This window comes from Schistocerca nitens, chromosome 4 (assembly GCF_023898315.1).
Source record: "Schistocerca nitens isolate TAMUIC-IGC-003100 chromosome 4, iqSchNite1.1, whole genome shotgun sequence".
In the NCBI taxonomy this organism is placed as follows: Eukaryota; Metazoa; Arthropoda; class Insecta; order Orthoptera; family Acrididae; genus Schistocerca; species Schistocerca nitens.
The window spans coordinates 672,763,260-673,916,692 of NC_064617.1; the positions used below are offsets into that span (position 1 = coordinate 672,763,260).

Below are 1,153,433 nucleotides of genomic sequence, written 5' to 3' on the forward strand. Positions count from 1 at the left end.
GTTGCAGACGCTCCAAGAGTCGCATTGTCCATCTCGGAAAGAAGTTAGTTGATGAAACTCGGAGGGTTTATGCTCTAAGTTGTGTCAGGAATTATTAAGCAGTCCAGTCACATTGTGACCAAAATCAAAAGCCTGAAAAACCACACCATTTGCAGCGTGGACTGCTGCGAGACTTGCAGGAAGTGAATGTTGAATCTGTGAGGTTCTGGAAGGTGCCGACAGGTATGTGAAGCCATGCTGACTTCTCTGCTGTGCCAGCTGAGTTAGGTTTCTTAGTTGAGGGTTCATGACTCGAAAGTCCCGATCGAGATGGTATCAAACATTGTCCATAGCGTTTAAATCCGGGCACTTTGGTGGTCAGTGGAGTACGGTAAATTCAACTTGGTGCTCCTCGAACTACATACGCAAACTGTGAGCTGTGTGACACGTCGCATTGTCCTGCTGGTAGAGGCCATCGTATCGAGGAAAAACAAACTGAGTGTAAAGGTGGATATTGTCTCCGAGGATAGATGCATACTTATATTGATCCACTGTTTATTTCAGAATCGTCGAAGGAAGCCCACTGAAACATTCACCAGACCACGACACTCCCTCCTCGGGCATGGACTCTTCTGACTATTGTTGCACGGTGTTTGCTCTAAGGCGTTTCAAGCCGTACACGCCAACGGTCATCTGTCGGATGGAGCCTAAAACGCGATTCATCTGAAAATGCCATTCGTCGCTACTCATTGGACGTCCAGCTCGGTACTGCAGTGCAAATTCCAGCATTCGTCGCCGATGAACAGCAGTCAGCATGGGTGCATAAACCAGGCGCCTGCTGCGCAGGCCCATATACAGCAACGTTCGCTGAAATGTCCACGAGGAGACAGTGTTGGTGGCCCCTTGGTTCAATTGAGCGGTCAGTTGCTCAACAGTTACACGTCTATTCGCCCCTACGCATGTCTGCAGCCGTCGTTCACCCCTGTCATCTATCACCCGTGGTACACCACTGTTGCCTCGGGGCAGGGTTTGGATTGCGCCATTTTACTATGCACGGTGTACTTTACCTACAGCGGCATGCGAACAATTTACGAACTTTGTCGTTTTGGAAATACTTCCGTCCTTTGCCCCGAAAGCCAGTGATGTTGCCCTTTTGGACGTCAAATAAATCAATTCGTTTCCACATTACAAGGAAATTGCACTGTCAAAAATGGTTCAAATGGCTCTGAGCACTATGGGACTTAGCATCTGTGGTCATCAGTCCCCTAGAACTTAGAACTACTTAAACGTAATTAACCTAAGGACAGCACACACGGCCCTGCCCGAGGCAGGATTCGAACCTGCGACCGTAGCTGTTACGCGGTTCCAGACTGTAGCGCCTAGAACCGCACGGCCACATCGGCCGGCAAGAGCATTGTCTCCGCGTCCCCCCGACATGGCCTTATAACCTCCACTGCTAGTGCTGCACCTGTCGTCTGCGATTGCTTATAGCACATTGATGTCGAGCATAGGCTGTAGTCACATTAATACGACTGGACTATGTATTACTTCCTTATTCGTAAATCTAGCGAAACGACCATTACTTGAAACTCACAGAATTTCGAATTCGTGCTGAGTCTCACTGGCAGTCGCTCTTCCCGCGAATAACTCGCGATTGGAACAGGAAATGTGGTAAATCATACTGGCGCCAGAAGTACCCTTCGCCATTCACCGAAAGGTGCCTTGCGAAATATAGATGCAGGTAGAATGTTTGTCGTTGAAGCTTCTGGTGATAAAATGTTTATCGAACGGGAACTTTAGACATAAAACTAAATTTGCACGTTATGTGGAAATAGGCCTACGTGTTAGCGACTCACAAACGTACTGCTATTTAATATACATCGTAATCCAGGCATCTGCATACTCTCGTCATAGCATGCACCGTAGCTTATGCATAATACAGTGCTTGCATGTAATGAACTAGCTTGTCGAAATAATTAGTTCACTGTCGATAGCAAATGTGGTAAAAGACCCTTGGTTACATGAACGTCAAACGATACTTAAGTAATAAGCTATGCGGTTCACATGCCTCACTCAGGATTTCTTCATCTCCATAGTTTCCTCCTTTGATGTTCAGTACAGTACTTAACCGCGGCACCATGTGAACTCGTTATTGACGATACATGTTACACAAATTGAAATAGGACCTTAAAGGACTTTCAAAGTTCATTTCTTGCTTTTATTTCACAATACTGGTATTCGAAGATGGTTTCGTCGTCTGGAGCAAAAAAATTTGTACAATTTTCAGAGCAAACGAAAACCATTTTTCGTTCCCAATCGGTCACAAAAATGCGATTGTAACGTAAGTCGCGTATCTTTTCTGTAGCACGTTAATCCCTTCTCTTTCATGTGCAGAATATTTATCCATTCGTTTCCTAGTAAATGCAGTTTCATATCGCAGTTTTGTTTGTGTGTTCTATATTGTAAGATCATACTGGGGAAAGAGATGGTCTGACATCGCATAAGACAGCCACCCGGTGTACTGACGGTGGTGCAATCTGCTGAACATAACGTTTCTTCTGTCTGTCTTGTAAAATATAGCCCCAATGTTATTTCCTTCTCACTCAAATCTCCTCACAGGTCCTCGATCCTCTCTGTCAGAAGGCTTGGCAAAGTGGAGAAACCTATGTACGAAACAAGTCCTAGTTTGAGATCTTGATGCGCAGTTTTGCCACAGCAGTATTCATTAGTACGCGTACACCGGTGTAGCGTAAATGCTCGTTGTTTTAACTTTACTGAAATACGTACATCTCCTGACAAGAAAAGTGAAAGACACAGAAGCGGATAAGAAAACAAAATGAAACGTCACTGGTTGAGAGGGTATGTACACTACTGGCCATTAAAATTGCCACACCAAGAAGAAATGCAGATGATAAACGGGTATTCATTGGACAAATATATTATGCTAGAACTGACATATGATTACATTTTCACGCAATTTGGGTGCATACATCCTGAGAAATCAGTACCCAGAACAACCACCTCTGGCCGTAATAACGGCCTTGATACGTCTGGGCATTGCGTCAAACAGAGCTTGGATGGCGTGTACAGGTACAGCTGCCCATGCAGCTTCAACACGATACCACAGTTCATCAAGAGCTGTGACTGGCGTATTGTGACGAGCCAGTTGCTCGGCCACCATCGACCAGACGTTTTCAATTGGTGAGAGATCTGGAGAATGTGCTGGCCAGGGCAGCAGTCGAACATTTTCTGTATCCAGAAACGCCCGTACAGGACCAACATACGGTCGTGCATTATCCTGCTGAAATGTAGGGTTTCACAGGGATCGAATGAATGGTAGAGCCACGGTCGTAACACATCTGAAACGTAACGTCCACTGTCCAAAGTGCCGTCAATGCGAACAAGAGGTGACCGAGACGTGTAACCAATGGCACCCCATACCGTCACATCAGGTGGTACGCCAGTTGGCGATGACGAATACACGCTTCCTATGTGCGTTCAACGCTATGTCGCCCAACACGGATCCGACCATCACGATGCTGTAAACAGAACCTGGATTCATCCGAAAAAATGACGTTTTGCCATTCGTGCACCCAGGTTCGTCGTTTTATACGCCATCGCAGGCGCTCCTGTCTGTGATGCAGCGTCAAGGGTAATCGCAGCCATGGTCTCCGAGCTGATAGTCCATGCTTCTGCAAACGTCGTAGAACTGTTCGTGCAGATTGTGGTTGTCTTGCAAACGTCCTCATTTGTTGACTCAGGGATCGAGACGTGGCTGCACGATCCGTTACAGCCATGCGGATAAGATGTCTGTCATCTCGACTGCTAGTGATACGAGGCCGTTGGGATCCAGCACGGCGTTCCGTATTACCCTCCTTTACCCACAGATTCCATATTCTGCTAACTGTCATTGGATCTCGACCAACGCGAGCAGCAATGTCGCGATACGATAATCCGCAATCGCGATAGGCTACAATCCGACTTTTATCAATGTCGGAAACGTGATGGTACGTATTTCTCCTCCTTACACGAGGCATGACAACAACGTTTCACCAGGCAACGTCAGTCAACTGCTGTTTGTGTATGAGAAATCGGTTGGAAACTTTCCTCATGTCAGCACGTTGTAGGTGTCGCCACCGGCGCCAACCTTGTGTGAATGCTCTGAAAAGCTAACCATTTGCATATCACAGCATCTTCTTCCTGTCGGTTAAATTTCGCGACTGTAGCACGTCATCTTCGTGGTGCAGTAATTTTAATGGACAGTAGTGTAATTTTATTTCAGTGAATTATACAAAGGATTTGTTAGTAAGACGTTGCGCTCACTGTGACCTAGATGCACGCACAGATTCGTTCGGGAATGGTACAAAAAAGTTGTGTATCCTCTTTGAGAAAAGTTGGCCCTTAACAGTTATAATGGGTCCTTGATATCCTGAATACTGGCACCGGGACGCTCTTGACGTTCGAGCTGTGCCAACACATGTCCTTTCGGGGACAGATCTTGGGATCTTGCTGGCCAAGGGTGTGCCTCAACATGGAGAAGACTGTTCATAGACATATGTGCCAAGTGTGGACGTGCACTGTTATGAAAAATGACACCGCGATACTGTCGCATCAGAGGTAACACATGAGAACACAGGATGTCGGCGACGTTCCACTGGGCCACCAGAGTTCCCTCGGTCACTACTAACCGTGACACGAAGTTCAGATGTTCCAATGTGTGTGAATTCCTAAGGGACCAAACTGCTGAGGTCATCGGTCCCTAGACTTACACACTACTTAAACTAACTTAACGCTAAGAACAACACTCACACCCATGCCCGAGGGAGGACTCGAACCTCCAGCGCGAGAGGCCGGACGATTAATGACATGGCGCCTCTGATCGACCTGAAGTCACACCCGATGGCTCCACATACCATGACGCCAGGAGTAGCACCGCTGTGCCGCTCCAAAACATTGGACGGATGAGACATCTCTCCAGACCGCCCCCATACGCACTGACGATGGTCATCCTGGATTCTGCGATTCATTTCTTGACACAGTGTTTTGTCATTTATCAAAGTCCGGGCCACCGAGGTATGCGGGCCCTGCAACGAACTTTTGACGTCGCTCTAGTCGGCTTGTCCGCCACATTTCGCAAACGCTCGGCTCCGTGCAGGGACCACGAGAAATCAATATGTAATTGAAAATATATCCACTAAAGGTCTCAATTCTGCCGTGTAATATCGAGAACTTGCATGTATTTAAATACGCAGTCGAGAATTATTAAACTCGTGTGAAACAGTTACTCGCTCCCCGCCGGAGACGGCTAGTGTCCACGTTCTTCTGACTACTTCTAGTTGATGAATGTAACATTTACCCGAAGGAATTTGCTACATTTGCTATGGACGGGAAAAGGTAAAGAGCTTCTTGTTTTTATTTAGGGCTTCTTTTGTGGCTTTAAAACTCACTTCTGTTGATGCATATTTGATTTTGTTTGTTTTTACCTGTTTAGCATTGCGACAGGTCTTTATATATAGGTCTCTCTCATCTGTGGGAGCTCCAATATATCTGATGAGGGGATTGGTTGAGGTGGTCGCCCGCCGCTATAATTTTCTTGCGATATCTTGAAATTTTGCGAGGACTTCTAGTTCTTGAGCGGCTTCGTGCAGGTACTTCGCTGGAAGCTGCAGGTGCACATAAAAAATTCTTCTGAGGGCCTTATTTTGTGCCGGTTGTTGTGGCCGAGCGGTTCTAGGCGCTTCAGTCTGGAACCGCGCTGCTGCTACGGTCGAAGGTACGAATCCTGCCGCGGGCATGGATGTGTGTGATGTCCTTAGGTTAGTTAGGTTTAAGAAATTCTAAGTCCAGGGGACTGGTGACCTCAGATGTTAAGTCCCATAGTGCTTCGAGCCATTTGAACCTTATTTTGTTGCGCCTGCAGTCGATGTAAATGTCTATTGGCTATTCTAGAGTACTGATCGAGCGTTTGGGATCCCTATCAGGTCGGATTGAGGGAGGTGGGCTGCTAGATTTGTTACTGGTAGGTTTGATCATCACGCGAGTGTTACGGAAATGCTTCAGAAACTAGGGTGGGAGTCTCTAGAGGAAAGGAGGCGTTCTTTTCGTGAATCGCTACTGAGGAAATTTAGAGAACCAGCATTTGAGGCTGACTGCAGTACAATTTTACTGCCGCCAACTTACATTTCGCGAAAAGACCACAAAGATAAGATAAGAGAGATTAGGGCTCGTACAGAGGCACATAGGCAGTCATTTTTCCCTCGTTCTGTTTGGGAGTGGAACAGGGAGAGAAGATGCTAGTTGTGGTACGAGGTACCCTCCACCACGCACAGTATGGTGGATTGCGGAGTATGTACGTAGATGTAGATGTAGATTTCCCCATGCAACGCAAGCGTAATCCATCACAGGCCTGATGTTCACTGACAGCGCTGAGTGTTCGTTGGGAGGGGTACAGCGCTCCTAGTCGCTGATCGACTTTGCGGCGAACTTCTGTGACTTTCTGGTACCATGTCAGCTGTCGATGCATCACCACTCCTAGGTAGGTTACAGTTGTTTTCCAGGCGATGACTTCTTCGAAGACGCGTAGCTACTGGTTTTGGGGCTGTGTCCTCTTCCTGATGAACGTCAAGGCTTGGCTCTTTTGAGCGTTAAAACGATCTCTCCAGAGTCGAGCCCATGCTTCAGTATTCTTACTGGCGTCTTCAAGGCGTCGGTGCATTGCTTCCGGCCACTTGATTCATGCAAAGATCGCCGTGTCGTCTGCGTAGATCGCGCGTTCCACTCGAGGTGACTTCGGCAGATCGGACGTGTACGAAGAGTAAAGAATCGGTCCTAACACCGATCCTTGTGGTACTCTGGCTTCTATGGGTCGGGGTCGTCGATTGTGAGTCACCTATTCGCAGTACAAAGGTCCTCCCTCGCAGGTAGGAGCTGATGAGATGTACAACAGGTTTCGAAAAACCTTGTGTGCGCATCTTCCAGAGTATTTCCGAGAACCAAACGCTGTCAAAGACCTTCGAAACATTTAAGAAGATGTCTCCACAGTGTTCCTTGTCGTTAAAAACCGTTGTTATCTCTTCAACAACGCTAATCAGCTGCTGCGTGGTGGAGTGGTCGCTCCTCAATCCAAATTGTTCTGCAGGGAGTAGGTGCAGGCGGTCAGTGGTCGTCCTCAGGAGATGAAGGAGGATCCTGTCGATTCGGAGACGGCTGCTGGACTCGTAAGACCTGCATCGTCACGTACTGTGACGTACGCGCCACAGCCTGTTTTTCTGTGGGCCTCGTCCGAAGTCCATGTTTCTGGTCATGAACCACTCCAAACGCAGCTGTTCACTGTTCATGTTGTGTCAACGGCGCCTTCCCAAGAGGTGGTACTTTTTTCGTCCAGCTGCTCCAGCTGCTACTACTTTCCGACCAATGGCGTGAGATGACCCTTAACGTTGCTGGGAGTTATAAATTGTTCAGTGATGACAGAAGCACATGCGCACAACGTCTCTAATTGCAGCGTCTGCCACTGGAATTTGATGTGGTTCTCTGGTGGTGAGCCGCGTGGGATTAGCCGAGCGGTCTAGGGCGCTGCAGTCATGGACTGTGTGGCTGGTCCCGGCAGAGGTTCGAGTCCTCCCTCGGGCATGGGTGTGTGTGTTTGTCCTTAGGATAATTTAGGCTAAGTAGTTTGTAAGCTTAGGGACTGATGACCTTAGCAGTTAAGTCCCATAACATTTCACACACTTTTGAACATTTTTTTCTGATGGTGAAACGGACCACCCTTTTTTTGTATCTTCCCTATCTATATGGTAAGAATCATAGGACTTATAAGTAATGCGCAAGAATAAGTGGATTCCTTATACTTTCTCGTAAATAAATTTCATTTGCTTGTAATATTTCTAATTAATCTGGTCTGGTTCCGTTTATCCTACAACTAGTTTTATGTGAGCATTCTACTTCGTATGGTTACTCCCAGATGTTTAACACCTGTGTTTGTTACAGAAATTTATTGCAGGTCTTGCAGTTTAACGGTAATAGATTTATGAACGTTACGTTACATTTATTGTTGACACTCCTTGTAACAAATGTCTATCCTCTGTTGATCTTCCTATATTTCCCTGTACTTTCCTTATACAGAACGGAATCATCCGCTTACAGCCTCACAGAGCTACTACTGTTATTCACCAGTTTATTTATTTCCTGAGGCGTCTGTTTAAAAAAAGCGAGGCAGCTGTTTCTTATGTTTTCACTCATATTGCTGACGTTTAGTCCCTGCCTGCTTCTAAGTACTTCTTTTGTATTGCTACTGTCTTCAGTGCGCAGATCTTCATTTACCTCAGTTAAGGAAATAAAAATTTTAACAGCGTGTATAATGGATACCACCGTCACTTTCAGGAGATCTGTTCAGGATTTGATCGGAATTTTGGATCTGGCACTCGGAAAGGTAGCAGTATGATAAGCTAGTGAAGAAGAGAATCTGGTGTCACAATCGAATATTTTGGTGCTTAGCATCGGTTATTAACACATTGGTAACTTTATTTTGGCACGGGAAGCAGATAAAGTGCTATTAAGAAAATCGTTATAATAATAACACCAATTTCACCTTGAAATCTCACACGATAGAACATGTAAAGCAGGATTAGTTGCGGCTGGGGTGGCCGGGGAGTTCTAGGAGCTACAGTCTGGAACCGCGCGACCGCTACGGTCGCAGGTTCGAATCCTGCCTCGGGCATGGATGTGTGATGACCTTAGGTTAGTCAGGTTTAAGTAGTTCTATGTTCTAGGGGACTGATGACCTCAGAAGTTAAGTCCCATAGTGCTCAGAGCCATTTGAACCAGTGCTAGTTATGAAACTTATGCAAATGATCTGTGACAGTGACTGAAAGACTTTAGGGTATAGGAAATATCATTAAACGGTCTAGAGACTGAAGAAAACACCGCACTGGGCCCAAAGGAGCGGCGAGAGCCAAGTGCACTACCATAGAACGTGTTGTAACCACGAGAAAGCAGCTGCGTGTTGTTGGGATTCTGAGAGCGTGGTGTACCTCGCTATCAAAACTTCACGCGTCTTCCACTTTATGTCGGGTGGAAATTTTTCACAGTTTGTTATCCTTTCCATACCACAATCACCTGTTCACCATACTGCTCCTCACCCACCTATGCAGCAAATTTTTACTAGCCTTTTGGGAACAACAGACCATTTGGGAACAGCTCTAAAGGCTGTCTTTTAGAAACTGGTGTGGCAAATATTACGTTTTACGCCAAGGTTGTATCAGTTCACCACATATGGTCCTCAGGAGGCCTTCAGATCTTTTCAGTATGATGGCATAAAAAAAACAGGCGCCCCTAGTACTGTTGTTAAATGTTATCCGCTCAGTATGTTTCACAAGCATCAAAAGTTTATTCCAGTGTACGCCCATGGGTCTAAGCAGGAGAATTCCCTTGAGTGCTCAAAAGATTTTTCTGTAACGTCTTAAGGATTCGTATGCCAAACGAATGTACTGTCTAGACTACTCAACTGTATGCGGTACTGAAGACATAGTAGCATATGAGGGGCGATAGAGGGCAGAATTTCTCATCTGGTCCTATTCCCTGCCAGCAATTTCACAGATATCCTGAGTAGATAAAATGGTTCAGGACTTATGCATCTCCAAGATCATAGAAATGAAATAGTTTCCTGCTGGTCACGGGGGCATGTCGAAAACCAGAGTAAATGGGGAAGCCGACATTACAGCCAACGAACCATGTCAGAGACACAGAGGAGAAAAATGTACTGAACCCTTGAGACCATTTACTCATTGTTGGGACGGAAATTCATACACCATCGGGAGTCAAAGTGGCTGTAAGTATGGGAAAACGAGCTGTAGTCTATGAAACAACCGTGGCGATCCTTTTACGGCCGGTCATGGGGACGGCGTAGTGACACTCATGCTGTTCCTTGTTGGTCTTTATCCTCCGAGTCATGGCTTTTAGCTCCGGCGGAAGGACATTCCAGTTTATGTAGCTTGAGGAGTACGTATTTCAGTATATCACATGTTAACTAACTATATTTTAAATACTACATAGATACTTGGGGTCCTGCGCTCTATTTTGGTTTGTGACGAAACGAACGTGGTATTCGTTTTAAAATGTTGTGAATTTTCGAGTCTCCAGCGGAAGCTATTTTATTGGAGATTTAAGTTTGTTGCAGATTGCCGCATTAGTTTCTAACTTTGCGATCTGACAGATACAAGTATCTTCTGTAGTTTCTTTGGTCTTTTATTTCTTTCTTTCGGATGACATGTAATAACTTCCACATGACAAGCGTGTGTGTGTGTGTGTGTGTGTGTGTGTGTGTGTGTGTGTGTGTGTGTGTGCGCGTGCGTCCGTGCCAACGAAGTTGTAGGAAATATTGTATTTTTTATTCTAATTTCAATGTGTATACTATAGATCTCGATGTTGTGCACATAAATTAATCTGCCATCATCTTCATGATAGGTCCCCGCGAACCCTGTGACTTATTTCCACCTGAAAACGTTTAAGTTACATATCCCGGTACAATGAGTCTGCGAATGAAAATAGCATTTTGAATTTCGCCATCTTAACTAAATATCTAGCGCTTAAAGTAGAATAATTAACGAAAGTATGAATGTGTTGGAGACTTTCCTAGCTCTGTTCGAAATAATGACGCTGTTCACTCTTATCACTACGTAACCCGCAATCTTCCAAAATGTGCAGGAGAAAGTCGATTAGGAATATTGTTTGACATTTTGCTCTACATATCCACGTGTCTCATCTTTACCAAACAGTTCTGGAGAGCTACTTGTAGAATATTCATTAGTACCTTTGAGGAATTCTCTTTAATGTCATCGATGATGTAGAAGGTCTCCTCTCTGAACCGTCAAGACAACTGACACTTCTTATGGAAGTTCCAAGAAGTACAACGGCTGGGGGAGAACATTTATCTGAGTTCTGTCACAAAATTCGCAAATTGACAAATGTTAATGGACAGCAGTATTATCATGGCGAAGAAACCAAGAACTGTTATTCCATAACTATTGATACGGGGGTAAGCTTGAAGAGTGGCCTATAAGGGGAGGAGGAAATCTTTTGTCTGCCATAGATGTCTTATTCATCCACTACAAGTGGTCCATCAAGTGGTACTTTTTCTGACGAAAACAGCTAACGAACAGTGATTGCTAAGATGCATTGTAGAAAAGAACAGGAGCTGGTGAGATAATATGGAGGGATAGAAGCTATTTCACCTGGCACCACTTGTCATCGTTGCAGCAAACTGTATTGTATACCTCTTGCATGGGACTGTACGGTCACAGATACCGGTAACGGGAAGACAAACCTATTGGACTCTGAGTGTTTGTTATGAAAATGATGACGATATTTTCAGATAACTGACGGAATACTGCTACGTGGATGAGTTTGAGGTGGCCATACCTTTTTCTGACAAGTGCAAATACCTGAGACGTCGTTGTTCTGACAATTGGGACTAATTGGTTGGTTGATTGATTTGGGGGAGGGAACCAGACGGTGAGGTCATGGATCTCAAGGGATTAGGGAAGGATGGGGAAGGAAGTCGGCCGTGCCCTTTCAAAGAAACCATTCCGGCATTTGCCTGAAGCGATTTAGGGAAATCACGGAAAACGTAATCAGGATGGCCGGACGCAGGTTTGAACCGTCGTCCTCCCGGTTACGAGCCCAATGTGCTAACGACTGCGCCACCTCGCTCGGTGGAGACTAATTGAATGACGGAGCTAAGGCAATGTCTTCATGTTATGAGGTATACCAAAATACTTTTCTATGCAAACCTTGGCTAAATAGGTCATAACATGGGTCTTAGAGATCCAACAGTTTCTAATACTTCCTGTTTAATGACAATAAAAGAACCATAAGATCCAAAGTTGGATTAGTTAAATTAGGAAAAGTGTTAACTAACATTGAATGAGATGTAATTGGGTTTTGGGGTTATCAGAAGCCTGACAGAAAACGAAGATTAAACAGAATATAAACAAAAATGGTTTAAATGGCTCTAAGCACTATAGGACTTAACATCTGAGGTCATCAGTCCCCGAGACTTAGAACTGCCTAAACGTAACTAACCCAAGGACATCACACACATCCTGCCCGAGACAGGATTCGAACGTGCGACCGTAGCAGCAGCGCGGCTCCGGACTGAAGCGCCTAGAACCGCTCGGCCACAGCGGCCGGCGAATATAAAAAGGACATATGTTTTACTACAAAGGAACAGAGCAAGGAGGACTTTCAAGTGTAGTCTTAATGTAAACAAGTAGATTAAGCTGTAGGCAGAAGGAACATAATTGATTATAGTAATGACGTTAGCAGGACCACACCATGTCAAATGTAACCAGCAGTAAATAAGTGTTGAAATAGACCAAAATGCAAACGTAAAAATTTGATTTAATTGGCTGATTGACGTTTATATAAGGCGATTCGGAGCACTGTCTCCACTATAAAGGAGGACAAACGTTTAATTCCCGCCAAAAAAAAAAACTGGAAATGTGGGACATCAAAGTTAAGAACCGAAAACTGGAGTATATGGCGTAGACACAACCACAAAAAAGAAAGGGGCGTTATGGCCATGCGAACAGCGTATAAGCTCTTAATAGGTGACGCATTAAGTCTGCTCGACACGTTGACTCCTTTCGGTACCTATATCTTTGCCAGGAAGGGAGTCAGGTCTCTAGATTTGTATAACTGTTCATTGCACTCCTCTTACTACATTTTGTCCTTACTCTTAACACTAGCAAAGAAGACCTCTGAGAAGGGGTTGCTTTTACCACCCATAGTAACGACAAATATTAAATATGTTTCCTAAGCTATATGACTTTGTAAGTAGACCTTTTCAAGTGTAACCAGCCATTAAAAGTGGTGTAGTATACCAACACTGATATATTTAGGTACCTCATGTTAAGATAACGCGATTACGGGGCACTGCCTCCACTAGAAAGAAAGTCGAACTTTTACTACCCACCAAACAGTCGATGCATTTAGAGCTTTAAAAAAATGGCGAGGTGAGATAAAAATGGTTCAAATGCCTCTGAGCACTATGGGACTTTACATCTGAGGTCATCAGTTCCCTAGAACTTAGAATTACTTAAACCTAACTAACGTAAGGACATCACACACATCCATGCTCGAGGCAGGATTCGAACCTGCGACCGTAGCAGTCGCGCGGTTCCGGACTGACGCGCCTAGAACCGTTCGGCCACCGTGGCCGGCTGAGGTGAAATACTTTGACGCTGTAGTGAAATGACGGTAAATATTAACGTAAGATACTTTGATCCATTAAGCACGGAAAATGTGTTTTGTATACGGAAAAAGTTTAGTTGTCTCTAGGTACCTTTACGATCTCCAGCTTGTCGGGAGGAACATTTCGTCTACTGGCGTATGTAAACCAGAGCCATCCTGCTTCTCGCCTCAGTTGAGTGATAACAGACCCCTGCACATATGATTTAAATGATAGTCAGCCCACTGCTGTAGGTAAATTGTGTGTGACTGCTTGTTAATGATCGTCAATATTAGTGTAATTAATGGCTTTCGTATCTAGCAGCAAAGTATTTCGCCTTTTCTATAAGCACATCGCAAAAATCGAGATTGTAGAACAAATAAACTATCGCTACGTGTCCCCAGTTGTGTAAAATAGTGGGAAAGCCTCTTGAAAAATATGCACACTTGTAACATATTGAACAGCTACCGTCCCAACAGCGGAGCCCGCAGGCTTGGCTAGCATGATTTTCTCGCGGTGCCTTCACTTGATTATTACTCACTTCTCTAACCTTATATCCAAGTCAATAGCAAACTGGCAGCGGTTGCGGCAAGTTTTCAGATCCAGATCTCATACCACTTAGGTTTCTTTCAAGATAAGCTTCTGAAGTACGTTCATATTTAATAAATACACGATATACGTATACAACCACTCGCTCTGTGGAAGATATGTAACTAAGGACTGCAGAGTTGTTCAGTACACACGGAAGTATAACTGAATCAGATTTGAAGTAGTAATTTAGAACTTATACCGTGTTCGAACATTAGAAAATATCTCAAAGAAAGTGACACACAGTCGGAACATGATTTAAAGGGCTGCTGCCGCAAGTACTGTGCTTTTTCTTTTCTGACGACGGAAAAGTTCACATTATACATCAATTGCAGGAATAGATGGTAGGATGCTGTTTTGAAACTAACCTCTTTTAAAAACTTCGCATGTCTGTCCAATAGTTTACACGCCGCCTATACTGCCTCTCGTGGTTTAACGTAGGCTTTAAGATGTGCGGACTGTATTTGTATCTGAAAAGAACATTACTAACCATACGGATTTGAAGCATCATCCTCCCAAATGCTAATCAAGGGTCATAACCACTACACGAACTGCATTGTCAGAGACGTGAAATCTGTGTGTGCACCTCGAGTAACAATCGTCAGTCTATGGAGTGAATCTTCGCTAGATATTTACCTCGAAGAAGCATATGCTAACTAGCGCTTAGGAGAGGAAAGATGCTGTACTGGCCGGCCTGTGTGGCCGAGTGGTTCTAGGCGCTTCAGTCTGGAACCGCGTGACCGCTACGGTCGCAGGTTGAATCCTGCCTCGGGCATGTATGTGTGTGATGTCCGTATGTTAGTTAGATTTAAGTAGTTCTAAGTTCTAGGGGACTGATGACCTCAGATGTTAAGTCCCATAGTGCTCAGAGCCATTTGAACATGCTTCCAATTATTGGCTGAGGTACAAAATCAAATACAGACCATGAGGTATTTTGAGTCCACACATTGTCACAAATAAATTTGTAGAACTCTGCTACAGCAGTGAATAAGCAAGTTAGACTGGCCATATGTGATAAACATCAGACTCTAACTACCAACCAATCAGATTTTTTAAATGTTTGCATCTCTATCAAATCTTGCTTGTAAGCTCCTGTTATCATCGATGTGTACTCAAGTCTAGATTTTAAGTCACGCTGCAGATACAGATTATCAGCGACATAGAACCTCAGTTATTGAATACAGTGTATGAGTGATGAGATGAAGCGGAAGAGGGGTGCCCTGCACTAAAGTACTCCTTAGCTAGAAGACTATATCCATTACAGAATCATCTTTTCATACGATTTTGCTATAAAATTTGACGTGTTGTAAACGCCACATGCATTACAGAGTACACCAATGAATCCATAAATTTAGTTTGTATTACATAGAGCCCGACAGCGGTGTACACATATATTGGAATACCGCTCATGAACTCACCGTCTACGGACTTGATAGATTCGATATTTACACACTTCGATACAGGAAGGACAGCTCCACTTGATCCATATTTACGCTGTTGTTGTGCAAATACTCAACAAATTAAAAGTGTGGTATTATTACTGCCTACACCATGGTGTTGGCCGCCACACGACTGCAGGTCACACGTCAGACAGCTCTCGGCCAGCCGTTCTCAGCGCAGGCTCAGTGCTGGCGCAGGTGTGGCCCATGCTCATCGCTGCCTCCACTGTAACGTAGCAATGCCCGGCCGGCGTACCCAAGCCAAATAGCCACACGACTGTAACGCGTTAGTTACGCTATGCCACGTCGCAGTGGGCTCATCGACGGCGGCCTTATTCTGACGCTGCCCGAGGCTTTACAAACACATGCAGCTCCTGACTTCAGCAGTCTCGTCATGGACCTCGCTACTACTAATACCACGACGCCACACCATTCGGACCGCCATCATCAAGAATTCAACCTCACTCTGTGAACCGTGGATTTATTTTCAAAGAATATACTTAAGAATTTATTTTATTTACTAGCGATTCATCAAGAACATTAACACTTTTAATCACACTATGTAAGCGTGGAAGCAGTTGCCAGGGAGTAACTGATGAAATCATAATCAAATCCCTTTTAATAAATGGGAATTTTATTCACTTTGATAGTGCCTAAAAGCATTTTTTAAAAGAAACAGATTTAAAATTATTATCAGAAAGCTCCCTCTAAATATCAAGTTACAATTTATTCAGAGGCAGAAAGAAACAAGTTTTGACTGTATGAGCTTTCGGGCAGAGAACCTTGCCGCTCCCTTTTGACACGGCCGTAGTTACGACCGCTCACAACAGCCTCTGAAAGACTACACTGGTGCAAATCTGCAACACACCAGATTACTTTAAACTAAGAGTTTTAACAATTTACACAAGCACACAAACTATACACCCCCGTAGGAGGGATGGAAATGGTACAAAACACTAACAATTAAAATATTAATTTTGCCACCGAAGGTGCAACTTGATTTTAACTTCTAAGAAAAGGCTTACGGTGAATGGGTGGCAACTTTATATACTAAAATGATCATTTAAATAAAAGCCCATGAAATGCAATCTTATATAAAATTCTACAAGGTTGGCCAAACAAGTTAAGATGCTCTACAGTACACAGATACCGCCTCTCAAGATCATAGGCAAGATCAAAACATATTTCAGGTATTGGGCCGTTGCACTACAAGCAATAAATTCGTTAACACACCAAATCCGACAAACATGACAGAGGCAGCTCCGAACGACCGACAGACACTAACTGCCTAACAAATGCGGACGAGAGACAGACGAACAAGCTGGGGACGAGAGACTGACCAAGAAACCAAGTAGAATTTAACAAGAGTAAATCACACAACATATCACCAATCACTAAACTTCTAATAAACTGCGATTTCTCGAGAAGACCTGGCGCAGCACCCCCAAATCGCTCTCACGAAGCGTCCGCTGCCAGCCGCTTCAACGGACGCAGGAAGGCGCGCCGATCTCCCGTCTCACGGCGTCGCAGCTCGCACCGGCCACACTGATGTCGTGGGTTGACTCCTGTTACTCTCGTGTCGACCGCGAAGTCACTACCCCTCGCTATAAGCCGCGGCCCACCGGACTCACGTGGCGGCCTCACATGCACCGACGCTCAAGACAGACAAGTCATCTCGTGTCTCAGTGCGCGACCAACCATCCGATCGATCCAACTGCCAGTGACCATTGCCTGAGGAAACTCGAGCAGACTGGCGGCCTAACGCGCAGACTCAGATGCAGGAACTAAGCCCCGACCGGGCGACCACTCGCTGAGTTCTCTTACTGGCGGAGTGGAAAGACTCATTCTGCCGGTTTTAAAGGTTGATCCGAACGACAGACATACTAGCACTCCGAACGACCGACAGACACTAACTACCTAACAAATGCGGACGAGATACAGACTAGCAAGCTGGGGACGAGAGACTGACCCAGACTGACCGACTGGCGATTTTTTTTTTCCTTTATTGTTATTTTCAAACCCGTACAAACAGGCAGGCTGTCAGCAGCATGGTACGCCGCTCTTTAGCCGTAGAGGAGATAAAGAAAGAACAGAAAGAATACACAAATGTGACATAACGGTGGGTAATAAAACAGTAGACACAGAAAGACAAACACGGAGCCGTTCACACTCGACGATAATTCACTACAAACTGTTGTCACGACGCACTAACACTGAAGATGGCGATGGCACAGGTGAACGATGGAGTATGACGGGAACACTGAACACTAAAACACGACGGCACTCACGAGACACTGAAGGCGATGATCTCCGGCGCGCGAATGTCCACTCAGCGTGTATGAGTCCGGGGACCTGCCAAGAGAGGAGGTGGAGGAGGAGGAGGAAGGGGAAATGGGAGAGCGGAGAGCAGAGATGCCATGGGCAAAGGAGAGAGGGGGAGGGAGGAAGGGGGAGGGAAGCCCGGAGGAGAGGGTAGGAGGGAGGGGGGGGAAGGAAAGAGAGGGGAAGGGAAAGGGGGGAGGGAGGGTGCCTGAAGGAAAGGACACAGGAGGTGGGGGGGAGGATCAAAGTTGATAGGAGGGGTAGATGCAGGGGAGGAGGACATCATCAGGGAGGGGGAGCTGGCGGAAGCCACCTTGGGAGAGGGTAAGGAGGGTGGAGAGATGGAGACCGGGTGGGACGTGGGAATACAGGCGCGGCAGCGGGCGGGGGTGGGAGAGGATCGGGGACACGAGCGGGTGAGGAGGATCAAGTTTACGGGAGGTGTACAGGATCCGTATCCTTTCAAGGAAAAGGAGGAGGTGGGGGAAGGGGATGAGATCATACAGGATCCGCGTGGGGGAGGGGAGACGGATGCGATAGGCAAGGCGGAGAGCATGGCGTTCAAGGATTTGGAGGGATTTATAGAAGGTAAGGGGGGCGGAGATCCAGGCTGGATGGGCGTAACAAAGGATAGGGCGGATGAGGGATTTATAGGTTGTGAGGATTGTGGAGGGGTCCAGACCCCACGTGCGGCCGGAAAGGAGCTTGAGGAGACGGAGTCGGGAACGTGCCTTGGCTTGGATCGTCTGGAGATGGGGAGTCCAGGAGAGGCGACGGTCGAGGGTGACGCCAAGGTACTTAAGGGTGGGAGTGAGGGCGATAGGACGGCCATAGACGGTGAGATAAAAATCAAGGAGGCTGAAGGAAGGGGTGGTTTTGCCTACAATGATCGCCTGGGTTTTGGTGGGATTGACCTTGAGCAACCACTGGTTGCACCAAGCGGTGAACCGGTCAAGATGGGATTGGAGAAGGCGTTGGGAGCGTTGCAGGGTGGGGGCAAGGGCGAGGAAGGCGGTGTCATCGGCAAACTGGAGGAGGTGGACGGGGGGCGACGGCGGCGGCATATCCGCCGTGTACAAAAGGTACAGAAGGGGGGAGAGGACGGAGCCTTGGGGCACACCGGCGGAGGGGAAAAAGGTGTAGGAATCTGTGTTATGGATGGTGACATAGGAAGGACGGCGGGAGAGAAAGGAACCGATCAGACGGACGTAGTTAATGGGAAGGGCAAAGGTTTGGAGCTTGAAGAGGAGACCGGAATGCCAGACGCGGTCATAAGCGCGTTCGAGGTCAAGGGAGAGGAAGATTGCGGAGCGACGGGAATTAAGCTGTTCGGAAAGGAGATGAGTGAGGTGAAGGAGAAGATCGTCGGAAGAGAAGGATGGCCGAAAGCCACACTGGGTGACGGGAAGGAGGCGGTGCTGGCGGAGATGCTGGTGGATGCGGCGGGTGAGGATAGATTCCAGGACCTTGCTGAAGACCGAGGTAAGGCTGATGGGACGGTAGGAGGAGACGGCGGACGGCGGTTTGCCAGGTTTAAGGAACATGAGGATACGGGAGGTTTTCCACAGGTCGGGGTAGTAACCGGTGGACAGGACTACATTGTAGAGCCTGGCCAGGGTGGAGAGGAAAGAGACAGGAGCTTCACGAAGGTGACGGTAGGTGGCACGATCGTGACCAGGAGCGGTGTTGTGTTTTGTGCGGAGTGTATCAATGAGATCCTGTGTAGTGATAGGGGCATTGAGTTCCGTGTGTGTAATGTTGTCCAAGTACTGGAAACCAGGAGCGAGGGGAGGGACAGAGGTGTCAGTTCGATCGCGGATATCCGGGAAGAGGGAGTAATCGAACTGGGGATCGTCGGGGATGGAGAAAACATCGGAGAGGTAGGAGGCAAAGTGATTGGCCTTACTAAGGGTGTCAGGGAAGGGGTGATCGTCGTGGAGAAGAGGATAGTAGGGGGAGGGTTTAGCTCCGGTAAGGCGACGGAAGGCCGACCAGAACTTGGACGAGTTGATTGGGAGGGTAGCATTTAAACGGGTGCATGTCTGTCGCCAGTCCCGGCGTTTCTTAGCCGCGAGCAAATTACGAACGTGTCGCTGGAGTTGCCGGTGGCGTCGTAGTGTGTCCGGGTCACGCGTGCGGAGGAAGGCACGGTAGAGACGACGGGATTCACGGAGGAGGAGAACGGCCTGCGGGGGTAAGGTAGGACGGTGGGGGTGGATGGCGACCGACTGGCGAGCTCATCGCGCCCTTTAAATGCACGCGAACAGGCAACGTTTCCCCTTTCCCACCAGAGGGAGACACCAAAGCTGCGATTGCCACAGCGGCGCCACCACCAGAAACGGAGGGCGACTGCTTCACACTACGCGCTGCGGCGCGCTCTTCAAAACAGTAATTTTTACCACGGCTCACTCTGGAATGGAATTCCCAAGGGATTCTGCTTCACAGCACTCCGACCTCGGTGTCTGCTGATAGCCGTCCTCCATCGAAAACCACACATCAATAGTATCTTCCATTTCCGCCACATTTGCGGTGCAAGTTTTTATATGATTCAGCCTGTATATGTTGGCGAAAAGCAGCACTTCCGCGGGGCTTGCCTGCAGCTCGAGTTCCGGCTGCGGCTGTGACACTGAATGGTCGAACTTCGGCAAGGAGATATTCTGTGGACAGTAACTGCTGCTGCTGTTGTAGCTGTGCTACGACATAGTCGAAAGATAATAGGTGCTAAAGATCGGGAAGACAGCCTATGGACAGTGTTTGCTGCTGCCCTTCAGGTGGAACATCTGTGTGTGTCGTCTGCAACAACAACAACGACAACGAAACTAAGTATAAACGTTATTATTGATTTATGACAATAGGTCAGAGTGTCTGTAAAACACACCTGAATGGAAGCAGCCCAACCTTAGCGCCACGTTCGAGTGCTGTGGTACATGTACGCGAAATTTATGGGTTTCTGTTAACAATAACCATGTTGTTATAGCAAAAAAGGAAATTGACATGTACTTACCCCCTTCTTCTTCTCGGCTGATAACTGCTGCTGCTGGCGGTGCTTGATACTGTACGGGTGTACATACAGCGACGAGGTGAAGGTGCTCGTGCAACCTAACTATAAAAATTAAATTTGCTTGAAGTGTGTGTGTGTGTGTGTGTGTGTGTGTGTGTGTGTGTGCGTGTGTGTGTGTGTGTGTGCGCGCGCGCGCGCGTGCGTGGGGGTAGGTGGGAGGCTTAGCTTATAGGCCATTGGTTACTCCGCATATTTGCAAAGTGCGTAACATCACAGGCTACAGGTGTAAGGGGGTTGGTAATGTGGGGAATTCTGGGATTCATGTCATTGCCTGTGGGTTAGAAGCTGGCCTCAGCGAATCTGGGAAAAGAGCTGATACTGATGTCAGTAATTACAGGAATGTTGATGCTGATGTCAGGTACTTTTGCCCAGAAGTGGCAGTGATCCTCTACTCTTTATGTTTCAAATTAAGTTTCGTGTAAATTTATGTTGATGACTGATTATCATCATCAAGATATTTGACCTTTTGCTTCAATTGACACATCAATTAATCCAAGAAGATTTTCTTTTTTAAAAAAATATCACAATTAAGATTGCATCGTCCTTATTTCAGGCTTTGCACAATTAGTTGACAGGACCACCCCAACATGTCACAGTGAATAAGAGATGGTCCTGACTTCCAATATACGTTATTAAAGCTAGAAATAATTTCTAAAAGACAAACCAAATACGAGAAGTTCATCCACACGAAGAAATATGACAAAGGAAATATATATAAAGTGATCGATGTGGGAAGGGGGTGGATAATTTTAAGCAGTTTTAAATTATGGGGAAAAGTATGTTACATTGCATCACTGCTGCATTTTATTACACAGAATTTAGTTTGTGTTGAATAAAGCATTCTTCAAGTGAAGCAGTCACTTTGAATTTTATTGATTAATCGCACTCTATCTTGGGTTTATGAAAACAGCAGCGAGCACAAGTGCCGTGTTATGTATCTTCATACTGCACTGTGGTGCATTAAGTAGTACAGTCTTATTAAGTGTCACTCTGACTACCGAGATGTTGGAGGCAGTTAAGTCAGAGGAGACATCTTCACGCTTAGTCGCCTACAGAAGAAATAGAAGTATGAAAGAGAAAATCATGGCACAGTCATTGTGTTTTAAAATAATCGCACGTGATTATTAGGTTATCGACTAACGTTCTCATCTATTCTGTCGTCAAACTGCCTTGCAGAGGTGTGTTTGCCTATAATTGTCAAACCACCTCAAATGAAGACGTGGTCTCGCGGTCGTGTTCTCGCTACCCGGTCACGGGGTCCCGGGTTCGATTCCCGGCGGCGTCAGGCATTTTCACCTGCCTCAAGATGACTGGGTGTATGTGTTGTCCTCATCATATCATCACCATTCATGAAAGTGGCGAGATTAGGCTGAGCAAAGGTTGGAAATTTTTGCAGGCGCTGATAACCGCGCAGTTGAGCTCCCCACAAAGCTCACATCATCATCAAATGAAGACTCTGATGTCTTCTCCTCACGTAAGGAATATTTTTCCTTCAAATCTCTACAGGGAAGGTCTTTCAAGCTAGAGCTACAATCAAATAATAAAAGAGTCACTTATCGCCGGCCGGTGTGGCCGAGCGGTTCTAGGCGCTTCAGTCTGGATCCGCGCGACCGTTACGGTCGCAGGTTCGAATCCTGCCTCGGGCATGGATGTGTGTGATGTCCTTAGGTTAGTTAGGTTTAAGTAGTTCTGAGTTCTCGGGGACTGATGACTTCAGATGTTGAGTCTCATAGTGCTCAGAGCCACTTGAACCAAGTTACTAATCAACATTTAGTTAATCTTAAGTCAAATATCTGTATGGTCAAAGGTTGTTCTAAAGTGTATTAAACATTTACTTAGACTATCTGGGACGGTTCGTAGCAATTTGCTCTCCCCTGAAGGCCACACCTCGATATCTTTGTTCTCTTTGTTCTTTTCATAGTCTTATGAAACAGTGTTTACGAAACACTGAAACAATGTGGATCTGGAATATACACCACACGGACCTAGAAAGAATAGACATATATCTTAAGCAGTGTATATTTCACCTCGATTGTACAGGCATCCTTGGTGATGCAAGATTTTTACAGAAGCACTTGAGCTAGTTATAAATCTCATTTGCCTACCTACTGTTTACAGACGTCACCACGGATGTTTCAGAGATCTGTGAATACGCTTAGATACGTCAGATACTGTTTCTTTACACAAGTAATTGCAGCCTTTCTGTAACTTATGCCCTTGTACAGTGAGGTAATAACGTTGTCTGCAGATGCTATTTCATAGACGTGCTGAAATTAATCAATTTTTTGTTTTCTTTTTGTTTTTCCGAACTGTATTTCAGCTCTCTTTCCTTAGTTTATCTTCTCGAAAGGCTTATTGACATATATTATTGAACAGAATTTACATATTTTGACGCCCGCAGAATTGTTAATTATTACAGTCAAACATGACAACGGCGAATTACTACGCTACCCCGAACGCGCAGGTCATAAAGAAACCTGTTTGTGTTTTGTCCTAGTACTCACATCTGACGGGAATTTGTACTCCGAACTAATTTCGTTTGTCTGCTGTTGTGAACTGGTGTTTAACTTGGGAAAGTTAAGGTTTATTGAGAATTCATACTAGTCGTGCTGATTTCGTAAGTTAGGTTAATACTCGTCATAAGCTCATTCACATCAAATCTAGAGGTTACACTGAACTTCTAAATACACTAGGCATGTAGTGTGGCATTATATTTTCGCATAGAAAGGAATCTCCTCTATATCTCTTTTTTTACGCAATAACTTTCTCCTCTCTATCTCTTTTACAATAACCTATGAAACCTTCCCTTAGGATTTCTACCTCTTGCTTAATAATAACAAATGAAATCTTCCCTTTGAAATTAATTCTCCTTCTCAATCTTCGCATACAAATTTAAATGCTGCTTATTAAAAGTTATTTTCTGATTATTTCGACGAAACATAGAATGTGTCGTCGTCGTGGCCCTCAGTCGTTACCTGCAATAATCCAAAACTGTTCCTTACCTTTTTTACTGGATCGCCATCTGACTGCTACATCGAACTGCGACATGAATATACTTACTCTGTTTTACTATACTCTATTAGCTACTGGTGGGCTGTCATAATAAGTGGCTGTATTTATTACCAAAGCTGACGTTATTCTTTAATAGCAAAGCTGACGTTATTCTTTAATTAATTTGACTGAAGTTACGTAATTCGTAGTTAAACTTTTTCTTGACAACAATAAAATTTTGCAAAGTTCTACGTTGATGGTTTTTGAGATGGATTATAATCAGTAATGCAATATTGCTGGCAAAAATTAATTATATTCTGAATGAAATGATTTTACAAACGTTCAAATGGGACTTACTTTTTACAATAATCTTACAACTAGTAATGCGCAAACATACCTTCAGTAGTCTTGAGTTTCTCAAAAAATTAATTCAATAATATTAGTTCCTCTTATGATAATAGTTAGCTGATGTCTCTGTACATCCGTTTATAATCTCTTGTAAATCATAGCTAGTGGCTGGCAGGCACACCGCTCCTCTCAACCTCTCGCTTCAGACCTGCTACCGACTCGCTTCACATCTCGCTTACTACTGACTTCCTACGAACGCTAAAGTGCTCTCTCTGCTGCCAACAATGCTTTTGGTGCAGACAGTCCCTGCTACCATTACAAAATGTATCAATGCGCGGTCTTTCCCGCTCTTTTCTTAAAATGTATCCATACGCTGTCTCTCCCACCCTTTTTAAAATTATATCAGTGTGCGGTCTCTCTTGCCAACAATACTTTGGTGCAGACATTCCCTGCTACCACAGTTATTTCCAGCATGACAAATATTAATTATTCCTACTTAATCCTATTAATAAAATATAAACATCTTTCATAAATTGTGGTTTGACAATAGAAATATACACGTCTTACACCGTTTCGGAAATCATTAGGGAATTCAATATAATGAATCCACAGTGTCAAAGAGTGTGCCGAGAATACCACATTTCAGGCGTTACCTCTCACCGCGGACAACACAGTGGCCGGCGGCCTTCACTTAACGACCGAGAGCAGTGGCGCTTGTGCAGAGTAGTCAGTGCTAACAGACAAGGAACACTGCGTGAAATAACCGTAGAAATCAATGTGGGACGTACGACGAACGTATTCGTTAGGACATTGCGACGGAATATGGCATTAATGGGCTATGGCATCAGACGACAGACGCGAGTGCCTTTGCTAACAGCATAACATCGCCAGCATCGCCTCTCCAAATTTCGTGACTACATAGATTGGATCGTTGACGACTGGTCAGGTGAGTCCCGACTTCAGGTGGTAAAAACTGATGGTAGGATTCGCTGTGGCCCAGATCCAACGAAGCCATGACCCCAACTTGTCAACAAGGCTCTGTGCAAGCTGGTGGAAGCTCCATATTGGTGTGGGCTGTGTTTACGTGGAATGGACTAGGTTCTCTTGTCCAACGGAACCGATGATTGACTGGAAATTGTTACGTTCGGCTACTTCCTATAAGCGATATTTGTCTTTCCTTGGTGACACATATTTCTATAGAGTTACATTTGCCCTTTAATTATTTCACGTAAGCATTTTCCACTTTCTGGTATTCACACTTGTTTAGACGTATGTATTCCCCTTCACGTATTTCATTTGCTGCATTTTTACACTTTCTGCTTCCTTTAGTTAAGTTCAGTAGCTCCTGTGATATCCAAGGATTTCTATTAGGCCTTCGTCTTTTTACCTGTTTGAACCTGTGCTGCTCCTGCCTTCACTATATCATCTGTCAAAGCTACCCATTTGTCTTCTATTGTATTCCTTTCCTGCTTTTCAGTCAATCGTTGCTTAATGCCACCTTTTAGACTCTTAACAGCCTCTGGCTCTTTCAACTTACCCGGATCCCATCTCCTTAATTGCCTACCTTTTCGCAATTTCTTCAGTGCTAATCTACAATTCACAACCACCAAATTACGGTAATAGTCCACAACTTCGCCTGGAAATACATTACAATTTAAAATTTGGTTCTGAAGTCTCTGTCTTACCAATAGATAATCTGTCTGGATCCTTCGAATATCTCCTGGTCTCTGCCACATGTGCGATGTTTTTTCATGACTGTTAAACCAAGTATCAGCGCCGATTAAATTACGCTCTGCACAGAATTCTACCAGGCGGCCGCTTCTTTTCCCCCTGCCCCCCCCCCCTTCCCCAGTACATACTCTACTACTATTTTCCCCTTCTCCTATTCCTGCTAACTAATTTCAGTCCCCCATCACAATTAAATTTTTATCTCCTTTAACAATCTATAGTACATTATTATCTCATCATACATTCTTTCAGACTCTTCATCTTCTGTGGATCTAGTTGGCGTATAAACTTGTACTGCTTCGGTGAGCGTTGGCTTCGTGTCTTATCTTGGTTGCCATAATGCGTTCACTATGCTGTTCACAGTAGCTCACCCGCATTCACATTTTTTTCTCATTCGGTATTAGACCTACTCCTTCATTACTCTTATCCGATTTTGTATTTACAACCCTATCCTGACCTCACCACAAGTCCTGTTCATCCTGCCACCTAACATAACCAGTTCTCACTGTATCTGTCTTAGAGCTATCCCTTTCCCTTTTTAAATTTTCTAGCCTACCTACCCAATTAAGGGATCTAGCAATCCGTGCTCCGATTCGTAGAATTCCAGTTTTGTTTCTTATGAGAACGACATACTGTTACGGTACAGAATAGTAAGGGGTTGAAAATTACAAAATTTTATTACAACTCATTTGCCAATGGGTCAGACCTCAGCACGTTAGAACACCGCGCCGAGAGGGAGAGAGAGAGAGAGAGAGAGAGAGAGAGAGAGAGAGAGAGAGAGACGAGCTCAGTAGAAAATATAGCAGGGGACAGAAAAACAACGGAAACGGGACACGCATATTCGTTCGAGATGTCGAAAGAAACTGTACCTATTTCATAAAAGCCAGTATAAGAGGACATACACAGCAGTTAAGAGCCTTTGAGCCTTTTAAGTGAATATACCAGAATAAGAGGGACACATGCTGTCATTATGAACTGAGCATCGCATCATAGCCTCGTATAAGCCCCCTTTAAATACTCGAGCTCTCCAGATGGCGTTTACAGTAATAACACTCGATTCCATCTGTGAACAGTCTACAAATCAGCCGAGAATGTACCTGAGATGAAGGCGTTCGCCTAATGAACTTCATTCTATTCGCCGCCTACATTGCTGCTGGAGAAGTTGTCTGTCTTCTGATAACACTACATCTCGGAGTGCTGACAGCGTCAAACTTCGCGAAAGCCGGCAGCAGAGCCCCGTGGGATCCACGTTCCTGTTCAACACTTAAGCATGTCCGGGTGCTGAAACAGATCTGGCCGATAGGAAGGAGATCGACCAACCACACGACTTCTGACAACACCACATCGCAGATGCGATATCAAGCATCAACATAATATTCGGCAGCTAGTACGAGGCCCTTCGTGCCTGACCAAAGCCGCGGCGGCAGCGCGCCGCGCCGCGGGGTCACTCGCTTTTTGCCTGGGCCTGCAAGCGGGTAGCTGACTCGGCAGCCGTCAGCGGGAATGCAACGCACAGAGGAATCAAGCATCGGATACAAAGCCGGTGTGGAACAAGACGACTGAAAACATGATTAATAAATAATTTAACTCTGACAACGTTTTACTACCGTCAGAGGCACTTCATAGGTACCTAACTTCATGCAGAGGAACCTCCGCTCGATCCCTCTGTAATACTCCTGAGTAGTAACCATTCGGAGATCCGAATGGAGGACTATTTTATCTTCGGAATATTTTACCGAAGAGAACTCCATCGTCGTTAACCGGTGCATAGAGCTGCATGCCCTCAGGGAAAGATGTTGCCGCTGTAACTGCTGAAAAGACAGCTGCTGCTCTTCAGGAAGCACGGGCTAGTACAACCTCCCTACAGATACCCATCTGTTGTGGTTACACCTACGGTACGCTATTTGTATCGACGAACCACGAAAGCGTCCCCACCTCAGCATGGTTCATTAGGGGGGGGGGGGGGGGAGGAAAGAATCGGTAGTGTCTTGAAAAGAAGTTGCTTAACAAACATCAACAAAAGTATAACAAGGGTGTCGGAATGTTGTCCAATTTAGTCAACTGATGCTGAGCTAATTAGATTAAAAATGAGCTAAGTAGATTAAAAAAGGAGACACTGAATTAGTAGACGAGTTGTGCTATTTCTACAGTAAAAGAACCGACGATGGCAGAGGTAAAGAGGATATAAAATGCAGACTGCCAATAGGAGAAAAACTTTTCTGAAAGTGTCTGTGACGAATATAGCTTTGTATTTATGTGGAATATGAATGATAAACAGTACAGAGAAGAATAGAAGGGACTCTTTTGAAATTTGGTGCTGCAGTAGAGCACTTACGATTAGAAAGATAGAGTGGATAACTAATGAAAAGGTAATGTAGAATTGGGGAGAAGAAATGTTATGACACAACTTGGGCAAATGAGAGGGGCGTGGTATTGTCAGGCTACGACACAAAACATCTGTCCATTATGTAATTAATATATTTGGTACAATAAGGAAGCCCAGTTCTTTAAATTGCTCTTTACAATGAGTCCGACTACCAGTTACTGTTCTTATGGCCCTTTTGTGCAGTTTACAAACCGCGTCCACGTTTTCCGATCTCCAGGAAAGGTACTTCCGAAGTTGCACCACAGCGGATGGTAGAAATACAGCGGATGTTAAAACTAGAGTAGTCCAGACCAAAGAATAGCTTGTATTATAAAGGAACGCTACCGACATCAAATAGTTTCTGTTCGATTATTAGGAAACGATTTTGTTGCAGGATAATGCCCGCCCACATGTTGACGAGGTTGTTTCGACTACGCTGCAGAAGTTTAGCTGCGAAGACATTACACATCCCCCATGCGATTTTCATATATTTGTAACCATGAAGAAAGACATTTGTGGCCGTCGATTTTCTTCCGATGAAGAGGTGCATGTCTCAGTGTACAGTCCGTAGGCAACTGCAAACATTTTTCCATGAAGGCCTTGACCATCACGTCTCACAATGGGATACATGTATTAACAGTTATGGTAATTAGTTTTGAAATAATAAACAGTTACTTTTTTTCATCTGTCTCGTTTTCATTTCACTGCCCCCTACACATTATTGGACACTTGGTTGCCACATCGTTAGCCATGAGAGACGATGACAGACGTTATGAAGGGGACGAATTTTTCCTACGTAAACTTGCCCACACGAGAACATCGCCACAACCCGCCTGGACGGTGCTCTCTTGACAAGTTGGAAGCGTCATCGCACGCATTTTTCTATGTATTTGTGTCCTAACATCTTGTGCCAACAAGTACTGCGGCTCATCACTACAGTAACTTAACTTCTCTGTGCTTCGATCCTCCAATAGAGGTCTTCCTGCGCTATGGCTACTTTGTATTTCAGGAGACACGCTGTGAACACAGGTTAGGCCGTGGCTTCTGTAACCATGCTCACGAGGAGGTTGTTTTGGCTGGTCGGCAAGTAATGTTGTAGAGCACTGAACTGGAGAGTCAGTTCACGCACTGTGGCAAACTACGTCGTCTCCGGCAATTTCTACATTTTTTGCTTCCAACTTAACTAATCCTATGGCATTTAAGACTTATTACACTAAGCAGCTTCTTCTGAAAGCTTTGGTTTTCCAGTGTGTCATGTACTCTTTTCGTAATCAATATAAGTAAGCTTACTTTATAGTTTGTATTATATCCTATGTAGGTGATTTGCCAAAAACAAAAATACACCGACAGGAAAACATTTCTTCTATAGAAAAAGATTCTCTTTATGTGGTACTGACGCACTTCTTCTATAGGCGTTAATGTCAGCTTACTTCCTAAACAGCTAAATTTTCGTTTTGCTTTTAGTGATTCTTTTCCATTTTCAATGTTTAATGTTCAGAACATCTTTCTTGTAAAACTTCTCCCACTCAGTCAGGCTGGCTAGTACAATATCTGTACAAAGATTGTTTTGCGGAAAAACCCGTCTTGGTTGTGAACATTATTGTTCAACGACGAGTTTGACCATTTTGGGACAAAATCAGATTTTCTGCAAAAAAGAAAGGCAAACATAAATAGCCAGAGGTATTGTTTTGTCTTGCACAGCTCGAAATAAAATATCGAAATAGCATCTATGTACCATTAGAAAGAAAAGATCATGCTAAACAGGACGTGTTCAAAATGGTTCAAATGGCTCTGAGCACTATGGGACTTAACTTCTGAGGTCATCAGTCCCCTAGAACTTAGAACTACTTAAACCTAACTAACCTAAGGATATTACACACATCCATGCCCGAGGCAGGATTCGAACCTGCGACCGTAGCAGTCGCGCGGTTCCGGACTGAGCGCCTAGAACCGCTAGACCACCGCGACCAGGACGTGTCCCTATATAATAAATATGAAGTGATGACAAATCTTTAAAAAAAGAAAACTCTATCAGAGGAAAAGATGAAAAGTGCAAACATTACCTTCGATACATACATAACGGCAAGATGCGGCAGTCAAGCAATAAGGCTATCCTTTTAGAATTGCTGACATGTGGCGTCATTTAATTTTTTTTTTTTAGTTTTAATTGTTGCTCTTGCACTTTAAGTGTTCTACAAACTTCATCATCGCTGGTATTGCGTGAACACTAAGTTCTTACTGCTGATTTTTCAAAAGATGGGTATAAAGTATCTCTTCCCCCCCTCCCCTGGTACTGCGAGGGTTCAACGAAGCCACATGTCTGCAATCCTTTAAGGGTGGCCCTATTGCTTTACCGCCGCGCCTTGCCGTTATGTTTGCTCTTTTCAGTTTTGCCTCTGCTACAGTACTTCTTTTCCGTTTTTAAAAATTTTCTTGTTACTTTATTCTTATTGTATAGGTACACGCCTTGTACAGCGTGTGAGGTTTGCTTATTTCACAACATAACAGTAAACGTAAGTTTTCGTTCCAATGATTCGTAGATGCTTCTTTGATATTTTTATTTCGAGCTGTGCATGATAGGACTTTACTTCTAGCTATTTATATTTTCCTTTCTTCTTTTTTGTAGAAAATTTAATGATGTCCTAAAGTGACGAAACGCGTCATTAAACAATATTTTTACAATTAAGACCGGTTTTCTTCAGAAATAAAATATTCTTTATTGCAGCACTGTGTTCCGTTTAAGCCTCTGTTGTTTATACTTCTAGCAACTACGCAACCGGTCTACTTTACTATAGGGTGTGTTAGCCCCTTACCCCGTTAAGCTGGGTATCATAAATCCCGTTTGTTAGAAGGTAAGTGCTGAGTAGCGATGAATAGCGTGTAATGGACCTGGCCGTCTCGGCTCTCCTTTGACTGCACTCATCAAGCACTCTGCAGTTTGAAGGGGTTGGGCAGAGGCGGTTTCTGCTGGTTACCTCTCTGGAACGACTTCCTCCCCAGTAAATCAACCTCCCCCTGTGTCCCTGCCGTCTCGCTTCTCAGGTTTCAGTGCCACATCGCCAAGCGACGTCTGACAGATCACCTACATTACTGAGTTATTTGACTCGATCGCACGACCACAGTAACTAGGAATAAACGTATCCACTGACGCTGTGGAATCTTTCCTTATAGTCGCGTACTGTTATTCCACAAACAAAGCGGTCTGTGTGCTAAGAAATTGAGGGAACATTCTCTGTCAAACTGTACGACCTAGCTTTGTGGCGTTACCCATGCTTTGGGCTGATAAAAATAAATAGCATGTCATAAATCCAGCTTGTGGATTTCATCAATGTAATGTGACGAATTTAATGGCTGCAGATGATTCTTTGTTTCTGGTCCAGAAGTTTATTTGTGCCGTCAGGTTTTTTATAAACTGTGTGTCACATAAATCTTGATAAATCATTACATGTCTTCATAGCTCACTTTTTATTTCTTAAACAACTCGCAAAACACTCTCACAACAGGCCTACGTTTGATTGGCGAACACAACTCACTCTCAAGTGACTAGTTCAAGGTGTGAGATGTCACAAAACGAACGTAAAAATGTATTTAATAACAAAATTAACGTGCCTGAAAGGTAGCTTTAGAGATGTTAATTACGCTGATGCGTTTTGATTACAGTCTGCTGAAAAAAATGTTAGTTTTAAAAACAGTCTTCAAGCTGAATTTGAATCTTACGCAATAGCTTCTTTTGTGAATACGTGATTCAATTTTGTTATTAGTCAAATGACATGGTTTTCCATGAAACTTGTTATTCTATTAAGGTCTTTAGTTGCTGCAGTTCCCCAGTTCGTGATAGCAAAATATGGGACACGTATTAAAGAGGGTGCAATATTCGAAATGTGGATTTCTTACAGAAATCCTGAACTAAAATTTCGGAAGGATTCCATCTTATCAGTGGGATCAGCAGGCAATTGCAGTGTTGTGCTGATGTGATGAATATGTCATACACTGATGGTAAAAAATCGCAACACCAAAAAATAATTAATGTAGAGTTATGAAATTTTGGAAACACATTTTTCTAAGTCACATATTTTAGTGATTAATATTACAAAATCGCAGTCTAACGGAAGCGCGAGATGAGATAAGCCATTGCAAATATGAAATGCTGGTACATTAATAACCGGTATATCCGCCATCCAGTTGAATGCAAGCATGCAAAGATGCGTGCATTGTGTTGTACAGGCGCTGGATGTCATTTTGTGGATGGAGTTCCTCAATAGAGGGACGGTTAGTCCTGTTTGTTGATGACGCTGGAGTTGATCGATGATGTCCCATATGCTCTCGATTGAAGACAGATATGGTGGTCGAACAGACCAAGGCAACATGTCGACACTCTGTAGAGCACGTTAGGTTACAACGGCTGTATGTGGGCGAGCGTTATCCTGTTGGAAAACAACCCCTGGAATTGTGTTAATGAGTGGCAACACGGCAGGTCGAATCACCAGACTGATGTACAAATTTACATTCAGGGTGCATGGGATAACCACGAGAGTGCTCCTGCTGACATACAAAATCGCACCCCAGAGCATAACTCCAGGTGAAATTCCAGTGTGTCGAGCACCCAGATAAGTTGGTTGCATGCGCTCAGTTGGCCTCCCTGTAAACCAACACACGGCCATCATTGGCACCGAGGCAGAACAAGCTTTCATCAGAAAACACAACAGACCTCCACCGTGCCCTCCAATGAGCTCTCACTTGACACCACTGAAGTCACAAATGGCAGTGGTGTGGATTCGGTAGAATGCACGCTACAGGGCATCTGGGTGGGAGCTGTCCTTGAAGTAACCGATTTGTAACAGTGTGTTGTGTCACTGTGGTGCCAACTGCTGCTCGGCTTGCTGGTGCAGATGTAGAGCCGTACGCAGAACACAATGCTCTTTCCTCTTGGTAGTGCCACGTGGTCATCCGCGGTCTTCTTACGACCGTACATTCTTGTGACCACCGCTGCCAGCAGTTATGTACAGTGGCATCATTCCTGCCAAGTATTTCTGCTGTATCGCAGAAGGAACATCCAGCTTCTCGTAGTAATAGTACACGACATCTTTCGAGTTTACTGAGGTGTTGATAACGGTGTCTTTCTCGCCTTAAAGGCATTCTTGACTGACATAAACACAACATGTCAAAACTCAAAGGTAACTAACACTCGCGACCGTTACAGCATGTATTTAAAGCAAACATGGTTTGCATTTTCTTAGTGGTCACTAGCGCCACTTTTATGCGAATGGCGCGAAATTTCAACAGACGTCATCTTTCACTTGCAGAAACACTCCTGGCAACCTTTGTTTATGTCGCACAACTACTTGGTGTTACGATTTTTTTCGTCAGTGTATTATTTTATTCGTAAATGCAATAATTTGTTATAGCGTTATTGAAATTAGCCGGACAATGTGCAAAGAATAATTACTGAAAAAGGAGGTGTTCAGAGACAATTATATTACATGTAACTAAAGAAAACAAGTGAGGATGAAAGTAAATCAGTTACGAAATCAGTGAAGAACTGAATTTAGTACCCTCAACATCATGGTCATCAGCAATTAATATAGATCTTATCTGACATGATGAAGAATCAAATAGGATTATGAAAAAAACTGCAACATTATATTTACTGCTGTGCAGTGTGTCCTTCAGTTGTGTTCGGTTTCTAGACTAGTAAAAATACCCGTTAGTAAAACCACTTTGTGAAAAGGCAAAAGAGATAATGTAGATAACTACAGCCCAATTTCCTTGCTACCGGAGGTATTGCAAGTTTCTAAAAGACACTGTGTAAGAGATTAGCAATATATATCAGTGCACATACCTTGCTTTCAGACTCACAGAATACTAGGATCAACAAAAAATGCAACTGTGTGCATTCAGGAAAAAACTATTCTTAGCCGAGGAACAGATGAACAAATAGATGTCCGCAGACTTTGTGCGGACCGTTAAGCAAACATCTCGGAGTAGTAAGCCGGCCATTCCTTTAGATACAGGATCAGGAGGTATCTGTGGTTAATAATATGGACTCATTCGAAAAGAACTGCAGCATTCACTCAGTGAACGCTGAACAGAAATACGATATGTACGTGGATAACACTTCTTTAAGAAATGCGTTATTCTACTACTGTCTTTTTTCAGTAGGCGTCCAGAAGAATCACAGATTGGACTGATAGACGCCATATTATCAAATTCAAATTGAAATGTTTCCTTCTTTTATTTAGTGATGTTCCTGGTCGTAATTTAGAGCCTTTCGCTGAAATGTGTTATTTATTTCTATATACTAACGCAAATATTTTGTTAATTGAATATTGTTAGTTTACTTCAAACAACAATAAAGCGAGTGTAATGTTTTGCAAATCAAACTGCCTTTCCTGCTGCTAGTTATTTTATTTATTCCATACGCGTTTCGCCTTCTTCTGTTCTAAGGCATCATCAGTGGGATCTATAACGATACAGTTTTGTTAGTTATAGATTATCAAACAGTTCACTTCGCGGTTTTTTGTAAAAATGTAATTACTTACGATTTGCTGACCTGCGTTTCCTCACATCTGGTCTGGAGGTCGCACATGACATCCTTTGCTTAATAGATGAACCAGAAACAAAAATTGAAAAACTACATACGGACATCAACAAGATACATAAAAATATAAAATTCACAATTGAAAGAGAACAGGATAACCAAATTAATTTTCTGTATATAACAATCAAAAAAGAAAACAATAAGCATATGTTTTAGAGATGGGCAAACTGAAACACGTAACTGTTTCGAAACATGTGAAACAGTACAATGTAATGTTTCGATACGCTGTTTCGAAATAGTGAAACAGTTTGTGTTTTGTTATCTAATAAACCTACACATTTTGTCATCTTGAATGTCTACTGTATAAGTATGTCCATATAAACACAAATGAGGTGCGAGAGCGCTAATCATATCGCAGAAAGTATGAAACTATCACTTAGGCGTCTTGGCAGTTTCGTATTTCCTGCAGCAAATGTGCTGCTTTCGTGTCGTGTGACTTTCATACTTTTCAATTGGCTGAGGACAGCCATAGCCTAAGACAGAAGAACCACCACGAACGGAACTGGAGGTGGGAGCAAACTGCAGAAACAACGGATATACTACTGGGATTCCCACATTCCGTTAGTATGGGTAATATACCCATCCTGTTAATTTCCATGCACACAAAGGGAATCATTGTGGATAATAGGCACAGTGACTATAGTCTCACAAATAATGCCAAATAATTCGAATAAGTAACAAAATATAACAGAAAAAAATTTTGCCTTTCAAGGTGTTTCGAACCGTTACTATGAATTCACCATGCTTGCCAGCCCTTCCCGTTCACCATTACACTATCAGTGATATGTCAAACAGATTGCTTGCAATTATACCTACATCAAATTTGTGTATATGTCTAATAACTGTCACTCTACGTCTTTTTTTATTCGAAATGTTGTAGGCTTACTTGCGTTTCTTAATATGATTACTGTACATGAACAGAGAAGCGTATGTTACAAAAAAAGTGTAATTTAACTGAATGATTTTCACATATTTATTATTTTGAATGTGAATAGTATGCGTTGCTTTCTTGTTTGGTTAGTGTTTATAAAGCAGATGTTACGTCATTTCGGAATAGGACAGTCAGCTAGTAACGAAGCATTATTTTCGGATATCTTAAGCTTCATGCTATTGCTTGTCAAAAAGATTTAGACAAGTGTTTCACGAAGTGGTATGTTGTGTTTCAGTACCTGTGCCGAGCCCGAATCTCGTCCGACACAGAGCGGAATGAAACATCACTGTTACGATACAATTAGCCCGTTCCAAGCACAGGTGGACTGAAACAGTCTTATTTTGAAACAACGATACAGTTTATGTGCCTGGCTCGAGATCGAATCTGGTCCGGTTATCCGAGACAGGGGCGGAATGAAACACCACTGTTTCGAAACAGTGAACCACAGCCGTTCCGAAACACTGAAACAGTTCCACATATCGATACACTGTATAGAAACATAGAAACAGTGGCCAAGTCTAATATGTTTGAAATTTACCGTAAACCCACAGCAACGGACATTATCATTCCCCAATCCTCGAACCACTCACACGCACAAAAGCAAGCAGCACTACGACACATGCTCCATTCACTCAACACAGTACCATTCACCAAAGAAAGCTACCAAAAAGAACCAAATATCACAAAATAATGGTTACAATAATAACACAGTCACAAAGCTAAACAACAAAATTTAAAGTAAAATAAAAGCAGAAAGCTCCAAACCACAGATAAGAACGCAAGAGAACCAAACACAAACACGCAGTCCCATAACAACTACACAGGATAATCAGAAAAAGAGAAAGAAAACACAAGATGGTACACAATACATACAAACACAAACTCACCCATAAACTCACCAACATTTTCAAAAGACAGGGAATAAACATAGCATACGCAATAGACAATTCTATACAAAAATACACCCCAAAGCTGACAAAAAACAGAGACATATTCCAGAAAGCAGGTATATACCAGTTACAGTGTAACACTTGTGAAGGCACATACATAGGGAAAACAGGGAGAACATTTGATGTCAGATACAAGGAACTCATGAGAGCATGGAAATATGGGACAAAACACTCCACATTTTGCAGAACACCTAAGTGAAAATGACCACAAACCAACCACTAGAGAAGATGACATGAGAATATAATTAGAATCAACAATGAAAAGCACCTTCTCACCATTCAAGATAATTTCCACATACATAAAACCAAAGCAGAGAGGAAAATCCTGTTGAATGACCAAGTACACATGCCAACCAATTCATCATTTACACTAATAGATAAAATAATAGAATAATGTTCGCAAAAAGGATAAATATAATAATACTGTCCAATGTAATAATAATAGAACCCAACATCTTTACACTCACTCATCCAGGACCCCTCCCCAGAATATTGAAACGAAAAGTCAAAACAGCTGTCACCAAAGTTTTCAGCCACTCGCTAACAGCTAGTACAACCGCCAACCCCCCCCCCCCCCCGCCCCAAAAAAAAAAATCTACCCTATCCCCCCCCCCCCCCTCTCTCACTCACTCATACGCACACACACACGGTATAAACATCATAAACGGAAGTTAGTAACGAACATACACTTCGTTAGGTTGACAACAAATAGGTAAACATACCAAAGACGATGAATTACGTAATGGAGTCGCAATATTTACGGTGTGAAAAGAAGTGTACGACGAAATAGTTGTATCGAGTGACAGAAGAGCGATAGTCCACCACAAAAAAGAGTGAGAAACATGGTGAAGAGTGTGTGGATGGCGAAAACACAAAGATGTGAATGTAGAACAGTGATAAAAGTGGTTGTGCGACCTCCAGAACAGATGTGAGGAAACGCAGATCAGCAAATCGTAAGTAATTACATTTGTACAAAAAACCGCGAAGTGAACTGTTTGATAATCTATAACTAACAAAACTGTATCGTTATAGAGCCCACTGATGATGCCTTAGAACAGAAGAAGGCGAAACGCGTATGGGATAAATAAAATAACTAGCAGCAGGAAAGGCAGTTTGATTTGCAAAGCAAGTATTTATATGCTTGCTGCGGAGGATGGCCACACAAACAAACTTGTTGAAATGTAATGTGTTTAATGCTGATGTCTGTGAGCTTCATATGAAGTATCATCGTACTTGTTGAGGTGCTGTCAGCCAAGAGGAGATTGGAAAGGATGTATGCAACAGTAAGACGTCCCCAGAGAACATCCCAAATATAGCCTGTTAAGGCCAGATTGGGTGCTCGTATAAGCTTTTTTTTTTTTTTTTATTATTACTACTGAAGGTATACAGTCTCAAGAGGGACCATACTTTAATAGTCACAGTTCCACTTTTGAAGGGACAGTGGCATCTGCCCCGCACAAACACAGTCTGTTTTGAAGGAATATGTTTGTAGAGATAGTTGACCGATGCAACTAGTTCTGATTTCTCGCTATATCGAAACAATTCACAGCTACACCGGGACTCTTAGCTGAAAGGAACGTCCTTCTGTTGATCTGCGGTGTAGCGCACATATTCGCTTGTAAACTGGAAATGCTTCCATCTGTGATGATCAGTGAGAAGCAAACTCGTGGCTTATAGACTATTAGCTTTACATACATGTCGATTTGAAGAGTTCCTTATGCACTAGTCGATGATGTAACCATTCCCGCGTTGAAGAAAGGGTAGAGCGTAGGCAAGACGGAATCGCAGTCATATTCCTTCGAACATATAAAATAGATCAGTCATGAGGCAGAATTGTAGCCTTGGGTCGTTCTCAGCCGAAACCTTCAGAGATATTTATTGCGAAGCAGCAACGCCATACAGAGATGCTAAGTTCACTGTCCTGAGCAAGAGCAAAGGTATTATTTTTTACCACCACCAAACTGTAAGTCGTTTGGAGCTAGGAGCTGGATGAATGCTAAGTAGGATAAGTGGCAGCAAGAGACATCCATGAAACCACAATAAAATAGGAGCCAATTGCTTTTCTCATTTCATTGACATTTTCACTGTTTCTCCTTATGGCTAGACCATAATTTTATGTGTGGTTTCCTATTTCTGATTTGGCCAGTTTGTGTTGTCCACCAAATATGTTGTCATCAGTTTTTTCCTGACATGTTCTTGCAGATTTTCCATAGTCTTGCCCCCATTCTCTTCTGCACATTTTTATACATTCCGTTTTTTAAATTTCAGTTCCGCCATATAGTTTAGCAGCCACAACTCTATTGAAGCCTTCAGAGTCGCTATTACGTAGGTAATGAGTATATTGCACACCACGTCTAGCAGTTGACCTACTAAAAATGGAGACTGCCTCTTTGCTTTCCATACAACGATTGAAATCTTCGAAGTTTTTAACCTTGCCTGTGTTTTGTCAGGAATTCATAGTCCAGCATCTTGCCTGTATCTACAGAGGTAACTGCGACATCTCCACTCAGTAATGTATGGCTTCTCTTCTATCAGGAACCGCCCAATGCAGCAGACTGACAAATATCTACAGCTTCTTTCTTTCCTCTGAATAGGTGCTTCACTCACTTCTGTCACGGCGGTTATAGAAACCTCTCAGATTTGACAGGCGGTAGTGGGAGATCCATCATACCATAAAATGTCTGGGCTGTTTTTCTTCCTTTTACAATGCACCTCATGGCATAAGCACTTCACTGTATTTTGTGCAAGTTACGGGCGATGCCATTGTATATTTCATTACTTTACACATTTTATATTCCGCTACAGTTTTGCTGGATACGCTTCTTATTTTCTTCTGTCCTCACAAACGTAAGGGATTTTTCACTACTACAGTATTTACATGTAGCAAAAGACAGAAGAAATTCTAAAAGCTAGCACTTACTAATTAAAATGTAACCATTATTTTCACTATTTACAACACCAACATCTTGTTCATTTAGGCAATATGTTCAAGCTTGCGTTTCGAAGCACTGCCTGGCGGACTTTTAGGTCTAACATCAATTCACTGCGACGTAAAAATTTCTTCATTTTTAAGATTTGCAGCAACTCGCTTGTGTTGATTACTACAGAATTTACGACCGCAGTTATTCGTCTTGGTTTTTGCATTTTACAATGTAAAATGGTTGAAATACTCAGTTACAACAACATGTTTACAACACAAAAGCACGGAAAAACCTAAGTAAACTCGTGTGATCTACTTCTACCGACAGAAAAATCGATTGCAATAAATCCCTGCTCATAGTACATTCGATATATTCTTCTAGAATATTACACAAACGAGTTACTAAGGAAATAGCGGCGCCAAAATTAAATAACGAGACATTGTAGGTAAGGTTTTGTTTTGACAGTAGTGTGACAGCTAAGCGCTCATGCGCTGCATCTGATTTACAAGGACATTTAAACACAAAAAGATGAGGTAAGGAACATAAAATTATATTTTTAGGATCATACGAATCACATAATTTTATTAAATAAAGAAAAAATTCGTTTTTTTTGCCGTCGTGATGACGCTGTCCTATTAATCACCAATAGGAAGTTCTATTTTAACTAGTAAACGTTAAAGAATCGAATTCTTTGTACAAAACAGCTTCAAACTTATTGTTAATTTATGTATGAATCAACGTATTAAATATTTGACGTTAAGAATGTAAGCGAGAAAAAGTTCAGAATAGTATTATTGCGTAGGCTCCCGCGTCCGCGTCCAGAGTCAGTTGACATTAAAGTTTTTGAGTATCTTACCGCGTCATAAAGTAAAAAATTATACTGGAGAAACCATCACACAGATAGCACGATTCAGGGAGCTTAAAATTTTCCATTCTTGAATTACTGTTAGCGTTATCAGTACATTAGCAAGACTGTTTATATTTCGTTCATTTTCATTGCGATATCGTTTGGCTTAATCTTGGTTCTGATTCTACACAATTTCCTTTTATAAGCCTGGTATCTACATATATACACGAGAGGACTGCAATAACTTTCTAATTGTAAAGTTGTTACGCTCAAAAACTACTTACCGACACCTAGGACGTATAACATAAACTGTAGAAGAGTATAGCAGTGTAATATTCAATGACGCAAGTGTCCACAGGTGAATCAAATGAAATAACTAAATTAGATTTTTAGACCGTATGAAATTTTATCGTCACATGTCTAGAAACTTACACTTGAAATACAATATTTCTGTTTATATCAAACATTCTGCATCAGTTTTACATTCACTTTTTGTCTTGAGAAGCACGGTCACACCGGTATTTGAGGAAATGAAAAAGTTAATTAAATAATTCTCTCATTTAGTGGTGGTTATTAGATATGAGAATTTCCATTTACTAGCATTGAGTTGATCCTCTCACCAGATCATCCGTTAACTAGCTCTTTTTTGCTCCATGGGTGCCTATCGTCTGAAGATGTGCGTAAAGAAAGCTGATGGCAAAGACCTAGCGACTTTCGCGGAAATCCATTTTGTTTCCGTAATTGCTTCCCGTCTCACTCTACTGCTGTACAAGTATATTAATTCACTGAATGGCCGACACAAGAAAAGCGCTTCACCCTTCTTGAAGTCACTGGTTTAATGAATAACGGCAATTTTAATCAAAACTTCCTGATCGGAAATTCAACCGGTTCATCTAATGAAGTCAAAGCAGAACTTTGCCGATTCCAGGGTCACAATAGTGACCTTATTATCACGTTCTTGGCCGTCTACTCGACTCAAGTTATTGCAGCAAACCTAGACAGAGTTAGACCTCTGGTTTATTGCTCTGGGGTGTGTGAGAAGGGTGAGGATAGTGGCTGATGCTTTCTGTAACCTAGCGCAGTCCATATCACGATGTTCAGCGAGTTTCATTTATACCTATAATCAGTGCTGTTTTTCTGGGGGAACGCTGGGGGATGCGTACCCCCAAACTTTTTCGTCGACAAAGTAATTTTTTTACGATGTTGAGAACTTGGAAGAGTGCCAAGATTTATTTCACAGACGTAAATTTTTTATTTCATTTTTTCGTGTTGGTAATTGCAGCACGAACGGTACCAGTGAAGTTTTTTGTGGGAAAAGCGATGTCATTGACTGTTTCCAGCACTTCGAAGCTGCGGCAACCGTTCTCGACAACTGAATCGCCGGCAGCCAGTTCGACAAGCATCTAGTGACCTCGCCCGCTAATAGTGGGCGATAGATGTCTCTACAGTCCCGCTACCATGATCCTTCGCGATTCATTGCCATCTTTGTTTTGTTGTTCTTTATTCGTTTGCGTTTGCTGTTCCGTTCTTGTCGGTTATGCGAAGTTTTGCAGTGTGTCCTGTCTTTCGTTGCAACTTGCAATTAAAGTTGGAGGTGAGATATGAGCAGAAAACTAACAAACTATTTCACGTGTTGTCCTGCATCTAAAAAACCAAGAACTGTCAATAATTCGTGTGCGAGTGTAAAGCCAGGAAGTTCAACATCAGTGGATGACGAAAGTGACGATGTCATTGCTTCAGTTATTAGTAATTTTCGCTGCAAAAAATGGTTCAAATGGCTCTGAGCACTATGGGACTCAACATCTTAGGTCATAAGTCCCCTAGAACTTAGAACTACTTAAACCTAACTAACCTAAGGACATCACACACACCCATGCCCGAGGCAGGATTCGAACCTGCGACCGTAGCAGTTCCGCGGTTCCTTCGCTGCATTATATCCAATGTCGGAGTACTCTTAAACTCTTTTTTAGAAAAAAAAGCACTGCCTATACTAATAATAAAACTGTAAAACTTCGTGTCTGTTTGACCACGCTAATCTCCAAAACTACTCAACGAATTTTCATGGGGTTTTCAGAGGTAACTTGAGCGTAGCTTGGAGCTACATAAAAGCTTCAGTTAATAAAAATTGGATCACCCCAAAAAATATCTTAGCCAATTTAAAGTTTTATCCATGTTAATATTATAAATACGAACTCATTTCATGACTAACCTACGGAACCGATTTCGATTAAATTTGGTGTAGAGAGAGCTTGGGCGGCTAGGAAAGATGTAGGCTACTTTGCAATGTTTAAAAAAAGAGATTGCTAAGAGGGAGAAGTACTGAATGGAACATTTTTTTTACAACGGTGGACATAAAGCATGTTAAAAGATTACTGATTGTTGCATAATGTACTCATTACATAATGTATAGCTACTTAAATAGCATGATGCAAGGATACGTACTCCTGACGATGCTCCTCTGTACACACTCTTTGGCAGCGACTCTACACATGCCACCGCATCATGTGTTGGGACAGCTGGGAAGGATTGGGTGGGGCATACGTCACGAGCTATGCTTACCCAAATAGGCACATGATGTTACTGCACACAGTAACTTACCCACCGTTACAGATTTCTTGACGTCAGTCGATTTTACTGATATAATAGTAAAATCATACTGCATTTTACACAGATTTGTACTTTGTAAAGATGGCATTCGGTTTAATGACACTGATTATCACTGCCCACTACAAAGTATTTCAACAAGCTCTTCGGCCATGTTCCCAATCTCACTACTTAAAACGTTATATACAAAGAAGCATAACAAGTAAAAAATAAATACCACTCTTAAAAAGTCTAGGGCATAACTATAAATAAATACCTGGGCAATGAGAGATTTCTCAGCTAGTCCCACTAAGAATAGCCATTTTCACTGTAAATCTGACGTAAGCAACACCTCACATGACTGTGTAATAAAAAGAATTCGTAGAGTGGAAACACAATGATGCTTTGTGCGACGTTCACTATATAAATAAAATGCAATTTAGTTCTATCCTCTCACCATATTACACATGTCACCCTACACAACTCATTTTTCTCAGCTTTTTTGGTTCAAATGGCTCTGAGCACTATGTGACTCAACATCTTAGGTCATAAGTCCCCTAGAACTTAGAACTACTTAAACCTAACTAACCTAAGGACATCACACACACCCATGCCCGAGGCAGGATTCGAACCTGCGACCGTAGCAGTCCCGCGGTTCCGGACTGCAGCGCCAGAACCGCTAGACCACCGCGGCCGGCTCAGCTTTTTTCTTGTCGAGTGAAAGTCAAGAGTCGCAGTGAAGAAAGTTATTTACTGACGAGAAGTTATTGTTCTGTTTTTCATAATTACGTTTGTTTTCCTGTGCAGGTTACAATTTTTAAGAACCCCCCAAGATTGGGACTAATACTGCAGGAACTTCGTGTATGCACTTCTCATACATGAAAACTGCCATAGAACTCGTAGGTGGTATTGGATATTTACAAAGAAGAGGACCAGGAATGATCGCAGCTTTGTTTGACTCTCAGTAGAGCGTCATGGGAATAGTGAAAAACCTGAGTGGCAGACGCTTGAAGATACAACTCAGATATCATGCGAAAGCCTGTTTACAAAGCTTTAAGAGCCGGTATTAACTGAGCGATGGAGGAAAGTGCGGAAGCCCCTTACGTATAGTTCCTCTAGCGATCGTGAAAACAATAACAGACTAATAAAATTTTCTTGAGATTCTAGCCGTGTCAAGTGGCCAAATGTCCTCTTGCTTCCGAATAGGTAAAGGGTATCCATAAAAGAGTTTCCCAGTTATAAATTTTAGTATTATCAATTGTAAGCGTTGTAGAGTTTTGATTCAAGGTCACAATTGACGAGTAACTCAAACAGTTTTAGATAATTGCATGTGAGAGTACTGCTTTGTTGTTTCGCGACTTGCAGCACCACATACGAATGGCGACTATTGAGAGTAAAGCGTTCCATGTTCTGCAATTCACTAAATGTAGATCTGTAATTTCAATTCAATGTGCGTTTCGTTTAAAGTTGAACTGTGGGCTCCCATGTGGTAAAAAAACCGCCGTTCGTGTAGTGAGTTTGAAACGACCGGATGTGTTTGTGAAGGGATAAACACTGCATGACAGAAAGTGTCGTCAGAGATTACTGACCGTGTCAGAGCATCTTACCTTCGTAGTCCTAAGAAGTCTGTTCGGAAAGCGATGCCAAAGACGACGGTGTGGAAGGTTTTAAGAAAACTTTTGCACATACTAACCATACTAGTTACAGTTGGTACATGGTTTACAGCCAGACAACAATGTACTTTATAACATTGCAAGTGAAGTGTTGCAGCGAAAGATGACTTTCTCGGCCATGTGGTGTTCAGTGGTGAGACAGCTGTTCATCTAAGTGAGAAGATAAATACCCAGAATGAGCGTATCTGGGGGACAGAACATCCTCAAGAAGATTATTAAATATTTTCTGTACTGTGTTCCAACACCAAGTGTACCAACCATTTCCTTCGTTAAAGCTACCGTAATAGGAGTGGCTTACCTGGATGTGTTCCCCAATTAAAAGGAGAATTTTAAAACTGTATTTAGCAACAAGCTGCAGCACCTCCTCATTGGCATCTCTTTATACGAGAGTGGTTGAATGTAGAAGTCTCTGACCGCTGGATTGGTCGTAATGGTGAATACGACAGAGCTCTTTTCCGCTGTCCTCGACTTTCACCTAATCTCACGCTATGCTATTTTTTTCTTTGGAGCTTTATAAACGATAGTATCTACTGTCTTCCGCTACCTATTGATTTTCCAGAGCTGAGACACAGAATTGAAGAGGTTATTGCTTTATTGCTGCCGTTACCCCGGAATTGTTAACCAAAGTGAGGAAAGCATTATATTTTATGTAGGATATATACTGGATGTGTGCCGTATAACTAAAGGTGCACATGACGGACGTTTGCACGGAAAACTAGCTTATTTCACCTTCAATTTGACGTATGATTTTTTTTTCTAAATAGACTAAATTAAACTGTTGTAATTACACCACTGAAATTACTCGGCCATTGTCAAGTAGTGACCTCTTCCATCATTCTAGAAGCTTTATATTCAGCCGACAATTACGTATCTGGTGCTCACTCACAGTCGATAGCGCGACAATATAAGGACGGAAGCACCAACCACTCAAGAGTCATCGCTTTACAATGGCCGAGGGGCATGCGTCCAAAGCCGAAATGATATCTGACTACTTGATGTTGCTGGAAACTCGAGGGAATTTTAATAGTGTATATTGTCCGTGAAACCATGCGTTCGTAGAAGATTAGACTAATTACAGCGCGCACAGAGGCATTTAAGCAGTCACGGAAGAAGCTTTAATATGTAGTTCTCTGCCATGCGCTTCACAGTGGTTTGCCGGGTATGCATGTAGACGTAATTGTAGACAACTGCAAGGCACTTTGCAATCATTCTTACGCGCAGGCCACGCGCACTGGCCTCATAGATATCTAATGGTCGGCATACTAACACTTTGGAAAGTCTCTGTAGAGAACTCTTTTGACAAACTCACCGGTCACAAAATTAGTTACCAACAGAGAAATCATTAGAAGCGTCATTTAATATCCCACAGATTTTCTATGTGGTTTAAATCAGGTGATTCTGCAGGCCAGTCGGGATGTAGTGGGGTGTGGGAGTGTTCAGAAAACCAGGCACCTATTCTTCCAGCCCGATGAACTTACCTGTTGTTGTCTTTATGTGCTTGTGCGAGCATTGGCCACAGGCCGCTGTGGCCGAGCGGTTCTAGGCGCTTCAGTCCGGAACCGCGCTGCTGCTACGGTCGCAGGTTCGATTCCTGCCTCGGGCATGGATGTGTGTGATGTCCTTAGGTTAGTTAGGTGTAAGTAGTTCTAAGACTAGGGGACTGATGATCTCAGCTTAGAGCCATTTGAACCATTTTTATGAGCAATGGCCTCTTGCGAGGTGACCTACTCCAAATGTTTATTGCATGCAGTTCCCGTCGCACTGTTCTCTTGCTAAAAGATTGGGATGGACCTTCATTCACTGCCCGCAGCAGCTCTTGTTGGGTTTGAAAACGTTTTTGATTGAAAAGCTGTGAATCGCGTTTATGGTCCCTCTCAATCAGGATCTTTCTCCGGCGACAATTCTGACGTCGTGTTTCGAAGTCAGAAGTGTGTTACTCCACTGCTTGTGGGCACTTTGATTAGTCCGCTGCGAAAACTCGACAAATCCAGTAAACTGGCACACCTTATGGCCATGGGTACGGTCAAACACGATTACCCATTTTTGCCACTCTGTCACGTCCTTGCATTTACCTATGTTGACGTACAATATCCGCTTGAAACATAAATGTCTCTCTGACTGCTGGTGCCTTATTCTCACATAGAAGCAGTGCGCGCGTCGTCCAACGCAGTAGTATCTGTAAAGGCGTAACGATTCATATGTTCGTGTGTCCTGCGATGACTAACTTTTTTTCTCCTGTGAGCTTAAGTAATGCTTCTTAGAATGTTGCATCTTTATAATGCGATAGCTCATGTTTATTGAATATGGCATTTGGTAAATCCACAGAGTTAAATATCCGATTACTATAGGTAAAATATTTTTGTTACAAGTAGGTTATTTGAGACTCCTCGATACACTTAACGGCATCGGTTAACACCTCTCTAATAATCGGTACGTAAACTCTGCATATTTGAGTGAGTCCTTAAATGCGATGGCTTCTGCGTATTAGGTTGTCACTCCTAAAATGCGACGATTTCTGTGTATTAGGTGATGCCTTCTTATGTAGTGAATGCTGATTCTGAAAATATTCGTTTCCTTGTATAAAACTGACTCACGGTACGGGTGCTGCTCAAGGGCGCCCGTACTCGGAGAAAGGAAAAAAAGAGATGTAGCCAGGAGTTTTCCTTTCAAGAAAATGATTTAAAAGTGGGTATGGTGTATGTTTCTAATAGGTTCAGAACCGGAACTTTTTTATAGCTGCTTTCAAATCGTCATTCAGGCTCCAAAATATTCATAATACTCCATACCATCAGCTCTTGCCCACCTCCCTGCAAACTATCGTATGAGCGCCATTGGTTCCACTATACGCTGATGACGTAACATCAGTGGCTCAGCAACTCTGCGTCACAAGTGGTTCACGGATGGTCCCTAACGCTCTCTATTGTTACTGTTAGAGTCAGGCGGACGTAGCTGGCCAGCACGTTTTATAAACACCACACACATTCTCAAGATCAGCAGACACGTTTAAGTTTATGATCTCGACGCGCTTGTAGCCGAGATAAACCGAGGGGCGTTTACCTCCAGAGTAAACGTCCATATTACTTTCCTTCCAAGCTATTCGAGGTAAAATGAGTAGAAAATGAAATTCAATTAGTCGACTTCCATTATCACTGTGCAGCTTGTGAGTAACAGCGTCGCTTTAGTCAAATTTTGTTGAACGTCTGGCTGAATCTCGTGCACTGCAAAACAATGTGTTCTCCACGCTCATCACCGAAGGTGTAGTCACGATGGAGCCAGTTAGTCAGACTGTTGATAGTTAACTAGTACAGTATTTTTTTCTTATTCTTACTGGACGAGGGCGTAAGTAGTGCCATTGTTATGGTAATCAGTTTACTCTAAATTATATAAGAAAAATAGGAAAAATTCTGATTTCATTCTTTCATATCTCTTTTGGTTGCTGAGATACAACACATAATTTAGAGGCACCAAAGGGAAACTCTGGACTAGAAAGGTTCTCAAAGGCACAGAGCAATAAACACAAACGATTCTTAAATTTCCCGACCAGCTACTGGACCAAATTGAGGAGCAAATCTCCAAAGTCATGGAACGAGTCTACATGAAATTACAACATAAAAGTAATAACAGATTAAAATAATGTTTATGAACCCAAAAAAAGTAAGTAAACGTAATCAACAATACAACAAGAATCAGCTTATTTTTTCAAGGAACTCCTCGATAGAATAGAAGGAGTGACCAATGAGGAAGCTCTTCAGTGTCGATTTGAAAGCGCGTGGATTACTGCTAAGATTTTTGAATTCGACTGATAACAGCAGTACACTGCACACCTTTCTGCACAAGACTTACGGAAGTCCGATCCAAATGCAGATTTGATTTCTGCCGACTATTAACTGGGAATAAGCTAATATGGTTAACAAGAAATGACAGTAATGAATATATATATTTTGAGAGGCCAGTGTCAAAATACCCAGACTAGTGAACTGGGATCGACAAGAGTTTCGTGAACTTAAGCACTTTTTGCCTGAACCGCCCGTTTCTGAGACAAAAATATCCTATACCCCAAAATGTAATACCATACGACGTAAGCGAATGAAAACAAGCAAAGTAGACTAATTTTCGTGTCGAACGATCACTCACTTCTGATACCGTTCGAATAGTAAAAATGGCAGCATTAAGTCTTTGAACAAGATCCTGAACGTGAGCTTTCCACGACAGCTTACTATCTATCTGAACACCTAGAAATTTGAACTGTTCAGTTTCTCTAATCATATGCCCATTCTGTGAAATTAAAACGGCTGGTTCTGTTGAATTTTGTGTTAGAAACTGTAAAAACTGAGTGTTTGTGTGGTTTAGCGTTAGTTTGTTTTCTACAAGCCATGAACTAAAATTATCTACATGATCCCTTTCTCTTTTTTTATAAATCGGCTTACTACTGAGTACTTTAATCGTTCAGGAAACTGACCATTCCTAAAGGAAAAATTAGAAATATGGCTAAATAGAGGGCTAACATGTGCAGCACAGTACTTTAATATTCTGTTAGGCATTCCATCATAACCATGAGAATCCTTAGTCTTCAGTGATTTAATTATTAACTCAATCTCCCTCCTGTCTGTATCACAGAGGAATATTTCAGACATCAATCTCGGAAAGGCATTTGCCTAGAAAGGTATATGATTCCCTATAGAAACTAAATTTTTATTTAATTCACCAGCAATGCTCAGAAAATGATTGTTAAATACTACACATATATCTGATTTATCAGTAACAGAAATATTTTTACTGCGAACTGACTTTATATCGCCAACCTTGTGCTGCTGACCAGACACTTCCTTCACAACTACCACATGGTTTTAATTTGATCCTGTGAATTAGCTATTCTGTTTGCATACCACATACTCTTTGCCATCCTAATAATATTGTAAGTATCTTACAGTACTATTTGTAATGGGCTACTGTAGCTTGATTGTGACTACTTCAAACATTTTGGTATAATTCCCGCTTTGTTCTACATGATATCCTTATCCCACTAGTCAGCCATCGGGGCTGCCTATTACTGCTAGTACCCCGTTTAGAACGTTCTAATGGAAAGCAACTTTCAAAGAGCAAGAGAAGTGTGTTAAGGAAAGCATTATGTTTATCATCTACAATATGTAGCATCCTGCTACTCTTCTTCCTTGACAAAGTTTACAAAACTCTTTATTACTGTTGGATTAACTTTCCTACATGGTTTGTAATTAAATGTGACTACACAATGTATCCCATGTACCGTTCAAGTTTCTGTTCCACGAACATGTGGTGGCTCACTTTACATAGCTCAGAGTCCACCTTTAACTTAAAAACTTTACGTGACAAATTTCTTCGTCCACTACTTCAGTGTTCACGACTACCAACCTGACATTTTTCTCTGATATTAACGTTATAATATTCCTCGTTTGTTCACTCTCATGCAAAGATCCAGTCTACTGGGATTTGTGTTGCTGGTGAATCAGTTTGCTGGCCAGCTCTCCGCCTCAAATAAATTAAGGCCGTGCACTGCAGAGTAGGAGCCGCTACGGCTGTAGGTATCACGATGCACAAGGTCTGTGTACCGGCAGACGACGAGCCAAGCGGACGCTCCAGATTTTTCTTTCCTTTTTTTTAAATCGCGCTTCTGCAACGAAGTGAACTATACCTGTGTATTTTACTGTTTAGACTAGTATTTAGCTAATTAACTACACAAGTTTTTGTTTTGGCGTAAATCTTGGTGCATATCCTTGTGTAAGGCGGCTTCCTAGTGTAATTTTCCCGCCGACAGAAGCTCCGCGTCACGCCACTAAGTTTAAATCTCGTTGTGGTACACAGCGTATAGTTTATATCAGTGCATTCCAAACTTCATAGTTATCTCGTGCAGTGGCTTTTGGGTAAGCAGAGTTTCTAGTAACAGGTAGCTGTAGACACATTCACTTCGGCAGAGAAATTTATCCTGTTTAAGAGCTTGCTGTCTCAGAGTATAGTGATAAATCTGCAGAGCAGATTTTAGCGTTTCTTTAGTCTCCTCAATATATTTTGCGTACATTCCATATCCAGTATCTCCATTTCATTTCTTATATCTGTTTTTTACGCAATACGGAATGGCTAATGGGTGTGCTTGTTGTGAGCGTGTAACCTCCCCCTTACTAATCGGCCTATCCTGCTTGCGATATAAAATATGACCGTGGATCGCGTGTATGCCTAATGGATTTTTACTAATTGGATAAGGCTATCTGTCCCGAAGAAGTAATACCTATAAGTAGGAGGAAAGTGCACAAGCTACTCTTCTGATGGAAAAGTCTACTAAAACAAATTAAAGGAATTGAACCGAACAGGGCTATAATTTGGAAAAAATGAAAGTTATTTTGTGCATTCACTCATGAACAACTCTGGACAGAAAATGGGTACCATGGTCATGAATCCAAAAGTTACACTAACGAACGAAAAGGAAATAATTAACGGTCGCCAGCCCACTAGGGCGAATTACATCCATATTCCTGTACAAGATGATGGGAAAGAAAAGACATGTATTATTAAACACTGACTTGGCAACTGAAGGTTGTCACTTTTTTTTTACACTAATTTTGAGTATGTAATGATAAAGAAAACTGAGAAGCCACTCTTACGTTATTATGTTTGGCATTAAATTTTGAAAAAGGCAATCGAGTAATGATTTGAAAATATGCACTTAAACTGTATGTTAGTATTGAACTTAGTTACATGAACAATGACTTTCAGTGGCCTCAAATAACGTCATCAACGAAATTTATAAAAAGAGGCAAGCACTTTTTACTTTGCAGTTACTTATTTTGCAAATTAGATTCCATATTATTGTCGGAACAACTGAGCCTTTTTTTATTGACTTTAACAAAAAAATGGCTCTAAGCACTATGGGACTTAACTTCTGTGGTCACCAGTCCCCTAGAACTTAGAACTATTTAAACCTAACTAACCTAAGGACATCACACACATCCATGCCCGAGGCAAGATTCGAACCTGCGACCGTAGCGGTCGCGCGGTTCCAAACTGTAGCGCCTAGAACCGCTCGGCCACTTCGGCCGGCTGACTTTAACAGAATTAAATACTAGAATACATACCAAACCAAACAGCCATGTGCTCCAAGCTATATGTAAAATAAATAAAACTTCTGCACTCTTAATTTGTGCATTTTTTTAGATTTGGATTTTTTCCATTGATTGATTCTCAAACTTTAAAAATGAATTTGCTTTACTTTAGTCATATACTGAAGCCTCTGTTGTACAACAGTTTAATTGAAAGTAGACTGAGGCTATAATTCTTAAAAAAAAAAAGGAACAAGGACCCTACATGGTAACAATGTCTGGGGGCAGTGAGGACACAATAGCCCTCAGTTTAACTGATTATTATTTAAATAAATTTTATCAATCAGATCACATTCAGTTGTGCTGCTGGGTTAGCCGTTAATACTTACCACCAATGAACAGTCTTACTTCAGTGCTATGCATACGACGAAACAGTGTTGCTGGAACTGCTGCTGTTGTTGAAGACGGTAGCATCTTGTGGAGCCACGGCTAGTTACAGAAACGGGCAATCGAAATTAATACAGCCTCTTCCGCCCGTCCCCTGTCCGTACTCCTGCTACTAGACATCTGGCTGGCACGCGTACATGATGCGGCCAAAAATGGTACTCTCTACTGCGAGAGCGTTAACATCACATTTACGCACACTACAAGCGCTGGAACTCGTCTCTCTCTCTCTCTCTCTCTCTCTCTCCGCGCAACAACTCCCTACTCAAAGATTTTACAACGCACAAGCACTGCTGTTATCGTGGCTAGTCGATGCAAATAACAATTCCTATGGCTTTTTCCCAGAGCCTATAAGTTTCACAGTAAGACACGGATAAATACAATGAAATGTCAACAGACTTCTACCTAAACTTACACATAGAGCGAAGCAATGTCCTTAGTTATTAAAAGAAAGCATTTAAATTACCAATATTTACATATACTTCAGCAAAAATATTTATATATCGGTAGCAGGCGCTATGCATCCTGCATTTTCCGTGTTCCAAGCGAACCCAAGGAGAATTGGCTGATCTCCGTAAACAGCTGGAAGCTGCGTTGGGTACTATCTGCATGCTTCTGGCTAACGCCCAAAGTTGCGTCGACATGGGGGCGCTGATGATGAAACCTGCGACACCTTTGGTGCCGTTGGAATCTCAGGAGATCCCGGTGTCGTTGCATTTTCTGATACGCAACATCTGACAGGTCCGTCCTCATTCGAGAGAGTGTAACAGACAGTGGTGGGTTCGCGTCTCCCGGCGGAAGGCGAAAGAGGGAGCAAGTCGAGCGGCTGGCTCCCTACGCCTTAGCAGTAGGTGCGAGTTGCTACTTAGCGTTGATGATAACTCTGAGCCAGCACGGGATGTCCTTCCTGTTGGGCCAGCGAACAATTTTCCAGCCCAGTCCGGACAAATGCAGAGGGCGGGTATGCTTGTCATTGAAAGCTCCAATGTTAGGCGTGTGATGGAGCCCCTCGGGGAAATAGCAGTTAAGGCGGGAAAAAATGGCATCGTGCACTCGGTATATTTGCCGAGGGTGTCGTGCGTGATGTGGAGGAGATCCTACCGGTGCTATCGAGCGAACTGGGTGCAACCGGTTGCATTTAGTGGCACATGTCGGCGCGAATGACTCCTGCCGCTTGGGTTCTGAGGTCATCCACGGCTGCTTTGATGAAGGCAACTAGCATCGCACGCTGGATGCAGGCTAAACTATCTAATTGAACATCGTACCCAGGGTTGATCACTTTCCTCTGGTTTGCAGCAGAGTGGAAGATTTAAACCAGAGGCTCAGACGTCTCTATAACAGTATCGGATGCGAATTTCTCGACCTCCGCTATCGTGTGCAGAATTGTAGGGTTCCCCTTAATAGGTCAGGCGCGCACTGCACGCAGGAAGTGGCTACTAGTGTAACGGAGTACGTGTGGCGTGCCACATGGGCCTTTTTTAGGTTAGAGGAACCCTCTCTTGGTATCAAAGACGATTTGCCTGATAAATTAGCCACAATGTTGTCAGAGAATGTTCGTCGGCGCAGATCAGAGATAGAAAAGGTTAATATGATTTTAGTAAACTGCAGGAACTTCCAAGGAAAGGTTCCAGAATTAGTATCTCTTACTGAAGGTTGTAATGCACAGATAGTATTAGGGACAGCAAGTTGGTTAAAACCGGACGTTAATGACAACAAAATCCTAAGTTCAGATTGGAATATTTATAGTAAGGATATGGTAGTCGCCACTGGTGGTGGCATGTTTATTGCAGTAAAGAATTCGATAAAAATCTAACGAGGTTATCACGGATTGCGATTCTGAATTAATCTGGGTGAAATGAAGTATCAAGGCTGGCCAGAAATTATAATCGGGTGCTTTTATAGACCGTCTGGGTCCGGAGTTCTAGTAGTAGAGAGCTTCAGACAGAACTTGAAGAATATCGTTAATGATGCCGTTGTAATAGGGGGGGGGGGGGGGGGGGCTGACTTCAACTTGCCAGGTATAGATTGGGAGTGCCATGCTATCAACACTGGTGCCAGAGACAGGGATTCGTCTGATATTGTTCTGGGTGCCTTGTCCGAAAATTACTTTGAGCAGATACATAGAGAACCAACACGTGAGTGTAACGTCTTAGACCTCCTGGCAACAAAGAGACCTGAACTCACCAAATCAGTTAACGTAGAGAAAGCTATCAGTGATCTTAAGGCGTGATAGCATGTAAGACAAAGGGTTTTATAAAGAATGTTACGAAAAGTAGGAAGATATTTTTGCTTAGCAAGAGGGGCGGGATACAAATTTCAGAGTATCTGAGCAGTCAGCATCGATTATTCGGCAATGTGGATGAACATGAGGAGTAAAATGGAAAAAATTCAAAGACATCGTGCAATATGTTCCGAGTAAGGTCTTAAGGGATGGGAAAGACCCACCATGTTTTGATAGACGTGTTAGAAAACCACGTAAGCAAAGAGCACTTCATCTCAGACATAAGAGAAGTAAAAACTATCTGACAAATAAAAGCTAAACCAGAGCGAAAATGAGCCTAAGGAGAGCAATGGGAGAAGCTTTCACTGACTCTGAAAGAAAAACTTTGTCAGCCGATCTGAGTAAAAGCCTTAAGAGGTTTTGGTCGTATGTAAAATTAATAAGTAGGTCAAAATAATCTATTTATTCATTCAGTGAGCGTACTGGTACCAAAACTGAAGATAACCGAAGGTCGAAGTACTGAATTAGGTCTTCCGAAATTGTTTCAGGTGGAAGATCGTAGCACTGTCCCTCCTTTCAATCGTCGTACGAACGTCTAAATGGTAGATATTGAGATAACCGATCGCGGAATAGAAAAACAGCTACAATCGCTTCGTTGTGGAAAGGCGTTGGCACCAGATGAGATACCTATAAGATTCTACAAAGATTATGCAATAGAACTTACTCGCCTTTTAGTAGGTATTTACCGCAGACCGGTCGAGCAACGAAGGGTACCTGGCGGCTGGAAAAAAGCGCAGGTCATTTCCCTTTTTAAGAAGGGCCGTAGGACAGGTGCACACAATTGTATATCATTGACTTAAATCTGCTGTAGAATTATGGATCACGCTTTATGCTCAAAACTTATGACGTGTTTTGAGAATGAAAATCTCCTCTATGAAAATAAACATGGATTCCGCAAACAGAGATCCTGCGGAATTCGGCTCATTCTGTTCCTCTGTGAGAGCCACAGCACCGTAGACAACGGCGCTCAGGTTGATGCCGTGTTCCTTGACTTCCGGAAGGTATTTGACACTGTCCCGCACTGTCGTTTGATGAAAAAATGCAAGCTTATAGAGTATCGGAGCAGATTTGCAACTTGATTCAAGACCTCCTCGCAGACAGAACTCAACACGTCGCTCTAAATGGAACAAAATCGGCAGATGTGAAGGTGATTTCCGGAATACCCCAGGATGTGTGAAAGGACCATTACTGTTGACAGTATATATAAACGATCCAGTAGAAAGCGTCGGATGCTCTTTAAGGCTGATCGCAGATGATGCGGTTGTCTATTACAAGTAACAACGCCAGAAGATAGTAACGATTTGCAGCATGACCCCCAGAGAATTGATGAATGTCGCATGCTCTGGCTGTTGATCCTGAACGTAAACAAATGTAACATATTGCGCATATATAGGATAAGAAATCCGCTACTGTACAACTACACTATTGATGACAAACCTCTGGAAACAGTATCTACCATACAATATCTAAGAGTAACTATCCAGAGCAACCTTAAGTCGAATGACCTCATAAAAGCGGGAAAAGAAGATGCCAGACTCAGATTCATAGCAAGAATCTTAAGAAAATGTAATTCATCCTCGAAGGAAGTGGCTTACAAGGCACTTGTTCGACCGATTCTGGAGTACTGTCCATATATCTGGGATCACTACTAGGTAGGACTGATAGAAGAGATAGAGAAGATCCAACGAACAGCGGCGCGTTTCGTCACGGGATCGTTTAGCCGGTGCGAGAGCGTTACAGAGATGCTCGACAAACTCCACTGCCAGGCGTTACAAGAGAGGCATCGTGCGTCACAGAGAGTTGTACTATTGAAATTTCGAGAGAGCACTTTCCGGGAAGAGTCTGACAACATATTACTTCCCCCCACATACGTCTTGCGTAATAACCACGAGGAGAAAATTCGAGAAATTAGATCCAATACAGAGGCTTACTGAGAACAATTCTTCCCACACGCTATTTGCGAGTGGAACAGGGTTGGAGGGCTCGGTTAGTGGTACAAAAGGTTCAAGTGGCTCTGAGCATTATGGGACTTAACTTCTGAGGTTATCAGTCCCCTAGAACTTAGAACTACTTAAACCTAACTAACCTAAGGACATCACACACATCCATGCCCGAGGCAGGATTCGAACCTGCGACCGGAGCGGTCGCGCGGTTCCAGACTGTAGCGCCTAGAACCGCTCGGCCACCTCGGCCGGCTCGGTTAGTGTTACAAACAGTACCCTCCGCAACACACCATTAGGTGGCTTGCGGAGTATGACGTATATGTAGATGTTATGTGTGTTATTGTGTGTGTGAAATCTTATGGGACTTAACTGCTAAGGTCATCAGTCCCTAAGCTTACACACTGCTTAACCTAAATTATCCTAAGGACAAACACACACACCCATGCCCGAGGGAGGACTCGAACTCCGCTGGGACCAGCCGCACAGTCCATGACTGCAGCGCCTCAGACCGCTCGGCTAATCCGGCGCGGCGGTAGATGTTACTCGACGTTGCCCATCCTGATATTGTTTAACAATTGCGTCAATTGTTCTGCAGAAATATGTCCCTCCTTTGCGGCTATTAAACTGGTTCATGAAATGGATCAGTTCTGGTTTTAATATCTGGTTCAAAAAGGTTAGATTCTGCTTTGGGAGTATTTCTAGTGGTTCATCTGGCCACTACAGCTGCGGATACGGTATGTTCAATTGGGTAATAATTCCTGACACTGTGGCTGGTAGATGGGAGGCTGGTTCTGTTCTGTCAATACCGTCCCATTAATCAAAAACCCACTATCTCTCACAAGGGAACCTCCCCATCGCAGCCCCCTCAGATTTAGTTATAAGTTGGCACAGGGATAGGCCATGAAAAACTGAACACAGATCAATCGAGAAAACAGGAAGAAGCTGTATGGAACTATGAAAAAAATAAGCAAAATATACAAACTGAGTAGTCCGTGTGTAAGATATGTCACATTAAGGTACCTGTTCACTGAGGAGCACCGTGGTCCCGTGGTTACCGTGAGCAGCTACGGAACGGAAGCTCCCTGGTTCAACCCTCCCTCGAGCGAAAAGTTTTAATTTTTTATTTTCAATTATCAAAGTTCATGCACTCAGACATGATCAACTTTGCTCTCCAAAATTCCAGGACATGTTCAGATTTGCTTGGACACATGCAGGATTTGACGGTCTACACACGGAAAAACTTGAAAACGTTAAAAACGTTTGTTTTGACAGAGCACAGGGAAAACTGTGCGACTGTGAAACTGTTGCACTCATTTGTTGCCGTTTATGCAACAAACTCAATGTTTTCATCACTTTTTTGGGAGTGATTATCACATCCACAAGAAAACCTAAATCGGGCAAGGTAGAAGAATCTTTTTACCCATTCGCCAAGTGTGCAAGTTAGGTGGGTCGACAACATATTCCTGTAATGTGACGCACATGCCGTCACCAGTGTCGTATAGAATATTTCAGGCGTGTTTTCCTGTGGAGGAATCGGTTGACCTATGAATTTGCGATCAAATGTTTTCGGTTCCTATTGGTGAGGCACGTCCTTTCGGCTACTAATCGCACGGGTTTGTGGTGCGGTCGCAAAACACAGACACTAAACTTATTACAGTGAACAGAGACGTCAATGAATGAACGGTCAGATCGTAACTTTTGCGAAAATAAAGTAAGTAAAATTTTTGCTCGAGGGAGGACTCGAACCAAGGACCTCTCGTTTCGCAGTTGTTCACTCTATCCACGGGACCACGGCGCTCTTCGCGTTATATAGTCCTAGATGTTGGATATGTTACACTTGGACTACTCAGTTTGTATATTTTGTTTATTTTTTCATAGTTCCACACAACTTCTTCCTGTTTTCTCGATTGATCTGTGTTCAGTTTTTCAAGGCCTATCCACTGTGTCAATTTATAACTAAATCTGAGGGGGGTGCGATGGGGAGGTTCCCTTGTCAGTAAGGTTTAGGTTCCACAATAATCCTCCGCCAATCCTGTCCCCTGTCCTTCTCATGAACAGCTGCACCGTACGTGATTTTCCACCAGTTTGAATCACCAAGCGAGGTTAGCACACTGGATTCGCATTCGGGAGGACGACGGTTCAGATACGCGTCTCGCCATCCTGATGTAGGTTTTCCGTGTTCTCCCTAAATCGCTTCAGTCTGGGATAGTTCCTTTGAAAGGACACGGCTGTCTTCCTTACCCAGCCCTCTCTAATCCGATGGGACCGACGACCTCGCTGTTTGGTACCTTCCCCCGAATCAACCAATTAAACAAACAACCAGTTTGAATCACTCTAACTGAATACGCTGTAGTCCTCTCCCTCCAACTCCGTTGTAACTCCTCTTCTGTCATCACCACATGGCCGCCCCCCTCCCTCCCCCCTTGCCCTCTTCAGAAATCAGTAGCATGTCTCCTGTCCTCGCCTGCTTAAATTTCCAGTTTCACCAGGTAGGTGTGAATGGCTAAGACCCAGAATGTGCATGCCTGCCTTGTTACCGGAATCCTAACCCGTACATACATTTGTGCCTGGTCCACCCTCACTTCTGCCAGTGCATTATGATAATAAAAAGGCAAACTCTGCCGACAGGACTCCGCTACCAATCTCAGTTCTGGCAGTAGCCCCACCTACCCCCCCCCCCCCCCCCCCCCTCAACTCCAACAGATACTTGTCTAACGACAAGATGAGACTGAATTTCTCATGCAATGCATGATAATTAGCCTCTCCTAAGCTTGTCTTTTCCGCTCTCGTGTCTGAAACACTTCCTGCTGGTGATTACAGCAGTCTTGCCATTGTGACTCTTGCATCCAGTACGTCTACCAATGCCTGTATGATCCCCAGGTCTCCGTCCACCATGCCCTCTGATGCCTTTGCATACTCCATCACGTCATTTGTCAGCTTCCGGATCATATCGTATTGTTTAATACTCCGCTCTCCAAGCTCGTTGTCTGTGTGGTGTATCACATCACCACTGACTTATTATCCTGTGCCAACTCCTTCACTACCCTCGTTGTCCCGTTCAGTTCTCTTACATCGCTGGCAACCACTGGTCCAAACCCAGTTTTAAAAATCCTTTCTTCATCGTCTATCCAACCTCTCTTTTGGCGCCATAGCGGGCACGGCACCACCTACACTGCTAGCTGCATCTTTTCTCGTAATTGGGCATGGGACTCAGGTAACTTCTCACACTCTGCCAAAACTCCCCCAAGTACTACACTGCTCTAGGCTAAACGCTAGAAACCAGAGAGCACCTCCTGTCTGCTTGCTTCATTTCGGAATTTCCATGCATTAGAAACTAGAGTCAGAATCCATTGATGGCTGATAATCACCACATCTTCTTGTGTAGCAAACAGAACTCGCCTCGAGATGTTGGATTTCCGTTCCACCAGGCGAGGAGATACACCACCGCCACGACTAGCGTCCTTCCCATCCTAGCCCTCGTTATACAGCAATCCTGGAACAAACTCTATCATCATCCTTCCTCCCCCTCAGAAAGCTGCCATTGCCGGTCAGCACTTCACATAAAAATAAAACTAAAGCAACCTTTGTTCTAACACAGAACTTATTCGTTCACCCTTAACACATTACAACTCAATACAGCGCACAAAATACCCTATATAATCACCAACAAACATAGTACAAAAATACCCCTATTACTTCGTCGATCTTAAAGGATATGGTACTTATTGAATAGGTTCATCTATACTTTCACGTGTACTCTTCTACTTGTTCCTTTTTACCTCTTTCTCTTCACTTACACTACACGTGGCATTGTCCCCAGAGTGCCTGTGAATGGCTGCTGGCGCCCAGTATGCACTATTGTGGACCACACTGCAACTTGAGTCTAACATTGTCTGGTGATGTAGTCTCTATCACTTGACAGGGTCCTTGGTATCTCGTCACAAATTTCTTTGTCATACCCTTCAGTGTGTAAGTGCTCCATAACATCATTCACTATCCTTCTCTACAATGTATAAACTCCCTGTGCATTTCATAGGTTCCTCCTGTTTCTCTAGTGCCTTCGTGTTTGCCTTCTGGATCTGCTTCTATGCCTCCTACTGTTCTCGCGAGATCATGGACTGACTCTCTATACTTCCTTCTTTTCGCCTTAATAATATCAAATAGATCAAATAGTGGCGGTATTTTTCTTCCATACATCACATCATTCAGAGGCTACCCTGCACTGTTGTGGATCTTTCAATTGTAAACAGCCATGACAAACGGAAGATATGTATCCCAATCATTATGGTGTGAGATCACACAGTACCTTAAACATCCTTCCGATCGTCTGAGGCACCATTTCCTTCCTACCATTCGTCTGTGAGTGGAGTGGACTACTACTTAATTTGTTCACTTATGTAACATGCGACATAATTCCTTCACAAATCTGGCATAAAATTTGTTCCTTGATGAATAATCATCGTGTCCAGTACCCCAAACTCAAGTATCCACCCGTTGACCGTCACTTGTAAGACTGCCTATTCGTTGGTTTATCATAGGAATTACCTCTGTATACCGAGAGAAGGGATCTGTTATCATCTGCGCAAAACGATTCCCCACTGGAGTCAAATTAAACCATCCTAACATATACACCCCCAATCATTTCAAACAGCTTTGACGCTTCTGGTAGTCTCTGTAATGCTGTTTGCTTGCGACTCACGTCTGCAAGCTGTGCACACAGCTTCTTATAAATTTATCCACATCTCCCTTGCTCGCCTTTCACCAGGTTCTCTCAGCCACCCTTACATTTGTTTCTCTGCATCCTGCATGACCAGACAGCAAATGATCATGTGTGTTTTTTCGGACTTCTTTCTTCAACTTATCCAGCATCACCACCCAAGCTCTTAACCTAGTTACTGTACATAACAGATCATCATATTTACTGAAGTGTACATTTTGTGTCTTACATAGCTCGCAGTCGCTGTTAGCACAGTTGCGCTGCCTGCCATTCAGAAAGACCCTGACGTAATGCTAAACCACCTTTCTGCTTAATGCATCTGCATTTCCATGTTTCTTTCCTGGCTTGTGAACCACTTCGTAGTAAAGCTGAGGTTCAATATCCACCAAGTTAGTCTATTGAACAGGTCTTTCAGCCCTAATAACCATTTGAGACCAGCTTGAGCGGCCACTACTTTAAATTTCTTCCTGTAAAGGTACCATCGAGAATATGTCGCTACATATATGAGGCTAAGCATTTCTTTATCTGACCTCAAATAGTTTTTCTCTGCTCTGTTGTCTCTAAGCAAAAGCCACAGGGTGTTCCTCACCATCTGTAGAGTCTTGACCACAAGGAGGCAACGAAGAAGATGTTGTTGTGGGTGGCCGGTATCCTCATTCTACAAGACAAATGCACACGTGGATTAATAGAGTTCTTTATTTACTTGAACTGGAAATTTTACTTAACTTGAATAGAGTCCATGTTTTGTGGTAAAAGCTCCTCAGTAACAGGTCTGCAATACGGTAGTCACTAATCTGGTCGCTATGTACTGCTGTAGCCTGTGATGAACTAAACCCACTCTGTGAATAAACTAATAGATGCCAAGCTGGATGATGGTGTGAGCGTGTGAGTGAGGCCCTCCGGTCAGTGGCGGCTGTCTAAATACTTGCTGTCGAGAGGGCGTTGGCGGCATGTTGCTTGTGTGCGTGTCTCTGGCCTTTCTCATGATAGGCACACTTGATCCAGCGCCTACTAATCGATCTCTGCACGTCATCTTTACCAACCGGTGTGCTGGCTACAGATTACACCAGCACACTGTCAACATCTTGACCTAGGATACACCCTAAAGCATGATCAAATGCATTACAAGACAATATAAACTCCTGAAAATCCAGGAAAATTAAAACTGGACGTTGCTTCAAAACTCTCTTCAGCCTTTCGAATGTTTCCTGGCATAGCATGAGTGGTGTGCTATATCAGTGAATGCCGCCATGAATTTCCTATAATAGTTTGAGAATACCAAGAATGATTGCAGTTCTTTAGCTTCTTTGGCACTGGAAAGTCTCATTCCATCTGCACCAATCTCGGATCCGTTCTCATCCCTTATGGCCCATGAAAATCATAGAGGCTGTGCTCTCCACAAGGGACAACCCTGCCAAATTATTGATTACTTAGGTACTCCTTACTGGATAACGGAAATAATCTAGCACAGGGGAGGAGCTGAGTGCCAGCTTACAGAAAGTCCAAAATGTGGAGCCAATGGATTGGCTAGAGAGACAACTCTATAGTAGAGAGGGGATATCAGGAAGACTTGTGCAGAACTGAGTTCTTCCGTAGATTAACATTGCAAACTCGGAAACAGTTGATTTCTTTACGAACGAGTCATTGGGTAGAGTCTTTTAAACTCGTCTCATTGGTGCACAGAAAGGCATATAGTTGCAGAAGTGAGAGTTAGCCTGGAGAACGAACAGAAGAAAGTTCTCTACCAAGGGATGACCAGAACACTTATTCACCGAGAGGCTACAAAAGCTGACTTCCTCTCCACCAGCAACACCTACCAGCATTTCGTGGCTTCTCCTCAATAATGTGCAGAGTCTGGTAAGATGATGCGAACATAGGCAAATGGGCGAATGACTCGGAAGTTACTGGTAAGTGCGATTTTAAGATTGAGCAACAGTTTCAGATTCTGTTATTTCTTGGAGAGTTTGGGGCACAATCAGTTTAATTCTTGATGTAGTATGCTTGTTTTACATAACCGTCCTTTCGGCGTTGTCACGCAATCATTGAGCAAGCACCATGATTTCGTATTTTAACAGAAGATGTATGAGATGATAATCACACGCATTCCCCTTATATTACAGTCTTCGACAAGGCTTTAGTATCATTCATGTTCAACAAATATGGAGCTTGTTTACTTCTCATTTCTGATTCTTAATCAGATTGTGTGAGTAAATTCATGTTAATGTATTCTAACTGCAATTTTCAATAAATAATTTTTGTATCCTGTTTCATTAAATAGTTGGATGCCCTCCTTCGCACTAATGAAATACGATTACTAAATGGTCAATCTTAGTTTCATGTTTCGTTATGGTAATCATGTTTAGATAAATTTATTCACTGCACACGTTTCAGTTTAATTCACAACACAACAGACCACTGTCTCTTGAGACTACAGTTATATCGCCTAGGTAAAATAGACACTAGCGAAACCTCAACTCCCTTAGTACTTTGTCCAACAAATGCTGAAACCTTACAGGAGCATTCTTCAGGCCGAACGGCATCCTCCGATACTATTAATGGCCCCAGAGCAATGAAAATCTGTCTTTGGTTGGTCTTCCAGAACCATTATCAACTGATGGTATCCACTTCTTATAGCCATGGCAGGGAAATAGCGACACTGCTCCAGGCTGTTATGGTCTTACTATTAAGGTGACGGTAATCATCTTAAAACCATCTGCAGACTTCTTTGGCACAATCACAATTTCTGGCCCCCATCTACTATTATTCCCTTCAGTTTTCCCATTAGCCTACCACTGGTCGATCAATTACTCCAGAACTGGCACCAAATATCAAAAAATTCTGTACAGTTTGCGGTACACCCGTGCTTCACTTCCTGACGAAATTTGTGCTGCATAACGGGCGTCACTTTCAATGGACCATGAAGAAAAAGTAAATCCTGTAATTCCAGCAACAGTTCCTCCATTCACATACTGTATACTCCCTTCAGCTGTTCCATCTTTCTTTGTAATGCTGTCTGAGTGGCGTCCTGTAGATGGCCATGGCTTACACCTTCACTGCATCAACCATCCCCCTGTATGTCGAAATTCACTATTAACAACCCATTCGTCAACCTCACCTCTTCAGCGCCAAAATTGTTGAGATTAATGTGTACTACCTTCCAACCATCTTTCTCCCATACGCATACGATACTACTTTTAACTAAACAACTCGCGAAATCCAACTTACCATTCCCTTCCAGCAACTCTATTGTAACAAGCCTAGCTCCACACTCACTCCGAATGACTTCCTAGTAGCATCTGGCACATAATTACTCGAATCAAGCTTCAGAATATTTGTATGTGGTTTAGCCAGATTGCCCACTACGACACTGGCGATAGCTTCTGCTAGCTGGAACGTCTTCCCACTAAGTTCCATCACACGACACTGAAAGTCAATATTGGTATGATATTAATTCAAGAAGTCCAACCCCATGATCAGGCCGTGACCTTCGCTTACTGGCGCTAGTTCCACACACTGCTTAAACCCAGCTGCCCCCACATGAAAATCCATTTCTACTGACCCCAGTTGCCTTATCATTATCTCCCACCCGATGCAACCTACAGCGAGGAGGGTTCCATCATCCCTGACGCACTGTGTCCTCTAACAGCGCATACTGTTGCGCATTCTGCATCTGCATACATACTTGTTGCATCTCATTTTAACGGGAACGCCTTACGGTGGACTTCAGTCTCCCTCTTGGGTTTAACGGCTGCTTCTTTCCCCCCGTCCACCCCTATTACCATTACTAAAACGCTGTTGCTGATTCATATCCTCATTACTCCACCGAGGGTGGCGACACTGTCTATGCACATGCCGTGTACGCCACAAACGTAACACCTCACATTGGCAGAGCATACGCCACGCTTATAACACACATCCATTGACACATAAATCTCTTCACGTTCCATCGCCAAACTAATAGCAGAAAGGATCTCTAGGCGCTACTGTGCACATCCTTCGTGACATAGCTCGTGGTCAGCCTCTCGGGAAGCATTAAGCGCCCTTTGTTAGTCCTCCTAAAGCAAAACTGCATTTGCGTCATCACTCTGACCAGCTCATTCGTATTTACGTTCACTTTACTTATTCTATTAGCAACATCCTCTACGGCTTCACCGTGCCTCTTGGCAATAGCACTCGACCGTTCTCAAAGAACCTCGCACTTTTATGTTTCTTGAATCTTTGCAGAGTCCCTTGTATCAACTGCTAAAATGTCTTACTCAGTGCTTTTGCGCATCTCACAAAAGTTTTTGCCTCTGTTGCTGGAGGTAATTTTGCTATTGATACAAATAACTACCGAACCAACCATCAATACTCGCCGATGTTGCCAGGTTCTCCACGAATCACATTACATCCTCGGGCGATCTTTCTGCTAAAGGACTGCCTAGCATAGCAAAAATGGCTCTGAGCACTATGGGACTTAACATCTGAGACCATCAGTCCCCTAGAACTTAGAACTACTTAAACCTAACTAACCTAAGGACATCACACACATTCATGCCCGAGGCAGGATTCGAACCTGCGACCGTAGCGGTCGCTCGGTTCCAGACTGCAGCGCCTAGAACCGCTCGACCACCACGTCGGCGACTAGCTTAGCAACAGCTGGATATATTAAAAGGTTTGGTGCCTGGAGCAACTCTGTTTCCTCATCCTTCGCTGCAAGCTTGTTGCGCAGTCCGTATTACCTGCTCCCCATTGCGTTAATGCATTAAGCAACGCTTAAACAGTTCCATAAAATTTCTGGCGTGCGGGCGCATAAACTTCACTTCTTGAGAGTGAGCCGGGTGACTGACGCTCCAACACTTGCTCCATCCTTTTAAACCTACGGAACGCGCTACTGCGCATGCGGCAACAGATACCCAAGACGCTACGGACGTTGATCTGCAGCAAGGAGGTAAAACATATGCATGAATTTAGATATATGGCTGCACGGTCGATCCTTACGGGGATATCAGTGTATCACTGCGATCTGCACCTTTGCAACGCCTTTGTGAGTTTAATACAGATAGTGCTGGATTCCATGATTAGTCTAAGCTGCAGCCGCTATCTCTATTAATTAAATTCGTCGTATCAAACGAATTTCAATTTCTTCTTCCATACTGAGTAAAAAGATGAAGTCGATGCTAAAATTTCGACTTTGTCGTACACTATAGAATTCCCAGTGTCAATACAGTGCTCTGCCACCATCGATTTATTAGACTGTAAGAGCCGAGTGTAACTGCGGTGCTCTGTGCATCTCTCACGGACTGTGGATGTCGTCTATCGGATGTGTGAAAGGCCATACTCACAGCAGATGTTGTAAGCCCACGGCTTCCGAGCACCAAATCATCTTTAAAGGAACCGAGAAGTGCTGCTGTCTTTGGCGCATGGCGAGAAATCATTTTCACTTTGTGTTTGCTGACGATCCGACCTATTTTTTGATGATACGCTTGCCACGTATGGCAGAAAAGCCATGGATTTAAAACTCACCGAATCTTCTTCTGCATTTTTTACGTGCTCTGGTAGCTGAGTGGTCAGCGCGACGGAATGTCATACCTAAAGGCCCGGGTTCGATTCTCGGCTGGGTCGGAGATTGTTCTCCGCTAAGGGACTAGTTGGTGTGTTGTCCTCATCATCATCATTTCATCCCCATCGACAGGCAAGTCGCCGAAGTGGCGTCAACTCGAAAGACTTGCACCAGGCGAACGGCCTACTCGACGGGAGGCCAGCCACACGGCATTTCCATTTTACGTCCTCTGTTTGTTTCATTCGTAGTGCCTTACATATCTGCTGCGGAGAATACCCGTTGGCTTCCAAAACTCTTTCAAGTATAGAAGCTCGTCCTCCAGACTGCTCTCATCAGCCTACCAGTGTGCTGAGAACAGTCGTCGTCTGCGAAGGATCATGGCAGCTGTTATCACGTAAGTATAAAGACGTATGCGTTGGTTTCCGAAATACTGAATGTCCCAAAGTGCTATCATTTGTGTGTCGTACCGAAACGTCGAAAAATTGAAGGCATCCATTTTTTTTTCTATTTCCATTGTTCGATCTCTTTTCACGGATTCAGCAGAAGAAATAAGACACGAAATTCGTCGAGCAGCTATGAAGTCTCGCCCACAAAGGAGTAATCTTTCTGTGGCAGAGAGGGCTGCACTACGTAAGCTTCGTCAGGATACCAAGACGGTGGTTCTTCCAGCTGATAAAGGTAATGCCACTGTCTTAATATCTTCTGATGACTATCACGATACTGAGTGATAGCACACACAAAAATCAAGACACGTTCATAGGATTTGTCGACTTGGAGAAAGTGTTCAACAGTGTAAAACGGTGCAATATGTTCGAAATTCTGAAAAAAATAGTGGTAGGATATAGGGAGGGACGGCAGTGTACAATATATACAAGAGACAAGAGAGGGCGACCAAGAACGAAGTGCTCGGATTAAAAAGGGTGTAAGACATGGAAGTAGCCTTTCGCCTCTACTGCTCAATCTGTAGATCGAAGAAGCAATGATGGAAATAAAAGAAAGATTCAGGAGTGGAACTAAAATTCAAGATGAAAGAATAAGAATATTCGCTGATGACACTGCTACCCTGAGTGAAAGTGAAGAAGAATTTCGTGATTTACTGAATGGAATGCGTTGTCAAATGAGTACAAAATATGGACTGAGAGTAAATGAAAGAAAGACGAAAGTAATGAAAAGTAGCAGAAATGAGAACAGTGAGAAACTTATCATCAGGATTGATGGTCATGACGTAGATGAAGTTAAGGAATTCTGCTACCTAGCCAGTAAAATACCTAATAACGGGCGAGCAAGGAAGACGTCAAAAGCAGCACTGGCAAAGAGGGCATTCGTGGCCAAGAGAATCTACTAGTAACAAAAATATGCCTTAATTTGAAGAAGAAATTTCTGAGAATGTACCTTTGGAGCAATTGATGTATGGTAGTGGAACATGGACTGTGGGAAAACCGGAGCAGAAGAGAATCGAAGCATGTGAGATGTGGTGCTACAGATGAATGTTGAAAATCAGGTGGACTGATAAGATAAGGTAAGAGGAGGTTTTGCGCAGAGAGGAAAACAAGATGTGGAAAACACTGATAAGAAGGGACAGGATGATAGTACGTCCGTTGAGGCATCAGGGAATAGCTTCCCTGGTACTAGAGGGAGGTGTAAAGAGCAAAAACTGTAGAGGTAGACAGAAGTTGGAAGATATCAGCAAATTAAATGAAGAGGAGAGGAATTCGTGGCGGACCGCATCAAACCAGTCAGAAGACTGACGACTGAAAAAAAAAAAAACGTTGTGCGGTTCCTCCGAGGCTTCATGAATTCCCAAAGATCTATAAGAAAGAGGTTCTTCTGCGTCCGATAGTGAGTAACATTGGCTCTCTAACCTATGACTGTGCCAAACATTTAGCGTCGTTATTAAGGCCTCTTGAGGGAAAATGCGCTCGTCATATACGTAGCTCCGAGGACTTCACTAGCAAACTACAATCACTCAAACTAAACAGTTATTGTATATTAGTCAGTTTCGGTGTAGTGCGTTTTCGGCAAAGGTTCCTCTTTCAGAATCATTATTTCTCATTGACAAAACCTTTGATAAACAGATCTCAACTTGGTTTAAGCATGTCTTGACCTCGACATGTTCTTCATTCAATAACGAATTTTGTGAACAGATTGAGGGACTCGCTATGGGTAATCCCGTGTCGCAGGGTCGAAGCCACCAGTATTTTGGAGGTATGTTGACGACACGTTTGAAGTGGAAATGGAAATGAGCGTTTGGCGTCATTGGCCGGGAGGCCCCTTGCGGGGCAGGTCCGGCCGCCTTGGTGCAGGTCTTATTACATTCGACGCCACATTGGGCGACCTGTGCGTCGGATGGGGATGAAATGATGATGAAGATAACACAACACCCAGTCCCTGAGCGGAGAAAATCTCCGACCCAGCCGGGAATCGAACCCGGGCACGTAGGACGGCAATCCGTCACGCTGACCACTCAACTATCGGGGCGGATGCACGTTTGAAGTTTTGGTACGACGCAAGGGTGACTTCACTTTGGGATATGCAGTATATAGGAAACCTACGCATAAGGTTTTATATTTACTTGAAAATAGCTGCCACCATCCTTCGCAGACGATGGGTGTTCTCAGAACTCTGGTACGCAGAGCAAACATCATTGCTGACGAGAGCAGTCCGGAGGACGAGCTTCTATACTTGAAAGAGTTTTTGAAGCCAACGGGTATTTTCCACAGGGGATAGGACGAATGAAAACAACAAAGGGCGTAAGGAATGCAGCCGAAGACGCGGAGAGTTTTAAATCCATGGCTTTTCTGCCATACATGGGATTCGTATCATCAAAAATAGGACTAATCGTCAACAAATACAAAGTTAAAGTGATGTTTCGCCCTCCATCAAATACAGCAGCACTTCTCGGTTCCGTTAAAGATGATCTGGTGCTCGGAAGCATTGGGTTTACGACGTCCACTGTGAGTATGGCATTTCATACATCCGCCAGACGACATCCATAGTCCGAGAGAGATGCGCAGAGCACCGTAGGTACAGCCGGCTCTTACAGTCTAATAAATCGATGGTGACAGTGCACTATATTGGCACTGGGAACTCTATGGTGTACGATAAAGTCGAAATTTCAGCCTTAACTTCATCTTTCTAGGACTCGGTAGTGGAAGAAGCAATTGAAATTCGTTTGACGACGACTTTAATTAATAGAGATAGCGGCTGCACCTTAATCATGGAATCGAGCACTTCCTCTAATAAACGTCCGCAGCTCGTGGTCGTGCGGTAGCGTTCTCGCTTCCCGCGCCTGGGTTCCCGGGTTCGATTCCCGGCGGGGTCAGGGATTTTCTCTGCCTCGTGATGACTGGGTGTTGTGTGACGTCCTTAGGTTAGTTAGGTTTAAGTAGTTCTACGCTCTAGGGGACTGATGACCAAAGATGTTGAATCCCATAGTGCTCAGAGACAGAGAGCCTCTAATAAACTCACAGAGACATCGCAACGGTGCAGCTCGCAGTGATACATCGATATCACAGTGTGGATCGACCGTGCAGCCATAGATCTAATTTCATGCACATGTTGTACCTCTTTGCCGCAGATCAACGGCTCTGGCGCATTGTGTATCTATGGCCGCAAGGGCAGTGGCGCGGTCCGCGGGTTTAAAAGGACGGAGCAAGTGTTGGAGCTCGCTCTGAAGATGGCTGGATGGTATAAAGTCGAAATATCGGAAGAAGAAGTGAAATTTATGCGGCTGTACGCCGGAAATTTTATGGAACAATCATTGTCCGACAAAAATATTAAGATTCGCAACGCTTGAACTGCCCCCAACCATTAACACCCTGCGTCTTTTACTCTGCGGCATTGCAACAGCTTTACAGTTCCTTAATACGCAATATAAATACGCAACAGTTACCTAACTGAAAAACGAATAACAAACTATACTTTACACCTAATCATCGTCCAACTACACTCCTGGAAATTGAAATAAGAACACCGTGAATTCATTGTCCCAGGAAGGGGAAACTTTATTGACACATTCCTGGGGTCAGATACATCACATGATCACACTGACAGAACCACAGGCACATAGACACAGGCAACAGAGCATGCACAATGTCGGCACTAGTACAGTGTATATCCACCTTTCGCAGCAATGCAGGCTGCTATTCTCCCATGGAGACGATCGTAGAGATGCTGGATATAGTCCTGTGGAACGGCTTGCCATGCCATTTCCACCTGGCGCCTCAGTTGGACCAGCGTTCGTGCTGGACGTGCAGACCGCGTGAGACGACGCTTCATCCAGTCCCAAACATGCTCAATGGGGGACAGATCCGGAGATCTTGCTGGCCAGGGTAGTTGACTTACACCTTCTAGAGCACGTTGGGTGGCACGGGATACATGCGGACGTGCATTGTCCTGTTGGAACAGCAAGTTCCCTTGCCGGTCTAGGAATGGTAGAACGATGGGTTCGATGACGGTTTGGATGTACCGTGCACTATTCAGTGTCCCCTCGACGATCACCAGTGGTGTACGGCCAGTGTAGGAGATCGCTCCCCACACCATGATGCCGGGTGTTGGCCCTGTGTGCCTCGGTCGTATGCAGTCCTGATTGTGGCGCTCACCTGCACGGCGCCAAACACGCATACGACCATCATTGGCACCAAGGCAGAAGCGACTCTCATCTCTGAAGACGACACGTCTCCATTCGTCCCTCCATTCACGCCTGTCGCGACACCACTGGAGGCGGGCTGCACGATGTTGGGGCGTGAGCGGAAGACGGCCTAACGGTGTGCGGGACCGTAGCCCAGCTTCATGGAGACGGTTGCGAATGGTCCTCGCCGATACCCCAGGAGCAACAGTGTCCCTAATTTGCTGGGAAGTGGCGGTGCGGTCCCCTACGGCACTGCGTAGGATCCTACGGTCTTGGCGTGCATCCGTGCGTCGCTGCGGTCCGGTCCCAGGTCGACGGGCACGTGCACCTTCCGCCGACCACTGGCGACAACATCGATGTACTGTGGAGACCTCACGCCCCACGTGTTGAGCAATTCGGCGGTACGTCCACCCGGCCTCCCGCATGCCCACTATACGCCCTCGCTCAAAGTCCGTCAGCTGCACATACGGTTCACGTCAACGCTGTCGCGGCATGCTACCAGTGTTAAAGACTGCGATGGAGCTCCGTATGCCACGGCAAGCTGGCTGACACTGATGGCGGCGGTGCACAAATGCTGCGCAGCTAGCGCCATTCGACGGCCAACACCGCGGTTCCTGGTGTGTCCGCTGTGCCGTGCGTGTGATCATTGCTTGTACAGCCCTCTCGCAGTGTCCGGAGCAAGTATGGTGGGTCTGACACACCGGTGTCAATGTGTTCTTTTTTCCATTTCCAGGAGTGTAGATTCCCTACACTGTTTCAATATGACCAAAATGGTGGCACATAAAAGAAGTTACAGATAGTGATTCAGTGCACGGTACGGAATGCCGAAGCAGGTTACACTGTGAACATAGAATGCGCCTTACTGTTACCCCGAAGCTCGGGCAATCAGCCAGTAACCCTCACCTTTTGGTCACCTTCCACCTAGAACCTATATCTACCAGTTTATAGCTGACCCCAGAGATGTGAGGTGCCTACAATGTCAGTCGAATGGCTGGGGTTGAGGCGAGGTGGCACGCCGATGAAGACTTAGAGGGAAACGGCTCTCAAAATCAATAATTCATTTTCTACACGAATATCAGCCCTGCACCGACACTGGGAGGAGACCACGTCCCCACCCGAAGGAAATAGGTCTGGTAGCCAGCCAGGCATCTGTTAGTGACCGTCTAGCTGGGTGCAAACATTTGACTGTGACACGCTTTGCCGATGCCTGCACTTGGTGCTTGGCATACGAGCCTGTTGTGCGAGCCACAGAATTGACGTCAGTGGCGCCTGTTGACAGACAGGAATCTTTCAGTGATAGCCAACTTTGCAATGAATGACGGCTCACAGGTGGCTCAAGCATGCAGCAAGGAGGTATGCCCACCGCATTGTGAGAAGCGGCTGTTATGCCCAGGCTGCGACCCACTGCCCCTGGGCAGGACTCACTGCTGCTGGAGTTAGCCGGGAAAGGCTGCGGCCCAAAGTCCGGAGTGCAGGGAAGCTGGTACCGCCGTAGAGACTCGATCCAGTGCCTGCTTCTGGTGGCTCCATATCGCGTCCTCGTGTGGTGTAGCCTCTTTGTCCTGTTTGTCTGCTGGGCTGCGAGTGAAATTTGTTGCAAAACCAATAGCTTTCCTTTTCCGGAGAGGTGCGAATTCGCCGCTGCTGGTCATGTACTCGGTCACACCACTGAAATCCCCGTGATGCAGAAATCCCCTTGCCTGTGCCATACATTACCACTGTGCTGGCAGTCTACACCGAGTGAGCCTAGGCCATCTCGAAATAATTCAACATCGTAATCGCCTTAGCCCAAACGAAGACACGCCGTGCTCACCATCTACCGGCGAGTAATGCAGTATTCCACTGCACCTTGTCACAGATTGTAAAATCGAAACGATAGCGGCTCTACACTCCAACTTTTGTTGCAATTCAGCAATGGTTCTTGCAGGCTCTGGAGAACGAGTAAGTTGCCGCGTCTCCATACCCTATACATGTTCGAATGGCCAGAGATCTGCTTATCTTGGGCGAGAGATCTGCTTATCTTGCTGGCCAGGGCAGTTACTGTACACCGCAAAGAATACGTTGCTTTGCAGCAGCTGTATGTGTACGTCCATTGCCCTGCTGAAAAAGTACATCACTTTCCTGTCGAAGAAGTGACAGTAGCAGCACTGTGAAAAATGAATTTGCATTTCGCTAAAAACTTTATTCTTCCCGACCTTTTGCCGATCGAAGAAGGTTATTATTTGGCTTCGCAATCAGTGAACAGTAACTGACATTAAATGAAATAACAAGTTTACTGTTACCAGTCACCGTTTTAGTTATTTCCACGACGCGTTTCGAAGGTTCAAATCTCCATCATCGGGTGGATTTACATTAGTTAGTATTGCATTTGTGTGTGTGTGTTGTGTTACGATTTTTGGAGGAACTTGTGGCACTGCCTCCAGTGGTCACAGGTTCAAAAAAATGGTTCAAATGGCTCTGAGCACTATGGGACTTAACATCTATGGTCATCAGTCCCCTAGAACTTAGAACTACTTAAACCTAACTAACCTAAGGACATCACACAACACCCAGCCATCACGAGGCAGAGAAAATCCCTGACCCCGCCGGGAATCGAACCCGGGAACCCGGGCGTGGGAAGCGAGAACGCTACCGCACGACCACGAGATGCGGGCTATCACAGGTTCCTTTTGCTGTCGTAACACATCACATGTATACTGCCACACACACAAATGCAATACTAACTAATGTAAATCCACCCGATGATGGAGGTTTAAACCTTCGAAACGCGTCGTGGAAATAAATAAAACGATGACTGGTAACAGTAAACTTGTTGTTTCATTTAATGTCAGTAACAGTCACGGTAAAGCCTAACCTAAAAATGTTCGCATTTAAAGAACAGTAACTGCTCTTATTTCTTTTTGATCATCATATTTTTGGTTTCTTGTAAACAAGTTTTCTGTGTACGTTACATTAATCAACACCAGACACTAAAGATAACACCTTATTGATGCAGACATCCTTCTCCTTCCCTTGCCGTCTTTAGCATTTGGTTGTAGTCCCTCAGTTTACTCCACTGATAATACTTCGTAATATGGATGATCTGGGCCAGCTTCTTTGTTTTTTCAAGAATTTTTCCTTCTGAGTTATTTTTTATGAAGCTGTTATGTCGAATTGTATGACCAGTTAATTTACTTTTACTTCTCACTATCATGTTAATGAATCTGATGACCTCAGATGTTAAGCCCCATAGTGCTTAGAAGCATTTGAACCATCTTACGTTGCGAAGCGACAAACAAAACGGTCGCGGTTAGTCGATTTTGACGGATTAGTGAGGTTATTCGCCAGTTTGCTGTCCTGAGCGACACCTTCCATTGCGCGTTCGCTTCCGCCGTCGCCTACTCATTTTACGACGCCGTTCCGTGATGAAGCCATAGTCTTAACGGAACTCTTGACGCTTTTATGGCTGTTGGCTGTTGACGTCCGCAAGCATAAAGCCGCTACAGCATCCCGGATAAAGGTTCACCTGCAAAGCGGCAATGCGTACGTCTAGCCAACACATCTCACTCTGAGTTTGATGCACTTTTCACCATAAAAATAATAGCTGTAATTAAATATGCTTCTTCGTTGTAATTTTATTCTGAAAATGGTGTGTCTACACTCGTCATAACTTGTGTGTCAAACTTTGGTGGTCGGGGAATCCCTGGTTCTTTATTGAGTTGATTTGTCGTTACCAAGTTCTGGCCTGATGAAATCTCAAGCATGTACGTTTATCATAAGGCTGACTCTGTCATTACAATGGTCTGACCTGTTTAGAAATATCAAAAATATATTAGCCGACCTCAGTGTTACTGCACCTGGGAGAGAGGGCGCTTCGGTCAGCTTATAGCGAGTTTGGTTTGTGTTGTTTCACGAGGACACGTTGAAATATTTGATGGTTTGCGCACAGTGTCTTGAAATTATTCACGGCGCGATGCATTTTCCCTAGTCACAACTGTATTGTATATTATTGTATGTTAACCGGGGACCTAGAAACGACGGAGAAGCTCCGTTACCCGCCGCAGCCGCAGTGGTCCACAACCTCACGACGACTACCGCAGTCCACTTCACCCCTCCGTCGCCCCACACCGAACCCAGGGTTATTGTGCGGTTAGGCCCCCGATGGACCCCCTTCCCCGGGGAACGTTTCACACCAGACGACTGTAACCCCCTATGTTTCTGTGTTTGCATGGTAGAGTAATGGTGGTGTACGCGTACGTGGAGATTGCGCAGCAATCGCCGACATACTGTAACTGAGGCGGAATAAGGGGAACCAGCCCGTATTCGCCGAGGCAGATGGAAAACCGCCTAAAAACCATCCAAAGACTGGCCGGTTCACCGGACCTCGACACAAATCCGCCGGGCGGATTCGTGCCGTGGACCAGGCGCTCTTTCCCACCCGGAAAGCCGTGCGTTAGACCGCACGGACAACCGGGCGGGCCAGTCACAACTGTAATTGTTTTATGTCGCAACGTGTTTCTAGTAACGGCCACCCAAGGCTAACTACAGTAGTATCGTGGTCAGGTAGTACTCTTGTCATGAGATTAAATGTGACGAGTCTTCAGCACCGAACTGTTTGTATTGTTATGGAAGAAATGAGGAACAGCAGGAGGTTGAAGTTCAATGCCGGCATGTAGCTTATTTTCTCGATCAGTGATCCCAGCAACCTCATCCGATAGATCACATGTGGTCACCGTACCGTACTCCCCGTCGCGAAATCACGAAGAGTTTTGACATTTAACCCAAGACAGTTGCGGACAGTGTGAGCAGTAAACTCAACCTCAGTTCCATCAGCAGGATTCAAACTAGAGCTGATCAAAAAGACTGTACAGTCCAGAAGCGAAATGAAATCAAACAAGCAAAATCGCCGTCAGCATTGAGGTAATCATCCCACGGATGCACCAGGTTGAAGGAGTCTGTTTCGTAAAAGAATGAATGAGTTCGTAACTGCCTGCTTCACATCCTCGTCCGAAAGGAATCGTCGACTCTTCAAGGTCTTTCTAAGGGTCCGAAGGCGCGGCAACCGCTGGGGAGACGTCAGGAGTATTGGGTGGGTGGTCGAGTTGTCCCACCTGAGTTAACGCAACTTCTGCGTTACGTCATTTGCGATGTGGGGACGTGCGTTATCACGAATCAGCAACACCCCTTATCGCGCACCATTCCACAACGGTGGTTTTCGGCAGACATGCTGCCCCACACACATATTTAGTTCTTCGATGGGCGTCCACTAGTGTTTGTCCTTCGGCAGCCAAGAAAAGAATAACAGCACGCTGGTCCCATTTGGATGCATTTGGTAAAATAGTCGCCATAGTTCACGTTTCCACGTACACAGCATGCACGTGGGAAAGTCACGAATGCCACACTAATCCATTGCCTACGTGTCGGTGTTTATAATGGAGCGCATTACGTGGCATGTACGCTGCAGCAATCTCTTCAGACAGAAACTCTTTGATTGTCCCTTGAATGTCCGAGTCGAGCGAGCGCCGTGCTTCAGCAACCTCTGCTATGGAGATAGGTTTAAATATGCGTACATGGTGAAAGTACAGCTGAGTGCAAGAAGACTTTTACCGCCATTGCAGAACTGTAATATTTATGTTTCCTGAGCCTACTTCCAACTTTTTTTCCGTTTTCCGCTAAGGCATGACTCGAGGAATGAATTAGTACTTTCTGGAACCATTGCTTTTTTTCCTTTTCGACCGATGGCATCACTGAAGTATCAGTCATTGCTAAGAAGTTGCTACGCACTTATTTCAAATTTTTTCAGAGCTATCCGTGATTTAGAGGTTTTGCTACGAACAGTAACATTTGTCTTGCTATCTGTATGGATTTTCACCAGGAATTATCTTCTACAAGCAAATTTAACACTGCGAACGATATATGTAAGTCATCATTTATAACAATGAGAGAGTTTCCTAGGCGTTAGTGTCTCGTTGGCTTCAGCTTTTGATGATCTTCAAAAGTCAAGTAGACTGTGACGCACTTAATTTATTATCGCTTCGTTAGTGGTATTTTGTTGAAGTCATAGGCATGCAGTGGACTATCAGAAAAAGTTCCTTTCTGTCTTACCTGCTACTGGAACGGACTCTCTTTGGTTTACAACCAAAGCATTATTGGCGCTACTATGGAAAATAAATTGATCGTCGTATAATAAGAATGTGTTTTATGTAACACATCGGAGCGCATCACAGAGCCCTATCGAGCTAGAAAAATGTTCTGTTACGGGAACAACAAAAGAATTTCCAACATAACTTAATGTTTAACATAGTACCTTTCCCATTGAAAGCCAGGACATTGACCAGTCAGCTGTAAAGACGTGTAGATCTTGTTTTACCACGTTTCGTCTTTACGTTCTCTATGGCTCATCCCATAGCTGGTATTCCAATATTTCTTGTATCCTTATCACTATATTATATTCCAAAATATGATCATAGCATCTTTAGTGAACTTATTATCGCCGTGTCTTGTATTGCTTCGTGGCTCCTTGACTTGCGAACATTAGTGTATGAAGAGAATAGAATATTACATCACAAAGTTCGAAACGGTTGCATCGAACACTAAAAGCTATCACTCAAGCTGCTGTTGCGAGACTTGGTCAAGATAATTCCAATAAATTGCTGTAAACTCAAGGAACTCCTTTGTGACGGCTTAAGCAATTGCCAAGGTACTTGTCGGGCAAGGGAACACAATACGATCAACAGCAAGTGTTAATGTTCTTACAGTCATATGCAACCGCGTAACTCCCGTATCGTTAAACCGTGTGCTTGATTGTTCACGTTTGTTTGCCACAAAGTGCAAAGACTGTATTAACGATCAGTAAAAGTGGCAATAAAAACTCCATTGTGACCTTGAATGGTTTGCAAAATAATCACGAACCACTTGATATTCTAGGATCTAGTAGACGTAATTGTGTTTAAATTATTACTGCAGATCACGTAACACATTTGGAATTTTTTTTTTTTTTTCGAAAAGTTCATTGTTTATTTCACCACGAGATTAACACTAAAAAGATTGCTGACATTTACGGAGCACGGTAGTGCTATGTTTAAAGTATTTACCTCGGAATGAAATCCCCCCTGGCCACCCACAACTAGGTTTTCCAAAGTGGATTAAGACGAATGCCAGGATGTCTCCTTATAACAATAAGCTATCCGGATAAAAAATAATAGTCACCCCTAAATAAATAATTACAGGTATCACTTAATATCAGGTAATACCGCTCCTGTACATCGTAATCGCCTAGATTCGGTTTGGAGGTGAGTCCACGAAGATGTGAAAGCATGTCACTCCAGGTTAAGCCACCCGCTGAGAATTTGATCGTGCAGTTCCATCAAGTTGCAGGGATGTGTTTTACACGGTGTTACAACGTGTTCCACAGTTTTTCTATTTGGCGTAACTCAAGCGATTTTGCAGGCCAGTCGGGATGTAATAGGGTAGGGGAGTGTTCACAAAAACCAGTCACCCTTTCTTGCAATCCAATGAACTTTGCTGCTGTCGTCTTTATGTGGCCGTGTGTGCAATGGCCTCTACTAGATGGCCGACGCCAAATGTTCCATGCAGTTCCCGTCGCTATGTTCTCCCGGTATCAGGTTGGGATGAATCTTCATTCATCGCTTAGACCAGGGGCGGGCAGGAATTCTGCACGCGTGCGGTGCACATGCACGTGTGCAGTTAACAGGTGTTCTGCGTGCACACAGGGGCAAGCTGGCCACCCGCTTCTCACCCCTCCCCACCTTACCGTCTCTCCGCTTCTTCCCCTGTAATGCGTTTTGTTCCCTGGCCTGCTTTATTGAATGAAGGAATAAGGTTATTAGGAGTGCTTGAAAGTAATCATGGTTTGAAAGAGTACCTATTAGCTACGATACGTTTTATTTAACTATCACAGGTGGAGTTTACAATACGTTTAATGTCTGGAACAAAATTTCTACATACAGACAAACGCAAACAGTTACGTAAATTTTCATTACTGATGTTTGCTCTTAACCGAGACTTATTAATTTACATAACAGAAAAAAATCTCTCACAAAAGTATGTCGAGCCCAACATTGACTATCTTCATGGCTTCACGATGGAGACGAGGAAACTCTTGCTGTGGAAAGTCGTGATAAAAATCTATTACACGTCTTGCCAAAAGGAACTTGTCTCTCAGACGAGAATTACACTGTAGATCTATTAATTCCATTTGCAAACTGAGCTGAATATCATCTACAGAAACCAGATTCTCTCGAGAACTATTCAAAACCTCGGGATAAGTAAGATATATCCCCAAATCGCTTGAGAAATTCCTCTTTTATTGCACTAAGAACGGCAACATACTGAAATTTATTATAATGGCGTTCAATATTAAACTTCCGCTCACCAGCGAGAATACTGTCACATATTATACATTTCCAATTTTCACGTTTTTCCACAGAGAACAAATGATTCTCCCATTCCTTTTTAAAAGATAGCAGATCCCCAATTCTCCGTTTCCTTGATTCACTCTGCATTTTCCGGTTCTTGAAATACAACGTTCACTACGTAGTGGTCGTTTGGCTTCAACGTCCGCAGCTTAGCCTGGTACTACACTGCCGCAACCTGCCGGCTGTCGTCAATGTCCCGTTTGACGATTGCACGCGAGCAGCACACGTGTAGCGCTGTGTGCTCATGAGCCGCGTGCAACGTTTCCCGCCCCTGGCTTAGACCAATTCCTATCGGGTTTGGAAACGATTTTCTTTCACAAGCCGTGGATCGCGTCTCCGGTGCCTCTCAGTCAAGATTTTTTTCCTACACATTTTTGACGTCGTGTTTCACACCTTTGCTTGTAAGAGTGTTGAACAGTCCGCCGCGAAACACTAACAAATTCAGCAACTTTAACACATTATGGGCATGGGGTATGGCCAAATACGATTGCCACTTTTTGCCACTCTGTCACATGCGTTCGTTAACCCATATTTACGCACCGTATCCACTGGTAGCTACTGTCTTATGCTCACGTATAGGTAGTGTGTGCGCTGGGTAACGTGTGACTCGACCACTGTGCCAACAGAAAAGGTTTAACAATTCATCTCTGCGTGCGTACTGGGATGACTAATTTTTTTGTCCGGTGAGCTTACGTGACGTATCTGCTTCTATTTCTTGTCAAATCCGAATTTGTTCACCGCCTCTAATGACAGCGTCATCTACGGGAGTTCATTCCTAACCATCCTTCTTTTTTATAGATTCACTGAAGAGTAGGTTTAGGCTACAATTCAATAAAGCTCATACTACCGTCGCTATAATAATAATAATAATAATAATAATAATAACAGTAATGGACTCAAACATCCCAGAGCAAACAAACAAAGAACAACACGCACCAATTAAACAATCAGAGGAAAACGAAATCTTAAGACAGCCACCAGAACAAGCACAAATAGAACACGAAGTGACACAGATGTTAGATATAGAAGAAAAATTTCAGCTAACATATATAGAATACAAAGACACAAATACAGACATTAGACCATTCTTGCATAGACCACCAAATAACCCACAAGTCGAAACAACAATAAAAACTATCAACACAATCATACATAACAAAATAAATGAAAACACAACTATGGAAGAGTTACAACTACTGGTTTATATAGGAGCACTCACTACACTAAATATACACACTAGACAGAGATCAGAACCAACCAACACACAGAAGAAACCCACAAAACCAGCATGGCAACACAGGCTACAGATCAGAATAGAAAAACTGAGAAAAGACATCGGACAGCTAACACAATTTATAAGAAATGAAATCTCGGAAAAAAAACGAAAAAGGTTAGGTAAAATCTCACAACAAGAAGCGACAGAGCAATTAGACGAAAAGAAGCAGAAATTACAAGCATTAGCCAAACGACTCAGAAGATACAAAAAAAGTGAAAATAGAAGGAAACAAAACCAAACATTCAACACAAACCAAAAGAAATTTTACCAGACAATAGATAACACACACATTAAAATAAACAATCCACCAAACATAACAGACATGGAACACTTCTGGAGCAACATATGGTCAAACCCGGTACAACATAACAGGCATGCACGGTGGATACAAACAGAAACAGACACATACAAGATGATACCACAAATGCCTGAAGTGATAATTTTGCAACATGAAGTCACCCAAGCAATTAATTCTACTCACAATTGGAAAGCCCCTGGAAATGATAAAATAGCAAATTTCTGGTTAAAGAAGTTCACCTCAACACATTCACATCTAACTAAATTATTTAACAGTTACATTGCAGACCCATACACATTCCCTGATACACTTACACATGGAATAACTTATCTGAAACCTAAAGATCAAGCAGACACAGCGAACCCAGCTAAATATCGCCCCATAACATGCCTACCAACAATATACAAAATATTAACTTCAATCATTAAACAGAAATTAATGACACATACAACACAGAACAAAATTATAAATGAAGAACAAAAAGGCTGTTGCAAAGGAGCACGAGGATGTAAAGAGCAACTGATAATAGATGCAGAGGTGACATATCAAGCTAAAACTAAACAAAGGTCGCTACACTACGCATACATTGATTACCAAAAAGCTTTTGATAGTGTACCCCACTCATGGTTACTACAAATATTGGAAATATACAAAATAGATCCTAAATTGATACAGTTCCTAAACATAGTAATGAAAAATTGGAAAACCACACTTAATATCCAAACAAATTCAAATAATATCACATCACAGCCAATACAGATTAAGTGTGGAATATACCAAGGAGACTCATTAAGTCCTTTCTGGTTCTGCCTTGCTCTGAACCCACTATCCAACATGCTAAATAATACAAATTATGGATACAATATTACTGGAACATACCCACACAAAATCACACATTTGCTATACATGGATGATCTAAAACTACTGGCAGCAACAAATCAACAACTCAACCAATTACTAAAGATAACAGAAGTATTCAGCAATGATATAAGTATGGCTTTTGGAACAGACAAATGTAAGAAAAATAGCATAGTCAAGGGAAAACATACTAAACAAGAAGATTACATATTGGATAACCACAGCGACTGCATAGAAGCGATGGAAAAAACGGATGCCTATAAATATCTAGGATACAGACAAAAAATAGGAATAGATAATACAAATATTAAAGAAGAACTAAAAGAAAAATATAGACAAAGACTAACAAAAATACTGAAAACAGAATTGACAGCAAGAAACAAGACAAAAGCTATAAATACTTATGCCATACCAATATTGACCTACTCATTTGGAGTAGTGAAATGGAGTAACACAGACCTAGAAGCACTCAATACACTTACACGCTCACAATGCCACAAATATAGAATACATCACATACATTCAGCAACAGAAAGATTCACATTAAGCAGAAAGGAAGGAGGAAGGGGATTTATCGATATAAAAAACCTACATTATGGACAGGTAGACAATTTAAGAAAATTCTTTCTAGAACGAGCAGAAACTAGCAAAATACACAAAGCAATCACTCATATAAATACATCGGCTACACCACTACAATTTCATAACCACCTCTACAACCCTTTAGACCACATAACATCAACAGATACGAAGAAAGTAAATTGGAAAAAGAAAACACTTCATGGCAAACACCCGTATCATCTAACACAGCCACACATCGATCAAGACGCATCCAACACATGGCTAAGAAAAGGCAATATATACAGTGAGACAGAAGGATTCATGATTGCAATACAGGATCAAACAATAAACACCAGGTATTACAGCAAGCATATTATTAAAGATCCCAATACCACAACAGATAAATGCAGACTTTGTAAACAACAAATAGAAACAGTAGATCACATCACAAGCGGATGTACAATACTAGCAAATACAGAATACCCCAGAAGACATGACAATGTCGCAAAAATAATACATCAAGAGCTTGCCTTACAACATAAACTTTTAAAACAACAAGTTCCTACATACAAGTATGCACCACAAAATGTACTGGAGAATGATGAATACAAATTATACTGGAACAGAACCATTATAACAGATAAAACAACGCCACATAACAAACCTGACATCATACTCACCAATAAAAAGATGAAATTAACACAACTAATCGAAATATCCATACCCAATACAACAAATATACAAAAGAAAACAGGAGAAAAAATTGAAAAATACATCCAACTGGCTGAGGAAGTCAAAGACATGTGGCATCAGGATAAAGTTGACATCATACCAATTATACTATCAACTACAGGAGTCATACCACACAATATCCACCAGTACATCAATGCAATACAGCTACATCCAAACATATATATACAACTACAGAAATCCGTAATTATTGATACATGTTCAATTACCCGAAAGTTCCTAAATGCAATATAACACATACCGTACAGTTAATAGGAAGTGACGCTTGATCAAGGTCCGCGTCACTTTCCATTCTCAACCAGACTTAACGTCTGAGAAAGTAAAGAAATAATAATAACAATAATCATTACGCAAACGGTCTACCTTAAGCGCTACTCTAAAGACCACAATTTCTACGAGAACCTTTTGTAGAAAAAATTTAGAAAAAAGCAGAGATTAGATTAGATTAATTATTCTTTCCATAGACCCATAAAAGAGGGAATCCTCGTGGGTGTGGAACGCGTCAGATAAACACATTACAAAAATGTAAATAGAAAAACTTGAGTTTCATTAATTTTAATGATCCTCCGTCAATAAACAGTAAAATTATGTACACGAATTAAATTTAAACTTCTAATATTTACAGGTTTAATACTTATATCTGCTTTCATTAAATCCAACATTCAGACATTTGCTAGTTTCTTGGCTATTACAACCAAGTATTGTCAAAAATTAAAGTATAATAAATTTTCATTAAAATGGTCAACTGCAATTGTTGAGAAACTCATGGATGGAATAGAAGGAGCTTGGCCACCAAAAATTCTTTTAAATTATGTTTAAATTGTGCCTTGTCTGAAACTAAACTCTTAATGGTTGCTGGTAACTTATTGAAAATATGCGTTGCTGACTACTGGACTTCTTTCTGAGCAAGAGTAAGTGATTTCAAATCTTTATGTATATTGTTCTTATTCCTAGTATTGATACTGTGTACTAAGCAGTTAGTTGGAAAAAGATGTATTATTTACAACAAACTTCATTTAGGAATAAATATACTGAGAAGTTGTGTTTAATATGCCCAATTCTGTGAATAGGTTTCGACATGATGTTCTTGGATTTACACTACTCATTACTCTTATTAAACGCTTCTGTACTCTAAAAAAAATTTTCTCTGTTTGTTTAGTTAGCCCAAAACATGATACCATATGACATAATGGAGTGAAAAAAAGCAAAATATACCAGTTTTTTTATATTTATATCTCCTATGTCTGAAATCATTCGCATTGCAAACACAGACTTGTTTAGGCGCCTTAGCAGTTCGTTATTATGTTGTTCCCAACTGAATTTATTATCAAGTTGTAATCCCAAGAATTTTACACTCTCAACTTCTTCTATTTCCATGTCATCATATTTTATACGCACACCAGAAGGAAATTCTGAACTGCATGTAGTGGTTCTTTTCAAAGTTTAATGACAGTGAATTGGCTATGAACCACTTATTAATATCAGTAAAAATTTGATTAGCTGCCCTTTCTAAATTTATATTTGATTTACTATTTATTGCAATGTTTGTATCATCTGCAATTAAGACAAACTTGGCATCTGGTAATGTAACAGATAACAGGTCATTAATATACACAAGAGACAGTAGTGGACCTAGTATGGAACCTTGCGGAACACCACATGTAATTTCTTCCCAGTCAGATGATGTCTGATTGCCTACTGCTGAAGTGTTACGTAACAACACCCTTTGTTTTCTATTAGTAAGATATGACTGAAACCACTTTGCACCACTACCAGTGACGCCATAATATTTCAATTTACTAAAAGGAATGCTGAGATTCACACAGTCAAACGCCTTTGACAGGTAGCAGAATATGCCTGTTGCCTCTAATTTGTTGTCCAATGAATTAAGGACATTTTCGCCGTAAGTGTAAATAGCTTTCTCAATATCAGAACCCTTAAGAAACCCAAACTGTGACTTTGACAGTATGTTATTTTCACTAAGGTGTTTAAGTATACACTTGAACATAACCTTTTCAAAGATTTTTGAAAAATCTGGCAAAAGTGAGATCGGTCGGTAATTTGACAGCATTTCTTTGCCCCCTTTCTTGTAGAGAGGTATAACTTCAGCATATTTAAGCCAGTCTGGGGATGTTCGTGTGACAAGTGATGGTTACACAAATAACTTAAGATATGACTAAGCTCACATGAACAATCTTTTATTAATTTTGTTGATATGTTATCATAACCACTAGAATGCTTTGATTTCAAGGGCTGTATGATGGATTCTATTTCTTTGGGTGAAGTGTCAATTCCATTTTACTAAAAATGGTTCAAATGGCTCTGAGCACTATGGGACTTAACATCTCAGGTCATCAGTCCCCTAGAACTTAGAACTACTTAAACCTAACTAACCTAAGGACATCACACACACCCATGCCCGAGGCAGGATTCGAACCTGCGACCGTAGCGGTCGCGCGGTTCCAGACTGAAGCGCCTAGAACCGCTCGGCCACACTGGCCGGCCTCCATTTTACTGAGATTGTTTTTGTGCACTGGTCTCAGATATTCATTTGCATTATTAACTGAACCTGACAACCCCATGCTATCAGTAACAGAGACAAAATACTTTTTGAAATGGTTTGCAACACAATTTGCATTTGTTACCAGGGTTTCATTTATTTTTAGAGCTATTTGTTCTTCCTCATTTGTGGTCCTAGCTGTCTCTGACTTAACTATATCCCATATTGTTTTTATTTTATTGCTGGATGTATTTATCTTCTTCTCATAATACAAGTGTTTAGATTTCTGCATAACCTTCTTCAATATTTTGCAGTAATTTTAGTAATGAGCTATAATGCTAGTATCAAAGGTGTCCCTACGTATCAGATAGAGGTTCCTTTTTGTCTCACATGATATCTTTATCCCTTGTGTGATCCATGGTTTCTTATTAGACTTCTGCTTAATTTGTGTTACCTTCAGGGGAAAACAATTTTCAAATAAGGTGCTAACTTTATTAATCAATGGTTTATATTTTCCATTTGTGTCTTGGATTCTGTAAACATCCATCCAATTAATTTCTTTGAGCAATCTCCTAAATTTCTCAGTTTTTGACCGTTTTATTGGCCCTCTGTACTCAGTTCTGATAGATGTTTTTCCCTGACAATTTTCAAAATTTAAAGGTAGGTGTTGCATGTCATGGTCAGATAGCACATTTACTACTGGTTTTGTAATGTGGCTTAGTTGCCAAGAATTATATATATATATATATATATATATATATATATATATATATATATATATATATATATATATATATATTATCAATGGCAGTCTTAGAACATTTGTATACCCTAGTTGGGAAATTTACAGTAGAAATTAAATTGAGTGACAATGTAACTGATTTCAGTAACTGTTCACTGACAGTGTTTTTCAAGACACCTATATTAAAATCACCAGCAACCACTAGTTATTTGTTTTTTAATTTTAGACGGGATAATACACTCCTGGAAATTGAAATAAGAACACCGTGAATTCATTGTCCCAGGAAGGGGAAACTTTATTGACACATTCCTGGGGTCAGATACATCACATGATCACACTGACAGAACCACAGGCACATAGACACAGGCAACAGAGCATGCACAATGTCGGCACTAGTACAGTGTATATCCACCTTTCGCAGCAATGCAGGCTGCTATTCTCCCATGGAGACGATCGTACAGATGCTGGATGTAGTCCTGTGGAACGGCTTGCCATGCCATTTCCACCTGGCGCCTCAGTTGGACCAGCGTTCGTGCTGGACGTGCAGACCGCGTGAGACGACGCTTCATCCAGTCCCAAACATGCTCAATGGGGGACAGATCCGGAGATCTTGCTGGCCAGGGTAGTTGACTTACACCTTCTAGAGCACGTTGGGTGGCACGGGATACATGCGGACGTGCATTGTCCTGTTGGAACAGCAAGTTCCCTTGCCGGTCTAGGAATGGTAGAACGATGGGTTCGATGACGGTTTGGATGTACCGTGCACTATTCAGTGTCCCCTCGACGATCACCAGTGGTGTACGGCCAGTGTAGGAGATCGCTCCCCACACCATGATGCCGGGTGTTGGCCCTGTGTGCCTCGGTCGTATGCAGTCCTGACTGTGGCGCTCACCTGCACGGCGCCAAACACACATACGACCATCATTGGCACCAAGGCAGAAGCGACTCTCATCGCTGAAGACGACACGTCTCCATTCGTCCCTCCATTCACGCCTGTCGCGACACCACTGGAGGCGGGCTGCACGATGTTGGGGCGTGAGCGGAAGACGGCCTAACGGTGTGCGGGACCGTAGCCCCAGCTTCATGGAGACGGTTGCGAATGGTCCTCGCCGATACCCCAGGAACAACAGTGTCCCTAATTTGCTGGGAAGTGGCGGTGCGGTCCCCTACGGTACTGCGTAGGATCCTACGGTCTTGGCGTGCATCCGTGCGTCGCTGCGGTCCGGTCCCAGGTCGACGGGCACGTGCACCTTCCGCCGACCACTGGCGACAACATCGATGTACTGTGGAGACCTCACGCCCCACGTGTTGAGCAATTCGGCGGTACGTCCAGCCGGCCTCCCGCATGCCCACTATACGCCCTCGCTCAAAGTCCGTCAACTGCACATACGGTTCACGTCCACGCTGTCGCGGCATGCTACCAGTGTTAAAGACTGCGATGGAGCTCCGTATGCCACGGCAAACTGGCTGACACTGACGGCGGCGGTGCACAAATGCTGCGCAGCTAGCGCCATTCGACGGCCAACACCGCGGTTCCCGGTGTGTCCGCTGTGCCGTGCGTGTGATCATTGCTTGTACAGCCCTCTCGCAGTGTCCGGAGCAAGTATGGTGGGTCTGACACACCGGTGTCAATGTGTTCTTTTTTCCATTTCCAGGAGTGTATATCTTCAAGACCGTTTATAAACAGGTTGAAATTTCCTGAAGGTACTCTGTATATGGCTACTATTATAATGGACCTATTATGAAATTCTAACTGTGTTGCACATGCTTCTAAGTGCTGCTCTAAGCAAAATTTATCAATGCCAATATCCTTAAATTTAATACTGTTTTTAACAAATGTGGCAACTCCTCCTTTCTCTATCTTTTGTCTACAGAAGTAGGAGGCTAACTTAAATTCTGTAAAGTTTAACATATCTATACCAGTGGTCACATGATGTTCAGAGAGGCAGATTATATCAACTGGGTTCGATGACTCTAGTTCATCAATGCCCATATGTAGTTCATTAATTTTACTTCTAAGCCCTCGAATATTTTGATGCACTAAAGATAGTTGGCATTTCACATTTACCGAGATGAAGTCAGGTGGAAATAAAAATTCTGCTGATTGCTGTAAATTTTTAACCAACAGCTGTGTTTGCTGAACCAATGTGCCAGGAGTATGCTGTTTGATTTCTTTATCAAGCTGAAGGTTTGTTTCAATCTTTACTTCTCTCAGAACTTGACTTCGTTCTGTCCTACCTATCCTAAAAAATATGCTGCTGCAACACCTATGACCACTGGTATATTACCACTCATGGCAGTGCCTCCCCTCCCCTTACATTTCCTGCTATTAGCCCAGCCTTCCCTTTCCTGTTGAGGTGTAGGCCATGTCTAGTACAATCCCACCTATTGAGAGAATCAACAGGAACCAAACCAACATGCGACCCCGCACCCGACCAAAGCAGCCGTTCCAACTCCAAATTAACTCTCCCGACAGAAGAGTTTAAATGAGGTCGGTCATGGCGTCTCAGAACAGACACAAAGTCAACACCGGTATGTCTCGAAGTTTAAGTTATCTGTCAGAGTCACCTGTGTTGTGCTTTACATATTCTTACTCTTCTCCAGATTCAGTGGTAACTACTTCCTGTACCTTGTTCCTTGTTGTAATTATCTTATCTTATAAGGGGCATTCAAAAAGAAACGAGCCGAAATCTGGAATGCGCTAACCGGTGACAAGAGGGTTAATATCGTGGCGTTTATAACAAGGTTTGGTTCCGGCCAGAACGTGGACGTTCACAGCCCGTCGCTAGAGGGCACACGTGCACGTCACGTGACTATACAGACCCAGCAACAGAATGCATCAATCGTCCAACGCTGCCAGTCGCATTGCAAACAGTGACATGGAGACGTCAACAGAAGAGCGAAGAGGTGTTGTTCGTTTTCTGACAGCGGAAGGAGTAGGAGGAACGGACATTCATCGACGAATGTCACAAGTATACGGCGAACACTGCATGTCCCTTGCAAGGATCAAGGCGTGGCACAAGCGCTTCAGGGAAAGACGAGTTTAGTTAGCCGACGATGCACAGTCTGGATCACCACACTGCATACTGATGACGTCGTCCAGCTGGTGGATGCACTCATTACCTGGACCGCCGAGTGTCAGTGAAAGCCATAGCCGCCATGGTCGGATTGGGCGTCTGAAGTGTTGACACCATCATGAAGAAAAGGTTGCACATGCACAAAGTGTGTGCCCAGTGGTTGCCCCACAGTCATCAAGCACACCAGGAAGCATGTCGAATGGCCCACTGTCTTGCGATGTCATCACTTTGATCCGGAATCAAAAGGACAAAATTTCAAGTGAAAGCATCCAGAGTTACCATCACCAAAAAAATCCAAGGCCATCCACACGAGTGCAGGAAAGGGTATGCTGATGTTCTTCTTTGACCAAGATGGCCTCCTTCTGATTCACTTCCTGCAGCACGGGACAACAGTGAATGCTCAGCGTTACTCGCAAACCACCCTTCGCCAAGTGATCATTCGATCAGGCAATCTCACCTGTGGGGTCATTCTGCTCCACGACAATGCAAAGCCTCATACGGCCAACACAGTCGCGGCACTCCTGCAGAAATTCACATGAGGGGTTCACGGCCACCCTCCCTCTCTGATCTCTCCCTCTGATCCCGCCATTTTGGTCCCCTTAAAAAGGCTCTGAGGCGCAAACGCTTCACCTCGGACTACGACGTCCAGCTGTATGTGTGGAACTCGTTAACATCGCAGCCCCGTGAATATTATGATACAGTCATTCACCGCCTTGTGTCACAGTGGGACATGTGCCTCAACTGCCAGGATCAATACTTCAAAACATACAGGTACTGGTTTCTGTAATTATGCCTCCGGCTCGTTTCTTTGTGAACACCCTTTATACTTCTCATTATATACGTTCAGTTTTTTATACCGACTTTTTTTGACGCTCTTACTTACTGTACTGTTTGCTCCCGGACCGTTAATGAATGTGTTTGTGGGTAAACAAATCACTGTCGAACTCATGACTGTTCTTGCAGACATTTAGTCGAACTTATCATAGAAAAGTTTTAACTTTTACATGAAGTAGAGGATTGGGAAAGGAAAGCATAGGATGGGTGGGAAACTCGTGAGTGCCAGCAGCACAGCACATTGTGGTAATGCAAGACGAAAGTTGAAAATTTATGCCAGACCGAGACACGAACCCGGATTATTGTTCGTTCTGTTCGTTAAGGGTGGACGTCCTATGACGCTCGTTTAAGTTCATCATTGATCTATTTACTCAGTTTTTTTTATTACAGAGGGCAGCTAATCCTCTGACCGAACACGCTGAGCTACCGTGGCGGCACCGCTTCGGCAACCCGGACACGGTCCCTGACCGACTGAAATTTCCCAACTTATCGCACACTACAGTACAGCGTCCCTTAAATCCTCTACTCGCAAATGATCGATTCTCGGAGCAGTTTGGAAGATACTTGTGAATCCGCACTGAAACAAGAGTGAAGGAGCCGTCGGGCTCTTACGGAAATGTATATATCTGAGTAGCGTCTGTTCTGTTGGACATGTCCGACAGAACAGACGTGGCTGTTTCTTGTCGATGTTTTCCACATGTTTCTCTCCTCGACGATTCTGCGGAGAACCTCCTCATTTCTTATTTTTTCAGTCCACCTTAATTTCATCGTCCTTCCATAGGACTACATCTCTATCGCTTTGTTCAAAATGTTCAAATGTGTGTGAAATCTTATGGGACTTAACTGCTAAGGTCATCAGTCCCTACGTTTATACACTACTTAACCTAAATTATCCTAAGGGCAAACACACACACCCATGCCCGAGGGAGGACTCGAACGTCCGCCGGGACCAGCCACAGCTCATGACTGCAGCGCCTTAGACCGCTCGGCTAATCTAACGCTTTGATTATCTTTTTTCGGTTTTCCAACAGTCCGTAATGCAATTTCAAACAGTGCTATGCTCCATTCGTACATTCTCTGAAATTTCTTGCTCAAATTAAGGACTATATTTGATATTAGTAGATTTCTTTTGGCCAGGAATGCCCTCTTCGTCTATGCTAGTCTACTTTTTATATCATTCTTGCTCCGTTCGTCATGAGTTAGTTTGCTTCCAAGGTAACACAATTCGTATCACTGATCTCCTTTCACCCTGAATTTTATTCCAGTTCCTGAACCTTTATTTAATTTCCGTCACTGATTGAATATTAAGGTCGGTAGACTATATCGCTGTCTTATCCCCTTTCTAATCAGAGCACTTCGCTCTTGATATTCCGTTCTTATTTTGACCTCTTGGTTCCTAATTTCGAACGCCTAGCAGCATTTTACATTGTCGAACGCTTTTTCTAGGTCGACAAATCTTATGAAGTAGCCTTCATTTTTTAATATCTTGTTTCCAGTATGGGGCTCAGCCTCTGTTGCGTTTACCTTTTGTAAAGCCAAACTGATCGTCATTCAGCAGATCCTCTGTTTTATTTTCCATTCTTCTGTATATTTTTACTGTCAGGAACTTGGATTCACGAAATGTTAAGCTAATAGTGCTGTGGTTCTCCCACTTATGTGACCTTGTTATCTTCGAGATTGTGTTGAAGATATTTCAACGGAAGTCTGATATTTTATTTACAGACTCATAGATTTTATAAACCAACTGAACAGTCGTGTGGCTGCCACGTCCCTCAATGATTTTAGAAATTCCAAAGGATTGTTTGTATGCCTCCAGTCTCATTTGCTCGCAAGACTTACAACGCTGAATTAGGCTCTGACTGTATTACAGGATCCCCTATGCATTCCATGTCGACACCCATTTCCTGATATGTCGCGTCCTCAAACTGTTCCTCCCCGTCATAGAGATCTTCAGTGTAGTCTTTTCGCCTATGTTTGCGGTTTAGAATGGATTTCCTCTTCCACACTTAACATGTATTTGTTTGTAATTTTAGCAAAAGTTTTTTGAATCTTCTATATGCTGAATCAGTATTCTCAACGACCAATTCTTTTTGTATTTCATTGCATTTTTCAGCCTTTTCCCCTTTGATTCCCAGCACTTCGTATTTATTTTACTCCTAAGTGAGTTATATTGCTGTATTCTTGTCTTTTCCCGAACATCTTTGTACTCCCTTCTCTCGTCGACGGACTGAAGTACAAGGAGCGGGCAGAAACATGTTAAAAATGTTCGAATGTTTGTGAATTCCTAAGGGACCAAACTCCTGAGGTCATCGGTCCCTAGATGCCCGAGGGAGCACTCGAACCTTAGCGGGAGGCGGCGCGCAATCCGTCACATGGTGCCTCAAACCGCGCGGCCACTCCGCGCGGAAGAAACAAGGAAACACCCAAAACACAACACATTACCATACTTAATACGGTGCAGGTAAATCGTTGACGTTCAAAAGAGCTCCTAGTAGTCTCGTAATGGGTAAATAAAGGTGTCCGAGCGAAAAATGGTTCAAATGGCTCTGAGCACTATGGGACTTAACATCTATGGTCATCAGTCCCCTAGAACTTAGAACTACTTAAACCTAACTAACCTAAGGACAGCACACAACACCCAGCCATCACGAGGCAGAGAAAATCCCTGACCCCGCCGGGAATCGAACCCGGGAACCCGGGCGTGGGAAGCGAGAACGCTACCGCACGACCACGAGATGCGGGCGGTGTCCGAGCGGTTCTAGGCGCTACAGTCTGGAATCGCGCGACTGCTACGGTCGGAGGTTTGAATCCTGCCTCGGGCATGGATGTGTGTGATGTCCTTAGGTTAGTTAGATTTATGTAGTTCTAAGTTCTAGGGGACTGATGACCTCAGATGATGAGTCCCATAGTGCTCAGAGCCATTTGAACCTAAGGTCCTGTATGGTTTTCAAGGGAATCTTATAATATTCTTCCTGCAAAACGGTGGCAAGTTTAGGTAACGAAGTTGACGACAGAGGATCAATAAAACTGAGATTTGGTTCTTTGATGAGCATAGGAGATGCGACTGTTGATCCTCGTGCTTATGAAAGCAGTCCTGGATGATGGGAGTTGTTAATACAGAAGCCGTGTCGTCTTCGAAAACAGCATCACTATTGGGGAACAAACATTGTACCGCGGGAGGGTCCTGATCTGCCAAAGTGGTCACACAATCCTTGGCAGCAATGCGATCTTGCAGAATAATGATGGAGCCCATGAAATACAAAAATACAGCTGCTCAAATCACCACCAAATCTCCGCTAAGTTGCACCCTTCGGACGTAAACTCCACCGGAAGTTGAAAAAGTGTTAAACACTTCGGCTAGCTCAGTTACCTACAGAAGCATGCACCATACGAGCACCGAAAATCTGGCCACGTTCGAATCCGCTTAGCTGCGACGTAATGCACTCACGACATATGCACTCACAACCACACAGAACCCTGTTCTGACCACCACTGACACTTGAAACGTATTGAGGACGTTGCACATATAGCGTTCGTGAGCAAATACAACAGCAGAACCTGCAGGCTCGGTTAGATCTGCATTTATATTCAAGCATGCATTTCTCACGGTGTTTCCATGTTTTTGTCCAACCCCTGTATTTATTGTGTCACCGAAGGCTATTTCACAGTTACGTCCTTTTACCTATATTTGTCTGACCAACTTCTTGTCCTTTCTAAAGATATACATTCCGTTTCAACTGAGTTGCCTAGTATGGTATTTATTATCGCAGTATCTCTAGCTTCTGAGGACTTCAGTACACCTCATCGTCCTCAATACTTCACCATCCTTTCACAACAACGTCTTTATTATTATTATTATTACGTGCGTATGGATCCCGTCGGATCACGCATTACATTTATTATTCGCCCTGATCTTTTAGGGACTTCATTCTCTGGCTTTACTACCCATCTATTTATCTTCTGACAGTAAAGTTTCCTGTCTAGTATGTCCGATGTTCCTATCTGCGACTTTTCCAAGTCATATTTGACTTCTTCCATCCATGGAATGTTCTTCAGTTTTGCAGTGTATGTCAAAATCTTGTGAGTTAGCCTTGAAGATGGAAGTCTATGAATGTGTCCATAGAATTTCAGCCTTCGTTTTCTGATATCTACGGTTAGGTTGGACAGTTCTTCTGTAGCTTTGCGCGATTTGAGCCTATACCCCTCTTCTGTTTTGGTCCCAGCATTTTCCTCGTGATCTTTCTTTCCTCCTTCAAGATGTTCTCCAGATCGCCTTTTCTATTAAGTACCAAGGTTTCGCTCGCGTACAGTACCGTACTTCAGGTTTAATCACTGTATTATAATGTTTGATCTTTGTATGAATGCACATACATTTCTTGCTTTAGATTTAACACGTTCTCCCATATGCTCGTTTGACCTTTTATAACCAAACTTTCTGTGCTTCCTTTTCCAACCTTGTTGGTTCTACGATCCCACCGAGATATTTGATGTGTGGAATTCGTTTGATCTGTCCGTATTTTGTGTTCAGTTCCTGACTGTCGAATTTAGTGCAAATGAAATTGGTTTTATCGAATGAAATTTGTGGTCCAGTTTTCTCAGCGCATTTCTTGAGGACTTCAATATGTTTGATCGCTGTATTTTCGTAGGCTGCTAGTATCGCTAGGTCATCTCCGAAAGCTAAACAACTGACCTTGATGTCATCATTCTTTCGTCCGAGTTCAATGAGTTACCAGTGGTCCTTTGTTTTCAGTTCTTTCTCCCATTCTCGGATGACTTCATCCAGAACAAGGTTGAAGAGCAGTGGTGACAATCCCATCATCTTGTCGCACAACGGTCTTTACTTCAAAGGGCTGTGACAATTCTGCTATGAATTGGTTCAAATGGTTCAAATAGCTGTGAGCACTATGGGACTTACCATCTGAGGTCATCAGTCCCCTAGAACTTAGAACTACTTAAACCTAACTAACCTAAGGACATCACACACACCCATGCCCGAGGCAGGATTCGAACCTGCGGCCGTAGCGGACGCGCTGTTCCAGACTGAGGCGCCTAGAACCGCCGGCCACACTGGCCGGCCATGAATTATTATTATTGTAAACATTATCTCATTACCTGTCTTCGCCCGATTAGTTATTTTCACAGAACAAAAAAAGCGCGGGAAAAAGTTTTCTTGTGCGTTTATTTCGTCTAAAAATATTCCAGCGTGATGTTTGTCTCAGACGGTTCTAATAAGTTGTATTCGATTCAACCAGGACTTATATGTCATCAAGTCTGCCACCCTAGAACGCCCGACAAATATGAATTAGACATTAACATCGATCGCATTTGAATAATTTTCTAACTCCCCATTCTAACGGCAAATCACGCCCCTAGGAAGCCTCTGTCTGTCTGACAACCACACTATTTCTTTTTCCCAATTAATGAGTCAAATACATGCCATCACTGGTTGACATTGCTTCAAGAAGTCCATGATTATGCTTGTTTTTTATATGTAATCCCCTCTTTCTAACCCCCCGCCACTTCTATAACCGTTCCAGATAGTAAGTCATATGTGATATGAACCAATTTGTTCTTACACGTCATCTCATGCATATATTATTTCCGATAATAACCTTTTGCTTCTCTAGTGAAGTAAATGTGAAAGCAGAACCGAAAACTAATTACAAGGTACTAAAATAATGTATAATAAAGACATAGAGAAGAAAACGGTAAAAATTAACAGTAATGTCATGCAGGGAGTTGACGAGTTTATACATTTCGAATAGTTGAAGGCCACAAATACATGTTAAGGAAACGAAATAAATACAAAACTAGAAATGGTGTAATGTACTTTATGGCCAAACGAATATTGTTTTAAAAACGAAGCCTTCGATGTCCCTCGAAGTGAAAGTTTACCGTAAGTATGTATGAGCTGCTTTACCTGTGGCAGTGGGACACCGTCTGTATATACAGAAACCCTTCAGAACATTGTGATTGCTTAGCGAACAGTAGATGTATGTGTAACAGTAGATGTATGCGTAATGGACACTAAAACGAACTAATTAACTTCGTAACCAACTAGAGTGGGAGATCTAATTATGACTTTAATTGTAATGAAATTTTCGTGGTAGCAACTCTTCCGAATGGGTGCACGTTGTGACAAGGAAGTAGGCCTACATCGCTAGATCCCAAGAGATAAGAAGAGGCCCAGAACACGAGTCAGTAACATAAGAGAATTGTGGTAGGAACACATGTAACAGTAACTGTTTATAGACGAAGATCGTAACGCATAAAAAGATGTGGAGGGGGTCTTTACCCAGCAGCGGACGCCAAATGGATGATGATGAACATTACTTATTTTTAGTCCTACTTTTAAATGTGCTGGAAGTGTTAAGTTCCTCTACACATTGCTGAAGTACATAATTATGCACTAAAGAGAAACTAAAATGTCAGTAGCAAAGTATTTTCATGAAATCGTATCTCTCATCGTTTTTCCAGTTTAAGGTCATGAAACTTGCTCAAGGAGGGCTGAGAATATTTTTAATAATTTGTAATCACAGTTATTGGCCCGTCTTTCCATTATAATATCCTAATGAAGTGTAACTTAAGTTGTAACATTGATATATGAGGGCTATTCGGACGTGAAATGAAGCTTTGCACAGGTGTGTTGGGCAGTGTGTATAGTGTGCCTGTCAGTGGCATCATGTCGCTCTTTTCAGTTCTGAGTACACAGCGAGCACGTATAGAAAATAGTGTGTCCCGCCACGTATGAGGGCCCATTGAGAGATTTCGCCTGATCTCATGCAGCCCACATAACATAAATGTCATGCTTTCCTTCTTCATACCAATTCTCGGTCACACTCTGTGGGGGCAGTGAAGATGCTCCTGCAGCGTTTTCTGGAGGAAGTGTTTGATCACCCACCATACAGCCCAAAACTGACTCCCTCTGATAATCGTCAGCGCTCACATGAACTACTGGCTGTGAAGACTACATTTTGGCACAGACAACGAGCTGCAGAACAGCGAAGAGAATTTGCGGAATGCACAGGCGGCTGCCTTCTATGACGAGAGTATTGGAAACTTGATACAACGTTACGACAAATGACTAAGTTGGAGCAGCAACTATAAAGAGAAGTAGGTGAAAAGTGCAGGAAACTATTGCAAATAAAAAAAGTTTGATTTCCACTGTGGTTTACTTTTCGCGACCGATCGGATCTTACTTTCCTCGTATATATTGTTCACTGTTTTAAATTAGAAGGATTCAGATCGTTGTTAACGGAGTGAGATGGCTGAACAGTAATGCACTGAACACATATGTTACAAGATGGCGATTCAAATCACCGCCCAGTCATCTAGATTTAGGTGTTTGTGATGTCTCTAAATAGATTCAGGCGAATTCCTTTTCTATCGCCCAACCTCATCGTCGACGGAACATTAATCCCTTATCTACATTCCTTTTTTGTTTCTCAAAGGACATCAATACAATTTCTGTTGAAACTGAGTCCAAACCTTTCTCAGAGTCAAAATCGCGTACAAAGTGGTTCAAATGGCTTTGAACACTATGGGACTTAACATCTGAGGTCATCAGCCCCGCAGAAGTTAGAACTACTTAAACCTAACCAACCTAAGGACATGACACACATCCATGCCCGAGGCAGGATTCGAACCTGCGACCGTAGCGGTCGCGCGGTTCCAAACTGAAGCGCCTAGAACCCCACGGCCACACCGGCCGGCTTACAAGTGGTAATTAACGTTTTTTCTCCATTCTATAATTCTGTCTACGAATTTCAAGTGATACTTTCTACTGTAGCTAGTTATGGTCAGCTTTTTCCTTTAAATTGTTGTTTTTACTGAAGTAGAATAACCGCAGCATGCTTCCAGTTTTGGTGAAACGGCTCCCATTCTGTAATTAATTTTACAAGCTCCATTTTTATTATTTTTACGGCTTTAACTGCCCTTCTCGAAGGACAAACATCTGCCGGCCCCTTTCCTTTTTTCCTGCTTCGGTGGCTTTATACTTCTCTTCTGGTATTATCTATGGAATATGGCTACTTGAAAAAATTATTTTTTGTTCAATTTTCTCTCTGTCACTAATTACCAAGCCATCTGCATCTAACCCAGGCATGACAAAGCGTGGCTCGCAAGCCATTTCCCATCAGTGGGTGCTTCTCCCTCCAACCCCATCCGCACGGCGGCGCCGTAACTGCCTCACCGCAGCCTGTGGTTTGCCTGTACCCTGCTACATGATGAGTTACTCATTTTACTCCCTTTGCTCCGAGCAACAGATTTGGATACTTTTAGTACCTTTAAAAAGGATGTTGACAACACTGATGGTATTAAAAAAGGCTCAGTAATTTGTGGCGATAGTCGGCAGCCAAAGTGCCTTTGTTGGTCAGTTAAGGAAAAATAAATAAATTTTTGAACTTTTCGTTGCATTATTTGGCAGGAAGCTGTGAAAAGCGTATGAAAAGTGACAGAATGCTGTCCACAATCAAATTCATAACGAAAGTTTTGAACATAATACGTGGAGAAGATCGATCACTTTTTCATCCAAAATTTTAGCAACTTTTGGAAGTTGACACGGAGGATGAAGATATACTTTTTCATACCGAAATTCGTTGTCTTAGTTCAGGATGATATTTAACTCCTTATTCTTAGAAAAGCCTTTTTTAAGTTTTTGAATAAAGATAAAAAATCAGACACTACAGAATTTGAAAATAAACTGAAGGATTCATTTTTTACCAGGATTAGCATTTCTAACAGATTTTACATATCTCTTAAATAATATGAATTTACGTTTTCAAGGAAAGGTTCATGCTGTTTATGATACTGCTTCAAATCTAAAGTTACGTTGTTTAAACGGAAACTAAACATGGCAAATTTTTCTAATTTCCGCAGCTACTATGAACTGAAACGAGAATACGAGGAAGTAAACAAGATTTTCATCTTTTATTGATGAAGGCTCGGAGAGTTTCACAGTCGTCTTAAAGATTTTAAATCTCTGCAGCCGTATGTAATTTTCTTTAACAAGTCAAAGAAAATTATTCTTCTACGTGCTGGAAGGGATCTTCAAGAAGAAGCGTGCAGTTTACAAAATGATGTTTTCATTCTATCCGAACAGAAAGAGATGCTGCAAAAAAAGTTCCTGTTTAGTTTTCTTCACATTCATATTGTTTACTTGTTTACCTTATCAAATTTTGAGTTTTTCTTATATTTTGTTGTCTTCATAGCTGCCACATCCTTTTCAGTTTATTTAAGTGGCTCTGTTAATTAAATGTATCCTTTGTCTATGTCTGTATAATTTTCATTTTTTGCTGTACTCAACACAGTGTGTAATTTAACCTGGTGTACCAGCGTACTTGTAAATTAAATTTTAATATAAATCCTAAGCATGCTGTTGTAGGAGACTGTACCAAAAAGACTGAAAGTATCACAAAGCGAAATTTACTGGATAAATTAAATTTTTGCGCAAATCATAAGATTTATGTTCAATCGAAACTGTACGAAAAACGATTGAAAGTATCATAAAGCGAGATTTACTTCATGGAGGAACGACTGAACAGGCATTCGCTGTTCATGGCTGTTAGGATGTAAAGTAGTCACGGAGCAGTGATCTACAGAAAAAATTGTAAGCGTATTTATCAGCTAGATGTCACATATAGCACGTATCTACGAATCCAGGATACTTTTCACGTGTCACGTAAGACCGGAATAATATGAGACAGGGAAAAGGACTATGACATGTAGTAAGGCGGGGGAATAGGAAATAAATGCTCTAAGAATAGGCAAAAAATAGGTAAGTAAAAGGAATCGCTCACTAAGTAGAACTATTTTAAAATTCAACTGAGGCTTCCTTTTAAATTTTCCCACATAATCATAGGCAATGAAGTGTATTTTTCAGTAGCATGAATACACGTCTCTATATCGAAACAAAAGCTATTTTTCCATCGTCTCTTTTAAGACGGTTTTTAACTCTTCCAATCCGTATTGGCCCAATCGAATTACTTATTCAGAGCCGTCTACAAATAAAAAGTATCCTACCAGTCACTATTGCTGGCGAAACGCTACAGAACTTCTTAAGAATGTCAGTGACTACCTGCTTTTTATTCCGTCCATTCGTACCTTATTTAGAGAGTATGAGCTTTCAAGGTAGTAACAATTATTATACCACGGCGATTTAATTTGTTAGCAGTTTATACTTTCTCCTAGGGCAGCTACAATTATTGAAGATCATCGCAAACGTCAGTTTGGTTGAAGATTCACATCTCTCATGAGTAGTTAAGAGACTTTTCGTTGTCTAGTGTGAAGTATGAAGTTTGGTGGTGCGGACAGTTATCTCGCAGAAACCCCCTACGCTCGATACTGGAACCATTGGGACTATGTACCCATCCATTCTCCGCCCTCGCGTCGTTGCTCGTTCGATATTCATTCTCAACAGCGACGTATTTACCTGTGCTGCGATGCGTGCTGAAGTTCTCGGGAACTTGATGTATTTCCAAATGTACATTATGTTATATGCCTCTTGCTAAATACCTTCCAGATAAATAGTAATATCGGGTTAAAACCAGCATTCGTTTCTAGTGCGTATATCTGAAGTCATTCGAAAGCAGCCGTAAGAAATTGTCTTGGCTAGTCGATGAACGCAGCGAAATTGTTGATTTCGTTTCGTGTTCAAGCCAATTTACCATACCCATAATTTTGTAAATCACCTGTGGCGAAAGCCAAGGTGCCTCCATTTCCTTTGATAACATACAGCAAATTTCTTTCACTATCATGCTTCCACCATAGATTGATGTATGAGGTTCGATCAAAAACTTTTTGTCTGAAGACAGTACAGTCCATAATCAATATTCTAGTCAGACAAAATAGTCGTGAGCATTGAGGCAATCATCCAACCGACGAAGATACCCGTTTAGAAAAAGACAGTGCTCTGCTGCTTAAAGAAGTCCGTAGCCGTCTACTGCACATCCTAGTCCGACAGAATCGGCGACTCGCGGAATTTTTGCGTTACGAGATTTGGGATATGGGGACTTGCGTTATTATGAAGCAGACACATCGGAATTTGGTGCACCATTCCACAACAGCGGTTTTCGACAGACATGCTGCCCCATACACATTCTTTATTCTCTGAACGATATATAGCAGTGTTTGTCCTTCGGCAGCCAGGAAAAAATTAACAGCACGTTGGTCTTCTTTGGATGCATTTGGTAATAATATCGCCATAGTTTACGTTTCCGCATTTGCCCCACACACTTCGGAATGACGCGAATGCCACACCACTCCCTTGCCTATGTGTCGGTGCTTATATACCTGCATCGGAGTCGCCCTACATTGCGTATACGCTGCGGCAACGCCCTCAGACAGAAACTTTGTGATAACCCCTATTATATTGTAAAACCAAACTTGAGACAGATTAACCCTAGATATCTAAACCTTCATAAAATTTACGATTGCAGTAGAGTATAAAACATGATCCTTTGAACTTTATCTGGTGTGAAACATACCATTGGAGATCTGATAACGTTAATTACCTAATGCATACTATATAAATTATGACTTCCTTTGAATAAAATGTGAAGTAGTAAACGATGGTTTAGTACAGGGATGTCCAATCTTTTAACTTACTTGGGCCACGTTGCAGGAAGACGAGAGAGAGAGAGAACGTATGGAAATGTAGTGAGGTCTAAAGTTGCTATTACGAGTAGTGCGCTTGACAGACAGTCCAGCTGCTTCTCAAATGTCGGTTCGGCTGGGCTATAAGAATCTTCGCTGACCTTAAATGTGAGAGACCAGGTTTTCAGAGCTCAGTGATGGAGATCTTAGATACAAATAAACGTAATAAAAATCTAGGTCTATACAGAGTAAAGAATACAGCGTATAGGAAGTTTTATTTATAGAGCAGGAGTATTCGCCACACAGTGACATGGTGCAGTGTGTAGTAGATTGGACTTACTTTCGGAAAAAATGGACATCAAATCCCCTTACCGCCATACTGATTTATAATTTCCTGATTCTCCCACATGACATGAAGCCACGATGGTTTATTAGGTAGGGCCACTGTAGTTTCCATCGCCATCCTTCTTTACTTCAAGTACGTGTTTCATCTCAGATGATCTAGAAATTTGTGGGACGTTGAAACCCAATCTTCTGTTTCGCAATTTTCCCGTAGACCTGAATTCTGCATTTCCTACAGCGTTGTTAGAAACTTTTGTACTTTGTAGCCCCTGTCTGTAATAATTCTTCCCGTGATCCCAGAGTCCACATTTCTAAGAGAGATGTTATTCATCCGGAAAGGAGAACAGTGAATCGAATACATTAACTATTTACTGCGTGCTTAGGAACAACAGGTTAAAGAAGTCTCGCAATTTAAAATGTAAGTAATCTGGGTAAATATTTCAAGGCCAGTCGTCCTACCTGAAATGAAATCTACTTGGTGGAGAATAATTACTTGCACAAGAACAGCTAAAGAGATGGTCAATGGCATCAAATCAACCAAATAACGTAATATGAGTGTGATCCCTATGGAGGGAGAGTCGCATCAAATTACATAGGAAGCGCATGTAGCGTCTGGGAGACTGCAGTACAAGTGTTCAGTCAGAATTGTACCGAACAGATATCCATGCTTGAAAGTGTAAAGACAACGTGGATGCCTCACATGACTGTCTTAAAACGAGTAAGTTAAGGTTTGTGTTGTTAAATGTACTGCTACTACAACTGTTGCTACCATTACCTTCTTTAACTATCACGGTTATCGTCATCTTTTTGACACTCATCGTTTACCCTTTGCCTGGCATGTCTGTTCGTGAAGAATAATATATGTGGTTTTTCTGGCGTTTGGTGTTGAGATCTCTGCAGTTCGATTATTTGCAGCTACGCTGTTCTCTCTACCTTTATGTGGGAACGCTTTTAGTGTCCATTTCACCTTCTGTGCTTCGTTACATAGACAACGGTGAAGAGAAATACAGCGAAGTCGTTCACCACTGGTGCACTTACGCTTATTATTCTATATTATACCCGTTATAGTGGTTACCGATTTGTCATGGACCATAGTAAAAGACCTCATGTCTTGAGCCTATCATTATCATTATCATCATCTCAGCCTTTTCTCACGTCATGTGGGGTCGGCGTTGCTTTGCTGGATCCTTCTCTTCCACAAATGCCTTTCCAGTGCTTCTTCTCTGAGCCATCCTTTCTCCCGTAGGTCCCCTGCTACCTTGTCTTTCCATCTCAGTTTCGATCTTCGTCTTCTCCTTGATCCTTCAATTTCTAAGTCTTCAACTCTTCTCCCCACGTAGTAATCCCCTCTTCTACGCACATGTCCATACCATCTTAGCCTACTTTCTTGGATCTTCTTCCCTATGGGCCCCACTTTCACTGTTCCCCTGATGTACTCATTCCTTAGTCTATCCTTTCGTGTCACCCCACTCATCCACCTTAACATTCCCATTTCTGCCACTTCCATCTTTTTCTCTTGGGCTTTTGTTATTGACCAAGAGGTAGTCCGAAACTGAAATGGAAAGACAAGGTAGCAGGGGACCTACGGAAGAAAAAGGATGGCTCAGAGAAGAATCACTATACTACCTAGATGTTTCTGTATCTGCCACTCGTTGATACATCTTCGGCATAGCAGTCATAGTCAGTCCTTTCAACGAAAGTGGTGCTGCGCAGCGGTTGTTGAGTATTTGTTACGATACTTTTTATCTTTTTCTGGCTGTGCACGCGCCTTTCCTGTTTGATACGCAACACTGCCTCCAGGCCTCAGAGTCGCGGTTACATCCCGCACTGACTTTCTCCATAACTTCCTTCTGCCAATACAGCAGTACAGCAATGTCTGTATCGTCATCTTCCTCCCCTCAGTTCTGATCATTAAGAGTTGAGCCACGAAGATAATCCTGTATGTATTTTCTTCATTTCCTTACTTCATCACGGCGTTCCATATTTTTTTGTCATTTCACTAGTGAGAGCTAGTCTACAAGCCTTGTGTAATGTAGACTTTCGTGCAGATGTATATGAGACAAAAAGCACACTATATGACTTTTACTGAGGACGGGTTATTGGTATCTAAAGCTAACAACATATAAATATGAAACGAAAAATTGCACGCAAGGTGACAGACGACTCGTCGTAAGTCATCACCGGAGAAGATGAATAGTGCACGAAAACTAAGACACAGCGATATGGATTCTCCAGCAGCGAAGCAAGTTCTCACAATGATCCGTAGAAGTAAAACGTCCCTAGTGATGGCAGAAGTCAGTCATATCTAACAACGTGTTTCCCCCATCTCGGTGGTATCCGAACAACTGATTTTATATTCCTGAAGCAGCATCAAGAACGATTCAACACAATGCAATGGACGCAGAGGATGAACAATGATTGAAAGAGAATATTGTGATTAGAAGCATTATTCTTATTGTTACTGTTATTATTGATTCAACTACAGACTTGGTCCATGTACTGCAGTAGCTTAGGCTGCATGGTAGTGTAATTGCTATCGGTAAACTTGAAAGTAGGTAGCAGTCTTCGGGAATTGAGTTTGTTCAATATTTAACCTACAACGGCGAGTTAGGACAAAGGTTTTTTTCGATGTCTCAAGTTACGAAGAGAAACCGGCAAGTCTCAGTTACCACTGGTATACGAAGGTGGTTTGATAAGTCTGAGAAAAGCAAGAATAATTGTTTGAAAACAATTCGCCTTATTTCTCGCCATAGTCTCCTTTCAGGGATATGCACTTTGTCCAGCGACCCTACAGCTTTTTCATCGCACCGAAAAAACAGGTTCTGACAAACTCTGCAAAATACTGGTGATTGAAACTCACGTCCTCATTTGATGGACATTTCTTGCCTTTAAGCAAAAGTTGCAAGTTAATGAAAAGGAAGAAATCTCTTGGGGCTAAGTCTGGTGAAAAGGATAGATCAGTTCAGAGCCCAGTTCACGCACTGTCACCATTGTTAGAGCTGATGTGTGGAATGTTGCATTGCCCTGGTGAAAGAACATGTTTTTGGGTGCCAACCTCGGCCTTTTTTCAGCCAACATAAGTTTCAGACGATCCAGTAATGAAACATAAAAGGGTCGAGTTACAGTTCAGCCTTTTTCCAAGTAATCCGAGAAGATTATTCCTTGTGAATCCCAAAAAACAGTGGCCGTCACCTTATCAGCTGACAAAATAGTCGTTGCCATCTTCAGTGCACTCTCTCCAGCCTTTGTGCCGTTTTGACTGTGGCGTGTAATGATTGATCCAAGTTTCATCAACAGCCACACATCGTCGCAAAAAGTCTAGGGGATTGCAATCAAACTTCGCCAGACATTGTGTTGAAATGTTGTGCCGGATGCGCTTTTGGTTGACTGTGAGTAGTCGCGGCACCCACCTTGCACACAGCTTCTTCATAGCCAGTTCTCCGTGTATGATATTATGCAGTCGCTCAGTTGAGATCTGTACTGTCTCAGCAATCTCACAAATTTTTATTCGGCGGTCTTGCTAATGGTTTTGTCAGTGGTTTCCTGTGTGGTGGTGTCATTTGGACGACCGGAGCGCGCTTCGTCTTCGGTGATTATCCGACCGTCTTTATTAAATTCATTAATCGAAAAATAAATGGTCTTCAGTTATGGTGCGGAAGTCCAACCCTACAAATGAAAATGTTTAGTGACAGCATTCAAAACGGTTTTCTCCATTTCCAGTTTCAGTCGACATACTGACCAATTCAGATGGTTGTTAACAATGAACTGTACTCTGTACTTTGTTGAAATTCTTTATACGATTCGTCGTATAATCAAGCTTACCAACCATGAAGGCGAACGAAAATGTTCCATTCTTTCATGGAAATTTAGCAGACTTATCGAACTGCACAGTTCGCTGAACACGCGTAATGGATTTCAGCAACTTTCTGGCTCATCCTGTTAACCGATTTTAACATTGTCTCCTGTTATTAGTGCAGAGGATTTGATGCGAATTTCACCTTCATAATAGATATCAAGATTATATCTTCTTCACTTGGTGTAGCCAGAAGAGAATGGAATCTGTCTCTCCCTATCTAAAATCATTAACAGAAGTTGGAATCGAAACCACACTATAGATATATGAGCCTATCATCAGTTCAACAGACCACCAAACACTCTTGTCTATCGCTCATTTTTTTATCGTAACGCCGTTGCGTGACACTGGTTGAGAATTCTGACACACAGGCTCCCTGTAGTAATTTGTGGCATCTTCAGTAAATTCATTTACTTGATTGACCGAATCACCATGAACTAGCTGCCTCGGCCACCCAGTGCATACATTCGACTCTATTTTGTAATCACCGAAATAAAATCACGTAACTGCCACCTACCCAGAACTGCCAACAGCGTAGGATGCAGAAATTTAAATTGGAAGTGTTCCTTTCCACTTGAGCTACTCTATTGCGCTATTTGTTTGTTGAAAACGTCCTGCAGTGCAAAAGAAAAGGTATAACTGTTTGTCTCTCATAAGTATAGACCCGGCCATACGCAATATCTCACAGCGCTGTGGAATGCAGAAGTTCTCGAGGAATTGTTTTTGAGTTCTGGAGTTCTAGTAGCTATGTGCCAGCTAGTAGCGTAATGGTAAGTGTCGTGACCCGTAGATAAGATGTCGCGGGTTCGAGTACATTCATTGCTACATTTTTTAAAAAGCAATTCTGTCTGCTGAAGTTATCAACGTAATGGAACATAACTCCCTTCACTTCGCAACCCAAAATAGTCGCATGTGGAAAAAGGGCTAACTTCAGCGACATTTTGTTCTTTTCAGATTTAATAGACAACCAGGCAGCAGATGCATATCGAAACTTTGGTATTATGTATGGGGAGAGCGCATCGTGCCAAAATACGTCGGAAAAGTATTTTCTACATTAGCTGTCGTCTGGTAGTGGCTTTTTATTCTTCTTCAAACCTTGTTCGACAGCTTTAACGCAGAACAAGTTTTCGACATGCATGTAATCAACAAACTGCATGTGCATTGTCAGACCGTTATAGGTTACATCAGAGAATTCGCATATATCGTTGATGATTAATTTCTCTCTCATGTTTACTATTGTTTTAACAACACTAAAGGAAACCTTACGAAAATTGTGAACTGTATTATCAGAAATGAAATAAAACAACCCACGATAACCTTATGACGAAAGTCTGTTTTAATAAAACTGAGTATCTGTACACAAGCGTGCCTCTATCGTCACGAATTAGTAAAATGCTACTCAAATTTTGACTGGGTCTGTGTTTAATTGGTATGCTGTGCCATACTCAAGAGGTATGCAAATGTGGCATTTCATAAATAAAGTTATGTATTCCTAGAAACCCAAAATTTGCTTGTCAGCAGCGGAAAGAGGCGTTACCTATTGTGCAGCATTGTAAGTTTTTCACCATTGCACTATGAGCCGAAGGTATTTTCTTGCGATTTCCTTATCGATGTTTGACATGGCTGCTTGTAGCTCTTTCACCGAAGGGATAAAAACGCTACAGTCAGTGAGACTGGAACTGCGAACCATAATACACGCTTTTCCACAGGTCAGCACGTTACCACAGAGCTGGAGAAGATGTATGTGTCTTACCTTCCTCTTACGAGATCAGTAGCGGCTATAACTCGTAAACCGCTATTTAAAGGACGAGATTAGTTGCGATTTCCACGTGCAACGACTTTCCTGGGCTGAAAACTGAAAATTTACAATCTTTTGTTACACCTCAAGCGATAATAACTTGGATTATTCAATGGAAATGACAGGTAAAATCAAGTGAACTTTGAGGCTTAATTCCACGCGCACCAGGAAGTAACTCGTCGATCACAGAGTTGCCAAACATACGTTGCCTTGTTGCCAAATCTCAGTTACAGTACCAGCAGGAAGAAGACGAACCGATGTGATCCTACAGCGGGCTGGGGAGTGACCATAGCTGGTGTCTCCAAGACGCGGCTGCTACGACCTGGAATACATAATGCGTCTGATTCGCATTTCTGTAACTAGCTTTAGGGACTGGAGCGTAGTTACTAATAATACTCAGAACTGACTGCAAACTAAGCATCATAAATCAGTAACTCTTATAGTTGTTTTTATATTTCTTTCGTAAGTGTACTCAAAACTAAGAAACTCATTCGCTGACGTTTCGGTGCCTCGCCGATAGTCGAGCACAACAAACAAATAAAAGTAAAAAAAGAATATGTGTGTGTGTGTGTGTGTGTGTGTGTGTGAGAGAGAGAGAGAGAGAGAGAGAGAGAGAGAGAGTAAAAAATTGTTGTAAGGAAATTGAGTCATGGTATGTAAAGAAATATTTCATTAAAATGACACGTTCCACATCATTACGTAATATCGTATTTATGATCTATGAAATGATATAATGTAATCTAATCTACTCTAATCATATCATATTGATGACTAGCCAGAGTCATGAATTACCGAAATTTTTGCAATACCAGTAACCAAATCTAAACCTGAAAATAAAAGACGACAATTTTTGTAATAAACCGGAACTTATATCAAGACCCTTTTGTCCCTGTTAACTAACCACGAAAGATGTCTGATATACCTCAATTCTGAAGTAACAAAGTGTGCATGCATTTAAAGATAAAGTGCATGATGTGACGTTCTGTGACGGAGATACGAACCCAACACGTAATCGGATTGTTAACTAAGCAAAATCAAATGTTACGTTTCGGTTTTTCTTATCAGCTGCTAGGTGTGTGAATCAAAAATAAGGATACAAACTTTTGTGACTAAGCGACAATCGAACTGCACACCTACGGTGCATCCACGAATATAGCTTAAGTATCAGTTGCTTACTCACCAACCATTAGATAGATGTGTGCGTGTTTGACCAGAAATAACGACACCTGTTGCGGTTGTTGGCAACACATGAACAGACATTAAAAATGCACGTCAATTTTCACTAGCAGGCCAGTGTGCACGTGATAGGGCTTGAAATGAAATTGTGAATATTTTTGTACTGGATCAGGATTCGGACCCACATACTTACCTTTGGAGGAGACCTAGAGAAGATTGCAGTCTTGGGAAAAGGAACGAAATGATTGAACTATACTGTTCCGAGAGATTCAGATCCTCGAAAGAGGAGATACGAATTCGAATCACAGTCCAGCACCAAATTTTTCAACGTCTCTAGTTCAATAAGTACAAGTAAAATAAGAGCCCTGTTCCTTTAAATGGCTATCGTTTCATTAAATAAAATAAACTTTTCTAGTGTAAGTAAGTTTACTGGCGGCTGTATTTCTGTTTACCATGACTTCCGCTATGTCATTTCCCAACGTAAACCGGCTCTGCCCAGTTGGTAATGAAGGAACGTGATGTTTAATGCGGATTCTGGATTATAACGTCTTTCTCTTGAGCTTACCAGAGGTAAAGTAAATCTGCTTGTGCCTCTTAAAAGTAAATGCCTGAACCCACGCATTGCACCTGTGATAGTTCGTTCCACCAGACCATTGTGGCCACATTTCCCAGCCCCAGGAATGTGCTGTAACGGATGATGTGCTTAGCTTACAAAATTAGTCACGGTGGAAAAAACGCGAGCCTATTAAATGGTTAAGTAGAAGCAGGCTTCTGACGCGGAGATTATGCTATTCTCATGTCAGCAGGATGTAAGGACTCTTCTAGTCATCATAGGCTCGATGTGAAGCCATTTTGGAATTTTCGCAAATTCAGCAAATTTCTTAGTTCGAGAAAATCCACTGGGAAGTGTGAAGTTACCGGTCAATTCGATTATTACCGTCATTATTACCATCATTTTCTTCATACCGCTGCTGGAACACTGTACTTGAAGATCATTTGATGGCTTTTGGTCACCATAGAAGTAGTTTCCCAAGAACAGGTTCTTTCCCTGTCTACGGAATCTTTTTCATGTTAATATAAAACATCAGGAATTACTCGTAGATTACATTAAAACTAAAGTAATTGATGAAGACGTTACTTGATAACAAAAACGCGCTGCCTTTCTTCATTTACTTGAGCCTAGAAATGGCTATCGAGTACTGCCAAACCAAAAGGCAAGAGATCTTACTGCCTTCCGGTATACGTCGCTGTCAGTTCTTCCATATGATTTGGTCGACATGACCTGTTTCAAGTTGTGTATGACAGACAATGTTTTAGATAATCAATTGTTTTCCTTTGCAATAAACAGAAAGATTTTCATTCTAAGCTATCCAAGTACAAAATTTTCGCAATATTAGTTCAAATTTAATATTCGCTTCTATAATCTAGGAAAGTATTTCACAGTTGAAAAACCCGCATCCGACTCATTGTACTTACACTTAGCCGCTGACCATAAATTCTAGCTCAGTGTGACACCAGATTAAGTAACCTAATTTAGCGAAGACTGTTTGCCAGTGCTCTTTCTCACCGGAAAATTCGCAATTCACTCATTTGGCTCCATAAGTACACTGTAACAGTAATTTCTGTGTGTATTCAATGCATACGGATTGTAGAATTTAGTGGTGCTCTCTCTTTCACTTCTGTGTACAATATGCCTGACCTAAACGGGCCCCTTTATCATTACAGGCCCTGGGCAGTGCAACATCATACTGACAACAGTAATGTGCTTATACTGACAAACTGACTGTTCGTTTTACCTGATGTTGTAATCATTTAAATAAAACAACAAGACCTTCCAGTGGGAGACATTTCGTCCCCCTTTTCCTTCTGTGAAATTTGTCAGTAAGCTTTTTGCCTTCCAACCAGCGAAATGTGGCAGAGTACGGCCGGTAAACGATTCACAAACCACGATTTTGTGCCGTTAAGACGATTTATTTAAACATCACAAGACTGCACATAGATGTAATCGGTTTCGAGGTGCAAAGTGTTTCTTATGTTACTTTTGTGACAGGTGGGCATAAGTGATTTCCAAAGACTTTCTATGGTACTGAAATAATCTTTTGTCACAAAGTAACAAGGTGTTTTATTCATATATATTTTGTAGGAAACTGTAATCGTGATGGAAGATTTTACACCTGAATGTTTGACACAGGTAGTAGGAGAAAACGTTGCATATTAACCAAACCCTTCTTCTCCTCTCCATATCCTCCTATGACATGAGCACGGGATTCTCCTCGCGTACCTCTACAGAGCTGTTCCTAGCACAGCTGAGAATTGGCAACATCGTCACAAACATTACGCAACACTGTGGCACCGCAATCACTTCCGCGTATGGTACTCAATTGACTCGCTAAATTCACTTGATATTTCCTTTCCATTTGAATGACTCGTGCTATACAGGGTGCTACAAAAAGGTACGGCCAAACTTTCGGGAAACATTCCTCACACACAAATAAAGAAAAAATTTTATGTGGACATGAGTCCGGAAACGCTTAATTTCCATGTTAGAGCTCATTTTAATTTCGTCAGTATGTACTGTACTTCCTCGATTCACCGCCAGTTGGCCCAATTGAAGGAAGGTAATGTTGACTTCGGTGCTTGTGTTGACATGCGACTCATTGCTCTACAGTACTAGCATCAAGCACATCAGTACGTAGCATCAACAGGTTAGTGTTCATCACGAACGTGGTTTTGCAGTCAGTGCAATGTTTACAAATGCGGAGTAGGCAGATGCCCATTTGATGTATGGATTAGCACGGGGCAATAGCCGTGGCGCGGTACGTTTGTATCGAGACAGATTTCCAGAACGAAGGTGTCCAGACAGGAAGACGTTCGAAGCAATTGATCGGCGTCTTAGGGAGCACGGAACATTCCAGCCTATGACTCGCGACTGGGGAAGACCTAGAACGACGAGGACACCTGCAATGGACGAGGCAATTCTTCGTGCAGTTGACGATAACCCTAATGTCAGCGTCAGAGAAGTTGCCGCTGTACAAGGTAACGTTGACCACGTCACTGTATGGAGAGTGCTACGGGAGAACCAGTTGTTTCCGTACCATGTACAGCGCGTGCAGGCACTATCAGCAGCTGATTGGCCTCCACGGGTACACTTCTGCGAATGGTTCATCCAACAATGTGTCAATCCTCATTTCAGTGCAAATGTGCTCTTTACGAATGAGGCTTCATTCCAACGTGATCAAATTGTAAATTTTCACGATCAGCATGTGTGGGCTGACGAGAATCCGCACGCAATTGTGCAATCACGTCATCGACACAGATTTTCTGTGAAAGTTTGGGCAGGCATTGTTGTTGATGTCTTGATTGGGTTCCATGTTCTTCCACCTACGCTCAATGGAGCACGTTATCATGATTTCATGCAGGATACTCTACCTGTGCTGCTAGAACATGTGCCTTTACAAGTACGACACAACATGTGGTTCATGCAAGATGGAGCTCCTGCACATTTCAGTCGAAGTGTTCGTACGCTTCTCAACAACAGATTCGGTGACCGATGGATTGGTAGAGGCGGACCAATTCCATGGCTTCCACGCTCCTGACCTCAACCCTCTTGACTTTTATATATGGGGGCATTTGAAAGCTCTTGTCTACGCAACCCCGGTACCAATTGTAGAGACTCTTCGTGCTCGTACTGTGGACGGCTGTGATACAATACGCCATGCTCCAGGGCTGCATCAGCGCATCAGGGATTCCATGCGACGGAGGGTGGATGCATGTATCCTCGCTAATGGAGAACATTTTGAACATTTCCTGTAACAAAGTGTTTGAAGTCACGCTGGTACGATCTGTTGCTGTGAGTTTCCATTCCAGGATTAATGCGATTTGAAGAGAAGGAATAAAATGAGCCTAACATGGAAAGTAAGCGTTTCCGGACACATGTCCACATAACATATTTTCTTTCTTTGTGTGTGAGGAATGTTTCCTGAAAGTTGTTCCACATAAGTGACAACTTTTGTTATCTTTCACGATGCGTTATGAGGCTGATGAGAGTGGCGCACAGGCAGCAGTGGGCGAGCTTTTTTTTTCTGATATATTTTTATGGAGCTTTGAATTTCCAGAAAAAATTCTGTTTCGAAATCGCAAGAAAACCTTTACACATTAAATCTTCTCGGTAACTCGATTCAGTAAGTTGTGTTAACGGTCATAGATCTTGGCTTTCTGACTGCCAAGCTGCTTCACAATACCAGCGTGTCTGAAGAAATTCGAATCAATCATCAGCGATACGATTTTCAATATTGTTCTTCATTAAGACTCACATGCCAGGGCGATAAGTATGAAGGGAATGAACCTCTTGATTACTATAGGGCCTCTATGCTAAATTTCCACAGTAGCAATTAGGAACTCCATGCAGACATTTGCTAAGAGTGGCTCTAGCAACTTACTTTTTCTCTGGGTAGCTTCAAATATGGGCAATTTTGCCGCCTTAAATCCAACTGAATATTTTAAATATCACATGTGAACAGCGTTCACTTCTCCATTAATTAATGTATCGACCTCAAAACAAGCAATTTGCCTGAGTAGCTATAGAGCAGGTTCTGATAGGTATTGACACAATCTTTTGCATCTATTTACCATAGAGAATCAAAGAAAGAAATCAAACACATTACATTTCATTTACACTCTGTGCCTTGACTAACACATATGAATCCATGAGACAAATAAATTATTTGAAGAATCTCCTGTGAAAGGAAAAAGAACAGAATGTGATGTTTTAATTATAGAGCACTGGATCAGAAACAATGACATTAATTCTGTGCCACATTGATGTATTGCATTCTAGTGTAATAAAATAATCATCAAATAAAAACCGTTTTGTGCCTCGTTTGCTATCAAGAGTGAAACACAAATTGTAGACAGATTTTATGGGTCACCACTCAACAACATTAAAGCAGTTTACATGGTCGAGATGCGGAGTGGAGCAGACGTTGTCGGCAGAAGGCGAGACAAGGCAGTGCCTCAACCCCCGCCGGTAGGCAGTCAACGAGTCCCAAAGGACTCAGACACATGCGGTGTTCAGAGGCAGATGGTCGACAAAGAAATCTTTCGCTAAAACATTGTTGAACCAAACTATTATTACCAGTGTGGCAGAAGGCGAAATATATTGTAGATTCACTTGAATTACACTCATAGCTTCAGCACCGAGAGGAAAGGGGCGATAATAATTTTGGCGATGTGTGCTTTCGATCGCCAGACGCCATATTACCTAGTCTCGCGTTTTACCTCAAGACTACAGTCGTAGTCAAGAATAATGTACTAAGACTGAAGTCAAGACTTCCTCTGGAAAGTGCCGCAGTCTACAAAGTTGCCAGGTCGAGCATATAGCCGGACATAGGATTCTGAGAGGAGCACGACTGTATTGTCCACCATACGTGAACGACGAGGCCGTTAAATTTTGCTCTAAGACTGTATCTACAACACATATTGCACGCTGAAGAGGCAGAAGAATTAAAAAAAAGTAGTTAATGACAGCAAGGTTAACTATAGCGTTCGAAGTATTCATAGTATTGTATACGTGTGTGTAAACGCCTTCCAATGCCCACTGAAGGAAGACAAGGATACACAGTCTAGCTTCAATATTATAAATTCGCCTCAGTTTGCGGATGAACTCAGACTTAGGTTGATAATCATTTTGAATATTTAGCAGTACAGTACCCATTGGTGTTAAACTCGATTACAACCAATGATTCCCAGAGCTACAGGAACACTACTTGTGATACCTCTTAGATAAAATACTTATGCAGCGCTATCAGACGAAAAGATCAACCTGACACAAGGGGTGTGAACTTTGTTTTACAACCTTTGTACCTGGATAAAGAGATTTTTCTATTTGAGATATCTGTGAACGTTGCTTGAGACGATTTAAGACGAAACTAAATTCCTTCAGCTACGACAATGTTTAAAGAAATCGTCTTAACGGCACTACATCGTCGTTTGTGAATCGTTTACCGGCCGTACTCTGCCACATTTCGCTGGTTGGAAGTCAAAAAGTTTACTGACAAATTTCACAGAAGTCAGGTTGTCAGTATAAGCACATTACTGTTGTCAGTATGATGTTGCACTGCCCAGGGCCTGTAATGATAAAGGGCCCGTTTAGGTCAGGCATATTGTACACAGAAGTGAAAGAGAGAGCACCACTAAATTCTACAATCCGTATGCATTGAATACACACAGAAATTACTGTTACAGTGTACTTATGGAGCCAAATGAGTGAATTGCGAATTTTCCGGTGAGAAAGAGCACTGGCAAACAGTCTTCGCTAAATTAGGTTACTTAATCTGGTGTCACACTGAGCTAGAATTTATGGTCAGCGGCTAAGTGTAAGTACAATGAGTCGGATGCGGGTTTTTCAACTGTGAAATACTTTCCTAGATTATAGAAGCGAATATTAAATTTGAACTAATATTGCGAAAATTTTGTACTTGGATAGCTTAGAATGAAAATCTTTCTGTTTATTGCAAAGGAAAACAATTGATTATCTAAAACATTGTCTGTCATACACAACTTGAAACAGGTCATGTCGACCAAATCATGTGGCAGAACTGACAGCAACGTATACCGGAAGGCAGTAAGATCTCTTGCCTTTTGGTTTGTCAGTACTCGATAGCCATTTCTAGGCGAAAGTAAATGAAGAAAGGCAGCGCGTTTTTGTTATCAAGTAACGTCTTCATCAATTACTTTAGTTTTAATGTAATCTACGAGTAATTCCTGATGTTTTATATTAACATGAAAAAGATTCCGTAGACAGGGAAAGAACCTGTTCTTGGGAAACTACTTCTATGGTGACCAAAAGCCATCAAATGATCTTCAAGTACAGTGTTCCAGCAGCGGTATGAAGAAAATGATGGTAATAATGACGGTAATAATCGAATTGACCGGTAACTTCACACTTCCCAGTGGATTTTCTCGAACTAAGAAATTTGCTGAATTTGCGAAAATTCCAAAATGGCTTCACATCGAGCCTATGATGGCTAGAAGAGTCCTTACATCCTGCTGACATGAGAATAGCATAATCTCCGCGTCAGAAGCCTGCTTCTACTTAACCATTTAATAGGCTCGCGTTTTTTCCACCGTGACTAATTTTGTAAGCTAAGCACATCATCCGTTACAGCACATTCCTGGGGCTGGGAAATGTGGCCACAATGGTCTGGTGGAACGAACTATCACAGGTGCAATGCGTGGGTTCAGGCATTTACTTTTAAGAGGCACAAGCAGATTTACTTTACCTCTGGTAAGCTCAAGAGAAAGACGTTATAATCCAGAATCCGCATTAAACATCACGTTCCTTCATTACCAACTGGGCAGAGCCGGTTTACGTTGGGAAATGACATAGCGGAAGTCATGGTAAACAGAAATACAGCCGCCAGTAAACTTACTTACACTAGAAAAGTTTATTTTATTTAATGAAACGATAGCCATTTAAAGGAACAGGGCTCTTATTTTACTTGTACTTATTGAACTAGAGACGTTGAAAAATTTGGTGCTGGACTGTGATTCGAATTCGTATCTCCTCTTTCGAGGATCTGAATCTCTCGGAACAGTATAGTTCAATCATTTCGTTCCTTTTCCCAAGACTGCAATCTTCTCTAGGTCTCCTCCAAAGGTAAGTATGTGGGTCCGAATCCTGATCCAGTACAAAAATATTCACAATTTCATTTCAAGCCCTATCACGTGCACACTGGCCTGCTAGTGAAAATTGACGTGCATTTTTAATGTCTGTTCATGTGTTGCCAACAACCGCAACAGGTGTCGTTATTTCTGGTCAAACACGCACACATCTATCTAATGGTTGGTGAGTAAGCAACTGATACTTAAGCTATATTCGTGGATGCACCGTAGGTGTGCAGTTCGATTGTCGCTTAGTCACAAAAGTTTGTATCCTTATTTTTGATTCACACACCTAGCAGCTGATAAGAAAAACCGAAACGTAACATTTGATTTTGCTTAGTTAACAATCCGATTACGTGTTGGGTTCGTATCTCCGTCACAGAACGTCACATCATGCACTTTATCTTTAAATGCATGCACACTTTGTTACTTCAGAATTGAGGTATATCAGACATCTTTCGTGGTTAGTTAACAGGGACAAAAGGGTCTTGATATAAGTTCCGGTTTATTACAAAAATTGTCGTCTTTTATTTTCAGGTTTAGATTTGGTTACTGGTATTGCAAAAATTTCGGTAATTCATGACTCTGGCTAGTCATCAATATGATATGATTAGAGTAGATTAGATTACATTATATCATTTCATAGATCATAAATACGATATTACGTAATGATGTGGAACGTGTCATTTTAATGAAATATTTCTTTACATACCATGACTCAATTTCCTTACAACAATTTTTTACTCTCTCTCTCTCTCTCTCTCTCTCTCTCTCTCTCTCTCTCTCTCACACACACACACACACACACACACATATTCTTTTTTTACTTTTATTTGTTTGTTGTGCTCGACTATCGGCGAGGCACCGAAACGTCAGCGAATGAGTTTCTTAGTTTTGAGTACACTTACGAAAGAAATATAAAAACAACTATGAGAGTTACTGATTTATGATGCTTAGTTTGCAGTCAGTTCTGAGTATTATTAGTAACTACGCTCCAGTCCCTAAAGCTAGTTACAGAAATGCGAATCAGACGCATTATGTATTCCAGGTCGTAGCAGCCGCGTCTTGGAGACACCAGCTATGGTCACTCCCCAGCCCGCTGTAGGATCACATCGGTTCGTCTTCTTCCTGCTGGTACTGTAACTGAGATTTGGCAACAAGGCAACGTATGTTTGGCAACTCTGTGATCGACGAGTTACTTCCTGGTGCGCGTGGAATTAAGCCTCAAAGTTCACTTGATTTTACCTGTCATTTCCATTGAATAATCCAAGTTATTATCGCTTGAGGTGTAACAAAAGATTGTAAATTTTCAGTTTTCAGCCCAGGAAAGTCGTTGCACGTGGAAATCGCAACTAATCTCGTCCTTTAAATAGCGGTTTACGAGTTATAGCCGCTACTGATCTCGTAAGAGGAAGGTAAGACACATACATCTTCTCCAGCTCTGTGGTAACGTGCTGACCTGTGGAAAAGCGTGTATTATGGTTCGCAGTTCCAGTCTCACTGACTGTAGCGTTTTTATCCCTTCGGTGAAAGAGCTACAAGCAGCCATGTCAAACATCGATAAGGAAATCGCAAGAAAATACCTTCGGCTCATAGTGCAATGGTGAAAAACTTACAATGCTGCACAATAGGTAACGCCTCTTTCCGCTGCTGACAAGCAAATTTTGGGTTTCTAGGAATACATAACTTTATTTATGAAATGCCACATTTGCATACCTCTTGAGTATGGCACAGCATACCAATTAAACACAGACCCAGTCAAAATTTGAGTAGCATTTTACTAATTCGTGACGATAGAGGCACGCTTGTGTACAGATACTCAGTTTTATTAAAACAGACTTTCGTCATAAGGTTATCGTGGGTTGTTTTATTTCATTTCTGATAATACAGTTCACAATTTTCGTAAGGTTTCCTTTAGTGTTGTTAAAACAATAGTAAACATGAGAGAGAAATTAATCATCAACGATATATGCGAATTCTCTGATGTAACCTATAACGGTCTGACAATGCACATGCAGTTTGTTGATTACATGCATGTCGAAAACTTGTTCTGCGTTAAAGCTGTCGAACAAGGTTTGAAGAAGAATAAAAAGCCACTACCAGACGACAGCTAATGTAGAAAATACTTTTCCGACGTATTTTGGCACGATGCGCTCTCCCCATACATAATACCAAAGTTTCGATATGCATCTGCTGCCTGGTTGTCTATTAAATCTGAAAAGAACAAAATGTCGCTGAAGTTAGCCCTTTTTCCACATGCGACTATTTTGGGTTGCGAAGTGAAGGGAGTTATGTTCCATTACGTTGATAACTTCAGCAGACAGAATTGCTTTTTAAAAAATGTAGCAATGAATGTACTCGAACCCGCGACATCTTATCTACGGGTCACGACACTTACCATTACGCTACTAGCTGGCACATAGCTACTAGAACTCCAGAACTCAAAAACAATTCCTCGAGAACTTCTGCATTCCACAGCGCTGTGAGATATTGCGTATGGCCGGGTCTATACTTATGAGAGACAAACAGTTATACCTTTTCTTTTGCACTGCAGGACGTTTTCAACAAACAAATAGCGCAATAGAGTAGCTCAAGTGGAAAGGAACACTTCCAATTTAAATTTCTGCATCCTACGCTGTTGGCAGTTCTGGGTAGGTGGCAGTTACGTGATTTTATTTCGGTGATTACAAAATAGAGTCGAATGTATGCACTGGGTGGCCGAGGCAGCTAGTTCATGGTGATTCGGTCAATCAAGTAAATGAATTTACTGAAGATGCCACAAATTACTACAGGGAGCCTGTGTGTCAGAATTCTCAACCAGTGTCACGCAACGGCGTTACGATAAAAAAATGAGCGATAGACAAGAGTGTTTGGTGGTCTGTTGAACTGATGATAGGCTCATATATCTATAGTGTGGTTTCGATTCCAACTTCTGTTAATGATTTTAGATAGGGAGAGACAGATTCCATTCTCTTCTGGCTACACCAAGTGAAGAAGATATAATGGCATTGTGGTCTGAAATTCACATTAAAAATGATATTCGTTCTCCAACACGTAGACGTTAGGTTGAACCAGAATAAAGTCTGGAGTGGCGACACGTAGAAACTCTTATCACCAGTAACCTTTCTTATACTAGTTATTTATTTCTAGTGACGAAACAAACGCTATGTAGGCTCACAGGACACTTTCCATCTTTTATCTGAGCTTCTGTATGTCGATAAAATTAGTTCTGAACTGGGAATGCAACTCAGACCGCCCTTAACGCGGAAATTGATCCCTTCGTGACAATACATCTCAGCTACAATTTGTTTGTTCAAAACTGCAGATTCCTCAACATCTCCACATATTGCGCGTGAATGAGTTCGAATCCTGGCCCGGCACTAAAGATTTCATTATGTATTATCAAGATCTGGCATGAGAACACCTATCTGCTGGTGGATAATAATTTTGATTTTTAATGAATTTTCATTCGTTGTCAACACTTTCGATATGTGACGTTTTGGACTCCCAGTGTGACACAGAACTATTTGCGAGATCAGTGGAAGTCCAAGATGTTATTCCGAGCTGCTGGTGGAGAAAACTTCGGTAGCTGACGTCTCTTTGTGTGGGCCTCTATTCCCAGTCAGCACTGAACTCTTTGTCGTATTATTTCTAGTTCAAACATGCTCGCATGTCGCTGCTGGTCCAACAAACCCATATTTAACGTTCGTTTTCTCTAGAATATAACAGCGATAGGTGCCGGGTTGGAGTCCTGGGAAGGAAAAACTTAATGTTTCGTCTCGTCATTTCAATTAAAACATCTAGCTAGTGCCGAGAAAATCCGATATGTCACAGTTGATTGTGCTTCTATATCAATCCGATTAGGTTCTGGGCTCGAATCCCTGTCCAACACAAAGCTTTACCTCACGGCATTTCAAGTAAGTTAGTTGTGAAGAAGCAATATTTAACATCTCTCGTAGTTCGTTAACAGGGACAATAGATGCTGGGTAGGAATTCGCGTCCGTTAACAATGTTTGCTTTATGTAATTTAAAGTTGATATTTGCTAACTTACACTGTCTAAAATCGAGGTGTATCACTCTCTGTATGCCTAATCAGGAATGACTGTTAGTTTCCGTAGTCACGAAATCCTTGCTTAGTCTGCATGACCTGGGTTTGTATCCATATGCAGAACGAGACGGTCCGTCGTGTCACTTGAATTTCATACATATTCTCAACTAGCTGCTCGTGAATAACTTAAATTTTTAATGTCATTTTGTGTTAAATAATAAGTTCGGTTTGTTACATTGAAGAGGAAATCATGAATATGACGAACGTACTACGTGCATTACCTATCTGACGTAATAATGTGCGTGGTAACATTTCAGGTATGTCATTTATTGTAATAAATGTGAGCTTACAAGCCTTAAGGACAGTCTTATCTGCGATAAGGTGTTTCCTGATATTTGTAGTATCGTGGTATTACTTATATCTTGAGTTATTGCGATACAGAGCAGAGGTTTCTAGTGGTGACTTGTTGGACCCATTTTCAATAGTCAAACGACTGTACCAAGGAGCGATTAGAGGATCTGCTAGACAGCTGCGTTATGCGGGTTGCACGCGAATCAGGCGAAATGCAATTCAGGTCGTTCGGATACTTTTGATCACGACTGTACACAGTCACCTGATGTTACATGATGAGTCTCCCACACACCACTAGTTACAGCTCTCACACAGCAACGGAATCAGAAGTAGTAGTTTCTGAATCCAACAAAGCTAAATCAGTGAGAAAAACGTTATGGCCCTTTGGCTTCATGTAGGCCAATAGCCCAATGTTATTTATATACAGTTCCGTTTTGCGATATAATATCTTCATCTAAGGGAAGGGGAAGGGTATTAGGGGATCCTCCAAAGCAGAAATTTTTGATAGGATTTGAAATACAAGGTAAGTCTTCAAACGTATCTTGCATACCACGACAAAAGAATAAATACGAAAATGATAGATGAATTCCGTATATGTACTGAGGTATGAAGAAAGGAAAGGCGCATAGAGACGATGTTGTACCAGTTGAATTAAGCTAGAGGAAATGTAGTACAGACGAAACTTTAAGACCTAGTTGCATGATGTCCAAAGAGGTCGAAAATTCCCAAAATCTAGGATAATGTTCTAATTGTTATACTTAACGTGAACGGAAACAGACAAGACATAAAAAACTATATAGCTAACAGTATTTCTTAGGAACGTACAATATATTCTCTAAATTTCTCACCAACTGAAAAAAAAAAACCGTTGGATTTTATCCACGCAAGGGAATAAGGTAGATTTAGAAGTGATGGAGCAAGTGGGTAAAGCACTTGAAAGTCTTGAACGAAATACTAGAATTGAGTATGAGTGCGAGCTACGATTTCTTTGGGATTAATAGATTTCCGCGAAAGTTTAGCAATTTCAATAATCACCTTTGTTCATAACTATTGAGAAACAGAATAAATATAATGCCAAAGCTTCCATTTGACTTCATCAAGGTAGTGAGAAGTTTATAATTGTAATAGGAAACAAAGGCGGTTTCTGATTACTAGAGTCAACTGAGCATCCTTTGAGGCTGTTTTCATATTCATAAACTAGGAAAAAGAAGAACGGATGCTGGTTAATGCAATTTATCGGGTGTTTCAAAAAGAGTGACTTGATTTCAGAACTCCATATTTATTGATAAAAACGTACTACAAACGGGATAAATTGCAAAACACTCACGAAATTTTAAAGCTGTAGCTTGACATTACAAATGCTCTGCGTTTGCTCCGGCAACAGGACGAACAACATCTAGACGATGGCTAAATTCGCCATAACCTTTAGCCTATGTATCTGCTTTTGCAGAAGTTATGGCGGCTGTTATTCTGTTATTCATATCTTCTGTGTCACAATGTAAAGGAGAGGTGAACACACTTCCCTTCACATATTACCGCAAGAAAAAACCGCTTGCAGTCATGTTTGGTTATCTTGGAGGCCAAAAATGCAGGGCACTGTCTCGGAGTCCCGTGTTGCCTGTCCAGCGGTGAGGCAGAGTGTCGTTGAGAAGCCGACGTACATTGTTGTGCCAGTATGGTGGAAAATGAAGTCATGGGAGTCGCAGCGAGCAGACTTTCGTGGACTCCACTCAAATGTTTTCCGAATTCTTTCCACCATCTCATCAGAAGAGCGAGGTCGACCTTTCCGATACCAACGGCGAATGTTTTTCAGTGCAGGCGGATCAGTGCTAAAACACTGACGAAAAGCACGCTGGACTAAAATCATTGCCTCACCTATTTGCAAACTACAGCAAACAAAACGCCTTCTGTTGAGCGGATGCCATCTTACTTCTGACTGACTGCAAACTGAGAAGACGTTTTGAGTGACATTTAACGGCGATATTCTGAAATTTTGTGCCTCGCCCCATCAAACAACGCACATTTCCTTGCCGGCATGTCCGATGTTTCGTAGTTACTACCGTCCAAAATGAGGTCATTCTTTTTAAAACACGCTGTACATCGAACTATATACGTTTCGGATGCGATTGTACTGATTGCCTATGGTGCAAAATCAAATGGCTCCAAGCACTATGGGACTTAACATCTGAGGTCATTAGTCCCCTAGACTTAGAACTACTTAAACCTAACTAACCTAAGGACATCACACACATCCATGCCCGAGGCTGGATTCGAACCTGCGACCGTAGCAGGCGCGCGGTTCCGGACTGAAGCGCCTAGAACCGCTCGTCCACCGCGGCCGGCGCCTATGGTGCAGATTGACTTCAACATGTAATAGAAAAGCTTAGTAGAGTGCTTAGTAGAGCATGTTTGAAAGTGCGCCTGTAAATTAATTACGAGAATAGTAAAATAATATATAACAATCAGTACATCTAAAGGAAAAATTTAAAAATTAACAGTGAAGTTATAGAAGCAACTGATAAGTTTTTGTACTAAGGACAGCACAAGACAACGACTGTATTGGCAATATGAAAATAAACAGATGAGTAAAAAGACATGGAGCGATTTTGGCAAATTAAAAAGAGTATTTTTAAAACGTATTTTGAAAACTAATGTTCACTATCTACGTTTATTAATCAGTTCCAACTTTTTGCTGTGAAAATGGATATTAATCGAAAATAGTGTAAACTAGTATCAATAGAGAGACGCTTCTTGAGAATTATTATACGAGAGAGGAAATCAGCAAATGGATCAGGGAACTGGAGTGGACAGGGATAATTTTGACAGTAATGAAAATAAAATGAAGCTGAGAAGAATATATTGGTAAGTAAATGGTTTATGGACGGTCCAGTGCAGTGCTTTACTGAATTGCAACATCCAGGAAAAAAGTCGAGGCGTCGTCTTAACATAAGGTTGGCAGATGACATTACGAATTATGCAGGAGCAACAGCGATGCGAATTTCTTGCGGCTATAAACCATGGAAAAATTTGGAGAAGATATTGATTGTAGGGCTGGAAAATATGTTGCAGGGTCCTGTTCCCATACTATAAGGCCTCAAATGATACAAGTAGCGATGAGACGCATCGGCACATGATACGGCCCCGTAACGTGACTGGCCTTTCCGCTTGCTTGGATTGTGGGAGCACTTGTCTGAGACTTACATTGGTACCTGGTCACCTCCACATTCCTACACGACGATTGTCACACGTCAGATATGTTCTGCACTCGTCTGTGAAGAGAGTTCGACGCCATTCCAGATGTTTCCTTCCCCATTCTTCACGCACCATTCGAACGTGGACAGGTGACGGGGAGTAACTTGTGTCATACGTCTGTACGCGAGGTTTCCACACTCCTAAACATCCTTAGGTCCACAGTTTCCGATGTGATAGTGAAGTGGAAACGTGAAGGGACACGTACAGCACAAAAGCGTACAGGCTGATTTGTCTTTTCGTTGACTGACGGAGACCGCCGACAGTTGAAGAGGGTCGTAATGTGTAATAGGCAGACATCTATCCAGACCATCACACAGGAATTCCATACTGCATCAGGATCCACTGCCAGTAATATGACAGTTAGGCGGGAGGTGAGGAAATTTGGATTTCGTGGTCGAGCGGCTGCTCATAAGCCACACCTCACGCCGGTAAATGCCAAACGACGCCTCGCTTGGTGTAAGGAGTGTAAACATTGGACGATTTAACAGTGGGAAAACATTGTATGGAATGACGTATCATGGTACACAATGTGGCGATCCGATGGCAGGGTGTGGGTATGGCGAATGCCCGGTGAACTTCATCTTCTAGCTTGTGTAGTGCCAACAATAAAATTCGGAGGCTGTGGTGTTATGGTGTGGTCGCGTTTTTCGTGGAGGGGGCTTGCACCCCTTGTTGTTTTGCGTGGCACTATCACAGCACAGGCCTACATTGATGTTTTAAGCACCTTCTTGCTTCCCACTGTTGAAGAGCAGTTCGGGGATGGCGATTTCATCTTTCAACACGATCGAGCACGTGTTCATAATACACGGCCTGCGGCGGAGTGGTTACATGACAGTAACATCTCTGTAATGGACTGGCCTGCATAGAGTCCTGACCTGAATTCCATAGAACACCTTTGGGATGTTTTGGAACGCGGGCTTCGTGCCAGGCCTCACCGACCGAAATCAATACCTCTCTTCAGTGCACCAGTCCGTGAAGAATGGACGCTTCCCCAAGAAACCTTCCAACATCTGATCGAACGTATGCCTGCGAGAGTGGAAGCTGTCATCAAGGCCAACAGCATATTGAATTCCAGCATTGAATTCTGATGTAGGGCGCCACGAACTTGTAAGTTATTTTCATCCAGGTGTCCGGATATTTTTGATCACATGGGGTAGACAGAAGTGTACAAAATTTCATAATTGTAGCCTTCGTAAGTTCAGAGAAAAATGTACATAAACTTTAAAAAATATTATTTTCAGGAAATACAATTTAAAGTTCAGCATAAGGTTTTCTCTTGTCCCCTTGAAACGTCCCCTTTGAAAAATTATACAAGATTGTGCTTATGCTGACACACAATATTTTTTTAGCGCAACGCAATCTGACTTTCAATAATCCCTACAACAGAATGGCCCAGACTAACATTAACCTATACCTTTCACAAATCACTTACCTCACAAAATTCTTCGTTACTCGAACTACTGCAATACAGCGAGCGCCACTACTGCCAGCTAAATAAAAGATTCAAACTACGGAAGGCACTAACTACTGATATACATAGTTAGCAAATGAAAGATTTTAATAGAGAACAAACAATGTATTTACCTTAATAGTGTTGAAAAATCATAATATACATAGCAGTTCATGACATCCAGTCTTATAAATTTCCAAACTCCGCCATTTCGCTCCCCACATCCACCACTGCTGGCGGCTCACCTCCAACTGCACAACGCTACGCGCTGTTCACATCCAGCTGCCGCTGCCCCATACTACAATGGCAGACAACAATGCAAACTAGCCACAGACTGCACACAGCACAGCCAGTGATTTTCATACAGAGCGCTACGTAACGTTGCCAGTAAGAAAACATAAACAGCCTACTTACACCCTCTTCAGAAGGGTTTTCTCTTGTCATCTCTTCAGAAGGCCCCGGTCTTGTACTCAGGTTCCTCATTCCCTTCTAGGCTTCTCTTCTTATTTCTTGTTTTCTGCCTTCTTTCAATTGCCAGGTTTTCAAATGACTTTTCAGCTGCAGAGAGGCGCTGTAAATGTAATTTTCTCATGATGTGAGTCAAATTTCCTGCCTTAAAGCCCATTCCTCCAAGCAACTCCATGCTCCCTACGTTCCTATTATTACAAAACCGTGATGTTACTGAAGGACTTGCGTAAATATCCGTCAGTATACAAGGCAAATCAAGAATGATTTGTTATTGTTTCTAAGTTACGGAACAGTCACAGATGATCTATAAAAGCAGAGAGTATATATCATAACTTTTTAGATACATAATGTGCAAGTTTGCTTGAAAGTAATCCCGGGAATCGTTGTTCTCCGAGCAAGTACTGAAGTGTTGCATCAAAAAGTGGGCGTGGCAGGAAGGTTGTGTCACATATTTAACGTGGACGCAATTCCATCATGAAACTGGCGTCTTATTGTCCATGAGTTCTACTAGTAAATAAAAAATAAATTGAAAATTGACATTTTAGTTCAATTATTTATTTATTTATTTATTTATTGTTCCGTGGGACCACATTAAGGAGAAGTCATCATGGTCATGGAACGAGTCAATACATGAAATTATAACACGATTGTAGAAACTGATAAAATGAAATATAAGAAACATTCAGTTGTAGATTGTAGAAACAGATAAAATTAAATATAAGAAACATATTCAGGCGACACGTCGTTAGTTTAAATAAAGAAAATCAAGAATGTAACACTGGAATTTGCTTAATTTTTAGCTCTTCCAGGAGCTCCTCGACAGAATAGGAGTGAGCCATGAGGAAACTCTTCAGTTTAGACTTAAAAGCGTTTGGGCTACTGCTAAGATTTTTGAGTTCTTGTGGTAGCTTATTGAAAATGGATGCAGCAGAATACTGCACTCCTTTCTGCACAAGAGTCAAGGAAGTGCATTCCACATGCAGATTTGATTTCTGCCTAGTATTAACTGAGTGAAATCTGCTAACTCTTGGGAATAAGCTAATATTGCTAACAACAAACTACATTAAAGAAAATATATATTGTGAGGGCAATGTCAAAATTCCCAGACTATTGAATAGGGGTCGACAAGAGGTTTTCGAACTTACACCACACATAGCTCGAACAGTCCGTTTTTGAGCCAAAAATACCCTTTTTGAATCAGAAGAATTACCCCAAAAAATAATACCATATGACATAAGCGTATGAAAATATGCGAAGTAGACTACTTTTCGTGTTGAAATGTCACTTATTTCAGATACTGTTCTAATGGTAAATAAAGCGGCATTTAGTTTCTGAACAAGATCCTGAACATGGGCTTTCCACAACAGCTTACTATCTATCCGTACGCCTAGGAACTTGAACTGTTCCGTCTCGCTTATAACATGCCCATTCTGTCTGATTAAAATATCAGTTCTTGTTGAATTGTGAGTTAGAAACTGTAAAAACTGAGTCTTACTGTGATTTAGCATCAAATTATTTTCCACAAGCCACGAACTTATTTCATGAACTACATTATTTGATAATGTTTCAATATTACACACAAGATCCTTCACTACCAAGCTGGTGTCATCAGCAATCAGAAATATTTTTGAATCACCTGTAATACTAGAAGGCATATCATTTATATAAATAATTTCATGTACGTCCTCACTTAATGGTTTAGCGGAGCGCGGTCGGCGTGGACACGTATTAGAAGTGACAACGTGCTTACGGTCTAAACTCAAACTGACCGTTCGTTGCACGTTGACAGACTGAGTGGTGTCCATGAGCCGCACTGTTCCGCTCACGCTACTGAACTGCATTGTGACTGCCGGTTTACTTTCACGTCCATTACACGGGTGGCTATAAGCAGTGACTTCCTGTCATCAAAAGTCTATTCAGAGGTTTCCCAAAAAAGAAGACAACTTGTGTATGGTGCAAAACCGTTTCCGAGAAGTTTGTATCTGTGTAATCAGTTTTGTATGCTCAATTTAGTACTTAGCCTATTTAAACTGCTATACCTCACTGTTCTTAAATAAAATCTCACTATGTACATTTTTTATTTGATTTCTGATGAGTTTGTTTCCTTTCAGCTTCGAGTACATTTTTACTCTCGTTCTTACAAGTTTACTATCATTTAAAATTCTGAAGTTACTTAAGGTCACAAGTCCCGTATTATTTCCTTGCTTGAAAATGTGTACACAATTTAACCTTCTAGTTAGTCCTTCCCAAGTTCATTTTCTGTTGGCTTTTGTATGAAATTGTAAATCAAGGACAAATATGTTGCTTATCTCGGTAAAATGTAATGATTTTAGTCCTATCATTTTTAGTATCATAGCTAAACTGTCCAACTGAAATTTCCCGTTACCACCTTCTACTAAGAATTGCTTTCATTTATCAGTTCATGTGACTCTTCGTATTCATCTGGACACGGAACACATTGGTGCATTGACTTGAGTAGTTTAAATACATGACCTGCTCCCTATTCGAGATTTCTTCAGGATCTCCAAGAAATGTTCAAATTTGTGTGAAATCTTATGGGACTTAACTGCTAAGGTCATCAGTTCCTAAGCTTACACACTACTTAACCTAAATTATCCTAAGGACGAACACACACACCGATGCCCGAGGGAGGACTCGAACCTCCGCCGGGACCAGCCGCACAGTCCATGTCAGGATCCCCAAATTCGTTTTTCGTCTTGTTTACAATAAAACATATATTATGTAATTTTTTCCCTCCTCTTTTTCTCTTTCAAAAATATATCACCTGATTGTTAGTCAGATTGATCCTCATGTTTTTGCTGCATGTCTCATAATTTTAGTATAGCTTGTTTGATCTTATTTTACTCCTGTTCACCATTCTACTCTACTAACCTATCTTCAGGTCACAGAGTACTGCAGCTTATCGTCCCTAAAGAAAAATTTACGTAAGCTGTAGAGTTTCCAATATCTATGTAATCGTTTATAGAGCGAATTTCGGGCAGACGGCAGAGAGCACAGCAGCAGTTGGGCTTGCCCCACAGCCTACAACGTTTGTTTAAGTTCCTTCAGTGCACTAGTCCTAATTTTCTTTCACTTGTGTACGAATACGGTCGTCCCAAGTACTTCACGTGGCTGTAGGGCTTCTGACCCGTTGATTCACAAGCCTGCTGGATTAGATTAGTCGGGGGGATCAGGTGAACATAATTAAACCTCTGCAGAGTTAAGCTCACAGTAGCCTTCGTCCAGACCTGAGTGCCTCTGAATCTCATAGCCTAGGACCATAATGCCCATTTCAAATGCGGATCACATGGAAGCAGAGCCAGGCCGTATCGTCATTTAGCAGTCAGTCCGATCTCATTTGAAGCCTTATGTAGTCTAGTACGGTCTAGAGTGGGGTTAGTCGACCTTTTTTACCTATCGCCCACTTTTGTACCTCTGAGACTAGTAAAATTTTCTAACCATCCACCGGTTCCATAAAATTGTGACTTATGAAGTGGAACCAAGCATTATGAAATTTATAAAACAAAGTTACTGCAAGTTAAAACATATGTCGATAATTACGTACCAAATACTTTATGTCAATATTCAGTGAAAACTAATGAAAATGTTTTTAAAACCTATATCACCTATCGCCCAGCATAAAATCTGGAATGCCCAGTTGTGGGCGCTAGGTACCAGGTTGATTACGACTGGTCTAGAGGGTTTCAAACATTGGCTCACAACAATGTCTGCAGTACAGTTTGGTAAAGACTGCATCCACAATTCTACCCTCATAAAGCGATGTATTAAGGCTATTACCGTATAGGTACTGACAACTGCGCGGCATGAATGTCTGGATAAGACAATGTTATCTACCCACCTTGGTTCTAGCATATAATGAGGAATATTAATACGAAAGTAGCATAAAAATTAACACAGGTTTATCATTAGGAACCTTGAAGTATGGTAGGAAAAATAACTAGAGGTCATAAAGTTAGTAGAGAAAAAGTAGTTTACAAGAAAACAAAACTTTTATGCTTAATACATTCTTCCAGAAGAAAACAAGCAGAAAATAAGTCTGTGAAATACCAAATGGAGTTAAAAAACTGTAACTGACAATATTTTTCTGACATTGTAGAAATAAAGGATTTGACGGCGATAAACGACTTTAGAAATTCAGGTTACCATGTACTAGTAAGACACGTAATGAAAATAGATACAAAACTAGAAAGACACAGTCATCAGGAAAGTTACTTCTGTAAAATATCTGGGAGTAAGCGTGCGGAACGATTTGAAGTGGAATGATCATATAAAATTAATTGTTGGTAAGGCGGGTACCAGGTTGAGATTCATTGGGAGAGTGCTTAGAAAATGTAGTCCAGCAACAAAGGAGGTGGCTTACAAAACACTCGTTCGACCTATACTTGAGTATTGCTCATCAGTGTGGGATCCGTACCAGATCGGGTTGACGGAGGAGATAGAGAAGATCCAAAGAAGAGCGGCGCGTTTCGTCACAGGGTTATTTGGTAACTGTGATAGCGTTACGGAGATGTTTAATAAACTCAAGTGGCAGACTCTGCAAGAGAGGCGCTCTGCATCGCGGTGTAGCTTGCTCGCCAGGTTTCGAGAGGGTGCGTTTCTGGATGAGGTATCGAGTATATTGCTTCCCCCTACTTATACCTCCCGAGGAGATCACGAATGTAAAATTAGAGAGATTAGAGCGCGCACGGAGGCTTTCAGACAGTCGTTCTTCCCGCGAACCATACGCGACTGGAACAGGAATGGGAGTTAATGACAGTGGCACGTAAGGTGCCCTCCGCCACACACCGTTGGGTGGCTTGCGGAGTATGAATGTAGATGTAGATGTAGAACTCAGGAAATATGTGTAAAAAGTCGGGAGGTACAACAGATTAAATTAAGCACCAAGTTTAGCACTGAAGAGGAAGAAAGTTAATCAGATATAGAGGAAAGGGAGAGTTTTTTTTAATAACTCTTCAGCAAAACAACAAAAGATGTTGCAAGTACAAAGAAGGGATACTGGCACAGAAGAGCAACATGAGCTGTCACAAGTTTATTTGACCCACAGGTGAGAGTAATTGAAAACCTGCACTGGCTGGCTCTTAAAAATAGACGCCATTTATATCGCGAAAGCCTTCTTACAAAGTTCCAAGAACTGGGATTAAACGAGTAATCTAGAAATATATTACTGTTCTCTACGTATTATTCCAGGTGGTACCACAAACACAAGATTAGACTAATAACAGCGCACACAGACTATCAAGCAGTCACTCTACCCCGCTCCTTGTATGAATGGAACGGGAAGAAACCTTAATATTTGGTAAAATGAAAACTACCTTTTGCCATGCACTTCACAACTCTTTGAAGAGTGTGGATGTTGATTTTTATGTAAGAACAAGATAACCGCGAAAGAGAAAGCTACTATTTCAACTAAGCGATAACAGCAAATTGTTGCATTATGCTCAACTGAACATTTATCTGTTTAGAAATACACTCCTGGAAATTGAAATAAGAACACCGTGAATTCATTGTCCCAGGAAGGGGAAACTTTATTGACACATTCCTGGGGTCAGATACATCACATGATCACACTGACAGAACCACAGGCACATAGACACAGGCAACAGAGCATGCACAATGTCGGCACTAGTACAGTGTATATCCACCTTTCGCAGCAATGCAGACTGCTATTCTCCCATGGAGACGATCGTAGAGATGCTGGATGTAGTCCTGTGGAACGGCTTGCCATGCCATTTCCACCTGGCGCCTCAGTTGGACCAGCGTTCGTGCTGGACGTGCAGACCGCGTGAGACGACGCTTCATCCAGTCCCAAACATGCTCAATGGGGGACAGATCCGGAGATCTTGCTGGCCAGGGTAGTTGACTTACACCTTCTAGAGCACGTTGGGTGGCACGGGATACATGCGGACGTGCATTGACCTGTTGGAACAGCAAGTTCCCTTGCCGGCCTAGGAATGGTAGAACGATGGGTTCGATGACGGTTTGGATGTACCGTGCACTATTCAGTGTCCCCTCGACGATCACCAGTGGTGTACGGCCAGTGTAGGAGATCGCTCCCCACACCATGATGCCGGGTGTTGGCCCTGTGTGCCTCGGTCGTATGCAGTCCTGATTGTGGCGCTCACCTGCACGGCGCCAAACACGCATACGACCATCATTGGCACCAAGGCAGAAGCGACTCTCATCGCTGAAGACGACTCGTCTCCATTCGTCCCTCCATTCACGCCTGTCGCGACACCACTGGTGGCGGGCTGCACGATGTTGGGGCGTGAGCGGAAGACGGCCTAACGGTGTGCGGGACCGTAGCCCAGCTTCATGGAGACGGTTGCGAATGATCCTCGCCGATACCCCAGGAGCAACAGTGTCCCTAATTTGCTGGGAAGTGGCGGTGCGGTCCCCTACGGCACTGCGTAGGATCCTACGGTCTTGGCGTGCATCCGTGCGTCGCTGCGGTCCGGTCCCAGGTCGACGGGCACGTGCACCTTCCGCCGACCACTGGCGACAACATCCATGTACTGTGGAGACCTCACGCCCCACGTGTTGAGCAATTCGGCGGTACGTCCACCCGGCCTCCCGCATGCCCACTATACGCCCTCGCTCAAAGTCCGTCAACTGCACATACGGTTCACGTCCACGCTGTCGCGGCATGCTACCAGTGTTAAAGACTGCGATGGAGCTCCGTATGCCACGGCAAACTGGCTGACACTGACGGCGGCGGTGCACAAATGCTGCGCAGCTAGCGCCATTCGACGGCCAACACCGCGGTTCCTGGTGTGTCCGCTGTGCCGTGCGTGTGATCATTGCTTGTACAGCCCTCTCGCAGTGTCCGGAGCAAGTATGGTGGGTCTGACACACCGGTGTCAATGTGTTCTTTTTTCCATTTCCAGGAGTGTATCTTTGAAGCAAGGTGGAGAAAGCATGCATCGACAACGATCTAACTGAAGGTGAAGCTTTAGGTCTGATTTGTCTGGGAGAATGAAGGGTATTGGCCGACTCGTTTAACATGGACTTGGCCGACATTCGCTGAAATAATTTATTAATAGCTAAATCGGGATAGCGTGACGTAGATTTGAACCTCGCTCTTTTCAAATGCGAGTCGTGTACCTTATCCAACGGGCTGCCGCACTCGGTAATGGCGGTGCTTCTATACCCGCTGCTCTTGATTCGTGTCTTTTGTTTCCGATGTATCGACAGCCGTGGCAGTCGGACATTTGATACAGTACTGATTAAAAGCAAACGGACCTATGTAATAGGAATATAATTAAAAATAGCAGTTAATTACAGAGGTTGATCAGGAGCGAGACCGTGTGTCAGGCACAGTCTACCAGTTGCATTCTGCGGGAGGAGAGAGGTTGTTAATATTTTCTTACTTTCTGCCGCCGCACTGTCACCAGCCCCCTTTAAGGTACCACACTACTTAGAAATTAATAATAATAATAATAATACATCTAAAATGTTTTAATATTTCTTCGTTTATATTAGTGATTAGTACAACGCTTTAGCATAACCTATGAGAATAGTAATTTACACGTTATAAAATCGAAGTTATCAGTATTTCGTTTTTCGCATTGTTGTTTTGATCCATAATTTATGATCATAAGATTAAATTTACGGCAATGCGAGATTGCTGTCTCGACTATAGTTTTTCGATTTAATCATTGGGACATAACGGTATTTTACAGTGATCAAAACAATCAAGGCGTCTGCTTTGACTAGGATTAAAGATCAATAAATAACGTCACACCTTTTCCCTACCATACAGCGAAACAGCCACTCACCTGCTGGTCTACTACCCACTGACCCCGTTGTTTGTCGAGTTCGTCTCCTTCTGGCAGGTGCTGGCGTTGTCTAGATATTGAATGGAATTAATAGAAATTGGGCAGCGGAAAACTCTTGGACTTCAATTCCAAAATAAATTGCTGTCAAAGAAAACACTATTTGAGGTAGGCAGAAACATAAATTTATGGCAGTATGTAAAGCTCCGTTAATGTCTTGCCAGTTTATTTTAATTTTAATTTTTGCTACTACTGGATTCCAATATCGGAGCTTTACTTGGAGAACGTGTTTCGTTACGTAATAAATTTGGCCATGTGCCTAATGCAAATTCGGGTCCCTTATATTACTTGAGTGGTCAGCCTGGCTGACTGCCAAGCAGCGACCATCGGTTCAATACCTGGACGGGTCGAAGATTATCTCCGTTCGGGGACTTGGTGTTTTGTTGTCCTCATCATCATCTCATCCTCGTCGACATGCAAACTGCTCAGTGTGGCGTCAACTGAAAAGACTTGCAACTCGGCGTTCGAACTGAGGCGTTGTCATTAAACAGCAAGACATGTTCCCTCGGAGAAAAGGGGCGCTCGGCTTCAAACGTTTCCTATGCAACGATAGGTAAGGAGAAAAATATCGATGAATTACAGCATCAAAGATAGCAGCACTCCTTACATTCCCTCGGTAGAATTTTTTGAAAAACGGGAGAAAAAAGTTGTTTGAAAGCCCACAAAGAAAAGAATATAGAAACCCCACAGAAATTTTGACCCAACAGCAAGGTCCCACAGAAGCAAATAATCGATGAACAGTCCAACTATGGTTCCCTCCTGAGTGTTTATACTGTAATACCGCTTCACACTCTCGTCCCTACACTGAAAATTACAATCTGGCCGTGAACATACATAGAAATCAAGTTTGTCATATAACTAGATTAACTATCAGCAAAAATATCAAAATTCCCTTGCACAGCCATATTTGAAAATAGTGCAAAAAGTACTAATGCATTCCATTTATATGAATGCAGGATACTAAACATCCTAATCATTAACTTTTCCCATGAGAAGGATCACGTTTTACTGTTGTTAACGCATCTTAGTATAAATCTGCAGAAGTCATGCGCACAGGTTGCACAGAAAGAACAATATCGTTACCAAATTATCACCCCTTAAAAAAAAGTAAACTCTGTAAAGGTGCTTTTTTTTTTAAGTTCAGCTTCACTGAAAATACCTTTTGATGTAATGATGTATGACTTTTTACCTCCTTCAAACATATTTCCCTAAGCTCATCAATTAAGACACATTAACTGTTCTTTGTATCCAAACTATGATCAGAATATACAAAAGGAATATTATTGTACGCGTAACTGCTGCTCAGGAAAAATTTTAATTTTCATTTAACTAGAGTCTAATCAGTTATCAACTTGTTACCTAACATGGTATAGCATTTTACAACTGTACATCAAACAGAGCGTTATTACTAATAAGATAATTAAATACAAAAAAGGAAAAAAAACAGAATTTATGTATCGACAGAAAACAACTTGACCTCATATCAAGCACAAAAACTGTTATGACATAAATAATTAGATAAAGCATTGTTCCTGTCTGGGTAATATAAGACAAGCAAAGAATCTGGTATTTAAATTTGATGATCAGTCATGTGAGACAAAACACCTGAAAACACACTCATAACTGACGTTATAACTTTCTGCACAACACTTTTAGCAACATACACACTCCATGGCAGGTGGACATAGCAGCTGATTTTGACGTTTCTGCTGCTTTTGAGGCCCCCACGTGGGCACGACGGGCGTCCTTTGTTGCTTAGCAGCAGGTGGCGTGGCAGAGGGTCGGTGGCGGTGTAGGGAGCAGGTCGATGCCGGCCGTCTGGGACGGCAGGCAGCGTAAAATGGAGGGGACAGCGGGACAGCTCTACTACATCTTTGACTGACGGTGATGGCAGCAGGAATGGAGGTGGAGCTGGGCACTGAACCCGGGCTCTCCTCTGTGGCCAGTCACGCATCGAGCGCGTAAATTGTAAACATATAGTGTGGTTCAACATCTGTATGCTCGACAAGAAATCAAAGGACAAACAGCGCTTGGCACTCCTAATCCTCCATTCCCTACTCATAATTGTTGCAATTACGGAATTCCAAAGAGAATGTTCACTACAACGACAGTCTACATTCTTGCAAGCCAAACGCGTATACAGTATTTTAACGCCAACAACACGTAATTATCACACAAATCACTGTTAATAAAAAGTTGACTTCTTTTATTTGTAAGTATCACTACGTCTTCTTGCGGCCGTACAACATGCACAACGCATAGCTGCTGATCTCTCTCTTCTTTCTTCTCCTCCTCCACTTTGTAAGTCCTTGTAAACATTCAAATGACAATAAGCTGCTTGAGCTGTGCCTCTTATGTTTCGTGCCAGTTCGCTCATTCCTTTCTCACTCCGCTTCTTCCTGTGTTTCTATACCTGCGTCGGCGAGCCGTAATTATCTGACATCTTCGCTGTGGTAATCGCGTCTCCGTTTGTTCCCTTCGCTTGCTTTTCCTCTTGATTCATCATCGGATCATCGTCGCTTCCGTTCTACAGTTTTCATGACTGGGTCAGTTTGATGACCACAAACTTCGCACGTTAGCCATTGCGTCGCCCTGTGTACAGTATTACTGTCTTTACACCATACTTCAGAATACTCATTTCTACCTAATTCCTTTACCAAAAACTCAGAGTACATTTTGTCATACCTCTGGAAGTATCGATCGTTGCAAATAAAATTTAAACTCTCACTTTTCCTGCTTTTAGGCCGCTGTTCCTCCAAGAACATCTCAATCACTTCGTATAACAAACTTTCTTCTCCTTGTTTCACAAACAAAATATCTTCAAGCACTATCTAACTACACTTCTGGAAATGGAAAAAAGAACACATTGACACCGGTGTGTCAGACCCACCATACTTGCTCCGGACACTGCGAGAGGGCTGTACAAGCAATGATCACACGCACGGCACAGCGGACACACCAGGAACAGCGGTGTTGGCCGTCGAATGGCGCTAGCTGCGCAGCATTTGTGCACCGCCGCCGTCAGTGTCAGCCAGTTTGCCGTGGCATACGGAGCTCCATCGCAGTCTTTAACACTGGTAGCATGCCGCGACAGCGTGGACGTGAACCGTATGTGCAGTTGACGGACTTTGAGCGAGGGCGTATAGTGGGCATGCGGGAGGCCGGGTGGACGTACCGCCGAATTGCTCAACACGTGGGGCGTGAGGTCTCCACAGTACATCGATGTTGTCGCCAGTGGTCGGCGGAAGGTGCACGTGCCCGTCGACCTGGGACCGGACCGCAGCGACACACGGATGCACGCCAAGACCGTAGGATCCTACGCAGTGCCGTAGGGGACCGCACCGCCACTTCCCAGCAAATTAGGGACACTGTTGCTCCTGGGGTATCGGCGAGGACCATTCGCAACCGTCTCCATGAAGCTGGGCTACGGTCCCGCACACCGTTAGGCCGTCTTCCGCTCACGCCCCAACATCGTGCAGCCCGCCTCCAGTGGTGTCGCGACAGGCGTGAATGGAGGGACGAATGGAGACGTGTCGTCTTCAGCGATGAGAGTCGCTTCTGCCTTGGTGCCAATGATGGTCGTATGCGTGTTTGGCGCCGTGCAGGTGAGCGCCACAATCAGGACTGCATACGACCGAGGCACACAGGGCCAACACCCGGCATCATGGTGTGGGGAGCGATCTCCTACACTGGCCGTACACCACTGGTGATCGTCGAGGGGACACTGAATAGTGCACGGTACATCCAAACCGTCATCGAACCCATCGTTCTACCATTCCTAGACCGGCAAGGGAACTTGCTGTTCCAACAGGACAATGCACGTCCGCATGTATCCCGTGCCACCCAATGTGCTCTAGAAGGTGTAAGTCAACTACCCTGGCCAGCAAGATCTCCGGATCTGTCCCCCATTGAGCATGTTTGGGACTGGATGAAGCGTCGTCTCACGCGGTCTGCACGTCCAGCACGAACGCTGGTCCAACTGAGGCGCCAGGTGGAAATGGCATGGCAAGCCGTTCCACAGGACTACATCCAGCATCTCTACGATCGTCTCCATGGGAGAATAGCAGCCTGCATTGCTGCGAAAGGTGGATATACACTGTACTAGTGCCGACATTGTGCATGCTCTGTTGCGTGTGTCTATGTGCCTGTGGTTCTGTCAGTGTGATCATGTGATGTATCTGACCCCAGGAATGTGTCAATAAAGTTTCCCCTTCCTGGGACAATGAATTCACGGTGTTCTTATTTCAATTTCCAGGAGTGTACTTTTGACATTCACCTCCTATATCTTGTTTTTGTTTCGCGACAGGCCGCTCCACTTCCTCCGTGACGATAATCATCGTATCCTCTGCTCGAATATTCCGTTTCAAAGTGCTCACCTCATCCACTGATAATGCGTCTGAGTCAATCACGAGAATGTGTGCATCCTATAGTGTAATATCACCTTCCGCGCATTTTTTAATTTTTTTTGTTTCAACTTACTAGGTCTACAACTTTGCTTCCGCCGTTTTTTTCTCGAAGTTCGGGGCTTTATTGTGAAAAACGTACAAAAAATTATGATTTATTGCCCATCGCTGGCCACTACATTCTCCCATCTTTCGGATAGCATACGAATTCTGTGGCGGAAGAACTGGGCGTCTTTTGTGGGGATCCAAGAATCGATTCAATTTTGCACTTGTTCATATGATGGGAAGTGCTGGATAGCCAGACTTTGCCACTGATCGAAAAAGGTGGTAGTCAGAGAGAACAACGTATGGAGAATACGGCTGAAGGGATAGGACTTGTCTTATCAACGTTTCCATGTATATTTTGACGGGTTTTGCGACATGGGGTCGAGCACTGACCTGCTGCAAAATTACCTTTACCTGTGTATCGCTGTATTGTGGCCGTTTTTGTTTCAGTGCCTGGCTCGAACGCATCAATTGCTTTCGATAATGATGTCCTGTGACTGTCTTCGTCTGTTTCAGTAGCTACGAAAACGTTCTTTCTTCCCCCGCCATTCTGGTCTTCGACATCAAAATCATCGTTCTTAAGGTGTTGAAAACATTCTCTGCACGTTCTTCCACTAATAGTTCCCTGCCATTGGTCTTATCCTGCATTTTAAGAGCCACAGCCGAAGATTTCTTCATGTTAAAGCAGAAAATGAAAACTTCCCACAAATGGTGAGAAATGGGTACGTAAGTTGACGTACTTAATCGAGAATTATGATTACAGATGCCTAAGCTTGTTGTATTACACCTATGACCATCCACCTGAACCCCACTTACCTCTACTGACGTCTATTGCAAAACGGCGGAAGAAAAGTTGTAGACGTAATACATTCTTCATCCACTGACACCACATCTACATCCGTACCAAAAATGTTAACATCCGATTGAGTACTCTCACCACCTGTTCATGTACTAGTCGTTTCGTTACGCAGGAGTGCAGTATCTGCCATTATGTACAACAAGCTAAGGTCAGCACAAAGCGTCTCGATTAACAAGCACGTGTCCAAGGTTGCTTGTAATTGTCATTCCGCAGGTGACAACCATTCTGTAAGAATAAATGTATTTTGAATTTCATTACATCTTCTGTTTGTTTCTCTTAGTGTCTGTGTTCAGGTATCCTCGTTTTTTCCTCGACACTCCGTAAATTCCTTCACAATTTTCTCATCATGTTTCTCAAACGCTGATTCTATTTCTTGTATCCATTCTTGCGAGATTTTTTTTTTCGGCCTTGCCTTCTTACACTGAGTAGTATTCGTATTTCGTCTTCGATAAGCTGAGCTCCCACAACGACATCTACTAGTGTCTGCAGTTTTACTGGCGATGTTTTCACACTTGAAAGTGGAAAGTACAAAACACAAGCCTAACTAAATTCCTCCGCGCATGATTTGTATCACACTCCAAATACACTGAGGTGACAGAAGCCAAGGGATACCTCCTAATACCGTGTCGGACCTCCTTTTGCTCAGGTAGTGCTGCAGCTCGACGTGTCTTTGGCTCAACAAGTCGTCTTGGGCTCAGCAAGTCGTTGGAAGTAACCTGCAGAAATATTGAGTCATACAGCCTTTATAGCAGTCGATAATAGTGGAAGAGTTGCCAGTGCAGGATGAAGTGCATGAACTGACCTCTCGATTTAGTCACATAGATTTTCGATGGGATTCATGTAGGGCGATCTGTGTGGCCAAATCATTCGCTCGAATTCTCCAGAATGTTCTTCAAAACCAATTGCGAACAATTTTGGCCCAGAGACATGGCGTATCATTGTTTGGAACATGAAGTCCATGAATGGCTGCAAATGTCTCCAGGTAGCCAAAGATAACCATTTCCAGTAAGTGATCGGTTCATTTGGACCAGACGACCCTGTCCATTCCATGGAAACACAGCCCGCACCACTAAGGAGCCACCACCAGCTTGCACAGTGCATTGTTGACGGGCCCAGGGGTTCTTGGTGCCTGTGCTACTCTCGAACCTTACCATAAGCTGATACCAACTGAAATGGGGACTCATCTGACCAGACAACGGTTTTGCATTCATCTAGGGTCCGACCGATATGGTCACGAGCCCAGCAGAGGCGCTACAGGCGATGTCGTACTGTTAGCAAAGGCATTCATGTCGGTCGTGTGCTGCTATAGCCCATTAACGCCAAATTTCGCCGCACTGCCCTAACAGACACATTCGCCGTACGTCCCACATTAATATCTGAGGTTATTTTACGCAGTACTGCTTGCCTGTCAGCACTGAAAACACTACGTAAAGGTCACTGCTCTCGGTCATTAAGTGAAGGTCGTCGCCCACTGCGTTGCCTGTGGTGAGAGGTAATGCCTGAAATTTGGTATCCCCGGTACAGTCGTTACACTGTGGTTCTCGGAAGAATTGAGTTCCCTGACGATTTCCAACACGGAATGTCCCATGTTTGTAGCTCCAACTAGCATTCCGCGTTCTAAGTCTGTTAAATTCCCGTCGTGCGGCCATAATCACGTCGGAAATCTTTTCACATGAATCACCTGAGTACAAAGGATAGTGAGAATGTACTTAATTCATTACATGATAAATTACAGGCTACTGGCATTTTCTGTGACCTGTCAAATGCCCTTGACTTCGTGAACCACAAAGTATTATGGTGTCACCGGCAATGCTGCGAAATGTTTTGAGTCTTATCTATCTAACAGGAAACAAAGGGTGCCGTTGCAAAATACCTGTGCAGTAAGCAGTCAGTCATCTGACTGGGAATTAATTACATGTGGTGTTCGCAGGCCGTTGTGGCCGTGCTGTTCTCGGCGCTTCAGTCTGGAACCGCGTGACCGCTACGGTCACAGGTTCGAATCCTGCCTCGGGCATGGATATGTGTGATGTCCTTAGGTTAGTTAGGTTTAGGTAGTTCTAAGTTCTAGGGGACTGATGACCACAGATGTTAAGTCCCATAGTGCTCAGAGCCATTTGAACCATTTGAACCATGTGGTGTTCCTCAAGGTTCTGTTTTGGGTCCATTGCTTTTTCTTGTGTATATTAATAACCTGTTACATTGCCAGATGCTAAGTTTGTTTTGTTTGCAGATGATACAAACATTGCAATAATTAGCAAGTCAAGTAGAGATTTAGAAATAGCTGCTAATCAAATTTTCATGGACATTAATAAGTGGTTTAAAGCTAATTCTTTGTCATTAAACTTTGAAAAGACCCACTATATGCAGTTCAGGACCTGTAATGAGAAGACCCACTATATGCAGTTCAGAACCTGTAAGAGATTTCCTTCCAGCATAAGTATAACGTATGAAAACATGCAGATCGAAGAGGTTGACAATGTTAAATTTCTGGGATTACAACTCGATAATAAATTCAGTTGGGAAGGGCATACCACAGAATTGCTTAAGCGCCTAAACAAGTCTGTATTTGCCGTGAGAATGACGTCAGATGTGCGAGATATAAATGTAAAAAAACTTGCATACTTTGCTTACTTTCATTCTATTATGTCGTATGGGATCATATTCTGGGGCAACTCATCAAACCGAGCAAAAGTTTTTAGGGTGCAAAAGCGTGTGATAAGAATCATTTGTGGTGTAAATTCAAGAATATCTTGTAGAAACCTGTTCAAGGAACTTTGTATTCTAACCACTGCTTCTCACTATATTTATTCCTTAAAGAAATTTGTTGCAAGTAATGCATCTACTTCCAACCAATAGCTCAGTACCCAGCATCAATACTAGGAATAAGAAGAATCTACATAAAGGCCTAAAATCACTTACCTTGGTCCAAAAAGGGGTCCAATGTTCAGGAACACACGTTTTTAATAAATTGCCAGCAAACATTAAAAACTTGGTTTCAGATAAAGCACGGTTTAAACAGAGTTTGAAAGATTTCTTGATAGGCAACTCCTACTCCATAGATGAATATCTTAACAGAGACTGTTAAGTCAGCTTAAGTAGAAATATATGTTAGATTTCAGTTTTGACAACGTTTGGTCACAACAGTCAAGATTCGGTATTTTGCGTATGATAAATTTATTAATAGTGGATAACAGTGTTTCATTCTGACAGTGTGTTAATTCTGTAAATATTAACTGTCCCAGTTTACTGCATTGTGTTGACTTATTTTCAACTGTCTCCTGACAAATGATCAGGTTAGTAAGTATTATATTCAAATGTTTATGTTTTTATGTCATACTTTCTGACATGTTCCACACCCACGAGAATCATGTCATTTTTTGGGTCCATGGAACGAAAACTGAATCTAATATAATCTAATCTCTAGCTCCGCCAAGGCACCGCCCTTTCATACCCTGTGTACGCAAGACGAGCGCCACCTGTATATGTACATATCGCTATCCCATGTCTTTTGTCATCTCAGTGTACTTAAAAAGTTTCGCCTATAGTTTGAAACCACGTGTAATTGGCGTTATTGCAACACACGTTTATCACCGCGACTGCTGGTTGCTGTGTTGTGGTGTGATGCTGAAAGCTGAGTCTTCGTATCGCTGTGATCGTCGTCTTGAACCGCTGCAGCCCAAGATGATAACAGAAATTTTTTCTTGTCTCGAACCATTACAGTCCAAGAAACTGTAGATTTCCGCTTCACACACGATTCTATTGATGATGGCACACTCTTTATCACTTTCTCTGCATGGAGACTCGTAGCTCAATTGTCCACAATTAATTCTCATTATTGCGTTTAGAGTCACTGCGTAAGAGCAGTGGTCCTTTTCGCGTCGCTAGATATAAAGGTCCGTTAATGTCTTTACATTTTATTTTTATATTAATTTTTGCAGCTATCAGATTCAGGTATGGGAGCTTTACATGCAAAACATACGAAATATACCTGACCATTTGCCTAATACGAATATGTGTCTCTTATACTTTTCGAGTATTAAAGTTTTGCAGTTGAAAATGGGTAATGGTGTTTTGAAATAATAGCAGCAAAAGTGAAATTAATTAGTTTTATTGTCCCCCTAGCACGCAACACACTTCCCTAGTAATGCTGAATTTCATACAGTCTCATGTTACCGGTTATGTTAATTTCACATTCATTCTGAATTACCCATTGCTGCATTGCATTTCCACATTAATTAAGCAGATAACCACCGATCACGGAAGCCTTTTCAATTACGTTCTACCATCAATATGTTTCTCCAGGACATTTACTGATTCACAAACATGACAATGTTTAAACCATGAATCTCATAATTAATCCCTCGCGACTTCCCGCGAAATAACTGAATGTTTCAGACACTTTTCTTCTACGATGCGATATAACACTTGCAACTCTTAACTATCTTTCTACCACATTCTTCGTGGTGTGTACCTGCGACGCCGTTGCTCGCACTACTTTACACACTACTTTATACAACACGGCGGCGCGTGACCACTAGCGCTGGGGCATTCTTCTCATTACAAAGCAAGACAATTCGCCCTCAGAAAAAACGCGTTCGGCTTCGAAAGTTCCACAAGCCAGCTATAATTAAGGAGTACAATACCGATACTTACAACGGCAAATATACCAGTATCTCTTTAAACTCTCATCACCAATGTTGGCGTAAACGATGAGCTTTCATCCTGTTGTAGGACAGGATACATAGGTGCTTAACACACGTTAAGTTCAAGGAACCAGTAAAATTGTGAAGTAATCGCTAGAGAGAAAGAGGGGAAGAATGGTTTTCAGAATTCTATCTCGGTCATAGTAAAAAGAAACCACGGGAGTCGAGGTGCTAAAGCTGAAACAGAGTCGGTTCCATGTGACCTACGACGTTACTTCTGGAGGAGCCACGGTGCTAGATGCGAGCGTCGTACCTCGTACAACTGCGCGTGAGTAACAGCCGGAGTTGCTGCAAGACCGCGATCCGTATTCGTGTGATGAAAAGACAGCCATTTCCGCATTGCTGCTGCAAAGCGCCACGTCTTCCACTTTTGAACAACTGCAAACGATTCAGGCTGAGAGTGGTGTCTGAAGACTTTTGCTACCACGAGCCCACAGGACAGTTCCGCGATGCCCGAAAATGTGTCAGATGCTAACGTAACTGGAGGGGGTGCAGGCAACGGTTTCTGTGGAGACGTGGTTCGGAGTTTGAAGATTAGGTTGCCGAACCCGTTTGGGCGCTAAACCTCGGAAACTCGCGGCGAATTTGTGTCCCTGCACATACTTGAACGTAATGGCTACTAATTTTGAGACAGGCGACTACTTGAGGGATTTTAATAAAATTAACCAGCATGCAGGAAAAATCGTTAGTTCTCTCCCCCAGATAGTCCACTTCGACGTTTTGACGGTCGGAGAAAATTAACTTTAATGGTCAAATCGAATTATTTAATTGAGAAACTTGTAAATTAATCAGCTGATAGGTCCGTGTTTAGCATCAATCGACTCGGTATCACCCCACTAATGTAAATTAGTAGTAGATTATTATCGGAATTAATTCTGTATCATTTGTATCACTCTCTCTCTGTTTCTGGCACTGGGAAGGGCAGACATTGTGGCCATGTCGCGTGCTGTACCTGCCCACGAAAAGTCCATGGGCGACCATGTGAATCAGGGGAATACCTTTTCTTTCAGTCGTTTTATATTACATCTCGGAAAGTGTGTGTTTTTCTTTTACTTTGTTGCTCGTAGAGTTTCTTTCCCTTTCTGTCTTCTGCTATGAAACTTCGCGAGGTTTGTCGGTGTCACCTGAGAAACCAAGAATCATGTCCGATTTCTTGTTGGTGGTAGGTATGACCAGGCACTGAATTGGCGCTTTGAGCTACTAGTGACTAACAATCGGAAGTGCGTCTGTCATTCGGCTGAAATCAGAAAGCGGTCTCGTGACGTCCCTTGTTCGTGTGGTGCGATCTGTGTCTCGGCTCTGAGCACTATGGGACTTAACATCTGAGGTCATCAGTCCCCTAGACTTAGAACTATGTAAACCTAACTAACTTAAGGACCTCACACACATCCATGCGCGAGGCAGGATTCGAACCTGCGACCGTAGCAGCAGTGCGGATCCAGACTGAAGCGCCTGGAACCGATCTGTGTCTTCACCGACAAATTCACGAAAGCATTTTTAAGGATTCGATCGCAACTAAATATCTGTGGCAAGCAGGACTATAAATATGATTGCTTCTCGTTTCATTCGCTGCAATTTAGATTGTGCTCGCAGGCATCTACCTAACCACATCCTCGAAAATCTCGACATATTCCGAATAGTCAGCAAAATGCTCATGACAAACAAGACTATAAACATGATTCCCTCGTTTTACGCTTAGAGTCCATATCCTCGCATATCGCGTCAAATTCGGAAAAGACGATAAAATATTTGCGACAAGAAGGAATATAAATATCATTGCAGGTTGTTTCAGTCGCCAATCTCATCTTTCGTTCTTTAATCATATTGAGGTCATAAGACGGAAGGAACTCATTACTGAGAGAGCACACTCGTATATATAAGTAACATCGAATACTGCAGGACATCCTTCTGGATACATGGATAAGAAACTCCCAGAATGTATTACAAAAGCGAAGATGAGGCAAAAATATTAGCATTTACCTAGCTACAAACCTACTACCTCTACAGTGCCACGTCGCTAACCACAGGGTCACAGAATTTTCTTAGATTTTTTGCAACTACATGTAGTTAACTTACAATTACTTAGCACATAGAGTGACAATCCTTCATTGCGCCTATGCTTTGAAACATCATACTGTCATAACACGCATGTTATGTTATGGAAACAACAGAAATAAGATGAATCAAATACGGCGCCTCATATGTAGAGGGGCAGAGACGTCACGTGACCGCTTTCTGATTTTAGCTGAATGGGAGACGCACCTCGGATTTTTAGTCATTCGACCTTTACCTGCCGAGCAGTTGAAAAGTGTCCTGTGTTGAACATAGTTTGTAATTTTCCACAATTCTTTTGCCGTTTTTAGACTCCTTTATCGTATTTTATATTCCAAAAAATATCTAAGTCTTTGGAAATCGATATACGTAAAAATATAAGCGCTTTTACTGAAATGCTCTTTGGACTTCGGAGGGGGGAGGGGAATGCATGACCCCGCCCCCGTTTTTCCCACCTCCTCGCATCCGAAACTGCTTAATATGACAATTTTAAAGCAAGTGATGAATCTAATATTCAGAGAAAGGACGGTCAGCGCGGCAGTCGGTGGTACATAAAGCACTAGACATAGACAAGCTAAGTTAAAAGTGGATAAAACAAAAGGAAAATAAAATTCCTGAACGTATTGCATTGGACTCTGAGCACTATGGGACTCAACTTCTGAGGTCATTAGTCCCCTAGAACTTAGAACTAGTTAAACCTAACTAACCTAAGGACATCACAAACATCCATGCCCGAGGCAGGATTCGAACCTGCGACCGAAGCGGTCTTGCGGTTCCAGACTGCAGCGCCTTTAACCGCACGGCCACTTCGGCCGGCGTATTGCATTGGATATTAAGAGCAGTTCCGAGAAGTAGTTTGTAAAATCATTCATAATTTTTCCATCTTCTGGAAAAGAAAAAAATGTTCAAATGTGTGTGAAATCTTATGGGACTTAACTGCTAAGGTCATCAGTCCCTAAGCTTACACACTACTTAACTTAAATTATCCTAAGGACAAACACACACACACACCCATGCCCGAGGGAGGACTCGAACCTCCGCTGGGACCAGCCGCACAGTCCATGACTGCAGCGCCTTAGACCGTTCTGGAAGAGAGATAAAAAAGATATGTAATAAAGTAGAAGTAAAATCATATGTGACAAGAGATGGAACTCTTCGGTGGCTATTTTGTGTATCACAGCTATTATAAAAATCTTTTAAACGAGTACGTAATTTTCAAATACTGTCATGGTGGTTCGGCAACTTGTTGCAGCGTAACTAAGAGTGAACTTCGGTGAAGACGGAATGAGGGAGAGTAGGTACCCCTCAAAAGAATCAGGTCGATATACTTTTAAAGAGCGGATTGTAATGGGGATGCGGAAGCAGAGTGCTTCCTGTCTGTGATCACTCGGCACCTTCCAGTCTTCCCAGCTTCTTCGACAGTCAGAAATGAGTTGCGCAGTTTGGTGCTGCTGACACTGCACACATTCGTAATTTTTTTTAGGTTTAGTAATTTAACTCGTCGACATCATCTATATATTTTGAATGGTGTTTTTAAGATGAGTGAAGACTCTTAAAATATTTGGACCTGCTGAATATGAAGTACATAACACTTGGGCTCGTAGCAGTAACGGGCAAGTAAATGAGGCATGATTATATCTGTCTTGTAGATAAGAAAAATTCCTTATTTTTCAGTGATGGAATTAAACATATGCGTGGAAAAGACGCTACGTTTTATGCATATGTTCCATTTAATTTTGTCTGCATAGCTTCACTGTACCCAAACCAGGAAATATTGTTCTCTTTTCTGTTTGCTATTCATGTTTTCGAATCTGTATGGCACCTTCTGCTGTAGATGTCGCTTTATTTCTGTACCAAAACAATATAGATTTAAATTATTCATAATATTACTTTTTTAGACCGAAACTACTGCATGAACGCCTGTTTTTCTTGTGACTGCGTACCTTAACGTGTAATATTCATGGATCTAATTTGTGAGGATGGCAGTCTTTCGCAGAGGTTCTGGGCTGGTAGTATGTAAGTGCACGAAGTTTTCTTCGCTCGTTTCTTAGTGTATACATGAAAGCATGTGAAAACATGTGAAAAATACGTAATTAAACATGGCGTGACACCAATGAAAAATAAGAAGGCAGAAAATCTAAGTACGGCACTGCCACCATCAATGATTCTGCGAAAGTTTCTGCAGCGCTTTTAATTTAATTTAATTATATATATTTTTGTATCAAAAGCGAACTAATTGACCGTTTCTTTGCCAATTACAAGTTATTGGTCCATAAAATCTACTAACAAATGCCTTCTGATAAATTTCACACGAAAATTATGGGCTTTAAAGCCAAGAATTACAAAAACAATACGTGCGTATCTGGTAGCCGAGACCAAAAGCAATAATTTTGGAAACCTTATCAGTGATGTTTAGCTATTTCAGCAGCTGTTACAGTGTACACTTATTTACCTAGGTTAAACAAAAACTGCATTTTTACAGGAGATCGGTAATAGGTACCAAACTATTATAGACAATCAAAAGGTAGAGGGAACAAGAAACATAAATGAACGAAGAGGTTGACTCTGAGATGATGCCCCGGTCCAGGAAAAACATTTGTGTTTGAGCCGATAACAAATCGAGAAATATATTTAAAAAACATTTTTTACAGCTTGTGGACCACTCCTATTAGAAAATTTGATGAACTTTTAAATTAATAGCCACACAGGTTTAAACGCTTCTGAAAATCACATGTAAATAAATGTAGCCGGCAGTCAAAGATATTTTTCTAAATAAAAATAAAAAAAAATTACCTCAGCCCCTCGTTGTTGCAAATTAAACTAACCATTTTAATGTTGATTAGTTCTGAATATGATATCCATACCGAAATTAGACAATTTCAAAGATTCTGAGAATACTTAAGATTAGAAAATACTGTTTTTTGTAAATGTTACGGCTATTTTTAAAAGTGAATGGCTAATTCTGTGTTTAGGGTAACACGAAAGTAATGCAGTCAGCTTTCAGATATAACAGGCAGCATGTTATTTGAATACAGAACTAGCATTTTCCAGTAAATACTTGTGTATTTTGCGTCACTCGTGTTCTTCGTTAATTCATGCAGTCTCGGGCTCCATATTGATCTGGATAGTAAGGTGCAATAAAATGTGATTGGGAATTTATAAACTACTTATATTTAGGATTTCTACGTTTATTTAGACATAACAGATAATAATAATGGCGTGTGACGAGGGCCTCCCGTCGGGTAGACCGCTCGCCTGGTGCAAGTCTTTCGATATGACGCCACTTCGGCGACTTGCGCGTCGATGGGGATCAAATGATGGTCATTAGGACAACACAACACCCAGTCCCTGAGCGGAGAAAATCTCCGACCCAGCCGAGAATCGAACCCGAGCCCTTTGGATTGACAGTCCGTCACGCTGACCACGCAGCTACCGGGGGCGGACACATAACAGATGAAAAATAGTCATTAAAAGAAATACAGCGTCAGATATATGTGCCCTGTTTCATAGCGTAAGTGTACATATTCACAAAGAATTTCCAAAAAGTTAGTTCCGATCGGTCACGAAATGTAACCCGCAATGAAAATCCGATGAAGCTTTTCACAGATGCTCTGGACAGTGTCTCTAGTACGCCCTTCGATCGCATCACGTTGCGCTTTACAGCTCTGAGCGCAGAGTGAGCACGTGAAGATGCCCAGAAAATAGTGCCCCAACAAGTATGGATTCCTGCCGAAAGACTTTGCCTGATTTCATGCAAGTCCACGTAACGTAACCTGATTTTCACCTCTTCTCACATTTCAGCGAGCTGCAGACCAGCGTAGGGAATTGGCAGAAAGCACAAGCGGCTGCGTTCTATGACGAGGGAATTCGAAAGTTAGTACAACGCTACGACAGTTTCTGTTTTTTCACTGTTGTTTCCATTTAGTGGCAGACCGGAACTTACTTTCTAGACAACCATCGTATTTAAGTACCAATATACCCCAGAAATGATTATTACAGACAATTGTGAGTACTTAAGGTGAATAATCACTCGAATAATGTGAAGCACTTGCACTGATAAAATTTAATAAATACCAAGAAAAAAATTAATAAATTAAATGAAACTGAAGAATTATTTTTTTAGTTCATTATAGAAACTATCAGATGTATTCAAACAATACAAAAATTTACAAACAAAATGTGACGTTACATATAACATTCAGAATTATTAACACGTTTATCATGATAAAATTTCACCCCTTACATTTTGATGCATTTTTGATTAAACTATAAATCGTTTGCACGTTTCCGCTTGGCTTATCACTTATAAGTTAGATTTGGATTCCTCATAACGATGCATCAGTAGTAGTCTGTGAAAATAGCAGGGATCCATTCCCTACATATCTCTTCTCTATGACTCCAATATCCTAGCATCACTCGCCATGTTCATCAGGAACTTCCCCGCAATTTTTATGGGAAGACGTCTAGTTGAGCATGAAGGAATTGTATTTCAGGAAAGCTTTTCGTAACATGACGACAGTTCACCCAAAGGCTCGTTATATTTTCTTCTGCCAATAAATTGTAACAAAAACATTTTAAAGAATGAAATTTTCACTCTACAGCGGAGTGTGCGTTGATATGAAACCTCCTGGCAGACTAAAACTGTGTGCCGGACCGAGACTCGACTTCGGGACCTTTGCCTTTGGCGGGCAAGAGTACTTGCCCACGAAAGGCAAAGGTCCCGAGGTCGAGTCTCGGTCCGGCACACAGTTTTAATCTGCCAGGAAGTTTAAAAAACATTTTAACACTTTCTCGGGCATCGTTCTCACCGCTGTGTAACATTTCATGTAACTGATCGTATGTGAAAAGCTCTCGAATCTATGGGCTAACGGAGATAATCTCTTTGACTTTTGATTCTCTCAGTCGTCGGAGTTTTCCCTCAAGTGCTTACAGGCCTCATCCTCGTGATAATTTCCTTTCAGGAATTTTTCGTGAGGTGTGTACCTACATCTACGTCATACCTAACTGTATGTGGCGGAGGCAGGAGGGTAATTCTACTACCACTAACTGATCACTCCCCCCCCCCCCCCCCCCTCTTCCCTGCTCCACCCGCGTATGCCACGTGGGAAGAATGATTGACGGTAGGCCTCTGTATGAGATCTTTAATTTCTCGAATGTTCTCGTCGTGGTCATTTCATGAGCTGCATGTGGGAGGAAGTAATATGCTGTCCGACTCTTCCCGGAAAGTGTTCACTCGAAATTTCAATTGTGAACCTCTCCGTGATGCTCAATACCTTTCTTGTAACGTTTGCCATTGGTGTTAGTGGAGCATATCTGTAACGCTCTCGCGCCAACTAAACGATTCCGCCACTCTTAGTTGGATCTTCTCAATCTCTTCAATCAACCCTCTCTGGTAAGGTTCACATATTGATTAACAATACTCTTATAACCAGTAGAACAAGCGCCTTTCATGTCACTTCTTTAGTAGATTAATTACATTTCCTTAAGATTCTTCCTATGAAATTCACAAGGGGAGGCCACAACGTTTGGAACGCGGATTTACTTCCAACTTCGTACACTCGTAGTACTCCATGAGGACAACAAAATGTGTAAGCAGTAGCGCGTACTTCTCAAGTGCTACTGAGAAAATCGCAAGATAATTTCGGTCGTCGAATATAATGTATCTGTGCGTGGCCATTTTTACCATGAAGCGGCTGCAGCCGCTTGGTCCCGGTACGGTAGCTCAGCATGTGTTCGGTCAGAGAGCTGCTTGACCTCTGTAATAAAAAAAACTGAGGGGAAGGATCAACAAACGAGCTTGCCGGATGTCATGTGACGTCCGCAACGACCAAACACAAGGATTAACAACGAACAAAATGCAGAAAAAAAAGCGTGTTCGGTCAGAGCGTTAGCTACCCTTTCTAATAAAGAAACTGAGCGAACGGATCAACGAACAAACTGAACTGAACGGGTGCCATCGGACGTCCGCCCTGAACAAATTCAAAGAACAACAAACAACATAGAACAAAATTTTTTTTTTTTTTTTTTTAATTTCAAAAAGGTGGTTGGCGTTCAAGCCGCTGGATCGAGTTCCGTTCGTCAGTTTCTTTTTATTTTCAACACAGTCATTTTGTTTACTATTTATGTTACAATTGATATAATGGGAAAAATACGTGTAATCGGATGGACTTTTATTAAATTTACAATGTTATTTGGCAGACTCTAATTTTTATTATCACAAATAATATAATATTCATAACTATCGACTGGTAAATGACCAAACGCATAAAGTGATAGTGAAAATGTATGTTTGTCCGTATCTTCAAAACCATTCGTATTTAATCGGAAGAGAACGAGAAATTGCTTCTCGGAAGACGCTGTTAAAATACACTCGATACTGCATAACCAATTATCAGCGCCGATTTTTAAGGAAATACTGCGTTATGCATGATTTGCTTCCAAATTATCGTCTGAAAGAGAGGTTTTTGAAAATGTCAACGAGGTTTGTTTTTCCACGGAAAACGTCAAAATACCTTGCGTATGCGGAAACATAGCATTTATTCAATGCAGCTGGTGCCGCTTAACTTTATGTTTTCCATGTTTTTACGAAAAATACCATCGTGCAACTTGTACTCGTAATGTCGAAAGCGACGATTAATTGTACATCTTTCAAAAGCCGTCTGTACCGGTCAAAACTTGGAGGTAACAAGTCGTTTCGGGCTCCTTGCAGGTATAAAGGATTTCTCAAATCACGGACAAGCATACATTTACAGTATCACTTTATGCGTTTGGTCGTTTACTAGTCGATAGTTATGAATATTACATTATTTGTGATAATAAAAATTAGATTTTTGCATATTCACACTTCATGTAAACGCGGAATTCTATCTCGTTGTCCGACCCAAGTGTGTGGATGACATAACTAACATATTTTCCCAGTAACCAGCTAATGGCGTTGGTTTTTAATTTCGGAAAGTATGTCATGTCTGGTCTCAGGAGGAGCGATGGCGTTATATATTCCGTAGAGGATCTGGTGAGAAAAGCGATTTGTTGCCTGATCCAATTCCAGTTATGCACATTGCCACCACAGGTGAATCTGTGGCTGAGTGTATCCACCAGATTGCATTTTCCACAAAGGTGTGTCTGGTTTAAACCGATCCCATATAGTCTCTCGTTAGTGCTGATGACATTATTAACTGTTTTGTACCATGCGGAAATAGCGTCTGTAGATAGCCCGGCATAGTTGATGTTCCGCCATACAGCTTTCCAGTCACAATTTGGGAATTTCGTTTCAATTTTGTTTCTACCCTCATTTAACTTCCTTTCAAGTATGATGTCGCGCGCTGTGATACGTGTGTTGCTTCTGATTTCGTCACTAAGATAACTTGCTTCGAGGAAAAAGTTCCTCACATACTGCAGACGGGCATTAATTCGGGCATTAATTCTTCGCACATCAATCGGTGCTTGCAGGCTATGGGGTGTCACAGCCTCAAAGAGCTTTGCGGTAATACATTGTGGAATTTCTCTGAGTATATGGAAAGTCCGTTTGAGAAACAGAGCAGACGCTTTATTGCGAATATCCACCAAACCGAGGCCCCCGTTTCTGACATCCAGTATAACGGTAGTCGCACCAACCCTGAATATGTCTCCTCTCCATAAATAATTGATAACAGTGGACATGATCCCTTTCGCTACTAGTTTAGGGATTGGAAATACCTGCGCAGTGAAATACGCTTTAGACAAAACGCAGGAGTTGATGAATCTGACTTTTTGCACCAGGTCCATAGTTCGATGGATGTTCTCCATTACAGCACCATGAACTTTCCTCCTAGTTTCCGTCCAGTTAAAAGCAGCCATCCTCATCGGACATGCCATTAAGGTTATTCCCAAAGTTTTATGTTTGTTGTCTTGTTTTGCCCATGCCAGTCGAAGATGATTTAGGCCCCGTAGATTCAATATTTGACTTTTGTTTTCATTTGCTGTCGCTCCCGACGCTAGACAATACCTTTGGATTTCTCTTTCCAGTGTAACTGTCTCCTCCTTATTTCTTATTACAACGCCCACGTCATCAGCATAAGCTCGTATGACAGTTTTCTCTCCACTCAATGTTATGCCTGTTAATCTTGCGTGGACAGTGCGGAGGAAGGGCTCTAAAGATACAGAAAATAAAAACATAGATAAGGGACTGCCCTGTGTAACCCCTCGCCTTATCTGTATGGGTTTAGATGTTTGGCCATTGATTGCTATTTTCGCATTTATTCCTGTTGCAATATTCCTTAGCATGTTCACAATCTGGATGTGGAAAGCCATTTTTGACAGCGTCGCAAAGAGGTATCTATGACTAACGCGGTCGAAAGCTTTGTTGAAATCTATAAAGATTAACGCACATTTTATACTTGTCACTGAGGTAATTGCAATGACGTCTCTGTATGCAGATAGACTTTCGAATATCGTTCTGGTCGGAGAACAAGATTGATGATGACTCAATATTTTGTTGGAAAAGGCAGGGAGTCTTTTGTTGATAATACGCGAAATTAGTTTGTAATCAGAATTTAGTAGCGAAAGAGGCCGAAAATTGTTTAAGTTGGTTTTGCCTTTACTCTTAGGAATCAGTACTATTTTACTTTCCTTAAACTCTGCGGGGACCGGTTTTCCGTTCAGGACCTCATTTGCCATGGAAGTGATCTTGTCCCCAATTATAGACCAGTAGCGGGCATAAAACTCCACAGGGAGGCCATCAAGTCCCGGAGATTTTTTGAGAGGTGAGTTACGCACTGCCTCATGCACTTCATCTTTAGTAATAGGTGACAGGATGTCAGCGTTGTCTGTTCCCGACAACTGTGGACCTAAAATAGTGAGAAAGTCCTCGAGAGCTGCATCTTCCACTGTGGTAGGGGCATATAAGGTTTCATAGTACCTGTGGACTTCGTCCAGTATTTGTTTCTGGCATGTGAGCCTCGTACCAGTATGAGTCTGGACTTCATCAATTAAAGTTTGACGTCTGTTTTTAGCATGCCGCACCAAGTGATACAGAGAAGCTGTTTCATCTGCTACGACTGATGTGGCTTTCGATTTAATTTTGAGTCCCTCCATCTGTTGCCGTTTAATGCTTAATAACTTGGCTTTTATTTTTTTGATATCATTCAGACGAATTACGTCATCATGGGCCTGTTGATATAAGTCTCTTAAAATTTTATAGTAAAACTCCATTATATTCCTCAACTCCCTGTGCCTCGCTGCACTATACTGCATGACAAATTTCCGCAGCCTTGGTTTAGCCCTCCTAGTCCACCAGTCAATGACTGTTGGGTGCTTGTCTACTGTGCGGAGGCACACAGTCCACGCTACTCTTATTTCCTGTTCTAGTTCTTCGTCAGTTAAAACAGAGATATTTAAATTCCATTGGCCTCTGAATCGACGGGTTGGCTGTACACTTAAATTAAAGCAAGTTAAAAGTGTACTGTGATCGCTAAAATACACGGGAATAGTTTCAACGTTTAATAAATAATTTTGCAAATTTGGTGACACGTAAATTCTATCTAGTCTGCTGCGGGAGTGGCTGGTTATATACGTGAACCCGACTGACGTCGGGTGCTGAAGTTCCCACACATCCTTAAGGTGTAGATCACTTACTAACTTTTTTAACTGTGGCGAGTAGTTGAAGTTGGGTTGTTGGTCTTTCTGGTTTAAAACACAGTTAAAATCTCCACCTAGTATAAGAGAACACGGATTTTTCCTCAATAAATAAATCAGTTCATCTTGAAAAAACTTCGCACGATCCAGTTTGTGGGAATTTCCTGATGGGGCGTAAAGGTTAAGCACTGTTACATCGAATATTTTTATAAAGCACTGCAGCTTGAAATGCGAAGCCCACCTTTCGTTGACTATTTGCCTGACAACCCCATATTTTGAAAGGACATCTTGAATTTTCGAGTTGTCTACTTCTATGGGAATATTCAAAACCCTAACATTCCTAATTACAGACTCGGAATTCCGGAGTTTTACAGTACTTTTAGTACCATCACGGTGTATAAATTCCATTTCATAACCCAATTTTGCCAGAAAGCGGTCTACACTCGCGGAATCGTTGAACTTTACATAAATGCAGTATTCATCAGAGTCTAGCTGCATGGTATGAACAGATTCAGAATGAAGGCCAATTACCTCGGTAATCCAGTCGTGTATTTCAAGTGCAGAGGGCTGTACTCGACGGGTGTACTTGTCGAAGGTGAAAATCACGGTGTTTTTTCTCACGGAGTTTGCCATGGTGTTCTGCAGCGAAGAAATCTCGGACAACGCCGAAATCCCAACAGCACTACGTAGAAAGATGACACGACGAAGACAAAATGCTCAATTGATAACGCTTAATTCACGTGCAAAACGTCAATAAACGAGCACGAAACTCGAAGACACTGGCGTAAACACTGAACGTTCACGGAGCAAACTTGAGGAGCGTGCGACCGCTGCGACAGCTAAAGCCAGACTGTGCTGAGCTACCGTGCCGGCACCACTCGGTCGCAGCCGCTTCATGGTTAAAATGGCCACGCACAAATATATATGCCGGCTGAAGTGGCCGAGCGGTTCTAGGCGCTCAGTCTGGAACTGCGCGACCGCTACGGTCGCAGGTTCGAATCCTGCCTCGGGCATGGATGTGTGTGATGTCCTTAGGTTAGGTAGGTTTAAGTAGTTCTAAGTTCTAGGGGACTGATGACCACAGCAATTAAGTCCCATAGTGCTCAGAGCCATTTTGAACAGATATATATATTCGACGACCGAAATTATCTTGCGATTTTCTCAATAACGCCTGGGAAGTACGCGCTACTGCTTACACATTTTGTTGTCCTCGTGGAGTACTACGAGTGTACGAAGTTTGCAGTAAATCGGCGTTCCAAACGCCGTGGCCTCCCCTTGTCTGTCTGGCAACTGATTTTCCTTTTATTTGTTTTATGTGGTCGTTCTACTTAAGGCGGTTCTGGATAGTTACTTAAAGATATTTTACGGATGTTACTGTTTTCAGCAATTTGTCATCAATAATGTAGTTGTATAGTTGAGGATTTCTTTACCTTTGTACAGCGTGTGACGGTTATAAGTGCAGATATTTCTGTTGGTGACTGCGGATGGTGTTTTGATCAACATTAAATCAGTATTTACTTCATTTGCAGACTAATAATTATAGCTATTAGGAGGAGTATGTTCTTAGGATGGTTATTACGTCCAAGTTCATGTGGCAAGAACGAGCCATTAATGCCTTTTTTTCCCTGGACAGCAGGTCAGATGTTGAAATGTGGACGCGTGGGTATAAAAATACCAGCACCTATACCCGTTACATTTCTATGCACTATACGTTACAATTATTTACGTTTGGGGTAAACTGCCTGAGCGTGCACCATTCATCAATCCTCTGCAGGTCATTCTGCAAATCTGTACTGACTTCTGACGTTGCCACTTTCTTATAGACAATCACATTATGTGCAAATAGTCTTTAAGAGTCTCTGACGCTTTCTACTAGATCATTTTTATAAACTGTAAACAGTAGCGGTTCTATCACACTTCCTTGGGGTACACAAGAAATTACATCTGTCAATTTATGTACAAAATCAATCAACGACAAATCACAATTCCCATCGCCTACAATACTAACTGAAGTAAGGTACTAAACCAGTATGACATTGCTGTTGTTGGGGTCTTCAGTCCGAAGACTGGTTTGATGCAGCTCTCCATGCTACTCTATTCTGTGCAGGCCTCTTCACGTACGAATAACTAATGCAACTTACATCCTTCTGAATCTGCTTATTGCAGTCATCTCTTGAACTATCTCCACGATTGTTACCCACCACACTTCCATCAAATACTAATGTCGTGGTCCCTTGATGTCTCAGAATATGTACTTCAATCTCTTCTTCTAGTCAGGTTATACCACAATTTTCTTTTCTCCTCAGTTCTGTTTAGTACCTCATCATTAGTTGCGTGATCTACCCATCTAATCTTCAGCATTCTTCTGTAGCACCATGTTTCAAAAGCTTCTAATCTCCTCTTGTCTAAACTGGTTATCCACCATGTTTCACTTCCAAAGAAAATTACACTACAGACAAATGCCTTCAGAAAAGGCATCCTAAAACATAAATTTACATTTGATGTTATCAAATTTCTCTTCTTAAGAAACACTTTTCTTGCCATTGCCGATCTACTTTTTGTATCCTCTCTACTTCGGCCATTGTAAGTTATTTTACAGCCCAAACAGCAATACTCATCTACTACGTTTCGTGTCTCATTTCCCAGTCGAATTCCCTCAGTATAGCTTAATTTAATTCGAATACATTCCACTACCCTTGTTTTGCTTAACCTATCTGCTGACGTAAGATGTATTCATAAGAATAAAAAACTACTTAAGCTAGTTGTTGTATTATAAGCTCTTCTGTAATGGCCCACGTTAGCCTCACTGCTGGTGAAGTACAAGTCCCGCTTTGTGCACTACTCTGGTCGCTAGGTTCTGACTCACTCTGAGCTACAGGCTAAGCTGCCACTGCGACTCCCACTGGACTCCGACTGATGACTCGACTTGTTGACTCACTGGATGACTGACTGTGCTCGGTGACAGACTGGGCCCTCTGGTCCGCGACGGTGATCTACATAGGCGTTGTTGGCGCGTTTCTTGCGCGTCTGTCTTTGGCCTCGATCGATCTTGTCACAACTTCTCTGCCGCCCGGCGTGCTCGCAACAGCTTACGCCAGCACATTCTTCCTCCCCGGAATGCCGCACCGTTGCCGTGAGGCTACGAACGGCAACAGGGGGCGAGGCAGGGCGCTGGTTCAAATGGTTCAAATGGCTCTGAGCACTATGGGACTCAACTGCTGAGGTCATTAGTCCCCTAGAACTTAGAACTAGTTAAACCTAATTAACCTAAGGACATCACAAACATCCATGCCCGAGGCAGGATTCGAACCTGCGACCGTAGCGGTCTTGCGGTTCCAGACTGCAGCGCCTTTAACCGCACGGCCACTTCGGCCGGCCAGGGCGCTGGATGTAGAGATGAGTCGGGAGGCGTAGCTGTGGATGACGGCGCACTCGCGACCGTACCCCACCATTTGACTTGCGAGGCAACAGGAGCATCGTCCAGAAAACTGCTGCCGGGGCACACGTCCAGGCCTGAGGCCGTATCCTGGCGCGATGACGGCGACGGCGATGGCAGGTAGGTCCATTGGGTCGGCGAGCGGGGATGGCGTGGCCGAGGGCGCATCGTCCCTGCGCTCTTCCTGGGGTGCCCTGGTGGCACCAGCGGGCGGCTGTGAAGGCCTAGCGGTCCCCTCAGGTCGTGAATCTGGGGGAAGAAAAGCAGCAGAATCAGGCGGCAAATGACATGTGTGAAGTTGGTTCTGGTGGCGGCACTGCAAACAATCGGGACCTGCAATCAAATAATAGAAGAGCAAATGCGTTCCTGGATCACGCCTCTTTCCCAGCGCCCATGGTCGCCATAAACCTTCAAAAGAACCAGATCGCGCGGCGCAAAGCGATACTTGCGGACCACTGGCGCCCCAGATTCTGCGTTGAGTGTAGCAAGTGTAGCAGCGTCCGATAGCGGCGGCCATGCAGTAGTTCAGCCGGTGATCGTCCATCTAGTGGGTAGGAGCGATAGGAGGCGTGAAAGAGTTGCATCGCCTCTTCCCATGTGTGAGTGGTGCGAAGCTTGGCCATCTGTTGTTTGAAAGTGCGTACGAAGCGTTCTGCTTCTCCGTTGGTCTGTGGGTGAAACGGAGCACTTATTAGATGACGAAAGCCGTTGCATTCACAAAACTGTTCGAAATCACTTGAGGTAAACTGTGGTCCGTTGTCCGACACAAGGCCTTCTGGCAAACTTTCTACGCAAAATATGGAGGACAACGCTTGAATGGTGCAACGTGATGTGGTAGAAGCCATATGCGCCACAAATGAAAACTTGTTAAAAGAGTTAACCACTATGAGCCAAAGAGTGTTCCAAAATGGCCCTGCAAAGTCAATGTGCACTCGTTACCATGGAAACTGAGTCTTAGGCCAAGTTGCGAATCTCTGTGGTTGAGCAAATTGGTACTCCGGGCATGCGTCGCACTGTGATGTCATCTGTTCAATGTGGGCTTCCATGCCTTACCAAGTACAGTGCCGGCGCACTGACTGTTTAGTGCAAACAATTCGCCAATGTCCTTGGTGGAGCATTTGCAACACATCCTTTTGCAACACACTAGGAAAAAGCACATGCGATTGCCCACTGTCATTTTGAACTAGAATCACACCCTGTTGAACTGAAAGTTTATGCCGACTAACAAAATATCGGCGCATGAGTTCTCGATACTGTTCAATGAACGAGGCTAAGACGTGCGAATGCAATGCAACAAAATCTTCAGGTGGCCTCTGCAGTTTCTCTATGTTGTTGTTGTGGTCTTCAGTCCTGAGACTGGTTTGATGCAGCTCTCCATGCTACCCTATCCTGTGCAAGTTTCTTCATCTCCCAGTACCTACTGCAACCTGCATCCTTCTGAATCTGCTTAGTGTATTCATCCCTCTACGATTTTTACCCTCCACGCTGCCCTCCAATGCTAAATTTGTGATTCCTTGATGCCTCAGAACATGTCCTACCAACCGGTCCCTTCTTCTCGTCAAGTTGTGCCACAAACTCCTCCACTCCCCAATTCTATTCAATACCTCCTCATTAGTTATGTGATCTACCCATCTAATCTTCAGCATTCTTCTGTAGCACCACATTTCAAAAGCTTCTATTCTCTCCCTGTCCAAACTATTTATTGTCCATGTTTCACTTCCATAGATGGCTACACTCCATACAAATACTTTCAGAAACGACTTCCTGACACTTAAATCTATACTCGATGTTAACAAATTTCTCTTCTTCAGAAACTCTTTCCTTGCCATTGCCAATCTACATTTTATATCCTTTCTACTTCGACCGTCATCAGTTATTTTACTCCCTAAATAGCAAAACTCCTTTACTACTTTAAGTGTCTCATTTCCTAATCTAATTCCCTCAGCAACACCCGACTTAATTCGACTACATTCCGTTATCCTCGTTTTGCTTTTGTTGATGCTCATCTTATATCCTCCTTTCAAGACACTGTCCATTCCGTTCAAGTGCTCTTCAAAGTCCTTTGCTGTCTCTGACAGAATTACAATGTCATCGGTGAACCTCGAAGTTTTTATTTCTTCTCCATGGATTTTAATACCTACTGAGAATTTTTTCTTTTGTTTCCTTTACTGCTTGCTCAATATACAGATTGAATAACATTGGGGAGAGGCCACAACCATGTCTCACACCCTTCCCAACCACTGCTTCCCTTTCATGCCCCTCGACTCTTATAACTGCCATCTGGTTTCTGTACAAATTGTAAATAGTCTTTCGCTCCCTGTATTTTACCCCTGCCACCTATAGAATTTGAAAGAGATTATTCCAGTCAACATTGTCAAAAGCTTTCTCTAAGTCTACAAATGCTAGAAACGTAGGTTTGCCTTCCCTTAATCTTTCTTCTAAGATAAGTCGTAGGGTCAGTATTGCCTCACGTGTTCCAATATTTCTACGGAATCCAAACTGATCTTCCCCGAGGTCGGCTTCTACCAGTTTTTCCATTCGTCTGTAAAGAATTCGCGTTAGTATTTTGCAGCTGTGACTTATTAAACCGATAGTTCGGTAATTTTCACATCTGTCAACACCTGATTTCTTTGGGGGTACTTCGCCTGTCTCTTACATCTTGCTCACCAGATGGTAGAGTTTTGTCAGGACTGGCTCTCCCAAGGCCGTCAGTAGTTATATGGAATGTTGTCTACTCCCGGGGCCTTGTTTCGGCTCAGGTCTTTCAGTGCTCTGTCAAACTCTTCACGCAGTATCGTATCTCCCATTTCATCTTCATCTACATTCTCTTCTATTTCTATAATATTGTCCTCAAGTACATCGCCCTTATAGACCCTTTATATACTCCTTCCACCTTTCTGCTTTCCGTTCTTTGATTAGGACTGGGTTTCCATCTGAGCTCTTGATATTCATACAAGTGGTTCTCTTTTCTCCAAAGGTCTCTTTAATTTTCCTGTAGGCAGTATCTATCTTACCCCTAGTGAGATAAGCCTCTACATCCTTACATTTGTCGTCTAGCCATCCCTGCTTAGCCATTTTACACTTCCTGTCGATCTCATTTTTGAGACGTTTGTATTCCTTTTTGCCTGCTTCATTTACTGCGTTTTTATGTTTCCTCCTTTCATCAGTTAAATTCAATATTTCTTTTGTTACCCAAGGATTTCTACTAGCCCTCGTCTTTTTACCTACTTGATCCTCTGCTGCCTTCACTACTTCATCCCTCAGAGCTACCCATTCTTCTTCTACTGTACATCTTTCCCCCAGTTTCCCTATAGCGCAAGGGAAATGATTCCAGCATTTCAGAGTCCTGCGCATCGATTTGGCAACAAGATGCGGCAGATGCATTGCTTTGCCGTACGTCTGCACACAATTTGACACTGATATAGCGAAAGCAACACAGCCCATCGCTGCAATTTTTGAGCGGTGCGTGTAAGAACCAGCTTTGACGAATGAAACTAGGACTGCAAAGGCTAATGATCTGTCACTTAATAGAACTTGCGACCATACAAATAGTGATGGAATTTGGCCACACCATAAGCAATAGCGAGAGCTTTATCTTCAATTTAAGTATAATTGCCCTGAGTTTGAGTTAACAATTTGAGGCAAAAGCAATAGGTCTGTCATGCGTACCAATTCTGTGCGAAAGCACGGCGCCGATTCCTTAGGAAGGAGCGTCGACTTGCAAAACTACCGGCATGAGAGTGTAAAAATGTACTAAACGTATGTCACTAAGCAAAGCATTTTTGAGGTTCTGAAATGCCTCTTGACAGTCTTTAGTCCACACAAAAGGTTCACTTTTGCGACGCAAGCGATGCAATGGAGCTGCGATCGGAGCGGCATTCGGTATTGCTCTGAGTACTATGATACTTAACTTCTGAGGTCATCAGTCCCCTAGAACTTAGAACTACTTAAACCTAACTAACCTAAGGACATCACACATCCATGCCCGACGCAGGATTCGAACCTGCGACCGTAACGGTCGCGCGGTTCCAGACTGTAGCGCCTAGAAACGCTCGGCCACGCCGGCCGGCCATTCGATGTGAACCGAATGTAGTATGTCATCTTGCCTACTACTGACTGCAGTTCAGACACATTGCGAGGAACAGCCAGGTCACGGATTGCAAGCAAATGTGACTGGAGGGAGTGCACACCCTGACTGTTTATCACATGGCCCAAGTACTGTAGTTCAGTTTCAAAAAAGGCGCACTTTTCGAGACGCCACTTGAGTCGTACTTTTGACGACACTCGCAAAGAGGAACGCAAATTAGCGATGTGTTCCTGTGGTATACGACTTGAGACGACAATATCGTCAAGGTAGCTTCAACAGAATGGCACGTTGGAGTCAGCTGTTCCAAGAAACCTTGAAACATGGTGGGTGCGGAAGCACTGCCGAAAGTCAAACGCAAATACTTGACAGTCCTCAGTGTATATTTACAACAAATACTTTTTGTGATTCTTCATCCAATGGAATTTGCAAGTAGCCATGTCGCAAATATATCTTCGAAAAGCAGCGTCCTGCACCAAGCCTGTCTACGAGTTCCTCATGGCGAGATAATGGATAAGTGTCAGCGACTCTCTGTGGTTTGACTGTAGCCTTGAAATCTACAGAAATGCGAATGCGACCAGAAGGCTTAGGCACCAAAGCTAGTGAACTTGCCCACTGACTAGCCGGAATAGGAGCAAACACACCATTATCTTGAAATTCTTTCAATTCATTGGCCACTTTGTCTCTTAAAGCAATTGGGACGGGACGGGCCCGAAAAAACTTACGCTGTGCATTGTCTTTCAGTGTAACATGCGTTTCTGAAAATAGTTGAGGAAATTCTTTAAGCAAGTTAGCGACACTGTCTTTTGGTGCAAATGTAGAAGCTGACAGTACATTGTCGTGGATGCTAAGGCCAAACAAATCAAAGACATCTAAACCGAAAATGTTCTCACTTTCTCTGGATTGCAACACAGTAAAATTCACTGTCCTAGTGTGAGATTTGTAAGTGGCAGGAAAACTACACTGTCCAAGCACTGGAATTTCGTGTCCGTTGTAAGCAGTTGCTAGATTTAGAAAGGTGTGGTGAGCCTAACTATTCGTACATGACACGATTAAGCAAAGTTACTGAAGTACCTGTGTCTACTGAAAGTTCACACCACGGCCAGCAATTCTTAATGAGACAAATAGTTTGTTAGAACATCGTTGCACAGCGCTAGGGTGAGAAAGAGGCACAACTTAAATCTTACATTTGTCAGAACCTGTTGTAGATTTGGCAAACGCAACGTTCACTGCATGTGCACGAGCCCATTTTTTCTGAGAGCTCGTAAAATTGGCGTTTTTGTGCCGTCGCAAACAAACTGCTTGGATAAGGCCTTTTTCCACACGTGTAACTCGTTACATTACGTGATGGGCAGTTATGTCTTTTATAGCGAGCAAAACATGTAGGGCAAGGTTTCACTAAGTTCACAGGTCTGTTTACCTCTCTACGTGGCTGTCCGCGCGGCCCTGTACGCGCTCGTTGTTATGGCTGCTTGGGGCGGTCGCGAGCAAGGGGAGACTAGACCCGACAAATCGGGCCTTGGTCAAACTTATTGGCCGCTAAGGCACCCGAATCGTATTCCTCTAAGATTTGCAGTACTTGAGGTAGTGATGGATCTGCGTGCTTTAAGATCTGTACCCGTAGTCTACTATCTGGGACACTGAATGTTATTGCATCCTTAATCATTAAGTCACTAAAAAGTTGCCGCAACTACACTTAAAATTACACTTCCCAGTGAAGCCCGTTAGTTCTGTGTATCACTGACGGTACGTCTGTTACGGCTTTTTCTGCAAGCGAAAGAACTGATACCTGGCTGTAGCTATTTGGACTTGCTGGTCATAGTACTGAGTTAATGCGGCGATTAAAAAATGGTTCAAATGGCTCTGAGCACTATGGGACTTAACATCTATGGTCATCAGTCCCCTAGAACTTAGAACTACTTAAACCTAACTAACCTAAGGACATCACACACAACACCCAGCCATCACGAGGCAGAGAAAATCCCTGACCCCGCCGGGAATCGAACCCGGGCGTGGGAAGCGAGAACGCTACCGCACGACCACGAGATGCGGGCAATGCGGCGATTACTTCGTCACTGTGGCCGAGCGGTTCTAGGCGCTACAGTCTGGAGCCGCGCGACCGCTGCGGTCGCAGGTTCAAATCCTGCCTCGGTCTTGGATGTGTGTGCTGTCCTTATGTTAGTTAGGTTTAAGTACACTGCTGGCCACCGTAAATACAACACAAAGAAAGACAAGAGGTAGCACAACAAAATTTATTTTGTAGATAACATGTTGACCAAGTATCAAATGATTACGTTTACAGACGTCTGTGACATGTGGTTCCTGCCAGAATCAGTAGCCAGAGTAGCCGCCATTGTTGGAGATCACCGCTGCCACACGTCTCGGCACTGAGTCAAAGAGACGTTGGATGTGTTCCTGGGGTACAGCAGCCCAAGCAGCTTCCACACGTTGCCAAATATCATCTTGTGTGGCAGCTGGGGATGTAATCTGGGTCACTCGTTGAGCAACCATGGACCACATGTTTTCTATCGGCGAAAGATCCGGAGAGCGAGCCGGCCAGGGAAGCACTTCAATCTGGTTATTGACGAAGAACCTTTGGACAATGCGTGCCACGTGTGGTCGCGCATTATCCTCTTGAAATATGGCTGTGGCCGAGCCCTGAAGGTAAGGAAGGACAACTGGCTCCAGCACCTCGGATATGTAGCGCCGGCTATTTAAAGTACCGGCAATGCGTACTAGAGGCGTGCGAGAGTAATATCCAATACCGCCCCATACCATAATACCCGGTGCAAGACTAGTGTGGCGGTGCATAATGCAGCTGTTCAGCATCCTCTCTCCACGGTGTCTCCACACTCGAATCCGACCATCGTGGTGCTGCAGACAGAAGCGTGCCTCGTCAGTAAAGACAACGTCATTCCATTCTGCCGTCCACATCCGTCTATCATCACACCATTGGCGACGGAGACGTCTGTGGTTCTGCGTCAATGGTAGACGAAGCAATGGACGTCTTGCGGACAGACCACTCTGCTGTAAACGGCGTCGAATGGTACGCGCAGACACTGGATGATGCGTTACAGACGCAATGTGCTGTGCTATGGTTCGGGATGTCACTGAGCGATCCGTCACTGCCATGCGCACAATTTGCCTATCAGCACGTGCAGTGGTGCACCGAGGTGAATGCGGTCGACCACGTCGGTCCGTCGTACCCTCCTGCATCCAACGGTCGCATATCCGCATTACAGTTGTTTGGTTTCGTCCAACACGACTAGCGATTTCTCTGTATGATAATCCACAATCTCGGTAAGCCACTATCCTTCCTCTGTCGAGCTCGGATACTTCATCAAACGATGTTCGCTGTTGTCTACGAGGCATAACTGATCGTCTTGTGAAACAACCACAGCCGGCCGCGGTGGCCGTGCGGTTCTGGCGCTGCAGTCCGGAACCGCGGGACTGCTACGGTCGCAGGTTCGAATCCTGCCTCGGGCATGGGTATGTGTGATGTCCTTAGCTTAGTTATGTTTAAGTAGTTCTATGTTCTAGGGGACTTATGACCTAAGATGTTGAGTCCCATAGTGCTCAGAGCCATTTGAACCATTTTTTTGAAACAACCACAAGGTAAACACACGTGCCGAACGTACACTCGTCGAAATCGCCAGGCCTTAAATGGCGCTATGAGGTGGCGCCACAGGCGCGCGTGATGTGCGTCTGCGCTGAAATTCTAGTCAGTTGCATATCTCATCGCTGCAAACCCATGGTGTAAATTTCACTTGATTCGGATGCTTCCTTCAGGGTGTTGCATTTACGGTGGCCAGCAGTGTAGTTCTAAGTTCTAGGGGACTGATGACCTTAGAGGTTAAGTCCCATAGTGCTCAGAGCCATTTGAACCATTTTTGAACTTGGTCACTGCTGTGTGGAGTGACCGCGCGGTTAGAGGCGCCACGTCACGGATTGCGCGGCCCCTCTCACTGGAGATTCGAGTCCGCTCTCGGGCATGGGTGTATATGTTGCTCTTAGCACAAGATAGTCTAAGTAGTGTGTAAGTCTAGGGACTGATGACCTCAGCTGTTTGGTCCCTTAGGAATTCACAAACATTTGAACTTCGTCGCAGCTGAGTTCTTTGGCAGATGCAGTTGGAAATAGTTTTTGTATTAACGTGAACACTGGGGGGCCCAGCAATCAAAAGAAAGTATTGTAGCTTTACAGTACCTTGAACTCGGTGAACTTCATAACGTGATGGGAACTGTGCTGAATTCGAGCCATTCCTCTTCGGTGTCGTTTAATTACCGGAACTTTGGTATGCCTGTCGGCGGCACTTTGTTGGGCTCGGTTTGTCTGTTGTGCGGCGGACGCAACTTGTGCGTTACTAGGGCAGCAAGTTGTTGGTTCTGAAAGTGAAAAATCTGTGTTAGATCAATCACATTGCCCGTCTGCGGCTGATGCGTGGGGGCAGGGGATGGAAGGGACGGGGTAGACATGGTTTACACAAATATGTTATAGCAAAAAAGCAAGCAAAGCTTCTGAAAGATAGCCGGCCGGAGTGGCCGTGCAGTTCTAGACGCTACAGTCTGGAACCGCGCGATCGTTACGGTTGCAGGTTCGAATCCTGCCTCGGGCATGGATGTGTGTGATGTCCTTAGGTTAGTTAGGTTTAAGTAGTTCTAAGTCTAGGGGACTGATGACCTCAGATGTTAAGTCCCATAGTGCTCAGAGCCATTTTTGAACCTCTGAAAGATAGATTAGTTCTGCGGCCCTCCTCCTGGAATACAAGCAAGAACACAACAAATTAGCAACACCTGAATACGGGCAACCCTGCAAGCTAAAACAAAAGAGAAGCAAGTAAAATATGCACTGAATCCCATCATCGTCGCCAGTTTTTGTGTCGTATCGTTACTGTAGGCTTGTATCATGGGAAACAAGGACAGGACGTTGTTTAGTGGCCGGAATCCTCTTTCTATAACACGGCTCTTTATTCATAAAAATGAGAAAGCTACTTCACTTAAGCTAGTTGTTGTGGTAGAAGCTCTTCCGTAATAGCCCATGTTAGTGTCGCTGCAGGTGAAGTACAAGTCCCGCTTTGTACACTACTCCGGTCGCTAGGTACTGACTGACTCTGAGCTAGAGGCTAAGCTAACTCTGACTGCGACTCCCCCTGGACTGCAACTGATGACTCGGCTTGTTGACTCCCTGAATGACTGCGCTCCGCGGTCCGCGCTCCGCGGTCCGCGGAGGCGATCTAAATAGGCGTTGTTGGCGTGTTTCTTGCGTGTCTGTCTTTGGCCTCTATCGATCTTCTCGCAACCTCTTTGCCGCCCAGTGTGCTGTCCTCTTTGCCGCCCAGTGTGTTGGCGACAGCTTACGCCAGCACAATACTGTTCCATTCTTGTGGTATGTAGCAATTACACAATCGATGGCAATAAATTTCTTCTGTTTTCTTTTATAGAGGAAAGCATTTGTAGAACAAAAACAAGGGCTAATTTTCATTTGTTCTTGGGATCTTCGTTATTGGCTCTATGCCATTGATAAGAGATAGCTAGTTTCATGGAATTAACATTTTCACTGTTGCTGTTGTGCAGTATAATGACTGTGTAAGTAATTTTCAGATCCAGTGCCTGCATACTTACTTTTATGCTACTATCAGCCCCTAATAGATTAATAAAATGTTCCAAGCTATTATGATGTGGTCGAATGGATTTCACATTTTGGCCAAACGTTTCGCTCTCATCTGCAGAGGATATTGTCAAGAGCGGTCGTAGCTTCTTTGATTATCCGGTTCACACTCTGGTTCACTACTGACTGCAGCAAAATTACCGTCGTCCGTTGGTGCTATCACCCCATGCTGGAAGACTGGTACACATCGTCTTCAGCACTGGACTCCAGACGTCATTCAGTTTGAAACGTCCCCTTTGAAAAATTATGAATGACTCTGCTACTAAACTTCTACGTTATTTAATACAAAGACAGATGAGTAAAACTGAACGTACTGAGACAGTTCTGTCTTTACTTATTCTGATCATCACTAAACTGACACATAATATTTTTTAGCGCAACGCAATCTGACTTTCAAAAATCCCTATAAAAGAATGGCCCTGACTAACAATAACCTATACCTTTAATGAATCACTTACCTCACAAAAATTTTCGTTACTCAAACTCCTGCAATATAGCGAGAGCCAATACTGCCAGCTAAATAAAATACTCTAACTACTGAAGGCACTAACTACTGATAGGCACAGTTAGCGAATGAAAGATTTTGATAGAGAACAAACAATGTATTTACCTAACAACGTTCAAAAGTCATCATATATATCTATCAATTCATGACAACCATCTATACAAATTTCCTTTTTCGGGCGGACACACGTCCAGATCGTCCGCTTATAGTAACCTTTCAAAACTCTGCCATCTCTCTCCCCACATCCACCACTGCTGGCGGCTCACCTCCAACTGCGCAACGCTACACGCTGTTCACATCCAGCTGCCCAACACTACACAAGCGAATATTCCAACAATGCCAGCCAGCCACAGACTGCACACAGCACAGTCAGTGATTTTCATACAGAGCGCTACGTGGCGTTACCAACATAAAAACCTAAACAGCCTACTTACAAATTAACGTCCTCCTCCTTCCTACTGAAATGTCTCGGGTGTTTTACAATCTCTGTGACCTTCCTGAATAGCCTTTCTTGATATCCACTTTTGGCTGTCAGTACTTGAGTCCTATGAAAATGAACGTGGTGGTCTCCTGGCTGCAATGCATGTTGCGCAACAGCTGATATGTCAGTCTCCTCCCTTATCCAATTACTCTAGTGCTCCAGTGGTCGGTTTTTGACCATTCTTTTTATAGTACCCACGTGCACCTCCACACAACTACATGTAATCCATGAGCCAAATATCGTGTAGGGCGCCCACGAGCACGCAGAAGTGCCGCAACATGACGTGGCATGGACTCGACTAATGTCTGAAGTAGTGCTGGAGGAAATTGGCGCCGTGAATCCTGCAGAGCTGTCCATAAATCCTTAAGTGTACGAGGGGGTAGGGATCTCTTCTGAACAGCACGTTGCTAGGCATCCCAGATATTCTCAATAATGCTCATGTCTGGGGGGTTTGGTGTCCAGCGGAAGTGTTTAAACTCAGAGGAGTGTTCCTGGAGCCACTCTGTAGCAATTCTGGACGTGTGGGGTGTCGCATTGCCCTGCTAGAATTGCCCAAGTCTGTATAAATGCAAAATCGACATGAACGAATACAGGTGATCCGACAGGAAGCCTGCGTGCGTGTCACCTCTCAGAGTCGTATCTAGACGTATCAGGGTTCCCGTACCACTCAAACTGCACACGTTCCACGCCATTACAGAGCCTCCACCAGCTTGAACAGTCTCTTGGTGACATGCAGGGTCCATGGATTCGTGAGGTTGTCTCCATGCCCGTACACGTCCATCCGCTCGATACAGCTGAAACGAGATTCGTCCGACCAGACAGTATGTTTCCAGTCATCAGCAATCCAATGTCGGTGCTGACGGACACAGGCGAGGCGTAAAACTTTCTGTCGTGCATCAAGGGTAGACGAGTGGCACCGGAAAACCATATAGAAGATGTTTCGTTGAATGGTTCGCATGCTGAGAGTTGTTGATGGCCCAGCACTGAAATCTGCAGAAATTTGCGGACGTGTTTAACTTTTGTCACGATGAGCAATTATCTTCAGTCGTCGTTGGTCCCGTTCTTGCAGGATCTTTTTCCGGACGCAGCGATGTCGGAGATTTGATGTTTTACCGGATTCCTGATATTCACGGTACACTCGCGAAATGATCGTATGGGAAAATACCCCCTTCATCGCTACCCCGGAGATGCTGTGTCCCGTCGCTCATGCGCCGCATATACCACCACGTTCATACTCACTTAAATCTTAATAACCTGCCATTGTAGCAGCAGTAACCGATCTAACAACTGCGCCAGACACTTGTTTTATTATACAGGCGTTGCCGACCGCAGCGGCGTATTCCACCAGTTTACAAATCTCTCTATTTGAATACGCATGCCTGTACCAGTTTATTTGCCGCTTGAGTGTATAAATTCCTGCTTTTTGCGGCGGTTTGTGAGCATCTTGTCCAGTTTTAAGTGATCTTATGTTTCCTAAGTGGATTTGTAGATTACCGCGATGTTCCGGTTTTTCAACATTTTTGCTATGCGGTCAGTAATGTCCTTAATGAAAGATAGGAAAACTTTCGATTTCATAGGTGGTTGAGTATCGTTATGATATCCGCGCCATAGTCTTAACGCTCTTTTTAACTCAGCGGACGAATATCCATTCTTGAGCAATGCGTCTGTGTGATGTTTTAATCCCATGTCAAGCAGTTCTGGTTCGCTGATATTCCTTGCTCTACCCGCCAACGTTCACTACTGGCCATTAAAATTGCTACACCACGAAGATGACGTGCTACAGGCGCGAAATTTAACCGACAGGAAGAAGACGCTGTGATATGCAAATGATTAGCATTTCAGAGCATTCACACAAGGTTGGCGCAGGTGGCGACACCTACAACGTGCTGACATGAGCAAAGTTTCCTACCGATTTCTCATACACAAACAGCAGTTGACAGTTAACCGGCGTTGCCTGGTGAAACGTTCTTGTGATGCCTCGCGTAAGGAGGAGAAATGTGTACCATCACGTTTCTGACTTTGATAAAGGTCGGATTATAGCCTATCGCGATTGCGGTTTATCGTATCGCAACACTGCTGCTCGCGTTGGTCGAGATCCAATGACTGTTAGCAGAATATGGAATCGGTGGGGTCAGGAGGGTAATACGGAACTCCGTGCTGGATCAACGGCCTCATATCACTATCAGTCGAGATGACAGGCATCTTATCCGCATGGCTCTAACGGATCGTGCAGCTACATGTCGATCCCTGAGTCAACAGATGGGGACGTTTGCAAGACAACAACCATCTGGACTATCAGCTCGGGGACCATGGCTGCGGTTACCCTTGACGCTGCATCACAGACAGGAGCGCCTGTGATGGTGTACTCAACGACGAACCTGGGTGCACGAATGGCAAAACGTCTCTTTCTTTTCGGATGAATCCAGGTTCTGTTTACAGCATCATGATGGTCGCATCCGTGTTTGGCGACATCGTGGTGAACGCACATTGGAAGCGTGTATTCGTCATCGCCATACTGGCGTATCACCCAGCGTGATGGTACGGGGTGCCATTGGTTACACGTCTCGGTCTTGTTCGCATTGACGGTACTTTGAACAGTGGACGTTACATTTCAGATGTGTTACGACCTGTGGCTCTACCCTTCATTCGGTCCCTGCGAAACCCTACATTTCAGCAGGATAATGCACGATCGCATGTTGCAGGTCCTGTACGGGCCTTTCTGGATACAGAAAATGTTCGACTGCTGCCCTGGCCAGCACATTCTGCAGATCTCTCACCAATTGAAAACGTCTGGTCAATTGTGGCCGAGCAACTGGCCCGTCACAATACGCCAGTCACTACTCTTGATGAACTGTGGTATCGTGTTGAAGCTGCATGGGCAGCTGTACCTGAACACGCCATCCAAGCTCTGTTTGACTCAATGCCCAGGCGTATCAAGGCCGTTATTACGGCCAGAGTTGGTTGTTCCGGGTACTGATTTCTCAGGACCTGTGTACCCAAATTGCGTGAAAATGTATTCACATATCAGTTCTGGTATAATGTATTTGTCCAATGAATACCCGTTTATCATCTGCACTTCTTCTTGTTGTAGCAATTTTAATGGCCAGTAGTGTACCATCCTCTTTCTTGAGAACCAGCAGTTCAAGAAAATGTAATACTCTGCTTGCTTCCTCTTTGGTAAACTGAAAGTATCAGCCTTACCTTATACTGGAGCATTCGGATTAAGAAATCTTGAAGAGAGCGAGGAAAAGCGATTTGGTGGCAGGGGACTGTTTTTCCAGCGGCGGGAAGCACCTGCCCCGGCGCCGGCCGCCACCGGCTCGGTGCGCATGCGCGCCCGCTCCGCCTCGGACTGCGCTCCCTGAGCGGCGGCGGCGGCCTCCCTCAGTCGCAGCCATGGCCGTGCGGCGCGCGGTCGCTCCCCAGCGCATGCTGCTGCTGCTGCTGGCCGCCGCGGCGGGGGCCGTCGCCGCCCTGCCCGACGCCGCCACCTGGTCGGTGCGCCCCGTCGCCCAGCAGCAGGCCGACGCCTCGAGCGCGCCGCCTCCGCAGCCGCTGCTCAACCTGCCCACCACCTCCACAGATGGGCCGGCGGAGACGACCAGCGCCGTGTCCCTTCAGGACGCCAACCCCACGCCGGCCGAGGAGCAGCACGACGTCAAGCGCTATGCCGTCTCGACGGTGGAGTTCGAGCGAGTGCAGACTCCGTTCATCATTGGCCTGTGGATATTCAGCGCCAGTGTCGCTAAAATAGGTGAGTACTGAATTCACATTGCCTCTATTGCTTCTTTTCTAGCACTCGTCCAAGTTTAAAGTTCGTCTTCTCTTTCACGCTAACGCACTAATACGCTGTACTGTTGTTATCCTCACATGTCACCAACGCCGTCCAGTCAGAAGCAGAAAAATAACTCGATAGTTCAACACGGAAACACCAAATTCCTGACAATTCATTGAACATGATGCTATCATTTGAACGGTTATCGCTACATACTTACGAATTACTGCGTTTTTCAAATAGTTGAGGCGCTTAAAATTACGAACTGTGGTGCGAAATCGACATTATAATAAGGACAGGCGAGGTTGAAACAGGTGCTGTCTTTCCTTTGTTTCTTATTTATTTACTTGTCCGTAACAACCCTCCTCGCCACACATTTTAAACCCGTAGTGCTGAGAAGAAACGTCTACCAGACAGCGACTGAATATCATATACGGCCGGTGTCATATTCCCAGTAAATTTACGGGGGTGTCCTAAGCGATTGGGGAAGATAAACTTCTTTGGCAAGGGTTAGAGAAGATAAACTTCTTTGGCATGAATTGACAGGTACATAACAGACATTGGCCTGTCGAAATTAAAACAACTATATACACAGTTATTCACCAGATACAGCTGTGTTATGCCAGTCGCAACGTAGCACATCATTACAGCCACAGCGCCGCTAGATGTCCTAAAGAGATTAACCATGTCCACGATTGACATCCGCTTCATGCTTACCGACAAATAATCTGTTGTCTCCTGAGCGAGTAATTATTTCCCCTCGTGACTTTGTGTTAAAGTATTGCAGAAACGGTCCCAAAATTTGTGGGTGGACGCATGAATCGTTACTAATCAGCGGTATGACGTTTCTGGCGGTGTGTCAATTGCTCTGGTTACCCCATATATCGAAAGTTTTCAAGCATCCTAAAACACTAAGTTGGTTAAATTTGCTAGCTGGAGAGGTCGCGGTTGGTTATTCCTGAGGAATACCTCCGAATCGGCAGCAACTGAAGAATTATACGTGGGGCGTCCTTTAAAGCCAACTGTTACGTCTTAGGAAAAATATTTTTGCCGCGTTTGAAAATCAACCGGTTATATTATCGACGTGTTGTTCCTTAGTGGTGAATTTTTAATTGGGAAGCACAAGGAATGCATTTAAAACAGGAATTTGTTTGCGTTTTGGGCACAGTAATGCAACCACCCGCCAGGAATATGATGTTCATTGTCAGACATTTCATAATTTTAGATGTGCACATAACAACTTCAACTTTTCCGAGTTGTCTCAGCACGTTCTCCGCTAGCATTAATACTACTCAGGAAACAATATTTAATATGTACTAATTGTTTCGCGGCATGGAAGCATGATAACCAAATATAATTTATGAGCAATAGGTTTGATTGTGTGTGTGTGTGTGTGTGTGTGTGTGTGTGTACTTCTGGCACACAAAATTCTTAAATCTGAAGATGTTGGCCTTCCAAATGAACATAGTTTCACTGATACATTGACTCATGTTCCAGAATTCTTATTACAACTGCAGATGTTTATGAAATACTCGTTGGAAACATTCTGAGCTTACTGTTCTCAAGAGGAGTATCCAGAGAAAAGACGCTATGTGCAGCCTCACTGTCTGCGGTTGTCCTAATAGTTTAGATAACATTAACGGTGACGATACCATTGACGACGCTTTCATAACAGTCATCATGAAGCGAAAGGGTATTTGCAGATAGTATATTAATCGGCCTTCGGCTGGCTGCAAAATGTGAAGTAGGTTGAACAAGACGACGCTTTATGACGCAAAGCTATCGTGAAGGTCTTCAATTTTGTGAACAGCGTGGCTAGCTTCTTTCGTATACACACGGGTAACTATCACTCGTCTTTTGAAGCAGAATTTTATTTTGTTTGGCACGAAAAGCGCGCGATCCCATCAGTTGCATGATTTTCCTTGTGTACTGAAAATTTAGAAAAAGCTAACAATGAGGCTGACGTCAGTAAAAATCTCGGAACACAGTGCTCCCGACCATTTAATGTACAGGAACGATTGTATCTACCAGAAAGAACGGTCCAAGCGAATCCAAACTCGAAGAGTTATTACAGTGTAGCAGAAAGAAACGATTAAGACTACAGAGGGATAGTGTTCATGTAGGTCTAGCAGTGTTCTCTTACGTGTGGCCAGAAATCTCACATTTGCATTAAATTCAGTCACTGTAGCGCCATCAACAGAAGTGGAGATATGAAAGGAAACGCCAGTGGGTCTGTGCCTCGACGACGCCTCGTCACCCTCTCTTGAGTAAGTTGACAAGATATCCTCAATTTTAGTGGAGGGCCTGAGACACCACTGGCATTGTGTCATCGCGACGAACGATGTACAGATGTTTCGCTGGACGGAAAACTGCTGAATTAGGGACGCCGCAAAAACTAGATTAAATGTTTTAAACTATTTTCGAAGCCAGTCATAATAAATGCTACTATATTCGTCGTAATTCTGCCCAACACTCTTTCTTAATGGATTCTACAAATTTATTTCTATTTCAAAACTTTTCACGAACTAATTATGCTTCCCTCCATTATTATAAACAAGGTTACATGCTGCTTTACGGTTAATTCATCTGTAGGAAGATCATTACCAAAAGGACATCAAAACATTAAGAGGGAATGAGTGAGAGCGCTGTTCGAAGTGAAGAAGCTAATCTTCAGCACTGAATATCTTCCGCAGTGTAACGATTGTATTGAACATTGTTACATTTAGTATAGCCTAGTATGTTAAAATGGTTCAAATGGCTCTGAGCACTATGGGACTTAACATCTATGGTCATCAGTCCCCTAGAACTTAGAACTACTTAAACCTAACTAACCTAAGGACAGCACACAACACCCAGCCATCACGAGGCAGAGAAAATCCCTGACCCCGCCGGGAATCGAACCCGGGAACCCGGGCGTGGGAAGCGAGAACGCTACCGCACGACCACGAGATGCGGGCCTAGTATGTTAAGCGCAACACAAACATTTTATTCTATGTAGACTAGTGAACGCGTCAGAATTATTATCTGTTTTCTACGAATGCTTATCGCGGTCCTCACGGGTGTAGGTGTTCCCTGATTTGAATCCAAGAGATGAAATTATAAGCGATGCTGCGGAAGAAAGGCTCACGATGATCACTAAGAGCAGTTTACGGTGATGTATCTCTTAATCAGGACAGAGCTTTCGTTTGCCACTTATGGATTTACTGCCTGACAATAAAGTGGAGCACCCAAAAGACATAGTCAAATATCACCGTAAATTTATACACGTACACATCATTAGTGGCTGTGTTGCAGTTCTCTGTGACAGGTAGAACGGCCACCAGAATGCTTTAGTGTTCATCGCGTTTCGTATTGTCACCAGGCCTTCTATGGTGTGCAAGGGGCGTGAAGAGCGTCAGGTGTCGAGTGATCACTGTGAAGGGCACGGAAATGCGTTTTCGGTACCTGACAGAGTTTTAAAGAGGCCATAGTGTTGGTCACCATTTGACTGGCTGGTCGAATTGTGTAATTTACAGATTTGTGGAACATTCAGATGTGACAGTTGGCTGACGTTGGACTGCATGGGAACGTGACAAAAGAATACTCGTTGTCGAGCTTCCGGTCGACCACTCGTGACCACCAAAAGAGAGGATCGGCGTAATGTGCAAGGAGCACGTCGTAATCCATTCGCATCTGCACCGACCGTCGGAGAGCAAGTAATAGACTCCGTGCAACATGCTTTATCATCTCGCACCATTGATTGGAGACTGGCAGCAGCTGGACAGGGAAATTACCGCCGTATACGTAGGCTGCCGGTAACACCTCAGCACAAGCGTCTGCGTCTAGAGGGCCTTTGAATGGCGTCCCATTGTGTTGAGCGATAGCTCGCGGTTCTGCACTACCCATAATTTCCACCATCGACTAGAATAGCGCGACTTGGGGAGAGATCCTATTCGTTAAATGTAGTCCTTGGTACGGGGATGCATCAGGTACACTACTGCCCATTAAAATTGCTACACCAAGAAGAAATGCAGATGATAAACGGGTATTCATTGGACAAATATATTGTACTAGAACTGACATGTGATTACATTTTCACGCAATTTGGGTGCGTAAATCCTGAGAAATCAGTACCCAGAACAACCACCTCTGGCCGTAATAACGGCCTTGATATGCCTGAGCATTGAGTCAAACACAGCTTGGATGGCGTGTACAGGTACAGTTGCCCATGCAGCTTCAACACGATACCACAGTTCATCAAGAGTAGTGACTGGAGTATTCTGACGAGCCAGTTGCTCGGCCACCATTGACCAGACGTTTTCAGTTGGTGAGAGATCTGGAGAATGTGCTGGTCAGGGCAGCAGTCGAACATTTTCTGTATCCAGAAAGGCCCGTACAGGACTTGCGACATGCGGTCGTGCATTATCCTGCTGAAATGTAGGGTCGCAGGGATCGAATGAAAGGTAGAGCCACGAGTCGTAACACATCTGAAATGTAACGTCCACTGTTCAAAGTTCCGTCAATGTGAACTAGATGTGAGCGAGAAGTGTAACCAATGGCACCCCATACCATCACGCCAGGTGATACGGCAGTATGGGGATGACGAATACACACTTCCAATGTGCGTTCACGGCGATGTCGCCAAACACGGATGCGACCATCATGATGCTGTAAACAGAACCTGGATTCATCCGAAAAAAAAGAGACGTTTTGCCATTCGTGCACCCAGGTTCGTCGATAAGTACACCATCGCAGGCGCTCCTCTCTGTGATGCAGCGTCAAGGGTAACCGCAGCAATCTGATAGTCCATGCTACTGCAAACGTCGTCGAACTGTTCGTGCAGATGGTTGTTGTCTTGCAAACGTCTCCATCTGTTGGCTCAGGGGTCGAGACGTGGCTGCACGATCCGTTACAGCCATGCGGATAAGATGCCTATCATCTCGACTGCTAGTGATACGAGGCCGTTGGGGCATATTCTGGTAACAAGTCATTGGATCTCGACCAACGCGAGCAGCAATGTCGCGATACGATAAACCGCAATCGCGATAGGCTACAATCCGACCTTTATCAAAGTCGGAAACGTGATGGTACGCATTTCTCCTCCTTACACGAGGCATCACAACAACGTTTCACCAGGCAACGCCGGTTAACTGTCAACTGCTGTTTGTGTATGAGAAATCGGTTGGAAACGTTCCTTGTGTCAGCACGTTGTATGTGTCGCCACCGGCGCCAACCTTGTGTGAATGCTCTGAAAAGGTAATCATTTGCATATCACAGCATCCTCTTCCTGTCGGTTAAATTTCTCGTCTGTAGCACGTCATCTTCGTGGTGTAGCAATTTTATTGGCCAGTGGTGTATGAGTTCAGGTCCCAAATGGTAGTGAACTGTGAGTGGCGGAGCTCTGACGACACAATAGTAAGTCGAGAACTTCCTTCGTTCTCATTTTTTACCCAGTATATGACAAAATCGTGGTGCCATTTTTCAGTAGGGCAATGCTCGCTGACAGTTCACTCGTGTGGCTGTGAACTGTTTGCATAACTTTGAGGTACACCCGTGGCCTGCAAGATGCCCAAATCTGTCACCAGTGTAAGATTTTTGGGACCATCTCGGACTTCTGTTACGTCGCGGTGCCAGCATCCAGAAATTCAGGGACCAGTTACTGCAGTTGTGGGCCAGCTTGCTCAGGAGAGGACACAACGGCTTTGTGACATTACTTCAAAAGCGAATCAGTGCATGCGTACAGGCCAGATGGGCTGCAATTTCATACTGTTAAGTGGGCTCGTATTGCCAGTTTTTTGTAAATTTGAATCGATATTGTTATCACTAGTGTAACATCCCATACCCTCTTAATCCGTGAATTTTTTAGTTCGTTTCCTCCTCCCCGTCAGGGTGCTTCAGTTTTTCCTCAAGCATTGTATCATTACATTCTTTGCTTGGCAGTCCATGCGTTTAGAGCAATTGTTTGCAGTCTGAAAATAAAGGTGTTGATGTGACCTTAGTTCATTTGCATGAAGTAAACAGGTTTTAAGATGTTTTGATCACAAGGAATGTTCTCACATATACAGCAAGGACAGCATTTAGGTACCCTGCAGATTGTGCTCTCATTGCAGAAACAGGTAATGTTTTGAACCTGTTTACGTGGCAGTATTGTGTACTACCGCTAGGATTAAGCCTGAGGGCTGCATATAACAGTACTGTTTTAACGAAAAACAGCTGCAAACGACAACGTTGGAATGTCAAGGTCATGTAAGACACCTTGACATTCGTATTTTCGAAAACCGAAAGAAGCTGATACAATTGTCATCAACTGGAAATTGTACTTGTGGAATACAGAGTCTGTTAATATTGTCAACTTTTGAGAACCACTACATCAATTCAAAAAGTCAAGGTCGTCCCATACTCAGGGAATGAGTTTAGAAGAACAGATGCAGTAATCCTGCACCGGCGCTCATGGCTAGGTCCTAGTGGATATGGTTTCAATTGCCTTCCTCCAACTTGCTTTGGTGTGTAAGGTCTGTATCAATGTCGTGTGGAGGAGTGTGACGATTACTTGTACAGAGTAGTGTTGGGTTTGCTGTGGGTGAACGGAAAGGAGAGGATGAAACCCCCTGCCAACACATAGCCTGTTCCTATCAAATAGCACCAAGGGTGTCGCTGAGCCGTCCCCATCCGACAGACGGATCACCATCAACAGTGTCACATGTCCTCACTCCATGAGACACTGCGGAGAGGTTTGGAATTTAAACCAGGACAATGGCGCAAAGACTGGTGATTAGGAAATTTACGCCACCATATTTTTCTCCCCTGCCGACCGAATACTGGCAGTGAAAATTTCATTCACCACCAGGGTTCGAACCGGTTTAGCTACGAGTCGAGCGCCATCGCAGAAGCTAGCGTAAGCGACCCCGGGGACAATTACTCTGATGGAATGTCTATCACGATTTTTATACATATTTGGTGTAGCAACTTGGCTAGAAAACGTGAAAATTGAGAATTCTCGGGGGAATTGAATTTACCAGAAAAATCATGTAAATCTCAGGGAATTCCCAAAGATTCAGGAAATACTGAGAGACTGTAGCGAGAGTTGAACTGTTCGTAGACGGGAAAGAAGTGCTGGTTCATTTTGTTACAAGTCATTCCGAGATTCTGCTTCGGAAACAATCTGTTGTGGAGTCGAGTAAAGAAAGATGAAGAAATGCGTTGAATTGTTATAATGCTTGTTGCTCTACCGCAAGAATGTCTGGCGCTCTCGAGAACCTCCGTTAGTGTCCGTGGACTTCCAGGCTCCAGGCCTGTTTCCCATTGCGTGACTGTGAACGCAACGGAGCGTAGCATGCACGTCATCCTTTGTATTCACGTAACTGTGAATTTTGTCAATCGCACTAACCCAGAGATCGTCTTTTTAATTAAAAAAAATATATATAAATACTGATCCGTATTTGAAAAAGAATGCTTTCTAGGCAGTACTGAATACTTAGGCTTCAATTCTTTTTTACTAATTTCAATGCAAAGCAGTGTCATGCTTCACGTGGAACTGAGCAAGAGTATGAGGATGTGTCTTTTCTGCAAAAGTCTATTGATATTACATTCCTCTGACAACAGTTTGCAGCGTGTTCCTTACGAGTATATACTTGAGGTTATCGTGCAGTGAAACAGAGTGGTACGGAATGGTAAAAGACGACGGTAACGATAGAATATCCAGAGGCGGCAGAGCTCACAACTTACAGAATTGTTGATAGAACTGTAAATCCTAGTTGGGCTTGTAACAATCACCAAGAAGTGACCTGGGAACTCAAAATCCTTCATTTGCGACTGTGAGTACTGTGAAGTAAAACTTGGCCTAGCATACAATAAATTGGTTCAGAGAAAAGTGAGATTTGAATCTGGTGAAATCAGGAAATCTCAGGAAAGCATTTGATGAAACAAGATCACTACCCTGTCATCACTAGAAGCACTATCTAACAGGAGAGGAACTTTGACTCTTTATGCAGCCACAAAGTAGAATGATATACCAAATTAGACATTATGCAGAAATCTCAAGAGACGGATAAGAAGTTCTGTTAAGAACCTATTATCAATGCAAATCCAAAGAAAAAATACTGAACAATCAAGCAGTTTAATACGACGTGAAAGAGGATTGATTCGTCAATAACTTAGTGGAAGGCATTGAAGAATAACCACGTGGATATGATGGAATTTACGTAGCTTCTGCAGAAATGTGTGCAAGGAAATGGAGTTTCGTAAAATTTTCATCTAAAACGTACAGAACTTTATGTTGAGCGGATATTAAGCTGTCACTAAAAGGTTACTATAACCGCGAAATCTGCAGGAACATTTAAATTTTTTCTTCATCTCGCTCATTTACATTAAAGTTATAATACTGAGCAGGAAGATACGAGGAAGTGTTTGTCTTATGTATAAACTGGAAGACATGAGGGAATGATTTTCCTTTTACTATTCACAGTGTACAGTAATCGGGGAATATTGAGTTAATATCAGTATAAAGTAGCATAAAATTCATTTTCAAAAGTCTGTCCTTGTACGTTTTGCTGTTAATAATTCTGCATCTTATTATCTTTTAATAATTTTTCATTACTAAAGGACTAATGATGATATCAGGGAGACTCAGGAACTACACTACTGGCCATTAAAATTGCTACACGAAGAAGAAATGCAGATGATAAACAGGTATTCATTGGACAAATATATTACACTAGAACTGACATGTGATAACATTTTGACGCAATTCTGTTGCATAGTTCCTGAGAAATCAGTACCAAGAACAACCACCTCTGGCTGTAATAACGGCATTGATACGCCTGGGCATTGAGTGAAACACAGCTTGGATGGCGTGTACAGGTACAGCTGCCCATGCAGCTTCAACACGATACCACAGTTCATCAAGAGTAGTGACTGACGTATTGTGACGAGCCAGTTGCTCGGCCACCATTGACCAGACGTTTTCAATTGGTGAGAGATCTGGAGAATGTGCTGGCCAAGGCAGCAGGCGAACATTTTCTGTATCTGGAAAGGCTCGTACAGGACCTGCAACATTAGGTAGTGCATTATCCTGCTGAAATGTAGGGTTTCGCAGGGATCGAATGAAGGGTAGAGCCACGGGTCGTAACACATCAGAAATGTAACTTCCACTGTTGAAAGTGCCGTCAATGCGGACAAGAGGTGACTCATACCATCCCTCCGAGTGATACGCCAGTATGGCGATGACGAATATACGCTTCCAATGTGCGTTCACCGCGATGTCGCCCAACACGGATGCGACCATCATGATGCTGTAAACAGAACCTGGATTCATCCGAAAAACTGACGTTTTGCCATTCGTGCACCCAAGTTCGTCGTTGATACACCATCGCAGGCGCTCCTGTCTGTGATGCAGCGTCAAGATAACCGTAGCCATGATCTCCGAGCTGATAGTCCATGCTGCTGCAAACGTCGTCGAACTGTTCGTGCAGATGGTTGTTGTCTTGCAAACGTTCCCATCTGTTGACTCAGGGATCGAGACGTGGCTGCACGATGCATTACAGCCATGCCGTTGGGATCCAGCACGGCGTTCCATATTACCCCCCTGAACCCACCGATTCCATATTATGCTAACAGTCATTGGTTCTCGACCAACGCGAGCAGCAGTGTCGCGATACGATAAACCGCAATCGCGATAGGCTACAATCCGACCTTTATCAAAGTCGGAAACGTGATGTTGCGTATTTCTCCTCCTTACACGAGGCATCACAACAACGTTTCACCAGACAACGCCGCTCAAGTGCTGTTTGTGTATGAGATGTCGGTTGGAAACTTCCCTCATGTCGGCACGTTGTAGGTCTCGCCACCGGCGCCAACCTTGTGTGAATGCTCTGAAAAGCTAATCATTTGCATATCACAGCATCTTTTTCCTTGTCGGTTAAAGTTCGCGTCTGTAGCACGTCATCTTCGTGGTGTAGCAATTTTAATGGCCAGTAGTGTAGAGCAGTCGCTTTCGTATGATGAGAATTCGCTACGCACGATATTAAGGAATGAAAAGCGTCTCGGCTCGTGAGTCAGGATGTGAAGACTGGACGCCACGCGCTCGCCGTTGAGAGCGTTCCTTGTAATCGGGCAGATAAGCGCAGCGGGCAGAGCAGGTTGCGGACTGCTGGCTGGCTCCCCGGCGCGCTGCCGGAGTCGATAGCGGGGAGCGTGTGGCGGTGCAGCCGTTAGGCGCGCCGCAGTGGGCAAGGGCAGGGCCGCGCCGCGCTCTGCTACACGTGGCACGTCCCGCCGCTTCCGTCTCGCGCACCAGCCGGCGCCGCGTGCCACTCCTTTTTCAGGCTCTCTGACAGTCGCCACCGCTGCATTTCTCGCAGCTCCTCAGTCCTGCCTCGTTTCTCTTTCCGTGACGCCACCAACGTCAGAGGCGGCTAATTCATGGATTACATGCTACTGGGTCAGCAACCGCACTGTTTTTAGGTGGGAAATACCGGATGGTTATAATTAAACGCTGCAGTGCGGGCTGTATGCATGGCAAGCTGCTGATATATGGTAGGTGTGTTCATTAATCGGTGCGCTTGCGGAGTATACTCCACTCATCAAAAGCAGGTGAAAATATGGTGCTGTAAACAGTCAGAATGTGAAATGTTTCCTGTTTCGACGTCAGTATGCTGTTTGTCACTTGGCGACGCGTGTTGATTTATATTGTGAGGTTCAAATGGTTCAAATGGCTCTGAGCACTATGGGACTTAACTTCTGAGGTCATCAGTCCCCTAGAACTTAGAACTACTTAAACCTAACTAACCTAAGGACATTACACACATCCATGCCCGAGGCATGATTCTAACCTGCGACCGTAGCGGTTGCGCGGTTCCAGACTGTAGCGCCTAGAACCGCTCGGCCACTCCGGCCGGCTGTTGTGAGGTGACTGTTGGTGTAAATGCTTCAGAAGGTTGAAGCTTTTCTATATAAAACGAAGTAGACCGCTAGATACAGCTTTGAAAAAGGGGCTGGGTTGCAAAAGATGGAGTAATTTTGATTTTGAGGTCTGTTGTATGTATTACCCGTCTAATTAGAAATCCAAGTTTTAGACCTTCTCCTTCTTGTGCATTGTCCGGCATCTTGAAATGCCGCTAAGAAATATCACTTTTTCAGTTTGCCCTCAATAAACAGCTTCCAGCGCATTTTAGGCAAAAATATGCCATATTATCAATTTTAAAGAGCGTAAACTGTCGTGCAAGTTTCATACATCCTAAGCTGGAATATTCATACTAGCTACTCAGATACGAAACTGCGAAAATGTGTGAAAATGTCTAGCAATCACGAAAGTTAGATATGTCAGTGGTTTCTCATGAACTAGGTATATGTAGATATTGCATACATAATGGCTTAAAGATGATGTTACGTTCAGGAATACTATTTTTTACAGAGGGTGGCATTACCAGTTTCGAGGCCACTTTCATTCTTAATTGCTAAAGCAACATTTTTTGGCGTGTTTAGTGAATAACTGCAAATATTTTGTATGAATGCTGAAGGGAACTGAACCAAATGAAAAACGGTTCAAGTGGCTCTGAGCACTATGGAACTTAACTTTTGAGATCATCATTCCCCTAGAACTTAGAACTACTTAAACCTAACTAACCTAAGGACATCACACACATCCATGCCCGAGGCAGGATTCGAACCTGCGACCGGAGCGGTCACGCGGTTCCAGACTGAAGCGCCTATAACCGCACGGCCACACCGACCGGCTACAGAACTGAATCCTCTACAATACTGGTTAGTATGCTTTCTACACAAAACTGCACTTACAAAGAGTTAGTAAAGCGAAACCACTAACATATCTAATGTTTCGCAGTTTCTACACCTTTTAACAGATTTTCACAGCCTCGTACCTCAGTAGTTGTTCCCAATTTTCCAACATGTTATGTATGAAACTTGGTAAATTTAACGCTGTTTAAAACTGCTAATGGCATATTTTTGCCTAAAACGCACTGGGGGGAGTTACTGGGGAAAACTGAAAAAAGTGACATTTCTTAGCGTTTTTTACAAGATGGCGGATAACGCACAAGGGGGGAAAAGGTCTAAAACTTGTGTTTTTCACGAGAGGGGGAGTAGATACACTATACCTGAAAATCAAAATTACTCCTTCTTTTCTAATCCAACAATGCTATTACTACTGGGTTACAACTGCTATTGAGAAGAAAGACCGTGACGCTGGTAAAGTTGTTGTATCAGAACGTCAGCAATAGCAGCGCTGCATTACGGGAATATCGCCGACAGAAGCTGTGGGAAGACGCTCCATGTCAATAGATGGGCTAAGAAAATGATCAAGAATTTTAAAGAAACAGATGAATTAGGTGGTGCCGCAGGGAGAGGAGGCGTCCCATTCCCATTACGGTTGTTCACGAAGTTGCTGTTGCTATAGCCGAATGTGCAGCGCATGCCTCAAATTTAGCCGATAGCGCAGCATCTGCCTCAAATTCTGCAGCCAGTGATCGAGCTTCGTCATACGATTTCTCTCCCCCGGTCAACAGTTCAGAAGAGTTCTCGGCGTATTTTACACTGGTTTCCCAATTATATGGAGAATGTGCACCAAATGAAGCCCCGACATAGGCTACAACACTCTTTGTCCTTCGTTTTTTGGCACGCATGGAAATGATGACATGCGTATGGGGTATATTGTTTGGACGCACGAGGCACATTTTAGTCTTCACGGCGCTGTGAATGCAAAGAGCTATCCCAAATGGGTTCAGCTCCGCCAAGTGTTGTGAGGGAGCATCTACTGCACTCAGCTTGTGTGACTCTCTGATATAGCGTCACCAGCTCCTTCATTCTCGGTACGTTTTCCGTCCAGGAGCTGACATCTTGCGGACCTATTAGGTGTATTGTGACATCTGCACATATAAGGATCTCCTTGTGCATCACATGATTCCAGCTTTGAAAGAATGCAACTGTGTCCACAGCATTATTTTCATGCAAGGTAGGGCATATCACATGTCGCTTGCCAGGTGAAAGATTTGCTTCGAGAAACATTCAGTGACGACCGCATCATCTCTAGGCAATTTCAAGATATGCGGCCTTCCAGATTCCTCTACCTCAATCCATGTGACTTATCGTTGTGGGATATCTAAAAGATCGTATCTTAACACCCGGAATGCATGCGGACTCTTTCTGATCTGAAGGATAGCACATCGCTCTGATTTCATCGGATATGCTGCGAGCAACTATCAACCATGCCGTGTTACGGATGTTGCATGTTACTGAGTCGGGAGACCATACTGAACACAGGTTGAAACTTGTGACCGTCTATTAATAAACGTATCAGAACCACTTCATGTGTGTTTGATCGTACCTCCCCTTTCTCTGCACCCGAACCATATTCTGACTGTTTACAGCACAATATTTTCACCTGGTGGCAGTGAGTGGAACTGTTGTTTTCTCAGCATATTCCGCGAGCACATCGATTAATGAACATACCTGCGGCTTGTCAGCGTCATGCGATGTACGCAGCCTGCACTACAGCACTCGGAACACTGTCAGTTTAATTACAACTATTCCCTACATTATGACCACTTGCATCGTTGCGTTTCTGACTACATTTGGAATTCAAACAGCAGCGATACTGTGAGGCACGGATTCGACAAGCCCTTTATAGGTTTTTCGAGTTACGTGGTATAAGAGGGCTACAAGGTCGCACAATTCCCATAACTTACCATAACTTATGGACCGGCGGTTTATGGTCGCCCAGTAGCTTCCCAGATGTGTTCCAGTGAGTTAATGTCAGGCGATTATCGTGGCAAAGACATCGCTACATTGCTCCTGAAATCACTGTAGTAAGATTCTCACATTCTGACACGGACAGACGTCCTGCTGGAAAATGCTGTCTCCGTCGCGGAATACGTCAACTATGAAGGGATGCAGGTGGTCGGTAATATTGTTCAGATGTTTAGGACGGGTGGTAGGGAGAGCATCGAGTGACATTATACTGAGTGCACTATCCGAAAATTACCTCGGACAATTAAACAGAGAACCGACTCGTGGAGATAACATCTTGGACCTACTGATAACAAACAGACCCGAACTTTTTGACTCTGTAAGCGCAGAACAGGGAATCAGTGATCATAAGGCCGTTGCAGCATCCCTGAATATGGAAGTAAATAGGAATATAAAAAAAGGGAGGAAGGTTTATCTGTTTAGCAAGACTAATAGGAAGCAGTTTTCAGACTACCTAACAGATCAAAACGAAAATTTATGTTCAGACACTGACAATGTTGAGTGTTTATGGAAAAAGTTGAAGGCAATCGTAAAATGCGTTTTAGACAGGTACGTGCCGAGTAAAACAGTGAGGAACGGGAAAAACCCACCGTGGTTCAACAACAAAGTTAGGAAACTACTGCAAAAGCAAAGAGAGCTTCACTGCAAATTTAAACGCAGCCAAAACCTCGCAGACAAACAGAAGCCAAACGATGTCATAGTTAGCTTAAGGAGGGCTATGCGTGAAGCGTTCAGTAAATTCGAAAGTGAAATTCTATGTACCGACTTGGCAGAAAATCCTAGGAAGCTCTGGTCAGTAAGTGGATCGAAACAGCATATCCAGACACTCTGGGATGATAATGGCATTGAAACAGAGGATGACATGCGTAAAGCTGAAATACTAAACACCTATTTCCAAAGCTGTTTCACAGAGGAAGACCGCACTGCAGTTCCTTCTCTAAATCCTCGCACGAACGAAAAAATGGCTGACATCGAAATAAGTGTCCAAGGAATAGAAAAGCAACTGAAATCACTCAACAGAGGAAAGTCCACTGCACCTGACGGGATACCAATTCGATTCTACACAGAGTACGCGAAAGAACTTGCCCCCCTTCTAACAGCCGTGTACCGCAAGTCTCTAGAGGAACGGAGGGTTCCAAATGATTGGAAAAGAGCACAGGTGGTCCCAGTCTTCAAGAAGGGTCGTCGAGCAGATGCGCAAAACTATAGACCTATATCTCTGACATCGATCTGTTGTAGAATTTTAGAACATGTTTTTTGTTCGCGTATCATGTCATTTCTGAAAACCCAGAATCTACTCTGTAGGAATCAACAAGGATTCCGGAAACAGCGATCGTGTGAGATACAACTCACTTTATTTGTTCATGAGACCCAGAAAATATTAGATACAGGCTCCCAGGTAGATGCCATTTTCCTTGACTTCCGGAAGGCGTTCGATACAGTTTCGCACTGTCGCCTGATAAACCAAGTAAGAGCATATGGAATATCAGACCAGCTGTATGGCTGGATTGAAGAGTCTTTAGCAAACAGAACCCAGCATGTTGTTCTCAAAAGAGGGACGTGTACAGATGTTAAAGTAACTTCTGGCGTGCCACAGGGGAGTGTTGTGGGACCATTGCTTTTCACAAAATATATAAATCACCTAGTAGATAGTGAGTCTGGAACCGCAAGACCGCTGCGGTCGCAGGTTCGAATCCTGCCTCGGGCATGGATGTTTGTGATGTCCTTAGGTTAGTTAGGTTTAACTAGTTCTAAGTTCTAGGGGACTAATGACCTCAGCAGTTGAGTCCCATGGTGCTCAGAGCCATTTGAACCAAGTAGATAGTGTCGGAAGTTCCATGCGGCTTTTCGCGGATGATGCTGTAGTATACAGAGAAGTTGCAGCATTAGAAAATTGCAGCGAAATGCAGGAAGATCTGCAGCGGATAGGCACTTGGTGCATGGAGTGGCAACTGACCCTTAACATAGACAAACGTAATGTATTGCGAATACATAGAAAGAAGTATCCTTTATTGTGTGATTATATGATAGCGGAACAAATATTGGTAGCTGTTACTTCTGTAAAATATGTGGTAGTATGCGTACGGAACGATTTGAAGTGGAATGATCATTAAAAATTAATTATTAGTAAGGCGGGTGCCAGGTTGAGATTCATTGGGAGAGTCCTTAGAAAATGTAGTCCATCAACAAAGGAGGTGGCTTACAAAACACTCGTTCGATCTATACTTGAGTATTGCTCATCAGTGTGGGATCCATACCAGGTCGGGTTGACGGAAGAGATAGAGAAGATCCAAAGAAGACCGGCGCGTTTCGTCACAGGGTTATTTGGTAAGTGTGATACCGTTACGGAGATGTTTTGCAAACTCAAGTGGCAGACTCTGCAGGAGAGGCACTCTGCATCGAGGTGTAGCTTGCTGTCCAGGTTTCGAGAGGGTGCGTTTCTGGATGAGGTATCTAATATATTGCTTCTCCCTATTTATACCTCCCGTGGAGATCACGAATGTAAAATTAGAGAGATTCGAGCGCGCACGGAGGCTTTCCGTCAGTTGTTCTTCCCGCGAACCGTATGCGAGTGGAACAGGAAAGGGAGGTAATGACAGTGGCACGTAAAGTTCCCTCCGCAACACACCGTTGGGTGGCTTGCGGAGTATAAATGTACATGTAGATGTAGGTCCCACCTGCCATGGTGCATTCTGTTACTGCCACAAGTCCCATGGAAGCCCAGATGAAGGTCTCTCATAACATAATACTGCCCCCACCAGTGTGTGTTGGTGGCGCGGTGCGTGTTTCGAGCAGATGTTCGCCTGGAGGAAGGCGACATGGTGGAATAAGAAACATGATTCATCACACCAGGCGACATGTTTCATCTGACGCGCAGTCCAGTCTCTATGATCCCGCTCTTCCTTAAGACAAATGGGAATACATATGGGTGGTCTGCTGCGGAGCCCCATGATCAGCAGTATGCGCTGAACGTTGTTCGCCGACACACTTGCGCCTGCACTAGCAATATTCTCTCCTGTCACGTCTGCCATAGATGGGCGGTACCTTTTCTGCCTTACTGACCAGGCAAACCTCCGATTTCTGCGTGCTGTGATGGGGTGTGGACGTTCAACACCTTGTCACCTATTCGTAGCTTCACCGTATTTAAGCCTCCGCCCACGAATGCTCACGATAATTGTTGTACCAGACGAAATAACACTCTTCTGTGGAGTGATGAGTTCTTAGCTGTACTTCTGGAGGAGGTCGAGATGATACTGCAAGATGTAAAATAAAATATCAGATCACTTTATTGCAACGTGAGCAAGATGAAATATTTAACTTTGTAAGAATCCATATCCACAGGAATGTCAAAAGAATATCTAGTACTGACTGTCAATATTCACGTATCACTTGGTACAGAACAAGATACTACTTTCTTCTTCAAGGGCACAACTGGCGATACATACACTCCTGGAAATTGAAATAAGAACACCGTGAATTCATTGTCCCAGGAAGGGGGAACTTTATTGACACATTCCTGGGGTCAGATACATCACATGATCACACTGACAGAACCACAGGCACATAGACACACGCAACAGAGCATGCACAATGTCGGCACTAGTACAGTGTATATCCACCTTTCGCAGCAATGCAGGCTGCTATTCTCCCATGGAGACGATCGTAGAGATGCTGGATGTAGTCCTGTGGAACGGCTTGCCATGCCATTTCCACCTGGCGCCTCAGTTGGACCAGCGTTCGTGCTGGACGTGCAGACCGCGTGAGACGACGCTTCATCCAGTCCCAAACATGCTCAATGGGGGACAGATCCGGAGATCTTGCTGGCCAGGGTAGTTGACTTACACCTTCTAGAGCACGTTGGGTGGCACGGGATACATGCGGACGTGCATTGTCCTGTTGGAACAGCAAGTTCCCTTGCCGGTCTAGGAATGGTAGAACGATGGGTTCGATGACGGTTTGGATGTACCGTGCACTATTCAGTGTCCCCTCGACGATCACCAGTGGTGTACGGCCAGTGTAGGAGATCGCTCCCCACACCATGATGCCGGGTGTTGGCCCTGTGTGCCTCGGTCGTATGCAGTCCTGATTGTGGCGCTCACCTGCACGGCGCCAAACACGCATACGACCATCATTGGCACCAAGGCAGAAGCGACTCTCATCGCTGCAGACGACACGTCTCCATTCGTCCCTCCATTCACGCCTGTCGCGACACCACTGGAGGCGGGCTGCACGATGTTGGCGTGAGCGGAAGACGGCCTAACGGTGTGCGGGACCGTAGCCCAGCTTCATGGAGACGGTTGCGAATGGTCCTCGCCGATACCCCAGGAGCAACAGTGTCCCTAATTTGCTGGGAAGTGGCGGTGCGGTCCCCTACGGCACTGCGTAGGATCCTACGGTCTTGGCGTGCATCCGTGCGTCGCTGCGGTCCGGTCCCAGGTCGACGGGCACGTGCACCTTCCGCCGACCACTGGCGACAACATCGATGTACTGTGGAGACCTCACGCCCCACGTGTTGAGCAATTCGGCGGTACGTCCACCCGGCCTCCCGCATGCCCACTATACGCCCTCGCTCAAAGTCCGTCAACTGCACATACGGTTCACGTCCACGCTGTCGCGGCATGCTACCAGTGTTAAAGACTGCGATGGAGCTCCGTATGCCACGGCAAACTGGCTGACACTGACGGCGGCGGTGCACAAATGCTGCGCAGCTAGCGCCATTCGACGGCCAACACCGCGGTTCCTGGTGTGTCCGCTGTGCCGTGCGTGTGATCATTGCTTGTACAGCCCTCTCGCAGTGTCCGGAGCAAGTATGGTGGGTCTGACACACCGGTGTCAATGTGTTCTTTTTTCCATTTCCAGGAGTGTATTTATGCAGATTTCTGTCTAACACATTTTGCCGCAGTGCTGGCCCGGTGATGATTGCTGACTGTGCTAAGCGGCACACTGCGCCCAGTCGTAAGTAAGCGAGCTGATGTGGTGGCGTATTGAAACTTTACTTGGTTCGTCTACGCCACCGTCTCTCATTCGTCATTGGCTCTGGCAGCGACTGCGTTTACTTGTGGTTCCATCGCGTGTTACCAACCCTGACTTATCACCTCGCTCTTCGGACGACACAACAATAGTACCGGGTGATCAAAAAGTCAGTATAAATTTTAAAACTGAATAAATCACGGAATAATGTAGATAGAGAGGTACAAATTGACACACATGCTTGGAATGACATGGGGTTTTATTAGAGCCAAAAAGATACAAAAGTTCAAAAAATGTCCGACAGTTGGCACTTCATCTGATCATAATAGCAATAATTAGCATAACTAAGAAAGACAAAGCAAAGATAATGTTCTTTACAGGAAATGCTCAATATGTCCACCATCATTCCTCAACAATAACTGTAGTCGAGGAATAATGTTGTGAACAGCACTGTAAAGCATGTCCGGAGTTATGGTGAGGCATTGGCGTCGGATGTTGTCTTTGAGCATCCCTAGAGATGTCGGTCGATCACGATACACTTGCGACGTCAGGTAACCCCAAAGCCAATAATCGCACGGACTGAGGTCTGGGGACCTGGGAGACCAAGCATGACGAAAGTGGCGGCTGAGCAGACGATCATCACCAAACGACGCGCGCAAGAGATCTTTCACGCGTCTAGCAATATGGGGTGGAGCGCCATCCTGCATAAACATCGTACTTTCCAGCAGGTGTTTATCAGCCAGGCTGGGGATGATGCGATTCTGTAACACATCGGCGTACCTCTAACCGTCACGGTAGCAGTTACAAAACCAGAATCACGCATTTCCTCGAAGAAAAACGGCCCGATAACGGTAGATGTGGTAAATCCAACCCATACCGTGACTTTCTCGTCGTGCATTGGAGTTTCCACGACAGTTCTAGGATTTTCGGTAGCCCAAATTCTGCAGTTGTGGGCGCTGACAGACCCTCGGAGCGTGAAATGAGCTTCGTCGGTCCACAACACGTTACTCAACCAATCGTCATCTTCCGCCATCTTTTGAAACGCCCACACCGCAAATGCCTTCCGCTTCACTAAATCGCCAGGTAACAGTTCATGATGCCGATGGATTTTGTGCGGATAGCATGCTATCGGAGGGTACGCCTAAGTGCCAATCAAACAGTGCTGTATGGAATGCCGGTGCGACGTGCGACTGCACGAGCGCTCACTTACCCGTGCATAGACGAACCCGCTACAGTCTCCATTTCTTCCTGAGCTGTCTCAGCAGCATTACGCCTTGTGCTCGGTCGGCCACTACGGTGTCTATCGTCTAAACAACCCGTTACTTCGAACTTCGAAATCATTCTCGCCACAGCTGCATTTGTCAATGGACCTTTACCTATTCGAATCCCCTTCCTATGGCGAAAGGATCGTAACGCTGAACTAGCACATTCCCCATTCTGATAATACAGTTTCACTATTAGCGCCTTTTCAGGTAACGTAAACATGCTGCGACTGCTGGCTCATCTGATTCTCCGTCTTATTACAGCTCCTTTTATATACGATTGTCATGCGCAGTCACTGACGTTTTGCTGTCCAGCGCCATCTGTCGGATTGGGAACTTTTTTTGTTCTAATAAAACCCCATGTCAATTCAAGCATGTGTGTCGATTTTTACCTCTCTATCTACATTATTCCGGGGGTTATTAAGTTTTCAAATTTAGACTGACTTTTTATCACCCGGTAGTACTCTAACTGTCGACATATTCGCTGTTCCCTAGACGCCGAGCCGGAACTATCTGCCCTTTGTGAAAATCGCTTGTGTCAATGCGTCTCCCCACGTGAGGCCCGTATCGCTAGACTTATTCCCTTTTGTAAGTGCTCTGCTTTAATACTTTCCTTGTGGAGTCTAGTGCCCACAATGCTACCAAGCGGCATTCAACCTCACCGTGGGCAGCGCTCATAAATGTTACGCCTTATCCGTTTGAACCTTGTTTTCTTTATCCTGTCTCACGTTACTTTCACAAATTTCAAGTTCAGCAAGCACGCACTTACAGTAGGCTCGCATATCATGTTTCAATGCATTTCTGTAAAACCTACATGCGTACTTTATTGTTCAACCGTTCAGATGCTCCACTGCGCTAATCCTCTATCGTCAAAAGCCGCAGTGTTACGTTTCCAACCCCCACCACGAAGCACAACATAAATCGTGTTCTACCAACCGGTGTTTCGCAGCGTTTTGCTGTTTGGAATACTCCTGCGGAGTGTGTGGCGAAATTTTGTTCTACCCAGAGATCTAGACCATATAACACGATGCATGTCAATTTCGTGACTGTCTGTATAAGTCGGCCCTAAATCAGTAAACAACAGTCAGAAGTTTTGTCGTGTTCTTCGTTTGGTTCACAGCCTGACTTTATTTTAAGACACCATTCGATGAAATTCAGTCTTTTCTTATGACGGCGTTCATTTACTGAGCATCGGCGTCAAAACTTTCCAGTGATCGCTCAATGTCTTCCTTCAGACATAAGCATTAACATTAGCTTTAGCGACCCCATCATATCAGACTTTTCCTTTACATTCGTGCGCTGATCTCTTACAATTAAGATCGAATTAAACCCTTTATATCTTCCGATTGTAGTGGGCCGAGTATTTCTCATAAGAGAGATGGGTGATCGTCATGCTAATTGCAAGAGATTCAAAGCGACATCAGATTATTCACTTTAGTGCAAAACCTTCAATGAGACATTAAACAAGTACTTCTTGACAGAAAAATCTATGACGCTACATTCGTAATTCTGTTGGAAACTATAGGAAGAGGATGAAGTGAAAGAGAAAAATAGCGTTTAACATAAATAGCTGAATTCTGGAAACATCTTATGAGATTTTCGCGGAACAGATACAGCCATCGGTTCAGTCATGGCACGCCGGAAATCGTTATTCTTCTGCAAGTCAGCTGTTTATTTATCTGGTCAGGCATTGGCATACATCAGCGATCAACAGCAGAGGACATCTACTTGATCTCGTGCATTATTTATCTTCTGTTCCATTCACTACTTACGATTCCAGAGATCGCATTAATTCAGAAATCACCAGTGTCGAACAAAACTGTATAATGTGATAAAGAAACAGGGTATAAAAAATGGTAGTCAGTGCATTTGAGACAGCTGAAAAGTAATGGTTAAGAGCTTTGTTACAGACGAGAACTAGTCCATTGTTTTTATTTTGGATGCAAAAACTGGCCGCATAGACCTAAATGTATTTCATTCACTGCAGGACTGTTTGATTATAATCCAGCGTTAGGAAAAATCCACAATTATTCATAGTATTCTGATTTTTAAAACGCTCTTTGTTTACTTCTCCATTAATAACCACCTGTTCTTTGGTATGTGAAATTTTGGTGGTGGGTCGCCTTCTAGACAGCTCTATGGTGCTGTAATTTATGTTTCAGCAATTTGTATGGGATCCGTGAAAAAGCGTTTGACTCAGTTTATTGAAACTTGTGCTGTCAGCCCTTGAGGAACAAAGTATTGGTCAGTGTTCAGAAGAACAAATGCGTGTATAGCACAGCACTCCACTTCATTTGAGCACGTTTGTGCGAAATTTCTGAATTGCAACACAAGTCATGTAATGAGACTCCTGATACCCAAAACAGTTCTCAGCAGCGTTAGAGAAAGTTTTCGCATACTTAGGCAAGTGAAACAAGGAAGAAACACGGGTGAGTGGAAAATACGTGCAATGCCTTAGGTTTGTCGATGACATTGTACTGTTTGCTTGTGGTTCAGATAAAATCCAGCAATGAATGGAAGAATTTGATGGATCAAGGTCGTAACTAGGTCTTAAGGTCGTAACTAGGTCTTAAAATGAATAAAATAATGTACAATGAACTTGTACAAATTAACAATGAAGCCATAGAAGAAATATTTGTGGGATAAGAAAGTTAGCAAGAAGTTGGATCCACGAAGTAAAAAAGGATATAGAAAAAACATATCAAAATTGAAGAAGAAACAACTAACAGAAACGTGTTTAGGCATAAAGTATTGAATGTGGAAGGATTTCAGACTAGGTGAGTGAAAGAAGTGGTCCGAAGAGGTCAGAAGACAGTAAAAAACATAGTGAACAGATGAAAGACTACTGAAAGGAAAGAAAAGAACTACGAATAAGGAACTGAAATTGGTACGCAGTTCTTAACTGAACCATCCGAGATGAAGAATAATTCGTAAAACCACCTCAGTTTTTCTACGCCGGGCAATTGGGGACGACGACTAGCTGGACAGCAAACACAACAGTAGAAATTTCCTAGCGTGCTATTGTCAACTAAATAGATACAAAAGCGAGGCTTCATATGCGTCTGCAACGCTTAGTTTAAAATCAGTACATTGCCAGTTTTGTCTTATGGGGTCGAGATAAGGGCCTTTAACACAAAAACCATTCAAGAACTGAATGCCTTCGAGCGAGCTATTGTGACATCACTTTGGGAATTACTAAGGGGAAGCAAGAAAACAAGTAACTGGATCAGGGGACATAGTGGAGTGAACGTCTAAAAGTGACGTAACGGAAAGTAGAGGAAGATGGGCGGATATATGTAACTTGGTGAATGGATGGTAGATACACATAGCCCGACAGGACGACCTTATGGAAGGTGGTTGAATGGCATTCGACAACACGCAGTAGCAACTTAAATGCTTATAGCTTAAGTCCGTATTGTGTACAAAGGCCTAGCGAAGATGTTAATCCAGCACTGGATATTAAGTGCACTGATATGAATGGAAAGTACACTGTCCAGTCATATTAATGTGTCCACCTGTCAGACGCCGGAATAACCACCTTTTGTAGCGCGGGCAGCTATGAGACGTACAAGAAGAGAGTCAGTGAGGTTCTGGAAAGTATTGACAGAGATGTGGAGCCATGACGCGTATCAGCAAAATGGCAAGCTTCACAAGGTTTCTCAATTGAGGATCGACGGTGCGAACAGCCCGATAGAGGTGGTCCCACAAATTCTCCACTGGGTGTCAATCCGGGGAGATTGACGGCCAGGAGAGTAAAGTAAAGTCACCTTGGTGCTCTTCGAACCACGCACGTACACTACGAGCTGTGTGACACGCTGCATTGGCATCCTGGTAGATGCCATCGTGTCGAGAAAAAAATGCATGTGGGGGTGGGCATGGTCCCCATGGATAGATCAATACTTGTGATGATCCATTGTGCCTTCCAGAATTACAAGACTACCCAGGGAATGTCACGAAAACGAGATTCCTCAGACCATAACGCCCGCTGCTCCGGCCTGGAGCCTTCGACAGTTGTTGCAATGTGTTTGCTTTCACATGTTTCATCTTACACACTCCACCGACCAACTGTCCGATGGAGCATTAAACGTGATTTCTCTGAAAAGATTCCCTGTCGCCAATTAGTGGACGTCCATTTGCGGTATTGGCTTCCATATTCCATCCTTCGAAGCCTATGAAGAGCAGTCAGTATGGGTGCATGAACACGGCGCCTGCTGCAGAGGCTCTCTCGGAGCACTATGGGACTTATCATCTGACGTCATCAGTCCCCTAGAACTTACAACTACTTAAACCTAACTAACCTAAGGACATCACACACATCCATGCCCGAGGCAGGACTCGAACCTGCGACCGTAGCAGTTGCGCAGTTCCGGACTGAAGCGCCTAGTACCGCTCGGCCACCGCGCCAGGCTGCTGCAGAGGCCCATACGCTGCAAAATTCACTGAATGATGGTAGAGGAGACCCTGTTGGTAGCTCCTTGGTTTCGTGATGCACCACAGTTGCCTCGGAGCTTGTTTTGGATAGCGCTATTTTTCTATGTACGGTATACTTTAACCACGGGGTACGCGAAAAGTTTATAAACTTAGACGTTCCCGAAATGTTTCCACCCTTGGCTCGAAAGCCAATGATTTTGCCTTTTTGGACATCAGATGAGTTGCTCCTTCTCTGTTTCCCGTGTCCTCCCCAACACGCTTGAAATACCATTCGCTACCAGTGCTGTCACCACTCGACATGGTAGCCGAGAGCTCTAATGCGTTGCTTCCTGGACTCGGGTAGGCGCGCCGGCCAATCGAATCCGCCCAGCGGATTAACGACGAGGGTCGGTGTGCCGGCCGGCCTGGATGTGGTTTCTAGGCGGTTTTCCACATCCCGTTAGGTGAATACTGGGCTGGTCCCTAAGTTCCGCCTCAGTTAACACGTGTCGCAGACATTTGAAACACGTTCGCATTATTTCACGATTTACAATAGATGCAGGCAGCTGGGGTACACTGATTCCATCGCTGGGGGCTACGGGGTGACGGCAGGAATGGCATCTGGTCACCCCTAAAACTAACCTTACCAAGTCCGTTCTAACCACGCCGACCCTGCGATCGCTGCGGGACTATGGTGTAAGGAAAAGAAAGAAAAGAAAGACTACCAGTGCTGTCACCCACCGTCTGTGAGTGGTTGTTGAACGTTGACACTGAACATAGTTGTACGTCATATTAATGGTACTGACCGTGTGTTACCCAGTGAACACTTTGACAGAACGCTGCTAAGCTGATACGCCAATATTTCCTTGTCTTTGGGAAATATTGATAAATTTTCATTTTTTTGTAAACTTATTTTCAGTACGGATAGAGACTACAGGCAGACTGTCACCAGGAACTGTCTGGAACAGATTACTAGGAGCTGAGTTGAGTTTTCATGTTGCCATTTGCCGTTTACTTGCGACACCGTTACACAGACAATAGGGACTTGCATGGTGCAGAGCCAAAGTCAACTAGGGCATTAAGTGGCTTTCGGTTGTGTTTATCGAAGAGTCTCGTTTGTCTGTGTAGGTCAAATCGACGCTAGCGCGTCCATAAACGACACGGAGAAAGGTCAGACTCGTACATCTCCAGCCACTCGAATTGCAGTGTGTGAGCATTTGTTGTGTATGACAACAGAAATGAACGGTTAGTGAATGACCTCCAGTGCAGGAATGGTAAAAACTCTCGTCATACCCTTCACGACCAGAGCACCAAATTGCGTATTCCAGCACGATAATGCAAGAAATCACACTATAGTTCACACTAAAAACGCCTTGAGGAATGTACGGATCCATGATTGGCCCGCCCAACCCCCTGAATTATCACCCATAGACCATTTCCGCGTTGCGGTGGTAAGTCCTATAATTCCACACTAGTCTCCATCCAATAATCTTCGTGAACTGATATAGCATGTGTGTCAAGCGTGGCGAGAAATCTCTCAAGATAACATTAACGCTGTTGCTTCCGAGCCACAAGGAATACAATATTGTATTCGTGCCCCTGGTGGTAAGACCTCTTAATGGTAATGATGGACATACGCCGAGCTGACTTAAGTCATGGGATACCTCCTAATATCGTGTCGGACCTCCATTTTCCCGGCGTAGTACAGCAGCTCGACGTGGCGTGGGTTTGAAACCCTGCAGAAATATTGATCCAACCTGACTCTCTATCCATCCATAATTGCGAAAGTGTTTCCGCTTCAGGGTTTTGTGCACGAACTGACCTCACGATTATGTGACATAAATTATCATCCATAAATATCCCATCGCTGTTTGGGAACGTGAAGTCCATCAATGATTCAAATGGCTCTGAGAACTATGGGACTTAACATCTGAGGTCATCAGTCCCCTAGAAGTTAGAACTACTTAAACCTAACTAACCTAAGGACATCACACACATCCATGGCCGAGGCAGGATTCGAACCTGCGACCGTAGCGGTCGCGCGGTTCCAGACTGAAGCGCCTAGAACCGCTCGGTCCCACCGGCTGGCGTCCATGAATGGCTGCAAGTAGCCGAACATACCCATTTCCAGTTAATTTTCGATTCAGCTGGTCCATAGGGCCCAGTCCATTCCATGTAAACACAGTCCACACCATTATAAAGCCACCATCAGCTCGGACAGTACCTTGTTGACAACTTGCGTCCATGGGTTCGTGGGGTTTCGCGTCACACTTGAACCCTACAATCAGATCTTACCAACTGAAATCGCGACTCATCTGACCAGGCAACGATTTTCCAGTCGTCTTGAGTCCAACCGATGTGGCCATGGGCCCAGGTGACGCGACGTTATGGTGTTAGCGAAATCACTCGAATAGGTCTTCTGCTGCCATATCCCATTAACGCCAAATTTCGCCGCACTGTCCGAACGGATACGTTCGTCGTACGTCCCACATTGACTTATGAAGTTATTTCACGCCATATTGCTTGTCTGTTCTACTGACAATGCCGCTGACAGCGCTTCTGCTATTGGTCGTTAAGTGAAGGCCGTCAGCCACTGCGTCGTCCTTGGTGAGGTAATGCTTGACGTGGATCTCGGAATATTGAATTCCATATCTATTGCCAAAACGGAATGTCCCATGCGTCTAGGTGCAACTACCATTCCGCTTTCAAAGTCTGTTAATTCCATTCCCGACGTGCAGCCATAATCATGACGGAAACCTTTTCACATGTATCACCTGAGTACAAATGACGTGTCATCCAATGCACTGCCCTTTTATATCGTGTGTGTGCGATACTACCACCATCTGTATGTGTGCACATCGCTATCCCATGGCTTTTATCACCTCGGCGTAGATTCTCAATGCAATGAAAGTTTAATCACTTATTAGTTGAAAATATCCTCAAATTTATGTAAATATCGGCGCAATAGCCCACTGCGCTTCTGCCGCACCGCCACGTTCGTCGACCGCTAGACTTTGTACGAGTGCTCCGCCATGGTCGCGCACTGCGCTCGTCGTACTACGCTCTATTTAAGGAACGCTCTTGCGGGAAGTGCGGCACGCAGGCATCCGCCCTGCCAACCGCGGCCGCTTACACACTCGGTCCCGCTACCGCTTTCCGCGGTTACGTCGCCGAACTCCCTTCGACTACAGTAACGTACAGAAAGATATTCCATCCCTCATTATTGGTCTCTACATCTATACCTTGCTTGTAAGAGCTGCTTTCTTCATTATTCAAATGTACATTAAATCCAGACGAAATGAGTACGTGGAGTTTACCGACTGTCAACTCTTCCCGTCAGAACGCTCCAGCCCTTCTTCATGTTTTATAAAGAGTTCGAAACGTCATTTCCGTTTAGGAAACGCACGAAGATTATTTAAGCCGACCAACGCAGGGAGGTTACACGGGACTCTGAAACAAATATTTGCCTGTAAAGTCATATTTTAGTATGAGTATTTCTGAAGCCGATAGAGGTAGTTTTCTCTGGATAAAAATTAATTAAAGTAACAAACTCTGGGGCCGGCCGCTGTGACCGAGCGGTTCTAAGCGCTTCAGTCTGGAACCGCGCGACCGCTACGATCGCAGGTTCGAATCTTGCCTCGGGGCGTGGATGTGTGTGATGTTCTTAGGTTAGTTAGGTTTAAGTAGTTCTAAGGGAGTGACGACCTGAGATGTTAAGGCCCATAGTGCGGTGAAAGACTGTAGAAGTGTCCTTAATTCCTGCTGTTGCTGCTATCCGGGCAAACAGATCGTCTCCTGATTTAACGGGGGGTTTGTAAACAAGGTTGCACATGTCTCGTCACACAAAAAAGTCCAGGGCAGTCAACTCAGGGGATCGAGTAGGCCATAGTATAGGACTACCACTGCCAGTCCACTCTTCCGGCAACTGTCGGTACAAGAATCGGACTGAAACGTGCCGAAACCACACGGGCTGCCTTGTACCGAGTACCACGTTATCCAGCAGCTGTGACAATGCTCTGGCGAGGGAACTGTAATAATGACCGTCATTTAATAGCCTAGGTAGTCACCAACAACACCTGCCCCCACATTCACGTAAATCCACAATTGATGACCGCTAGTAAATGTGTTATGTGATCTAAACACACTCACAACATGGAATTGTGGATGTTGAAGACCCCGTCACGACCGAACGTCGCTCCATCTGTAAACAACACAGAGGACTGAAATGTAGGCTGCATCTGGAACCATTTCAGGTACCACTGCGAAAACTGTGCTCTGGTTGGATAATAATCTGGGTCCAGGTTGTGCACACGCTGTAACTGAAATGGATTAATAATTGGTCATGAAGAACGTTTCTTACATTCGTCTGATTAGTCCCCATGTAATGCTCAATTGCACGAGTTCTGAGAGCGATTACGCTTTCTACCGGATTGAAAATACTCACAGGTAATTACGGCATTAGAAAGAGATGTTTGCTTAAGTGTACAACCTTCCAGAATTTGTTAATTTCAATCATTTTCACCCTGTAGATCGTTACTTTTCATCAACATCTTGTGAAAGTAAATCTCGTAGGTTTAAGGAATGTTCATAATGTCACAAAATATTAAACACCCTCTCAAAAGAGCGCACTGGTGCTTTGTGAAGCTGTATTTAGTGTAGAACTGGTAGCAGGTAGTCACGTGACCGTAGCAGTCAAGTGGTGTCTATGTGTCTGTCGATTGTATGGAATCAGCGCAGTAAGATAGATTGACGAGGAGACAAAAAGGCAGAAAGTAGTTATCGTGTCTGGATGTGTCGCTGATCACACCGTCAACGAAGCTGCCCAGTTTGTTCGGTGTATCACCTCGGACTGTCTTACGTGTCTACAAGGTATGGTGCACATACCACGGTGTAAGAACGAAGTCGTAAAACGATCCTAAACGACGGGGGCAGGAGATGACTGTCGCTCCTTATCAGTAACAGTCGTTCTAAACCCAATAGGAATTGCTGTTGCCATTGAACGTAGGTCCGTTTCTACCAGTTTCAGGTCGAACATAGCGTAGAGAACTGCATTGCAATGGGCACTTAGAGTCGGTTACCTCGAAAAAGCTCATTGTTCTGATCAGGTTATAAAGCTGCACGTTCTCAACACAGAAAGTGGACGTTATCTGACTGGAGACATGTAGTATGAGACTCGACGAGACGCGAATGTGCTTCTGTGGAAATGAAGCAAAACGCTGGGTGCACCTACGGCCAATTGTAACGTGCGTAGTTCGGGCCGGAGGGGCTCATTGATATTTTGGGGATGTTTCTTGCACCGTGACCTGGGCCCACTTATTCAGGATACCTACAAGCTTCGCTACCGTACAGTTTCAATTTAAAAATATATATAATCTACATTTACGTCTACTTACATACTGCGCAAGCCGCCGTATGATGCATAGCACACCGTACAGTGTACCACTACCAGTCATTTCCTTTCCTGTTCCACTCGCAGATAGACCAAGTGAAAACCGATGTCTATTTACCTCCGAAAGAGCAACAGTTTCTCTTGTCTTATCTCCTTGTACCTTACTCAAAAGGTACTTTGGCGGTAGTGTAATCAAAAATGGTTCAAATGGCTCTGAGCACTATGGGACTCAACTGCTGTGGTCATAAGTCCCCTAGAACTTAGAACTACTTAAACCTAACTAACCTAAGGACAGCACACAACACCCAGCCATCACGAGGCAGAGAAAATCCCTGACCCCGCCGGGAATCGAACCCGGGAACCCGGGGGTAGTGTAATCGTTCTGCAGTCACCTTCAAATGCGTGTTCCCTAAATTTTCGTAATAGTGTTTCGCGAGAAGAACGTCCTCACTTGAGTTAACGAATCATATCTGTAATACTTGCTTGTTGATAGAAACTACCGGTAACAAATCTAGCAGCCCGCCTCTGAACTGCTACGTTGTCTTCCTGTAATCAGATCTGGTGGGGATCCCAAACATTCGAACGGTACTCAGGAATATTTGGCACGCGTGTTCTGTACGCGGTCTCCTTCACAGAGGAACCACATTTTTCTAAAATTCGCCAAATAAACCGAAGTCGACCATTCGCCATCCCTATACTGCAGCCCTCACGTGCTCGTTCCATTTCATATCGCTTTGTAATGTTATGCCCACACATTTAATCGATTTGACTGTTCAAGAAGCAGAGCACTACTGTGTTCGAACATTACGAGGCTGTTTTTCCTACTCACCTGCATTAACTACCACTTCTATACATTTAGGGTAAGCTGACATTCATGACACCAATTAAAAGTTTTATCGAAGCAATCTCATATCGTCCTACAGTCACTTAACGACGACACCTTTCCGTACACCGCAGCATCGTCAACAAAGAGCCGCGGATTGCTGCTCATCCTGTCCGTTGGATGATTTTTATATAGAGAGAATAAGAGCAGTCTTGTCACACTTCTCTGGAATACTCCTGATGATGATATCCTTGCCTCTGATGAACATTTGCCTTCCAATACAACATACTGTGTCCCATTACTTAAAAAGTCTTCGAGCCACTTACATATCTGAGAACGTATTTCGTATACAAGTACTTTCGTTAACAGCCTGCAGTGGTGCACCATATCGAATGCTTTCCGGAAATCTAGGTATATGGCGTCTTCCTGTTGTCCTTCGTCCATAGTTCGCAGTATATCAAGTGAAAAAAGGGCAAGCAAGAATAAACTTATCATGCAGAAGTGACAAGAAAGGACTGTTAACTTGTGCGCTTCAGCGGAGTTAAACGGTAACGTTTGCCACTGAGTGTTGTTCTGTTGATGAGATATTCCCAAAGTCTGCGTCAAGCAAGCTAGTTGCCGGAAACTAGTGTCCGATACCGACACAAATGGAAGATGAGTACTCTGCTTTACGCACAAAATCAGATAACTGTCGCTGTGTTGCTAGAAGGTGACAAGTGAGTTTTAAGTTGAATGATATCTGAGTGACATGATGTGTTTCTAGAAATAATGACGAACAACCGCCATAAGCGTTTCGTCTTTATTCTTTGTCAGCACGTCTTCAGTGGCTTGCAGTACTCGCATATATGTATTTTTGTTTATACTATTTAATTTACGTTTACGACGTTGTGTATGTTGGTTATAAACAGTTCTGGTACTTTTTGTTTTTTATGATGTAATAATTTAAAGTTCTACTCACAGATTCCTTGGACATTAATTTACATGCTGTGTTTTTGTTCTTTTGTCATAGCTATTCTTCTTGTGATAATTGTCAATTTTTTTTTTCACTTCGCAGCACAGGTTTTGATTTTATGTTTTGGATGGCATTGCCAACTGTTGATTGCTATTGGCAACAGTGTGCTGTTGGTTATAATATGTTTACACATTCAGTGCCGCCCGGTGTGGCCGAGCGGATCTAGGCGCTTCAGTCTGGAACCGCGCTATCGCTACGGTCGCAGGTTTGAATCCTGTCTCGGGCATGGACGTGTGTGATGTCTTCAGGTTAGTTAGGTTTAAGTAGTTCTAAGTTCTAGGGGACTGATGACCTCAGATTTTAAGTCCCATAGTGCTCAAAGCCATTTGAACCATTTGAACACATTCAGTAGGTGGCTGTAACATTCAAGAGTTGACAACACAGTCCAAAACATAACACCAAAACATATGTTCAGTTCCTAATGGTGTGAAGTGCAAAAAACAAAATTTCATGTGTCAGCTATAACAAAGGAAGAAGAATACAGCATGTAGATCAACAACCACAAAGTCTGTGAGCAGAACTTGAAATTATTACTACATCACGGAAAAACAAAAAGTACCAGAACTGTTCGTAACCAGTATATATACAAAGTCTTAAACGTAAACTAAGTGGTATAAACAAAAATATATACATGTTCCAGGCCACTGAAGGTGTTTTGCAAAGAATAAAGCCCAAACGCGTATGGCGCAAAACTGTGTTTTGTTCAGTTATGATTAGACGGTCCCAAAGTAATAATCATCAAGAAATCGCAGAACTGCTGAGCTTCCGCGTTTCACCTGTGCGGAATAGTCGCGCCGGGGTGAATCTAGGTCAGGTATAGAACAGTTAGAAGCGGCGGCGGTAGCAGGGACTGGGTGAGGCTATCAGCTGACTATACAAGAGAGGCGCTTTGCAGCGGACGCGTGAGGGGGGGGGGGGCGGAGTATCAGCTGTGGCCGCCGGTCGATAGTCGTCGCTCATCTCCCTGCGAGCGCGGCCTGCCGGCCCTCGCTGTCAGAAGGGGTCGCCTGACGCAGTTTTTGTACTGGGCGTCGCGTTCTGCTCGTCCGTTCTCGAACATAAATTCGCGATACATTCTCTCTCTCCTGCTTTTCCATGCACGAGTTGGTATCCTAAGTTCACGGAATATGAAGTCTGATCAAAAAGTACAGTGAATGAATTTTCTTAGCAGCAGCTGCTTGACGCTATAACCATTTGATGTAACTTGTCCTATAGCCTGATCCGTTGAGACATGCAGCGTCAAGCTGGAACACCGTCTGACTTTTCAGCTTCCAGAGACGCTAGGCAGAGAGTGTGTTCACCGTACGTGTTATCGATCATGGATTTCGAACAACGCGTGAACATTAAGTTCTGTTTCATGTTGTAAAAAAAGTGCCAGACGAACTCATGAAACGTTGAAATTGCTGTATGATGATAACCTTCTAACTGCGAAGACTGTTTAGAATTGGTGCGAGCTATTTACAAGCGGAAATGAATCGGTAGAAGATGAGCAACGTTCCGGACTTGCATTAACCTCAAAAACAGAAGAAAACGTGCAAAAAGTGGCGAAAATTGTTTACTGAGACAGGCGAATAGCTATTCGAGAGCTTACCGACGAACTTAGCATCTCTCTCTGTTCCGTGCAAAGCATTTTAACCGGTAATTTGCAAATTAGGCGAGTGAGTGCAAAAATTGTTCCCAACCTTTTGTGCGATGAAAAGAAGGAAAATCGATTGTTAGTTTGCACGGAGTTGAAGGATCGTCTTCATTCAGATCCGGACTTTATGTCAAAAATTGTAGCTGGAGATGAAACTTGGGACTATGGGTATGATGATGATGATTAGGTCCCATACTCCGAGGAGCGTAGGGGATAATGCGGGAGACCCCCACCGCCGTACTAGGCAAGGTCCTAGCGGAGGTGGTTTGCCATTGCCTTCCTCCGACCGTAATGGGGATGAATGATGATAAAGACGACACAACACCCAGTCATCTCGAGGCAGGAAAAATCCCTTACCGCGCGGGAATCGAACCCGGTACCCCGTGCGCGGGAAGCGAGAACGCTACCGCAAGACCACGAGCTGCGGGCTACTGAGACGAAAATTCAGAGTTCCCAATAAAAAAACCTGTGAATCTCCTCGCCGTGAAAAGGCACGTCAGTCAAAGTAGAATATCAAAGTCATACTCACTGTTTTCTTCGATATTGAGGGATAGTGCGATCAGAGTTCGTTTGGGGGGGAACAGCTGTAAACGCCGAATTTTACAAGTGTGTACTACAACGTTTTCGAAACGATGTACGAAGAAAGAGACTATAAAAGTGGACCAATGGCTTCCTGCTTCATCAGACAACGCGCCGTGCCACACGTCGCATTTGATTCACGCACTTTTGGCGGAAAAAACTGTTCCTGTACTTCCACAGCCGCTATACTCACCGACTTTTGGCTCTAATCAAAAATTAAAACCGTGCTCAAAGAAAAACGTTTTGACACCATTCCTGCCACTGAGAGGATCACGTCAGCACATGAACACCCTTCCAAAAGAAGTATTGCGGAAATGCTTGCAGTCATGGAGTCAACGCTGGGTTAAGTACATTGTTAGCCAAGCACAATACTTTGAAGGAAATTAAATCAAATTCCACGTGAGCTTATTACTTTCTTTCTAACAAAACTCTTCACCGTATTTTTGATTACACCTCGTAAACTAACTGAAATTATTTCGTCTTACCGGTATTTAATTCTGCGCAATAACCTTCAGCATAGTTCCGTGGGAGCGAATACAGTGATGCTAACGTTTTTACCAATACTTTCGGAATGCATCCTGGATATTTTTTTTTGTTAAGGTGTTTAGTACCCTCTGCCATTCCGCTTAATTCACACCCACTGTATCAATTCCAAGGCCCTTCAACTTGGTTTCCTTGTTGAGGAAGAAGGCAAACGGAGCAACGTCTTGTGAGTACAACGGATGTGGAACAACTATCATTTTGGTTTTAGTGAAAAATTCTTGAATAATGTATGCTATATTCATCATTTATTGTTATGGCGGGGTAACCAATAATTCATAAATTTCTTTTGTGGATGTTCTCTCGCCACGACCTCCCTCAAACTTTTTAGAATATCACGATGGAACTCCTTATGCACCCTCCGTCTCGGAGATCGAACTTTTTACGAACAGTCCTGCTAGTTTAAAATAAACCATAGTTACTTTTGACTTTAGCTTTTTGGCCGAGGTCAGGAAGTATTGTTCCACACTGCGTAGTTTTAGGGCCATATTCATGTAAATAACTTTCGTCACCAGAGGCAACTTTTGACATAAAGTCTGGATCGTCTCGAAGCGGCTCCTCAGACTCCATGTGATGTTGCTTCTGATCGTCTTGAAGCAGTAGTTAGATAAACTTCGCGACAGTCCTCCTCATGTTCAATTCTTCTGACAGATTGTATATGTACCATATATTTTCCCGAAGTACTGCGTAAGTCTTGAATGATCTGTTCAAATCTTGCAGAACCAGATCCCGCTCTTTCTGGTGTGATGAAAGTGTCGTCATTATCAGCTGATGCTTTCTGTTTTTTTTTAAATTATTTTTTATTTATTTATTTTTTTTAATACTTATACAATTCGTCAATCTCTGTCACATCTAAAGTGTGGTTTCCAAAGCTTTCTTGAACATTTAGTGCGTTTCTCCAGCGGTTTTTCAAAGTGTAGAAGAGAACATTAACCAGACACATTGCTCTTTCAGGCCATCCTGTGCATAACCGCAAGCTCTCGGAAACATAACTCAAATATGCTCACTGACAACTACCTAGGCAGCTCACAGTCACTTGCTGCACTAATTCAAGAAGAAAATACGAGAAAACCCATGGCGGTGTTTCGGTATACTCCTGTGTAACCAGATTTCGTGAAATTTTGGATGCCACCATGTGTTTACTTTAATAACTGATGAATATTCTGATACTTTCTCACTAACGTAAGCTGTTAGCTCACCTTATGGATACCTCTAGTATAGCATCTACAGTAAGTAGCATGTGATTACATCACGTAATGTACACTAGTGAACTTGGTATGTACTTGAGCTGACTCACCAGTTGTGTATATTTCTCTCACTGATGGGTGGACCACGTAAACGATTTATCCAAGTTGCAAACAGTGCTGATCGTTGGAATGCAACTCAAGGGGAGAATATCTGTTAAACGGAGAGGCTTGTGAACTGTTACTGTGTCCATACAGTGAAAATATGTGAATGGATTAATGAAATCTTTATGGATAACTGTCGTGCGACCTCCGAAGTACTACGTACTACTGATCTTTGAGTAATTTTTGAAGGTCGCGGATATGTGTAGGTCAACCGACAGTCCACAGCACAATAGCTGACTTTCCACACTAGCCAGGGGAAGAACTCCGAAACAAAGGGACGAAATCTTCATCCATACTAACGACTATGTATTTATGGAAAAGCCAAGGAGTGCCACAAATATTTATCCAGCACTACAGCTGACTGGAAAAAAGAGACTCACCTGACGGGATACGTTTTCTTATTCGTCGAACGGATGGGCCCTGCTCATTATTCTATAGCTATGTACCTTCTGTATAATCTAATTTCTAAGTGACCTGTACTGTTCTTGATTATTTCAACGTTTTTACTCTTTCTGCGGTTCTTTATTGTCCAGTTATCCATGGTTGCCTCATTTCTGTCTTTTTCATCCCAGTACATTTTCTGCTGCGTTGATTTCTCAGTAACTCATTGAGCTCCATTATTTCAGATACATAAGGAATACGAAAAAAATAGATTATAACAAGGACTGTTCAAGTCAAAAGGACTTCTGCATACAGATCACGCTGCCAACAAAAAACCACAAACTCCCAGAAAATTTTTTTTTCTAAAAAAGAAAACAACATTCGAAGCACAGTTCTTCATGGTGATACATAAAGGGCGATAAAAAATTTCCCGTTTGAAGGCGTTGCTGCAGCGGATATGCAACGCAGCGCGGCTCCGATGTGGGCGCGTAAGCACCGACAGGTAGGCAAGGGTTTAATGTGGTACTCGTGTCTTTCCGACGTGCCTGTGGTATATGTGGACTACGGCAACGTTATCACCAACTGCGTCCACACAGGACCAACGTGTTGTTATTCTTCTCTTGGCTGACGAAGGACAAACATCGGTAGACATCCATCGGAGAATGAAGAATGTATGTCCGTCGAAAACCACCGTACTCCAAGTTCCGTGGTGGCCGCGATTCGACGCAAGATTCCGGTTAATGTGAGAGGCCAGCCTCATCCATTACGGACAATAAGGCAGTGGGAGACGTGTTGTAGTTCTTATCTTTCCTGTGCAATTATTACACTTTCGGTTCTTTGAAAAAATATTGAAGGGTTGAGGATTCCTGTCGGGCGAGGATGTGCAGCGGGCAGTTACGGATTCTTCACGCAGCAGGACAGGGTGTTTTATGAAACGGTATCTTCAGTCAGATGCGTCGGTGGGATGATTTTCTTGGTGCTCACCAAGATTTTGCTTGATTGAGATACCTACTCTGGAGTGTTGGGCCTTCGAACGGAAACTTTTTGATTGTCCCTTATACAGGGTGTTACAAAAAGGTACGGCCAAACTTTCAGGAAACATTCCTCACACACAAATAAAGAAAAGATGTTATGTGGACATGTGTCCGGCAACGCTTAATTTCCATGTTAGAGCTCATTTTAGTTTCGTCAGTATGTACTGTACTTTCTCGATTCACCGCCAGTTGGTCCAGTTGAAGGAAGGTAATGTTGACTTCGGTGCTTGTGTTGACATGCGACTCATTGCTGGTTCAAATGGTTCAAATGGCTCTGAGCACTATGGGACTTAACATCTATGGTCATCAGTCCCCTAGAACTTAGAACTACTTAAACCTAACTAACCTAAGGACAGCACACAACACCCAGCCATCACGAGGCAGAGAAAATCCCTGACCCCGCCGGGAATCGAACCCGGGAACCCGGGCGTGGGAAGCGAGAACGCTACCGCACGACCACGAGATGCGGGCACTCATTGCTCTACAGTACTAGCATCAAGCACATCAGTACGTAGCACAACAGGCTAGTGTTCATCACGAACGTGGTTTTGCAGTCAGTGCAATGTTTACAAATTCGGAGTTGGCAGATGCCCATTTGATGTATGGATTTGCACGGGGCAATAGCCGTGGCGCGGTACGTTTGTATCGAGAGAGATTTCCAGAACGAAGGTGTCCCGACAGGAAGACGTTCGAAGCAATTGATCGGCGTCTTAGGGAGCACGGAACATTCCAGCCTATGACTCGCGACTGGGGAAGACCTAGAACGACGAGGACACCTGCAATGGACGAGGCAATTCTTCGTGCAGTTGACGATAACCCTAATGTCAGCGTCAGAGAAGTTGCTGCTGTACAAGGTAACGTTGACCACGTCACTGTATGGAGAGTGCTACGGGAGAACTAGTTGTTTCCGTACCATGCACAGCGTGTGCAGGCACTATCAGCAGCTGATTGGCCTCCACGGGTACACTTCTGCGAATGGTTCATCCAACAATGTGTCAATCCTCATTTCAGTGCAAAAGTTCTCTTTACGGATGAGGCTTCATTCCAACGTGATCAAATTGTAAATTTTCACAATCAACATGTGTGGGTTGACGAGAATCCGCACGCAATTGTGCAATCACGTCATCAACACAGATTTTCTGTGAACGTTTGGGCAGGCATTGTTGGTGATGTCTTGATTGGGCTCCATGTTCTTCCGCCTACGCTCAATGGAGCACGTTATCATGATTTCATACGGGACACTCTGCCTGTGCTGCTAGAACATGTGCCTTTACAAGTACGACACAACATGTGGTTCATGCAAGATGGAGCTCCTGCACATTTCAGTCGAAGTGTCCGTGCGCTTCTCAACAACAAATTGGGTGACCGATGGATTGGTAGAGGCGGACCAATTCCATGGCCTCCACGCTCTCCTGACCTCAACCCTATTGACTTTTATTTATGGGGGCATTTGAAAGCTCTTGTGTACGCATCCCCGGTACCAAATGTAGAGACTCTTCGTGCTCGTATTGTGGACGGCTGTGACACAATACGCCATTCTCCAGGGCTGCATCAGCGCATCAGGGATTCCATGCGACGGAGGGTGGATGCATGTGTCCTCGCTAACGGAGGACATTTTGAACATTTCCTGTAACAAAGTGTTTGAAGTCACGCTGGTACGTTCTGTTGCTGTTTGTATCCATTCCATGATTAATGTGATTTGAAGAGAAGTAATAAAATGAGCTCTAACATGGAAAGTAAGCGTTTCCGGACACATGTCCACATAACATATTTTCTTTCTTTGTGTGTGAGGAATGTTTCCTGAAAGTTTGGCCGTACCTTTTTGTAACACCCTGTATATGAACGGTGAGGAAGGCAAAAAGGAAACTATCAGATGCCTTTGAAATGTAGTGCTTTCGGAGACTGTTGAAGGCTAGATGAATCTTAGCTAGGAAGGAAGACATCCTGGTACGAATCAACGGAAAAAAAATGCTTTATAAAAATCATAATAAATCGAAGAGATCGAATCTTTGGATATGTATAAAGACATGAATCGTCGCTGAAAATCTTAGTTAAAGAGATAGTGGAACAAAATAATCACAGATGAAGGCTAAAATAGAGCTTGATGGTACGGCCTAATCCGCTTATGCTGAAATGGGGAGAACAGTTGGCAAGCAACAGGCATGGCGAGGCGTATCAAACCAACCTTCCAAATAACAATGGAAATGGATGTATGTCTGCTAGAAACGTCGGGTAAGAATCACTCTGTATTTATTGTATCCAGGAACTTGTGGTCAGATAACGTATTTCTCCTTGACAGTTGCCTGCAAGTGGCTCTTAATGGCAACTGAATATCAGTGGAACTTCCTGTATCGTCTTCTTCGTTTTGTTGACCCTCCGCCACTTAAGTCTTAGTTGCTGTTGGGAGATGTTCGATCGATATTGCCTCAGATAGACCTGGTGCCAAATTAGCGTATGGCTAAGTCTGTTACACTCGTGTGGATGATGAGTTTGCTGAAAATTTTGGTTGCTCAGGAGGCTAGCAGGTGGCCATAATAACGTGAGCTGATAGTACCATGTGGGACGCGGAAGAAGCCGGTAGATAAATGACATTCCGTGTCATCTGCAGGGTTCCATAGCCATCCAGTTTGGATCGACCGATTGTCCACCTACCACTGTGTCTTGGTAGTTACGGCACTGCATTGACACCGTGTGCTTCTGTACCCAATACAAGATTTAAAACGCAGGGAGAAATCAAAAATAATAAAGAATCTGGAACTGGATGACGAATAGTCGATTGATAATATTTGGTTCATTTGGACATAAACATTTAAGCGTATAAATTTCAGAAGATACAAGAATTTCAGCTTCATTGTTTAAGTTGGCTGATACAAATCTGGCAGACTACTAGCCCTAATGCCAGTAGCAGCAGTAGCTGTTGAGGGTGTACGATGCGTGTCGACTGGGCTCGGAAAACGTGCAGGGGTTGTCGTAATGCGGAAATGCAGCGATTTATTTAACGTCCAAAAGGGCTGTGAACTGCTCGCGCATGGCAAAGTGGCGCGATTCAAAGCCGGTGCCGAGACAACTGCGGTGCACCACAACAGCTGTTGAGATGTGTACGGGCGAATATACTTGAAACTATTGAGCAACTGACAACCCAGGTGAACCAAAGGAATCTCAACAGTGTCTCCTCAACGACCGATCAGCGAACGTCTGGTTCTTGCACCCATGCTGACTGCTGTTCACAGGCGCCGAAGGCTGGAATTTCCACGCCAATTCGTGACTGGATGCCCAGTGAATGGCATAGGTGTCCTTCTTAGATGAATCCCGTTTTACGCGTCATCGGACAGATGACCGTTGGCGTGAAACGTCTGAAAACAAGCACCGTGCAACCAGGAGGGATCGTGATGTCTGGTTCAAATGGCTCTGAGCACTATGGGATTCAACTGCTGTGGTCATCAGTCCCCTAGAACTTAGAACTACTTAAACCTAACTAACCTAAGGACATCACACACATCCATGCCCGAGGGTGATGTCTGGGAATGTATCCTTGACATTCCCTGGGAACTCTCGTCATTTTGGAAGGCACAATGTGTAACCTTCCCCTCACTTATCGACCTTAGTGACAGTGAAAAATTAAACCGCGTGCACCTAATGGAAATTTGGGCAAAGCAATCGACACCGAAGTTAATTTGTCGGTAAAGAGGGAGGAAAGGGTTACATCTAAATGAAAGGAAAAATGCAAACGAAATTGGTGGAAATTAATTTTGAAAAGAGATAAAGTTAATAAAGAAAGTAAATGTGCGTTCGTTACGTTAACAATTAATTGGCGTTAATTAGATATTTGAGATTTCGGGAAAATTACAGTCGCCAGTCCCATGGACAACTACTATAATAACTGAAGATGAAAGATTAATGCACATATATTTAGCACTAAAAGCGTGGCAACTGAAGGTTGACACGTGTTGTGTGACAACTGAATGTTTGTCAGAAGTAATAAATTTCGCTACACTCTGACTTAATTTAGCAAAAGAATTAATAAAACCGGAAAATTGAAAGTTAATTTAGTGACTGAAATTCAGTAAAATAAGGTTAGTGTTGGGCTACCTCAACAATCATTTCAAAAGCTACTTGAATCTACGCAATTTAGGACTTGAATTAAATGATTCTGAACAATTAACAATAGTAAAATTTAGTGCGTACCAAGCTGACCTGCAGTCACAGGTAAGCTAAAATATGGTAACAAAACTCGCACTCTTAATTTGTGCTTGTGTAATCTAAATATTGTAGCCAGCTATGAATACCTTAACTGAACTTTAAAATTAAAGCAGTGAAATCGAATGATATTACTTTAATGCTGGCGTTTGAATTTCAACGACACTCAGTTCATTTCGGAGAAGGAAGGGACCCTGCTTGGTAATGCAATTGGGACAATGAGCAACAAAGGTTCATGCTACGTTGCTGTAATTTAAAGGGGCAAATGGAACAATTTTAAAAGCTGAGGTCTGCCATACAGTTATAAAACTTTACGTGCTTCCAGTCTTCCTTGCTGGTTGACTGAAGGTTTGAAGTCGTCGATCGAGGAGGTGACGACAGTCACTCATTGTCGGCTGTCGCTGTTGCAGAAGCTGGATATTGGCGTGCCTGCTTCTCGACATGGTCACCAGGCGAAACGGGCTCTTGATGTGCGCCAGCGAATGCTTCCCGTCCGCGACACCGTGTCAGAAACTATCATAGAAAGTCAAGCGCAATTAAATGCTGCCAAACCCTGAAAGCGCGGCAACTCGCGGAAGAGTCACACAGCACTCCTGCTCCACTGCCCTAGTTGAGCCAAACTCCCTTTGCCTGCGCTCCAGTCGATAGCATAGTTTTCCCTAGGCAAGACCCAGTGTAAAAATACAAATAATATTTACAAACAAACCAATTATACATCGACATAAATGCATATATATATATATATATATATATATATATATATATATATATATATATATATATATATAGTAAAACAATTACAATATATAAAGACACAGAAATGTCATACCTTCCTGTAACAAAATAAGGAATAAATTTATAGTACAATAGATGGAAATAGGAGGATATGCATTTCTGGCGTTACAAATGGATCAACACAAGTACATCGTATCTATCCTTGTAGACCAGTCCAAGTCTACATGGAGTTTGTTTTTCCTCGGCACGATGGCATTTACGAGCAAGACAATTAAACGTGTCACACCACTCTCAGTGTACGCGAGTGGTTAGAGGAGGAGCAGGGTGAGTTTAGCGTACTCCCTTGGACACCAAACTCGTCGAATTAAATCCCAGTAAGGAATGTGTGGGACTATCTCGACAGGGCTGTTCCTCAACAGAAAAAGAGTGAGGAGCTGGCCACAGTATTGGAGTCGATCACGTCTCGCAGCCATCCGCGTTGTTAAAGGTTATTATTCAGGCTTTCGACAGATTGTAGGGAAGCAGCATACTCACGCCGTATAAAATTCACATCAGTCTTTCCATTGTGTGCCAGCCTAGTCCGCTGTAACTAGCTCTGACGTCAGAAATATTGCGCAATACTTTAAATTAAGTAAATAACCTGAAACGTTTCTAGCATGTCAGGAGTAATACAAAATCAATATGTGTTGGATATCAATTCAATAACTTTAACCATTTTCGAAATTTTAATGTTTTTCTGTAAAAATCATTGGCGCAACAGAAAAGAGACTTAAAAATTTATATTTAGATTCCTTTTGCATAATAATTTAGTAGAAACAGTATTCTGGATCTCACAAATTAAAATTTTAGTTGAAATTAATGATTTTCTGGTTTTTGTCTTAGAAATTAAGGAAGCAAGATAGATTAAGTAGGCGAATAAATAAAGCTAGGATGTTTAAATTTAAGTAGAAGGGAGATCCGCTATAATCATAAAGATGTGAGAAGTTTCAACAGAATAACTATAAAACTATAGCTATAGCGTATTTCCAAAGAGCAAGTTCAGAGCTTGTCTACTGTGTGTAGTGTAATTAAATTAATTCTCTCGCCCAAAATATTTGATTTAGCCACGTCCGACTTTTATTATGAGTACTTGCTTGTGTGCTGATTGCACAATTAAATAGAAAGCCTCATCGGCCATCAGCAAAGGAAGCAATGATTTATTCGATAACTTAAAGTGGTGCATTACTAGCCCAGCGGCTAGTCGGGAGAGCAGATTTGATCAGGCGTTCCCTTAGCCGTCCGCACCGCGGCTTTATATGTAAGAACGCTGCGTGAGAAGAGGAATGCCCCAGTATTTCCAGACGCTGATTAGCGCACCACCTGTGCCGGGAGTCGCGTCGCGTCAGTATCGTTGATATAAACAGCCTCGGATTCAGTAATAAGTTACTCGGGATACGCGTAACCATGAAATCGTTTTCGAGTGAAGTGTTAATTTTGGGATGACGTTAATGATCTATCTTTAGTTTGCGTATGTCGTATTTTCACGTGCCGCCGCAGGACAGACATTCTACAATTATTAGTGTGGCGTTTGATGAACATTATCATCAAATTATGGCGAGCATTAACTTAAACATTTAATTTGAACAGTTATGGTTGCATCAGCGCATTATACTCTGAACTGCTCTGGTAGTTGGATTGTGTGGATTCTTTTTGGTCTGTGACTTTCAGAATATAGTGAACATTTTAGAGAGAATGGTTTTTGATTATGAATCCCAGACAATCTCCTAATTCCTCAGAGCTATAAGCTGTAGCTATAAATGTATTTCTCAGATGAAGTGGGCACTAGGAATTCTAATTACAGTCTTCACATTTTGCTAATCACTTTCTGGTTGCCAATATTGTAGTTAGAGAGCCAGTGTTGAGAACGGCAAACAACAGCATAAATACAAAACATTTATTCAATTATTCCACCCGCCGCCCCACAAGATGGTCACGTTAATGTAACTGGACACTGTGGGAATGCAATTATTTACGAAGAAGCGTACTATTAAAAAGATTCCGGCGATGTCAAGTCGCCTTTGAATAAGTTTCTGAAAATTCTGAAATAAATTTTTATACTGTCAACGTTAATTACCTGAACGTCTAAGCTAGTATCATGTGTTATTGCGTATTGGGTGTTCAGCAGGCCAAAGCTTCTTTGAAAGAATTCACCGAAAGGAAATTAAATTTTCTCTATATATCTAACGAACTCGTTGAATATTTCTGTGCAGGCTTTTCATACGTAAATCAGTTGACAAAAGCATAAAACCATAAGCAAACTGAAAGGGTATTCCCTACTCGTAAAAAACAATTCTTGAGGATGTGACACTCAAAATACTGCATTTTCCTCTCTCTGCAGTTGTTTGACATGCGTGATGAGAAGATCAGTTCTCTGAGAAAACTTATTATTGGTTTTCATGATTCCAGAAATCGCTTGGTTACAACGTCTTCTACTTTGTTGGAGCGTCTGACCTGTAAGAAAGTTTCACGATGTGTTTACCATTTAAACGGGGTTTCGAATTTATAGCACAGATGATTAAAAATTCTGACTGGCAAGCTTTAAATAACGTTGGTAACGACTTACTGTATGCGTTCTTATATAACATTGGCCTGACGACATTCAATGGAAACGAGGAACAGAGACTAATGAAAGTCACTGGACGAGCCCGCTGTACGCATGTTTCGCTGTTTGCCAGTATCAGCGTAACCGTATTTACGCAGTTTATGCAGTATCATGAATTCTTATAGGCAATTGTTTGGGGCCTCTAGCGCGGGATTATCGTCGTTGTTGAGTCAGGGTAGCATTTAAAGTCGATTTTGTTAGGAATCCGAGACTGTGACGCTGCTTGATGTTGAATTAATTCAGTCCATGCTAGCTGAAGTAACCGTGACCGTGGGTTGTAGTTTCACAGTCAGTTCCAACATTCCTAGTGCTCCGATCCCCATAACTGACCGTTATTTATACCCTAACGTTTATTTCCTTCTGATTTAAGATCTTTTTACGGACTTCGAAAATGTTCTCAGTAAATTTCCGTAGCAACTAATTTCCCAGTGGGTGGCGTTTCTAGGGTAATTTACTTCGTACAGATATCGCGATGGACAGAAACTCGGTAATGCGTATACAAATTAAGATGGGAGCATACTATGGGCTCCAAGGTAGCGCTCCGGTAGAGACCAAGAAGAAGAGATTAGACTAATGAAGTAATGCACAAGGGCATTTAAGGATTTTTCCCGCGCAGTACAGCCGAAAGGAACGGCTACAAGTCTCAGTATGTGGTACAGTTGCTCCTCGCAACGCTTTGCAAAGTACTGACATAGATTTGGATGTGGATCGCTTTCTGCGATTAACGGTGTTGTGCTTGCCGAAACACTTGAACACAAATGGTGGGAGTCGGTAACGTGGTTTTCAGGCATATGGTGTGTCGGTGAAGACACTGAGACTGATGAATGGGTAACCGTCCGCAGATCCTAAACGGCGCTAAAAATATTCAGGGGCACTAGTCACGACAGTGCGGCCGCGTGGCGTGTCGGCCTAAATCATAGTGACTACGGAAATAGTTCCTTGGCGAAGTTACAGCGGCGGCGCGAAAGCGTGTAGAGTAGGTCAATAGCCCGCGAATTATTACTGATGAACGCCGCTGCGCAGGAGCTTCTCGTGCACTTCTGTTTATTTGTCTGTCAGCGCAATTTCACATGTGTTCTCACCAATGGCAACACTTTCGGATTTAGCTATTTCTTTTGCTATCAAAATCTCGTTTTACTTTAGCAACCACTCTCTCTAAACAGAGTGTCTCATAATTAGAGAAAATTTACATGGGTGAAAATATACGACAGTAGAAGGAAAACGTCCCAACAAACTTTGATCCGCATCCGAGTCCTTTCCGAGATTACTGTGAATGTGTAGTTACTAGCCGCCACTGATTTCAGTATGAAATATTGTCCAAGTTAGTCAAATAATACACTATCCAGTCACGTTAATGTGATCACCTGTCAGAATCGTGAATAACCACCTTTTGCAGCGCGGGCCGTTGCGAGACTTTCAGGGAGAGAGTCAGTGAAGTTCTGGAAGGTACCGACAGGCATGTGGAGCCATGTCAACTCCAGTGCCGTGGCCAGCGGTCCTAGGTTTCTGCCGGCCGCTGTGACCGAGCGGTTCTGGGCGCTTCAGTCCGGAACCGCGCTGCTGCTATGGGCGCAGGCTCGAATCCTGCCTCGCGCATGGACGTGTGTGATGTCCTTAGGTTAGTTAGGTTTAAGTAGTTCTAAGTCTGGGGGACTGATGACCTCAAATGTTAAGTCCCATAGGGCTTAGAACCATTTGAACCATTTTTTTCTAGGTTTCTCGGTTGAGGCTCCATGGCCCTAACAGTCAGCTCGAGGTTACCCCGCAGATTCTCGACTGCGTTTAAGCCCGGGGAGTTTGGCGGCGGGGAGAATACAGCAAAATCTTCTTGATGCTCTTCGAACGACACTGTGTGACACATTGTATTGTCCTCCTGGTACATGACATCGTGTCGAGAAAAAGAAAAAATGAAATGGTTCTGAGCACTATGGGACTTAACATCTGTGGTCATCAGTCCCCTAGAACTTAGAACTACTTAAACCTAACTAACCTAAGGACATCACACACATCCATGCCCGAGGCAGGATTCGAACCTGCGACCGTAGTAGTCGCGCGGTTCCGGACTGAGCGCCTAGAACCGCTAGACCACCGCGGCCGGCGAGAAAAAGAAGTGCATGTGGTGGTGGACATGGTCCGCAGGGATAGATGAATATTTACATTGATCGATTGCGCCTTCCATAATGACGACATCACACAGGGAATGACACGAAAACATTGGTCAGACCCTGATGCTTCCTCCTCCGGCATGGCCCTTCGTGCGGTAGCGTTCTCGCTTCCCGCCCCCGGGTTCGATTCCCGGCGGGGTCATGGATTTTCTCTGCCTCGTGATGACTGTGTGTTGTGTGCTGTCCTTAGATTAGTTAGGTTTAAGTAGTTCTAAGTTCTAGGGGACTGATGACCATGGATGTTAAGTCCCATAGTGCTCAGAGCCATTTGAACCATTTGAACCTGGCCCTTCGGACGATTGTTGAAGTGCCGTAAACCCCAACCGCCATTTATCCGATGGAGCATAAAACGTGATTCATCTGAAAAGGCCAGCTGTCGATACTCAATGGATGTCCAGTTGCGATAATAGCGAGCTAATTCCGGCCTTTGGCGCCGATGAACAGCGGTCAGCATGGCTGCACGGACCAGGCGCGTGCTGTGAGGCCCATATGAAGCAACGTTCCGTGAACGGTAGAGGATACATTGTTGGTAGCCCACTAGTTCGTCTGGGCTATCAGTTGCTCAACAGTTGCACGGTTTTTTTCCTTCCACATCTCCGCAGCTGTCGTTCACTATGGCTTGTGCACCGCAGTTGCTTCGACGGTGGTTTTGGATAGCAAAATTCAAATGGTTCAAATGGCTCTGAGCACTATGAGATTTAACATCTGAGGTCACCAGTCCCCTAGACTTAACTAACCTAAGGACATCACACACATCAGTGCCCGAGGCAAGATTCAAACCTGCGACCGCAGCAGCAGCGCAGCTCCGGACTGAAGCGCCTAGAACTGCTCGGCCACAGCGGCTGGCTTTTGGATAGCACCATATTGTCATGCGAGGTGTACTTTAACAACAGTGGCACGTGAACAGTTCATTAACTGTACTGTTTCGGAAAGTCAATGATGATGCCCATTTGGACGTCAGATAAACCGCTCCGTTCCTGCATTCCTACAACGACTGCTGGTTTTCTGCCTCCCGCGGATACGTGTTATGTACCCTCCACTGCTAGTTCTCCACCTGCCGTCTGTGAGTAGTTAATACAAGTTGACGTCGAATATAGACTGTGGTCACATTAATGCGACTGGACCATGTATATTCACAACTCTCTTGCAAACGGCTCGAGTGGGGTCCCATGTTAACTGCAATGTTTTTACTTCAATTATCGTACATTTTCAACCATGCCAGTTTTCAGTATTAATTATGATACACCGTGTATAGTCGTACCAAAAATTAACATGTTCTTCATTTTTTCGTTACAAGACCCATAGTGAAAAACAAACCTTCGTCTATTTTAGAACTGAAACTTAATTTTCAGCAATTGTTTTAATGATAAGCATGTCTTTTGGGTTTCTGTCCTTGCTGCAGCAACCATTATACCAGAATCAGCACTGTTCATAGTGTGAGCACTGGCAAACTATGTTAGCTGGCATTCAAGGCAAATTGTTGTCCTCACAATGGAGTCTTATTCGAGAGGAGTGAGGTTCAAATTATCGTCTGAGCTTTCTGGTGTATGTACTCCACGGTTTTCTTGTACTACTTCAGTATGATTTTGGGATGACTCTTTCAATAAGGCCACTAAATATTCCAACAAGGCTACGATCGATTTTGTTCCCCTGGCATCCCAACAGAGCACGTGCTTCGCCTTTCATAACTTCGATCTCGACGGGGCGTTTTCTGCAACCATTTCGATCCGACGTCCTTCATGATGTAGATGTTCTTCTCGTTTGTAATACACAGTTATCGACCAAAGTAAGTCTAACGTACGGATTTGTCTTGCATGCCGTATGTTAACGTCGCAGAAACAGATTGACTAATTTGCGGTTATTTGTTGATTCCGATTTTCTCTGTTTTTTTTTCAGCAATCAGACGAAACTTCATTACAAAACACACTAAAAATTTTGAATTTAAAACCAATTTACCTAACACAAACCTACTGCTATTATAACGAAAACAGTGCGTGCTGTTAAGCGGTACCCATCGATTAAAAACACCTTGTATAAGAAAGCTCTAAACGGAGACATACCAACCAAGGTAAACGGAGATAACAGCTAACGCGACGACAACTATTGTTTTTACTGTTGTTTTCAGTGCTGCTGTCGTTATCTTTCCACGCGTTTTTTCAAGTTGCATCAACCGTGTATGAAGGGCACTTGACTATACTGGCTTTAGCACATACATTGATGAGAGCAAAACATTAGGACGGGCTGGGTAACAGTGTGTTGGTCCTTAGAAACCACTACAGCACGGATTCATAGTGGCATGGATACGACTAGTCTTTGGTAAGTTAGCAGAGGTGTGTGGAACCGTATGATTACTCACAAATCATGCAATTCTTGTAAATCACGGGTCGGTCGTATGTGACTTCGGAGCTGGCGCCCAGTAACGTCCAGATGTGTTCCACCGTGTTCAGGTTGGACGAATTTGGTTGCCAAGACCTCATCTTCAGTTCGATAACATGCTCCTCTAATCACTGTAGCATGATTCTGGCCTCGGGGCACGATAAGTTATTCTGCTGGAAGATTCCATCGCCGTTGGGCAAGACATCAATCATGAAGGAATGCAGCTGGTCCGTGATAATGTTATCGTAGTCCACAGCTATCTGGTGCCTTTGATTACCATCACAGGTCTCATGGAAGCCCCGGTGAATGTACCACATAGCATAATCCTGCCCAGACCAGCCTGCGCGTGTGTCTTGGCATATGTTTCAAGCAGCCGCTCACCTTGATGATGCTGTATCTGCAGATGACCATCGACCTGGTGTAGCAAGAAACATGATTAAGACCATCGACGTTGTGTAGCAAGAAATGTGATTAATCCGACCATACTATACGTTTCTATTGATTCACAGTCTAGTCTCGATGATCATGTGCCCATTACAATCGAATTTAACGATGTCATTAGATAAACATGGAACCACATGGTGGTTGTCTGCTGCGGAGCCCTACTTTCAACAATGTGCACTGAACGATATGCTCCTGAACACTTGTCCCTGCACCATTATTATACTCTACATCTACATTTATACTCCGCAAGCCACCCAACGGTGTGTGGCGGAGGGCACTTTACGTGACACTGTCATTACCTCCCTTTCCTGTTCGAGTCGCGTATGGTTCGCGGGAAGAACGACTGTCTGAAAGCCTCCGTGCGCGCTCTAATCTCTCTAATTTTACATTCGTGATCTCCTCGGGAGGTATAAGTAGGGGGAAGCAATATATTCGATACCTCATCCAGAAACGCACCCTCTCGAAACCTGGACAGCAAGCTACACCGCGATGCACAGCGCCTCTCTTGTAGAGTCTGCCACTTGAGTTTGCTAAACATCTCCGTAACGCTATCACGGTTACCAAATAACCCTGTGACGAAACGCGCCGGTCTTCTTTGGATCTTCTCTACCTCCTCTGTCAACCCGACCTGGTACGGATCCCACACTGATGAGCAATACTCAAGTATAGGTCGAACGAGTGTTTTGTAAGCCACCTCCTTTGTTGATGGACTACATTTTCTAAGGACTCTCCCAATGAATCTCAACCTGGCAGCCGCCTTACCAACAATTAATTTTATATGATCATTATACTTCAAATCGTTCCGCACGCATACTTCCAGATATTTTACAGAAGTAACTGCTACCAGTGTTTGCTCCGCTATCATATAATTATACAATAAAGGATCCTTCTTTCTATGTATTCGCAATACATTACATTTGTCTATGTTAAGGGTTAGTTGCCCCTCCCTGCTCCAAGTGCCTATCCGCTGCAGATCTTCCTGCATTTCGCTGCAATTTTCTAATGCTGCAACTTCTCTGTATACTACAGCATCATTCGCGAAAAGCCGAATGGAACTTCCGACACTATCTACTAGGTGATTTATATATATTGTGAAAAGCAATGGTCCCATAACACTCCCCTGGGGCACGCCAGAGCTTACTTTAACATCTGTAGACGTCTCTCCATTGAGAACAACATGCTGTGTTCTGTTTGCTAAAAACTGGTCTGATATTCCATATGTTCTTACTTTGTTTATCAGACGATAGTGCGGAACTGTATTGAACGCCTTCCGGAAGTCAAGGAAAATGGCCTGTATCTAATATTTTCTGGGTCTCATGAACAAATAAAGCGAGTTGGGTCTCACACGATCGCTGTTTCCGGAATCCATGTTGATTCCTACAGAGTAGATTTTGGGTTTCCAGAAATGACATGATAAGAGAGCAAAAAACATGTTCTAAAATTCTACAACAGATCAATGTCAGAGCTAAAGTCTATAGTTTTGCGCATCTGCTCGACGACCCTTCTTGAAGACTGGGACTACCTGTGCTCTTTTCCAATCGTCTGGAACCTTACGTTCCTCTAGAGACTTGCAGTACACGGCTGTTGTCAGATCTGTGATGTCGTCCGCTATCACATACATCATGCCAAGCAGCCCACTCTGAGATTCGACAGTCTGCACTAGCGAGTGCCCTACAAATCACCGGAGGCCAGCCGAGTGGCGCACACCAGCTTGTAATGGAAAAACCAAGGAGAGGGCAGCGCCTCCATGAAACGCGCACAGTGGCTCCTCCGCGTCGCTATTTACAGCGCCGAGAGTATGACCTCAGTCTTGTGTTAGCTCTTGAGCTATCTTCAACGAGTTCGCGCGCTACTCAATTGCTGTGTTCTAGTAAACAGACGTCCGCAACAGACTGTCACGTAGCCTAATTTACAGATCGCGCCTATCCAACTTTACAGAGCAGGCAGGTATCCGACGCGCGGGTTATGTAATGAAGCGAGAACATCTAACGTTTTATATATAGTCTTCTCGTGGCTTCACCATCCTTCAGCCACTTTCCATAGATGTTCACGACAGCAGTAAACGAACAGCCCACAAATTCGCCGTCTCCAAGATGTTTGTTCCTATTTTCTGGGCCATAACAATCTGTCCTTTGCTAAAATCGCTTATGTCAGTAGAGTTCCTAAATTGTGACACCTGGAAATTGTGGAAATGGTGGTCTAATGAGTGGAGCGGTAGACTACAGCACCGGAGGTTCAAGGTTCAGTCCCATATGGGGTAGGGATTTTCCATCATTCTAGTCCCGGCAGGGCAGAGTCATGCCCACGTAGCCTATCATATTAATAACGGGAATATTTCCCGGGGGTAAAAGGCAGCTGGGTCAATGGGCCCGACGCCCTCCCCCAGCTAGTTCCATGGTGAAGAAAGGCTGCGTTCCACCACATAGCCCAACTATAGACTGCACCTTTACCTTTTATCGTCACTAGAATAATTCCTCTTTATTCTCTTCTCTTCTTACATTCTTTCCTTATCACACCACATTCCCACAACAGCATCAGGCAGCATTCAGTCTTTTGGTGGGCTGTGGTGATATGGTTTTGGCTCATCAGTGAATGTGGTCGTATAAATGGTTCAAATGGCTCTGAGCACTATGGGACTTAACTGCTGTGGTCATCAGTCCCCTAGAACTTAGAACTACTTAAAGCTAACTAACCTAAGGACATCACACACATCCATGTCCGAGGCAGGATTCGAACCTGCGACCGTAGCGGTCGCGCGGTTCCAGACTGTAGCGCCTAGAACCACTCGGCCACTACGGCCGGCGTGGTCGTATATCGTACCTGTCAGAACTTCATAATACATTATACACAGCCGGCCGCGGTGACTGAGCGGTTCTAGGCGTTTCAGTTCGGAACCACGCGACTGCTACGGTCACAGGTTCGAATCCTGCCTCAGGCATGGATGTGTGTGGATGTCCTTAGGTTAGTTAGCTTTAAGTAGTTCTTAGTTATAGGGGACTAATGCCCTCAGATGTTAAGTCCCATAGTGCTCAGAGCCATTTGAACCATTTTTGAACATTATACACACAAAGCAGACTATGTATGTATGTCCAGGACCTCCTTTCAGTCTCAAACCCGTGGATCGATTCAACCTAACTTGGTAGAGAAACAGCAGTCCTCATGAATATCAGCACTGTTGGGTTTACAGTCTCCTAGCTCCAACAGGAGCGGAAATATGGACTAAAACATGTTTTTTTCCAGCTCCTAGATTATAGACTACCCTGCACAATAGGTATGTTGTTTGGAAACAGTATTGTCCTGCCAAATCAAGAGCAGCCTACATGTCAGGAGCTAGAAACCGTTTTTCAGGCCCCAACATACATTCTGCCCTGCAGGTGTGTTGTGTTTGAGCAGTATGGGCCTGTTTTGCACGATGGCTTGTGTGTCAGGGGCTGATAGATTTTCAAACCCCTGACGTGTAGCCTGCTATGTATGACAGGTATGTTGTGGAAAAGAGAGAAGGGAGGATACTGTGTGTGGTCAGAGAGAGGGGATGGAGGAAATGGACAAAGAGAGGGGGAGGAGGGGTTGAAGAGACAGAGAGAGTGGGGATGAGGAGATAGACAGATAGAGGTGAGGGTGTGTTGGACACAAAGTGGGAGGAAGTTGTGGGTGGACACATGGAGAAGGAAGAGTTGTGTTCAATATATACACTCCTGGAAATGGAAAAAAGAACACATTGACACCGGTGTGTCAGACCCACCATACTTGCTCCGGACACTGCGAGAGGGCTGTACAAGCAATGATCACACGCACGGCACAGCGGACACACCAGGAACCGCGGTGTTGGCCGTCGAATGGCGCTGGCTGCGCAGCATTTGTGCACCGCCGCCGTCAGTGTCAGCCAGTTTGCCGTGGCATACGGAGCTTCATCGTAGTCTTTAACACTGGTAGCATGCCGCGACAGCGTGGACGTGAACCGTATGTGCAGTTGACGGACTTTGAGCGAGGGCGTATAGTGGGCATGCGGGAGGCCGGGTGGACGTACCGCCGAATTGCTCAACACGTGGGGCGTGAGGTCTCCACAGTACATCGATGTTGTCGCCAGTGGTCGGCGGAAGGTGCACGTGCCCGTCGATCTGGGACCGGACCGCAGCGACGCACGGATGCACGCCAAGACCGTAGGATCCTACGCAGTGCCGTAGGGGACCGCACCGCCACTTCCCAGCAAATTAGGGACACTGTTGCTCCTGGGGTATCGGCGAGGACCATTCGCAACCGTCTCCATGAAGCTGGGCTACGGTCCCGCACACCGTTAGGCCGTCTTCCGCTCACGCCCCAACATCGTGCAGCCCGCCTCCAGTGGTGTCGCGACAGGCGTGAATGGAGGGACGAATGGAGACGTGTCGTCTTCAGCGATGAGAGTCGCTTCTGCCTTGGTGCCAATGATGGTCGTATGCGTGTTTGGCGCCGTGCAGGTGAGCGCCACAATCAGGACTGCATACGACCGAGGCACACAGGGCCAACACCCGGCATCATGGTGTGGGGAGCGATCTCCTACACTGGCCGTACACCACTGGTGATCGTCGAGGGGACATTGAATAGTGCACGGTACATCCAAAACGTCATCGAACCCATCGTTCTACCATTCCTAGACCGGCAAGGGAACTTGCTGTTCCAACAGGACAATGCACGTCCGCATGTACCCCGTGCCACCCAACGTGCTCTAGAAGGTGTAAGTCAACTACCCTGGCCAGCAAGATCTCCGGATCTGTCCCCCATTGAGCATGTTTGGGACTGGATGAAGCGTCGTCTCACGCGGTCTGCACGTCCAGCACGAACGCTGGTCCAACTGAGGCGCCAGGTGGAAATGGCATGGCAAGCCGTTCCACAGGACTACATCCAGCATCTCTACGATCGTCTCCATGGGAGAATAGCAGCCTGCATTGCTGCGAAAGGTGGATATACACTGTACTAGTGCCGACATTGTGCATGCTCTGTTGCCTGTGTCTATGTGCCTGTGGTACTGTCAGTGTGATCATGTGATGTATCTGACCCCAGGAATGTGTCAATAAAGTTCCCCCTTCCTGGGACAATGAATTCACGGTGTTCTTATTTCAATTTCCAGGAGTGTATATCGAATCCATACACAGGTGAAGCTCCAGGTAAAGGCAATCTAATGTAAAAATAAATGTTCAGTGATGTACGTGACCTATCTCTAATCGTACAATCTTTATTCTTCGTTTTATACGTGTTACAATTGCTTTGTTTATATGTTATTTTGCTACAAATGGTTCAAATGGCTCTGAGCACTATGGGACTTAACATCTGAGGTCATCAGTCCCCTATAACTTAGAACTACTTAAACCTAACTAACCTAAGGACATCACACACATCCATGCCTGAGGCAGGATTCGAACCTGCGACCGCAGCGGTCGCGCGGTTCCAGACTGTAGCGCCTAGAACCGCTCGGCCACTCTGGCCGGCCATTTTTGCTACAGCAGGTATGGGAATCTGCCTAAATAATGTGCCTGAATTGCCTTTGTGTAGAGATCGAGGTCGTTAATGCACACCATCTAACTTCTATATCTCTCAAACCAGTGGCTGTAGGCATTAAGCTGAAGTTTTGTTCTATTGAAAACAAAAATTCAGTGGCGTTGTTAATAGTGGTAAATGAGACTTCCCAGTTTTAAAGGTCCCAGAAAACTGTAAATATCTTAGATTTATCAAAAGCGTTTATAGCTTACGTTTCCTGACACAATTTTTGCAGCATCAAAATTACTGCATAGTTTGCGTATTTCCTACGTGAATTAAGCGTCTTGACTCAGTGGCTCTTTCCGTATTTTTTTGCATCCTGCCTCTCTTAAAACCCTATGGTCTACAAGAGTTGAAAGGCGTAGCCTTGAAAGGGGGAACAACAGCTCGTGCGCCAGAGCTATAAAAGCAGCTCCTATGCTGGAGTGGGCGTGAAATGCCTTGACGTTTATTCCACAGAAGCTGCGACACACCGATACACCGAATCACCACGCCGACAGTAGTTAATTTACAAGCCTTTCGCTTAGGTAAGGCTTTTGCACAAAGAAAAAGAAATATTGCCTAGTCGTGATAGCGCATCTGTTGCGTTGTCGCCTCTGCTGCAACGACAGACGCCAGTGTCTCTTCTTCAGAGAGTTGGCTGAATTACCTGTACACGGAAGAACATATTTACGTCTCAGCTGCTGTCAGGTGAATTTTCAAACCATGCAGCTACAGTGGAATAAGACACAGACACGCAGAGGAGAATTTACCATTCTCACTGTCATCAAGAAGTATTAATATTCGCTTTATCAGCTTCCCGTATAACAATTCGAACTGTGTATCTTACGTGGTGTGAGACGGCAGAAAAAAATTCGCTGAGTCCATGAGTGATTCCTGACGTTCTTTTAATGATCTAATAAGGAGTGCAAAGGCAGTCGGCAAACGGCCCCTTCAGCGACGCAGATTTTCAGATCTTTTCATGCTACAATACGTCTCCTCCCCGTGAAAGTATGTGATGCAATTCTCCAGCGTCTCCTGACGTAATTGTTGACGAAATAGCTCACGGGTGGACGGCTGGATGTCAGTGCCCAGAGGGCACAATATTTTGGAAAGCAACCACGTTGCCATCATCAGGCGCGCAGATGAAGCGACAGCTCATAGTCAGATGCGGCCCTTTCAACTCTTTCCCCACTCCCTCCGACCTGCCACTGTGTCTGTTGTCCATGATCATCACTCCGTTGTTACGGAAAATTAATTATATATTCCATGTGAAAAATAGTAACATGCACTATTTTACAAGTGACAACTTAACAATAAAAGTAAGTGCGAACTTCTAACTTAGCCGGTGTAGGTCAAAGCCCGGATTCAAGACAAGGATGTGAAATACACTGTAACCGGTATGGTGGGTGACAGTCGGGTTGATATCCCACCGCTGTCCGGGTTGTCTCCAGAAAGGTCTTTGCTGGTCATCGGGGCTTAATTCGAATCGGGACTCACCACTTCAATTCTTCCAGGCCGAAAACGGCAGGAGACGCCCCGGTCAGCGGTAGGATACCAGACTGACTGTTGCCCGCCCTACGATCCGACAAGCAGGAGTGTTGGTTCAGGGTGCCATTTCTTGTCGTAGGAGAACCCCTTTGGTTGTCACTCGCGGCCGCCTTACAGCACAGCGGTATATCGACGACATTCTAATCCTCACTTTGCTGCCCTTCATGGCTAATAATCATGGGCTTACATTTCAGCAAGATAATACCCGCCCTCATATGATGAGAGTTTCTACTGTTTGTCTTCGTGCTTGCCATAAGGGTGGTCCATTGATAATTACCGGGCCAAATATCTCACGAAATAAGCATCAAACGAAAAAACTACAAAGAACGAAACTCGTCTAGTTTGAAGGGGGAAACCAGATGGCGCCATGGTTGGCTCGAAAGATGGAGCTGCCATAGGTCAAACGGATATCAACTGCGTTTTTTAAATAGGGACCCCATTTTTATTACATATTCGTGTAGTACGTAAAGAAATATGAATGTTTTAGTTGGACCACTTTTTTCACTTTGTGGTAGATGGCGCTGTAATAGTCGCAAATGTATAAGTCGTATAAGCACGTGGTATTACATGACATTCCGCCAGTGCGGACGGTATTTGCTTCGTGATACATTATCCGTGTTAAAATGGACCAATTGCGGAAAAGGTTGATATCGTGTTGATGTATGGCTATTGTGCGGGCGTGTGCTATGTATGCTGCTCGGTATCCTGGACGACATCATCCAAGTGCCCGGACCGTTTGCAGGATAGTTACGTTATTTAAGGAAACAGGAAGTGTTCAGCCACATGTGAAACGTCAACGACGACCTGCAACAAATGATGATGCCCAAGTAGGTGTTTTAGCTGCTGTCGCGGCTAATCCGCACATCAGTAGCAGAAAAATTGCGCGAGAATTGGGAATCTCAAAAACATCGGTGTTGAGAGTGCTACATAAACATCCATTGCACACGTACCATATTTCTATGCACCAGGAATTGCATGGCGACGACTCTGAACGTCGTGTGTAGTTCTGTCACTGGGCACAAGAGAAATTACGGAACGATGACAGATTTTTGTACGCGTTCTATTTACCGACGTTCACCGGGTCTGACGTCCCCGGTTTTCTTTTTGTGGGGAAAGTTGAACGATATTTGCCATCGTGATCCACCGACAACGCCTGACAACATGCGTCAGCGCATTGTGAATGCATGTGCGAACATTACGGAATGCGAACTACTCGCTGTTGAGAGGAATGTCGTTACACATATTGCCAAATGCATTGAGGTTGACGGACATCATTTTGAGCATTTATTGCATTAATGTGGTATTTACAGGTAGTCACGCTGTAACAGTATGTATTCTCAGAAATGATAAGTTCTCAAAGGTACATGTATCACATTGGAACAACCCAAATAAAATGTTCAAACGTACCTCCGTACTGTATTTTAATTTAAAAAAATTACAGCGCCATCTATCACAAAGCGAAAAAAGTGGTCCAACTAAAACATTCATATTTCTTTACGTACTACACGAATTTGTAATAAAAATGGGGGTTCCTATTTAAAAAAACGCAGTTGATATCCGTTTGACCTATGGCAGCGCCATCTAGCAGGCCAACCATAGCGCCGTCTGGTTCCCTTCAAGCTAGACCAGTTTCGTACTTTGTAGTTTTTTCGTTTGACGCTTATTTCGTGAGATATTTGGCCCGGTCACGATCAGTGGACCACCCTGTATACTACCTCGGCCAGCAAAGTCGCCGGATCTCTCCACAATTGAGAACGTTTCGAGCATTACGGGCAGGGTCCTCCAACTATCTCGGTATTTTGAAGATTTAATGCGCCAGTTGCACAGAGTTTGGCACGATATCCCTCAGGAGGACGTCCTACAACTCTGTCAATCACTCCCTAGCCGAATAAGTGCTTGCATAAGGGCCAGAGATGGACCAACGCGTTATGACTCATTAAATTTGCGGAGCTGTTTCTCTTGAATAAATATCCAATTTTTCTGAAATTGTAATCGTTTGTTTGTCTGCATATGGGCATCCCATCTAACGATTCCCTCCAATTCTGATAACATCTTCGTGACTGAGTTGTATTTTTTATTATTTTATTTATTTATTTATTTTTAATCTTAGAGTGTATTTACTTCACTTCATCGCGTCTAGTCTCGTGTCATCCGATCATTGACATATTATTTCCGGATCCCGCTCGCGAGGTCGATTCAGTACCTCGTGGGACCACACGGTACCGCTCTTGTCAGCGTTAAAGAATTAAACCGCTGCTTCTCACAGTCGGCCATTGCGGATCACATGACAGCAGCAACACGAATTAGGACTGGCGGTACACACACAAAATTACTTGGAATCACCAGAAACAGTTTTCTAGGAGCGGCGTTGTTACCAAGGGTGCCGCTGGACAAGCATTTTCTCTCATACATCGTCGATGTGCAGCGTATAACATAAGACGCCACTGCGTGGAAGAATAGCACAAAGTTGTGTTTGGCGATGATAGTTGACTCTCTCTTTGCATCAGTAATGATCGTTTGCAAGAGCAGCACCGAGTAGGAGAGGAGTCCTATGTGAGTGTAAGTCCTATAGTCTATTTTAAAAAAGTATCCCTTGTTCAAATGGTTCAAATGGCTCTGAGCACTATGGGACTCAACTGCTGAGGTCATTAGTCCCCTAGAACTTAGAACTAGTTAAACCTAACTAACCTAAGGACATCACAAACATCCATGCCCGAGGCAGGATTCGAACCTGCGACCGTAGCGGTCTTGCGGTTCCAGACTGCAGCGCCTTTAACCGCACGGCCACTTCGGCCGGCTATATCCCTTGTCCTTACAGGAAATATTACTAGTCAAAACTAGGAAAAAGTCTTATAACCAAAGGTTCGGGAGCAAATATGGGCCATACTGTTCTGTTGTAGTGTAGCCATGTGTGCGATGGCACTATAGTAAGCGCCTAGTCCAGTTACCATTCATTTGTACGCTGCAGCCCATCTTCTCAAGATATCACGAATTCGTGCGAACACATCTGGCTGCCCTATCATTTGGTCCCACCCCTGTGGTATACAGCCTTCTGCAATGTGTGCACGTTTTTGAAGTGTGAGTATTACAGCAAAATCTTCAAATGTTTCCAAGTGCCATAAATGATTAAGCTATTCGCACCCGTGTTCTAGGAGTAATGTCTTTGATTAGTAATCAAAACGTTATCGGTCTCGGATTGGAAACCCCCCATCCCTTAAATTTGATCAATAATGAGTATTGGCGGCCAAAGGCTTTCGGCATTAGACGTCACCCTCATGCTGTCAACGGGATTGTCAAAGAGGGTGGAGGAGCGGACAGAGGTTCAGGGCACTCTCTTGTCCTTAGAGTGGGAAACTGCCCCTAAAGGCGGAAGAATCAGCAATGGTCAACGGCAAGACGATGCAGAAGGAAACCACTGCATTAAAGGCAAGAACATGTATCCACAGGACATGCGGCCTGCAATTGATAAAGAGTCATGATGATCTCTTGATTGGCACAAGATTCCGAAATAGTCCCACATTAGGATCATCAGAAGAGGTTACCAAAGGGGGAGGCGTCCATGAGAAAAAGACTGAATAACCAACGAAAGGATAACGTTCTACGAGTCGGGGCGTGCAATGTCAGAACTTAAACATGGTAGGGAAGCTAGATAAACTGAAAAGGGAAATGCAAAGGCTCAGTATAAACATAGAAGTGATGAGTGAAGTGAAATGGAAAAAAGACTAAGGATTTCTGGTTCAAATGGTTCAAATGGCTCTGAGCACTATAGGACTTAACATCAATGGTCATCAGTCCCCTAGAACTTAGAACTACTTAAACCTAACTAACCTAAGGACATCACACAACACCCAGTCATCACTAAGGATTTCTGGTCAGATGAGTATAGGGCAATAACAACTGCAGCAGAAAATGGTACAACAGGAGCAGGTTACGTTATGAAAAGGAACGTAGGACAGGGAGTGTGTTACTGTGAGCAGTTCAGTGATAGGGTTGTTTTTATCAGGAACAACAGCAAACCAACAACAACAACGATAGTTCAGGTATACATGACGACGACGCAAGCTGAAGATGAAGAGAGAGAGAAGTTAAATGAGGTTATTGAAAGGGTAACACAGTACGTAAAGGAAGATGAAAATCTAATAGTCATGGGGGACTGAAATGCAGTTATAGGTGAAGGATCAGAAGAAATATTACAGGAGAATATGGACTTGGGACAAGGAATGAGGAAGGAGAAAAACTACTTGACTTCTGTAATAAATTTCAGCTAATAATGACAAATAATCCGTTCAGGAATCACAAGAGGAGGAATCACAAAAGGCCGTGTGATACGGGAAGATTTCAGTTTGATTACATCATCGTCAGACAGAGATTCCGAAATTAGATACTGGATTGTAAGGCGTAACCATGAGCAGTTATAGACTCAGATCACAATGTAGTAATAATGAAGAGTAAACTGAAGTTTAAGACATTAGTCAGAAAGAATCAGTACAGTACAAAATGGTTCAAATGGCTCTGAGCACTATGGTACTCAACTGCTGTGGTCATAAGTCCCCTAGAACTTAGAACTACTTAAACCTAACTATAAGGACATCGCACACATCCATGCCCGAGGCAGGATTCGAACCTGCGACCGTAGCGGTCGCACGGTTCCGGACTGCGCGCCTAGAGGTACAGTACAGTTGAAGAGGAGTGGACATCTCTAAAAATGGAAATCACAGAGGTTGGAAAGAAAAACATAGGCTGAAGGAAGATAACTGCGAAGAAACATGGGTACCAGGAGAAGAACTTCAGTTCATCTATGAAAGAAGGAAGGATAAAAATGTTCCGAGAAATTTAGGAATTCAGAAATACAAGTCGCTAAGGAATGGAATAAATAGGGGGTGCAGGGAAGCTAAGACGAAATGGCTGCATGAAAAATATGACGAAATCGAAAAAGAAATGATTGTCGGAAGGACTGACTCAGCATATAGGAAAGTCTAAACAATGTTCTTTGAAATTAAAAGCAAGGATGGTAACATTAAGAGTGCAACGGGAATTCCACTGTTAAATACAGAGGAGAGAGCGGATAGGTAGAAAGAATACATTGAAGGCCTCTTTGAGGGGAAGATTTGTCTGATGTGATAGAAGAAGAAGCAGGAGTCGATTTAGAAGAGATAGGGGATCCAGTATTAGAATCAGAATTTAAAAGAAGTTTGGAGGACTTAAGATCAAAAAAGGCAGAAGCGATAGATAACATTCCATCAGAATTTCTAAAATCATTGATGGAAGTGGCAACAAAACGACTATTCACATTGGTGTGTAGGATGTACGAGTCTGGCGACATACCATCTGAGTTTCGGAAAAATATCATCCACACAATTCCGAAGACTGCAAGAGCTGACAAGTGCGAGAATTATCGCCCAATCAGCTTAACAGCTCATTCATCCAAGTTGCTGACATGAACAATACGAGGGCTGGAACTTAAATAGTGGCAACTATTTATTCACAACCGATACAAAAGAGTTACATGTTTGCACCTGTTAACTGTGCTTCAAAGTAGTCACCAGCGTTGTGTAGACCCCGTTGCCAGCGATGTGGAAGGCGTAGTATACCGTTAGCAGAGCCTGTTCTTTTGATGGTGTGAATGGAGCGGTCTACTACCTGTCGAATCTCTGGGACAGTTCTAAAGCGAATGCCACGAAGTGGTTTCTGCATCTTCGGAATCAAATCAAATTCACGAGGACTTAAATCCGAGGAGTATAGTGGATGGTACAGTACTTTCCAGTCCTATCGACCGCACAGAGCAGTCACAGCTTGCGCTGTATGCGCCCGCGCATTGTCGTGCAAAATGACGGGTGCGTTGCGCAGAAATTGTCGCCACTTCTTTCGGAAAGCTGGTCGCAGGTGATGCTCCAAACACGAACAGTAATTATGTGCATTGACAGTCTGCCGTGGAGGAACGTAATGCGTTAGGATAACACCATCACAGTCGTACACGAGAATCACCAAAACATTCACCATACTGATACCCCGCGCGCCTCTTGAAGACCGTGATGACACTGTCGTGCTGTACGACCTCTGGCACATTCAATCGTGATCCAACTCCGTTGTTCCTGTTTCGAAAACATAGTGACACCGTTACGTTAGACCGCTCGCTCACAAGTGACTCTGTTTCACTCGATTGTGCGCACGCCGGTGACTTGGGACAGGCGAGTCCATTTGCTCGGAGGTAAGGTAGGTATGTCAACAACGTGTGCTATCAGCGAAACTAGTAGATTCCATTGCATAGTGTCTCCATAACAGTATTGCCACTATTTAAGTTCCAACCTACGTATACAGAAAAATGGATAAGAAAATTGAGGATGTGGTAGATTACGATCAGTTTGGCTTTAGGAAAGGCAAAGGTACCAGAGAGGCAATTCCGACGTTGTGGTTGATAATGGAAGAAAAATCAAGACACGCTCATAGGATTGTCCACCTGGAAAAAGTGTTCGACAATGTAAAATGGTGCAAGATGTTCAAAATTCTGTAAAAAATAGGGGTAAGCTACAGGGAGAGAAGAGTAATATAGAATATGAACAAGAGCCAAGATGGAATAATAAGGCGCTCGTATTAAAAAGGCTGTAAGACAGTGATGTAGTCTTTCGCTCCTACTGTTCAATCTGTACATCGAAGAAGCAATGATGGACATAAAAGAAGGGTTCAGGAGTGGGATTAAAATTCAAGGTGAAAGGATACCAGTGATACGATTCGCTAATGACATTGCTATCCTGAGTGAAAGTGAAGAGCCGGCCGAAGTGTCCGTGCGGTTAAAGGCGCTGCAGTCTGGAACCGCAAGACCGCTACGGTCGCAGGTTCGAATCCTGCCTCGGGCATGGATGTTTGTGATGTCCTTAGGTTAGTTAGTTTTAACTAGTTCTAAGTTCTAGGGGACTAATGACCTCAGCAGTTGAGTCCCATAGTGCTCAGAGCCATTTTGAAAGTGAAGAGGAGTTAACATGATCTGCTGAATGGAATGAACATTCTAAAGAGTACAGAATATGGACTGAAGTCTGCTTGTATCAAACATAGGCCTTAATTCGAGGAAGAAATTTCAGAGAATGTACGTCTGGAGCACCGCAGTGTTTGGTACTGAAACATGGACTTTGGGAAAACCGAACCAGAAGAGAATTGAAGCATTTGAGATGTGGTGCTACAGACGAATGTTAAAATTAGGTGGACTGACAAGATAAAGAATGATGAGGGTCGCCGCAGAATCGGAGAGGAAATGAATATATGAGAAACATTGACAAGGAGAAAGGACAGGATGATAGGACGTCTATTAAGACATCAGGGAATGAGTTCCACGGTACTAGAGAGAGATGTAGAGGACAAAACCTATAGAGGAAGACAGAGCCGGCCGAAGTGGCCGTGCGGTTAAAGGCGCTGCAGTCTGGAACCGCAAGACCGCTACGGTCGCAGGTTCGAATCCTGCCTCGGGCATGGATGTTTGTGATGTCCTTAGGTTAGTTGGGTTTAACTAGTTCTAAGTTCTAGGGGACTAATGACCTCAGCAGTTGAGTCCCATAGTGCTCAGAGCCATTTTTAGAGGAAGACAGAGATTGGAATATATCAAGCAAATAATTGAGGACGTAGGTTGCAAGTACAACTCTGAGATGAAGAGGTTTGCTCAGGAAAGGAATTCGTAGCGGGCCGCATCAAACCAATTAGAAAACTAATAAAATAAAATAAAATAAAATAAAATAATGGTGAACAGCAAGCGCATGCTATTGGACCTACTGGGCCAATTCATCACTCATTAAACTTGTATATTACGTATTGCGTCCATTTTCTTACTGCAGGGGCAACGTCCTTCAATAACGACGGTACTTTTTCGCATAAAGTTTTAAAAAAAATGGTATACGTAATTTTGTCTGTTAAAGTGAACAAACCCTATGAGCCTGTCGCCTATAAATCCTGTCCACACAGAGGTATTGAGCGTACCTAATACCTGGCTTCCATGATCGCTCGGGACTTTGCATCTGCCCAGCTGGGTGAATCTTCTCTCAGCTCTAAGATAAATGCAAGTTGCGGGTCTTCAGGACTCCGTCTTAGAAACGGTCGGCATAGCTGTAAACTGACAGAGTGGGCAAATTCTCGGGCGATAAGACCACAAGGATACACTAAAACAGGATACACTAACTGCCTCTGCAAGAAAGTGATTTTTACATTCTGCAGTTCCGATTCTTCCAATATTTAAATTCTTCACTAGTGAGGCCACATTGTCCGTTTTGCTGTATAATTATTGAAAGTGTTCTAAATCCGTCTTGGAACTACAAGAAAACGATTATTATCGTTACCAATCACGTTTGATTTTATTGATATATAACATCAGTGGGCTGTAATGAAACATTTACAATATAACTTGCTTTCTAAATCTAAGACCAGTTCGTTACGAAAGATGTTGATTTTACATACCGTATTTTCTGTTAGATTTTCGCTTATATCAGCAGACAACCTTAAAGAGGAATATCTTGGTTAAACACAATACAAAAAGATACGTGCGTCATAAAAATTAGTAAAAACAGACACCTCCTCACTTTTGAAGACAGCTACCGCATACACAGAGCACACACAATAATGAGCAGATAAATATTAGAAACCAGACATTATACAAAATCATTGAAACAATCACATAATAATAATAATAATAATAATGATAATAATTTTCCTTTCCTTTTCCAAGGGAAAAATCTCATTATTTTGGACGCACTGGACCAGTATTTCCTCAGTGTAGTTCACTGCATTGTACGACTCTCCCCACAATAATACCTCGATTTGCACATGTGTGTCGCTTCCATTTACAGGGTGTTTTTACTTGTATCGAGAACGTTTAGCAATGAGTGGTGTCGGCTCTCTCTTACTGTGACGTTCACTACTTATTACTCGTTGTTTATGTTTGCCTCTGCACTTATTCCTCTGACTGTGAAATGTTGTCACACATTGCATTTACAACTGTCTCCTTTATCAGCCATTTCATATGTATAGTTTTGGGATTCTGTTACTATCACAACAAGCTCAGTGGTCCGGTGGAGCTTGAACAACGTAAACAGTGAAACGGAGTCTTAGTATACCATCTGGGGAATGGGAGATAGGGTAAACTGCTATGGTTCAGCCAAGAGAGTCAATCGACAGACACTGGTGTGTACGTCGAGCGACGTCCTCCACGCCACATTCCATTTTAAACGTGTTCAGCAGGTAATTTCCACCGACTTCTAGACACAAGATCAATAGCAAAAAGGACATTGGATCGCTGTAGGACGTTGCACAATTCGCACGCTGATTATACAGGCGTGAGTGTTGCGACCAACTAATACTATCCTGAAAAAAGTGTGTGATGTTACTGAAGACATTTAAGTCCGCCTGTGCAACTACATGATGCAACAGTGCGTATTTTTGTCAATGAACGCTTTTCGTTTTGTTGTTGTAAAACATTATCGGTGGTCCGTAATGAAACATATTTACAATTTTGTCTGCTTCCTAGATCTACAACCAGTTCGTTACAAAAGTTTGACTTCATTTACGGTATTTATATCAAATTTTCCCTCACATTAAGAAGTGTTGTCTGCCTGCATCTTTCTTAGGTATTCCTTCGTTTGACACTGCTGTTTGTCTTAATCTCACATTGCTTTACAGCGTTACACAATTCTTTTATATGAAACATTACAAGGTACCACCATTATTGTTCGTTTGCATGCGAAACGTATCTCTTTTGTGTTTGTGAGAGTAGTGTTACTAACTTCACAGTTTTGGTTTTCCGATCCTTTGTGGATCGTTATGCGTGTGTGTTATGTCATTTAATCATGTTGTAATTATTTAATATGTGAGTGAAATGAAGGATTAGTGATGGAGTTGAAGATCTAAATGATGAGCAGTTGGGGCGAAGAATGGACGGAGGCAAAGATGAATGAACAGTGGCTGTAAAGATGGGAGACAGCGCATTGATAATGGGATGGAGAGAAAGGGGGAAGAGGTAGAGGTGAAATCGAGGGGAGAGTGGGAGAGAGATGATGATGATGATGATGATGGTGTTTGGTTTGCGGGGCGCTCAACTGCGCGGTCATCAGCGCCCGGACAAAGCCCCAATTGTTACTCAGTCCAGTTTTTTCTCAGTCCACTCTAGCCAGTGCCACGAATGATAATGATGATGAGGACAACACAAATACCCAGTCCCCAGGCACAGAAAATCCCCAACCTGGCCGGGAAGTGAACCAGAGGAAGCAGAGGAAGCAATGCTAGCCACTAGACCGCGAGCTGCGGACGGAGAGAGGGGCGGGGGGGGGGGGAGTGTGTGTGTGTGTGTGTGTTGGTGTGTGTGTTGGTGTGTGTGATGGGAGTCGGAGACTGCAATGAACTACACTGAGAAAATAATGAACCAATGAGTCCAAGGTATGATGCAGCTGTTTCCCTTGCTAATTCTACAACGCCAAGCAGATGTGTCCTTTAAGATCAGTTCCCATGTATAGACGCTTTGATTTTCCCAACACTCTCTCTAACAACGCGCCCGTATCCTACTGAGCATGAATGGCGGCGTCTGCAGCAGTCTCCGTTACCATTACAGCTCGTGAATCAGTTACTGCAGAGAGATGTGACTTGGAACACCATAGCCAAAGCTGAACTCATTTATTATCTTTGTACGTGATCTGGGGACTGCGACGTAGCGAGAGGACCGTACCCGAGTTACTGAAACGCAGCCTGTCCTTTGGTGTCTGACAGTGATTACAGTCGTATGTCACGGACTGTGCGGCTGGTCCCTCCCTCGGGCATGGGTGTGTGTGTTCGTCTTTAGGATAATTTAGGTTAAGTAGTGTGTAAGCTTTGAGACTGATGACCTAAGCAGTTAAGTCCCATAAGATTTCACACACATTTGAACTTCTGAACAGTCGTATGCAGTGTAAATTCTGTGCACTACAGAAATAAACCTCCATTAACGTGAAACAATTGCGTCTAAAGTGTTAAGGATTGTTTTACACTCGTGCATTATTTAGACGGAGAAAATACTTAACGATACGATTCAGGACATACACTTAACGAGTTTTCAGGAAAGCTAACGGTGTATCCCTTTTTATTGATTGCATAGGATGGGCGGAAGGTAACTCACTATTTTTAATACTTACTTTGCTCCTTCTTCAAATAATTTAGGTGTAAGCTCAATTTTTTGTACACATATAATTTATTATATACCATTACCTTCCCGAGGTTTACAATTCAATGTCTGCTCCAGTGGTTTCTAGACACTATTCTAACCGAACAGGCACGTTTGCTACGACCTTCCTCAAGAGCTCAGCAGGAACACCACCTATGACTTCAAGAATCTCACGCTGTGGTGACAGAAGTCGTGGGATGCCACCTAACATCGTGTCACACCTCCTCTTGCCCGGCGTAGTGCAGCAACTGGATGTTGGAAGTCCCGTGCAGGAATATTGAGCCACGCTGCCTCTACAGCCGCCCATAAATGTTCCATGGGATTTCATGTCGAAAACAATCGCTAACAATTGTGGCCCGGGCACAGGGCGCACTGTCATCCATAATAATTACATCGTTGTTCGAGAACATGAAGTCGATGAATGGCTGTAAATAGTCTCCAAGTAGTATAACATAATCATTTTCAATCAATGATCCATTGACTTGGACCACTCCAACACACGTAAACAGATCCCACTCCCTGGCAGATTAAAACTGTGTGCTGGACCGAGACTCGAACTCAGGACCTTTGCCTTTCGCGGGAGAGCTTCTGTGAAGTTTGGAAGGTAGGAGACGAGGTAGTGGCGGAATTAAAGCTGTGAGGGCGGGGCGTGAGGCGTGCTGGGGTAGCTCAGGTGGCAGAGCGCTTGCCCGCGAAAGGCAAAGGTCCCGAGTTCGAGTCTCGGTCCGGCACACAGTTTTAATTTGCCAGGAAGTTTTATATCAGCGCACACTCCGCTGCAGGGTGAAAATTTCATTCTAGATCCCACTCCGTTACGGAGTCACCGCCAGCTTGTACAGTGTCTCGTTGATAGCTTGGGTCAGTGGCCTCGTGGAGTTTGCGTCACACTCTAACCCAACCATCAGCTCATACCAGCTGAAATCGGGACTCACCTGACAGGCTACGGTTTTCCAGTCGCCTAGGATCCAAGTGAAATGATGATGATCCCAGGAGAGGTGCTGCAGGGTGTCGTGGTGTTAGCGAAGGCACTCGTGTCGATCTTCTGCTGCCACAGCAATTGACCCCCCAGATTTCTCCGCTCTGTCCTAACGGATACATTCGTCGTACGTCACACATTCGTTTCTGCAGTTATTTCAAGCTGTGTTGTTTGTCTACTTGCACTGACAATTGTACACAAACGCCGCTGCTCTCGGTCATAAAGTGAAGGCCGTCGGCCGCTGCGTTGTCCGTCGTGAAAGGTGATGCCTGAAATTTGGGATTCTGGGCACACTCTTGACACTGTGTATCTCAGAATATTGAATTTCATAACGATTACCGAAATGGAATGACCCATGCGTCCAGCTCCAGCTACCATTCCGCATTGAACTCTGATAATTCCCGTCGTGCGGCGATAACCACGTCAGAAAACTTTTCGCATGAATCATCTGAGTGCAAACGACAGCTCCGCTAATGCTCTGCCCTTTTACTACCTTGTGTACGCGATACTACCGCCATCTGTATATATGCTTATCGCTATCCCATGACTTTTGTCACCTCAGCGTATTGTCAAGATCGTCAAGACATTGTGTTTTGCTGCGATACACTTCAAAAGGTGTGTTTATCTTCATGCCATGCGAGGACCACTTCACAAAGTTCACCACTCCTGTGGCAATCAGGCAATCATCTGGATACAACGCCTGGACGTTATGAGGCTTCTACGGTCTGTAATGTCACTGTTTGTGGAGAACTGGACGCACAGCATAGTGTGTAATGCCACTCTCTCTTGCAACGTGCCTTGTTGCTTTTGAAGGGCTTCGCTCAAGCAACCCCCTGACTGCGGACACCTTTTACTCTGATGTCGAAGTCGAGGGCCTACCAGACTCTTAATGTTCAGGACGCTTCCTGTGGTCATTAATTTTCTATGGAAATTTTAATTGTTTTTGCATCAAGAATGTGTTGTCTTCCCTGCACCACTGCTGGCCATGAATTATGGACAGCCACACCTCAAGTCTTGCTCCAATTTTTGCTCTCTCCTCAATGCTTAAAAGTCGTGTCTCGACAGGGACATCAAAGCCTTCGCAGGATATAGAAAAAATATGAAAAGAAATGAAACACATTAACCTATAAAACAAGATGAATTTCGTTGCTATCGACAAAAAATATCAATAGAAATTCAAAATAAGGAGATACTTTTAGCATATACTTTGGTGCGATATCTTCCCACACAGGTTACAACTGATCTTATGAAATTTTTAGTCTCTAATGCTTTGAAGGCAGCCTTTACCACCTATTCTTGTACATTTGGTTACTGCATCATTCATATGTCTGAAATCAGTAATTTCCATACATCTGACTCTGTAACCTAAAAGTTAAGTACTTTCATTTTCTCTCTTGTACGTCAAACAAATGTCACTTCACAAATGACGCCTGAGGTAGGCTGCTTTATTAAATATTATAGTTATCATGATTATTACTTCTTCTACTACTACTACCACTACCACTACCACCAGCGCCACCACTATTACTTCCACTGCGCGACCCACTTTTTAGTGTTACAGGTGGAAATTATTCGTATCTGCTCGCCGTCCGAACAAAGCGATGATTCCGTTTCTCGTATGAGTGACACACGAATGATATCACACCAAGCAAATTTTGTTATTCTTACAAAAGTCGTTACTGTGAAGATGAACAAAGAAGAAAACAGAACTAGCTTTAGCGAAAGGATAGCTTGACAACCACTCCAGTTTTTCTAAATTTGTTGCAGTAGCGATGACAAGGATTGATACTATATTTCTGTACCTTGGCTAAGACGAAGGAATCATAGTGAAAGTGCAATGAAAATATATGAGAATGTAAAAAAAATAGAAGGGTAATTTTGATTTATAAGTGCAGCATAATTAAGGTTACTTGTTCTAATTTTCGAAGAGCTTTATTTTGATTTTTAGTATTGCTAATCTGTCAGCGACTTTTTCAAGGCTTTCAATGGAACTTTCCGTTGTCGAAAGCGTAATTTCTGAAAGTTGTAGTAAGAGCATCCATTAGTAAATGGTCAGCAATTGCCGGATAATTCTTCGAATGGTTCCAGCGTAACACAAGGAAACCTTGATCACGCGAACTGTAATCTTTTAAGTCCGTTAGGCTGTCGGCTTCGGTTCCACTCCCACTGGTCACGAACATGCACCCTTGTGTTATCTCGGACTTGACACAAATAAAATCGTTACATCGTCAGTTTACTTAACGAATATGCTCGTTACGATTGAGAAGTGCAAATAGAAAAACAGACGTTTCTGTAGCTTGCTGGTGAAATATTTAATCCTCAACCAAGAAACCGTATCGACCAACATTGTCTAGCGGTAGATGTCGGGGTTGAATCCATGATAAATATCAGAAGAATCGTAGATGCGTAGGCTAGAATTAATGTAGTACCATTTGGAAATTTTTAGTCATATAATTTACAAGTGCTATGGTTTGATTTTTGTTTATCACCATATTTTGTAGAATATCTTGCGTTGTTGTCAATTTTTATTTCGTTTCCTCTTTTCGAAATCGTCTCCAATAGGTTTATTATGATCTAGCATGTTTCTCGCCGTAGACAAAACTGTGTAAATTGTACTTTATTTCTAGGGAAAATGTGGGAAGTCTTTGAAAGTATGACGACCGCGATAAGTATGACGACTGCGATAAGTATGACGACTGCGATAAGTATGACGACTGCGATAAGTATGACGACTGCGATGGTTTCTTGGACATTTATTCCAGAACAATAAATTAGAATTTAGTAGAAGCTCACCTTGTTATGCATCACGGTTTTAATTCATATTGAGAATTAGTATATCCAGATCAAATGTAGTGACTGTCGGAAAAAGTAATATTCTTATACCGTAGACTATTTTCATGATCTTGATACTATTATTTAAAATTGTACCTCCAGACGGAAATTACACAGTGTTATTTGTGCGTGCAACTTCCTGTCCAGTAATAAGTTAATTTCCTTTAACCTGGTTTAACATCGTTACGCAGACTTAAGAAGTGTTTTGTAGATGACGCAATACGCCTTTCCATGTCTCCAAATTCTTTTCAAAATGTACACTGTAACGTGACCGGGCTATCGGGCTGACTATGGGAAGAGTGCAGCTTTCCTCCGCCGCGGCATTGGGTGTGTGGGTGTGTGTGGCGGGGGAGGGGGGGGGTGCCTATCACCCAGGCGCCTTATCCCCGGGGAAGATGCTCGGCACTGGTTTGATAACAGGGTGAGTGGATCTAGAGCCGTCCTGGGGGACTGGAACGAGAAAAAATTTTCGCACCTTTCCGGTATTGATGGTTCAAATGGCTGTCAGCACTATGGGACTTAACTTCTGAGGTCATCAGTCGCCTAGAACTTAGAACTACTTAAACCTAACTAACCTAAGGGCATCACACACATCCGTGCCCGAGGCAGGATTCGAACCTGCGACCGTAGCAGCCGCGTGACGTGGTTCCGGACTGAAGCGCCTAGAATCGCTGACCACAGCGGCCGGCTCCGGTATTGAACCCAGGACCTCCAAAATTAGAGTTTAGTGCTCTACCAGATAGATTACCACAGCCTTGAACAATGTAACACAGGGTAGAAACTTACTGAACAATTTCAAATCTAATAACTGTCTGCTCCAGCAATAAATCGACTTTTAAAAATCCGGTTCAGATCACCACATGACAGAAGCCTTTATCATTTTCAGAAGTCCGCCCCTGGTAGCTGAGCGGTCAGCGCGACAGAATGTCATGCCTAACGGCCCGGGTTCGATTCCCGGCTGGGTCGGAGATTTTCTCCGCTCAGGGACTGGGTATTGTGTTGTCCTTATCATCATCATTTCATCCCCATCGCCACGCAAGTCGTCGACGTGGCGTCAGCTCGAAAGATTTGCGCCAGGCGAACGGTCTACCCGACGGGAGGCCCTAGGCACACGGCATTTCCATTTCCATTTGCAGAATATAAGGAAAAACAGAAAAAAAGATGGACAAGGAATGTCGAAATTGTTTGGTCAGGTGCGTGTCTTATAAGGTAGCAGTGTTTCGCTGTTTGATAATTCTTTGTGTTGTTGGTAGTCCGTAATAAATTGAAAATATTGTTAGGCACTGAAACGCATTAGTTGACATGTTAGGATGGATGTTACTCGACACAATTTTTAGATGCCGAGCAACTTTAACACAGCGCAATGTGGATTTCAATTCACTTCCTGACAACTCGATTATACTTTGTTATCTGTATTTAAATTTGCTCTGCATAACATTGCAATCCATATTCTCCATTACGTTTATATAAGAGTCATAAATATCTCCGTCCCTGATGACATTCATGTCTATAAAGATGCAAATGAAGTGTTAACAGTGCTTGTTCCCCAACAGACAGTTGTATATTTATTTACAAATATCCTCACCCATGCGTTATAGTGTTCACGCACTTGTGCGATATTTGATGCCATCGATTGAGTTTTTTAAAACATTTTATGACCCGATTAAAAGGTTTTGGTACGAATGTGGGAACTGATTGACATGTATATGCAGAGTTGCATAAGCACACAAAGTAATGATATGCGAAGTACTTCAGTTTGACAGGTGGTCAGACGTAACGCAGTTCAAAAATGTTCAAATGTGTGTGAAATCCTATGAGACTCAACTGCTAAGGTCATCAGTCCCTAAGCTTACACACTACTTAACCTTAATTATCCGGATAAACACACACCCCCATGTCCGAGGGATTACTCGAACCTCCGCCGGGACCAGCCGCACAGTCCATGACTGTAGCGCCTTAGACCGTAACGCAGTTATTGTAGCTCGTACAACATCGGTTAAACTCGTATACAGGATATTTCAAAGTCTTTGAGATTAACATCTAGGAGTCATAGAACATGTGGTAGGGAACAATTTTTGTTACAAACAAAATGTTCGCTGATACTTCCAGCCGACACCGCACATCATTTTAAGACTGCTTATGCTCCTGAGAGGTGGCGGAGTGCAGGCACCATACGGCGTTTGTAAGCAATTTGAGTTGCCTGTCATCCAGTCATCTGCTCTGCGTGAAAGGCAGCGTTGTTGTCGTGGTCTTCAATCCGAAGGCTGGTTTGCTACTGCTCTCCACAGTACTCCGTCCTCTGCAAGCCGCTTCGTCTCCGAATAACTACTGCAGCCTACATCCTTCTGAATTTGCTTGCTGTACTCGTCTCTTGGTTTCCCTCCACAATTTTTACTCCCCGCACTTCGATACAATACTAAACAGCAATTCCTTGAAGTCTTAGAATGTATCCTGTCAACAATTCCCTTCTTTTAGTCAAGTATTGACACAAGTTCATTTTCTCTCTAGTTATATGCAGTATCTTCTCATTAGGTACGTGATCTAGACATGTAACCTACAGCATTCTTCTGTAGAACCATATTTCGAAAGCTTCTATTATCTTCTTGTCTAAACTGTTTACCGTCCATGTTTCACTTCCACATATGTCTGCACTCCATACAAATGGTATCAGAAAAGGCTTCCTGATACTTAAATGTATGCTCGATGTCAACAAATTTCTCTTCTTCACAAACACGTATTTTTGCCATTGCTAGTCTGTTTTTTATATCCTCTCTACTTCGCCATCGTAAGTTATTTTACAGCCCAAATAACATCTACTACTTTTAGTAGTAGTTTCCCAATCGAGTTTCCTCAGCATAGTTTGATTTAATTCGACTACATTCCATTAAACCTGTTTTGCTTTTGATATGTTATCTTATATCCTCCTTTCAAGACACTGCCCAGTCCGTTCAACTGCACTTCCTAGTCCTTTGCTCTCTTTGCCAAAATTACAATGTCATCGGTAGCCCTAAAAGTTTTATTTCTTCCCACTGAACTCTTAATTCCGTGTCAAAATTTCTCGTTCCTTTACCTTCACTGCTTGCTCAACGTATAGACTGAATGACATTGAGCATAGTCTGCAACCCTGTCTCACTGACTTCTCAACCACTGCTTCCCTTTCATGTCCTTCGACTCTTACAACTGCCGTCTAGTTTCTGTACAAGCTTTAGGTAATCTTTGGCTTCCTGTATTTGAAATCTGCTACATTCACAGATTTAGAGAGTGTGTTCAAGTCATCATTGTCAAAAGCTTTCTCCAAATCTACAAATTCTATAAACGTAGGTTCACCTTTCCTTAACGTGCCTTCTAACGTATGTCGCAAGGTTAGTATTACTTCGCGTGTTCCAACATTTCTCAGAAAGCCAAACTGATCTCCCCCGAAATCGGTTTCTACGAGTTTTTCCATTCTTTTGTAAATAATTAATGTCAGTATTTTCCAAGCACGGCGTATTCCACTGATAGTTCGGTGGTATTCACACCTGTCGTGACATGTTTTCTTTGAAATTTGAATTATTATATTCTTAATGGAAAAATTTCCGCTTCAGTTTCTTATTTATTGCACGACCGATTTCGAAGCCTAACGCTTCATCTACAGGTGCCACCAAATAATTATGGAAACGTGAATGTGTGGCGGTCTGGTCAGTCGGTCATAGGGGGTCACACCCACATCAGACAAACGCATTTGCTCGACAACCTCGGCGACACCTCGAAAGCACTGCACGAAAAACGTCAGTTTACGTGAATAGTCGTCGTCGTCGTCCCCGTCCCCGTCCCTAGTAACAAATGAAAATACTTACAGAGACAATAATATTTTAAGACATGGTTAATTGTAATTGACGTTGGTGAATTGGGCTTTGAGCTAAGTAAAGTTGGGCCGCTTTCCCCAGCGGCAGAGGCGTAAGTGCCGCGGCCACTATGGGGTTTAGAGGGTATGAGAGGGGGAACGTTCAATTGTTTATCTTCCAGTACTGACAACTTAACAGTCGTTCGCGACTCGTACGGATTAGTTGCTACGGTATAAGTTTCAAACCAAAGTAACATGGATTCATGAATGCGCGTTGTAGAGACAGTCATCTTTAAATGCGGTGCATATTTGAAGCAAGGAACATGAAAATTAATTACGGCTCTTGCAATAAAAAGCAATGAGTAGAAGAAAAGCGTCATTAAAAACATTTAGTAAACATTTGTGATCGTGTCTCATATTGCATAAAGCACTTAACTGTAACTACAATTTGTTACTCTTATTAAACAATTAATCATCCAGTCACACAGACAACAGTAAAGTACTTTATCAGGCAATTACAGCGCCACAATTTTGGCTCGCTGACGGTGGCAGCAATCTGAAACAGAGAACAGGCGACATGAAGTGTTCGAAGTGTTCTGAACGGTACCGAGTGTTAACGATCCGTCGTTGGTTGGAAAGGGGGTGGGGTGGGGGTTGGGGGGCAACTTACCGCGCCCCTACGATAGCTAGTCTGTTTGGGCTCACAACATACTAATTTATGTACGTTAGCAATTATTAATTGCATCAGCGCGTACGCTACCCGAGCTTCCACGCCACAATGTTATATTGCCTCTTGAGAAAAATAGTTTGACGACCACTGAGCCAGACCGCTGCCCCTGCGACAACTGAATTGGCTGCTACCTCTCATCAGCAACAAACACCCTTCCGTTGTGGCACCTACGGACGGCCATCTTATCGCTGAGGTGCGAAAGCCACTCCACCCTGGCAGTCTGTGATTCCCGGGCAGCAGTCCCAGCAAAATGTAAGTTCCTGGTTCGTTTATGAAATATCTTCCTCCGCTTAGAGTCACTAATTCTTAGGGTTTTCTGGTTGAAAATAACTCTATCAATTTACCAGGGTAGATTGGATGTTGGACACCTGTGTGTGATGTCCTTAGGTTAGTTAGGTTTAAGTAGTTCTAAGTCTAGGGGACTGATGACCTTCCATAGTGTCATTTTTTTGAACCGGAGAGCTTCAGCGAGCATTTTATGTCTAACTAAAGTTGTTCCCCATGACGAGATCTATCACCCCTATACGTTTGTCGCGAAGACGTTGAAATACTTTATACATACTAAATCGTTCTCCTTAAAGTTATTTACCTCTTGGAACTCTCATTCGTTAAGGTAATTATGCATCTTAAATCTTTTATACAATATGATGTATGTTCCTTAAACACGTAATTTGCCAGTAATCTGCAATATTAATCAACAGTCAAAGCAGAATAAATTAGGAAAGAGGGAGAGCTAAGTAGCAATTCCTTTTATTTAAACTTTGGTCTTTGTATTTAAGTATTTAACCAAATTCTAACACGTCGAGTACAGATGGAATGTATTTCGTGATCTGTACATAGAAAGTGCATCTTCCATTATTTTGCACTCTGCACGCAGACAGTAACTGCACATTTTATACGTACACTCATGCCCGAGACGAAACTCAAACATTCGACCATAACGGTACGTGGTGTAGATATTATACAGAATCTGCATAAGCCGGCTTTTAAGTACTTCGAAGCAAGACAAGTAAACTGTATCTCACCGACACAATTTGTTTGTGTTCAACAAACACGGTGAAAGCATAGACACATTTGTATTGGTTCCGCAAAATCGAACCGCGATGTCAAGTTAAAGGATGTTTTCCGTCCATTTCTCTGCAGTTTTCCCATCGCTGAGCCCGCTGCACCGATTTAATATCCGACGCTTTCGCCGCAGAGATTACAGTTTTCTAAGATCCTAAAATGTGGACCGTAATGAACTACGCTGGTAAAGGAGTATTGTGAAGACGGTGCCTTCTGGAACAGTTCCTTTGTCAGCGGAGCGTGCAATCCTTCGACATTGTATGTGGATTTACAAGTGGTGCGAATGAGGAAGTGAGACGAAATTCTTAAAGTAATTATTGGAATTTACAATGCAGGCTTTCATGGGCGGTGTTTGCTATGTTTCTGATGTTTGATTTAAGAGCATAAGGCATAATTCTCAGCCTAACGTTTCGTTTTCCATTCCTAAAGGCTGTTGTTGAACGACCGACTCGTCTTCCAAGTACTAAGTTCACAGATTCTCTTAGACCGGTCTAATAATACTTTGATCACTCTTCTTTTATGTTTGGGATGGTGGTCAGATACCTTCACAAAAATTCCAATCGCCATCCCAAGTAGAAAAGAGGAGTGATCAAATCATTAACAGACAGGCCTAAAAGAAACTGTGAGCCACAGTTCTTCGAGGACGAGCTCCGTCGTTCAAGAACCGCCTTCCGAAGAAAGGGCTACTTTGACCAAGAGATAAATAGGGCATTGCAGCCTAAAAGATCTAGAGATTCTAATGGAGTAGAATCAACAAAAGGGAAAAATTACTTTCAATTTGCAAAAACCGTTACAGATCGCATCAGTGAAGTACTCTGAAAGACACAGTATTGATTCATTATTGAACCAATAAGAAAAGTGCGCGAATATATTTTGGAACATTCCAAAGAATCTACTCCTGTCACGTGTGCACAGGAACTATAAAAGAAGTATTAATACTCGCTTCAAGGAGCGTAAGAGCAATTGTCGTCTGAACAAGACGGATGAATCGGCTGTGACAGATCACACAGCCGGCCGGTGTGGCCGAGCGGTTCTAAGCGCTTCAGTCTGGAACCGCGCGACCGCTACGGTCGCAGGTTCGGATCCTGCCTCGGGCATGGATGTGAGTGATGTCCTTGGGTTTATGTAGTTCTAAGTTCTAGTGGACTGATGACCTCAGAAGTTAAGTTCCATAGTGCTCAGAGCCATTTGAACCACAGATCACGCACAAGGTCCGGGAAACCCCAAATTAGTTTCTCTGACACTTTGGTTTCATAAAGATCTAATAATAACGACGCTAGGATGTACAGAGATGCCTTAGAAATTTAGAAACACAAGAAAAATTTTAACAGAAAAGAAGAAGGACTGAAATGATACAAGTTGTGTGCTGTTCCCTAGTGTTAAATAAAACTAACAGCGTCAATTCTTCTCCGCTACAAGCTCCACAGCACATGTCGGCTCGACTCTGCGATCTCAGGCAGCTGCTTTATCACGTCACGGACCGACCGTTGCGTGGATACATATAAACAGTGCGGCTTTTTGTGCTTGTTTGAGCCTGTAACAGCATTCTAAGTCGTTAAATCCTCTGATTAAGTCTCCAGCAGTGGGAAACGAAACGTTAGGTAGAGAATTATTCGTTAGACCACAGCCTTTTGCCCATAAATCAAATATCAGCAGTATTATAGTGTTGCTTTACCGATTATTGTTTATACAAACGACAGAAATCTTATAATTTGTGGAAATGCGACCTTCCACGTCCCAACCCAATTCGTGTAGGCTCCCTGAGACGCAAGATCTGTAAGTTGCTGTGCCATGGAGGCATTGACATATATCTAGGGTATTATTTTCTCAGTTAGCTGCCTCCGACCCGTGCGAGACCATTGTAGGCAGATTCCTATATTCCATACGTTTCTAGGCAGCGACATGTTAATTCAGCAGGTAAGTCTGAAAATATGTGACACAGAATTATTGAGACAAAACGTGTGGTTTGAAACATACATATTTGATTTAATGGTCAGTTTTCATGTAGTTTCGTTGTTCACCCCTCAGCCGAAAAAGAATTCAATAGAACTGATCAGAGAAAAGATCGACGATAGGCGACGTACCTGTTCATGCAATTGTTAACATCCAGATACTTCTTGAACAAGTAACAATATCGGTACAATGCGACGCCTTGCGCTACGTAATATGTTCCAGAACGCAGTGCATAAAAACGGAACTCTTACTGGGTTCATACCCCGGGTTCTATTCATGATAGAGAGGTAGGGTCAAGTGCTTTGAATTGCTGTTGGGCTAGGGACCATTTGTATACGCAATAGAAGGACTATTGTTGTGTCTCTGTCCCACATTAAAGGGTCTAAACATGAATATAACATACAATTTTTACCATTTTTTCGTACGATAACCGAGCCATCGATGCCAAGAGAACTATGCACAGCAAATGGCTGAATTTCTTAGGATATATTCATAAGAATCTGATCTCGAACAATCCTGAAAATTTTATTGATATCTGTATCCGTTTCCGAGATACAGAGATTTAAAGTTACCATACATGTACACAAAATATGCACGTAAAATCCGATATAAGGCAACAGTGTAGTTTATAAAGTTACGTAACACGGAGAAATGTGCTGTAAAGTGTCTCCATTATCATCAGAAGGGTTCTGGGAACCGCGTAGAACTGAAACACACGCAAAATTTTTGTGCAGATAAAACGAGAGCTGAGCTAAAAAATAAATTTGGATCATTTCAGTTTCACGTAAGCAGACTATCAAAATTTTACTGATCCCAAAAAGTTTTTTTAACGTTTGTCACATGCTCTGCTATGGCATAGAAAAGAAGCAAACTAGTGGAAAAATTCTCCTATCGGAGCACAAAAAAGGCGAATATGCTCCTGTTTATAAGAATCTGACTGAAACGAGGTACCATCTACTACATTCTACCTTCCTCAGCAAATTTAAAAAATTTTCACATAAGAGCATATTTTCGGATTTTTATTCTGTTGGAATAGGAGACCGTGGCAGTGGGAAAGAGGTGGAAAAGTTATAAATACTGGAGGTCAGTATACGGTGGTCGTGGTATAGAAAGACAGAACGAAACAATAGCAGTGTGATGGACACAGTGGCAGTGAAACATAGTTGACAGGGACAGAACTGTGTTAGGAAGAGTGTGAAGGAGACAGTGCCGGTAGGGATGAATAAAGTGACGGAGAAAGTGGAACTGGGAGAGAGCCAGTGATAATGAGAAACAGAGTCTATGATAGTGACATCGAAGAAGAGACAAATAGTGACAGTAAGAATAGGTAGCGGCAGTGGTATGGAATAAATGAGACAGTAGCAGTAAGAGAGAGAGCAAGAGGGAGACATTGACAGTGAGAGAAGACAGTAGTAGTAGGAGAGAACGATGGAGACTGTGGCTGTGAGACAGCGGCCAGTCACTGTTAGAGAGACAGGAAGAGGCAATGACAGTGACTTGGGTTGAATGAGTGAATCAGAATGGGCACGTGGGTGTGGATAGGTTTGAGCGACGTGCAGCGATGGACTAGTGAGTGTGAGCGAGTTACAGTTAGGGGAGCTTGTGGGAGTGAAAAGTGTCAAAAATGGTTCAAATGTCTCTGAGCACTATGGGACTTAACATCTATGGTTCAGTCCCCTAGAACTTAGAACTACTTAAACCTAACTAACCTAAAGACATCACACATATCCATGCCCGAGGCAGGATTCGAACCTGCGACCGTAGCAGTCGCGCGGCTCCGGACTGAGCGCCTAGAACCGCTAGACCACCGCGGCCGGCAAGTGTCAAAAAGAGCGCGAATTTGTTCGCGAGCCAAAATTGTTGGGAGCTTTTTAAAGTTTCTGAGGAAGATACAATGAGGCAATTGGTACCCCACAATTCAGTCAGAATCTTTCAAACAAGAGCATATTCGCCTTCTTTGTGCTCCGATAGGACCATTTGTCCGCTTGTTATGAACATACAAATATTGTAGCCATGGAAAGCCCATTACCCACAACGGTGAAGAATCTGTTTATGGAACACTTTGAAGTAACAGATTTGAACTCACCCATACCAACCTCCATATTTCGGTACCTGAGTGGCACGTTTGTGATATATTCCCATGTAATGGAGATGCTCATTGAGTTCCTTCCATGTCTGAACACGCGGCATCTTAACATCAGATTCATGATAGAACTGTAGAAAGACCGACAGGTGCCGTTTTTGGATGTTACAATGAGGTGGAAGGCAAATGAGTCACTTAAGTGCAGTGCCTACCGATAGCTGACCCACACTGTCCAACACCTCCAGGCTTAGAGCTGCTGCCATTCTCCTCAGAAGAATGGCGCCTTGAAGACGTTTGTCCACAGGGTACGTACCTTATCAGGCGGAAAGATCTTGGTCTCTGAACTTCAGCATCTACCAGAGATCTTCCACAAGTATGGCAACTCTACGATCGAAATCGAACTTTCACTTCTTCTATGCACTTCCAAGTAAAAAGGAGAAAATAGAAGAGGACAAACAAAAGACAGTAGCGTATACGATTATACCATATGCAGGGGATCTCTCTACGAAGATCAGCACAGCCCAAAATAAATTTGCCCTCGAATGTGTAGCATGTTCAGTCATGAAGACAAGCCGCCTAGTTGACAAAGCAAGTGACATCTTAGGCTTACGAAAGCCAGACATATACAACATTACTTGAGTGTGGCATGTTGAACAAATAATCAGAACAGTGGAAGCTCGATGTGTGCAACACCAACGACTCGTTAGGCTGCGACGACCTAGTAAATGTGCAGTTCCTGAACATTGTCTAGAATACAAGTACCCCACGGAGTATGACGGGACGAAAATCGTGGTGCTCACTACTATATTCTGGATTAAGAAAGAGATTCAAATAAATCTGGGGGCAAATTGACCAATAGGTACCCAGGCTACTAACTGAGTAAGGTATGTGATCCCACGTTAAAAGGGGTATCAACTCTCGCAATATGTCAATGCATCAGGAGCACATCATATTATTGGCGAGGTACGTCGGCGACATATTGTGCCAGTAAGACATGGTCATCCGGCTGAATACCGGGAAAGACACATCATCATTATGTAACAGAATTTAGAAACTCCGCCGGATTTTGAATATATCAGACAAGCAGGAAAATGATACCAACAAGGTGTAATATGTACCAAGTGCGGTTCAAATTCTTCCCACTTACTCCAGCTAGCCATCAAGGATGATCCTTTTTGCTATTGTAAGAAGGAAGAAGGAGGTGTAAAGTACTTGCTCGAAGCACAGAAAAACCTAATGAAAATGAGTGTGGCCTTTGCAACAAGTGCACAAGTTTTATTGTCATAAAGATGACGGAAACATACAAAACCGTTTTTTTATTCCGTACGAGATAGTAACCCGTTGGTACAATATCAACTGTTACATTAACATTTTAATCTCCAGGTGGATAATCCCCAATCTCTGTTTAGTTCTTTTTTTATACTCCAGCTTGCCTCCAGTTTGTGCCATGTCTTTATTTCTTTAGTAATATGTATTGCACCATTATGAATACTGTAAAAGAGTCATAAATCGTTGTTCATACTCTTTATGTTGTGATTTCCGTGTAAAAATATTTTTGATTGTGTACTAAGCTGTTGGAAATACACTGAGGTTATAAACGTCGTGGGATACCTCCTAATAGTGTCGGACCTCCTTTGCCCGGCGTAGTGCAGCAGCTTGACGTGGCAGGGACTCAAAAAGTCGTTGGAAGCCCTATACACGGCATTACTCGCTGCAGACAACCTGACCGAGTCCCGTAAGAGTTTGGGCAATGCGTGTGCATATACATAGTTCAGACTAACCGGCCATGACCTTCTTCTGTACGGATGCACACGCATTGCCCGAACTCTTACGGGACTCGCAGATTGTCTGCCGCGAGTAGTGAGTGTAGTGGGCAGGGGCACTAAGAATGTAGTGTGTGGACATTAAGTTGGGAATGTGGGTCTCACGGGGAGCGTGCAAGGGATGAATCCCTGCAGTCACACTATCCTCTGTGCTGTGCCTGTGGCTCAGATGGATAGAGCGTGCCCGCATCTCGTGGTCGTGCGGTAGCGTTCTCGCTTCCCACGCCCGGGTTCGATTCCCGGCGGGGTCAGGGATTTTCTATGCCTCGTGATGGCTGGGTGTTGTGTGCTGTCCTTAGGTTAGTTAGGTTTAAGTAGTTCTAAGTTCTAGGGGACTTATGACCACAGCAGTTGAGTCCCATTGTGCTCAGAGCCATTTGAACCTTTTTTTTTTTATTTTTTTTTTTTATTATAGAGCGTCTGCCATGTAAGCAGGAGATCCCGCGTTCGAGTCCCGGTCGGGGCACACATTTCAGCTGTCCCCGTTGATGTATATCAACGCCTATCGACAACGTAGGGTCTTGATTTAATTATCATTTCTTTGTAGAGCGCTGCATGGTCACCGATAGTATCTGTTCTTTCGGACATGTCCTAAAGAACAGATACCATCTCCATATATTTCCGCAATGGGTTGTCCGATGCGTTTAGCTCTAAGTACCATTCCGCGCTGAGAGTGTGTTAATTCCCGTCGTGCGGCCATAACCACATCGGAAAGATTTTCACATGAATCACCTGAGTGAAAGTAACAGCTCCGCTAGTGGGTTGGGATTGGGTTGTTTGGGGAAGGAGACCAGACAGCGAAGGCTCCGCTAGTGCACTGCTGTTTTATGACTTGTGTATGCGATGCCATAGCCTTCCGTATCGCTACCCAATGACTTTTGTCACTTCAGTATGTGACCTAATAAAGTCAAGGCACGTCAGTCTCACTTAGCGAGAATGTTCCGTTGTTTGGACACCGGACTCGCATTTGGAATGAGGAAGGCTCAAACTCCATCTGAACAGTGTGAGTTAGATTTTCCATGATTTCCATAAGTGTTGAACGCTTGGACCGTTCGTAGTCAACGTCATGGCTGAGTTCCTGCCATTTGCGAAATCAAATTAGCGAGTTATTCGTCGCTAATGACATCAGTATAAGCTAGAAAACGCGAACCTTTTTTTTGCTGGTCTATTCCGTCAATAGGTAGGAACGAACTTTGGCTTGCGTTCACTGTCGTGGTGTGTGGTAAGTCTCATTTATGTCATGGAAAGTTTAGAACTCAAGAAACTGGAAATCTCAACAACTCATCAGAAAATTAAAAAGATATATTGTTACCCACTCTTTCAAACTACTTCAATAGTTACATTCTGTTAATTAGGTGGCAAGTAGCAGAAATTATTGTAAAGCTGCCGAAAGCACTGAAGTGTTGTAAACAGCACACTGTATTTCCAGATATAAGTTACTAATTTATTAATATTTTATTTGAAAACCACTAATGCAATTTATTAAATATTAAGCTTCCACTAGGAGACAAACAGCAGCTATTTAATATAGCTGAGGAAGCAGTGGCGTTTTTTTTCCGGAGTAGCCGCTTTTACTTGGTTAAATTTAGCAGACATTTAGCGCCAACAGGATTAGGCAGCGTAATGATAGCTTATTATTGATACAGCGTGGAGGTGAAGTCTCTATGATTTGTTCGTGTTTTTTAATGTGTATCTTGACTTCTTCCACGTCCCTCAAGGCTCTGCTTCTTGACGAAATCTACAAAAAACGATGAACGAATGAATTTCAGATTTCACTGAATCCATAAATTCATAGTCCCAGCAGAGAAGACCATTTACTGGTGCCCTTCGGAAACTTTATAGGGAATTACAAATTTTTACTGCACGGTATAATATTGCTTTTCTTTTTAAATTTTTATGTAAGCTCTCAGTACAGTGTTGTGACGAGAAATATGCTTTTATTGAACGGAGAAACACGGTGTCAACACATATCGGATTTGGATTCCAGTATATTTTATCCAGATGCCGTAAAACACAAGCATGAACAGTGGGCACCTTACTTCAAGTTGCCGTATTTTTTTTAAAGAAAGTTGTGTAATCAAATTAATGTCCTAATATGTTTTACTCTCTTCAAACGCTTTTGTCTCTTTCCACGAGCATCGTTTGAATTGTTGCATTGCTATTCTTCGATCGTGTAATTGTGGCTACATGAAGCTTTGAATTATAAACACTATGAAAATATAATTAACAGAATTAAAGCTCTCTTGAAAGCTTGTTACAGTGTATAATAAATAGCAACTCTATATAATGTAACCCCAGTATCAAGATAAAGAAGAAAACTTAGTGAGACAGATATTATTCCTTCTCATGGAAGGTAATAAAAGAATGTTAAACGCCCGTGCAGAAATATTCAGTGCGTAGGCTGTTTGCAGCGACATACAGCAGCTGTTGCAACGCCTACGGGAGACGGTTTCGTTGGCAAGCCTACTGATCCGTCGCTGATGGGCTTGATGTTACGTGGGCACAAGCGCCACACATGCGACGACCGACTACTCATCTACGAACAACACACACGAAACTTTGCGTACTCTGGACAGTTGAGCTGCATTTAATCAGTCCTTCCATAGTTACTAAGGCACTTCCCGTCTATCCTTGTTCGCATGAAAATGTTTCTGGATTTTGAAAACTAATAACCCGTTTCTACATAGAGCCATCTCACATTTGGTAGAGGATGAAGGCAGAGCTCATAGGACAAACATATGTTAGTTCCAGAAATTAATTTTTGTTGTTTACTCCATTTAGATAAAAGCGACTACTTAGAAGAAGTAAGAATTAATGCAGTTTTTCGAGGTATAATACGTACATAAATTCAGTAACAGCAGAGTAATGCTTCTCTTTTACTTTTTAGAGCGTCGTAAATAGCGACTGTTTCGGGGTACAAAGTTTTACTCTCATCTTAGTATATTAGAAATCTTCGACAAATTAATACACTGCCACATCGGGGCCTTAAGCTGAATATTTCTCCTACAGAAACAGAACTTTCTTATAACACTGCTTCAACGTACCACTACCTTCAGATTTCTTTCAGAAATGTCTTTGAACCCTGCGAAGTTAGCACCTTTACAGCATCTCTGCTATTGTGATCGATGATGTCAGTTTGAAAAATAAGCTGCATGGCTGACTTAGGAACGCTGGAGGCAGGATTACAAAGATGCCGATTATTGGCGGTCTATTTGTAACAGTTTTCCCCGATTTGACGTAACTCGTTCACTTATACCTGCAAGCAGTTGCAGAATTGGCGACCAGTCCAATAAACTCATTGGACTATTGCATTTATAGCTGTCTACACTGCAACGTCTTCTCACATGGCAGATATTTATATTGAGTGCTAAAAGTCAGAGGAAACATTGCCCCATTTGAAGGTGTGCCGCGTGTATCGCCAGAATGTTGCGGCTAGATGCGGCGCGAGTGTAGGCAGGAATCTACGTAATCCGTTTCTGATGGATGTGTCGCGAACATGACATAACGTCTCGAGTTCACAAGTTTTGAACGTGAGATGATAAGCGGTGCAAGATGGATGTGTCGTAGTATGGAGACGATTACACAAGAATTCGGTTTTTCGAGGTCAGCAATGTCTGTGATGCATCTTCAGTATCGAAGAGACAATGTTACCACGCGCATGTTGTTGTTGTGGTCTTCAGTCCTGAGACTGGTTTGATGCAGCTCTCCATGCTACTCTATCCTGTGCAAGCTTCTTCATCTCCCAGTACCTACTGCTACCTACATCCTTCTGAATCTGCTTAGTGTATTGATCTCTTGGTCTCCCTCTACGATTTTTACCCTCCACGCTGCCCTCCAATGCTAAATTTGTGATCCCTTGATGCCTCAAAACATGTCCTACCAACCGATCCCTTCTTCTAGTCAAGTTGTGCCACAAACTTCTCTTCTCCCCAATCCTATTCAATACCTCCTCATTAGTTACGTGATCTACCCACCTTATCTTCAGCATTCTTCTGTAGCACCACATTTCGAAAGCTTCTATTCTATTCTTGTCCAAACTGGTTATCGTCCATGTTTCACTTCCATACATGGCTACACTCCATACAAATACTTTCAGAAACGACTTCCTGACACTTAAATCTATACTCGATGTTAACAAATTTCTCTTCTTCAGAAACGATTTCCTTGCCATTGCCAGTCTACATTTTATATCCTCTCTACTTCGACCATCATCAGTTATTTTGCTCCCCAAATAGCAAAACTCCTTTACTACTTTAAGTGTCTCATTTCCTAATGTAATCCCCTCAGCATCACCCGATTTAATTTGACTACATTATCCTCGTTTTGCTTTTGTTGATGTTCATCTTATATCCTCCTTTCAAGACACTGTCCATTCCGTTCAACTGCTCTTCCAAGTCTTTTGCTGTCTCTGACAGAATTGCAATGTCATCGGCGAACCTCAAAGTTTTTACTTCTTCTCCATGACTTTTAATACCTACTCCGAATTTTTCTTTTGTTTCCTTTACTGCTTGCTCAATATACAGATTGAACAACATCGGGGAGAGGCTACAACCCTGTCTCACTCCTTTCCCAACCACTGCTTCCCTTTCATGCCCCTCGACTCTTATAACTGCCATCTGGTTTCTGTACAAATTGTAAATAGCCTTTCGCTCCCTGTATTTTACCCCTGCCACCTTCAGAATTTGAAAGAGAGTATTCCAGTTAACGTTGTCAAAAGCTTTCTCTAAGTCTACAAATGCTAGAAACGTAGGTTTGCCTTCTCTTAATCTTTCTTCTAAGATAAGTCGTAAGGTTAGTATTGCCTCACGTGTTCCAACATTTCTACGGAATCCAAACTGATCTTCCCCGAGGTCCGCTTCTACCAGTTTTTCCATTCGTCTGTAAAGAATTCGCCTTAGTATTTTGCAGCTGTGACTTATTAAACTGATAGTTCGGTAATTTTCACATCTGTCAACACCTGCTTTCTTTGGGATTGGAATTATTATATTCTTCTTGAAGTCTGTGGGTATTTCGCCTGTCTCATACATCTTACTCACCAGATGGTAGAGTTTTGTCATGACTGGCTCTCCCAAGGCCATCAGTAGTTCTAATGGAATGTTGTCTACTCCCGGGGCCTTGTTTCGACTCAGGTCTTTCAGTGCTCTGTCAAACTCTTCACGCAGTATCGTATCTCCCATTTCATCTTCATTTACATCCTCTTCCATTTCCATAATATTGTCCTCAAGTACATCGCCCTTGTATAAACCCTCTATATACTCCTTCCACCTTTCTGCCTTCCCTTCTTTGCTTAGAACTGGGTTGCCATCTGAGTTCTTGATATTCATACAAGTGGTTCTCTTCTCTCCAAAGGTCTCTTTAATTTTCCTGTAGGCAGTATCTATCTTACCCCTAGTGAGAGAAGCCTCTACATCCTTACATTTGTCCTCTAGCCATGCCTGCTTAGCCATTTTGCACTTCCTGTCGATCTCATTTTTGAGACGTTTGTATTCCTTTCTACCTGCTTCATTTACTGCATTTTTATATTTTCTCCTTTCATCAGTTAAATTCAATATTTCTTCTGTTACCCAAGGATTTCTATTAGCCCTCGTCTTTTTACCTACTTGATCCTCTGCTGCCTTCACTACTTCATCCCTCAGAGCTACCCATTCTTCTTCTACTGTATTTCTTTCCCCCATTCCTGTCAATTTTTTCCTTATGCTCTCCTTGTAACTCTCTACAACCTCTGGTTCTTTCAGTTTATCCAGGTCGCATCTCCTTAAATTCCGACCTTTCTGCAGTTTCTTCAGTTTCGATCTGCAGTTCATAACCAATAGATTGTGGTCAGAATCCACATCTGCCCCTGGAAATGTCTTACAATTTAAAACCTGGTTCCTAAATCTCTGTCTTACCATTATATAATGTATCTGATACCTTTTAGTATCTCCAGGATTCTTCCAGGTATACAACCTTCTTTTATGATTCTTGAACCAAGTGTTAGCTATGATTAAGTTATGCTCTGTGCAAAATTCTACAAGGCGGCTTCCTCTTTCATTTCTTCCCCCCAATCCATATTCACCTACTATGTTTCCTTCTCTCCCTTTTCCTACTGACGAATTCCAGTCACCCATGACTATTAAATTTTCGTCTCCCTTCACTACCTGAATAATTTCTTTTATCTCGTCATACATTTCATCAATTTCTTCATCATATGCAGAGCTAGTTGGCATATAAACTTGTACTACTGTAGTAGGCATGGGCTTTGTGTCTATCTTGGCCACAATAATGCGTTCACTATGCTGTTTGTAGTAGCTAACCCACACTCCTATTTGTTTATTCATTATTAAACCTACTCCTGCATTACCCCTATTTGATTTTGTATTTATTACCCTGTAATCACCTGACCAAAAGTCTTGTTCCTCCTGCCACCGAACTTCACAATTCCCACTATATCTAACTTTAACCTATCCATTTCCCTTTTTAAATTTTCTAACCTACCTGCCCGATTAAGGGATCTGACATTCCACGCTCCGATCCGTAGAATGCCAGTTTTCTTTCTCCTGATAACGACGTCCTCTTGAGTAGTCCCCGCCTGTAGATACGAATGGGGGACTATTTTACCTCCGGAATATTTTACCCAAGAGGACGCCATCATCATTTAATCATAGAGTAAAGCTGCATGTCCTCGGGAAAAATTACGTCTGTAGTTTCCCCTTGCTTTCAGCCGTTCGCAGTACCAACACAGCAAGGCCGTTTTGGTTAATGTTACAAGGCCAGATCAGTCAATCATCCAGGCTGTTGCCCCCTGCAACTACTGAAAAGGCTGCTGCCCCTCTTCAGGAACCACATGTTTGTCTGGCCTCTCAACAGATACCCCTCCGTTGTGGTTTCACCTACGGTACGGCCATCTGTATCGCTGAGGCACGCAAGCCTCCCCACCAACGGCAAGGTCCATGGTTCATGGAAAGTTCTGCCACAATTATATAGCGAACGTACGTCACGCTACTTTCACAGAGATATAAGGGGCAATCGGCGGTCTTTTGTGAGTCAGATAGCCACCAGTTTGGACTTTAGGTGTTAAAAACAAATTAGTAACAGGAGTGTACGGAGACAAATGCATCGCGTAGATTTCAACAACAGACGACCGATTCCTGTCCGTTTGGATGCACTCCCAGTGCCACCGATATGGCTGGATTCCGCCGAGGGATCGATCGAAAAATCCAATCAGTAAGCCACTACGTGCACGATCACGATGCAGCCGATCTCATAGCCGAACGTACAGATTCTGATCGACAATCGGTGGAATTCAAATCAGATTGTTTTCCTCGGTAAAATCGGCCGACATTCTCGCACACGAAATATGGACTGCAAGGAACTGATAAGTTTAGTCCAAGGAAGAAGAATTCTGTGTCTGAGGACGAGAAATATCATTTTCGGGATATAACTCGGAATCTATGGACTGAAATCGCTGTAGTGGTAAACAGAAATATGCAAAATCATTGTTGGAAACATTAGGCGTAAATTGTAACCTCAAAAACTAATTGTTCAGGCGAGAAGGGCGGCGTATCTCGTGCTTAAAGTTACTGTAGAGGATCTTTTTCGGTTGTAGTAGGTGAGCATTAGCTGTCTGCAAATTGTTATTGCCGCATACTGGCTTGCAGATGTGGTATACGTGATCCCGCTTTTCAGTTCTTTAGGTATTCAGAGTATCTTATTCTGAAATTCGTATTTGTCTTTCACAAGGTTGACTGACATATGTTTGTTTTGTTGAATTCATTCGATGTTGTTCAGAGAGTTTGTAATCTGGCCTTTCAATGTCACCACGAATCATCTTGAGTATCTAATAGATCGTTTCTCTCTTCATCTCATATATTCGTAAAACTTAGTTGTTATTCCAAAAGCTGAGGAACTTGTGTAGCTCATTCACTTCCATGTAGCAAAAATAGCAATTCAGCACTCGTCTCCAAGCGCAGAGGCATTGCCATCCATCCCGTCCAGTGAAGTACATTCTAACCTCCTTGATAGAACAGATTCTAACCTATCTAATGTGACGAAGGAAATCGGACACACTGTGGCCAAGCTGTCGGCTGACGTTACAGTGCGTCCTCCGGCGATTGCGTCTGCCATTCGTTGTCGGTGCCACTCAGAACGCAGCCTTTGCTGAAACGTCGACACAGAGCTCAGCTACTGGTTTGGACGCGCGAATGTCATAGGGTCGTCCGAGGAATCCAGGTTTCAGTTGTATAGATGTGATGGGCGCTTCAGTGTGTGGTGTATACCAAATTAATCTATATATCCTGCATGTGAACTAGGTTCAGGCAGAAGGTGACTTCGTTATGGTGAGGGCAGTGTTCACAGGGTAGCAGTCAGTTTCTATAGCCCGCCTGCAGCAACCAGTAACGGGTAGAAGTTCTGTGGACATGACTGCAGACCATCAGCTTTCCTTCATGGATTCAGAATATGCTAATGGAGACGCCATATTTCAACCGAAAATTCGTCACGTCATCAAACTTTGCTCCAACGGAGGTGACTTGTTGAACACACTAGAACATGCACGACCGTGGTTTGCCCGTTCCAGATCACCCGATCTGAACCAATCGAGTATTTATGGGATACTGTGGATGTTTTTGTTGTGGTCTTCAGTCCAGAGACTGGTTTGGTGCAGCTCTCCATGCTACTCTATCCTGTGCGAGCTACTTCATCTCCCAGTACCTACTGCAACCTACATCCTTCTGAATCTGTTTAGTGTGTTCATCTCTTGGTCTCCCTCTACAGTTTTGACCCTCCACGCTGCCCTCCCATACTAAATTGGTGATCCCTTGATGCCTCAGAATATGCCCTACCAACTGATCCCTTCTTCTAGTCAAGTTATGCCACATATTTCTCTTCTCTCCAATTCTATTCAATACCTCCCCATTAGTTATGTGACCTACCCATCTAATCTTCAGCATTCTTCTGTAGCACTACATTTCGAAAGCTTCTATTCTCTTCTTGTCTAAACTATTTATCGTCACGTTTCACTTCCATACATGGCTAGACTCCATACAAATACTTTCAGAAACGACTTCCTGACACTTAAATCTATACTCGATGTTAACAAATTTCTCTTCTTCAGAAACGCTTAGCTTGCCATTGCCAGTCTACATTTTATATCCTCTCTACTTCGACCATCATCAGTTATTTTGCTCCCCAAATAGCAAAACTCATTTACTACTTCAAGCGTCTCATTTCCTAATCTAATTCCCGCAGCATCACCCGATTTAATTCGACTACATTCCATTAGCCTCGTTCTTCTTTTGTTGGTGTTCATCTTATATCCTCCTTTCAAGACACTGACTATTCCGTTCAGCTGCTCTTCCAGGTCCTTTGCTGTCTCTGACAGAATTACAATGTCATCGGCGAACCTCAAAGTTTTTATTTCTTCTCCATGGATTTTAATTCCTACTCCGAACTTTTCTTTTGTTTCCTTTACTGCTTGCTCAATATACAGATTGAATAACATCGTGGATAGGTTACAACCCTGTCTCACTCCCTTCCCAACCACTGCTTCCATTTCATGCCCCTCGACTCTTCATCACACTTTGGTCCCACGCAGGTGGCTTGTTGAACACACTACGACCGTGGTTTGCCCGTGCCAGATCACCCGATCTGAACCAATCTAGCATTTATGGGACACTGTGGATACCCTGGAGAAAACTGGTACCAACAACACAAGAAAAACTGAAGGGGTCGGCAGAAGAAAGTGTTAACCTTCAGACCAGTTATGATAAGTCTGGTCGTGTTATCTGCTGTATATTGGAGTGAATCAAATACAGGTAACAAGTAATTCCACTTTCAGCGACAGAAGCTGTGGTAGATTCTTGTGCTTTGTCCATATCTTCGAATTTGAATTTAACCAAGCAAACAATATCTGATCCAATACCCTTCTTCTTTATGACTGCTTGAACTCGGCTGGGAATTTTCAATGATGTGCCTGAATGTCTGTTTAGGATTGGCAGCCCATTCTTCCTCAACTTTACAAACCAGAAAGGATAGCGATGTTGGACGCAAGGGTCCGGGGCGGAGAGGAAGTTCGAACTCATCCCAAATGTGTTCCACGGACTTCAGGTCGGGACTCTGGAGAGGCCAGTCTATTTTAGGAATGTTTCTGTCCACAACTAATTCTTTCACAAATGCTACTTTATGACAGAATGCATTGTTATTTTGATACAAAGAGTCGTCCTCCCCGAGCTGTTCCTCTACTCCCACAGTATACAAAGCTGTAAAAGGGGTCCACATTTAGCGTTGTGTTAAGCCCAATAAGGGAACCATACCGTACCACGAAAAACACCACCATACCGCAACTCCACCTCCTCCCAACTTCAGTGTTAGCATTATACCTGGCGGCAGCTAATGTTCTCCAGACATTCGCAAAACCGAAACCTTTCAATCGGATTGCGACGAGGTATTGTGTGATTTATCACTTCAAATCACTCATTTCTAGTCATCCACTGCCCGGTAGCATCGCTCTGTACACCACCTCAAGCGTTTCTTAGCGTTGACTGCAGAAATGTGTGGCTTATAAGAAGCTGCTCGATCATTGTACCCCACTCTTTTTAACTCCCTACGCACTTTTAGCGTGTTAGCTGGACTGCCGGTTACACTTTGGAACTCACGAGTGATTTCTTCCACCAGTATCGTCAGAGTTTTGACAAGCTTTTATCCGGAATGCTCGACGGTTACTGTCCGACAGTACATGAGGTGTACCTGGTCCTGGTTTAGCTATGGTTGTTCTTGCGCTGTTCCGTTTCAAAATCGCAGCTGCAATAGTCGAGGTAGGCTGCTTTAGAAGGGTTGAAATGTCCTTGATGGATTTGTTACTCAGGCGATACCCAGTGATCAATCCACGTTTGAAGTAACTGAGTTCTCCTGGCCGACCCATTCTATTGGTACTGGTTCCATACTGGCAACCGAATACTGCCCGTTTCCTTTTGCAGGGTCCTCTAAAATTCCGGTTTCAAAGTTCTATGGCTTTAAGAGGGGACTGAGTGCACAATATTTTGAATTTCAGCCCATGTCGGGAAACGTTGTCTAACGACGGTACACAGCGTCAAAGTTATAGGCACCAGCGCCTCTCAAATGTTCAAATGTGTGTGAATTCCTATGGGAGCAAACTGCTGAGGTCATCGGTCCCTAAGCTTACACACTACTTAATCTAAATTAAACTAACTTACTCTAAATGCAAGACACACACCCCATGCCCGAGGGAGGACTCGAACCTCCGACGGGGGGAGCCGCACTAACCGCGACACGGCGCCTGAGACCACGTGGCTACCACGCGCGGCCAGCGCCTCTAAATGTTTGCATGTACAGGGTGACTCCGCTGGGGTGTTGCGAACTCTTTAGCACGATGGAGAATGATAATTGCATTAATTTGAGTTGAGGTTCCCTGTACCAGAAACGAACGTGTCGAAAGTTATAAGCGAAAACCGTTCTGATGCTTCTGACAGGAATACATGCAGCGGTACTGTTGTTGTTAAGTCAGACGGTGTGGCCGAGCGTTTCTAGGCGCTTCAGTATGGAACCGCGCGACCGCTAAAGTCGCAGGTTCGAATCCTACCTCGGGCATGGATGTGTGTGATGTCCTTAGGTTAGTTTTGTTTAAGTAGTTCTGAGTTCTAGGGGACTGGTGACCGCAGATGTTAAGTCCCATAGTGCTCAGAGTCATTTAGTTGTTGCTAAGATTGTAGGTAGGAAACTTCCAGAGGAGGTAGTATGGCCCAAAACAAGAAAATATGTCAAGTAAACGTTGGCTCTGAAATGCATATCTTTTGAGCTATGATTCCTTGTTCAGTAGAGGAGATGCGTTTCACAGTAGCGAAGATGAAAAACTGATCATAGCGCCTCGAGTCTGTAATCTTTTAATTTATTGTATTTTGGCAATTACAATCAAGCTACCAAATTAGAATCAGTATTGTCCAACCACATTAGAAGAAAGTGAAGTCAAATTGTTGAAATCTTCAAAGCAGTGTATAGTCTCTCCATATCAGAGTAATCTGACAGTTATAAACTTTACGAGAAGGCAGTGCATAGCTGTGCGATAAACTCTACCAAGGAAAAAAATAAATGACAAAATCATTCGTGGCAAATTAAGTGTGTGTGCCGAGTCATATCTCAAGGCAGGATAACAATAATTTATATACACTACTGGTCATTAAAATTGCTACACCAAGAAGAAATGCAGATGATAAACGGGTATTCATTGGACAAATATATTATACTAGAACTGACATGTGATTACATTTTCACGCAATTTGGGCGCATAGATCCTGAGAAATCATTACCCAGAACAACTATCTCTAGCAGTAATAACGGCCTTGATACGCCTGGACATTGAGTCAAACAGAGCTTGGATGGCGTGTACAGGTACAGCTGCCGATGCAGCTTCAACACGATACCAGACTTCATCAGGAGTAGTGACTGGCTTATTGTGACGAGCCAGTTGCTCGGCCACCATTGACCAAACGTTTTCAATTGCTGAGAGATCTGGAGAATGTTGCTGGTCAGGGCAGCAGTCAAACATTTTCCGTATCCAGAAAGGCCCGTTCAGGACCTGCAACATGCAGTCGTGCATTATCTTTCTGAAATGTAGGTTTTCACAGGGATCGAATGAAGGGTCGAGCCACGGGTCGTAACACATCTGAAATATAACGTCCACTGTTCAAAGTGCCGTCAATGCGAACAAGAGGTGACCGGGACGTGTAACCAATGGTACCCCGTACCATCACGCCGGGTGATACGCCAGTATGGCGATGAATACACGCTTCCAATGTGCGTTCACCGCGATGTCGCCAAACATGGATGCGACCATCATGATGCTGTAAACAGAACATGGATTCATCCGAAAAAATGACGTTTTGCCATTCGTGCACCCAGGTTCGCATCAACACAGATTTTCTGTGAACGTTTGGGCAGGCATTGTTGGTGATGTCTTGATTGGGCCCCATGTTCTTCCGCCTACGCTCAATGGAGCACGTTATCATGATTTCATACGGGATACTCTACCTGTGCTGCTAGAACATGTGCCTTTACAAGTACGACACAACATGTGGTTCATGCACGATGGAGCTCCTGCACATTTCAGTCGAAGTGTTCGTACGCTTCTCAACAACTGATTCGGTGACCGATGGATTGGTAGAGGCGGACCAATTCCATGGCCTCCACGCTCTCCTGACCTCAACCCTCTTGACTTTCATTTATGGGGGCATTTGAAAGGTCTTGTCTACGCAACCCCGGTACCAAATGTAGAGACTCTTCGTGCTCGTATTGTGTATCAGCGCATAAGGGATTCCATGCGACGGAGGGTGGATGCATGTACCCTCGCTAACGGAGGACATTTTGGACATTTCCTGTAACAAATTGTTTGAAGTCACGCTGGTACGTTCTGTTGCTGTGTGTTTCCATTCCATGATTAATGTGATTTGAAGAGAAGTAATAAAATGAGCTCTAACATGGAAAGTAAGCGTTTCCGGACACACGTCCACGTAACATATTTTCTTTCTTTGTGTGGGAGGAATGTTTCCTGAAAGTTTGGCCGTACCTTTTTGTAACACCCTGTATATATATCGGAAACATATCCGGCAAAAGAAAGTTACTAACGAGGAAACAGAAATTGGTACTCTTGCCACTGTGGTTCGAGATCCTTGTGTTAGTTCGCGTCAAACCGCAAGGGAATCTGGCATGAGCCAGAGTAGTGTTGTTCGTGTTCTGCAACTTCATAAATGTTATCCTTACCATATCTGTCCCCACCAAGAATTAGCTGGTATGGATTCTATGCGTCGCATTGAATTCTGCCGTTGAGCTCAACTTCAGATTCAGAGGGATTACACATTTATTAATTTGATTTTATTTACTGACGAGGCTACATTCATGAACCATGGAAATGTTAATATGCATAACACGCATTATTAGGCAACTGAAAATCCATGCCGGCCGAAGTGGCCGAGTGGCTCTAGGCGCTTCAGGCTGGGACCACGCGACCGCTACGGTCGCAAGTTCGAATCCTGCCTCGGGCATGGATGTGTGTGATGTCCTTAGGTTAGTTAGGTTTAAGTAGTTGTAAGTTCTAGGGGACTGATGACCACAGCAGTTAAGTCCCATAGTGCTCAGAACCATTTGAACCATTTTTTGATGAAGCTTACACAACGCATTTGTCTCTCTACAGTCCTAGTGTAAATTGGTTAGGGCGCCCCATATTCCAATCGCCGGCGGTCCGGCCCACAGTTGATCATCGGTCACACGGTACTGCTCTGCGGAGGCAAACTGACGTATGGTCGTCAAACACTAGTGGTCATCCTTCAAGGTTGACGAGGATGGAAACAATGACGATCCACTATAGACACTGTTGACCACGGAAACCCGTATTCTTAAGTAATATTCGACATATTATGACCCACGCGTCTTGCACCGCTTATCATTCAACATTCAGAGTCTGTTAACTCGTGACGTGCCGCAAGTTCACTACACTCTGCCTGTCACAAATTGCTCAATTGCACTCGTGCCGTATGCTACATGTAGTCCCAATATTAGGTCGTCATACACGACACACCATCAAATGGGACAATCTTTCCCCTTACTTCTGACTACTCTGTTTAGTGCAGAGTTAAGGCTGTGCCGGATGAAAATCTGCAGTTTCACAGTACAGGAATTTCGTCTATTTCCGAATAGTTTTTCTCGCTTATATCCGTTTCTTTCAAAAATCCGTTTTATGGAAACAGCAAGAACTGTAAAAACTTATGAACCATCATGAACAACAAACTTTGTGAAATACAAGAAATTACTTGGGTAGTGTGTTAACCGTGAATTACATCTTTCGGGTCAAAAATCACTCTATACCTGTAAGTGGCGAAAAAAAGAAAAACTATCGCATAATCGTATGTGGAGTGATGTATTGTATGTTAACCGGGAACCCAGAAACGACGGAGAGGCTCCGTCCCAGCCGTAGCCGCAGTGGTCCACAACCCCACGACGACTGGGGCAGCCTACTTCACCCCTCCGCCGCCCCACACCGAACCCAGGGTTATTTTGCGGTTCGGCCCCCAGTGGACCCACCAGGGAACGTCTCACGCTAGACGAGTTGTAACCACTATGTTTGCGTGGTGTACGCGTACGTGGAGAACTCGTTTGCGCAGAAATCGCCGACATAGTGTAACTGAGGCGGAATAAGGGGAACCAGCCCGCATTCGCCGAGGCAGATGGAAAACCGCGTAAAAACCATCCACAGACTGGCCAGTTCACCGGACCTCGATACAAATCCGCCGGGCGGATTCGTGCTGGGCGCTCCTTCCCGCCCGGAAAGCCGTGCGTTAGACCGCACGGCCAACCGGGCGGGCCTGGAGTGATGTAACAGGTCTCATTGTAAAATAAGTACTCATGAACACTTGTGCCAATAATATAGCGAAAAATTTGATTGTAGGTGATGGAGTGACAGTGTTTTTCCGAATACGGTAGAAATTTTATGTAATGACTATTGATGAAAGTTAGAGCATACGTTAACAGTACCTTAGATACGAACAGTAGAAGCGTAAGGGAAAGTAACGATAGTCCACAGTATTTATACAGAGACCGACACCGAAGCCTGCATGGCGGGTACCTAATGAAAGTGGTTTTTAATTTGTCAATGTGCTCTATCTTGGCGCTTTTTGACATAGCGGATACGTTTTCAACTTGACATATGACACGGATACGTGTTCGGTCGATCACGTCCTCTCGTCAGTGACCGATTTGCTCTTGGTCATTTACGTCAGTTCCAAACTGAGCCAATATGCCCCAGAGCCACGGTGCCGTTGGATTTCAACTACCTCATCTTGAAGCTGAGGACTACTAATTGCCTCTTTCGCAGATTGGGTTCCGAAAAAATTTACTTGTAGTTAAGAATCCACTAAAATTTGTAGTTTGTCTATTCTGATCTCTGCTACCATTTTGAAGCTTTGTGGAGACTACTAATTGGATCTGTGAATCGAGAATCTTTACCCAGACTTTCAGTTCACATCATTCCACCATCACCCACTCCGAATAATTCGCGCTTATCCCCTACTGATTTCTTCGACACATTTCTAGATCACCCCGTCCAAGAACTCTTTCCGTGATAATTTTACGAGTGTATGTAGAATCTTCGTTCCAGTACTAAGCAGTTAGTGGAAAAAGGTTGCTCTTTGAAGAACCTTCGAGGATCTAAAGGAGTACCATTATCACGATCCGATAATGGTGAATTCCATTCGTTAGTGCCCTAATAATCTACACTGACGGAGAATCGTAATACCAAGAAAGAGTCGTGCGATATAAACTAAAGTTGGTAGGCGTGTTTGTACGTATGGAAGATGATGACTGTTAAAATTTCGCCCCAGTCGCATAAGAATGAAGAATGGCCCTAGTAGCCACTGTGCACTGTACATGACTACTGACAGCGGTGGTCACGATAATGTAAATGTACAGTTGCAAGGAGAACGGGCTCCGGACGGCCACGTGGGACTACCGCGAGGAAAGGTCATCGTGTTTGGCGTATTGCTCTGGAGCGTCGTACTGCACCTGCAACAGCAATCTGAGCAGCAGTTGGCACCGCAATGACACAAGGAACTATAGCAAATCGTTTACTTCAAGGACAGCTCCAAGCTAGACGCCCTGTAGCGTGCGTGGAATCCACTGACACCAAACAGCCGCCATCTGTCACCTCAGTGGTGTCAAGCGAGAGCTCGTTGGATAGCAGGGTGGAAATCCGTTGTGTTTTCTGAAGAGAACTGGTTCTGCCTGGGTACCAGTGATGGCCATGTGTTGATTAGAAGAAGACCAGTTCAGGACCCGCAACCAGCAGTGTGCGGGCTAGGCACACTGGACGTACACTTGGAGTTAACGTCTGGGTTGCGATTTCGTATGATTGCAGGAGCACTCTCGTGGTTATCCCATACACTCTGGCTGCAAATTTGAACGTCAGTCTCGTGATACGACATGCTGTATCTTCATTCATGAACATTTCAGAGGGTGTTTTCTAACGGGATAACGCTCGACCACATACTGCTGTTGTAACCCAACATGTTCTACAGAGTGCTGACATGTTGCCTTGGCCAGCTTGATCATCAGATCTGTCTCCAACCGAGCACATACGGGACATCATCGGACGACAACTCCAGCGTCATCCACAACCAGCAGTAACCATCCCTGTACTGACGGGCCAAGTGCAACAGATGTGGAATTCCATCCCACAAACTAACATCCGGCACCTGGACAATACAATGCATTTTGGCGGTTACATGGGTTATTAGTGTATCAACATTTCACTTTAGCAATGGCTTTTCTCCCGCTTACATTAACTTGTGATCTTGCAGTGTTAATCATTTAAATATGTCGCCTAGACAAATGTATGCCTGAAGTTTCATTACTCTACATTAATTATTTTTTAGTGCTGGCCCCTCCCGTCGGAGGTTCGAGTCCTCCCACGGGCATTGGTGTGTGTGTGTGTGTGTGTGTGTGTGTGTGTGTGTGTGTGTGTGTGTGTGTGTGTTGTTCTTAGCATAAGTTAGTTTAAGTAGTAAGTAAGCCTAGGAACTGATGACGTAAGCAGTTTGGTCCCTTAGGAATTCACACACAGTTTTTTAGTGGTGGTGTTTTTTTTTTTGTCAGTGTATTTCAGTAACTTTTAGCTAAAACTCTGGACTCGTGTTCTGCAGCTGTTCAAAATCCAAGTTCGACATTACTGATTTGACTTTTCTTTGGTGTTTCTTAAATAATTTTAGGTGAACGACCGATTTTGTACAGCGTCGTTGCTCAGGTTATTAATAATCCTTTCATGTTAGCCATATTGTGAAAGTGACATTACAGTAGCCACTTACTTAATTTGATTTATTATTATATGCCCGCTCAATTCCAAAATGAATAGCTTAAGGGGTAGTTTAACTAACCAGAAAGTATAAACCTAATGACCTGTTCCCTTGACTCTCTCTCTCTCTCTCTCTCTCTCTCTCTCTCTCTCTCTCTCGTTACGACGATATAGTCTCAAGGAAATGGATGCGAGTAAATTTTTGGAAATTTGTGGGAAGATCTTACGGGACGAAACTGATGAGGTCATCGGTCCCTAAGCTTACACACTACTTAATGGAACTTAAACTAACTTACGCTAAGGACAATACACACGTACACCCATGCCCGAGGGAGGACTCTAACCTCCGACGGGGGGACCTGCGCGAACCATGACAAGACGCCCAGACGTCGCGGCTACCCCGCGCGGCTGATGCGAGTAAAAGGCGCAGGTAAACAAAAAAAAAAAAAAAAAATGGTTCAAATGGCTCTGAGCACTATGGGACTTCACATCTGAGGTCATCAGTCCCCTAGAACTTAAAACTACTTAAACCTAACTAACCGCCGGCCGGAGTGGCCGTGCGGTTCTAGGCTCTAACCTCCGACGGGGGGACCTGCGCGAACCATGACAAGACGCCCAGACGTCGCGGCTACCCCGCGCGGCTGATGCGAGTAAAAGGCGCAGGTAAACAAAACAAAAAAAATGGTTCAAATGGCTCTGAGCACTATGGGACTTCACATCTGAGGTCATCAGTCCCCTAGAACTTAAAACTACTTAAACCTAACTAACCGCCGGCCGGAGTGGCCGTGCGGTTCTAGGCGCTACAGTCTGAAGCAGAGCGACCGCTCCGGACGCAGGTTCGAATCCTGACTCGGGCATGGATGTGTGTGATGTCCTTACGTTAGTTAGGTTTAATTAGTTCTAAGTTCTAGGCGACTGATGACCTCAGAAGTTAAGTCGCATAGTGCTCAGAGCCATTTGAACCTAACTAACCTAAGGACATCACACACATTCCTGCCCGAGACAGGATTCGGACCTGCGACCGTAGCGATCGCGTGGTTCCAGACTGAAGCGCCTAGAACCGCTCGGCCACTCCGGCCGGCCGCAGGTAAACACAGGTGAATTATTTATCAAATGTTTTTGCTGTCTACCCGATTCTGCAGTGACAGTTTTAGTCTTTCAAACGAAGTCTACGCTTAGTGACGCGGAAATACCCAGATCATGAAACGTTAGTTGGAGGCGACATTAAACCACCTAATGTATACTGGATTCATTGCAGATGGTACGGACAGACTGTCTTATGGAGTAGTTTTGAACACGTTTTCCGAAAACTGTCTTTAGCAGTTAGTTCTACAGCCCACAAGCAGTTGAAATATTATAGATGTTGTAGCTACAAACAGGCCTGGCCTTACCGACAGTTTTAGTCCAGAGATAGGGATTAGTGATCATAACTTCATAACAGCGACGATGGTCACTGAAGTTAATAAATCCATCAACACGACTAAGAGGCTGTTTTCACTAGGAAGACCAGATAAGCATGCCACTTACACAACGAAAGCGGATCATGTAGTTACCATACGAAGGACGTAGAGGAATTATGGATGAAACTTAAACTGACTGTTAATCGCTCTCTGGAGAAGTATGTGCCTAGTAAGTGCATTAAGTACAGAATAACACACCCAAATTTAATAACGAAATTCGGAAAACGCTGAGGAAACAGGAAATGTTGTACTCTCAGATTAAAACAGAACGCGCAAATGACAACAGGCAAATGTAAGAAGTGATTCGTGTGGATGTTAAAACATCTGCGTGGGGGACGTCCACCTAGGCTTTCATGGGACCTATGGTAGTAATCGAAGGTACTCTGATAACAGTGGCACACGTTAACATTATTGCGGACCAACTGCATCCGTACATTCTTGATCTCTTCTTCGACGGCGCGCCGTCTCCTAGCGGGATAACTGTCCGTGTCACAAGACTAGAAACGCGTTATAGTGATTTGAGGAGCACGACAATGATCACACTTTGATGTCTTGGGCACTAAATTTGCCTGATGTAAACCCTATAGAACACATCTGGTACGTTACCGGACGCCAGCTCCGTGCATACAAATCGCCCTCCCTTCTTTTGCGGGAATTGCCCGACTTCTGCGTGGACATCTGGTGTCACATTCCTCCGAAGTCTTACCAAAAATTCATATGACGCAGATTCGTTGCTGAAATCTCGAAGGTGGAACGATACTTCTGAAATCTCGGGCACCATACTATTTTTCAGTCTACATGTATGTCTCTAAAATAAAAGAAGACCGTCACATAGGATGTACATTACTGTTCTCGATAATCTCATTATGAAAATGAGGGTCTTCTCTATATATGGCTAAAAGAGTCGTGACAATAGAGACTCTGAAGTTTTTCAAGACATTGACTTCCAGGAAAAGTTTGACTTTGATTATCTTAATTCCCGTAGTAAAGTAATGGAAGTTAGGATCTTGTGCTGGAATGAGATAATAGCTTCATCCTTAAAAAAGAGGTAATGAACTAAGTGGCGAAAGGTCATATATGCCATGTTATTAGCGAGCCGCTCTTCGCTAGCCCTCAAAACTACAGCATCGTGTCGAGGTATGGACTCTGCAAGATGTTGATCTGACACGAAATGCACCGTCAATAGCCTCATATGACTCTGCGGAGGCGACCTGACGTCCGTTCGTGAAAGACTGGTCAGCCTGTGCGGTGGTTTGCGCGTATGGAAACACTATTTCTGCAATGGACAGATCCACCCTAGACTTGCTGACCTCGGAAACCGGCATGCGTCTTTCACCATGTTCAAGGTCGGTTAATTCGTCATACCATGTTCACTTATACAGCTGTCTGTAATGGACTGCGCAAATATCACACATCCACTCTGTACTCCGCATCTTACCAAAATTCTAACCTCAGCATTCGGTTTTCATACGTGGTGTATCTAAAGACGGGCTTTCCTCCCTTGGATTTTGAGCCCTCAGTTTGAAATGTCGTAAGGTCATCAGGATAAAAGAATTTATTTGGTTTAGAAGCAGCTGCCATATGGCTGACAATGAGAAAGTAGAAATGGAATTTAATTAGAACTGCGATAATCTTTCTTGTAAACAATTTGACAGCCACCTAACTGAAAAAAAACAGGGTGTATGCTGACCCACGATAATGTACGGCTGCATGTTGCAGATTTTGTTAATGAATATGTTGCAAAAATCAAGGTGATGTGCATCTCTCACCATTCCTGTAGTACGGGTTTAGCGCGGTGTTACTTTTTTCTATTCTCTAACCTGAAGAACTTCTTCTAGGTAGGCACTGTCGATCATCACAAGTAGTAGTGAAGGGTGCAGAGTTGATAATGAAAGACATTTTCAAAAATGGTTTCTAGCATGTGTTTTCAGAATGGCAGAAACGTTAGGATAAGAGCGTCGCATACAAAGGAGACTATTTTGGGAAGGGCCGTCAAGATTATGAGGATGAGTAGAAGAATGTAGTAACAAAAAATTATGATTTTTCTGTTGAACAGCCCTCCTAAAATGCTGCACAAGGAAGAGGCTGTTTTGTTAATTCGTTGATAAGAGATTGTTGGTTAGTTATTCGAATGTTATGCTTATGTGTACAGTTATTACTGTAAGGTCTACCTAAACCAAATATGAATAAAAAAAGTATCTCAGCAACTGATAATGGATAAAATCGCACTGAACCTACGCATCGGTGTAATACTTCACGTCCAGGAGGTAAGGTCGATCAGTTGACTAGTGCCAGTTACTGGACTTCTTTGAAGTGGAGGGACTCGTACACTGGCGCTTCGGAGCTATTCGTGGCAGACTGCGACACACTCGGTCGCCGCTATGATTAGACAGTGCGCTTGTCGCTCACGAATCTCAAGGCCTGCGCCCTTGGCAGGCATCCGTTCCTCAGCGACGCGGCGTCGTCGGCTACACACCTGACGGGCTCCGGGCCGGTCGTTGGCAGACGAGTAGCTGCAGCAGTGCGAGGGCCCGCTTACCTCGAGCATTTAAACAGAGAACCGACTCGTGGATATAACATTTTGGACCTACTGATAACAAACAGACCCGAACTTTTCGACTCTGTATGTGCAGAACAGGGAATCAGTGATCATAAGGCCGTCGCAGCATCCCTGAATATGGAAGTTAATAGGAATATAAAAAAAAGGGAGGAAGGTTTATCTGTTTAGAAAGAGTAATAGAAGGCAGATTTCAGACTACCTAACAGATCAAAACGAAAATTTCTGTTCCGACACTGACAATGTTGAGTGTTTATGGAAAAAGTTCAAGGCAATCGTAAAATGCGTTTTAGACAGGTACGTGCCGAGTAAAACTGTGAGGAACGGGAAAAACCAACCGTGGTTCAACAACAAAGTTAGGAAACTACTGCGAAAGCAAAGAGAGCTTCACTGCAAGTTTAAACGCAGCCAAAACCTCTCAGACAAACAGAAGCTAAACGATGTGAAAGTTAGCGTAAGGAGGGCTATGCGTGAAGCGTTCAGTGAATTCGAAAGTAAAATTCTACGTACCGAATTGACAGAAAATCCTAGGAAGTTCTGGTCTTACGTTAAATCAGTAAGTGGCTCGAAACAGCATATCCAGACACTCCGGGATGATGATGGCATTGAAACAGAGGATGACACGCGTAAAGCTGAAATACTAAACACCTTTTTCCAAAGCTGTTTCACAGAGGAAGACCGCACTGCAGTTCCTTCTCTAAATCCTCGCACAAACGAAAAAATGGCTGACATCGAAATAAGTGTCCAAGGAATAGAAAAGCAACTGGAATCACTCAACAGAGGAAAGTCCACTGCACCTGACGGTATACCAATTCGATTCTACACAGAGTACGCGAAAGAACTTGCCCCCCTTCTAACAGCCGTGTACCGCAAGTCTCTAGAGGAACGGAGGGTTCCAAATGATTGGAAAAGAGCACAGGTAGTCCCAGTCTTCAAGAAGGGTCGTCGAGCAGATGGGCAAAACTGTAGACCTATATCTCTGACGTCGATCTGTTGTAGAATTTTAGAACATGTTTTTTGCTCGAGTATCATGTCGTTTTTGGAAACCCAGAATCTACTATGTAGGAATCGACATGGATTCCGGAAACAGCGATCGTGTGAGACCCAACTCGCTTTATTTGTTCATGAGACCCAGAAAATATTAGATACAGGCTCCCAGGTAGATGCTATTTTTCTTGACTTCCGGAAGGCGTTCGATACAGTTCCGCACTGTCGCCTGATAAACAAAGTAAGAGCCTACGGAATATCAGACCAGCTGTGTGGCTGGATTGAAGAGTTTTTAGCAAACAGAACACAGCATGTTGTTATCAATGGAGAGACGTCTACAGACGTTAAAGTAACCTCTGTCGTGCCACAGGGGAGTGTTATGGGACCATTGCTTTTCACAATATATATAAATGACCTAGTAGATAGTGTCGGAACTTCCATGCGGCTTTTCGCGGATGATGCTGTAGTATACAGAGAAGTTGCAGCATTGGAAAATTGTAGCGAAATGCAGGAAGATCTGCAGCGGATAGGCACTTGGTGCAGGGAGTGGCAACTGTCCCTTAACATAGACAAATGTAATGTATTGCGAATACATAGAAAGAAGGATCCTTTATTGTATGATTATATGATAGCGGAACAAACACTGGTAGCAGTTACTTATGTAAAATATCTGGGAGTATGCGTGCGGAACGATTTGAAGTGGAATGATCATATAAAATTAGTTGTTGGTAAGGCGGGTACCAGATTGAGATTCATTGGGAGAGTGCTTAGAAAATGTAGTGCATCAACAAAGGAGGTGGCTTACAAAACACTCGTTCGACCTATACTTGAGTATTGCTCATCAGTGTGGGATCCGTACCAGATAGGGTTGACGGAGGAGATAGAGAAGATCCAAAGAAGAGCGGCGCGTTTCGTCACAGGGTTATTTGGTAACCGTGATAGCGTTACGGAGATGTTTAATAAACTCAAGTGGCAGACATTGCAAGAGAGGCGCTCTGCATCGCGGTGTAGCTTGCTGTCCAGGTTTCGAGAGGGTGCGTTTCTGGATGAGGTATCGAATATATTGCTTCCCCCTACTTATACCTCCCGAGGAGATCACGAATGTAAAATTAGAGAGATTAGAGCGCGCACGGAGGCTTTCAGACAGTCGTTCTTCCCGCGAACCATACGCGACTGGAACAGGAAAGGGAGGTAATGACAGTGGCACGTAAAGTGCCCTCCGCCACACACCTTTGGGTGGCTTGCGGAGTATAAATGTAGATGTAGATGTAGATCTGCGGCCTCGAGCGTCGACTCCTGAAGAACGTATTTGAACAGTACTGCAAGGGGACGTTTCGGATGGCTCTCTCCTATTTTGTTTATACTTATTGAATTAACCCATTTTACTACCATCGGGACGTGTGTGTCCCACGATAGATTATCAGAGAACCAATTGAAATTTGTTGCATGTTTAGATATGTATCAGTGTCCTACTGGTAAAGGGAAGCCCACTAATTGTTCGAAGATTTCTTATGATTACAGGTTGTATCTGTAGGTTGTGCTTTCTAAAGTTTCATTGTTAACCCTCGTCTCCGCATTGTCGCATCGAATTGGATAGGCAACCCAGTTACCAAATTCACCAAGCGGGCTACTTTCATCCTTCCTGGACACATCGCGTCAACGACTTGCACCCTGGAATTGACGCTTGAACATCACAAACGGAGTCCATATTGATTACCTGTAGCGTCAATTTCAAATTTGGAGAGATGTTCTGTTGTCCACTGATGTGTGTTCTATTTTCAATATGTCTTGTAGTTTTAGCTCAGTCGTCTTCTGAAACCCTGGAGGTACTTACGAATAATCCGGTATGTCCTACCCTCCTCCCTCAACCCCCTTCGAAAACGAAACGGCGGGAAACATTCTTTTCATATTGTTACATCTGACTAAGATACTAATTAAAATAACAATACATTTATGTTTTTGAAACATAGTTAAAGGGTTAACAAAATCCGAAAAAAATCACCTTTGAAAATTAATTTATCCGAGCGTTTCAAACATTTGGAGAGAAGCGATTTCATGGTCAGCGCAGCGCGTAGCATAACCATATAGTTATCGATAAGTCGCTAATTCGAATTTCGGTAGGCGCATTTTTTTTACTTTTTTAAATTCAATGTTTATCAACAAATGGAAATGCTAACTAAAATATGGAAACATAATTTTAGTTAAAATAACATGTCTTAGCTGTAATTATTATTTTAATGAAAATGCGTATATTCAGAATAAATTAAAATTTGATGCAAAAAAGCGAAAATTAAGTAGAAAAATCTAATACATTTTTATGAAAATACGTGTTCCACACAATAAATTAAAATTTGATACAAAAAAGCGAAATTCCTAATAGAAAATCTAGTACATCTTTATTTCCAGAGACTGATTGTACACTGCTGGCCACCGTAAATGCAACACCCTGAAGGAAACATCCGAATCAAGTGAAATTTACACCATGGGTTTGCAGCGATGAGATATGCCACCGATTAGAATTTCAGCGCAGACGCACATCACGCGCGCCTGTGGCGCCACCTCATAGCGCCATTTAAGGCCTGGCGATTTCGACGAGTGTACGTTCGGCACGTGTGTTTACCTTGTGGTTGTTTCACAAGACGATCAGTTATGCCTCGTAGACAACAGCGAACATCTTTTGATCAAGTATCCGAGTTCGACAGAGGAAGGATAGTGGCTTACCGAGATTGTGGATTATCATACAGAGAAATCGCTAGTCGTGTTGGACGAAACCAAACAACTGTAATGCGGATATGTGACCGTTGGATGCAGGAGGGTACGACGGACCGACGTGGTCGATCGCATTCACCTCGGTGCACCACTGCACGTGCTGATAGGCAAATTGTGCGCATGGCAGTGACGGATCGCTCAGTGACATCCCGAACCATAGCACAGCACATTGCGTCTGTAACGCATCATCCAGTGTCTGCGCGTACCATTCGACGCCGTTTACAGCAGAGTGGTCTGTCCGCAAGACGTCCATTGCTTCGTCTACCATTGACGCAGAACCACAGACGTCTCCGTTGCCAATAGTGTGATGACAGACGGATGTGGACGGCAGAATGGAATGACGTTGTCTTTACTGACGAGGCACGATTCTGTCTGCAGCACCACGATGCTCGGATTCGAGTGTGGAGACACCGTGGAGAGAGGATTCTGGACAGCTGCATTATGCACCGCCACACTGGTCTTGCACCGGGTATTATGGTATGGGGCGGTATTGGATATTACTCTCGCACGCCCCTAGTACGCATTGCCGGTACTTTAAATAGCCGGCGCTACATATACGAGGTGCAGGAGCCAGTTGTCCTTCCTTACCTTCAGGGCTCGGCCACAGCCATATTTCAACAGGATAATGCGCGACCACACGTGGCACGCATTGTCCAAAGGTTCTTCGTCAATAACCAGATTGAATTGCTTCCCTGGCCGGCTCGCTCTCCGGATCTTTCGCCGATAGAAAACATGTGGTCCATGGTTGCTCAACGAGTGACCCAGATTACATCCCCAGCTGCCACACCAGATGAACTTTGGCAACGTGTGGAAGCTGCTTGGGCTGCTGTACCCCAGGAACACATCCAACGTCTCTTTGACTCAATGCCGAGACGTGTGGCAGCGGTGATCTCCAACAATGGCGGCTACTCTGGCTACTGATTCTGGCAGGAACCACATGTCACAGACGTCTGTAAACGTAATCATTTGATACTTGGTCAACATGTTATCTACAAAATAAATCTTGTTGTGCTACCTCTTGTCTTTCTTGGTGTTGCTTTTACGGTGGCCAGCAGTGTAGATAAATCATCCGCTCTGTATTGTCGCATCGGACAAGTTCGCGCCTGCAGATAGGCCTTCCAATAAACAGGTTTCCAAACCGGACTGGTGTCGCGCCTTCACAGGCGTTTCGTGTCAACGACTGCAGTGAATTATGAAAAGGTTTTACACAGACCGTTAACAGTCAAAAAATAGTCTTAACTTACTTAAATTATTTAATGAAGCAAAATGATTCGCGTTACAAGCCTCACCTTCTAGCTGCAATGGCAGTACAAAAAAAATTAACAAAATTGCACACGGATATTAAAATTGTTCTTCACAGCGTTGGCATGTGCTGTGGTTATCTTACGGAGAAGGGAAAGGATACTTAATACGAGAGAATATTCACCAACGGCTGCAAGTGAGAAAACTCGCCTTTCTTCGCCATCTTCAATTCAGTACTGTTAAAACTGAAAATACCTAACGATTGAGAATATGTGTGAATCTGTGTTCCAATAGCAATATCTTTACAGTTCCTTAAAACAAACTTTTAATCTTATTATTAATATCAAATTGTCCCGCTCCCTGTTATTATATATTTCGTCAGTCAAATCAGGGATGTGTCAGCAAGATGTGTTCAAGACTTTGCATTTGACATAACACTATGAGCGGCACATCGATAGTTATATCGAAACATATTTTCTTTTAGCCGCCATCTTGTTTCTACTACAGTGGAGAGCTGATTGTCATGAGGTGTTTTAAGTGTCCTTTGCAGTTTTAGAAACAGTGGTTAACATGAGCCAACTAGCCATTGCAGCTGAGTTAACCGAACACACTACGAGAAAAACATATGAACGAAATGAGTGGATTATATTAAAATTTCTGTATGTGAACAGCGACCAATGAATGAAGTAAATACCCTTCCGTATTAGTTTACCCGTCTCTTTCTCCACGGCCTCCGCTCGGCAAGACTATGAAGAACACCTCTGATACATATGTGTACTTTTGTAATGCCATTGTTGCCTGGCTATGAGGTTTGCATCTCGAAACAAATTGCTTTATTAAACTAAGTGAGACAATAAAAAGTTTTGACTCGTAGCGGTGTCAGAAAAACCATTTCATATTTTTGAAACGGTCGCGATGGATTATGAGCCAATATAGCATTAATTTTTTCAATGAATTACACGCATATATGGACGTTTGCTCTTCACTAACGGTGCTCATGCTGAGGATCTGTAACCTGAGTTAAAAACTTCAAGCGATGCTCTATCCACACTGTCGAGGTACTTATTAGTAACCCTGTATCTTGCATAAATCAGATCTGAAAGCTACAAAAAGAATTAATCGAATTACATGAAACCAAAATTAAAAACTGAATGAAAGTACATCTGTGTAGGGATAGAGAAGAATATTATGCCTTATACCGAGGCCTTTAGTCGGTGCAATACTTGCTACTAAGTCACGATCGCCGGCCGCTGTGGTCGAGCGGTTCTAGGCACTTCAGTCTGGAACAGCCCCACCGCTACGGTCGCAGGTTCGATTCCTGCTTCTGGCATGGATGTGTGTGATGTCCTTAGGTTAGTTAGGTTTAAGTAGTTTTAAGTTCTAGGGGACTGATGACCTCAGATGTTAAGTCCCATAGTGCTCAGAGCCATTTGAACCAAGCGTCGCTGTTTATACCCCTGAAGCTTACCTTTCAGAAACTGCTGCCGGTGTATTGAATAAGGCCGCTGGGGTACTTCAGTTAGGAAGGCTGATGTGAAGACCGCCAACATTTTCTGACATCGCAGTTGCGGCAGTGACGGAATTTTATTGTCTTAGAACACTACGCTCCCTATGGGGATACTGAAAAACATTAGGAGGATGTGAGCTCGTTTCATAGAGAGTCCCTGATTTAAGAAAGCACGCAACCAAAAATTACATTCACTTGCCTTTCAGAATTGCGACGCTGCTGGATAAACTACAAGCGAATATGAGATCTGACGGGCTTTAAAAGACACTTTTGGAGTAACTGCAAAGTTTGAATTTCTCCTAAATACCTCCTCCTCCCCCGTCTTCCTTCCTCTACTTCTCCTATTTCTCGCCGTCGTAATTTTCGTGCTCTTCTTGGCTATTATCACTGTTTGATTTCAGTTCTCGACAAGATGATTCGATACTGCTATCTTAACTCCTGCTCTTCCCATTTTTCTTGGTCTGGTTTGGTAATCCGTATATTCACAGAAGCAATTATTACGATCGTATAATTTCTGAGTCCAGTATCAGTCACACAGTTACAGCGTAATGTGAAACAAAGTCCGTCGTTGTTCGAGTAACACACGTTTATCAAGCAGCGAGCTGTTGGTAAAATAGTGAATACGGGTTCAACATCGAGTATACCCATAGTTATTAAGGTTTTGTAGTAACTAGCTAATGTCTGTAAATCAGGTTAACCATCTGCGGTAAAATAGCATGTTATGTGGAGACGATTGTTTCGGATTCTTCGGCCGACAGCTGTTTGATAATTTGCGCGTGAAGTCAGAGAGGAAAATTATTTTACGTAACTCTCCATTATGAAAAATTTCATCAGCAATAAAATATTTAGAGTTCTTCACTGTACTTTTTTAATGTCTATGTCTGCCAGGATCATCATGCGTAATCGTTCTGTTACTAGAAAAACGTTTATATTGCAGAAGAGGATCTGGCGTCTAATGAAAATAATGGGATTGTGCACGGATGTTTGTTGAGGAGCAGTACAGGCGACGTTCGATTACTAGAAAAAAATTTGTGTTGTAGATTTGGATAAGATGAGGAGAAAAGGAAATAATATGATTGTATATTGAAAAACGCTGGAATCGAATATGATGTGGACCTTACTTTGGGTAACGGTAAGGTGACGAAATACTCAAAGAAAATAAATATGAACTTCTTTGCAATATAAAGAGACCCAATTAAAGCACACAACTGGTAGCTGCTAATGTAATGTAGCTCCAACAGTTATCTGGAAGCATTTATACTCTTCGCGTGTCTCTAGGTTGATTCTATTCACGATAGAAACGGCCAGGTAAGGCATTAGTTCGCAGTCTTCAAAGGGCACAGGGAGTCCAGAGATTACTTCATAGTTGCAGATCGGTTACAGTGTCATATTAAACGGCAATTGGAGACAAGAGAACGAGCAAATTTATTTATTTATCCTCACACTATGTCACAGTTCCGAGGATGCAGCCTCGTGCAATCGAATTAGTTGTCGTTTTCGAAGAATTTACGCAATGAACAAAATCATCTATTATCCAATCGCTCTGTCTAGGGATCTTGCAGCTATCTGATGGTCCAGATACGAAATTACACATTCCCCCTCCCCCTCCACCCCACTCTGCAGTGGCAGCACATACGATTGTGAGACGAGCACATATGACCGTCAGACTCGAAAAATACTGAAAAACTGTCATCTCACGACTTAGTACTGTAGGTTCTTTTCAGTTGTCTCACCAAAAACTGCAGCTTATCCATCACAGCAGCTCTGCAATACAAATTCATACTAGGAAGGCAAGTACAAGTTTTTTTTAGTATCTGCTAAATGGTTTTTAGCACAATTTCTTAATAAAAATGATTATGTTCTTCAAACAATTGTTTCAAATTTAGGACGTCAAAGTCCTCTACACTCTCTGCTTGTGTTACCACTGATGTAACACACAGCTTTTATTCCCTAACAGTGGACATTTAGAGCTCGCAAACGTCACAGTTTATGTAATACGGAAAAGTTACTTCGGAAATTGCTGTCGGTAAAGTTCTGTTATTAAGTTTGTTTGCTCGCCTTGAAGTGGGTAAAATGAGCCAACTGCAGCTGTCTAAATAAGTTCATCACACACAAAACAATTTACCACGGACGGCATAATAGAAGATAGCTAATAAGAAGTTCACAGTGACTCACCACACTGCTACAACATAGTTCTAGAACGAAAGTCCCTAGATCTTAGTAAAGATTTACCACAATCTACTCAGAACATGGACAGACATGGAGACTGTGTCGAGTGACGTAGCCTGACTCCTTCTCTGGTGATCCACAGGAGCAGACTTCGTTCACTGTGGAGGCCATAGGGCTTTGAACAGCTCGTGCCCGCAGCTGTCTTTAGTAACCATACCCCTTCTGATCATTGTAAATGATCGTTGCTTTTCCATTTGAGAGGTTTTTTTTTTACTGAAAGGGAGGCATCTTTTCTTGAGTGGAGCCCGTAAAACGTTTCACCCACTCTATCAAGATAGAACAAAGAGAATGTTTTTTAAGATACGGCGTGAATGCTTACCTGCTCTGAGAAGTTTCTTCCTATACGAATTTTGGCTAAATTGCTAATGTTGAATTGAGAAAACTCACAACATCGTTGATTTCTTCACTCTACAACATTTTCAGATCTCAAAATTATAAATAAAATTGACAGTACTCATGTATCTTCATTTATAAAAATCTGCTTCTGAACCGCCATCATCAGATCCTTGATGAAACAAGATATTCGTATCACCTGTCTGACAATGTCGACAGTTAACCGAGTCACATTTGTGAAGAAACTAAGTCTAAAGTCTAATGCCAAACGCAATAGGAAAGGTTAGATTTAGTAAGCTATAATGTGGTTTGTATAAAAGGAGAAGAAAAAAAAGGGGAAACGAATAAGATTTAGTCATACAAAACAATATAAATCCACCAGGGCCTTCTGAATCGTCACCGGTGTGATATAAAGCAGTTCTCCTGAGGATATTTTTCTATTCAGTTGAGAGATGTGCAAAAGCATAAGAAACTTTTAACATTGTTCTGTACAAAACCACAGTCCTCGGTATTTTACGAATTGGCTATTATGAAGGCTAAGCAACATTTGTTACTTCCTACTCGTGCCCATAAAATCAATCTTATAGCTGTAGAGCGGTTTCAGTGAGGGCTTATTATTTTGAAATAATGCTTACACTTTACAACGACCGTGGTCCTCTAAAATGGTTTCATAGATCTGACTGGTTAATATTTTTTCCTCTTTTTTCCAGTGTGACCATAGAACACAAGGAAAACCACGACATGAGGGCCTCTACCTTCAGTGCCAGTCCCTCGTGCCGTCTGATGCAGGTTTAATTGTACACTTCCCAAACTCTTCTTGCGGTAAAGGCAATGTAAACGTAAGCACGTCAGGCCACATTATGTGCCTACACGCCTCAATATTGTGCTCTCTGTACCGCTGAAGAACCTCCTTGCATGCACTTGGTGTACAAATGGTTTGCCACTTGTTACTCTACCAACAAAGTTAAGTTTATGCAGTTCCAATCGTACTATTTTTGTTCGTGTACTTCATCTATATTCATCTTGTTCTCTTTAATACACCTTGTCTCTAATTTTGCATTTGAGTCTGCTTCGTGGATTTACTATTATTATCACGGACAATTCCCTGAGGTCTGATTTGACGGCTTTCATTTATATAAAAAAAGCACTCCGTCTTCAGGCCACAAATGGCCCATCTGGACCATCCGACCGCCGTGTCAGCCTCAGAAGAGGATTCGGATAGGAGGGGCTGTGGTCAGCACACCGCTCTCCCGGTCGTTATGATGGTTTTCTTTGACCGGAGCCGCTACTATTCGGTCGAGTAGCTCCTCAATTGGCATCACGAGGCTGAGTGCACCCCGAAAAATGGCAACAGCGCATGGTGGCTGGATGGTCACCCATCCAAGCGCCGGCCACGCCCAACAGTGCTTAACTTCGGTGATCTCACGGGAACCGGTGTATCCACTACGGCAAGGCCGTTGCTTTTAATTTATAATATGTATAGATAACAGACGTGTTAGCTACTGGTAGCACCTCTTTGAATGTGAACTTCACAAGGAGAAAAGTAAAGACAATGCCGGCGCAGGTGCTTCAGAAAAAAATGTTTGGAAATGAGATAAATGTAACGTATCGTTCGTATTATTTTCTCCAATTCCTGTACATACAGTTAAACGGATGTTTAAAAAATCATCAAAACAGCTGTAGTTATTCAAACGAAAGAACTCTGGGCATGGAGCTATTTGTATGAAGGAATTTCCCACGGATGACGAACATATGCTGCGTCAGATGCAGGCAGGTTAGCATAGAAGACTGTATGCTGTGCGTCATTCCCGCTTACTGAAACGTTAACGGCGAAGAACAGCGCGGACGCCTTGTGTATCAACAAATACGTATTTGTACGTACAGTGCGCAAACGGAGCGTCATAATGGGAACACCTTATTTGGATCGGCTACTAGAATGTCCTGTGTAAAAATTAATATTAAAATCTATACTGCCAGCCGGTGTGGCCGTGCGGTTCTAGGCGCTTCAGTCTGGAACCGCGTGACCGCTACGGTCGCAGATTCGAATCCTGCCTCGGGCATGGATGTGTGTGATGTCCTTAGATTAGTTAGGTTTAAGTAGTTCTAAGTTCTAGGGGACTGATGACCACAGATGTTAAGTCCCATAGTGCTCAGAGCCATTTGAACCATTTGAACCAGCCAAAATCTATACTGTAAACCAAAGACTAATAATAAAACAGTTGAATAATGGCAAGGCAGGTGCGTCGAAGTAAGCTGCCTATCATTAGCGAAGGCAGCCTGTAATGTACCGGTTAGTGTTTTGTGCAGTCTTGCTAACGCACACAAAGGCGTATTAGGAGTGTTTATTTATCTCAGGTGTAGACCAAATAAAGCGTAACAGTTCATCGTATTTGCGACTGGTCGTGACTTAGTAGCAAGTATTATACCGAACTCTGATTTTTTTTTCTTAATATGTTGCTATGACTTACTGTAGAATGATTGACAAACTGTAACAGTTCCAAGCTGACGCGTATTTGAGGGAGAAAAGCTCGGAAACAACATAATGCGGGCGCTCAGCTTTCTTAAAAATGAATCCTGGTAGAAATTCCCTTAAGCTCTTAGCTGGCAGAGAGGTTGCTGGCTCGAAGGCACCGTCCTCATTTCGTAGTGACAGTCGTTTCCTTGGAGCTAAGACACGTTTTCTATAATTAGGTTAAAACAAAGGACTCACAACAAGGCCACGGAATTCAACTGTAAACAAAAAAGAACGATAAGAATCCTTTTGGACCTTATTTAAATATATGTTTCCTGTAAAGCAGGTTAGAGCTAGATGAACATCATTGACTTAACCTCAAAAGAAAGCTCTTACGAGAAACGCAAATATCCTCGGTATCTAAAAGTAGTTCCTGACAAAAAATTCAAGTTTGTGTGTATGTATGTGGGTATAAATGAGAGAGAGAGACTCTTCAGTGGGTCGTGGTAATTAAGTACATTTTAATAATAAAGTCTTCCCGTAGCTCAAGAGCACTTAGCAGCGGTATGTAATATTTCATCGAGCTGTCTAACATCAGAATTGACCAATTGTTCACTGAAGTGAACGTGCAGCAAGATGGCAGCTACCACGAGTTTCATTTGCAGCGGACCAACCCCGACAAGAAAAGCCACATAAATGCTCAAAAGTGTGTGTTCTAGAAAGTTGGACTTACTGGGTTCACTTCCTTACCTTCTCAAGAAACGTTAGACAGGCAAGCTAGGCACCATATTTTACCGCCAATCCAACTGTACTAAGAATGCGGATAGAAATTGTTTTCTTCGGTGGAGAACAGATTGTGCGTTTCACTTATGCAGTGAAATTCTCAGTAAGTAAAAGTGACGGAGAATTCTCCAACTAGTAAACTCTCTCTCTCTCTCTCTCTCTCTCACACACACACACACACATTTCTTCTTCTTCAGTTTTGTGCATCGTTGTCCTGTTTCGTTTTTTAAGGGCTTTCTGGCTCTAAGGTGAAATTAACCGATCGTTATAGTAGTGTGTATTACATACAAATGATAGAGATAGAAATGTAGATTTTAATAAAGTACTTGAGTCCTTAGTTAATGGTTTTAGGCTGCAAGTTACGTAACCCCTCTGACACTGCGGTATATTCCGAGCTCATCCTCGTGTTCAGAAGTAGGATCAACAGAATATAGGAACTCACTTGTTTGTTACACCACGCTCGAGTAGCAGAGTTTTGTCCAGTAGCCGTTTTCTGATGAATCCGCATAGCATGTCAAGCTAATACGTATCCATCAACGTGCATACAGCGACAAAGGACCGTGAAAATTAAACTGACGTTTATTACAATATTAATATTATTTAATACCAAAGAATCAAAGTAAATAGCAATGTAAGTGTAAATAAATACGTAGTAATTAAGAGCTTTTGCAATCGTAAGGAAATATGTGATATATACCAGATTATGACGAGTAGTGGTCGGCAGAGACCGGTAGGAATTGGATCCGTCCGGTATCAGATTGGATACGCCTGCGCCGTGACGCAGTACAGTCCCTTGTACGCCCAAACAGCCGGCGGCGTCGGTTAAAGGGAATGCCTGGCGGATAAACGTCGCATGCGAATGAGGAATCCAGGTACGTGGGTAACGATCTCGGCGCCGGTGGCCCGTGACCGTGACTTTTAAGTATTCGTGCCAAACGGTGCGCCGGCGCGGGTTGAGAGTTGGCTGCCGTTTCGCGTGCGCCCGCTCGGTAGACAACACGCGACGCGCTTGGAAACAACGGGCTCTTGGCGTCGAGCCAGCGGGGAGGACTTCAGCTCTGATTCACAGGGTCAAGTCTGTTTACTGCGCTACCAGCTGAGTAATCGTGGCGCAGGGTCCACACGAGGGCGGTGTCTGGGGGCGATTCGAGTTATGGTGAGACACAAAAAAATTGAAGGGCTATTCAGTTTTGGGGCAGGAAATGAGCTGTGTAGCAAATCTCGCTCATACGTGTCAGCTGACCTACATTTGCAATAAAAATGTAGTTTCTTACACACGACTGTTTTGCACTGAGGTCTCGCTCTCCTCGTATTCTAGTTGAAAATAAAAGATTTGTAGCTGTATTCATCTGCCTAGACGATTACAACATTGTTCGTAGTAAGCATCCGCAATGCACTGAAAATAGTCTGCTTTTTATATTTCCTTCCTTCCGAGTTACGGGGGCTATTCGGAAAATAAGGAACGATAGGTCGCGAAATGGAAACCACAGTGAAAATGAAAACTGTTTTATTTGCAACGGTTAGCCATACCTTCCAGCTATTTCTCTACACTGTCGACGCTCAGACTTAGACATCTGTCCTAGCGTTGTACCAACTTTTCAATTCCCTCGTTATAGAAGCCAGCCGCCAGTGCTTTTCAACAATTTTCTACTCTGGACTGCAGCTCGCTGCCTGTGTCAAAATATTGTCTTCATAGTCAGCGGTTCATTTGAGCAGAGAAGAACCTCAGGGGTAGCCAATTACGGGCAGTATTGTTGGTGATCAAACACTTCCCATCGAAAACGCTGCACGAGCATCTTCATTGCCCCTGCAGAGTGCGGCCGAGAATTGTCGTGTTATGTGGATTGCATAGCTTCAGGCAAAATCTTTTGCCAGGCCCTCATATTTGGCGGGAAACGCTAATTTCTAGCCATCTTTACGTTCTCACCGTGAGCTCAGAACTGAAAAGAGCGACATGATGCGATCGACGGGCGTACTAGACACAGTGCCCAATGCATCTGTGCAACGCTTCATCAGATTGTCACTGTATTTTCCATTTCGCGACCGATCGTTCCTTACTTTCCGAATAACCGTCGTATATGACGTAATATTTCCGGCCAGTTCAGTTCAAGCATAAATAAAAAATTTAGTTCAAAAGCTTTTTGCTGTGTTAATTCACGACCCTCATGTTGGTTCCTATTTAAAAAATTGAAGATTATTTGACATCGGAGCAAATCTTGTCTCAGGTGTAATTTATAGTTCACAACGTGTTGAGTTGGAATAGCAGCATCCATCTAGTGATCACAAGACACAGGGACTATATCTATTTGTTGTCACTTCCTCAAGTTCTGTTCGAAAGAATGGTCAACACTCAGAAATACACGTCATCATCAGGCTTTCAGAAGGTGTCAGTAGCGATCTGCAGGTTTTCAATCCAAAACTGAAGAATTTTCTCCTGGAAAACTTTTTCCATACCCTACAGAATTACTTGAAATGCACTTACTAGTGCTATCGCAGTTGTACGACGATAAAATGGGTCGAAAAGTAGAATTCCGACTTATATATTTGGTCCTGTATTCCCAATGTATATTTGCCAGTATTTTTAGAAATGATTCCAGAGGATTTCCGGGATCGACATCTTTCCCATTCATTAAGAATTATTAAGTGTTGTGAAATGAATTCTTGTGCTGAATGCTTATTATTATTATTCTTGTTATTATTACCAGTATTGTTATTATTACTTTTCTTTCGACATTGTATAATAATTGAAAGTAACGATTCTGGTATGTTCTTTAAAAAAAAAAAGCTCTTAATTCCTAATGGCATATTATACGATTTTTTTCTAAACCTGTCGCTTATTTTCGTTTCATTTTCAACGGAATTCGCAATGCAATTATGTGTAACCTACATACGAGGAATCCAACTAATATCACCACGTTATTAAACTAGCTATATTCGCAATAATCAAATTAAATAATCTGTAGGATCTCCTTGACGGCGGTACATGGTTCTTTTTTCTATCTCGATCTTTCGTCATAAAAACTCCAACGCATCTTCTCCGGCCGACGCAAAATACGAATATTCTCCTGTTCTTGCCTGCCCAGAAACGTATAGGTCGCGAAAGAGAGTTATGTTATTGGCAAGTAACTGCGGCACCATCTTGCTGCACCTTACAGTAGCATGAGAGGTTTGCCTTTAAATGATCATTTACGCTCTTGTACGTTCTGGCTGTACACTGAGGGATACACTAAAAACCTTTCTAACAAATCGAAACGTTCATTTACACTAAGCCCCCATTTCACGTAAAATGAATGTAAGCAATTTGGTCAACTTACCTGCGTGAATGTATAATGCCCTAAAGAAAGACTACTACTTTTCGATGAAATTTTGAGGCAGTTATTTCAGTGGGAGTCTAGCTTTCAGAAATAAATATTTTCTACTGCAAAAAATTAATTTAACAGTCCTGCATTTCGTAGAGAGAGGCTTAAAAGCTGCAGACCCATCAAATAGACAGTAGTCAGCAGTTAAAAATATATAAATTTTGGTTGTAGATTTAAGAAGAACCACTTCTAAAAACGTATCGAATCATTATAATAAGGTGTCTGAGGGTATCATATAAATAAATTTTCTTCAGTTATTATTCTGAACATATGCCAGCACGACTCGATTACTCGAGCTGGGATTACGTTCTCAATGTTTTTGTTTTGGGAGAATTGTTAATTTTTACGCTCGTAGAAGGTCTAAAGCGATTTGGCGGGTTGTTATGTGAATTATATGGTGCTCGTCATGTGGTGGTTGTTTCCCGAGGTAGATGAGTTATTTATGGGGGCGTGTTGATGTTCGTAACAGTGCGTTGTGCCCTCTGCGCAAATCCCATCCCCCTGGTGCCGGTGCTGCTAGGTGAGCGCTGGCTGAAGCCGGTATCGGCCGGGGACAGGCAGCTCGCGCATGCGCACCTTCACACGCCTCTTCGGCGTCTGCGCACTTCCTGTCAGACTCTCCGAATAGGCTGGGAGCTAGTTCCGCACTGGAAACCGCCGGTTGCAGGGGGTCAGCCGGCGAGATACGCAAGAACAGTACTGAATGGAAATTCCATTCAGTTGTTAAGAAACGCTATCTCAGGTTACGTTTTCTTACTTACGTACGATACAATCTTAAACTAGCGCTGAACATAATTCCCTGCGACATTTAGATACTTACCGTAGCGATGCGCGAGTTTCTTTGTGCATGCATGGGAGAACTATACCGCCGATGACATTAACATAATTCGATGGCATTTTGAAACTCTTTTTCGTTCGAGAAGTGTCTGACAAGAACGTTTGGGAAATGATTACGATCCAATTCAGGGATTTATGCAACATTGTCGAACAACTATTTGAAACATGTAAAATTTTATCGAATTAACTTTGCGTTATAAGAGAGATCTTGTCGTCCAAAGAAAGTATGCCAGGGCTCAGCTTTCCACTTCGGTTGTTCTGATTTTTTTTTTTCACTTTTCGCTGGGCGTATTGAGTTATTTGTGCCTCTTCCCATAAACAGAACCGGTAGCACTCTTAGCCTGCCCCAAAAGGCAGTGGTCACAACCTTCTTTGGAGTAAACGTCTGGCAGCATCTAACATTTCGTTGGGAACTGGTGTGATGGCACTCCACAGAGTACTATTTTCTCACGGTCCACACACACATACAAATTTCATTTCATAACCTGCAACAATGTGAGCGAGGAAACGATCGTCCTCGGTCTCCAACCGGTAGATCCGTTAGACAGAAATCTGGGCACCGAACTTGTGGAAACATGCTTCAGCTGACCGGTATTTATGTCACAGAATTCTATTTGTAAGCCTTGAGAAATATGGCGCGGCAATTCTATAATCCTGAATCAATGATTATTCTTAAGTGTTTATCCACTTTTCGCGCAGTTTCTCTGGTGAATGCAGACAGTTGTCACATCCTTTTTTTGATCTTGCGCATCACTTCACCAGTCTCGATACGAGAGCTGCCTTTGTCTCTCAGTATTATTACTCTTGCACTTGTTTCCATAAACACACAAATTTCATGGAGAATGACCGTGGAACCCTCGTTTCTTCTTTTTTTTCCCGCTCTCAGAAGACCGATCACTGGGCGTATTTCACGGTCGGGGTTTTTGGTGTTGTGGCAGGCTTACCAAACTTTTGTGATAAGAAGGAACAATCCCGTAGCGTTCCTCTCTGTGGAATTAGAATGTGTAGCATCGTACTCTAGAGAGAGATGTAGAGTGCGTAAAACGAACTTATACCCCAAAGGTGTAGGTTATAATAATTTTTGCACTGATTCAGGTCAGGACTCTGTGCAGGCCAGTCCATTACAGAGATGTTATTGTCATGTAACCACTCCGCCACAGGCAATGCATTATGAACAGGTGATCGATCGTGTTGAAAGATGCAATCGCCATCCTCGAATTGCTCTTCAACAGTGGGGAGCACGACGATGCTTAAAACATTAATGTAGGCGTGTGCTGTGATAGTGCCACACAACACAACAAGGGTTGCAAGCCCCCTCCTTGAAAAACACGACCACACCATAACACCACCACCTCCGAATTTTACTGTTGGCACTACACACACCGGCAGATGATGTTCACTGGGCATTCGCCATACCCACACCCTGCCATCGGATAGCCACATTGTGTACCGTGATTCGTCACTCCACACATCGTTTTTCCACTGTTCAGTCGTCCAATGTTAAAGCTCCTTACACCAACCGAGACGTCATTTGGCATTTACCGGTGTGATGTGTGACGTACGAGCAGCCGCTCGACCATGAAATCGCAAGTTTCTCACCTCCCGCCTAACTTTCGTAGTACTTGCAGTGGATCCTGACGCAGTTTGGAATTCCTGTGTGATGGTCTGGAGAGATGTCTGCCTATTACACATTACGACCCTCTTCAACTGTCGGCGGTCTCTGTCAGTCAACAGACGACGTCGGCCTGTACGCTTTTGTGCTGCACGTGTCCCTTCACGTTTCCGCTTCACTATCACATCGGAAACAGTGGCCCTAGGGATGTTTAGGAATGTGAAAATCTCGCGTACAAACGTATGACACAAATGACACCCAATCACCTGACCACGTTCGAAGTCCGTGAGGTTCGCGGACCGCCCCATTCTGCTCTCTCACTATGTCTAATGACAACTCAGGTCGCTGATGTGGAGTACATCTACATGATTACTCTGCAGTTCACATTTAGGTGCTTGGCAGAGGGTTCATCGAACCACAATCATACTATCTCTCTACCATTCCTCTCCCGAACAGCGCGCGGGAAAAACGAACACCTAAACCTTTCTGTTCGAGCTCTGATTTCTCTTATTTTATTTTGATGATCATTCCTACCTATGTAGGTTGGGCTCAACAAAATATTTTCGCTTTCGAAAGAGAAAGTTGGTGACTGAAATTTCGTAAATAGATCTCGCCGCGACGAAAAACGTCTTTGCTTTAATGAGTTCCATCCAAACTCGCGTATCATATGTACCACACTCACTCCCCTATTACGTGATAATACAAAAAGAGCTGCCCTTTTTTGCACTCTTTCGGTGTCCTCCGTCAATCCCACCTGATAAGGATCCCACACCGCGCAGAAATATTCTAACAGAGGACGAACGAGTGTAGTGTAAGCTGTCTCTTTAGTGGACTTGTTGCATCTTCTAAGTGTCCTGCCAATGAAACGCAACCTTTGTCTCGCCTTCCGCACAATATTATCCATGTGGTCTTTCCAACTGAAGTTGTTCGTAATTTTTACACCCAGGTACTTAGCTGAATTGACAGCCTTGAGAATTGTACTATTTATCGAGTAATCGAATTCTAACGGATTTCTTTTGAAACTCATGTGGATCACCTCACACTTTTCGTTATTTAGCGTCAACTGCCACCTGCCACACCATATAGCAATCTTTTCTAAATCGCTTTGCAACTGATACTGGTCTTCGGATGACCTTACTAGACGGTAAATTACAGCATCATCTGCGAACAACCTAAGAGAACTGCTCAGATTGTCACCCAGGATCACTTCAGTTTTACTCGATGATTTGCCATCTATTACTACGAACTGCGACGTTCCTCACAGGAAATAACGAATCCAGTCGCACAGCTGAGACGATACCCCATATGCCCGCAGCTTGATTAGAAGTCGCTTGTGAGGAACGGTGTCAAAAGCTTTCCGGAAATCTAGAAATACGGAATCAACTTGAGATCCCCTGTCGATAGCGGCCATTACTTCGTGCGAATAAAGAGCTAGCTGCGTTGCACAAGAACGATGTTTTCTGAACCCATGCTGATTACATATCAATAGATCGTTCCCTTCGAGGTGATTCATAATGTTTGAATACAGTATATGCTCCAAAACCCTACTGCAAACCGATAACAATGATATAGGTCTGTAGTTCTATGGATTACTCCTACTACCCTTCTTAAACACTGGTGCGACCTGCGCAATTCTCCAATCTGGCAGTATGAAAAACGCATGTTTTTGGGGGTGTCCGGATACTTTCGATCACATAGTGTAGCACACGTACAGACGATAACACCTGCAACTGACAGGCGAGTGTTGGCGAAAGCAGGAGAGAACGCGCGAACACGATGCAGTTCCAACCTCATATACCGAGCTCGATATTGTGTAGCTTCGCGTATAAATTACCAATTTATTTCATGCACACATTCAGGACAAAGTACACCCAAGTTACTTAGCTTCTTCGTCTCTACGAGTGTCTGTTGGGATTTTACTTATAATAAAGCGTCAAGCCAGTCAGACATTCGGCTTAGCATTACATATGAACTTATTTTCTTTAATAAATGTTACTGCAGTACTGACCTGCATCATTCATCTCCTTGTAATTTTGCATAATTACGTCAGTGATGATGTAACCAATGTGACTTATTACCTGTTGTGTGACCTAACTAAAAGCTGTCAGTTTGTTTTGACCCCTCCGTCTCTCGCACTTTCTTCCATCTCTTTTTTCTTCCACCAGTGTTGTTAGTATTCTTGTGCGTACTGCTTACAGTTTCTCGTACGTAACAGAATGACAACTCTGAAAACAGAATAAACTAGATATAATCTTAATTCTATGTTATTTCAGAAGACTTGAGTACGTGCTTGTCGAATGACAGTTGGTATTCTTCCAGTAACGACCACAAGATGTGCGGAACTCAAGCAAATATACCAACAACCTGTGTAAAGATTTGTCTTTTAGCTTCAACGGCCCCGAAGTAACTTGCCGTAAGTTTGTCATCAGAAATGAGAACAGGTCGTCGTTGTGGACGTTGCAACCTCCTAAAATAACCGACAGAGACTGGGTGCTTACTGTGAGTTGCAGAGTTGACGTGCAGTTATTTTGGCACCCCGACCCCGTGGCTGGTCGGCCCAGAGCGGTTGAACGCGGTTTCTCCTGGAAGGGACCCACAAACAACCAACCCGGCGCTGCGGTTCCTGCCAACTACGGCACCTGCGAATATTACTCTCGCAGAAATGAATACTGCTTAGGCCTCGCTAGAAGCTAATCGATACTTCGTCACTATAATACTGACTGTGCGAGATACTGTCGATATAGAGAACATTTTAAATCGGACAGACGCTTGAGTGTTTGTCTATCACGGACAAATAAACCAGCACCCAGTACTAAGACAGATTTGTCAACGCAGACGCAAACTTTGCCAAAGAGTTTAATTTCTGATTATAATATTTTACAAAGACTGCATTTTCTTTTCAAATTACTAAAAAAACTTGCCTCGAGCGTGGATGTGTGTGATGTCCTTAAGTTATTTAGGTTTAAGTAGTTGTAAGTTCTAGGGGACTGTTGACCTCAGATATTAAGTCCCATAGTGCTCAGAGCCATTTGAACCAAAAAACTTGAGTGTTGTTGGTTCTTTATTTCAATTTTTGTTTATTTATTATTGGCTTCTTGCATATATACTTTTTAGACACCACAAAATAAAATGATTTACAGATTCATAAAGTAAGATTTGATCATCTTCGTACATATATTTTAGAGCATAAATTCTTAAATTTGTCGCCAGGTCGGAATTGTTAAAATGTACAGTTGTACTAAGAACTATATGGAGATATCAAACACCTGTTTCTGAGCTTCGAGATTTCTTGCGGTTAACAACGTCTGTATAATAGCTTGCTGCTACGATAAATAGTAGCATACTTAGTTTCTTCCGTGATCAAGCAGTGCCAGTTCATTGTGCTACCACATACGGGAATTAGGAATCCGTTAAGGGGCATGCGACCTGACACATCATTTCTGATAATTAGTTTTGCTGATTATATTTCTTTTCGGAAATCGTAATTGACGGACTACTAACTATTAGGATGCATTTCTGTATTAACATGTTATTAAAACAGTTTTGGATTCTCCTACATGGAAATTTGTTGAGATATAACGTCTTTGCTTTCATGCTTATCCCCAATGATCTGAAAAGAAATTCCATTCCATGAAGCCCCTAGAGTGTTCTGCATTTCACTAATTGTTTTGTGCTGTACTGCCAACCTATCAACATGAACAACTAAGCTGTAATCATACGAACATAAAGTGCACTGACGCATATACTGTCGTCCAATCACGTCGAAGTCTCCAGTTAACAAACTTCACCTGACACATCACTAAATCTGGTGGTTTCCATTTTCGCCAGTTGCATTCATATGCCTCTAAATTTTATAATTTCCGTTTTCTTATAGGTTGCTTTGCGATTGCTGTGACCTGTCGAGGATTGTGACAAATTTTTTGCTTACAATTTTTGACAGGGTCGTTTATGAACCGTGATTTCTCTTCTTATTCCGCAGATTCTGTGATTCTTCCTCACTCGTGTGGTATTTTGCACCTAGTAAATTGTAATAACTGGTAAAACATATGTTGGTATTATTTCGGTGTCGAATTAGATGTAATATCGGGATCATTTGAGTCTGGATTACTGTTCCATGTTATATTGTTTAGATCATATGGTTGTGTATCTGTCTTCAGAAAAAAAATTTTGACTGTAGGTATCTTTAATATGGTTAGCAAAATTTCTCCATAAATTTAGTTCCCTTAATAGGATTCACTTGGAAGAAAAATACGGGTCAGGGACGTATAGATACGCAAACAATTTGAAATTCAACAACCGCTGCGCAGTTAAAATTTTATGGAGGATAACTTTACGACGGATACGTGAGAACGACTTACTGCTTATTTTCTCGAAAGGTGAGAAAGCCACCAACGTCAGCTGGACGGAGGTACGAGGGGTGTCTGAAAAGCCCGTGCAAGGTCCGAGAGATGGCACCACCGGCGCGTATCGAAGTCATGTTTAGTTAGTAGCATCTTTGGAAAGAACGCACACCAAGTTTCAGCCATATTTGTCTATTTCTTTGTGTTTGGCATTCGTGTGAATTAAGGAAGTCGAGTGATTGTCAAAAAATGGACGAAGAAAAATTTCGTGTGGTGATTAAACATTACTTTATGGAAGGCAAAATGCCTCAGGAGACTAAAACGAAGCTTGATAAACATTACAGTGACTCTGCGCCTTCGATTAGAACAGTTTATAAGTGGTTTCAAAATTTTCGGAGTGGCCATATGGGCACAAGTGATGCTGAACGTTCTGGACGCCCTGTGGAGGATACGACTCCAGAAACCATTGATAAAATCCGTGATATGGTTATGGATGAGAGAAGAGTTAAGGTGCGTGAGATTGCTAGTACTGTGGGCATCTCGAATGAACGGGTACATAATATTTTGCATAAACAATTGGACATGAGAAAGCTATCCGCAAGATGGGTTAAGCGATTGCTCACGCTTGACCAAAAACGGAATCATGTGAAGTGTTGCAAGGAAGAATCTGCAGCACTTTAAGCGTCATTTCGAAAATGTGGATGAAACATGGATACATTACTATACTCGTGAGACCAAACAAGTATCTAAACAATGGGTTACCAAGGGAGAATCTGAACCAAAAAAGGCGAAGACCAATCCTTTGACCAGAAAGGTTATAGTTACTGTCGTTTGGGATTCGCAAGGGATAATCCTCATCGACTAACTGGAAAAGGGTAAAACTATTACAGGTGCATATTATGCATCGTTATTGGACCGTTTGAAAACCGAGCTGCAAGGAAAACGCCGGCGATTGGGCCGCAAAAACGTCCTTTTCCATCACGACAATGCACCAGCACACACCTCAGCAGTTGTGGTCGCAAAATTAATGGACATAGGATTCCAACTCGTTTCACATCCCCCCTGCTATCCAGACGTTACTCCCTCGGACTACTATTTGTTCCCCAATTTGAAGAAATGGCTGGCAGTACAAAGATTTTATTCAAACAAGGAGGTGAATGCAGCAACTAATAGCTATTTTGCAGACTTGGACAATTCGTATTATTCGGAAGGGATCAACTAACTAGAACAGCGTTGGACGAAGTGTTTAAGTCTAAAAGGAGACTGTGGGAAAAATAAATAAGGTTTTCCCCAAACACGTAAGTAGGTTTTATTTTTGCATGGATTTTTCAAACGCCCCTAGTATATACTAACATCTCCTGCGCCAGACATATTGTCTATTTATCGTTACATAAAATAATACGATACACTACTTTTCTGTTTCTATTTTTTTTCACTATTGCGGACATTAAACTTAAGACATCAAACAGTCTCCACAGATAGTAGTACATAAAGAATGAAACACGAGCTTCTTGTTTCAGAAGTTGTGGTTCTTAGTTGGTCTCTTCAGAATTCCAGCCTTTATCGGGGTATACTCCTATAGAAACGTCATGTTGCATTAATTTCACTTTAAGTGGAACGCCGTTTGTAACAGAGCTCGCATGTTGGTTAATTTAGTTGCCAACGAATTCTCCCCCACGTGTATAGTAAATATTTATGTTTTGGAGGGTTTTTTAATTCAAAGAATGTTTCAAACAAACATTGACGAAATGTTTTCTGATGGGTATACGAGTTGACGATTCCATTGAACAGCTATACTCCAAACGAAGACTTATCGCACTCTCAAGATACCCAGAATTTTGGACCGTTTTTTATTACATTTTTCTAGGTACTGAAGGTCTAATGAATTTATGTAAAAAATACTGATCCCAGTAGAACATATGTCGTCCAGTAACAGACTGATTTCGAAACGAAATCGTTTCCCTTTTGAAATAAGTACCTACCGCACAATGAAAATGAAGTATGTGTATATTGCTTACCATTGGTGTGGAACGACGACTTAAATGATGTGCAAAAGTCTTTCAAGCTATGTTCCATTGCTACGAAACACCATTCTGAAAGAAACTCTGTAACAGATGGAAAACAACGTTCACAGTACTTTCAGTTGGTAAATAACTACGTTATAGTAAGTGAGCACTGCACTTAAGTCGCCTTTTCAGGACGACTGCTATCAATATAAACTGATGAGGGCACACATAATCGCCAGCTGCTTAACAGCGTACTGCAAGGCAGTACATCAGTGATTCTGCGTGGCACAGATTCGCGAAGTCCTTGGTAGGTTTCGGGAATACGTGGAACCATATATACAATATGCGCAAGTCATCAAATTTCTGTATATTACTGGCCCGTGGTTTGTGGTGCGGAGCAGGCACCCCAAACCGTCCCAGATGTATGCGTTCTAGATCAGATCAAGCTAATTGACGGCCAAGATATCAGCCTGAGTTCGCTACCATGCATATCTAACCACTGTATCATGGTTCTTGCCCTGTGACACGGTAAGATATCTTGCTGGAAGATACCATCGCCGTTGGAAAAGACATAAGGCATCAAGGGATGCAGATGGCTCGCCGTAATGTTCACATACTTAACAGTGCCTTCGATTACTACCACGATTCGCATAGGAATCCAGGTTGATGTCCTCCACAGCATAATACTGTCCAAATTGAACTGCGTCCATAACATGGTGCATTTTCGAGCAACTGTTTGCTTGGATAACCGCGTATTCGGACACTGTCATTGACCTGTTGTAGCAACAAACATGATTAACCCTAACGCGCTACACGTTTCCATTGATCCAAGGTCCATTTTATAAGCTCGCGCGCTCACTCCCAATTGTAATAGGGAACTGTTGCATCCATATGTTACATAGTCTAAATAAGACACGTAAAACCTGAACAGACCAGTGTACAACTGCACTATTCAGTCAGCGATAAAGACCTTCCAGACTGCAGGTTACAAAATTAATCATATATAGTGTGATAAACATGACTTTGCTATTCTACATGTTTTTCACACACCATTCAGGCTGAAACTACGACGAGTTATGCCAAAACTTTTACTACTTTACGCAATGCTGCCACCGGGTTACCTTTGTCACCTGTGTCACTTTTTTTTCAGTTACCTTTTCCTGCTAGAAGGTATTTGAGGCAAAAATACCAGTGATCATGGGGTGCTTTTTGCCGTGTGCTATGCTGCGTTAAATATGGAAAAGGAAGGCTTTCACGTTCAGCAGTGCAGTAACATCAAGACATAAACATTTATTTTGTACAAAATACCACCACAACATCTTCGTCTTACGCCGGCATCGTACAGTTCGGGATATTTTTTGAACAGCAGCAGTTCATCACTATCTGTTCAAACAGCAAAATGGTTCAAATGGCTCTGAGCACTATGGGACTTAACATCTACGGTCATCAGTCCCCTAGAACTTAGAACTACTTAAACCTAACTAACCTAAGGACATCACACACATCCATGCCCGAGGCAGGATTCGAACCTGCGACCGTAGCAGTAGCGCGGCAAACAGCAAACTTACATAATGTCAAGGACATTACCAGTACTGCTGAGGTAGAACTGGGTTTTTCTGCATCACGAAAATATCTCTCAAAGAACTGGACATCACTCTCAGAAAAAAAATTGTCCATCCAGATATGACAGCAAAAGCTACAATCAAATCACATGACAACAAACCAGCAGTTATGACAAAAGGGCTGCTTTCATTGCTTCTCTGTTCACGCAAGAAACACCGGAACTGCCTAGAAGAATAGAGACGAAAGAAAAGGAAAAACAGAAAAATGAAGAGGAAAAAAGAGCAGCTCGGGGAGAAGAAAGTGAACAAAACTTCCAGTGGAGAAAAAAGTAGATTTCATCAGGCGAAAAAATACTTAAGCAGAAAAGACAGCAAGAACAAGGAAAACTAATGGCAGCTAGTAAGCTGAGCTCTGAAGCTAAGTCAGCTAATGAAATGGAATTAGTGAGATAACAGCAGGAATTAGTGGGTTTTGGGCGAGGTTAAACTGGAAAAAATAATAATAATGAAGCTAAGATCATTCCAAAGCAACAAAAAAAATAAAAAAATAACGCACACGAATTCCTCTAGCCGAGTAAACGGAACGAGAAAATAGAAAAAAATACAAGATTGGAATCGAATAATTCGGTTGACGAACATAGTTCAAACATAAACAGCTACACGAGACCCCCAATAACAAGAAATTAAAAAAACACACACAACTGGAATCGAATATTTCGCTTGACCTACCTAGCTCAAACGAAGATAGCGATACCAGACTCCCAAAAGAAAATGTAAAAAATACACAAGTGGAATCGCGGCGTACGCTGGACCTGAATAGCTCAAACGAAGACAGGGATGCCAGACACACACCCAACTGCAAAACAGATCGAAAGATTACACTCTCACATTCCTCCACAATAACCCGAAAGAAAAAGAAAAAAAAATGGAATCGTACTACAAACGAAAAATAACAGGTCACGTACCGAAAACAAATAAATAACCAGTAAACAGAGAGACGGGATCCCATGCAATTGAACCGTTCATATAAACCACGTCACAAAAACATCTTCCACAAGAGAGGAGTAACATCAGCACGATCCCTATAAGAACAATCCATTTCATATACGCAGTGCCTCCACGTCGTCACATTCGAAAAAAAGAAAAAGAAAAACCAGACAAATATTTGTAGCCGGCCGAAGTGGCCGTGCGGTTAAAGGCGCTGCAGTCTGGAACCGCAAGACCGCTACGGTCGCAGGTTCGAATCCTGCCTCGGGCATGGTTGTTTGTGATGTCCTTAGGTTAGTTAGGTTTAACTAGTTCTAAGTTCTAGGGGACTAATGACCTCCGCAGTTGAGTCCCATAGTGCTCAGAGCCATTTGAACCATTTGAAATATTTGTAAAAACCAAAATTATGAATAACTTCATACTCATTTCACTCATGACAATTTGAGCTGTGCACTTACATTCCTTCTCGACCTCACGCTCAACAAACCTGCCAGATTATCGGAAATCGTACCAAATAGAAAAAGAAACAGGCGAATATTTGTGAGGAAAAAACAATATAAATGTAGTCGTACTAGTTTCTCTATCAATAGTATAAGCTGTGCTATCAGTTTCCGGCCTAACGGTACCTTTGTACATCACGACATATTTGGAATAAACAGCATAGTTTATAAATATCATATAGTACACGGGTTATTAAGACAACCACGAATAAGATTTTGCTGTCTGCTTGACCCGACATTACAAAATAGGTTAAATAAATGATTTCTTCTTATTTGTAAACAGTCAAGTACGATCTTAACTGGCCTTTTTGGTAGGGCTTTTTTCTCTTCAAATCAATAATGCTATTTTTAAAATACTTGTTGTCTCATCTTAACTAAAGTTAGCCTTTTTTGTCAGTTTTTGCCAAATTTTCTCACTTTTATCGCCTTTTTCACATCCAAAAATTGTTGGCAGACCCACTTTACGTCGCCCTCAGTATCTGACTAGTCGTTCATTATTGCAGATAGAATGATCGATAAGTATGTAAAGTCACTATGGTCATACTGAACCGAATATTGCACGTTCCACTAAACCATGCTTACGAATGACTTTGAAACAAAGACGAAGACTGAACATAATAAAGACAACTTCATGTAGCGCTATGACTCCCATATGTCCTAATAACGCATAATAAATAACGGCGGTAGGAAAGTGTTTAGTTTATGTTCCGTCTATAGCACTGTATTAACTCGAGTAAAGTAGGGAACTGGGCGTAGCCAAGGAAATGGTGCCAGCTGTTGGGAAATGATCATTTATGGTCTCACCTGAGGGGGCCTGTTGATCATAATTATTTCAATAGCTGTGACCCTCGATATAGAGAAATTTCTGCTGCATGACATTATTTACTTCGTCTACATGTAGGCATTCTAGAAGTTACGAATTTATAAATATGAATGTTAACACATTTCTAAAGGATTTGGGGGAAAACTGTGAACGTACCTGACGGCCCTGGGATAGGTTATGGAATGACAGACAATATAATTTCTAGCGACATAGCAAGCATGACGTTTGGCGACCGTATTTCTTCGGTGAGGGAATTGCATTCGAATATGAGTTGACAGCGTTTTCTTTCAACTTTGGTAGCAAATTAAAGGCACATTTATTTGGATGGCGTTTTTCGTCGTTTGGACCTGTTAAACGCACAACGTGCTAGTGGGAAGGGGAGTTAGCCAGACCTGGATCAAATCCGCGTGGTGCACTGATGGACTCGGTCTAGAAAACCTGCCAGCCTGAATGCAGTGGTTAGATTGTTTACCACGCTTGTGTAGGCAAACACTAGTTTGGTCCCCAATCTTCGCTTTCGAACAAACAAGTTAAAATTTATAACACACACAGCATGATAAGACAAAAAAAATGGTTCAAATGGCTCTGAGCACTATGGGACTCAACTGCTGAGGTCATTAGTCCCCTAGAACTTAGAACTAGTTAAACCTAACTAACCTAAGGACATCACAAACATCCATGCCAGAGGCAGGATTCGAACCTGCGACCGTAGCGGTCTTGCGGTTCCAGACTGCAGCGCCTTTAACCGCACGGCCACTTCGGCCGGCCAATACAAGACACCTCACCGTTATCTTAACTGACGACTTTGGTGACAGATTAAAAAATAAGATAATTTTATCAAATCATGAAAAAAAGCGAATCCCGTCCGACAGGACAAACGTTGGGAAAGCGATAGTTTGCGAAGTACTCGACGGTTGTTTGATAAGTCTGGTACATATCCATGAAAGAATGGATCATTTTTGTTGATCGTTCATGATTGGTAAGCTTGATTATTCCAAGAATCGTATTAAGAATTTCAACAATGTATAGCGCACATCCTTGACAGCCGTCTGAATTGATCAGTGTGTCGACTACGATTGAAACTGGAGAGAATCATTTCCGTGCAATTAGTAAAGATTTTAGTTTGAAGGAGCGGTCTGCTGCACAAATCAGAACAGAACTGGACGAAGATCACACGGACTCTGCAGCATCGTTGAAGACCATTTAGTTTTGGGTTCAGGAACTAAAACGTGGTCAGACAAGCAGCGAAGACGAAGCGCGCTCCAGATTCCAAGTGAGATCACCACGAAAGATCCCATTGACAAAATCCATGATATGGTAATGCAAGACCACCCAATAAAAATTTGTGAGATTGCTGAGACTGTAGGCATCTCAACTGAGCGAGTGCATAATATTCTGCACGGAGAATTGGGTATGACGAAGCTGTGTGCGAGGTGGGTGACGCAATTGGTCACAGTCGACCATAAGCTCATTCAGCGCAACGTGTCATCACACCTGTATCCGTCACTACACTCCAGAGTCCAAATGCCAGTCAAAACAATGGACAGATGCTGGTGACCGAAGAAGACAAAGACCATTTTGTCAGATGGTACGATGATAGCTATTTTTTTGTAATTCCCAAGAAATAATCCCCATGATTACTAGGAACGATAACTAGACCCTATTATGCTCCATTGTTGGATCGTTGAAATTTGTGTTGGCTGCAAAAAGACCAAGGGTGGTACGCAAAAAAGTGTAGTTTCATCAGAATAATGCAACATCCCGCACCTCAGCGATACCAATAGCGAAAGTGCATGAATTGGGCTTGGAACTGGTTCTTCATCCACCTTATTATCCAGACGTAGCTCCAGGTGACTTCTTCCTGGTCCCTTCGTCGAAACTTCTGCTTGCTGGGAAAAAATTTTCATCAAATGAGGAAGTGATAGTTGGAGTCAACAAGTATTTCGCAGTTTGACAGAACCTGTTTCTCCGCTGGAATGAAAAAAATTGGAGGATCGCTGGGCCAAGTGCATATCCCTCAAGGGAAACTATGCCGAGAATTAAGGTGAGTTGTGTACGAAACAAACTTTTTTTCTTTCAGAAGCACAGAATACTGGGCGTCTGTGCAGTGGACGTGGCTTGTGATAGTAGACAGTCGTAACCGTAGCTGTGTGTGTATCGATGTACCCCTGGAACGTGTAGCCGAACTTCTTGGTTACCAGCAGTGGAGGTCGGACACGGCGGACAGGATCAGCTGGGGAGCTACCTCTCTCCCGTCGTTCTCGACTATCGATTCGGCCCAGTTGCGACCGCCGTGCCGCTTCGTCCCGGCATGCCCTCGCCACAATCGATATACATACATCCCTCTCTGTCGCACGACCCCAGTCTCCTATGCCCCTCTTCCGCCCCTCAGCTGGCTGTGGCGGGCCAAACAAGTTTGTGTGGCCGTCGCTGAGTGGCGAGCGTCTCTCCAACAGTGTTTGGCGTGAGGGGTGCGCAGGGTGGTTCGGGAAACCGCACCCTCGTCTGTTGGAGTTGCCTTTGCTCTCCTGCTCTGCCTTGTTCTTTGTCTGGGACTGTCACCAAGTCTTCAGTTATTCATCCCCTTCCTCTCTTGGCCTGTTTGGCGTCATATTTACATGAACATTTAATAAGCCATTTATCAGTTTCAGTAGGTGAAAACTCAATTTCTTTGACTGTCATTTCGGCCAAATACCTATCCGCTATATTACGAGTGAGCTGGTTGACTGGAGCTTCAGTAATTGCATTCATTATTTTAAATACGAGTGATGTGTCGCTGTATACATATTGTCCATGAGAGATGTACGAAATGGCGAAGGTACATACGGTTGTTACAGCCGGTTGAACAGGCTGCGGCACTGTCCACTCTATCCTGTATATGACAATGTCGAAGCTCTAGCAATGTCGACTTCATCATTCTGGGACATGGTTAAGGAACAAATAGTAGTAAGTCATTTAGCGAAGGATGTAACATAAGGTCGATTGTAGGGAAGACTAATGGCCGACTTCGGTTTATAGGGAAAATTCCAAGAAAGTGCAGCTCATCTGCAAAGAAGACTTACGCACTCATTCTTGAGTACTGATCGGGCATTTGAGATCCCCACCTCGTCGGATTAAAGAAAGACGTCGAGAAAATTCAGAGTCGAGTTATTAGATTTGTTACCGGTAGGTTCGATCAACACGCAAATATAACGTAAATGTTCCATGAACTCAATTGGGTATCCGTGGAGGGAAAAAGACGCTCTGGGAAAGTTGAGTGAACTGGCATTTGCAAGAGACCGGAGAAAGTTCCTACTGCCACCAACATCTCACGCGTGGACCGCGAAGACAAAACAGGAGAAATCAAGCTGGTAGAGAATCGTTTTTTCCTCGCTTCATTTGCAAGTGGACCAAGAAATGGAGTGACTAGCTGTGGTACAAGGTACAATCTGCCCGCGGACTGTATGCTGGCTTACTGAGTACGTGTGTAGATACAGCGGTTTCAGTCTGAACAAATGGAATCCGGCACTTTTGCGACCGAATAACATCTCTGACCCTTTTGTGCTCTGTGGCGGCTAGGGCAGTGACAAGTTGTCGTGTTTAAAATAATGAATGCGAGTACCATAACTTCAGTATGTCAGTTCACCCGGAAGAATACTCTCACTCGACACCACGTGCGCGTTCATTTAAAGTTAACTTTTCAGTAACTTCATAGTGTTTTTCTTTCGCAGTGGGCTGGTCAAAACGAAGGAGACTGTTAAACAGTGATTGTCACATTTGTACTAACGAGATTTTACTTGAGACGCAATGGATGCCATCAAAAATCTTCGAACTCACATTAGTTGGGAAAAAAAACTTAAACGCCCATACATCTTCCAATAACTTCCTAACATTATCGTCTATACTGCGAGATAAAAACTAGTCTTTACTGGTCTTTTGGTATTTGAAGAAATTTCCATATCCAGGTTAGAAACGCTAAAATTAATTTAATGTCGATGTACTTCAGGCAATAGCCACCAAGTCTCTAACAAATGCTGCTTCTTTGGATACAGCAAAAATAAATGTAATAAACACCATGAAGGAATAATCAGAACAACATAGATTTTTGTCACAATATCCTAGTATGATAGAGAACGATATCTCTTGCTCCGTCTTGTTTATACCCTGCGACGAACATTGTAACAAGTTCAAACTGTGTGCTGGACTGTGATTCGAATCCGATCTCTTGCTGCTACGTACAGTGCCCCATTCGTGCCCGCCTCATGGAATGACAAACTCAGTCTCCGCTAAATCAATTTTCACGGAATGCTAGTAGTATTCCTTTGCAGTGTTTGGAATTTGGACAGTCCTATGAAACGTCGAAAAATGAAAACTATTCGCGAATGACGAAATTAGTAGCGTGCTGTTAGTGAAAGGCAGGGACCCGAGTATGAGACGCAGCCCAGCATTCAGGTTTAACTTCTCGAGTTTAATTAACTATTACAAAGAATTTAAGTAAGCAATTTTTGACCCCATCTTGAAGTACAAAAAAACCTTCCTTAGCGCGAGAGATTAAATCAGAAGGGCGCTCGGTAAGTCCCAACAGTATTAGCTGCCATATTGTTACGGCTCAAGCCTACATTTCACATGTAATGACTTTTACAGACAATTTGCAACGGGACATCTGCAGTTCGTTTGGGGATGGCGACTGTTTCTAATTTGTACCGAACCGATTGCAGAGCGGCTCGTTCACGATTCATGATCATACGCTTTGGAGCGTTTACATGACTGGCAACGGACAGACATCGACTTTTACTTGTGTAAAGGATTGCAAGTACTCTCAGTACGAAACGGTACGTCAGTGAAGTTTCTTCAGAAAAAATCGTACTTTACATTCTAGCAAGACAACGCTCAGACGCAAGATGCAGAACATTACTAAAATCTTCGCTGAACGGGACGCTGCCGACTGGATATGTTTGTGTGACTCGGTGAACAGAACGCCAATAGTAATACCCACGAAACGTGCTCTCGCTTGGAAGCTAGTGGGAATCAGTACCTCAGAAACACACAATACGTGACTTTGATTTGATCTTGTGATGTACTGAAGCTTGTAACTTATCGAAGTTTTCAGTTCAGCCCTCTAGAGCTTCCGATTGTCTCTGAGCCGTAACTTTTTGAAACTTTTAAACACTTACTAATGCCAGTATTTGTATGAATTACTGTTTAACCTGCAAAATATTCGTCATCTGCCTCATTTACAGAATTCCAACAGATTTTGTTTCATGTTTACTTCGTAAGGAGTAAGCAATTCGCAATACGTCGCATGTTACAGCTTGCAGATGTTCACTCAGTGGTGTGATGAATGCTTAATGTTAAATTAAGGAAATGCGTTCTCGGGTATTTTCCTGTTTGTGCAACTTAACATAATTGTCCTCATTCAAGAGAAATGACGACGCCTGTCTATGTTTCAGAGGAACTGGCTGCGTGGAACTTTCCTTCATCGGATAGCTCGGTCTGATTCGACGATTGGTATGCGTATGGCAGTGAATAATGTTATATGATGTTGAAACGTCCGCTTTGAAAATTAAGAATGATAGTGCTGGAAAAAAAACTTACATTATTTGATACAGAAACAACTGAGCAAAACTCAACGTACTCGGACAGTTTTCTCTCTACTTCTTCTGATCATCAGTAAACTGACACACAATATTTTTAGCGCAACGCAATTTGACTTTCAATAATCCCTACAAAAGAATGGCCCTGACTAACAATAACCTATACCTTTCATCAATCACTTAGCTCACAAAAATCTTCGTTACTCGAAACTATTGCAATACAGCGAGCGTCAATACTGCCAGATGAATAAAAGATTCTAACTACTGAAGACACTAACTACTGATAGGCATAGTTAACAAATGAAAGATTTTGATAGAGAACAACAATATATTTACCAATTCATGACCTCCATCTTTACAAATTTCCTTTTTCTGGCAGACACACGTCCAGATCGTGCGCTTATAGTAACCTCTCAAAACTGGCATTTCTCTCTACATCCACCACTGCTGGCGGCTCACTTCCAACTGCACAACGCTTACTAGCAGTTCACATCCAACTGCCCAACACTACACAAGCGAATATTCCAACAATGAGTCCAACCAGCCACTGACTGCACACAGCGCAGTCAGCGATTTTCATACAGAGCACTACGTGGCATTACCAACATAAAAACCTAAACAGCCTACTTACAATGTAAAGAACACATCGCCTTCTCTGTTTCCGATATATCTTGCGACATTACTCATCATTTAACGTTTGTGACTCCGTTGGAACAATACCTGCCTTTGTGATAGTACAGTGGTTATGCATGCATAAACTACAGTTTGTTAGACGAGGATGTGATTTAGTTCGTCAACAACAGTGTTGACAACAGGCAGTGCTGCACTCGCACTGAAGGACATCGACCCTCTGGGCAACCTCCAGTGCTCTGTGGTAACTCCCCGACATCTGTATAGATGCAATGGCTATGCTCCCATAGTCGAAAATCTGAACATTTTATTCATTCACCGTTAGACTTCTAAGCCTTTGTTCTCCCTCTCATCTCCCACCATGTGTATATTTACACTTTTATGCGAAGGCAAACAGGCATTTCATAGAGACGTGTGGGCTCCATCGTTTTCGCGTTGAAAGATTGTACCACGATACTGTTTACTGAGAGGTAAAACATGAGAATGCGGGCAGTCTCTGCCTTACACTCGTGTCGAAGTTCTCTGAACCATTATCAGAGGTGACCTGCAGTCATACTCCATGGCTCCCCGCGCACACCAGTGTGTCTCTCCAGGTCAGTGACAGAATGTGTCGTCTCAGCGCTGCCATACTCACAGACGATAGCCATATGAGGAATTGCAGTATCCAGATATATCGCTGAAAATGATGCGACACCACACGTCAGCAGTCCGTGCTTCCCAGGTACGGCACCACAAGGCAGCCGTGGCTTAACAGCAACCTACTCAATGGATGAAGACTCAATGGTCTTGGCTTGTGGTAGTCCCTAACCACTCATGCGGGATAACACGATTTCATAATTTAGTGAATCTGTTACTTGTTCCCGGATGGCAGGTGGAGATATGAAGGAATTACAGTATCCTTTATGCTCAGTAGGCCAATCCTCCATTGTTTGTTATCAGACTTGGTCGATCAGAACCTTGACAACGTGTATGTCTTCACCTATATTCCCATTCAGTCCAGCCTCAGAGAATAGGGCATCTAAATGCTCCTCTTGCATGAATATTGAACGAATTCGACCAGAGGGCCACATGGAGAGACACAACAATGCCACTTTCAGCATCTCTCAAGGGCTGGTGGTATGTCATGCGAGCACACAGCATTCTCCGTGGTCCTTCAAAATGCTCGCTAATCATCTGACACTATGCTCGCCCTTTGTATATTCTATCACACCTGATAACATGGTGATGATGCTAATGCTCCACGATGGCCATTCTAGCCGATTGCAACTCTAATGCGGAAGCACTATCTGACACTATCTGGTCAAAAGTATCTGGACTCCTATCAGTTGATATTAATGGAGTGTGTCCGCACTTCGCCATTACATCGGCTTGAACTCTATTGGAGACACTTTCAGTTAGGTGTCTGAATTTCTGCGGAAGAATGGCAGCTCATTTTTCCTCAACTGTCGAAACCAGAGAAAGTAGTGAGCAATATTAGATGCTGGGGTGTTGACATTCTAACTGATCACAAAGGTATTCCATTGGTTCCCGGTCGAGGCAGTGGGCAGTCTACTTTAAGAATTTTATTGTCCATAACTACTGCCTCATAGATACTGCTTTATGGTAGGTTGCATTGTAATCCAGGTACAGTCATCGTCTTAGAACTGCTCCCCGACCATACGCGGTACATTATGCTGTAAAATGTGATCATATGCTTCCGCATTTAGCTTTTCTTGACAGGAATAAGGAGGTCACAACACAACCACGAAGAACACCTCGATACCGTAACACGACCTCCTCCTAACCTCTGTGTGGGAACTAAGCATGATGGCAGGTAACTTCCTGCAGGCATTTGCCAAACTGAAACCCTTTCATCAAATTGCCACAGGGTTTAGTGTGATTCATCGCTGTATATCACTCGTTTCCAGTCATCCACTGTGCACCCAATCTCAAGCGTCGGTTAGCACTGACTACAGAAATATGTAGCTTACAAGTGGCTGCTGGAAGTTATACCCTATTCGGCTTAACACCCACCCCCTACGTGCTGTTTTTGTGGTAGCAGGGCTGCTGGTAGCACTGTGGAACTACGGAGTGTTTCTTTCCGCTGATATCATACGATTTTTTACAAACGCCCTCTGCAATGCTCCACGGTTCCCGCCCGTCAGCACATGAGATCTGCCTGGTCTTGTTTTAACTGTGCTTTTTTCTTCGCGTTTCTACTTGACATTCACGTCACCAACAGTCGACCCGGCTAGCTTTAGTAAAGTTGAAATGTTCCTGATGTATTTGTCACTCAGGTAACATCCAAAGACTAGTTCACGTTCGAAGTCAATCAACTCTTCTGATTGACACATTCTGCTGTTCTGCTTTTGTGCTTACAACACAGTACACCTCCACCCCACCCCCCACCCCCCCCCCCCGCCTTCTGTTATACTACAAGGTCTTATTTTTCTAGTCAGTGGGTAAAGAGATACACTCCTGGAAATTGAAATAAGAACACCGTGAATTCATTGTCCCAGGAAGGGGAAACTTTATTGACACATTCCTGGGGTCAGATACATCACATGATCACACTGACAGAACCACAGGCACATAGACACAGGCAACAGAGCATGCACAATGTCGGCACTAGTACAGTGTATATCCACCTTTCGCAGCAATGCAGGCTGCTATTCTCCCATGGAGACGATCGTAGAGATGCTGGATGTAGTCCTGTGGAACGGCTTGCCATGCCATTTCCACCTGGCGCCTCAGTTGGACCAGCGTTCGTGCTGGACGTGCAGACCGCGTGAGACGACGCTTCATCCAGTCCCAAACATGCTCAATGGGGGACAGATCCGGAGATCTTGCTGGCCAGGGTAGTTGACTTACACCTTCTAGAGCACGTTGGGTGGCACGGGATACATGCGGACGTGCATTGTCCTGTTGGAACAGCAAGTTCCCTTGCCGGTCTAGGAATGGTAGAACGATGGGTTCGATGACGGTTTGGATGTACCGTGCACTATTCAGTGTCCCCTCGACGATCACCAGTGGTGTACGGCCAGTGTAGGAGATCGCTCCCCACACCATGATGCCGGGTGTTGGCCCTGTGTGCCTCGGTCGTATGCAGTCCTGATTGTGGCGCTCACCTGCACGGCGCCAAACACGCATACGACCATCATTGGCACCAAGGCAGAAGCGACTCTCATCGCTGCAGACGACACGTCTCCATTCGTCCCTCCATTCACGCCTGTCGCGACACCACTGGAGGCGGGCTGCACGATGTTGGGGCGTGAGCGGAAGACGGCCTAACGGTGTGCGGGACCGTAGCCCAGCTTCATGGAGACGGTTGCGAATGGTCCTCGCCGATACCCCAGGAGCAACAGTGTCCCTAATTTGCTGGGAAGTGGCGGTGCGGTCCCCTACGGCACTGCGTAGGATCCTACGGTCTTGGCGTGCATCCGTGCGTCGCTGCGGTCCGGTCCCAGGTCGACAGGCACGTGCACCTTCCGCCGACCACTGGCGACAACATCGATGTACTGTGGAGACCTCACGCCCCACGTGTTGAGCAATTCGGCGGTACGTCCACCCGGCCTCCCGCATGCCCACTATACGCCCTCGCTCAAAGTCCGTCAACTGCACATACGGTTCACGTCCACGCTGTCGCGGCATGCTACCAGTGTTAAAGACTGCGATGGAGCTCCGTATGCCACGGCAAACTGGCTGACACTGACGGCGGCGGTGCACAAATGCTGCGCAGCTAGCGCCATTCGACGGCCAACACCGCGGTTCCTGGTGTGTCCGCTGTGCCGTGCGTGTGATCATTGCTTGTACAGCCCTCTCGCAGTGTCCGGAGCAAGTATGGTGGGTCTGACACACCGGTGTCAATGTGTTCTTTTTTCCATTTCCAGGAGTGTAGAATAGGGCTTCTACCTCTGACAGTCTCGGAAAGGGTGCTACGCACATTAAAAGATGTCGTTCCTTTCATTGATTCTTCACTTCGGCTACTGTACCACATGCTTTGACAAAATAGACCTGCGGTGCTGGCATGAACTAAATTTGTATTCCGCGTAAGAAACGCTTTATTGTTTATTAATTCAACTCTGCCAAGGGAAGCACCTTTTTTCTTTTCAAATATTTACAGCTAAATAAGGGATCTAAATGAAATGAGAGGACCGAGTGGAATATATGAAATTTGACGTCAGTGAGGGACAGCGAGTGAGGTGGATCTGCATAATCTAAGCTTGTGGTGACCTTGTGCGCTTCTTTTCCGTAATGTTAATTGTTTTTATCAACCGTAATTTACTTTCAACTAGAGTATGCTGATGCATTAGGGACACTGTAAAGAACCATTGATAACCCTGGACCCGGGGACTGACGGAAGTAAATGTATCAGCAGAAGTCGAACGGCCTCGGTCGGTACCGATTAAATACGAGGGCAAGTCAAAAATTATCGACACTTCTCATTCTACCGTTTATTAACATGAAGCTATGGGTATACTATGCACATCAGTTTTCTATATAATCTCCCTCCTTCTCAGTGCACTTGGCCCAACGGTCAACGAGTTTACGTATTCCTTCCAAACGAAAGGTTTTCGGTTGGTCGTGAAGCCACTTTTGCACCGCATTTCGCACGTCCACATCTGAGACAAATCGGCGACCACGCAAAGCATCCTTGAGTGGGCCAAACAAGTGAAAGTCACTTGGAGCAAGGTCTGGGCTGTAGGGAGGGTGTTCCAGTACCTCAAATTTCATTTTGTTGATGGTTTCAATAGTGTGACGGGCCGTGTGTGGCTGTGCATTGTTGTGCAACAACACCTTCTTCGACAGCAAACCTCGGCGTTTGGTGCGAATTGCTGGCTTCAGTTTCTTTTCCAACAATTCACCATACCCCGCACTGTTGATAGTCGTTTCCTTTTCCATGAACTCTGCCAGTATGGGTCCCTGTGAGTCCCAAAACGCGGTTAACGTAAACTTTCCTGCGTATGACCCCGTCTTGAATTTTTTCCTCTTCGGCAATCCAGGATGTTTACACTGCATACTCTTGCGCTTTGACTCAGGCTCGTAGTGATGGACCCATCTTTCATCTGCGGTGACAATTCTACTCAAAAATGCATCACCTTCGTTGTTTAAGCGAGTGAGTAAGCGTAGACAGACCCTAACACGGGTGAGCTTATGATCGTCGGTAAACGTTCTTGCTACCCACCGTGCACAGACCTTATGGAAACCGAGCTCGTCGTGGATGATGTGTTAGGCGGAGCCATGACTGATGTTCAAAGCGGATGCTACCTCACCGATAGTGATTCGCCTATTCGCCAGAACCACCTCTCCAGCTTGCTGAGTGTTGTCACCTGTAGTGGAGGTTGATGGCCGTCCCGCTCCCTCTTCATGCGTTACACTTGTCCGACCACTTTTAAACTTCTCGATCCACAAAAACACACTTTTACATGATAGTGCACTTAACCCATATTGCGATGATAGTCTGCGATGAACGTCTGCCCCTTTGACACCCTCCGACCAGAGGAATTGGATCACCGGCCGGTGTTCCTCTTTGGTGCCCACTTCTAATGGAGCTGCCATGCTATATCTGCAACAGGAGGAAGAACAAGGTGGAAATAAGATCAAACTGTCACAGCATTACCACAACAGCAGTATAGCAATGACATGAGCGAGGACAGAAGACAAGGTGCGCAATATAACAAACGTTATGGCAAAAGTGTAGATAATTTTTCACTTGCCCTCGTATATTGATTGGATATAAATATAGATAACTGCTACCATAACTTACGAAATGTTTCATTGTTTCCGTGAACTAGTTTTGGAGCCTTTTCCGTTTCATCTTGGGATCAAGCATTCGTAAGTTCACGTTTTCATGTTTTTAGCGCGATGCTGAGTACTGGAGGTTGCTCCTCTTTGATAAAAGGATAGGAAACACTTCCAGTTTCATTGCCTGTCGGACACGGAATTAAGTACTACCCTCTGTAAACACAGAGTGCCACTGGAAAACTACCAAAATCCAGCATGTCTTGTACAACTGATATACACTACAAAGACCTTCGCTCAAAGCTGTAACATTTTACACTGAAAACACTTATTTGTTTTTTGAGTACATATCGTATAAAATAATTGTTACTGGATAAATGTTTTGAACTAAAATAGTTTTGCTCTGGTATTTGAAAAATAACGATAGAGCAAAGTAATTCTTAAGAACGTTTCACGGTTTCATTCGTTTCCCCTTACGGTAAAGGCGTCTCAGTGGTTGTTTGGTACATTTTGCACGCCCTATCGATTTATGAATTACTTTTAATGTGGATAGGTCGAGAAATACAACTTCTGTGCAGAAACCTTGGCGCATAGTCAAGTCAGAATATTTGTTTTCACACTTCATTTGCCGTATGCTATACGATATGAAAGACTGGTAATCTGGCAATTATTTCATGATGATAAACAAGAAATGGACGATCAGTCTAAACGGATTCACTGATCTGGGCCACGGGCCGGGGAAAACCGTGTTCTCTATCAAGAAGGACCTGCGCACCACAGTGAGACGCGGGTACTGTCTTGATACGGATGAGTGGAAATCGACGTGAACAGAACGTATTAAATTATTGTTCGCGACCTTCGAAACAACGCTTATGTCATTGGGTATATCTCGCTAGCGTGTCCCTTAAGAATATACAGGCATTTGCGAAATAGAACCCTTGCTTTGGTTTCACACAGACCGTATTTCATTCTCTATTTGAACGTTAATGTATCCGGAAAGAGGAACAGATTTTTGAAGGACAAGACCCCCAGTAATAATGACGAGTTCTGGGTAACAGGTTACCGTGGGAAGAGAGTCGACTTAGTTCTGAGGTAAGCAAATTTTCAGTGCTGTGATTTGACAGGATGAATTACAGCGTTCAGAGTACGTGGCCTTGGTATTAGGCTACAGGAAGTTTGAAACATTTAGTGTCGTCTGGTTTTCCGTAGGTCACGCAAAGGACTGTTGGGCAGAATAATGTGTTACGTAACAAAGCGCCCAACCTCCGTGACTTACTGCGAAGGACTGGCGTTTTTAAATGTCGGCTGTTCTTGTGGCAGGATTAGATCCCGTTCACTTTAAGGAGGAGCTGTTCTGCTATCAACTTCGAGAGCGATACAGGAATCAGAAGTGAGTGTAAACTGTTCAAGTGTGACATACATCACCATATCAGAAGCTACACATTGCTTTGGAGTGCCACTTAGATCATCGAGTGTGTAACAGTCGTTGTCAGGCCAGGTTGTATACAGGTGTTTCTGAATTTTTGATATTCTGGAGCCGGCTGCTGTGGCCGAGCGGTTCTAGGCGCATCAGTCCGGAACCACGCTGCTTCTGCTGTCGCAGGTTTGAATCCTGTCTCGGGCATGGATGTGTGTGATGTCCTTAGGTTAGTTAGTTTTAAGTAGTTCTAAGTCTAGGGGACTGATGACCTCAGATGTTAAGTCTCATATTGCTTAGAGCCATTTGAACCATTTGATATTCTGGAATCTTCCATGACAAGCTGAAGTTTCACTTGTAGTGAAACTTCCAATTATATTCATTTAGTCGTACTCTGTAGTATGTTATTATTCTTGAACTCATTCATTACAAAAAAGGATCAACTGCCATTGACACTGAGATTATGTGAGATGAATCTTTAGCTACAACGGGCAACAACAGGAAAGGACTCAGCCATGACCATGATGAGGGATAAGAGCCAAGGAAAACCAAAATAATCGAGATTAGATCTACATCTATATTTACATACATACATCACAAGCCAACGTACGGTGCTGGGCGGAGAGTGCATTGTACCATTGCTCGTCATTTCCCTTCCTGTTCCACTCGCAAATAGAGCAAAGAGAAAAGGATTGCCTCTGTGGATGCGTGCGAGCACTAATTACAGTTATCTTACGTTCTTGGTCCTTACGCGAAATGTACTCGTATGTTGGTGGCGATAGGATCATTCTGCAATCAGCTGCAAATCCTGTTTCTGTAAATTTTTCACAGTAGCGTTCCTCGAAAAGAACGTCGCCTCCCCACCAGGGAGTCCCATTTGAATTCCCGAAGCCTCTACGTAATAATTGTGTGCTGACCGAATGTATCGGTAACAAGTCCAGCAGCCACTTCTCAATTTCTTCGATTTATTCTTTCAATCCGAGATGGTGTGGATCCCAGACTCTTGAGTAGTACACAAGAATGGGTCCCAATAGTGTTCTATACGTGGCCTCCTTTATCGATGAGCTACACTTCCATAAAATTCTCCCAATAAGCCAAACTCGACGAGTCACCTTCCCTGCTACCACTCTTCCGTCCTCATCCCATTTTGTGTCAGTTTGAAACGTTACACCTGACTGTGTAAAATAGCACACTACTAATGCAGTGTTCGAAAATTACAGATTTATTTTTCCTGCAAAGTTACATTTTTCTACTTTTAGAGCTAGCTGGCATTCATCGCATGTACAAGAAATGTTGTCTACGCCATCTTGAACGTCCTACAGTCACTGAGCGACGACACCTTCCCGTACACAATACCAGATTGCTGCCCATCCGGTCCGTCAGATCATTTACTTATACAGAGAATAGTAGCAGGCCTATCACACTTCCCGGGTATACTCCTGACGAAACCCTTGTCTCTGATGAGAACAATGTACTGAGTCCTAATATTTAAGAAGTATTCAAGCCACTCACATATCTGGGAACCTGAAACCTCCTGGCAGATTAAAACTGTGTGCCGGACCGAAACTCGAACTCGGGACCTTTGACTTTCGCGGGCAAGTGCTCAACCAACTGAGCTACCCAAGCACGTCTCACGACCCGTCCCCACAGCTTTAATTCCGCCAGTACCTCGTCTCTTGGTAGAGCACTTGCCCGCGAAAGGCAAAGGTCCCGAGTTCGAGTCTCGGTCCGGCACACAGTTTTAATCTGCCAGGATGTTTAATATCAGCGTACACTCCGCTGCAGAGTGAAAATTTCATTCTGGATCTGGGAACCTATTCCATGTATCCAAACCTTCCTAAACAATCTGCAGTGGGCACCGCGTCAAACGCTTTCCGAAACTCTAGGAATATAGTATCTGCCTCTTGCCCCTCGTCCATATCTCACAGGTTACAATGTGGGAAAACGGCAATCTGAGCGATGCTTTCTCAAACCGTGCTGATTTGCGGACAGATGTTTTGCGTTTCAAGAAAATTTATTATGTTCAGGCAGATATTATTTTCAAGAATTTGCAGCTGCCTGATGTTGAGGATATTGGCCTGTAATTTTTCCCCCTTCTTATTTATAGAAGTCACCTGCGCTTATTCCAGTCCCTAGGGACTTGGGTGCACTGGGCGAGATATTCGTGATAAATGCTACAGAGTACTCTTTGTAAGACCGAATTGGGATTCCATCCGGACCTATTTTCAACTCTTGTCAGTTACTTCTGTACGCCTGGGATGTCTATTATTATATCCTCCATATATGGGAGTCTGTGCGATGCTCAAACAACGGTATGTTTGTATGATCCTCCTGCGTGAAATTTAAAACTTTAGCTTTCCTTTTGTTATCTTCTGTTACCACACCAGACTGGTCAACTTGTAATTGAACAGAAGCCTGAAGTAGAGCCAGAATTTTGTTGGGTTCTCGACTACGTCCTTTGCTAAGTACGGTATGGCGGTGGTAGTTGTTATATGATTTGCACGTCAATCTTTTTACAGACGCACGAACTTCTAGTAACTTTTGCCTGTAGTCATTTGTACGTTCTCTTGTGAAGCGAGAGTGTGAGTCTTTGCTACCTCAGCATTTTCCAAAATTGGTTAGTAAACCGTGGTGGGTCTTTTCAGTCCTTAATCCATTTACTCGGCACATACTTCTCCAGAGCGCGATTTACAGTCCATGTAAACTTTGCCCATAATTCCTCTGCTTCCATCGTACTGGAACTAAATGATGTCCATTAATTGATTTTGTTAACTTCAGTAACATCAAGATCACTAATCCCTGTCTCTCTCTGTCATCATCGATAAGGTGAGGCCTGTTTGTATCTGCAAGGTCTGAAGTATTCCATAGCGTGGGGGCTGTCGAACTAGCTGCTCAAGAAAGTTTTCTGGAAAGCACTTACCAAGATTTCCCGTCCGTAACCACTGCAATGAGTCCATAGATGTCCCAATCCGTACTCGGTAGGTTAAAGTCACCTCCAATTAATATTTCATGATCTAGCTATTTCCGCGCCACTGAGCGTAGACTTCCTTTGAATGACTCTAAAACTATCACGGCGGAATCGAGTGGCCGGGAAAAAATGTGCAAAAATCAACTTGATTGCACATAGACCTGTTATACACGTCCAGGTAACTTCACAGTCACACTCAAAATCGACCTCACAAGAGTCAATACTTTTTTGTCGACTGCAATGAACACTCCCCATCCTATGGCGTCTAATCAGTCTTTGCAATATACGTTTTATGATTCACTAAATACATTACCAGCCAAAAATCAGTGAAGCGTTTTAGAAGTTTCAAATTCACTCAAGATTTATTGTTGCAGCAGTGCATTTGGGATTCATGAAACGAGAGCAGAAGCGGTTCTGAGGTACCAAGTATGGACCCATGCTGAAACATCCCTATTACTACGTGGTGTAGCCTCCATGGACGGCAGTGCAGACGCTGATTCTCGCACCCAGTCGATCGTACACATAACGAATACTGTCCTGGGATACGTCATGCCCCCTCTGCTCGTCCTGTTCACGTAGTTCTGTAAGAGTTGTTGGTTGATGAGTAGCACGAGTCACTTCTCGGCCCATCCTATCCCACATATGCTCGATTCGAAACAAAACAAAAAAAAAAAACATATTAGATGCTTTTGAAATAAGTAGCTACAGAATAACGAGTAAGAATAGATGGGTAGCTCGGATAATGAATGAAAAGGTACCGAATCGAAATGGGGAGAAAAAGAAAAGGAACTTGCGGCACGATTTGACTAAAACGAGGGGTCGGTTGGTAGGGCACATTCTGTGTCATCAAGGATTCGTCAAAATGGAAGGGGGATTGTAGATGGAGACCAAGTCTTGATTACAACAAGTAGCTTCAACTGGACATACACTGAGGTGGCAGAAGTCATGGGACAGCGATATGCACATGTACAGATGGTGGTAGTATCGCGTACATTAAGTATAAAAGGGCGGTGCATTGGCAGAGCTGTCATATTTGTACTCAGTTGATTCGTGTGCAAAATGTTTCTGACGTCATTATGGCCGCCCGACGGGAGTTTAAGACGTTAAATGCGTAATGGTATTTGGAGCTAGACCCATGGAGCTGTCTGTTTCAGAAATTGTTTGGGAATTAAGTATTCCGAGATTCACTGTCTCAAGAGTGTGCTGAGAATGCCAAATTTCAGGTTTGATCTCTCACCATGGAAACCGCAATTGCCGACGACCTTCACTTAATGATCGAGAGCAGCGGCTTCTGCCTAGAATTGTCAGTGCTAACAGACAAGCAGCACTGCGTGAAATGAACGCACAAACCAGTGTGAGACGAACGACGAACTTGTCCGTTACGCCAGTGCGGTGGAATTTGGCGTTAAACGGCTATGGCAGCAGATGACCGACGGAGTGCCTGAGCTTCACCTGCTGCGCCTCTCCTGGGTCGTGCCGATACCGGTTGGGCGCTGATGGTGGCTCTGTAATGGTGTGGGCTGTGTTTGCACGGACTGGACTAAGTCCTATGGTCCAGCTGAACCGATCATTGACTGGAGGAGACCATTTGCAGCCATTCATGGAGATCATGTTCCCAAACATCGATGGAAATTTTATGGACGGCAATGCGCCAGGTCACCGGGTAACAATTTTCTGCAAAGAACATTCTTGACAGTTCGAGTGAATGATTTTGCCACCCAAATCTCTCGACGTGAATCCCATCGAACATTTATGAGACATAACTGAGAGGCTGCGCGTGCACAAAATTCTGCACCGGCAATACTTCCGCAATTATGGGCGGCTTTAGAGACTTTTCTGCAGGTGACTTCCAACGATTTGTCGAGTCCTTGCCACGTCCAGTTGCTGCACTATTCCGGGCAAAATGATGTCCGACACGATAGTAACAGGTATCCCATGACTTTTGTCGCCTCAGCATAGACTACAATAATCATTCAGGGATGAGGACTCTTGCACAGTATAGACTAGCCCGGAGTAATGCATCAAACTGATCTTCGGACTGAAAACAACAGTAATACCAGTATTACTTCCTCCAACATACATGACGCGAAATGACCACATCGGGAAAGATCCGAGAAATAAGAGCTAATACGAAGATTTTCCGTTAGTCAGTTTTGCTACGCGCCTTTCACGACTGTAAAGGGGAAAGGGGGATTAGATATTGGTGCCACAAGTGCACATTGCTGCACACTTAAGGTGACTTGCAGAGTACATGCACAGTGTTTCAAAATCTCCGCGACAGAGTCTCGTATTTCAGATGCCCACAGCTTTTAGATCACGTCATGCGGAACAACTTTTGTTTGAGACAAAATGTTCACTGATACTTCCTGGTGACACTACACTTCGTCTGAGACTGACTGGTTGCGCCACAGAGAGGTGGCAGGGCGTAGGTAGGCACTTTGCAGCATTCATGTGCAATGTGTGTTGGCTGCCAGCCAGTCATCTGATCCACATGAAAGGCGGTAGACCGAGCTTCCATGAAGTTCCTGATTAGCTTCTACAATATAATTCTCTGCTTAGAGGTACTCATTCTTATGGTTTTCTTTTTTTGAAATCCACCTATCAATTTACTTGGGCAGGCAGTATGTTGCACACTTCGTTAGTAGGCCTTACTAGTTCGGTGAAATGTCGTCGGATCGACGAATACGAAGGACACCTAACATCGGTAGGAACTCTCGGCTAACGCTTTGTCTCTAATAAAGATTGTTCTCCATGATGTGATCTATCCGCTCTATCTCTGACAGCTTGCGATTATCAGGTTCAGTAAAGAGTGCACTGTAATATCTGAGACCAGTCTCTACAAATAACGTCAGTAAAATGTAAATGACACTCACTTCTCCCAAAGCAGTAGCATCCCTCATAAAATCCATAAAATCGAAGTATCCTAATGGTTATGATAACATACCACGAAAGCTAGTCAAAGAGTGTTCATGGGACTTGAGTTATGTCTTAAGTTATTTGCGTCATCAATTTCTTATAAGCGGAACATTTCCAGACTGGCTAAATTATACTGACGTTTAGCCTCTTTATAAGAAGGGGGGTAAAGAGATATTGTAAAACTATAGAACAATTTCACGTTTACCGAATTTTTCAAAAATATGTGTTCAAGCGTCTTCTTAAGCATCTGACTATAAATGATATAGGGTGCAAGTCCAGTTTGAGTTCCTTAAGGTTTCCGATATAGAGAATATTCTTTAAGCATACAATGAGAATGTACTTAATTCATTAAATAACAAGTTAGCGGCAACTGGCATTTTCTGTGACTTGTCAAAAGACTTTGAATGTGTGAATCACAGCATTCTCTTAAGTATATTACAGTAGTAGTGGGTCACTGGCACTGCTGAAAAATGGTTTGAGTTTCACCTAATTAACAGGAAATAAAGGATGTCGTTGTGAAATGCGTAGGAGTAAGTAATCAGTCTTCATCTGATTGGGAATTACTTACATGTGGTGTTCCTCAAGGTTCCATCTTGGGTCTGTTGCTTTTTCTTGTGTACATTAATGACCTCTCGTCTATTACATTTCCATATATTAAGTTTGTTTTTAATTGCAGATGATATAAGCATTGCAATAAATAGCAAGTCAAGTGCAGATTTAAAAATGACTGCGAATATAACTTTCGCTGGCATTAATAAATGGTTTAAAGCTAATTCACTGTCAGTAAACTTTCAAAATACCCACTAAATGCAGTTCAGAACCTGTAAGAAATTTCTTTCCAGGTCATGTATAACATATGAAGACATTTTGATACAAGAGATTGACACTTAAATTTCTGGGATTACAACTCGATAATAAATTCAGTTGGAGAGAATTGCTGAAGCGCCTAAACAAGTCTGTATTTGTAATGCGATTGATGTCAGGTGTCAGAATAGTCTTTTAAAAAGACCTAAATCACTTACGTTGGCCCAGAAAGGTGTTCAATATTCAGGAACACACATTTTCAATAAATTACCAGCAACCATAAAACACTTAGTTTCAGATGAAGCACAGTTTAAACACAGTTTGAAAGACTTTTTGATAGGCAACTACTTCTACTCTATAGACGATAGTCTTAGCAGGGGATGGTAGACCATCTTAAATAAAAATGTGTGTAAGATTTCAGTTTTGACAAAACTTGGTCACAACATTCAATATTGGGTATTTTGTGTATGATAAATGTATTAAAAGTGCGTAACTATCTTTCATTCTTACAGAGTATTAATTCTGCAAAGATTAGCAGTTCCAGTTTACTATTATGTATTCACCTATTTTGACAATCTCCTGGTAAATGATCAGGGTAGTGAGTGTTATATTCAGATGTTTATGTATTTAATATTACACTTTCCGATATGTTTAACAGCCAGGAGAATCGTGGGCTTTTGGGTCTATCGAACGAAAACTGAATATAATCTATTCTAATCTCATCTAATATATAATACTAAACAAAGTCCAGCTTAACCGAGAGTATAAAAGTATTGTTATCTATTATGGTAAACGACCATTCCAGATCGTAAGTTGAAATGTGTTTTTTTGTTCCTTTTCAAATCAGGAGTTTTCTTCAGACATTAGTTTCCATAGCTTCCTCTTGTAAGATACACCCCTAGATGGTGTCATGAAAGATTGCTATGTGCGAGGTAGAGCAGCGCGCATGAGTAGTAAAGAGGAGGTTTGTCTAGGGTTCTACAGGGGATCTCGCTTGCCCCCAGTGACCACACCGCCGGTTTTCTCCGCCTGGAAAGGCGAGTGCGGCCCCGATTCTATTCTGGAGCGGCCAGCGGGCGTTCTCTCGTTCTAACCGGCGCCAGCGAGATCCTGCAGGTGGAGAGCGGAAGCCGACCCTCAAGAGGCGCGCTAGCGTAACGCCATCAGCCCGAAAACCTAATTTCGCTACATGCGATGCGGTCGTTCGCGAATTTTTGAGGCTACCGGGAAGCGAGCGCCAACTGCAGCTAGACAGGCAGGTGTTCGCAACCGGTCCCCCAGCCGCGTCACAGTTGACGGACTCTGCTCGGACGGCGGAACTGACCGAGGTAGCGAGCCAGGAGGCGTTGCAACATACATTGTGTTCCCAGGGAAGACATACCCACATTTTGGCCACACAGTAAGATGACCCATATGGCGTAACCTCACTAATTTTTCATATAAGCTTCAAGCTATTGGTTAGAAGGTTATCGGCAAGTGCTAGTGCACAAAAGGACGAGAATTTTACTGCATGATCAATGGTGACTGTCTTATTTACTGAAGCACTGAAGCATTTTTGATTCTTTCGTGTTGAACTACGGATGGTGGTTTGCAAGAAACAAGAAATAAAAACAATAAGAAAGAGAGAGTATGTTTCCTGAATACGACGTCCGAAGATTTATAAAACGTGATAAAGCTAAATCACCAGAGTTTTGACATACAGCAGTATACAATAGACTTAATAAAAATTTGTCTGTACAAAAAGATGTGCAATTAATAACAGTAATAAAAGCGGAAAATTTCTCCCACAACAAACCACTGAAAGTGGCTTGTACCCTGAAGCCTAGGACGTGTGAAATAAAGTATTATTTTCTAACGCACGGGCAAAACGTGCGTTTCCTTAATTACTTACATAAGGACTCAAAGAATTTTTTCCAGTATGGTTTTGTCTCGTCAGCGAGGCTACTTCGCATTACGACGTGTTCCATGTCAAGGGAAGTAATTATCCAGCATGTTGTTCACGTAAAAGGTGAGGATTTCAGTCAACATGATTTAAGAAACGGCCGAAAATCTACGTTATGAACTCATACTATCAAAGGGATCGACTTCATCGTTAATATTGGAGATACTGAAATTTCTGAAATTTCAGTTTCTGAATCACGTTGAGGTATGCAGCTGCTATGCGGCGACGTAAGTTGCCGTGAAGGAGGAAGATGCCTCTGCGCAGAATTCTTCTGTGACAGCTTAGCTGGCATTATTTCCTTCATCGTTAAGGGTGTGGAAACATGTAGGGAAAAACCACAAATACAACACGTTAGCACGCCTAATACAATGTAGGGAAACTGTTGGCGTTGAAAACAGCTTCCAGTCGTCTCCGAATGGATATATACAGGTCTTGTATGGTTTTCAAGGGAATTCTATACCACTGTTCTGCAAAATAGTTGCAAATTCGGGTAACGATGACGGAGGTGGATAGCGATCAGACGCCCTTCTCTCCTAAGTAGGCCACAAAGACTCAATAATAATGAGATGTGGTGAGCGAAGGGAGCTTCTGTCGTCCTGGAACACGGCATCACCATTCGGGACAAACATTGTACCATGGGATGGACTTGATCGGTAATGCGATCATGCAGAGAACCTTGGAGCCCAGGGAATGTCACGATATTGCTGCCCAAATCGTCACCTATCTCCGCCGTGTTTCACTCTTGGAGAGTAAACTCGACCAGAAGTTGGAAACAGTGACTCATCCAACCAAAAGACTTTCTCCCATTGCTCCATAGACCAGGTTTTATGATTTCGGCACCACGTTTTCCTGTTACAGCCATTTGCGTCATTGACGAGTGGTTTTGGGATTCCATTTCGCCCTGTTTTTAGAGCTCATTTCGAGTTGTTTTCGTATTGATAGGGCTCGCGAGTGTGACGTTCAGTTCTGCAATGAGTTTTGCAGCTGTCGTCCTCTTATTTTTCGTCACGATCTGTCAATACACACTTTCGTCCGTGCTTGTGATTTAGCGAATGATATTTTTACAATTCCCTGTATGCGAGATTAATCTTTGATACGGTTCTTTTTGAAACACCAAACACTTTGGAAACCTTGGTTATGGAAGCACCCACCGTAACATACCAACAATTTGCCCACGTCCGAATTCACTCAGCTGTGACCTAACGCACTTACAACCACACAGAACACGGTTCTGGCCACGAACACTTACAGCGTATTGAGGACGTTGCACAGATGCCGTACGTGGTGAAATACGGGGTGTTCAAAAAGTCTCTCCGCAGTGCCGTATGATAGCCGCGCGTGCCGTATGAGTGTTCGCCTGCCTGGGTTACTTCCCTTCTAATGGACTCTCACAACATTCCACTGTTTTATTTATTTCAGCCAGCAACAGGAGTATTGTTGGTGTGTGTCGTTACGTGTTGACGTAAAATTTTTAAGTTTAGTTCCTTTGTTCGTTTCGTTTTTGTCACTGTTAAAATGCTAACCATTGAAAAACGTATGTTTTTAGTCGAACAAGTGATTAAAGCTGGCGGTAAATACACAGTTTCAGTTCGTCAAACTTTTAATTCAGTTTTCCCGGAGACAACACTCCCACATCGCGATACTGTGCGAGATCTGATTAACAAATTTCGAAGTACGGGTTCAGTGACAGATGCACCGAGACGTGGCCGGCCTAGTGTTTTGTCTGAGGATAAACTACTCGATATTTCCGATAAAATGTCCACGAGTATGAACAAGTCAGTATGAAAACTCGCCCAGAAAATCGATGTTAGTGTCGGAACGGCCCACACAGCTGTAAGGAAAAAATCAGAACTTTTCCCATACAAAGTGACAGTCGTGCAAGAACTGAAAAATACTGATCATGATGGTAAGAGACTACATTATTGTCAATGGTTCAAAAATTTTATTCAACAAAATGTAAGGGATATTCTTAATGAAACGTTTGTCACTGATGAGGCGTAGTTTCATTTATCCGGGTACCTGAACTCGCAATATTCTTGTATGTGGGAGTACTGCAAATCCATTGTGTATTCATGAGGAACCACTTCATTCTGTGAAAATAGGAGTTGGGATTGCAATATCTAGACGGCGGATTGTGGGTTCCATATTTTTCAACGAAATAATAAACGCACAACGATACTGCAGTATTATTCTGTACCCATTCATAGGAGAATTTGTGTTAAGTGAAATACCGAATGGTTATTTTCAACAAGATGGAGCATACAGATCGCGTTTCAGTGTGACTTCTTTTTGGTGATCGCATAATTTCACAGGGGCTTTGGCCTCCACGATCGCCTGACCTAACACCACCTGACTTTTTCTTCTGCGGTGCAGCGATAGTAGCTGTCTATAAAAACCGTCCAAAATTCATCGATGAATTGAAAACTGCAAATATCCACTTACCTGCTTCTGTTACAGAAGAAATGTTACAGCTTGTGTTTGGAAACATGATTAGACGAATTGAATTGTGTATTCAACAACAGGGGGGACACTTTCAACATTTAATGTGAAAATTTGTAAGTAAAAATGAATATTAAATAAATTAATAACTTTTATTTCACTGAGTTTCATTTCGGTATGTTCACTGCGGCATACGGCACTCGCGGCTAACAATCATACGGCACTGCGGAGAGACTTTTTGAACACCCCGTACAACAGCGCAACCTTCAGGATTGGCTAGCGTCTACATTTATGTTCGAGCATGCATTTCTCGTGGTGTTTTCATATTTTTGTCCAACCCCTGTACTATTCATGCATCTTCCTCATAGTAGGGACCACAGCCAAAAATTAAATAAATAAAAGTCCGCCGGCCGCTGGTGGCCGAGCGGTTCTGGCGCTACAGTCTGGAACCGCGCGACCGCTACGGTCGCAGGTTCGAATCCTGTCTCGGGCATGGATGTGTGTGTTGTCCTTAGGTTAGTTAGGTTTAAGTAGTTCTAAGTTCTAGGGGACTTATGACCTCAGCAGTTGAGTCCCATAGTGCTCAGAGCCATTTTTGAAATTAAAGTCCATTTTTCCAGTTAGGCTGTATTTATATAGAGCTCTACTTCGTTTCACAACTAGTTCCTGCTTTTATTGGTCATTATCGAGTGTTTAGCGGAAAGTGTTAAAGATCACTCGATTCATATCCCAGAAAATAACGAAAAGGTCTTTACAGGCTGAGGGTTGAGACTTTAATTTCTTCTTGGCAGTACGAAACGTGGGCTCCCTTTTGGAGAAAGCCTTTATGCGTTATGGCTTAAAATGATGCACCTACGTCTTTGCTATTAACACTGTGTGCAAGAGAGCCGTCTCCGTCAACATCATATCACACCAAAATCTACGTGGAATCTTCATCTTATTGTTCATCACTGGAGCACTCAATGCGCACTGTGCAGTATTTCAAAGTGATTCTCAATTCCCAGGACAAAACTAATTGAGAAATATACTCTTCCCCACGTAACATGGCACCAGAACATTTCAAACCCTCATCGGAAAGAACCACGCTAGGATAACCGAAGCATGGCTCATCAATAATAATTACTCGTCCACTGTTAAACGCACGAACACTGGGACCCTACTCACTCATCTCATATAGGGTGCCTAGGAAGCTGTTTTCTCGGATATCTAGTCAACAATTCAAGCAAATCTTATTAATGAAGCTTTTTACGGTAAATTAAATTGACAATACTTACCTTTACCTTTTTACAAAGAGGTGTCGCAAACTATTGGCGACATGCAAATAATCCATGCCCTTCGATGAATAAAATTTCCATGCAAGCAATTAATAAGGGTCACAACTGGCTAAACCGTTTGGATCACGACTCGTCTTCTGGTGCGGCTCTTCTAGTGCGGCCGAAGCTAGCTGGAGCGGCGCTTACGTTCTCTTCGTATAGGTGTCGCTCCTGTCGTGGTTTCGTTCTAGGCAGCGTTCTATTAGCTGACGTTGTCTCACAGCCTTCTCTGCTGTATAGTTCCAAGCTGACGTGCGGGCGCTTGATGTTACGCCGCCGGCCGATGTGGCCGAGCGGTTGTAGGCGCTTCAGTCTGGTACCGCGAGACCGCTACGGTCGCAGTTTCGAATCCTGCCTCGGGCATGGATGTCCTTAGGTTAGTTAGGTTTAAGTAGTTCTAAGTTCTAGGGGACTGATGACCTCAGAAGTTACGTCCCATAGTGCTCAGAGCCATTTGAATCACTTTTTGATGTTACGCCGGAACATACACCTACTCCACTTATACTTTTTTTCGTTTATGTATCTATTGCCGTATTTTTCCATAATCCTTCCATGAATTTCTCGAGATTTCACGCTCTGAATACAATAATCGTACAACTGGCCACTGTGTTACATTAGCACCTTCTCAAACTACTTTCAGTCGCAGAAGTTTGAATACTTGGAATGTAATATTTTTAATTTTTTGTTAGCATTTAAAATTCTTCAGATCAGTAACAGTATAATAATTATTAGCTGTGGTGTAGGAATTGACGTATCTGAGAAAGAAGCATGAATGCTGGAGCAAATGAGTAGGAAACCACTTACTGACAATGAACTAGGAGAGGTTTAGGCGTTGCAGCTGTGTGTTCTTCTTCCGAGTCGGTTCTCATTTCAGTATGGCGATGGAACTAGTGCACCAAACCGCACTCCCAGTAATAACGATGCAGACCCAGTAGCGAAACCTGCTGTCTCTAAAGGTTTTAATAACAGGTCTCGCGGAGAGTGCCACCGCAGTCGGAAAAGGCCTGACTTTTTCAATCTGTCGACGGCAAAGCTGTCAGGAAGGAATATTTCTTAGAAGGTATTAAAAACGCGCAGGCAGTGACTGCAGTGAGGGGAAGAAAAAAATCCATTCGCTGTGAACTTGACTTTCTAAGGCACCTGAGAAGACTTGCAACTTACGCCTATTCGCTGGAACACGATTTGTACTCTCCTTCGGTTCCTGGATCCTTAATAAACGCCACCCCTCTCCTCCTCGCCCTCCTGGACTTGTTACTTGTGGCCACGGTCTTGCCGAAGTTGATCGCGCTTTAATATGATGATGCCGCATGCTGCATTATAATCACTCCCAACGACATAGAAAAGAAGAACAAAGACAGGATTTGCGATCCACTCTGAAAGCCTCACAGATATTCCCGAATAGAGTCGAGCTACGCTTTGGCAGCGTATTCGCCCTGACACTGAACTGCGCACCACGAAGGAATTATCTGAATGGGATGGAAAGTGGTAGATGCGTAATTCGTAATGTTTAAGTTACAAGGGTTCAAGTTTTGGCCTGATATAAACCTGAGTATTTTAAACGATGGTATCCTTGTCGAATAGAATTAGTGCTCCGCTTCTAATGAGCCCTATGGGACGCTGAAGTCTAACCGTTTTCCCCTACTATGACAGTGAAGAAAATAGTACAGCTTTTATTGGTCGACTGTTTTCATTCAGCTCGACTGTAGTAAAGATTCCACTCGTTTTGCAGTTTATTGTGATTCAGTGATGAAGCTGTTTCACGATCTGGAGCATGTGTAGTATTGCTTGTTTAAAGTATATTATTATTATGTGTTAGTTTGTGCACATCCCGAATTCTTAAGACGTTCTACAGTATGGTCTCGAGTGGCGCAGAATGATTCTTTTGCCAGCAGGTTTTATTTGCTTTGGTTATTTGTCCCAGCTAAGGACTGAATGAGGGTTGTTAAAATCTGATAATAGTTCTTCAGAGATGCTTAATTAGGTGCAGTAAACTGCGAAAGTTCCTGGATGAAGGTAGACGAAGTTGTAAACAACTGTAAAATCGTCAGCTTTCAGCGTTTATTATTTGTTTTTATAGTTCCTTCTGAGAACAGATAAAAGGCACACTGCAGCGTTCAAGCATTAGTCGCATTTTACCGACTTGCGTAAGTTTCGTTTAAAACTTTCTTTTCTCTCTTTGATGGGCCGTACTGCAGCTAGATGAAGTTCGTAACTTTCTCACTATCAGTGACTTGCCTAGAATGTCCAGAGGAGATGAAGAGGGTCGCACAGGATAGACTGGCATTGGGAGCTGCATCAAACCGGTCTCCGGACCGAAGATTGCAATAACAACATATCGGTTTACCTGGTAACAGAAAACGCTTTAATTTCCGTACTTTCGTTGTATTTATAGTATTTTAATGGTTCTAGACACAGAAAAGAAACGTCTACTAGCTAATGATCGGTTATACACAGGATACGTCAATGTGGCGGGCATTGCACTCAACATCCCAGAATCAGAATCATACTGAATGTAGCGATCTTCATGGTACTACACTTTCACGATACATAGAAAACGGTTGAATTGATTCTATATATGATCTGACACTGGACTGTTATTGAGTCATGTTATTGTACTGTACTGCGTCAGATTCTCCATAAAGCAACATTACGTTCAAGAGATAATGAAAATAATTTTATTGAAGAAACTACTTCTGAAATAGAAATTTCTCAGAGATTCATAATAGTTGTTGTACTTTCCCTTCGAGTTGTTGCAAAGATCGACAGCTCTAGCAGATCACGGATACTAATGTGGTGTTAAAAGTGCGCTTTGAGTTTGCAGTGATGTGCATGAATTCATCATTAAGATTCGACGTGTTCGCGATTGCAGTGAAACCTCCTACTATGTATATTGTAGTAGTTGTCAACAGTGTTCTTTATTCCACTGTTGCCAACTATTCAGGACATTGTAACAACTAAAAAGATTTACGTGTTTCAGAAGGAAGCAAGGTCTCCAAATCGCAGTACATAGTAGTCGTAACAATCGTTTAGCAAATCATGTCTCGACATAGGGTACTTTGATTTTCTTGCTGCTCTTAAAAATTGGAATCTTCTTCCGCTGATGAAATGGTCCGATTGCAGTGGAAAAGCTGTCAGCTGAAGTTAAGGAATTAGTCTGACACTAGGTTGCTATGATTCGTGTAGTGTGGATCGCTAGATTGTTCATCTCTACGCATTAGCACAAGACTGACGAAGCCTCTGTGATTCTCGTTGATCGTTTTATGGACTGCTCGATGCCCGTCCTCTTCTCTAAGACCTTCCACGTTACCATTCTGTTATTACTTGTTTTGTACCTCGTTAGGTACCTTGGTTCTCATTCTTTTACATTTATTCTCACAACTTAGTTGCTTTGTATGTTTCTGTGTTTTTTTTTTTCTCTCTCCATACCTTGACCGCGTCTTTAGATTTTGTCCCCGCCCCTTTATTCCCTGTTTTTGTATACAGAGATATGTTTCAGGCACATTTCACCAGAGTTTCTTCTTCTTTATTCACTGTTTTTGCATACAGAGATATGTTGCAGGCAAATTTTACCGAAATTTCGTCTTTACATTCCCATTTCAGCGTCGTTTGAGAGCGGTAATAATATGTCTTCGGGAAAACATTTTACGCCTGTTTTCCGAATGGTTTATTTCATTCACAGGCTCACCATACGTTATTCCCAATTTTAAGGGAGGTAAAACCCCAGTGCCTGTGTTTTGCAGGTGGATATAATCTTTCTCTGCCTCCGTAAGTCGTGGGTGGATGACTCAGGATACAACTCCTGGCCAAGCCGCCGATGGGGATTCGACCTACAGTTTTGATTATTATCTGAAGCTGTCAATCGCCTTTCTGTTAAAGGAGCTATGGTAGATGCTTCTGTTGTAGAAGCTGGCAATGCTCTCCAGAGATTTCATATATAAAGGAGATCCTGTCTTTTATGATCGAAACCATAATTTCAGCTTCAGATCAAGTCTATTATTGTACGCTCTCGTGAAAACTGCTGTTAAAATTGCGTGTTTCATTTTTGTACATGTTTCTACCGTCCTCCAGCATCAAAAGCTACTGTTTTATTGAGTAGGAGCTGACATAAAATTCTGTAGCTCATGATGAATTAGATTTTTGTGGTTCCTCTGAATCACTTCAGGCGTACTAATTCAAGATCTACTTGTTTCTCCCATAAATATCCAGTCGACCAACAACTAGTCAGAGTCGATCTCCAACCTTCTTTCTAGGTCGACTTTGTTTGCCCCGGGGTGACAATCGAAGACTAATATATATTGTAAACATACTGAGATGTGGTTTAGTAATCTGAACATGAGGACTACAACAAATTGCATTTTAAAGCTGGTGTGAGAGTCGTGTTCTACGTATCCATGCGCGGAGCTATCATTTCCATTTCACAGTGTATGTGCATTTCTTTTGTATTTGTGCGGGCCGGCCGCGGTGGCCGAGCTGTTCTAGGTGCCTCAGTCCAGAACCGCGCGACTGCTACGGTCACAGGTTCGAATCCTGCCTCGGGCATGGTTGTGTGTGATGTCCTTAGGTTAGTTACGTTTAAGTATTTCTAAGTTCTAGGGGACTGATGACCTCTTTTTTTTTTGTGCGGAGGAGTTATGTCTCGTGTGTTGTGTCCACAGTGTAGCGGATTCACACCGCAAACATGGAACAGTTGGCAGTAGCTTTAGCCCAGGGTAATGTCCTATGCCGTGTTTATTGCGGTGCTAAATTACTCGGACTAGTATCTCCTACAACGCGTAGCGGGTGGGAGCACCTCAACATCTGTAGAATAGTCGTCAGTAACGATACACTGACAAACTCGAGGGCGTGCTGAAAAGTAATGCCTCCGAATTTATTATTCTGTTCTCAATATTGGTTGAGGTATTACATGTCACGAATATTGCTCGGTCGGCCATCTCGTTCCACTGACGCAAGTTACAGCCCTCTCCCGCTGGAGAGCTCCGGATTGTAGAGTGTAACATGGTGCTATGTACCGCACCTGTGTCGGCGAGTGAGAAAACTGGAAACATGAACTCGAAAAGTCTGTTCACACACAGAGCATCCTCTCCTTCAGAATGACAATGCCAGACCACGCACGAGCGTTGCGACATTGTTGCAGTCCGACGCATTGGCTTCACCTTCATCGATCGTCATCCATACAGTCTCGACTTGGCCTCATTTCTTTCCAGAACTTAATGAACACTTTCGAGGACTTCACTTTGGTAGTGACGAAGCAATGCAAGCAGAGGTGACGTTGTGCCTCCGTCAGGTCAAAAATTCTGTGACGGTATCAACAAACTAGCGTCTCGATGAGATAGATGTGTTCGCCGCCAGGGTAACTGTGTTAAAAAATAAGTAGACATGAAGAATAAAGATTTAGAATATTAATAACGTTTGTTTTATTCAAAATGATTTAAGGGTTTTCACACAAAAAATTCGGAGACACTAGTCGGTAGCATGCTCTCGTACTTTGGGCGCAAAGTAAAAAGTGAACTGACTGCCTGTTTATAGAATGGCGATTAGAGTTCAACAGAAATCTTCAGTTAACAGAGGTTTCCGGACCGCATGTAACAATACAGGCAGTAAGAATACGCGAGTCTGTGATATTCCGTGTCGTTCGTATTCCCGTTGTCGGCTGTTTGTTCAGTGTACCAGAAGCCAGCTGGTGCGAATATAACGTATCAGCGCCAGCTGCCTCCACAGTAGGGACGATAAAGCCTCCCACGCTGTGTCACTCAACCAGCGTTTTGTCAGATCGAATGCGACTGTAAACCTCAAGCAGAGGAATTTATGGTTGCTGCACTGCCTAAACGACAGCATGAGCGGAGGGTCGTGTGGTGTCCTGCCCACTTGTCTCTTATAGAGTGCCGAAAGGATGCTGTCTTTTGGATAGCTATACAACAATATGACCTTACGACTTATCTTAGAAGAAAGATTACGGAAAGGCAAACCTACGTTTCTAGCATTTGTAGACTTAGAGAAAGCTTTTGACAATGTTGACTGGAATACTTTCTTTCAAATTCTAAAGGTGGCAGGGGTAAAACACAGGGAGCGAAAGACTATTTACAATTTGTACAGAAAGCAGATGGCAGTTATAAGAGTCGAGGGACATGAAAGGGAAGCAGTGGTTGGGAAAGGAGTGAGACAGGGTTGTAGCCTCTCCCCGATGCTATTCAATCTGTATATTGAGCAAGCAGTAAGGAAACAAAAGAAAGGTTCGGAGTAGGTATTAAAATCCATGGAGAAGAAATAAAAACTTTGAGGTTCGCCGATGACATTGTAATTCTGTCAGAGACAGCAAAGGACTTTGAAGAGCAGTTGAACGGAATGGGCAGTGCCTTGAAAGGAGGGTATAAGATGAACATCAACAAAAGCAAAGCGAGGATAATGGAATGTAGTCGAATTAAATCGGGTGATGCTGCGGGAATTAGATTAGGAAATGAGACACTAAAAGTAGTAAAGGAGTTTTGCTATTTGAGGAGCAAAATAACTGATGATGGTCGAAGTAGAGATGATATAAAATGTAGACTGGCAATGGCAAGGAAAACGTTTCTGAAGAAGAGAAATTTGTTAACATCGAGTATAGATTTAAGTGTCAGGAAGTCGTTTCTGAAAGTATTTGTATGGAGTGTAGCCATGTATGGAAGTGAAACCTGGACGATAAATGGTTTAGATAAGAAGAGAATAGAAGCTTTTGAAATGTGGTGGTACAGAAGAATGCTGAAGATTAGATGGGTAGATCACATAACTAATGAGGAGGTATTGAATAGAATTGGAGAGAAGAGAAATTTGTGGCACAACTTGACTAGAAGAAGGGATCGGTTGGTAGGGCATATTCTGAGGCATCAAGGGGTCACCAGTTTAGTACTGGAGGGCAGCATGGAGGGTAAAAATCGTAGAGAGAGAGCAAGAAATGAATACACTAAGCAGATTCAGAAGGATGTAGGATGCAGTAGGTACTGGGAGATGAAGAAGCTTGCACAGGATAGAGTAGCATGGAGAGCTGCATCAAACCAGTCTCAGGACTGAAGACCACAACAACAACAACATACATCAATTCAAGCAAATCACATTATTGGTTTTTATTACAATAAAGTAGGTTGACAATACTTAACTTTGATTTACAATGTCGTGTCGTAATTAATTGGCGACATGCAAATAATCAATGTCTTTCGCTATATACAATGTCCATGCAACTAACGGATATGGGTCACAAATCACGGCTCTTCTAGTCCTCTCTTCTAGTGCGCTTCTTCTATTGTCCGGGATACTAGTGTCCGTCATCTACTGTCCCGCCGAGGCGCTTTTTTTTCATGTTGTGTCCAAACAGTGATCGCCTTTGGCGATTTTTTCTTCTGGAGTGATAAGGTGTGAGAAATAGTTTCACTTTATTGTGTAGGCCGAGGCTGGCAGGAGCGGCGCTTATATTCTCTTCATATAGAGGTCGCTCCTTTCGTGGTGCGGTCCTAGTCAGCCAACTATTGGCTGACGACGTCTCATAGGTTTCTCTGCTCTTGCGATTTACATCTTAGTGCCAGCGGTTGTTGTTAACCCGGAACAGATCACAACATGCAGGTAGACCAATAAGCGCAGCGGCAATCGTGTGGTGATAGTTACATATTTGCGTTACTTATAGTAAATAAATTGATTTATTATCTGTTGATGTTTGTATGAACTGAATTCTACGAATCAGTATTATACCTATATCAAGTAAATGCCACTTTTATAAAACCATGGTTCCGCTTCGACCAGGCAAAGTGTAAGTCTACTTAACTGAGGAAGCAGTTTCAGTGACATGAAAGATTTCGAATGGATGAAACTCCGTACACACCGAGGTGATAAAAGTCGTGGAACAGCTACTTACATCGTGTCGGATCTTCTTTTACCTGGAAGCAACTCGAAGTGGCACGGACTCAACAAGTCGTTGGATGTCCCCTGCAGAAATGTTGAGCCATGCTGCCTCTATAGTATACACTGGAGTGACGAAAGACATAGAATAGCTCCTAATATCTTGTCGGATCTCGTTTTAGCCGGCGTAGTGCTGCATCTCGACGTGGCATGGACTCAGCAAGTCTTTGGATGTCCTCTGGAGAAATACTGAACCACACTGCCTCTATAGTCACCCTAACTGCGAAAGTGTTGCTGGTGCACGATTTTTTGCACGGACTGACTTCTCGTTTATGTCCCATAGACGTTCCACGGGATTCATGTTGAGCGATCAGGGAGGCCAGATCACTCGCTCGAACTGTCCAGAATGTTATTCAGACTTCTCGCGAACAATGGCGGCTCGGTGACATGGCGAACCGTCGTTCATAAAAATTCCATCGTTGTTTGGGAACATGAAGTCCAAGCATGGCTGCAAGTGATCTCCACGTAGCCAAAAATAACAATTTCCAGTCAATGATCGGTCCAGTTGGATCAGAGGAATCAGTCCATTTCATAGAGAGACAGCCTACACCATTATGGAGCCACCATCAGCTTGCAGAGTGCCTTGTTGATAACTTGGGTCCATGACTTCTTGGGGCCTGTGCCACCCTCGAACCCTATCATCAGTACTAGCCAACCGAAGACGGGACTGATCTGACCAAGCCACCACTTTCGAGTCGTCTAGGATCCAACCGATATGCTTACGAGGCCAGGGAAGAGCTGCTGCCGATGTGCTGTTAGCCAAAACACTCGCGTCGGTCGTCGGTCGCCGTAATACATTAACGTCATATTTCGCTGCACTTTCGTAACGGATACGTACGTCGCACGTTCCATATCGATTTATGCGGTCATTTCACGTAGTGTTGCTTGTCTTTTGGCACTGACAACTCAATGCGAACGCCGCTGCTCTCGGTCGTTAAGTAATGGCCGTCGCCCAGTGCGCTGTCCGTGGTGAGAGGTAATACCTGAAATTCGCTATTCCCGGCACACCCTTGACGCTGTGTATCTCGGAATATTGAATTCCGCAACGATTTCCCAAGTGTAATTCTCCGTGCGTCTAGCTCCAATTCCGGCGTCAGAGTCTGTTAATTCCCGTAGTGCGACTGTAATCACGTCGGTAATCGTTTCACGTGAAACACCGGAGTAAAAATGACAGCTCCGCCAATGCACCGCCCTTTTATTCTTTGCGATACTACCGCTATTTGTACATGCGGATATCGCTATGCCATGGCTTTTGTCACCTCAGTGTAGTTATGACAGATAATAACTGAAAAAAAATTGTTTCATAAGTGTATTTATCTGTAGGATCACAATAGATAAAACAAGGAAAAGAATCATAATCAAAGGAAAGCTGCTGTCTGGTTGTTTGAACTGGGTTACAAGTTGTTATTAATAATGTTACAGGTTTTTCCTTTGAGAGTATTTACATATACGTCCGAAATCATCTTACATTACTTTTTTTGCGTAGAGCCGTTGGATTTTCCAGAACTTCCAGTATATTTATTATTATTATTAAGCGCCAAAATCATACAGAATAGTCTACATGATAATAACTTTCGGTATTTGACCGTTATTTCCTCCCCTCTGAATACGGTACGTTATTGAAAATTCTGTTTGTAGTCATTTTAAAGTGATTCACTTATTTTCATCGTGGATTAATTTGAGTCGTACGTGCACGATATTTCGATCGCGTAACTCACAATCTTCATCGAAATATTGTGCAAGTACGATGCGGATTAAAGCAGAAAACCGGAGTTTCCAAGATGACATTATTTGACGTAAATTTCGTTTTTTGGCTTTTAGAACAGCCAAAACTATCGAGTCAATTGTACTCGCACACATAACTGAAGAACTACTGGTTGTTTTATGACATGTGTTAGAAATTGTGTAAATGATAATCGTTTGTTATTCGACTTCCACTTTTTCCTTGAGAATAAACTATTGCAACTTCAGCTGTGCCACCATAGACAAGTGGCACATCTCGCGATATAGTTTCGACATGGACTACAACATCAGATGTAAAGGATTTCCAAAGTTCAGTAATGCATCACTCGAATACGACTGCAAAACTAAAATTGAAATAATTTATGAAGTAATGTGAGCAGTCTTGGTTGCAGTGTTAAATTGTTCTTGTTATTTCCCGATATCGCGTTTCGCTTGTATTTAGGCGTCTTCGAATTGTGGATTGATTGATGTTTAGTAGCAATGGTACAAGGGATACCGCGCATAAAATATCCCAGCCGGTAAATGCCCCTTGTCAGAACTTTAAAAACATGTGCGGTGTCCTTGCAGTAGCTGAAAGTCATTCCTTTGCTCCATCAGCCTTTCTGAATTACGTCGCTAGTCTCGTTAGATCACGCAAATGGTAGCCAAGGAGAGACATAAATTTCTCGTGAGTCATTTGATAATAACGTAAAACATTTATGTTGTATTCCATCAAATCCGTATGTAGAGCATAAAATTCTCCATCACTATATCTTTTGTTGTATGTGTTGTGCGCCCAAAATTTTTCAAGTCGTCTTTTCATATTCTTTTCATTTTCATCAAACAAAATTAAATAGAATCCATGTCACTCATTTATTCACCATAATTTATTTCTCCAATGTCACCGAGCGAAATATTGTAATGGTAAGACACTGTGCAATGTTACGAGCCCCTTCACGGAAAACATTCTTTATAGCAAGAATGTCATTGATGTATTTAATTTTGCTTAATAAAATGAAAAGAACAAGAAAAAACGACTTAAAAAATTTTGGTTGCACAGCATATACAACAAAAGATATCATGGAGAGTTTTATACTCTATATCCGATTTGACGGAATATGACATCTCTCCTTGGGTAGAATTTGCATGATCTAACGAGACTAGAGACGTAATTCAGAAACGCTGATGGAGCAAACGGAATGACCTTCAGTAACTTCAAGGACACTGCACAGTGTTCTTAAAGTTTTGACGAAGTGCAATTATCTGCTGGGATATTTCAAGCGCGGTATCCCATGTACCCATCGTTACCAAATACCAGCCAATCCGAATGTGCCTTAATAGCCAGCCATTGTGACCTAGCGGTTCTAGGCGCTATAGTCTGGAACCGCGTGACCGCTGGGATATTTCAAGCGCGGTATCCCATGTACCCATAGTTACCAAATACCAGCCAATCCGAATGTGCCTTAATAGCCAGCCATTGTGACCTAGCGGTTCTAGGCGCTATAGTCTGGAACCGCGCGACCGCTACGATCGCAGGTTCGAATCCTGCCTCGGGCATGGATGTGTGTGATGTCCTTAGGTTAGTTAGGTTTCAGTAGTTCTAAGTTCTGGGGGACTGATGACCTCAGATGTTAAGTCCCATAGTGCTCAGAGCCATTTTAACCATTTTGTGCCTAAATAAAGGTGAAGAGGATCATTGGGAAATAATTTTTAAAAATTAACAGTGTAACGAAGTTTGCTTGTTTCTTCATACGATGCCTACTGGTTGTTGTACCAACCCCGTTAGGAAATGGAAAAAGTTTTTGAAATCATTTATCCAGAAGGAAATAAAATAACAGTCAAGTGGAGAAACATCATCGTTTTGGACAACTTCCACTACATCTAAAATCAACTACTAGTTCTTTGGTTTTGGGCTTAATTAATCTCTTTCTTTTCCGCTGTTCTGAAAACCAGTATAACGAAATTAATGGTCAGATATTTAAAATACCTAAAATGACAGAAAGATCATGTGACTCTTAACGATTAATAATTAAAAAATTACGCTTCCAACAGCATTTAAGACTACCTACATATGGATGTGTGTGATGTCCTTAGGTTAGTTAGGTTTAAGTAGTTCTAAGTTCTGGGGGACTGATGACCTCAGCAGTTAAGTCCCATAGTGCTCAGAGCCATTTGAACTACCTACATCCAAACTCCATTGTATGAATATATCGATAAATTCATCGTGTGCTGATGTAAACTGCACTAAGAATAAAGCTTACAGTTCGTATACTTACACTGCCCTTGGGTACACTGTAATATTTTGTATGCGTGGTAGTTGGTCAGGTGAGACAGACTCCATGCCGAGCCGCCAGCGTCCTGCGCGCTGCCACAACCGTACCGCAGCCAGCCCCATGGCTCCCACACTCCCGGCAGTGTAAAGTTCTCGTAATCCGCAAATAGTTGCCCGGCTGGGTGTCCTTCGGCGTAGCCTGCGTGCCTTCTCCAGCGATAGCCGCTGGCACGACTCCAGGAAGAGGCGTTCACGTCACAGACCGACGCGCCGGTGTTGTGACGTCGTGTGCATCTCTGCCCCATGCGTCACTAGGAGTCTCCTGTCTACCACTCTTCGTTCCACTCCTGTATCAGTGGAAATGGTGCATTGCCATTGCACCAAACTCTCGTTCAGGTCGCCACTTTGATTCCTGAGCGAGTCTACGAGTATCAACTTACGCGCTACCCTCCATAATAGCTAACCATGACTCCGAGAGAATGTCGTCGTTTGGTAATCTGGGTCAGTACGTGTATAGCTGGATTTCAAAATCTTCGTACTAAGTACTGAGATCTTTCCTTGTTTCTGCGTCACTGAAACAATATTTAAACCTAAACAACATTAATGAGTGCTCTTGGGGATTCGGCTGAGCTGTTGACACCATTTACGAGGTGCACCCAGAAAGTAAGTTTCATTTGGCAATAAAAAGAAAACTAGAACAGATAGAGAAAAAGTATTTACCAAATAAACTACAAAAACCTTACACTATATTTCTACATAGCTCACACCATTTTGTAGTCTGTGAACCATGTAGTATCATGTTCCTTGAGGTCGTCATCGTTGCATTTGAGCACCAAGAAACGTTTTCATGTGCAAAAAGAGATGGAAGTCGCTATGGGCGAGGTCAGAGCTGTACAGAGGGTCGTCAAACTATTTCCAGCCAAAGTCCAGTAAGAGTTGGTGTGACTTATTCGCATAGTAAAGCTTATGCAAGTGAAATACGGCTTGTTTCGTGCTTTGCCTAGCGGTACAGACGTTTCACCACAACTTTTAACTAGCCTAAAATTATCTGTTTTCCGGTCTCGGAAACTGTCATACGGCCGGGAGAGCGGTGTGCTGACCACATGCCCCTCCATATTCGCATCCAGTGACGCCTGTTGTCTGAGGATGACACGGCGGCGGGCGGTACCGTTGGGCCTTCATGGCCTGTTCGAGAGGAGTTGAGTTTTTTTAAAAAATAATCTGTTTTAACGTCATTTTAGGATAATTCAGTATCTTAAACTTGGCAACGGCCTTCCGCAGTGGAAACACAGGTTCCCGTCAGATCACCGAAGTTAAGAGCTGTCGGGCGTGGCCGGCACTTGGATGGGTGACCACCCGGGCCGCCATGTTCTGTTGCCATTTTTTGGGGTGCACTCAGCCTCGTGATGCCAATTGAGGAGCTACTCGAGGGAATAGTAGCGGCTCCGGTCAAAGAAAATCATCGTAACTACCGGGAGAGCGGTGTGCTGACCACACGCCCCTCCTATCCGCATCCTCAGCTGAGGATGACACGGCGGTCGGATGGTCCCGATGGGCCACTTGTGGCCTGAAGACGGAGTGCTTGCTTGCTTATCTTAAACTTGTAATAACAAATTTGAAAGACGAAACGTTTCTTCCCAAACATACCCCAGGGGTCTCTTCTCAAATTTTCATTTTGCTCGCAGATAGCGCCAGATATGTTCTTCAAGTGTGCATTTCACTGAAAAGACGTTTACTGTAAGCCGAACTACGACCTTATAAATTTCGAACTCAGAAATCGACGTAATATATTTACATATTGCACGAAATTCAATGTAAATGTAGCTAACCCATTTTTATCCCCTTCCAAGTATTTTACCCCTATTTCCTCAAAACCACAAACTTATCGCTACAGACCGATTTCCCTCTGTCCAAAACTGAATTTTTGTTAGCATTTATGTTTCAAATGGACAGTTGACTTGTCTTTTATCTTCAACAGAATACTGCCAGTAGCAAGAAATTTACCTACGACGAGAAATGATAATCGACCCCTCTCTTCTTTTACTTACAGTAATCTTTCATATGGTTCACCAGCGCGGCACTGACTTGCAATTGGCTACGTCATAATAGTTCGTAGGACAAACTCGTCCGCATAAATTTAACTTATGAAAGTTATGGTTACCGGAACTGAATTGAAGACAGAACATGATAAGAGAAGAGATGAGAACTTCAACGAAGCTTTTATCTAACAATTTTGATTATTAAATTTCGGTTCAGTTCCTCAGCGAAACTCCTCTCGTAGGAAGGTAATGGGGTCACTTTAATGCGTTATTGCTATTCTCCCACTTCAGGCCGAAATGAAACACGAATTTCATAGTACCACGATAAGCAACGACATTATTGACACGGGAAAATGATTGCGCTCATGGTATGGAGTCTGCCAGGAGGCTGAATTTTGCATAAGGCCTTCGGGCGCATCCGCGTTTTGGCTTCGGCACTCGGCTGGAGAAAGACGTCATTGCATAAGACAATGATTCACGAGCGAGAAGAAGATATCTTATTCAACCCACTGGAGCTACTTATGGGTTGAATGAATGTAAATGAGCACGTCATCTCATGATGAAGGGAACATGCAAATATCTTTAAAAGCAATAAAAATTTGTTTACACTCTTAAAATCAAACTGAATAAATCGAAGGTTCGCATGGTGACTTAAGTCTAAAACACAGTAGATGAAAAGCTTTCGGGTTTCCAGTTGGGTAGAAATGTTGAGATACCACAATGTCTCGACCAGCGTCATACTCATCATTTTGTAGCGAAACTTTACAATATCTCAACCCTCCCACTCTGCTGTAAATTCAAGAGTTGTTCATCAGTAGTATACGCCGGGAAAGTCTACATTCACACACAAAATGCTATACTCGACTGTGTTCGAGGAATGGAAGACTGCACACTTTAGGCTATTTGAAAAATAAGTGACAAATTTCATATAGACTTTTTAATTATTATCAGCGTTAATCTTGAAATCTATAGCTGATATCCAATCAATTGACTTTTTGGTTGACATGTAGGAGATTTCTGCCTTTTGGTATTTTGTGTCAAAGGACAATAACCATTATTACGAATTCTTTATCTCTATTCAAGACCTAATCTCTCCTTCGCATTGCCCAATCTCTCTGTCATACTGCCTTTTTACTACTCCGTGACCGTCGTAATAAAATAAGAGAAATCAGAGTTCTACGGAAAGATTTATGTTTTCATATTTCACAAATGTCCTGCTCACCCGCTAGCAAACACGTATGTGTCAACTGCAGAGTAATGATGTAGATGTAGATGGAGAAACATCTAAAGTAAGCAACTATGGCTGTGTCATAGCTCTCTACAATATGATTTATTCTGCTAATCATTTTGAGAAGATTTTTTAAATTTTATTTTTATTTATTTATTTATTTTTTACTGTCTGTCAGGCACCCATCGCACCTACATTAGGTTGATTCTTAACACATATTCTGTTGTACATTTCATTAGTTACTCCACTTCAGTGGTAACAGAATGTGAAGGGAAACTGGGGGAGTGAAATCATGGAATATCTCATCTGGCATGCCTGTCGAGATTTGAACCCCAGAACTTCCGAATACTGGTCTCTTTCTTATCTATTACATATAGAATCTCTTTATTTTCTGCTTATATAGCCTTCTTTTAATTTTTTCGGAAGAAATACGTTTAATGTTTCCCAAGTTCCATTTGTGATTTCTCGACGTGTCACTAGTTTAGACACCTAACCCCACTACTTGCAGTCGCCCTAGCATTAGCCTTTAGGAAGATATGGGTGGAAAACTCGCGCGCCGCAAGACTGATAAGCGTCGTTCTGAGCTAGGTAACTGCGCAGACCAAGTGACAGAAACGGCGCGAGCGGTCAGCGCCTCTTGCGTCAAAATGTCGCTTGGGTTAAGGTCGCAGCGCAGCGAAGCAGAGTTAAAACTGCTCACAAACCAACTGCGTGACGTCTCCGGTGTCTCAAAAAAGCTACCGACAGCAACCTGCATTAGTCATGTGTGTCGCGTAGGCAGATAACTCGACTTATGGTCCCTGTAAACGAGAGTGTACTTTACATTCCGTTATCACAGCCAGCAATCATAAACTGTTCGGCATTAAAACTGCTAGACGACAAAGGCGGCATTCAACAAACGAAACTGGAATGCAGTGCATTACACGCCTGGATATCCATTTGGTTTGGCCTCTGAACGCATCCACACGAAGTACTCTACTGGCCATTAAAATTGCTACACCACGAAGATGACGTGCTACAGACGCGAAATTTAACCGACAGGAAGAAGATGCTGTGATATGCAAATGATTAGCTTTTCAGAGCATTCACACAAGGTTGACACCGGTGGCGACACCTACAACGTGCTGACATGAGGAAAGTTTCCAACCGATTTCTCATACACCAACAGCAATTGACCGTCGTTGCCTGGTGAAACGTTGTTGTGATGCCTCGTGTAAGGAGGAGAAATGCGTACCATTACGTTTCCGACTTTGATAAAGGTCGGATTGCAGCCTATCGCGATTGCGGTTTATCGTATCGCGACATTGCTGCTCGCGTTGGTCGAGATCCAATGACTGTTAGCAGAATATGGAATCGGTGGGTTCAGGGGGGTAATAGGGAACGCCGTGCTGGATCCCAACGGCCTCGTATCACTAGCAGTCGAGATGACAGGCATCTTATCCGCATGGCTGTAACGGATCGTGCAGCCACGTCTCGATCCCTGAGTCAGCAGATGGGGACGTTTACAAGACAACAACCATCTGCACGAACAGTTCGACGACGTTTGCAGCGGCATGGACTATCAGCTCGGAGACCATTGCTGCGGTTACCCTTGACGCTGCATCACAGACAGGAGCGCCTGCGATGGTGTACTCAACAACGAACCTAGGTGCACGAATGGCAAAACGTCATTTTTTCGGATGAATCCAGGTTCTATTTACAGCATCATGATGGTCGCATCCGTGTTTGGCGACATCGCGGTAAACGCACATAGGAAGCGTGTATTCGTCATCGCCATACTGGCGTATCACCTGGCGTGATGGTATGGGGTACCATTGGTTTCACGTCTCGATCACCTCTTGTTCGCATTGACGGCATTTTGAACAGTGGACGTTACATTTCAGATGTGTTACGACCCGTCTCTCTACCCTCCATTCGATCCCTGCGAAACGCTACATTTCAGCAGGATAATTCACCACCGCCTGTTGCAGGTCCTGTACGGGCCTTTCTGGATACAGAAAATGTTCGACTGCTGTCCTGGCCAGCACATTCTCCAGATGTCTCACCAATTGAAAACGTCTGGTCAATGGTGGTCGAGCAACTGGCTCGTCACAATACGCCAATCACTACTCTTGATGAACTGTGGTATCTTGTTGAAGCTGCATGGGCAGCTGTACCTGTACACGCCATCCAAGCTCTGTTTGACTCAATGCCGAGGCGTATAAAGGCCGTTATTACGGCCAGAGGTGGTTGTTCTGGGTACTGATTTCTCAGGATCTATGCACCGAAATTGCGTAAACATGTAATCACATGTCAGTTATAGTATAATATATTTGTCCAATGAATACCCGTATATCATCTGCATTTCTTCTTGGTGTAGCAATTGTAATGGCCAGTAGTGTACATAGCAGTAACAACACCCACATTCTATACGAGGGGCGTTCAGTGTGTAATTCAAATACGTTTTTTCCAGAAAGCAGGTTGGTTTTAGGCAGGATTTCAGTACACCATATTATTCCCCACTCTTTTATCTAAAAATCCTGTTTTCACCATAATATCCGTTCAATGCGATAGCCTTACGTCACCTTACTGGGAGGGCCTGTATGACCCTATTTTTCCACCTTATTGGTCGCTGCCGGAGCTAACGTCTTATTGCACGAATAACCCTCCCGCGTACTGTTTCCCGCAGAGTGCATCCTTCGCTGGGCCAAACAATTGGGAGTCGGAAGATGCAGATTCTGGAAGTAGGTGGATGAGCATAAAAATCCAGAATATTTGTGAGTTTCTCTCGGCTGCGCGTACTTATGTAAGGTCTTGCGAATTATTGGTAAGGAGAAGTTCGTTTGCATATTTGTGGCGACGAATACGCTGAAGTCGTTTCTTCAGTTTCCTGAGGGTAGCAAAATACATTTCAGAGTTGATCGTTGCGCCATGAGAGAGGACATCATAGACAATAAACCCATCAGATCCCCAGAAGACGGTCGCCATGACTCTACCTGCTGAGGATGCAGCTTTGAAGCTTTTCTTCGGTGGAGAACTGATATGGCGTTTCCCAATGGATTGCTGTCGAAGTTGTGAACCCATGTTTCATAGCCTGTGACGATGTTCGACGGCAATTCCGCACAGATGTTCCTTCGTCCTCTTTATGGTCTTCTGTTATGCAGCGTGAAACCCAGCGGGCAGACCCTTTGAGTACCCCAACTGGTGGACAAGTGTTTCAGCATTACCAACAGAGACGTCCAGCTGTGCAGCGTGGTGTTTGATTGTGATCCGTCGATTACCTCGAATGAGAGTGCCCGTACATCTCAACATTCGCAGGAGACACAGTTGTGTGCTTCTTGTGCAATAATTTACCAACAGCCGTCGTCCCACGATCCATAATGGATCAACGAAGACAGTTGTGTGCGGTCGGCCGGCTGCCGGAGGCGGGACAAGTTCGCGCAACCTTGTTTCGATGATGACAGGCGCCTAGCCCAACGACCCACAGTGCTTTTGTTAACCGCCAGGTCTCCGTAACTATTCTGCAAGCATCTATGACTATCTGAAACACTCCAGTTTTCCTCCTAAACAAACTCAGTGACAGCTCTCTGCTTGCGATGCACCTCCGTTACAGACGCCATTTTGTAGGCTACATGTACCGCCACTACCCATCGGTATTTCATGAAAATCTAGGGGCTGAAGCGAGAATATTCACTATATCCCACAATAAATTCAGCATTTTTTCAACGGCAATCAGTCCAGAAAAAAAATCTGGATTCTCGTTCAGAAATCACATTTACACATTGTTTGTTCGTGTGAAGATCATGTTACGGCTCATTTAAGAAGGCGAAACATACACCAGTACATATAGGAATTCGTCAGCGGCAGGAACGTGTTGTATAGAGACTATAGTTTATCGTTCAGCGATGTTGCTACTCGGACGGTCTGAATACCACGGCAGTCTTTCGAATGCGGAATCTATGGATTTAGGAGGGCCAGACTCAACGCCATGTAGGGTGTCAGCGGCCCCACGAGATAGCGCATGACACAGCGATATTGTTTGCTTTGCCTTTCAGGGTAGTGGAGCCACGTCTCGCAATTTGTAGAATGAAATGGGCTTATTTCAGCAAGACCAGTGTCCACAGGAACAGCCGGCCGCGGTGGCCGTGCGGTTCTGGCGCTGCAGTCTGGAACCGCGGGACTGCTACGGTCGCAGGTTCGAATCCTGCCTCGGGCGTGGATGTGTGTGATGTCCTTAGGTTAGTTAGGTTTAAGTAGTCCTAAGTTCTAGGGGACTGATGACCTAAGATGTTAAGTTACATAGTGCTCAGAGCCATTTGAACCATTCCACAGGATCAGTGCAACGACGCCTGCACCACGGGCTGTCAGCACGGCGACCACTAATGAGACTTCCCCTTCACGCGGCTAACGATGGTGCACCAGTGACAACATTGGCTACATAAGTGACAACACGCCGTCTTTTTAGACGATTCCTTTTTTTGCGCACATTATCACATGGGAAGTATCACTGGCTGCGGTGAGAAAAGGTTTCAGTCATTATATATATCGTATCGGGGGTACGCTGTGCAACCGTTGTCGTTACACAGAAACGCAGAGATTTATGTGACGGTCAAAAGGGCTTGATCATTGGCTATCGGACCAAGGTTGGAAACATTCCCAAAACGGCTAAGTCTGTAAACAGTTCGCGTGCCGCCGTGGTTAAAGTACACCTTGCATGGCAAAATAGCGCTATTCAAATTCGGCTCCGAGGCAGCTGTGATGCACCATAGGCCACAGGTGACAGTGGTGAAGGGCGGCTGCAGATATGTGCACTGGCGAATAGACGTGCAAATGTTGAGCGACTGACTGCCCAGATGAAACAAGATGCTACCAACAGTGTCTCATGAGCGACCGTTTCAGCTAACGTTACTGTTTGTGGGCCTCCGCATCAGGCACCAGTATCATGCACGCGTGCTGACTGGCGTTCATCAGCGACGAAGGCTGGAATTTGCACGCCAATATCGCAACTGGACGTCCACTGTGTGGCGAGAAGTGGCCTTTTCAGATGAATCAATGTTTTGCGCTCCACGGAACAGATGCCTGTTGGCGTGTGCGGCGTGAAAAGTCTGATAGCAAACACTCTGCAATAATCCTCGGAAGAGTCCAACTGCATGAGGGAGATTTATTGCCTGGGGAATGTCTTCGTGGCCTTACCTGCGTGACCTCGTTATTCTGGAAGGCACAAATAAGCATCTATCCTTGGGGATCATGCTCACTCCTACATGCAAGTTGTTTTTTCCTCGGCACGACGGCATCCACCAGCAGGGTAATCTAACGTGTCACACAGCTCGCACTTTACGTGCGTGGTTCGAATAGGATGAGTTTACCATACCTCCCTGATCACCAAACGCCCCGGATTTACACTATCGAGAGTGTATGGGACCACATCGATCGGGCTGTTCGAGCCATGGATCCTCAACCCCGAAACCTAGCGCAGCTGGCTACGCCACTGGAGTCATAATGGCTCCACACATCTTTCGGTATCTTCGAGTATCTCATTAACTCTCTTCCTGCACATCTCGCAGCGATCCTCGCTGAAAAACGTGTTATTCGTGTTTTTACAGGTGGCCACATTAATGTGACTGGACGGTGTAGTTTGGAGTGCCATAGGGTACACAACACGATAATCTTCGGTTCGCATAGCTGGTTCTTTGGACAGCAGGCATTACATGTTGAGGCCAGAATCTCCCTGTGCCCCATTTTGAACATTCTGTGATGTTACCTGTCAGCAGGGTAACGAAAGGTGGCACGTGGTTTGCTTTCCTGAACTATTCACAGTGTGATCGTCTCATGCCCTGGCCATCACATTCTCCAGATCTCTCACCCAATGAATCATCTGGTCATGAGTTGAAGAAAGAGACTGGCACACCACCACTCGCCAACCACCGTGATTGATAAACTACGGCACAGGTCTGAAGCAGCATCGAACGACAGTCTCAGATCTATGAAGCAAGCTCATTTCAGCCATTTTTCCTACGCCCTGTAAACCATCAGGTTTTCAATCATGTATTCTTCCTAATGCTAATGGTCTTGCTGCAGTGGTGACACTGGTTCCTGCCATGTCATTGAAGTTAAGGGCTGTCTGACTGGACTAACACTTGAATAGGTGACCGCCCTGGTCTGCTGAGCGCTGCTGGCAAGTGGAGCGAACTCAGCCCTGGTTAGGCTAATTGATTGCGAAGTAGCTGCTCGGGAGAGCGGTATGCTGACCACATGCCCCTCCATACCCGCATCCAGTGGAGCCTATAGTCTGAGGATGACAAGGCGGTCGGTCGTTACTGCTGGGCCTTCCGAGGCCTGTTCGGACAAATATATTCTTCCTACTATACTATATAACCACCCCAAGTAAAATTCTGTTAGGTACTATACTTCCCGGTGTTGCAAATTATACGATTAGGAGTGTAGATGTCTCTCAATTAGAGGCACGTTCATAATCCTTTCAGTTACATTCTACTCTGCAGATAGATGAGGTTCATCTGACACTGAAAATGTAATAAAACAGTCTAGACCGTTTAAAATGTTTTATGTTAAAAATGGTGTCCGGTTTCAATGAATATCTGATCATCCTCAGACTTATACAGACTCTTCTTCAGAAGTCACATTATACAGACTCCTTGCTGACTGCTGGAGCTGGTGTCACGAAGCACTAACTGTTCCTGGCAGGTGCAGTTGCAGTTGCTCATCGCACCAGCCAAGAGCAGTTGGTGTTCCATGTGACCAGCTTCAGTACTCAGCAAGAAGTCTATAACGGTCTGAGGATGATCAGATATTCGTCGAAACCGGTCACCATTTACGCAGTCTAGAGTGTCTTTATTAAATTTTTAATAACATTTCATGACCGCTGACATTTCCTAAAAGAGTGTTTCAAAAAATTTGCCTGATGCTGCTAAAAAAATCTTAACGTTATTATTGCCTTCATTTAAACTGTTTTGCCTCAAACTTGAAATATCATATGCAATAGGCACTCGGAAAGTATTTCGCATGAATCGGCTGTGGTTGGCTATACAGACGCGCAAGCAAACGCGCGCGCGCCCACACGCATATATATATATATATATATATATGGGACGGGAAGAAAGGAGCGTCAGTATAGGGGCAGTTGGAGGAAGATCTTTGTGTGCCGTACCATCAGACAGAGGACACTTGGGGACTGCCTTTCTCTTCAGTTCACGCCATTCCATTAAAGAGTGGAAGCTTTATTTTTTAAGAAAGAATTACGGTGTATATCGTATCTTGTGTTTACTATGTAAATGTCATTGTTAGTGGGGGCGATACTTGGTACTTCATTTACAAAAATGTCCTAGTCATAATACTAAAAAAGGGGAAGAGTGTGGGAAAAAGGGGAAACTTATGGCACTTATAAAACCCTTGTCTGTCAGGAAAAGGAAATGTTTGTTTTTTCATCACTAGAAGAGTTTCACCTAATGGCTAGAATGAACAGTGTCCATCTCAAGTCGTAGTGGTTAGTGAAACTGCTGTGTTGGCTACTATGAGAGTCAGCAGTGACACGAACAAGGAAGGAGAGAAGTTACGATGGCCGATGGCAGAAATCCAAAATTATCTGTACAGAATTGCAGATTTATAGAATACTTTATTTCTAAGAGGAAAGATACAGAACTTCTCGTTATGAAGTGGCCTGCTACTTGCAATTACGTTTACTCTCTACTACTATTCGCAGAACGCAGGCTGAGTATCATCCTCCTATGATGCTCTCGAAGTCTGAGACGGAACTGGGGCCGACCAGCAATGGGCGGCCCGTTAATTCAGCGTTGTCAAGGGACTCTGATCTCTGTCGTCCTGGAGGTGTGGCGCTGCCCGCTCTTTCCATTGGCACGCAAGTCAGCTCCTTCTTGACGCCGTTTCGCGGCGCTGCGCTGGTCGGCGAGCAGTCGATACGTTCCGACTGCACAGAAACCAGCAAACGAAACTTCAGACCCTGTAGTTGGTTAAATAAAACGCTGTTTGCCTGCTATGTACACTATATGACCAAAAGTGTCCGGAAACCTATTACCAAACATTAATATGAGGTGTGTCCACTTTCGCCTTTATGACGGCTTGAACTAGAAGTCAGATAATTTAGTAATGTTGGACGATGGGGTCTATAGCGAAATCTACGTTTCAACTCATCCCAAGCGTCCATTAGGTTAAGGAGGGGACTATGGGCAGGCCAGTCTATTTTAGGAATGCTATAGTCCACAAACCACTGTCTCACAGTTGCTGTTTGTGACATGATGTATTAATGATACTGATACAAACAATCGTCGCCTCTGAACTGTCCCCATATTGTACACAGCAATCAAAGCTGTAAAATGTATTCATATGCTTTCACATTTAGCGTTGTCTTAAGTACAATAAGTGCCTAGCCCTTGCCTATGTCCCTGCGTCTGCTCGTAATATTTCAAGAACTATTTTTCTTCCTCCAAGCAGTCATATTCTATAGAGATGGTACTGATGAAAAGTTTTAATGATTATTACGAAAGTTTTGCATATCTGTTATCCACCCCGAAGGTACTAAAAGTCAAGTCGGAAAGAAGTAGCTTAGAAAATCTTCGTTCTAACTGTTTATGAGTACCGCTTATCACTCTGGCCGGTCTAGAGTTTACGTCACAGTTTCGTTTCGTAACTACGAGAGCACCATGCTGGTCTTATCAAACTTCTGTAGCAGGCACTACAAGATCCGTTGACGGTCACGGAGGGTTTATTGTTAAAATTCAGGAAGAGGGAGGCAACGTATTCCTTTCTCTCTTATACACCTTCCGAAATTATCTTCATAGGAGAATAGGGAATTTCTAGCTTGAGGTACTCTTACTGAGAGTCGTTCTTCCCGCCCGTCATTTGCAAGCTGTGCAGCATCTTTCTTCGATGGTTTACCATTTTAGGTTTTTCACGATTTCTGTTGTTCTTTCCTGTCATTAAAGCCGTGACCATTCTCACCGCTCTTCCATGGATGCCCCTCTTAAGCCCTACTTTGTACAGTATTGAAGAGTGGGTCGTATAAGTGTTTTGTAGGCAATCCCGTTTACAGAAAACTTGCAGTTTGCCAATATCCTGCCAATGGATAGTAGCCTGCAGTTTGCCTTACCTATAATTGAGACTTTACTGTTGTTTACCTGTTACCCTCAAATATTTTTATGACATGACTGACGAATTGTGACTCATAAATTCAATGGTCAACGGGTACCATACTTATTAAACTCTGGCACTCTTTGCGATTAATTCTACAATTTATCACTAAAATCTTGATTTCATCATCTGTCTAGGCCATTTGTTGAGGTCTGATGTGAGTAATTTTGAGCCATCTGCAGCAACGTTTACCCTGGCTGATTGCAGACTCAACATTTTAGGCATCACACAAACAGTTGTCTCATTAAGCACTTGTGAATCAGTCTGGCAGAGACGAACAGTGATTAGCAATCTGAAGGGCTTATAAAACTCGTTGCGTTGTGACTCGGTGTAGTGCCGAAAGGAAAAGATTACATTGGCCGTAAGCGGCAAGCGGACTTCTTAAAAGACTGTCTAATTAATGTTTGTAGATATCTGCGCACAGTCATCCGTCATTTTGACGGTAATCATAGTTCCATGCAAATACTGGTGTTGGTAGTTTCAAAAACTGATTTCAGCTGGATGGATTACTGTATACACGTTTCAAGATGTATCGCGCACACTAACGCAAACATTTAGCAAGCGTTCTCAGACTTGAACTTGTGATTCACTCTAGACGGATACAGATGGGGTACACCAATTTCGTCCTTCGTTTCCGTCCCCGGGTGCAGTGCGGGTGGGGGGGGGGGGGGCGGGCAGAAACGGCATTCGGCCACTCACTGTCACTGAACAATGCCGACCCCGGTTTCCGGATTAACACTTTCGTACTGGAACATCAGATATCAGATACACGAAAACACAGAACGTCTGCGCTAATGCAATTCAGGTTAACTCCACAATCTAGTCACACTAATGTGACCGTCGCCTATGTTCGACGTCACCGTTCAATTACCACTCACAGATTTGTTTTAAAGTTAGTTATTTAGCGTTTAACGGTTTCACATAATAATATCACGTAACAGAAAGCAAATTCATTTTAAAAATAATTATATACGCTACAACACATTCACATTTGAGTCTTTAGCACGGATATCTGCAAGGAATTGTCCATTGATTTATTTCTTTCGTAGCACTTTTGTATAATTCACATTATACTTCCTTTTTTACGTAAGGTTTTATGTCAGAATATTATCTTAAGCTTTACATATTGCAATCTTGATCAAATTTGCGTACTTAGTCCTGTGTTTAGAATGACGAGTTACTTTCTCATGTTCGTCCCATAAGTATGCCATAAGTCGTCCGTTAATTTAAGTCCAAAAATTGTATAAATTGCCACAGGTTTATATGGATGAAAATTTAATCAACACATTGCATAGACACGGAAATACTGGGGTATCAGTTTAGTAGCGTTCTGTCAAGGTGTTCATTCTATAACACTCGGCCCAGTTATAGTTACGTGACCACCGCCCATGTTCAACGTCAACAAGCGTTAACGATTCACTGACGGCAAGTGGCAGCACTAGCAGTGGAGGGTATATAAAACGTGGGGGGAGGGGGATGTGGAAAACAGCGCAGTTGTTGCTGTAATGCGGAAATTCAGAAAGTAGTCTGATGTCCAGAAGGGCATGATCATTGGGTTTCAGGCAAAGGGTGGAAGCATCTCCATACGGCCAAGTTTGTAAACTGTTCGTGTGCCACCGTGGTTAAAGTGTACCGTGCATGGCAAAATGGCACTAAACAAAACTTGCACGGAGGCAGCTGTTGTGCATCACGGCCCACAGATGCCAGGGTGTATGTGTATACAGATGCGAAACTGTTGGTCAACTGACCGCCCAAATGAAACAAGACGCTACCAACAGGGTCTCCCCAACGACCGTTCAACGAACGTTGCTGCGTACGATCCTCCGCAGCAGGCGCCTGGCTCATGTGCCCATGATGACTGCTGCTCATTGTCGACGAAGACTGGAATTTGCACGCCAATACCGCAGCTGCACGTCCACTGAGCCGGCCGTTGTGGCCGTGCGGTTCTAGGCGCTTCAGTCTGGAACAGCGAGACCGCTACGGTCGCAGGTTCGAATCCTGCCTCGGTCATGGATGTGTGTGATGTCCTTAGGTTAGTTAGGTTTAAGTAGTTCTAAGTTCTAGGGGACTGATGACCTCAGATGTTAAGTCCCATAGTGCTCAGAGCCATTTGAACCATTTTTCGTCCACTGAGTAGATGCTCAATCGGAGAGGTGGCCGTTGGCGTGTACGGCGTGAAACCTCTGAAAGCAAATACCCTGCAAAGATATCGTCGGAAGAGTCCAGGCCGGAGGAGGGAACGTTATGGTGTCTTTTCTAGGTGATTTCGTCATTATGGACGGCACAATGAATAATAAGCTGTTTGCATCTATCCTTGTTTTTCCTTGGCATGATGTCGCCTTTCAGCAGGGCAATGCAAAGTGTCACACAGCTCGCAGTGTGCGTGCGTGGTTTGAAGAGCAACAGGATGAGTTTACCTTACTCCCCCAGCCACCAAACTCCCCGAATTTAAACCCAAACTAGAATCTATGGGACCACCTCGATCTGGCTGTACGCGCCACGAATCCTCAACTAAGCAACCTAGCGTAATGGGCCATTTCTCTGGAGTCGGTGTGACTTCACATTCCCGTCATTACCTTCCAGAACTGCACTGACACTCTTCCTGCACGTCTCACAGCAGTCCACACTGTAAAAGGTGGTTATCGGCTTCTGACAGGTGGAAATGTCGTATGACTAGGGCCTCCCGTCGGGTAGACAGTTCGCCGGGTGCAAGTCTTTCGATTTCACGCCACTTCGGCGACTTGCGCGTCGATGAGGATGAAATGATGATGATTAGGACAACACAACACCCAGTCTCTGAGCGGAGAAAAGCTCCGACCCAGCCGGGAATCGAACCCGGGCCCTTAGGATTGACATTCTGTCACGCTGACCTTTTTTTTGTTGTTGTTGATTGTTGTGTTTGGTCGTTGCGGACGTCACATGACATCCGGTGAAGTTCGTTTGTTGATCCTTCCACTCAATTTTTTATTACAGAGGCCAACAAGCTCTCTAACCGAACACGCTGAGCTACCGTGCCGGCAGACCACTCAGCTACAGGGGGCGGACATCTGACAGGTGGTCACATAATGGTGACTGGTCAGTGTATAAGCACGCAGTGGAAAGCGAACAGGTATTCGACAACTTCAATGACGAGAAGAATTTTGAACAGGCTGCATCGTTGGACTCGTAGACAGTTTGGCAGTTCTGACTACTGTGAGCGGTTCTGACTGTAGCGTACCGTGGAACTGAAGACTGAAGAAAGTCTGAAAAACTTTATGATTACTGCACGAAACTGTCCGATTACGTAGCTGACATTTGACAGCGAGCTGGCTGGTGTGCCCCCGTTAGCATTACACCAATATTGTGTTAATAGTCGCCATAGCGCCATGTCAGACTTTACACCCGTCCACCGACAGCAGTTTTCGATGCTCTCTTTGTGATCGCTGACATAACAACAATCGCAGATTTATTGGGGGAATCTAGACCTTCAGTTTCAAGTCTTATGACAGAATGCAGAGTTCACGAGGAATGTAAATGTGTCATGTTACTCGATGTGACCACCACACTCTGTTCCCTGCTGCACTAGGTATTTACGTGATTCAAATGGCTCTGAGCACTATGGGACTTAACATCTGAGGTCATCAGTCCTCTAGAATTAGAACTACTTAAGCCTAACTAACCCATCACCGAGGCAGGATTCGAACCTACGACCGCAGCGGCAGCGCGGTTCCGGTCTGAAGCGCCTAGAACCGCTCGGCCACAGCGGCCGACAGGTATTTACTTATAGACTATGTCAGAGAAACGTAGGAAAGCCCCGGCCGGTGTGGCCGAGCGGTTCTAGGCGCTTCAGTCTGGAACCGCGCGACCGCTACGGTCGCAGGTTCGAATCCTGCCTTGAGCATGGATGTGTGTGATGTACTTAGGTTAGTTAGGTTTAAGTAGTTGTAAGTTCCAGGGGAATGATGACCTCAGATGTGAAGTCCCATAGTGCTCAGAGCCATTTGAACCGTAGGAAAGCGTCATTCTCCAACAGTGAAGCAGATTGAATGTTTGGTAATCATGCCGTGCCGCTGTAAAGACACAAAAACCACATGGTAAGGACTAAGTAATCGTTTTAGGCAGAGTGTTAGGTGCTCTCCAAACACAAGGAAACTATCATGTAGAAAATCTTTCACTCCCCTTTTGAAAATATATGAGAATACTCATTTCTTTGCTGTAGCGCAGAACGATAACTGCCTCGTTCTACAGAAATGAAATCAAAGCAATTGCACCTGCTCAAATTTAGCAAAATTGGAAAGATGTTAAAGTGTTGGTGGTTCCTATAGAATGATATCCCGACAGTTGCTGTCGTGGGAAATGAGGAACTTATCTACGAAAATATCTGAATGTCACCATTCATGAATAAAGTTCACATGTGATATCTTCAGTGATGTTCTGCAAGTGGCAGAAACACGATTGGGTGCCTGGCTAACATGCAACCTTAAATGTATCAGGTACCTGAATCTTACTGAGCTCCACGCTGTCTGGTCTTCCCCAAACCAACCAACCAACTTACTGAGCTCGTAGTGTCCGGTAAGCTGCACGTAGCACTGATTTACCCTTGCATTGCTAAGCTCTACTCATTCCCTGATTGATTGCTCCGCACCCACAGAACACTGTATGGCAATTGATACAATCGTTTTTGTTCGTTATACACAAAATAGTTTCAACGTTATTTGGCGATAATCTGTCCACTTTTATTCTGAAAAGAACGGTGTTGTAGTACAGTGGCCACCTTAGGTTTTATTTTGCAAAGATGTCCATTGTCTAGGGAAACGGCAAGTGTGTATCCATTATAGTTCACAGAAACACATGCACGTTTCATAATATAAGCCTGGTGACGTTGGCGAAGTATCGGGCGAAATAGTTTCCATCAAAGCAGACCCACAATCGTGTTCTGATTAACCATTCATTTCAGCAACCATTGCGTGTGTACCTGTCTGTGCGCACGTGGATTGGTGTTCGTGTTTTATATTGTTCTTCTGTTTGCCCATTTAGTATACGACGCGAAAAACTGATCTTCTTTTCCTCCAGCGTGTGTCCCGTCTGCGACAGACTAATAATCACTGGCGATTGCCCACCCAGTATTTGGTTATAGCTATTATTATTATGATTTGTTTTAAAGTCAGCAACCGCTGGCCAAATACGTCATGTACTTTCTTCGTTTCTTATGTTGGAACGTTAATTTCTTGCAAATACCACTTAAAAATAAAATTTGTCATAGTAAATGGTGACCACTGGCTAGTCGTTGAAAGCGGTCGTGATATACACCAGTGTGTAACTGGAAATGTTGTTTAATTACTATGAATATGCTTTCGTTAGCGCATGTTATCTTACGAGACATGGAGTTCAGCCGGACCCGGAAAGAATCCACGCAGCGGATCAAAGATCGCAAGTTAGTACACCAGCCAGCCTGAGTGTGGTTCTTCGGCGGTTTCCCACAGTAACTTAGGCAAATGTTGGGCTGGTTCCCAAGTTCTTCCTCATAGAATGCGATACTCATACAGTTTAACTCCGATAAAACAGAAAATGTTAACGCTTTTCACAGGCAGATGGTGCACACGAGTTCCTTCCCTTAGTTTAAGTTGGCGACTGTAGCGCCAGGAAGGGCTTCTGACCAAAACGGTTAGTAAAAAAATTGGCCAAACCCTGACAAAGTGGAACCCATACTAGGCGAGATAAACGCTACGTGAAAGCAGGAAAAGGAAGAAAGATTCTTTTGCTGGCTCAAAGCTCCACTGAAAAAATTTGAGGCGCAAGATCTACTTGATTGCTTAGAAATTTAATATGATTAACAAACCAATGTAATTTAATACGATTAATAAACCCCTTTCTGTAAAACTAATTAAGGGGCAATTTTATTCATCTGGGCGTGTAGTATTAGCTATTGATTATTGTACTTATAAGATTATGCAGTATGTCCGAAAAGTTCCCGTGCCCCTGTATCAAAACAGCGAATTGTACACTTTCCACACACATTTAAGTAACCACCTGTAAAATACTTGAATAATCGACTTTTTCAGCGTGGACTACTGCAAGATGTGCAGAAAGAGAGACGTTGAGGTCCTCGAAGGAACCGACAGGGATTTTGAGTTACGCCGACTCCAGCGCCGTGACCAGCTGCGCTGTTTCTCGGTTGAGGACCCACGGCGCGTACAGTCCGATCGCGGCCGTCTCGCAGATTCTAGTTTGGCTTTAAATTCGGGGAATTTACTGGCCGGAAGAAAATGGTAAACTCATCCTGGTGCTTTCGAACTACACACTTACACTGCCAGCTCTGTGACACGGTGCATTGCGCTGCTGATAGACGCCATAGTGCTGAGGAAAAGCAATCTACTAGACATAGCCCCAAGGATAGATGTATAATATTGTTGATCCAATATGCCTTCCAGAATGACGAGATCACATAGAGAATGCTACGAAAATATTCCACAAACCATCACGCTCCCTCCTCCGACATGGATCCTTTACGTTAAGACGTTCCACGCCCTACACGCCAACGTCCATCCATCCAACGGAGCGTAAAACGTGATTCATCTGGAAAGACCTCCTGTAGCCACTCAGTGGACGCCCAATGTCGTGTTACCGTGCAAAATTTCCAACCTTCGTCACCGATGAACAGCAATCAGCTTGGGTGGGTGCATGAACAAGGCGCTGGCTGCGGAGGCTCATTCATAGCAACATTCTCAGAACGGTCGTTGAGGAGACACTGCTGGTAGCTCCTTGATTCATCTGGGTGGTCAGTTGCGCAACAGTTGCACAACTATTCGCCCGTGGTCCGGAATACTTTCCTCGGTAACGGTTTTGGATAGCGCCATTTTGCCGTTCACGGTGACTTTAACCACAGTGATGCACGAACAATTTACAAACTTAGCCGTTTCGGAAATGCTTCTACCCTTGGCCCGAAAGCCAATGATCATCCCCTTTTGGACGTCAGATAAATGGCTCCATTTCCACATTACGACAACGATGCACTGTTTTTCGCGTCGCCTGTCACGCTGTATACAGGGTGAGTCGCGTAAGACGTAACACCCCCATTATTCCGGGGGCGATTGCACGTATCGGCACGCGGTTTTCGGCGAATCATAGCGGACTATGGGGCACATACGTTAGTACATGCACAATAATCACAACGTTTATATTGACCGAGATAATGAGGGAAGTACATGTTTTATAAATGGGACGCTATACTTTTTTTACCATCATTCGAACGCTCTGGAAAAAACGCGTATAGTGATGTAACGCATGTTGCTATTGTGATTCAAACTTTGCTTAAAAGAGGGCGGATGAGGATTTACCTACGTAGCGTAGGCCGTGCATGCTGCGTAGAGCACGGCAACTTGGCCTGCGGGTTGCGCGAGGCGTGTTTACGGTCTGCAGCCGCTTCCGACCGCCTCGACCTTCAATCGTACAATATTTCCCAGCGTCTTTTAAGCGAAGTTTGAATCACAATAGCAACATGCGTTACATCACTATACGCGTCTTTTCCAGAGAGTTCGAATGATGGTAAAAAAAAGTATAGCGTCTCATTTAAAAAACATGTACTTGCCTCATTATCTCGGTCAATATCAACGTTGTGATTATTGTGCATGTACCAAAGTATGTGCCCCATAGTCGGCTATGATTCGCCGAACACCGTTTGCCAATACGTGCAATCGCCAACGGAATAATGGGGGTGTTACGTCTTACGCTGTAAGTAGGCTGTTTAGGTTTTTTTATTGGTAACGCCACGTAGCGCTCTGTATGAAAATCACGGCTGTGCTGTGTGCAGTCTGTGGCTGGTTTGCATTGTTGTTTGCTATTGTAGTTTTGGGCAGCTGGATGTTAACAGCGCGTAGCGTTGCGCAGTTGGAGGTGAGCCGCCAACAGTGGTGGATGTGGGGAGAGAGATGGCGGAGTTTTGAGAGCGGATGATCTGGACGTGTGTCCATCAGAGAAGGTAAATTTGTAAGACTGGATGTCATGAACTACTATATATATTATGACTTTTGAACACTTTTAAGGTAAATACATTGTTTGTTCTCTATCAAAATCTTTCATTTGCTAACTATGCCCATCAGTAGTTAGTGCCTTCAGTAGTTTGAATCTTTTATTTAGCTGGCAGTAGTGGCGCTCGCTGTATTGCAGTAGTTCGAGTAACGAAGATTTTTGTGAGGTAAGTGATTCATGAAAGGTATAGGTTATTGTTATTCAGGGCCATTCGTTTGTAGGGGTTTTTGAAAGTCAGATTGCGTTGCGCTAAAAATATTGTGTGTCAGTTTAGTGTTGATCAGAATAGGTAAAGAGCGAAATGTCTGAGTACGTTCAGTTCTGCTCAGCTGTTTGAAAAACAAATAACGCAAGGGGTTTATCAGCACAGTAATTCATTAATTTTTCTAAGGGGACGATTCTACCCGACTCACCCTGTATACTGACCACTACTAGTACTGCCACCTACCGTCTGTGAGTATTTATTGCACGTTGACGCCGAAGACAGGCTTGGGTCCAATTAATGTGACTAGGCCGTGTATGTAAGAGTATTTATAAGAGCTATATATCCAGCGAATCTTTATATGTACCATCGTGCCTTACGCAGAGATCTAAGCGTCTACACATTGTTTTTGACATCATTCGGAGCGTCTTCAGAGTTGTGTTTCGAAAGGATTTTTCATTGTCTATGCACATTTCCTCATTATTCTTGCACTGAAGCTGAGACTCGCGAAATAGATTATCCCCGTAATAATTTGTCTGGCCTGGTAAGGTCCGGGCTTCATGGTGTCCATTTCAGTGAGGCTAAAGATATTGCTGAACCACGCTCAATGCAGCGGCCTTGAAACTGTCTCTCAAGAAACGCACGCACTAGAGTAGCAAAGTCTGTCCTTATGTAACCACACATGATCCATAGTTCGCTAGTCTTCGAACTGCACGTTTGCAACATTTCCAAATAAGAATTTCCACTGGCATACCCTTCTAAAAACTATGGTTCCAACAGGTGTCGTGGTGGCTTGGTTCAAATGGCTCTGAGCACTATGGGACTTAACATCTGTGGTCATCAGCCCCCTAGAACTTAGAACTACTTAAACCTAACTAACCTAAGGACATCACACACATCCATGCCCGAGGTAGGATTCGAACCTGCGACCGTAGCGGTCACGCGGTTCCAGACTGAAGCGCCTAGAACCGCTCGGCCACAACGGCCGGCCGTCGTGGTGGCATCCCAGTCCATATCATAGTAGGAGGCGGGTTGCTTTCCAGCTGTTACACACAATGGAGATTTTCCACAGACCAGAAAAACCACATTCCTCCTATTTGAACTTAAATATATCGCCCATTCATCGTGTACGAAACAAGGTATTTGCAGATTGTCCAACAAAACAGACAGGCTGCGACTTACCACTTCGTGTCGTTGTCAGATAATTCGTTCAAAAATTCGATTTAAATTTTATTATTTTCAATTTTTTTGTTTTGTTCACGAATTGTTGACCGCTGTTCTTGAGGTCCAGCTGCTTTTTTGCGAATATATTTCATTGTTAACTATTCAGTTGATTGAGCGACAGCGGCAAAGATTTCCTCTCGCATTTTCTTATGTCCGTCACTCGGCCTTTCTTCGGCACTGCCTTCGAGACGGCATGAGAGCGTACGTAAATCATACAGAAACTGTAAACTTTATCGAGGCCATATTGCTTCAGACCGGTAGTTTGATAAACTGGGGCGCTTCCGTGGTGCCGTAGAGAGTAAGTTGAAGTCGACTGTATAGCGCAGTATCAGAACCCTCTTCCCCTCATATTTTTGCTTCACTGGGGAAACCGCTGTTGCCTAATTACCCAACGCGTCAATCCTTAGACTACTCAGTGATTAGAACCATTTAAATATATGTCCCTTTCACTTCTAAATAGGTACGTAATATGCACAGTGCCAAGAAGCTTGGAAGTAGATTTGCAATTCGTTATAACAGTACAATGGAGACAGCTCCGAATACGACACATGGAGAAATATACGCGTCCAATATTCTTTCACACGTCTCGAATGATAAATGAATTTATGAAACGTTACCAAATGTAAAGGAATTCCGGAGAATACTGTAATAAGTTTATTTGTTTCTTCTTCTTTCGTTTCCTCCAGAAGTAGAGCACTTTATTTTAACCGTGTCTCAACCTTGAGATTTAACTTGCATCCACTAATTTCCTTTATTTCCACAGTTCATTTCTTACAACTTTCCAACTTGAAAAAATTCACTTTGCCTGTCTGTTTTGGATCATTCGTTTGTGTCTATAGAAAGAAATCCTTCCTTTTCGCATGATGTTTTGACACCATTTCCACATGCAAATACAGTTCATTGTTATGGCGTCTTCCGTACCCTCTTACATGACCTAAGATCTTCTTCGACACTTACCTTTCTTTTGCGTTTACCCACTGTCAGAGCTCGTCATTGAACGACACAGTTCATTTGTTGGTAACATCAGTAGATCGTCTTGTTACTGTCTAATCTTAAATTTTATCGTTTTGATGTGTGTGTGTGTGTGTGTGTGTGTGTGTGTGTGTGTGTGTATGCGCAGAGAGAGAGAGAGAGAGAGAGAGAGAGAGAGAGAGAGAGAGCACGCACGCTCTCGTCTGTCTGTTGGTCACAACACTCAGGAATAAGACAGACGTTTTGAGGTACGTATGTAGCGGTGTTAAGGAGTACGGGAATTTCTTCGCGTCATTAGCGGCGTTAGTGCACACTAGACTAGCCATTGTAGTGCGGGAGGCTCACCGAGGAAAGAGCAGTATCTGCATAAAATTAGGCACTTTTATCGAACTATCCATTACGCGAAGGGGATTCTAGTGGTTTATGATACGTGAAGCTATCTGCTTTGATCCTAAAAATATGCGGGCATTAACCTCAATTCTCGTTAAAAGCCTTCTCTGTCCTCATTTAGGTGCTGCTGCGACTTAGAAGAAGCGGAAGTCAACTAGTTTTAATTCTCTTCAGCGGCATAATACAGAAACTGGATGCTAAGAGAATGACTTCTCGAGTAGAATTAATGTAGTTCAGCGTCGTGTGTTTTCACACTCATTTCACTGATAGAAATGTGTGGCAGTAAGTGAATTTGTCTCGTTCGTTCCTGAGCAGACTATAAATCGCTTAGCAGTAACTTTTTAGATTCCTTCTCTTTACTTTTGACGTCAGCGTTTCACACGCTTCTCACTCAACTTTTTAGAATGCGTATTGTATCAAAAGAAGGCTAATAGTATGCTCTAGTAAAGCTACGATGTACGGAAACTTATTTTTAAAGCAATTTTAAACCAATCTGTACACCTGTAGATTGCACACCACATCACTCGTGAAAAGAATACAAAGGGTCCACCGCAAGACCGCTACGGTCGCAGGTTCGAATCCTGCCTCGGGCATGGATGTTTGTGATGTCCTTAGGTTAGTTAGGTTTAACTAGTTCTAAGTTCTAGGGGACTAATGACCTCAGCAGTTGAGTCCCATAGTGCTCAGAGCCATTTGAGCCAATACAAAGGGTCCATTTGCTTGAATTGCAGCGCTTTCGAAGTAAAGTGTACTTTAATCGTCATTTGTCTCCACAATTGGTAAGCAAAGCTGGTGTAGAAGCACCGCCTTTTAACCACGTTGTCAGTTTGCTTTTCTGTGATGTGTCTTCAAATCGTCGTTATTCAGCATAAAAATACAGTCTTAGCCTTCATGCGGTCCGTTGAATAGCTGTTTTCTAATCAAGTGGACGTTATCTCATTTTTCCTGTTGCTCATCGTAAGTGTGTTTAACAATCACAAAACAACACAGGTAATTTTTGCAATTATGATGAATTAGAATGCTGTCGGAGTCAGAGAAAATGAGAAAGGAAATACCCGTGTTTGTAGCCCTTTATTTTAATCTTATTTTACTGGTATATATATTTGGCAACTTTGCGTCACTGAGTACAAAATATAAACGACTTCATTCTTCTTTCTCTATAAACTTTCCGTGGACCATCGGCCAAATTAAGTTTACTATTTTTGTTGTTGTTTCTGTATTCTTTTCCAGTATTTACTTAGACATTTTACTAAGTGTCAGATTACTGTACATTTTCTACCGACTTCTTCCTTAACTATTTGGAGGACAAACACAGTTCTGTTTTTTCGACACATGAATAACGATTTTAGGTATTATACGCGAGTGTTAAGGTGTATTGGCTCCTGCCTACTGTCTCGTTTAATATGGAATTATTATAGAAAGCAACATCCAAAAATATGAATCACAATCATAACTGAAAGAGGATTTAATAATTTATTCATACTTATGGTTGACCGCCTGGGCACACTAGTTGCTGGCGCAAATCGCCAAAGTGGCACCTAATTTAATTGAGATTTTCACCAGACTGGTGAGCCACATGACGTTATTACGCCCTAAATTGTCAAGACTCTTCTCTGCAGTGGCACGAGTACTGGGTGTAGCTCTGAAATGGGGGTGATGTCGTAAAGAAAATGGTTCAAATGGCTCTAAGCACTATGGGACTTAACAACTGAGGTCATCAGTCCCCTAGACTGAGAAACTACTTAAACCTAACTAACCTAAGGACATCACACACATACAGGCCCGAGGCAGGATTCGAACCTGCGCCTAGAACTGCTCGGCCACAGCGGCCGGCGATGTCGTAAAGAGTTTGAACGGAACTTTAGTACTGCTGTATTTGACACAGTGAACGTGAAATCACAGCGAGTATAGGTGTTTTATAGCAACTATAAATTTATTATACCAAGCCCTAAGAATAGAAGGATTAGTCAAATATTGTATCCAAGAGTGAGACGGTGAAAACATCTGCAGACATAAATGCTTCGATTGTGATACACGAAGCAACAAAGCCTGGAGTTCGTTGAAATTATTGTGAAAAGGAAGGAAGTTTCAGAGGCTAAACAGCACTTCAAAATCGGTATAAGTTTACTGCACGTTTTAAATCCAGACAGTCCACATTTTTCCCATTTCACAATCCCAAAGGATTTACGGCGGTAAACGCATCAAACAAGTGACGTCATTAAAGTTGTTGTCATTTTGATGTAGGAAAATATTACGTACCCTGTTTCTAGGAGTCATTCATTGAGTTACGATTTTTCAAAAAGGACATAACAGCGACAAGAGGCACATAACAAGCGGTGCTTTTGAAACATGACAGTCAAACGTGTATTTCAACGCGGACCAATTTATTGTTTGTGCCTAACGTATTAAACATATATAAGTTTTAAAGTGTTATTATTTTCTTCCAACGGAAGAACAATCTGAGGAAACATATCCGGCAAAAGAAAGTTACTAACGAGGAAACGGAAATTGGTACTCTTGCCACTGTGGTTCGTGATCCTTGTGTTAGTTCGCGTCAAATCGGATTACACATTTATTAATTTGATTTTATTTACTGACGACGCTACATTCATGAACCATGGAATGTTAATATGCATAAGCTGCATTATTGGGCAACTGAAAATCCATGCCGGCCGAAGTGACCGTACGGTTCTAGGCACTTCAGGCTGGAACCGCGCGACCGCTACGGTCGCAGGTTCGAATCCTGCCTCGGGCATGGATGTATGTGATGTCCTTAGGTTAGTTAGGTTTAAGTAGTTCTAAGTTCTAGGGGACTGATGACCTCCGATGTTAAGTCCCATAGTGCTTAGAGCCCTTTTGTTTCTTGTTGTTAGGTGGGGTCGCGCCAGAGGTATGAAGGTTAACTTTGTTTTTTAAGTGGGATGCTATAGTATGGTACTTATTTTCTAATAGCGGTTGTCGAGACGTAAGATCTTTGAAGGTCATCGAAGGTCAAAAGGTGGCATGAACGTCCATTTACAGAAGGTGTTCGAAGTAATGACCGTTGGTATCAATGAAGTGCTGGAATCTTCTTATCATGGATTGAATGGTATTCCTTATCACTTCGGCACTTATCGAAGCACATGCTCTGACAAGTCTCCCTCGCATATCTTCAGGTGTAGTTGGAAGCTTTCCTTCTCCCAACATTAAAAACACTCTGAAAACCCAAAGAAACTGGTACATCTGTCTAATATCGTGGAGGGCCCCCACGAGCACGCAGCAGTGCCGCAACACGACGTGGCATTGATTCGACTAATTTCTGAAGTAGTTCTGGAGGGAACTGACACCATGAACCCTGCAGGGCTTTCCAAAAATCCGTGAGAATACGAGGGGGTGGAGAACCCTTGAGAATAGCACGTTGCAAGGCATCCCAGACATGCTCAACAATGTTCCTGTCTTGGGAGTTTGGCTGCCAGTGGAGTCACTCTGTAGCAGTTCTGGGCGTGTGGGGTGTCGCATTGTCCTGCTGTTATTGCCCAAGTCCGTCAGAATTCACAATGGACATGAATGGATACAGGTGATCAGACAGGATGTTTACGTGCGTGTCACCTGTCAGAGTCGTATCTAGACGTATCAGGGATCCCATAGCATTCCAACTGCGCACGCCCCATACCAGTACATAGCCTCCACCATTTTGAACAATCCCCCGCTGACATCCAGGGTCCACGGATTCATGAGGTTGTCTCCATACCCGTACTCGTCCCACCACTCACTAAGTTTCCAATCATCAACAGTCCAATATTGGTATTGACGGGCCCAGGCGAGGCGTAAAGCTTTGTATCGTGCAGTCATCAAGGGTAGACGAGTGGTTCGCACGCTGACACTTGTTGGCGGCCCAGCAGTGAAATCTGCAGCAATTTGCGGAGGGGTTGCACTTCCGTCACGTTGTACGATTCTCGTCAGTCGTTGGTCCCGTTTTTGCAGGATCTTTTTCCGGCCAAAGCGATGTCGGAGATTTGATGTTTTCCGGATTGCTGATGTTTACGGCACAATCGTGAAATGGTCGTATGGGAAAATACCCACTTCATCGTTGCCTCGGAGATGCTGTGTCCTATCGCTGGTTGTTGTTGTTGTGGTCGTCGGTCCTGAGACTGGTTTGATGCAGCTCTCCATGCTACTCTATCCTGTGCAAGCTTCTTCATCTCCCAGTACCTACTGCAACCTACATCCTTCTGAATCTGCTTGGTGTATTCATCTCTTGGTCTCCCTCTACGATTTTTACCCTTCACGCTGCCCTCCAATACTAAATTGGTGATTTCTTGATGCCTCAGAACATGTCCTACCAACCGATCCCTTCTTCTAGTCAAGTTGCGCCACAAACTTCTCTTCTCCCCAATCCTATTCAGTACCTCCTCATTAGTTATTTGATCTACCCATCTAATCTTCAGCATTCTTCTGTAGCACCACATTTCGAAAGCTTCTATTCTCTTCTTATCTAAACTATTTATCGTCCATGTTGCACTTCCATACATGGCTACACTCCATACAAATACTTTCAGAAACGACTTCCTGACACTTAAATCTATACTCGATGTTAACAAATTTCTCTTCTTCAGAAACGTTTTCCTTGCCATTGCCAGTCTACATTTTATATCCTCTCTACTTCGACCATCATCAGTTATTTTGCTCCCCAAATAGCAAAACTCCTTTACTACTTTAGGTGTCTCATTTCCTAATCTAATACCCTCAACATCACCCGACTTAATTCGACTACATTCCATTATCCTCGTTTTGCTTTTGTTGATTTTCATCTTATATCTTCTATCGCTGGTGTGCCAGCTATAACATCACGTTCAGACTCACTTCAATCTTGATAACTGCCACTGTAACAACAGTAACCGACCTAACAACTGCGCCTGACTCTTGTTGTATAAAGGCGTTACTGACCGTAGCGCCGTATTGCACCTGTTTACATGTCTCTCTAATTGAATACGCATATACGCTTACCAATTTCTTTGTCGCTTATATATAAACGCTGAGCGTTGTAAGAAAGGAAAAACACTTTAAAACTCATATCAGTTTAATACGTTCGGCACAAACACAATGATTTGTACTTGCGTCCACGATTGACTATCAGGTTGGATAAAGGACCTTTTGTGATGTGCCTCGTCTCGCTGTTATGTCCCTTTGGAAAAGTCGCGCACACGCACGCACACCAACACCCACCCACTCACCCACCCACCCACACACACACACACACACACACACACACACACACACACACACACCTTCACGTTGTATGTCGGAAGTTACTTGTCCCACTATTATTTTTTCTCATTGCTTTCTCTATTCGAGATTAGTACGACGGCAGAACAAACTTCGGTAAGCCTCCGAATGAGTTGTTATTTCTTTGATTTTCCCACTATACTCATTTCGCGAATGTACATGGCCGGACGTTATTCGTGGTCTGGCTTTTCTTGATACGTACCCTCTCGGGTTTTAATAATAAACCTATCCGTGATACACAACGTTTCTCTTGTAGCGACTACCGCTCGAGTTCTGTAACTCCCACTTATTAAACGAACCTCTGACGGAACACGCCGGCAGTGTTTTCTGTATTCTCTGTGTGCTCTGTCAGCAGGTCGCAGTCTTTTTGTTAACTTTCCTGACCCTCGGTCACGGGGCCCCGCTTCGATTCCCATCCGGGTCAGGGACTTTCGCCGCTCGTGTGTGTGTGTGTGTGTGTGTGTGTGTGTGTGTGTGTGTGTGTGTGTTGTCCTCATCATGATTTCATCATCGACGCGCAAGTAGTCAAAGTGACGCCAGATAGAGAGACTTGCACCAGATGACGGGCGAACGACTGTTAGGAAATCCACTTTCGTGCTTGGATTAATTTTGCTTAAGACTATGCCAGTGAATCTTCACATGGCATCTAATTTTCCTACGACAGGTTTTATGTGATGATTTCAATTAATATTTCTCCAGTCGGTTACTCCCATACATTTTAGGATTATTACTGTACGAAAAAAATATAGTTTCCTTTACATAACATTGAAGAGAGAATGCAGGGACCACAAATCTGGGGTTACACAGAACCAACAACAACAAATGACATAATACAGTCCACATTAAACCATCGTCAAAGCCATAAATGGCAACTCTATAACACCCAATACACATACTGAATAACAAACGGTACTACGAAAGTCATAAATACCCAAGAAATTGCTCTAAGGCCCATGCAGCACGGAAACTCAATAATAGGTTCAATATACAACAGAGAAAAACGGTATGGGCAGATGATAACAGGGCCATACAAACACGTACACTGCAGCTCACACGAGCATATAAAACGGAAACACCAATGACATGACCAACAAAAATAAATTATACACAGTAACAGTAAATGATACATACACAATAACGTATTATACAGGAACAAATGAATACATCGAATGCCAATTATGTTAAAACAACAAGGCTTGTAGGTAGTATACAAAACAAGAAACACATCATAATGAACCAACGCTCAGCAACAGCAAACCACACGAATGCCAAGGTACAGGTATGTACAAGTTGGAGTGTCAAGACAGCGGATCGACGTAACCGTCAATAATAGGCAGAAATATAAAAACACAGTACAAGAGTGCCGAAAACTCTGAAGAGAGACTAAATATTCTACCTCTGCAGGATGTCTAAAAAAAGCCTGCCCTTGTGGCATTAAAAATGGAACAAGATATGAATGTCGTAAAAATGAACGAACGTAATAAAAAGCTTCAAGTGCTATTTGAAAATTTCCGTACAGAATAAGCCCACGCTGTGAATAGCAAATGGATGAATCACTAAATTAATAGGCGTAGTTAGACTCTGAAATAATAACAAACTAAAAGCTGAGCAGATAGAAAACCATCCAGATTTCCTTTTCATACTCATACAAAGATAAACAGACATAGAAAAAACTAAGAAGTCAGCTTCTTTTAATAAATTTAATGCTTTGTTGTACACTATGGAGAACAGCCAAATTTACAAATTTCGTAAGTGAATAAATATACTGTGAGGTTGTAACAATATTCTCAGTTGTTTAGACACGTGTGCAAGATATACATGCGCAAACTGTCCGTATATTGCTAATTAGGTTCCTGTGTTCAGTGAATACTTTTTGCCTAAGTGAAGAGTTACGAGTTACCCTAAACTAATATCCCGTAAGACAACAATGAATGAAAATACGTGAAAAAAATCATAACTTGCTGATTTCGTTTCTTCAAAGTTGGCCAATATTCTTATGGCAAAAACAGCTGAACCTAAATTTTTGCAGGGTTGTGGATGGGGGAAAGAGGACGAGACCACAATAGAACTTCAAAATTGATATGAACTATCTCATTACATTCCTACATCCCTCTTCTCTTCCCATGGCCTTCCCGCACCACACACTGATGTAGCACACACCCAACAAACAAAGCAAAACTCAGCAGTGCTTATCCACTAGTACGGTAACAAAAGACGACAGAGGGCTGGTTCAAATGGCTCCGAGCACTATGGGACTTAACTTCTGAGGTCATCAGTCCCCTAGAACTTAGAACTACTTAAACCTAACTAACCTAAGGACATTACACACATCCATGCCCGAGGCAGGATTCGAACCTGCGACCGTAGCGGTCGCGCGGTTCCATACTGTAGCGCCTAGAACCGCTCGGCCACTCCGGCCGGCCATCGCGGCATAGTCATGAAAATGAAATCAGAAAAATGTTGGCAAGTAGAGCGAACACGCATTAATTATGGGATCAACATGTGCAACCTAAGTTGTTTCCAAACAACAGTGTAGGCTACTTTTGAAAATTCCGACGTAGGAAACTGTTTAAGTTATATTTTCGTGTATAACGTATATAGATTAAGAAAGAAAAATGTGTCTTGCAAGCCACCGTTGATGCTTAATAAATAAAGGATGCGGGACGCTTTTTATTTAGTTGCAGACGCGGACTTCGTGCGTGTGTTACAAAAGAAATGACTTGATTTAAAAATTTATATTATTGAAAAAAGCCTACTACAAACATGGGATTGACTGAAAAATACAAAATCTTAAAGTTTTAACAACGCTAGTACATTCTCTGTGTGTCTACCAGCAGCAGGAAGCACGAACAACATGTAGACTATCTAAATTCGTCATGTTCAAATGTGTGTGAAATCTTATGGGACTTAACTGCTAAGGTCATCAGTCCTTAAGCTTACACACTACTTGACCTAAATTATCCTAAGGACAAACACACACACCCATGCCCCAGGGAAGACTCGAACCCCCGCCGGGACCAGCCGTCTAAATTCGTCATAAACTCTAAACAACTTATCTGCTTTTACAGAAGTTATGGCGGTTATTATTCTGTTCTTCACGTCTTCTATCTCACGACGTAAAGGGTAGGTGAACACACTTTTCTTCATTTACCTCCTCAAGCAATAATCACGGAGGATCATGTTTGGCAATCTTGGAGGCCAAGAATGCAGGACAGACGGCGTCTCGGGGTTCCGTGCACCATTTCCGGCGTTGAGGCAGAGTGTCTTTGAGAAACTGACGTACATTGTTATGGCAGTGTGGTGGAGCTCCGTCCTGGCGGAAAATGAAGTCGTCAGATCCTCCTGTAGTTGTGGAAAAAGCCAATTCTGCAAGATTTGAAGACAGTTGAACGCTGTGTAGGGCGCATTGGACCCCAAGACACTGCCCTGCATTCTCGGTGTCCAATATCGCCGGACATGACGCCACGCGGTTTTATGCTGTGGCAATATGCGGAGGAACGTGTACTCGTCTCCCCTTTATTTCGTAGCATAGAAGAAGTGAAGAACAGAGTAACAGCCTCCATAACTTCTGTAGAAGAAGATACACTACTGGCCATTAAAATTGCTACACCACGAAGATGTGTTATAGACGCGAAATTTAACCGACGGGAATAAGATGCTGTGATATACAAATGATTAGCTTTCCAGAGCATTCACACAAGGTTGGCGCCGGTGGCGACACCTACAACGTGCTGACATGGGGAAAGTTTCCAGCCGATTTCTCATACAACAAACAGCAGTTGACCGGCGTTGCCTGGTGAAACGTTGTTGTGATGCCTCGTGTAAGGAGGAGAAAAGCGTACCATCACGTTTCCGGCTTTGATAAAGGTCGGATTGTAGCCTATCGCGATTGCGGTTTATCGTATCGCGACATTGCTGCTCGCGTTGGTCGAGATCCAATGACTGTTAGCAGAATATGGAATCGGTGGGTTCAGGAGGGTAATAGGGAACGCCGTGCTGGATCCCAACGGCCTCGTATCACTAGCAGTTGAGATGACAGGCATCTTATCCGCATGGCTGTAACGGATCGTGCAGCCACGTCTCAATCCCAGAGTCAGCAGATGGGTACGTTTGCAAGACAACCATCTGCATGAACAGTTCGACGACGTTTGCAGCAGCATGGACTATCAGCTCGGAGATCATGGCTGCGGTTACCCTTGACGTTGCATCAAAGGCAGGAGCGCCTGCGATGGTGTTCTCAACGACGAACCTGGGTGCACGAATGGCAAAACGTCATTTTTTCGGATGAATCCAGGTTCTATTTACAGCATCATGATGGTGGCATCCATGTTTGGCGACATTGCAGTGAACGCACATTGGAAGCGTGTATTCGTCATCGCCATACTGGCGTATCACCCAGCGTGATGGTATGGGGTACCATTGGTTACACGTCTCGGTCACCTCTGTTCGCATTGACGGAACTTAGAACAGTGGACGTTACATTTCAGATGTGTTACGACCCGTGGCTCTACCCTTCATTCGATCCTTGCGAAACCCTACATTTTAGCAGGATAATGCACGACCGCATGTTGCAGGTCCTGTACGGGCCTTTCTGGATACAGAAAATGTTGGACTGCTGCCCTGCCAGCACATTCTCCAGATCTCTCACCAACTGAAAACGTCTGGTCAGTGGTGACCGAGCAACTGGCTAGTCACAATACGCCAGTCACTACTGTTGATGAACCGTGGTATCGTGTTGAAGCTGCATGGGCAGCTGCACCTGTACGCGCTATCCAAGCTCTGTTTGACTCAATGCCCCGGCGTATCAAGGCCGTTATTACGGCCAGAGGTGGTTGTTCTGGGTACTGATTTCTCAGGATCTATGCACCCAAATTGAGTGAAAATGTAATCACATGTCAGTTCTAGTATAAGATATTTGTCCAATGAATACCCGTTTATCATCTGCATTTCTTCTTGGTGTAGCAATTGTAATGGCCAGTAGTGTACATTGATTAGATTTTAGGACAAATTTAGCTATCGTCATGGTTGTACTTTGTTTTTATCAGAAAATATGGAGTTCTGAAATCATGCCATTCTTTTTTAAACAATCTGTATATCTACATCGCTGCTCTGTAATTCACACTTGAGTGCTTGGCAGAATGTTCCTAGAACAACTTTCAATACAGAAAGAAGATAATCATCATCGGGTAAGGGACTAATGAAAGACAGCAGAATTACAAAGAGTAAAGAGGTGTCTTCACAACAAGCGACGATCTCTTCCCTTGTAACTGGTGTTAGCTGGTGCTTCTCAGAGGTACCCTGCAAGCTGGAAGCCGCTCTTAATATCGAACTGTCCAGTTTCCCGGTGTGCTGAGGGGTGTGCTTTGACACAGCGCGCAGGACGGCCTCCCCCGTCGCCACGTGCACAGCCCCGATACGGGAGCGCTTTGTGGGGAGTGACGTCACGCCGGCGCCGCCTGTAACTGGCCAGAGAGCAGAGCTGGCGGCGCGCCGCCCCTGCTCTGGATTTATTTCGGAGTCAGCGCTACGCATCGTCGGGCACCGAGGTTGTCGCAACACCGCAGACGCCACGAAGTATAAGCGCCACCGCAACTTTAGACGTGGCCCGGTATTTGCCAGAGCGGCATTGCGTCTCTCTTCGTCGACCGCTGGTGTTGGAATGGAGGACAAAACAACGAGATTTTGTGTATAGTGTTCAGGCCTTAATAACGGCAGAAGTCTGAAACTTCCCTTGTCTGAAATGAAGGAGAGATGTAAACAACTGAAAAGAAAAAGTCATTGCTTAGGAAATGGCACACATTCATTGCTGATGTACAGCAAAGTTATTATTTAATTGCGTAGACTTCCGCGGCCAGAGTCAGTCGACATAAAAGTTTTCTGGGTACGGTACCGCGTCATAATGTAAAAGCCGCCTGGGGTGGCCGAGGGGTTCTAAGCGCTACTGTCTGGAACCACGCGACCGCTACGGTAGTAGGTTCGAATCCTGCCTCAGGCATGGATGTGTGTGATGTCCTTAGGTTAGTTAGGTTTAAGTAGTTCTAAGTTCTAGGGGACTGATAACCTCAGAAGTTAAGTCCCATAGTGTTCAGAGCCATTTGAACCATAATGTAAAAAAACTACTGCTGCTGGAGAAAAACCAACGTTTCGGCCACGGTTGCAGCGGCCTTCTTCTGGGTCTAATGGTGCGTTCTAGCTATGCAGTGTCCTTTATATTTTGTTGTTACTGTACGGTCGCAGGTTCGAATCCTGCCTCGGGCATGGATATGTGTGATGTCCTTAGCTTAGTTAGGTTTAAGTAGTTCTAAGTTCTAGGGGACTGATGACCTCAGATGTTAAGTCCCATAGTGCTCAGAGCCATTCTAACCATTTTTTTGTTGTTACTGTTCACTGCGCATGCCATTACGTCATAAGTTTAAAAAGGTAGTTAGTTTTATTGGTCACTTAAGGAAGAAGGAGAGGGAACTTTATTTTAATGGGTTATTGCGGTGGAGGGAGAACGTGACCGCTGTTGTCTATTGGCTCTTGTGTTATGTACCTAAGTTATTGTGTCAATTTAAGTAGGTCTGTTGTTACTTTGAAATCAAATAATATGAATGTGTATCACTAATGAAACATCATAATTAAATACATTTTCGGGATTAATACCTCAGCGTCAGGTACCTACAGGTATTGTGGAGGCCACTTCGATCTATATCTTTATTAGGGAAATCGTCGCTTTCAGTAGGTCGAAAGCTGCTCTGCTCCATAGCGAAGGGTAGTGGATGTGGTATATACGGTCCGTACGCTAAATTTTCCGCTAACTTCACACATGTCTGCAAGAAGAGAGTGTAACAATAGTTTTCGATTCTGTATTGACGATAGGTAGTTTACGAGGATCTACTGAAAAGTAATGCCTCCCTATTTTTTGTTGAAAATTCTTAAAGCTTTTTAAATAAAGCAAACGTTAGTAAAATTCCACACCTTCGTTCTTAATGTCTACATATTTGTGGTCCTCTGCCGCCAGAGGGCCCCGAATTATAGCGTGTAACATGATGGTATGTAGTGGAACTACATAGGTGCGTGAGAAACAATATGCTGTAATTGCGTTTCGAATTGGAAGGGTTTGTCCACACATGGAGCATGACAATGCCAGTCCACACACGAACGGTGCGACATCTGCAACAATCCGACGTGTTGGCTTCGCTGTCATCGATCATCCGCAACACAGTCCCCTCTTGACCCCATCCGATTTTCGTTGTCTCCAAAACTTAAATAACACTTCCGAGGACTTCACTTTGGTAGTGATGAAGCGTGCAAGCAGATGTTAGGTTGTGGCTTGTCAATAAAGTCAAACATTTTACAGCGACGGTATCAACAAACTGGTCTATAGTTGGGAGAAATATGTTCGCTGTCAAGGTGACCATGTTGAAAAATAAATATGTAGACACGAAGAGTAAGATGTAGAATGTCAATAATGTTTGTTGTATTTAAAAACTTTAAGAGTTTTCACACAAAATATTTGGAGGCATTACTTTTGAACACGCCTTCGCATATTACTTAACGGCCAAAGGGTCATCCAATCTCACTGTTAGTGGCAGGTTTTTTATCTAATAGTTTCAAGAGACAAAAAATTATTTTCGGTATTTCACATAATTACAGACCAAAGTTAAAAATTTAAAATGCTTTCATAATCTACTCTTTAAGAAGTATAATCGAATGTTACAGATTTAACACTATAAGTCAAATATTGAAATTAGAAACTACGTATAGTCGTGTCTCTTGAGGCAGTGTAACTCAATGAGCGCAAATTATCCAGATGGTATTGAAATAGTATTTGAGAAAGAGAATTTAGCGACTTCCAACACATTTTACACATAATTTTAAACCATTTTCGAAACTTTTTCTCACTTACACCCCTTCCTCCCGAAACAATAACTGAGGAGAACAAACAAGTTAATCACTTACTGAATTTTCGTTCTTCCTGCATTAAGACTTCAGCGTCAGGCACGAAAAGTTTTTATTTATTACTTCTTTACTACTAATCCTATTCGCAACACATTTTGCAGATAATATGAATGTACTGGCAAAATTAAATCATTGTACGACACATAGTGCAGGAGATACGACCTCATAAACATTAATTTAGGTGTGGCAGGGCGCCTGAGTGTTCATCAAACCAGGAACGTGTATGTGCCACTCTGTTAATACGCTGTTGCCGTCTTTGAAGACGAGAGTGTTACATCGCATTCATCATGAAGATATAAAAGAAACGGCAACGGTCGGTCACCAAGAATGTTGAAATAAACGTGTTGTCATGATGTGAGGAATTCCCCCCCCCCCCAAAAAAATATCAATAAGTCTCCTACGACTTCATCTACGCGCTCTACACACTGCGGGTAAATGCCTCCTCGGCTCGTCCGTGCACTCATCACATTGCACCAACTGAAAAGAGGCAATACATCGACTCGCCGGACCACGCTACATGCCTCCAGTTGCTTACGGGTCCAATTTCTGTGTTGTTTAGTCCACTGAAGATGTGCAACTTTCTAAACCTCTATGAGCAATGATCGGTAGCGAGGTACACAACAGATGACCGTTGTTTGCAGTTCCATTCGCAATATTCGCTCGGAAACTGGTTGATTTCGCCAACAGCAACAATTCCTGTCTGGTTTGAAATCGATTGACATTGACAAGATTGTGTCACTAGTCTCTTATCTGAGTCGGTTAGGATCTTTTTATGACCAGTATTCTAATGCCGTTAACGTCGTCTTAATCGACTTTGAGTGGTACACGTTCGACAATTCATGTTGATACCCCAAAAGGTCGGGCACTTTCGTCCATGGTATTGTCATCGTCACTTCCAGACACGAAAACTCCATTTTGCCATTGCATCACTTCTCCACATCGAGCCTTCTTACGGTGCTGGTTCTATACAACCGATTGACACATATACAGCACTTCACTGCCATGTTAATGTGTCAGGATTGGCGAAGAAGGGAAAGCAGAGGGTACCCGTTGAGGTGAAAAATCAAACATGTTTTAGATGCATGGATGTTTAATGCTGTAAAACGGAAAGGCAGGCCTAGAGAAGCCGCCGAAACTGAATGGGCTGCTACCCAAGAGAGCAGGAGAGGAGAGCAACTGGTCGGGTCGGAAGCTGCCAGCAGAAGAGAGCGGACGGCGTGTCCGCTCCCGGCGACTGGTCGCTGTTCCACCCCCACGTGACCGCCTCCAACCGCCCCTATTGGACAGCCAACTTGTAGACGCGCAGTTCGGTAGCGTTACCTCGTCAGCAACACGTGAGTTTAGCTGTTGATTGTTCAACACGTGAGTTTCAAAGTGGTTCTGTCCGGTTTTGTGCAGCGTGACATATGCTGCAACTAGCCGCCAGGCAGAAGGCACTGGGAACATCAAGTGAAAAATAAAAATACTATTAAATCCGTTCAGTATCGGTCCCCACTGTACAGCCATGACTTACGCCAGCGATGGAAGGTCACATAACCTCCTGGTACAAGTACTACACCATATACAGCGCTGCAATGTGTCCTGTGTAATCTTTTAAGGAGGTGACTAATACAAGGTATTATAAATACATGAAGCGTTTCACCGATTTGCTGTAACTGTATTATTTTAGGTGTTGCCACAGGGCTTTGCACATTCATAGAAAAACTCAGAAAGTTCTTTTTTACTCATTGTGTGACATCCTTTTGATTCTGCATAAATTGAGTCTATGATCAAGTTCACCCCACGCACGGTACAACATGTCCCTATCAATCTGTTCAAAAGAACAGTTGAAGCGAGCTCTCTGTTCTGGTGGGTTTATTGGTAGAGAAGATATAAACACTGAATCTTTCACATAAACCAACACAAAAAAAATCGCATGGGGTTAGGTCGGAAGAGCGTGGAGACAATGACGTAAGTTACTAATCAATAAACCCACAATGACCAATCCAATTTCCTGTTCAGAATTCACGAACATGGTGATGGAAGTGGGGTGGAGCACCATCCCGTCGGTAGATGAAGTCCACATTGTCGGTCAACAGTTGTGACATGAGCCAATTTTACAGCGTGCCCTGAAACGGTCTTTTTACAGAAGTAAAAGGGGTCATGAACTGTGAGAATAACGTTTGGTGAAAACCTCGAACGTGCTGCACGATAGTTGTGGATCCTCTGTCTCTCAGATTCGCACATTGTGCCTGTTCACTGTGCCAGATGTTACTTCATCACTGAAGATGAGTTTCTCACAAAACCCATCCTCTTCCGTAAATTGTTCCAGCTGTGCCAAAATTCAAACCGTGTGAATTTGTCATCGGGAGTCAGGGCTTGTAGCAGTTGCAAGCGATAAGACTTCATCTTCAGTCGTTTCTTTAAGATAGTGTAAAGCGTCGGTTGCGATAAGTTCATCTCTCCGCTTGCTCTGTTCGTCGACTGGAACTCGCTTCAGTCATTGCAAATAACTTTGGTCGCGTGGAAGAACGCTTGCAAGCGATATACAGGGTGGGCCATTGATAGTGACCGGGCCAAATATCCCATGAAATAAGCGTCAAACGAAAAAACTACAAGAAAAGAAACTCCTCTAGCTTGAAGGGGGAAACCAGATGGCGCTATGGTTGGCCCACTAGATGGCGCTGCCATAGGTCAAACGGATATCTACTGCGTTTTTTTAAATAGGAATCCCCATTTTTTATTATATATTCGTGTAGTACGTAAAGGAATATGAATGTTTTCGTTGGACCACTTTTTTCGCTTTGTGATAGAGGACGCTGTAATAGTCACAAACGTGTAAGTACGTGGTATCACTTAACATTCCGCCAGTGCGGACGGTATTTGCTTCGTGCTACATTACCCGTGTTAAAACGGACCGTTTACCAATTGCGGAAAAGGTCGATATCGTGTTTATGTATGGCTATTGTGATAAAAATGAACAACGGGCGTATGCTATGTATGCTGCTCGGTATCCTGGACGACATCATCCAAGTGTCCGGACCGTTCGCCGGATAGTTACGTTATTTAAGGAAACAGGAAGCGTTCAGCCACATGTGAAACCTCAACCACGACCTGCAACAAATGATGGTGCCCAAGTAGGTGTTTTAGCTGCTGTCGCGGCTAATCTGCACATCAGTAGCAGACAAATTGCGTGAGAATCGGGAATCTCAAAATCTTCGGTGTTGAGAATGCTAAATCAACATCGATTGCACCCGTACCGTATTTCTATGCACCAGGAATTGCATGACGACGACTTTGAACGTCGTGTACAGTTCTGCAACTGGACACAAGAGAAATTACGGGACGATGACAGATTTTTTGCACGCGTTGTATTTAGCGACGAAGCGTCATTCACCAACAGCGTTAACGTAAACCGGCATAATATGCACTATTTGGCAACGGAAAATCCACGATGGCTGCGACAAGTGGGACATCAGCGACCTTGGCGGCTTAATGTATGGTGCGGCATTATGGGAGGAAGGATAATTGGGCCCCATTTTGTCGATGGCAATCTAAATGGTGCAGTGTATGCTGATTTCCTAAGTAATGTTCTACCGATGTCACTACGAGATGTTTCACTGCATGACAGAATGGCGATGTACTTCCAACATGATGGATGTCCGGCAGATAGCTCGCGTGCGGTTGAAGCGGTATTGAATAGCATATTTCATGACAGGTGGATTGGTCGTCGAAGCACCATACCATGGCCCTCACGTTCACCGGATCTGACGTCCCCGGATTTCTTTCTGTGGGGAAAGTTGAAGGATATTTGCTATGGTGATCCACCGACAACGCCTGATAACATGCGTCAGCGCATTGTCAATGCATGTTCGAACGTTACGGAAGGCGAACTACTCGCTGTTGAGAGGAATGTCGTTACACGTATTGCCAAATGAATTGAGGTTGACGGACATCATTTTGAACATTTATTGCATTAATGTGGTATTTACATGTAATTACGCTGTAACAGCATGCTTTCTCAGAAATGATATGACCACAAAGGTACATGTATCACATTGGAACAACCGAAATAAAATGTTCAAACGTTCCTACGTTATGTATTTAATTTAAAAATCCTACCTGTTACCAACTGTTCGTCTAAAATTGTGAGACATATGTTCGAGACTATTACAGCCCATCTATCACAAAGCGAAAAACGTGGTCCAACTAAAACATTCATACTTCTTTACTTACTACACGAATATGTAATAAAAAATTGGGGTTCCTATTAAAAAAAAACAGTTGATATCCGTTTGACCCATGGCAGCGCCATCTAGCGGGCCAACCATAGCGCCATCTTGTTTCCCCCTTCAAGTTAGACAAGTTTCGTTCTTTGTAGTTTTTTCGTTTGACGCTTATTCAGTGAGATATTTGGCCCGGTCACGGTCAGTGGACCACCCTGTATATCGTAGGTGCGACTGTCACGGAGCCAGTTGTCGATTATGTTTACAGCGATAATAACGACGACGACGACAGAAGATGAACGACCTGAATTTTGTATATAGCTTTACAAACAAAAATGACCGTACGTGAATATCAACGTGTGATGAATGTAATTTTACTTACCTTGTATTTTCGTCTTGGACTATTCCGCGTGATGCAGCTGGTAGGAGTCCTTTCTTTCAAAAACCAGGATTGACTCCAGATATGCCTCGTAGAAAAGTTGGTAAACTGTGTCTTGGAAGTTTAATACCACGTAATCGCAGATGAAGTAGCTGTATTGATAGATCACGTTCTGCTGGTCAGCCTGCTCTTTTGATAGACGACTTGAGAGATTTCCATAGACGCTCGATGTTCTGTGTATGTAGAGAGATCATCAAAGGAGACGAATTCCAGAGAATAATTCACAAAATCGTGGTCAAAATCTTCGTTCTTCATTGTGTTATAAGACTTCCATCCATCTGTAATTACTATCGCTCCTGGCAGGATGACGTTGTTTATAAGTGCTACTAAAGTTCGTTTTGTTCTGGAATAAACTTTCAAAATGAAACATTCCTTCGATTCCTTCTCAGTACTTCTAAATACCCAAATCTGTTCACGTTCGTTCTTCAAAGGCCGTTCTTTTCCGTACTTCCAGGTAGTTAGGCGTGACACGTCGAATTTGTTGTGGCCGCCTAGCGGAGGACTATCATTGGTCTCAGTTACGTAGCACACTTCGCGGCACAATCCGTAGTAATCGAATACTGTTTTTACCGATAGTTCTATTTCTGAGGCTGTGTTTGTCAATATTTAGTCCTCAACCGAGCAAGCCACCAAAATACGCTGTGGAATAGTCAGTTTGTAACTATCGAATCACTTATGTCTCCTTGCACTACTTCTTTTCCGTTAGTATAACTGAAATGGGAATTCTGAATCAGTACTTTCTGTACCGAGCTTCACACTCGTCTGCCCATTGCAACCTGTGCAAGTTGTCGGGCCCTGATTTGGCTGCAAATGGTGCTCGCGACAGAAATCGAAGCAGCTTTGAATGGTACTTAATCTGGGAATTAAGTGACGCCATTTAAGACTAACACTATTCGAAGCACTACCTCCTTCACTCATCTTTATTACATTCGAAGCACTTCTTCCTTCACTCGCCTCGTATTACATTTGCAAAACTCTACCAATATCGTAATATGAGAATCTTTGCCGCACATGACGTGGCGATTCTGACATTCGGTATCTGGCTCCGTGACAGTCGCACCTTCGATATACTGGGTGAATTACCTAAAACTTGCCCCTCAAATATTGAGGAATTGGAGAGTGCTATTGATGTCCAGTTTTCACAGAATGGATTGGTAGACAGGGGCTCGGATTCTTATCCAATTAACAGATTATAAATAATACTTAGAAAGTAAACCTATTGTGAAAACGTACACTTTTCTAAATGGAATGATGCCTGTTGACATCAACAAAATAAAATTAGGGTAAATTAGAATGTCAGTGGTGTTTGTTGCAGGATTCTAGTGCGAGTCGTTTACGAGATATCGTATTTCGAAAAGCTTCCACACCAGCACGTGTATAATACTTGTGGTAGCACACACTAAAGAACGACGCAAGTGGATACACTAGTTAAGCGGATTCTGGCCATTGACAAGACAACTGACTATCATAGATTTTATTCGAAATACACACTTCCAGTACGGTATGAAACGACTGTTGCACACACTCCATGGAAGATGACGTTTCATCGGACGAAGGCAACGGGAATTGTCAACAGAACAGTAGTGCATGTTTCGGCCGTTTACATGGCAATGATTGGTTAATGTGGCTTCATCACTAAACAAAATACATAATACATTTGGGGTATCCTGTCTTAATACTTATGTGAGCCAGCCGGAGTGGTCGAGCGGTTCTAGGCGCTACAGTCAGGAACCGCGCGACCGCTACGGTCGCAGGTTCGAATCCTGCCTCGGGCATGGATGTATGTGATGTCCTTAGGTTAGTTAGGTTTAAGTAGTTCTAATTTCTAGGGGACTGATGACCTCAGAAGTTAAGTCCCATAGTGCCCAGAGCCATTTGAACCATTTTACTCATGTGCAGAAGTTGAGATGACTCTCATAATCGTTCCGGTGTGGGAGCTTTTCAAAATACGATATTTGGTAAACGACTTTCACTATACTCCTGCAACAAACACCACTGACATTCTGATTTACCCTAATTTTAGTTTGTGAATAGGCTTTGTTCCATTTAAAAAAGTTTATGTTTGCACAAAAGATACACTTTCTAAGTATTATTACTGTCTGTTTATTTACTAATAATACGAACTCCTGACTAGCGATCCATTTTTTGAAAACCCCCATCAATAGCACTTCCATTTGTGCAATATTTGTGACACAAATTTTAGGCGATTCACCCTGTATGTCGCTTACAAACGTTCTTCCAAATTACCTAATCTCGTGTTGTATCCGTCGCACTTACCGGGTGATCAAAAAGTCAGTATAAATTTGAAAACTTAATAAACCACGGAATAACGTAGATAGAGAGGTAAAAATTGACACACATGCTTGGAATGACATGGGGTTTTATTAGAACAAAAAAAAGTATTGTTAGACGCGTGAAAGATCTCTTGCGCCCGTCGTGCGGTGACGATAGTTTGCTCAGCCGGCACGTTCGTCATGCTTGGCCTCCCAGGTCCCCAGACCTCAGTCCATGCGATTATTGGCTTTGGGGTTACATGAAGTCGCAAGTGTATCGTGATCGACCGACATCTCTGGGGATGCTGAAAGACAACATCCGACGCCAATGCCTCACCATAATTCCGGACTTGTTTTACAGTGCTGTTCACAACATTATTTCTCGACTACAGCTATTGTTGAGGAATGATGGTGGACATAATGAGCATTTCCTGTAAAGAACATCATCTTTGCTTTGTCTTACTTTGTTATGCTAATTATTGCTATCCTGATCAGATGAAGCCCCATCTGTCGGACATTTTTTGAACTTTTGTATTTTTTTGGCTCTAATAGAACCCCATGTCATTCCAAGCATGTTTGTCAATTTGTACCTCTCTGTCTACATTATTCCGTGATTTATTCAGTTTTCAAATTTATACTGACTTTTTGATCACCCGGTATATCGTGGTAAGCAAAGAAACGTGCAGATTCGCTTGCGTGCGTCATAAACTGACAGTAGAATCTGTCCGTTTACGTAATGCGGTGTCCGGCAACAGCGCCTACGGCGATCCACCGTGGACGTGTCGCGGCTGCGTTTGTGACGCACGGGGCAGCGGCGTGGCGCAGCACGTGAAGAGGCAGCCACGCGCGGCCCGCGGCGACCGCTATTTGCAGATGCCGCGCCGCGGCGCCGGCACTTCGCCGACCGGCATCGTGCAGTGCGCTCTCCGGCTCTTTAACGTCCATCTGATGCATGAAAATACAAGCGAGTCACGCCGATTCAGCTGGCAGGATCTCTCGGCTTAGGCGAGTTCCTGGATGTGAGCCAGCATCGGTTCTTACAGGTATGATGGTTGATTACGCTCGTCCGAAACTCAGCTTGCTCTTCCTCGCTCCATATCCTCCTAACCATGGATGGACGCCAACATGCAATTTCCATCCTCCTAAATTCCCCGAAAGGATTTGACACAGTGTCCTGCTGTACGCAAAAGTTTCTCAGATACATGAGTGGCTCGAAGATATCTTAAATAATGTGCACTACTGGCCGTTAAAATTGCTACACCACGAAGATGACGTGCTACAGAAGCGAAATTTAACCGACAGGAAGAATATGCTGTGACATGCAAATGATTAGCTTTTCGGAGCATTCAACAAGGTTGGCGCCGGTGGCGACACCTACAACGTTCTGACATGAGGAAAGTTTCCAATCGATTTCTCATGCACAAACAGCAGTTGACCGGCGATGCCTGGTGAAACGTTGTTGTGATGCCTCGTGTAAGAAGGATAAATGCGTACCATCACGTTTCCGACTTTGGTAAAGGTCGGATTGTAGCCTATCGCGATTGCGGTTTATCGTATCGCGACATTGCTGCTCTCCTTGGTCGAGATCCAATGATTGTTAGCAGAATATGGAATCGGTGGGTTCAGAAGGGTAAAACGGAACGCCGTGCTGGATCCCAACGGCCTCGTATCACTAGCAGACGAGATGACAGGCATCTTATACGCATGGCTGTAACGGATCGTGCAGCCACGTCTCGATCCCTGAGTCAACAGATGGGGACGTTTGCAAGACAACAACCATCTGCACGAACAGTTCGACGACGTTTGCAGCAGCATGGACTATCAGCTCGGAGACCATGGCTGCGGTTACCCTTGACGCTGCATCACAGACAGGAGCACCTGTGATGGTGTACTCGACGACGAACCTGGATGCACGAATGGCAAAACGTCATTTTTTCGGATGAATCCAGGTTCTGTTTACAGCATCATGATGGTCGCATCCGTATTTGGCGACATCGTGGCGAACGCAAATTGGAAGAGTGTATTCGTCATCGCCATATTGGCGTATCATCCGGTGTGATAGTATGGGGTACCATTGGTTACACGTCTCGGTCACCTCTTGTTCGCATTGACGGCACTTTGAACAGTGGACGCTACATTTCAGATGTGTTACGACCGGTGGCTCTACCCTTCATTCGATTCCTGCGAAACCCTACATTTTAGCAGGATAATGCACGACCGCATGTTGCAGGTCCTGTACGGGCATTTCTGGATACAGAAAATGTTCGACTGCTGCCCTAGCCAGCATATTCTCCAGATCTCTCACCAATTGAAAACGTCTGGTGGCTGAGCAACTGGCTCGTCACAATACGCCAGTCACTACTCTCGATGAACTGTGGTATCGTGTTGAAGCTGCATGGGCAGCTGTACCTGTACACGCCATCCAAGCTCTGTTTGACTCAATGCCGAGGCGTATCAAGGCCGTTATTACGGCCAGAGGTTGTTGTTCTGGGTACTGATTTCTAAGGATCTATGCACCTAAACTGCGTGAAAATGTAATCACATGCCAGTTCTAGTATAATATATTTGTGCAATGAATACCCATTAATGATCTGTATTTTTTCTTGGTGTAGCAATTTTAATGGCCAGTAGTGTATGTTGTCGTGGAGACCGAGTAGTCGTCTATATCCAATTGACTACCCCGCAGTTCACATTTAAATGCCTGACAGAGGGTTCATTGAATCTCCAAACTATTTTTATACCGTTCCACTCTATGACGCGTGTGAGAAACAAACACTAAAAACTGCCCGTGCGAGTTCGTATTTCTTTTATTTTATTACAAATGACTCTGAGTACTATGAGACTTAACTTCTGGGGCCATCAGTCCCCTAGAACTTAGAACTACGTAAACCTAACTAACCAAAGGACATCACACACATCCATGCCCGAGGCAGGATTCGAACCTGCGTAGCAGTCGCGCGGTTCCGGACTGAGCGCCTAGAACCGCTAGACCACCGCGGCCGGCTATTTTATTACAGTCATCATATAGATGTTCGGTAAACAAAATACCTTCGCATTTGGAGTAGACCGTTAGTAATTGAAATTTCGTGAAAAGATCTCGCCCCAATGAAAAACGACTTTCTATTAATGTTATCCACTCCCAACTCGTGTATTACATCCGTTACACACTCTATCCTATTTAGCGGTAATAAAAAACGTCCTGCTCTTCTTTGAACTTTATGGATGTCCTCCATCAATCCTGTCGTTTGCAGGTCCCAAACCGTACTGCAATACTCCAGAAAAGAGGACGAACAAGCTTTGTGTAGGCAGTCTCTTAAGTAGACCTGTTGCATTTTCGAAGTGTTCTACCAATAGAACGGCCAGTAGTTCACTTTAACCGCAACGTTATCCATTTGACTGTTCCAACTTTTGTTTATCGTAATTGTTATTCCTAGACATTTAGCTGAATTTAGATCCTTTAGATTTGTATGATTTGTGCTGTAACCGAAATTTAACGGATTCCTTTTAGCACTCGTACTAATGCGGGCGATCTCACACGTTTCAATATTTAGGGTCCATTGCCACTTTTCGCACCATAACGTCATCTTGTCTACATAAGGGTAAGGGTATCGCAAGGAGTGCCCCAGGGCAGTGTGATCGGGCCGCTCTTGTTCTCTGCATATAAACGCATCAAAAAAAGTTTTGCATCACCTCTGTGCCGAGAATTCTGGAACCTATACAGAAAAATGGAATTAGAGATCAACATAAACATTATTTACGCCATTTTTATTACTCATGAAAAACAAACATTACATGTTGTACCACCATAGAGCGAGACCTTCAGAGGTGGTGGTCCAGACTGCTCTACACAGCGGTACCTCAAATGCCCGGTAGCACGTCCTCTTGCATTGAAGCATGCCGGTATTCGTCGTGTCATACTTTCCGCAAGTTCATCAAGGCACTGTTGGTCCAAGTTGTCCCACTCCTCAACGGCGATTCGGGGTAAATCCCTCAGAGTGGTTGGTGGGTCACGTCGTCCATAAACAGCCCTTTTCAAGCTATCCCAGGCATGTTCGATAGGGTTCATGTCTGGAGAACATGCTGGACACTCTAGTCGAGCGATATCGTTATCCTGAAGGAAGCCATTCACAATATGTGCACGATGGGAGCGCGAATTGTCGTCCATGAAGACGAATGCCTCGGAAATACGCTGCCGATATGGTTGCACTATCGTTCGGACGATAGCATTCATGTATCGAACGGCCGTTACGGCGCCTTCCATGACCACCAGCGGCGTACGTAGGCCCCACATAATGCCACCCCAAAGCAACAGGGAACCTCCACCTTGTTGCACTCGCTGAACATTGTGTCTAAGGCGTTCAGCCTGACCGGGTTACCTCCAAACACGTCTACGACGATTGTCTGGTTGAAGGCATAGGCGACACTCATTGGTGAAGAGAACGTGATGCCAATCGTGAGCGGTCCATTCAGCATGTTGTTGGACCCATCTGTTCCGCGCTGCATGGAGTTGTGGTTGCAAAGATGGACCTCGCCATGGATGTCGGGAGTGAAGCTGTGTATCATGCAGCCTATTGCGCACAGATTGAGTCATAACATGATGTCCTGTGGATGCACGGAAAGCATTATTCAACGTGGTGGCGTTGCTGTCAGGGTTGCTCCGAGCCATAATCCGTAGGTAGCGCTCATCCACTACAGTACTAGCCCTTGGGCGGCCTGAGCAAGACATGTCATCGACAGTTCCCTTCTCTCTGTATCTCCTCCATGTCCGAACAACATCGCTTTGGCTCACTCCGAGACGCCTGGACACTTACCTTGTTTAGAGCCTTTCCTGGCACAAAGTAACAATGCGGACGCGATCAAACAGCGGTATTGACCGTCTAGGCATAGTTGAACTGCAGACAACAGGAGCCGTGTACCTCCTTCCTGGTGGAATGACTGGAACTGATCGGCTGTCGGATCCCCTTCGTCTAAAAGGCGCTGCTCATGCATGGTTGGCCGGCCGCGGTGGTCTCGCGGTTCTAAGCGCGCATTCCGGAACCGCGCGACAGCTACGGTCGTAGGTTCGAATCCTGCCTCGGGCATGGATGTGTGTGATGTCCTTAGGTTAGTTAGGTTTAAGTAGTTCTAAGTTCTAGGGGACTTATGACCACAGCTGTTGAGTCCCATAGTGCTCAGAGCCATTTGAACCATGCATGGTTGTTTACATCTTTGGGCGGGTTTAGCGGCATCTCTGAACAGTCAAAAGGACTGTGTCTGTGATACAATATCCACAGTCAACGTCTATCTTCAGAAGTTCTGGGAACCGGGGTTATGGTAAACTTTTTTTGATGTGTGTACAAACAGACCGGGTGAGCAGCAATCTGCGGCTATATGTGCTAATTACGCTGTACCAAACGAGAAAGTGTCATCGTTGAGTCACTGATGGACAGTACAGAATGTTTAACAATTAATATTTGTTGTGATTGTCAGTTTGTTCTAAATGTCGAAAAATGTAAGTTACAGAAGATGAGTAGGAAAAACAATTCATTAATTTTCGAATACAGTATTAGTTGTGTGCTGCTTGAAAGAGCCACAGTCGATTAAATACCTAGGCATAACATTACAAAGCGAAATGAAATGGAAGAGGCACGTAAGATCGATTATATGGAAGGCAAATGCTCAACTTTATTTCACTGGGTAGGAAACTTCTATGAAATTGTAGCTCATTTACAGGGGAGACTGCATGCAGAAGAATTGTGTCACCCATTCTTGAGTACCACTCGAGTGTTTGGGATCTGCATAAGGTCGGATTAAATGAGGCATCGAAACAATTCAGAGGCGTGCTGCTATATTTCTTACAGGTAGGTGCGATCGATACGGCAGCATTGCGTAGGCCTAAATACTGCGTGAAATTAGTAGGAAATCTCTGGTGAAAAGATTTCGTGCCATTGCCGAAACACTATGGAGAAAGTTTAGAGAACTGTAACTTGCGGATGATTGAAAACGATTCTACTGCCGTCAACGTACGCTGCGCAGAAGGACCACGAAGATAAGACAAGGGAAAGTAGGGCTCGTACGGAAACACACAGTCGTTTTTCGCTTCCTCAACATGCGAATGGAACGGGGAGAGGGATGACTGGTTGTGATACAAATACCCTCTGTCATGGACTGTGTGTTGGCTTCATGAATTTGTACGTAGCTGTAGATGCAGACAGCGCTGTAGATGCAGACAGCGCAGAACTGATACCAAGCTATCGAACGATTCTCCACCGCTAACTTGTGAACGCGCCAGTCTTTAGCACGAAACTGGGCAGTAAGATTGGTCCACATGGAGAAGTAACAGAATGGTACAAAGGAGGTATCGTGATTGGGCATTCCCGTGACCACACCGAGGATGAAGTTGCCCGATTCATTAGTATAACAACGCGGCCTGTCGAATGTGTCTACAAGGGATGGTGTACCAGTCACAGCCATTCAATATTGTATAAGAACTTGGTTGCGAGAAGATCCTAACCGACAGGAACTGGAGACCAGTGACAAACTTTGTCAATGGCAGTCGGTTTTAAACTCGGCAGACTGTCCGTGAATGTAGGTTCATCTCGCAAGTTTTCAAGATTGCAAAATAAACCGCATGCAATGGACATTTGGATTCTGTTACCAAGCAAATGACCGTTGCTCATTTTGCCGTACATAAGTGTGCACATCTTAAATGCGCCAAACAACACAAACTGTCAACTAGTGACAGGATTTTGAATCTTTTTAAATGATGGAAGGCGTCGAGTCATCGACACCGAATGAGGCTTGTAGCCTTGCAGTGTGTGGCAGATGTAGTTCAGGCACGCGATGATTCTCTGAGGATTTGGTGGTGGACTTCATACCACAAATTTGACCCACTCATTCATTTTAACTTGAACTTTGATTACGATGTTTATTGCGACACTCTCAGTCATCGAGTGTTGTCCTTTCTTCTGTAATGTTCGTGCTGAGTAACTTATGGTGTGGACACTTCCGTCTCGCAAAAACAACATCTCTGTTCACTGAGCTGCACTTGTAATAGTATATTCTAGGTTCGAAGAACACTCGGGCACCCTGTCACACATCGACTGGATCGCTGAATACCCGATCTTAAACCCGCAGAAAATTTTATGGCTTTTTGGAATTATGGGTCAAACACAGTAGTCCGCATCCCCGCAATTTGGTAGCTTTGGGACCAAGTTACCAAAGAGCGTCTTTAGCTGGGTACGGTCTGCCTCTCTACCTCGCCCAGTTGAACCCACTATCAAGGCTAGAGGATGTGGTACACGGTATTAAAGCGATATCTCCTGAGGGTCGACTAATTTTATGTCCACAGTGCTTATATGTTAATTCATCTTTCTTGAGTGTCTTCTGTTCCATTAAATGACAATGGATCACAAGGATCACCATCAAACACCGTTTACGGTTTCATGCTCGCAGCCTTCCAGATCTTGTTCACAGTTGCCGGTTGTTGTTATTTTAATTTTCGCCATTTCAACCGCATTCATATGACACCATATGGCTGAGTATGGCACGGTGGCCTCTCGGCATCGCGTGATCCTCAGGGCATGACGACAGAGTTAATTTTTTGTTATTTGCTCGCGAATGACTTCTCCACAGTGGTATTGGCGAGATAGGTCCAACTGTCTCAGGCAAGTGCCGTTGTCGAATTCCTTGGTTCCAGGTCATTTATTTGACTCGCATCTGGAACGTTCATACTTTGGTCATCAAGACAGCTGATTTGATACCTTGTAGTCTGTTAAAATCTTATATCTGTAATATTCCTTGTAATCATGTACTGTTTTGAGAGATGTCGTGGACTAGGGCCTCCCGTCGGGTAGACCTTTCTCCGGGTGCAAGTCTTTCGATTTGACACCACTTCGGCGACTTGCACGTCGATGGGGATGAAATGGTGATGATTAGGGCAACACAATCCTTGAGCGGAGAAAATCTCCGACCCAGCCGGGAATCGAACCCGGGCCCTTAGGATTGGCATTATGTCACGCTGAACGCTCAGCTACCGGGGGCGGACGTTTTGAGAGATAATCCTTCAGCATGACATTGCTCGTACAACTACATTGTTTTTAAAACGAAAGTGACATCAGCTTATAAACCAACACTTATGCTGCCACGTTTCGCGACCCTGAATGTTATGCTTCCAAAGTTTTGAAATTCTTGTTCTTTCTGAATAACAATATTTAATCCCCGTCTCATCGGGTATTACAGTTCTAATGACAAACTAATCTTAATTTCTGTTTGAACAGTTTAGTGTTCTCGTAAGCTTAATCGTCCTTCTCAAATATATCTTTGAGATCTATGCGATATTAATAGCTGATTGTCTTGTAGGGTAATCCTGTCATATTTATTTTAAAGGTACAGTGCTTGCCTACCTTCTTTGATTGCTCTTTGTACCTTTTAGATCATCTCCTCTTTCACTTTGTGTGTGCTGTGTGACTAGCTTCTACTTATTTGTTGTACTGCTTGATTGATATTGCAGATGTAACCGTAACACGGCAGGATGCACAACGAAGACACTTGATCATGAACACTACGCGTTTACTAATACGTGTGTGTCGGAGATAATCCTTGAGCTTAGAGGTATTATCTATATTGGAACTCCACGTATATATTAGAGGGAAGAAAAAGATGTTCTTAGAATGTAAGCTCGGCCATGTAAATAGAAACAGAGATATTTTACATGCAGCGAAGCTAATGTTATATGGGAATGGACTTTAAGCGCGTGTAGTAACGTATAGAACTTTTTCGGATAGGTTTATTCAATGGACAAGAGAAAAATTCTAAGCTACAGAAACATATCAGACGCCGCGCGGTATTAGCCGAGCGGTCTCATGCGCTGCAGTCATGGACTGTGCGGCTGATCCCGGCGGAGGTTCGAGTCCTCCCTCGGGCATGGGTGTGTGTGTTTGTCCTTTGGGTAATTTAGGTTAAGTAGTGTGTACGTTTAGGGACTGATGATCTTAGCAGTTAAGTCCCATAAGGTTTCACACACATCTGAACATCTGATACATACCGGGCGTATATGTGAAAACTGGAAATGACGTACAACGTAATAGTAAGTCTTAGCGAGTACTCGACTAAAACTTTAAATTCAGGCACTCATTAATTCATAAATAAGTAATATTATGTTTTATTAAAATTCTCTTCAGAATTTATAGAGATCATTCTACATCTGCATCGATATACACACTATTCAAAGTGTTTAGTTGTGTTTGAGGATGGGGTGTGGAGACATACGGACGTACTAGTAGCTGACGTTCGTTAGGGCCTCCAACTGTTACCTCAGTCAACTATTATTATGCCTGCAAGTAAGTGGCTTTGTGTGATAAAAAGGGAGACGAAAATGTATATTCCATGCAGTGTATAATAATGTATTTTCATAATTGGTAAACGCTTATAGATAGGTATCGGATCAATGTGTATCAGATAAATGTAATTAGTACTCAGCATTGTTAAAGTAAACAAAAGGTAGATAGGACAAAATCTGTTGGAGTTTATTTTAGTTCGCCATGTCGAATTCGAGTTCATTAGATACGACATAAAGTGACTTGCATTCTGATATTCTGGCTTCTGTTATTGAAATAAGCATCATCAGCAACAGTTATTGCGAAATGAGTACCTTAAGAAGAAACAGCCGAACTATAGGTACAAAAGTTTTCTAAGTGTGGTGCAGAATCATAACGCAAAAAAAATATAGTGGACAAACCAATGTTTCGGCCGCGGTCACAGTGAATGGTTACAATATACGTGGTACCGTACTCACAGAACGTTTATGTCAACTGACTGGCACCAGCAGCCTACGCAATACATAACCTAACAATCGTTTTGAATAGCAGCCAAAAGATGAAAACTTGCCAGCACTCTATTCTGTATGGGATTAGAGGTCTGCACGGTACGCCGTGTGTGTGCGTGATACTAAGACAGCCAGATCAAAATATTTTAAGATCAGAATCATATTCTCGTTAAATAACATGTCTCTGAAGGATATTAAGCAGCAAAACGAACGAGAAAAGAAGTTTTGCAAAGAAACGGTCTTGGTTTTCTGTAGGCACCGAAATGTCTCCAGGATCTGACATACTGGCGTTCTAGACCTCTGCACTGTTTACAGTGCACACGCTATAGGTCGATCTCTTAATGTTACCTAGGAAGATTCAGAGGACGCCGGCGCACGGGCAGCGACCCCTATTAACGAAATGCAAGCCGCGCCCAGTCTTTGGGGAAGACTAGGGTCTCTAGGTCGCTGACCTGCACTTTATCACGTGCCCTTCGTTGTTACACTCAGGCGACTGCTTTACTAACGACAAGTTACTCACCCGAACGCTGCCAAGTACCGTAAAACCAGGACCCAGCTGCAGCATATTTGTTAAAAATACAGGTTGACGTGGCAGACTTGTAAGATATCGAACTTGTTTTCGCAGGGATCAGTGCAAAAACACGTGACAGTTTAAAATTTAGATGTTTTCTTGAGGCACTTTATTGGGGTGTTTCCCTCATGTTTGACGTCTGTTTAAGACAGTGTTATTACTCAGGGAACATACACATTGAAAGCACCGATGATGACTGTTAATCAGTTGAAATCGATATTCAAAATTAAACAAAGAAAACATGATCTTGCGACTGGTTGCTGCTTATTTGGTAATTTTATGGTTTACGGTCGCTGCACAACTTGGGAACCATATGGAGCCCCCCATTCAGACAAAAATCATGTTTGCCTTGGTACACTCTCCTCTAGGACAGAGGTTTCCAAACTTTTCCTCTGACGGAACACTTTCAGAATTCTGGTACTTAAATGGAACACCTTGTACATTTTGAACGATAATAAAATTTTAAAAATTGAGAAAAATTTGTTTTATTTAGTGATTACATCAATTTTAAATCGTAACTAATAACACAAAAGAATAATAGATTTTAATAAAATAAGAAAAATGTCGAAAAAACGCAATGTTATTGATAATTTTTTGCGGAGCACTTACTCACTTCCCGCGGAACACTGATGTTCCGTAGAACAAATGGCTCTGAGCGCTAGGGGACTTAACTTCTGAGGTCATCAGTCCCCTAGAATTTAGAACTACTTAAACCTAACTAACCTAAGGACATCACACACATCCATGCCCGAAGCAGGATTCGAACCTGCCACCGTAGCGGTCGCGCGATTCCAAATTGTAGCGCCTAGAACCACTCGGCCACATCGGCCGGCTCCGTCGAACACACTATGGGAAAACCTGCTCTAGTTATAACAGTCTCCCCTATTTATGACTGTTTTAGGGAAGAGAGCGCAAAGTAAACAACACTTTTTACAGAGTAACGTCCAACTACATTTAAGCAAACGTGGTATTTCAGACAGTTAATTTGTTGTGCAATGAGAACTCTACGTATAATAGGTCTGTATAATTATCGCCAATCATATTTTCAGGCTGTGTAGTGCTGTTTTAAGTTGAGAGAATGAGGAGTCCTATTTATTTAAATGGAAATATCGCGCCAAATCCACAAACATATTCTGACCCAAATATCACTATGCAAATCTACAGGAAGTCTACAACTGTTCTTGTTTTTGAGTTACATGAGACTTACTATACAGCAAAAATCATGCTGGTTATGGATGAGCTGATGAAGGTCCTGAGTTCAACCGAAGAGAATATTTATGGAATATTTTGAGATATCATCTTGACACCAGACCACGTCGAGTGACGTTCCCAACCGTCATCGTACATCTCTGCAAACTGTAATCTCTCGTTCCCCTAGACAGATTTCATCAAGTAATCGGCAATACGCTGGTGTAAGTGTGATGTCTGTTATCTATTCTTTTAAGATGCTTTCTCGTTTCAATCTGAGGTCCCCAACGTGTTTTTTAATCTCTTGGTGCTATTTGTCAAACTTTAGACCTACTGTGCAGAATTTGGAAAATTCGTTGTTTTAGTCGTTTTCCTCATATTCTATAAAGGTGCCAATGCTCTTTAATTCTTAATGGATTCTGCGGCGGGGCGGGGTTGATGCGCTGCGTTGCGATTTAATTATTGATGTCCACCTACCTCAGTATGTTCTGCATTCGTAGGTACTATGTAGACGATGAGAAAAGCAGCGTTGAAGAAAACCACCGTCCATACTTACGATTACAAGGTCCGCGTAACTCAAGTAACAAGATAAACCTGTAAACCTCTATTAATAACGGGCGAAGTGGGTGCTTCCTCCCTTCATTGAAAATATTTGTTTGTAGATAGATTTTTTTATGGCGGTCCTTTTCATTTACTGTGTCACCAAGCACACATTTACGTTGGTAATACATCTACTACTAGTTCGTGCAGCTTATAACGCACGTAAGACAGCTAGTTACGAGATTCACACAGGCAACACACTGTCACAAAACGAGTTCAAATTCGGTCCTTTTCAGTAGATTCTTCGAAAGAAGATGCTCGCCAAAATGTTCTGTACATGCATACGGAACACGACACGCAGAATATTCACAAAGGCCGACAGTTTCACACGCGGTTTATTCTGCAACCCACATTCCAAAACCTCTCAAAACTTCACCGAAATATCCGTAATTGCATCTTCTAGCACGGCGATATAAACCGAGCGCGATTTAACCGTCTTTTCTTCATCTTACAGATAATTTTTTCGGACACATTTAACGTGACCTTCTTGTCCGACAGCGACTGCACGACTGACAATGCCGTCTCTCGCAGGGCATATAGCTCATTCAATTACGTGGGAAAGACTTCTCTCTCATTGGTTGATCAAAATGATCATCCAGTCAGATTAACCTTTCATGATCAATTTCGCGCGCAAACCGCTTTACTCCAATCAGCATTCGTAGATGCATCTACGCTATTTCATATTGCTAAATTTCACAAAATGTTCCATAAAACCAAACGAAACGAAAATCAAAAGAAAACTATGCTTGAAGTATACTTTAGAACTAAGTATCCTCTTACTATCTTTCTGGCTGCCTTATTACAAAAGCAAACGCTCCTAGACATACGTCATCCACCAGTTAGGGGGATTCACCGTTTTCAGGACGTCCTGGTTACGTAACGCTTGCTAGTTACGGATGGTGTAATACATTATAAAATTGAAATTTGACGTATGCCCCCACATATACACTCACATTCTCTCATCTACTCCCACCCTAACACAAAATGTAAATATCAACTTTTAAACTATTAAATATCAACTTTTAAACTATTATTCTCCTTATGAATGCAAAATTATTAAAAGTTTAGAATTAAAATTCTTTGAAAATAACTTGTGCACACTGAGAGTGCTGTTAGTATTTTCAAATGAGAAAGAAACTTAAACTGTCATGATTCTTATCTGAATTTACTTTACTAAGTGTCGGTTAAGTACTTTTAAAATAGGTTTTTTATATTTTGAAAACTATTAAAGTTATCCGCATGAAAATTTTACACCGTGTTGTTCTAAATTACAAAAGTTGCTATACAAAATTTAAAAACAGACAGACCAAATTTATCATAGTTATTTAGTTTCTTAGGTGAGATGAATAAGTGATCTTAGTACGGTCGCCACGGAGCAATTCTCACGGTCCGCACACCGCGACAGATCTACATAACGGCAGGGGCTGGAGGCTTCATTGACAGCCTCCAATACAGCTTGACTTAACGGAATAAAACTTACTGCAAAACTCTGCAGCCGTGCAAATAGCTGCGTCGTTACAATTCCATCAGTCGTTCATTATCCTAGCGCAATTATATTTATCATACACAATCTTTGTAGCTTTTAGTTTTCGAAATCTTCGCTCCAATTAACTCTGCTTTTCTCGTTATTCGGAGAATTTCACTGGTATGCAGACACACTGTTTTAATATATGAATGACAGTGTTTGGGCTTACCTCGTTTTGAGATGGATTTCTTCTTGTAGGTTATATGTTCTATGAAAAGCAGCAACCAAGTGGGCTCTTTTGATGTCGTTGGACTCACTTTCATTAGTTCTTAGCTACAGGATCACTCTAAGATGTTTGAAGCTGTTGACTGTTTGAGTACTGCCAAAAGCTGGCCTTAGATGGTCTACCGTAGTTTTGATTTTGTCATGCATTTAGTTTTTAAAAGTGAAATCTTGGGTCCAGATTTTTCTGCCACAGTTTTAGTCCCTTTAGTTGATTTACTGCTATGTCTCTGTTTCCATGTGGAGGTGCCGAAGCTTCGTCGGAACAAGAGAATTTATCTTGACATCGTTCTTTGCTACTCCAACATGCAAGTGGATCAATTTGTTCTGTCCGTTTTCCCTCTCTCGAATTCCAAGATTGGAGAGAAATGTTGGAGAGTCCATCATCCTGTCGGACTCCAATTTTTACTTGTACTTTTATATGAGCTGTATTTTCGTAATCCGACAAGGAGCAAATATTAAATTTTGACCGCTTTCTCTTAGCTTCTTATTGTGCAACATATTTCCTTACTTACTTGAATGTCAAACAAGTTGCCCACTGAATGGGTGTCATATATTAGGTAAGCAATTAATCATATTGTAACAGGAATGTGATGAAAAGTGTAACTACCATATTAATCTGTGAGCGCAGTGTTTTCGTGTTCCTCATGAGTTACTTGATTCTCTCTTGCTTTTTAGGTGAGTACCAGACAGAGACGCTTTGGGTGTGCGGTACACGGCTCTTCATTTCGTAAGTACGATGGATTTATTCTTTAAGAATACTACCTTTGATTTTATCTTCGAACAGAACGTACACAGCCAATCTCTTACAGCTACAGTTATCTTTTGATGACATTACTTTTTGTATATACGGCGTTTTGCATCTGAGTGCCTTGATGCAGTAGTTAAGACATTGAATTCGTGTTCGAGAGGAACAGTGTTCTAATCTTCAACCGATAATCGTATCTTAGATTTTCATTGCTTTCCTGTACTTCTTCGGGCGAATGTGACCATTGTTCCTGCACCTTCGACCAACCAAGCCACTATCCCATGTCTAATGAGAGTGTCGAAGGGGCGTGACACTCCAATCCTTGTGGCGAATCATTACACATCCTGCCAACAAAAAAATGTGTAAACAATTTGCAGAAATAGTTTACGCCAAATGGATTCACTTGAAAAAAAGTGAAAATAGCATAACACAAGAAATTTACAAACAGTGACAAGACAATGCAGTTATGGATAGTTCAACTTCTGTGTTTTTCTGAAGATTTCGTCCCTACAGTGCCCACAGTTCCAGAATCAACGACGTGAAACGTTTTTCTTAATTTAATATTCTCCGGTGTAACTAAGACCTTCCTCAAATCACAGTTGGCTGCAAGGAACGTTATTTGTAATTTGATAGTATTAAAAAAGCCATATTCTTTAAAATTATTATAGGAAAGTTTCACGTTATTTTACTGAACAGGTAACGCTGGTGGATATACCGTTTGTTATCCTTATTCGATGCAACCTGCAAAGCAGTTGGCTTACTAACAGCCAGGCTGCAACATCATTTCGAAATCAACGCGCATATACAATTTGATATGCTTGCTAGCTTCGCTTAATATGATTTTCACTCCAGCCAGATTCCACTGAACGCCACTTCTGACACAATAATTCTTCATGGGTGCCCATGTAATTAGGAAACTAGCCAAAGCGGGTTAGTGAACTAGCCAAAGCGAGCGGCCATTAAATCTTAGTCAAAATATTTCTAACCTACGTCTACATGTAGAGCGTTTGCGTATTAGTTCAGATGGATAAGGCTGGTTGAAAGAATTAGACAAGGCCTTGTAGAAGCTGAAATCTTTGAATGCTTCAAAACTGATTTCGGCGAACCACGAAAAAGGTGAACAAGAATAACTGGAGACGTTTTGGATCACTGAGTATGAATCTTTAGTCTTTCACACTGTGTAAGACTCATACAGTCTGAGCAGTAGAGGGATCATTATGAAGCCGAAGTTGTATTTGATCAGAACTACGAATTGGCTTTCGGTAACTCTTAGATAGCAAAATAATTTCAAAATCGCAAAGAGAACGTCAGTGGTAAATTTATGAACTCTTATCATGGAGCGACTTTAAAATTCAGTTTGCAACAAAGCGGATAAAGTCTACATGTAAATTGTTTTGGTCACTCGCGTCGAATACCCGTATCAAGATTAATGATTGCTATTTATCCAGTTCTTCAGCTTACTGAACTCCTCCATCTTTAATAACTTTAATTTCGAAGACATTTTAAATTTTCACCGCCACGACTATTTACAAAGTTTATACATAGTTTTGTGCATTAAAGAATAGTAGTACAGTATATCAAAATACAAGGAGCGTTCACAAAATAGTGCAACACATTTTTGTTCTGAAAGCAGACTGGTTTTACGCAGGGTTCCAGTACATCATATTATTTCCCACTCTTTTTGCTACAAAACCCTTTTCTTCAACAGAATCTCTGTTTAATGTCACGGCTTTATCCCTCCTTACTTAAAGGGCCTGAATGCCCACGTGGTACAACGCTACTGGACGATGTGGGAGCCAACGTCTTTTTGCATCAGTAATCTCCCCATCGTCCCAGTTCCGCTTCCCGCTGAGTACATCCTTCCTTGGCCCGAACAGACGGATGTCGGAAGGGACGAGATCTGTGCTGTACGGTGGATGAGGAAGAACAGTTCAGTGAAGTTTTGTGAGCTCATCTTGGTTGCACAGACTTGTGTGAGACCTTGCGTTGTCAAGGGGAAGGAATTGCATTTTTGTTTCATCATTTTCCTGAAGGTAGCACAACACACTTCAGAGTTGATCGTTGCACTATGAGAGAGGATATCAAACAGAATAACCCCTTCACAATCCCAAAGGTTCATCACTAAGACCTTACTGGCTGAGAGTGCGGCCTTAAACTTCTTCTTCGGAGGAGAGGTGTTACGATGCCACTCCATGGTTTCCGTTGTGTTTCCAGTTCGAAGTGATGACCGCACGTTCGACAAAAATTTGTCACGAACATCCTGGTAACACGCAAGCAGTTCCGCACAGATGACCCTTCGTTGTTCTTTACGGTGCTCTGTTGGGCGGGGAGGAACCCAGCGGGCCACGACTTTGAGTCCCCAATCGTGGACGAGTGTGTCAGCACAACTAACAGAGACGTACAATTGAGTAGCGAAGTGACTGACAGTGATCCGTCGATCACTTCGAATGAGAGTGTCCGCACGTTCCAACACTGCACTGTCACAGCTGCGTGCTGCCGGTCGGCACGAGGAAGATCGGACAGGTTTGCGCGATCTTGTTGCGATGATTGCAGACCCCTCGCCCAACGACTTGATGTACTTTCGTATACTGCTAGTCTCCGTGGACGTTCTGCAAGTGCCTACGAATCTCTGCGATGCTCTGGTTTTCCGCCAAAAGAAACTCAGTGGCATCTCTCTGCTTGGAACGCACTTCCGTTACAGAAGACACTTCGAAGGCTAGTACAGCTCCACCACCTATCGGAACTTCATTAAACTATAGCGGGTTGAAGCAGGAATACTCTACGATGTCCGACACCAAATCCCGCATTTTTTCAATCGAAATTGTCCTAGAAATAAAAGTGTTGCATTAATTATTGAACACCCCTCGAAGATGGTTTGAAACTGTTCGAACATGCGTTCACGGTTGTTCAACTCGACCAGTTTGTTCTATACATCTCCTGAATCACACCATTGAATATTTAAATGCACTCTGAATGGAGGCTTAAGACCAAAGCCATGTTGTTGTTGTTGTGGTCTTCAGTCCTGAGACTGGTTTGATGCAGCTCTCCATGCTACTCTATCCTGTGCAAGCCTCTTCATCTCCCAGTACCTACTGCAACCTACATCCTTCTGAATCTGCTTAGTGTATAGATCTCTTGGTCTCCCTCTACCATTTTTACCCTCCACGCTGCTCTCCAGTACTGAACTGGTGATTCCTTGATGCCTCAGAACATGTCCTACCAACCGATCCCTTCTTCTAGTCAAGTTGTGCCACAAACTTCTCTTCTTCCCAATCTTATTCAATACCTTCTCATTAGTAATGTGATCTACCCATCTAATCTTCAGCATTCTTCTGCAGCACCACATTTCGAAAGCTTCTATTCTCTTCTTGTCCAAACTATTTATCGTCCATGTTTCACTTCCATACATGGCTACACTCCATACAAATACTTTTAGAAACGACTTCCTGACACTTAAACCTGTACTCGATGTTAACAAATTTCTCTTCTTCAGAAATGCTTTCCTTGCCATTGCCAGTCTACATTTTATATCCTCTCTACTTCCACCATCATCAGTTATTTTGCTCCCCAAATATCAAAACTCCTTTACTACTTTAAGTGTCTCATTTCCTAATCTAATTCCCTCAACGTCCCCCGACGTAATTCGACTACATTCCATTATCCTTGTTTTGCTTTTGTTGATGTTCATCTTATATCCTCCTTTCAAGACACTATCCATTCCGTCCAACTTCTCTTCCAAGTCCTTTACTGTGTATGACAGAATTACAATGTCATCGGCGAACCTCAAAGTTTTTATATCTTCTCTATGGATTTTAATACCTACTCCGAATTTTTCTTTTGTTTCCCAAACCTATAAGGCTCCCATTTAACAGTTCAAATGGTTCAAATGGCTCTGAGCACTATGGGACTCAACTGCTGAGGTCATTAGTCCCCTTGAACTTAGAACTAGTTAAACCTAACTAACCTAAGGACATCACACACATCCATGCCCGAGGCAGGATTCGAACCTGCGACCGTAGCGGTCTCGCGGTTCCAGACTGCAGCGCCAGAACCGCGCGGCCACTTCGGCCGGCCATTTAACAGTCTCACCTAGAAATCTACATGTTTGTGCTATTGGCCACCCTACTAAAAGACAGTCGAGATTGTTAACTGTCACAGCCATCAGCAGGGCTGCACACACACACACACACACACACACACACATATTATATACACGGTTAACATTAATGAAACCAACAAACTGCAGGAACGGATTCCTGTCTGGTAATGGAGGAAGAAGGAGCCCTTGAACATCTGTCCGGCAATATATCGTTGCCACGGTAGATGGCACTGAGAATGACAGTTCCTCTGAGCATGTGCCGTGTATTCCTTGTGTTTTGCAGATGATGGGGATAGTTGCGGTTGTCGTGTAGGATATACGTAATCGTGCTTTGGCTTGCACCATGTTGGCGGGCTTTTTGCCAGGAGCGTGTACTAGAGTTCGTCTCTATAGAACAGTGGCCTCCAAATCTGGTGTACTACGCACAGTTCGCCACCTCCCTGTACGTTCGTCTGTCTGAAAGGGCCCATAATCACACAAACGCCCAAAAAGAGCTTGAAATGTTGGGTGATGTCTGTGAGGGTACTTACTGTTTCCATCTGCTTGGCCGCACGCAAATATCATCTCGGCTTGTTCTCGACACGAATACCAGCCCATTCTGCTGCTTACAGTACGCTGCGTCAAACACAGCCTGCAACACACAAGGAGCACCCGACACGTGGTCAGAGAAACTTTCATTCGTCAACACGAAACACCAACTACTGTGGCAACGATGCATTCCCGAGTATGTGAACCAGAACTGGCGCGTATATGTAAGAGAGAGAGAGGGAGGGATGGAAATGGAAACGCATCTCATGGTTTTCGACCGGACTCATTTCCCACAACGTTGTTCGATACGACACAGACATTGTTGAAACTGAATCAGTGAGCAATGTACTCGAACATGAATATTAAAAGATGCAATGAATTTAAAATAAAACTCATCTTTACTGTCTGACCGATGATTCAGAAATGTCTAATAGACTGCGACGGCATTGCTGAATCACTTGTAGAAGAGTGGTGCTTCCGCGTGGAATTGGGAAGAAGAGGAATTTGTGGCGGCACGGCTTGACTAGAGGAAGGGATCGGTTGGTAGGACCGTAATAGCGTTTACGTGTTTTCTAACGGAGAAAGTGAAACGCAGTTTAGAAATGAATCCTGCTTAAACGGAGATATTTCGAACTTTATTGTCTCCAAATGGCAGATTTGAGCTGCTAACAGTATATCTCTAAGGCCCGGAAATACTGTATTCACTGACGCTGATGGCAACTGGTAGCAGCCAGACAAGTTTTTGCAGTTGACTGATAAAACAGTTGCATCATAGTTTGAAGATACAGTGTGCAAATGCAACTTAGTTTGCCTGCATAATTCTGTGATTACCATAACTGGTTCTTCGTGTGCCGTCCTTGTTCTTGTGGCTTGTGTATCGCTTCTGAACACTTGACGCAAGAAATTACATGTAGTGTGTCACATTGGAAGTGCATATGAGATGAATATTACAATGTGAATTTTCACGCCACAATGAACCTGAAAATTATAATTGTGGTTGTGACCACAGTCATACTGATATAACTGAATTATATCGTGGTTTAATGTTCGCCTGTACATATATTATACAGTCATCAGTGCGAACTGCTCAGTGTAAGTATGAGAAGTGAACTGCTGGATAAATATCTATTTTAAATTCCTTAAACTACCTGACATTGACTGAACAGTGTTTTCAGATAAAGAGGAGGCGTTCCATTGTCTCCTTTAGGACTCCAAAATGAACACAGACCGTTTCCCCCCTCCCTCCATTAATTTTTTCGTATCCTCGCAGTGACACTGATACATATAAAATTTCCCAAGTACTCAGCTATAACAATAGTAGCTGTGCGCTGTTGTATCGATCAGAATATTTATATTAGGTCGAATTTTAGATATGAAGGAGACGATGTGTTAGAGCCGTGGAATTTAAATCCCCACTGTTACGTTATTTGTCACTACTGTTGCATCTTAGGAATTAGGTATGAGAAAGGAAGATGTATGGTGCTGCGCTGGTGCGCGGTTTCGGTTTCCAAGCAACAAAATACATATTTCAGAGCTTCTGTAAAAGCTGCTAAAATGCATGTTGAAAGGGTCGTGAACGAAAAATTTGTAAGTGCTTCTCTTGCTTTTTCATGCCACATAAAGAAGGTGAAACCTCGTCAAATGCAATTGTATGTTTAAAACACACCCTAAACGATAGAAAATCAGTCTGTGGGTCTACCCAAAAACTATGTTTTTAAACATTAGATCGTCAACTTGATGTAGTTATTCCTTATAAATCATATTATATAGGACTTTTATAAAGTTCCGCCTGTCCGCTGATTTCGTCACCAAATTATTCTTATGCGGTCGTCACCAAATGAATTTGAATCTTTCTTCTAGCCAAATTTCCCGACGGTAGCATCTATATAACATGCAATGCATAAATATAATTTATAGTCCTTAAAATAGTTTCCCCACGATGAATAATTTGTTGCCCGAATGTATTTGCATGAGATCGGTATACGTGCTGTGTGCTTATTGAAACAGTAGAAATTTTATTAAAGATTAAATATTGTAATAGTGAAACAAGGTTGTTGGGGTGCAAAAAGAGGCTCATATCAGCATTGTAAAACCGTCATTAAGCGTGTTAAAAGAGTGTACCAAATGGCTTCGAGCACTATGGGACTCAACTGCTGTGGTCATAAGTCCCCTAGAACTTAGAATTACTTAATCCTAACTAACCTAAGGACAGCACACAACACCCAGCCATCACGAGGCAGAGAAAATCCCTGACCCCGCCGGGAATCGAACCCGGGAACCCGGGCGTGGGAAGTGAGAACGCTACCGCACGACCACGAGAAGAGTGTACCACTTATGTTCCATTCATTGTAATGGGTACAGTCTTCAGTGAGATATTATACAGAAAGTAAGTACCTCTTATCACAGAAGGACATAGTTAAACTTAACAGCTTTTTCCTGTCAACCATTGTGAGTAAAATTTTGCGTTTACTGCACTATGTTTTCACTAGTATACTTTCGTGTAGCATTAGACATTAGTGGTACCATTCATTATTTAAATAATTTACAGTATGACCCACACTCAAAAACCTCGGTCACATACACACACGGAAATTTAGTGTCAGGGAGCATTTTCCCTTTTCCTGCAGAGTATGAAGCATATACGCGTCGTTTGTTGTTCCTGTTATACACTGTGGGCAGATAAGTGAAAGCGAAGCAGCTTTCCTGCAGCCAGTCTTATTGCATCACCGTAACTTTCACTATAATTTACAACAGCTACAAAACAAATTTATGTAAGAAATGTGACATTCTAGGGAGCCCCTAATTCTCTATCAGATCAATCTCCGCATCGAATAACATGTTTTATTACAGAAATTAATGACAAGTATCTTTCGAAAGTACCTTTAATATCACGCGACGCATTCTGCTACTTCGGAAGCGGCACCTTTGCCTGAGTATTTAGAAAATTTGTACCAGTGGTGTGGCATATCCAGAAAAATAATGTTTTCGTAGAAAGATGCGTAAGTCTACTGCAGTAACACAGATGTCAACAGTTCATTTGTTGTCTTACGCTGACTGCAAATTCTCGTGCTTTATGAACTGTTAATGTCATGCCAAGAGCCTGAAGCCGGCCGCTGTGACCGAGCGGTTCTGCGCGCTTCAGTCCGGAACCGTGCTGCTGTTACGGTCGCAAGTTCGAAACCTGCCTTGAGCATGGATATGAGTGATGTCCTTAGGTTAGTTACGTTTGAGTAGTTCTATGTCTAGGGGACTGATGACCTCAGATGTTAAGTCCCATAGTGCTTAGAGCCATTTGAACCATCTTTGAAGATCATGAAAGCAACTAAATCGTAACAATAGCTCATTATTCGAAAATAATCTATAATTGGGTCAAAGATACCACTTTGTGAAATGATTCCCCAGTTAAGAAATCACTACGAATACTACTGGACGTAAGGCTTTCGTGAATCTTGGCTTGATTTTAACAGAGAGCAAAGCTTCGTGAGCTAACAGAACGGCGGTTTGCATACTTATTTTGAGTCACGCATAGTTACAATCCCCTCCGTAAATGATTGGACCAGTTGACTGAGACAAGGACATCGGTCCATCTGTTTCTCTATGGCGAGTATCTCCTTCTTGCACTTCGCATCATTTATTTTTGAACGTGGTATAGTTACTGACATTTCAAAAGTTATCATGCTGCCGACGTTTGTGGTGAACACACGATCAAGATGATATATGTACAAGTGTTCGAGTTCTTATTTCAGTTATCGCCACCCTTCCATTCGTAGAATTGCTTCTTGTTACTGCTGTAGACTGAAAATATAAACGCACTGCTAGTCTACTTAGATCGGTTTACAGCTGGCCGCTTGGTAAACAACCTTCTTCCAAACAGGCAAACGTTCAACAGTTTTAACGCTCACTGAGAGAAACCGGAACTTGCCCAGCTGACATATATCGGACAGGTGGGGAAACGCGTGCTTCTCCAAAAACTGTACTCATTCTTAACGAACGCGCACTGCACATTCCAAGCAGTAATACAAGTGAAATTCTTTACGGAATTCGTAGCATTCGAGTGAGTGTCTTGTGCGTTGAGCACTTGATTACTTGTTTGATCTTACACGGCGAGCATATTCATTCTTTTTTAGCAGTAATTTGTTTAGGCATCAATGCAGCTTGTTTTGATGCATTCACCATGTTCCGTTCATTAGCCTGCTGCTACAGTAAAAAAGGAATTGTATGAGTGAGTCTGCATCGAGCTACACGTTGTTGAATGACATTGAAAGAACGTCGAGCGCCTGCGAGACTGGCAGAACAGATATGGAGTAAACGCTAATGTCATATAACAGTGGAAGGTTGTTACTGGATCATCCTTTGATGGTGCATTTGTTGAATATCTTATCTCGCCTTGAAGGACGTTTCCTTGCAGTTAGACGTCAGTATTCACTAGAGCTGCCGTGTGACAATGCTGCAGCGCTATTTGATCACCTGTTTACACCTATTAGCTGTTAGAACAAACTCGAACTGTGTGCCTCCACTTTTCCGCTTTTCCACTATCTACATCTACATATACAAGGTGTATCGTAATTGATAGTGGGAACTGGCACGCTGAAAACATAAGATAATAGTAGCAAAACGTCCTATAAACAATGGTCCGCAAACGAGCCGTTAGCGACATAACTGCTAATATGTAGTTAGCGTAAATGTAAATGAAATTTGGTCTTTCCCATGAAGTCCCTATCTGACTGGACCCAAATTTCATCTGTAGCCCATACTTGGGGGACGTGATACATGCATAATGGGACACCAGCACGCTTTGTTGCTGGTGTAGACGACATCCAACGCGCCTATGTGGTCCAAGATGGATAGGTCGAGCAGGGCCCGCAGCTCGGTCCCCAAGACCAAGTGACTTCATTCTTTTAATTTTTTGTCTGGGATCATCTCAAAAACGAAGTGTTCAGCACTGGCGTTGATAAGGTTGAAAAACTAGAGTGGCAAGTTCTACAGTCTCTGTTGTGTCTGAAAGCATTTATGTTTCATTGAAGTGAGGAATGCAGTATTACATCCAAATGCGAGGACGACATATGGAGCACTTCCGTTTGCAGGTACGAGTGTACCTACAGTAAACTGTATCATGTTATGCACTGATGTAGTATTCTATTTCCTTTTAATGTTGGCCATTTGTGATCCACTTGCAGAAAAATATTCCAACACGAAACGCTACCATCAAAAAGAATATAATAACTACAATCCCAAAGAAAACAGGTGCTGACAGGTGTGACAGTTACCCAACTATCAGTTTACTAAGTCACGGTTGCAAAATACCAACACAAATTCTTTACAGACGAATGGAAAAACTGGTAGAAGCCGAACTTGGGGAAGATCAGTTTGGTTTCCATAGAAATGTTGGAACCCTTGGAGTTATCTTAGAAGATAGATCAAGGAAATGCAAACCTACGTTTCTAGCATTTGTAGACGTGGAGAAAGCTTTTGACTGTGGTGACTGGAATAATCTCTTTCAAATTCTGAAGGTGGCAGGGGTAAAATACAGGGAGCGAAATGCTATTTACAATTTGTACAGAAACCAGAAGGCAGTTACAAGTGTCGAGGGCCATGAAAGGGAAGCAGTGGGTGGGAAGGGAGTGAGACAGGGTTGTAGCCTATCCCCGATGTTATTCAATCTGTACATTGAACAAGCAGTAAAGAAAAGAAAAGAACAATTTGGAGTAGGAATTAAAATCCATGGAGAAGAAATAAAACCTTTGAGGTTTACGATGACATTGTAATTCTGTCAGAGACAGCAAAGGATCCGGGAGAGCAGGTGAACAGAATGGACAGTCTTGAAATGAGGATATAAGATGAACATAAATAAAATAAAAATGAGTATAATGGAATGTAGTCTTATTAAATCAGGTGATGGCGAGGGAATTAGATTAGGAAATGAGACACTTAAAGTAGTAGATGAGTTCTGCTATTTGGGCAGCAAAATAACTGATGATGGTCGGAAAAAGAGAGGATATAAAATGTAGACTGGCTATGGCAAGGAAAGTCTTTCTAAGAAGAGAAATTTGTTAACATCGAGTATAGCTTTAAGTGTCAGGAAGTCTTTTCTCAAAGTATTTGTATGGAGTGTAGCCATTTATGGATGTGAAACGTGGACGATAAATAGTTTACACAAGAAGAGAATAGAAGCTTTCGAAATGTGGTGCTACAGAAGAATGTTGAAGATTAGATGGGTAGATCATGTAACTAATGAGAAGGTACTGAATAGAATTGGGAAGAAGAGGAATTTGTGGCGGCACGGCTTGACTAGAGGAAGGGATCGGTTGGTAGGACCGTTCTGAGGCTTCAAGGGATCACCAAGTTAGTACTGGAGGGAAGCGTGGAGGGTAAAATTCGGAGAGGCAGACCAAGAGATGAATAATCTAACATATTCAGAAGGATGTAGGTTGCAGTAGTTACTCGGAAATGAAGAAGCTTGCACAGGATAGTGTATCATGGGGAGCTGCATCAAACCAGCCTGTGGACTGAAGATCACAACAGCGAAAACGCGCAGTAACAGTCGTGAGCGTTGAGCGGTGGACGTAGTGAGTTGAGGTTAGGCTAGACGCAAATTGAGAAGCGTATAGCACGTGTGACGTGACACGACAATACAGCGCGACACGCACGTTCCGCACGGGTCGCGCGGGTCCAGCGCATATTGCGACGCGTACACCATACTTCGCACGCGCCGACTGGCGACGCTCTGCGCTGACTGAACCGAAACGCGCGCAGCCTCTTATTTTTCTCAAACGATTATACAGAAACTATTCTCTGAAAATATATGATGTTTGCCTTACTTGTAGCGTCAGCTTCGTGACGAAGTGCCCATCACCTCGCTAATGATCATTCTTATTGTGATGTACACATTTTAGTAAGACACTACGCAAAACTCAAAAAGCTTGCAACGAAAATTACGGGTCGCTATGATTTTGCGTTTGGTGCGTATTACACCGTATGTTGCTGCGTATGAAATTTAGCTAACATGCTGAATTTTTGTTTAGACTTGGGAGGAGATCTCTATCTGCCTCCGATCTCGAGAAAATGGATCCCATGTAGCGCGCTCACTTCCGATCTCACGCCCGCGAATATGAAATACTCGCAACATCTCTCGTATCTCCTAAACCGCTCGAGACATCGAAACGAAAGTTTGGCGAATGACAGCACACAAGGAGGAGACTATTTTGCCAATTATTAAACACACGGAACTTTCTTATCTATGGCGATATATCACTACTTATACTTCTTTTTTTATTTATTTCACTCCAGTGACTGTAATTTTTTAATAGTTATCGACAGCTAGGGAAACAATAGCTTCCTAAATAAGAGGTTGCGCGCTTCGGTTCGTACTAGACACACTGGGCCTACACCTGACGGTATGGTGTGGGTGTGATTTCGTATGACAGCAGGAACATTCTCGTGCTTGTCTAACGCATCCTCAGTGCAAATTTGTACATCAGTCTGATGATTCGACGTGTTGTGCTGTCATTCATGAACACCATTCTAGGAAGTGCTTTCCAACACGATAACACTTGCCCACATACCGCTGCTGCAAGCCAATATGCTCTACAGTCGACATGTTACCTTAGCCTCCTTGATCACTAGATCTGTCTCCAACTGGGCACGTAAGGGGCATCGGACGACAATAATTGTAGTGTCACGCACAACCAGCATGAACCGTTCCTGCACTGACCGAGCAAGTGCAACAGGTGTGGAACTCCATCCTACAAACTGACATCTGGCACCTGTACGATACCCTGAATGCACGTTTTCGTGCTTCCATTCAGTAATCTGGCATTTACACCGGTTATTAAAGTGCCAGAATTGCACATTTCCAATGGCTTTCTTCGCGCTTACATTAACCTGTTAACTTGCAACGTTAATCAGTTAACTGTGTTACCTAGGAAAATGTATCTGAGGATTTTCATTTCCCCGCATTAATTATTTCTTGGTTTTCGAAATTTTTTTCGACAGTGTATTTGACGCCAATTAGATAGGGACGTAATCGAAACGTTGTTGTTGTCTTCAGTCCGAAGGCTGGTTTGTTGGGGCTCCCCACGCTACTCTATCCTGTGCAAGCCTCGTCGTCTTCGAGTAACTACTGCAACCTACATCCTTTTGAACCTGCTTACTGTTTTGATTGAGCTCTTGGCCTCCCACTAGAATTTTTACCCCCGCACGCACACGCACGCACGCACCCCCCCCCCCCCCCCACACGCACGCACTTCCATTCAATGCTAAATTAGTGATACCTTGATGTCTCAGAATGTGTCCTACCAACCGATCCGTTCTTCTAGTCAAGTCAGTCCACAAATTTCCTTTCTCCCCTACTCTGTTCAGTGCCTCCTCTTTGATTACATTATCTTGCCACTCAATCTTCTGTAGTTTTCTGTCGCCCCCTGTCTCAAAAGCTTCGATTCTCTTCTCGTCTGCACTGTTTACCGTCCACGCTTCATTTCCATACAAGGCTAAGCTCGAGACAAAGACATTCAGAGAAGACTTCCTAGCACTTAAATATATATTCGATATTAAGAAACTTCTCTTCTTCAGGAGCTCTTTCCTTGCCATTGTAGTCTGTATTTTGTATCCTCTCTGCTTCGGCCATCGCCAATTATTTTACCGTACAAGAAGCAAACCTCATCTACTACTTTCAGTGCCTCGTCTTCTAAACTATTTCCGTCAGAACTGCCTGATTTCTGCTAACTCGAGACAGTACTTTATAGTGAACCCACTGGCAGTTTGTTACAATACTCACGCAGTTATCTAGCTTACGTCTCGCCTGCGGTCCATTGTTTACTGCAATGCTTTTGATTGTACTATCGTGTATTTTCACCAGTGCCAGTTTTTGCTTTTAATTACATTACTCCACTGTAAACTATGACCCGCCATGATAGCCGAGAGCGCTAACGCGCAGCTTCCTGGACTCGGGTAGGCGCGCCGGCCCCGGATCGAATCCGCCTGGCGGATTAACGACGACGGCCGGTGTGCCGGCCAACATGGATGTGGTTTTTAGGCGGTTTTCCACATCCTACTAGGTGAATACCGGGCTGGTCCCCACGTTCCGCCTTAAGTCCACGACTCGCAGACATATGACGCACATTCACTCTATTTCACGATGTACACTAGACGCAGACAGCTGGGGCACACTACTTCCGTCCCAGGGGGTATGGGGTGGGGACAGGAAGGGCATCCGACCACCCCTTATAATCACCCATGCCAAATCCTTCCTTAACCCTGCGCACAATGTGGGGTAAAGGCAGTAGGAAAACTCCACCGTAAATTATGTGGAAGTTGGCACAAATATCAGTGATTTTCTGTCCCATTCCATCTTTGTATTGATGAAGAAAAAGATACTGTCTGTATGGCTCTGTAAGCACCTACACCTATATACCATAATCTCATGCTCCACAAGGTAGATAACAATGGCAGTGAAACTACCACATAGTCTAACTCGAATATCGGATCGTCTCTCTTCTAAAGATTCCCAATTAATAATTTTAACTATTTCTCGACTTAAACTGTAGAAGTTCTCTCTGTTAACTACTCTGATTACGAAACAGTTACAGAGGATGGGCAGAAATATAGAAACACTGCAAACACAACACATTATCTTGCTTAATATGGTGCAGGAAAATAAATACAGGTCCTGCGTGGTTTCCCAGGAATCTTATATCATTCTTTTTGCAAAATACTGGCAAGTTCAGGTAACGATGATGGGAGTAGACCACAAAGGCTTAATAATATTGCGATCTGGTGATCGTGGTGGGTAAGGGAGATGCGAACATTCATCCTCGTGCTCACAAGACGAGTCCTGTACGGTGCGAGCTATGTGGACAAGTCGCCTTTGAACACAGCATTACCACTGGGGAACAAACATTGTACAATGGACCCTATCAGCAAAATGATCGTATAATTCTTGGGAAGTAATGCGACCTTTGAGACTAACCAGGGGATCCATAGAATACCACGATATAGCTGCCCTTAACATCACCGAAACCTTGCCATGTTTCACTATTGGGACGTGAACTCGACCAGAAGTTGGAAAGACTCATCCGACTTTCTTCCATTGCTCCATAGTCCAGGTTTTACAGGCTCCTTTAACTGCCACTGATGAGTGGTTATGGAATTCCAGCTCGCCCTGCATTTCTCGTCTTATGAGGCACCCTTCGTGTTGTTTTGGTGCTGACAGGAATTCGCGAGTGAGACATTCAGTGCCGCAGTGACTTTTGCAGCTGTCGTCCTCTCACTTTTCGTCACATCTTCAACGATCGTCTGTCACGATCACTCAACCCACGCTTTCGTCCGCTTTGTGACTTACCGGATGCTGTTTCTCCGCTTTCCGTCTAAGCGGTTTAAATGGTCTATATGGTGCATCTTGAAACACCAAACACTTGCCTACCTTGACTACGGGAGCGCCCGCTATACGCGCACCAACAATTTTCCCACGTTTGACCTCACTTAGCTACGACGTAATCCACTTGAAACTACACAGAACACTGTGCTGACCACGACAGACACTTGCAACACACCGAGGAAATGCCACAGGTGGCGTTCGTGGTCAAATACAACAGCGCAACCTGTAGGCTTGGCAAGCGTCTGCATTTACGTTCAAACATGCATTTTAGTGGTGTTTCCACTTTTTTCTGACCCACTATGTCTGCATTGCACAACCTGATAACATTCATTAGGACAACAATTGTTCTACTGTTAAACGGACACTGCAATAGAGCTCTGTGCACAGGAATCACAACGATGGTTATGTAAATGAGTTTTGCTTTAGTTCATGTTCATCTACATCTACATTTATACTCCGCAAGCCACCCAACAGTGTGTGGCGGAGGGCACTTTACGTGCCACTGTCATTACCTCCCTTTCCTGTTCGAGTCGCGTATGGTTCGCGGGAAGAACGACTGCCGGAAAGACTCCGTGCGCGCAGAATCTCTCTAATTTTACATTCGTGATCTCGTCGGGAGGTATAAGTAGGGGGAAGTTACGTGCTTATGAATTACGGCCCCAAGGTTTCAAGTCTGTTACTCCTGTTTAGAATCTAATTTCGAAATTTTAAAACACCATTCATTGTAGCATTTAATATACCGTGGTCATCACCAATGAAAGCGGAAATGAAATGCATTAAAATTTTGTAACACTCAGTGAAGTCACAAGTAGCTTCCAAGTGTTCATGCAGTTCCCACCAAGAGAACTAAAATGGTTCGTAACTAATGACGAGTGAGCTCTCCGCCCCCGGTAGCTGAGTGGTGCCGGCACGGTAGCTCAGCGTGTTCGGTCAGAGAGTTGGCTAGTATCTGTAACAAGAAACTGAGTGAACAGATCAACAACGAACATCAACGGATGTCATGTGACGTCCGCAACGACGAAACACAACGAACCATAACGAACAAAATTAAAAAAAAAAAAGTTGTCAGCGCGACGGAATGTCACTCCTAAGGGCCCCGGTTCGATTCCCTGCTGGATCGGAGATTTTCTCCGCTCAGGAACTGGGTGTTGTGGTGTTGTGTTGTCCTAATCATCATCATCGCATCCCCATCGACGCGCAATTCGCAGAAGTGGCATCAGATAGGAAGACTTGTACCCGGCGAACGGTCTACCTGTGAGCGAGCTAATCGTCATTTTCGAATTACAGTTCCTGGATGGAAACTGCTGACCAGTAAAAATTTACAAACTTTGAAAAAGTGATTTAGCTGAAGTCAGTGTGATCCTTTTCCCCCTATGTGTTAATGTTCCACACAGTTACCTCGAATATCAACGTGATTTACTTGTAGGTTTTGTTGTAAAACTCGTAGCGTTTTTATCCCTTCTCTTCTTTTACCCCTTCTCTTCTGATTTATTCATTTACATCTTCTTTATGATTTAGTGCGCCCTTGCAGCACGAACTAGTTTGTCAAATAAATCTGCCAGATCTTTGTCACAGGCTTGCCTGAAAAAAATCCTGGAAAAGAGCAGCTAATTTGAGATTAATATCCTTAACGATGTGATATTATCTTTTGTGTAACTGCGCAAAGATACGTAACTCCCAAAATTTATTTCAAGGCATTAGCCCTTTCTATGTGAATTTTTCCTCCTATGTGTTTCCTTATTTCGGGACATAATATTTAAAGATTATCCAATAACAAGATCATAGAATCTGTTCAGTCCCAATTGCATGTAACGTAATTGCAAGTTGTCAAGCATTTGGTTATCCATAATTACTGACATTAATCATCGACTCTGTTTCAGACAGTTTTGTATAATCTTTAGTAAGTCAAATGTTTCTAATGTGCTACAGAACTGACAGTGTAGAATAATAATTTAATAGAAAGCGTCGTGAAATTGCTTGCTTTCGAAATTTCTTGTTTCATTGTACTGTCTAGAAGCTTTGGCAAAAATACTCCCTTGATTCACATAATTACTACAATAATGCCTTATATATTGCGTGGCAAATCTGAGAACAGTTTTGTCAAAACTGCGCCGTGATTCAATAGCTGAATCATAATTCTGACATCATTTACTTGTAGTATTTACAGCACTGCCTCTGAATCATAACTACGACTAGTTTCTTCTGCGACCCTCAGAACAAACCCAGCTTAATGTACCGGACATCCGTTTACCAGAACACATGGCAGCACGTCACAACTGATGTCACGATTCCTCATTGTGAACAAAGATAAAACAGCCTCTCTAGCCACAGCCCTAAATATTTCATCCTAACAAGATCTGGACCAGTTACCACCAGCGTTGGAAACGCCTCTAAGCGCATCACAATCGTAAATATTATGAATTCACTTTATGCTTGCATCGGAAACTTATGAAGATTCCTGTAATAATGGGTATTATCTGCCAACAAAGCCGTCCCTCGTCGGGAGTAATGGATCACTGAAACGCCAACTTTTGGTGTATGGAATGTTATAGTAGTCTCATATCAGAGGAGAATGAGTAACGATATACAGCGAAACGATACCTATTATTGTCTTTTATTGATTAAACCTTGGCCGTGGCATTATCGTTGTCAGTAATCACCTGCAAATGGCTATTTGTGAAATTTTGCATTCTAAACAAGTATACTTAGGAAGTAGCTAAATGAAGCACATATCTGACTTAAAGCGGTATGATAGAACTATAAAGTTGATAGAGCAGTAAAAGATTATTAGGTGCTAGTAATCAGTATTTTGGAAGCGCACGTGCAACAATATGAACCTCCTTGAAGGCCGTAGCGTTGAACCAGACAAGCATTGAATTTTTCTAGTATTAGCGTTTCAGGTGGCTCCTGCCTAAGCCGAAATCCCACTGTGTATGCCTCCAGCTATCACATCAAGTGCGTCGCCGATTGAGGAAATTCCAGACGACGTGTTAGGTGAATGGTCAGGCCAGGAAATAAGTAATAGGCCTGGAGAAGAGCATTTGAACATATCTTGCAAAATGGATGACTTTTCCGTAAATGTCTTGACGGAATGATACCACTTTTAAGCTTTACAGCTCTCATTCTGCAGCGACCGCTGTCCACAATTCTTATCTGCTTCGCTTTTAATATCATACGCCGTCCCAGCTATGACGCCGTGTGTTCGACCAGTATGAGGCTGGATAATGCACCTGGGTAGACGACATTCACCTCTTTAGGGTCTCACTCATATGTAACTAGGATCCATGTTTTTTTTAAGTAATTACCGTTTTGCAACACACATAAAAAAGGTGGACTCCCCTTAGCAATTTTATTTTTACTTGAAATCCTGTACTTTAATCTACTGTTATACAGAATTCCCATCAATATAAAGGAACATCAACAAAAGCAAAACGAGGATAATGGAATGTAGTCGAATTAAATCAGATGGTGCTGAGGGAATAAAATTAAGAAATGAGACACTTAAAGTAGCAGTTTTGCTATTTGGGCAGTAAAATAACTGAGGATGGTCGAAGCAAGGAGGATATAAAATGTAAACTTGCTAAACTGACTATTGCAAGGAAAGCGTTTCTCAAGAAGAGAAAGTTGTTAACATCGAGTATAGATTTAAGTGTTAGGAAGTCTTTTGTGAAAGTATTTGTATGGAGTGTAGTCATGCATGGATGTGAAACTTGGACAATAAACATATCAAACAAGAAGAGAATAAAAGCATTTGAAATGTGGTGCTACAGAAGAATACTGAAGATTACTTGAGTAGATCACGTAACTAATGAGGAGGTACTGAATGGAACAGGGGAGAAGAGGAATTTGGGGCACAACGTGACTAGAAGAAGCGGTAGGGCCGTTCTGAGGAGTCAAGGGGTCACCAATTTAGTACTGGAGGGAAGCGTGGAGAGTAAAATCGTAGAGGCAGATCAAGAGATGAATAACTAAGCAGGTTCAGGAGGATGTAGGTTGCAGTAGGTACTGGGTGATGAAGAAGCTTGCTCAGGATAGAGTAGCATGAAGAACTGCATCAAACCAGTCTTTGGACTGAAGACCACAACAACAACAACATAAGGCACTTATCGTACAACCAGCTTTTGAATACCACTCTCTTAGAAATCTGGGACCTGAATAATACTTTCGGTAATTTAAATGTTCTGTTAAAAGTTAGATACAGAACACTCTTTGTCTGACATTTGACACTGACGATTTGGCGCAAAAAGTGGGAGAGAACAGACACTTAACGATTTCGACGTTATGTAATGAGTTTCCTCAAGAGTCAAGAATGCGCTTTGTGCAGTTGTTTCAGATAGTTTAAATTATCGAAGGTGATGTTCAGGCGACAGATGTTTACGAGTTTTGGTATTCAAAAGCTGGTTGTACGATACAATAAGTGCCTTAATATTGGTGGGAATTATGTAGCAAAGTAGATTAAAGTGCAGGATTTCATGCGAAAATGAACTGATTAGAAAAATCTGTTTTTGTTTTTATTTCAAAACGGTACTTACTTAAAAAACACACATTGTATCACTGTGCTACAGATTTAAGCGGGACTTGGGGATAATGAATTGTCGGCAGTCACCACGCTGCTATATACGTTGAGAACACCACTGTAGCTCCAGGTACCTTCGGTTTAGTCGGTTTAGGATCAAGTGTATTTCGGAAAGGATTACATGCACGCTGTTAGTAGCTCAACAGACACTGGCGAAGTGGAAGCCAGACAGTGGCCTTCTCCCTTGCTGCGGTGCATTAACCTTGTACCAACACTGAGAGGCAGATTAACGGTTCGAGACTGCAGTGGGGATGATCTGTCTGTCGTTCCTTGCTGAGGCCGTACTTCGTGGTATACTGCGGGACTTACGACTCATCTAGCTCTCGTCGACCCACGCGTTGCGCACGCGCGCCGACTGTAGTGGAATTAGGATCTGTGTGGCTTGCTATTTCGCTGTACGACAGACCTAATCAGTGGAGATCGACATTTCGCTACGTTCATAATACGTAAATTGTCAGGGCCCTCTTTCACACTGATGTTTCTCACTGTTGACAGAGGAAAATAACACAAGTTAAACTCAAGTCTATAGCCCTTTTCATATAGCCTTCGCACTCCTATCCAGAGGGTGCTCCATAGCTCTTGCAGCAAATGTCGCTCTCCCCTGGCATTACAGGGTTATTCGCAGGCGTACCTATACTGCTATTCTTACAGTTTTTCAAAATAAATGGCGTAATTTTAACTCAGTGACATGTTAAAAACAAGCAACAAAGAGTATGCATCACACTCATCATTTGATTATGTAGCTCTTGCAGTAGCCGTATTTGCTGACAAAATTATGAGTATAAGGTCCGCCTGTTATCAAAACAACTATTCTTTTCCTCTCGTGTAAAACCCAAACAGGTTTCAGCACCTATGTTCCATTGCCAGTAGTTATTCTATATCAAGTTTTTATTTTTACATTATTTGGTTATGTAGTATCCTCAGTACATTATCGGATATTCATTTACATCATACTCCGCAAGCCGACGGTACTTCTGGTACCACCAGTTGATCGCCCTTTCCCTACTCTACGCCGGCATCTGTGGCCGAGCGGTTCTAGGCACTTCAGACCGGAACCGCGCTGCTGCTACGGTCGCAGGTTCGAATCCTGCCTCGGGCATGGATGTGTGTGATGTCCTTAGGTTTGTTAGGTCTACGTAGTTCTAAGTCTTGGTGACTGATGACCTCGGATGATAAGTCCCGTAGTGTTTAGAGCCATTTGAACCGTTTGATCCCTGTTCTACTCGCGAATAGCGTATGGGAAGAATGATTTTCGGTAAGCCTCTATATCAGCTCTAATTTCTCGATTTTCTTGTTGTGGTCATTTTTCTAAGATACGTGTGGGACTAAGTAAAGTGTTGTCAGGCTCTTTCCGTAAACTGCTCTCTCGAAATTTCAATGATAAACCTCTTCGTGATGCACAACGCCTCTCTTGTAGCGTCTGCCACTGGAGCTTGTTGAGCGTCTCTGTAACGTCCTCGCCCTGACTAAACCATCCCGTGAGGTAACACACCGCTCTTCGTTGAATCTCCTCTATCAGTCCTATCTGTAAGGACACCAGATTGATGAACGGTACTCAACAATCGATCGAACAAGTGCTTTGTAAGAGTCTATCTTCGTGGATGAGTTACAAGATTCTTCTCATGAATCTCATTCTGGCATCTGCTTTTCCTGCTGAGTTTTTATGTGATCATTCCACTTAAGTGTCTGATTGATTGCTTGTCAGCTTTCGTAAGTCCTCAGAATTTTAACGTGCAAAGAGTAAAATTGTTGTTTTAAAATTGAACTTCAGCAAATACGTGTAGTGTTTGTCCGTACACTTCAACAACACATGAGAATCCGTCCGCAGCTCGTGGTCGTGCGGTAGCGTTCTCGCTTCCCACGCCCGGGTTCCCTGGTTCGATTCCCGGCGGGGTCAGGGATTTTCTCTGCCTCGTGATGACTGGGTGTTGTGTGATGTCCTTAGGTTAGTTAGGTTTAAGTAGTTCTAAGTTCTAGGGGACTAATTACCATAGATGTTAAGTCCCATAGTGCTCAGAGCCATTTGAACCATGAGAATCCAGATGAGAAACGATTTTCGGAAGCTAACTATGACAAGCCAGCAATATCCAAAAATGTACAGAGGGTCCTTACACAACGCAATAATGTAAAAATTAGGAACTGAAGAAAGAATTTCCACAGACGGCGGTACAAAGGTGCTGAAACGTGTTTGGGTTAAATATGAAAAAACTATTGTTTGCGTAACAGGCAAACCTCACATCCATAACACAAACATAGCTTCAGGGGTGATTGCAGTATATATGACCGTCTTAGTTCGCTGGAGGTTGGAGTTGATGGTTTGTTTCTAAATATACTTAACCAGGAAATGACTCAAAACTTAATTCTTTCATAAACATCCGCCTAAAAGTGTAAATTTCAGCCGGCCGGTGTGGCCGAGCGGTTCTAGGCGCTGCAGTCTGGAACCGCGCGACCGCTATGGTCGCAGGTTCGAATCCTGCCTTGGGCATGGATGTGTGTGATGTCCTTAGGTTAGTTAGGTTCAGGTAGTTCTAAGTTCTAGGGGACTGATGACCTCAGATGTTAAGTCCTATAGTGCTCAGAGCCATTTGAGCCATTTTTGTAAATTTCAGGGCATCTGACAGAACGGTTCCTGTGTGCAACAAATAATCTGTACTGCGAACTATACACCGTCTCTTATGTCAGCTCCATGTAGAAACGACAGGTGTTTCGCCAGATCTACTCATACAGTACTGGAGTTATATTATCGTTGAGTGTGATAATGTGCTTTCTCAGTTCTCCCAAACGTTGTTGGAAATGGCAGGATGGAAAGTATTACCTCAAAAGGAAGAATTAACAGGTTTTTATCATGTACGGGAGGTGTTTCCTGCCTCCTAAACGTCACTTTCTCCGGCAACAAAAGTATTCACTTTTCTTGCCATATGAACATATTAAATCAGTTACCCGACTTTAAAACTTCCCTCTTTAAAATGATAGTACGATTATGCCTTTATATTCAGAGTTAGCGGAAAAGACAGGTTACGAAACCATCCAGAAATAACTCTGTATTATTAACTCTTCAATCGATTTTACAATTCCATCGCTCTGTTTCGCTTCGCTGAGGTAGACAAATCTTCGTTTCTGTGAAGTTTAAAGCTCAATGTATCTTCGGTGTCGAAGCCATTAGAGACTGGACATTTGTTCTGTTTCATAAATTTATGGAGAAAATCCTTTTTAATTTGCACTAAAAAGTAAAAAGAAAAATGCAAATCATGTTATCTGCGGTCCGGGGATGTGCACTCACAAACGTTCAGGAGACGTACCTTATCAAAGAGTTCTACATTGTACCACGAATTAACTATTTATGCTAGGTTACACTGTTTGAGATTTGAAACTGTGACTTATTTTCAGGATCTTCTTTCTGCCACTCTAAATCTCACTGACCAAGCACAAAGGCTGTCGCGTGGCAGTTACTCGCGTTACACGGGTGCTTGCCTCGAATTGCCACAGGACCGTTTGCAGCTTGGCTGCGGGTTTTCCGCGGGCTAGCTCGTCTGGGCACTGGAGAATTCCATCATCATGGAACGCCTAAGACGAAAGAGGAGAGTGAGTCAGACAGGATACCAGTCTCAGGGCCGTGCTGCTCCACATGAACCGCCGCTTGTTTTTATTTGACTCAAGCATGGCGAAACAGAAATCGTTAACATGATGGCGAATTAGTCGGCCCCCTTTACTGTTCGGCATCGAACATTTTGCAAGTATTGTAAGATCGTGTTTGTAACCGTTTGAAACGCGCTTTATTTTTTTTTTATTTTTAAGTCGAGTTAACGTTCTATGCTAAGTACTAAATCATGTTCCAGGTTTTAAGTCTTCTTCACATCTCTCGGAACATAAAACCTGTCACAGGATTACAGGTCTTAACGATAAATGCAGAGGATCTTAAACTCTCTTTGTTTATTCTATGCCACTGCTTTTTGTGTTGGGACAGGGCTGACGATAGTTGCCCGGTCCATACCTGTATTAATATGAATGTAATCTGGAAAAGACGTTTACTACTTTTATATGGAATTGCCTGCATTTTAAAGATATTTATCGTTTCTTGGAATCGAGTTTTGTGTGCTATCGTCGAAGGATTTTCCATTTTCGTCGATGTAAAACATTTTCAGCCCAATCGTGGCGTAAAGTAAACATCGTACCCATCTGCGAGCCACTGACACACCAAATGGCTGTAAACGTTTATTACGTTCTTCGCATTCAGAAAACAAACTGTTGCCTAAATCACATCTCTGGCTGCTAAACAATCCTATTCGTTTTATGAAAATAAATTCACGCGTAACTGATAAATAAACATACCTGGCATATATTCCAATCCAAAATAATAAGCTTTCTGTGGCGCATTGACAAAGTGCCTGTCGCACTGACGGGAGCCTTCAGCACAATCTACTTTGCGGCTTTTATCATCATATTTTGTGCGTTGTATATAATTGTTGTAGTTATCGAAACAGAGTAACTCTGATCTAAAAAACTTTGTCACTTACGGATACAAATACTAAGAAAAACAACGACTATTTAGCCATGTCAATATGGCAAAAGTGATTGTTTAAATTTTCATGTACGCTACTACCTAAAAGCGAAGCGTTGTCAAGTAATTTATGCAAATATCTATAATGAGATGTCAGAACGGTTACACAACGACGTTGAGGTTCACACACAAGAAAATATGGCACAATGATGTTCAAAACATATAACTGGAAAAGCTCTGAAACCGGAGATACACCTCGAAAAAGTCACAAAATCGGAAAAATCTTTTCCACAGCACATGTTTTGCAGCAACGGGGAATGGTATCTACGAGATTCAAGAGCGTCATTGACAGACAATCTTGTTCTTAAAATGAGCTATGCCAGGGCCGAAGAATCCTTGCACCCGGCTGTGGTTTGCCATCCCAATACGTGCCACACAGGTTCGGGATTCAAGTCCTGAAACCTTCCTCAAGGGTCTACGTGGTGCATCTATTCACCCATAGCAAATTTATCGACCACTGTAACTCAACGTGGACGAGAAGTATCATTCCTGAAAAAGATTTAGGGACAGTTACAAGTCGCACATGTTATTGCAGTACCTTGTCGGCGTACCTCTCGGTGCGCCTCCAGCCACCAACGAAATTGCGAAACTCCGTAGTCCATCCAACTTACTGTCTCTTCTCACGAAGACACCATCATCACCAAATACGTTTCGACCTATAATGTTTCTGTGAGTGTATCGACTACCACTTCCCATCCAGTCAAATTTGCGACCAAGAAAGGAAGGAAGATAATAGTTTCGTGTCCCTTCGACGACAAGGGCACTTGATACAGAGCACAAGTTCGGGTTGGACAAGAAGGGGAACGACATCTGTCGTCTCCTTTACAATTTACAGCTACTGAAGGCAGTGATAGAATTTAATTATGACGTTAATTATTCATTTTTTGTAATTCTATTATTATGTTTAAGTTCAACTTTAACAGTTTAAAAGGTCTGCCAATGTAAGTAGATTATCGTGCGCAACAATCATTGCAGCAATGTGTACGAAATGGAAGGGTGAAGGGAAGAGAAGGTCGCTAAATAAGGTGTTCACGTTAGTCATTCTTTTTCATAGCCAACTTTGTTCAGAGTATTGATCATAATTATCAAGGTTTGAAAATTCATGTTGTACTGTACGATCTGTCGATACGTTGTGTGACCATTCACATTAGTAGCAAAGCCGTTAACCATGTAACGAACAGCAAGTATATTACCCTTTTACTAATATTACAACGTCCAATTGTTTGGGACGATTCTTCATGAAGAATAATTTTTGGATGTGTGGTACGGCACGCAACCGATGCTCGATGGGATCTATGTCGTGTTCTAGAACAGGGTAACCAAACAAAAACGCAATTTTATCCAGATCACGAAGAAGTTGTCTTTATTTTGTGTACGTGATTATTGTCATGCTGGTATGAAAAATTTTCTGTTCCAAACCATTCTCAAAGTTTGGGTAACGGGAGCGTTTCCCAAATGTCTTCACAAATACCTGCGTTAAATTTGCCATCCAGGAAGAGTACCTGTCTCTGCATCGCCTCGTTTTTTTAATATTTGATGATGGCTGCAAAGCCGAAACTGATTAACTGTTCAAATAAATTAAAATGTGACTAAGAGTGCAAATTCTGAAGTTTATTTTACAAGTGTTTCATAGCGCATCCACGGCATTGTTGTCTGACGTCATATATTCTTTCTTGTGATTAATAGCTTCTTAGTCGACACACTAAAATGCAGACCACGTTGCGAAGGTTAGCTCTGTGACTCACCTCGGTACGTGACCTGAAACGAAAGTACAGTTGATAACACGACCTTCTGAAGATTGTATCGCCAATGGTTCGGTGGTCTTTACCAGCTTATTACTTTGGGTTCCTAAGCAATGCTTGGGCTTTGTGCTTCGCTGACATTTGCATTAAACATTACCGTACTGAAAAGGAGAGATGGGTAGCGTATTATGTGTCAGATGTCTCTAATGGAAAGTTCTCGTATGCGGCCCTAGAACTAGATTAATTTAGATCTCTCCGTTTACTTATTATGACAGAAAACACGCACTTGATAACTGAACACTCGTCGTGATCTTGTAGAGCATTCGATGCACATTCTGACGTCACACACAGCACATTCAGTGTCCGGAGACATCAACTGACAACGTGGCGTACTGAAGTCGAACGAACACTTTTAAGCCCAGTCTCAGCAAAGGTGTTAACACTTTATAACTGTGCAAAGACTTCGATTTTGTGCATTATGAAGATGGGTTATGTTTTCCGTTTCTCTGTATACTCCTTACCGCACATGTTGTGAGAAATATCAGTGAGCGGTATCATATTATGATTAAAAACATCCATTCCGATTTAGGCGATGCGTATCCTTGATCTCGTAATGAAGCCCCCTTAAGCGGTCGTTTGACAGACTGGTCTGTTTCATCTAGTTTCGCAGCTTGCTGTCACCGCTAATAGACTTATGTGACCCCACGCCAAAGCTCGATAACATGCAGAATCACTGAAAATCTGACATTTTAAGGAAGGGTATTCATTAAATAATCTCAGTTTCAACGCTCCGTGAAGTTAGTGTACGAGGAGCTTCGAAAACGAAGCGAGAACGACACAGAAGTAAAAGAATAGCTTTCGATTTGGAGAGTCCTGCCGCTACTGAAAGAGAGAAGTTATTTATTGGAAGGCATCATCACATGTGGTGGAACTTAAGTTTCCAAATGCATTTCAAGATAACATTTCATGTCTTCGAAAAATCAGAGTCGCTGCCTCTAAAGACATTCAGACTTAAAATGTCTGCAACTAAATCTGTGGTGACTGTGTGACAGACAGCTGACTGAGCTGGAAAACATCAATCGTAGGCAGCGACTCCCGGCGGATTACGTCCAAAGATTGAGTAGAGGAGGCCAGGACGACTAAGCGCAAGTGTGAGAAACTACGTGATGGAGCCAGACTTCTTTCAGCAAAACAAAACTTTGGTCCAAATAAAACAGTGGTAAATAGTGCAGCATCCACACCTCAATCCGCACATAGTGCCGGCAGATTTTCTAATGTCTGGCTCATTCTAAATATTGAAATTCAAAGCTAAACTTGGAAATCTAAATGCTCTATAAACATCTGTTGTGCAGCACTTTATCATGTAAGTGGCATGAGTGCCGACCTTATCTTCATGGTTTACATTTCTACATCTACACCTACATCCATACTCCGCGAGCCACCTGACGGTGTGTGACGGAGCGTACTTTGGGTACCTCTATCGGTTCCCCCTTCTATTCCAGTCTCGTATTGTTCGTGGAAAGAAAGATTGTCTGTATGCCTCTGTGTGGGCTCTAATCTCTCTGATTTTATCCTCATGGTCTCTTCGCGAGATATACGTAGGAGGGAGCAGTATACTGCTTGACTCCTCGGTGAAGGCATGTTCTCGAAACTTCAACAAAAGGCCGTACCGAGCTACTGAGCGTCTCACCTGCAAAGTCTTCCACTGGAGTTTATCTATCATCTCCGTAAAGCTTTCGCGATTACTGAATGATCCTGTAACGAAGCGCGCTGCTCTCCGTTGGATCTTCTCTCTCTTCTATCAACCCTATCTGGTACGGATACCACACTGGCGAGCAATATTCAAGCAGTGGGCTAACAAGTGTACTGCAACCTACTTCCTTTGTTTTCGGATTGCATTTCCTTAGGATTCATCCAATAAATCTCAGTGTGGCTTCTGCTTTACCGACGATTCATTTTATGTGCTCATTCCATTTTAAAACACTCCTAATGCCTACTCCCAGATAATTTACGGAATTAACTGCTTGCAGTTGCTGACCTGCTATATTGTAGCTAAATGATAAGGGATCTTTCTTTCTGTATATTCGCAACACATTACACTTGTCTACATTGAGATTCAATTGCCATTCCCTGTACCATGCGTCAATTCGTTGCAGATCCTCCTGCATTTCAGTACAATTTTCCATTGCTACAACCTCTCGATATACTACAGCATCATCCGCAAAAAGCCTCAGTGAACTTCCGATGTTACCCACAAGGCCATTTATATATATTGTGAATAGCAACGGTCCCACGACACTCCCCTGCGGCACACCTGAAATCACTCTTACTTCGGAAGACTTCTCTCCATTGAGAATGACATGCTGCGTTCTGTTATCTAGGAACTCTTCAATCCAATCACACAGTTGGTGTGATAGTCCATATGCTCTTACTTTGTTCATTAAACGACTGTGGGGAACTGTATCGAACACATTTCAGTCTTTCTGGAAATGATCTTTTAATATAATGTAGATCTACATGATATCTTACACTTTCCTTTGCAAATTACTACGACTTGTAGCAGGAGGTGAACAGGAAGTCGTTTGAACAGTACCCCATGTCCACAAATTAATATATTTCTATGCTTACCTACGCGGACGAATGATATTCACTGTTCTTAACATGGGTGAAAGAGTGGAAGAAATCCTATAGGGTGAGTAATGAAATGGTCAAAAAACTCGCATTCATTATGACTACTACTCTGAACCTGTATTCTTAAGTCAGTCTGACACTTTCTCGCTTAGCAAGCTATCGTAAGTTGCTTTCGTCAGTGTTCAGCTGACTACTTCCGTGCAGTATGTTTTAACCATTACTTTGCGATACCTATCTCTGGATGCTATGGCAGAGAACGCTTCAGATATCGAAAACCTTCGCTTCTATTCGACTCACCGTTCGATGGAGCGCTGACGGAGTCACGCAAATTGCCCTTTATACCCGCTCTGACAAAGTCTCCAAATAACCACAGATCGATGTTTAATGCGAAAATGTCCTTTATGCTATTTTCCTCTGAGGAGAAGTAAGACGCCAATTCTGCGCATGTTTCTTATTTTGCTTTCTGTTTCGAAATGGAGTAATACTGTCAGAGTTTCTCAACGACGCTTGTGCGAATTGATAATGTAGAAAATTGACGCCACATGTGAGGCAGTTTCCATAAATTCTATTCCTCTACAGCAGAGATTTAAAATGTACCAATGAAAATGTTTGCAAAAGCTAATCTGTGCTTTTGTAGTTTGAAAAGGAGGACGTGTATGTTGCACAGTGAATTCCTAATGTCCAAACGCTTAGAAAGGACTAAGTTGTTGCTACCATGACAAAGTAGCAGAAAAAAATAGTGTTGTACCTTCAGTCGAAGTACAGAAATAAACGGAGAACATGGCACCTGATGCTTATTACGGATAATTATTATTTGCATTTATTTTTATCCATAGAGCACCCGCATTGTTGCTCGTGAGAGAGGCAAAATTAATTTTTGGTCTCTTTAATATACTAAATATTTAAAAATTGTTCTTATATTAAAATGCTGAAATTACTGCTTGTTTATTGTCTGTACCACCAATCGATGAATGGAAATATACGAAGTATGTGTTGCCTGATCCGCATTTTTTTCATCCGCGCGGCACCCCTGCTTAACTTTAATATGCTAAACATTAAAAAAAAAAGCATATTAAAACTCTAAAACTACTGGGATAGGGTGAGGATCCAGTGTCTAGCAGTTATGATAGTGTTAGTTTAACAAGAGTCTTCAGAGAAGAGACGTATAACTTATTTTTACTAATTGCCTGCCACGTAAGGATCTCTGCAGTAAAATAAGAGAAGTTAGGAACCAGGTGAAATAATGTTTCTTTTCTTGTTCCCGTACATTGTACATGAATGAAACAGAGAAAGGCAAAGATGTTACTGGTACCTTGTACTCCTCCCACCATATGCCGTGCCAATCTAGTTGCGAACAAATGTGTCCCGTCTTTACCTACGTTAATTTTCTCGAAACTTATACGGAAGAAGAAAATTTCTGACAGCACTGGTTGATATTTGCTCTTGTCTTTTTTTTTGGCTCCTATTCATTTATTTTTTTATCTGTGAAACGGCAGAAAAAGTTGCGTATTGTAGTTACCTATTTGAAACTTGTGGTTTGCGTACTGTAAGACCTTCGGTACACACACCATCAGATTATTTGACTCGTCGCTCTAACGGAGTAGGCGATTGTCAGCAATATGTGTCGTGGTTTTATCGTGGCGTCTTTATCTTCTGCCGTTAGGTCAGATGATAGAAATGCCACTTGCACGCTTAGAGTAGCAGATTGACGGTGACCAACTTTAAACAGAACTTGATTAATTTTCACACACATTTATTAAAATAATAAAAATCATAGATATTACGTAACTTGATTCTGGATGCTGTTTACAATTGACAATCTGAAGTTCCTTTGGTCTTGGTATGTTAATCTTATTCTCACATATCTCTGACACTTGATGGCTATGTACAGGAATATGATAATCTTATTAGGCGCAGACTGAAACTTGACTATAGACTGGTGCAGACTAATGCAGACTGATTAATCGGAGGTCTATACACTCGTTATCATCACAGCGCGAGTGAGCTCCGCGAGGAGAAAAGGTTCTACGTTAGCAGCGATCTCATTGGCTGCGTTACATATTACTACGCGGATCGGCGGAAGCAGAATTTGGTCCGTCTCTAAGACAGCGCCATCTCGTAGTGCGGAGACGGACGAGCGATGCGCCTGCGCTGTTGCGCTTAGCTGGGCGCGCTCTAGTGGGAAAGTTGTGTACGCGCTGACTACGCGGAACTATGTACACAACAAAACTAAATTATTAGCCACAAACATTTAAGTACGGAACTGTCTGGTGTTGACGTAAATTGAAACGTAATGGGCAGTTGTACGACTTCTTAAGAGAAATACGAGAGAATATCGCATATCTAATACCACTGTTACTTAAATGACAAGACTCTGTGATGCAAATATTTTTTTCGTACCTTTGGCAATTTCACTTCTGACGCGCAAATAACAGGACATTAATTGCGAAAGACTGATTGCATGCTTTTTCAAAAATTTGGAATTTACTCCACAAGGGACGCAACTGCTGGAGAACACCTATCTTATTCGGCTGTATCTTAGAGAAGACAGATAGAGAGTTTACTAGAATTAATCCATAAGGGATCCAAGTGAAAGAGATGAACATTAGTAACCTTGCCTATGCAGAAGATATAACATTAATAAGTAGTTCCAAAACAGAATTAAGCCAAATGATGCAAAATTGATGCAAAGTTACTGCAAAATATCTCTGAAAACAGGATTATTTGTTATTGATGAAAAGACAGAATAAAAAAGAGCTCTTCGTTCAGGCTGCCGTGTTATCATCTGCCTTGCAGTGTCATGCGGATGCTGTATGGAGTGGCATGTGGTCAGCACTCCGCCCGTCCGCACGTTTTGCAGACTTACCATACCGTGGAGCCACTACTGTTTGGTGAAACAGCTCCTCAGTTGGGATCACGAGGCTGAATGCACCCCATACCTGACCTCCAACCAAGGAAAAAATCCTTGACGGTACCAGTAATCGAACCCAGATCCTCTGCATGGCAGACATCTACGTTGAATGCTCAGCTACGGAGTAGGAAGAAACGACAGAATATCTGACCATAAGTAAGAAAGTCCGAAGTGATGCGACTTTGGTTGTAGGTGGATTCACTCTCAAGATAGCCGATGTCTTCAAATATTTAATGCGTCTCTTTAGTAACAACAATAGAAGGAGTATACACTCCTGGAAATGGAAAAAAGAACACATTGACACCGGTGTGTCAGACCCACCATACTTGCTCCGAACACTGCGAGAGGGCTGTACAAGCAATGATCACACGCACGGCACAGCGGACACACCAGGAACCGCGGTGTTGGCCGTCGAATGGCGCTAGCTGCGCAGCATTTGTGCACCGCCGCCGTCAGTGTCAGCCAGTTTGCCGTGGCATACGGAGCTCCATCGCAGTCTTTAACACTGGTAGCATGCCGCGACAGCGTGGACGTGAACCGTATGTGCAGTTGACGGACTTTGAGCGAGGGCGTATAGTGGGCATGCGGGAGGCCGGGTGGACGTACCGCCGAATTGCTCAACACGTGGGGCGTGAGGTCTCCACAGTACACCGATGTTGTCGCCAGTGGTCGGCGGAAGGTGCACGTGCCCGTCGACCTGGGACCGGACCGCAGCGACGCACGGATGGACGCCAAGACCGTAGGATCCTACGCAGTGCCGTAGGGGACCGCACCGCCACTTCCCAGCAAATTAGGGACACTGTTGCTCCTGGGGTATCGGCGAGGACCATTCGCAACCGTCTCCATGAAGCTGGGCTACGGTCCCGCACACCGTTAGGCCGTCTTCCGCTCACGCCCCAACATCGTGCAGCCCGCCTCCAGTGGTGTCGCGACAGGCGTGAATGGAGGGACGAATGGAGACGTGTCGTCTTCAGCGATGAGAGTCGCTTCTGCCTTGGTGCCAATGATGGTCGTATGCGTGTTTGGCGCCGTGCAGGTGAGCGCCACAATCAGGACTGCATACGACCGAGGCACACAGGGCCAACACCCGGCATCATGGTGTGGGGAGCGATCTCCTACACTGGCCGTACACCACTGGTGATCGTCGAGGGGACACTGAATAGTGCACGGTACATCCAAACCGTCATCGAACCCATCGTTCTACCATTCCTTGACCGGCAAGGGAACTTGCTGTTCCAACAGGACAATGCACGTCCGCATGTATCCCGTGCCACCCAACGTGCTCTAGAAGGTGTAAGTCAACTACCCTGGCCAGCAAGATCTCCGGATCTGTCCCCCATTGAGCATGTTTGGGACTGGATGAAGCGTCGTCTCACGCGGTCTGCACGTCCAGCACGAACGCTGGTCCAACTGAGGCGCCAGGTGGAAATGGCATGGCAAGCCGTTCCACAGGACTACATCCAGCATCTCTACGATCGTCTCCATGGGAGAATAGCAGCGTGCATTGCTGCGAAAGGTGGATATACACTGTACTAGTGCCGACATTGTGCATGCTCTGTTGCCTATGTCTATGTGCCTGTGGTTCTGTCAGTGTCATCATGTGATGTATCTGACCCCAGGAATGTGTCAATAAAGTTTCCCCTTCCTGGGACAATGAATTCACGGTGTTCTTTTTTCAATTTCCAGGAGTGTAGAAACAGATGCCCGTCTAACAACAGCGAACAAAACGGTTTCAGATTTTTGCATAATTTTAAAGAAAATAATAATTAGTATTAACTTCAAAATCAGTTTGTATCATTCGTCAAGTATATCGGGAACATTATGCGGATGTGAAGCGTTAATATTTAGAAATATAGAGTAAGAATAACTCAATATTCGGAAGAAATGTACAGAGGAACATTTGTGGATCTCTATTAGTCGATCACAATATTATTGTACCTGGAAGTGAGGACGCTTCGGTCGGCTTATCGTGAGTTTTTTTCCTGATATTTCAGGACACGCTGAACCACCTTACAGTACATGCACAACTATCCTGAAATCATTTACAGTGCGATGTGCTTTCCTTAGTTGTCACTGTAATTATTCACTGTAATGTCACCGCATATTTCTGAAAATGGCCATGGGAGGCCAAGTGCAATAATATCGTGGTCGGATATTATATAACGAAATTATGTTGGACTGGAGGATAAGAAAAAGTGAAGAATTAACAGAGCTGTAGCCTACGAACGCCGTAATATCGTCGATATCTAAAGAAGACAAGGTTGAACTGGGCAGACCATGTAGCGAGAATGACGGAGAATAGACTGCCTAGCATTCTCCAAAACAATAGATGGAACGAGAGGAAGAGGAAGAAGCAGAATTAGATGGCGAGGTAACACACGGGAGAACACAGTTACGATGAACATCAACACGAAAAGGATGAAAAGTGGACTCGACAAAAAGAAATGGAAGAGGCTCGTAGAGCAGATGTATGGTTGATTAAGCTCTAGCCAAATGTAAAGTAAACAATCATTATACTTCATAATGTACCCATTTTGCTACGGTCTTGTCTCTAAAACAAAACTAGAACAACCTCTTTTCAATTCATGTTTCGAATCATATCCTTGAGGAACAGAGCTTTAAAATATCCGTAATTCAGTGGCTAAACCTGAAGATACGGCTCTGTAATAGCAGCAGAAAATATAGACTACTTTGTTCAGTATTTCGATTAACGTGAAAAAGAAGGCTGCAGTTGTGTGTCAGTTATCATTATGCCAGGACGCTGAACGCGCCAGCTGTACAGGGAACTAACAAATGGTGGCCACTACACTCTGTCGGGAGGAGGACCGCATGTACAGGCGATGAAACACGCCCTCACGTCCCCGGGGCTGCACGTGCAAGACATGTGTCTGACAGCAGGCTGGCGACCGGCACAATGTATTTACGTGCGCGGCGGCGTAAACTGTGGACAGCGACCATGTCTCGCGTTATCGGCCACGCTCGCTGCCGTAAAGCGGCGAACCTGCATCATTCTGCTGAGTTCATCGCGAGGTAAGTTTTAAGGTTCCCAATCTGGCAGTGATCTACGATGTATTTCAGGTCAAAAATAGACTCATTCTTCGACGAAATTCCTTCTTAGATCAATGCACTTTCTCCACAGCGGGTCCAGTCAGTGTAACTGTGGCTGCTGGTGAATGGTGGAACGAGGGGTGGGGGCGGGGCAAGTGTATGGTCCAGAAAAAAGATGTCATTTTCCTTTTCTTCTGTGATTCAGGTACCGTCTCAAATGTGTTTTATTGGGGTGGACCAGAATGCTTGCGTAATATTCGCCAGCATTTATTTTATCTTTCGCAATGTAGAGGAGGGCGGTTGAAATACCCCTCTGGCCATTTAGAGTTACATTTTCCGTGATTTACCTAGATCGCTTAAGATAAATGGCGGGATGATTCTCTTCAAAGGGCACGGCTGATATCCTTCCCTAATCCAAGCTTGTGCTCCGTCTCTTATAATCTCGCCGTTTACGGGTTGTTTGACGCTGATCCTCCCTTTGTATAATTTGAGCGTAGATTCTCTTCAAGAGAAACGTGATCACGTATAAATTCAGAAATTTATTTCCTTTGGCGATAAACCGTCCAAAATAAAGAATTTTTTGTCGACACAGTATTCATTTTTATCCATTTCAATCAATGCAAGCACAGTGCACAATTTAAAAAACCGTCTGGACAATGTTAGACCGCCCATTAAGTTATCTTATTACGCAACTCGTACTAACTTAAATTTCCAACACCGACTACATTCACTATTTTCTTACACAGATAGTAAACTTCCTTCCCGGATTTCGCTATATTCCCGTAATCCAATGAAATGTGATTAATTGCGTTGATCCACTTCTGGCCCTATGCACTCAAATATTAGGCTTGCCATTGATTGATAAGAGTTATTCGATGTCCTCCTAAGGGATATCATGCCAAATTCTGTCCAGTTGGATCGTTAGATCTTCAAAGCCCCGAGCCGGTTGTAGCGCCTTGCCCATAATTCTCCAAACGTTCTCATTTAGGGAGACATCTGACGACCTTGTTGGCCAAGGTAGAGTTTGGCAAGATGAAGACGGCCAGTGGAAACTCTCTCGTGTGCGTTCGGGCGTTATCTTGCTGTAATGTAACCCTGTGGACGTCTTCTATAAAGGGCAACAAAACGTGACGTACCGATGTGCTTTAAAGGTGCTGCGGATGACACCTAGAGGGTCCTGCTGTGAAAGGAAATAGTACCCCAGACCATCACTCCTGGTTGTCAGACTGTATGGCGGGTGACAGTCAGGTTGGAATTCCACTGCTGTCTGGGAAGTCTCCAGACACGACTTCGACCTGGGATCTCATTGACTGGAGTAGAATTGTCTTCAGTGATGAGTCCCGCTTAGAACTGAGCCTCGATGATCAGCGGAGACGCGTCTGGAGACATCTCAGACTGCGGTGAGATACTCGCCTGACTGAAGCCCGCCGTAAGGACCGACAACCGGGAATGATGGTGTAGGGTACCATTTCTTTTCATAGCAGGAGCCTTTTGGATGTCATCCGCGGCACCGTCACAATACAGAGGTACTTCGACGATATTTTAAACCCATTTTATTGCCCTTCACGTCAAGCCAGCCCGGGCTTACATTTCAGCAAGATAATGCCCGCCCGCACCTGGCAAGTGTTTCTAATGTTTGCCATCGTGCGTGCCAAATCCTACCTTGGCCAACAATGTCGCCGTATCTCTTCCCAATTGAAAATGTTTGGAGCATTATTTCCACGGCCCTCGAAACAGCTCGGTATTATGACGATCTAACGCGCCAATTGGACAGGATATGGCACCGATATCTCTGAAGATGACATCCAACAACTCTGTCAATCAATGTGAAGCCGAATAACTGCTTGCATAAGGGCCAGAAATGGAGTAACGGCTTATTGACTTGCTCAGTTTGTGAAGCTCTTTCTCTTGTATGAATCACCCACTTTTTCTAAAGTTTTAATCTTTGGTTCAAATGATTCAAATGGCTCTGAGCACTATGGGACTTAACATCTGAGGTCATCAGTCCCTTAGACTTAGAAATACTTAAATCTAACTAACCTAAGGATATCACACACGTCCATGCCCGAGCAGGATTCGAACCTGCGACCGTAGCAGTCGCGCGGTTCCGGACTGAAGCTCCTAGAACCGTGCACCGCTTTAATCTTTGTTTGTCTCTACATGTACATCACACGTACCGATTTACGTCCCATTCGGATAAATCATTCGTGTAGTGTCGTCCTTTATTTTCCCTTCTAGTGCATACTGTTAAATCAAACGCGTTTCATCACAATTGTAACTTCCTTATAGGATATTTGGAATATGTGGACTCCCCGTAGACTATTAATATTGTTTATGCTATACAGGGTGAACCAAAACTCCACCGACAAAATTTCGGAGGTTGTTCAGGGAGATTTTCTGAGTGTTTTGCTATAAGGGAGGCGTGGTCTGAGGTGGCTCGTTACGGACTGATAATGTAATTATCGTTCATTCGGTTTGTTGCTCCAATCACCTTCACAACGTAAAAAAGCCTGTAACTCGCAATCATTAAAATTCACAACACGAATCACAGAATAATGCAATAACCCTCAGACAGATGCGGCAGGACTGTGATGTGGCTGCTGTCGCTGCAGAAACAGCTCAGCGTAGCGTCCTCTTTCCTCTTTTCCATTCCATTCAGTGAATCCGTACACGAGGAGCGTATCTACCAACTTTTTGTCAGTAAACCTGTGCGTCGAGATGTGTGTAAGTGTTAACGTACAACCAACAGTGCCGGAAAAAGCGAAGTCGAGACAGAAGTGATTAGTACTGATCAGCACTGAAAGCAAGTTTGAGAGTGAAGAGAGAAGTGAATACTATTACAGTTGCCAATAGTAAGCACCGTGAGTTAATGGAACAAGTTTAGAAACAAACAAGACTCACAGAGCATCCAGTCCGCATTTACTCTTTTCTGTAGATATTTTCACTGAAAAACAGATACGAAGATAAATGGGATTAAGGAATCAAACGAAATGCCATTACTCTGCAACAAGCCACCGGATACCTCAGGTCTCTCTCACTCAGGCGATACAAGTCGTGGGATGCACATATACAGATGGCATAGTACCGCGTAACAAGGTATAAAAGGGCAGTGCATCGGTGTAGCAGTCATTTCTACTCAAGCAATTCATGTGAAAAGGTTTTCGACGTGATTATGGAGTCACGACAACAATTAATAGACTTTGAACGCGGAATGGTAGTTGGAGCTAGACGCATGGGACATTGCATTTCGGAAATCGTTGGAGAATTCAATATTCCGAGATCCAAAGTGACAAGAGTCTGCTTAGAATTCCAAATTTCAGGAATTACCTGTCACCATGGACAACGCAGTGACAGACGGCCTTCACTTAACGACTGAGAGCAGCGGATTTTACGTAGTGTTGTCAGTGCTAATAGACAAGCAACAGTGCGTGAAGTAACTGCAGAAATCAATGTGGGACATACGACGACAGTGTGGCGAAATTTGGCGTTAATGGGCTATGGCAGTAGACGACCGACGCGAGCGACTTTGCTAAGAGCACATCGCGTGCAGCACCTCTCGTGGGATGGTGACCAGACGACTGGAAAACCGTGGCCTGGTCAGACGAGTTTCAATTTCAGTTGGTAAGAGATGATGGGAGGGTTCGAGTATGGCATAGACCCCACGAAGCCATGGACGCAAGCTGTCAGCAAGGCTCTGTGCAAGATTGTGGTGGCTTGTTTCCATGGAATGGACAGGGTCCTCTGGTTCAATTGAACCGATCATTGACTGAAAATGGTTATTTTCGCTTGCTTGGAGACCAGTTGCAACCATTCATGGACATTATATTTCCAAATAAAGATGTCATGTCACTGAGCTCCAGTTATTCGCAATTGGTTTGAAGAACCTTCTAGACAACTTGAGCGAATGATTTAGCCACCTAGATCACCCGACATGAATCCCATCGAACTTTTACGGGACATAATCGAGATGTCAACTCATGCACAAAACCCTGCATCGGCAACACTTTCGCAGTTACGGATGGGTATAGAAGCAGCCTGGCTCAATATTTCTACAGGGGACTTGTTGAGTCCATGCCAGGTCGAGTTGCTGCACGACGCTGGGAAAAAGTATGTCCCACTCGATATTAAGAGGTTCCCATGTCTTTTTCTACCGCAGTGTACCTGGCAATCTCTGTGGTTTATGCACGATGAGGCGCTAACTCTTTTTCTACAGATCGTCCGATAATACTCCGCCGCAACGTTTAATGCTCTAGCAATCCAATGCGTATCGAACGTGTGTGACTAATAATTCTACCCAAGTTCAAAATCAATAATATCTGACTAGAGTACCGAAAATAAAAAGTCATTCGCATAAAAGGAGAATCAGTCGAAGGAAAATAAAAGTCGGAACAGATATGGCAAGAAGGAAATCTCGTAAAAAAAAGAGAAAAAGACAGAAAATTGTAATGGATAAAAAACATGAAGATCAATAACCACGTTTTCTATTTCGTTCATTTTTTTCCTGCTCAGTACATTTCTTTTCGACACCTTCCACGTATCTGCAAACTGCTTCCCATTCTAGCTCAGTAAGAGAGGCAAATTTTTCCTCAGCTAACTTCCAGACACTCTGGAGCTTAAGAGAACGTTTTTTGCTAGACACCCGATATTTTTTGCTTGTACCCATATCATATCGTTTCTACTGCCTCTGGGTAATATGTGGCAACCAGGGAACAGAATGTCCACAACGTGCCAGAACTTAATCGACAGTAAACTCATTTTCAGGCTCGTTGCTTTTTATTAAGGCTTATACCTCAACTTTCGTGCTTCCTTGGTCAAACTGAATATTAAGAGAATGTAACCAGGTTGCCATATCAGCTTTCTCGCTGTTCATTGGTGATGGTTTTCCTTCTAGCACGTTGTGATAACTCGCATTGTCAAGCACAATAACGGAGTTGCTCGGCTAGTTGGGTATTTTTGTTGTTGTTGTTGCCACATGGTACAAAAAAAAACAGTAATTCACTCGATCTGCAATACTGCTTTAGGCATGTATTTGAAATGAATGATAAATGGCTCAAATAATCAAGTTGAAAAATATACAGTATTCATTTCTTCATGGTAACCTGCGGTTTTACTCTCTGACTTGAATATTAAATGCGTATTTGGAACAAAACAAGAGTTTTCTCTTGTAGTGGGGACCATTCACTTATTTCCAAGAGACGAATAAATTCTGCGCAGCTATACATCCACATGATATATATTTGTTGCATGCGTGTACTAAAATAACACGTTGCCCTTCTGATTTGGCCGGCCGGGGTGGCCGAGCGGTTGTAGGCGCTACAGTCTGCTACCGCGCGACCGCTACGGTCGCAGGTTCGAATCCTGCCTCGGGCATGGATGTGTGTGATGTCCTTAGGTTAGTTAGGTTTAAGTAGTTCTAAGTTCTAGGGGACTGATGACCTTAGAAGTCAAGTCCCATAGTGCTCAGAGCCATTTTAACCTTCTGATTTGAGCACTCATTGGGCCTAGTGTAAGAACTATGGTTGGTTTGGTTTGTTTGGGGAAGGAGACCAGACAACGACGTCATGGGTCTCGTTGGATTAGGGGAGGACGGGGAAGGAAGTCGGCCGTGCCCTTTCAAAGGAACCATCCCGGCAATTGCCTGGAGCGATTTAGGGAAATCACGGAAAACCGAAATCAGTATGGCCGGACGCGGGATTGAACCTTAGTCCTCCCGAATGCGAGTCCAGTGTGCTAGCCACTGCGCCACCTCGCTCGGTAAAGAACTATGAATATATGTTTCATCGATATATATATATATATATATATATATATATATATATATATATAATATAATATATCTGCCCTGTTTGCGATAATTTCTCAAAAAAAAAAGTCAGTACGTTTGCTTTGTATACCTAAAAAAATGGTTCAAATGGCTCTGAGCACTATGGGACTCAACTGCTGAGATCATTAGTCCCCTAGGACTTAGAACTAGTTAAACCTAACTAACCTAAGGACATCACAAACATCCATGCCCGAGGCAGGATTCGAACCTGCGACCGTAGCGGTCTTGCGGTTCCAGACTGCAGCGCCTTTAACCGCACGGCCACTTCGGCCGGCTGTATACCTAAAGTTCAATTAGCAGCTTCCTGTTGCCTGAAGACCTCCTCCATCTGGTTAGACAATGGGAAGTATAAGAACATTTTAATATAGAATATATTTCTTTATTTCCGTCTATGAATGCAAAATATTAGTTCTTGAGACTACCGGTTTGGTTGGCAATGACCATCTTCAGATCTGTTTTATAACAAGTCCTAATATAATGGGGCCCATCTTCAGATCTGTTTTATAACATGTCCTAATATAATGGGGCCATAGTGGCATCGTAAGTAGATAAACACAAAATCTGCTCAGCATCATCACACATAAATAGGATCAGTCCCCTGATAACCGGTCCATCAGAAATATATAATCGTAAAGTTTTTCGCCGTCCCTCATAATAACGCAGAATAGGTGGCCTTTTTGTTTAAGATTACGCAAAGACTATTAGATTGCAAGACAGACCCGGATGACATCCGCACCCCAAACTGACGATCGTTGGTGAGGTATACTGGCCAGTCTTTATGAGGTTTCCCATCATCTTCTTTCTCTGTATCATAGCCCAAAACAAAAGTTTACACTACTCACAGATTGATACTGCACATGTTACACCTTATCAGCAACTGAATTCGGCTACAGAAGCAGGCACCAAAATCATTGTGAGCTCAGTCTGATAAGCCTGAATTGATAGAGAAGACGTCAACGGCAAGTAGAAATAAGAGGGAATATACATTATTAAAACTCGATGTGTGTTTATGTGTAAATTTATATGCGAGCATAATACATTCTTGTTTAATCATTTAGATTGTAGATTATGTCTGATCGTTTGCTTGTTGTATGACATTCCGGAAAGAAACTCAGTGGAAATGTCACCTAACTAAACTCGTTTCATAATAATGTAGACGGAACATATAGATGTTGAAGAAACTTTCAAAAAAAACAAGTAACATTAATTACCAACTAAAAATCTTTCTTTAGCAATTACTAATAAAATAAAAAAGTAAGTTTTGTTCAGGAACCTTTTTGAGATATTTGTGTACCCTTTCCGTAGCCTGGCTTCAACTAAACTTCGGTTCTTTGATGCAGAATTTAAATTATCCTGTAAATAGTTAACGGCTTCAAAACTTATTAATATTTAATTATACATTCTAAGCAGTAGAGATTGCAGTGTCTACAATATATACAACTATCATATACGTAAATTATTTGTGCTATCAGTTATTTACTACGATTTCTGAACAGGCGCGAATAAGAAATGGAGTTTTTTGGGTATACGCTGAACCGCTCAGCGTTGTGCTTTTGTTATAAACCACTGTCCTTTCATTAGTGTCTGTATCTTAATATCATAAGCACATTGTTAGGCGTCAATGGGGCTCCACGCACCATTAAAGCATAAAAGTAGTGAAAGATTGTTAACATTTATTTAGAAAAATAATTTTAGATTGTTTCACAAAAATAACATTTAAGAAAAAGTCGCCCATATGATTTGAAAACAGGTTTATACTGAATTGATTATCTTTCTAACAGTTTGTAGTTGTCGCATAGGCGGTGAATCTCGAGCTTTTTGCCTTTGTAGTAGGTCAGCGTTCTTGGCCGTCCCGTCAAAATACCTTAGTGGAAAAATGCTTTGTCGCTAGATTCTTTAAGTACGCTAACAGGGAGATGCTTGACCATTTGCTAATTATGCAGCTAATTCTGCCAGTAAATCTGGATAAAGTGCCAGGTATCAAGGCTGTAAATACACTAAATACATTGACACACCGCTACCATTTGTTTGGGACTTAGTTGCTCTTGGACGTCTACCAAGATACCAAGACAAGAAATAACATAGATCTTAAAAGAAGCACAACTCATTTCACGACAGTAACAAAGCTACCTCATGCCCAAACAGCTGTAGATAAAAAGATGAATATTTGCGAAACTGAAATCATAAACCTAAAAATATCAATGATTTTCAAGCTGAGAGTTGTGTTTTTAGAACTTCGATACCGAACTGCCAAGCCAAGCGAAATTTGTTTTATTTTATTTTATTTTATAGATGCATCGATATTTAGTGCACCCTCCAGAATGATAGTTGTGGATCTTGTATTAACTTGCGAATAAGAATTAGCTAGCCCCTGGTGCAACACTGTTGCTTCGCAAAGCAGCCCCTTCCACTGTGACTTCGAGTTTTAATTTGCCGTTACTGCGTATGCGTGCTTGTGTGTGTGTGCGTGTGTGTGTGTGTTTGTGTGTGTGTGTGTGCGCGCGCTATACAGCTGATGTACTGACGAGCCTAAACATTGTGACAAGCGCCCATTGCGAGATTTAATGCTGTCTTGTGACGTTGGGGGGGGGGGGGGGGCGGTCGTGGTGCCGTAGGCAAACTATGCAATCGGAGCACTGATGAATGTGGAATCTTTCTAGTCAGGATACGGGCCGCAAATGGGGAAGTCCATGACATGAGCGACTTTGAGAAAACTGAGTCTGTTAAGACCCTAAGCCCGGGAATGTGCATCTCAGAAAGGGTGAAGCTGATACACTGTTTCTCGTACTAATGTCGTGCACGTTCGTGCAGAGTGTTGAAGGACGGTGAAAGCAGAAGTAGGCGACATGGTGATGTACAACCTCATCACAGAACGAGGAGATCGGAAGCTTGCCCGCTCTCTAAAGCAGGATAGGGGGTGATCTTTGGCAGATCTGGCGACGGAGAACAATGTTGTCTAGGCACAAGTGTTTCGAAGCACACCGTTCATCGCGCCGGCACGGTAGCTCAGCGTGTTCGGTCAGAGGGCTGCATGCTCTCTGTAATAAAAAAACTGAGTCAAAGAATCAACGATCCACTTGAACGGATGTCTTGTGACGTCCGCCCAGACCAAACGCTACGAGCAATATCGAACAAAATGAATAAAAAAAGCGCGGTGTTACGTTTCCACAGCTATATTAACAACAGTGGTGCATTACTCGTCTCCACTACCAACTATTTGACTGTGCGTATTCCTTTGCTTGCATTTTAGGAAGCGGGCTATGAATAGCTCAGGTAATTGCATTTAATAATGAATCACAGGTTCTATGATTTATAATTGGTATTGTTACTCCTTCTTAACTAGTTCAAACTCCACTTACATTCAGTAACATCCCGTATGCTACAATGCAAAATTAATACCTTCAGACTGAAATTATTGATACAGCGAAAACGCGGCGCGATTAGTTAGAGCGCACGTATTGTCTATTACATCCAAACACACATAATTAAACGCGTCTGCTTCTGGAGCGCGCTCTACCAACTCCAACCAACGCACTGCTGCGAGGCACAAATAAGTTATTTCCGCTACGAGCATATTAAAATTCCGCTACATTCGCTACAGTATGAAATAAAATTTCTTATATAACTTACACAAATTACCGACGACATATAGCCTAAAAATTACCTAAACCATAAACAAGTATATTCTATACATCTCCAGGTAACCACTTGATGATCAGCATACTAGGGATGCCTGTGATGAACTTGAAAATCATGGATCATTCAGAAGGGCGCTGTTAGCATAATAATTGTAGTTTGATGCAACAGATACTTTCTTGTTTATGTGCAGTTTAAACTTGCTGAGGTCTAAGGTAGTCATTCGCAAGGGAGTTTTGTTAGCTTTTGTTCTTAAACTGGCAGTGAAACACACGAGCCTGTAAATATAGCAATACTTTCCTCGCCTTCTGGAAGCTATTGGTCTTTGTTAGAGAGCTGATACACACATTTTGCAAATTAAGGATATATTTCTCCGTAATTGGGTACGAAATGCAACAATTGTGCTTGTTTTGCGTGTCACGTCGTACTCTTAAGAAGTCACTTAGTGTTTCAGGGTTTAGCCTATTAAGTTTCTTTAGTTATAATGTCTGTCATCATGGAGAAGGACCGTTCAGAATCTGGATTCCCATGCGGAAGACTAGTATTATTTTTGCTGGTTTTGCAATCCTTGAGAACACATAGTGTTATCAAAATGAATATGAAAGCGTGCAGATGAAACTGTGCGCAACATGCGCAGTATATCATAAATCTGTATTATTCTGTAACCTACCAACGTTTTAAAATTAACGTAATATTGAATTGAGGCAACGGCCGTGCCGCAGTGGATACACCGGTTCCCATCAGATCACCGAAGTTAAGCGCTGTCGGGTGTGGCCAGCAGTTTTTGGATGGGTGACCATCTGGGCCGCCACGCACTGTTGCCATTTTTTGGGGTGCACTCAGCCTCGTGACGCCAATTGAGGAGCTACTCGACCGCATAGTATCGGCTCCGGTCACAGAAAACCATCGTCACGACCGGGAGACCGGAGTGCTGACCACATGCCAGTTCGCATCTTCAGCTGAGGATGACCTGGCGGTCGGATGGTCCCAATGGGCCACTTGTGGGGTTAGATTAGGTTGGGTTAGGTAAGACATAGAGTGCTTAATACTGAATTAAATGTTTTTCGTACTTTGGAATGGAGAATTACGGGTGTTTCACTTTCAGGCAAAGAAGTTAAATTACGCTGTATTTTTAACAATTTTCGAATTCCGCCACCACATCGCGAATATAAAAAATCTCGGTTAGGCGTAGCGGAATTTCGCTACTGTTGGCGATAGTGGACCGCCGTTGTACGCAAAGGTGCGCAAGACACGACAACAATAATTTATTGAATGTGCAATAACGGTAAACAGTAATCTTACCAAAAAAAAATTGCGAGAGAATACAGGATCCTCACAACAGTACTGAAAAACGGTTCCGCAGCAGACGACTCCTACGTTTCCCCATGTTGCCCCAACGAAATGGTCAGTTACAGTTGGAGTGAGCACGGTATCATTTAGATTGGACCCTTGATCAGCGGAAACATGTCGCCTGGTCTGATTAATCACTTTCCTTGCTACACCAGGTCATGCAGTACGCAGCCATCCAGGCGAACGATTGCTCGAAACATGACGGCGGTACGGGCACAGGTCGATGGAGGCAGTATTATGCTATGGGGTACACCCATCTGGAGTTCTAAGGGAAGTGTGGTAGTAGTCGAAGGCACCACGACAGTTGTGGAATACGTGGACTTTATTACAGTCCATCTGCTTTCCATCACGCTTGATTTCTTCGCCAACGACGATGGTATCTTCCAACAGGATAACTCTCCATGTCACAGGGCCAGAACCGTGCAACGGCGCTGTGCGGCGCATCATAGTGAACTCACGTTGACATATTGGCCACCAAATTAGTTTGATGCGAACCCTTTGGATTTCTTCTGGGACGCTGACGGGCGGCAGCTCAGTGCCCACAAATCATCGCCCCGTAATTTATGGGAAATCCACATGCACTGTGCGTACGAATCTGATACCAAATACCTCCGAAAATCTACCAAGGACTTGTCGAATTCATTCCACACAGAACTGCTGCAGCATTACCTTCGAATGGTGGACCAACACTCTATTAATCTGGCGGATAGCACATTTCGCCTAATTAGTGCACATTGCAATTGACATGGAAATGAACCACAGAAAATAAAAGTATGTGACAGGTGACACTTTTACAATACCATACACTACCGTTACAGCTTTGAAAAAGCTTTGTATTGTATCTTTATAGTGCATGCAGGAGCAGTGTATTGGAGGCGAAAGAGTATTGGTGGCTCCCAGGCTGGAAATGTTCCCTGGATTTTCTGAGTAGCTTGTCACCAGTCGTTAGGCACATTTTTTGTTTTTCAGTGTCTTGTAGATCAGATTTTTCACTCCCCGTGATTCAGGCAAACGTCATCCGCACTGATACCCTTTTCTCTTCATTTAATGAACTGCACCGTGTCACTTGCTTTATTCATCAATGTACTTGTGTGACGTCCAAATGTATGTTGCATTGACAGTCCGAAGTATTTTTGTGACACGAAGGGCTCCAGTTGGAACCGTTCTATATTGTAAACAAAGGCTACAATTATGTCACATTTAATATGTCTTTGCATTAACGAGTGGTTATCTTACCAGTATCATTTGCATATAGCATCAGATCTGTAGCTGAGTTCTTCATAATCATTCCATGTGTAATTTAGACAGCCAAACGGTAAAGTGTGGCATTCCTACTAGCTTAACGGGTGATCGACTAATTCAGCACCCTTCCTATTATTACGAAATGCTCTGACAATTGGGAATATAAGATAACATGAACGTTGAATGCAACAAAATGACGTAAAGTACCGTAATTTAAATGATGTGTCTGATCCCATAACGATGAAGGTGTTGTTGTTGTTGTGGTCTTCAGTCCTGAGATTGGTTTGATGCACCTCTCCATGCTACTCTATCCTGTGCAAGCTTCTTTATCTCCCAGTACCTACTGCAACCTACATCCTTCTGAATCTGCTTAGTGTATTCATCTCTTGGTCTCCCTCTACGATTTTTACCCTCCACGCTGCCCTCCAGTGCTAAATTTGTGATCACCTGATGCCTTAGAACATGTCCTGCCAACGGGTCCCTTCTTCTTGTCAAGTTGTGCCACAAACCCCTCTTCTCCCCAATTCTGTTTAATACCTCCTCATTAGTGATATGATCTACCCATCTAATCTTCATCATTCTTCTGTAGCACATCTGATGCCTCAGAACATGTCCTGCCAACGGGTCCCTTCTTCTTGTCAAGTTGTGCCACAAACCCCTCTTCTCCCCAATTCTGTTTAATACCTCCTCATTAGTGATATGATCTACCCATCTAATCTTCATCATTCTTCTGTAGCACCACATTTCGAAAGCTTCTATTCTCTTCTTGTCCAAACTGGTTATCGTCCATGTTTCACTTCCATACATGGCTACACTCCATACAAATATTTTCAGAAACGATTCCTGACACTTAAATCTATACTCGATGTTAACAAATTTCTCTTCTTCAGAAAAGCTTTCCTTGCCATTGCCAGTCTACATTTTATATCCTCTCTACTTCGACCATCATCAGTTATTTTGCTCCCCAAATAGCAAAACTCCTTTACTACTTTAAGTGTCTCATTTCCTAATCTAATTCCCTCAGCATCACCCGATTTAATTCGACTACATTCCATTATCCTCGTTTTGCTTTTGTTGATGTTCATCTTATATCCTCCTTTCAAGACACACAATGAAGGTATTCCTTAAATAATTCTGCATATTACTAGCAACATATGGTTCATGTCAGTCTCATAACACCTTAAGTATACCTATTTTAAGTGGCTACTCAGTACAGATTACTGCTAAGCATAACAGTAGCCAAGGCAATCAGATAGGACTGCTACTATCCACGATATATGTGCATGACTGGGCGGGCAACGTTTTTGGCTCTCCGAGGCTGTTCGCAAAACGATTTTGTTAGACATAGAGAGGTCAGCACTTCACAAAATTTCTATGAATATATGAAGACTTAAAGGATATAAGCGTTTGGTGAAAGGACGCATCGCCAACGTTAATAAATTTGCAGTAATGCGCAGTCATATGATACTAGCCATCATTTTTGAACAACCACATGTTCGCCACTTGCACTATATATTATAATTTCCAAGAAATATCAAAATGTAAATTTTTTTTCAAGTGGCTGAGGTGCTGAAAACACAGCACACAAAATAAGATAACGGTATGAGCTTATATTACGCTACTTAACATCGCATAAAATATCTATACTCTGTGAGTGAACCTATTCTCAACCGGTGAACTTGCGTAATACGTAAAATATTGTATATTTGTCTTGCAGTACGGAGCAGCAGTTGTTAGTGCCACTCACTCCGTCTAGCACTTCGGCCGGCCGCGGTGGTCTAGCGGTCCTGGCGCTGCAGTCCGGAACCGCGGGACTGCTACGGTCGCAGGTTCGAATCCTGCCTCGGGCATGGGTGTGTGTGATGTCCTTAGGTTAGTTAGGTTTAAGTAGTTCTAAGTTCTAGGGGACTTATGACCTAAGATGTTGAGTCCCATAGTGCTCAGAGCCATTTGAACCATTTGAGAGAACTTCCCTGGAGACAGCAGATGTGTTCGCTGTTGCATTAAGAATACGAGCCGCGGGGCATAGACGATATTCTCCAGCTGGGTAACACTAAATCTGCATCCACTTACAATTCTAGTGTACATAAGGCGACGAAGAACACTATATTAATGCAAGTAAGACTTACAAAATATTGTTTCAGGAGTGTAAAGCAAGTACTTCAAATAATAGTGTTGAGTACATGATATTATGGAGGCAATAGTTCACATTAGTGTCATGGTTTGACTGCTAACATGTTTCGAGACTTGAGAGAGATCTGCAAAGAGAAAAATATTCAGCGTAATTATTGCTGTGCAAATACTTTGCATTATTTGTAATTAATTGGAGTCATTATAATCCTTCCATCAACGCAGGTAGTTGGAAATTATATTAGAGTTTTTGCTTTTACAAACAAATTTGCTTCTAACACATCATTTGTGTATACTCTTTCTTCGTAAGTTTTGCCTTTCATCCATTCGATAAGAAAAACTTTAACATCTGGAAAGGTTCATGGATGGTAAAGATGGATATTACTATCAGCTTATTCTTCGACAAAGTACAGAGCCTTATAACGAATCGGTTTCGATTGTAATGCACTTGTGCTCTTTTCTATTATACTCTTCGTAGGCAGCACACAGTTAATGACCACTCGCACTGTCAGTGACACAGGAGATCGAGGGAACGGTTCCTGCGGTTGATGACGGCAGAGTTCACAAAGTGAGCGACTAGCCAGAGGCAGCATACAGAGAGTAGCGTTAGTCGTCATAAGCGTGCGCAAAGCAGTACGATTCGAAAAATATAAACGCAGGCACTAGCGCGAACCGAAGGCCTCAGAGAATGGCGAAGAACTGAGGGACAAGTGCGGGCCGCGGCATTTACTGGCGCTCACACGTCAGTGGACGGGCCCACGGGGCACACCCATAGCAGCGGCGCCTACCGTGGCAGACACCTGCAACCGTGCTACGAAGCCTGAGTATCTCTGAATTTTCCTCCAAATCGTTACTCAGGCGGGGCGGGGAAACCGAATCGCTGTCGGATACTAAATGCTCCAGCCTGTGAGAACATCATGCACATTCAGAACCCTAAGGGCGTCAGTTTCACACAGGTATAAGATTTGTACATACCACTTTCTAGCTGATGTATAAGGAGCAGTCAAATGAAAACGAGACAGAAGGAAAAAAAAGAAAGTAAACTGTTTATTATTTCGAAAGTAATAGCCATAATTATTAATGCATTTACCCCACTGTGAGACAATACGTTCGACGCCTTCACAACGGCCGCGATGGCCTAGCGGTTCTAGGCGCACAGTCCGGAACCGCACGGCTGCTACGGTCGCAGGTTCGAATCCTGCCTCGGGCATGGATGTGTGTGATGTCCTTAGGTTAGTTAGGTTTAAGTAGTTCTAAGTTCTAGGGGACTGATGACCACAGATGTTAAGTCCCATAGTGCTCAGAGCCATTTGAACCATTTGAACGCCTTCACGGAAAAATGTCTGCAATTGCCTTACGGCACCACGATGGTACGTAGGTCTTCGCCTGAAGCAAACAGACGGCCATGAATACTTTTCTTCAGGGCTCCGAAAATATGGAAGTAGCATTAGAAGAGAACTGGGCTGTACGGGGGATGTGGATCCGCCCACATGTTGCTGCCCACTATCGATTCGCTGGGAAGCCCTTACACATCCTACGTACAGTAGTGATCTCTCCCCACGTGAGCCCGCATCTCGTGGTCGTGCGGTAGCGTTCTCGCTTCCCACGCCCGGGTTCCCGGGTTCGATTCCCGGCGGGGTCAGGGATTTTCTCTGCCTCGTGATGGCTGGGTGTTGTGTGCTGTCCTAGTTATGTTTAAGTAGTTCTAAGTTCTAGGGGACTTATGACCACAGATGTTAAGTCCCATAGTGCTCAGAGCCATTTGAACTTTTTTTTTAATCTGTACCTGACCGGGGCTCGAACGCGAAGATTTCCCGCTTTTCGCGAACGGTCATCTTGACCACACTGGTTATCAAACACGACTTTTGTCCGACCAAAATTCTCATCTTGTCACAAATTACTAAAGTATCGCCCCCATCCGTTGCTCGTCGGCATTCGCTAAATTCCCGCAAGTGTTCAGGAGAGAGAGAGTATTCGCACTGAAGAGAGCTTATGGCCGTCGAGATTACGATGATCTCACTGTAAAAAGAAGGCAATATTTTTCCGCCTTGAAATAGCCTTCAATAACGATTAAGAATAAAACATGTCACGTTATTATCACGAGCAGGACAGTGACCGGAGACTGTAATGTGTAGCTGCGATTGATGTAGGACACGTCTCTCAGTGGTTGACAGCCGCGTAGCTTGCACGTGCAGCGGCACGGTGGAGCCAGTGGCGCTTGGAATCGATGACCCGGGCGCGGCTTCCGGTCGCCCAACACGTGATAGCTTAATGGCCGGTGCATTTATAACATCGCGGTGCGCTTCCTGCCCCGCTGTTTACTTTGCCATATGCCTCTAAGTCTAGACCCTACCTCACCCTACTGACACGAAGGGCAATGGGACCCCCCGTCACAACACCCATGTGTCGTAATGCAATCAAGGGGTTCTTGCTTACAGCCTTCTGTGAATGGATCTCTAATAAATGTCTTCTCTGCCTTTAATTAGCTTGCTATTCGCAGGTCTGTTAGTCTACCATCCAGTGGGTTCCACTGCCAATGTAATTTATTCAACCGCCTGATTCCACTGCTCTGATCTTGTTCTTGATCCTGCCGTTTCCCCAGTTTTCAGGGCATGATAGAATCAGCAGCTTCATTTCGGCCATCACGAGCTTTCTACATCAATTGAACTGTCACTTATCATATTTGATATGACGCTGTGTGATAACTGCCGATATCTACTTGATCCTCTGCGTGATGCATCTCTGGGCGCTCCCGGTCGTTATTATCACTTTTCGAAATCGGTGCATTTACATAGTTAAGGGCACAGGAAATTCCGTTTAACCTGCTGTCAGGCAGTCGCATAAAGTCGTGTTTTACATTGGTATTACTTGTACGAGGGTTATTCTAAAAGCAAGGTCCGATCGGTCGCGATGTGGAAACCACAGTGAAAGTAAAAAATATTTTATTTGCAACAGTCTGCTACAACTTCCAGTCTTTACATAGTTTCCACTCCGGCTTAGACATCTGTCGTTTCGTTGTACCACCCTTCCAATACCCTCGTCATAGGATACAATCATCCGTGCTTTCCGCCACTTCTCTACGGCTGATTGTTTGTGCCTAAATGCTGTCCCCGAAGCCAGCAGTTCACGTGAGCAAAGATGAAAATTGCAGCGAGCCAGATCCGGGCTGTATGGTGGTGGTTAGTGTTTAACGTCCCGTCGACAACGAGGTCATTAGAGACGTCGGGCTGTATGGGTGATCAAACACTTGCCATCGAAAACGCTGTAGGAGAGTCTTCGTTGCTCCTGCAGTGTGCTGCTGAGAATTGACAGAAAAATGGCTCTGAGCACTATGGGACTTAACAACTATGGTCATCAGTCCCCTAGAACTTAGAACTACTTAAACCTAACTAACCTAAGGATATCACACACATCCATGCCCGAGACGGGATTCGAAACTGCGACCGTAGCAGTCGCGCGGTTCCGGACTGAGCGCCTAGAACCGCTAGACCACCGCGGCCGGCGAGAATTGACATTAAGAAAGAAATGCATGACAGTTACATAATGCGAGCTGCAATGAAATCAGGCGAAATCTCACGGCAGGCGCCCATACTTGGCGGGAGACACTATTTCCTAGGCATCTTTGCGTGCTCACGGTGTGCTCAGAACTGAAAAGAGCAACGTGACGCGATCGACGGAAGGGCGTACTAGACACACTGCTCAACACGTCTGTGCAAAGAGGCATAAGATTTTCACTGTCGTCTCCATTTTGCGACCAATCGTAACTTACTTTCAGAATAACTTTCTTATACATTTTGTGGGTTGGACAGACATAATGTTAAAGCTGTCATCATTCTGAAGATTAGTTTAAGCACGGCAGTGCTTTACTAGGCATGAACATAACGGAGGACATTTTTTTTCCTCCGATCTTTGACTTGATTTACTGAACCAGTTATTGGTGGACTGCAGTTTAACGTATACTCCGCAACACGGCAAATAGGTATTTTTCACGTTTTTCAAATCTTCATTTTTCACATATTCAAATCATTGCTACAGGCGAAAGAAGTGATAAGCATCAGAAAAATTCCTAGAGCCTACTGAGGATAGTAGCCCTAACCTTTTTTGTCTAACAGATGCCCACCGGAGCAAAACCGGAAGTCACGAAACGCATTCATACCGATGAAGCGAACCGCATAATTCCTACAGTTACGAGCCTACAAATGGAAATCCCTCCTTGTGCCTGACATAATGCTAGAATTGTGTAAGGCTGTCCTGCACTGTTCAAAATTGACAAGGGAACACCGTAGAAGCTAGAAACTGGAAGTTATTAACTTGTGCAAAACATTTTCTAGGTCCAAGACACAAATACCTCATACAGCAACTATAGCAACTATACAAGTAGAAATTCCACAAGAGCTCCAATAGGCCTTTCGTGGAATGGTACTAAATGGCTGAATCCAGTGTCTTTGGTTATCACTGCTGAACTCGACTAACGGAGACCGCTCTAAACCAATTCTGTTTTCATTAGCCTCGATAATGATGTACCAATGTTGTTCCTACTCTGTCCTCTTGAGTTTAATGTAGGCATTAATGCTTTATTTCTGCTTTAGTTACACACACTAAAAAGTTTTCAATAGCATTGTCATGCAACGACGACAAGCGACAGTCACGGCATACATGATCAGCTGATCGCAACAGGGTTCAAGCTTCGGCCGCAAGGAGCGCAGTGAAATGCCTCTTCTTGCTGCAGCGTGGCGTTCCTTGACTTTAATATTGTCGCCGCTTTTATCGTTCCGTGTTTATTCTTTCGCTTGATTAGCGAATATGGAACTTTATTGCATACATTTTTGTGCTAGCTAATACAACGGATCTTCTGGTTATTATGTTGAATGAGAAGGCACGCTATTTATTGCAATAAAGTGTTGTTCCAAGCCATACATTCGTTCGTATCAGATTCGCGCTGTGACTAGAACATAATACCGAGTTCACAATCTAGAAACCAGCAGATTTGCGACAGTGGTATGTGTTATTGCTTTAGTACAAAATAGATTAATAAACTGAAAATTAAAAAAAAGCAAACAACGTACAAAGGAGATTAGTCAATGTATTTAAGAATTATTTATGAAAAAGACATCTTGGAAGATGAAATTATGTACAGTAGATTTTATTTACTGAAATGTTGCTGAACTGAAAACGTTGAACTAGCAACATAGTGTTTATGAATGCGCCGTAATTCTCATGGCTTACCACTGATGCCTGTAATATTTGAAAATTGAACGGTATGTCGAACATTCATCTATGTGAAGTATGCATTTATGATTAGAATTCAAATTAAGAGTGTCGTTTTCGTGTTCATACTGGTGAATATCGAATCAAAAATAGATCGGGAAACCGGTCGGTGTATACCTCACTGAACAACGAGTCAGTGTATCTGCAGGGATCTTCAGTGCATTTTTGGATCGATGCCATGACGAGTTGCTTAACTTCTTGTACCAAATAATGTAACTATACAGTGATATGTTCTTCTGTCACAGTGTACAGAACAAAGAGCAACAGTAGTTGTGGGTTTAATACTGTTAATTCACTTCCATTCTCTTCATAATATATTGCTTTGCTCATGGTTGAGGAGAAAAAGAGACAGCAACTACAAAGTTGATGAATTAGACTGTAAGGTTCAGAAGTATTCCACGTGACTGACGTCAGCAAGAATTACTTTTGCAGTGCTGCAGTTACCATTAGTCGGTTTTTTTTGTCTATCTTATTTGTTTCTCTCGGGACTGTATGTAAAGTCTGACATATTTCCTTCACTGTCGCTGCGGAACAGCTTCTTTTAAATCTAATTCCATTAATGTTAACGCTAACTCTAAAAATCTGCTAGAACATTACGATTTAAGTTTTAGTACTGCGTCTTTCATCAGTAGGACAACTAACCTCGAATATATCGTGTGCAAAGTGGATTCAGTAAGAGCAGATAATTTCGAGATTCACATGAAGATGTTAACAGTTACACTAACATTAGCTGATAGTTTCCAACATAATTATGAAAATGTTGTAAATAGATTGTGTTCCTGTGCCTTGACCAGCTCAACACTTATTAATATTCATATTTGATATTAACATAATTCTACGTAGGTGGTAGGCACAACATTATAATAATATTAAATAGAAAAAAAATTGCGAGTGAGTTTGATTTAATGAGGTTTTTATCATCCCGTCTCCTGATTCAGGCCGATTGTGTAACTAGTACGGTCATAGTGGCATGAGATATTGAGCGCCACAATTTTGCAGAACATTCCAGTTTAATATTATTTTGTTCAGTATCGTGTTAGTTAAATTCTTCTTAGAAATCGGTATATTTCACCAAATTCAGATTGAAAATTATTTATTGTAGCCCACACCAGACGGATACGCGTGCTAGTGCACCAATGGTGAAAGATGTATGTCAGCTGTAGCATCTATGGCTCGCTGGGACCTGAATATAGTTCATGATATCCGCTATCTATTTTCCAGTTGGAAGAAAATATGGATGCGTAACACGATTGGAAAAAGGGCAGCTGTTTTCAATTCACAGTATATTGCCCTATCACCGAAAGTTCACAAAAGTGACGTTCTCCGAAAGGATCAATCTGTTAACAGAAGGCTATCAAATCTAGATTAGCTAGCATTCGACAGTCACGTCCAGTAGAGGAAACTGACAGTATGCTGTTTGAACGTTGAAACATCCGTCGTCGGTGATACCGTACTCTTTTGGTCTCAAACGCGGCATTAAAAAAAATTTAGCACTGGTTTGCATTTACAGCAACGCCATATCGCCCCGCTTTAGTTGCCCCTATAGAAGCGCTCTTACCATTCAGGCCAGCGCGTGGTAGCGGTACTCTTTGCAGCACAAGCCACGTTAGACCTTCCGTATCCAGCTCGTTATCATTTCACCGAGGGCGCCTGGTGCCAGACAAAACGTCCGTTAGCCTGGCTTTATCAGCGAGATACGCGTTCTCCTACGTCGCAGGTCTCTTACTTCCGTCTTTGCGGTGTGCACTTCAAAGTATGCACACTTCCTCCGAATAAATACTCGCTCCAACTGTTTCGTGGTATGGATGATCGCCAATGCTAATAACGAACGTCAAATGTCTGATCGTACTTTTGGGAGATATTTCTCACTTATAATTCACTGAAGGCCAAAAGAACTAATGTGTAAATTCCTAGGGGATCAAACTGCTGAGGTCATCGGTCCCTAGACTTACACACTACTTAACTAACTTATGCAAAGAACAACACACACACCTATGCCCGAGGGAGGACTCGAACCTCCGGCGGGAAGGGCCGCGCAATCCATGACATGGCACCTCAAACTAAGCGGCCACTCCGCGCGGCAGAACTACACTACTGGCCATTAAAATTGCTACACCAAGAAGAAATGCAAATGTTGGACAAACATATTATACTACAACTGACATGTGATTACATTTTCACACGATTTGGGTGCATAGATCCTGAGAAATCAGTACCCGGAACAACCACCTCTGGCCGTAATAACGGCCTTGATACGCCTGGGCATTGAGTGTACAGGTACATCTGCCCATGCAGCTTCAGCACGATACCACAGTTCACCAAGAGTAGTGACTGGCGTATTGTGACGAGCCAGTTGCTCGGCCACCATTGACCAGACGTTTTCAGTTGGTGAGAGATCTGGAGAATGTGCTGGCCAGGGCAGCAGTCGAACATTTTCTGTATCCAGAAAGGCCCGTACAGGACCTGCAACAGGCGGTGGTGAATTATCCTGCTGAAATGTAGCGTTTCGCAGGGATCGAATGGAGGGTAGAGAGACGGGTCGTAACACATCTGAAATGTAACGTCCACTGTTCAAAATGCCGTCAATGCGAACAAGAGGTGATCGAGACGTGAAACCAATGGTACCCCATACCATCACGCCAGGTGATACGCCAGTATGGCGATGACGAATACACGCTTCCTATGTGCGTTTACCGCGATGTCGCCAAACACGGATGCGACCATCATGATGCTGTAAATAGAACCTGGATTCATCCGAAAAAATGACGTTTTGCCATTCGTGCACCTAGGTTCGTTGTTGAGTACACCATCGCAGGCGCTCCTGTCTGTGATGCAGCGTCAAGGGCAACCGCAGCAATGGTCTCCGAGCTGATAGTCCATGCTGCTGCAAACGCCTTCGAACTGTTCGCACATATGGTTGTTGTCTTGCAAACGTCCACATCTGTTGACTCAGGGATCGAGACGTGGCTACACGATCCATTACAGCCATGCGGATAAGATGCCTGTCATCTCGACTGCTAATGATACGAGGCCGTTGGGATCCAGCACGGCGTTCCGTATTATCCTCCTGAACCCACAGATTCCATTTTCTGCTAACAGTCATTGGATCTCGACCAACGCGAGCAGCAATGTCGCGATACGATAAACCGCAATCGCGATAGGCTACAATCCGACCTTTATCAAAGTCTGAAACGTGATGGTACGCATTTCTCCTCCTTACACGAGGCATCACAACAACGTTTCACCAGGCAACGCCGGTGAACTGCTGTTTGTGTATGAGAAATCGGTTGGAAACTTTCCTCATGTCAGCACGTTGTAGGTGTCACCACCGGCGCCAACCTTGTGTGAATGCTCTGAAAAGCTAATCATTTGCGTATCACAGCATCTTCTTCCTGTCGGTTAAATTTCGCGTCTGTAGCACGTCATCTTCGTGGTGTAGCAATTTTAATGCCCAGTACTGTAGTATAGGAATGCTTATTCAAATACAGAGATATGTAAACATGCAGAATACCATGCTGCAGTCGGCAACGCCTATATAAGACAAGTGTCTAGCGCAGTTGGTAGATCGGTTACTGCTGCTACGATGGCAGGTTATCAAGATTTTAGTGAGTTTGAACGTCGTGTTACAGTCGGTGTACGAGCGATAGCACACAGCATCTCCGAGGTAGCGATGAAGTGGGAATTTTCCAGTACGTCCATTTGATGAGTGTAGCGTGAATATCAGGAATCTGGTAAAACATCAAATCTCCGACATCGCTGCGGCTGGCAAAAGATCTTGCAAATGGTTCAAATGGCTCTGAGCACTATGGGACTTAACATCGATGGTCATCAGTCCCCTAGAACTTAGAACTACTTAAACCTAACTAACCTAAGGACATCACACAACACCCAGCCATCACGAGGCAGAGAAAATCCCTGACCCCGCCGGGAATCGAACCCGGGAACCCGGGCGTGGGAAGCGAGAACGCTACCGCACGACCACGAGATGCGGGCAAAGATCTTGCAAGAACGGGACCAACGACGCCTGCAGATTTCAAAGCTGACATAACAACAAGTATCAGCGTGCGAACCATTGAACGAAACATCATTGATATGGCCTTTCGGGGCCGAAGACCCACTCGTGTATCCTTGATGACTGCGCGACACAAAGCTTTATACTTCGGCTTGGCCCGTCAACATCGACATTGGACTGTTAAAAAATGACTGGGAGCATGTTGCCTGATCGGACGAGCGTCGTTTCAAATTGTATCGAGCGGGTGAATGTGTACGGGTAAGGAGACAACCACATGAATCACCAGGGGACTGTTCAAGCTGGTGGAGACTCTGTGATGGTATGGGGCATGTGCAGTTGGAGTGACATGGGACCCCTGAAACGTGTAGATACGACTCTGACAGGTGAGACGTACGTAAGCATCCTGTCTGATTACCTGCATCCATTGATGTCCATTGTGCATTCCGACGGACTTGGCCAATTCCAGCAGGACAATGCAACATCCCACACGTCCAGAATTGCTGCAAAGTGGCTCCAGGAACAGTCTTCTGAGTTTAAACACTTCCGCTGGCCACCAAACTCCTGAGATATGAACACTGTTGAACATGTCTGGGATGCCTTACAACGGGATATTCACAAGGGTTCTCCACCCGCTCGTACTCTTACGGATTTACGGACAGCCCTGCAGGATTCATGGTATCAGTTCCCTCCAGCACTACTTCGGATATTAATCGAGTCCATGTCACGTCATGTTGCAGCACTTCAGCGTGCTCACGGGGGTCCTACAGGATATTTGACAGGTGTACCAGTTTCTGTGGGTCTTCAGTTCTTCAAACAGTCAGTCTGAAAATGTAGAATTATTATTTTATTTTATTTTTTTATTTTTATTTATTTATTTATTTCGACTGAGTTTGATTTACAGTAATCTGATTGTTACTTCCACCCCGAATCACTCAGGCCGATTGTTTAACTAAGGCCGATTGTTTAACTAGTACGGTTACAATGGCACGAGATACTGGGCTGCATATCATAAACAACTGTGGTTTACCCGCACTTGTATTCTCAGTTTAGACTTAAGAGGTACCCAAGTTCTTTTACTGGAAGGAAGGTTTTATGCGGCAGAATTCAACTGACGCGCAAGAGCACATTCCCACTGCAGTTTCAGGCTCTTCCTATTTGCGCAGTACGAGTTAATGCGGTCGTGAAGTTAACTGACTCATTCCGGAGGACCAAATTTAGGGCAATGGTACGGCCATCCAAGTTTAAATGTTCAGTGGCTTTCCTAGATCACATATGGGTGAAGGTCAGTGCAGTTCCTTTAAAAAATTCCCGGGTGTTTGGTGTCATCTACATTTACACACATACTCAGCAACCAGTTGCGGTATTCAACGGGGCCTGGTTCATAAATGTGATATTACACAATTTTTAAGCAAAATTCGCAAGTTCGACTCACGTAGTGTGACCAGGGCGGGTATAGTGGCCACTTCGTTTTATTCTCTGCAGCCTATTGCAGACATTTAAAACTATTCAGCCGCGCGGGATTAGCCGAGCGGTCTAGGGCGCGGCAGTCATGGACGGTGCGGCTGGTCCCGGCGGAGGTTCGAGTCCTCCCTCGGGCATGGGTGTGTGTGTTTGTCCTTAGGATACTTTCGGTTAAGTAGTGTGTAAGCTTAGGGACTGCTGACCTTAGCAGTTAAGTCCCGTAAGATTTCATACTCATTTAAACATTTTTTAAAACTATTCAAAGAAATTTTCTGAAAGAATAAACTGCCGTTTGACTGTATATTACAGTATTTTTGTTCTGTACTATCTAAATTTCGGCTTTTATGGCATTATCGAGTACAGTGATAAATGTCATAGCTGGAAAAATTGCCTTCCCTACAACAGCCCTTACATGCTCGTTCCATTTAATATGGTTTTGCAACATTCTTACTAGATATTTAATCGCTATGATTGTGTCAAACAGCACGCCATTAATACTGTATTCGAACATCACGGGGGTGTTTTTTGTGTTCATCGTCGCACTTAGAGCAAGGTGTCATTTATCACACCAAAAAAAATTTGTTTCCAAGGCACCTTGTATCCTCCTTCAGTCACTAAGAGATGACATTTTCCCTTACACTACAGCATTATCAGTGTATAGACGCTGTTCGTCAGATCATTACTGATGTATACAGAGAACAAAAACAGTACTATCACACTTTCCTGGTGCACTGTTGACGATACACTTGTCTCCGATGAACACTCACCTACGGAACGTTAAACACTAAAACACTTTTTTCTCTCTTTTGCTTAAAAAAGGCTTCATTGCATTCACTGGGCACACAGTGAACATCAACAAGTGTCAGCGTGCGAACCATTGAACGAAACATCATCGATATAGCCTTTCGGTGCCGAAACACTAAAACACTTTTTTTCTCTCAATTGCTGTTCGATGGAAGACAACGCTGCGTGCAATTCCCCACCGTCAGGTAGTGCGCGTGTTGTGTCACGACAGGTGGACATACCGTGGTCCACTGTACCGAAGGTTCTTCGAACCATTCTCAAAAAGTATCCGTACACGAATCATATCGTACAGCAGCTTGCACCACAGGACGCACAACGACGTGTTGACTTCGCTCTCCACTTTCTCGCAAGGATTGAAGTTGACGAGGGTTGGCCGTGGACCATCCTATGGACAGATGAAGCTCGTTTTCAGGGGTGAGGTGAACACACAGAATTGCCGAGTATGGGGAGCTTCACCTCCAGTGACTGTGCATGAAATACCTCTGTATGGTGAACGTGTCATCGTATGGGGTGGCTTCACGGCTACGTACATCATTGGCCCATTCTTTTTTGAACAGGTTGGTGATCAAGGACCAAAGACGAGCAGTATGACGGACCAGCGTTACTGCGATATGCTTCACCAGCATGTTATACCCGCCCTACAGAAGAGAGACGCATTGAACTCAACAGTTTTCATGCAAGATGGGGCCCCACCGCACATCGTTCGTGAAGTTCACCTGCTTCTCGAAACACATTTGGAAACGATCGAGTTATCAGCCGATCGTTTCCAAATAGTTTGCTGGCACGATCACCTGATCTCACTCCGAGTGATTTCTGGTTATGGGGATACCTGAAGGACAGGGTTTACCAGGGGAACATTCAGACATGTTGTAACCTCCCCACAATAACTTAAAATCATTAATATAAATAAATATCGTCATTCAGTGTAACCTGCCCACAAAATACTTTCTGATTTAATCTAAGCTCAAAATTCATTCACATTTAGCGTAACCTCAAAACAGAAAATATTAACATAAATAATATTCACGTTTAGTGTAAGCTCAAAACAGAAAAATTCCTAAACCTCTCAACAATAAAATTATAATTACGTCGTTCACATTCAGTGTAACGTCCCAACGAAAATAACAAAAATTCTGTAACCTGGTAATAATACAATGTAACTAACATCTCAGTTAAACTATCGCTCACTTATGACTTTTCAATAATTCACTGTGAATTTAACCTTGTAAATTTTGGGCGACAGCAGTGCTGCGTCATGGCCGTGAAAGATCATTCTGAATAAAAAAAGGAAAAATTCTTACCTCAATGAAGTCGCCGGATATATCTGCTCTTACAATAAATTTTTCCGGCACAACTCTGTGCACTGCTGGCCGATATATCTCTCATTTATGAAAGGAAGCAACTGATTTTTCTATTGCAATAATCGGGATGATCATGGATGGGAGAAATTAGTAAATTCTTTAAATTAAAATGAATGGTTGTTAAAAGTTACTTTTTATGAGGAAGATTATTAGTACGAGAGTTTTAAAACATTTACATGCGACTTGAGATAACATTACTACATATGCGCGAGGCTGCTTTTTACCTTATACAATAATACTCAGGCTCCGGCATCGCTGCACCGCGACCGGGCCAGCCAACACGATACACCGTACCAGACCAGAGCAGACTCCAGACTAGCAACAACTTAACTGCTACAGCTACACAGTTCCTACTGCAGTCAACACTGCTCTCTGGTCAGAGATTTTCTTATACCTTGCATATCGCAGGCAGCGCATGAGCAATACATCGAAATTACATCTGCTCGGACCTCTTACATAACCCTCCACTGGAGGGGCAAAAATTTGGCAGCGATGGTGAGTCAATTGGACTTGCCATGAGCAACAAATTTTTCTAAAATCTACTTAATTAACTAAGTTTACAGTCACAGAGTATATACATATATATATAAGTGCAGAACATGAAATGATAGAGTGCACATGCACTGAGTACAGAACATATCAAGCATTGACAAAATGTATACGCAATGAGTACAAAACACATTAACAAATGACATAAAGTGCACACGCACTATATATATATATATATATATATATATATATATATATATATATATATATATATATATATATATATATATATATTTTACAATGTGCTGATCTGAAGCGCAGCATATCAAGAGAGGTGGTCAACATACCTACAGACAGGCTTCGTCCTGCTGTGCAGAATGCCATCCTGCTCCTTCAGAGTCTTCTGGAAACTGAAGGGCACCACATTGATTCCTTTTTGTAGCAGTAATAGTATGATGTACTGTAACAGCATATTAAAAGTGTTTCAGCTGAACTGATTCTGCATTATTTCTCTTCCCCATGTCATTGACATTAATGCTACCCTGATTGGTCCTCGTACGGTCATTAGTGTCGGTGTTAAAACTTGGTAAATAGGGATAGTGTAATTATAACCACCCGGTATATTGCATTAACGTGGTAAATATGGAAAGTTTAATTAAAATCACCCGGTATATTGCATTGTGACGCAATATCATTGATATAAAAAAATAAAACCTACAGTGTTACCTCTCTTGGTCTAGCAATGTCATTTGGTCGCCTATAAATACTTATACGATTAGATGGGAAGCGTAGTGAATACTCGAAGTTAATTCTACGGGAAGGAAACAGTACGCTCCAGAGCATTGGTAAAGCAAGGTGTAGACTTCGATATTGGCCGATTGGATCAAATACAGTGATATCATACAACTCTTCTTTGAGAATGCTAATCCGAATGAAGAAGTAGGCCGAATAAATTTAAGGATAGAAGGATGGATAATGTTCCTTCAAAATGGGATCGTTACGGACATAAAGTGGCTCAGTTGAACAAGGAATGGGAAAACAGCGGTGGTGGCCATATTGAAACAACCATGTTGGCCTTTGATTTGAATAATTTAGGTAGACCAAGGAGTATGAACAGTAAGTCAAGACGATAGCTCAACCTTACTACGTTCCCTGAGTAAGAGCCCAGTGTGGACTGCTTACAATAACTGGTGCATGTATGGCATCTACTGACTGGTCTCATTCCGGGAATAGTTAAAGAATAGGCTTCCTTTACTCAAAAGTAGCTGACAGAATTGTGAAAGCAATAATTTTGGATGGATTTCAGAAAGACACCCTTGTGTCCCACATTAATTTCACCTAAGTGCCATAAAAATACAAGAAGCAGGATTTGATTTTAACGTATTCAGACTGTAAAATCTTGATTGCGTAGTGCTAGGCAGCTTGTAAATATTTCTTAAAGGACATCTTGTAAACACCATGAGCTGCATTTGAAATTTTTAATAGCCAAATTGATAGAACAGATCGTCACTGGTTTATGTTAAGTATCTCTGTATTGGTGATATACATGTTAATTATAAATTCTTTGTGATGTTCGTCTCATAGTACCCAAGCCTTCGTGAATCTTACTGCTGTCAAACTTTCAACGGTGACATTACTTGGTTACTTTGAACGTAACTGTCGTATAATGTAAACATTGTTTATATTATATGACAATTGTGTCCAGTGTGATCAGATAATATTACCGTGTAAGGTTTCAATTTGAACAACACAAATTAATTTATAATTAAATGTATGTCATTGATGTAGAATACGTAATATACCCCACTGATGATGGGTTATATACCTGTACCGTTTTGGCTATTAAAAATTTTAAATGCAGTTCATGTTTTCTACAAGACGTCCTTTAACAACTATTAAATGTCATTGTCTTTTCGCTCTGTGAGGTGCCGAAACATGAAAGGCAGGCCGGCCAGTGTGGCCGAGCGGTTCTGGGCGCTTCAGTCTGGAACCGCGCGACCGCTACGGTCGCAGGTTCGAATCCTGCCTCGGGCATGGATGTGTGTGATGTCCTTAGGTTAGTTAGGTTTAAGTAGTTCTAAGTTCTAGGGGACTGATGACCTCAGATGTTAAGTCCCATAGTGCTCAGAGCCATTTGAACCATGAAAGGCAGGGAATCACAAGTGATGCCAGCATAGACTGCTGTACACTGAAGCATGAATTGCTGGACATAAATGAAAATTTATGTGCGGGTGTTTCTTATCCTTTAAAAACCCATGCAGCGACGTAGATGACGCTGAGAAGTAGGTGACAGATGAAAATGTGACATCACATCCAAAATACAGAAGGTATTTTCGAGCGCGTGCGTGAAGGGATGATTGAGCGCCACAGTGCTTGCATTCCACACCTTTTGTAAATGTGGTCTGCTGTATACGTAGAAATTACAAAATTATTGTTATCGCTGTAAACATGTAAAAGCTGTTCTGATTTTGTGTTTCTTTCCTTTTCTCTTATCCTTTTTTGTTTACAGACATCATGTTATAGAGAAAACATAGGTCATTTGCTGGTACTGACGCAGCGTACATTCATTTATTAGTGACTCAATACGGTATGTTTGTATTGTACTGTATTTTTCAATAAATCAGCGGAGAACGCGAGACCGGCAAATAAATTAATGTCTCATTCTAAACGTAATTGACTCACGCAATGAGAAAAATGTTGCCTGCTAGATGCATGACTCGAAACCTGAGCCCCAAGTGCTAAATTTCCGCATGTAGGTATGGCGTCACACCGACGTGAATACTTAACTTGGGTTGGAATGATCAGGTGCGACAGACCGGTAGGCTCAACCACTGGATGTTCGGCGAGGTACATCATCTGGGAAGTCACATGTTCAACATTTGTCATCCACTTTTGAGGGTTTTCCCAACATTTGCCGCCCCATGTGTCTTGTATTAAATTACTTGTCTCAACATCATCTACATCGCTTTGGAATTTTTTAAAAATTAAGAAGAATGCCTTACATGCGTCATCGATTGATCACTGTTAAAGAGTATAAATTTTTTCCTTCTTTAGTTCTTCGATTTGTATGTTAGCAAGCTACCTCTGTTATAATTCCTTAGCCGGCCCTTTGTGGCCGAGTGGTTCTAGGCGCTTCAGTCCGGAACCGCGCTGCTGCTACCGTCGCAAGTTCGAATCCTGCCTCGGGCATGGATGTGTGTGATGTCCTTAGGTTAATTAGGTTTAAGTAGTTCTAAGGTGACCTCAGATGTTAAGTCCCATAGTGCTTAGAGCCATTTGAACCATTATAATTCCTTGTCGTCTGTATCCATTTGTCTGTTTTGAGCAAAAGCTTTACAGTCACTGTGATAGTTGGTTAAACACAAAATTCTGTTTCAATCGTTTGAACAGCACAGCACACTCGAATATGATATTTGTAAGTGGGTTACGTTGAAGTCCACTCCGACACATACCTTTTTCGTTAAATTTCGTTTGACGACACAGCGGTTTAATGCAGTGATCAAGCTAATCGTGTCGCAAAGTCTTCCTTTTTTGTCGTCCCTAAGCCTTGTTAAAAATGTTGCTATTTGTTATATATTCAAGCGAGTCTAGTAGCACGTCGGACAACGTGACTAGGGACAGTCTGAAACGTACGCTGACAAGAGACCGTGAGAGGCCACGTGCGGCTGCATTGTTTTGGTCGTGAGTGATTCATTCTGTTCCCGACGTCCCCTTGGAGGAAGTCAAAACAATTGACACTTAGTTCTCGTCAATTGAATCGCTGCGGCGTATGTTCCACTATATCAACAACCGGCGAGCCGTGTCTCTTAATGAATCTATGGCTCGTCGTTTTCTTTCCTCAGCTAGTGTGTTGCCACACACACGAACAAAAGAATGTGCGTGAAACTACACCGTGATCATAAAGTTCGTACAAGTCGCTGTTTGTGTGGGCGTGTGTGTTTTTAATTTGCTTATGGAAATGTGTTTGTTTCAGTGAAATATCTAACGTTTTCAAATTATACAGCAGTTGCAGACACACACACACACACACACACACACACACACACACGAAGCTGTCGTGTAGGGTTCAAGTGATGAATTTCTACAGTACTTGTTGTTCTCTGTGTTTTAAAAGTCTACACCCTCGAGTGGCGTGACACGGTGGTTAAAATACTGAACCAGTATTCGGTAGGTGCGGTGATTTGTGTTTTGAGTGATTTATATCTGTGGCTTCAGGCATGCTTCCGAAAATAGGGCACGGTCAGAGTAAGCTGTTGCTCCATCTCGATATCGTAGAAAATACTACTGTAAACTTTGTGTACAGCTGTACGTGGATTTTATTCGGACTAAGCAATTATAATATAAGTCACCTTACGGACGCAAATAGGACTAGTAACTACTTTTTTGTGAATTCCAAAGCCCATTGTCATTCATAGTGACACAGTGGGTACTGTGAGAATCCTATGAAAGTCTAGCGCATCTATAAAAGAGACCGCGTATATAAGGCTGGTACGACCCATTCTTTAGTACTACTCGAATGTTTGGGATCTCAACCAGATTGGATTAAAGGAAGACACTGAAGCTACTCAGATGCTTGTTGCTAGTTTTGTTACCTGTGGGTTCGAACAGTTCACAAGTATTACGGATACGCTTCGAGAAGTCAAATGGGAATCACTGGAAAGAAGGCGACGTTCTTTTCGAGGAGCACTGTTGAGAAAATTTAGAGAACCGGCATTTAAAGCTGAGTTCTGAACGGTTCTACACCCGCCAAAGTACATATCGCGCGAGTACAACGTAGATAGATTAAGAAATTAGGGCTCATACGGAGGGAGGGATACAGACAGTCGCCTACCGCTCGGTCCAGTTGCGAGTGGAATAGGAAAGGTAAATAATATTGATTGTACACAGTACCCTAAGGCATACTCAATACGGTGGCTTACGGAGTGTGTATGTAGTACAGATATCATGCGAAACTAAAAATCAGCTTAGACGAAATCCTAAATGATATATTTACTTCCTTTTGAGACGGTACCTAACGTACCTAACTGTTACTGCTGATTTGTTGCTCTTCTAACAGCACTCCATGCGAGCAAACCAGTTGCGTTTACCTGCGGTCACTACTTTATGTACTTGGACTATGCACGGCTCTGTTTAAAAAGAACAGCTCATTGTAATCAAAGGGTCGAGCCGCGCGGGCCTGCTTTCATGCCCCGCAGCTAACTCGCTGCAAATAATAATCTGTAGCTGTGATCCTGCAGTCCAGTAGTCTATGCATTGGCTAGACTCGCGAATAAATAAAATACACCGAAAAATAAATTAAAAGATAAGTGAATAATTTAATAACAAGGATGTAGACGACAGAGAATTACGATGAATAATGTTTATTCAAGAAAGGACATCTGAGATAAACGGAAACAGGTTCTAGGTTCTATGAGAATAATGTGTAATACAGACAGAAATACACTGATGAAATGCAGTAAAGTTACGTTGAGAGCGTTACGAGAATGGCAGAAAAATCCCCAAGCTAAAACCTCATCAAATATATTCGAAAACTCAGTCCACTTCATAATCACAGTACATGAAATATTCAGAATTCAACCTGATGATATACAAATTACCACATGAGACACGAAGAACAGTAACTCATACTCCCTCTGTCCTCATTTCCGTGATACAAGCGAAATAAGTTAAGAATCCTGTTCTGGACCACATTCAGATATCTCGAAAAATAAAGTCCCTTTAGAAGTTAGGGTATGGTAGCGGCCGTTCAGCGCCCAGAATCATACACCTGTACGACCGAATGACGCATGTTGCCTCAGGCAGGTCTGTCTTCCTCAAGAACTCGACGCAAAGTGTCTAGAATCGCTCCGTTGAGCTCTTCACTCGAGAAATCCGTCTCCACTTGAGTCTCATAGTGTTTCGCTGCTGTCTTCTTTTCCGCTGGCTGCAGGCTGTCCAGCCGGCCGAAGTGGCCGTGCGGTTAAAGGCGCTGCAGTCTGGAGCCGCGAGACCGCTACGGTCGCAGGTTCGAATCCTGCCTCGGGCATGGATGTTTGTGATGTCCTTAGGTTAGTTAGGTTTAACTAGTTCTAAGTTCTAGGGGACTAATGACCTCAGCAGTTGAGTCCCATAGTGCTCAGAGCCATTTTGCAGGCTGTCCCCCACCAAAAATGCGTCATTCTTACGTTTCACAAACATGATTTGACTCATTTTGATCAACGGAAGATGTAAAATTGTAAACTTCGGCAGCCGATGAACGGATGTGTGATGCTCCAACGCTGTTTCACCACGCAGCTGGCAGTGTCGATACCAAGACATAAAAACTTTCCGGTGCACTCAGTAGGACATAACTATGCCTCGCTGACAGGCGCGTGAATAATATGTGCAAATGTCAGCATTTGAGAGAGGACGTGTAGCTGGGCCCAAAGAAGCCGGTTGGAGTAATCGGCAAGTAGCTCGACATTTGAATAGGAGCGGTGGCACTATTCCACTACGTTGGCAGGAAAGGGTGAACCACGGTCGAACACAGCGTGATGACGGAAGTAGTCGGCCTAAGTCGGCCTAGAGAGACGACAGAACGGGAGGACCGAGCAGTCATCAGAGACGCTTACACGGATCCAACGTGCAGCTGGAGCTTCAGGACCACAAGCATCAATAATACGCGAGCTGAGCCCACGGCGCCCCTTGCGCCGACTGCCATTGACCTCTGTACACCAACAAGCCTGTTTCCGGTGGTGTCGGGCACATTCGGCCTGGAATCTCGTTGATTGGAGTAGAATTGTCTTCAGTGATTAGTTCCGCTTCGGAATAACCCCCGATGACCAACGAAGATGTGCCTGGAGACGCCCCGAACAGCGGTGAGATACTTACCTGAGTGTCGGCCGCCATACGGCCCAACAACAAGGAGTGATGGTCTGGGGTGCCATTTCTTTTCATAGCAGGACCCCTTTGGTTGTCACCCGCGGCACCCTTACAGCACAGTGGTACGTCCACGATATTCTACGCCCAGTTTTGTTGCTCCTGATGGCGATCCGTCGTGGACTTACATTTCAGCACGATAATGCCGGCCCGCACATGGCGAGAGTTTCTGCTGCTTGTCTCCGTGCTTGCCAAACACTACCTTGGGCAGCGAGGTCGCCGTATCTCTCCCTAATTGGAAACATTTAGAGCATTATGGGCAGAGTCCTCCACCCATCTCGGGATTTTGGCGATCTGAGGCTGCCAATCGGACAGGGCCAGAGGTGACCTGCTCAATTTGTGAAGCTCATTCTCTTGAATAAATCATGTTATTTTCCTGAAATTGATGTCTGTATATGTACATCACATATACCAATTGAAGTTTTGTTTTTAATCCTTTCACGTCGCGTGATGTAATTCGACTACGTCCGATTACCCTGGCTTTAGTCTTGTTGCCATTTATCTTATAAATTCTTTTGAAGACACTATGATTCCGTTCATGTGCTCCAAGTCCTTTGCTTCTCTCACAAGTTACCATCGCAAAGTTTTTATTTCTTGCCCCCAACTTTTCCAAAATTTGACTTTCCTAAACTAAGTACTTTTTGAGATAAGGAACTAGTAGTCGGAGACGAAAATTAATTTTTTTTGTTAACATTACCAAGTAACGCCTTATACACTCTTGAGCTCAAACAGTGCTATAAGGTTCAAATTGTTAATGATAATAAAAAATTAAAATTTCGTGTCCTGTTATTAGTTCATTACCTCAAAAAATATCCTTTTTAGGATCGTAAAGTTTCGGGACACAGTGTGGTAGATGGTACTGAGTCTTTTCGAAACTTTTTGTAGATTACAGAGGTCGTGATTAATTGTAACTGTAAAGTAAGATATACTGCCTTTTCTTAATAATCTTTGGGCTGTTAACAATATTTTCTGAAAATGTCAGGGCCGGCCACTGTGGCGGAGCGGTTCTAAGCGCTACAGTCTGGAACCACGCGACCGCTACGGTAGCAGGTTCGAATCTTGCCTCGGGCATGGATGTGTGTGATGTTCTTAGGTTAGTTAGGTTTAAGTAGTTCTAAGTTCGGAGGGACTGATGACCTGAGATGTTAAGTCCCATAGTGCTCGGAGCCATTTGAACCATTTAAAAATGTCAGGTACTCCGATACACTGTAAACCCACAGTGGATGACCGATTTGGACATTTATTGTCAACTCTGTGCAGGCCTTCGCTGAAAAACTGGAGAGGATATCGTGTGAGCAATGGACATGCAAATAAACCAAAATGAGGGTCCTTAGCCAAGACCCTATGTGGTTCAGCGAATGCTTCTTCTTACACACAAGAAAAAAATTGAACACTTGATTCTGAATGTATCCGTTATACAGTTTGTTGTCTGCGTTCAGTGTTCGGAATCGTATTTGACCTGGTAACTAGCACACAAACAAACACTTTGACTACTCCCTGGAACTTCCAAATCAACTTGTGCTCACTGTAATTCTTTTGACACTGGCCTAACAGAACTAGGTAACCGGAAGGATATCCAGCAGGAACGGTATCTTGTGGACACGTAACGGGTGTCCCCGCTCGCTCGGCTAACGTGTGTCTGACGTGACACGTACTCGAGTGTTCTTGGCGCGTACTTTCATGAGAGCCCTTACCCGTGTACTCAACGACCCTTCCCAACTCTAGTAGGTACTGACGTCATGAAGTTCCTGGTAATGTTCTCTCTGGAAAGCACTGGATTTCCCTCCTTCTCAGTGCCTTTACATATTTCTCTTTCTTCTCTTTCCTCTTCTTTACGTTAAAGTATCAACTTCTCGTTTTTTCTTTTTTTGTACGATGCTTGTTTCATCTAGTTTTCCAATTAATAATAAGCTGGTCCTGCTAGGTTCGTAGGTAAAATAATTATTCATTTTATCGCTCATATCAAGTATACGTTCTGCATATACTTCAAAAGCTGTGTCTTCATCTAATGGTGTTACACCTCGCCTGCCCACAGCTTCCATTAACAAGGCGATGACGTAATACGGCGCCCTGGAAAGATCTGACGCGATCCTACTTGTACTTACAGGCGTAAATGAAGCAGTCGCTTTGAATATGGATGAATCGAAGCTGGGCATGGGGATTTAGGTGAACAGGAAGGGCAGTACTTTAATCATAAGGATGGGAGGAGCACAAATGCGACTCCAGAACTGAAAATTATTTTACATTCCAGATTTACATGGTAGTGTAAAACGAATATTAAGCCCTGGAACCGGGAGGAAAGAGTATTCAGTATCAGAAAGTCGTAATCAGTATCAAGCTCCTAGATTATCGAGCATCAGTTAGAATCAACGAATCTCCTATAAGATTGAGACGAGCTAGAGAGAGGGAAACGCTAGGAATAAGGAGCAACAATGGAGCATGATGACCTGTTAGCGATCCTTTAGGCCGTAGCATCTCGCCGTTTGTGGTGCCGGCGTCTGACGATAATGCACATAGTCCTCTGTGATGGACCTGGACGCTACGTGTTGGCTGCTCCAGAACACCGGCAAAAAGTGAGACTGAGTGACCCTGCTGGGCCCAATTTAAAAACTCGGTTCCAGCAAGAAAACAACAGACTGTCAAGGTAAGCACTACTCTCTACTGCCACCCTAAATCCGTTCCTACAAAAAGCTGTATGTTTTTCCGGCGAGTTCTGAGCAAACTCCCAAGATCTGTAGTGTTGCCATTACCTGGCTGGTCCAAAACGTCAACTACATCCGAGGAATGTACGTCTGCGATTCTGGCGTCCTTCTTCAAACTGAGGAGCTTTTATAACTGTCACCACCATCTTGGTGGTCACCAATAAATGCCTTACCATCAAGCTGGCCCAAATTTATCTCTGTACAGACATAATAACGTTAAGTACTGTCTGCCTCTCTCTGGTCTCCGTGACACAAAGAAGATCGGGATTTAATTTTTATATTAATTTGATATTAAAATGCATGTAATATCACAGTCTGTACTTCATAACTTCGTTCAGAGTGTCAAGAAGCAAGCGAGATTGTAATTGTTTACTGAAATGGAAAAAAGTGAATATTGTGTGTCCGTAAAGTAACAATTGTTACGTAGAAAAGATGCTCAAGTTAAGGAAAGAAAATCTAAAAAAGCCATTATGAGATAATGGTGCGAAGACTCTTCCAACATCCATATTTATCACTTCAGCAGTTTTGCTGCACATGTCGCAAGCAATCACTTGCGTTTATCTCGAATTCTGCTCCTCACACTTGCCTTCTGATGTCTCCCGACCAACTTAAGGTTTTTGGTCAATCATTGCCATGTCTTTCGTAGAGATTCAGTTTTTTTTTCGGACGCTTTTTTCCGATTCTCAAGCAGAAATAGAATGGTGGCGCTCGCTCTCGTCGCAGCCTGCTGACATGATACACCATCACACATATGTCGCTAGCATACTATATTGCGCTGTCACTCGACCCTGTGGTAGCCGCTTCGAATCCCGATAATGGCAGTATTTAACTAAGAAGGATGTGTATGATGGAGGCGTAAAGTTCTTGATCATCAGATAATACATAATTTCTAAGATTACATTACAAACATTTGCACAGTGTCTTATGGGGCAAGAACATGTTATACTTGCTGATGATTTGTCCGTCTAATGATGACGTTAAGCTCGGTGGCCCTTCAGACAGACATAGGCTGTGTACCAACAGCCTGTTTCATCTTCTTTACCGTGCCATGACCCTCATTATCAAGAAGTGCAACAGCAACAACGCTAACAGGACGGTATTCTGCAAGCACTCATCATAGTCGCACGCGCTACACAGTTACACGTCTGGCATTAACAAGAGAAGAACACGAACTCCAACTGCTAAAACCGAATAAAAATTTTGAAAGAAGAGGTCTGTTGTACGACCCATCATATTCATTTATCTGTAAGACTCTACTTGTGTGAATAATCGATTTTTGCAGTTTAACTGATCTAAGACTACTGAGGAACAGATAATTGGAACCAGCGGTTTCACAAGTGTCATAATCGTCATATTCTTAGGCAAAAAACTAAACATTAACCTGAAACAATATATTTTAACACGTGCAGTACTTAAAGTTATATTTCCTAAAAGAGAAATTGCTGTGTCCTTTCTTATTAGGTTTTGAAGAGAAAGTGGGCGGTTTCAGTGAAGTTTTTAAAACACGATGAAATGAAACAGTCCGTGGCAAAGATTTAATAATGTGATCACTCTGAGTTTAATATTGGACTATCGCAGCGCTAATACATCGATTTAACATTTTCAAATGTTGATCGTGCCAAGTGTGCTTACCATTCGATTAACAAAAAAAAAAAAAGATGTTCAAATGGCTCTGAGCACTATGGGACCTAATATCTGAGGTCATCAGTCCCCTAGAACTTAGATCTACTTAAACCTAAGGACATCACACACATCCATGCCGAGGCAGGATTCGAACCTGCGACCGTAACGGTCGCGCGGTTCCGGACTGAAGCGCGTAGAACCTCTCGGCCAACCATTCCATCCCGTTGTGTTTATAGGACGAACCTATGACAATATAACAACTCCTGTTTTGGGAAATATGAATCAATTAAGTACTGCGTATTTAGTAATAAGTGACATATTCGTCGTGAGAGAATTTAGCAACTGTGCTGATATAAAAAAATTATATTTAGTTTTTTTCAGTCTAGACTGCACATTCTTTACAGTGTGAAGGTGATCCATGGAGATCAAAACTAGTCATACTGTAAAAAATTGCACTGAAATTGAAAAATGAACGATATAGAACATTTTTAAGTACTGCATGTGTTAACACACATATATCGTTTGAAGCAAACGTTTAGCTTTCTGTCAAATATACCTCATTTATGACGTTTGTGAATATTTCTGTTACCCGGTACTATTCCTCAAATGACTTTTGCTTCGTTAGCTTTAAATCCTTTAATCTTCAAACATGAATATACAAAAGAGCAGTGTTTTGCTTATAAATAACCTTGGTGGATGGTGAAACAGGCACGTAACTGTTTTTTGAAATAAATTTTCTTCGGTTTCAGCCATTCGAATTGGGTAATCCCCTTGTAACGACATATCACCTGCCGAAATGGCGTCAGCTAGGAAGAAGACTTGCACCGTGCATTGAGCAACGCGCGAAACACAGTGAAACGCGAGAAAAAAAGAAAACGAATAATTAGTACCAGGACCTGCTTCACTGATGATGCCATAAGTATTTCTGAAAATAATCAGCCCCCTGGCTTCTCAGATCTTGTCGATAAGCCACTAAGAGCCAAAATTTTAGTATTGTTGGCTCATTTTCGCCACTGGGAAATTGTGTTGTTGCATTAATGATAGTTCAGATTAAAGAACAACGTTCTTTGTAATATATGCATTGCTGTTCTACGTCAAATTTTAAATGATGCGAGCGAGAGACTTGCGTACTGCCTGATTGAGGTCTCAGAGTGTGGACACAGCTCTGCATTAACAACGCTCTCGCGCTGCGCACGTTTCCTTGAATTGGGCTCCGTGTGACCACTTCTACGTCAGCCGCATTGCGTCGTCGGGCTACAGGGGTTACGGTATCGGACTCGCTACAGAAGTAACGGATGTAACGTTACAGTATCAACATAAGGCAGACATAGATGCAGAGACATATTACGTACTGATAATTAAGAGTTGGTACTAAATAGCTGATACTGTTCTGAACAATATTCAGCTACAAGCGTTTCAGATGGATAGTTTTGTACTGACTTTCCGTATCTAAATTTCGTGCTCATTTTTATTATTGTTAGGCTACTGAGTAATCTAGGCTTATTATCCCGGCGTCTGTTTCATTCTCTCACTCATGTGTGTCAGTTCCAGATTTTGAAGCTATGAGCCACGGTGTACTACAAGGTTCAGTTTTGGATCCTGTGTTATTTCTAACATACATAAACGATATTTTACTTGCAATTTCAAATGGTGCAAATGGCTCTAAGCACTATGGGACTTAACATCTGAGGTCATCAGTCCCCCAGACTTAGAACTACTTAAACCTAACTGACCTAAGTACATCACACACATCCATGCCCAAGGCAGGATTCGAACCTGCGACCGTAGCAGCAGCGCGGTTCCGGACTGGAGTTCCTAGAACCACTCGGCTACGACGGCCAGCTAAAAAATCAAATAGGGGTAATGCAGAAATAGGTATAATAATGAATAAAAAAAATAGGAGTGCGGGTAAGCTACTACAAACAGCATAGTGAACGCATTATTGTGGCCAAGATAGACAGGAATACCACGCCTACAATAGTAGTACAAGATTATATCCCAACTACCTCCGCAGATGACGAAGAGATTGATGAAATATATGATGAGATCAAAGAAATGATTCAGATTGTGAAGGGAGACGAAAATTCAAAAGTCATGGGTAACTGGAATTCGATAGTAGGAAAAGGAAGACAAGGAAAAGTAGTAGGTGAATATGGAATGGGGGTAAGGAATGAAAAAGGAAGCCGCCTGTAGAATTTTGCACAGAGCACCTTTTAATCGTAGCTAACACTTGGTTCAAGAATCATAAAAGAAGGTTGTAAACATGGAAGAGGCCTGGAGACACTGGAAGGCTTCAGATAGATTATATAATGGTAAGTCAGAGATTTAGGAACCAGATTTTAAATTGTAAAACGTATCCGGGGTAGATATGGACTATGACCACAGTATATTGATTATGAACTGTAGACTGAAATTGAAGAAACTACAAAAAGGTAGTAATTTAAGGAGACGGGACCTGGATATACTGAAAGAACCAGAGGTTATAGAGAGTTTCAGAGAGAGTATTACAGAACGATTGATAAGAACAGGGGAAGGATACTAGAAGAAGAATGGGTAGTTTTGAGAGATGAAATAGTGAAGGCGGCAGAGGATCAAGTTGGTAAAAAGACGAGGGCTAGTAGAAATCCTTGGGTGACAGGAGAAATATTGAATTTAATTAATGAAAGGAGAAAATATAAAAATGCAGTAAATGAAGCAGGCAAATCTCAAAAATGAGATTGACAGGAAGTGCAAAATGGCTACGCAGGGGTGTAGAAGCATGTATTACTAGGGGTAAGATAGATACTGCCTACATGAACATTAAAGAGACCTTTGGAGGAAAGAGAACCACCTATATGAATATCATGAGCTCAGATGGAAAACCCATTCCAAGCAAAGAAGGGAAAGCAGAAAGATGGACGGAGTATAAAGAGGGTCTATACAAGTGCGATGTACTTGAGGGCAGTATTATGGAAATAGAAGAGGACGTAGATGAAGATGAAACGGGAGATGTGATACTGAGTGAAGAGTTTGACTGAGAACTGAAAGACCTAAGTCGAAACAAGGCCCCGGGAATAGACAACATTCCATTAGAACTACTGATAGCCTTGGAAGAGCCAGCTCCGACAAAACTCCACCATCTGGTGAGGAAGATGTATGAGACAGGCGAAATACACGCAGACTTCAAGAAGAATATAATAATTCCAATCCCAAAGAAAGCAGGTGTTGACAGATGTGAAAATTACCGGCCGGCCGCAGTGGCCGTGCGGTTCTAGGCGCTACAGTCTGGAGCTGAGCGACCGCTACGGTCGCAGGTTCGAATCCTGTCTCGGGCATTTATGTGTGTGATGTCCTTAGGTTAATTAGGTTTAATTAGTTCTAAGTTCTAGGCGACTGATGACCTCAGAAGTTAAGTCGCATAGTGCTCAGAGCCATTTTTTGAAAATTACCCACCTAACAGTTTAATAAGTCACGGCTGCAAAGTACTAACACAAATTCCTCACAGACAAATGGAAAAACTGGTAGAAGCCGAACTTTGGGAAGATCAGTTTGAATTCCGTAGAAAAGTTGGACCACGAGAGGCAATACTGACCCTACGACATATCTTAGAAGATAGGTTAAGGAAAGGCAAACCTACGTTCCTAGCATTTGTAAACTTAGAGAAAGGTTTTGAGGACGTTGACTGAAATACACTCAAATTCTGAAGATGGCAGGGGTAAAATACGGGGAGCGTAAAGCTATTTACAATTTGTACAGAAATCAGATGGCAGTTATAAAAGTCAAGGGCATGAAAGGGAAACAGTGGTTGAGAAGGGGGTAAGACAGGGTTGCAGCCTATCCCCGATGTTATTCAATCTGTGTATTGAGGAAGCAGTAAAAGAAACAAAAGAAAAATTCGGAATAGGAATTAAAATCCGTTGAGAAGAAATAAAAACTTTGATGTTTGCCGATGACATTGTAATTCTGTCAGAGACAGCAAAGGACCTGGAAGAGCAGCTGAACGGAATGGACAGTGCTTGAAAGAAGGATATAAAATGAACATCAAGAAGAGCAAAATGAGGATAATGGAATGTAGTCTCATTAAATCATGTGATGGTGAGGGAATTAGATTAGGAAATGAGACACTTAAAGTAGTAGATGAGTTTTGCTATTTAGGCAGCTAAATTACTGATGATGGTCGGAAAAGCTAGTATATAAAATGTAGACTGGCTATGGCAAGGCAAGTGTTTCTAAGAAGAGAAATTTGTTAACATCGAGTATAGATTTAAGTGTCAGGAAGTCTTTTCTGAAAGTACTTGTATAGAGTGGGGCCATGTTTTTAAGTGAAACATGGATGATAAACATTTTAGACAAGAAGAGAATAGAAGCTTTTGAAATGTGGTGCTGCAGAAGAATGCTCAAGATTAGAGGGATAAATAACGTAATTAATGAGGAGTTACTGAATAGAATTGGGGAGAAGAGAAATTTGTGGCACAACTTAACAAGAAGAAGGGATCGGATGGTAGTACACGTTCTGAGACATCAAGGGATCACCAATTTAGTACTGGAGGGAAGCATGGAGAGTAAAAATCGTAGAGGGAGACTAAGAGATGAATACTCTAAGCAGATTCAGGTTGCAGTAGTTTTTTGGAGATGAAGAGGCTTGCACAGTATAGAGTAGCATGGGGAGGTGCATCAAACCAGTCTCTGGACTGAAGATCATGACAACAAACAATAATTTTTGTTGATGCGTACCTTCTGCGCTTTTATGGAACCAAAGCAATTACTTTTGGTGCAATTACAGTTTACATCCACATAAAAATATATATAAATATTGTTGCTATACACTGAATAAAGCGTTCACCACGATTAAAGGCAAGAGTTTTCTCGTATTATTAATAAATACCAAAGTTGTATACGAATAAAATAAACGTGTGTTACATAAGTTTGACGAAGTATTGAAGCAATGTTTGATAAATTTTTGTTTTGCATTTCCTTTAGTGTACCTTTTCGTTGAGGAAATTGCGTTATGTAGCGCTAAATGATAAAAATGTACTGTTTCTTTATTTTTTACTGCAACAGCCCTTTGTTTCACATTACAGATCAATAATTTTCGAATAAAATCTGCATGCAACATTGACAAGTTTCACTTTTGCTTTAAATACTGTTTCTTTTTAAGTAACAGATAGTAAGATGACTATGAGGAACAAAAATGTTCCGCATGTTACCCGGCCTTTTATACATCTTCACTCAGTTTGAAGATTGTTTCAGCGCTAGAGGTTCTTCGGGGATTCTAGTAAGACACTGATCGCATACGTAAAGAAAGCGATCTTTGCCGTGGGGGGGGGGGGGGGGGGCAGCGTGGTTCGAGGCGCCATGCACGGATTGCGCAGCTCCTCCCGCCGGTGGTTCGGGTCCTCCCTCGGGCACGGGTGTGTGTGTTGTTCTTAGCATAAGTTACATTAAATTAGTTTAAGTAGTATGTAAGTCTAGGACCTCAGCAGTTTGGCCTCTAAGAAATTCACACACATTTGAACATTTGAAAGCGATCATTATAAGATAACGCTGGATAGATATGCAACACATCTAGTGTACAGGTAACGTGGGTACAACCTTATCTGAGCTGAGCTACTAGGAAAACTATCATAGTCTACGCTTACTTACGACGGTAATTTTACAGCTCTATACATGCCCCAAAAGCAGCGTTGGCTCTGCCTGTAGAAACAACCCGTAAAGAGAACTTCTCCTTAGCGCCTTTTTGGCTACGCACAGACTGAAATGTGCGGCGCATCAGAAGGGGGGAAATGAAGGCTTGCCCCGGAATCCTCGTGACGTGCCAGTACCCGTTTAGCACCGACGCACTCGAGTGTAATTGGCAATTTGTCGTGCGGCAGTCGTCGCATTTAGCAACTCGTTACGGCCTGGTGGTGGAGGTGGCAGGTGAGTGTAGCGCCCACTCTGGCCGTTTCCTCGGCCACGGCTTCTGGGCACGTCATTACCGGAACCTGGAGCAGAGCCGACTATTTACACTTTATTGCCTCTTATCGCCTTTTCCTTTGTGAAGTACGTATTTCGCTAACCACAAATGAGCTGCTCTGAAGTAGTATCAATTGTGTGGATTGAGATTTTCAATTGATATGGTAACTTAGGTAGTTCATTTCACTGATATTAAAATCATCTAGTGTGTAAGGGAGCGCAGTGCTGCGATGGCACTAGCATTATTAACATTCACAGCACGTAATTCTGCTCTGTAACTGACGCACGGTTTCGATATTTGTAGACAGTGGTTCCGTTGCAAGTAATTCATATTTACTTCTAGAACAGTGAAAACTGCCGGTTGGCGGTGCATTCAACCCATCGCAAGAACAACGTAAGAACACCAGTTAATGTGCATTTTTATTTCGTAATTTCTTGTTAGGCTAAACAACTACAGTCTCAGTGAATGTATATCATCAAGAATAGACACTCTGGAGCGAAAACTCAAGGTAGTACAATTTAAAGCAGTGAATGTGATACGCTGTATCTTTTTCAAGTGTTCAGCCATGTTAACGATTTCATTTATGTTCTTAAGATTTCAACGATAATCTTCTTCAGGCTATGCGAGAAGAGGCTACGACGAAGACGAGTAAGTCAGTTGTCAAAGTGTAGTGCCCAAATATGGAACTATCAGCTCCGCTAGACTCCCAGAAGTATCGTGTCTTATCATTCATATCGAGAAAACCACTGAAAGATGATAATTTGTTTCTCTTTGTCATTAATAAAATAAAGAAAAAGCTGATTTGCTCATCACTAACTAATAAATCCCTTGTAACTTTTTTTTGCCGGCCGTAGTGGCCGTGCGGTTCTAGGCGCTACAAGTCTGGAGCCGAGCGACCGCTACGGTCGCAGGTTCGAGTCCTGCCTCGGGCATGGATGTGTGTGATGTCCTTAGGTTAGTTAGGTTTAATTAGTTCTAAGTTCTAGGCGACTGATGACCTCAGAAGTTAAGTCGCATAGTGCTCAGAGCCTTGTAACTTTTCATCTGAAGGAAAACGTATCATTAATATACATGGATTGGGCAAACATATGGGTACACCACGGGAAATGCATGGGTGCGCGGTTGAACGTAAATGAAACGCTAGCCCAGACTGAAGGTGGCGCTGTTGTGTTTGACCACGATCGGTACCCGGGTAGTGTCCTCAATACGTTGCGCCTGGCAGTCGTATTCAGAACAGTGTTCTGTGGGGGGGGGGGGGGGGGGGGTTTGCAACATTGACGTGTGCGTGAATAAAACGGCAAAGGGTCCCTCTAAGAGTCGCAAGTTGGGCATCACTCTCGGTGCCACCTGAACATCTACCGTGAACTTTAAAAATGCCCTGTACAGAGACTTCGACACCCATTCAGCCTCTCTAGCGCCTTTGGGCAGGCAACCCCTTCTACATCCCTTAGGCTACTCCACGCTTTTTCGCGATTGCAGAGGAAGGTTGTACGCACCTTTGAGCCAAATTTCAAACTTCTGCATCGCGTTGGGAGACAGTTATGGGGCTTCAGAAGAGTGATCCTTAAATTGTGTTGCTCACTGCATATGCCTGCCCAACCTATCTCTCTCTTTGATTCATTATATATTCTTCATTGTGCATGTTTTTCTCGTTGACTCGTTGGTGGGCACTTTCATTCCTTATCGGCCCATATGATCGTCAACACTCTCCAGTTACACACGTCAAAGGTTTGTAATCCCTAAAACATAATCTCGTATGTAGCAATTATTTGAATTATCATTATTAGTCTTTGTTTCTTATAACGAATGCTGAATGAATATCTGAATATAAAGTATCAGACTTCATTTATACACATCAATTGCACAGTCGGAGTATAAAATGAAAATTATAAATTTGCGATGAAATACGACTTCGAAGTTTGACTTAATTAGCTACAGAGGTGATAGAAATCAGAACGTCGGATTTAGTTTGCAGTTAACTTCGCAAAGGTATTTGTTATATTTGAGTAGATGAATACATACAAACTTCAGCATCATAGCGATCTCAAGGCAAAAGTGAACGCAAAAACTATGGCAGACATTACTTCGATTTTTTCTGTAAAGCAGTCAGAAATAAGGAGGCGAAACGATTATATTATTCGCGCGAATGAGTTTCTTACTGCACAAAATACCATAGAATGTTTACGAGCTACGACAAATCGTTTCATTTGTTTTCTCCCTTACGGGCGTTTCGCACCCATAGACAGCTGCCCTCCGAACTTATCATTCTTTTACTCTTCGTCTGATCCCAAGGTTCATATTTCTGGATGACATCAGCAGTTTGTTTTTACTGAGAGCCCTTTGCCTTTTACAATCCTTGCTACTATGCCTTTCCTGTATCTCCCTCCTATACTACTTTTGCTTCGAAGTTTAATATTAACCATTTGGCATGTCCACTCGTTGTATACAACGTTACCTTACTATTCTTCATGTTGCTGTAGTCATCAGCTGGCACTCCTTCCATTATACTACCCAACAGACGGAGTCTTACCAAGCTGATTTTTTGTCCGTGATAACTTCCACATCGAAGTTGTCCTTTACTTCTCTCGGTGCCTCTTGAGTATAATTAAATATTGGTTATGACAATCAGTAATCGTGCCTTACACCTTTCACTATTTCGGCAACTGGTACTGTCAACGTTGATTACTACAGTCTACTGGCATAAAATGATCGGATTACTTTTCTTATCCTGTAGTTGACAATTCACTGCCAAAGAATGTGAAACTATTTTTCCACTCTATATTATCAAAATGCTTCTCTAAGCCTAAGTATTCAACGTATGTTTCTGTTTTCCTTAAATCTGCTTTCTATAATTAACTGCAGTACCATCTGCCACTCGAGTTCCCCTTCTTGTCGTAAACCAAACTGGTAATTTCCTGAGCTAATCGTCTTTTTAAATTTTTCTTTTCGATGAAGTAGTCTTGTGAATATTTTTGATGCAAGAGTAAAAAGATAGTCATGTGGTAATTTTCACAACTAGCCTTTCTTGCGTTTTACAGGCACGCTGTAATTATACTCTTCTCAAGATTTGATGAAGTTTCCTCAGTTCCATAAATTTCATTTAAGAGCGTACGTATTTCTAGCTCTGACCTTCAACCTGACACCTGCATGTTTTCCGCTGCTATTTCAGCAATACGTGGGCATTATTTCCGTCGGATGTAGTACAAAACTATTTGAAATTCGGAGATAATCATTGAATTTTCCCTCTCACCTTCTTCTACTGTGTCCTCATTGTCAATTGTAGTTTCTTCTGGCAAACTATCGAATTTCACCAAGTACAGTTTCATCTTCTCGCGTTATTGTCTGCTTCCACTGCGCAGTTAACAGTTTCATCTCTAATGAGTATTCTCCTTGTTGAGTACTCCTTAACGCGATTGTTTATTATATTAGTATGTGCGCGGCATCTACGCTACCCGGTTCCAATTACGTATCTACATCACGACATTTTTCCACTTTATTCTTTAGCTTTTCTGTAGTTCTGAATAATGTCATTTCTGCGTAATTCGTAGCGAACTTCGTTAAATGAAACGACCTGTTGCTGTATTGGTTATTATGCCAAGAGCCCTTTAATTTGAATGGGTCGTTAGATGATAATTTTTGACAACAGACAAATAAGAAATTATATTTGATGCGCCAGCTGGTAGCGTAACACCTACATCTCAGAAATTTCCGCTCAGTCGAGCGTCCACTAGGTCGTAAAATTGTTCATTGATTTATGCCAGCGGAAAGGAAGGGGCTCCTATATATATTTCTGCAACTGCGTGTTATCCCACATGGGAGACGGATATTTTTCGCTTGATGTATGGAGCCAAAACATATTGTTGCGTAATACCGTTGGCTCTCGCTGCTTCATTCGTTGTGTATTCTGCCCGCCAAAGCCTTTGAGGAGTTCACAACCGGTAGCGCGGGAGTGGAAATAATCAAAGGTGCTGCTGGTACTGAGTCTTACCAGATGTCCATAAAGAACATAGAATGAAAGTGAGTAAGTGAAAATTTGGACACATTGGCCAGTTATAGAGTGCATGACACAAGCCATTCTACAAATGGATTCGCTTTTCCAACATACTTGTAAATTTGCTGGGGTAATACAAGCAGTTACATAAGCGTGTCATTCATGCCCACGGCTATTTGTTTTATTTGTGCTGAAAATACTTCGTTATTAATAAAGAATTAAGATTAATTAATTGATGAATACTTCCAGGCGAACTGTTCAGTCGACATTTACGACATCTAGTTAAATTCTCAATAACATAGTTCTCTCAGTGTTGTACGCAATATCTAAAAGTGTTTTCTGGCAGTGTGTCTCTTCTATAGACAACACTGAGCAGAGAAAGCTATACGTAAGCTCGCCAGACAAATTATACTGTCCAGTCACAGTAATGTGGCCGCCGCCTGTGTTATGCCCATTCAACCATCTCATAGTGTATTGGCAATTATGACGATAAGACTGTATGGACTACACAACTCCCAGTCCACGAGCGGAGAAAGTCTCCTACTCGGCCAGGAATCGAACCCGGGCCTCTTCGCTTATCAATCCGCCTCGCTGTCCGTGCAGCTACCTAGGCGGACAACAATGTAGTTGTTGTCGTAATGCGGAAACGGAGTGATTTATCTGAAATCGAATAGGATATGATCGTACGCTTTCGAGCCAAAGGCGGAAGCGTTTCCGAAAAGGCGAAGTTTGTAAACTTTTCGCGTACAGCTGTGGTTAAAGTTCTGATATTAATGGCAAAATGGCGCTATCAAAAACTGACGCAGAGGCACCTGTGATGCACCACGGGCCATAAATGAATGGGGTGATGGGTATGGTCGAATAAACGTGCAAACTGTTGAACAACCTACCGCCCATATGAACCAGGGGGCTACCAACAGTATCTCTTCGACGAGCGTCCAGCGAACTTTGCTGCGTATGGGCATTTTTAGTTGACGCCCATGCTGCCTGCTGCTCATCGGCGACGAAAGATAGAATCTGCACACCAATATCGCAATTGGACGTCCACTAAGAGGCGATAGGTGGCCTTACAAATGTTCTATCGGACAGATGGCCGGAGGCACGTACAGCGTGTAACGTCTGAAGGCGAAGCGTTAAGAACAGAGGACGGAACATCATCGTCTCTGGAATGTTTTCATGGCACTCTCTGGGTGATGTCGTCATTCTGGAAGGCAGAATGGATTAACACAACTGTCCAACTATCCTTGGAGACCATGCCCACCCCTAAGTGCGGTACAGTGCAACGTGTCAGCACCAGTGTGTGTTTACCGTGCGCCTCTGGCCACGAAACTCCCCAAATTTAAATCCAGTCGAGAATGTGAAGGACCATCTCGATTGGGCTGCTTGCGCCATATATCGTCAGTCGAGAAACCTAGCACAGCAGGCCACGGATCTGGAGTCGACATAGCTCCACATCCCTGTCGGTACTTCCAGAACCCCTTTTGACTGTCTTCCTGCACGTCTCGCAGAAGTTCGCTATGCAAAAGGTGATTATTCAGGCTTTTGACAGGTGATAATTAATGTGATTAGGATTGGGGAGAAGAGAAGTTTGTGGCACAACTTGACTAGAAGAAGGGATCGGTTGGTAGGACATGTTCTGAGACATTGAGGGATCACCAATTTAGTATTGGAGGGCAGCGTGAGGGTAAAAATCATAGAGGGAGACCAAGAGATGAATACACTAAGCAGATTCAGAAGGATGTAGGTTGCAGTAGGTACTGGGAGATGAAGAAGCTTGCACAGGATAGAGTAGCATGGAGAGCTGCATCAAACCAGTCTCAGGACTGAAGACCACAACTACAACAAACATAAAATTGTTTGTCTTTATTGAACCAAACTGCGCAGACACTGGACAGTAGTTGACTGGAGTCGTATGGTCCAGTGAGACGCGATTTTGCCTGTTTTCAAACGATTCAAGGTGTCGAGTGGAACGACAGTCCACTGAGATGTCTAGCCCTGTGTATGTAGATGCTGTAGTTCATGGCAAAGGTGGTTGTGTAATGTTTTCGGGGTGTTTTTCACTCCGTGACTTGGGCTCACTGATTCAGGTTACCAAGAACATACACTCCTGGAAATGGAAAAAAGAACACATTGACACCGGTGTGTCAGACCCACCATACTTGCTCCGGACACTGCGAGAGGGCTGTACAAGCAATGATCACACGCACGGCACAGCGGACACACCAGGATCCGCGGTGTTGGCCGTCGAATGGCGCTAGCTGCGCAGCATTTGTGCACCGCCGCCATCAGTGTCAGCCAGTTTGCCGTGGCATACGGAGCTCCATCGCAGTCTTTAACACTGGTAGCATGCCGCGACAGCGTGGACGTGAACCGTATGTGCAGTTGACGGACTTTGAGCGAGGGCGTATAGTGGGCATGCGGGAGGCCGGGTGGACGTACCGCCGAATTGCTCAACACGTGGGGCGTGAGGTCTCCACAGTACATCGATGATGTCGCCAGTGGTCGGCGGAAGGTGCACGTGCCCGTCGACCTGGGACCGGACCGCAGCGACGCACGGATGCACGCCAAGACCATAGGATCCTACGCAGTGCCGTAGGGGACCGCACCGCCACTTCCCAGCAAATTAGGGACACTGTTGCTCCTGGGGTATCGGCGAGGACCATTCGCAACCGTCTCCATGAAGCTGGGCTACGGTCCCGCACACCGTTAGGCCGTCTTCCGCTCACGCCCCAACATCGTGCAGCCCGCCTCCAGTGGTGTCGCGACAGGCGTGAATGGAGGGACGAATGGAGACGTGTCGTCTTCAGCGATGAGAGTCGCTTCTGCCTTGGTGCCAATGATGGTCGTATGCGTGTTTGGCGCCGTGCAGGTGAGCGCCACAATCAGGACTGCATACGACCGAGGCACACAGGGCCAACACCCGGCATCATGGTGTGGGGAGCGATCTCCTACACTGGCCGTACACCACTGGTGATCGTCGAGGGGACACTGAATAGTGCACGGTACATCCAAACCGTCATCGAACCCATCGTTCTACCATTCCTAGACCGGCAAGGGAACTTGCTGTTCCAACAAGACAGTGCACGTCCGCATGTATCCCGTGCCACCCAACGTGCTCTAGAAGGTGTAAGTCAACTACCCTGGCCAGCAAGATCTCCGGATCTGTCCCCCATTGAGCATGTTTGGGACTGGATGAAGCGTCGTCTCACGCGGTCTGCACGTCCAGCACGAACGCTGGTCCAACTGAGGCGCCAGGTGGAAATGGCATGGCAAGCCGTTCCACAGGACTACATCCAGCATCTCTACGATCGTCTCCATGGGAGAATAGCAGCCTGCATTGCTGCGAAAGGTGGATATACACTGTACTAGTGCCGACATTGTGCATGCTCTGTTGCCTGTGTCTATGTGCCTGTGGTTCTGTCAGTGTGATCATGTGATGTATCTGACCCCAGGAATGTGTCAATAAAGTTTCCCCTTCCTGGGACAATAAATTCACGGTGTTCTTATTTCATTTTCCAGGAGTGTAATATATTCTATTTATTACAACATTCTCGATGCCACGTGTTGTCGTTCCGTGTATCTTCATCGTGAGTTTTCTGTGGAAACTCCTGCCTTTCAAGACGACAGCAGGGGTCTTCACAGTAATCCTGGCGTATTTCTTAGTTTTACGAACCGCCAGGCACGCTGTCGCATCTCTACTTGCAGTTTAAATCGCCCAATGTTAATCTCATAGGAAACGTTTGGGTTTGTTGAGAATATCGAGTGAAACACAACAATCAACGTTCTCGCAATGTGTTAGCTCTACGGGATGTTTCATCAATGAGTGACTTCGATTGTATGTGGCATAGCAGGAGAAACTTGTGGACACTCTTCCTCTCCAAATTTAGACCGTTGCCAAGGCTAGAGGCGATGTTACAGGCCATTATCTTGATGATTCCTGGAGGGGGGGGGGGGGCGGGGACTTATTTTTGTCCAATGTGCTATGTCGGTTTCTGAGATGCGACAGCAGTCCCCATTTCGCAATGATGAAACTATACCTCACTCTTGAGAACCACAGTAACATAATTTTGTATGCCAGTAGAAATGATTTGTACTCGTCTATATTAGTTGCCTTTTATTTATAAAGTGTGTAAACGATAACTGTTTAGAACGTGTGACGGTGATGTAGAGGAAATCGAAACAAACAGTTTGATTCAGGACATTTGTGGTCTATCAAGTCGGGAAGCAACCTTAAATAGGCCTACGAAAGCGAGAGTTTAGAATGTCCTCTCACCTTTTACGCCACCTGCTTAGACGGTCTGACTTTAAATTACTAATGAAACGAAAAACTTCAAACTTTCACGTGAGGGTAAAGATATAAAAAATGTCTTTTGTAAACATCATGCAAAAACTAATTACATTTACAATTAGTTCTAAAATTAACTATTACAAGCTGTGGCGAAATAAATATAAAAATTTAAATTTATTGGTTTTTTGAAAAGAGGAATAATTACGGACATGGAACTGTAACTTTAGAATTTTTGAAGGGCTTTTTTACGGACTGTATTGACCGGCTTGAATGCGGACAAATTCAGTGCTGCGTGAAATATGCCTGTAATATAATTTACCATTCCGATTAATTACATTTTGAATTCTACGTCATTGTTGATTTAATCAGAGTTCTCACCGTAGACGTAGAATTAGTCCTTCTGCCACAATATTAATTCATTAGTCGCCATCGATGTTCTTCTCTTTGTTGACCGTGTGTACCATCATGAGTCGGCATCGGTTCACTTCACGAAGACGGTGGAAACCAAGGAATACAATGCTACGTCGCTTTAAATAATTTTCGTAACACTTCGATACTTTTCACTATTTTTTATTCATAAGACAATAAGACTTGCTCTGCTCGTCGCACAAACCATAATTACTAACAAGATGGCTGCCTTTCCGCACACACCAAACATTACGTCCATGCTCCACAAGGCAACAATCGAAAGTGTCTCTTAACTCCTTCTTGGAGTATGAAACAAAAGAGAATCCAATGTGAACATTACAAAGATTATAATCTACAAGCCTCTCAATTTAATCTCTGGCGCAGCCTTTAAGGTATTGTATGTCTCTGCGTCGGAATGTGTCATTACAAAGCACAGTAGTCTAGTGTTAGGAATACCAGAGAATCAAAACGATTTGTTAACTTTTTGCTGTTAAAATGCACGAGATTTTGATGCAAGGTTTACACAAACGTCAATTTTACAATTCGTAAGTGCAAGAACAATTTATGTTTAATATTGAAGGACGATTTGAGAGAGAAAAAGAAGTGATCTTCAAACGGTTAATACAAATCCGGTAACACAAGAGGGCAAAAGGATATTCAAAATGTCGCTTGGCACGCATGCGCTGTAGCATAGGTAGTTTTTCGAGGCCAGTTTGAGGTTCTTTAATGGCTTAATAGAACAAAACTCTCTGATATCAAATTGATCACCTCGACTTCCCTACATCACTGTGGTACGTTGTAGGATTTATCGTTTACACTGTGTAAAATAGCCGAAGGTTAAGAATCTTGTCGGGTTTGTTATCCCTTTTGTGGTGAAGCAGTGATCCTCCCAGTAAAATACAGTATCTCATAATATTGTCAAAGCGTTAGCTGATACATGGAATACATATAACACATAAATTATTTTCTAAGGTGTAAAAATCGATGACTGAGCCGGCCGCAGTGGTCTTGCGGTTCTAGGCGCTGCAGTCCGAAACCGTGGGACTGTTACGGTCGCAGGTTCGAATCCTGCCTCGGGCATGGATGTGTGTGATGTCCTTAGGTTAGTTAGGTTTAAGTAGTTCTAAGTTCTAGGGGACTGATGACCTAAGATGTTAAGTCCCATTGTGCTCAGAGCCATTTGAACCAACAATCGATGACTGAGCTGATGAGCGAACTTCTTAAACATGGTATTTTATTATTTGACATCACAGAGGGAGGGAGGGGAGGGGGGAGAGAAAGTGAGAGAGGGAAGAGACATTTTCGAATGACTTTATTAAAGGGGCTGTAGATTCAACGTACCACCTCAATTCTTATGTGGTAAATTATCTTTTACTGGCTGTGTATCTTTTAATACTGTGGAGACAGAAGACATCCTATATTGTCACCTTATCCCAAGCGACACACTTCCTCACAGAATCACCGATGTAAAACAACAATAACAGAGACTGGCATAGTTGATCGAACAACAGCATCTAAGACGAAGATAAAGCATTTACGAAAATAGTGTTGAAATATTTACGGAGTGAGAACGAAGGACGAAAGGAATGGGCTTCCTCAAACACCCGTCCACTCAATTTCGTTTGTATGTGCTGTAACTTCCTTAAATCACTGCTAAGGAATGCCAGTATGATTACTTTGATAGGCCATGGCCGCTTATCTTTCTGAAGCCCGTATCTTTTGTTAGCTAACAAAATAATTGCTACGGGAAATGAGTTACATTTCCATAGTACTATGGCTAGAAAGTTTTCTTGACTAGTATATTGGCACCAAGATAAGGAGATGTTGTGGCACAAGATTCGTGATCATCAGAGTGGCCGCTAGTGTTCTGGCTTAAATGACAGACTTGTCCGCAGTGTCTCATGGACATTATAATGGAAAGAACAAAAAGTTTCTGTTGTAAGGTCGTACAGTCAAGAATCGGTATGCCAGTCAAACAAAATCGTCGTGAGCATTGAAGCAAACCTCCCACCACTGCACCAGGTTGAAGATGTCCGTTTGGTAAAAAACCGCGCACTGCTAGGTGAAGTAGTCCGTAACTGCCTGCTGCACGTCCTCGTGTGACAGGAATCGTCGACCATTCAAGGTCTTCCGTTAAGGAACCGAAGGCGTCATAATTGCATGGAGACAGATCAGGACTATAATGGGCGGGTGCTCGAGTGTCTCCCACTTGAGTTGACGGAACTTCTGAGTTCGGTATTTGCGGTACGGGGACGTGCGTTACAATGAAGAGCAGCTGCACCTCTTATCGCACCATTCCATAACGGTGCTTTTCGACAGACATGCTCCTTCATTCTCCCGTGGATGTCTATCAGTGTTTGTTCTTCGACAGCCAAGTAATAAGGACAGCACGTTGGTCCTGCTTAGACGCATTTGGTAATAACGTTGCCGTAAGTTCACGTTTGCGAATTTACCGCACGCACGTCGAAAAGACGCTAATGCGACATTAATCGCTTGCCCACATGTCGGTGCTTATACACCCGCGTCTGAGTCGAGCTTCTTTGCGTATGCGCTGCCGCATCGCCCCCAAACGGAAACTTTTTGTTCGCCCCTTAAACTATAAACCCGTGGCTCTTTCTTTACCTACACTATACGTGATAAAGGTGGCTCATAAAGGTCAGCTACGATGTCAGATGTATCTCCCGCGGAAGAGGAACTTCTTCCGACCCCGGACTGCGGGAGAGGCAGTTCGCTGCACCAGGAAAGGTAGAAGCGGGAGTCTTAAATTACACTCGTGAGAATTCTCTCGTGGTCTTGTTAAAGTTTCACGTAAGTCGGGAAGCTCCCGCACACCAGGACAGGCTGAAATGGCCCAACTTCTTACGGGGTCGCAGACGCCACTTAACCACCGTGGCTGCGTAGCGCTGTATCAGCCACTCAGGCAGGCTGCTGCGCCCTTCCTGAAAGTCACTGACTGTTGTTAACTCGAGAGGCAATCAGCTGAAGCACGTAGAACTTGGCTTTATTTCCCCCTCCGGTGAATCGCGAAAGAACTGCAGGACAGAGCGGGAGTTTTCTGTGCCCCAAAACTGCGTACCATGTGTACACTGTACAAGTTAAAAATAAGATGTTTCGTGGTTAAAAAAAGTTAAAAAAAGTTCGTCACCGAAAGTCTATCTAATGTTGCATACATGTAGCAAAGTCTCTTGCAACCGAAAGGTATCTGCTGCAGTCGCTTCCATAATGTTTTCCAAACGATCGGTCGCCGAATGTTCAGCTCTCTACTTGCTCTGCTGTGTGAACTGCGTAGGAAAGACTCCCCCACTCGCTTAGAGATGTGATGCACAAGCCTTTTCGTATCTGCGTAATTGCTTCATCTACCTCCATTTGAACCTGGTCTTCCACTACAGATTTTATCGCCCGACACTTCCCTCGAAACCCTAACTGCCTATTTCTTAAGGCCTCAGGATGTGTTCGATAAATCGATCCCTCATATCAACCAAGAAGTGATGTAAATTTCTTTGCTTCCAAATTCGATTCAGCATCTCATTTATTACAAGATCTACTCGTCTAATCTTCAGCATTTCCCTGTAGCATGCCATTTCAAATCTATAGACTTTCCTTGGCTGACGTTTTCATCGTCCAAGTTTCACTTCCGTACAATGCTTGCACTCCGAAGAAATGCCATCAGCAAAAGTTTCCCCAGAGTTACATTTATAATCGATGTTAATAAATTTCTCTTTTCAGAAATGCTTTTCTTGCACTTGTATCTGGCATCGCTGAATTAACTTACTGCTCTGTTCGTTTCCATTTTGAAGTATGATTGTACTATGTAATAGTCCGATACGAATTAAACTGAAGCACAGTATGCGTTTCCCTTGCGTCTCCCACCAAAATTCATCACTTCTAGCTGATGCTATATTTTGCTGGAATAAAACGGCAACTGCACAATAAAAATCTCGAATCCTCGGTGCTCCATAGGTTTAAGCTATTTATTAAAGGACCTCATCTAAACTCCATGAGCTGCACTTGAAACGTTTGTTTATTTGCCAAACCCGTATTCGGGTGTATAAGCCATCGTCTGTGGCATCTGATACAAACGAACAAACAACTGCGTGTACATCAATTTATATGTCAACTGTATATACAATGGCTACAATGGCTCTGAGCACTATGGGACTTAACATTTATGGTCATCAGTCCCCTAGAACTTAGAACTACTTAAACCTAACTAACCTAAGGACAGCACACAACACCCAGTCATCACGAGGCAGAGAAAATCCCTGACCCCGCCGGGAATCGAACCCGGGAACTCGGGCATGGGAAGCGAGAACGCTACCGCACGACCACGAGCTGCGGACCAACTGTATATACAGAGTGGCCCAGAAAATGTAGACACTCTTTGATAGTTAATACCTTTGGAACAAAATGATATATCGTTGCAATTTTGCGTGGTAGCGTAGGTCATTGTTTTCTCGACAGATCTTGACGCGCGTTTTCCAGCAGATGACATTGCAGCAATGAATGAAGTAAGATTGTCGTTTGGGCAATGCAAGGCTGTATTGAATTGGTACTGGAAGTACGGTGAAAGCATGATGGAGGTACAACGGCAATGGCGTACTGTGTACAGAACCCAGCCACAAACACATACAACAATTTATCGTATTCGTGATAAATTTGAAGCCGACGGTACTGTTCAGAATGTGCATAAGGGAAGGGCTGGCTGGCAAAAACATCTACAAGTCCAGCTTCCAGAGCTGCTTTGTTGCAACATTTTAGTAGGTTACCTCAAAAATCTGTGAAGCAGGATGCACTTGAAAGTTGGCTAAGCCGATCAAGCGTGCTACGACTTCTGAAGGCATATGTGCATTCCAAGTCCGCTGCACGCTATGGACGAGAACGACCTGAATCGAAGGATGGAGTACTGCTAGTGGTTTGAAGGCATGCTTCGCGACGATTAACGGTTTACAGCGACGGCTATCCGGTCGGACGAGGTGCAATTCAAACTCAACGGTACTGCAAACCGCCACTACTGCGTGTACTGATCTCATTTAAGTGGACAAACCTGTTAATCTACCGTATGCTAACATGTGGTGCGATCTGTCATAGCGCAGTTTCTTCTTTGAAGCTGCCATAACTGTTGAGGTGTATCTTCATATGCTGCAAGCATCGATCTTACCTCCCATCCGAGAGGTGTTTGAAAATGAAAGATTTTTTACCTACAACAAGATGGCGCTCCGCCTCTCTACCACAGAGATTCAGAGCCTACTTGGGTGAAAATCTACCTGGACGATGGATAGGTCGAAGAGGAGCCGTTGAGTGCCCTCCACGGTCTCCAGACCTTAACTTCGTATCTTCTACCTTTGGGGAGGGGGGGGGGGTGCCTCGAAAATGAAGTTTATCAACAGAAGCTAGTAAAATGAACGAGCTACGGGAAACCATCGAGGCGACCTGTGCGGGTATCACACCGGCAACACTGACAGTCGCAGTTCGGTCAGTAATTCAGCGGCATCGACGTTGTTTGGCTATTAAAGGGAGTCACTTTGAACCCATAAAATAACCTTCCTCTCCGTACAAGAATTGTAACAGTGTGTTATATTGTTCCACTAATATTGACTATAAAAGATGCTCCACATTTTTCTAGACCTCTTTGTATAATAGCAGATATATAAGTCTACTTACATTATATATCGTTGTAGTAGTGAGATGCACATCAGTTAATACAATAGGTAATGAAATCCATCCTGTCACATAATACACAGGTTTTTGTGTATGTTATTGCTGTCAGATCAGTGACAATTCTTGATCACGTGTGACGTAACTGTCATATGATGTAAATATGGAACTGACAGCTCAGAGAGTCTACATTACCTGTCTTTTGTTATTTCTAAGATCATGCAGCTTTACTGTATGATTAAATGATGATGGCGTCCTCTTGGGTAAAATATTCCGGAGGTAAAATAGTCCCCCATTCGGATCTCCGGGCGGGGACTACTCAAGAGGACGTCGTTATCAGGAGAAAGAAAACTGGCATTCTACGGATCGGAGCGTGGGAATGTCAGATCCCTTAATCGGGCAGGTAGGTTAGAAAATTTAAAACGGGAAATGGATAGGTTAAAGTTAGATATAGTGGGAATTAGTGAAGTTCGGTGGCAGGAGGAACAAGACTTCTGGTCAGGTGACTACAGGGTTATAAACACAAAATCAAATAGGGGTAATGCAGGAGTAGGTTTAATAATGAATAGGAACATAGGAATGCGGGTAAGCTACTACAAACAGCATAGTGAACGCATTATTGTGGCCAAGATAGATACGAAGCCCATGCCTACTACAGTAGTGCAAGTTTATATGCCAACTAGCTCTGCAGATGATGAAGAAATTGATGAAATGTATGACGAGATAAAAGAAATTATTCAGGTAGTGAAGGGAGACGAAAATTTAATAGTCATGGGTGACTGGAATTCGTCAGTAGGAAAAGGGAGAGAAGGAAACATAGTAGGTGAATATGGATTGGGTGGAAGAAATGAAAGAGGAAGCCGCCTTGTAGAATTTTGCACAGAGCATAACTTAATCATAGCTAACACTTGGTTCAAGAATCATAAAAGAAGGTTGTATACCTGGAAGAATCCTGGAGATACTAAAAGGTATCAGATAGATTATATAATGGTAAGACAGAGATTTAGGAACCAGGTTTTAAATTGTAAGACATTTACAGGGGCAGATGTGGATTCTGACCACAATCTATTGGTTATGAACTGCAGATTGAAACTGAAGAAACTGCAAAAAGGTGGGAATTTAAGGAGATGGGACCTGGATAAACTGAAAGAACCAGAGGTTGTAGAGAGTTTCAGGGAGAGCATAAGGGAACAATTGACAGGAATGAGGGAAAGAAATACAGTAGAAGAAGAATGGGTAGCTCTGAGGGATGAAGTAGTGAAGGCAGCAGAGGATCAAGTAGGTAAAAAGACGAGGACTAATAGAAATCCTTGGGTAACAGAAGAAATATTGAATTTAATTGATGGAAGGAGAAAATATAAAAATGCAGTAAATGAAGCAGGTAGAAAGGAATACAAACGTCTGAAAAATGAGATCGACAGGAAGTGCAAAATGGCTAAGCAGGGATGGCTAGAGGACAAATGTAAGGATGTAGAGGCTAGGGGTAAGATAGATACTGCCTACAGGAAAATTAAAGAGACCTTTGGAGAGAAGAGAACCACTTGTATGAATATCAAGAGCTCAGATGGCAACCCAGTTCTAAGCAAAGAAGGGAAGGCAGAAAGGTGGAAGGAGTATATAGAGGGTTTATACAAGGGCGATGTACTTGAGGACAATATTATGGAAATGGAAGAGGATGTAAATGAAGATGAAATGGGAGATAAGATAATGCGTGAAGAGTTTGACAGAGCACTGAAAGACCTGAGTCGAAACAAGGCCCCGGGAGTAGACAACATTCCATTAGAACTACTGATGGCCTTGGGAGAGCCAGTCATGACAAAACTCTACCATCTGGTGAGCAAGATGAATGAGACAGGCGAAATACCCACAGACTTCAAGAAGAATATAATAATTCCAATCCCTAAGAAAGCAGGTGTTGACAGATGTTAAAATTACCGAACTATCAGTTTAATAAGTCACAGCTGCAAAATACTAACGCGAATTCTTTACAGACGAATGGAAAAACGTAGAAGCGGACCTCGGGGAAGATCAGTTTGGATTCCGTAGAAATGTTGGAACACGAGAGGCAGTACTAACCTTACGACTTATCTTAGAAGAAAGATTAAGAAAAGACAAACCTACGTTTCTAGCATTTGTAGACTTAGAGAAAGCTTTTGACAACGTTAACTGGAATACTCTCTTTCAAATTCTGAAGGTGGCAGGGGTAACATACAGGGAGCGAAAGGCTATTTACAATTTGTACAGAAACCAGATGGCAGTTATAAGAGTCGAGGGGCATGAAAGGGAAGCAGTGGTTGGGAAAGGAGTGAGACAGGGTTGTAGCCTCTCCCCGATGTTATTCAATCTGTATATTGAGCAAGCAGTAAAGGAAACAAAAGAAAAATTCGGAGTAGGTATTAAAATTCATGGTGAAGAAGTAAAAACTTTTAGGTTCGCCGATGACATTGTAATTCTGTCAGAGACAGCAAAAGACTTGGAAGAGCAGTTGAACGGAATGGACAGTGTCTTGAAAGGAGGATATAAGATGAACATCAACAAAAGCAAAACGAGGATAATGGAATGTAGTCAAATTAAATCTGGTGATGCTGAGGGGATTAGATTAGGAAATGAGACACTTAAAGTAGTAAAGGAGTTTTGCTATTTGGGGAGCAAAATAACTGATGATGGTCGAAGTAGAGAGGATATAAAATGTAGACTGGCAATGGCAAGGAAATCGTTTCTGAAGAGGAAAAATTTGTTAACATCGAGTATAGATTTAAGTGTCAGGAAGTCGTTTCTGAAAGTATTTGTATGGAGTGTAGCCATGTATGGATGTGAAACATGGACGATAACCAGTTTGGACAAGAAGAGAATGGAAGCTTTCGAAATGTGGTGCTACAGAAGAATGCTGAAGATAAGGTGGGTAGATCACGTAACTAATGAGGAGGTATTGAATAGGATTGGGGAGAAGAGAAGTTTGTGGCACAACTTGACTAGAAGAAGGGATCGGTTAGTAGGACATGTTTTGAGGCATCAAGGGATCACAAATATAGCATTGGAGGGCAGCGTTGAGGGTAAAAATCGTAGAGGGAGACCAAGAGATCAATACACTAAGCAGATTCAGAAGGATGTAGGTAGCAGTAGGTACTGGGAGATGAAAAAGCTTGCACAGGATAGAGTAGCATGGAGAGCTGCATCAAACCAGTCTCAGGACTGAAGACCACAACAACAACAAGATCATATACCAATTGTAAGACAGATAATGTAGACTCTTTTACCTGTCAGTTCGATGTTCACACCATATGACATATACGTCGGACGTGATCAAGGATTGACTGGCGAAGATCTGACAGCAGTAACATACACGACTACCTGTGTACTGTGTGATAGGACGGCTTTCACATCCTGTCGTGTTAAATGACACGCATGTCATTGCTATAGAGATACATAATGCAAGTAGACTTGTATTCCTGATATTATGTACATAGCTGTCAAGTTTTAGAAACTGTTTGTTTCTCTGTATCAGAGGCCACTGACGATAGTTTACACATTCGAATACCGGTTTGGCAAATAAACTTTTCAATTGCATCTCATGGTGTTTAGAAGATGTCCTTTAATAAACTGCACAACGAAATGAAACTTTCAAGTTTTTCGACGTGTCTACAATAAAATTTTCCACGACATTATATCAACAGTTAACCGCATCGTCGTTTCTAGTATCACTGTACTATCCAGCAACAGTGCAGGGATTCTTGTGACATGATGGCATTACACAACTGCATCAACATTTATCGAAATCATGTCTTGTTAAAATGCTGCATGAAAACTTCATTGAGTTTGTTTCTCAGTGCTCCTGTGTTCTACACTCCTGGAAATGGAAAAAAGAACACATTTACACCGGTGTGTCAGACCCACCATACTTGCTCCGGACACTGCGAGAGGGCTGTACAAGCAATGATCACACGCACGGCACAGCGGACACACCAGGAACCGCGGTGTTGGCCGTCGAATGGCGCTAGCTGCGCAGCATTTGTGCACCGCCGCCGCCAGTGTCAGCCAGTTTGCCGTGGCATACGGAGCTCCATCGCAGTCTTTAACACTGGTAGCATGCCGCGACAGCGTGGACGTGAACCGTATGTGCAGTTGACGGACTTTGAGCGAGGGCGTATAGTGGGCATGCGGGAGGCCGGGTGGACGTACCGCCGAATTGCTCAACACGTGGGGCGTGAGGTCTCCACAGTACATCGATGTTGTCGCCAGTGGTCGGCGGAAGGTGCACGTGCCCGTCGACCTGGGACCGGACCGCAGCGACGCACGGATGCACGCCAAGACCGTAGGATCCTACGCAGTGCCGTAGGGGACCGCACCGCCACTTCCCAGCAAATTAGGGACACTGTTGCTCCTGGGGTATCGGCGAGGACCATTCGCAACCGTCTCCATGAAGCTGGGCTACGGTCCCGCACACCGTTAGGCCGTCTTCCGCTCACGCCCCAACATCGTGCAGCCCGCCTCCAGTGGTGTCGCGACAGGCGTGAATGGAGGGACGAATGGAGACGTGTCGTCTTCAGCGATGAGAGTCGCTTCTGCCTTGGTGCCAATGATGGTCGCATGCGTGTTTGGCGCCGTGCAGGTGAGCGCCACAATCAGGACTGCATACGACCGAGGCACACAGGGCCAACACCCGGCATCATAGTGTGGGGAGCGATCTCCTACACTGGCCGTACACCACTGGTGATCGTCGAGGGGACACTGAATAGTGCACGGTACATCCAAACCGTCATCGAACCCATCGTTCTACCATTCCTAGACCGGCAAGGGATCTTGCTGTTCCAACAGGACAATGCACGTCCGCATGTATCCCGTGCCACCCAACGTGCTCTAGAAGGTGTAAGTCAACTACCCTGGCCAGCAAGATCTCCGGATCTGTCCCCCATTGAGCATGTTTGGGACTGGATGAAGCGTCGTCTCACGCGGTCTGCACGTCCAGCACGAACGCTGGTCCAACTGAGGCGCCAGGTGGAAATGGCATGGCAAGCCGTTCCACAGGACTACATCCAGCATCTCTACGATCGTCTCCATGGGAGAATAGCAGCCTGCATTGCTGCGAAAGGTGGATATACACTGTACTAGTGCCGACATTGTGCATGCTCTGTTGCCTGTGTCTATGTGCCTGTGGTTCTGTCAGTGTGATCATGTGATGTATCTGACCCCAGGAATGTGTCAATAAAGTTTCCCCTTCCTGGGACAATGAATTCACGGTGTTCTTATTTCAATTTCCAGGAGTGTATAATCTTATAACAGAACTGCTGTAGAAATTACCTTTACGCACCATTTCCATTCAGTATTATTGCGCCCCCTCACAAAACGTAGGTAGTGCAAAGTAATTCTTGCCAAAATGTTGACAACGTTCTGCCTTACTTGACATTATGCCACGCGTGGTATTTACCGACATGTAGTACGTGGGTTTCTGTAAGCTTCACGCCTTGGACATAATGTTGTGGAACATTTTATTGCGGACACGTCGAAAAACTTAAATGTTCCATTTTACTGTGCGGTTTATTAAAGGACGTCTTCTAAGCAACATGAGCTGCACTTTAAATGTTTCTGTGCCAAACCGGTATTTGGATGTTTAACTCATTGTCAGTGGCCTCTGATACAGAGGAACAAACAGTTGCATGTACATCAATTTCTACAACAAGGAAGCTATATACACAATACCAGAAATACAAGTCTACTTCCATTATGTATCTCCATAGCAACGACATGGGTGTCAGTTAACAGGGCAGGATATGAAATCCGTACTATCGTGATGATGGAGAGAACATTAATATGCTTCTGCAATCAAACATTTTTTTCACCAACTAACGCAGTTTGTTTTCAATAACAGGGCAGTTGGCACAGAATTATTGTCTGTTCTGCAATCAGCTATCCTACAGAGCCGGAACTGTTGTAACTCCTTCATCAGAATTTCAGCAGTCCCGACTAATTTCTTGTGAGACATACTGTCTCTTTATAAACGAAAGTTATGAAAATATAACCAAACAAAAAATTGATGTAGAAGGAACAGGATATATATAAGCGTGAATAAGTATAAATGATAGCTCAGAGAAGAAAGCTTTGACCGTAAGATTCCAGAAGATGTGGCACATTGTATGAATGGCAAATGATGTATACGACCCAGTGACAAATATTTTAACAGTATTTGTTCATAATGACATGGTAGACCACTGAGAAAATGAATGAAACTAGGGCAGAAACGTGTGTAAATGTGTGCACTAGCATGTTATCGTATGTGTGTGTTTGTTTAACGCTCAGCGATAATAATTATGGTATAGGAAAACAACGACGTCGCTGAGGAGTCTGGGGATACGGATAGGACGGCAGCAGAATGCTTGAGGAGAGGAATAATGAGGATCTTCAGCGCCATTGTGGGCAGGATGCTGCTGTCGTCACTGTTGTAAAACACAGAGAAAACAGTCGCTGGAGCCGCTAACAGTTGACTCAGGCTGGGAGGCGTCGAGGGTGCTCCGGAGCCCCGTACTTGACACAAAGGCGGCAGTAAGATGGCCGTAAATCAATGCAAGGTCTGCTGCAGGCGACGATGAAGCTGCTGCTTAAGCGGCGCCTGCATATATTCACACATGCTGCTCCTGGACTCATTTCGCGAGATCCGACGCCTGTTCTGTTACGTGAAAATAAATTTTCGAATCTCGGGTCGGGCTTGTATATTAGCACGCACGAAAACCGTTCTAGTACAGGAGGCTGGAGTGGAATGTAGATCAACGTTTTTGATACACAAAAGCGTCGAAACATTCGAGGAACAAAACGTAACTGTTAAGGGGTCCCGTTTATCTCCTCGACCGAACAGGTCTGGGAAGGCACAACGGTACCCACCAGCCGCCGTGTCATCCTTCGCCGACAGGCGTCACTGGATGCGGATATGGAGAGGTATGTGATCAGCACACCGCTGTGCTGGCCGTTGTCAGCTTTCGTGACCGGAGCCGCCACTCCTTAGACAAGTAGTTCCTCAATTGTTCACACGATGACTGAGTGTCAACAGCGCTCGGCAGACCCAGACGGTCACCCTCCAGTTGCTAGTCAAGGCCGAAAGCGCTTAAGTTCGGTGATCTGAAGGGGAACCGCTGTTACTACTGTAGCAACGCCAGTTACTACTGTAGCAACGCCAGTTACTACTGTAGCAACGCCATTGGTCCTATTTATGTAGACCACGGCAAATAACTTTTTTTTTTTTTTTTTTTTTTTTTGGAACGAGAATAAATGCATCAAGCAAATGGGTGTTTAGCTACCTGGGTGACATTAGCTGGCATGATTGCCTATCCTGTAGGGTGGTCCATTGATAGTGACCGGGCCAAATACATCACGAAATAAGCATCAAACGAAAAAAGTACAAAGAACGGAACTCGTCTAGCTCGAAGGGGGAAACCAGATGGCGCTATGGTCGGCCCGCTACATGGCGCTGCCATAGGTCAAACGGATATCAACTGCTTTTTTTTTAAAATAGGGACCCACATTTTTTATTACATATTCGTGTGGAACGTAAAGAAATATGAATGTTTTAGTTGGACCACTTTTTTCGCTTTGTGATAGACGGCGCTGTAATAGTCACAAACGTATAACTACGTGGTATCACGTAACATTCCGCCAGTGCGGACGGTATTTGCTTCCTGATACATTACCCGTGTTAAAATGGACCGTCCCGTTTACCAATTGCGATAAGGGTCGATATCGTGTTAATGTATGGCTATTGTGATCAAAATGCCCAACTGGCATGTGCTGTGTATGCTGCTCGGCATCCTGGACCACATCATCAAAGTGTCCGGACCGTTCGCCGGATAGTTACGTCATTTAAGAAAACAGGAAGTGTTCAGCCACATGTGAAACGTCAGCCACGACCTGCAACAAATGATGATGCCCAAGTAGGTGTTTTAGCTGTTGTCGCGACTAATCCGCATATCAGTAGGAGACAAATTGCGCGAGAATCGGGAATCTCAAAAACGTCGATGTTGAGAATGCTACATCAACATCGATTGCACCCTTACCATATTTCTGTGCACTAGGAATTGCATGGCGATGACTTAGAACGTCGTGTATAGTTATGCCACTGGGCACAAGAGAAATTACGGGACGATGACAGATTTTTTGCAGTCGTTGTATTTAGCGACGAAGCGTCATTCACGAACAGCGGTAACGTAAACCGGCATAAAATGCACTATTGGGCAACGGAAAATCCACAATGGCTGCGACAAGTGGAACATCAGCGACCTTGGCGGGTTAATGTATGGTGCGGCATTATGGGAGGGAGGATCTTTGGCCCCCATTTTATCGACGGCAATCTGAATGGTGGAATGTATGCTGATTTCCTATGTAATGTTCTACCGATGTTACTACAAGATGTTTCACTGCATGACAGAATGGCGATGTACTTCCAACATGATGGATGTCCGGCGCGCAGGTGAAGCGGTATTGAATAGCATATTTCATGGCAGGTGGATTGGTCGTCGAAGCACCATACCATGGCCCGCACGTTCACAGAATCTGACGTCCCCGGATTTCTTTCTGTGTGGAAAGTTGAAGGATATTTGCTAGCGTGATCCACCGGCAACGCCTGACAACATGCGTCAGCGCATTGTCAATGCAAGTGCAAACATTACGGAAGGCGAACTACTCACTGTTGAGAGGAATGTCGTTACACGTATTGCCAAATGCATTGAGGTTGACGGACATCATTTTGAGAATTTATTGCTTTAATGTCGTATTTACTGGTAATCACGCTGTAACAGCATGCATTCTCAGAAATGATATGTCCACAAAGGTACATGTATCACATTGGAACAACCGAAATAAAATCTTCAAACGTACTTACGTTCTGTATTTTAATTTTAAACCTACCTGTTACCAACTGTTCGTCTAAAATTGTGAGCCATATGTTTGGGACTATTACAGCGCCATCTATCACAAAGCGAAAAAAGTGGTCCAACTAAAACATACATATTTATTTACGTACTACACGAATATGTAATAAAAAAAATAACGCAGTTGATATCCGTTTGACCTATGGCAGTGCCATCTAGCGGGCCAACCATTGCGCCATCTGGTTTCCCCCTTCAAGCTACACGAGTTTCGTTCTTTGTAGTTTTTTCGTTTGACGCTTATTTCGTGAGATACTTGGCCCGGTCACGATCAAAGGACCACCCTATATATATATTACACAATTACACTAGCCCCTGTCCTCACGTTCGGTCTGTGGAATCGGTTGGTCAGTATTTGATGTGGTTTACGAAATATATCCAGCGGTAACGTTAGGTGACTCACCCTATATATATATATATATATATATATATATATATATATATATATATATATATATATATATATATATATATATATATATATCATTTCCTCTCCTCAAGAGCTGTTGAAAAACATATCGCAGTGTACCAGTCGCGTAAACATAGCTTTAATACGAATGTAACACAAAATGTTGACACCCTTATTAGCACACAGTGCAGGTAGCCGGGGTAAAGCAAATCGTCCACTTGCTTGAACAGATCGTAAACGAATTCAAAAGCAAAGAAAATGTTCAGCGAATATTCAGTAAACCGTTTTCTGCTGACGGTTTGTGTGAGTACGCAACGAACAGAATGTGGAAATGCTATTCATATATGGCCAATGTAAGCAAAGAGAAAAACAATTGCAACATTGCTTTCCTGTTTACAATACGGGTACGTGGAGTACAATAATAAACGTTGTGTACAATGAAAGTAAGCGATTTGGCACCGAGGCAGGGGAGCTTCTGACATAAACTCAGCTTCCTGACGAACGTTTCCTTGTACTGTAATGACTCCTCAGGATACTGCTGTACTTCGACGGCTTCCTCTCTAACATTGACAAATTTTCCTCAAGAATTATCTTGCTGTATTTTATGAGGCAGCTCGGCGTTTCCAATAAAACAATGCAAAACCAAATTGTTGTTGGTCGTTGCGCTAAACTAGAGGTCACGAAATTTTTTGTCTTGTAGGTCACATGCCAACTTTCCTGTTTTTTGTAAATACATTGCCTATTTTACATTGAATTTTTACAAATTTATCAACTTCAATTGTGTTTTCGACAACTGATACAAAACTACTCACTTTGGTATGTTTTACCGTAGAAATATAGAATGAAAAACTTGAAGTAAATGTTGAGTCTTACACATTTATTGATTAATGCCAATCTAGTAAAATTAATACGTAAAATCTTTGAATAAGAGGGTTGAGCCAGATGTCTAATTACAGATTTTCAAATTATTATTATTATTATTATTATTATTATTATTATTATTATAAAGAAGAATCGAAACCGCTCTGAAAGCGATTTACAAGAGGTTTGAAGATGCAAAAGCTATCGAAAATTTCTCTAAATAATCCAAAATGCGAGATAAGTAACAGATACGTCTCGCTGAACCCAGAATTTGTGGTATCCCCTTCTAAATGTACATAAAGTTTTTAGTTTTGCGTATTCTGAATAGTTCTTCTTGTAATATGACATTCGTTTCTTCAGTATCACTGTATGGATTGATAATCCTTAGTGGTATTTCTGTAGTTAAAAAATCTTTAAACTTAGATTAAAAGTCTGTGTGAAGGATATTTAAATACCGAATATCAGTTGAAATTCATCATTCTGGCAGTTTTTCTGTGACAAGTTGGGAAGCTGGAAAATTTCACGTTGTCCAATGTTTTGCTTCATTGGTTTAATTATGGCAAGAAAATCTGGAATGGTGGACTTGGTCTTTCTCAAATTTAGGCCGACACTCTGTAGCTGCAAGATCCCTTTAAATATACTAAACCAGTCTTTTAGGATACTGCTCAGATTCTTAGCAACAACATGTTGTGGATGGATGACGCGGTGTATTGCAAACACCCAGGGTACATTTTGTTTTAAGTGGCTTATGAATCCACGATATCGCCCAAATGTGTCAGGTGGTCCATCTGCTGCCGCAGATGTTAATTTGATAAAGGGGCCGCTTTCTCCATGAAACAATCTTTAAGAACTGTAAATATTGATTCATCGTTAGTGTCTGTTGTCACAGTTCTCGCAAAGAGCAGTTCTTCGTGTATTTCTTGGCCCATAACAAAACGAACATACACTAATCAGCCAGAACATTGTGACCACCTAAGTGATAGCCGGTATGACCACCTTTGGCACGGATAACAGCAGCGACGCGTCGTGGCATGGAAGCAATGAGGCCTTGGTAGGTCGCTGGAGGGAGTTGGCACCACATCTGCACACAAGTCACCCAGTTCCCGTAAACTCCGGGGAGGGGGCCAGTCACGTCCCAGATGTGTTCGATCAGCTTCGGATCTGGCGAGCTGTGAGAGGGGGGGGGGGGGGGGGGAAGCACATCAATTGGAACCCGCCAGTGTGTTTCTCGAATTACTCCATCACACCCATGGCCTTATGATATGGCGCATTATCTTGCTGAAAATGCCTTTGAGAAACATGATCGTCAGGATGGAGGGTACGTGGTCTGCAACCAGCCAACTATACTTCTTGGCCTTCATGGTGCCTTGCGCGAGTTCCACTGGACCCGTGGAAGCCCACGTGAATGTTCCCTAGAGCTTAATGGAGCCGTCGCCAGCTTATCTCCGTCCCGCACTATACAGGGTGTTACAAAAAGGTACGGCCAAACTTTCAGGAAACATTCCTCACATACAAATAAAGAAAAGATGTTATGTGGACATGTGTCCGGAAACGCTTAATTTCCATGTTGGAGCTCATTTTAGTTTCGTCAGTATGTACAGTACTTCCTCGATTCACCGCCAGTTGGCCCAATTGAAGGAAGGTAATGTTGACTTCGGTGCTTGTGTTGACATGCGACTCATTGTTCTACAGTACTAGCATCAAGCACATCAGTACGTAGCATCAACAGGTTAGTGTTCATCACGAACGTGGTTTTGCAGTCAGTGCAATGTTTACTAATGCGGAGTTGGCAGATGCCCATTTGATGTATGGATTAGCACGTGGCAATAGCCGTGGCGCGGTACGTTTGTATCGAGAGAGATTTCCAGAACGAAGGTGTCCCGACAGGAAGACGTTCGAAGCAAATGATCGGCGTCTTAGGGAGCACTGAACATTCCAGCCTATGACTCGCGACTGGGGAAGATCTAGAACGACGAGGACACCTGCAATGGACGAGGCAATTCTTCGTGCTGTTGACGATAACCCTAATGTCAGCGTCAGAGAAGTTGCTGCTGTACAAGGTAACGTTGACCACGTCACTGTATGGAGAGTGCTACGGGAGAACCAGTTGTTTCCGTACCATGCACAGCGTGTGCAGGCACTATCAGCAGCTGATTGGCCTCCACTGGTACACTTCTGCGAATGGTTCATCCAACAATGTGTCAATCCTCATTTCAGTGCAAATGTTTTCTTTACGGATGAGGCTTCATTCCAACGTGATCAAATTGTAAATTTTCACAATCAACATGTGTGGACTGACGAGAATCCGCACGCAATTGTGCAATCACGTCATCTACACAGATTTTCTGTGAACGTTTGGGCAGGCATTGTTGGTGATGTCTTGATTGGGCCCCATGTTCTTCCACCTACGCTCAATGGAGCACGTTATCATGATTTCATACGGGATACTCTACCTGTGCTTCTAGAACATGTGCGTTTGCAAGTACGACACAACATGTGGTTCGTGCACGATGGAGCTCCTGCACATTTCAGTGGAAGTGTTCGTACGCTTCTCAATAACAGATTCGGTGACCGATGGATTGGTAGAGGCGGACCAATTCCATGGCCTCTCCTGACCTCAACCCTCTTAACTTTCATTTATGGGGGCATTTGAAAGATCTTGTCTACGCAACCCCGGTACCAAATGTAGAGACTCTTCGTGCTCGTATTGTGGTCGGCTGTGATACAATACGCCATTCTCCAGGGCTGCATCAGCGCATCAGGGATTCCATGCGACGGAGGGTGGATGCATGTATCCTCGCTAACGGAGGACATTTTGAACCTTTCCTGTAACAAAGCGTTTGAAGTCACGCTGGTATGTTCTGTTGCTGTGTGTTTCCATTTCATGATTAATGTGATTTGAAGAGAAGTAATAAAATGCGCTCTAACATGGAAAGTAAGCGTTTCCGGACACATGTCCGCAAAACATATTTTCTTTCTTTGTGTGTGAAGAATGTTTCCTGAAAGTTTGGCCGTGCCTTTTTGTAACACCCTGTAGATATCAAGGAGCTGTTCTCCGGGAAGACGACGGATTTTCGCCCTCCCATCGGCATGATGAAGAAGCTATCCGGATCCATCAGACCATGCAGCGCTCTGCCACTGCGCCATCCTCCAGCGCCGATGGTCACGTACCCATTTCAGGGCAGTTGCCAATGTCGTGGTGTATGAGTCGTCGGCTGCGGAGGCCCATCGTTAGGAGTGTTCGGTACACTGTGTGTTCGGACACACTTGTACTCTGCCTAGCATTAAATTGTGATGTTAGTCGTGTTTTACCAGACTGCCCAGCCTACGACGTCCGACATCTGTAATGAAGGATGGCCGCCCAACCCCATGAGATCTGGACTGCTTTCACCTTATGTTGAGGACACTCACCACAGCACTCCTCGAATACGCAAGTCGTGCAGTTTCAGAAATTCTCGTGCCGAGCCATCGGGCCATCACAGTGTGCCCTCGGTCATACTTAGATAGATTGCGCGCCTTCCCCATTCTGCATAGGACACCACACTCACTTGTACTACATGCACCGTGTGTGTGCCTGACTAGCAGTCATTTCTCGCCGCTATCACCTAGACGGATTTATATCGACAGTAGGCAGTCATAATGATCCGGATGATCAATGAATGCCAAATTTATGATAATGCTTCGTTACCACTTGCAGCTGACTCGTACTGTTGTATGGAGAAATTGGTCGCTTGCGAATAATTACGCAGAATGCTTTCAATATAGTAATTCATTTCATTAATAAGTCTTTGAACTGTTTGGCTTTTCAAACGAATTCGTATATCATAAGCAGGTTTGTGTAGAATAGTTTTTAAAACCTGTTCAGTGGCTGGCAAATTAACTGTTCCCCGATAGTAAGAGGTTTTACAGATATTGCTATAATAACCTGATATCGTGAGACGCGCAGACCATCGTCTTCTCAGTGTGACGTCGAACATATTGTTCAGCGTTCGTGTCAACTTAAGTTTTTCTGTAAGTATTTGAAAGTAATCTGTGCCTGTTGTATCAGGGTGACATGTAGTAGACCCCTGAAGACTATATAGCCCACTTTGGAAACCCGTGCTCTATATTATTGATAATCTGTATCATACAATAGCCACGATTCTCCAATGTCAATATTTGACAATATAGCAGTCGAATTTGTAGAAGCCAGACCAAGTTGTTTAGTTATTTTCAATGTCAAAGGAGACCTTTCCCATTATATCGCTTATTTCGTGAGCAGATCTAAAACGATGTAGAGCATGTCATAAAATATGTAATACATACTCTGAAAAACCTAGTATATTAATGTTCCTTCCATAGATCTTACTTGATTTGGCCCTCAAGCATATAAAAACAGTAGAACATATTTATACATCAATTAAAATATTTACACGATCATTGACATCCTTGCATACTGAAGTCCATAAAATAACTACAAGATTATTATATCCAAGCCTTGTCAGAAACAAAAGCAGTTTGCAAAGCTTACACGCAGCTGCACCGAAGTAAGATATTACTTGGTGTTTGTGTTACGAGGTTTAGTTAATAATAAGCACAGCAGTCGCTTCTGCTAAGCAATTTTTTAATGGAATAGAAAGAGTTATTCGGTAAGTCTTTTTGGTCTGTTTGAACTGTACTTCATTAGTAGCCAAGCCTTTGTATTTACTAGCAGTCTTTTGTAAATGAATGTTTGTGAACAATGGACTCCTTATGGAACAAAGTCAATGACTTTACCTCATTATGAAGATAATTTTATTACTTACAACAAATTTTATCAAGGAATAAGTATACTGACAAAAGGTATACACAGTTCTTTGAACTGGACGCTGCAAGGCATTCACATGGATCTGAAAAATTTTAGCTTTGCTTTGTGCTTCTGTTGTCACACCTTCTGTAATCTGTGAGATTCATTATGTCCTTTAACGAGAAGGTAAGACTTACCTATGAACAACTCTGGCTCTGCTACTCCGGATAGTATCAAATCCGAACAACATTAGCTCTAGTGTTTACAAGCGATGTGGTAAATCATATACATAAATCAAGAGTAACAGGGGGTGTAACTCAGAGCCTTGAGATACTCCGTAACTAACTTCCCAATTTTCCGGAAAGTAATTTTTATTTCCGTTTCTATAGCTTATTGTTACCAGTCAATGGCATGGCTCGATTAGCAGCAGATAATTATTGGGGATGTCAAAGGCTATAGCATTAAGGATATGCTTCAAGAAGTCAGAAACCGCTTTTCAAAGATCTGTTTTTCCTGAAACAAGTTTGATCATGAACTAGCATGACTGTCCTAATTATTTTAGAAAAGTTAGGTAATAGTAAGACAGATCTACATTTTTTATGTCTTGTGTATCACTCTTTTTTTTAAGTATTGTTACTTCTGATTTATTCAGCCTTATTGGGAATTATCCTGTACTATCTGATAAATTGATATCTTTTTTGCTTGAACCCTTTTTAATGACGATACCTGGGATACCCTCAAGATCACGGGATAATTTATTTTTTAGTTTCCTGATTACAATTATTATTTTATAATAATCACCCCATATAGAAATATAGCCATTTAATTTACACGGGGTCTGTCAATACCTGGATTATATTAAAGTTTAATTAACCTTTTTTACTTTATTTCCATCAAATTCATTATGTGTGTTATTAATCGCTGTGGGATCTTCCGCAGCTTTTTGTTAACTATTTACGACGTATTTATTTTGACTTGCTTTATTTCTGCTAACATTATTATTAATGACTTTACAGATTTATTTAGCCTTCTTACTTTCTTGTTTTATAATTGAATCATTTGCAACGTTTTTGCGGCTACTATAACTTCCTTGTATATCTACCTGTAGCTTCCTTTTATACAGTGTCAAAACCGCATTCTGTAGCTTTCCTTGATTTTTTTTTGTTCCCTGCGTATTTGACCTTAACATTTTTCAGTTGTGAATGCAATGTCTGAGCTGTGTTTATGTTTACAGAAAAATAATCATATTCTTCGTTGACATTTTTTGGAACTTATTTTCTCAAGTCTCATTATCTAGTGTGCTTGGAAATTATATTATATGAATGCTTGGTGTCTGTTTTTTCAGATATATACTGAAGCACCTGACGTCAGTAGTTCCTTCCCTTTGCTTTTCCTTTCTTCCCCCTCTACCTTCATTTACATAAAATCTTGTTGTTCTCTTCATTAATGTCTCTCCTCGTGATATAGTTATCATTTATCCTAAAGTTATTATTAAATATATTTTAAGTACAAATTTATTTATTTTGTAATATGAGAAACCATTTTCTTTCGTCTCATTTTTGTAATCATGGATTTGTTTGTCAAGAAATATCTAGTAGTCTCTTGTTTAGGTGGTGATTGACTGTAGGAGATTAATAAGGATTATCATTTTTGCCATATCTTGGCACAGTTTATTTGAATCGCATGAAATGCAGACGTGAAACTGATGCCCATACAAATTGTTTTTTCATCGCTGCTTACATAATTCCTACACTTACAGACTTAATTTCATTCTTCTGCATTTACCAGGTTCCAGCTAACGTTAACTGTTTGTCAGCTAACAATTGATTGTGACGTTATTTCATCTTCGTAAATTTTTATTCCCGTTAAAGTTTGTCTGTTTCATCAGTTACGAAAATCATGAACCAAAGAATCTCTATCACTAAGCAGCTGAAACTTTCACCTGTGTCCAGTTGCAGGTTGCCTATCTAACGGCGTCCAAGGCGATCAAAATTCTGTTTCCAGTATTTCAAGTAACTGTCAACTGCATTTAAAAATTTAAAGTTCTGTCAAACTCTACTCATTAAGTGGTATGATTTTATGTTAAAATTTACGCACAATATGTCGAGTATTGAAGATCATTAGCACCTTCCAATGAACTTTACACATAATGTAAAACATTTTCGAAACTTTTGGATCTTAAAAACCACAAAACAGTGAAAGAGAGAAAGTTCATCGTTTACTGCAGTTTTACTGTTCATGCAATAGAACTTCAGTATCAGGCTTGACGTTTTAATATATTGGCTCTTTACTGCCAACTGTATTCGCAAAACATTTTACAGACAGTATCCACATACACCGCTGAATATACCTACAAAGTTATTTCGTTGTACACCACATACTTTGCGACGTATGACGTCAAAAGCGTCGAACATTTAACTCCTAAACTCATTTGTGAAGTAATCAGATGGTCAACGCTGTTTTATCTTTGGGAGATCGATTGTTTAAAGACGAAAGGTGAGGATAAGGTTTATTAGTAATGTACTGTTCTCGAGCATAACCTAACCCGATCATCCACAAACTGTGAGGGAGATTCAGAGAGCCTAAATAGAGTTGGCCGCAGTGTGGAACGCTGTGGCGGGTTGTCCTCCTTTGGAGCTTTCCAAGTAACATCGACTCTGTCACAATCGGCTTAACTCTTGTTCTGGGGCACAGAACGAGGGCGACGCGAAACGAGCAGTTTTGTCGTCCACGCGCGGCAGACGTATATAGCAAGTGATGTCTGTATTATTCCTCCAGATGTATTAGTGTTTGTTCTTAATCTGCAAACTCGAGCCGAAGTTAAAACACATCTTTCTTAATCCGATGTCATCTAAGTTTAAAAAGTGGTAGATACTCACCTCAACAAATACAACTCATCGGATACTCGTAAAAAAAGTCCGCGATTTGGTCAATATTCTTATTCCCTTGGCATTCACAGCATGCTAGATCGTTTCTTTCTGATAATGAAACTCAAATTGCATCCTTTTTTTCACGAGCAGCTGCCAAAGGGGCTGTTGAAGCAGCCTGTCTTTTTAAATCCTAGGGATTTATCGTCATGGGAATGGGCGACAGATAGATCAAGGAAGGTCATTACTGGATTCCAGGAAATACATCATAGGTGAAAACGTAATGGAAGGTGCGTAGAAGATATAAGGAAAAATGCTTGCGGTACGTGGATACAGATTGGTGAAGAGTAATGCATTGTGAAGTGCGGAGGGCGAGGGCTATTCATCAGTGGATGCGAAATGACTTTTATTAAAGATAGTTAATGCACGTCGCAATAGAGCCTGTTTATTAATTTTTTAACACAGGTCGCATTATTTTCATTTGCTCTCTTTCACCCTTGATACCCCTCCACATATATGTTTTATTTCACTCTCTTTCTCTGTCTGTCTGTCCGTTTTCTTTTTCCAAGCGTCTTTTCGAAAACGAACGACTTTATTATCTAATGCGATAACAGTACAACGTTCGCAGGAAGTTGTCCTTTCAGCGGAGATTGACTTCTACTGCAGAAAAGAAGCAAAGTGGGATGAGCCAAAATCAATAATATATGGAGAATGATCACAAACTTCGGAGTCTGCTGCTGCTAAATAATGATCGCAAAAAGCTTGGCCGATATGATGGAGCGTTGTCATAATAAATGAACTGACTATTAAGTTTATATCTTGAAAGGACGGTTTAAGCGCCACTGCCACTTGGGAAAGCCGTGTTCCGCCAACTGTTTCGTCGAGGCTGTATCTGAGACAACCACATCACGGTTCAGACACTCCACTTACAGTAGGAAACTGCCTCCATTCTGTACTTGACAGAAAGGAACTTTCGGACTGCGTACTGCGATTCCTGCTTTTTAGACATCTGGACTGGAGACATGTACCGGAACAACTGAAATATTTTTAGTCCTCGAGAAAAACATAACATTTACTGCTGTATTTCCCACTTCGGCCTGGTAGTGTAGGGTTTGAAGGCTACATCAACATCTACGTGTTTATTCCTCAAGACATTGTTTTTTGTGGAGTGCGTGACGAAAGGTACTCTCTTACCAATATAAATGACATAAACAAAGGTAAATGTGTCTGCTTGCGTGTCTTAGCACGCACCGCCCACTGTTCTTACTCCCATAGCATTTACGCGCTTTGTACCATGAAAGCAGAGAAATTGTTGTACTGTCTTTCTCGACAGCCGGTTCTATGAATGTATGTACCGGTGCTTGGCGAGAACAATCTCGCCATTCTTCCAACTATTCTCATGTACGTTTACTGAGCATCTCTATTACATTATCGAAGGAGGTGTACTGACGTGTTACGATCGCAGCACCTCGTCCGTGCGTTCGTTTGATGCCTACTGCGATGGCCAGTTGAAATGGCCCCCAAACACTTGATAGCTGGTCCCTCTAGCGTTCTGTGTACTGTTTTGTTTACCGATATACTGTACTTTCTCAATACCTTCCCAACAAATCTAAATCTTCCATTCGCTTCCCGTAAGATTGATTTTCATGTTAGCTCAACATAGGTTCTTATTATTACTCGTTGGTATTTAAACGACATGACAGTCTCAAGAAAGTAAGAACTATTCTTTTAATGGGATACTGTCGCGTACTTATTTCTTGTAAGTATTACACATTTTTAAATACAGCTACAGTTGCAAGTATTCTTTAAAATGGTTTAATACTCGTATAACTGTGAAGTTAGACGGTAAAATATGCAAAACAGAATAACTGAGAAATGTTGGCTGAAAATATATGACGCTTATTTGGGATAGAAATGTGTAAAGCTCTCGCTACACGATGTCAAATGCAGAGCAACTTGTCGATCAAACAATACGACTGCGAGAAATAAACCTGTTCTCAATAAAATTTACGTACGTTGTCTGAATCAGTAACAAAATGACATTGCGTTAAATGTTGGCCCTAAATGTTGAAAATCTTTGTTAGTTCAGAAAACAATTGATGTACCAGAACTGTTACCGTAATTACGCAACAAATGATCACTGAATAAAATGCTTCTGGCTTTATTTCTTAAATCTGTTCGAAATCACAGTGCAGCACTTCCATAAAATATTTCACTGGCATTAAACCTCCGAACGTATACTGATGGTAAATCCACTGACACGGTTACTGTGCTTGTCTTCGAATATGATCTACAATGATAATGAAATTCATTGTTTACCTGTGCACAATAGACCGCTCAACGGCTCGTCTGCTCTGCAACCTTCTTTTTTTATAAAAATAATGATCTGACTGCCAATATTAAGTTTAGGTCACCGTAATCTCAATGTGGAATGTGAGGCGGAATTTCATCAATCCTCAAAAATGTTACTCACCACACAATTCACGATATACAGTGCGAATGTGCATTCAAGTAAAACCATGAATGCAAATGAAAAATCAGGCGCTAATCTCACCGACAAAGAAATAACTGAATAGACACTTCCGGCTATAACTGAGCTTCATTATGACTTAGCAACAATACAATTTTCCACACTTCTAACACATGAACTAATTCACAAAATGTCTCTTTAGCATTTGTCACAGCAGTTAAAGACAAAACCATATAACTTCATTACAAAAATCTTACAGAAAATCTAAACCAAGCACTGTTATAACAATCAGAATACTAAGTAATTACAGATATAGTAAACCACGTTACCTTTAAATGCTATCTTTTCTCATTTACACTGAAGCGCCAAAGAAACTGTTACAGGCATGCATATTCAAATACAGAGACATGTAAAGACATGTAAACAGGTAGAATACGGCGCAGCTGTCGGCAACGGCTATATGAGACAAAAAGTGTTTAGCACATTTGTTAGATCGGTTACTGTTGCTAGTTTTGAGTGAGCTTCAACGTGGTGTTAAAGTCGGCGCATGAGCGATGCGGCACAGCATCTCCGAGGTAGCGATGAACTGGGTATTTTCTCGTATGACCATTTCACGAGTGTACCGTGAATATCAGGATTCCGGTAAAAAAAAAAATCAAATCTCCGACATCGCTGCGGCCGGAAAAATATCCTGCAAGAACGGGACCTACGACGACTGAAGAGTATCGTTCAACGTGACAGAAGTGCAATCCTTCCGCAAACTGCTACAGATATAATTTCTGGGCAATCAACAAGTGTCAGCATGCGAACCATTGAACTAAAAATCTTCGATATGGGCTTTCGGAGCCAAAGACGTACTCGTGTACCCTTGATGACTGCACGACACAAAGCTTTCTGCCTCACCTGGGCCCGTCAACACCGACAGTGAACTGTTGATGACTGAAAACATGTTGCCTGGTCGGACAAGTCTCGTTTCAAATTGTTTCGAGCGGATGGACGTGTACGGGTATGGAGACAACCTCATGAATCCATGTGCCCTGCATGTCAGCAGGGAGCTGTTCAAGTTGGTGGAGGCTCTGTAATGGTGTGGGGCGTGTGCAGTTGGAGTGATATGGGACCCCTGATAACTATAGATAAGACTCTGACAGGTGGCACGTACGTAAGCATCCTGTCTGATCACCTGCATCCATTCATGTCCATTGTGCATTCCGACGGACTTTGACAGTTCGAGCAGAACAATGCGACACCTCACAAGTCGAAAATTGCTACAGAGTGGCCCCAGGAACACTCATCTGAGTTCAAACACTCCCTCTGTCCACCAAACGCGCGAAATATGAACATTCTTGAGCATATCTGGGATGCCTTGCAACGTGCTGTTCAGAACAGATATCCACCCCGGCGTAGTCTTACTGATTTATGGGGAGCCCTGAAGGATTCATGGTGTCAGTTCCCTCTAGCACTTCTTGAGACATTAGTCGAGTCAATGCCACGCCGTGTAGCGGCACTTTGCATGATCACTGGGCCATACACGAATTGGGCAGATGTACCAGTTTTTTTGGCCCTTTGGTGTATTATCCTTCTGGTTAATATGTCTTTAAGCCTCATATTACAAAAATGTCTCGTAATAGTGCTACCTCCTCGCCAGGGCAGCCCATCTGCCGTTGATTCCAAACCAAGTACATAACCACTACTAACACACTCTGACTCTGCTCTGACAAAGTAAAGCTAACCTCTTTGACATCCGTTCCCGGCTCCGGCGCCGCTTTACGGAACTGAATCCTGAATCCGTGCATGAATTTGAGACCAATTTCATGAGGACTCTATCGAAAAGTTTACATTGTATTGTACTAACTAGGACTATATTCGAAAAGTTTACGTTGTATTAACTAGGACTGTATTCGAAAAGTTTACATGGTACTAACTAGGACTATGTTTCTACATCTACATCTACATTCATACTCCGCAAGCCACCCAACGGTGTCTGGCGGAGGGCACTTTACGTGCCACTGTCATTACCTCCCTTTCCTGTTCCAGTCGCGTATGGTTCGCGGGAAGAACGACTGTCTGAAAGCCTCCGTGCGCGCTCTAATCTCTCTAATTTTACATTCGTGATCTCCTCGGGAGGTATAAGTAGGGGGAAGCAATATACTCGATACCTCATCCAGAAACGCACCCTCTCGAAACCTGGCGAGCAAGCTACACCGCGATGCAGAGCGCCTCTCTTGCAGAGTCTGCCACTTGAGTTTATTAAACATCTCCGTAACGCTATCACGGTTACCAAATAACCCTGTGACGAAACGCGCCGCTCTTCTTTGGATCTTCTCTATCTCCTCCGTCAACCCGATCTGGTACGGATCCCACACTGATGAGCAATACTCAAGTATAGGTAGAACAAGTGTTTTGTAAGCCACCTCCTTTGTTGCTGGACTACATTTTCTAAGCACTCTCCCAAAGAATCTCAACCTGGTACCCGCCTTACCAACAATTAATTTTATATGATCATTCCACTTCAAATCGTTCCGCACGCATACTCCCAGATATTTTACAGAAGTAACTGCTACCAGTGTTTGTTCCGCTATCATATAATCATACAATAAAGGATCCTTCTTTCTATGTATTCGCAATACATTACATTTGTCTATGTTAAGGGACAGTTGCCACTCCCTGCACCAAGTGCCTATCCGCTGCAGATCTTCCTGCATTTCGCTACAATTTTCTAATGCTGCAACTTCTCTGTATACTACAGCATCATCCGCGAAAAGCCGCATGGAACTTCCGACACTATCTACTAGGTCATTTATATATATTGTGAAAAGCAATGGTCCCATAACACTCCCCTGTGGCACGCCAGAGGTTACCTTAACGTCTGTAGACGTCTCTCCATTGATAACAACATGCTGTGTTCTGTTTGCTAAAAAATCTTCAATCCAGCCACACAGCTGGTCTGATATTCCGTAGGCTCTTACTTTGTTTATCAGGCGACAGTGCGGAACTGTATCGAACGCCTTCCGGAAGTCAAGAAAAATAGCATCTACCTGGGAGCCTGTATCTAATATTTTCTGGGTCTCATGAACAAATAACGCGAGTTGGGTCTCACACGATCGCTGTTTCCGGAATCCATGTTGATTCCTACATAGTAGATTCTGGGTTTCCAAAAACGACATGATACTCGAGCAAAAAACATGTTCTAAAATTCTACAACAGATCGACGTCAGAGATATAGGTCTATAGTTTTGCGCATCTGCTCGACGACCCCTCTTGAAGACTGGGACTACCTGTGCTCTTTTCCAATCATTTGGAACCCTCCGTTCCTCTAGAGACTTGCGGTACACGGCTGTTAGAAGGGGGGCAAGTTCTTTCGCGTACTCTGTGTAGAATCGAATTGGTATCCCGTCAGGTCCAGTGGACTTTCCTCTGTTGAGTGATTCCAGTTGCTTTTCTATTCCTTGGACACTTATTTCGATGTCAGCCATTTTTTCGTTTGTGCGAGGATTTAGAGAAGGAACTGCAGTGCGGTCTTCCTCTGTGAAACAGCTTTGGAAAAAGGTGTTTAGTATTTCAGCTTTACGCGTGTCATCCTCTGTTTCAATGCCATCATCATCCCGGAGTGTCTGGATATGCTGTTTCGAGCCACTTACTGATTTAACGTAAGACCAGAACTTCCTAGGATTTTCTGTCAAGTCTGTACATAGAATTTTACTTTCGAATTCACTGAACGCTTCTCGCATAGCCCTCCTTACGCTAACTTTGACATCGCTTAGCTTCTGTTTGTCTGAGAGGTTTTGGCTGCGTTTAAACTTGGAGTGAAGCTCTCTTTGCTTTCGCAGTAGTTTCCTAACTTTGTTGTTGTACCACGGTGGGTTTTTCCCGTCCCTCACAGTTTTACTCGGCACGTACCTGTCTAAAACGCATTTTACGATTGCCTTGAACTTTTTCCATAAACACTCAACATTGTCAGTGTCGGAACAGAAATTTTCGTTTTGATCTGTTAGGTGGTCTGAAATCTGCCTTCTATTACTCTTGCTAAACAGATAAACCTTCCTCCCTTTTTTTTTATATTCCTATTAACTTCCATATTCAGGGATGCTACAACGGCCTTATGATCACTGATTCCCTGTTCTGCACTTACAGAGTCGAAAAGTTCGGGTCTGTTTGTTATCAGTAGGTCCAAGATGTTATCTCCACGAGTCGGTTCTCTGTTTAATTGCTCGAGGTAATTTTCGGATAGTGCACTCAGTATAATGTCACTCGATGCTCTGTCCCTACCACCCGTCCTAAACATCTGAGTGTCCCAGTCTATATCTGGTAAATTGAAATCTCCACCTAAGACTATAACATGCTGAGGAAATTTATGCGAAATGTGTTCCAAATTTTCTCTCAGTTGTTCTGCCACTAACGCTGCTGAGTCGGGAGGTCGGTAAAAGGAGCCAATTATTAACCCAGCTCTGTTGTTGAGTGTAACCTCCACCCATAATAATTCACAGGAACTATCCACTTCTACTTCACTACAGGATAAACTACTACTAACAGCGACAAATACTCCACCACCGGTTGCATGCAATCTATCCTTCCTAAACACCGTCTGTACCTCTGTAAAAATTTCGGCAGAATTTATCTCTGGCTTAAGCCAGCTCTCTGTACCTATAACGATTTCAGCTTCGGTGCTTTCTATCAGCGCTTGAAGTTCCGGTACTTTACCAACGCAGCTTCGACAGTTTACAATTACAATACCGATTGCTGCTTGGTCCCCGCATGTCCTGACTTTGCTCCGCACCCTTTGAGGCTGTTGCCCTTTCTGTACTTGCCCGAGGCCATCTAACCTAAAAAACCGCCCAGTCCACGCCACACAACCCCTGCTACCCGTGTAGCCGCTTGCTGCGTGTAGTGGACTCCTGACCTATCCAGCGGAACCCGAAACCCCACCACCCTATGGCGCAAGTCGAGGAATCTGCAGCCCACACGGTCGCAGAACCGTCTCAGCCTCTGATTCAGACCCTCCACTCGGCTCTGTACCAAAGGTCCGCAATCAATCCTATCGACGATGCTGCAGATGGTGAGCTCTGCTTTCATCCCGCTAGCGAGACTGGCAGTCTTCACCAAATCAGATAGCCGTCGGAAGCCAGAGAGGATTTCCTCCGATCCATAGCGACACACATCATTGGTGCCGACATGAGCGACCACCTGCAGATGGGTGCACCCTGTACCCTTCATGGCATCCGGAAGGACCCTTTCCACATCTGGAATGACTCCCCCCGGTATGCACACGGAGTGCACATTGGTTTTCTTCCCCTCTCTTGCTGCCATTTCTCTAAGGGGCCCCATTACGCGCCTGACGTTGGAGCTCCCAACTACCAGTAAGCCCACCCTCTGCGACCGCCCAGATCTTGCAGACTGAGGGGCAACCTCTGGAACAGGACAAGCAGCCATGTCAGGCCGAAGATCAGTATCAGCCTGAGACAGAACCTGAAACTGGTTCGTCAGACAAACTGGAGAGGCCTTCCGTTCAGCCCTCCGGAATGTCTTTCGCCCCCTGCCACACCTTGAGACTACCTCCCACTCTACCACAGGTGAGGGATCAGCCTCAATGCGGGCAGAATCCCGGGCAACCACAGTCTTAGTCCGATCGGGGGATGCGTGGGACGAGCTGGCCGTCCCCGACAAACCCCCATCCGGACCCCCACAGTGATGCCCATTGGCAACAGCCTCAAGCTGTGTGACCGAAGCCAACACTGCCTGAAGCTGGGAGCGAAGGGATGCCAACTCAGCCTGCATCCGAACACAGCAGTTGCAGTCCCTATCCATGCTAAAAACTGTTTTGCAAAGAACGTCTGAACTAATCTACAGAGAGCGCAACTGCTTATTGAATTCATTGGAGGAACGGAATTACACAATCGTAATTATTTTGCGAACTCATTTTTACAAGGTCCTTGTTGCCTCGTTTACAGCCCTGTTAATTTTCACTATTAATTATGATACACCCTATATGCCCCCCCCCCCCTCTCCCCCATGAACCATAGACCTTGATTGGGAGGCTTATGTGCCTCAGCGATACAGATAGCCGTACCGTAGGTGCAACCACAACGGAGGGGTATCTGTTGAGAGGCCAGACAAACGTGTGGTTCCTGAAGAGGGGCAGCAGCCTATTCAGTAGTTCAGGGGCAACAGTCTGGATGATTGACTGATCTGGCTTTGCAACACTAACCAGAACGGCCTTGCTGTACTGGTACTGCGAACGGCAGAAAGCAAGGGCCGTAATTTTTTCCGAGGGCATGCAGCTTTACTGGGAGAGCTGCATCAAACCAGTTTCAGGACTGCAGTTGTCACTACCAATCCTTGGACTTCGTTTTGCCTGTCTTATCGGTAGTTAATTGTGACTTTAAGTAGTGCGTTGTACCCGTATGTCAGTTGACACAGGCTGATGTTAGATAGTTTGTTGTTATGTTTTGTGCAGTTACCGAATAAATCTTCTGATGAGACTATATAGACCTTTTTTACTTCAAGTCTTAAATGAAGAGCATCTGGCCAGGCGTATTGAATTCTGCGACTATTGCACAATCCGACAAGAAACCGACCCCAAATTTTACAAAAGCATTCTTTAGAGCAAGAAAGCGACTTTAATGTGACGAACAGAGTGAACCAACATAGCTATGTCTACTGGATTCTACTACTCCAAGACTTAAACACTCCTGGCATGAATGTATGAACTGGGATTTTCAGCGGTGGGTTAATCGGGTTGTACTTTTTTATGATACTGTCATTTCTGTAAATTACATAGGTATACTTCAAGGAATGTTGTTAGAACTGGAAAATAGTCTACTTTTTGAACATCTGATATAGTTAAGGAAAAATTCATATGGTCACAAGATCAAGCATTGAGGAGATATTGCGAGAGACCTCCTAAATGAAAATTTATATGAGGGAATTACTATTCAGTTTCTTCCACGATTCCCATGAATTTTTGAGTCTGTGGTACACTAATACATGAGGTTTAATCCGTCAAGATTCTTGACGTTGAGCTTTGAAGGAATGAACCAATCAAAATTTGAAACTCAACAGTTCCGAAAGATTTGGAACAAAAAATTGTAAATCAGTTTTGCAAAGAAGCAATATTCGGTTAAAACAGTAGGGAAAACACTTTGAGCATCTTTTGTAGGTTCAGTGATCTCTACATGTACTTTTTTATGTTGATAATGAATTTGTATTTTGATGTGTTTAGTATTACTGTACCAAACGCATATTTAACGATTGATTTATGGACCACCGTGTACCTTGCGGACATTAGCGGTTCTAGTACACTTCCCCCTGGCACGCTCGATGTTGGTATCGTTTCTGTTGACCATTCGTTGTCCATTATATCGTTCTGTTGGTCGAAATCTCCTCATTCTAATAACATATTAGTGAAACGGCATACGTTGATTGTCAGTTGATAATCAAGCACAGTGTCCAGCGCCCTTCGCGAGTTTGGATGTACGGATCTGTTCAGCTGCCTCTTCTTGTTATATGACACTTTCTGTATGCGCGCGCGTGTGTGTGTGTGTGTGTGTGTGTGTGTGTGTGTGTGTGTGTGTGTGTGTGTGTTTGTGTGTGAAAATGATGTTTCCTGGACTATCTGATTCCTCGAAAGGTAGTTCTTTTCCTTCAGGAAGGTTGTAGTGTTCTATAAGAAATTCTCAAAAATCTTGCATCAGATCAGTATTATGGGTATGGGCATGTAATTCTGTGAAGCTGGTTACGCTACCCGGTTTATAAATCGGAGTCAGGTACACTTCTGTCCAGACATTCAGTGTCACGAACAGTGTTTACAGATAATTATGAGCGAGGAAATAGTTTGATTGCAGTATGCAGAAAGCAAAGTCTAATAGAAATACCGTGAGGGCCTGGTGCGTTGTTTGCTTGCAGTGACTTCAGCTCCGGACAAAAGAAAGAAGAGCAAAGTGTCGCTGTAGTGCACGCACAGTATTACGACTTGTACTTCGAGAGGCTCGACACTTTGAAGCATACCTAGAACATTTCGTGGGTACCTCGCTTTTGATAAGTACAGATGCGATTAACTTTGGTCCACACTACATTACTTATTACTTAAGTACGTCCAATCAGCCAGTATTTATTCGCTTTTTTGTTACGTTTACGACAGATTTTGAAAATATTAAGATGAATTACTCGGTTTCTGTCGTTTTGTTTGTCGTGCAGTGAAGAGTTTTGAGTATAGGGGCCTGAAAATAAAAAAATAAAAATTTTTGTGGACACATGAATTTCCTGCAGGTAAGGGAAACAATCTCTAATGCAGTTTTCTCGTAATATAAGTCAGTTTTGAAATTGTCCGGTATTACGTGAAAAATTCATAAGAGTTGCCAATGAAACAGCCTTTTGTCTGTGCTACTTGCATCTGCTTTTTCCAATTTAACGCTGTACAAATGGGCAGCACTCCTGGAGGCTCTGTTATCCACTACACTATCAGATTACACGCTTTGAACTGTTAGGCTATTATTGAGCAAGTAAAAAGATAGCTGGAAAGGTAACATGGGGCTGTTTTACTTTAAGTAGACCTGTTTCATCGTCATGCTTCCAAATTTATTGTTAGCAAGTGTCTTACCAACGACGAAAATGTGGAACACCGCTTAAGAAAGTTTCAGTGTTAAGACAACGATACCAAAGCATAACATTTGTTTTCGGCAAAGCCACTATCTTTTACTACGTGGAAAAAATTATTGACAAAATTTAAATTAAAAAATCATACCGGAAACAGTGTAAATTATTTTTTGTATGATATCAGGCTGATGTTATAACATTAGACGCAAGTGATAAAAAGGATGCCTTTGAAGTGATGTATATATTTGGTGATCTTGACAAACGCGCAGGAGGTGTAGGAATGGGCGTAAACGTCTTTTCCCCACATATTTAAAAACATATATGTATTATAATATTACCACTAACAACAACATAAAATTGAAACTTCGTGACAAATTAAAACTGTATGCCGGACCGAGGCTAGAGCTCGGGTTCCTCACCTTTCGCGGCCAAGTGCTCTACCAACTTAGTTTTTATTCTTACTTTTTCTTCACGGGCCGCCTACAGCACAGTCAGTGGCAGACTGGGGAAGGCATGGCGGGCAGGGGCCCAATTCCGAGGTCTGGCCACGATGTCTCCCTCGTCCTACCACCGAAGAACACCATCACTTTTTTTTTATTCTATTATTTTTTGTTTTAATATAATAAGCAAAAAAAAAAACAAGGGAGCCATACACCAAAAAGTATGATGATAATGTCAACTAAAAAGAGCCATCTTGCTCGCTGGGATTACCTTATCGAAGCGGGCGGCAAGTGAGAGGCGGTCGTCATTGCAATGGGCATCACCACTGATCAACCATCGGAGTGTCCGGGGCCGCTGCACACATGCAGCGACAGTTTCTGATAGCGTAGGGGAATCGTGGCAACATCACGTCTGCAAGCCAACTTCTCACACCTGCCACGCCCCAACTGGGCGGTGGGTCCATGAATGACGACCCCAAATAGTTAACAAGAAGGCTCCGGTATTGCGTTCTGTTTGTTAAGACCAAGAACTCGTCGATCATGTACTGCCACAAATCGAGGACTTCCTTTTCGCAGTCACGGACATGTAGTGTATCGCTATTCCTTGTACCCAATTGACTGCATTCATCCGGGTCATCGGGAAATAGACGGCGTCGGAATGAAAGAGGTCCAGGAGTACAATCGAAACTTAGGGGCGGCGTAGGAAGAAATCCAGTATCTGTCGGATCAGTTTCCAGCACTCGCGTGCGGGGCCACAGTTCAATCTGTGTTCGTCCGTATCAACCGTCGCGCAACGGGGGCACATGGGGTGTCAGTTAGGTGAATGGCATGTAGCCTTCGTCGGGTCGGAAATTTCTCGTCAGTGACCACATATCATCTCGATCGCACTAAAGTGGACAGGAAGGGCGCGTGGATGGCTCTGCCAAACCCGCAACCAGTCGACCGTGGGGTGGCGTCGTATAATGTCGTTAGCCAGATTTAAGCGTTGGAGAACATTATAATAAATCTTTGCTCTCGGATTCCGTGTCTCCGGTATAACTCCCAACATATAGCTGTGCTCCACGAAAAACGTCCTAATTGTGATAGCGTGGGCGATAAATGTCCAACACGTACCGGTCGGCACAACGTGTGTGGGGCCACCTCCGCTATCAGGATGCCAGGAAAATTGTTTGTTGGTGAAAGCCAGTGTCGCCGCATTGAGCGAAGGTACAGCGCCAACGCTCTGTACTTGACGCGAGTCAGTCCAACACCTCCTTTGTGGAAGGGTAAGTAACAAAACGGATCTTAAAAACTGCACCAGCGTTCACCATGTGTCCGAACACTGCCTTATCCTAGAAGCCATCGTGTCTGTCACCGGTAATACGTAGGTGTAATGGTTAAGTTGAGGAGCCCTGTACACATTGACGTACTGAGCGTGTTGCAAAATGTCCAAAGATCTAAATTTGTTGAGGCGAGCCTCTATGCGGAGTCGTCGTAAGACCTTACGGTACGTAAAGGCCGCCCTACGTTGTATTTGTCGATGGAGCGATATCCTTAAACATTTGAGCATTTAGACTTTTGTTAAGGATACATCCAGTTTTGCAGGCGTGCTTTGTCCCACCTCCATGTAGAGTGATTTCCGGAGGTTGATCACACTGCCTGCCCCCGCCCCATACTTTTTGAGCCAGGAAAGCGCCGGTCGTATTTAGTCACCAGTCCGTGCTAAGAACATCACATCATCGGCGTATACGCCAAATCGAAAGGTCACGGAGCGGAGGCTAAGACCTACCAAGCGTCTCTGCTGTCCGTGAAGAGCTGGTTCGAGGGCAATGGCGAATAACTTGGCAGAAAAGAGGACAACCCTGTCTGACGGATCTGTCGACACGGCCGGGGGCAGATAATAGCCGTTTACCATAATTCTCGTGACCGCCCCATGCATCAAACGAAGCACAACAGATGTCTTCATACATGGGATGCCGATGTGTTCCATAACTGCACGCTGAAAACCATGTTCGACACGAAAGAAAGTGTGGTCAAAATCCAACGCAACAAGAGCGCCGTGGAGACGGCATGTTAGCATCAGCGCCACCACGCCTCTACATGTGCTCGGGCTGCGTGTCAACAGTTTGTAGTCAGTGTTCAGCATTGTCAATGGTCGAAAATCAAGTGGGCGATAGCCTCCTCCTAGTTCTTACGAAGTCACCTCCGACAAGAGCGTAGCATCATCTTGTGGTTTCCGAGAGACGGGTAGGTCGGAAAGGACTTCCCTGACTCCTACATCCATGTTGTAGTCTCGCTCATATAGAATATATGACTGTGTGAACGCTCGGACGATGTCCATTTGCGTTTCAACTCGTCGTCCATCCTTAGTCTCGACATCCGTAATGAGGTGCCTCTTGCGTCGTCTCCTATGTTGAATGATATGGTGGAGGGAAGATCGTTCTCGAACATCATCAGTTGCCCTCGCCCGCACCTGCACACCCGCGAGACGTACGGCGGTGATACGTAGCAATTGTGCCTTGACGTGGTGTTCTGCCGATTGTCGTTCCGGCGACGGTGATTGCACAGGCAGTTCGCGAGCACAGTGTAGTAGAAATTAGTGGTCGCAGTATACCAGCGCGCTCTATCTCCTTCATAGCTGGCTAATGTTCGGCACAAGGCGGGTTTGACACACCGTAACCACCATTGAAGTATGGAACCGTAGGCGGGTAATCGCCCGTGGCATCTGCTCCATGTGGATTCAACTTTGTGTCTGCAATTTACATCAAGAAGGGCCACACTGAGGCGCCACGGACCTCTACTTCGTCGGCGCGCTGGCGAGGGAGGGTGAGAGTAGACACATACGCTAGGTGGTCCGTGAACGCTGTCGGCCACATCTCAGCGTCAACAACTGCCGATCGCAGGCCGCATGTGACGTAAACTCGATCCAAACGGCTCACAGAATTACTAGTAAAGTATGTGTATGCCTTTCGGTCGCCATGTGTCTGACAAAGCCAAGTCCTTTACAAGCGCCTGAAGTGCTGGGCAGGTAATATAGTGTGGCATCTGGTCGGATGGTCTGAGCACACAATTGAAATATCCGCCTACTACTAAATGTTGGTCGGCATTGTCCTGGAAGAGCAGTGCTATGTCTTCGGCAAAAAATGTGCAGCGTTCTCTCCTTCTGTCGGTGCCGGAAGGAGCAAACAGATTCACCAGACGGACTGTATCAACCGTGAGTGCGAGCCCCTGGGCCGACGGTTGTCATAATCCCTTCCCTCAGCAGAACAGCAGAATAGCCGTACCTCCTCCGCCCACGTCTGAAGGCATAGCGTAGACGTCATATCCGCAGGTATCGATACAGAGTCCTGATCGAACTTCTTGAAGGAAAACAACACCCAGATCAACAGCTCGTAACGTATCTTGCAACGTATGGGTTTTGAGATAAGAAGTAACGCCGTTGACATTGATCGTGGCGAGGCGGTATGCCTGTTCCATCAAGTCTTGGGGGCTGTCCTTGCTATTACAGGTGGGCAGTAGCCGCGGTGTGGAGTGTCTTCATGGCACAGAGATATGAAGCGACGGGTGTGGGTCATGCCGGCCTAGGTGTCTGTCGCCGTGAACGTAGACGTTGCCAGCGGCATCGGTGTATCGTCAGGATCCTGAAATGCATCCTGTATCTCCATCTCCTGCGCCCAGTCTCCCAGGGAGGTCAATACCACTGGATCTCGAGAGGCAGACGCAGTCGTGGATGCATCCCCGGGGGCGGGGCTTCTGTGATCTCCATCATCCCCACAGTGCGCGGATCCACCAGTAGCGGGAGAAGACATCGAACCGTGCGATACGTTAATATCAGCCGTGTCGGGTCGGTTTATCGGCTGACGCACCTCATCATCCACCGTTGCTTCCTCCGGCCCCTCTATTGCATCGGTCGTTATGCGCCGTTTGTTATGGCGCTTCGGTGATTTCTGTTTACGCTGTCTCACCTCTGTGTCCGGCGCAGGGCAGGAGGTGGACGCGCCATCCTGTTCGTCAACTTCCACCGTACCGTCGGCTTGTCATTGTAGAGGTGCGCCTGGGCTCGACGAGAGGGCAACAGAGGCATCGGCGATGGAAAACGCAGGAGGCTCCTCAGGAACTGTTGCAGGGGCCTCCAAGGCTTGCACCAATATAGAAGGGTCGTCATAAACAGCTGGCGTCTCCCGTCTCACCGCCGCAACATACGTAATCGGCATAGAGGTCGCTGTTGACGGTCAAATCGGCTGAGGGCGTCTGCACGAGACGGCGTTGCAGGCATTCGGTACGCACGTATCCTACCTGTCCACATTCGCAGCAGATCCTCTGCTGACTGTCGTAAATAATTATCGCCCGGCAACCAGCGATCGTGAGAAACGAAGGTTATGGTGGTGCAATTCAATACGGACCTGCCGCACCCCGTTAAGGACGGGATAAGTTTCGAAGGTCTTCCATTTTCGGCCGTATGGATGAGGACTGCGCCATGGGGTCGAAGAGCAAGGGTGACAGATCCGCTGGAACTTCAAATGGTAGCTCAAACACGAGCACATTTTGTATTCCCAGTCAAACACGTTCAAACGTTACCACATCCACATTTCCGTGAGAGTGGCAGAACCTATAACCTTCCGTCGAACATCTGAGAAGTATGTCACAGACCTCATAGTCAGTGAATTTAAGGTAGACAACGCTGGAGACGATAGACAACTGGATACCTAGCAGCTCTTTCGGGTCAACACGTATCACGTCGCGTAAATATCTCTCTACTTACAAGGGAACCTCCCCATCGCACTCCCCTCAGATTTAGTTATAAGTTGGCACAGTGGATAGACCTTAAAAACTGAACACTGATCGATCGAGATAACAGGAAGAAGTTGTGTGGAACTATGAAAAAATAAGCAAAATATACAAACTGGGTAGTCCATGTGCAAGATATGCAATATCAAGGAAGGTGCGAGCTCACGAGCGCCGTGGTCCCGTGGTTAGCGTAACGAACTGCGCAATGGAAGGTCCTTGGTTCAAGTCTTCCCTCGAGTGAAATATTTAACTTTTTGTTTTCAGTTTATGTGACAAACTCTTATGTTTTCATCACTTTTTTGGGAGTGATTATCACATCCACAAGAAAACTTAAATCGGGCAAGGTAGAAGAATCATTTTACCCATTCGCCAAGTGTATAAGTTAGGTGGGTCGACAACATATTCCTGTCATGTGACGCACATGCTGTCACCAGTGCCGTATAGAATATATCAGACGTGTTTTCCTGTGGAGGAATCGGTTGACCTATGACCTTGCGATCAAATGTTTTCGGTTCCCATTGGAGAGGCACGTCCTTTCAACTAATCGCACAGTTTTGCGGCGCGGTCGCAAAATACAGACACTAAACTTATTACAGTGAACAGAGACGTCAATGAACGAACGGACAGATCATAACTTTGCGAAAATAAAGAAAGTAAAATTTTCAGTCGAGGGAAGATTTGAACCAAAGACATCTCGTTCCGCAGCTGCTCACGCTAACCACGGGACCACGGCGCTCCGGAGCTCACAGTCTCCTTAATATTGCCTATCTTAAGCGTGAACTACTCAAAATATATATTTTGTTTATTTTTTCATAGTTCCACAGAACTTCTTCCTGTTTTCTCGATTGATCTGTGTTCAGTTTTTCAAGGCCTATCCACTGTGCCAACTTATAACTAAATCTGAGGGGGGTGCGATGGGGATGTTCCCTTGTTAGTTGTTCTTGGGTCTAGAGTACGTAGGGTTAAAATGCAGCTTGATCGTGGCTTTCATATACGAAAGAGCCATCGGATGTCAGGACCGTAACTATACCACTCAACACCAGAGCAGTGGCGCGGTAAACAGCAACATACCAACACACCCGGAAACACGACATGAAGCGGCCGGGACGTACCGCCCCGCTCCACAGCCAAAGGCCGACAGCCGACCATCTGAGCTATCCAAACACGACTAGCGTCAGGTCCGCACAGCTTTATTTCCGCATTACCTCATCTCCTTCCAAATTTCACAAATGATCTCCTACAAACTTGCAGGACTAGCACTCTTCGAGGAAAGGCAATGGTCCGGAGTTCGAGTCGCGTTCCGGGACACAGGCAGGGAGTTTCATATCGCCGCACACTCTACTGCAGAGTGCAATTTCTTTCTGGAACAAAAAAAAATTATTAGAAAAATTGGTTAAAACCCATCTGCGATCTCATATAAAATTGCTATTTGAACTCCACGCAGTGTATTTCTTAAAAGCTATTTCCGTTTTTTTAATTTTTTTATTTCTGGTTTTGAAAATTTCTAAACGTATATACTTCATGCAGTGTTCGCACAATTTTAAATTTCGGGTCAACACGTATCACGTCGCGCAAAAATCTCTCTACTTAGTGGTTCTTGGGTCTAGAGTACGTAGGGTCAAACTGCAGCTTGATCGTGGCTTTCATATACAAAAGAGCCATCGGATGTCAGGAACGTAACTATAGCACTCAACACCAGCGCAGACCAGCAAAAAATTACATTAAAATTTTGAGGTAGTTTTTGGTTCTGATGACAGCGAGCGACGCGACATTAAAATATTGAGTGACTGACAGTGTAAATCAGCTAATGGAACATGTATCTAACCGAGGACCTAGAGTGTCAGTCTCTAGAATGTACAGTGCCGGAAGCTGCCTGTGAGTTTATGATGACTGTTGGTCCTGTATGTTAAAATACACATATTTTGGGACACTAGAAGTTCTACTCGTGCGTCATACTGCATGTATAGATTTTTGTCTCCTTTCGGCTTCCACTCGTGCTCAGGGTCAGATTTTCGTTGAGATTATCGCGTGCCGTCTTTTAGTGGGATGGCTTGTGTACAGGGTAAGAGCTATGGGAGGCACAGCCAGACACGAACTACTTCGGAGCTTTCCGTCGAGCGCGTATGAAATCCGATTATTGATTCCGGCTGCTGGCAGGGGCCCCTCAAAGGGCGCGCGGGTCGCCGTACGGGAATCGCTGAACCGTGGCTGCGATTGTCGCCCTCAAATTCAGATAGAGAGGGGGGAATTACCGAGCGCAGCGTCCGGCGCGGAATCTGCCCGCTTCAAAGGTACTATTTGCGGCTTAATAGCTCTGCTAGAGTGGAGTGGCGTCACGAGAGCTCTGTCGCCAGTAGGACGATGAAAGGGTGTCGGCAGAAAGGGCTGGAGGGTGAGGCGAGTACTGGTCGCTAATGGACAACGCAGTAACGAGAAATTAAAAAAAAAAGGTCAAGCCGCAGAAGCCAGCTGCGGCGGCCGCGATGGGAAAAGACTCGTCTGCTCTTTTGTTGCATCAGCTGATTGGCTCGTGCGTAGCGCGAGCAGTCCCGTCCCTGTTGTGCTTGTACGGCTGCTCTTATTGCGGATTACGCGCGCTCGCATAGAGAATGCTAAGCTGCAACTGATTGAGTTTTAAAATAGCTCGTCCAATGGAAGCGCAGACAGTCGGGGTATTTTCACTGAGCTCACTGAAGCACGACCTTAAACAAAAATAACGCCCGCGAATTGAAAGGCAGCGTTGCGTGAGATTTAGTGTAACGGATATTTCTGTCCGCCGTAGCTAGCCGTTAGTAGCAGGAGAGGCCAGTAACCTGTCCCTGTAACTTCGTAAACAACATGGAACGAACTTTTTTCGACGTCAGTGGCACTACGCATGCGCCCACGTTCTCTCGCGCTTGCGCCTGTGTGTATGTGTGTGTGTACGCGTGTGTCTGGGAGGGTGGGATGGGGAAGCTGAGAGATGCTTTCAGCATTGCGTTCATGTGATAATTGTTATGGAAATTTTTTGAATAACAATTTGTGATGTGACTTAGTGTCTCACTGCATAAATACGATAACATAAATCCAAAGCCTTGGATTTCAGTTTCCAATTTGTTTTAGGAACTTTTTCAGCGTTCGACAGTTTTTTTTTCCCACGCTCTGGTAACTATTGCAATAGAGCATCAATTATTCGGAGCCATTGAGGTTCGGAGAGTGTTTGCATAACTAATTTTTTGGATAATCGATCATTTACGAAAACCCTTTGTGCCAGTTCATACGAATATGAAATTAAAAAAATACAGTTTTTCACCCTGGATGTCCTATGTCCGTAATTCCAACAGCTTTCTCACAAATCAAAGGGTCGTTTATTGCTTCTTCCTGGATACGTTTCTGCATGGGCCATGTGTGAATTGTTTTATCTGAAGCCTTGCTTTCTTCCATTTTCATCATTTTTCTGTGCAAGTTTTCATCTTCACCGTGAAGTATACACGCAAAATTTATAATCCTATCACTGTTATTTCTAATGTCCGATACTGCGGCATTTTCAGTTTCACATCTACATCTATATACATATCCTGGAAACCACCGTACGGCGCGTGTCGGGAGATACCCTGTACCACAAATAGTCACTTCCTTTCCTGATCCACTCGCAAATAGAGCGAGGGAGAAGTGATTGTCTAGACGCCTTCGTATGAGCCCTAATTTCTCTCATCTCACCTTCGGAGTCCTCATCTGAAATGTAAGTTGGTGGCAGCAGAACCGTTCTGCGATTATCTTTAAATGCCAGTTTTCTAAATTTTCTCAATTATTTTCCTAGAAAGGAACGTCGCGTTCCCTCTACGGATTCCCATGTAAGTTCCCGGAGTATCTTCAAAACATTTGCATGTTGTTCCATCCTACCGATAACAAATCTAGCAGGGCGTTTCTGAATTGCTTTGATGCATTCCTTTAAGCCGACCTGGTGCGTATCCCCAACACTCGAGCTGTACTCAAAAACAGGTCGCACCAGTGTCTTAAGTGCGGTCTCCTTTAGAGAGGAACCACACTTCCCGAAAATTCTCCGAGTAAACCAATGTTAACCATTCGCCTTTCCTACCACAGTCCTCACATTACTGTTTCTTTTCATATCGCTTTGGAACGTTAAGTTCCCATATTTAAAAGACTTGAGTGCGTCAAACAGGGCACTACTAATGCTGTATTCGAACATTAAGGGTTTCTTTTTCCTATTCATCTGCATTAGCTTAATTTTTTCTACATTTAGAGCTAGCCACCATTCATTACACCAATTAGAAATTTTGTCTAATTCATTGTATACCGCCAACATTTATTCAGCGATAACACTTTACCTCAGATGGCTGCCCACCCTGGCCACCAGATCATCTATACAGGGTGGTCCATTGATAGTGACCGGGCCAAATATCTCACGAAATAAGCATCAAACGAAAAAACTACAAAGAACGAAAATCTGGTTTCCCCCTTCAAGCTGGACGAGTTTCGTTCTTTGCAGTTTTTTCGTTTGACGCTTATTTCGTGAGATACCTGGCCCGGTCACGATCAATGGACCACCTTGTATATACAGAATAATACTGGCCGTATCACAATTCCTTGTGGCACTCTTGTTGATACCGTTGTCTCTGATGAACACTCGCCATCGAGGCCAACATACTGGGGTCTGTCACTTACAAAGTCTTTGAGCCACTCACATATCTGGGATCCTCTTCCGTACGCTCCTACCTTCGTTAACAGTCCGCAGTGTGGCACCATGTCAAATGCTTTTCGCAAATCTAGAAACATAGAATCTGTCTGTTCCCCTTCATTCATAGTCCACAGTTTACCATATGACAAAAAGAGCAATCTGAATTTCGCTCGGGTAACGCTTTCTATAACTGTGCTGATTCGTGGACATAAAGTTTTCGCTTTCTAGGAAATGTATTATATTTGACTGAGAATCTGCAGCTTGCCGAGGTTTGGGTCCAATCTTTTGCCCTTGTGTGAACAGGACCCACCTACCCTTGTTTCCAGTCGCTTGTGAGATTCACGGTGAATGCAAGCTAAATAAGGGGTCAGTGCCGTAGAGTACTCTTTGTAATACCTAATTTGGACTCCATCCGGACATGGCTTATTCCCGAGCTAAGCTTGACCCATTAGCATCTTTCTTCAACTGATCTATTATTTTAAGTTTATCGGAAACACTAGCAACGACGCAATTACACTTGACAATATCTGCGAACGGCACAACAGTAGCACTATCTACTATGAGTGTAAGCTCACGTATCAACACAGAACAGTAACAGTGGCGATTGGAAAGGAGAGGAAACGGGCGAAATGGCAAGCGGGACTTCTGCAGGGCAGCCCGAGCGCAAATTTTAATTTGCCAATTGGAGCGCTTTTCCTTAACCAATGTTTCAGTTGATCGATACTTGGGTAACCGGTAAACTGCTAAACTTGAAAAAGTGCTTTTTTGCACACTGGTTGGTATTCTTTCTTAAACTCAACACCCTCTGCCCACATATCACACTTTCCTCCATTTGTAACGTGTGGGTTATTCTGTTAGCATATTAGGGAAAGGTAGCCGTATATCATCTGCTCTAGAAGCATGGCATTTAATACACTTATTTTTCAATGAAACATTTGTGTATACGAATTATCATAAATTTGCTGCCATGGGTGAAACGGACAGCACCAAGAAAGAACTAAAATTGCTTTTGCATTTAATGTTCTTTACCAGTGTGATTTTCCTGTCGCATTTCGTCCTCTGTGGGAGAAATCAGGCGTTTCTTCGCCTTCCACGTCATCTGCTGTCTGATACGCTCCAGTCCACTTACCAGTAACTCCTGGTATACCTCGTGGTGTTCTAAATTAGATGTTAACATCATCTTCAACCTCACCTATTTTCATAATTTCCCCTTGAAGAATAACATAGATATGTTTTTATCATTTTAAAACTCCCGCTAAATGTAATTACCTTCCACTTTTTGTGATAATATTTAACACTGTCGTTGTAAGCTATGTTTCAGAAGTGATGGTCAATTAATTCACACATGGGAAGTACAGCCCAAAAGTAGCTCAAAATCTCCAACAAAAGTGGGTCCGTAAATCAACCGTTGCTTAGGTATCGCATTAATTCAAGTTGGGAACGGCCCTCGATACCGCGGTATTTACTTTGGTATCTCAAGGTTTGGGATCGACTATCTTTTTGTTTACGCAAGCGCCACTACTTCCCTTTCCCCTTCCGATCACTGTGCCGCACCGCTCTCACAATCAGTTATGAACATGAAGGCACCATGGACAGAGGTTACACCAATGAAGGGTACGCTGACAGGCACTTAAGGTATGGTAAAGCGAATGGCAGGGCCCTTGAGGCTGCTTTTCCCCTCCGCAGGCAGCCCGACTTGCGTACATTTAGTCGGTAACATCAGCGCGTTAGAGAAACTGGGATCTTTGTACGCCATGTACGAGAAGGTCGACCCAGATCCATAACACCCAACGTTGAGGGAAAGGCGTTGCACACTGTACACGAACCTCCGAGTACTTCAACAGGAAGGTTGCTACCCAAGAGCGTGTCCTAGGTCATAGTAGAGTGTGGCGGATTTTACATGGCAAGTACTCTATCCATATCATCTCAGATGAATGCAAGCCTTCAACAATGCAGACTTCCCTTCTAGAGAGAATTTCGCCAATGGGTACACAACAGTGAACCCTTAATACCCTGTTAGTAAACAGTATTCTGTTCAGGGATGAGGCTGGATTTACCCTTGATTGTATTTTTAACTATCATAACCGTCCCATTCGGGCCGATGTCAGTCCTAATGCAACACACGGATCACAACATAACAGCGTTATCATTGAACGTCTGTGCAGGACTGCTCGGAGGCAGCACAATTGTATCACACTTCCTACCACAGAGACTAACCGGACAGCAGTACATCCTGTTTCTACGGACTGTACTTCCAGATGTAGATGATGATGTCCCACAGAACCAACGCCTGAACATGTGGTCCATGCATGAAGGTGTCCCAGCACATTTTCATCTACGAGTGCGCCGGCTTCTATCTCGGACGTATGATCAACATTGTTTGAGTAGAGAGAGGCCTGTGCCATAGGCTTCAAGGTCTTCGGATTTAAATCCCATGGATTTCTGTGTGTGAGGTCATGTGGAAAGCCTGGTCTACGCTACCGAGGTCAACTCTCTTGAGGAATTACGCCTGCGGATTGAAGCAGTCTTCCAGCACTTCTCCAGGACTACCCGAGAGGATTCGCAGCTCATTTCAGAGACGAGTTCAGCTTGCAATCAGACGCATGGAGAACATTTCGAACACCTACTTTAACGTTTAGAGATTCCATGTGTTTCTAGACACTGATGAACCGCAACAGAAAATGTGTTGTATCTCAACAACGTTTGATTTGTGGACCCATGTATATTGGAGCTTTTTAGCTAGTTTTGACCGGTGTTTTCCATCACTTTTGAAACACCCTGTATAAAACCATGTTGGCCTCTTCCACAACCATCGCTACTAACGCTTTGACTATTTCGCGCCGTGATATTTGCGACTGCATAATGCACATAATCGTTTCATCTGGTTTCACAGAGCCCTTAAAAAATGTTTTGTGGTAGTTGTACCCATTTTCTGTACATTCGATTAATCTAGAGAAGTTTGTACTCGAACTGTTACTAATGTGACGTAGTACCGGCTTGCACCAGTCGGCAACTACTATCGGGCAAGAGAACGTGTCTTCACAACAAAATTTGTCCCTAAAATAACTAGACTGCCTTACATGAAAGAAGAAATATTTCTTTTAGAATAATTACTTCCAATAAGCTGATTCTTAGTGCAATTCTCCACCTTCACAACTAGTAACAGCGTCTGTGAATACTTGCCACGCTCTACGTTTTTCATAATATGTGTTGCATCTTCCAAACTTCCTCTTCCACTGCTGCTGCCGCTATTACTAAAAGCCACTATGCGAATGCCTTGCGTTCCACCAACCCGTCTGATTTAAGTTTTTTCTATATATTTCTGCCCCATCTCTCTCTCCCAACATTTATTCAGTTACTATGTTTAAAAGCCACTTTGCATTTCTGAGTACGTATCTTTTACCAGTCTAGAAACTTTACTCTTCAGTGCGGAGCATGTAATTGGAAGACGAAGATATCCAAGAAAATAACGTTCGACTTCGCCGTCGACCACATCCACAAAGCGTATGTTCATGTACCACACGGTTTACGCAAAGAGGCTGTGTGACCAAGATCGTTGCATAGTATTTATCCACTAACAAGATATGGCTGATGCGAAATCTTAAAACATAAGTAAATTTACGTAATCGACATTTAGCCAATTTGGATAAGAAAATTGTTGACAATGTAAACGCCTCTTGAGACTCATGTAGGATACTAATCGCCTGATTATCTTCCAAACATTCTGCAGGATTTTGTGTCATGAAGAAGAACACGCCGGCTATTGTGACTTGTAAGTCTGTTGGCGTTTATAGAGATGCTGCTTAGGTACAGACACCAGCTTTGCCAAAACTAAGCGCTAACATCAACACAAACACTGCACTACATCTTGTACACACTAAACTGCTACATTCATGTAATGTTTCCGACATTTTTCATATCTAGTGGAATAATGAACACATAATAAACGACTAAAGGAAATAGTCAAATAATAGTAAAAACTGCAACTTAAACTCATTCTTGTAACGGTAAAACGCTCTAACTTTCAGGAATCTTTCTCGCTGTTGCTGATTATAGTAGTTTTAAAAATTATAAATAATGGAACACAGAATCAGTTTCTTTAAATATTATTTACCGACTTTGAGCGCCAAAACTCAATAGCTGACGCTCATACGCTCTACGTGGCAAGATTCATGTTGTACTGGGATGTCATTTAACATAGTGCGTCAATAAAATATTTTAGTGCCCATAGGTACACTGTGTAATACACGAGGTCTGAAATTGGGTGAGAACTCCTTCCACAGTTCAAATCGATGTCTTTTCCCTACTGTACGTTAAATTCCAACTGCTTAAAATGCACTAATGAGCCAAAACATTATGACCATCTGCTTAATAGCTTGTTTGCCGGTCTTTGGAACGATATAGATACTGATTCTGCGTATCAAGGATCCGACAATATGGTTGTAGGTTTGCGGAGGTATGTGGTATTAGATGTCTACGCACAGGTCATGTAAATCGCATAAATAACGGGCCGCTGATTTGAGTACGCGATGGTGGCGCCCAATGGCGACCCAGATGGGTTCCATAGGATTTACATCAGACAAATTTAACACCGAGATATCAACTTGAGTTCACTGTAATGACCCTTAAAGCACTATGGCACTGTTCTGGCTCTGAGACACGGATACTTTATACTGCTGAAAGATGATATCGACGTCGGGGAAGACATCAACCATGAAGGTTCAAATGGATCTGAGCACTATGGGACTCAACTGCTGTGGTCATAAGTCCCCTAGAACTTAGAACTACTTAAACCTAACTAACCTAAGGACAGCACACAACACCCAGCCATCACGAGGCAGAGAATATCCCTGACCCCGCCGGGAATCGAACCCGGGAACCCGGGCGTGGGAAGCGAGAACGCTACCGCACGACCACGAGATGCGGGCTCAACCATGAAGGGATGCAGGTAGTTCACAGCTGTCAGCGTCTCTTCGATTGCTACCACAGGTCCCATGGAAGCGTAGGAGAATATCTCCCGTACTATAATACTGCTCCCACCAGTCTGCGTCCGAAATACTTTTCGTGCCGCCGTTCACCTCGATGACGGCGTTAGTGCAGACAACCGTCGGTCTAGTGTAGCAAAAATGTGATTTATCCGAATAGCCGACACGTTTCCATTGTTCGACGGTCGAATCCCGATGGTCCGGCGCCCACTGAATTCGTAACTGACGTTGTCGTTGGATCAAGCGTGGACACTTAGTAGTCGGCTGCTGAGCTTCATGTTCCACAATGTGCGACGAACGGTGCGCTCCAAAACTCTTGTGCGTGCATCAGCATTGTGCTCTTTCGGCAGATATGCCACAGATCACCATCTGCCCTACTTTACAGAGCAGACAAGCCTTCGAATCCATCATTCTGTGAAGAGTCGTGGACGTCCAACCATTTAGCGCCCAGTGATAGGACTGTCCATTTACCTCTTTCCGTAGATGCTCACGACAGTAGCACGTGAACGTTCGACCAGCTTCGCCGTTTTCGAGATACTCGTTCAACGGTTCACCGGCTCTGTGTAATAAAAATTTCCCTTTGGCAACGTCGCTTATCTCAGTAGATTTCCTCATTTGCCGCCCATATCTTCGCTAGATATTATCCGCCCTCCGAGTCTGCTCCGCTTACATGCTTTAGTTACTGCGTCACGTGCCCGCAACGCCGCCAGATGGCATTCAATGTCGCGGTGGGCAGTGGTCATCATGTTTTGGCTTATAAGTCTATGACTCCCAATGTGTGAGGCAGAAATCACTACATTTGATGATTATCTTTTCCAGACGAAAGTCGCTAATAATATAAATAAATAATAATTAATTAAGAATGGGTAGCCTTTAAACATGTAACACCACAGGTATGGCATCCTCTGTGGGTTTTTTTCTTTTATTCTTCGGAAATACATACTTACAGATTAAGTTTAGGTTATGAGATATGTTACGTCGGATTTTGTTATTATTTAAATAACATATGCACCTTTTATTTTACATCATCAGCCACAGGTCCAACGTAGTACACCATGTCATCTAAAGACATGAGGGATGTTAGCATATCGTCTGCATTGAATTTTTGTTTATAATCCAATCTTTAAAATGTTGTTCGGGTACAAGACGTGGCATATACTCGTTTTAGCCTTTTCCTTTGTAGTATTTGGCTAATTTTCAATTGTGGCAGGTTTGCTTTTGTGTACCAAGCGTGTTTTTTGCATAGCTGGACTGACCTGTGGACATCACTAAAATCTTTGTGAAGCTTAGATATCGAGAAGTGTTTGGTGTAGCTTGTTATTCGTGGATTATGTTTTGTATTTGGCAGTGTTTACTCACGCTGTCTCCTATTTTGTTGTCTGTTTCGTGTGAGTATGTGTATGTGCGGGTGCATGCGTCATCCGATAGTTATTTCAGCATGTTGCACAGTGTTTTGTTACACAGTACGGTTTTGCCATTGATAACTTTTTGCCTTGTGCGACAGCGTTTTGGATGTGGTAGTTCTGTTTCTATGCGACTGGGATGCTGGTTGTTTTCGATGAGGTGGTTTGCAGACGCAGCACGTGTACTGTCGTTTTTCAGTGATCTTATATGGTCTGAGTGTCTTATCGTGAAGTTGCTACGCGTCTGCCAGATGAATATCGAGTCACAGTGTATATAGGTCAGCTGGTATATGCTTGCTTGTTGAATTTATCTGTGGTGGTGTTGGCTACAACGCGTTGTTTGTTTTATATTCCACATGATTTTCCTTATTCTGTGTGTTATTTTGTTATAAAATGTTCGTGTGTTCCACGTTTTCTTGTTGTTTGTGGTTTCTTCATCGTGCGTGTCTTTTGTGTTCTCTGATGTGTGTTGCTGGCGTGTTGTGACACTGTTGTGTCCGTTCGGTGTCAATTGTGTTTTTATTTTAAGATTTTGTTTGTCAACAGTGTTTATTTCGTAACCGTTTTCTCTGGCAGTCTGTCTGATTACTTTTAGTTCTGTTCAGTTTGTGTGGGAGGTATCTGAGGGTGACCTGCTTATGCACTGTTGGGTAATTTGCCCGGTTGTGAATCACTGTAACGATTGATGTAGGTTTTCTATATGTGCTCCCATATATCAACTAAAGAAATAATCAAATAATTGAAAGACAAATGACACAAACATTATCCCGCAAACTCAGGCACAAGTAGTCTCAAATATTTTGAAACTAACCACAGGACTAAATTATTTCAGATTGAAAGATGTCTTCCACATGCAACAGGAAGGACTCTCCATGGGGTCATCAATAAGTGGTCTGCTAACGAACATCTTACTTAATCGCCGTGAACGTAAAATTTTTGAAGAAATATTGAAACTAAAACAGCACAAATTAATACCTATACATTGGTACCGCTGTGTTTAATGACATAATTTGCTCGATATATGAAACTCATGACCGAATATTAGAGTTACACAGAAACGTCAATACTGCTCACCCAAAAATACAGTTCACCCTTAAAACTAAAACAGACAAAAAATAAATTCCCTTGACACCACGACAGAAAACATAGACCACAAACACCAGATCTCAATATAGGGAAAACCTACATCAACCAATACAGTTATTCACAGCAGGGAAAACACACAATAGTCTACGAGCGGACCAGCCTCAGGAACTTCCTACACAAAGTGAACAGAATGACAATGAACAAAGATAGCTATACACAAGAACTAAACGTATTCAGGTAGATTGCCACAGAAAATGGTTACGAAATAAACACTGTTGACAAACAAAATCAGAAAATAAAAACACAACTGATACCGAAAACAAACAGCAGTATCACGACGCACCAGCAACAACCGTATAACAGAGAACACATAAGGCACACAAGATGAAGAAACTACAAACAACAAGGAAACTTGGCACACCCTGACGTTTCACAAAAAGCTAACACAAATAACAGGAAACATGATGAGAAAACAAGGCATACAAGTTGCATATAAACAAACAACACTCTGCAGAAAAGGTTTAAAATACCCAACACTACCACAGATGAAGTCAATAAACAGACATATACCAGCTGACCTTTAAAGACTGTGACTCAGTAGACATCGGAAACGCATGTAGAAATTTCAGGACACGATACTCAGAACTTTTAAGACGAGCGAAACGCGACAGCACGTATTCTACATTTATAGACAACCTTTTCAACAACAACCCCCCACCCCAGTGGCACAGAAACAGACCCCCAAATCCTAAAACAAAGTAATCATCTGTAACAATTTTTAACAAGAAAAGGAAATTATCACATCCAAAATGCTATCACGCTGGGCAAAGTAGTTACCAGTTCTAAACAGTACTATGTAATAAAACACTGTTCAACACTCTGACTATCGGAGAACGCAAAATAAAACTGTATAAACAAAGGGAACAGATTCAAAGTTCGCGGACGTCAAACCAAAACAAAACAGTACACAAACTCGCCGTAAGCGTATATTCTTGCAGTGTAACGTGTGTCCAAGCCACGGCAAGTAGCAAGTCGCAGTATTCACAAATGAGCAGGAGAAAACGTGAGTAAACAGTGTCAAAATACGAAACATAATCTATGAGTAATAAACTACACCAAACAGTTCTCCGTACCTAAGCTTCAGGAAGTTTTTCTGATGTCCAACGGCACAAAAACACATTTGGCACACAAAAACAAACTTGTCACAGCTCAGGACTGCCACGAGTTTTACCCGAACATACATTTCAAAGATTGGGTTTTAAACGAAACTTCAATACAGAGGACATGGTGTACTAATTTACACCTGTAGCTGATTTCGTCTGGCAGCCTAAGGACACCCACAATGTGAAATGTACACCGTGGTGTAGAGGTAACTGGCGCGGTATCTCAGCGTGTTCGGTCTGTGGGGCGGCTGACCTTTGGGAGAAAAAGAAAGTATATGTCCTGCAAACACGTGGAGTGAACTCAGAAAATGATAATATAAATAAATGTAACTTAAAGACACTATGTATGTTTACTCATGACTCACTAGCCACAGTCACCAAATCTTATGACCATCCACTGTGTATAAAATTACTCATAATCTTTATTTATGACTTGAATTGACTGTATTCCGTGTAGTATATTTCTCTACTGTTTCTCCGCCATTCGTGGACAACTGTACATAAGCTGAAAGTTGTGAAATAAGGCTCAAAGTTTCGGAGTTATGTTGCACTGTGTATAAAATTACTCACAATCTTTATTTATGACGTCAGTTGACGACGTTCCGTGTAAATGTATTTCTCCACTGTTTCTCCGTCATTTGTGAACGACTTTACATAAGCTGAGTGTTGTGAAATAAGGCTCAAAGTTTGGGAGTTATGTTGAAAAGTAACTCAAATGTCACGGTAGCCCTTTACGTCAGAGTTAAACATTGTGATTCCATAACAAACACTGGTGTCTCTCTTCCAAAAGGATTGTATAAATTAACTGTCTTACGTCATCAGGTCTAGTACACTCGGTTCTTATTTGAGGAGCTTCAGACTGGAGTTTTAAGAAATGAAATGGAAGAGGTATTGAAAACAATGTACGCTGGCTTAAGTGTTGATTTACGACACGTATGAATAGCAACGTGGTTGTGTGACATGCTCTTGCGTAATTCCATGTTTGCGAAATAATCGCACTGTTTCAGTTCGCGGTCCAAATTTCGAGTGTAAATGTCTTCAGCTGACACAAAAATATTCTGAAACGTCTGACAACTCGCAGATAATTTAATGCTGTTGTTAAATTTGTTCCCATCTTTATCTTGATTCTTTTTCACGAAATAGATACTTATAAAGTTTGCTGTGACAATGACGGCCGGCGGTTCTAGCCGAGCGGTTCTAGGCGCTTCAGTCTGAAACCGCGCGACCGCTACGGTCGCGGGTTCGAATCCTGCCTCGGGCATGGATGTGTGTGATGTCCTTAGGTTAGTTAGATTTAAGTAGTTCTAGGTTATAGGGGACTGATGACCTCAGATGTTAAGTCCCATAGTGCAGAGAGCCATTTAAACTTTTTTTGTGACGACACAATGCTGACCCAGCCGAATTTTGTATCATGTTCGATGCTCCTTTGTGACAGAAGCATGCGAATTGGAAACGGATCAGTTCAGTACGTCAAATGAATGTCCGAAAGCCGAATATAAATTTTAGATGCTTTTCGGAATGTATTTAGACGATCCATTAACTTACCGGCATTAGTATACTACCGACGTATTACCTAAGTACGATTCTCTGCCATATAAGTCACTTTTGGTCATCACTGAATTACTTCCAGTTCGGTAATGGAATGCTGGCGATAAAGAGATCTGTTTGCAGGGTATCTACCCGTAACTGATGATATAAACTAGTACCGTAGCCAATACTTTGCCGCTATAATAATAGAAACATCGTATAATTTGTATCCATCAGAATTAACGATGCTCTATTTTGTTGGAAAAGCCAATACGCAAAAAAGAGTTTATGATTTTGCGTGTCCAACACCCTGTGTAAAACCAGCCACTTTGTTTTGTGAAACACATATTTTTCTGTGTTGGGTGGAAATAAGTACAAGTTAATGATGTATTAACACTTGCATATATTTTGCCTCAACGACCTAATATTAAGCGGGGAATTCTAGTAGCTACTGTTTAGGTTGACTAAAGTGAGAAGTTCTTTTTCACTACGACAGCTGTTAAGTTCACGAGAAACATGAATTCATGCAATGGCTCCACCTCCAGCATTCCCTTGCAGGCGAATATACCCACGAAACTTTTGCAAACAAGCATATTATTTTACAAAATTATTTTTACGAAACAATTTCCCTTCTGCAGAACGCAGTATTCGTCCCTTATTTAACAATATTTTTCCAAAAGTTCTCTGGTAATTGGGGAGGTTCATTTGGCCTGTCGAATCCCTTACAAAGCATCAAATCAGTGTCTAACGGGTGTAAGTACAAACATTTTAATATGTGGTACCTTAATACGTACACACATCAGTGTGCTGGCAGTTTTTTCTCTACGTAGAACAATCTTTCTACAAACACACCTCAAACTTTATATTATGTTTTCTGTATGGCCAGAACGGCACCACTAAGTTCACAATGTCTGTCAGTATAGACTTTCCACTTTGCATCCATGTGTCTACATTTCAACACCTAACCTGCTGCACTGGAAAAAATAAGCATTAATGTCCAACTCTTGCCACATATATTTGGAGGTACTAACCAACCTAAAAACATATTACTCCTCATGCTATAATTGTTAGTCTGCAAATGAAGTAAATACTGATGTAATGTTGTTCGATAGAACGTCCTCAGTCATCAATAGAAATATACCCATTGCACCCTGGTATATATGTAGGGTGTACCAGAAATGTTGCGACAAACTTCGAAGGGTTATACAAGATGTCTTGTGCAACAAATCGAGGATAAGAACCCGTATTCGGAAACGCCATCCAATGATGTTACAGAGCGCCGAAGTTAACAGGGACCATCTACAATCCGTCGAAGTTTGTCGCAACATTATTGGGACACCACGTATGAGACAAAACCTTATGGCCGCCTGTTTAATAGCCTGTTAGCCCTACACTGAAATGGAATAAAGCTGCGATTCTGCGGATACATCTAGATTCAGCAAGTCCTTGGGTAGTTTCCGAAGGTATATGGCATACGATGGCCAGGCACAGGTCACGTAATTCCCGTAAATTAGGCGCCGATGGTTTGTGGACGTGAAGGTGCCCCCTGATGCCATTCTAGATAGCGTTTCATGGTGAGGCCTGGACGTCCACTTTCCGTTGATGCTAACTACAGAATCCGTGTGAAAATCCAACTTGTTTCGCGGTTGCTGACATGTTCGTTCCCAGGCGGCGAACCATAACAATCCGGCCTTTGCCAAAGTAGGTTCTGCCAGTGGATTTGCCCAAATCTGGGCCTTACCATCGCTAGAATAATTCCCCATTCATCTCTTCTCTGCTTGTATATCTGCTTTAACGCGTCACGTGACCGATTCGTCACCAGGCAGCACGCAAAAATGGTTCAAATGGCTCTGAGCACTATGGGACTTAACATCTATGGTCATCAGTCCCCTAGAACTTAGAACTACTTAAACCTAACTAACCTAAGGACACCACACAACACCCAGTCATCACGAGGCAGAGAAAAATCCCTGACCCCGCCGGGAATCGAACCCGGGAACCCGGGCGCGGGAGGGCAGCACGCAGTATCGCTGTGGGTGGCTGTCATACTGTTCTGGCTGAGAAATGTATACTTAACTGTAATCGATAAAGCCGTCGTGGCAATCGTGCCGGTCTGTTCCGTATTCCTCAGAAGAAAGCCTCTCAGTCGATGGAATGAACAGTGATGCGAATGTCCATATACAGAGAAATTCGCGTCTTGCTGAGTTACGAGATCAATGCCGGAATGTATGAAAAAGATGTAAATTACACCAATCCCTTCTCCAGGTGGAAATACACGCTGCATTAGTCTCCCCTCACGACGCCGCTCTAGGGCGAGACATGATTCATCACGATATGTTGAAATAACTGTTTTTGGCGTTCAAGAAAAGCCTTCTTTATCATTTTGAACAAAATTTCGTCCGATGGGCAATCTTCTAATAGCGGAGAGAAGCTGTATGGATTCCTCTCTTAAAATAGAAAATTTAGCTATGGTGGGATAGCTGTCACAAGTTGATACGGAAAGACCGTAGAGTGCAAGGTCAACAATCTCTAGTCTGTGTTTTGGAAGCAAAAAATCTAATCAGCTGCTCCGGCTGTGGATCCAGGAATCACTGATCCACTATAAATAACTTAGGGCACCGAGAAGCGAATGTAGAAGTCTCGTTCTGTGCAAACAACTTGCAGGAGATTTCTACGCCATTCACCGAGTGTGCGATGTTACTTCTAAGGACCTAAGCATTCTGCAGGTTCTTGAATAGAGTTGCCTTGGTAACGTTTACGTGCTATATAGTAGGGAAGGCTAGTCTTAAACAGCAGCCAGCATTTTACATACGACGCATTGATGGTACACATTTCGTCACGCATAACAGAGAAATGGAAAAAAATGGTACAGGAATCTGAAGAATCCATGACACTAAAACATTATATTATCAATGCTTGACAAATTCTCGTGAAACAGAAAAATAACTTTGATTTTGCCCAAGAAACAGTGGGAAACGTCCTTGCCGCAGTGGCTACACCGGTTCTCGTGAGCTCACAGAAGTTAAGCGCTGTCGGGCGTGGTCGGCACTTGGATGGGTGACCATCCAGGCCACCATGCGCTGTTGCCATTTTTGGGAGTGCACTCAGCCTCTTGATGCCAATTGAGGAGCTACTCGACCGAATAGTAGCGGCTTCGGTCAAGAATATCATCATAACAACGGGGAGAGTGGTGTGCTGACCCCACGCCCCTGCTATCCGCATCCTCTGCGGTCGGATGGACCCGGTAGGCCACTCGTGGCCTGACGACGGAATGCTTTTTTTACAAGAAATAGTGCCAGAACAATTCATATTTGAATATTTGTAAACGTTCACCCACACAACATTAACATAACAGTTACTACTACACTTTATGTTGTATTCTCGTCGCCACATTGTAACCTTCATCGACACTGTATAGTTTGATACCATAGGAATCAAGGGATAGGATGTTTTTTGGTGGCTGGTATCGTCATTCTACAACAAAACTGCACACTTGCATTAACAGGGTTCTTTCTTTACTTAAACAGATAGCTGCTACTTAACATTACAGCGTCCATGTGTTGTGGTACAGCTCTTCCGTAATAGTCCACGTTAGCCTCACTGCTGGTGAAGTAAAAGTCCTGCTATAAACACTACTCCAGTCGCTATACACTCTCGTAGCCGGTTATGTGAACTGACAAATGCCAGTTAGGATAGCGACTGAGCTAGTGACTGAGATAGTGACTGAGACTAAGATTGAGCTACTGAGACTGAGCGCTCTGGTCCGCGGTGGCGATCTAAATACTCGCGGTCGAGAGGGCGCTGGTGGCTCATTGCTTGCGAGTCTGTCTTTGGCTTCTCCCCTGATAGGTGCTCTTGATCCAGCGCCTACTATCGGTCTTCTTGCTACATCTATACGGACTGGTGTACTGGCAACAGCTTATGCCAGCACACTTTGTGCATTAGGCAATGGTATGGAAACTAAATACATCTGAGACAAATTACCACTGATGTAATGGTCAACATATGGGTGAATAGAAGACACTGTGTGTAGATACGAGTAAAAAAGTTGACGGTGGCATCAGTAACGAGTCTGTGGCCCTGTTAAATTAGTTAAATACGAGGTGTGTGGAAAAGAGTCTATACGAGGTGGAGTGAACATATAGAATTATAGCTGGAGAGGATGAATAGCAGATGTAAGTGAACTGGAGGGAATCTGACAAGGAGGCAACATAGAAGATTTCTGCACAAACTTTTCATTGTACTGCTTGAGTTTTGTAGTGAACCACTTATCAGTGATAGGACAGTGATGATACAGCTCAATCCATTCGAGAGTGTAGAGGAGTGGAGCAGTGATCTTAATGGGAATCACTGTGATGAAAATATATAATTGATCTGTTGCGAGGATTTAAATCGGGGGGGCGGAGGGGCCCGCTAAGAAAATGGTTCACGAGCCATGCCTTGGCCCTAGTTCCACAGCCCTCAGCTTGGTTGCATGTTTCCCCCACTGACAGGGCACATTGTCTGAGTGCGAGGAAGGGAAAGAGGGAGAAACTGCGAATGCGCCACATTTAAATGGCGATGCAGTCACAGTGCGTAGGACGTAGTTTTATTTTCACATTTCTTAACAACACAGATCACAAAACAATAACAAATTTTCTGCACTATTTATCATTTTTGGTACGCTGAAGATATAACAAAGTTTTTATGTGGTACAGACTGTCGGCGTATGGTCAGACACAGCGAATTTCACAGATTTTCGCACTCATGTTCCGATGTAATCGTAACTTGTTGAGTTTCATAATCTAAAAAGTTATTTCATACAAATATGTTGATCGAAAGATTTTTAGCACTTTTGCAATCTCGTTACGGGGGCATAGAAACTCTGCCTGAATAAAACCATGTAGATATCCTGGACAGTTTTATTATAAAAGGAACTGCATTGCAGTCAGTTCGTCTGCATATGCTTAGGGGCGCTTTCAACTGAAACGACCAACAGTCAAGCAAACAGCTCGAAAAGAGATGCAAGGTTGGCAGTGTCTTCAAGACGTTTAGAAAAAAATCCTTGTAATTCGTTCAAGGCCATAATGAATTCTTCAAACGTCACCTTTTCTTTAACGTCATTGAGCTTAGGTGACTGGACTCTGCTTTTATAGGAGAATTTGTCCCTTTTATAACATGGTTTCCCTTTAAATGCATCCCCAACTTATCAGAAATAAGTTGCTTCTCACATTGCGATGTCTCTTACAACGTCTTACTGTCGGCAGTGTGCAATCAACTCCACTTAAAATACGAGGTCTGCAATCTATTCAGGATGTTCTAATTTTCGTTTCCGCATTCTTTTTTCCTTCATAAATTCAACAACAGCGGATTTTAAATCGAAAAATAGTTCCAGGAATGCCCCCTTCACTTAAGCAACGCACTTTTCAGTAATATACTTTTCGTTTAATTCCATCGAAAACTGTTGCAGCTGAGACTGGAATAATGCGCGCTACTTCAGAAAATTTACTCTTCGTACCACCAATTTCTTCCCGCCTGCATGCCTGCAAATTTAGCACACACTGCTTCTTGATGTACAGAACAATGTATCCCATCTGTCGATCATTGTAATTTGTTGCTCTTTCGTTGTCAACGAAATGTTTAAATCCCTTATGCGTGGTGTTGTAACATCGTTGCATAGCAAATTTGATTTTGCCGGACTGAAGAGAATGGTGCCGACCGAAAAATGCCACACCGCAATACTAAACCAAATGTCGTGCTTTACTGAGTACTTCCGAGAAGTACCGAGCAAAGATGAGACAGGCCGAGCCTCGACCTGCACGTGATCCGCTCATCAGGCTCGTCTGAGATTCGGCGCGCTGTGGCCGGCCCTGATCTAAATGAAGCACAGAGGAACAACTCCATAAATACGTACATCAGATTTACATTGTATGATAATAATTAATTTGTAAATCATTCCTAGGTTTACAAAAATTCTTCCAAATGAAAATGTAGGTGTAGTTATATGCTATTCCGATTCAATAATGCTTTATAAATGCTTTACGAATAATATGGCGTGAATGAATTACAAGACAAAAGTGATCTATATAGAAAACAGGCCACTATTCCTCAACCAGTTTTTTGAAGGAGAATCCACAATTGAAAAACATCTGTTATCTATACGACGTTTATTTCCATACAGAATGGCAAGAAGTTCCTGGCGTTGTGTCATTTCACCTATCGCAGCAAGGAAAAAAAAATCAATTTTAAACACATTACACTTGTTAATTTCTTCTCATATCTACGAAATATTTATACCACTGAGTTTTTATTACTGTTAAATACTGTTCGGAACCAGAAAACAGTATAGCTACGTTCGTGAATACGAGGGTTCGTTTCCAAATGAAAGCATTGACTGTTGTTTGGTAATTTCATCTGAGTCTCTACTCTCACCTGTTTGACAATCGTGTCGTTGCTTCACTGCTAGATAGCAAACAGAAACAGATGTAATTTTCAAAAGTGTTGGTAAAAAATGGTTCAAATGGCTCTGAGCACTATGGGACTTAACATCTGAGGCCATCAGTCCCCTAGAACTTAGAACTACTTAAACCTAACTAACCTAATGACATCACACACATCCATGCCCGAGGCAGGATTCGAACCTGCGACCGTAGCGGTCGCGCGGTTCCAGACTGAAGCGCTTAGAGCCGCTCGGCCACTCCGGCCGGCAAAAAGTGTCAGTAGTTTATGACTGAAGTCGTTTGACTTAAATTATAATAGAAGACAGTCTCTTATTACTGAAATATTTGTGTACATGGTGTGTCATAATTAATAGCGAAAACTGGCACGGGAATAGCATAAAATAATCGCAACTAAAACGCTCAAGTAAAAACGGGTCCGCAAACGATAGCTAATGTGTGGTTACGAATGACTTCAGTATGAAATATTGTCGTAGTACAGATGTAAACTTTTTAGATTAAGTCCACGTCTGAGTGGACTCAAATTTCACCCGTGGTCCATGGTTGGGGACTGCAGTACGTACGTGATGGGGCACTGGAACATTTTTCTCCAACGTAAGACGACATCTGACGCCCCAGAATGGTCCAAAACAGATAGGACGATCGAGCCCGTACGCCGGCTTCCGAGACCAACTGAAAACAATCATTTATTTTTCTGTCTAGGTCATATCAAAGAGAAAGTTTCCAGCATTGACACTGATATGTTTGGACAAGTGGAGTAGCCAAATTGTACAGTTTCGTCATGGTTTTTGAGGTGATCTGGGAATGCTTGAAAGAATTACCAAATTACTGCAGAGACGAGAGCAGTGTTGCATCCAAATTTAAGGATGGCACGGAGAACGCACTGACTAACAGGCTTTTTAATATGTGACATGCGCAAACAATTTTGTATTTCTTGTTAAGGACGGTGATAGGCGCTGTCTGAAAGAAGGAGTTGTGACATAAACGAAAGTTGATACGCGCGTTGCTGCATCTGAAAGGTGATGTATATTCAAATTTCACGCCAGTTAGGTAAGAGTGGCTCTAGTGGCTCCTCTATGAGGATGCATATCATATTTGCTTTAAATACACGCTGTAACGATCGTGAGCGTTAGTTACCTTTGAGATTGGACGTGGTTACTTGATGTTATTCAAGAAAGCGTTTAAGGCTACAAAAACACCATTATCAGCACTTCACTGAGTTTGAAAAGGTCGTGTAATAGGGCTACGAGAAGCTAGACGTTCCTCCTGCGATATTGCAGATAAACTTGACAGGAATGTTGCCACTACACATGATTGCTGATAGCGGTGGCCACGAGAATGCACAGTCGCAAAAAGACCGGATACAGGACGGTCACCTGGCTCTACCGACATGGAAGACAATCGTGTTCGGCGTCTGGCTCGATCGTCCTATCTGTTTTGGACCATTCTGGGGCGTCAGATGTCGTCTTACGTTGGAGAAAAATGTTCCAGTGCCCCATCATGTACGTACTGCAGTCCCCAACCATGGACCACGGGAGAAATTTGAGTCCACTCAGACGTGGACTTAATCTAAAAAGTTTACATCTGCAGCAGCTATTTGATCAGCAGTTGGCACAGCAGTGACACAACAAACTGTTATAAATTGGTTACTTCAAGGACAGTTCCGAGCCAATCGCTCTATAGCGTGCATTCCCCTGACCCCAAACCACTGCCATTTGCGACTTCAGTGGTGTCAAGCGAGAGCTCATTGGAGGGTAGGGTGAAGGTCTGTTGTGTCTTCTGGTGAAAGCAGTTCTGCCTCGGTGCCAGTTAATGGTGACATGTGTTGGTTAGGAGGCGGCCAGGTGACCGCTTGTAACCAGCCTGTGTGCGTGCTAGACACACTGGACCTTCACCTGGAGCAATGGTCTGGGGAGCGATTTTGCATGATAGCAGGAGTAACGTCGTGCCTGTCCCATGCACCCTGACTGCAAATTTGTAGCTCAGTGTGGTGATTCTACCTGTTGTGCTGCCATTCATGAACAACATTCCAGGGTTGTTTCCCAAAAAGATAACGCTCGCGTGCACATACCGCTTTTGTAACCCAATATGCTCTACAGAGTGTCAACTTGTTGCCTTCTCCTGCTCGATCACCGGATCTGTTTCCAATCGAACACATATGGGACATCGTCTGACTCCAACTACAGCGTCATCCACAGACAGCGTCAAACGTTCCTACACTCCTGGAAATGGAAAAAAGAACACATTGACACCGGTGTGTCAGACCCGCCATACTTGCTCCGGACACTGCGAGAGGGCTGTACAAGCAATGATCACACGCACGGCACAGCGGACACACCAGGAACCACGGTGTTGGCCGTCGAATGGCGCTAGCTGCGCAGCATTTGTGCACCGCCGCCGTCAGTGTCAGCCAGTTTGCCGTGGCATACGGAGCTCCATCGCAGTCTTTAACACTGGTAGCATGCCGCGACAGCGTGGACGTGAACCGTATGTGCAGTTGACGGACTTTGAGCGAGGGCGTATAGTGGGCATGCGGGAGGCCGGGTGGACGTACCGCCGAATTGCTCAACACGTGGGGCGTGAGGTCTCCACAGTACATCGATGTTGTCGCCAGTGGTCGGCGGAAGGTGCACGTGCCCGTCGACCTGGGACCGGACCGCAGCGACGCACGGATGCACGCCAAGACCGTAGGATCCTACGCAGTGCCGTAGGGGACCGCACCGCCACTTCCCAGCAAATTAGGGACACTGTTGCTCCTGGGGTATCGGCGAGGACCATTCGCAACCGTCTCCATGAAGCTGGGCTACGGTCCCGCACACCGTTAGGCCGTCTTCCGCTCACGCCCCAACATCGTGCAGCCCGCCTCCAGTGGTGTCGCGACAGGCGTGAATGGAGGGACGAATGGAGACGTGTCGTCTTCAGCGATGAGAGTCGCTTCTGCCTTGGTGCCAATGATGGTCGTATGCGTGTTTGGCGCCGTGCAGGTGAGCGCCACAATCAGGACTGCATACGACCGAGGCACACAGGGCCAACACCCGGCATCATGGTGTGGGGAGCGATCTCCTACACTGGCCGTACACCACTGGTGATCGTCGAGGGGACACTGAATAGTGCACGGTACATCCAAACCGTCATCGAACCCATCGTTCTACCATTCCTAGACCGGCAAGGGAACCTGCTGTTCCAACAGGACAATGCACGTCCGCATGTATCCCGTGCCACCCAACGTGCTCTAGAAGGTGTAAGTCAACTACCCTGGCCAGCAAGATCTCCGGATCTGTCCCCCATTGAGCATGTTTGGGACTGGATGAAGCGTCGTCTCACGCGGTCTGCACGTCCAGCACGAACGCTGGTCCAACTGAGGCGCCAGGTGGAAATGGCATGGCAAGCCGTTCCACAGGACTACATCCAGCATCTCTACGATCGTCTCCATGGGAGAATAGCAGCCTGTATTGCTGCGAAAGGTGGATATACACTGTACTAGTGCCGAGATTGTGCATGCTCTGTTGCCTGTGTCTATGTGCCTGTGGTTCTGTCAGTGTGATCATGTGATGTATCTGACCCCAGGAATGTGTCAATAAAGTTTCCCCTTCCTGGGACAATGAATTCACGGTGTTCTTATTTCAATTTCCAGGAGTGTATATTGACCGTACAAGCACAACAGGCATGGAATCCATCCTACGAACTGGCATTTGACACCAATACAAGAGAATACATTTATATGCATGCATGCAACAGTATGAGGCTTACACTGGTTATTAAAGTAGCAGAATTTCACTTTTCCAATGGCTTAGCTCCTGCTTATATTACTTTGTGATCTTTCAATGTTAATCAGTTAAATATGTTACCTAGACAAACGTATTCCCGAAATTTCATTACTCTACGTTAATTTCTTTTCGATGTTGCGATTTTTCCCCTCCAGTATATAAGAGTGACACAACGAACTGTTACAAATCGGTTACTTCAAATAACTTTGTTTTTAATGGCAAATGTATATTTTTCCTATCGGAATAACAACCAGAGGTGCAGTCGATGACGTCAGACTTGATTTCACTGCTCTAAACCGTATACCTTCTAGTATAGTTAGACTTTAAATAATAGAAAAGATGACAGTCTTTGCCGTAATGCCGTAATGCGGGTTGCCTGCACTGTTGCGCATTACGGCAGAAACTGTGACGCCGTTGCTATCCTTTAAAGTCTATGTACTTCAAAGTGCATAAGATGAGAACAAGTCTGCCGTCACTAATTGTACGTCTAGTTTTCATTTTTTAGAAAAACACACGTATGCCATTTAAAAAAGCGTAGCTTTGTGTTGAAACTGACGGTAGTTTCCATTTATGGATTGTGCATGCCTGCCCATTCTGTCAGCCAATGGCATATGTGCAGCCCTGCCCAATTTCAGTTTTGGCCGTTTGTTTCGTTTCGGAAACGTATGAAGTGACAGTGTTAGGTGCGACACCTTGTATATCAGAGAAACACATTTAAGAGCAAAACACGATTCTAAATTTTACATTTCAGTGTAAATCGATTTCCATTAAGGATATGACTTTAATAACAAACACTGCATCTGATACATGTATCGATATTGTACGAAATCATAATTGAAAAATAACATTTAAACATTCAATAATAAATTGCAGTCTTGTATTCTTGTTCATATCGAGGTAGTATGGCTTGAGAATTAGCCCTCATTCGGAACCAGTGGCGGTAAATAATACATAAAATAAGCGGCGCTGGTGGATTACTACAACAGCAAGCCTTTGATACGTTTCGTATCTCATTCGAGGTGTTCTCGCAAATGGCTCGTTTGCCGACCATGTTTGCTAGGACGTCATTGCTTCTACAATGACGGGTAAAATAATTTATCATTCCGTTTTAGAGGTTTCCAATTCAATCAAGATTTATTGTTGCAACAGTGCATGCGGAGTTCACGAAATTATTGCAAAAAAAAAAAAAAAAAAAAAGGTTCAAATGGCTCTGAGCACTATGGGACTTAACTCCTGAGGTCATCAGTCCCCTAGAACTTAGAACTACTTAAACCTAACTAACCTAAGGACATCACACACATCCATGCCAGAGGCAGGATTCGAACCTGCGACCGTAGCAGTCGCGCGGTTCCAGACTGTAGCGCCTAGAACCACTTGGCCACCCAGGCCGGCGAAATTATTGCATTTACAGATCACTAGCGGTAGCGGTTGTGGGGTACCACGTATCGAACCGTGCTGAAACAATCATATTAGTACATGGAGTGTCTCCACAGGCGCCAATGCGACCGCTGACTCTGGCATGCAGTCGATCGTACAGACGACGAATACTGTCCTGGAATACGTTACGCCACGCCTGCTCGACCTGTCCACGTAGTTCTGTAAGAGGTGTTGGTTGACGAGTCGCACGGTTCAGTTCTTGTCCCGTCTTATCCCACACATACTCGGTTGGAGAGAAGTCTGGAGATCGCGCTGGCCAGGAATGTTTCCGCACGTCATGAAGAGCACGTTGAGTTTCACAGCCAGGGGCGGGAGTTCTCCTATGGGAAGAACACATTACCTTCCTGTTTCAAGAGAGGCAAAAGAATGCCGGTTGAGTGTAGGAAGCACGAGTGCATCTCCATGGCATGGTTGCCTGCTTGCTTCTCGCGTTTGCACCACACTGAGCCTTCTACCTGTGCGCATACCCTATTAAAGGGCAGACAGAGATGGCACTGTGGTAGCTATACCTGTCGGCGGAAGAGTTTGAAATCATTATCAGTTCATCTACTATTCGCCAGGTGGCATATACCGTTATCCAGTGAAAATCGACGTCTTCTTTCCAGGTACTATTTTTTTTCCGAATAATGTGATCGTGTTGTTGTTGTTGACTTCAGTCCTGAGGTGGTTTGATGCAGCTCTCCATGCTACTCTATCCTGTGCACGCTTCTTCATCTCCCAGTACTTACTGCAACTTACATCCTTGTGAATCTGTATAGTGTATTCATCTTTTGGTCTCCCTCTACGATTTTTACCCTCCACGCTGCCCTCCAATGCTAAATTTGTGATCCCTTGATGCCTCAGAACACGTCCGAACAACCGGTCACTTCTTCTTGTCAAGTTGTGCCACAAACTCCTCTTCTCCCCAATCCTATTCAATACCTCCTCATTAGTTACGTGATCTACCCACCTTATCTTCAGCATTCTTCTGTAGCACTACATTTCGAAAGCTTCTATTCTCTTCTTGTCCAAACTGGTTATCGTCCATGTTTCACTTCCATACATGGCTACACTCCATACAAATACTTTCAGAAACAACTTCCTGACACTTAAATCTATACTCGATGTTAACAAATTTCTCTTCTTCAGAAACAATTTCCTTGCCATTGCCAGTCTACATTTTATATCCTCTCTACTTCGACCATCATCAGTTATTTTGCTCCCCAAATAGCAAAACTCCTTTACTACTTTAAGTGTCTCATTTCCTAATCTAATCCCCTCAGCATCACCCGATTTAATTTGACTACATTCCATTATCCTAGTTTTGCTTTTGTTGATGTTCATCTTATATCCTCCTTTCAAGACACTGTCCATTCCGTTCAACTGCTCTTCCAAGTCTTTTGCTGTCTCTGACAGAATTACAATGTCATCGGCGAACCTCAAAGTTTTTACTTCTTCTCCATGAATTTTAATACCTACTCAGAATTTTTCTTTTGTTTCCGTTACTGCTTGCTCAATATACAGATTGAATAACATCGGGGAGAGGCTACAACCCTGTCTCACTCCTTTCCCAACCACTGCTTCCCTTTCATGTCCCTCGACTCTTATAACTGCCATCTGGTTTCTGTACAAATTGTAAATAGCCTTTCGCTCCCTGTATTTTACCCCTGCCACCTTCAGGATTTGAAAGAGAGTATTCCAGTTAACGTTGTCTAAAGCTTTCTCTAAGTCTACAAATGCTAGAAACGTAGGTTTGCATTTTCTTAATCTTTCTTCTAAAATAAGTCGTAAGGTTAGTATTGCCTCACGTGTTCCAACATTTCTACGGAATCCAAACTGATCTTCCCCGAGGTCCGCTTCTACCAGTTTTTCCATTCGTCTGTAAAGAATTCGCGTTAGTATTTTGCAGCTGTGACTTATTAAACTGATAGTTCGGTAATTTTCACATCTGTCAACACCTGCATTCTTTGGGATTGGAATTATTATGTTCTTCTTGAAGTCTGATGGTATTTCGCCTGTCTCATACATCTTGCTCACCAGATGGCAGAGTTTTGTCAGGACTGGCTCTTCCAAGGCCGTCAGTAGTTCCAATGGAATGTTGTCTACTTCCGGGGCTTTGTTTCGACTCAGGTCTTTCAGTGCTCTGTCAAACTCTTCACGCAATATCGTATCTCCCATTTCATCTTCATCTACATCCTCTTCCATTTCCATAATATTGTCCTCAAGTACATCGCCCTTGTATAGACCCTCTATATATTCCTTCCACCTTTCTGCCTTCCCTTCTTTGCTTAGAACTGGGTTTCCATCTGAGCTCTTGATATTCATACAAGTGGTTCTCTTTTCTCCAAAGGTCTCTTTAATTTTCCTGTAGGCAGTATCTATCTTACCCCTAGCCTGTACATCCTTACATTTGTCCTCTAGGCATCCCTGCTTAGCCATTTTGCACTTCCTGTCGATCTCATTTTTGAGACGTTTGTATTCCTTTTTGCCTGCTTCATTTACTGCGTTTTTATATTTTCTCCTTTCATCAATTAAATTCAATATCTCTTCTGTTACCCAAGGATTTCTACTAACCCTCGTCTTTTTACCTACTTGATCCTCTGCTGCCTTCACTACTTCATCCCTCATAGCTACCCATTCTTCTTCTACTGTATTTATTTCCGCCATTCCTGTCAATTGTTCCCTTATGCTCTCCCTAAAACTCTGTTTAGTCAGTTTATCCAGGTCCCATCTCCTTAAATTCCCACCTTTTTGCAGTTTCTTCAGTTTTAATCTACAGTTCATAACCAACAGATTGTGGTCAGAGTCCACATCTGTCCCTGGAAATGTCTTACAATTCAAAACCTGGTTCCTAAATCTCTGTCTTACCATTATATAATCTATCGGGTACCTTCTAGTATCTCCAGGATTCTTCCTTGTGTACAACCTTCTTTTATGATTCTTCAACTAAGTGTTAGCTATGATTAAGTTATGCTCTGTGCAAAATTGCACCAGACGGCTTCCTCTTTCATTTCTCTCCCCCAATCCATATTCACCCACTATGTTTCCTTCTCTCCCTTTTCCTACTCTCGAATTCCAATCATGCATGACTATTAAGTCTCCCTTCACTACCTGAATAATTTCTTTTATCTCATCATACATTTCATCAATGTCTTCATCATCTGCAGAGCTAGTTGGCATATAAACTTGTACTACTGTAGTAGGCATGGGCTTCGTGTCTATCTTGGCCACAATAATGCGTTCACTATGCTGTTGGCAGTAGCTTACCAGCAGTCCTATTTTTTATTCATTATTAAACCTACTCCTGCATTACCCTTATTTGATTTTGTATTTATAACCCTGTATTCACCTGACCAAAAGCCTTGATCCTCCTGCCACCGAACTTCACTAATTCCCACTATATCTAACTTTTCGTGTTTTTCATATTTCAGTCCTTGTTATTAACTGCTATGTATGATGTATAACAGAAATGATCACGACGGAAAAATAAGGTATTCCATAGTGTATGGAGGTTTTACGGCGGCCGTTACTCCGCTCATCGTCGATAATGGTAATAGAACGGCGAGGAAATTGTGGTATCCATAATCCAGCGGGTATCCTGCCCCGTGCGCTTGGGTAGTACAAGTGGGTTCGGCGTAAGCGCAAGCCGGCCAGAGTGGGGAAGACGCGGCGTTAGCAACAGCCTCCAGAGAGTGGGCGCGGCCCTTGCGCGGCGCGGCGCGGGTATCGAGCGCGCCGCCGGCCGGCCGCCGCTGGCGCTGGCGCCTCGTTGTGTGTGCCGCTCTCTGTGGGCGGGCAGCGTCTACCGCCTGCCCACGAGCTCCTGTCTGATGCGGCGCCGCGCCGCGCGCCGTTGCTAACGACGCCGGTAGACTCGCAGCGACTGTTCGAGAGCTTTTAGTTTCTGTGATACATTGCGTGACGTGAAAGCAGCAGAGAGCTACAAACACATATTCATGTTCAGAGATAAAAGAGAACATAAATTTCGTTAAAGAGTATCAATACTACATCTTACAAGGGAACCTCCCCATCGCACCCCCCCTCAGATTTAGTTATATGTTGGCACAGTGGAAAGGCCTTGTAAAACTGAACACAGATCAATCGAGAAAATTGGAAGAAATTGTATGGAACTATGAAAAAAATAAGTAAAATATACAAACTGAGTAGTCCATGCGCAAGATAGGCAACATCAAGGATATTCTGAGCTGAGGAGTGCCGTGGTCCCGTGGTTAGCGTGAGCAGCTGCGGAACGGAAGGTCTTTCGTTCGAGTCTTCCCTCTAGTGAAAATTTTACTTTCTTTATTTTCGCAAAGTTACGATCTGTCCATTCATTCATTGACGTCTCTGTTCACTGCAATAAGTTTAGTGTCTGTGTTTTGCGAGCGCACCGCAAAACCGTGCGATTAGTAGACGAAAGGACGTGCCTCTCCAATAGGAACCGAAAACATTTGATCGCAAGGTCATAGGTCAACCGATTCCTCCACAGGAAAATATGTCTGATATATACTATACGACACTGGTGACGGCATGTGCGTCATATGACAGGAATATGTTGTCGACCCACCTAACTTATACACTAGGCGAATGCGTAAAAAGATTCTTCTACCTTGCCCGATTTAGGTTCTTGTGGATGTGATAATCACTCCCAAAAAAGTTATGAGAACATAAGAGTTTGTTACATAAACTGCGACAAATGAATGCAACAGTTTCACAGTCGCACAATTTTCCCTGTGCTCTGTCAAAACGTATGTTTTTGAAGTTTTCAAATTTTTCCGTTTGTAGACCGTCAAATCCTGCATATGTCCAAGCAAATCTGAACATGTCCTGGAATTTTGGATAGCGAAGTTGATTATGTGTGAGTGCCTGAACTTTGATAATTGTCTGAAAATAAAAATTTTTTACTCGAGGATGACTTGAACCATAGACCTCTTGTTCCGCACCTGCTCACGCTAACCACGGAACCACGGCGCTCCTCGGTTCTTATTGTCCATGATGGTGCCTATCTTGCACATAGACTACTCAGTTCGTATATTTTGCTTTTTTTTTCATAGTTCCAGACAACTTCTTCCTATTTTCTCGATTGATCTGTGTTCAGTTTTTCAAGGCATATCCAATGTGCCGACTTATAACTAAATCTGAGGGGGGTGCGATGGGGAGGTTCCCTTGTTAGCATCAGAGGAGACAATTCAAACAAAACGTGACTGGACTTTGCACATCTTGCTCGCAGTATGTACGAGGGTTATTCATACAGTTGTAATCATCATCTTGGAGAAAAAAAAGTGAAACTTGATGATGGCGTTCGTTCTCCTATACATGTTCACCCTTCGGTTGCAACAACTACGCGTTTCAGAGGCTTAAACCTCCCATCATCAGGTGAATTTGTGTGAATTAATGGAACATGTAAGTATGCGATGCGCTTACGACTTTGGAGTAACCTGGAGCACCATCTACAGCCGGCCGCGGTGGTCTAGCGGTTCTAGGCGCTTCAGTCTGGTACCGCGAGACCGCTACGGTCGCAGTTTCGAATCCTGCCTCGGGCATGGATGTCCTTAGGTTAGTTAGGTTTAACTAGTTCTAAGTTCTAGGGGACTAATGACCTCAGAAGTTGAGTCCCATAGTGCTCAGAGCCATTTGAACCACCATCTACACCGAAGAGCCAAAGAAACTGGTACACTTTGCGGCGGCGCGGCTCCTTCTGTCTCTTTACGACGAACCTGCACTTACCTGTGAACATTGTCTCAGCAGATCATAAGTAGGGAAGCCGAGCGAAACCTACTGTACTTCGACGTGAACCAGGCTGCAATTAAAGTCACTAATCTACGTTTCGGGAGAAAGTTGTCACACGAAATGAAAGGTTGGAAATTTTGTCCTTAATTAATATATTCTGAAACTTAGGTGAACAAGTATCACTGCCAAGCCCATGCTAGTCTCAACACAGTCACCCACAATCCCTTTCACTCACGTTAGCAAGATTATGGTGTTGTATTTCCCGAAAACGTAATAGCTACAAAAATACGGATTGTTTTTGATTGAGAATGCTCGCCAAATATTAAGTCTGTCGGTACCTAATGCAGTCACAGTTTTTTGCTCAATACGCCATGCGGAATTTATGTCTTTCCTCGTCACAAAATTCACTTAAAAATTCCGAAATTTCTACACACCCGTCGGAATAATTATGCCGTCACTTTACAACACTTTTGATGTATGAAACACTGCTAGATCCGGAAACTTATCATTTACATCGGAACTACTACTATACACGTCCGAACTGTTTCATGGCTAGGCTCAGACTCCTCTCTAGAACACTCTAAGTCTTCCCTACCAGCAGAGAAAACCGCGCGAAGAATATTGCCTTACCATTGGCCAGTTTACTCAACAGCCAATAGCAAAACAACATTCTACCTCGTCAATCCGCGCTTTTCATCAATAACCAATCGCAAAATAGTAAACGTAACGACTGCACTTTTTACCGACGTAATTATCTAATATGCTGAAGTTTTGTTTATGCATAAAGTTATTTACTATTGTTATTTATACCTGAATTAACTTTCCCTTTACCGTAAACTTACGTTACAAATCTATTTCACGAAAATTCCCTTTGTCCACATCCATAATTCTTCGAAATGTTCCCACACTAAATCCCACTACATACCTCGTTTAACACTTATCTTCATATTAACCTTAAACCACACTCACGCATCATTCATACTGCTAAAACACATTTATAACATTTTACACACAAAAAGACATAATAACTAGAACAGTTTGTGAAAAACATTCTATTACTTAAGTCCACTCTAGTGGGCACATTCGAAACTAAATCACAGTGCCCTATCCAATACTGTCCTCTATCGGCTGATACATGAACTACGTGCGCTTCCAGTCTCGCATCACCATGTGTCACTATCCATCTCTGAGACACATCTTCCACTTAACCGCCTCCATGGCAGGATCGGTATACAGCGCTACGCCTCAACCTGCCTAATATCGTATAGAGCCCCCGCGAGCACGCAGAAGTGCCGCAACGCAACGTGGCGTGGACTCGACTAATGTCTGAAGAAGTGCTGGAGGGAATTGACACTATGAATCCACTGTCCATAAATCCGTAAGAGTACGAGGAGGTGGAGATCTCTTCTTAATAGCGCGTTGCGAGGCATCCCAGATATGCTCAATAATGTTCATGTCTGGCGAGTTTGGTGGCCGGCGGAAATTTCTAAATTCAGAAGATGTTTTTGGAGCCACTCTGTAGCAATTCTGAACGTGTGGGGTGTCGCATTGACCTGGTGGAATTGCCCAAGTCCGTCGAAATACGCTATGGACACGAATGGGTGCATGTGATCAGACAGGATGCTTACGTACGTGTCACCTGTCAGAGTCGTATCTAGAATTATCAGGGGTGCCATATTACTCGAAGTGCACACGCCCCACAACATTACAGAACCTCCAACAGCTTGAACAGTCCCCTGCTGACAAGCAAGATCCATGGAAATTCAAATTTGTGGTAAGATATTATGGGACCAAACTGTTGACATCATCGGTCGTTAAGCCTACACACTATTGTAGTCTAACTTAAACTAACTTACGCTAGGACAACACACCCATTCCCGAGGGAGGACTCGAACCTCCGACGGAGGGAGCCGCTCGGTCCGTGACAAGACGCCCCAGACCGCGCAGCTACCCCGCGCGGCAGATCTATGGATTCATGAGGTTGTCTCCATACCCGCACACGTCCATCAACTCGATACAGTATGAAACGAGATTCGTCCGACAGGGCAATATATTTCCAATCATCAACAGTCCAATTTCGGTGCCCAGGCGAGGCGGGAGGCTTTGTGTCGTTCAGTCGTCAAACGTACAGTAGTGGACCTTCGCATCCGAATGGTTCGAGCGCTGACACTTGTTGATGGCCCAGCACTGAAATCTGCAGCAATTTGCGGAAGGGTTGCACTTCAGTCACGGTGAACGATTCTATGCAGTCGGCGTTGGTCCCGTTCTTGCAGGACCTTTTTCCATCCGCAGCGATGTCGGAGATTTGATGTTTTACCGGATTCCCGATATTCATGGTACAACTATGAAATGATCGCACGGGAAAATCCCCACTCATCGCTACATCGCAGATGCAGTCTCCCATCGCTAGTGCGCCGACTGTGTAATACCACGTTCCAACTCACTTGAATCTTGATAACATGCCATTCTAGCAGCAGTAAACGATCTAACAACTGCGCCAGGCATTTGTTGTCTTATACAGGCGTTGCTGACTGCAGCGCCGTACTCCGCCTGTTAACATATCTCTGTATTCGAATTCGCATGCCTATACCAGTTTCTTTGACGCTTCAGTGTAGTTTCTATGATACAATGCGGGAAAGAGAAGCAGTAGAGAGCTAGAAACACATACATGTTTAGGGATAAAAGATAACATTATGCTCGGAAAAGAACACTACATCTCAGCATCAGAGGAGACAATGCAAACAAGACGTGCCTTTACTTCGCACATCTTACGATGGTTATTCATCAAGCTGTAATCATCACTTGGGAAAGAAAAAAAGAAAAAGAAAAAAAATCAAGATAGAAAAAGCAAAACACGTTGCAATCGTGAAACTTGGTGATGGCTTTTGTTCTGCCATACATATTCACCCTTCGATTGAAACGACTACGTGTTTCAACGGTTTCAACCTCCTATAATCAGCCGAATTTGTGTGAATTAATGAAACATGTACAGTATGCACTACATTTACGTCTTTGGATTTACCTGGTGCACTATCTCATAGCAGAAGAGAGAGGGAGAGAGAGAGAGAGAGAAATCCCATTTGAGTACATATCTTGTAGTTTTGATTGCAGAGATGATCAGAAATTTAAACGTAAAAAGTAAAAATACCCGAAGTGGTCATAGGCATCTTGTTCTGTCGTGTTACATCTCATGAACCTCCTAAAAACTGAGCAAAGACGGCGTCTAGAATCTAGTAAGGGAAAGAACACTTTATTCTCGTTCTAGTGTCAAACTAGCTGTCAAAAATGTTTCACGAGAATTTTCTATGCAAATACAATATGCGTGATTATAACAATCTAGCAACAAATAGACAGTCAACAGTTCACTGGCTGATGCAGTATGGGCATCTGTTCCAACTAGACGTTTACATGACAGAGGTGCTATAGCCGAAACAAGCTTCTAGTATAGAAAAAAAATATTAGTAATTACACTATGAGCAGCTTACATGGAAATATTCTCTATAAAATGCCATATTATGACGCATTCTATGATGCTGGTCCGGCCGAATGGAAAATATTGGCACTATAGTTATGTTATAATTAACGATTACTATGGCGAGGGTACAATAGCAGATGATGGACAGATCTGTCAGTTGTTAACCTTACACCAGTCACTTGCTATATCTAAGGAATGGTTGAGGTAACACATGGATTGTGGTTTAAATACTATACACAGATTTATTCTTAAGTATCGGTGGATCTGTTGGCTTTCGATTATCTCTGACTCACCATCGCCCACCCCAAACAACTAAGCACAGAAACTTGAAATTTGCAGGTGTTGATCTTATACTGTAGGCGTCTTTTAAGAAGAGATTGTTTTGAAATTCCATCCCTGAGCGATTGAAACAGGAAATGAAAGCTTTTTGTAAATATGTCGCTGTTAAGACAGTTTTGAAGCTGGACCTACGAAAAATGGTATTTGGTTTCTCGGTCAGAAATAAAGAAATAAATGTTTCAGCATTTTTGTGGTTCAACTACTAGAAGGTAAAATAGCGGGTCATTAAAAAAAAATCTCTATTAAAGAACTACTAATCGAAGTGCTCTGTTGTCGTACACTTCCACCAGCTCAGTACGGACTGTTGCAGCATTTTTCTTTTCAAATACGGAAACGTATTTGAACACGATATTCAGCGGCATTGATGGGCTGTGCCTTTTTGTTTTGCGGCCTCTAGCGGCGTCGTACGATACTGTGACGTACAAGGACTGATGAGGTGTGTCTGCAGCCTAATAAAAAATTAATTACATTAGTAATTTGTCTAATTTTGACAGTATCGGTGCAATGCATCCATGTCCGAAGGCACAGTGCATCGAACTTTATCTAATACAGACACTCCACTAATGTATTTTATGCCGAAGCGAAGGCAGCCTGACGAGAAAACTAAATAAAACTCTCCCTGTGCGCGAATCACATAATTGTGCGGGTACTACGGAAAAGAGGACTGAAACATACGGAACTTTGGGTCGGCCCTCTAATCATGTTCAGGTAGCCAAAATGTTTTAAGGCGAGCGGTCGCCTATAGCGGAAAATCCTGGTTCTAGTTCCGGTCCGCCACAAATTTTGTTTCCAGTAAATTGTATAGTGTGGAGGTACCGTATTCGCAATTTGCTGATTCATTTCCCCCAAAAAATTAATTAATTAACTTCATTTTTTCGAGATGATAATTAAAACTTTGTAGCTATCTTTCATATCAAGAATCTCGATAGCTGACTTCTTGATGATTACTAACGATTCGAGCTTGGTGTACAGCTGAGCAAGTGAAGGAAGACAGCAAGTCAACAGCTTTTGCAGTGCCGGACAGTGGAGAAGACCCGGAGAGCTTTCGCGCTCTTGGTACGGACTCACAGATTTAGATTTGCAGATTGCCCTTCATCATGTTCAGATGCAACCATAACGGAATTATGCACGATTAGTACGTATGTTTACCATTATCTAGTTAATTTCCTTATCTATTACTGGTAGCGTCTTTTTATAATGTTTTACATTTGTTGTTGTTAGATAGTCCGTTGCCCTGCTCAATCTTATTCCCTCCTTCTCTAGATCACTTTGTTTTCATTCCTTTTTTTCTATTTAAACAGCTAGTGAAGTAGTGTAATGTGGTATCGAGCTTTGGGGCTATACCGAAGGAAATAATTTTATTTATGTTCTGTGAATCGTAATAATAATAATAGTATCGTAATACAGTATACATCCGATTATTCGGGGTGCTGTGGTGGAGAAGATACACGAATAATGGAAAAGCATGAATAACCGAGATATTTCGAAACATGTGCTTGGGACGATGTCTACTGGACGGATAGTAGGGGCAGCGTTGGCGGCCGACATCTGCGGGCGGCTTGGCGCAATCGTCTCCCGCTGCCGGTCTTAGCGACCGCCGCTGCCCCTAGCGGCCGGCAACCCGCGCTTCTGGTCCGCTTGTGCCCGAATCTTTTTTTTCTTAACATTGTTTTTCTTTTATTTCTTTTATGTACGAATAATCCGCAAACCGTATAACCCGCTGACGAGTAATCGGGAGTACTTAGTGGTAGTAACTGTGATACAGGGCCTGCGATAGCTTCTAGGGTGCAGGTCAAACACTTATAACCTAAGGATGACGCTGATGCATGGTGAAACAACACACTGGTGGGCGGTTTGCGGATTTAAATCACCTCAGGGTTTGACCATGCGGTGCATTTGACCTGCGGTCGTCGCACGGTGGCACTGACAGCAGTCAACATACGCAGAGGTGTGTTGGTGCATGTCAAAGTACGGTGCAGCGGGTAAGTGTGCAGAAGTTTTCAGACGTACTAATGGTGACTGTGTATTGAAAATGGCTCAAAGAACACATATTGATGACGTTATGTGGGGTAGAATACTAGGGCGACTGGAGGCTGGTCAAACAAAGCAGGTCGTAGCACGGGCCATCCGTGTGCCACAAAGTGTGATCTCAAGATTATGGCAACTATTCCAGCAGACAGGAAACGTGTCCAGGGGCTACAGTACGGGACGTCCACAGTGTACAACACCACAAGAAGACCGATATCTCACCATCAGTGCCCGCAGACGGCCACAGAGTACTGCAGGTAGCTTTGCTCGCGACTTTAGAGCAGCCACTGGAACAGTTGTCTCCAGACACACAGTCTACAGACGACTGAACAGACATGGTTTATTCGCCCGGAGACCTGCAAGGTGCATTCCACGGACCCCTGGTCACAGGAGAGCCCGTAAAGCCTGATGTCACCAAAACAGTACATGGTCATTGGAACAGTGGTCCCAGGTTATGTTCACGGACGAGTCGAGGTATATAGTCTGAGCAGTGATTCTCTCTGGGTTTTCATGTGGCGTGAACCAGGAACCAGATACCAACCCCTTAATGTCCTTGAAAGGGACATGTATGGAGTTCTTGGTTTGATGGTGTTGGGTGGGACTATGATTGGTGAACGTACACCGCTGCATGTCTTTGACAGAGGAACTGTAACAGGTCAGGCGTATCGGGACGTCATTTTGCACCAGTATGTCCGCCTTTTCAGGGGTACAGTGGGTCCCACCTTCCTCCTGATGGATGATAACGCGCGGCCCCACCGAGCTGCCATCGTGGAGGAGTACCTTGAAACAGAAGATATCAGGCGAATGGAGTGGCCTGCCTGTTCTCCAGACCTAAACCCCATCGAGCTCCGACAGGCACTGGTGCAAGAATAGGAGGCTATACCCCAGCAGCTGCTCGACCACCTGATCCAGAGTATGCCATCCCGTTGTGTGGCCTGTGTACGTGTGCATGGTGATCATATTCCATATTGATGTCAGGGTACATGCGCAGGAAACAGTGGCGTTATTTAGCACATGTGTTTCGGGACGGTTTTCTCAATTTATCACCAATACTGTGGGCTGCAGATCTGTGTCGTGTGTGTTCCCTATGTGCCTATGCTATTAGCGCCAGTTTTGTGTAGTGCCACGTTGTGTGGCACCACATTCTGCAATTATCCTTAATTTATGAGCATGAGTGTATATAACAATTGCAACTAATTAATAAAAATAACTCACGCCACTGCGGTGTTGAAAAAACACGCATTGTGAAGTTTTGTATCCTGACTTATTTATCGTGTATTGACGTTGACCTTATGTTTCACACTTTTACTCGGACTGTTGTAATCCTATAGTTATCTACCACCATGTTGAAACTTACAGAGACCGTTTACGTAGTACGTGCGCATCTACAAAAGTGTACCCGTGAGAGATATCTAGAGTTGCTGTATCTGATGTCACAGCAATATACAAACATCGAAGCAAAATGTTTGTGTGTAAAACATCGAAGTAGAACAAAAGCTAAGTTGAAGAAGACATAAGGCTAGTCATGAAAATTGTTACTTATAGTAAGGAGACCACAACCTCCACAGTCACCGCTGAGACAATCAAGTTGACGAAATGAAAAATGGAAAAAACTAACATCAGTGCAGTTGTTGAACGTCTTCTGAATAGTGTGTTTCGTTCAGTTTTTTCCAGTGAATAGAATCTTCTATCTGTGTTCGTTCTTGCTGTTAGATCATCATAATGACCCGTTTCCAAAATTTTCTTTTCTTTCAGTCTTTTTTCTCGCAAAGGAAAAGCTCCATCTGCTTTTTACATGCCGTCGGGCCAAAACAGTTCCTTCTTCCAAAAAATTAACGAAAAACCTTCCATCCATTGTCAAGCCGAGGTGATGATTGTCTTATGAGCTTAACTTCGTACAGTTTATTCCTTAAGATTCCAAGAACACGATATACTTGAAATGTAAGGCATGTGCGTCACAATCGCAGTTTTTTTTCGGAAGGAGGGGATCATTTAACAAAGAATGTGTGATATATTATATTGCTCAGCAGAGATAAGCACAGAGCTGCGGTTAGAAGTTGCAAGCCTGCTAGAGAGAGGAGGGTTTTTGTTAAAAAGAGGGGCGAGTATCGGAAAACCAAGCAACGAAAACGAAATGCCTGTGAAAGGCAAAATGAGATAGAAGCGGAGTCCAACAATTAGGTAGAAAAGCTTTCTTGCCGGCTAATTAAGCTGGTCACCGAATAGAAAATTATGAGGCTCTAACTAGAAGGAGAACGACAGAATTAAATTTATTGAGTAGTTGCTGGAAATAGACTCTTCAGCCACTGTGACTCTATTCGGCTAAAGAAGACATCTGTGGCGTTGACTTTCGATCTACCATTTTTGTTCCGTGCATGGTCTCTGTCTTGCTTAGCAGGTTCCACTTACACACAGAATTTACTCGATTCCCGCTTTCAGAAATACCACGGTAGCCAACAAAGTCCCAGTAAAACTCTCATACTGATAAATGGGAAGAGTTAGTTGATGTTTCTTCGTGATTCCGAATACCCCCAACTACGGAAGAATGGGACTGACATGTTTTTTATCCTTTTCCATGCTGCGTTCTCTCTCGCAGCGCTTTTTTAATTCGGTAAGTGAGAGGCCGTTTGTTCTTCTTAGTATCGATTGTTTGTGTATCAGTTTTCCTGAAGACTCTCACCGTCAGACAGTACATGAACCCTGTCAGATTACGAGTGCCCTTAGAACTATATTGAAGATACTTTCGATTAAAATTTGTAGTTTATTATTTCTGAGAGAGAAACTGTCAATTCCAGCCTATGATCTGGTCGGATTACAAAACATGCAATAATCAAATCTCTGTGCTGAAGAATGTATTCCGTAAGAACAAGACAAATAATATATTACACTTTTTTCTCAGTGACGTGGCAGCCTCTACGAAAGGATTCAATGACTGTGCTGTCAGTCGATTCCGTTACTGAGAAAGAGGTGTGTGGTGGTCTTGGAGAGTCCTTGGCGACGGCTAACAGGCTGCATTTCGTTTTCCCAACGCCTCACAGACGTTTTGTATAGGACTCAGAACCCGAAAACTCGCTCGCCAGTTCAAGCGGTGGCTGTCTTTATCTGAATATCTCGTTGCTCAATGCTGTTATTGTCTACGAACAAGGAGTATGAAACAGATGCACTTCTGAATAGATTTCAGTACCTCACCTCAGACACTCTGCGCGTTAACTGTATTCATTTGACTCTTTACAATGTTGTGAAACGTCGATTGACCATATAACATTGCCGGCCGCCGTGGATGAGCGGTTCTAGGCGCTTCAGTTTGGAACCGCGCGACAGCTACGGTCGCAGGTTCGAATCCTGCCTCTGGCATGGATGTGTGTGAAGTCCTTAGGTTAGTTAGGTTTAGGTAGTTCTAAGTTCTAGGGGACTGATGACCTCAGATGTTAAGTCCCATAGTGCTCAGAGCCATTTGAACTATACAACATTACGCCTACCGCCATCAGCAAACTGATCTCACTGCATGATGCTCCTGTAGTCGCATTCCTTTTTGACGGACGTGAGACGAGTATTATTCTAGAAACTGATGCGGCATTTATCCAACGAGAGCATGTTTCTCCATTAGCTCGTTATCCATTCTCGATGTTGGTGATTCCAAAATAGAGTGGACTGTCTTTGCATTTGCCGTGGGGTAAACGCAGACTGCAAATTATATGACATACAGATGAACTGCTTTTAGCCTTCGATACACATTAAGCGGAAAATTTCAAATCTGGAGGTATCCGTAAGTATCGCAGACAATTATCTTGAAGCTAAGTCCCGACATCGGTAATGTTGTGGAGTCGGAATAACACTTTGTATCGACTGAGCGTCCGGTCTGCGGCTTTCCAGCGTTCGATGGTGCACCCTTCCAGCACAGAGTCAAAACAGCTTCTTTGTGGTATTACGTTATGAAAGACACCAAGAGACTACAGTCTTTCCACATACAAAACGCAAAAGTTTGAGATATTTTATCTTTTAAACACTTCATCTCTAAGCATCGTGCTCATTTTTGAGGCACGGAGTGTTCCTTCGGTGTACACGTCACACTTGCAGTTCTACATCTGCATACATACCGTACAAGCCACAGTATGGTTCGTGGCGGAGGTTACCTTGCACCTCTACTAAGTCATTCGCTTTCCTGTTCCACTCGCAAATGAAGCTATGGAAGAACGACTGTCTGTATGCCTCCGTAGGAGCCCTAATTTCTCATATCTTCGCGGTCCTTTGCGAAATGTACGTTGGGGCAGTAGAATCATCATGCAGTCAGCTGCAAATGCCAGCCATATAAATTTTATCAATAGTTTTTCACGAAGAGAACACCGACTTTCCTCCAGAGGTTGCCATTTGAATTGACCAAGCATGTTTGTAGAGCTCGCGTTTTGCTCTAACTACTGGTAACAAATCTAGCATGACGCTTCTCAATTACTTCGATGTATTCCTTTAACCTGATCTGATGGGGATCCCAAACACTCTAGCAGTACTGGAGTATAGATTGCACAAGTGTTCTATACGCTGTCTCTTTTATAAGGGAGGACCAAAATACAGAAACGAAACTTTACCATTCTTAAAACTGTGTAGGAAAACCGTTGGCACTCAAAGCAGCTTCCTTTCGCTGTGAACCGATAAATACAGGTCCCGTACGGTTTTTAAGGGAATCCCACATAATATCGAGATACGGTGACTATGGTGTCCAGAGAAGATGCGACAGTTCATCCTCGTGCTCGCAAAACAAGTCCTGGACGATTCGAGCTAGGTCAAGAGGGTCCTGCTCGTCGGGAGCACAGCATCGAACTTTAGGAAAGACCATTGTATCATGGAATTGATCTGATTAGCCAAAATATTCACATAATCCTTGACAGTACTTTGCAGAGTAATCATGGGGCCCGTGGAATGCCACGATTTGGCAGACCAGTCCTTTTCCTGTATGTGGAAAACAGTTTGCCCACGTTCGAATTCAATTAGCTCCGACAGTATTTAATGCTCTCTCGACGATACAGAACACTGTTCTGATCACGACAGACACTTACAACGTATTTTGTTTCATTTCGTAGGTGCCTTTTTTTAGTCAAATACGACTGCGTAACATGCAGGCTTAGCTAGCACCTGCATTTGGGGTCAAGCATACATTTGTCGCTCTGTTTCCACATTTTTGTCCAACCCTTGTAGATGAGCTGCACTTCCCTAAAATTTTCCCAATAAAACGAAGTTGGTCATTCACCTTCTCCACTACCAGCCGTAAGTGCTCAATGTGTTTCACGCCGGTTTGCAACGTTGTGCATAGATATTTACTTGACTGTATCAAGCAGCACGACACTAATAATGTTTTGGAAAATTACAGGATTGTTTTTCCAACTCGTCCCCTTTAACTTAAAATTTTCTAAGATTTACAGAAAACTGCCCAAGTCATCCTATATCCTTCCACAATCGATCAACGACGACCGCAGATCGAGGGGAAATTGTGATGATCATCTGCAGGGATTGTTCATTATTTCTCTATCCATTTCCTCTTTTCGTAATTTCGTTTAATTTTTGTGCTTCACGGTTAATAACAGATTGGCGACGAACTAATTTACTTTATTTGGCGGAATATCGTTGCCGCTTTGCATCTGACGTTGCAGCTCATCCTGGCAGATGTGTGGGAACCCATTATTTTAACGTGTAGTCCGCAGCACGAAAAAAATTCATTTTCAGCGAACGCTACATGTTCTTCTAGCTAATTCATTGTGTACATATAAATCTACATCTATAAAACACAAGCCACAGTATGGTGTATGGCGGAGGATACTCTGCGGGCCGCTGTATGTCCCCATTTTCCTGACCCAGTCGTGAAAGTTGCACGGACAAACAGTTGTTATGAATAATCCACGTAGGCTTGAAACCCAGTAATTTTACTTTCAGTTTCTTTTTGCCACATATACAAAGCAGGAAGCTTAATGTTGGTTGATCTTTCGTGGAAAGTATGGTCATGAAGTTTTAATAGTGTGCCACACTTTTTTGTGTTACTGTAGTTACCGTAGTGACATCAATTGTTAGTCGAAATATGGATGGAAGATACCTCGTTACTTTAGTGATATGGAATCATTTCGAAAGCTAAATCACACCCATATCTGTGTAAAGAGCCGGAAAAAATGCGAAGTGAATAAGTTCACGGGTATTTTCAATCGCAGCTCTTCGACATGCGTCACATTTCGAAGCTTCTCCCTCCTGATAACTCTGGTAACGAAAATAACAGAGTTGAGATGATATGGGCGTCTCTTGAACTCTATAAGTTAGCATGGATTGTTGAACTGCTATATTTAGACGTGCCTGTATTAATTTAGTGTTGTGTGTCCCACATTGTAGGTGTGTATCGGTAACGAAGTGGAGCATGGTGTTGATTGTCGGGTGGCAGACCCCGCGTCGATTTCGAGCATTACTAATGAGTTTTTCTTGGTGAGAGGACTGGAGTGGACTACACCTCTTCTCATGCGATTAAATGAGAACTTATTTAAAGGACAAGTAGGGACTCTGGTGTGTAATCTGATAGTCCAGGGAAGTACGGCTGTGAGCAGTAATCTCGCGTGTGGTCTTCTAAGAGCCGCTCGGAGGAAAAACAGAATCGGAAGGTTTCGCCTGAGCATTTAGTAAGCCACATTGCTCATCAGCACGTAGACATTTACGAGCACTGCACGATGCTGTCTCCACGAAGTTCGAGCGCCCCTTTGTGCTCATAGGTAAATCCGACAGCGCATGGCTCGCATCGAGTAGCTCATCAGCCTGTCGCGAGCGAAGTGCAGGAAGCATTTCGGTTTGTGCGCTGGATATTTAATATTGAGTTTCGTATTAGTACACGCATGACTATTTTGACATTGTATTATTCATTATGGGCAACATGCAGCAAACCCAAGAAATGTTAATTTAACACGGTTTAACGATAGTGCTCTGTATATAAAAATTTTCGAAAGCAGAACAGCAGCTCCCATGTGCGGCCTGTCCCAACATAGCCAGCTGCTGGGGCGATGAACAGCTGTAGCGTGTGGTGTGGCACAGAGAGAGAAAGCTCGCTCGCGACACCACAAAATATTCTCCGTCCCTCTCTAAACAGAACGCGTCACGCTTCCGCCTTGTTACATGTACCATCACTCTAAAGACACTTTCCTGCGTGAAGCCAAGGGAGGGGATGCTACGGCGGTCGAAATGCAGCCACAATCTCATCTAAGCAGTCATCCTGCCATTCGTTCGCAATGATTTAGGGATGCCTCCATGGCCAGACAGGAATCTGATTTTAGTCTTGCTACGTGTTGTAGATACGCGGTTCTCGTTCGTTGTGAAACTGTAGGGCTTTCCTACAACTGGCTGGGTTGTTCAGTGCACGGATCGTAGAGAGATAAGAACAACACAGAGCAGTTCTCAGACCAAACTTCGGACAAATAACTACTTCACCAACGGAATTCTTTTTCTTTTCGATTAACTAGCACCATCCCGTCGTCGTAAATGCTTGCGTGCTAAATACGTGTTGCTCCAGATGTTTTCTCCACAATGGATGGCGATTGTACACATGAAATTTCTCTCCGTTCCAAGTTTTAATAAGTTTGATGTATATAAATACGATACACATTCTCATAGAACAGCCGAACTTACAATTAAACTGAGACTTTAGCATCAGTCACTGCTACACCCAGTATCACTGCAGCTTACAGTTAGTTGAGTTACCATTATCTAAGTGCATTGTTGCAAGAAAAACTGCAAATGGACGATAATACAGTGTTCCATTCAACTCCCTGGTCCTGCTACGTAATTTGGGGCCAAACAGAACCGAAATGAAAGAAAATGAAACTATTATTAACGTTTAGCTTGAATCAAATGAAACATTATGTGCAATCTCGTGTAATCGCGAGTTTTATGCTACTTTTCCCGTGACATATTAGGCACTTCAGCTGTGATTAAGATTTACTTACTCATGTATTCCGGGACTCTGTTATTACAACTTTCAGTCTCAGTTGAGAGATAAATTTAGGAAACGGAAGAGCATCGTTTAGCGTATGGTAAAGAAATCAAAATAGCAAATAATGTTTAGTGTATCTTTTTAGTTTATAACTACTTCTTTCAATTTATTACAGGCGCATAAGAAAAATCACTGATTCTGTTTCGTTGAATCATTACGGAAGTCCGTCTTTATACTACACGTATCCAAACAGAAACTCTCTGTTTTGTGGTTACACATTAATATCTGAGTATGTATTTCTAGACTGGATGTGCATTTTCCACCTGCCAGTTATTAACCATACCAGAACAACACTGTGTACCTGATTCTGTTTTCATTCGAGTAAAAGGAAGATTTGCCGATAAGAAGCATTATAAAATTGGAAGATTCAGACCAGTCAGAGCTTTTAGGATAGCCGATTATTAGCGGTAACAGTGGCAAATTGTGTTGGATTTCGTTGCGGTGTGGCACACATCACACATACATCGAGATACACCGTGGACATGGCACTCAGGAAGGGGAATCTATCCTGATCTAGGTCTCCACTATTTCCCTTAATCGATGAAGGCCTACAGACAAGCCGTCGTGTAAATTACTTTTCAACACATTATCCGAAAACTGTCTTGAGCAGCTAAATCGACAGCCAACGCGTAATGGAAATATTCTAGATGTGGTAGCCACGAACAGACCAGACCTCATCGACGGTGTCAGTGTTGAGACAGGGATTAGTGATCATGATATTGTCATTACGACTATGGTTACGAAAGTTAAAAAGTCCATCAAGAAGGCTAGGAGAGCATTCTTACTAGAAAGAGCAGGTAAGCAATTGTTAGCATCCCACTTAGTAAATGAATTCGACCATATGATGGACGGGTTGTAGTGTCATCTAGTTTTAGAATCTTCATGCAGCAGGTAATATAATTTTTAGACTCTGCCGATAATGTTGACTCTCAGTAACGGACATCCAAAGCCAACAAAGGCACACGAACTGGAAACGACTGTAGTATCTGACAAGAACAGACTATAGTGGAAGTGTCATTATTGGCATGTTGCGGAATTTGCATACTGCAGTAGGAATAGAAAATGGTTTCTTGGTCAGCTGTAGAATGGCGCTCATACGAGCATTAGGTGAGTGCTCTTAGTTATACATTTATCGTTCTGCTAATTTCTGTAATATGACTTCTCGATATATGAAGAAAGCAAACGCGCTTGGAGATGATGGTTCACTGGATTTGATTAAAGCTGAGAGGGAATCAGGGACCTAACATCAAAAAGGAACATGTAGATTTATTTTCAGGTTGCGTGGAGGCAACTCATTATTTTCAGAATGTCTATTAGGAGACAACTGAGTAAAACTCGAACAATTCTAAATTTCTTTTTATATCACAGGAGAAGAGGAAGAGGAGGCAAAAAGTAAAGCATAGACCCGTAATGCTCCTCTGTGTTGTGTACTGAAATTGTCACCAGCCACACTGCAAAAAAACAAAACAAAACAAAAAAAAATAACGTACCAAAAGAAAAAGCTGGCTCTAAAAGTAGACATAGCACAATGGAAACTTTACAAGCTGTGATCGAATATAGACGGAAAAATTACTATGATTTACTATTTTGTCGGGATTCAAAGATGTTGACAGACAGGACATTAATTGTATCAACGTTAGTATGCTCGTAAAAATCTGTGCAACAAACCTACAATTTACACCACACTTAATCAGCGTAGTGAGAAACTCAGAATTTAAAGAATAATGAGACAATGACATTCAGTATAATCAAAACTATTTCCATCTCGCCTGGAGGAAAATTTCGGCTTCTTCGAGTGGCAGAAAAGAGAGAGAATTCTTATTGACGGAGCGTTCCTTAACGACTTTGTTTCTGCTGAGTTGCTTCTATTGCAGATAAACGTCAAGAATGAATGGAAGAAATAATAGGCGATCTTTGAAAGTAGACATGGAAATCAATTGCAATAAGACTAAAATAATGTTCAGTGAACGTAATGAAAAGAAAATAGTACAAATTACCAATGAAGTCACGGAACCAGTTGACGAGTCTTGTATTTAGGATGGTTTAAAAGGACGAGTAGATGATAAGCGAAAGAAGTTTACACAACCGTAAAAAATTCCAGAAATTATTTCGCTACATTTAATAGCATTTTCAAAGCAAAGATTCTGATGTGTCTGCACCCAAAGTTTATAATCGGCTTGACTTAACGGCATTAAGACACGGACATTTACTGTGGAAACCACCCAAAAATTGATGGTTCGTTATCAACGATGGAGAGACTCATTTTGTAAATAAGTAAGAGAAACATAATACAAACAAATCGATGAGAGAACAGATATTAGTGCCTAACATAATTATACCTAATCAAAATGGAATGGCGGTGATCGGTACGTGTAGCAGGGCCTATGAATATTAAACAGACCAGAGAATTTCTTTGCTAGATCGCCAAAGATTAGAGTGAACCTTGACGACGTCCTAATGGAAGGGCGATAAAAGAGATTAGAAAACAAGCAATAGCAACATGAATCCTTGCGAATGAGGGTAGTATTGCGTAGAAAAGTCAGCGTGGAACTTCGTGCATGTGTGAATCTCAGACAGCTGACGATTTTTATGATGATAAATTCCACTAATCAGTGCTGAGGGAATCGTGAGGGAGAGGAAATAATGGTCTGACAGCGTGTCTACTTTTTCAGCCCAGAACAGGTTTAGTATTATGTGGAAAAAACCTGTTAATACAATAGGAACCATCATTGTTAAGGGGGTTAACGGTGTAGACACACAACATGTTAGTTGCACAATCGTCCCACCGCACGTACGAAAGAAGAGCTCTGACACTTTACTTACACATATCTAGATGTCATGCTACATCTATATTTTGTCGTTTAATCTCAGGAAAATTATAACATAATTTATTTTAATGTATTATATGTACTAAAATACGAGGGCGCGCTTGAAAGTGACATCTCCGAATTTTTTATGTGAAAACTCTTAAAGCTTTTTAAATAGTCATTAACATTCTACATCATTGCTCTTTATGTCTATATACTTCCACGAAAGAACTTCGAATTTTAGTGTATAACATTGCGGTGTCTAACGTAACTGCATCGGTGCTAGAGAAAGCGTGCTGTAACCGAGTTTCGAATTCGACAAGTACCCTCTCCTTCAGAATGACAAAGGCAGACTACACACGTGCGTTGGGATATCAACAATCCGACGCCTTGGGTTCACTGTCACCTCTATACAGTCCCGACTTGGCCCCATCTGATTATCACCTGTTTGCAAAACTTGAACATCTTCGGAGACTTCGCTCTTGATGGTGATGAGCGGTGAAGGCAGAGGTGGGGTTGTGACACAGTCAACAAGTCAAACATTCCACAGCGACAGTATCAACAAATTCGTCTCTCGCTTGGAGAAATGTGTTCATCGCCAGGGTCACTAAGTTGTGAAATAAACATGTAGACACGAAGAATAAAGATGTAGGAAGTAGGTTACAGTACACTTGTTCGCCCACTGCTTGAATATTGCTCACCAGTGTGGGGTTCGTACCAGATAGGGTTGATAGAAGAGATAGAGAAGATCCAACGGAGAGCAGCGCGCTTCCTTACAGCATCATTTAGTAATCGCGAAAGCGCTACGGAGATGATAGATAAACTCCAGTGGAAGACTTTGCAGGAGAGACGCTCAGTAGCTCGGTACGGTCTTTTGTTGAAGTTTCGAGAACATACCTTCACCGAGGAGTCAGGCAGTATATTGCTCCCTCCTACGTATATCTCGCGAAGAGACCATGAGTATAAAATCAGAGAGATTAGAGCCTACACAGAGGCATATCGACAATCTTTCTTTCCACGAACAATACGAGACTGGAATAGAAGGGAGAACCGATAGAGGTACTCAAAGTACCCTCCGCCACACACCGTCAGGTGGCTTGCGGAGTATGGATGTAGATGCAGATGTAGAATGTTAATTACGTTTGTTTTATTTAAAAAGTTTTAAGACTTTTCACATAAAAAATTCGAAAGCATTACTTTTCAGCACGTACTCGTATCACAATATCATCATGGATGATTTCTTCTTAATTCTGTGTTACGAAAGCGATCACAATTTGATAATACTGTTTTAATAAATAGTTTCTTATCTTTGTTCTGCATAGTGGCGTCAAGGAGTCCTCTCACGCTTATTTGCGATTCTGTCCACACGTACATCACGTATGTAATGTACATACGTCAGTTTACCTGTAACCTTTTGCATAGTCCGTAAAAATTACACTACATACAGAGGGAATAAAACTTAGCAGGAGCCATTGCCTCCGTTTCCCTGCATTATAGTGAAAGACCCTTGATAGACGATATTTTGCGTGAGCTCCTGTGATAGTATACTTGCCCGCTGTGCAGACGAGCCGCGCGTGAGTAGCTGGTACCGCTGACGGTGCCCGCCGCCTGTAACCGGTTCTGGCCAGCTGCGTGAAGCCGTGTGGCGAACGCCCTATGCTTGTCGGGTGGGCAACCTCCTTTGCTTGAAAGACACGACCGTGCTACTTTTCTCAAACACCAACTTAAATCTCAAAATAGCGCGCGCTCTGCAAAAGAGACACTACAAGACTGGGTGAAGGCTTAAGCTGTTAAATACATCGTATGCATAAATTAAACGCGTTGAGGCAAGACTGAATATCGGTCGGAACGCTCGGGAACGGAGTTCCGGTACCTCCCAGGGATTTTTTTAACTCACTGGAACGAGTTGGCGCCGAGTATTAAAATTGTACATGTGTGTTAAATGGCTATGTAACAATAATTTGGCCGGCCGCGGTGGCCGATCGGTTCTAGGCGCTTCAGTCCGGAACCGCGCGACTGCTGCGGTCGCAGGTTAGAATCCTGCCTCGGGCATGGATGTGTGTGATATCTTTAGGTTAGTTAGGTTTAAGTAGTTCTAAGTTCTAGGGGACTGATGACCTCAGATGTTAAGTCCCATAGTACTCACAAGGGAACCTCCCCATCGCACCCCCCTCAGATTTAGTTATAAGTTGGCACAGTGGATAGGCCTTGAAAAACCGAACACAGATCAATCGAGAAAACAGGAAGAAGTTGTGTGGAACTATAAAAAAATAAGCAAAATATACACTCCTGGAAATTGAAATAAGAACACCGTGAATTCATTGTCCCAGGAAGGGGAAACTTTATTGACACATTACTGGGGTCAGACACATCATATGATCACACTGACAGAACCACAGGCACATAGACACAGGCAACAGAGCATGCACAATGTCGGCACTAGTACAGTGTATATCCACCTTTCGCAGCAATACAGGCTGCTATTCTCCCATGGAGACGATCGTAGAGATGCTGGATGTAGTCCTGTGGAACGGCTTGCCATGCCATTTCCACCTGGCGCCTCAGTTGGACCAGCGTTCGTGCTGGACGTGCAGACCGCGTGAGACGACGCTTCATCCAGTCCCAAACATGCTCAATGGGGGACAGATCCGGAGATCTTGCTGGCCAGGGTAGTTGACTTACACCTTCTAGAGCACGTTGGGTGGCACGGGATACATGCGGACGTGCATTGTCCTGTTGGAACAGCAGGTTCCCTTGTCGGTCTAGGAATGGTAGAACGATGGGTTCGATGACGGTTTGGATGTACCGTGCACTATTCAGTGTCCCCTCGACGATCACCAGTGGTGTACGGCCAGTGTAGGAGATCGCTCCCCACACCATGATGCCGGGTGTTGGCCCTGTGTGCCTCGGTCGTATGCAGTCCTGATTGTGGCGCTCACCTGCACGGCGCCAAACACGCATACGACCATCATTGGCACCAAGGCAGAAGCGACTCTCATCGCTGAAGACGACACGCCTCCATTCGTCCCTCCATTCACGCCTGTCGCGACACCACTGGAGGCGGGCTGCACGATGTTGGGGCGTGAGCGGAAGACGGCCTAACGGTGTGCGGGACCGTAGCCCAGCTTCATGGAGACGGTTGCGAATGGTCCTCGCCGATACCCCAGGAGCAACAGTGTCCCTAATTTGCTGGGAAGTGGCGGTGCGGTCCCCTACGGCACTGCGTAGGATCCTACGGTCTTGGCGTGCATCCGTGCGTCGCTGCTGTCCGGTCCCAGGTCGACGGGCACGTGCACCTTCCGCCGACCACTGGCGACAACATCGATGTACTGTGGAGACCTCACGCCCCACGTGTTGAGCAATTCGGCGGTACGTCCACCCGGCCTCCCGCATGCCCACTATACGCCCTCGCTCAAAGTCCGTCAACTGCACATACGGTTCACGTCCACGCTGTCGCGGCATGCTACCAGTGTTAAAGACTGCGATGGAGCTCCGTATGCCACGGCAAACTGGCTGACACTGACGGCGGCGGTGCACAAATGCTGCGCAGCTAGCGCCATTCGACGGCCAACACCGTGGTTCCTGGTGTGTCCGCTGTGCCGTGCGTGTGATCATTGCTTGTACAGCCCTCTCGCAGTGTCCGGAGCAAGTATGGTGGGTCTGACACACCGGTGTCAATGTGTTCTTTTTTCCATTTCCAGGAGTGTACAAACTGAGTAGCCCACGGCAAAATAGGCAACATAAATGGTGGTGTAAGCATTGCAGCGTTGTGGTCCCGTGGTTAACGTGAGCAAGTGCGGAACGAGAGGTTCTTGGTTCGAATTTTCCTTCGAGTGAAAATTTTAATTTTTTATATAAACTCACTTCGCTCTCCAAAATTCCAGGACATGTTCAGATTTGCTTGGACATATGCAGGATTCGACGGTATCACACGGAAAAATTTGAAAACGTTACAAACCTATGTTTTGACAGAGCACAGGAAAAACTGTGCGACTGTGAAACTGTTGCATTCATTTGTCGCAGTTTATGTAACAAACTCTTATGTTCTCATAACTTTTTTGGGAGTGATTATCACATCCACAAGAACCTAAATCGGCCAAGTTAGAAGTGTACAAGTTAGGTGAGTCGACAACATATTCCTGTCATGTGGCGCACATGCCGTCGCCGGTGTCGTATAGAATATACCAGACGTGTATTCCTGTGGAGGAATCGACTGACCTATGACCTTGCGATCAAATGTTTTCGGTTCCCATTGGAGAGGCACGTCCTTTCGTCTACTAATCGCACGGTTTTGCGGTGCGGTCCCAAAACACAGACACTAAACTTATTACAGTGAACAGAGATTTCAATGAACGAACGGACAGATCATAACTTTGCAAAAATAAAGAAAGAACTTCTCACTCGAGGGAAGACTTGAATCAAGGACCTCTCGTTCCGCAGCTGCTCACGCTAACCACGGGACCACGGCGTTCCTGAGCTCACACTGTCCTTGATGTTGCCTATGTTGCGCACGCACTACTCAGTTTATACATTTTGCTTATTTTTTTCATAGTTCTACACAACGTCTTCCTGTTTTCTCGATTTATCTGTGTTCAGTTTTTCAAGGCCTATCCACTGTGCCAACTTATAACTAAATCTGAGGGGGGCGCGATGGGGAGGTTCCCTTGTCAGAGTAATTTGAACCATTTTGAACAATAATTTGCCGCTATGCCGGCACCACTGAAAGTGACAACGTGATGCTGTGAGCCGGGGAAGAGGGAGGATGAGGTCCTGTGTGTGTGTGTGTGTGTGAGAGAGAGAGAGAGAGAGAGTGCTTCAACATTTTTACAGCTGTGGAGGGTGGGGGTCGGTGGAGGAGGGGGCCTGTATGGTTGAATAGATGCGTTCCTGCACCTAAGATTTAAGACTTTAAGCACGGAGTTGCGCTAACAGATGGGACGATAATTTCTGTTTGAAAATGAATTTTTCTTAATGTTTTAAGAAAGATTGCTGTAAGAACGTCGTATCGTTACAGTTAGGAACTGATTAGGGCAACGTCATAAAGTCATGATTATTACGTTAGTACTGTGTAATCTAATGTACAAGGTAGTTAGAAACATTCTGAGAAGCGCCAATTCCGAGTTAATGAGAATTGAAGTTAGCCAGACAGGCCTTACGCCTTAGTTGAAGGACCTCGCCAGATACAATTAGTGTCAGTTGTTCTCGTAGCGTAATGATAGCGCACGAGACTGCTGAACCTTTAGCTCGTGTTCCTACTACCGTTTCACACCCCATTTTCTTATCGCTCCATTGTTCGTTTTTAGGGAACGAAACGAATAACACGTGTGGCGACACTGTCTCTGGCAGGGCGCTTAAATTTGCGAGCGCAGCGGCCTGGTAGCCTAACGTCAGTGCTAATTAATTCGGAAGCGATGCCACATACCGTATTTTTTTTTTTTGTTAGAAGTTGTTTCTCAGCAACATCCTTACAAGTTTCTCAGGCTGTTTTTGACCACCCTGTATTTTAATGTAATTCTATTATTGTATATGTGCTAACGGTAGTAAATAAAGGGACCTTGTTTCATTTATTAATAGCACCTGTACAGTATTGTAGCAATGGCGGGCTAGCGGATAGAAACAGCCTTGGAGGTTCCGGGTTCACTTCCAGATGGTTTCACTCCCTCTAGGAAGGGCCCAAGTCCACTCAGCCTGGTATCAAATGAGTACCGGGGTCCTTTCCCAAGGGTGAAAGGTGCCTGGGGGGGGGGGGGGTATAATGCCTCTACCTACAGTCAGGCCAGTAGCCCAGTCACAGGATTGCGGCACAGACTGTGTCTTTTACTTTACTTTTACCTGTACATCATTCCTAGCTGCGAATGGTTATTACATCACTTTGATTTATATTAATGAATAGTCCATGAAATTTTTGCCTTACAAATGATTTATGTGTGGACCATTTCAGCTCGTCAATAATTTAGTCAATAGATTGTTTCTTCCCACATCTTGATCAGTACGTCTTAAACCATTGTTGCGACTACCGCTTCGATCCTGTTTCTGAAGTGTGCAGGTCAGCTGTGAGCGGAGACACATACTGACGAATTTTTACAACAGCCATACCTCCCTCCCCGCACATTCACATACATACACAAAACTGATGTCAGATTGAGCAAAAGAGAATTTAACTGGAAACAAACACGGTATCCGGTCCCCTGAAGTCAGCCAAGCAGTTGGGAACAATCTGGTTTAATCATGCCCGCAGAGATTCACGCCAGAAAGGAGGCGCGCCACCTTGTTGCCAAAATAAAGATATCTAATTTATCTTGCAGTTGAGGAAAGATTCATAGTTGCTTTAACAACACGCTGAAATGTAATTACGTATTGAGTCTTTGCAAAACGCAGCATGCTTTCTACCCGTCTGCTGATATCTATTTTGTTAGCTGTCAAACATTGTTAGCTGGCAACTGTGTTCTTTGGTTGTGTGGTTTAAGCCATTCTAACAAGAAGATATACAATAAAGAATAAAAACTGGTCACGTATGCTTTTGTTTGGTTAACGTTTTTAGCGCTGGTATCAATTGAGATATTGAAGTAAGTACGTTTTTTTATGTAACTGCGTACTTTTTGCAACTGCATTCGATGGCTCTCGAGAAGACAATTACAGTGCTATAGCGTTTGTTAGTGTTGACGTTGAAACCTGTCGTAAAAAATTCGAGAAATGTCCTAGAATGTGAGAGCACGGTAGCAGGGAATGGCATTTACGGTGGAAACACTGCCAAGCAGGCCTCTAGGATCAGGCTACGTAGTTGTATAGCGTAACGTGGGCGTGCTCTACGAGAATAACCAATTTCCGACTTATATGCAGATTCACCTCTGCTCTAAATTACGTCTTATGGGACACATTCGTTGAACTAAATATTTTATTAAAAATACTTTGGTGACCACTTGTACACCGCAAAATAAATATTCTTCTTAACGAAACGTTGTTTCACGCTGAACGTAAGCGCGTAATGACAGACTTACCAGCTATGTGCAATAAACGCAGTAGACTTATTTAACGTTACAGTGCAATTTCGTACACACGTAAATGAAATAAATAATTTACTAACTATTTTTTGACAACCACCCAAATTATATAAGATAAATTTTGTCTTCCAAAAGAATAACTTTATCCTTTATTTAAGCATGTGCTCTAACTCCTGATAGTGGACTGAAAGAGACATTTGCAATCGCCATTCAAATGAAATGACTCTAAGCACTATGGGACTTAACATCTGAGGTCATCAGTCCCCTAGACTTAGAACTACTTAAACCTAACTAACCTAAGGACATCACACACATCCATGCCCGAGACAGGATTCGAACCTGCGACCGTAGCAGCAGCGCGGTTCCGGACTGAAGCACCTAGAATCGCTGGGCCACAGCGGCCGCAATCGCTATTCGAAAGAACAATAAGAAGATGTAATTACAACGGAGATGTGATAGAGGATGCACTGACGATTTGTTGACACAAGTAGCCTGGCGTAGTTGCTCCGTCATAGACTGCATCTTTTAATGCTCCCCAAAGAAAGAAACCGAGAGGAGTCGAATCGGGGTACCACGCAGTCCATTTGACAACAGAATTTCGTCGCATCTCAAGTCCAAGAAAGTACTCGTTCAGTATTTGCGTAGCAACACTGGACGAGTGAGATGTATAACCGTCGTGTTTCAATCGAATACATTGTCGAATATCCAGTGATACGTCTTCTAGAAGAACCGGCAGAATTTTCGTCAGAAAGCATGTGTACGAATACCCATTTAGAAGGCCTGGAATGAGGTAAGATCCCACAATGTAATTTCCTATGATGCCGCACCATACATTTACGCTCCACGGCCGTTGACGTTGAGCCATTGTGGATTTTCAGCTTCCCAGTTGTGCACCTTATGCAAATTTACACTATCGTGGTTAGTAAACGTTATTCATCGGTTAAGAGCACACTCTGGAAAAATTAGGCGCTTCAGTCCGGAACCGCGCTGCTGCTACGGTCACAGGTTCGAATCCTGCCTCGGGCATGGATATGTGTGGTGACCTTAGGTTGGTTAGGTTTAAGTAGTTCTAAGTCTAGAGGACTGATGACCTCAGATGTTAAGTCCCATAGTGCTTAGAGCCATTTGAACCATTTTCTCTCGGTTGCTGAAGGGCAAACGGGTAAAATTCTGTTCGACGATCGAAAACGTGGTCGTTGAGTGCCTGATGTAGGGACAGATGATAGGGCTGGAAATTCTGTCGATGCAGGATGCGAATGACACGCGTCTGGCTGATTCCATGCTCCTTGGCTACATGTCTCGTACCACTATGCGGATTCATTAGCGTTATAGTCAAAACAGCTTCTCCATGTTCTCTGTCAGTTGCAGTCTACTTTTTGCCCTGTTTTTGACCGTTCAAGCAGCCTCTCCACACTAGCGCCTTAATAATTCTTGCAATTGCCTGGCGCGTCGGACATTGGCGATCCGGATAGATAGCACTATACTGCTGTACCGTTTTTACAGCATTTCATTTATATTTACCATATAAAAGTAGTATATCCAACTTCTCCTCATTGGTGTACGTGTCTGCATGGAACGAATGTTGAAGCAGAAATGAGCGACCTGCAGCGCAGACAAACAGGAAAATGTGTTGACATTTTGACACAGCGTAGCATGAGAGGTCGCTTGGCGGCGTTCTCACCGCTAATGCCGATTCCGGCCGCCGTGCTCTCAAACTCTAGAACATTTATCGATTTCTTTAGGACAAGTTTCAGCGTTACCATTAACAAACGCTATATCACTAATTCGCAAGATATATCGAGTGCAGTTGTAAAAAGTATACGTTTCCATATTTAAAAAAAAAACGTACTTGCATCAATATCTCCTTTGACACCAGCAGCAAAAACTAACCAAACAAAGAATACGTGCCCTTCTACGCTGTAACATTTGCCAAAAATCGCATTTCGGAACAGTTCACGGAATAAAAGAGGTGTTACGTCTTACGCGACTCACCCTACTAACTCTGCGACTTCATGTACTTTCAAAATGACAAAATGAAACAAAATGTGAAAGGTGCAGTAAATAAAAAGACTAGAGGTGCAATTAGTGATGGCAGACCTGATTTCACTGCTCTGAACCTCGTACCTTCGGGAATACTTACCTTAATGGAAACGATGCCACAGTTTGTACTGTAGTACCGTAATGCGGGTTGCTTGCACTGTCCTGAAATCTGCTGTTGGCGGCCCTTTCGCTGCACGTTACGGCAGGAACTATGGTGCCGTTGCCATGCTTTAAAGTATAAGTATTTCAGAAGTTGTGATAAACAAACTCTGCCATCACTAACTGAACCTCTCATTTTCTTAGAAAAATATGTTTGTTTACTTTTATGGAATGCCGGCCGGAGTGGCCGTGCGGTTCTGGGCGCTGCAGTCTGGAGCCGAGCGACCGCTACGGTCGCAGGTTCGAATCCTGCCTCGGGCGTGGATGTGTGTGATGTCCTTAGGTTAGTTCGGTTTCATTAGTTCTAAGTTCTAGGCGACTGATGACCTCAGAAGTTAAGTCGCATAGTGCTCAGAACCATTTGAACTTTTATGGATTGAATATTCCTGTCCATTGTGTGAGCTCTGACGTAGGTGCATCCCAGGCCAACTGCATCTTTGACGCCGGCCGAAGTGGCCGTGCGGTTAAAGGCGCTGCAGTCTGGAACCGCAAGACCGCTACGGTCGCAGGTTCGAATCCTGCCTCGGGCATGGATGTTTGTGATGTCCTTAGGTTAGTTAGGTTTAACTAGTTCTCAGTTCTAGGGGACTAATGACCTCAGCAGTTGAGTCCCATAGTGCTCAGAGCCATTGGAACCATTTTTGCATCTTTGATATTTTGTTTTGTTTCGGATATATATGAGATCGCAGAGTGAGGTGGGACACCATTGACCACCTCGGGAGTGAATGCCAATGGTATCCGTAGGAGATTAACCAACAACGACCATTCTTCTGCATCAGAACGGGAATATTAACCTATGACTATGGCCCACCAATGGTAGCCGTATAAATTTTAACCAATACTATCACTTCTCCAGCACGAACGCAAGAAAACTCCCCTTTGTAAGAGGACGCGACGCTCGTCTCTGACAGTGTTCTAGCAATAGTGGACGCCATAAGATCCTGAGGACAATCCCAGCAGAGGGGTCGAAACGACGATCATTTTAGTAGAAATATGACGCGGCCTAATAACCCAGCACATTTTAACTTCAGTGACAACGGCCACGAAAGCCTGCAGAATTACATAGCGGCAACGTGTCAGCTGGTTTGATGTATCACGTTTCTTGTTACACCCAGATCGATGCTCATGTCCGGATACGCCGTCATCTACACAAACAGCTGCTCGAAAGATGCAGTACGCCACGGGCGCAGGCCGTATTATGCTGTGGAGGACATTCACCGGTGGTTCCGTGGAACCTGTGGAAGTGTATGAAGACTTCGTGACACCTGTGGACTACATGAACCTTATTACAGACCACCTGCATCATCCAATAGGACGAATGTCCGTGTCAGAAGGAGAGACTCGTAGTACAGTGGTTTGACGAGCATGACAGGGAACTCAAAAATGGTTCAAAGGCTCTGAGCACTATGGGATTAACATCTGTGGTCATCAGTCCCCTAGAACTTAGAACTACTTAAACCTAACTAACCTAAGGACATCACACACATCCATGCCCGAGGCAGGATTCGAACCTGCGACCGTAGCGGTCATGCGGTTCCAGACTGAAGCGCCTAGAACCGCACGGCCACACAGGCCGGCAAAGTGAACTCATGTTGGTGTGCTGACCACCATGTTCTGATCTGACATTGAGTCTCATCTGTGATACTATGGGGCCAGCTCCGCGCCCACGAATCACCAACTCTTAATTTATAGGAATTGCGTGACCATTGACTGGAAATCTAGTAGGTCATATCTGACAAGGGAACCTCCCCATCGTACCCCCCTCAGATAAAATATACAAGATAAGCCACATCAAGGTACGTGTACACTGATGAGCACCGTGGTCCCGTGGTTACCGCGAGCGGTTACGGAACGGAAGGTCCCTGGTTCAATCCTCCCTCGAGTGAAAAGTTTTAATTTTTTATTTTCAGACAAATATCAAAGTTCATGCACTCAGACATGATCAACTTCGCTCTCCAAAATTCCAGGACATGTTCAGATTTGCTTGGACACATGCAGGATTTGACGGTCTACACACGGAAAAACTTGAAAACGTTAAAAACGTATGTTTTGACAGAGCACAGGGAAAACTGTGCGACTGTGAAACTTGCATTCATTTGTTGCAGTTTATGTGACAAACTCTTATGTCTTCATCACTTTTTTGGGAGTGATTATCACATCCACAAGAAAACCTAAATCGGGCAAGGTAGAAGAAACTTTTTACCCATTCGCCAAGTGTGCAAGTTAGGTGGGTCGACAACATATTCCTGTAATGTGAAGCACATGCCGTCACCAGTGTCGTATAGAATATTTCAGACGTGTTTTCCTGTGGAGGAATCGGTTGACCTATGAATTTGCGATCAAATGTTTTCGGTTCCTATGGGAGAGGCACGTCCTTTCGTCTACTAATCGCACGGTTTTGCGGTGCGGTCGCAAAACACAGACACTAAACTTATTACAGTGAACAGAGACGTCAATGAATGAACGGTCAGATCGTAACTTTGCGAAAATAAAGTAAGTAAAATTTTTACTCGAGGGAGGACTCGAACCAAGGACCTCTCGTTCCGCAGTTACTCACTCTAACCACGGGACCACGGCGCTCCTCAGCTTATACAGTCCTTGATGTTGCATATCTTACACGTGGACTACTCAGTTTGTATAATTTGCTTATTTTTTCATAGTTCCACACAACTTCTTCCTGTTTTCTCGATTGATCTGTGTTCAGTTCTTCAAGGCCTATCCACTGTGTCAATTTATAACTAAATCTGAGGGGGGTGCGATGGGGAGGTTCCCTTGTGAGTAAAAGTTCCATGCCATGCAGAATTACTGCCAAAGGCGAACCAACACGCTGTATGCAAATGGTCGTTATGTTCTGGCTCGTGAGTGTATGCAATAAGTGCCCCTCTTAAGAGTCGGACACTTTTTCACTTGTCCTTTATCAGCTATTTGCAACTTTTGTTTTGCAATATGTAGCTGTTGCCAGCTCAAACATATACTGCATGTCTTGCATTTGATGGGATGCCCTGTGTCAAACAAAAATTTGCTTTATTTCTCACTGCCGGCTGGTGTCGCCGAGCGGTTCTAGGCGCTTCAGTCTGGAACCGCACGACCGCTACGGTCTCAGGTTCGAATACTGCCTCGGGCATGGATGTGTGTGCTGTCCTTAGGTTAGTTAGGTTTAAGTAGTTCTAAGTTCTAGGGGACTGATGACCTCAGATGTTAAGTCCCATAGTGCTCAGAGCCACTTGAACCATTATTTCTCACTACAAACATAACGTTTTTTGAAGTGGAATCTCATATGCACATTCCTTTAGAGGGATTCCAGATCCTCCCGTCAATGGTTCGAGTTCTCCCTCGGGCATGGGTGTGGGTGTCGTCCTTAGCGTAATTTACTTTAAGTTAGATTAATCAGTGTGTAAGCTTAGGGACCGATGACCTTAGCAGCTTGGTCCCATAAGACCTTGCCACAAATTTCGAATTTCCAATTTTGGAAAACGGAAGAAGGGCATCTCTAAATACGTGACGTTGAAACACCATATTTCCATGGAACACTGGTAAATACTAGAAACCGCCGTGCTACAGACGGTACAGAGGCCACTTAATGAAAATTAAAACTCTCAGCTCACAGAAACTGTATTATGGTGGCTCGGAGAATGACCTGTTGTTCGGAGTATCGCGCTGCATTAGTAAACACAGTAGACGTGGCACAACGGCAGCACGATCTGTGCTATTAAGTAAATTTCAGAGTGACGCCAGTTTTGTAGAGCTGTTGGCGCCCGCTGTCCAACTAAGGCAGCCCAGCATGTCCTCATGGTTCTGAAAGGTAGCAGCACACACACTGAGGCCCGGACTGTTGCATCAGAGTAGTCGAGGGACATGCTGCGACCACAACACAAATTAGAATCATTTTTACGCACAGAATATCAGCCTAGTTGCCACCGTTAGCTGGAATCTGCTTTAAGAAAAAGGATGCCACCCATCAGACAATCTTTCACGAATCGCCTTATTGCTCACGACCGATGTTGCAACGAAAGATACAAATTACAGTCTGTCATTATGCATAATGAGACATGTAAGTAAATTTTCATCCATGGGAGACCGCAGCTTCCGTGGGTTCATGTTTCATCGTGTACATTTTCTCTTCGGTTTTCCCGCCGATTCGTTGTCAGCTCGTTGAGATCGGGTGTTCTGCCGGAGATCCGGGTCTTCCCAGCACGATATTTCGACGTCTTCACCGCTCAGCCAGGCAGCCAGTCTCAGCGAACACCTTATGAACCATGGAATAATTTTATTCAAAAGTAATCACCATGTGCATTAAGACATTTATCGTAATGGGAGACAAGATGACCAGTTCCTGTTTCGTAGCACCCAATCGGCCACTGACAGATTCACAACCGCATCCACTCTATTCTTCGTCGGACTGAAACCGACGTCCACGCAAGTCTTACTTCACGTCGTCGAAGATGTGAAAATCACACGGTGAAAGACCCGAGCCGTACGGAGGATGTTGCAGTGTTTCCTGAAGCGTAGCCTTCGTCCCATTAGTAGTGTGGGGGGCGGGCGTTATCGTGCAACAGGGTGATTCTGTCCGACAGCATTCTGACAGCACGAGGGCAAAGGACAAAGGCAGTTGTGGAAACGTCCCACATATCCCCCGCCCAAGAAATCCAAAGCTATTCACACAAATTTCGTTAAGATCATAATGACCTCCTTCTTCGACTGCACCAGCACTCTGCTCGTCGAGTTCCTCGAGCGTGGAATCAGTCAATGCTTAGCGCTATGAAGACACTTTGCAGAAACTGCGACGCGCCATACAGTCATAACGCCTATCGGACGGAATCATCCCGTTGCACGATAACGCACGCCCCCACACTGCCAGTCGGACGAAGCCTACGCTTCAGCGATTTCGTTGGGAAACATTGCAACATTCTCCGTACAGCCCGAATCTTTCCTTGTGTGATTTTCTCATCTTTGACAACCTGAAGAAAGACGTGTGTTGATGTCAGTTTCAGTCGGACGAGGAAATACGGGAGTGGGTTCGGCTGTGGATCCATCATCGGCCGACGGCATTCCACGAACTAGAAACTGACCGTCTCGTCTCCCAGTGGGATAAGTGCCTTAACGAGTGTGATGATTATTTTTTAATGGAACCATTCCATGGATCCTTTGTGGTGGATGTTCGGCTGTTATTTGATTATCTCTTATACGCTCACGAAGTACAAAAGAGGTTTGTGGCGCTCAACCCTTGAAGGGCTTCTCACTTGACTACAGGTCGAGTGCAGCCTCTCGTTCGCCGCGGCCCTAGGAGGACGACGACGAACCCATCGCTCTGGTCGCATTTTACCCCCGCAAACATCCCCGCTACTCAGTTTGATAGCTGGATTATTGGACTTTGGGCCGTCCAGCAAGGACTAGAACGAGGAAAAATACCCGCTCCTAGCCAGGATTGAAGACACAAGATTCGGTGCCGGACTGTAGACCTCCAAGGGCACTCATAAAGTTCAGAACTTTCTCGTGTAATTTTTCCTTCAAGGCTTGTACATGACAACTCAGAACATCATAAAATCAGAACTGGTATCGAGAAAGATTATTGCTTCTCCAACATACTTGCAGTATTTACTCACAGCCCCCCCCCCCCCCCCCCGCCTCTCTCTCTCTCTCCTGTGTGAAATGAAGTAGTTGTTGCGACACTTACACATTTATATATATTACTGGCAGTGGTCGGTATTCGGGTCTCAGTTCAACCATGAGTATAATTGTTTTACTCTGTTTTCCGCCTGTGTTATACACTGAAGCGCCAATGAAACTGTTATAGGCATGCGTATTCAAATACAGAGCGTTCAAGAGTGTGTGAATTCCTAAGGGACCAAACTGCTGAGGTCATCGGTCCCTAGAATTACACACTACTATAACTAACTTATGCTAAGAACAACACACACTCCCATACCCTCCGGCGGGAAGGGCAGCGCAATCCGTGATATGGTGCCTCAAACCACCCGGCCACTCCGCGCGGCTACATACAGAGATATGTAAACAGCCAGAATACAGCACTGCGGGCGGCAACGCCTATATAAGACGAAAAATGTCTGGCGCAGTTATTAGATCGGTTACTCCTGTTACAACGGCACGTTATCAAGACTTAATTGAGTTTGAACGTGGTCTTACAGTCGGCGCACGAGCGACGGGACGGAGCATCTCCGAGGTAGCCATGGCGTGGGGATTTTTCCGTACGATCATTTCACGAGTGTGCCTTGAATATCAGGAATCCAGTAAAACATCAAAACCCCGACATCGCTGCGGTCGGAAAAAGATCCTGGAAGAACGGATCCCACGAGCGACGGGACGAAGCATCTCCGAGGTAGCCATGGCGTGAGGATTTTTCCGTACGATCATTTCACGAGTGTGCCTTGAATATCACGAATCCAGTAAAACATCAAATCCCCGACATCGCTGCGGTCGGAAAAAGATCCTGCAAGAACGGATCCAACGACGACTGAACAGAATCGTTCAATATGACAAAAGTGCAACCTTCCCGCAAATTGCTGCAAATTTCAATGCTGTGCCATCAACAAGTGTCAGAGTGCGAACCATTCAACGAAACATCTTCGATACGGTTTTTCGAAGCCGAAGGCCCACTCGTCTACCCTTGATTACTGCACAACAGAAAGCTTTACACCTCGCCTGGGCCCGTCAACACCGACATTGGACTGTTGGTGACTGGAAACATGTTGCTTGGTCGGACGAGTCTCTTTTCAAATTGTATCGAGCGGATGGACGAGATAACCTCATGAATCCATGGACTCTGCTGGCACCAGGGGACTGTTCAAGATTGTGGAAGCTCTGTAAAGGTACGGGGCGTGTGCCTTTTGACTGATATGGGACCGCTGATAGGCCTAGATACGACTCATACAGGGGACACGTACGTAACCATCCTGTCTGATCACCTGCATCCATTCATGTCCATTGTGCATTTCGACTGACTTGGGCAGTTCCAGCAGTACAGTGCGACACCCCACACGTCCATAATTGCTACAGAGTGGCTCCAGGAACACTCTTCTGAATTTGAAAACTTCGCTCGCCACCAAAGTCCTCATACATGAACATTATTGAGCACTCACAAGCACTCTCTTACTGCCACCACAACTACCCTGGTTATTCGACAAGTCTGCTGCGTACATTCAATTGAAATTTGAAGTTTTTCTTACAGTCCCACAATTCAACGTGCTTTAATGGGGAAAATTGCGAGATTCGTCTAGGGCTGAGCTGGTCAGATTACGTTAAGATAAAGCGAGACAATTCGCCATGGGAACTTCTCATACAGGAAGTTAATCGGTTGACCATAGCGTGGTACATGACGACTTCTTCCTGAAACCATGAGTCCTCAGTATCCGTTCCATCATCTCTAAAACTTGGAAATGATTCCACAGTGTGATTCCCTTGACTGTGGGAAAATGACTTTTTCTGTCCTCAAAACGTACGATTCGCTGACGCCTCTACAACGAAATTCACACTACGTCCTTAGTCTTTATGGGTGCTTTTGTTTTACGTTGATAATTCCAGGATTTTCTATTGTATATGCGCAATACGTTTATGATTCACATATTCATTTAAATGGAAATGTTCCTCGTACCTGAAAATGATTTTCCGTGCAAAACCCCTATCAACTTATTGCCTCGTAGTAATCTATTTCACAAATTGACTCCTTGTAGAGGATCCAATGGTTTTTATTTCTTATGTTAATAAAACATCGTACACGTGCAACTAGAGATGCTTCGTCAGAATACAGTACCCTACAATTACGGATTATCCAACTGCAGACGGCGATGACGAATCAGTTCTGCTCAGCATCGAAAGTATCCCGGACCCGGCGATTTCACAGACACCCAGGTATTTTGACGTTTCGGAGTTTTCTGACAATTTCACGTGTGTTTTCATGTACACACAACCACATGCGAAATTTGCTGCCTGTGCGCTTGAAACTGTTTCCCGGGCCGGAACTCGATCATGAGACTTTTACCTTTCACAGGAAGTGGTCTCCGACAGTACGACTGACGACTCGCCACCCCCTCACACCTTTACTTCTGCAAGAACTTTATCTCATACCTTTGCACATGGTTTTAATCTGCCAAGAAGTTCCAGATCGACGTACACTCCGGTGCAGAGCGATAGTTGATTCTTCACAGATATGTTTTATTAACAACACGCGTTGCGTGTTCACATATCTATTAGTGCTTACGGTAAATAGTTACACATGCAACACCTAAACTGCAGAAAAAAATCACAGTAAATGTCAGAAACGCGAGAGAACCTGAAAGGAATGACACGGAAGTTGAATATTTTAGCACAGTAGTTCTAAACGTCAATATCGCATGCTTATGAGCGAAGCTTCTAGCTTGGGTTAACTGTGCACAGCAGACAACTGTATGTTCGACAACAGGACGGTGGTTAATGCTGTGAGAGTGAGAGGTGATTCGGTCGTACTCCGTATTCCAGTGTCATTGAGCCTAAACATTCTTCCTTCCTTTGTTCCTACATACGGCAACGATTTCTAACCACAGGTTCATTCTAATGACCGATATCTGCCCTTAACACACGAAGAAATATTCCATACATACGTAAGTATAGCCACGACCCACCCCAACTACGATCTGTCTTTGGTACAGACAACTACGATCCAGCTTTCGTGCAGACACCAGATGGGTAATCTCATCGAGTACTATGCTCATAAACCTCATACTGATGAACTAAAACATATTGACGCCTGGATAACTGCGTGCTTGTCCAACACAGTGCAGCAGTGATTTTGGGTGGTATAAAGTAGAAAAGTCCTTGGTACGCTCCCAGAGATCTATGGTCCAGTCACATTGTGACCACCGCCTATGTTCGATGATAACGTGCATTAACCTCTCAAAGATAGCAGGTGGCAGCACTAGCAGTGAAGGGTATATGACACGGAAAACAGCAGAGTCGTTGTCATAATGCGGAAATAGAGCGATTTATTTGACTCCAAAAGGACATATTCATTGGCTTTCGGGCCAGGGGTGGAAGCGTTTCCGAAACGGCTAAGTTTGTAAACTGTTCGCCCGAATAGACGAGCAACTATAGAGCATCTGACCGCCCAGATGGAACAAGAGGCTACCACCAGCGTCTCCTCAACGGCCGCTCCGCGAATTTTGCTGCATATGGGCCTCTGCAGCAAAGACCTGGTTCATGCACCATGCTACTGCTGTTCATCAGCGACAGAGGCTGTAAGTTGCAAGCAAATGTTGCAACTGGACGTCCACTGAGTGACGACAGGTGGCCTTTTCAGATGAATTATGTTTTATACTCCATCGAACTGAAAGCAAACGCTCTGCAACAATCGACAGAACGGTCCAGGCCAGATGAGGGAGCTTTATGATCTGCGGAATGTTTTCGTCGCTTTTCCTGGATGGTCTCGTCATTCTGGATGCCACAGTGGATCAACACAAGTATGTATCCATCCTTTAGGACTATATCCACCCCTATACGCCGTTTGTTTTTCCTCGGCGCGATGGCATCTACCAGCAGGACAATGCAACGTGTCACACAGCTTGCTATACCTCCTCGGTTCGAAGAGCAACAGGATGTATGTACTGTACTTCCCTAGCCACCGAACTCCCAGGATTTAAACCCATTCTTGAATCTGTGGGAGCACCTCGATCAGGCTGTTCGCGCCATGGATCCTCAATCGCAACTGGCTACTGCACTGGAGTCGGCATTGCTCCACATCACCGTTGGTACCTTCCAGAACCTCACTGACTGATCGTGCATCAGCGATCCGCGCTGCAAAAGGTTGTTATTCAGACTTTCAAGTGTGGTCAAATTTATGTGACTGGACAGTGTATATAGCTCCAGGTGTCTACGCAGAGATTTCCGAAAATATGCGATTGTTGGTTTGTGCATGGCCCCCTATAGATTTCAAATTTATTCCATCGGGTTCAGATCAGACGAATTTTGTGGCCATGATATCAAAGTGAGCTCTTTATCACGCTTTTCAAACCACGGTAGCACGATTCTGGCCTTGTACACAGGAAGTTGCCATGCAAGTTGCCATGCTGGAAGACACCATGGACGACGCCGAAGACATCAAGCATAAAGGGACGCTAGTCCTCAATAATGGTCACGTGGTCCACATCTGTCGTGGCGCCTTCATATACTACCACAAATCCTATAGAACCCGAGGTGAATGTCATCCGTAGCATAATCTCTCTACACCGGTCTGCAGCCGCGGCGCTGTGCCTGTTTCCAGCAGCTGTTTGGCCGGATGGCGGCGTATCCAGAGAACATTTGGTGTGACAAAAAACGTGATTAATCGAGCCATGTGACGCGTTTCCGTAGATCCGCGTTCAATTTCAGTGATTACGTGTCCAGCGCACTCTTAATTGATGATGTCGTAGCGTCATCATGGGAACAGGATAGTCATTTGTGGCAGAGGCCCATCTTCAACAACATGAGCTGAGCTGTGTGCCCTGATATACGTGTGCCTGCACCAGCATTGTACTCTATCGTCAGATCTACTACAGTTCGCCGACTATCCTGTTTTACAGAGTGGGCAAGCCACCGACCTCCAAGTTACGTGATGTGATGTGGGCATCCAAAACCTTGTCATATGCTCCTCGTTTTAACCACTTTCAATAGACAGTCACGAAAGTAGCAAGCGAACAGCCAGTCAGCTTCGCCGTTTTCGAGATGTTCTTTCCCAGGCGCCGGGTCATAAGTTTATGCCCTTTGCCAAAGTCGCATATTGCTGTGGATTTCTCCATTTACGGCTCGTTATGTCCCAGCACACTTGCAAAGTGACAAGCTTAGATTTGTCTTGAATATGGAGCTGTTATCATGCATTACAGATTAGGGAAATGGATGCCCTGAGATTACATCTGCACTATATGACAGACACAGTGAACCACCCGGAAGGGGACGGAAAAAATTGGAAATTTGTGTTAAGGTCGTATGGGACCAGACTGCTGAGGTCATCGCCCCCTAATCCTGCACACTACCTAATATAACTTAACCTAACTTACGCTGTGGACAACACACACACCCATGCCCAAGGGAATACTCTAATCTCCGACGTGGGAAGCCGCACGGACCGTGAAAAGACGCCCTAGACGAGGAAACGAAATGAAACTTGACAGTTGAAATGGTATGTTATGTTATTTCAATGATAATGGAATCAAGTCAAATTTACAAACAACTTGGCGGTATGAGCCTACTTATCAGTATGGCTTTGCACCCACTCTGCTCTGGATGCGTTAACTGATTAGGTTCGGAATGGTGTTATAAAGCCGTTGTATCCTATCCTGAGGTAAGGTGACCCACAACTGTTGCAACTAGTCCTTTATTTCCTTGATATTGGCACTGGGATGGAGTTGTCGTTCGAGCTGGCATGGCACGTTTTATTGTGGACAGAGATGGCGATCTTGCTGGCCACGGAAGCACCTTTCCATAATGCAGACAGGTCATAGCGTCACGTGCCATTTGCGGATAAGCATTTTTCTGTTGAAAAATGACACAACGATACTGTGGCATGAGATCTAACATACGAGGGCGCAGGATGATCGTGACGTACCGTTGTGCCGCCAGAGTTCCCTCAACAACTACCAACCGTGACCTGAAGTCATACCCGCTGTCTCCCAACACCGTGATCCCAGCAGGAAGATTGCCGTGCTCCTCCAAAACATTGGAAGAATGGAATCTCTGCCGGGATGCGCGGAACCGCAGCTCATCACTGAACACAATGCGACGTCTTTCATTAGTAGGCCACGTTCCCTAATCACAGCACAACTCAAAATGCAACCGTTTGTGTTGTTGTGTCAGTGGCAGCCTGCGCATGGGACGGCAATTACCCGTTCCGGCTGCTGCTAGTTCCCGATCAATGGTACGGGACGACACACATTGTTGCAGGGAGTCCATTACTTGTTCTACGATGACAGATACAGCTGTAGAGGCTACAATGTGCTTGGGTGTGGTGTACAATACAGCGAGCCTCTCTTGAGCTAGTCAGATGTGGTCGATCGGAACCTCGACAATGAGTATGTCTGCCTCATGTTCCCATGAAGTCCAGCATTGGGCCACTATCACATCCAGGTGCCTCACAAATTTGGACAGTGCACGATTCGACCAGCCGTCGAAATGAGACTGACAAGGAGGCCCCTTTCAAATTCTGTCAGGTGCTGATAACGCTGTCTCATACGTGTACATGACACCTCCGTGTCCTTTGGTGATATCTCTACATCTGGCAACTGTTCACGCCCCTTATATATCCTACCTGGCCTTGTAACAACACTAAACACAAAAAACCCTAATGCAATCTGGTGGCAACTGGACACCTGTCATAGAGAATTGCAAATCTCAGTCTTCTACATGCTCATCGATGGTGATACGTGCACGAAATTATATTAACATCCCATGATATCTTTTTTTTTTCAGACAGTAAACATATATACCCCGCAATCCACTGTACAGTGCAAGTCGGAGGGTACACTGCAAACAGCATTTTCAGTTTCTCTCCTGTTCCATTCTCGTGCTGTCCGAGGGAAAAATTAGCGTGTTTAATCCCCTATATGTGCCCTAATTTCTCTTATCTAATTCTCATAATCCCATCGTGTAGCATGAGGCAGCATAGTAGATGGAGGAAAATAGGGGCGTAGATCAACAGGTTAGAGATATATTTGGATATGGTACTTAAATAGAGATGAAAACATTACCACAAGATAAGGATAACTAGAGCACAGCATCCAACAAGTCAAAATGGTGATTTAAAAAAAATGTTATTGAGGAAGCAGTCTAGGATCTTACTAGTCTACTAAGGAAAAATCAGATAAAATTCTGCCCAGATTGGTCTACACAGAATATCACCATCTACTCAGAACTGCAAGCTTTAATGAGACTTACATACCCTTTTCCAGTGTTCAAAGGATCATAACACCCGCCTACAAAATCGGATTCTTTCACCATCGGTGAAAAACACAGGACGGTAAAAAAAGTCCATATTTTGAGACGTGGTAGTATGGATCCAAAGAAGAGAAATAGTTCAGTAAACATGGGCTCTAAAATTCATACCTTATGAGTCATACGCTACTTGCTACTGCAAGCTCTTTTTTACTACAGAATGCAATAAGCAGATGAGTTACAGGCTTCCACTATGCTGTAAGTGCAAAGATAAATCTATAGTGTAAAAGCATTTCACAAACTTATCAGACCACAGACTGTTTCCATCAGAACTAGCTGTGACCATTGTTTACAGTAACAGAACTAACAGATGCTTACTTCATGCTGTATCGATGGATAGTAAAAGAGGAATGCATCCTCAGTTGTTTAATGCATTCTGTATAGTACCGTTGTTGTTTACAGTGTATGTAAATGATTTAGTAGAAAATGTCAGAGGCTCTTTAAGACTGATAGCAGATGATGCAGTTGTCTGTAAGGAAGTAGCAACGCCAAAAGACGGTACCGGTTTGCAAAATGACCTGCAGAGGATTGATGAATGGTGCAGGCTCTGGCATTTGACCCTGAACGTACATAAATGTAACATATTGTGCATGCATAGGAAAGAAATACATCCCTGTACAACTATACTATTGTTGACGAATTTCTGGAAACAACATCTACCGTGAATTACCTAGCGACTTTAAGTGGACCGACTAAACAAATATAGAAAAAACAGATTCTTCACAGGAAGAATCTTAAGGAAAGGTAACCCATCCACGAAGAAAGTGGCATACAAGAAGCTTGTTCGACCAATTCTTGAGTATTGTTAATCAATCTGGGACCCTTACCAGGCAGGACAGATAGAGAAGGTGGAGAAAATCTAACGAAGGCGTTTCGTCAAGGGACGGTTTAGTTGGGGCGACAGCGTTACAGAGATTCTCGACGAACTCCAGTGGCAGACGTTACAAGAGAGGTATTTGCAACACGGAGGGGTTCACTATTGAAACGTCGAGTGAGCACTTTCCGGGAAGAGTCGCACAATATATTACTTCGTCCTACACACATCTCAAAAAAATGACCACGAAGAGAAAATTCGAGAGATTAGAGGTAACACAGAGGCTTCCCACACTCCATTAGCCAGTGGATAAGGGAAGGGGAAATCTGAGATACCAGAAGTATTCTCCGCCACACACCGTTAGGTAGCTTGGGGAGTATGATGTAGAACTGTGGATGAAAGAGATAGATGTAGAGGAGGTGTGTTTTCCAGTAGCGAAGATAAACAAGTGCTGAAAGGTCCACAAGTATACATTTTAGAGCTCATATTTACTGGACTTTTTTTTCTTGTTTTGATCCATACTACGAGGGTCACTCCAAAAGAAATGCACACTATTTTTGTAAACATACAGTTTTCATTCTGCATGTGTGAAAGTTTTACAGTGTGTAGCTACATCCTTCCCGCTTGTTTCCAACCTTAGTTCAACCTGTTCCCGTGAGTGGCGCCGTCACAGCATGTCTTCAAGATGGCTGCTACACTTGACGTTCGTCAGAAGCAATGTGCTGTCATAGAATTCCTGTGCTGTGAAAATGAGAGAATGGAAAACATCCACAAGAGGTTGAAAAAGGTGTTTGAGGTGCTGCTGTCGATCGCAGTACAGTTAGTCGATGGGCAAGCAGTTTACGTGATGAAAGCGGGCACGGCAATATTGAGGATTGTCCTCGCAGCGGCAGGCCTCGTATTGCACACACTGCAGACAATGTGCAGAGAGTTAACGAATTGGTGACTACTGACAGACGCAGTACAGTGAACGAATTGTCACGCTACGTTGGGATAGGGGAAGGAAGTGTTTGCAGAATACTGAAAGTGTTAGCGTTAAAAAAGGTTTGTGCCTTGTTGGTTCCCAGGACGTTGACAGTGGCTCACAAACAAACAAGAAAACCGGTATGCAGCGAACTTTTGGAACAGTACGAGAATGGTGGAGATGAATTTCTTGGAAGAATTGTGACAGGTGATGAAACATGGCTCCATCATTTTTCACCAGAGGCAAAGAGGCAATCAATGGATTGGCATCATGCAAATTCACCCATGAAAAATAATTCAAAACCACACCTTCTGCTGGAATAGTTATGGCTACGGTGTTTTTCGATTCCGAAGGACTCTTTCTTGTGGACATCGTGCCAAGTGGAACCACCATAAATTCTGATGCATATGTGACGACACTGAAGAAACTTCAAGCTCGACTGAGTCGTGTTCGACCACATCGGCAAAAGCAGGATGTTTTGCTGTTGCACGACAATGCACGGCCACATGTCAGTCAAAAAACCATGGAAGCGATCACAAAACTCGGATGGACAGCACTGAAACACCTGCCTTACAGTCCTGACCTGGCTCCATGTGACTATCGTCTCTTTGGGAAACTGAAAGACTCTCTTCGTGGAACAAGGTTTGAAGATGATGACTCCCTTGTGCACGCTGCCAAACGGTGGCTCCAACAGGTTGGTCCAGAATTTTACCGTGCGGGTATACAGGTGCTGGTCCCAAGATGGCGTAAGGCAGTTGAGAGGGAAATTATGTGGAGAAATGAAAATATTGTTCCTAAAGGATGTATCTACACACTGTAAAACTTTCAAATATGTAGAATAAAAGATGGATTAAAAAAAAATATTGTGCATTTCTTTTGGAGTGACCCTCGTACTACCTCTCGAAGTACAGAATATTTTTAACACCCTGTATAGTATATCTGCAAGCTTGACTACTATCGTTCCCCGTCTTCGTCACCGCAAAGTCAGAGATTGCATGTCCATACGGATCAATGCATCGAAGCATTAAAATCGACACTTTCTTGACTGCCGTGTGAATGCCGCTCGCAACATTCACGTCGACGGCGCTTTGTCCTCGGTGTGCTTTCGGCTCCTGGCGTTACTGAGTTGTTTATGTTTACGCCGCGCCGCCACGCATTGTGGAGCAGCAACAGATGACGTGAGCCATTGGCGACTCAAACAATGCCAGCCGCGGGACACAGAAGCGGGTGGTGGCGCCTCCCCTCCTCTGCTACTGGCTTCAGCCAGTTCGGGAGTTGTAATCAAGTTAATCAGCAGGGCCGCAAGTTCATCGCTTGACCGGACTTGCCCTTCCGGAGAGCTCGAGCGGAATTCTTGTTCTCTATTGACTACAAGTGCCGTTAGTGGCCAAGTGGCGAACTTCTTGTACACATATCGTAATTCAGTTTATGGATCATTGTGCCCGATACCTGTCGCTTATTCACTCGTTTTGCAATAAGTACTCCAAAAAGCCAAAAGATATGATGACGGACAGAGTTAATATTTTATCGGTATATCATTTTTACTGTGCTCAACATAAAATTTCGAGGAAGGACAGATTATATTTCTTCAGTTGTACCGGAACGCCGAAAATGTCCCATATACGCTCACAGTCTTGCGTCAGTAAGATGCAGCAAACTTCAGACAAGGCAGGGGACTATCGGTATTGACACTTATTTAGCATAAGAGTGTCGTCCAGGAAGTAATGAATCGCATTTTTTTTCTCAGCCAACAACAATAGTACGAATGTGAAACTTCATGTATGCATTATTTGAAATCTCTGGAGTACGCGTAAAGTTTTCCGTTTCCTGCGTAACTTCAGAAATGTTCAAAATGGCGTCTGTAAGTGGCGTACGTTACAAGAATTGAATTTCTCATTGCGGAGAAAAAAGCTGTTGGGAACATTCATAAACGTTTGTGTGCAGTTTATGGAGCGCCTGCAGTCGACAGAAGTACGGTTAGTCGCTGGGAAAAGAGTGTGAGGCGATTACGAGAAGGCGATTCCGCAGAGCTCCGAGATTTTCAGCTTTCGGGAACGCCATCCACGGCTGTCACATCTGACAAGATGTGGCTATTCTTGATGCCAAGAGTCAGCAACATCAATTCTGAAGCATATGTGAACACATTAGACGAACTCAACAAGCACTTACAGCGATTTCGGTGCCATAAACCCATATGATTGTATCCACCCTGCTGCCCTGGCCTAGCGCTCTCCGACTACCACGTGGTTGGTTGATTGATTTGGGGGAGGGGACCAAACAGCGAGCTCAACCGTGCCCTTTCAAGGGAACCATCCCGGCATTTGCCTGGAGCGATTGAGGGAAAGCACGAAGAACCTAAATCAGGATGGCCGGACGCGGATTTGAACCGTCGTCCTCCCGAATGCGAGCCCAGTGTGTTAACCACTGCGCCATCTCGCCCGATGGGTTTCCACTCGTTTCGACCATTACAGGATGCCATTCGTGGAAGAAACGACTTCGTAACCAGAAACAAAAGTGGTAACGGCAGGGCGTACACACCCTTGTGTCTCTCTGGAGCAAACCAAAGAACGGGAAGGAAACTGCATGAAAAAATAGGGCGTGTAGAAAAAAAAAGTGTTGTATTAGTTTCTGGGTGACCCTCGCAGATAAGATGAATAAAAATGCTCCCAGGCTAACTTGCGACCCTAGCAAATCTTTCGTTCGTCAACTGAAACTTTCATTATAACCCGTACTCTTTTTATTACGGGGTAGTGGTAAGTAACTCAGTGTATCATTCAGAATCGCACTAATTCTGCTAAACGTGATCCAAGCAATCAGGTCTACAGAATCACAAACGAAGAACAGCAATGTATTTTCTGATTTGAGGAATACGTTGTAAGAATGTTGACTTTACAATATCTTCTTTGCGTGATTTTCCTCGGTAACTAGAAATGTTTGTAGGAGTATCCAGTAAATGAACTTTACAGTTCTAAATAAGCTGCATTTCACTATCTCCATTGGAGATGTAACTGTTTCCGTATTCTCAGACTTTCGAACGGTATATGACTGTCTTGTTGAATATGCACATTATACTACTTACTCGTATACATTGAGCATATTGATTTATAAAAACAAAAGTGTGTCGCATCGCTAAAGAATACCATTATTATGAGATCATCGCTTCAGTAATTACAAGATCACATGGACACAGTGTTACACGGAGGAGACATCTGGCACTATTCAGAAAGGTTTCTTTTCGTAGAAAAATAAATCCTTACAATGTAAATTATTTCCAGCTTTGTCAGAATGTCACCTCTTTCGCGAACTGCCGACTATGGTGCATAGTCTGTAGCTTGAGCACACAATCGGTGTTGTTGTTGTGGTCTTCAGTCCTGAGACTGGTTTGATGCAGATCTCCATGCTACTCTTTCCTGTGCAAGCTTCTTCATCTCCCTACACCCTTCTGAATCTGCTTAGTGTATTCACACAATCGGTACAGCTCGTATAACATCGTACATCTTCGGTTATGCCAGTCATTCAGTTATTTATTGATATCAACGTTTCCTGTCGTAAAATTACTGAAAGATGGTATTTATGACCTGTAGATTCCTCCTAATGCCTGAGTGGCAAAGGCGACTTTTGTTAGCAAATATTTATTAACAACAATTACTTGATTCGCGCTAGAATAAATGTGCTTCCCCTATCTATCTGTTTGCCGCCGTCACGAGCGATTTCCGTATCCTCACGTAATCCCACTGGCTCTGAGAGCCCTACTGCTCGCTGCTTTCTCCCTACGTACTGCAGCACTGATACATTCACTTAACGTATGTGAGACATAAAAATTGGAAATAAAGTAAAATGCGCTCTCATCTGCAAATAAGAGGAGCTTACAGAGTACTAACATTTGTTTTTCAGTGTCAGCTAAACAGTAGTGTATATCTAGCCGTGGGAACCCGAGCCACAAACTATACCACTAAGAGAGTTCACCGTGACATAGGATGGCCGAGGTGTCGCGGTGGTTAGTTCACTAGACTCGCATACGACAGGAATGGAGTTCATAACACTGTATTGGTAGCCAGTTTTAGTTTTTATGTGGTTTCCCTTTCTCAGCTAAGCTGAATGCCGGTGTGTTTTCTCTGAAGAGGCCACGGCCGATTTCCTTGCCCGATCTTAGCGTGTGTTCCATCGCTAATTACGTCGTCCTCAGTGGGTTGTTAAACCAAATTTTTCGTTCCTTTCTTAAGATAACCATTGGAACTCCATCATTACAATGCAAAATTCATCTTTTAATAGATCTTTTAACTGATGGCGCGTTCAGTCTACCGCAACAGTAGTTCGGTAATGATTGTTTCACTGATAACACAGTTTTGTACTGCTGTCACATTTCGTACAAACATTCAGACAGAGAAAGTTAGTGTGTTGGTGTCTAATGGACGCTGGTGTATAATAAAAACCTTGCAAGTAAAGTGGCAGCGATAGTCATGAAAAATTCTCACATTGCTGATTGTATTTTCGATTTTCTGCTAATTTTGCGAATTGTCAAAGAGCAGTGCACTCTCCAGAAAACGGAACAAAAACTAAATATCTTTTGTGCTGCTGTCATTCATAGTCTTGGTTGGGGGATATACAGGGTGAATCGCCGAAAACTTGCACCGTAAATACTGCAGAAATGGAAAGTGCAATTGATGTACTGTTCGCACAGAATCGTTTGGTAGTCAGGGTATCGTACTGTTAGCAATAAACAGATTTTAATAATATGTAGAAAGTGTATTTTTTTTACAAACGTCCACTTTTTAAATAGAACAGTGGCTTTTGACTTTTAACACACTAAAAGTAGGGTAAATTAGAATGTCAGTGGTGTTTGTTGGAGAATTATAGTGCGTGTCCTTCACTAGATATCCTGTTTTGAGAAGTTTCCACACTGACACTTGTTTGTGCCATTCAGAGTGCGTAGTTGATAGGTTAGATGTTGTTATGTTTGCTTACCGTGTGGTTGTGTGTCCCTTGGGTGTGTCCTGATTTGCTAGTCAGTTAGTGTGTGACAGTCCAAGCAGTAGGTTCAAAATGGTTCAAATGGCTCGGAGCACTATGGGACTCAACTGCTGAGGTCATTAGTCCCCTAGAACTTAGAACTAGTTAAACCTAACTAACCTAAGGACATCACAAACACCCATGCCCGAGGCAGGATTCGAACCTGCGACCGTAGCGGTCTTGCGGTTCCAGACTGCAGCGCCTTTAACCGCACGGCCACTTCGGCCGGCTACCAAGCAGTAGGCCGTGAAGGGACAATGGGATTTACCAATGCAGAAAAAGCCGTCGTATGGAGAGTGTAGGAAGAACGCAGTTAGTTCTTGTACGGTGTATGCAGCAAGATATCCCAATAAACGTCCACTATCTCGGCAATAATTTATCAATCTCTTAATCCAGTTATGTCAAAGTGGTAATTAACACCTAGACAACGCAATAGAAAGAAACAAGTGACGACAGAATAGGGGGAAATTAATGTTAATGATGCTGTTGCAGTTGATCCGCACGTTAGCTACATGTAAGCGCAAGAGGAAGTGGCATGAATCAGGCAAGTGTATTATGCATTCTTCATCGACGTAGGTTCCATCTCTATCACATCTCTCTCCATCAAGATCTGCATGGAAACGATTATGAGAATCGTGTAAACTTTTGTACATGGACATTAAGACAGGATACCCCAGATGTATCATGTGTCTTCTTTAGTGATGAAGCCACGTTTGCCAATCAGGGCCATGTAAACTGCTGAAACTCGCACTGTTGGTCTGTTGGCAGTTCCCGTGGTCTTCGTTAGGTGAAACGTCAGCTCCATGGAGTATAAACGTGTTGTGAGGAATAGTGAACCATCAGCTTATAGGCCCTTGTTTCATAGACGGAATATTAAAGGTACACAAGTATTGCAGCCTCCTAATAGATCATCCTCCATGGATGTTAGAAGACGTTCCTCTGCGGACTGGGAGGAACCTCTGGTACCAACATGATGGCTGTCCAGTCCGTAGTGCACGAAGTACTACAGCATGTGTTCACAAATTGTTTCCAAGTCGTTGGATTGGACACAGAGGAGTACACGTTGGCCGAACCGTTCCCCAGATTTGATGCCTACAGACTTTTTCTTCGGGAAAACCTGAAAGACGCTGTCTTAAAGAACATACCAATTACGCCCGCTGATATGCAATGACGTATTACTGCAGCCTGTTCGGACGTCACCACTGAAATGCTAGTAAGTGTGCAGTAGTCCGTCCATACCAGGCTGGAAGCGTGTATTGCTAGTGCCGGTGGCCATTTTCAAGACAACCTGTAATGGTCAATTGTTTTGTTATTGACCAGAATCCACATAACTAGCGTATGCACTTGCGTTGTTCTTTAGTGTGTGCTACCACAGGTATTGTACAAATGTCTGTGTGGAAACTTTTCAAAATACGATATCTTGTAAACGAATCGCACTAGAAATCTGCAAAAAACACTTTGACATTCTAATTTATCCTACTTTTTGTTTGTTAATGTCAATACACATTGTTCCATTTTAAAAAGTGTATATTCGCAAAAAATAGACTATCTAATTAATATTACAGTCTGCTTATTGGATAATAATACGAGCCCCTGATTACCAACCATTCTGTGGAAACCACATATCAATAGCGCTTTCCATTTCCTCAATATTTGCGTTGCAAGTTACAGGTGATTCACCTGTATTTTGATGTGTCGCTAATAGACGGGGCCAATAAAGACAGTCAGACATTTACAAAAAGGCAACACATTAATAAGCTTAATTTATTTACAATATGTATACTTAATAACTGAGATATACATTACTTTGAGGTGCTGTAGGTCCTTCCGTGGTAATGAGTTATATACAGTGAGAGTAATGTTCTTAATAGAAAAAAACAGCGTTGGTATAACTGCCATCTGGTTTCTGTACAAATTGTAAATAGCCTTTTGCTCCCTGTATTTTACCCCTGCCACCTTCAGAATTTGAAAGAGAGTATTCCAGTTAACGTTGTCAAAAGCTTTCTCTAAGTCTACAAATGCTAGAAACGTAGGTTTGCCTTTTCTTAATCTTTCTTCTAAGATAAGTCGTAAGGTTAGTATTGCCTCACGTGTTCCAACATTTCTACGGAATCCAAACTGATCTTCAACGAGGTCCGCTTCTACCAGTTTTTCCATTCGTCTGTAAAGAATTCGTGTTAGTATTTTGCAGCTGTGGCTTATTGAACTGATAGTTCGGTAATTTTCACATCTGTCAACACCTGCTTTCTTTGGTATTGGAATTATTATATTCTTCTTGAAGTCTGTGGGTATTTCGCCTGTCTCATACATCTTGCTCACCAGATGGTAGAATTTTGTCATGACTGGCTCTCCCAAGGCCATCAGTAGTTCTAATGGAATGTTGTCTACTCCCGGGGCCTTGTTTCGACTCAGGTCTTTCAGTGCTCTGTCAAACTCTTCACGCAGTATCTTATCTCCCATTTCATCTTCATCTACATCCTCTTCCATTTCCATAATACTGTCCTCAAGTACATCGTCCTTGTAAAAACCCTCTATATACTCCTTCCACCTTTCTGCCTTCCCTTCTTTGCTTAGAACTGGGTTGCCATCTGAGCTCTTGATATTCATACAAGTGGTTCTCTTCTCTCCACAGGTCTCTCTAATTTTCCTGTAGGCAGTATCTATCTTACCCCTAGTGAGACAAGCCTCTACATCCTTACATTTGTCCTCTAGCCATCGCTGCTTAGCCATTTTGCACTTTCTGTCGCTCTCATTTTTGAGACGTTTGTATTCCCTTTTGCCTGCTTCATTTACTGCATTTTTATATTTTCTCCTTTCATCAATTAAATTCAATATTTCTTCTGTTACCCAAGGATTTCTATTAGCCCTCGTCTTTTTACCTACTTGATCCTCTGCTGCCTTCACTACTTCATCCCTCAGAGCTACCCATTCTTCTTCTACTGTATTTCTTTCCCCCAATTCCTGTCAATTGTTCCCTTATGCTCTCCCTGAAACTCTCTACAACCTCTGGTTCTTTCAGTTTATCCAGGTCCCATCTCCTTAAATTCCCATCTTTTTGCAGTTTCTTCAGTTTCAATCTGCAGTTCATAACCAATAGATTGTGGTCAGAATCCACATCTGCCGCTGAAATGTCTTACAATTTAAAACCTGGTTCATAAATCTCTGTCTTACCATTATATAATCTATCTGATACCTATTAGTATCTCCAGGATTCTTCCAGGTATACAACCTTCTTTTATGATTCTTGAACCAAGTGTTAGCTATGATTAAGTTATGCTCTGTGCAGAATTCTACAAGGCGGCTTCCTCTTTCATTTCTTCCCCCCAATCCATATTCACCTACTATGTTTCCTTCTCTCCCTTTTCCTACTGACGAATTCCAGTCACCCATGACTATTAAATTTTCGTCTCCCTTCACTACCTGAATAATTTCTTTTATCTCGTCATACATTTCATCAATTTCTTCATCATCTGCAGAGCTAGTTGGCATATAAACTTGTACTACTGTAGTAGGCATGGGCTTTGTGTCTATCTTGGCCACAATAATGCGTTCACTATGCTGTTTGTAGTAGCTAACCCGCACTCCTATTTTTTTATTCATTATTAAACCTACTCCTGCATTACCCCTATTTGATTTTGTATTTATAACCCTGTAATCACCTGACCAAAAATCTTGTTCCTCCTGCCACCGAACTTCACTAATTCCCACTATATCTAACTTTAACCTATCCATTTCCCTTTTTAAATTTTCTAACCTACCTGCCCGATTAAGGGATCTGACATTCCACGCTCCGATCCGTAGAATGCCAGTTTTCTTTCTCCTGATAACGACGTCCTCTTGAGTAGTCCCCGCCCGGAGATCCGAATGGGGGACTATTTTACCTCCGGAATATTTTACCCAAGAGGACGCCATCATCATTTAATCATACAGTAAAGCTGCATGCTCTCGGGAAAAATTACGGCTGTAGTTTCCCCTTGCTTTCAGCCGTTCGCAGTACCAGCACAGCAAGGCCGTTTTGGTTAATGTTACAAGGCCAGATCAGTCAATCATCCAGACTGTTGCCCCTGCAACTACTGAAAAGGCTGCTGCCCCTCTTCAGGAACCACATGTTTGTCTGGCCTCTCAACAGATACCCCTACGTTGTGGTTGCACCTACGGTACGGCCATCTGTATCGCTGAGGCACGCAAGCCTCCCCACCAACGGCAAGGTCCATGGTTCATGGGGGAAGAAGATACCGCATATTATATACACACTTATTGTGCTAACTAGAATAACGTTCCTTACTGACGTCAGTGCCGTTTCCTAACAACAAATGTGTTACTATCCCGCGAACAATTAGTTTGCGGACCCAAGTTTACTGAAATGTTTTTGCGTCGATTATCACATACTTAAAACTGTGTCAGTTTTTCGCTATTAATTATGATACAACCTGTACAGGCAGGGACATTCCGCACCCTGAGGTCGGCATGCGATTCCTCATCCGGATTCAATACAAAAGTTTATCTAGCAAAATCAGATCGGGTGGAATTTGAAAACACGTTTAGGAAAACGAGTAACTGGCAACACTCCCACATCGCGCAGCACATCTGGATGTACAGAGGAACGTCAGTCAACCCGCACTACCGGACCAGCCGTCGTAGCTCAACGAATAGGCAATCTACCTTCGGCAGAGGTGAGGCGAACACACCTTGTTTTCGTCTCTCCTTTTATGCTGCTTGCGAGCGAGCGCGCTTTTACTTATTTCCGCGTAGCGCCTTATCTTCCTGTCCGAATTCATCGAGCATCGTGATGTTTTCCTATACCCAAGCCACCATTAAATCAGCTTTTCCCTTGGATCATGAACCACGTATAGCGTATGAAGTAGAACGGGTTATACGGGATGGAATGCATCTCCTGCCGCAAGGTGTTTCGGAATTCAGTTTTCGATCCTCAGCACCACTGTGCACATAAAGCTGACAAATGAAGAGCTGTGCGTCGACGTTGTGCGGTGCCATGAAAACCGATCTCAAGTTCCGATACTCTGACGGGCATATAGGGGCTGTCATGGTTGACCACGCTGGTTTTTGCCCCCTAACGTTGAGGGTGTTCGAACCCCCGTTTGAGGTGCAGTCGGACGCTGTGACGGCCGCCTCAAACTTATGGTAGTATCGTCAGCCACGTTGCTGAAACGTGGAAGACGTTTGAAACCTACCATATCCACAATGATATCCGTCAGATAAAAACTGAACTGCAGAAACGCGTGCCTTCTTACTTGGTTATTGTAAGCTTCGTGGATGTCGTCGTGTACACTGGCCAGCCGCACACTTGCTCAGGTTGTGGCCAGGAAGGCCATGTCTGTTCGGAATGTCTCTGACGTAGACTGTTCCAGACGCCTATCGGAGTCGTCAATCTCCGTACACCTACTGTGTTACCTCTAACTGGCGCATCCGCGGCAGGGCTGCCTGCTACGCCCATCCTCAATCAGTCGGACTGGCGTCGACTCCTGTCGACGACGCGATGGACGTTTTGCCTGTCTCTCCTATACTGCCTCCGGAGGCAGTATCAACGGATGATGTCCGTTTCAGTAGACGCAAGCCGTTCTGCCGGCTGACCGCATACCGGACCCTTCTACAGATGATGCCCTGTCCTCCGAAGCCATGGTAGTGGACAACGCGACGTCTCTCCTCACCACAATCTCCAGTCAGTATGCACCTGCGGACACCGACCTTCCCCCGCCTGCATCTGACGCAGTTGCCGTTTCTCGCTAACTGTGGATGCACCTCTGATAGGGTTCCACCGAACCGGCCCGGTGAGACATCTGTTTCCTGGTCGGACAACATCGATGCTGAATAGTGTCTGAGGGAATAGGGGGCGAGCATAAAATATAATATTTAATGGAAACTGATTAAAAATTGCTGCTTAAATAATTAAAAAAGAAATTTTGAAAGAATTATTGAAAGAAATTGGAAAGTACTCATATCCTGAGTGAACTTTAGCTGGCATTAATATCAACAGGCTTTCAATATTCTATACACTATTAGATTAACATTCGTAAATTTACGTACATCCTTTTCCTGTTACCGCTATTATACATAGGAGATTGATATGGCAATACTGGTTCCGGATCGCCTCTCCTCCGCTCACGCAAACTCTTCTTGTTTGCTTTGATCCTCTCGATGCATAATTCTTGGCGTGGGAGAAATGATGAACAGAATATGAATGTACGAATAAACGTTGCTTTCCCAATAACTTTCTATAACACTTCTTTAATGTATGGTTGAAATACACATTTTTGTTAACAAGATTAACTCGGCGGAACTCGTAAACTCAACGGGGAGCTCCCCGTGCTTAACTCTGTTTTGCATCGCCTGTCGTCCTAGTGATGGCAGTTTTTCAAACTCATCGCGTAGCTACAGTCAAAGTCAATACCATTCGTGCGCGCCATACACTGACATTATTCCACGAAATGCTATATGCTGCGCACGTTGACGTTGCCCTTCTTCAGGAGGCGCACGTTGCAATCTTTTGCGCTCTCCCTGGCTTTACGGTACATGTCTCTCATGCTGACCCTGCTGATAGTGAGCTTGCTGACAACGAAGGCGATCTTCGGCTTTTCTTTAGCAGAACAGGTCACCGAATGTGGCAGAGGGGAAGCATCCTCACGTCGACTGAAGCGCCATCTGGCGATCGGTGTGCGCTTCTTGTCTTGCCACTGACGTCCAGGCTGCACGGTACCCCACAGTCAGTGGTAAGCAAGCATGCCAGTCACACTTTCACAGGATTCACTTTGCAGACACCACGTTGTGTGTCACCTGTGTTGTTCGCGGCGTGGATTTGCATCGCCTGGTGTGCTTATCGGCGATAGGTGTCTGGTTCTTGATGCGACCGATTTTGGCCTTGATTACCAGTACGACTCCACGTCAGACACCTCCTCACCCGCTCATCTTTCTTGACTCAGGATACTATCCACTAACGGAAACGAACTCCATGTAGTGGACTTGGGGGGACACCGTTCACTACTCGATGAAAAAAGTGTCCTTGACATTTGGCACTTCCTTAATGAACGACATTGTGCAGTTTCTCGCATTCTCAAATACAGACAGTTTTTCTCTAATTTTCCTTGAAGTGTCTTTCTTAACCCATCCCGGAGTGGGGGTGTTACTGCAATGCGGAGTTGATTTACAACTGCAATGCGGAGTTGATCCACGCCTTTTCCGCTCTTACTACTGGTTATTATATGGTCATTGGAATGTTCCTCTCCGAACAACTGTGTGTCGATAGCACCATCGAGTGTGGCGACTTTTCACTCTCTCCTAATCGTTATGTCGGTTTCCTGCGATGCTCAGTTGTATATAATAATGAAAAAATCACTGATATACTTTGTATCTCTGCTGCACGTCCCCTATGCTTTCCTTCGTTCATAATTTTTTCACATGGCAATAGCCTATCAGATGACACTGGGATCCATTAAACTGCTTGCATGTGTCTACTAACTGCGCAGTGTACAACCATAATTGCTCCTGTCAAGTTCATGCAGGGCGGCTTCCCAATGGAGTACATAGATGATGAATATTTCGATAAGCTTTTGGTGCTGGTAAAATGGATAACCAAGCTGCTGCTGCCTCTCATGCGTATACTACACAGTACCCTTAATGGCGCCGTACTGACAAGAGCATTTTTCACCGCTTGGAACAACGCCTCCGGGAAACCGTAATCTTCGTCCACAAGTAATGGATGGATGTCGTCCGAGGACTAGACGTACTCCACAAAATGAGGATGCAATTCTTGGAACCGTTCACTTATCACTTCGCCGAAGGGCCCATGATATTGCAAGGCATTTCCTGATATCTGAACGATACTGGTTTTTGAAGTGTTGGACGATGCAGAATTGCATCCATATCATTACACATTAACTCAACACCAGCGGCCAGATTCGACGAGTACAGTTTTGCAAATACATAAATAACTTGATACGGACTGACGAATCTAGCTTCACTCGTGAAGGCGTATTCAACCTCCACAACAGCCATTATTAGTCGGAACAGAACCCATATGTCACCCATGAACGTGGCTTTCAGGCACGCTCTGTCATAACCTTTGGACTAGAATCATGTTAGGAGTGCTTTTCGGCCCTTAGCTGCTGCCGAACAAGTTAAATGAGCCCCTGTATCGTACTTTTCTTTGCAATAGTTTGCCTGATATTAGAAAACGTTCCACTTGATTTTTGGTGACAGCTATGGTTTCAGGATGATAGTGCAATGTCACACTTCGGACTGTGTAACTATTTAAATGAAAAGCGTTTCCATGAAAACGGATTGGACGTGAATGTCCCATTTTCTGTCCTCCACCCTCCCCTGATCTTAAACCACAAGATTTTTATATGTGGGCACACATAAAGGAACAAGTTGAAGTACTCCGAACAAGTTGAAGTACTTCACCCATGTATGTACACGATCCAATAGCTCGCGTGCATGCCGCTTCGGCTATGGTGGACCATGGTGTGTTGCGTAGGGTCTGTCAAAGTATGATCCAGCGAGTGGCGAAGTGTTTGCAAATGCAAGGTGGTCACTTTGAACATCTTCTCTAAAGTACGTACCGACTCTGTGAATGTAAGCCTGGATTTCAAACTTATAGAATGGAATTATTGTTGTTGTGGTCTTCAGTCCAGAGGCTGGTTTGATGCAGCTCTCCATGCTACTCTATCCTGTGCAAACTTCTTCATCTCCCAGAACCGACTGCAACCTACATCCTTCTGAATCTGCTTAGTGTATTCATCTCTTGGTCTCCCTCTACGATTTTTACCCTCCACGCTGCCCTCCAATACTAAATTTGTGATCCCTTGATGCCTCAGAACATGTCCTACCAACCGATCCCTTCTTCTAGTCAAGTTGTGCCACAAATTTCTCTTCTCCCCAATTCTATTCAATACCTCCTCATTAGTTATGTGGTCTAACCATCTCATCTTCAGCATTCTTCTGTTGCACCACATTTCGAAAGCTTCTATTCTCTTCTTGTCTAAACTATTTATTGTCGATTTTTCACTTCCATACATGGCTACACTCTACAGAAATAGTTTCAGAAACGACTTCCTGACACTTAAATGTATACTCGATGTTAAAAAATTTCTCTTCTCCAGAAACGCTTTCCTTGTCATTGCCAGTCTATATTTTATATCCTCTACTCCGACCATCATCAGTTTTTTGCTCCCCAAATAGCAAAACTCATTTAGTACTTATTATGGAATTATTGAGCGTAGCGTAATGTGCAATCTAGTGCAGCTAACTTTTTTTAAAACCTCAGGACGATGTTATTGTATCCACTATCATTTTCTGTTGGCTTTGTTTGTGTCGTGGACGAAACAAACTGGTCATTTACATTTGTAAGAAGTTCATGTTATGAGTTAATGTCTCTATAAAGGTTACAGTAACGGAAAGAAATCTACAAGATACCGCTTTGTGAAGGTTAAAATGTATACAATTTGGTGTTTTAACTGAAGAAGAAGTTTCGTGTGAACGCGACTCGAACATCGTCTCATTGAGCTTATAGGACAGATTCATGAGAGCTGTTCTTGGCCACACTGCACGCAGCTACAGCATTGTCAGAGTCTCGTTTTTTAAATCGTATTTCTATTAAATCCATTGGCGTGACTGGGTTTTACTAAATACACTCTTGTCTTGAAATGAGAAGAGGAACTGCATGCCGATCGCTAAGTTCGGCATTTTTTCTACGCCCTGTATACATAAATTTTCAGAAGCACCACTTTAACGATTTATAAATCAACAAATACATCACTAGTTGTCACTTATATTGCACCTATCGTTCTGTTTTAAACTGTCGGATGAAAACACTTATAAAAGAAAAGAGAATACGCACAAGATTCAGTGAGAAGTGATCTATCTTGAAAACTGGATTTCGCCCTTGCGCCGTCAATTCCCCGCCGCCTTTGGAGCGACAGACGGACCACGCGGCGGCGACAGTGGAGTGGGGTGGGTAGCTGCATATCGACCCGGCCAGCCACTTGTGCTGACCCCTCCGCGCTTCCCGCCCTCGGTCCACTGTTTACGGAAACAGACGCCCGGCCTCCCAATTAAGCCCCCGCAGCCGGCGGTGTGGCCAGCTGCCCGCTCGGCCTTCCATATCCGCATGACTCACTGGACGCCTCAACTTTTTCTCGTCTCTTTCAGTAATAAGAATATTTTTTTAATACATGAATGAGATGTAATTACTCTGTTTGTAAGAAAAAGCGACCGAAAAAGTAGTATGAAAAGTAGTATGAAAACAACTTTTACGAAGAAGTTCTCGGAGTTTCCGAAAACAGGGGACTATTGCAACAAAACAGAGCTTCATCCAGTGCCACTGGAAACTTTAAATATTGTCCGCATTTAGATCTATAAGGGGCTGTCAAACGAAAACGAGACATTAATAAAATTTTCTCGGGCTTCCAGCCACGTCAGGCGGTTAAAATCCAAAGACACCATGTGAGTGTGGCTGTTACTACGTCTGCCAAACAGTACGCACTGTGGACCAACGCCGGACGGAGCACGAGAGGTGCTTACGCCTACGCTATCCAGAAAAATCAATCGTGGCAGAACACGCCATTCGACGAAACATCTGTCGTTACGAGGACGAAGGGATTTTAGGATAGCGTCATAAAAGAAGCTATTGAAATAAAAACCTCTAAAAACATAATCAACAAGGACGGCGGTTTACAGCTCAGCACAGCCTGGTACCCGGCTATCGCGAGGTTAAAACGGGCGCGACGGACGCGGGTTGAAAACATTACCATATATGGCGAGGAAGAGAGCACCAGTGACGTTACAGCCAGCAGTGCGGCTATATAACGACGCGGCCACGGCGATACATCAGCCATTCTTACCACTTGACAATGACTGAGGAGAGCTCTGTTGGAAGCTCGTGGGATTTTAACCACCTGACGCGGCTGGAAGCCCGAGAAAATTTTATTAATTCATATCGCCGCGAAACCATGCATTCATACGAAAACGAGACAAATGGAAAAAGTAAGTAAAATGTTTATTATTTCAAAAGTAATCGCCATACCATCGTCGTAATTATTAATATAGTTACCCCACTGAGAGACAAGACGATCAATACTTCCGTGGAACAATGTTTGGAGTTGCCTACGGAACCATGATAGTACTTAGCCATAAACCTCTTCGTTCGAAGCAAATCTACGTCCACGAATGTCTTTCTTCAGGGCTCCAAAAATATGGAAATCGCATGAGGACAGATGGAGGATGTATAACGGCTTCCTGACGAAACTTTTGCAGCGTGGTCGAAGCAGCTGGGACGTCAGCTCTGGGAAAGTCATGACTGTAACGGCCCGCTGCTCATTGACTTTGGAACCGGGCGCCACAATAAACGCACAGCAGTAAGTGGACACGTGGCAAATATTAAAGCGCGCCATCAAGTCCAAACGCTCAGGAATGGTGACAGAAGGCATCATCCTGTTGCAAGATTATGTGCTCCCACATGTTGTCAAAGTTTTTTCGAGTATGCTGCAGAAATTTCACCGTTACACATCCTCCATATAGTCTTTCCCCAAACGATTTCCTTAGTTTTGGAGTCCTGAAGAAAGACATTTCTGGCCATCGAGTTACTACTGATGAAGAGGTACACGCCTGGGTACTATAATGGTTCCGTAGGCAACAGCAAACATTTTCCCGTGAAGTCATTGACTGTCTTGTCTCACAGTGGGATAAAGTAAAAAATGTTATGGCGATTATTTTCAAAATAATAAACCAGTTTATTTACTTCTTTTCCATCTGTCTCTTTTTCATATGACTTTCCCTTACAGATAAGGCGGAAATTTTCACATTGGGCGTTCTCAGTTTTTTTTATTGATGAACTCTTCGCTTGTTTAAAATAGTACGGGTATAATTTGAGTACACTGATAATGTATTCAGCAGGTAGCGGTATCGTGTGTTGCTCTCTTCCACATAACGTTCAGTACATACTTTTCCTACCAGTTAGAATAGCTCTTTTTGTTTGCTGTGAGTTTGCCTTTAATGAATTCATTTTGTGTTCAGATCTCACTCTTATTTATCAGGACCGGTCAGAACACCGTACGTAAACTTTTTTTTCTAGAATTACTCTCACCTTGCTGTGGCCGAGCGGTTCTAGGCGCTTCAGTTCGGAACCGCGCTGCTGCTACAGTCGCAAGTTCGAATCCTGCCTCGGGCATGGATGTGTGTGATGTCCTTAGGTTAGTTAGTTTTAAGTAGTTCTAAGTCCAGGGGACTTGTGACCTCAGAAGTTAAGTCCCATAGAGCTTAGAGCCATTTGAACCATACTCTTACCTTGGACCTAAACACCGATGTGTATTTCCGAAAAATCTGACTTCCTAGTATGATGTGGGGGAAGATTACCTGTTCTTGTATCAGTTTGAATGTACGAACTTATGATACTACATATGTTCTCTCACATCCGCATATTATCCTAATGAACCTGCTTTCCTAACCTGTTTGTCGGGTATGATTTTAATTTTAGCAAGATTTATCCGCAGGTCAAATAAACTGCATTTAAATTCAATATCAGTCAGTATTCAAATTCTTGAATTCGATTCTTATTCCGTTATCTCCCTAGTTCATTTTCGACTGTACCATTTGCTGGATAGCTTCTGGGGATGGGATCACCTTGGTCGACATGTGTTCCTGCGGACGGAGCCGTACTCTGTTTTCTGGTTTCCATAAAGACTAGGTATATGGCAAAGATGTTGTAAAATTCTCTGAATAGGGTGCCTCAACTCACCGCATAGGAGCTCTGAAACTGACAGTAATCAACAGTCACATATCGTGGTCCGTACAGCAGTAACAGGAACTTAGAATAGCATTTGTACTTCACAAATGTGTCGCAAGAAAAAAAAATGCATGTAATATCTATATACTTATACTTAACGGCATTTATTCAGTAGCTACACCGATCTTGAAGAAGATCCTGTTCTATATTTCTTGTTTTATGGCAGAGAATGAAAGCAGCCAACTAATAATAAGGAACGTTTTAATCTTGTGTAGTACACGCTTTTACATCTTTTCTCCTATACTTTGTTTCTATTTCCATTATTTTTAATTCACAATAACCAAATGAATCAGTTTAATAAGGCGATAACGAAGTTATGTGCAAGCACTAATGTTGCCATCTCAGTACATACTCACTCTCATGTGAGAGACATGGACTCAGTTATAAGTAAGAGCAGCTTATCTCAAAAAGTAGGCCTACTATACAGAAAAACTATTTGCACTTGGTTAAGTATTCTGTGGAAAGGCATGACTATTTTGCAAGTTTCATTTACGATTACAAGTTTTCATACAAGTGCTCAAGAAAGTTTCCATTAACGGGACTTCTGTTTTCAACAGGCTTCCATCAGAAACAAGAATGTGAGCCTTGAACTTAAGATTTTCAAACCGTAAGTGAAAACATCTCCATGCGTCTTCGTCGCTTTATTCTATACAGATATTTCTCGCAGCAACTTAGCGTCAAATGCAGGAATTTAATGCCCTTATTAATATACTCTCGCATTTCTTCATCTCGTTGAGTTTTTCGTCTTGAATATGTGCATCTTGTGAACTGCATGTCAAGTGGCTTGATACCATAATCACGGTCTAACGGTCTTGTCATCGAAGGGGCGTTAAGAGGGTGTCATGTACAGTAACTGATGTTGTGGTCATAATACCGAGGAAAATATTGCTCTATTAGCAGACGAGAGTATTCTAATTGACAACAACAATTTTAACTCATTAAGTGCTATCTACTTACAGAACTAAATTTAATCTTAAACGTTGCTGGTTATTAATAATGGCTCTGAGCACTATGGGACTTAACATCCATGGTCATCAGTCCCCTAGAACTTAGAACTACTTAAACCTAACTAACCTAAGGACAGCACACAACACCCAGTCATCACGAGGCAGAGAAAATCCCTGACCCCGCCGGGAATCGAACCCGGGAACCCGGGCGTGGGAAGCGAGAACGCTACCGCACGACCACGAGATGCGGGCGGTTATTAATAATAACTGTGAGTAGATGGTGCTTATTCTTATTCAGAAATCATTAAACCTGAATGAATATAGGGCACATCAACCCTCCGGACATGAGACGTCGAAACATTATCAGACTGAATTATTTACATCGAGCCATCCAGATTCATTTATTTTGCTGCTGGTCTGTGCTCACAAATCAACAAACGCGATGTCATCTCGCTAAAAGCTTTTATTCCGTTGCGCAACGTTTCGATAACAACTAACACGTGTGTTTGTCTACGGTGCCACTGTCTTTGCAAAATTTACCTTTTAGTAAAGTTTATTTTGTTTGTTAGTTCTGAAACTAAAAGCAGTTCGTGTTTTCTTTTACGATTATTCTACTACAATAAGTATCTCACAGTACTGTAACGGTGAACATTAATAAAATATTAAAATAATTAAATTAATAAAACATTAAAATAAAACTGCATGGACAGATTCATGATTGGAAATGGAGAGGAAAAGGTCCTACGAACGTGTGTCCCTAAATGGACGGCATGCGTGCAGCGGCAACAAGTCTTTCCGGAACGCAATACAGAGTTACATCGCTTCCACGTCACAACAGATATTGAAAGTGGCCTCCATGGGATGGTAGCGGTTTTCATGCAGGATACACAGAAGCGTACTTTTACACCAAGTAGGCGGGCCACTTGCATGGAGCATGTATTAGGGGCGTCTCAGTATCCTGTACAACCCGATCCTCCAGGTCTGGTATACGTACAGTCCACCGCCTCCCCTGCACGTTCGTCTGTCTGAAAGGACCCATGATTACACAAACAGGGCTTGAAATGTTGTGTGATGTGGCTGGTGTCTGTGAGGGTACTTGTTTTGTATAGCTGTGGTGTCTCTCGCCCGCTTCCATCTGATTCGCTGTACACAAACACCATCTAGGCTTGTTCCCGACATGAATACCAGACCATTCTGTTGCTGACAGTATGCTGCGTCAGTCACACAGCCTGCAACACACAAGGAACACACGGCATGTGGTCAGAGGAACTGTCATTCGTCAGCGCCATTTGCCGTGGCAACGATGCAATTCCGGACACATGTTCATAGGACATTTATTCCTCCATTTCCAGTCAGTAATCCGTCCTTACAATTTGTCTTCTCAATAATGTTCACACTGCGTTCGTGCACTGAATTCGTGCCGTCGATATTCGATTGTAGTCGGTGTGTCATGGGACGCAAAATATTCCACTGTGCACAGATGATTCTGTTCACGATTTTCAACAATGCACTCTTCGTATGATGTGAAGCTTTCTGTTGAAGCACATCGGCACAGTATACCCCGCTATGCATAATTTTTCATAGACGCGAACAGAAAAGTCTCTGAAGTGTCGAATGGTAGGACAGATGGTGGACTTTACCGTTCTAGTCGTGGAGCACGGTTCAAGATGGTAGGTTTCACTCTTGTGGAGTCTCATGTCTTTTTTATGATACCATCCTTTACATCTTTAACACATTGATTAACGTTGACTGTTAAACATCACTTAAGTACATCACTGCAAATTATACCCTCAGCTGCACGGAAGACTGGCGCCATCACATCCGAGGGGAACTGGCTCCTTACGCCCTTCTGGTTGGAGGGCGAATCTCTATTCATTCACTGCTCTGTGTTGTGGCACTCCAGCTGCATGTCTCCTAATTATTACTTTTACATCTACGTTTACATACATACTCCGGAAGCCACCATATGGTGCGTGGCTGCGGGTAAATTGTACCACTATAGTTATTTCCTTTCCCGTTCAGCTCGCAAATGGATCGCGGGGAAACAAGTATCTACGACGGTAAGTCATTTATTATCCGCAAATTAGTTATAAAATTTTATTGTAATCAAATAGGAAACTTACAAGAACATCATTTTTCGACATAGTCTCCTTACGTTTCAACGCAAGCTTCCTGATGCCCTCATAAAAGAAGGTTCTCGGTTGAGCTGCGAACCAGGAATGCGCCGCTTCTTTTACTGCTTCGTCCGAGGCTAATCGACGGCCCCTTAATGCCTATTTGAGTGGACCAAACACGTTGATTGCCATAAGGGGCAAGATCGGGACTATATGGAGGATGATCCAGTACTTCAAAATTGAGTTTCTCGAGCATTTCAGCAGTGTGGGCAGCAGTATGCGGACGGACATTGTCGTGCAACAACACAACACCTTTTGACAGCAATCCTCGGCGTTTGCTTCGAATTGCAGGCTTTAGCCTGGCAGTAAGCATCTTACTGTAAAGTACACTGTTTATTGTTGTGCCACTTTCCCCATAATGGGAAATACGGAAGCGTCCGATCCCGCCCGTCTGCTTTGACCCATGACGTCACAAATATGGCGGAAACAAAAACACACACACACACTTTCCACAAGAAGCTTAATGACACTAACGGGAAAAGCGCGGGAAATGGGGTGTTTTGGGTGGGGGGCAAACTAAATATAAACAAATTTAGACGCCTTGCGTAGCTACAACGTGTAAGTGAAGACAGCCATGCATGAATACCCACCCACCTCCCCAGGGGTGCTGATTAGTGTTTTTTGTCTTAAAAAAAAAAAAAAACTCACGGGATAGAACGAACAGATCAGAAAGATAAATATAATAAACTAAAACAGAAATTGGAAGAAACAGATAATAAAAATAAGTAATAAGTGTTTTTAAATTAAAAAAAAATCTCACGAGATAGAACGAACAGATCAGAAAAGTAAATAAAATAAGATAAAACAGAACTGGAGACAGCCACACTCAATCCAAACTCCGCGCCGTCATGACGTCACACACGACAACACCCTTACGTCACGGGTCAAAGCCGACGCGGGGGATCGGACGCTTCTGTCGACCCCCATAATGTTCCAGTACTGGACCTTGTACGTTCCAAAAAACCGTAAGCATCAGTTTTCCTGCGGACGGTTGGGTCTTGAACTTCTCTTGCACGGCGAATTTGGATGTTTCCATTCCATACTCTACCGTTTACTCTCCGGCTCGTAATAATGGATCCATGTTTCGTCACCAGTTATGATACTGTCTAAGAAGTAGTCCCCTTCGTTACCATTGCAATCCAAATGTTTTTTTGCAGATGCCCAAGCTCGTTTGTGTGTGAGTTGTTTTGGGACCCATCTTTCACAAATTTTATGAAACCCAAGTCTGTTGTAGATGATTTCGTTGGCAGAACCGTGGCTAATTTGCAGACGATGTGCCACTTCGTCAGTAGTTAATCGTCTAAGAGAATCATTTCACGTGAACGCTCAATGGTTTCTTCATTTGTGGCGCTAAACGGTCGTCCGGCTCCTATACCGTGCGTAACACTTGTGCGACCATTTTGGAAATTTTCAGTCCATTCGTAGACACTTCCTCCCTTGTGGCAAAACACTGTTCCCGTACTGTACCGAAAGTCTACGATGAATTTCGGCCTTCCGACCACAAAAAAACGGGTCACTGAACGTTGCTCTTCTTTGGTGCAAATAGACAGCGGAGCAGCCATGATTAACAGCACGGCAGCGATAACCAAACTAACCAAGCACCTTGAAAATTGCAAAGATATAATAACAAATAAACAAAGCATCCGTCATCAACGTAAGTTGGCGTGAGTTGAATCTGCCTGCAGTCAGCTTCAAATGCCGGTGCTAAATACTTTCTCAGTAGTGTGGCGCAAAAACAACCTTTCATCTCTCTAGGGATTTTCATTGAGTTCACGAACCATCTGCGTAATACTGTCGTGTTGATTGAACCTACCGGTAACATATTTAGCAGCCTGCCTCTAAATTACTTCGATGTTTTGCTTTTATCCGACCTGGTGCGAACCCAAACACTCGAGCAGTACTGAAGAATAGGTAGCACCCGCATCCTATATGCGGTCTCTTTTACAGGTAAACTATACTTTCCTAAAAGTCTCCCAATAAATTGAAGCCGGCCGGTGTGGCCGTGCGGTTCTAGGCGATTCAGTCTGGAACCGCGTGACCGCTACGGTCGCAGGTTCGAATCCTTCCTCGGGCATGGATGTGTGTGATGTCTTTAGGTTAGTTAGGTTTAAGTAGTTCTAAGTTCTAGGGGACTGATGACCACAGATGTTAAGTCCCATAGTGCTCAGAGCCATTTGAACCATTTTTGAATAAATCGAAGTCGGTCATTCACCTTCCTCACTACCGTCCGTAAGTGATCGTTCCACTTCGTATCGCTTTGCAGCGTTATGGCTAGATATTCAATCGACGTTACTGTGTCTAGTAGGACAGTACTAATGCTGTATTCGAACATTAAAGGATTGTTTTTCCTAGTCGTCTTATTAAGTTACATTTTTCTACATTTGGAGCTAGTTGCAATTCATTCCGATCGAAAATTTTGTTTCGCCTTCTCACAGTGCCATTGTATGCCATGACATCCCCACAGCCAATGAAAAGTCGTCATGACTCGTCCAGTTTTCCGTGGAATTCATTACAGTTCTAGACATACCTCTGTCGTCCATTTTATTTAATTAATACGGAAACAAATGATCTAGGAAGAAATAAGCACATTGCGATCGTTATCACAGTGCACGGCAGTGGAGGTTAATCAAAATCCGGTAGAAGTTGTTAATTATAGGTACATGTCTGCAGTCCTGTTACACCTGAAATTTCCACGCCACGATCCCAAAATGGTGCACTCCATCTCAATTTTGCTGATATTTGATTTATGGGCATTAGGCCGTGGTGCAATTCTCTACCTAACGTTTCGTCTTACAGTGCTAGAGCGAGTTATGCCTAACGCCCATAAATCAAATATCAGCACTAACAGCGAGCGGTTCTAAGCGCTACAGTCTGGAACCGCGTGGCCGCTACGGTCGCAGGTTCGAATCCTGCGTCGGGCATGGATGTGTGTGATGTCCTTAGGTTAGTTAGGCTTAAGTAGTTCTAAGTTCTACGGGACTGATGACCTCAAATGTTAAGTCCCATAGAGATCAGAGCCATTTGAACCTCTAGCGGCGTGCTACGGTGTTGTATTGGCGGGATTTCAAGTGTACCACGACTACAGGCATGCAGCTGTAAACGAAGAAAAAATTAATTATGCAACTTTATTTTCTCGATGTGACAATTAAAACTTCATGAGTACCGGTAGAATGAAGCAGAACTGCGCCGTGCTTAGAATGCATTGTTGCAATCCTTAAACGAAAATGACCGACCGAGGTGGCGCGCTATAAAACTCAAATCTCTATTTAGATTTTCAGTGATTTCCCTAAATCATTGAAGGGAATGTCAGAATGGTTTCTTTGCGTAGGACGAGGTCGATTTTATTCCCCATTCTTGTCGAATCTGAACTAGTACTCTGTTTCTATCGACCTCTACGTCGATATCGGCTGGAGCGATATCGACTGGATGCTAAAAATCTGTTATATTTTTCTCTTTTCATTTCCAAAAGCCAATTTTCATTTATACACAGTATAGATTAGTTGTACGTGCTATAACTGTTGCAAGAAAACAGTTTCTCACGCCCTGGGTATGGGAAAAATGGGTAAGGACGCCCGTGAGTAAAGTCGGCAATTCGGGTGCAGTAACCTCGGTGGCCCGATGACACGGCCCCCGCCCATATACCGGCTGCTACCGGGAAACGCCCAGCCACAGGTCCACGCGGAGTTGCAAACAACTTCAGGAGGGGGCGCGTGCAGTATGCAGCCGGCAACAACGTACTGCACAGAGCACAAAGGCGTTAACGAAAAACACAGGGCTCTGAGCGCTTTAAGAAAATTTGAACTTGACGTCGAATCATTTCTTCGGGGCTATTATTTTGAAATTATTCTCTGTTCAAGGCAGCTCAGCGTCTAAATACGTGGATATTTCTGGTCTTCATTAAAATAAATATTATCTCTCTTGAATCTTCATGGCGGATTAAAACTCTGTGCCGAACCAAAACTCGAACTCAGGACCTTCGCCATTCGCAGGCAAGTGCTCTACCAACTGAGCTACCCAAGCACTACTCACGACCCGTCCTAACAGCTTTACTTCCGCCAGTACCACGTCTCCTCGGAAGTAAAGCTGTGAGGACGGGTCGTGAGTCGTGCTTGGGTAGCTCAGTTGGTAGAGCACTTGCCCGCGAAAGGCAAAGGTCCCGAGTTCGAGTCTCGGTCCAGCACACAGACTTCATCCACTAGGAAATTTTATTTCAGCTGCAGAGTGAAAATCTCATTTTGGAAACATGACCCAGGCTGTGGCAAAGCTATGTCTCCGCAATATCCGTTCTTAAAGGAGTGCTAGTTTTGCAAGTTTCGCGGGAGACCTTCTGTGAAGTTTGGAAGGTAGGAGACGAGGTACTAGTGGAACTTAGCGTGGGCCAACATATTGGCTTTATGTAATCGTAATCGGAACACAGGGAAAAAAAGATGTCATATTGTAAAGTTTTATCTGAAACCTTCTGCTCAGCTTAGTAGCTCGTATGTAACAGACTGTTATATTTTCGAAAGTTTACGTCAGTGAAAGAATTAAGTGCTGCAGTTTACGAATACAAACCAACAGCGAATTTAATTGGCTACGATATACGGATTTACTGATTTCGCTTTGTGTATTAAAAACTTAGAGCTATTTCTTTGCTTATTTCGATAGATTTTAATTACATGTGACTTCTTTCCTAGGAAACCTTTTAACCTCAGTGACAAAAGTATTTTTGGAAGCATACGTCAGCGACAGAATTAAGTGCCGTAGTCTTATCTTTATGAACACAAGCTAACATTGAATTTGCTTCGCTAGGATAAATGGATTTATTGATTTTGCTTTGTGTGTTAAAAGTTCAACAGCATTGGTTTGTTTCTTTCGAAAGGTTTTACGTATATACTTTGCTGGGAAAAGCAAATTTACTAAGTTTGCTTTGTGATTTGGGCGCCTACTCATTACATTTTGATTTGGTTTTGTTTACGAACAGAAACACTCATAGAAAACGGTAGAGTCTGCCCACAGAAAGCTGTCGAGTCTTGCTGATACAGCAGAACGGCTAAAAGACTGAGTACTATGCGGTCTCAATAATGATTTAAGACTGGGTGTAGTGTGATGTCCTTAGGTTAGTTAGGTTTAAGTAGTTCTAAGTTGTAGGGGACTGATGACCATAGATGTTAAGTCCCATAGTGCTCAGAGCCATTTTGAACCATTTTTTTAACTGATTTAAGATCGCGAGGCAGGCCGTGCTGCGGCTCGAGGACATTGGGCTTAACTCGCTCTTCGGAAACTCTTTCCGAAAGCAAGGTGCAACGTAACTCTGATCGAGAGCATCATGAATTATCTCGTTCCTCAGACCCCTTCACTCAGAGAGGCCTCAAAGTTAATGCCATCCAACGTAACATCATAGAAGCGGAAATTTTGACGGGAAGTGGCGCAGGCGAGCGAGTTTTTATACTCTTAATCCCGTTTATGCCTAGCAGTTTAACATTTCGCTTTAAATGTGAACAATTTGCGGTGAACTTATGTTATGCCATGACCACAATCAAAGCACAAGGCCAGATGCTGCGTTTTGCGGGCGTGGACCTTAGTGCTAGTTACTTTTCGCACAGACAGCTCTCCATGGCCCTCTCTCACATGTTACTGAAGCAAATAAGCGTTTCGTTCACGTCCCCAATCCTACTACTTCAAACATTGTTTACAAAGAAGCTTTAGAAGTCAAAATAAATTCCACGCGTAGGAAGTCTTGGGCATGGCTTTAAATAAATACCCGGCAAAGGCAGGTTTTCTCAGGTAGTTAAGAAATAAAATCGTTCACTGATTGACTTGGAAAGGACCTTTTGTTTGACTCCCGAGTACCACGCATGTTCTGAAACAGAAAGGTCAAGAAATAGGCTCTGTTTCGTTCGCCGCTGTTCTTATACCGTTAGACAGAGAAAAAATGTAGTCCCTTCTCATAAGAGTAACAACATTCCATATAGCTTTGTTTCAAACACAACTCCTAAAATGTCGAAATCGTGATATAGCTAACTTTTCTCGACCATTGCTTTCGAACGCCTACGAGAGTTTTTGCTTCGATGTAGGCCAGTGCTGAAACTTTACTGCAGTCTGTGTAAGAGTTACAATATGAAGTTTGTGATTTTCAAGTGAATTGGAAAAAACATTGTAGAGAAAAGTTACATGTATGTAAATTGCGACTGTTCCAGCAAGGCGTCATCTTTGCCAGCCACAAGGTTTGATACTTGAAGGGTGGCTTTCGGGCGTTCTAGTGTAATCAGTCGCTTTCTGCGGTACGAACGAGTTGTGATGGCACGAAAAGGTCACGAAGACAGAATTGCCAACGCTGTAAAATTTGTGACGCATATGATCAACTTTGTTTCAGGAAACACTGTACTTATCAACGAGTGCCATGTGCACAGATTAGACTTCACCAGATACGTTTTTACAGATACTTTACCACTTTTATAATACTCAGCGTATCTTGGATCTGCACTCTGAAAATTCGTATCCAATGAAAAAATCTGTGGGTCAGATCCACAGTAGCCCTCTAGATCCCAGGCACCAAATGAGGGTGCGCACTGGGGAAGGAGCAAGTTCTATTCCCACCCGACCATCCGTGGTCCTCTCGGGTTTTAACCTATTTAGCTAGTACTGATACTCCACTCAGCGTTAACGAGACGATATTTTTTCCCATTCTAGCGAAGTAAACATGATTGCCTAGATATATTTTCATGTTCTTACTGTCCGTTCCTAGTGTCACCCGAAGAATTATCTTGAAATTCCAATTGCGTTAAAGAGTCAGATGCCTCAAACAGTACACCAGATACCTAATACGGTCAGGGTAGGGAAAGGATGTCGAATACCACAAAATGATAGTCATTATGCGAAGAGCGTCCCCTAAAATGCCAGATAGTAGAACTTCAGCTGCAAATAGCTTCCAGTTTTCTCAAAATCACGTTTTTTACAGTAAATACTCAAACCTTCTGCCGCCAAAAGAACTTCGAAGAAATGATTGACTCGCCATCTGGAAGATTCCTGTTGTGTTGCAAGTGACTGTCGCGATCACAAAAAAGCCTGGCGCCATCTCTTCACGGATATTGACTTCAGCGCATCCGTCACTGATTGCTTGCCGTTTTGTGGCCGTAGCTGTAGTCTCAACTTTGCGTTACGAACCACAGTAAGTCGACAAATTTTTGTCGCTTCGACAACACCTAACTCGACTTGACCTTCTTATCAGTTCTTTTCTGTATCCTGTAAACTGGAGCCAATACCCGCAAAGATGACGTTGCTGTCGACTTGACGTTTAGCTGCTTTGCCATTTCTATTTTACTAATGTATCGACAAAATACGACCTCCACGTTTCACATCTATCTTTGACGCATTCCCTCAATAGTAATTATATTTCTCATTAGATGTTTCAAATGTGTCATTCTAGTACAGTGGTTTCGAACATTTCTGAGATCATTACCCCTGAGTGCAATCAAATATTAGTTAGTATCCCCTCCCTCCACATAAAATCATCAACATTAGCGGTTAATTAATATTTAAAAACAAAAAGAATATTCTTTGATCAATTTTATTTTGAAAATGATGAAAGATATATGATATTTAGTTTAATAGGCATTTCATTCAGCAACGGAGTAATGAGTCAGTGACACAATTGGTGTAACTATTTCTAATATGTTTTGTGGAACGATGAAGAAATTCTCTGCGCATCGCGAGTGATATCTACAACCCCTCCTCAGAACAGAAAGCTAACTATCCACATTGAGGATAGGCACTTGGCACAAAACATGCTTTCTCTACGCCGCTCCTATTTCTAGTGACACTTACTTCGCCCACACCTCGCATCCCCATTTTAAATCAACCCGTTGAAAGGCGTGCACTGAACTTCCTGTTTGTAAATTGCGTGAGTGTTGGACTCTTACTTCTGAACTGGTAGAAGTTGAATGATTTCACGCAGCTTGTGTCTGTCCATTGTCACTAATAACAAATAATAATAATAATAATAATAATAATAATCAGTGATTCCCAACCTGCAGTAATTAATTTTTCTGATGGATCAAAACAAAAGTGTTCAATTGCGTTTCAGTCTCGAAACTAAATTATTTTTTAAAGGTCATACTTATTATCCCTATTTCTTTAAGACTGTATTACTGATTATATAAGTCACCAATAATTAAATTTTTTCAAATACTGGCGTTAACGCATAACACAATGTGGTGGAGTCTACTTACTTACTTCTGGCGCTGCAGTCCGGAACCGCGGGACTGCTACGGTCGCAGGTTCGAATCCTGCCTCGGGCATGGGTGTGTGTGATGTCCTTAGGTTAGTTAGGTTTAAGTAGTTCTAAGTTCTAGGGGACTTATGACCTAAGATGTTGAGTCCCATAGTGCTCAGAGCCAATTTTTTTCTACTTACTTACATTATGTGATCAAAAGTATCCGGACACACCCAAAAAAATAGGTTTTTCATATTAGGTGCATTGTACTGCCACCTACTGCCAGGTACTGCATATCAGCGACCTGGGTAGTCATTAGACGTCGTGAGAGAGCAGAATGGGGCGCTCCGCGGAACTCACGGACTTCGAACATGATCAGGTGATTCGGTGTCACTTGTGTCATACGTCTCTACGCGAGATTTTCACACTCCTAAAAGTGAAGGGACACATAAAGCACAAAAGCGTACAGGCCGACCTCGTCTGTTGACTGACGGAGACCGCCGACAGTTCAAGAGGAGCGTAATGTATAATAGGCAGACATCTATCCATACCATCACATAGGAATTACAAAATGCATCAGAATCCACTGCAAGTGCTATGACAGTTAGGCGGGAGGTGAGAAAACTCTGATTTCATGGTCGAGCGGCTGCTCATAAGCCACACATCACGCCGGTAAATGCCAAACAACGCCTCACTTGGTGTAAGAAGCGTAAACATTGGACGATTGAACAGTGACGAATCACAATACACAAAGTGGCGATCTGATGGCAGGGTGTGGGTATGGCGAATGCCCGGTGAATGTCATCTGCCAACGTGTGTAGTGCCAACATTAAAATTCGGAGGCGGTGTTGTTAAGGTGTCGTAGTGTTTTGCGTGGCACTATCAAAGCACAAGTCTACACTGACGTTCTAAGCACCTTTTGAAGAGCGATTCGTGGATGGCGATTGCAACTTTCAACACGATCGAGCACCTGTTCATAATGCACTACCTGTGGCGGAGTGGGTACACGACAATAACATCCCCGTAATGGACTGGCCTGCATAGAGTCCTGGCCTGAATCCTATAGAACACCTTCGGGATGGTTTGGAACGCCGACTGCCAGGCCTCACCGAACGACATCGATACCTCTGCTCAGTGCAGCACTCCTTGAGCACTCCTTGAAGAATGGGCTGCCACACCCCAAGAAACCTTCCATCACCTGATTGAACGTATGCCTGCAAGAGTGGAAGCTGTCATCAAGGCTAAGGGTGGGCCAACACCGTGTTGAATTCCAGCATTACCGATGGAGGGCGCCACGAACTTGTAAGACATTTTCAGCCAGGTTTCCGGATACTTTTGTTCACATACTGTACTTACTCCATGACGTTGCGGTCCCCTGAGGACCTTGGCCTCCTCAATCACAGTCATCCAATCGTCTCGGTCTTCAGCACGCCTGCGCCACCTCCTCACTCCCACTGCTCTGAGACCGGCTTCCACATCTTCCAGCCATCATCCTCTCCTTCTCCTAGCACCAGGATGTCCCATCATCAGCTTCTTCGGGAGCCTTTCTTCTGTCATCCGCTGGACCTGTCCTAACCATCTTGGTACCATGGATCTGTCATAGTAAAATTGAGAAATATACATCACATATGCACAAATATCTCATTCAAATTGCCACAAAATACGAGAAATTGCTTCATTATTCACATCACAATAATAAATGAAATAATTGACACTTCAACTTGATAGTAACTATGTAATGGTAACTAGATTATTGTGGGACGTGCACATAATAATTATTACAACACCAACAGCAGCAGAAACAAAAACAAACAACAACAATAAATATTATTATTATCGTTGTTGTTGTTGTCGCTGCTGCTGTTGTAATAATTATTATGTGTACATCCCACAGTAGTCTAGTTGCCATTGTCAAGCTCAGGTGTCAATTATTTCATTTATTATTGTGGAGTGCATAATGAAGCAATTTCTCTTCTCTCGTAGGGATTTTCATGAGATATTTGAGCATATCTGACGTATATGTCTGAATTTTACTATAATAAATCCACAGTAAAAAGTATGTATATGGTGGGTGCAATGTCCTGAGGATGAGTTTCGTAATTTTTTTTCCCTTAAACTGTAACCTCCAATACATCGTGTTATGAATTGATGGTAATATTTGAAAAATTAATTATTGCTGACTTATTATTCAGTATTACAGTCTTAACTAAATACGGATAATAGTAATGATCTTATAAAAATAATTTAGTTGTGTGACTGAAACACAGTTGAACACTTTTGTTTTTATCCAGCAGAAAAATTTATTACTGCGGGTTAGGAATCACTAATCTGATGTTGTTGTTATGTTGTTCAGTCCAGAGACTGATGCAGCATTCCATGTTACTCTATACTGTGCAAGCTTCTTCATCTCCCAGTACCTACTGCAACCTACATCCTTGAGAATCTGTTTGGTGTATTCATCTTTTGGTCTCCTTCTACGATTTTTACGCTCCACGCTGCCCTCCAATACTAAATTGGTGATCCCTTGATGCCTCAGGACATGTCCTACCAACCGATCCCTTCTTTTAGTCAAGTTGTGCCACAAATTTCTCTTCTCCCCAATTCTATTCAATACCTGCTCATTAGTTACGTGATCTACCCATCTAATCTTCAGCATTCTTCTGTAGCACCACATTTCGAAAGCTTCTTTCCTCTTCTTGTCCAAACTATTTATCGTCCATATTTCACTTCCATACATGGCCACACTCCATACAAATACTTTCAGAAACGACTTCCTGACACTTAAATCAATACTCGATGTTAACAAATTTCTCTTCTTCGGAAATTTTCCATCGCCAGTCTACATTTTATATCCTCTCTACTTCGACCATCATCAGTTTTATTTTGCTCCCCAAATAGCAAAACTCATTTACCACTTTAAGTGTCTCATTTCCTAATCTAATTCCCTCAGCATCACCCGATTTAATTCGTCTATTCCATTATCCTCGTTCTGCTTTTGTTGATGTTCATCTTATATCCTCCTTTCAAGACACTGTCCATTCCGTTCAACTGCTCTTCCAAGTCCTTTGCTGTCTCTGACAGAATTACAATGTCATCGGCGAACCTCAAACTTATTACTTCTTCTCCATGAATTTTAATACCTACTCCGAATTTTTCTTTTGTTTTCTTTACTGCTTGCTCAATATACAGATTGAATAACATCGAGGATAGGCTGCAACCCTGTCTCACTCCCTTCCCAACCACAGTTTCCCTTTCATGCTCCTCGACTCTTATAACTGCCATCTAGTTTCAGTACAAATTGTAAATGGTCTTTCGTTCCTGTATTTGATCCCTGCCACCTTCAAAATTTGAAGAACAGTATTCCAGTCAACATTGTCAAAAGCGTCCTCTAAGTCTGCAGATGCTAGAAACGTAGGTTTGCCTTTCTACCTTCTAAGATAAGCCGTAGGGTCAATATTGCCTCACGTGTTCCAATATTTCTACGGAAACCAAACTGGATATTTCCCGAGGTCGGCTTCTACCAGTTTTTCCATTCGTTTGTAAAGAATTCGCGTTAGTATTTTGCAGCCCTGACTTATTAAACTGATAGTTCAGTAATTATCAGATCTGTCAACACCTGCTTTCTTTGGGATTGGAATTATTATATTCTTCTTGAAGGCTGAGGGTATTTCGCCTGTCTCTTACATCTTGCTCATCAGATGGTAGAGCTTTGTCAGGGCTGGCTGTCAGTAGTTCTAATGGAATGTTGTCTACTCCCGGGGCCTTGTTTCGACTTAGGTCTTTCAGTGCTCTGTCAAACTCTTCACGCAGTATCATATCTCCCATTTCATCTTCATCTACATCCTCTCCAATTTCCATAATATTGTTCTCAAGTACATCGCCCTTGTACAGACCCTCTATATACACCTTCCACCTTTCTGCTTTCCGTTCTTTGCTTAGAACTGGGTTTCCATCTGAGCACTAGATATTCGTACAAGTGGTTCTCTTTTCTTCAAAGGTCTTTTTAATTTTCCTGTAGGCAGTATCTATCTTACCCATAATGAGATAAGCCTCTACATCCTTACATTTGTCCTCTAGCCAACCCTGCTTAGCCATTTTGCACTTCCTGTCGATCTCATTTTTGAGACGTTTGTATTCCATTTTGCCTGCTTCATTTACTGCATTTTTATATTTTCTCCTTTCATCAATTAAATTCATTATATCTTCTGTTACCCAAGGATTTCTACTAGCCCTTGTCTTTTTACCTACTTGATCCTCGCCGCCTTCACTATTTCATCTCTCAAAGCTACCCATACTTCTTCTAATATATTTCTTTCCCCTGTTCTTATCAACCGTTCCGTAATACTCTCTCTGAAACTCTCTATAACCCCTGTTCTTTCAGTTTATCCAGGTCCAGTCTCCTCAAATTCCTACCTTTTTGTAGTTTCTTCAATTTCAGTCTACAGTTTATGATCAATATATTGTGGTCAGAGTCCACATCTGCCCCTGGAAATGTCTTACAGTTTAAAACCTGGTTCATAAATCTCTGTCTTACCATTATATAATCTGTCTGAAACCTTTCAGTGTCTCCAGGCCTCTTCCATGTATACAACATTCTTCCATGTTTCTTAAACCAAGTGTTAGCTATGATTAAGTTATGCTCTGTGCAAAATACTACCAGGCGGCTTCCTCTTTCATTTCTTACCCCCATTCCATATTCACCTACTACGATTCCTTCTCTTCCTTTTCCTACTATCGAATTCCTGTCATCCATGACTATTAAATTTTCGTCTCCCTTAACTATCTAAATAATTTCTTTTATCTCATCATACGTTTCATCAATCTCTTCGTCAACTGCGGAGCTAGTTGGCATATAAACTTGTACTAATGTGGTAGGCATGGGCTTTGTGTCTAACTTGGCCACAAGAATGCGCTCACTATGCTGTTTGTAGTAGCTTACCCGTATTCCTATTTTTTAATTCATTATTAAACCTACTCCTCCATTATCACTATTTGATTTTGTATTTATAACCCTGTATTCACCTGACCAGAAGTCTTGTTCCTCCTGCCACCGAACTTCACTAATTTCCAATATATCCAACTCTAACCTATCCATTTCCCTTTTTCAATTTTCTAACCTATCAGCCCTATTAAGGGATCTGACATTCCACGTTCCGATACGTAGAACGCCAGTTTTCTTTCTCCTGATAACGACGTCCTCTTGAGTAGTCCCCGCCAGGAGATTCGAATAGGGGCTTATTTTACCTGCGGAATATTTTACCCAAGAGGACGCCATCATCATTTAACCATACAGTAAAGCTGCATGCTCTCGGGAAAAATTACGGCTGTAGTTTCCCCTTGCTTTCAGGCGTTCGCAGTACCGGCACAGCATGGCCGTTTTGGTTAGTGTTACAAGGCCAGATCAGTCAATCATCCAGACTGTTGCCCCTGCAACTACTGAAAAGGCTGCTATTCCTCTTCAGGAACCACACGTTTTTCTGGCCTCTCAACAGATACCTCTCCGTTGTGGTTGCACCTACGGGCTATCTATCGCTGATTGCACGCAAGCCTCCTCGCCAACGGCAAATTCCATTGTTCATGGGGGGATCACTAAACTAGTGCCTCTCAAATCGATCCTTGGCAAGCTCTCTGTTCGCTTCAACTGATTTCTTCTGCTAAACGCACTAGCGTAAGCTGAACAAATACCTCAGCTGCGGTACATCTCCTTTTTTGGTATCCTGTGTTGTTGCTAAATCCTTAGGTGAATTAAATTGTCTAGTGAAACTTGGCCAAGCTGCAACTGCAGAAAGAAAAGAAAGCCAGTTAAAAAAAAAAGGAACACGACATATAGAACATTACTGTGACTATAATGCGGAGAAACTGACTTCCACTGAACAATTTATGGTAGCTGACGACTTTAATTCTCGAATAGCAGATTCTGTACTCATTATTGAAGAAGTAGTTTCTGACCAGTTTCTTCTGCAATCTGAAAAATTGCTCAATAGTTGGGTCTTTTCTCGTTTTCAGGCCTCGTTTCTTCAGTCGCAGCTATACGAGGAATACAGGCTTTATGCTACCAAACACAGCCCAAGGTATCAGTGCTGGGGGCCACTCCTGTTCCTTATTTATATAAATTATATGCCTTCTAGTATTACAGATGATTCTGAAATATTTGTGTTTGCTGATGACTCTAGCTTGGTAGTAAAGAATGTTGTGTGCAACGTTGACACTGTTTCAAGTATTACATTTCACGACGTAAGTTCCTAGCTTGCAGAAAATAAACTAATGTAAAATCGTATTCAGATAGATAGTAAACTGTCGTGGAAAACCCCATTCAGGGATCTTGTTCAAACACTTAATGCAGCCATTTTTGCTATTCGAATGGTATCTGAAGTAAGTGGTAGTTCGACACGAAAAGTAGTCTACTTTGCTTATTTTCATTCGCTTATGACGTATGGTGTTTTTGTTAACTCTTCCCACTCTCAAAGCAGATTTTTGGCTCAGAAACGGGCAGTTCAGGTAATATGTAGTGTAAATTCACGAACCTCTTGTTGACCCCTGTTCATTAGCTGGGTATTCTTACATTGCCTTCTCGATATGTATATTCTTTACTGTCATTTCTTGTTAGCAATATCAGCTTATTCCAAAGAATTGGTAGCTTTCACTAAGTTAATACTAGGCAGAAAGCCGATCTGCATTTGGATCGCACTTCATTGGCTCTTGTGCAGGAAGGTGTACAGCATACTGCCACATCCACATCCAATAAGCTACCAAAAGAATTTAAAAATCTCAGGAGTAATCCACGCGCCCTCAAATCGAAACTGAAGAGCTTCCTCATGGGTCAGTCCTATTCTGTCGAGGAGTTCCTTGAGGAATTCAGCTAATTCCTGTGTTATATTCTTGACTGCGTTTACATAAACTTAGGGCTTGTCTTTTTTTGTTTTATCTGTTATTACTCTTCTATTGTAATTTCATGTACTGACACGTTCCATAACCTTGGAGATTTGCTCCCGAATTTGGTCCTACTGAACTGGACTTGTAAATAAAAACATATATGTGTGTAAAATAAATAAATAAAAACATATATATGTAGAATAACGTAAGGAATGAAGTAAGGAAACAACCACGAATAAAAATAGTAATTTAATACTTATTGCATTTATGGCTGTACTTTTCATCAACTGTAGTATATATTTCAGTATAAAATTCAGTCGTCAGTTGCAAATATGTGTTTATTTAGTTTTATCGGTTTCGACATTAATTTCTTATCTTCAGTAGCCTACAAAATTAGAGATGATATAAATCTTTAAGCTTTGGCTATACATTTTGTGTAGCGTAAGAAGTATATTACACTTCCTTATTATTGGTTTAGCAAATGTCACTATCGTCTTCATAGAAGCGTAATGCCATTATGTGTCGTAATATATATATTGTATGTGATTATTGTAAACAAAGGTTGACAATTTACATGTGCGTGGATGTGATACAGTTACTGTAAATTGTCAATCTACGTTTACAATAATCACATACAGTACGTATATTTTGGACATATCATGGCATTATGCTTATATAAAGAAGATATTGCCATCTGCTAAACCAACACTAAGTAAGCTCCTTATACTTCGCATAACTGTACAGCCAAGATCTAAGTATTTTTAATGTCCCTAATTTTATAGGCTTCTGAGGATGATAAAGTAATTATCGAAACTGGTAAAGCGAAATAAAAATATATTTGCAACTGACGACTGAACTTTATTCTGGAATAATTTAATTCTGTTTAATAACAGTAATTTAAAATACGGAAATTGTTTACGAACTCAGCACACGGATTTGTAAGTAAAACCATATTGTTACAGTGATCGTTTAAAACAATGCGAAACGCATATGGTCTGAATAAGACTTTTATTACAGTCGCAAAAGACGGTACACAAGCAGTATTAGTTGCTTAGAACTGTTCGTCATAATTAAAGTTAGTGAACGGAAGTTTACCGAAAAACCTTCAGCTTTCGTACGAGACAGTTTACTGTGTCTGTTGCCCACCCTTCTTGTGTGTTGACTGAAGATTGGCAACGCTGGCGGGGAATTCGCCGGCGCAGGTCGATAGCAGTGGTAAACCATTCGTCCCTCTCGTAGCCTGCTGCTGCTCGCATCCGCCGCATCATCATAATGCTATCAACATAAGCTGCGCTTATCTGCCGGCCCACCGCTGATTACAGTATTCGGCGAACTGTCGGCCACAGCTCTATCGTTTCACGGCTATCTGCGTAGCGAGTTAGCGGACCCATTCTGCATGCAGCATGCATCTCGCTTCAAAGTTGGAACACGGAGCGAAGCAGAATACTGTTAATTGCCGAATCGACTCGAGGGACGGGATCGAGGCGGACTGGAACCACGTTACAGTTAAAACGTTCGAGTGATTATTTTTGACATCATTAAACAATGCAGTCAGTGCATATTTGCACCATCGGATGGATATCTATAGAATTAGTAAACTTCTTATGGCTGATGGGAAATGAGGTGTTTGCTTATGAAACTAAACTGTGTTTGTAACAACTTAATTACATAATATGGTGCAGAGAACATAGTTATTTGCAACAATAATTAGCGGCCCATTCTGGGTAGCACTAAGCTTCTATAGCCGGATGACTAGTCTGTCATAGCGGTAATAAATTTTGTACACAAACCTTCCTTGTGAATGAGTATATCTTTTAGTGAAAACTTTATCAAAAGCCCTACAGTCAGCCTTCACATACAGACGGAAAAACAGATATAGATAATGATACAGATAACAATATACTCACTCACCCACAATGACTGTACTTTTCCATCTATATTATTGCTGCTGACTTCAACAACCATACCAAATCCCTTGCAAAACTCCAGCTGTGGCGTCATTTTTCTGACACCCTCCATGGTAACATTGTCCCCATCCCACAGCACACCTATCGATAAAGTAACACTACCCCCGATGTCATCTTAGCGTCTCCCTAACTCCTTGGACGTGTTATTAGAGTAGTCCTAGATCCAGTTGGAAGTGACCACCTACCCGTTCTCCTCACCATCTCCTATACATTACCTCACCTCCATACACCCCATCCCAATCGCTATCCAAAAGTTATCCAAAACTACACTGACACCAGCTGGAATGCCTACTGGAAATTCACAGGTACCCAGACTGGAAGCCACCCTCTAATGTTCCAACAACCTGATGATATCCCTCATGCCGCTTCCTTACCGCAGTGGACTTCGTCAGACGCTATATCCACCTACATTATTACAAAGGCCATACATCCTCATTGCCCATCTGTCTCCACCCCCCCCCCCCCTGTCCGCAGCTCGTGGTCGTGCGGTAGCGTTCTCGCTTCCCACGCCCGGGTTCCCGGGTTCGATTCCTGGCGGGGTCAGGGATTTTCTCTGCCCCGTGATGACTGGGTGTTGTGTGCTGTCCTTAGGTTAGCTAGGTTTAAATAGTTCTAAGTTCTAGGGGACTGATGACCATAGATGTTAAGTCCCATAGTGCTCAGAGCCATTTTTTTTTCTCTCCACCCCACCCTGCAAGCTCTACTCCTTCTCCAAGAATCTCATCACTGCTGCTCTCTCCTATGTATTCGTGATAAGGATACACTCACAGCCACCAGCAAGTACAGGGAAAGCAGTGAACCATCCTGAAGAGGACTGCAGCAAGTTGGTCGAAACGTCGGCAATTTAGTTGCTGTACAGTGACGTTTCCCAATACCCAAAGTTACTTTACCCAAAATACAGAGAAACATCAGGATTTTATAAAATACAAAAAAAAGCTGGGACTGGCCCCAACATTTACCAGACTCAACGCTACACTCCCCATTAATCTTCCTAATACTGGGAAGCATTCTGCCGACTCACTGGCAGTTGTCCCGTCCCTCACTATCTACTCCTGCACAACAACCATCTCCTGTCTGACAAATCTGAGCAAATCTGGCCAGTTTGCGTGATATCTCTCTGGCTTCTTCTCAGTTCCTGATGAACTTCGTTTTGATAACTCACTGTTCCCTACAATCCATGAACCCACAGATACCACTGCCTCACCTGTGGGTCCTAGCTTCCACTACCAGGTGAGCGGACCACAAACAGAATTAAATACACAGATCACAGCACACTACATAAAACAAGTACTTCACAAAAAATGTAACACTTGCTCTGGTTGCAAGACTGCATTACCTGTTGACACCTCAGAAAACCTCCTTTCCAGTTATCCTTGCAATCCTTTATACCACTAGCCTCTTCACAGGTTACTACCCGGAACTGAGGAAAACCTCCAAAATCCTACTTTTTCTCAAAACACACAAACTCCCTACACATATCTCTTCTGACTACCCCACCTGCCTCACCTCAGTTTTTACAAGGTCTTCGAATACATTGTCTCCTGACACATGCATCAACGTTTAAACCAACACCACCTCATTCCTGTTAACCAGTGTCACAACCTCTCCTCAGATAACCAGCTCTACCTCCCTCATCTCCTATCCCACCAGCTCAGCCACTGTAAAACAGCTATTTTTGCCTCCCTTGACCTAGAGAAAGCCTGGGACCATGCATAGCATTCAGGTCTTCCTTCCATACTCCAGACTTACACATTTCCATTTAACTACGTCTGCCCTACTGCATCCATCCTATCTAACTGTCCTTATTGTCCATAATTTGTCACTATTAACAACACCAGTTCCCATACCTTACATCCCACTGCAGGTGTCTACCGTACATTCCAGAAAGACCACCGATCCTTCCTATTCCACTTCAATCAAAGTACCTCCTTGTGTAACCGATGGCTCCTCAACGTCAACCCCTCCAATACCCAGGCAGTAATTACAGGATGAACCAGCTGCACCTTCCACCTTCATCCAGTTAACTAATAATTTAAAATATCTTGAATTAAACATCGACCAGCAACTAACATGGAAACCTTACCTATTGATCATCCAACAGAAATTCCACAGTTGACCAAAACTGCTAAAACTTCTAACTGGCTGAACTTGTGGATTGCTCCCTTTCACTGTCATCCATATTTGTAATATCTTGATCCGACCCATCCTCTCCTATGCAAATGTAGCACGCATACCTGCCCCATCGACGTTCTGTAAGTCTCTCTAGACTCTTGAACATTACTCACTACGCTCGCTTTCTGCGTCTGCCTGCCTTCCCCAAATGTATACTTTAATATCTTACCAAATTTCCATTTCTTCTCAGTTACAATAAACGCCTTCAAACAATCTACACCATCCGAAAATTCGACTCTAATAAACCTATTGTTTCCCCTTTCATTTCCAATCCTCGTGAACTGCACGCCTCTACTGACACATCAAACAAATCCTACACCTGCACACCCTTAAAATCCTCTCCCAAGAAATTTCAACCGTCTCCCTCCCCTTCATCGCGAACTCCGCTCCAACATTTACTCTTCCTGGCAGCTATAAATCCACCCCATCCATTCCTCCTCATCAGTACTCCCTTTTTATTCCCTTTCCATGTTTCCGAGACCCATTTTCTTGTTTCTCTTTCTTTGCCAACTCACTTTTTCCCCTTCAAATAGCCGGCCGAAGTGGCCGTGCGGTTAAAGGCGCTGCAGTCTGGAACCGCAAGACCGCTACGGTCGCAGGTTCGAATCCTGCCTCGGGCATGGATGTTTGTGATGTCCTTAGGTTTAACTAGTTCTAAGTTCTAGGGGACTAATGACCTCAGCAGTTGAGTCCCATAGTGCTCAGAGCCATTTGAATTTTGAACCCCTTCAAATTACGGCCTTAGGAACACACCAAAGCCGGCCGCTGTGGTCGAGCGGTTCTAGGCGCTTCAGTCCGGAACCGCGCTGCTTCTACGGTCACAGGTTCGAATCCTGCCTCGGGTATGGATGTGTGTGATGTCCTTAGGTTAGTTAGGTTTAAGTAGTTCTAAGTTCTAGGGGACTGATGACCTCAGATGTCAAGTCCCATGTGCTTAGAGCCGTTTGAACCATCTTTGACACACCAAACTATTCCTCCTTACATGTCTCCCAACATGCACCTCTTCTCCATCGACACTACGCATTAATCCTCCATCATTATACCTCCGCCTTCCTCCCCTCAAGCGCGACGTCCCCCCACGCACCCCCAACAACAACAGACCTTTCCCAGGGAAGGTCCTTCTAATTTTAGTGAAAGTGAAGTGCTTTTTTTACGATCAGCGTTTTAATCGTGTTTTAAATGTCTTAAATGTATTCGTATTGTTTTTCCGTTTTACATTCTGTTACTCCTGTTTTAAACAAAGAAAGTCAAGTTTCTTAAATATAAAACCTTCCATTGATTTTATCTTCAAATTGCCCATATGGGGCGAGGGGAATAAAATAACAATAAAGAAAAAAAGACAATAATACACTGACGGAAATGGAAAATGTTACACCATGAAGACCTTGACCAAATGCTACCAAACTGGTACACCATTATTTCCACTGCTTGTGGGGTATATTTATTCAAATTTTATCGTTATATTAGCTTATTTTCTGCACAAATAAACGCCATTCCTACAGATCAATGGTGCGAGTACGTGATGAATATTGGCTGCGTCTAACGTGAGTGGAAGTTTTCAAATGCAGGTCGAAGTACAACACACCCACAGAACAAACACGTGCAGTTTATCGCCTTCTCTTGTATTTTGCGAAAGGTCGAATCATTGGCACGTGGGACGTGGGAGCACCATACCGACATATAGCATGTATATAGTTGGCTGTAGTGCACTGATTACAGAACTGGTGGTGGCAAGAACAGGCACAGGACTGTGTAGGAGGACTAAACCACGAGGAAGTTGTAGGATTGTCCGATTGGCTCTGACGAATAGGCGAATGACAACAGCTAAATCCAGGCAGAGGTTTTAGACAGAGCATGAGCTCGAACCGTTCGGAACAGATTACTTATTGGAATTTGGATTGAGATCCTGGCGATCATACGTCGCTTATTGTTGACACCATACCACATACAACAAACAGTAGCAAGGTGTAAAACCAGAGTCAGCTGGGATATTGAGTGGCATACCGTCGTCTTCGACGATGGGTCTCGCCTTGTTTATTGCGGCCATATCGGCGACAGTATGTCCGGAGACGACCTGGTGAAAGCTGACAAGAAGCAACTATTCTCTTCTCTATAACAGTGTTGCACGGAGGTGATGGATTTGAGAACAGGGCTGCTGTGATAATTGTGAAGGGAGGGTGAATGCTCACTAATGTGTAGCAAGAAAAGTAAACCCTTTTGGCATACTCAGAAAAGGTGCACAAATATTCAGTCATGTCTTGATACTGTTTCATAGTGGCAACTTCAGAAATGTAAAAATATGCACTTCACAAAACGAAACAAACGTAACATCGTATGACTGAAATATCAGTAACAGTCGCAGTCTGTCAACTCATACAAATATCTCGGTGTAGTAATTTGTAGAAATATGTTTTTTTTTTGAGCTTTTCCTCATTACAGAGGCTTATCTCCAACATAATAATTTACTTGGAAATTACAATACAAACAATAAACGTTCTTAAACTGTACTCTCAAAATATTTCTCCAGGTGTTTCGATCTTGCGTGTCCTCTTCCTCTGCGCCCATTCTCCTCATTGTGTGCTGTACATTTTGGAGCCAGGTGGTCACAGGTCGTCCTCTTCTTCTTCTCCCCTCCGGTTCCCACTCCAGTATCAATTTTGGTATTCTGGCTTCCTCCATTCGTCGTACATGCCCGTACCACTGTAATTTCTTCGTATCCATTATGTCATATATTCTTTCTTTTATTTCCATTCTCCTTATTACTTCGGTGTTCCTTATCTTTTCTTTCCTGGAGATTCTTGCCGATCTTCTCCAAAAGTCCATCTCTAGAGCTTGTAATTTTCTAATGTGCTTCATGTTAATTGTCCAGGTCTCCGTTCCATACAGAACCACACTCTCTAATATGGATTTGTATATTAATTTTTTAGTTCTGCTCATTACATTCCTGCTCCATAAGACTGAGTTAAGCATCCCAATGACCCTCCGTCCGCTACTAATTCTTTTATTGATTTCTAACTCTGATTTTCCCTCGATTTCTAAAATGGATCCCAAATAACAGAAAGTGTTTATCTTTTTGATTTTCTTTCCTTCAATGTATAGCTCATCTGAATCATTAGTCAAGTATTCTGTTTTTGGGTAATTAATCTTCAAACCCCAAGTTTTGTATGCTACTGCTAGTTGATTGCACATATAGTTAGCATCCTCCCCATCTTGTGCTACGACTACTTGATCATCAGCAAATAATAAATGATGTAGGTACACTCCATCTCTTATTTCTAATCCCATACTATTACATTTACGAGACCATGTTCTAAGGCTAATATCTATATAGATTTTAAATAATGATGGTGACATGGAACAACCCTGTAAAAGGCCTTTGCTTGTTCTAAATTTCTGTGAAAGTTTATTACCAACTTTAACTTGGCAAATGTTATCTTTATACATCTGTTGTATTATTTTAATCAAAGAAGGGTTTATGTTTGCCATATGTAGTGCTCTCCAAAGTAATTTTCTTGGAACAGTATCATACGCTTTTTCTAGATCTATGAAAATTAATCCTATATTTTTTGAATTTTCCCTATGTTTCTCCAAAATCTGTCGTAATGTGAAAATATGGTCTACACATGATCTCCCAGCCGTGAATCCACATTGTTCTTCTTGGGTTCTAAAAGTTTTTTCCAGCTTGTTTTTAATTACTTTCGCAAAAATTCTCATTAATGTGTTTGTAACACAAATTCCTCGATAGTTTGAACAAATTTTGCGATCTCCTTTCTCAAATATTGTATTAATGTAACCTAGCTTCATCTCGTTGGGTATTGAATCTCCATTTATCATGTTGTTGAAGAGCTGTGTTATCAGTTTCACAATTTTGTCACCACCATATTTCAGACACTCCAGATTGATATTGCATGGTCCCGGTGATTTACCATTCTTTCCTGTTCTCAACGCCTGAAGTACTTCACTTTCTAAAATCTGGATCTCATCATCTTCATGTCCTTTATCTTCCCCTGTTCCTTCTTCTAGATATTCTTCTCTGTCCTCATTTAATAATTTTTGGAAATACTCTTCCCATTCCTTTTGTGTTATCAGCTGGAGATTAGTTTTGCTTTTTGTATCCTGACGAAGTCCTTTCAATACTGACCGTGCTTCTTTTGCTCTCCCAAATCCTAATTTGCTATTCACCTTGGCACATGTTCTTTCCCATGCTTCATTTTTTGCCATCCTTATTTTTTCGTCACTTCATTCTTCTTTTCCTTGTATATTGACCTTGTTTCTTCTGATTTATCATTCAACCACTGAAGGAATGCATTTCGTTTTTCTCTAACGAGGACCTCTAGTTCCTCTGACCACCACTCTGCTGCACGGTTGTGGTTGCTAACTTTTTTACCCAACACCTCTGTTGCTATGATTTTCACATTAGCTTTTATATAGTCATATATTTCCTCTGTACTTCCTTCAAATGCTTCAACCAGTTTCCTTTCCATCCTGGCCGCAAAGAGTGTTCTGATACTTTCGTCTTGTAGGCTGTCAATATTAAAAGGTAAATTTTCATCTTTCTCAGTCTGGCTCGTTTTATTTATGTTACTTGTATCACTCCTTGCATTCTTCCATGGCCAGAAAGACTTCATTTTAACTAGATAGTGGTCTGATCCACACTGGGCTCCTCTATAAGATCTGACGTCTACTGCCTTGAAACTGCTTGTTTGCCTAATGATAATATAATCTATTATAGAACGAAGTTCTTTGGTGTTCTGTTGCCAAGTATATTTATGAATGTCCTTATGTTTGAAAAATGTGTTGGTAATTTTTAGATCAAATCGTTCACAAATTGCAATCAATCGTTCCCCATTGTCATTATATTCGTCCTCTCCATGTTTTCCTACTATTCTACAAGATTCTCTAATTCCTACCCTTCCATTCAGATCTCCCATGATAATCAGTTCCTTTTTTCTTGGGATTTTTTCAATAATCTCCCTGAGGGTGTCCCAAAATGTATCTTTCTCCTTATCTTTTGTGTCGTTCGTGGGTGCATATACGCCAATAATCACAACTTCCCTAGCAAATAATGTCATTTCAACAGTTATAATACGTTGATTGATGAATGTCCAATTTGTGATTCTTTCTTTCCATGATTTCTTTATCATAATGGAGACTCCTGCTTTGGCTCTTACTGCTTTTGATACCCCACTCCAGATATGTACATAATTATCCAGTTATTCTCCTCCTTGGCCTTTCTTCTTTGTTTCAGAGAGTATGTAATGGAACAATGATATAGACTCCGTCATAGGTTAATCAGATGGTAAGCTTCGATTCATTGGAAAGATGCTAGAAAAATGCACTCAGCCTTAAAAGGAGATTGCTCACAAAATACTCGTACGATCCACCCTACAGTATTCCTCAAATGTGTGGTGCCCGTAGCAAACAGGGTATGACAGCGTACACACGCGAATGGCCACAGGTTGGTCAGCGTCGGAGAGCGTCAGGGAAGTGCCGTAAAACTAAACGGGTGGACGCTTGAATGTAGACGCAAACAATCCCGTGAAAGCCTATTTAATAAAGTTTCAAAAATCAGTTTTAAGTAAGAAATTTAGGTTTATTACAGTCTCTTTCGGATCGCTCCCGTGGAGATCATTAAAACAAGAGCAGGCTTGATTCAGCGCATACAAGGAATTTAAACAATCATTCTTCCCGTGATTCTTACACGTAGCCATAAGAACTGGCAGGATGATGAGTACCCTTTTCTATCCATTTCATAGTGATTTGTGGAGTGTAGACGTAGATGTTATTTAACAAATGTCCTGCAAGACATGAAATTTTCTCGGGCAGACAGAACTTGGTTTTAAACAGCCAGTATTTGGACGCTGCCCTTGTGATAATATGATTGCATATAAAATGATCAAAAAAGTTTTCCTGGTCGAAAACCAACTTCTCGATATTGTTTAGACAAGTGTTTCCCAAACTGTATTCCGCACAACACTGGTGTCCCATAGGAAGTGAATAAGTGTTCCGCGAAAACCTTTTAATAACATGCCTTTTTTTTTTAATTTTGACGACACATATTTTTAAAAATATTATTGTGATTTCTGTGTTATTAATTATAATTCAGAATTGAAGTAATCACTGAAAAAAAAGTTTTTCTCATTTTTTAAAAAAATTTATTAACTTTCAAAGATGAAAGTATTCATCAAAGTATCGGAATTCTAAGAAAGTGTTCCGTCAGAGGAAAAGTTTGGGAACCCCTGGTTTAGACCATAGCATAGTAGTAGTAGTAGTAGTAGTAGTAGTAGTAGTAGTAGTAGTAGCAGTATTAGCAAACGAGTAGCAAAAGCGAAGAGCCACAATAATTTGTTGCAGAAGCTAATTGGAATTCGACAGGCATCCGATAAAAACACTCTGAGAACCCCAGCGCTGGCTTTACTAATCATCAACAGAGTACTGTTCATTCAACTGTATGGCTCAACAGTTCCCTTCCACCTGTTGACTGTTCACCTTCCGCAAACTATCGTGCACATTGTGGTACGAGGGTTGTTTGATAAACCTGGTAAAATAGCTAAAGAAATTTGTCTCGTAAACAACTTACCTTACGTCTCGACGTAGTCTACATTGAGGGATATACACTTGGTTCAGCGATTCCCAGCTTTTCCATCCCAGCCGGCCGCGGTGGTCTCGCGATTCTAGGCGCGCAGTCCGGAACCGTGCGACTGCTACGGTCGCAGGTTCGAATCCTGCCTCGGGCATGGATGTGTGTGATGTCCTTAGGTTAGTTAGGTTTAAGTAGTTCTAAGTTCTAGGGGACTGATGACCACAGCAGTTGAGTCCCATAGTACTCAGAGCCATTTGAATTTTTTCCATCCCACTGGAAAAATTGTTTCTGTCAAACTCTGCAAAATACTCGTCGACTACAACTATCACTCCCTCATTTGATGAAAATTTCGTTCCAGCAAGCCAAAGTTTCAAGTTGGAGGACAGGAAGAAGCCACTTGGGGCTAAGTCTAGTGAACAGGGCGGGTGAGAAACCAAGTCAAAGCCCAGTTCATGCACTGCCACCATAGTTAATCGCTGATGGAGCGTTATCCTGTTGAAAGCTCACTTTTTTGCATACCAAACTTGATCGTTTTTCAGCCAGTGCAAATTTAAAACGATTCAACTACCAAGTATAACAGAGTCCAGTTGTGGTTCTGTCTTTTTCGAAATAATTTATGAGGATTATTCCTGGGGAATCCCAGACTGCAGTGGCCATCACATTACCAGCTGACAAAATATTCTTTGCCTTCCTCAGTGCACTCTCACCATACTTTGTTCACTGTTTTGACTCTGGTGTGGAAAGATGCATCCACATTTCATCGAAAGTCACAGATCGGCGCAAAAAGTCTTGCGGATTGCTACTAAACAACGCCAGACATATTGTTGAAATGTTGTGCTAGATGCGCTTTTGGTCGACTGTGAGCAATAGCAGCACCCCCACCTCACACACAGCGTTTTCATAGCCATCACAGTTGAGAGGCCTATCTCAAAAATATCACAGATTTTTATTCGGCGGTCTCGCCTTACCATATCATGGATTTTGCAAATGGATTCCTTTGTGATGACCTCAGTTGGACGGCCAGTGCACGCCTCGTCTTCGGTGCTTGTCCGACCATGTTTAACTTCATTAATACAAAAGTAAATAGTCTCTAATGATGGCGCAGAGTCCACGTGGACATCATCCAGTTCTGTTTTGATTTATGTGGCAGTGCCAGCCTTTCAAATGAAAATGTTTAGTAAAGGCACGAAACTCGGTTTTCCAGTCGCTGCTGATAGACTGACCAATTCAGACGGCTGCCAACAATGAACTGTACGTTGTTGGAATTCTTTATACGATCGTTGGAATAATCAAGTTTACCAGCCATGAAATAACAGCAAAAAAGTTCTATTCTTTCATGAAATTTACTAGATGTATTAAACCATCGTCGTGCGCTTCTGCTTGCGTCTGTTCATTGGCTGCTAGTGCTAAGAAACGTCACCCCACAACTCATAAGAAAACAGTAAGTTTTCGCTTGGTAATGGAAAATAACACAGAAGAATGATTCTCTTCCATCACATGATATCACTCAGCATGGTTCTACAATCCGAGTGAAATCTCGTCAGCCCGAGAAACCGGTATGAGCTTGTTGACTAGCACTGTCCTGCGGCTGCATGAATCAGAGTGATCATTCACACCCCAGCAAAGCCTCTCGCGAGTTGGAAACGTCACTATCAGACTGTCAGGCTTCAACCTTCCTGGCTCCACCTGGCACAAACCAAACCGAATCGGATATGGGAGACGGTGAACAGCTGCAGCTTTCTGCAGACGAAGATGGCCAGACTTTCCAAACCGTAATTGCACTGAGATGACGCACACAGTGCCGCAAATCGTTCAGGATTGCACCGTACGTGCCGTCGCCGAATCTGTGAAAGAACTAAAGCATCTGATTGGATCGAAGGTCTTTGATTTTTTCCCTTTTGTTTAATTAACTGGTTGTTTATAATTTATATTTTTGTAATATTTAATGCAGTTGTGATTGTCCAAGAGCATCAGACAATAAATACGGAGGAGTAAAAAAAAATGTATCCACTGTTTAAAAGTCCATTACTGGCAAACTAATTGACGGAGTTGTCTCATCTTTGATAGTCTAATAGTTTGTAGTTCCGGCAATCGCCACACAAGTGTTGTATTGCTTTGTTTTGTTTTGTCAGATGGCAGTCGCCATATAGTCAGTGTTTTGTTCTTAGTTGCAACTAGTTACTCGAGTAAACATAGTTGGCGCAAGGCTTACATTCGATGAAAGGAAGTCAGTTTTGAAGTGGTATTTTAAGTACGAAAACATTAATGAGGTTCAACGGCAATGGCGAAATGAGTATCAGACAGAGCCACCGACACGTTTAACGATTCGTCGCATTCGAGACAAATTTGAAGCCGAAGGCTGTGTTAAAGATGTACACAAATAACGATCTGGACGACCTGTTACAGTAACGAGTCCAGCTGATTCCCGTCGTGTGTTACAACAATTCACTCGCTCACCACAGAAGTCTGTCAGACAGTGTGCCTGTAAAACTGGAGTGAGTCGTTCAAATGTTCGGCGAATTTTAAAGACAGCAAAGTGGAAGTGCTACATCCCACGATTGCTACACGGAATGAACGAGGACGACCCAGATCGTAGAATGGAGTACTGCGAGTGGTTTACTAATATGGTGCGCAACGATGAAGAGTTTGCAGAGATGATTGTGTGGTCTGATGAGGCACAGTTCAAACTCAATGGTACAGTAAATCGCCACAATTGCATCTACTGGGCCGCCGAAAATCCGAACGTCCATGTAGACAAAGCCGTGAATTTGCCAGGAGTAAATGTGTGGTGTGGGTTGTCTTACCGGGGCTTGATTGGGCCATTCTTCTTTGGCGGCACAGTTCCCGGTGAGAAGCTTCAGACATCATTTTACCTGCCATCCGAGACTTGTATGGAGACGGAAGAGTTTACTTTCAACTAGATGATGCCCCAGCCCACTACCAAAATCGTGTTAGGGCGTATCTCGACGAAAATCTACCAGGAAGATAGATAGGCCGTGGAGGTGCTGTGGAGTATCCACCACGTTTCCCAGACCGACCTAACTCCTCTGGACTTGGATGAACTTCGAGAGTCCATCGTACATTCATGCGCAAATATCCAACTGAACACGTTGCAGTGAGTAGTTCGTGCTGCAGTTCGGCGGCATCGTTTGTGTGTGTATGTTAATGGTGACCATTTCGAACACCTACAGTGATGAAACTTCCTGGCAGATTAAAACTGTGTGCCCGACCGAGACTCGAACTCGGGACCTTTGCCTTTCGCGGGCAAGTGCTCTTCCAACTGAGCTACCGAAGCACGACTCACGTACTGGCGGAAGTAAAGCTGTGAGTACCGGGCGTGAGTCGTGCTTCGGTAGCTCAGTTGGTAGAGCACTTGCCCGCGAAAGGCAAAGGTCCCGAGTTCGAGTCTCGGTCGGGCACATAGTTTTAATCTGCCAGGAAGTTTCATATCAGCGCACACTCCGCTGCAGAGTGAAAATCTCATTCTGGAAACATCCCCCAGGCTGTGGCTAAGCCATGTCTCCGCAATATCCTTTCTTTCAGGAGTGCTAGATCTGCAAGGTTCGCAGGAGAGCTTCTGTAAAGTTTGGAAGGTAGGAGACGAGGTACTGGCGGAAGTAAAGCTGTGAGTACCGGGCGTGAGTCGTGCTTCGGTAGCTCAGTTGGGCAGTCTGCCGCCGGCAGTGCTGCGAGGCGGTCACGCGCCAGAGCGCTGCGGGCGAGGCGCGCACGGTGTGTTTGTGTTTACTTCGGCCGCTGTAAGTGCCGTTTTCCTTCTAGACCACCATGGCGCACAACTATCGGAAGAAGACATTACGTTTCAACTTTTGTTCCGACTTCGCCCGACCCAAGGCCCTGGAGGTAGAACGATTTATACGCGATGAAGTTAAAATACCAGCAACGGATCTAATTGGTATCCACTTGTCCATAGTTAGCAGTACCGTCTACGTCAAAATGATCAACGATGCGGCGTGCGACAAGGTGCTTCAAGAGGCAAAACGTGGACTGCGCTTCTGTCATTCCGACGGCAACGTCGGACCCGTTACCGTCGATCACGCAGGTCTCGGCACACGGACGATAAGGATCTTCGAACTGCCGTTCGAACTACCTGCAGACGTCGTCATCGAGGCGCTCCGTCCCTATGGCAACGTTCTGGAACATGTTGCCGAACGATGGGTCCAATTTCAGACCTATCCAGTTTTAAACGGTGTTAGACAGGTCCGTATCGAGTTGCAGAAACACGTGCCTTCCTATCTACGTATCGGAGGCTGCCGTGCCATTATAATGTACGACGGCCAACCTCGGACCTGTTCCGGTTGCGGGAAAGAAGGTCACCTACGGTCTGAATGCTTTCAACGACGTGTCGCGCAGCTCCCGTTGTCGGAAGCGTCCGTCACACCCACGATGACCGCCCTACCGGTCACTTACGCAGCGGCTCTTGCCACGTCTACAGTTTCGTCCAGTCCGTCGCCCGGTCCTTCCGATCGGCACGTCCCACCGTCCCAGTCACCAACGGACGGTGCAGACGTCCCACCTGACAACCTTGCCGCCGAACAGGCTCCCGCACCGGACGCTGAGGAGACCAGTACATCTTCACAACACCTGTTTAACAATTTCATTGTACCCACCGACGCCTTCGAACCAGGTCGACGCTCCTCCTTGCCGTCGTCCGACACTGAGGAACACGTGCGCAAACAACGCTCGCCACGTAGGCGCAAACGCCGTCGCCGTTCACCCACGGGCTCTCAGAGCGTTGCCACCCGCGACGACGAAGACGACACCCAAGCAGCCGACATTTCCACGCAGAGGTCGGCGGACAACTTTCACGATGAACAAGACGTTTCGCAGGACGGGACCACTATGGAGGTCGCCACGCACAATGTAACGATCGGTGCGCCGGTTGAGACGCCTGTCTCCCCACCGACAACTCCAGATCTCTCTCACCACGACGCAATTCCCATGGACATTGGACAGACCCACGGCACAGGAGCATGGGCCGACGACATTGAGGAAGGTACGCCCCCTCCTCCGGATGAGTTGCCTCCGCCGGACGAGGCTGCCTGTTAACATCAAAAGCGAGGCATTGCAGCTGATGGGACGGGACTTCCTGTCGGTGCCCTCCTCTTACTTCCCTTGGTGATGGTAGATGCGCGTTCACCACCACTGAAACAAACGTACCGGTTTGCCACACTGAACATCAACATGATCGGCACTGCACCCAAGCTGCAACTCCTATGTGACATGCTTCGGGCCTCTGACGTCGACGTCGCCCTTCTTCAGGAAGTACGCGTTGCCACACTACCACCAGTCTACGGCTACGACTCATACACGTCCACATGTGATCCATCAGGGCGTGGAGTGGCTTTCTACATACGCGAAGGAATCCCACTCATGGACACGACAATCCTTCCCTGTGGAAGAGGCATGGCTGTTACCATCTTCGACACGCGCGTCATCAATATCTACGCTCCGTCTGGCTCCACGAACCGTCGGCAGCGGTCCACTTTCTTCGGACATGACGTGGCGCCCCTGTTTTCTGGACGCTATGATCGCCTTATCATGGGAGGCGATTTCAACTGTGTCCTCCATCCGCAGGACCAAGTGCCTGGTTATTCGCCATGCCCGGCGCTGCTCACCTTAATCGAAGATTTTCATCTAGTGGACGTTTGGGAGAAAATTCATGGCAATACCCCCGGTTTTACCCATTATACAGCACATTCTGCGAGCAGACTGGACCGGTTTTATGTCTCTGCTCACCTCGGCAATGAAGTCGCCCAAGCTGAACGATGGCCCCTTGCATTTTCGGACCATTGCGCCGTCATTTGCTCCCTGGCTCTGCCACCTCAGTCAGTGTGGCGCAGCAGAGGTTACTGGAAGCTTAATACCTCCCTCCTTAATGATCCACACTGCCGACAATGTTTTGCCACTACATGGGCGTCTTGCGAAAGACGCCTTCCGCAGTACACATCCACGTTCCATTGGTGGCTCAAATGTGCCAAACCTGCGATCAGAAAGGCCTTCATACAATGTGGCAAGGAAGCAGCAGCATGGCATCGAGACACCACAAATTTTCACTACGCCGTCCTCCGTGAGCTCGATGCGCTCCCTCCATCACCAGACACCCACAGGGAACGACAACGTACTAAAGCTCGTCTCCTCTCTCTTCAACGTGCACGACTGCATGGTGTCGTGGTGCGTTCCCGACGACAAGACCTCCTCCACGACGAAACCCCATCCACAATCCATGCCGCATCCGACCATAGTCGTCGACGTCGGCTTTTCGTCCCCAACATCGCGACCTCCGATGGTGTTCACCACACAACACAGGCGGCAGTCGTGTCTGCCTTTGCTGAACATTATCGCCAATTTTATGATGATGAACCGATGGCGACGCCCATTCCTGATGATCTCCGTCCTTCCCCTGATCGGACCCTCACCGTAGCGGAGTCAACGTCCATGATGTCTGCAATCACCGCAGAAGAGGTGGTAGATGCGATCAACAAAGGGGCCAAGAACAAATCACCCGGACCAGATGGTATCCCAGTGGAGTTTTACCGGGCGTTCACCACGTTAATGCTTCCTCACTGGACGGAAATGATTCAGGAACTCTTTACTCCGTCCTTCCCAATTCCACCTGAATTCGTCACTGGCATTCTTCTACCTGTGCCTAAACCGAAGGGAGGGTCTCATGTCTCTGCATATCGCCCCCTTACACTCTTGAAAGCAGACTATAAAATCTATGCACGCCTCTTAGCAGCGCGCATACGCACCGTCTTACCTACGGTCCTTTCACCTGAGCAGACTGCACGTGGTTGTGGGGCCACCTTACAAACAGCCCTAGGAGAATGCCGTGACCTCATTGCACTGGCGTCGGTTTGTCGCCTTCGTGCAGCACTGGTATCCGTCGATTTCACGAGTGCCTTTGATCGCGTTCGACACCCATTCCTCCTCATGGTGGCGACACGTATGGGGTTCCCATTGCTTTTTGTCGATGCCATTCGCCGGTTACTACTTCCCGCGGTCTCGATGGTACAAGTCAATGGGAGGCTTGTAGGACCGATTCCTATACGCCGCTCTGTGCGTCAAGGATGCCCTATGTCTACTTTATTATATGCCATTGCACTTGAGCCCCTCATCACTGGACTTACCTCTAGACTGCAGGGCCTCACTTTGCGTGACCACACCTTTCACTGTAGGGCTTATGCGGACGATCTCCTCTTTCTCACCTGCTCCTCCACGGAACTCAATGACGCCATCCAATGGATCCACCAGTATGGACGTCTTTCTGGTAGCATTCTTAATGTCCGTAAATCGACTATGATGCCCATCGGGCGCGGCCTCCCGGCTATGGTGCCGACCCCACTCCCAGTCAGTGCCACCCTTCGTTACTTGGGTATCGAATTTACGAGCTCCACACACCGCACAGTGGCCCTGGCTTACCGGCGGCTTTTGCAGTCGATTCGGCACCATGTCCGCGGTCAAGTGCACCGTAACTTAAACCAACTCCAACGTGTGTCCTATGTCAACATCTATGTCGCCCCTAAATTGGTACACGTCGCCCAGATCCTCCCAATGCCGTTACTCCTTGGCCGCCGCATCCAATCAGCCTTTGGATATTTCGTGTCAGCAGGGGCACTTTTCAAAGTCCGCTACAACACTCTAACACTGCCTCCTGCAAAAGGTGGCCTCGGACTCATCAACGTGCGGGCACACTCTTCTGCACTCTTTGTCCACACTCTGTTGCGGCACTGGCAGGGGCCGGTCCCGTCCTTAACACGCAGTCTCTTAGATATCCTCCGACCAGCTTCTCTCGATCCACCGATCAATGTGGCACCTATTTCTCCATTATTGTCCTACGTCGCCAATTGTTTCATAGAACTCAGCTACGTTCGGGCCGATCTTCCAGTCACCCGTCCTCCCCGTACAAAAGATTATTATCGTTTGTTTATGCTGTCCAACCCTTGCGACCCCATGGTGCTCCAGCATCCTGACATTAACTGGCGCACGGTTTGGGGGTGTGTGCATGCACCCTTTTTACCGTCGTCTGTGTCTGCACTCTGGTATGTTTTAGTCTATGTAAAATTCCCGACTAATAGTCGACTTTATCGCATAGGACTGGCCACCTCCCCACTCTGCCCTGACTGTCAGCTCGAAGACACCGACGAGCACCGTCTTACGTGCCCCCTGAAACAAAACGTATGGCACATCATCCAACGAATCGTGGGCTTTTACCTCCGTGCCCCGCCAACGACGGTAACCCCGGATTTCCTGCTGTTGCCCCAGACATTTCACTACCCTCTTGCTAAGCACCATACCCTAATCTGGTTTCGAGGACAAGCTTTAGAATATCTCTTTCAGAGTGGTCCACATACAGTCCTTGACTTCTGGTACAAAGTAGTGACCGCGCATAGCACCCTCACCCGAAAACCATCTTACCGACAAACTTTTGCCGGTTATCTCCGCAGCGTCTTCCTTGACCCCCCTCAAAGTTGGGGTGTACCATGCCTACCTGTCACATGATGCAACAACCTTATCCACGTCCTCATGCATCGACCAAAAACAAACACAATTTTTTTAAAAAAAAAAAGGAAGAAGACAGAATATGTTATATTTTGTTGTATTTAATGTTTTTCTTTTTTAATATATTTTTTTGTTTAACTAACAGTCATTTGTATATTTTTAAATGGTACCTTGAAGAACTCTTGCATAGTGAATATATATGTACTTTTAGTTTGTTCAATACAAATTTTTAAACAAAAACAAAAAAAAGAACAAAAAAAGGAAAACAGGCACTCCGCTGCAGAGTGAAAATCTCATTCTGGAAACCTACAGTGATATCTTTAAGTTAGACTTCAAACTACACTTTCACCAAAAATGAGGCAACTCCGTCAATTAGTTTGCAAGTTATGGACTTTTAAAGAGTGGATACATTTTTTTGGACCCCTCTGTATAAATGTCATACTGTTGTTAGATGCAGTATATGGTGCTGAGAGCTGGAGAGAGTAGTCCACAACTGACGGCTGTGTCATTTCTTTGTGTGCAGCCTTCCACATGGCGCCGAAGGTGAGCAAGATGTTCCCGGAGTCTTGCCTGCTGATCGTGGTGGGGCTGCTGATCGGGGCTATTCTTTTCTACGCGGGCAAGGTGCACGTCAGCACCCTTACGCCCGACATCTTCTTCCTGTACATGCTGCCGCCCATCATCCTGGACGCCGGCTACTTCATGCCCAACCGGCTGTTCTTCGACCACCTGGGCACGATCCTGCTCTTCGCCGTGGTAGGCACCATCTTCAACACACTGACTATCGGCTTGTCACTGTGGGCAGCGGGACAGACCGACCTCTTCGGCTGCGAGACGCCTCTCTTGGACATGTTCCTCTTCTCTGCACTCATCTCGGCAGTCGACCCCGTTGCGGTGCTGGCCGTGTTCGAGGAGATCCACGTCAACGAGATCCTCTACATCGTCGTTTTTGGAGAATCGCTGCTCAACGACGCCGTGACAGTGGTAAGTCAGCGCGAGCATCCCGCTTCTCTAAGACGCAAAGCTTACTGCGAAGGCGACGGGAGTACGCTAGGAATATGGGATTCCCGTAAAATCATAACGCCATTTGGCGAAGTAATAGCTTCTAGTCGGCAGACGTAGGAATATGTGAATATCACCAAGTAACTTGTTGAAATCTGGGTTGGAATATCTGAGAGGCACCACAAGTGCTTTTCACAGAGTTGTATCCCGTGTCTTTTGTTGATTTTGTTCTTTGTCAATGATCTACCGTTTGATTTGAATCAGGACGAAGAATTAGTTTTTTTAGCAGATGTATTGTTGTCAGTCTCTGTACCAAATTTCACCATACAAAATAATGAATCATGGTTTCGTTAAAGTCCTTAATAAATTTTGGACAAATATCCTTTATTTCAACTTTGAGGAAAGGGCTCATCTACTGTTGTACTATCAAAATTCTGACGTCTCCAGTTTACGTAACGTACAAACAAGATGTAATGACACTCTATGGACGTGCATATTCATGAAAACTGAAACTGTAACAATCTCATTGTAAAACCCTTTAATCATTATGTTCAGTTACTGCATCATTTATATATTTTCTAACTTTAAGAACATCCGAATCAGTAGATTAACGTACTAAATGAAAAGCACCAGTTTACTTTTGTTCTACAATATTACTTTTATTATTAACCGGTTTTCGGCTTACAAGGCCATCTTCAGACATTTACTGTCTGAAGATGGCCTTGTAAGCCGAAAATCGGTTAACAATAAAAGTAATATTGTAGAACAAAAGCAAACTGGTGCTTTTAATTTATTGTAATGTTGTTCTACCAAGAACCGACGGAAGATTCTGTTAATAAGATTAACGTACATTACGTGTTTTCATTCGCTGGTCTCACACAGGATAATATTTTTGAGTAACTTCGCACTCAAGTAAACGGCCTGCATGTATTGTCATATACATGCGTATAATTCATGTGTGCAATTCTGGTTCGTGTGACCCGTTAAACATCATAACGTTCATCATGAACATTATCTGTGGAGAACTTAAGAAAAAGAACTAAATAACCATTAAGCATTGCAGATAGAAACTGTTTACTGGTATCTCTTCATTGCGTCTGTGCAGGGAAAAGAATAGCATGGTTTGCCGAATTTAAGTACGTTGTTGCAGCTCCACATAGGTTTCGTCAAACAGCTGGGTTGGCAACTGTTGACCACCTTCATGTATCCACTATCGACTGTACCACTGGAATCTGTAAACTCATACAAATACTTGGGTGTAGCACTTAGTAACGACATGAAGTGAAAGATCACATAGACCCAGTCCTGAGTAAAGCAGGAAGCAGACTTAAGTTTATTGGTAGAATATTAGGGAAATGCAGTCAGTCTACAAAGGAGATTACTCACAAATCATATGTGCGACCCATCCTCGAATACTGCTCAAGTGTGTGGGACCCATACAAAATAGGACTAACGCCACCCAGGAGGCTCACATCATTTTTGCGAGTTCGTGCTTGGCCACTAGGCGGCCCCACCCCGGCAGCACTACTTCTCTTTCCATGCTGCAAGTCTATCCTTCTAGTATTCTTTTTTCGTATCTACCTTTCCATTGGATGATCTTCTTGGTACCGATTGTCCTTGGATCTGATTTATGATTTTTGGACCCTCGTTTTTTTGCCTTCTGGCATTTTACAACTTTTCAGTCTTAACTATATGGTCCCATTGTTGGATCTGACTTGCTACTCCTTTTCCAAATTTTACAGAAGTGCGGATAATGCAGGGAAGGTCGTCCAGCGTAGTGTATATTCCATCTTTTGTACCTTCTTTCACTACACACGTTCATTTCTTGCAAAGATACTAAGCCCAAAATGGTAACTATTCTGTTGTGATGAGGAGAGCGTCATGTACCTGCACACCCTGTGACCACGCAGGGATCACACTGTTGGTACCAGAGCTGGAAACTCCCCACTCAAGCCAAGGAGTCTGTGCGCCTCATGGCTGGTGCACAGGGATCCGGGCAATGGTTTACAGGCCAGGTAACTACTGCTGTGGTTGCGTGGCAATGATGAGGAGAGCATGTGTTCTGAGTGGATGATACCATAGTCGTCGATTCGCACATGAAGTGAATTAAACTGTCTTCCACTGTTAGGCACAAGACTCCAGCAGACTTCTCAGATGGTAAAGATCATTATAATACACAGAGATATGACCCCACGAAGTTTCCCTCCTGGATACGCCATAGGAAGAGGAATGGGCCAGAGATCTGGGAGCGAAATACTTCACCCAATTGTACTAAGACTGATGGGGATACTTTTACTGCATCAGAACCATTATTTTTCGTTGAAAACACTGAAGACAAATTTGTGGAAGTGGAGTCTCTGGGGAAAATGCGAAATTGTGCGTTATTAATTAAAGCTTCCTCTGCTGCCCAATCTACTACAGCTCTTCAGACACGTTATCGTCTAGGTGACATGTCTGTGACCATTGCTGTACACAAACCTTGAACAGGGTCCGAGGAATCATTTTCCACAGACATCTTACACTTACAGATGAGGAACTCCAAGCTAATCTCCAACAGCGAAGTGTACATTTTATCAGATATCTATTAAAAGGGTCCAAGGATAATCACATGGAAATGGACGTCTTTATCTTAGCCTTTGAAGGAACGTCCTTCTGGAGAAGGTTAAGGTCATGGTGCACAGGTCTGATGTGAAACTGTGTGTCCCACCGCCTGTGAGGTGGTTCAGATGTTTATGCTTTGGGCTTATGTCTTCCTGGTCACAGCAGACCCAAAATGCAGCAACTGTGGACGATCATGTCACGAAGATAGTCCTCCTGAACAGCCACCTTTATGTGTCAAGTGCATGGAACATCACCCTTCACATTCGCCAGTTTGCCCAGTTTCCAAGAAGGATCAGAATATCAAAGAACACAAATCTATTGACCATCATATACTGAGACATGGAAGAAAAACAAACGCCTACATCCAATGGATATGATGATCAATTACACTAACATCATGACCATCACCCACTCACCCCCCCCCCCCCCCCTCCAACCTCAACCTTCCCAAATAAGATCTCCCAGCACAGTCCCTCTCTGTATTTCTCTCCCCAGCAGTTCCTAAATGGAGGCCTAACACCAAATAATGGCTGAAGTAACCATCACCTGTGGGTCCAAGGTCTGTCCACTCTTCATCTGTCCCCACACTCCGTGTAGATAGCCCATTGAAGGAACCTTTTCCACCAAAGGTTGTGAAGGATAAGGAAAGGGAGAAGAAGGCTCAGGACATGACTCCTCTGATGCCCCCAGAGGCACCAGGTCTCCCCACATATTCGGCTTCTGACCCTATGTTTGTGGGTGTGGTTCTATCCCCACTGGTGACAGTCAGTGATGATGTGACATGACCAGCCCCCTTGTCCCCTTAACGCCTAACCTGGCACCAATCACTTCATCGTTCAGTGGAATTGTCATAGTACTACTGTTACCTACTGGAACTACAACACCTTGTTTCCTCTTCTTCTGGGTTTGCATTGCTCTCCAAGAAATGCACTTCACTATTGATCATTATTCAACTCCCTGTAGTTATCGCGCATTCTGTCAGAACTGTGCTGGTCCCAAGAGTATATCTGGAGGGGTCTGTACTTAGGTTCATACAGATGTCGTTGGTAAATGACCTAGTTGGATGTCATAGTGGTGTGGGTGCAAATGACCTCAGCGATCACCATTTGTAACGTTTATTTACCTCCAGGCAGACCACTTACTTGTGTTGAATTGACTGCATTAAACCAACAACTTTCCTCCCTTTTCTCTTGCTTGGGGACTAAAACACACACCATCCCCTGTTGGATATTACCACTTTGTTTAATTGACCGGCTTCTCACGGACTATGATCTGTACTTCCTCAGTGATGGTTCTCCCACCCACTTCAGTTCTTCCCATGGCTCCTATTCAGCTATTGATCAAACAATCTCTTTCCCTAATGGCGTAGCTTCCCAACATTGGCCACTACACGATGACCTTTGTGACAGTGACCTCTTCGCAGTGATGATGTGGATTCCTTGCCACAAGTAGACAGACCGATTAACACATTGAGCACTTGTCAGAGCTAACTAGCCTTTGTATGCCTCTGGTGTTATATTCTTTGCCTCTCTGTCAGATTGTATTCATGAGGTTGTGCAAGGCATCTGAGATGCAATCATCGCGCCGCTGAAACTGCCTTTGCTGTTTTTTCAGGACTCCAGACCAAAGACACTGCAATAGCTTTTCGAGATAGCCGATGAGCCCTGCAACGATTCAAATGACGTCCTTTGCAGACCAACTTCATGCTAAGGCTCGTTATTTAATTAAACACAGTAAGAAGGAATGCTGGGAGCGCAATTTACTCTCTTGGTTGTTGGTTGTTTTTGGGGAAGGAGACCAGACAGTGTGGTCATCGGTCTCATCGGATTAGGGAAGGATGGGGAAGGAAGTCAGCCGTGCCCTTTCAGAGGAACCATCCCGGCATTTGCCTGGAGTGATTTAGGGAAATCACGGAAAACCTAAATCAGGATGGCCGGACACGGGACTGAACCGTCGTCCTCCCGAATGCGAATCCAGTGTCTAACCACTGCGCCACCTCGCTCGGTTTACTCTCTTGGGACGCAAGCCTCTTCATCTCAGGTGTGGGCCAGTCTCCACAGTCTTATGGACTGTCAACTTTCAACAGCTGTTTGTGGTCTTGCCCTACAGGGTGATCATTGTACTGATTCATCAGTTCTTGCAGAACACCTCGTGACCCACTTTGTGATAGCATTGGTGTCCTCCTCCTATCCAGCTACGTTTCTACTGCAGAAGTTGAAGACCTCCCTTTACATTTCACTCTTCGTCAAGCTGAATCCTATACTACTTCAGGGTCTCGCCTCGGCCCACGACACAGCCTCGAGCCCTGTTTCAGTTCACGATCAGATAATTCAACACTTGAATGTTCCTTAAAGGCAATATCTCGTCTTCAACCAGCTTTGGCTCCAAGGTGCCTTCGCCTCACAATAGTGAGACAGCATAATGGTCCCAATCCTTAGGCCAGGAAAGAACGCAAAGTCTCTTGACAGTTACCTGCCTATTAGCCTGACCAACATTCTCTGTAAGCTTCTTGAAAGGATGGTTGCTTGCAGATTATGCTGGGTTCCTCGAAGCTTGGGGCCTATTGTCTCCCTTTCAGCGTGGTTGCCTGGAGGGATGATCCACAACCGAACATCAGCTTAGGTTGGAAACAGCAATCCAACAGGCTTTTTAGAAACTTCAACATTTTGCTGGAGTCTTTTTTGACCTGTATGAGGCATATGACCTCGCTTGGCGTCATCAAATTTTACTCACCATTCATAACTGGCACTTTTGAGGTTCCCTACCACTTTTTATTTCTCAGTTTTATCCCACCGATTATTTAGGGTTAGATTCGGCACTTCTCTCAGCTCCCCATGGATTCAAGATAACGGCGTCCACCAGAGCTCTGTGTTGAGTTCCTTATCGCCATTAATAGGTTATTGAGCTCGGTTGGGCCTCCGGTCACCCCTGCATTGTATGTCAAAGATTTTTGTATTTGGTACAGCTGCCACATGGTAGCCTCTGCTGAACAACAGCTCCAATGTGCAGTCCAGTGGGCCTCTACATAATGAGCTTTTTGCCATGTTTTCCAATTCTCCCTTACAAAAACCCGGGTCTTTAGTTTTTGCTGTTTTACCACAGTCCATCCTGACCCAGCACTCTGCTTAGGTGTCCAGCAACTGGACGTTGTAGTCCAGTTCCATTTCTTGGGCCTCCTTTTTGATAAAAAGCTGACCTGTCTGTTCAATATTCGTCATCTGAAGACTAAATGTGTTTAGAAGCTTAATGCTCTATGTTTCCTTGCTCACCCATCTTGGGGTGTAGATTGTGCTACACTTTATCCGTATTTACTGAACCTTGGTTTCATATTGACTGGTCTACAGTTGCAAGGTTTATGGCTTGGCGGCTCCTTAAGCCTTAAAACTGTCAGACCCATTTCACCATCACGGTGTGCATCTGCCCACCAGTGCATTTCACACTGATCCTGTAAACAGTCTCCTTGTTGAAGTGGCGATCTTCCCCCTTCAGATTCGATGGTACTAGCTCTTGGTCTCCTTTACCATCACTATTCGACAGTTCCATTATCATCACATGTATCCCTTGTGTCGTTTCCTGATTCCTGTGTTTGTGAGGAACTACCATTTGGAATATGCCTCGCTTCTCTCTGCCAAGATCTCCATCTCCAGTCCGTGGATTGTGCTCCCCATGTTTTTTACGCAGCCCGCCTTGGATGTTGCTCAAGCTATGGATTAGGACCGATTTCTTCCAAGGTCTTAAAGTCTCCGTCACCCCCAAAGACCTTACAGCATCTGTTCATCATCCAGTTCTTCAAGAGATCCAAGGTGCTGTCGTATTTTACATCAACTGCTCTAAAATTGTGGATTAAATGGGATATGCTTCTACATCCCCTGCTGGTATGGAATGCTACTTACTCCCAGGAAATGGCAGAGCTGACAGCCGTTATCAGAGCCCTCCATTTTGTTAAGCGAGCATTCCTTGACCATGTTTTGATATGTACTGACTTGATGAGCAGTCTTCAGGCTATTTGCCAAATTCTTGTCACCCTTTGGTCTCCACTGTTCACGACCTTCTTGCTGAACTTCTTCATGCTGCCTGCTTAGTTGTCATGCTCCGGGTCTCAATGTCCCAGGAAATGAACTGGCTGTCCCTTTGATTAGAGCAGCATTTACTCGCTCCCCTTTCGCTTTGCTAGCCCTGGGTGTGAATTTTTGGGTGCACAGCAAAGCTCTGCTTGTTCGGAAACTGAATGTCATCTGGTGGGCTGATACCTCTTCTAAATAACTCTGCACAATCAAGGACACTACTGCAGCATTCCAGAAGGAATCCACAGTCCTATGTCATCTCCACATTGATCATGACAGACTAACCCATAGTTTTCCTATGTGTAACGAACCAATTCCACATTGTGGTTGTGAAGGCTTACAGACAGTAGCTCAGATCTTGGTGCAATGCACCCTCCTTTTAGTCCTTCATGCTAAGTTTGGACTTCCAGATTCATTTCCTCTATTATTGGTAGACAATTCACAGATAATTGACCTGGTTCTCAGTTTTCTCCGTGAAAGTGGTATTTTTTCTCAGTTATAAGTCCTCCAGAGTAGGACTGGGTGGTTGGGGATTTTGGGGGGAGCAGGTGTCTCCCGCTGTGAGCTAGGTCTAGGGGATCCCCAACTCTATTTCCTTGATGAGGCTACTCTTTCATCACTCTTTTACCCTGTTTTAGTTGATTTGTTTTGCCTCATTTCTGCCGCACCCAATTTTCTATTCTGTGTGTCACACTCTGTTGAATAGTGTGCACTCTTGACTGTCATGGATCAGGGATGGGACAGGTACAGGTGAGACATTTCCTGTCACATGGAGAACCCCACGGGTGCCCACCTGCTGACTTCCCTATCTCCAACTTGCTTCTATTATTGTTGGTTCAAAAGATGTCCATTACATTTTTAGCCTCCTTACCCGACCAGACCAGGAAACATTCTTCTGCATACACCACTCTTTGATCAAGAGACTGATTACCTCATTGTTTGGTCCTCCTCCCCCCCCCCCCCCCCAAAATAAATAAATAAATAAATAAATAAATAAATAAATCAAACAGCCAAATAGGATTAACAGGGAATATTAAATGTATACAGTGAAGGGCAGCACGAATGGTCACAGATTTGTTTGACCTATGGGAGAGTGTCACTGTGCTGCTGAAAGAACTGAACAGGCAGACTCATAAACATAGATGCAAACTTTTCCAAGGAAGTCTACTGACGAAGTTTCAAGAACTGTTTGTAAATGATAGTTCTAGGAATATACTACAACCCCCTACATATTGTTCCTATTGGGATCATGAGGATAAAATTACATTAATTACAACACTCACAGAGGCATATAAACAATTAGCTCTCCCATAGTCCATACATTAGTGGAATTGGAAAAAAGGCCTAATATGAGTATTGGAACTTTAATAATGGCAACTATTTATTTACAGCTCGTACAAAATAGATACAGGTTTCAAAGTTTGACTGACCTTCAATGTAGTCACCAGCATTGTGTATAACCCATTGTCAGCAATGTGGAAGTCATAGGTTACTCTTAGCAGTGCCAGTTGTGTTGACAGTTTGAGCAGCGCGGTCTATTGCCTGACGAATTTGTAGCAGTTCTGAAGCGAATGCTGTGAAGTGTTTCCTTCAGTTTAGAAATTGAGTTGAACTCATGAGGGCTTAAGTCAGGGGAGTGCAGTTGGTGGAATAGCATTTAGCAGCCCCATTAGTCAAACAAATCAGTAACAGTTTGCACTGTACGTGCTTGAGATTTGTCCTGCAAAATGATGGTCAGGTCCTGCAGAAAGGGTCATCGTTTCTGTTTCTAAGCTGGCGATAGTTTGTGCTCAAAAAATGAACAGCATAGAGACAGAAGTGATAACACTTTCTGCAGAATCTGACCATCATTTTGCAGGACAATGCTCAAGCGTGCACAGTGCAAGCTGTTACTAATTTCTTTGACTGATGGGCCTGCTAAGTGCTATACCACCTCCAGCACTCCCCTGACTTAAGCCTTTGTGAGTTCAACTTGATTTCTAAACTGAAGGAAACACTTCACAGCATTTGCTTCAGAACTGCTACTTATAAACTGCACTGCTTGAACCGTTACCACAAATGGCACTGCAAAGAGTATCCTAAACTTCCACATCACTGACAATGGGTTATACACAACGCTGGTGACTACTTTCAGGGCAGTAGAACTTTTAAGGAGTATATAGAGGGTTTATACAAGGGCGATGTACTTGAGGACAATATTATGGAAATGGAAGAGGATGTAGATGAAGATGAAATGGGAGATAAGATACTGCGTGAAGAGTTTGACAGAGCACTGAAAGACCTGAGTTAGAACTACTGATGGCCTTGGGAGAGCCAGTCATGACAAAACTCTACCATCTGGTGAGCAAGATGTATGAGACAGGCGAAATACCCACAGACTTCAAGAAGAATATAATCATTCCAATACCAAAGAACGCAGGTGTTGACAGATGTGAAAATTACCGAACTATCAGTTTAATAAGTCACAGCTGCAAAATACTAACGCGAATTCTTTACAGACGAATGGAAAAACTGGTAGAAGCGGACCTCGGGGAAGATCAGTTTGGATTCCGTAGAAATGTTGGAACACGTGAGGCAATACTAACCTCACGACTTATCTTAGAAGAAAGAATAAGAAAAGGCAAACCTACGTTTCTAGCATTTGTAGACTTAGAGAAAGCTTTTGACAACGTTAACTGGAATACTCTCTTTCAAATTCTGAAGGTGGCAGGGGTAAAATATAGGGAGCGAAAGGCTACTTACAATTTGTACAGATACCAGATGGCGGTTATAAGACTCGAGGGGCATGAAAGGGAAGCAGTGGTTGGGAAAGGAGTGAGACAGGGTTGTAGCCTCTCCCCGATGTTATTCAATCTGTATATTGAGCAAGCAGTAAAGGAAACAAAAGAAAAATTCGGAGTAGGTATTAAAATTCATGGAGAAGAAGTAAAAACTTTGAGGTTCGCCGATGACATTGTAATTCTGTCAGAGACAGCAAAGGACTTGGAAGAGCAGTTGAACGGAATGGACAGTGTCTTGAAAGGAGGATATAAGATGAACATCAACAAAAGCAAAACGAGGATAATGGAATGTAGTCAAATTAAATCGGGTGATGCTGAGGGGATTAGATTAGGAAATGAGACACTTAAGTAGTAAAGGAGTTTTGCTATTTAGGGAGTAAAATAACTGATGATGGTCGAAGTAGATAGGATATAAAATGTAGACTGGCAATGGCAAGGAAATCGTTTCTGAAGAAGAGAAATTTGTTAACATCGAGTATAGATTTAAGTGTCAGGAAGTCGTTTCTGAAAGTATTTGAATGGAGTGTAGCCATGTATGGAAGTGAAACATGGACGATAACCAGTTTGGACAAGAAGAGAATAGAAGCTTTCGAAATGTGGTGCTACAGAAGAATGCTGAAGATAAGGTGGGTAGATCACGTAACTAATGAGGAGGTATTGAATAGGATTGGGGAGAAGAGAAGTTTGTGGCACAACTTGACTAGAAGAAGGATCGGTTGGTAGGACATGTTTTGAGGCATCAAGGGATCACAAATTTAGCATTGGAGGGCAGCGTGGAGGGTAAAAATCGTAGAGGGAGACCAAGAGATGAATACACTAAGCAGATTCAGAAGGATGTAGGTTGCAGTAGGTATTGGGAGATGAAGAAGCTTGCACAGGATAGAGTAGCATGGAGAGCTGCATCAAACCAGTCTCAGGACTGAAGACCACAACAACACCAACAACAACAGAACTTTTAAACACGTATCTATTTTGTACGTGTGGTAAATAAATAGTTTCCGCTATTAAAGTTCCGTCCCTTGTAACTGGTACATTGGGCCTCAAAAGCACTGGTACAGTGGGCCTCTGTCATCCACGCCACAATGGTTTGCAGAGCATAGATGTAGATATAGATAGAGTTTTCTCTATTGCCGGTGTGGTCCTCAAAGAATACTGACCTGGCACCATATAGTCACCTGTTGATGACTGGCATGTGGTATCTAGTCTAGATTTATTTTGCAGAAAAGTTCCTATATGGTAAATTGGCGAAAGGCTGTTCCAGTATATATAACACATATGTGTGAGGCGTTGCCTTACTGTGATGAAGCAGAGCTGGTAGGACTTACATGTCCTCACTGAGCAGTGGTTTCAACTTCGTTTTTGTCTGGACGTCATTAGAAAGGGGAAAAGATGTTTCTGGCTGAAGGAAGCATGAGCATTAGAAGTTTGATTGACCCTCTTGATGAAATAGCCTCACATGAGGGGAAACAAACCATTATGCACTCAGTGTCTGTCCTGGAAGGAATTCTGCACCAAGGCCCCCCTAGTAGCAACCAAAAGCTCAAGTTGAAGTCGGCTGGAAATCATCACTCACATCAGCACAAACAACATGTCACCTAGGATCGGAGACAAATCTCTGTTACTTTCAAAGATTTCTGAAAGTGGTCATCACCACAGCTAACCACATTCGTGGGTTCTCAGCACAGTTATTGGCTTGTACCCTCGTTCTGAGGCATGAGTGGGCCCTGTGGTGCTGAGTAAATTATGACAAATGTCTGGAAACAGTATCTACCATAAAATACCTAAATATCCAGAGTGACCTTAAGTGGGATGACCATGTAAAACAAATAGTTTGAGAAGCAGATGTCAGGCTAAGGTTCATACGAAGAATCTTAAGAAAACATTACTCATTCACGAAGGAAGTGTCTTACAAGGCACTTTTTGACCAATTCTAGAGTATTGTTAATTGATTTGGGATCCTTACCAGGTAGGACTCATAGGAGAGAGAGAGAGAGAGAGAGAGAGACAGAGAGAGAGAGACAGAGAGGAGATCCAACAAAGAATCGCGCATTTCATCACAAGATCATTTAGCTGGAATGAGAGCGTTACAGAGATGCTCAACAGACTACAGTGACGGACACTACAATAGAGGTGTTGTGCATTTCGAGAGAGTGTTTTCTGGAAAGAATTGGACAACATATTACTTCCTCCCATGTACGTCTCTTTCAATGACCATGACAAGAAAATTCAAGAAATTAGGGCTAATACAGAGACTTACCGACAGTCATTCTTGCCATGTGCCATTTGTGACTGAACAGAGGAGGCGGCATCAGTTTGTGATATCAAAAGTACCCCCTACCACACATCATTATGTGGCTGGTGGAGTAGATGTTGATGTAGATGTAGGTGCAGGGTCTAAATGAGGAACTTTGACAGTTACATGGCGAGCTTGGCTGTAGGTTTTTTTCCTGCACTACAGGGTGGAGACTTGTAAAGTCACCCTGAAATGAAACTGTCACTTGGGAGGTGGAGTACATGTGACATAAACATGATATTCTATGTTGGTCAAAATTCCGAGATCTCCAGATGAAAATTTGTGCTCTCAGAAGTCAATTGGGCAGCAGAATACATGGTCAAAACTCTGAGATCTCCAAATGAAAACTCTTGCTCTAAGAAGCAAATTGTTTAAACTAATCAGAAATCAGATTGAAGAACAATAATATTAAAATACTAATTGCACAATTAGTATTGCATTTGCATTAGAGTTGCAGAGTTCACCTCTCTTCCAGACGGCTGTCTCCTTCACATAATACTAGGAACTGAGAGTTGATTAAAAGCGGTAGTAGCAAGTAGGAACATTTGCATAAGTCCATGGGGCACATAAAGGAAAGATAAATTCCACGCCTCAGGTGATGAAGTATTTATAGCAACAAGCAGAAAGATCATTACTAGGATGGTCCAAAATTAACTCATTTGTAAACCAATATTGGTGAGAGTACCTGCGGGGGAGGACTTAGATTAATAATCGGACATTTCAAGTGGCTACAGGTCCAGAAAACAGATAACACACAAATTGCACATGCTCTTATAAATACTTGTAATTTCTCTCTTAGGCAGTTGACCTGTGTGCCCTTGAACAAACTAAAAATAGTTAAAGTCCTTCGTTCTGACCAATGATCTCAAGTGAATGCCAGAATCAGAAATCACTTTTCAAACATTACTTCTTTGGAATCCCTGTGTCCCGCCTCCTGCTCACAATGATTTGGGTGAAAAGAATGAAGTTCTACAACATCCCACCCTGGGCCCATACATAAATAATGAATAAGTACAAAAAGGTCATATAGTCATTCAGACACAACCTGAATTCATAATCATGAAGGTATCCCAATCAAACTATACTGATAGATGATTACCTTTATTATAGTCAAGTACCATACATTATCTGTACCAGCAAAGAAGAGTAACAGTCTTACAAAGTGATACTGAATGCATTTTCAGAAATTGCCTCCAATAACTAGCGTGATAGATCCACATTCTTCTTAATAGATAAAGAGAAAATATTTATTATCAGAAGTTTAATGCATCCAAATCACGATCTTAATACATGCATACAATGTAAAGATTCCACAGAAATGGTCACACTCTCACTACAAATGAGAATGTATGGTAGGGATATAAACAAAACTTAATGGCAACTCAAGCATCCATAAAACTAGATATGTGTGAAACCTACAGCAGTTTTTAGTCACATCATGGCAAAACATCTGGTTATAAATCCTAGGAGATTCATTTCCTGTATGGAATCAATGAACAGATTCAGACCATCATGTGGTGTTTCAAGGGTATGTTTTTATGTGGAAACTGAAGACAACAGATAGGGAGCTGAAATGTAAAATTCCATATTTGAAAATGCATTCTACCACGAAGATATCAGTATTGTACCGAAACAGGTAATAACACACAGTCACAAATGAGTAACTGAAATAAGCACTTTCAGTGCCATATTGAGAAATAATTGAATATACTCAAAGGAAATATGGTAATACATCCTGACAGAATGCTGTTAAATTGTACACTGAATACATTGTGGCATTGACCCTTTCGTAGTTCTTATTTATTCATGATGTTTCATAGTATAAATATTCCTTTGTAACTGGCCTGTAACCAAGATATGATCAAATGCAGCAGTTTACAAGCTGTTAAGTTGCTGGTATGAGGAATTGTTGACTTATAAAACCTGGTAATTATGTGGACAGTGAACATCCAACAGGATGATAGGACATAGAGTGTGCCCTTCAGATGTCTAAAAACAGCTACTACATGCAATATACATAAAATATTTGTACTCTTAGATTCCAGAATGAATTTTTACTCTGCACTGGAGTGAAAGTTACTGGCAGATTAAAACGAAATGAAAGACTGTGTCCCAAACATGGCATATTTGCCTTTCATGAGCAAATCTTCTACCAACTGAGCATCCAAGCATGATTCATGACCCACCTCAACAGCCTCACAGAGATAATGGCAGAAGTAAATCTGTAAGAACAGGTCTTGAGTCTTGCCTGGATTGCTGAATCAGTAGATCATTTGGCTGCGTAAGGCAAAGTTTCTGGGCTCAAGTCTCAGTTTGACCCACAGATTTAATCTCTCAGGAAGTTTCACTCTCAGTTAGGAGGACTCATCTTTTGTTAACTAAGGGCCCCAAGATTTTTATTTCTTGCGTGACAAATAAGCACTTTCTTGGACACAGTTCAGCACAGTTATCTGGTGTCCTAAATGTTCTTCATATGTCTTGCAGAAAACAACGTTGTCATCCAAGTAACAAAGACATGTAATCCATTTAAAATGACAAATCATATTGCTCATTGTACATTGTGGCTGGAGCATTGTACAGACCAAGTAACATAATTTTGGACTCATAGAGACTATAAAGTATTGTTAAAGCAGTCGTTTTCCAGACAGCCTTGATCTGCCAGTAGTGGAAAAATGTTACTAGTAGTGAAAAAAATCGTTTGCTCCTTTAAGATGATCTGCCTAATATTTTCCCCAGATGTTGAACCTTTCTTTGTGGTTCTTAAACCACAGATGTACCATCCTAATAAATGTAATTGTTGGCAAGACACATCATGCTACACCACGTGAAGTATTTTAAGTATTTTGTGGCACATCAAATCTCCCTATCTCTCTTTCTGCCTCTATGCTGTCCAGCATGCCTCATAATCACTGCTAGATACCTGATGTGCATCTGACCCAGTGATACTTTTGTATGTATTGGTACCTTCACAATGTGGACTGTAGGTAGAATGTACTGTTTGCTGCTTATGAAGGCATAGCCTTATAGAGCCGTGGCATTGTCTACATCTGAGATTCATAGTGTCTTGACCAAAGACTGTATAATATGGACTAAGTTACAAGATTAGCGCTATCAACAAGAAATAACACTTAGTATTGAAAACACATTTATTGAGACCCAAAAACGTTCACATGGAGCTGAACTGCCTGCTTCAGCAGGTAATGCTCCTATTTATAAATACATTAGCAAATCATTAAGCTGACACTTTAATGTGGCAGTGTAAGGTAGGAGGTATTTTGAACTGGGTAGTGTGAAATAACAGTAGAGATTGGGACTGGACTATCATGTTTACTGTATTGCCAGTGTCATCAAACAGTTCTGTTGTAGTCATTATCAAATTCTTTATGTACTGTGATTTGCTTTATGTTGTGCATTGCTTGTTGTTGTCTTTTCTTCTGTTGAAATGAGTGAAGAGTCTAATCCAGATCTATTATGGGGTTTGAGTATGAGTCTCATCACACCTGAAGGACTGGTAAATCCTATGACCATTAGGTCAGTTCTGCTTTTGCAAGAGAACAGAACTTAGGCTGCAGTCCTGAGAGACCCAGGCAGGGCTTCTACTCCCACTTTGCACCTCCCCCTGTGGCCAGTCTATGCTCATTTTTGACTACTATGTTATAGTGGCCACACTTTACAATATTCAGTAAATAAAATTAGTCACTGAACATTCCAGAAATCAGGAATTTTACTGATAAAAAATTGAAGTATTTGGGAATTGAACTGAAGACCCACACATTGGCAAGTGGTGAGCATAAACACACAGCACAGAGTAACACACATAAAACACACCATTTAACTCTTCTTTGCCTCACTGAGTTGTAGTATTAAGTGTATTCACTATATAATTTCTTCACTGCATGAACTGCTATCTAGATACTCAATGTCATGATATAAGCCTCACTCCCAAATATATTTTACACCTTAGGAAGCAAACATTTTCCCCAGCATTGCTAGGCATTTCTTACTGCAAGAGGAACACGGTACCCATAATACACTATTGAAATTAATGCAGCCACTTGCCTCTTGTGTCGTGTTTTCAGAAGGAACTTATTATCTGACCACAGTTAAAACATAAAAAATCAGTTACATTGCTCTTGCAAACTTTGTGTCATTGAGAATATCCTTGCTGCAGTTCTAACTCCAGAGTCGCTCTTATGTTGCAGTAGTTTTAACATCCTGGGGAATGTGAAAAGAGTAGATGGTGATTTGTGCTAACCAAAAGCTAAATACTGAATGATTTTTTAAATTAAATTCCTAGTAATTTGTTAAGTAAAATTAATTTTAGCGAACTTCATACCAAATGAGAAAAAGAAACTCATAATGTCACGTAAAATAACAGCTCTAATACTTATATGTTTCAGAGATTTCAGATGGTGTGGGATGAAGTCATTGTCCACCACCTACTGTTTGCTAGTGCTTACTGTCAGAAAAACACCATAAAGTTTTAAAATGTAGGATTGTGCATTGTGGGAGCAGTATATGGCTCTTAATCATCCATGAAGTGTACTCTTCAGAGCACACATTTCGATTGGTAAAAGTATATTTTGAGATTTTATTCATAACTGTTATTTTTCAGCAGTTGTGATGTATATTTTTCTGAATAAAATTGAGTCATCAGTTGTTTGATTGGAAGATTTATTTCAGTTTACTGGTTTTGACAGATCAATCTGTAACTTCAGAAAACTTCAAAATTGAGCTATTTAAATCTTCTAAGTCAATATTGAGTAAGTTTTTGTAGCAACCTTCTGATAGTTTACATACATGTGTAACCATGTTCTAATGTTTGTAAATTTTGGAGACTTCCTAAGGTGACAGATTAATTTGTCAGAACTAGTTAAGTGAAACCCATATTCCAATTGTGCAACAGACTTTCGAATTTTATTCTGAAAAAGGTCTATTTTGAGTTGCTATCTGACTCACAGTTTCATCTCCTGCCATAAAGCACTACACTTGGGCAAAAATTTCATTCAGAATTACTGCATCGTTTGTTGTACAGGCATTCCCCACCTTCTGCTCTTCCCTGGGGGTGCCTGTACCAATAATTAGAATTTTCTCATTGCTTTGGGATCTGAGTTTCTAAACCAAAGACACTTCTTTATTTATTTATTTAGCATCATTGCATCTCATCATTGTAAAATGATACAGGATTTGTCATAAAGGATCTTACGTAGATAATAGGTAATAAAAGATTTACAATTATATATTGACTAATAAAATATTCTTACATATAACATGAAAGAATACACACACAACAACAGTCATAATATATGAGATCAGCATAATAAATAAATACAATTTATATTTCAAATGATCACTTCAGTCACTGTGATGAAGTAAATTAGCTACTCTATTTTGCATGCTGATGATTCAAGTGTTCCTCAACACTATAAAAACACTTGTTATTTAGCATTTCTTTGAGTTCTCCTTTGAATATGTGGAATTTTGATGTTCTTTTAATTTCATTTGGTAGTACTGTAAACAGAATTTTAGGTTGCTAAAGAGTGATTTTTTTGATACATGGTTTCTGTGTGAATTTCTCTATGAAAATTGCCGGTATTCCCTGTTTTCTAGGTGTGGAATTTGATTGTGTGTCTTCATAAAATATATACTTTCATAATTATAGATATGTGTTGGGTCATGATTTTTAGTTCCTTGAAAAATTTTTTACATGACTCTCTCTGTGTCATTCCTTTTATTATTCTTATCGCTCTCTTTTGGAGCATAAATGTGTTTCACCATACTGGTTTTCCCCCAAAATATGATGCCATATCTTAACATGTTGTGTATGGGTGCAAAGTGTAAACATAACACGGCATCAATACTGTAGGAATTTTTTGGCATTCTACGAACATAGCAGTACTGACTTAATTTTTTGTTTAACGTTTCTGTATGTTTCTCCCACAAATTTTCATCTAGCCATTCTCCTGAAAATTTAGTATGTGTGGTTGCTTTAACTTTACTGCCCAAGTTCTGCTGTTAGGTTGGTTCCTAGTTTGTTCTATGTCTGAAGTTTATCCAAACTGTTTTCTTTTTTTCATCATTCACAATTAATTTATCATCCCTAAACCACATATCTGCTTCTTCTGCAGCTGCTGTGACTCTCTCCCATATGGCCACTTCATCCATAGCTTTAACAAATATAGTGGTGTCACCGGCAAACAATACTGCATCTGCTGCTGAAATATGGCTTAGCATGTCATTTATAAATATTAAGAACAGTAAAGGTCCAAGTACCAAACAGAGCCGTGTGGCACCCCACTTCTGACTCTTTGGTATGCTTATAAGTAAAATTTGCCCAAATGTTGTATCTGTAACATTTGATACCTGTTAGAAAGATAGGATTTCAACCAGTCATATGCTACTCCACAAATCCCATAGCAATATAGTTTCCTGATGAATAAATTGTAGTCAGTGACATCATTTGTTACATTATTTGAGAGAATATACTATCTCAGACTCTTCATTTTTATAAAAGAGGTTTCTTTGTTGAAAGCATAAATAATGATAAAAAGAAAGAAATCACAATCAAATATTTACAGAAATAATTCATTTTCTCCCATTACTGTAGGTATAATCAAACAGAATGTCACCTTGCTAGACTGAAACAGATTCATCAAGACAGAATTGCTGGGTGACATTGAAAACTTGAAGATTGATAAACAAATAAAAGATAAGGGAAGTGCAGATTGTAATTTGACAAACTACAGATGAAATAAACATGGGTAGAGACAATAAACCAGAGAGGACACAAATATGAACAATGAAAGATAAAAATGGAAAAACAAGCAAATTGTGAAGAGGAAATCACAGAGAAAAATATGAGCAGTGGGAGGTAAATACCTATGTGTGAAGAAGTCTATCAAAATGGACATTTAATGTGAAAGTGAGGGAAGTTAGATAACAATAAAATAACGTGAAAGTGAAGGAAGTTAGATAACAATAAAAAAAGGTAAGAGTATCTCAAGCTGGCATTGATGATGAATGAAACATGTGCCCCATTAATGTTGTTCTGAGTGTGAGGCTAAAAAGAGAAATCCAAATCAAGTGCGTATTGAAGAAGCAGAGATCATGTCTCTTGTGCTGTAGGGAGAGTTGTTCCAAAGATACAGTGTGTTATTATTATAAGCATTTTCTACCTGTGTCAGTTCATTTTGCCAGTATAGTGGCTGTAATTGAAACATAACATTAATTCATGAAATTCAATGCAAGTCAGTTGACTTTGATATGCATCACATCACAAATGACTCACCTGCTAAGACTGCAGTTCTTACAAATCTGAAATTCGAGAACATAGAAATAATGAAGGTAGGAGTCATAAAGAAATAGCAGGTTCTTAATTCCATTTATTGGTTGTATGTAGTGATATATGCAAAGAAATAGGAGGTTGAAACTTCCTGGCAGATTAAAACTGTGTGCCCGACCGAGACTTGAACTCGGGACCTTTGCCTTTCGTGGGCAAGTGCTCTACCATCTGAGCTACCGAAGCACGACTCAAGCCCGGTCCTCACAGCTTTACTTCTGCCAGTATCTCATCTCCTTCCTTCCAAACTTTACAGAAGCTCTCCTGCGAACCTTGCAGAACTAGCACTCCTGAAAGGAAGTATACTGCGGAGACGGCTTAACCACAGCCTGGTCACGAGTTCGAGTCTCGGCCAGGCACACAGTTTTAATCTGTCAGGAAGTTTCATATCAGCACACACTCCGCTGCAGAGTGAAAATCTCATTCTGAAATAGGAGGTTCTTAATTTCATTTATTGACTTATGTAGTTATATGTGGAAGAAAGTTTCACCATGATTGTAATACACATTTTCTGTTCTATTGTTTATTTTTCAGGTGTTGTACCATATGTTCGAATCTTACACTGAGATGGGGCCTGAAAACATTATTTATACTGATGTCTTAGCAGGCCTGGCTTCATTTTTTGTTGTTGCCTTAGGAGGCACAATCATTGGAATTATCTGGGGCTTCCTTACTGGCCTTGTTACACGATATACGCATCAAGTTCGTGTAATTGAGCCAATATTCATCTTTGTTATGGCCTATTTAGCATATCTTAATGCAGAAATCTTCCATATGTCTGGCATACTGGCGTAAGTATTGATTATTTAGTACTTATAAATTGTATACTTGTATTTATATGTCTGAGGATCTGTTACATAATTAACACATTTACATTTTAGCTATAATAAAATGGATTAAACAGTATTGTCTGGTAGTAAGTCATAAATATAAAAAGCAAATCTCTTTTAACTGCATTATTAAAGTTTTGCTATCACAGGTGTTATTGCTATGTAATAGTAATAAAAATACTGGTCGTAGTATGTTCCAAGCCATATAGCTAAATTATTGGTACTGTTTTCTGCTGTAGGCTGTTATTTTACTTTATTTTTTATCTGTTAACTCTTCTCTTCTCCATTTATTTCTAAAGCTGCAGCCATAAACCTCCCACATTATTTGTATAGTGTTACTGTTATGTTTTGGTAGTTGTTAATGACTATTATATCTATTCCTCTTGCTATATGATTCCTATTCTGCTCACAAGATTACAAAGAGGTCTTTCATATATTGAAAAATAAGTACTGGTAACATTAGACATAAAATTATAGTAGCTTAATGCCAACTGCTTTGTTTGTGTAGTCTGTTTGGTCCATAAACTGCTACACCTTTTAAATTTTTCATACTAATTAAGGCCACAGAAGCATGGCCTTTTCCTAATATTATTGTGACCAAAAAGCTATTCTGGTTGCTGCAGTCTCAAGGTTTTTGTTTTGTTAATCCCACCTTCGCACCTTTGTGGTGATATTCCCATAGAAACTTTCATGCCCTGAAACATATTTCTGTATATCTCATTGAGAAGTGAAATATCAGTTTTCATAGATTTAGCTTCAAAATTTTTTTGATATAATGAAATATTTCCTTAAAAATTTTCAACCCCTTCTTCACCCCATTAAGGACCTAATTTCCAAAGCCAATGAAACACTTTTTTTAACAGAAAAGAGAAATACAAATTTTAGTAGGTTTGGCTTTGAAACTGCATTATTAATCAAATAATTTCATAAAACTTTTCATCTCCTATTTCACTCTGTTAGGGGTTGAATTTACAAAAAGACTAGCAACTGAGAAGCCAAATACCAGTTTTCATAAATTTAACTTTAAAAAAGCTTTAGTAGTTCTTTAATAATGATTTATTACCAAAAAAAGTTCACACACCATTTTATCCCCTTAGTAGTTCAGTTTCCAAAATGGCTGAAATGCAGTTTTTTTAATGACTGAGAAACCAAATACCAAATTTCAAAGTTCTAAATTCAAAATTGCCTTAAACAATGACATATTTTGAACAACCCTTTCATCACATATTTCAACCCTTTAGGAGCAGAATTTCAAACTGTCCCTTCTTAAACAATGCTACAGCATAAGATCGAGTCTCTATATGTCCTTCTTTTCAGAGATGGTTGCAGGACTTGGCTGTTCAATACAGGATGTAAAATTAAACATTTTTCAGCCATCTAGTTCCCAAACTTATTTTATTTGGCTACAAACTTTGGTGATTTACTGTGCCATCTTCAGTCCCCGACCAGTGTGTAGAAAGATTCCACCTCAGTTCTGTTCAAAACAGGGGTCAGCAATAACTGGTATTAGTAGATTTCTGCTTGCTCTATTGATCATTACAACCATCATCTGCCAACACGTCAGCTGATGATGACTACAGGGGTCTAAAGACGGCATAGTAAATCACCAAAACTGGCAGCCAAATAAAATAATTTTGGAAACTAGATGGCTGAAAGATGTTTAATTTGACATCCTACATAAGTTCCACACCCTCTCCAAATTTCAAGTTTCTGTCCTCAGGATTTTGGGCTGGGCAGTGATGAGTTAGTGTATCAGTCTGATCTTATTTCATCCCCCTTAGGGCTTGAATTGAATTTTCAAAAAACAGCAAAACATGTATTTTCTCATTTCCAACCAGGAAACCAAATACCAATTTTCACAAGGAAATATCTTCTTAAAAATTTCACTGCCTCTTCTGCAGAAGAGCTTCTGTGAAGTTTGGAAGGTAGGAGACGAGACACTGGCAGAATTGAAGCTGTAAGGATGGGTTGCGAGTCGTGCACGGGTAGCTCAGTTGGTAGAGCACTTGCCCGTGAAAGGCAAAGGTCCCGAGTTCAAGTCTCGGTCCGGCACACAGTTTTAATCTTCCAGGAAGTTTCACAAATTTTCATAGATTAGCTTCAAAACAGCTTGCATATTTAAATATTCCCATAAAAATTTTCATCCCCTATTTCACTCCCATATGGGCTAAATTTCCAAAACCACTGAACCAAGTATTTTTTATTTGTAGCTGAGAGGTCAAATACCAATTTTCGTAGGTGCAGCTGTAAAAATTCTTTAATATCTATTTTTTTAAAATATTTCATCCACTGTTTGACTGCAGTAGGGGGGTTAAATTTCCAAAAATGCTGAAAGGTGTATTTATTTATTTATGACTGGGAACAAAATACAAATTTTCATAGGTCTAAGTTCAAAATTGTCCTAATACTGAACTATTTTCAAAAACCTTTCATCCCCTATTTCACCCCCTTCAGGGTGGAATTCCAAAAAATCCCTTCTTAAATGATGCCTACAGTGTAAGATCTACACCCTCTCCAAATTTCAAGTTATAATTGTACAAATACAAGGATGACAGCATGCTTCATGGGTATTAATGATAAAGAATGGGACCAATGATTGATTAGTGTTTTTAGGTAATCTATAAAGGATTGAATAATTTGCAATGTCTGACGTTTTTTCTGGGCTGATATTTATAAATATATATTTACAGGTATTTATTCTGTTTATGCATAACGTTGCAGCAGTGCCCTTTGTCAGTAGCTGTGAGTGACAGTTTTAGGCAGGCTCACTTGCTAGGTATTGTTTAGAAAGTGAGCATGTCTGGCATCATTGCTCACGAAACAAGTCTAGATAATGTATTGTTTATGCTTAAGAACAAATTCATCAATGAGGCAAGACATGTGAAAGTATACCTTATGTTTTGCATAGTGTAAAAAAGGTTTGAAATAATTTAGTCAAGATGTTTCTATGAATTCATAAAGTAATTTTTAACAAGATAAATTGAAAGTCAGCACTCTGAAGACTCATAATAAAATAAAAGTTGATAATAAAGTAGACAAGGAATTTTTATGTTATGACCACTGAAGATGAATCAGATGATGAGGGCTCTTCAGCAACATAGATTATTTGAATATTGAAGCTCTCTCACTCTCAAACGCAAAGATTTCTTCATTAATAGCAAAAGATGGTGATCATGATGATAGAGATAAGAGGGAAGACTGTAGAAAGGCACAGGGAAGAATACATTACAAAGAATTGTGACTCAGGAGACCCAAAAAGGATAAATGACATAAGCAACACTGGAATTCAAATTGTGATGTGTAGAGAACATCTCTAGTCTTATCCTTTATGCTTATATAAACTTGTATCTTTCCTTTAGTTAAAATATAATGAGTGATGTGGCATTACAATGAAGTGCCAAAGAAAATGGTATTGTTGTTGTTGTTGTTGTTGTGGTCTTCAGTCCTGAGACTGGTTTGAGGCAGCTCTCCATGCTACTCTATCCTGTGCAAGCTTCTTTATCTCCCAGTACTTACTGCAACCTACATCCTTCTAAATCTGCTTAGTGTATTCATCTCTTGGTCTCCCTCTACGATTTTTACCCTCCACGCTGCCCTCCAATGCTAAATTTGTGATCCCTTGATGCCTCAGAACATGTCCTACCAACCGATCCCTTCTTCTTGTCAAGTTGTGCCACAAACTCCTCTTCTCCCCAATTCTATTCAGTACCTCCTCATTAGTTACGTGATCTACCCATCTAATCTTCAGCATTCTTCTGTAGCACCACATTCTGAAAGCTTCTATTCTCTTCTTGTCCAAACTATTTACTGTCCATGTTTCACTTCCATATATGGCTACACTCCATACAAATACTTTCAGAAACGACTTCCTGACACTTAAATCTATACTCAGTGTTAACAAATTTCTCTTCTTCAGAAACGCTTTCCTTGCCTTTGCCAGTCTGCATTTAATATCCTCTCTACTTCAAACAATATCGGTTATTTTGCTCCCCAAATAGCAAAACTCATTTACTACTTTAAGCCTCTCATTTCCTAATCTAATTCCTGCAGCATCACCTGATTTAATTTGACTAAATTCCATTATTCTCGTTTTGCTCTGTTGATGTTCATCTTATATCCTTTTTTCAAGACATTGTCCATTCCATTCAGCTTCTCCTTCAGGTCCTTTGCTGTCTCTGACACAATTACAATGACATCGGCGAACCTTAAAGTTTTTATTTCTTCTCCATAGATTTTAATTCCTAGTCTGAATTTTTCTTTTGTTTCCTTCACTGCTTGCTCAATATACAGATTGAATAACATTGGGGATAGGCCACAACCCTGTCTCACTCCCTTCCCAACCACTGCTTCCCTTTCATGCCCCTCGACTTTTATAACTGTCATCTGGTTACGGTACAAATTGTAAATAGCCTTTTGCTCCCTGTATTTTACCCCTGCCACCTTTAGAATTTGAAAGAGAGTATTCCAGTCAACATTGTCAAAAGCTTTCTCTAAGTCTACAAATGCTAGAAACGTAGGTTTGCCTTTCCTTAATCTTTCTTCTAAGATAAGTCGTAAGGTCAGTATTGCCTTACGTGTTCCAACATTTCTACGGAATCCAAGCTGATCTTCCCCGAGGTCTGTTTCTACCAGTTTTTCCATTCGTCTGTAAAGAATTTGCGTTAGTATTTTGCAGCTGTTACTTATCAACTGATAGTTAGGTAATTTTCACATCTGTCAACACCTGCTTTCTTTGGGATTGGAATTATTATATTCTTCTTGAAGGCTGAGGGTATTTCGCCTGTCTCATCCATCTTACTCACCAGATGGTAGAGTTTTGTTAGGCCTGGCTCTCCCAAGGCTGTCAGTAGTTCTAATGGAATGTTGTCTACTCCCGGGGCCTTGTTACGACTCAGGTCTTTCAGTGCTCTGTCAAACTCTTTACGCAGTATCGTATCTCCCATTTCATCTTCATCTACATCCTCTTCCATTTCCATAATATTGCCCTCAAGTACATCGCCCTTGTATAGACCCTCTATATACTCCTTCCACCTTTCTGCTTTCCCTTCTTTGCCTAGAACTGAGTTTCCATCTGAGCTCTTGATATTCATACAAGTGGCTCTCTTTTCTCCAAAGGTCTCTTTAATTTTCCTGTAGGCAGTATCTATCTTACCCCTAGTGAGATAAGCCTCTACATCCTTACATTTGTCCTCTAGCCATCCCTGCTTAGCCATTTTGCACTTTCTGTCGCTCTCTGTTTTGAGACGTTTGTATTCATTTTTGCCTGCTTCATTTACTGCATTTTTATATTTTCTCCTTTCATCAATTAAATTCAATATTTCTTCTGTTACCCAAGGATGTCTACTAGCCCTTGTCTTTTTACCTACTTGATCCTCTGCTGCCTTCACTACTTCATCCCTCAGAGCTACCCATTCTTCTTCTACTGTATTTCTTTCCCCCATTCGTAACAATTGTTCCCTCATGCTCTCCCTGAAACTCTGTACAATCTCTGGTTTAGTCAGTTTATCCAGGTCCCATCTCCTTAAATTCCCACCTTTTTGCAGTTTCTTCAGTTTTAATCTACAGTTCATAACCAATAGATTGTGATCAGAGTCCACATCTGCCCCTGGAAATGTCTTACAATTTGAAACCTGGTTCCTAAATCTCTGTCTTACCATTACATAATCTATCTGATACCTTCTAGTATCTGCAGGACTCTTCCATGTATACAACCTTCTTTTATGATTCTTGAACCAAGTGTTAGCTGTGATTAAGTTATACTCTGTACAAAATTCTACCAGGCGACTTCCTCTTTCATTTCTTACCCCCAATCAATATTCACCTACTATGTTTCCTTCTTTCCCTTTTCCTACTCTCAAATTCCAGTCACCCATGACTATTAAATTTTCGTCTCCCTTCACTACCTGAATAATTTCTTTTATCTCATCATACATTTCATCAATTTCTTCATCATCTGCAGAGTTAGTTGGCATATAAACTTGTACTACTGTAGTAGGCATCGGGTTCGTTTCTATCTTGGCCACAATAATGCGTTCACTATGCTGTTTGTAGTAGCTGACCCGCACTCCTATTTTTTTTATTCATTATTAAACCTACTCCTGCATTACCCCTATAGGTATAGGCGTGCGTATTCAGATACAGATATTTGCAAACAGACCGAATACGGCGGTGCTGTTGGCACCGCCTATATAAGACAACAAGTGTCTGGCAGTTAGTAGATCAGTTACTGCTGCTACAGTGGCAGGTTATCAAGATTTAAGCAATTTAGAACGTGGTGTTATAGTCAGTGCATGAGCGATGGGACACAACATCCCCAAGGTAGCGATGAAGTGGGGATTTTCCCATACAAACATTTCATGAGTGTACCATGAATATCAGGGATCTGGTAAAACATCAAACCTCCAACATTGCTGTGGCCAAATAGATCCTGCAAGAATGGGACCAATGATGAGTGAAGAGAGTTGTTCAACGTGACAGAAAAGCAACCCTTCTTCAGATTACTGCAGATTTCATTCCTGGGCCATCAACAAATGTCAGTGTGCAAATCATTCAACAAAACATCATCAATAAGGGCTTGATGACTGCATGACCTTGCCTGGATCTGTCTGTACTGACACTGGACTGTTGATGACTAGAAACATGTTGTCTGGTCAGACGAGTCTCATTTCAAATCGTATCGAGCAGATGGGTATGTACTGTATGGAGATAACCTCGTGAATCCATGGACCCTGCATGTCAACAGGGGACTGTTCAAAATAGTGAAGGCTCTGTAATGGTGTGGGGTGTGTACAGTTGGGGTGATATGGAAGCCCTGATACGTCTAGATACAACTCTGATAGGTGACCATGTATGTAAGCATCCTGTCTGATCACCTGCATCTGCTCATGTCCATTGTGCATTCCAACAGACTTGGGCAATTCCAGCAGGACAGTGCAATGCCCTACACATCTATAATTGTTACAGAGTGGACCCAAGAACACTCTTCTGAGTTTAAGCACTTCCACTGGCCACCAAATTCCTCAGACATGAATATTATTGAGCATATCTGGGATGCCTTGCAACATGCTGTTCAGAAGAGATATCCACCCCCCACCCCAATGGTCTTATGGATTTATGAATAGTCCTGCAGGATTCATGGTGTTAATTCCCTACTTGATATTAGCCAGGTATACCAGTTTCTTTGGATCTTCAGCGTAGTTAAAATGGCTTGTGTTTGGGTGGATCAGTATTCAGATCCTTTACAATCAAACCACATATGTTTTCCACTATTTTAAGTCACTGTATACAAAAGACACAATGTCTTCTTAGGAAACGTTATGGCTTACTAAACTACCTCTATGCTGATGGAATTATTTAAACTCTATCATTCCTTGCTTCCTTTAATCATGTGTAACGTTCTGTAGCTGAGAATCTGATCCTGATTACTGAGTATGTGGTATTCTTAAGTTTATTTTAACATTGATGCGTATACCATACTTCTACAGGTGTTAGCTATACCAGCAGAAAAATGATCATGTCAGTTCATAAAAAAGATGAATGTGTTCCTTTTTAAAAGACAGTTGGTAAAGTGGGGAACCAACTGCCTCAGTCCTCACTCTGCCTTCCTCCTCAAAGATTTTGGCATGCAAACATATTCCTGCTCTTTTAACAAAGAACATTTTAAATCCTTTTACCCAGTCTCTCTTTGTAGTTAAGCCTACATACTCACTATCTCCCTGTCACTACCCCTGTCTATGTGTGTCTCTCTCCACCTTCTTTATCTCTCCTTGATTTACAGTATGTCTCAGTGCCACCGTTTCCTCACTAGTTTACAATGTCACCTTTTTGTCTTTCTTTCTCCATGCCACCATCTCCAATGTACCTCAGCAGCTCAGAAGTTCTGGGGTCCAACTTACCTTTTCCCCTATACCCATATGTTAAAATTTCTGTCCAAAATGTACTCTCCCCTATACCTGTATGTTAAAGCACACAGGTTGGCAGGGTCCAGGTCCCACAATCATACATACCAGGTGTAGGTATATGAAACCAGAATTTCCTATAAATGGTGCTAGCCATCAGTGTAGGGCCCATGAAACCACACCTGCAATGTCATCTGCTTCTTGTAACAGCTGACGAATGTCAACATACAGTAACCCAAGGTCCATACATTGGTATCTGTTTCAAACACATAAACATGTTGAGTTTTGTGCCTACGAACAAGAGGATTTGTGGCCAGATTGGTTTTCTGTTATCATTTGAAGAAAACTCCTGCAGAATTGCATTGAATGCCTGTAAAAACTTTTGGTGACCATGCTCTTTGGGAAACACAGTGTTTTGAGTGGTTCAAAAAATTCAAAAGTGGTGATTTTGATGTGAGAAGCGACGAGTGCAGGGAACCACCAAAAAAGTTTGAAGACAATGAATTGCAGGCCTCGAGATAGCAACCAAATCGAAAGACCACTTGTGAAATGTTGTTTGCCAGATACAAAAGAAAGTTGTTTCTCCATTGAATAGTGATAGGTGATGAAAAATGGATATATTATGAGAATCCCAAGCGTCCTAAATCATGGGCGAATCCAGGCAAACCATAAATGGAAAGAAGACAATGCTCTGTTTGGTGGGATCAGAAGGGTGTCATCTATTATGAACTGCTAAAACTTGGTGAAACCATTAACACTGATCACTACCAACAGCAAATGATCAATTGAAATGGAGCATTACTTGAAAAAGACTGGAATATGGAAAAAGGCAACACAAAGTCATATTGCTCCATGATAACACCCCATCACACAGCAAAATGGGCCAGGGAAATGATTGAGGCATTCAGTTGGGAAATACTACAGCATGCGGCTTATTCTCAAGACTTGGCTCCATATGACTATCATCTATTGGCATCACTGGGACACACTCTTGCTGAACAACACTACAGTTCTTATGAAAATATACGGAAATGGCTCACTGACTGGTTTGCTTCAAAAGAAGAACTGTTTTTTTGGCATGGCATTCATAGCCAGCCAGAGAGGTGTGATAAATGTATAAATAACAATGGAGACTATTTTGGATAAAATATTGTTTATCAGTTTCAAACAACAGATGTGTAATTATTGCAACCAAATTCCGGTTTCATACTTTTACACTTGGTATGGTCTCCATTCATCTGTATTTTTCATTTTCACCGTCTCCTCTTTCTTTTGCTCCTGCTGCTTTTATCTCCATCCATTTCTCTTTCTCTTTCACTGACACTTTATCCCTCCCATCATCACTGTCTCCTGTTTCTTTTCCTCCCACTGGGAGTATCTACTGTCTCTTCCACCATCACTCTCTCTGCTACTTTCTTTCAGCATAAAAAGCACAAATATGATCACATGCCAGAAGTTTTAGCAATTAAAGAAGAATGAGGGTAGAGGCATCTCGTTCCCCACTCCTCTCTCAGTATCTTTTAAAGAGGAACATATTTACATTTTTTGTGCTCTGATAGGAACATTCTTTCACTGGTTTCCTTCTTTTCCCTGCTACAGTTGGGTGTGCTGCACGTGAGGAACGAATTCTCTATGTCAGTAACATTTTGACAGTTTATTTATATGCTTTGACACATTTGTATACCTTGACACATAAATACAACAACAAATATTCATAATATTAGGTTAACACAAAATCATTTGCTTTACATTTTTTCTGGCATCTTTTCTCATCGATTGCAATCCATCAAAAATGCTCAGCTTCTGATTTGTATCATAAAAGGACAACATTTTTTTAAATAATATTTTACTGAATGTCCAGCTTTTCCAGTTTTATGATTTTTGGCAGTTTTTATAGTTATTTTCAGACATGTTAAGACCCTTTTTAGATAATTTTTTGTCACTCTAGAACCACGTTGGGCATACTTGTATTGGCCTGAAGTGCCCATTATACATAGAGCGTGTCATAAAGTTTTATTGTTGAAAAAATGCTGATCAACAATGTAGTTTGGTAACCGCAGAATCCTTTTGATGAGCCTTTCCATATGTTCACTACATCGTTTAGAACTGCTGTTACACCTCAGACCTGTAATTACATACATATTTTATGTGCGTAAGTTTGGTAAATTTGAACCTCAGGGTCACAGTAACAGATTATGATATCAAAAAAAGCTTCACAGTTTCCTGAGAACATCACCTTAAGGACGTCTGGTAAAATTTGTATGGTTTTCCACAGATATAATTTGTAGAAGTGGCCATCCCCACAATTGATATTTTTGTACTCAAAAACCATTTTTTTAGGGATCTTCTCACGAACAGCTGAAGAACAAATGGTACTTTATAAGCCACCTAAGCTCAATCCTAGACCACACTTGATGCAAAAGCACCAACTAATTTGCTCAATTTGTGTGTGTTGGAGGAAGTGTGTAATGTTTAAATTTTGACCCTGCACTGTAGGGTAGCTACAATATTCCCTGTTCTTCCAATAGGTATACATACGGGTGCGAGGCCAAAGACCATCCAAAACCCTTGACTCCTTATCTCTGTCATCAATAGAACCCAAGAGATGACCCCCTGAAAAATTGCATTTTCATGCACGGCTTTTTGGAACATATTAGTAATGTGCACAGTTGTGCCTCTAACATTTGTTTTTGTAACTTGATTGTTCACTCTGTTAAGTATTAAATTAAAAAGTCAAATGTTTTAAGATTCAGGTCTTATTGCATGTCTTTATTTTTTCTCTCACTTTTCACATGCTTCTCTTTTTGACAAAAGTTTATATATTTGAAAAATATCCCATATTGAAAAGCTGGTTCACAAAAGGCAATAGCTTCACCATATCTAGTTGAACAGTTCTTAGCTGTTGGCAAAACAATGTTGTGGTCCTGCTTTAGTCAAAGTGTGTGATACTTCAAATATGTAACTGCCTAGTGTGCATTGCTGCAACGTGCACTTGTAAAATTTAAGTGTTTATTTGGTAGTAAAGCAGTATAAGAATTCATTCAGATGTATGCTGATGCCTCATTATGTACCCAGTTACCATCTTATGGCATGGATGTTTCATGCTTAAATCACCATAACAGATTCAGAATAGAACTCATAATGTTGTCAATGAACATTCATACTCTCTCTTACAGAATAACTTTCTGTGGTATAACAATGAAGAATTATGTGGAAGCAAATATATCACACAAATCTCATACCACAGTGAAATATGCCATGAAAATGCTAAGTTCCTCATCAGAAACCATAATATTTATGTTCCTTGGAGTTGCAACAGTGAATGATAATCACAATTGGAACACATGGTTTGTGGTTTTAACAGTTGCTTTTTGCTCTGTCTACCGCACTATTGGCGTTATACTGTTGACGGCTATTGCAAACCACTTCCGGCTCCACCAACTCACACGTGTTGACAAATTTGTAATGTCATATGGTGGACTGCGAGGAGCTGTAGCATTTGCCCTGGTCTTACTCATTGATTGCAAGCATGTTCCACTGCAACCTATGTTTGTTACAACAACTATTGCTGTCATATACTTCACTGTATTCATTCAGGTGAGTGAAAGAGTTTAATAATAAGAGCTTTAGGTTAAGTGCCTGAATTACCAGTGTCCAGTTGGAAACAAATTACCAGTTTCCAATTGGAAAGAAAATTCATTAGGGCATGCCACAAATGAAGTGTATACAGAGGTCAGTGATTTTCTGCTACTTATTTGCTAGAAAATGAAAGGAATATAATTTATGAAATAGAAATTCACACATTTTTCAAATATATTTCATTGTATTATTTTAACTGATATTTAACAGTTACTAGTACCAAACTAAAAATTTAATTTCAAGTCAATTATTTATCCTGGATTTCTTTCATGATGAAAATTTTTAATTTTCAGAAGTAAAGTATCCATTATACAGGGTGTCCGAAAAGTCTTTCCCTGTTTACATAAATTGATAACTCTGGCTAGAAGTAAGATACAAATATGAAACTGGTGTCTAATTGTTTACAAACTATCAAAGTTTTTTTCACACATCAGTAAACTTCCACATGAGCACCCTTGGTTGCACGTAGCCCATCTAGGCGATATTCAATTTCTGTCCACACATTAGCCAACATCACTGGAGGGATTGATTCAACGATTGTAGTTATCCGATGCCACAGGTTTTCATGATCTGGTACACTTGTTCGGTAGACCTCGTCCTTGACATAACCCCATAAAAAGAAGTCTAATGAGGTTATGTCAGGAGAGTGTGGAGGCCAAAGCGTTGGCCTATCATGACCAATCCATCGCCCAGGAAAGGTCATATCGAGATAGGCATGGATGTCCAAATCCCAATGAGGCGGTGCACTGTCGTCTTGCTGAAACAAGACATCAGGGTGATACTGAAGCAGCTGAGCAACAGCATACAGTTGCAACATGTCCAGATACACTGCAGATGTGATGGTAGCCTCAGCGAAGAAGAATGGCCCGATAAGTCAATCGTGCAATAGCGCGCACCAAACATTCACCTTTGGACTGTGTAATGGTACTTGAGTTACGTAACCATTACGACACCTCACCTGAACCTCTCGATACCAGTAATATTCTACTGTGTTTCTGTTAACTACTTAACATATTTCTGAGACAACATTCAGATTTGATTTCATTTGTGATACATCGATATGTTTATATTGCAATGATATTATTCTTATGTGTATTCTTTCTTTTGTCACTATGATCTTTGATGTATGTGTAACACTGATTTTTGGGCACGTAAGTGATTGTTAGTTGGTTGTTAACTAGTTAGAGAGTTGGACCTTGAAAAAGTAAAGTGTTGGACGTTATGTTGGAAAGACGCATAACGTAGTCGGCATATAAAATGTGAACTTTAACAGTGACTGTGAGGAAGATGTTTTCAAGTATGTTTTGTATTGTGAAGTGATGTTTTGTGTTTACGTGATATTGCAATTAAAAGGAAGTGTAACTTAAATTCGGAGTGATGATTGCTTTTTTTACAACACCATTGTCCTGCAAAAGTGTAATCTTGAAGAATGTTTTGTGAAGCGCATCTACATAACTTTTGAATATGGCACGATAAAACCTAGGCCTCTTTGCATCCGAGCTTGGAATCATAACCACCTAGATTTTCAACGATTGAGCCATGATTTTACGACGAAACCAGTGTGGGAAACACAAAAAGATGAGTGCCTAGTTTTTTTTTATTATTACATGAAATGACTTTATTAACTGTGCTCTAATAACACCTGCCACCTAATAGCTTAGTTGTTGCCCGAAAATGCAGTATTTAGCAGCGTGAGCAACACCACAATTGTTATTAAATTCTGACCTTTGTTGTGGTAGGGTTGTTAGAATTGCCTCTAGTGCACTCCATGACCTCGCCAGGTGGTTGTGAACCCCAAATGCGCACATTATCTCGATTCACTACTCCACTGACGAAAAAGGTCGCTTCATCGGAAAAGGCTATTCATGTGAGATAACCATCATCATCCTCAATACGTGATAGCATTTCGACCGCAAAGTCATATCGACGTGTACTGTCATTGGGCAACAATGCCTGAACGATTTGCACTTTGTATGCACGAAACAATAAACGTTTGTGTAAAATGTCATGGAGAGAGCTTTTTGGCATCTGTAATTCACATGAGGCCCTGCACACCGATTTCTTTGGACTTCGCAGAAAAGACTGCCTTACAGCTTCCACCCTGTCTGCTGAAGTTCTTGGGCGACCATACCTCAGAAGGTCAGCAAACAATCCTGTGTTCTTCAACTTCTCATACCAGGCTTTAATGCTCTTGACATCAGGTGGATTCCTTCCAAATGTTGTCTGGAAGTGTCTCTGCACTGTGATTGGTGATCATGTCTCATGGTACCACAGGACACACTGTGCCTTCTCCTGATTGGTTAAAATGGCTTCTTGGGCACTGCACCTCATCCACTACTTATGTACTGCGAACCTTAAACAGAAAAAAAACTTCGATAGTTGTAAACAATTCAACACAAGTTTCATATTTGTATCTTACTTCTAGCCTGAGTTATCAATTTATGTAATCAGGGAAAGTCTTTTCGGACAACCTGTATAATATTTCTTTGTTACTGAATAGGTAGTCATGGTATTAGAATGTTTGTGAGTCATTTATTTTGTTAATGAAACTGTAATATAAAAGTACATGTCAAAAAACTGTTTATATGAATGTAGAAATTAATAACAACAGTGAAATTTCATTAATTATAGATAAATAATGGTGTAGGGACAGAGTATTAGCCACAGTACAGCTTAGGCCTTGTGAAATCTTGGGACCAGGCATTAAGTGAAATTGAAATTAAATTGTGAAGTGATTTGATGGTAATATTCATACTTTTCATTTTGAAAATAAAAGGTAGCTGATGTTGTTCACTGACTTCATGAGTAACGTGTCTAAAGATGTTTGTAATTATGTTTGATTTTATAATTATACGTAGGTTGGAACTTAAATAGTGGTAACACTGCTGTGGAGACACTATGCAATTGTATCTACTATTGTTGCTGATAGCACACGTTGTTGACATACCTACCTTACCTCTGAGCAAATGGACTCACCCGTCCCACGTCACCAGTGTGGGCGCAATCGAGGGAAACACAGTCAGTTGTGAGCAAGTGGTCTAACGTAACTATGTTTTCGAAACAGGAACAGTGGAGTTGGATCAAGATTGAATGTGCCAGAGGTCATACAGCATGACAGTGGCATCAAGGTCTTTGAGAGGCGTGTGGGGAACTGGCATTGCTGTATAGAACAGTGGCACATTTTGTAAAAGCCTTCATCAAAGGTCAGCAAATTGTGGCAGACATGCATCGATCAGGTCATCCTAGCATCTCTGAAGAAGTGCATGCTGTTGCCATGTTAGTGTGAGCAATGCCATACAATTCGTGACCTCACCCACAAAACCGGATTAGCGCATATGACTGTACTTCACATCCTAAAGGAACGCCTGGGCATGTGAAAAATTGCAGCACTATGGGTTCCACATGACTTGACAGAAATGCAGAAATGGCTGTGTTACAGCGCTGCTCAGATGCACTTGGAGCACTATGAGGATGAAGGAGAAGCTTTCTTATGCCATATTGTAACACTGGATCAGACATGGGCCACATCATATGAGCCATAGCTGAAATGCCAATCCAATGAATGGCATCATTATGGGTCGTCGCGAAAGTCAAAAGTGCGTCAGAGCCCAAGTATAGTGAAAGTTATGGTGATTCTCATGTATGACTGTGATGGTGTTATCCTAACGCATTATGTTCCTCCACAGCAGACTGTCAATGCACAGTATTACTGTTTGTTTTTGGAGCATCGCCTGCGACCAGCTTTGCGAAAGAAGCGGTGACACTTTCTGCGCAACCCACCCACCACTTTGCATGGCAATGTGTGGGCGCATACAGCGCAAACTGTGGCTGCTCTGTTTGGTCGATGGGACTGGGAAGTACTGTACTATCCACCATACTCCCTGGACTTAAGTCCTTGTGACTTTGATTTGATTCCGAAGATGAAGGGACCACTTTGTGGCATTTGCTTCAGAACTGTTCCGGAGATTCGACGGGCAGTAGACCACTCCATTTGCACATCAACAGAACAGGCTCTGCTAATGGTATTCTACCCCTTCCACATCACTGGCAACAGGTTCTACACAACACTGGTGACTACTTTGAAGGACAGTAACAGGTGCAAACATGTAACTCTTTTTTATCAGCTGTGAAGAAATAGTTGCCACTATTTAAGTTCCAATCCTTGTAATTGGAACATAATGAAGCACTTACGGAGCACAAAATTATTTTAATAATAAGTTGTTGAAGCTATTTTTACTTGGGAATGGGTGTTCATAAATCAGTTACTGAGATTTTATCTTTATTATCTGCAATATTAAAATTAATTATCATGTTTATTTATTTCACAGGGTATAACAATCAAACCTCTAGTTAGGATATTAAATGTGAAACGAGCAGAAAAGAGGAAACCCACAATGAATGAAAGGATACATGAAAGAGTAAGTACGGCAATGTACCAGTATGTATTGTATCATTACTGAAGTAGTACAACAGCAGGAACATTGAAAACCATTGTAAATAACAGGAACAGTAGGTCCAACTATATGATATGAGCGTTTCACAACTAATTGGAGCTATACTATTAAATTTTGGATGAGTGAATAGATTGATATAGTGTGTGGTGGGAATTAATTTGGCAGATTTTATATTCAGAGGAATTGTAAGAATATGTCCGTAGAGAATATAATGCAATACTAGGCCAATTTGATATGCTGAACAGTAAACATATTGATGTTAGTCCATGGTATACAATACTAATGTGATATAAGAGAATCATTAATAATGTGCTCCTCAAGACAAAATTTGATAAAGAGTCACTACTGAAAATTTGTGTTAACTATTACAAGTTAGTATGAAGCTTTTCAGATGTAAATTTGCTTTTCTACAGAGTAACTGTAACATGATTGAAAAGAATACAGAAACTAATGTTAGTTTTAGAGAATTTTTCACAAGCCCAGAAATGGCAAAAGTCTTGATAGACTAATAACTACCTAAATCCATTTCTGTTTGAAATACCCCTACTTTTTAAAGATGTACCCTTATGCTAGAGTTAAAGAGTTTTGGATTATTTCCTTGATTGTGCCAGTGTAGGGGCTGTGGTAGAAACTTATCACTTGTATGTTGTCATCGACAGTGAATGTTCATTAGAGACAAGGGTATTATCAGGAGTGCCCCATGTAAGTGTTATAGGACTGCTCTTATTCTCTATACGCCTAAATGGTCTAACAGATAGTGTCAGCAGCAATCTGTGCCTCTGTACTGATGATACTGCAGTGTATGTGATTGTATCAACACTGAGTGACTTAGACAAAATTTTAGTTGGCATTACGAATGGCAGATGGCCCTAAATTTGGAAAAATGTAAGTTAATGCTGATGCGTAGGGAAAACGATCTCATAAAGTTTGAATACAGCATTAGTAGAGTAGTGTTTAACACAATCACATTGACTAAATATCTAGGCCAAACATTGCAAAATGATATGAAATGGAATGAGCGAATCGCCGGCCAGAGTGGCCGAGCGGCTGTAGGCGCTTCAGTCTGGAACTGTGCGACCGCTACGGTCGCAGGTTCGAATCCTGCCTCGGGCATGGATGTGTGTGATGTCCTTTGGTTAGTTAGGTTTAAGTAGTTCTAAGTTCTAGGGGACTGATGACCTCAGATGTTAAGTCCCATAGTGCTCAGAGCCATTTGAACCTTTTTTTTTTTTTTTTTTTTTGAATGAGCGGAAGTAGGGAAGCTCAATGGTTGACTCAGCCTATTGGAAGAATTTTAGGAAAGTCTGTAAAGGAGACTGTGACCCATTCTTGACTACTACTAGAGTTTCCAGAATGAAATTTTCACTCTGCAGTGGAGTGTGCGCTGATATGAAACTTCCTGGTAGATTAAAACTGCGTGCTGGGCCGAGACTTGAACTCGGGAAGTACTTGGAAGATAGGAGACGAGGTACTGGTGGAATTAAAACTCTGAGGATGGGGCGTGAGCCGTGCTTGGGTAACTCAGTTGGTAGAGCACTTGCCCGCGATAGGCAAAGGTCCCGAGTTCGATACTACTAGAGTGTTTGGGATCTCCACCAGGTTGTATTGAAGGAAGACATTGAATAGTTCAGGGGCTGACTCTAGATTTATCACCAGTAAGTTTGATCAACAAGCAAGTATTATGGAGTTGCCCACGGAGATACTCAAATGGGAATCCCTGGAGGGAAGATGACACTTTTTTCATAGAACACACTTGAGAAAATCCAGAGAACTGGCATTTAAAGCTGGCTGCAGAGCGATTCCACTGCCACCAAAGTACATTTTATGTAAGGACCATGAAGATAGGAAAAAGAGAAATTAGGCCTTACAGGGAGGCATATAGATAATCATTTTTCCCTCACTTTATTTGAGAATGGAACTGGAAAAGAAAGGACTAGAAATGATACAAGTTACTCTCCACCACACACTGTTTGCTGACTTTTAGTGCATGTATGCAGATTTAGATGAACTGTAATTGATATATCAGCCCTCCTGCAACTGAAGTGTGTTTATTCACAGAATAAGTTCCAGAATGTGTCCATTTCATCTTGAGCTGTATACACACTTTTATGTCATACTTTTATCTAAATTCAATCCATATAAAATATCTGGGTGCTTGTTCCACTAGTAAAGTAACATTATAGGTATTGGGAAAGGCAGTTGGTATATACACTGTTCAGTCACATTAATTTGACCACCTGTCAAAAGCCTGAATAACCACATTATGCAGTGTGGAATGCTGCAGCAAGTGCAGGAGGAGAGTCAGTGAAGTTTTGGAAGGTGCTGAGAGGGATGTGGAGCAATGCCAACTATGCCAACTCCAGTGCCATGGCCAGCTGCTCTAGGTTTCTCAGCTGATGATCCATGGTGCAAACGCCCTGACTGAGGTGGTCCCACAAATTCTTTATTGAGTTTAAATCCAGGGAGTTGGTGGCCAGAGGAGTATGGTAAACTCATCCTGGTGCTCTTCGAACCATGCATGTACGCTGTGAGGTGTGTGACATGTTGCATTATCCTAATACGTACTTGTATTGATCCATTGTGCCTTTCAAAAAGATGAGATCACCCAGGGCATCCCCTTCAGCCTGGAGCCTTCTGATGATTGTCGCAGGGTGTTTGTTTTCCTCTGTTTATGCCCTACATGCCAACAGCCATCTGTCTAATGGAGTATAAAATGATTCCCCCAAAAAGGCCACCTGTTGCAACTCAGTAGAGGTCCTGTTATGGTATTGGTGTACAAATTCCAGCCTTCATCACCAATGAAAAGCAGTCATCATGAGTGCATGAACCAGTTGCATGCTGCAGAGGCATATACGCAGCAATGCTCACTGTACAGTAATTGAGGAGATGCTGTTGGTAACCCTATGATTCATCTGAGTGGTTAATTGCTCAGCAGTTGCATGTCTGTTCACCCATACACTTCTGCACAGCTGTCATTCATCCCTGTCCTCTGTTGCCCATGGTGCACCACAGCTGCCTCACCACCAGTTTTGTATAGCACCATTTTGTCATGCACAATATACTTTAACTACAGTGGCATATGTATAGATTACAGGCTTAGCTATTTTGGAAATGCTTCCAAACTCGGCCCAAAAGTGAATGATAAAACCCTTTTGGTCATCAGATAAATTACTCCATTTCTGCATTACAATAATGACTGTATTATTTTCCACATCCCCCAACACATTTTATATACCCTCAACTGTTAGTGCTGCCACTTGTCATCTGCAAATGGTTGTTGCAAGTTGACTTCAAACTTTTCTGAAATGTGTGACTTGTAGAACATGATGCCTAATTAGTTATGGAGTGAGCACCCATCTACTTGTAAGCAGTTTTGTTGCCTGTTTAGATAAATGTCTAATGCAGTAGTCCATATATGCTTGAAGATAGAATGAACAAATTTTGAAACTGTTTGTATTAATAAAGAAATTTGAGTTGTGGCACAAGTTGTGTATTGTTAATACATTCCAAATCTTACCATTTTTCACTTATTTAATTGCAGTCTCAGATTACAGGATGATACATTAGCAGCTAATAATTTAACTTTCACTTCCATAATGATTAATGTACAATTGTTTTCTGAAGCTACCATACTGTAAAAATGCACAATAACTGTATCCAGTATTATTTGTAATATCACAACTGAAGCCATAATAACATTTTTATGGGGAACAAAGTTTCTCATGTTTTATGTTTTCTTTGGTGTTATCATGATGTTTAACATTGATTTTCATACAAATCTCTGCAAAAAGTGCATCGTATTCACACTCAAAGTCAGCCTTGGAATAAAGCAGAAAAGGCGGGCTATACAAAAATTTTTGATCATGTAATGTAGCTTTAGTGTGGTGAGGAAGAGTTTCATCATTGACATGCTGGGGTATGCCCACCTTTATTAAAGGTTCACAGTGCTTGGAATGGTGGGAAAGTATGCTAAGTCACTGCCTTAATGGTAATCGTGATCTGACAATAGTGACTCTAGTAGTAACCTTCCTTCTTCTCATTGCATTGTATTACAACAGATTTAATTTATACAAAGAAACATTGCTTTTTAAGATGGGTGTCTACCTAATGGGCTTTCATGAATCATTGTTGCTTCTGTTTGAAATTCACTAATCTTTACTAGGGGTGGAGTCTTAGGTTGGTACAACCTGATGTCAGATGTATACATTCCTCCTCAAGATGCTCCATAAGGTAACAATAATTTCCACCCTCTTTCTAACCAGGATGTCCCCGAACTGAGTGACTTCCTTGTTGGCAGCAAACTGCAGATATCATGCCTACCAATTTTGATGTTTTAACCAATATTGTGTTACAAGTTTTATTTACCATAATCTTATAATGATTATCAATGACAAGTCTCACATTAGAACACAAATATCTTTTTAATGTTGTTTCACAAAATAATTTTGCTTCTATATTTTCTTTACACCATTGGACATGATTTGAACAAAGAGGGAAACTTGTGCATGCATTTGTGCGTTCAGCACTCTGCCTCTGCCTTTGTTATTGATACTTTGTATATTGTGGAGAGTCAAGTAGAGTTAATTGATATTAGAAATATTTTTTTTTTTAAATAGGCAGAGTTTACATTGTTTTAGTTTCATATTTTGAACAATATAAAGAGAATGACATAAAGAGTAAGTTCTTCATTTTACTTGTGTTTTGTATGCTTTCCCGTATTATACACTTTCCTTCGTTTTACACTTTTTTGGGCCATTCAGCTGTAAAGTGTAAAAAGGGGGTTTTACTGTAGTAACTAAACACAAATGACACATGATCCATTTCTAATTCCTTCACCCAATGATTACTACTCATATTAATTGATGTGCATCCCAAGCACATATCAGCCTCCAGAAGCTACCAACACACTACTCTCTCTTTACACTTAAGTCCACTGGGGCCAGATCCTGATATAAAGTCAGTCACTAGAACAAACTATAATCTAAAGAAAAGAAAGTAAACATTACAGCTTGTACAATGAGAAATATATGAAAGGCAAAACTACGAAGTAATGCAGACCCTCAACAGTAAGAAGAAATAAGCACAAAGTGCATGTAAGTCTCTCTCTCTCTGATATAAAACAATTAGAAAAGTGTAACTGGTTTATATCCAAGGGATATGGCTGCCATTTGTTTGTGAAATATGTTAATCGTATTGAAATTTAACCAGTGGGTGAAAGTGCATTTATGATGACAGCAGTTTTTCTATAACTTGCAGCAATTGGTAATGGTGCAATGAATCATGAGAAATCAAGAGAACCATTCATGAGTGAAATGTTGATAGCCAATTAGAATATTATTCTCTGTATCTTAAGCTTCATAAATAAAGTTAGCTGACATTTTCATTACCTTGTTGAACTCATATTCAGGAAGATGCTGGTTCAAACCCACATCCAGCCATCCTGATTTAAGTTTTCCGCGATTCCCTAAATTGCTTCAGGCACAGCCAACTTGATTCCCCATCCTTTCCTGATTCAATGAGACTGATGACCTTGGTGTTTGGTCCCATCCTCCAAATCAACCAAACAACCAATACCATACCTACTAAATGAACCAGTAATGAAATGTGCTGCTCTTCTTTGGTTTTTCTCTATTTCCTCTATCAGTCCTGTTAAGTATGGATCCCAGCATGGAGAAAATTCAAGTAAGTTTTGTAAGCTACTACTTCCTTTGTTGATGGGCTACACTTCCTGAGGATTCTTCCAGTGAATCCCAATCTAGCATCAGCCTTACCTGCAGTAAATTTTATTTGTTCATTCCACTTCAAATTGCTCCATACGCATACTCCTAGATATCTTATGGAAATAACTGCTTCCAGTGATGGTCTTGTAATCATGTAATCGTACAATAAATGGGGTTTCTGCCTACTTATTTGGAATACATTACATTTGTTTATGTTGAGGGTCAGTACCACTCTCTGCACCAAGCTATGATCCTCAGCAGGTCCTCCTGCATTTCTCAACAAATTTCAAGTGTTGCCACTTCTGTACATGCATCATCATCATCATCATTATCATCATCTTCTTCATCCACTAAAAGCGTCTTGGAATTTTTGACAGTATCTCCTAGGTCATTTGTATATACTGTGAAAAGTACTGGTCCTTCAATGCTCCCTTGGGGCACACCCAAAGTTACTTTTACTTCCAGAGACTCCTCCCCATTTATAATGACATGCTGTGTTCAGTTTATAGAAACTCTTCAGTCCAGTCACACAGTTTGCCTGATATTCTGTATGCTCATAGTTTGCTCATCATGTGGCTATGTGGAACCATACCAAATGTCTTTCAGAGGAACATGGCATCTACCTGGACACCTGTATCTACTGCTTTCTGGGTCTCATGAATGAATAGAGTGATCTGGGACTCATATGATAGCGTTTTTTTTTTTTTTTTTTTTTTTTTTGATTCCTACAGAAGAGATTTTTAGTCTCCAGAAGTGACATCATATGCTAACATAAACGTATTCCAAAATTCTACAACAGATTGACATGAGAGGCATAGCCCCTCAGTAGTATTTGAGGACCTTTTTTTTTGAAAATAGGAACAACATGTGATTGTTCCCAATCTTAGGAATGCTTCACCGCTCTAGAGACCTATGTAACACTGCTGCTTGAAGAGGGGCTAGTCCTTTCACATACTCTGTGTAGCATCCAGTGGCCTTTCTTGTGGTTAGGAATGTCAGTTGCTTTTCTGTCCCTTGGCAGCTTATTTCGATATGTCATTCTGTTGTTTTTGCAGTAGTTTAAAAGAGGCACTACAATGTGCTCTGTCTCAGTGAAACAGTTTTGGAAAATGACTTAGTATTTTGGCCTTTTCTTTGTTATGCTCTGTGTTTCAGTGCCATTATGGTCACAGAGTGTCTGCCCAGATGGCTTTGATCAATTTATTGATTTAACATAAGACCAAATTTCTTAGGATTTTCTGTCAAGTCTGTCAACAGAATTTTACTGTCAGAGTAATTGAATGCTTCATGCATAGCCCTCCTTATGTTAATTTTGGCTTATTTTAGTTTTTGTTTCTCTGTGAGGCTTTAGTTAGGGTATGTTTTGAATTCGTAGTTAAGCTCTCTTTACTTTGGTAGCAGCTTGTTAACATTGTTGTTGAACCATGTCAGGTCTTTTCCATCTCTCACAATTTTTCTCAGCACATACCTATCTAAAATGTATTGTTCGATGGCCTCGAACTGTGTCCATTGTGGCTCAATGTTGTCAGTGCAGGAAATGAAATTTTCATATTGACCTACCAAGTAATCAGAAATCCGTCTCTTGTCATTCCAGCTAAACAGAAGGATCTTCCTATCTTTCTTTGTATTCCTACTTACAGTCATATTCAGTGATGCTGTAATGAATGGCCTTATGATCACTGATTCCCTGTTCTACACTAACCAAAGTGAGCATTTCAGGTCTGTCATCTAGATGTAGTTACTTTTGCCTATGTTTTTTGTTTGATTGAGTCTTGATACCAGAAATTAGATTCTAATAAATTTCAAGTTTGTATTTATTCCATTCAGTATTTAGTGTTCATGTTCCAAGACATAATGTCACTGACTGTTATATTTTTTTCAGTTAATGGATCATGTGATGGCTGGAATTGAAGATATCCTTGGACAACATGGAAATTACCATCTCAGAGACAAGTAATTTAAACTGATTTATTAAAATGTGCTTCTTTATTCAATTTATTTGTATAGTATTTGCATCAAAACAGAATTAACTGACCAAAAGCCAATTTGACATTTCAGATTTAAACGTTTTGATAACAAATTCATCCGTCCATACCTGTTGCGAGATCATCAAGGAGCAGAACCAAAGATACTTGAAACTTATTCAAAATTGGCAATGAAAGATGCCATGGAGTATATGCGTAGAAATGCGTCAACTGTTGGAAATATTTCTGGAACAGAATCTATGTCAGCAATATTTAGAAATTTCACTAGTGGGAATATAAATGGAAATATGAGTACTAACTTTAATGGAAGGTGAGTTAATGTTGCTTACTGCTTTATTACCCTACTTTATCATTACATTAACCACAGTTGAACTGTTTGCAAAAAAAGACAGTATAGTATTGTTTTCCATTTTATCATGAAGTACAAATTTCCTAACAACTCCAGAAAATTACAAGAGTAAAATTGGGAAGTGAAAGGTAATGAACATCTTCTACAGAAACCAGAATGCAGGTCAGAGACATGAAGGAGAGGAAAGTGAGGCAATAATTGAGAAGACAGTGAGACAAGATTGTAGTTTACCCTCCATATTATTCAATTTGTACAGTAAGAAACTAGTAAAGGTATTAAGGGGTAAATTTGAAAGGGAATTGAAGGTGAGAGTGAAGAAATAAAAGCTTTAAAATTTACCTGTGACACAATAATTGTGGTACTGATGCCCAAGTACTTGAAAGTTCAGCTGAATGGAATGCACTGTCTTGGAAAGAGATTATTGGATACACACAAATTAAAAATAAAAACAAGTTTAGTTGAATTAGGTCAAATGATGCTGAGGGAAATAACACACAGAAAATATAAACAAGTTTCGCTATTTAGGCAGCAGATTTACCATGGCAGAAGTAAACAGGATATAAAATGCACACTGACAATAGCAAGAAAAGCTTTTCAAAAAAGCAGGCATCGAGTCATTGACAGGCACATAAACAATATTGAATACTTTGCTAGCTTACCATATTTTCTGAGAAAGATATAAATGTTAACACTGAATGTAAATTTAAGTGTTAGGAAGTCTTTTTCCAGAAGTAATGGTTTGGAGTCTGGCCTTACAGAAGTAAAATAATAACAGCAAACAGTAGAGATAAGAAGAGAAGGGTAGCTGTTGAAATGTTGCATTACAGAGAAATGCTGAAGAGTGTATGTGTAGAATGAGAAACTGATGAAGTACTAAACTAGATTGGAGAGAAGAAACTTTATGTTACTCTTTGACTAAAATAAAGGATTAGTTGATAGGACACATGCTGTAGCTCCAAGGAATTATTATTTTGGCATTAGAAATAAGTGTAGGGGGTAGAAATTGTAGAGGCAGACTATAATAATAATGTAGTATGAGCAGCTTGTTGCAAATCTTTCAATTATATGTCACTTCGGTGCCTTGTGTGTCGCTAACCCACACTAGTACTACAAACAGGCAAAGGGCCTACAGTTTAACATTGAATCCAAACCATGTGTTGTTCCTGATGAATCTTCACATCATTGAGAGTTGAAAGCTAGAAAGACAGTCTGAAAAATTTCCATGATCTGACTGAGATTCAGTCACGTGACCTCATGCTTTCATGGTTTCCATGTACACACTTAGTTATTAGGCCACAAGGCCTAACTATTGCTTGAAGGTAATTGACAGGTTCAGGTGGATGTAGAGTGCAATAATTAAGAAGATACAAAAAGTTTGATGCAAGGTAGACCAGCATGGAGATCTGTATGAAACCAGTATTCAGATGTACATCTACAACGACAGCAAGAATTTCTTTACCAGTGTTATTGATACTCATGTGAAACATGATCACTGAAAATCTTTTGCTGTATGGAAAGTATGAAACTAGTCACATACATTGATCAGTGATTTATTTTTTTTTTTTTTGCTTGTTGGGAGTATTTATTTCACTGCGCATGCCGTGATACAATGAAAAATTATCTCCGAAATCAAGCCCTAGGCTGTGGCTAAGTGTTTTCCATCATCTCATTTTTGCCAAGGATACTAGTCTGATGTGGTGTGTAGGAAAGTCTCCATACAGTTTCAGGGAGATGTACTGGAAAGTTGAAGATTGGATTGTGTGTATGATGAGCTCTTGGGTGGCTTAAATGGTAGCATGTTTCCATGAAAGACGAACAAGAGACAAATGTTATCCCTCACAATGTCAATTTGCAATGAATGTTCAACAATAAACACAATACCCAAATAAATCCCCATTCACAGGAACATGAGTTGGTACTCGGGATTAAGTGATGCTAGTAGATTATGTCATTAATTAAGTTTGTGTCATTCCTCCAAGTCATTGCTGAAGAATGACCTAGTGTTTCAACAAGCAAAGCCTTAATATTAACTTCCACTCTTCTTGGCTACATATTAATTGTGATAAGTTCACCATTAGTAATTCTTAAACTCTCACAATACCAATGAGGGTGCAGGGAAGGGAGGGTGGGGGGTGTACCTTGAGCCCACCTTTTGAAAATTGTAATCTAGTCTGGTAATTTATATTTTAAAATTCTAAAAAAAAGGAAGATTTAGTGTTTTTAATGATTATTTATAAATTTTTCAGTAAACCTTAATCTAAAAATGCAAGTGTTACTAGTGAATGTGACTTTTTGCAACAAATGTCACGTACATATTTTCAGGGACAGGGCCTTCTTACACATCTAAAAAAAAAGTTTTGTTGTGAATGAAAATCAATGACAGTTATTGAAAGTTGTATTTTTTGAAGTTTTTGTGGTGATCATACAGTACCTCTCCACTCAGTGTAAACATCTTCTGTATATATTTGTTCTGGGGGGAGGTGTTTCTGTTTTTGGTATAACACATTATGAAAAATGTGAGGGTATTACTGTGGTTAATAAATGATGTTTTTTTTCTTTTCAGCATGTTATCTGTTTGGAATCTCTCATTCACATGTATCATTATTATTCATTTTTTACAGTTTCAATCATCTTGATTCAAGCACATGGAACATAGATATGCAGGAACTGGAATATAACCCCTCCAAAAAAGATCTTACTGATGCTAAAATACACCATTTGCTGGCAGAAGAATTATGCAAACCTTACAGAAGGGTAAATTCTAGTCTTTACATGACTTATGCATATGATGTTTTAAGAAAATTATTCTTATTTACATTCTTATTGATGCTGAATAAAATTATATGCCTGTCAGTTTCCTCTCAGTAATCCAAAAGATATCCACAAAAACTAACACAAATGATATACCAAGAGAAAAAACACTGAATTTTAATCATACAAAGGAACATCTTGACTTTAGAAATAAATGAAGCATGGTGCACCATTCACAAATCATGAAAGAAATTATGGAATGGCACAATGAATATGAATTACACTTTGTCTGTTAGTCATAGATTTTGAGAAAGATTTGATATGATTTCAACAAAATATGTGTTGACAGCCCTGAAAAACTGGGGATTGATCAACCTACAGTGGGAGGAGGAAGTATAATGAACAAGATACTAAAAATCCTGACTGGTAGGGTCTGAGTGTGGAGGTGAGAGAGCATTCCAAAGTCACTTTTTTATGTTTTACTTGAGTAACTTAAAAATCATGACTTCTAGCAAAAATCTTTCCCAGTACGAAATTAGACTAAATAAAATTTCCTACAAAAAAGGTCCTATTCATTTTGTCTCTAGGACTAATAGTTTCAACATTGCAGCAGATGGAAAAAATTAAGATTATTATGGCATAAAATTAGTGTTTAGTGTTACATTAAGTGGGTTGAGAACAAATATGAAATGTGTGTACCTTGCCTAAGTTCAGTAGAGCCACATTAAGGGATAAATTGTGTCCTGGAGGTGTAACAGGCTGGAAGGTATGGGGGTGCGAGGGAAGGAGGTCATTGGATTGTGTTCGAGCCCTTCCCTCCTTCATAGGACTGCAAACCGAAGAGGCAGGAGGCCATTACCCATATTATCTATCCTACTGCACCAGCAGAAGCTGTTATGGGGTGTTTCATAAAGTTATACAGACTCTCAGCAGCATCCCTTATAAGACACCAACACTGCATTATGCAGACATTGTGACGTTCACCTTCTTTATTTCTTCATTGATAGTCATTGGTGTCAACATACTGCATTGTTATACTGGCTGCAAAATAGGGGATGGAAGTTCAACACTGACTAATGTAAATAATGTAGCCGGCAGTTGCATAGTTGCGTTTCAGTTCTTTACTTTCATTGTTTACAACCCTCCAATATTACACAGTTACATGGCCAGTTCACTATTGATGAATTTTGATTAGCCTCATTAATAAGTTACAGGTGAATATTAGCATACTGCTACCATAGGTTGCTTTTGAACATCTATGAGCAGTAAAAACCTAACCACACAGCTCCCAGTTCTTGCAGAATAATATGGTATGTGTGACACTACTTCTCAAATAAAATGAACAGACACTGTCATTGTTAAAACACTGCCTATTTGTGTTACACTAATTCCACTGTTAAGTTAATGCATTACTATTATTCTAACTGATACAGACTTCCCGTCTGAAAATTGGCTGTGGACTGGCTGTCTTGGGACCAGAAATCAGGCCATTATAAATCCTCACAATAATAGGTACTGAAACTATACATTGTTCAATGTTTAAGTTACGGAAATTACAATTAAAACATAACTCATTCAATTAACTGAATATATCAAAAAATTCCTTATTTTTAATAGTTTCTTCTACCACAAAGATTAGGCCAAATTAATTGTTAAATAATAAAACTGACAGATTTAGTTATACAAACAATACTTTTGACCAACTTGGTAATTATTTTGGAATTAAATAAGATCTGGCTTTGCTAATATGTTTCTGAATAGAGCCAAATAAATACTTTAGAAATCGTAGTAGTTCCTCTTCCAAATGTTTATAATTACTACAGAATTTGTATTTGTTTGTAAGTCAACAATAGAATTCAGGTCATGAAATAATTACTGATTTCACCCTACAACAAAAGATATTAACTAGTATACTGATGTCTCTTTTTCTTGTTTCTTGATCCCGCCTTCTTGAGATATCTTGTGAAGAGTCACAATAAAAGTTTAGTAGTGGCATGGGACAATCTGTCGTGGGTGAATTCGTTTCCGACTAATAATCTGTCCAGATAACGTGAAGTATGATGTATGATAGAAGTATTCAGATAAACCTTATTACACTTCCACAAGATTTTAATAATTCCACATGGTACAGTTTATCCTAGAATTGGAACCTGATTGCTCTGTTTTAATGAAGTAATGCCCGTTCAGTTATATTGGCATTTATTACTGGTTGTGATGTGAACTGCTGCTTGGCAGTGTTGGTGAGTATTCAAAATCTACTTGCAATTAATGTTCATTTATCAATAAGAATAGTGTTTGTCAGTGAACTGCAATATCAATGAAGCTACACAGCAGTTGGTTATTTAACTTTTGAAACCGCTGGTTTATTGGCATTCCTGGAAAAGAACACTCTTATACTCTCATTTGCTCAGCAAATTCCGTGTAACGGTTTGTATGTGTAATGGGACTTAGTATGTCGCAAATCATTCTAATGAATGAATTGATTTGCGTTACAGTATTGCTATACAACATGATCAGAAAGGTGATATGTGTCCTAATTAAAACAGAACCTCGATATTTTGAATAAATTTTTGCTTAGTTTTTATCAAACATCAGTATTTGTCTCAAAAAGTAATTTCAAACTTCATGCATTAAGTCCAAGCATGTTTGCAATTATAATATGTGATTTAATCAAAAGCTCAATCATGTGCAACCGTGTAAAGTGTTTCAAATCGAGTGCACAGGTTTCAAGTTTCCCTGATGGGCTAAATAACTTTTTGAAATAACGTGATGTGTCTATCTCACTTAAAGTCTAAATGAAACTGGATTTGAGTCTATTCGGCTGAATATCACAAAATGAAATTCACTGCACAGGTCAGCGAACTGTACACGCACACTTTTAGCACTCTAAGTGGTAACTCGTCTAAGAGTAAAAGCCGCACATAAATTCACTCTTTACATGCATACAAAAATCAAAACACCTTTATATTAAACAGATAAATTATGGCATACAATTACTAACTAAACATTTCCTATTCTAAATAAACTTCAAGAACTTGTATTTCATAATCAATAAAATGTTATCCCGTGAAAGAAACTATTAGTCTGCTAAAACAGATTTAGATTACTGTCAACTCATGTCTGGATGTGATGACGTCACAAATTGATACTTGCTTGGACTGAACGACATACCTGTACTGAAAAATACTCTCAGTAAGTAATTTATGACTTTTCTAACAAATTTGGTACCCCTTGCATCGCTACACTAGGAATAGTCCAAATAAATTAGGAAATTGATTACATACACAAAATTAAGTACAAAATTATATCTGGTGCCATATTTCATAAGACTGAGGGTCAACCTTTCTCTTTTATGAAAATGCAGATTATACTCTTGTATGCTAATGGTAACTAGGAAAAAATGAAAATAAAATGAATTTAAGGAGGCAGATGGCAAAACAAGAGAGGCAGTAAAAAGATACCAGCTTGCTTTGTCACAACATGCCCAGGGCAAGTTTACTTTACACAAAGCGCATTATGACACTACATGGAATACAGATAAGAGTTACTGATAACACCAATGCAAGGGATGCAAATGGTCAGAATCCGTGTAAACCTCTGCAGGTTGTTCTACACTGCTAGATGAGAAACTGATTCTTGTCATCCCATACAGCAGCTGCAGCATTCTTCTGAGAAAGACTACTTCCCTCACCCCAAGCGCTGATTGCTTTTCAGTTTGCAGACAGACTATACCTCCCCAGCATTTCCTCTCCAGTTCCCTTATGTGAACAGACAAAATAAGTGTTTATACATGGTATTTCAGCACAGTGGTTACAAACTTTCAGGAGAGGTAGAGTACCCTAGATAATGGAAAATCACATAGCAGTGCATGGTCAAAATGCTTTCCTTGTGCAGAAGTGGTGACACTTAACACAAGAAAGGAAGGGCATGAGCAGAGTGAGAAAACATGTTTATTGTGCTTAGTACAGCAGAAACCAAGAAATAAGAAAAAAACAGAAATCGATCATCATCAAAGAAGGTGTTCATAATTACAACCTCTAATCATGATGCAGGCATTACATCTGTGGTGCACGGAAGACCTTATGTTCTCCATGTGCCAAAGATGTACCAATGTAGCTTAACCTTGTACCCAGAAATATTTTTGGCGGAAGCAGTGATTAAAGTTATTCAAGAAAAACATAAAAAAGGCGGCTTTAAATTCCCTCTCACCTCCATGCTCACTCCCAGTCATTCAAGATTTTTGGTATGTTTGTGATGGTTCACCTTCTTTATTTCTTCATTTGTTGTCCTTGGTGTCAACGTACAGGCTGAAAAAATAGGGGGTGGAAGTGCAGTACTGTCTACTGTAAATGATGTAACTGACAGATACACATTTGCGTTTTACAGTTGTTTACTTCCACTTTTCACAACCCCCCATATACACACTTAATGTGGCCAGTGCACTATTGTTTAACTTTCGATAAGCCTCATTAATAATTTTCAGGTAAACATCCACATTCTGCTACAATAGTTTACTATTGAATATCTGTGTGCGGTAAAAACATAACCACATAATTGACAGTTCTTTCGGAATAATCAGGTACATATGGAACAGACACTGTCATTGTTTTAACACACAGTCTAGTTGTGTCACACTTATTTCACAGTTATGCTGATGCATTGTGTTTGTTCTAAAGAACATAGGTTTCTTGTCTGAAACTCTGCCTTGGACTGACTGTCTCGTGACCAAAAATGGGTCCTTATACATCCTCACAATAATAGGTGCTGAAACTACACATTGTTCTAAGTTAAATTTACAGAAATTACAATAAAAACTTAACTCATTCAATTAGCTGAATACATCGAAAAATTCTGTCTTTTTAACAGTTTCTTCTACTACAAGAGTGAGGCCGAGTTATTTGTTTAAATGATTAAATTAACAGATATCATTATGCAATCAATACTTTTGACAAAACTGTTCATTATTTTGGAATTAATGAAGGCCTTGTTTTGCTAACATGTTTTTGAAGAGAGCGAAATAGATATTTTAAGATTACTAGTATTTCGTCTTCCAAATGTTTATAATTAGTACAGAATTTATATTTGTTTATATGTCAACAATATAATTTAAGTTACAAAACAATCACTAATTTCTCTATATAATTAAAGTATTAACTAGGAATAGTCGAAATAAATTATAAAATCAATTACATACATAAAACTAAGTGCAAAATTAGATCTGGTGTTATATTCTTTAAAACTGAGGGCCAACTTTTCTCTATTATGGAAATGCAGATTATACTCATGTATATTAATGGTAATTAATTCAAAAAATGAATTTTAAGGGGGCAGATGACAAAACATGAGGGGAAGTAAAAACATCCCCGCTTGCTTAGTCACATCACCCCTCATTGCATTGACCAGGTAGATATTGCAAATAGCTAACCAGGCAATTCAGTGACCACAAATGACCCCAGACAGAGGGTTAAAAATGTACACCCACAAAAATATTACATATGAAATCTTATAACTACAGTACATTTGTATTTTCAAATTTATACTTATATGAACTGGTCATATGAAAAACCCCATACAAAATATTTACATTTTGTATTGTACAATTGCGTAAAATATTCACAAGTTATACATTTAACAAAAAAATTTGGCATCTGCATCATAAGTTATCTCCTTTTTGGGTAAGCAAAGATTACATCTAAAGATACATATCATTTTATACAAGTCCTGTCTTATCTAACTAAATAAATCCTCATGGGTTACAAAAAACTAAATAATTATACTGCGCATTGCAGACCAATCTTTTTTTTTTTTTTCATCAAATTTCACTTGCTCAATGTTTAGCATTTTTCACAAGCAGTTTCACACTTTTAATAAACTTTTTCACAAGGTGTGTCGTAGCCTTAGCACCAGGATGTGGAAGGCTATGTAATGCAGTGAATACTTGGCGACACAGCGCAGGGGGAGCAATAGGCCGGGTGGTGCCCATGGACATATCGCATCACAGTGGCCTGACCGAGTCCAATAGATTGCAGGAAACGATCTGCAGGGAAGTATCTGGGTCCTGTCAGAGGTTGTGCAATTCGGTATCATTGTCCTGTAAGCAGGCTAATTCATCAAAATTAATGAGGGGTGAAATTGCAGTGATACATGATAGGTAGTTGGCCACCACATTTCCTGAACCTCAGATGTAACAGGTGTCTGTCGTGTATTGGCAAATTAAGTCCATCTTCCGACACCTAAGTGGGGGAGGTCAACAGCGGGGTCTTTGAAAGCTCTCACCATGTTGTCAGACCACTGTACTCGGCGATTGCCCAAGCTTTATTTCCCGGCCAATGCATCAGTCAAAGGGGCTTGAATTGCTGCTGTCTTTGATAGATTACGACAGAGGAACTTGATAGTTCCTAAAATCTGGCATGATTCACAGAATGACACTGAGAGAGGTAGATTATGAATGCAGTCAACCTGCTCCCGAAGGAGGCGTATACCTTCCGAGGAGGCGGTGTACCCCAGGAAAGTGACAGCGGTGCAGCGGAGTTGTGACTTGCTGTAATTGATCTCGACTCTGTTATGTGTCAATAAGTACTATACCGTGGCTAGGTGGAGTTCATGTTCTCTGTCAGAGGAGGAGAAAATGAGTATGTCGCCGAGGTATGTGAAACAATATGTGCAGTTGAACAAAGTGAGTCTATAAAATGTTTGGGCCGCATTTTTGACACCATAAGGCATGTAACAAAATTGGTAGAGGCCGAAAGGTGTGATCAACGCTGTCTTTGGTATGTCACTCTGTGCCATGGGTATCTGTAAATATGCCTTGCGGCAGTCCAAGACACTGAAGATGCGTGCTCCGCTAAGTACTTGCATGAAGTCTTGTATATGCGGTATCGTATAATTGTCTAATACAGTCCGCGTGTTGAGACAGTGAAAGTCACTGCGGTGGTGCACTGTGCCATCCTTTTTGGGAACTAAATGTATGGGTGAAGATCACTTACTGTCCGATCGGTGAACAATACCTGCCCGCAGAAGTTCATCCACTGTGGCCTTAGGTGTAGTTTATGCGGCAGCAGTCAGCGCTCTTTATGACGCATTGGTGGCCCGTCTGTTGTGAGAATTTTGTGTGTTGTGCCATTCGTGATAGCATTCAGGTGGGCAGGCAAACTTGCTAGGGGGCCATCGCGAATGGGAATCAGTTGCTGTGAGAGTCACTAACCTGAAGTGCTGGGGATGCTGCCTGCATCGGCAATGACGAAGTTCCGTGAGGTGCATCTGCGGTGTCTGGTGGCGGCAGTGTCAAAGTCCCATGAGGTGCGTCGCCGGTGTTGGAGGGTGGCGGCGTTGACAGGCATTGTAGGAGGCATTGTGCCTCTGCGAGGGCTAGTGTAGCTGACTATATGGCGCGGTTCAGCTCAGCGTTGAGAGCATGGAGATCATCGACTGCAGAGCACTCGGACTGAAGCTGGGCAATGGAAATTGCAAGGCTGTCTGCCAGTGGAGAGCACTCTATGAGAGCTATGTTGAAATCCTCAGGAAGCTGGGTGGGAGGGGGATGGAGGCGACTAGACACGCGATGTGAGTGGACAAGGCGTTGTGCAATAATGTGACCGACTGGAGGTCGACAGTCCAAAAGAAAAGGAAGTCGGTGCCTAATACTGCGTCTTCTATGTCAGCCACATAGAAGGACCAAGTGAAATGTTTGCCAGGTATGAGTTCAATAGGTAACCCTGCAAAACCGTCAATTTATTTGCTGCTCAAAGGAACAGTTTGTCTGGGGTCATATCCTTTACGGTAAATGTGGGAGGTATGACACTAACGTCTGCTCTGGTATCGATGAGAAAATACCGGCGCGAACCTAAATCCAAGGTGTACAGACGTCCTCGTGAAGTGGGGGATCTGACAGAAAGCAACGTCTGTGGCCACTATTACATGTATCCATGAGGCGTGGCACCTGCTGCAGCCTGTGTGCGGTGGTTTGGAATGTGTAGGGTGGGCAGCAGTTGCAAGCAGCGTCCCTGTAAGTAGAGTGAAACCAGCATATGTGCAAGTCAGCTGTATTCGTCCCACCAGCCGAAGTGTCAGGTGAGGGGTGTGCGGGGCATGCAGGCGCTAGCCCGGTTGGGGTGGGGAGAGGCTGGTGCCAGGCTGCTTACAATTCCCGGTCTTGGCTGCTAGATGGCTGCTGTTCTGTGTGCTGTCCATGATACACATGCGCCTGGCCTCTACCGCCCAATGGTGGAAGTACATTTACAGGATTACCAGCCTCAGCAGTATTAAGCACTGTGCTGCACAGAGGGAAGTGGCGGTGGTGAATAATGGCATGTGCCTGGTCTCCCAGCCATAGTTTATCCTCAAGTGACGCTGCGGTATGTGGGATTAGATGTAATTGTAATTCTTGTGGCAGCTTCACCAGCCACAATGCCCAGAGCGCTAAGTTTGGCAAGATCTCGATACTGACCTGCACATGCAAGCGTCGCCACAGCTGGGAGGGGGTTCTGTCACCTAAAGTCTCATCATAAATAATGTTGTAAATCATATTGGCTGGTGGATGAGAAAGGCATTTGCTGAGTAATGTACAGACAGAGGCATATTTGCTGCTCTTTGGTGGGTTCAGCAACAAGTCACTGATGAGATCAGGGAGGTCATGCAAGTGGTTCACTAGACACACAAAACAAGTGCTGTCATTTGCAATACAATGTATGTCCAACATGTTTTCCACCAAGATAAACCACGTCACTGGGTTGTCTGGCTGTAACGGCGGCAGCTGCAGAAGATGGCCAGGGACCAGTGCTTGCAGGGGTGTAGGACAGGCACAAATCGTATGGGGATTCTGCATGGTGTTCACTAATGCGAACTGTGCCTCAGTGGTGGGCGATGTGTTGTGTTGAATGTCCATTAGCTGTGCAGGTGAGATGTAATATCCAGTCCTTGTAGGCGAGAAATCTGTATGGCCACTTGACGAGCATGGCGCGGCAGGCCTGGAAGGATCAACAGCTGGTGCAGACGAAATCTCGAGTAGAGGCGTGAAATCATGATTGAGTGCGTGACAGCGGAACCACGGCAGTGGGGTGGCAGGAAAGGTAGGCATATCCATGGCACGGCACAGTTGACACAAGTGTCCCTTCGACCGGCACGGAGGGGCACACATTAAATGGCAGGCCACTCTGAGCACTCTGAGGAGGCAGTAGCCATGTGTGTGGACCCCGAAACTGGACAGTCGCATGGTCTATGTCGTGCAGTAGAAACTCAGGCAAGGGGTTTCCGTGATCTTGTGCTGGAGGAGCATTCTGTAGAGCATAGAATGCCATAGAAAGTGACCACGCCGATGTGTACAGCGCCCAGTGTTGTGTGCTGGCGGAGGTTAGGATTGTCTGGCCGGTCGAAGCAAACACCAGAGATATGAACATTCATGGTGTATTAGTAGCACATGGAGTAAAGTGCTCTGCTTCACAGTCAAAAGTCCATTCTGCAGTCGCAGTGTCCTGCACTGCTGGAAAAACTAGAGGTTGCGACATTATCTATTGACGTGAAACCAGTGGTACACAGTGAGCGAATGCAATGTACTTTCACGACTCGGGGTCACCAATGTGGGTTTTCTGGCTATAGCGACTGGTTGCGCACAGAAAACTCCAACTTACTATGATCAGCCACTTTTATTAAGGCTCGTATAATCACACAAAACACAAGAAAAACAATACAGAAAACTCACAACATGCACATCGTAACCTCAGTCCACGAGACCCTACCAAAGAAACGAGTCCCCAAAGACTGTTTACTCTGCACTTCGTAGTGGGTAGTTACTGGCGGTTGATGGTCGCCACATCTTTTTCATTACTCAATCATTTCTGTCAGCTCCATTATTTTACCTACATTTCTTACCTCGATAGTTAGTGCAGTGCATTCTCAAAAAGTAGCCCTAACGTGGAGACAGGCTCCCTGACCATTAAGACCCTAACATTATTCATAATTTTATTATTTCAGTATTGTTTCATTATCTAATAAACACCTGCTCTGCTTATCTAATGCAAAATTGATTCTACAGAAAAACACCTCACAGTAACAGATCCTTTGGCTAAGGCAGACTTAACTCTCATTACCGATCACACAAAATTATCAATGAGAAAAACTATTACTTCACTGTATGCCATCAAATTGTTTAAGATTCTAGCCTTAAGTTCAATATACATACAAACCTTGCTTACTCTTTCCACACACATTACTCCAGGAAACTATGTTTACAGTTTTAATTCCTTAATGTTAGAAAAGGCAATACTATGACACGATTCTATAGGTACGTAGTTACCTCAATATACTGACTGCACTGAATGCAAACACTTCTATTATTGTTGTTGTTGTTGTTGAGGTCTTCAGTGCAGAGAATGGTTTGATGCAACTCTCCATGCTACTCTATCCTGTGCAAGCTTCTTCATCTCCCAATACCTACTTCAACCCACATCCTTCTGAATCTGCTTAGTGTATTCATCTCTTGGTCTCCCTCTACGATTTTTACCCTCCACGCTGCCCTCCAATACTAAATTGGTGATCCCTTGATACCTCAGAACACGTCTTTCCAACTGATCCCTTCTTCTAGTCAAGTTGTGCCACAAATTTCTCTTCTCCCCAATTCTATTCAATACCTCCTCATTAGTTATGTGATCTACCCATCTAACCTTCAGCATTCTTCTGTTGCACCACATTTTGAAAGGTTCTATTCTCTTCTTGTCTAAACTATTTATCGCTATTTATCATCCACCTTTAGCTTCCATACATGGCTACACTCCATACAAATACTTTCAGAAGCGACTTCCTGACACCTAATATAATAACACAGTTAATATCAAGACCTAATATTCAAGATGGTTTTTGCCGCATATTGCCTCTGCTGCTGCACCAATGAGCTGATTACTTCAGATGTTTATTATCCTCCGCATATGCTGACACCTTTTATTTTCAGTTTACCTTACCTCTTTGTTTGTCATAAATTCTTTTACCATGGTACCAATTTATTTTCTTCCATCCTCTTTATGATTTTATTTCTTATAATTAATACAACACACACACAAACACACACACACTCTGGATAAAACTTTCTCTAAAATATTTCTATACTTAAGTATCCTACTGTACAGAATCATCTGAAAGTCGAAGATAGAATGTTTCTGATACACTTATAAACTATAGATAGGGTAGGAGAAGAGTTTGACTGTAGCTGGAAACATGAAAATAGAGACAGACAGCTGGAGTAAGCATTATCGCCACATAATGAATCCAGCACAAAATGTTGAACCCCTTAATTTCCTTTTTAATTTCTTTCTTCAGTTCATCTTTTAAGTTAACCAAGTCAGTTCTAATGCCATCAGTCTTATTTTCCGACCTGATAATATCTTTTTCCATACAACTTTCCATACTGTTCAAACTACTCAGAATTTGCCTTAACATTGCTTCCAATTTTCTGTCTGCCATAACCTGCTGGCCTGGCTGACTTCTACTGCTAGATACCTCTTCCTTAACCTTAACGATTTCATCCACTTCAATACTGTTTTCATCCATTTCGCTCACATCACCACACAATGTAGATGACTGTTTTATCATCTCATCTGCGATAGGAGATTCATGTATGATTTATAAGCACTATCATCTACAGAACCTGTCTCCTGTTGTCCCTTGTCTCCCATTGCACTGTCTTGTTCATTAATGTGACTCAGTATGTATCACTTAATACAGAACGGCTTTTGCTATGAAATTACCTTATACTCATTTACTCTTCTTCCGCTGCACAGCTGCAGCAAGTTGTAATTCTCTCTCTCTCTCTCTATCTCTATCTCTCTCTCTCTCTCTCTCTCTCTCTCTCTCTCTCTCTCTCTCTCTCACCACACACACAAATATAGAACCAAACAAAGTAAGGCAGACAATTACTTGTAGTTCATTCTTGTGAAAGATTTTGTGAAAATTATTAACTTTTTCCTTTTTTAATTGCTTCAGCATCGCCGACTTAGCTATAGCAGGCATGCAGTTAATGACCGTGATCTATCTACTCAAGTTAATTATCGTATGCATATGAACATACGTCGCATGGTTGGTGAGAGAAAGCATCACCATAAGAGGAGCAAACGACTGGGAAAGGTAATTTTCATGTTGCATTGATCATCATAATGAAATGTTATTTATTTTTGGACTGAATTCACTTTCTTTTTATGTTATATGTGGCACAGATTCTCTAAAATTTTTCTCTCTAGTAAAAATATAAAGAAGGCAGTTGGTGTCATATCAGGATCACAGTACACTGGAACAGTAGTAGTAACTAACAAAATATTTTGAACTTGAATGAATATAAACAGAGTTCAAATACCAGTCCAACTCTCTTCATTAAATTTTTTGTGGTTATTTTAAGTTCTAGTTTATTTCCTCCAAAAAGGAGTGGCCCATCTGGTCCTTCCTACTCTGTGTCTATCATTATCATAGTGTCCACCCGTGGTAGCTGAGTGGTCAGCGCGACAAAATGTTAATCCTAAGGGCCCAGGTTCGGTTCCCGGCTGTGTCAGAGATTTTCTCCACTTAGGGACTGGGTGTTGTGTTGTCCTAATCATCATCATCATCATCATTTCATCCCCATCGACATGCAAGTCGCCAAAGTGGTGTAAAATCAAAATATTTGCACCCGGTGAACGGTATACCCGACACGAGGCCCTAGTCACAAAACACAACATTATCATAGTAGGCAGAGTGGTAGTCACCATACATTAACAAAAAAATGTGTTAATCTGAGCAGTGATATGACACTATATTTGAGAAGAACTAGGTTTATATACCATTCTAGCAGTCCTCATGATTGTTTTTCTGTGTCATTCATCATTCAACAAAATGCCAAGGTGTCATCACATCTCCATATTGATTCCTTACTTTGTCTTTGTATAAGTCTGTATTGAAATGACTCTCCATGAAAATTAAATCCTAACAAAAATATGCTAAGAGAACAGATACTTTATATCATTTGTTTTATTGTATTAAATTCAAAATGTAACATATGAATTACTAATAGGTGTTCGTCAACAGTTTTCTTAATGCATGCAATCTTTACAGAATAATGATCAATGAAAATATCAGAATATATAACTGATAATAGAATGTAAATGAAAAGCTAAAATATCTATTCACCAAACCGCAGCAGAGGAACACACACACAGAGGGGTATAACTTTTACATGCTTTCAGAGCCAGTGGCTCCTTCTTCTGGCAGACAAGTTGAAGGGGAAGGAGGAGGGGTGAAGGAAAAGGACATGAAATGTTTAGGGAAAGGGGTACAGTTCACAAAAGTCACCCAGAACGCCAGGTCAGGGGAGACTTACCAGATGGGGTGAGAAGGAAAGACTGATTGTTGGGGACTGCACCAGATGAGATTTGAAAACCTGAGAGCTTAAAGGTTGGAGATATGGTAATACGCAAGACAGAGATTACTACTAAAACATAGTGCATGATTTAATAAGAGTGAAAAACTAAATTGTATGTAACAGAGGCGGGAGGGAGTAAGGTGACAAATAGACAGATCAGAAAATGAAAGATATAGAAAACAAAAATGGAGTTAAAGAAGGTGTAGTTACTGTGAAGAAATGCTGATACAGAAGGAATTAATGTAAATTAAGGCCAGGTGGGTGGCTGGAACCAAGGTCATGTTGTAGTGCCAGTTCCCAACTTCGGAATTCTGAGATCCTGGTGTCTGGGGGAAGAATCCCGATGGCGCGTATGGTTAAACAGGCACCGAGGTTGTGACTGTCATGTTGAACAGCATGCTTTGCAACAGGGTATCATGTGTCACCTGTATACACCCTTTGCCTATACCCATTCATCGTGACTGCTATCTGGGTGGTAGACATGCTGATGTAAATGGTCGAACAGTGTTTACATAACAGCTGGTATATGACATGTGTCGCTTCTCATGTGGCTCTCCCTTTGATAGCATATATTTTGTCAGTTACAGGGCTGGAATAGGTTATGGCAGAAGGGTGCATAGGGCAAGTCTTGCAGTGGGGATGGTCACAGGGGTGGTGGCCATAGGGTAGGGAGATGGGTGCAGAAGCAGCATAGGATCTGACAAGGGTATTGTGAAGATTGGGATGGCAACGAAAAGCTATTCTAGGTGTGGTGGGCAAAATCTCAGACTGAATGGATCTCATTTCAGTGCATGGTTTTAGGAAGTCATGGCCAGCTCCCCAAACAGTCACACCATCAACCACCACTCCTCTCCCACAAACAGAGATTGGCCAACCTCCTTAACATTCCGCAGCCTTCACCACTGCCTTCCAGACCAGTAATAAATCATAATCACTAGAACCAATCACAACAGTCCACAGTCCATTGTTTTCACTTTCTTGTCCAAAGCCCCCCCCCCCCTCCCCTCCCGGAGTTATCTGTATTGTCCAAGGTCTCACTTGTAACCCTAAACCTGAATTTAACCATGCTGCTTTGGTGAAGGACCGAGTTTCCTTTACACATAATGTCAACTGGAAATATCACTTTGCGACCCAATCCCAAAACCTTTCCAGCAAACCTGACACTAAACCCTGCCTTGAACTGTTCCAGCCATGTTCCCAACTTGGTCCACCATCAGTACCTCAGAATCATCCCTTATAAGCATTCCAAGGATTCCTCACATCCAGCATAGCTTCACAACCTTCCCTCAGGTCTCTACACCTACGTATGTAGTGAGAAATGATCATCATAATGAAATAAGAGAAACCAGAGCTCGAACGTGCCATTCGAGAGTGGAATGGTAGAGAAGTAGTATGAAAATGGTTCAATGAACCCTCTGTCAGGCACTTAAGTGTGAATTGCAAAGTAACCTTATAGGTCTAGATGTAGACACTAATCTCTGCAGAACCCCAGGATCTACATTCCCTAAAAGCCAATGACTCCATCATTATCCTCACAGCAGACAAAGCATCTACCACTGTGTTACTTGACCAGCAGGAGCATGTTAGTGAAGGTCTACACCAGCTGTCTGACACCTCTCCTTATAGCATGTGTCATCAAGATATCATCCCTGTGATCCAAACTGACCTGCAGTCGCACCTAAAAACTCAGGCCCCTCACAAGGACTTACACCACGATCCACAGAACTTCTTTCCCCACCCAAACCATGCAGCCCCACCTTTCACCTTCTTCCTAAGATCCACAAACCCAATCATCCTGGCCGTCCTATAGTTGCTGGCTGCAAAGCACCCATGAAACATATATCTGCCTTAACTGATCAACACCTGCAACCCATAGTGCAAAGACTTCCCTCCTATGTTAGAGATACTAACCATTTTATAGATCATCTGGTATCTGTATCCATCTCACTGCCACCACACACTTTGCTCGAACCATTGATGCCATCTTCCACTTTACCAGCATCCCCCAATGTTCGTGGTCTGTCTGCTGCTGAACATTTCCTCACTCACCTGATTCCAAACCCATTACTTCCTTCTTGCTCACCTTAACCAACTTTATACTTACTAACAATTACTTCACCTTTGAGGAGCAGACATACAAACAGATCAGGAACTACAGGCATGGGAACCAGGATGGCTCCTTCCTGTGCCAACCTTTTCATGGGTCACCTGGAGAGGGATTTCGTGGCATCCATAAACCATCAGCTCCTGGTTTGGTTCAGATACGGTGAGGCTAACCTGTTAAAATTCCTGGAATCTCTAAATACCTTCTCTCAGTTAAATTTCACATGGTCTTATTCCGAATCCCATGCCACTTTCCCTGCTGTTGATCTCACCCTCACTGAAGGCCAGCTGCACACTTCCTTCCATATCAAACCTATTAACAAACAACAGTACTTACATTTTGAAAGGTGCCATCCCTTCCATGTTGAACATTTCCTCCCATACAGTCTTGGCATTCGAGGCAAATGTATTTGTTCAGATGCAGACTCTTTTCAGCAGTACACCACCACTCTCACTTCAGCCTTCACTGGACATAATTATCCCAACAGCCTAGTTCAAAAGCAGATTTCCTGGGCCATCACATCCAATCCTGGTGTGCTGAGCCCTCCAAAAAACAACTTCTGAGCACACCACTTGTCACCTAGTATTATCTTTGTCTTGAATGTATTAAATAGCTACTTCAATAAAGCCATGACTTCTTAAAATCATGAAATTCCATTCTGTCTGAGATTTTGACCACCACACCTATAATAGCTTTTTGTTGTCCTCCCAGTCTCTGCAGTATCCTTGTCAGACCCTATACTCCTTCTGCACCCATCTCTCTACCCTATGGCTCCCCCTCTGTGACCATCCCCACTGCAAGACTTGCCCTATGCACTCTCCTACCACCACCTCTTACAGCCCTGTTACTGGCCAAAACATATACTATCAAAGGGAGATCCACATATGAAATGACACATGTCCTATACCAGCCGGTATGTAAACACTGTTCGGCCTTTTACATCAACATGACTACCACCCAGTTATCAGTTAGGATGGATGGGCATGAGCATAGAGTGTACATAGGCAACAAACAATATCCTGTTGCAGAGCATGCTGTACAACATGACAGTTATGAACTCGGTGCCTGTTTCACCACACGTGCCATCTGGATTCTTCCCCCAGACATCAGGATCTCAGAATTCCGCTGTCGAGAACTGGCACTGCAATATGACCTTGGTTCCCGCAACCCCCTTGGCCTTAATTTACATTAATTCCTTCTGTATCAACATTTCTTCACAGTAACTACTACTTTTTTCACTCTATTTTAGTTTTCTATCTCTTTCATTTCCTGACCTGTCTATTTATCACCTTACCCCCTCCCACCTCTGTTACAGACAATTTAGCTTTTCATTCTTATTAAATCATGCACGATGTTTTAGTAGTAATCTCTGTCTTGCATATTACTGTATCTCCCACCTTTAAGCTCTCAGGTTTTCAAATCTCATCTGGTGCAGTCACGAACAATCACGTCTTTCCTTCTCATCCTGTCTGGTAAGTCTCCCCTGATCTGGGGTTCTGGGTGGCTTTTGTGAACTGTACCCCTTTCCCTAAACCTTTCCTGTCCTTTTCCTTCACCCTCCTCCTTCCTCTTCAACATTTGTGCCAGAAGAAGGAGCCACTGGCTCCAAAAGCTTGTAAAAGTTCAGTCCTTTTGTTTGTGCGTTCCCCTGCTGCTGCTTGGTGAAAGTTTTTTATGTATCCATTTACATTGTATTGCCAATAATTGATAATTTTCGTTGTTATAGAATATATAATTGATATTTTAAGAAACTATTTCTGCTGGAGATGTGTACTGAGGTTAACTGTAACTTGTACTGAAGATACTTACTATGTTAAGACATAATTTTAGCAGCATAAATTATATTTTGATGTTCTTTTAGAGATATTTGTGCTGTAGTGCTACATTACAAATTAATTTCATTTTTGTATGCAGGATGGAAAGCAGAACCATGTCAGTTTTCCTGGAATTACTCAGAATGGCTCAGCAAAACAGTTCACTCATGGTATGTATTATGTAGAGATACTAAAACTGTCTTCAGTAATTTCCATAAAAAGTTATATTTATTTGATATTAAATACCAACAAATACATATAAGACCAAGATAAAAAGGAAATTTTTTGAAATCTGCATTTTAATGCTAATATTGAAGAAAGGTTCTCTCATAATGTGGCTCTATAGTTGTATGTTGTAAGTCTACTTTGTTAACAATACAGATTTTATCAAGCACAAATTATGTACAAATAAATCACAGTAAGTAATCATTCTTGACATTTCTGAAAATACATAACATGGAAAATGTGTGGAGGTGGATTCCTCTGGGTCAATACAGTACTTGCTCAATCAGAAAACAGTGCTCCCAATCAGGCAAAAGTAAATGTAGCCCAATGAAGAATTCAGATGTAATGTTTTATACCAATCAGAGTGTGAAGGCTGGAATGCTGAACCAAGTAATGCTGTGACTCAGTTGCAAGTTCTTGGTATGCAACTTATTGATTAAAGATAAGAAACAGATATTTCTGTCTTCTAATTAGGAAACATATACATCTGACAAATGAGCTGATGATACAGAAGCAAATACAAATTATGATGTGTAATATGCAGAGGAGTGTAATGAAAAGTTGCATTATTAAGCAGCAGAATAAAGGCACACTTCTATGGGAAAGTGAATTAAAATAGCTTTCATACTGAAAACGCTGTCATAGTACTTTATAAAATAATTATCATCAGCCATTTGGCATCCTCTTCTTGATACATCATCTGCGTCCATAGCTCGGTGGTCGGTGTGTCTGTCTGCTATGCAGAGATTTTTCCTAGGTAGAAGAACTTCAGTGGGATGCAGTCAGCCTCGTGATGCCAACTGAGGAGCTATTTCAGTGAGAGTAGCTACTCCCAATATCAAGAAAGCTGACAACAGCTGGGAGAGCAGTGAGTTGACACCATGTCCCTCCATACAGCATCCAGTGACGCCATTGGCAGAGGATTACGTGGTTGGTCAGTCCTGATTAGCCCATCAGGCCAGAATGTGGAACTTTGGTTTTTTTCTTTGCTTAATAAAACCTCATCTAGACTTTTCCACACATTACAGTCTTCATTTATGTTTTTGAACATCATGTTACACCTTCCATGGAGCCATTCTCTGGTTCCTTTCTCATCACTTTGAATCCAGCAGAGAACTTCCATGGCTACTCTACCATCCATTCACCTGGATACAAGTCCCATCAAACTTCAGCATCCATCCTTCTATGCTTGCTGAACAACATTCATTCTTTGAATGGGATTTGGTGGCTACTCTTAGAACTTAGAGTGACTGCATGCAATAATTGGCTATTAAAACTTGCTTTGTGGTCATATTCTTGTTGAAATAGGAATGAGTGGAAATATGTGAATGCAGTGCTGCCGTTTTTCTTAAGTATTATTTTTACTTTTTCCCCTTCCACTAGAAGCAAACAGTACTATTTACTTCTTGTAAAATATATCTAAAATGTGTATGAATTTTTGGGAGAATGTCATATTCCAGTTATGGGATACCTTGACAGCCATAAAAGGAGTATGGTATAATGTCCTTCTCAACAGATATTGAGATCTTATCCTTCTTTTTCCCAGTTTAGGAATTTGAAAACAACTTCTAGGACTGTTACAAGTAGTTTTGGTGATATATACCTCCTATACTGATTCCTCTTTTGATTCTCAATTTTCCCATTATCCTGGGAGGTCTGATACATTTTCAATATGCTCAAACAGATTTCGACAGTGCCTTTTTCCTCAAGAGCCACTAGTGCAGGTTTTCTTGAAACTGAATCAACAACTGTCACAGTATTGATGGATTAAAGAGAAAGTCAGTAAATTTTTTCTATAAAAATCAACCTGGATTCCGCAAACAGAGATCTTGTAAGACTCAGCTCACTTTGTTTCTCCATGAGATCCATTCCACTGTAGACAATGGCACTCATGTTGATGCCATGTTCCTTGACTTCAGGAAGCATTTGACACCATACTGCAATGCCGGATAATGAAAAATATACGAGCTTATCAAAGTATCAGACCAGATTTGTGACTAGATTCAAGACTTCCTTGCAGACAGAACTTGTCACATCACTCTTAATGGAGCAAAATTAACACTTGTGAAGGTAATTTCTGGAGTACTGAGGAAGTGTCATAGCATCATTACTGTTAGTTGAAAGCATCAAATGCTCTTTAAGACTGTCTGCAGGTTATGAGGTTACCTGTAGCAAAGTAGCAATGCCAGAAGATAGTACTGATTTGCAGAATGACCTGGAAAGGATAAATAAATGCTGCAGGCTCTGGCATTTGACCCTGAATGTATGTAAACATAACATATTGCACATATATAGGAAAAGAAATCCACTACTGTACAGCTACACTATTGATGATAAACTGCTGGAACAGTATCTGCTGTAAAATATCTGGGAATAACTATCCAGGGAGATCTTAAGTGAAATGACCACATAAAGCCAACAATGTGGAAAGCAGATGCCAGATTGAGATGCGTAGGAAAAGCCTTAAGGAAACGTACCTCATCCATGAGGGAAGTGACTTATACGGTGCTTGTTTGACCAGTTCTTGAGTATTGTTCATCAGTATGGGATCCTTACCATGTACGACTGATAGAAGAGAGAGAGTAGATCCAACAAAGAACAACCTGTTTAGTCATGGGATTGCTTGGTTGGCATAAGAGCATTACAGAGATGCTCAATAAGCTCCAGTGGCAGATGCTACAAAAGAGACATCATGCAGAATGTGCTGAAGTGATAGTTTCCACTTGAATAGTACAGAGGAACTGGTATAGGAGGGATTCCCCATTTATCTCTGCACCACATCAATTGTTACCACATCATGTGCCCACCATGGCACTAGGTGGCCATCAGTCTGGGCTCCAGTCATAATGTTTTGGTTCATCACTGTTGATATGAATCTAATAGAGATGTCAAAATTAAAATGCTTTCTTCCATTATTGTATAATAGTAGTCTCAGTTGCTGTATTATCAGAGAAAGCCACAGTGTGAACTGCAAAATCTAATATGCAAAAACACTTACCATTTTTGCAGTGCATTCTGTTTTCAACAAAACTACAACATGTCACACCTGTCTTTTTTGTAAATAATTTGCTAAGTGAAGTTACCTTTTGAATGATTTCATTTACATTTTACAGGATTGTTGCAGAAAGTGGTGTAATTAATTTCATCCATAATTTTGAATGCTATCTTCTCTGAGAAATAAACTAGTTGGGTTAAGGAGGGAACAAGGTAAAGAGAAAAGGAAAGTGATAGTAGAATATAGAAGCCATAGAAAGAAAATTATTACTGACAGTTCTGTCATTCTCATAAAAAATTACCCTGCTATTTCAGTTAGACATACAAGAATCTCTTGTATTTGTAACTAAGGGTCAACAGGATTTCAGTAGGTAACCAGTTGCTACAGAGAAAGTAAGACAGAGGAGGAAAGTCCTGCTGTAAGATAGTCATCAAAGAATAATTGTGGGCACCATTGCAGGAAGAATTATGTAACAAGCATCAGGTGACCAAATATCTTCAAGCATATCTTAGCCAAGTGATAGATGATGATGTCCTTTGTGTGCAGATTTTGCAGGTTAGGATCATGCTGTGTATGGGAAAAACAGTATTAACAGGGATAGGATTACAGTATTGAGAGTGATCCGAGAAAGGTAACTTCATCAGTGAATGATAATATTATTACATTTTTCTCTGTTTTGAGTCATTTTGATTGGTACCAATTAAACAGCAATGTGTTTTGGGTGAACATGGAGGTATACATTCAGTGATTTATTGTTTTGTTTTATCAATTTATTATGAGATGAATGCAACACATTTGTTTCACATTTTACAGATTACATTACCGAGGTTCTTCAGGAGACTGAAAATGACACTGAAATACCAAAATCCGCAAGTAAGGAGGACTGGGACAGTGCTATCACATTCACAGCCAAAAGTTCCTGTAAGTTAAAGTCTTCATTATTCCTAAATAACACTCTATTTTTGATGTTAGAGTAGCCATATGAGGATAATACTGTTAATAGGTGTTCAGTAACAGGAGCTAACAACACACATGACACGAGATGAAACTTGATTATTTGTAGCTCACATTGTTTTGGTAGTTCCTTTGTACTTCTTGAATTTGTCTCCCACTGACACCTAGTTAGTATATGTAAAAAATTCTTTATAAGCAGTGTGATTTGCTGATGAAACTTGTAATAACTGATTAAAAACACTATAGTGGAACAGCAGTTTTGTACACAAGTGTAACTAAAATACCACCCAGAATTTATTGGCTTCTACCAAATTTTTTGAAACCATTCCAAAACCTCCTTTAGAAACTAGGTGGTTTATCCTTATTACATTTCACATCCTTCCTAGATTACTTAGTTTTTCCTAAAAACATTTAAACAGGAAAGGTGATGAGCCTACATCATCTCACCTTATTCCTGTGTTTATTTCAAATAACTAAGAAATTTGTTCCATAAAATTTAGTTTAGATTCTGTATTTGTTAGAGTTTTACAAAATACACTGCCTGACAAAAATAGTAAAGCACCCAGAGGGAGAAAAGTAAACTAAATGAAACTTTATAGGTGAGAGGGCATGTTTGTTATTACAGTAATTATAATATTGATTCTAAATGACAAAAACTTTCAAAGTATGAGTCCATTTATCAATATGACATTGCAATCCCTCTTAACTGGATGCTTGCACAGATTTGACTGGGCAGGATGCCATAAAGTCATATCCTTTTCTGAGGCAAGCTGGCCTACAACAATTATGGGAATCTTGCTGGCCATGGTAATATCTCACCAGACAGACAATTCATAGCTACATGTGCCATGCATGGACAAGCATTGTCTTGTTGAAAAATGGCATCATGAGGGGTAACACATGAGGATGCAGGATATCCCTGACATACTGTTGTGCCATTAGTGTTCCCTCAATCAATACTAACCATGACCACAAGTCATATCTGATGGCTCCCCACACCGTTAGGCCAGGAGTAACACCTCTGTGGCTCTCCAGAACAGTAGAAGAATGGAAGCTCCTTCTAGGTCATCACCAAACCCTTGACAGTGTTATCTTGGGTACAATGGAACTGTGACTCATACTGTACACAGTGTGTCATTGTCCATGATTCCCAGTCACAGCACACTCCAAAGACTATGATTATGTCTGCCCTCATTTTCCCATGCAGTCTAACATCAGGCCATTGACACATATGAATGCCCAAAACATCTGGAAATAGCCAACAGCCAGCCAACTGGAGACTCACCATGTGGTCCCTTTGAAACTGTGCGATATACTGATAATGTTGTCTCACATGAGTGCATGACATATCAGTGTCCTTCACTGATCACTCAACATGTGATGCTGTTCATGTTCATTATGCACATAATCAGGCTGGCAACAGCACTAAACACAAGCAACACTAATGCAGTCTGGTGGGCATTTTACCTGTCATAGACAATTGCCACTCTTAATGGTTTATGTAGCCACTAATGGTGTGTATGTGTGCAAAGTTACACTGACTCTGACTGTCTTCTGTATGCTTTAGTTATTTTGTCAAGCAGAGAATATTTACCAATTTGGCTATAATACTAAATGCTCTAATGGTTTTATCTATTGCTTCACTGTATGCTTAGTCAAATTCTTTTGTAAATTTGATAAATGGTACCATTTTAAGCATTCTGGATTATTTTTTGTGGATAAGTATTGATTTTTAGTTAAAAGTGTGTTCTGACCATTGCCTTCCCATAAAGAAACCCCCCCCCCCCCAAACACCCCATGGTATTATCCTTGTTGCTTGTCTAAAGTTCCTTCAGTTCTGTTCAGTTAGAGGTTTTGTGTGTCACTGGTAGAAGTAGAACTCTCTTGTATTGTTGGCATTATGTTTGAGAACCCCTTCATGTAGATGGTAGATTAATATTATTTCCCCTTAACCTGGAATTTTTTCTGTTTTCCAAATGGTCTCAAAAATCAAGTGTAGATCTAATATAATCATTTTTCTGACCATTTCAGTGATTCTGCTGTAATTAAGTCTTTGCCAGATGCTTTATTATTTTTGAGTGATTTTATTGCTTCATGAATTTCTAGGTCAGTTTTTGAGAAATATCCAAGATTTTTTTTCAGACTGCTGAAAATTTTAATTGTTGGAACTGGACAATTTTGAGGCATCACCTTTCTTTGCTTTTTTTACAGTTGTCATTGTTATTTTACAGTTTCACAATTAAATCTTTGAAAGTACTTGGTGGCTTATGCCATATAAGTATACGTTAAAAAAAATTTCAAAAGTTCTTTTAAGTCTCTAGGTTACTTTTAGTGTCTCATTTTTTTGTTGTTTCAATTTTTGTAAGCACTCTTCTTTTTATGACATTTCCACTTTGTCAGTTCTTAAGCACTTTATTCATGTACTGATTGTTCATATCATCTTTCTATTCTTGACCAATCCTGTTTTGCCTGCCACTCTAGTAGTGGAAGCATGGTACTGGTATTTCATCTGCCTCTATTGCAAGACTGTGAACCATACGGCAAGGAATTGGGAGCAGGGGTGGAATAAGGACAGAAAAGGCAATCTCTATGTTGGGTCATTGCTGGAATAGCACCATGAGTTTGGTAGGGAGGTTAGTGGGGAAGTTAATGCTCATTTCAGGGTATAACAAGAGTTAGTCAGAACTGTTGTGGAGAACGTGACTCAGTTGCTCAAGTACAGGGTCGTACTGAGTCACAAGAGGTTGATCCTTTGTGGATGTGCAAGGTGAAATGTGGGGGATGAGATGTGACTGGGGAGACAAAAACACAGATGATCTGTTTCTGGACAAGGTAAGGAGGATAATTTCAGTCCATGAAGTCCGTAGTAAGACCCTTAGCATATTTGGAAGATGACTGATTGTCACTACAGATGTGATGACCACAGGTGGCTAGGCTGTATGGAAGGAAGTTCTTGGTGTTTAATGGATGGCAGCTGTTGAAGTGAAAGTATTGTTGGTGGTTGGCAGGACTGGTGTTGAAATAGGAAAGAATGTAGCCATCCTTGAGGTGGTGGTCGACTTTGAGAAAGGTGGCTTTTTGTTCTGAGGAGGACCGGGTGAAGTAAATGGTAGAGAAGATGTTTATATTCAGCAGGAATTTGTATATGGTAACTTTACCTTTGATCGAGATAATGAAAATGTCGCCAATGAATCTGAAGTACATGAGGGGTTTGGGGTTTCTGGATGGTTAGGTTGTTATAGAATGGTGCCATATAGGTGCCCATTGCAGTACTACAGATTTATTTGTAGCTTATGCCTTCAAAGTAGATATAATTGTGAGTGAGAGTACAGCTGGTCATGGTGACCAGGATGGATGTTTTATGAAGAAAGTACTTTTCAGCACCCTAGAGAATCCAGAGCCTAAACAGTCTCACAGCACAGTCATGAACCTGTCCTTTAAGAGCCTCTGTCTCACAAGAACATCAGACCTTTCCAAAGGCCTTACCTTTATCCTCACACCAAAATTCAATCTGCTGTTCTTGTTAAAAGACCTTCTCTCTTTTTCCTAGTTATTACAGTGGAGACACTTTATTGCCAGTAACCCAACCAGCTAGACTCAGTCCCAAACCAATATTGAACACTGCCTTACTCAATTTCATCTCTAGTCTAACCATTATCCATCCCCACTGCCCCTAAATCATCTCCAGTTAAGTTTCCAGAATTTCCTAAATCCAAAACTCGCATCTTCATCATTCCCCCCAATCCCTCAACAAGGCAACAAACCTAACATCCACAGAAATCACCATAATCCACCCGCTTAAAACTGATCTTGACCTTATAATCCCACCTGTCAACAAAGGCCTTGCCACTGTGATTATGAGGAGCAGGGATTACTTGGCAGAAGGACTCCACCAGCTGTCAGATACATCCATCCACAGGCCCTGCCACCCTACCTCCTTCAACAAATCTGGCAGGATCTTCATACTTCTCAAATCCCTTGGTCCAACCCAGAAGCTCTGTCCTGGGACTATCACTCTCTCCACTCCCATCACTCTCCATGCTCCTACCTTCTTTATGCTTTCTAAAGTACATAAACCAAGCGATCCGGGATGTCACATAATGGCTAGTTACTGCACCCCCAAAGAGAGAAGCTCTGCCGTTGTGGACCAACACCTTCAGCCTATTGCTCATAACCTATCATCCTATTTAAAAGGCACTAAGCATTTCCTCTATCTGCACTGTGCAGCTCCTGTTTCTCTGCCACCTGGCACCCTGCTTGTCACTGTCATTGCTGCTTCCATCTTTACTAACATCATCATATCCATGGCCTTGCTACTACTGAATGCTACCTTTCCCATCACCCAACTGATCTCAAATGTTCAATCTCCTCCCTGTTTACCGTGGCCATGTATATCCTTACCCACAGTTACTTCTCCTTTGAAGATATCACCTATAAATAAATCTGTGGTACAGCAATGAGTACCCACATGGCACCATTCTAAGCGAGCTCATTCATGGGCTATACAGGGGAAATCTTTGTACCCATGCAGAATTTCAGACCCCTCACTTGCTTCAGATTCATTGATGACATCTTCTGATGTGGGCCGAATGCGAGGACACCATATCCACATTCCTCCAAAAACACAACACCTTCTCTCCAATTACCTTCACTTTGTGTTCTCCTCAGCCCAGCAAGCTACCTTCCTCAATGTTGAACTCCAGCTCAAGGATAGGTACACAACAATACCTCACTTAGACAGCTGCCACCATTCTCTACCAAGAAGTCCCTTCCATACTGCCTAGCCACCCATGCTCATCACATCTGCAGTGATGAGCGGGCTCTCTCCACATGTGACAAAGTTTTACTGAAGCCTTCGTAGATCAAAATTTCCCTCCCCGCCTTTTCCAGAAACAGATATCCGATGTCTTGTTTACCCAGCCACCTATCATTTCCCTTATACCCATGGTTTGGCCACAAAGAAGCATACCCCTTGTGACTCAGTACCACTCAGGATTGGAGCAGCTGAATCATGTTTACTGCCAAGATTTTGACTACCTCTTGTCACACCCTGAAATTAGAAGTATTTTCCCCACTATCCTCCCGAAGCCTCTCACAGTGGTATTCTGCTGCCCGCCCAACTTACGCTATATCCTTGTCTGTCCTTATACCAATTTTGTTTGCACCCATTGCCCCATGGTTCATATCCCTGCAATAGATCTGGAAGCAGTACCTGTCCCCTCCATCTGCCCATTATCACCTACTAGAGTCCGGTCACAGACATTTCCTAAACCATCAAAGAAAGGGCCACCTTTGAAAATAGTCATATGGTCTACCAACTTTGCTGGAACCACTGTGCCAAATTTCATGTGGGCATGACCACTAACAAGCTGTATGTCCACATGAGAGGCCACTGCCAAACTGTGGCAAACAGAAGTTGGATCATCCAGTTGCTGAACATGCCAGCCAACATGATGTGCTTTACGTCAATGACTTCTTCACAGCTAGTGCTATCTGTAGTCTTCTGTCCAATACCAACTTTTCTGAATTCCACAGGTGAAAACACTCGCTGCAATGTATCCCTCATTTCCATAGCTCTCCCGTCCCCTTTCCATGTGGGTCTACACTATCTTTACAGCTAGACTATATTATATATTCCCCTATGATGATTTTGAAAATATGAAGAGCTTCATCACTTATGTACACAATAGCCCTAAGAACATACAATACTCAGTTGCTCTTGAAACACTTCCACATTTTGATGTTGTTTCTTCCCTAACTACTTTCTTCCATTACTCTTACACAACCGTAAATGATATCAAGTTCACCATGGCAAATAGCAAGTTTCCTCTGTCCAGTGAAATCTTATAATTTATACTAATAATTTCAACAAGACTTATTAATATGAATAAAATCATTAAAATATCTTAGCATCAACGTGATACATTGTAAATTATTAACGCATTATAAAAGTATAGTTTATGGTGCCTGTGTTGGGAGTATAGCTTTAATTCTCAGTTCAAGAAACACCACAGAATCAGTAAATGAATTTCTTATTACTCCCTACTGTGGAATGCATTGTGAATAACTTTGCAAAGAATATTTTCACTGTGCCGTTCATTTTTATCCTCCTGTCTCACATACATTAAAAATGAAAAACATAACAATTAGAATACAGCAGTTTTCTGAAACAATAAGTTTTTGCTAAATGTATCTCATTTAAGCTCTGGAAAAAATGGAGCAACTGAATTATCAAGCTCAATTTGGAAAATTTTGAGTTTGAAACAGTATACAAAATTATTTAAGAGAAAGAGTGTTAAAATCAGGTGGTGCAAGCTTGTTGCATTTGAAAGGAAACAAAATTATATTCCTCAATATGTCAACTGGCAAAGACTCTTTCACCATTACAGCCAACAAAAGTGGTAATTTAAAAATTGTCCAAAAGTTATCCTCTCCTTACATTTACTTTGCCTCTATTACACTGAAATGTGGTCTCATAACTTGCAGTAATTGACTTTACATTTTGTTTGTAAATAGGGATGAGAATGAATGTTGTTTATTGATAAGTTATTGTGCAATTTATTTCAGGTAATTATTCTCAAACAGAAATTTGTAACATCACTTTTTCTGACCAGTTTCCTATTGAACATGGTAATTTCAAATTACATTTATCAATTTGTAATGTTACAATGTGACAGTCTTGCAAAAAATTTCTTTTTTTGAAATTTCTTTGTAATATATTTATTATATTTATTTTATTTTAATTTAATCTGTGAACTGTGGTCATTTTGGTGACCACCCTTTCTCTGTGGAGCCATTATTCAATAGCATGGTGCAAGTTACATGAAATGTAAATGTTATTTGCTTGAAATTCATGTCAGGATGTGTTATAGCCCACGCATGATGCTGATATATATGAAAGCTATGTACAGTTCTATGTTTTTGTAATATAAGTTGTTTGCATGATGTGTCGTAAGAGCTTCCTAATTCTTTCATCTTACTTTCCCTTCTGTCTATAAATCTAAATTAATAGCTTTTTAATGAGACATGTTTCAATGTAAGTTTTAATTAACTATGAAAGACAGTGAGCATTTTTAAAATAATGGGAGAGTTTCATGTGTAGTAAAATATTAGCTTCACTTGAGGCCCAGTATTTTTCCTGTTCTGATTATGACACTCTGATTTTCATGTTCAAAGCATTTATCATACATTTCTTCAGTGTTCATAAAAATAACATGAGAGCTATATGTCTTTCTTGCTTTCTTTTTGTGGATCTTTTGTACATATCATCTTAGAGCTTTTATCATTAATGTGTAAAGCTAACATGTATTTTTAGAGAATGTGTACCTTTATTTGTTTTTCTCTGTTTCTCATGGAAACATATAAGATTAATTGTTGATATCAGGAAAACATCTGCAATAACATGTATGCTCTCTTTTTACCTTGTTCATTTGTACTAATTCACACCCTGCCATAATTCACATCATTTTCTTAAAGACATTCATTCATGAGTTTGTAGAGTGTAATTATCTTTTGTACTCATAAAGGCAAAAAATCCACCTAGGTTAGTACATATAATGTAAATTGTCACCAGATGACTAAACTAAGCAAGAAATAATTACATTCACTGTAAGAAATATCTGCAAAGTGCAGGTAGTTCATAGTACCTCATCAGACTATTTTATCTGCACAAGTCGTGAGTCTTGTATGCTTCCTGGCTATTATCAGTTAATTTCACAAATTTTCCCCAGCTGCTCACTATCAAATGTGCAACTACTGTAATTGTGTTTCAGCTTTAACAAAACTGTACTTCACTTTGTTGCTGTCATCCAGTTAAGTCAGTTTTTGATCTTAAGCCCTTCCTTTATTCTCAAATGAAAAGCTTATAATTGAAAACACAAAATTTTTGCAGTGTTCTGTAACATTCAGATAAATTAGTGGCAGAGCAACTGCTGGAGAACATTTTTCTGTTATTAAAGTTATGACTTCCATAACAGAAAATCTTGTGTTGGTCACTTTCTTAACAATAGGCCTACCTACACAGCTTTCAATTGGACATTATTTATTTCTAGTTGGTGTTGTTGATAGTTTGCTGTCTTGTGCAACTGAGACACACACAAAAATTCAATGTTGTGCTGTCACAAGGATCTATACCGAGCTATTTGGTTCTAGAGACAGGAGTTAATATTATCAAAATTTGTCATCAGTTTCTCAAATTTACAATTCGGAACTGACAACTTTTGAATTAGCAAACTTGTGTGTCAAGTTCATAGCTCTGGGTAACTGTCTTTTTTTATTCAGTTCCATAATCTCTACCATTGGCATATGCTCCAGAGTAGCTTAAATCATTTCAGTCACTGAGCTTCATGAACATGGTGAAATTATTTTTTGCAGTCAATGTGGCATGTACTTCCACTTGTCCTGTGAGGGGGAAATTATAAATTGGGAAAAGTAATATTCTAATCTCAGCTTCAAATTTCTGCTGTTTAATTTTTCCCACTTTTTTCTTATGTCAAAAAGAAAATTTGACAAGCAAGGAATCCAAAGAGACTTTTGTTGTCATTCTGGCTTCCTCTAAAAAACTCAAAGTTATTAAATAGTGTATGGGATAAGCTCCAGAACAGAAGTACATAAATACATTTGGATGTTTTTCACAGTCTGCATTTCACTTGATTACTGATTTATTGCAGCTCCGATTGAGTACATATGGTTTTAATTAATTGATATCCTCCATTTAATAAAGAACCTTATCAGCCAAGTAATTTACAAAACTATTTAAGAATTTATTGTGATGTGTTAATTATTCAGCTTTAAGAGACTTATGTACTGCAAACTCCACACTCTTTGGACGCTTGAAAGTGAAGCAAAAGCCACAATCATCTCATAAATTAGCAGTGTGACTCAAAGTGGCAATATTTTGTTTCTTAAAATTCCCAGTGAGAACCTGCTCTCCAATGCGCCACAGTTGTAACACATGGATAGCAATTATTACATGAATGAGACAAGAGATTATTCTTAATTGTATTTCTTATTAGATTATCAGAAATACTCCTTTGACAAAATGAAATTTACTCTGATGTCTGTTCAAAATGTTTCAGTTATTTATGTCATATAATTGCAATTAATACAGACAAGTTCTCTAGCTGTTAATCTCAGACAGATTTGCTGGAGCTTATGATTGCAATATAAGATGAAGTGATGCAAGACACAGAATTTTCTATCAACCTAGTTCACCAGACACTCAAGAGGATAATTCACTTTCACCTAGTTGACAACAACAGTAAACCAGTTCACGTAATATCCATGACATTGATATTGTCTCAGTACACTGTCAGCAATGTTACATCTTTTTCATACCATTACCTTGTTACTTGTGTAGTTTATCCCTCTCTGTTTGGTGGTATCTAATCTATAAAAATAATTTCAGTTAAATGTAGTTAATTCTGTATTGTTCCGAATTCCTTGTTCACTGTCTTCGGATAAATCTTTATTGTTACAATTTTGTTCACAGTCAAAAAAACAGCACTATGAAGCCTTGGTTACAGAGTATTAACTACCATCAGTATAACTTTGAATCATTTATTGCATTTTTAGAATGTACAATTGATCACTTGATCAGTACTTTAGTCAAAAACACTCTGAACTGCAGATTTGAGAGGAAGAAATCACCATTATACCATGTTTACTTATTAACTGAAGATTTCATCAAAGAGAGGAAGTACTATCTTCATTGAAACTATCATGGTTTTCTTTGTAAGCAGTGTTTCTTTGTGATCTTGGCCCTCACCATCAGTAATAAGTAATCGGCTGTCCACAGTTTTTTTTATAGCAATCAGAAATGTGGTAAAGGAATTCATTGTCATTAGCAACAGTTTCAGTTTTCATTTCACATGTAGGTGTGTCGGAACAATAACTACACTTATCTTCAATTGCTGTTGCAGGAGCATTGACTTTGAATGACAAGAACAATTAGTGAGCCATAGTAAATGTAAATGTATTGAGATAAGCCTCTATCCTGTTCTTATTATGTTCTTTTCATGTGTGTTGCACTGGTTATTAGCTGGTGGGACACCTGAATCAAGTCTATTGACTCAAATAAGCAGCTTACCAAGTTCCAATCCCAGGAAAGCACGTCTGATCAAGCAGTACACAAAACCTACACTTGATTATGATGATGCACCGACAATAGCTGAAGTATCACTACCATGGCGACGAGGTGCCAGTGGTGGTATGTTTCATCATCTCCTTCTACTGTAGCAAATGTGCCACTTCTCTCAATATTCTTGTTTTTCAGATTTCTGTGACATGTGCTTACTTCATAAAAGTTAGCCTTATGCTTTCCTTCTGTTTGAGGCAGTCAACAGATGAAAATGCTGTAGTTGTCAGTCATGAGATTCCAGTTTGCTTCAAGCATAGAGCAGTTTGCAGGAATTACCTCTTCAACACCCAGGCATGATGTGAAATATACAGTAGCTATCGCATATCCACTGCACATTGGTAACTTTCTTTCAGATTATGCTTTTGCCTTCTTAGGTGCTGTTTCATTAAATGTTACATAGTGGATTTCTGTCTGTAAAATTCTTGTTATTCTTTTGAATCAAAAATTACACTTGGCTTAAGTACTGAATGCTGATGAAGTACATAATATCAAAACTTCATATATATACTTTGGTTCAAGAAATGTGGTTCTTAGGCACAAGATGGTACTATTGATTTTCTATTTGTTTGTAATATCTCTTTAGATAAAACGTTTAATATTTCAGATTTAAACTTGAGTAGCATCCATGAAAAGTAAGAACAACAACTGAGTTATATGTAATAACATATGAGGTAGTTCTCAAAAACAGTATTCAGAGGGGTCTTCTAAATCAAAGATTCTTTTCCAGGAGACATCAGTAAAATAAGATTAAAAAATGTAGAGAAAATACCAAACATAACAAAATTCCCAGAAATAGCATTTTGAAGGATGAGAGGCAGCTGTATAATGAAAGAACAGGGTTACAACCTGCAGGAGTAAATTTCAAAAGTTAGAGAAGTTAAATAGGCACCATGTGTGAGAATGTACAGTCACCTTGTTAGCGTTATGGTGTATGAATGCTTGAAGCCTTTCAAGAGTGCAAAGAAAGAGAATGAGGGAAATAAATGGATGAAAATAAAAAAAACTACCATTATTATTAGTGAGAAAATTATTTGAAAGAGTAGATAAAAGGGGTATGCCATAATATGGAGAAGAAAAAGAATATAAGGCAAAATAGAACAGAGGAAAGTAAATGATCATGGACACGGTGAAGGCTACAGAAGAGTCAGAATTTGGACAGTGTAATTCAGATATTGATAAGGAGGAAACCAACAAATAAACTAAATTATGGCAGAAGATATAAACAGTGGAAAAGGCTTAAGGTAAATTTGTTGTAAAGGACACAAAATGCATCAAAATATTATTCTTAAGAAGGTAGCATTTATGTAATTATGGGCTCAGTCTGCTTCTTGCCCTGTTCATGTCTTTTTATGTGATATTCAAAGCCTGTTAGTTTTTGTGCTAACAGCTGCATATAAACTGAGAATTTTTGTAATTTATCTGAATCAGAGCTTGGTTAAGAGTTCACTTTGATCCATGTTCACAGATCTGCACTTATTAACTGGAGAATCAAGTGGAAGAAACGCATTTGTTTTGTGGTGGTATTTTCTCTCCCAGTTCTCCATCTCATTTGGACTTGATTTTGATAGAATGGTCAAAGCAGATGGTTGTCTTATAAAATATATTTATAAATGAGTACCTTGAATTACATTCATTCTATTCCTAATAGATGATTTTTCCACAAATATAGCTACAGTGGTTGCTCAGATGCTTGTATGACAGTCATTGGAGGCCTATTTCATAATTTGACTGCAAAGACAGTGTAGCCTTCTGTAGTAATTTGATATGATATCAACCTTGACTGAGAGTATATGTCCATTGAAGTTTAGACATTGGACATTTGACTTTTACAATGGTTGTATAACACATAAATCTCCATTTCTCTTATAATGAACCATTGGTTTATTTTAGTGCCGTGAGTGTTATGAATCCCAGATAAAATTTTGATTATTAATAACTAATTTCTCAACTTAAGGGAAAGCTTACAGTTTAACATCCCTCAGCTGAAAACACAAGCTTAGAACTTAATGACCCATACCATCAAGCTCATTGTAGACAGCTAAGTTTAAGTATGAAGTTAGCAACTGTGTTGCTATTGCATGAAGTAAAAATAGCAGAAGCAGCAATCATTTACAGAAAGACCAAGGAAATGATAGATGAAAATTATGAATCTGTAGCCACATTGACTTTTATTTTGTCCTTCAGTTCATAAAATTAATTGCAAAGCTATAACACTTTCATGATTTTCAGGGGACAACACTAGTAGAAAATAAGTTTAAAAGACTTATTTTCTTACATTTTATGAATGCAGTTGGAACTCTTAAAACAATGTTGTATCATCAGTGTTACAAGAAAATAGCTGGCGTACCATTGAGAATCACTTTGGAAAATTAGAAGTAGCTATCAAAGAACTGTATCTGCTCTTCATTGACCTCATTGATGATTTCTATCTAGCATATTAATATTATTTTTGTTAACCTTTCTGATTCTTTTCTCCTGCTTCCATCCTAATCCTTCTGCTTTTTACTTATTTATATTAGGGTGTATTTGCACTATATTAGGACAGTAGAACCAATTAAGTGACATATCCACATAGCATACAACATTTATTATTTAAGACCAAGGAATAACTGACTACTACAACCCAAAGTGTAAACATGTGTCACTAGACTTATCACGAATGTAAATACTTCAAACACAGTGTGCTGTCACTATAGTCATCACTGCAACACATAATCGCTACAGTAACTTTTCTTGATAATGTTTAAGTAAGAATGTGTTATCATGTACAAATGTTGTTGTGGTCTTCAGTCCTGAGACTGGTTTGGTTTGATGCAGCTCTCCATGCTACTCTATCCTGTGCAAGCTTCTTCATCTCCCAGTACTTACTGCAACCTACATCATTCTGAATCAGCTTAGTGTATTGATCTCTTGGTCTCCCTCTACGATTTTTACCCTCCACGCTGCCCTCCAATGCTAAATTTGTGATCCCTTGATGCCTCAGAACATGTCCTACCAACCGGTCCCTTCTTCTAGTCAAGTTGTGCCACAAACTCCTCTTTTCCCCAATTCTATTCAATACCTCCTCATTAGTTATGTGATCTACCCATCTAATCTTCAGCATTCTTCTATGCACCACATTTTGAAAGCTTCTATTCTCTTCTTGTCCAAACTATTTATCGTCCATGTTTCACTTCCATACATGCTACACTCCATACAAATACTTTCAGAAACGACTTCCTGACACTTAAATCTATACTCAGTGTTAACAAATTTCTCTTCTTCAGAAACGCTTTCCTTGCCATTGCCAGTCTGCATTTTATATCCTCTCTACTTCAACCATCATCAGTTATTTTGCTCCCCAAATAGCAAAACTCATTTACTACTTTAAGCCTCTCATTTCCTAATCTAATTCCTGCAGCATCACCTGATTTAATTTGACTAAATTCCATCATTCTCGTTTTGCTTCTGTTGATGTTCATCTTATATCCTCTTTTCAAGACACTGTCTATTCCATTCAGCTGCTCTTCCAGGTCCTTTGCTGTCTCTGACACAATTACAATGACATCGGCGAACCTTAAAGTTTTTATTTCTTCTCCATGGATTTTAATTCCTAGTCTGAATTATTCTTTTGTTTCCTTTACTGCTTGCTCAATATACAGATTGAATAACATCGGGGATAGGCCACAACCCTGTCTCACTCCCTTCCCAACCACTGCTTCCCTTTCATACCCCTCGACTCTTATAACTGCCATCTGGTTACTGTACAAATTGTAAATAGCCTTTTGCTCCCTGTATTTTACCCCTGCCACCTTTAGAATTTGAAAGAGAGTATTCCAGTCAACATTGTCAAAAGCTTTCTCTAAGTCTACAAACGCTAGAAACGTAGGTTTGCCTTTCCTTAATCTTTCTTCTAAGATAAGTCGTGAGGTCAGTATTGCCTTATGTGTTCCAACATTTCTACGGAATCCAAGCTGATCTTCCCCGAGGTCGGTTTCTACCAGTTTTTCCATTCATCTGTAAAGAATTTGCGTTAGTATTTTGCAGCTATGACTTATCAACTGATAGTTAGGTAATTTTCACATCTGTCAACACCTGCTTTCTTTGGGATTGGAATTTTTATATTCTTCTTGAAATCTGAGGGTATTTCGCCTGTCTCATTCATCTTGCTCACCATATGGTAGAGTTTTGTTAGGCCTGGCTTTCCCAAGGCTGTCAGTAGTTGTAAAGGGATGTTGTCTACTTCCGGGGCCTTGTTTTGACTCAGGTCTTTCAGTGCTCTGTCAAACTCTTCATGCAGTATCATATCTCCCATTTCATCTTCATCTACATCTTCTTCCATTTCCATAATAATGTCCTCATGTACATCGCCCTTGTATAGACCCTCTATATACTCCTTCCACCTTTCTGCTTTCCCTTCTTTGCCTAGAACTGAGTTTCCATCTGAGCTCTTGATATTCATACAAGTGGCTCTCTTTTCTCCAAAGGTCTCTTTAATTTTCCTGAAGGCAGTATCTATCTTACCCCTAGTGAGATAAAACCTCTACATCCTTACATTTGTCCTCTAGCCATCCCTGCCTAGCCATTTTGCACTTCCTGTCGATCTAATTTTTGAGACGTTTGTATTCCTTTTTGCCTGCTTCATTTACTGCATTTTTATATTTTCTCCTTTCATCAATTAAATTCAATATTTCTTCTGTTCCCCTAGGATTTCTACTAGCCCTTGTCTTTTTACCTACTTGATCGTCTGCTGCCTTCACTAGTTCATCCCTCAGAGCTACCCATTCTTCTTCTACTGTACTTCTTTCGCCCATTCCTGTCAATTGTTCCCTTATGCTCTCCCTGAAAGTCTGTACAACTTCTGGTTTAGTCAGTTTATCCAGGTCCCATCTCCTTAAATTCCCACTTTTTTGCAGTTTCTTCAGTTTTAATCTACAGTTCATAACCAATAGATTGTGGTCAGAGTCCACATCTGCCCCTGGTAATATCTTACAATTTAAAACCTGGTTCCTAAATCTCTGTCTTACCATTATATAATCCATATGATACCTTCTAGTATCTGCAGGATTCTTCCATGTATACAACCTTCTTTTATGATTCTTGAACCAAGTGTTAGCTATGATTAAGTTATGCTCTGTGCAAAATTGTACCAGACGGCTTCCTCTTTCATTTCTTACCCCCAATCCATATTCACATACTATGTTTCCTTCTTTCGCTTTTCCTACTCTCGAATTCCAGTCACCCATGACTATTAAATTTTCGTTTCCCTTCACTACCTGAATAATTTCTTTTATCTCATCATACATTTCATCAATTTCTGCATCATCTGCAGAGCTAGTTGGCCTATAAACTTGTACTACTGTAGTAGGCATGAGCTTCGTGTCTATCTTGGCCACAATAATGCATTCACTATGCTGTTTGTAGTAGCTTACCCGCACTCCTATTTTTGATTCATTATTAAACCTACTCCTGCATTACCCCTATTTGATTTTGTATTTGTAACCCTGTATTCACCTGACCAAAAGTCTTGTTCCTCCTGCCACCAAACTTCACTAATTCCCACTATACCTAACTTTAACCTATCCATTTCCTGTTTTAAATTTCTTAACCTACCTGCCCGATTAAGGGATCTGACATTCCACGCTCCGATTCTTAGAGCGCCAGTTTTCTTTCTCCTGATAATGACATCCTCTTGAGTAGTCCCCGCCTGGAGATCCAAATGGGGGACTATTTTACCTCCGGAATATTTTACCCAAGAGGACGCCATCATCATTTAACCATACAGTAAAGATGCATGCCCTCGGGAAAAATTACGGCTGTAGTTTCCCCTTGCTTTCAGCCGTTCGCAGTACCAGCACAGCAAGGCCGTTTTGGTTAATGTTACAAGGCCAGATCAGTCAATCATCCAGACTGTTGCCCCTGCAACTACTGAAAAGGCTGCTGCCCCTCTTCAGGAACCACACGTTTGTCTGGCCTCTCAACAGATATGCCTCCATTTTGGGTGCACCTACGGTACGGCCATCTGTATCGCTGAGGCAGGCAAGCCTCCCCACGAACGGCAAGGTCCATGGTTCATTTGGGGGGGGGGGGGGGGGGGATGTACAAATAAGTGAAAGCTATCAAATTTTGCTTTACTCATGTACAAATGAGTAAAGCAAAATTTGATAGCTTTCACATTTATTGCCACTTTCATGAAAGGGACTTCCCTTACAATTGGAATATGTTTGAAGATGTCACAATCTTTGGAACATATTGTTTGTAACATTTTGTGTTGTCTGCTATTGTACTTAAAAAGTAGCATTCTTTAACAAATAAATTTTTCTAATTTTCTACACTGATCATTAACCATATTCTCAGTTTCATTGGTAATCATTTTATACCTTTAGTTCACATGAAATTTCCACATTTTATGTAATTTTTGCTGTGTTCCAGATGCTCTTTTACTTATGACCAATTCTTTTCTTACATCATTTCATTTGTTCTTCTTTATTTTACTTTTGTATCACTGTATTTTTCCAAGCTGTCACTAGTTTTGAGCAAATTTTTACTTTCATAGTATCTATTAAACCCAAACCCCCAACTGTATCACAAGAAGCACTACTGACTCCATTTGTCTGTCTTTGTATCTCTGTCTATTATGTTTCTGCAACATGTTGCCACTAATTTCTTCTGATATATTTTTGTATGCCATTTCCATTTAGTACCAACGATTACCAATTTCGTGTTGTTCAGCAGCTATGGCTGGACAGATGGCATCAATGTTTGAATAACACTGTGATATATTTTACAATGATAACATAACTATAAATTCAATATTAGAACATAGTGTAATTAAATAGCATAGCTTCTGCTGTCATCATTGCACTGAATTGCGGCTCAGAGAGATGCCATTCTATCTCCAGAAAATAATTCTTCAACATTGTACAAAGATTACTCTTTTAATATACATAAAATTTTAGCTCTAAGTTGCTCCATTGGTAATGATAGATAGAATATCCTTTGGTAGTGTATTAAATAATTTGAGGATCACCTTTGGGAAGTTGCTTTGTGTCTTTAAGTGAGATCTTGACCTGTCTATGCTGTCTTTATTGTGAGAAGTGTACTGATGAACCTCATTTTTCTTTCTGTATATTTCTCGTGATTTATCTTTGTGAGAACTCGTCAGATGAATGTATATTGACCAAACACAGTCAGAACTCCATTTACACTTGTCAGCAGTTTTTTTTTCTTTTTTTTCCCCGCATGGGGTAATGATGCTCATGCTTTCTTTTGCAATAAAAGCTGATTCTAAGAGCCTGCAGGGTGTTCTGCAGCAGCAGCCCATAGCTAATGTGGCAGTGGAACAGTGCACAGCACACTGTTAGTAGGTTCTATTCTGTCTTTGGTGTGCTCTAGCCAAGTTACCTTAGTATCAATGAAAAAATCCCAGAAGTTTAATGACTGCTGTATCACTCAGCGCTCCAGTATCTCAGAGGCTGTATGTCACCCTTTGTATTTTGTCTTAGTTAATTTTCATCTTATTCATGACAAACCAGGCCTTGACCTCACTAAATAGGATATCCACTTGTTGAAAAACATGAACAACACTTTCTGCTCTACAAAACAGGGTTTTATTTTCTGCAAACTGCAAGGCATTCCTATTGGAGCTTCTGCTATTAATGAAAATCAAGAACAACATAGGCTCCCTGTAATCCATACCTTTTCACTTCAGTCTACTCCTTGCACTGATACAATCTGTTTTTCAGGTAGGATTTGAGAGTCTGCAGAACAGCTCCCCCAGAGCCACATGATTTTAGCAGAGCGTCATGTGGGGTACAGCTAAAAGCTTTACTGAGGTCACAGAGTTAAAGGGCTATAAACTCTTTGTCTTCAAAACCCAGAGTTATGTTTGTAATTAAGTCAAGTCCTGCTGTTGTCATTGACTTGCCCTTCCAAAAACAGTGCTGTGCAGCTTAAAGAGATTATTTCTATCAAAATAACATAATAGTCAGTCTTTTATTACGGACTCCATCACCTTAGCTAGTACTGGTAGCTTGACACATCATGTGCATAACTTTTTTGTAAACTGGTGCTGTGTGTTTTGCTTTTAAGAACACTCTCTCCTCTACAGAACAGGGTTATATTTTCCGCAAACTGCAAGGTATTCCTATTGGAGCTTCTGCTATTAATGAAAATCAAGAACGACATAGGCTCCCTGTGATCCATACCTTTTTCACCTCAGTCTACTCCTTGTTTCCCCAACATGGAAGCGTTTATTAAGTAGTCCTGTTAGATATGCAGATCATATGCTGCAAATATTCAGATTTCCTATCTTTTATGCCTTACAATGAATGTCAGCTTCTTCAATAAATCCAGTGCTGCTTTCACTCTTCGCCTTTTCTTCTTTCTTTCTGCAGATCCTTTTGGCCCATAAAAACACTTAAAGACAAAAAACAATGATACACCATGAAGGAATTGTCGAAATGGGGTCATAATCAAAATGGTTCAAATGGCTCTGAGCACTATGGGACTCAATTGCTGTGGTCATCAGTCCCCTAGAACTTAGAACTACTTAAACCTAACTAACCTAAGGACATCACACACATCCATGCCCGAGGCAGGATTCGAACCTGCGACCGTAGCAGTCGCACGGTTCCTGACTGCGCGCCTAGAACCGCGAGACGGGGTCATAATCAATGGATATTATGTACAGACAAACAAATGATTACAATTTCAGAAAAAAATGGATAATTTAATCAAGAGTTAGAGCTTCACAAATTGAGCAAATCAGTAATGCATTGGTCCACCTCTGGCTCTTATGCAAGCAGTCTTTTGGCTTGGCATTGATTGAAGGAGTTGTTGAGTGTCCTCCTGAAGGATAGTGTCCCAGATTCTGTCAAACTGGTGCAGTAGAACATCAAAATCCTGAGCTGGTTGGAGGGCCCTGCCCATAATGATCCACACATTCTCAGTTGGGGAGAGATCCGGTGACCTGGTCTGCTAAGATATGGTTTGGCAAGCATGAAGACAAGCAGTAGAAACTCTCACCATGTATTGATGGGCTTTATCTTGTTAAAATGTAAACCAGGATGGCTTGCCATGAAGGGCAACATAAAGAGGCATAGAATATTTTCAACATACTGCTATGCTCTAAGGGTGCCGTGGAAGACAACCTGAGGTGTCCTGCTATAAAAAGAAATGGCATCTCTCCCAGTTATCAGGCCTTATGGCAGGTGACAGTCAGATTGGTATCCCATCATTTTGTGTGGCATCTCCAGACATGCCTTCAGACTGGAATCTCATTGACTGGAGTAGAACTCTTCAAATTGAGCCCCAGTTACCAGAGAAGACATGTCTGGAGATGCCCCATAGAGTGGTGGGATACCGACCCGACTGTCCCCCACAGTATGGTCGCACAACCAGCAGTGATGATCTGGGGTGCCAGTTCTTTTCCTAGCAGCACCCCTTTGGTCATCATCTATGCACCCTTACAACACAGCAATACATCACCAATATTCTACATCCCTTTTCATTATACTTCATTGCAAGTCATCCTGGGTTTATGTTTCAGCAATGTAATGCTTGCCCACACACAGCAAGATCTTCTACTGCTTGTCTTCATGCTTACCAAGCTTTACCTTGGCCAGCAAAGTCGCCAGATTTCTGCCCAATTGAGGGTGTTTGGAGCATTATGTGCATGACCCTCCAAATACCTCAGTACTTTTGTAATCTAAAGCACCAGTTAACTAATTATTCAATGCCAAGCCAAATAACTGCTTGCATAAGGGCCATAGGTGGACCAATGCATTATAGACTTACTCAATTTGTGAAGCTCTTTCTCTTGAACACATCATCCAATTTTTCTGCAATCATACTCATTTGTTTGTCTGTATATGTTCATCACATCTATTGATTTCTTTCCTGTTCCATAGTGATGTATCATTTCTGTTGTCTTATAATGTAATTGCAGTACAGTCTATCCTTAAAGCCAATATCCTGAGCTGCTTCACCCTTACCATTTAGTATTTAGACAATGTGTTTTATTTTACCTGATGTAGAGCTACGCCAGCTGCTTTTTTTTTTTTTTTTTTTTTTTTTTTGACAGTTTTCTGTAAGCATTTTGATTTGGATTTTAGCAGAAAATTTTTATCAAATTTGACTTTAAGGGTATGGAATATCCAGCTGAAAGCATCATTTGGTTCCTGTCCTTGAAATATTTGGTGCCAAACTATAGAAGACACTATAGTTTTGAGAGCATTTAAAATTTTTTTTGTAGTAACCATATTTCTGAACACACAGTCTGAATGCCAGTTAGTAATTTGTTGTGACGTCACTGGTGTTGTCCATAATATACTGTGATCTGGAAGCATAGGTCAACCACACTCACACTGTAGTCCCAAGTGTGAAAACTAACATCTTCTCTTGTTGGCAGGAAATTTCCCACAAATAAACCATATCTGCTTTCTAAGTTTATAAAATCTCTCTCTTTTTCACTACCTGCCCCAATGTGAATGTTAAAGTCTCCATTGGAGACAATGTTTGCTCCTAGATGGAGCAGATGACACAGACAGCTCTCTACTTCGCTGATGAAATTTTAAAAATGGCCACCTGGGGAATGTACATATTTTCATACATCGACTCACCACCATGATATTATTTCCCAAGGAAAATTGACAAATAGCCATATGTTTGAATGTCTGTACATGAAGTATGTGTGGGGTCTGGAGATGGCACATTGAAATGCAGAAACTGGTTGTCAAAATAAAATAACTTTTGAAAACATACAGCTGTTTGGTGATTTTCATTGGTAAATATTCGACCAACTGCTGTCTCACATCCACAATGGATCAACAGAGATCATGATATTAGTTTCTTTACACCCTGCATTCACCATTTCCAGATATTCACCATTTCCAGATATTCAATACATCTGTATATGCTGTTTCTGGTTGGGCTAGCTAGTGCTCACATGTACCTGGTATGTCAGGTCTCACTTCTTCAACAAAGAATGATAATTGATGTATCAAGTTTTGTCCTGTGGCCGTGTACATTTGCACTGCTGTGATATTCACATTGCTATGCAAAAATCTTATTCTTTCTCTATTATTTCAGCTTATTCCGGAGTATCTCCTACAGTATCATGCTTTTTGACACGGATTTCTGTTCCATTCTTTCATAAACAGAGAAGTGGATATTTTTACTAATGTAATAGAGCCAGCAAAATGGATATAAATCAGGAAAAATCAGAATATCAAACCAAAATTTCATTTTTCCAGAACTTATTGAAACAATTGAGAAAACATGAGAATAGAAACTAAGATAGAGCCAAATATAACATAGAAACATAGGTTAGTAGTAAGCTATTGGAGAGAATAATATTTAAAGACCCTAGATAATTGTTTAAGTAGGGGGGAAGAGATGGAAAGTGCAAGAAGGTATATAACCAGAAACATGGATGCACAGTAAATATGTAGACATTAGATTCAAGGATAAGAAATGGAGATAAAGAAATAATTAACTACCAACTACAGAGGAACAGTGACAGTCGAAATACAGTGAGAACCATGTTTAAGTTAAGAAACAGTAAAAGAAAATAGCCTTAGGCAAAGTCCAGAGCTGTCAGTGTGAACTTGAGGGCCTGCTGTCAGCAGAATATTCAAATGATAAAGTAGGCAACTGTACATCTTTTTGTGTGATATAGTGGCTGCTCTGTTAGCAGCTATTATGAGTTGCCAAACAATTCAGGCTGTTTAGCTGTGTTCTGTTATTTGTACATGGATATCATTTCAATGTGCAAAACTTGTTACATATGTGACTACATGAGGTATATGTATTTTCACAGCAGACACTCCTCTTGATGAAGTAAGTAAGGCACATTTGTTTTGGTTTATCGTGTCCACCCTCAACATGGGACACTGTGACTATGGTTAAATACTAGATGATTTGCATGGAAATTGCGATCAGTAACTTCATAGTGTTTTTAAACTTTTCATTGCCCCATTAGCAACTTTTTAAGCTGCTGCAGCCCCATCATCAGATGGTAGGTATTCACAGGAATTTTGTGATGCACTCTTGTACCATGTGCTGCTAGTTGCTGGGTTTGTGATGACATCCTATAACCCACGAGTTCTGAAAATGATATTTTGATAGGATCCATTATATATCAGCATAGAAACACAGCATTGAAATGTGGTGTTTCCATGCTGGATTATAATGGATTCTTTTAAAGTCCTGTTCTTTGAATCTCCTGCATTACATGATGTCATCACAATCCCAATGGCTAATTGCACATGATATAAAGTTCCTCTAAAAACTCAATAGCTGCTTATGAATCTATGATGGCTCAGAAACTGGATAATGGGACAAAAAGTGTTTTAAAAACGTGTTAAATGACTGACTGAGGTTTCTAAACAAAACACCAGCTAGTTCATACATAGTCAAGTTACTATAGGTAATACTAAGAGAAACTCTGTAACAAGTATTTCAGGGTGCTGTCCACAAAACTGTCATATGAAAAAATAAGATTTTTTGGATTTAAAGGATTTCTACTAGCACTTATTTCAACTGTAAAAATAGAGCACAAAAATGTTTACAGATTAAATTTACAGGATAGTTACAACTTACATCTAGCACAGTGCTCCTCTCCTCTCTGCTCTCCCCCCTCCTCTCCTCTCCCCTCCCTCCTCCTAACTCCTCTCCTACACCCACACCAACACCCACACCCATACCCATACCCACACCCCGCCCCAACCCAACATTCTCCTCCCTAACCCACCTGCCCTCCTTCCATTACCCTGCCCACCACTGTCTTCACACTTTCTAACGTATTCACAAAAAAGAAAGGACCCAAGCCTATTTTGTTCTTGTCGATGATGAAGACTAATGGTGATTGTTTTATTAATTCTAGTGTAACACACATGGGCACCTGAATGCTGTTCCTTGTGTGTAGAAATATGTATTTATATACAAACAGGAAACTTTATGTCGGTGGTGTACTATGTATATAAGAATTTTAAGTGGTATGATAGTTTAACATGTACACATTTTGTTAAGAGTGATAATTTATCAGTGGATCCCAATGTTAAATGTACACCATATTTGGCTTCAAAGATTTATTTCAGGTATATGGATGACAACAACAGTGGCCTAAATTTGAAAAATAAGAAATTTATATAAGCCAAATCATATTATCATCCAGCACACAATTTCTGTGCATAATAATACATAATGTTAAACCATACTCTGAATATAGATCTGAATTCTGTAGATGAGAGTGATTTATTGTGTTTTACCACATAAGCAGTGTTTTTTATTGGTAGTTTTGAAAAGTGATAAGACGGGTATTATTGGTCTGACCAGTGCAAGAAAGAGAAAATATAAAAGCCAAAGAAAGTTGTGAAGTGATTTGGTTCCTTCAGAATTATTTAATTTGTATCATCCATTCATAATTAAGATGTTCCACAAATATGAGAGAAATTTTCAATGATTTGATAACACATAACTGCATTAATTTGTTAGAGGACACTCAGGTTTTTGGACAGTGATGTTTATATATACCTAGCTGTAAATGAATAGTTATCTTTCATTTGTAATAAATGAGAAGTGTGAATCCAGTCTGACTTCTCATTAATGAAGAAAGAAAGATAGCACCCAGATAACTTCTATTGCTTGTTTATAGTACTGGTTTAGAACCTTTCTTACACTCATCTTCAGATCTAACCCTAACAAGAGAGGAGAAAGGGGTAGTAATACAATGCTGTTCATAACATGACATAAAAACACATATGATGGCAATATAAAGAGTGTCCAGCAGAATAGTCCTTGATATAAAAATTAAATATCAAAAACTAAGATCTGATATAACTGGATAGAAAACTAAGATCAATAAACAAGTGCAACAAAAGATACATTTATTGTGGAAGCTGTAAGAATTTTACACTGGAGCTATACAGAAGTTTCAAAGTTGTTCTAAAAGCTGCTAACAGATGACACTTTACACTGTGCAGCTCATACAGTGTCAGTATTCATAATAAAACTCATCCCCTGCAAGCGTTGTTTGCAATCACATCAAAATATTTTCAAAATGTCCACCACCTGCAGTATAGAGATAGAGCAAATGAACACTGAAATCTGGCATCACATCCTAGGGTGTCTGAACAGAAAAGATTCAGATGCCACACAGATCCAATTGGAGCTTGTCCCATGTGGTTGGGATGGTTCTGGTAGACAGTGTCTTTCAATGTGCCCCACAAGAAGGAGTTGTGAGGAGTCAGATTGGGTGAATATGGAGGCCAATCCATTGCTGCACCAGTAAATTTGTGATAATCCAATGCAAAGATTCTATTCTTAAGAATTCATCAAGAATGCAAAAACATCTGTTTGGTGTGATGTGATCTGTTCCCATCTCACAAGAACCACTTTGTGCCTGGTGGTTCCTTCAATGCTAGCTATCTGTGTGATGACAAATTGTTACAAAATTGCAATGTAATATTCACTAGTGATTGTTTCTTGCATGAAAACAAGGCTATTGCCTCTGCTTGTATACCACAGACCAAACAGTAACTTTCAGAGAATACAGTGGCTTCCCTTCACAGAAATGGGGATTTTTGGAACCCCAAAATTGCCTATCTTGTTTATTCATGAATCCATGCAGGTGTAATTGCATTTCATCTGTGTACCAGAGGCAGCAAACACCAAATTCTTCATTATCAGTCTTGCACTATGTGTTAACAGCTTTTTGAAGTATTTTTGTTCGTAACCTACCATGAATCACAGTTTATCATCAGGGTTAAGTTGTGAAAACTAAGGAAAGATATGCACATTGTTACACGGATGGCACCCTCCAGCATCTTCACGAACTAAAAGACACCTTCTTAAGAATAAAATCTTAAAGTAACAGTATAAAAAAATCAAGAGAATACATATACTCAGCATATTACAATTAAAACATATTGTCGCAGAAGAAGCTGAGTAGCACCATGGTGTAGTGGTTATGATACTAAACCGTTGCATGGAGGGTTGTGAGTTCAAAACTCACCTGGACTGTACAACTTTAATTTCTATATTCGGTTCGAGTGCATTCTAGAAGTATCCAAAAATGTCAAGAATCATTGTACTAGAATGTTCTGTAGCCTTATATCTACTGTATGTATTCTGGCCGGAGGCAGTTCGCTCTGTGCTCTTGTATGTGCAAGTGCTGAATAAACCTTCATTAAGTGAAGTTAATGTTCATCATTCATCTATTTACACCTTCTTCTACATGACATTATTCTGGTGGAGATGACCAGGTATTGGAACTTGAGATAGCACACATTATCGACGACACAGTGGCTCCCATCAGGCCATGACTGGGCCGCCGTGTACGTGGCGAGAAACCTGAGTTCGAGCCATATTCAACAGATCACAATCTATTGGAGATAGAAGAAGAAGAAGAGGATGTTAAAATGACAGCAACTGTGTGCCACCACATGAGACATCCTTCCAGGTTCTCTGGTGACGATGGTCAAGATCCAAACAAGTGGCTGAATGTATATGAGCATATAGTCAAATTTAACAAATTGGATGACACTGTGTGTTTGGCTAACGTATTTTTCCTCTTGGAGGGCACTATCAAGCAATGTTATGAGAACAATGAGGAGAAGTTCACAAGCTGGGAAGTATTACAGGTGGACCTGCACAAGTATTTCGGTGACACACAATGACAGAAGAGCAACGCTGAAGATAAATTAAAGTGCAGGGCACAGCATCTAGGAGAAACTACAGCATCCTACATTCAAGACATCTTGGAGATGTGTAAAATAGTGGATCCTAGAATGGTGGAGGAAGATAAGGTTGCACATCTCATGAAGGAAGACTGTTTCTGAGGACATGTATCAAGCCCTATTTCCCTTTAAAATGGTGAAAAAGTCAAGACCCAGGCAAAGTTACGTTCCTACAATGCTGCATGAGGAACCTGTCTGGCCACCAAGGAAAACTGACGTCTGGAGGACCCAGGATAACCAACCAGTATGTTTCCACTGTGGACAACTGGGACATGTGGTGTGCTATTGTTGAGAAAGGCGGCGGATATTTGATGACGCCCACGCCAGAAGAGAGCAGACCAATCTTAGCCGATGCCAACTCTGGGACGACGAAGATGAACAAGAAGAAGTGGGTGCAGGACAACGTAGGTCACCATCACTGCAAGCTAGCTGCTGGAGAGGTCGCTCCCCAATGCGCCAGTCAAGGTCTCCATTGCTGTTTAGAAGTTCCAGTCGACCCCCTAGCCGCTGCATCCTGGAAAACTAAAGGGTGCCACTTTCCTTGGAGGTGAGGCCACCAAAGAGAAAAATACTCCGCCGTCCATCACTACAAAAATGATAGGAAACTATGTCAATATCCTCATGGATGGCTGACCAGCCCAAGCTCTCATGGACTCAGGAGCATCATATTCAGTCATTTCGGAGAAATACCATCACCAGTTGCAGAAAGCCATATTCGTCAACAACAAAACATCTCTGCTGAAGGTGGCTAATGGGAAATATGCAAAACCTACAGGAAGGTGTACCATTTGTGTGGGTATAAGTGGTGATACACAGCCCTTAGAATTCATCATCTTACAAGAGTGTAGTCATGACATTATTCTCAGATAGGACTTTTTTAAAGTGTCTCAGGCAATTATAGATTGTGTTCACTTGAAGCTTATTCTAGAGGAGATGAGATACTGTGGACAGGAAGATGCATATCCCAGTGTGTGGAGACTATGTGTGCTGGATGAAGTGATCATTCCTGTAGTCAGACTAGAAAGTTAACGGTCAGGTGTCATGCCATGCATCAACCCATGGATCTTGTAGTGGAATGTAAGAGAAGCATGCCACGGAAGAATAATTTGGTCATCCCAGCCTCTGTCATCTCATTTAAGAATGAATTTGGTGAATTGTGGATAGTTAAATGTCACCGAGAACTGCAGATCCTTCCAAGGCACATGTGCATAGCAAACGCTGAGCCATTAGTTGAAGAACAGCTGAGCAGCATAGAAATGCCGAGTCTGTGGGTGAAATTAGAGATACCACTATGAGACAAGATCTTCTAGCTCGACTATCACCAGATCTTACTAAGGAACAACAAAAGAAGCTACTTGCCATTCTTCAAGAGTTCTCTGAATGCTTCAATCCACAGGTGAAGAGAAAATTAGACAAATCGATGGTGAAGCACTGGATTAGCACTGGAGTCCATCAGCCAATAAGCCAGAGAGCATACTGTGTGTCAGCAACGGAACGTTGAATAATTCATGATGAGGTAGAGAAAATGAAGAAGAATGACATCATTCAGCCTCTGCAGAGCCCATGGTCATCGCCAGTGGTCATCGTCAGGAAGAAGGATGGCAGTTAGCGCTTTTGGGTTGATTACAGGAAGCTTAATAAGATTACTAAAGAGGGCATTTACCCTCTTCCACGAATTGACAGTACACTAAATTGTCTGAAGGGGGCTAAGTTTTTCTCGATCATGGACATGTACTCAGTATACTGGCAAACCGAAGTAGATGAGGCTGATCCATCACCCTTGAGGTCCTGTATGAGTTTAAGGTAAAGCCGTTTGGTTTGTGTAATGCACCAGCAACTTTTGAATGGATGATGGATAATCTTCTAAGGCACCTGAAGTGGACAATGTGTCTTTGTTATTTAGATGACATTATAGTGTTCTCAGAGACATTTGATGAACATATAAAAAGACTGAGGGCCATTCTTAAGTGTCTCCAACAAGGCGGACTGAAACTTAATCCAAGAAAGTGTCTCTTTGGAGCAAAAGAAATCAACATACTTGGACACCTTGGTCAAACGAAGGTGTGCGGCAAGACCCAGAAAAGGTGAGATCTATAATTGAATTTCCTATTCCTAAAAGTATTCGAGATGTGAGAAGCTTCCTCGTATTATGTTCCTACACACAGATGCCAGCAGGTATGGGATCGGTGCTGTTCTGGTGCAAATTTCGGATGGTAAAGAGAAGTATGTAGCCTATGCTTCTAGGACACTTACAATAGCCAACTACAGAAAGAGACTATCCTGATGTGATCTGGGCCATGCGCAAATTTCAACAGTATCTCTATGGAAGGCCATTCTCATTTGTTACAGACCATCATTCACTTTGTTGGTTGACAGGTCTTAAGGATTCAACAGGACAACTCTCCAGGTGGGCACTACGTCTTCAAAGAGTATGACATTACCATAGTGTACAAAAGTGGGAGAAAACACCAAGATGCCGAGTGTATCTCAAGAAACCCTGTGCAAGACCATCAAGACTTTGATGAAGATAGTGATTGTCTTGCTGCACTCCAGGATCTTTCTGCTGAGCAGAAGGAGGTCGCCAAGATATCTCAAATTATGCTTGCCGTAAATCGGTCAGAGGATGTGAAAGGACAGTTTAAGGTAGTTAATGGATTACTTTGCAAGAAAAACTTTGATCTGTTTGGAAAGAGGTGGCTACCAGTGATTCCTAAACACATGTGCTTAGATGTTCTACAGAAATTCCATGACACACCTGAGGCCAGACATTTAGGATTTATTAACATATTCGATAGAATCCGCAAGAGATTTTTCTGGCCAGGTTTATTGAGGAGTGTCCGTCACTATGTGTCGCACTGTCAAGAGTGCCAGAGGAGAAAGGCAGTTCCTCAGAAACCACCTGGTCGACTCATACCAATTCCACCAGCCGAAACGCCTTTCCAGCATGTTGGGATTGACATCCTCGGATAATTTCCAACGTCTGCTAGTGGCAACAGTTGGATTATTGTGTGCACTGATTATCTGACATGTTATGCCATTACAAAAGCCATGAAAACAGCCAAAGCATCTGATGTAGCCAAATTCATTGTGGAAGACATTGTATGAAAATACGGTGCCACAAGGTCATTAATTATGGATCGAGGGAAAGTTTTTCAATCGACTCTTGGGACAGAGATAAACCGCCGTCAGTGCAACATTGCCAAACAAGACACCACAGGATTTACACCATTTTTCCTGGTGCATGGGCGTTACATCCTGATGACATGGACGACGACTACATCAGGCAGGTGTTAACCACAGCTGAGGAAGCTCAGCAGTTAGCTCAACTCTGCACGCTGCAGGCTCAAGAAAATGATCGCCGAAGGTATGATGTGCAACTGGTGAGCTCGTCTGGATCTTCACTCCTGTTCGGAAGGTTGGTCTCTCTGAGAAGCTCCTCAGGCGCTACTTTGGACTTTATGAGATTGTAAGACTGTTGTCTGATGTTACTTATGAAGTTGAAGATTTTGACCCCGACACAAGATGACGATAGATCAGAGATACGGCCCACATCCTTTGAATGAAGCCCTGTAAGGATCCTGCAACCCAGGGTAAATTTGAAGCTCCAGCAACAGGCAACTAGTGGAAAGGAGACGAAGAGCATAGTGGCAAAAGAAGTACTAAGAAGGTCACTGTCAGGGTGAGAATCAGTCATCAGGAGTCGGAGTATGCAGGACCGATTGCTTGTTCCTGGTCTAGGAGGACATAACGCCAAGACACTGTTCTCTTAAGGAGGGAGCAATGTTGCAGAAAAAGCTGAGTAACACCATGGTTTAGTGGTTATGATACTTAACTGTTGTATGGAAGATTGTGAGTTCAAAGCCCACCTGGACTGTACAATTTTAATTTCTATATTCAGTTTGAGTACATTCTTGAAGTATCCACAAATGTCAAGAATCATTGTACTGGAATGTTCTGTAGCCGTATATACAGGGTGAGTCACGTAACATTACCGCTGGATATATTTCGTAAACCACATCAAATACTGACGAATCGATTCCACAGACCAAACGTGAGGAGAGGGGCTAGTGTAATTAGTTAATACAAACCATAAAAAATGCACGGAAGTATGTTTTTTAACACAAACCTACGTTTTTTTAAATGGAACCACGTTAGTTTTGTTAGCACATCTGAACATATAAACAAATACGTAATCAGTGCCATTTGTTGCATTGTAAAATGTTAATTACATCCGGAGATATTGTAACCTAAAGTTGACAGTTGAGTACCACTCCTCCGCTGTTTGATCGTGTGTATCGGAGAGCACCGAATTACGTAGGGACCCAAAGGGAACGGTGATGGACCTTAGGTACAGAAGAGACTGGAACAGCACATTACGTCCACATGCTAATACCTTTTTATTGGTCTTTTTCACTGACGCACATGTACATTACCATGAGGGGTGAGGTACATGTACACACGTGGTTTCCGTTTTCAATTACGGAGTGGAATAGAGTGTGTCCCGACATGTCAGGCCAATAGATGTTCAATGTGGTGGCCATCATTTGCTGCACACAATTGCAATCTCTGGCATAATGAATGTCATACACGCCACAGGACATCTGGTGTAATGTCGCCGCAGGCCGCCACAATACGTTGTTTCATATCCTCTGGGGTTGTAGGCACATCACGGTACACATTCTCCTTTAACATACCCCACAGAAAGAAGTCCAGAGGTGTAAGATCAGGAGAACGGGCTGGCCAATTTATGCATCCCCCACGTCCTATGAAACGCCCGTAGAACATCCTGTCAAGAGTCAGCCTAGTGTTACTTGCGGAATGTGCGGGTGCACCATCATGCTGATACCGCATACTTCGACGCGTTTCCAGTGGGGCATTTTCGAGCAACGTTGGCAGATCATTCTGTAGAAACGCGATGTATGTTGCAGCTGTTTGGGCCCCTGCAATGAAATGGGGACCAATGAGGTGGTCACCAATGATTCCGCACCATACATTTACAGTCCACGGTCGCTGTCGCTCTACCTGTCTGAGCCAGCGAGGATTGTCCACGGACCAGTAATGCATGTTCCGTAGATTCACTGCCCCGTGGTTTGTGAAACCCGCTTCATCGGTAAGCAGGTAGAACTGCAACGCATTCTCTGTTAATGCCCATTGACAGAATTGCACTCGATGATTAAAGTCATATGAAATGGTTTATGAAATGGGTGAAAGCGGTGACGATGCAGTATGCACATGACACTACTTTGACTCAGTCCACCAGCTCTCACAATGTCCCATGTACTCATGTGTGGGTTCATGACAACAGCAGTTAACACACCAACTGCACCTGCTTCTCCTGTGACGGGCCTGTTACGGACCCGTTTGCGTGCTACGACCATACCTGTTGCATACAGTTGGCGGTAGATGTTTTGCAATGTGCGGAACGTTGGATGCTCTCTGTCCGGGTATCGTTCTGCATACACCCTGCAGGCTTCAGCTGCATTTCGTCGACACTCGCCATAGATGAGTATCATCTCCGCCTTTTCAGAGTTCGAATACACTATGGTCACAGTTCCTACAACACTACACTATCACAGACGTCTGGTGACATGGTGTACTACAGTTGGTCTGCATGCGGAGACGAATGCAGAATAACAATAGCAGCAAGCGCTACATGCGGACACTGCGGCAGCTAGACCAAACCACAACAGTGCACTACAGCCACACTCGTAAACACGCTCGTCATCATAAACATGTCCCTGTAGATGCTGCTCGCCGACCATGGCCCGTGTTTATTACAACACGCAACTGAACGTCGGAGGTTTCAAGCATAAACTTTAGGTTACAATATCTCTGGATGTAATTAACATTTTACAATGCAACAAATGGCACTGATTACGTATTTGTTTATATGTTCAGATGTGCTAACAAAACTAATGTGGTTCCATTTTAAAAAAACATAGGTTTGTGCTAAAAAACATACTTCCGTGCATTTTTGTATGTTTTGTATTAAACAATTACACTAGCCCCTCTCCTCGTGTTCGGTCTGTGGGATCAGTTCATCAGTATTTGATGTGGTTTACGAAATATATCCAGCGGTAATGTTAGGTGACTCACCCTGTATACTGTATTTTCTGGCCAGAGGCAGTTCACTCCGTGCTCTTGTACGTGAAAGTGCTGAATAAACATTCATTAAGTGAAGATAGTGTTCATCATTGATCTAATTGTACCTTCTTCTATATGATAATATTAATTACTGTGTGAAAGTTAAGAATGTACAGGTTTACAGAATAACAAATGAAGGTACTCAAGAGTGGGCATTACCTGCTGTTAGTTGTGCATCAAGTGTGTATTTATGCGCAATGGAAGGAGCTGCTCACACAGACCATACAGCTTATAGGCATATTCACAATTACAGAATCAGGAAGATATTAGGCATCATAATTTAACCAAGCACATCACAATACATGTTAAAATAGGCATTTTGAAAGTAACCTGCCTCTTATCTTCCTGATTTCCATGACAAAAAATTATTATTTCATCAGTGTATCTTTTATAATACAGCATTCTGTACTTAAAAGATGCACCTTTTTGGATCTGAAGATGACATGCAACAAAGGTCAAAACTAACAATCAGAATAAACATAAAAAGTGACCCAAATGATGTCTGTCTTCCCTAAGTAAGTTAAAAGTAGGCACACATTCCACTCAGCTAACATGTCTTCAGTTATGACACAACTAACTGTTAAAAAGTACATTTGTGCCTGTAGATACAAAGCTTATCCTGGCTAATGAAGAAGCGTCTATTAAACTGTAGGCTTAGACAGATAAAAGGAAAATTCCATCTTAAATAATGGAAGCTATACATTTTAGACGAGATGAGGATGTCAGTACACATATTTTGTACGTGAAAAAATGATTTCACACAATATTTTTACCAGAAAATTGTCCTAATTGTGCCTTGGTGGGCACAACTTTCTCTTTTTGAAGTGACTATAACACTTTCACATATAGTTTATTTTTGTCCAAGAAGTTAATTGACTGTGCAACGAGGAACTAACATATTACCATTTAATGAAATTTGACAAATTTAAGGATGCTGCTATTAAATTTTATGACATACATGTCAGATTAAAAGGAAACTAAGTAGCAAGCAGGCTTAAGTTTTATTAAACCTTCAAATGGATTCATTACAATCTGATGGCATGTAAAGTACATAATTTTTCAAGTCTGTTTTTATCATTATTCATGATGGAGAATTTATTCTGTCATAAATTTTCATTTTCTTTCATCCACTTACTAAATATCAGCTGTGTTTCTAACATTTCATTGAGTGATTATGGTCAAGATTAAATCATACAAATAATCAGCTTGTGTTCTTCTCATACTATTTTTTGCAGACAGAAAAATTCAAAAACTTTTTTAATTTTTCTTCACTGCATGGCAGCTCTACCAGTTGTTAGCTTTCCCCTTTTTATGCATGTTGCAACTGTGTCTTCATTAGTCTGTCTGTATTAGCTAGATTAGAAGTTCAATGTTATGTGTCTGTTGCTTAAGATCTTTTTATTTATAAACAAGAATTTTGGACTTTGAGAAAGCCAGTGGTGTTGTAATTATATTGGCCTCAAATGAGATTTAGTGGACAATTTTTATGAATGTAATCCATTGTGTTTAGACATTGAATGACTGAAGTAAAATTAATAAGTATACAATCTTTGATTTTTTAAAATTCTTATTTTACTTAGAAAGTTTTTGCATGTAAGCTACATATTAGAAGTTTCTTGTGTAAGTAGATCTGTGTGATAGTTACTTTGAGTTAACATTTGTAAAATGATTTAGATTATCTACAATAAACCACAAGTTTCATCATTGCAGAAGGATGCGCTTTTTAGAAGAACACTTCCTTAGGAAAGAAAAGTATTGTCAGTGGTTAACAAATTGGGATGAAAGTATTTCCTCAGAAATATTACCAACTTTCTTGTAGTATTTTCTTTTGGGAGTTTCAATCTACTTGCATTACTTAAAATTTAATACATCTCCAATTCTCAGTTACTTTGCTAGACATGATACTTCAGCATTAAGTCATCATGGAATCAGCAGATGAATCTGATGCTAAACTGGGAGTTTCCATGTAACAACTGTCAAAAAGTGCCAGGCAAAATGCCCTGTCGGCTGATGGCCATTGGCTCTATTGAGTAGTAATATTTGCTGTTATAGATGCTGCCTATTTGTGGACCTGACATAATGTTAAGGATTTGCTGTTATTATTCTGATTCATAATTAGCATCACAGCATATCAATACGATGTTGGTGTTATGAAGAGGGAGTAGTTTCAAATTTTGTCTGGTAATCTTGATGTATATTTTCCAGGTTTTCTGTAAATAATTTAAGGTGATTACCATGTTATTTCTGAGTGATTTTTCCTGTAAACATACTGTGATATGACATCCAAATATCTTGAGCAACTTACAGACATGTTTTACTTGAAGCCAGGCTTACTCATTTTCAAAAACTGAAATATAGTGTCTGGTGTGTAATAATGTTTTACATGTATCTTCTGGTCAGTAAAGAGTCACACCACAGATTTACTCTATTCTTCACAGAAGGCTATGCAAATTATGATATGCAAAATCCCTTACACTTTCAACTAGTCAAAATAAATGTGAAAGGCAGCATTGCAAGTTAGACATTAGCATATACAATTCTTCAGCAGTTCTTGCCATATATCAGTAAGAAAAAGTACTCAGTTGAATGGCCAGATCATTGCAGGAAACATGCACAATATTTTGACAGCTGACTGAGCTGTTACCATCAAATTGTTGATGGACTGATATCAGGATGCAGGAGCTCTTTTAATTTACACTATTCAACATCTATCCTCACACATGTTAGTGAAGCTGGCATTCTTTCCTAGGATCATATCTTGGCACTATGCTGAACTCACTGTTGTTCTGTTAGATATTCTCAGTATTCCTATGCCTGTCTTATAGGTTGACCTTTACTTTATGAGTCCTATTTTCCATTAAGATTTCAGTATGTGACAGGATACAAGCCCTCTGCATATATCTGAAGAAACCTCTCCTCTGTGCTAGATGGTGGTGACTATCAGCATCCGGATACATGACTGCATTGTTGGGTTTGCAGTAAACACTTAGTCTGTCTTGCTTTCAGGCTGCCCATCACATACAGAAATGGATGTTTTCTTTCAGTTTCCACCATGAGAGCCATGTTGGAACACATTTAAGGTAGATGTTCTAGGAAATCACTAAATTTTCTCTCACATCTGGCCAGATAAAAAATATGTTCTTTTGTAATGTCACAAAATTATTGACATTATCATTCATACTCCTCCAACTAGTGGAATCAGAGGTAATGTCTAATTTGATTACATTTTCTTTAATGGATTATTCGTTAATGTATTGTTTTCCAAAAGAATTTGGTTCTGATTGGTAGGTTTGTGTGTCTGGAGGGGGCACAGAGAGAGTGTGTGTGTGTGTGTGTGTGTGTGTATGCATGTGTGCATTGTATGAGGTGAATGGGCACTGAACCTGATTGGGATCCATCCACCATGTAATATATATAGTGGCCACTTTTGGGCCTGCCACACAGGCAAAATATATTCAGAGGATGAGCTTCATGACACCCCATAGATACTGTTCTTTTTTTTGCAACAAATTACTGTTAATTTTTTTTTTTAGATTGATTGGAAAATTTATAAAAAAAGTAATAAATCTCGTACATCAGTGCAGATGATAAAAACATAATATAAATGTAAAAATTTTCTGTATGTCAGCAAAGATAACTGGACTGCAATTTTTATCACAGCAACAGATAAAAAATTATAATTACCTATTGTAATTACATGATTTTAACTGTCTTTTTTCAAATGGAGCCTGGTATTTGAAAGAAAATCACAGAAAAGAACACCATTATAAAAAGGCAAAAGTCTCTAGTTCGAGTCTTGGTCTCGCACACAGTTTTAAACTCCCAGGAAGTTTCATATCAGCACACACTCCACTGCAGAGCAAAAATCTCATTCTGGGAACACCATTATACCTTACATAGAGAAACAAGCATTTTCCCCCTTGCGACTAATTTTGGTTGGTTGTTTGGAGCTTATGGATGCTCAATGACAAGGTTATCAGTGACTAATTTTGGTGCTCCTCTTGAAGTGTTTACTACACATGTTTAGTTCATTTACAACATAGACAATATGTTTTCAATCTGACCACCTGGGAGAGACAAATTAGGAGATTACCTATATCTGAATTCAATAAACCATGACATAGCACTCTCAGCACAAGAGTGTGCTAAATTCAGATTCTTCCATTGCTGCTGTGTGGAAATATTTCATACTTATCAATTAAAACACACTGTGAATGTTTTAAACTAATTTATCGTTTTACCTGAATTTTTGCTTTTATAGCACTCATCAGGCAGTTACTGAGCTTGTTCCTCTTTCTTAGTGTTTGTCCTGCATGCTGGTGGGAGTCTGCTGTTTTGATTCTCTTGTGCCATTTTATTTGATATTGTTCTTGATCAGGGTGCAGGCCTGAGCTCTTGTGATCTTTGTACAGAGTGCCAAGTCATCACTACCTAGGTCATTCTCTTGGCCATTTACCATTTACGCTCAAACTAAAGAATGCTACTCACCATAAAGGAGACACATTGAGTTGCAGCATGTCACAATGGAAAGACTGTTCCACATTGAGCTTTCAGCCAAAGCATTCTTCAGAAAAGAAAATAAAAGAAAACACATATGCATTCACACAACCAAGTGCACATCGCGCACGGATGACTTCTGCCTCCAGCATCGCTGTTTGGTATGGAGTGGTGTCACATCGAATGCAAGCAGCCATCTGGAGTGGAGCAGGAAGAGGGGTAGACAGCAGATGTGGGTGGGAGATGGAGGGGCAGAGGAGGCAGTGCTGCCTGGTAGAACATGAAGGGTTAGATGATAGCCAGTTGAAGCTGGAAGATGCAATTTCCAGTCGAAGCTGGAAGGTGCAATTTTGGGATGCTGTGTTGTGGGTGGGTGGGATTGGGGAATGGTAAGGAAAGAAACAGAGAAAGCGAAAAGACTGGCTGGTGCACAGGCATAGAGTTGAGCACAATGTAGATGATGGAATGTAAACTGGTAGGAGGTGATAGGACACAGAGGTGGAAACAGTAGCATTTAGTAGGTTACCATAGGTACCATAGGGCAGGGTGATTACGGGAGTAGCGAACATATAGTAAGGATAACTCTCATCTGTGCAGTTCAGGAAAGCTGATGGTGGTGGGGAAAATCCAGATGGCCTCCAAAAAGCTGTGTAATGATTGCAGCAGAGCAGGTATATAATGTGGTTGCTTTCACAACAGCTTAGCCTCTGATGGGACAGAATAAGGCTGTGACAGGACTGGAATAGGAAGTGCTGTGGGTATGAATTGGGAAGGTCTTGCACTTGGTATTTTCACAGGGTTATGATCCCTGTGGCAAGGTCTCAGGATTGGGAGTGGCATGGAGATGGACTAGGATGTTATGGAGGTTGGGTGAGTGACAGAACACAAATTTAGAAGGGGTAGGAAGGATCTTGGGTACGATATCTCTCATTTCACAGTGTGATGATAGATACTTAAAAGCCCTGACAAAGGATGCGGTTCAGTTTGTTGAGTCCAGGTTGATGAAGAGAATGCTCTTGTGCAGCTTATTCTTGGGGGTGGTGTGAGGTTTGGGGCTGTGTGGGGACAAGGCACATGAAATTTGTTTGCATACTGTGTTTGGGGGATACTGCCTGTCTGTGAAGGCCTTTGTGATAACTTCACCATATTGGGTAAAGGAATTCTTGTCACTGCACATGTGCCATCCCCAGGTAGCCAGGCTGTGTGGGAGAGCTTTTTTGGTGTGGAAGGGTTGGCAGCTATTGAAATGCAGGAACTAATGCTGGTTGGTGGGTTTACGAGGGGCGTTTGAAAAGTCCATGCAAAAATAAAAACTACTTACTTGTTTGGGGTGAACCTTTTTTTTTTTATTTTTTGACATAGTCTCCTTTTAGACTTAAACACTTTGTCCAATGCTGTTCTAATACATTGATCCCTTCTGAATAATAGGAATTGTCCAAGTCAGCAAAATAGCTATTAATTGCTGCAATCACCTCCTCGTTTGAATAAAATCTTTGTCCCACCAGCCATTTCTTCAAATTGGGGAACAAATAGTAGTCCGAGGGAGCCAAGTCTGGAGAATAGGGGGGATGTGAAATGAGTTAGAATCCTATTTCCATTAATTATGCAACCACAACTGCTGAGGTGTGTGCTGGTGCATCGTCGTGATGGAAAAGGACATTTTTGCGGTCCAATTGCCGATGTTTTTCTTGCAGATTGGTTTTCAAACAGTCCAATAACAATGAATAATATGCACCTGTAATGGTTTAACCTTTTCCAGATAGTCTATGAGGATTATCCCATGTGAATCCCAAAAGACAGTCGCCATAACCTTTCCAGCAGAAGGAATGGTCTTGGCCTTTTTTGGTGCAGATTTTCCCTTGGTAAACCATTGTTTAGATTGTTGTTTGGTCTCAGGGGTATAGTAATGTATCCATGTTTCATCCACAGTGGCGAAACAATGCTTAAAGTCCTGAGGATTCTTCCTGAACAGCTGCAAACAATCCTTGTAACACTTCACAAGATTCCGTTTTTGGTCAAGCGTGAGCAATCGTGGAACCCATCTTGTGGATAGCTTTTTCATGTCCAAATGTTTATGCAAAATATTATGTACCCATTCATTCAAGATCCCTACAGCACTATCAATCTCATGCACCTTAACTCTTCTGTCATCCATCACCATATCATGGATTTTATTAATGATTTCTGGAGTTGTAACCTCCACAGGGTGTCCAGAAGGTTCAGCAACACTTGTGCTCATATGGCCAATCCGAAAATTTTGAAACCACTTATAAACTGTTCTAATTGAATGTGCAGAGTCACTGTAATGTTTATCAAGCTTCTCTTTAGTCTTCTGAGGCGTTTTGCCTTTCATAAGGTAATGTTTAATCACCACATGAAATTCTTTTTCGTCCATTTTTTGACAATCAATCGACTTCCTTGATTCACACGAATGCCAAACACAAAGAAATAGACCAATATGGCTGAAACTTGGTGTTCATTCTTTCCAAAGATGCTACTAACTAAACATAACCTCAGTACGTGCTGGTGGTGCCATCTCTTGGACTTTGCATGGACTTTTCAAATGCCCCTCGTAATGTGTACAAAAATGTGGATGGAACCATCAGAGAGGAAGAGGTTAATATCCAGGAAGGTGGCACACTGGGTTGATGAAAACCAGGTGAAGTCAGTGGGAGAAAAGGTATTGGGGTTGTGAAGGAATGAGGATTGGGCATCGTGGCCCTGAGTCATCCGTGAACCTGAACCAGACCAGGGTTTTCGGGGCATGGAAGAAAGATGGCCCATAAACAGATTAGCATTGGAGGGTGCCATATGGCTGCCCATGGTTGTGCCACAGATTTATTTGTATATGTTCCCTGCAAAGGAAAAGTAGTTGTGTGTATTGGACTAAGATCATTAAGCTGTATGGGGAATGAGGTAGTTGGTTTGGAATGTGAAGGACATTGGGAGAGGTAGTGATCAGTAGTGGCAAGACCATAGCCATGAGGGCATTGGTGTATAGGGAAGTGGCATCAACAGTGTTGAGTTGGGGATTCAGGTGGTAGTGGGGTAGGTATAATGGAGATGAAGGAAGTGGTTGGTGTCTTTGATATGAGAGGCTAGATCTCGAGCAGTGTTTAGAAATGTTGCACAGTGAGTGCCAAAATTCTTTCTGTGGTAGCTACAGTGGGGTGTCTAGGACTGTTGACTTTGTGGATTTTGTGGAGCATGGAGGAGGTGGGTGTGAGGAATGTCATGGGGTAAGGAGGGGAATGGATTCAGGGGAGAGGTTCTGTGGAGGGCCTAAGACTTTAAGCAGGGATTGGCGGTGATGTTGGACTTCTGAGATGGGATCATTATGGCAGATTTTGTAGGTGGAGAAGTCAGGCAGTTGGCAGTGGTCTTCTGCTAGGTAGTCACTGTGATTCATAACAACAGTGCTGCAATCTTTGTCTGCAGGTAGTATGGTTAGGTCAGATTCTGACTTCAAGATCTTGGATGGGATTGAAACTTCTGTGGGGATGAGGATTTTGGTGGAAAGGTTAACAACAGTGCTCTGGAATTGTTTGAGCTCTTATTTTAGTGGTGTATTGGTAGGGAGCTTTTGGGGATGTGGGAAATGGATAAGGTCGTCTAGGTAGGGTCTGGATGCCACGAGGAGCATAGGGGTTGGGTAGTGGTGCCCCAAGATGGCATTAGAATGCCAGCAGGTTTGACATCTTCCAGGTGCTGGAGCATAAAGGTTTCTGTTTCAGAGATGTGATGTATGTAGTGGGTCTCCACAGCAGCAGTATCTTGTGGGAGGAGCAGAGTTGGTTCTCGAATGCATACCATAGAAGGGTGATCTCAGATTTAGCTTCGATGTCATGCTTCCCTCCACACAGGTACCACCAGAAGGCTCTGTAATGTTACTGGAGAGTCATTTCAACAGTGACTTGATGAAACTGTTTAGACATGAGCTCATGACTACCTACTGTCAATGTAGTGGAATGTTCTATGAACAAATAAACACAGATGCCATGGGATCCCTCTCTAGCATCAGGCCTTGCAAACCTATATATGGAGCACTTCGAGGAATGTTGTTGTAGTCTTCAGTCCAGAGACTGGTTTGATGCAGCTCTCCAAGCTACTCTATCCTGTGCAAGGTTCTTCATCTCCCAGTACCTACTGCAACCTACATTCTTCTGAATCTGTTTTGTGTATTCATCTCTTTGTCTCCCTCTACAATTTTTACCCTCCATGCTGCCTTCCAATGCTAAATTTGTGATCCCTTGATGTCTCAGAACATGTCCTACCAACCGGTCCCTTCTTCTTGTCAAGTTGTGCCACAAACTCCAGTTCTCCCCAATTTTATTCAATACTTCATCATTAGTTATGTGATCTACTCATCTAATCTTTAGCATTCTTCTGTAGCATCACATTTCAAAGCTTCTATTCTCTTCTTGCCTAAACTATTTATCGTCCACGTTTCACTTTCATACATGGCTACACTCCATACAAATACTTTCAGAAACGACTTCCTGACACTTAAATCTATACTCGATGTTAACAAATTTTTCCTCTCACTTTCCTTGCCATTTCCAGTCTACATTTTGTATCTTCTCTACTTCGACCATCATCAGTTATTTTGCTCCCCAAATAGCAAAACTCCTTTACTACTTTAAGCATTTCATTTCCTAATCTAATTCCCATTTAATTCAACTACATTCCATTATCCTTGTTTCGCTTTTGTTGATGTTCATCTTATATCCTCCTTTCAAGACACTATCCATTCCATTCTACTGCTCCTCCAGGTCCTTTACTGTCTCTGACAGAATTACAATGTCAAAGTTTTTATTTTTTCTCCATGGATTTTAATACCTACTCCGAATTTTTCTTTTGTCTCCTTTACTGTTTGCTCAATATACATATTGAATAACATCTGGGATAGGCTCCAAACCTGTCTCACTCCCTTCCCAACCACTTCTTCCCTTTCATACCCCTCGACTCTTATAACTACCATCTGGTTTCTATACAGATTGTAAATAGCCTTTCCCTCCCTGTATTTTACCCAGTCAACATTGTCAAAAGCTTTCTCTAAGTCTACAAATGCTAGAAACGTAGGTTTGCTTTTCCTTAATCTATTTTCTAAGATAAGTCATAGGGTCAGTAGTGCCTCACATGTTCCAGCATTTTTACAGAATCCAACCTGATATTCCCTGAGGTTGGCTTCTACCAGTTTTTCCATTCGTCTGTAAAGAATTCATGTTAGTATTTTGCAGCTGTGGCTTATTAAACTGATAGTTCGATAATTTTCACATCTGTCAACACCTGCTTTCTTTGGGATTGGAATTATTATATTCTTCTTGAAGTCTGACGGTATTTAACCTGTCTCATACATCTTGCTCACCAGATGGTAGAGTTTTGTTAGGCCTGGCTCTCCCAAGGCTGTCAGTAGTTCGAATGGAATGTTGTGTACACCCAGGGCCTTGTTTCGACTTAGGTCTTTCAGTGCTCTGTCAAACTCTTCACGCAGTATCATATCTCCTATTTCATCTTCATCTACATTCTCTTCCATTTCTATAATATTGTCCTCAAGAACATGCTTTCCCTACTCTGCTTAGTACTGGGTTTCCATCTGAGCTCTTGATATTCATGCAGGTCGTTCTCTTTTCTCCAAAGGTCTCTTTAATTTTCCTGTAGGCAGTATCTATCTTACTCCTAGTGATATGCGCCTCCACATCCTTACATCTGTCCTCTAGCCATCACTGCTTAGCCATTTTGCACTTCCTGTCGATCTCATATTTTAGATGTTTGTATTCCTTTTTGCCTGCTTCACTTACTGCATTTTTGTATTTTCTCCTTTCATCAATTTAATTCAATATCTCTTCTGTTACCCAAGGATTTCTATTAGCCCTCGTCTTTTTACCTACTTGATCCTCTGCTACCTTCACTGTTTCGTCTCTCAAAGCTACCCGTTCTTCTTCTACTTTATTTCTTTCCCCCATTCTTGTCAATTGTTCCCTAATGCTCTCCCTGAAGCTCTCTACAACCTCTGGTTCTTTCAGTTTAACCAGGTCCCATCTCCTCAATTTCCCACCTTTTTGCAGTTTCTTCAGTTTTAATCTACAGTTCATAACCAATAGATTGTGGTCAGAGTCCACATCTGCCCCCGGAAATGTCTTACAATTTAAAACCTGGTTCCTAAATCTCTGTCTTACCATTATACAATCTATCCGATAACTTCCAGTATCTCCAGGCTTCTTCCATGTATACAATCTTCTTTCATGAGTCTTGAACCAAGTGTTAGCTATGATTAAGTTATGCTCTGTGCAAAATTCTACAAGGCAGCTTCCTCTTTCATTCCTTACTCCCATTCCATATTCATCTACTACATTTCCTTCTCTTCCTTTTCCTACTGTCGAGTTCCAGTCTCCCATGACTATTAAATTTTCGTCTCCCTTCACTATCTGAATAATTTCTTTTGTCTTATACATTTCATCAATCTCTTCGTCATCTGCCCACACCTACTGTGGTAGGTGTGGGCTTTGTATCTATCTTGGCCTGAATAATGTGTTCACTATGCTGTTTGTAGTAGCTTACCCACATTCCTATTTTCCTATTCATTATTAAACCTACTCCTGCATTACCCCTATTTGATTTTGTATTTATAACCCTGTGTTCATCTGACCAGAAGTGCTGTTCCTCCTGCCACTGAACTTCACTAATTGCCACTATATCTAACTTTAACCTATCCATTCCCCTTTTTAAATTTTATAACCTACCTGCCCAATTAAGGGCTGTGACATTCCACGCTCCAATCCTTAGAATGCCAATTTTCTTTCTCCTGATGACAACGTCGTTCTGAGTAGTCCCCGCCAGGAGATCCAAATGGAGGACTATTTTACCTCCGGAATATTTTACCCAAGAGGACGCCATCATCATTTAACCATACAGTAAAGCTGCATGCCCTTGGGAAAAATTACGGCTCTAGTTTCCCCTTGCTTTCAGGCGTTCGCAGTACCGGCACAGCAAGGCCATTTTGGTTAGTGTTACAAGGCCAGATCAGTCAATCATCCCGTCTGTTGCCCCTGCAACTACTGAAAAGGCTGCTATTCCTCTTCAGGAACCACACGTTTGTCTGGCCTCTCAACAGATACCCCTCCGTTTTGGTTGCACCTACGGTATGGCTATCTATATCGCTGAGGCATGCAAGCCTCCCCACCAATGGCAAGGTCCATGGTTCATGGAAGGGGGGGGGGGGGACTTCGAGGAGAAGGCTCTTGAAACCGATAGCCTGAAACCAAAGGCATTCTACAGATTTGTGGATAACACATTCATGATTTGGTCACATGGTGAAGAAAACCTACAAAAGTTCCTGTGCTAACTTAACGATATACATGACACCACCTGGTTCACCACAGAGATGGAAGAAAATTTATGTCTATCATTCTTAGATATTCTGATAAAGAAGAACCCTGATGGTATGCTTTGACATCCATCTACAGGAAGAAAATACACCTGGATGTTGTAAATGGTCCGCCTAGTCGTTGATATCTCTAGTTGCTGTAATCGCACTATTTCACTCCCATTTACGGAGCTTGTTAGCACTTGATGTTAGGTTGGCGCCATTACAATGTATTGTATTGTAGTAATCGCTGCTGCTTGCTGGATCGCTGCTGTGTCTCGATGCTGATGCTGGCTCTAAATCTGGTTGTCTAGGGTAAACACATGAGGTCCCGTGTTTTTCATGTGCTTTTGATGATAAAGGACGAGTGAAACCAACACATATGTAAACATCAAACATTTATTACTTTGGTGGCCATATTAATTCCACTGTCCACCAAAGACCATAACACAACACAAAGTAGTACTTCCTTTACAAGTTCTTTGCATTGTTTTTCCATCCCAAACAATAACACAGAAACACACTTCACCAAAGTGACATTCCGACTGCCCCCTGACTGCCTCCGACTGTTCTCTCGACCCTTCTCGCTGCTTGTATTTATAACATTGTCAAAGAACTACTAAAAAGAGATATAGTTTATAAGTCACATGTACATCTGTCATTATAATTTGTGCAGAAAAGTTATTAATTTGCATCAAGTGACATAATTTAACATGTTATTAAAATGACAGACAGATTTGTTGACTTGACAGAATAATTCTATGTTACAAAAAGGCTGTTTTTTAGAAGTTTGTCAATTGACTTCTCTAATTTGCATAAATAAGTAAGTAACATGAATTATTAAGAATTACATTGGTTTTCGTCTAAAATAGGATTGATTACGTGAATACTGAGTGAAAACGCTCCTAGTGAACAAATAGGTTTCACTGGGTGATTTTTATTTAAGGAGATCCAAAATACCTAAGTTGGCCACTATTTTTCGTACTTCATATTAATTATTTAAGATGAACTTAGTGTTTTTACATGATGACATTTGCTGTATCTGTGATCAAGTGATATTAACTTTTGTGTGGGTCAGTTATTCAGTATAATTTAATGGGTTGACTGTTTATGGAGACATGTTATGCAATCATTGTTAACATACACAATAACTTTTCTATAATCATAAATACTCATTAAACTGGTTGAATTTGGAAGGGATCGCATACTTCATTAAAGTAAAGCCTTTAATATGTTCCGTTACAATACCCCCCTTGGGTAATATCATTTACAGAATGTTAATGATATTAGCCGACTAGGACAAATGTGTCAATTACTATGCATAATGTTTATGTATACAACAACCGTTACACCGTTTCAAAATGACTTTTTCCTGCAAATATTTTAGTTGTGTTGTTTGAAATGCACTTTGTGTTATGGCTCTCAGTATGACAGCATCATAAAAATATTTAGTAATATATGAAAGTAAAAAAAAAATGTTAATCTTTGCTCCCAGTGAGCCACATGGAAAATGATCAAAAACAGACACAAATATATCACATGTGATTTTAAGATATGTAAAAAATATATGTAAATTATTTCAAAGTCAGCTCTCATTGAGTCACAGAATAATCAAGATAATAGAAGGAACATAAATATATTACATAGATGGACAGGTCAGATGTCCATAGGAAAATATTGCAACTGTCTGCTCGTTTTGAGCCACATAAAGGAAATGAAAACAAAGAACATAATTATAAGTATGGACATGATATATAAACACAAACACTAGAGAAGTCACATGTATGAATGCATTTGAAAAAAAAGGAAATATTTAAAAAACTTGTCTCCCACTGAGACACATAGTCAAGACAGTACAATAACATATTAATACTAAAATTGGACACTTAAATTGGTCACAACATAACACAAACATCAAACTTGCTGAACATCTGATTAGCTGTAGAAAATTGTACACAAATCTTATGCCTAAGAAAAGAATAGTAACAAAATGATGAGTCTTGCACAACAATTTTTTTTTTTTACATTGTCTTTTATTTGGTGCAAGTATGTCCCATATTCAACAATACAAAAAGAAAGTAATAAATGTTTGTCACCTTCTTGCCCGTTGCAAGTAAAGAAGATGTCTCAAAATTTAATATTCAATAGTGACAATAAAAATATAAAAACATTGTCTCAGATATCTGGAACTTTTCCAGGGTCTGTAGCATGAGTGGTAGTTGCTATTTTACACACCCAGTGAAAATCTTTGCTGATAACATGCTTTACGGAAAATGGGTAAGTTGTTGTATTCAAACAGGGAAATGTGCTTGATCATGTTTATATGGTTTCAATTCAGTGATGTTTCTTAATCCAAATAACCTTCTTGATCTGGGAAAGATAAGTCTATACGCATTAGGATGTGGGCTTTCTTTTATTTCAAATGGACAACCTAGCTCAACATCTTTGTCTATTTCAGTATTCTCAAACTATAGATCATTTTCAATTTCTTTAGTCCCTAAGTCTAATGTCTCTTTCCTACACTTAGACACATCCCTCTCTGTTTGCAAAGCATTGACATTTAAACATAAACCTTTGTTTTCATCTGTTCCTCTTAACACTGTGTTGCCACTCAACAAATTATTGTTTTCACCCCATTTTTTATAAAGTCCACTACGGATTCTTATCCATCATATAGGATACAAGGTTGCACTTACCTTTGCTAATTCTTTGCAAAAGGCATCTTTGTTTATACAGTTTCCATAGTTGTTCCACAAAACTTCTAAAAACTTTTCCCCTTTTTCTTGAAAACACACATTTACATTCCATCCCTTTATATTTTCTTTAATATTATTATTATTACCATTCTCATAGATTAGCGTTTCATAGTTCCCAATAGGCAATAGCTTGTCCTGAGATACACATTCCCTAGTCTGCATTTCACTTAAATTGACCTCATTATTACCCATGTTTGTCACATCACTTACCTTTACCACATAATCACTTTTCAATTCTACAAATACTTTTATTTCTTCCTCCACACTCTCATCAATAACATCACTTGATTTAGGATCATTATTTAAATGTCCCTCTATTACTTCTTCCTCCTCCTCAACAACAACCCCATCTGCAGTTTCCCCCCTATGTATCTGAATCTCAGCAATTGAGTCTTTGGCTCCATTAAACACTTCGTCATCCCCCTTCTTATCAAATAAACCCCCCAAAATAGATTCTACTTGTGGTGTGTCTGACTTGTTATTAACACCAGTATCTTTTTCAGCCCATCTATGGAACTCTGCAATACCTTCAACTTCTGCACTTTCACTAACTACCTGTGCTTGAATACTGTTTTTATTAACTGTATCACTTTTACTCATAGTATCCCAAAACCTTTTATTAAATTCTAATTTATTCATTCTAACAACATCAGTATTTTCATGGTATTTACTCTTTACATTGTATCCTCTCCTTTTCCAGTTTCGGTTATGTGTTGTCCTGTCATAATATTGTCTAGCCCCAAAACTACGGACATCTAGTGGGACTGTCCACCGTTTCCCGGCTGGTTCCCTCGGTCTGTCTGCTTGTAGTTGTCATTTTGTTCACTAGTTTCAAGAAACCCCCTTCTATCTGGTTCTCTTCCCCAATACCTATTTCTATCATTCCTGTTATCTCTCCTCCATCCTCCCTCCTGTGTATTGTTTCTGAAATCATTTTCATATCTCCTATCTCCCCTATTTGGAGCATTATTTCCAGAATTTTCAAAGTCTCTCCTCCCATAATAATCTCTATTTACATTCCTGTTCCACACCCCATACTGGTTGTTGCCAGAGCCAAAACTTTGGTTACTTTCTCTTTCCAAGGCCCTATCTAATCTATCTACAAATTTCAGGAACTCTTCCATTGAATCGTCTGGTCCATGGACCAATTCCCACTGCAGTCTCTCTGGTAATCTTCTTTTTAAAACATCAATTTGTGTCATAATATCAAAAGAGTTATTCAAGTGAGCAAGTTTTTTCAACTGATCTCTGCAAAATTTTTGCATTCCCCCTACTTTCCCTCTATACACTGGTCCATTTAGAAATTCTGACTTTAATCTGGCTTGTATGGATTGTGACCAAAATTTACAAATAAATTTAGCTTCAAACTCTTCAAACGTATTCCAAGAATCATTATTCTCATTTGCCCAGGATAGGGCCTCCCCTTCTAGAAACCGTTTAACTAACTTAATTTTTATGTTATCTGGCATTCCTACAACAAACATATCCTTACATTGGTGAATAAAGTCAATAGGGTGCAGATTTTCACCAGGAAAGCATTTCACTTGGATGTGCCCATACATTGTATTTTGATTGTAAATCGTTTGTTTGGACATCAATGCGTCCTCCAATTGTGTATATTTAGTGTGTATATTTTCTACTTTTGTATCTACATTAGTGGTGTACAGGTTGTATTCCTGTTGAAGGTTTTCTGATGTTTTGTCTATTCTCTGATCTAATCTTTTAGCTTCAGTATCTACTCTGTTGTAAATGACAGCAATGCTGTCTGTGTTCGCTTGTATGTTTTCATTTAAACTTTCAACTTTAACTTGAAATTCTTTTCTGAAGTGTATCAACTGTTCGCTAGTGTTCCTACTGAGGGTAGTTTTAATTTCCTCACACTTCTCATTGAGATGAGTATCTCAAAATCCAAACTTAACTTATCCAGTCTATCTGTGTTTTCTTCACTTGATTGTTTAAAATCCAAACTTAACTTATTCAGTCTATCTGTGTTTTCTTCAAGTTTCAAACTTACTTGTTCACTTAATTGTTTAAAATCCAAACTTACTTGGTCACTTGATTGTTTAAGTTGCGAGCTTATTTGAGTTGCAAACTCTGCTAGCCACTCTGTTAAGTTTAATTGTTCACCACCCCCTGGTTCAATTTTTACATTTCCTACGATCTCATCCCTCTCAGGTAGAGACATGTTAACAATTAATTATTTTAAATGACAACAACAACAAAATACCTTGCTTTATGTCTATGCTATGATGTCGTGGTCGGTGTTCTTGTTGGCTTTCTTCACTTATATTCGGTTTTATTGAAGCTGAAGTCTTGATTGATGAAATCCATTGACATAATCCAGACGTTAATCTTCCGAGCGGTGTGATGATAGTTTTTCGTAGTCGCACAAACACACTTTATTTATTTATTTATTTTTGACATATTTTCACTGTTGCCACAATGCACAAATAAAATTTTTTTGGAGTGCCAAGCACTTACGAAATTTATCGCTGCACTATTATCATCGATGCACTTAAAGATCCCGGACGAGCCCCCACTTTTGTAAATGGTCCGCCTAGTCATTGATATCTCTAATTGCTGTAATCGCACTATTTCACTCCCATTTACGGAGCTTGTTAGCACTTGATGTTAGGTTGGCGCCATTACAATGTATTGTATTGTAGTAATCGCTGCTGCTTGCTGGATCGCTGCTGTGTCTCGATGCTGATGCTGGCTCTAAATCTGGTTGTCTAGGGTAAACACATCAGGTCCCGTGTTTTTCATGTGCTTTTGATGATAAAGGACGAGCGAAACCAACACATATGTAAACATCAAACATTTATTACTTTGGTGGCCATATTAATTCCACTGTCCACCAAAGACCATAACACAACACAAAGTAGTACTTCCTTTACATGTTCTTTGCATTGTTTTTCCATCCCAAACAATAACACAGAAACACACTTCACCAAAGTGACATTCCGACTGCCCCTGACTGCCTCCGACTGCCTGTATTTATAACATTGTCAAAGAACTACTAAAAAGAGATATAGTTTATAAGTCACATGTACATCTGTTATCATAATTTGTGCAGAAAAGTTATTAATTTGCATCGAGTGACATAATTTAACATGTTATTAAAATGACAGACAGATTTGTTGACTTGACAGAATAATTCTTTGTTACAAAAAGGTCGTTTTTTAGAAGTTTGTCAATTGACTTCTCTAATTTGCATAAATAAGTAAGTAACATGAATTATTAAGAATTACATTGGTTTTCGTCTAAAATAGGATTGATTACATGAATACTGAGTGAAAACGCTCCTAGTGAACAAATAGGTTTCACTGAGTGATTTTTATTTAAGGAGATCCAAAATACCTAAGTTGGCCACTATTTTTCGTACTTCATATTAATTATTTAAGATGAACTTAGTGTTTTTACATGATGACATTTGCTGTATCTGTGATCAAGTGATATTAACTTTTGTGTGGGTCAGTTATTCAGTATAATTTAATGGGTTGACTGTTTATGGAGACATGTTATGCAATCATTGTTAACATACACAATAACTTTTCTATAATCATAAATACTCATTAAACTGGTTGAATTTGGAAGGGATCGCATACTTCATTAAAGTAAAGCCTTTAATATGTTCCGTTACAATGTGTATCTAAATGCCAATAGCTGCCATCATCCAATGCATTGCAAATATTTCACCACTTTGGTATACAGAATGCAAGCCATTGTTACAAGGAAAGACTGCCTGATGAGGTACAACATCTGTGTGAAAGTTTGTGCAAGACAGGCTACTTGGAAATACAAATATGACAAGCTCTCCAGTCTAGCAAGAAGAATAAAGAAAACAATCAAAAACAAGAAACGAAGTGCCTGTCATTCTTTCTGCATGCATGGCCACCCAAAAATATTCTTGTAATAGTCAAAGACCAACTAGAACTACAGACATCTGGCATTTACAGCATCAGGTGTGATTGTGGCAGTCAGTACATCATTCATGGGAAATGTAGCACTGCTGAGAACATGTGAAAAGTGTTCACCTTGGCCAAACAGACAAGTCTGCAGTAACAGAACACAGTATCAACAAAAGACACATGTTTGTTTTTGAGCAGATAAAAGTTTTATGACTTGCCAATGGGTCTGGGATCTGGTCATCAAAGAAGCAGTGGATATAAGAGTATGTGATGATATTGCCAACCAAGACAGCACGTTCCAACTGAGTTCCTTATAGGTTGTTGTGTTAGCAAAAAATACACAAGCAATGATCTGATGTGAACATGGCAGAAGCAGGCAGACAGAATAGACTGACAGCACTACAATTTGATGCCACTGGGGTATGATAAGACAGCGGAATATTTAATGGATTCGAAAAATTTAAAGAAAAAAGTGATTAGAGTGGATGGGATGGACAATATGGTTGGTAGCAAGAAGTACCTGAGGGAAGAGAGGTTTTACATCCATATCTACATCTATGTGATTACTCTGCTATTCACATTATAGTGCCTGGCAGAAGGTTCAGTGAACCACCTTCAAGCTGTCTCTCTACCATTCCACTCTCGAACGGTGTACGGGAAAAACGAGTACTTAAATTTTTCTGTGCGAACCCTGATTTCTCGTATTTTATCATGATGATCATTTCTCCCTATGGAGGTGGGTGCCAACAGAATGTTTTTGCAATTGGGGAAGAAAACAGGTGATTGAAATTTCATGAGAAGATCCCATCGCAATGAAAAATGCCTTTGTTTTAATGATTGCCAAAGCTGCCCTTCTTTGTACTTCTTTGATATCATCCGTCAGTCCCACCTGATGTGGGTCCCACATCGCACAACAATACTCCAGAATATGGCGGACAAGCATGGTGGAAGCAGTCTCTAGTAGACCTGTTGCACCTTCTAAGTGTTCTGCCAATGAATTGCTGTCTTTTGTTGGCTCTACCCATAAAATTATCTATGAGATCGTTCCAATTTAGGGTATTTGTAACTCTAATCCCTAAGTATTTAGTTGAATTGGCAGCCTTCAGATTTCTGTGACTTATTGCATAATCGAAATTTAGTGGATTGCTTTTAGTACTCATGTGAATAACTTCACACTTTTCTTTATTCAGGGCCAATTGCCACTTTTTGCACCATACAGATATCTAAATCATTTTGCAATTCGCTTTGGTCATCTGATGACTTTACGAGATGGTAAATGACAGCATCATCTGGAAACAATCTAAGACAGCTGCTGTGATTGTCTCCTATGTCATTAATATAGATCAGGAACAATAGAGGGCCTATAATACTTCCTTGGGGAATGCCGGATATTATTCCTGTTTAACTTGTCGACTTTCCATCTGTTACTACAAACTGTGGCTTTTCTGACAGGAAATCATGAATCCAGTCGCACAACTGAGGCGATATTCTAAAGGCATGCAGTTTGGTTAGAAGGCGCTTGTGAGGAACGGTGCCAAAAGCCTTCTGGAAATCTAAAAATATGGGAGCAAGTTGACATTCCCTGTTGATAGCTCTCAGTACTTTATGAGTAGAAAGAGCTAGTTGTGTTTCGCAAGAACGATATTTTCTGAATCTGTGCTGACTGTGTTTCAATAAATCGTTTTCTTCGAGGTGCTTCATAATGTACGAGTACAGTATATGTTCCAAAATGCTACTGCAAATCGACATTAGTGGTGTGGGCCTATAATTCAACAGATTACTCCTACTTCCCTTTTTTAATGTTGGTGTGATTTGAGCAATTTTCCAGTCTTTAGGTAACGGATCTTTCTGTGATCGAGTGGTTGTATATAATTTCTAAATATGGAGCTATTGTATCAGCATACTCTGAGAGGAACCTGACTGGTATACAATCTGGACCGGAGGCCCTACTTTTATAAGTGATTTGAGCTGCTTTGCAACAACAAGGATATCTATTTCTATGTTTCTCATCTTGGCAGTTGTTCTTGATTTGAATTCAGGAATATTTACTTTGTCTTCTTTGGTGAAGGAGTTGTGGAAAAACATGTTTAATAACTCTGCTTTAGTGGCACTGTCATCAGTGACTTCATCGTTGTTATTGCACAGTAAAGGTATTGACTGCTTCTTGCCACTGGTGTGCTTTATGTATGAACAGAATCTCTTTGGGTTTTCTGCCAGATTTTGAGACAGAGTTCTGTTGTGGAAATTATTGAAATCATCTCACATTGAAGTACACACTATATTTTGAACTTCTGCAAAACTTTGTCAGTCTTGGGGATTTTGCATTCTTTTAAATTTGGCATGCTTTTTTCACTGCTTCTGCAACAGTGATCTGACCTGTTTTGCGTACCATGGGAAATCAGTACCATCACTTATTAATTTATGTGGTATATATCTCACAATTGTTGTCGTTACTATCTCTCTGAAATCATTCCACAACTTTTCTATGATACCATGATCAAATTGAAAGGAGTGCAGACTGTCTCTTAAAAAGGCATTAAGAGCATTTTTATGAGCTTTTTTAAATCATATACTTTCCGTTTCTTTTTTATTGTTGTAGGAGTTACAATATTCAGCCTAGCAGCTACTGCCGTGTGGTCACTAATCCCAGTATTCACCATGATACTCACTATTTGTCCAGGATTATTTGTTGCTAAGAGGTCAAGTATGCTTTTTCAACCATTTATGCTTCAAGTGGGATCATGAACTAATTGCTCAAAATAATTTTCTGAGAAAGCATTCAGTACAATTTTGGATGACTTATTATGCCTGCCACTGGCTTTAAACTTATAATTTTTCGAGCATATTGAGAGTAGGTTAAAGTCACCACCAACTATAATTGTATGAGTGTTGTACCTATTTGAAATGAGACTCAAGTTTTCTTTGAACTGTTCAGCAACTATATCTTCTGATTTGGGGGTCGGTAAAATGACCAACTTAATAATTTAGTCCAATTGTCAAGTATAACCTCTACCCATACTACTTCGCAGGAATTGTCTACTTCAATTTCACTGCATGGCAAACAACTTCTAACAGCGATAAATACTCCACCACCAATGTATTTAATCTATCCTTTCTGAACACTGTTAGATGGTTAGAAAAATTTCTGCTGATCTCATTTCCGGCTTTAGCCAGCTTTCTGTATCTATAACTATTTGAGCATCAGTGCTTTCTATTAGGGCTTGGAGCTCTAGTTCTTTCCCAGCACAGCAATGACAATTTACAACTACAATACCGATCGTTTCTACAACTAACTTACTGTGTTTTACCTGCCCCTTTTAGACAGATGCCCTTTCTGTGGTTCCCTGAGGCCCCCTAACCTAAAAAAAAAAAAAAAAAAAAAAAAAACTTCCCAGTCCCTTCCATACAGTCCCTGCTACCCATGTAGCCGCTTGCTGAGAGTAATGGACTCCTGACCTATTAAGCGGAACCCATAAACCCATTACCCCCATGTGGCAAGTCAAGGAATCAGCAGACTACACGGTCACAGAACCACCTGAGCCTCTGATTCAGACCCTCCACTCGGCCCTGCACCAAAGGACCACAGTCAGTTCTATCAACAATGCTGCAGACGGTGAGTTCCATGTTAATCTCACAAGCAAGACTGCAGTTTTACCGTTTCTGCTAGCCGCCCAAAACCAGAGACTAGAGAGAATATCCTCCGATCCAAAGGAACATACGTCATTGGTACCGACCTGCAGTTGGCTGCACCATATACCCTTCATGGCATCCGGCAGCAGCCTTTCCACACTCGGAATGACTTCCCCCGGCATGCACACGAAATGTGCACTGGCTTCCTTCCCCTCCTTGGCAGCCATGTTCCTAAGGGGCCCCATTACATGCCTAATGTTGGAGCTCCCAAATACCAGCGAACCCACCCTCTGTGAACACCCAGACCTTGTAGGCCGAGAAGCTTCCTCTGGAACAGGGTGGACAACTGCTTCTGGCTCAGAGACATCGTCAGCCACAGATAATACCCGAAACCTGTTTGTCAAACGAACCAGGGAGGCCCTATGATTGGCCCCTTGGAAAGTTTTTTGCTGCCTGCCAGACTTTGGAATGATCTCCCACTTGACCACGGGTGAGGGGTCAACGTCAGTAGAGGCAGTACCCGGGGCGACCACAGCAGTGGACTGAACGGGGGGCACATGGGATGTGCTTGACGTCTCTCGCATCCCCGTATCCGATCCCCCACAGTGATGCCCCCTGGCAGCAGCCTCAAGCTATGTGATGGAAGCCAACACAGCCTGGAGCTGTGAGCGAAGTATTGCCAACTCAGCTTGCATCTGTACACAGTAATCACAGTTCCTATCCATTACTGCAGTCGCTCCCGTTTGAAGCCTAAAAATATACAACGAATGAACAGTGTACTTGGCTTATTAGCAGCAGGAATTCGAAGTGCTCTCTCACTAACAGTCTAAATGACACTGAGCTACACTAACCATAACAAACAAAACCCTGTACGGTCCGAGGGTCGATATCAATGGTGGTATGGTACACTACATTGTTATTAAAATAAAAGCTTGTGCATAGTAAGCACTTGAGCATGCAAGAAATTACAAAAATAATCTAGTAACTACACAGATATCTGTAAATAAATAAGTCGCTCCTGCTGGAAGCTTGTAAAAATGTACAACAAACTAATGGAGTATTCGCCTTCTTAGCACCAGGAACATGAGGTGCTCTGTCAATGACGGTCTTAATTAAGTTTCATCATGTAAAACTAAATTTCAAAAGCATGCCTAATTGTTTATTGATCCAAAGAGCTTCTGGGACTTTCAACCATCATACTTTTGCTTACTGCAGTTGATTTTTATTTATAATATAATATTAATGAACACTATTGTCGTTTTCAAATTGCAATTTGTTGTCAAAGAACTTCAAAAGAGCATAAATGTATTTTGGTCACTTACATACTTGTGTACAGGAAAACTTGAGAATTCACAATGCATATTAGCTTTGATATGTATGACTGTTAGTGACTGGTTGTAGAATTGTGTGAAAATATTGTTTCCTGTGATCTGAATGATTAGAAATCTGTCACACCAGCCAGCATTTTCATATGAACCATATGCACAGCACACATTTCTGTAATCAGTTGCTGACAAAAATGTGTAACATGATGTTACCAAATCAGATTTTTATCAACATTATTTAAATTTTTTCAGATACATCTTTGCAACTATTAAAAATGTATGGTTATTTTAAATCTAGTAAGGAAAGTTCTGGCAGAATGTAAATACCTTAAGAGCAAAGGAGATCACTCGCTGAATAGAAGAAGTGTTGAGTTGTCAAAAAACACATACACAGAGGTGCACAAGCGCACATGCATGCTCATGAACATGCATGAACCAGTGCCCCTACATCGTGCCAGCTGGAGACACAATGGCAAGATTGCACTTCAATGGCTAAACTAGGTTGTTGGAGTAGAGGTTGTGTCAGATGTGGTGGACAGCTAGAGAAGCAGGAGGCAAGAAGAAGCGTTAGGATAGTGTAGGTAGCAGCTTGGATTGAGGGATCAGGTTTGCTGGCTGGGAATATGGCAGGGAGGGGTGGAAGGTGTGTGGCCTAGGAATATGGTACACAGGTATATGAGCATGTGGGTTATGGTGCATGATGAAAGTGACTTGAGATGTGGATTGGAAGAGGGTGACATGACAAGAGGTCATTGGGGATAGGGCATAGGGGCAGTAGCTTCACAGTGATAACTGTTAACCTACTTCCCCACACTGCCTACCCAACAGTTTCCCATTCCTCTGCCCTATCACCCCATACCAGTCCATATCTCCAAGTTACCTCCATTATGTGCTGGTTACCCTCTGCTCTGGTACCCTTATATCACATGCCTAGCCCATGCACTTGCCACTCCTCCCTCCCACATTCCTCAGCAAACCTTCTGACACCCTCCAAGCTGCTAGCTACTCACCCCAACCCCTCTTCCTTCCTCCTGCCTCTCTCCCCTACCCACCCCACCTGACACAACCCTCACCTTACTCCAGTCCACCTGCTGAAATGCAGACGTAGCATTGAGTGTCAAGCCTGCACTATTTATGGCCACAGGTGTGTGTGTGTGTGTGTGTGTGTGTGTGTGTGTGTGTGTGACTGTCAACGACACAACACTTCTGCTGTTTTGTGATATGTCTCCTTTATTCCTAAAGTATTTATATTTATTTTAATACACACTTTCCATGTTTTCATTTAAAACATTGTTATCAGTATTTTTGTTGGGTTTTTGTTTACATCTAGAAATATTGTCTTCATGCACATTTTCCAGGTACTCCTGTGGTTGACACTGATGTTTTTGGACTAATTTCCTTTTGACTTATAGCAGTACACATTTGTTGATGTAAACCACAACAAAATACTGTATATCAACTATGTACACTAAAGCCACACAAATGAGGAATTTTGCCAATGCATATACTCAGAAATATATTGCCCTCAGAATATTGTAGAATATGTGAAAAGCTGTATCCTGCCCATTAAATTAAATGATAGTCAGTTTATAGAATATTAGTCAATAATTTAAGGAAAATTTGTCATTTCTTCACTCTTTATGTGCCTGGTGCTTGCAATTGTAATGTATGTTTCAACAAATTTTGAGATGCACATAATTTTATATTAATTGCAATAGTTTCAGATATTAAATATTTGATTTAGTGATTTTGTTTTCAATTGCTGAAGTGCAGAAGTAATTATCTTTAATGTTTGCAATAAATTAATGACTGAAATACAACAAGAACAAACATAATTTTCCCCATACATATTCTCTGTAACCATTTTCATTTATTGAAATCCAGGCACTATCCCACAGTCTTAAAACATGTCCAGCTTTAAGCATTTGCACCCTCTGTATTTGTTTTCACTTAGCACTTTTCTATTTGCAACAGTACATTGATGCTACTGTGGATACAAGATCACCACCATTGTTATTGGCTGTGAGTTTTTGGTCTACACATGTAATTCACAAAAGCTACATTTTTATTAGAAGTGCTGAACTCACCATTATTTAATTATTGTTTTCCAAAGCTTAGTATTCCCATTTTGTGGCTTGAATAACTAACTACATAATTATCTTGATGTTCAACAGACAGTACATTCACATTTAATAGTTTTACTAGAGTTTAGACTTAGTGCTATCATCCATATACACACATCAAAAAAAGTTTTGCATCACCTCTGTTCTGAGAGTTCCGGAACTTGTACAGAAAATTGGAATAGAGATCAACATAAACATCATTTCCACCCTTTTTATTGCTCATGAAAAGCACAGATTGCATATTGTACCACCATACAGTGAGACCTTCAGAGGTGGTGGTCTAGATTGCTGTACACACCGGTACCTCTAATACCCAGTAACTTGTTCTCTTGCATTGATGCATGCCTATATTCATCATGGCATACTATCCACAAGTTAATCATGGCACTGTTGGTCCAGATTGTCCCACTCCTCAACAGCGATTCGGCGTAGATCCCTCAGAGTGGTTGGTGGGTCACGTCGTCCATAAACAGCCCTTTTCAGTCTATCCCAGGCATATTCAAAAGGGTTCATGTCAGGAGAACATGCTGGCCACTCTAGTCAACTGATGTCATTGTCCTGAAGGAATTCATTCATAAGATGTGCATGATGGGGGTGCGAATTTTTGTCCATGAAGACGAATGCCTCACCAATATGCTGCTGATGTGGTTGCACTATTGGTTGGAAGATGGCATTCACGTATCCTACAGCCATTATGGCACCTTCTGTGACCACCAACAGTGTACGTCGGCCCCACATAATGCCACCCCAAACCATCAGGGAACCTCCACCTTGCTGCACTCACTGGACAGTGAGTCTAAGGCATTCAGCCTGACCAGGTTTCCTCCAAACATGTCTCCGATGATTGTGTGGTTGAAGGTGTATGCGGCACTCATTGGTGAAGAGTACATGATGCCAATCCTGAGTGGTCCATTCGGTGTGTTGTTGGACCCATCTGTACCACGCTGGACCTCGCTATGGACATCGGGTGTGAAGTTGCGCATCATGCAGTCTATTGTGTACAGTTTGAGTCATAACATGACATCCTGTGGCTGCACGAAAATCATTATTCAACATGGTGGCGTTGCTGTCAGGATTTCTCTGAGCTATAATCTGTAGGTAGCTGTCATCCACTGCAGTAGTAGCCCTTGGGTGGCCTGAGCTAATCATGTCATCGACAGTTCCTGCCTCTCTATATCTCCTCCATGTCGGAACAACATTGCTTTGGTTCACTCCGAGACACCTGTACACTTCCTTTGCTGAGAGCCCTTCCTGGCACAAAGTAACAATGCGGACATGATCAAACTGTGGTATTGACTGTCTAGGTGTGGTTGAACTACAGACAACACGAGCCATGTAACTCCTTTCTGGTAGAATGACTGGAACTGATCAGCTGTCGGACCCCCTGTGTCTAATAGGCGCTGTTGATTCATGGGTGTTTACATCTTTGGGTGGGTTTAGTGACATCTCTGAACAGTCAAAGGAACTGTGTCTGTGATACAGTATCCACAGTCAATGTCTATCTTCAGGAGTTCTGGGAACTGGGGTGATGCAAAACTTTTTTTGATGTATGTATACTTGGTTTCTTCTCATGAGAGGAATCATGTTGCCAAACAATACTTAGACATGTTGACATGCAATATTAATACATATGCTTCAACATTAATTTCTTTTGCACTCTATTAATGTACTTTTCATGGAATTAATTGTTAAGATACCTTTAGTAGGCCTACGCTGTGATACTGCCTTTATATAAATTCGTGATTGGTCAGATTTTATCATGTAGCTTTAGTTATATGCTTGTGTCTTTTTTTAAAAATTTCATCTGCTTGCAAATTTTACCCTAGAGACAGATAAGTTAAATGACATTTTATTTTAATAATGTGTATGTAAGAGTAACATATATTTCATTGATGTTACAAGAGATCTGTTTCAAAAGTACTGGTTCATCCATGGTACAGAATAAATAGGCCAGCCAGGAACTTTCTCATATCTGTGTGACTTTTGTGCTGGTGTTTGGAACAGCAACTTATAGAGACATTGTCACATAAAATGGGCAACATTGGTTTGGAGGATGATTAGCAGAGGGGTTTTTAATTTTGAAATCAGTAGACAGTTCAAATGGCTGCATATATTTAATCATTTCTGATTATTTAATATGATGAAACTCACAGTCCACGGGTAATTATTTTTGTAGCTATAATGATAATAGATGGAAACAGAGAATACATAGGAGCTTTAGCTGACTGGTGGATAAGTAATGGACATATATAACAGATCATAAAATTACATTAGGTTTCTAGCTATCAGTATTTTTCTTGATTATATGCACACTCTGATGCACACATTTGCAGTATAAGTGCTACTGTGGCTCTGGACATTTGTGTTTGGATGTATGCCTGTGGAAGTGTGTCTGTAAATTAGAAAAACTATGATGGTGGAAGGAAACACATAAAATTATTTATTCCATTCTGTTACAACTACCAGTTAAAGAAAGAGGATAATTCACTACAACTGTAATATTTATTACATGCTTAACTATGTAAATTGCTAATAATGCCAAATATTTATCACTGTTGTAGTAATGAAACAGATTGTGGACCAGCGTTGGGAAATGTGACACATGGATATTATTAACAAATGTAATAATTATCAAAGTCACAGTAAATTACTATTGAACTTCACCCAGCAGATATTTGAGAGTGGAATATGTTATTTTTTGTATTTTTTCCTGTAACACAGTGGTCACACATTTCTGTTCATTGTATCCTGTTATAAATGGTACCACAATAAACAGTCAAAATATGTAACATGAATTAGAAAGACTATACATATGCTGAGAATGTAACATAGACATTCTTAAATTTAATATTATATCTAAAATAAACAAGATGTCGCGTATTAGACTTCAGTTGTATGGAAGAAAATGCAATTTGGATAACAACATTTATTGTTTCAATTACCTGTTTGATTATGATAAACAAATTATCTTCAGATCTAATATTAGTACTGCAAAGTGCAGTTTGTAAGATGGTTGAGAGACTGTAATTTTTTAGTTGTTTTAATTAATGTAAGGAATTTGTAGAGAACAAAGTCTTTTTAATAATTTTACACTCATTTAGAGCAAAAAAGGCACATATTTATTTCTTCTGGTTATCCTGTGTCATATGCTATAGAGAAAGAATTATCTCCCTAGGCAAGAAACTGAGGTGAAATGAAAGGTTTTAGAAAGAGGCATCACCTAATATTGGTCTGTTTTAGTCTCTGTATCTGCACAGCTATTTTATTTTATGTGATGTTTATTTTATTTTGACCAGATGATCCAGTATCAGGTGGAGACGGGCTTCAGAAAAAGATGTCACGTGATTCTGATGGTGGTAAGTAAAAACTTATTTTCTCTAAGCATTTCCCATTTTGAAGTGTGTAACAAAGCTTATTTTTTAATCCTTTTCCAAATTCTACCTTTGTTTTAACCTGTATATGCAGGGATATTTCTTTGAGTTGTTGTAAACACATTGTGTTCACATGAAGATGTTGAAGTCTTCTCAGCATACTAAATGGTCAGTAATATTTTTGAGTTGCAGCTCGTGATTGTTTACTTCTAAGCATGATATTTCAACTAAGAACCTTTGAGTCTTCTTCAGGTGATTCAGTGAAGACTCTGTTTTGCACTATTTATTAGTACACAGTGTGCATTTTGTGCACGCATCAGAAATGTCATACCAAGGTTATCCACATTACCTGGCAATACAGGCACAGTCATCAATGGTGGAAGCATCAAACATAGCTGCCTGGAGGACTACCTCTTGGTGTGGCCTTTGTTGTATTTATTTATCTAAAATAGTACTGACTGCTATGGATACTGGAGATCTCAACTACATTGAAATTGTACACAGCTTTCACATAAGTGATTCCTTAACTTGATACATGAATTAGGTACCCATTATAATTCCAAATCTATTACTGTTCTAGCACTCTGTCTGTACATTTAAATGAACTACCACTGGATAGGAAATGGAACACAAAGCAGTAACATACCAAGTCTATATGTTCATTGCCTTAGTAGATGCTGTGGCATTGTATATTTGACTATAATGATATTTGAAACAGCAATGTATGCTTAATGGTTTTTATGTTCTCAGGCAGTTTGATAAAAACCTTTCAATTCTTGTCAAATTATGTTATCTTTGCTGAGAGTGTTTAGTGGAATTGACAGAATTTTGTGCATTATCATAATTCTTGCCTGTCATAATGTGACAATGTAAACAAGAGAAGTCAGTGGATTTCTTATACCATCTTAAAATTTAATTCATTGTAATACCCACTTCACAATAGAGTAGCATTTTTCTCTACATACATAAATGATCTGACAGGCAGAGTGAGTAGCAACCTGCATCTATTTGCTGATGATGCTGTGTTGTGTGGGAAGATGAGCTTGCGTGACTGTAGGAGGCTATAAGCTGACTTAGACAGAATTTCTAGTTGGTGTGATGATTGGCAGTTTGTTCTAAATGCAGAAAAATGTAAGTTAATTGAGATGAGTAGGAGAACAATCCTATACAGCATATTAGTGTGATGCTTAAAAGAAAATAATTGATTAGATATCCCGGCCTAATGTTGCAAAGCAATATGAAATGGAATGAGAACATAAGGATGGTAATAGAGAAGGCAAATGGTCGACTTCAGTTTATTCCAAGAATTTTAGGAAAGCGTAGCTCATGTATAAAGGAAACTGTGTATATACCGCTAATGTGATTCATTCTTAAGTATTGCTTGAGTGTTTGGGCCCTACGTCAGGTTGGATTATAGGAAGACATCTAAGAAATTCAGAGACATTCTGCTTGATTTTTAACTAGTAAGTTTGATCAACATGCAGGTACTATGGGCATGCTTCGTGGACTCAAATGGGAATCCCTGGAGGGAAGACAACACTCTTTTCATTAGGTGTAAGCGCAGAAATTTAGAGAACCAGCATTTGGAGCTGACTACAGAACAGTTCTCTTACCACCAGAGTACATTTCGTGTAAGGACCACAAAGACAAGATTAAAGAAATAAGCATTTGTACAGGGGCATAAACGCAGTTGTTTTTCCCTCACTCCATTTTTGAGTGTAACAAGAAAGCAAATTACTAGTACTGGTACAAGGTACCCACTGCCATGCAGCATACAATGGCTTGCAGAGTGTGTATGTAGATGTGGATATAGATGATGTGACTTACCGAACGAAAGCGCTGGCAGGTCGATAGACACACAAACAAACACAAACACACACACAAAATTCAAGCTTTTGCAACAAACTGTTGCCTCATCAGGAAAGAGGGGAAGGAGAGGGAAAGACGAAAGGATGTGGGTTGTAAGGGAGAGGGTAAGGAGTCATTCCAATCCCGGGAGCGGAAAGACTTACCTTAGGGGGAAAAAAGGACAGGTATACACTCACACACACACACATATCCATCCACACATATACAGACACAAGCAGACATATTTAAAGACAAAGAGTTTGGGCAGAGATGTCAGTCGAGGCGGAAGTGAAGAGGCAAAGATGATGTTGAATGACAGGTGAGATATGAGTGGCGGCAACTTGAAATTAACAGAGATTGAGGCCTGGTGGGTAACGGGAAGAGAGGATATATTGAAGAGCAAGTTCCCATCTCCGGAGTTCGGATCGGACGGTGTAACACTGTGCCAAGATGTGCTGGCCGTGCACCAAGGCATGTTTAGCCACAGGGTGATCCTCATTACCAACAAAAACTGTCTGCTTGTGTCCATTCATGCGAATGGACAGTTTGTTGCTGGTCATTCCCACATAGAATGCATCACAGTGTAGGCAGGTCAGTTGGTACCTGCATTATGACAGCTGCCACCCATTCCACATCAAACGGTCCCTTCCCTACAGCCTAGATCTTCGTGGCAAACGAATCTGCTCCAGTCCGGAATCCCTGAACCATTACACCAACAACCTGACAACAGCTTTCGCATCTCGCAACTACCCTCCCGACCTGGTACAGAAGCAAATAACCAGAGCCACTTCCTCATCCCCTCGAACCCAGAATCCCCCACAGAAGAACCACAAAAGTGCCCCACTTGTGACAGGATACTTTCCGGGACTGGACCAGACTCTGAATGTGGCTCTCCAGCAGGGATACGACTTCCTCAAATCCTGCCCTGAAATGAGATCCATCCTTCATGAAATCCTCCCCATTCCACCAAGAGTGTCTTTCCGCCGTCCACTTAACCTTCGTAACCTGTTAGTTCATCCCTATGAAATCCCCAAACCACCTTCCCTACCCTCTGGCTCCTATCCTTGTAACCGCCCCCGGTGTAAAACCTGTCCCATGCACCCTCCCACCACCACCTACTCCAGTCCTGTAACCCGGAAGGTGTACACGATCAAAGGCAGAGCCACATGTGAAAGCACCCACGTGATTTACCAACTGACCTGCCTACACTGTGATGCATTCTATGTGGGAATGACCAGCAACAAACTGTCCATTCGCATGAATGGACACAGGCAGACAGTGTTCGTTGGTAATGAGGATCACCCTGTGGCTAAACATGCCTTGGTGCACGGCCAGCACATCTTGGCACAGTGTTACACCGTCCGGGTTATCTGTATACTTCCCACCAACACCAACCTATCCGAACTCCGGAGATGGGAACTTGCTCTTCAATATATCCTCTCTTCCCGATACCCACCAGGCCTCAATCTCCACTAATTTCAAGTTGCTGCCACTCATACCTCACCTGTCATTCAACATCATCTTTGCCTCTTCACTTCTGCCTCGACTGACATCTCTGCCCAAACCCTTTGTCTTTAAATATGTCTGCTTGTGTCTGTATATGCGTGGATGGATATGTGTGTGTGTGCGAGTGTATACCGTATTTACTCGAATCTAAGCCGCACTTTTTTTCTGGTTTTTGTAATCCAAAAACCCGCCTGCGGCTTAGAATCGAGTGCAAAGCAAGCGGGAGTTCTGAAAAATGTTGGTAGGTGCCGCCACAACGAACTTCTGCTGTCGAATATATGTAGCTTTACACAGGCATGGTTTGTAGGCACAAAGGTAAATATTGGTGCCAAAACCTCTGCGTCAGTAAATAAATTTTTTTTTTTTAAAAAAAAGGTGGAAGACGGGCTTTTTTTCTCCGCCCCGAGTTTCGACCACTGCATTTTCATACATTATCCTACGAAGTAAATACAAACTCCGTATTGTTCATCTTCGTATGTAGCAGAATTTCAATGTACTACGAAAATCCGACTGGCAAGACAGTTAGGGATGTTTGTCAATATGGCCAACTCTACGTTCTGAAATTTTTCCTACCTGTGACAAGAGATGGTTGCTAATAGGAACTTTTATGAATTGTGAATCACATGCAGTATTCTCTTCACCATAAGAATAATACGAATATAAACATTTTGCCATGTTTTCTTTTGTGTTTGCTGCTATCTCATTTAAATCTTGCCTGCCTAATAAACTACGAAACTAGAGTGAGACAACAGCAAACGCGAAGAATATATGTATCGTGTCATGTTTATATTCGTATTAAGTGATACAATCAGAAATGAAGCACGGCAACTGACTAGATTTTCAAATCTAAGATGATTCTAATTTATGTGCAGAATTTGATGTACTAAAGAAGCGGCCGCAAAGATTTTCAAACGGAGAAAAATTTTAGCTAAACTCTCATTCAGAACATGTCCTATCATACGCAGTCTATTATTTAGTTCTTGTTGATCATTATCAAAGAAACAGCAGTGTAACTAACAACAAATAGCAGTCTCTTGCCATTGTTTCGCTAATGAGACGATTCCTCTCTCTTTTTTTTATTGTTAGCGGCAGTAGCGCGCACAAAAGCAAGCCATGCCGTGAGCGGCGACAGTCCTTAAACACGCACTATCAGAATGTGACAAATAATGCATGACACAGTACAGTAATGCATTTTCAGCTTAGAGTGACGTAAACACCTATAACAAAAGAAAACGGCACTTATCAGATCGAAGCAAAATAAGCAATAGATTCAAACCAGACGAAGCACGTGAAAAAGGAAGAGTACCCGTATAAATACGGACGGAGCGCCTGACGCATAGCAATGGCTACCTGGTAAAGCTTAACTGCTAAGCTTACAACTCAAACCAAACTACTGTAGCTGTATCGTCATTCATTCAACCTAAATTGTGTCTCATATTACAATGGACCAACTTTGTTTCGATTTGGAGGTGCGGCCTAAACCTCTTCTCTCCCCCTGAATTTCGAGTCTCAAATTTCAGGTGCGGCTTAGATTCGGGAATTTTTTTTCCCTTGATTTCGAGTCTCATTTTTCAGGTGCGGCTTAGATTCGAGTGCGGCTTATATTCGAGTAAATACGGTACCTGTCCTTTTTTCCCCTTAAGGTAAGTCTTTCCGCTCCCGGGATTGGAATGACTCCTTACCCTCTCCCTTAAAACCCACATCCTTTCATCTTTCCCTCTCCTTCCCCTCTTTCCTGATGAGGCAACAGTTTGTTGCGAAAGCTTGAATTTTGTGTGTGTGTTTGTGTTTGTTTGTGTGTCTATCGACCTGCCAGCACTTTCGTTCGGTAAGTCACATCATCTTTGTTTTTAGATATATTTTTCCCACGTGGAATGTTTCCCTCTGTTATATTGATGTGGATATAGATGTAGATAAAATGCATGGCTGTTCATAGTTCTTCATTGTTTTAGGCAGAAGGAAGAATTACAACTCTATTGAACATGCAGTGGTGCAGCTTGTAAGTCATGTAGCTGCAATGTGACAAGAGATGGTTTTTACTCATCTCAGTGTGCTCCACACATTCCACTGCCTGGTCTAGGATGACACTCACATCTCCTCAGCCAAGAATCACTAAAAAATAGTGCTACACTGCATGTGCCCACAGACTGCATCATATGTACTTTGCAGTAGCTGAAAATTATACATTTTAACCAACTCATTAGGGCCACTGCAACCACAGCCTTTCATAGTTGTGACTAAATTAGGCCCACACAGTACATCTCCTGGTTTCAAAATGTGCTCTTCGCATCCTGGTTGATTCTTGTGATGATGTCATATAACAGGCAAATCTCTTAATTGACCAATATTAACTCTGAAATGGAGTTGAAGTTTATTGCAAAAGTGTCATGTCTAAAATACTGGATGAACTTCAAATCTACATCTACATGGATACTCTACAAATCACAGTTAAGTGCCTGGCAGAGGGTTCATCGAACCACCTTCACAATAATTTTCTATTATTCCAATCTCAAACAGTGTGCAGAAAAAACGAGCACCTATATCTTTCTGTGCAAGCTCTGACTTCCCTTATTTTATTATGATGATCATTTATCCCTGTATAGGTCGGCATCAACAAAATATTTTTGCATTTGACGGAGAAAGTTGGTGATCAAAATTTTGTGACAATATTCCACTGCAACAAAAAAATGCCTTGGTTAAAAATGTCAACCCCAAATCCTGTATCATGTCAATTGCACTCTCTTCTGCACCGCCTCGCTCGGTGCCCAAACCATGCAGCAGTGCTCCAAAAGAGGACAGACAAGCATAGTGTAGGCAGTCTCTTTAGTAGACTGTTACATTTTGCAAGTGTTATGCCAGTAACATGCAGTCTTTGGTTTGCCTTCCCCACAACATTTTGATTGTATTCTTTCCAGTTTAAATTGTTCCTAATTATATTTCGTAGGTATTTAGTTGAATTAACGGCCTTTGGATTTGACAGATTTATCGCTTCATCTTTAGTCATCTTGTGGATAGACATAGAGATTCTCTGATATAATTACCAGCTGTTTTTACATTTTTCCTTTTGCTCAGTTTACATGACTCACTTCACTAGTGCAGAATATTATTTAACACTCTTATACATTCATAATTGCTCAAAAATTCAATACTCGTTTCACTCCATATACATTTTAATAATATATTAATTGTATATTGCTTTTATTTGTCGAAAATGCTGTGTTTTAAGGAAATTTATATGACAATTTAATATTTATACATAACTTTATCATATGAAGTTTCAGTGACAATGGTTCATGGAATCCAATAAAAATGAAATCACTGTCTGTCATATGATTTAATTTCTCACCACATGCTCATGTGCTGCAGTATGACATATGACAAAATGCATATCGAATAAACCACTCGCATTCAGCCCTATCCATATAGCATCTGCACTGGCACAAACTGTCTGTTAGATTGAACTACACATTGCTGCACTACACATACTCACACAGTATTACATAGTTTTCAAGTTGTCGCTAACTGCAAACTGTAGGTAGGTATAAAACACTTGCACATAGAGTGTTTATGAATCAGATAATTTGACTAAATATTGCATTCGGCAGATTGACAAGGAAACTGTCAATCAAATGCAAAAACTAAACATTAGATATAACTAAAGCATGGCAGCAAAATCCATATTTTTCCTCTAATGTTTTACCAATGTATTGTCTAAGATGTCTAGAATATTCCTGGAATTACAAGTTGAAGTAATTGTTCATCCTTCATCAAACATTGAGAACATTCTAGCACTGGTAAAAGATTACTTACTACTGTGGATGAATGGAGTTTGTATAAAATTAACTGTCTTAACATGTGGCTCGTATGTCATTGTCTTTTCTTGATGTCCTGTTAATGGTTGATTGGTGTTATGAATTAATTTTAAATTGCTTTTCACAGTGCCATCAAAGTAGAGTTTCAAGTTCATTTACATTTATTCTCATTTTTCTTTTGACAATGATCAGCTGTTATCACCAAGGCTATGGTGAGTCTAAATTACACAAACAATTGGCAATAACACGTTGTTCACACACAGTAAGTGTTTTTAAAGTACTGAATGTTAAACACTGACTGATTATATGAACATTACTCAATGACTTCCTAATGCAGAATAACTAATTATAGATATTTTATTGCATTGGACGTAGACTGCGCCTCTTTAAACGTGTGTGTAATACTGTTTTCACAAAATTATAAAATGTTGAGTTATTCCATTCTTAAAGTAATGTAAGACAATAAAAAGTAGAAGATATGTACAGCACTCAGAGAAAAATATGGAAACACCACAAGAAATGCATGCTTCAACATAAATGCAGATGCTAGCCAAGCCTGCAGGTTGCACTGGTGTATTTTACCACCTATTGCCCCTATGCAAGACTCAAATAAGTTGCAAGTGTCAGTCATAATCCAAAAAACAGTGTTCTGTGTAGATGTGAGTGTATTATGTCAGAGTGAAGTGAATTTGAAATTGGGAAAATTGTTGGTGCTCGTATGATGGGTGGTTTCATAACCGAGGTGCTTGGTGTTTCAGGAGACACCCTGTCAAAAATTTACACCACATTGCAGGAAAAATGGAAAAACATCACCCACTAAGGTGCAATGCAGCAAAAGTGTTTGTTGAGTGATCCTAACAGATGGTGATTGAAGAGAACTGTGACAAGAAATAAGGAGACACCAGCTGAAAAAATCACTGCAGAACTAAATGTTGCACTCGTGAAATATTAAAACAACACACAGGGAGCACGAAAAGCAGGGAATTGCAGAGTGATCTAGTGTTCCAAAACCATTTATCAGTGATGCAAATACCTGTAATAGGAAAACCTGGTGCTTAAACAATAAAATCTGGACTACGGAGCAGTGGAAGAAAGTGATTTGGTTGGATGATTCTTGTTGTATACTGTTTATAACTTTTGGCTCAGTTTATGTCCCAAGAATGAAATGTGGTGGAGGTTCAGTGAAGATTTGGCCAGCCAACTTGTGGTATTGCATGGGCCCCATAGGTACTCTGCTATATCATATTACTGTCAAGGAATATGTGACTGTTTTGGCTGATTAGATTCGTCCCTTGGTACACAGTTTGTCCACCAATGATGATAATGTGTTACAAGTTGACAGAACCCCAGTTCACACAGCTCGCATCACCCAGGACTGGTTTTTTGAATATGAGGATGAATTGTTGCATGTCTCCTAGCCACCACAGTCACCAGATCTCAATATTATTGAGCCTTTGTGGTGTACTTTGCAGATTGCTGTCCACTTCCATCATTGTTACCTGAATACATGACCCATTTTGAGATGTCCAGAAGCTGTTTTGAATGGCAATAGTTACCATACACCATATTAGGCATGGTAGTTCATTGTGTTTTTGGCGTTTTCATATTTTTGCCCACCTTCTATGAAGTAATTTCTACTAACAGTTGGTTAAATGTCATCAAAATGCTATAAATAATAGGTTCTATTTTATATTGCACAAGTTAGGGGGTGCTATAAATTATAGCTTCTATTGCATATTGATTAAGTTTGGGTGTGCTCTGTGATTCAAAACAGCACCCCAGGATTCTCAAATTGTCTAACTGAAGGATGAGGGCTGTTGAAAAAGTAAGTTCTGTCTGGTGTATGGAGTACTGGGGATACATCAGCAGTATCAACGTAGCTGTGTCACCCAGCTTGGTATGAATCTGACAGTGCAGCGGAAAAGTTATTGAACTGTTATTTGTGCTGTAAGCACAAATCAAAATGCCCATTATTATTGAAAGTACAGTTGCCTATGAATTTTGTGCTGTCATTATTTTCTGTTCATAAAAAACCTGAAAACTATAAACATTCATAGTGAATTTCACGTAGTATATGGGAAGCACATTATGAGTGAAATTGCCATAAGGAAATGGTGCCATTTGTTTTGGGAAGATTAGGTGAATTTACTTTACGATGAAAGAAGTGGTTGCCATCTGTTGTAAAAATTTTACGGACAGGGTTGTATGCTAAAATTCAAATTTTGTGTATGATGTGTCGCAAAGCATCTGACTGATGACCACAATATGAAGAAGGTGGGAGCTGCATCAGTGTCTTTGATGTGGTGCAGTAGACAAGGAGATGAAGTTCCTGACTCACATTGTGACAGTGGATGAAACATGGGTAGCATACATCAGTGTGGAGACAAGAAAACCAATCAGTGGAGTGGTGACACACATGTCTAGGTATTCAAATGAGTTGTCATTTCTGTTTTCTGAGTAATATTGTGCATAAAATGGAATGAACAACCATTAATTCTGATAAAACCTGAGAGATCACAAGGTCAATCTTTCAATGGTGTGTGTCAGTTGCTGGAATGCACAAACCCATCATTTCTATCTATTGCCGTGATGTCCCTAAAGGCACCATTATTTGCTGTATGTTTCAACTGCCGACAGTTTATAAACTCCTAACCTCCAGCATTTGCCTCCCATTGAAACGGGGTTTCCCAAAAGGTATAATGTGTCTCACTGGCTCAGTTACAGTTTCAATGAAAGACAGTAACTCAAAATTTTTGGATAGGGGGATGGATGTAATAGTCTGAGTTCTCTCTGGTTCCCATCTCCTCTGTGAATAAGCCTGCAAGGTGGTGCAGTGGTTATCACACTGGACCTGCTTCCAGTCATGCAGATCTAGGTTTCTGTTGATCCCTAAATCACTCCCGACAAATGCTGGGATCGTTCCTTTGAAATGGTAAGGCTGACTTCTGTCTCCATTCTTGACAAATTCTGAGCTTGTTCTTCATCTCTGATGATATCCATGTCAGTGACTAATTAAATGCCAATCTTCCTTTTTCCCCCTTGTACAGGAACTCTAGACCTACCACAGACATGCCACTCATAATCAGGTGGATGAGTGGAGACATACCCTGTACTTCCTGTAGTGGATGTAGTCTCCACCAGAAAGGATAGTCCTTGAGATACCTTTGGTATGTCTTGTACATCTCTTGGTGGTATTCCTTAACACACCTGTCTGCAGCAATTTAAAATCATATGACAGCATTCAGGGCAATTTCCAACTGCTTGCACACAGCAATTACTAATTCCAGTGCCCGAGAACAGCATTCATAGTGTCTGTATTGTGGCTGGTGCAATGTTGTACAGAACAGTAAACAAGCATCCATTATCCCTGGGAGAAAAGCGAGGCAGCTTTGCAGCAATGTGAGAATCATGCTGACTGTCTTTTATAACTGGATTGGTGTGGTCCATCATGAGTTCACCCCAGAAGTTACTTATGTCAATAAGGAGTACTACAAAGTACCAAGAGGTTTTCATCACCTTCTTGAAGCAGTTAGACACAAACAGCGAGTCTTGTGTTCTGCTCATCATTCTCAATTAATTCAGAACTTTTTGCCACAAACAAAACATGACTGCGGTTTGTCAGTTACCCTATTCCCCTTACCTGGCACAAAGTGACTTCTGGCTTTTCCCTAAACTGTAAAAAGAATGGAAGGGACCAGATTTCAGAACAGGGAAGACATTATACAGAATTCGATGGAGCAGCTGTGCACCATACCAAAAGAAGCTTTCAAGCTTTCCAGCGAGCTTCTAGCAGTGGCAGAAGCATTGAAAGAGATGTGTAGAAGCTGACTAGGACTACTCTGAAAGTGACTAGCATCAAAAAATTGTATTTCAATAAAGGCTGATTTCATAAATAAAAGTCAGATAAATTTGAACAGGTATCGTGTAACATGACACTCTCATGAATTTTGATACAATTAACATCAAAAATATGTTTAAATTTTACATGACGTTCTAGGATCTTTGTTTTCTAAGCAAATTTGTTGGACACATGTGATTTTATTCAGACACAAAGAAAATACTGAAAGTCAGCTTAATACATACACTAATGGAAAAATTACTACAACAAAAAAATAATTAATGAGAGCAGGAATACATTTTTCTAGGTTACATATTTCAGTGATTAACATTGAAAGATTATAGATTAATATAAATGTGAGATAAGCCATTGAAAATGTGAAATGCTGATACATTAATAGCTGGTGTTGCCACCTGAGTGTTGCATGCAAACATGCATGCATTTGTTGTCCAGGTGCCAGATGTCAGTTTTTGGGATGGAGTTTCATGCCTGCTGTTGCTCATAGTCAGTCTATACAGGGATGGTCAGTGCCGTTTGTGGATGACACTGGAGTTGTCATCTGATAAAGACCCATATGTGCTCAACTGGAGACAGACCTACTGTCGGAGCAGGCCAAGACAACATATCGACACTCTGTAGAGCATGTTGGGTTACAACATCAGTGTGTGGGTGAGCATTGTCCTGCTAGAAAACACCTTCTGAAAAGCTGTTCATGAATGACAGCACAACAGGTCAAATCACCAGACTGATGTACAAATTTGCAGTCAGGGTACATGAGATAACCATGAGAGTGTTGCTATTGTGTTACAAAATCGCAACCCTGACCATAACTCCAGATGTAAGTCCAGTGTGTCAAGCACGCAGACTTGTTGGTTGCAGGCCCTTAACTGGCCTCCTTCTAAACAACACATGGCCACCATTGACAGAGAGACAGAACCAGCTTTCATCTGAAAACACAACAGACCTCCGCCGTGCCCCCAATGAGCTCTTGCTTGTCATCACTGACATCGCAGATGGTGATGGTTTGGGGTCTGTGGAATGCACACTATAGGGCATCTGACTTGGTACTGTCCTTAAAGTAACCTATTTGTAACAGTTTGTTGCGTCACTGTGGTGCCAACTGCTGCCCAAATTGTTGCTGCAGATGCCGTACGATCCACCAGAGACTTATGCCAAACATGATGATCTTCACTCTCGGTAGTGCCACATGGCCATCCAGAGCACGGCCTTCTTGTAACCGAACATTCTCATGACATCAGCTGCCAGCAGTTATGTACAGTTGCTACATTACTGCCAAAGCTATCTGCAATATCACAGAAGGAATATCCAGCTTCTCATACCCCTATTACATGAACTCATTCAAACTCAGTGAGGTGCTGATAATGTTGTCTATGTTGCCTGAAAGGCATTCTTGACTAACAGCAACTCACAATGTCCAGTCTCAAAAGTAACTAAAGCTTATGACCATTACAGCATGTATTTAAAGCAAACCTGATTTGCATCCTAACAGTGGTGCTACTAATGCAAGTCTTTCTTGATTGGTGTGAAATTATCTTTCAGATGTAGAAACATGGCTGCTAACTTCCGTTTATGTTGCACAACTCCTTCTTGGTGTTTTGATTTTTTTCCATCGTTGTATATGTATATAAATAAACATGTAACTCCCATGGATTTTACATTTAACTGATTTCATGTCACCTTCTACACTAGCATGCTGAAGATGAGCCCTGTATCGTCAGTGAATCCCACTAAAACCAGTGGGAATTGTGGGACACAACAAATCACCCACCCACTTGAGGTGGATAACAAAAGCTCATTTTTTCCTGCATTACACATAGAAATCTCTCTCATTTTGTTGACCTGTAGACTTGATTGCCAGTGTACTTTCTTTCAGTACTGTCTACTGCACAGTCTTCTGGGGCATTGAAAATACGGTCAAGAAAACATTTGTTCTAAGATTTTTGTGTTACATTGACAACATTGCATAAGCCTCTTCATGGACATGCCAATATATATACTTTCTGGTGATGTTTTTGGTTAATATCAAGAGCAAATTTCTGAATAAGTGCAAACAACAACCACAATACTAAAAGTAACAATACAAACATATAGCCTATTCACCCCTATCTAGGTGCTTAATTGACAATATTTTCGTGGACAGAGCAGGAGCAGCTCTGTATCACTGTAAAGCAAATAGTCAGTGGACTGTCAGATCATGATGGTGAACTGCTTACAGTAAATGACATTAAGCTGTGTCATAAAACTAAGCATTCCTTTAAATCTTACAGGCCAGGAAATACTGATAGGCTAGAAGTCTTCAGATTTTTCTTGCAGCAGATTGACTGGAGCCCTGTATGTATGGAAAAGAATGTTAATGATGAATTTGTACTGTAATATTTTTAAAAGAGTTATAAAAAATCTTAAACTATGTACATCACATCTGAAACTGACAACTCACATAACAAAGCAGACACCATTTGGCTAGCTATAAAAAGGTGAGAGTGGGAAAACCTGGAATATATGTCTGATATAGAAATTTCTCATAGTGGAAACATAGTAAAAAAAATTGGAGAGGAAATTGCTGATATCTTCAGTAGACATTTCTTAACAGCTGCTGAGAAAATTGGCTGTAAAGGCTCAATGAGTGATCCATTAGCACGTCTGCATAAAGCTGGTAGTGCCACAGCTGTTCAGATGCATGTAATTCCTTTCATAATTAGTGAGATCAAACAGATAAATGAAAAACATGACAGCAAAAATTTCTTGTGGGGCTGATAATATTTCGACAGTGCTATATAGATTAAAATATGCTGTGTGAAATCACTTTTCAAAACAGGTGGAAAAAAAAATACTGATATATCAAACTACTGCCCCATAACCCCGCTAACAAATTTCTCCAAGGTCCTAGAGAAATGGATGTTCAGTGGAACTGTTGATCACCTCAACAGCCATAACATTCTTTCTCAATGTCAGTTTGGTTTCGGCCAAGGCCTATCAATTGATGATGCTGTTTTCTCCTTCACTTATCAATTTCTGATATCTTTTAACAGCAAATTGGCACCAATTGGAATCCTATGTGACCTATCCTAGACTTAAGACTGTGTCAACCATGATATGCTGTTAAGAAAAACAGACTTTCATGGGTTAAGTGGAATAATGAGGACATTGATTAGGTCTTATCTTACAGCTATGAAACAGAGGATAACAATTACTGACAGTAATGGATCCCAACTTCATAACAAAGGGGCTCAGTCAGCAGTGGAGCTCCACAAGGCTTGCTGCAGGGCCCCTTACTGTTTCCTTTATTTATACATGACTTCCCACACTGTACCACTTCAGTGAGCTAGTTCTCCCTCTTTGCTGACGATATTTCTCTCTTAATAGATAAAACAGCAGGGAAAAACCTAAAACCCCCTGCTAATGATGCTTTTATTGATTTTCACAAATACTTTAACAGTAATGGACTCGCCTTCAATGTTAATAAAACTCATTATATACAATTTCATTTGACACAGAAAGAACAAGTGGGTAGAAATAAAAAGTGTAATGGACAATGTATACAAAAAGTGGACTCTGCTAAGTGTACCTTTACAGAAAATTAAATTTGCCCAACCACATCCTAGATCTGGAAGAAAAAAAAGATACGTTCTGCAGCTTTTGCTTTACATGTAATTGTATCATCTGCACATGAGGATGCCGTTAGAGCTGCTTACTTTTGGTATTTCCATGCATTGTTGTCTTATGGCGTCATCTTTTGGGGTAACAAGCCAATGGCAAAAAAACTTCCATTGCTCAGAAGAGAGCTGTATGCATCATAAATGCTGTGCATCAAAGACACTTATGCAGGAAGCTGTTCCAGAAAAGCCAAGTTCTCATAACAACATATCTGTATATCTTCTCCCATGTATGTTTCATTAATAACAATCACTCTCTTTTCAGAACAAATAGTGAATATCATAGGTGCAGTTCAAGGACAAAAGAGGACTTAACATATTTAATGTCTGCTTGTGACTGTATATGTGTGGATGGATATGTGTGTGCGAGTGCTTACCTGTCCTTTTCTCCCCCTAAGGTAAGTCTTTCCGCTCCCGGGATTGGAATGACTCCTTACCCTCTCCCTTAAAACCCACATCCTTTTGTCTTTCCCTCTCCTTCCCTCTTTCCTGATGAGGCAACAGTTTGTTGCGAAAGCTTGAATTTTGTGTGTATGTTTGTGTGTGTCTATCGACCTGCCAGCGCTTTCGTTCGGTAAGTCACATCATCATTGTTTTTAGATATACACTCCTGGAAATGGAAAAAAGAACACATTGACACCGGTGTGTCAGACCCACCATACTTGCTCCGGACACTGCGAGAGGGCTGTACAAGCAATGATCACACGCACTGCACAGCGGACACACCAGGAACCGCGGTGTTGGCCGTCGAATGGCGCTAGCTGCGCAGCATTTGTGCACCGCCGCCGTAAGTGTCGGCCAGTTTGCCGTGGCATACGGAGCTCCATCGTAGTCTTTAACACTGGTAGCATGCCGCGACAGCGTGGACGTGAACCGTATGTGCAGTTGACGGACTTTGAGCGAGGGCGTATAGTGGGCATGCGGGAGGCCGGGTGGACGTACCGCCGAATTGCTCAACACGTGGGGCGTGAGGTCTCCACAGTACATCGATGTTGTCGCCAGTGGTCGGCGGAAGGTGCACGTGCCCGTCGACCTGGGACCGGACCGCAGCGACGCACGGATGCACGCCAAGACCGTAGGATCCTACGCAGTGCCGTAGGGGACCGCACCGCCACTTCCCAGCAAATTAGGGACACTGTTGCTCCTGGGGTATCGGCGAGGACCATTCGCAACCGTCTCCATGAAGCTGGGCTACGGTCCCGCACACCGTTAGGCCGTCTTCCGCTCATGCCCCAACATCGTGCAGCCCTCCTCCAGTGGCGTCGCGACAGGCGTGAATGGAGGGACGAATGGAGACGTGTCGTCTTCAGCAATGAGAGTCGCTTCTGCCTTGGTGCCAATGATGGTGGTATGCGTGTTTGGCGCCGTGCAGGTGAGCGCCACAATCAGGACTGCATACGACCGAGGCACACAGGGCCAACACCCGGCATCATGGTGTGGGGAGCGATCTCCTACACTGGCCGTACACCACTGGTGATCGTCGAGGGGACACTGAATAGTGCACGGTACATCCAAACCGTCATCGAACCCATAGTTCTACCATTCCTAGACCGGCAAGGGAACTTGCTGTTCCAACAGGACAATGCACGTCCGCATGTATCCCGTGCCACCAAACGTGCTCTAGAAGGTGTAAGTCAACTACCCTGGCCAGCAAGATCTCCGGATCTGTCCCCCATTGAGCATGTTTGGGACCGGATGAAGCGTCGTCTCACGCGGTCTGCACGTCCAGCACGAACGCTGGTCCAACTGAGGCGCCAGGTGGAAATGGCATGGCAAGCCGTTCCACAGGACTACATCCAGCATCTCTACGATCGTCTCCATGGGAGAATAGCAGCCTGCATTGCTGCGAAAGGTGGATATACACTGTACTAGTGCCGACATTGTGCTTGCTCTGTTGCCTGTGTCTATGTGCCTGTGGTTCTGTCAGTGTGATCATGTGATGTATCTGACCCCAGGAATGTGTCAATAAAGTTTCCCCTTCCTGGGACAATGAATTGACGGTGTTCTTATTTCAATTTCCAGGAGTGTATTTTTCCCACGTGGAATGTTTCCCTCTATATATATATATATATATATATATATATATATATATATATATATATATATATATATATATATATATATATATATATATAAAAAAACAAAGATGATGTGATTTCGGGCTTGCAGCCGGTCGTCGTTCAATACTTCGCACGATATTTCAACTGGGCACCTGCCAGTCATCTTCAGGTGAGCCGTCGCAGACTGGCGATAAAGTTCTCCGCTCCGCAATATATAGCATACTGTAACTATTCTGCGCATGCGTCGAAAACTTGATAGTTGAACCAACACTGCCCGCCGGCAGCGCCCTCGCTGGTGGAATAGCGGAACTCAGTCGCCCTCTGCGTTGCTGTTTGCCACGGCCGTCGACGCACTCTGTCATCTTCGATTTGAGCAAATCGTGGAGATGATGGGATTCCATGCACTGTCCAGCTGGTAGCCGCTGTCACGGTTTAACAGATTTTCCACCAGTCGTATTTCTACGGATTCTTTAATAATGGAGTCCCAGAAAGACGTTGCTGTAGACAAAATCATTGTTTTCTCATACTCCATTGAATGTCCAGTAGAAATACAATGTTCAGCAATAGCGGACTTGCTTGGCTGCAAAAGGCGGGTGTAACGTTGATGTTCAGTGCAGCGTTCTTTCACGGTGCGTGTGGTTTGACCTATGTAAGCCATACCACATTGGCACGGTATCTCGTAAATTCCGGTCTTTCGTAGTAACAGATTGTCCTTAACTGATCCCACAAGGTCCGCAATCTTCGATGGTGGGCGGAAAACCACTTTTACCTGAAATTTTCGGAGGATTCTCGCTATTTCAAACGAAGTGTTGCCAACGAAAGGAAGAAAAGCTAAAGATTGTCCCGGCATGTTCTCCTCTTTATTCACTTCCTGCTTCTTAGTTTTAACTGTTAGTGCCCTGTTAATCTGCTGGATGGAATACCCATTTTCGCTGAATACTGACTTTAGATGGGCGAGTTCTTGAGATAAGCTATCTAGATCTGAGACAGTATGAGCTCTATGAACAAGCGTTTTAAGCAAACTCATGGTTTGCGATGGGTGATGGCAACTCGATGCTTGCAGGTACAAATCAGTATGAGTGGGTTTCCGGTAAACTGAATGCCCTAGAGAACCATCACTCTTCCTTCGAACCAGGACATCCAAGAAAGGCAAACAACCATCTTTCTCTATTTCCATGGTGAACAGGATGTTGCTATGAATGGAGTTGAGGTGATGTAGAAACTCCATTAATTTATCTTCTCCATGAGGCCACACTATAAAAGTGTCATCCACATACCGCCAAAAAACTGTTGGCTTCAGGGCAGCTGATTCAAGCGCTCTCTCTTCAAAGTCCTCCATAAAAAGGTTGGCGACCAACACACACACACACATATCCATCCACACATATCCAGACACAAGGAGACATGTGTGTGTGTGCGAGTGTATACCCGTCCTTTTTTCCCCCTAAGGTAAGTCTTTCCGCTCCCAGGATTGGAATGACTCCTTACCCCCTCCCTTAAAACCCACATCCTTTCGTCTTTCCCTCTCCTTCCCTCTTTCCTGATGAGGCAACAGTTTGTTGCGAAAGCTTGAATTCTGTGTGTATGTTTGTGTTTGTTTGTGTGTCTGTCGACCTGCCAGCACTTTCATTTGGTAAGTCACATCATCTTTGTTTTTAGATATATTTTTCCTACGTGGAATGTTTCCCTCTATTATAACTACTATTGGGATCAACGGACTCCCTGTAAATAAGTAACTTAGATGAAAACGTATTCCTATCCAGCAAGTTTGGTTTCAGCAGGATGAGACCACAGATCACACAGCAAGAATGTCAATGTAAGATATTCGGAATGTTTTTCATGATCACTTCATTTCCTGGTTTGGTGAAATTAGTTGTTCTTCTTGTTCCCCAGACCTGTCCATGTGTGACTACTTTTCATGGAGTCAGGTCGTGTGTTTACGAGCATAAACCATATACCCTTGATGAACTGAAGGAAGCAATTCATGTGGAAGTTATTGAAATTGACTGAACAATATTAGAGAAGGCCGAAGGCAACTTCTGAGAGCACCTGTAGAAGAGCTTCACTAAAAATGGCCATCACTGGGCGATGTTGTTTTCAATCATTAATTTTGTACAATGGCAACATCATTTGATGCCTCACCTGTTGTATCTTGACTTGTTGCATATCTCTAAAGGTTCTCATTGATGATATTTATGGAACATAATGTCATAATGAATTAATGGAATATGAGGAAACAATACTTTTGGGAAAGACAACATTATTTTCAGAATCTGTTATTAAAGACTTTGTAAAGGTACACATTATGGAAAATATTTTTAACAGTCATAGTAGCTATCAGTGGGATAATAAATGGAATCTCATCACTTTATCAGCAGTCTCAGCATTGTTGGCAGTATACATCCCAGGCCATTGTGAGAGGTTACCCGTCAGCTGAGTGTCATACTATCATTGACGGTACTGACTGTGTCACTGGATAGTGCGAATAATTTAGTTGGATAGCTTAGTGTGGAAAGCCTAGGTAACAATATCCATGTTCACATGTTTGAAATGCAGGCAGCATGTTTATACAAGGTGCAATGTGGGAAGTCTTTGCGGACTCAGCTGAAGATGACTAACAGGTGTCCAGTTGAAATATCATACTTGGAAGTAAATTAGGCCAGACTGCAACATCAAATTATCATCAAGTGATACAATGTCAAAACACAGGTGAACATGCAGCATTCACATATTTTAAATGTGTAAATTTATGGCTTGCAAGTTTTGTTCAAACAGTATGCAAAAAGACTAAAAAAATGTAAATGTTTGTAGAATACAAATGATGTAACACTTGTTTGACATGGAAGGAAAAGAAAAGTTAACATAAGGGAAATCTTCATTGTGTTTATAATTTTATGATATCTGTGTTGCTAGTTTATTTCTCCAGTTAAATGAGGATGTATATGAAATATTATGTATTATAAAATTAATTACCATATTTACTCAAATCTAAGCCGCACTTTTTTTCCGGTTTTTGTAATCCAAAAAACTGACTGCGGCTTAGAATCGAGTGCAAAGTAAGCGGAAGTTCTGAAAAATGTTGGTAGGTGCCGCCACAACTAACTTCTGCCGTCGAAAATATGTAGCGCTACACAGGCTTGCTTTGCAGGCACAAAGATTCGACCACTGCATTTTCATACATTATCCAACGAAACAACGAAGTAAATACAAATTCCGTATTGTTCATCTTCGAATGTAGCAGCATTTCAATGTACTACGAAAATCCGACTGGCAAGACTGTTTGGGGTTTTTGTCAATATGGCTAACTCTATGTTCTGAATTTTTTTCTTCCTGTGAGAAGAGATGGTTGCTAATAGGAACTTTTATCAATTGTGAATCACATGCAGTATTCTCTTCACCATAAGAATAATACGAATATAAACATTTTGTGATGTATTCTTTCGTGTTTGCTGCTATCTCATTTAAATCCTATCTGCCTAATAAACTACGAAACTAGAGTGATACAACAGCAAACGCGGAAGAATATACATAGCATGTAATGTTTATATTCGTATTATTCTTCTGGCTAATAGTGATACATTCAGAAATAAAGCGCGGTAATTGACTAGATATTTAAATCTAAGATGACTAATTTCTGTGCAGAATGGAATGTAATGTACTAAAGCGGCGTCTGCAAAGATTTTCAAACGGGGAAAAATTTTCGCTAAACTCTCGTTCAGAACATCTTCTATCATACGCAGTCTATTATTTGGTTCTTGTTGATCATTATCAAAGAAAGCAGCAGTGTAAGTAACAACAAACAGCAGTCTCTTGCCATTGTTTCACTAATGAGACAATTCCTTTTTTTTAAAGCGGCGGTAGCACGCAGAAAAGCAAGCCATGCCACGAGCGGCGACAGGCCGTGAACACGCACTTTCAGAATGCGACAAACAATGCATGGCACAGTACAGTAATGCATTTTCAGCTTAGAGCGACGTTAACACCTATAACAAAGAAAATGGCACTTATCAGATGAAAGAAAAATAAGCAATCAATTCAAACCAGACGAAGCACGTGAAAAAGGAAGGGTACCCGTATAAATACGGACGGAGCGCCTGACGCATAGCAATGGCTACCTTGTAAAGCTTAACTGCTAAGCTTACGACTCGAACCAAACTACTGTAGTTGAATCGTCATTCATTCGACCTAAATTGTGTCTCATATTAAAATGGACCAACTTTGTTTCGATTTGGAGGTGCGGCCTAAAACTTTTATCTGCTCTTGAATTTCGAGTCTCAAATTTCAGGTGCGGCTTAAATTCGGGAAATTTTTTTTTCCTTGATTTCGAGTCTCATTTTTCAGGTGCGGCTTAGATTCGAGTGCGGCTTAGATTTGAGCAAATATGGTAATATATTATATGTTATAAATGCTAAAGGTTAGGATGTAATTTATTTTTAGTCCAACAATTTTATTCAGCAATTATTTTTACTTTTATCTCTGACATTATTTTGTGCATGTGAAAAATATTAATGTGTACCATGGTTCAGAGTCCATTTTGGACTCTTTCTATCCATCTACAACTGTTGGAGTGAGCCAATGTTTAGTTTATCTGCAATAGAAGAATTCTTAGTAAAGAACTACCATACCCAGACCAACATTTAGGTTGATGAATGCCTTGCTTACAGTATCAGTAAGCTGTTGCACTATAAAATAGATCAGAATATGTGACAATTAAAAGAATAGGTTTCAGATGTAAGTAAGTATTACCTACAAAAGTGTTATAATCAAGAATAAGAAAGACAACATCATCGCAGTTAGATAGGAAGTTCAGGAACATAAATACTCAATTCATCAGCATGTTAGTCAGATCAGAGTTTGACACTGACTTATGGGACTCAGATAGTGAAAAAGGAACAAGTATTTAATGGGATGAAAGAAACTGGAACAGAAAAAAATAGAAATAGAATAGAAGAAAACTAATGAATGTCTATGCTATGTGAAGTAGGAAGAAAAGATCCATAAGTAAGAAAATAGTGATGAAGAGACAAATTAAATAGCATGGTAAATCTCATAGAATCAGGTGTACTGCCTGTGCTCTGCATCTTCCCAACACAATATTTTGATGTTGTACCTTGGCATCATATCGGTGTTTCCTGAGACTGCTTGATTTGTCGACCAGGTCCCATATTTGTATTTGGGCAGTGCCTGATGTTCACTATTCTGTCCATGCCCACTGTAACTGTTTCTTGTGATGGTATGTGTTACCGTTCAAACCCATTGAAGCTGTCTTCCATCCCATGGCTTTCCATATTAGGTCTGCATCTGCCAGGCATGTTCCTAGCACTATTGTGATGCTGTAGGTTTTCCTTATGCTGCTCATGACTGCAGTGGCTTTCTCTTCTGACTATATCATCCTTATGGCATTGTGAATTCAGTATGTGCCTGTCCAGTGCACTTGCTGTGGCATCAGTCTGCTGATGGAGTTGCACGTTATGTCTGCACATGTTGTGCCAATCTCTTATGTTGGTAGCTGCTATATGAAGTTCTGTGTTATGTCAGGCTGCGTGGCAGCTAAGGTTTCAAGTAATTGATGTTGTTCCCTATCTTGTCTGTGACCACTGTGGTTGTCTCTTGAGAAGGGAGTTGCCACCTGGTGCTTCGCATGAGGTCCGATCCTTTTAATTTTGCTCTTGGTCATCTGAGGTTCATTACCAGAGGAGAGAACTTTTTTCCAGTGTTTCTGTAGTCATTCTAAAGCCAAGCTGATCAGGTTCTTTGTCATCTTGATTTCAATAGAGTCATTGATGACAGTACCCCAGAATTGGGGGTGGGGGGGGGGGTATGAGCCAGAAGCCTGGTTATGTCATGGTGTGTTGAAGTTCCGGGCAGTGCTCTGCTATTTCTGAGACTGATTTGGTGGTCTGTTGTGGCCTAGAACAAGAAGAAGATATCAGAAAGGTAGCCTTTCTACCATATGCAGGACCTGTTTGTACAAGGATCAACAGAATCCTGAAGAAACACAAAACCAAAAGTGTGTTCTGCTCACCCAATAGGATCAAGGCACTCCTTGGAGTGTTCAAGGATGATCTGGGATTAAGGAAACCTGGTATTTACCATGTACTTTCTGAATGTGGTATGTCATACATTGGTCAAGTCACCAGAACAGTGAAATAAGACATACCATGCTAAGACAGGCCACTAAATCAGCAATAGTAAAACATTGCCTGGAACTTGAACATATCATGAATTCTGACAGAACCAGGATCCTTTCACAAACCATCAGATTCTGGGATATTGTCATCAATGAATTTATTGAAATCAAGATGGCAGAGAATCCAATCAATTGGGAAGTGGGATAAAAGCTCAGTATGGTGTAGAATCCAGCTTTGGAACTACTACAGAAACACCATAAAAAGTTCCCTTCTCCAGTAAAGAACCTCAAACAACTGGGGGCATAATTAACAGGATCAGACCTCATACAGACCACCAGGTGGCAACTATCTCCTTAGAATACAGCCACAGCAGTCACAGACCAGGCAGGGGACATCATCAACCACCTGAAACCTCAGGCACTTCAAAACCTGGGAGCAGACATAATAAGGAACACCAGATAGTGGCTGCTAACATAAAAGGTTGTTGCAACATCCATGGATGTAATATGCAACTCCAACAGCAGCCGGATGCTGCAGGAAGCTCATCTCACAGGCATAAACTGAATTCAGAATCTGGGAGGATGACAAGGCCATGAGAGAAAGTTGCAGGGGTGGTAAACAGCATAAAGAATGTCTGCAGCATCAGAGTAGTGCTAGGTATGCCCCTAGTGGCTGCAGATCTAGTACAGAAGACCATGGGATGGTCTCCACCAAGGAAGACAGTCACAATGGGTGTGGACAGAAAAGGAAATGCCTGGAGACAGATATCACCACAAAAACAGCCACAGTGGGTGCAGATGGCGTAGTGAACACCAGGCACCACCCAGGCATAAATGTGGGAACTGGTCAGCAAAGTGACCAGTCTGAGGAAACACCTGGTGTAGACACTGTTATGACATCGAAATATTGTGTTGAGAAGAGACAGAACATCAGCAATACATTCAATTCTATGAGATGACAACGAATCACCAGTAAATCTAAGAAATTGTGTAGAACTGACACTTTATATTAATCTGTTCTAAAGTACATAAAGATTTGATCTCATGTATCCTTATAATCATGTACCATTATATTCGTGTTTCTTTCTGCTTTTGAGGTGGCTGAGATACATTTTTTCCTCACCAAAATGCAAAAGATCAAAGCAATTTATTTATAAAAATCTTCAGAATTCCATGAATGTCACATATAAATGAAGTACTTTTTTTATAACTTATGTAACAAGTTACTCATTTATTTTTTTTAATAACAAACTTTTAAAGGATATGATTTTTGAAACAATGAAGAATTGGAGAATATGATCACATCACAGTTGCTAGAAGATACTGACTCACAAATTTATGATAGTGTTCATTTGTTACCATGATGCAATAAAATTGTCATACAATACGCTGGGGGAAATTGATGGAATGTAATCAAAGACTCAGTTCACTTGAATAACAAATTTTTCACGTTTATAAACATATTAGGTAAAAATGTAGAAAATACAGATAGTCCTTTTAGTCTTTCAGCTTCAACAAAATTTTAGAAATATTCTTAATATTTGATATGATGGTTCCTCTCAAGATAGTTTCCACAGTGAGGTTTGCTTCAAATTACAAAACTTCTGTGTAAACACTACTAAGCACACACTTATCAGTAAAAGAGGCGTTCATAAAAATAAGGATCCTAAATAGTGGTACAATCACATCAAAGATGCCACACAGAGAAGAAATACTTATTCAAATGTGGCTCAGATACATACGGGAAATCTTACAAAGTGTCTGAGAAAACGTCCTCAAGAACAGTTGCTATTGAGAAAGAAAAAGATGAGCACAATTAAAAACAAGAGATAACACCAAAATCTAAAAAATAGTGAAACATGAGCATAACAGTACAAAAGACTTTAAAAATCAAAGTGCATTAAAGATAGTAAGGCACACTACTGACAGCTGATAAGTACACATGCAGAATATGATACAAATATTACAATCTTCTAATGAATAAAGAATTTCCACAACAGCCAGAGAGATAAACAAGCTGATAACAGTGCCCCTGTAAATAAAATCACTGCAGCAAAAGTTAAATAAGCACCATCCAAAATGAAAAGCATCAAAGCAAATGGGCCAGATGACTATCTGCCAAAATGTGGGAAACACTGGCTGATGCAGGGGGGATATGGCTTGCCAAACTGTTTGACAACAAAAAGTGAGAACATAGTGATTACATGGGGGAGCAGTGTGCTAATTCCTTTCTACAAAAACAAAGGAGACATATATGACTGTGAAAACTTTAAGGGTATAAAACTCACATCACATATCCTTGTAATCTATGAAAGAGTTCTTGAAGACCACCTATCTGAACTTCTCTCTTTAACAGAAAGTCAGGATGGATTCACTGTAGGAAAGGGAAATGCAGATGCCATTCATGCAATAAGATTAGTGATGGAAAAATGCAAGAGAACAAGCAAAATATTTGGTTGGTCTTTATACATCGAGGAAAAGCTTCTATCAAGTACCAAGATCATTAAATTGGCAAGCTCTAAGTGCGCTGATGCCCTGAAGTACTATAACTGACTTGTGATGGAAATGTACAACTATATCCAGACCTGTGTCAGAAGTTCTGCAGGTATCAAAACACAGGTGCTCATAAGGGGAGTGCTGTAACTCCTTAATTGTTCAGTATTGTAATGAATTATTCAAGACCAAAGATACAGATACCAACCCTATGAAACCTAGCTGATGATGTATCAATTATATCTGCTAATTTCCAAGAAGTTCATGAGAACCTAAAGGTGTGGAAGAAGGTACATGAAACAAATAGCTTATGCATGCGTAGAATAAAGACAGAGTTCATGATGGGCAAATGAAGTCCTGATGCCACAAAAACAACAGATACTGATCTTGATAATGTCACACTTCCAGGAGTTAAAAATGTTAAGTAGCTGGGGTCAGTAATAACAGAGGAGCTATCAACTGAAGCAGATATAACTCAAAGAATAATATCTGTTTAGAACATGTGATGTAAGCTTTCAGAGATTCTGTATGGTTCAAAAATTCCCATAAAAACCAAAGACAAAATTTATAAAATGGCTGTAAGACCAGCACTGTTGTATATTAGTGAAGTCTGGACAGCAAAAAAGACTCAGCAACAGATTCTGCATATAACAAAAATGTGTATTATGATGAGTGGGCGGAATAACATTGAAAGACAAAGTGTTCAGTGAATTCATAAGAGGTAATTTTAAAGTCATCCCTATAAACAAGAAACTCTCAGAATCCAGGCTGCAGTATTATGGTTGCATAACACAAAGATCTGAAGGCACATTGTGAAATTATTAGGAAAGCCAACCTTGAATAAAGGGTACATGCAAGGACATAGAAAGAATGATTAATATTTGATATTCAATGATTTTCTGTGCCCTAATTATAAATATTGTCCCCACTCATTTTTAAAGTCTTTTGCTGAATTCGACATGTCATTGCTACTTTCATTCTTCACTGTGTTTTTCCATTTGTTATGTACAGGGATGAAGAGAATCATAAATGCAAAAATGCAGTGCTTTTGTTTGGAGTTTAACCTGTAAGCATATTAAACACAGGCTGCTGAGGCACAAACACTGCTGCTATGATTTAGAGTTGAGAGTGTAGAATAGCTATAGACAAAACAAAATGCAAATTCTAAAACAATTAAAACATTAACATTTTACAATGGTATATAGCCGTTTACAGGCTTTTAAATGATTATGTCTATATGTTTTAATTAAAATGCTATTTTAGTGAGTAATTGATGCTTCATAGATTTCAGTTCAGAAGGTATGTAACTGAACACTTCGTGTTGTTTGTGTTTGTGATTATTTTGTTTCAAACAACAGAGTATGTAGCATGTGCTTGTGTGTGTTATATGTACAGAATGTGCACGTGTGACGACTCCTACTGCTACTGAGACCATGTTGCCTTGGAAGCGTGACGACGAAGGCGAATTAAGCACTGGTCCTGTCAAGCAGAGCGAGTTCCCTGCCTGGTGTTCCAATAAGGAATACCTTGCATACAATTCACCTTCTGCTACATTCCTAGGTAACTAACAACCAAATCCCTATTCCACAAATCCACAGCTGATATTTGTGGTTAACAAATTTGTAAATAAAAATAACAAATTTACTAACAAAGTTAATGCATATTTGATAGTTTACTGTATTAATCAAAGCACTATGTCAAGTGCAACAGTATCATTACTTCTTTCAACACCTGTGAGTTAAGGAAAATTGATAAAATGGATGAAACAAAATAGGCAATCAAATGAAGGTGCTGGTAGCTGAAACAGAAAAACTGTCAGTTTCATTGCAAATAAGATTAACTTACTTTTCTGGGATTCTCAAAGTATTTGTCCCTATGTATTAACAAAATAGCCTATTGGTTTTTGAGCAGTTCCAACTTTGAATGCTGGTGGTGCACTAGCCAGTATCAGACAAGATGAAAATTATACAAACTACACGCTGGGAAGGCAATGACAGTGACTTTAATTTAATGCTACAACATTCAAATGACGGAAGTCATCAATAACTCTAGATGTCATAGTTCCAAAATTTTAAAACTAAAGGGATATTATTGGAATATTACAAAGGCTTGAACAATGCTGTTTAAGAAAAAAATTGTACGGGAGGCATAAGTAATGCTATGTCTCAAGACAGCAAATATTTTACTGAGCAAACAGCCTTCTAAAGTTTTACACAGAAAGCAAAGCAAGACAATGGCTTTCTTCTCACCAGTGTGTCAAAGAGAAGTCTTTTTACTTGATTGATATCTGTTACAGTTCATATCTGTACAAACACATCATTTTCAAAAGTTCTGTTCTTGAAAATAGGCACTTTCTTGCATGATACATCATCACTAGTAGCATCTATATGAAAGTGACTTACAGCCAAGCTGTCGCAGATCCTAATAAGTACCATATTTCTAACTGCCTAATTATTTCTGAAAAAGATTTTTCGTAGTGACTACTGTAATTCGTAATTCAGTACTGTCAGGGTCAGAGTGTATGACAAATGGTATTCTTACTTCCATTCCTGCCATTCCTTCAGCATAGACAGCGAGAGCTAATACACAACAATTAAACACAATGACTTCCGAACCTATATTTTTCCATGCTACAGGTGAACAGTTACATGTTAAGTCTACTATTGTGATGTCTGTGGGTGTCACTTTCTTTTATAATTATTTGATTTCTAACTTAATTATTTGACCAGAATAGCATACCATTATGCACTTACTAACAGTTAATTTTTAAATTTGTAAGGTAAAATCATAAAATATTTGATATTATAGTGTATTACATAGCCCAGCTTTCCATTTCAGATCTGTCTTCCTTACAAGTACACTGATGTAAACAAATGGGACTGTTATGCTTTATAGAAAAATGTGAACTAAACCAAATGACAATACTTCAGAAATTGAGCACTATTTACCTTGATAACATTGACTGTCATTATTGTAGAGGCATATGTATTACAGATGGTGAAGATATTGAAGAAATTTATGATATGATAAAATAAATTATTCAGAGAGTTAAGGGAGATGAAAATTTAATAGTCATGGGGGACTGGAATTCGATAGTAGGAAAAGGAAGAGAAGGAAAAGTAGTAGGTGAATATGGGCTGGGGATAAGGAATGAAAGAGTAAGCTGCCTGGTAGAATTTTGCACAGAGCATAACGTAATCATAGCTAACACTTGGTTCAAGAATCATGAAAGAATGTTGTCTATGTGGAAGAGGCTTGGAGACACTGGAAGGTTTCAGATAGATTATATAATGATAAGACAGAGGTTTAGGGACCAGGTTTTAAATTGTAAGACATTTCCAGGGGCAGATGTGTACTCTGACAACAATTTATTGATTATAAACTGTAGATTGAAACTGAAGAAACTGCAAAAAGGTGGGAAATTGAGGAAATGGGACCTGGTTAAACTGAAAGAGAAAGAGGTTGTAGAGAGCTACAGAGAAAGCATTGGGTAATGATTAACAAGAACTGGGGAAAGAAATACAGAAGAACTAACACTTGGTTCAAGAATCATAAAAGAAGGTTGTATACCTGGAAGAATCCTGGAGATACTAAAAGGTATCAGATAGATTATATAATGGTAAGACAGAGATTTAGGAACCAGGTTTTAAATTGTAAGACATTTACAGGGGCAGATGTGGATTCTGACCACAATCTATTGGATATGAACTGCAGATTGAAACTGAAGAAACTGCAAAAAGGTGGGAGAGGTGGTAGAGACTTTCAGGGAGAGCATAAGGGAACAATTGACAGGAATGGGGGAAAGAAATACAGTAGAAGAAGAATGGGTAGCTTTGAGAGATGAAATAGTGAAGGCAGCAGAGGATCAAACAGGTAAAAAGTTGAGGGCTAGTAGAAATCCTTGGGTAACAGAAAAGATATTGAATTTAATTGATGAAAGGAGGAAACATCAAAATGCAGTAAATTAAGCAGTTGAAAAGGAATACAAATGTTTCAAAAATGAGATCGACAGGAAGTGTAAAATGGCTAAGCAGGGATGGCTAGCAGGCAAATGTAAGGATGTAGAGGCAAATAGCACTAGTGGTAAGATAGATACAGCCTACAGGAAAATTAAAGAGACCTTTGGAGAAAAGAAAACCACCTGTACAAATATCAAGAGCTCAGATGGAAAACTAGTCCTAAGTAAAGAAGGGAAAGCAGAAAAGTGGAAGGAGTATATACATAATCTACACAAATGTGATGTACTTGAGGCAAATATTATGGAAATGGAACAGGACATAGATGAAGATGAAATGGGAGATATGATACTGTGTGAAGAATGTGAGCAAGAAGTATGAGACAGGTGAAATACCCTCAGACTTCAAGAATAATACAATAGTTCCAATACCAAAGAAAGCAGGTGTTGATAGGTGTGAAATCAGTGAGCTATTAGTTTAATAAGTCACAGCTGCAAAATACTAACACAAATTCTTTACAGGCGAATGGAAAAACTGGTAGAGGCCGACCTCAGGGAAGATCAGTTTGGATTCCATAGAAATGTTGGAACGTGCAAGGCAGTACTGACCCTATGACTTATCTTAGAAGATAGATCAAGGAAAGGCAAACCTACATTTCTAGCATTTGTAGACATACAAGGGGAGGCCGCCAATTGTGAAATTCAGATTCGATTCATTCTTCGCATAATAAAAGCTCATGGCCAGAGGTGTAATGTGGCAAAGCACCAAGATGCACTTCTCAGCCGTTGTCGAGAAAATCGACAGTTAAAAGAAATCGTTGCGGTGAAATACTTTGTACGATATATAGTTTCCTACAGCGCCGTGGCGTAGCGGTAAGCGCTCGGGTTCGTATTCCAAAGGTCGCCGGATTGAATCTCGCGCCATGCAACTTTTTTTTCTTTTAGTATTTGTTTTTTGTAATTCAAATATATATATATATATATATATATATATATATATATATATATATATATATATATATATATATATATATATATATAGAAAGATGATGAGACTTACCAAACAAAAGCGCTGGCAGGTCGATAGACACACAAACAAACACAAATATACACACAAAATTCAAGCTTTCGCAACAAACTGTTGCCTCATCAGGAAAGAGGGAAGGAGAGGGAAAGACGAAAGGATATGGGTTTTAAGGGAGAAGGTAAGGAGTCATTCCAATCCCGGGAGCGGAAAGACTCACCCTAGGGGGAAAAAAGGACGGGTACACACTCGCACACACACACACACACATCCATCCACACACACACAGACACAAGCAGACATCTCACAAGCAGACAATTTTTCCACGTGGAATGTTTCCCAGTTATATATATATATATATATATAACAGAGGGAAACATTCCACGTGGAAAAAATATATCTAAAAAGAAAGATGATGAGACTTACCAAACAAAAGCGCTGGCAGGTTGATAGACACACAAACAAACACAAATATACACACAAAATTCAAGCTTTCGCAACAAACTGTTGCCTCATCAGGAAAGAGGGAAGGAGAGGGAAAGACGAAAGGATGTGGGCTTTAAGGGAGAGGGTAAGGAGTCATTCCAATCCCGGGAGCGGAAAGACTTACCTTAGAGGGAAAAAAGGACAGGTATACACTCGCACACACACACATATCCATCCACACATACAAACTCTTCGTCTTTAAATATGTCTGCTTGTGTCTGTATGTGTGGATGGATATGTGTGTGTGTGCGAGTGTATACCTGTCCTTTTTTCCCTCTAAGGTAAGTCTTTCCGCTCCCGGGATTGGAATGACTCCTTACCCTCTCCCTTAAAGCCCACATCCTTTCGTCTTTCCCTCTCCTTCCCTCTTTCCTGATGAGGCAACAGTTTGTTGCGAAAGCTTGAATTTTGTGTGTATATTTGTGTTTGTTTGTGTGTCTATCGACCTGCCAGCGCTTTTGTTTGGTAAGTCTCATCATCTTTCTTTTTATATATATATATATATATATATATATATATATATATATATATATATATATATATATATAGTCTTCATAATATTTACACTTGTAGTTAACGGAAGACGTAGAAATGATTTTCCGAAACGAATACGTATAGTGTAAGTCAAACGTTCGAATTAGAGTAGAGACCCCATATTTGAATTAAAAAAAAAAAGGAAGGTTGCATGGCGTGAGATTCGATCCGGCGACCTTTGGGTTACGAACCCTAGCACTTACCGCTGCGCCATGATGCTGTAAGAAATCATAAATCATAGAGTGTACTTCACCACAACGGTTTCTTTTAACTGTCGATTTTCTCGACAACGGCTGAGAAGTGCATCTTGGTGGTTTGCCACATTACACCTCTGGCCATGAGCTTTTATTATGCGCAGTATGAATCGAATCTGAATTTCACAATTTGCGGCCTCCCCTTGTTAGAGAAAGTTTTGACATGTTGACGGAATACTCTCTTTCAAATTATGAAGGCGGCAGGGGTAAAATACAGGGAATGAAATGCTATTTACAATTTGTACAGACATCAGATGGCAGTTATGAGAGTCAAGGGGCATGAATGAGAAGCAGTGGTTGAGAAGGGAGTGAGACAAGTTTGTTGCCTATCCCTGATGTTACTCGATCTGTATATTGAGCAAGCAATAAAGGAAATAAAAGAAGAATTTGGAGTAGGAATTACAGTCCAGGAGAAGAAATAAAGACTTTGAGGTTTGCTGATGACATTGTAATTCTGTCAGTGACAGCAAAGGTCCTGGAAGAACAGTCAAATGGAATGGACAGTGTCTTGAAAGGAGGATATAAGATGAAAATTAACAAAATCAAAATGTGGATAATGGAATGTAGTCAAATTAAATCAGGTGATGCTGAGGGAATTAGATTAGGAAACAAGACACTTAAAGTAGTAGATGAGTTTTGATATTTAGGGAACAAAGTAACTGATGATGGTCAAAGTAGAGAGGATATAAAATGTAGACTGGCAATAGCAAGGAAAGCATTTCTGAAGAAGAGAAGTTTGTTAACATCAAGTATAGATTTATGTCTCTGGGAGTCTTTTCTGAAAATATTCGAATGGCGTGTAGCCATGTATGGAAGTGAAACATGGACAATAAGTAGTTTAAACAAAAAGGAAATAGAAGCTTTCAAAATGTGGTGCTACAGAAGAATGCTGAAGATTAAATGGGTAGATCATGGGTAGAAGAGGAATTTGTGGCACAACCTGTCTAAAAGAAGGGATCGGTTGGTAGGACATGTTCTGAGGCATCAAGAGATCACCAATTTAGTACTGGAGGGAAGTGTGGGGGGTAAAAATCCTAAAGGGAGACCAAGAGATGAATACACTAAGCACATTCAGAAGGATGTAGGTTGCAGTATTACTCAGAGATGAAGCAGCTTGCACAGGGTAGAGTAGCAAGGAGAGCTGCATCAAATCACTCTCTAGACTGAAGACCACAACAACAACAGCATGTATTACAAGCCTTCTGCAGCATACATTATATTCATGTATACTTTTCTAAACCTTTTTTGGGTCAAATATATCAGTGCAGCAGACTTCATTAATGCTTTTTATGAGTTTCGATTTGATGATATAAACAGCCTGGTCTCCTGTACGTTTATGAGTTTCCACAAAAAGAGAAATGAACGCACTGAATGTTAGAATGCTAAACAGTTCATGAAAGTAGAAAATCTAAAGTTAGATATGGAAAGGACATAGATAGATATTTTAGCTACATGTGACATGCAAGGGTAAGAAGAGTGATATTTCTTTTTTCAAGTGTGGATCACAGAAAGGCACTGCAAAGGTGGGAATCACAGCCAGTAGGGCATTGGAAATAGATGAAAGTACTGTCTGTAACATAGTGATGATTATTGATGGTGAATTTGTTGGTCACAGAGTTGGAAGACAGTGGAATTCTATTAGTGTGTGATAATATTATTAAAATTTGTCAAAGAAGATTGGAATTCATTGCAATGACAGAGTAGAATGTAATGGCTGGTGAAGATAGGTGAAAAGATATAGCATGAGAGTTCCAGTTGGTAAACAAAATGATAAGGGAGAAATAAAATAAAAGGCTATGCTGAGCATGAGTTAATCAATATGGATACAATTTATGAAGGCCCTGAGAAGAATATATAAGGAGAAGATGTCAGAAGGTCAAGAAAAAATTGCACCATACTTTGATGAAATAAAGGTTCAGGAGTCAGGTCAAGTACAACAAGAGCTATCCAGGTTCTGCCAATGACATTGACCATAATATAGCACTAATGAAGTTCCAGTAACAGTTAAAGAGAAAGCAACTGAAACATTTGAACCTAGATAAGTAGTTGTTGTTTTCATTGTTGTTGTTGTTGTTGTTGTTGTTGTGGACATCAGTTTGAAGACTAGTTTGATGCAGCTGACAAGGTGGAGGAACTAAAAAACCAGACTACTTTGCAAGAAAAGAATATGTGATGAAAGAAATCATGGCACTTCAAGGTCTGTGTGGAAAAAAAGTAAGTAAGTACCTCAAGAAAACTATTGAAATTGAAAGAGGCACAAAAACTGAGAGCCGTGGGTAATATATGACATACTGGCATTGATTAAGAAAATACAAAAAATGTTCTAAATGAACAGCAACAGTAAAAACCCAGGAGAAATCGGCTTGTGCAATTTCCTGGGGGAAACACTTGCAGTGAAATGTGGAATACAGATTTAGGCTGTTATAATAAATTTATTACAACACAGATATACAGCCCAAATATGTGTGCACTATACTATTGTCCAAAGTGAAATCCAAGTACCAAAGGCAATGTATGTGACCAAACATGCTTGGCTGGCTCCTATGCATGGCATGGCTTACCCATTTCTGAATGAAAGGAGGGAAAAACAACATGGTGTTATGATTACTGTCTCATTTCAATACATGCAGGTGGTATTGGCTGAGGCAGATTGGAGGTTAATGGGGATGGCTGTAGGTAGATTGTTGATCTGTGTGGATTTGTAGCGGTGGTATGCTGCACTGTGGAGGTGATAGGGTAGTGAGTACAGTAACATCAGGACCCACTAGCATGCTAGGAGGCGAGTGTTGCAACCTAGGAGCTGTGGTAGCAAGAAAACCATCAGCTGATAATATTGATGTAATCATGATCAGTTTGATGTCACTGGGCAGTTTGTAGCTGTAAATTAACTGTCTGTTAAACAGACAAAATGTTTAGTTTTGATTTTTTTCTCAGTTTCATGGTGAATTCCTCTCTGCTGAGATATCATATGCAAAACCTGAGGGACACAGAGGACATGTGCACACTGTAAGAAAAAATCATTGTACTAACATGAGTTGTTGGGGGCTCATGAACTGCAATGTGTTGCGGCCCTATGTGTGTGTCCATTGCCAATGCCATGACATTTGCTGTTTCATTGATATTAGTTGTGCAGGGAGTGTGCTGCAGAAAAGGACATGTGGCATCCAGCTCATATCTTACAGAACACTTCACGATCTTCTGATTATAACATTTGACATTCATCAAGTAACTGTTGATGGTTGTCATATGTGGAGCACATTGAAGGTGCTTGTTAGATTAATGACCTCTGAAGCAGGCTGTGCATATATTGGTGGACTACTGGTGATGCCATGTATGGATTCACCACTGTTGATTTGCTGGAGGGTTCAGCATATCAAATCCAGGAAAAAGTGGTAGTATCAGAGGAAATCTGCACCCAAGATTGGTTCACAAGTGTGTGTGTGTGTGTGTGTGTGTGTGTGTGTGTGTGTGTGTGTGTGTGTGTGTGTGTTGCTAAGAAATCTAGCACATAGAATCTATTGCGTCACTTAGGATATGGGCAAAACTTGTTTGATACAAGTGTTTTTAACATTAGGTGAACCCTTTGCACACTGCAATTGGGTCATGTCAGCTGCTAGTAATTGTGGATACCGTGTCACACTAGTTACATGACTGAATGCAAGTCCAGAACTGTTCAGGTCATGGAGGCTGCCCACTACAGTGATCATTGTTGTCCAAGATATTTGTGTATTTTCGTTCCAGAATCACAAAATTCTTGTCAGCCAGGACTAATTTGCTTTCCATTTTTTATTTTCATGTGAGATCATTGCCATCTGGATCTGTGGCGGTACTTTGATGAGCCATAGTGTCCAAAGAGTGTTATCTGGCATGAGTGATGAGGAGATAGCTGTATGAGATGGTGTTCTGTTATCCATTGTGTCCTTGAAAATCGCCTGTCACAGCTGCACAACTGTTGCTCCAATGCTTTTGTGTGCTAGTGGGACAACTCATCTTTGGTGCTGCTCAATTTGCTGTTAATTGTGGCTCATAATTTGGGCATGCTGTCCTGTGTTGCTCAAAAGGATGACAACTTGGAAGTGTCATCAGTGATGCCACGTTGCTGGGTGTTCCAGTCGGAATGGTGGTAGCTTGCTCACAAACGTTTTGTTGTTGACATGCTGGGCCATGTGGCCTGAGGGAGGTAGCAGACAGAATCCCTGTGATCATGCATGCCCAGTCAGCTGGGCCCCACATGGGTTTGTGAGTGGATGTGGCTGGAATGTGCTCAGTGTAGGTTGGCCTATAAAATCTGTCAACACAAATTTGCATAGTCAGGAAATAGTGTAGAACATTGTCTTGTTGGAAAGGTTGAGTAAACTCTTTACCAAAATCATCAAGGAGATCAAAAGTCATTGCACATTGGTCATACACATGTGGCCCATTGTTGCAGTCAATAGCACAGTATGGAAGAACATCACTTTTCCATTTCACATACACTGTAGTTTAATATGTGCAGTGAAAAACATTATACAAAGCACCTTGAGAGGCACTAAACTTGTAAATGTTTTTCACACAAGTGACAATAGTGAGATGACTCAATTGTCATATGAAGCCATTCAGGCAAGATGCACTGATGGAGTTGTAATGGCCGCACGGGATTAGCCAAGTGTTCTAAGGCACTGCAGTCATGAACTGTGCGGCTGGTCCCGGCGGAGGTTTGAGTCCTCCCTTGGGCATGAGTGTGTGTGTTTGTCCTTTTTTTTTAATGGCTGCTGTTGTTTATTGTGGTGTCCCCACTGTGAAAGTTCCTGGCACCACTATGGAGATTCATGGCGAAAAAGCTTGCAGTGAAGTGCAAAAAGTAGATTTCAGCTGTTACAAAAGTTTATTACTCTCACAGTCATAAAACTTGAATAAATGTGGACTAAACAATTGTTCACAGTGAACTCCAAATTCCAAAGACAATCTCCTCATGGGAGCTCAACTGCTGACCAAAGAGTCATATTATTTCTTTATTGATGGTTGAAAGTGAGATCACAGTGAAGGGAAACCGTAGTGAAGATTCAGTTCTTATCTTTGACTAGCCTTTCAAAAAGCTTCATACGAACTTGGAAAAAACAACATTGGGGTATTGATAAAAATACCAGCCAGACTCTTCAGGATATCAGGTCAAAGACTGGAGAAAGAACTATAGTTTTGGTAAACCTTCCGGGATGTAAGGTCGTAGTCCATGAAACTCTTCGGCTCCTAACGTTTCGTCCAGAGCTGCGCTGGACATCTTCAGAGGGGTGTTTCTCCTCCGGTGAGTCTTGCCGACTCACCAGAGGAGAAACACCCCTCTGAAGATGTCCAGCGCAGCTCTGGACGAAACGTTAGGAGCCGAAGAGTTTCATGGACCACGACCTTACATCCTGGAAGGTTTACCAGAAGATATGTCATCCAGTCGTGAAAGCCTTCATACTATGAACTATAGTTTTGTTTATTTATTATCTCTCCATTGCATCTTGTACAGTCCATCATACGTTATGATGCCAAAAGTCATAATCCTAAGGTTATACTGTATTTATTTATATTTGCACATTCTGTTCTATAGATGATTATTTAAGAAATTATACAGTCTACCTTGCTGTCTTGTACAGTAATTGTGAATGTTTGATATTGTTGTTGTTGTTGTGGTCTTCAATCCTGAGACTGGTTTGATGCAGCTCTCCATGCCACTCTATCCTGTGCAAGCCTCTTCATCTCCCAGTACCTACTGCAACCTACATCCTTCTGAATCTGCTTAGTGTATTGATCTCTTGGTCTCCCTCTACGATTTTTACCCTCCACGCTGCCCTCCAATACTAAATTTGTGATCCCTTGATGCCTCAAAACATGTCCTACCAACCGAGCCCTTCTTCTAGTCAAGTTGTGCCACAAACTTCTCTTCTCCCCAATCCTATTCAATACCTCCTCATTAGTTACGTGATCTACCCACCTTATCTTCAGCATTCTTCTGTAGCACCACATTTTGAAAGCTTCTATTCTCTTCTTGTCCAAACTATTTATCATCCATGTTTCACTTCCATACATGGCTACACTCCATACAAATACTTTCAGAAACGACTTCCTGACACTTAAATCTATACTCGATGTTAACAAATTTCTCTTCTTCAGAAACGATTTCCTTGCCATTGCCAGTCTACATTTTATACCCTCTCTACTTCGACCATCATCAGTTATTTTACTCCCTAAATAGCAAAACTTGTTTACTACTTTAAGTGTCTCATTTCCTAATCTAATACCCTCAGCATCACCCGATTTAATTTGACTACATTCCATTATCCTCGTTTTGCTTTTGTTGATGTTCATCTTATATCCTCCTTTCAAGACACTGTCCATTCCGTTCAACTGCTCTTCCAAGTCCTTTGCTGTCTCTGACAGAATTACAATGTCATCGGCGAACCTCAAAGTTTTTATTTCTTCTCCATGAATTTTAATACCTACTCCAAATTTTTCTTTTGTTTCCTTTACTGCTTGCTCAATATACAGATTGAATAACATCGGGGATAGGCTACAACCCTGTCTCACTCCTTTCCCAACCACTGCTTCCCTTTCATGCCCCTCGACTCTTATAACTGCCATCTGGTTTCTGTACAAATTGTAAATAGCCTTTCGCTCCTTGTATTTTACCCCTGCCACCTTCAGAATTTGAAAGAGAGTATTCCAATCAACATTGTCAAAACTTTCTCTAAGTCTACAAATGCTAGAAACATAGGTTTCCCTTTTCTTAATCTTTCTTCTAAGATAAGTCGTAAGGTTAGTATTGCCTCACGTGTTCCAACATTTCTACGGAATCCAAACTGATCTTCCCCGAGGTCCGCTTCTACCAGTTTTTCCATTCGTCTGTAAAGAATTCGTGTTAGTATTTTGCAGCTGTAACTTATTAAACTGATAGTTCGGTAATTTTCACATATGTCAACACCTGCTTTCTTTGGGATTGGAATTATTATATTCTTCTTGAAGGCTGAGGGTATTTCGCCTGTCTCATACATCTTGCTCACCAGATGGTAGAGTTTTGTCATGACTGGCTCTCCCAAGGCCATCAGTAGTTCTAATGGAATGTTGTCTACTCCCGGGGCCTTGTTTCGACTCAGGTCTTTCAGTGCTCTGTCAAACTCTTCACGCAGTATCTTATCTCCCATTTCATCTTCATCTACATCCTCTTCCATTTCCATAATACTGTCCTCAAGTACATCGTCCTTGTATAAACCCTCTATATACTCCTTCCACCTTTCTGCCTTCCCTTCTTTGCTTAGAACTGGGTTGCCATCTGAGCTCTTGATATTCATGCAAGTGGTTCTCTTCTCTCCAAAGGTCTCTTTAATTTTCCTGTAGGCAGTATCTATCTTACCCCTAGTGAGACAAGCCTCTACATCCTTACATTTGTCCTCTAGCCATCCCTGCTTAGCCATTTTGCACTTCCTGTCGATCTCATTTTTGAGACGTATGTATTCCTTTTTGCCTGCTTCATTTACTGCATTTTTATATTTTCTCCTTTCATCAATTAAATTCAATATTTCTTCTGTTACCCAAGGATTTCTATTAGCCCTCATCTTTTTACCTACTTGGTCCTCTGCTGCCTTCACTACTTCATCCCTCAGAGCTACCCATTCTTCTTCTACTGTATTTCTTTCCCCCATTCCTGTCAATTGTTCCCTTATGCTCTCCCTGAAAGTCTCTACCACCTCTCCCACCTTTTTGCAGTTTCTTCAGTTTCAATCTGCAGTTCATATCCAATAGATTGTGGTCAGAATCCACATCTGCCCCTGTAAATGTCTTACAATTTAAAACCTGGTTCCTAAATCTCTGTCTTACCATTATATAATCTATCTGATACCTTTTAGTATCTCCAGGATTCTTCCAGGTATACAACCTTCTTTTATGATTCTTGAACCAAGTGTTAGCTATGATTAAGTTATGCTCTGTGCAAAATTCTACAAGGCGGCTTCCTCTTTCATTTCTTCCCCCCAATCCATATTCACCTACTATGTTTCCTTCTCTCCCTTTTCCTACTGACGAATTCCAGTCACCCATGACTATTAAATTTTCGTCTCCCTTCACTACCTGAATAATTTCTTTTATCTCGTCATACATTTCATCAATTTCTTCATCATCTGCAGAGCTAGTTGGCATATAAACCTGTACTACTGTAGTAGGCATGGGCTTTGTGTCTATCTTGTCCACAATAATGCGTTCACTATGCTGTTTGTAGTAGCTAACCCGCACTCCTATTTTTTTATTCATTATTAAACCTACTCCTGCATTACCCCTATTTGATTTTGTATTTATAACCCTGTAATCACCTGACCAAAAGTCTTGTTCCTCCTGCCACCGAACTTCACTAATTCCCACTATATCTATATATAACAGGGTTTGATATTATTTTTTTAATTTTCTCTGTAATAATTCTAAGCTTCTAGGCAGCCACTAATGTTTCGAGATGCATGTAAGGACAGTGGTGATAAGTTTAAGTTTTTAATTAAAAATATTTATGAATGTCCTAATGTTTTTCCCAGTATAATTCTGTTAGATTTCTTTTGTATCCCTAAAAATTTCGGTGTTGCAGGAAAATTACTCCAGAATATGATTCCATATTTTATGTTTGAATGTAAATGTGCACAGTATGCACTCACAATTGCCTGTTCATTGGTGCACCTCCCAGGATCATTAAGGCATAAAAGCTTTTATTCAGATGTGGTACTGGATTGTCTTAGGGACAATACAAGTAACATGAAGAGCAATGGTAATCATTTACCAAGTAGTTGATGTGTTGGATGGTTGATAGGCACATAAACAGTACTCAAATTTTTTCTCAGCTTTTGGATAATGTTCTTCTTCTGAGTCAAAAACCAAAAGAAACATACTTGGCATAATAAGAGAGGAAAATGGATTATTAGTACCAGACAATATTTGGTAATATGAGAAATTAAAAAAGGGAAAAAAGTTTTGCAGGTGAACCTAAGTGAGTGGAAGTACACCTAAAACAAGGGGAGATTTAAGATGGGACAAAATAGTGGTACTGAAGAGAAAAAAGAAAAGAAGATACAAGGAATAGAAATGATAGAAGAAGAAATAAAATGAGACTAGAATAAATTATCATTAACTACAGCCTGGTGGCGACGAGAGTGAAGTACATATTATGTAACAAGTTCTTGTCTGCAAGCATCAGAGGTACTGATACTGAGAGGAGCAATCTCCAGTTAGCATATTCAGCAGAACAAGCATCCCTTATCATATGCTGAAGAGTGTGATTTGGGTGTTCTGTGTTGCAAAGTATATACACTGTCTGATCAAAAGTATCCAGACACCTATTAGTGGAAATTAATACAGGATGCATCCATGATGGCTTTAACTGTACTAGGGACACTTTCAATAAAGTGTCTAAATATCTGTGGGAAAGCAGCAGTTCTTTGTCACCTGAAAGTTTTATGTTGGGAAGACAGGACTCTGTGCAAAACAGTCCATTTCAGTAATGTTATTGTCCAGAAATCAAGCTTTAGAGATGCTGCTTCAACAAACTGCATTGTCATGCTGATACAAACAATCATTGCCTCCAAACTGTTCCTCTACTCTATGCAGGACACAATGCTGTATAATGTGTTCATATCCTTCTAGATTTATCTTTTTCTTAAATGAAAGAAGGGGACTACACCCTAACTGTCAAAGACACCCCCATATTGTAACACCATCTCCTTTGTAGTATACTGTTGGTACTACACATGATGGCAGGGAACATCCTTCAGGCATTTGTCAAACCTCAACTGCCCATCAGATTGCTTCTATATCTACTTTACTCCAAATTGCCAATTTCCAGTCATCCACTGTCCAGTTGCATTGGTCTTTACACCATCTCATATTTCACTTAGCATTGATTATAGAAATGTGTGGATTATGAGGAGTTGCTTGACATATTGCATCTGCATCTTCATTACTCAAAATCATCACTTTTTAGTTGCCTACTCTGCAGCTGCATTGACCTTCACACCATCTCAAGTGTGGCTTAACCTTGACTATGAAAATTTGTGACTTACGAGGAGCTGCTTGACCCTCGTACCCCAATCTTTTCAACTCCCTGTGCACAGTCATTGTGCTAGCTGAACTGCTGGTAATACTTTGAACTCATGAGTGATTCCTTCCACTGAGTTCAGGCAATTTTTTTTTTGCAACCACCCTCCACAACTTATGAAGGTCACTGCCCATCAGTACATTTGGGCAGCCTTTCATTGGTTTAGCTGTCATTGTTTTTTAAAGTTTACACTTTACATTCACGTAACCAACAGTTGACTTGGGCAGCTTGAGGAGGATTGAAATGCCCATAATGGATTTTTTGCTCTGCTGTAACAGCTTCTCTCCTGATGAAGTAATACACCCCACCTCATTTCATACTTGTGGATCCACCTCTCATGGCAGCTAGTCATCAGTCTGCATGACATAGCGGTGTGCCAAATTTTTTACTTTTTTTCAGATGATGTACTCTGCATGTCCAGTCATCATTACGGATAGCTTAACAGACCCACATAAAATACAGTACAGTAGCTGCACAACAAACTTCAGCACTTATACTTTGACACCAGCCATCTTTTCCACATGAATGTTTCATTTGTTTAGTGACTTTAAAAGTGCCAGCTTTAAAATCCAAAGGAAGTAACACACAACAGTGATACACTATTTTTTTAATTACACACAAATTCATTTCATTCATTTAAAATGTAATGGAACATTAAAATGTTCAATGCAAAGAGATCTCTGGCACTAGCTATGGGTCATAAACTGTGCATTTTGAGAAAAAGCATGTTACCAATGTCAATTCACAAACCTCCTACTAACTGCATTGAATGGTACTTCATGCTCAGGCAATAGGTGGCTGTGGTGGGTTGAACTGAGTGATGGACAACCAATGTGCATGAAAGTTTAAAATCTGTACTTTCAGCAGGTTATAACTGCATACTGTCATAATTATGATGAAATTTTCAACCTGGATCAATTTATGGGGCTGATGTCTTGCAAATGTGCATTTATCTTCTTCAGATATGATAGGTGACCAAACACAATGTCATTGGGAATAGAAATGCCATTCCAACAAATTCTCTTTCCTCCACTTGTATGATTTAATGACCTGGAAACATATGTCCATCTACAATTTGTTGAATATCTCAGTAGTCTATTCATTCTCTCACTTTTGTTCACTTGGTGATTAATCTTAGTAATCTTCAACTAATGGTTCAACATTTGTTTTTTCACCTTCTATGGCATGGCAAGGTTTAGCCATTATTGCAAGACCTCTGTGACCATGAGGCTCTGAATTATTGTGTGTATACATTTTTATTCTGGTACTGTGAGTTTTTTTCCATTCCTGTAAATTTTTGAAGTGGGTGATGTCTTCACGTTTGTGCTTATGTTGGCTCGTTTTAGTTTAGCATTGACTGGTGTTGTGATGATATGTTACTGATATTTGCCCCTCTCAGATCTAAGGGGAAGTTAAGAGAGATTTGTTTAACAGTAAAAAATGTTCTTATAGTTTCCTAATACTTTCCATTAGATTAAATGATACAATACCAATGGCTGATTATTGTCCAATGCTTTATTTTCAGGCAGCTCTCTCGCTTGTAAAACCTTCACACATCTCATGTGATATGTATAGTTACACTGTTTGAATGACACATACTACTGTTCATAACTTCATCAGGAGCTTATATAAACTCAGTACCGTACTGTTCAAGGAGGAGGACAATTCATTGAGAATCTCCTTTCTCACGCCTACCCTCCTCAGCCACTCAGTAGCTGGGTGATTCAATAGTTTTTCCTTAAAGAGAGAGAGAGAGATAGAAGGATTATTTTCACCTTTGTATCCTCTTAATCTCATTATATTTTTGCTGTGTATCTGTTATAAATGTAATGTTCCTGTTTAAATAATAGATTTATCAGTAGTAATATGAACCCATCAAAGTACTATAGAATGCTAAAATTATATTTATTAGTACATGTGGTAGACATTTTCAATATAAAATCATAGATTACTTTCAAAAAGTAAAAACTGTGTATAAAAATTGTTATTTTAAGAATCCCAAAGTGAGTTTACCAAAATGAAATGTTACTGCAGTTTGTTTGGTTCATTTTCAAATGGAACCAAGCACTCATTTGCTAAATCACTATGTGGGAAATGTTAGCGACATAAATCCTTGATACAAAGCAGTTGTTAAGGTTGTTAACATATGTCCAAGAAACTACCAGCCACATAAAATTGCATTGAGTAGGAGCTTAACTGCAAATTCCACCTTGAACAGTGGAAAGTCCAAGATAGAATAACAACAGTAGTAAAACTTTCACATTACTGCTTCACTATCAGCTCAGTTCTATGGAAATTTGAAGCTCTTTTGATTTACCATGAGTGTAAACTTTTGATATGAGGGAGGTGAGACATATGAAAATAAACTGGTAGAAGAAAGATGTTCAACACATGAGGAGACAATGATTGAATCTTCTAATTTCTTGTTCAAAAAAACTGGGGCAGTTTCATCTAATGGTTTCTCCTGATATATTGTGCTATGTCCCCTTTTATTTTTTAGTTTTTTTGCAGTGCTGCCTCATCCCAGTGATATTGGCAATTACTTCCCTTTGTAATCTGTTATTTTTGTCTTATTGTATGGTTGGAAAGATTGTGTATTGAGCAGTTTAACCTTTAATTGATGGACAAATATTAATTAAAGTGTACAAAAGAGAAGACTATTTCAGATGTTGCAGTAGGTATAACTTCCATACTAACCAATTCCAACTAATTACAACAGAATTTTTATGCTTGTGACAGACATTTAAGTAAGAAATGCTGATATTCTTCTGAAAATAAAGCAGGTGGGTCATGTTGGGAAGAGAGGGATGAGAGAAGATTCTAGTTCTGATGGCTGCTGTGTGTATACTGTTGAAACAATTCTGAAATTGAGTAGTGAGTAGTTACAGATGGGTAACTTAAAAAAGTTATGTTATTGAAGCTTCCTCAATCTTAAAAATATCAGTGATTCCCGAATCTTTTCATTCTTCTGATACCTTTCACAATTTTTGAGGGATCCAGCTGATTAGTAACAGAGATATGAGATAATTATCTGCTGCTCTGCGAGAATGCATATTGTAAGTTTTCAAATAAAAAAAGAGATTGAGGAAAATGTTCTGAAGAATGAAATCTTAAAATTCATGATAACATGACTTCCATTTTTCAGAGCAGTTTTGCAGGTATAGCTTTTTTTAAAGTAATCTCACCATGTATGAAATCTACTGGAAAAAGTTTCTTTTGTTGACAATAAGTAATCAGCAGATATGCATTCTTCCCTTACTTTAAAGAAATATGAACTGTATTAAATAGAAAACAACAGTTTCCCATTTTTTGAAATGTGTCTAGATCACTGAAAGACAGAATGTTGTAGGATATATACAACTTACATAATAAATTTCAGAGGGCCTTACTTCTCACAATGTTGCCACATTTATAAAGTATTTACAGTGGTAAAATATGCAAAAACTGAATACTGGTCACTGTCTTAGGTATTACAGTCAAATTACATTTCTAACATAGCATAACACACATTTTACTATAAAACTTAAGATTTGATTCTACTAATATTTACAATATTAACAAATTGTAATCTAATCTTTCTTATATTTTGCAAAGTGTAGCATCTGTGTTCTCATCTCTTAAAAATTTCTGCAGTGTATAAACAATTTAAATTTTATTCACTTTTATCACAAGTCTTTGCAGGATATGTTAGAGTGTTATTGGAATTCTCTATTAGAAATTTAATGATGTCTTTTTTTGTATTCATATATTGCCTTATCTATTCCTGTTTTAATATTCTCACAGGACATATCATGCATCTTGCCTCTATCTCTTAACTTTCACAGAAAATGTTTCACCTTCTTCTCCAAATATTGTTTTATCTGGTTATTTTGCTCATACATTTCCCAGAAGTGTTATCATAAATGTCAGATTCCAATGACTGTCTTAATAAGAGAATTTTTATTGATACCAGCATATACTTTGAAGCATGGCTTCATCATCAGGGGTTCAGCTTATACTGACTTTCAAAGTGTAGTTAAAGTGAATATAATACAGAAAAACTTATGGAAATAGTGTTCAGATGTACAAAAATGTGTACTGGTTATAAACTGAAGGTTGATTTGAGCATCATAATGCTCTGCCAAGGATGACTTTATTCATGTGGTATGCTCTCAACTTTTTCTAATCTATGAATTAACATACATGGATAACTGTAAGGTGACTATATTTTAATATTGAATCTAAATCATGATACTGTTCATCATTTATAATATACAGAAATCATAGTCAGACATGAAACTGAGACTAAATTACAAAGGAAATCATAAGACCATATGTAGATGAAATACTGGGCCTTTAGGCTTGCAGTCTGATACTGTCCAAGTTGCAGATAGAACATGCACTAATTATGAAATGTAGCTATGCATACAAACATCATTTCTTCTCATATATCATTTTAAATTTGCTTTATTCTCCCATATAAACACACATATTTAATATTCTAACATCACAACCTTCATTAATTAAATGAAGCCCTTTCGATGAAACTATTCTTTAAACATACATCGTTGGCTGATGAAAATATTGGTAGCTTATAGACTTTGTCTTTTGACATATTATGAAATTTCCCATAAATGTTTGCAAGTGTTGATATCCTGCTATCAGATGTCTATTTCCTGAAGGATATTGGAATAGCAGTTCACAAATAAATAAATTTGTATGATATTTTTTCAGGGGGCATAGAGCAACCAAAAGTGACTTCCGTAATTGGACTGTTTCGACGAGAAAGTGCTGGTTCAGTTCACCAGGAATCAAGGGCAAGTTCAGAATCTTCACTTCGAGAATCCCCACCACCAACTTCCAACACTGTGCTCCTTATAGAGGAGCCAGTATCTCTCCCAGGACCAGGAAGACGTCCACCCACTGCAAGAAGAGGCTCAATGCTGGAATTAGGATCATCTGTAAATCCGATTCCAGAAGAAGATAATATCAGTTCTCCTCTGGACATTGCAGGTGGCAATGGAAGATGGCCGACTGTGCGTCCTCCTCCACCACGGCTTGCTGTTCTTGCCACATCTTCTTCCTCTTCTTCTTCCTCCTCTTCACTTGAGTCTAGTGCTGATGAAGAGGAAAAGGCAGTTGTTGCGCGGACGCACAAATAGTTAAGGCTTCCCCGCTCACATGAAGGAGCAAACCTGACGAATATTCGCTACAGGTATCTTCGTAAATTTGAAAGGTTGTAGACCACAGTATTTTTTCCGAACTGTCTATTAGACAGTCAGTCTGACATTAAGGTGAAATTTTTGGGACACCGTGTAATACAGTGTTATTTAAGATGAAATGCATGTTGATCAAAGAGTGAGTTTCATTAAGTTATGGTGCCTTTTATTTTTCTCCCAAAGTGTATTTTTTGCCTGCAGAATTTTCTTTTCTTCTTCAGACATTAATGCGTGATATTTAATGCATCTTGCAGTGACATTAAAAAGGAGTGTGTTAAAAAAACTGGTAGCTGGAAAAGAAATGGTAATACACACTTTTATAAGTTATTTCTTGCCTTAATGAACAGCACAAAATGTAAACAAGAGTAATTGTTGCTGTCTTGAAATGCAACAGAAGTGGTTACTGAGGAGTGCAGAAGTACTTATTATAAAATATTAATCGCACATTCTAATTACATGTACTACTTAAGAGTGATTCTCAATCCATATTATTGTTGATTACACCTCATTACTATATTTTTGCTCATTTTATGGTGAAAATCAAAACATTTTGAGAAATGAATATGTATTTTCTAAGATGAAATGCAGTCAGCTGATTAGTTTTATTGGCTGGTTAAAAGCAACATTAGAATTAATAAACTTATGTGCCTATCTAGTGCTAACCATGTTGGTTGTTGTGTCAACGAATCTATTTTAGGATGAGGACAATACAAAATGATGGTTACCTTGTAAAACAAAACAAAAAAACAAAAAACAAAAAAACTTTCTCTGTGATGAAGAAAGGCTGGTTTGTACAGAAAAAGATTAGTATTGTAACTTTGCTAAGAGGAGTACAAGGTGTAAGGTATATTTTTGAAGGTGCTGTGTTTGAGTATGAACTGATAAAGAAGTTGATTAAAAATAAGATCTGATAAAGGGTATGAAATGATTTTTACTAGGTGGAGATAGGTTCTCATTTTAGAGTGTATGTAATTATTTTAAATAGACCATGGTGCTAATACTATTTTATTGTTATCACATAGGTAAAAAGTTTATTTTCATAGATCAGATATCCATAATGAAATATGGTTGAGTTAGTAAAATAACAGAAATGTTGTAAGTTGTAATGGGATGGAAAATTCCATACTGAATGATAAAAATTTGTTTTCATGTCATTATGCTTTCATCTGTCACATCTGTGTAAAACTTTCTGAACACATATATCATTTTATGCACAAAAATAACTTCTTGACAAATGTTTAAGATTGTTTATTTTGTAATATCTTTATGTTTTGCTCATCTGTCATTCTTGTAACAGCTGTGCAACACATGAGAACGGATATTACAACCTCTTACCTCCTTGACCACAGATAGTCTAAGCTTTGTGAAAGAATTTATAGATGTTTCTTCATAATTTCTTTTAAAAATATAATTTTAGCAGTTCTATGCTAATGCCATAACCTCCAGCCATATCATATCTTTGCCATCAAAAGTATTCTACCACATCCATTTCAAGCGGAATGTAAGTCTACTCACTTTAAAAAACTTGAATGTATGAGCAGAGATTGCTCCATTACCATAGTATGCTTAAATTTTTCATATGGAATTAGTATAGTTTTTCACATTATCACATCACAACTTGTTACCAGCTACTTACTTTTCAAGCACAGTTGTTCCTAACTAAATCTCAGCAGTATTAGTTTCCTCTATAATAGTACATCTGTTAGTAGGTTATTTTCTGACAAAAACAGAATGAATGATCTAATGGCAGTTGTACCTGACAGCAGAGGTGAAATTAAAATTATATCTTATTTGTCAAACATGTTCTTAAATGTTTTTTCAGATGCAGAAATATTTCCGACTACTGATGTCTTTGACATTAAAATCAGACTATGTATAATTAAACTCTATGCAAATATGCATTTCATTAGTGGTGAGAGAATATGATTCATTTTTATTTCTCAATAACACTTTATCATTTTCTGAACTGCTATAGGTATATTTTGGTAGGATGCCAGACTCATCTAAAGTGTATGTGCTTATAATTTTCAAAGAAGTTTTTCTTTTTTAGCTATCTTCTTTTCTTTGTGTGTTAAATATATATTACAAATAATGGGTGGACATGACTTCCACAAATTTTGATATAATCACTAATAAATGAAGGTTGTACTGAAATACAAACATAAAAGGCAATGTGAAAATTAAACTTAAGAATCAGAAATTTTCAGATCTGTAAAAGAATTATATTCAGTGAAAACATTCATTCTCTTATGCAAATGACTGCCATTTTTTCTGTAGGATTTGCCTAATTCAGTCCATGCACTGCATTTATATTTTATTCCATGTTTCTTTGTTTATGTATCATCCCATGTTCTTTCTGCTTGGGATAGTAAAAATGTTGTTCAGTGATATTTCTGCCAGTACTTAAAATTTCCTTTCATCGTATATCCTTTGTGCTTGGGGTAATGACAATATTTTTAATGATATTTTGACCAGTACTTAAAATTTCAGTAAAGTTATCATTAGTATGTATTCTATACTCTCTCATCAAGTTTGTGTAACTTGTATATATTTACCTCTTTTGGACAAGGATTCTAAATATTTTCTGTGTAAACTGCTGGTCAGTAGACACAATACTGCCTAACTACTGTATTTATTAAAAAATACATTGAGCATCACTATTAATATTCAGGGCTACAAAAATAATGATCTATTTCTCAACTTTAATAAAGTTCTCAGATGCTTGGGTATACCATGTAGATGGGAAGCATAGAAATTTGTACTGAAGGCTTAAGCAGTGCTGACTGTCTATGAGGGCTTTTTACTTTGGTGATAAAACCATCTCACTAGTGCCTTGTTCGATTACAGCATTTTAAGGCTGTAATCTCAGCAGTGTGTTAGATGCACTATTTATTTATGTAATGTGTAATGTGAATTATGAATTTGTTATAAATGAAGGATATTGAAGTGTGTGAATGGAGATGAGATTAAAGTATAAATACATAAATTTTATCCTTTTGTTTTTACACATGCAGTGCGTTTCACACTTCCAATTATAAACCTGGTACCTAATACTGACATAATGAATATCATTATCTCTTTATTTTAACTTCTTTTGTACCTGCTACCACTGTAAACTGTTAAATATATGTTTCCATCTGGTAGAAAAACAACTATTCTCCTACAGCTGACTGAAGTATGGTACATAGTCTTAACTAGGTTTTAAGAGCTCACTCATACACAAACAACTACAAAGCCACCCAAACACTCACCTGCAGTCACACTAACACTCTTACATCTTAATAACAAAGCCTTTGTAGAACCCATTTTCATGAAAAAAATTTGAATGTCAATCGGAAATCTAATTATCTTAATGTGATATAAATGCATCTGTTTGTAAGTGCCTGCAACCAGTTACACAATCATATTGACTTACTACTTCAGCTAAAGCTGAGAAGAAGTAAGCTTTATCTCTCTCTCTCCCTCTCTCTCTCTCTCTCTCACTGCGCATGTGTGTGTGTGGGGAGGGGGGGGGGGCACATGCGCACACTCTTTGCACACTCTTTACACACTACACGTCTTTCATCTACAAGTGAGCTACACACTCTTTACACACTACCCGTCATTCATCTGCAAGGGAACTGTTGCCTCTTTGCACTCCCTGACTTTATCTTTTTCTCATTACATGCACTGGTGTAGCTCCTACTGAAGCTTCAAATTGGTGACCACTTCATTACAATAAAGATACAAGAACTGTCTACCAATTCTGTCAGTATTGATGGAACTGTGGGAAATACATTCCTCACAATATTGCTACACTTGAGCCCAACTTGTGCCATGTGTTGGCACATGCATGACTGATCTGCAGAACAAAATAATGGACACAGAAATGTTCTTTTGATTCCTTATTGGAACTGGACTGCTACTTATAACATATATACCTGTATCAGAATAATGAAGTGATTGTCAGCAAAGTGCAGTTGAGCATAGAAGTAGGCAATGTTATTGGTTTGCCATTGTGTGCGCACCCACTATGACTGTAGCAGCAACAGCTGCATAGTTCCTTACTATACTACCTACTCACACTGCCTTTTAATGTGTGGTACTAAATTTGCTTTACAGTATCGTTATATCCTTGTGGCTTAACAGATACATTCCCATGTATAAAATGATACCGCATTCCTATTATTTGTATATCTCAATAAAAGCATCAGGTAGCACATTGTCTCTTACAATAATCAGAATGAATCACGTAAGTTGTCATATTTGATATGAAAGGGGTGCTAAAAAGGATCTGAATAGTTCATGTAAATACAATAACTAAAAACATTAAAAAACTACAAACTGCTTGAGTATTTACCAATCAGTGTAGTGTGCATGCAAAGTGTCATACTTGTGCAAAGAAGTATATCTTGTAATGAGATGAGATTTTTTGTGCAACTGCAGTACATCCCATTCAGTCAGAAATGTGAAATAAAAACACAAAAATAAAGACGAATTAAGGCAAAGATAAAAGCCTCTTAGTTCAGAATCGCTTTCTTCCTCAAAACTGTCATTATCTGAGCTCTGGTCCAAGGATGAGCCACAGGAATTGCCCAAGAATATAATTATATTTTCTATATTAGTATCAACACTCTATTCTCTATTCCACACTTCTTTAATGAACATTTCTGTGTGGCATACAATATTTCTCCTCTTCTACTACTGCTTCGTCTAACAGTCTTTGAATTTCTGACAAAGTGAAGCTTTTGTTATTTGTTGACACACAATTTTTAACTCGTGCCCAAATCATTTTGATGGTGTTAAATTGGCAGTGGTATGGTGGAAGCCTAAGAACCCTGTAACCATGTTCTTTAGCTACCTCATCCATAAAATACTGTTGAAACTGTGGCTTATTTTTCTTTAATATTTCCATGAGCTCCACCTTACATAAATTGTCCTCAATTTTCACATTGTGGCATTTCAACCATTCAACAATGTCGGTTTTTTTCTTTGCTATCATTGGGGCATTATCTTTAATAACTGAATGGTGTGGGGCCTTATCCATTACAGTCAGATGGCTGATTTAAGTTTTCCAGTTGTTGCCCTTGAAACACTTCAGAAAACTATCGTGGTTCATCTCCTCGTGGTAGCCATTTGTTTTTCTCAATTTGTAAATGAGGAGATATTTAGGTATGAAACCAGATGCATTTCCAGCATGCAAGACAATTACTCTTGCTCCCTTTCCCATTGGAACAGCAGAAGTTTCACATATGCTATCATCTGTCCAATATTCTCTGAAGGAATGACCAGCATTTACCCATGTTTTGTCAAGCCAGACAGTGTCTGCATGTGGCACTTTAATGATAGTTCTTAAAAATTGACAAATCCATGCTATGATGTCACCTCATTCCATTATAATTTTCTGTCCATTAATTATTTATAGCAAAAACCAAGGGCTCTGATAACCATTAACAAAGACAGTTTGCTGCTGCTGAACAACTCTGCCTTGTAAAGAGCAACACACAGCCTTTTTATAGTTCAATCTTCTTTTCTCTTGTAATGCCCATATATGTGGCAGTGAACAGCATCTTGTTGAAAATGACCCAAGTTTGTTACATGTGGTTCTGTCCTTCTGCACAGTTTTTCTCCTTATAAATTTTGATGACAGTATTTTTGTGTATCTTCAAGGCATCTGCAGTTCTTTTCATTTCAACAAGCTTCCTTAGAGGCAGTAGAGTTGCTCCATTGTCCTTCTCTTTCCCTAAGTACACAAACTCGCATGTCTCACCACACAAAGCTTGAGAAGATTGCTGAACTTCCCATTTAGCAGCCACACTTTTTCACACACTTTCACCACAAGCTTCAGACATTCTGTAGCACAAAATAAACTTGCTGCACAGAGGAACAAAGCACACAATGTAATGGACCACAACTGTTAACAATGTCAGCCACAAGCATCATCTACAACTGGCTAAAGTAGCCACTAGCAGCAATAGCAGAGAGATTTGACGATGGTGAATGGAACAAGAAGCACAGCAAATCACATTCTCTCATTGGCTGTTGCTGTGATAACGGTGCTGTGAACAGCTAGGTGTCAATCACTTTGTTATTCTGATCTGGATATAGCATATAGAATGATTACAGAGAGGCTGTCTGTACTGCCTTAGAAAGGGCAGATGACAAACCATGAATAATATGCAGTGAGTGACACATGGTGGGTGCTCACAGTTCAAGGTCCTGACACAACTTATCACACATGACCCTCTTGACAAGGCACGAAGCAATCTATAACTTGCAAACATGCTTGTGACAGTCAACGTAACTTAGACAAATATGTCAGCACACATTTATAATTAAACTGTACACACGCAATGTTATTGCGACAATAAAACAGTCAGGCACTTGTAATACAAGAGGCGGTTGACAAGGTGACAATGGATGCATTTTCTCTTCGCTTAGTCGAGCACAACTCAAATAACATTATTAAATACTCTTGCTGTACTGGCAAGCGAAATGGCATGTTGTCAATTAGGACACAGTTACACTCTAATACCATAATGTACACAAGGCACAAAAGAAACAGGCAAAAGGACAAGCCATGTATGATTTTATAATAATTGCAGTGTGAGCAAGGGAAGAGTGATACAGTTCGTCAAGCTGTAGACGTTAATACAAGAAATTCTGCAAGGTGGACGTACTAAGCTGCAAAAATGAAGCTTCTTGGCAGTGCATACAGATCTACTGCAAAACTTGGTCTGTATCAAGAGTAAATGAAGCACTCTGCGACATGCTCTCAATAAGGCTTGCAGATGCCAGCAATTACAGTTTGGCCAAAGCATGCCATACTGACTCACTGGCATTGTCATCACTTCACTTGTGCCCACTTGGAGCACTGTTGTGGCAAGCTGTCAAATGTTCAATCTTCTAACACAAAAGCTGTGGGATTAACACTAAGAAAAATGTTTTTCTCATTTAAATGGAGCTGTGAGTTCCACAGTGCATGTGCAGGAAGTGCTGGTCATGGAGCACTTTTCTGCCACATGCCTTTCTGGGAAAAACCCTGAGCTGCAGCAAGGAAGTGCATTACAGAGAGAAATTCTGGTTCTTGGGTCTCCTTTTGCTCATGGCCCAATCCAGTGCTTTGCGACATGTCATCTGCTGTTGACATCTGTTGAAGCAGATGCATGGCAGGCACATATACACTGTAGTTTCATCACCACACAGTTCCCCTCTTCTGAGGAGACAGTGCATGGTGGACCTGGTTTTGTCCCATGGTCAGCCTGGCATAAGGCTGATGCCATGCCACGCCGGCAGCCAAGGCCAGGCGGGAGGTGTGGACAGTGTGGTACCATTGTCAGTCTGTGTGGTGGGGCATGATGTGACATGTGGGCAGGTTCTGGGGGGGGAAGCAGTAGTGTGCCAGCACAAGGGCAGGTGGGTGCAGGTGGGTGGTGCACAGTGTGCCCTGCTTGGGAGGTACAGTGGGCACTGTCCTGTATCACTGCTGTGGGTATCCACTGCTAGCACCTCGTCTTGTAGACTGGGTCACACATCGCTGGTGTGGCAGATGGGGATGTGTTTAGCAGCGAGGGTAGAATGGCTGGTGTCATCAGTGGCTCCGCTGAGGCAGGCAACGGTGTATATGGCAGGGCAGCTCCCTCTCTAGGGTCCCACAGGCTTCTACCTGGGTTGGCATTGTTGGCTGAGGTGCTTCCATCACCATTGCATGGTGCCACCTGAATTTTGATGGTTGGCAGTGCACACAAGCTCAGGGGCTCTGGGGTTTGAGTGTGTACACCATCTTCAGATAATCAGTGGAGACCATGGTGTGGTGCCTTGCGAGAGGATGAACTGTGGGCCAGGGAGCTGCAGGCAGAGAGGTATCTGGAGCATCACATCATTTGCTTGGAGGGGGGATGGGTGTCCACTGGTTGCAGGTATGCCATTGAGTCATGGAGCTGCTACACAAAGACTGGGATTCAGGTCATAAACGGCAGGAGGTATGGCTCAGTGAGGTAACTGTACATGAGTTCCATGGCAGATGTGCCCAAGTCAGCTTTGTGTACCACCTGCAAATGTAAGAGGACTAGAGGCAGAGTGGCAGACAAAGTTGCAGAGTGGCTTGTACAGCAGCTTTTAAAGATCTGTGAAAATGCTGCACCTGTCATTGATGGCAGAGTGGTACCCCATGTTGCAAAGTGCACAAGTATGCTGCAAGTTTACGCAGGAGTCTTAAATACATGTGATGTGCCATTTGAAGTCCATGGGAAATACAGTTCTCCCTATTTTTCTACTTGTTATCTCAACTTGAGCTGGCTGTTGGCACACATGGACTGGATCTGCACTATGAAATAACGGATACAGAAATGTTCTCACAGTTCCTTTATTGGAACGTATAGCGTATAGTAGGATTACAGTGGGGCTGTCTGTACTTGTCTTAGAGAGAACAGACACCAAACTGCAAATAATTTGCAGTGGGTGACACACAGTGAGTGCTCACAGTTTGAGGATGGGACACCATTTATCACACATGGCCCAGTTGACAAGGCACTAAACAATCTATATATTGTGAATGCCTTTATGACAGTCTACATAACTTAGAGAAATATGTCAGCACACAGTTATAACTAGACTGGACAATGAAACACTATCACACACTCGTAATATAAGAGGAGGTGGATGAAGTGACCACAGGTGCATTTTCTCTAAGCTTAATCATGCATGAGACAAACAATACAATTAAATACTCTTGCTACAGTTGGGAGGGAAACTGCGCATTATCAATTAGAGTAAGTTACACACTAATAACATAATGTGCATGAGACACAAAACAGGCAGGTGAAAGGACAAACCATTAATGAATGAATTTACAACAATTACAATGTGAGCAAGAGATGCGTGATGAGGAAACCGATAACTGTTTTACAACATGATCATTGTAAACAAATCTACTACAGTTCTAAAATAGTTTATTGACCAACATCTTACATGACAAAAGTTACTATATGCTACCGCAGTTGAGAAAAATATTGTCTGTCTTGAGGTCGAAGTTGTGTGACAGTGAAGTTATCTGGACTCATTAAGAGCCGTAGGTGAAACCAAGTTAATTGTTGGATTTTTTACCAGCCATCCTACTCTTCTGTGACAGTTCTAGAGCCATTCAAAGAAAGTCTATAATGAGTAGTGTGGAAATACCCACTAGTAGGAGGCGACTTTGTTCTACCGAGTATAGACAGGGCTGTCTATGGATTTACTGCAGGGGTACAGATATACAGTCATGCAAAATACTTTTGAACACCTTTTCTGAAACCTATCTAGAGCAGCTAGCTCAGCAGCCTACACACAATGGAAATATCTTAGATCTTGTAACTACAAATAAGCCAGGCATTAGTGTCACTGTCAGTATAGAAACAGGGATTAGCAATGATGATATGATTATAGCAACTATGGTTACAAAAAGTAATAAACCAGTCAAGAAGGCTAGGAGAGTGTATCTGCTAGATAGAGCAGATAGCCAGTTGTTCAGATCTCACTTAGACAGTGAACTGACATCAATTAGTTTCAGTGAGATGAACATAGAGGAATTATGGGCAAAGTTTAAGCAGATTGTAAATCGTGGTCTGGAGAGTTACGTGCCTAGTAAGTGGATAAAGGATGGAAAAGGCCCACCGTGGTTTAATAATGAAATTCAAAAGATGCTGAGGAAGCAGAGGCTGTTGCACTCTTAATTCAAAAGAGAATGCACAAATGATGACAAGCAAAGGTTAGTAGAGATTCATGCATCTGTGAAACTATCTAAGGGTGAAGCTTACAACAACTAGTACCATCACACCTTAGCAAAAGATCTGGCAGAGAACCGAGAAAATCCTTGTCCTATGTAATATCACTAAGCGTATCTGTGGCTTCCATTTAGTCCCTTGTTGACCAGTGTGGTGGGCAGTTGAAGCAAAACAAAAGCTGAAGTTTTAAATTTCACGTTCAAGAAATCATTCACACAGGAGAATCATATAGACATACTGTCACTTGACCATTGGACGGACTCCTGTATGGATGACATAGTAATAGCATCCCTGGCATAGAGAAACAGCTGAAAGATTTCAAAGGAAATAAATCACCAGATCCAGGTGGAATCCCAATTTGTCATTTACAGAGAGTACTCTATTGCATTGGCCCCTTACGTAGCTTGCATTTATTGTGAATTTCTCACCAAACACAAAGTCTCAGGTTACTGCAAAAAAGTGCAGGTGACTTAGATACTATAAGAAGGGTAGAAGGGCAGACCCGCAAAATTACAGACCAATATCCCTAACTTTGGTTTGCTGCAGAATCCTTGAACATATTCTCAGTTTGAATATCATAAACTTTATTGAGACAGAGAGGCCTATGTCCACGAATCAGCATGGCTTTGAAAGCATTGCTCGTGCAAAACTCAGCTTACTCTTTTCTCACATGACGTACTGTGAACTATGGATGAAGGGCAACTGGCAGATCCTATATTCCTAGATTTCCAGAAAGCATTTGACACAGAGCCTCATTGCAGGCTGGTAATGAAGGTACAGGCATATGGAGGAAGTTCACATATAGGTAAGGGGCTCAAAGAATTCTTAAGTAATAGAACCCAGCATGTTGCCCTCAATGGCAAATGTTCATCAAAGGCAAGTGTGTCATCAGAAATGCCCCAGGGAAGTGTGATATATATATATAAAAAAAAAACAAAGATGATGTGACTTACCAAACGAAAGCGCTGGCAGGTCGATAGACACACAAACAAACATAAACATACACACAAAATTCTAGCTTTTGCAACCAACGGTTGCTTCGCCAGGAAAGAGGGAAGGAGATGGAAAGACGAAAGGATGTGGGTTTTAAGGGAGAGGGTAAGGAGTCATTCCAATCCCGGGAGTGGAAAGACTTACCTTAGGGGGAAAAAAGGACGGGCATACACTCGCACACACACACATATCCATCCACACATCGATTATGGTAAAAAGGAGAAGGTGAATACAAAGTGAAAGTACTGGCAAAAACAGAAAGAGAAAATAAGACAACAGAAAAAATTACGAAATGCAACAGTGACAATAACAAACGTAATTGTTGGGTTCAAATTAATGATATGAATATAATAGAGGGAAATATTCCACGTGGGAAAAATATATCTAAAAACGAAGATGATGTGACTTACCAAACGAAAGCGCTGGCAGGTCGATAGACACACAAACAAACACAAACATACACACAAAATTCTAGCTTTCGCAACCAACGGTTGCTTTGTCAGGAAAGAGGGAAAGATGAAAGTATGTGGGTTTTAAGGGAGAGGGTAAGGAGTCATTCCAATCCCGGGAGCGGAAAGACTTACCTTAGGGGGAAAAAAGGACGAGCATACACTCGCGCACACACACACATATCCATCCACAAATGATTCTGAGGACAGGAGGGGCAACAATCTGTGTTTGCTGGTGATGCTGTGGTGTATGATAAGGTGTCAAAGGTGAGTGATTGTAGGAAAATACAAGATGATTTAGACAAAATTTCTAATTAGTACGATGAATGGCAACTAGCTCTTAATGTGGAAAAATGTAAGTTAATGTCGATGAGTAGCAAGAACAAACCTTTCGAGTTCAATTACAGTATTACTAGTATCCTGCTTGACACAGTCCAGTCATTTAAATATATGGGCGTAACTTTGCAAAGTGATGTGAAATGGAATGAGCATATGAGAACTGCGGTAGGGAAAGCAAATGGTTGATTTTGGTTTATTAGGAGAATTTTAGGAAAGAGTGGTTTACCTGCAAAGGAGATGGCCTGTGGGATGCTGATGTGACCTATTTTTGTGTGCTGCTCAAGTTTTGGGATCTGTACCAGGTCAGACGGAAAGATGATGTCAAAGCAGTTCAGAGGCAGCCTGCTAGATTTCTGGCCAGTAGGTTCAAACAACATGTAAGTGTTAAGGAGATGCTTTGGGAATTCAAATGGGAATCCCTGGAGGGAAGGTGATGTTCTTTTCGAGAAACAATATTGAGAAAATTTTGAGAACCAGCATTTGACGCTGACTGCAAAACAATTCTACTGCCACCAACATACATTGTGCATAAAGACCATGCAGATAAGATACAAGAAATCAGAGCTCATGTGGAAGCATATAGATAGCTGTTTATTCTCTCATTGTTGTAGTAGTACTGGAATCCTCCACCATGCACTGTATGGTGGCTTCCAGAGTATCTATCAAGGTGTAGATGTAGTTCCATAGTTTAGGAGTCTTAGCTCTATCATCAGGTGCATCTGAAAACTAGCACTAGTAGGACATCATATCCATGCCTTAACAACTAATAGGCAAACATCTACCATAGATGTATCATCAAATAACATCCCACATTGTGGCTACCAAGAACTACCACCTTTAATCGCAGGCTGGGAAAATTGCCACTGGGAATGCACCAGTCAAACATGGGTCACACGGGTGTGTACCTGTGTGACCCATGCAGCTACGCTTGCCTACAGGTGCACAGTATCACCATTTGACTGCATGCATGCCTGATGGCAGTTTTTGGACAATAAAAATTTTCATAGACCACAACTAAAAGTTGGAGTTCTTTGCAGCCACAATTTGAGATGTTATTTGATGGCCCACTTATGGTAGATGTTTGCCTGTTAGTTGTCAGAGCATGAATATGATGTCCTACTACTGCTAAATTTCAGATACACCTGATGATGGGGCTAAGATGCCAAAACTGTATATCTACTTTGGTCATAAAGTATTTTAAACTGTGGTGGATTTGTTTACCATAAACATTCATACAAGGGATTTCGGGAGGCAGAGGTAGTAAGCTGCAAAAATGAAGCTGCTTGGCACTGCATACAGCTAATTTGCAAAACAGTCTGCATTAAGAGAAAATGAAACACTCTGCCAGTTGCTGTCAGTCAGGGAGCACTTTTCTGTTGCATGGCTTTCTAGGAAAAACCTGAGCTGTAGCTAGGAATTTGTTGCAAAGCAAACTGGGACTCATTCCCATTTTGTTTTATAATTTGCCTCCTTAAATGATTTTTTCCCTTAATCATCATTAGTGTTAGTGAGAGATAAGCCATAAGATAAAGCTGCAGTCATTCTGCAATTCTGAGAACAAATGCAGGCCCAAATTTGCTAAATTACATTAGTCAGAGTAATTTCCTAATTAATTTGAACAGTTTCAAGTAAATAGGTTTGCTAAAGCTCAGTTCAGTTAACTAGCAGTAATTATTTCCTATTCTAGTCATAGTATAGACATGTAAACAGATGTAGTTATTATATTACTGATAAAGTTAGGAAAATAACCCACAGAAATCCTTTAGGTATTCATGTAGCTAATTTCTGAAACATGGCAGGAGCATTAGCACTTGACTGTTTCTGGATAATTAACACTTTTCTGTATGGTATTGTTTATTTAGCAATTTTTGTCACCACGAAGACTTATTTCAGTTGAAATTCTTATTGAAACATAAAGTTCAGACCAAAACCAATTTTTCTGCACTATTCAATTAGTTTGAGATGTAAAATCCAAATTATAAATTATCAAAATTACAATTTTGCAATGTGAAATTTGTGTACCCATTTTTGCAAAGCTATAAACACTGGGCTGAAGCCATTTGTAAGTCAGTCTTTTCCAAGATTTTGAGCATGGAACCCATGTCAGTGAAAAGAGTAATAATGTAATGGTGCAATGATGTGATGTTGTTAATAAGAAGATGGACAGTGAAGTAGGATAATTAGGAATGGTTGCCAATTAACTGCACATATATGTGTGGATGGATATGTGTGTGTTATTAAGACATGGACTGGTCAAAACTGGTTCAGTTGGGGGGGTCTGACATTTATGGAGGTAAAACCTGTGAAACCAAATGAGCGTATGTCACGATACTGTTGGATGTAGACGGTGCAGAGTTTGCTGCGGCTGACTCATATAAGCGACAGCTTCAGCCACCAGCACAGTGCAGGTGGTGCTTACAAGGACTTCTAACAATGGAAAAATCAAGGATGTTATATTATGAAAATGATACTCACCATATAGCGAAGATACTGACACGAGGAAGACCTCAGACATGACCAACCAATTCGGCTCAAGTTTGGCAGCTTGCTTGTGTACAACCTAAAATGAAGAACTCTAGATATTTTGGGTCAACACCCCCCGCAATTTTGAGAAAATCACTCCTAAAGATTATGACGAGCAATCGACTCAAGATTGGAGGGATCGATAGATAATTGTAAATAGAGCATTTTTCATCATCAGGTATAGGGTCCGAAGACGCAAACTTTTTCAGAAATCGAGGAAAGAAACTTTTACAACTGCCTCTTCTGTACCCACAAACGCTTTTCGCTGACAGCACCAATAGCGCAACGGCCAAGGTAACTGGCTGGGAATTGGAAAACCCGGGTTCGAATCTCGAAGAAATCTTGCAGATGTTATTCTTTAAATGATTAATGGAAAATCTCATATAAAGATGTGAAACAAATACTAACAAAGAGATACAGGGGCTGGCCAGTACGTACCTCAGCTCAGTACAGCCGATAGATACACAAAAAACAGAACCAACAATTTACGTTCCTAGCTTTTGGAACAAATGTTCCTTCATCAGGGAGGAGAGAGGGGAAAGAAAGGAAAAGTAGATTCAGTTACTCACAACCCAGGTTATGAAGCAACAGGGAAAGGAAAACAGGGAGGGTAGCAAGGATGGAGGCATGGTTGTCAGAGGGAAACCAAAGATATTCTACTGTAAGTACTGTGCCAGCTTCAAACCAAAGAGGATGCATACAGAAGTAAAGAGGTATATAGTATGAAGATAAACACAACTATGTAGGATGAAAAGATGTGTGAATGGCTAAAAAAGAAAGGGAAAGAGGAGAAGACTGAAGAGTAAATGGGAGTGAGGTTGTTTAACGTAGGTTCAGTCCAGGGGGATGGCGGGATGAAAGGATGTGTTGGAGTGCAAGTTCCCATCTCCGCAGTTCAGAGGGACTGGTGTTGGGTGGGAGAAGCCAAATGGCACATACAGTGTAGCACGTTCGTAGGTCCATAGAATTATGCTGCGGGTGATAGGTTGGAGGTGTTGGTCTACCAGAGCTGAGATATGTTCTGTTGGGGCTTTGAAGCCTGCCACAATGGGACGGCCAGGATGGTTCTCTTTGTGGATTTTGGGTAATAGGTAGAAGGTAGGGGTACGTGGCTCAGGTGGAGTAAGTCTATGGAAGCCGTTGTGAGGCCTTGCGAGGGACCTTGGATTTTTAGGATTTTCTGCAGCTCAGTCTGGATGGAGGGAATGGGATCCTTGGTAACAGCTTTGTAGGTTGAGGTGTCGGAGAGTTGACGCAGTCCTTCTGCCACATACTCCACACGGTCAAGTACGACAGTTGTGGAGCCTTTATCTGCCGGGAGGATGACAATAGAGTGGTCTATTTTCAGCTCCTTAATGGCACGGGATTCAGCTGGGGTGATATTGGGGGTTGTCGGGATGTTCTTCAAGAAGGACTGGGAGGCAAAACTGGATGTGAGGAATTCCTGAAATGTCTGCAAGGGATGGTTTTGGGGTAGAGGAGGAGGATCCCTTTGAGAAGGCAGTCGGAACTGTTCTAGACAGGGTTCAACAATGGGTCTAGTATTTGGGGGCTGTGTTTGGGTAGTGAAGTGATATTTCCAGTTGAGGTTCCGGGTGAATGACAGGAGATCTTTAACCAGGGCAGTGTGGTTGAATTTAGGCATGGGGCTAAAGGTTAAGCCTTTTGATAGAACAGATGTCTCTGGAGGAGAGAGGGATCTGGATGAGAGGTTTAGAACTGAATTGGGACTGGTGATATGTGGCATTTGACTGTGGTTATAGTTGAGATTTGGTTTGTGTGGGGTATGTGCTGGGATGGGGAGATTGAGTAGGGTGGCTAGGCTAGGTTTGTTGGCTATGAGGGGGCTTTGTTGAAGGTTCTGTTGTGGTTGGTGTTTGCGAGGGATAGGGAGAGGGACCCCACTTCTTGGGCGTTGCACTAGTACTGTGGATAGTTTTTCAAGGTGGTGTGTGGCATGGAACTCAAGTTTGCAGCTGGCTTCTAGGATGATGTTCCTGAGTGTGTTCTCCAAGCATGGGGTTTGAGAGGTGGAGGACTTTGAAGAGAGATAGGAGTTGTTGGGAGTGGTGGTTACATGAAGTAGTGTAGAGATTCAGGACAAGTTGGGTAAGGGCTAAGGATTGAAGGTTCTGGAAGTCCAGGAGAGACTGGTGGAAGGAGGAATTGCACCCAGAGATGGGAACTTTTAAGGTATGTTCTTTAGGGGTAATTCCAAAGGTTAAGCAGGACCGGAGGAAAAGTATGTGGGATTGCAGTTTGGCTACGGTGAATGCAGTTTCCGGAATGAATGTAAATAATGTGGTATAGGATTAGGGTACATAGTGGGTAACTGGTGTGTAGGGAAATTAAATAACTAAAGTTAAAATAGTAATCATAAGACGGAATAAAACACGGAGGGAAGGACGAGAAAGAAAGAAATTGTGTTGGTAATGTTCAGTACCAAAGGAAGACCACTAAATAAGAAAAATACGGAAAGAGTTGACCAGACCAAGCAAGTATGTCCAGATCAGGGGAAAAGAACACACGTTGCTCAAAAACAGAGATAGCGAGTGGCGAAAAAAAGATCGTGCGTGCCGCAAAAGAGATCGCGCGTGCCGCAAAAGAGATCGCGCGTGCCGCAAAAGAGATCGCGCGTGCCGCAAAAAAGATCGCGAGTGCTGCAAAAAAGATCACGCGTGCCGCAAAAAAGATCGCGCGTGCCGCAAAAAAGATCGTGCGTGGCGCAGAAATGTCCCAAAAATTTTTCCTGTGGCAGAGAAAGATAGCCAATGGCACAAAAATATCGCCAGCGACACGAAATCGACGGAAATGGATGATAGTGGTAGGTGTGGAAGAGATTGTTGGCAGTGATTGTTGGCTGGAAACCCCTGAAATGAGATCATCCCTTGACAAAATTCTCCCCACAACACTCAGAGTTGCCTTTTGTCGCCCCCCTAACCTCCGTAACATCCTTGTTAAACCCTACAATATTCCCAGACTACCTTCTCTACCCAGCAGTTCCTACCCCTGTAACCGACCCCGCTGCAAAACCTACCCCATGCATCCCCCCACAACCACCTACTCCAGCCCCGCTACTGGTAAAACATACACAATTCAAGGCAGGGCCACGTGTGAAACTACACATGTCATTTATCAACTGACATGCCTGCACTGCACAGCCTTTTACATCGGTATGACAACAACTAAACCGGCTGAGCGCATGAACGGACACAAACGAACTGTCCGCCTAGGAGATTTCCAATACCCAGTAGCGGAGCATGTCCTCAGGCATGATTCTATGGACCTACGAACGTGCTACACTGTATGTGCCATTTGGCTTCTCCCACCCAACACCAGTCCCTCTGAACTGCGGAGATGGGAACTTGCACTCCAACACATCCTTTCATCCCGCCATCCCCCTGGACTGAACCTACGTTAAACAACCTCACTCCCATTTACTCTTCAGTCTTCTCCTCTTTCCCTTTCTTTTTTAGCCATTCACACATCTTTTCATCCTACATAGTTGTGTTTATCTTCATACTATATACCTCTTTACTTCTGTATGCATCCTCTTTGGTTTGAAGCTGGCACAGTACTTACAGTAGAATATCTTTGGTTTCCCTCTGACAACCATGCCTCCATCCTTGCTACCCTCCCTGTTTTCCTTTCCCTGTTGCTTCATAACCTGGGTTGTGAGTAACTGAATCTACTTTTCCTTTCTTTCCCCTCTCTCCTCCCTGATGAAGGAACATTTGTTCCAAAAGCTAGGAACGTAAATTGTTGGTTCTGTTTTTTGTGTATCTATCGGCTGTACTGAGCTGAGGTAAGTACTGGCCAGCCCCTCTATCTCTTTGTTAGTAGATGTTATTCTTTTCGTTTCTATTTTTCCATATCTCAATTAGTAGGGATAGGAGGGTTAATAAGGTAAGTAAATCGATACGGAATGATAATAATAAGGTAGGCAAACTAATTTCCCAAACGCCGTGAGTTAGTAAAGTATTAAACTTTTAAGCCTTGTCACATGAAAACAGCTCCGATTAAGTGTGCTGTGAATTCCTCATGAAGGATCACAGATAGCCAACTGCGCGACACTTGTTTACTGCGAGGCACAGGACAGAATGCACGCAGAGAGAGTTATGTTGGTGCAGTTGCCTCTTTGTCATATCGTAGTTGTGAATCTGGAAGACTGAAAGTGTCCAGCACAAGCCTTATAGAAGTCAATCGAAAAGAGTTGTTTTCCATCATTAGGCTGCCGCAAACCTTGTGGATACATGTAATGATTTTTCCATCGTTAATGCGCTGAATGAAATATGTTTTGTGAATGAATACAGTGTTCTTCCATAAGTAACATATGACAAATACTGTATGTAGTTTGTAGTAACTGGTTATTGTTTGTTGTGTCATATCTTTCAGGTGCATAATACGAATAATGGAGGATGTACACCATTCGACTAGCGCTGTAATATATAGCTGGGAGCCTGTCACATATGATGGCAAGCGGGAAGTTACCGACGCTGTGTTTTGGTTTGTAAATGTGTTACAAGACAGATGCATTATCAATGCACTACCGGAAGCAGACAGTTCTGTTTCTCAGCATTCCACATTGACAGGAGCGGTTATCATCGAGTGATTTTAGGAGCTGACGAACGAAATGACTTTTGTTGATACTGAAGTACTATACCATGAAGACAAAGCAGAAGGTGATTCAGATATCCCGACTAGTGAATCGCAAAATGGTCACAACACTTTGGAAATCTCCACGTCACTGGGAATATGTGCTTCATTTGTTCCCGATGAGTACTACGAACTGATTACTAAATGATTGAACATCAGCCGAAGTGCACAGTAAAAGTAATACCACCAAATTGCACACCTGTGTGCCAGCCGTGTGATGTTTATTTCTGTCGCCAGGTTGAAAACTTTATTTCCAGGCTTCAGAATTGCAGTGTGCTTCTGGAAACCCAGCGGGAATTGCACAACCGCATGGATGCAATAACTATTCACAGCATAATTCATAACCAACTTCCAGCACCGATTTTTCAGGCAATGATATTGTATGCGTGATACGCATCAAAATTAATTCCCAAAAAAAGACATATTTTTAAATGTAAACCACGTTTGTTTTCCGCTGACTCTTTGGAAGGGACAGTGTAGCTGTAGAAAGATTGCATTCCTTAGATGTTCTTGGTGCTGTGAGTATATTTGTTTCAAATGTTTTTATGACAAGTACCATCCATCTGGTTGTTTGAAGAAAAGTGAGGATACATAACAGTGACTGGAAGAGCCATTGTAAAGTGACCTGGAGTAACATTTTAGTTGTTTACTATCCCAAGAGGTTTGAGAAATTTATTTGCATATCTTATTATTATCATTCCGTATTGATTTACTTACATTATTATCCCTCCTATCCTTATCAATTGAGATATGGAAAAATACAAACGAAAAGAATAACATTTGCTAGGTTTCTTCGAGATTCGAACCCGGGTTCTCCGATTCCCAGCCAGTTACCTTGGCCGTTGCGCTATCGGTGCTGTCGGCAAAAAGCGTTAACCATGTAGGTACAGAACTGGCAGTTGTAAAAGTTTCTTACCTCGATTTCTGGGAAAGTATGTGTTTTCGGACCCCATACCTGATGATAAAAAATGCTCTATTTACAATTATTTATCAATCCCGCCAATTTTGAGTCGATTGCTCGTCATAACTTTAGGAGTGATTTTCTCAAAAACATGGGAGTGTTGACCCAAAATAGATTCCTTCATTTTAGGTTGTACGCAAGTGACCTGCCAAATTTGAGCTGAATCGGTTGGCCGTGTCTGAGGCCATTTCCTTGTGAGACACAAATAGGCCCTACACAAGCAAGACCTTTGTCAAGAATAGATAACACACACACACACACACACACACACACACACACACACACACACACATACATGACCAAAGTCTCTGACAGCTACAGCTGAAGCCAAACTGCAAGCAGCAGCACATGATGGGAGAGGCAAATGGGTCTAGATAAGGAGCAGGCTGGGGTGGGGAGAAGGAGGGATAGCAGGGTAGGGGTGGAGGACAGTAAAGTGCTGCTTGTGGGAGTGTGCAGGGATGAGGTGGAGAGAGGAGAGAGGGTAGAGCAGCTAAGTGAAGTCTGGAGGTTAGACAGAGGGCAGGGGAGAGATGGGGCTAGTGGGGAAGAACAGAAGTAAAAAGACTGGGAGCGTTGGTGGAATAGAGGACTGTGTAGTGCTGTAATGGGAACAAGGAAGAGGCTAGATGGGTAAGGACAATGACTAACAAAGGTTGAGGCTAGAAGGCTTATGGGAATGTAGGATACACTGCAGGGAGAGTTCCCACACGTAAGAGTTCAGAAAAGCTCGTGTTGGTGGGAAGGATCCAGATGGCACAGGCTGTAAAGCAGTCATTGAAATTAAGAACATCATGTTGGGTGGCGTGCTCAGCAACAGGGTGGCCCAGTTGTTTCTTGGCCACAGTTTGTTGGTAGTCATTCATGCAGACAAACAATTTGTTGTTTGTCATGCCCATGTGGAATGCAGCATAGTGTTTGAGCTTAGCTTGTAGACCATGTGACTGGTTTCACAGGTATCCCTACATAGGGATAGGTGACGTTTGTGTGCAGACTCGAGTATGTGGTGGTGGGAGGATGTCTTGTATCTGGTCTATAACAGGGATATGAGCTATGAGGCAAGAGTTTGGGAGCAGGGGTTGTGTATGGATGGACGAAGATATTGTGTAGATTTGGTGGCCAGCGGAAACCACAGTGAGAGGGGTGTGGCCCATACACACCCCCCCCCCCCCCCCCCAATCACCACTTACTCCAGTCCGGTCACAAACTTCACCTATCCCATCAAAGGCAGGGCTACCTGTGAAACCAGTCATGTGACCTACAAGCTGAGCTGCGACCACTGTGCTGCATTCTACGTGGGCATGACAGACAACAAGCTGTCTGTCTGCATGAATGGCCACTAACAAATTATGACCAAGAAACAAATGGATTACCCTGCTGCTGAGCATACCACCCAACACAATGTTCTTTGTTTCAATGACTGCTTCACAGACTGTGCAATCTGTATCCTTCCCACCATCATCAGCTTTTCTGAATTGCACAGGTGGGAACGTTCCCTGCAATATAACGTACTTTCATGTAAACTTCCTGGCTTCAGCTTCTTTAGCCATTGTCCTTACCCATCCAGCCTCTTCCCTGTTCCCATTCCAGCATTTAACAGCCTTCTACTCCACCAATACATCCAGCATTTTTACATCTTTCCTTTTCCACTACCCCCCTCTCTCCCTTGCCCACCATCTAACTTCCCAACTGCACCTAGCTACCCTGCCTTCCCTCCACCTCATCACTGAATGCTCCCACTAGCAGCACTTTGCCATCCTCCACCACATCCTTGCTATCCCTCACACTCCTCACCCAAGCCTCCACCTTACTCCCACCCAGTTGCCTCTCCAATCATGAACTGCTGCTCGCAGTCTGGCTTCAGCTGCCAGAGAATAGGGTCGTGTGTGTGTGTGTGTGTGTGTGTTTTTGTGTGTGTGTATGTGTGTGTGTTACATTGTGTGAGTATGTGTGTGTGTGTGTGTGTGTGTGTGTGTGTGTGCGCGTGTCGTCTATTTTCAACAAAGGCCTTGTTGGCCATAGCTCACTTTGTGACAGTCTTTTTGTTGTGCTATCTGCCACTCAGCATCTCCACTATATGGTGAGTAGCAACTATAATTTTCACAATATTGTTACAAGGATTTCCATGAGCAAAGAGCCAACATAGTTGACACTTATAATTGAGTGTCTCCACATGTATGAGTGCCATTTTTAAAGTAAGAACTAATTTGTGATGGAGTAAGAGAAATTTTATTTATAAATGTAAATTATATAACAAATTACAGTATGAATCAAACAATGGAAAATCCAGGATGGAATGTAACAATACCAGAGAAGGAAAGTTGCTACTCACCATATAGCGGTGAGTAGCAAGTTACAGTATTAACATTTTTTGTTTTTTTTTTAAACATAGTCACTAAAAACATTTAAACATTTGTCAAGTTGTGGCACCAGCTTTTGGATCCCAACATCAAAGAACCCTGACACTTGACCATCAAAGCACTTAGTAACAGTTTCTTTCAACATGTCATCATTTTCAGAGTGCCTTCCACCAACAAATTCCTTCAGTTTTGAGAAATTCCTTCAGTTTTGGTAACAGATGAAAGTCTGGTGGTGCTAAGTCAGGGCTGTATGGTGGATGACCCAGTAATTCCTAATGAAACTTCTCCAGTTATATCTTTGTTCTCACTTCAGTGTGAGGCCAAGCATTGTCATGAAGCAGAACAACGCCACTAGAGAGCAGTTCCTGTTGGTGTTTCACAGTACCTCTCAGCATTTATTGTCATTCCTCTTGACAAAAATGTCTAACAGAGGAGTGCCTTTCTGGTCCTCAAAAATTGGGGCCACAATTTTCAATGTTGTAGGGTCTCGTTTGAAGTTTAATGATTTCATCAGGGAGTTTGAATGATCTGACTCACTGGATTGATATTTATATTTCTGGAGTGTAATGCAATCCGTGTTTCATCGCCGGTCACAATGTGACTCAAGAAGTCATCAATGTCCTTGTGATAGCACTCCAAAGCAGACAAAGAATGTGCCATCTGCTTCATTTTATGTTCCTCTGTCAACATTTTCGGCACCCATCTCACACACATTCTTTTGTTGTGCAGTTTGTCAGTAACATGTGATAAACTACTGATTTTGAAACTTGTGGAAATTTCTGATGCTGCTTGTCAATAGTGAAGTGCCTGTTTTGGTGAATTGCCTCATCAACTTTTTATGTAAAGTCTTCATTCATAACAGTAGACTATCCAGATCATTCCTCATGATGAACATTTATCCTTCCTTCATTAAACAGCCTGCAGCATTTATGCACATTTCCATCATTCATTACACTATAAATTTCAACAAGCTGGTAGGAATTTCAGTAGGATGAACTTGTTTCACATTTAAGAATGGAATAATCAAGCACACTTCACAATCAGTGGGATTACTGATTGGCATGGTGACAAACGAAGCAGTAGAACCATACAGTCAACACCAGCAGAGATGTGAAATGTATTAGTGGTGTAGTAAGAGAAAGGCCAACAGTGATTGACTGCGAATGCACATCACATGACAGGATGTGTGAACAAGATGCACTAATGGTTCCTACTTTAAAAATAAACCTCATATATTAATTAGTTTAGTTTTGCAGCTGTTTACACATGTTTGTACAAGTACCTGACAAAGTCTCAGAGATAATTTTGTTGCCTACAGTTTTACTTCCTTGTTCGTACCTGTCTGTGATGTTCACTGTATAAAAGGCAAATCAACATCCAACACTGTGACATTTTAACACAGGAAAAAAAAGAGAGAAAAAAATGAATACTGATGATAAGTTTCTGAATGTACACATGTACACTGCTGGCCATTAAAATGACATCATCATGAAGTTATAAACACTGCATCAAGATATACAAGCTGCACAGTCTGGATAGTTTTAAGTATGTTATGTAAATAAAAACAGAATAATGGGGAAAAATTATGCTGAAAACTCTATTTCATTAGCTGGAGGATGGAAATTTATAAGAATAGCTTTGCGGTAACTAAAACTCTCTTGAATCTGTAAATGCATTCCACTACAAAACTAGTATTAAATTAGAAGAACGTCTATAAAGAAGCTGTTTCTGCAAAACTAAGAAAAAGGAAATACCATTTGCAAGGTCTGATGATTGGAAAACAGAAAGATAGTTGAGAGGTTTTTACATTTTTACATAATTTCTGAATACAGTGGTACAAGTGCCAAATATGCTCACCAACAAAAAATATCTCAAAACCATTGTCAGCTACTAATGTGTGTGTCTGGAAGTAACCAGCACAACCAGAATTTATCATATTATTTTTAAGATGGGATCTAGTTTTGTATAACTGCTATGCTATTTTTCAATTCACATTGCCTGTATAACAAATATTTTAGGAGTAAAATGGTGCTGTACAGATGCAAAATAATAGACTACTTTTGTCGATGGAAATTCCAGGGTCAGTGGAAAAAAAGGACCTCATAAAAATATACTTGAAATATGAAACAACTATCAGGAAAATGCAAGTTATGAGGAAGAGATGTGAATGGGACAAAACTACTGACACAAAATATAGTGCAGACGTTGTTGAAACAATCGTGGATTCCATTTGAACTGCCATACATGTCAACAAAATTAAACATCATTTTGAATCATTATAAAAGTTCTTAATATTTTTAGATAAACATTGTGTATTCTTAACCAAGCATGCACATTTGTTCCTTGTTTTAATGACATTTATTTGTAATGGTAAAAATGTAGTAAATCAAAGATGATGTGCAAATTGCTTGAAATAAAATTTTATTTTTTGCTTTTAACAAATTCATAATGGTTTCAAGTGCCATACAATAATATAAAATTTAATGCATGTAACACTTGTAAGCATGCAGCTCCCTTCTACAGTCTGAGTGCAGCTGACACAAAGTTACATGTTTTTCATTTTAGAACCATCTCCTGAGGAAAAATTATGTTAATTATCAATAGCAGAGAACACGAATACTGATATTTTGCATAAATATGATTTCAGCTGGAACTCAGGCAAGTGTTCACCTCATAGATAGTGGCTTGCACCACACTGGGCTAATATATGCTACTGTTTTCAGTTGTGATAAATTTACCTGCATCCCTCTTGTATTTGTAAATTTATATAGCTCACTGAGTCTACATTCCTATGAGTGCAGCTGCTTCCAAGCAGTCTCTGATGATTGTTACTGATGTTACTGAACTAAAACTCATATTGAGGAGGAACAGGGTACAACCCCGCACTTGACAATTATAATTAAAATTTTCATTGTTTCCTAAGTCATTGCATCTGAATAACATAGGCTACATAAGATTTCTTTCCTATACTTATCCAACTGAGCTAGAGCTCAGTCTCTTAATGATGGTTCTGTTGATAGAATTTTAAATCTTAACCTTCATTCCTTCTTTTAATTATACTTTCTTCCAGGAAAACAACATTTTGAACAAAGCTGGGCTATGAGTTCTCAAGGCAGCTTCTCTACTGCTTGCACTGTTTGAAAATAAAATGACAGATATCAAGTTTTATTAATTAAGAATACCAGTGAATGTACAGGCAAATACAGTACAACAGTCTTGAAATTGATACCACTCAGCTATGGGGGCGGACATTCAACCAATCAAATCTGCTGATTTTAATGCAACTGACTGAGATAGAAAAACAAAGTAAAATCAGCTACCAGTCACATCAACAATTAAAATCAGCTGACTATAATGATACCTGATCCATAAAATAACAGGCTTCACAAATACAGTGGACTGAAAGTAAAGACAACTGTAAATTTCCCTGTTATAAATATAACTTATTATTTATGGAAACAATCAATTTTTGACAAAATAAGGTAATTGGATGGACAGAAAAAAAATCTACTCACCAAGCAGTGGCACAACACACACATAAAAGATTATAATTAGGCAAGCTTTTGGAACCATTGGTTCCTTATTCAGGCAGAAGGGTTGAAAGGGAAGGAAGAGGGGTGAAGGAAAAGGACTGGAGAGGTCTAGGAGAAGGGAAGATTTTGGGAAAATCACCCAGAGCTGCAGGTTAGAGGAGACTTACCAGACACAATGAGAAGGGAAGACTGCTGGGGACTGCATCAGATGAAATTTGAAAACCTAAGAGCTTAAAGGTGGAAGACAGGGTAATATGCAAGACAGGTATTACTACTTAAACATACAGCACAAATTAATAAGTATGAAAAGCTAAGTATATCGTATGTAACAGAGCAGGAAGTGGGTGGTGAAAAATAGACCGCTAAGAAAATGAAAGATGTAGAAAACTAAAACGGAGTGAAGGAAGGTGTAACTATTGTGATGAATGCTGAGGTGGACGAAATTAACGTAAATTAAGGCCAGTTGGGTGGCAAGAACCAAGGAAATGTTTTAACGCTAGTTCCCACCTGTGGAGTTCTGAGAAACTGGTGTCCAGGGAAAGAATCCAGATGGCACGTGTGGTGAAATTGGCATTGAGGTCACAATTGTCATGTTGTACAGCATGCTCTGCAACAGGATATTGCATGTTGCCAGTATACACCCTCTGCCTATGACCATTCGTCCTGACTGATAACTGTGTGGTAGTCATGCCCACGTAAAAGGCCAAACAGTTTACTTAACAGCTGGTATATGATAAGTATCATTTCACAGGTTGCTCTCCCTTTGATAGTATATGTTTTGCCAGTTATGGGGCTGGTGTAGGTAGTGGTAGGAGGGTGCATAGGGCAAGTCTTGCATTGGAGACCATCACAGGGGTAGGAGCCATGGGGTAGGCAAATGGCTGCAGAAGGAGCATAGGGCTTGAGAGGAATATTGTGAAGATTGGGAGGGTGGTGGGCAAAATCTCAGACAAAATGGATCTCATTTCAGATTTTCAAATCTCGTCTGGTGCAGTTCCTTCTCATCCCGTCTGGTAAGTCTCCCCTGACCCACAGCTCTGGGTGAATTTCCCAAAATCTACCCCTTTCCATGGACCTCTCCAGTCCTTTTCCTTCACATCTCTTTCTTTCCCTTCAACCCTTCTGCCTGAAGGAGGGGCCACCCGAAAACTTGCCTAATTATAATCTTCAATGTCTGTGTTCTTCTGCTGCTTGGCGAATAGATTTATTTAACTATTACTAAGTTAGGTTTCTTATGTGTTATAAATCATGAAGCTCTACCAGATTAAAAAAAAGTGCAATAAGAAAGAAACACATTGGTTACAATTTGTCACAAGAAGCCAAAATAAATGCCTCATTTCAAATAATAATAAAAGAAACTAGAAACCACCTCTTCTTGAAATACTCAGACAGAGGCTGATGACATTGTAATAAAGACTGAGGGAAGAAAATAAAACTTCCCATTTCATACATTACACTTTTTCGAGGTAAGGAAATGAATTAGCTCAAACCTATTGCCAGTGGGTCCACTGCACCATAAATACATCAAAGAAAGGAAGGGACAAAAAAGAATAAATGAGGAGAAATGTACTGGCTCATGGTAGCTGTGAGTCATGCAAAAACAGTTCAATTGGTAAAAGCATTATAAATGAAACGCAGGAGTGGAGATTTGTGTCGTACTCTGATGCTATCTGTTCATGAGATTAAGCAGACATCAGTCTTTGTAATCACTTCTACCCACTCACAAAACACCACAAATAGTGTGGTGATCACTCACAGCAAAAGATTGATTGGGAAACAGTGCGTAGGATAAGGTATGATTTCAACACTGATTCATTACTGCTTCTATTTTGGCTCTTTGTACATTAGACTGTTGCAATTCTACAGCATTGCACACAGTATCTTGTAATATGTGCTTCTATATTGTCCATAAAAGAAAAACAAAACGATTCCATAACCTGACAGACTTGTCTTTGTGTCACCCTGAACCTTCATACAAGCAATTGTATGATGTGTGGTTCCTGTGCTCCCTTACATTTCTGATTGCTTCCTTACATTTCATAATATGTAATTTTTCTTAAAAAGCAAAACGATGTAAAAGTCAATGATTTTATGTCAATTTTTATAAATTAAGTTACCCTAATGTAGCTTGGAATGGAACATATACACTCCTGGAAATTGAAATAAGAATACCGTGAATTCATTGTCCCAGGAAGGGGAAACTTTATTGACACATTCCTGGGGTCAGATACATCACATGATCACACTGACAGAACCACAGGCACATAGACACAGGCAACAGAGCATGCACAATGTCGGCTCTAGTACAGTGTATATCCACCTTTCGCAGCAATGCAGGCTGCTATTCTCCCATGGAGACGATCGTAGAGATGCTGGATGTAGTCCTGTGGAACGGCTTGCCATGCCATTTCCACCTGGCGCCTCAGTTGGACCAGTGTTCGTGCTGGACGTGCAGACCGCGTGAGACGACGCTTCATCCAGTCCCAAACATGCTCAATGGGGGACAGATCCGGAGATCTTGCTGGCCAGGGTAGTTGACTTACACCTTCTAGAGCACGTTGGGTGGCACGGGATACATGCGGACGTGCATTGTGCTGTTGGAACAGCAAGTTCCCTTGCCGGTCTAGGAATGGTAGAACGATGGGTTCGATGACGATTTGGATGTACCGTGCACTATTCAGTGTCCCCTCGACGATCACCAGTGGTGTACGGCCAGTGTAGGAGATCGCTCCCCACACCATGATGCCGGGTGTTGGCCCTGTGTGCCTCGGTCGTATGCAGTCCTGATTGTGGCGCTCACCTGCACGGCGCCAAACACGCATACGACCATCATTGGCACCAAGGCAGAAGCGACTCTCATCGCTGAAGACGACACGTCTCCATTCGTCCCTCCATTCACGCCTGTCGCGACACCACTGGAGGCGGGCTGCACGATGTTGGGGCGTGAGCGGAAGACGGCCTAAAGGTGTGCGGGACCGTAGCCCAGCTTCATGGAGACGGTTGCGAATGGTCCTCGCCGATACCCCAGGAGCAACAGTGTCCCTAATTTGCTGGGAAGTGGCGGTGCGGTCCCCTACGGCACTGCGTAGGATCCTACGGTCTTGGCGTGCATCCGTGCGTCGCTGCGGTCCAGTCCCAGGTCGACGGGCACGTGCACCTTCCGCCGACCACTGGCGACAACATCGATGTACTGTGGAGACCTCACACCCCACGTGTTGAGCAATTCGGCGGTACATCCACCCGGCCTGCCGCATGCCCACTATACGCCCTCGCTCAAAGTCCGTCAACTGCACATACGGTTCACGTCCACGCTGTCGCGGCATGCTACCAGTGTTAAAGACTGCGATGGAGCTCCGTATGCCACGGCAAACTGGCTGACACTGACGGCGGCGGTGCACAAATGCTGCGCAGCTAGCGCCATTCGACGGCCAACACCGCGGTTCCTGGTGTGTCCGCTGTGCCGTGCGTGTGATCATTGCTTGTACAGCCCTCTCGCAGTGTCCGGAGCAAGTATGGTGGGTCTGACACACCGGTGTCAATGTGTTCTTTTTTCCATTTCCAGGAGTGTATAAAAGTGCCAATGATATCCTTGCTTTTTGAACTAGTACCTTCTTTATGTAGGTGAATGGGATATGTTAAAAAGAAAGGCAGGTCACCTGTACTGAGTAATTCGAAACCAGAACAGCTGTTAGCATGAGTGACATAAAAGTAGATATCTTAGGTGTTGCAAAATAACTCAAATCACTTGAGAAAGGCAGGTCTTCTGGACCAGATGGTATACCAATCAGGTTCCTCTCAGAGTATACAGATACAATAGCACCTTTCTTAGCAATCATATACAACTGCTCACTTGACGAAAGGTCTGTTCCTAAAGACTGGCTGGCCAGTGTGGCCAAACGGTTCTAGGTGCTTCAGTTTGAAACCGCGCGACCGCTACGCTCGCAGGTTTGAATCCTGCCTTGGGCATGGATGTGTGTGATGTCCTTAGGTTAGTTAGGTTTAAGTAGTTCTATGTTTTAGGGGACTGATGACCTCAGATGTTAAGTCCCATACTGCTCAGAGCCATTTGAACCATTTGAAAATAAAGACTGGAAAGTAGCACAGGTCACACCAATATTCAAGAAAGGAAATAGGAGTAACCCATTGAATTACAGACCCATATCACTGACCTCAATTTGCAGTAAGATTTTGGAGCATATACTGTACTCAAACATTATGAATCACCTTGAAGAAAATGACTTATTGATACATAACCAACATGGATTCAGAAAATATTGTTCTTGTACAACACAGCTAGCTCTTTATTCCCATGAAGTAATGAGTGCTGTTGATAAGGGATCTCAGATTGATTCCATATTTCTAGATTTCCAGAAGGCTTTTGATTCTGTTCCTCACGAGTGACTATTAATCAAATTGCATGCTTAGGGAGTAACGTCTCAGTTGTGTGACTGGATTCGTGATTTCCTCTCAGAGAGGTCACAGTTCATAGTGATAGACAGTAAATCATCAAGTAGAATGGAAGCGATATCTGGCATTCCGCAAGGTAGTGTCATAGGCCCTCTGCTGTTCCTGATTTATATAAATGATCTAGGTGATAATCTGAACAGCCCCCTTAGACTGTTTGCAGATGATGCTGCAATTTACCATCTAGTAAAATCATCAGATGATCAATTCCAATTACAAAATGATCTAGAGAGAATTTCGGTATGGTGCGAAAAGTGCCAATTAGCACTAAACAAAGAAAAGTGCAAGGTCATCCACATGGGTACTAAAAGAAAACCAATACATTTTGGGTATACAATAAATCACACAAATCTAAGGGCTGTCAATTCGACTAAATACCTAGGAATTACAATTACGAGCAACTTAAATTGGAAAGACCACATAGATAATATTGTGGAGAAGGCAAAACAAAGACTGCACTTTGTTGGCAGAATACTTAAAAGATGTGACAAACCCACTAAAGAGCCAGCCTATATTACACTTATCCGTCCGCTGCTGGAATATTGCTGTGCGGTATGGGATCCTTACCAGGTAGGATTCACAGAGGACATCGAAAAATTGCAAAGTATGGCAGCTCATTTCGTGTTATCACGCAATAGGGGTGAGAGTGTCACTGATATGATACGCGAGTTGGGGTGGCAGTCACTGAAACAAAGGCGGTTTTCTTTGCAGTGAGATCTATTTACAAAATTTCAATCACCAACTTTCTCTTCCGAATGTGTAAATATTTTGTTGATACCCACCTACATGGGGAGAAATGATCATCATAATAAAATAAGAGAAATCAGAGCTCAAACGGAAAGATTTAAGTTTTCCTTTTTCCCCACGTGCCATTCGAGAGTGGACTGGTAGAGAAGTAGTATGAAAATGGTGCAAATTGCAGAGTAACCATGTAGATGTAGTCACAGAAACCACAAATATAGGGCACAGAATCTGGCTTCAACATATCAGAAATGTAATGGCTGCACCCCATACCATCTTACCACGTGATGGGTTCATTTGGTGATGACAAACGCAGTCTGGCAATGTTCTTTCTCCTTGGAGTCCCCATTCCCACAAGTGGATACATACTTTGGGGTACTGTACACAGAATTGGGACTCATCTTACTCTTTCAGACTCACATGTCCAGTGTTATCATGGTGATTTATTGATAGCGTGCCTCTCTCTGCTACTATGTCAAGGAAAGCTGCAACAAAGGTCACCTTGGTGACAGTCCATAGTAATCCATACATCATCACATTGTCCATGTGGATATTGGACTTGCTGAAAACAAGCCCGTTTCCTGACTCAAGGCATGTTATGGTTATATATGACCGTGTATGGTCAAGCAATCAATATCTGTCCATTTAGGACTTGGCCCTTGAGGTACTGCATGGTGTTGAGTACAGCCCTCTTGAACCCAGTGAATCAATATTTAAATGACAATTGTATGATCCTGACAATGTTACAAAATAATAAACCACAATCTTGGCACTGTTGAATCCTGACTTGTGCCAGCAGATGTGTCTCCTTCTTATGCGAGGTGAAATCATCTCACAAGAAACAAATATTCAAATACGATTTCCGAATGAGATGCTACCAGCATTATGGAGCAGTACTGAGATTCTGATCATCTGCATATCCAAGCATGTAGTACAGCTTGTGCCAATGTGATGTTTGTCGAATACCAACTACTTGGTGTTCCTGTTTTAATGACCATCAGTGTTCATACTTGTCTAGAAATGGATTTCTAGTATGTGAATGGAGATAATTTATGTCAATTATAACAGGAGGTTTTAATGTCTTGACCATTGTGTATAAAATATCAAAGTCCATAGCATATGTTAGAGCTTCTATTAGTGAAATAAAATTTTACACTGAAAAGTCCAGATTGGAATATCAACATTTTTGAAAAGGATAAGTTAGTATTCACCTTAAAGATGACTTGCTGAGTTGCAGACAGACACAATGTGTCATCTCTATGTTAGGTAGCAATCTATCCTTTTCATAATTGTAGAAATAAAATTTTATTAATCTAACATTCATGTGCTATATGGATGCAACCCAGTCACAATCCCAAAGAAAGCAGATGTTGACAGATGTGAAAATTACCGAACTATCAGTTTAATAAGTCACAGCTGCAAAATACTAACGTGAATTCTTTACAGATGAATGGAAAAACTGGTAGAAGCCGACCTCAGGGAAGATCAGTTTGGATTCCATAGAAATATTGGAACACGTGAGGCAATACTGACCCTACGACTTATCTTAGAAGCTAGATTAAGAAAAGGCAAACCTATGTTTCTAGCATTTGTAGACTTATAGAAAGCTTTTGACAATGTTGACTGGAATACTCTCTTTCAAATTCTAAAGGTGGCAGGGGTAAACTACAGGGAGCGAAAGGCTATTTACAATTTGTACAGAAACCAGATGGCAGTTATAAGAGTCGAGGGACATGATACGGAAGCAGTGGTTGGGAAGGGAGTGAGACAGGGTTGTAGCCTCTGAAGGATGTTATTCAATTTGTATATTGAGCAAGCAGTAAAGGGAACAAAAGAAAAGCTTGGAGTAGGTATTAAAATCCATGGAGAAGAAATAAAAACTTTGAGGTTTGCCGATGACATTGTAATTCTGTCACAGACAGCAAAGGACTTGGAAGAGCAGTTGAATGGAATGGACAGTGTCTTGAAAGGATGGTATAAAATGAACATCAACAAAAGCAAAACGAGGCTAATGGAATGTAGTCGAATTAAGTCGAGTGATGCTGAGGGAATTAGATTAGGAAATGAGACACTTAAAGTAGTAAAGGAGTTTTGCTATATGGGGAGCAAAATAACTGGTGATGGTTGAAGTAGAGAGGATATAAAATGTAGACTGACAATGGCAAGGAAAGCGTTTCTGAAGAAGAGAAATTTGTTAACATCGAGTATAGATTTAAATGTCAGGAAGTCATTTCTGAAAGTATTTGTATGGAGTGTAGCCATGTATGGAAGTGAAACATGGACAATAAATAGTTTGGACAAGAAGAGAGCTACATTAAACTAGTCTCAGGACTGAAGACCACAACAACAACACAGCATGGATGAGTGTTCGCAGGTGCACACTGCATACATCCTAAGTAAATGTTAATTTTAATCCGCCAATGGAAAAAGTACACGTTTTTTTCTATATACACTATAAGGTCAATGTGTGTGTTTACTAGCGGGTGAGTTACGTTTTTATTTTTAAACTGTAACACCATGACATGTCCGCTATCCTTGCAAAGGTGATCAATGGAGGAGTACTTCTGCTGCTCTGGTCAATATATACATAAATGATATGATAGACAGGTAAGCAGCAATATTTGACTATTTGCTAATGATTCCATAATATATGGGACAGTATCAATGTTAAGTGATTGTGGAAGGTAAAGGATGACTTACACAGAATTGTTATTTGGTGTGACGAATGGCAGCATGCTCTAAATAAAGAAAAATGTAAGCTAGTGCAGTCGAGCAGGAAAAACAATTATGTAATGTTCGAGTGCAGTATTTCTGATGTGCTGTTTGACACAGTCACATCAATTAAATACCTGGGTATAATTCTACAAAATGATAAGAACTGAGGCAAGCATCTAAAGACAGTAGTTGGGAAAGTGAATGGTTGACTTTGGTTTACTGGGAGAATTTTGGGAAAGTGTAGCTCATCTATAAAAGAGACATCATCCAGAACACAAGTGTGACCCATTTTTGACTAGATCTAGTCCTTGAATGTTTGGGATCCCCACCAGATCAGATAAAAGGAAACCATCAACGAAAATCACAGGTATGCTGCTAGATTTGTTACTATTAGGTTTGATCAACACACATGCTTTATGGAGATGCTTTGTGAACTTAAATGCGGATCCATGATGGAATGGTAAGAGAAGCAGCAATTGCTGCTTACTGCAGAATGATTCTGCTGCCACCAATGTATATTTTGCATAAGGACCATAAACAACAGATACAAGAAATTAGGCCTCATATTGAGACATATAGACAGTCACTTTTCCCTTGCTCCATTTGTGACTGAAACAGGAAAGGAAATGACTAGTAACGGTACAAGATAACCTTCACCATGCACTACATGGTGGTTTGGGGAGTATGTATGTAGATATATACTACTGATACTACTAATACTACTACTACTACTGTGATTAAGAAGTAGCCAAAACAATTCCATCAGTGTTTTGCTAGTAGGATGATGAATAGGCAAATGTTCTTCTTTTGGAAATGTATGACATTACATATCATGTACTTCCTTATGCCAACTTTCATATGAATTGGTCATTTCTGCCATTGTCAGTTTCTGATCATCACTGATTTAACCACCATCATTGTCCGTATTTTCTAATTGTTTCATGGCCTGGAACATATGTGAAAGCTCTGTCTTACAGTACATCACTAACCTTAGTTTCTGCAATGTCGAGAGTCGGGCCATCTTCCTCTGATCTCCTAATCACTGTCTTCTGCTATGCTGGTGGTTATTAGAACTGCAGTGCCATGAAGAAAGAAGAAAGGAAGAGTAGAGTTTTTTAGTGCCCTGTTGACAGCACCCTCATTGGAGGCAGACTCAAACTCATATTAGGAATGAAGGGGAAAGAAATTGGCTGTGGCCTCTGCAAAGGTACCACCTTGACATTTGCCTTGATTGAGGTATGGCAATAACAGGAAACACAAATATGAACCACCAGATGGGATCTGAACCACCATCCTCCTGAATGTGAGTCCAGTGTACTAAGCACTGCGTCACCTCAACACCATGAAGGCAACACACAATAAATGCCAAATTGTAATGAACTGTACTACATGACTGGATATACAAATTATTAGCATTTCATGTCATAAAATAGCCTGGAGTAAAACCACCTGCATTTGGCATGTAAGGAAAAACAAGTTGTGAGGTAGCATTCATCATTAGTATACACACCCATCATGGTAAATGACATCATTGGTTATGTAAGATGATCACCTCTGGTTCCCACAGCTGGTAATTTGGACAGAAGGTGTTACATATCTGATGTGTTAATGCTGTGTCACATCTTTGAAGTCTCCATTATATTATCTTTCAACAAGGGAATGGAAGACTGCATGTTGCTAGTACTGTCCTAATGTATCTTGATACAGAGGGAGTTCAACAGTAGTCATGGCCGGCAAGTTCTCCAGATCTCTCAACCATTGTTAAAATATTGTCAGGGGTTGCTCAGAGAGGGGAACACCAGCACACACCAACCTCTATGACTATGAACTCTGTCATAGTACTGAATCATCATGTAATGACATTCCCATATCTGTTATCCAAGCTCAGTTCAACTTGATGGCCAGCCATGTTAGAGCTTTGTTGCTGTCAGGGATGGCAGTTCTATGTACTAAGTTTTGGATCCTTTACACCCCTCAATTACCTACAAATTTAACTGCATGTTCTTCTTACTATAATGTATATGCACAATAAGTAAAATTTTGTTTATCTGCCACCTTTCTTAGTGTTGCAATTTTAACACTCAGTCCAACACTGTTTATGTGTGAGGATAATGCATATGATGAACCATTGGGCACACAGAACAACCTCTCAACAGATGGTAAAATCATTCTAATGGCAAAGGTCTGCTCCATCAGCCACCACAAGCTTCATATTCAAGACAGATAATTCTTAAGAACTAAAGGCTAGATAACAATCCTGGCACTAGTGCCATAGCACTTGTTCACCCTTCCATGTATTCCCATTGAAAACTGATACTAAGGTGAAATACAATATATTACCATTACCATCTGGTGTGGCAATAACTAACACAAATGTAACTACATTGTTCCAGAGACCTTATCAAGTCTCAGTCATCCATGATGTACACATGCAGACTGGACTACTCTAGCACATGTACACCCTCAATCCAAATTCCCATTCACACCTCAACCAGACTGGTGTTCCCAATAAACTTGAACAGCAAGTGGGCTGTGGTGTGAATGCAAATTTGGACTGAGGAGGAAGGTATGCTAGAATAGTCTGTGCACTTGTAAAAAGCTACTGTGCCAGGTGGCATAATGGTTAGCACATCTGCCTAGAGGGTAGGCCCAGGTCCGAATCCTGGCTTCAGTAAAAATTCTAAATTTGTCCCTTCACTCTGCATACAGACATCATAACACAAGTGTGTTCATTTTGCTTTCCTGTTTTGCTGAATCTTGGATACTTTTTGCCAAATGTACACAACATACAGTCATGGCTACTGTACACAATATACCTGCCAAAACTGATAGTTGCAGGCAGTCAGTGGTCTCATATTGACATGTCATGCATGTTGTGTATTTATATGTTGTCTGTAGTAACACGGTTCACGTTTTCCGTCGCACTTCACATAGCGCAGACCGGGAACTGTCTCCTAGGCGTGCCCGGAGCGAACTCACCAGGCACGGCCCATGCTGCCTGAGTTGTTGTTGTTGTTCCACCGGCAGAGGTTGCGGCCGAATACTCGTGTGCCCTCTGGTGGACGGGACTCTACTTGCGGCAACTACCATCTGTGACGCGCCGTGCCGATGTGCGCCTCCCGCGATCTTTCTGGTGGCTACTGCACTCCTCCTCCTTTGTGGGGTGAAGCCACTGTGATCCACTGCGTCAGAAGGTGGAGTGTCATGCAGGAGCGATGACCTCCACGTCCATCGGAAGGCTGGAGTCGAGGGGATCTGCCAACCCTCGAGCCGGAACCTTCGAATACGCCTGGAGGTGACTCACACGAAGAGGCCCCCGTAGTCCCACCACCGGAGCCTGGGACAGAACGGGAGACAAGCCGTCGAACTCCGGATCCTGGTCCACCTCAGGAGGGGCAAGACCCAGTGGTGGGGACAAAGGGGAAGGGACGACAACAGGTGAACCAGCCTCCTGAGAAACTGGGCCTGCGAGGGGGGCCGGATCTCACTGGGGCATCTCTAATGATGGCGATGCCGCTGCTGGAGCTACTGGACGCTGCCAAGGCTGAGAACCATCGCAGTGCGGCTGAGTCACAGGGGGGAGGGGCGGTAGCGTTCCCTGAGAAACCAACACGGGTGCCGACAATGGAGAAGCCAGTGCCCGAGGGGTCGGAGGGTGGGTGCCCAAACGTGGATGTAGCTGATTTTGGTGATGACGTACCTCCCGGACCCCCGCCTGCAAGGTATAGAGCCAGCAGCCATTTCAGTGCAGGACCAAACCCACGTGCCCAGACCGACATACCCAGTGGAAAGCCGGATACTCTGTTTTGCGAAGACTGGCGAGGACCAGGCTGGAGGAGGTGCAGGAGAGTCCTAGGTTGGCACCCGTGGAGGAGCTCTGTGAGGCTGCGTTCTCCCATTGGTGTGGTCCGGTATGCCGTCAGGAAAAACGTCAACGCCTCCTCCACAGGAAATTCGTGCACATACTTTTTCATCTGCGTCTTAAATGTGCGCACCATGTGCTGGGCTTCCCCATTCGATTGTGGATGAAAGGGGGGAGAGCAAACGTGCTGAATACCAAAGCGCCTACAAAAATCCTGGAAGGTCTGCAAAATAAACTGAGGTCCATTGTCCGAGACCAGGGTGACTGGCAGACCTTCCACAGAAAAGATTTTTGCTAGAGCCTGGATTGCAACTTCTGAAGTGGTCGAGGAGCAGCGAACCGCATATGGGAATCGGGAATAAGCATCAATGACAATGAGCCAAAAGCCATTGAGAAATGGGTCCGCAAAATTGATGTGAACACGTTCCCATGACTGGGTTGCATGCGGTCATGAAGAGAACGCTGACCTGGGAGATGCCTGTTGGCTCGCACACTGGGAACAGGCGGCCACCAAGTGCTCAATTTCTCTGCCAATACTGGGCCAGTACACATGTCTGTGAGCCAAGGTTTTAGTACAGGAAACACCCTAGTGCCCCTCATGTAATAACGTGTGGACTTCCCTTCGCAAACTTGCAGGAACAACCACGTGAGGATCTGTATCATTGGTAACCAGAAGGAGAACTCCTTCCAAGATGGAGAGGCGGTCTCGTAGAACAAAATAATTATGAAGAGGGTCTGAGGCCCGGCCTGGAGGTCGGGATGACCACCACTGCTGAATGAGGTGAACTACTTGCCAGAGAACCAGGTCATCTGCCATTTCCCTGGCGAATACATAATCTCCTCTCGATCGAACTTAGGATCCGGGCCCACCGGAAGACGGGAAAGAGCGTCTGCGTTGGCATGCTGTCCGGTAGGGCGAAAATGAATGTCATAATGGTACTTAGAGAAGAACAAGGCCCAGTGCTGTAGTCTGTGGGCCACCCTATCCGGAATCTGAGAGGCGGGGCCAAATAACGATATTAACAGCTTATGGTCAGTGATTAACTGAAACTTCATGCCGTACAAGAAATGGTGAAAGTTGGTAACAGCGTAGACAATGGCCAAAGCCTCTTTTTCCACCTGGGAGTAATGGGCCTGCGCGGGACTAAGAGTTTTAGACGCAAACGCCAGTGGCTGCTCGGAACCATCCGCATTGCAATGGGCCAGGACCGGCCCCACCCCATACTGCGAAGCATCTGTAGCCAGGACCAATGGCTTATGGGGGTCAAAAGTAGCCAAACAAGGCGGTGACGTGAGGAGGCCCTTCAGCGAGGTGAACGCTCACTCGCATGCAGGCGACCAATCAAAAGGAACACCCTTGCACAGAAGAGAGTACAGGGGGCAGGCTATGGTGGAAGCCCTGGGAATGAACCGGTGATAATAGGCTATCTTGCCTAAAAAAGCTCCTTCAGCGAAGCGGGCCGAGGAAGGTCAACGATACCATGGAACAAACTTCCTAGCGGCTGGACGCCGTGCTGAGAGATGGTGTAGCCCACATACTCAATGGATGGTTGGAAGAAGTTTGACTTACGCAGGTTGCAATGCAAGCTCACAGACCTGAATTTGAGAAAGAGGGTGCGAAGGTTGTGCAAGTGTTCCTTCATGCTGTGGCCTGTGACAATTATGTCGTCCAGGTAATTAATACAATGAGGGATTGTCGACGTGACATGCTCAAGATAATGCTGGAATATCACCGGGGCACTGGATATTCCGAACGACAACCGCTGGTATTGGTAAAGGCCAAACGTTTGGAGTCCTCATCAAGTGGTATCTGATGATAAGCCTCCGAAAGATCGATTTTCGAAAAATATTGGCCTCCCGCCACAGCGGAGAGCAATTCATCAGAACGAGGCAAAGGATAGGTGTCCACCACCAATTGGGAATTAATGGTAGCCTTGAAATCGCCACAAAGACGTAATTTTCCCGAGGGTTTCCTGACAATAACGAGGGGTGAAGCCCACTCACTAGAAGAAATGGGAAGAATGACCCCTAGGGCTGTCAGCCGGTCTAGCTCTTCTTTTACTCTAGGGCGGAGAGCCAAGGGGTTCTGCCTCGTGCGTAGAAAACGCGGGCGAGCCGTCGCCTTCAACATTAAGTGAGCATGCCCCAGGCCCTCCTCAAAGATATCCGGAAAGTCAGAGATCAAAGATTCCAATGATTGATAGAGAACGTCTTCGGAGACCAACTGTATGGTGTCAGCTATAGAAAACCCAAAAGCTCGAAAGGCATCCAACCCAAAAAGTTTAGCGGAGCTCGCATCACTGACAACAATAAAAGTAATAGGCCGAGTGACTGATTTGTAAGTCACGTCGGTAGTGAATTGACCCAGTAGGGGAATGAACTGTTTACCATAACTGCGTAGACACCGGTAAACTGGCGCCAACAGGGCGACCCAAGGTTGGAGTAAGTTTGTGCATTCAACAAAGAAACTGCCATGCTTGTATCTACTAGCAGTTGTAATCGGTGCGACCAAACCGACACCTCGATAAAGAGTTTGTGTGCCGATGCATCGGGAGCCTGGCCCGATGAAACTTCCTGAATGTCAATATCCATGTCCTCTGTACCTGATTCTTTTGAGGCTGATTGGCAAACTTTAGGAATGTGTCCTTTTTTATTACATTTGCGACAAACGACCCAACGCTGGGGGCACTCTGACCGATCAAGATGTATATAGCACGATGCACAGGACGGTAACACGCGCTGGCAGCCGGAACTCTGTTTACGCGCCGTGCGGGAGCGGCAGTAACAGCCAGATTGTATCGCTCGCACGTCGTCCACCCCAGACACAGTGGATGCAGCCGCGCCGCCCTGAACCGCCGCGACGTCACACCATGCTTCCAACTGTTTACCTGCGTCGTGAGAGACTTCATACGATTGAGCAATGGACAGGACTTCCTCAAGGGAAAGGTCTTCTAACTGCAGGGCCCGTTGTCGGACCTCCCTATCAGGGGCTGAACGAACAATGACGTCACGCACCATAACGTGGGCATACGACTCTCGCGACTGCTCCATGACAAAATGACACTTGCGACTAAGACCGTGCAGGGTAGCGGCCCATGCCCGGTAAGACTGATGGGGCTGCTTCTTGCATTGATAGAACTCGCCCCTAGCCACCACAACATGCATGCGGTGGCAATAATATGAACACAGCAATGAACACAATGTGTCAAAAGACCAGGACGAGGGTTTCGATGTTTGTATGTGTCCCAATCCTCTGCCGTCTCATCATACAGGGGAAAGGGAGGAGGGAACGGCGCTGGAGCAGACTGCGTGGAGAGCAACGCCGGAAGCACTTGTTTCATGGTTGCCATGGGCTCCGTCTGCTGTTCAGCCAAAACCTGCACTAAATCCTCCATGCCGTGGATAAGCTGGGAAACCGGAACAATGACACAACACGTGAAAGAATGACCCTACTCGTTGCCAATTGTGTAATAACACAGTTCACGTTTTCCGTCGCACTTCACATAGCATAGACCGGGAACTGTCTCCTAGGAGTGCCCGATGTGAACTCACTGGGCACGGCCCATGCTGCCTGAGTTGTTGTTGTTGTTCCGCGGGCAGAGGTCACGGCCAAATTCTCGCGTGCCCTCTGGTGGACGGGACTCTACTAGCGGCAACTACCGTCTGTGACACGCCGTGCCGATGTGCGCCTCCCATGATCTTTATGGTGGCTACTGCATTTTCTCACTTCTTGTTAGTGTGCACAGTGTCACCATGGTGCTATGTTTCTCCATGCTCTCAAAGACCCTTTAAACTTATGGCCATAATTGTATGTAGAGAACATCAACAATACTACAATGCTCACCGCCAAAAAAAGGAAGAGCTCTCTTCTCTTAATACTGAATTTGTCTGAAGCTGTATTCTAGAAGAATCATAAAACATATTAATGTCTTCCACATGTGCATCATGATATGAATATGATGGTAAAATCAGAAAAATTTGAGCTTCTGAAGAGGCTTATTAAAAACCATTCTTCCCATGCTCCACTTGTAGATGGAATCATTGGGATTGTAAATGACAGTGGAACTCAAAAGTAACACATTACAATTTAGCATTAAAGTATTACTTTCAATGAATATGATTTACATAAAATCACTGGGTGCAAATGACTTGAATTTAACTTCATGTAGCTACATGTACTTGCAATCACATTATAGAAATCCTTGATTAAAGATTAAAAAGCAGCTATATATGTGTGGATGTAGCACTGCCATCCCCCCCCCCTCCCCCCCGCCACCCCCACCCAAAAAAAAAAGGAAAGCATGCACACGACATTCTTCAATATTTTTATTTCTCATTCTTTACAATTATGCTGGGGTATACACTTGTTTTAGGGATGCTTTCTCCAGTTGTAAGGAATATGTCAGACATAAACATTGTTTTGTACAAAAAAATGTATCAGATCTGCCTTAGTTACAGTTCATGCATATCTGGTCTGGCTGAGGACTGAAGATTAAAGGAAAATAAATTGTTATAACAAATTAACTTTTATATTTGGCACATCAACTTAGATACTGTGATATGATATCACTGGTCATTTCAATCCATTCATTTTTTAATCAAAGATCAAAACTTGTTTCCAGTTGTTTTCTAGCAACAATCATAAAACATTGTAAAAGGAACCACGAAAGGATAATATCATACATCAAGTTAAAGAATCACTTATATACTTGATAACTGATTTGTCTTTTGATGTCAGCTGATGCTGGATGTCACACTATGAGGTCGAGTCTCAATATCAGGAGATGATGCTGTCATGTCTTCATCCGCAACAGTCAGATGATTTTCATTTCCAGATGTAGGCTCTTTCTCTGAAATAATTTTCATAACATTAACTATACAGAAGAAATTCTGAATGGATTTAAAAACAAACAACTTTCTGGGGAGGGCAGCCACAGCTCAGAGGCATTATGAATGACAATAACAAACATTCAAATTATCATAAAAATTATAACAATTAAAAAGTCAAGAATTGATGAGCAGTTTCCAAAAGGTGCACAACTGTATGAAGATACTGTATTTGCAACTATTGCTTTCATGACAGTATAGACATTTCTTCGGGTTTATCTGTCAAGAATACAAATTTCTGAAAACAAAAGTGACAAGTACTCACAATGGTTACATTTCCATAAGGTATATGGACAACATGGAGTCCCAGCTCTCAGGAAGTGTTAAGAGTCAAACCACACAGGTGGGTCGTCATAATAAAATTTAGTACAACCAAAACATCCTTGTCAATGTGTACAAAGCATTACTCTTGAATTAGTCAGGCCTAGAAAAAAGTGGAGGAAAACTCTAATAATGAATGGTACACTAGTGTGAATGAGAATAAAATGTCTAAAAATTAGCTAATGTCTAGGGAAAGTACTATAAGTAATGGCAAATACCATTCAAAAAAAATAATACTCTAGGATAAAACTGAAATCTCAAAAATATAAGAAATTTGAAAAATAGCTTACAGGATAACACCCCAAAGGATACATTATAAGATACAGTAGACACTAGCTGCATAAAATCGGTATTTATAAAACTTAAACTCCCATATTACATGCATACTTCTGCCTTATTGCTAACAGGTGAATGTGGTGCATGCAGCCTGTGGAGGGTAGCAATACACTGAATGGCAGAAGGAATCATGTCCTTTAGCCTTCCAGTGTATAGCTACCCTCCACAGGCTGCTTGCACCACACTGGCCTATTAGCAAGGTGGAAAAATATGCACGTCACATCGGATTCTAAGTTTCATTTACATTGATTTTATGCAGCTTGTGTCTACTGGATCACCCATTAGTGTGTTATCTGATATGCTATTTTTCAGATTTCTTCCATTCTCGACATTTCACTTTTATAACAGAGTATTATTTATTTGCAAGAAGGCACTGTAGCCTTCTGCCTTCCAGTGTATTGGTAGCCTCCAAGGCCTGCTAGAAAGATGGCAGAAGTATGCACATCACATGGGATTTTAAGTTTTATTTACATTTTTAGGTATTTTTCCCCTTTCACAGTAATGTCCCATTCCTTATGTATGCCCCCTCCCCCTCTCCCGCTGCTTTTTTTCTGGGCCCTGCTCACTCAACAGTCATGATTTGTAAATTTTGACAAATATCTTTCGGGTGTACTGAATTTTATTATGACAACCCACCAATGTTGTTTGACTCTTAATGTGGACAATGTCCAGAAAGCTGGGATTACATAATTGTCCATCTACAGTATGAAAATGTAAACATTGTGTATGAAAATGTAAGCATTGTGGGCACTTGTCATTGTTTTTTTAGGTAAATGCCAACACTACGATTCTATATTTGTACCATTTCAAAAATTATATGCAGCAACTTGTATTCTTGATAGATAAACCTGAAGATTCATCAATACTGATGTGAAACAAGTAGTTGTGAATAAAGCACCTAGATACAGCTATGCGGATTTTGGAAATACCTCATCATTCATATAGTAGCAAATATACTCTCGCATGCAAATACCATAAAGCTGCTGAAGGCATCCTGCAATAGATTGTCCCAAGCTGCTACTTGCAGTTTTTGTTGCAATTTGGCAATGATTCTTGCAGGCTTCAGAGAATGAATAAGTATCTGCTTGAATATGTCCCATACATATTCAATTGGCAAGAGATCTGGTGACTTTATTGCCCAGGACAATTTTTGTACACCATGGAGAACATGTTATGTCACATCAGCTGTGTGTGAATGTGCATTATCCTGCTTAAAAAGAAAATCACCTTCCTCTTGAAGAAATGGCAGTGGTACAGGGATAACAACCTGTGCAATATAGTGGGCACTGGTTACTTCACCCTGCAGAAACACCAAATGTGATTGCAAGTTGTAACTTTTGGCTGCCCACACCATGAAGCCTGGGATGCGACCCCTCTGCCATGGATGAATGCGCTCTGGAATAGGCAGTTTACCAGGTCTGCATGGTACAGATGTATGTCCATCACTTGCATACAGATAGAATGTACTCTTAACACTGAAGACAACAGAGTTCCATTGCACTCTCAAGTCGACTCTTCGCCAATACCAATGTAGTCTTGCTTGGTGGTGTCATAGTGTCAGTGGTAGCTTTGCCAGAGGCATAAGTAATCTTAGTCCCACTGCACGCAGACAGTTTCACTGGTTTTTGGTGATACATTAAGTGCAAGATGTGCCCAGATTCCTTCTGCGTATGATGGCCTGTCAGCCACTGCTGCTCTCACAAAGCATCAATCTTGATGTGCGTCTGTATTACATAAATGTCTGGAATCTGTTCTATCGTGGAAATGTTCAACAGACAGCTGTTGAAAGCAATTTCAGTACAGAGTCAGTGGATGGTCTGAGTCAGAGGATCAGGCAGTCCTGTGACCATACAGGCTACAGATTCCTTGACGAACACCACAGGAGAGCAGGGTTTTGGGTTAAGCATAATAGGTAAGGGGTCTGTTAAACACAGGAGGTGGCTATATAGGTAATGGGGGTTTTTTGAAGGGAGTGAGCAGTTTTTTAGATTAGAGGGTCTCATGAAAGAACAGAGAGGTGCAGATCAAACACAGGATGAAGGTGGACCTAGGAACCAGTGGTATTGTAGTTGTAGTATAGCTGTGCTGAGAAAGACCCAGATCTTCAAGCACCAACAGAAAGCACTGAAGCTCAAATTGTTAGAGGTATTGAAAACTTGCTAAAACCAAAGGTATGTTCAACTGAAACTTTTAGAAAGCAGCTAACAGCACTCAGAAAGGATAGATTAAATACAGCTGGTGATGGCATGTTTGTTGGTGTTAGAAGTAAATTTAGTTTTAGTGAAATTGGAGTAGATAGTTGCTGTGAGTTAGTATGGGTAGTGATTATACATAACAACTGGAATAAATCAAACAATGGAAAATCCAGGATGGAATGTAACAATATTATGAAATGGAAAGTTGCTACTCATCATATAGCAGAGATGCTGAGTCACAGATAGGCACTAAAAAAAAAAAAAAAAAAAAAAAAAACTGTCGCAAATAAATAAAGCTTTCAGTCATTAAGGCCTTTGTCAACAATAGACATAGAACACACACACACACACGATTTCAGTCTCAGGCAACTGAAACCACACTGTGAGCAGCAGCACCATTGCATGATGGGAGTGGTGGCTGGGTGGGGGTAAGGAGGAGGCTGGGGTGGGGAGGGAGAAGGATGTATGTTGTGGGTGGTGAACAGTGAAGTGCTACAGGTTAGATGGTGGGCAGGGGAGAGGTAGGGTGGGAGGGGGGAGGGGGAGCAATGGAAAATGAGAGAAGTAAAAAGACTGAGTGTGATGGTGGAATGAAGGCTGTGTAGTGCTGGAATGGGAACAGGGAAAGGGCTGGATGGGTGAGGACAGTGACTAACCAAGGTTGAGGCCAGGAGGGTTACGGGAACGTAGGATGTATTGCAGGGAGAGTTCCCACCTGCAGAATTCAGAAAAGCTGGTGTTGGTGGTAAGGATCCACATGGCACAGGTTGTGAATCAGTCATTGAAATGGAGGATATCATGCTTCACAGTCTGTTCAGCAAGAGGGTGGTCCACTTGCTCCTTGGCCACAGTTTGCTGGTGGCCATTCATGGGGACAGACAGCTTGTTGGTTGTTATGTCCACATAGAATGCAGCATCATGATTACAGCTTAGCTTGTAGATCACATGGCCGGTTTCACAGGTATGGGATATGTGATGTTTGTGATGGACTGGAGTAGGTGGTGGTGGGAGGATGTATGGAACAGTTCTTGTATCTAGGTCTATTACAGGGGTATGACCCATGCGGTAAGGGGCTAGGAGCAGGGGTTGTGTAAGGACGGATGAGTATGTTGTGTAGGTTCAGTGGATGGCAGAATACCACTGTGGGAGGGGTGGGAAGGATAGTGGGCAGGACATTTCTCATTCAGGGCACAATGAAAAGTAGTCGAATCCCTGGTGTAAAATGTAATTCAGTTGCAACAGTCCTGGGTGGCACTGAGTCATGAGGGAAACGCTCCTTTATGGCCAGACGGTGGGACTTTTGGAGGTGGTAGGAGACTGGAAAGATATGTTGGTGGTGACTTCAATCTACCCTCAATATACTTCCAAAAATGATTGTTTAAAGACAGTAGTAGGCATTAAATATCATCTAAAATTCTACAAAAGGCATTCTCTGAAAATTATTTTGAGCCAGTAGGGAGGACACTCAAAGGGTAATTTTGAAATATAGTAAGGTCTTGATAGCACAATTCTTTATTAAGTGTTACAAATTTCAAAATTTCATCATCAGACTGAAGATAAAAATCGAACTTTATTACAAAATACAGCAAGCTTGGTACTAAAGTTAGGTTTCTTCCTTCAGTCTGATGGTGAAATTTTGAAATGTGTAATGTCTAATAAAGAATTTTGCGATCAAGACCTTCTATACTTCGAAGTTATGCCAAATGTAAATGTTTGTGTGCCTCTACTACGTAAATATTTCTGGATCATGTAATGCACAGTGTAACTGGTTGTGAAAACACACTTGCCCACTTAGCAACAAATAAGTCTGAGCAAATAGGGAGCATATTTGTTGGCAGTTTTGTTTCAAATTACTATTCAGTTGGTATGAAATTTCGGTAGGCAAACAACAAGTGCATATGCTGCTGCCACCGCCTCCCCTCCACCCCTATCAATCCATCAGAGCCGAGTTAGTTGCTTCCCCGGAAACCAAATCCTTGCTTCGTAGATTCATTTTTGACTGGTATGAGATTCCCTTCATACTTCACTTCCTGAGTGTGGCTTGACTGCCAATTTTACACATAGCCAAGAACTCTGAAACTGCCCCACAAAAAGAAAAGTTTGGCCCCACTCAATATTGACCCTCAAAAAAGGCCTCTAATTTACATCCAATCTTGATGTATGCTTCTAAAATATGCAATAACAAAGGGTAAAATAACAGAGCTTCATGTCTTATTGACATTGGTTTCATTACTGGCTGAGAATTAATCCAAACAGACAAATGAAAACATGCTTCCTGTCCATTATACCTACAGAGATAGACATGCATAAAGCTGCAGAAATGAGGCAAAAATCATCCCATTAAATCCAACTGACATAAACAGACATTAAAACTTCACTGGCTACCAAAGATTTCAGCCCTGAACACCAACAGTACTTGTATTGAATACCAAGTACAGGACATATGGTGAAAAATTATTTCATGTTACTGTATTGCATATCTCAAGTAATACCCATAGTCTGCCTTAAGCACTACTTTCCTGCCATCAGCAATATATAAACCACTCTGAGCATTGTTGAAACAAATATACACTCCTGGAAATGGAAAAAAGAACACATTGACACCGGTGTGTCAGACCCACCATACTTGCTCCAGACACTGCGAGAGGGCTGTACAAGCAATGATCACACGCACGGCACAGCGGACACACCAGGAACCGCGATGTTGGCCGTCGAATGGCGCTAGCTGCGCAGCATTTGTGCACCGCCGCCGTCAGTGTCAGCCAGTTTGCCGTGGCATACGGAGCTCCATCGCAGTCTTTAACACTGGTAGCATGCCGCGACAGCGTGGACGTGAACCGTATGTGCAGTTGACGGACTTTGAGCGAGGGCGTATAGTGGGCATGCGGGAGGCCGGGTGGACGTACCGCCCAATTGCTCAACACGTGGGGCGTGAGGTCTCCACAGTACATCGATGTTGTCGCCAGTGGTCGGCGGAAGGTGCACGTGCCCGTCGACCTGGGACTGGACCGCAGCGACGCACGGATGCACGCCAAGACCGTAGGATCCTACGCAGTGCCGTAGGGGACCGCACCGCCACTTACCAGCAAATTAGGGACACTGTTGCTCCTGGGGTATCGGCGAGGACCATTCGCAACCGTCTCTATGAAGCTGGGCTACGGTCCCGCACACCGTTAGGCCGTCTTCCGCTCACGCCCCAACATCGTGCAGCCCGCCTCCAGTGGTGTCGCGACAGGCGTGAATGGAGGGACGAATGGAGACGTGTCGTCTTCAGCGATGAGAGTCGCTTCTGCCTTGGTGCCAATGATGGTCGTATGCGTGTATGGCGCCGTGCAGGTGAGCGCCACAATCAGGACTGCATACGACCGAGGCACACAGGGCCAACACCCGGCATCATGGTGTGGGGAGCGGTCTCCTTCACTGGCCGTACACCACTGGTGATCGTCGAGGGGACACTGAATAGTGCACGGTACATCCAAACCGTCATCGAACCCATCGTTCTACCATTCCTAGACTGGCAAGGGAACTTGCTGTTCCAACAGGACAATGCACGTTGTAACGGAACATATTAAAGGCTTTACTTTAATGAAGTATGCGATCCCTTCCAAATTCAACCAGTTTAATGAGTATTTATGATCATAGAAAAGTTATTGTGTATGTTAACAATGATTGCATAACATGTCTCCATAAACAGTCAACCCATTAAATTATACTGAATAACTGACCCACACAAAAGTTAATATCACTTGATCACTGATACAGCAAATGTCATCATGTAAAAACACTAAGTTCATCTTAAATAATTAATATGAAGTACGAAAAATAGTGGCCAACATAGGTATTTTGGATCTCCTTAAATAAAAATCACCCAGTGAAACCTATTTGTTCACTAGGAGCGTTTTCACTCAGTATTCACGTAATCAATCCTATTTTAGACGAAAACCAATGTAATTCTTAATAATTCATGTTACTTACTTATTTATGCAAATTAGAGAAGTCAATTGACAAACTTCTAAAAAACGACCTTTTTGTAACAAAGAATTATTCTGTCAAGTCAACAAATATGTCTGTCATTTTAATAACATGTTAAATTATGTCACTCGATGCAAATTAATAACTTTTCTGCACAAATTATGATAACAGATGTACATGTGACTTATAAACTATATCTCTTTTTAGTAGTTCTTTGACAATGTTATAAATACAGGCAGTCGGAGGCAGTCAGGGGCAGTTGGAATGTCACTTTGGTGAAGTGTGTTTCTGTGTTATTGTTTGGGATGGAAAAACAATGCAAAGAACATGTAAAGGAAGTACTACTTTGTGTTGTGTTATGGTCTTTGGTGGACAGTGGAATTAAGATGGCCACCAAAGTAATAAATATTTGATGTTTACATATGTGTTGGTTTCGTTTGTTCTTTATCATCAAAAGCACATGAAAAACACGGGACCTCATGTTTTTAACCCTAGACAACCAGATTTAGAGCCAGCATCAGCATCGAGACACAGCAGCAATCCAGCAAGCAGCAGCGATTACTACAATGCATTGTAATGGCGCCAACCTAACATCAAGTGCTAACAAGCTCCGTAAATGGGAGTGAAATAGTGCGATTACAGCAACTAGAGATATCAACGACTAGGCGGACCTTTACAACGTCCGCATGTATCCCGTGCCACCCAACGTGCTCTAGAAGGTGTAAGTCAACTACCCTGGCCAGCAAGATCTCCGGATCTGTCCCCCATTGAGAATGTTTGGGACTGGATGAAGCATCGTCTCACGCGGTCTGCACGTCCAGCACGAACGCTGGTCCAACTGAGGCGCCAGGTGGAAATGGCATGGCAAGCCGTTCCACAGGACTACATCCAGCATCTCTACGATCGTCTCCATGGGAGAATAGCAGCCTGCATTGCTGCGAAAGGTGGATATACACTGTACTAGTGCCGACATTGTGCATGCTCTGTTGCCTGTGTCTATGTGCCTGTGATTCTGTCAGTGTGATCATGTGATGTATCTGACCCCAGGAATGTGTCAATAAAGTTTCCCCTTCCTGGGACAATGAATTCACGGTGTTCTTATTTCAATTTCCAGGAGTGTATGTATACAACAAAAAATCTTTTGAAAAGTTACAATGTCATGTCTTCAAGATCATTTATTTGTGCAGGAAATCGTATACTGGAGAAACTTTACATATGGGAGGAACAAAAAATGAAGCAAAATTTGTAAAAAGTATCTCTGGAAGATTAGTATTATGGTGATAAGAGTACATCTGACAGTAAAAAAAAAATATTAAAAAAATTTAAAAAGGTAGTTATTACCATTCATTTTCTGTATGATCTGCAATTAGAAATTATTTTTGTCTCTTACTAACAATATTTTACAATAAAACCTGGAATTTTGGTTTTCTAAAAAACTCCAAACTTAATATAAAATGTTTATTAGAGGAAGAAGCACAATAGTTTCTTATTACCTGAAACAGATATACACTGTTGATCATTGAAGGGAATATGGTGTTCTGAATTGGTCAAATTTTCAAATGATTTTTGTATTTTTGGAGTTTGATTTTCAGTTGAGGAAGTTAAAAGTTTGGCAATACCTGTAAAATGTAGACATTTGCCCTTCTGTAAAAGAAGTCAGTAAAAAAATTATCAGTATGATACAATAACTCAGGAAGGCACAACAGTTTAATAAATAAAAACATTAAGACTCCAAAAGTGCAATTATTACCATGACCAGTTTCCTACTGTCGATGTAATAAAGTATATGTACTAAAATTAACAGTTTTCATGTGCACATGAGAAACACTTGGATTTAAAGACACAGATAATAATGTAATAGATATTCTTTCTTCTGAGAAATTAAAACAGCATAAGGATTCATCAGAGTGGCATAAAGCAAAAGAAATGCAAACATGTTTAAAACACGCAAATAAGTAGAGCTGTAGGACAAATGCACATCCCTGTGTTGTAACGTTCTTAACTCCTTGTAGCATAATGATGTACTTCCCAAATGTTGAATGTTGAATTGTTGCCCCGTGATGTATTTTCTGCATGTATTTCAAAACCTTGTATTTTTGCTGCCCTACTGATGAGAGCTACCAAACACTCCTTCCATGTAACACTCTTACTGCATGGTTCCATAAACTAAATGGTTTTAGACCATATCTACATTATGCCAGAAGATTACACCAAGGGACTGTACTGAGTGAAACAATGTAAAGTATATTTGCAATCCCCTGCAGGTCAACACTATATGTGAAATTTGAAAAGCAAGCAGAACTGAGCTTTCTGGTTAAAGTACATAAGTTATGGTACTAAGTTATGGTACTACCTAAGTTTTTTATTTATATAGATGCCAAAGAACTTCAGACATTGAGTCTCATCCAATGTGTGCCCATCCTGCTACACTTCTGGTAAACTATTTAGCTGTTTACAGTGATCAAGTCATAAGCTTGTTCCATTGTACTGGCTGTGTCCAGTATTGATGTGTGTGGGTCCTCTATCAGCATCATGTGTCATCAGCAAGAAACAAAAGTTTTAAAGTGTTCTCCTATGACACAGATAAACCACTTTTCTCCTCACTCCAAAGTTAGTCTTATTCCTGTCACATCAAATGGTAATGTGACACTATGTTCTCTATCGTAAAAACGTAACTCCATACATGCAAGGAAAACGACTTTTATGTTACGCCAGTTTACTTTCTATGGTACAGGATAATTTTTCATATTAATTTCTACAGAACTGAGTTTGTGAGATCATGTATTTATTATATCAGAGACTACAAATCCTAAATATTTCCTCCATATACATTTCTGAAATTATAATCTTCCTACACAACAGACAAAAATTATTTCAGGAGAATCATTTTAACCGAACATATAACTCAAGAAATAAAAATAATTTTATGCTACCCACACACCAGATTAAATTATATGCATGGCCTCCACAGTATATGGTGATGACAATATACCTATAACAAGTTAATGGGCAAAAGCATATTTAATATGAAGCTGAAATTTTAGAAATGAGGCTACAGCAGATTCTGTGAGAGAAATGCTACTATTCAATAGAAGAATTCATAGAGGATGAAATGATAATTTGAGCAAGGGGTAATTAAGTGTTATATTTTATTGTATAAACATACAATAAAATATAACATACAATAAAATATAACAAATATACAATAAAATATAACAAGATTGGATTATTATTATGATGCTGCTTACTAACATCAGATGTTCTTTATCATGAAATTTTACCACAATTTGACATGTCTATTGTACCTGAATCAAATGATTTAGATTATATATGTTATGAGACAAATAAACCACAATTCCCAAAAAAGTTATTTCTCAAGAGAAACCTTTATGTAAAACAAACTGTGTTGTAAACAAAGTTTAGGATCATGTCTAATTTTTATTTACTTATGTGACTTTAACTTCTGTAGCAGTCAGAGAACAATAATTCCTATTGCAACTGACAGATCATTCTTCAGGTTTTGCATAGCTTGTCAACATTTTTAGTGATATGGGCGTCCATGCTGTCAGTTTCTTACTTCACCTTTTATATTTTTAATAATCTCCTCTGGCTTTCAACTTTTCTATCATTGTGTCTATATATTTATCACTTTTCATGTCTGTGTAGCTGTTCAAGCAGTTGAGGGATGTTTGTTTGCACATTGCGTTTTTCTTGGTTTTATGGTTTGAGTAGCCTTCCTCACTATTCTAGCTTACCATACATGTTTCTATTTGCACACACTATCTACAGTTTCTTTCTGGTCTTGTCTTTCATACCTTTGCAGCATTTCTATGATTTGACAGATGTTGGTTCACATCCTGCCTTATTAATATTACTTAGTCATCCTTGGTTCTTTGTCCAAACATCCACATTTTGTCGAGGATCAATTAATATTCTTTTAAAATATAAATTTTCCTCATACACTGTTTTATTCTAGATTATTACAGTTTAAAATGATCGATAAGATTTCTTATTGCACTAATTCTCTGTTACATAGTGATAGCTACTTTAAGTATAGACTGAATTTTAGAGTTCACTTCCCCCTTTGTTCCTACACCAGCATACACAGTTTGAGAAATTACTTTGTTGATGACTTCTAGTTTTATATTCTTCTTTTCTGTCTTATATCTTTGGTTACATTATTTGAAATTGGTTTTTCAATGGATGTGATGATGGAGTAAAACAAATGTTTTCAAACACAGGCTCATGTCTCAGCCTAAATGTGTGCATCTCATTTCTGATATTCTATTCTTTTCATGGTTTTAATAAATTTACTGCTGTTGGATATCTGTTTTCTGCAAGTCATCGACCAGCTGAAGAACCATTCTCCCATTTCTACAAGATAACAAGATAATTCTTTCTTTCTCCCTCCCTCTCTCTCTCTGGCAGGAAACTCTCTCACATTATCTTTGACAATGACATCCCACATTTATTGTTATAGTCTCTCAGAAACAAAGCACTGCATTTATTGAATTTTGTTGTGATTGGCTGTGAGCAAATATTTAGTTTTACAGAAACTCATAATTTTCAACACCCTATAACAACAGCAAGTACCAGATTTTTACCAAACTGTTTCAACAGGTCATGCATGAGAGTGTGGCATCGATCCACAGATTAATAGGCCAGAACATCATGTGTGTATTATGTATTCAAGTTGATCTTTGTTTTGTATACTTCCAGGACCTCAGTTCCTGCCTAGTCTTCGACCAGTACATTTGTCATGTAATCAAAGTATCGATGATTAGAAGAGAGAACCGTGGTCATTACCTTACCACCTTGATATCTCCCTCAGTGGTGACCCCAAAGTTCGAATAATCCATCGAACCTAGTACAAAGTGACTACTGCGCCGGCTTCTGTGGTCTGCGTGGACCTTTGTCCGCTACACAATGGCCTTCTACAACACGCCGCCGCCGCCCGATTTTCATCAGCAACAGCAACTAAATTCAAGCACGCCAGCTGTAGTCAGTGCCCGACAGGAATTTCTGCAGTCCTATAGCCTCGAGAACCCAGGGACCTCGTCAGGTGCAGTGGTTTTGAACATGATGCCAGTGATCTCCGACTCTGGCTTTGTTATCCCCGAAGTGCTTCAGTTTTCGCTGCACAGCAGTACAAGAAACCACTACACACTGATACCAAACTTTAATGCAAGTACTGTAAATAGAGGGGTGCATAGTTTTCATAATGTGCCACAACAGGACACCTTTTTGAATGTGCAAGCTCTACATGTGTATCACTTCGTGCCAGTTGCACACTACATGTATGATATTCGCCAGCCTTTTACTCTGAGTGTTCATCAGTGCACTAATTTGAGTGCGTCAGGTTCCACCAAGCTCATCAGTGACTCTGTGATGGAGAATTTCGCTTTAAATGTGGAGGACCAATTGCATAATAACCCGTCGAGCAACCGCTGTGACCACTTTGACCTTCCGCCGCAATAACCAGTCCTGCTTCGCTCCATGCCGGGCTTCCTTTTTTGCTTCCCCTCCAGCTACTATGAACACAGCCAACAAGTCTGCTTCCTCTTTACCACCCTCACGACGGAGAGTTAACTTTGACTTGCCTACTCCTGCGTCTGTGAGTGGCTGCCCGCATTCTTCGACCGCCAGCTCATCGAATCTACCGAAACTTCTGGCTTTCAAACCTGCCCATCTGGAATTCTGGTTCAACCTGGTCGAGCAAACTTTCAGTGTCTGTGCACTTGCTGACAACACCAATATCAGATGCCTCATGAACCACCTCCACGACCATGTTGACTTAATTTATGACCTGGTTAAGTCACCTCCTCCGAACGAGAAGTACGCTACAGCTAAACAAGCGATACTGGAACGTGTCTCCAAGACAAGAAGAGAAAACGTTTGACAGCTCGTCTATGAAGAATGCCTCGGTGACAGATCTCCGTCCTAGCTGTGGTGATGTCTTCGACTTCTCGTCAGTGAATGCGACATGCCAGACACCACGCTCACCGAGATTTGGACAGAAAAGCTGCCTCTGTCTGTCCAGATGGCCATCTCCGCCTACGAAGATAGAACAAATAGCGAACGCTTGCGTGTTGCCGACCGAGCTTACTCCGCTCTACTACGTAAATGCCGTGCCCAGCAGTCCAGCAGCTATGCCAGTTTCCAACCACAACCAGGGCCTCAACGTGGATGCCCCACTAAACCTAAGTCTGTCAAGCTTGTCACACTACCGGCACCTTCACGTCCGCACAGCAACAGCACATCTGACTCCGCGGAAGATTCTGGGCCGCCGCCGTCTGACCACTCACAGGAGGAGCAAATGTTTGCCCATAAATACTGTTTCTTCCATGCAAAATTTGTGGAACAAGCACACAACTGCAAACCGCCGTGCTCCTACCCGAACTAAAACCGCAGGTAGGCAGCAGCGCCACCTCCTGCAATGTAAACAATAGGCGCCGTCCCACGCTCCATTTTGTGCCCAATGCTAATGCTTCGAATGGACGAGTCTACGTCCGCGACTTGAACTCTGGCACAAACTTTCTCATCAACATGGTACTTCCATCTTGTCTTGCTACCGAAAAGATCCGGCTACACGAAACTGTCCTATGTGCTGTAAACTCATCTAGTTTGTCGTGCTTAGGTTCTACTTTATATGCAGTGTCCCTCTTGGCTGAGTGCAACCTGAAGTGGTCCTTGCTGGTGGCTGACATCGACAATCCCATTTTGGGCATCGCCTTTCTACGACACCTCAAACTGTGGCCTGACCTTGTGAAGAATACAGTGTTCTACCATCCTACGCAGGAACACATCACGTGTGCTTCGTCGAGTGTCAATAGTACTGCTAGGTCCACCTGGCTAGGAAGTGTAATAACCCCTCCTCCGAGCTCTTGTCATGGACCGATAAGTGGCTCATGGAGTGTGTCGAGTCTACACGCCTGCGCTTGGAACAACTTGAGCTACACCATCTCCTCAATGACTTAAGTAATGAGTTATCTTCGACACGGCAGCAGCTTGCAGCACGCCTCGGCAACACACAAGGTTAGTCGGTGCCACTACAGTATTCTTGCGCCCGAGTGCATTTGTGACCGTGTGCCACATAAACTGTACAGTGTCCACACTCCCGCCAGCTCTAACTGTGTTAATTCGAGTGCACATTCATCCCCCTCCTCGCTTGGGCAGCTAACTTCCCAGGTGCAGGTTAATATTTTTGATTTACTGCCACCAGCTGTTCATTCGTGCCCGCTACCGCCACCAAGCTCGACAGCAGCGCCTTCGGTTACTAATAAACAGTGTACCAACCTTGTTTCGCGTAGCTCACTTGTTTGTCACTCCCAGCCACCCAACAGTTGGCACTTATGCAAACTTTCGCCATCCGTGTCACAACACAGCCTAGCGGCTGCCGCGCACACTATGCCACAGACAGTCGCCTCGTGTACCACGTCGCGCATTTCCGTGGTTACAGACGGCACCGCCCACAAACTCCGCTTGCAAGATGGACCACCTATCTCTTGCCGACCATGTTGTCTCAAGCCAGAACTCATGAAAGTGGCTTGCAAACAAATAGATGATCTCCTAACAGCCTGCATCATCGAACCATCTGCCGGATGCTGGGCCTCGCCTATCCACTTCGTCACAAAAAGCGACAGCACCTGGCATATGGTTGGCGACTATACTAAGTTGAACTCTTGTACTATCGTAGACAAGTACCCGGTTCCTAACGTTGTGGATTTTAACCATGCTCTTGCAGGTGCCAAATATTTCTCGGTAGTGGGTTGTAGGAGGGCCTATCATCAAATTCCGATGGCACCAGAGGATATTGAAAAGACAGCTGTTACAACACCTTTCGGCCTTTTCCAGTACCAGTTCATGCCCTTTGGCTTCCACAACACTGCATAAACTTGGCAGAGAGTCATAAACAAGCTGCTGTTTCATATGGATTTTTGTTTCATTTACTTGGACGACATTCTTATTTTCAGTCCTACTTTGCAAAAGAACAAGGAACATTTGCAGATTCTTAAAGACACTCTTACCGCTGCCAGTGTTGAACTGAATAATAAGAAGCTCCAGTTGCACCAGACTTCGGTAAGATTCTTAGGCTACATTGTGTCAGCGAAGGGCCTCACTCCTACCAAGGATAAAATCAAACCTGTTTTGGATTTGCCACGCCCTCACTCGTTTAAGGAGCTGTGCAGGTTCATGGGAACAGTTAACTATTATAGAAAGCACTTGCCTGCCGCAGCCGAGGTTCAGGTTCCCCTAACAGACACCCTTGCTGGCAAAAATATGACTGGTATCCGCCCGGTCCCCTGGACCCCTGCCATGGAACAAGCTTTTGACAAACTGAAGCACCTACTAGCAAACGTAGTGACTGTTGCCCACCCGCATCCGACACTACATTTTTTATTACCACAGATGCCAGTGATACCACGGTAGGTGCTGTTCTCAGCCAAACCATCGGAGATACTACCTCTCCTTTGCAGTTCTTTTCTAAGAAGCTCAGCAGCGCTCAAAAAAAGTACTCAGCTTTTGATAGGGAGCTCTTGGCAGTTTACGAGGCTGTGAAACACTTTCGCGCCGAGGTTGAGGGTAGAGACTTCTACATTTTAACTGACCATAAACCTTTGGATGCTGCTGTAAAGAACCCCCTGACTTACCCTCCACCTAGACGCTTCCGTCATTTGGACTTTATATTGCAATTTACCTCTGACATACGATACATCAAGGGTGCAGATAATGGTGGTCGCAGATTTTTTGTCTCATGTCGGCGCTCTCACAACTCTGATAGACCTCTGTAACTTGCCTCAGCTGCAGTCTGCCAACACGGACACTATGGACCTTATTTCCGATAACAGCCCGTCACTCAAACCTGTGCGATCCACCTTTCCCAGTGTCATAGGTGAGGTTTGGTGTGACGAATCAACTGGTACGCTGCGTCCCTTCATACCCAAACATCCACAGAGACAAGTGTTCGACAAATTACACAACCTAGCTCATCCAGGTGTGAGAGCCTCTACCAGACTTATTTCAGAGCACTTTGTCTGGCACGACATGCGTTGCGACTGCCAAGCATGGGCCTGTGCCTGCATTCCATGCCAACAAAATAAAGATTCGCGGCACACATCGCCCCCACTAGGCAGCTTCACCGCTCCTTCCAGTTGCTCCCAGCACGTTCACATCGACTTGGCGGGCCCCCTCACCCCCTCCAAGGGTTACAGATACGTGCTATCTATTATAGACAGAACCTCTTGTTGGGTGGAAGCTGACCCGCTACCCAATATTACATCCGAATCAGTGGCACGATCCTTCAGAGGCACTTGGATTTCACGCTTTGGCTGCCCTGTTTACTTGACGACCAACCAAGGCCATCAGCCATCAATTTGAGTCTGCCTTGTTTTCTGAACTATGTAGGCTGAACTATATAGGCTGTGCAGCATCAAGAAAGTTCATTCAACCGCATACCACCCCCAAAGCAACGACCTCGTGGAACATTGTCATAGGACGCTTAAGATGGCCCTACATTGCCATGGCCTCCTTTGGACGGAAGCCCTGCCATTCGTCTTACTCGGTTTGTGGACCAATTTCAAGGAAGACCTTAAAGGCTCAGTGGCCAAGTTCGTCTACAGCCAGGCCCTTACACTGCCAGGCGAACTTGTTGCTCCTTACTCCAGTCGTCAAACCATCCAAACTGCCGTCCTTGGTAGAATGGGTGAGTTTACACTGTAACAAGCTTCAACCCCCACCCCCTTCCAGCTACACGCTCGGCACTTGTGAATTTGTGTTCCTTTGCGATGACACTGTAAATGCCCCATTACAGACCCCTTACACAGGACCATACAGAGTTGTCAAACAAACCAGTAACACAATGGACATTGTAATTAAGGGCTCAGTAACTACTGTTTCCCTCAATAGGGTTAAACCAGCTCGCATCGAGTTTTCCCCTACCTCACCCACCGTTGAAGAGACCATGCTCTCTGGCCACCCTCGGCCTTCTTCCTCTGCTCATGATTCGAGTAAACTCACACCTACACCGGCCCCGTCAACAAGCCCACACTCATTCCAGGGTTTTCCGCCTCCTGGCTCCCATAGAAGAGGCCCCAGCTCCCAGGGCTCTAACATAACAGTTCCATCTTCATGCAACAGCACACAGCGCTGCTCTCTACTAACCGGTGCAGCCCGCAGGTTCCTGCCATGCCCACTCAGACCTCAATGTCTGACACCCACCCCTCTACTCGCAGCACACCGCCCTCACCATACTATGGTTTCCCTACCCCACTGGCTCAGCATACCTCTCTGTTAGCAGGTGCCACTTACGAGCTCTCTACCCACGTTCATCCTAATGACATTTGTGGTTTATCTGTTGTCATTAGTGGTGATACCGCATTAGTGCTGCTTGCGTGTGATGATTCGTGTGACTCGTTAGGTGGTGTGTCACAATGTATAGTGAAGCGTTTCAAAATCTCTTGAAGATCTATATCTCTAACGTCAATCAGTTGTAGAATTTTGGAACACGTATTATGTTACGGAGATGAAAGATAAACTCCAGTGGAAGACTCTGCAGGAGAGATGCTCAGTAGCTCGGTACGGGCTTTTGTTAAAGTTTCGAGAACATACCTTTACCGAAGAGTCAAGCAGTATATTGCTCCCTCCTACGTATATCTTGCGAAGAGACCATGAGGATAAAATCAGAGAGATTAAATCCCACACAGAAGCATACCGACAATCCTTCTTTCCACGATCAATACGAGACTGGAATAGAAGGGAGAACCTATAGGGGTACTCAGGGTACCCTCCGCCATACACCGTCAGGTGGCTTGCGGAGTATGGATGTAGATGTAGATGTAGATGTAGAAGTGCTACGTGTGGCAACCTACGTGCTTATGTTAGGCCAAGTGGAAAGGTGATCATTAGGTTCCCTGCCGACGACACCCTTCCACACCAGCACTCCCGTACTGGCCAATGAGTATGACTGCCAACGTCGCTTCAAGACTTCAGCATCACAATTCCAGGATTTGCTCCATGCTCTCCTCCCACACGGCCTGTGCTGTTATACGTGGAGGAACTCACTGTAACCCACTTAAAACTCTCGCCAACCCCCCACCCCTCCACTCACTCCCCCCCACCACCTTCGGGTACGTACTCCATATTGCGGGTTGCACCGGTTTTGTATACTTCTGGGACCTCAGTTCTCGTCTAGTCTTCGACCTGTACATTTGTCGTGTAATAAAAGTATTGATGATTAGAAAACAGAACTGTGGTCATTAACTTACCACCTTCATATCCCCCAAAAGAGCAACTTTAACTTATAATAAAAAATAAAGCCTGAATTTTGAAAAATTCTTCAGTGTTTATTGACCTTTGAAAAAATATTCCTCATTTGAGTAGGAATTCTTGAAGCTATCCAGATGGTTCTTGACAAAAACATATTTTACCCCATGGATTGTTTTGGCAGTGTGTTTTCTTTTGTGCAGGAATTTCATCCAGTTATCTTTACCTTCTGTGAGTTCCATTTTTGCCACACAAGTTGCCCTTTCCTCAAAACCATATCACATTAGCAGGTCCACCATGTACATTTCTGTTGTTTTGTTAATGGGTCTATTTTGTAAGTTAGTTTTGCTTAATGCTTCTTGTCACTGCTCTGAATTTTATGGCTCTCAGGACTTGAGCTTCTTGGTGACTTCTTCCTATCTGTTCCATGCTGACTTACCAATTTATTTGTATTGGGACTTCCTAGTGATATTTGGAAGTACCTTGACCTCGATCTTTGAGAGACAGTAATACGAGACATAATTTGCACTTTTCAGAACTTTGACATCCTGACCTACAAGTATCAATGTGCTTTGTTTGTAATAATATTATTGTTATTACTACTCTGCACTAAATAAAACTCTGTACTTCTGCAATATGTGCTTTGGTCTTAGACGTTAGCCACTCTGTCTTTCAGTGTCCTTTGTAGAAGAAGATATGATTCGCAATGTTTTAGATATATTTTTAGAAAAGGATTAACTTTCTTATCTTAAGATGTCATTGGTAAACTTGTTCACCTTTTTCATCCTGCAAGTTACCTCTGATTAGAGCAACTGTATCAGCATTTTTGAATATATAAAATTGTTCCTTTCCCCTTTTGAATTAAAATAAATTGTTGGTAACATTTTGTTGCTACCATTTTACAACCATTGTCAGGTAACCAATTTATTATGCAGCTTGTACCTATTTTATGAAAGACAATTGATTTAGAAGTAAATGATCAATATCTATTGTACTATTTACCTCTATTCTTGCTGGGAATGTTACTGTAGAATCAAATCAAAGCTGGACAACAGCACCATATTTTGAAATGCCTTTCATCAGTACTGTCCAACATTAAATCAACTTAGAAATCTTTGCATATAATGACTTTCTACTATTTTTTTTATCAACAATATTAGGAAAAGTATAAGATTGCTACTCGCTGTAGAGATAACCCACTGAGTTGCAGACAAACACAACAACAGAACTGTTACACATTATAGCTTTCTGCCAAAGCTTTCTTCAGCAAAGAAAACAGATATACATTCACACAAGCAAGCCCATCTCACACTCGTGACACCATCAGTCAGAGTTGCTGGTGACAGTGGTTATGTATGTATACAGTGTGCTTGCTTTTGTGAATGTGTGTTTGTTTTCTTTGCAGAAGAAGGCTTTGGCCAAAAGATAAAATGTGTAACAGTCATTTTGGTATGCCTGGTTGCAGCTCAATGGTTCATCTATATGGGGAATATCAATGTATCCTTTTTCTAATATTGTCAGTAATTTGTTCGAAAGACTTCATAGTCAGAGGTTAAATAAACTATTAATATCTGTCAGCTGCTAAAGTAATCAACAATACTTACACTTTTAATAGCAAGAAGCCCATTTTGATTTGATGCAGATTTCAATTCTTCAGGTAGAGTTTTTGTTAGAGATACATTGCTGGAAAACCTATAACACAATGTCTGATAATAAATATTCTTAACACCCTAACAAAAATGAAATGGACATAAAAAAGAATTACATTCATGACTGACCGTTTCTCAAAGCTGTGTAGACTCTCTAATGAGGACACATTTTTTTTAATGTTATAGGCTAAACTGAGATTCCTGTTTATGTATTTATCATCAACTGGCTTCAGAGAGAGTCTTATTTTTAACTGTGTAAAAGAAAAATAAATTATTTAGAAGCATTTCTGTAATAAATTCAAAGTATATTATAGTTAAAGTAAAACTGTTAGGTACACTTAGTTATTGTCAGTTAAAAATTGACCACATATATTAAAAACAGACAACATTTACAATAAGTGCTTCTCTGAAAGAAAAGGTTTTTTCCCATATGCAGTATTCAGTTCATTTTCACCAATATGTAATCACTAGCCTTTTACCTGCAGCTTCACCTGCTTATGCATTCGACATGTATATTGAACACACCTAATCCTCTCTCTCTCTCTCTGTGTCGACCTCTTCCTCCCTCTGTCTGTCAGTCTCATGCTTCCACCTCTATCTGTCTATCTCCTCCTTCCACTCTCTCTGATCTCTTCCCCCCCCCCCCTCTTTACCATTTCCTCCAACCCTTCTCTCTGTCCACATCTTCCTCCACCTCCCTCTTCCATTTCCACCTGCCCCCCAGCCCTCTACACCTTCCATCTCTCTCACACATACCACTCTCTTCCACTCTCCCTGCCCATTTCCTCCTCCCCTCACCCCCTGCTTTGTCTATTCCCTCCTCTATTCATCTCAACCTGTCCACTTGCTCATTCGCAGATGTAGTCCCTGCGATACAGTTCAATAAAGCAGGCCAATATTGCTCCAACATCATGGTTGTCATGCAGAGCACGCTACACATAGGGGGCTTGAAAATCATTTCTTTGCCCCTGATATACAGATGACTATGTAAAGCAGGTTGATGCTACTATAAGACAGCATGCATGTCATGCAGGGCAGCCTACATCTCAGACATTGGGAAACTGTGTCTTGCCCCTGATGTGTAGGCTGTCCTGCAAATCAGGTTGATTTGGTGGGCTGATATAGTTCCCACATAAAATTCCTTTCATGCATGGCAGCCTATAGACCAGGGGCTGGAAAAAAACACATTTTTTTCCCACGTCTTTGCTCCTATTGGAACTACGAGGTTATAAACCCCACAGTGCTGAAATGAGGCCTCTGTTTCAGTGCTAAATTTGGTTGAAATTGATCCATGAATCTGGGAGGAGATACCAGACATACACATATATGCTCTGCTTTATACATACACTGAAGATCCAAAGAAACTGGCGTACCTGCCTAATATTGTGTAGGGGCCCTGCAAGCAGGCAGAAGTGCCGCAACAGGTTTGATGTGCTACAAAAAGATGAAAATTGTGAACAACAAAGCACTGAGGTAAATAAAAACTTCATAGTTCAAGAAAACAGCATAATTAGCAAGAAACATTTGTACAACAGACACAGCAGTAACTTAAAAAGCTCACCTAAACACAAAAAAAGAATAACAGTGTTTGCAGACAGCCATGGGCGATCAGTTGCAGCTAACTTAATGAATCAAAGTCATAATAATTTCGTAATGCAAGGAAATGTTATACCAGGTGCACCATTAACTTCAATACTTGAAAGCTGTAACAACTTACAGAATCTCACAATGAATGAGACAGTTATAATTTGGGGTGGCACAAATGATGTAGTCAAAAATGAAGCAGACAAGGCATTAAATGCTATAACATCAGCATTAATTAAGCTTCAGCACACAAATGTAATCATAGTAGGGATACCCCATAGATATGATCTTGAAAAGTGGTCTTGTGTGAACGATGAAACCAGGTGAACAAATAGGAAAATAGCCAAAATAGTGAAATATTTCCAAAACACTCAGTTTGTAACAGTCCCTCAGAACAGAGACTGGTACACTTCTCATGGACTACACCTAAATGCTAATGGCAAGGAAGAAATGGCCAGAACTTTACTTGCAGTCATCTCTCCAAAAAATCAACTAAAGCCTGCAATATCACTTGAGTGGAAGGATCCAGATGGAACTGAGCAAATAATACCACAGCAAGAAAAAATTACAGTACCAGAAATCAAACACAATGTTGTCAAGAGGACAGTAACGAACAATGGACTAGGAAGATCAGTTTGCAGCAACAGGATATTCAAAAGTCCAGAAACACATTGTGCTCCTAGAAGATCCTGAAGACCAATAAAACCCAGAGTTCAAAGTGACATGTTTTTGTGGGAAAGTAAAGCAACTAACAAATTCCTAGGACTGGGTAAAAACAACTTTCCAAGCCAGCTAGTTAAAACAACAGAAGCTGTGGCATCAACAGCAGACTCTTCAGCATCACTTACTCAATCAAATGTGGTGGAGTATACAACTCCAGTTACTGCAACACCAGGCAGTTCGGCAACTCCTCAGACTGTACGGAGCAAGAAGGCACCTCAACAGCTACCTTGACAACTAGACAGATAGAAGCCAGGTTGGGTAGTAGATCGAGAAATGCAAGATCGCCAAAGAACAGGAACACTTTTTAATGCCTGGATCCAGAACTTATGTAAGTGAACCAACTCAGTGCATTTTAAAGGAAGATAATCAGAGTGACCAGTTAAAAATACCACTAAGGCTCATGCACCTAAACATACAGTACCTTAGAAATAAGCTTAATATATTACAGGTTTTTGTAAATGAACAGTCACCTCATATAGTAGTGTTAACTGAGCATGGATTAAAATCTGATGAAATTATTTACTGTAAACTAGAGGGCTACTCCTTAGCAAATAGTTATTGTAGACAGCAACATAAGGGTGGTGGTGAGGCAGTTTACATTAGTGAGAATCTCGAGTACAAGAAAATAAACTATCTAGACCAGTACAACAAAGAAGGCTTGATTTAAGTGACAGGCATTGAAGTCCACACCAAAGAGTGTAGAGAGGTTATGAGAAAACACAAAGTTATTGGGATTTATTATCAACCAAAGGCTGATGTAGTTAGCTTCATAGACATATTTAGTAGAGTAGAGGGACGTTGTGGTCCCAGTGACTTAACTATACTTGGTGATCTGAATATTGAGGCAAAATCTTCCAGTTTGTGTAATATGAGGTTAATAGATACTCTTAACCCATATAATCTCATAAATGTAGTAAATAGTGATACCAGGGTAACGAAGTCCACATCTAGCAAAATTGATTATGTTATGCTATGTAAACATATTAAAGACAGTGTTAGGTGCTGGAATATGAATTTTCACTACTCTGACCACAAATGCCAGCTTGTAGAGTATGTAAACACAAGCATCCCAAAAATGACAAAAGTTATCGAAAGTAAAAGAATCCTAAAAGAGGGTAACATCCTTGCCCTAAGAAATAAATTAGCTATAGAGGACTGGGATCTGGTTTACCAGACTGAAGGATCTGAAAACAAATGGGCCAAATTCTATGATACTATGCTAAGACGCATTGATAGATGCTGCCCTGTTAAGAAAATACAAAGAGTGTTCACCCATAACCAAAGTGCAAAAACCAACAGACTGATAATTCCAGCAAATATGATAAAACTCAGGCAAAACATCCAGGACCTGGATGTGTTATACAAGTCAACAAACCTGCAGGTTTTTAAGGCCAAGTACAATGAAGCCCAGAAAATCTTTAAGAAAGAGCTTTCAAACTTAAGAAAACAGATATACAGCAGTGAAATAGCTCAATCAGACAATATAGCCAAGACCTCATGGAGAATTGTAAATCAGTTTCGCAAAGCCACACCGAAGCCAGAAACTGAAATTGTAAATATAAGACATGAAGGAAACACAATTAAAGATCCTAATAAAGTCTGCAATGTTTTCAATAAATACTTTATATCTGCAGCTGTTAGTCCAATAAATAACACAATTGTGAGTAGTGAGGTAAAGCTCTGCCCCTTTGAAGAGCCACCTTTTGAATTCAAACAAGTAAGTGAAAAAGAAATAGGCAGGATAATAAATAACCTAAAGAATAAGTTCTCATCTGGATGGGATGGTTTGAGTAGTATCGTGATTAAAAAATGTAATAAGGAATTAGTTAAAATAATTACCCACCTGGTAAACTGCAGTATGAGAGAACATACATTTCCAAATGTATTGAAATGGAGCACAGTTCAAACCAGTGCATAAAAAAGGATCATTAATACCTGCCTTCAGCAAAGTATTTGAAGTTGTGCTGCTGACACAACTTAATGACTATTTCTTGAAAAATAAGTTCCTAACAGAGACACAACATGGATTCCGAAAAGATCATAGTACTATCACAGCAATTACGGAATTTCTTCACAAAACGTATGGTGCTCTTGATCAAGGAATGCAAACAACTGGCATATTTCTAGACCTTACTAAAGCCTTTGACTTGGTAAACCATGAGTTACTTTTAAGTAAACTTGAGTCATACAATGTAAATGCTGCATCCATGCAATTGCTGGCTACATATTTATTTAACCGCAGTGTACAAAGCTGACTTACAAAATCAATAATCAGATCATTAATCTGCCCTGCCTTTGGATTTGATTGTGGATTGGATGTGGCACTGTGTGATGGGGACACCACATCTATATCACCTTGGTTCCAATTGTTGTTGTTGTTGTTGTTGCTGCTGCTGCAGTCTTGTCTGAAGACTGGCTTGATGCAGCTCTCCGTACTACCCTATCCTATGCAAGCCTCTTCATCTCCAAGTAACTACTACAACCTACATCCTTCTGAATCTGGTTACTGTTATCATCTCCTGGTCTCCCTCTATGATTTTTATGCCGCACGCTTCCCTCTGGTACTAAATTGGTCATCCCATATTTCTCAGAATGTGCCCTACCAACCAACCCCTTTTTCTAATCAAGTTGTGCCACAAATTGATGTTCTCCACAACTCTCTTCAGTACCTCCTCATTAGTTACTTAATCTACCCATCCAATCTTCAGCATTCTTCAGTAGGACCACATCTCAAAACCTGCTATTATCTTCTTGTCGAAACTGTTTATTGTCTATGTTTCACTTCCATACAGGGCTACACTCCATACAAACACTTCCAGAAAAGATTTCCTGACACTTAAATCTATACTTGATGTTCACAAATTACTCTTCTTCAGAAATGGTTTTCTTGCCACTGCCAGTCTACATTTTATATCCTCTCTACATTAACCATTCTCAGTTATTTTCTGCCCAAATAGCAAAACTAATCTATTACATTAAGTGCCTCATTTCCTAACCCAATTCCCTCAGCAATTTGACTACATTCCATTATCCTCGTTTTGCTTTTGTTGATGTTCATCTTACATCCTACTTTCAAGACATGGTCCATTCCATTCAATTGCTCTTCCAAGTCCTCTACTGTCTCTATGAGAATTACAATGTCATCGACAAACCTCAAATTTTTTTTTCTTCTCCTGGACTGTAATTCCTACTCCAAATTTTTCTTTTGTTTCCTTTACTGCGTGCTCAATATGCATATTGAATAACCCTCTCTCATTCCCCTCTCAGCCTCTGCTTCCCTTTCATGCCCTTCAACTTTTATAACTGCTGTCTGGTTCCTGTACAAATTGCAAATAGCCTTTTGTTCCCTGTATTTTACCCCTACCATCGTTTACAATTTGAAGGACACTATTCAAGTCAACATTGTCAAAAGCTTTCTCTAAGTCTACAAATGCTATAAACATTGGTTTGCCTTCCCTTAACCTATCTTCTATGAGAAGGCTTAGAGTCAGTATTGTCTTGCATAGTCCTACATGTCTCCAGCATTGAAATTGATCTTCCAAGTGTCCGCTTGTATTAGTTTCTTTATTCTTTTGTAAAGAATTCATGTTAGTACTTTGCAACAGTGACTTATTAAATAACAGTTTGGTAATTTTCACACCTGTCAGCACCTGCTTTCTTTGGAATTGGAATTTTTTATTCTTCTTTAAGTCTGAGTGTATTCCACCTACATCATACATCTTGCTGACCAGATGGAAGAGTTTTGTCATGGCTGGCTCTCCCAAGGCAATCAACAGTTCTAGCAGAATGTTGGCTACTCCTGGGGCTTGTCTTGACTTATGCCTTTCAGTGCACTCTCAAATTCTTCATGCAGTATTATGTCTCCCATCTCATCTTCATCTTCATCATCTTCCATTTTCATAATGTTGGCCTCAAGAACATGTTCCTTGTATACACCCTCTATATACTACTTCCACCTTTCTGCTTTCCCTTCACTGCACAGGACTGGTTTTCCATCTCAGCTCCCGGTATTCATATAGCTGCTTCTTTTTTCTCCAAATGTCTCTTTACTTTTCCTATAGGCAGCACCTATCTTCCCCTACTAATATATGCTTCTAAATTCTTACATTTGTCCTCTAGCCATTCCTGCTTAGTCATTTTGTACTGCCTGTCAGTCTCATTTTTTAGACCTTTGTTATTTCCTTTCATCTGCTTCATCTACTGCATTTTTATATTTTCTCCTTTCATCAGTCAAATTCAGTATCTCTTGTGTTATCCAAGGGTTTCTAGTAGCCCTCATCTTATACCTACTTGATCCTATGCTGCCTTCACTATTTCATAGCTCAAAACTACCCATTTTTCTTCTACTGTATTCCCTTCCCTTGTTCTTGTCAATTGTTCCTTAATGCTCCCTCTGAAATTCCCTACAACCTCTGATTGTTTCTGTTCATCCAGGTCCCATCTCCTTAAATTCTTACCTGTTTGCAGTTTCTTCCGTTTTAATCTACAGTTCATAACCAATAAATTGTGGTCAGAGCCCACATCTGCCACTGGGAATGTCTTGCAATTTAAAATCTGGTTCCAAAATCTCTGTCTTACCATTATACAAGCAATATGAAACCTTCCAGTGTCTCCAGATCTCTTCCATGTATACAACCTTCTTTCATGATTCTTAAACCAAGTGTTAGCTATGATTAATTTATGCTCTGTGCAAAATTCTAACATGCGGCTTCCTCTTCGATTTCTTTCCCCCAGTCCATATTCACCTACAATTTTTCCTCCTCTACCTTTTCTTACTATTGAATTCCATTCCCCATTGCTATTACATTTTTGTCTCCCTTAACTATCTGAATAATTTCTTTTATCTCATTGTAATTCGTTCACTCTCTTCATAATCTGTGGAGCTAGTTGGCATATAAACTTGTGCTACAGTGGTTGGTGTTGGCTTCGTGTCTATCTTGGCTATAATAATGCAGTCACCATGCTGTTCAAAGTAGCTTATCCATGTTTCTACTCTTTTATTTGTTATTAAACCTAATGCAGCATTATCCCTATTTGATTTTGAATTTATAACCCTGTATTCACCTAACCAGAAGTCCTGTTCCTCCTGTCACCAAACTTCACTAAGTCCCTCTATATCTAACTCTAACCTATCCATTTCCCTTTTTAAATTTTCTAACCTACCTGCCTGATTAAGAGATCTGACATTCCACACTATCATCCATAGAACACCAGTTTTATTTCTCCTGATAACATCATCCTCCTGAGTAGCCCCATCTGGGGATCCAAATGAGGGACTATTTTACCTCCAGAATGTTTTACTCAAGAGGATGCCATCGTCAATTAACCATACAGTAGTAGAGCTGCATGCCTTCAGGAAAAATTACACCTGTATTTTCCCCTTGCTTTCAACTGTTCACAGTACCAGCACAGCAAGGCCATTTTGTTTGACATTACAAGGCCAGATCAGTCAATCATCTAGACTGTTGCCCATGCAACTACTGTAAAGACTGCTGCCCCTCTTCAGGAACCACATGTTTGTCTGGCCTCTCAACAGATTCCCCTCTTTTGGGGTTGCACCTATGGTACAGCTGACTGTATTGGTGAGGCATGCAAGCCTCTCCACCAATGGCAAGGTCATGGTTCATGAGGGCAGGGGTATAATTAGTCAAAATAAAAGAAATCACCTACATGGACAGGATTCAGAATACAAGCAGAACATCATTGTCAAGGTCTGTATATTTAACATATCAATGGATTCCAATCCATCATCTGCACGTCAGGCATCCATCAGTGTTTTCTGATTCAGGACCTGGCAAAATGATGGAATGGGTTTGACTGAGTCACCAGTTACAAGTGAGATGATGTGATGTGTTCGACAAATGTGCCCAGCCCAGCAGTGGCTCAAGAATAATGAAGAGAAACTTAATAGCAGAGATTAATTCTAGGCTGAAATGAAAGAAAAAAAGTTTGGCAACAATCAGCATTAAGTGCACTTAGCTGAAGAAAGACTGAAGAATAAGACCCAGCATCACGGGGAAATGAGAGAGTTGTACATACCGAATGTTTAGGCCACATGCCACATCATGAATCCTGACAGGACAGAATCCTATAAAATCTCACATTTGTTGAAATAAATCGAAGAAAACATGCACAGAGCCCTTCTGGTACAGAATATTACAACAATAGAGGAATTCATCAAATTGTCAACAGCAGAATTCATCAGTGATGCCAACAAATTGAGGAAGACATGTACCAGTCTTTAGCACAAATCTTCGCAATCAGCTGAATGCACCAGGGAGAATGTATTCAGCCAACTCATAACTACATCACAGCCATAAAATGACAACCCAGCACCTGACAAACACAGGTACTATCAACTCCTATGTGAATTAGAATGTCAGGTGGAAGAACAGACATTTGGAAGAAAGAGGATAACAAACTGATGTGTTTGCACTATGGTTGTGGTTAGCTAACTGGACTTGAATTTGGAAAGACAATGGTTCAAATCCCTATCTGGCCATCTAGATTTAGATTTTCCATAATTTCCCGAAATAGCTCCAGACGAATGCTGTATTATCACACCAAGCATCAGCCTTCTATTCATGTGAATTACCTGCAGACAATTACAGCTGACTTGTGGGATGAAACCCATCACTGTACATGGAAAGGTCATTCCCCAACAAGCTGCAGCCACACTTGATTGTTGTACAGAGGTACCAGTGATTTGCATAGCTGCCAACTTCTAGGAAACTAAGTGACACGATTATCTACAGATGTGAGACCACCACAGGTGCATATCTTCCACAGATGACATTCACCAAAATATCAGTGAACCTAACTGACGTCATCATCAATGGTCAACTTGTCTGGGTACTAGTTGTCTCAAGGCTTCCTTTTCTGTAATCTTAGATGTTTATCACTGTCAGCTGAAGAAGACTATGTTCAGTCATATGAAATTGATGGTGCTGAAAGTCTCACTTGGAAAATATGTCCAGCTGACATATCTTCCATGGATGACATTCACCAAAATGTCAGTGTATCTAATTGATGTCATCATCGATGGCCAACTTGTCCAGGTGCTAGTTGACTCAACACATCCTTTTCTGTAATCTTGGATGTTTATCATTGTCAGTACAAGAATACTATGTTTAGTGATAAGAAATTGATGGTACTGAAAGTCTCACTTGGGAAATATGTCCAGCTGACAGAAATATGTATGGCAAGAATAACTACAAGCGACTGAACACAGCCCTCTGAATTTAAGGTTTTAACGGAATGTAGTCATAATATTATTCTCAGATGGGTCATCTTGCAGGCATGAAAAGCAGTTGTAGACTGTGGAAGATCAGAGCCCTGGATTGACAAAGCTATTCCAACAAGTACACTTAACAAATTGTGTCAATAATTATTACTTAAGATCTGTCTAATCATAACTGAATAAAGCAAGTTTTTCTTTCCATATGTGTTTGACATTTATTATTTGTAAGACATCTTCAGTGGCATAGAATACACAAGTATTTGTGTTTAAACTATTTTGGACATTATATATTCAGGCTATAAACAGTTCTGGCACTTTCTACTTATCTGTTATGTAGCAATACCATAAATTTCTATTTACAAGTTTGATAGCTGTTGACCTACATGCATTTTTGTCCCTTCCTTACAGCTGATTTTCTTCTGCTTTCTGCCATACAAAGTTTCATTTTCACAGCACTAGGAAATGAACAGTTGTTTACTTGATGGTATTTTTTGCAATGTGTTATCAACAGCTGAACTTTATTACTAACTGTTGAATGTGATGTCAGCGAAGTGACCCCATGTGTGTATGTGTGTGTCTGTGTGAGTGTGTGTGTGTGTGTGTGTGTGTGTGTGTGTAGTTGTTTGCATGCCTGCATGTTTCAGTATGATTATGCAAGTGATTATGAAAACTTTTTATAAATTATTTTTTTTATATTATTTTGTGTATGTGTTTGTATGTATTTGTTTCATCATTTTATGTATTGCTTTAACTTGTTGGTATGAATGAGAGGATTTCTTTTTAATTATGTTTTGCTTCTTTTATTATGTTTAGCAAAGAGTTTATGATGATGTGTGTCTTGTCATTTATTACATGTTTTTTTTTTTTTCTACTATGGCCTTCTGGGTGTGACAGTGCCCCCACAGTGATAGAACATGTTGGTTGTGGTTGAGTAGAACATTATGTCACACAGTTTGCAAATTTCAAGATAACAGAGTTACAGGAGCAACACGTCTGCATTAAATTTTGCATGAAACTCAAGAAAACCTTTGCAGAGGCACACCAAATTATGCAGGATGACTAGAGTGATGAGTGATTAAGCCACACTTGGTGTTACAAATGGTTCACACAGCTTAAAAATGACTGGATGGAAGTTAAAGATGACCCTCATTCAGGATGCCCTTTGACATCTACGACAATGTTCATGTCAGGAATGTCAATGAAATTGTGCATGTCAATCAAAGACTGACAGTCTGAGAGATTGCAAAAGAATGTAATATTTCAGTTGGATCATGTCATGAAGTCCTGACACAGCATCTTGGAATGTATCGTGTTGTCACCAAGTTTGTCCCATGGCTCATGGCTCAAAACCAAAAAGACCTTTGCCTTGAAGTCTGTGAAGACCTTTTGGATCATGCAAATGAGAATGAGATGTTCGTTAAGAAAATCATAACTAGTGATGAGACATTGGTCTATGGTTATGATGTTGAGACCAAGGTTCCATCTTCACAATGGGTCAGGAAAGGTTCTCCAAGACCAAAAAAGCACATCAGGTCTCAGGTCAAATGTCAAAGCCATGCTGATAGTTTTCTTTGAAGGATTAGTTCATTATGAGTTTAAGCCACAAGGTCAAACTGTTAATCAATGGTAATATCAGGATGCATTGCAATGCCTGAGAGACAATGTGAAAAGAAAATGGCCTGAAATATGGTGAGACAATTTGTGGCTCTTGCACCATGATAATGCACCTACACATTCATCCCTGTTCATGCACGACTATTGCACAAAAAATTAAATCACTTTGCTGCCTCATCTTCCAGACTCTCCAGACCTGGCCCCTGCAGACATTTTTATTATCAACTTGAGAAACCCATTGAAAGGATTTGCAATGATAGACAAGATAAAGAAAATTTGCAGATAGCATGTTATGCAATCTAGCAAGAGGCATACCAAGACTGCTTCCGGAACTGGAGAAAGCGTTGGGAGTGATATATCAATTGTGGAGTAACCATGCATAGTAAGCAAAAGGTAAGCGCAGAAAAATTTTCTGGACAAAGATCTGAATTTTTTGAACAGATCTCATGCAATCTATCCAACACAAATTATTACACATTTGCAGAACGCTTAAAACACCATAACCACCATCCTACCAGCTTTGAACAAGAAACAAAAACCATAGGACAAATAACCACAACTACTGCCTTATACCAATGCAGGAACACTATCATATACAGAAAGCAATAGCAGAGAACAAACACGATAAATGAACAAACACACACCAACACAAACTCTTTGTTAAACTTAATAAAAGAAATAAAAAAGTAATTGAAAAGAAATCATCTAATACATACAACCATAATAAAACAAACACACACATATAGAGACACATCACTGATATCACAAAGACACATTCAACAGTAGTAATAACATTCAACAGCTGGCAACACTATCCAACACATAAAATCAAGTAAACAAATGTTCATTTACCAGTACTGTGAAAATGAAATTTCATATGGCACACAGCAGAAGAAGAACAGCTGTAAAAAAAGAAAGAAAGAAAAACAACACACCAGCATCTATGAATTTAAAGAAATTTATACTACCACTACATCACAGATAACGAGAAACAGGGTACTGGCAAATCAAGGTCAACAAGGCTGACTGAGAGCAGCAAGGCTGACTCCTAACAGTCTCGATGAATTCAAAATTATGCTGTTTTGACCCCATAATGCTCCAGTCACCTTGAACATATACTGAACAACCTGCTGTGACACCTAAATGGACTTATTTTTGCCATTTGGATAACATCATCATTTTTTCTAAACCATTTGAAGAACATCTAACCTGCCTAAGAACTGTGCTGAAGTGTGTTCAAATTGCAAGGTCTCTATGTGAGTCCAAAAAAGTTCCTCTTTGTCACCCATGAGATAAGAGTCATGGAGCACCTACTGAATGGTGTAGGAGTCCATCCCAATCCAGAGAAAATAAGAGCAGTCACAGATTTTCCAATTCCTTGGTACATTCATGATGTGAGAAGTTTTCCTGGAATATGCTCATACTACAGGTGATTCATAAAGGACTTCTGTACCAACACATGACCCTTGAAAGAACTACTGCAGGAAGATGCCAAAATATCCATGAATTAAACTTAACAAAGATCTTTGTTGTCCTTGGGAGGAACTAATACCTTCTCCAGTTCTAGAATTGTATAAAGAGAATGCCAAGAGAGAGCTCCATACCAGTGCTACTGATTCTGGAATAGGGGCAGCTCAAGTACAAATTCAGGAAGGTTCTGGAAAGGTGACAGCTTATGCCTCCAGAGAGTACTCTTGAAGTCTCAGATGAACTACTCTATAACCAAGAAAGAGTGCCTTGCAGTTATTTGGGCCATCACCAGTTCCAGCCATTTTTACTTGGTAGACCATTCACCACTGTGATGGACCACCATTCTCTGTACTGACTGACTAGCCTGAAGGATCTGTTGGGTCAACTAGCAAGATGGGCACTAGGGCTAAATAAGTAAGACATCACAGTGGTATACAAATGCAGATGTGCAAACACAAGGATGCTGAACGTCTTTCAAGAAATCATTTGGTGGTACAAAGCAGCATGAATGAAATATCAGTCATTGGTGCATTAAATAAGATTGCTGCTAAACAGAGGGAAGATCCAGCACTGTTGAAAACCATAGAAGTCTTGAAGAATGAGGAAATGACCAATGGAGACTTCTAATTATTGATTGGAGCATTGTATAAGAGGAACTATGATCCAAAGGGGTGGAAAGGGTTTCTTGTCATCCCACCTCACCTTTGGTCAGCTATCCTGATTTCCATGATGTTTACACATCTGATCCACTGGGCTCTGTGAAGGCTCTAGACAGAATCAGATGCAGATATCACTGGCCAGCCTTCTATCAGTCTGTTAGACATTATGTGAGCCATTTTAAGGGATACCAATGATGGAGAAAGATTCCCAAAGTTGGCAAATAGAAATTGATGACTAACAATCTACACTGGCTACATCACTTGCTATGCTGTCACTTAAGCTGTGCCAACAGTCAAAGTTCCATAAACTGCAAAATTTCTAGTATAAGATTTCATTTTGAAGCACAGAGGGCCCCATGTGCTGATCCCTGACTGCAAAAAAGTTTTTCAGTCAATACTAGTATAAGAGGTAGTTTCACATTGCGACATCACCCACGTGACTATTGCCTACCATTCACAGATGAATGACCTTACAAAATTCAATAACATGATATTGGGAGAAATGCTCTCAATGTATACTGATATCAACCAGAGAGATTGGGGTACAATACTGCCCACTGTGACATTCTTATACAAATCAGCGAAGCACAACACTACAGGCCGCACAGCATTCTTTCTGCTCCACAGTCACGAGATTCAAATGACAATATACACACTGTTCCCATTTCAGCTTGATGATATGCAGGATGACTACGTGAAACATCTCATCACCAGTACTGAAGAAACAAGACAGTTGGCTCACATTTAGACCATGAATTCCAAGGAGAAAGACCAAAAGAGCAAGAGCTACAATGCCAAGTACTGACCAGTGACATACAGCCTGGGAGACTTAATATGAATTTTTATTCCTGGTCATAAAGTAGGACTAACGTGAAAGTTTCTATAGCACTACTTTGGGATGTAGCATACACTTTGTTGCTTGTCATGTAGGAAGTTCAGAAGTATGACTCCTTATTATGAAGATAAAATTTCAGAGATATCCTCCACATGAAACCATACCACAGAGTACAGAGCGGCTTGCCTGTTTCATTGCCAAGGTTCAAGGGAACTTAAGATCCACTCAGCAATTGTGAAGCATCAACAGTAGGAGCTACCTTCAATGCCCATCATAGTGGACTGTACGTAACAACAAGACCACAACATGAAGATCTACCAGTGCCACCATACAGAGGACGTTGATAAGATCTAGATGTAGAGTGCTAAAGTTGGCTCAAATGAGAACTTCTGAAAGAGTGGGTCATTGTTTCTTGGGAGAGGGAGCAGTGTCACAAGTTGTCACACATGCAATGTGGTGTAGTGGTTAGTGTCCCTAGCTTACATGCTTAGGGTCACCAGTTCAAACCTGACCACCTGCTATTTGTTGTTTAGTACTTATCATTTCTGGAAGGTTCTTGATATATCTTATGTTTTACATTCTGGAATATTCAATGTTTGTACAAATACCAGCCTGCTGGAATATCCAATGTCTGTATGTGTGGTATCAATAGTTCCGATGCCACAGCGTAGTGGCACGCTCATAGGTTGGCACTACGAGGGCAGACGATGGACCACAGCACCCTCTAACCGACGCTGTGGAGCACAACAAGCGCCGCTCTACATTCAGCCCAGTTGATCAAGATCAGATGACCTAGCAACTTAGCTTCAACTTGTATGGCGGGCTAGCCATTACAGACTTTGCCTCTGTTAACTTCTATTACCTGTTCCTTTGATACATGAATGGATTCGCTCCTATGTGCTCATCTGTACCAAAAGTTAAGTAATGTGTTTGTATATGTTTATACACCAGTGAAGGTGCTTTAACTTTACTTGCAGTACCAAAGTGCTTTACCTCACCTGCTCCTACTTGCTTCCTTCATTCGGCCTATATTGCAGATCCCAGGAGCAGACCCACGCACCACCTTCCAGGCGAGGGATAAAATTTTTTTCCCTCTACTTATGTTTCTTTGCTCAGTACTGCTTTAGCTTTTTTGTGCATTCTCCATGTGAATCAGTGTATGAGTGTTTCCACCCTTCACTATAAGACTATTTTGTGTCAACAATGGCTTCGACAAAGGAACAGGCTTCACTGTCTGATCTTGTATGGTTTCAGGCTCAGCAAATGACGCAGCTGCTTGCTGCTGTAAATGGACTGCCCACACCACAAACTGCAGCTACTTCAGCACCTGTACCTCGGCTGACACCCACAGTGCCACCATTTTGTGCCTTCAATCCAGACATTGAACGCTGGCCAGAATACATCGCCCAGCTCGAGGCACACTTCGCCGCATACAACGTACTAGGTGCAGAGCGGCTTGCCTGTTTCATTGCCAATGAGGGTGTAGTGTTATACTGTATGCTCGTAAAATTGTTCCCCACTGCCTGCCCAGAGACTAAAACTTACGCAGAAGTGATTGATGCATTGAACTCCAACTTCTGTGACAATATAAATGTAGTAGCTGCACGCTACAAATTCTTTCGCGTCCAGCGTGGTCCTAGTCAGTCCAATAAATCTTGGTTAGCGGACCTTCAGGGACTAACATCTAATTGTGACTTTAATTGCTCCTGTGGACTCTCTTATGCAGATATCATGATTAGAGATGCAGAATGTGGTGGACCACCACATCCGCAAGCAAATCTTATGATTTAAAAACCCATCTTTGCAGGAGGTAGTGGACTTGCTAGACATACAAAATACATTAGATATGGCTACCTTCGCGTTTGACATGGCCCCGGGTGTACGTACTGTTAGTGTGGCACAACACGTGCCCTCCCACCCAGCCCTGTCACAGAGAGCTGCACCGCGCCACTCACACGTGAGTAAACAAGTTTCCAACCAGGCCCCCACTAAGAAACTGAAATCTTGTCGGAACTGTATTCATGCCACGCACAGGACAGTTGCCCATCCTGTCAAGCACAGTGTTATTTTTGTAATAAGAAAAGACACGTGCAAGCTGTGTGTAGTAAGAGAAACTCTAATTCACAGCCTGTTTCCCGTTCGCGTGACTCGCATGGGCGTCACTGCAATGGAAACCGCCGTGGTCATGATTCACATCAGCCTATGGACGTTAATGCCATTTTTTCAAGGTCTTCTGCTTCATGTGCTTCTACAGCTCGTTGTGTGAATAAACAAGTTTTGCCAGCCACTTCCTCTCGCATTCAGCGTGATGCGAGGAACATGACTTTGAACATTTGTGGACGTTCTGTGCACATGTAGATGGACACTGGTGCGTCAGTTTCTTTACTGAACAGATCAACGTATGATTTGGTTGGTTCATCCCTCCTTTGTTGTTCACATTCCATGCTGACTGCATTTACTGGACAGGAAATCTCAGTGCTTGGCGTGTGTAGTTTGCAAGCCGTGTATGGTGCAATGACACATACAGTGTCTTTCCATGTGCTCCGCTCTAGTGATGCTACAAACATTTTTGGCATGGACGCATTTGAACTTTTTGGCTTCGCAATTCAGGACAATGTACTTTGCATCAACACTAGTGACCATGCACACAGTGTTGCTGCACTATGCGATGGTTTTGCTGAACTCTTTTCTGATGGCCTTGGTTGTGCCACAGACTTTGCAGCACATGTTGTAGTTAAAGACAATGCCATGCCTATTTTCCGGTGCGCACACCCAGTACCGCACGCACTGCATGACACCATAGCTGCTGAACTTAAGAATTTGCAAGTCAGTGGTGTCATTGAACCTGTTTCTGCTTCACAGTGGGCTTCACCTATAGTATGTGTGAAGAAACCAAATGGTTGTCTCCGTATTTGTGCTGACTTTTAAGTCTACAGTAAATCCCCACGCAGTAGTCGCTACATTTCCCTCACCGTGCCCTGAAGACATTTTTGATAAGCTTGGTGCCAGAAAATTCTTTCGCACGATTGACTTGCGGGACGCATACTTTCAAATTCCGCTCGACGAACAGTCCCAGTGCTATTTTGTGGTCAACACCCACCTTGGATTGTTCAAGTTTCGCCGCCTTCTGTTCAGTTGTGCTTCAGCTCCTGCAATTTTTCAGTCTTACTTGCAGCAGTTGTGTGCCACTGTCCCTGGTTGTTCCAATTATCTGGACGATATTGTCATATCAGGTCGCACCCCTGATGAACATTTGCAGAATTTGCATGCCTTATTTACCATACTTTTGCAGGCAGGACTCAAGTGTAACAGAGACAAGTGCAAATTTTTTCAAATGGAGATTCAGTATTTAGGACATACGATTAACGGACATGGTATCCACCCCTCACCGTCACATCTCCATGCGATTAGAGGCTTGCCAGCACCCAGGAACTTGAAAAAGCTTCAGCCTGTGTTGGGCAAAATTACATATTATGTTCGGTTTGTACCAAATGCAGCACAGATTGCAATGCCTCTGCATCACCTTCGGCATAAGAACATTCCTTTTGTTTGGTCTTCGGAATGTGACGATGCTTTCCACAAGCTCAAATCTGCTTTGTTGAGCGACTGCTGTTTGATTCTGATCGATCCCTCCAAACCAGTTGTCTTGGCTGTCGATGCACTTCTCACGGAATCAGAGCAGTTCTCTCGCACCGCATTAATTCTGTCGATCCTGTGATCTGATTCTTCCGAATTGTCATGCATGTTTATTAATTCGTGAGATAAGGAATTAGCTGATGGGTTTCTAGTGGATTTTCGGTGCATTGCTTCCGTATCTGTATCTACATCTACATCTACATCCATCCACCGCAAGCCACCTGACGGTGTGTGGCGGAGGGTACATTGAGTACCTCTATCGGTTCTCCCTTCTATTCCAGTCTCGTATTGTTTGTGGAAAGAAGGATCGTCAGTATGCTTCTGTGTGGGCTCTAATCTCTCTGATTTTATCCTCATGGTCTCTTCGAGAGATATACGTAGGAGGGAGCAATATACTGCTTGACTCTTCGGTGAAGGTATGTTCTCGAAACTTCAACAAAAGCCCATACCAAGATACTGAGCATCTCTTCTGCAGAGTCTTCCACTGGAGTTTATCTATCATCTCCGTAACACTTTCATGATTCCTAAATGATCCTGTAACGAAACACACTGCTCTCCATTGGATCTTCTCTATCTCTTCTATCAGCCCTATCTGGTACGGATCCCACACTGCTGAGCAGTATTCAAGCAGTGAGCAAACAAGCGTACTGTAACCTACTTCCTTTGTTTTCGGATTGCATTTCCTTAGGATTCTTCCATTGAATCTGCTTTACCGACAATCAACTTTATATGATCATTCCATTTTAAATCACTCCTAATGCGTACTCCCAGATAATTTATGGAATTAACTGCTTCCAGTCGCTGACTTGCTATTTTGTAGCAAAATGATAAGGGATCTATCTTTCTATGTATTCGCAGCACATTACACTTGTCTACATTGAGATTCAGCTGCCATTCCCTGCACCATGCGTCAATTCGCTGCAGATCCTCCTGCATTTCAGTACAATTTTTCATTGTTACAACCTCTCAATATACCACAGCATCATCCGCAAAAAGCCTCAGTGAACTTCCAATGTCATCCACAAGGTCATTTATGTATATTGTGAATAGCAACGGTCCTACGACACTCCCCTGCGGCACACCTGAAATCACTCTTACTTCAGAAGACTTCTCTCCATTGAGAATGACATGCTGCATTCTGTTATCTAGGAACTCTTCAATCCAATCACACAATTGGTCTGATAGTCCATATGCTCTTACTTTGTTCATTAAACGACTGTGGGGAACTGTATCGAACGCCTTGTGGAAGTCAAGAAACACGGCATCTACTTGGGAACCCATGTCTATGGCCCTCTGTGTCTCGTGGACGAATAGCGTGAGCTGGGTTTCACACGATCGTCTTTTTCGAAACCCATGCTGATTCCTACAGAGTAGATTTCTAGTCTCCAGAAAAGTCATTATACTCGAACGTAATACGTGTTCCAAAATTCTACAACTGATCAAAGTTAGAGATATAGGTCTATAGTTCTGCACATCTGTTCGATGTCTCTTCTTGAAAATGGGGATGACATGTGTTCTTTTCCAATCCTTTGGAATGCTACGCTCTTCTAGAGACCTATGGTACGCCGCTGCAAGAAGGGGGCAAGTTCCTTCGCGTACTCTGTGTAAAATCGAACTGGTATCCCATCAGGTCCAGCGGCCTTTCCTCTTTTGAGCGATTTTAATTGTTTCTCTATCTCTCTGTCATCTGTTTCGATATCTACCATTTTGTCATCTGTGCGACAATCTAGAGAAGGAACTACAGTGCAGTCTTCCTCTGTGAAACAGTTTTGGAAAACAGCTGCCAATGCTTTTTGGCAAATTGTTTTATGGTATATTCATACTCAGTGGCCTCTATCTGCTACACAGATTAGTGACCCACTTGTTTGACATTACTTTGCTCTGTCACAACTTGTCTGTACTCCACGGTGTTATTTTGTTATGAACTGACAATGATCCATCTCGTGTGGTTGTACCTCCTTTGTTGCAGTCGGAAATCCTCCAATTACTGCAAGCTGGTCATTGGGGTATAGTGCAGATGAAACAATTAGTGTGTTGTCACTGCACTCAAGTTGGCATTGATAAACAAATTGAGAATTTGCTTGCCAATTGTCGCTCTTGTGCGGAGCATCAGTCTGCTCCCCACCAGTGCTTCTTTGCGTGTCTGACTCGTACTGCGCCTTGGCAGTGTGTTCATATCAATTTTGTGGGTCCTTTCTAGGACACCCACTGGTCGATAGTTATTGATGTGTACAGCAACTTTCCTTTGGTTGTGCCTATGTCTTCTACTACATCTGCCAGTACTATTCGGACTTTGACATCTATTTTTACCATTGAGGGACTTCTTGAAGTTATTGTCTCCAACAATGGCCCCCAATTCATGTCCTCAGAGTTTGAAGCATTCTGTGCTGCTAATGGCATTTGCCATCTGACCACAGCCCCATTCCACCCCCAGTCGAATGGCAAGGCTGAACGGTTTGTGCATACGTTTAAGCCACAGATGAGTAAGTTGCGTGCCACGCACTCTCATGAGTGCGTGCTATGGACTTTCCTTGCTTCCTATAGCACCCAGCTGCATGACGCCAATTCCCCTGCAGAACTGCTACATGGCCGTGCCCATCAGTCACTCTTGCAGCTACTGCACCTGCCGCTGCACACTCCCACTGCTTCACCTTGTTGTGGCTTGGCGCCACATGCTCTGGTGTTCTATCGCGTTTTGTCTTGCAGGCAGAGCAGGGGTGCATTCATTGCCAGCTTGGCTGCACCTTATTTGTAATTTCTGGTCCCTCCAGCACTGTCAATCGCCACCGGAACCAGATCCATTTGTGTTGTCCTCGGTTTTCTGCTGCTGGTTCTTACCGGCAGAATTGGAGGCTTCGCAGCTTCCGCCACCACTGCCATGACTCCACCACTGGTGCTTCCGCAGCTCGCGCCTCCAGCGTGCTGCCTATTTTGGATGAAGCTCTCAATTGAAGCTCATTATATCTAGCAGTCTTTTTCAGAGTGCCTGTCTATCATTCAGTGCCTCCTCTGTGTGGTGAGTAGTAGGCTAGACTGTTCATAGTTGTCATTCAACCCTGATTTTCAATTGTTTGACACCAAGGACTTACATATCAGAAACATTAGTGTCAGAAAACTGTACTTTGTGCTGTTTGTTTGGAACACATGAGTTTTGGAAGGCTTGATAGTTAAACGGGATTATTTTAATTAATTATAAATGTATCACTTGCTATCTTGTGTTTATTAATGTCAAACATGCACTCTTAATCTGCATATTCATGTGACAGATTCTGGTGGATAATGTGTGTAAGTGCCACTCTAATGATTTGCTATATTTATTATTCACTCAAATATTCTGCATTGTGCTGCCATTTCATTTAGTGCTACATGTAGAATCATAACTGTAAAAAAGGAAGGTTAACATTCAAAGTCCCTTTCCTTTGAGTGTGAACTTTAGCCATATTATTTATAAGAATATTAATATTTGGCAACCGAACATGACTGCAACTCAGACCACAAAACTACATTTAAAAAAATGCACCTGAGTATATCTTGGACCACAATGTTTCATGACACATGAGTCAACTATCATTCAACAGTAGACTGGTTTTGTGTGAGAACTATGTATGGATGTCTTGCTATCTGTCTATTGGCAGTCGCTATCCTCTGTCATAAAATTACTTTGATAGAAGCAGTTGAGAACATAAGAGCTACTGTCACAACTGACTGACCCTATTGTGTGCTTGCATTGACACGAGATCAGATTAGATTAGTTTTTCATTCCATAGATCCATGTTGAGGAGATCCTCGTGATGTGGAACATGTCACTTTTTTTTTTTTTTTTTTTTTTTTTTTTTTTTGTGTTGGCCACTACTAAGTCTTTCAGGCTCCTTTTAAACTGATCTTTATTTGTAACAAAAATTTTTATGTTTGCTGGAAAATTATTGAAGATAAGTGTTCCTGAGTAGTGGACCCCTTTTTGAACTAAAGTAAGTGCTTTTAAGTCCTTGTGCAGATCATTTTTGTTCCTGGTATTGTATGTATGAACTGAGCTGTTTGTTGGAAAAAGAGATATATTATTTAGGACAAATTTCATCAAGGAGTAAATATACTGAGAGGCAGTAGTTAGTATACCCAGTTCTTTGAAGAGGTTTCTACAAGATGTCCGTGAATTTACTCCACAAATAATATGTATTACACGCTTTTGGACTTTGAAAACTTTTGTTTGACTTGAAGAGTTACCCCAAAATATTATACCATATGACATTATGGAATGAAGGAATGAAAGTAGGCAAAGTATGCAAGCTTTTTCACTTTTATGTCGCCTATGTCTGCTAACACTCGAATTGCAAATACAGATTTGTTAAGGCATTTCTGCGGTTCTGTGGTGTGCTCCTCCCAACTGAATTTATTATCAAGTTGTAATCCCAGGAATTTAAGACTGTCAACCTCCTCTATCTGCTCTTCTTCATACTGTATGCATATGCTGGGTGGAAACCTCTTACAGGTTCTGAATTGCATATAGTGAGTCTTTTCGAAGTTTAATGTCAGTGAGTTGGCTTTAAACCATTTATTAATATCCATGAAAATATCATTAGCAGATCTTTCTAGAACTACACTCGACAAACTATTTATTGCAATCTTGTGTCATCTGCAAACAAAACGAACTCTGCTTCTGGCAGTGTAACTGATGAGAGGTCATTAATGTACACAAGAAAAAGCAATGGCCCTAAGATGGATCCTTGTGGGACACCAAATGTAATTTCTTCCCATTCTGATGATGACTGATGACTTAATTCACTAGTCCCTTGGACTGACACCCTTTGTTTCCTGTTTGTGAGGTATGACTTGAACCATTTTGCAGCACTGCCTGTGACACCATAGAATTCTAATTTATTTAAAAGGATGTTGTGGTTTACACAATCGAATGCCTTTGACAAATCACAGAAAATACCTGCTGCTTGTAACTTGTTATTTAATGAATTAAGTACATTTTCACTGTAGGTGTAAATAGCCTTTTCGATATCAGAACCCTTCAGAAATCCAAACTGTGTTCTTGATAATATGTTATTTGTGGTCCGATGGTTGAGAAGCTGCCTGTACATTACTTTTTCTAATATTTTTGAGAATGCTGGCAAAAGTGAAATCGGTCTGTAGTTTGATGGCATCTCTTTATCCGCTTTCTTGAATAGAGGCTTAACATCTGCATATTTCAGCCAGTCAGGAAATGTCCCAGTTATAATTGAATGGTTACATAAGTAACTTAGAATTGTACTAAACTCACAAGAACATGCCTTAATTAACTTTGTTGATATTTAATCGTAACCACTAGAATGCTTTGTTTTTAAAGATTTTATTATGGAAGTTATTTCTTTTGGTGAAGTGAGTGACATATTCATGTAGCTGAAGCTATTTGTAAAGGCTAGTTTCAGATATTCAAGGGCATTATTTACTGATCCTGACAATCCCATTCTATCAGTAACGGATATAAAGTACTTGTTAAATAGATTTGCCACACTATGCCCATCGGTTACTAATGAGTCATCTACCCTTAGTGCTATTTGCTCCTGTTCCTTTCTGGTTCTACCAGTCTCCTCTTTCACTATATCCCATATTGTTTTTATTTTGTTCCCTGACATTGCTATCTTCTTCTCGTAGTGCATTTGTTTAGGTGTATGAATTACTTTTTTTTAATATTTTACAGTATTCCTTGTATTTAGCTAAATCATCAGCATTAGAGCTATTCTTGGTCGACAGATACATTTTCCTTTTTGTCTTACAGGAAATCTTTATTCCTTGTGTGATCCATGGTTTTATTATAGACTTCTGTTTAATTTGAGTAACTTTTAGAGGAAAACAGTTTTCAAACATGGTACTGACATTGTTCATGAATGTGTTATATTTTTCATTCATGTCATGAGCACTATAAACATCTATCCAGCTCATATCTTTGAGCATTTTTCTAAAACACTCAATTTTTGGTTGATTGACTACTCTCCTGTACTCAGATTTAGCAGTCTTGATAATCTGCTTAGAATTTACATCTAAAACAAGGAGCTGCATGTCATGATCTTATAGTCCATTTATTACAGGTTTTATTATATGATTTTGTTCCTTTGATTTGTCTATAAAAATGTTATCAATGGCTATCATTGAGGATTTAGTGATCCTAGTTAGAAAGTTTACAGTGTGAGTTAGATTGAAAGACAACATTACTAACTGCAGTAAATGTTTACTGGGAGATTGCATTAGAAAATCTGTATTAAAGTCACCAGCAATCAAAATTTCTTTGTTTCTTCCTGTTAAATAAACCAAAAGAGCTTCTAGATGATTTATTAATAGATTATAATTTCCTGCAAGTGCTTGGTAAATAGTTACTATTATATAGGATTTGTTATGGAACTCTACCTCTGTTGCACATGCTTCTAGATGCTGCTCTAAACAGAATTTATTAATGTCAATGTTCTTGAATTTATGGCAGTTTTTAATAAATGTGGCAACTCCTCCTCCATCCATATCTACTCTGCAGAAGTAGGAAGCTAGCTTAAATCCTAAAATGTCAAACATATCTATACCAGTGGTCACTTGATGTTCAGACAGGCAGATTATGTCAATTTGGTTAGATGAATTCATTTGATCGATACAAATGAGTAGTTCATCAACTTTATTTCTAAGTCCTGGAATGTTCTGGTGTAATAAAGATAACTGATACTGTATGCTAATGGGATTATAACTGCTTTGGTGAAGATGAACTGGCAGTTTCTGATTACTTTCTGTTAAACATTGTTGAAATGGAGGCTGTATGCTAAAATCCGACTCCTGTTCATCTGTTTTCTCAAACTGAGTGTGCCTGCCAATCTCTCTTAAAACTCGTTTTCTTCCCCCCTTCCCTATCCTAAAAAAGGCATCCCTCTGACACCTGTGATCACTGGTATTTTACCACTTGTGACAGTGTCCCCCCTTAAGTTTTCTGCAATCAACCCAGACAGTTTTACCTTCCCTTTCCTATTGAGGTGAAGGCCATGCCTAGTGTAGTCCCACCTATCAATAGCATCCACAGGAATCAAACCAATATGGGACCCTATATCCATCCTAAGCAGCCACTCCAACTCCAAGTTCACCCTCCCTACAGAAGAGTTCAAATGAGGCCAACACAGACACAAATCCCACACTCTTATGCTTCATTGCTGATGCTATCTTCACCATGTCACTCTCTATGGAATATTCAGAGTCTCTGTCAATGCTATTTCCCAGACCACCCACTATAACCACGGCATCCTCCTTCGTAAAATCCTTGCATAAAGAACCTATATCCTCTGTTACCTGACCCAGATCTGCACTAGGCTTGAAAAAGTTTGTGACCTGGTACTCTGGACCTAGATTTTCCTGCAGTAGTTGGCCAACACCTCTACCATGGGAACTACCTAACAACAGAACTTTCTTTCTCTTTACAAATTTCCCTACCTTTTCCAAGTCCTTGAAAGCTTGTTGTGCCCTTTCTACAGCTTCAGCTACATGAGGCTCATCTGATTCTGACTGAGGCAACAGGTCAAATCTATTTTCAAACTGTCTGATGCTCTCATTTGCCTGTTCCCCCTATTACCTGTTGCCACTTCCCACCTCTGTTCACCCTTCTCCCTCTTTAACCTGTCCAGATCCTCCCTTGCCTTGTCTAGGTAAGCTTGAAGAGCTGCAATTTTCCCTTCCTGTTCCAGTATTTTCCTATCTCTACTGTAGATCCCACAATACCACTGGTGAGCCTCTTTTATGTCCCCATTTCCCACGCCACTACATTTTCACCAATGAAAGAAACTACAACACCCATCACACCATACCCCGGAACTAACGATCCTATGGCATGCCACACACTTCTCACTCATGGCAAAAACAGAAATCATATAAACTGATTTAAGTACTGACTAATACGTACACAAAGGACCCTAGAAACTATTCAGGCAGATATAAATAAATTGAAAGAGTAATGAATAAAAAAACTGGTGATTACATATAAGTTTAAGTCACTGTTTACTTATGATATGCGTGCGTGAAATTAAGCCTAAAATCTGTGCTATAGGCGCGAGAAGGAAAATAAACTTCTTACCCCATTTAACCTTATTTAACACTTCACTAACACTTGCACTAATGTAAAACACTTAAAATATATTTATACCAACTGGAAATGTTTACCTATAAGTTTAATTCACTGCTTACTTACGATTCACGTGCGTGAAATTAGGCCTAGGATTCGTGCTACAAGTGCGAGAAGAAAAATACACTTCTTACACCGTTTAATCTTATTTTATACTTCACTAACACTTCCACTAATTTAACAACACTTATATTATATTTATAACACCTGTAGACGTTTAAAAATAGCTTAATAACAATGCTTTTTATAATTATTTAGTGCAGCAAATACTCGAAGAGTCCGCGTCGGCGCAGTGTTGCCAACCATGCAGTGTTCAAGCGTGCACTCACTAGGATTTGATGTTTTCTGTAATTCTGCTACAAATACGTCATATATGTTAAGTGGGTAAGAAATTTCAAAAACTCTAGAGGAAGAATTAAATGATTCTGGTTCTGAGGGAGAAATATCTGAGTGGGAACAGTGTGAAGAAACTGGTGAAGGACTCTTCAAGAAAAGCACAACAATGGATCAAGAAATTGTTCCTAGAGCAAATATCAGAAATGTGCTTCTAGGAGTACACTTTTCTGATAAAATTTCTGCAACTGAGATATAGAAGTATCCAAAATGGGATTGCAAGAATTGTTTGGAAAAGATGAACAATCTACTGGCAAAATAAGCAGGAAATGTGCAACATACTTCTTTGCACGCAAGAATATTTCAGACATTTTCATTATATAATAGCCAAATGTATGTGTAATTTTTCAAGAAATAACCTTGCACTTCTCTTTTTTTGGAGGATAGCTAAAACTTCTTTCATCATTAGTGTAAAATTTGTAATCTATCACAGAACTAAAATAAAACTGTCATAAAAAAAGTTTGATGGTAGGTCTTTTTTGGTGTATATTACCCTTCACAATACCTCAACCAGAGATGAGCCGCTGACACTTTGAGTAATGGCATAAATGGTTCTTTTTCTGGACCCAAACTTTTTTTTAAGAGGCTGAACCTCAAAATCTTAACTACATACTGCATTAATAAGCACATGTGTCAGAAACAGCTATCATGTTGGAGATATAGCATCCTTGTCACTCCAGCAAATGAAATTCTTCAGCAGAATGATGATGATTTCTTAAGGTTTTTCGTTGCTTCAACAAACTGATGTTCTTTGTCATTACCATCATCTTCTTCTTCAAAAATATCACAAAGCACACAAAATACATGTATCCATCTAACTGCTTGAGCCCATTAAATGTTCTGTTGGAATTCCCTTCTACTTCACTACATCAGATCTTCACATGAATTCTTACAACTAACATTTCTTATCATAGTGTATTGAATCTTAACAAGATGAATGAATCTTAACTATTGTAGTATTCCATAAGTTCAAATCACTCTAATCCAGTGCACATAAATAAACTGTACTTGCAGGTTATGGACTATAAACAATAACTTATCTAAAGTTTAATGATGTTGAAACAGCTAGAAACCATGTATTAATCTTTGAAAAAATTTGATGAACACCTCATTATATACTTGATTTCTTACTTATGATAATGTTCATACTGTCTGAAAACAAAACAAACTTGGTATCTGTTAGTGTTATTAATGAAAAATCATTATTATTATTTCTCTTGTTCTTTCAGCTGGCAGGTCACTATCATATTGGTAACTGATTGACTTATTTCTTCTTTTTGACTGCCTTCAAACTATCACTCTTCCCTCCCTGAGGAAGGAACTAACAGTTCTGAAAGTAGGACAGTTTTTTTTATTTATTTGTATGTGTCTAGAGGCAGGACTTAGAATTATACCTCCAAAAGATAAGTACTGATGACCATTCTGTTGACTTACAATGTTATCATTTTTTGTGTGATTTTGATACAAAGTTCATTAATATATTGAGGAAAAAGTAAGGGCCTTAGATGGTACTTTGTGAAACACCCCACACAACTGTTACCTAGTCTGATTGGCTGATAGCATGATACAAAAGTTTTCTAAACAGACGCACATTGTTTATCAGCAGAGAAATATAACTTGAGTCATTCTGCATAATAAAATTTTAATTTATTTAAATGGATGTCATGATTTATGCACTCAAATGCCTTTGTCAGATGACAGAAAATAGTGGGTGCATGCAGTTTATTGTACAATGAATGAAGTAAATTTTTCAGTCTATGTGTCAATAATTTTAACAATATCAGATAAAATTGTTATATGGACTCAAATTTTTAAACTGCCACTCACGTAGTGCCTTCCCCAAATTTTTGGACAATGCTGTCAAAAGTGAAATTTAATAGACATTTGACTGTATTTTGTTATCTCCTTTCTTGCACAGGGACTTTACAATAACATTTTTTAACCAATTGGATGAAGTTCCAGTGATGAATGACTGGAAATGAACATAAAATCAAATATAATTAAACCTATATAAAAGTATATTAATTACTTATCTTTATATTTTTCACAACCATTAGAGCTTTCATTTTAATTTTGAATATTTCCAGTGCAACCTTATATGGATTGACTAAATAAAAAAAGTAATAGGAAAAGCAGTAGCGAGACTGAGACATTCATAAGAAGAATCATGTGCTGACATAAAATTCGCCACTGTTATGATGCATTTGAACTCCCATGTGCACCTCTGCTGCTGGTGCTGTGGGCAGCATGACTGTGGTGCTTCTTAAATGTAGCTGCCTGCCATTTGCTGTGGAGTGACAACATGAGATCTTTTCTACCAATATTGTGTGAGGTTGGCTTTTGTCAGTAGATTTTGCTGAGAAACTGCAGAGTTCATCCATAAGGTTGATTTAATTTCTCAGTGACATCAGAGGAAGTTGAAAGGTCAGGGCATCAAAATAAGTTACTAACTCAGTTGATACCAATGTTCCAGCTAATTATCTTGAACGCTTACCAGCCAAACAGTGGAAACAGATTATCGATGTACTTACTGGCAGATTAGGTGATATTAAAGAAGCAGAGTATAAAACTAAATGAATGGACAACATACTTGTGTGGCCTCTCCTTTCAAATTGTACCCACCTAGGAAGAGACAGTTAAAGGTGCTATTGATGAGATGTTAAATATGGCAGTTATTAGGCCACACAAATCCCCATACTCCTCTCCTTATATATGTGGTGAGTAGGCCCCTGTGCAGTGTGAGATCACTTGCTTCTTGATTATTGGGCTTTCAATAAGAAAGTAGTTTTTCAGTTTATACCCTTTCCTGATTCGCATCTGTGCCTACCATAGTTCCTAAGGACAAATGACTTGACCACCTTTGACTTAAATCAAGCCTGCTATCAAATACTGCTAACTGAGAAGTCTAAGTCTTGTCTACAGGGGCAGTCGTGCTGTCGAATATACTGGATTAAAGTTTTTTCTGACCTCAGATTTGAGAGTGTCTATCATTATCTTGGTGATCTCCAGTGAGAACTTTCAGAAGCATGTAGCCCACATGATGGAGGAGCCTCAGCAGTTGTGTGGAGCTGGATTCATGGTTAAACCTTCAAAGGCTAGATTTACTCAGCCTGAAATTTCATATTTAGGTTATATTATTTCTAACCAATGTATTAAAATTGATCAATCTGGACAAAGGCTATTTATTCTTGCCCCTACTCAAAAATATAAAAGCCTGGCTTGTTTCATTGGTATCGCAAATTACGTCTCTAAATTTATTTCTGATTTCTTGCAACTAGCAGGATCTTTAAATGATCTTCAGAAGAAAGGAAGGGAATTTAAGTCTGTCCAGACAAGTGATCTTTAAAGAAAGCCCTGGTTAGCTCACCTTTATTATCCATGGCTGCCTTTAGCAAGGAATTTGTCATTCAAACTGATGCCTCCATGTCAGCAATCAAGGCGATCCATTTGCAGCAAGGGGTGGTCAGAAGACAGCCTGCTGCTTATGCCACACATAAACTGTCTCCAACAGAAGATAAATATTCTGTATATGAGCTGGAGGTACTGAAGGTTTTGTTTGGTCTCAAGAAGTTTAACAAAAGTTAGAATATCAACCATTTGTCTTAGAAACTGTCAGTCATGTGCTCAGTTGGGTATTGGCCAGGCCAAGGCAAATGGGCAAATTGTTAGGTCATCAATAGGTATCTCAGACTTCCAGTTTAGGATTAGGCATGTTTGTGGAAGTGATAACATCATGGCCAATGATTTGAGTTGTGTGTTTAAGGGGCAGGAAGAAAAGATGAAGACTTCCTAGGAGAGCGCTCACCAGAACCATTCAATAATCAACGCTGTCCTATCCTTAGTAGGTTTCCATTGCTCTTCAAAGATGTTGTGGCACAACAAGACGTAGACCCTGAGTTAAAATCTCTTAAGGAAATTATAAAGAAGGGCAAAGTGGCTAAGACCTATTGTTTGAAGGGAAATGTATTGTACGAGGGCAGTTCAATAAGTAATGCAACACATTTTTTTTCTGAAACAGGGGTTGTTTTATTCAGCATTGAAATACACCAGGTCATTCCCCAATCTTTTAGCTACACAACACTATTTTTCAACGTAATCTCCATTCAATGCTACGGCCTTACGCCACCTTGAAATGAGGGCCTGTATGCCTGCACGGTACCATTCCACTGGTCGATGTCGGAGCCAACATCGTACTGCATCAATAACTTCTTCATCATCCGCGTAGTGCGTCCCACGGATTGCGTCCTTCATTGGGCCAAACATATGGAAATCCGACGGTGCGAGATCGGGGCTGTATGGTGCATGAGGAAGAACAGTCCACTGAAGTTTTGTGAGCTCCTCTCGGGTGCGAAGACTTGTGTGAGGTCTTGCGTTGTCATGAAGGAGAAGTTCGTTCTGATTTTTGTGCCTACGAACACGCTGAAGTTGTTTCTTCAATTTCTGAAGAGTAGCACAATACACTTCAGAGTTGATCGTTTGACCATGGGGAAGGACATCGAACAGAATAACCCCTTCAGCGTCCCAGAAGACTGTAACCATGACTTTACCGGCTGAGGGTATGGCTTTAAACTTTTTCTTGGTAGGGGAGTGGGTGTGGCGCCACTCCATTGATTGCTGTTTTGTTTCAGGTTCGAAGTGATGAACCCATGTTTCATCGCCTGTAACAATCTTTGACAAGAAATTGTCACCCTCAGCCACATGACGAGCAAGCAATTCCACATAGATGGTTCTCCTTTGCTCTCTATGGTGTTCGGTTAGACAACGAGGGACCCAGCGGGAACAAACCTTTGAATATCCCAACTGGTGAACAATTGTGACAGCACTACCAACAGAGATGTCAAGTTGAGCACTGAGTTGTTTGATGGTGATCCGTCGATCATCTCGAACGAGTGTGTTCGCACGCTCCGCCATTGCAGGAGTCACAGCTGTGCACGGCCGGCCCGCACGTGGGAGATCAGACAGTCTTGCTTGACCTTGCGGCGATGATGACACACGCTTTGCCCAATGACTCACCGTGCTTTTGTCCACTGCCAGATCATCGTAGACATTCTGCAAGCGCCTATGAATATCTGAGATGCCCTGGTTTTCCGCCAAAATAAACTCGATCACCGCCCGTTGTTTGCAACGCACATCCGTTACAGACGCCATTTTAACAGCTCCGTACAGGGCTGCCACCTGTCAGAAGTCAATGAAACTATACGAGACGAAGTGGGAATGTTTGAAAATATTCCACAAGAAATTTCCGGTTTTTTCAACCAAAACTGGCCGAGAAAAGAAATGTGTTGCATTACTTATTGAACTGCCCTCGTAATTTCTGCATAGGTTCCTTAACTGTATCGAAAAATTGAGTCCCTTGCCATGTATTTAATACGGGTCTGCTAATACCACAAATTTTATGCCCCAACACCAATCACTTAATCTGTTCATCCATTCCCTTCCAAATGAAATTTTCTCTAATCTTCATTCAGATTTTGAAACTACCCAAATAGAGTCCCTTGCCATGTATTTAATACGGGTCTGCTAATACCACAAATTTTATGCCCCAACACCAATCACTTAATCTGTTCATCCATTCCCTTCCAAATGAAATTTTCTCTAATCTTCATTCAGATTTTGAAACTACCCAAATGATGACCAACTGCTGTTTTGTGGTAATATCTGAAGGCTAAGGAAACTTGATCAATCAGTAGCATGACCTTATCACCTCAATCCCCATGGCCTAAATGATACGAGGGAAGTTCAATAAGTAATGCAACACATTTTTTTTCTCGGCCAATTTTGGTTGAAAAAACCGGAAATTTCTTGTGAAATATTTTCAAACATTCCCGCTTCATCTTGTATAGTTTCATTGACTTCCGACAGGTGGCAGCGCTGTATGGAGCTGTTAAAATGGCGTCTGTAACGGATGTGCGTTGCAAACAACGGGCAGTGATCGAGTTTCTTTTGGCGGAAAACCAGGGCATCTCAGATATTCATAGGCGCTTGCAGAATGTCTACAGTGATCTGGCAGTGGACAAAAGCACGGTGAGTCGTTGGGCAAAGTGTGTGTCATCATCGCCGCAAGGTCAAGCAAGACTGTCTGATCTCCTGCGTGCGGGCCGGCCATGCACAGCTGTGACTCCTGCAATGGCGGAGCGTGCGAACACACTCGTTCGAGAAGATCAACGGATCACCATCAAACAACTCAGTGCTCAACTTGACATCTCTGTTGGTAGTGCTGTCACAATTGTTCACCAGTTGGGATATTCAAAGGTTTGTTCCCGCTGGGTCCCTCGTTGTCTAACCGAACACCATAAAGAGCAAAGGAGAACCATCTGTGCGGAATTGCTTGCTCGTCATGTGGCTGAGGGTGACAATTTCTTGTCAAAGATTGTTACAGGCGATGAAACATGGGTTCATCACTTCGAACCTGAAACAAAACGGCAATCAATGGAGTGGCGCCACACCCACTCCCCTACCAAGGAAAAAGTTTAAAGCCATACCCTCAGCCGGTAAAGTCATGGTTACAGTCTTCTGGGACACTGAAGGGGTTATTCTGTTCGATGTCCTTCCCCATGGTCAAACGATCAACTCTGAAGTGTATTGTGCTACTCTTCAGAAATTGAAGAAACGACTTCAGCGTGTTCGTAGGCACAAAAATCAGAACGAACTTCTCCTTCTTCATGACAACGCAAGACCTCACACAAGTCTTCGCACCCGAGAGGAGCTCACAAAACTTCAGTGGACTGTTCTTCCTCGTGCACCCTACAGCCCCGATCTCGCATCGTCGGATTTCCATATGTTTGGCCCAATGAAGAACGCAATCCGTGGGAGGCACTACGCGGATGATGAAGAAGTTATTGATGCAGTACGACGTTGGCTCCGACATCGACCAGTGGAATGGTACTGTGCAGGCATACAGGCCCTCATTTCAAGGTGGCGTAAGGCCGTAGCATTGAATGGAGATTACGTTCAAAAACAGTGTTGTGTAGCTAAAAGATTGGGGAATAACCTGGTGTATTTCAATGCTGAATAAAACAATCCCTGTTTCAGAAAAAAAATGTGTTGCATTACTTATTGAACTGCCCTCGTACATAATAAAATTCTGTATTATTCTTGCTTGTAATGGTAGTGACCCAGCATTCCTAGTCATGAGTATATGAAGTCACAATGGCTCACATGGATGGCTTCTGTTCCACCAGCCAGCTAGTCTCTCTTTGTCATTCACCCAGGTTGCTTTTAATTTGCCCGACACCAGACTGCCCTACCATTACACCACTAATAAATTGCCACCTGATACATTACACATAGTATTTTGCATAGTGCCATGACTGATCATGATAGCAGTGATGATTTTTTATCACCACTCTGGCCCCTTTAAAATATTTTTGCATCCTCTCACCAAAAAATATTTTTCTTTTCTCTTTTTAGATGTAGCCAAATTTTAGAAAAACATGGCTCTATGATCACTAGTTTAACCTATCAACAGTTTGTCCTAAATGAATGGAGCATGCCCTCATTACCTTTCACTCACCATACTATTGACAATATTCACTGAATCATAAATTTTGATTAGGAGAGATGGGAATGCCTATGATCTTTTAGCATTGTGACTATATTTTAGACATTCCTTTTTTAAATTTTAATATCCATGTAGGTTGCACCCAATGATGCAGCTTTAGATTGCAAAATCGGTTGTGTTTTAATGAACAAGAATTTTACCAGCTGTTAGTGGAATTCTTCCATAACCAATAGGTTACTTGTCATGCCCACACAGAATGTTGCATGTCCCAGTCACATTAATGCAACCACCCTGAATAACTATCTTTTGCAGCATGGATATGATGGAAGAGAGTCAATGAGCTTCTGGAAGATACCAACAGCAATGTGGAGACCTGCTGACTCCAGTGCCATGACTAGCTGTTCTAGAAATCTAGGTTGAGGACTTATAGGATGAACAGTCCAATCACGGTGGTCACACAGATTTGCAATTGGGCATAAACCTGGGAGTTTGGTGGCCAGGAGACTACAGTAAACTCATCTACAAATCACATAAGTACACTATAAGCTGTGTGACACATTGCATTGTGCCAAGAATAAACAAACTGCATGTATTTGTGGACACAGTCTGTAAGGATAGATGCATACTTGTGTTGACACATTGTGCCTCCCGGAATGATAGGATCACCCACAGCTAGCCACAAACACATTCTCCAGACAATAACACTCCCTCATCTGGCCTGCATCCTTATGACAATTGTTGCAGGGCTGTACACACCAACAGCCATCTGTCAGATGGAGCATTAAACATGTTTCATGTGTGAAAAGGTCATCCGTAACAATTCAGTTTATGTCCAAAAGTAGTATTTGTTGTGCAAATTCCTGCCTTCATCGCCAACAAACAGCAGTCGGTGTGGTTGCATGAACCAGGCACCTGCTGTGGAGACCCATGGCAAGGACAATCTTCACCCTTTCCTCCATAACCTCAATACCTACATCCAATCCACCTCACCTTGTACTTCTCACCTCAACAAGTCATGTTCCTAGATGATACTCTCCACCACTTAGATGGCTCCATAACTATGTCCATTTACATCAAGCACACCAACAGTACCTCAACTTGGACACCTGTCACTCATTTCATGTCGCCTCTCCACTTGTGGATGCCACATCTGTGATGGAAGCAGGAATTGTTGAAACATACTGATAACCTTATCAGAGCCTTTATTAGAAGACAGTATCCTCTTCTGCTCATCAGTAAATAAATGTCCCATGCTGTCTCTCCTCTGACACCAGTAAACCTTTTAACCAGCCACTGACCAGCACTCCTCTGAACATTTAATGTCACCTTAACCTTGGATAGCTCAATCACATCCTTTACCAGAGCTTTGACTACCTCTTGCCATGTCCTGGGATGAAGAATACCCTACTGTAATCACCCAAAGTTGTGTTGCAGCACCCACCCAACCTACAGAATACTCTTGTCCATTCCCTTTCCAATCCTGCTCCCAATCCTGCAGGCTATGGGTAATTCTCTTGTGGTCAACCCATGTGCAATACCTGTCACATAAATTTACCCACCACCTCCTACTGCAGCCCAGTCAAAGGCCTTTTGTACCCTATAAAAGTCAGGGACACATGTGAAAGTAGCCATGTTACATCATCTATGCTGCAGTATTCTATGTGGGCATGACAAGTAACCTACTGTTTGCTCTCTAGAATGTCCACTACCAAACTATGTGAAACTGCCAACTTGGCCATCAAATCACCAAACATTCTGCACACCACAAGAATTCTTCAACAGCTGCTTCTCCACATGAGCCATTTGGATACTTCCTTCCACCACTAGTTTCTTTACACTACGTAGATGGGAATTGTCTCTACAGCATACCCTGTGTTCTCATGATCCCTTTGGTCTAAACCTGTGCTAAGCTGATTCCCACTAACTCACATTATCTTTTTGCTGATCTCTTTGGTCCACACCACTCCTTCCCTGTCCAAATCATTTTCTACCTTCTCCCACCACTCTTCCTCCACCCCCACGTGGTCTCTCTTTCTCTCTCTCTCTCTTTCTCTCTCTTGCCACCTCCCCACTCTTTTCCACCACTCTCCCTTTACCTCTTCCCTCCCTGTGTTTCTCTCTGTACTTCCACCTTCCCCTCATTTCCTCCCTTCCCTCCCCCTCATCTGCCTCTCTCTTGCTCTACCTCTTATATGCTCTACGGAGCTGAGTCATCCATTGACTGACCTCCGTCACAGCATCCCACTACTTCTGCTTGCTTCCCTACACCAATCCCATTTCCATTTGCCCAGGCAACTACTATCAACAATTAACAGGCATACATTTCTTTTAGCTTTTTGTGCTGCATTTATTCAGTCAGCAGTCAGTCTCACCACAGTGTGTGCATTTTGGTGTCGGTGTCAATGTGTATGTTTGTGTGTGTGTGTGTGTGTGTGTGTGTAACTGTGTGCACTTTTATTAGGGAAAGTGTGAGCACTCAAAAGCTAGTGTAAATACTGTTTTCTGTCAATATGTTTCTATGGACCGCACATCAGTCAGTTATAAGTGAGTGCTTGGCTTTTCATCATTTTATGTATTATTCCATCCATGAATTTCCATTGTTGCTTAACTTTATTTCTGATAGCCAAATTAAATGTTATTACAAAAGTATGCTTACCTTGAGTACAATGGCTGCAGATACGAAAATGAAAATAATGTTAATCAGTGTCAGACATAAGCTTACTGATCCTAGAATTGCAAGCTCAGTGACAGCATCATCTGAGTATTTAAGTGGTTTCTTCAGTACAGGTGATTTGCCGTAAATGCAATAAGTACACGTCAAAGCCCACAGAAGTCCCTGCAACAGAGGTAATTTTTCATAGTATTATTTCAGTTTTAAAGAAAAAAATAAGGAAGCTGGTACGCAGAATATAAAAAAAAAAATAGGTAAAAATTTGCGCACTGTACCCTACTGTTAATTTCAAAAGTAACAGCATGTGTCTTTCTAGGTTTCTGGATGACATTTAAATTTCAGTTTTACCAATTTCCTCAAGCTTTCTCTTTGCATTTGTTTCTCTAATATAAGATAAACAAGCTCTTAATGTATTCATCTTGGTTTTCTGATGAGATGAATCAGCATCAAATCAATGTAAAATAAGAAACATTTGAGCTCGACAAGGAGGCTTACCAAACAATTATTCACCCCAAAACCATTCAGGCTGGAATAGAAAGGGGAGAAGTACAGTGGTACAAAAAGTACCCTTTGCTGCACACCTTAAAGTGGCTTGTGGAGTATATATGTAGACGTTCTTTGGATTTCAAGAGTGCTACTGAAGAAAGGACATACTATTTTGATAAGAATGACTTACATCATTTTCTGACAAAGTGTCAAGATGACATACGTACATGTCATTCTGATACTATGTCACAAGATCACAAAATGAATCTTTTTGAAATATTGTTCCTTCTCAAAGAACTCATTCAACTGGATTGCAGAAAATTTTAGAATTGTCAAACAAGTAGTTTGTTCCAAATGTAGAGTTCTCCCTGCCTTTCTTTAATTTTATTTCACTATGTATTTTGATACTATGCTACTGTGATTCATCTTTTTGGCAAGGAGTTACTTCTTTCAACCTTTAATATCTATAAAAGATTTGTACATGTTATTTTGGATTTGGTGTCAGAGATCTCATAACACATTACCAGCTCAGCTGTGTGTAATTTTTATATGCTGCTTCACAGCGTATTAAAAGAAACTGTGTTTTCAATATAATGTATCTTTTTGAAAGTGGACTGTGACACACATAAGGTAATAAATCCAAATAAAATTCCTCACATTACCAGTGAACTCCTTATTGTGGCATATTAGTGCAAGGTTATTATTCTACCCTGAACTTCATCTTTAAATTGGGGCAAGTTTCAGCTCTATGCTGATCAAGTCAGAGGTGGCGGAAGGGCAACTCACTACAGACATTTCTTGAATTCTGTTGGTAGGGTAGAGCAGAACATTAGATTACAGTCAAGCTTTCCAAATCAGTGTAAAGATCCAGGAGACATTGCAAGTCTGATTGTCTCAGTCCAGTTGTCTTCAACTGCTTCTTTATTTTGGAGACTAAGGACAAAAGCATTCAGACATCCAAATAAGTTCCAAAGCAGTGTAGGAAGAAAAGGCCAAAGTGGTAGTATTTCTGGGTAGTAATCATAAGAGGAGAACATTAAAATGGATTCAGAACTCTCTGGGTAGTAATTATCAGGTTACTCATGTTTTGTAAGCCAAATGCATGCCTCAAGTGATGTCACCTGTGAATTAGTTTCTTTTAGGAAGGATATTGGAAAAGAAGATTATGTAATAATATTAGGTGGTGAGAGTCTGCACCTTATCCTATTACGGATGACATCAGTGACGTTTCTGAAAAAGCTCTTCGGGAGGACGACGGTTCAATCCCGCGTCCGGCCATCCTGATTTAGGTTTTCCGTGATTTCCCTAGATCACTTCAGGCAAATGCCGGGATGGTTCCTTCAAAAGGGCATGGCCGATTTCCTTCCCCGTCCTTCCCTAATCCGAGCTTGTGCTCCGTCTCTAATGACCTCGTTGTCGACAGGACGTTAAACGCTAATCTCCTCCTCCTCCTCTGAAAAAGCTCCTCACTCTAGAGTGAAGAGTATGTCACCCTCTGATGATAAGCCATGAATGAAGTGCACTGTGGACTGTATTAATACAGAGCATGGAAAATTGCCGAGGTGAGAGGGACATTCACATGTGGTTGTAAGTGATTCATCACCTCTCACTCAGTTGCATCATACATGGCATTGTTCATATCTCAATGCTTCTGGTAAGAGGCTACTTGCACAGCTAATATCCAGAAGCCTCCAGTCTGACCAAAGCAGTATATACTGTATCCCAGTGATTTCCAGTGTGCTCCGTATGCTTTCTTATAGGATAAATTCATCTGAAAGACAGATCTGAAGAGTAAATGTAGTTACAGTTGTTGAACTAGTTCAACAAAATACTGTAAGATGAATAAAGCTGAAGGTATTTAGTGTCTTTCATCGAAATATAAGAATCCTTACAAATGAAATTCTCATATCCACTCAGGAAAATGAAAAAGCAGATGGAATTTCAGCAGATTTGTGCATATCACAATATCATATCTAAATCACTGAAATTGAACAGATTCACATTGCTGTATACAAGCTAATACCAAACTTCTGTAGTATGAATAAGAGTAAAGAAGGAATGACTACACATGCAAAAAATGCAGTTAAGTCCCAATACCTTCAGGTCACCAAAAATTATGCTCAACTACTTTTTGAACACTGTGCCATGACAGTGGATTGTAAACACACAAGCTTCTAGCACAGACAGTTTACAGATCACCAGCAGGAAGTATATTTATGAATTATTTAGGAATAAAGGAGATGTCTCACCTAAAGGCAGAAGTGCTGCATTGTCAACAGATACACACACAAAAGGTACAGAGATTTACCTTGCTAGCTTTCAGAAAGGACTTCCTTTCTCAATCTGTAGGAGAAACATGACATACACTGAAATATTACTGTATCTCACTGCTACCTATCAGAACCCCTCAGAGAGCATTAAAGATAAACACCAGTCCTAATTGTCCAATTGTAAAGTGACCTGTTTCCAAATTACATACAAAAACAACCACTATTTGAGTATACATATAATTCAAAAACGATACTTTGCTGATTAACATTGTTCTTATGTGAGAAACACAATATAAATATGAAATTAATACTGTAACTAATCGAAAGAAATGTAGCACATGGTTAGGATGTACCAGTAAACCTATCAGTATAAAATTACTACAGCAAATTAAATAGAACATATAAATAAAGCATGTTAATTGAATCTCCGATATATGTTAGCACTAAAATTCAGGCCCTAGTTGTTTTGTTATAAACAAATTTAGAAATGTAATTGTTACCTGTGACATAATTATTCAGAAAATGTTATATTAAGTCATAACTAAGTTGAAAATATGTTCACCTTGTTCAGCACTGTGATTGTAAATTTCTAGCAATGTGTATCTCATATTTGGTTTAACTTTTAATTGTGATTTTACATAAATTGTAATTTTCATTGTCTGTAATTGTTAACAAAAGTATAAATAGAGGTCATGCAGGCGCCTTGGGGCACTCATTTTTTGGCTAGGGTTGTGAGCAAATGTATTGTAGGCTCACTCTTTTGTTGATTGTTGTGAACTCTGTGTCGTTTGATGTCAACTTTGGGTACATGTGATGTAACTGGTACAGTTCACCAGGCTCGGACACCAGAGTCCTGGAAATATATTGGTGTTAAAACTGCACTGTACTTTGGAATTTATTTGGGAGTCTTCTGCAATCCTTTTCATAGGCTGCACAGCGCCGAGACGAATCCAGGAATTTTAAAAAACCCCGAAAACTAAACAACTCTCAATGTTGGTAGAATTGACGTGAAAATAACAGCGCATCGACTGGGCATTTCACTCAAAACATTTGCAATGCGGAGGTGGGAAAATATAAACATCTCAACACACACACACACACACACACACACACACAGGAGAAACATGACATAAACCCCCCCCCCCCCCACACACACACACACACACACACACTCATAAGCACATGCCTGTCTCCATACATGACTGCCAGTTCTTTCCTGGCACATGGTGAGTGTACTGGGTTGAGGTGGGGGTGCAGTGTGGGGTGGCATGAGGAATGGAGAGAGGCGGGAGGCATGGAGGGGTTTGTGGGGAAAGCACCTAACAGCTCATGGAAGAGTGGGGAGCTGTCTGTGGGCTAGTTAGGGGTGCAGGTAGATGGGCACATGGCAGGTGGCTGAGCACTTGATTTCACAGACTAGGGCATCAGACGGCAATACACAACTAGCTGACACGTGTTGGGCAGGGATAAAGGGAAAGGGCTGCTGTACATACACACACACACACACACACACAGTATTTGGTGGGGAGGGGGGACAGTAAGTTACCTTAGGTTTAGGCCAGAGAGGTTATGGGAGCAAAGGATGTGCTGTAAGGATAGCTCCCATCTGTGCAGCTCAGAAAAGCTGAGGTGGTGAGAAGCATCGATATGGCATGGGTTGTGAAGCAGCCACTGAAATCTTGCATGTTGTGCTCCACTGCATATTGTGCCACAGGGTGGGCCAGCTAGCTTTTGGCAACAGTTTGATGGTGGCCATTCATTCTGATTGACAGCTCGTTGGTTGTGATACCAATGTAAACTGCTGTGCAGTGGTTGCAGCTGAGTTGGTATATAACATGGCTGCTTTTACAGGTGGCCTGGCCTCTGATGGGGTAGGACAAGCCTGTTATGGGACTGGATAGGAGGTGCTGGGTGGGTTGACAGGACAGGTCTTGCATCTGGGTGTTCCACAAGTGAATGATCCCTGTGATAGGGGATTGGGGGCGGACTAGGATGTTGTGAAGGTTGGGTGGGCAGCAGAACACCACTTTCGGAGGGGATGGAAGTATCTTGTGTAGGATTTCTCTCATTTCAGGGCATGATGATAAATAATCAAAGTTCTGACGAAGGACATGGTTCAGTCATACCAGTCCCGGGTGGGACTGGGTGACAAGGGGGGCGCTTCTTTGTGGTTGGTTCTTGGGATGAATGTGAGGTGGTATGCACACGCACACACACACACACACACACACACACACACACACACACACACACACACACACAAATAAACACACTATTTTGTGCGGGGACCACGAATTACCTTAGGTTTAGGCCAGAGAGTTTACGGGATCGAAGGATGTGCTGTAAGACTAGTTCCTATCTGTGCAGCTCAAAAAATATGGTGGTGGTGGGGAGGATCCAGATGGTATGGGTTGTGAAGCAGCCACTGAAATCTCACATGTTGTGCTCCACTGCATGTTGTGCCACAAATAACCTAAATTGGAATGATCACATAGATGATGATGTGGGTAGAGCAAACCAAAGTCTGCAATTCATTGGCATAACACTTAAAATGTGCAACAGGTCTACTAAAGAGACTGCTTACACTACACTTGTCTGCCCTATTCTGGAGTATTGCTGTGCGGTGTGGGATCCGCATCAGGTGGGACGGATGACATCGAAAAAGTTCAAACAAGGGCAGCTTGTTTTGTATCATAATGAAATAGGGCAGATAGTGCCACAGACATGATTCATGAATTGGAGTGGCAACCTTTAAAAAAAAAAAAGACATTTTTCATTGCGACAGGATCTTCTCGTGAAATTTCAATCACCAGTTTTCTTCCCCGACTGCAAAAACATTCTGTCGGCACCCACCTACATAGGGAGAAATGATCATAACAGTTAAATAAGAGAAATTAGGGCTTGCACAGACAAATTTAAGTGCCCATTTCTCCTGTGCACAGTTCGGGAGTGGAATGGTAAGAGACAACTTGAAGGTGGTTCATTAAACCCTCTGCCAAGCATTTTATTGTGAATAGCAGAATAAACACATAGATGTAGATGTAGATGGGTGGTCCACCTTGTTTTGTTGACCCCATCCCTGAAGTCCAACATAACCTCCAATCCCTGCTGAAATCCTTAGGCTCTTCCCAAAACCTTTCCCCTGAACCCGTCTCTCTGCTCATCCCAACAATAGCCCACTCACCCACCTTCTACATGCTCCCCAAAATCCACAAATGTAACAATCCTGGTCACCCCTTTTTGGCTGGTTACAGTACCCCCATTGAATGACTCTTGACACTTGTTGACCAGCACCTGAAGCCAATTGTCCAAAACCTAGCCTGCCACATTAAAGATACCAACCACTTCCTGCACTGGCTCTCCACCATCCCCACACCCTTACCTCATGGTCCCTACTCATCACTGTATAAGCAGCTTCCTTAAACACCAGTATCCCTCATGCCCATGGCCTTGCCATGAATGGACACTACCTCTCTGAACACCCTGAAGATTCCAAACCAACCACTCCATTCCTCATACACCTAACAAACTACATCCTAGCCCATAACAACTTCACCTTTGAAGGGAAGGTATGCAAACAAATTTTTGGCACAGCCATGGGCATCCACATGGCAGCCTCCTATACCAACCTCTTCATGGGCCACCTAGAGGAAACATTGCTAGCTTCCCAAAACCTCAAACCCCTGGTATCATACAAGTTTACTGATGCCATATTCGTAATCTGGCCCCAAGGCCAGAACACTTTATCCTCATTCCTCCACACTCTAAACAACTTCTCTCCCATCCACTTCACCTGGTCCTCCTCCATTCATCATGCCACCTTCCTAGATGTTGATGTCCTCCTCTCAAATTGCTCCACCCACACCACAGTCCACATCAAACCCATCAATCACCATCAGTACCTGCACTTTGATAGCTGTCACCCTTTCCACTCCAAAAGATCCCTCCCATACAGCCTGACCACCAATGGCAGATGCATCTGCAGTGATGAGAACTCCCTTGCCCAGTATGCAAAAGGCACGTAAAGGCCTTTGCAGATTGGCAGTACCCCCCAAGACCTAATACACAAACACGTCTTCCATGCCATATCACCCCACACACCTGATTCTCACATCCATTCCAAGAACCAACCACAAACAAGCACCCTCATTGTCACCCAATACCTCCAAGGACTGGAACGACTGAACCATGTCCATCGTCAGGGCTTTGGTTACCTATCATCATGCCCTGAAATGAGGGACATCCTACCCAAGATACTTAAATTTCCTCCCAAAGTCGTGTTCCACCACCCATCCAACCCACACAACATCCTATACCATCCCTACGCCGTTCCAACCCCCAGTCCCCTGCCACAGGGATTATACCCTTGTAGAACACTCAGATGCAAGACCTGCCCTATCCACCCAACCGGCACCTCCTACTCCAGTCCCGTCATAGGCTTATCCTACCCCATCAGAAGCTGGGCCATCTGTGACAGCAGCCATGCTATATACCAGCTCTGCTGCAACCACTGTGCAGAATTTTACATTGGTATGACAACCAGCCAGCTGTTAACCAGAATGAATGGCCATCATCAAACCATTGGTGGACCACCCAATGGCACAACATGCAGCAGAGTGCAACATGTGAGATTTCAGTGCCTGCATCTGGATCCTCCCCACCACCACCAGCTTTTATGAGCTGCACAGATTGGAGCTATCCTTACAGCACGTCCTTCACTCCCATAACCATCCTTGGGTTGGCAGCCCTGCACCAAGCGAGACGCGTGAGTTTTGTGCTGCCATACAGGTAAGTGATTTAGACTGTAACAGAACTCAGTTTAGTTCAGGAAACTAGTTTAATACATGTATTAGTGTGTTTTGCAAGCTTACTATTAAAGGTTTCACTTCTCTTTACGTATTATTCCAGAAAACGTGAAAGGAACATAAAGTAGGGTTAGATTGTATTTTTGCATACAGTTTAGTGCAGTAAAACTTGTAGAATCTCATTTAATTGTTCTGCTCCATTCCAGCAAGTTAAGAAAAGCATATCCCTTTGTTGTTTAACTCATATTTTGTGAAACACAGTGTAAATTTTAAGTTCCGGTATCTGGAAACTTTGCACATACGGTAGTAGCTTTGTTTACATACAGTTGTGACTAGGCCTAATTTTTGTAAACGTGTTTTTCTTCTTGTTTTCCGGTAATCTAACTTATTGTCACTAAAGTAAGTTTGTTCACATACGATTGAGTCTAGACCTAATCTTTTGTAAATGTGATTTCTTGTTTTTCAGTAATTTGATTTGACTTATTCTCACTAAATTAAGATTTTTACCATGAGTGAAAAGTGCCTGATGTGCCATAGAATTGTTAGCTCTGAGGTTTGGTGTGATGGGTGCAGTAGTTTCTTCCATTGGGGTGACTGTAGCGGCTTGTGAAATGGGGAAGTGGATCAGACTCATCAGTGGTTCTCTAGGATATGCAGTAGAGACAGGAAAATAGTGGAAGAGGAGGGGAAAATTGCTGCCTTTCAGGCACAGTTAGAGCAGGCTAGGGAAGATCTGAACAGGTTAAGGAGGGAGAAGGGTAAAGAGAGGCAGGAAGTGGCAACAGGTAACAGAAGGAACAGACCTAGAACTTTGTCAGACAGCTTTGTGGTGAATGTGAAGAATAAGTTTGACCTGTTGTTTCAGTTACAAACTGATGAGCCTCAGACAGAGGTAGGTGTAGAGAGGGCCCAACAAACTTTCAGTAGCAAATTGAATAAGAATGTAGGGAAGTCAGCAAAAAGAAAGAAGGTTTTGTTGTTAGGTAGTTCACATGCCAGAGGTGTTAGGATCAGAATACCAGGTCACAATTTTTTTCAAACCTAGTGCTGGTCTGGGTCAGGTGACAGAGGATTTAGGTTCACTCTGTAAAGATTTTACCAAGGAAGACACCTTGGTTATTGTGGGTGGGCCGGGCAATAGTATTGGCAGAGATCCTGGGTACAATGTAGAGTGCGACTGGCAAAGATTACATCAGCAATGAGACATACCAGTGTTGAGTTTATGTCTGTTCAGAGACGTCATGTGTCAAAATAAAGTTTATAGATGGACCATCTGTCAATTTGTATGTGCAGAGTACTCACAGTGTGCTGGATATTGCAGAGCAGAAGATGTCTCTGTCAGACTTTGATGGCTCAACTGAGGATGAGTGGAGTTGCCCAGTTGAAATATTGTGGAATGTATTGAACAATGACTGAAAGCAAGACTGAAATTTGGTTGAACATTCAATTGACCAAAAAAAATTTTTAATTCACAGTAGTTGTGTTATCATATATGAAGCTTCATTAATGACTTTTGCAGGTATTCCACCCCATCTATAGGATTTTTATTTTTTGCATTTATTTTACATCTTTTGCTGTTACTTTGTCAAATTTATGTCTTACTCTGACTTGAAATAAATATATGTACATTATCTTGATAGGACTCTACATACACATCAGATTTGGATTCAGTTATGAAGAACTCATTAAAATTTTGTTATTCCCTTAGAATACCTCTAATTGCGTTAATCCAGACTCATGATTGTCGGTCTATTTCACTGTATTACAAGTAGTAATGTTCAGTACATAGGACTCAGTATTTAATATTTGCAAATATTTTCTTTTAAAAACATCATTGTAGTCAATAAATATTGAATTACTAATAACAGATAAACAGCAGCTATATGGTAAAACTGAGGAGGCAGCAACTTTTGTATGGTCGCATCTTTCTTAGTAATTTACTCAATTAAATTCCAATGACATGACAGCTAACAGAATCAAGCAGTTCCGTGAAAGTTTATTGTGAACAGAGTACACAGATTTGTAGTGCCATAACCCAGTCTTTGGTCAGAAAATTATTAGTCTTTAATGAAAGTAAGGAAATATAGCACTGAAGTGCTACACTGTGTTGTATTAACAGCTGTGGGCCAGTTGCCACAAGGGTGGTGATTGGGTTGCAATAGAAGACATGCCAGTGGATTGTGCAGAAAGGACAGCAAAGCACAGCCATGAACAGCTCTGCACAGCCATTACAGTGTAACAGTTGGGGTGGTGTCACCACACTGGGGCAAGCCTCTCGTTTTAGCAATGTGACTAGGTGTCGTGTTTGAACAAAACGAATGGGCACTAGGGGCAAGTCTGGATTTTAAGGCAAGGATCACTCTTCATTGCCAGAAGCCAGCAGTGCTGCCATGATGCCAGAGTGACACCAGAAAGTGAGACAACTGTGCTCTGCCAGCTGTAGCAATGGGTTTGAGATCAGGCTGTATCTGCCACCTGCATGAAGTCAGCCCTTTTGATCTACTGTCCATGCCTGCCAACTCCTACGCTGAGATCCTAGCATGATCCAGCATCACAACACCAGCCACCAGCCAACTGCTGTCTGAGGGCACAAGTTCGTACTCCATGCACAGCTGCCTTCTCATGCATCACTATGATGTGAGTGGGGAGAGGGGTCCCCGAGTCTATATGACACTGAGGGAAGTAGTGCACATACTGCCACTGGGGGGGTGCTTGCAGAGCTGATGGTTCATCACTCAAGTGGAGCACCATTGCAGCACAACATAACACGCCACTGACATCAATGCCTGTGGCCTAGAGAAGCTGTTTTTCTTTAACTGTAACTCAATTTGTTTCCAACGTCCAACTGTATGAGAGACTTGCAGGAAGTTACATATTCATGTGGAAAGTAAAATTCTTATTGAGTATGGACGTCAAATACATTGTTAGTTAATGAAAAGTAAAGTTTGTATGTCTACTTATTCCATAAGTAGAAAGAGTCTAAAAATTCCTGTACCTAGCATTATTCGATGGAGAAGAAGTCAAGAGAGTTTCCAGCAACCGGCTATACAGTAAAGAAATTCAAAGTAAGTCATCTTGTAAAGAAGTGGAAGGTGGTTTGGGGGAATAAGTGGATATAACCCAGATCCACACTCACATTTTAAGTTGTCAGAATTTTAGAACGTCACGACCTGTGTGAAAGGACCGAGAAAGCAGGAATTTTAAGTCAAAAATGAGAGAAGAAGCTGTTATGTGTTGCCATGGCAACCAAACATAAGAAGACAAGGGAATTACTCTGAGACATTGGAATATGTTCAAGCATCCAATGGAGTGAAATTTAAATGGAAAAACATTGAAAAAATGAAAAATTCACAACAATAAAAATAGTAAAGAAGATTTCAATGTATTTGTCTAAGAAGAAGTACGCATAGAATGCTTCAGCTAAGAAGATCCAGTGTGAGGAGTATACAGCTCTTAAATACATCGCGGGGAAACAGACGTGGAGACTGACATACATCCGATGCTGCCGGCACCAGCTGCTGTTCACCGGTGCTGCTGCCTCCACATCTGCTCACCTACACAACAAGAATTCTATGCTGAGTGACCGAGCGAGGTGGCGCAGTGGTTTGACACTTGACTCGCATTCGGGACGACGACGGTTCAATCCCACGTCCGGACATCCTGATTTAGGTTTTCCGTGATTTCCCTAAATCACTCCAGGCAAATGCCGGGATGGTTCCTCTGAAAGGGCACGGCCGACTTCCTTCCCCATCCTTCCCTAATCCGATGAGACTGATGACCACGCTGTCTGGTCTCCTTCCCCAAAACCAACCAACCAACCTACGCTGAGTGAGCGTGAAACAAAACTTGATTACTTTAGTATGAAGTGGTACAAGATACTGTTGAGTGAACTTTTATTGTGTAATTATCATCTTTAAAGTTATTTTTAAATGCTTACAAGAGCTAAGGCATGTAAAAGTATGGAAAATACACAACAGGTTGGGGAAATGCAAGACCCAGCTATGGCCATGAAAATTAGCAAAGAAATGCCTGACTGGGCTAAGTTAATAAATTTAATCAAAGCTCAGAGTCTTAAATTAAACACATTAAGTTCTCAATTAAATGCTCAGAGTGCAACTCTTAAGTAAAGAACTAGACTTAGTAAATTCTCAATTAAATGCTCAGAGTGCAACTCTAAATATTCAAATAACAAATTTAGGTTTGTTAAACACCAAAGTTGACTATCAAAGCAAACATTTAGTAATCTATGCAAAGGCATGGATGCTTTGAAGATTGAGTTTGACACTATAAGTAATAAAGCAGGGAATTTAAAAGTAGATTTAAGAAAAAGTTGACAAATTCTTTGACTCATATAAATGATATGTTTACTGACCTTAGTCAGAAACGGAATGATACTTTTCAAGATTTATCAAAAATGTTAGAACTTGACATTGAGAACAAATGTAATAATGTAGAATCAGAACTTACTAAAAAGTTAGGATCTTTTGAAAACGTGTACTATATTAAATATGAATATTTTGAAAGAGATTCTAGATAAGCATCATGAATCAATGCCAATTAACCAATTGCAAATTACAGGTGTCAATACACAGGTAGATAATGTAGAAAGGTTTTTCAAAGAGAAAATAGTTAACTCCAATATTATAAATGCAATTAGTTTCATGGAACAATTTGGAGAAATTATAGATTGAAAGGTTACCGAGAGAATAGTATCCAGGAATGTGTCGCCTATTCCTTCTTCCGAACTTAATGATATCAGGAAGGGTATGAATGACCAGTGGAGAGAAATTAAGCTCATCCAAGATAAAGCAGGAAAAAGGATAACCACCTAATGTTGTGTTAACTAGTGAAGTGGTGACTGATTTGCAATGGGGAGCTAATTCAGGATTATCTAGACAATTCCCTAGATTTAAGTCAGGCAGAGATGTACATCCGACCCATTTCTTAAAAAGATTTAACCAAGCTTTGCCAAAAAATTGGGAAGATACCAAGAAGATCAAATTTGCTGTGGGGTACCTGCTAGGGGAAGCCTCAGAATGGGGAACAGTAAATATTGAGAATTTTTCCGCTTGGGAAGACTTTCACAAGAAATTTAAAGAGAAGTACTGGTTATAATAATCCTCTGGGGTACTATAAGGAAATATTTTGAATTTCGATTGGCATTAAAAAAAAAAAAAAAAAAGGGGGGGGGAGAGAAAAGGGGGAGGGGGGATGTAAAGGATGTAAAATTGTATATCCTCCAGGGATGTTAACATTCTGAGTTAACAGGAGGAGTAACGACCACCAGATCACGAGTTTTTTTGGTGTGTCTTACAAAATAGTTTTGTTGCACCAAATTCCTTTAAAATCTTCAAACTATTCTGTCATCTATCCCCCAGGGAAGTTAACATTCTGAGTTAATGGGTGTAGTAACAACTCTGTCAGATCCCAAGTTGTTTTCGGTGTTTTTTCCAAATAGTTTCCTGCACCAAATTCCTTTAAAATCTAGACTTATTCTGTAATCTTATTGCTTAGAAAACCAGATATGGCTGTAAAATAGAGAACAATGGATGCTGAGTTGTTTTCAGTGTTTCTTCCAAAATAGTTTTCTTGCACCACATTCCTTTAAAATCTTAAACTATTCTGTCATCTACACTCCCAGGGACGTTAACATTCTGAGTTAACGGGTAGAATAACGACTGTGGGATCCCAAGTTGTCTTCGGTGTTTCTTCCAAAATAGTTTTCCTGCACCAAATTCCTTTAAAATCTAGAACTATACTGTAATCTTATTGCTTAGAAAACCGGATATGACTATAAAATAGAGAACAACTTAAGAGAATCACAGAAAAAAGTGATATCTAGACGAAATAAACTAAATAGAGTATCATATTTGTGGAAAATATAATAAGATGTGACTAGCTGAACAACTGTTATACTGTAGTGTATAGATTTTCTATTTTGTGTGTATGTTTGTGTGTCTATCGACCTGCCAGCGCTTTTGTTTGGTAAGTCACATCATCTTTGTTTTTAGATGTATTTTATACTTTTTATGAGACTGATGGTTGGGGGGAGGGGCGGTTGTACAAATTTTGAAGGGGTGGGTATTGTAGCTAAAAGCATGATTTACAAGAACAGATAAATCATGATTAACACAAAACACATATCACACTTTTCAAACAACCCTCACAAACAAGTGTGCCTGATTTTTCACCATTTGCCGTTTCCATGGGGTTGCTAGGATTTCCTACAGTGACCTCATAGGGTGAAGGTGGGACAATTCCATTCTGTAGGAGATGATTTAACACCGAACCTCCTCTGGCATCGCACTCAAGTACCTGAGGGGTAGGGATCCTAGGGAAGGGGGTGGGAAAGGTTTCCTGTCTTTAGGGCTATCTTCTTTCTTTTCTTCAATCCGAGCATCCGTATCTATTTTTTCCTGTCTTACTTCTCATTTGAAGACCTGTCTATTTTTTCCCTCTTTCCATATTCACAAACTTCTATCGCTGCAGTCCTTCCTTATTTTCGTGATTACTAAAAACCTAAATTTTATTTTCAGATAAGAAGGCTGAAGAATCAGACTACATGAACACACATCCACATATACACAAATATACACTTCTACACAAACATTAAATCACATACGAGGAAGCCAGTCACAATGTGAGAACTGCAAGATGTTGTAGGGAAAATGTGTGTACATATGGAAATATGCACATATATATAGGAAACTATGATGGTTCTGCATCGAATATATATAAGTAGAGGTGCACATACATAACAAACAACTATAAAGTAGTAATGAGTAATGAATAAATATGAGAGAGGCATGAGCAAAGAAAGAAAACGAAAGTAGGAGTAGAATTAGTCATGTTGATCATTAAGAAATGTCAGTGTAATATGTACTCTGATGAATTGAAGGATAGATGAATGTAAATAGTACATGTAGATATAGTATCTATTGAAAATATAGAAGTTTATAAGAAGATGAGGGACTCTAGGGGGTAAGTGATATATTAAAAAATGAATCTGAATTTTAAGATAGATTCATATCTTTACCAGAAGATACTTAATTATGGTATACATAGAAATGTATATTATGGTAATGAACTGTGAGGCCTACTCAGAAAGGATAAGGAGGGTGTACCCAGCACTCACTAAGTATAAAGGGCAGGTGTACCTATGTGGAAATAGGATGATCTGTGGCCTAAAAAACAGAGATGTTTTGTAAGGGGCGTACCTACCAAAATAGAAAGAGGAAGTGCTCTCATTAGGTCAACCCACAAGCAAGGAATAGGTGCTGATCCTAGGAGAAGGGGAAAATATCATGACAAAAGTCACCAGTTTTATAGGGATTATTCTGGGAAGTGTGAATTCTGTGTGTTTCGTGTAAATAAATGCGTGTCAAAAGAACACCTTCATTTTGTCCAGAGTTCCTCCAAGCTACAAATAATGAAAACAGTACATACTAGGAAAAAGGTAGTACAAAAGATAAGAATAGAAAATAGATTAAATATTAGTAAAGCTGACTAAAGCCATGAGTACATGCTCATGTCTTAATAACAAAGTAAAATAAGAGTAGAGGAACAGTAAGTGAAAGAGAATTGATATGGAAAGGAAAGATACGTATATAAACATATGTAAGAAATGTATACTGTTTTGATATGAAATGTTATTATGAGTGATATTATTTGCATAATGATTACGTATCAAATATCGCATGTTCGATCTGGGGGGGGGGGGGGGGGGGGGGCTATGTAGTGATTTGAGAATTTCTGTGTAAATTCTAGAACCACTCAGTCTTCTACCATCTCAACACACGATATTCTGGATATGAGTGTGGGATGGTAGAATCCTACCTACTGTGCATCACATGTTTGTGTGTGCAGGTTTAAAATCAGTCATGGGATGAAAGTAGACACTGCAGTCAGACGGCACCGACAAGTACCTGTCGAGTTTATATGCAGCTCTGCACTTATTGTGTCATTGACTATTGTTATTCAAACAAGATAGTTGGAAAAGTACTCTTGTAGACTCTTGACGTGATCTTGTTAGAGGCAAGACTCATTTTATGATTCATGTTAAGAAACGTCATGGTATCCAAGCCAACTTTCTTTTAACTGTAACTCAACTTGTTTCTAACATCTGACTGTAAGAGAGACTTTCAGGAAGTTACATATTCATGTGGAAAGTGAAATTTTTATTGTGTATGGAGGTCAAATACATTGTTAGTTGACGAAAAGTAAAGTTTGTATGTCTACTTATTTCATAAGTAGAAGGAGTCTAAAAATTCCTGTACCTAGTGTTATTCAACGGAGAAGAAGTCAAGAGGGTTTCCAGCAGCCAGCTATTCAGTAAAGAAGAGTGGCTGCAAATTCCAAGTAAGTCATCTTGTAAAGAAGTGGAAGGTGGTTTGGGGGAATAAGTGGATATATTCCAGATCCACCACTCACACTTTAAGTTGTCAGAATGTTAGAAGCAATACCACATAGAAGATGCTGTCCATTCATCAACCACAGCTAGGGTCAGCAGTGAAGGGCACTATACCATGTACTAAAATGAATAAAGCTCTTTGTAATTATTAACAAAGTTTGCCCTGGGCTTCATGGCCTGCCACCATCACTCAATCATCCACCACCATGCCCAGCACACTACATTTTTGCTAACTTATACCTTGACTTATCCAATGTTCCTGGAGGTTCACTTTCTTGATGGAACCTGCAGAACATAATGAATGAATGACTCAATGAATAAAGTCCAAAGTGGCAAAGCGTCTGCACATCTTCAAAAGAAAATGAAATGCATACATGTTTTTAACAGATGAGTGTAGATGCTAATTGGACCGCATTGAAGATGATCACCACTGATTGATCACATTTTATCAGTACACAAATTGCAGAGTTAATAGCTTTTATTTTGTGCTGAACCTCATAAACTATATTTTTCAGTTGGTTGCAAGAACACTCTGCAGTTAACTGACTACTGAACCTAAGTTGGTTTGTTTTGATGAAACAAGTCACAGCATACAGACACTGATCAAGGCTGAGAAACAGTGGTGCACTAGCACCACAACAAATAGTTATTTAGTAAGACAATCAATTTTTTTTCTTTTTTGGCAGGCCTTTTAAATATCTGAACCCTTTAAAGAAACTATAGGCCATGGAAACATAAACCGTCCATCTCTGAAGCATCTGCATTTGTATATTTGCTTATTTTTATGAAATTTATCTAATTTAGGATGAATATCTGCAAATATTCCAAATAAGTACAAATTAGTCACACAAAATTAGAAAAAAATGCAATTAACTTCTATTCATTACAATTAGTCCATTATGAGTTTGTAAAACAATGATGATAACCAATAATAAAAAGGACAGGACTATGGCTGTAGCTTACTGTATTCACTGCAGGTGGTAGAAGAGACGCAGATATGGCAACACCAACAAGCGAGGATGTCTTCTGTCCTAATTCTGAAATGGCTACTGCAATGCCAGATAGGACAGCAATTATCATTCCCATCCAGACCGAAGGTAATTCTCCTCTTTAAAAAATAAAAAAATAAAAAAAATAAAAAATTGTGAAAAATTATTCATTGCAAATACGCATACATGTGATGGAACACTGTGTGAATTTTCATCCATAGTATTGCAAATATCTGTCATCATTTTAGACAAGAAGTCTTTGAGGGGATTTGTGACCATGTTGGAACTAATGATTATACACGTGTCTTGGTCACAATTTTTAAAAAAATTTTATTTTTAACTTCTCTTGAATCTTTTTGGGTTACTTCATCATCAGATCTGTGACATGAGAATATCATACTCTTGTTACATATAATTATTCAGTAACCACTTCAGTGTCCAAACTGACTTAGTGCCACATATCTGATGATGGGGTAACCCAAAATGCATCATGATAAATTAAAAATTCTACAATATATCCATTTACACATCAGTTGGCTAAAAAGGAGTAATTAACTGTGCTTATCTAACAGATAAACTTCTGATGTAAAACCATATAAAATACTGTTACTTATTAAAAATCACAACAGAAGCATAAAATTACTTCATAAGATCTTTAAAATTTGGAGACACATTTTACTTCCTAAGTCTAGTGATATGTCTGGACATTGTTATCAATTATGTAGTGTTGATTTGTGTATCTGCTTTAATATTATGTGGGAATGCTGCACAGCACCTGGCCTGAGGTCTATGGTTGTGCACAATTTGAGCCAGCTGCCCAGCTAGTATAAGGATAGCCACAGCCTGCCCTAAATCACTTTTCTGTCAATGTGTGACTGCATTTTACAGTGATATCAGTGTATATTTCATAATGGATAGTGCATTCATCAAGACTGTGCTTCTTTCACTCTTCAGACTTTGCCTGCATCTGCAGCTGCCAGTTTCATCTTTGGACTTGACTGCAACATGTTTTCTTCTCATAAATTGCTTACCTTAGCTTACAATGAACATATCTGTTTCCAAATCTATAATGCCACACTTATTTCATGTGTTTATACAAAGTTCTATGTGGCAATAAATGCTGAGTAATTTCTAGAAAAATGCCTGTGAGTTACTTGGAAAATGGACATCCTTGTCATTATTTTGAGCTTTATAGTGTGCTAGGACAATTTTTTCATGTACTGCTTGAACTGCATGAAGTAAAGTTTTGTTTGAGAAGTGTGGATGTAATTCAACAGTTAAATGAATGACAACAGTGTTAAGCTTCCTGAAATCAATTGCAGAAAGCTCAGCAATGTTACAGCTTGAGCCATCTCAAAAATCCATGTAATAGCTATGAGGCTGGAGTACATTGAGCATAGGAAAAGAATGCACTTAAATGCAGCCTGGGATGTGGATCTACAAGAACTCAGCTGTAATTGTAATTTCATTTGTCTATGTGACAAATCCTATGCTGAATCCTTAGTTAGAAATGTGATCTATTTATCATCAGTTCAAGATGTTCATTCACGGATGTTATGAAATTCAGATTCCTCTCTACCATAAGTGCATCTATTTGCTGAAGCTTCTGAAAGTTCACAAGCAGCACAGCAAGCTTTGTCAATGAACTATCTCATTTACTAACTTCCTAGCAAGATAATGATATTTGTGTGAGCAAGAGTGTAGCTGATTCCCAAGTCGCCTAGAATGTGCTGAGAAGCATTCATCCATGGAACTCCCTCATTACCAAGCTATCTGCAGACTTATTCCAATGCAAAACATATGGTAAAAGTTTGCTGTGGTCAGCCTAGTAGCCCACTACCAGGACCAAAATGTGATGACCCAAATGAAGACTATTAACTCACTATGTCATTGTGATTCTATTGCTCCACAGAAATTAATACTGTGAATGTTACTCATGTGACACTAGTTACTTATCTTTTTTTTAAATAAGCAGATCAGTATCCCTTACAAACCACTTCACATACTTGAGCACTGAAGGACCACAACTAATAACTGAAAAATCACTCGGTTTGAGGTATGGGTATTGTGAAATTCTGCTTCTTGGACAACTAACATATAAGCATATGACTTGTGCTATAGCATCCTTAGTGTTGGCAGGTCCTATAGTTAAAAATGTCCTTGGCTTTGATGCATACACCATATTCAAATTTTATGTTCAATGATGTTTCCAACAACCTATTCCTATTCCTATTACACCAAAGTATCTGTATGAGATGCCGAGTCTAACAGTGATTCGTTGATATTATTAACACTCTCTGCATGAAGCTTTCTCTCTATCTAATTGCACCTAGTGACTAGAACAGATTTTGAGACTTACAGCTTCAATATCTGACCAAAGCCACTGACCCTTCCATACTGACCTCAAAGAAGACTTAAATACTTAGAGCAGCATACTTATAGCAAACAGTTCACAGACAACAGTGTTAGTGGAGACAAGTTTTGCTGCATGCTGACCTTAAAATGAATTCACAAGCAGAAGTAGACTCATGTCCTTTACATAAATGCAATGAACTGTCCACAAAGCTTTCTTAGGGCCCCCCCCCCCCCCCCCCCCCCAAGGATAAATTTGTCTGACACTGATTTTCAACCTCAACTAGACCAAAAATCTGAATAAATACATCTACATCTATATTCTGCAAACCACTGTGAGGTGCATGGCAGAGGGTATATCTCATTGTACCAGTTATTAGGGTTCCTTCCTGTTCTGTGGAGCACAGGAAGACTATTTGAATATCTTTGCGGATGCAGTAATTATTCTAATCTTATCTTCATGGTCGCTATGTGAGCAATAAATATGGGATTGTGGTGTATTCCTAGAGTAATCATTTACAGCTAGTCCTTGAAACTTTATTAATAGACTTTCTCAGGATAGTTTACGTCTACCTTCAAGATTTGTCCCAGTGACCTGTGACCATTTGTGCTGCCCTTCTCTGTATACTTTTCGTATCCACTTTTAGTCCTACCTGGTACAGGTCCCACGCACTTGAGCAATATCCAAGAAATGGCCATGCAAGAGACTTGTAAGCAATCTCCTTTGTAGACTGATTACACTTCCTCAGTATTCTACCAATAAAATGAAGTCTACCACCTGCTTTACCCATGGCTGAACCTATGTGATCATCCCATTTCACATGCATACAAAGTTTTACTCCCATGTATCTGTTTCCATCCAAGATAAATGTTGCATCCTCCCTAACAAAAAGTCCTAAATCCAGTCACACATTTTCACTTGATACCCCATATGACTACAGTTTGGACAATAAGTGTTGGTGTGTACTGGGTCAAATGCTTTGTGGAAATCAAGAAAGGTAGTATCTATCTGACTGAGTTGATCCAATGCTTTCAGTATGCCACGTGAGAAAAATGTGAGTTGTATTTCACTTGATCAATCATTTTCAAATTCATGCTGGTTGGCATTCAGGAGGTCATTCTGTTCAGGATACCTCATTATGTTTGAGTTCAGAATATGTTCTAAGATTCTACAACAAATTGATGTCAAGGATATTGGACGGTAGTTTTGGGCATCACTTCTACCACTCCTTTTTGTAGACAGACCTGTGTCTTTTTCCAAGAAGTGGGCATGGATTTTTGTTCAAGGGATCTACATAGATTTTAGTTAGAAGAGGGGCTAACTCCGCTGCAAATTCAGTATAGAATCTGACAGGGATTCCATCAAGCCCTGGAGCTTTGTTCAGTTTTAACAATTCTAGTTGTTTCTCAATACCACTGGCACTAACATTTATTTCTTTATATTTTCAGTGGTACGAGGATTAAATTGGGGTAATTGTCTTGGGTTTTCCTTGGTAAAGGAACATTTGAAAATGGAGTTAGGCATTTCAGCTTTTGCTTTGTTACATTCAATTTCAGTTCCTGTCTCATTCTCTAAGGACTGGACAATAACTTTGGTGCTTCTAACAGCTTTTACATACTACCAAAATTTCTTTGGGTTCTGTGAAAGATCACTTGACATTTGCTATGGTTGTCATTGAAGGCATGTTCTGTTGACAGCCAAACATGTTTCATTCAGCAACTCTCTATCTATAGCCCTATGCTTTGTTTTATGCAGAAGTTTCTTTACAGTGGCTGAATACCATGGAGGTTCCCTCCCATTATGAAATGTTGTACTGGGTACATATCTCTCCAGTACATGGTCAACTATTCTTTTAAACTTGAGCCAGAGCTTCTCTACATGCTCCTGCTCTGTGCTGAAAGTTTCAATTTCCTAATTGAGATGATACTACTGGTTTTTTATCTAATTTACAGAACATATATATCTTTCTGCTTGCTTTAGTTGTCCTTTGATCTTTGGTAATTATTGTTGCCACAACCATGTCATAGTTACTGATACCAATTTCAATGTGGAAATCCTCAAAGAGGTCAGTTCTATTTGCTCCCATTGGATCCGATACATTTCCATCATGAGTAGGGTTCTTAACTGTCTGTACTAATAGTTTTCAGAAAGCGTATTTATTAAAGTTTCACAAGATATCTTGTCATGACCAACACTAACAAAACTGTAATTTTTCCAGTTTACTGTTGGATGATTAAAGCCTCCATCCATGATTACAGTGTGATTGGGGAACTTACATAGAAGTGAACTGAGGTTTTTCTATGGTTTTCAGTTACATCAAGAGATGAATAGAAGGATCCAATTATCATTTTATGCCCACCCCTGACACTGAGTCTTGCTGAAACAATCTCACATGCAGCTTCAATTTCTACCTTGGTGGATTTTTGTTTCTTCTCTACTGCAACAAATACACCACCTCCATTTCTCATTTGCCCATTCTTTCGATATGCACTTGGCAGTTTCCCCAAAACTCTCACTGCTATCAGTTTCAGGTTTCAAACAGCTTTCTAGACCTAGTATCACGTGAGCTTGAAACTCTGGCACTTTGTTGTGAATGCTTCTGCAGGTTACCATTATGATTTTAATACTCTCACATGGGGGAGGTATTTCTTTTGCTCTTACACAGATACTTCTGTGTTTCCTAAAGCTATCACTATCTGGATGGGATGGACAGTCACCTAATCTAAAAAAAATCCAAGTGTGCACCCCATACGTAGTTACCGTATTTACCCGAATCTAAGCTGCACTTTTTTTCTGGTTTTTGTCATCGAAAAAACCACCTGCAGCTTAGAATCAAGTACAAAGTAAGTGGAAGTTCTGAAAAATGTTGGTAGGTGCTGCCACAACTAACTTCTGTGGTCGAATATATGTAGTGCTACACAGGCGTGCTTTGCAGGCACAAAGATAAATACTGGCGCCAAAACTTCTGAGTCAGTAAATAAATTTAAAAAAAAGTGGAAGACGAGCTTTTTTCTCCACCCAGAGTTTCGACCACTGCGTTTTCATAAATTATCCAACAAAGTAAATACAAATTCTGTATTGTTCATCTTCGAATGTAGCAGCATTTCAATGTACTGCAAAAATCCAACTGGCAAGACTGTTTGGGATGTTTATCAATATGGCCAACTCTTACGTTCTGAATTTTTTCCTACCTGTGAGGAGAGATGGTTGCTGATAGGAACTTTTATGAATTGTGCATCACATGCAGTATTCTCTTCACCATATGAATAATACGAATATAACCATTTTGCCATGTATTCGTGTTTGCTGCTATCTCATTTAAATCCTGTCTGCCTAATAAACTACGAAACTAGAGTGAGACAACAGTAAACGCGCCAGAAGATACATATCATGTCATGTCTATATTTGTATTATTCTTATGCCTAGTAGTGATACAGTCAGAAATGAAGCACAGCAATTGACTAGATTTTTAAATCTAAGATGACTCTAATTTCTGTGCAGAATGTAATATACTAAAGAGGTATCTGCAAAGATTTTCAAACGGAGAAAAATTTTTGCTAAACTCTCATTCAGAACATCTTCTGTCATATGCAGTCTATTATTTGGTTATGTTGACCATTATCAAAGAAAGTAGCAGTGTAAGTAACAACAAATAGCAGTCTCTTGCCATTGTTTCGCTAATGAGACGATTCCTCTTCCCCCCCCCCCCCCCCCCCCACGACCGGTGACAGGCCGTAAACACTCATTATAAGAATGCGACAAACATTGCATGACACAGTACAGTAATGCGCTTTCAGCTTAGAGTGACATAAACACCTGTAACAAAGAGAACACCCCTTATCAGATCAAAGAAAAATAAGCAATCAATTCAAACCAGACGAAGCACGTGAAAAAGTGTGTAGTGCACACCTGACTTCAGTGCAAGTCCAGGAAGTCACAGCCTAGCTTGTCACAGAACTTTCTGCTTCAGCTCTTCCACTCAGAACCAAAGGGCCACAATCAGTTCTAGGGCCAATGCTGCAAAATGCTTTGCTGAACCTTCATGTGTAAGGCTGGTCTTCTCAACCTTCTCTGCCAATTACTGGAATCACCTGAGAGTGACCCTGAAGCCCACATGACAGGTGTTATTTGTTGCAATATGCACCAAAATCTACAGTTGGTTGCACTATGTTCCCTCAACGGCTGCTGGAATAGCCTCTTCAAAAAATTGAATGAGGCCCCCAGGCATACACACTAGTGCACCTGGTGTCCTTTCCTGTCCCTTTCTGCCAATGATTCATAGACCCATACCCTTTTGTGTTTGTCTCTTCCTGAAATTGAACAAAACAGATTTCCTCAAAACAGATGAAGTGAGTCCCACTGGCTCAGTTTCAGTTTCAGTGAGAAGCAGCATCTCAAACTTGTTAGTTAGGGGGATCAGTACAACACCTTCAGCCCTCCCTGGTCTCCGTCCACCCTATACAGGATGCCTAGATCTACACTCACAGTCAAGTGGACAAGCAATGACAGATTCTGTGCTCTCTTCAGAGGAGACAGAATTCATGGGAGAGGATAGCACTTGAGGTACCTCTGGTACAGGTATCACAGGTATGTGACCTTAGGAGTTCTTCGAACACATTAATTCGCAGAAGCTGCCAATAATCTAACAGTAGTCAGGATTATTTCCAGCTGCTAACAAATGTCGATCAACCCATCCCATATTTGAGAACAGCATTCACAGTTGGGCTGCATTTTGGCTGGTGCAATGTATTACAAGTCAGTGAACAAATAACTTTAAATGAAGCCCACTGATTATCCTTCAATCTGTAGAGCTAAAAAGTTGCTAATTCCCTATAAGAATTAAAGCAAATACACAAAACAAGATTTCTGTCAGGGTAACACAAAAACTTGTGGTAAAAACTAATAGTTTCCTAAAACATTTTGAGGTTAATTATAGTTACTAGCAAACTCAAAAACAGAGTTAATTTATAATAAATGCAGATAATTTATAGGGCTACTCTTGCTTAAGAGAAAACTAGATGTAACACAGTATGTTAGTTAAAAAATATGCTATGGCAACTAAATCACAACACCAATTTGAGACAAACGGGTCATAGATAATGCAAAGCACAATGGTAGCTTCCAAAAGTTCTCAAAAACACATGTTTATTTGCTTTGATATACAATGTAGTTCAGGAGTAATGTGTTCTTTGACAGAACTGTGAACCACAAATGCTGATTTGCTACAAAATAAATTATATATACAAAACACTCATACCAGTAACTTATGAAAATATAGTTTCGTAAGTGTCCAAAAATTCTCTTGTCGTCAACAACCTTTTCATGTTGTATCAAAGCAACAGATTACCATTTGGGGTAGCAAGTACCCCTACAATATTCTAAACACACCCAGAACAGCTGATAAATGGTGCTGCACAGTGAGTACATTACTTAGATGATATTGCTGTTACACACCAAACAACTGCTGAACATCTGTGTTATTTGCAACTTGAGGCTGAGACATTTTCACAACATTAAATGTCAACTTCCCAGAAGCTGCCCACCCCCTCCCCCCGTCTCCCATTCAAACCTACTGTGCCACATGTAGGGTATGTCTTGAGCAAGGAAGATCTCAAACCAAAGATGAAGTACAATGAAGCAATCGAGAAGTTGCTAATACCAATGAACTTAAAGATTAGCAAGTGTTCCTGGACAGAATCAATTGTCACACTTGATTTATATCTCAAGTGGCTGCAGTCTCTCAGCATTTGAACTTCTTATGCTGAATTAGTACAATATTAGAGTAGCCCTATATCTGTTAACAGGCATTTTGGCAACTAAAAAACAAACTAAAACTAGCTACCTGTCTAAAAATGTAGCAACCACCTGTGTCCCTGGTCTTAGTAACACACAACTTTGAACATGGAATGCACAGAGTCTTAACACATAAATTTCCAGAATGATTCTCAGAAGCCTTTGACTTTTGCTTCAATAAGGTTATCATGAACATAACAACAGTATTCTGAAAATAAAAAGAAGTTGCCAACTATTTTTTTTGTGCAAACGCTTTAGTTTTTTGATATATGACCACAAAGCTTTATGTTCCCTTTTTGGGGATAACCGGATTTACCAATTATATTGCCCCAGTTCCAACACTGGGCTTATATTTAAAAACAAAAATTGTTTTTTCCTGTTTTTATTCAGTTTTCAGTGGTTGTTGTCAACAGTGGTTGTGTCAACAAAATTTGTAAACTCTTTGGAATATTTTTAGTACCGCAGAATGAGTTAGTAGTAGGGATGCCTCTGATCTGATTGGATGTGTTTTTAATTTTGGCAATAACAATGTAATTTTTGATTTAAAAGTGGAGATTGTAAAGACAGTATGATATAAAAAAAATGTGATAGAATAAAAAAAAATTACAGAAATAGAGATTAGGGAACAAGCATACTTCAAAATTATCATGTCATTTGGAACCTACAAAGTCAAAAATTTCAGCCTCAAGAATCAACCCCTAGACATGATGAACTGGAGCCAAATACGAGAAAAGAAGATAAGTAAAAAAGTTATTAGTAAATCTTACTCCTCTTGAAGCTTATTAGAAGAATCAATTATGAAGTGAGTGACTACAAACAAATGAAGTGAGGGAGGGTAAGATTACAGCTGTTGCTCTCGTAAGTATATCAATATGAGTACAGTGTTCTAAAAAATGTAGGCAATGCAATTATGGTATAAACTTATAAACTTCTAAACTTAGAGGCTTGTGCAACAGAAATAGTATTTCATAATAGATCTTTTATTATAGTAAGTATATACAGAGCACTTTCAGGAAACTTCAACCTCTTCATAAAAATCTGGAATCTCTGTTGTCCCATCTCATAGTCAAAAACAAAGAAATAGTCACTGCTGGTGCTTTTAATGTGAATTTATTGAAAAGCTTCATCAAAGAACTATTATTGCAACCAGTAACACTGTCATTCAATTAATTCCTACTGCGAGCTTTGCAACTAGGGTACATAAATGCTCTTTGCAGACAAATCTAAGAAAAAAAGTCTTACCACAAAACAAATAGCAAATGGGCTATCTGATCATGACATGGAGCATCTTGAGTTAAATGTTGAAACTTTTCAGGATAAAAAATGATATGAATGGGATAGATGTTTACAGTACTTCTGACTCAGATGGGAAATACAAAGCATTCATTAATAAAGTTACTTTCTCTTTTGAAAATTGTTTTCCCCTAAAGGTAACTCAAATCAAACAAAAGTCTAAAAGTTAGCCATGGATTACACAAGGAATGAAGCTATCTTGTGGGACAAAAAGGAGACTGTATCTACACTCTAGTAACAGCTCTGATGTTAGCACTGTAATGTATTAGAAAGAATACTGCAAAATATTGAATCAAGCAATCCAGAAATCTAAGCAGCTTTATTATGAGAAAAAGATAATTACATCAGGCAACAAAATGAAAACTATTTGGGATATAGTGAGTACAGAGACAGGTGCAAGGCAAAAAGGAAGAGGAACAGATAGCTCTAAAAATAAATGAGACATTGGTAACAAGTGCATGTAGTGTTGCAAACCTCTTATACAAGTGCTTTGTTTCTGTTATTGATAGCTTGGTGTTATCAGGTTCAGTAAACAGTGCAATCGAGTATCTGAGACCAGTCTTTACAAATAACTTCAGTCTTTACAAATAACTTCAGTAAAATGGAAATGACACTCACAAAGAAGTAGCATCCATCACAAAATCCTTAAAATCTAAGTATTCTAGTGGTTATGATAGTATATCAACAAAAATAATCAAAGAGTGCTCATGCAAGTTGAGTTCTGTCTTATGCTATTTCTATAATCAGTCTCTTATCAGTGGAACATTTACAGAATAGCCACTCTACAGGAAGGTAGTTAAAGAGATATCAACAAACTATTGGCCAATTTCACTTTTTCTGGCTTATTTAAAAACTTTTGAAAAGGTAATGTTCAAGTGTCTCCTTAGGGCCAAATCTTGCAGGAAAAATTAAGTGACAGGTACCAGCTCACAAGTATTTTCAAGCCCATTGCATGTCTTAGCAAAGTGATAGAGGATGTAGGATCATTGTGCAATAGTTTTACAAAGCAGGATCATGGTGTGGTACTGGGTGGAGCGGGAAACAGTATTGATAGGGATCAGGGCTATAATATTACCTATGGCCTGGTAAAAATAGCATCTGCAATGAACCATACAAATGCTGGCTTGGTTCCTGCTTTCATGCAGTATGATCAGCCCCAATTGAACAGCTCTGTCAGGTGGATCAATATGGAGCCAGATCAGCTGCTTTGTGTGGCTACTTTGTCAGGCATAGGTTTGGTTCCTGATGATGGTATTGGTAGGTGGGACTTCACAAGACATGGCCTGCATCTCAATAGGAGAGGGAAGGGTAAACTGGCTGGGATGAAAGCAAAATCTTTAGGGGGGGGAGGGGCACTGAACCTCATGGGAGTCCTTTTTTAGGCCAAGATCAGTGTCCAATCATCCTACATTGATTGAAGTTAAGCTTAATGAGAAGCTCAGACAGGCAGGTACTAGAGATATGACAATATCACAAGATTTTCATAACAGTACAGTGAAAAATAATGTTAGTATGTCACAAGATTCACATAAAAGCACAGTGAAAAATAATGTAAATATATTGCATCAGAATATCAGGGGATAAAAAAACAAAGTAGATGAGCTTCTTGTTTGTTTAGAAGATTTGGAAACTGAGTGTGGAATAGATGTACTATGCCTGTCTGACTATCATATATTCACAGGTATGGAAATGGTAAATGTAGGTGGATATAAGCTTTGAGCACATGTAAGTAGAGACACCATGGACAGAGGAGGAGTTGCCATATACACTCATGGAAATTGAAATAAGAACACCGTGAATTCATTGTCCCAGGAAGGGGAAACTTTATTGACACATTCCTGGGGTCAGATACATCACATGATCACACTGACAGAACCACAGGCAACAGAGCATGCACAATGTCGGCACTAGTACAGTGTATATCCACCTTTCGCAGCAATGCAGGCTGCTATTCTCCCATGGAGACGATCGTAGAGATGCTGGATGTAGTCCTGTGGAACGGCTTGCCATGCCATTTCCACCTGGCGCCTCAGTTGGACCAGCGTTCGTGCTGGACGTGCAGACCGCGTGAGACGACGCTTCATCCAGTCCCAAACATGCTCAATGGGGGACAGATCCGGAGATCTTGCTGGCCAGGGTAGTTGACTTACACCTTCTAGAGCACGTTGGGTGGCACGGGATACATGCAGACGTGCATTGTCCTGTTGGAACAGCAAGTTCCCTTGCCGGTCTAGGAATGGTAGAACGATGGGTTCGATGACGGTTTGGATGTACCGTGCACTATTCAGTATCCCCTCAACGATCAGCAGTGGTGTACGGCCAGTGTAGGAGATCGCTCCCCACACCATGATGCCGGGTGTTGGCCCTGTGTGCCTCGGTCGTATGCAGTCCTGATTGTGGCGCTCACCTGCACGGCGCCAAACACGCATACGACCATCATTGGCACCAAGGCAGAAGCGACTCTCATCGCTGAAGACGACACGTCTCCATTCGTCCCTCCATTCACGCCTGTCGCGACACCACTGGAGGCGGGCTGCACGATGTTGGGACGTGAGCAGAAGACGGCCTAACGGTGTGCGGGACCGTAGCCCAGCTTCATGGAGACGGTTGCGAATGGTCCTCGCCGATACCCCAGGAGCAACAGTGTCCCTAATTTGCTGGGAAGTGGCGGTGCGGTCCCCTACGTCACTGCGTAGGATCCTACGGTCTTGGCGTGCATCCGTGCGTCGCTGCGGTCCGGTCCCAGGTCGACGGGCACGTGCACCTTCCGCCGACCACTGGCGACAACATCGATGTACTGTGGAGACCTCACGCCCCACGTGTTGAGCAATTCGGCGGTACGTCCACCCGGCCTCCTGCATGCCCACTATACGCCCTCGCTCAAAGTCCGTCAACTGCACATACGGTTCACGTCCACGCTGTCGCGGCATGCTACCAGTGTTAAAGACTGCGATGGAGCTCCGTATGCCACGGCAAACTGGCTGACACTGACGGCAGCGGTGCACAAATGCTGCGCAGCTAGCGCCATTCGACGGCCAACACCGCGGTTCCTGGTGTGTCCGCTGTGCCGTGCGTGTGATCATTGCTTGTACAGCCCTCTCGCAGTGTCCGGAGCAAGTATGGTGGGTCTGACACACCGGTGTCAATGTGTTCTTTTTTCCATTTCCAGGAGTGTATGTTAAAATCTGTCATAGAGTGAAATATTTGGAAACAAAAAAATTTTGTGTAGAGTAACATATAGAAACATGTGCATGTGAGCTTAAACTAAGTAATGGCACTTTTATGATTGTAGCCATGTATTGGTCCCCTTTGGGAAATTTTTAACTAGTTTTGAAAAACTTGGATTGTTTGTTGTGCTATCTGTCAGATACAGGAAATAAAATTATTGTTTGCAGGGATTTTAATGTAGATTCTCTGAAAGAGTCCTATAGAAAGCTTGACCTTAAAGTATCACTTGGTTCTTTCAATCTGACATCAGTTACCGTATTTACTCGAATTTAAGCCGCACTTGAATCTAAGCCGCACCTGAAAAATGAGACTCGAAATCGAGGAAAAAAAATTGTCCCGAATCTAAGCTGCACCTGAAATCTGAGACTCGAAATTCAAGGGGAGAGAAAAGTTTTAGGCCGCACTTCCAAATCGAAACAAAGTTGGTCCATTGTAATATGAGACACAATTTCGATTGAATGAATGACGATACAGCTGTAGTAGTTTGGTTCAAGTCGTAAGCTTAGCAGTTAAGCTTTACCAGGTAGCCGTTGTTATGTGTCAGGCGCTCAGTCCGTATTTATACGGTTACCCTTCCTTTTTCATGTGCTTCGTCTGGTTTGAATTGATTGCTTATTTTTCTTTGATCTGACAAGTGCAGTTCTCTTTGTTATAGGTGTTTCCGTCACTCAGAGCTGAAAATGTATTACTGTACTGTGTCATGCATTGTTTGTCGCATTCTGAAAATGAGGGTTTACGGCCTGTCACCGCTCGCGGCATGGCTTGCTTTTGTGCATGCTACTGCCGCTTACAATTAAAAAAAAAAAAACAAAGAGAGGAATCGTCTCATTAGCGAAACAATGGCAAGAGACTGCTATTCGTTGCTACTTCCACTGCTGCTTTCTTTGATAATGATCAACAAGAACCAAATAATAGACTGCGTATGAAAGAAGATGTTCTGAACGAGAATTTAGCAAAATTTTTTTCCGTTTGAAAATCTTTGCAGACGCCTCTTTAGTACATTACATTATGCACATAAATTAGAGTCATCTTAGATTTAAAAATCTAATCAATTGCCGTGCTTCATTTCTGACAGTATCACTATTAGGCATAAGAATAATACAAATATAAACATGACATGGTATGTATATTCTTCCGCGTCTGCTGTTGTCTCACTCTAGTTTCGTAGTTTATTAGGCGGACAGGATTTAAATGAGATAGCAGCAAACACGAAGGAATACATGGCAAAATGTTTATATTCGTATTATTCTTATGGTGAAGAGAATACTGCATGTGATTCACAATTCATAAAAGTTCCTATTAGCAACCATTTCTTCTCACAGTTAGGAAAAAATTCAGAAAGCAGAGCTGGCCATATTGACAAATATCCCAAACAGTCTTGCCAGTCGGATTTTCTTTAGTACATTGAAATGCTGCTACGTTCGAAGAGGAACAATACGGAATTGGTATTTACTTCGTTGGATAATGTATGAAAATGCAGTGGTCGAAACTCGGGGCGGAGAAGAAAAAGCTCGTCTTCCACCTTTTTTTTATTTATTTACTGACGCAGAGGTTTTGGTGCTAGTATTTGTCTTTGTGCCTGCGAAGCATGCCTGCGTAGCGCTACATATATTCGACGACAGAAGTTAGTTGTAGCGGCACCTACCAACATTTTTCAGAACTTCCGCTTACTTTGCACTCGATTCTAAGCCACAGCCGGTTTTTTGGATTACAAAAACCGGAAGAAAAGTGCGGCTTAGATTCGAGTAAATACGGTATTGATTTTCCTACTCAGGTGGTACAGGAAAGCAGCACACTAATAGATAATGTTTTCATAGACCAAGATAAATTTAATCAAATAAAAACTTTTCCTGTTAAGAATGGTCTGTCTGATCATGATACACAGTTAATTATGGTATATGATATAGGTCCATACACCCCTAATACAAAACAGCTCTCCAAAATAGTGTGTTCAATTAATGATTTAACAATTCAAAATTTTAGGGAAAGCTTACAATAGTTAGACTGGGATGAGGTGTACAGGGAACATTATGTTAATTTAAAATATAACCTACTTCATGATACCTTTGTGAGTACATTTGATAACAGTTCTCTACAAAAACAGTGAAATATAATTGTAAGTAACCATGTAAAAAACCATGGCTTACTAAAGGGATAAAAGTATCTTGTAAACAGAAAAGGGAAATGTATCTTATAGCTAGGAGGATTAATGATCCTGAAACAGTGAAATATTATAAAAACTACTGCACTGTATTAAGAAAAGTTATTAAAAAGTCCTGAAGTATGTGCATTATGTCTGAGATTTGCACATCTGATAATAAAATTAAAACAATTTGTAATATTGTTAAAAGGGAAACAGGGCAACTGAGAGCACAGTAGGACTGTATTTCTATCAAACACAATGAAAAGTTTGTTAACAAGAAGTCAGAAGTAGAAAAAATTATTAATAATCATTTTTAAGTGTTGTAGAGAAAACAGGATGCAGCTATTCATTAGAAAATGCAAGGCTGTATATGGAAGAGGCAGTACCTATGCAATTTGATAAAACTGAAATTCAACCCACCTATCCTACTGAAATTAGGGAAATAATACATTAACTCAAAAGTAAAAGCTCACAAGGAATTGACGGCATTTCCAACAGAGTACTAAAATCTTATTCCCAACAAATAAGTAGAATTCTCAGCCACATATGTAGTAGCTCAATGAAACAGGGCATTTTTCCAGATAGACTGAAATACGCTATTGTTAAACCATTGCATAAAAAAGAGGATAGATCTGATGCTAACAACTACTGCCCAATCTCAATTCTGACAGCTTTATCCAAAATTCTTGGAAAAGTTGTGTATTCAAGAGTAGCATCACATATTTGTAAACATCAAGAACTATCCAAATGTCAGTTTGATATTCAGAAAGATTTTTCAACAGAAAATGCTATATACACTTTCACTGATCAAATATTAAATGCACTGAATAACAGAACATCACCCATTGGGATATTTTGTGATCTCCCAAAGGCTTTTGACTGTGTGAAACATGGAATTCTTCTAGATAAGCTTAAGTATTGTGGTATAAGTGGGACAGTGCACAAATGGTTTAATTCATACTTAACTGGAAGAATGCCGAAGGTTGAAATTAACATGATAGATAGTCTGCAAAAACCAGCAGAGTCCTCCAACTGGGGAGGTATCAAGAATGGTGTCCCACAGAGTTCAGTCTTGGGCCGTTATTGTTCGTAATTTAAATTACCGACTTTCCACTCTACATTCATGAAGATGCAAAGCTAGTTCTTTTTGCTGATGAAACAAGTATGGTAATGATACCCAACAAGCAAGAATCAGCTGGGGAAATTGCAAATAATGTCTCTCAGAAAATTATTAAGTGGTTCTCTGCAAATGGACTCTCACTAAATTTTGAGAAAACACAGTTTATATAATTCTGTACAGTAAATGGCATAACACCATTGATAAATATAGACTATGAACAGAAGTCTATTGCTAAGGCAGAATACTCAAAATATCTGGGTGTGTAAATTGATGAGAAATTAAATTGGAAGAAACACATCGATGATCTGCTGAAACGGTTAGGTTCAGCTACTTATGCTATTAGAGTTACTGCAAATTTTGGTGATAAACATATCAGTACATTAGCCTAATATGCCTATTTTGATTCACTGCTTTCATGTGGCATTATACTTTGGGGCAATTCATCATTAAGAGAGAAAGTATTCATTGCTCAAAAGTGTGCAATCTGAATAATAGCTGGAGCCCACCCAAGATCACCTTGCAGACATTTATTTTAGCAACTCAGGATATTCTCAGTACCTTCACAATACATATATTCACTTATGAAATAACCCATCCCAATTCAAAAATAACAGCGAAGTACATAGCTACAACACTAGAAGAAAGGATGATCTTCACTATTCTGGATTAATAACACTTTGGCACAGAAAGAGATGAATCATGCTGCCACAAAAATCTTTGGTCATTTACCAAATAGTATTAAAAGTCTGATAGATAGCCAACCAACGTTTAAAAGCAAATTATGAGTGTAATCCAACAAGTAAGAGCTCCTATTTTTTTATAAGTACATAGACCTGTTTATTTCTACAATGGTTTACATCAGTTTACAGCTTGAAAATTTAGCTATTTTTCGACACAATCACCATTATTTATGTTGATGCATTTTTGTAGACACCTTGGCAGTTTTTGTATGCACATGTCATACCAGCTCGCCACCATGCTGTTCAGAAAGTTATGAACCTCTTCTTTCACCTCATCGTCGGATATGAATCGCTTTCCAGCTAAATGTTCTTTTAACCTAGGGAACTTGGCGCCAAGTCAGGACAATAGGGTGGGTGGGTGATTACGTTCCACTGAAACTGTTGCAGGAGAGCAACAGTTTGCTGAGCGATGTGTGGGTGAGCATTGTCATGGAGAATGTGCATGCCCTTGTTCAACATTCCTCTTATCCGGTTCTGAACTGCCTGTTTGAGTTTTTTCAGAGTCTCACAGTACCTGTCAGCATTAATTGTGGTCCCAGTGATTCAGCTCCGATGCCGAGGTGAAAGAAGAGGTTCATAACTTTCTGAACAGCATGGCGGCAAGCTGGTATGACATGAGCATACAAAAACTGCCACAGCCCCTACAAAAATGCATCAACATAAATGGTGATTATGTCGAAAAATAGCTAAATGTCAAAGCTGTAAACTGATGTAAACCATTGTAGAAATAAACAGGTCTATGTACTTATAAAAAAATAGGAGACCTTACTTTTGGGATTACCCTCATAAAAGTATTTCTGAATGACAACTCCTTCTACTCAATAGATAAATTCTTAGATATGAAGTAGCAACTGTAAGAAAAAACGTATTTTGTGTAAAGGAAACTCATGTTAAAGTGACATGTTCCACATCATTACAAAATGTCATATTCATGATCTATAGAACAAGGATTAATGTATGTATGTATGTATGTATGTATGTATGTGGGAAACTAGGAAACAGCCCTTCCCCTTACTCCCTTCTGACCCAAACCTGTCCCTGAAGTGTGTTATTGGCTGTCCAAAACAGTTTATCTTTTCAATAGATTGATTGTCAGCCTTCTTGTCTGTCAGTTATTCACCAGTTATGGTCTCATGTTTTATTTATAGCTCCAAAGTTCAAGTGAAATGTGACTGCAGACATCACATCCACATTAAAAGAAAGAAACAAGATGAGAAAACAGTACCACTGAATGAAATACATTCTTTTCAGATGCAGACGGAATATATATGCCGATGAAATACATCCAGTGTAAATTGTCAAAGGATGAATAAAAACCCAATTCAGTTAATTTTAGTGACTTATCACTATGGATTACCATTTCATTTCTCATCTTCTCTGTGGTAAGCATCATAAAATTTTACTCCATAATGGCAAATTTATTTCAAATGCTTCTTGAATTAAACATTTAATAATCACTCTACAAATTAAATTTTAGAAGTTCAAATGATTTACCATAGACTTTCATTGTCTTATACAATTTTAAAACAAGTGTTATATAATATTAATATAGTGCCCAAAGGATAGTTAAATTTCTGAGTACCTACCTAGAAATCATTTCTTCTGTGGGCCATTCACCTGTACCAAAGTGTTCCGTTGATAGACCAATAATAAGACCACAAAAGAATCCTTCTATTATACAAAACATGAGACCAAAAATTTCATTTAATATACCCATTTTCACCAGTTGTATGTCTCTTGTCATTGCTCCAACAGCACAGGATAACACAGGTCCCTGGAATGAAATATTAAATTTATAAAGTGGAAGTGTCTGAGAGCACTAATAACACTTTATGAGATGACCTTAAAATCAGTTTGCAGTATTTCTGTGTGCTATGTACACTCCTGTAAGTTTTTTATGGTCTGTGAAGGTTGTGTAGACCACTTCTTCTACATTTCTACATAATTTATACTCCTTTTTACCAGCCTACTGCAATAAGTAAATCTCATCCCATCTGGTAGGGAAGACCTGATCCAGGGTTCTGGATGACTTATTGGAACTGAACTCCTTTCCCTAAATCTCTCTGCTCCTTTTTCTTCACACCTCTTCTTTCTCCATTGATTATTTTGCCAAAAGAACAAGCCACTGGTTCCCAAAATTTGTAAAAGTTAAACTTTTTTGTGTGTGTGTTCTACTGCTGCCGCTTGATGAGTAGATTTTTTATCTATCCATTCACATTATAAAGTAGTTCTTGGTATCATGAATTATGATTTCTTTTTCAATTCTGATTTATTGGTATCATAACATACATAAGCTAAATAATTTGACTCAGAAACAAAAGTCACATTTTAAACTTTACTAAAAAATAGAACAATTGATGATAATAACAGTGCCTAATATTAATACAAGTTTTTTAGCATCAGTGTATATACACAACAAAAGAATAATATAATATCAAGTCACTCATTGCTAAAATTATCATTTCATCTTCAATGAGTTCTTCTGCCGAATAGCAAAATTCCTCCCACAGACTGCGGGAACCTTATTTTTGAAATCTCTGACATCATACAACATATGTTTTACTTATATGAATATAATAGAAAGAAACATACCATATGGGAAAAATATATTAAAAAAGATGCCGTGACTTACCAAAGGGGAAAGCGCTGGTAGACAGACACAATTAAAAAAAAAAAAAAAAAAAAAACCACACAAACACACACAAAGATCAAGCTTTCGCAACCCACAGTTGCTTAATCACAGGAAAGATGGAAGGAGAGGGAAAGACAAAAGGATGTGGGTTTCCTTTCGTCTTTCCCTCTCCTTCCCTCTTTCCTGATGAAGCAACCGTGGGTTGCGAAAGCTTGATATTTGTGTGTGTGTTTGTGTGTTCTTTATTGTGTCTATCTATCAGCACTTGCCCGTTTGGTAAGTCACAGCATCTTTTTTAATATATGTTTTACTTATTTACTTATCACATATTTTCACCTTAGTATACTGTGGAGCTGCAAAAATCATTTCAGATGTGGTCTGTGGGCAGCATAAAATTATCTTTGTTCCTCCTCAAGCAATTTGTGTAAGAAACTTTTAATTTAGTAAATTTACAGGAAGGGAAGAGTTACAATTTTTAGTTTCTGAAATAATGGGTGACAATACTTTTTTCTGTGAAGTACACGTGTCTGACATTTTTTGTCTCTTGTTTCTAGATCTGAGGTATGCTATTTCAACTCCCCCAGAAAACTTACCACAGCTAACCACAGATTCAAAATAACTATGATATTCTATTTTTTTGTGTACCCACATCAGGAATTTGCTAGTACTTAAATTACAAAAGCAAAATTGCTTAATTTATTTAATAACAACACTACAAAAAGTATAGGGTACTACTCACCATATAGAGGGATGTTGAGTCATAGACAGGCACAACAAAAAGATTGCTATGCATTTCAGCTTTCTGTCAAAAGGCCTTCTGAAGTGGAAAATACACACACGTTCACATAAGCACACAATTCACACACAGCATCTCTAGCCACTTTGGCCAGACTACAATATAACTACATCTGATCAGAGCAGCACTCTGTTGTGAGTGGTGAGGGTAAGGAGGTGATAACGGGTGAGAATGGAGGGTTTAGCAGCATAAGGATGGGAGTCTGCAGGGATGTGATGCACACAAGTTAGGGTTGCTGGGTCCACGCAGGAGGTCTTGGTGGAGTGGAACGGGAAGGGAAACAGAGAAGGTGAAAAGGACTAATGATTGCATCAGCAGAATAAAAGGCTGTGTTCTGCAGCAGTAGGAACAATCAAGGTGAAAGGTAGGTGGAGGAGACAGACTAGCAAAGGTTAAGTTCCTGGAGAATTATGACAATGTAGGATATATTGAAGAGAGAGTTCCAAATTGCACAATTCAGAACAGCTGGTAAGAAAGATCCAGATTACACAAGCCATGAAGCAGTTACTGAAGTAAGCACTTTGTGATGGGAAGCATGATCAGCAGCTGGTTTGTCCTGCCACCTCTTGGCCAGCGTATTAGCGATAATGCCCATATAGAAAGCAGCACAGTGATTGCAGCTTAATTTGTAGTTCACATAACTGTTTTCACAGGTTTCCCTGCCTTTGATGGGATACGACTGTAGTAGGTAGTGGTGGGGCAGTGTATGGGACAGGCATTGCATCTATGTCTACAGCAGGGATATGAGCCATGAGGCAAGGGGTTGTTGAGTTTCTGGAGGAATGTGGATAGGGTGACCACGACAGAGTATGTTTGGAGTCAGTGAGTTAGTCGGGCTTGGGAAAGGTAGTGTTCAACAGTGACAAGGCCATGGGCATGTGAAAGTTAGTATAGAGGGAGGTGACATCACTACTACTGGTAAGTAGGAATATAAGGTTGGGATCAGTTTTTAGGTGCCCAATTGTGGTTCTTTCTCCAGATATAACTTTGTGATAAAGGAACAGGAACTGTGGAGAGCTGCTGGAGGAAATGGTCATTGTCTTTTATACACGAAGAGTAGGTTATGGGTAATAGACTGAAGGTGTAGGTCTATGAGAGCAGAGAGTCTTTCAGTGGGGGCGCAGTAACTGCCTCCAATGGTGTGTCCTCGGTGGTTGGGTTTATAGACTTTAGGAAGCATGTGGAAGGTAGGAGTTTGGGCTGCAGTAGGGGTGAGGAGAGAGAAAGACTCAGGTGAATGGTTCTTGCATGGAGCTAATGATCTGAAGAAAGCCTGGACATTCTGTTGGATTTTGGGAGTGGGGTCACTATGGCAGGTTTTGTTGCTGGACAAATCTGACAGCTGGTGGAGTCCCTCTGCCAGGTAATCCCTGCAGCTCAAAACCATATTGGCAGAGCCATTACTGGCAAGTAGGAATATAAGGTTGGGATCAGTTGTGGTTCTTTCTCCAGATATAACTTTATTTGCCGGCCGAAGTGGCCGTGCGGTTAAAGGCGCTGCAGTCTGGAACCGCAAGACCGCTACGGTCGCAGGTTCGAATCCTGCCTCGGGCATGGATGTTTGTGCTGTCCTTAGGTTAGTTAGGTTTACCTAGTTCTAAGTTCTAGGGGACTCAACCTCAGCAGTTGAGTCCCATAGTACTCAGAGCCATTTGAACCATTTATAACTTTATTTTTATCTCATTTGAAGTTAGTTTTCTCCTTTCACTAAAGACCCTACTCTCTCAGCTTCCATTTATTTCCCCCATATTTCGTCCATTCCATCCTTTTTGTGAGATTTACATGCCTTTTTACATATTTTATGAGTTTATCCCTTGTATTTTTAAGTATTTCATGTATTTTTACACATTTTTTTATCCTCCGCTAAGGATCCTTATACAGAAAAGTTTGCATATCCCTATCCAGAACCCTGTCACACCCACAATTCCTGCATAGTTGCCTAGCTCATTGAATCTCACCCCCTCCCCCACACCCAGCCCCCCTCCAAATGGACTGACTACATAATTACCCTTCTAAAGCTGCAATCCCTTCTTCCACAATGACTTCTATCTATTCAAATTCTGATAGTTCATAGCCCTCACCAACCTAGTCCCACAAAACCATGTAAATCAGGTCCATGCCTCCTTGCAATACCTCACGTGATCCCTTAAAATTATCCTGTCCTACAGTCTCAAAGTCCTGCAACCCATCTCTCACAATGAAACTCTTCGCCCCCAGGAACTACAGCAGCTTGCACAATGCCATCTTAGAAAATTATCCATCTCATGTTCCTGCCATAGAATACCATTATCCATAACTTCTACAAGAGTCTCCAAACCTACCCCACATCCCCTCATAGACAACAAACATTGCCTCACAGACCTATTACATTCACAACACCCTCAGAAGCTCCCTCCCACCACCAAACAGAATCCAGAATCTAACCAGAGCCTTAGTCCCACGGAAGCATCATTCCTTTCCAAAGGCATTACCTTTTGTCCTACTTTCAAATTCAATCACACTGGAAGTGTTAAAGAACTTCTCTCCATCTCCTGGTTCCTGCAGTGGAAACACTGCTTCAATATCAACCCTACCAATCAAACTCAACCAGAAACCAATACTGAATCCTGTCTGACTCAGTTCACTAATACATCCAACTCTAATCCAAAGCTACTGCTCCAAAATCGCCCCCTGTTAGCATTCCAGAATTTCTTCATCTCAAACCTTGCCTCACCATCATTCCCCAGATCCATCAACACAGAATACAGCCTCACATCTGCAGAAAGAAATTCATTTCATCACCATCTGAAAACTGATCCTGACCTTACAATTCTACCTACCGAGAAACACTTTGGTTTAGATCCATACGTACTGGGATGGAGGGACTGTGCCAGCTGTCAGATTTATCCACTTACAAACCCTACCACAGTGAGCAAATTATGGAACTCCAACAGAATTTCCAGTCCCTCCTCAAATACTTAGGCCCATCCCAGTATCTCTATTCTAAGTCTCTCTCTCTCTCTCTCTCCTCACCCCCTACCCCTCCTCACACATCTACTTTCTACATGTTCCCTAAACTCCATAAGCCCAACCACCCAGGATATCCTGTTGTGGCTGATTACTGTGTCTTCACACAGAGAATCTCTGCTCTCATGCACCTACACCTTCAGCCTATTATCCATAACCTCATCCTACATAAAAGATACCAACCATCTCCTCCAGCAACTCTCCACAGTTCCTGTTCCTACAGCATATGATACCCTCCTCATCACTGTTAATGCCACCTCTCTCTGTATTAACATTCCCAGTGCCCATGACTTTCCTGCTGTTGAACACTACTTTTCTAAAGCCCTACTAATTACAAGCATACAACTTCCTTTCTGATCACCATAAACAAGTATATCCTTAGCCAAAATCACTTCTCCTTTGAAGGCATCACCCACAAACACAAATGTAGTACAACAATGGGCACCTGCATGGCACCATTCTACACCAGCTATCTACAGGAATCCTTCCTAACCACCCAGAATCCCAAACCCCTCACCTAATTTCAACTCATTGATGAAATGTTTGTGGACTGAGGATGAGGAAATCATATCAACATTACTACAGAATCTCAACAACTTCTCCCCAATTTGCATGATCTTGTCCTAAACCTAACAAGCCAACTTCCTTGATGTTGACCTCCACTTCTGGAATGGTTTACATCAGTACCTCCAACCATATCGAACCTATCAACCATACCAATACCTCCACTTCAAAGCTGCCACCCGTTCCATACCAAGAAGTTCCTTCCACAAAACCTAGACACCCATGGTCACTGCATCTGCAGTGATGAGCAATCCCTCTCCTAACATACCACGTGTCTCAGTGAGGTCTTCAGAGACAAAAATTACCCTCCCAACCTTGTACAGAAACAGATCTCCCATGCCTTGTCTTTCCAGTCACCTACCAGCTCTCACAAGCCCACCAACTGCCTCTCCCCCAAATCACATACTCCAGTCTAGTCACAAGCATCTCCTATCCCATCAAAGGCAGGGCTACCTGTGAAAACAGTCATGTGATATACAAACTAAGCTGCAACCACTGTGCTGCTTTCTACATGAGCATGATGACTCACAAGCTATCTGTCCACCAAGTTTCCCAACACAATGTGCTTCAATTTAATGACTGCTTCACAGTCTGTGCCATCTGGATCCTTCCAACCAACACCAGTCTTTCTGAATTGTACAGGACTCACTGCAATTCACCCTACATTCACATAACCCCCAGTCCTGCATCCTCCACCTACCTACCACTTTGCCACTCCCTCTGCAGTGCAACACAGCCTTCTATTCCATTATTGCACCTATAGTCCTTTTCCCCTCCTCCACTTCTCTCCTTTTCCACTAACCCCCCCTCCCCCCCCCCCAATCCACTTTCTTCTCCCTCCAAAATGTCTCCTGACTGCACCTAGCAGCCCTACCCTACACCCACCATGTCGCTGTAGGCTTCCGCAAGCAGCACCACATCTTCCCTCACCCCTTCCATGAAAATGATCCTTCTCTGCCTCATGCCTCCTCATTACCCTCCTACTCACAATGGACAGCTGCTCCCATCAGCTGCAGTTATGACAAAGTCTGCCCACAACGGTCAGAGATGGTGATCATATATGTGTGTGTTGTGCTTGTGTGAATGTGAGTGTGTGTGTGTGTGTGTGTGTGTGTGTGTGTGCCCTCTACTTCAGAAAAAGCAGTCTTTCCATTGTGCCTGTTTGTAACTCAGCATCTCCTCTACATTGTTAGTTCCAATCTATCCTTTTCATAATATTGTTATTATTCCATCCTGGACATTCTATTGTAAAAATAAATGTTTAAAAATCATAAAAATGTTAGTGTTTCATATTCATAAATACTGTCAACTCCACCTGAATAGTCAACAATCTTCTAATATGAAATAAAGTACTTCGTCATTCAGTTATCCATTTCTTTATAGAACATCAACTTCTTGAGAATCTGTGAAACACATTTTTTCATGAGATAGAAGCACTCAGCATTTTCTAGATGCACCATGTACACTCATCTCAATGTGTCACTTTTGAAGATTCCTTCATATCCTTTGATTGGAGTTCCTTGATTTTTTTGTTGAAAGATTTTCCTTGTTGCAATCCATATGGTACAGTAGTATGTAGCAAAATAGATCACTTTGACAAAACTGGAAACAAAATGCTGTCAATGTCATATTCACAAGTGGTTCACTGCCTGTTCTCTCTGCAGTTTCTCTTGTAAAATATACCCACTGACCGTTTTCTAAATGCATTGCCAAATGAACAACTGCCTGCTCTTGATAATGTATTGGGGAACCCAATATTTACGAAGATACTACATCACAATTTATATACCTGCCCATTTTATACCATAGTATTTCATATCTGGAGTGCCATACTCAATGTTGCACTCTGTTGTCTCTAGTTATTGTGGAACAGCCATATTGCTGCCTTTATTAACATATTTGCACAAATATTTAATTGATTTCACTGACACCCAAACTTCCAGATGTCAGACACTCAGATTGTTACAAAATATTGTGTATCAATAGTGTATCAATGAAAACACCAATTTAGTTCATGCTATGTGCTGTCATCCAGTAGAACATGTGTAAATAGTAATTAAAAGTAAGACCCAAACTACAGGGCAATGGAAAAAACATATTTGTGAACATTTGTTTTGAAGATCTTACTTGGATGAGCTGCTACCATGAGAGTTTGTTAAACCAAACATCCTACATTCATATCCATATCCATTGTTGTTAGTCTTTTTTTTTTATCTGTTTACTCATGAAACTGTTATACGGGAGAACATTTTCCTGACATGTAAAATGACTTTTCAGAGTTTGTAGCAATGTTCTTTTGGCAGCCTGCTTTTGCTTCATTAGTTGTGTCTCATTTAAACATTGTCTTGGATATATCTTTGCACACCTCTCTTCACTTAGTTGAAAGTAGTAAACCTATAGAGTACATCTGTATAGATAGATGTAGTGTTCTGTCACACGTGTTTGCTGTTGTGACATTTGATAAGTCGACCTCACGCTCTACCAACTGAACCACATGAGATCTACAAAACAACTACTCACAGATATGCTTTTCCTGTGCTCCATAGTTCTGGTGCTACTTTTAATTACTATTAATGCATATTCTACTCAACAACAGCACATAGCATGACCTAAATTAGTGTTTTGGTTGATACTCTGTCAACATACAACGTTTGGTACTGAGCTGAGTGTCTGACATCTGGAGGTTTGGGTGCAAGCTGCAGTACTCCACATTTATGTCTACTTAAAATATTTTTGACAGAAGCAGATTTTATGGAAACATCCACTGCTTATCTACTGATACTTCTATCTCTAGCTTTGAATTTGTATTTTGGCAGTGAAACAGCTATTTTCTGAAGACTGTCTTCTGTACTTAGGATATCCATCTTCTCCTGTTTGTGTCTCATTGAAACATTGTCTTGGATATATCTTTGCACACCTCTCTTCACTCAGACTTGATGAATTCATATTTGATTTTCCACATGGACCATGAGTCAAGTATTTTGCTATTACAGTATATTGTGTAATTTTTGATCCTCTTTTGAATTCATAAATTCAGCTCAAATTACTTGATCAATTTGATTTGGACAGATTTTTTCATGTAACCAATTAAATTATGTGAATGAGGAAATGCTTATTTCTGCCATTCAATTGTGTACTTCCAGCATCTAATAATTCCAAAAATGTGATACTTTTTAATGACATCATGAATCTAATTTCTTTCTGTCTGTAGCAGGTCTGTGATAGTACTCGTAGAGGGAAAACAGAGTTAGACAAGAGCTGTTTGTGCTTGTCAAGATGGGTTTGAGTCTTCCTGTGGGCTATGTAAGGTCTATAGACAGTTTGGGAGACAGATGAGATAGGTGGAGAAGTGGCAGACAGACCAGCACTAGATATACATACGGTCCTTTATTTACTCATTCAATTTAACTCCTTCCAGCTAGCACAGTCATCCCAGTGCCTTTCCTTTTTCATGTAATGTTCCACAATGTGCAACAGGTATGGTAACAGCCAGTGGCACAGATAAGTGAGCTGCTTATTTGATGGAGTTTCAATTCAGGGTGCCGACTTAGTAACCATGGTCAGGTGCCACAAGACGCTCCATATAGGTGTGATGCAGAGCAAGACTAGCTAGAAGCATCTTCTATCTTTATGGCAGACAGCAATATACCTGGTGGACATTGATGACATTGGCAAACCTGTGAACAAGCTACCAGAGTTATGGCAATGCCTCCAAATGACACAGACTGATAGTTATATACTGCTTGTATGGCCAAATAATGACTAATTGTTTGGCCATGGTTAAATCCTGTTTCTCCCTGCTGATTTCTGTTGTTTACATCAGTCAGTGTGCCATGTCAAATCATCTGGAGTGTGTTAGTGATCACCCAAGTGTTATAATTGGGTTGCAATACTCCTACAGGCTGTCTCACATGACAGGAGCAACTGTGGTCTGTCTTCACAGAAGCAATGTGAAGCTGCTGACTACACAGTCTCCTTGTCACAGTATTCTTTTGCTTGTTCCATGTTCAATTTATAAATTTATTCTTTACAGTTTCCTGCTTCTGCAAAGAAAATTCGCCCTCAAGTTTTGCTGGAACACGTAGGTTTATGTACAGTCATTTGCAATTCACATTCCTACCATCTCTCACAATATCACTTTCTCCCCTGCAATATTTACATTTTTTCTCAACTACTAAGTCCATATTTTCTCATTTTTCCTTCAGGTCACTTTTAGTCCTGTTAGTAGCTATGTCTTTTCATCTTGTGGGAGAGCATTGGGAATCAGAAAAGTATTTAACCCACTTACTTTTTGCATGCTAAATTCATTTCTCCCACTTTTTCCTATTACTTGTACCACCTTCCTCTAACAACTCAAACAGAAGTCTCATAATCAATATAACATTGCATCTACACATGAACAACAGGCACCACTTGGCCGTGCATGTTTCTCTTTTCATTAACTTACAAGCATACAATCCTATTATCTTAGTACTACACTCCTGGAAATGGAAAAAAGAACACATTGACACCGGTGTGTCAGACCCACCATACTTGCTCCGGACACTGCGAGAGGGCTGTACAAGCAATGATCACACGCACGGCACAGCGGACACACCAGGAACCGCGGTGTTGGCCGTCGAATGGCGCTAGCTGCGCAGCATTTGTGCACCGCCGCCGTCAGTGTCAGCCAGTTTGCCGTGGCATACGGAGCTCCATCGCAGTCTTTAACACGGGTAGCATGCCGCGACAGCGTGGACGTGAACCGTATGTGCAGTTGACGGACTTTGAGCGAGGGCGTATAGTGGGCATGCGGGAGGCCGGGTGGACGTACCGCCGAATTGCTCAACACGTGGGGCGTGAGGTCTCCACAGTACATCGATGTTGTCGCCAGTGGTCGGCGGAAGGTGCACGTGCCCGTCGACCTGGGACCGGACCGCAGCGACGCACGGATGCACGCCAAGACCGTAGGATCCTACGCAGTGCCGTAGGGGACCGCACCGCCACTTCCCAGCAAATTAGGGACACTGTTGCTCCTGGGGTATCGGCGAGGACCATTCGCAACCGTCTCCATGAAGCTGGGCTACGGTCCCGCACACCGTTATGCCGTCTTCCGCTCACGTCCCAACATCGTGCAGCCCGCCTCCAGTGGTGTCGCGACAGGCGTGAATGGAGGGACGAATGGAGACGTGTCGTCTTCAGCGATGAGAGTCGCTTCTGCCTTGGTGCCAATGATGGTCGTATGCGTGTTTGGCGCCGTGCAGGTGAGCGCCACAATCAGGACTGCATACGACCGTGGCACACAGGGCCAACACCCGGCATCATGGTGTGGGGAGCGATCTCCTACACTGGCCGTACACCACTGGTGATCGTCGAGTGGACACTGAATAGTGCACGGTACATCCAAACCGTCATCGAACCCATCTTTCTACCATTCCTAGACCGGCAAGGGAACTTGCTGTTCCAACAGGACAATGCACGTCCGCATGTATCCCGTGCCACCCAACGTGCTCTAGAAGGTGTAAGTCAACTACCCTGGCCAGCAAGATCTCCGGATCTGTCCCCCATTGAGCATGTTTGGGACTGGATGAAGCGTCGTCTCACGCGGTCCGCACGTCCAGCACGAACGCTGGTCCAACTGAGGCGCCAGGTGGAAATGGCATGGCAAGCCGTTCCACAGGACTACATCCAGCATCTCTACGATCGTCTCCATGGGAGAATAGCAGCCTGCATTGCTGCGAAAGGTGGATATACACTGTACTAGTGCCGACATTGTGCATGCTCTGTTGCCTGTGTCTATGTGCCTGTGGTTCTGTCAGTGTGATCATGTGATGTATCTGACCCCAGGAATGTGTCAATAAAGTTTCCCCTTCCTGGGACAATGAATTCACGGTGTTCTTATTTCAATTTCCAGGAGTGTATAACCAACAGACAATGAAACCTACTTATAAGTTTATGCTCATAAGTTACAAAGGGCATTCAAAAAGTTTGGCACAGTCATCTCTAATTCTTTTTATTTTTTGCAGGAGGAAAATGAAATTTTTTGTGAACATACTTGGAACATTTAGCTATAAGTCGGTATATAAAAGTATTTTTTTTATTTTTATTTACAGGTGAGCCATAATGGACTGTGAAGTAGAGTCAGGTTGTGACAACAGTTGGTGATGGAGTTCCTCTTCAAGACCGGCGATGACTCTGCCACATCGATTCATAATGAAGTTGCTCCCTGTTTACAGGGAGAACACAGTGGATTGCAGTAGTGTCCAGAGGTGGTTGTAGAGGTTTAAAGAAGGTAAGTTCTCTTTACTGGACCATCCACGATGTGGTACACCATTGACGGCATCCAAAATGACAGATGTGTGACGACACGACAGCTTGCTGAAATGACTCATTTGTCATTGGGTAATGTGGTTTCACTGGTACAGTCACTAGCATGCAGAAAAATCTTTTGGATTATTTGATCAATGGTCTCCTTATTCACAGCACTCACTGCCGTCAATGGTTTACCATATTGTGGATTGTCCGGTAGAGAAAAATCACCTTCTTTAAACCACTGCAAGTAACCACTGGATACTGCTGGACTCCATTGTGTCCTCCCCATAAACAGGGAGCAACATCCTGTGAATTGATGTGACAGAGTCATTGCTGGCCTTGAAGAGGAGCTCCATCACCGACTGTTGTTGCAACCTGACATTTAATTTACGGTTCATTATGGCTCACCTGTAAATAAAAGAAAATGTAAGCTAAATTCTACCTTAACCTAGATGGTACAGGACTGACCTACAAGCAAACAGAATGGTTCTTGTACTACTGTATTGCTTGTAAATAATGGCTCATATGATCTCTGCAGATTGCCCACTGTCCTTTTTTTTGCTCTATATTCTTATACCACATCAGTTCAGAAAAGTTTATTTACAACAGCAGGAGATCTATGGTAACCTTACGTTGATCCCACTTTCAAGACATCGTAACTTGGGAATCTATAAGAACTTTCTTCCTTTTACTTCATTAATTCCTCTCACTCTGAGAGATTTATGCAGTGGCCCCATTGCAAGAGCTCTCTGATACCACTGACCCAGATACAAGTGCCATAACAGCCCCACATATGCTGTACAAAAATCCTAACTTTTCTCAGACACAGGCATTATATCAGCACAACCTGTGCTGTACAGTTATTCTACTTGTATAATTTTCCAGCTACAGCCACTATTAACAGGACTATCTGTGCTGTTCATCAATCCTCATTACAGGTGCTGCATTAGCTCTACCTGTGTCGTACAATAAGAAATCCCTTTACTTTCATATATCTGGTGGGTTTTCCCACTATAACCCTTCCTTGGCTTGATCAGCTGTTGCTGGAGGATCTACTGCAAACCTGAACATTGCTTCTTGAGAGACCTGGAGAAATTTAATTGATGATGTCACAGCCAATGATGCATCTCCCACCTGTATAGGATCTCAGAGTTTTGGCTGTTTTGAGACGATGTCACATGATTTGAAGACAGTAAAACCAGTCAAAACAATACCATTGTGGCTCTTTATTCCAGTTCTAATTAACTGGCATTGTACCATGTCTTAAACTTACCTTAATATACTAAGTGGTACCTGTTGATTATTTCCCCTGGGTGTCACATTCTCCAAATTACATCTCCCAATATTCTTGGTTTAGCTACAACCTTAAATCCTACATTATGCCTATCTTCTACATCTACATCTACACACATAGTCCACAGCCACCATATGGTGCATGGCTGAGGATATCCCATACCATTACTAGCCATTTTCTTTCCTGTTCCACTCACAAACAGAGTGAGTGAAAAACAACTGTCTATATGCCTCCAAATGAGCCTTAATCTCTCTAATCTTATATTCATTATTCTTACATGAAAAATATGTTGGCAGCAGTAGAATCATTCTGCAGTCAGCCTCAAATGGTGGTTCTCTAAATTTTTTCAATAATGTTCCTTGAAAAGAACATTGCTTTGCCTCAAGTGATTCCCATTTGAGTTCGCAAAGTGTCTTTGTAATAGCTGCACGTTGTTTGAACCTACTGGTAGCAGATCTATTAGCCTGCCTCTGAACTGCTTAATGTCTTCCATTAATCTGACTTGTTGCAGATCCCAAACACTCAAACAGTACTTAACAATGAGTCATTCTAGTGTCCTATATGTGGTCTCCTTTACCGATCAACAACAGTCTCCTAATATTCTCCCAATAAACTGAAGCTGACCATTTGCCTTCCCTACTACAATCCTTACCTGCTCCTTCCATTCCATATTGCTTTGCAATGTTACACCTAAATATTTAACTGACTTTACTGTGTCAAGCAGCATACTACTAATACGGTTCTCGAACATTAAGTGTTTTTTCCCTACTTATCTACATTAACTTATGTTTTGGTTATAATAGAGGGAAACATTCCACGTAGGAAAAATATATCTAAAAACAAAGATGATGTGACTTACCAAATGAAAGTGCTGGCAGGTCAACAGACACACAAACAAACACAAACATACACACAAAATTCAAGCTTTTGCAACAAACTGTTGCCTCATCAGGAAAGAGGGAAGGAGAGGGAAAGACGAAAGGATATGGGTTTTAAGGGAGAAGGTAAGGAGTCATTCCAATCCCGGGAGCGGAAAGACTTACCTTAGGGGGGAAAAAGGACGGGTATACACTCGCACACACACACATATCCATCCACACATATACAGACACAAGCAGACATCTCACAAGCAGACATATTTGGTCTTTAAATATGTCTGCTTGTGAGATGTCTGCTTGTGTCTGTATATGTGTGGATGGATATGTGTGTGTGTGCGAGTGTATACCCGTCCTTTTTCCCCCCTAAGGTAAGTCTTTCCGCTCCCGGGATTGGAATGACTCCTTACCTTCTCCCTTAAAACCCATATCCTTTCGTCTTTCCCTCTCCTTCCCTCTTTCCTGATGAGGCAACAGTTTGTTGCGAAAGCTTGAATTTTGTGTGTATGTTTGTGTTCGTTTGTGTGTCTGTCGACCTGCCAGCACTTTCATTTGGTAAGTCACATCATCTTTGTTTTTAACTTATGTTTTTCTATATTTAGAGCTAGCTGCCTTTCATCAAGCCAACTAAAAATTATGTCTAAGTCATCTTGTACACTCCCACAGTCACTCAATAATGACACCATCTCATACACTGCAGCATCACCAACAAACAGTTGCGGACTGCTGCTTGCCCTGTCTACAAGATCATTTATGTTTATAGAAAATAACTATAGTCTTGCAACACTTCCCTGGGGCATTCTCAATGATACCAACAATAGTCTTACAACACTTCCCTGGGGCATTCTCAATGATACCCTTGTCTACAACAAACACTCGCCATCAACAACATACTGGGTTCTGTTACTTAAGAAGTCTTCGAGCCACTTACATACCTGGTACTCTATTCTATATTCTTGTAACTTCATTAGCAATAGACCCCTTGGTTGAGTTATTAATACACATGTTACTGCTGTCATCCTTACTCCTTATGTATTTACAGAACTCCTTATTTACACAAAAATCCTTATGCCCCTTCTGGTTTATCTTTACGAAGTTACTAAAGTTTACATGGTACCCAAGGTTTTCGATGCCTGAGGCAGGCACACTCTCTGCAGTGGTTGGTGTAACACCCTATTTAGTGCAAACCCATCATACTATGGGCTGAGATTCAATGCATGGGGTGGAGTGCTCAAGTAAGTTGCACTGGATGCACATTACTGGAGTTAATGTTTTGGCACTTGGTCCCTTAGCAAACACTACAGTGGTATCTCACAATGATGTTACAGAAAAAAACAGGGAAAGATCAAACTAAAGCAAACAGGCATTTCCACAAGTGAAAGAAAAGCTTTGTGCTGCTGTTTACACACATTACTCTCCGTGTGTGGGGAATCACTGTTTGTAGTATTCTGTTATCAGCATGTTGCACACCTTCTTGGTCATCATTGATCCATCAGTATCCAAACCGATCTCCACTCTGTCTCACATTGGGCGTGGTGATGGCATTGGCCAGAGTCAGCATGTGAACTGCAGCTGGAGAGTAGAGGTGACTGGCAGGTGGGGTGCTGGCTGTCTGGGGTGGGCAGGCAGATGGTGGTGGTCATTGGTTATGACCCGGTGGTGCCAAAGTTATGGCAGTGGCTCTGACTGACACAGACTGGGTGTGATACAATTCCCAGCTGGCAGAATGATGACAAGCTGGTTCCTTCGAGGTTTCTTCCTATTTTTTGCTAAATAAGAAGGGGAAAATAGGCCAAAGGCATGAAGTGAAGTTTATGTTAGGGAGAGCACTTGACTAGAGTAGCCCATGCAGCTGTGTTACCCATACTGCTATGGTGGTATAATGGCTAACACAAGTGCCTAGTAAGCAGGAGACCTGGGTTAAAGTCCTGGCCATGGTACAAATCTTAATTCATTGCTTCAGCTTCTATCACTTTCCTATTTGTTCCTGTACCTGTATTTTGGTTCACTTGTTTCAAATATAATTGGTAACAATCTTTCCTTCTTACAAAATTTAACATATATTGAAGTGCTTTCCAAATAACTATGTGTTTCTGTGGTACATTGCAATCCTCCTCTTCCTCAGTGAATAATTATATCATGACTTGTGTACTCACTGTTACAATTACAACAGTAATTTCATTGACTTGAGGTTCACTGAATCAATGTTTGTGTATCTGGTGTTCTGTCAGTGTGAATCACAATTTTGTATTTATCAGATACCATTTGAACCAGTGCTTTTTTGAATATGTCAACCAACTGATTGTAGTTATGTAAAGTTCTCTGCAGTTATTCAATGATTTCCTGTCACAATCCACTTATATCTGCACAATGTTGATCAACTTTCAGTTGCTCATTCTCATTGGAATACACTCGCTATGATCCCACTCTATGATACACTTGTGCTTTAATCAAAAATACAGGACTGAATTGATGTTCTTCACTGCTCATGGAGGTAGCACCAAATGGAGTATCAGTATTGCACACATGCTCCATTTTCCCAATGATGTGTTTGTTCTGCTATTTAACTGGATCATAACAGAATGCTTTACATGCTGAACTGTAATCTCAAGTGTTCTACTCTTCAGTTAGATGATAACAGAATGTTTCACATGCCACACTGTAAACTCAGTTTCTTCTACTTTGCACTTCCCATACACTAACATTTTGATCACACACCTGCAGTCACTGTCAGTATTCCTTAATACAGTAAACTTCCATTTACAACACCATTCACTACCATTAGCAGTTTGCTTTCACTTAAATTTATTTCACTTTCTGTCACTCTGATTTCCAAAAGTGTATGACACTTGTGTCTTGCCGTCCACTACATATAACCTTCTGGAATCGAGTATATGCCCACCATAGCAGGATATTCAAACATCAAAGTACATTCTTGAGTGTTCTGGAACATTCTCAAATTTTCTGGGAAAACACAGTACAGTCTGGAACGTACTCGAACATTCGGAAACATTCACAAACATTCTGACTAATGTCAACCACTTCAGCACTTAATTCCCAACTGCTTTTTCAACTGTCCATAACAAATCTGTAGGTGCAATGCCTTTTTTTTTTTTTTTTTTTGACGTTGATATTTTCAAACCTAACACCTGAAGTTACAAACTGAAACTTCTCCACTGGAGGGCTACCACACTATTGACCTCCATGAGGCTGCAGAGGTGGGTTGTGGAACTATAGTGGCATCCAGGGCCAAACCACACTTACATTTATTATGTATATTTGATAATGGCTGATTTTGAGAGTCTTCAGATTTATCAATTTGTCTATCCATGAAATCTTTAGTTTCTCTACAGCACAACATCCCTCATCCATTTTTCTTCCTTGTCCTCCCATTCTCCATGCCTCATTCCCATTCAAGTCTACCTCCTAAATGGCTAAATGGCTCTCTTGTACAAGTCATTGTCTCAGTATGAGAGCACAACAGTACACAAGTATAAATAATCAGGAAAATCATCACAATTGAACTGAGAGTACAATTTATCAAAATAATAATTCAGGAAAACCTGAAATGGAAAGTGTAAGGAGTTCTTGTAAAAAAGAAATAAATGTGTTGTTGTCTTCAGTCCAGAGACTGGTTTGATGCAGCTCTCCACACTACTCTATCCTGTGCAAGCTTCTTCATCTCCCAGTACCTACTGCAACCTACATCCTTCTGGATCTGCTTAGTGTATTCATCTCTTGATCTCCCGCTACAGCTTTTACCCTCCATGCTGCCCTCCAATACTAAATTTTTGATCCCTTGATGCCTCAAAACATGTCCTACCAAGTGATCCCTTCTTCTAGTCAAGTTGTGCCACAAATTTCTCTTCTCCCCACTTCTATTCAGTACCTCCTCATTAGTTATGTGATCTACCCATCTAATCTTCAGCATTCTTCTTTAGCACCACATTTCGAAAGCTTCTATTCTCTTCTTGTCCAAACTATTTATCTTCCATGTTTCACTTCAATATGTGGCTACATTCCATACAAATAATTTCAGAAATGTCTTCCTGACACTTAACTCTATACTCAGTGTTAACAAATTTCTCTTCTTTAGAAACACTTTCCTTGCCATTGCCAGTCTACATTTTATATCCTCTCTACTTTGACCATCATTAGTTATTTTGCTCCCCAAATAGCAAAACTCATTTACTATTTTCAGAGTCTCATTTCCTAATCTAATTCCCTCAGTATCACCCGAGTTAACTCGACTACATTCCATTATCCTCGTTTTGCTTTTGTTGATTTTCATCTTACATCCGCCTTTCAAGACACTGCCCATTCCATTAAACTGCTCTTTCAGGTCCTTTGCTGTCTCTGACAGAATTACAATGTCATCAGCTAACCTCAAAGTTTTTATTTTTTCTCCATGGATTTTAATTCCTACTCCAAATTTTTCTTTTGTTTCCTTTACTGCTTGCTCAATATACAGATTGAATAACATTAGAGATAGGCTACAACCCTGTCTCACTCCCTTCCCAACCACTGCTTCCCTTCCATGCCCCTCGACTCTTATAACTGCCATCTGGTTTCTGTACAAATTGTAAATAGCCTTTTGCTCCCTGTATTGTACCCCTGCCACCTTCAGAATTTGAAAGAGAGTATTCCAGTAAACATTGTCAAAAGCTTTCTCTAAGTTTACAAATGCCAGAAATGTAGGTTTTCCTTTCCTTAATCTATCTTCTTTGATAAGTCTTAGGGTCAGTATTGCCTCACGTGTTCCAACATTTCTACAGAATCCAAACTGATCTTCCCCGAGGTCCACTTCTACCAGTTTTTCCATTCGTCTGTAAAGAATTCATGTTAGTATTTTGAAGCTGTGACTTATTAAACTGATAGTTTGGTAATTTTCACATCTGTCAACACCTGCTTTATTAGGAATTGGATGTATTATATTCTTCTTGAAGTCTGAGGGTATTTCGTCTGTCTCATACATTTTGCTGACCAGGTGGTAGAGTTTTGTGAGTGCTAGCTCTCCCAAGGCTATCAGTAGTTCTAATAGAATGTTGTCTACGCCCGGGGCATTGTTTTGATTTAGGTCTTTCAGTACTCTGTCAAACTCTTCACGCAATATCATATCTCCCATTTCATCTTCATCTACATTCTCTTCCATTTCCATAATATTTTCTTCAAGTACACCACTCTTGTATTGACCCTCTATATACTCCTTCCATCTTTCTGCTTTCCCTTCTTTGCTTAGAATTGGGTTTCGATATGAGCTCTTGATATTCATACAAGTAGTTCTCTTTTCTCCAAAGGTCTCTTTAATTTTCCTGTAGGCAGTATCTATCTTACCCCTAGTGAGATAAGCCTCTACATCCTTACATTTGTCTTCTAGCCATCCCTGTTTAGCCATTTTGCACTTCCTGTCAATCTCATTTTTGAGACATTTGTATTCCTTTTGCCTGCTTCATTTACTGCATTTTTATATTTTCTCCTTTCATCATTAAATTCAATATATCTTCTATTACCCAAGGATTTCTACTAGCCCTCGTCTTCTTACCTACTTGATCCTCTGCTGCCTTCACTACTTCATCCTTCAAAGCTACCCATTCTTCTTCTACTGTATTTCTTTCACCCATTCCTGTCAATTGTTCCTTTATGCTCTGAAACTCTGTACAACCTCTGGTTCTGTCAGTTTATCCAGTTCCCATCTCCTTAAATTCCCACTTTTTGCAGTTTCTTCAGTTTTAATCTGCAATTCATGACCAATAGATTGTGGTCAGAGGCCACATCTGCCCCTGGAAATGTCTTACAATTTGAAACCTGGTTCCTAAATCTCTGTCTTACCATTATATAATCTATCTTAAACCTTCTAGTATCTCCAGGCCATTTCCATGTATACAACCTTCTTTCATGATACTTGCAACAAGTGTTAGTTATGATTAAGTTATGCTCTGTGCAAAATTCTACCAGGCGGCTTCCTCTTTCATTCCTTACTCCCGTTCCATATTCACCTACTACTTTTCCTTCTCTTCCTTTTCCTACTACTGAATTTCAGTCACCCATGACTATTAAATTTTTGTCTCTCCCCACTATCTGAATAATTTCTTTTATCTCATCATATATTTCATCAATCTTTCTGTCATCTGCAGAGCTAGTTGGCATGTAAACTTGTACTATTGTGATAGATGTGGGCTTTGTATCTATCTTGGCTACAATAATGTGTTCACTATGCTGTTTGTAGTAGCTTACCTGCATTCCTATTTTTTTATTCATTATTAAGCTTACTTCCCTTTTTTCCGAGGCATGTTCCCTTTTTAAAGTAAGGAGGGGAACGCAATGGAAATAAATGAAAGGTGCAGAAAAGCAGGGCAGTTCTACAAATGCATTAGGGGGCTTATTTGGAGCAAGGAGGTGCCACAGAAATCCAAGGGAATTATATACCAAACCTACTTTGTCCCCATATTGGCATACGGAAGTGAGACATGTGTAATGCACAAAAGCGACAAAAGTAGAATACAGGCTAGTGACATTAAGTTCCAGAGGAGCAGGTTGAGTGTAACAAGACGAGACAGATTGCGAAATGTGTATGTGAGGGAAAGACTAAAGGAGGAACCAGTACAGGACAGGGTAGAAAAATCAAGACTGCAGTGGTATGGACACATGAAGAGAATGGATGAGGGAAGAATTCCAAAGAGGATGTTTGATCTGCAACTGGAGGGGAAGAGGCCCAGAGGAAGACCAAGAGATAGATGGGTGAAGGGAGTGAAGGAATGTGTGACGAGAAGAGGAGAGAACTGGATGAAGGTGGAAGAGGGGGAATGGTGGAAAGACAGAACACGATGGAGAGGCTTGTGTTCCCGACAGACCCAGCTAGTGGCTGGAAACTGTCCAAGATGATGATGATGATTAAGCTTACTCCTGCATTACCCCTATTTGATTTTGTATTTATAACCCTGTATTCACCTGACCAGAAGTCTTGTTCCTCCTGCCACCGAACTTCACTAGTTCCCACTATATCTAACTTTAACCTATCCATTCCCCTTTTAAATTTTCTAACCTACCTGCCCGATTAATGGATCTGACATTCCACGCTCCGATCTTTAGAACGCCAGTTTTCTTTCTCCTGATAACGATATCTTCCTGAATAGTCCCCACCCGGAGATCCGAATGGGGGACTGTTTTACCTCCAGAATATTTTACCCAAGAGGGCGCCATCATCACTTAACCATACAGTAAAGCTGCATGCCCTCAGGAAAAATTACTGCAGTAGTTTCCCCTTGCTTTCAGCTGTTCGCGATACCAGCACAGGAATGTCGTTTTGGTTAGTGTTACAAAATATATAATAAATAAATATGCTAAACAAATACTGTAAAGACACTGTAACACTACAAACTGTGTTGTTGTTGTTGTTGTTGTTGTAATCTTCAGTCCATAGACTAGTTTAATGCGGTTCTCCACATCAGTCTATCCTAAGCAGATCTCTTCATCTCTGCTTAACTACTGAAACCGAAGTATGATTTATTCTATATACTATTGTAGGTTCATGTGTTGTTACGATATGCATAAGCATAATGTTTACCAATGGTTAACAGGGTGGGGTATAAATGATTTATGGCAGTTGTTTGAAACTTGAATTATATCTATCTGACCGATTCATCCCGATACTCAAGCTGTGATGCATACTCAGTAACATACAAAGCTTGGCAACATGAATATCCTACAACAACAGAATCAATTAGTGTGAGACTCATTAACCCGGTGTGAGTGAGGTGAGAAACTGTTACACCAGCTATGAGGTGGGTATGAGATACCCAAAACTCTGATGACGAATTTTTGATACTATAATCATGTGTTAACTATTTTTTTTACTTGGGACATTAATAATGGTGTCTACTAAACAAGATAAGTAAAATATTATGTTTAAGAAATAAAACCTTTTTTTCTGGGGGGGGGGGGGGGGGGAATAAGTCCATATTTTCTCAGAAAATGTATAATTTTCAGAAGCTTAAAATTTTTTCATGCAAAATTCGACTAAAATTACAGGTTTTAGATTAATTAATGTAATAATATTATCTTCTAATTTTAAAGCAGAAAAAGGAAATAACAGGTCTTATGAGATCAATTAGCTCAGCACCAACATTACACCTACAAATCAGCACATTCTCCACACATAAAAATTGCATGCTCCATGACTTCTCACACTTCGAACAATATTTTTTGTCCTGTCTTTTTTTTCTTTTTCAGTACAGTCACCACACCTGACATATCTACCTTTTTTTTTTTTAACTGGCGATGAAGTTTTTCCAAGTTGATCAGCAATCCTCTTTCAAATTTCCCTTGGAAGACGTATGTTTTCTTGTCTAATGCAAAGACTGTCATTTATCAGATTTAAAACTACATTATGAATGAAATCTTGGTGCTTCAAATGTGTTTTGTTATCTTTTTTATTTTCTCTGTAGACTGTGATGACATTTATGGCAGCCATATTGAGTATTCCATAAAAAATTGTCATAGGCCAATAGTTGCTGTTGCGGGCAACATCATAAGTTGCACAACGTTAATCTGCGACATTGATACCGGCTTTAGTAGCATCCAATAAGTAATTATTTCCAGTTTCCTTTATCACCTGTCAATCGGTCTATGTTTTTATCATGGTATAAATTTGACATAAACGGCACAACTTTATTATTTTTTTTTTAGGTACATAGGACACCAATGTAACGTCATTCTGGACCCCAAATTGAGAACTATATACCTCTGTTCCTTTTTTGAAAATCTCAGGTACACTAGTCTTGTTTTTATGGACCATGCCGACAGAAGTCAATGTATGTTCTTTCAAGAGGGGGTAACTAGTAAACCAATTATTGAATGTCAAATTCCTATTTGTTTTTGTTATTGACTCCACTAAATGGTCTACAATATCAAACGCTTTATTACTAAGCTGGTAAGGTCCTGGTGGCTGTTTTCTGAGTATACTTCAGTTTGAGGATATAGAATGTCTTCACATCTACAACAGCAAATATTTTTATGCCATATTTGGCTGATTTGTTTCACATGTATACATGGAAAGGAAATCTCGCTTGGAAATATAACAGCATCTCATCAATAGTAAGGTTCTCAGATGGCATATACTTTTGTTGAATATTTTCAACAAAATTATCAAAAATATCTCTTATAGTAGCCATACTGCTACTCTTTTTCCTTTCATCCCAGGTGTTCTTATCATCGAATCTCATATGATTTCGGAGAAAGTAAAACCTCTGCAGTGACATTGTAGTCCGAACGATTGCAACTCTAGTACCATCACTACACCACTAATCATTCAAGTTATGTGCAGTTTTTACCCACTGTACACAAAAGTACCATAAATGCCTTCAAATCCTTCAAAGTTGTATCATTCATGTGGTTCTGCTCTTCATTTTCTGGATATTTTCCCTTGACATTCCATATTTGATTATTTGTATATGTAAGTATAGTATTCAACATACTGTTTGTTATAAAAAGACTCCAACATTCCGTCTGTGTTTTCTCATGTTCTGCAGCACCTTTTACACCTGGAAAATTGGTAATAACATTCTCTGAATGAATACGAACACTTTGCTTAGGGCAATCCTTCATCCATTTTGTACCATCTTTGGAGGTATAAAAAGTCCCACATACCACAGGTGACTGACTACGAGCTGGTAATGCAGATTTTAGCTCTTCCAAATCATACAAAATACCCTCTTGATCCAAATCACTTTTTCTCTTCTTCGCTCTCAGAGTCACAGGAACTAGCATTTGAACAGTTTTCTAAAACTTCTAGTAGTTCTTGTAGTCAACATTCATTCTCTTCATAAGACATCTTGAGAAAAATAAAATATAAAAATAAATCAGAGTATACTATAAATAACTATATATCTCATAAACTTGCTGACAGTTCAAAAATGTAACACTGACTATGAGATCGGGGGTGTGATGAACCCTAGCCACCTTTCCGCACGTGACGCTGGCGCAGCAATAAACTTTAAACTGCATCTTGCACCCCTCTCCCTTACCTCCAGCTACTGTGATAGCAAGATTTCTGTGGCAACAATAACATTCAATAATCAGCACTTCAAAACACCTCGGGTATGACATACACAACCTCATTCACCCTATCCCGACAACGTTAAATTTAGTGACTTGGCTTCACTTTATTTCAGGAACCATTGCAGACATTGACATGAAACTTTTACAGGACATTAAACTGTATGTTCTGAGTCTACTGAACTACAATAACTGTATTTCAGCCACTACTTTCATAAATACAATTTTTTAATTACACGGTTAAAATTTTGTCCACTTTTTTGTACATTATCCTAAATAATTTTAATTATATATAACATTATGTTCTTCTTTTAGTTCAGTAGACTCAGGATATGTATGTTATTACTCCCTGAAAATTTGAATACTCTACTCAAAGTGGTTTCTAAGTTTTAGGGAAAAAAGCAACAGAAAATGTAAATTTTCAGGAATGGCTTCTATAGTTTCAAAAACCCCCCATGAACCATGGACCTTGCCGTTGGTGGGGAGGCTTGCGTGCCTCAGCGATACAGATGGCCGTACCGTAGGTGCAACCACAACGGAGGGGTATCTGTTGAGAGGCCAGACAAACATGTGGTTCCTGAAGAGGGGCAGCAGCCTTTTCAGTAGTTGCAGGGGCAACAGTCTGGATGATTGACTGATCTGGCCTTGTAACATTCACCAAAACGGCCTTGCTGTGCTGGTACTGCGAACGGCTGAAAGCAAGGGGAAACTACAGCCGTAATTTTTCCTGAGGACATGCAGCTTTACTGTATGATTAAATGATGATGGCGTCCTCTTGGGTAAAATATTCCGGAGGTAAAATAGTCCCCCATTCGGATCTCCTGGCAGGGACTACTCAAGAGGACGTTGTTATCAGGAGAAAGAAAACTGGCATTCTACGGATCGGAGCGTGGAATGTCAGATCCCTTAATCGGGCAGGTAGGTTAGAAAATTTAAAAAGAAAAACGGATAGGTTAAAGTTAGATTTAGTAGGAATTAGTGAAGTTCGGTGGCAGGAGGAACAAGACTTTTGGCCAGGTGATTACAGGGTTATAAATACAAAATCAAATAGGGGTAATGCAGGAGTAGGTTTAATAATGAATAAAAAAATAGGAGTGCGGGTTAGCTACTACAAACAGCATAGTGAACGCATTATTGCGGCCAAGATAGACACAAAGCCCATGCCTACTACAGTAGTACAAGTTTATATGCCAACTAGCTCTGCAGATGATGAAGAAATAGATGAAATGTATGACGAGATAAAAGAAATTATTCAGGTAGTGAAGGGAGACGAAAGTTTAATAGTCATGGGTGACTGGAATTCGTCAGTAGGAAAAGGGAGAGAAGGAACCATAGTAGGTGAATATGGATTGGGGAGAAGAAATGAAAGAGGAAGCCGCCTTGTAGAATTTTGCACAGAGCATAACTTAATCATAGCTAACACTTGGTTCAAGAATCATAAAAGAAGGTTGTATACCTGGAAGAATCCTGGAGATACTAAAAGGTATCAGATAGATTATATAATGGTAAGACAGAGATTTAGAAACCAGGTTTTAAATTGTAAGACATTTCCAGGGGCAGATGTGGATTCTGACCACAATCTATTGGTTATGAACTGCAGATTAAAACTGAAGAAACTGCAAAAAGGTGGGAATTTAAGGAGATGGGACCTGGATAAACTGAAAGAACCAGAGGTTGTAGAGAGTTTCAGGGACAGCATAAGGGAACAATTGACAGGAATGGGTGAAAGAAATACAGTAGAAGAAGAATGGGTAGCTCTGAGGGATGAAGTAGTGAAGGCAGCAGAGGATCAAGTAGGTAAAAAGATGAGGGCTAATAGAAATCCTTGGGTAACAGAAGAAATATTGGATTTAATTGATGAAAGGAGAAAATATAAAAATGCAGTAAATGAAGCAGGCAAAAGGGGATACAAACGTCTCAAAAATGAGATTGACAGGAAGTGCAAAATGGCTAAGCAGGGATGGCTAGAGGAAAAATGTAAGGATGTAGAGGCTTGTCTCACTAGGGGTAAGATAGATACTGCCTACAGGAAAATTAAAGAGACCTTTGCAGAGAAGAGAACCACTTGTATGAATATCAAGAGCTCAGATGGAAACCCAGTTCTAAGCAAAGAAGGGAAGGCAGAAAGGTGGAAGGAGTATATAGAGGGTTTATACAAGGGCGATGTACTTGAGGACAATATTATGGACATGGAAGAGGATGTAGATGAAGAGGAAATGGGAGATAAGATACTGCGTGAAGAGTTTGACAGAGCACTGAAAGACCTGAGTCGAAACAAGGCCCCGGGAGTAGACAACATTCCATTAGAACTACTGATGGCCTTGGGAGAGCCAGTCATGACAAAACTCTACCATCTGGTGAGCAAGATATATGAGACAGGCGAAATACCCACAGACTTCAAGAAGAATATAATAATTCCAATCCCAAAGAAAGCAGGTGTTGACAGATGTGAAAATTACCGAACTATCAGTTTAATAAGTCACAGCTGCAAAATACTAACGCGAATTCTTTACAGACGAATGGAAAAACTGGTAGAAGTGGACCTCGGGGAAGATCAGTTTGGATTCCGTAGAAATGTTGGAACACGTGAGGCAATACTAACCTTATGACTTATCTTAGAAGAAAGATTAAGAAAAGGCAAACCTACGTTTCTAGCATTTGTAGACTCAGAGAAAGCTTTTGACAACATTAACTGGAATACTCTGTTTCAAATTCTGAAGGTGGCAGGGGTAAAATACAGGGAGCAAAAGGCTATTTACAATTTGTACAGAAACCAGATGGCAGTTATAAGAGTCGAGGGGCATGAAAGGGAAGCAGTGGTTGGGAAAGGAGTGAGACAGGGTTGTAGCCTCTCCCCGATGTTATTCAATCTGTATATTGAGCAAGCAGTAAAGGAAACAAAAGAAAAATTTGGAGTAGGTATTAAAATTCATGGAGAAGAAGTAAAAACTTTTAGGTTCACCGATGACATTGTAATTCTGTCAGAGGCAGCAAAAGACTTGGAAGAGCAGTTGAACGGAATGGACAGTGTCTTGAAAGGAGGATATAAGATGAACATCAACAAAAGCAAAACGAGGATAATGGAATGTAGTCCAATTAAATCAGGTGATGCTGTGGGGATTAGATTAGGAAATGAGACACTTAAAGTAGTAAAGGAGTTTTGCTACTTAGGGAGCAAAATAACTGATGATGGTCAAAGTAGAGAGGATATAAAATGTAGACTTGCAATGGCAAGGAAATCGTTTCTGAAGAAGAGAAATTTGTTAACATCGAGTATAGATTTAAGTTCAGGAAGTCGTTTCTGAAAGTATTTGTATGGAGTGTAGCCATGTATGGATGTGAAACATGGACGATAACCAGTTTGGACAAGAAGAGAATAGAAGCTTTCGAAATGTGGTGCTACAGAAGAATGCTGAAGATAAGGTGGGTAGATCACGTAACTAATGAGGAGGTATTGAATAGGATTGGGGAGAAGAGAAGTTTGTGGCACAACTTGACTAGAAGAAGGGGTCGGTTGGTAGGACATGTTTTGAGGCATCAAGGGATCACAAATTTAGCATTGGAGGGCTGCGTGGAGGGTAAAAATCGTAGAGGGAGACCAAGAGATCAATACACTAAGCAAATTCAGAAGGATGTAGGTAGCAGTAGGTACTGGGAGATGAAGAAGCTTGCACAGGATAGAGTAGCATGGAGAGCTGCATCAAACCAGTCTCAGGACTGAAGACCACAACAACACAACAGTTTCAAAAACTGTGACTCACTTAATATATGCTTAATTTTTTATTTTTAGTCACTCAGAAGCATGATGCACCATACCGTATCTCATCCTCTTGATGTTTTCCCAAGTTTTTTCTTCTTTTCTTCTTTCTGGACTCCTTAGTGGACAACTGTGCTGCTTACTCTGCTTTATCAATGCGAACCTTGTCCACCGTTTAAGTTCTCTGATGCAGTTTGCACCAGGATTAATTCCCATACACTGCAGCACTTTCTCCTTACCAATTTTGGCATCATTAAAAGCAGTAACAGCATCACTGATCCCCCACTTTAGTGTCTTCATTCCAAAATTATTAAACGACTCATTGGGATTTTGAGTCTGACCATGCAGACACTTCTTCAGTAATTCAGGATTTGCCAGGCCTCTGTAAATAGGTTTTATGGTTTTTATGGTATCCATGACTGCTGTTGGGATGGAATGTTTATGGCTGTATGAACAGTCTGAGTATTGGGCATTGTGGTAATTGCACCATCAATCAGGTCCAGGAGGGCAAAGGTGGTGTACTGGTTCTTCATCAGTTGACAGTCTGTGGAAGAAGGTAGCCCATACTGTCTGCTTCATTTTCAAAAAATCCTCAGTATTATTTCTAATAGGCATCCCATAATACTGCTGTAGTTCATCAGTCTTTTGTATGTCAGCCTGCCTCTTATGGTTTTACCATCAGAAACTTTCTTGTCTCTCAAACTTTGTTTCATCTTCCTCAACCCAGTGCCCATCCTCTTCAGGACATGATTTTTATAACTCCGCAATCCGCAGCCTTCTATATAAATAATTACTGATTTTATTTGATCTCAAATTAATGTACATTAAAATTTTAATATTTTCAACTGGTCTAGATTATATTTTAAATAATAAAATAAAATACTTCCCACGTGAGTTTATAAGTGATATATCATTTTATTCAGAAAATTGAAAATTTTATAATGAGATAAAAATCTGAGAATGTGAATTTTCTTTCCATTCTAACTCCCCTTAAGAGCTAATACAACATAACATGTAACGTCTTCAATTGTCTGCAAGTGCATTAATATATTTCAGTAACCTGTTAATTTATGATTGAAAGAACTGTACCGCAGCTCCCTGAGTAACCAGTGTCTTATGATGTTTTTTAGAGAAATACAACAAGAGTTTAGCAAATAAAACATTCTGTCTTTGAAGTTACGTGGACATTCATAATTCCTCATTCTATGATATAATGTAGTTTCAGAGAGTATTGTGTTGATTTAATGGAGTTACCAGATGCATGTCCATCTTTTATTCTTGATGGTACAGAATTGAAACATACATATAAAATTCTTGTTCATGTATATCACAAAAGGTGGTGGCTAGTAGAGCACCTGTAGTTGCTCACTGAACAGAAGAAAACTGAATCCATACGGTACATGATCATATGAGTCCTTGTCAACGATATCTGGAATTGTCCCCTCAAAAAATTTCTGTTCTAGATGATTTCAAAGATAACTACAGGTACTGCTCATTTAGAAGAAAGTAATTTGCTCCCCCGCACACAAATTGGAAAAATTGTATGTTTCTTACCATGAGAGGTGATATAAGCATACTTGCAATGAGTATCATAATACTGTTTTCCATGAGACCAAGAGCTGCAACAAACCTGAAAAAAAGTATTTCTGACAACATGAAATTAATAAAACTTCTCATCTCGTTATAAGTTTTGCAGCAACAGAAAAAGTTCTTGTATTTTTACATATGATCATGATTTTATTGCAATATAATCTAACAGACTAATAACAAGCATTTGACTAATAGTGATCAGTCAAACAACATACAGTGTGGTGTATAGGTGTGGGATCACCCTTCTAAACTAAAACAATGGAATAAACCGAAATTTAAAGTCAAGCACTATGAGATGGGAGGAGGAAAACCTATGAGGCTATTTTACAAGCATGGTGGCTAGCTTAGAAGCCACCATCTAGGATGCAAATCAAAATTTTTAAATGCAAAAGTGGTCATATGACATACTAAAAAGGCGGTGAATTACACAAGAAAAACAATGGTGTTTTTCATTTGTACATTTCTTTCTTCATTCTTGAGTTATGTTGCATATGTACAGTACAAGGCAAATGCAGCTGCAGGATGTGCCTGACGTGTTGTCCACCTTACATGGTTGTTATCCACTTCATGCATTCCCCATTGCCTTACACCAACGAATATACCATCATTTGAGCACAAGCAACAATCATCAGCTCCCTGAGGTGGGCATGGTTTCTGATCTTCAATGTTCACACAGTTGTCTTCAAAAGTTCCCACAAATATAAATCTAATGGACTGAAAATATGTAGGCATCAGTCCAACCACAACAACCTATCCATCTCCAGAGAAACTGGATACCATGTATGCCTGTACAGCAGTAATGAGGTGGGGCACCACTGTGCTGAAAGAAAGTTGGTAATGACTTGTCTTGAGATAGCAAAAATGGCAGTATTTATTCATTTAACAACTGCAGATATTGGCCTGCTGTAAGTCTACCCTGAATGAAGAAGGTCCCAAAAATATGAGAACACCATATGCCACACCAAACCATCACTTTCAAGATGCACGAGTTATCTTTTATAGCTCCATTCAGCAAGGGCTGACATCTGCCTAATATCTGTGATTATGTTTACTTACATCTCCCTCACCGCTTTCACCACCAGTCACGCCCCCCTTCCATTGCGCTCAAACCATGCTCCACACTGCAGGAGAGGGGGAGGTGGCGGGGGGGGGGGGGGGGGGGGGATCTGCGTGGCATCAACAAGTATGTACAACATATCTCTTGCTTGTCAGTTGGCTGTACGACTTATTGTAATGTGGACGTCTGTAATAGTTTTACAGAAATGTGTGTGTTTCCTTGGGCAACAACCCAACAGAAATTCCACAAAGTTATATATAGTGGAAATTAGTGAAGTTCAAATGCAAGAAAATAGGACTTCTGGTCAGGTGAGTATATGATTCTAAATACAAAATCAAACAGTGATAATGCAAGCATAGGTCTAATAATGAATAAGAAAATAAAAACATGGGTACCTCCCATGAACAGCATAGTGAATACATTATAATAGCTAAGACAGTAATTAAGTTAAATTCCACCACAGTAGTACAAGTATATAAACCCTCTAGCTCCACAGATCGAGATATTAAAACAGTGTGTTATGAAATGAAAGGTCATTCAGGTAGGTAAGGGAGATAAACATTTAACCATGACTGGAGAGGAAAGGAAGAGAAGGAAAAATACTAGAATGTAATAAAGTATATAGAGGAGAAAGGAGCAGTAAGAATATTGTGTACAGTAAACAACCATACATCAGAAACTTGCCTATTTAAAGAACTCTAAATTTTTATACTCACACTTGACCATAATTACTTGACAGTTTATGTTGCCAAATAATACAAATCACTTTCAGATGTAGTGTGGTTTGCACAAACAGAATAAAGGAAAGAATGATTCCTTTGTAGTTTTTGATTCCTTTTATGTGATAACAAATCGGTTACTGAGTTATTGTATTCTGATACAAAGGTCTTCATCATGTTCCATCAAATATAGAGCAAGAAATTGGGAATCCCTGCAGATTTACGATCTGGAGATTTTGCTAACTATAAAGGTTGCAATACTCATCTTTAATAAACATCTGTACCAACAACACCTCCTTATTACACACGAATAGTACATAGCACTTAATTGTAAATACACATCTCTTAAGGATATTCTTCATTATATGATTAATAAATCATGACAAATTAGTGGGTGCATGATGGTGATAACTATTTCGTTACCCATGTGTTGGCACAAAGCTCTCACTGCTGTCAATTTCAGAAATCTGTCAGCTTCTGGTGCAAAATATTACATGAGCCGTCATGCTTCTTAGAACATCAAACACAGGTGCTTAATTTTTCTGTCTATGAAATTTTTATAACATTTTCCTACAGCTGATAACTAATGCTTTAACTGTCTCTGAAGAGTTCAGAGACACAGCAGAAGAGAAGAGGGACAATATGGACTGTAACAAGCATAGGTTCAAAATGGCTCTGAGCACTATGGGACTTAACATCTGTGGTCATCAGTCCCCTAGAACTTAGAACTACTGAAACCTAACTAACCTAGGGACATCACACACATCCATGCCCGAGGCAGGATTCGAACCTGCGACCGTAGCAGTCGCGCGGTTCCGGACTGAGCGCCTTAACCGCGAGACCACCGCGGCCGGCTAACAAGCATAGGAACATCCCATTATTGCTACTATACTGTTCATACTTACCCAGCAATTAGCAACAATATCAGGAAGTCAAATGTGAACTCTGCTTGAGCTGTAGCCCCTTCTATAGCACCAATAACAGATGATCCTGGTTGTAGTGATGTAAGGGAGCCTCCCCATGCGGAAATAGTCAACTTCATGCTGAAAATGGACAAACTTTACAGCTTACAGTCTTATCTGTGTCTTCCAGGAATAAAATAAATTATAATTTAGATTATAATGCTGTAAAGAGGTCTATAGTGTTTTTACTAGCATATTATCACCATAAAACTGGAAAAATATACTGGAATCTCTCTGACGAAGACAGCACTTGTTTGATATAATTTTAGTATTCTCTTTGTAGAAATGTCAATATTTAGTTTTAAAGAGGTATTCTCTTTACAGACACATTCCAAATTGAAATATCTGATAAATAGTTTACTTCTACAGTATAACTGCACCAAGTTATGGATACAACTGCACACATAAGGAAATATAGTGGAACTAATCTGATAAGTGAAATTCCACGATGGAAAAAATTAATAAAGATGAGAATAGACAACTCACCTGCAGCTGAACTCTGTGTGGTGCACAGACACATGTAATGGAACAGAAACTTTCACTAGCTTTTGGTCTACCACAATTTTTACAGTTAAGCACCCCCCCCCCCCCCCAAATACACACAAAGTTCCTTATGTGTGTGAGTGAGATAAAGAGAAACAGTGAGGAAGGTAGAGAAGGGGGGAGAGAGAATATTTACATTCTGAAAAAGGAGCAGTAGCTTGAAAGATAATGAGCTGCCACATGTGTCTTTACACCATGTCATTCAGCTGCTGCTGTGTGTTGTGTATCCTCATCCCTAGTGGTGGGAATATTGTGTATTTTTCTTACTGCAATGGCTTTCATAAGTGATATTTATCTTCAGGTAGAGAAATGGTTTGGAGATTAGTCCATATCTCCAAGAGACCATCTTTGGAGTCAGTATCAAATTTTTTGTGTAGTACTTCCCTGTGTTACAAAACTGATCAATGAGAGTGGCACTAGTTCCTGCTATTTGTAGGTGAACTAACTGTGATCCACATACCACCTGATAAAATATTAGAGTCCTCTTTACAAGGGTATGCTGGTCACTTTGGAACACTGATGATAATGTATTGGGCACTCACAAAACCCTCGATTACTGATCTTATGTTATAGCAGTGAAGTAGTGTGTACGTACCAGTAAGTTGTATGGAATCAGAGGAATAAGATGGGACCATGTTGAAATTTGACAGAATTGCAGAAAGGAGTTATCAGCTTGGACATACTAATGATTGTACTATGAATGAAGTTGCCCAATATGTTGGTGTATCAACACAGACTGTCAAATATTTCTACAAGGAATGGTGCACCTACTTATCATGGCATAAGAACATAGGTTTTAGACAGAAGGAATCTAACCAACAAGGACCTGAGACAAATGTGACATATTCTCAAAGACAATCAGTTGACAGGGAACTTCTGCTACCATTAAGTGCAGGTCTGTATCATCCAGTTTCCAAGCAAATATTGAAGTTGGGTACCTAGCAAAAGATAACTGCTCACAACAGCACAAAGCTACAGATTTCCAATAGGAAAACCTACACAGAAGCTGAATAGCAACTGACTGGATGTATGCAGTGTGTAATAAGTGTCTGTTTTGCCTCTTTATTAACTGATGGAAGGTGTTGAGAAGCAACAGCCCATCTTTATTAACTGATGGAAGGTGTTGAGAAGCAACAGCCCAATGAGGCGTTTAATTCACAGTATGTGGAAGATGTAGTTGAGGTGTAGCATGGTTCTGCAATGTTTTTGGGAATATTTTTGTACCATGACATGAGTCCACCCATTGAGATTACTGTGAACATGAACTAGGATGTTTATTTCATGATTCTCACTGACCAGATGTTGCCCTTTCTTCTGGATCTTCATATGAATATGTTGTGGACACATCCATCTTCCAAGATGATAATAGCTATATTCATAGGGTGGTTTGATGAACACTCAGGCACCATGTCACATCTCACCTAGCCCAATAAATCATCTGCTCCTAATCCAATAGAATCTGCGAGAATTGCAAACAGCAGCTGAGACATTGTAATCCTTACAGTTTGGTAGCTGTACAGGAGCTAATAATCAGTGAGTGGCTTCAGCTGGATAAATTATGCCTGAAGAAATTTGTGGATTGTCTTCCTTGCCAAAATGAGGCAATTACCAAGTTTATAATGAGTTGCAATGCTACCATTCCAGTATCGTCCTGGAGTCTCAGTTGTTGTTTGATGTCTCGATGGAACATATGAAAACTGTTTTCTGGGATTGTTCAAAATACCAAACAACACAGTTGCTACAGTTAAGTGGCTCTTCCTACATTTCTTACCACTGTAAATTAAGAATATCCAGGTCCAGTTTCACATTTGCACATCATATACAGGTAGGTACCTCATACTTCTATCTCTAAACATAACCTTGATAACACTATCTCAGCAAAGTGACACAATATTCAATGAAAACAACATCATCATCACAGAACACTGCAACAGCATGACACCCTGGCAGAATAATAACTAGAACAGTGCAAATGACAATGTTTTTAGTAAAGTCACCTCTTTCACTTCCCAACTGAAGACTTTAAGGTATATAAACATCACTTATATGACATTGAGGCTCACACTCTTTATGGACTAGTTACACATAAATGTTACCATTGCTACACCTGAGCCTTCACTGCTGATTTTGGGGTGGGGTTGATCTGATGTGAAGTTTTTTCTTGATTTCAGAAGCTACATAATGTTTTGAAAATTGGATACATTAGTTTTTTCTATTCTGAATGGCACTAATGTAGTGTGGAGTTTTACAAAATATACTGACAATTAATAATTACGAAAACACACAGAACAATTTTATGCATCTGCATTCATAATACCCTATTTACAAGCATAGTTGGCAATCTTGAAAATAATTTTACATTATGATAAATTATACAAAATCTTCACTCTTGGCTTCATTCATTAGTGTAGGATGTCATTGTATTCATAAAACTTAGGGTACCAGACGTACAGACTCTAGCAGGTAGTATGGCACAAAAGACAATAATCATGTACTTTAATTATCTTTCAAGTTAATTAGTTTCCAGTAAATCAAAAAATGTTATCAGGAAGTGTGAAATGATTGTTTCTCAAATGAATGGTATCAGTACCTTAGATTTTCATGTGCCTAGGGTTCATAGGGAGACATCAAACCTACCAGTTACATACTTCCTCTGGAATAGCTCATGATTTTTTAAAAAATTCTGTTTGTTAGATTATTTCTTCTGCATATTACAGTCACCTTTAAATGTATCTCATAGAGCTGGTCCTGCTGTTCAGTCCCAGCTTCTTTACCATGCTTGGATCCTCTTACCTGAAAATTTCATGAGTTATCTGGAGAAAATGCTCTCATTTTTCTCCTCAAATTATGTAAAGTGTTCATAACCAGAGTTCCATCATTTCAACCATATATTGTTAAATTAACCATTAATACAATGTACTTTACAATGAGCACCAGCCTCTTCCTCTGTGATTCATATACAATAGAGCAAGTCTGTTACATTACATTTTACATAATGTTCATTTCTATTGGAGGTTCTTCAGTTACTCCCTGGAAGTCCACCATAACACTTTGCATCAGCAGCTGCATAGAATAACATCATCGCCACAGCAAGTGATGGCTTCCATTCACCACCTGTGCCCATCAGAGGTGCAACTCCTGTGCATATTCTTGGCTCTGCATAAACACAAGCCTAGTGACAGTGTTTTGTTCCACTCTAGTTCAGTTAATTTAAAATAATAGTTTTTCTTTCTATATTCACATGAATGTCTTCCATTACTTGAAGAGTATGACGAGATTTCCTAACAAAATGTCATGTTACACTACATACTCCCCAACCTGAATTGTAGATATCATGCATACTACAACACCATACATGATTTCTACATTTACTGTAAGGAAATTTCCTCTTATCTAATATATACTTCATTGTTTTTATTTGTTCATGTATATCCTTCCAATATAGGCATGCGGGCTCTATATTTTTGCTATCATTCATTGTTAAATAAATTACTTCCACTATTTGAAATTTGTATTATTACTCAAGAATCCACTGTTTTACCACGTTCTTCATTACACAATTCTGTGTTTCCTAATCACGTCTTGTGTCTTGCCACTTCTTTACGATTATCTTATGGTACCACAATATAAGGATCAAACCTCAGAACATAACAGTATCCTGCTAATGAAGCTCAGAACAGGTAAGTCATATAAATTATTTATTATTTTTCTTGTTCATTCTTTTAGTCTGGAGGCATTTGTCCTTTCATTTCCTTTCAACTTATTCTTTTCTCCATTTTTCCAGGGATCAGAACTCTTTCCCCTATTCACAATATATGATGTGATGTAGCACTCCACTTCCTTCACTTGCAAATAAAAATATGGTTGGGGCCATCCCTCTTAACAGATTAACCCATACTTGGTACAGGTTCACATCTGTGGGGTGATCTACCCAACACAGCTCCACACCATAACTTAACAAGGTGCATCATGTGCCTCCATTATCCTAATAATGAGTACTCAAGTTTTGTTTCCCTTTAAGACTCACTACTGTCCAACCTTCCTTTTAATGTATTATCCACCTGACATTTCTGACTTCCTGGTCAGTTCATGATCTCCTTTTTTAAGGCCTCCTCCATGTTTTTCTACATATACTTGTATTTCTATCACATCGCCTTTTTACCCTATGTGAGTGATCACTGAACCGCTTCAGTGTTAGCTAGTCATCTATTGACCTATAAGAAAAGATGATTACAGTACTGTATTCCTCCTTCCAAAAAAGTGACCAAGCTAACATCTTTTCTGATGTCCTTTTGATCCTCCAGGTTACCCATATACAAGGTGTGATTCCAAAGTTCCAAGACTGATTCATTTCTGAGCAGGGGAGCATGCACGGAACAGTTCCACCGGGAGTGGAAAGTAGTGGGGGGTCTCAGGGAACAAACTGACACTGCGGCAGTTGCCTCCAGAACCCTGGAGAGTGCGCATGACTGGCAGAGTGAGTGCGTGTCATTGACCTTGGTTGAAAAGTGGAAGAGGGGAAAATGGAGCAGCACTTGGAGCAGCATTATAAGATTAAGTTTTGGGTGGGTCTGAACAAAACCACCCCGGAGGCTCTTGGTATGATTCAAGAGGCCTTTAAGCAAGGAGCCATGTCCAGTGCAATAGTTTTCACTTGGCACAAATGTTTCAAAGATGTCCATGGGAATGTTGAAGATGACGACTGCTCTGAGAGGCCATCATTAAGCCAAACAGATCAAAATGTGGAGAGGGAGTGCAGGAACTTTTAAACAATGATCATCGTCTTAGTACTAGATTAATTGCCAATAAACTGGGACTCAGTCAGAGTACAGTGTGGAGGATTGTGACAGAGAATTTCATGATGCAAAAAGTGTGTGTCAAACTGGTGCCAAAAGTTTTGTCGGTGGATCAGAAGAAATGGCGCATGACTGTTTGCTAGGAAATGCTCCAACGGTGGAATGTTGATCCAAACCTTCTGGAGAAAGTGGTTACTGATGATGAGGCCTTGGTCTACAAGTATGATCCTGAGTCAAAGCGTCAAAGCCCACCCGGTGATCAAGGGTGATCGGATTCTCCACCACGACAATGCGTCCGCTCACATGTAGCGTGCCAAAGTTTTGGTCAAGTTCAATGTGACAACACTGCCGCAGCCACCCTACAGCCCTGACTTGGCTCCAAGTGACTTTTCCTCTTTTCCCCGCCCCCCGAAGCAAGACAGGCCTGAAAGGAAAGCAATTCGCCGCCTCCATCGACGCCATCCAGCAGGCTTCGATGAGAGCCCTTGACAGAATGACACTTGAGGCCTTCCAGAAGGGCTACTAACAGTGGAAGACACACTGGCAGCGCTGTGTTGATGCTGAAGGATCATATTTAGAAGAACTTTAGTCCACTGTACTTAAATGTCCAATAAATTTCTTGTTCTGAGTTAAGTCTTGAAACTTTTGAATCACACCCAGTATGTGCATGTATGTATATGCTCATTAACCTTCGAGTGTTCGATACCATATCATTTGTTTTTCTTTGTGAATCATCAATCAAACTTTAATATCTTGATTGATTTATGCACTTACTTTAAACAAATAACACTTAAAATTATTTATATTGATGTCATGTTAATGAATATCAGCTATTTATACTATGAGCTGAAATTGTTTCACCATTTCTACATTATATAATTCCTTCTCTTTACCACTTTCCGGCTCTACTAAGAACAATGGCTTTAGGTGTGGGATACCATTTACTTGATGTGGTCCCACATATTAAGGAAAAAAATTTATTTGTCTCTTTTTTAATCTTAAGAACATAAATGATGATCACATGTTAAAACTAAATCATCAGTTACTAATTCTGGTACATGGGCAATAATGTACCACAGATGTTGAGCATTATATAGTAGGTTATTTTCTGCTCACCTCTGTACTTCATCTATAGTTAATTCTTCCCCTTTGGGCCAACTATACACATTTAACATCGGTTCTCCTATGAAAGTTTTATTCATTACCTCTACATTTGATAATCCCATTGTCATGTGCAGTAATTCATTTATCAGTATCTGAAATTCAGAAATTAATTATGCCCATGATGTATGGTTTGTGGAACAATATGCCCCTACAAAGACATGAAATTTCATTCACAGGGACTACTTATGGGTGATATTTAGAAATCGCTATATATTTTAATTGTTTCTGTAAATGTGTGACTAATAAATTGTAGACTATTATTGATATGTAATCTGAGTGGTTTTCCGACATCTCTGAAATATTCTCTCAAACAGTGAAATACTGCTTCAGCACTTACTTTTTGATAGGGTAGGGCTTAACATAGTTGGACCAGCACTCTACTAGCACAAATATGTGTGTTGCTCTAGCCCTCCCTGATGAAAGTTGACCAAAAAACTCTGCTGCAGAATGGTCATGAAATCAATAACACCCATCATATCAATCTCCTATGCAATAACCAACATTCCATGAGAAATGCTACAGCTTGATGATCAGTATTCACCGCCATTTTGGATCCCCATATCAAAGTCGGAAACTTTTATATGCTCCAGACTAAGGCTTTTGTATGCTCCAGACTATGGCTAATAACTCTTTTTCTGTTGCCGTATAATTCAATTCAGGTTTGGTCAAAGCTTGACTGGAAAATGCTAGTTATTGTGTTATCCTGTAGTAGGATACCATTCACCTTCAAACCGTTCACAAGCCACTCCATACTCCAAAGCATCAGTACTAAATTTAAATGGTTTTTCCATACATTGATTTTTAAAAGTAGAGTAGGTGCATTGACTAATGCTAATTTAATGTTGTTGAAAACTTCTGATTCTTCATCTCCCCAAACCCATTTCAATCTTTGCTTAATAAGTTTTAACAAACATGGATCATCAAACCCTGCTAATCCAAGAAATGACTTGATTTCTAAGTGTTCTTAGGTGCCAGACAGTCTTTGATTGCACAAATCCACTCTGGATCACCTTTTTACCATTTACATCTACCATAAAATAAAAATTTTAATTCTTCTCTGCTGAAATGTGACTTAGATAACTTAATCATAATGCCTTTCTTTGCAAAACCTGTCCACAGTTTTTGTAAGTACAGTACAATGTTTCTCCAAAGTTTTGGATACCAACTGTACGACATTCACATAGATGATTAGATCTTGCAACAGTTCCTTTCCTAATGCTACATCTAAAGCTCTAGTGAATACTGATGCTGAAGTGTTCACACCAAACAGCAAAATCTTAAACTGGTAAGACTTACCTTCATATAAAAAAGCTGTAAATTTCCTAGAAGATTCATCAAGTATCACCTGCCAGTATCCCATAGTCATGTCCACTGAACTAAAATACCTTAGTTGTTTGAATTTCATCAAAATGTCATCAATACTAACTGGTTAGTCTCTTTCTGTTTCTATATATGTTCATTTAGTGTTCAAGCATCGAGCAGCAGACAGACTCCTCCTGTAGCTTTATTGGTACCATCAATAATGGATTATTGCAAATGCTAAAGATGTGTTCCATGATATTAATTTCAATCATTTTATCTATCTCTTCTTGTACTGCTGTGGGTATACTCAAGAGCACTGAGTATGGTTTGCAAGAAAAGGCATTTTGTCCTTCATCTTAAAACAACATATGTTGTCTTCCAGTATTCCTGGTTTATCTGAAAATACTGTTTCACATTGTAATAATAACTTATGCAAATCTTCTTTCTGAGAATTAGTTAACAAAGATGATTCATAAGCTTTTATTTTAATCTATGCCTGCAATACCTCTTGGGAACTAGATTGATTCTCTGAATTTATCATTGTCAATGTGGCAATTAAATGTATTTCGTAATTCTTCCTATCCATCAAGTTTCAGTTCTTAAATTTTACTATACAGTTACGGTTATTATATTTATGCCTTAACTCTTTTGTAGCAAAGTCTAATGTTAATCTGTAGTTAGATGCCAATCAACCTGATAACAAATGTAAATCCACATTTGGCACTCCAGTCACTGGAAGTGTGGTATACACTGCTCTTTGTTTTAATATCTCTAGCAAAGATTCAGATATAAGTGAAATTTCAGTGCTTGCATCTATGCAGACATCAGTTTTATGATTATTTATGTCTCCTGTTACTAAAGATTTACTATTCTTGTTAGTCTAATTCTGTTCTCCTTCCTCTAATAACCATTCCTTCATGGGTAGTGTTTGTGTAAATACTATGAGCTGGTCAATGTAAGGGCACGATCTTACACTGACATGCCCTGAATCCTGGCCTCTCCTCCAGGATATTCTCCATTTCCTACTACTACCGTATATCCAATGGCAGAAATGCTTGTAGTTATGGATTCTTGTTATTCATTGCCATGTTAACAAACATCAGGGCATTGTTGTTTCTTGACCAACTGTTAAGTTGCTTATTCTAGCCATATGCGGACCTTGTAACTTGAAAAAAGTTTGCCTCTTTCCTTTTCTGGAATTTATTACTTATTTGGTTACTATCACTATTTATATCATAATGATTTTTATTATTCCCTCTATCACTATTCATAGTATCTAAGCTTTCTATAAAATGCAATAACTTGTTTACTGTTGTCCATCCTCTATATAAAATCTCTTTATGAACATGACAGGGTAGTCTTCTGACTAACACTTTAGCTAAATGTACTTCTTCTAATAGCTTATCGAAGTATTTCAGCTGAGTAAGATGCCAATCTATATACTTCTTAAAGCTGCCCCATGAACTGTTATAGTATTTAGGGTCAATACATTTGAATGTTAGTTTCTCCTGTATACTTTGAGACCAACACTTCCATTTAAACTTTTGTCCAATAGCTTGTTATACCTAACAATCTTCTTTCAACTTTCCTGTCTGCTGCTCAGTGTCTCCTCCATGTGGTGAGTGTCAATGTATCCTGTTTTATATTATTGCTAGTCCACCTTAGATTTTCCATAAAATATGTAATGAAGATACAAATATTGTGTGAACTGTTTGTATGGACTGTTCTTTATGTGTAAATGAGTGTTCATAACTAGGACTATAAATAGTTATACCATTTTTTATATTCTCTTGTGTATTTATTTTTCACCATGTTTTTCATGAATTTGCTGGGTTTCAAGCAGGGATTTGTTTTTTGTTAGCTTTGGTACATGTCCATCTAGACAAAGGGACCTGTTTTCTTTAGCTTCAGTATTAGTCCATCTAGCTACACCATGTCATATGTGGCAGTCAATTCAATAAAATCTTTCCAGAATCGTGGTTCAATTTTTTATGCTATAGCTACAACAACTGCAAGTAGCTCTAAAACAAACTTGATCAGGAGGAATGACAATGTCAATTTGTTTGTACATGTATTATATAGAAGCCTGTTGACCAGTTTATAATATATACTTAAGATTGCTACAGGAAAGTAAACTGCTTGACCTCCACCGAGTTTCCCTCAATTTTGTTTGACAATAGTTGAAGAGCTATTTTAAACTGATTTGGCATCCATTCTGATATTAGAGTATAAGTGCAGAAATTTTTAAGCAATGTTTCAAAGATACGCAGTGAAGCAACTACTGAAGTTAGGAATGTTGTGCTATGCCACTGGGTGCTCAAGTCTTCTTTTGACCCAGTTTGGCAGTGTCTATTCATTCAGGTAGACACTCAACTGGTTGTCATTCCCATTTAAAAGACTGTGTAACAAATACACCAGGGCTTGTGAATATGACTGCTTTCACTGGTCACTCAACCTGTGATATGACAGCACATGCCTATGCACAAACTGTAATAGGATGTGCTGGATGGGTGCATAGAACAGATCGTCCACAGAGGTAGACCCTCCTGGTAATGGTTTCAGACTAATTTCTTTTTAAAAAGATGACAAGGTTAGATCAAATAATGGAAAATATAGGACGGAATAATGACAATATTATGAAAAGGATAGATCACTACTCTCCATATAATGGGATGCTGAGTTACAGACAGTGTAAAGGGACACATCCTCCTCTAGCATTACTTTTCCTCAACAGTAGTAGTCAATACCAGTAATATTTTTCGAATTTTGGACATGTCAATATTATCTCAGCTGTTTTTCTGAAAAATTTCATATAATTTTATAAGCAATATGTTATATTTTAAGCTAAAATTTATGAAAAGGAATTATTCTGTTTTCATTGTTATAATCAATATGTACTAGCTCTGAATGTACAGTTAAAATTGTTCTTTTATTATTATTATTATTTTAGAAACATTTGAAATTACAAAATATTTGGCCTACTTAAAAATTTTTATTATTAACTATGCAATCTAATACTGTTTATTATGTTTATTTCTGGATTCCTTTATGAAATAATAAATGAACTTAATAGAAATTCATTTCTCAAGAAAAACTGTAAACCCTTTGGAAGTGAAGTAGTAGTAAGCATGCCTCTAATGTGATCAGACGTAGTTTAGTATTTTGGGCAAACTGTAATTTTGACTATGTTAATGTGAAAATTCAAAACACTGTGTGATATATTAAAATGTGACAAAATAAATTAACATAAAAACAGAAATTCTGCAATGACATTATTCAAAATTATTTAGATCAATTGAACCTTGAGAACCTAAAACGTGAGAATTTCAGCTTCAAGAATCAGACCCCTAGACAAGAAAAACTGGAGCCAACTCTACAAGAAAATATAAGTAAACTAAAAAGTTTATTGTAATCTTACTCCTGTCAAATCTTCAGAAAAAGAAACTTCCTGGCAGATTAAAACTGTGTGCCGGACCGAGACTCGAACTCGGGACCTTTGCCTTTCGCGGGCAAGTGCTCTACCAACTGTGCTACCCAAGCACGACTCATGCCCTGTCCTCACAGCTTTACTTCTGCCAGTACCTCGTCAGCGCACACTCCGCTGCAGAGTGAAAATCTCATTCTGGAAACATCCCCCATGCTGTGGCTAAGCCATGTCTCCGTAATATCCTTTCTTTCAGGAGTGCTAGTTCTGCAAGGTTCGCAGAAGAGCTTCTGTTAAGTTTGGAAGGTAGGAGATGAGGTACTGGCAGAAGTAAAGCTGTGAGGATGGGGCATGAGTCTTGCTTGGGTAGCTCAGTTGGTAGAGCACTTGCCCGTGAAAGGCAAAGGTCCCGAGTTCGAGTCTCGGTCCGGCACACAGTTTTAATCTGCCAGGAAGTTTCATATCAGCGCACACTCCGCTGCAGAGTGAAAACCTCATTATTCAGAAAAAGCTTTGCGAACTGGTGAACAATAGTAGCAACCAGGAAGGAGGAGGTAGATTACAACAGGCACAACAAAAAGACTGCTTTACATTTAAGTTTTTGGCCAAAAGGATTTCTTTCAAGTGGAAAACAAACATGCAGTCACACAAGTACAACTCACACGCACCTGACCACTGTCTCTGGCTGCTGAGGCCACTGAGTCTGCCTCAATGGCCAGAGATAGTGCTCATATGTGTGCAAGTTGTGTTTGTGTGAATACGTGTGTATTCTCTACTTTAGGGAGAAAAAAAAAAAAGGCTCAAATGTGTAGCTGTCTTTTCTTTGTGTCTGTCTACAGCTCAATATGCCCTCTTTAAAGTGATTAGCAGTCTATCCTTTTCATAATATTGACAAGATTATATAATTTTTAAATGTTCATTTTTACTTACTCCTCTGCACTGAACTGTTGTTTCTGACTATACAGATGTTCCACTCTGTCACAGAATACTGAACAAGGTATAACACTGCAAAATAAGTACAGAAATTTCATTAAATCAATATTTTGTATTTACCTACACATTTAATAATATCATGTAAACTAACATGTTGTGAAGATAAGAAAATTGTGAAAAGTGATTGTAGGGGCTGTTTTTGTATGCAGAAGTGAGTGCTGATAAATAGAACTACAACTCATTATAATATATAAGATTTTCTTGTGTGCAGTTTATAAAGAATAGAATGAATGACTGCATGGCACACTGGACATGACATACGTAATATACCAAAAATGTGAGTAAAACATTACCATTATTAGAAATGAAGGTCAGAGATGGATATCAGCACAATTAATACAATATTTAGTTTTAGATACATAAATAGTAACACAAAAGTTGGAAATAGACTTGGGTGGAAAATAAGAGCAAGATAAGATGCAATAATGACTTGTCAAGTTTATTACATTGTTAATATAATAGAGGGAAACATTCCACGTGGGAAAAAAATATCTAAAAACAAAGATGATGTGACTTACCAAACGAAAGTGCTGGCACGTTGATAGACACACAAACAAACACAAACATACACACAAAATTCAAGCTTTCGCAACAAACTGTTGCCTCATCAGGAAAGAGGGAAGGAGAGGGAAAGATGAAAGGATGTGGGTTTTAAATCCCCTAAGGTAAGTCTTTCCGCTCCCGGGATTGGAATGACTCCTTACCCTCTCCCTTAAAACCCACATCCTTTCGTCTTTCCCTCTCCTTCCCTCTTTCCTGATGAGGCAACAGTTTGTTGCGAAAGCTTGAATTTTGTGTGTATGATTGTGTTTGATTGTGTCTCTTATTACATTGTCAATTATATAGTGTTTGTGCAGTAAACAACTGTGTACCATTGTTGCTATTTTTATATGAATGTTTGGTGAGTGGGGATCCCATTAGAAACACCACCTGTATATGAGTGTGGCTGGTTCTCTACAAAACTGTAGAAGTACCATACCAGTACTGACCACCATTGGCTTGATAAAGGGCACCAGGAAGGAATGAGGAATGAATGTCTGAAAATGACAATTGCAGATGTTATAACTTAAGCCTGTGACAGTAACCACTACATGTGATGCATGCTGAGAATGAGAAGTGTCATCATTTCACAGCCATAGTTTTTTGATAGACTTGTGAGAACTTGACCAGTGAGACTCCCAACATAACATCTCTGAGTGTCAAGTGCCACTGATACACTCTGCCAGTTTAGTCTAGACTCAACCTGTGTTACATTAGGGAGGGGGGAGTGGACAGGGGGGCGGGGGCTCCATGGAGATTCGACCAGCAAGAATCCTCAATACAACATCTCAGACTATCAAGCGGTACTGAGTAGATACTCTCTGCCAGTTTTTGTCTCAACTACCTGTGTTATACCAGGATACTCAGTCCACAATAGTGTATATACAATGTGTAAATAAAGCAGTGAACTCTAATGTATGTATTCATGTCGTATCTTATCACATCTGCCTGTACATGAGTTCCTACAGACATCTTGAAATGGGCATTCAGTTGTGTGACACATTGTAGCATCAAATACTGGGAGTTCTGTGGAATTGCATCTTTGAGGAGTGCACACTGGGACAGTGGATTGCAAAAATTACATCTCTCATCTACTTAAATTGTAGCACATAGGGAAGAACCGTTACAGGAATGTACAGTGCCAGTCTTCCAAAGATGAGGACTGACATCACGTCAGAATATGAGAAAAGAAATGTTGGACATCTGAAGAAGAGAGCACTGGACCAACACTTTTGAATAGAATAGAATAGAATAGAATAGAATCTTTATTTGCCTTTCAGTATGTTTTCCATACAATTGGCATCGTCAGTGTGTTCAATACATTTTTTTTTAAATTACAGTAATTATTATTGTACATAATTGTGCCTGTGCAGGGCAAGCAGATATGCATGCTAAAGTAATATTGGTAATACAACAATTATTCATTCACAATAGTAATAATAATAATGATAATAATAATAATACATCATAACAGTTAAATATACAATAGTATCAAGATATATTTATGGTACATCTTATGTATCCATGTAAAAAGTCTTTGTTGGTACATTACTGTCACAAACATATAGGTATAATTCATATGGCAGTTTTTTGTTTCATGTAGCATATCTCTTTTGTGTCACTGTTTAGAAACTCATCAAGTGAGTAATATGGCATACATTTGAGCCACACTTCTATTCGCTTAAAGTTATTCATCGGTAGTTCGCTCACAGCCTTTGAGAGTTTGTTATAAAATTTCAAGCTAAGGTGTTTATGGCTCTTTTGTATTAATGTCAGCCTTGTGTACGGTAGGTCTATGTTACTATTATTTCAAGTATTATGAACATGCACTTCAGATCTTAAATTAAAAGTTCTTTATTATATTAAACAATTATAAATATATATACTAGTTAGTGTCATTATCCTTAGTTCTTCAAAATGATTTTTGCAATTTTGTCTTGGTGCTATTCCTAAAATGCACCTAACTGATTTCTTCTGCCACTTGAAAATAGTACTTGAACCCACTGAGTTACCCCAAAGAAGTACCCCATATTGCAGTTGTGAATGGAAAAAAGCAAAGTATGTGGAGATTAGCAGATTTTTACTGGTAACATGTCTCAGCTTGTGTAATAGAAAGAGAGTTCGAACAAGTTTGCCACATAGATAATTTGTGTGTCTGTCCCATGTAAGTTTTTGATCTATAAATAAACTTAGTAATTTGACATTTTTTTGTATTCTGTTCAATAGGTTTCAGGGTGAATAAATTTCTTCAGTTTTTGATTTGGTTAATAATAAAAGGTTGGCTCTGCACCAGTCACTGCTCATTTCAGTTACTACTTTGTTGTATTCTATGACATCTTGCAGATTTTCTCCATCTCTTATTAGTGTCATATCACCAGCATACAGTACATTGTTGCATGGCATATAATTTGAGAAGTCATTGATGTAAACAATGAACAGGAAAGGGCCAAGCACTCAGCCTTGTGGAATTCCTCTCTTTACTTTCATGGGTGTTGACTTTTGATAGTTTCTTTTTACTAATTGTACCCTATTGCTTAAGTATGATTGAAAAAATTGCAATGGTTTATCTACAATACCATAATGTTCTAATTTTTTTATCATTATTTCTAGTGTGACTGAGTCGAAGGCTTTTGTTAAATCTAACAGTGTAGCACAGGTGAGTTTCTTGTTTTCATATCCTTCATATATATATATATATATATATATATATATATATATATATATATATATATATATATATATATATATATATATATATATATATATATATCATTTTCAGACCACAAATGGTCAAACCACAATCAGTAACTGCAACTAAACCTTCGGCAGAAACAACAGCAAAACCAACAGATACTACAACAACAGATCCACCATCAACAGAAATAGTGCCAATAAAAGAATCAAAGGCAGCAACAGCACGTAGAATCCTGTCAGCACCACCACCACAACCACTACCACTACCACCACCACCTCCGGCCACAGAAACAACTGAACCAACAACAACAGTAGCAGCAGCAACAAAACCATCATCAAATGTTGCAGCAACACAACACTGCCTAAGGAGGAGTCAAAGACAAGGTACATCTACATCATTAAATAAGGATTTTTTTATGGCTTCAGACAAAGAAAAGGAAAAGATTGCGACAAATCAGCAAGAAAATCTGCAGATAAGTCACAACTACTATGGAAAAAGCAGCACATTACCAGGTAACGACAAAAGAAAAAATACTTGCAAAACAGTCAGGAAAATGTGTCAGAATATTCAATGCCTCAGAAACAAAGTACTAGATCTAGAAGTAGCTTTAAATAATCTTGCTGATGTCTCTTGTATTTGTTTATCTGAACACTGGTGCAAGGCTAGTAAATTAAATCTCATAAATATAAGCAAGTTTAATTTAGCATCACATTATTGCCGAAGTGTTTTTAAAAATGGTGGGGTATGCATTTGCTCTAGAGTAGGACTGCAGTTCAAAGTGAAAACAGAATTGGACCATCTAAGTATAGAAAAACATTTTGAATCATGTGCCATAGAGTTAAAAACTGAGGAGAAGAGTGAAAAACTAGTTGTCATTACAATATATAGATCTCCACTGGGTGACAAAAACATATTCTTCAAAAAAAATAGAAGCAGCATTAAACACTTTTTATACTAATGATGTGAAATTATTTTTATGTGGAGATTTTAATATTAACCTGTTAATTGAAAGTGATGAAAAAAGACAGCTTTTGAGTATACTCAGCAGCTTCCACATGAAACCACTCTTTACAGATGCCACCAGAATAACAGAACTGTCATCTTCTCTTTTAGACAATATTTTCACAAATATGGAGAATGGTATCAGTGAGCCACTAAACGTAAACTTAGGTCTTTCGGATCACAATACACTATTAACATACATAAATTACTCTATCCCCAAGGCAGTAAAATATAAGTGGGGATACAAAAGGCACTTCTATACAGAAAAAGTGAATACTTTCATCCAGTTGTTAGCTAATGAAACCTGGGAAGATGTCTTTGCACAAACAACAACCGAGGAATCTTTCAATGCTTTTTCTAGTACATTCATGTCCCTATTTGAGATGTGTTCCCCAAAAAAGTTCACAAAGATCAATGTCATGCCTAGGAACACAAGCCAGTGGATAACACTTGCTATTAGAGTATCTAGTCAAACACTAAAACATATCAGTCAACTCAAAAAAGATAACAAAGATGTACACTTCACAGATTATGTTAAGACATACAAGAAAATTTACAGGAAGGTGATCTAAAAAGCCAAGACAATGCACAATGACAGTGTAATTGCTGGGTCAGCAAACAAATCGAAAGCTATATGGAATGTAGTAAAAAAAGAAATAGGCCCAAGCAAAAATGTTAGAAATCCAGATGACTTTGTTTTAAAAGATGATCAAGGTGTGCTAGTCAGAAATCTTACTTTCGCAAATTACATTAATGACTACTTCATAAATAGTCCAATCAATCTGAGTAAAAATTGTTCTAAGATTAGTAGAACATCAATCCCAGAAGAACAAAGTGTTAATTCATTATTGCTACCTCCCATGAACAAATTGGAAGTTAATCGAATAATAAAAACAATGAAGAATAAAATGTCCTCAGGGATTGACGAGATACCTTGCTCAGTCATGATGAGATGTGCTAGTGTCACATCAGACCCACTCTCACACATCATAAACATATCATTTTCAGAAGGTGTCTTTCCACAACGATTAAAAATTGCAAAAGCAAAACCATTGTATAAAAAGAGCAATATACATGAAGTGGGAAACTATAGACCAATAGCTTTATTATCGGTATTTTCAAAAGTAATAGAGACAGTCATGAAAAACAGAATTACAAATTACCTCGAGAAATTCAATCTATTGTCTGTAAACCAACACGGCTTTCGCAAAAGAATTAGTACAGATTCAGCCATCACCCAATTCACTGAAAATATTGTAACGGGGCTAGATAAGAACAACAGTACAATAGGAATAAATTTGGACCTCTCAAAGGCATTTGATACTGTCCAACATGATATACTGCTAGACAAATTAGAATATGTTGGTATACGAGGAGTAGCTAAAAAGTGGTTTCAGTCATATCTCCATAATAGGAAACAGGTAGTAGAAATTGCAACAACAAACAGTAAAAACCAAAGTATTGTTTACAGATCGGATATTCAAACTGTGCCAATTGGGGTACTGCAGGGGAGTGTTCTAGGACCTCTCCTATTTCTTCTTTACATAAATGATATCAAGATTCCAGTAAATGCTACTCATATAACCCTGTTTGCAGGTGACACAAACATTGTAGTAACTGACATAAACCGGGTATTGCCAACATCTGCAACAAGAGTTATAGAATATTTGCAAAATTGGTTTGAAGTGAACAAATTAACCATAAATATCTCTAAAACTAATTATATCCCTTACAGGAAAGCAAAGTCACACTCTGATCTAGATCTCAGAATACAAAATAAAGAAATTGTGAGAGTTGCTACCACAAAATTCTTAGGTGTACATATAGACGAAAGTTTAGACTGGAAATCCCATATCCTGTATCTCTCGCATAAGTTAAGCTCTGCTTGCTTTGCTTTACATGTTATTAGCTTTGTATGTAGTAGGGAATGTAGCAGAGCTGTTTACTGTGCTTATATACATTCTGCTATTACCTATGGCCTCACCGTCTGGGGTCACAGTAAGAAAAATCTCAAAACCATCTTCACTCTACAAAAACAAGCTGTTAGAATAATTACCAACAGTTCAAGGCTAACTCCTTCAAAGCAATTATTTTAACAGCTGAATATTCTACCCCTACCGTGCCTCTATATACAGAAAAGCGTAATTAATGTAAAAAGAAATATTAACAATTTCCAATCCAACTCGGATCTACATACTTACAACACAAGAAAGTGCAATGACATTCATACAAAAAGAGTTAACAAGGCTTTGGCGCAGAAACAAACAAACATACGAGGAAGCAGATTGTATAACAAACTACCGGTAAAGATAAAAGAAATAAAAAATTGTCTTCATTTAAAGAAGCAGTATTCAAATTTTTAATGACCAACTGCTAGTATAGTGTAAAAGAATACCTGGAATAGCTTCATACTAAACAATTATATGTATGTACTCTGTGCCAATAGTAATTTCTAACTGACTGTTGCTATGATCTAAATAAATAATATGTACAAAAGTGCTAGAATTGTATGTGTTATATCTAAATATCAACTGTGTATTCTATGTAAAAAGTCTTTCTCATACATCAATGTAAATAATCAAAGTTATACATGCTATTTCAATGTGGTCTGATGTTATGTAGTCTACTATGCACATCTGTATTTTGTATAGTATTGTTCACCCTATATGTGTGTACATATATATACTATGTATTTTTGGACGAAATCCATGCAATATATATTGTCTCTGGATGAATAAACTACTACTACTACTACTACTACATTCAGGGAATACTCCTTCTTCAAGTATGTGATTTGTCAGATACGTTAGTGGCATTAAGATTGCAGTGGCTATGTGTTTAACAATACTGTTACTAAGCCCATAATAGTCCTCTGGTTTTGAGATTTTAAGTTTCTTTATAGATTTGATAATGTGGCCGGAGGTGATTTTTGACCAAGAGAATTTCTTGGTTGCTGGTGCTTCTTGTTTAAGAAGGGTTACAGCAGCTGAAATATTATCAGAATTATTTTTACCAAAAGAAGAAGAAGAAGAATAAGAGCTGGCACAATTTATAAAATATTCATTAAAGATGTTGCAATCTATAGGCACTGTGGCTTCCTGTTTGCTCATATAGATTTCACATTTTATTATATTCCAAGCTGCTTGACAGGCATTTTTTGAGCCTGCAATATAGTCATCATTTCCTTTACATACAGCTGATTTTATTTCATATTTGTAAAACTTCTTAAGGGTCACATAGTGTTTCCTGGCTTCCTCATTTTTATCACTATTATTTTTTAGTATAAGTAGCAGTGTCCTCATTTGCTTGAGCTCTGGAGTGTACCATTTGTTAGAGTGCTGAGGTTTTTTTCTGTTGTTAGGTGTGCATCTTTTTGTGATAAGTGGACAGTGACTATCTACTGCATTTTTAATTATATATAAAAACATAGAGAAACATTTATCATGACTTTTTATATTGTGTAGTGTATTTGGCCAATCTACCACCTTCAGTTCATGTTTCAATTGTACAATATTGCTCTCTTTTAGTATTCTGAAAGTGACTAACTGTTTAGTTCTCTCTGGGTTCATACTGCCTATTCTGACCCATATCCTGTCATGATCAGATAACTCTAACTTAATCACATCATGCTTGAGCTGATCCTGATTTACATTACTAATTACATTGTCAAGGCATCCATCTAGTCTAGTAGGTTTTTCATTTATACAGTAGCAGTTTAGTGTCTTTAGGCTGTTAACCATTTCATTTACATTTTTTCTACTTTCCCTTATATCTATATTGAAGTCACCTGCAATAAAAATTTTGTGATTTTTGTGTTTAGTGAATAATTTGATTAGTGAATTTAGTTTATCTATAAGAACTTCCTCATCAGAGGCTGGTGTACGGTACACAGAAGCAATGATAATTTTTTGGGTATGCAGTACCATGGCTGCTACTTAAGACTGGAACAAACTAATAGTACTTTAATCCTTGATTATTAGTGGTGATGATGATGATAACTTACTCTTCATGCACGGTTTCTTATGAGTGCAAATTTGTGGTAAGTGATGTCTGTGGCATTAAATGTATGGACAAGCGTGAAAAGATTGATATTAGGGCTTAGTTTTCTACTTTAGCTATTTCTTCACCTACTCTGGTTGATGTAGCAATGTAGAGAAAAAAAAATTGCAAGAAAAATAAATGAAAATTTGAAAACTTATAAATATTTGTAAACTGTGTGATTATTGCATATAAATGGTTATGTGTTCCCAATACATAAAGTAAGAACAACTTACAGGCAACTCATTTCAGGAACAAAGAATACATGATGTTAAATAATGAAGCTTATATATGTATTTTTCTAACACAGTACGGATTCTTATATGAATATCACAGAGTATCTTCTCACTAATGTGTTTTGTAGCTGACAACTTGAGCTTCTTGAAAAAGAAAATGGCATCCAATTATAGAATAAGACAGCTCTTCATTTGTATTTGTAACCTGCAAGAGACTGATCAGTTTTATTTTCTCTGCTTCAAAGTGTGAGAGGTTGAGGTGATGTGATCATATAACTAACTTTCAACAAAGTATTGACTTGGCTATGAAATACAAAAGTGTAGGAAAATAAAAAACATCCATCTAATTGCAGTGCAATCCACAACACTGTTACAACAGGCAGTAAGCAATAAGGTGTGGGCATGGATAGCAGTTGCCAAAGCCCTACTCCTGATCTTCACAGCTCCTAGGTTTCATATTTGCAATTAACTGGAATGCAGACCTTTTCTGTTTTTATTTTATATTTTAAGTGTTTAGTCTTTTGAGTTGTTTGATGGTGTTCCTTATCAATTCTAATATTTTAAGATTGTACCAATCTATTCACTTCTGTACTACACCCTGCAACTATATAATGAATTTTACATATTCTAGACTTTGTTTGCAATTGCCATGTACCTGCTCTACTGTTCCTTCCAGTGCCTAGATCATTCTTCCTGAAAGCTGGAACAGATGTCGTACTAATCTATTTTTCTTATCAGGGCCACCAAAACACTTTTTTCCTCACCTATTCCTTTTAGTATTTCTTCATTTTGTATTTATTTAACGGGGTATCCACATACAGCACACACACTGGCTCTCTCCCTCTCTGTCTCTCTCTCTCTCTCTCTCTCTCTCTCTCTCTCTCTCTCTCCTCTCTACATGGTGACCAGTTGAGCTTTCTGTTTCATTGAAGAATTGTTGAGTGTGTAATACCTCATATTTTGTGTGACAGGAGAGAGGAGGGAGAATTATAAAAGTGTGTTAGTTAAAAATAGATGTAGAAATAAATGGAATGTGAATAAAAATGAAAGGTGAATCAGTCAACAGCCCATTAACAAATTCATCAGAGATGCCCTCAGTGTAAATATAACAACAACACATTTATTTAAATGATCATCATGTGATATATTCATTAAGAAAATTTGCTATTTTGATAAAACAACTGAGAAATTTCATAATATGGCAAAATATCATGACCATGATCAATAAAATATACATTCTCACAAACTATACAACTCCTTGAGAAAAGCATGTTGTCATAAATTGTTATGAGATGTGTGGTATATTATTAAGTGCCTTATGCATTAATCTAATGCTCTTACACTTGTGTAACATATATACAAGGAAGTTCGTACTGCTCATAGAACATGATTTCTGGTTAAAAAGACTTTTAGATAGATGTCACATATCAGATAGGGATCATTGTTGTGTCTTTTAAAATGCCTGTTCCACAGATAAGCTTACCTTCTTGATCTTTCCAAAGATAAGACAATACTGTTTATAGCTAAAGCCAGTTTTCTTTATGCTACTACTTATTATCTCCCTATCAATTTGTCTCCACTTTCTGTTTTACTTAAAGACAAGTAAAAATTGTGCAAAATTGTGTGAAGCCATAAAAATTCTTCTATTGTATGTAAACTTCATTGTTAGCAGTGGAGTAATTCTCTTTGTTTGTGTAATCTGAAAGTATGATATTTTTGTAATGGTAACTGACATATTATTTCCCTCAATAGTATATTCTATAAAACATATGCAAGAGGTACTGGGTTAGATTGAGGGAGGGAGATGATCCAATTTAACCACTTGATGGCTGGTACAACAAGTCACTTATATTTAGGTTTTCTTTGACCAGTATAACAAGAAAGTTCTAATTGCTGCTTCATTCAGCAAGTTATTCTTTGTATGTTCTTCAGATACCTCATGCTGATGGCCTACAACATATTTAACTAACCAATTTACATCGAGTAGTAGTATTGAATTCTGCTGAACAGTTTCTAAACTCTATTTAAATTTTATAGTCTGAACCGACAAAATATATTTTATGTGAATATTAATACCATTAACATGCAGTATCAGATATAGTTTTAGCTGTCATGAAAATAATCAAAATGTTTAAAGAGAATACTCACCTCATTGTTGAATTGTACTTAGATCCAATGCCTGACCGAATTAGCTGTTTCAAAATTTTTTCCCATTTTTTCCCGTGCACAACAGAAAAAGATACCTTGAAAAGAAAATTCAACAGATTCAAAAGATGAAAATATAAAAATCTGATCTAAAGGTAAGATCGATGAATAATATAAAAAATTAAACCCTTGGCATAACTGGAATTCCCTTCAAAAAATTAAAGCTTTGGTATGATTGGAATTCCCTTCAGTTAAATCAATTTACTTATACGATCATAAGAGGGGTATGGAATAATATTTGACTGCATTATTTCTTATAGTTTTAAACAGCTATTATTTACAGTAGAAAGAAAATAATACTACAGGTAAGCAGTAACAAGAATTTTTATTATTTTATAGGTTTATTTTAAGGTAAAATGTAAATAAATCCCTAATCCCAAACAAAACAACAATTACAGTGACTGAGACCAATACTTTTTTAAATAAAACAGAAATTTAGTGACATCTGGTGTCACCACAGCCAGTGGTTTCATGGCACATCCAGGAAGATGATGTTTTATGTCATGTGCATGCAAGTACAGTGTGGAAGTTAACTATTGTGGTGTTCAACTGCTGAGAGTGATGCATTGTGTCTCAGTACAGTCATGCTATTCTTTAGTTTTTGTTTTGTTGTGTAATAGACACTCCGTATACTGATTCCTTATGAGATATTCACACTCACTCACAAACTTATTTTTCTGTCAAAGAGTTTTCAAGTTAATTTGCTCAGAATTGCTGTAGTAATCAAACATGTTGTATCATGAGTTTCAAAGCAGTGAACAACTTCTGCATAGAGGAAAATTATTCCCTCCAGAACATTACCTGTTTATATTAATAGAACAGGTAAAGGCAGAAGTCAGCTGGCCAAGCACCAAGTGCCAAGTAAAGTGCAACAGTACCACAGCAATACAAATGTCTCTAGCATATGCCAATTATGATTAGATTAGATTAGATTAATACTAGTTCCATGGATCATGAATACGATATTTCGTAATGATGTGGAACGAGTCATGATCCAGGTCAAGCTACTATGCTATAGGGCTGTTGATAAAATATTGATATATTTATATATATCGATTTTTTTCCAAAAAATATTGTTACCAAAGTGAAATTTTTTTCCATGACATATTGATATCATAATTGCAATATCAAGCACCAATATTTTTTATTTTATTTTTTTTTTTTGCAATTTTTGATAAATATTTTAGATTGATGTTTTGAAACTGTAGTAGAACATAATTTTACTTTCACTGTGTGAAGGAGTCTTACTACTTTTTGAGCTTTCGTCATGTCCAGTCTTTCTCTTTCACTGTGTGTAATCGGCGTTGAGTGCTACCAAAAGAAACTGCAACTTTTAACTTCATCATACAGTTTTGACACTACAACTGCCAGGTCACTGGCACTGATAGAAATGAAAAAACAGGGAAGTCGTCATAAAGTATAGGTGGCACAAAGAAATAGCTGAACTGCACTGGGTGGTGGCAGTGTGAATGGAATAACACAGTGTACTATTTCTTCACATAAGCATTCTTCAAAACCAATTACTGGAAATGATGAACAAAAATCTAAATGACAAGACTGATCTTTGTGGTGGACGAGGACAGATTATGGGAAATACTGATGTAATCGGCATTGAGTGCTACCAAAAGAAACTGCAACTTTTAACTTCATCACACAGTTTTGACACTACAACTGCCAGGTCACTGGCATTGATAGATATGAAAAAACAGGGAAGTCGTCATTAAGTGTTCTGGACAAATCTGATATGTGATGTAACCAAATGACGGACACCTTTTACTGCACCACTTACATGCAGTTACCATAGTTAACATTGATTATCGCCAAGCGTGAACATGCATCGTTTTCCTTTCAGTTCTTGCTCTAAGGGGGATAGGCAGGCTGCTAACTTGTTGATGTACAGAAATCTAATAATAAATCAATACTTAAATATACAGCTCTAAAACCAGCACTGTGTTTACAATAAGTAGCCAATATTTTTATAGGTCTACATTGATTTTTTTTCTTCAATATATGAAAACTTTTTTTATATATATTGAGGGCAATAATGATATTTTTCAAATATTTATATGTATCAGGTTCCCGATATTTTTAAAAATATCAACAGTCCTCAACAGTCCAACTATGCACACAGGTTAGCATGTTAATGTCACAGAACAGTGCAGAGGATGACCGCAGGCACTATCACAGACATTCTAGGAGTTGGTCTGCCAGTAGTACCAAATCATGCTGAGAGCAGCTGGTGTGTTGGTATCATCATCATTTTGGAGAGCAAGCAAGGAAATGTATCACGCCACGCAGCTATGCTAAATGCCCATAACAGGTAGTCCTAGAAGTAGCTGGCAGCCGGTCATCATCAAAGCACCTCTTTGTTAGTGATCTAGCACTGGTTAAAAAATTCTCATTGATATTGGATGTGGCCTGAGCATTCTCCCAAGATTTCTGAGGCACTGCTGCAGGTATACCACTGTACTCTGCATAGTAGCAGTCAACAACTCAACCATAGCTATATATGGGATGTGGAGTTTGGAATTCACTCTAGAACTGCATCACCCGTTCTGCTGGAACTTTACCCTCACAGAAATTGCAGATGTTATCATTACTGCTGACCTTTTTGCTCACTATAACCTTTTGTCTCAGCTGGCTGAAGGTGTCACAGGGCTTGCTGTCACCAGGTTCCACCACAGTACCACCTGTCACAGAGTGAAGTTAATCCAGACACAAGAAGGTGCGTACGACATTCTACTTAGTGATTAACCAAACTTAACTATGGTATCTGGCACTTTGAAACAGATGCAGCAAAATATGGTACATCATATAGAGACAACAGCTTGACCGCCCATCTTGTGCAGCCATGACATCTGACACCTGATCGATTCAGCATGCCAAAAGCAGAATTTAACACCATGTTGCTCAAAGGTACTATCAGACCATTAAGCAGTCCATGGTCCTGCACTTTGCACCTTGTGCCTAAGAAGAATGAATCTTGGTGCCATGGCAGAGATTACCACAAACTGAATGTAAGAATGGTAGCTTATAGATATCTTGTGCCACTGCTGTGAGGTAACAAGCACACTCTGCATGGCACAACCATCTTTAGCATCATAGACTGTGCTAAAGCATATATCACATATCAGAGGCTGAGGTGGATATTCCTAAAACAGTTGTCATGACACCTTTTGGACTTTTTGAGAATATGTTCATGACAATCAGACTGAGGAACACAGCACAGACTTTGCAGAGATTTGTAGATTCAGTCCTCCAAGGCCTTCCATTCTGCTTCTCATATCTAGATGATGTGCTAGGGCCTTCAGCTGACAAGGGGCCACACCGGCAACACTGGCAAGAGGTATTTAGTACCCTGGAATATTACAGCACTGTTCTTAACACAGCCAAGTGCATTTTTGGACTGCCAGAAGTAACCTTTTTGAGGCACTAGGTCTCTTCAGCTGGTTCCTTCCTCTGATGGAAAAAACAGATGCAATAAGGTGCATGTCTAAGACCTCTTCAATCAAAGAATTATGCAGATTCTTAGGTGTGCTGGTGTAAGCTGTCACCAGCAGACCGGTCAGCAAAGATGTAATGCAAAGATCAATAATAGGTGCTGGATCAAGTGCACCTATCATGAGAGAGGCCAGAGGCACACTGACAAGTGACATACCGCCAATGCCGTCTTGACAGCATGCTGCCAATGCCCTCTTGACAGCTGCTGACTGCAGGGTCTCAATCACTAACTCACACTCCAGTTTGGTGTCTGTCAGTTTAAATGCAGTGCGGACTCAGTTTACATCGCAGGTTACAACAGTACACAGTGACCAGATTACTGTAATAGGAAGATTACCCACATTGTCTGCGATGGAACTATTACTGATGAGCTTATACCACAACACATGGGCTCTATTCAAGGTAAGTAAATACTTCAAGTTCATGTAAATAAATAATCCACATGTGTTTTCACTCGCTTCCTTATGGTACAAGGCTCTACAGTGGTGACAAGGATAGTTCAGTGGTGATCAAAGATAATCAACTTGGCTGAAGATTTTGCTTACTCCTCTTGTGTCTTAGCTTGCAGAGGTGATCATCTTCAAGTATTTCCATTTGATAACTTGTTGTTTTCTTACATGTATTCCAGGAGGGGAGCCCAGAACTAATCAAATTTCTCTTTTCAGAGACTTTACTTGCTTTTTGCTATAACATATTTGTGTAAACCATGAATTCCCACCTCCTCCACCCACTGCCCCCACATCTCAGCCGCAGACAGCCAATGTCATGGGTCTAACACAAGCTCCAACTAACCCCCCTCCCCACACAAATGCCGCCAAACAGCGTACCAGCAATTTAACAAATCAGAAGAGGAAGTGATTGAATACCTGACTTAGTTCCAAGCACATTGTCATGTTCATCATGTTCAGGGTACTGTAAAGTTGCAATACTTCCTTTTGAGTGTGGGGTCCCCAGTGTTCGGGTTAATACAAAAACTTCTCCCAACTGCGTCTTCCGATGAATTCAGCTTTGACAAAGTAATCACTGCATTAACTGAATACTATGATCAGCAAGTCCCAGTAGCTGCAGCTAGATATCAATTCTTTTGCTTGCAGAAAATCCGGAACAAACATACCACCAGTAGTACACAGAATTATTGGGTATGATTAGGAAGTGTAAATTTAAGTGTAGTTGTGGCAACTTTTACAGTGATTTAATGATTCAGTATGCAATAACATTCAATGTCCCAGATAATAGAATACAGGGACAGATCTTAAACTACTCTGATCCATCACTTCCCCAAGTATTGCAAATCTTAGAGCAATATGATTTTCAAATCTTAGAGAAATTTGATTTGGGTGCCATAGCAGTTGATAAATTTGACAAGGCCCTAAGTTGTTGGGTCAAGTTGCCCTTTGTTCGCACCCACCTCAAGCTGCCACAAAAACGGGTGCATACACAGCCACACAGACAGCCATGTAGACATGTAAACAGGCCTGTGAATTTAGTGAAGTCTTGCCCTAGATATTTCACTCTCCATAAAAGACAAGATTGCCCATCATGTAACACAGTCTGTTACACATGTAGAAAAAAAGGCCGTGTCCAAGCAGTTTGTTTGAAATGGCACAAAAATGTCAATTTTGGCCAGTCCCAGCAAAAAAAGGCTCATGCACATGCAGTGAATGCTGTGGTTTCAGCACTTGCAAGAGATTCTGACAAAAGTAAGATTAAGGGTGTGCCTCCTTGTCACCCTAATGCTATGCAACAATGTTCTAATAAACTATTTGTCTCATGAATTGCTAGCCATTGTGCTACCCTTCAGTTAGACACATGTGCCTCAGTAACTTTCATTAAACATGCCACGTTCAAACAGGCTCACTACGCTTTTCTAGATCTAACAAGCACCTCATAGCTTACAACAGACAGGCAATTCCAGTGCTTGGACAGTGTACTTTGCCTACCACTTACAGATCTCACATTAGGGCAGTAAATTTTACTATGTTGAAGTCAGACAGTGAGAACATATTCGGTTTAGTTGCCTTTGATTTGTTTTGGCTTAACATCCAAGACAATGTACTTTCAGTATCTGCACTTGAACTAAAAGACAATGTAGCTACTTGCTTAAGGAATATCCTGAACTATTTTTAGAAGGAATGGACAAAGCTAATAACTCTGTAGCACATATTACATTGAGAGACAAGTTTTTCTGGGCCTGCCCTGTTCCAATTGCTTTAACAGTCAAAGTAGGCAGTGAACTGACAGCATTGCAAGATAATTGTGTAATTGCTCCCATTCAAGCTAGTCAATGGCCGAGTCTTCTCGTTTTGTTTCCTAAGCCTTCTGGTCGCACTTGCATTTGTGCTGATTTCAAGTTTACAGTCAACCCACAGACAGTGGTTAACACTTATCCGTTACCTGGCCCTGAGAAACTCATGGACAGGCTTGGTGCAGGACATTACTTTTCTAAGATAGGTTTGTGAGATGCCCACATGCAAATTCTATTGAGTGAATTGAAATAAACACTTAGGACTTTCAAGTATTTGCATTTGCCCTTCGGCAGTGCTTCCGCACCCACCATTTTTCAACATTACTTGGAACAGCTGACTGCAAAAGTGACATTTTGTTCAAATTACCTTGACAGTATTGTTGTGTCAGATCATACAACAGAGGAACACATTGTCAATTTGCATACTCTTTTTTGAGTGTTGTCAGAAGCAGGACTCAGTTGTCATCTCAAAAAGTGTGACCTTTTTCAAACTGAACTACAGTACTTAGGTCATGTGATAAACAGTCAGGGAGTGTATCCGTTCCAGTCTCATTTGTTTGCAATCCGTGACCTGCCTGTTCCTTGCAATGTGTCTGAATTGCAGTCAGTACTAAGCAAGATGACATACTACATTCGGTTCATACTGAATGCTGTTCAGGGCGTGGCCCCATTTGCCTCACTTGCATCAGAAAAATGTACCTTTTGTGTTGACTAATGATTGTTAAGGTGCATTTCAGAAACTCAAAAATGCTTTGCTCAGTGACAGATGTTTAGCATATTTTGACCTTGCCAAGCCAGTAGTTTTACAAGTTGATGCTTCTTCCTATGGAATCGGCACTGTGCTTTCACACAGAATTGGTGCACAAGACAGACCTATTGCTTTTGCCTCAAAGGTGTTAACTCAAACCCAGTGAAATTATTCTCAAATAGAAAACGAAGCTCTTGCTATTGTGTATGGTGTGTCCAAACTCCATCACTATTTGAGTGGTCATAAGTTCTATTTAGTGACAGATCACAAGCCTTTGCAGTCCTGGTTTCATTCATCAAAGCCAGTTCCAACATACACTATTCAAAAATTGCAACACTGGACTTTGCTGCTTTTGCAGTGTCAGTATGAAATTGTGTACAGCCCAATGGCAAAGCATGGCAATGCAGATGCCCTATCTCTCCTTCCAATTGGCCCAGGATCTGATATTAATGCATCTGCCACACCTTGTTGTCAAATCAATGCACAGGACTCTGAATTGCTGGAATCTTTTCCCTTGCACTACAGAAAAATTGCACAGGCCATGGAAGAAGACACAGATCTCAAGATTTTGTTGTATTACATTCGCACATCTCAGCCTTGTTCGTTGAACAATATCTACAACTCAGTAGTGCACTGATATTTTGCATGTTGGTGTAACCTTTCAGCTCAACAGGGTGTCATTCTAGTTCAAAATGACTGTGGACAATCACATGTGCTTCTTCCCAAAGTGTGCAAAAATGTATTGTGATTACTCCACCAAGGACATTGGAGAATTCTTCGGACAAAACAGTTAGCACAATGGCACTGTACATAGATGGGCATGGATGCCTTTATTGAACAGATGATGTCATGATGTGGTGCATGTGTGGACAACCAATCAGCTCTGCCACAGAAATTCTCAGCTTTGTCTAAGACACAGTTGCCATGGAAACAAGAGCACATTGACTTTGCAGGACCATTTTGGAACACTCATTGGCTCATAATGGTAGACTGTTTTAGCAAGTTCCCATTCACAGTGCCTATTGCTTCTACCATATCACATAGCTCCATTCAAGTGTTGTCCTCCATATTTTGTGTAGAGTGTTTGCCAGAAGTTCTTGTGTCAGATAATGGACCACAGTTCAAGTCACGTGACTTTGAATAGTTTGTGAAAGAAACAACATTTGTCATCTAACAACCGCCACTGACTGCAGGGTCTCACTCACTAACTCACACTCCAGTTTGGCATCTGTCAGTTTGAACGTGGTGTGGGGTCAGTTCACGTCACAGGTTACAACAGTACATAGCAACCAGATTAGTGTAATAGCAAGATTACACATATTGTCTGCAATAGGACTACTACTGATGAGCTTGTACCGCAACACATAGACTCTATTCAAGATAACTAAATACTTCAAGTTCATGTAAATAAAGAACTGTATTAATCCACATGTGCATTGGTGTTGTAGAAAGAGGATACCGGCCACCCATAACAACATCCTCTCCCTTGCTTCCTTACAGTACAAGACGCTACATTACATGTGTGAACTGTATTAATCCACATGTGCATTTGTGTTGTAGAAAGAGGATACCGGCCACCCATAACAACATCCTCTCCCTTGCTTCCTTACAGTACAAGACGCTACATTACATGTGTTAAATTTCTATCATTGTCACTTGCCACACACTGCAGCACTCGCACTACTAAAGAGGAGAGGCAGTCGTTTGATAAAGTGGACGAAGAAAATGAACACCACCTTTGACAATGTCAAAAAGAAAATGGCTACTGCAACACAGCTCGCACATGCAAAACTTGGCACATCCTTAGCTTTGGTCATTGACACACATCAAACAGCTATCATTATAGCATTTCAACAATATGTAGAAGGTGCCTGGCAGCCGCTAACATTCTTTTTAATGAGACTGTCACCATTGTACATTGTATATGAAATGGGGCACTTACACCTGCGAGTTGTTGGCAGTGTATGAAACCATTGAGTACTTCTGGCTACAGATCGAGTCTTTCTGACATGTTCCACACCCACGAGAATCATCTCATTTTTTGGGTCCATGGGACAAAAACTGAATCTAGTCTAATCTCTGATCTTGCATGTTTGCTATATTTACTGATCTTAAGTCCTTGATACATGCACTCAAATGGAGCAGCACAAATTGCTCCCCATGCCAGTTCAATCAGCTCGAATTCATGGCTCAGTCCTATGCATGTATGCAACACATATCTGGCACAGACAATATCATAGAAAACTGCCTTTCATGCACCAGTAGTGTGATGAGCCATATAGATTTTATGGTATTGCCACAGGTGCAGTGAAGTTATGATGAACTTCACACTCTCATAGAAGATGCTGATTTGTCACTCCAATTTTGGTTGGTCAACATCCCCAAGACAGAGGTGAAACTATACTGCAACATCTACAAAGCCTTTCCCTGCACCAGCATTCTGCAGGCATTCATTTGATCATATTCACAATTTATGTGACACGGGGGTACAGATGGCTGTACCGTAGGTGCAACCACAACGGAGGGGTATCTGTTGAGAGGCCAGACAAACATGTGGTTCCTGAAGGGGGGCAGCAGCCTATTCAGTAGTTGCAGGGGCAACAGTCTGGATGATTCACTGATCTGGCCTTGTAACATTAACCAAAACGGCCTTGCTGTGCTGGTACTGCGAACAGCTGAAAGCAATGGGAAACTACAGCTGTGATTTTTCCCGAGGGCATGCAGCTTTACTGTATGGTTAAATGATGATGGGGTCCTCTTGGGTAAAATATTCCAGGGGTAAAATAGTCCCCCATTCAGATCTCCGGGCGGGGACTACTCAAGAGGACGTCGTTATCAGGAGAAAAAAAAGTGGCATTCTACGGATCGGAGCGTGGAATGTCAGATCCCTTAATCGGGCAGGTAGGTTAGAAAATTTAAAAAGGGAAATGGATAGGTTAAAGTAGTACAAGTTTATATGCCAACTAGCTCTGCAGATGATGAAGAAATTGATGAAATGTATGACGAGATAAAATAAATTATTCAGGTAGTGAAGGGAGACGAAAATTTAATAGTCATGGGTGACTGGAATTCATCAGTAGGAAAAGGGAGAGAAGGAAACATAGTAGGTGAATATAGATTGGGGGGAAGAAATGAAAGAGGAAGCCGCCTTGTAGAATTTTGCACAGAGCATAACTTAATCATAGCTAACACTTGGTTCAAGAATCATAAAAGAAGGTTGTATACCTGGAAGAATCCTGGAGATACTAAAAGGTATCAGATAGATTATATAATGGTAAGACAGAGATTTAGAAACCAGGTTTTAAATTGTAAGACATTTCCAGGGGCAGATGTGGATTCTGACCACAATCTATTGGTTATGAACTGCAGATTGAAACTGAAGAAACTGCAAAAAGGTGGGAATTTAAGGAGATGGGACCTGGATAAACTGAAAGAACCAGAGGTTGTAGAGAGTTTCAGGGAGAGCATAAGGGAACAATTGACAGGAATGGGGGAAAGAAATACAGTAGAAGAAGAATGGGTAGCTCTGAGGGATGAAGTAGTGAAGGCAGCAGAGGATCAAGTAGGTAAAAAGACGAGGGCTAATAGAAATCCTTGGGTAACAGAAGAAATATTGAATTTAATTGATGAAAGGAGAAAATATAAAAATGCAGTAAATGAAGCAGGCAAAAAGGAATACAAACGTCTCAAAAATGAGATCGACAGGAAGTGCAAAATGGTTAAGCAGGGATGGCTAGAGGACAAATGTAAGGATGTAGAGGCTTGTCTCACTAGGGGTAAGATAGATACTGCCTACAGAAAAATTAAAGAGACCTTTGGAGAGAAGAGAACCACTTGTATGAATATCAAGAGCTCAGATGGAAACCCAGTTCTAAGCAAAGAAGGGAAGGCAGAAAGGTGGAAGGAGTATATAGAGGGTTGTAGCCTCTCCCCGATGTTATTCAATCTGTATATTGAGCAAGCAGAAAGGAAACAAAAGAAAAGTTCCGAGTAGGTATTAAAATTCATGGAGAAGAAGTAAAAACTTTGAGGTTCGCTGATGACATTGTAATTCTGTCAGAGACAGCAAAGGACTTGGAAGAGCAGTTGAACGGAATGGACAGTGTCTTGAAAGGAGGATATAAGATGAACATCAACAAAAGCAAAATGAGGATAATGGAATGTAGTCAAATTAAATTGGGTGATGCTGAGGGGATTAGATTAGGAAATGACACACTTAAAGTAGTAAAGGAGTTTTGCTATTTAGGGAGTAAAATATCTGATGATGGTCGAAGTAGAGAGGATATAAAATGTAGACTGGCAATGGCAAGGAAATCGTTTCTGAAGAAGAGAAATTTGTTAACATCTAGTATAGATTTAAGTGTCAGGAAGTCGTTTCTGAAAGTATTTGTATGGTGTGTAGCCATGTATGGAAGTGAAACATGGATGATAACCAGTTTGGACAAGAAGAGAATAGAAGCTTTCGAAATGTGGTGCTACAGAAGAATGCTGAAGATAAGGTGGGTAGATCACGTACCTAATGAGGAGGTATTGAATAGGATTGGGGAGAAGAGAAGTTTGTGGCACAACTTGACTAGAAGAAGGGATCGGTTGGTAGGACATGTTTTGTGGCATCAAGGGATCACAAATTTAGCATTGGAGGGCAGCGTGGAGGGTAAAAATCATAGAGGGAGACCAAGAGATCAATACACTAAGCAGATTCAGAAGGATGTAGGTTGCAGTAGGTACTGGGAGATGAAGAAGCTTGCACAGGATAGAGTAGCATGGAGAGCTGCATCAAACCAGTCTCAGGACTGAAGACCACAACAACGGGGGTACAACCTACCTTCCATCTCCTGTCTAAATGGAATGTGTGGCCAGGATTCAAGAAAGATTGTCAGCAATGGGCACGAGCTTGTCATCAGTGACAGAGAAACAAAATATCCCACCACGTCCACATGCCTATCAGTAATTTCCCGGATGTGATGGCACTTTTCACTCACTTACATCTGGACATTGTGGGACCACTGATGACCTCAAACAGCTACAGATACCTGTTCATGATGATGGATCAGTACACATGCTGGCCAGAAGCAGTTCCTCTAAATAATGTTACAGCTGAGACTACTGCCTCCGCATTCGCATCTATGTGGTTAGTGAGTTTCTATTGACCCCAGCATATCACTACTGATTGGGTATGACAATTTGAGTTCAAAGTGTTCAATCAGCTTGTCAATTTCTGTGGGTACAAGCATCACAAGACCAGGTGCTACCACCCAGCCAGTAATGGGACCAAGGAGCACTGACACCATTTATTGAAAGAAGCAATCATGTGTAATGACATGTCTTGGCCATTATTTATGTTGGGTGTGAGGACAACATACAAACCAGGAATTGATTCCTCAGCCACTGAGCTGGGAGGAACACTGTGTCTCCCCACTGAATTCGCTGATACAAACACACCCAATATCAGTCATGAGCAACCAGAGTTCTTACATCAGCTTTGTGAACACATTGCACAAGCTCATCCTTGGAAAGCTTCAGACATGGCATGCCTTATTGATGCATACCCCATAACTTTGAAACATGCACACACATCATGGTACACGTGGAAGGAGTGAATCCACTGTTAACAGTCATCTTACACCAGCCCTCACTGCATAATGCAGCAAGGTCCATACATCTCGGGATATTTTGTGGAATGGCAAAGAGTCTACGTTGCAATTAGTAGAGTGGAGCCAGCATAGATACTCCAAGAGGCACCATCTTCTACTACCAATCAGGGACAGCCACTGCCCCCGGTGCCTACAAACACTTCATCACCAAGCACAACCTCAGCTACCAGCATGGACAATCCACTCTGCATGCAGAGTATGCTTCTCTGCACACTTCCTTGACACCAATGCTCTGCTTCCACTGAGGGGACTACTGTGGTGATGTCTGCCATCACCATGGCCAGCAGTTTTGCAACACTTATAGGCAATATTATGTTCTGTGTTGTGCACATGGCAAGCGCATCATGGAAGTTAATTAGTGTGGTGCATTGTGTCTCAGTGCAGTTGTGCTATTCTTTTGTTTTTGTTTTGTTATATGACAGACACTTCATGTACTGATTCCTTATGAGATATCCACACTTACTCACATACTGATTTTTCTGTCAAAGATTTTTCAAGGTTTTTTTAAATTCAGAATTGCTGTGGTAATCAAATACATTGTATTATGAGTTCCAACGCAGTGAATAATTTCTACAGCCAATAAAATTGTTCCTTCCAGACCATTACCTGTTTATGTTAATAGAAGACTTAAAAGCAAAAGTTGTCCAGCATCAGCCGGCCGGTGTTGCCGAGCGGTTCAGTGGGGAACCGCGCGACCGCTACGGTCGCAGGTTCGAATCCTGCCTCGGGCATGGATGTGTGTGATGTTCTTAGGTTAGTTAGGTTTAAGTAGTTCTAAGTTCTAGGGGACTGATGACCTCAGATGTTAAGTCACATAGTGCTCAGAGCCATTTGAACCCCCCCCCCCCCCCCCCCCCCAGCCTTGCTCAGCCTAAAAATGACAGAAATATACTTAGTTCTGCCTGTCTTAAAAGTTAATATTTACATCTGAATAGTGAAAATTCCATCGCTCAGTTCTCCTAATTCTTGACTTCCTATTGAAACAGTACAAAGTCCAAGAGTCCAAGATAGAAAACCAACAATACGGAAATTATCAGTAATTATTACTCACTACACAGAGGAGGCACCGAGTCGCAGACAGGCAAAGTGAAAAAAAATGCTAGAAATCTTTCAGCTTTAGGACAAAGTCCTTCCTCAGAAGGAGAAAAGTCATGCATTCTCACAAGAACAACTCACATACGCATGGCCGCTGTCTCCAGCTGGTAAGGCAGTTGGCCTTAGCATCCAGAGACAGTGATCGCATGTGAGTTGTTATTGTGTGAATGTGTGTGTCCTTCTGAAGCCAAAAAGGTGAAATACTTCTAGCATTCTTCTTCATCATGACTGTATTTGACTCAGATTTTTATTTAGTCACCAGTAATGACATAATAAATTCAGTCATGGTACAACTGGACATGCTGTGTTACCATTGTGATAATGAAGAGACCTGATCGAGGGCTGTCAGAAAACCATGAGTGAAATACTGGTACATGATCACATAATAATTTAGGATATAATGATGAGAAGTGCAACTGAGAAGATGACAAAAAATTTGAACTTTGTTTTCGAGTCACAGAATTTACTGCAGACAGATTGGCACCTACAGCCATCACAACATGTAGTGTGTAACCATACAGAAAGGTGAATCAGCTGACAGGGAAAATAATCACAATATAAACAATGTCCCTGGCATGCCATGGTATGACCAAAGCAAGTAAAACTATACCAAGTGTCTGTTGCTGTCTGGTTAGGAATGGATGGTACAGGACCAGCAGTTATGTCAACACACAAAACAGGAGGCGTGGCTAAACTGATCGATGATTCAGAGCAGGAAATGATGAAGAGCCTGATGAAATTATGCAGTCTATAATAGAAGCACATATTTTTGGAATTATGGTAGAAATTTTGGTAGACTCACTTAGGTGTGTGCTGTGTCACAGAAGCTATAAATGTAATGCCTAGACCATGGATGAAAAATACCAAGCTTTTGAGTGAATTATATGTTTATTGTGGATGCTGTGGGTACAAAAAGTAAGATAATTATAAGGTCAGACCTTTATTATCTGTTGGTTATCTGAATTGCAATGAGCACCACTAACAAGACAAACACAGAAGACCATGAAGTGGCTGTTCACCAAAAATTCACATCACAGGAGCAGCAAAACTGGGAAGAAATGCAGAATTTGGTAGAACTTCTGAGAAGGTATATGCAGCTTTTTAAGAATAAACCAGGAATGACAAAGGCAGATAAATGTATTCTGTAAGTAAAAGAACATGAACCATTTTTTGTATGACCATAGCCAAAGCTACCGTCCGTACATGGAGCAGTGTAAAAGGAAACCTGGAAGATACTAAGGATGGGAACCATCAGTCAACCAGCCATTATAATAACCTATAATTTGTGGTGAAAAAGCAGCATAGTGACATCAGAATTGTACTGGGTGCGTACCCAGTAAACAGTTCACACACTGATGTGACAAAAGTTATGGGATATCTCCTAACATCACGTCAGACCTCCTTTAGCCTGGCATAGTGCAGCAAATCGATGCAGCATGGACTCAACAAGTCAATGGAAGTCTCCTGCAAAAATACTGATCCTTGCTGCGTCTGTAGCCATCCATAATTGTTTAAGTGCTGCCAGTGCAGGATTTTGTGCATGAACTGCTTCTCAATTATATCCCTTAAATGTTCAATGGAATTTATGTCAGCCGATTTGGGTGGCCATGAAATCATTCACTCAAATTGTCCAGAATGTTCTTCATACCAATCAAGAACAACTGTGGTCCAGTGACATGCCACAATGTCAACCATAAAAATTTCATTGTTGTTTGGGAACATGAAGTCCATGAATGGCTGCAAATGGTCTCCAAGTAACCAAACATAACCATTTCCAGTTGATGATTGTTTCAGTTGGACAAGAGGACCCAAGCCATTCCATTACAGAGCCACCACCAGCTTGCACAGTGCCTTGTTGGCAATTTGGGTCCATGGCTTTGTATGGTCTGTACCATAATTGAGCCTTACCATAAGCTCTTGCCAATTGAAATCAGGACTCATCTGACCAGGCCACAGTTTTCCAGTTACCTAGGGTCCAACCAATATGGTCACAAGCTCAGGAGAGGCACTGCAGGTGATGTCTTCCTATTAGCAAAGGTACCTGCATTGGTTGTCTGCTGCCATGGTGCATTAACACCATATTTCACCGCACTGTCCTAACGGACATGTTTGTTGTACATCCCACATCCATTTCTGTAGTTATTTCAAGCAGTGTTGCTTGTTTGTTAGCAATGAGAACTCTTCACAAACACTACCACTCTTTGGTCATTAAGTGAAGGATGTCAGCCACTGCATTGTCCATGGTGAGATGTAATCCCTGAAATTTGGTATTCTCATCACACTCGTGACACTGTGGATCTTGGAATATTGGATTTCATAACGATTTCTGAAATGGAATGTCCCATGCATCTAGCTCCAACTATCATTTCACATTCAAAGTCAGTTAATCTCTGTTGTGTGGCCATAATCACGTTGGAAAACCTTTCACATAAATCACCTGAGTACAAATCACAGTTCTGCCAATGCATTGCCCTTTTATACCTTGTGTACATGATACTACCACCATCTGTATATGTGCATATCACTACCCCTTGACTTTAGTCATCTCATCATAATTTCACAGCAGGATGGACGTGAAAACTTAGAAAAATTATTCCAGAAGTTCCAGAGTTTTAATAGTACTGATTTGAGAAAGTGTCCCTGGACAAAGATTCCATGCAGTGTGTGGAAGAAGGAGTTACTAAAACTGTGTACTACCATTTGGTTTGAATATTTCCACCTCAGCTTTCTTAAGATCATTGGACAAGGTTGTAGGTGAACAGTTAATTAAAAAGGTGCTCATATATGTAGATAACAGTTTAATGGTATCAACATTGAAAGATAACTGAAAAAGTGCTGATGACCTTTGTTACTAAGGATATAACTGTGAATTTATGAAAGTTGGAATTTGCAAAGAATGAAATTATGTTTATGGGGTACAGGACATGCTTATAAAACTATATTTATTGAAATTTTCACAGGTTACCAGTATGAGTGTTGTGGACAACTTATAGCAAATCAGCATTTGTGATTCACAGTCACTGCCATAGTATAGATCTTCACAAATTTTAGTGAATATCATTGCAAACAAATGTACATCTTTGAGAATCTTCAGAAGATACTATTGTCCTGTGCATAATCTAATTCGTAGAAAATCGGCATTTGCGATTTAGTTAATCTGGCCAGTATTGTGACTAATGTATTGTGTTGTGTCTAGTTTTTGCTTTAATTTGTGTATATATTATTTACATATATTGTAAATTAACTCTATTTTCGATTTTGTTGAAAATTACAATTAACCTCTAAATGTTTTAGGAAACTAGGAGTTTGGCCACACCTTAATTGGTTTATTTGCTTCAATTCTTACAGGGAATTAGTACTTTTTTGTCTTATTGAATTAAAAGATAGTCAGCAGACTTACTTTATGAAGTTATTTGTTCACTGTCCTATAATAGATTGCACCAACAACAATGCAGCCCCAATGTGAATGCTGTACACTTGACATCTGTAAGCAGATAGAAATCACCCTGACTAAGTTATTGTCAAATGATTGGCAGCTGCTGTGAATTGGTGTGTTGGAAAAGTTCCTGAAAATCATGTACCTAAGGAACTGGTACCAAAGGTACCTGAAGTATTATCCTCTCCTGTGGATCCTGTCTGCCTGAAGTACTACCTTCTCCTGTGGGTCCTGTCTGCTCTGCAGGAAGTACAGTATCTTTCATTATTCATCCACCTGACTGTGAGTGGTGTGCCTGTGGTAGATGGGGACCAGGCAGGACTTACAAGGGAATAGTCCAACCAAACATGTCAAAATATGCCCTGAAATTTTTTATACAGGAAGAATATACCAAAAGAAACACCCTGCCAAAATTTTAGCTGTTAAGAAATACTGCAAGTATTTTTTTAAGAAGTTGAAACTTGCCAAATTCATAGCTCACCAGATGGCTGGAGAATTGTACACCCATACCAGAGCTGTGACAGACTGCACATGGGCTACATGGCAGACACATGTCCATGGCTGATGGTGTGTCAGTAAACAGACAACACAATTGTGCGATAGCAATTTTAAAGCAAAGTTTTGTTTTTGTAGGTAGTTTCTCTAAAACAATTGTCCACAGTTTTTGTTCATTCAAATTTGCAACTCATTTAATGTTCATAATAATTACCATTTGCTTTTGTGGCAGCACAGATGTTAACAACAGAGATGAAACTAAATTAAAATTCATTTTGTTCCATGCCTAATGTTAAGCAGTGTGCAAACCAGCTTTGCTTCATAAATCTGACCATGAAATGTATAAATGGAAGAAAGACTTACATCAAGTATTAAATATGTGCCAAAGTGAAACTCACAAACTTGAGTAAATAATATGAAGAACGGTCCTTTAGAGGTGTTTTCTTGAGATATGAACTATGTAAAGCTGCTTGTGAGAGGCAGCGCACCATTACCAATGGAGATCTATGAGACTGGGCTCTCTGAATTGCAATCGAAATGAACATTGCTCATTTCAAGTCTTCTTTGATCTGGATAAGCAGATTCAAGCAATCATACAGTATAGGAAGTCACAATACAATGAAGTTTACTTCAAGTGGAAATGTAGAAGAGATGTCATTAATTAATAGCTGAGGGGAGGATGAAGCTTGCTGCTATCCCCATATCTACTATGTCTAACACCGATCAGTCAGGTTTCATGACAGAACTGCAGGCAAACTGCACTTTAGCATTTAGATGCAAAAAAAGACAGTGTGTTGTGCAATTGATTAATGTTATGACACATTCATATACAACAATGACAGTGATAAGTATGCATGGATTACTTGTATCCACAGCTTTACATCTGCCTTCAGGGATCCTATGAGCGTACAAGCTGTGGCAGTAGATTAGAGCGGCAGTTTCTAACCGCAGAGCATGTGGCTGGTAGTTGTTAAGGGACCATGGCGAGCGGCTAGCATTTACGTGGCCTTGGAAAAACCTGAGCGATTGGCAGGGGTGCATTTGGCTGTGATTTCACACTTCGAGGAATTTATATTTCAGAGAAAAATTGATAGAAACAAAATTAAGAGTGACACAGAGGAGCAAGTTAGCACTCATGGACAGAAAAATATGTAAAGCTAAATGTTCTAGACATGCCACAAAAATATATAATAGTTTAAAAGTAATTGTTGTCTTAAAAATTGCAAATTTATGGAAGTTCAAAAGCTAATATCTTGGCAATGCTTTGGGCGATTAATATGAACAAAGTGTTTATGGATGTGGCTAGTCGAGCTGCATCGAGCTATCATAGCTGATTTAGCATAGTGTGTACCATTTTGGAATGGGAAGACAGAATATGGGATTTGACTGAGAGAAACTGTGTTTTTGGTAATAAATAAACTTAAAGAGATGAAACTAACAGCAGCATTCTAAAGTTTAAAGAGGTAGATGAGTAATTAAGTATATATTTTGTTTATTTATGTTTAGTATCAAAAATCCAGGAAAATCAAAATTACACCACAAGAACATTGTTTTTGTTGTGGTCTTCAGTCCAGAGACTGGTCTGATGCAGCTCTCCATGGTACTCTATCCTGTGCAAGCTTCTTCATCTCCCAGTACCTACTGCAACCTACATCCTTCTGAATCTGGTTAGTGTATTCATCTCTTGGTCTCCTCCTATGATTTTTACCCTCCACGCTGCCCTCCAATACTAAATTGGTGATCCCTTAATGCCTCAGAATATGTCCTACCAACCAATCCCTTCTTCTAGTCAAGTTGTGCCACAAATTTCTCTTCTCCCCAATTCTATCCAATACCTCCTCATTGGTTATGTGATCTACCCATCTAATCTTCAGCATTCTACAGTGGCTGATAAAAAGAATTGGACTTTAAATTGTTATTGCCCAGAAAATTTCATATTTTTCAATATGTCATTTACGTTTTTGTGTTTAGTTTTTGAATATTCGTAATTCTTTTTGTCAAACATTGTTTTGAGTTAGGCAGTCGTTTTGAGGGTGCATAGGGTGGCCATCTTTCAGGACAGTGGGGTTTGAGCAACGCTAAGAGATGGACGTGCTGCCCATCTGGGAGTAGTAGTCGGTTGGTAGCCACATTCGGGTACAAGTATGTATGTAGCAACGTTCGAAAGTGATTAAGTGAAGCACAATATAGTGGTTTATGACAGCAGATAAGAGTGTATTTTGTGAATGGTGAACAGACTGTCAAGTGTTGTGATCGCAACATATGAATTTTATAGTGAAGTCTTGTAGCATCAGTTGTTTAAGACCACCCTTATTTAAAAGCCCCTAAGACTGCATTTTAAGTGTTTAGTGAATATATTAAAAAAAGAAATAAAGCACTTGTTCAAATTATAAATCAACGTGAGTGACTCAATATTTTAAATTTCACTGCAATACCTGCCTGCATTGTTTTTTTTATATTTTATTTCAGCTTAAAAATTGTGTTTACAACAGGTCTGAGCTGGCACCCTATGATGAAAAACATAGCCAAACATTGAGACCAGCACATCTCTGGGCCACTCAATTAAGGCGAGTATAACAAATATATATTTTTTCGTGCCGTAGCACATGGGGGATTGAGCCAAACTATTCAAACTTCAATGTTCAGTGCCCTGAACCATTGTAATCCCAAGACACATTAGGACCAAAAATAAAAAGGAGAAGAATCTTACAATTGACCTATCAAAATCTGAAATGGTTTCTAACCAGTTGCAGAAATTAAATCACCGCTTTTGTTGGACTCCTGGTCTCACATAACTATACCTCCGTCTTTTAGGAGAATGATGAAAAAACTATTCATATGATTCAGTTTTCCCCCTGAACAATCAATGTGACTCTCGATAAAGAAGTTTTTCAACCATGGGAAATATTTTTAAGGAAATTATCAGACAATATAATTTCCGATACCTCTGTGTCATTTTATGATTATATGGAGAAGAGTATCCTTAAATTTCAGTCATTTCCGCGTTATCAGTTTGTGTGCACATTTTCTGAGTTGCTCTAAGCTTGTTCAGTATGCACCACAATAAGCAGAGCAATAGCCAGAACCAGTTCTTCTTCCACCAGTTTTCTGTCTAAATTAACCAGTAATTACCGTGGCATGATTGAAAGCATCAAGGAAAATGTTTGTTTTCATCATTAAAATGTCACTTCACTTTGTATTGACTAAGAGGAGAAATAACAAATGGTTAAATGTTACTAAAATGTACATTATTACATTCAGTATACATTATCATAAGAACAGTGCTACATAAATGATGTACGTATCAGATTTCTTTCATTCCAATAAAGTAAAGTCATGATTGATAGATGTAGTCTGTAATGTAACATCAAATACTGCCTATCAACATGAACTACCTCTTACTCAAAATGTTAATAATAGATGGCTTTTTTATGGTTTGGGTGCTTCATAATCACTTGTCACTCTGGATGTTAGCACTACATGGCAATATGCCACCTTGTTACAGACGATAGCACACTAGGCAGGAAGGGCTGTACAAACTGCTGCCATAAGTAGTTTTTCACGTGACAAAAATGAGTCTCTTTAACTGAAACTGAAACTGAGCCAGTGGAACTCACTTCACCTGTTCTGCAAAAAACCTGTTTTGTTCTGTGTAAAGAGGAGACAAACACAAAAGGGTAGGGATCTGTTAATCCCCAGCAGTTCAAATGTGTGGTGAATAATTGCACTCATTAGGGAAATTGTGGCAAAGGACAGGAAAGAACACCAGGATTACTCAGTGTTTACACATGTTTGCCACAGTAAGTATGTTGAAGAGGTTATTCTGGCAGCCATTAATGGAACAGTGTGAGACCAACTGCAGATTATGGTGCACATTGGAACAAATAATGACTGTTGTCTGTGCTCCATAGCCATATTTTGGTTATTCCAGTGAATGACTGAGGAGGTTCAGAGGACCAGCCTTACACACAGAGTTTCAACAAAGCTCACAATTTGTAGCATTGTCCTCAGAATAAATCCTGGCCCCCTGGTTTTGAGTCAAGTGGGACGATGAAACCAGAGACTTCAATGGTTCTGCAACATACTATGTTGCAAATTCCTGGACTTGTGTCACAGGGGTGAGAGCTGTAGGGATCCCCTAAAAGGCTTAGGTGTGCACTACACATCAAAGCTGCTATTCAGGTAGGTGACTTGTGTGGGGTGCACACAAGGGTTTTTAGATTAGGTGATTCTCCATCCAGTTCAGATAACAACCGTAGGAGACCCAGAAGTATAAGTGTAAGAGCTAAAAGAAGGTTTCCTACCAATTAGAGTATTAAAATCTTTGTAGTTAACTGCTGAAACATTTGCAACAAAATGCTTCAGTTTGAAGCACTCCTGAAAAGCAGTGAAGTTCACATAATACTAGGTAAGAAAGCTAGTTGGAACCTGAAATTGATAGCAGAGAGATTTTTGGGAAAAATTTAAGTTTATATTGAAAGGATAGGCTAATGAGAAATGGAGGTGGTATATTTGTCACAGTAGACAAGAAACTGAACTCCACCAAGATACCAATTGAAGCTGTATGCAAGACTGTTTGGGCAAGTCTCAGTATCAAGGGTGGGCATACATTGGTAACTGTATCCTTCTATTACCCACCCCATTCACCTCCTGATGTAACCAAAAACTTTAGAAAAAACCTCAGATTGCTTGTACATACTGTAACGATTGGTGGAGACTTTAATCATCCAATAATCAATTGGAAAATCACAGTTTTTTTAGTTGTTCGTCAGGATAGATGTCAAGAGTGGAAATTTGAGGGTGTTGCAATAATTAAAAGTAATTAAGCTTGAATGGACCCTATTTATTCATGTAAAGATGGTACATGGGTGCCTACATAGGGCTGAGCAGCCCCAAGAGGCGTTGCTGTCTGTTCATCAGGAGGTTTGCGGAGAGAGGCAGAGGCTAGAGGAGTGACTACTCGGGGCCGAGGTCTAAGCTAAGAGGGCGTGGAGCTGTTTCCAAGCTGCCCTCGCCACTCCCGGCCGCGTCCCTACGTGATCACATGTGCCTTGCTAATAGCGTACCCTCGTCAGCGCAAGCAACCCATGGGACTAGAGTATGACCGAGGGTCACATGGCAGGAATGTGCCAACCACGGTCTTCCGGCCAGCACCTTCCACCACAGTATGCCCAAGCCGGCTACGGCCATGCATTATGAACGGAAAAAATTATTTAATAAAATTTTATCGGCAATGATTACTCTTGGGGGATCTCCTCCCTGCACAAGTGGTGTGCATGCCAAGATATCCTGTGAAACATTACTAAGTGACTTCTCTGAAAACAACCTAGAACAAATAGTTCATAACCCCACTCTTGATGCAAATATATTGGATCTAATGGCAACAAACAGACCTGACCTCTTTGAGGTATTACACATTGAAACTGGTATCAATGAGCATCATGCAGTTATGACAGAAATGGTTACCAAAGAGCAAAGCATAGCTAAAACAAATAGAAAAGTATACATATTCAGTAAACTTGATAAAAAATCAGTAGTGTCATATTTCAATGAGGAACTTGAAACTTTCAGCACAGGGCAGGAGCAAGTAGAGGAACTATGGCTCAAGTTTAAAAGAATAATTGACCATGTATTAGATAGATATGTAACCCTTAGCACAGTTCATAATAGGACAGAATCTCCATGGTATACACTGTAAAGAAACTTCTATGAAAAAGAGATGTACATAACATAGGCATCCTGTACCTCAAATTAACTACACAAAGGCGAAAGCAATTGACATACATGAAATTTGTATCCTATACTTCAGTTGACCTATATAGTTCAACTGAGGTGTGGGATATGAATTTTTTTTCCCTTTGATACTAGTAGTATTGACTGAAAATTATCATAGCAGTACCAGCGTTGGTTAAAAAACCTACAACGGTAAAATAGGTGTAAATAATAGGCATAAAACAAAGCATAGGACTATAGATAGAGAGATGTTGTAGGAAATGCATTTGGCCATCAAGAGGGCAATGCACAAAGACAGTGACTTCTGTAGCAGAAGACTGTAAAATGATCTTCCACTAAACACACAGAAATCTGGTTGTATGTAAAGTCTGTTAGTGGCATCAGAATTAATGTCGAACCCCTAGTGATGAGACAGCAAATGAAACTGAGGGTAACAAAGCAAAAGCTGAAAAGTTTACCTCTGTTTTCAAATGTTTCTTTATAAAGTAAAAACCCCAGTTTAATCCTTGTACCACTGAAAAGATGAGTGAAATCAGTATTAGTGTCAGTGGTGTTGAGAAACAACTGACATCATTAAAACTGAACAAAGCTCCAGAGCCCAACAGAATCTCTAGCAAATTCTACATTGAATTTGCAGCTCAAATAGCACCTCTTCTAACTATAATCTATCATAGATCTCTAAAACAAAAACCGTGCCCAGTAGTTGGAAGAAAGCACATGTAACACTCATCTACACGTAGGGTATTAGGAGTGATCTGTGACAGCGATTTGTTGTTGAATCTTATAAAATATTCTGAGCTCAAACATAATGAGGTACCTCAAAGAGAATGACTTCCTCCATGGCAACTAGCATGTGTTCCAAAAACATGGATCATGTGAAACACAACTCACACATTTATCATGACATAATGAAACCTCTGAATCAACGTAGTCAGGTGGACACAGTATTTCTTGAGTTACAAAACGTGTTTGACTCAGTACCACATTTACAGCTAATTGTCAAAAGTGCAGTCATATGGTGTGTCAAGCAAATTAGTGATGGAACTGATGGTTTTTGGTAGGGAGGATGCAGCATGTTATCTTCAATGCAGAGTCATCACCAGATGCAGAAGTAAGTTTGGGTGTACCTCAGGAAAGTGTGTTGGGATCCTTTGTAATAACATTTTAGACAATATTAATAGTAACCCCAGTTTTTTTGCATATGTATATAATGAAGTACTGTCCAAAAGAAGCTGCATAAATATTAAGTCAGATCTTGATAAGATTTCAAAGTGGTGCAAAGATTGGAAACTTGCTTTAAAAGTTCTGAAATGCAAGACTATGCACTTCACAAAATGAAAAATAAATAAATAAAAAAAAATGTAGCATCCGATCACTATAATATCCATCAGTCACAGTTGTAATTGGCCAACTCAATACAAATACCTTGGTGCAACAATGAAAATAATCAATTATTGATAACAATGTAAATGTATCTAAAAACAAAGATTCTGTAACTTACCAAACGAAAGCGTTGGTAGGTTGATAGAAACAATAACAAACACACACACACAAATTTCGAGCTTTCACAACCCAAGGTTGCTTCATCAGGAAAGAGGGAAGGAGAGGGAAAGACGAAAAGGATGTGGGTTTTAAGGGAGAGCGTAAGGAGTCATTCCAATCCCGGGATTGGAAAGACTTACCTTGGGGGGAAAAAGTTCTGTCCCTTTGTTGTTGAAGCAGCATAACTACACAATAGACACTTCCAGGACTGTGAGAATTCGCAAATTTAGATATTATTTAGCAGGTAGAGTTATTAAAGTATTAATGGACAATAAAACATGTCTTTTCTTCTCTGAGGCAAACAGCCACCTTACTACATGAGCACTTGCCTTGCAAGAATAACAATTTTGATTTATTTATTGACCTCAAAGGCAAAGCACTGTGTTGTTGTGGTCCTCAGTCCTGAGACTGGTTTGATGCAGCTCTCCATGCTACTCTATCCTGTGCAAGCTTCTTCATCTCCCAGTACCTACTGCAACCTACATCCTTCTGAATCTCTTGGCCTCCCTCTACGATTTTTACCCTCCACGCTGCCCTCCAATGCTAAATTTGTGATCCCTTGATGCCTCAAAACATGTCCTACCAACCGATCCCTTCTTCTAGTCAAGTTGTGCCACAAACTTCTCTTCTCCCCAATCCTATTCAATACCTCCTCATTAGGTACGTGATCTACCCACCTTATCTTCAGCATTCTTCTGTAGCACCACATTTCGAAAGCTTCTATTCTCTTCTTGTCCAAACTGGTTATCGTCCATGTTTCACTTCCATACATGGCTACACTCCATACAAATACTTTCAGAAACGACTTCCTGACACTTAAATCTATACTCGACGTTCACAAATTTCTCTTCTTCAGAAACGATTTCCTTGCCATTGCAAGTCTACATTTTATATCCTCTCTACTTCGAACATCATCAGTTATTTTGCTCCCTAAATAGCAAAACTCCTTTACTACTTTAAGTGTCTCATTTCCTAATCTAATCCCCCTCAGCATCACCCGATTTAATTCGACTACATTCCATTATCCTCGTTTTGCTTTTGTTGATGTTCATCTTATATCCTCCTTTCAAGACACTGTCCATTCCGTTCAACTGCTCTTCCAAGTCTTTTGCTGCCTCTGACAGAATTACAATGTCATCGGTGAACCTAAAAGTTTTTACTTCTTCTCCATGAATTTTAATACCTACTCCGAATTTTTCTTTTGTTTCCTTTACTGCTTGCTCAATATACAGATTGAATAACATCGGGGAGAGGCTACAACCCTGTCTCACTCCTTTCCCAACCACTGCTTCCCTTTCATGCCCCTCGACTCTTATAACTGCCATCTGGTTTCTGTACAAATTGTAAATACCCTTTCGCACCTTGTATTTTACCCCTGCCACCTTCAGAATTTGAAACAGAGTATTCCAGTTAACGTTGTCAAAAGCCTTCTCTAAGTCTACAAATGCTAGAAACGTAGGTTTGCCTTTTCTTAATCTTTCTTCTAAGATAAGTCATAAGGTTAGTATTGCCTCACGTGTTCCAACATTTCTACGGAATCCAAACAGATCTTCCCCGAGGTCCGCTTCTACCAGTTTTTCCATTCGTCTGTAAAGAATTCGCGTTAGTATTTTGCAGCTGTGACTTATTAAACTGATAGTTCGGTAATTTTCACATCTGTTAACACCTGCTTTCTTTGGGATTGGAATTATTATATTCTTCTTGAAGTCTGTGGGTATTTCACCTGTCTCAAACATCTTGCTCACCAGATGGTAGAGTTTTGTCATGACTGGCTCTCCCAAGGCCATCAGTAGTTCTAATGGAATGTTGTCTACTCCCGGGGCCTTGTTTCGACTCATGTCTTTCAGTGCCCTGTCAAACTCTTCACGCAGTATCTTATCTCCCATTTCATCTTCATCTACATCTTCTTCCATTTCCATAATATTGTCCTCAAGCACATCGCCCTTGTATAAACCCTCTATATACTCCTTCCACCTTTCTGCCTTCCCTTCTTTGCTTAGAACTGGGTTTCCATCTGAGCTGTTGATATTCATACAAGTGGTTCTCTTCTCTCCAAAGGTCTCTTTAATTTTCCTGTAGGCAGTATCTATCTTACCCCTAGTGAGACAAGCCTTTACATCCTTACATTTGTCCTCTAGCCATCCCTGCTTAACCATTTTGCACTTCCTGTCGATCTCATTTTTGAGACGTTTGTATTCCTTTTTGCCTGCTTCATTTACTGCATTTTTATATTTTCTCCTTTCATCAATTAAATTCAATATTTCTTCTGTTACCCAAGGATTTCTATTAGCCCTCGTCTTTTTACCTACTTGATCCTCTGCTGCCTTCACTACTTCATCCCTCAGAGCTACCCATTCTTCTTCTACTGTATTTCTTTCCCCCATTCCTGTCAATTGTTCCCTTATGCTCTCCCTGAAACTCTCTACAACCTCTGGTTCTTTCAGTTTATCCAGGTCCCATCTCCTTAAATTCCCACCTTTTTGCAGTTTCTTCAGTTTCAATCTGCAGTTCATAACCAATAGATTGTGGTCAGAATCCACATCTGCCCCTGGAAATGTCTTACAATTTAAAACCTGGTTTCTAAATCTCTGTCTTACCATTATATAATCTATCTGATACCTTTTAGTATCTCCAGGATTCTTCCAGGTATACAACCTTCTTTTATGATTCTTGAACCAAGTGTTAGCTATGATTAAGTTATGCTCTGTGCAAAATTCTACAAGGCGGCTTCCTCTTTCATTTCTTCCCCCCAATCCATATTCACCTACTATGTTTCCTTCTCTCCCTTTTCCTGCTGACGAATTCCAGTCACCCATGACTATTAAATTTTCGTCTCCCTTCACTACCTGAATAATTTCTTTTATCTCGTCATACATTTCATCAATTTCTTCATCATCTGCAGAGCTAGTTGGCATATAAACTTGTACTACTGTAGTAGGCTTGGGCTTTGTGTCTATCTTGGCCACAATAATGCGTTCACTATGCTGTTTGTAGTAGCTAACCCACACTCCTATTTTTTTATTCATTATTAAACCTACTCCTGCATTACCCCTATTTGATTTTGTATTTATAACCCTGTAATCACCTGACCAAAAGTCTTGTTCCTCCTGCCACCGAACTTCACTAATTCCCCTATATCTAACTTTAACCTATCCATTTCCCTTTTCAAATTTTCTAACCTACCTGCCCGATTAAGAGATCTGACATTCCACACTCCGATCCGTAGAATGCCAGTTTTCTTTCTCCTGATAACGACGTCCTCATGAGTAGTCCCTGCCCGAAGATCTGAATGGGGGACTATTTTACCTCCGGAATATTTTACCCAAGAGGACGCCGTCATCATTTAATCATACAGTAAAGCTGCATGTCCTCGGGAAAAATTATGGCTGTAGTTTCCCCTTGCTTTCAGCCGTTCGCAGTACCAGCACAGCAAGGCCGTTTTGGTTAATGTTGCAAGGCCAGATCAGTGAATCATCCAGACTGTTGCCCCTGCAACTACTGAATAGGCTGCTGCCCCCCTTCAGGAACCACATGTTTGTCTGGCCTCTCAACAGATACCCCTCCATTGTGGTTGCACCTACGGTACGGCCATCTGTATCGCTGAGGCATGCAAGCCTCACCACCAACGGCAAGACCCATAGTTCATGGTTCATGGTTCTTGCCTTGCAAGAATAACAATTTTGATTTATTTATTGACCTCAAAGGCAAAGCACTGTATTGGACCAATTCCCAACCATGTCATCAAGTGTAGAAGGTATTAATGCAAATATTCCACAAGGAAAGCAATTGAGAATTAATTTGATAAAATATCAACAGATGAAGACATTTTGATGTTGGGGATAGAACGTCTACACACAGTGTTGTGCAGTTATGAGTACACTGCCAAGCAGACTGGGAAGTCAATTCACCCAGATAATCAATCATGTGATGAGAGAGAAAAACTAGAAAATCTCATGACTGTGACAGTGTACCCTATGCAGGATTTGTCCCTGCTAAAGTCAGCAGGATAATGAGAAAATACAGTATGAAGTGTGTGTGTCCTGTCCACCAAACAATATCAGATGAGTGCTTGGGAATGTTAAGAATGACTCTGATTTCTGAAAGCCATAAATTTACAATACGTCTTGCCAACATGGCATGCCATATATTGGGCAAACCACAAGAACTGTTGGCATCAGATGCAAAAAACATCAGTGCCATTCGTCTGTCACAAGTGACTGTTTAACATTACTTCAAACTTGATCATTTGATGACCTATGAAGAGACGAGTACCCTGACACACTCATCTTGGTATTGGGACAGCATAGTGAGGGAGTAAATCACGATTCAACTGAGGGTGAACCTAATCAATCAGGACACAGGCCATCAGTTGAGTAAAGCTTGGGACCCTTTACTGGATCAATTAAAACACAGTGAATGCAGAACTCACCAGTACAGAAAACAACCTTGCTGGTGAAGGGGGAACAGACTCAGAACAGAAGATTCCAGGATAACCAAAATGGGAATGGACTGCAGATAGCTTGGACAGGAAACAGAGTACTCAAGGTCAGTATCATTGTATGTGGACGGCATATGGGACAGATACCTGAGGGTGCCACCTGCAGGAGCAGACTGCATACAACTGGGAAAGTAAACTCAAGAATGACAGTTTAATGCATAGTTGTTTTCAGTACTTGCAAGTATGACTTTGGTAAACAGTAAGTTGTGATACTTTCTACATTTTTGTGAGCTACATGTGAGCTTTAAATAATTGTAAGATTTAATGTTCCTAAAGAAGAGGGTAAGAATGTTGAGTACACAGTTAGTGGCATGAAATTTAATATGGGCACAGAGGAGAAACTGATATAATAAATAATTTAAAGTCAAGTAAACAAGAAGTTACTGTTCAAAATGATGTAATGATGTGTTGAAACTAAAAATTGGGAACTACCTATTGGTAATGATAGTAACAAGCATGGGAGTGAGAAGGAGAAAAAAAGGAACCACTGATGCAATTAAGTTGCTATTGAGCAAGGAGTTTCAAACTAAAATGAAACCAATGACCACAAATGTAATTGTGCCATTTGTTGTGCAGCAGCTAATCAATGATTTTATAGAAGCAGAACCCAATGTAGTTATTATCAATTCTTCCAGGTGGTCCCTTTACTTGTCTATGAGTGAACAATCAATCACATCCTTATTTTTACTCACTTGCCCTAAATTTTGAAAATGACATGAAGTTCCTTAAAAATAACACACACACACACATATATATATATATGTCTTCTTGAAATGTCTTCTTGTGTCTGTGTATGTGTGGATGGATATGTGTGTGTATGCGAGTGTATACCTGTCCTTTTTTCCCCCTAAGGTAAGTCTTTCCGCTCCCGGGATTGCAATGACTCCTTACCCTCTCCCTTAAAACCCACATCCTTTCGTCTTTCCCTCTCCTTCCCTCTTTCCTGATGAAGCAACCGTTGGTTGCAAAAGCCAGAATAGATGATGTGACTTACCAAATGAAAGCGCTGGCACGTTGATAGACACACAAACAAACACAAACATACACACAAAATTCAAGCTTTCGCAACAAACTGTTGCCTCATCAGGAAAGAGGGAAGGAGAGGGAAAGACAAAAGGATGTGGGTTTTAAGGAAGAAGGTAAGGAGTCATTCCAATCCCGGGAGCGGAAAGACTTACCTAGGGGGAAAAAAGGACGGGTATACACCCACACACACACACATATCCATCCACACATATACACACACAAGCAGACATCTCACAAGCAGACATATTTAAAGACAAAGAGTTTGGGCAGAGATGTCAGTCGAGGCGGAAGTGAAGAGGCAAAGATGATGTTGGAGGGAGTGGAGCTGGAAGTGGGAGATTGAGTAGATGGGAGAGACTGGGTCTGTGTCCAATGAGAGGAGGTTGAGATTTGCTGGAAAGTTTGTGAAGGGTGAGTGAGTATCCTTTCCGGAGGTGGGAAACCAGGAGATTGGATAGTTTTTTGAGGTGGAGGGTGGCATGCTGTTCTAATTTGTGATTGGCCTGTAGGAGGATGCTCTGAACAGCTGGTGTGGATGTGGGAGAGGAAAGATTGAGGACTTTTATTAAGGATGGGAGTTGACAGGTGTGTTCATTGGCTGAGTTGATGTGTAGGTGAAGGATTAGGTGGGTGAGGGCAATGGATTGTTCAGTTTGGAACTGGTATAGGGACTGATGGAAAGAAGGATTACAGCCAGAGATGGGACCTTCAAGTGTGAGGCCTTTGGGGGTAATGCCAAATGTCAGACAAGCCTGAGAAAATAGATTATGGGAGTGTAATCTGGCTAGGGCGAAGGCATGTTTGCAGAGGGAATGTAAATATAACTCAATGGGGTCGCAACATCCCATTAACGACCCCATGACTCCGAGTGTATACCTGTCCTTTTTTGCCCCAAGGTAAGTCTTTCCGCTCCTGGGATTGGCATGACTCCTTACCCTCTCCCTTAAAACCCACATCATTTCGTCTTTCCCTCTCCTTCCCTCTTTCCTGATGAAGCAACAGTTTGTTGTGAAAGCTTGAATTTTGTGTGTATGTTTGTGTTTGTTTGTGTGTCTATTGACCTGCCAGCACTTTCGTTCAGTAAGTCACATCATAAAAACAAAGATGATGTAACTTCCCAAATGAAAGCGTTGGTATAGTGAAGAAGAACTCCAGAATTTCCTCTCCAACCTCAACTCCTATGGTTCCATCAGATTCGCCTGGTCCTACTCCAAATCCCACGCCACTTTCCTTGACGTTGACCTCCATCTGTCCAATGGCCAGCTTCACACATCCGTCCACATCAAACCCACCAACAAGCAACAGTACCTCCATTATGACAGCTGCCACCCATTCCATATCAAACGGTCCCTTCCCTGCAGCCTAGGTCTTCGTGGCAAACGAATCTGCTCCAGTCCTGAACCATTACACCAACAACCTGAAAACGGCTTTCGCATCCTGCAACTACCCTCCAACCTGGTACAGAAGCAAATAACCAGAGCCACTTCCTCATCCCCTCAAACCCGGAACCTCCCACAGAAGAAGCCCAAAAGTGCCCCACTTGTGACAGGATACTTTCAGGGACTGGATCAGATTCTGAATGTGGCTCTCCAGCAGGGATATGACTTCCTCAAATCCTGCCCTGAAATGAGATCCATCCTTCATGAAATCCTCCCTACTCCACCAAGAGTGTCTTTCCGCCATCCACCAAATCTTCGTAACCTCTTGGTTCATCCCTATGAAATCCCCAAACCACCTTCCCTACCCTCTGGCTCCTACCCTTGTAACCACCCCCGGTGTAAAACCTGTCCCATGCACCCTCTCACCACCACCTACTTCAGTCCTGTAGCCAGGAAGGTGTACACAATCAAAGGCAGAGCCATGTGTGAAAGCACCCACGTGATTTACCAACTGACCTGCCTACACTTTGACGCTTTCTATGTGGGAATGACCAGCAACAAACTGTCCATTCGCATAAATGGACACAGGCAGACAGCATTTGTTGGTAATGAGGATCACCCTGTGGCTAAACATGCCTTGGTGCACAGCCAGCACATCTTGGCACATTGTTACGCCGTCCGGGTTATCTGTATACGTCCCACTAACACCAACCTATCAGAACTCCGGAGATGGGAACTTGCCCTTCGGTATATCCTCTCTTCCCGTTACCCACCAGGCCTCAACCTGCGCTAATTTCAAGTTGCCGCCGCTCATACCTCACCTGTCACTCAACAACATCTTTGCCTCTGTACTTCTGCCTTGACTGACATCTCTGCCCAAACTCCTTGCCTTTACATATGTCTGCTTGTGTCTGTATATGTGTGGATGGATATGTGTGTGTGTGCAAGTGTATACCTGTCCTTTTTTTCCCCGAACGTAAGTCTTTCCGCTCCTGGGATTGACGAAAGGATGTGGGTTTTAAGGGAGAGGGTAAGGAGTCATTCCAATTCCAGGAGCGGAAAGACTTACCTTAGGGGGAAAAAAGGACAGGTATACACTCGCACACACACACATATCCATCCACACATATACAGGCACAAGCAGACATATTTAAAGACAAAGAGTTTGGGCAGAGATATCAGTTGAGGCGGAAGTGCAGAGGCAAAGATGTTGTTGAATGACAGGTGAGGTATGAGTGGCGGCAACTTGAAATTAGCGGTGATTGAGGCCTGGTGGGTAACGGGAAGAGAGGATATATTGAAGAGCAAGTTCCTATCTCCGGAGTTCGGATAGGTTGGTGTTAGTGGGAAGTATCCAGATAACCCGGACGGTGTAACACTGTGCCAAGATGTGCTGGCCGTGCACCAAGGCATGTTTAGCCACAGGGTGATCCTCATTACCAACAAACACTGTCTGCCTGTGTCCATTCATGTGAATGGACAGTTTGTTGCTGGTCATTCCCACATAGAATGCGTCACAGTATAGGCAGGTCAGTTGGTAAATCACGTGGGTGCTTTCACTCGTGGCTCTGCCTTTGATTGTGTACACCTTCCAGGTTACAGGACTGGAGTAGGTGGTGGTGGGAGGGTGCATGGGACAGGTTTTACACCGGGGGCGGTTACAAGGGTAAGAGCCAGAGGGTAGGGAAGGTGGTTTGGGGATTTCATAGGGATGAACTAACGGGTTACGAAGGTTAGGTGGACGGCGGAAAGACACTCTTGGTGGAGTAGGGAGGATTTCATGAAGGATGGATCTCATTTCAGGGCAGGATTTGAGGAAGTCGTATCCCTGCTGGAGAGCCACATTCAGAGTCTGGTCCAGTCCCTGAAAGTATCCTGTCACAAGTGGGGCACTTTTGTGGTTCTTCTGTGGGAGGTTCTGGGTTTGAGGGGATGAGGAAGTGGCTCTGGTTATTTGCTTCTGTACCAGGTCGGGAGGGTAGTTGCGGGATGCGAAAGCTGTTTTCAGGTTGTTGGTGTAATGGTTCAGGGATTCCGGACTGGAGCAGATTCGTTTGCCACGAAGACCTAGGCTGTAGGGAAGGGACCGTTTGATGTGGAATGGGTGGCAGCTGTCATAATGGAGGTACTGTTGCTTGTTGGTGGGTTTGATGTGGACGGATGTGTGAAGCTGGCCATTGGACAGATGGAGGTCAACGTCGAGGAAAGTGGCGTGGGATTTGGAGTAGGACCACGTGAATCTGATGGAACCAAAGGAGTTGAGGTTGGAGAGGAAATTCTGGAGTTCTTCTTCACTGTGAGTCCAGATCATGAAGATGTCATCAATAAATCTGTACCAAACTTTGGGTTGGCAGACCTGGGTAACCAAAAAGGCTTCCTCTAAGCGACCCATGAATAGGTTGGCGTACAAGGGGGCCATCCTGGTACCCATGGTTGTTCCCTTTAATTGTTGGTATGTCTGGCCTTCAAAAGTGAAGAAGTTGTGGGTCAGGATGAAGCTGGCTAAGGTAATGAGGAAAGAGGTTTTAGGTAGGGTGGCAGGTGATCGGCGTGAAAGGAAGTGCTCCATCGCAGCAAGGCCCTGAACGTGCGGAATATTTGTGTATAAGGAAGTGGCATCAATGGTTACAAGGATGGTTTCCGGGGGTAACAGATTGGGTAAGGATTCCAGGCGTTCGAGAAAGTGGTTGGTGTCTTTGATAAAGGATGGGAGACTTCATGTAATGGGTTGAAGGTGTTGATCTACGTAGGCAGAGATACTTTCTGTGGGGGCTTGGTAACCAGCTACAATGGGGCGGCCAGGATGATTGGGTTTGTGAATTTTAGGAAGAAGGTAGAAGGTAGGGGTGCAGGGTGTCGGTGCGGTCAGGAGGTTGATGGAGTTAGGTGAAAGGTTTTGCAGGGGGCCTAAGGTTCTGAGGATTCCTTGAAGCTCCACCTGGACATCAGGAATGGGATTACCTTGGCAAACTTTGTATGTGGTGTTGTCTGAAAGCTGACGCAGTCCCTCGGCCACATACTCCCGACAATCAAGTACTACGGTCGTGGAACCCTTGTCCGCCGGAAGAATTACGATGGATTGGTCAGCCTTCAGATCACGGATAGCCTGGGCTTCAGCAGTGGTGATGTTGGGAGTAGGATTAAGGTTTTTTAAGAAGGATTGAGAGGCAAGGCTGGAAGTCAGAAATTCCTGGAAGGTTTGGAGAGGGTGATTTTGAGGAAGAGGAGGTGGGTCCCGCTGTGATGGAGGACGGAACTGTTCCAGGCAGGGTTCAATTTGGATAGTGTCTTGGGGAGTTGGATCATTAGGAGTAGGATTAGGATCAGTTTTCTTCATGGCAAAGTGATATTTCCAGCAGAGAGTATGAGTGTAGGACAGTAAATCTTTGATGAGGGCTGTTTGGTTGAATCTGGGAGTGGGGCTGAAGGTGAGGCCTTTGGATAGGACAGAGGTTTCGGATTAGGAGAGAGGTTTGGAGGAAAGGTTAACTACTGAATTGGGGTGTTGTGGTTCCAGATTGTGTTGATTGGAATTTTGAGGTTTTGGAGGGAGTGGAGCTGGAAGTGGGAGATTGAGTAGATGGAAGAGACTGGGTTTGTGTGCAATGAGAGGAGGTAGAGGTTTGCTGGAAAGGTTGTGAAGGGTGAGTGAGTTGCCTTTCTGGAGATGGAAAACCAGGAGATTGGAAAGTTTTTTGAGGTGGAGGGTGGCATGCTGTTCTAATTTGCGGCTGGCCTGTAGGAGGATGCTCTGAACAGCCGTTGTGGATGTGGGAGAGGAAAGATTGAGGACTTCATTCCACATGGGAAAAATATATTTAAAAACAAAGATTATGTGACTTACCATACGAAAGCGCTGGCAGGTCGATAAAAACACAAACAAACACATTCATACACACAAAATTCTAGCTTTCGCAACCAATGGTTGCTTCGTCAGGAAAGAGGCTCTCCTTCCCTCTTTCCTGACGAAGCAACCATTGGTTGCGAAAGCCAGAATTTTGTGTGTATGAATGTGTTTGTTTGTGTTTCTATCGACCTGCCAGCGCTTTCGTATGGTAAGTCACATCATCTTTGTTTTTAAATATATACACACACACACACACACACACACACGCACACACGCACGCACGCACGCACGCACGCACCCACCCACCCACCCACCCACACACACACACACACACACACACACACACACACGCACAAAATCCGAGGTATGGTTAATTGTGACACAAGATGCAAACAACACAGATGGTACTGCCACCTTCTGCAAAAAAAATTATTTTCGTCCACTGTTACTAACTTATCCACTATTGACAGCTGTTAAAGAACAACTGACACATAATGAGGTACAATTTGCCAACTGCTGTGGAACAGCCAACAATTGTTACAGAACACCCAATGATAGTATAAGGAAATGTAAAGGGTGGGATGTGTAAACTGCATCTGTTGCATGGGAAGCTCGTCAAGTCAAATGTACTACTGTGGCCACAGTAATGGACGTGTCCAACAGTGTCACCTCATCATCACAAAAGGAAAAAAGGTTGCTGAAGGTGGAAATGGTAATTGAAAGCATGCTGGTGGTTGTAAACAGAACACCACATTGCAAGATGATCAATACATAGCCCTAGTGGTGAAAGGAAAGGGACATCTCACTCTTAGGCAGATCACTGCAGAACTTGAAACCGCTGCTGGTACATGTGCCTCTGCCAGAGCCATTTGCGGAAGTTATATCAGGCTGATTTGTATGCTTGAAAGCCTGTTAAATACATCTCACTTCAACTACACCATCACTGAGAAAGAGTTTATTGGTAAAGGTAGGGTGTTGTTTGGGATCAGCAACAATAGTCCAGAGTGATGTTCTGTAATGAACCCTGCTTCACTGTGGCAAATGATTCTGGCCATCAGCTAGTGTGGAGAGAGAAAGAGAGGAATATATTACACACCATAGAATGTCCATGAACATCATCATGGCCTAGGCATTGTGGTGTGGACAGGCATTATGCACAATGGCTGAATGCCATTGCATATCTTTGTGCAGGGTACAATTACAACACAGCAGTATTGCTGGGAGATTATTCTGGCTCTGGTATATCTCATTTAGGGGTGCAGCAGATCCCAACTTTCTGTTTATAGATGACAATGCCACACAGGACTGCTGAGATGTCAGACAGACTGGAAAGTGAAGATACTAAATATATGGAATGGCCTGCATATTCTCTGGACCTAAACCCAGTAAAGCATGCCTGGGAAGCTCTTGGCAGACTTGTTTTTCAATTAACATCACCTCCCAAACTGTGAAAGGACTGAAAATCACCTTGAGAGAGGCATAGGATAATATCCTCAATGATTTGGTAGCCAGCATTAATAACAGGTGCAACATGTGCATTAGTGCCCAACGAGAGCATATTCCTTACTGAGAGTCTGGTATCGACCATTGTATTGGGAGTCTAACCTGTGTCAAACATAAACATTATGTATGTCTGTTATCTATCTTTCCCATGTAGTGAAATCTATACCACTTTTTGTTATAAATATACCACTCCACCTATATTACTTATGTGCTGTGTTTCACATAATAAATAGTTGCCTGTGGTTATTCCTGTCCAACAATGTCTCTGTTCCTTAGTAATTGCCAAGGAGTGTATCTTTAATTTCTAAATAACCATTATACAAGCATAGGCAGCATCTTAAAACATTAATAAATTCTCATACCTGTTTATAGTTCTCTCTGTGACAAGTATGCCAAGCTGAACCTTGAATCTCAGGCTTGTCAAGTAGATTTTTCAAAACCTGAAATGGAAGAATAAATATGACATTTTGTATGTATGTAATTAGATGATCCATTCAGTTATACAATAAGTTTCATAAATAATTATAGAGAAACTGTTTAGTGTGCCTGAAGCTAATGATCTAAAATCTGTTGTAACACAATTGACTTCTAGGAAAAAATGCGGAACAAGGGTATTGAATGTAATCAAATTAATTTAGGTGATCCTCAAGGAATTGGTTTAGGAAATGAGACACTGAAAGTACTAGATTAATTTTGTTATTTTGGCAGTAAAATAGCTGACGGTGGCCAAACTAAAAAGGATGTAAAATGTCGACTGAATTTTAACAATAAACGTATTACTGACAATTGTTAGTAGCATGTATAAATTTCAGTGTTAGCAATTCTTTTCTGAAAGCATTTGTCTGCAGTGCAGCCTTGTAGTGAAGTGAAACATGGGCAATGCGAAGTCCAGACAATGAGAGAGTAGAAGCTTTTGAAATGTTGTGCTATGACAGAATGTTGAAGATTAGATAGGTACTAATGAGAAGGTGCTAAGTAAAATTGGGAAGACAATTACAGTAAGCACATTCAAATGAATGTAGGTTGCAGAAAGAAGATATCATGAGATGTTGAGGCTTACACAGGGTAGAGTAGCATGGAGATCTGTATCAAACCAGTCTTTGAACTTAAGAGCACAACAACAGTTCTCTCTATTACCAAATGTACTGTTCCTTGATGCTTCAGGGTGTGGCCTGTCAACTGTAACCTTCCTTTAGTCAGGATGAACAATGAGATTCTTTTCCTACCGATTCAATTCAGTACCTCTTCTGCAGTTATCTGATCTACCTATCTAATCATTAAAATTCTGCTATAGCACCGAATTTCAAAAACTTCTATACTGTTTTCTCTGTACTGTCCATTGTAGTCTCTCACTTCTGAACAATAGTATACTCCAATCAAATACTTGTATTAGACTTTAAAATATTTCTGCCTTTTGGAAGCACTTTTCCTGCTATTGACAATCCACATTTTATATCCTCTCAACCTTGGACACCATCAGTTATTTTGCTGTTCAAATACACACATCAAAAAAAGTTTTGCATCACCCTGGTTCCCAGAGCTCCTGATGATAGACATTGACTGGGGATATTGTATCATAGACACAGTCCCTTTGACTGTTCAGAGATGTCACTAAACCTGCCCAAAGATGTAAACAACCATGTATGAGCAGTGCCTATTAGACGGAGGGGTCTGACAACTGATCAGTTCCAGTCATTCCCCCAGGAAGGAGGTACATGGCTCGTGTTGTCTGTAGCTCAACCATGCCTACAGGGTCAATACTACGGTTCGCTAGCATCTGCACTGTTACTTTGTGCCAGGAAGGGCTCTCAACTCAGAGTGAACCAAAGCGATGTTGTTCGGACATGGAGGAGATACAATGAGATGGGAACTGTCGATGATATACCTTGCTCAGGCCACCCAAGGGCTACCACTGCAGTGGATGACTGCTACATATGGATTATGACTCGGAGAGTCCACCCCGATAGCTGAGTGGTCAGTGTGACCAATTGCCATCCTACAGGCCTGGGTTCACTTCCCGGCTGGGTTTGGGATTTTCTCTGCTCAGGGACTGTGTGTTGTGCTGTATTCATCATCATTTCATCCCCGCCTGGCGTGCGGGTTGCCCAACGTGGTGTCAAATGTAATAAGACCTGCACCAAGGTGGCCGGACCTGCCCCACAAGGGGCCCTCCGGCCAGTGATGCCAAATGCTCATTTCCTTTTCCATGGCTCGGAGGAACCCTGACAGCAATGCCACCATGTTGAATAATGCTTTTTGTGCAGCCACAGGACGTCGTGTTATGTCTCAAACTGTGGGCAGTAGGCTGGATAATGTGCAACTTCACTCCCGACATCCATGGCGAGGTCCATCTTTGCAACCACGACACCATGCAGTGCGGCACAGATGGGCCTAACAACATGCCGTATGGACTGCTCAGGACTGACATCACGTTCTCTTCACCGATGAGTGTCACATATGCCTTCAACCAGACAATTGTTGGAGATGTGTTTGGAGGCAACCTGGTCAGGCTCAACACCTTACATACACTGTCCAGCGAGTGCAGGAAGGTGGAGGTTCCCTGCTGTTTGGGGGTGGAATTATGTGGGTTTACGTACGCCACTGGTGGTTCAAATGTTCAAATGTGCGTGAAAACTTATGGGACTTAACTGCTAAGGTCATCAGTCCATAAGCTTACACACTACTTAACTAAATTATCCTAAGGACAAACACATACACCCATGCCCGAGGGAGGACTCAAACCTCCGCCAGGACCAGCCGCACAGTCCACGACTGCAGCCCCTTAGACCACTCAGCTAATCCCAAATGGCCCACTGTTGGTCATGGAAGGCACTGTAACAGCTGTACAATACATGAATGCCAGCCTCCGACTGATAGTGCAACCATATCGGAAGCATATTGGCGACGTCTTCTTCTTCATGGACGACAATTTTTGCCCCCATCCTGCACATCTTGTGAATGACTTCCTTCAGGATAATGACATAGCTCTACTAGAGCGTCCAGCATTTTCTCCAGGCATGAGCCCTACCAAACATGCTTGGGATATACTGAAAAGGGCTGTTTTTGGATGATGTGACCCACCAACCACTCTGAGGAATCTACACCGAATTGCCATTGAGGAGTGGGACAATCTGGTTGTGGTTAGTTTACCATGATGAATACAGGCATGCATCAATGCAAGAGGACATGCTACTGCGTAATAGAGGTAATGGTATGTACAGCAATCTGGACCACCACCTCTGAAGGTCTTGCTGTATGATGGTACAACATGCAAATTGTGGTTTTCATGAGCAATAAAAAGGGTGGAAATTACGTTGATCTCTATTCCAATCTTCTGTACAGGTTCCAGAACTCTCAGAACTGAGGTGATGCAAAACCTTTTTTGATGTCTGTAGTAGTACTCACCTACTACTTAGAGTCTTATAACACAATCCAATTTCCTCAGCATTACCTGATTTAATTCTATATTACATCAGCAATGTTTTCTTCCCCCCTCCCCCTCCCCACCCCTCACCACCCTCCCTCCCCCACAATCTTATAACCACTTTTGAAGGCACTATCCATTCTGTTTCATACATATTCCACACATATTCCATCTCTACCAGAATTATAGTGCCATCACCAGGCAGCATTTAAATATCTTATCCCTCAATATTAGTACCATTCCCAAAGAGCTTGTACAATGTACAGCTTGAATAACACTGGGGTACAACCCTGTCTCCTCCCTTGTCAACTATATCCTTCCTCCCATGCCTTTCTTTTCCTGTAACTGCTGTCTGATTTCTGTACAAGTTATGCAGAGAGTGGTCAGAAACAGTCTGAAATCTTGTAAGGGTGTTGCAGGGGAGGTTGTGCAGAGAAATAATTGTTAAGAAAAAAATTCGACATGTTGCGCCATTTCCCAGTTACTTGGCACTGAAGTTAGCCAATAAATTCATCGCACACACAAATTCAAGCAGCCTGCTGTAAACAGTGTCACCAACTTTGTTCTTCATTTGGTTCCCTAAAACTGAACAAAGTAACTTTTGCTCACTTAACTTAAATTTATCACTTCTCAAAAAGGCAAATTTTATCTGGCAATGAGCATTTCAACAAGTGCTAACTTACGGATCCACAGATGTCTGTCCATTACCACATTTTAGAGCATGCAACTGCTTGAATTTCTGCATGAAAATCTGATTGGGTAACTTCAATGGAAAATAACTTGAAAATGGCACAACATACTGAAGTTTTTCCTTAACCATTATTTCCCAGCTCAACCCAGCTTACAACACTTTCACAAGCTTTTCAGACTGTTTCTGACCAACCTCTACAATATTTCACTCCCTGTATTTGACCCATGGACCAATAACTTTAATGTTTCAAAGTCTGTCCTCCATTCAATGTTGACAAAAGTGTTCTCTAAATCTACATATGCAATAAATGTAGTTCTGCCTTTCTTCTACAGGGTCCAGTAACATTAATGTCACCATCACCTATATTCAACGTCATTGTGCAGTAACCACTCACAGATAACAAATGGCAGCACTAGCAGTGGAAGGTATATAAGGTGAGTCAGAAGGGGAAGGGGAGGAGAAGATGTGTAAAAAAGTATATACCTGTGAGACATCATAGAGTGTGCAACGATTTCCAACTACTCTTCTTGTTAGTGATACTGGGCTAGTCAGATCTAGTCGTTTGACAGGGGCCTTGCATGCCAGTGCCCCCTCACGTGGCACCAGCCCATGTACGCCAAAGCTAAGCTAAGGCAGACAGTAGGCTCGTACCTATGTCTGAGTCACAAATATCTCAAGTTTCACCTTCTTCTACATCTTCTATGGAGTCCTCAGTTGCTTCCATAGCTGACAGGGCTTCAAGTTTCCCATGCAACCAAACTGTACATTCATCTGATCACATCCCACTCACATTAATACATGATTCACAAACACAAACTCATGGTACAATAATGAGGAAATTCAGTAAAGACAGCAAAAAGGACAACAAGCACCAGTGTCATCGTAACTGCCATCTGCGTCATGTCTGCTGTACAGCGAGCTACGTTAATTTAAGTATTAACTGTATTTTTCTTACTTGTCACTTCTTCTTCCATGTGTTTTTGCTTTTAGGAAGCTTTAATTGTCGAGTGCTAGTAATAGTGTTCCATAGATTTCGTGTTTGTTTTGAATACAGTCAGAGAGATTCCCTTTAGTTAGCCATAGTGCCAGTAGTGCTAGTGTTTGTTTTCAATACAGTCCAGAGACAGGTAGTACTATTTTCATTGTTTTCTACAAGAAGTGTCTAGTAACCACAGTTTAGTCAACTACCAGCTGCCTCTAGTGAATTAGCAGTCTAGTTGAAAGTTGATTAACTCTTTACAGTAAATTGATTTCTTAGGATGGATAGGATGTGTGACTGCTGTGAACAGATGCAGGAGGAGTTGGCCACTGTTCGCGAACAGCTGAACGTGTTGATGGCCGCGGTCAGCCGTTTTCAGGCTGCTGCCTCAGAGTGTGGCGGCAGTGGGGAGTCTGGTGCATCTCATGGTACACCCCATGCTTCACCCAGTCCCTGCTGTCGAGACATCTTCGTGGGTACCGGGCGCGGTTGGGGCACCCTCTCCCCAAGGGGAGTGGTGGGTTCAGTGGTGTTCGTGGCGCATGAGGCGGAGTGTCAATGTGGAGGCTGGCCGTGTGGCATCGCCTGCTCTGCCTGTGAGTGGACATGTGGCCGCTCCTTCAGCAAGGTCCAAGCGGGCACACGGTGGGAGGGGTTTATTAGTTATTGGGAACTCCAATGTTAGGCGGGTGATGGAGCCCCTTAGGGAAATAGCGGAAAGGTTGAGGAAGAAGGCCAGTGTTTACTCTGTCTGCTTGCCGGGGGGTCTCATCCGAGATGTGGAGGAGGCCCTGCTGGCAGCGATAGAGAGCACTGGGTGTACCCAACTGCAAATTGTTGCTCATGTTGGCACCAATGACTCCTGCCGTCTGGGTTCAGAGGTCATCCTCAGTTTGTACAGGCGGTTGGCGGAGTTGGTGAAGGTGGAAAGCCTCGCTCGCGGGGTGGAATCTGAGCTAACTATTTGTAGTATCGTTCCCAGAACCGATTGCGGTCCCCTGGTTTGGAGCCAAGTAGAAGCCTTAAACCAGAGGCTCAGATGATTCTGCGGAGATCTGGGGTGCAAATTTCTCGACCTCCACTATCGGGTGGAGAAATGTAGGGTCCCCCGGAATAGGTTAGGCGTGCACTACATGCAGGAAGTGGCTACAAGGGTAGCGGAGTACGTGTGGAGTGCACATGTGGGATTTTTAGGTTAGAGAATTCCCTCCCTAGGCCCGACAAGACGCCTCCTGAGACGCGGCAAGGTAGGCGTAGGCAAAATGCAACAGGGAATAACAATATTAATGTGCTAATATTAAACTGCAGGAGCGTCTATAGAAAGGTCCCAGAACTGCTCTCATTAATTAATAAACGGTCACAATGCCCACATAGTACTAGGGACAGAAAGTTGGCTGAAACCAGATGTAAGCAGTAATGAAATTCTAAACTCAGATTGGAATGTATATCGCAGAGACAGGCTGGACAGTGAAGGGGGAAGAGTGTTTATAGCGATAAAAAGTGCAGTAGTATCGAAGGAAATTGACGGAGATCTGAAATGTGAAATAATTTGGGTGAAGGTCACGGTTAAAGCAGGCTCAACATGGTAATTGGATGTCTCTATAGGCCCCCTGGCTCAGCAGCTGTTGTGGCTGAGCACCTGAAGGATAATCTGGAAAATATTTCGAGCAGATTTCCCCACCATGTTATAGTCCTGGGTGGAGATTTTAATTTGCCGGATATAGACTGGGAGACTCAAACGTTTATAACAGCTAGCAGGGACAAAGAATCCAGCGAAATTTTTTTAAGTACTTTATCTGAAAACTACCTTGAGCAGTTAAACAGAGAACCAACTCATGGCGATAACATATTAGACCTTCTAGTCACAAACAGGCCCGAACTATTTGAAACAGTTAACGCAGAACAGGGAATCAGCGATCATAAAGTGGTTACTGCATCGATGATTTCAGTCGTAAATAGAAATATTTAAAAAGGTAGGAAGATTTTTCTGTTTAGCATAAGTGACAAAAAGCAGATTTCAGAGTACCTGATGGCTCAACACAAAAGTTTTGTTTTAAGTACAGATAGTGTTGAGGTTCAGTGGACAAAGTTCAAAACCATCGTACAATATGCGTTACATGAGTATGTGCCAAGCAAGATCATAAGAGATGGAAAAGAGCCACCATGGTGCAACAACCGAGTTAGAAAACTGCTGCGGAAGCAGAGGGAACTTCACAGCAAACATAAACATAGCCAATACCTTTCAGACAAACAAATATTACGTGAAGCGAAATGTAATGTGAGAAGGGCCATGCGAGAGGCGTTCAATGAATTCGAAAGTAAAGTTCTATGTACTGACTTGGCAGAAAATCCTAAGAAATTTTGGCCTTATGTCAAAGCGGTAGGTGGATCAAAACAAAATGTCCAGACACTCTGTGACCAAAATGGTACTGAAACAGAGGATGACAGACTAAAGGCCGAAATACTAAATGTCTTTTTCCAAAGCTGTTTCACAGAGGAAGACTGCACTGTAGTTCCTTCTCTAGATTGATGCACAGATGACAAAATGGTAGATATCAAAACAGACGACAGAGAGATAGAGAAACAATTAAAATCGCTCAAAAGAGGAAAGGCCGCTGGACCTGATGGGATACCAGTTCGATTTTACACAGAGTACGCGAAGGAACTTGGCCCCCTTCTTGCAGCAGCATACCGTAGGTCTCTAGAAGAGCATAGCATTCCAAAGGATTGGAAAAGGACACAGGTCATCCCCATTTTCAAGAAGGGACGTCGAACAGATGTGCAGAACTATAGACCTATATCTCTAACTTTGATCAGTTGTAGAATTTTGGAACACGTATTATGTTCGAGTATAATGACTTTCCTGGAGACTAGAAATCTACTCTGTAGGAATCAGCATGGGTTTCAAAAAAGACAATCGTGTGAAACCCAACTCGCGCTATTCATCCACGAGACACAGAGGGCCATAGACATGGGTTCCCAAGTAGATGCCGTGTTTCTTGACTTCCACAAGGTGTTTGATACAGTTCCCCACAGTCGTTTATTGAACAAAGTAAGATCATATGGACTATCAGACCAATTGTGTGATTGGATTGAAGAGTTCCTAGATAACAGAATGCTGTATGTCATTCTCAATGGAGAGAAGTCTTCTGAAGTAAGAGTGATTTCAGGTGTGCCGCAGGGGAGTGTCGTAGGACCGTTGCTATTCACAATATACATAAATGACCTTGTGGATGACACTGGAAGTTCACTGAGGCTTTTTGCGGATGATGCTGTAGTATATCGAAGGGTTGTAACAATGGAAAATTGTACTGAAATGCAGGAGAATCTGCAGCGAATTGACACATGGTGCAGGGAATGGCAATTGAATCTCAATGTAGACAAGTGTAATGTGCTGCGAATACATAGAAAGAAAGATCCCATATCATTTAGCTACAATATAGCAGGTCAGCAACTGGAAGCAGTTAATTCCATAAATTATCTGGGAGTACGCATTAGGAGGGATTTAAAATGGAATGATCATATAAAGTTGATCATTGGTAAAGCAGATGCCAGACTGAGATTCATTGGAAGAATCCTAAGGAAATGCAATCCGAAAACAAAGGAAGTAGGTTACGGTACGCTTGTTCGCCCACTGCTTGAATACTGTTCAGCAGTGTGGGATCCGTCCCAGATACGGTTGATAGAAGAGATAGAGAAGATCCAACGGAGAGCAGTGCGATTTGTTACAGGATCATTTAGTAATCGCGAAAGCGTTACAGAGGTGATAGATAAACTCCAGTGAAAGACTCTGCAGGAGAGATGCTCCGTAGCTCGGTATGGGCTTTTGCTGAAGTTTCGAGAACATACCTTCACCAAGGAGTCAAGCAGTATATTGGTCCCTCCTACGTATATCTCACAAAGAGACCATGAGGATAAAATCATAGAGATTACCGTATTTACTCGAATCTAAGCCGCACTTTTTTTCCAGTTTTTGTAATCCAAAAAACCGCCTGCGGCTTAGAATCGAGTGCAAAGTAAGCGGAAGTTCTGAAAAATGTTGGTAGGTGCCGCCACAACTAACTTCTGTCGTCGAATATATGTAGTGCTACGCAGGCATGCTTCGCAGGCACAAAGACAAATACTAGCACCAAAACCTCTGCGTCAGTAAATAAATAAAAAAAAAAATGTGGAAGACAAGCTTTTTTTTCTCCGCCCCGAGTTTCGACCACTGCATTTTCATACATTATCCAACTAAGTAAATACAAATTCCGTATTGTTCCTCTTCGAACGTAGCAGCATTTCAATGTACTACGAAAATCCGACTGGCAAGACTGTTTGGGATATTTGTCAATATGGCCAGCTCTGCTTTCTGAATTTTTTCCTAACTGTGAGGAGAAATGTCTGCTAATAGGAACTTTTATGAATTGTGAATCACATGCAGTATTCTCTTCACCATAAGAATAATACGAATATAAACATTTTGCCATGTATTCCTTCGTGTTTGCTGCTATCTCATTTAAATCCTGTCCGCCTAATAAACTACGAAACTAGAGTGAGACAACAGCAGACGCGGAAGAATATACATACCATGTCATGTTTATATTCATATTATTCTTATGCCTAATAGTGATACAGTCAGAAATGAAGCACGGCAATTGATTAGATTTTTAAATCTAAGATGACTCTAATTTCTGTGCATAATGTAATGTACTAAAGAGGCATCTGCAAAGATTTTCAAACGGAAAAAATTTTCGCTAAATTCTCGTTCAGAACATCTTCTATCATATGCAGTCTATTATTTGGTTCTTGTTGATCATTATCAAAGAAAGCAGCAGTGTAAGTAGCAACGAATAGCAGTCTCTTGCCATTGTTTCGCTAATGAGACGATCCCTCTCTTTGTTTTTTTTAATTGTAAGCGGCGGTAGCGTGCACAAAAGCAAGCCATGCCGCGAGCGGCGACAGGCCGTAAACCCTCAATTTCAGAATGCGACAAACAATGCATGACACAGTACAGTAATACATTTTCAGCTCTGAGTGACGGAAACACCTATAACAAAGAGAACTGCACTTGTCAGATCAAAGAAAAATAAGCAATCAATTCAAACCAGATGAAGCACGTGAAAAAGGAAGGGTACCCGTATAAATACGGACTGAGCACCTGACGCATAACAACGGCTACCTGGTAAAGCTTAACTGCTAAGCTTATGACTCGAACCAAACTACTACAGCTGTATCGTCATTCATTCAACCTAAATTGTGTCTCATATTACAATGGACCAACTTTGTTTCGATTTGGAAGTGCGGCCTAAAACTTTTCTCTCCCCTTGAATTTCGAGTCTCAGATTTCAGGTGCAGCTTAGATTCGGGAAAATTTTTTTTCCTCGATTTCGAGTCTCATGTTTCAGGTGCGGCTTAGATTCAAGTGCGGCTTAAATTCGAGTAAATACGGTAGAGCCCACATAGAGGCATACCGACAATCCTTCTTTCCATGAACAATACGAGACTGGAATAGACGGGAGAACTGATAGAGGTACCCAAGGTACCCTCCGCCACACACCGTCAGGTGGCTTGCGGAGTATGGATGTAGATGTAGGTGTAGAAGAGCCAACAGTGACCTCACACCTGGAAGAAGCTTTTACATATCAAAACAAGATTTCTGTTCTGAAAAAGAAGGCCTCTGCAGTGTCTTCTCTGGGAAACACAAAACAACAACCAGTCCAAGAAGATGAAAATGGAATGAAAACTGATCCCATTTCCAATGTGCCAATCTCCAACCACTTTCGTGCACTTTCTGATGATGAAACTGATGACAGTCTCACACCATCTGTTCCAGACCAAACTCAGACTGCCAATTCCTCCAAACCAGAATTGCCAGAAATTCTTTCATGAATTACAGAATTGCAATTTGCAACCTAAATACCTCAAATGTGGTCAAGCTCGCAAGACTGCATAATGCATGAAACTGCTAAATGTTGCACCACCTTGTTGAAATTGCAAGGACAGTCATACTGCCAACTACCAGAAATGTCTGTCTACTTAGAGATACTTCAACCCTACAATAACCAGAAGGCCAAGATGAGGAGATCTCCAATCCAAGACAGATGGGAAAGGCAAAATCCTCCTTCATCTAATCCTTACCAAACAAACTTACATTATTACCTAAAATGAAGGCTATCATGTCCAATCAATATTCAGCCCCTACTGATCGCAAAGTTGGCTGGAGCCACCTACTAACCCCTTCTCAGTCTCAAAGTAACAATCGGACTCCAGACGGAACACCAGCAAATATCCGCCTGACATCTGATTTATTCTTGGAATCAAACAATATAAAGTCCAAAAACTGATCCTGACCACATAATCCTGCCTGCTGACAAAGGCTCCATCACTGTTGTTTTGAACTGCCATCACTACCTGGCAGAAGGACTCTGCCAGCTGTCAGATTCATCCAGCTACAAACCCTACCACAGTGACCCTATTCCAGAAATCCATCAGCATCTCCAGTCTCTCCTACAATCATTAGGCCCATTCCAGAATCCCTCCCCAGAGTCCATCTCTCTTCTTACCCCTACCACTCCCTGCACTCCTTCCTACCTTCTACCTGCTTCCTAAAGTCCATAAATCCAACCACCCAGGATGCCACCACTGTGGCTGGTTACTGTGCCTCCACTGAGAGAATCTCTCCTCTCATAGACCAATACCTTCAACCTATTACCTGTAACTTACCTTCCTATATAAAAGATACCAACCATTTCCTCCACTGACTCTCCACAGTTCCTGTTCCTTTGCCATATGGTGTCCTGCTCGTCACTATTGATGCCACTTCCCTTTACACTACCATCCCTAATGCCCATGGCCTTACCGCTATTGAACATTATCTTTCCCAACGCCCAACAGGTTCCAAATCAACCACCACCTTCCTAGTTGCCATGACCAACTATATCCTCACCCACAGTTACTTCTTCTTTGTAGGCATTACCTACAAGCAGATCCAGGGTACAGCTATGGGCAGCCACATGGCCCATCCTACGCCAACCTATTCATGGCTCATCTACAGGAATACCTCCTAAACACCCAAAATCCCAAACCTCTCATCTGGTTCAGATTCACTGATGACGTCTTCATGATCTGGATCAAGGATGAGGACACCCTATCCACATTCCTGCAGGACCTCAACACCTTCTCCCCCATTTGCTTCACCTGGTCCTATTCAACCCAATAAGCCATCTTCCTCATTGTCGACCTCCTCCTCAAAGATGTCTATATCAAACATACCAACCACCAGTAGAACCTCCACTTTGACAGCTGCCAGCCATTCCATACCAAGAAGTGCCTTTCATACAGCTTAGCCACTTGTGGTCATCGCATCTGTAATGATGACCGGTTCCTCTCAAAATACACTGAAGGTCTCATTGAGGCCTTTACAGACCATAACTACCCTCCCTACTTTGTACAATAACAGGTCTTCCATACCTTATGTTTCCAGTCACCCAACACCTCCCAAAGTCCCACCATCCAGCCACAGAGTAGCATTCCCCTTGTGGCTCAGTTTCACCCAGGCCTGGAGCAACTAAACAGTCTCTGCCAGGGTTTCGACTACCTCTTGTCGTGCCTTGAGATAAGAACTGTTCTACCCACTATCCTTCCCACCCCTCCCACAGTGGTATTTACCACCCACTGAACCTACACAATCTCCTCGTTCATCCGTACACAACCCCCACTCCCAAGCCCTTGCCTCATGGCTCATATCCCATTAAGAGACCTAGATGCAAGACATGTCCCATACATCCTCCCACCACCAACCACTCAAGTCCAGTCACAAACATCACCTATACCATCAAAGGCAGTGTACCTGTGAAACCAGTCATGTGATCCACAAGCTAAGCTGCAACCAATATGCTGCATTCTTAGTGGGCACGACAAGCAACAAGCTGTCTGTCTGCATGAATGGCCACTGACAAACTGCGGCCAAGAAACATCTGGAACACCACCCAACATGGTCTTCTTCATTTCAATGACTGCTTCACAGCCTGTGCCATCTGGATTCTTCCAACTAATACTACCTTTTCTGAATTGCATAGGTGCGAACTCTCCCTGTAATATATCCTATGTTCTTGTAACCCTCCCTGGTCTCAACCTCTGTTAGTCATTGTCCTCACCCATCAGTCCCTTCTCTATTCCCATTCCAGCACTATACAGCCCTCTATTCTGCCAATACACCCAGTCTAAAACATCGTTCCTTTTCGACTACCCCCCCCCCCCCCCCAAAATCTCTCCTCTGCCCACTGTCTTAACCTCCCAACTGCACTTAGCTGCCCTACTCTCCAACTTGTCCCTACATGCTCCCAGCAGCACTTTACTGTCCCCCACCCCTACCCTGCTATCCCTCCCCCTCCCTGCCCCAGCCTCCTCCTTTCCCCCACCTGGTTGCCTCTCTCATAAAGCATTGCTGCTCACAGTCTGGCTCCAGCTACCAGAGACTTTAGTCATGTGTGTGTGAGTTGCATTTGCATGTGTGTATGTGTGTGTGTGTGTGTGTGTGTGTGTGTGTGTGTGTGTGTGTGTGTTGTAGGTCTATTTTTGATAAAGGCCTTGTTGGTTGAAAGCTAACTTTCCGACAGTCTTTTGTTGTGACTTTTTGTGACTCAATATATGGGTGTAGTTTTTCAACATTCTCATTTCCAAAAAAACACCACCACCTATAGAGATCATTACTCATAGAAACATAGATCAAGCAATTCACACTCTCACATATATTGTTACTGAAAGCTACAACGTTGCAACAGCCACCACTGTTCACTGTTCAGCCCATCAACTTCTACTGGAACATATGCAGGAACTCATTGCTGAGAAGAGACACTACAGATGTCACTGCCAAACTTTCAGGTTCCAGAAGATCAGCCAATATATTAGACACCAGCTACAGTAACACCGATACCAAATTTGGGATCAGACCCTCAATGAAGTAGAAGAAAATCAGAACATATTTTGGCAGATTACCAAATTAGGGAGACAACTCTAAGCAACCAGCAGACCCCTCCAAGGTCCAAATGGACTAGTCCTGCTGGCAAGGCTGAAGCCATGGTGAACTCTCTTGAGCTTCAAGTTACCACGCCAAATATCAAATATCGAGAGAGCAACAACCACAAAGAGATGGTTATCTAATAGGACTCAAGAACATTATGGCTCAACATTAAAACCTCATTTCCTAATATCACTTCTGACATCATATACGGACACATTGAAGCCCTTGGCAACAAAGAGGCACCAGGGCCTAACTGAGTCACTCGACCCCAAACAGTTGCCACCAAATGGTATCCTCTTCCTAAGAAATATTTACAATGCTTGTTTACAAGCGTACTTGGAAATTATTTGTCAGGAACCAGAAGAAATCAGTGACATGTGTGAGCAGAGAACTGCAGATGTGACAGTCAACTATCAGGTGCATTCTACACAAAATCTGCATGTAAAACCAGACTGGCTGGAGTTATTGCATACGCTGGCTACTAGGGACAATGAAATTTGTTCTGACTTTTGCAGTGACTTGCAGCAGCTACTGGGGTAAGAAGTTTTTTAGTAGAAGCTTGCTTTCAGTGATGAAGCCAAGTTCAATGTGCCTGGAAAGATGAATCATTATAATGTGCATGTTTTCGGCACAGAGCTCCCAAATGAGATTGTGGAATACATTTGTGATTCACCTAAACTGTGACTGCTTTTGTTTACCTGGACACACTGCACCTGTGTCTTATGCAAGTCAGTGGAGCAGTGGTGGATGGCGCTCATTTTCATTGGTAGGGCTCAGAAAAAAAACTCACTAAACTTTATAATGGAATTGCTCCGAATTGTTTGTTGTATAACTTCCATTTGAATCATACTGCTTAAAAACACGGGAAAAATAGTAATTTACCAGTAGTAATTATGCAGTTATAAATACATGCCTAATCCAAGAAATACTGTAGCTAGTAATAAAGCACACTAGATGATCAAAAGTATCCAGACACCCCCAAAAACATACGTTTTTCATATTATGTGCATTGTGCTGCCACCTAATGGCATATACTCCATATCAGTGACCTCAGTAGTCATTAGACATTGTGAGAGAGCAGAATGGGGTGCTCAACGGAACTCATGGACTTTGAACGTAGTCAGGTGATTGGGTGTCACTTGTGTCATACATCTGTACATGAGATTTCCACACTGCTAAACATCCCTAGGTCCACTGTTTCTGATGCAGTAGTGAAGTGTAAATGTGAAGGGACACATACAGCACAAAAGCGTACAGGCTGACCTCATCTATTGACTGACAGAGACCATCGATAGTTGTGCCTCTTTTTGGCTTCAATTAATAAGAATAAGGGTATTTTATTTACCAATAGTGTGTAATAGCCAGACATCTATCCAGACCATCACACAGGAATTCAAAACTGCTTCAGGATCTACTGCAAGTACTATGATAGTTAGGCAGGACGTGAGAAAACTTGGATTTCATGGTCGAGCGGCTGCTCATAAGCAACACATCACACCGGTAAGTGCCAAACAATGCCTTGCTTGGTGTAATGGGCGTAAACATTGGATGACTGAAGAGTGGAAAAACACTATGTGGAGTGACAAATCATGACACAAAATGAGGCGGTCTGATGGCAGGGTGTGGATATGGTGAATGCCCAGTGAAAGTCATCTATCAGTGTGTGTAGTGCCAATAGTAAAATTCGGAGGTGGTGGTGTTACAGTGTGGTCGTGTTTTTCATGGAGGGGGGTTCCACCCCTTTTTGTTTTGCATAGCACTATCACAGAACAGGCTCACATTGATGTTTTAAGCACCTTCTTGCTTCCCACTGTTGAAGAGAAATTCAGGGATGGCAAATGCATCTTTCAACACATCCTGGTGGAGTGGTTACATGACAATAACATCCCTGTAATGGACTGACCTGCACAGAGTCCTGACCTGAATCCTATGCAACACCTTTGGGAGGTTTTCGAATGCTGACTTCGTGCCATGCCTCACTGATGACATCAATACCTCTCCTCATTGCAGCACTCCATGAAGAATGGGCTGCCATTCCCCAAGAAACCTTCCAGCACCTGATTCAACATATGCCTGTGAGAGTGGAAGATGTCATCAAGGCTAAGTACGGGCCAACACCATATTGAATTCCGGCATTACCAATGGAGGGCACCACGAACTTGTATGTCATTTTCAGCTAGTTATCTGGATACTTTTGTTCACATAGTGTATAAACAGAATGGAACTCAATTTTTTTTTCTTTTTTGTGTTCTGTGTGTAATATTTTAGTTGGTTGATCTGCACCTAAACACTTGATTTCTAGCTTATATTTCATACTTACTAAATTAAACGGCATTTTTAGCAGCAGTCTACTTCATTCATTTTAAAATCACAAATCACTGTAAGAATACTGGAGTTTCAACCACACAGTTCCAGAATAAGGAACACTGCTGGGAGATGGGCCTGTTTGCTGAATATCTCTGGAACCACAATACTGACAAATGGCTTCCATGGGTGTGAATGTAAGGCAGGGGCTCACGAAAGTAAATACTATGAGGCATTCTAAACCATGTCCACATATGGGCTTCAACACAAACTTACTTTTTTAAATGGACACCCCATATTATTCCATATGCAGACAATAACATGAGAAATCACAATAATAATGGTGTTGGTCGCATTGCAGTTCATCAATTACATCCCGACAAATTGGAATGTGAAGTTGAAACATGAAATTAATGAAACACATTGCTATTGCACTTCTCATGATGCAAGTGTGACCTACACATTGCTCATAATTGCAATGTGATTGAGGTATGTACTCTTACTTTCACTTTTATCATGAGTGCTGAAAATAATTATAAGACTCCTGCCACAAACACTGATATGTACATAATGGTTTCCCTCATATGTGTTGTATTTATCTATGTACAAGCTATGAAAAAATACCGGCTGGTGTACGCCACCCTGTTACACTGCCCAGGTCAACCCTTCACCTCTGCAACTGTGTACAGGAACGGTCTGCAATCAGCACTGTATATGGGTATGGCTCTCTCCAAAGCAGGCTGCTCTGTATGTAAGTATGTACATGTACATGGCACTGGTTTACTGTACACTGTAACAGGTGTCACTCTTGCAATTGTGTACTAACTTACCTGTCCAACCATTCTAGGCATTGAACGTGCTATTCAGAAATGAGGAAACGGTTGACACGATATTACTGTATGAAGAATATCACTAAAATGGCACACATGAGACACAGGTGTATGCCAAGCAGTACCCTAATAGAAATCATCCATTCCATCCTATCTTCACACATATGGTTTCACATGACAGGGCAGTTATCTCCACGAACGCAGATCCTGAGCAGAGGCATAACACATGAAGCAGCAGAGGTATCTGTTCTGGTGGCTGCTGCAATAAACCCTCATGCAACTATTCATGAAATAAAGAGACAGATGGGAATCCCTTGAACAAGCACGATGCAAATTTTGCGGTCGTAGATGCCAACCATACTGTCGGTGGGTTCTATGACAAGGCCATGACTTTTGCGTGGGGCACTGTTTACCAATGAGGCCACATTTACAAAACATGGGAACATCAATTTTCACAACATGCACTTCTGGTCACCAGAAAACCCACACTGGATTCACCAGACTGAACATCAACATTAGTAGAGTGTCAATGTATGGTGTGGTATTACAAGACACCACATCATGGGCCTGTATTTCACTGATGGCACTCTTAATGGGCGACAGTACGAACAGTTCCTCAGATGTACCTTACCTGGACTGATGGAAGACCTATCCCTTCATTTGCATCAAATAATCTGGTATCAACATGATGGATGCCTTCGCATAATGCCATGGTGGCACAATGGGTGCTGAACCAACAATTCCCACATCGATGGATTGGACGAGGCAGTCCCATTCAGGGATTTCCAGTACAGTTGCCCCACAGACTTGTTTCTCTGGGGACATGTGAAAGATGTGGTGTACCAGTCAGTCCCAATAACAATGCCCAATGTGAAAGCCCATATTACCACTGCATGTGCTGCAATAACACCACAAACACTGTCAGCTGTGAGTGGATCCATAATGGGGAGTGCACAGTGGTGTTGTAAAGCAAATGGTGATTTCTTAAAACAAAGATTGTAACATTTCAGCTGTAAAATGTGTGACTGCACACTGGTGTAAATTTTGTGTACTATATGAATGTTTTGTTGGTACTATTGTATGTTTATGTATGAATTGCACCATCTGCAGCTGTCCATTCATGATGCCATCATTAAAGATGTTCAGTGACATGTCCTGTATGTGGCATGTATTCCTCTGTGCAGCCCTTTGACAGTCATTAATTATGTTTACTCTGGTCAGTGATTATTCGTATTTAATAACTATTATGCCCACTGTAGTACTGTCAAAAACTTCAGTAAAGCATATATGAGTAAACCATGTCCTTGTTTTCATTGTGGTTGATTGCTCTCTCTCTCTCTCTCTCTCTCTCTCTCTCCCTCTCATGCACAGTACCCTACAAAATCCTTATGTTAAAGCTATACACACAACTTTGAGTAATTACGTAAAAGATATTTTTCATGGTATACTTAGTTCAGATTTCACACACACACACACACACACACACACACACACACACACAAACACACACACACACACATATATATATATATATATATATATATATTGTCGCAGAAGAAGCTGATTAGTGCACTTGGAGTTCAAAACTCACCTCAACTCAAACATTTTAATTTCTGTATTCAGTTCAAGTACATTCTAGAGGTATCCACAAATCGCAGAAATCATTGTACTGGAATGTTCTGTAGCTGTATATATACCATATGTGTTCTGGCCGGAGGCAGTTCACTCCGCACTCGTGTATGTGCAAGTGCTGAATAACCCTTCATTAAGTGAAGTTAGTGTTTGTCATTCATCTACTTACCTCTTCCTCTATGTGACATTATCTGGTGGAGGCGCTGGGTATTGGAACTTGTGATCCCGCACGTTATCGACGACACAGTGGCTCCCGTCAGGCCATGACAGAGCTGCCGTTTACGTGGTGAGAAACCCGAGTTTGAGCCATATTCAACATATCACAATCTATCGGAGACAGAAGAAGAAGAGGACATTACGATGACAGCAGTTGTGTGCTACCACATGAGACATCCTTCCGGGTTCTCTGTTGATGATGGCCAAGATCCAAACAAGTGGCTGAAGGTATATGAGTGTATAGCCAAATTTAACAAATTTGGGTTACGTATTTTTATACTTGGAGGGCACTGCCAAGCAATGGTATGAGAACAACGAGGAGAACTTCGCAACCTGGGAAGTATTCCAGGTGGAACTGCGCAAGTATTTCGGTGACACACAACGACAGAAGTACAAGGCTGAAGATAAATTAAAGTGCAGGACACAGTGTCCAGGTGAAACGACAGCGTCCTGCATTCATGTCATGTTGGAGGTGTGTGAAATAGTGGATCCCTGAATGAAGGAGGAAGATAAGGTTGCACATCTCATGAAGGGTGTTGCCGAGGACATGTATAAAGCCCTAGTCCTCAAGGAGGTTTCGACAGCAGACGACTTCATAAAATGTTGCCAGTATATTGAGACAATGCATCAAAACAGAATTACATGCAAGAATTTTGAACAGCTTCCAAACGTTGTATCGATGTCTGTGATGGAGGAAGAAACTGATTTCACAAGTGTTCTTCGTCAGATAGTGAGAGAGGAAGTTCAGAAGGTACTTGGATTGCATGGCGAGCAAAAAACCAAGACAAACGGTAAAAAAGTCGAGACCCAGGTGAAGTTACGTTCCTACAATGCCGCATGAGGAACCTGTTTGGGCACCAAGGAAGACTGATGCCTGGAGAACCCAGGATAACCAACCAGTATGTTTCCACTGTGGAAGACCGGGACATGTAGTGCGCTATTGTCAAGAAAGGCAGCGGATATTTGATGATGCCCGCACCAGAAGACAGCAGACCGATCTTAGCTGATGCCAACTCTGGGATGATGACGATGAACAAGAAGCTGTGGGTGCAGGACGATGTGGGTCACCACTGCCGCAAACTAGCTGCTGGAGAGGATGCTCCCCAATATGCCGATCAAGATCTCCATCGCAGTTTAGGGACTGCAGCCAATCACCTAGCTGCCGCAACCTGGAAAACTAAAGGGTGCGACCTTCCTTGGAGGTGAGGCCGCTGAAGAGAAAAATCCTCTGACGTCAGTCACTACAAAAATGATAGGAAACTACGTTGATATCCTCATGGATGGCCGACCAGCCCAAGCTCTTGTGGAATCTGGAGCATCATATTCAGTAATTTCAGAGAAGTCCCGTCGCCAGTTGCAGAAAACTGTATTCGTCAACAAAAAAACATCTCTGCTGAAGGTGGCTAATGGGAAATATGTAAAACCTACAGGAAGATGTGTCATTCGCGTGGGTATAAGTGGCCATACACAGCCCTTAGAATTCATCATCTTACAAGAGTGTAGTCATGACGTCATTCTCGGACAGGACTTTTTGAAAGCGTCTCAAGCAATTATAGATTGTGGCCATTCGAAGATTATGCTAGACAAGATGAGATACTGTGGACAGGAAGATGCGCATCCTAGTGTGTGGAGACTATGTGTGCTGGATGAAGTGATCATTCCTGCAGTCAGCACTAGAAAGGTAGCTGTCATGTGTCATGCCATGCATCAACCCATGGATCTTGTAGTGGACTGTAAGAGAAGCACATCACTGAAGAATAGCTTGGTCATCCCAGCCTCTGTCATCTCGTTTAAGAACAGATTCGGTGAATTGTGGATAGTTAACTGTCGCCGAGAACTGCAGATCCTTCCAAGACGCATGTGTGTAGCAAATGCTGAGCCGTTAATTGCAGAACAGCTGAGTGTCATAGATACCTCCCATGCCGAATCTGTGGGCGAAATTAGCGCTGCCACTACGAGACAAGATCTTCAAGCTTGACTATCACTAGATCTCACTAAGGAACAACAGAGGAAGCTACTTGCCATTCTCCAAGAGTTCTCTGAATGCTTCAATCCACAGGTGAAGAGCAAATTAGACAAATCGATGGTGAAGCACCGGATTAGCACTGGAGACCATCAGCCAATAAGCCAGAGAGCATACCACGTGTCAGCAACGGAACGTCGAATAATTCGCGACGAGGTTGAGGGAATGATGAAGAATGACATCATTCAGCCTTTGCAGAAACCATGGTTGTCATCAGTGGTTCTCGTCAGGAAGAAGGATAGGAGTTGGTGCTTTTGTGTTAATTACAGGAAGCTTAATAAGATAACTAAAAATGACATGTACCCTCTTCCACAAATTGACAGTACACTAGATTGTCTGAAGGGGGCTATGTTTTTCTCAACCATGGACATGTACCCGGGATACCGGCAAATCAAAGTAGATGAGGCTGATCGTGAGAAAACTGCATTCATCACCCCTGAGGGCCTCTATGAGTTTAAGGTAATACCATTTGGTTTGTGTAATGCACCAGCAACTTTTGAACCAATGATGGATAATCTTGTAAGGCACGTGAAGTGGCTGATGTGTCTTTGTTATTTAGATCACATTATAGCGTTCTCAGAGACATTTGATGAACAAATAAGATGACTGAAGGCCGTTCTTAAGTGTCTCCAACAAGCCAGACAGAAACTTAATCCAAGAAAGTGTCTCTTTGGAGCAAAAGAAATCACCTTCTGGCAAACAAAGGGGTGTGGCCAGACCCAGAAAAGGTGAGAGCTATAACGGAATTTCCTATTCCTAAAAGTATTAAGAGATGTGGAAAGCTTCCTCGGATTATGTTCTTATTACCATTGTTTTATCAAAGACTTTTGTATCAAAGCCAGGCCACTCCAAGAGTTGTTAAAAGCCGATGCAAAATTTATCTGGGGTGGTGTTCAACAAGATTCTTTCGTTGTGCTGTGAAAAGCTCTGATGACTGACCCTGTACTTGTTCTGTGTGATGAGAGAGCACCTATAGAACTACACACAGATGCCAGTGGGTCTGGGATCGGTGCTGTTCTGGTGTAGATTTTGGATGAAAAAGAGAAGGGTATAGCCTGTGCTTCTAGGACACTTACAAAAGCCGAGAGAAACTACTCAACTACAGAAAGAGAATGTCTTGCTGTGATCTGGGCCATGTGCAGATTTCGACAGTATCCCTATGAAAGGCCATTCACAGTTGTTACAGACCATCATTCACTTTGTTGGTTGACAGGTCTTAAGAATCCAACACGACTACTCGCCAGGTGGGCACTACGTCTTTAAGAATATGACATTACCTTAGTGTACAAAAGTGGAAGAAAACACAAAGATGCCAACTGTCTCTCAAGAAACCCTGTGCAAGACCATCAAGACTTTGAAGAAGATAGTGAGTGTCTCGCTGCACTCCATGATCTCTCTGCTGCACAGAAGAAGGACGCCAAGATATCTCAAATTATGCTTGCCTTAAATCGGTTAGAGAATGTGAAAGGACAATTTAAGGTAGTTAATGGATTACTTTGCAAGGAAAAAAAAAATGGTTCAAATGGCTCTGAGCACTATGTGACTTAACTTCTGAGGTCATCAGTCACCTAGAACTTAGAACTAATTAAACCTAACTAACCTAAGGACATCACAGACATCCATGCCCGAGGCTGGATTCGAACCTGCAACCGTAGCAGTTGCTTGGTTCCAGACTGCAGCGCCTAGAACCGCAAGGCCACTCCGGCCGGCTTGCAAGAAAAACTTTGATTCGTTTGGAAAGAGGTGACTACCAGTGATTCCTAAACACATGCACTTAAATGTTCTACAGAAATTCCATGACACACCTGAGGCCAGACATTTAGGATTTATTAAGACATACGATAGGATCCGCAGGAGATTTTTCTGTCCAGATTTATTCAGGAGTGTCCGTCACTATGTGTCGCACTGCCGAGAGTGCCAGAGGAGAAAGGCAGTTCCTCAGAAACCACCTGGCCGACTCATACCAATTCCACCAGCTGAAACGCCTTTCCAGCGTGTTGGGATTGACATCCTTGAATGATTTCCAACGTCTGCTAGTGGCAATAGATGGATTATTGTTGCACTGATTATCTGATGCGCTATGCCATTATAAAAGCCATGGAAACCACCGAAGCATTCGAGGTAGCCAAATTCATTGTAGAAGACATTGTATTAAAACACAGTGCCCCAAGGTCATTAATTACGGATCGAGGGAAACTTTTTCAATCGAATTTTGTGACAGAGATAAACCGTTAGTGCAACATTACTCATTACATGACGACCGCCTACCATCCGCAAACTAACGGGCTTACTGAACTCCTTAATAAGACCTTGGCCGATATGCTATCAATGTTCGTCAATGTTGAGTAGAGAAACTGGGATGAGGTGCTAATTTCATGACATTTGCCTACAACACCACCAAACAATACACCACAGAATCTATGCCATTTTTCCTGGTGCACGGGCGTGAGGCAACGATGATGATGGACACTGTGTTTCCGTTACATCCCGACGACATGGACAATGACTAAATCAGACAGGTGTTAACCAGAGCTGAGGAAGCTTGGCAGTTAGCTCGACTCTGCACACTACAGACTCAAGAAAACGATCACTGAAAATATGACACGAGCCACTGTCCTGTTGTCTACCAGCTTGGTGACCTTGTCTGGGTCTTCATTCATGTTCGGAAGGTTGGTGTCTCTGAGAAGCTCCTCAGGCGCTACTTTGGACTTTATAAGGTTGTAAGACAGTTGTCTGATGTTACTTATGAAGTTGAAGATTTCGACCCTGACACAAGACTACGATACATCAGAGATACAATCCATGTCCTTCGAATGAAGCCGAGTAATTATTTCAGCAGATACATGAATTTTAGCTTTATCCACAAAGGTTCTTGCAGTAGCTGCATTGTCTTGTTTCAAGTCTTTTGTATTTTAAATGATCTAGAAATTCTACTGCTGAATAGAAGCAAGAAGCAATGTTGTTGTTGTTGTTGTGGTCTTCAGTCCTGAGACTGGTTTGATGCAGCTCTCCATGCTACTCTATCCTGTGCAATCTTCTTCATCTCCCAATACCTACTGCAGCTTACATCCTTCTGAATCTGCTTAGTGTATTCATCTCTTGGTCTCCCTCTACGATTTTTACCCTCCACACTGCCCTCCAATGCTAAATTTGTGATCCCTTGATGCCTAAAAACATGTCCTACCAACCGATCCCTTCTTCTAGTCAAGTTGTGCCACAAACTTCTCTTCTCCCCAATCCTATTCAATACCTCCTCATTAGGTACGTGATCTACCCACCTTATCTTCAGCATTCTTCTGTAGCACCACATTTCGAAAGCTTCTATTCTCTTCTTGTCCAAACTAGTTATCGTCCATGTTTCACTTCCATACATGGCTACACTCCATACAAATACATTCAGAAATGACTTCCTGACACTTAAATCTATACTCGATGTTCACAAATTTCTCTTCTTCAGAAACGATTTCCTTGCCATTGCCAGTCTACATTTTATATCCTCTCTACTTCGACCATCATCAGTTATTTTACTCCCTAAATAGCAAAACTCCTTTACTACTTTAAGTGTCTCATTTCCTAATCTAATTCCCTCAGCATCAGGCGATTTAATTTGACTACATTCCATTATCCTCGTTTTGCTTTTGTTGATGTTCATCTTATATCCTCCTTTCAAGACACCATCCATTCCGTTCAACTGCTCTTCCAAGTCCTTTGCTGTCTCTGACAGAATTACAATGTCATCGGCAAACCTCAAAGTTTCTACTTCTTCTCCATGAATTTTAATACCTACTCCAAACTTTTCTTTTGTTTCCTTTACTGCTTGCTCAATATACAGATTGAATAACATCGGGGAGAGGCTACAACCCTGTCTCACTCCTTTCCCAACCACTGCTTCCCTTTCATGTCCCTCGACTCTTATAACTGCCATCTGGTTTCTGTACAAATTGTAAATACCCTTTTGCTCCCTGTATTTTACCCCTGCCACCTTCAGAATTTGAAAGAGAGTATTCCAGTTAACATTGTCAAAAGCTTTCTCTAAGTCTACAAATGCTAGAAACGTAGGTTTGCCTTTTCTTAATCTTTCTTCTAAGGTAAGTCATAAGGTTAGTATTGCCTCACGTGTTCCAACATTTCTACGGAATCCAAACAGATCTTCCCCGAGGCCGCTTCTACCAGTTTTTCCATTCATCTGTAAAGAATTCGCGTTAGTAATTTGCAGCTGTGACTTATTAAATTGATAGTTCAGCAATTTTCACATCTGTCAACACCTGCTTTCTTTGGGATTGGAATTATTATATTCTTCTTGAAGTCTGAGGGTATTTCGCCTGTCTCATACATCTTGCTCACCAGATGGTAGAGTTTTGTCATGACTGGCTCTCCCAAGGCCATCAGTAGTTCTAATGGAATGTTGTCTACTCCCGGGGCCTTGTTTCAACTCAGGTCTTTCAGTGCTCTGTCAAACTCTTCATGCAGTATCTGATCTCCCATTTCGTCTTCGTCTACATCCTCTTCCATTTCCATAATATTGTCCTCAAGTACATCGCCCTTGTATAAACCCTCTATATACTCCTTCCACCTTTCTGCCTTCCCTTCTTTGCTTAGAACTGGGTTGCCATCTGAGCTCTTGATATTCATACAAGTGGTTCTCTTCTCTCCAAAGGTCTCTTTAATTTTCCTGTAGGCAGTGTCTATCTTACCCCTAGTGAGACAAGCCTCTATATCCTTACATTTGTCTTCTAGCCATCCCTGCTTAGCCATTTTGCACTTCCTGTCGATCTCATTTTTGAAACATTTGTATTCCTTTTTGCCTGCTTCATTCACTGCATTTTTTTTATATTTTCTCCTTTCATCAATTAAATTCAATATTTCTTCTGTTACCCAAGGATTTCTATTAGCCCTCACCTTTTTACCTACTTGATCCTCTGCTGCCTTCACTACTTCATCCCTCAGAGCTACCCATTCTTCTTCTACTGTATTTCTTTCCCCCATTCCTGTCAATTGTTCCCTTATGCTCTCCCTGAAACTCTCTACAACCTCTGGTTCTTTCAGTTTATCCAGGTCCCATCTCCTTAAATTCCCACCTTTTTGCAGTTTCTTCAGTTTCAATCTGCAGTTTATAACCAATAGATTGTGGTCAGAATCCACATCTGCAATGATCCAATAAAAATGCCCTTAGGGTTTTACAAAAGAGTACTTTATACGGAAGACTATTGTAAATTTGTATAGCGCTGTTTATTGTGGAGGTTTAATAGGCTGATGTCCTTATTAACTGGACATGAAACTTTTCCTTTTGTCTTGTATAATGTTCATGGATATTAAAATTTTCATTTAAATCTCTTAAATTCTTTCTAATATAATTACAGATTTCTAGTATATACATACAGAGAAGACGGAGAATTGATGACTTTTGAAAGAGGGGTTTGCAAGAAGATGTTTGTCGAGCATGTTGCATTGCTCTTAACATTCTTTTTTGATTTAAGAAGATGACTGAAAAATGCGGTGTATTACCCCAGAAAATAATTCCGTACAGTAGGATGCAATGGAACAGGGCAAAGTAGGCAGTTCGGACAATGCCATAACTTGCTTTGACAGAGACTAAATGCAGACTGTAACATATTTTCTTTAGTTTTCCATTAATTTTGATTGTATGTGTGTGCCATTTGAAGATATTTTGAAGCCATAAGCCTAAAAATTTTGTTTCCAGAGAAGGTGAAATTTTGTTGGAGTTTATTGTCACACTGGTGCAGCATGGATCACCTTTTAAACGGAAATTTAGGAATGTTGTTTTTTGGTGTTTATCATAAGTTTATTCCTCTCAAACCAACTATTTAGCTGTTCAGTAGTCTTATTAACAGCTGTTTGAAGCTGACTTGGGGTATTTCCTGTACTTAGGACGCTAGTGTCATCTGCAAAAAAAGTGTTTGTTTGTGACTCAACGTTCAGGTCTAGATCATTTATATACAGGAGAAAGACGATTGGCCCAAGAATGGATCCCTGAGGGACTCCGTCATTTAGAACATCTGCATCTAAGAAGCATGTCCTGCTGTTTTCCTTTAGTTCACGTTTTACTTGAATTTTTTGTTTCCTGTTTGCCGAGTACACATTGAATCATTTTAGTGCAGTGCCTCTAATGCCATATACTTGGCGCTTCTCCAACAATATGTTGTGGTCCAGTATGTCAAAGGCTCTACTTATGTCTAAAAAAATGCCAGTGCCTCTTTGTTTTTAGTCTATTGCTTGCAGAGCATTTTCTATAAAATCGCAGGTTGCACTGGTTGTTGATTTATTTTATCTGAATCCATGCTGAGACTCAGTGAGAATTTTGTTTTTCTCTAAGAATTTCACTAACCTATTATACATTACTTTTTCTGTGATTTTAATAAAGCCTGATAATAATGAAACTGGTCTATAGTTTTTATAATTGTTTTGTCTCGTTTCTTATGGATAGGGACCACTTTAGCAATTTTTAAACTTTCTGGAAATGTGCCTTCAGAAAAGATGAATTTACTATATCTGCAAGAGGAAGTGAAATGTTTTTAATAGATTGCTGTATCATGTAATCAGGAATACCATCAATCCCTGATGACATTTTCCCATGGACTGATGCAGCACTGATTTCATCTGGGGTGTTCCATCAGTGTTAATTGAAGAGGAACATGAGTACACTTTGTTTTTCTGTTTCTTTCTAGTATCTGTTTTGTCACTGACTATTAAATTACTTGTGAGAGGAAATGCAATTTGTAAGTAATCAACAAAGATGCTAGAGAATTTCTCGAACTTTTTGTTGGTATCATCTATTTGCAAAACTTCTTCCCACCTTTCTCCTGATAAAAGGGTGTTGAATGTTTCTACATTGTATGTATTAAACTGTCTTGCTGTTATAGTTCTCGTTGTGCAGTAAGTGGCTTTGGATGGTGACAACTTGAGCTTTGTGATCAGTAAAGTTTGAGTGGTTTTATTCATCTGTAGATCTGTTTTTACAATGATATAGGACATGTCAAAGTATTTGCAAGTTTAGACCAATTTAAAATAAGCTAATTCATGTACACATGCATTTACAGACTGCTAGAGACAACCATTAGATTTACTCCTGGTATGCAATACTTTTTTTTACAAATAACTTATTGAATTGAATTGAATTGAATTGAATTTTATTTGATCCTGTAAGATTACAATGTGTACAGTAAATGTACGTGTAATATAGGACATGTCAAAGTATTAAAATTCTTTATCACTTATTTTCCTACACCTTTAGCTTACATTTTTACATCACTGATAATGAGTAACAATATATACAAATTTAATGGCATAAGTATTCTGCAACACTGTAAAACTCTTTTTCAATGAGATAGTCTTTAAGTTTCTTTACAAAGTCATTGTGAAGTACACTATCTTGCAGGGTTTTGGGCAGACTTCTTAGTAGTGTGATACCAGAGTACTGGGGTCCTTTTTCTAGCATTGCCAGTCGGTGGGGTATGCTCCATACTTCATTCTTCTTTCTTGTATTGTGGGTGTGTACACTAGCATTTGTAATCCAGTCCTCACTACCTTTTGTGATGTACATTATTGTTTTGTATATATACAACGATGAAAAAGTTAAGATACCTAAATTCTTGAAACAGTTTCTGCATGTTTCAGAGGTCTTTCTTCTTAAAATGGTCCTAATTGCTTTTTTTTTTTTTTTTTTGTAATGTGAACACTCGTTTTGTCTCTTGTTTGTTTGAGTTTCCCCACACAGTCACTCCATACTGTAAGTATGGTTCGAAAAGTCCATGATACACTGTACACAGAAGGTTCTTGTCTGAATACTGTGATAGTTGCATCATTAAGAATATGACAGAGCTCAGTTTCTTACAGACATTATTAATATGTTTTTTCCATTTCAGTTCATTATCCACAAGAATACCTAAGAATCTAGCAGATTCTACTTCTTCCAGCCTTGTTCCATCAACCTCTAAATCCATGTCTACAGCCTTTTCCTTGTTTTTAAACACTGCATACATAGTCTTTTTTAGATTTATAACCAGTTCATTTTCCAACAGCCATTGAGCTCTGACATTTGCAGATATGTATGCTGTTCTCTCAAGCTGTTCCATATTTTGGTCACTATTTAGTATTGTCATGTCATCAGCATACAATATTTTCTTTTCTTCCTCCTCAACACCTATATCATTAACAAATACATTAAATAACAATGGCCCCATTACCGAACCCTGCGGCACTCCATATTTGATGGATTTGGTTTCTGATTGGTACGAGTTTCCTAATGATACATACTGCTTGCGGTTGCACAAGTATGATTTTATCCATTCACCTGGTTGTCCCCGAATGCCATAGTTGCTTAATTTTTGTATCAGCATTTCATGGTCAATGGTGTCAAAAGCCTTTGAAAGATCCAGAAACATTGCAGAGACAACCTTTTTCTCATCTAAGGACTGTAAAATGTATTCTGTTAGACTGACAATTGCTGATTCTGTAGATTTACCCTTTCTGAAACCATGTTGTGAGGTCATGAGAATGTTATGTTTGTCCAAATAGTTAACTAATCTGGTATACATAAGCATTTCTAGGATTTTTGAGAAACCTGATATCAGTGAAACTGGTCTGTAGTTGTTGGGATCATCCTTACACCCTTTCTTGTACACTGGCACTACCTTCGTTATCTTCAGTTTTTCTGGAAAAATTGCATCTCTGAAAGAACAGTTTGCTATGTTCAGCAGTGGTGTTATTATCTCCTCACATACCAGCTTTATTACATGATTTGATATTTCATCATCACCAGCTGATTTCTTGGACTTCAGTTTCTGTATAATTTTCCGCAATTCATCTCCCGTGACTGGTCTTAAGAACATAGTACTGCATGATCTTTTTGGTACCTTAATACCATTCTGGATTTGACTATTTCTTTCCAATTTTAGGTTTTCTACTACACTGATATAGTTATTATTCAGTATGTTTGCTATTTCCATACCATCTGTGATCACTGTGTTGTCTACTTTAATTGACCTAATACCTTCTTCTTTGTTTGACCCATCTTTTTCCTTTCTTTCAGCATTGATTGCATTCCAAGCTGCCTTTGCCTTGTTTTTTGAGTTCGCTATAGTGGTGTCAATTGCTCTTGCTTTCGCTTCTCTTATTGTTTTTCTATACTTCTTTTTTAACATTTTATAGTTTTCAGCTTCGCCCATCCGTCTCACGTCCTGAAGCTTCCTTCGCTGTTCTAGTATTTCACTCATAATCCACTGTACTTGATCTTGATGCCTTTCTTGTCTCTTTACTTTGGGAAATGCTACATTAAAATGGTACTTAATTGTTGAAATAAATGCATCATATTTTTCATTTACACTCTGGGCCTGTAGGGTTTCATTCCAGGTTTCCTTACTTAACATTGTTCTAAAGATGTTGATATTTTGTTCACTGATGATCCTAATTTCTTTGGTTGTTTGTTTTGGTTCTGATACTGTGTCATTACTTCTGCAAAAGATGATTAGTTGTCCATGATGATCAGATATTTCTGTCTGAACTACATGTGACTCATAGTTACACATATTAGTAATTATGTTGTCAATAATTGTCTCACTTTGTGAAGTCACTCTTGTTGGTGCAGTTATTGTCACTTTCATGTTATGCTGTATTAACAATTCTTCAAAATCCTGTCTTATTTTTGTGTCTTTTCCCATGTCAATGTTGAAGTCTCCACATATAATAAGATTTCTCTTCATATTCATTCTCAATAAGCTAGCAACTTTTTTTAGAAAGATGCCACATGGTGACCTGTACACACAAAACACTCTAAAATCCTCTGTCACTATACCAGTAACTTCAAAGTCTTTTTTTCTAGCTATGGGAAATTTAGCAGCTTCACTGTTTACATTCTTTGATAGAGTACCTGTTTTAATATATATACAAACGCCTCCACCCTTATATTTAGATCTGCAGAAGTAACTAGCTAGTTTGTAGTCCTTTATTGCCACATTATGTATTTTACTTTCAGTTAGTCCATGTTCACTTATGCATAATATGTCTGGTCTTACTTCACTCAGGAGTACTTCTGCTTCTAATTTTTTGTTACCAAAGTATTGAATATTTTGATGAAGTACTTTTATGTAATTTTTCTTTTGTTGGTTTACATGTTGTGAGCTGTATTCTGGGGCAAATTCTTTAGTATCGTCTTTTTTTGTATGGTGCTTATATTTTTCTTTTCCAGCTGGAGTGTATGTGTAGTGGACTGTTAATGCAGCCAGTCCACAGTGAAGTAGCCGAAAGGGCACGCGTCAACTCACGCCATCTGGCGTTAAGTCTGGAACAGGATTCATAATGAATGTGATAAAGAAAAGAACGTAGCTACTAGAACACTTAACTTTTATATCGTCCTTTGGTATACAGCATTCTTGATGATACAAGTGAGACTATCTTGAGATACATGCAATGGTACAAATGGCGCCTTGCTAGGTCGTAGCCATGGACTTAGCTGAAGGCTATTCTAACGGTCTCTCGGCAAATGAGAGAAAGGCTTCGTACGTGTAGTCGCTAGCAATGTCGTCCGTACAACTGGGGCGAGTGCTAGTCAGTCTCTCGAGACCTGCCTTGTGGTGGCGCTCGGTCTGCGATCCTGACAGTGGCGACACGCGGGTCCGACATGTACTATTGGACCGCGGCCGATTTAAGCTACCACCTAGCAAGTGTGGTGTCTGGCGGTGACACCACAGTATGATTTTTCATCCCCTTCAGGCCATATTAGTTTCCCTTGCATCTAATGATTTTTTGATAATGTAATGCCACACTGTTCACTCGTATCTCACTATTACTCAATGGACACACACACACACACACACACACACACACACACACACACACACACACACACACACACACTGGTGATCTCTGGGCCATTTACTGTACCAAAACTTCCCATTTGATATCCTGAAAAACTGTGTCATCATCCCTCTATGAGTGAGATGTTGAGTTCATAAAAAGGAAGAGGTGTTGGTGTTGTGGTATGCATAGCTTGGGGGTAAATATTTATAGAAAAGGAAAAAAAGAAGGGAAAAAACATAGTGTGAAGTTGTTACATGGAACATTGCATGTTTTATAACCATTATTATTATTTATTTGTATACTTTTTTCTACCAAACCCCTACTCTCTTTTATCTAAGTAAGCCTTCAATATATAAAATATATTGCATAACAGGAACTTTTTAGCTGCCTTTTTAAATAAGTGTATTTCTGCAATTTCTTTAATCTCTTTTGGTAATTTATTGTACAGTTTCATTCCTAGGTAGAAAATGCTGTTTTGAGATTTATGTTTATTTTTTCTTGGTAAATGTAAGTTGAGTCTAGCTCTTGTTCCATGGTCATAGACAGAGCTGTTTGTGCAGTAATTACCCATGCTATTTTTGATGCGTACAACTGACTGGTACATGTATTCACATGGTGCAGTTAAAACCCCAGTGTTTTGAACAGATCCTTACATTGAGCTCAATTACTATTTGTGGTTATTATTCTTATGGCTCTTTTCTGGAGTTTGAAAATGGTGTTCATATTTTGTGCATTTGTTCCCCAAAACACAATGCCATAGCTAAGAATTAAGTGTACATATGAATAGTATGTAACTAGAAGACAATGCATGTTACACACTGATGATAGTATTCTAAGGGCATAACATGCTCATAACATTCGGTTTGCAAGTACTTTTGTGTGTTCACGCCACTTCAACTGAGAATCAATACTCACTCCTAGAAATTTTGCATTTGTTACACAGTCTATAGAGGTGCCATCTACATTTAATTTAACATTGTCATTTTTCCTCTTCAAACTGAAATTCACGGCATTAGTTTTCTTTATGTTCAACGTCACTTTATTTCTTATTGACCAATCGTAAACTTCCATGAGAGTTTCATTTGCTTTCTCTGCGAAGAGTTCTCTTATTTTCTCAGTGACTTTAATATTGCTGTCATCAGCGAAGAGAATTTTTTCACCATGAGGAGCAGTACTGGGAAAGTCATTGATGTATATCAGGAATAGTATTGGTCCTAATATGTTACCTTGCAGAACCCTTCTATTAATGTATTTTGGTTCTGATAAGTGTTTTACTAAATGTTTAGATCTATTTGAAGATGTGTTACCTCTACTCTTTGTACCCTATCTGCTAGGTATGATCGAAACCAGTCATTAGCTATCCTTATTCCTAATGCTTCTAATTTATTTAATAGAAACTTGTGGTCGACTGTATCAAAGGCCTTAGAAAGATCCAAAAACATGCCTGTGAGACACTCATCTTTATCAAGAGCATCAAGTACAACTTTTGTGAATTCTACTATGGTTGACTCCTTATTTTTTCCACTTGAGAAACCAAACTATGATTCGCTTAAAAGATTGTATTTATTCAGGTAATTCATTAATCTGTCTTTCGTAATTGCTTCTATTATTTTTGAGAATGATGACAGCAGGGAAATGGGCCAGTAATTTTCTATGTCTTCTGCATTACCTTTCTTGAGCAAAGGTACAACTCTTGCCTGTTTTAACTGCTCTGGAAATGTCCCTGATGTGAAGGATTCATTTATTATATTTGTTAAGGGGTCTTGTATAATCTCTATGCATTGTTTGAGTACACACATTGGTACTTCATCTAAGCCTACTGACATTTAATTTCTTAGTTTTTGAACAGTTTTATTAATTTCATTCTCTGTAGTTGGAAGTAACATCATTGTATTTAGCGCAACATTATTTACAGGTGTTATATTTGTTTTGGGAGATTCTTGCTGTAACTCCTCTGCAATACTTGAAAAATGCTTGCTTACATAGTATGCTAAGTGTTGTGGATCATTTATTACCTTATCCCCCTCCCCTAGCAGTATGTTATTCTGCATTTCTTTGCCTCTCCCCATTTCCTTTTTTATAACATCCCAGACTGCTTTATATATTTGTCATTAAATGACTTTTTTGCAGCAGTCAGCACCTTCCTATAGATCTTTCTGTATCTATGATAGAAATTTAAGAATTCTGGCTCATTGTGACTCTCTTTCATGGAACTGAGGTATTTAAGTGTTTGGAAGGACTTCTAAACACCTGCTGTTATCCATCTGTTTCTGTGTGTGTAATAACACTGTTCACGTTTACGTCGCACTTCACTGGGCGTAGACCGGGACTGTGCCCTACGCATGCTCGATGTTAACTGACGGGCACGGCCCGTGCTGCCTGAGTTGTTGTTGTTATGCCGGCAGAGGTCGCGTCCGAATTCTCGCATGCCCTCTGGTGGACGGGACTCTACTTGCAGCAACTACCGTCCGTGACGCGCCGTGCTGATGTGCGCCTCCCGCGATCTTTCTGGTGGCTACTGCACTCCTCCTCCTTTGGGGGGTGAAGCCACTGTGATCCACTGCATCGGAAGGTGGAGCATCAGGCAGGAGCGATGACCTCCACATCCATTGGAAGGCCGGAGTCGAGGGGATCTGCCAATCCTCGAGCCGGAACATTCGAATACGGCTGGAAGTGACCCACACGAAGAGGCCCCCGTCGTCCCACCACCGGAGCCCGGGACAGAACGGGCGACAAGCTGTCGAACTCCGGATCCCGTGCCACCTCGGGAGGGGCAAGACCCAGTGGCATGGACGATGGGGAAGGGACGACCACAGGTGAACCAGCCTCCTGAGAAACCAGGCCTGCGAGGGGGGCCGGCTCTCCCTGGGGCATCTCGAATGATGGCGATGCCGGTGCTGGAGCTACTGGAGGCTGCCAAGGCTGAGAACCATCGCAGTGCGGCAGAGTCACAGCGGGGAGAGGCGGTAACGTCCCCTGAGAAACCAACACGGGTGCCGGCAATGGGGAAGCCAGTGTCCGAGAGGTCGGAGGGTGGGTGCCCAAACGTGGACGTAGCTGATTTTGGTGACAACGTACCACCCGGTCCCCTGCCTGCAAGGTATAGAGCCGGTGGCCATTTCGGTGCAGGACCACCGCCGGTATCCAACGTGGATTGCGACCAAACCCACGTGCCCAGACCGACATACCCAGTGGAAAGCCAGGTACTCCGTTTTGCAAAGACTGGCGAGGACCAGGCCGGAGGAGGTGCAGCAGAGTCCTAGGTTGGCGCCCATGGAGGAGCTCTGCAGGGCTGCGTTCGCCCATTGGTGTGGTCCGGTATGCCGTGAGGAAAAACGTCAATGCCTCCTCCGAAGGAAATTCATGCACATACTTTTTCATCTGCATCTTAAATGTGTGCACCATGCGCTCGGCTTCCCCATTCGATTGTGGATGGAAGGGGGGAGAGCAAACGTGCCGAATACCGAAGCGCCTACAAAAATCCTGGAAGGTCTGCGAAATAAACTGCGGTCCATTGTCCGAGACCAGGGTGATTGGCAGACCTTCCACAGAAAAGATTTTTGCTAGTGCCTGGATTGCAACTTCTGAAGTGGTTGAGGAGCAGCGAACCACATATGGGAATCAGGAATAAGCATCAATGACAATGAGCCAAAAGCCATTGAGAAACGGGCCCGCAAAATCGATGTGAACACGTTCCCATGCTTGGGTTGCCGGCGGCCAGGAAGAGAACGCTGCCCTGGGAGGTGCCTGTTGGCTCGCACACTGGGAACAGGCGGCCACCAAGTGCTCAATTTCTCTGTCAATACCGGGCCAGTACACATGTCTGCGAGCCAAGGTTTTAGTACGGGAAACACCCCAGTGCCCCGCATGTAATAACGTGAGGATCTCCCTTCATAAACTGGCAGGAACAACCACGCGAGGAGCTGTATCATCAGTAGCCAGAAGGAGAACTCCTTCCAAGACCGAGAGGCGGTGTCGTAGAATAAAATAATTACAAAGAGGGTCCGAGGCCCGGCCTGGAGGGCGGGATGACCACCCCTGCTGAATGAGGCGAACTACTTCCCGGAGAACCAGGTCAGCTGCCGTTTCCCCGGCGACTCTCGAACTAGTGATCGGGAAGCCATCAACCGCTTGGCGGGACGCCACATCCAAATGAAAACACATAATCTCTTCTCGATCGAACTTAGGATCCGGGCCCACCGGAAGACAGGAAAGAGCGTCGGCATTGACATGCTGTCTGGTAGGGCGAAAATTAATGTCATAATGGTACATAGAGAGGAACAAGGCCCAGCGCTGTAGTCTGTGGGCCGCCCTATCCGGAATCTGAGAGGCTGGGCCAAATAACGATATTAACGTTTTATGGTCAGTGATTAACTGAAACTTCGTGCCATACAAGAAAGGGTGAAGCTTGGTAACAGCGTAGACAATGCCCAAAGCCTCTTTTTCCACCTGGGAGTAATAGGCCTGCGCGGGACTAAGAGTTTTAGATGCAAACGCCAGTGGTTGCTCGGAACCATCTGCGTTGTGATGGGCCAGGACCGCCCCCACCCCATACTGCGAAGCATCTGTAGCCAGGACCAATGGCTTATGGGGGTCAAAAGTAGCCAAACAAGGCGCTGACGTGAGGAGGCCCTTCAACGAGTTGAATGCTCGCTCGCATGCAGGCGACCAATCAAAAGGAACACCCTTGCGCAGAAGGCAGTGCAGGAGGCAGGCTATGGTGGAAGCCCTGGGAATGAACCGGTGGTAATAGGCTATCTTTCCTAAAAAAGCTTGTAACTCTTTCAGTGAAGCGGGCCAAGGAAGGTCGACGATACCTTGGATCAAACTTCCTAGTGGCTGGACGCCGTGTTGAGAGATGGTGTAGCCCACATACTCAATGGACAGTTGGAAGAAGTTTGACTTATGCAGGTTGCAACGCAAGCCCACAGACCTGAATTTGAGAAAGAGGGTGCAAAGGTTGTGCAAGTGTTCCTTCGTGCTGCGGCCTGTGACAATTATGTCATCCAGGTAATTAATATAATGAGGGATTGTCGACATGACGTGCTCAAGATGACGCTGGAATATCGCCGGGGCACTGGATATTCCGAAGGCCAGCCGCTGATATTGGTAAAGGCCAAACGGAGTTTTGACGACCGCCAGCCGTTTGGAGTCCTCATCAAGTGCTATCTGATGATAAGCCTCCGAAAGATCGATTTTCGAAAAATATTGGTCTCCCGCCACGGCGGAGAACAATTCATCAGCACGAGGCAAAGGATAGGTGTCCACCACCAATTGGGAATTAATGATGGCCTTGAAATCGCCACAAAGACGTAATTTTCCCGAGGGTTTCCTTACAATAACGAGGGGCGAAGCCCACTCACTAGAAGAAATGGGAAGAACGACCCCCAGGGCTGTCAGCCGGTCTAGCTCGTCCTTTACCTGAGGGCGGAGAGCCAAGGGGATCTGCCTCGTGCGTAGAAAACGCGGGCGAGCCAACGCCTTCAACGTTAAGTGAGCTTCAAAATCTGAAACACGCCCCAGGCCCTCCTCAAAGATATCTGGAAAGTCTGAGATCAAAGATTCCAATGATTGATAGGGAACGTCTTCGGAGACCAACTGTATGGTGTCAGCGATAGAAAAACCCGAAAGCTTGAAAGGCATCTAACCCAAAAAGGTTAGCGGAGCTCGCGTCACTGACAACAATAAAAGTAATAGGCCGAGTGATTGATTTGTAAGTCACTTCGGTAGTGAATTGACCCAGTAGGGGAATGAACTGTTTACCATAACCGCGTAGACGCCGGTAAACTGGCGCCAACGGGGGCGATCTAAGGTCGGAATAAGTTTGTGCATTCAACAACGAAACTGCCGCGCCCGTATCTACTTGCACTTGTAACCGGCGCGACAGAACCGACACCTCGATGAAGAGTTTGCGTGCCGATGCGTCGGGAGCCTGGCCCGATTAAACTTCCTGAATGTCAACGTCCATGTCCTCTGTACCTGCTTCCTTCGATTCTTTTAAGGCTGAGCGGCAAACTTTAGCAATGTGACCTTTTTTATTACATTTGCGACAAACGGCCCGACGACAACAGGGGCCGGCGGCCGGAATTCTGTTTACGCGCCGTAAGGGAGCGGCCGTAACGGCCGGATTGTACCGCTCGCACGTCGTCCACCCCGGACACAGTGGACGCGGCCGCGCCGCCCTGAACCGCCGCGACGTCGCACCACGCTTCCAGCTGTTGACCTGCGGCGTGAGAGACTTCATACGATCGAGCAATGGACAGGACTTCCTCGAGGGAAGGGCTGCAGGGCCCGTTGCCGGACCTCCCTATCAGGGGCCGAACGAACAATGACGTCGCGTACCATAACGTGGGCATACGACTCTCGCGACTGCTCCGAGACAAAATGACACTTGCGACTAAGACCGTGCAGGGTAGCGGCCCACGCCCGGTAAGACTGATGGGGCTGTTTCTTGCATTGATAGAACTAGACCCTAGCCGCCACAACATGCGTGCGGCGGCGATAATATGAAGACAGCAATGAACACAGTGCGTCAAAAGACAAGGACGAGGGTTCCTGCAACGGCGCTAGCTGCCGCAAAACTTGATACAGCGAGGGAGATATCCAAGACAAGAAGAGAGCACGACATACCTCCGCATCGGCAACATGAAACGCCTGGAAATGCTGCCGAAGGCGATGTTCATATACGTCCCAATCCTCCGCCGTCTCGTCATACGGGGGAAAGGGAGGAGGGAACGGCGCTGGAGCAGACTGCGTGGAGAGCAACGCCGGAAGCACTTGTTTCATGGTGGCCATGAGCTCCGTCTGCTGCTCAACCAAAACCCGCACTAAATCCTCCATGCCGTGGAGAAGCTGCGAAACCGGAACAACGACGCAACACACGAAAGAACGACCCTACTCATCGCCAATTGTGTAATAACACTGTTCACGTTTACGTCGCACTTCACTTGGCGTAGACCGGGACTGTGCCCTAGGCATGCTCGATGTTAACTGACGAGCACGGCCCGTGCTGCCTGAGTTGTTGTTGTTGTTACGCCGGCAGAGGTCGCGTCCGAATTCTCGCGTGCCCTCTGGTGGACGGGACTCTACTTGCAGCAACTACCGTCCGTGACGCGGCGTGCTGATGTGCGCCTCCCGCGATCTTTCTGGTGGCTACTGCAGTGTGATGTTGATACAGACATGAAAACTTTTGGAAATGCCTTTTCAGAGTTCAATATAAATAATGTGGAGAATATAGAGAATTTCTTATTCATATTGGTTTCCTCATACACTTCATTCCAGCTTCATTTTGCTAGTTCTTTTGAAAAATCATTTATTTTGATTTCTGATAGATATCGTTTGGGTAGTTTAGTGAATGATTGGATGCCTGAATTTACTGTTGTTATTTGACAGAGATGGTCTGATAGTCCAAGGTCTTTTACAGCTACATCACATTTTTCCCTGTCCATTTTTGTGGCCATATGGTCAATTACTGATGAAGACACTGTAGTAACCCTTGTTGTGCTATTGACCAATAGGGATATGCCAAAACTTTGAAGGATATTTATGAGGGTGCTGCTGGATTCATTTATGATATTAGTGTTGATGTTAAAGTCCGCACACAGAATTATGCTGACCTTTGTACTTGGGACTTTATCTGGAACTTCTGTTAATTTATTGAAAAAAGTATCCCCACTACCACTGGGAGATCTATACATATATAAAATGATTAATCTCTTGGTGACATCAAGCCCTTTTAGTTAAATAGCTGATATTTCAAACTGTTTGTCTTCACTTACTGAACTGAGGTCATGTTTTGATTTGAACTGTGTTCCTTTCCTGATATAAATGCATGACCCTCCACCCCTTGAAGCAGTTCTGCAGTAAGAGTTTGCCATTTCATACAGTGATAATACTACATGTTGGATTTCTGTGTCTCTACACCAGTGCTCAGTAACACAAACTACTGTGCTGTTCAAAGATTGGAGCTCAACTTCTATTAGTTGTATTTTATTTTTTACTGACTACATGTTTTGATGGAGGATTGTTAAGTCTGTGAAATGCTCCATGCTCCTCTTTCCAATGGTTTGTTTTTCTTTGTGACATCTGGTGTGTGTGATATTTGAAGTGTGAAAATCTGTCTTGTGAGTGGTTGTTTCAGTATTTTTTAAACTGCTGGAGATACTCCTTAGGCAGGGGAACCTGTTGTCTGGATTTATCCTAAAAAAGACCTACTTCTCCTATCCATGACAACAGGTATTTGACCATGTGTGACCCGAGATCCACCCCCTATACTTTCATGAATCAGTTGTACCAATCTTCCCTCCCCAGTCCTGTTTAGGTGTAGGCCATGCCTAGTGAAACCCCATCTGTTGATAGTCCCGACAGGTACCAGAGAAACATGAGCATAATTGGCTGCCCTCAGAGCAATCCCTAATGTGGTCGATCATAATGCTGGAACAGTTCAACGAAGTGTACGTTGGTGCCATGAGTCAGGGAAGCTTTCCTGTCCAGGTCACTGCCTATGTCATATGCACCATCCCTGTCCAAACTCTTTCCCATCCCACCCACTATTACTAGATGGTCCTCTTTCGTAAAGTCATTACATAAAGACCCTAAGTCCTCTCTCACATAACTTAACCCTGCATTTGGCTTGAAGATATTGGTGGCCTGGTACACTGCCCCTAAACGTTTCTGCAACTGAGGGCCTACACCTTGCCCACAGCTACTACCTTGCAGCAGCACTTTCTTCTTCCTAACATTTTGTATTTTCCTATGCTTCTTGGCCTCGGTTGAAGTGTGCTGCACATTTCTTCCTCCTCATTCTATCTGAGACTCTTCTCCACTTAGCTCGGGTGGTGGTAGATACCTGTTTTTGATTTCAGATTGCGTTCTCTTTCTTCCTATCCTCCTACCAGCTGCCAGTTGTCAACCCCCCCCCCCCCCACCCTTGACCCTTATCAGTTCCTCCCTTGCTTCCTCCGACTGTGCCTGAAAGGCACAGATTTTCCTTTCCTGTTCCCCAATCAAAATGTTCCTACTGCATATTCTGCAGTTCCAGGAGAGAGCCTCTTCTGTTCTCCCAACATTCTCCCCACTGCATCCCCCCTCCTCCTCCCACCCCCTCCCCAAGTGAAAATATTCCCTAGGAAGTGGACATACAATTAATACGCCATATGTTAGGCTTGCAAAGACACATAACAGCTAAAAATATCTTGGTCTTGTCTACTTCAACAAATTATCTGAAAATGCCTACACAGTGCCAGTAAATAAATTTAAAACTAGTCTTTCGAGTTGGATCAAAAGTAAAGTAATTTACTCTTCTCAAGGGTTCCTTGAGTATGTGACAAAAGACCCACTTTCCTTATTAAAATGAACTATAAATTAACTGCAAACTATACATATGCCACACTGTGCAACTATTTTATTACTGTTTCATGCACTTATTGTTAATTATCTGTTTGATTATTTATTTGTAATTTACTGAACTATGTAGTTCATTTATCTTGTAATTGATCTATTAGGAAACATCTTGTTGTTATTTACATTTGCACAAATATGTATTGCATCCATCCTGGATTATTGTATTGTAGTTAATAACATGTCATGTGGTAGTTTATATTATTATTATTATTGTTATTATTATTATGTAAACACTGACAACACCAATTGCATGTAAATATGGCCCGTATCTCGTGGTCGTGGGGTAGCGTTCTCGCTTCCCACGCCCGGGTTCCCGGGTTCGATTCCCGGCGGGGTCAGGGATTTTCTGTGCCTCGTGATGGCTGGGTGTTGTGTGCTGTCCTTAGGTTAGTTAGGTTTAGGTAGTTCTAAGTTCTAGGGGACTTATGACCACAGCAGTTGAGTCCCATAGTGCTCAGAGCCATTTGAACCATTTGAACCATGTAAATATGCTCAACGGTGGAATAAAACATTTATTTTGTATTGATTGACTTATACTTTAACCCATGCTTGATGAGAATTGGGGTACCTTCATTTTTATAGCTGTTTCTACAGAAATAATTTGCTAGTGTGTAACCTTGTATAGAAAAAGATTCAATTTGGTCATTATTTAGCCAGTGTTCTGTAATGCACAGAACATTAATAAAGTTATGTTCTGTGTTTAGTAAGATCTCTACATCTAAAACCTTGTTTGTTATTGACTGAATATTTTGATGGCAAACACAAAGATGTTTGTTTCTGTAATTTATTTGGTTACCAGTATTGGGATTTACATTTACATTTGAGATTCCTAAGGGCATTTTTATTGTATCACTGACCTCATTCTTGCTTGGTAAGGATCTGTCCATAAATAAAACATCTGTGTAGGAGCCTAGAGTCTTCTTCTGCGTTGATGGAGTCTACTTCTTTTCTTCCAATGTGTTGTGCACCATTCCTGCACAACAGGGAGGTGATTGCTGTTTTGGCGAACAGAGATGTGATGATGTATCTGTTTTCTTCAATGGTTATGTCTTATCTCCGATTTCTTGACAACACATATGTTTATTTTTTCCACAACAAGCTGCTTCCCTAGCCCATTTAGGTGTTGTCCATGTCTAGTGTGGAATCTACGTCCTATATCACTCAGATCAATGGCTTCTACGTTTTCATATTTGGTGCATATTTTCAACAGTAACACGTTTGCTGCACTTATCTCTCTGTTTACACATGACCACGGTGGTAGGTCATATTGGTACGGAATAGTCATTAACAGGACATTTGTATGAGTCAAGTGTCCTAAACACTTCTTTAATTCATCATAGCTTTTGGAGTTTCATTTTTAAATACGTCACTTGCTCCTCCAAACAACACAATAAAATCATGTGTTAATTTGCCGACTTCAGGCTAGTGGATGATATTTCCTATTTCAGACATGGGAGGACAAGGCTTAACAAATGCTGTTGCTTTTTCAGGTATTCTGTCACTGACACATGTAGCAATCCCACAATCATGACTGTCAACAAGGACAATAAACTTTATGTTACTTTTTCCTGTTTTGTCACACTGGGGCTGTGCATTGCTATGACTTTTGGAATCTGCGGTAGACAGCTGTGAATCTTCATCAAACATTGGAGAGACAGGTATTTATGAATATCCATGTACATCTTGCAGAAGATTCATGGATTCATGGAAGCGAGATCAGGGTGTGTACAGAGGCATAGGGTATGTGCATCATGACAGGGGCAGGCAACTGCTTGACACACACACACACACACACACACACACACACACACACACACACACACACACACACACACACTCCCCGTCCTCACATAAAACTTACGACCTTCACCTGTCTTACCACACAGACGTAATTCAATAGCAGTTTGAAGAAAGCCAGAACATGTCGTGGGTGCTGACTAGTGCCTAGCGTACCCACAGCCTTTTTTTTTTTTTTTTTTTTTTTTTTTTTTGTGAAATATCAAACTTGTTTCACTTCATGTGACTATCCTACTTGTATCTGACAATACTAGATAGCTCTGGGTTCTGAAGACTTCCAGTAGAGTTGTACCTTTAGTTTGTGATGTTTTATTCTTCCGTTAGCAGTCAATAACGAAAACTACTACAAATATGAACAATGAAAATATTCTCATGAATGTGAACATTATCTGCCTGACAGGAAAACAATATATACTAACCCCGCCTTTTTATAGTAGCAACTTTGGTGACACCTAGCAATCAGTTCCACACTACCTGGGTTTCCGGTACATTTCATGAGATAGCGTAAATCAGACTTTAGTAACTGTATTTGGAATGTCTACCCGATAAAAAACATCAATAGGCATTGTTAAATTAAAAAAGCACGTGAAACTTTGCAAATAGTCATAAGATCCCGATTTTTTTAGGCAATATGATACTTTCAATTAACTTATCAATAGAATGATAAAACAAAAACTGCCTCTTTTTTTTTTTTATTGCTCTTATAACCTTCAGAGTCTTTATTTGAACTACCCATCTGTAAAATAAGTTTATATAAATACAAACATAAATCTTCAACCCCAATTTAATTAAGTCTTTAATCATTACATATGCCATGTTGGGCAGTTTGCTTATGGAGAAGGCAAACATTTTTAGGTTTGTTTCTCAGTTTCAATCTGCAGTTCTCTGAATTGAGCACAGAGCCTCAGTGAGTCCTGCACAAGGTTTATTACATCTTTCTATATTCCCATAAATTTTCATTCTGTAAAACTTTTTCATTTCCATCATTCACAAAAAGATTGAGATTGTATACATTGCAATGCACAAACAATGCTTGAGGCTCTTTTTTTTTATATACTCCTGACTGTAAACCTGAGACTTTATCAGAAACGTTTGATGACACATCGCAACACGAGCCTTCGAGTTTTGAGAAAGGTAACTTGTGCAGCACTAAAATGTCTTGGACAAGTCCAAAAAAAGGGGTCTCACAAAGTAGACTTTAATTTATCGGTAGAATACTGGTGAAGTGCAATCAGTCTATAAAAGAGATTGCTTACAAATCACTCATGTAATTGGTTCTCGAATATTGCTCAAGTGTGTGGAACCCGTACCAGATAGGATTAACAAGGGATATTGAATATATACAGAGAGGGCCCCCCCCCCCCCCCCCCCCCATGAACCATGGACCTTGCCGTTGGTGGGGAGGCTTGTGTGCCTCAGCAATACAGATAGCCGTACCGTAGGTACAACCACAAAGGAGGGGTATCTGTTGAGAGGCCAGACAAACGTGTGGTTCCTGAAGAGGGGCAGCAGCCTTTTCAGTAGTTGCAAGGGCAACAGTCTGGATGATTGACTGATCTGACCTTGTAACAATAACCAAAACGGCCTTGCTGTACTGGTACTGCGAACGGCTGAAAGCAAGGGGAAACTACGGCCGTAATTTTTCCCGAGGGCATGCAGCTTTACTGTATGATTAAATGATGATGGCGTCCTCTTGGGTAAAATATCCCGGAGGTAAAATAGTCCCCCATTCGGATCTCCGGGCGGGGACTACTCAAGAGGATGTCGTTATCAGGAGAAAGAAAACTGGCATTCTACGGATCGGAGCATGGAATGTCAGATCCCTTAATCGGGCAGGTAGGTTAGAAAATTTAAAAAGGGAAATGGATAGGTTAAAGTTAGATATAGTGGGAATTAGTGAAGTTCGGTGGCAGGAGGAACAAGACTTCTGGTCAGGTGATTACAGGGTTATCAACACAAAGTCAAATAAGGGTAATGCAGCAGTAGGTTTAATAATGAATAGGAAAATAGGAATGCGGGTAAGCTACTACAAACAGCATAGTGAACGCATTATTGTGGCCATGATAGATACGAAGCCCACACCTACTACAGTAGTACAAGTTTATATGCCAACTAGCTCTGCAGATGACGAAGAAATTGAAGAAATGTATGATGAAATAAAGGAAATTATTCAGATAGTGAAGGGAGACGAAAATTTAATAGTCATGGGTGACTGGAATTCGAGTGTAGGAAAAGGGAGAGAAGGAAACATAGTAGGTGAATATGGATTGGGGCTAAGAAATGAAAGAGAAAGCCGTCTGGTAGAATTTTGCACAGGGCACAACTTAATCATAGCTAACACTTGGTTTAAGAATCATGATAGAAGGTTGTATACATGGAAGAAGCCTGGAGATACTAAAAGGTATCAGATAGATTATATAATGGTAAGACAGAGATTTAGGAACCAGGTTTTAAATTGTAAGACATTTCCAGGGGCAGATGTGGACTCTGACCACAATCTATTGGTTATGACCTGTAGATTGAAACTGAAGAAACTGCAAAAAGGTGGGAATTTAAGGAGATGGGACCTGGATAAACTGAAAGAACCAGAGGTTGTACAGAGTTTCAGGGAGAGCATAAGGGAACAATTGACAGGAATGGGGGAAAGAAATACAGTAGAAGAGGAATGGGTAGCTTTGAGGGATGAAGTAGTGAAGGCAGCAGAGGATCAAATAGGTAAAAAGACGAGGGCTACTAGAAATCCTTGGGTAACAGAAGAAATATTGAATTTAATTGATGAAAGGAGAAAATATAAAAATGCAGTAAATGAAGCAGGCAAAAAGGAATACAAACGTCTCAAAAATGAGATCGACAGGAAGTGCAAAATGGCTAAGCAGGGGTGGCTAGAGGACAAATGTAAGGATGTAGAGGCTTATCTCACTAGGGGTAAGATAGATACTGCCTAGAGGAAAATTAAAGAGACCTTTGGAGATAAGAGAACCACTTGTATGAACATCAAGAGCTCAGATGGAAACCCAGTTCTAAGCAAAGAAGGGAAAGCAGAAAGGTGGAAGGAGTATATAGAAGGTCTATACAAGGGTGATGTACTTGAGGACAATATTATGGAAATGGAAGAGGATGTGGATGAAGATGAAATGGGAGATACGATACTGCATGAAGAGTTTGACAGAGCACTGAAAGACCTGAGTCGAAACAAGGCCACCGGAGTAGACAACATTCCATTGGAACTACTGACGGCCTTGGGAGAGCCAGTCCTGACAAAACTCTACCATCTGGTGAGCAAGATGTATGAAACAGGTGAAATACCCTCAGACTTCAAGAAGAATATAATAATTCCAATCCCAAAGAAAGCAGGTGTTGACAGATGTGAAAATTACCGGACAATCATTTTAATAAGCCACAGCTGCAAAATACTAACACGAATTCTTTACAGACGAATGGAAAAACTAGTAGAAGCCGGCCTCGGGGAAGATCAGTTTGGATTCCGTAGAAATGTTGGAACACGTGAGGCAATACTGACCATACGACTTACCTTAGAAGAAAGATTAAGGAAAGGCAAACCTACATTTCTAGCATTTGCAGACTTAGAGAAAGCTTTTGACAATGTTGACTGGAATACTCTCTTTCAAATTCTGAAGGTGGCAGGGGTAAAATACAAGGAGCGAAAGGGTATTTACAATTTGTACAGAAACCAGATGGCAGTTATAAGAGTCGAGGGACATGAAAGGGAAGCAGCGGTTGGGAAGGGAGTAAGACAGGGTTGTAGCCTCTCCCCGATGTTATTCAATCTGTATATTGAGCAAGCAGTAAAGGAAACAAAAGAAAAATTCGGAGTAGGTATTAAAATCCATGGAGAAGAAATAAAAACTTTGAGGTTCGCCGATGACATTGAAATTCTGTCAGAGACAGCAAAGGACTTGGAAGAGCAGTTGAACGGAATGGATGGTGTCTTGAAGGGAGGATATAAGATGAACATCAACAAAAGCAAAACGAGGATAATGGAATGTAGTCGAATTAAGTCGGGTGATGTTGAAGGGAATTAGATTAGGAAATGAGACACTTAAAGTAGTAAAAGAGTTTTGCTATTTGGGGAGCAAAATAACCGATGATGGTCGAAGTAGAGAGGATATAAAATGTAGACTGGCAATGGCAAGGAAAGCGTTTCTGAAGAAGAGAAATTTGTTAACATCGAGTATAGATTTAAGTGTCAGGAAGTCATTTCTGAAAGTATTTGTATGGAGTGTAGCCATGTATGGAAGTGAAACATGGACAGTAAATAGTTTGGACAAGAAGAGAATAGAAGCTTTCGAAATGTGGTGCTACAGAAGAATGCTGAAGATTAGATGGGTATATCACATAACTAATGAGGAGGTACTGAATAGGATTGGGGAGAAGAGGAGTTTGTGGCACAACTTGACTAGACGAAGGGATCGGTTGGTAGGACATGTTTTGAGGCATCAAGGGATCACCAATTTAGTATTGGAGGGCATCGTGGAGGGTAAAAATCGTAGGGGGAGACCAAGAGATGAATATACTAAGCAGATTCAGAAGGATGTAGGTTGCAGTAGGTACTGGGAGATGAAGAAGCTTGCACAGGATAGAGTAGCATGGAGAGCTGCATCAAACCAGTCTCAGGACTGAAGACCACAACAACAACAACAACAGAGAAGGGCAGCACGTATGGTCACAGGTTTGTTTCATCTGTAGCAGAGTGTAACAGAGATACTGAAGGAACTGAACTGGCAGACTCTTGAAGACAAATGTAAACTATCCCGAGAAAGTGTATTAACAAAATTCCAAGAACCGGCTTTAAATGATTACTCTTGGGATGTACTACAACCACCCAAGTATCACTGACATAGGGATTGAGGAGGAGATCAGAATAATTACTGCATGCACAGAGGCATTCAAACAATCATTCTTCCCGCACTCCATATGTGAATGGAGCAAGATGAAACCCTAATAACTGGTACAATGGGACATATCCTCTGTCATGCAGCTCACAGTGGACTGCAGATTATACATATAGATCTAGAAGTAGAAATATGATCGGTAGAATAAATTCACTGTCAAAATCTTCCAAAGCGACTCTGAGGCAAACAAGGACTTCCTCGGTATTGGACATGTCACAAGTTTCATACAGTAAAATTTAAAATATTCACTAGTTTTTATGTCACCCATAATTCCTAACCAGCAGAAAAATGCTACTTTTGGAGCACAAAAAAGGTGAATATGTTCCTCTTTAAAAGACTCTGGCAGAAAAGTGGGGAATCAGCTGCCTCCATCCTCATTCTACCTTCTTCACCAAAATTTTGGGATGCAAAAAATTTTAAATCCTTTTATCCGATCTCTCATTGTAGTGAAGCCTCCATACTCAGCATCTCTCTCTCGCTACCACTGTCTATATATGTCTCTCTCCCACTATCTTCTTTTCCTTCCACCGATTTATAGAATATCCCACTGTGGCTGTCTCTTCTCTCACTTCCTTTTGTTTTTCTTTCCTACTGCCACTGTCCCCATCATACCTCAGCAACTCGAAAATCTTGGAGGTGTCCAGCTTACGTTTTCCACTATGCATTTAAAATTTTGGTCCAAAATATGCCCTCTCCTGTATTTAAGTGTTAAAGCTCGCCAGTCATCGAGGGCCAGACCCTCCAAGCCTATTTATGTTCTGCACCCACCTGTATTATTCATTATAATTGCTCCTCTCTCTTTTAGTCCCACTGTTTCTGTGTCCGTCCATGTCTCTTTCTCTTTCAATACTTTCAATACCACTGCCTCTCACTGACCATCAGTTGTCCTCTCTCTTTTTGGTGCCATTTCTATTGCCTTCATTTATCTCTCTTTCTCTCTCTCCCAACATCACTGTTTCCTCTCTCTTTGTCTCCTACTGGCACTCTCTTCTCTCTCTACCACTGTCACTGTCTCTCTACTACTCTCTTTCAGCTGAAACGCAAGAAAATGTTCGCACCCCTAATTTTTTGGTGAGGAAGGCGAAATGTGTTTGGAGGCTGCTGGTGCCCCGCTTTCCTGCCAGAGTCTTTTAATGAGGTTTTGTGCTTCAACAGAAGCATTTTACCTGCTGGTTCTTTTCTTTTCCCTACTGCAGATGGACGTGCTACTTATATGAAACGAATTTTGTGAGTCAGTGTATTTTTGATAATTTCTTTATATACTTCGACAGATTTAGATACTTTACACATATGAACAAAAAATAAGTATTCATGCAATAAGGTTAACACAAAATAGTTTGCTTTATATTTTTTGGATACTTTGCTAGTTGATTGCAAATCCTCGAAAATGTCTGGTTTATGATCTGTTTCTTAAAAAGAGTAAAAATGCTATTATAATTATTTTATTGAATTTGCGGTCTTTCTGGTCTCACACAATTTTTGACAGTAGCCTTAAGTTCCTTTCAGACTTGTTAAGACCCCTTAAAGCCCATTTTTTGTCGCTGCAGTACCACTTTCTGTACATCTGCAGGCGTTAAGTACTGAAGTACCCGTCAAACAGAGAGGAAGGGCCATGAAGTTTTATTGGTGAAAAATGCTGACTAAAAATATAGCTTGGTAACCTCAGAACCATCGCGCTCACCCTAGCCATGTGTTCTCCACATCAGTTAACACAATATTTACGCCTCAGACGAGATATTACATGCATAAGTACAGTAAATTTGAACCGCTGGATTTCAGTAATGGATAACGATACCGAAAAAAGTTTGATGGTCCCCCAAGAATATCATCTTAAGAACATACGGGAAAAATTTCGACGATGTGCCATGAATATAAATTATTGAAGTGACTATCCCCACAACGGGTACTTTTGGTACCCAAAAATCATGTTTTTTCGGGTGTCTCTTGATGACGGTAAATACAAAGCGCCAAAGAAACTGGTATAGGCATACGTATTCAAATACAGAGACATGTAAAAAGGCATAATACGGCACTCTGGTTGGCAACACCTATATATGACAAGTGTCTGGCGAAGTTGTTAAATCGGTTACTGCTGCTATAATGACACGTTATCAAGATTTAAGTGAGTTTGAATGTGGTGTTACAGTCGGCGCACTAACGATGGGACGCAGCATATCCGAGGTAACAATGAAGTGGGAATTTTCCTATACGACCATTTCACGAGTGGACCCTGAGTATCAGGAATCCGGTAAAACATCAAATCAACGACATCGCTGTGGCCGGAAAAAGATCCTGCAAAAACGGAACCAACGACGACTGAAGAGAATCGTTCAACGTAACAGAAGTGCAATCATTTCGCAAATTTCAGTGCTGGGCCATCAAGAAGTGTCAGCATGTGAATCATTCAACAAAACATCATCACTATAAGTTTTCGGAGCCGAAGGCCCACTCGTGTACCCTTGATGACTGCATGACACACAGCTTTAACTGCACCTGGACCTGTCAACACCGACATTGGACTGTTGATGACTGGAAACATGTTGCCTGGTTGGACAAGTCTCGTTTCAAATTGCATCGAGCAGATGGATGTGCACGGGTATGGAGACAATCTCATGAATCCATGGACCCTGCATGTGAGCAGGAAACTGTTCAAGCTGGTGGAGGCTCTGTAATGGTGCGAGGCGTGTGCAGTTGGAGTGATATGGGACCCCTGACGCGTCTCGATACGACTCTGATAGGTGACACGTACGTTAGCATCCCATCTGATCACCTGCATCCATTCATGTCCATTGTGCATTCTGATGGACTTGGGCAATTCCAGCAGGACAATGTGACACCCCACACGTCCAGAATTGCTAGCCGGCCGAAGTGGCCGTGCGGTTAAAGGCGCTGCAGTCTGGAACCGCAAGACCGCTACGGTCGCAGGTTCGAATCCTGCCTCGGGCATGGATGTTTGTGATGTCCTTAGGTTAGTTAGGTTTAACTAGTTCTAAGTTCTAGGGAACTAATAACCTCAGCAGTTGAGTCCCATAGTGCTCAGAGCCATTTGAACCAGAATTGCTATACAGTGGCTCCAGAAACACACTTCTGAGTTTAAATACTTCTGCTGGCCACTGAACTTCCCAGACATGAACATTATTGAGCATATTTGGGATGCCTTGCAACGTGGTGTTCGGAAGAGATATCAACCCCCTCGTACTCTCACGGATTTATGGACAGCCCTGCAGGATTCATGGTGTCAGTTCCCTCCAACACTATTTCAGACATTGGTCCATGCCACGTCGTGTTTCGGCACTTCTGCTTGCTCGCGGAGGCCCTACACAATATTAGGCTCTTCAGTGTATTTTCGAAAACGGGAAATTGGTGTTTCTGCATGAATTTCTAAAGAACATAGAGTTAAAATCTAAAATATTTGCTGTGGTTAGTTATTTAAATAGTTGCGATCCACAGGGGAAAAAACGGCTAAAAATCGTTAACGCCACGCTTAGAATTACAGTGCAGATCTTAACTTCGCTCTTCTTGTTTTTTCCTGGCCTTATCCAGTACCTTCCCGAGTGTTTGCGTAAATAAGGTGGAAGTTCGAAGAAAATCAAGTAGATTTACTGGGATGTCCCGCTAAAAGAACCGACTGAACTACGTCGAGCATCTTTGTGATGAACTTCAGTATCGGGTGCAAGTCACATCAGTTTTTTTCCTGAAAACCCGCGATAACTGTTGTTCTCGTTCCAGAGACAATGAGAGCACATTTCGCCTGCGGTCTTCTAGGATTCAGTGTTCAGACTTTACACGAAGTTAATGTTGTTAATGTAACAAAAAGTGGAGGTGCTACCTGTTCAAGTTAGACGAGTGACAGCTTTGAATCGCATACCAACGATTACCAGTAACTTGTGACGGCACACTATATGTCTTTGCAATGCATATTTTTCGTAAGCACACAAATCTGAGAAAGGAAAGGTGCTCTAAGGAACAGCACGAGCAAGTTAACGACCGGTTAAGACGGTGAAGGTGTTAAGTATGTCGTAAGTGGGAGCAACGTGAAACGCGCAAAGCTGTTATGACATGGGGAGAAGCGGTCTTTTGCGCATAGCACAGTGGCTTTCGGCAACAAGTCGCGGTGTTAATCAAAGGGCCTCGCGTCACATGACGTAAGGTTATTGGGAAGCGAGGTGAAGTAGTGTGCCGTGCTTTCTATTTAAAAAGTCCAGCGGCCTACTAGCCCCAACTGTGGCAAGCATGTGCTGTACCTGGATGCTGCGAGTGCGTGTGTATGAAAATCGGGTGAGGTGAGAAAGTAATACAAGTCCTCTCTGCTTTGTCGGATGTGATGATGCTTTCACCGCGTGCAGTCGTCGAGAGGGCTCCAATGAAGTGTAATAGTGTCGTTACTCTTTAAAATACACTCAAAGCGAAGAATAAAGAAGGATGCACGACGAAGGAATTATCCGAATAGGGCGGAAATCGGTAGAAGTGATGCATATGTACAGACAAACAAATGATTAAAATTTGATCCGGCGAGTTTGCTGACCAAGATAAGGTTTGGCAAGCACCAAGAAGAGGTGGTTGGGGGGCCTTGTCTATAATGCTCCAAATGTTCTCAATGTGGGACAGATCCGACGACCTTGCTGGCCAATATAGGGTCTGGCAAGCACCAAGACAAGCAGTAGAAACTCTTGCCGTGTGCGGGCGGGCATTATCTTGCTGAGATGTAAGCCGAGAATCAAGGACAACAATATCACCGACGTACCGCTGGTTGTAAGGATGCCGCAATTGACAACCAAAGGGGTCCTGCTATGATAAGAAATGGCACCCTAGACCATCGCTTTGTCGGCCCGTATGTCGGAGGACAAGGTTGATTAGATTAGATTAGATTTACTTTCATTCCAATTGATCCGTAGTGAGGAGTTCCTCCAGGATGTGGAACATGTCATAAAAACAACAATACATGACAAATATTTACAACTAAAACAAATAAGCTAATGTACCATTCCACAGGTCCCAAGTGGAATGATCGTCATTTTTTAATGAACACTATATGAAAGTCATTTTACAAATACTAATGCACTGAATTTAAAATAAAAAAGTTTTTTATTTATTTATAAGGTAAAAAACATGTAATACAACTACTATAATACTTATTTACAATGAACACATTACTGCACTGAAATTGTGCAGAAGTTATATATATATATATATATATATATATATATATATATATATATATATATATATATATATATACAAATCAGTTGGTTTTACTGAGAAATTCATCAATGGAGTAGAAGGAGTTGGCCACCAATAAATTCTTTAGGCTTCTCTTAAACTGAATTTCATTGGATGTTAAGCTTTTTATGGCTGCAGGCAAGTTATTGAAAATGTGTGTTCCTGAATAACTCACACCTTTTTGTACAAGACTAAGTGACTTTAAATCCTTGTGAAGATTATACTTATTTCTAGTATTGATTCCATGAAATGAGCTGTTGGTTTGAAAAAGTGATATATTTTTAATGACAAATTTCATTACGGAATAAATATAGTGGGAAGCAGTAGTTAGAATCCCTACTTTCCTAAATAGGCTTCTGCAGGATGTTCTTGAGTTCACACCACGTATAACTCTTACTGCACGTTTTTGTGCCCGGAAAACTTTAGCTTGGCTTGATGAATTACCCCAAAAAATAATCCCATATGACATTATGGAATGAAAGTATCCCACCACTGTCTGGGGCGTCTCCAGGCACGTCTTCGGCCTGGAATCTCATTGACTGGAGCAGAACTGTCCTCAGTCCCACTTCGAACTGAGATGCGATGACCAGCAAAGACGTGTCTAGAAACGCCGTGGACAGCGGTGGGATACCAAACTGACTGTCATTCACCATACTTCCTGACAACCACAAGTGACTGTCTGAGGTGTCATATCTTTTCGTAGCAAGACCCCCTTGGATTGTCAGTCGCGGCACCCTTACAGCAAAGCGTTACGTCGACGATATTCTACCGTCCGTTTTGTTACCCTTCATGAAAACCCATTCGGGGTTCACATTTCAACAAGATAATGCCCGCCCGCACAGGACAAGAGTTTCTACTGCTTGTCTTGGTGCTTGCCAGACCCTATCTTGGCCAGCAAGGTCGCGTTATCTGTCCCAAATTGACAACATTTGGAGCATTATGGACAAGGTCCTCCAACCACCTCGGGATTTTGATGACCTAACGCACCAACTGGACAGAATTTGGCACAATATACCTTAGAAGGATAACAACTCTATCAATGAATGCTAAGCCGAGTAAATGTTTGCATATGGGTCAGAGGTCGACAAATGTGTTATTGACTTGCTCAATTTGTGAAGCTCTTTCTCTTGAATGAATCATCCAATTTTTTGAATTAGTAACCATTGGTTTGTCTGCACATGTAGATTACACCTACCGATTACCATCCCATTCAGATAATTCCCTCGCGTTGCCACTTTTCCTTTTTTTTTTTTTTTCTTCGCGTGTATTTTAAACTTTAACAACACTATTACACTCCACTGGAGCACTCCCGCAGACTGTGCGCTGTGACAGCGTCAACAGATCCTTCGTGGTGCTTTTTTTTCCTGTTTTTTCTTAGAGAGTATATATAAATGATCTAGTGGATAACGTCGAAAGCTCTATGAGGCATTTTGTAAACGATGTTGTTGTCTAAAGTAGGGATAGAGTACTATAAGACTGTAACGAAATGTTAGAGGACCTGCGAAAGATCAATGATAGCTGTAGGGACTGGTAGTGAACTCAGTATGTAAATAAATGCAACGTATTGTGCGTAATCAACTGTTCGACTACGCTGTTGCTTCAGAGATCACTGGAAGCAGTAACAACCATAAAATACGCAGGATTGACAGTCTGGGGTGACGTAAAGCGGAATTATCACATAAAGAAAATAGCAGAAAAACAAATGCCAGGCTGAAATTCATTTGATGAATTATAATGGAATGAAATTCATTCATGAAAGAAGTGACTTATAAATCACTGGTAAAATGGATTAATGAATATTTCTCATCAGTCTTGGACTGACAGAGAACATACAAAGAAGAGTGGTACGTTTCGTCGCGGGATCGTATAATAAACATGAGACCATGCTCAAAAACTTCAGTGTCAATCATCACAACAGAGGCTTTGTGTTAACGGAGAGGATTATTGTCGTTTTCCCATGTACCATTCGTGGATGGGACAGAGGACCGAGATAATGATAGTGGTACCCGATGTCCTTCCCTCCAGATATCGTAAGTCGGATCGCAGACTATCACTTGATAAGGGTTATCAAGAAGTTCCCGTTCGATGGCCATACAGTCCCGAATTGGTATGCCAATCAGGCAATATCACCGTGAGCATCGACGCAATCATCCCACCAATGCACCATGTTGAAGATACCTGTTCGATAAAACACTGTGTCCTGTTGCGAGAAGAAGTTTGCAACTGCCTGCTACACATCCTCATCCGACTGGAATCGTCGACTCTTCAACGCCTGTTTAAGGGACCGAATGCGTGATAATCGTATGAGATCAGGATTATAGGCGTGTGTTCGAGTGTCTCTCATTTGATTTGGCGTAACTTCTGCGTTATGGTATTTCCGATATGGGGACCTGCGTTATGAAACAGCAGCAGCCCTTGTCGCACTTTTCGACAGGCATGCTGCCCCATACACATAGTTCATTCACCGATGGATGTCTACCGGTGTTTGTTGTTTGGCAGCTAAGAAAATATTAACAGCAAGTTGGTCCTGTTAGGACGCATTTGGTAATAACGCCGCAATAGTTCACGTTCCCGCATTTAGCGCACACATGTCGGAAAGCCATGAATGCCACGCCAACCCTTGCCTACATGTCGAAGCTTATATACCCGCATCGGAATTGTGCTACGTTGCATATGCACTGCAGCATCGTCTTCAAACGGAAACTTTTTGATCCTCTTTTATACTTCTTCTTTACTTCGAAGCTACCAGGCCCAATGGATCGCCCGTTGTACAAGTTTTCTTCTCCATCGTCTTCTATCCATCCAATGATGCCATCTGCCATCCGTCCACATCCATGGTTAGGTCTTCATGAAGACAATGACTCCACCGATTCCTTGGCCTGAGCCTCCATAGCCACCTGTGGTCTTCCATCCGAACCACATATCCAGCCCACTATAGTACCTTGCTTCTGACTATTCCTGCTATACTGGCAGCTTGATACTGTTCATCTACCTCATAATTGTGCCTCATCCTCGATGCAATGGTGGTTGCGTCCAACATTGGAAAAAAGATGTTCCACAGCATCTTCACCTTACCGCGTGTTCCACTCAGGCCGATCTTTACCAGGTTGATGAATTTCTGTGACGTCGCAAACTCTGTGAGACAGCTGAACAGGTTTTGCGGTATATGTAATCACATGCCTTCTTGTAATCACGATATATAATTTATCAACAAACTATATCTGTTTGCCTAATTATTGGTTCAGCATGTCACGCTTGCTTCTGGAGAGCTGGAAACAAAGAAACCAGGAAGCTAACAGATCTACCAGATTCTTATTTATTATACCTCAGCCACCCATAATGACAACACTGTGCCAAACACTTTCATGGCACACAATAAACATCATAGCTGTGCATCAAGGCGAGTCCTACCTAGTCTTCTGCAGCCACTAATACACTCCTGGAAATGGAAAAAAGAACACATTGACACCGGTGTGTCAGACCCACCATACTTGCTCCGGACACTGCGAGAGGGCTGTACAAGCAATGATCACACGCACGGCACAGCGGACACACCAGGAACCTCGGTGTTGGCCGTCGAATGGCGCTAGCTGCGCAGCATTTGTGCACCGCCGCCGTCAGTGTCAGCCAGTTTGCCGTGGCATACGGAGCTCCATCGCAGTCTTTAACACTGGTAGCATGCCGCGACAGCGTGGACGTGAACCGTATGTGCAGTTGACGGACTTTGAGCGAGGGCGTATAGTGGGCATGCAGGAGGCCGGGTGGACGTACCGCCGAATTGCTCAACACGTGGGGCGTGAGGTCTCCACAGTACATCGATGTTGTCGCCAGTGGTCGGCGGAAGGTGCACGTGCCTGTCGACCTGGGACCGGACCGCAGCGACGCACGGATGCACGCCAAGACCGTAGGATCCTACGCAGTGCCGTAGGGGACCGCACCGCCACTTCCCAGCAAATTAGGGACACTGTTGCTCCTGGGGTATCGGCGAGGACCATTCGCAACCGTCTCCATGAAGCTGGGCTACGGTCCCGCACACCGTTAGGCCGTCTTCCGCTCACGCCCCAACATCGTGCAGCCCACCTCCAGTGGTGTCGCGACAGGCGTGAATGGAGGGACGAATGGAGACGTGTCGTCTTCAGCGATGAGAGTCGCTTCTGCCTTGGTGCCAATGATGGTCGTATGCGTGTTTGGCGCCGTGCAGGTGAGCGCCACAATCAGGACTGCATACGACCGAGGCACACAGGGCCAACACCCGGCATCATGGTGTGGGGAGCGATCTCCTACACTGGCCGTACACTACTGGTGATCGTCGAGGGGACACTGAATAGTGCACGGTACATCCAAACCGTCATCGAACCCATCGTTCTACCATTCCTAGACCGGCAAGGGAACTTGCTGTTCCAACAGGACAATGCACGTCCGCATGTATCCCGTGCCACCCAACGTGCTCTAGAAGGTGTAAGTCAACTACCCTGGCCAGCAAGATCTCCGGATCTGTCCCCCATTGAGCATGTTTGGGACTGGATGCAGCGTCGTTTCACGCGGTCTGCACGTCCAGCACGAACGCTGGTCCAACTGAGGCGCCAGGTGGAAATGGCATGGCAAGCCGTTCCACAGGACTACATCCAGCATCTCTACGATCGTCTCCATGGGAGAATAGCAGCCTGCATTGCTGCGAAAGGTGGATATACACTGTACTAGTGCCGACATTGTGCATGCTCTGTTGCCTGTATCTATGTGCCTGTGGTTCTGTCAGTGTGATCATGTGATGTATCTGACCCCAGGAATGTGTCAATAAAGTTTCCCCTTCCTGGGACAATGAATTCACGGTGTTCTTATTTCAATTTCCAGGAGTGTATATCAAGAGAATTGTCGGTAGTGTACAGTGATTGGATAATGAAATTTAATGAAGCGTAGGAGTTCCCCCGCGTACGGATTATTCGAGTTTGAGTATCGAAATTCCCTGAGTGTTATTTATGCAAAAATCTACCGACTTTCACAACCGCGTTTTTACGCAAAGGGAATTTTAGGCGAAACAGCGTAGTCTCTCAGAACAGATAAGAATGAAGTTGAACTGCTCAATAGCCTATTAGTAACGTAAACCATCCTTATTGGAATGTTGCGTTGGTTTATTGTGACGAAAGAAATAGGCATAAGGATCGAAATGAGTGCGCTTGCTATAATGAACTCAGACCTAATAAGGGCTTGGTGCAAGATCTTACATCGAGAATCATAACGTCGCAGCTTTTCCCCTAATTATTACTGATACAAATTTCGAATGATGAGCTTGCAGACAGCAACATATTTAACATCGGAATCCAGAATGTATGTGCCGATGTAGCGGTAGACATTTGATACAAGTTTGTAGCCATATTAAGGCTGTATTAACGACGGACTTCCACGGTAAAGTGAAAGCGATTTAGAAATGATGACTTTCGGTGCTCCTTTTTATTGCTAAATGACTCGACGGTCGTGCTACTTAAATAGTCCAGTGAAACTGTCAGAAAAAAAGCCTGTACCTTGCAAAAGGTGGGGTAGAAGATTTTATTTTTTTAACTCGTTCATATTGTTGGAAAGGTTAGAAAACCAAGTTTTGCCAACAAAATTTCTCTTGGGAAAACTTTCTGCAGTCAAAAAACTTCGAAAATTTCGGACTTTTTTCAGTTTTTTCAAAAAATCTCAGTTTCGTTTGCTCCTATCGCTTTGATGTCTATTTTCTTTTTTAAAGAGCACAATAGTCTCTACAAATTTTATTCTTACCATTTTTTTCTACTCCCAGTATCTAAGGCGCTAAAGCGCGTCAAAAAATACCAATTTTTCAAATTTCGAGCAAAGAATAGTTGGTGACAATTTCCACGATGTAAAGTTCACTAGAAAAGATAAAGTTGTGACTCTCCTTTCTGCGTTCAATTGTGTAAAAGCTGGGAGCACTAAAATTACTCCTGTTGATCCTTTAACTCTTTTCCAAAGGATTTGTTTAATGAAACAAAGTGAAGAAGAGTTAAAAGCCTTTCTGAAATATGAGCTTGCTCCTTATCCAATGTCCCTATTCTCAAAAAAAGGCATGCGAAAAGGAACAAAATCTTCATTCTACAATGCCTTCGTTCCAGTGGAAGATGTGAAGTCAGGTGGACTGAGTAAATTTTTTGTCATTGATGGAGGGTACCTTATCCACAAAGTGACTTGGACTCCAAATGTTTGCTTCATGTCAATATCCCAAAGCTATGTTTCTTAACTGCAACGTCATTTTGGATCTCAATTTGCTATTGTATTTGATGGGTATCCATGTGAGGGAGACAAATGTAGCACAAAGAGAGCTGAGAGGATTCGTAGGTCCAAACAATATTCTTCGGTTGACGTTGTGGTTGAATCAGAGATGGTGAACCAAGTCCCTCAGGACAAGTTCTTGTACAACGATCGAAACAAGATGCGTTTGATCACACTTCTTAAAATGGAATTTCTGGAGTGTAGCATTGAGGTGCACCAGGCACAAGAAGATGCTGACGTTATAATTAAAACATCTGCCATTTCAAGAACCAAAGATTTTGGAAGTGTTGTCATTGTAGGAGAAGATGTTGACCTGCTTGTGCTCATGACTGGTTTGGGGCAAGGCATTGAAAACTTATTTTTCTTAAAGCCAGGAAGAGGAAATGCAGAAGACAAGTGGTTTTTCCACTGCATCTTACAAGTTTGACAGTGAATATATTCTGTTCACTCACGCTTTTAGCGGATGTGATAGAACATCTCCATTTTTTGGTCAAGGAAAAATTAAGTGCTGCAATATTGTTGCGAAAAATGAACACCTAACCTCAGCGCTTTGCACGTTAAATAAACCACATGCTACCCGCGAAGAAATAATAACTGCAGGAGAACAGGTTACTATCGCATTGTATAGTGGAGGTGTCAGCAGTTCCCACACACTAGACCATTTGCAGTACCAGCTATTCGCCAAGTCTGTCACAAAAAGCAAACTGAATCTTGCACGGTTGCCACCTACACAAGATGCTGCATAACATCATTCGTTGCGGACTTACCAACAAGTGGATGGGAAACTGGGAACCTCCTGAGAAATAGGGCTGGAATCACAGTGACCACGGTCGAATACCCGTTATAATGAGCCAAGATCCAGCACCTGAAGCACTTCTGCACATTGTTTCATGCTCATGCAAGCTGAACTGTGGCGGAGCGTGCTCCTGCAGAAAAGTGGGTTTGAAATGTTCTTCAATTTGCAAGAAATGTATTGGGGTCAACTGTGAAAACGTGCCAAAATTTTTGTATGAAGACAGTGAAGAAGATGTTATGGAGGATGTTGAGGAAACCGCTGACGAAACCAACGAACTTGCTGAGGCTGACTCGCTGTTTAAAGAAAAGGTCAATCTGGGATCAACTCTATGTACAGACCCTGAATCCGTAACTCAAGGTATTTCTGGTGACACCGAGGAACCTGGCCCATCATAACGTTGGAAGTGATGCTCATATCTGTCTCAAGTGCGCTTATGTGCAGTATTACAAGTATTACACACCCAGAACTGTCAACATTTTTTAGTAACTGACAATGCATTTTAATTGTAATAAAGCTACTTATTTTTAATGTCAGCTGTGTGGCTTTTATACACAAGAATAATTACCTACCTAATTAGGTTGCCTATTGCAGCTAATAATAGTTCAGTTTCCTGAGACAATTTATTTTGTGTGCGTGTGTATGTGTGTGTGTTTTGTGTGTGTGTGTGTGTGTGTGTGTGTGTGTGTGTGTGTGTGTGTGTTTATGTCTCTTAATGAAGTATTTTTATATTTATATTTTTACAAATACCAGGGCTGAGGTGGCCCATAGTGAACTTCAGGTAGTGATGTAAGAATCACAATAGTTGGGTGCCCAGCAATCCTCATGTTGCATACAGAGATATTCAATACTTGAAAGTGAGGTGGTAAATTCCAACTTATAACATGATGTATAATGTATTTATACTACACAAACAGAAACTGAAAAAATAGTGTTCAAAAATTAGGTATCTTGCCACTAAGCTCAAAATTTGAAAAATTGGTATTTTTTGAGGCGCTGTAGCGCCTTAGATATTGGGAGTAGAAAAAAATGGCAAGAATCAAATTTGTAGAGAATGTTGTGCTCTTTAAAAAGGAAAACAGACGTTAAAGCGATAGGAGCAAATGAAACTGAAATATTTTGAAATAACTGAAAAAAGTCCGAAATTTTCGAAGTTTTTTGACTGCAGAAAGTTTTCCCAAGCGAAATTTTGTTGGCAAAACTCGGTTTTCTAATCTTTCCAACCATATGAACGAGTTGAAAAAATAAGCTCTTCTACCCCACCTTTTGCAAGGTATATCTACTATCTGACTGGACTAAAAACTAACATGGCATTATACATTTTGCGTGTCACATGTCATGCGTTCAGAAGACATTTTCTGTTAGCCCGAAGTTGCCAAATCCCAAAACCAGTAAACGTGTGTGGCTGGACCCATTGCACTCTCAGTGAGTAATTACGGTGAGCCAAAACAATGGCACCATTACTCACCGCGACACTGAGCAGCCGCATGGATTTGCAAGCGCGTGGTGCGGTAAGGGAACTACTTCCTCTCACCGATTTGATTCACATTCACAGGGTGTGGAGAGCTTTACTACGCATTTAACATCAGTAAACGGGAACAAGTAACTCTCAACCGTTTTCGTGAAGATCGAGTACGGAAATTTTAGGCCTGCTCATATACATTGTACAGTCGCAAATATTCAAGTAGTAAGCAGCCAAGCGAGTAATTGCGTAGTTTCCTAGGCGCATCTCTGGATCGAGTCTCGTTGCTGTTTTTTTTTTCTTTCTCATGTAATTCTGACAACAGATTTATTATGACTGTACAAATTATCAATATTCAATGATTCATTTATGATTTACATAATACTGATTCTGAACAAAGGAGAAAATGTTTTTTTTTTACGTAAGGAGAGTGAAAATAAAAAGGATACCGGAGAACTTTCAGTCAAATCAGTACAGACATAATCAGTACAGACATTTCATTCATGAGAATGCTGACGTATCTGTATGGGTTAAACATTAAAACAAGTATGAAAACTTCCCACAGTTGCACTGGAACACAGTACACGAACTTATTGTGAAGGATACTGACAAAAAAAGGAAAAGGTAAGAAATGATAGCAAAAAATGGCTCTGAGCACTATGGGACTCAACTGCTGTGGTCATAAGTCCCCTAGAACTTAGAACTACTTAAACCTAACTAACCTAAGGACAGCACACAACACCCAGCCATCACGAGGCAGAGAAAATCCCTGACCCCGCCGGGAATCGAACCCGGGAACAAATGATAGCAAAAACATCACAGAGTGGGCTATACTATCACTAACATTAATTCAAATGAAGTTTGTTCATGCAGCTGTTCTGCTTAGCCGTAAATGTCGTTTGCTGCGAGGGTTATGAAGAAATGACAAATGACTTTTAGGCCATCTTCGTTAACAATGCAAAGTGAACAATACTGTCAGTATTGAGACGCAAGTTCGTAATAATGCACAGCGGGACACAAAGGAACTGAACATGCAAATAAAACACTTTTACCAATATGTAATACAGAATAAATCAGAAATATGACGACTGTGTTCTTCAAACATAAAGAAAGTTCTGTCCCGATGATTTATTCTTTCCAGTGCTGCACAGCCATGTGCACATAGCCTTAAACAGTATTATTGTTATTGTCATTTCGAAACTTTAACAGCTAAATCTCCCCAGCTCGTAAATCTGGACAGTGCCGCGCGTCCAAAGCATGTGCAGTTTGGATAAATCATATCTAAGGTCTACTATAATCATTATCTGCAGCGTTACGCACCTCCTCCATCCGCCTGCATGATCGCCCTTCAACGTCTTCGTCTGCCCCTGCAGAGTCGGCCGCCATCTTTGCCTCGAGTTCTGCAGAGGGTGCGGTCACGATGCACATAACGCCTTCTGCAGCCATTGCCCTGCCTTCTGCCTCGGGAGAGTAGTGTTCGCGGATTGCCGACTGCCGGCATTGCGCTGCCGACTTCCTTTTGTTCCGTACGTTCGGCCCCCACGCTAGCGCCACGTACTCCCCCGCCACTGTCAAGGACGCTGAGTGTTAACAGCTGACAGGAAGAAAGTGTTCTGACTCAATAGGTAACGTGTCAGTGCCTAATGAGGCAGTAGTCACACAGCGTTGGAGTTTGTTACCGAAATCAATTCTGAAAAAGGACCTGACGTAGAAAACATCTGTCACATGGGAGTGACTGCCAGTCAAATAGAGTTAACGACAACACGTCATAGGCAATAGTCCGATCCACTGTTACGAGCGTCGGCCTAAATTTACTCAAGGGTGGGGGAGATGAGTCGAGATTTTAAAATTTGCATCCTTTATGTAACTGAGTTGGTAAGTACAGATATGTGTTATGCCGCAAGAACTCAGTTTTATAGCAGACAATTCATGTAGATGAAGAAGGGTAAGGCCAGGCACTCGATTATGGACCGCACGTTTCGTTCCTTTGTGATACGCATGTTTCGTTCCTTTGTGAGTCGTTCTTCCTTCAAAGTTTTTTGACCTCACTGTTGTAACCCGCGTCAAAAGAAAGCAGGAGATAAGCTGCTCTTCTGTGCCATGATGACTTCCACAGTTATCATCTTCGACACACTGTTGTCAAGTTGACTTAAAGGCACAGCCTGACTGTCATGTGAATCATACTCGCCGTGCTGTTAACTGTATAGTGGTAAATACAGTGCAGTCGAACAAGCGGAAAAACGCTCCTATCGGAGTACAAAAAGAGGCGAATACGCTGCTGAAGTACAAGACTGACTGAAAAATGGGGTAATAGCTGTCTTATTCTACCTTCCTCCGCACCTTTAAAAATTTTGGCATGTGCCCCCATTTGCTCTCTACGTGCAACTCACCTCTCAATCCCATAAGCTCCGCTAACTGTAACTCGCTCACACCTACTAATCCATCGCTGTTAAATCGCTCATACTCAACCACTCCCACTTGCCCCTTCTTACTCACTCATTCAGTCCAAGTCATTGTCATTATCTTTTGTGTCTCTCTAACTTACATTGTCTCCTGTGTCACAGCAACAGTCTCCTCCCTTCTGTCTCTTCTCATTGTCACTGTGTCCCTCTTGCTCTCTCTTACTGCAACCACCACATTCATTCCTTCCCACTACTGCTGTCTCTTCTCAGTACGGCTATCTCTCTCTTCAGCATTGTCATTGTCATAGACTCTGTCTTTCATTATCACTAGCTCTAAACCACTTCCACTTACTTCTTCTCTTTATCCCTCTCTCACTAACAATGTCTCCTTCACTCTTTTCCTAACGCTGCTTTGTCGCTGTCAACTACATTTCACTGCTATTGCGTTTTCTCTTTTTCTCAGACTGCCATTGTCTCCTTCACTCTTTCTGTACCACAACCAGTGTCTACTATCTTCCAGCATTTGTCACTTTTTCATCTCTTTCCCACTCCCACTATCTCCTTCTCTCTCAGCATAAGAAAGCACAAATGTGTCCGCATACCAACATTTTTGTAAAAATTTTTAAGGTGCTGCAGGAGGTAGAATGAGACAGCTGGTACCCCACTTTTCTGTCAGAGTCTTTTAATTAACAAGAGCATATTCGCCTTTTTTGCGCTTTGATAGGAGCATTTTTCCTCCAGTTCCCTCATTTCCCCTGCTGCAGCAGGGCATGTCACTCATATGAAAAGAACTTCATGGGTCTGTAAAGTTTTGATAGTTTATTTAAGTAATATTGAAATAATGTAAAACTAATTTTAAAAATCAGAACAATTTTACTTGTGCTTCATTAGAACATGGTGTTCCCAGAACCCTTCTGATGATCATGAAAAAGTTTCAGAGTATTACTCTGTAATACATCACTTGACAAACACACACCAGACTGCACATGCAAATTTTACTGGTACAAGTTGGGTAAATTTGAAGCTCTGTATGTCAGGAAATGATAAAGACATAAAGAAAATTTTCAAGGTTCTTTGAGAATGAGATCTTAGGAATTTATCGTAAAAAATTACAGCCATTTGCTATGCATAAGTACTGGGGCAACAGCAGCGTCACTCCACATTGTAGGTTGCCTACATCAGGGGCAAGCATACATTCAGGGGCAAACCTATTGCTCCCTTGTGATTGACAGGTCATTAACCTGTTGCTCTGCCAAGTGGATTATGACCTCCTGAGAATACTCTGTCCTTAACCTATTGTTTGATTAAGAGGTTTTCCATATAACCCCTCCCCCCCTCTCGGAAACCCAGCACCACTTCTGATATCAAATTAATTGACTAATTAAATTTATTGAAAAAAGTGGTGGAAAATACCTCAATTGTGTCACTTTCGGTATTCATGAGTAGCTTCAGGTTATCTGAATAGCCTCCCTCACCACTGAATCAATTTCATTGACTAATTAATTAACTCTATGTCCATCAGTTTTCCTTGGCCCTCCCTTCTGGTAATATTGATTGCTTAGCGGAAATCGATCATAGTGTATGGAATATTGTTTAAATAATTAAAGAATGTGTGGAATATTGCTTATTTAAACAGTTTATGGGACACATTTCAATGTATGGAACATAGTTTATTTATTTAAACAATTTGTTGGGAAATTGACTGCAATATATGGAATATTATTTAAACAATTTCTGGTAAACAAGGTAATGCGTGGAATATTGTCTATTTAAACGATTTATTGAATATTTAAACAGATACAGCGCTTTTCTTTCCCCATCGTGTAAGGAATACCATCAACATGACTTTCTGACCATACTTACACTGTTAAAAATCTTTTGCACCAACCATACAGCATTGGGCACCGGATCGAACGCTTCACTATTCCCGCACATGCAGGCTGCACCACACATACTCAGGCCGAGGAATGACAGCCCAGATGCTGTGCTAATCCAGAAACAATTGCATCAAATGGGACAACCATTTGATATTGATACCTAAGGAATTCCTGTCGAAACACACACACCCTCTCTCTGAAGTGGCCATGCTATGTCGCGTGCCCCTGCCAGGCCTGCACATGCCACTGGTAATGCTCCAACCGAACCACAGTCAAAGTAGTGTTTATCTGGTAAATCCCCAGTTGTGAATGTCTTGGAAATATTCAATCACTCTAATCAGTTTGCTTGACTAATTAATTAAATCAGTACCCTTTGTATGGGACAGTTGCTCGTTGCTTCCTGTTCATGGATACTAGGATTTGAGGGAGGAGGAGGAGATTAGTGTTTAACGTCCCGTCGACAACGAGGTCATTAGAGACGGACTAGGATTTGAAGATTTGGCAGGATTCAGTCCTGGAACTGCCCAGTTTCCAAACCCTACCGGACTCTTTGCCCTTGTCTCCTGTTAGTGGACACTGGCACAGTCATGTCATTTGGAGGAAGTCCATCATGTTGGAGGCAGCTGAAAATTTAAAATTTCTGCTCAGTTGCATGCTATGTCCTTAAATAATCTGTGGAGGGGACTGGTGTGTGTGTGTGCTTGCAGTACCACTGTCAGAAACAATAAACTGGTCTGTTGGTAATTTGATGTTGCAGTCGGGTTTTTAAAGCTCTATGCAACCGTTAAGTTGGTTCTCTCCGCTTCATTTGGAAGAAGGAGGAAGGGCCTACTGCGTGATAGGATAGAGACAACAATAACAAATACCTCAGCAAGACAGAGTCCATTGTGATGTATTGAGAAGCACTAAATATGACAATATTAAACCTAGATAAAGTCTGTAGCAGTAGTTTTCATGGCTAGATGCCTGAGATCGCTGAAAACACTTGCACATCCTACACGCTCACCTCCCAGATGTCCACACACACAGCACGCCTGTCCCCTTGTACACAGGCAGTGCCAATGCTCAAGAGGTCAATGAAAACTACCACAGCAGCCTCAGCTGCAATTGTGGACAATCTTGTATGACACATTGCACCTCCCCCAGTCATGGAGGGCATTCGAGGATGATTCGAGTGGCAGGAATTTGGATGTTATCATTACAACCAGCGCTGATCAATATTGAATCGTCCAATTTTCCACAGAGAATACATGTAACACATACAGTCGCGGAGACAGCCCAATGCATACTGAGTATTATCTCGCTATTCGCCAATCTAGAGAGCGCCACTGCTGGGACCTGCACCTGCAGCTGTGGGCAAGAACCGAATTTTCTTTGTACCTGCCGCTCGCGAGAGTCCTAAGCCGAAAATGCCATTCGTTCTGCCCACAGGCTACCTCCGCCACGGCCTCCCGTTCGCCAAATGGTGTCATCCTATGAAACCAGCCACATATTCATCACTGTAATTACAATTAAATGTTACGATTGCAGTCTCAATCTGACAATATTCGATAATGAGCGAAGTATCAAAAATACCTGCTCCTGTCGCGTGTGGCTCTGAATATATCAATATCTACATCCCTCTTATGATTGGACATAATTTTCCACGTAAAGTCCTTCATCCCCCCCCCCCTCCCCCTTACGGCTATCGATATGTTGAAGTCGCAGTCTCCCACGACAAATCCACACCTTTCTTATGACCACACATAGTGACTTACTTGGCACACGTTGGAACAATGTGGCATTGTGGGGGATTTCCAAACAGTTGCCTGATTTTATTGATGACCTATACATTTAAACTCATCTTCCACAGTGGTATGGTGGTAGAGGCCTAGGTGTTCCATTTCTATTGATTTCTCATACTGCAGTCATGTATGCTATCACTGTTCCATGCAGGCCATCCCCAGAAACCCAGAAGTTACTGCTTCCACCAAGACTCGCTCCATCTGAAACTAGTGGTATCAGTCAATCATTATGTCGTAATTAACAGCGTAATAGTGGACAGATGGAATGGAAAGATATCGTAATGTACTGTAATAATCACCACCGTTGATAGTGTGATCCATTTTAGCAATTTTACCAGTTTTTTTCAGAATTTCAATGCCAAGCAATGGCACAATAGCATGCTTCCCAATTTCTGTATCATTACTAGACCACACCTCCACTGCTTTGCGTTTACCATATAGTAGATTGTGAATGTAGATCGATGACTGTGCAGTACATCCACTCATGGTTAATTGTCGAACACATGAAGCAAAGTATACCAGACAGTACCATATTCCGCTGCAGTTAGGTTAACTACATATTTCTGGCACTTCGATCATACTGCGTAATTTACGATTATGATTGTCCATCTTTCCCTACGTGGATGGGAGTTTCAGAGCATTCTCGAATCCTTGGGATAAAGCTGAAGGCTGAAAGATCAGCCTGCATTGTCTTTGTCCAACCCTCCTCACGAAGACGTCCTCGATCTGATTTGTAGCTGATCAGATGTACATTTCACATCTTGTGAAGGACCAGAGTGAGCGAAGTCCGTAACTGCTGTTCAATGAAGACTGTTCCGCACCAATCTTACTCATAGTGCCCATCCAAGTGCACTAGATCTCTCCAGACGCGCGCATCTTGTGAAGGTTAGCCTCCCTTATTGGTGTATAGTAGGTATGAGAGTGTTGTGATGATGTAACAGACGATTAAGAAGAAACATGTGTTCTATGGAGCACTACTTGATTGTATTATAACAGAAAAAAACAATGTATCAAATAACAACACAGGGACCAACTATTTCAATTGATAGTCTATGGGACATGGTCCTCCCACATTACAGGTGATGAAACTTTACACTGATTTGTGGAAGCGACTTCGATTAAAGCTCTGAGGAACAGTTACAATATGGAGAGGGACTGTCTAGAAAACCATGATGGCGTTTTGTTGTATGGAATCCTTAGCAGATAGGTTCGAAGAATGGAAATGGAAATTCGTGGTAAGGTCTAATGGACCCAAACTGCTGAGGTCATCAGTCCCGACACACTACTGAATCTAACTTAAACTAACTTACGTATGGACAAAACACACACCCATGCCGGAGGGAGGACTCGAACCTCCAATGGAGGAGGGTCGCAAGGACCGTGGCAAGGCGCCTCAGACCACGTGGCTGCCCCGTGGTTCGAAAAGGTGACTTTTCGAGATATGAGAATGGCATGAATATGATTCACCAGTGGCTGTAATCTTTAAAAGACATCTCCATTGGATCCAATGCAAGTATGTAGTTCAATGGATAAACTTGATTCCAAATTGGAGACAGCATTCCTACCAGAAAGCGTAACAATAATAGGAACTCTTGAGTTTGTCTGTAGAACCAAGACCGCGTTGTATGCAGGGTGACAGTAACTTAGTCGTTGTGATCGTGTTTTTAACATCAGGTCGCTTGTAAGACGAATATGTCTCTCATCCTAAGACACACTGGTACCACTTTCAAGAAAATCGAATGAGGCATGTCAATCCAGCGTGGATTTTCGCTCAACATTGTTTGTTGCTGCCACCAATCAGTTCCTGGCGAAGTATTGTACTTAGCAGGGGTTGTATGTGACAGACTCGCTGTGATCGGCAGGATTGTGAAGTATGTGTTGGGGTGTAGGGTCACTGGTCATTGTTCCAATATGTGCCAAGTAAATGACTATGAGTGGCCGTAAGGGAGGTATGGATTTAATGTGGGTGATTGCGATTTCAGTGCATCGATAGCCATAAGAGGGGATGAAGGATTTTACGTGGAAAATTATCTCCAGTCGTAAGAGGGATATACATATTGATATATCCGGAGCCACACCCGTCAGGAGGAGGTATTTTTGATACTTCGCTCATTGTCGATATTGTCACATTGAGACTTTACTTGTAACATTTAATTGTAATTATAGTGATGGTTCAAATGGTTCAAATGGCTCTAAGCACTATGGGACTTAACATCTGAGCTCATCAGTCCCCTAGAACTTAGAACTACTTACGCCTAACTAACCTAAGGACATCACGCATATCCATGCCCGAGGCAGGATTCGAACCTGCGACCGTAGCAGCAGCGCGGTCTTGGACTGAAGCGCCTAGAACCGCTCGGCCACAGCGGCGAGCAATTATAGTGATGAATATATGGCTTGTTTCCTAGATTGACACTGTTTGGTATGTTGGGGCATCTGGCGAAGGTAGCCTGTGGCCGACCAAATGGCATTTCCAGCTAAAGGCTCTCGTAAACAGCAGGCACAAAGAAAAATTCCGCCCCGCTGGCTAGTCGGTTCTTGCTCACAGCTGCAGGGGCCGGTCCCAGCGGCGGCGCTCTCTGGACTGCTCAATAGTGAACTAATACTCAAGTGCTGGGCTGTCTCTGCGATCATGTATGTTGCATATACTCTCCGTGGAAAATTGCGCGATTCAGTATTGATCACTGCCATGTATTGGAGCTGGATATACTGATAACATCCGAATTCTTGCCACTCCAATCATCCCTGGATATCCTACATGACACGTGTGGTGCACTCTGCTATATACGCTTATCCACGACTGTAGCTGTGGATGTGGTTGTAGTTTTCACTGACCTCAGAGCATTGGCATTGGTGGTTTACAAGGGGATGGGTGCATTGCATGTGGACATCTGGGTGGTGAGTGTGCTGGATGTGCGAGCGTTTTCAGCGATCTCAGACATCTAGTCATGACAACTACTGTTACGGACTGGATCTAGGTTTCAGTGGTTCGTTTTTAGTGCTTCTCAGTACGTCGCAGTGGACTCTGTTACGGAGGTATTTGTTATTGTCGTCTCTGTCCTGTCACGAGGTAGGCCCTTCCTCCTGTTTCCAAATGTACTGTAGAAAACCATCTTAGGTGTTATATAGTGCTTTAAAATCCCAATCGCAGCATCAAATTACCGATTGATTAGTTTACTGTTTCTGGTAGTGGCATTGTGAGCACGCACACAACAGTCCACCACCTCTGCAGATTGTTTGAGGACATAGCATGCAACTGAGCAGAAATTTGAAATTTTAGCTATCTCCAACGTAATGAACTTCTTACCAAATGACCTAACTGTGTCAGTATCCACCGATAGGAGGCAACCGATAGGAGGCAAGGGGGGAAAAATCCAATGGGGTTTGGAAACCAGGCAGTTACGGGATCTCATCCTGCCAAATATTCCAATCCTAGTATCCACCAGTAGGAAGTAAGGAGAAATTGTCCCACACAAAGGGCCTCGATTTAATTAATTAGTCAATCAATCTGATAGACTGAAGAAATATTTCCAAGACATCCAGAGCTGCGGATTTTCCACGTAAATGCTGCCTTGTTTATGGTTCGGTCAGAGCGCAGCTGACGGCATGTGCAGGCCCGGCAGTGGCACGCGATAGGGCGTGGCCACTTGAGAGTGAGGGGGCCTGTGTTTTGACAGGAATTTCTCAGGTATCACTCTTAAAGGGTTGCTGTCACCTGGCACTTTTTTTCGGGGATTAGCTCAGAATCCCGTCTGTCAATCACGGGGCCCAAGAGGGTGCAGTGTAGGCTGTGCATGGAGTAATAGTGAAGTGGTCAGCCGGGGCACAATTGCACAATGCCCTGTAGTAGGTGCAAAAATTTTTGACTGTGTAATTACGTGCGGTAAGCTATGTTGATGATATTCCTTATGCTATCGGCATCAAAAAAGTTCAGCAACTGTTTCAATATTCCATACTGCCTTGTCACCCAGAAAATGTTAAAATAAACACTATTCCATACATTGGAGTGAATTTCCTGACAAATTCTATAAATAAACGAAGACAGTATATTCCAAATACTGCGTTGCATCCCATTCCGCAGCTCGTGGTCTCGCGGTAGCGTTCTCGCTTCCCGAGCACGGGGTCCCGGGTTCGATTCCCGGCGGGATCAGGGATTTTTCCTGCCTCGAGATGACTGGGTGTTGTTGTGTCGTCTTCATCATCATCATTCATCCCCATTATGGTCGGAGGAAGGCAATGGCAAACCACCTCCAGTAGGACCTTGCCCTATGCTCTGTAAAGAAGTATGGGACTCATCATCATCTCATTCTGAAGGTGGCAGGGGTAAAATACAGGGAGCGAAACGCTATTTACAATTTTTACAGAAAGCAGATGGCAGTTATAAGAGTCGAGGGACATGAAAGGGAAGCAGTGGTTGGGAAGGGAGTGAGACAGGGTTGTAGCCTCTGCCCGATGCTATTCAATCTGTATATTGAGCAAGCAGTGAAGGAAACAAAAGAAAAGTTCGGAGTAGGTATTAAAATTCATGGAGAAGAAACAAAACTTTGAGGTTCGCCGATGACATTGTAATTCTGTCAGAGACAGCAAAGGACTTGGAAGAGCAGTTGAACGGAATGGACAGTGTCTTGAAAGGAGGGTATAAGATGAACATCAACAAAAGCAAAACGAGAATAATTGAATGTAGTCGAATTAAGTCGGGTGATGCTGAGGGAATTAGATTAGGAAATGAGACACTTAAAGTAGTAAAGGAGTTTTGCTATTTGGGGAGCAAAATAACTGATGATGGCCGAAGTAGAGAGGATATAAAATGTAGACTGGCAATGACAAGGAAAGCGTTTCTGAAGAAGAGAAATTTGTTAACATCGAGTATTGATCTAAGTGTCAGGAAGTCGTTTCTGAAAGAATTTGTATGGAGTGTAGGGATGTATGGAAGTGAAACATGGACGATAAATAGTTTAGACAAGAAGAGAATAGAAGCTTTCGAAATGTGGTGCTACAGAAGAATGCTGAAGATTAGATGGGTAGATCACATAACTAATGAGGAGGTATTGAATAGAATTGGGGAGAAGAGGAGTTTGTGGCACAACTTGACTAAAAGAAGGGATCGGTTGGTAGGACATGTTCTGAGGCATCAAGGGATCACCAATTTAGTACTGGAGGGCAGCGTGGAGGGTAAAAATCGTAGAGGGAGACCAAGAGATGTATACACTAAGCAGATTCAGAAGGATGTAGGCTGCAGTAGGTATTGGGAGATGAAGAAGCTTGCACAGGATAGAGTAGCATGGAGAGCTGCATCAAACCAGTCTCAGGACTGAAGACCACAACAAAAACAACATCCCATACACTTTTTAAATAAATAATGTTCCACACATTGCCTTCTCTACCAGAAATTGTTTAACAATATTCCATACATTGCAATCGATTTCCTGTCAAATTCTTTAAATAAGTAAACTTTATTGCATACACAGCGTTGTATCCCATAAATTCTTTAAATAAACAATATCCACACATTGCCTTGTTCACCAGAAATTGTTTAAAAAATACTCTATTCACTGAAGTCAGTTTTCCGACAAATTCATTAAATAATTAAAGTATATTCCATACACTGACTTGTATCTGGATAATTGGTTAAATAAACAAATTCTATAGAGTATTTAAATTGTTTAAACAATATTCCATACACTGCAATCGATTTCCACCAATTAATCAATATTTTCAGAAGGGAGAGGCAAGGAAAACTGAAGGATATCGATGTAATTAATTTGGCAATGAAATTGATATAGAGGAAAAGGGGGAGGGGCTATTCGAATAACCTGATGCAGCTCGTGAATACCGAAAGTGGCACAACTGAGCTATTTCGCACCAATTTTTTCATTCAGTTTAATCAATTATTCAATTAATTTGATATCAGAACTGGTGCCTGGTTTCCGAGATATGAGAGAGGGGGAGAGGGCTGATATGGAAAACCACTTAAACAAAAACTAGGTTAAGGATGGACTATCCCCAGGGAGTCATAATCCGCTTAGTAGAACAACAGGTTAAGGACCAGTCAATCAAAAGAGAACTATAGGTTGACCTTGAATGTATGCTTCATCCTGATGTAGGCAACCAGCAATGTGGGGTGACGCCCACTACTTGCACAGCCATCTTGTAACCCGCAACTCGGATATGGTACCCGAAAACCCTGTTTTTTGAGTGTTTCTAGATAACAGTTAAGTATCTTTGAATGGGAAGATAGCACTTCTAGATAAATGCCCACAGAATACACCGATGAAATTTGAGCAGTTTGCAGTGATTAGTTATTTGGATATCCGCTGCAGATGGCGACAACTGGTGAAAAACGCTTTTCGTGTTTTCACAGGAACCGACCATGAATTAAATGGTGCCTCCATAAGCCCCTTAACCCTCTCTGTATGCCACATCTAATGCAAAATGAACCAACCTTTTTTCTCCATTTGCCTAAGCTGGAGGAGGTATGTAATATTCTAAAACTGACCCGTTTACTGTAGGATAGTTACTAAAACGATCCTTCTGTTGAATATACAAATGTTTCATCGCCCAAGGGCTATTCAAAACACTTGACGCTACCTTTCAGTCAACAATGGAACTCCAGATATGAGACCTGGAAAAAATCCCGTTTTTATGCGCGGCCTTTAGGGACATATTGGTAGCAGATATTGTCACATGCGTACAGATGCAGATATTATACTAAATAGCCAAAACATTATGGAAGAGTCCATCTCGTGATAAAACAGTGCCTGGTTGCGTTGCGGACACGTGATATGATAAGGAAACTATGGAAGTGGAGCAGAAACGAATAGGAAATCATTCTACCGACGATATGTGGCGCAAATAAGGAGATACACTGGCATAAGCGACTCTGACAAAAGGCAGACTGTTACGGTCCTGCACTTAGAAACGAGCATCTCGGAAACGGTTATGCTGGTGGGGTTGTTTACGTGGAAAGTGGTTGAATGACGTGAAAACTACGAGTAGACGACGGCGACGAGATGTTGGACGACCAGGACAGGTGACGATCTGTCACAGACCTGACGATCGAGTACAATGCTGGTGCTGACACAAGTGTTTCGGGACATACCGTTCAATTTTGAACGTAAGTCTCCGTAGAAGACGACCCAACGACATTGTCCATTATGAGTGCAGTGGGCAGGGGATCATTGAGTCTGAATGAGCCGCACGGGATTAGCCGAGCGGTCTAGGCGCTGCTCCCTCGGGCATGGGTGTGTGGGTTTGTCCTTAGGATAATTTAGGTTAAGTAGTGTGTAAGCTTAGGGACTGACGACCTTAGCAGTTAAGTCCCACAAGATTTCACACACATTTGAACATGTTTAGTCTGAATGGTGGATCAGTGACAACATGCCTCCTTGTCGGATGAATAACATTTCTTGTTACGCAGGAAAGTCTTGCCTGGATACACAGTCATTCAGACAAACAACTTCTCAAAACCTACACCGCTCCATGGATGCAGCAATATGTTATGAGGGACACTCACTTGGGTTTCCATGGGACCTGCGGAGGTATTCGAAGGCATAATGACGACTGCGGACTACGTGACGTTATTGGGGACTACATGCATCGTTTCATGCTTGACGTCTTCCCAGAGGGGCGATGGCATCTTCCAGCTCGATAACAGTCAGTGTTTCTAGATCAGAATCGTATCACAGTGGTTTGAGGGACATAACATTGAGTTCACGCTGAATCTTGGGCAACAAATTTACCTGATCTGAACCCAATGTATCACGTCTGGGACGCGATTTGGTGTCTGGTCCGTTCCCACAAAACCACTGGCCCGTAGTTTACGGGAACTGCCTGGCCTGTACGTACAAATCTGGTGCTACTTGCCTCCAGAAACTTACCCAGGTAGACCAACACAGATGGACATAAAGTTTTGCCTCATCAGTGTACTCTTCTGAAGCGTATGATCGTTCCTGTGCATCTATTATACGCGCATTTAAAGCATAACGTCTGGGATGTGGTCGATATGACCACACGAAAGGACAGAATTCAAATGATATCGATCGGTATTAATTGATTTCTGACCACTGCTTACTTGAACTAGCGAACAACACTATTTAGCGCATCTACTCTAACACAAATGAGAAATGATACTCTGAGTTAATGATCGTTGGGATGTAATGAGTAATTGATTTTGAACGCTTCTAATTTTATCAGATTTGATCTAAGTGGAAACAGATGTGCCAAGCTCACTGTATTTATTTCAGGTAATAAAGGATACAGCTGATGGTCGCAAATAATGTTTATTGCAAGTCCAGTTTTAGGTCACTGTGTGGTCATCTTCAGTGCAGTAAATGTAAGTTAAAACATTAAAACGCGAGGCCGTGCTGACAACCATACCTCTGCTTACATCTCTTTGTCACTGTCAAAATGAGCTCCTCGAAACTGTTCTTTATGTTTTAGAAACAGATTATCTGATGGGGCTAAGCCAAGAGTGTATGAAGGAAGATCTCTGACAATGAACCCAAGGCGTCGGGTTGTTGTAGGTGTCACAACACATGTGTGTGATCTGGCATTGTCATGCTAAATGAGAGAGTGCTTCATGTGTGGACGATTTTTTGGAAATTCGAAATTCTATTAGAGCATGCAGTTTCCCTGCACCGGTGTAATTATGTTACACACTGCCTTATTACACGCTATGATTCTGAGCCCTCTAATGGCAGAGGGCTGCAAATGCGTGGACATGAAGAATAAAGATGTAGATCTAATAACGTTTGATTTATTTAAAGAGCTTTAAGAGATTTCACATAAAAAATTCTGAGGTATTACCTTTCAGCACGCTCTCGTGTATACACATAGCCCCAATTGGAATGTTCATACCTTTCTTATACTCAAATAACATACTGTGTAATAAAAGAGTCCTTCTTTTGTCAATATTATTGTCGCAAGCCCTCTTACAGACCTTCGAAAATGGTTAACGAAGATATGTGGTTTTTGTGGTCAAGTACAAAGGACGATGAGAACTATCCTAGGGTCCGTCAGCTTCTGTGAATGGCCACAAAAAACATAAGAAAAACTGATTACACTCGGAAAAGCATGTAGATAATTGTAATAATCGGATTACATTAAGTTTTAATGAGAGGTTTTTCTGCTCAGAGTACAACATCCGACATCTGTAATAAGGAGAGGCTGCACAACCTGACGATGTCTAGAAGTGGCTTCACCTTGGCTTTGCCACGTGTTGAAGGCACTCACCACAACACTCTTTGGCCACCCGACAAGTGGTGCAGTTTCTGAAATGCTCGTGCTGAGCCTGCAGGCCATCACAAACTGCCTTCTTTAACCTCAGATAAATCGCGCGCCTTCCCCATTCTGCACACGAACAGCATGCTTACTGATACTACACCCACTGTGCGTGTCTCTGCCTAGCAGTCATTCCTCGACAGGTGGCGCTGCTATCGCCTGAACAGGTTTACAATAGTAGGTCGTTGGTCATAATGTTATGACTGATCAGTGCATCATGTTTCAAGCAAGATAACCAGTTTTCCAGACATGCTGTCTGCAACATTAAAAATCCAATAGCTATGAGTTAGGCATGTTTTCAGTTTCTACTTGAATACAATTAAACCGTTTTATGTTCATCCAAAATTGCTTGTCTTTTATATGTACAGAAACATATATGCAGCAAACAATGTTAGTACTAAAATCTGAAGGTATAAAAATAAAACAAGGAGAGAGAGGCTGAAATTCCTTTTAAAACTGACATCTATAGATTCACAACAATTCTGTTAAACAGGTTTTTCTTTGGTATTACTCACCTTCATACTGATACTGAAGCAAAATCATTTGTCATGGGAATTAAGAGTTAGTGCAGAATTAATCAACAAGTACTGTCTTCATAGAATATTTACAGTCATCTTACAACAAAAACTCCACAATAGCTGTTGAACAAATAAACTGTTGTACATGCACAGACGGAGAAAAAATCGCAACTCCAAGAAGAATTTGTGCACCATAAACGAAGGTTGGTAGGGTGATGTCTATTCAAATTTCGAACCAGTCACATAACAATGGCGCTAGTAGTGTCACTATTAGAATGCAAATCAGGTTTGCTCTAAATACACGCTGTAACGGCTGTGGTTCTTAGTTACGTTTTAGATCGGACTTGGTTAGTTGTTTTCAAGAATACCTTTAAGGTGACAAAGACGCCATTATCAACACTTCACTGAGATTGAACGAGGTCGTGTAATAGGGTTATGAGAAGCTCGATTTTCCTTCTGCTATATTGCAGGAGGTCTTGGCAGGAATGTCGACATAGTAGATGACTGCTGGCAGTGATGGTCACGAGAATGCATGGTCGTCAGAAGATCGGGCTCCAGATGGCCACATGGAGCTAGCGAGAGGTACGGCCACGTGGGAACGTAGAATCACTGGCTCCATCCCCCAATAATATCGCTGCCCTACCGCAGAAAGAACAACTGTATCTTTGCCAGAACAGTTTTCTGTAGTGTGCGTAAAATGCTAGAACCATTGTGTCTGTGCTGCGAGAATAAAAGTATTCATAGTAAGTGACGGGAGCACGAGTGATTATTTATGTCGTAATTACAACGCCTGCTCTCCACTATGTACAATGGTGATTCCGTTATTTTCTTTGCAACCGCGCCGCGAAATACCGAGTTATACTCGCGCCGGCATGCCGCCAATCACTGCGGGATACAAACTTCACGCTGCGAAGAATGCGCCCCAAGATGGTGCTTCATCACCTGGCATCACTACAGGCGATTTATTTCTGCATCTATTTGGTGTTCGCGCCGATTCCCAGATGATTAGTGCAACTGTGGTTCTCGAACGATCGACAATGTTCCTATAGTTTCAACAACCGCCAAACCAGGGCTTGTTGCCTCTCGCCAAACGGACGATCATACTAAATCGAAAATAAAATATGATGTTGTCAGTGAGGGTGGTGAGACTAAGCCTGCCACTTCCTCAATTAACTGTGCTACATCAACAGTGACCATACACGGTGAACAATGCCTACCTGCCGGTTTACCCACATCCCTCCTAACCAGTGCTACTAATATACCGATGACAGTGTTAATGAACAACATCACATTCATTTTCATTCCAATGACTCTACCCTTACCGACATTCCGTGTGCTACATACTATATTACATACACTCTCCACAGTACTGTAATTGTTGACAACAATCGCCACCATATGTGACTGCTGGCCCTAAAGAGAACTGATATTTATGGGTTTATGCAGACAAATCCGTCCTACAAGTGACCTTCCTGTGCCAGGCCATGTTTTTCCATGGTCTGCACCTGAACTTTATGTTCTGTGGCATACCGTATATCACCCAGGTGACATCCCATTGTTACAGCCGCAACATCTACATCTACATGACTACTCTGCAATTCACATTTAAGTGCTTGGCAGAGGGTTCATCGAACCACAATCATACTATCTCCCTACCATTCCACTCCCGAACAGCGCGCGGGAAAAACGAACACCTAAACCTTTCTGTTCGAGCTCTGATTTCCCTTATTTTATTTTGATGATCATTCCTACCTATGTAGGTTGGGCTCAACAAAATATTTTCGCATTCGGAAGAGAAAGTCGGTGACTGAAATTTCGTAAATAGATCTCGCCGCGACGAAAAATGTCTTTGCTTTAATGACTTCCATCCCAACTCGCGTATCATATCTGCCACACTCTCTCCCCTATTACGTGATAATACAAAACGAGCTGCCCTTTTTTGCACCCTTTCGATGTCCTCCGTCAATCCCACCTGGTAAGGATCCCACACCGCGCAGCAATATTCTAACAGATGACGAACGAGTATAGTGTAAGCTGTCTCTTTAGTGACTTGTTGCATCTTCTAAGTGTACCGCCAATGAAACGCAACCTTTAGCTCGCCTTCCCCACAATATTATCTATGTGGTCTTTTCAACTGAAGTTGTTCGTGATTTTAAGACCCAGATACTTAGTTGAATTGAAAGCCTTGAGAATTGTACTATTTATCGAGTAATCGAATTCCAACGGATTTCTTTTGGAACTCACGTGGATCACCTCACACTTTTCGTTATTTAGCGTCAACTACCACCTGCCACACCATATAGCAATCTTTTCTAAATCGCTTTGCAACTGATACTGGCTTTCGGATGACCTTACTAGACGGTAAATTACAGCATCATCTGCGAACAACCTAAGAGAACTGCTCAGATTGTCACCCAGGTCATTTATATATATCAGGAACGGCAGAGGTCCCAGGACGCTTCCCTGGGGAACACCTGATATCACTTCAGTTTTATTCGATGATTTGCCGTCTATTACTACGAACTGCGACCTTCCTGACAGGAAATCACGAACCCAGTCGCACAACTGAGACGATACCCCATAGGCCCGCAGCTTGATTAGAACTCGCTTGTGAGGAACGGTGTCAAAAGCTTTCCGGAAATCCAGAAATACGGGATCAACCTGAGATCCCCTGTCGATAGCGGCCATTACTTCGTGCGAATAAAGAGCTAGCTGCATTGCACAAGAACGGTGTTTTCTGAAACCATGCTGATTACGTATCAATAGATCGTTCCCTTCGAGGCGATTCTTAATGTTTGAATACAGTATATGCTCCAAAACCCTACTGCAAAACTACGTTAATGATATAGGTCTGTAGTTCGATGGATTACTCCTACTACCCTTCTTAAACACTGGTGCGACCTGCGCGATTTTCCAATCTGTAGGTACAGATCTATCGGTGAGCGAGCGGTTGTATATGATTGCTAAGTATGGAGCTATTGTATCAGCGTAATCTGAAAGGAACCTAATCTGTCTACAATCGGGACCTGAAGACTTGCCCGTATCAAGTGATTTGAGTTGCTTCGCAACCCCTAAGGTATCTACTTCTAAGAAACTCATGCTAGCAGCTGTTCGTGTTTCAAATTCTGGAATATTCCATTCGTCTTCCCTGGTGAAGGAATTTCGGAAAACTGCGTTCAATAACTCCGCTTTAGTGGCACAGTCGTCGGTAACAGTACCATCGGCACTGCGCAGCGAAGGTATTGACTGCGTCTTGCCGCTTGTGTACTTGACATACGACCAGAATTTCTTCGGATTTTCTACCAAATTTCGAGACAATGTTTCGTTGTGGAACCTATTAAAGGCATCTCGCATTGAAGTCCGTGCCAAATTTCGCGCGTCTGTAAATTTTAGCCAATCTTCGGGATTTAGCGTTCTTCTGAACTTTGCATGCTTTTTCCGTTGCCTCTGCAACAGCGTTCGGACCTGTTTTGTGTACCATGGGGGATCAGTTCCATCTCTTACCAATTTATGAGGTATGAATCTCTCAATTGCTGTTGCTACTATATCTTTGAATTTGAGCCATATCTCGTCTACATTTGCATAGTTAGTTCGGAAGGAATGGAGATTGTCCCTTAGGAAGGCTTCTAGTGACACTTTATCCGCTTTTTTAAATAAAATTATTTTGCGTTTGTTTCTGGTGGATTTGGAAGAAACGGTATTGAGCCTAGCTACAATGACCTTGTGATCACTAATCCCTGTATCAGTCATGATGCTCTCTATTAGCTCTGGACTGATTGTGGCTAAGAGGTCAAGTGTGTTTTCGCAATCATTTACAATTCGCGTGGGTTCGTGGACTAACTGCTCGAAATAATTTTCGCAGAAAGCATTTAGGACAATCTCGGAAGATGTTTTCTGCCTACCACCGGTTTTGAACAAGTATTTTTGCCAACATATCGAGGAAAGGTAGAAGTCACCACCAACTATAACCGTATGAGTGGGGTATTTATTTGTTTCGAGACTCAAATTTTCTCTGAACTGTTCAGCAACTATATCATCGGAGTCTGGGGGTCGGTAGAAGGAGCCAATTATTAACCTAGTTCGGCTGTTAAGTATAACCTCCACCCATACCAATTCGCACTGAGTATCTACTTCGACTTCACTACAAGATAAACCACTACTGACAGACACAAACACTCCACCACCAATTCTGCCTAATCTATCTTTCCTGAACACCGTCTGAGACTTCGTAAAAATTTCTGCAGAACTTATTTCAGGATTTAGCCAGCTTTCTGTGCCTATAACGATTTCAGCTTCTGCATCCTTCTGCCTGCCTAAGGTCATCATGACAATGTCACTCCGACAACAGCCGTGCCGTGCTCCGGGCCACGCCTGCCACATGACGTCACTCAACCAGTAGGCAGACTTGTCTCCCTGCAACTGCGCAGGGTTTTCATACCTCGCGACCACAGCATATCAATACGGTGAGCCTGATTGCAACTGTGACCCACACAGCATGGGAACACAAGAAAAACTTACAACAGCTACCATGCTGGGTGACCTACACCTGCACCCATCCACCACGATTGCCACCCATTAGGCCTGTCCATTGCGCTGCGTTGCTTGGTTCCCCACTACAACACCATACTCCACAACGTCAACGCACTAGCTGCGACTCCTGTGTCACGTCCTGTGACAGTCGATCGTGACATCCACATTACTGACACACCTACCGAGACTATGGCGCTGCAATGACACCTGCCGCCTCTACAAGCGCCATCAGACGGTGTTCAAAAACCTACACCATGAACATCACAAAATTACAACAACCTTTACAGGTCCTGACCCTCACCACCAGGCAGATTACTGCCAGCCACACAGCGAGTTACATCTGCCACCACTACAAGTTGATTCTCTGCAAGCATGGTTCGCACTCTGTGAGTGCATGATGCAGTCGTCCGGGATCATAGATGACCACGAAATGTTTTTGGTACTTTTGAACCACCTCCACACCAACACCGAACTTATCAGTGACCTCCTATTGCACGCACCAACCACTGTCAGATACAAGATAGTGAAGACGCTCATACTACAATGGCTGTCGTGGTCACCTGAACAACAACTCCACCTAGCCATCGCTGAGACGTCACTGAGCCACGACACCCCATCAGCACTCTGGCGCAGGTTACGCCTCTGAGTAGACACTACCCTCCTACCATATCGTGCTCTCTGGTCACTATGACTTTTCAAACTGCCTGAGAAAGTACAGACAGCCATGCTAATGGACGATGGAAACCCGTTTATGCCTTGCCAACTGGATGCTTGCCCTCATGCAACATCACGCATTGATAAACACCTGAAACGGCTCTGCGTACATTTAATGTTAAGCGACTATGAAGCAAGTGCGCAACAATGAACTCCATCACGTTATTATTGTGAAGTTGAACGTCCAATACATTTGCCTCGCAGGGAACTTGTGCAGTAAGGTTAATTTTAGCGCTGTGTCTATTACACTTTCGTCAGTTCCTAGCCGTTGTGGGGAAGTTGCAGAAGAGGTATATTGTTGTTGTTGTGATCTTCAGTCCTGAAACTGGTTTGATGCAGCTCTCCATGCTACTCTATCCTGTACAAGCCTCTTCATCTCCCAATACCTACCGCAACCTACATCCTTCTGAATCTGTTTAGTGTATTCATCTCTTGGTCTCCCTCTACGATTTTTACCCTCCACGCTGCACTCCAATACTAAATTGGTGATCCCTTGATGCGTCAGAACATGTCCTACCAACCGATCCCTTCTTCTACTCAAGTTGTGCCACAAACTTCTCTTCTCCCCAATCCTATTCAGTGCTTCCTCATTAGTTATGTGATATACCCATCTAATTTTCAGCATTCGTCTGTAGCACCAAATTTCAAAAGCTTCTATTCTCTTCTTGTCCAAACTATTTATCGTCCATGTTTCACTTCCATACATGGCTACACTCCATACAAATTCTTTCAGAAATGACTTCCTGACACTTAAATCTATACTCGATGTTAACAAATATCTCTTCTTCAGAAACGCTTTCCTTGCCATTGCCAGTCTACATTTTATATCCTCTCTACTTCGACCATCATCAGTTATTTTGCTCCCCAAATAGCAAAACACCTTTACTACTTTAAGTGTCTCATTTCCTAATCTAATTCCCTCAGCATCACCCGACTTAATTCGACTACATTCCATTATTCGCGTTTTGCCTGTGTTGATGCTCATCCTATATCCCCCCTTCAAGACACTGTCCATTCCGTTCAACTGCTCTTCCAAGTCCTTTGCTGTCTCTGACAGAATTACAATGTCATCGGCGAACCTCAAAGTTTTTATTTCTTCTCCATGAATTTTAATACCTACTCCGAATTTTTCTTTTGTTTCCTTCACTGCTTGCTCAATATACAGATTGAATAACATCGGGGATAGGCTACAGCCCTGTCCACTCCCTTCCCAACCACTGCTTCCCTTTCATGCCCCTCAATTCTTATAACTGCCATCTGGTTTCTGTACAAATTATAAATAGCCTTTCACTCCCTGTATTTTACCCCTGCACCTTTAGAATTTGAAAGAGAGTATTCCAGTCAATATTGTCAAAAGCATTCTCTAAGTCTACACATGCTAGAAACGTAGGTTTGCCCTTCATTAATCTAGCTTCTAAGATGAGTCGTAGGGTCAGTATTGCCTCACGTGTTCCAGCATTTCTACGGAATCCAAACTGATCTTCCCCGAGGTCGGCTTCTACTAGTTTTTCCATTCGTCTGTGAAGAATTGGCGTTAGTATTTTGCAGCTGTGACTTATTAAACTGATAGTTCGGTAATTTTCACATCTGTCAACAACTGCTTTCTTTGGGATTGGAATTATAATATTCTTCTTGAAGTCTGAGGGTATTTCGCCTGTTTCATACATCTTGCTCACCAGATGGTAGAGTTTTGTCAGGCCTGGCTCTCCCAAGGCTGTCAGTAGTTCCAATGGAATGTTCTCTACTCCGGGGGCCTTGTTTCGACTCAGGTCTTTCAGTGCTCTGTCAAACTCTTCACGCAGTATCATATCTCCCATTACATCTTCATCTACATCCTCTTCCATTTCCATAATATTGTCCTCAAGTACATCGCCCTTGTATAGACCTTCTATATACTCCTTCCACCTTTCTGCTTTCCCTTCTTTGCTTAGATCTGGGTTTCCATCTGAGCTCTTGATTTTCATGCAAGTGGTTCTCTTATCTCCAAAGGTCTCTTTAATTTTCCTGTAGGCAGTATCTATCTTACCCCTAGTGAGATAAGCCTCTACATCCTTACATTTGTCCTCTAGCCATCCTGCTTAGCCATTTTGCACTTCCTGTCAATCTCATTTTTGAAACGTTTGTATTCCTTTTTGCCTGCTTCATTTACTGCATTTTTATATTTTCTCCTTTCATCAATTAAATTCAATATTTCTTCTGTTACCCAAGATTTCTACTAGCCCTCGTCTTTTTACCTACTTGATCCTCTGCTGCCTTCACTATTTCATCCCTCAAAGCTCCCATTCTTCTTCTACTGTATTTCTTTCCCCCATTCCTGTCAATTGTTCCCTTATGCTCTCCCTGAAACTCTGTACAACCTCTGGTTCTTTCAGTTTATCCAGGTCCCATCTCCTTAAATTCCCACCTTTTTGCAGTTTCTTCAGTTTTAATCTGCAAGTCATAACCAATAAATTTTGGTCAGAGTCCACATCTGCCTCTGGAAATGTCTTACAATTTAAAACCTGGTTCCTAAATCTCTGTCTTACCATTGGATAATCTATCTGAAACCTGTCAGTATCTCCAGGCTTCTTCCATGTATACAGCCTTCTTTTATGATTCTTGAAACAAGTGTTAGCTATGATTAAGTTGTGCTCTGTGCAAAATTCTACCAGGCGGCTTCCTCTTTCATTTCTTTGCCCCAATCCATATTCACCTACTACGTTTCCTTCTCTCCCTTTTCCTACTACCGAATTCCAGTCACTCATGACTATTAAATTTTCGTTCCCCTTCACTATCTGAATAATTTCTTTTATTTCATCATACATTTCTTCAATTTCTTCGTCATCTGCAGAGCTAGTTGGCATATAAACTTGTACTACTGTAGTAGGCGTGGGCTTCGTATATAGAGGTATATAACTGCTTTTAACGAAGTTGCAAGCGGCAATGTCAGCCAGCTCAGTTTCAAAAATATGCGCAGCTAATGTACAGTCGTGCTCAAAAGTATCCGAACGACCTGAATTGCATTTCACCTGATTCGAATGCACCCCACATAGCGCAGCTGTCTAGCAGATCCTCTAATCGCCCCTCGGCACAGTCGTTTGACTATTGAAAATGGTTCCAACAAGTGACCACTAGAAAACAGTGCTCTGTATCGCAATAACACAAGATGTAAAGTAATACCAAGGTACTACAAATATCAGGGAACATCTTATCACAGATAGACGGTTCTTCAGGCTTGTAAGCTCACATTTATTACAATAAATGACATACATGAAATGTTACCACTCTCATTATTACGTCATGATTTCCTCTTCAAAATAACATACCGTACTTATTATTTAACACAAAATGACATTAAAAAATTAAGTTATTCACGAGCAGATAGTTGAGAATATGTATGAACTTCAAATGACACGACGAACCGTCTCGTTCTGTATATGGATTCAAACCCAGGTCATGCAGACTAAGCAAATACTTCATGACTGACGGAAACTGTCATTCCTGACTAGGCATACAGAGAGTGATATACCTCGATTTTAGACAGTATCAGTTAGCAAATATCAACTTTTAATTACATAACGTAAACATTGTTAACGGACGCGAATTCCTACCCAGCATCTATTGTCCTTGTTAACGAACTACGAGAGATGTTAAATATTGCTTCTTCACAAGTAACTTAAGGTAAAGCTTTGTGTTGGACAGGGATTCGAACCCAGAACCTAATTGGATTGTCATCGAACCAAAATCACCTGTGACATATCGGATTTTCTCGGCAGTAGCTAGATGTATTAACTGAAATGACAAGACGAAACATTAATTTTTTCTTTCCCAGGACTCCAACCTGGCACCTATCGCTGTTATATTCTAGAGAAAACGAACGTTAAAAATAGGGTTTGTTACACCAGCAGTGACATGTGAGCATGTTTGAATCGAGCCCCACACATATCGTTGTTGACAGCACACAAAGAGACGTTAGCTACCGAATTTTTCTCCACCAGCGGCTCGGAGGAACATCCTTGAATTTACAATGATTTCGCAATCAGTTCTGTGTCTCACTGGGACTCAAAAACGTCAGATACCGTTAGTGTTGACAACGAATGAAAATACATTAAAAATCAAAATTATTACCCACCAGCAGATAGGTGTTCTCATGCTAGAGCTTCATAATACATAATGAAAGCTTTAGTGCCGGGCCAGGATTCGAACCCTTTCACGCGCAATATGTGGAGATGTTGAGGGATCTGCGGTTTTGAACAAACAACAAATTGCAGTCGACCTGTATTGTCACGAAGGGATCAAATTCGGCATTAAAGGCGGTCTGAGTTGCATTCCCAGATCAGAACCAATTTTATCGACATAGTTTCGCCACTAGAAATAAATAACTAGTATAAGAAAGGTTACTGTTGATAGAGTTTCTACATGTCGCGACTCCTGACTTTATTGTGGTTCAACCTAACGTTTACTTGGTAGAGAAGGAATATCATATTTAACACGAATGTCAGACCACCGTGCGGTAGCGTTCTCGCTTCCCGTGCCCGGGTTCCCGGGTTTGATTCCCGGCGGGGTCATGGATTTTCTCTGCCTCGTGATGACTGGGTGTTGTGTGATGTCCTTAGGCTAGTTAGGTTTAAGTAGTTCTAAGTTCTAGGGGACTGATGACCATAGATGTTAAGTCCCATAGTGCTCAGAGCCATTTGAACCATTTTTTGTCAGACCACAATGCCATTATACCTTATTCACTTAGCGTAGCCAGAAGATAACAGAATCTGTCTCTCCTTATCAAAAATCATCAGCAGAAGTTGGAATCGAACCCAGACCATAAGTATCTAAACCTAGCATCAATCCAAGAGACCACCAAATTCTCTTCTCTATCACTCATTTTTCTATCATAACAATGTTGCGCCACACTGGATGAGAATTCTGACACTCAGACTCCCTGTAGTGGTTTGCAGCATATTCAGTACATTCATTTACTTGGTTGACCGAATCGCCATGAACTACCTGCCTCGGCTACGCAGTGCATACATTCGACTCTATTTTGTAATCAACAAAATAAAATAACGTTACTGACACCTACACAGAACTGCCAAGAGGGTAGGATGCAGAAATTTAAACAGGAAGTGTTCCTTTCGACTTGAACTACTCTGTTTGTTAAAAACGTCATGCAATGCAAAAGAAAAGCTGTAACTGTCTGTGCCTCAGAAGTCTAGATCCGGCCATATGCATTATCTCACAGCACTGTGCAATGCGCAAGTTCTGGAGGAATTGTTGTTGAGTTCTGGAGGTATTGTAGCTACGTGTCAGCTAGTAGCGTAACGGTAAGCGTCGCGCACTGTTGATAAGACGTCGCGAGTTTGGGTACATTCACTGCTACATTTTTTTAAACGCCATACTCCTCTCTGCTGAAGTTATCGATCTAATGGAACTTTGAACACAATTCCCTTCACTTCTCGACCCAAAATAGTCGCATGTGGAAAAAGGGCTAATTTCTGCGACATTTTGTTCTTTTCAGGTTTAATAGATGGCCAGGCTGCAGATGCATCTCGAAACTTTTGTATTATGTATGGGGAGAGCGCATCGTGCCAAAATACGTCAGAAAAGTATTTTCTACATTAGCTGTCGTGTGGCAGTGGCATTTTATTCTTCATAAAACCTTTTCCCAAGACTGCAATCTTCTCTAGGTCTCCTCCAAAGGTAAGTATTTGGGTCCGAATCCTGATTCAGTACAAAAATATTCATAATTTCGTTTCAAGCCCTATCACATGCATACCAGTCTGCTAGTGAAAATTAACGTTCATTTTTAATGTCTGTTCATGTGTTGCCAACAATCGCAATAGGCGTCGTTATTTCTGGTCAAACTCGCACACATCTTACTGTTAGTGAGTAAACAAGTGTTACTTAAGCTATGTTCGTGGATGATAAAGAAGGACAGTAGGTGTGCGGTTCGATTGTCGCTCAGGCACAAAAATTTGTATCCTTACTTTAGATTCAAACATCTAGCAGCTGGTAAGAAAAACCGATACGTAACATTTGATTTTACTTTGTTAACAATCCGATTGCGTGCTGGGTTCGTATCTCCATCACAGAACTTCACGTCATGCGCTTCATCTTTAAATGCATGAACACTTTGTTCCTTCTGAATGGAGGTATATCACACATCTTCCGTGGTTAGTTAACTGGGACGAAAGGGTCTTTACAGGAGTCCCAGTTTATTACAAAACTGTTGTCCTTTTTTTTTCAAGTTTACATTTAGTTACTGATATTGCGAAAATTTCTGTAATTCGTGCCTCTTCGTGACAATATGATATGATTAGATTAGATTAATACTTGTTCCATAGATCATGAATACGACATTTCGTAATGATTTAGAACGTGTCATTTTAATGAAAGATTTCTTTATATAGCATGATTCAGTTTCTTTGCAACAATGTTTTACTCTCTCTCTCTCATTCTTTTTTATTATCTCTCCCTCACTCTCTCTCTTTTTTCTCTCTCTCTCTCTCTCTCTCTCTCTCTCTCTCTCTCTCTCTCTCACACACACACACACACACACACACACACACTCACACACACACACACGCACACAGTCTTTTTTATTTTTATTTGTTTGTTGTGCTCGACTATCGGCGTGGCACGAAAACGTTCGTCAATGATTTTCTTAGTTTTGAGTACACTTACGAGAGATATATAAAAACAACTATGAGAGTTACTGATTTATGAAGCTTAGTTTGCAGTCAGTTCTGAGTATTATTAGTAACTACGCTCCAGTCCCTAAACCCAGTTACAGAAATGTGAATCAGACGGATTACGTATTCCAGGCCGTAGCAGCCGCGTCTTTGAGACGTCAGCTATGGTCACTTCCCAGCCCACTGTAGGATCACATCGGTTCAACTGAGATTTGGCAACAAGGCAAGGTATATTTGGCAACTCTGTGATCGACGAGTTGCTTCCTGGTGTGCACGGAATTAAGCCTCAAAGTTCACTTGATTTTTCCTGTCATTTCCATTGAATAATCTGAGTTATTATTAACGCTTGAGCTGTAACAAAAGATTGTAAATTTACGGTTTTCAGCCCAGGAAACTCGTTGCACGTGAAAATCGCTTCTAATCTCGTCCTTTAAATAGCGGTTTACGAGTTCAAGCCACTACTGGTTTCGTAAAGCCCGGTCCACACGCAACGATCTGTCTGCGCAGACATCGGCGCAGATATCTGAACATGCAAAAGATCGCTGCAAATGTGGGTGTTCACACGACACAAACCCCAATCTACTACTCGCCTGCCATCTGTCGGTGTAGAAATGAAATATCAGTGGCAAGCGACTACGATCCCCGTAAACGTCAAAATTTAATTCAGTTATTTTGAAATATAGAAATGGAGGAAGTTCTGTTGTGGTCTGTGTTCGCAACTTGTGTTGCAAAAAACATTTAGACCAACCGCAGGAAACAGAGAAAGCGGTCAAAATGGTGTAGACAGTGGCTGCTAAAGCGAAAGCAGTTTTCTCACGTAAATTTACTGCGAGAGTTGCAGGGCGAACCAGTTTTGTTTTACATTACCTCGTGTTCCATTTCTTCGCACATTGGCACTCCAATTTCATCTTCAATTGTATTCCTGCTTGGTCTTGGCGTTTCTTGATCACTAAGAAAGACAAGCAGATCAAAATACCATAACGTTGGCTGGTATACTTGATCTACTCCTACACCAGATCTTCTAGATTTCTGAACTTTGGATAACTCTTTTCGGTAAACAATTCGCTGACAGACTTAATTTACTTGACTTGCCTTCATGAACTCATCCTTCAGGAAAGCGTAAATAGCTTCACATCTGTTGGGTATTATTTCACTCAATGCTTGTTTCGATATTGCAGATGAAAATTCCAAATCCTTGTAGCTCCTTCCTGTTGCTAGGAATCTTAATGTTACCGCCAGCCGTTCATGAGGAGAAATTGCCCTTCTCATACAAGTATTTTTTCTCATAAAGCTTTTAAGAGATAATTATAAGTTTCGACATCCATCCGCAAATAATTTCGCCAATTCGCAACGAAATTATTTTTTTATTACCGTTTCTCTGCTTGCCGAGGCGTCAACTACCCGCAATTTTTCAACTAGAGCATTGTATGCTGCTGTCTTTTCGTCTCGGTCACTATATTCTTTACTTTTAATCTTCCACAAACATGGGTGGTTTCTGTATATTTCAATGAATTCACTTACAAACTCTCGAGAACACTGACGAGTATCAGCCATTTTAATGCTCTGTGCGTACAAATACAAACACTAGACTGAGCAAACAGCTGTTTCGCTCCAGATTTGCGGCGATCTTCTGTCCACACGCTCCAACTTGTCTGCGCAGATGTGGTTTGAACCCACAGATTTGAGAGGTTTCGCTCAAACCTCCAACTCCAACTTCCAGGTTTGCACACACCTCAGGTTGGTGCAAATCTTCTGTCCACACGCAACGATCTGTCTGCGCACATGTGATGTGCGCAGACATTTGCGCAGACAGATCGTTGCGTGTGGACGGGCCTTAAGAGGAGACGTAGACGCATGCTTCTTCACTAGCTCAAAAAAATAAAATAAATAAATAAATAAATAAAAATAAAAAAATGTGGGAACGTGCTAACCTGAAAGAAAGCGTCTGTTATGGTTTGCGGTTCCAGTCTTGCTGACAAGCAGTCAGGTCACACATCGATATGGAAATCGCTAGAAAATACTTTTGGCTCATAGTTCAATGGTGAAAAACTTACAATGCTGCACAACAGGTAACGCCTCTTTCCGCTGCTGACAAACAAATTTTGGGTTTCTAGGAATACATAACTTTATTTCTGAAATGCCACATTTGCGTACCACTTGAGTATGACACAGCATACCAATCAAACACAGGCCCAATCGAAATCTAAGTGATGAGTATTTTACCAATTCGTGCCGATAGAGGCACGCTTGTGTACACATACTCAGTTTTATTGAAACAGACTTTCGTCGTAAGGTTATCGTGGGTAGTTTTATTTCATTTCTTATAACACAGTGCACAATTTTCGTACGGTTTCTTTGAGTGTTGTTAAAACATTAGTTAACATGAGAGAGAAATTAATCATCAACGATATATGCGAATTCTCTGATGTTATCTCTAACAGTCTGACAAAGCACGTGCAGTTTATTGATTACATGCATGTAGAAAACTTGTTCTGAGTTAAAGCTGTCAAACAAGGTTTTATGAAGAATAAAATGCCACTGCCACACGACAGCTAATGTAGAAAATACTTTTCTGACGTATTTTGGCACGATGTGCTCTCCCCATACATAATACAAAAGTTTCGAGGTGCATCTGCAGCCTGGCCATCTATTAAACCTGAAAAGAACAAAATGTCGCAGAAATTAGCCCTTTTTCCACATGCGACTATTTTGGGTCGAGAAGTGAAGGAAATAGTGTTCAAAGTTCCATTAGATCGATAACTTCAGCAGAGAGGAGTATGGCGTTTAAAAAAATGTAGCAGTGAATGTACCCAAACTCGCGACGTCTTATCAACAGTGCGCGACGCTTACCGTTACGCTACTAGCTGACACGTAGCTACAGTACCTCCAGAACTCAACAATTCCTCCAGAACTTGCGCGTTGCACAGTGCTGTGAGATAATGCATATGGCCGGATCTAGACTTCTGAGGCACAGACAGTTACAGCTTTTCTTTTGCATTGCATGACG

The 1,153,433-nt window shown here is 42.0% G+C and overlaps 2 protein-coding genes, 1 non-coding gene and 1 pseudogene across 3 annotated transcripts; 3 read left to right on the plus strand and 1 right to left on the minus strand.

Annotated features, from left to right (window-relative positions):
* The first annotated feature begins 173,574 nt into the window (after window positions 1-173,574).
* On the plus strand, window positions 173,575-838,593 carry LOC126252497 (probable Na(+)/H(+) antiporter nhx-9). Its single transcript, XM_049953392.1, has 15 exons — window positions 173,575-173,625; window positions 173,731-173,932; window positions 659,080-659,540; window positions 679,170-679,426; window positions 690,540-690,960; window positions 695,331-695,420; window positions 703,059-703,129; window positions 703,235-703,471; window positions 706,132-706,264; window positions 718,232-718,372; window positions 723,655-723,724; window positions 727,588-727,695; window positions 788,634-788,693; window positions 815,465-815,629; window positions 835,123-838,593. Exons 1-15 carry the CDS (start codon window positions 173,575-173,577, stop codon window positions 835,548-835,550), a joined length of 2,895 nt encoding a protein of 964 aa, XP_049809349.1. The 3' UTR covers window positions 835,551-838,593.
* LOC126253755 (5S ribosomal RNA) lies at window positions 447,556-447,676 on the plus strand (annotated as a pseudogene).
* A 38,865-nt stretch (window positions 838,594-877,458) lies between the features above and the next one.
* Window positions 877,459-1,124,033, minus strand: LOC126253086 (uncharacterized). The gene is made up of 13 exons (XM_049954187.1): window positions 1,123,978-1,124,033; window positions 1,061,248-1,061,325; window positions 1,024,127-1,024,221; window positions 1,013,405-1,013,479; window positions 1,001,189-1,001,326; window positions 998,472-998,547; window positions 969,236-969,423; window positions 950,954-951,098; window positions 934,005-934,184; window positions 897,695-897,816; window positions 897,521-897,608; window positions 886,148-886,298; window positions 877,459-877,793 (listed from the first exon to the last, which is right to left on the minus strand). The coding sequence occupies exons 1-13, from the start codon at window positions 1,123,984-1,123,986 to the stop codon at window positions 877,678-877,680; spliced, it is 1,461 nt and encodes a 486-aa protein (XP_049810144.1). The 5' UTR covers window positions 1,123,987-1,124,033; the 3' UTR covers window positions 877,459-877,677.
* Trnas-uga (transfer RNA serine (anticodon UGA)) lies at window positions 1,012,834-1,012,908 on the plus strand. The gene has a single exon. It is a non-coding gene; the product is annotated as a tRNA-Ser (tRNA).
* Window positions 1,124,034-1,153,433: the final 29,400 nt, after the last annotated feature.

Coding starts and splice junctions, on each gene's coding strand:
- LOC126252497 (XM_049953392.1), top strand. CDS start 173,575: ATGGCCGTGCGGCGCGCGGTCGCTCCCCAGCGCATGCTGCTGCTGCTG. Junction 659,541..679,169: donor TCAACGACGCCGTGACAGTG/GTAAGTCAGCGC, acceptor TTTATTTTTCAG/GTGTTGTACCATATGTTCGA. Junction 788,694..815,464: donor GTCACGTGATTCTGATGGTG/GTAAGTAAAAAC, acceptor TTATATGTACAG/AATGTGCACGTGTGACGACT.
- LOC126253086 (XM_049954187.1), bottom strand. Junction 1,024,222..1,061,247: donor ACAGAGAGAACTATAAACAG/GTATGAGAATTT, acceptor TTTCTTTTCAAG/GTATCTTTTTCTGTTGTGCA. Junction 951,099..969,235: donor ACAGAAGAAATGATTTCTAG/GTAGGTACTCAG, acceptor TATTTTTTAAAG/AGGAGAATTACCTTCGGTCT.